Here is an 887,289-nt window from a genome sequence, read left to right as displayed (position 1 = left end):
CACAGAGGGGGAACTGGGGCACATAGAGATGGGGCTTGCCCAAGGCCACACGGAAAGTCTGTGGCAGAGCAGAGTATTAAATCTAGGTTTCCTGAACCCCAGGCTAGCAGCCTAGCCAATAGAGAATCCTTCTGCTTAAAGAGCTAGAACCAATATCATGTGCATTGTGTAACTACTCAAAACCAACCAAGCCAGACTGAGATTCAAAAGAGTAATGTTTAAAACAACAGTTTCAGGGTTCCTCATTACAAAGCAAACAACCTCCCACAATTTTTCACTGAAGAATTTAATTGGACAAGTTCAGGTTTTCATAAAATCCTGCTGTTACATTGTTTCACAAACTCAAAACCAGGCAAGTTTTGTCAAATAACAACAACCAACCCTCCCCCCGCCTCACCCTCCTTCATAGGAATATTTCAGCAGGCTCCTTTTGATGCTGACTCAGAGTGTCACCCAAGTGAATCTGTCATCTACATCCTTTGTTGCATCTGCATCCTGACCTACCCTGATCCTGTTTAATTTGTGATTTTGATCAGGGATCACAACCCAAGACTACACACATCAGCTTCCTACTCTGTTGTCCCAAAAAGCACATAGAAAGCAGATCCTTTCTAATCTTTACAAAACACCAGCGAGGAGCTGTAAGGCATGGAATGTCATAAATTAGTTATGAAGGTGTGATTTACACCTTCGGGTTGTAAAACTTCCAAGCAGCAGTGTTCTCTTCATGTTTAATTTAATTGCCATCACTGGAAAAGCCGTGTAAGTAAATGTTTGACTCTCACCTATAAGGGACCTGCAGCTTTTACATGTGGTTTGTTAATAAAGTTTCAGCAAGAGAATAAAAAAATGGAAAGAATGAACTGAGCCTTCATGCACTAGTAGGAGGCATTCATCTGGCTCATGAGTAATGCAGCTTTCTCCTGTGTTAAGAAGAGGAGAAGCAACATAATTGTACTTTGGCCCTTTCTGTGCAGCTCTGCTCTGCAAAGTCATTATGTGAAATAGCATCTTCTTCCACATCAGATCCCCTTATGTGTATTTGGATTCAGAGCCAATTACTTTTAGGGCAAGATTCTGCAACCCTAGGTCAGGAACATCCCTACACTGATGTAGGGAGAGGGGAAGGAGTTTGTGCCTCATCCAATCAGAGACTGTCGGGGCCAGTGATGCTCCTGGCACAGTTTATTGCTGCCCTAACTTGGTGTATTCTTGCTGCAGTTATCCCTATTGGTCTTTGCAAGGGCTCAGGTTAGCCAAGGGAGAGGAAAGCCTTGGCCAGGCCCTTCCTCACACCCCCAATATGCCTACACCTCATCAGTGACAGATGAATTTTTCCCAAGAACAGGTGTAACTGAGAAGGATCTCCTTCTGCAACGTTTGTCAAGAAGTTAAAGACACTTTCACCAATGTTTTAAAAATGCTCACTAGATCAGGAGTGATGCCAGTGGATTTTCAATTTTTAAAAGCAATTCTCTCACTTCCTGGGATTCTTACTTTGTACAAAAAGCAAACTGCTGAATATTGAAATAAACAAACGTACCACTGTCTGATCATATGATGACATGCTCTCCAATCAGTGCACTGTGGGTCATTCACAATTAATTCCAATAAGAGTCTTCAGTTTTCAAAAGGTACAGGTATTTATATCTTTCATAACTGGCAACCTTGCAAAAGAACTGACCATTTAGAAAGAGTATGACTTCATATCTTATCACATCAGCTTTCCTGTGGTTGTAACATCTGCTCTCCACTTGAGCCCTTCGAAGAAATTGGGCGTAAATGGGAAGCCCAAGACGAGTTCCGAGGACACAACCCTTAGGAAAAACAAGTTATGATTCATGATGTTTACACTGTCATAGCAGACTGCAGTACACTGATAGTTACAAAATCTCCCTAGAAGAGACTGGCTGATATCCAGACTAGCAACTGGGAAACTTGACAGTGCTGAGAATTTGTTTTTAATCTAATTTAACTTTTAAAATTTAAAGCTAAAGTGTACATTGCTCAGGGAAATCAGTGCGTAGGAAGTGCACTAAAATTTTCTTTCTTCAATTTACATGCCTTCTGCACCCAACAAAATTGCTTCCTCTTTGACTCTGTGATAGATATTATTCTTTATTTACAGTTGGATGACTCACTGCTGAACTAATCTTGTCCATAACCCCTGAATTATGACACTTTAAAAATCGTAATGAGATTTAGCTGGCAAAATTAATTCTATCGGAAGACTGACCAAAGGGAAGACGTGGAATGCAGTTAAAAAGTTGCCTTGGGAGTAAGGTAGCAGACAACTACTTCCAGACATGCAGATTTATTTAGGCTAGATAAAAACACTAAGATCTGGAAGGCTTTTTGTTAAAATGAGGTTTAATTCCATGACTTCCTGTGTAAAAGTAGGAATCCTTAATGATTCCAGAATAGAGCTGTACTCTGCCCCTAAATGGAGGCCCATTGCAGTTTTCATAAATTTATGACTTTGTGATAACAATCAAGAGAAAACTGGGAAAAAGACTTGAACCAAGAATTAAGATTTGGGCTAATTTTGTGTTCTGAAGTTTTTGGGTTCCCAATCTGGCACATGTAGCCCCAGATCCTCAAAGGTATTTAGGATCTAACTTCCATGGAGCCTAAACACCTTTGTAGATCTAGATCACTAGTGCCTGACTTTCACATGTGCTCAGACTTCATAGCTCTAGTTGACTTCAACAGGAACTTTGGGTCCTTTAAAAATAAGGCACCAGGGGCTAGATTCACAAGGAGGACACATGCAGTGCAATGCCTAACTTTCAGGCATGGATGCCACTTAGTGGAATTCACAACCTGGAGTTAAGTATCCAGGTTCTCCGTATAATGCATGGGTAATTATGAAGCTAAACAAGTGATTCACAGAAGCCAGCCAGCTGAGTGTGTAGCTACCTAAACCAGCCAGAAGGAAATGTTGTAGAGAAGGGTATGGCCTAAACCCCCACTACTCAAAGGGAATTAGGTGCTTAAGCCAGGTTATTTTGTATAAAATACTTAAATAGCCATTGGGCCAGAGAGAGAGAGAGAGAATGAATGATTCTGTAGCCTATTAGTTAGCACACTCTTCTGAGAAACCTGGGTTCCAGTCCCTTCTCCAAAGACTATTTAAGTATTTTATATAAAGTGGAACAGCTTCAACAGAAGTGATTGAGAGCAGCTCACTCTAACCTATCCTATAGCTCATGGATTAAGGTATTCAGGTGGGAGACCTGTATTCCAGTCATTGCTCTGAATCAGGCAGAGTAGGGGTCTGAGCCCTGGTCTCCTACATGAGTGCTCCAACCACTGGCTATTGAGCAGAGGGACAACACCATTACCTCCTCCTCAGCTGTGTTTTATGCAGGACCCGATCTGGCAGGAGTGCTGCTCAACAGTCTCTGGGCATGCCTACTGCATTGATCTCACAGGTGAGATAGGCACGGACATGACTAGTGAATGATTTATGAATCTCGCTGGGGCTTAAGTGTGAGGTAGGTGCCATGCTGCTTAGTGATGTCAGGATTTAGGTGGCTATGTGCATGCCTGGATGCAGATAATTAGGTACCTGGGGAACTTTACCAGTGGAAACTTAGGTGCCCAAGGGCTCTAGAGGCCTATGGCGACAGCTGGACAGCTAGTTTGTGAATGCCAGTGGCGCTAAATGTTGGACTTGGACACTTTAAGTGGCAGTAGGGTGCTTAAGTCCCCCTTGGAAATCTAGCCCCATGTATGTCAATTTGGGCACTGTAGCGAGGGGGCGTAGCCTCCCTTGGAGATGGATGGAGGGACAGTCGCGAGCCCTGCTCCGGTGGGCAGACCCAGGACACCCAGGCCCGCCCGGCTGGAAGCAGAGGGGCGGAACAGGAACCAGACGTATAAAAGGCCAGCCCTCCAGCTCAGTTAGAGAGGAGCCGCTGGAGAAGGACGTCTCTCACCTGCTGCTGGAGCTCAGACCCAACAGCAACCACTGCAGTGCCCGAGAACTGGAGGGACTGCCAGAGCTGCCAGTCACCGGAGACCCTGAGGAGTTGCTGGGGCTACCACAGCAAGAGGGACGACGACGACCCAGGGACACCCCTCGAACGGGAGTGTAGGAAGTAGCCTGGGGAGCCAAATGTAGTTTGGCTGTGTTGCTGACTGACAGCTGGCCAGCACGTTGCGGCCAGATTTCCCCACTGACCCAGTGGCAGACCACTCTGCCATGGTTAGGGCTCTGGGCTGGGATGTAGTGGAGTCGGGTGGGCCTGCATCCTCCTACCCCTGACACCCCACCCCTAGGGTGGCAGCCTCCCCACCAGAGGCCAAGAAGCCTGCATTTGTCGGCGGTCCAACAGAGCCAGGACCCCCAACTGCTTGCTGCCTCACCCTGTTTGAAGGCCTGGGCTTAGAGACTCATTATTGCTCGGACCTGAGTACAAGCCCGAGTGTCCTGACTTTGCTGCCCTGCCCTGTTTGAGGGCCTGGGCGAATAGACTGGTTGCTGCACTGTCCTGAGTCCAGGCTCGAGCTTCCTAACTTTGCTGCCCGTCCTGTAGGGCCTGGGCTAATAGATTCCTTATTTGATCTGTCCTGAATACCAGTGGCCAAGGCTGCCTAACTGCTTGGTGCCTCTCCCTGCCAGAGGCCTGTGGCTTGTGGACACTCCTGCTCTACCTTGATTGTAGACTGGAGCCCCCTAACTGTTTGGTGCCCTGTCCAGTCAGAGGACCGGGGTCCCTAGACCCAGTACTGGATTACCCTGCTGAGTGGCAGAGAACCTGGTAGTAATTCCCCCCTGAATTGTGCTCTTCCAGAGGACTTGTGAGGGGCATGGCCTCCCTCCCAGATGGATGGAGGGACCGCCGCGAACGCCTTACAGGCACCCAAAATTAAGGTATGCAAAATTTGCGAGCACTCTGAAAATACGGTTTCATGTGACTTGCCCAAAGTCACACAGGCACAGTTGGCAACAGAAATCAGCTGTCTCAATATCCTGGGCAGTTCCTTTACCACAAGACCACCATTGCTCCTGTTAACCATGGAATACAGTTATTATCTATCCACATACTGGTATTTGTGAACTTAACCCTGTCCCAGAAGTGCTTCTCCAGCCCATTTGCATATATGCAGGTTCTTGATTGGAATGTGACATGAAAAAAATGATTGTTTTCTCGACAGCAAATACTTGTTGCCTTACTCAGGAAACCAGCTATTTTAAAATCTGGGGTCCATGTAGAATATGTAGCCAAATATTTTGCCCTTTCTTGTGCAACAGAAAGTAGGACATTTTGAAATTTTCTAGCCAGTACTTATGAGACAATAGCACCCGAAGGCCTACTTGGGACTGACACTTCATTGTGCTGAGTGGTGTACAAACAGAAAAGAGACAGTCTCTACTCTGGAGTACTTACAGAGCTAAAAGATGCAAACAGACAAAAGGTAGGGGATAAGGGTATTCAAATACAAGCAAATGAATGCTGAAGAATGGGTGTAGCTTTGTTACATGTGTTACTACTTTTAGTTAGGGATAGAGGTAGGAGTAATGGAGCAGGAGAAGGAAAGAAGTGGAAGAGGAAAAGTCATGGCTCAGTGTCTGCCGAGCCCTGATCAGCTATCAGCATATCAGCAGGCAGGGCTACATAGACATCATGGTACAGAGCCTATAAAACTGGTAGGTCTGCGTCTCTTTTAGCTCATCCTCTTTAGTGTGCTCTCTACTTTCTCCTGTTTCCTATTGGAGACAAGCACATTTTCAAATGTGGAGCTATCCACTGGAGACATTTCTAATGCTCCCATCACTTAAGTGTGCAGTTGACATTTCCAAACCAAATTCCACTTAGGAAACTGATGGATTTTAATCCTGCTTCTACGGCAAATCTCAATGCAATTTCAACTACGCATTTGCAAATAACGTTTTCTTAATTTGATGGAGACGTGTAGTGTCCCTGACATTTCAGTGCATGACTTCTCAGACTGGTTCTTCTCTCCCTGAGCTAATTAAAATAATGTACAATATTAAAGAGTAGTAAGTGCCTACTTCCCCTGCTATGCTCCCTCTCTCATTAGAAGTGTTTTACAAACGAGGGAGTCTACATGCTTTTCAGTTTCTATCATGACAATTTACCCATCTCTCTTGGAGAATAAAAACCAGGAGCTTAGAAAAAAATTACATTTGTGGCAAAAAAGCTTTTATTCAACTCTTCTCAGAAAGAGAATGTGCATTAGAATGTGCATTTTAAAAGGTTTCACATTCATTAAACTGAGTCCTGTGGTGAACTAAATGGAGGCTCCCCACTCACTTGCATGTGTAGGTACCTACAGAAAAAATTACATGGCTTGTAAAAGTGATTTTGAAAGGGTTCAAAGGAACATTAGAAAAAGGAGGAAAAAATCCTACAAACACAAGAAAAGTGGAGGGTTTGAGAGGAGAATTTGGAGGAGGACAAGCCAATTACTTACAAAATGATTTTCCATCTTCATCAAGCTTACAAACTTATGTCTACACTGGCACCTTTGTGGGTAAACTGGTGCCTGCTGCCATGTGGCCAGGGCCAGGGCTCAGTGCCCGCAGCCAGAACCCAGCTCTGGGAACAGGAACTACATGGCCAGAGCCAGGGATTGGAGCCCGCTGCTGCGCAGCCTGAGCTGTGAGTCAGCGTCTGGGGCCAGTACCTGCTGCTGCACAGCCAGAGCCCGGAGCTGGGTGCTGCAGCCCAGGGCTGCATGTCTGGATCCAGAAGCCAGCACTTGCCATTGTGTGGCTGGAGCCAGTGCTCACTGCTGCGTGGCCCAGGCCAGGGGTTGGCACCTGGGGCCAGCTCCCACCATCATGTGTCCGGAGCCCAGGAACAGAGCTGTGCGTCGGCATCTGCTGCCGTGTAGCTGAGGCAGTGATCACCACCAGGGGCTAGAGCCGTGTAACTGGAGCCCGAGGATAGCGCCTGTCACCGCATGGACAGATCTGGGGGGCCAGAGGCCGACTGAAGCTCCATGGCCAGAGCCGGGTTTCAGCACCTGCTGCCCTGCGGCCAGACACAGGAGTTGGTGCCCAAAGCCCCGTGGTTGGAGCCCGCTGCTGTGTGGCTGGGGCTGGGGGTCAGCGCCTTTGGCCAGCATCTGCCACTGCGCGACCAGGCCCGGGACTGGAGCCAGGAGCCAGCGCCTGCTTCCACACAGCTGGAACCGGGGCTGGAGGCTGAAGCCCTACAACTGGAGGCCAGGGCCATGTGGCTGGAGCCTAGGGTTGCTCACTTTCTACTCGCATGAAACCAAACACCCTTGCCTTGCCCCTGCCCTGCCTCTCAACCAAGGCCCCACCCATGCCCCACCCCTTCTCCGAAGCCCCCCCCCCCCCTCTGTTGCTCGCTCTCTCCACCCTCACTCACTTGCTCATTTTCACCAGGCTGGCTCAGGGGGTTGGGGTGCGGGAGGGCGGAAGGGCTCCAGCTGGGGGTGTGGGCTCCAGGGAGGGGCCAGAAATGAGGGGTTCAGGGTGCAGGATGGGGCTCCAGGATGGGACAGTGGGTTGGGATGTGGAAGGATGGTGACTGCCCCGCTCAGAACCTCCGAGCCATCCAACCCCCCTCTGCTCCTTGTCCCCGACTGCCCACTCCGGGGACACCACACCCCTAACTGCCCCCCCAGGACCCCACACCCTATCCAACTCCTCCTGCTCCCTGTCTCCTGACTGTCCTGACCCCTATCCACACCCCTGCCCCCTCACAGGGCCCCCGGGACTCCCATGCCTATCCAACCCTCCCTGACCCCTGACTGCCCCCCAGAACCTCTGTCCCTAACTGCCCCCCCAGGACCCCCTATCCCGTATCCAACCCCCCCTCCCCACTCCCTGTCTCCTAACCGCCCCCCCCCCAACCTCCGCCCCATCCAACCGCCCCTGTCTCCTGACTGCCCCCCAGGACCTCCTGCCCCTTGTCCAACTCCCCCCTTACCATGCTGCTCAGAGCGTCAGGACAGGCTTATTGGAAAGCCTGGGAGGCGGGCGGGCACAAGCTGTGCTGCCCATGCAGCAGCATGACTGTGGGGGAGGTGGGACAGTGGGGGAGGGGCCAGGGGCTAGCCTCCCCATCCAGGAGCTCAGGGGCCGGGCAGGACAGTCCCACGGGCCGGATTTGGCCCGCAGGCCGTAGTTTGCCCACCACTGCTCTAGTGGATAAGAAGAGCAGGACTACACTTCAAACAGCAGCCACAGGAAAAGCAATTATGAGACTATGCTGCTATCAACATTAGTAACTCCTGTTAGCATTAATACACTTGCATACCAATAGCAGAATACAATTTTAAGATTTTTAAACAGTACAGGCCTGTAAGAGGTATGAAAAATTTGACATTCAGGGCCTGATTTAGCAAACCCTTAACACCAAGCCTATTGCAAAAAAAATGGGACTAATTATGGTAGCAAATGCATTACTATATTTGGCATTAAGTGTTTGCAGTGTTAGGACCTTAATTATTATAATACTGATACTTGTAAATTAGGGGTTCTTTTTAGGGATAAAATTTAAACAAATGTTTCTCTTTTCTAATTTGTGACTCAGACTAGATGCCCGCACAGGAGCATTAGAAAGGCCACTTAGGCCCTTATGAGTCTACAGCAGAGGTTCTCAAACTCAGGGCTGGCCCACAACATTTTGGCACCTGAGGTGGGGAGCTCAAATGACACCCCTATGCCCTCTTGCTTGGGCCAAAACTTTGACGGTCTCAATTCTGCCTTCTTCCTGTTCTACTCCTCTCACGGTACTGCTCTGCTACCTACCCCAATAAAGGAGAACTAACAACTTTAAATGCCTTGTTCAAAAATTTTAAGTAACACTTAACTTTCAAACGCCTGAACAGCAAATATAACTTTTCTTGTCTGCATAGTAAACACTGTGCCTTGCATAATGACGGGTTTCAGAGTTGCAGACAAAGTGAGCAGTAGCTCACGAAAGCTTATGCTCAAATAAATTTGTTAGTCTCTAAGGTGTCACAAGTACTCCTTTTCTTTTTATAGTAAACACTGGCATTTTTATCTGTTTGAATAATCAAAGTGGTGCTTTCCGTGCCTTCTTGGTTGCAAAGATTTGAACTGCTTCCTGCTGAAGGTCCACAGTCTGGGCCAGCTCATGCTCTATTGAGATGGTTGCAAGGCCGACCAGCCTCTCCTGTGTCCTTGTGGAGCATAGATGTGTTTTTATTAACTTCAGCTTGGAAAAGCTGCGTTCTCCACTTGCAACTGTTACAGGAAGTGTTAGAAGTATGCGCAGATCAACAAAAGCATTTGGAAAGAGGATGGTCATCTTACTTGTGCACATATATTCCTGAACAGCCTTTGGAGTTGATCCTGCTGAAATGTATCTTGAAAGGGCTTTCAGTTCATCACCTAAATCACTTGCATCAATATCACGCATGTCATCATGTGTCTATACTGTCTCTAGTGCCCTGCATTGCTGGTGTAGGCCTTCTTCAGGTATAGAGAAGAGTTTGGGAATATCATACAACATCCCAAATATACTGCTGTGTTCCTTGAGCTGCATGAAATGTTCAGCTGACTGTATTGCACAATCTAGCACCTGGTTAAAGAATTCAACTGTGAACTGTTGTTTGGGGTCTCTATGGGATTATCCCGTGCCTCGTAATCAAAATGTCTTCTTCTTTGATGACTCTTGTATGCTTGAATTGGTGGGAAAATAGCTTCAGTGTAAAGTTCCTCTGCCAACTTCTGTGCACTTTTCAGAACGTTTTGAAATCCTTCATCTGACCGGTAAGACTGTAGGTATGACTTTGCTTTGTCCAGTTCTTCCATTGCTCCAGATATATCAAGGTCAACACCTTGGAGTCTCTTGCTTACAACATTTATTTCAAACAGTATGTCATGTCACAACACTAAGCCACACAGAAATTTGAAGTTATGTATGTTTCTGGTGATTCCATTTCCCTCTGCTACTGTTCTCCCACAAACAGCTCCTGTCATAGCATTATCCTCCATAATGGCAACTAAGGCATCATCAATCTTCCCAGTTTGGTGTTTGATAGGCTTTATCGCCTCCACTCGACTTTCCCTTCGTGTGGCACTCAGTGGTTTCAGTGTCAGAGAGGATGTTCCCAGATGTTGCTTCAAAATTTGCCATCAAAGAGTTGATGCAGAGAAAAATACATAGATGCTTTGAATTACATTAAAAAATTCAGCAGCCTCACTAGAAGCTGATGCTGGATCACTGACCACCAAGCTCAATGAATGAGAACTGCGTGGGACAAAAAAAGCTTGAGGGTTTAACTCTCGGATCCGTGTCTGCACTCCTTTGTTCTTTCCTCTCATGTTGGCTCCATTATCGTAGCCCTGACCTCTCATGTCAGCTATCGCAATTCCTGTATCTTCCAGCTTTTTAAGAAGCACATTTGTCATACCAGCTCCTGAAGTATCATCAATGTTAATAAATTCTAGAAAATGCTCTCTGACAGTCACCATTGCAGGGGCATTTTCACTAGGTTCTGTTGTTGTTACAAAACGCACCATTAAAGTCATTTGTTCCATATGGCTGATGTCAGGTGTGCAGTCCAGAATAACTGAATAATATCTTGCTGCCTTCAGATCTGCCACAATCTTCTGTTTGACTTTTGTTGCTAGTAACTGTATGATCTCATTTTGAATTGCTTTTCCAAGGTAGTGGTGTGTGTACATTTCTTGGGTGGTGACTCTTTTTAATAGCTCCTAGAGCACAGCATCAAACTCAGCCATCAGCTCCACAATTTTAAGGAAGTTTCCATAGTTTGGCACATACAGCTGATCTGAAGTGCCACGCAGTGCTAGGTTTTGGGTAGCAAGCATTCTCACAATGAGCCTTTTCAGAACATTTTGCCAGTAAAGAGACTCCGATGCAGTCTTCTCTTGATGCTGAGCATCTATGGTAGCCTTTAACCTTAGTCTCATCTCAGACTCTTTCCACCTATGGAATGCTCTCTGGTGATTTGCTGCCTTCTCATGGCATGCCAGATTTCTAGCCAGATTTTTCCAGTCCTTTATTCCTGTAGAATCCAATGTGGCTGGAACATTAGACTGGAAGAGTGTGCAACAAAAACAATGTGCAGCACTCTGGGTTTTTGAGTACATAAGCCATGGCCTCTCCACTTTGTCACTGTTGGGGATTTCACACCAGTAATTTGTTGGATGGAAACTTCTATTTTCGTTGTCTTTGGGGAACATGAAGTTTTTCACTTGCTGTGGCCCATGCAGTACAAGGAGGTCCCTCAGGCTACTGCTCAAGTGGGTACACAGTCCTGGATCATCTAGACTTAAGGAACTAAACTCAGCAGTAGCTGTTTCTTGCGCCTCTACAACACTCTTCTCTGATCTACACTTTTCTTCAGGATTGTGCACGGTTACATCCATTTGAGATGGAGATATGGATGCTGCAGTAGCTGCCAAGTCACCTGCACTCTGACTAACTGGAAGATCAGGCATCTCCTCACCACTCACATCCTCACTGGGGCCAGAAGGCTCACCGTGAACATTTGTGTCTATGTATCTCAGGAGAGCTCCTTCCTTTGCTTTCTTTCTTTTTCTGAATGCTGCCCCAGAGGGGCGTTTTCTTCTTTCACTCATGACTGTTGTTCTGTGCCAGCTATAGTGGCTCTCAACACTCAGTTGAAGGGGACAAATAAGCAGGCTGGTAGCAGGGCCTGAGTGAGGGAAGATATCAGCATCTTAAGGGCCTAATTGGCTCCTACTACTACGTCAGTTGACTGCCTGTTCTCCTCAAGTGGGTTCTGGGAAGCCGCAGGAAACAGGAAGCTCCCTGAGAAGCTGGTGTTAATCAGTCCAGGCTCCTGGGGATGCTAGAGAGATATGTAAGAGGCTCCTCCTCCTCTCTCTCCCGGCAGCTCCTGCTGCTTTCTGTTATTCCCTCTCACCTTTTCTCCTGCCTGCCTGATATGTCTCTTGTGCCCTCCTTTCTCCAGCACAGCGCTCCACCATCTCTGTGCATCTAGAGCGGAGAGAAAACATATGCCCCAGCAGCAGACACAATTTTCTACATCTGGGTCCTAGTGGCACTCCCTCGCCCCCAGTCTGGCACCTGAGGTGGCTGCCTCAGTTCGCCTCATGGTAAGGCCAGCCCTGTTCAAACTTCATTGCACCACGACCTCCTTCTGACAACAAAATACTACATGACCCCAGGAGAAGGGACTGAAGCCAAAGCCCGCCTGAGCCCCTCACCCTGAGTCGGGGGGGTAAGGGGGACCAAAGCCAAAGCCTGCAACCCACAGTGGTAGGCGGGGAGGCCAAAGCCCAAGGGCTTCAGCCCAGCTGGGAGGCCTGTAACCTGCTCCCTGCCACGCTGAGCCCCAGCAAGTCTAACACCAGCCCTGGGGACCCCATTAAAAAGGCGTTGCGACCCACAGTTTGAGATCTCGACCCACAGTCTGAGAACCAGTACTCTACAGGGACTATGGGTTTGGACATGTTAGGCTACTCTCCTGCTTAGTCGCTCTGTGGAGAGTAGCTAAGATCAGCAGGGTGAGGGAAGGGAGTAATTTGCTTCCAACCTGAAGGAGATTTTTTTGTAATACGTGAACTAAAAATGATCAGCCATTTCTGAGAGGAAGCAGAGTGGGGAAAAATACACTTTCCTTATTAAAAAAATTTAGCTTCAGCTTTGTGTCACTCATGCAAATTTGCCTCATTCATGGGGAAACTGGGTACAATTTTCAAAAGCATCTAAAAGTATGTCTACCCTGGAGCTGACATTCCCAGCTCGAGGAGACATACCTGCACTCACTCTGATCGAGCATGTTAAAAGGGCTCATACTCGGGACGGCTAGCCCCTTCTGTTGCACTCTCATTCCATCAGAGCTAGCAAGGGTATGGCTCCTCAAACTGAAATTTACGCCTCCAGATCAAAGTGTAGACAGTGAGTTAGGAGACTAAGTTCCATTTTCAAAAGTGACTTAGATACTGGAGCCCCACCCTTCACAGGTATTTCGGCATGTAATTCCCATGGAAATGAATGGGAGTGAGGTGCCTACATACCTTCTGAGGGTCTGGGCCTTGGAGATGTAGGTATCATTGCAAGTCAATGGTATTTACGCTTCTGTGGGTCAGATTTTTAAAGATATTTATGCACCTAAAGGTGCAAGTAGGTAACCAGTGGAATTTTCACATAATCTGAATACCTAACTTGCAGTAGTTTCAGTGAGAGTTGGACACAAAGCCATTTTGAAAGTTCTACCAGGTGCCTATCTGCATCTTTAGGCAGCTAAACATCCAGGTATGCTGGAACAATTTGGACAGTGGGGGTGCTGAGAGCCATTGAACCAAACTGTAAACCCTGTATATCATGGAAATCACTTCAAGCCTGGGGGAGTGGCAGCATCCCTAGTTCTAGCACCTATCTAAACACCTTTAAGAATCTGGCCTCAAGAGCCTGAGTTACTTTTGGGAATGGGACTTAGAAACCTAAGTGACTTGGGTACTTTTGAAAATTGCATCAATTGTCTGGTTTAGTGGGTGGGTAAATCGAGATGAATGATCTACTATTGTAAAAATAATGTGTGTGTCACAAAAGAAGAGGGCTGCTGGCAGAGGTCTCTCCATACTGGCACTTCTTTTTTGGAATGCTGTTCCTCATCCCAATCTCTGAAATAGCCTAAATTTGTTGACCTTCCCTGGCATGCTGCAAAGCTCATCTGTTTGAGCTGGCATTGGCTGAGGTGGGGTATTTGTCTCATGGGACAGTATGGTAGGGGTGTGAAGCTGCACTGATCACACCATGGTGATTACTCGAGATATGGTAGAGTGGAAAGAAGCAGCACTGCCGTTTGGGCTAATTTGTGCTTTGCAGCTGCTACATTGTGTTTTTAAGTGTTTGTCAAGGGCTCTGAGAGCTTTGGACAGACTCCCTTTGGAATGGAATTTCCTTCCAACCAACATCTAAATAAATCAATTAAGTTAATAAAATATTCTTCAAAAGGAATTTGCCTAGAATCTTACTGACATTTGAGAAAGTTAAGGACCATCCCTTCTAGAGGGAGCTTGAGAAGGTCCCAGCATAGCCCCTAAACCTTACCTTTATCTTCCCCCTTCTCACCTGAGATGCTATCAGTGTGGGGAGTAGGAGAGATGCCTAACAGCCTATCATCCCCTTCCAAGGGGTGCCTGGGATGTCTCCTTCAGCTAATATCCTTAGCAGATGGGTGGCTAGCTGGCCTATTCTTTTCTGAGGCTGAGGGACACAGAAATACCACCGCTCAGTCCTGCTATCCTGTGCTTTTAAAGTTTAAAAATGCCTCTAGAGCTTCCATTTCAGTGTGCAGTGCACGCCAGGGAAATCCCCAGGCACTCAAACCTGTCTCTGTGCCTCCCTTCTCTCTTGAGAACTGCTTGTGTTTGTGGGAATGGAAACTCAACTGACTGGAGGCTTGGGCCCCATTCCTGCAATGACTTAAACAGGGGAGTAACTTTATGCCCTGTGGGTAGTCCCATTTCTTTCAATGATACTACGAACAGTGTAAAAAGTTAGGCAAGTACATAAATCTTTGCGGGACTGGGGCCTCACTGAGAATAGAGGAGTGACACATTCTCGTGCTATTGTTATTAAGTGGTAATGTGAATGGAAAATAAGTTTTGACTGCAATAATAGCTTGCTGCTGACACAATGCAATGACACTGATGCATGAATGGGAGTGACATTTGTTATTAATATTCATTTGTTTGTGTTGCAACCGTGCCTAGAAGACTGCTGTTAGGATTGGTGCCCCGTTGTAGTAGGCACTGAACACAACTGTAATTAAAAGATGGTCCCTGTCCCAAAGAACTCACAGTCTAAGTGTCTGATAATAGACAACAAATTGGTACAACACACAGATGAGGGAGCACAGGGCAAGCGTGCAGTGGTCACAGGTAGTGTCCTAAGCAGCAGTCACAGAGGGGAGTTTTAAGGAGGGATTTGAAATAGGATAATAGAGTAGTTTTGTGGATTTTTATGGGAAACTCCTCCCATAGGGGATGGCATAGGAGAAAGCATAAAGATGTCTGAGGGGAACATTGTACCCAGGGGTGATAAAGACTACCATCATTGGCAGCTCTATATGATACAGGCAATGACAGGCCACGAAGGGGTTAAAGACTGAAGACAAGCAGTTGTGTTTAATGCAGTAGAGATGGGAGAGGCAGTGGTGGAATACAAAGAGAGGGGTGATGTGGCTGAAGTTACAAACCAAGAGAGCTATTGATGTCAAATTGAAAATAAATTTTTAAAAGTTTGAAAGTAGCCACTGAAGTCCATCAGGCCATTTCACAAAGAGATGTTCCTTCAGAAAGCCTCCCTGAGAACTAATTTGAGATCCAAACACATATTTTAAAGCTGTTGTCTAGGTGTCCTTCTCTACTGATGCAATCCAGGATGGTAGTTGGTCTCTAGGACTTCCGCACTCCTCATCTGGCTTCAGACAGTTAGAAACATACTTGTTCATAAATGTACACATTTGATACTTTTATGGAGTTCATTAGGCTTATTGGCTGAGAGGATAAGACTCATTTAAAAAAAACCACAACTTTTCTACTATGATGTCAGAGGCACAGCAACAAAGATGTTTGGAAAAGTGAAGAAAAGTAAAAAATGAGAGCGAGTCAAAATATGCATTTGTGTACCAGGTGAAATGATGATACTTCAAACAAATATTTCATCAAATATTGAAATATTGATTTTTTTTCTCATGGAAGTTCCAAAAAACTTTGATGTGGAAATATTGAAATGCAATGTTTTAACATTCCCGAATCAAAATGTTTCAGGGTCATTTCAGGTAAATTTGACATTAATCTGTGTTTATCTGAGCTGCTGGCCTGCCATATGGGAGCTGCAGTTCAGGTGTCTCATACATCCATTCTTTCTTATGGACAGCGTCTCCCCCTGGATTATGTCTCTGGCGCGGCACTGTGATTATGTGACTCCTGTAATGCACTGCATTGATTCAACCAGCTAGGACATGGTGATCATAGGAAATGTAGGAAAAGCCAGTGAGCCCAGCCCATAGCAGTGAATGGGAGTATGATGCACCCAAACGACAACTCCTATGAGGCAGCATGATAGCTCAGAAAACAGATTAATGTCAAATTGACCAGAAATGTTTTGATTTAACAAACTGAAAGGGGAGCAGTGGGGACAAAAAACCTAACTGGCTTCAAGACTGAGCTCGATAAATTTATGGAGGGGATGGTATGATAAGACTGCCTACAATGCCATGTAGTCGATCTGCAACTGCTAGCAGCAAATATCCCAAATGGCTGGTGATGGGACACTAGATGGGGAGGGCTCTGAGTTATTACAGAAAATTCTTTCCCAGGTGTCTGGCTAGTGGGTCTTGCCCACATGCTCAGGGTCCAACTGATCGCCAGATTAGTGGTCAGGAAGAAATTTGCCCCCAGGTCAGATTGGCAGAGATCCTGGGGGTTTTCACTTTCCCCTGCAGCATGGGGCATGAGTCACTTGCAGGTTTAAACTGGTGTAAATGATGGATTTTCTGTTACAGGAGTGGGTGGGTGAGGTTCTGTGGCCTGCAATGTGCAGGAGGTCAGACTAAATGATCATGATGGTCCCTTCTGGCCTTAAAGTTTGTGAGAAATATCTTGATTTAGGTCACCCTGACCTACTGTTTAGATTTTGTTTAGGTTTTCCCAATGTAAAATGAAAAAAAAAATCAGGAAAATTGAAATTTTTCCCATGGAAAACTTTGATTTTGCAGAAACTGTATTTTCTATCAAAAACATTTTAAAACAGAAATTTTCTGACTATCTTTTTTGAAAAATACACTTCTCAGTAAAGGCTAATTTCTGCTCTACTTTACTCTGATGTAAATGCAATAAACCTCAACAAATCCATGAGGGTAACTCTGGAGTTATATATGCCATCATGTACCAGCAATGCCCCTCTGCCATGTACATTGGTGAAACTGTATACAGTCTCTACGCAAAAGAATAAATGGACACAAATCTGACATCAGGAATTATTACATTCAAAAACCAGTAGGAGAACACTTCAATCTCCCTGGCCACTCAATAACAGACCTAAAAGTCGCAATTCTTCAACAAAAAAACTTCAAAAACAGACTCCAATGTGAAACTGCAGAACTGGAATTAATTTGCAAACTGGACACCATCAAATTAGGCCTGAATAAAGACTGGGACTGGGTCATTACAAAACCTAAACCTAATTTTCCCAATACTAATTTCCCCCTACTGTTACTCACACCTTCTTATCAACTGTTTGAAATGGGCCACTCTCATTACCACTACAAAAATTATTTTTCCTCCCTTGGTGTCCTGCTGTCAATTGTCTCATTAGACTATCCTCACACCTGGTAAGGCAAATCACATCTTTTCATGTATTTATACCTGCTCCTTTATTTTCCACTCCATGCATCTGATGAAGTGGGTTCTAGCCCATGAAAGCTTATGCCCAAATAAATTTGTTAGTTTCTAAGGTGCCACAAGGACTCCTCGTTGTTTTTTCTGGAGTTACTAATAATCACAGTAAGTGCTAGTGCTCACACTGGAATGATCTGACAGATCAACCCTAGGCAATGTTTCTGAGCAAGCCTTAGTTATGGCAGTAAGTATCATCACCAACCTAACTTCTCAGGTCAGATTTATGTGCAGTTTTTTCCTGGATCCACCTCACAGGCATTTACGCAATTCTTTTCACAGTGCTTGTTAATGATTAATAAAGGAATATGCACATTGATTTTGGAATCTAACCTTATCTTATCACAACTACATTGTCACTGCAAAGCACAGCCATTAAAAGCAGTGAACAGAAACTACACTGAAATAGTTTCTTTAAGATCGTCCAGCAAAATGGGAAAGAGAAATCAACACTTTTGAGAGACATTCAGTGTATGTGTGTGTGTATGAGGAGTTATGTGCATCCAGGTGCCACTGGTAGTAGATTTTTTGTTCATGTGAGAATATCTGAGAATTTATCCAAGACTTTTAAAAGACAATCTTCACAGCGAAGGTAAGAAAACATCACCTGTATTTATTAGTTTAAAATAGATTAATGATTTTACAATGGATTTTCATAAATAAATCAAATAATTTAATCAGAATTAATCTAAATTGGATTTAGATAGTTTTAAAACTATTTCCTGGGGTTAGAAATGGCGTTTGAGAAAGGCTTTCAGTTTTCCAGCTGTGTTACCAGTTAACTGCTAAATACTCTGGCATAAGGAATTGTGTCTGAAATATAGCTTTAAAAAAACTCTAACATTGGGAACAGTGAGTGTGGTAATATGTTGTTCTTGTATTCACTTTTCAGCTTTAACTTAGACCCTGAACCTGCAATGAGCTCTGCTTGGGTGTGTTGTCATGTCCACAGAAGTTAGTAACGCCACTTAATGCATGACCGGAAGGCACTCAAATACTATGGTGATGAGCGTGGCACAACAACCATTATAGAATAAAACAGAACAGAACACACAGAGCCTCTGACTTAAGTAAGGCTCTTGTGGGCACAGGGGTCCTCCCATTTAGGGCTCAGTGCAGGATCAGAGCCTAAGCATTCATCGTGTAACCTTTCTTTACATGTCTTCAGTCTTTATTCATGGAGCAACAAAGAAGCTTCTAGCATGCCAAAAGCTAACCTTGTGTTAAACACAGTTGCTAGTATGGAGCTTGAGCTAAACCTTAAGTTCCATATTTATTTTCAATTCATACTCATTTATGTGTGTCAGCCCTGATTCACCATTGTTTTGCACCACGTGGGGTCATTTACCTCAGTACACAGTGGGTGCAAAGTGGGTGTAAAATGCTGCCAGATTGGAATGGGCACTGTCACGGTTCCTCCCCCACTCTGAACTCTAGGGTACAGATGTGGGGACCTGCATGAAAAACCTCCTAAGCTTATCTTTACCAGCTTAGGTCAAAACTTCCCCAAGGTACAAAATATTACACCCGTTATCCTTGGACTGGCCACTACCACCACCAAACTAATACTGGTTACTGGGGAAGAGCTGTTTGGACGCGTCCTTCCCCCCAAAATACTTCCCCAAAACCTTGCACCCCACTTCCTGGACAAGATTTGGTAAAAAGCCTCACCAATTTGCCTAGGTGACTACAGACCCAGACCCTTGGATCTTAAGAACAATGAACAATCCTCCCAACACTTGCACCCCCCCTTTCCTGGGAAATGTTGGATAAAAAGCCTCACCAATTTGCATAGGTGACCACAGACGCAAACCCTTGGATCTGAGAACAATGAAAAAGCATTCAGTGTTTTACAAGAAGACTTTTAATAAAAAATAGAAGTAAATAGAAATAAAGAAATCCCCCTTGTAAAATCAGGATGGTAGATATCTTACAGGGTAATTAGATTCAAAAACATAGAGAACCCCTCTAGGCAAAACCTTAAGTTACAAAAAAGATACACAGACAGAAGTAGTTATTCTATTCAGCACAATTCTTTTCTCAGCCATTTAAAGAAATCATAATCTAACACATACCTAGCTAGATTACTTACTAAAAGTTCTAAGACTCCATTCCTGTTCTGTCCCCGGCCAAGACGACTACAGACAGACGCAGACCCTTTGTTTCTCTCCCTCCTCCCAGCTTTTGAAAGTATCTTGTCTCCTCATTGGTCATTTTGGTCAGGTGCCAGCGAGGTTACCTTTAGCTTCTTAACCCTTTACAGGTGAGAGGAGCTTTCCCCTGGCCAGGAGGGATTTCAAAGGGGTTTACCCTTCCCTTTATATTTATGACAGGCACATTTTACACCCAGTCAGCTCTGGTGTAAACAACTACACAAATTTCACAGCAATGGAGACTCAGGCCCCACATGAATGTAGGGGACCAGATCCTGCTCCTATTTATTTAAAAGTGTTCATCTTTGTCACTGAGTTTAATAGGTGCAGGAGCAGGCCCAGGATCTACAAGTACAAGAGATTTAAAGCAAAATTTAGTCTTAACGACTATGCAATATTAAGTTTATACAAGTAGCTGGTTGATATTTTTCCAACTAATTGGTATGCTGGCTGAAAATGCTGTTTTATCAAAACTGAGACTTTCCTTGGGAATGCATTAATTTCATCAACATTTCATATAGAAAAAATTGAAATGAAGCATTTGAATAACGGCAAAACATTCTGTTTCAACCTTATTAGAACAGAACATCTTGATTTTTAATTTCAAAATGATTTTTCATTTCAATATTTTATATTCTATTATAAATGGCAATAGAATAGAAAATTTTTAAAAAGTCAAAACCGGAATGAAACACTTTCATTTTATTTAAACAAAATATTTTGATTGACCAAAAATTAATTTTCTTTTTTGAAAATTTAATTAATCAGGAAATTATAATTATGTTTCCATTCCAAATCAGAAGAATAACAAAATCTGAAATCATGGAATTTTCTCTAGTTGCATGGGTACAACAGAAAGTGCAGGTTAATAATTTTGGATTTGCTTCCTGGTCTGGGGATTTACCTCTATTATTTCTATTAATACTGGAGATAATTACATGCAAACATTGCCAGATTTTGTGCGGTGAGAATAAATGCTGCAGATGAAAGAGAAAAGTTTCATTTTATTAGGAATTGGATCCTGTCTTTTTCAGCTGCTTAATAATGGACTTTTCACCACACAAAATGTGAGAACGAGCATGTATCTAAAGTAAACTTAAATGATTTCAGAATCTATCTATCTATCTATCTAAGACCTTGAATCACTAACAAAAACACACACTAGCCTTTAAATTGCAATTAAATGAACTGAAACGGCATTTCTGTTGTTTGTTTATTTCACCTGCCAGGGTGATTTCAGGGTTCTAGCTGTTTTGCAAGAAGTAACCACAGCACAAATAGTTCCAGTGCAGGAGGGAGCCACATACATTCTGCACATTCCTTTAAGGGTCTTGATCCTAGGAAGTGCTACAAATTCATCTGAGGCAGAAATTTGCCTTTTCCACACAGCTATAATCACAAAGTCCCTATTGGTTATTAATACAGACCCTTAAATACAGGCTCTTACTGTAACATAGCAAGGTACTGGATTTGTTCAAGAGAAATAAAATGGTCATGACAGCTTTTTTCCCCATGTAGTATTTAGGGGGACCAGACAGCAAATGTCAAAAATCGAGATGGGGGGTGGGGGGTAATAGGACCCTATATAAGAAAAAGACTCAAAAATCAGGGCTGTCCCTATAAAATCGGGACATCTGGTCACCCTAGTAGTATTGCTTTTAAAAGCAAGAAGAAGTAAAACATTTTTATAGGGAACCCACAGTGTCACTGCTGTGCTATTAATTTGTACAGGTTCCAGAGTAAGGGTCTAGGTGTCACAAAGCAAGGTCTATTTAAAGGCAACAGAAGTTTGTTACAGGGAGTAAAGGTTGTGGCCACAAAACAGTATCCTTTCATCCTCTTCCTCTTCCTGAATGCACGAGTTTAATTCCCTAAAGTGAAAAGTGTGCAAGCCATGACAGGCAATCTAGGTCCCTCCCACATACTTCTTATAAATGTTAGGGTTACAATAAAACAAAGTACAACTATTAGGAAACTGGGATTGTGCAGTGTCTCTACTTGGAGCTGGGGTGTGATTCCCAGCTCAAGTAGACATACCTGTACTAGCTCTCAGTGAGCTAGCGTACTAAAAATAGTAGTGTAGCCGTGGCAGCATGGGCAACAGCAAGTAGTGGCATGGGCTAGCTGCCTTGAGTACGTACTCATGGGGTCTGGACGGGTTTATGCTCAGGTGGCTTGCCTGTGCCACTGCAGCTATGCTACTATTTTTAGTAGGTTAGCTTGATGAGAGCTAGCATAAGTATGTCTCTGTGAGCTGAGCCTCACAGACTCACATGTAGAAGTGACCTGGGAAATGCAGTGCTAAGGTGGTACTCTCACACAGGACAATCCATACAACCTTAACTCTGCCCTCTTTGGGACGCCAGCAGAAGTTTGCTTTTGGGAGTAGGGATATTTGTCTTTTCTGACCTGAGTAAAGGGCAGAAAAATAATATTAGGACACACCCTAATGTACAGATAGCTTCTTTAGTTGTGACCGCACAAATAGAAACCAGGAAAGACAGCTCAATGTGTCCTGTTGTTTTTCTCCGTCAGCAGCTAGTAGTCTCAGGATCAATGGCACCACACAGAGCATGCTGAGAGTCTTGTTGAACTGTGTGAATAAAAGTACTGAATAGGAGCTGTGTTGGGCACAGAGAAAATGGCAGTTTTTATAGGGGGAAGTAAAGTACCGTGATGTTTTCCCAGTTCCTCTTGGTTCTCTGCAGGGGCAGAGATAGGGGTGTGTAGTCGCCTTGGGTGCCAAGTGACACCTTATCTGCACAGATGCAAATATCACCCATATTGCAGCCCTGTCAGAGCTGGGAAAATAAGAAATGTAGATGATATTGTACCTGTAGGGAAACAAAACTACTAATATATAACTGACAGGTGAATAGGATTTGTGTGCAGCTGGATTGTGCAGTAATAAGAGTAATATCAGTACTTTTGAAAATTATGTTTTGACCATGATTCATTGTAGTTTGCTTGGTCAGTAATTCTCTGGAAACATAACCAATATGGGTGTGTTATGAGTAGGCTAGGAAGCCACAGATTTTTATTTGGTAAATGTCAATAAACATTGATTTCACCGGATACACACAAACCAAAGAAAAAAAAATATTTCCATTGGTAATAATCAAAATTTACTAACAGGCAAAGTGAGAAAAATGCTGCTTGAGAACTTATTAGAGGTTGGTTTAAGGATCTTTACTTTGTATATTTTGACAGCTGATACTGGCAGCTGTGTTGTAATGGTTATAAAGCTTTAACTTTTTGAATCTCAACGTCTACTGTTATTAAATTATTGTCTGCCCCTCCCTGTTGTGTTATCCCCCTAATTTCCCACAACTCTGAAAATTTAAATAGATAAAAATAAAAATAAATGTTTAAACCCCATAACTTTGTGCAACTGTGAAAGTTTAAATTGATACAAATAAAAATGATTAAAAATAAACATTGATATTAGCCATCAAAATTACAAAACCAACCCCTAAACTCAAATTCTGCCAAGCTTTGCTGTGAGGAAATAAAATGGGCTTGAAACCAGTGTGGATTCTAGCAGAGGACATTCAGGGGCACAAAGCCCACACAGAAGGGGTTGCAGAGGAGCACTATTCCCACAAAACCCATTATGCTGAGGGTCCCAGGGCTAGCCAGAATAGCTTTAAAAGTGTGTGGCGCTGGCCAGAGTGGAAATGTACTGAGGGAGCCTGGAGCTGTACTGATTAAACACATCCCATGGGTAGCCTCAGTCATGAATTAAACCCTGTCCAATTACTTTAGAGAGGATATGGGTGACCACAGAGTTCTTTAGTCTGCCAGAATAGTACCAGCAGCATGGACGATGTACTCCGAGTACACATTTAATTGCAGACAACTCAGAATTATTTCTCCCAGCTGCCCATGATCCATTTTCATTATGTTAAAGGGTCTCACTGTCACCTTTAATCGTCTCAACACGTGTGTAATACAGGACACAAAGGGACAAATGTTTAAATGCTAGAGCAGGGGTCGGCAACCTTTCAGAAGTGGTGTGCCGAGTCTTCATTTATTCACTCTAATTTAAGGTTTCAAGTGCCAGTAATACATTTTAACGTTTTTAGAAGGTCTCTTTCTATGTCTATAATATATAATTAAACTATTGTTGTATGTAAAGTAAATAAGGTTTCTCAAACGTTTAAGAAGCTTCATTTAAAATGAAATTAAAATGCAGAGCCCCCCAGACCGGTGGCCAGGACCCGGGCAGTGTGAGTGCCACTGAAAAATCAGCTCGGGTGCCGCCTTTGGCACACATGCCATAGGTTGCCTACCTCTGTGCTAGATCGCTATAAAAACCAGCAGCAACATTTCCTAAGCAATTCTGTTGTGTAGCTTCTTGATAACTATCCAATGACAACTACATGCCTTTTTGTCCTAGGTTTCAGGAGAAAATGCTCCAATGGATAGCCTCCAGAAATTTATTCCAGTCACTTTTTTCCTATTTGCCTCACTAACAGGTAGGACATTGCTAATTCATTAAATGACTCATAATGAAGACCATTTATAAACTAATTTTAAAGCACCGTAAATATCTATTACAGGCAGTATCAAATGTATGTTTCACAGTAATGCTTAATAGTGAATGAATTTATTAAATATTCTTAGAAGGGATTGCTTTACCTTTCAAGCCTGAAAATACATCATGAATTTGGCTGGACCACAGTACGAAGGTGTTAGAAAGGGTTACAGTGGGGAGGAGGGGAGAGGGAGAAGGCATAGAGGAGTCAGGGAAGCAGATGCAAGGAAGATCGTGGCAGAGGGAAGGCCTTAGTTCCTCTAAAAGCAAAGTGTTCCCCATCCATGCCCTCTCCAGAGGTTGAGGGAACTCAGCTCCTCATAGAGTCCCCCTCCTTCTGCCTCTGCACTGCCTGGGGAAATGACACATCAGGCAGCAGAATTTCAGTCGGGAGCAACAGGGGGAGCTGTACCTGTCTGGGGAATTTATGAGGCTTCAGGTCTTTCCACCAGCAGACGAAACAGCACCAATAGCTGAGAGGAGAAGAATAGTCCAAGCTGGGAATCTCCTAGCTACCTCTACTGCATTTTTTTCTACAGGACGATATGTCTCCCTGCTGGTTCTCCCTAGGGGACTGGAAGGGAAAGAGGCAGACCTTGCTACTTCAAACTCTCCCTCCCCTCCAGGAAAAATGAGAAACCCTTCCCCTCTCCTTGACTGAATCAAGGAGAAAAAGAATGGCCCTGTCAGGTCTCTCTGCCCTCCGAGCTTTCCATAGTGGGGTGTGTGTTGGTGGGGAGAGGATAAGGCACACACAGGTTGTTCCCACAGCACCACATTTACATGCTCACACTCACTTTGTTTGGCACCTGTTTGGGGACATAGACACCTTTGACGCACATTTATTCCCTTATCACCCCTATGTCCTGTCTCTCACACAAGTCACTACGGTGTCATTTCACCACATGTCACCCTCTATGATGACATAAAGCCACCAGAATTGTGGAGCACCTCCCTCCCACTTTGATCTGCTTTAACCTCTGGTTACCTTACTCAGTTATCTCATAGAGACTTGAGCTTCCACAGCAGCACAGCCAGCTAGGAGTGCTGACCTAGCATGACCAGGCTTACAAAGTGAAAACCAAGGACAGCTACACAGCAGGAAGGAGGAAGGGGAGAAAATAAGGTACTTTCCCTTGCTAGGTGACCAGTTGATAAAATACAAAGACTAGCCCCACCTTACCAAAATGCCTTCCCTCTGCCAGGATCTTCCTCCCATCTGCTTCTTTGGCTCCTCTACTTTTACCCCCATAGCCTCAGTGCTCCTAACTCCTGGGCCCCAGACATTCCCACTCCTTCCTACTGCCCTTGCTCGCACACTCATCCTGACAGGTCCAGGTCCAGAACAGGTGAGACTGAAGCTCCTCCTCACTTGTCATCATCACACACAGCTTCCAGCCTGGGCCAGCAGAGTAACATGCTCCTTTTCCTCTCTCAGCTCCCTCTCTCCCTCTCTCTTCTTTCAACCCCATCTCAAGCAGCCACATCCAATCAGCTGGCTCCAGCTCTTGTTGCCCTTTCCTTTCCTCATCATTCAATAAATACATTCTGCCCCGATAAAGCAATGGATCCCCCACAAGACGATAATCCTGCAAACTAACTAATGCTGCCCTCCTTCCCCAAATCAATTTATGCTGCCCCACTACCTGTCTGCAGGCCTCTGTGCTATGGGTGGCCCATCTCTGCTCCTCTCCTGGATTTGTAGAACCCCTCAGCCCCCAGCCAATCCTCCTTTTGCATCTGGTCCTTTTACTTCTGTTTCTCCCGCCTCTATTCTGAAAGTAGCAGTGGGCAGAGCCTGCTCTTCTCCCTCTCCTCTGAAACAAGCCATGTCTCCATCTACTCAGTTTCTCATTTTGCTTCCTATCCTGAAAAAGCAATAGTAGTGCCTGAGCCACCCCTCTCAGATCCCTGCCTCCCTTCTCTCACCTCCACACAAGAAAGGGCACTAGGAATGCTCCCTGTGTCCACCTCCTGTTCTCGTTGGGATGGAGGAGGTGACCTGATGTCACAATGTTCTAGTGAAGGTGGAACAAATCTGCAGTGCTAACAGGATGATGGAACTATCCCTTCTGTCAAGGTTCCTTCCCCACTCTGAACTCCAGGGTACGGATCTGGGGCCCTGCATGAAAGACCCCCTAAGCTTATTCTTACCAGCTTAGGTTAAAAACTTCCTCAAGGTACAAAGTTTGCCTTGTCCTTGAACCCTATGTTGCCACCACCAAGCATGCTAAACAAAGAACAGGAAAAGAACCCACCTGGAGACGTCTTCCCCACCAAAAACACTCCCCCCAAGCCCTACACCCCCTTTTCTGGGGAAGGCTTGATAAAAATCCTCACCAATTTGCATAGGTGAACACAGACCCAAACCCTTGGATCTTAAGAACAATGAAAAAGCAATCAGGCTCTTAAAAGAAGAATTTTAATTAAAGAAAAAGTAAAAGAATCACCTCTGTAAAATCAGGATGGAAAATACCTTACAGGGTAATCAGATTCAAAACAGAGAGAACCCTCTAGGCAAAACCTTAAGTTACAAAAAGACACAAAAACCGCAAAATACATTCCATTCAGCACAGCTATTTTACCAGCCATTAAACAAAAGAAAATCTAACGCATATCTAGCTAGACTACTTACTAACTTAACAGAAGTTCTGAGGAGTTCTGAAGAGCATTCCTGATCTGTTCCCGGCAAAAGCATCACACACACAGACAGACCCTTTGTTTCCCCGCCCCCTCCAGCTTTGAAAGTATCTTGTCTCCTCATTGGTCATTTTGGTCAGGTGCCAGCGAGGTTATCTTAGCTTCTTAACCCTTTACAGATGAAAGGGTTTTGCCTCTGGCCAGGAGGGATTTTATAGTTCTGTATACAGAAAGGTGGTTACCCTTCACTTTATATTTATGACACCCCCCCCAAATCACAGATAGGGTGAAACACTGGCTGTGATTTCTTCCTGGAGCTCTAGGAGAAAACAGAGTTAATAAGACACATGCACCTTTAAATATACTACCAAGTGTATAAAGACTAACAATATTTTCTACATCTCAAGGACGATTTTAACCAGTTGATTCTGGGAAACTTTCATGGGAGAGTGCATCAGCCACTTTGTTAGAAGCTCCTGAGATGTGTTGGATGTCAAAATCAAAATCTTGGAGAGCTAAACTCCACTGAATAAGTTTTTTGTTATTTCTCGGGGCGGTATGAAGCCACTGTAGGGCAGCATGGTCGGTTTGCAGGTGGAAATGCCATCCCCAAACGTATGGGCGTAGCTTTTCCAGAGCATAGACAATGGCGTAACAATCTTTTTCACTGACTGACCAGTTGCTTTCCCTCTCAGACAGCTTCTTGCTGAGAAACACTACGGGATGGAATTCTTGATCCTGTCCTTCCTACATTAAAACTGTTCCCACACCACGCTTGGATGCATCTGTGGTTGCTAGGAACGGTTTGTCAAAGTCTGGGGCCCTTAACACAGGGTCAGACATGAGTGTCACTTTAAGCTGGTTAAAGGCCTTCTGACACTCTTCTGTCCACTGAATGTCATTTGGCTGTTTCTTTTTGGTTAGGTCTGTCAGTGGGGTGGGGATTTGTCTGTATTGCAGTAGAAATCGCCTGTAATATCCGGCCAAGCCTAAGAAGGATTGGACCTGTTTCTTTGACTTTGGGACAGGCCACTTTTGGATAACATTCACTTTGGCCTGTAGGGGGTTGATAGTTCCTTGACGCACCTGGTGTCCAAGGTAAGTCACTCTGTTTAGGCCTATTTGACACTTCTTAGCCTGAACAGTTAGTCCTGCCTCCTTTATGTGCTTGAAGACTTTTTGTAGATGTTCCAGGTGTTCTTCCCAGGAATCCAAAAATATGGCCACATCGTCAAGGTAGGTGACTGCATAGTCTCCCAGTCCTGCTAGGAGACCATCTACAAGTCTTTAGAAGGTGGCGGGTGCATTCCACAGCCCGAAACAGAGCACATTAAATTCATACAGCCTGACATGTGTGGTGAAGGCTGACCTTTCCTTGGCGGATTCATCTAGTGGTACCTGCCAGTACTCCCTGGTTAAGTCCAAGGTAGAGATGAACTGGGCCCGTCCCAGTTTCTCCAATAGTTCATCTGTGCGTGGCATTGGATAGTTGTCTGGGCGAGTTACAGCATTTAGCTTATGGTAGTCCACGCAAAAACGTATTTCCCCATCTGGTTTGGGAACTAGAACCACTGGAGATGTCCATGCACTGCCAGAGGGGCAGATTACACCCATCTGTAGCATATCTTGGATCTCCCGCTCTATAGCAGTTTTAGTTTGAGGAGACACCTGGTAAGGTTGGACTTTAATTGGGCGAGCATTACCTGTGTCAATGGAGTGGTATGCCCGTTCAGTCAGTCCTGGGGTGGCTGAGAACATCAGCGCTTAGCTAGTGCACAGCTTCTTGATCTGCTGTCGCTGCATACGCCCAAGGGTCATGGAGAGGTTCACCTCTTCTCTGCGACCATCACTTTTCCCTTCATAGTAGACACCTTCAGGCCACTCAGCGTCATCTCCTCCCTGGGCTGTAAACTGTCAAACCTTTAATTCTCTGGAATAAAAGGGCTTTAGAGAATTAATATGGTACACCTTAGGCTTTTGGTTTGAAGTGGGGAATGCTATGAGATAATTAACAGCTCCCAGGCGCTCTTGGACCGTGAATGGCCCTTCCCACCATGCTTCCATTTTATGGGCCTGGAGCACCTTTAAGACTATGACCTGGTCCCCTACTTTGAACGAACGCTCTCTGGCATGTTTATCATTCCAGACTTTCTGCTCTTTTTGAGCATCCTGTAAGTTTTCTTTAGCAAGAGCTAAAGAGGTTCGGAGGATGTTTTGTAGATTAAAACATGTTAGTTAGAATGTTAGTTCCTGGAGAAGGTGTAAATCCCTCCCATTGCTGCTTCACCAACTGTAATGGCCCCTTAACCTCTCGGCCATATACAAGTTCAAATGGTGAAAACCCTAAACTGGGATGTGGTACAGCTCTGTAGGCAAAGAGCAACTGCTGCAACACTAGGTCCCAATCACTGGAGTGCTCATTTATGAATTTACGTATCATGGCGCTCAAAGTTCCATTAAACTTCTCCACCATGCCATTTGTTTGATGGTGGTAAGAGGTGGCAACCAAGTGATTTACCCCATGAGCTTCCCAAAGGCTTTCCATAGTTCCTGCCAGGAAATTAGTCCCTGCATCTGTGAGGATGTCGGAGGGCCAACCTACCCTGGCAAAAATGTCTGTTAGTGCCTGGCACACACTTTTAGCCCTGGTGTTGCTTAGAGCTACTGCTTCCGGCCATCGGGTGGCAAAATCCATGAAAGTCAGTATGTACTGCTTTCCTCTGGGTGTCTTTTTCAGAAAAGGACCCAGAATATCCACAGCTACTCGCTGAAATGGAACCTCAATGATGGGGTGGCTGGAGAGGGGCTTTGACCTGGTCTTGGGGTTTCCCCACTCTTTGGCATACCTCACAAGACCAGACATAGGTAGAAACATCCTTGCCCATTCCCTCCCAGTGGAATGACCCCCCCCAAATGGTCTTTGGTCCTGTTCACCCCAGCATGGCCACTAGGATGATCATGGGCTAAGCTTTACCCAGTACTTAGTTGGAACTACCAACTGTCTCTGAGGATGCCCGTGTTCCTGGTGTCCACCAGAAAGAGTTTCCTTGTATAAAAGTCCTCTTTCTACAACAAACCTGGATCGATTAGAAGAGCTGAGAGGTGGTGGGTTGCTCCATGCCGCCGTCCAAGCTCTTTGGAGGCTTTCATCTGCTTCCTGTTTGGTCTGGAACTGTTCCCTTGAGGCTGGAGACATCAGTTCCTCATTGGATTGTTGATCTGGGCTTGGTCCCTCTGGAAGTGATGTAGGGGATAGGGCTGTTTCCGTTGACTGTGAACCGCTTTCCACTGGTGCCACTTTCCACTACGCTGGGGTTTAGGCTCTGGCTGAGCCTCTTGTGTAGGGTTATCTGCTGTTGCCAGTGCAGGTTCGGTGGGGCCCTCTGGTGTTGGGGTTGCAAGTACTGGATTCAGTGCTGGCAGTGGTTCTGGTGCTGGTTGTTCCGCCAGTTCCGGTTCTGGGACTGGCTCTGTCTGGGTCTCTGGGACTGGATCCACTACTGCCGTTGCAGACGTTGGCATGGGGTCTGTTTCCATCACCTCTGACCGGGTCCTGGTAGAAGTTTCCGGAACAGAGCTAGGCGTGACAGCTTGCTAAGCCTAACTACGGGTGACCATTCCCACCCTCTTGGCTAGCTTCATATGATTGGCCATGTCTTCCCCCAACGGCATGGGGATGGGATAATCATCATAGACTGCAAAAGACCATGTTCCTGACCAGCCCTTGTACTGGACCGGCAACTTGGCTGTAAGCAAATTGAAAGAGTTGGACTTGAAGGGTTGAATCGTCACTTGGATCTCTGGGTCAATTAAAATTGGGGTCCACTAAGGAAGCATGGATAGCTGACACTTGTACTCCGGTGTCCCTCCACGCGGTGACCTTCTTCCCGCCCACACTCACAGTTTCCCTCCGCTCCGAGGGTATCTGGAAGGCATCTGGGCCTGAGGACCTCTGCTGTGATTCCAGTGCAATGAACTGTAATCTGTTGGGGTTCTTGGGGCAGTTGGCCTTTACATGCCTCAGCTCGTTACATTTAAAACATCGTCCATCATCACTGGGGAGAGGTGGGTTGCTGGAGAATGGTGTGGCAGGACAATAAGGTGTCTGGAGTGTTCCTTGGTGTGTTGTTGGGGCCTTGGGCTGTCCCCGGTAGTAGGGTGAGGTCAGAGATTGTCCCTTCTGGTCTCCGCTCCAACTGCAACTGGGATTGTTCCTCTCTTCTCCCTCCACCCGTTTTGTTCCGGGTTGCCCCTTCTGATATTCGCCCCAACTGCTACTAGTTCTTTTCTTTTCTGCCACCTCCACCCATTTGGCTCCAATCTCCCCCACCTCGATTACAGTTGTGGGCTTTCCATCTAGGATGTATTTTTCTATTTCCTCAGGACCACCCTCTAAGAACTGCTCCATTTGCATTAGGAAGGGCAATTCTTCTGGAGATTTAACATTTGCTCCTGACATCCAGGCATCCCAATGTTTCACAATGTGGTAGGCATGTCGGGTAAATGACACATCTGGTTTCCACCTTAGGGCTCTGAACCTCCAACGGGGATGCTCGGGTGTTAGCCCCATTCTGACTCTCGCCTTGATTTTAAACAGTTCATACTTGTTCATGTGTTCCTTAGGCATTTCAGCCGCCACCTCTGCTAAGGGTCCACTGAGCTGCGGCCTCAGCTTTACCATGTACTGGTCTGTAGAGATGCTGTACCCAAGGCAGGCCCTTTCAATGTTTTCTAAGAAGGCCTTGGTATCATCGCCTGCCTTGTAGGTGGAGAACTTTCTGGGACGTGAAGTGGTACCTGGAGAAGGATTGCTAGTGTTTGTTGGTATATTCTGCTGAGCCTTTGCCTTCTCCATCTCCAGTGCATGCTTCCATTCTTTTTCCTTTACCTCCATAGCTCTCCTGTGGGCAGCCTCCATTTCATTTTCCTTTGCCTCCATTTCTCTCCTGTGGGCAGCCTCTTTGGCTTTTTCTGTCTTGGGTTCTGTCATCTTAGCCGATCTGTTTTTAACTAACTTTACACCAGAGAGTTAAAAAAACAAACAAACCTGGCTTGTAAAATTTAGTTGTGCTGTAACCTGATACCTATGTTCTGTGACAGGTATTCTCAGCCTACAGAAAAATCCTCTAGCTGCTCTTAGCTAAAAAAAACCCCACCTCTTCAGGTCTGTGAAAAACTTGTGAATTTCCCTGCAGGAGGTTAACTATCCTGCCTTTAGGTAGAGAAGACTCCAGCTCACAAAAGGAAGATCCCTTTATTATGCTTGCTGCTGTCTCTTTTTATAAAACCATTTTAAAATCCTGCTGTGCTTCTGGTTCAAAATGATCTAAAAAAAATCTCAAAATGATCCCACTTCTCTGCCACCATGTCAAGGTTCCTTCCCCACTCTGAACTCGAGGGTACAGGTCTGGGGACCTGCATGAAAGACCCCCTAAGCTTATTCTTACCAGCTTAGGTTAAAAACTTCCTCAAGGTACAAAGTTTGCCTTGTCCTTGAACCCTATGCTGCCACCACCAAGCATGCTAAACAAAGAACAGGGAAAGAGCCCACTTGGAGACGTCTCCCCCCCCCTCAAAACACGCCCCCCCAAGCCCTACACTCCCTTTCCTGGGGAAGGCTTGATAAAAATCCTCACCAATTTGCATAGGTGAACACAGACCCAAACCCTTGGATCTTAAGAACAATGAAAAAGCAATCAGGCTCTTAAAAGAAGAATTTTAATTAAAGAAAAAGTAAAAGAATCACCTCTGTAAAATCAGGATGGTAAGTACCTTACAGGGTAATCAGATTCAAAACAGAGAGAATCCCTCTAGGCAAAACTTAAGTTACAAAAAGACACAAAAAACAGCAATATACATTCCATTCAGCACAGCTATTTTACCAGCCATTAAACAAAAGAAAATCTAACACATTTCTAGCTAGATTACTTACTAACTTAACAGAAGTTCTGAAGAGCATTCCTGATCTGCTCCCGGCAAAAGTATCACACAGACAGACAGACCCTTTGTTTCCCCCACCCCTCCAGCTTTGAAAGTATCTTGTCTCCTCATTGGTCATTTTGGTCAGGTGCCAGCGAGGTTATCTTAGCTTCTTAACCCTTTACTGGTGAAAGGGTTTTGCCTCTGGCCAGGAGGGATTTTGTAGTTCTGTATACAGAAAGATGGTTACCCTTCCCTTTGTATTTATGACACCTTCAAACTGGGACAATTTTAGTAAAGCAGGACTTCTGGTGACCCTAGCTGAGTCAGTCATTTACAAAGGCCTGTAACTAGGCATCATCCCATGAAACTAGTGATGCTGACCCAGTGACATCAGAAAAATATGTTCCTTCACATCAGCCCAGCAGGTAACAGGTGCTTAATCAACAGCTGCATAGCAACCTGCCTTGAAATAATTCCGGAAAGCTAGAGATGAGTCAGTAATGTCAAGTGGCATAGCCCTTGACACCAGCATAGCAAGCTAGAGATGTTGAGACAGAGGCCTCAAGCCTGGAAATCCTAACCAGTTACAAGGGATGAATTAGTGAGCTCACAAAGGTCTGTATCTTGGCATCCTCCCAGCAAGCTGTAAGTGCTGAGCCGGTGACATCACAGAGACCTGTCTCATACCAGCCAACCAGCAACTAGCGGGGCTGCGCCAGTGAGGCCACAAAGGTCTATGCTTTCACATCAGTCCCAGAAAGCAAGAGTTGCTGAGCAGGAGATAAATTAAGGAGGAGAGTGTGAGTGTGTGTGTGTGTGTGTGTGAGAGAGAGAGAGAGAGAATGCATGTACAGGAGATGTGTATAGCTCTCCCTCCTCTGCTAAAAAGAGGGAGCATTCCCCTTCCTTTCCATCTCTTACCTCTTATATGGTAGATGAAAGGAAGACTCAGCATGTGGGAGAATCTGCAGTGGGAGATAAAAAGAAAAAGGTGTGGCACTGTGGGAATGCTTTAAAAATACCATAACAGAACTAGAAAAAACAATTAATGAGGAGTACTTGGGAGTAAACACATTTTTCCCATCCCATCACTTGCTGTAATGTGTCCTGATGTGTCATTTATCAAGGAGAAGGAGTGTAGTCGGTGGTGGAGGGAGCAGAAGGAGAAATGGGCACTTTCTTCTCAATCCTTTCCAGATGCCAAAACACCTGTTTGAAAATCTGATCCCCCTCTGTGAGAGGAAGAGCAAGTGAGGACAGGAAAATGGTAGTAGGAAGGGATGGGTTTTGGACAAATGTCTCATTAACTTGTGCACCATTTGCCACTTGCACTGAGTAACTGTAAACAAGTGTAAGCAGAGTCAGAATGAGCTCTACCCTGACATCTGGTGGTGACCTGTGGAAAAGGACTTCAGGGGCTGATCTCATTTGCAGGGGCACTCTTGTTTGCATGGGCACTCCCACCCTGCCTAGCATGATGGACTGCTTGCCCAAATGGTAACTTTAGCTGCTGTGGGATCCCCAGTCTCTCTGTTTGTGGGGCAGGAGTAATAAAGGGTTGTTATCCTGGTTATGTGAATGAATCAAGGACAGTAGAACTATACTTGGCATTTTATGACGAAGGGACTCACCCTCAACTAAGTAGCACTCGCTAGATAAGGGACATGGGTTCTAACTGCCAGGGACTTGAGAGGGTATGGGGATTGGGAGGCCCCCTTCTTAGGGCTCTAAACACTACTTTGACCCCTCCTCTCTCCAGGGTGTAGTAACAGAGCAAATTTTGGCTCTATTAAGAGTCTTGTTACATACTGCAGAGCTGAAGTCACTGACACCTAGGTCTAAGCATTAGACCTACTTTGGTCTAGTGGTGCACCAGCACTGGGGCTTCCCTGTTACCAGCTAAAAATCACTAAAGAGCTGAAGCTGCTGAGAGCTGTGTTAAGGGGGGGCTGAAGACAAGTTGGTGAGTGGACGGCTGGAGTGGCTAGCTGGGTGGCTGGCAGAGAGGAGTGGACAGCAGGGCAGCTAGCGGAGAGGAGTGGAGTGGAGCGGATAGCAGGGTAGCTGACGGAGAGGCATGGCTGGTGGTGAAGGCTGCAGCAGAACCCCATGGAGAGGTGTGCCACTTGGGCGTTGACCTAAGCAGCAGAGCATGTAAGATGCCCCCCCATACCTCCCTCCACTTCCACCCGGGCTGGGAGGTAAACTCTGCAGATGAACACTGTGGGGTTGCACTGACCAAGGACAGAAACTGTGTGTGTGTGGGTGGGTGGGGGTGACTATTGGGTTGCTGGATTTAAGACTCTGAAGGGAAAAGGACACTGCCAAACTTACTTGGGGGTGGGTCTTTTGCCCATGGTTGGTGTTATGAATCCTGTTTGTGGTATTTCCCCAACATAATGCCACATTGTTTCCCTCCTTTATTAAAAGGCTTTAGCTACACTCTGACTCTGTGCTTGCTAGAGGGGAAGTATTGCCTCTTGGGAGGTGGTATGTAATTGTCCCACATCACTGGGTGGGGGCTTGAGCCGGTTTTGCATTGTGTTATTGAAATGGAACCCCTAGATACTGAACCCTGCCCTTGTTGCTGCCAACTCTGATGGGCAGAAGGGTTACACAAGAAAAGCATTTATTTCTGCAGGAACCAGAAGACCTGTTACAGTAAGTTAGTGTGACAGAGTGGGGAATAACCATTCATAGAACAATTGATGCGCACCATGAATGCCTTTGGATTGCCTTTGGAAAAGGTTGGATGGCTGAAACACCAGGTACAGAACTGTACCCTTAGGCTTAGGTGAAATATTCTTGTTATGAACTTTCATCAGATTGATCCTTTAGTAAACATTTACTGATATGCCCAAGGCAATGTGAAGCTTTACTAATCCACACCTTATCATGCAAAAGCAAATGAACAATATGATTTCATGGTGTATTGTGCATGGTTTAGAGTTTTCTCCAGTGGAGAGTAATAAAGTGGGGCTAATTGTCAGCGCAAGAATTTCCATCAGGTGTATGGGAGAAGTTAGGTGCTGAACTTGTGTTAATAAGAACTGAACATATAACTCCCTGAAAAATGCAATGAGAATTTAGTTTGAGGTCTCAGTTTTTCTCAATGAACGTGTAAGGTATTTTTCAGACAGTAAGGTGATGAAATTGGTATTGAAGTGTATTTGTTGAATTAGGGAACACTGTACATTAGAGAGGAATGCTAATCCTGTGGTTTAAGCACTAGTCTGAGACTCAGAAGAGCTGCGCTCGCTTCCTAGTTCTTCCACAGTTCTCCTTTTCTATTTAGGTTGCAGAGTTCATGGCAGGGCTGTCTCTTATGATGTTTCTACATTGCCTGGCACAATGGGAGCTCATATTGATTTAGGCCTATGTCCTCCTGTAAGATAAATAATGAAAGTTAAAAAAACCAAAGAGATGAAGTTTCTCTTTGAAACAACAGGTAAATGCCTGAAAATGTTTTGGCAGAAGATACAGGAGAAGGCATTTCACTGTCTAACCAGTCCTTAGACTCGGAGCCCAGGTGTAGGAAAATGATTCCCCTATGCAACACAATGTGGGTTGGCAGGCAGTGGTACCATCTACACTAGGGGTGGGCAAACTTTTTGGCCCAAGGACCACATCTGGGTATGGAAATTGTACGATGGGCCATGAATGCTCATGAAATTGGGGGTTGGGGTGTGGGAGAGGGTGAGGGCTTTGGCTGGGGTGCGGGTTCTGGGGTGGGGCTGGGGATGAGGGGTGTGGAGGGTGGGAGGGAGATCAGGGCTGGGGCAGGGGGTTGGGGCGCCGGAGGGGTAAGGGATACAAGCTCCAGGCGGCGCTTACCTCAAGCAGCTCCCAGAAGCAGTGGCACGTCCTCTCTCCAGCTCCTATGCGGAGGTGCAACCAGGCAACTCTGTGTGCTGCCCTGCCCGCAGGCGCTGCCCCTGCAGCTCCCATTGGCTGTGGTTGCTGGCCAATGGGAGCTGCAGGGGAAATGTGTGGCGCCCCTTGACTTCCCCTAGGTGTAGGAGGCAAAGGGAGGACATACTGCTGCTGCTTCCGGGAGTTGCACAGAGCCCAGGCATGTGAGGAATGGGGCAAGCCCCTGACTCCGCTCCCTGGCTGGAGCTAGAGGGCTGGATTAAAATGTCTGAAGGACCAGATGCGGCCCCCAGGCTGCAGTTTGCCCACTCCTGATCTACGTTCTGTCTTGGGATTTTCTGTCAAGGAAGGGCAGCTTTAAGTTATTGTGGGGATAGGTTAAATCAACACTTCCCACAGTGGATGTGACCACATCTCCTCTCTGAGTAGCACTGGATACTTTCTGAGCTGTGCTGGTGTCTTATGGGCTCCCAGTGAAGGGGCGGTTGTGACCTACCTTACCACTTTCACTTTTGCGGCATTCCCCGCCTTAGTGGACTTTCCGCCCAGTAGGGACCTGAACCAGGTTGTCTGGGTTAGAATGGGAAGCATTCTATTGACTTCAATAGGCACTGAATCAGGCCTTGTGTGCGTAAGGCAGCATAGATCCTGGGCTTTGTCTGGCTCATGGACTGTTAAAATGTAATTGTGTTAGTTAAAAGGAGGAATAAATCATGCTTCCTTCTTCTTACTACCCTGCTTGGCTGCATAAGACAAGGGCACAATTTTGCCCTAGACTAGAGAATCGAGAATTTTTAGTCTATGATTCAGTGGCACTCATAAACATGATCTCATAGCCATAGATGATGTACAGAAACCCATGGCAATTTATTCACAGGGATGGTAAACCGTTAACTTCTTTGATAACACAAAATGTTTACGGAATGAAGACTGATTTTATGACTCTTCCGAGACAGCAAAAAGACAGTGTAGATAAATGACAAAGCTGGAGCACTGGAGAGATGTAGAGGAAAGGTAGGCTGTGCATGCTGAAGCTAAGCAACTACTGTCGAAGCTAAGAAGTGTGATGGCCTGGGGAACAGTATGAGTGCATTTATTTCCATTCTATTTTTTTAAATTTCCAAAACGTAATACATTTGTAAGTGATGCACAAAATACTGTATAAGAAGATTACAAAACCACACACAAAACCCATAGTTCCCCATGCTTATCCTCCAGTATTTTTAATGGCATGGATCTGTATTGACTGGTTTAACTCAGTCTCCTGGAATGGTTTATAAAATGCACACTTTCAGATGCTTTTATTTTTGAAGGATCAGCCTTTTTGTTATTAAACTGCTCTCCACAGAAATGTTCCAGGTTGGTCATTGAGAAAGGCAGGTACAGTTGAAATGTCTGAGAGTAGGACTTGGCACCAAGTACGCCTGAGTTCTAATGCCAATTCTGGCACCAGCTTTTTCTTTGACCTTGGATAAGTCACTTAGGGCTAGAGACACAAAAGGATTTAGACATCTAACTCCAGGAAAGCAGACCTGGCTGTAAATCTCAGGCAGAGGGAGGCAGCTTCCTCTAGTCCAGATTTTGGCACCTAAATTCCTTTGGGGGTGGGGCTTAGGACTCACCTCTCTCCTTGGCATTTACTATTGGTTGCATAGGTGCCAACTCTGTGTGTGCTCCAGCTCCCCACTCACCTCCCAGTGCCTCCTACCCGCCTGCTGCCCCGCTGATCAGTGCCTTCCGCTCTCTCCCACTGCCTTCCGTCTGCTGTGATCAGCTGTTTTGTGGCATGCTGGTGGCTCTGGGAGAGAGGTGGAGGAGTGGGACTGGTGCACATTGGGGAAGGGGGTGAAACTGGGCAGGAAAGAGGCAGGTTGGGGGTGGGGGCTTGGGGGAAGGGATGGGGTGAGGGCGGGGCCTGGGGCGGAGCAGGGGCTGGAAAAAGCGGGATGGGGGTGGGGGCTGGGGGAAGGAGTCAGGTGCAGGCAGGGCCTGGGGTGGACCTGGGGGGTTGAACCGCACCCCCGAGCCCAGAGGAAGCCACTGACTGTGATTGGTTGCCTTAGGTGGCTCCCTGTTCAGCTTTCTGGCTTTTGTGGATCCCATTCTTAGGCACCTAACTGTTGCCATACATTGAATAGGGAGCCTACGTGCCTAACTTGGGGCTGAGGCTTCCACTGGGTGGCAGGACATTGTAACAGTGGGCATGGCAGTGTGTAAGTCCCTTTGTAGATCTAGCCTGTAACCTAGGGGTGGGCAAATTTTTTGGCCCGAGGGCCACATCAGGTTACAAAACTATACGGAGGGCTGGGGAGGGAAGGCTGTGTCTCCCCAAACAGCCTGGCCCCCACCTCCTATCCGTCCCCTCCCACTTCCTGCCCCCTGACTGTCCCCCTCAGAATCTCCAACCCATCCAACCCCCCCTGCTCCTTGTCCCCGACCGCCCCCTCCCAGGACTCCCCTCCCCTAACCGCCCCCCCGGGACCCCACCCCCTATCCAACCACCCATTCTCCCTGTCCCCTGATTGCCCCAACCTCTATCTACACCGCTGCCCCCTGACAGGCCCCCCCGGACTCCAATGCCCTCCAACATCCAACCCCCCTCCCCGTTCCCCATCCCCTGTCTGCCCCCCTACAGAACCTTCGCCCCATCCAATCGCCCCCTGCTCCCTGTCCCCTGACTGCTCCCCAGGACCCTCCGCTCCCTGCCCCCTTACCATGCCGGAGCCAGGCATGCTGCCCGCGCTGCCCGGGAGGAGTGGCGGGCCAGAGCGCTGGCAGCGCAGCGCGCTGAGGCTGCGTGGGAGGGGGAGTGGGAACAGCGGGGGAGGGGCCGGGGGCTAGCCTCCCCAGCTGGGAGCTCAGCAGCAAGGCAGGACGGTCCCGCGGGCTGGATGTGGCCCGCGGGCCGTAGTTTGCCCACCTCTGCTGTAACCTCTGCATTACTTTCGCAGTCGGTAATCTGAGTATGATTAGGTTTACTTTCTACTTCCCTAGGGTTATGAAGATTGCTTAGCTAAATTTGTAAATTATTTCCAAGATGGAAATAGCACAAAGACAAAAACTGCTATAGCTGCTAAATATTATGGTAGATTTATTATATCGATCCCAGTGTGAGGTAAATTAAGATTGATTATTTTAGGATCCAAAAGAATAAAAAGTCATATCAGTTCTGTGAAATATTTCATGCCCATGTACGTGCACAATGGACATTCAAAAATCATATATATTAGATTAGTATTCAACGCTCCATTGCTCCAGCATAATTGACTTGGATCTCTACTTTTGCCATTCTGAACGGAATCCAGTGAGTTCTAAAATGTACTTTTTGTTGTATAAGCCCCAGCTGTAGGAGAGAGTTGACGAGCTGAAGTTTCTGTTAAATCTGCATGAACCTGTAATTGTCCAGTACTTAAGCCAGAGGCACTGTAACCTAGGAATGTGCTGAATAAAGCTGTGCTGAGTTTGGATCCATGGGGTATTATTCTGTAAACTATTTCTCCAGTTTGTCCAACAAGCCAATTTTCCAGGTGCCCTTTCCAAATTTTAATGCCCCTCCCCCCCACCATCCTGCTACTGCTGCTATAGCAAGGGGGTAAGAGCACTGGCTAAGAAATACATTATGTGTGTACAGGGATCTATTTGCATTAATGGGAATTGTGTTGCTAAATCTCTGCGCACTGTGTTGAAAACCTGTTAGGGTTTTTTGGGCTGTTATATAACCCAGGATTCAGGAAAAATCAGATTTCTGTAGTGAATTCTAAAAATGGTTGTGTACAGTTTGACCCTCATGATGGCTATTAAAGTCAGTTGCAATCAATCATCTAAAGTTCACAGAAAGCCTTGAAAATTTAACCCTCAGAATTCAATATATCAAAATTGTGTAGTCCCAAGGGACAGAGAGGAAAAAACGGGTAAAGACGTTTCATATTTCAAAGGCTAACTAATAAGCAGGCTAGTTCTGTCACATATGTCTGTGAGGTCACAATCCACAGGAAAACCCCTTGGTCAGAATGTTTGGTGGCTCCGGGAATTGTTAAGGGTACAGAGTCTTTTTCACCTAAGTCAGTGGTTCACATCTGGCAATGGTCAGCAATGACCAGAATTCATGATAATCTGATGGCTGTTGCTGTAAATGGAGCATGTAAAACTGGTTAGTGGTCTCAGTCTGTTTCCTAGGCACTGTACTGACGTCACAAAAGCCACTGCTGTTTTAGTGATGTCATCAGCAGTTGTAGGCTAGGATCCCCTCAGTATAGGAATTGGCAGGTAGAAAGTGGAAGAACTGTCTTTCACATATTTTGTTTTAACAACTGTTAATAAAACATGTTAAGTGTTTACATATAATTGTGTTTCAGGACTTGAAACAATTGTACATTTTAAAGCACTCCAGTTCACCTTTAAGATAATGATGCATGCTAAGGATAACTGCAACTCTACAAGGAAAAATGGGCTATTTCTGTTGAAAGGAGAGTGCTTTACGATATATTTTATGATTTTGATAACTAACAGTAGAAGTGAAGTTTGTGGCTATTCTGTCACTCATATACAGAGATATTTAGGAGACTGCAATGCTGTAGAAAGGCACAATGTTTTTAATGGAAACCTGTGAAGGCAGCAAGTCTCTATAACAGGCTTCCATGAATGTAAAAGCAAATCTGTCTGCACAGAATCTTTTATTCCCATGACTACTTCTACTGACCTCCTCCTGGAGGATTGACGGAAAAGTGTATTTTCCCCCCTAAGGAAATAACAGTTTAAGAATCTGAGGTATAATGTAACTTTTCAAACGATAAATAAGTTAAAATTAACTGAAATCTTGTGCATAGGCACATTTGAACATATATTTAATTTCCCACCCATTAGTCTTCATAACTGAAAGTTCTCTTCCAACAAAAGCCTTAACTCTGCTCTATAGTGACACCATGAAAGGAAAAAAAAATCTAATGTGTCTTTACAAATCAGTTTAATCTCATCTGGGATGACAAACACTTAAAATGACTCAGCCATAATCACATTGTTTTTCCATGTTGTCACTGCAGAGCAGAGTTCAGGTTGCTGGGTGCCCTAACTATGCATTCCCATATGGTAACTTGTTTAGGTTTCTTTTAAGTTTAACTCTAATTGTGTATTTCCTGGGTTTATAACACTTGGTTTGGGGATAATACAATAACCTTGCAATGTATTTGACCTTAACACTACTGATATAAAATCAACCTTCCTCATCCTTAACTCCATTTTAACATAGATTTTTTTACTGGGAATTCTTAATGATAATAAAAGGAGTACTTGTGGCACCTTAGAGACTAACCAATTTATTTTGAGCATAAGCTTTTGTGAGCTACAGCTCACTTCATCGGGTGCATTCAGTGGAAAATACAGTGAGGAGATTTATATACCTGTATATAGATTTATATACAGTGAGGAATATAAATCTCCTCACTGTATTTTCCACTGAATGCATCCGATGAAGTGAGCTGTAGCTCACGAAAGCTTACGCTCAAATAAATTGGTTAGTCTCTAAGGTGCCATAAGTACTCCTTTTCTTTTTGTGAATACAGACTAACATGGCTGCTACTCTGAAACCTGTTTTAATGATAGTGGGGATTTTAAGCTTTCGCTGAAAGCATCTGGTAAAACTCATCATTAGAGATGTGTTGCCAGATTAGAGGACTCAGTGGCCTTTTCTGATATGTTCTTCAGACATCAAATACACAAAATATTCACATGACAAAGTGCTGTTACTCAGAGCCAAGTATTTTTGTTTTGTAGTCTTATCTTGTTGAATATGCAAGGTACGCCAAAGGCACCTCATTGACATTGGTGCTGGTATATTTACAATTCTTGTTTTTTTCTTTCCAGGTTTTGGCTTTGGTTATTCTATTGTTAATGGCCCTGCTAATGCAACCGTCCTAGCCGGTTCAGAGGCCCGGTTTAACTGTACTGTGTCACAAGGATGGAAAGTTATCATCTGGCTTTTAAACGGGAATGCTGTTCTCACGACAACTTCCCTTGGAGGGGCTGTTGTAACAATGAATCGCTTCACTCAGCAAAATTATACCAGCGGTGAGACTTTTACCTCAGAGCTGATCATCCACAACGTCCAGCTGGACGATTCTGGTCAAATAGAATGCAGCCTCCAACTTAGTAGCCCCAACAGCTATGCCTTTCTTTCTGTGCAAGGTCTGTATGCCTTTTCATTTTTGTCACAGAGTTTTTATTAATTTGTACTTAACAGAAATCCAATGTCACAATGCCAAAATTACCAGACTGTATGTGTACCAACTTTCAGTGAATGCCCAAAGTCTGCTATGTTTCTCATCTGGAAAGCTGGATCAGTAATTTCATGTACAGATTGGCATTCCAAGGTAGACTGAGGCTGCCACTGCAAAAGACTTTCAGTTGTGCTCACTTTTTTCTGTAGCAGCTCTTACTCTGTTCTGAGTTGTGTGAAAATGCCAGAAGCCTGTATCAGTGCTGCCAGCCATCAGTCAAAAACAATCTCTTTTCGCCAGAGTCTTTATGGATTTTTTTTCTCATTTTTGTACATAACACTTTTGTATTTAATGGAGAGTTCCTTCCTACTGTCCGACCTAGTAATAGACAGCCTCCACCCAGTTTGTGTTGGGGTTTAATGTAGTGCAAAAATTTAGCCTCTGAGTCACAAGGTGATATCATGGGATGTGACTGCTGCTGTACACTACAGCTTCCAGGATCCAGTAAACCTTTCATGTATATCAGACATCCTCTCTGTAGCTTCCTCAAGCATCATTATTAAGGAAGTGCATCCAATAAAGTGGAATCTTCCTTCCATCTACTATTCATTTGTCCAAAAAAGAAGAAGGCTGATGCCTCGGGCATCACCTTTCTATAAACTTTCCTTGATAAACCTGAAGAACATCTCTAAGAGGTAACAGAGAAATAAAATCCTGATGACACATGGTCCTTTAGCTGGTGCAGGAGATATTTCAGTATGGCCAAAGCATGACACTTCCAAAGTTTTCATTGGACAGATGGTGGAAAATAAAGTCTAGTTGTGAAGCCGAAATGGACTATAACATGGCTGAGAAGCTGCAGTGGCTTCCACGTTTATCTCATGTAAACAACATCTCTATGTTTTAGGTTTTCTATTTTATTTTAATTATTTTTTTAACTTGAAAATTTCAAAATAGGATTTTTGGTAGCCAAAGATGATTTAAAACGGGCAATAAGACACCATTGCAGTTAAATATTCTGAAGGAACAAATCATCTTTTCCCCCCACAGTTAATGGATCTTTGCTCATCAAAGATCACAACTCTACAGTAAGAAAGAATGAAACAATTGACATTGTTTGTGAAGCCTTAGGATGGGCTCCAGCTCCAAACATGACCTGGATGATAAACGACTCTTTTGTAGATAAGTCCAGGTATGTTACTAACCACAGTCAAGGATCTAATGATCTTCACAATGAAGGGAGCACCTTAACTTTGACTCCAATGGCCAATGAGACACTGACATGCTTAGCTTATATAGAGGCACTCCCTAAGCCCCAGAATGCAACTGTAACTCTTATTGTGCAGGATTCTCTTGCAGGTAAGTGAACGTTCTCTATACTATGCCTTTTATTTTGAAAATCTTTTATTCCAGTTTAAGCAACATGACACCTGCAAATGTAACAGACTCAAACTCTAGTAAACAATACAGACATCACATAGTGTTAAATTCACTCCTGTGCTGCGCCCCAGCACGAGTCCTGAGCATCACTAAATTCTCTTTATTTGGAACAGCACAAGGGAAACAGAACTCTCCCTAATGCTTATTAAGGGCTTCATTGCATACAAAATTGGATTTTCTGCCTTTTGCAAGATCTCACCACATGAATTTAGGCATTGAAAAAAATTGATTCCGGCCATGAAATAACAATAGATTTCTATCTGTCAGTCGCATAAACATCGTATGCTATGTCTTGTTTGCTCATGACTAAATCCTAATGTGAAATCCAGTCGCATAAACATCGTATGCTATGTCTTGTTTGCTCATGACTAAATCCTAATGTGAAATCCAGTCGCATAAACATCGTATGCTATGTCTTGTTTGCTCATGACTAAATCCTAATGTGAAATACTAAACTCTGAAAGTTTTGCCACTGACTTCAACAGAGGTAGGATTTCACCCCTACACACAACCCAAAGTAAACACTTGTGCACAACACAATGCTCCGCACAAGGTTACACGGCAGGCATTGAGCTGTTCTGCCATTGTAGTTATAGCCTCAGAGCCGTACTGTGCTTGGTCCCCACCGTGTTTCCACCTTGGGGGTCCTGGCTGTTCCATCAGCCAGGGATGACTCTAGCACAGTGGCATTCCAGCCTCATGCACTTTACCAAGCTTCACTCCAACTCAGGAATTGCCATGCTCGATCAGCCCAGCGGCCCATCTCATCCAGCGTCAAGTCCCAGATAGTGGCCAGCATCCAGACATATTGCCTAATTCTTGGCCTCACCAACAACCTGTGGAAATTAATCCCATAGCTTAATATGACCCCCGATGCCAGAGGAATCACCAACCAGCTGGGTAAGCTGAGCTGCCACCTGCATTGTGCTGCCTGAATAGCACTACCTGTTTTTGAGGTAGTGATGGATGGTTTTCTTTTCCAAGCGCTAGCACAATAAGAACAAACAGGACTAGATCCTCAACTGGGGCTAAGCAGCGCTTGGTGAAGCAGAGGGAGGAGGCATGAAAATGCCCTTTTTGGCCCCTCAATCTTGGGAATTATCTGGCCGTTTGTCCCCAGTGCTGCAAAGAAGAGTCGTTTCAGGGCTGCTGAAATTAACACCAGCTGCTCATGGTCTCTAGGGACTGTTACAAAAGGTGAGATTACTGGGGCACAGAGACACTTTTGTCACACCTCCTATGGTGGGAGCGGGAGGGGTGGTGTAGAAGCCCTTATGGTGACTCTGTGCCACCCAGAGTTTCCCGTAGGCAGAGGAGGTCCTTAAATCCATGTTTCTTTTAGTGATTGGGTGAGTGTGGAAAAAAGGAGCTGAGCTTGTGACATCAAACTGACAGCTCTTTGGCTGAGTTGGCACCCCTCGGAGTGTTACGTGACATGTGACCCATTCTGTGTTCTGAAATGGGTGGCACTGGCATGGTGTATAAAAGGCATTCAGATACTACAGTGATGGGTGTGGTATAAAAACCTAGATAGATAGATAGATAGGCAGACTGGCTGGGCCTTTTACTTTAAGTGTGAGCCATTGTTAGCAAATTTCTCAGGACCATCTACTTTGTAATGCAATTGAAAAAGGCCATTTTACTAGGTTTAATAAGGCTTCCTCTAAGTTAAATTGCTTCTAATTACTGACTAAACAAGAGATCTGTCCTGAGGACTTAATAAAATGATTAAACTCCCCAGCCTACTCATTCTAGAGCTATTGAGGCATCTGCCCACAGTTTCCATAGTTACATGCTGTACATTAGAAGAGGAGAAAAACAGATGTCACAGACACAATTAGTACATAATTGGTGATCATATAGGACCATCATGCATTCCTCTTTGGGAAAATGATTATGCAGTAACAGATACTCAAGATTTCTCAGCATAGGCATAGTTTCACGTCTATATTTGGAGGGGCGGCTCTGATCAGGCCAATGGGACCGCACGTGCTGGGGGTGGGCAAACTCTGTGCCTGTCCACAGGGGTGCCATTTCAGATTTGGGGGGCCCTGCAACTTTAAGCGTGATTCCAGGGGCTACTTAGGCAACTGAAAACTCTAATGTTTTTGCAGATAATAATTTAGAAATATCTGACAGGAGCACTGTATCTAATTCCTATACCAAGAAAGAAAATTAAATAAATATTAGATTCACTCAGCTCTAATACTAACATGTTCTGACATCTTGTGGCAAGTCATTTATGGGACACGGATTAGGTTTAAAATTGTAATATATATTCTTACTCAGATACTCATACTAAAGTCAGAAGGGACTATCGTGATCATCTAGTCTGACTTCCTGCACGTTGCAGGCCACAGAACCTCACCCACTCACTTGTGTAATAGACCCCTGATCTCTGGCTGAGTTACTGATGTCCTCACATCATGGTTTAAAGACTTCCAGTTACAGAGAATTCACCATTTACACTAGTTTAAACCTTCAAGTGACCACCATGCCCCATGCTGTAGAAGAAGGTGAAAACCCCCATGGTCTCTGCCAATTTGACCCGGGGGAAAATTCCTTCCTGACCCCAAATATGATAATCAGTTAGACCCTGAGCATGTGGGCTAGACCCACCAGGCAGACACCTGGGAAAGAGTTCATTGTAGTAACTCAGAGCCCTCCCCATCTAGTGTCCCATCTCCAGCCATTGGGGATTTTCGCTATAGGCAGTCACCGATGGGCCACATGCCATTGCAGGGAGTCCTGTCATACCATCCCCTCCATAAATTTATCAAGCTCCATCTTGAAGCCAGTTAAGCTTTTTGCCCCCACTGCTCCCCTTGGGAGGCTGCTCCAGAATTTCACTCCTCTGCTGGTTAGAAACCTTCGCCTAATTTCAAGCCTAAGCTTGTTGATGGCCAGTTTATATGTATTTGTTCTGGGGTCCACCTTGATGCTTAACTTAAATAACTCCTCTCCCTCCCTGTTATTTATCCCTCTGATGTATTTATACAGAGCAATCATATCTCCCTTCAGCCTTCTATTCGTTAGACTAAACAAGCCAAGCTCTTTGAGTCTCATAAGAAAGGCCTTCCATTCCTCAGATCATCCTAGTAGCTCTTCTCTGCACCTGTTCCAGTTTGATTTCCTCTTTCTGAAACATGGAAAATCAGAATTGCACAGAAAATTCCAGATGACGTCATTTGATCCTTTATTTCACTTGTAACCACTGAAAATGGAGAGATGGCCAACGTAAAGCTTGTTAGTTGAACTTCCTAATGTTTTATTTAATGCCTGAGGCCAGGCATCACATAATGTTACATTGGGCCTGGCCAACAGAGACTTAACTAATCTGTCAGTTAAGCTATGTCTGTACTAGAGGCCTTACACTGGCACAGCTGTACCGATGCAGCTGCGGCGCTGTAAGATCTCTTGTGTAGCCACTCTATGCCGACGGCATATCTTCTGTCGACATAATTAAACCACCCCTAACGAGTGGCAGTAGCTATGTCGGCAGGAGAAGCTCTCCCACTGACATAGCGCTGTGCACACCGCCACTTATGCTGGCAAAAATTATGCTGCTCAGGGTGGTGTTTTTTCGCACCCATGAGCGACATAACTTTTGCCAACGTAAGTGGTAGTGTAGACATTACAGAGACTAAGGTGAGGGCTTCCTCATGCGCAATTTAGCAAACTACTATAGTTCTTATGGGGCTGCAGTCCCTGGGGCAAGCAGGAAGATCAAACAGGGAAGAGATTCATTAAACTGCCAAACTGGGATAACGACAGCCGTTGAGATGGGAAGTCTGTGGCTGTTTATTTTTCACACTGATTTATGTGGAAGTGTTAAGCCATACCAGCACCAGCTAGTCCAGTTCCTTACAGGCACATTCATGGTCTCCACAACATCCTGAACTATGAGGGACAATGTGGTACAGTGCCATCTTACAGACACCCCAGGTAACTAGTAGGAAGTAGGCTAGGCTAGACACAGACAGAGGGTATGTCTTCACAGTAGCTGGGAGGTCTAATTTGCAGCGTGGGTAGACAAACATGCACTAGTTTTGCTCAAACTAGCACCTAAAAATAGCAATGTGGGCCAGGCAACATGGGAAGTGCCTTGGGCTTGTCGCTTGAGTATCCAAGGGATCAGGGGGGATTGTACTCGGGTGGCTAGCCCAAGCAGCTGCGTGTGCCACCATGGGCACACTGCTATTTTTATTGCACTAGCACGAGCAGAGCAAGTGCATGGACATCTACCCCCACTGGGATTTACACCACTGCTGGGTAGACATACTCATAAAGAGAGTTCTCCGAGCCAGACACTGGATGCAGTCTCATCCATTACATTGTTGGCGTAACAGCTTTTTAGTGAAACCTAAGACTCCCTGCTTCTTCAAGAATACCACAGTCAGTCTGTTCTCATCCGTTTTATAAAAAGAAAATCTGCTGTGTTTTGCACACAACGATCTCGTTTCCCTCTCCGCTAGATTATATAGAAGATCTCTTGTAATGGATTCTAGTGATACACAGTAGGAAGTACCTTTCCATTGCTAGTTCCCTTTCAATCCTGAAAGATGGCTATGCTCCACTGCAGTGAAAATTCCACACAAATCTCATCTTAAACAGAGGATTCAGGTAAAAAAAAAAATGAAGGAAGATGACTCCTTAAGCAATGCACTTTTGGGGGGGTTTATTGAAATATCTGAAATTATCCTGGGCACTTTGCTTACAAGACTTGTTTCAAGTATGTAAAGTTTCTTAACATCAATGTGCAGGCTTTTTGTAGTCCTCGATCTCAACAGAATGACAGTGAACAAGACTGGTGAAAGTATGCATACTGAAGAAGTTCCCACAGTATGGAAATAACTTAGAATTAATGTGAAAGATGCTATTAGAGAATATACTGACAGGAGACTTATTAGATTTATATTAACCTGAGATTATAGAGTATGGATAAAGTAAGGGGAAAGAAGTAAGGACATTTTTAGAACTCCAAGTATATGATTATTATGCAGTGCAGGTTTCTTGTGCTTAGCTTTTCCTATCAATTAATGTTGAATTTCTAATGATAATTAGAGTCCTCTGCTTTTAAATCAACATAATTCTTGGGAATTACAAGTGTTAAAAACAGTCCTCCTGAACAGAGTGATCATTTTGAGTGACAAGTACATGGGAGAAGAGCTGATGCAGAGCACAGGAGCAGTGCCATTGGCATCTTCCTGCTTCTACATTCCAATGCTGGCAAGTCTTAGCGATCCATCTATGTCAAAGCTCAAGGGCAGGCACTGAACAAAAACCTTCCCTTGCTCTCTCTTTCTGCTCTGTGCTGCCTGGAAAGCAGACTACAGGTATTCCTGAATTTGACCTGAGCAGCTATCTTACTTTGGCAAATGAATAGGCCATGAAGGCTGAAAGGCTGGTTAAATGAAAATCACAAGAACAAATGAAGCTGTTGTAAGAACTATTCCTCAAACCTTAGTTGCTGTATGTACCAAGAAATGTGAAACTAATGAGAGTGTAGCGTTTGCCAAAGCATAACGTTGCAGCTGACAAACAGAAATCTTAGGCTATCACATATGGAGATCTGTTTCTAGGACTCATTAAAAAAATATTGACTAACACAGCTCTATTAATCTATATACTGCTTGTATCTAACCTTGATATGACTTAGCACAACAAATTATTTTCTGCATGTATCTTATCACAAATCTGTATTAAAGTTAACTGAGAAATGTATTACAAGAAGCTAAATAGAAAAACAAGAACTAAAAATAAGAGTACTCAAAATAACTGATATTTGGTAGCAATAACTTATTAAAAACATAATTAAACACACAGGCAAGATTAACATTCATTTCATATTTTAATTACCTTAAAATTCCCATAGCATTTTGTATGGCACAAAATAAAATAACATAAAATAAAATGCAGATTTATGCTGTAGATTTATTTCTTCCATGCAAAAAAATCACAAAATACTTCATAATTGATTTATACATATTAACTACAAGGCTGCAGATCATAATATACTGGTAACTTCAGTAGTTATGGCGAGGCAGAACAAAAGCTGTACAAGGCCAGTCTTAGGAAGAATGATTGAAGACAGAGACATGGAAAATTAAGGGCTTGATTCTGCTTCCCTTAATGTAAAATGGTTTTTGCCACTTATTTAACTGGTAGCAGGATCTGGGTGGTTAGTTTTCTCAGAGAGTGCATTGAGAGCCCTACATAAGAGCGAGGGATGAATCTGGTTGTGATGAGATTTGAAGGCAGACAGGATTCAGGAAGGTGCTCAGAGAAGGCAGGTGTTCCAGAGATTGAGCACAGAAGGAGAGAGAAGGATTGGTTGCTCAAAAAACCTGGGATGAAGGGGGAAGAAAATCTGGTGTTTGAGGTGTGTCGGGAATGACATGAACAGAAAATATTGGGGGGAATTAGGTGGGTCACGTGTGGCTGGAGGAGGAGGATGGCGGATGAAGAACCTATAAAGAGCATTTAAAATGGGGGCTGATATCTGCCTTTGCATTTATACACAGGGTTTCCATTACTCGCAACGGAATTAATGTTCACGCACCCAAGGGCAAAATATCCTCTTAGAGATCATTAATAACGACCATTGACATGGAGACAATACATCCTTGAAGTGCTCTAGATGGGTAAAGATATGTGTTAAAGTTGGAATCCAGGAATATTTTGGGTAGTAGATTATAAGTAGGTGCAGGAGCAGCCCCTCAATTGGGTTAATTTGCATGATTAATTTACATGCTGATAGTTCATTAGGATTAGAGAGGAGACTAAATTAAATAATTTCTGAACCATCCAATCTTTGGAGTGTTCAGAATCCAAATTCAAGTCCAAATTTTGCATCTGGGCTATTATGCTATAATGGGCCAATCCGAAACCCCAGAAGAATATCTGCAAACTTTGGTGAGTCTGAAATCTGTATCCAAATTTTGCCATTCAGGCCCATCTTTAATTAGGAACACTAAAAAGTACCTGACACACACAAATCCAGTGCAACAGAGGCAGTATTGTCAAGTCTGTACAAACCTTGTGCTTTTCGGTTGGATTTGAAGTTTGTTTTTAATATAGCTACCAGGGCTATATTTTGGACTGCTTTTGGAACCTGCCTTAGCTTTTGGGCTGAGGTTACTCTCTGCAGTTAGGAAGATCAAAGATTGGTTCCAATTAGGTTAAAGAGCACCATAGATATTGGATGAGCCTGATGGACAGGGCCGTATTACCATCAGAAGAAGCGTCTATTGTATGTTGACAACTAGTTAAAGGGTAAAAGCTATCAATTTAATGTTGATTATTTGGGGGGATATATGGTGAGCACCTTTTGTTTGTGGCAACCAGAAACAGGGATACACTGAATGATTTTGAAATCACCCAATTTAGCATTATAGGTTAAAAAAAAATCAAATCCTAGTTATGTGAAAACACCATAAATGCATAGTGTATATCACTATGCAAAATTATGTTATAGTCCAGGATGCAGGAACGTGTTACGGTTAGCAATCTCAAACTCAGTAGATGTGTTGTTAACATGCTTGTCCTTTACCATGGACAACTGAGGGCTTTTTGAATTATGCACAGTGAGTTGAAGCCTCCTGAAGCCAATGGAAAGACTCCCATTTGCTTTCAGTGGGGTTTAGATTGGGCTCGAAATGTCTACAAAACAAGTTTAAATGTGAAGAATGAAGAAAATTAGCAGCCTAGGTTTGTCAGAAATACAACTAGCAGATAAAGTAGAATAATTGTAACAAAGAATTATCGTGATCAAGGCATTTTGTGGTACTGGGTATCATCAATATAGGGGAAAGCCATTTTCAACACAAATGAGAAACACAATCCATCTCTTGTTTTAAATAATCAACAAGTAATTTAATAATGTTTCCAGAAAGTTGGTCACGCTCTTCAGAAAAAGAAAGGTCGCAGCTCTGCTAGTGTAATGATACTTCATTTCATTTAATAGAAAATGGTAACCAAGAAGACAGCACACGGACACGGACTATTATACTTGCAGTCACATTGTCAATTGGTTTTCTTCTTCTGATCATTATTATTTTTATAATAATATACTGCCGCCTAAAAAACAAAGGTAAGAGGATTTTTGCTACTGGCTATGCTTTTTTTAAACCTCAAAATAGATTTAATCTATTACTATTTCAGTTTCATAGATTCATAGATATTTAGGTCAGGAGGGACCATTATGATCATCTAGTCTGACCTCCTGCACAACGCAGGCCACAGAATTTCACCCACCACTCCTACAAAAAAAAAAAAACCTCACACCTATATCTGTGCTATTGAAGTCCTCAAATCGTAGTTTAAAGACTTCAAGAAGCAGAGAATCCTACAGCAAGTTAAAGCATAGTGCATGGTTTGGTAAGGATTGTTCAGGGAAGAAAGGTGATTCTGATAACCAGTGGCTTGTAGATACTACAGATAGTTGCCTGCTGACTTCTTCTGATGTAACTTGTTTCCAGTGGAATTGGTGGCTCGTTAGTATTTCTGTCAATAGTAAAGAGGAAGGGTAAGATTTTCAAAAGTGAGTAAATGAAGTAGAACACAAATCTCATTGACAGTCACTGTACATCTACACCTAGATTTGTACAGCTATCCAATGTACACACCAGCTACAAATGCATTCAGTAAATTCTTTCCTAGTATTAATTTTCCATGTAAGCAAGTACACCAGGATGTTATGTGACTGCAGACGGGAGGGGAGGGCAGCTATGAAATAATTTCTGTATTAAAATACAGTCTGAACTGTGAGAAAGTGAGAGAACCTCAGTAGCAAGCCTTATTTTATTTCACTGTATTTTAAAACCATTTCTTCCTTCCTTTCAGAGTCCACCTATCAAAAGGAGTTGAGGTAAGTTGAATACCATGGATTTCCTCCTCTGGTATGCCCCTTGTATGTTTCTGCAGCACCACAAAAGAGCCATTAGCGCCCCAGATCTGGCCAGGACAGAACTGTGGAAGGCAGCTTACACTGCCCTATGAGGCCCCCATCGCAAGCCTAGGCATAAGGGATGTGCCAGGAGAGGTGGGGGAGGGCCACAGCCTCTAGCACTGTGGGAATTCCGGGCAGTGCTGTCACCCACAGGCAGCCCTTCTAAATTATTCTGGGGCCTCACTGGCTCCCCTCAGCAGTCCAGAACCCTAAGGAAGCAAAGGTGGCTCAAAGCCACCAGCATCAAGCTTCCCAGTCCCTCCCTCTGGGATGCGAGTTTTATGCTGAGCCTTTTAGGCTACTCTGCAAGCTATGGGTGTGATTCCTTGCTTGTGTACACATACTCGCTCTAGCAGCATACTGGGGTTGCATGGGCAGCCGCAGCAGCTTAGCTGTGTTGAGTACAAACCTGCCCGATCCCCGTGGGCATGTACTCGGCACGGCTAAGCTAGACCTCAATGCTGCTATGGCTATGCTATTATTTATACTCCTGCCAGTTCTCATCAAGTTAGTGTGAGTTATATGGGAATTATACCCCTTGCTCACAATGCAAACGTAGCTTTTGAAGTACAGCCCAAAATCTCATTCCACTTTTAGTTTTCTCCCCAAAATGATTATACAACCAAGTCTACATAATTGGAAGTTATAAATCACTACCTTTAAAAAAGTAACCCCCAGTCAGAAACGTGCCCGTTACACGCATTGGAGTGAATCAGCAACACCATATTACTGAAAACTGTAACTGATGTCCCCATAAAACTTCTTTTGAAAATGATCAAAATGATCTAGTTACTGAGTTCCAGATTCAGCAAATACCTAAGCACGTGCTTAACTTATAAGCATGTGAGCAGTCCCAATAAAGCCGATGAGAATACTCAGGTACCCAAAAATTAAGCATATGCTCAAGTACTTCACTGAATATGGGTTTAGATTTGATCCTATACTTCTAGATATTCCAATTTTGCACCAGATTTCCTTCAGCCTCAACACTCAGCATTTGCAACAAATTCCACAGGAGGTCACTGTGCACCAAAATAGCTCTCTCTTCCAAGCTTCAGTCAAGATTACAGTAGATTTACAATTTGCCCAGAGTATAACTGAGCTAGAATTTCTGTGGTACAGAAGAAATGTTGAAACTGAGATGGATTGATGCAAATTAAATGAGACTGATTGGCAGACAAATTTGATGATGTCCCCTGCTTTTTTAAGGATCATTAGTTATACTACAGAAAAAGCTGCCAGTGATACCTGTCAACACTTCCTACTTAACCAAATTGAGTATCAGACACATCTGAATACAAAGCAACCTAATTGGTTTTGCATTACTGCATTAGGTTGAAACACCTTAAAAGGTAGGATCCTGTTAATCAATATTAAGATCCTATTTGTCAGTATTAATGTGAACAGAAAAACTTTTTCAATGGGGTTACTTTGTGTTATCCTTTTTAATTTTTTAGATGTACACTGTGAATCCAACCATAGTTATTATATGCTTCTGGGATATTTAATCCTACTTTGCTTTCTGTCTCCTAGCTATTTTTGATCAATGACAATACTTTGCCTTTCACCCCATGATACTTAACTTCTTTAGTAACATCTTGTGTGAAAACTGGTCAACAGCCTCTTGAAAATCTACCAACACGGCTACAACAACACTGCATAAATACATTTTGTCATCTGGTTCTCCTTTATCCACTATTTTATTGACCCATTCAAAGAATTCTGAGAGATTAGTGAAACAAGATTTTCCTGTGAAGAAACCATGCTGAGTAGTCCTTATCATATCATGATCTTCCAGGTGTTTTGTTATTCTGTTTGTAATTATTGTTTCAACCAATTTATCAGGTACAGCTAGATAAACTGGTTGGACTAAATCAATAAAGCACCTGAGGCCAAATGCAGGTCCAAGTCAATTTTTATTTTTGATTCAAATAAAACTGCTGTAAAAGGATCTGTCATTGTGGCTCGTATTCTGAGTCCTGACCAGACTCACTGTATGGATTAATCCTGCTAGGGCTGAACCTATTGGTATGTCTACACTGCAGTTTGACACCGGCCCATGCCAGCTTACTCGAGCACACGGGGTTTGGGTGAAGGGGTTGTTTAATCATCAGGAAGATATTTGGGCTCAGGCTGCAGCTTGAGCTCTGGGATCCTTGCACATCACAGGGTCCTAGAGCCCAGGCACCAACCTGATCTTGAATGTCTACCCTGCAATTAAAAAGCCCCTTAGCCTGAGCCCTACAAGCTCGAGTCAGCTGGCACAGACCAGCCAGGGATTTTTAATTGCAGTATAACCATACCTATGATTCTCTAAAGAGGGAATCTACACAACAGATGAAGTCAGTAGTTCAGGGAGTGTACATGCTAAAACACAATGTCCAAATCTATTGCCCTCATCCAGGTACACGCCTGCCTCTCTCTTTCCACAGAGGGCCCACAGGGTGTTTTTTCCACAGGTTTTGAAGGAGTGCAAGGCAGGGCATAACAGTTATGTCTGGTTGCCTCTTTTCTGTGTACACCTATTATTAAAATAAAAAGGAGCTTGAATGTGACCCATGGTAAATGAAGTTGGAGCTTCATAAAATGCTACATGTTTTTTAGTCCCTAGTCTAACACAAGAAGTCCTGTTGACTTCAGTGGGGCTACTCACATGATTAACTTTAATCACATGCTTAAGTACTTTGCTGGCTCAGGGCCTTAGGGTTTATATTGAATTTAGGAACTCAGCAAAGCAAAGACTTTAAGTACATGTGCAACTTTACTCACGTAAATGGTCCCAATGAAGACAAAGGGGCTACTCATGTGTTTAAAGTTACACATGAGCATAAGTGTTTGCAGGACTGGTACTTTTGTTTTCTAATTATATCTATAAATGAGTGCTCTCTATCCCTAAATACTGCATTGGAACGACACTAGCTTCATATAGGGTTTAAAAAAACTCATTGCAGTCTACTCATCTGATCCTAACATCTATTTATTTAGATCTATAGAAGCATTGAAAATGCCCCTGTCTGAAACTCTAGGCACTTTGTACATTATGTTAAAAGTATAGAAATAAATGCAGCAATTTCCCCAAATAATGGGAACAAAGAAAAAAATCCCTCTCCAGCTACAAATCCCAGCCCTTCTTCCGCACACCCCTACCCTTAGCTGGCTTGTCTCTCCCCAAAAGCCGGGGCAAAGAGATGGACCTTTCAGCATGCCCTGGAGGACCCCAGACTTGAGCTATTTGGAACAAATGACGAGTAAAATCCCTTGTAGCGCAACAGAGTGATAAATAGAATTATATTATCTATATCCCACTGGCTACAAATGTAGGCCCCCACCCTGCAAATGCTTACATATGTGCTTAACGGAGGAGTAGTCCTATTGATTTCAGTGGGACGAGACACCTGCTTGAGGTTAGGCATGTGTGTAAATGTTTGAAGGATCAGGGCCATAGGTCAGATTGTGATGGAGCCTTACATGGTGTGTTTGGGAGGATGCACACAAGAAGCCTCCTGTTGCCTTGCACAGCTTGCAAAAAGACCTGGTGCACCTCACCCCAAAGAGGAGCTGGGGGTGGGGAGGCAGAGGCAGAGCCATAGCCTGGCCTCCTCACCAAACTGGCCCACAGAACCACAGGAAGCAGGTTGCACCCTCCTCAATGGTGGGGAGGCAGAAGGAGCAGACTGCATAGTCCCCCTGCCCCCAGGGATACTCTCCTTATTGCTCCCAATGCAGGGCTGTAGTTAAATCACACAATCAAGGTCAGAATATTGGGTTGTGCTTTAGTTCTTACAAAAATTTTGAAATGGGTCACAGACTTGAAGTCTTAAGATGTTAATCATCTTAATTTCCCAAATGTTATTAAGCATCTGATCCGAACTTTTTAAGCAAAGCCTAGTTAGAATTTATACAAGACTGTGCATGCAGTAGGTAAATTCTTTCAAGGATTATACATTATTTTTCTTTACTCTTTTGGAAGTTGGACACATCTGCAAGTCCTTTGGCCCAGATCCTCAAAGGTATTTAGATATCTAACTTCCATGAAAATCAATGAGAATTAGGTGCCGAAATACCTTTGAGAATTTGTGCCTCACTCTCTGTTGGATACTGCCTAAGAATGCCAATAGCATGTAGGTTTTAATGATTGGAATTTTTATTTCCAGAAAAGTTTCAACTAAGAAAACCAACGATAGCAATATGAAGACCAGGAGAAGCAGTGGTAATGAAAATTCTGGGTACAGTCCAGAGGACCCAGTGTACACAAAACAAATGCCAAGTGAGTCAAACATGTCAGTGATAATGAAGCAAGCATAATAGAGTTGGCTCACCAATTTCCAAGAAATGAGTATTTTTTACTCTGTGCTATTTAAAGTCTTAGAATACCCAATATATTATGGAAAACACAATGTGTGCCTGACCCTATTCAGGGAAGTTCAGATCTCTCAGAATGCTAGGGTGTTTGGAGGCTTCCAAACACAGTTGTAGTTGTAGGGGTGGACCTTTGCCCAAAAATCTAAGTGAATGTGTGAACTGAGCATTTGTGAAGTTGTAAAAACTTTGATTGTTTAAAAAAAATTCTTCCATGTGTCTTTTCACTTCCAAATTCCTGCAAGGGCTGGAGATGGAGGAACAGAATCCCACAAGAAAGGCTGTTCTTGCAGTGATTTACAGTTTGACTGAAAGCAGAAAATGCAAGAAACATCACAACAGAGCCTGTTGGTGTGAGATTTCCAATCCAGTTTTGCAGAAATTATAATAGTTTAGCTAACTCTTGGAACTTTGGATGATTCTCTGAATACAACCGCACTTCTGAATGTTTTAAGGCTCGTCCATCACTACTATTTTGCTACCCATGTTACTTAATAATAATTACAGTTGGTACTACTGTATTTTTTTAGTTAATTCATGCAATAAATGTTCATAGAATTATAGAATATCAGGGTTGGAAGGGACCTCAGGAGGTCAACTAGTCTAACCCCCTGTTTAAAGCAGGACCAATCCCCAACTAAATCATCCCAGCCAGGGCTTTGTCAAGCCTGACCTTAAAAACTTCTAAGGAAGGAGATTCCACCACCTCCCTAGGTAACACATTCCAGTGCTTCACCACCCTCCTAGTGAAAAAGTTTTTCCTAATATCCAACCTAAACCTCCCCCACTGCAACTTGAGACCATTACTCCTTGTTCTGTCATCTGCTACCACTGAGAACAGTCTAGATCCATCCTCTTTGGAACCCCCTTTCAGGTAGTTGAAAGCAGCTATCAAATCCCCCCTCATTCTTCTCTTCTGCAGACTAAACAATCCCAGTTCCCTCAGCCTCTCCTCATAAGTCATGTGTTCGAGTCCCCTAATCATTTTTGTTGCCCTCCGCTGTACGTTTTCCAATTTTTCCACATTCTTCTTGTAGTGTGGGGCTCAAAACTGGACACAGTACTCCAGATGAGGCCTCACCAATGTCAAATAGAGGGGAACGATCACGTCCCTCAATCTGCTGGCAATGCGCCTACTTATATGTCCCAAAATGCCATTGGCCTTCTTGGCAACAAGGGCACACTGTTGACTCATATCCAGCTTGTTGTCCACTGTAATCACTAGGTCCTTTTCTGCAGAACTGCTGCCTAGCCATTCGGTCCCTAGTCTGTAGTGGTGCATGGGATTCTTCCGTCCTAAGTGCAGGACTCTGCACTTGTCCTTGTTGAACCTCATCAGATTTCTTTTGGCCCAATCCTATAATTTGTCTAGGTCCCTCTGTATCCTATCCCTACCCTCCAGCGTATCTACCTCTCCTCCCTGTTTAATGTCATCTGCAAACATGCTGAGAGTGCAATCCACGCCATCCTCCAGATCATTAATGAAGATATTGAACAAAACCGGCCCCAGGACCAACCCTTGGGGCACTCCACTTGATACTGGCTGGCAACTAGACATGGAGCCTGTCAAGGTTCCTTCCCCACTCTGAACTCTAGGGTACAGATCTGGGGACCTGCATGAAAGACCCCCTAAGCTTATTCTTACCAGCTTAGGTTAAAAACTTCCTCAAGGTACAAACTTTGCCTTGTCCTTGAACCCTATGCTGCCACCACCAAGCATGCTAAACAAAGAACAGGGAAAGAGCCCACTTGGAGACGTCTTCCCCCCAAAATATCCCACCAAGCCCTACACCCCCTTTCCTGGGGATGGCTTGATAAAAATCCTCACCAATTTGCATAGGTGAATACAGACCCAAACCCTTGGATCTTAAGAACAATGAAAAAACAATCAGGTTCTTAAAAGAAGAATTTTAATTAAAGAAAAAGTAAAAGAATCACCTCTGTAAAATCAGGATGGAAAATACCTTACAGGGTAATCAGATTCAGAACATAGAGAATCCCTCTAGGCAAAACCTTAAGTTACAAAAAGACACAAAAACAGGAATATACATTCCATTCAGCACAGCTATTTTGCCAGCCATTAAACAAAAGCATTCTAATGCATTTCTAGCTAGATTGCTTACTAACTTTTTACAGGAGTTCTGAAGAGCATTCCTGATCTGTTCTCAGCAAAAGCATCACACAGACAGACAGACCCTTTGTTTCCCCCCCCCCACCCCCAGCTTTGAAAGTATCTTGTCTCCTCATTGGTCATTTTGGTCAGGTGCCAGCGAGGTTATCTTAGCTTCTTAACCCTTTACAGATGAAAGGGTTTTGCCTCTGGCCAGGAGGGATTTTATAGTTCTGTATACAGAAAGGTGGTTACCCTTCCCTTTATATTTATGACAGAGTCATTGATCACTACCCATTGAGCCCGACAATCTAGCCAGCTTTCTATCCACCTTATAGTCCATTCATCCAGCCCATACTTCTTTAACTTGCTGGCAAGAATACTGTGGGAGACTGTGTCAAAAGCTTTGCTAAAGTCAAGGAACAACATGTCCACTGCTTTCCCCTCATCCACAGAGCCAGTTATCTTGTCATAGAAGGCAATTAGATTAGTCAGGCATGACTTGCCCGTGGTGAATCCATGCTTACTGTTCCTGATCACTTTCCTCTCCTCTAAGTGCTTCAGAATTGATTCCTTGAGGACCTGCTCCATGATTTTTCCAGGGACTGAGGTGAGGCTGACTGGCCTGTAGTTCCCAGGATCCTCCTTCTTCCCTTTTTTAAAGATGGGCACTACATTAGCCTTTTTTCAGTCATCCGGGACCTCCCCGCATCGCCATGAGTTTTCAAAGATAATGGCCAATGGCTCTGCAATCACATCTGCCAACTCCTTTAGCACTCTCAGATGCAGCACATCCAGCCCCATGGACTTGTGCTCGTCCAGCTTTTCTAAATAGACCCAAACCACTTCTTTCTCCACAGAGGGCTGGTCAACTCCTCCCCATACTGTACTGCCCAGTGCAGTAGTCTGGGAGCTGACCTTGTTTGTAAAGACAGAGGCAATAAAAGCATTGAAAACATTAGCTTTTTCCACATCCTCTGTCACTAGGTTGCCTCCCTCATTCAGTAAGGGGCCCACCCTTTCCTTGACTTTCTTCTTGTTGCTAACATACCTGAAGAAACCCTTCTTGTTACTCTTAACATCTCTTGCTAGCTGCAACTCCAGGTGTGAATTGGCCTTCTTGATTTCACTCCTGCATGCCTGAGCAATATTTTTATATTCATCCTTGGTCATTTGTCCAATCTTCCACTTCTTGTAAGCTTCTTTTTTGTGTTTTAAGATCAGCAAGGATTTCACTGTTAAGCCAAGCTGGTCGCCTGCCATATTTACTATTCTTTCTACACATTGGGATGGTTTGTCCCTGTAATCTCAATAAGGATTCTTTAAAATACAGCCAGCTCTCCTGGACTCCTTTCCCCCTCATGTTATTCTCCCAGGGGATCCTGCCCATCAGTTCCCTGAGGGAGTTAAAGTCTGCTTTTCTGAAGTCCAGGGTCCATATTCTGCTGCTCTCCTTTCTTCCTTGTGTCAGGATCCTGAACTTGACTATCTCATGGTCACTGCCTCCCAGGTTCCCATCCACTTTTGCTTCCCCTACTAATTCTTCCCTGTTTGTGAGCAGCAGGTCAAGAAGAGCTCTGCCCCTAGTTGGTTCCTCCAGCACTTGCACCAGGAAATTGTCCCCTACATTTTCCAAAAACTTCCTGGATTGTCTGTGCACCGCTGTATTGCTCTCCCAGCAGATATCAGGGTGATTGAAGTTTCCCATGAGAACCAGGGTCTGCGATCTAGTAACTTTCGTTAGTGTGCCAGAAGAAAGCCTCTTCCACCTCATCCCCCTGGTCTGGTGGTCTATAGCAGACTCCCACCACGACATCACCCTTGTTGCTCATACTTCTAAACTTAATCCAGAGACTCTCAGGTTTTTCTGCAGTTTCATACTGGAGCTCTAAGCAGTCGTGCTGCTCTCTTACATACAATGCAACTCCCCCACATTTTCTGCCCTGCCTGTCCTTCCTGAACAGTTTATATCCATCCATGACAGTACTTCAGTCATGTGAGTTATCCCACCAAGTCTCTGTTATTCCAATCACATCATAATTCCTTGACTGTACCAGGACTTCCAGTTCTCCCTGCTTGCTTCCCAGGCTTCTTGCAATTGTGTATAGGCACTTAAGATAACTTGCTGTTTGTACTGCTTTCTTAGTATGAGGCAGGAGCCTCCCCTCTTGCGCTCTCCTGCTCGTCTCCCCTCCTGGTATCGCACGTCCCCACTTAACTCAGGGCTTTGGTCTCCTTCCCCCGGTGAACCTAGTTTAAAGCCCTCCTCACTAGGTTAGCCAGCCTGCTTGCGAAGATGATCTTCACTCTCTTCGTTAGGTGGAGCCCCTTTTCCTAGCAATCCTCCTTCTTGGAACACCATCCCATGGTCAAAGAATCCAAAGCCTTCTCTCCGACACCACCTGCGTAGCCATTCGTTGACTTCCACGATTCAATGGTCTCTACCTGGGCCTTTTCCTTCCACAGGGAGGATGGACAAGAACACCACTTGCACCTCAAACTCCTTTATCCTTCTTCCCAAAGCCATGTAGTCTGCAGTGATCTGCTCGGTATCATTCTTGGCAGTGTCATTGGTGCCCACGTGGAGAAGCAGGAAGGGGTAGCGATCCGAGGGCTTGATGAGTCTCGGCAGTCTCTCTGTCACATCGTGAATCCTAGCTCCTGGCAAGCCGCAGACTTGTTGTATTGTTCATTCATGCAGCTACTACTCTTGGAATGATATCTCAGGGTAACATTTCAATATCCTCATAGTTTTTCAGGCATGGGTGGGTATTTCTTTGGGTTATTATCTTATACAATAGTACAGAGATATTCTTAGAGGATGATATGTTTATGGATTGGTTTCAGAGTAGCAGCCGTGTTAATCTGTATTCGCAAAAAGAAAAGGAGGACTTGTGGCACCTTAGAGACTAACCAATTTATTTGAGCATAAGCATCTGATGAAGTGAGCTGTAGCTCACGAAAGCTCATGCTCAAATAAATTGGTTAGTCTCTTAGGTGCCACAAGTACTCCTTTTCTTTTTATGTTTATGGATGATATACTTATGGAACAGTGAACCCCACTGACATGTCCAGCTTCCCACCACAGTACATTCTGTTTCCATGTAGTAGAACTCTTAATTAGAGCTGGGCAATTTTTGGTGGTGGGGGAGGGAATAGTAAATTACCCCACATATACATTTTTGGGAACACTAAAAATATTCAAGAATTCAGGACAAAAAAGGCTGATTTTTTTTTTGAAATGCTGAAATATTTTGTTTTGACATTTTTAAAACGAACTGTTTTGACGTTTTGTTCCAAAGGCACATTTTCTTCGAAAAAGTGCCATTTCAAACTGACATTTGAACCCTTTAGCTCAACCCAAATTTTTTTGCCGTGAGAAATATCAAAATGCAATTTAAATTCTAAAATAACTGATTTTTCCTCCTGCTTTTTTGGTTTGGCTACCGAACCAAAAAAATTAATTATTCACTCAGCTCTACTCTTAACTGTCTAGACTATATAATCCTGGGTGTGGGGGTGGTTAAAAAGCCCAACAGTTACATTTTAAAGTGGTGGTTTTTATAATGTTTGCATTCACCATGGTGACTACAGAGTGGTGGCTAAGGACTTGGTAGACCACTGACTGCTGTACCATGTCTGGAAGATATAGGTGGAGGTACAAAAGTTGGAGAGAGCCCAATTCTTTGAACAGCTTATGTTTCCCACAGAAATACAAGGAAAAACCATTGCCCTTTGCAGTCCTTTTCTCCATGTTGCTGAATATATGTATGAAAATATACTAGAGATTTAAGATTTTAGCAATAAATGACTAATATAATGCAAATTCCAGCTCCCAGACAGGAGGCCTGTACTTGAACGTATATAGACAAATAGTAAATGTAAATCTCAACCAAATCCTCAAATCCTTGCTTGCCACTTGTATTTATAATCACATTCGTTTGCTGTATCAAACATTTCAAGGATGTAAAATGATTGTACACAGTGTATAATCCAACTATGCACACTTTCTCCTAAAAAACAAGTACATATAAAGAAGTGCATCTACTATGAAGATTGCAGTGGTCCACAGAAGCAATATATTGCTATTTCATAAAGTATAAACTTAGACAAGCTTAGATAAACTTCAGCAAGAAGATTCTCCAGTCTCCTAGATGAGTTCCTTGAAAATTCATTAGGTAGAAGTAACTCCGCAAAACACCTACAGTAACGAATCATGTTTTATTTTTATACCAGAATGATTTATGGTTCATGCCATGTTGGACAGTGAATAACAATGATCTTATATACTCTTCTGTTACAGGAATCGCCCCTCTTCCTCCAATGGCCTCCAGCTTGAATGGTCCAGAACAAGATTTAGAAGTCAGTTCTACGTCAGAGGTAATTGGAAAACAACCCACTGAGATCTTGATATTTTCATATAGCAAATATGTTCTATACTTAGATCATGGATTTCTAAAGGACTTTGAAATTTAAAAGCCAAGTAGGGCTCCATTCGGGCGTTCAACATTATCTCCTTTTAGCTTCTATGAAACACTGGAGGCTAATGCTAGTTTCTTAGCTTTGCATCTAAAATTAAAAATCTAAAAATTTGGTTTAAAAGTTTTTTGTTTTTATTAATTATGTACACCTTCCTACCAGCCTGGGCTATAACTACGCAAGATCTGGGCTCCTTATCGTATGCTCTTTTCTATTCCCAACCACCCAGACCCCCTCAGACTCACCCATCTGCTCCTGAAAAAAAAAATCTAGATCCTAGGTCTAGACCCAGATCCTAGGTTCTGCTACATGCCCCTTTGTGCTTCTCAGGTGGAGCAAAGGGGATAGTCAGCAGCTGAATTTCCACTGCCAGCGTGATAGGGACTTTTGCTGGCATAGAGCTGCCATAACCATAGGCAATTAACGTCTCATCTTTTTCTAGAATCAAGGCAACATTAATACAATAGTTATCATTACTTAAAACAGTCCAGTCTTTTATTCATCAGCAGGAATTCCTCCTTGGTTCAGCTTTTCAAGAAGTCACCTGTTTGTATATTAAAGAGCCCATTAGATTATGGAGTTTTTTGCTCTGCTTTCAATGTGCAACATTTCCTTGCTTCTGTGTGCAGTAGTTGGCTCACCTCCAGCTCATAAGATGCTGCAATTCAGGAGCACATAGGGCCTGATCCAAACCACATTGAACTCATTGGGTGAATTTCCATTCATTTCAGCAGGGTTTGGATCAGGCCAATACTTCCTAAAAAGTTTTGAGATGAAACATTGATATAGGTATAAAGTACACTATGGGGCATGCTCTTGGAACATGCTTTAATGCGATGGCTATTCTACCGGAACTTATCCCAGGAAACTCTCCTGCTTCATTAGAATCGGGGTGGGGAGAAGTGCCATTAGTTAGAAAAGAAATGTGAACATACTTTGCGGCATAAAAGATGGCAGTTTATCATTCATAAGACTATCTTCTCTGCCCTCAGTAATTCATGATCAGGATAATATGGAAGTTCATTTCCTCTATGATTTTTGTTCTTCTCAGCATGTAAGTCTCTTGGTCTATTTGATTTGGAGCTGAGAACAATAGCTGTTACAAGAAAGCACCAGGATGACATTGAGTGACAGGCTCAGATGAATGTAGGAACAACAAAGTGACATGAAGAATGATGTAGCTCAATTCCATAATGATCTCCTCTGTATAGTACAGAGGAAAGATATAGGTTACCACAAAGCAGCAGTTTGGCAAAACTGCAGTCCCGCGGCCACTATAGGGACTTAAAAAGCTAACTTCTACACACAGGTATCTCTCTCGCCTCTCTTGTGTTACTCCAACCTGAGAAGGCTTTGACTACTTGACCAACCACTTTGCTCCATCTAAGGTTCTTTTGTAGACAGATCCTAGCAAGCTGGTCTGTGAAACTCACCATGTCATGTTTTTGTCAGAGTGCCAACTTGATAATTTCACAAATGCCCCTAGCATTTCCTTGTTTACTTTGGAATATTGATATTGCAGGATTTAATAAGTACTTAGCCATAAAACAAAATCTTTCTTGTTTATGTATTTATTTTTCTAAAATAACTCAGAAAAAAACTTTTATGCCTGCATCTTCCTCCTCTCCAAAGGTGAAATCCTGGCCCTACTGAAGTGAAAGGGAGTTTTGTTCATTTTGTCAGCCTTTTGCTATTCTAGATTTTCAAGTTTGTCTGATTTGGCCTTTGAAACTACTGCTCGTGCTAAAAGTTACAAATACACCAGTACATAGAAGCACATACCTGCTCACAAGGATAGGCCATTACACTGTGAGTTCTTTGTGGACTATTTTAGAACATGTTGCTATTGCATGAAGCTATGTACATTTATGGCACAATGAGAATAGGTGTATTTATGTGTTTAAGTGCCCAGAACTAGGTGCTTAGTATGTGTTTAAAATAGGCACAGATGATGTTAAATGCTCAGAATGAAGTGTGAGGCCTTGTATTGCTGACTAGAGTCTAAGGATGAGATTGGGATTTTAGACAGACACAGCACCACTTCCTTTGCTACCTTGGACAGTTACTTGATACTGGTTCCACTGCACATGCTCTAAAATGCTGCACATATGCAAGTGTTTTTTCTGTGATGTTACAAAACAACTGAAAAGAAATATGACCAAATAATGGTTTCTATGTAGATTCGTGTGGATTACTATTTACTGTTACTTTTAATTGAAGTTGAATTAATAGTTGTGGTACAAGACTCTTTTTTAAATAAAACTGGTTTAGGAAAAGTTAGCTTTCAGTACAGCTAGCTAGTCTATTAGTTAAACTCGCCCACTTTTGTATTAATTGAAGCTATTTCATTTGTGGCAGACACAGACCCACACATTGCTTGCTTGCTTGGCCTTTGCCTTGTACTGTAAATTGGGATCGGTGGTGCAGATCTATAGAGCATGTGTGATTTGCACAGTTTTTATAAACCGGTTAGCCAGGCCTGATGTTCTTGGTTTGAAATCAGAATTTTTCTTCTCCTAGCTGGGCTGCCAAGCCCCACCTGCCCAGGCTTACACATTGAAAAACAAAACCTCTGGACATTCTCAGGAACACTATGTTGATAATCAGCATAAATATCCTAAGCAGTACTGAACTGTCTGAGAAGGGGCACTACTAGGTACGGCTCTAAGCCTTGCAATACCATCAAAACTTGGAGGCCTCATAGCGTTGTGCTTCCACCATTCTTAAAGGGCCAAGAGGCCTGGCTGTCTGAGGATGTGTCAACACTCCAAAAAAACCCTGCGATAGTGAGTCTCAGAGCCCAGGTCATCTGACTCGGGCTCGCAGGGCATGTGCTATGGGGCTAAAAAATAGTAGTGTAGACCTTTGGACTCCGGCTGGAGCCTGGGCTCTGAGACCCACTCCCCTCAATGGTTTTCAGAGCCTGTGCTCCAGCCTGAGCACCTACACTGCTACTTTTAGCCCCAGAGCGTGAGCCCTGCAAGACCAAGTCACTTGACCTGGACTCTAAGACTCACAGTTGCGGCTTTTCTTGTTGCAGTGTTGACATAACCTAAGATGAAACATGAGTTCTCTATCCATTGTAGTAGTGGAAGCTGGGGATTGCGACTCCTTCATAATCAGAGTAACAACACAGATTTGCATTTTCCCTGCATGATTTCTTGCTGGGCCACTTGACAACATTTTCTTTATTTCAGATTTCATACCCCTATTACAGATACTGACATTCTTTCTCACGAGTTTTACAAGTCATTTGAATCACAATATTCGTCATCTAAAATGAAAGATACAACTTAAAGCATGGATGTGCCACAGAAGTGAATGTAGAACCTTGTGCCCATTCAATATGGCTGAAGCATATTTCAGTATTTATTCTCTCATTTGTTGCCCTCTCAGCTACCTCCTCGCTTAAGTGTAGATTCAAGCTCTAACAGCTGGTAGCACAGTCAGGAAATGCTGGTCTGCTCCGTATTAATTTATCTTGTAAATTTGTAAAAGAGCTTTAGTATGCCAACTACAATCTCACCAATATTCTCTCAGGAAAGAGCCAGTGGTGTGGCATTCAGTTCCTATATACTCTGGTTTCTCTTCAGATTGTATAAATCTTTCACCTTTACTAAAGATTTCTGTGGAGAGGAACATTTATGAGTTTATACAGCACACTGAAATCTTGTTTATTTTGAATGAGATGTTTCAACGTATAGAAAGCTGAGATCTATCTTCTGATGATATCTTGTATTAATTCATTGAAGAGTGAGCCTAGATCTTTCTTTATATTATGCAATTTAGAAACTTCTCAGGATAACTGCTTAAAATAATCAAAGATCTTTCTGGGTAGCCATTATATTTCATATGGACTGCTAGCTAACAAAAATTTCACTAATGCAAAGGTGTGAGATATGTTCAAAGCAGTTGAAGATGCAACATCAAAATCATCACTAGCTCTTTTAATTGTTGCAACATTATCATGAACAATTTGACAACTGTCTTTCATTATCTCCCTTTTTCTCACCATTGTCTGATAAGCTTTGGAATTTTGGTAAGCCTGGATGGTCTCACAATATAAAGATGAAGCATTTCTATTAAACTAGCTGGTAGTCCAGTGTGCAGGCAGACCATGGAAGGGCTGTGTTGTCTAGCTCCGATTTCTCACATCAGAGAGGAAGACAGGGGAAAGTTAAGGTGGTTTACATCTACATCAATAACTGCATTTGTACACCGACTGATCAATTACTGCAGCTGCCAATATGTCACATGACAAACATGTAAAACAGTGTGCTGCTCATTCAAGATATTAAATGTCTTGTCAACCCGGAAAAAAATCAGATGGCCAGCCATATAACTTCCTGTTATTTGTTCTTGGTTGGTGATTACTGTTCAACCAAACAGCATGTTCAGTGGCCACAGGCATCTATGCATCTTGCTTGGCTCTCTCTGTCCAGGTACAGGAGACACTACCAGTGGCTCTTCTTCTTCTTCTTCCTTACCCTATTGCTCTTCTGGGTACTTTAACAGAAATGAAAAAAAGGGGAGGGAGAGGAATTACGTGAAGAATTGTTTCCACATTCCAGGAGGATATGGGAATGAAGACCCAAGCACCTGTCTCCCGGTCCCTGGGTAATAAGGGAGGATGAGTAAACATCTGGGCTTTTGGCAATCCTTCCATGGAGGACAGGTGAGGGGAGTGAAGAACCTCCCTGGAGGAGAAGGAAGAGGAAATGAACATACTTGCTCCCCCTCACTGAAAGAAAGAGAATGGGAAGTGAAGACCCAATCACTTGTCTCTCCATCTCTGGAGATCTCTGTGCTTGGCTTCCTTGACACCTTGAGGAATCAGCAGAAAGAAGAACAGAAGCAGCAGTGGCAGCAGGAGAATGGCAGGGTTTGATGACAGGGCTTCATTTTCAGATGGTATTCATGCCTGGAGAGATTGACTATAATGCAAACACAGTCACTGAGAATGAATAGAATCTGAATCAAATATTAGCATTTTTCCTAGTCAAAGCTGTATGTGTGGTCTAATATTATTGTGAGTACTATTATGTTCATAATGTTGTACTCACTGCAGTGCAAATAAAGTAGTGTGCAGACATCAAAATATCATACCTATAGTGCTGACATCTTAGGAGGACTAAGAGGAGGTCTTGCACACTCAGGCACTATTGGGCCACAGATAGGATTGCTCTGACCTTTACGTTTGTCTTCAACTCCTTGTGGATTCATAGTTACTGATCTAGCCACAAACCTGTTGGGTATCTATCATCATGTGATTATTCACCGTGCATTCTGATCATAACCTGCTTCCTTTTTCCCATACAGATCTCAACACATGTAGGGTGGCAGTCATCTCAGGTCCCCAGATCATCATGTTCTCTTCCATACCACACTTCCATTTCACCTGTGCATCACCATAATCATCATAGGCAGCAACCCAAGACACAAAACTACAAGAGGCAGCAAATAAAGACCCCTCACTTAAGGATTATTTACCCCAAGACCCTGCAATCCAGAAGCCAGCATCCACATATCAGGACCCTGTACCGCCACAAATACCAACACAGACATCAGCACCCACACACTAGGACCCTGCATCCCAGAACCCAGCAACCAAAGGGTCAGCACCTACAAACAAAGAACCAACAACTCAGAAGTCAGCACCCACAACCCAGGATCCACCAGCCCCAGGGGCAGCAAATCAAGAACCAGCACCCCCGTACCAGGACCCAACAATTCTGGGGTCAGGAACCCCAATCAAAGAAGCAGAAATCCACAGGTCAGAACCCCCAACTAGTGACTCAGAAACCAAAGGACCCTCATTTGTAATCCAGGAACCATCAATCCAGAGGCCAGCACCAGCAACTCATGACAGAACAAACCTGAAGCCCTCACCTGAACCTTAGATCCATCAACCTAGGAGCTGCCCCTGTGATCTTCCAAACCATCAAGTGCAGCAGCATTACTTTTGTTTTTGCAAACCTTCTACCTGTTGTTTTGCTCCTCCTTTCAGATTTGGGAATTGTTGGTTTTGTCTCCCCTTTCCTCCATTCTAATCAGGAAGATCTTGGTTGGTTGGTCTTCTTCTTTTTCATTTCCTCCATTATTGAGTTCCATGTTTGTGTCTTATTTCCCTTGTTTAAAATAAATTCCTTGTGTTTAGCATATTGTAACATTCTGTACTGATTGATTTAAACATTTCTTCTGTACAGTACATTCCCCAGCCTATGTGAAAATTAGATGCAAACTGTTAGGCATTTAGGGCCTAATCCAGCACATGTTGCAGCCAGTAGAAAAACTCCTATTGACTTCAGTGGGCTTTGGATCAGGCTTCTGATTAGGATCTTAAACCATGTTGACATCAAATTTGGCATTTACTTTTCAATGCTTAACAAGGTGCAATTTTAAATTACTAGATGGGACTTGACACCAAAGATTTGATTTACACAGAAATCCTTGCTCACGACCCCTTAGAGTAAAGCACTCAGGAACATACAGTGTCTCTTTATAGAAACTGGCAACACAAAATAACAGACAACAGCTGTCATAAATTAATCTCATCAGAATAGAAACTAATGTAAAACATTCATAGACTATGAATACTGGTTCTTTTGCACAGCAACTGCACTGATCAAGTCATAGCATAAGCAAAAGATTTGGCAAATCATCATAGGGAAAACTAATGCTGTAGCATTTATCAGTTTAAAAATGATATGATATAAATATTGAGCTAAGGAGAAAGTTGCCAGCAAGCAGAAGACGAGGCCAAGGCATCTGTCCAGAGGTGCTGGAAAGTCTCCACTGTGAATATATTAGCTAAGGAAAAGCCACAGGAAGATGAATTCTGTTTAATTGTATATTTTGTTACTGGCAATGATGATAATGAAGTGTGCTTCTTGTTCAGAGTTACAGGGGTAAGCTGTGGACCAAATTTATGTTTTGGGAGTAAGATACTCTCAATGCATTTAGCTTTGGCCTTAGGGTTGTTTCACCTTCTTTGAAGCACTGATTTTAGTCCTACATGGCATGATGCAAAGTCCACTGAACTGAAGTTTTTACATTGACATCAGTGCACGTTGGATCAGGACCACAGGTATTTTTGCCCCAGAAAGGGCTATGAGGGCCAATTGTAAAGTTGCTGAGCACCTTCGGTGAGGTATGAGCTCCTTCAATTCCCCTTGATTTCAACGGGCATTAAAAGCACTCAGAACCGTGCAGGACTGGGCACTCTCTTAAGCAAGCCACATAATTGACTCACTTAATATACCCGAAACGTCTCTAATAGACACTAATTTTCCACTTTTATGCATCGGATGAAGTGAGCTGTAGCTCACGAAAGCTTACGCTCAAATAAATTGGTTAGTCTCTAAGGTGCCACAAGTCCTCCTTTTCTTTTTGCGAATACAGACTAATACGGCTGCTACTCTGAAACCTGTCTAATAGACAAGATGATCATTTTGTAAAATCATCTGTATATGTATAGTGGACCAAATCCATCTTCAGCGTAAGTCAATTGCCTTCAGTAGAGCTATACCAGGTTTGGATTTGGCATAATATCTGCAGTCCTTATTTTTCAATCTAACATGAATCATGATTCCAGTAATGGGGAGAGATCTGGTTTTCATTTTAACTACTACAAATGACTGCACATAAATTAGAAATATTAGTTAGTTGCGGTTATGGTTTTATGATGGAATGAGGCTAGGGTAGTGGCCACATTTATTGCATTACATATAACCACATGGGGACTCTGTGGATTGTTTGAGAAGAAAAACTGCACTATCAAAACTGAATTAAAAGACCAATAAAACAGAAATATAAACCAGTGACAGCAAGTAACTTCCCATTTAAAGGTGAAATGTACCATTGAGTATGTCCTGTTATGATGTTCATTGGTCGGTGAATCTTGATTAATAGGACAAGAAATGGACACGACACATTTGAAGAAAAGGCAGTTCCGGTTAATAGACACAATGATGATAATTTTTTCCAGATGCCCAGGGAGGGGAGCAAGGTTATGATCTTGTTTTGGGCGTGTGCGGGGAGTGACTTTGGGTGAGCAGGAGAGTGTGGCTGATGGTGTTACACAACTGCGGGTATGGAGGCAGTCTGTTCTGTGACATGATTTTTGTCACAGTGGATGTTGTGATATGGTGCATTTGAATTATTGTTAGGGTATCCATGCTTTAGGATGGGTGCTTATTTGCTGATTTATCCATTGAAATAAATAACTAAAATAAAATTTGGAATTAAAAGAAACAAATGGGGGTAAGCAACCCTGAAGCCTAAAACAAACAGGAGATGTCCCCATACCTACCAGCTGGCTGACACTCAGTCTCACCTCTGGAATGCACCTGATTGGAAGAGCTTCTAAAAAGGTCCCCCAGTAAGAGAGTCAGGCTCTTTAAAGATACACCACCCATATAAGCACACAGACTCCTCTCACTGTAAGCTAACCCATAACAAGGGCCTGAACCTGCAGGTTAAACTCCCACTGATTGCAGGCAGAGTTTTGCTTGAGCAGGGACCGGGCCCCTAAGCTGTGTGCTGCCCAGTGGCTCCAGCTGTTAGTACAGTAGAGTGCGTCGAGCAAACAGACATGCTTGGAAACACGCCTACTATATTAATTTCAGCAATTTGTTCTAATGCCGTTGGAGGTGGAGTTTTGGCTGGGTAACAATAGGCAGGGCCTTCAGTTCATCTCACATTTCCATAGCATCCGCATCTGAGGAGCTGCCACCTGTCAAATCAATTTGAAGTTCAAACCTCTGTTTCATAATAGCAGATGTGTACACATCATTCATCTACTTGATGTCATATAGGAATTAAAAGTGACTACACTGTGTTTGTACTTGCTGAAATCTTTCTTTCACTGATTGAAGAAACACAGTGAAAGAATTCAACCCTGAAGTGAGCTGCTGCATGCACCAGTTTTATCCTTAGCTTCATCCATGAACTACTACTTCCTTTTGTGTGGCTGAAGAGCTGTAATAGACAGAAAGATTGATTGGGTATCCAGTTCCTCCCAACCAAGCCAATGTGATAAGAAAGGCTTTATGCTTTCAATAACCTTGAGGGCAGTTGATAAATCAGCATGTGAGGTTTTAAGCTTTTTACTGACAATTGTCAACGGATAAAGAATTTCATGCTATGACTGCAGGGAGATTTAAAGCTATGAAGAAGGAATGCTTCCATTTTGCTTCATATATGGCAGAGGGGATCATTGTGACCATCTAAGAACATTGATAACACAGCATCAGATACTTCAATAAATGAATCATGCATCACTGTTGCTACTTCTTCCCTCCCCTCCCCAGCAAATTAGATGTAATTGACAATGAAGCCATTAATCTTCATGAGGTCCGAGAGGGATCCTGTAAAGACTGGAAACACATATGTGCTGAATTATTCCAAAGAAGAAAAAGCTTGGAATCAAACCAAGCTGAGGGCGTGGCATCCATAACACAATGATTGAAATCAAGAAGTTACTATTGTGCTCCTAAGTATTTGAATTTCACGTATGAAACCGTATAATGCATCTGATCTTTTAGAATCTTCATTAGGGAAAGCTAAATTGCCAGGGGCTAGATGGTATCAATTAGCCACAGTCTGAGTAGAGCTGCATGGCTGCAGAGGGATCTCGCAGACACTGGGCCTAATTCACTGCACCTTGTGTAGGCATTTATACCAGTGCAGTGTGGGTGTAAAACAACCAGAGCAGGGTAATAGCCTTTTATACACACTTTTCATTCACTTGGAACTGGTGTAAATGTATAGACAAGATGCAGGGCAATAGTGAAGCAGGCCTGTTGTACGTTTAGGGGCATAATCCCTTTCTATCGTGCCTGCAGTGGGAGTGCACATACTGCCCCAGCCCTTTCTGGGTGGAGAGGGGGGAACTGCAATTGTCCATACCTTTGGATGGGATTTCCAAGGCCATAGAAGACTCCCCTTCCCCTTCCCTATCTACGAGCCCTAGTACCAGGGCAATCTGGCCATAACGTTATTCAAGACTGCCTCTGTCAGTTCACCCTTATTAAAACAACCACCACCAGTAGCAAAAACTGACCCTACTATGGCATTGTCTAGTAATGGTCCCAAACTCTATATCTTACAATAACACTACAGTAGTATTTGGTGCAATTGACTTTTTTAATAAAGTCGAACACCGTGAAATATTTTGGTGCAACACATCTATGGAAATGTCATGGATCTACACTTTGCTAAACATCAGATTTAAAAAAATCCCATATGTTGGGAAAGTTCAGAGCCAGTTCTGAACTATGCATTTCTGTTCTGTCTCTATTTGAGACTTCATGGTTATTAAGTGCAACAAAACAAACAAACAGACTGAACCTCCCTACCTTTAGTTTAATCTTTTCAATATGATTTATGTTAGATGGGCAGTCCAGAATATCCGAGAAGCAGGTGGCTGCTTTCCACAAACAACATTTGCCTTCTGATTTTTTCAGCTGATATCTGCACCATTTCTTTTATAAATCTGTACATTTTTCTGCAGGTAGCAATCCTGCACTTTTATTTATGTGACTTGTCACAGATGTTCTGACACAATGACCATACCTATAACTGAAGTATCAAGAAATGCCCAATATTGTTTGGCCATAACCTGAACAATTGCTATCAGCTATTCTCCTCATAGGTCCCACAGACCAAAGGAAAGATCCCCTGTGCTCTGGAAATTACAAGTGAGCAATGACTCTGGTGAGGGAGATAGGCAAAGTCCTCAGACTGTTGCTAAATTGCAAGAGGCTAAGATCAGCAGGGACCAGCAGAAAGGTCCCTGAGAGGGTCTCATAAGGAGAGATGGGCCACCTGGTCACTTCTGAAAGTACTGCTCACTCTCCGTTGAAATAAATAGTTAATAACATGGGTAAATTTGGCAACTTACTTATGTTTCAGTGATGCAGAAGAAAAAAGAAACAGACTTATGTTTGAAACAGAAGACAGCTGTCTTATGACATGTTCCTGGAATAATTATATTTATCCTGTGGTTTTCTCTGAGGTGTCGGGAGCCATTAAATCCGAAGCTATATACTGGAGCAATATTGTCCACATTTGTTACCTACCATTTCCTTCTATGACCTATTAAATAATTCATATGTACCAGATGCATTATTTAAGATGTTAAATACAGGCAGAATACCAAGAGAACACAGATTTCATGCACTTACACTTTAGACTCAAGCAAACCACAGGAAGACTATTCAATAGCTGAGATCCAGCTTTCTCATCCTGGGTGTGATCCAAAGCCCCACTGAAGTGAATGGAGAGACTCCCATTGACTTCAGTGGACTTACAGTCAGGCCTATTATGAGTCAATCATTGCTAGTCACACTGGGGACTATACTGACACACAGATTGTCCCAGGTTTGGGGAGCCCAAAGCCAACTTTTTTTTGTCCCACCTGTCCTGATTTGCACTGTATGCTCCTCAGCCATAGTCGAGGACCTGGGTCGTTGGCTAAAATTCCCTGCTGGTTTACAGTTGTGAAACTACATTTGTGAAGTTGCACAATTGTAATTTTGCAGTAATTTCTTGTCCATGGATCTCCTTAGTAAGTAACTATTTTTCTTAAACCTCTGTATTTTTTTGAGGTTTAACAATCTGAAGTACATATTTCTTGGTTGCAGTAGCTGAGGATTTTGAATCTTATTCTACCTTGTCTTTTCTCTTTCATATGATATTTTGCACAGACTCATATGTAATTAAGGATGTAAGTCGTTATACTAACCACAAATCTTCTAGGGGAGGATTTCCAAAAGTGCTCAGCGTAGACCTAACATTGGCCCCACTGCGATCAATTGTAAAATTCCCATTGCCTACGATGGGAGCAGAGGTAGGCCAATGCCTTTTTAAAATCCCACCCTAAATCAACACTTCAAAGTCAGGCGACCTACCGCTAAAATATTGTTTCCCTTTGGTTGACATGTTTAATATTTTTAATTTTAGTATTAAGAGAACAATGCCAGAAGTCCTACTTGTATTTCAGCTTGTTGAATAGCTTCAGTAAAAAAGATCAGAGAAGAGGTATTCTAACAGTCTTTTGCTGAAAGGGGTACAGGTTACAAGGGTGTACTAGCAGCTTTCAGACTTCAAATGATTAATTAACAAATGCCAGAATTGTCAGTCCTACAATTAGTGTGTCACATGTGAAACTTACATAAGTGTTTTCTTTCTTCCCAATCCTGTTTTACTTTATACTTGGGTTTTGAGTGGGACACTTGATGGATTTCATTCTGATATAATCTAATATGTAATTGTTTGTTAATTATCCATAGGTACCTTATAAGGTGCAGCAGAACAGAGTATCACCTCGAAGACCTACTGATTATCCAGTCAACCCAAGGAAAATCAGAAATGTGACACTTGTATAGGAATTACTGCTCTTTGAGGTTCCTGTATCACTGAAATTTATACCTTTGGATGACTTCCTGCAACATAGAAAGGTCATCATAATTTCACTTATATTTGAAAACAGAAACATAGATTTATTTATTTTTCATATAATGAACAATTTTTACCAAGAGACACTAACAATCTTGACTTTAACATACACATTTTCAATAAAATTCTGTATACAAATCATGGCTCTGATCCTGTAGTAGGATCCAGGTAGGTGCACCCTGTAGAGCTCCACTGACTCCCAGGGGATTTCCCAAAGGCAAGGGGCCATTCAGTGGAGTCCCATGGAAATCAGTAAGGCTCCAAGTGGGCACAAAGGTTTGCTCACCTTGATCCAACTGAAAGACCAGTGGCTATATAAGCTGGAGATTTATTAGTCCGGAACAGCAAAATCTACTGCTGGTTAGTGTAATGTCGCTTTTATATTACTTAATTTATACTTTCCAATCCTCTCAAGCTCCATCATCAACAAAACTTTTCCATTTCTTATTTCCTAATATGAGCTAAGATTTTCAATAGGGCTGGTTGAGGATTTTCAATCAAAACTGATTTATACTAAAAATTAGGTTGTCGACTAAAATTTTTTTGCAAAATGGGACTGTTTTCTAAAGAAAAATTCAACTCTTTGTCAAAAAAGCAAACACATAAAAGCATGAAAAAATCTGTTTTTGATTGAAAAACCAGAATATGTCAGCTGAAAAATGAAAAATGTTGATTCAGAATTCATGTGGCAATGCCTCATGAGAGCTGAAGTTTGGATATGTTATTTCTCTGAGTTCTATGCTGAGTTCTCCAGCCAGACATCTCTCTTGGCTTACTCTGGCCAGATTCTCTCATGATGCATCACAGTGGCTCATCAAGATGGGAGACTGTGGTGCATCATGGGTGATGTAGTCTGACATCAGAGCTTGGCCTATAGAGGAGAATGGGGGCATGATGCACCTGAACTACACCTCACATGAGGCACTGAAATGTCATTACCAAGTAGAAAGTTTTGGTTTTCAGCCAAAAATTATGGGCTGAAACTTTTTCAATTTTCAGCGGAAACTTTTCAGTTTATGATTTTTCACCAAAAAGTTAAAATTTTCCATGGAAAAAAACATTTTCTAACCAGCTCTAGCTGCCATATACTCATAACTTTCTAAGTTATCCTGTAATTTATATATTGATATTACATAAGGACCAGTTCTTTTGATTGTTGGAAAGAAATGATGACACCACAGTTATCTCTACAATGATATTCTATGCAACAAAGAGAATAAATCCAGATCCTGAATTGTGGGAAAATTTTGTTTTGCACTGAGTATTTTCGATTTCATTACATTGTGACTACTGAATCCAGATTCTGCATTATTAGTAACATTTTACTATCAGTCAGATCAAATGCTGAGGCCAATTCATATTTTGACACATCCAGTTAGAGCTGGTTGAAAAATTTCAAACAGAACAGAAAATGCTGATTTGATGAAAAATTATCAGACATTTTGTTTTGATAAGGTAGAAGAACCTCATTTCAACTGTAATGTTTAGACTTTTATATTACCTTAATATAATATATAAAACACTCAAAAAAGCATTTTGATATGGTCATTTTTGAAACAATAATGTTCAGAATTTTCAGCTCACAGGAAATTTTGATTTTTTGTTCCAGTGAAAGGAAATTTTGAAACGTCAGAAGTTCCCGTGGAATAGAAATTATGACATTAGACCAGTTCAGGTTCTCCATTAGAAAATGTAGATATGACAAAACTGAAATATTTCATGGGAAAACAGCTGTATGGTAGACAGTTTCAATGGCAATTATCAAAATGTTTCATTTCAATAAGGTCAAAATGTTTCATCTTTATCATTTTGAATATTATATTATTATGTAACATAAAAGCTGAAAAGAAACATTTTGAGGTTGAAATAAAATATTTTTGGAATGTTTTCATTTTCTACCAAATTCCAAGATTTTGACTTTTCAACTCCAATCTGGGACAAAACCAAATTTCCAGATCTCATGCAGGATGGAAATTACACTTTTTGGTCAACTGTAGTTCAAGTCTGTGTTGGTCCCAATACATAAGAAAGAAGGCATCCATGAATGCAGAAACTATCATGGTATAAAGTTACTGTCTCATCTATAAAGATACTGGAATACATAGAATCATAGAATATCAGGGTTGGAAGAGACCTCAGGAGGTCATCTAGTCCAATCCCCTGCTCAAAGCAAGACCAATCCCCAACTAAATCATCCCAGCCAGGGCTTTGTCAAGCCTGACCTTAAAAACTTCTAAGGAAGGAGATTCCACCACCTCCCTAGGTAACGCATTCCAGTGCTTCACCACCCTCCTAGTGAAAAAGTTTTTCTTAATATCCAGCCTAAACCTCCCCCATTGCAACTTGAGACCATTACTCCTTGTTCTGTCATCTGCTACCACTGAGAACAGTTTAGATCCATCCTCTTTGGAACCCCCTTTCAGGTAGTTGAAAGTAGCTATCAAATTCCCCCCTCATTCTTCTCTTCTGTAGACTAAATAATCCCAGTTCCCTCAGCCTCTTCTCATAAATCATGTGCTCCAGCCCCTAATCATTTTTGTTGCCCTCTGCTGGACGTTTTCCAATTTTTCCACATCCTTCTTCTAGTGTGGGCCCCAAAACTGGACACAGTACTACAGATGAGGCCTCACCAATGCCAAATGGAGGGGAATGATCTTGGATTCTAGGATTAGGAGAATGGTGGAACCCCTTCTTGAACAAGAACAGTTCAGCTTTAGGAAAGGACGAGGAACCACAGATGCCACGTTTTTAATTTGGCAAGTGATAGAGAAATGGTTAGAGTACCACAAGGATAAAAGTTTGTGAGCATTTATAGACCTAGAAAAGGCATATGATAAAGCTGACCGAAGGAGGCTCACACCAGTGCTGAGGCAATCTGGAGTGAGGATTTAATAACTATGGTGAATGCCCTGTATTGATCACTTAAAACAGTGATCCAAACATGCTTTGGAATAACAAGCCCCTTTGAAGTAAAAGTCGGACTGCATCAGGGGTAGGCCCCCAATCCACTTCTGTTTATCATATTGATAGACCAAATCAGCAGGAAGATCCCAATGGAAACAAAGTGAGAAGCTGCTATATGCAGATGACATAGCAGTAAGGGCATCCTCAAAAGAAGATGTAGAAGAAATAATAAATCAGTGGTATGACCAGCTAAACAGCCCTGGGATGAAAATGAACATGACTTAGATTGAGGTCATGTGGGTCAGTAGAGGCACCACAGGGAAACTGGATATAGAGATTAATGGAGTATGACTAAACCAGACTGATCAGTTCAAGTACCTTGGTGGCTGGGTTACAGAAGACGGAGACCTTGAGCATGAGATACAGTCCAGACTGGGGAGTGCTGGAAGAGTGCGAAATAATATCTCAGGTGTTGTGTATGGGAAGCACGTGCTACTGAGACTGAAATCCCAACTATGATGTGTCCCGCCATGCTATATGGTACAGAAGCACGGAGAATAAAGAGACAGCAGCTGCAACACCTAGAGGTGAGATGTCTTCACTCAGTAAAGAGAGTTACACAAAGGGAAAGTCGAAGTCCATGATGTGGCTGACAAAATCCAGGAAGTGCGACTTCACTAGTTTACACACACACAAAGGATGAATGAAGAAGACCTGGTGAAGCTAGCATGGCAGGAGAGGGTGGTAGGAAAGAGACTCAGAGAAAAGTTGAAGAAGAGATGGATAGACTGCATCAAAGAAGATGGTAAGCGGGTGGACCTTAGTGCTGCCTCAGGCAGATAAAGATTGTGGATATTTGCAGGATGACTCAACCCCAGATGATGGGACAAAGGGAAGGAGAAGGTCATCTCTAGTACTATTGCTTAAAAATGCTTTTAATTCAGTTACAGTTTTTTAAAAACCCTACTACTGTGACCTACAGTGTGGGCAGCAGGGAATGGCTGAAGTATAAATGCTTTTTATATCATAATGTAAGGACTTTCAAACTGTATTTTTACCTTTTTTCCTACTAATCTGTAGTCTACTGTATTAACCAAAGAGTGCACTGCTATGCACAATAGTGAAAAACGTGGATTCTATTGTTCTACTACAAGATATAAGACTAAGAATATTTTCACAATTATATGGTGCCTTTCCTCCAAGGAAGTTCAAGTTTTTACTTGATGTATGGTGCATGGTATTTTGGGGAAGTTCTGTGGCCTGGGCCATAGAGGCGGTCAGACTAGATCAGTGGTTCTAGTCTAGTCTAATCCCTTGGCCCGCGCCGCTTTCTGCAGCCTCCATTGGCCTGGAGCGGCGAACTGCGGCCAGTGGGAGCTGCAATCGGCCGAACCTGTGGATGCGGCAGGTAAACAAACCAGTTCGGCCCACCAGGGGCTTTCCCTGAACAAGCGGTGGACCAGAGTTGAGAACCACTGGACTAGATGATTGCAAGGGTCCCTTCTGACCTTAGAATCTATTAATCTATATAGGACCAACTGGTCTGTTGTGTTGTTTCTTCTGGACACATCAGAGAGGAGGTGCTGTTAGACAGCCAATTATGGCTCCCTCATTCTCTGCCTGGCTCTTATCATGGGTGCGGATTAACTCAGCCTGAGGCGCTGTTCTAAACTCCAGCATCTGACTATGGGAACCCTATGGACCATTTGCCAGGAGGGGACAGAGCACAGTGTGCTCCAATCACTCCCCTCGCCACCTCAACATGCCTACCCTGCACTGAGGTCTGCAGAGAGAGGGGAACAAGAATCAGCCCATGTCTGCCAAGGGCTTCCCCAGCCCCAGAGTTACAAGAGCCTCTCCATTTGTAGCAAATGAGTGATACAAAGGAACCCTTTCATTGATTTCACTGAGTGCCAGCCCTAAAAACACAGCCATCCCCAGCATCAGATTCTTCAGTTTTCTTTTCATTCTATAATAGAAGACAGGGCACAGCGATATACATTATGCCTACATAACATGATGTTTACATGGTATTGTAAATGTCACAAACTAAAAAAATGGACTTTTTCAGAACTGTGTAGTGCAATCACAAAATGTGCACTGACAGACGGCATCTGTTTTCTTTGTTGTCAGAAACTATAGTTCAATCATTCATCTATGGTAGGTTCTTACATAGCATTAGTATAAGGTTCATTTATGCCAACAATATCCTTTAAAAGTATTAACTGGTAAAATGAAAATTCTCAGGGACATTGGGTGGAGCTGCCAACTTGGTGGTAATTAAAAACTGGACACTCCAGCAGGAGTGCTGGAACCTCCCTTGCCCTGCCCCTTCCCCCCCGAGGCCCTGCCTCTTTCCCCAAGGCTCCCCCCATCCACTCCTCTTCTCTTCTCCCCGCATTGCTTGCTGCTTTTCCCTTCCCACCCCTCCACCTGGGTCAGGAGGGACTCGCCTGCTTTGCTGGGGCTGGGAGCTGCAGCTGCCCGACGCAGGTAGAAGACAGCTCGGCTGAGTAGGGGCTGGTGCGGGTGATGACTCAGCGCCTCCCTATCTCCCCCGCCCACAGTAACCGGACTTTGGGTGTTTGGTCAGTAGAGCTGACTGGACACTGTCAAGTCCCTTTTTTGACCGGACTTTCCGGTAAAAAAATGGGCATCTGGCCACTCTAACACTGGTAGATTTTCTTACCAAATGTATTTTTCTCAGACATCTCACATAAACTGAGTGTGATCCTTAACTTTTACTCTTTTAGGTTCTCTTGCAAGTTGTATACTATCCAGTGAGGATTTTTATCCCTCAAAAAGTGTAAAACATGTAGCATTTGAGGCACTTTATGGAGACACAGATCTCTTACACATGTAGAAGTTGATTTTATGATTAAGACTTCAGTGATGTTTTCTTATTCTGCCCATATCTATTTATTATGTTGTTCACAAACACTACTACTGCCTGATATAGTAAAACCACTCCATATTCCATTATTAAGTGTTCTGATTTGAATTCGTTACGCGTAGGCCTGGAAAGAAGTACTTCATGGACATACAGTATTTCATTCCAGAGTAAGGTTTCTTAAAGTTGTCTCCTTCAGTTTTGTATTTCACAGGGTACTAGGAATAAGCTACCTGAACCCATCTAGTCCTAGCTATTTAAAAATAGCCTTGACTTCATGCAGCCATTTCTCTTTACAACAAGAAAGCATCTCACATTTGAGTGGGCTGGGTAGAAGTAACAGATGCAAACACTCAGCATTACCCACAAAAAGTATTCACCTTATTGACTAAATATTTATTCCCCCGCTAATAAGATGGCATAGAGCTTTCAGTTATACTTAGTTTCAAACATTTATGAAATGGGGTGTATGGTACTTGATGATCAAATGCATAGTTTAAACAGAATTCAGCTAGTGAAGGTCTTTATACACATACACCTTGTCTTTGTAAGAGTAACACCTGATGAAGAGCTTTAGGGTATTGAGGCTCCAGTTGAATTGTTGCAGGAGAGTTGAAAGGGTGAGATAGTGCTTTACCACAGCACTTAGTTGCCAAGGCAACAAATGTTTGAGTGAAAGCCATAGGAAAAATATCACCTGAACATAATGTACTGAGCAACCTCAGTAATTTAAACATAACACAGAGTTCACTGAATACATTTTGCCTTTAGAAGCCTTAAAAGTGTATGACACTCCATGTTGCATTATGTAAACTCAATGTGAGAAGAATTTATAATCTCATACTCATTTCAGGACATAGCAAAGGGCCAGATCCTGCTCCTTTTGTTCACACAAACCTTTATTGACTTCAGTGGAAGTTTAGAGTGAATAAGAGCAGCAGGATGTAGCTCAAAGGCTGGTATAGATCTAGTCACATCAGGTAGATTTTCAAAATCAGGCACATGCATAAGAGCCATTTGTACCTTTGAAAATCTACCACACTGAGTAAAACTGTTCATACTGAAAAATAATTTAAATAGATATAAGCTAGATGAATTTACAGATATTACAAGATTGGGCCAAAATAGACAGCACCCAAGATTGACACTTTTCAATGCTTTCAAACATATAAAGATTATTTACATTTATTACTCACAACCATACCACAGGAAGTGGAGGTTATGGAAGGGAGGGTGGAGAAAGAAATAAGTAACTTAAATACAAAATTTCATTGCATTTAATTCAGACATGGTAGATTCAGCTGGCGGTTGTGGTGATTCCACAGAATGATTTTTGTTTCATGAACACGAACCCAGATTTTGGATTTGATTCAAATCTCATTAACGTCAATGAATTTCTTTCAATTTACTTCAGTGGACTTTGGATCCGGCTCTTTCTGAGTAACTATTAGACGCATATAACTGGCATTTGCTTCATAAAACAGCGACTGGTGAATGGGTGCATAGAATTTTCAAGCCCCAAGGAAGATAATGAAAAGGTCAGTTTTTGTAACAGGTTTAAAGCTTGCTTTTTGGAAATCCCATAAACTAATGATCTGGATCCATCTTTTAAAGTTTTACCCGCGGTTGCATATATCTACAAAGAGCTCCTATCAGCATATGGAAATTGAATTCATTTAGGCTTTTTCATGCTATTTAAGCACAGCCCCAAACTGATGTGGTGTGGAGCTGCAAAACCTTCGTGCAATTCTGCCTCAAGAATTCCTCCTGGAGTTCTCCAGAACACAGTGGTAGCACAGGCCTGATGCTATACCTTTCCGGGTTGCAACAAGCCTCCTCTGCTGCACTGGGCCAGCTCTTTTGGGTCAATGCAGAAGGGGTAGAAGAATCATGGCCCACTAGTTCCCAGCTTAATATAGTGTGTTTCCTAGGGATGCTTGCAGGAAGCAGTCTCTGTGCTCCAGGAAGGACAGGGACTGCAATTATGTCCTTCTGCTGGTCAGGCTCCTTGAGCCTTTCTCGGAACTATGCATCCATAAGCATGTGGGTCCTTATAAAAATGCCCTTTTCTAGAGCAGTGTTCCCTTATCCCTTGTTTGTTGATGCTTCTCCTCTTTCCCTCCAGCCTTGGTCTATTGTCCCTTCTCAGTATGTTATCTGTCAGAGTGTAAGCACTCGGAGCAGGCATCTGGTCTTCCTACAGGGCTGTAAAGTGCTGCACACAGCAATGTGGGGCTACAGAAATAATAAGCATGAGTAATTAAATCTATATCACTTGACCCTCATTGACCAGGCTGCTGACAAGTTTTGCCCTGCTTTGCAGAGGCTGTTCATTTATCACAATGAGCTCAGTCAGAAATAATTAATGAAGAACTTCTAATGGGTATCGATAGGTTGTCCACCAAACTCAGTTTTTTCCCACCCTCTTATACCACTACACTCAGCAACTTCATAATTAATAAACCTTAGACTCCTTAAATTCATCAGTTGATCCCTTTCCACGGGGTGAAGGAAGATAGAATTAACAGCAGATGCATTCTGAGGTCGTTAGGGGTGCCCTAGAACAGAAACTGTAAGAAGATCCCAGGAGCTACAATTACCAATGTTACACTACTGAGATATGCACCTGCTTGTATTTGTTAATTTTACAACTGGATAAGAATTGCTTAACAGACACCAAGCATACTTTTCCACTCTTGTTGTACACAATGAACGGTTTTTATAATGGAGCTAGAATAACTGCATCTGAAAGGTAATACATTTAGACTTCCATCCTCTTTATAGTTCTCTTGCTCTGCAGCACTCTTCTCACATGCTGGTGGGTCACTGCCAGTGATAATCCAAAGCAATGACTAAAGTGGCTATAATTATAGCAATTTATATGAAAGGTCCTAAAGTGCACTTACTATATTTCCCCCTTCTATGCATATATGGTATCATAAGCTGCAGTTTCGCACAGAGAGTCAGCTGGAGCTGCAGAGCTCAGAGCTAATAGTTCACTGAACTCAGCTTGCTCCTCTAGCTCTGTTTTCTGCTTTGCAAACAGAGTTCTCAAATAAATATAATTGCTAGCACTGGGATATAATTTTTTCCCTGTCAAGGAGCAAGCGAACTTTATGATGGTTTAAAGATCTGACTGAAAGGTCAATTGGCATAATCAACAATTTAAGTAATAAATCTATTATCATTCTTTTAGTTTCATTACCTCAGCTAATGACTCCTTCCCCGGGCTTAGAACTGGCATTTCAGTGCTAAGAGAACAACTTTTCCCAACAGTCTGCGCCTGCATTACTGCCAAGGTAATTTATAATAAAAATACTCAAAAGGACACAATGGTTACTTTATACTCTGATCAGTCATGTATTTTTTAAAATTAGGAGCATATATAGTAGAATACATTTATTAGGGGGATGCGGTAGATTCTGGTTGTTTATATACCTGCACATCAGTTTCTGTAATATTAGTCAAAAATAAGAAAAACATTTTAATAAAGCTTTTGGAAATGCACAAAAATAGTGCCACAGTTTTGGGGGGAGATAAAGGCATATGACTTCCCAGAATAAAATGACAGCAGCAGTTTTGGGGCAAATTCTCATCTTTGTTTTGCTGCTCTAAAGCCAGAATAACTCCACTGAGGCCACTTTGTCCAACAGAGTTATTCCAGATGTACTCCAGAGTAGCTGAGATGAGATTCTGGCCCATTATTTGACAAATCAAATATGCTTTAGGGTATAAAAGTTGCTTTTTTCCATGTTCTGCAATTGAGTTCTCTGCTCATAATTTGCTTTCCTTATTTGAGCATGGTCCATTATACAGTGTGTATATATATATATATATATATATATATTAGTAATAGTATTTTGATATTTTATAGGAATTTAAATTTGGTATCATTAAATCAATGTCAAATTGAAAACAAATGCAGAACTAGAAGCATAATTATGGTTAGCATTATTAAATACTTGACCTAACTATGTAATACTAGGTGTCACCCAATTGCTTGAAACTATATGTAATATCATCTAATTCTCAGTACTTATGGTGATGTGTAGAGCAATGGTTCCCAAAGCCGGTCTGCCGCTTGTTCAGGGAAAGCCCCTGGCACGCCGGACCGGTTTGTTTACCTGCCGTGTCTGCAGGTTCGGCCGATAGCAGCTCCCACTGGCTGCGGTTCGCCACTCCAGGCCAATGGGGGCTGCAGGAAGTGGCGGCCAGCACGTTCCTCGCCTGTGCCACTTCCCACAGCCCGCATTGGCCTGGAGCGGCAAATCGTGGCCAGTGGGAGCCGCGATCGGCTGAATCTGCGGACACGGCAGGTAAACAAACCGGCCCGGCCCACCAGGGGTTTTCCCTGAACAAGCGGCAGACCAGCTTTGAGAACAACTGGTGTAGAGTACATACACTCCACCCACCCCAGCACAGGTATAAATAGCAGTGTAGATGGTGAGGCACTGCTTAGGTGAGTAAAGACATGCCAACACCTTAGGGAATATATCCTACATGGCTCTCTGCATGCTGAAGCTGTGCCTCCCCTGTCTACATGGCTATTTTTAGTACTGTAGTGTCCTGCCGCATCCCCCCTGCCAGAGCCTTTCACTCCTGCAATTAGCTACACACTGGAGTATGGACACAGCTTGCTTTTTGCCACAGCGGGGAGCTGCATATACCTTACACGCCACCACCAGTGTAGACAAGGTCTAAGTGTAGCAAGGATCAGGCTGCTTCCTGGCCCTTTGCTCCTCAGAAGTCTTTTGGAATCTGGTGACCATTCTCCCCCTTCCCAAAGACTTCAGAAATGGACCCAAAAGGAGGCAGCTAGAAGAGAGAGGAGACACCAGAAGTGTCCCAGGTCTTGCAGAGAGGTGGTGGTGATAGGGAGAGAAATGAAAAAGTTGAGGGAAGCTGGCTGAGGGGAAGATGTCTGCAAATTTTCCTAATTGTGTGAAATTCCTAGCCATAAGGTTCACAAAATACAGAAGAACCTCAAACCCAGGCTCAGTTCAAGTCAGTTCGGGTTCACTATAAATTTTTTGCACAGCTCTATTCCAAAGTAGTTAGTAGCCACTCCCCGACAATACGGTTCAGATTGGACCTGGACCTGTACAGGGGACGCTACACAGGACTTGTTCCCACAGCCAGGGCCAAGCCAGAGCTTGCCAGATGCAGAGGCAGTGCTGCACCCTCTCCAAGAGTGGTATAGCAGCTGCACTTCTCCTGCACACCTCAAAGCTTAAGAGACATTATGACTTGTTGAGACACAATGTTTCTCAGAGATCCCACTGGCTACCAGGGGCTTGTCTCCACTTACTGAAGGACTGACGCGTGGCGATGGATGCATCGGTAGTCAATTTAGCGGGTCTAGTGAAGACCCGCTAAATCGACCGCCAATCGCTCTCCCATTGACTCCAGTACTCCACTGGAATGAGAAGCATAACATAAGTTGACGGGAGAGTTTCGCCCATCGACCCAGCACTATGTAGACACCGCAAAAGGTCAACCTAAGCTACGTCGACTCCAGCTACGTTATTCATGTAGCTGGCATTGCATAACGTAGGTCGATTGTGCCTCGTAGTGTAAACCTGCCCCTGCAGAGAAAGGCTGGTATAGCCTGCTAGCCGGGCTTATCTCAGTCTGAGTCTATACATGAGTGTGCAACCCCAACATGAGGAAGTTCCAGAATTCCTGAGACTAATGGGAAGCTGGCAGTTCAATAACTTCTGCTAGACCTGCTGAGACACTACAATGGATTTCTGCAAAAATAGCAGGCGTGTTTGGGTTGCAGCTTCAGAGAGGGAGATATTTACCTTAACTTTTACAGACAGAAAGCATGTGAGTTTGGTCTGAGGTTTGGGAAATTTCTTACTCTTAGTATAATTATTAGCAATAGTAGTTATTTATATTATGATAGCAACCAAAGGCCGGAACCTATTTTGCTGGGCTATGTACGAACACCGAAAGGAGAAAATCCCTGACCTGGAGGGCTTGCAATTTAACAACACAAACAGATGAAGGATAGAGGAGGGGGATACACTCACCTCAAGTCTATGGAAAGGTGTGGTCACATCCCTAATTGAATGCGATATGACAATGCTATAATAAATTCATAGATTGGGTAAATACTAATAAAAATATAATATACCCTGTCTCTGGACAAGAATCATTGGTGTGATGCTCTCTGCAATCTAATTTGAAAGGCTGGACTAAGATAACTTTTGTGGTCTAATCCGAAGTCAAGGCTCCACTCTACAGCCATTTCTTGGTATTATGTAACAACCCACCTGTAAAACACAATACAAAAGGGATAAATTAATGCTCATTAGCAATTCCTATTTTATTCATAGTGATGTGCTCTAAAAGAGCAGCCTGCAAATTATTGGCCTTACATGAATCAAATGTATGTTATCCAACACTCATCCTGCATATCAGGTGAAATCATCTGTGTACTATTTCATAACACCATTAAAGTTTTAGCTTCTGAAACTTTAAATACAAAGAGACGGTAAACTAAATATTTAAGAGAGGCTAGGATTAAATTCCTCTGACCTTCAGGAACTCTTCCTAGTAATTTATAATAGATGAGCTTACTTACTACTTGAAAAATAAAAACACATACAAATCAGGGTTAATTAGTTTTATATTTGAGAATAAAACTATTTGTTAACCAACCATGATCCATATTTCATTAACCTGCAAAGTTTGTTCTAAAAGAGAATATCTACTCTGCTCCAAGCTAAATTTATCTGACATTTTACGATTATTTCTATGAATGTTGAATTGTTGGTTCAACCAGATTATAGTGTCATATATCACATAAGGCTTTATGGTACAAATTACATCCAATGACTCTGGATTTAAGGGATAGGATTTTCAGAGGGAATTACTGCTGGCATTTCTCTGCTCCCATTATAGTCAGTGGGAGACTAAGAATATACGAACGGACATACTGGGTCAGACCAAAGATCCATCTATCCCGGTATCCTGTCTTCCGACAGCGGCCAACGCCAGGTGAGGAAATGAACAGGCCAGGCAATCATCAAGTGATCAAAACCCTGCCACCCACTCCCAGCCTCCAGCAAACAGAGGCTAGGGACACCATCCCTGCCCATCTTGAAAAATAGCCATTGATGGACCGACCCTCCATGAATTTATCTAATTATTTTTTGAATCCTGTTATAGTGTTGGCCTTCAACAACATCCTCTAGCAAAGAGTTCCACAGGTTGACTGTGTGTTGTGTGAAGAAATACTTCCTTTTGTTTGTTTTAAACCTGCTGCCTATTAATTTCATTTGGTGACCCCTAGTCCTTGTGGTATGAGAAGAAGTAAATAACACTTCCTTATTTACTTTCTCCACACCAGTCATGATTTTATAGACTTCTATCATATCCACCCTTAGTCGTCTCTTTTCCAAGCTGAAAAGTCCCAGTCTTATTAGTCTCTTCTCATGTGGAAGCTATTCCATACTCCTAATAATTTTTGTTGCCCTTTTCTGAACCTTTTCCAATTCCAATATATCTTTTTTGAGATGGGACGGCCACATCTGCACTCAGTATTCAAGATGTGGGCATACCATGGATTAATATAGAGGCAATATGATATTTTCTGTCTTATTCTTTATCCCTTTCCTAATGATTCCCAACATTCTGTTTGCTTTTTTGACTGCTGCTGCACATTGAGTGGACGTTTTCAGAGAACTATCCGCAATGACTCCAAGATCTCTTTTTTGAGTGGTAACAGCTAATTTAGACCTCATCATTTTATATGTATACACCTCTACCCCGATATAATGAGGTCCGATATAACGTGAATACGGATATAGCACGGTAAAGCAGCGCTCCGGGGAGTGGGGCTGCTTTACCTCGTTATATCCAAATTCGTGTTACTGCAAGCCGTTCTGCACCCCCCCATTTACTTGCTGCGGCCCCCCCGCCCCAGCTCACCTCCTCTCCGCCTCCTCCCACGAGCGCGCTGCAGCTCTGGATTGGTATGGCAAGCCTGGGAGGGAGGAGAAGCAGAGCTGCGGTGCGCTCGTGGGAGGAGGCGGAGCGGAGGTGAGCTGGGGCGGGGGGGCCGCAGCAAGTAACCGGGAGGGGGGGGGCGCAGAGGAACCACTCCCAGCCCCAGCTCACTTCCGCTTCCTCCCCTGAGCACGCCACCGCCACTCCGCTTTCCGCACCCCCTTCCTTCCAGGCTTCCCGCTCAAACAGCTGATTGGCATGGCAAGCCTGGGAGGGAGAATCGGAGCGGCGGCGGAGTGCTCATGGAAGGAGGTGGAGGTGAGCTGGGGCAGGGAGCAGTTCCTCTCCCAACCCCGATGTAACACGCTCTCACCTATAAGATGGTAAGATTTTTTGGTTCCCGAGGACCACGTTATATCGGGGTAGAGGTGTACTTGGGATTATGTTTTCCAATGTGCATTACTTTGCATTTATCAAAATTGAATTTCATCTGCTATTTTGTTGCCTAAACACCCAGTTTTGTGAGATCCCTTTGTAACTCTTCGCAGTCTGCTTTGGACTTAACTATCTTGAGTAGGTTTGTATTATCTGCAAATTTTGCCACCTCACTATTTATCCTTTTTTCTAGATCATTTATCAATATGTTAAATAGGACTGGTCCCAGTACAGACCCTTGGGGGAAACCACTATTTACCTCTCTCCATTCTGAAAACTGACTATTTATTCCTACCCTTTGTTTCCTGTCTTTTAACCAGTTACTGATCCATGAGAGGACCTTCCCTCTTATCCCATGACAGTTTACTTTGTTTAAGAGCCTTTGGTGAGGGACCTTGTCAAAGGCTTTCTGAAAATCTAAGTACACTATATCCCCTGGATCACCCTTGTCCACCTGCTTGTTGAAAAATTCTAGTAGATTGGTGAGGCATGATTTCCCTTTACAAAAACCATGTTGACTCTTCCCCAACAAATTATTTTCATCTATGTGTCTGATAATTTGAACTACTACAGGTTTGGATGGGAACAAATAGGTTAGCACTTCCCAGAATATGCAAAATACTGTACATGGTTTCATTGCAATGATTCAAAATAGGGAACTATGTCTCTGTCATATACACATACATAATTCATGGTTTGTGTTAATGTAACACCGACAGATCCTGGTCGTCGGCAGGCAAGATTGGACTTGGGGCCTTTGGAGCTTAGTGCATGAACCTCTACTGCATGAGCTAAAAGCCATATGACTCTTAGCTAAGGCTGACAGCAGACTCATCTCTCTCTCTTTGCCACTAGATGGGACAGAACATCACACTCAGGAGGCGTGTGGGTAACATTAATCTGTTACAAGTATTATTTTCTTAATATCTTTTAAAAAGTACTAATGGGTCACAGGGAGAGGATAGTCTAGCTCAGGCTGTGGGAAATCAGGGCCCAAGGTAAGGTCATGGACTCTTAAACCACAATGTCATCATTAAATGAACAGAAATACCCAAACTAGACAGCATTATTGCTATTATAAATCATTATAACATAATGCTTGAGGAAAACAAAAGTACTTGTGGGGCAAGTGAGGTGGTCTTTGTGAAGAACCAGGAATTTCCATTAGTCAGATGGGGGCTGCTTTTATTTTCTGGTCTGCTTTCTAATTTTTTAAAAAAATGTAATTAAAATATTTTAATATTAAAAAATCATACTCTCCAAGAGGAGCTATTCTGCTGGTACTATATCATTTCAGGCCTTGTTTCCTTTGTGCTAGTAAATATACCAGCTTCCTGTTGACTACCCTCTCCTGGCTCCCTGGTCTCCCTTTCCCCACGATTCCTCCTTGTGAAGAGAGATATTAGGTTACACATATGGGAGTGGCCATGCTAATGAGATGATGTAATGCTAGCATGGCTATGCTTGTGATGGGCCTCTGAGTACGTCTGCTATGGAATAGCTAATTCTAGAAGCCTGAGCAGACCCAGACTAATTCATCTCAAACAGATTGGTGCAGATTATAAAAGCGCTGTGCTTTTTTTCAAATAGCCTGATGTCTCAGTGGCTACACTCCCCTGATAAGCTGTACAGGTCCCAGAGAGGATGAAGTGAAAGAGCATACCAGTTTCCAGGCTTTCCAATCCCAAGCATTCAGATCATGAGTCAGGCCTCAAAAAGTCAGAAGCTTTAAAATAAACAAATAAATAAATTAAATAAATGTCATGTTCTTCTTTTTCCTTTCTGGTGTCTGAGCCTTTACGGTGCACCCAGGTCACCCACAACCACCCACAACCCCCACGGGGGTTAGAAACTTCCTTGACCATCTTCTGTCTTCCTGCAGTGTGCTGATTCATCCCCAGGCACAGGGGTCCCATGGGAAAATAGTATACCATCATGTAATTAAAGACTATTATAATACATACACACAAGGGGGCGGGGGGAAATTAAGGTTGCCCAGGCATAATTATGGGATTTCCTACTTTTAGAGTATTTGACTTTGCAATCTTAATATTCATTTAATGTAGTTTTTTTGTATGTAATTATTATGTATACAGCACCAAATATCCAAGGTAATTCCCAGGACGAATAGAACGGCAAGGTTCTTGTGCCTTGCCTTTCTATTTTTGTCCCGTGAACAGCATCAGACAAAACAGAGGAGCTCTACAGTATGGGCAGCAGCAGCTCTTCTGAAGCCACTGCCCATCTGAAGACGAAGAGCAAGCAGAACAGTAACCAGACCAAGACTCATTTCTTCCCCTTTATTGAGATGAGGAGGAAGAATGATAATAACTACAGCCACCACATTAAGGACATGAGACTGTCCAGGGGGTATGCAACTACTGTGCCACCAAATAACGCAGCATCCCCTCCCCTTGTTCCTGGCCAAATCAGCTTGTCAGGGGTGGGGAGAAAAAAGGATTCTGATCCTTTCCCTCTATGGAGAGGTGAATAGTGGCCACTCGACAATGTTCTTCAACTCCCTGACTGCGGAGACTCTCCTGGATGGCCGTGCTTTGCACAGGGTGTATGTGGTAGGGAAAGAGACACATTTGCATCCTCTTCCTCTCTTGTGCACCAACAATCAGGGGACAATCATGATGATCTTGTCCTAAATGTCTTCTTCGAAAACACACCTTCATGAGCAGTTACGCAGTGAAAGTTCTGAGGTAAGGCTGAGGAGAAATTCTTCATTTCTACATGTTGACAACCTGATGCTTTTTTTTTAAAATCCGGAGTAGAAAGAAACAAACACTGAGCATGAAGATTTTGTTCTTAACTTTCCCTGTATCAGTAAAATGAAGTAGGGAAAGGGGTATACTTTTAATTTCATCCTCTTCCCAAACCTCAAAGAATAACTGCCAAGCATCTTTTTAAACCCATTAATTCCTTTGCCTGAACAGAGATTGAATATTCTTAACTGATAATTAATATGCCTTTTACCTTTTAATTAAAAAGTTAGCTGCCATGGGTAAGTGCCAGGTAATATTTGAATGCTGGGTATTTTCAAATACTCTCTTCTGCAATAAGCAACCAGTCAGAGTGGAGACAAGGAAGCATTATTATGCTTCTAAAGGTCTAGGGGATTTATAATGACTGAAGCTGGACATTCCTGAGGGACACACAGGTTATCAGAGAGCAGACATCTTCTCGTTACCAGCATCACTATTTTCTAGGCTGACCTAGAAACGGAGTTTTATATTTTGGGTTTTTTTTTTAGGAAGGAGAGATGATTCATATTACACAGTAAGCTCTATCCCACATGTCTCCTGATGTAAGACTGTCAATTTTTCTAAATTACGTCTGATTCTTTTGTGACATTGACAACTGTGGGACTCTGCTGTAACCATTGACTCATTTCCCTTGCATGAGCCCAGAGGTTAAACTGCAACTAAGGACCCAAGTGATTAAAGTTTATTTTATATTTTAAACCATTCACACCTTTGAAATTTGGTTTAGTTTTATATTTTTCATGTTTTAATTGAGTAAGCTACCAGGTAAGTGTGAATGACCAGTCTCAAAACATACAGTGATTAGGGATTTGTGTGTTAAACCTATCACTATTAAGGAATTAATTAAAGCCTATAATTATAGCATGCACAGGCTAATTAAGGCTGAGCTCCATATTCCATTCTATACCCCTTCCCTTTTCTGAGATACATACCTTCGTCAAACAAAAGCCTTCCTATCCGAAGTTCCCATGCTTGGTTTCAGCCCTAAAGTGATTTTTTTCTTAAAGAAAGTTTGAGCAAAATTGGTTCAGCTGCTCTTGAGTTTATTTAGCAAGAAAGCATAAAAACGCAAAGAAGAAAGTTTTCTGCATATGTGCCAATCTGAAATATTGTGCTGGGTTTGGATAACTCTTCTGTCTTGTTTTTCAGTTACCATTAAAATACAGATCTACGCTGAAAAGTGACTATAAAAAACAGTACTTGGAATTTAATAGCTATTGTCTCTCAGTGACTTCCAGTTCAAATGCACTCAGTTACTAGCCCTGCAAATTCCTCCTGGGTTCTGAAAATCAATCAAGATTCCAGCCAACTTACATATCATCACTAGTTATAAAAGTGCTGCAGACCAGTGAGCCCTTTAGATACACATGTGCAACTCCTTGTCTTCCAATTAGCCCCTAGTCACACGTGCATAATATAATTGTCTTCACACTGTTGCACAAGTGAAAGCCATTGGAAGTTAGTGAACTCTACTATTGATGATGGACAAAATGGAACAGAATCCAGCTCATGCTCTCTTAGCTGTGTTGGGCTTACAGGGTTAATGGGAATAAAAAGGAGTAAGGCCCAGAGGCCACAAAAATATGTAGGCAACTAAGTCCCAGTTTTAGGCTCCACTGTGATCCACAAAACTCCCACTGAACCCTGTAGGTGCCCACATTCCCTCACTGTCTATACTTCTGCCTCTGAGCATGCACACTACTGCCACATCTGCGTGCCTGTCTTCAAGCATGAGCCACAAACCGGGGGAAGATAGTTGTTTGGCTTGGCTGCCTAACAGGCATGTGGGGCCTGTCTGGTAGGAAGCCTCTGACCATGCCTACTGTAATCTAGTAGGCATGGTCAGAGGCTTCCTACCAGACAGGCCCCACATGCCTGTTAGGTTCCATTCAATGCCTGTTAGGTCCCCCACATGCCTGTGAGGTCCCATTCAAAATCTGACAGGAGGAAGATGTTTTGGTGATATCTAACTTACAGTATTTAGTCCAGTGGTTCGAGCACACTGGATAAATACTTAGAGAGTCATTGGGCCAGAAAGAGGGTGAGAATGGCTTGTGTAGCCTGGTGGTTAGGACACTTATGTGAGAGACCCAATATCTAGCTCCCTGCTCCAATGACTTTTTAATTACTTATCCACAGTGGAAAAGTTTCAACAGGACAGCTTGTGGGAGCCCCACATCAGAATATCGCATAGCTCAGTGGTTAGAGCACTTTCCTGAGAGCTGTAGGAGACTCCTCTTCAAATCCTTTCTCCTGCTCAGTCAGAGGGGGGAAACTGACCCTAGGTCTCCCACATCCCATATAAGTGTTCTAACCATTGGGCTATAAAAGTTGTAAGATGGGCACCACCACTAACCGCTTTGCGTGCAGTGAGGCAGGTGCCTAATTCATTCTTCCAAGAAACACACACAGACACACACAGAGAAGCTGGATATGTGCAGGAAGTATGAGATGGTAATGAATATATGCATATACAAATATGGGACAGCACAGACACTCTTGTTTTCAGGAATATTGATTTATAAACTGGTTTGCTGTCTCTTCGCTCCTTTTGTTACAGATGATATGTTTTTGAATATTTTCATTTGTCACTAGGTGACATAGTTGCATCTTACAATTCAAAGAAACATTTCACACTCACTATTTTTTCAGTTCTCATCACATATTTCCCCCTTATCAATGATCCTGAACTATGAATATTCCATTAGTTGAAACAACCCAACCTGGAGTTTGAATCTGCTTTTCAGTTTGTACCACTAGGTGGCCCTTTGTGCTCTCGGATGCATGCTGAGGAGTTCAGCAGGTGAATGCATCTTATTGGTTTACTAGCGGCATGATGCCACTGGGCAGCCCTTTTTAAGAGAAAAGCCAGGAACAGTGGAAAGAGCTTTTGTACAGTCTCCCTGTTGTGAGGAAGTGGAAATCTGTGAGCTGTCATTTCAAAACAAATATGAGTGAGGTGAGTGGATAAACCTATTATCTGGGGAGAGAGAGATGTAGGAATCTGAAGCAGGAATAACACCAGTAACAGGGGGAAATGCAGCTTAAGAAAAATGAGATGAGTTTTTTTAAAGTCAATTTAAATCAACGATGGAATGAAAAGTTTGAGAAATGAAGACATTCATAATTGAGTACATCAATGAATACATGTAGTTAACAGGATTATATAATGCTTTGTTTGAATATGTAAAGCACCCAGAGCTAAATATTATACTTTTATAAATAAGATTGTTTGGAAATGATCAGGTAGTTCTTATTTTTTTACTTAATTAAAAACAGAATGAGATTACACAGTACCTTGTAGCATAGCCTGCAGACATATGAAATGTCTGATTTCTGGCTGTGAAATGTGAAATACATCAGTTTCTAACAACGACTATTATTAATTCTTGTTATCTATTACTAAGTATAGCTCCATAGGTGTGCATGATACTTTGGAGATATAAAATAAGACAAGCTTTATCATCTTTTAAGGTTTCATTTTATGTTTTTGTTCAATGTAGAAGAAGTGAGCTGAGAGGTCAGTGGTGTAAAAGTTAGATATTAAAGTATAAACCTCATTTGAAAAATGCCTTGTTTGTAGTTTGCCAGTGCTATGAACTGGGTAGCTATTGTCCTGGGAAGGATTACATCTACACTTGTCCTTATAACCAGCAAAGGAAAAATGCAAATAACATCAAGCATGAAAGGACCTTTGTGTATTTCGAAAAAGAAACCTGAAAATTCAGTCACTACACTTACTCTATTTGCAGTGAAAGAGTTTGGCAGTGACAAGCCAATATTTTTATTTTAAAAAGCATATTCATTCCAAATGCCGGGCAAGTTCAGCTAGTAAAACCCTGATTTCTATAGTTCTGCTCTTTACCTCATCCCAAATCAATTGAGTTAGTTGTAATTATGTCTTACTTAGCACTTATTTTTGGAGGCTTCTTTTTTATCACTGTCTTTTTGACAGATGGGTGTTCCTTTCTTGGCAGCCAGGGCAAAATTAACAACCATACAAAGTATGTTTCTGCCTACGGCTATTGCTATGTTTTCCACCATATCTTAAATGACTGACTTGTGATATAAACACCATGAGGAGACATAAGGAAAGACGTAGTATAGTGGTCTTTGCAAAAGGGTCACACGGCAGGCATATTTCCATTCACATTATGCATACCTGAACAGGCTAACAAATGGGGAATCCTCATGCTGTGTTCCTGCTATGTGTAATGTGCATAGAATCCTGAGATAAGGCATCAGTAACCCCACAGCCTTTCATCTGCTGATTGGATGTCTACATTAGAATAAACGGGATACCGTTCATATTGTAGCTTTTATATACAAAGTAGCCCTTTGTCACATGCATTAACAGAAATACTTTGTCTGCTATGGCATCATTATTCTGGTAAAATGTTAACTTTTCCTAATGTAAAACGATGACAGGTTGATTATTATTGTCTACATCTGTATCATGCCAAGGCAGTTTTGTATTACATTGCCGTTTCAGCAGCTGTTCGTACAGAAGTTCACAGTACAATAGTTTACATTAAGTTCCCCTCTTTGACGTAACCTCTCCTTTCTGTAATCAATAAGCGAAGAGTTCCCATGAGCATCAAAGTCATCACATCTATACAACAACTGGGATCCCATATTTTTATTAATATACTTCCCTGTCCCACACAAAATAGCACTTCTAGCAAGTCCCCATCACAGAGGATACTGCTTTCCTTCCCAGTACATTTCTCAAGCCCCTGCCGAGTGTCTATTTAACAATTTTTAACTCTATCATTGATGCTTCGAGGGACAGAGCTGCTGTCATTGTCATACAGAAAATGGTAAGACTTGGAGAACTTATTTCACAAACTGCACTCAGGAAGAATGCCTTTAACTATTCTTTAGTTGATTATTACCCTCTCAGGACAGAAAAACAAATGGAGCAGCCCAGGTTATCTTAATTAGAAGGGCTCTGGTTAAAAGAACCTAGTCGAAAAGAAAGACTGGCAGAAGACAATCACTTTAGTTGTGTGAGTGTGCAATGTTTAGACTCCTGATGTGGCTTCTGATGGATTTTGTCTGAACTGGAAATGTTTAAGATATATATTTGCACCAGATCCTTTTGTTATCCACCATGAAATCAGAGGATAATATGACTGAAAAGCCAGACTCAAATATGGCTATCAAATATCCAGAAGTGGGAGAGGGAAAGCAGGGAGGATGGTGAGGATGGTCCAGCGATTGTATTTTTTTATGCTAATCATTGTCACACTGTTACTGGAGCTTAGAATGCAGGCTTAGAGACCCCTGAACTGAACAAAAATGAGACCCTTCAAACCCCATTTGCTGCACCTTGTTTTATTTTTCATATTACTGCTGCACAAAATTCATCTGTTTTGTTTCCCCTTTCTGGCCACATGATTACAAATCAATTCCTGAAATAAGCTGAAGAGCATAAAATAGTCATCAATATAATCATGCCATATTTAAATGTCTCTACATTTAACATGGTTTTTGGGGAAGAGATAGAGTTTTTAAAGAAAAAAGCAACAAGACTTTACTGTGGAGTATTGACACCTGCAAATTTGTTTATGACACTAAGGGCTAGATCCACAAAAGTATTTAGGCACCTAAAGGTGCCTAAATGCAAAATTTAGATCCTCAACATGCCTGCACAGCTGCTGCCTAAATTTCCACCACTGAGCATGCACACAGCTGCCTAGGTACTGTAGCCCGGTACCTAGCTCATGCCTAAGAACCAAAAGGATTCACAAACTAGGCCTTCCCCCACCTATCTCGCTTGCTCACAGGTCATCTTAGGCCGGGTATGACTACACTGCAGTTAGACACCCACAGCTGGCCCGTGCCAGCTGACTCAGGCTTGTGGGGTTCAGGCTAAGGAGCTGTTTAATTGTTGTACAGACATTCATGCACAGGCTGGATCCCAGGCTCCAGGACCCTGCAAGGTGTGAGGTTCCCAGAACTTAGGCTGCAGCCTGAGCCCAAACGTCTACACTGCAATTAAACAGCCCCTTAGCCCAAGCCAGTGTAGTGTAGACATACCCTGTGAGTACATCTACTGGACTGGGCCCCACAAAAACACAGGAAACAGTGGTTGTGCCCCCATTAATACTCATTGGTCATGACATTCACCCAGGATGTGTGAGACTGGGGTTCACAATCCCCACCCTGCCTAATGGGGAGCGGGGATTTGAATGGAGGTCTCCCACCTTCTGGAGCAGGGGTGGGCAAACTTTTTGGCCCGAGGACTACATCTGGGTATGGAAATTGTATGGCGGGCCATGAATGCTCATGAAATTCGGGGTTGGGGTGCAGGAGGGGGTGAGGGCTCTGGCTGGGGGTGCGGGTTCTGGGGTGGGGCTGGGGATGAGGGGTTGGGGTGCAGGATCGTGCTCTGGGCTGGGATCGAGGGGTTTGGAGGGCGATCAGGGCTGGGGAAGGGGGATGGGGCGTGGGAGGTGGTCAGGGGTGCAGGCTCAAGGTGGCACTTACCTCAAGCAGCTCCCAGAAGCAGCAGCCATGTCCCTCCTCTGGCTTCCATGTGGAGATGCAGCCAGGCAACTCTGTGTGCTGCCCTGTCCACAGGCGCCACCCCTGCAGCTCCAATTGGCTGCAGTTCCCGGCCAATGGGAGCTGCTGGGGTGGCGCTTGGAGCGGGGGCAGCATGCAGAGCCCCCTGGCTGTCCCTACATGTATGAGCTGGAGGGAGGACATGCCACTGTTTCTAGGAGCCACACGGAGTGGGGCAAGCCCCAGACCCCACACCCCTGCAGGAGCTTAAGGGCCAGATTAAAACATCTAGAGGGCTGGATGCGGCCACCGATCCATAGTTTGCCCACCCCTGTCCTATAGGGAGAGTCCTAACCGCGGGGATCCAGGGCTGGGCTCTCTCAGTCTTGCCTCTTGACGCTGCTCCACTCAGTATGGAAATACCTACCTATAGAGCTGAGCAGAGACTGGAACCGGACTCCCCCATACGCCAGGGGAGTGTCTTAACCACTGGGATATGGAAACACTTGTGCTTGCTCTCTCTGGCCCAATGAATATTTAGGTGTCATCCAGAGTGGAACCACTTCACCAGGAGGGCTTGAGCTGGCCATAGGGCACTGTTTAGGGTACTCCTGTGGAAGACCCTGGGTTCAAGTCCCTGCTCCATAGCGGGCAGGGTTGGGATTTGAACCCATCTCCCACAGCCTGGGTGCCTGCTCAAACCACTGGCACATAAAGGGGGCTCCAGTGCTGCCTCCTCAGGTTTTCTGTGTGTGTGAAAGGTCTGACCTGGCGTAAGCGACTAACTCCAAGAGCAGGTTCATAGCTGTGAATCCTAAGCAGCGATAGGCACCATCGCGTGGTGGGGCTTAGCCCACACACCAGTCAGAAGCATTTTGTATTGGCCAGCTTAGGCAGCTCCCTGCTCAGCTTTTGTGCACTTCACCCAGAGGTGCCTAACTCTCCTCATACACTGTGTTGGGAGCCCGGGCATCTCCTTTGGGGCTTAGGATTCCACCAGGCAGCAGGGTGCCCAAAGTTTGGCATTGCGCTGCTGAGTCAAGTCCTCATTTGGGGTCTATCTCTATGTGTGTATAGGGGAAAAAAAATCGAGTTACTAGTCACACAGAGCCAGGTATTTAGATGCCTAAAGATACAGAGAGGTGTTGAGGTGGGGAGGACCGGATTTACACTTTGGGCGCCCCAGGCACAGGGGCTCGGAGCCCCGCCACCACCACCATCACCTGTGGCGGCAGAGCACCGTGCACTTTTAACGTTAGGTGCCCCACCACCCAGTGCCCCTCTTCCCACAGACACCCGCACTGCCCAGTGCCCCCTGCACAGACCCCGCCCCCCACAACTTCCCAGTGGCCCACACAATCCCCCCACTGCCCAGCGTCCTCCACTCCCTCTGCACAGAACCCGCCCACAATTTCCCCCAGAGATCCATTCTCCCAAGTCTTGCCCCCCGGCGGCACTCACCAGCCCTGCTGGGAGGTGACGCTGTCAGCCAGGCTGAGCAAGGAGCCCTTAAGCAGGGCTGCGTGGGGCTGTCTGCCCCTCAGCTGGCCCCGCTCCCTGCCAGGACCCAGGAACAACAAAATTTGGATTTGTAGGGCTCCTAGAATACCGGTGTCCCTAGGCACATGCCTAGTGTGCCTAATGGGAACTCCGGCCCTGGAGGTGGGATTTTTCAAAAGTACCTGAGCAGGATAGGTGTCTAAGCCCCATTGATTTCCATGGGAGTTCAGCACCTAACCTGCTTAGGCACTTTTGAGAATCCCACTGGGCACCTATTTGCATCTTTAGGCACCTAAATATCTTTGTAAATCTGTCCCAAAATAATTGTTCAATAAGGGCCTGATCCTTGGATCAATGGGAGCTTGTCAGTTGTCTCCAATGGGTTTTTGGTCAGGCCCAAGAATTTCAGACTGATTTCCTTAGAGTTTTCTAGCTTCTTGCCATTAAATAGAGCTGGTCAACTAATGACAAAAAATTGTGAATAAATTATTCACAGAAAAAATGCCAAAATACATCAGATAAATTATTCACACCTAAGAGTTCTGAACAGCTCTACCACTGAGCCTTTAGACTCAAATCTGGCATAAACTTGACACACATCAGTGGAATCACAGCATCTCATCACAGACATTTAATTATGTGACACTTCATGGGTGATGTCTGGTCACGCCGACATTTTATTATGGTATGAGGGTTCACTGGAGACAGTTCATCACACGGTTTTTACAACAGTCCTGGGCACATTTGTCTCCAGTATTAAATGTGAGGCTATCGTTAGGAATCTGAGATCCAGACCTAGGCATGAGCAGAAGTCTCCCATTAAAGGTCATGCAAGATGTTGCAGTCCCCCAAAACATGAGCACTGTCATTCAGCCCTGCAGCTGTTTCTGTGATGAAGCGTTAGCTGAAATAGGTGTGGCAGCTTGGAAACAGCTTTCGCCAGGATTTGTCTTGATGATTTTTTAAAAGACATATAAAGGACCAGACTGAGGCTGGCCTTGTCCAGGTACAGAAGTTGAGATAGCTCAGGTACAAGGAGCCTTCCTTCTCTGATATGCTTGCAACAGCATAGTTAGAGCTGGGTAAAATTTTTCAGCCAAAATGATTTTGTGAAAAATGCAGATTTGGTCACACTAAAGTGTGTTGTGAATTTGTGTCTGTTTTGCCAAATTGTTTTGGTCAACCTCCTCCTTCTCCCCTTCACAACAACACACACACACAATCCAGAAAAAAAACACCATTTCATTTTGACATTTTCTAAACAAAATGTTTTGATTTTTTTTGGTTCAAAACAACTTTTTGTTTCAAAAAGTCCTTTAATTTTATTTTTAAAAAATTAAAAGCTTACGGTGATTAAAATCAAAACATAATGTTTAAATTTTGTTGAAAGAAAACATTTAGTTTAACCCAACATGATTTTTTTTTCAGTTAGATCTAAAATGATCCCCTCCCCCAGTTTTATGGCATTGCCAGCAAACTAAAAAAATCCATTATTTTCCCAGCTCCAAGCATAATCCAGGCATGGAATACAAACACTAGAGTGGAAACTAACCTCCCTGAAGGAACTGAAAGGGCAGGGCCATGATATCTTAACCCCTCCACAACGCCTAGCAAAGCTGGGTGTACATGAGGAGAGGGAGTACAAGCTGTACCCTTCCCTTTTAATGATTGAACTAGCTGCCTTGCACTGTGTGAAGATCCAGGAGGAAATCTGGCTGAGCAGCTAAAATTCTTTGGGGACTGCCTTCTGCAACTTATTCTTCATTTCTCTCCCCCCCCCCCACCTCAGTGCAGCCAATTGTCTGTAGCCAAAATCAGGAGAAAATAAATATTTATGCAAACTGCAGCGATAATATAGGGCGGAATTCTGCAGTTTGCATAGATTGGGGATGCGGGGGAAGGAAAGCACAGGAAGATAACTTTTTAATTTTAATTTACACCCATTTATTAGCTGGATGGCAAACTGCAGCTCAAAAGGGGAGGGAAAAGGGAGAACAGTATGTGTTAGACCTGTCAGTTTGCCTACTTTCTTCTTCAGCATGGCATCAGAACATGCTCAGGCAACTCTTAAAATATCCCTTAAAAGTTAGAAAATTGGAAGTCAAGTTCTGCTGAAGTTTGAGAGACTGGTGACCATGTTGTTTAAAAAGAAAAGCATGAATCTTCCTGCCAGGTGTGTAATTTCTGCACATTTCAACACCATATCAGTGTATTACTATTGACTACATTTCACTACTTAGAGATTTATTGCTGGGTTTTATATCTTTCCATTTGCTTGTGAGAGAATAACTACAAACGGGTGCAACTCTAAAGGGAAAAAAAATAAACAGATTCCCTCCATGCCTGAGTCTGATGAGGATTAGTAGGTTACAATGTTGGAAACTGATTAATTGTCATGAAGACACGTTATCTTGTAGTCAAGTTTCTGGAAAACAAGCATTCCATTTAGTAAAAGAATTATGAGGTTTTGAAATTTTATGTTTGTTCTGCATTGGAGTGAAATGGAGCCCTTTGAGAGCGAGCAACTAAGCACACAATAGCTCAGTAGTTAGGACCCTCACCTGGTATATAGGAAACCCAGCTTCAAGCCCCTATTTTGAATCAGGCAGAGCTTGAGCTCTCACCACCTGGGTCAGTCCCCTCCCCCATACTATCTTAGTATCTCTCACTTTCCTGTCAAATCCAGAAATTCTATCCTGGGCCTGAGAAACCTTCTAGATGACAACTTTGTTGACATTGATCTGTTTTCGCAAACAGTGTCAGTTTTCACTTAACTGGCATTTTCTGATGGAAAAACATCTTATAAAAAAAATCCCAACCAGATCTATTTACAAGAGCAGTCCTTTTTCTCCCAACAGTTTCTAAATCTTGGGCCTGATCCAGATCTCACAGAAACCTATGGCAAAAATCCCACTGACTTCAATGGGATCAGGGTCAGTCTTTTTATCATAGGGAAAAGTCACCAGTCATTTGCTTACTGATTTGAATAAAATGTATTTGGTTTCTGTACCACCATTTGCCTGGCTTTCTTGTTCCGCTATTATGATGGCCAGGAGAACAAGTGGACTCTAACTAAGGTCTATAACTGTAAGCTCTAAAGCAGCGGTTCTCAACTGGGGGTCTGCACCCCCTGGGGGGTTTATGAGCAGCTTTCAGGAGGATCTGTCAAGCAGGGCTGCTGTTAGGCTTTCTGGGGCCCAGGGCAGAAAGCTGAAGCCAGAGCCTCGCCACTGAAGCCCAAGTGCCAAGCTGCAGTGGGGCTGAGGCCCAGGCCCCACCACAGCAAGGCTGAAGCTGTGGGGAGGGTCAGAAAACGTTGTTGTGGCACAGATGGGCCAGGGAATTTTTATAGCATGTTGGGGGAGCCTCAGAAAGAAAAAGGTTAAGAACCCCTGCTCTAAAGAAGAACCTGTAATACCACTTTAACCAGAGTGGGTGACAAAAGATAGAGAACAGACCCAGGTCCGTAACACAGGAAGGGGAAGGGGGGCATTTTCCTTCCAGATGAGAAAACTGGGAGACAGAAGCATCCAACTGTGTATGTATGTGTGAGACTGTCTTTTTCTTTCTACTATCTTTGTTGCTTCAGAGCTGTCACATTACTCTGAGCCCCCATAACCCTATTTCCTTATACTGGCTACAATGTCCAGGATGTTCTAATGAAGATGGAAAACCTGCAGCCCCTTATCTGACAGTATTCTACTGATCTTCCTCTCCACTTCTCTTGACGTTGATTGGCAATAAAATTAAAAAAACATGCTAGTTAAGTTAAAACTCAAACGACATGTGTCCACACATTTGCTTGACATAGATGTTGAACCTTACCTAAAATTAACAGGCGTACTTGTGGCACCTTAGAGACTAACAAATTTATTAGAGCATAAGCTTTCGTGGGCTACAGCCCACTTCATCGGATGCATAGAATGGAATATAGTAAGAAGATATATATATATACATATACATACAGAGAAGGTGGAAGTTGCCATACAAACTGTAAGAGGCTAATTAATTAAGATGAGCTATTACCAGCGGGAGAAAAAAACTTTTGCAGTGATAATCAAGATGGCCCATTTAGACAGTTGACAAGAAGGTGTGAGGATACTTAACATGGGGAAATAGATTCAATGTGTAATGACCCAGCCACTCCCAGTCTCTATTCAAACCCAAGTTAATGGTATCTAGTTTGCATATTAATTCAAGCTCAGCAGTTTCTCGTTGAAGTCTGTTTCTGAAGCTTTTCTGTTGCAGAATTGCCACCCTTAAGTCTTTTACTGAGTGGCCAGAGAGGTTGAAGTGTTCTCCTACCGGTTTTTGAATGTTATGATTCCTGATGTCAGATTTGTGTCCATTTATTCTTTTGCGTAGAGATTGTCCGGTTTGGCCAATGTACATGGCAGAGGGGCATTGCTGGCATATGATGGCATATAGAGCATATTAGAGCTCATGCTCTAATAAATTTGTTAGTCTCTAAGGTGCCACAAGTACTCCTGTTCTTTTTGCGGATACAGACTAACATGGCTGCCACTCTGAAACGTACCTAAAATTGAGATCCAGTGTTGCTGACCCCACTTCCAATGCAAAATGACTTTCTGTTCTGATTTCTCTTTATCATAGAGATGGAAAAGATCTATTAGATCATGTAGGCCACCTCCCTGCTGAGGCAGGAAAATGGATGGCAGCATCTATGGAAAAGGCTCAAAGCTATGCAGCCACAGAACAGTTACAACTGCAAATGTTTTGTCTAATGACAGGATCTTGGATCACAACTCATCTCCACACTTGATGTCTGTATGCTTCATAGATAACACTTGAAAATGGTTATCATATCTCCTCATAGTTCTGGTTCGGTCAAGCTATGTGTATGGGCTAGATCCTCAGCTGGCGAAACATGACACAGCCAATTTACACCAGCTGAGGATCTGGGATATTTATTTCTTTTAATATTTTTCTCAAAAGTTAATTCTGCTAATCACAGGAATTAGAGATAGAAAAACAAAATAAGTTAGCTAGTTCATACCCCTGCTGGTGCAGAATTGCTCCCTACAGTTTAGTTCCAGTGCTTTTTCCAGTCTAGGTTTAAATGTCTCAAGTAATGGGTCTTAGCTACACCTCATGGAAAAAGTGTTCTACAATTTAATAGACCTCTAGACCCCCCAGGGGCTAAATCCTGCTTCGCGTTTAAGGCCTGGAGTGTTCTGGATGCAGAGTTTAACAAAGAAGCCTTACTGGTTGAAACTCTCCCACACTACAAACTTCATGCATGTGTGCACATGTAAGAGTGACTTTATTTTCTCATTGTTTGTTAGTCAAATAAAATCTTTAGTAAACTTAAATGCTGGGACTGGCTTATTGGATTTCAAGGCCATAACAGGGAGGAGGGAGGTGGAGGGAGAGAGAAGGAAAGTTGGAAAAGTTATACACAATAGAAAAACATGAGGGGAAAAGGGAGGACTAAGACACTGAGATATACAGTCAAGGAGAGAAAAGGAAGAGCAAATACATTGGATACATAGCACAATTTGAAATGCATATGCAGGAGTATGCGGGGGGAGGGATAGGTCAGTGGTTTGAGCATTGGCCTGCTAAACCCAGGGTTGTGAGTTCAATCCTTGAGGGGGCCATTTAGGGATCGGGGCAAAAATGGGGGATTGGTCCTGCTTTGAGCAGGGGGGTGGACTAGATGACCTCCTGAGGTCCCTTCCAACCCTGATATTCTATGAGTACACATGCTGCAGTTAAGCTAGGGCAGCCAAATGCCAGCCAATGTCCCTCCAATTCAATACTTGACTGTTTATTACTATTCTTCCTTTTGTTCATCCAATCAGCTTTGCAATCCAGGTGACAGTACTAATAGGCAAACAAGTTTGAATTATCCTCTTCAGTAAGATTGTGTGAGGCACTCTACCATCATTTCACTGAGTTTGAGGGTTGAACATTTCTTTTTGTTTCATGTAAAAGTTCAGACATGTTTGAATCTTGGATGTGGGCTTTTCAGCCAGATCCTCAGCTGGTGTAAACTGGTGTAGATGCACGGAAGACCAGGGTGCAATGTCAGCTCGCATCAACTGAGGATCTGGGCTTAAAGATTCAAAATTGCAAAAATAATGTATATTGAAAATAATATGCATTCTGGCAGTACCCTTTGGGGGTTTTCCATGTAGGCTTCCCCACCGCCAGCTGTCTACAAAATTTTAGAAATAGATGGAACACAGAAGTGGATCTAAGCAACAAGAAATAGTGAACTTTCATCATACTTGGTTATTGTGCTTTCCTTGTGAAATTCTGAAATTGTGAAATTTTGCACATTCAAAGCAACAATGAACTTATTAAATACATATATTTATTTTTAAGGAGAAACATAATAGGACTGTTTTTTGGCTGCCTTTCACAATCAGCAGTCATTTTCACCTGTGCAGCGGTATACAATGATATCATGACAATTTGGTAGCATTTTAAATCCACTTTGCACAGGTGCACATGACTACACTAGATACAAGCAGCAGAGAATGAGACCCAGTGAGTTTTGGGACCCAGAGGCACACAGAGAATGTAAGGTTTAATGCCTGTACTAGTTTCTTGGCTTTTCTTCAGCTTTGTGTCTATGAATGAGAAAGAGCCGAGTGTGTGAAAATGCTTGACTACTTCCTGGTAGTCACTGTAACCTTACATATCACCCTGTCTGTTTTCTTTCCAATGCAGTAGGGTCACTTCCAATAGCTTGGCTTCAGTTTAGGCTCACAGAGCCAAGCCAGACAACAGGGCTTTGCTCTGATTTGTACATAACTTCAAGCTCTCCAAAGTCTTACCAGCTCAATTTCAATACATGTTTGAACAATAAGGGGCAGATTCTTTGTCCACTTATATCTGATTTGTGCCCCTCCAGTGTCTCAAAGCAAATTTAAAGCCATCCAAGTGGACAGTTGAAGATTCTCCTTGCATAGGGGAATCTTCCAGTGGCATAGAGACAGCAATAACAGCTCTACGTCATCTCTCCATGCAGCTGCCAGCATAAGGATCATGGCCAAGGACAAGGGGTCTGCATGCAGTGCACTCACCCTCAATCCCCAGTTTGTGGAATAGCCCCTGTGAAGTCACTGCAGCTGGCATAATCTAGACAAGCCCTGAGGCTACTCTAAATTGCTCCTTGTGACTGGACTGGCGGCCTGAACATCAAGAGTAGCAAAGATGAAATATAGCCACTTTTGCTGCTTCTCCTTGGAGCTGTACTGGATATTGAATAACTTGTCCTGAGGGTTTTGTCCTTCTATGAAAACAGGAAGCTGCATTGTATGACAATCTGAAACTTTCTTCAAATATCATCTGTTCAGACTTTGACTGGTCAGTTGCTAGATGCTAATGCAATATATACCAAAAGTTATTGAAATGTACAGTAATGCCTTTTTGTTTTATTTCTGTCTCTATTGTAATATGTAGGGAGTCCAGGGAGAAGGAGAAGACAAATTTGTTTATAGTGCACAATTGAAAAAAACACTTTCACTCTTCAGGCGTGTGAAGGAGATAAGTCTGTCTTAATAACGTTAGGATCAATATGTACCGATACAGCGCAATTTGTTGGTGCAAACTTCTGCCATTAATAACTCTGCTGTCCCTTGAAGACAGCCTTAAACTAAATTACAGCTGGGTTTGTTTCCTAGCAAATTAAATTCTTCTGGATTTCCTGGGGGTTTGGAAAATGAAATATGAAGCAAACATTTGTTACAAAAACCCACCAGTATTCATTCAGACTAGGCACGAGCAAAAAGTCTGATACTTATACTTGGATTAGGATACTATTCCAATTTCTGGGGCCTAATAGTTGGGTAATATCAGAACCTGTAATCTAACTCAAAATATCAGCTTCTGCATGCTATCATCCGACTGCTTCAGGTCCCTGATCCACTCCACGCCGGACATTACAGTCAATACCATCAAAAGCTGAATAGTCTTGTCTCCAGGCATTTAACAGAGGTGTGGTATTTTCTTATTGAAGAGCCTTCCCTCTAAAATGATCTTTCAATTGAAAATATAGTTTCTGCAAAATCAAAAATTTCCACAGAATTTTTTATATTGCCCCTTGGGAAAACCAAAGCAGTTGGTTTGACGTGAATCAAAATGTTTTGGTTTGTTGACTTGACTTGGGCGATGTAGTCTGGCCAGGGAGTCCAGCCCATATGGAAGAATGGGCCATCAGACATCCAAACGACAACACCCTGAGTCAATGTAGCACCTATAGGGAGATGCAGTTTAATGTTTAACTGACTCAAAATGAAATGTTTTGGTTCCATTCAACAAACTGAAATAACATATTTTGATTTCGGAGTATCACAAGGTTTAGTTTCAATCAAAAGTGCCAAAATGGAATGCTTTGCTATTTCTGAATCAAAATTTTTCAGACCATGTCATTCTCCATAAAGTTTCAATATTTCAACTTTTTGTCCTGCTTCAAACATCAAAATATCAGAATTTCTTACCGGACTGAAATTCCTATTTCCTCCTCAGCTCTGCTTCCTTTTCTTAGAAGCAGGTACACAGTCTTATTCCCATCGCTGTGGAGTAGCAGTGATGAGTGCCCACTATGCTGTACAGAGTTTTGATCTTTAGAAAATTACAAAAAGGAAGAAAAGCTGGTTGGTTTCATATCACACATTTGGCATTTCTTGGTAGTCAGAAGTAGAGGGACTTAGCGTACTCAGCTTTTTCCTCAGCTCCTTGAGCCAAATTACTCAATTCCCCCTAGAAGAAAACTCTCACTGTAGTCAGTGAGTGTATGCCTGAGTGATGATTGAATAAAAACTGAGTGCTAGATTACACCCCTGAGATCCAGCAATGGAAAGGCCTTCCTCATCCCTTCTTTGTGTTTGGTTGGGCTTCAGCAGCCCATATGACACTGTCCCTCTGCGTCCTGGGACACTAAAGAGGGCTTTCCCTGGAAGAAGAAAGTGTGAAGGAATGAGTGGAGATGTGTTCAGATATGACAAGGCAGAGGGCATCTAATCTCCCCACCAACTCCACAGATACTATTCAGAATAATGAATACAGCCAGGACATCCCTCTCCTCCAAACAGAGGTCCCTAGGGGCATTTCGGTGCATAATCCTGACTTCTTAGAGAGTTGTTTAAGGGGAACTCCTTGTGGAGTTTCCTCTCTCCAGGGAAGACAGAAAGCTCTGGACCTGAATCCAGACTTTGGAGTCTGGGCCAGTCTATGTACATTTTGCAGGTCAGGAGATATGTATTGATGGTCTTAAATCTAGGATAAGAAATAGTGGTAAGAGGAAGATACCCTTTTGTTTAAGAGGTTTGCCATTTTTTTTCATTTCTGTCAATCAGATTTATCAATTAAAAAAATTAGAGCATTTCTCTTGGGCCACCTGGACATCTTTTTTCAGCTTTAATTAGGTACAGGCTGTATTATTGTAGATTGGAGTGGAAGTAATTTTTTTTTGGCAAGCAGTGTGGTGAGGCTTGTTCTTTGGCCAACTGAACAATGTTTGCCCTTTGCTAAACAAAATCTAATATGTTGCTTAAAGGAATTTCACATGAGCACACCAAGGGCTTGGTCCTACTTCTCTTACTCTTGCAAGTAATCTTATTAAAGTCAATACAATTGCATGCCTGAGTAAAGGTTGCTACATAAATAAATCTTGCAGGATCAAACTCTCAGCCTCCACCAGAATAATGGAAGATATCTTCTTAAGGACTGCACAGTAATTAACAGGATTTAGGGAAATACAGCACATTGTTGCAGCTGCTTTCAAAATAACTGCAAAAATTCCATTAATTCCTGCCCCCTCAGAAAAATATGTGATTATAATGACTTTGGAGAAATATCTGCTTAATGTTTTAATTCTAAATATGCTAATAAACCAAATATTAGACAGGATACAGTTTGTGATAATTATGTCGATTACATTTGCTGTTGGTGTAAATATTCTTTGTTGAGAAAATTACACTGAATTTGAATACAAAATTAGCAATTTCTAGCTGTGCTGGTTTGTAAATTCCAGGATTGCAATGGTAAAAGAGGATGAGAAAGAAAGCTTTTTCCCTCTGTACTTTTACAAGACTTAAAACATGACTATTATATTTCTCTTACCCTGAATAAAGCTGTTCTATACTTTATACAATTTGTGGAATTCTGTTGCAAATCTTTGCCATTGTAAACTATTAAGAGACATAAGAACAACCATAGTGGGTCAGACCAAAGGTCCATCTAGCCAAGTATCTTGTCTTCTGACAGTGGCCAGTGCCAGGTGCCCCAGAGGGAATGAACAGAACAGGTAATCATCAAGTGATCCATCTCCGTCGCCCATTCCCAGCTTCTGGCAAACAGAGGCTAGGGACACCATCCCTGCCCATCCAGGCATTGATGGACCTATCCCCCATGCATTTATCTAGTTCTTTTTTGAATCCTGTTATACTCTTGGTCTTCACAGCATCCTCTGTCAAAGAGTTCCACAGGTTGACTGCTCATCCCATCTGAGATGTCCAAAATTAGCTATTTCTCATTACACCATTGTAAAAATAAATTAAGAAGGACATATTTTCAGTGGCAATATGACCTAAACTGCCAATTTTTAAAAGCTATATCTGCCAGTTAATCAGTTAAGTATAGGGTCTATATTAACTTCATGGGCGTTTTGCTTGTTTGTAGACTAAAGTATTCAGCCTATGGATGTTGGGTGGGCTATTTTTCCAATGAGGTTTAAGTGGCCTGATTCCCCACTCCCATGCACCCTTTATAGACATGTGCACTAGCGCAAAAAAGGTGTAAGAAGCTACCCTCTGATTTGGTAATGTTTTAGACCCACTTTGCACTCATTTTACACAGGTGTAAGTGGCTGCATAAGGTGCAGAATCAGGAGAAGAAGCAGGTCCACTGTATCTAGAAGGCAGGTCTGCTCTATGTCTCCCTGTCAGTTCTGTTGGTTATTGAAAAATATTGCATCTGTCATTGAAATCTCATCACGTGTGTATATGGTTGGTGGTTATAGAAGTGCATACAAATCATTACCACTGGCAATGCAATTTTTCAGCCATTGCGGTTTGGGTCAGGTCAGTTCATTGTAGCCCACCTGCAGCACTCTCACTCATAAAGCTAATAGGAGATTCCCAATCAAAATGACTGTCCCAGCTTAGTACAATCAAAGGATGGTTAAATAGCATACTACACGACCATGTAGATACTGAGAGGAACTGCCAAAATGTCCAAAGCTCATTTTTATTTTGACAGATAGATGCTGTTACTGAGGGCCAGATTCTGGTGTGCTATTTTACACTGTTCTAATAGCACAAAACGGGCAGCAAATCGGCTCCACTGATTACTTGTGAATTCCCAGTGTGTCAGGAGATGGTGACAAGCTGGCATACATAGCTGACATAGGGGCCATTGCCAGGACAAAGGAGATCGTGGAGCAGTGATCAGCCAGGTTTAAGTTAGAACAGCCTTTACGCCTCTCCATCCTGTGTCAGAGACTGGAGTCATTTCTGGTTAGTCCCAGAATCTAGGAGCTACAAAGGTGGCATACGGTGGCATATGCCCCCTCCCCCTGGGTTGTGCTGAATACAGCTCAGACACATCTGTCTACCCAAGTAGCTGCATATTCAAGTATTTCTCTTGCTGTAAGGTGCTCAGGCACCATTGCCTATGACATTTTTTACATCCATATGTAAGACATCAATAATTGGATAGCTTGACTCACCTTGTATTTATATACAGTGTTGGCTGGGGGGGGGTCTGCATTTGATAAAATTATCCCCAAAAGATGGATGGGGACAGACAATTTTGTCTCATTAATATTCAGCACCACTTCCCTAGCATGGAAACAAGCAGAGAAACATGAAGAGGAGGTGAAAGTAGAGCAACGAGAAGAAGAAAGGTTTCTTAACTATGTTAGAGATTCTCTAAAGGATCCCTGACCTCCAGCTAATCCTAAAATAGTAACATAATACATGTTCTGCAGATGAGCTGATTTGCCAGACATACAGATGAGCTGATTTGGCTTGGAGGGATTTAATTTTGTATATGCCAGCTGGCCACATGGCAGCCAGGTTTTGGGGAGGCAACACCCATGTTTTTTTCAGCAAGGGGTTTTCAGAGGAGAAAGCAGAGAAAGCACATAGGTGTGTGTTATCAGCTAGCAGCCAGTAATGGCTCTCTGTCTCCCAGTTCTGCCTCATCCTCTCTAGTACATGGTCCAGAAGCAGGTGTATTAAAATAAATTCTAGCATCATCTTTTAAAAGTCAGGTGTTCCTTACTATCTTCATTAAGCAGAAGGTCCTTCTGTCTGTAGCTGGGGCACCAGCATCAGTGTTCCCCTTCTTAAAAGATTTTTTTTTGTGGGGGAAGATAGTGTACATCATTATGACCTTCTAATAATCCTTGGAAAAGACAAAGATCTGGTAAGTAGAAGAAAAAATTAACAAACTTTCTACCTACATAAGGAAGTACTGACTGCTACAATTACAGGTAAACTTCTGAACGTAGGCTAGCATGGCCAAACATAGAAAACAAGAACCCTGCATTCAGGAAAAATTTAATCTTCCAATTTTCATACACAAATGTATTTGACACCCTAAATTCTCCAGGATGTATCTGCTGGCTCCAACTCATAATTGCTTGGTTCTATCTCTCCTTAGTTGTATATTAGGTATTTCTGTTTTTCCTGTCTGCTGGCTGTTTGAGTCCAATGGCTACTATTCCAACAATATACTTGTGTTCTCTGGACTTATAAGCCATGGGTGAAATGCTGACTCCACTAAAATCAATGGCTAAACTCCCATTGAGTTCAATAGAGTCATTTTAAAATGGCACTTGAAAGGATTTTGATCTACCAATAAGATGCAATATTTTCTCCAGAAAAATTTCAGAAAAATTTAGAGTATTTGAAAACTTTCCAGAGTCAGGGAGTGCAGGAATGTGTGTGTATAGATTATATATGTAACAGAGAAGGAGGTCATGCTGAAGATCTGGATCCTGATTTTTGGGTCAGGGTAGTCAGATCTGGGTTTTTATTTCAGACTTCTCTCTTATACTTTACCATAAATACATTGTACAAATTAAAGACAATGTGATAGAATATGGGGCATTTTGATTACAAGATTTTAAAAAAGCACTATATTAAATTTATACTGTAGCATATAGTAGCAATAGTCATGTGCTAAATTGCATTTATCATGTACTTTGATCTTACCTGCCCAATTCCTAATCCACCTTCACCAAGGCTTATTCTAACATTCCAAACTTCTGAGCAGCTTCAAAAAGTCACCAATGTTTACAAATCAGCTTGCAAGAGAAATACTTCATTTGCCACTTAAATGTAAAAATTTCCCTCCAAAATTACTTTTGTCTGAGGAGCTGAACAAGAAATACTTAGTCCTGGACAGACAAGGGGAAAGTTTAAGGTCTGGTATCTCATGACCGTTCAGGAGTAGAAATGGGAAATCCCAAGCTTTCCTTGCTTGGAAGCCATGGAAGGTCCACAGATATTAGACTTTAAAGGAGTAACATTTTTATGCATGGAAAAGCTATTTTTATACAATTTTTAGAAGTTTTAAAAATGTATGAGTTATATATTGTCTCTTCCTCTCGGGTCTGTGCAGTTGGACACTAGGTAACCAAGGCAACTGATTTTACAGGCAGAGAGATGAAAAATAGTAAATAGACAGAAGACATTTGTGCAATAGTTTTTCTGTAAAATATGAGGTTGATACGGAATACATAATGGTGTGGTATAAAGGCTTTATGGGTACCAATTTGGCACGACCTATATAACTCTCTCATGGTTTTGACCACTATGAATAATGACATTCCAAACTCATGAGGCTATTGCCATTATGCCACATCACATCAGCATGCATTCTCTCGCTCTCAGTTCTGCTAACAAGGGTTAAGATAGCACTGAAGACATGGCAACTCGGCTTTTAAATGAGTGTGCAGCTCAGTTTCAACCATAGGCTCCTATAGCTGCTAATCTGAGCAGTTAAGAGCTGAGCTGCTATGTATTCACAAATATTTTAACCTATGTTAGCTAACAAGGGTTAGCTAACATGAGTTAGCTTTTTTTTTTTTGCACTGAAGGCATAGCCTATATTATTTGTGTATAACTTCTTTGCTGCTAGTGAAGCTTGTAATCTAGCAGTGAAATAGGGTTTAGACGAGACCTATGTGGTGCATAAACTTTGCTCTGCCTCTGTGCACATGGACAAATTTCGCTGCACCTACTTACAACATTCTTATAACATATTTCCTCTTTACTAAGTGCCAATGAAAAATGACTGTTTTTTGTCCTCAGTGCAATCAAATCTACTCCCATTGTTTCTGATTTTAATTTTGAAAACAAGAACAGTTTATTTTCTCTTCCTACCCTTTAAAAATCACAGCAGTTTACACACATCCAAAAACTGTTTTAAAAAATTGTGAAATTCCAACTATTTTATGTTTAATGTTCACAAATTTTGACCAGTTCTATAGTTGGTCAAAACACACAAGCATTTTCAATCCATTTTTTTTTCAGAGTTTCTCATCAAAAACAGAATTTTGGACAAATAAAATCACCAAAATCTCAAAATTTGGAAGATGTTGACAGGGATGAATGGCCAATTATACACTATAAATGCCTGTATCACGCTTCCACTTGACCTGTTCTTTACCCACTGAACACTTCCTGTCCTTCACTTCTGCCTTTCTTCCCTTCCCTTTTTCCCCCCACTGGCAGCTCTTTCTTTGAAGCTGCATGCCCTCTTCCTTTGTCTAATTGCATAACAGTATGCCTGTCTACGAATCCAATAATCAGTTAAACAAACCAAAAAACCCAACAAGCTCACATATGGGGTCCCATTTTCAAACCTGTGTGCCTCAGATAGGTCCCAGTTCTGCAGTTAAGTACCCAAATACATATTTTAGGTGCCTAGGTACCAACTGGAGTACCCAAATGGAAATACTGTAAACAAGGCTTAAAAACTGGATTTCTCTTGTAATGCACTGTAAAATCATAGAAATGTAGGGCTGGACAGAACCTTAAGAGGTTATCTAGTCCAGCCCTCTGCACTGGTGCAGGACCAGTAAACCTACACCATCACTGACATGTTTTTGTCCATCCTGTTCTTAAAATCCTCCACAGTGGGGGATTCCACAACCTTCCTTGGAAGCCTTTTCCACAGCTTAACTACCCTTATAATTAGAAAGTTTTCCTAATAGCTAACCTACATTTCCTTTGCTGCAGAATAAGCCCATTACTTCTTGTCCTACATCCAGCGGCCTTGGAGAATAATTGATCCCCGTCTTCTTTATAACAGCCCTTAAAAAGTTTGAAAACTGTTAGCAGGTCCCAGTCAGTTTCTTTTAACCTTTCCGCATAGGTGAGGTTTTTTTCTAAACCTATTTTCATTTTTATTGCTCTTCTCTGGACTCTCTCCAATATGTTCACATCTTTCTTAAAGTGTGGTACCCCAAACCGGACAGAAAGTAATACCTTTAATTTGTTAAATATATATTAAACTCAAATAAGGGGAAATACTTTTACAAAATATTAAAAAAATGGTTTTCAGGCTGAGACTTCAATCAGCCAAATTTCAGCTCAAAGGAAATTTCTATGCCCCAGTGATTAAAAAAAGCCTTTCCCCCCACGTGTTTATTAACACCTGACCACAATCCCTAACCATAGCAATGCCAAGTGGTACAGTATAATAGCAAAGGTTAGTAAAATACAAGATAGGAAAAGAATTTAAGATCAGAGGCAAAATTAAAGCCTTGAAGCTTTTTAGAGCTGAAGAATAAATTGAAAAGGTTCATGTTATAGTTCTAATTTAAGTCTCAAAAAAACCCCACTCCTGCCTGAAAATTCACTTCTGACCCTATTTTCTACATATAGGGGATTAAATTAGCACTGTTTTAAATGCCACATTAACTAGATATTTTGTGTACTGCACTGAGAATTCTGTAAAAAATATCAGTGGCAGAAAAGTAAACCTGTTCCTATCTTATAATATTTGGCATATTCTGTAGCCCTTTTCCCTCCTCTTCAGACAAATGAGTAGTGACATTGATTTTGGAGACACATTTAATAATGTGTCTTTCATATTCTGCAGAACCACTGAGTTAAAAATTAATATGGCCCCAAGCATTCATAAACTATGTTTCCTCCTACGCATGCTAGCAACAAAACTGTTTATCCTATTTTACTGTATAATCATTATGGTTTTGCACTTATATTCATTTTATCGTGAATATCTTATGTAATGCCTCTATCCTCTGATGATAACTGGTGTTTGCCTTAGAAAATCCTGGGGAAATTCCAGAAGTCATAAATAGTAAAACTGGCCAAAAGTGACATGTTGAATAGAAGACTTTGCTTTTGTCTCTTAAAATATGGTCTACGGTTCAGGGCTTGTGTAGATATGAAAAGACAGTGTTGTGATCTCCAACATAATTTGTGATTCATTTATTTTGTTGATTTTATTGATTCTGCTGTGTACAGGGAGAATTTGTGCTATTACTCTCCCAGGGCTGTGTTCTACTAATTTGTGACAATATCTACAATAACTACTTCCAGCTCTGTGTTCTTCCATACTTTGATCATGTTATTAAAAAGCTATCCCTTGTGTTGCACACCATGCTGGCATCATTAAAGAGTGTAGAAGAACACAAAGACTCCGAGAGTTAATAATAATACCAGCATGGTGCACATTTTTTTTAAAAGATAGGACCACTTTGACTGGACTAAATTAAGGCCGAATACTTTGCAGGGGGGTTGATGGCAGTGCCTACTGCTTGTTTACAAGAGTTTCAATGCCCCTGTTAAGGTAAGATTGATTTTTCCCTTTCCTCCTGAATCCACTGCCATTAGCTGGAAGACAATATACTTCCTTCAGCTCAAAGTATGCATATGGCATAGAAGGCAAAGCTATCAAATGCATTTTGAAATGACTTTCACACATGGTCACTAGACTCTCATAGTCTCTGCTACTTTTGACTGAATTTAAACCAGAGGGAAATGTTCCGTCTCCATAGGGGATTAAACCAGGAGGGATAGGGGAGTCGTCCCTCCAAACATAGGTCCTTATTCTCCACTCCCTTGGACCTTGTGTGGTGATTTGCCTTTCTGCACAGCTGGTGTAAAACACACCCATCTGATTTTCATAGAATCATAGAATATCAGGGTTGGAAGGGACCTCAGGAGGTCATCTAGTCCAACCCCCTGCTCAAAGCAGGACCAATCCTCAACTAAATCATCCCAGCCAGGGCTTTGTCAAGCCTGACCTTAAAAACTTCTAAGGAAGGAGATTCCACCACCTCCCTAGGTAACGCATTCCAGTGTTTCACCATCCTCCTAGTGAAAAAGTTTTTCCTAATATCCAACCTAAACCTCCCCCACTGCAACTTGAGACTATTACTCCTTGTTCTGTCATCTGCTACCACTGAGAACAGTCTAGATCCATCCCCTTTGGAACCCCCTTTCAGGTAGTTGAAAGCAGCTATCAAATCCCCCCTCATTCTTCTCTTCCGCAGACTAAACAATCCCAGTTCCCTCAGCCTCTCCTCATAAGTCATATGTTCCAGACCCCTAATCATTTTTGTTGCCCTCCGCTGGATGTTTTCCAATTTTTTTTTGTAGCATTTCAAATCCACTTTGTACTGGGGTGAATGACTTCACAAATGTAAGGCACTCAAGAGGAACCAGGCTTTAATAGCAATTCAAATGGAAGACTGCAAACCCAGGGAATTCATATAATATCTTTTTTATTTCTCTCTCAGAGACAAGGTACTGGAGCAACAAATGGAAAAGACAAGACATCTGGTGAGAATGGTAAGCCTAGATTTTATTTCATTTTGGAGAATATCAAGCCAAGTTGTTTTCTTGTATCAAAATGTTTCATTTACAATATTGACATACATCAGCCTTTCCCTTTGCATCACTTTGAAAACTTGTCATTGCTGTCTTCATATTTATGTTTTTAGCATTTCAGTGTGAGCACCAGAGCCCTGATTTTGAACTTACAATAGTGTCAAACAGGAGTAACTCTACTGAAGTCAATGGGTTATATGGGTATAAACTGGTACAAGTGAAAACAGAATCAAGTACCAAAATATTTGGCATCATGGACAAGGAAATTAGTGGTAATTCAATATTATGGACTGGGTCATCAGTGTCTGCTATATGTCTGAGCAAGGTGGGTAAAGACAAGCCAGCTGTGCCAGGGCTGCTCATATCAACAATAGTCTTTATGTGACTTTATTTTGGGGAGCATGTAATTGCGGGTTCTCATGCCCCTCTGGGGAGCTGGACACTGAAGAGGAGGCAAGAAGGGTTGGGTTCTTGCTATTTGAATGCTGCTGTACAAGAGTTGACTCACTGATGGCTTGCCCCCTTGTAGCAGGGCATTGCATAGTAAGCTTTCCTCATCTGTCACTCCCTGCCGACAGCCAGTCCAGCCCTGTGGCGGTCTTCCTTTTCTTGTGACTCAGGTCTCATGGCAAGTCACTTATAGTCCCACCTTTCCCAGGATAACAGAGTCCAAGAAACAAAAATCCAGTGTTTTTACATCAGGTCTTTAGGTCCTCTCTGGTCTCCATGTTTCTTATACCCTGTTGTCTCAGGGCTTTCAAAAGTCCTTATCCCCTTGTATCAAGGGGCTCCATGCCACTTTCCTGTGTGACTGGCAGGTGAGCCTAGGCCCTCTTTCCTCTGGGTTCCAACCCAGAGACTCAGTAGTGAGCAGGCAAGGTCTATTCAGACACACCCCCTGATATCTGTATGGGCTTCTTCCAGAGGCAGATTTAAGGGACAGAGCCTGGTCAGCAAATATGCAGCATGTGGCCCAATGGTTACGTGACATCATGTCACATGACCTGAAGATGAGCTGTGTGTAGTTTTGAAAGCTTGCCTCTCTCACCAACAGAAGTTGGTTCAATAAAAGCTATTATCTCACCCACCTTGCCACATCACTTTAGGCTTTTTTAAACATAAACAGTTTAAAAAAAACCCATAAAACAAATCACAGACCTGAACAAAAGTGGTATCTCACCCAACTTGTGCTGGCTTATGTATTTCCAGTTACTGGAACCTTGCACCCTGGCAATGCTTTTCCTTGGCAAATTGTACTATAATGCTGTCCAGCTCCAACCTTGTGTCTCGTCTTTCTCAATTGCAAGGAGAACAAGGTCAATAAGCCATGTCTGTGATAGTGTTGAACGCATGTAGTTTTTGACATGTCTTATTGTGCTCATTGCATGTTCAATACTGACCACTCCAGCTGGTGTAATGAGAGAGTCAATGCAACATTTCCATTACTGGTAAAACATCATCAAGAGAATTTGACACTATGATATTCAAGTAGCTCTGGACTCCAAGTGACAAACTGAACTCCCATTTCCTTTGTAAAATAATTCATAATCTCATGAACCAAGTCTAAAGAAAAATTAGTTTTCCCATGAGTTTAAGGACTTCCTCCTTTAACTCCTCTAAAGTTATATTTTGAAGTTGTCGGGGACGGAGGAAACCAAATGGAGTAGCTGTCAAATTCACCAACATCAAGATTTTAGTTCCCTGATCATATTATTTAAGACCTCAGACTATTTCCTTTGCTTCTAACAGAATTGTGCACAAATTCATCGTCTATGAGATATACATGTCTCTTCCTGTGGCTTGAATATTTTGCATTTTCAAAACACATTGTTTCCCACCTGTTCTGAGATTCTTTTATAATTTCCTTCAGATTTGCGTTTTCTGAGCTCATTCACTGTGCTTTCAAATGTCCAGAGGACATGGAACTTGTCAATTTTCTTTGACTGAAGGATTCCAGAGGCTGCAGCCTTGATAACTAAGATCCTATGCCACCAAAACTGATTGAGATAGAACAGCCAATCCATGAAGGACAAGTTGCATTTGCTCCATATATGTTCTCATTACTCCTGTGTTCAGTGACAATTTCATCTTCTCGGCATTCAGTTGTACTCTGAAAATTTACTATCATTACCTCAGTGGCTTTCATTTGAGCTGCCCATTCAGTCTTGCAGAGTGCCTTTTAGATGTAAAGGTCTCTGTGACGGGGTTCCCTCAACCCTCGTGGTGCCTCCTCCTGGCTGTCCTGGGGATTAGCTCTGCCAAGTGCTGTGCTCTCCTCAGCAATCTCTATATCCATCTTCTTCTCTCTGTCTGCACTCTCAGAGCAGCAGCTTCCGGTTTGTGGCTTGGTTCTCCGGCTAGGTCACTAATTTCCTCCCCTTCTGGGGAAATTGCAGTCCTTCCAGACCTGCTGTCCAGCTGACATGCTGTCCAGTTCAACGCCCTGTGCCACTACCGAGTGGCTGGTAGGAGAACCCAGACTCACCCTCTCCACTGGGTTCCAGCCCCGGGACCCTATAATATGAAGCCAAGGCCGGTACTGTCTTAGCCCTTGCTGCTGTTTCCCTGGTTTCTTCCTACACAACTGGCTCCTCACCCTTTTTGGGTTTGCCAGTGTGACATTACCTAGGGTACAATCTGGACTGCGGAATAGCTATGTCTTCTCAGTTCTCCAACCTTGGATGCGTTTTACACTGCTTTACTGGTGAACAGCCACTCTTGGCCAGTTAATACACATCCTCTAGCATGCAAAATCACTCCCAGATATGTTACATGAATGTTTTGCCAGCATTACCTACAGGGTGAGACCAGCAAAATCCCAGTGCCAGTCTTGTCCCCAAGAAATGTGTGTCTTGTACTGCCCAGCACACAACTGAACAATGCAAGCTCACATAAAGCCTGTCATTTCATCAATGCACCAGCCTTGTTACCCCAAATGGAGTTTCCCCCACACTGGTTAAGATAAAACAATAAGTTTATTAACTACAGAAAGATTTTAAGTGATTACAAGTAATGATGCATAAAAGTCAGGACTGGTTACAAAAGAAATAAAAGAGTAAAATGCAAGCTAATACCTAACTTGACAAGCTAAGTGAACTTGAAAGCAAAAAGGCCTTGTTTCACCATATGTTTTACAGCAGTCTGTACTGGCTGAAAAGCCTTAGAGCCAGTTTCTTTGTCTTTCAAGCATTGTGGCTGCCATGAGTAGAGATGAGGGGAGAGCAAGGTGAATTGGAGGCTACTGTCTCTCATTCTTATACCACTCTCCCTTCTTTGAGGATTACCTCCAGTTTGCGGTGCAGGCGTCAAACAGTCTCTTGTGGACATGATGTCTGAACCATCCTTGTGATGGTATGTAGATTTCTTATTCACACCTTCCCCCATCAGAGAATGGCCGCATAAGCAAATGACAGTCTTTTAACACCTGGCTTGGTGTCAGTGTGTGATTTGTTTCTATGAAACTGGTTTGGGCCTACTTTTCTTAAACTTGGAGCATGTCACAGCAATGATACATAATGGAATCTTATAACTTCACATACAGTGTTGATACACATTTTAGCAGGACAATAATGTTGAGCATGTTATGACTTTTCAAATGATACCTCACAAGGTATACTTAGTACAAAATGTATCATGGTCTTGTAAAAGTGGTGAACGTAATGATCTAGACTGTCACACAGCCCACTCTCCCTCCACTCAGGGAATGACTGCAGACTCCTTCCCTGCAGCTCCCCCCCTTTGCTACTTGCAGCTCCTGGGCTTTATACAGGCCCTCCTGTTCCTGCCCAGTTGACTCTGCTTCTAATTAGTGGCCTTCTTGTAGCCTACATCTCTCCCCTACTTGCTGTTTAATTAGGCCTACCTAGCCTGATTTACCCTCTTAGGGCCAGTGTGGGGAATACACCCCATCACAGTCTCCTTCATTCTTCAGAAGCCTGTTCAATTTCATCTGCTGCATCAATGCTGTCAAGTTCTTCAAGGGTCTAAAATGAATCATCAAGTTCCTCTTCTCTTTGAAAAACTGCTCTCTTGAGCAAGAATTTGAAGATAAAAATTATTTTTAGATTTAAGCATTAGTTTTTCCCACTGACAGGAAGATTTTGCAAAATATTTATATATTTCCTGCAAAGTTGAAAAGACAACCTTCCAGTCCAAACTAGCCTTATCTTCATCAGTACGCACCAAAACTAGGTTAAAGTGATGTGGTGGGCAATGGATGTATGTTGCAGGGCTGGCTCTAGGCACCAGCAAACCAAGCACAGGCTGGGGGTGGCACATTTCAAGGCGCAGCATTCCGGCCACCCTTTTTTTTTTCTTCTTCCTTGGGCAGTTGCACTCTCGTAGCTTGGGGCAGCAAAAAACCTAGAGCTGGGCCTGGTATGTTGCATACACTTTGTCTCCCTTTCCTGAAAGAAACTCTCTCATTTTTGTTTGGAATCCTCCACAAGCTCCGGTTCATTGTACTGGCCCCATCGTAACCCTGTCCAGCCAGGTATTTGGAGTCTAATCCATACTTCCAGAATAAAACATTACTTAACTAGTCAAACAAGGATGCAGTGTCTGTCTCGCTTACTGCCCCAAAGCTTAGAAAATGCTCTTTTATATCTACTTTTTTCCTTCGATATAAACAATACTAACAAAGTGAAGCTAAATGGCCATTTGATCAACATAGCTAATATCCAGGGTTGCATCTACAATGACAGTGAAAAACAGCTGATTTGCAGCTATTAAGTATGTGCCTCCTGGCTTTTGATGTTAAAAGAGTTAAGTTCATCAGTAATTGTTGTGTTCAAGTATTTGATTCTCTTGGCGTCACTAATATGTTGGGAAAAAAGTTGTATTACATCTGGGGAGTAAATACCACAATTATTACGCTCCAGCACTTCACTGTGGCTGTGGAAGGGGAGACCCAAAATAGCTAAAGCTTTGATTGTGTCAAGCAATATTTTTAGTACATACCATTTCCTGATATTTTCATATGCTTCTTTATCAAAACATGCATTGATACTATGACCCTTCATGAGCTGTAGAGCTATCACAGGTGACTGAGTATGTTGCCTGGTCCTCCATGAACAGACATTAACTTTAGTGTATTCTTCCAATAGTTAAAACCTGTTATCTAAGTTGATTTTTGAGTTTCTGGATCCTCGAACACTCGACACAGGGACAGTATGCAGAATCTGAAATAAGAAATTCTGTTCACTCCAGCATTTACAATCATTTTTAAACAAGTTGAACATGGTTTTCTGGAAAAATAAAGACCACAGTTTTTAAGCCTTGATCCATGTTTAATCATGCTAGCCACTTGATATGCAAATCTTCATGCATTGCATTTTTCATTCTGTAAAATGAAAAGGAAAATGGTGGGTTGTAGGAAAAAAAATTAAACTGTTCATTTGGCATATCACTGTTAGTGGGGCGTCAAGGACCAGTCCATATCAGCATACACAGTTGCTCAGTTGATAAAACTGATTCTTGAACGTGACTTTTATCAGACTTTTATCCTGTTTCATCAGGAAGATTGCTTTGACCTGATCACCTACAGGGTCTTTGGGTTTTTGTTTTAAGATCATCTGTGGGATCTTTTGCTTAGTTGGTTTGTGGCTTATCTTCAGGGTCTTCAGCTGTGCTGGTTTCAAGCAAAGTTTCTCTGGAAATATCATCAGCTACTACTACAGGTAAAATTTCAGTGGTACTGCACTAATAGTTTTCCTGACTTAATCATGACACAAGAACAGATTCATGCTTGCTGAACTGAGATGCAGTTCTTGGCTTTCTACTTCAGACTGCAGGGGTTGATCAGGAAGTTTACAACATAATAGTTTCGGGGATCTCGGGAGGCAGTTTGCAACAACAAAATCTCTTTTTCTTTTCATTTTCTAAAACCAGACTTGTATTTGTGTTTGTTTTTCATTTCCAGATATCTTCCAGTATGAGAATAACTAAGTTGGAAGTATAGGCCTAAATAAAGTGTCTTTTTGTGCTGCTTAATTTAGCCTTCAGTTGTGGAGGTAATCTTAAAAAATGTTGATTTTTCTCTACAGACTCTCCCCAGGCCTTTTCTTTCAGCCTACCAGTCTCTCCGTTCTCTAGTGCTACAAGCAGGACTGCAGAATTCTGTCTGTCTCTTCTTGCAGTCCCCTCCTACTCTGGGCTTCTTCTCTTTATAGTAACCACCCAGCTCCTCATCCAGCTAAGACTCCTATTTAATTGGGCCTGGTCCCCACTCCAGCTGCACTAATTGAATATCCAGCTCTCCTTACCCCTTTCAGTGCCAAAAAGGGATTTACACCCCATCACAAGCACAAAGCTGCTATAAGTAGAGGTGGTTGCGAAATGTTTTTCTTTTTTTCCTGTGGAAAACTTGACTTTTCATAAAACAAAACAAACAAATAAACAAACAAAAACCCCACCAACCAAACAACCCCCTGAAAGTTTATGGCTGAAAACTCAATTTTCTGCAGAAAGCAAAAATTTTGCTTATTTAAAACCCCAACCATCCATCAATAAACACTTTTGAAGATTTTTTTTAACCAAGCCTTGCTTTAATGCAGCTGAGAAATGGGGCCACTGTCAGCTTGTGGATAATTCATGAACAGGAAAAGGACCAAACTTACCAAATAAATTGTTCATTTCAATTTCGTTGCCTAACCAAAAGAGCAACTGTTCCTGCAGCTCTGTGTAAGCTCAAAAGCGTGTCTCTTTCACCAACAGAAGTTGGTCCAATAAAAGATATTACCTCATCCACTTTGTGGACTAACTGAAGGAAGAAAGAATTGAAAAAAAGGTATGAACAAGCCTGTTTTCACAAGATTTCAAGCCCATTTTTCCCCAGTGTTGGGAGATTTGGATTGTTCAGATAAGTTTGGATATGCCTGTCAATTTTGTTATTCTGAAGTGAACCTCTGCACCTCTTGAGATTAACTCATCCTGAGATGTTATTTCTGTTTTACTTTGCTATTAAGGATAGATGACTTTCCCATCAGTGTTGTTTATATAAAGTTATAGTGAAATGAAATCAGTACCCTAGGTTCCAAATATTCTAAAACTATGCAGTCAAACAAAAATTAAAGAAGAAAGAGAAATACATATTTTGTTAGGGTTTTTTAACACGTTGACTCATTAGGCACAGATTTTGTTTCATTGCCCAAGTTTGCACACACAGCAAAGTCATTCATGTCCTCAAGTTAACTAAAAGGACGTCAGAGAAAATATTTTAGTTATTGGTAAGGTTATTGGAGAGGTCTTTTTCTTTACTGTTTCAGCACATTGTGAACTGAGATTGTTTTCTTTGTGTTTCATCATGAATAAAACTGTCCAATCTCCTAAACTAATACAGACTCAGAGACTCAAATCCTGCTGTCCTTTGATTCAACAGGAATTTTGTCTGAATAAGGATTGCAGGGTTTGTTCAAAGGAAAATAAGATCTTTAGTTAAACGAGACATTTTTATGTGTGGTATTGACTATATATTATGTACAATGTAAGCAAATTTGGTGTCAGTTAGATTTTTTATGTAATGTAATGATAACAAAGAGTGTCCTGTCTATGAAACAAAGTTCAGGGGCTCCTGGGGAGATGAGTGAAGGTCCTTTGTGCCATCTCAACCCCACACACTTGCATGAGGGTCAGGGACAATCTGATTTCCCGTTTGGAATTTTAAACAAAACATGAGGCAGCAAATGTATGAAAAGGAAAGTTGGACCCCAACTTTAGATCTTGTTCCATGAACTATGTCTTGCAGGTACTCCTAGTTAATTAAGCAAATGGGAATTATTCCTTTGGAAGCTGTGTGTATATTGTACATGTACCTAGACACGCTATACAGCCTCCTTAATGTATTTCGGCTGGAAGTCTGGAAAATGTCAACATCCTAAGCATGTTTCCATTGCTGGTGCTGCCACCCAGTATCTCTGCTGATGCTCTCCTGAGTGTCGACATGATGCTTTCCATTTTAAAGGAAGAAACCCCTTCTCTTTATCGAAGGCTGCCCAGCTGCGGAGTCGTGCTAAGAAAACAGCTCCAAAAGTGGCATGTAAACACCAGTCATTGCCAACGTTCCCGCTATTTTTTCCCATGCATGTGCGGAATGAATTTTGATATGTGCACTAATATGGAGGTGATGTGTGGTGGGGTTGGGGCCGAGGGGTTCAGGAGGTGACTCAGCGCTGGGGCAGAGGGTTGGAGTGTTGGAGGGGGCTCTGGCTGGGGGTGCGGGCTCTGGGGTGGGGCCGGGGATGAGGAGTTTGGGGTGCAGGCAGGCTGCCCTGGGGCTGGGGCCAGAGGACTCCCCCCAGCCCTCTCTCTGCCGGCAGCAGCTCCGGGGAAGAGGTGCTTCTTCCGGGCAGCAGGAGCTCTGGGGCCGGGGGAGAGGCCCATGGCAGCCCTGCATGCCCCAGCTTGCTCCCCTCCTCACCCACCCCTCTACTTCTCTTCTCTCCAGCCCTCTGTGGCTGCGTGCCTGCACTGCCCTTTATAGCTGGCTGCACGGCTGCGCACCTTAGAGGGAACTTAGGTTGTTGCCCTTCTTCCTCCACCAGCCAATGATCTAACTGGTAAGAGGATAGGAAGAGCTACTGGAGACTAGCACTGGGTGAACTGTAGAAATAATTACTTTCAAGCATTCTGATGAATTAGAAGTGGAATTTTGATTCATGTTCAGATCCCTGTTTGCAGACACTGGTGCGGATAAAGTGTTGTTCATGCAGTGTTTGTGGGAAATGAATTTTGGGCCCATAGCATAAATATTCAACACTATGTATGTTGTTGCTGTTCTATTTGCTGATGTGTCATCTGCTTAGAAAGGTTTATATGCAACAGGTGTGCCTCCTTGTGGCTAGGACAGTGAATTAGCTCGTGCCCCATCTGGTGTCCCCTTTTGTTGGTTACTCTCACTGAGTCTGTGACCCTTCTCTCTCTCTGTGACATGGGGCGCGCTCTCTTTGTTACTTGGCCCTCTGGTCAGGGCACTATATAGTTCCACCCCTCTCCTTCTGGGATAACAAAGGTCCCACCAGACAAGCTGTCCATATGCCACCTCAGGCAGTCTTCTGTTCCAAATCCAGATCCTGTACCACTTTGCATTGAGTTGCAGCCCAGGGACCCTATAACTGGCAGCCAAGATCTACATAAGCCCACTCCTTGCTGCTGTTTCCCTGGGCTTCCTCCACTTAACTTCTCTTGGTTGACCCTTCCTTCAGACCTAGAATTCTCCTCACCACCTCCCTGTTCCCAGAGAGTGACTCCAGACTCCTTCCCTGCAGCCCTCTTTTCCTCTCAGCTTCCTGGCTTTATACTAACCAGCCTACTACTGTCTTGCTGGGCTTCATGATCAGTGAAGCCTGCCTCTCCCTCCAGAGGTAGCCAGGTAACATAACTGGCCTCTCAGGCCCACATTAACCCCTTTACTCCCCATCACAGTTTCCAATAAAGAAAGGGAATTTTGTGGGACAAATAAGCCCATTTCTTTGCTCTGCTTTCCTTTCATTTTCTTATTCTTCATACTTTACATACTGATTGCGGTAGCATGGTGATGGGACAAGATTTAGTTTGGTTCTAGCTGCTCTTTTTGAAGGTTAATTTATTTGATTAGCAAACACCTTTTTTGAGTTCTACGCAAGTTTGATTTTCTTAGAGGTATTTTTATTGGACCCACAGGTACTAAGTGTGATGTCCTGTCCCTTTAAATGTTTAAGCACTACCCCCATCCCCAGCGTAAAGCCTCATTTTCCTGTTGTTTGCAGCCAGAAAGCTATGACCAAAGCAGAGAGCTTTGTTTCTATCAGCTTCCTCTATCTATCCATTTCCTTTTTTTTCTACTGATAGAAATACAATACTAAGTCTGGAGGTATTTCAGGCCCGTCTGGTCTCTTACTGCAAGCTCATGCATCCCTACCGACCAACTTTTTATAAGCAAAGCTATTGGGACAGTTGCAGTCCTATTAACTTCATTTTGTACAAATGTATAACACTCGTGCAACACATCACTCCGGCACTGGAACAACAGACTTTGCTTCTATGTTCAATCACAAGGAGCTCATTTTTCAATGAACGGAAACTGTGCAAAACTCTACAACAACCATAAGAACCATTGTGTTTTCATTCTCTCTCCTTGAAGACACGTGTGGCATTCTCTCCGCACAACTCAGACAATGAAATGAAATCTGTGTTAAAGACTCCTTTTTATAGTAGTGGACATCTTGGTAAATACTCATGATAGTATGTTCTTGTTTGATCTCCACTAGATGGCAACCCTATCTTGGTAGCAACATCTAATTTTGACTTCCACAGCTGACACTTCTCATGTTCCAATCTCCCAGGGGGAAGACTCCTTTATCATCTGAGCAATATAGTTACAGCCCCAAATTCACTCATCTGGGCCTGCTTTGTGGTAGCCCTGTTGCTTGGTTCTTGAAGAAGAGCAACAGCAGAAAGTGGGCTTCAGAAAAGGCAGTAGATCCCCTCCCAGCACCTAACACTGGCGTGAGCTGTATAGATTTGGGGAGGGATGGAATGGAGCAGTGCGGACTAGTTCCAAGAACTATTTTGACAGTGCAGAGTAGGATGGCTCGTAGCAGAGGGAGAGCATGTGCACAAATCATATTCCTAACAAACTGGGGACCTGACTAGACCCCTGTGGGATCATGGTGTACTAGCAGGACTCCCCTTCTGCTGCTCTCTTTAGTACTCTATCACGCTGCTCTGTGGGTTCAGCGGTGAAGGGTGTGGAGCAAAAGGCCTCTTCTCCCAGGCTACCTGTGCAAAACAGGACAGGATTTCTCTGCAGAACATTTCAAGATGGCAATTCTCTGTATAACACATAACACCATGTCCTCCTCTTGTGTATGTATAGCAGTTAACACAATGGGCCCCCCACCTGGTTTGGGGCCTCTGAATCCTATTATAATAGAAATATTAAATAATAATACCACCCAGCTGGAGCTCAATGGCAAAAGTCACACTGACCTCAGTGGCAGCAGAATTAGATCCTTAAAGACATTTATCTCACCTGACAATTGTAAATAGCCGTGGCCTGGCTTAGTGTTCTTCTACAGGTATGATCAAGTCATGCTGAAGACTGACATTTTACCATTGTGATACCATCATGGCCTGATCCAAAGCCCATGGAAAGACTCACATTGACTTCAGTGGTCTCTAGACAAGGCCACAGTAGCCTTTTTGGCCAATATTTACAATAGTGCTATTAAGAAGCTACAGTATGTCAGCTTGTTATCCAAGAGTGGGGAAGAATAAAATTATTATTAGGAAAATGACACAATAAATTAATGATCTTAGGAGACAAGGTTGCTTGTGCTATTTACACAGAAAATTGAAAAAAATCATTTCTGTTTTACTGATACAGGAGAGTGGGGTGGGAGGAGGTATTGTTTCATGGTCTCTGTGTATATAATGTCTTCTGCAGTTTCCACAGTATGCATCCGATGAAGTGAGCTGTAGCTCACGAAAGCTTATGCTCTAATAAATTGGTTAGTCTCTAAGGTGCCACAAGTCCTCCTTTTCTTTTTGCGAATACAGACTAACACGGCTGTTACTCTGAAACTTTTCAAATATAGATTCCTAAAGCTAGCCTTTAAACCCTATAGGCACCTAAATAAAAATGGCCAGGTTTGCAAAGGCACGGAAAGCAGGTGCATCTCCCCACAGATTTCAGAGAGAGTTGGTAGCGCTCAGCATCTCCGCAAACCAGGCCACATTAGTTTAGATGCCTAAATATGAATTTAAGGACCTAAAAATGTATTCACTCATGTTTAAAATTTGTGCCCTAAATTTATATCTGTCTTCACTGCAGGACTTGAACTAGCATATTATCTTAAACACAGCTCCCTGTGAATTCAGCATGTTTGATGTCCTCATTATTCAGCACATCTGCCACTGTTTGAACAAGGTCCCCAGTCTGCCCATAGAAAGAGGGAAACAAGAGATGATAAACTGAGGACACCAGCAAGAAAGCAATGTTTAACTGGACTGTGGCAGTGCTCTCTGAGGCATCAGACAGATTAAGCTTTGGTTTACACCAGCTTCAATTGTTGTAAACTCATGCATACACCCCCAGCAGTGGGAAGGTTCAAAGCAGCCCAAACTACTAGCTTCAACTGGAACATGTACAGAGGGCCAGGCACAGCCCAGTCAGTGGGAGGCACTGGCTAAAAAAGGAGCAGGAGATTGGAGCAGTTGGCAGGAGATTTACTGATTCATGGTATCCCTTCAGCAGTCTCTATTAGCAGAGCTGCTACGGCACCCCTGCCATAACTTAAAGCTGCTCCCCCATGGTGGAAGACAGAAACGCTATCACCACTTGCCCTCTCATGGTATGAATCTGACCTGAGCGCATGGAGCCAGTTTAGTGCAGGGAGGTGTAAGTTACATTTTGTTTACCAACGTTGGTGAATCTGGTCTAGTGTGTTTGTAAGTGTCCTTTCTATTCTAGTGGAAAATAGTAGCCAAAGAAGTACTACTTACTTCCTATCCATTCCAGGTGCATGGCCTTCTTGTGCTTACTAGTCTTGTGATGTCACAAAGAGGTTTTCCATATCTCAGCACTTGTCGCTGCTCACCTAATTTCACATCATCCTACATTCTTCTTACATAACTTACAAGCTGCCACCATACAAACAGCTCTTTACAACCTAGCACATTCTGCAGGGGAATAATTGCATCAGAACCAGTGGGCTCTGTCTTTAAATTTGGAAACATCCTTTTTTGCTATTAATAGAGCCCCTCCTTATCTTCTGAAAGCGCATGAGGTACACAACTGTTATTTCTGTGTGATTGAAAATTACTTTCTCTGTATGTCAACTCTACCATCAAACATTATGCATAACTACAATTACAAATTGTATGTAGGTTTCAGAGTAACAGCCCTGTTAGTCTGTCTTTGCAAAAAGAAAAGGAGTCCTTGTGGCACCTTAGAGACTAACCAATTTATTTGAGCATGAGCTTTCGTGAGCTACAGCTCACTTCATCGGATGCGTACCGTGGATCTGATGAAGTGAGCTGTAGCTCACGAAAGCTCATGCTCAAATAAATTGGTTAGTCTCTAAGGTGCCACAAGTCCTCCTGTTCTTTTTGCAAATTGTATGTATTTTCATGTGACGATTATGACAGCTTTCTGAAGCTGCTGAGTCAAGAGAAAAGTTGGACAGTTTTGCATTAACTCTTTTGGCAGGTAGAGTTGACCCATCCTGCGGGGCTAGGGTGATCATTTAACAAATGCCATTCTTCTTTCCAACTTTCTGTTCCTGTCTCAAGTACCTACTCATTTGATGTACGGTCTCTGCTTCAGAGTGTGTCCATAGAGATACTAGTGGAACTGTGGTCTGTATCTCATAGTCCCCAAGGGTTACGATGTGCCATGGCCACAACTGAAGTTTTGCTTAATGAACTCAAGGTATGGGTTATTTTGCATTTCATCACCTCTGTTTCAGTCTTTATCTATATTTCTTCTTTCACATCTGAAATAACACAGTTTGAACTCACTGAAATATGCATGCTTGTATGCCATATTTACAACACATGCAAAGAAGTCATCACGCTGTGCTTCTCATCATTGTGTGAATTATTAATAGGCATGGAGATATCCATCATAACTCTCCAACCAGCTATTCTCATGCACTGTAGTCAGCAGTCCATTCTGTAACAGCTTTGTCCAAACAAGGACTTAGGGAGATCTTGCACAACACAGGAGAGCTTGAGAACCAGAGACAACTACAGAATTGCTGTGTCCAGAAGACTAATCAATCATGTTTGCATTCACTTGTGTGCAATGCAGAGCACAATGGCACCAGAATCCCTGGCTGGGGCCTGTAGGCATTAATGGGGTAAATACTTGTGTTTAGGAACTCAAAATTCACTTCCCACAAACATTTTCCAATACACACTCACCATTTATTATTTCTGGGCGCAGTCTTGCAAGTAAACTTGTTATTTGTGGAAAATGAACTCAAAAGGGAAGGGAACACCTCTGAAGCTAATTTGTTTACATATTCAAATTGAATATTCATGGAATATGTTTTGTAGTATCTGCTTAGCTATAGCTGTCATATCCTTTTGTCACAAGGGAGGTTAGTGACTGAGCTATCACACTGCATTATATACTACAGCATTGTTTATTTTGACCTTCTCTCTAATGCTGCTCATGTAAAAAAAGGTCTGGCAGGCATTTGCTGAATCAATGTAAAAAAATCCTTTCCAGACTGAGGCTATCTCTGGTATTTTAGCCCATGGCACCAGTAATGAGTTAGGTAAGGTGGCAGTGTCTGAAACTAGTTAATATTGAACTTCCTGGGTTATAGGTAGAGTGGCAGGGGGAAGTGACCGTGCAGTACAAATGTCCTCAACTGTTTTCATCATTGTATTTTACCAGTGTCCTCTCCTTAGAAGTGGTGTTTTCCAGAATGTGATGTCCAAATCAGTAACACATACCTTCCTCCTCCTTTCCACTTCCGATCCACAGATTCCAGCAGTCAAACTCTGCACCACCTTATACCCTTTACAGCCCAGCTGATGTCAGTTGGGATGCATGATGTGTCAGTCAGCACAGAACTTGGCCTCATGTCCAAGCCCCACCTCTTAAAATTGCAAAAATACCCCTCTCAAGAACATTCATAGGCACATGGACATCAGTTACAATAATACACCTTAACTAAGTGTGCATAAAAAAGTATCTAAATCCCTGCCATAGTCAACTTAACCATACATTTCATATATCATTCCTAACAGTCGCACACTGAGAGTACAGGTGGGCCCTACACCATGCTCTAATGGTCAACAAACTCAGTCTCTTTCAGACCAATGTGGGAAGCAAGATCCAAAATTGAGGGCCCTATACTGAGCCACCAGCCATTCATATCTAGGGATGGTAGAAACAACACTCCAGGTGACTTATCTGCTGAGACAGCATTTAGGAGGAGAGCCAGTCATGCAGGTAACCAAGTGCCAAACCAAACAGGTCTTTACAGATTTATGTCCTCCCCATGACTGTTACTCCTTTAGTCATCAGATCTGATCCCCCAACTTGAATGTTCAGTGTCTCCCACTGTCTTCCTCCTTCGTATCTCCTCACCTCAGCCAGCATATCTTAGGTATAGCCAATCTTGTCCTTTATACTAGGACTCTTAGGCTGTTCTCACATCTTCCATGTGTGAGGGGGTTACACATGCATTGCATTTCCTCTCCTAGGTGAGTTTCCACTTCTGAGGCTCAAGGCTAGGTACAGTTTCTGATCAGAGGAGCACTGTGTGCTTAGTTACCCAGAGGGAGAAATCAGCAGTCAAGAATCTTCTCCAAAACTTTCAAACCAAAAACAATTGCGTATATATTGTTTATTTAGTATTAACACAACTTTTGCCGTGTGCATGAAATACAATTCACACCTTCTGAAATTACACGCACATACACAAAATGACTATGTGGGTTTTTTTGGAGAGGACTGTCTGAGGGAATATTAAGAAAAAATATGAAAAAAATCTATGATTTAAAAAATTGATATAGCATCTGGGAGAGAAGCTACTGCTCTTGTTTCTTTCTTCTTTGATGTGTCTAGTGTCGTTTTGCTTTTTATTGCTACGTTGCAGCTGAATATTTCATCAAATAATAAAGAGAACTCTCAATTCCACATGTTTTCTTAACCAGTACCTTATTAAAAGTTGCATCAAGAAAATCAGCACAGCACTGGCTGTATAGTCTGGTCAGAGTTCTCTCTCTGCACAGGAAGTTTTCAGTTCTAGTATCATTTATCATGGATTGCAGTGACTCCACCAAATAAATACATCCCCTAACACTAAGAATACAGCATTGTATATAAAGTGTGTGGGGGTTTATCTGATGTGACTTTTAATGACGCTGTTTAAAAAAAACCCCAAGAACCCCAAACCTGACACACTGGAACAGAAAGATTCCTTTTTCATCTGATGAAATGTTCCCAGACAAGCACACCAAACTCAGAAGTCCCCAAGGGAATAAAAAACATACAAGAACTACTTCAATTCCCCAGACTCTACTTGAAATTTTAAACCTTTTGAAATAAATTTCTACCATTCTTCCTTTCAAGGCCCCCTCAAATATCCTTAGCAGAAAGCCAGCTAGCTGGAACATATGGGACAGAAAAAAATCCTCACGCCTGATGTTCCTGCAGCAAATCTATCTGTGTAGGTACTTATATGGCCCTCAACATCATAGTCTCTGAGTGCCTTCCAAGTGTTTAAAAATAGAGATAACAATAACTGTCTCTGTCTCTCTCTTTTTTTCCAGCCTGCAGGAGCAATGACTTGATTAGTTTATACAGATTTTTGTGTTTGTTTCCTTGTGCTTGTGTGTATGGATGTATTTGGAAGAGATCTAAAATGGGGCACAGAGGAGCAGATACGTCCACATTTTCAAAAAAATTAGCCACACTTTGGGGAGCTCAATACCGATGGCACGTGTGCAAGTTGGAGATTTGAATGCATACATACCTATGTGCATGTGACTCTGTGAATGCTTACTGGCCATTGCATGCTTGCAAGTCAGGCACACGCAAAAGTCCAAGTACATTTCTGAAAATGAGGGTCATAAAAAGCACTTTCCATGGGAAATCCTGGCTCATTGTTATGGAATGAGAAAATCAGAACTGCAGTGGCTGTACAGCACACGAGTGGGAGGCAGCCTACAGAAAGATCAAGGATAGCTTCATTAATTATTATTACTTATAACTGTACTATGGTAGTGTCTAGTGCAACGGAGCCCCATTGTGCTCGATGGCATACCTACACAGAGTAAAAGAGTCTCTGCTCCCCCCGCCCCCAGAAAAAAAATAGAGAAGACAGGCAAAGGATAGGTGGAGAAACAGAGGTGAAATCACACAGCAGGTCAGCATAGAGCCAAGAATAGAATCCAGGTCACCCAACTTCCAGTTGAGTGCCCTATCCATTAGACCTCACTGCTTCTCAAATACTGTTTTTTCTCACACACCCTTGTATTTCAGAAATTAGAGCAGAAAGTGCCTCTCTCTCAATCTCTCCTCTGTCACACTCTGGTTTTGCATTACGCTCTTTGCCTCTTAGCTTTCACCACTAATTCGTGGTGGCTGAATCTGTTCTGGGTGAGAGTCTGTCTTAGTTTGTTTGTACTTTTAATTATATCAGTCACTTAGGCCCAGATCTTAAAGGTATTTAGGCATTGCTATTCACAACATTGCAGTGCCTAACTGACTTAGGAGCCTAAGTCCCATTGCCTTTCTGTGAGACTTAGACATGTAAGTGCCTAAATCCCGTTGAAAATGAGACTTAGGCTGCTAAGTCAGTTGGGCACTGCAAGGTTAAAAAGGTTAAAAGGGTGGGCATTTTTCCCCCAGGAGTTATACATTGAAATAAAGGAAACTTTGGACATGTCATCAGTTTTTGCTGCTTAGAGCACTCAGAAATGCATTTACGTTCCTGTCAGATGTTAGCGAGGAAGGGCGTCACTGAAATTATGCCCTTGACAAGTACCACAGTTCTTTTTGAAGTTGGCTTATAATTATCCGTGTGCTGCTTCACCACACACCAGAAGCAATGAGACCGCTTCTTGTGATTGGCACATACCAGACACCTACTGACTTGCTCCTTTCAAATGACAGCCTTAACATTTAAAAACCTTCCTACCACACACACACTGTTGGGATTCTGTCTTGCTGCTGACACGGGAGTATGAGCCAAATTCATCCCAGTGAAGTTAATGGCATTACAGCGGAGATGAATGTGGCCCAGTATCTTCCGGGACTCTATGGGAGTGTCTCTGCAGAGTCAGGGCCAGATTCATAGCTGGTGTAAATCAACCTAGCTCTATTGAAGTCAATGGAGTTAGGTTGATTTACACTAGCAAATGATGTCATTCTCAGTGTTTAAAACCCCTAACAGCACATGTCTAAAAAGACTGATAAAAGTAGAGCAGCTCAGCAGCTCTAATTTAGTGGACGTGAAAAATGAGGAAGGAAAGAAATCAGTGCACCACACTAGTTACCAGTACATTCTAAAGCAGCAAGATGACTCTCATTCTTAGTACATAAACTAATTCATAGTACTGTTCTTTCCCCCCAGAAGGCTTGCTTTTGGAAATGAAAAATGCCTCCCCATTTATATAGTTTTTCTGTTAATAATTTGATAATCTATTAATCAGCTTCCAAAGGTTTTTATGATTCTAATATATAGCGTATCGCAGCCATAATGCATTTAGCCTGATGCTCTACAATCACTGTGTAATTTGGTATAATTGGAAGTCCCTGCTCAAGGGAGTGCCAGCATTCCGAATGGCAGGAGTGCTACAGGTTCGGACTGAAATCAAGGCTATTTCCAGTTGAACTGGTGTCCTGGACAGAGAAGAGATTCAGTGTTCCAATCCACCCCATGTTTGGTCCTGTCATCCATTATTCCCTCTTGACTCAGTGACCTTCCAGCTACTTACCTGTGTTTTTTACACCTTCTCTCTCCCCCTCTCAGTCATTGAGTGATCACGTTTAGTTCCAGATGTACCCCAAAATCCTTTCCAATGTTTACCATGTTCCGTTACAGGAGGTACTAGAGTGACCAGCACAAAAGATACTAAGTTTGCATCTGAGTCCCAAAGCCAATAGTTGCACTCAGCTAAGTGGGAAACTGCATATTTCTAGCTGCTGACATAGGTTCAGAGGGGGAACAGAGGTGCTTGTGTGAGGAGATAGCGGGCATACTAAAGTGTGGAACCGGGAGTTCAGAACTTCCAGCAATTGTGTGCAACGATACTATTATTTAATAGTAATAATTAATAATAAATTACATACTTGAGTTCTGTTTCTGCACTTTGAATTCCATCAGCCTTATATTTGTCTTAATAATCCATATGGTCCCATAGATTACTGATCAGCTCTGTGTATGGAAACTATTAATTCTTGATCAGTTATTAGTGAAACAACTGATACGCCACAGTAGACACTTGAGAAAACCCTTTATTAGTAACACAATAAATATGGGGCAATATAAATAAACAGCCATGTTTGAATTTCAAACATATTAAAAGCTGGGCTCATATCCAGGGATACAATGTGTTTATACATGATTTTGGAATTTATTCCTTGTCTATTCTAGTCAGTCCAAAAGCAACTGAGGTTCTAATCTAAACTAAAGATCTCAAATTTCTAACCAGTTAATGGCAGAGTGTTAGCCTTTATAATCATGAATGGCCAATTTCTTCCAGATAGTTTCTACTTTCACAAATCTCCCCCTAGCCCTCATATTTGAGAATGTATTGGAACAAGTGCCTCTCTCTATCACACAAAATCTAGGTCAGAGACTCTTTCACCTGCACATCTACAGTTATACTGCGCATTAATGGTGCATTAACTTCCTAAGCATCATGACCTTTGTCTTTTGTAGTCTGAAGTTCAGGCTAGCTTTGCTTTGTTGTAATAGTTCTTGATGGGATTTTTCTGAGTAAAAGATCATCATTGCTCCTGTACTTATGAAATATTTTCTACAAAGAAGCTGCAATTCACTGTATATTCAAACCATATTAGTTCATTATAATTTTATCTTGCTAGGCACAAAAGAATTTCATTTTTATAAGAGTAACTGTATGCTGATATTTTACTTGCAAATTTTTTCATACTGAGCTGTAGTTTACGCATATCAGTGTTTCATTTAGTTGTTATAAATATTTACATGGCACTGCAGTATCTGCATGCACTGTGTATGGCTTGGTTAAAAGCAAAAACCATTCTTCTATGTATAGTATGAGAAGCTATCACTCCTTGACCCAGCTCAGCAACAACATTTTCAATGGGATGACACTGCCACTAGACCAACCAACAGAGGAAATGGAACTAGTACTTATCAATAAGCCCAGAGAAAGAGGTGTGTCTTATAATGCTTTGTGAAGGTAGTCAGGTGGAACTTGGGGAATCTCTGACAGTGACAAATACAAGGGAGCTTTAAGCCACCTTTGCTATCTTTTGATCCTGGGCTAATTTCTATGGGATGGACTCCCAATACCAATCTGAACAGTCAGAAAAATAAGTTAACTTACACTGGCTGCTTATGTCCCCAAGGTTCCATTGTAGCAGCCAAGGATGGCGAGGACATTGGGATGTCCTAGTCACACCTGTTTTCCTTGAACACACCCCTGGTGCCTGTGACAAGCAGAGAGTGTGGAGTAGGAGCTGCAGGAGGAATCACATGTGACTGGGCTATTTCAGCTGGAATTACAACTTTGAGACACTAGAGATGGAAAAACACAGAAGGGGCAGGAGGTTGGGGGCTTTGTGATACCAAAACTGGGAGTGGTTATAATCACAGGGCTCATTTCATTGGAATCCCTAAAGCTCAGGAGTGCAGGCATGTAGGAATTAGCCCTATCTACTGCTGCTATTATTCGTTCAGCAAGATGGCCACTCCCAGCATTATGTTCAGAAATGATAAATGTTATTTTTAAGACGTTTTAAAATATGTTTCCAAATTTATTTCTGATCACTTTATCTGGTGGCCTGGATAAAATCAGACCAGTTTTAGTGTAGGGTTTGTCTCCATTGGAGCGGGAGGTGTAATTGCCAGCTCAAGGAGACATAACCATTGTAGAGCCAGCATGCTAAAAATAGAAGCGTAGCTGTGCAGATGTAAGTGGCAGGAGGGTCTAGCCACCCCAAGCATGAGCCCGTCCACACATGCTTGTGCAGAAAGATGCTTGTGCCATCTTAGCTACGCTTCTATTTATTTTTTAGCATGGTAACTTGATCAGAGCTAGCGTAGATACATCCATGTGAGCTGGAAATTATATTGCCAGCTTCAGTGTGAATTTACCCTGAGATATACGTACACACACCCCTCTCCACAGCACCCCTACCTGCTGGTCATACAGGTTGAAATTTTCACAGGGGCTTTTGGGAGTTAAGTGCCAATCTGCTGTTGATTTTCATAATCTTGTACCATCCTTCTATGACTACAATTATTCTATAGATGATAACCTGATTTGGAACCCAACCAATGGCTGGTTAAGAACTAAAAGAAAATCTAAGAAGAATTATTCTTCAAAATATAAAGCATTGCTATAAATGAGAACACAGAACATAAGAATTGCCATACTGGGTCAGACCTGAGATCCATCTGGTCCAGTATCCTACCTCTGACAGTGCTCAGTACCGGATTCTTCAGAGAAAGATAGAAGAGCCCCTGCAGTAGGCAGAAGAGCGATAATCTGCCCCTCATGGAGATCTTATCCTAATTACTAATAGTTATAGTCTGGTTTAAACCATGAAGCATGAAGTTTTGTTTTCTTTCCACACTTTTTGTTAGTGTTACTTATTATAATTCTGATACCCTTGTGTAACCCTTCTGCCAGTCAGAGTCGGCAACAACAAGGGCGGGTTCAATATCTAGGGGTTCCTTTTCAACAATACTACACAGAACTGGCTTGAGCCCCCACCCAGTAACCTGGGACAACCCTCTGGGTTCCTGTAAGAGGCAATACTTCCCCTCTCGCAAGCACAGAGTCCGAGTGTAGAAAAGAAACTTTTAATAGAAAGGGCGAATGTAACTTAGCATTAATTTGGGAAAATGTTGCAAGCAGGGTTCATAAGAATAAACCCATGAGCCAAACTCCCACCCCAGAGTTCGTTGGGCAGTGTCTTTTTGCCTCAGGTTCTTAAGTCCAGCAACCAAAGGTTCCTTTAACATGCCTATCCCTTCATCACACCCCACTCTCAGTTGTTGTCCTTGGTCAGTGAAGACCCAGAGTTCAGAGGTTCCCTTGTGTGAGTTCACCTCCCACCCTGGAGGGTGGGCACCTTACTCGCTCCACTGCCCAGGCACTTGCTCCAGCATCAGGTCCACTCCACCAGCCGCCCTGCTGGCTGCTCACAGCTCTGTTCTACTGGCTGCCCTGATGGCTGTTCGCTGCCTGTCTGCTCTGCCCCTCTGGGATATCTTGAAGTCCCACCACTTAACACAACTCTCAGGGGTCCACACCACCAGGTACAAGTACCCACACTCTCTCAACTCACTGGGCTTTGGCACCCATGTCCACTGCCTGGTGAGTGAAGTTTAGTTGAGGGTGAGTCCCTGAATCAAGGTATGTCAAGCACAGTTCTGCTGCCCTTGATTCACACAGCAAGGATAACAACCTTTTAGAACCCCTGCCCCCAATAACAAAGTGACTTCTGATTCAACACCAGCCAAAAATGATCATTTGGGTAAAGCAGCCACATCATGCTGAACACCTAGGCACCCATGCACACAAGGTTGGCTCCTGAAGTCCTCTTCCCAGCTCATCACTAGAGGTCAGGTGAGAGCTCATTCAGACTCTGCTTACCTTTGCTATCCATGTAAATATCCAGTCCCCCTTTGAATATTGCTAAATTCCTGGCCTCAGTGATGTTCTGTGGCAATGACAGTCTAATGACACATTGTCTGAAACAGTATTTTAATTTATCAGTTTTGAATTTGCCACCTTCCCATTTAGTTGAATGTCCCCTTGATCTTGTGTCATGAGGTGGAGAGAACAGAAACTCCCAATCCACCTTCTCCACGCCATTCTTATTTTATATACTTTTAGCATGTCCCCTTTTATTAACCTCCTCTGTGAAGTAAACAATCCCAGTCTTTTAAGTCTCCCTTCAGGAGAGTTTTTCTATGCCCCTAATCATTCTTGCTGCCCTTCAATGACCTTCTTTAATTCTGCAAGATCCTTTTTGAGATGAAGCCAACATGCCCTAATGTACTAATTCAGGTCAGGATGCATGTTGATTTATATGGTGGCAATGTAATATTTTCCATAGTATTCTTCACTCCAGTCCTCATTCCTCCTACCATCTTGTTGGCCTTTTTAAGCACTGTTTTAATCAGAGGTTTTCATTGAGTTGTCCACAATGACACCTAGGTTCCTTTTTTGAGTCAATACAATTAATTTACAACCCCAAAAGGTATCTGAATAGTTGAAAAATTTTCCCTCCAACCAGATCAGTGGGAGTTTTGACTGAGTAAAGAGTACTTGTTTTAGACTCAAGGTTTTAAAATACTGTTTGGAGGACAAGTGGGCTTTCAGTTCATTCTCTCTATTTCTCCTCCATTTAAGATGACAAAGAATGGGCAGAAGGGTTGGGCTCTTGAGGGAAAGAGAAGAAAAATAAAAATTCTGAGGTTGTTCAATCTGTGTTCAATTCTAAGTTTTGAGCAATTTTTGGAATTAGCTGGTCTTTATATAGCACAATTGTAGCTGGTCCTGGGATGTACTGTACACTGCCTATCCTCAATATGCCAGCGCTCACTGTGTCATTTGGAGGTTTTGATCCTAATTGAAATCCTTTATTACACTAGCCCAACTTGTGTTTTGGTGGGTGGAGGAAAGACATAAAATTTCCAGTCCTTCATCTAGATACCAGCCTCGTAAACTCAGAGGGCTTGTAATCCTAAACTACAAGGAAGCGAAAAATGAGTTTGTATGGATTAGAGGAATATGGTCTGGAGCAATAAACAGCTCGCCAACTGAGTGTGTCAATGGAGATAGTGTGGCTAATAAGCTTTATTGACAATTTGACATGTCTGTAAATCCGAGCAGAACTCAAAAAGTGTCTATCGAAGCTTAAATTCACACATGGAAAAATATTTTCAGAGACGTTTAAAATTAAGAGCAAAGCTAAGCAAGAGAGAAGTTCTAGAAAATAGAATTCTTAAGGGAAATCACTGATTATCTTCTGTCTTTTATTTAATTGTTTTAAAGCAGACTCTGCTGCTAGTGAGCACTGACGTTGAAAGCTTTGAGAAATCACTGGTACAAATAAAACACCAGCACTAGAATGTGCACATTCTTTTTAGACCTTCTTTAGAGATATTCCATCAATTCCTGACTTTTATTTCGATTTCATTTGTTCTGGGTTCTCTCTTTCACTTTAAATTAAGCTGTTAACTTATTTTTTATTATAGGCAGGATTGGTAACACATCTCTTAAGGCTACCTGGCACTTCCCAGTATAAGACCCCTTTTCAATTGCTTATAATTTTGTCAATCTTTAACCATTAGGGGCTGACATTTTCTACTCTGGAAAGTTTCACCCAAAATGGGTCAGCTGTTTCCAAGAATGTGGCTAATGAAACAATGTTAAAAAGAAATCTGACCTCCTCATCTTTGAGAAGTAGCCTTTGTGTCAGGGATTTGTCTTTTGCCATCCCTGTGAAAAATCTACTCACATTTGGCCAAGTTATAAGCTTTTGAAAAATCACATTGTGCACATGCTCAGTAGAGATTTATTAGAGTTTAGTAGTTAAAAGATTCCATCCTCCTGGAGCATGCTGTATCTTCTCACTGCAGTTTGGTCAGCAGCTCTAGCAGCTCAGATGTCATTGCCACAGAGCAACTGAGGCCAGTCCTCCAGTCCAGGGCTACAGTGGCAAAGCTGAACTTTTTCCTGTAATTGTAGTTCCTGCCTGCTCTGGGCTGGGTACCAGAACTGAGAGCAGGGAGCCTGGACTCTCCTTTGCTCGCAATGACCCATGTCCTGCCCCCTTTCCCCTCCCGCCCCCAGCACGAAGGAGGAATCTGCCTGACTCAAATACACAGGGGACAACAGCCAGACTGAAGGAAAGGAAAGGAGTAGATTGGAACAAGGAGCCAGGTGAGACTTGTTTGGGAGTCATGGGGCAGACCGGTACTGGTTGGCCAAGGAGACTGGGACTAGGACTGGGAGGTGGAAATGGGGGGAGAAGGGGCACAGATCAGACAAGGAGCTCGGGGGTAAATGGGAGAATAAGACAGACTGGACAAGGAGACTAGGAAACAGTAGGAAGAACCCACTAGCGAAGTGTGGCTTTATCCTGCTCTTGTGGTGGTCCAAATAGAGGATGACAACCTACTATTGCTTTCCGTGAGCTCAAATGACAGAGGTCAGGGTGGTGGATCCAAATGTTCCAACTTTGCTTATGACCTGGATGAATGTCAAAATGGTTCCACATGATAGAATTTGTTTGATTTTAAAAAAACCTAGGAAATAGCACACGTGTGCGCACACACACACACGCACACACCCACACACACACATTTTGTTAAAAGAACATTAAGGTTGCCACGTAAAAAGTTAGGAAAAGCCAGAATTAAGGTTGCCCATGCAACCCTAATTCAGCACCCCTATGTATAAGCGTCATGATACAGTCTTTAATTAAATGATCACATACTGTTTTTCCCTGTCTCATTCAGCTCAGGGGATGAAGCAGGGTCATGCAAGGAGGGTGGCTGCTGTTTGCAAGACGCCCTGCCTTATTTGTTATATAAGTTGGAAGGTCTTTAGTGAATGAGGTAGGGCACTGCAGGAAGAGAAAGAGGGTCTCATTGGTAAGACATGACTGTTGCCCTGGAGATGTGGAATTTACTCTCTTAATTTGCCACAGAGTTCCTGTGTGATGCCAGGTAGTCACTAAGTGTCTGTTCCTCATTTTCTGAGGGCCTGACTAGAAATCCTGGCTTGCAGAAGTTCTTAGTACTCACAACTGCAACTGAAGTTAATAGGAGCTGTGCTTTGAGCATAGGTAATGCTAAGAACACTAGGGGGAAAAAAAAGGCCCTAGAAGTCTCAGATTGGGCAACCAAAATTAGCAGACACTTTTGACTGTGCTTTAGCTCCCTCTCTGTAAAATGAGGATAATACCATCCACTCACCTTACCCAACTTTTGCAAAGATTAAACAAACACTCTATAGTGATAGGTTTCAGAGTAACAGCCGTGTTAGTCTGTATTCGCAAAAAGAAAAGGAGTACTTGTGGCACCTTAGAGACTAACCAATTTATTTGAGCATGAGCTTTCGTGAGCTACAGCTCACTTCCGATGAAGTGAGCTGTAGCTCACGAAAGCTCATGCTCAAATAAATTGGTTAGTCTCTAAGGTGCCACAAGTACTCCTTTTCTTTTTACTCTATAGTGATGAGTGCCACAGAAAAGCCCAGGAGGAAATTAATACTTCTGTCTTCAGAGCAGGGTTTGAATTGTGTGCAGTCAATAAGGCCTGGAACCACACATTGAACAATGAAGATTAAAACAAAATATTGAACACTTGTTCATTAATTGAGCACCATCCATCCTGTCCACTCTATGAGGCAGAGGTTCTGGGAAGAATAGTTTATGATCACGTGATTAAAGATAACCACAATGCACATGCACAAGAGAGCTGAATTAAAGTTGCCCAGGCATCCTTAATTCTGGTATTTCTTAACTTCTGAGTACTTTGCAACCTTAATATTCTTAACTTTTGTTTTGGTGTATTTGCTCACCATACACGCACACAAACACCACTTAGTTGAGGGGAAAGCCTTTTTTTCTTGTATTCAATTAGGCTCATACTGAGTTTAATATATTTCTAATTGTGATTGCAAGTTCTTTGTTAAATCAATGCCCGCTCTTCCCTAATAAAATAGATTTTAAATTGGAGTTTTGAAAAAAAGGCACCAAGTCAAAACTAAGTGAAAAGAAATAGACAAAAACTCACAACTACCACAATCTTCTTTGTTTTCCTATCACCCTCACACTGGAACCTTTTCCATTTTCCTCATTGCAAAGGTTTTAATTGGAAAATAGACAATTTTTTCACCTTTTGAATATCACAGAAATATTGTGAATCCACAAGAATCTAAAATAGTGGACATTTTTTTTCTAAGAAATACCTTTCTAGGCATTACCATTCTAGTACTTCATAGCATTTCTCTGCCGGAAGGTGATTTTTTTGAGGTTCAAGCAAAATCCATCCTCCTTTTTTGAGGTATGGAACAATACATTTTTCCATTATAAACTAATAAAAGCCATAAGGCCACTTCTGGTCATGCTCAGTGGGCATTTGCTAAACTTTCAGCAAAGCTTAACAAAGTCTTTCCCCCTTTGTGACATCACTGTATATTCTCCTTTCTGGTGCCTGGGCAAGGAGTAAAGGCTGCAGCTAAAAGCTAATTGGGGACATACTCCATAAAGCAGGTGATCATGGTATCACCCTTAATGTTCTGTTACTGCAGTTTATTTGCCTGTACGTAGTCTAAGGGTAGATTATGTCTTGAAGGTAGACCCTACACAGGGGCAGTTTGGTATCTCTCCATCCAAAGGGGAACACAGGAAGGCATTGTGTTTTGAACAGTCACAATCCTTCCCTAAGTCCCTGGGGCACCATACTTTCTTTTCAAAAACCTCAAGTTAAAAGAAGATGCTGGTTCAATGTCCCTTATGTAAAAGAAAAGTTGAAATTCTATTTTTCATTAGATGGAAAAAAGAAATGGTTGAAGAAAGTGCTGTCTAGTGCCTTTGGTGCCTGACCTTGCTCATTAGTCTCCCTTGCTTAAAAAAAAGGCTCGGAAAATTGCATTACCCTATACCATCAACCCTCACTCAGTACAGACACAAAAGGCCAGAGAGAGAAATCCCACAGAGCTCTAGTATTGACTTGTTAGAATTCCAGGCGTCTGCCAGCAACATAGTAACTCTCTATAAGTAATGAACAAGCATCTGAGAAGGACACCGTGTCCTTTTTAATTCATGTTCTAGTCTTTTAGGGAATCTATTAATTGTCATTGTTTTTCCCCTGCACTTAACAATAAATTGTCCTGCATGCCAATAGGAGTTCTCCGCTACTTCTATGGGAGGAAATTTACCTTTTGCCCTGGTGGATTCTTTGTACAGCATGTTCCTCAAGATCCCAGTTGGAAATGCATGTATTAGAGCTCAGACTGGGAAGAAATACATTTGAATCTTCTTAAGAACTCCTAATGTTAGTGTTTTATGTGGAGGAGTGACACTTTTCACATTCTCTCTCATGGCCACTAATAATTCTTTCTTTTGTGTGAATTTCTAATGTAAAGAAAGGGGCATGTGACATTTGTGCAAGTGTACCAATAGTTAACACTGAATCAATGATTTACCTATTCTGGGCTTTTAAAAACTAAGATAAATATTTATATCATTTTCATGTGAAACTTGTATAGCAACTATCAAGCAATGTTCCATGCATAACTCAGTGGGTGCCCATGCACGGCAGGGAGGATGGATGAGTTCCAGTAAGGAGGGGGAGAAGATTCCCTGCTTGGACAGCAGTGCTTGGAGGTACTCACCCTGCCTTTGCACATGGGCAATATGGGGCTTATCTAAAGACGACATGAGGCTCTTGATTCAATAGGCATCGAATCAGGCCCATGGTGAGAAACATCCTTTGCTGTACCTTTAAAAAGGCAGAGGCACCGCCTTTGAGTTCTCGGGGGGTGCTCGACCCCCACTTTGCCCCAGGCCCCTCTCCCCAAGCTCCCACGCCCACTCTTTCTTCCCCCATTCCACCCCTACCCCCACTTCTTCTTGCCCCCGCTCCTCCTCCTTTCCCCCAGTGCCTCATGGGAGTGCAGGAGGTGCTGGGAGGGAAGGGAAGAGCTGATTGGCAGGGCTGCTGGTGAGTGCTGAGCATCCACTATATTTTTTCCACGGGTGCTCCAGCCCCAGACCCAGCATGTCCACTCTAGTGAGCAAATAGGCTGTGCTGGGTGCCACTAGACACACCCACTCAGTCTTCTCTGTCTTGCTGTCCTCACACCTGCAGCCAGTCATGGCTGCCTTTCACATATGTGTGCTAGACAGAAGAAAATTCCCCCAGAGCAATGTTCCCTCTAATTTTTGACAGACCTTGTGCGCAAAAAGTTTCTTCTATGCAAATTGTTGTGCTTCTGTGCAAATTTTTGTGCACGTGGTGTTTCGCTGTGTGTGTGGGGTTTAGGATCTGTGTGCGCATACACACACACACAGAGCTTAGGAGGAACAGTGCCCCAGAGTCCTCTCCACCCTACAGTGCATGAGCATAAGAGAAGCCATAATTTGGCCCAGTGTTAGCAGAATAGTATAGGTTTCAGAGTAACAGCCGTGTTAGTCTGTATTCGCAAAAAGAAAAGGAGTACTTGTGGCACCTTAGAGACTAACCAATTTATTTGAGCATGAGCTTTCGTGAGCTACAGCTCACTTCATCCGATGAAGTGAGCTGTAGCTCACGAAAGTTCATGCTCAAATAAATTGGTTAGTCTCTAAGGTGCCACAAGTACTCCTTTTCTTTTTGCAGAATAGTATAGCGGATTTTGTGTTCACCACATACAGTCAATTCCATGATTGTTTCCACAGCAAGTGTCACTTGAGTCCTTGTTCGCATGAAGTATTTTCTCTTACTTACTATGCTGTTAACTTTAGTCCCCTGTTACAAAAGCATGAGAAACATTGCCAAGTTAACTTCAAAATTTTCAGCATAACTTTTGCTCATGAAAATACTCAACCTATGTCCTATCAGCAGATTTAACATTTCATATCCTTGCTCTAAACTGAAAGGGGAATAAAAGGCGCTGATGTATTTGACTGCTCAACTGCAAAAAAGGCAGCAAAACTTGCTGACCAATCAGTTAAGTGTGAAAGAACTTCATAAAAAGTTACCCCCATAATTGACACCCTTACTGTCAATATGCTGAGCTATGCTGAGGTATTCTTGGAGAAATATGGAAGTCATAACTCGAAGGAGGCTGTATCAGTGTTGAGGATGAATACTTCTTTTGCTTTGTTGTTCATCAAGGCCTTGAGTGCCATTGGTCATTGCAATTAATCATTTGTTTGAAATCATTTTAATTAAATTTGTTAGATGTCCAATCTTCCAAAGGACTCAATATTCTACTTTTGAGTAAGGACTAAGGTCTTGCTTTTAAACTTTACATTCTGAAATATTTGTGCACTTCATAAAAAATTTAAGCTCTTTGGGGCAGAGACTTATTCTGTGTTTGCATCGCACCTAACACATTGGGGACCCAGTTCATGACTAGTGCTTCTAGGCACTACGACTATAGAAATAATATATGATCTGTTTCACAACAGACACACAGTGAAGTTAGATAACGTACAATACTCTTGCTGGAATGTTGCAACAGAACTCTACTTTATTTCTTATAATTCACAACAATAGCACACAAGAACCCAAAACTAAGAGAAACAAAGCAGGCTGCTCTCCAAGACAGAGGAGCAACTCAACCCACCTTACTCTCTGTACTATGATCAATGGAACCAGAGTCAGAGAGCCCATGTTCCCTAGCGGGACTGCTATTGCCAGGACACCTGGAAGGAACACAGGAAGTTAGGCTGGAAGCCACTCAGGCACATGGACAGAGCAGAGCACAAATGTTCATGAAGTTCCACTTGTTCAACTTGCAGATGTTATCTTCACTGTAGGGAAAGGCAGCAATGATACAGATGCTGAACAAGACTGTGACAGAAGACTATAAAGTTTTCTACAGTGATACGGGGACAGAGCATAAAACTCAACCTAGAAAAAACGTGACAAACAGTGAAGGTGAATATATTGGATGTTTGCTCACAGCAGAGGGACTGAAAGCAGATCCCAACAAGATCAAAGCAGTCAGAGACATGCCAGCTCCAGTGCATGTTTATGGTCGCTCCAGTCTGTAGCCCGGAGTGACCATAAACATCTGCATTACAAATGAAGTCATTCCACATTGTGCCCAATATACGACATTGGCATTTTGTGTGAAAATTCTCCAGCTTTGCCCAGTGTAAGCGGCATAGCGTCCACTATGGATGCTAGTGGGGGTCTGGGTGTCGATAATTTATTTTTAGTGTTTATGTAAAATTTTTTGTAAAATTAGGAAACGTATCATGATCAATGGAACTGAAGCCAGAGACCCCACGTTCCCTGGAGGGACTTCTTGATGGGATGCCAGGAAAACTGGAACATGGGGAGTTAGGCTGGCAGACACTCAGCCACATGTATAGAGCAGTGCTCTTGTTCAATCTGCATTCAGCCTCACTCTTTGCTAATGAAACATTACATGCTGGCTTTCCACAGACAGACTATTGCTGTGCCCAGACTGCATACTTCCCTACATGCATAAAGGATCATGAAACCTCTTGCATTTAAAGTGATAGCTTGTAATTTTAATGCAGTTTACAATATACCAGAGTAGGGTGAGAGGGAGGTTCACTTCACACATTACTGAAATGCAGTCAGTTCTGTGGTAGGACAGTGTAGCTGTTCATTTATACACAGCAATACTGTACAACAGCTTCAACAGAAAGTATAATACAGGGAATTTAATATGGCAGCATGAAAATTCCTAGTTCAAACTTGTCCAGTACATTGGGCTAATGCTCATATTCCTACAAAGAGTCTCACAGGACCGTGAGCTGACTAAAAGTGGTCAGGAGGACCTTGGTTTTTCATATAATCATAAGTATAACACCTTCAACAGCATAGTACCTGCTGGCTAGAAATTGGTTCAGTAGTGATTCGGAAGGAAGAGGAAGTGCTGTCCGGTGGCCATCAACACCACTTCCTGTGGCTTCCTGAGTTTTCCCTGTGTACTAGCCACTTGAGGACTGATCAGGCACAACCTTAGCTAATAAGATCTGATGACATTAGAAGCTTGAGGTGGTCATTACAATTGGCATGTTCTATGTGGTCATCATTGCATGAAGCAGAATCCCTGTATTGGTATTTTAATTATGCATATAACTTTACACCCACTATCGCTCCAAGATCCCGGTTAGCACAAGCTCATATTTTTTAGCCTTTTTAAAAGTCTATAATTGGGGCATCAATATAATTATTTCTAAAGAAAGGAATGACTTTAAATATTAATGTTTCAGTACAAACAATATTTGTCACCATGTTAATTGTTGAAGAAAATCATCTTTAGCAGGCTAGATATTAGTTTAAAATAGAATTTTGTAAATTTATCTTTATGACTGTTCCTTTCTGTCTTATTATATTTTATCTGATTATACATAATTTTTAGCCCTTACATTTCTCTTGTGTCAAAAGTAATATTGCTGCTCTCTATAACATTTTTAGAACTGGAAAAATATCAGACACTTCAGAGGCCTCATGCTGAAAAACACATTTTTAAACTCATAAAAGAACGACCGTCTTTGCCCTACATCAAAACTAATTTTTCCACATTTGAGATAAAAACACTGCATTACCAAAGTAAAGGTCAATCTGAGGAAAAAACGGATTCTGGCTGACTAATAAATAAAGTCATCTTTATACCAAACGATAATTTACAGTTTTAACAGAAAGATGTTAATTCCTTTCCCCTCTTGTTTCTAGTGATATTAAAGGAGTTGCTTGCTGCTGGTCAGATAATTAGCTGTAGAGTTAACCTGATCACTAATCACAACCTTTATTTCTCTCTGCTGTCATACTAGAGATGTAGGTTCTAGGGTTTGTTGTCCAGGGTTAGGTGGTGATTACTGCGGGGAAGTTATACCATCCAGGCACCTGTTTCCTTCAAAATAACCAACCACTGCAAAAGAAATAAAACAAAACCCAGTCTCACACTCTCAGACAGAATGGGTTGCCTTAGAGATTTGGAAGTGGTACTTGAAAACGTAAAGTTGTTAATACCATAAGTTAAGGAAATCAGAACCAATATATTTACCTGCAGAGAAAACTCCATCTCACCAAGTAGAATGGTTACAACAAAATTATATCTGTGTAGGTACTACCCTGTAGAATTTTAAATGCATAGATAGGAAAGCTCTTCTATAATCCCTGAGCTTGTTGGTAGGAATGTCCTTTTAAAATAACGAAATTTATGTGTTGATTCACATCTTCAGAATTAGATTCTGATATGCCATTGTACAAGGGTTGGGGGAGGGAGCTTCATTCCTCCCCCCCCCACACCCCAAATCTGTTTACTGACCTATCACTGCAGGGGTGTGAAGACATAGCACCCCTGCTGTGTCCTCAAAGTTGGTAAGGAGTAGAGAGGGCCACGCTCCTCTCACAAAAAGCAAAGGAGTACTAGTGGCACCTTAGAGACTAACCAATTTAGTTGAGCTACAGCTCACTTCATCAGATGCATTCAGTGGAAAATACAATGAGGAGATTTATATACACACAGAACATGAAAAAATGGGTGTTATCATACACATTGTAAGGAGATTGATCACTTAAGATGAGCTATTACCAGCAGGAGAGCGGGGGGGGGTACCTTTTGTAGTGATAATCAAGGTGGGCCATTTCCAGCAGTTAACAGGAACGTCCGAGGAGCAGTGGGGGGTGGGTGTGGGGGAAATAAACATGGGGAAATAGTTTTACTTAGTGTAATGGCTCCTCTCACACAGGCAGTAACTTCACAAAGGCCTATGCCTTGGAATTATACCAGCAAGCTAGGCAAGATCTGAGCCAGAATGGGACTCTGGTCTTTCACATAAATCCAACAAGTTGGAGAAGATCAGCCAGGAATCTCACAGAGGGCTGTCTCTTTACATCAACCCAGCAAGCTGTAGTTGAGCCATGGAGCTTACAGAACTTTGTGTCTTCACATTAGATCAGCCAACCAGTGGTGCTGAGTGTGTAACTTCTCATAGGTCTGTGCCTAGATATCAACCCAGGAGGTTAAAAGCTGGCCAGACATACCAAACCCACTAACAAAATGCAGAAGTTGGTCTTGGTTATGGCTTAATTGGCTTGTTGGCTAGGTTTTGGCTTGTTGCTTCTTTTTTTTTAATCAGCTCCTGGCAAGCAGGGTCAAGCAGAGGAGAGAATCAGGGGTGCACAGCGGGCCCACCAGAGTCCCAGACTGCACGCCGGGGGCGGGCGGGGGGGGGGGGATATAGTCACAAAGTGTTGGGGTTCTAAGTGATTGGCTTGTTTTGGCCTTGTTTTGAAATGAGATTAGCTTGATTTTTGGCTTATTGTGAAAGTCGGGGTGCTTATTTACTGTGTGAAAGTTGGCAACTGTGGAGCTGACCCAGAGAACTGATAGAAGATAAGGCCAGCCCAATAAGGTGGTGGTAGTAAGGCAGTAACCACACAAAAACCTGGTCTCTGACCAGGCAAACAAGCAAGATTGGTGGTAACCCGTAGTATCACAGATATTTTCCTTGACTCACTAAAGCTACTGAGCTGGTGAGTTCATAGAGACCTGAGCCTTGACATCAACTCACCAAACTAGAAGTATGGAAGTTTCTGAGATCCCTCTCAGAAAGTAGTGCCTTGAAATTACCCCAGCAAGCTAGAGATGCTGAGCCGGTGAGATCACAGAAGCATGTGCTTTGATATCAATCAAGTTCAGAGGAGCCTAACATCACCAAGAACAGCAAGGTAGAATTGCTGAGTCAGTGAGCTCTGCGGTATCTTTTAGTGAGTGATGCTGAGCAGGGGTTAAGAAGAAGGGGGAGCATGTTGGAACAGAGCTTGACTCTGTTAACACTAGAAACAGTGTTATTCCTGGGCGTGGAAGAGCTCAGCTCCTTGAAGTTTCCCTCCTGCCTGTTCACTGTCTGGTAAAATGAGGACGTCAGGTAGAAGCATCTACAGTCCTGCATCAGAAGAGCAGGAGGTGCTGTCCCTGGCTGGGGAGTTTTTGGGCTCTAACCTTTCCTGCCAGTGGGTGGATCAGCACCAGCATCTGATGGGAGAAAAACTGTCTGAGCTGAGACCCCTATCTGCCTCCTTTCTTCAGCTGCAAGATCTGTCCTTCTGCTGGCTCCCTCTCCCGTCCAGGGGGACAGAGAAGGAAAGAAGCAGTCTGCCACCTCCAGCTCTCCCTCTGTTCCAGGGACAGTTGGAAGCTCTGGCTTTCCTCCTCTAGCCTGAATGTGGGGAAACAGAATGGTGTTGTCAGTTCTCTCTGCTCTCCTGGCCCTATATAGTGGAGAGGGTCTTTGGGAAGACCATGATTTGCCTATTGTGTTTCTCCACACTCTGCACACATTCACACTCTCTGGCAGGGTATGAGCCTTCATGGGAACTGTTGTGAAATTTGGTGAGGTAGTCTCTTGTCCTGTCACACAAGATGATGCACCATCACTTTACCACATGGCTGAAACATCCATGGGACCAGAAATGAGGAGCTCCCCAATTCAGTGTTCGTCTGGTTTAACCATGGCCTGTACTGGCTGGCTTAACAGGCTGGGGTCAGGGAAGCATAAAGGATGGTGCAGCCTGTGTAGTCCCCCTGAGCACTGGGCCACTTGAGGAGGTATTGACCCTATGGGAGACAAAGTGCCTACATGAGCTAACTTTCTGTGGGGTGCTGACATTCTTCCCCATCCCTTAGTTGCGTCAGTTGCTAAATACTGCAGTTCAGTCCTTGAAAACAATGTATTCTTTGGGGTATATTCTACCCACGTTTCTGTAACTCCTGTTGATCCTTACTGGGACAAGGAGAGCATGTGGTACTTAAGATCTGAAGTGTCATTACTATTTATAGTTTTCAGCCCATGCTTCAGTACAGTTTCATTCCGAATGTTGTTAGAGGAAATGAGAAAAAAAAATCTTTGCTTCATTTATGGCAACATGAAGCTATTCTAGAGCAAAGAGTGAACTGAAACTCTTAAGTTTAACTCTCTAATTTTCTAACATCGTTTGAAACGTGTATTTCCCTATACCTCCTTGCTTTAATGCCTCATAGGACTGTTTTGCATTCATGGCTCTGGAGGAAAATGTAATGTTTTTCCATTTTCCTGTGTTGTCATCATTCATTTTGGTATAGACTTGAGAAGTAAAGCAAGAAGTTAGCCAAAGGCATTTGTGAGTAATTACACTTGCACCACGTTTCTCAGGAGGTAGCTGGGAAGCTTCAGTGTGTACAAGGATTGTTCGCCTCTTGACAGGAAGAGTCTGACAAAGTTTCATTATCCATCTAGTATTTGTTATTGATTATAACTTTCTGAAGCACAAAAGAAGGTTAACATTCTAGTGTTTGTTCAGGAAATGGAATAGATAGTTCTGTAATACTCACTTATAGAATTAGAGATTTATTGGACACTACAAATTCCAGTGCCAACTCCAGCACACACAGGCAGAAAGACTGAACTTGCTAACAACCCCAGATCAGAACAACAAAAACATAACATACAAGACAACTGCTTAATGCTAAGATAAGGACATAGCACCATCTACTGATGGAGGTGCTGTCTAAACTGGCCAATACAGATCATATAGTATTGCAGCTGGCAGATATTTCATTATGTTAAGTCATTTTGAGGGGTGTTATCATTGGGAGACTCAGCTTAACTTGCCCATATAAAATAAAAAGAGTGGGGATGAGGGATAATCTTTGGAGAGAGGAGGGGAATCCTGTTGCTTGTGTATCAGTACCAGCATTTGAGCATGTTAGTAGTGGACAAGTCTTAACCTGGGAGTCTGGTTTGTGAATATTGTGTTTCATTTTAGATTGGACGTAATGTTCTATGGAGAGTCTAATGTTCCTGACTGCCATAAAACACCTGTAGAATGTGTCTTCACTGGGAAAAAAGGTGTGATATTAACTCAAGTTAGCCAACTTGCAGTAAAATCCTACAAGAGACGGTCCTGTTTGTAGTTTTCACAGAAGGTTGCTGGTCACGTTAACGATTTTACCTTGAGTTAGTTCAACTGAGTTAGCCAACTCAAGTTAAGAACACCTTTTTTTCCCTTGTGAAAACAAGACCACGTGTGTCCATCTGACTCATTCTACACAGGGACATACCAGATCGGTCTGGTGTCTGTCAGTGGCCAACTGATGCTTCAGAGGGAGCTTCTAGAAACCCCACAATGGATAATTATGGAATAACCTGCCTACTGGGCAAATTTCTTCTTAACCTTCTTCAGTTAGTGGTTGGTTAATGCCTGGAATCGTGAGGGTTTATAACCCATTAAAAACAAAACATATATGTTATCATAGATGCATCATGCCAGAGCACCACCACATAGTGAAACCTGGCTTTGCAACCCCTCTGCCCCTCACCCTTCTCTGGACTTCAGTGCTCTGTGCAGTGGACTTGGCCCTCCAACCAAGTCACACGAAGAATCCCACACATTCCAGGGTAACAAACCCCAGTTGAAAGGGGCAAAGACTCTTCCATCCTTTTCAGAATCTATTCTCCACAAACTTCCTCACTCTATTACAGACCACTGCCTCCCAGGGCTTTCTCCATGGATGCCTGGCTTCCCCAGTGACTCTCAGTGCTTCTTCCCTGGAGTCACTTCTTCCAGGCCTGCTTTAGGAGTCTTCTCCTCAGCTACCTTTTCCCTTCAGAAATAGTCCCAGGGTACAAGCTCCTTCCTACAGGCGCCTCTATTGTTCCTTTGCCAGCAAGCAGAAAAGATTCCTAGATCTCTCCTGCCCTGTAGTCTTTCCTTTATAAGAAACCCCCAGCCTGCATTTCGTCAGCAGAATCTAATCCATAATTACAGGTCTCCTCTGAAGGTGCCAAAGCATGAGCTCCCTGTAACTCTGTCACTGCCATTGTGGGGTTTATACACCCCATCACAATATCTATATCTATCTTCTGTCTAATATAAGTAATATACCCACATACATGGCTAATCCTTTTCTGAATCCTATCAATTTCTAAATCTAAGAGTCTAAATGAGTCTTGTGTCTATATCATCAGATCGTTCACATGTTTCAATACTACAGCAAGAGGAATTGCACTACTGATTTCAACAGGAACAAAAATGGTTCCAAAAATAGAAAGGGTGGAACCAGCTCTTCAGTTGTATAAATTAGTGTAGTGCAATTGACTTCAATGGAGCTAGGCTGATGTACACCAGTTGGGGATTATTTGGTTCAGAGAGCCCAAAGAAAATGTATCACAGTTGGTGGACTTTATAATCTTAGGTTTCAGAGTAGCAGCTGTGTTAGTCTGTATTCACAAAAAGAACAGGAGGACTTGTGGCACCTCAGAGACTAACCAATTTATTTGAGCATAAGCTTTCGTGAGCTACAGCTCACTTCATCGGAAGCTTATGCTCAAATAAATTGGTTAGTCTCTAAGGTGCCACAAGTCCTCCTTTTCTTTTTATAATCTTATACATTCAAGAAAGAACTCCAGAACTTCATGTCAGCACAGCAAGAAAATCTTTGCCACAACAGGGAATGATTCAGTCCAGCTGAGATTTCATACTACAGTCGTGTGAAAGTAGCTATCTCATCCTAACTTGATAGCTTAACTTCTTCTATTAAAATTACGAAGTGAAGGTGTGGTTGGTGTCTTCCCCTTGTGCAAACTCTAAATGAAGCTTGAGCTGCAACTGTTTATTTTTGTTTTTAAATACTAAGTCTCTCAATTATGATGACAATGAGAAGCCGAGCACTAGCCAAAAGCTTGCCATGGTACGGTAGAAGTGGAAAACGTTCCACAGACTGCCAAAAGTAGTGTATCAACTTCTGAGCAGATTAAATGCTTCCCTTTAGAATTCCCAATAAACATTTTGATAAAATAAGAACATTGCTCACTTCTGTATATTCCACTCCTCCTGGAAGAGTTTTACTGTAATATTTTAATGGAGAGCTTCAGTGACCTGTAATCTCATAAAAATCTCTCCCTCTCCTTAGTACTTCTTCGTAGCCACAATCTGGTTACTAGTAGAACTGGTGAGAACACCAGCATTTTTTTCTCTGGAACATTTCAAATGAATTTCTTTTTCAGTAAATTTGAACCAAAACAAAAGGAGTTGGTTTAAATGTAAAATGTCGTTTCAGGGGTTTTTGTTTGTTTATTTAAAAAAAATGAAACAAAATCACACTAAGACTCAATGAAAATTTTCATTTCATTTTGATATTTTCTATGAGAAAACCATATTTCTCCAGAATTGATATATTCCCCCCCCCCAGAAAAACAAAACAACAAACCCAGAACAAACCCAAAACCAACAGTTTTGTCAAAAAACTATATTTTACAGTGGGAAATTTTTTTGTTCCAGCTCTAGTTACCAGTCTGCCAGTCAGACCCAGGTCCACAAAGGGACTTAAGCATTTAACATCCAGATCTGGGTGCCACTGTGATCCACAAAAACCCTGTTCAGCTGTCACTTAACTCTGTAAGCACTTAAACTCACTAGGAGTTTAACTTTTCTCTGGCTTGGTCTACACTAGAAAATTAGGTTGTTTTAATTACGTCAGTCAGGGGTGTAAATCCACAGCCCGGAGTGGAGTTGTTACGCTGTCCTAAGTCCTGGTGTAGACAGCACTAGGTCCATGGAAAAGGATTACTTGCACCAATGGGAGAACCCCTCCTGTCAGTGTAGGTAGGGTCTACACAGCCAGGTCTACACTACAGACCTGTATTGGTATCACTGTGTCACTCAGGGGTGTGAAATATCCATACCCCTGAGCGATGCAGTTATACTGACCTAGCCCACCCGTAGACACACTGTGCTGACAGGAGAGCTTCTCTGGGAGAGGCAGATTGCCATCGGTGCAGTTAGACGCTCTCCCATCGGTGCAGAAGTGTCTTCACTAAAGTGCTCCAGCAGAGCAGTTGCACCGGTGCAGCTGTGCCGCTGTAGAGCTGGTCGTGAAGACAAGACCTACCCTGAAGTGCTGCAGCTGTAGCATTTGAAGTGTAGATCTAGCCTTTGTTAAAGAACCCTAGGGGCTTAAATTTCTACCTCTGGGCATGCTCACTGCTTCCGCTCTCTGGCCCAGTGCATATTTATACATAGTGGGACAGCTTCAACAGGACAAGACAGAGACCCATGTCAGACCATCCCATGGCTCAGTGATCAGGGCACTCACACGAGAGGTGGGAAACCCCTGTTCAAATCCTCTCTCATCAGGCAGCACGGGGAGTTGGATCAGGGTTTCTCACATCTAAGTGAGTCCCCTAATCACTGGACTAAATTTATAAGGTGGAGCCCTCCCTTCTCCACACTATGTGCCACCACTGTTCTTGTAAGTAACAGATTAGGTACCTGACTGCAGGTGGTTCCCCAGCAGACATAGGTACCTAACTCAGCCCAGATACAGGTGCCTAACTCCCTGAGATGGGCAGGACTTCGGAAACATGCTCCTTGTCAGCCCCTACTCTTGGCTAACTCAGGCAGGCTTTTGTGGATCCCGTTTTCAGGTGCTTATCTCTGCACATGCATTGTATAGGGAGCCTAGGCACATAACCCAGGCTTTGTGGATTCTACTAAGTGGCTAGCAGCCTAAAGGTTAGGGTGAGCATTGCAACACCTAAGTCCCTTTGTGCATAGGCGCCGAGTCCCTGAGCACTCCGGAGCTTGAGCTCTCATGGAAAAAAAAATAGTGGTGTTCAGCACCCACTAGCCACAGCTGTTTGGAGGCTCAGGAAGGACTGGGGAGGGCAGAGGGCGGCAGGGGGGCAGGGGCCTCACGGGAGGTGTTGGGGCTGGGGCGGGAAGAGGCAGAGTGAGGGTGGGGCCTTGGGGTGGAGCATCCCTGGGGAAAAATAAAAGTCAGTGCCTAAGCTTTGTGGATCTGGGCCTTGGCATCGAAACTCATATTTCTGTAATGGGGAGCAAGTATGTCTTAGGGTATGTCTACATCACGAAAAAAAACCTGTGGCCTGACTGTGGGTGGCCCAGTTCAGTTGACTCAAGCTCAGGCTTGGGGTCTAGCAGTGTAGATGTTCGGGCTTGGGCTGGAGCCTGGGCTTAGAGGCCATGTGAGGAGGGAAGATCTCAGAGCTTGGGCTCCAGCCCAAGCCCAAATGTCTACACTGCAACTTTATAGTCTCACAGCCCAAGCCTAAGCCAGCTGACCTGGGCTCTGAGACTCAACACCGTGTGTTTTTTAATCACGGTGCAGGCATATCTTTAGAGGTTATGAGAGCTGGGCTCTGTTCCTGGTTCTCCTACTGACACATTGTGTGAGTCTGTGCAAATTTCTGCCTCAGTTTCCTTATGTATAACATGGAGATTATGTTTCTGTATCCCGTAGGGTCAATGAATGAATGTTTGCAAAGAGCTTTGAGTTTCTCGGATGGAATGGTTATAGAAGTGCAAAGTAATACTAATGGGATTAAGTTTTCCACCAAGAAGCCTTAATTTAATTAACCTTTTGATTGCACTATGCAACCAAAATTACTGTATGATCCTAAACAGGCCATCATGATGATGGAGGGGCCAAACTTGAGCAACGCTGTGAGCCAGTTCTCCAAGTCAAAATGGCACTCACTGAAGTTTGGCTCACCTGCCCCCCTCATAATAGAGAGTTGGGTGGGCCAAACCTGAGTGGTGCTGTGACCCTGCATGCCAGGTTACAATACATAGAGTAGGGCACCAACTCTATTCCCACAAGACAAAAGGAACGGCTGCTGCAGAGTGAGTCATGGACACACACACACAAAAAGTCATGAGTAAATGGACAAACACTATGACTTTTTTTCCACACCATGACAAGCCTACAGCCTTAATAATGATACAAAATTTCAAGCCTGCAGGGGCTTTCTAAATTGCCTGGGCCCCTGTGCACTTGCACCCTCTACTCCTCTGCCAGTGTTCCCAGGCCACATCCTGCCTCCCAGTCCCTGGCGCTGCCTCTCCACAGCCTATGTTTAACACAGCCTCTCCTCTGGTTCCCAGGCTTCTCCTTAGGTCCTCACTGCTCCTTCTTTCCCTGTCAGAACACCAATCTCTCAGGACTGGCTCTCAGTGCCTTGCCCCATTTCCAGGATCTCCACAAGAATTAATTCCATCCCTGTGGGCTTCTCCAGTCTGCCTTTCCCAGATCCTTTCCAGAGGCAGGGAATTTCCTACCTCCTCTCTCCTGGATTTCTCACTCTTGGGCCTCTCTCCTGGACCTTCTCAGTAGCTTCTGCTTCATTCCTTTATGAAGACGACCCAGGTCCTCCCCAGCTGGGTCTAATAACAAATCAAGCCCGTTATAATCTCCAGATGCAACAAAGTGGACTAACTAAGCTCTGACTCCTATTAACCTGTTCACCTGTGTGGGGTAGAGGCCCCATCACAGATGGGGTAACAAGAAAAGATAAAGAGCTCTTGAAATTTAAATAATTTATTTCAGAATTTGTGTTATAAATCTGTTATAATTTTCTTAAAAAATAAAAACAAAATAATGTCAACATATTTGTTTATTAATAATCATCATTATTTATAGAAGACCTTATTTGCATCATCCTTACTCATGAGGAAGAATATCTTGCTCTGAGTAGGTTTCAGAGTAACAGCCGTGTTAGTCTGTATTCGCAAAAAGAAAAGGAGTACTTGTGGCACCTTAGAGACTAACCAATTTATTTGAGCATGAGCTTTTGTGAGCTACAGCTCACTTCATTGGATGCATACCGTGGAAACTGCAGAAGACAGTATATACACACAGAGACCATGAAACAATACCTCCTCCCACCCCACTGTCCTGCTGGTAATAGCTTATCTAAAGTAATCATCAAGTTGGGCCATTTCCAGCACAAATCCAGGTTTTCTCACCCTCTGCCCCCCCCCACACAAACTCACTCTCCTGCTGGTAATAGCCCATCCAAAGTGACCACTCTCTTCACAATGTGTATGATAATCAAGGTGGGCCATTTCCTGTACAAATCCAGGTTCTCTCACTCCCTCACCCCCCTTCAAAAACCACACACACAAACTCACTCTCCTGCTGGTAATAGCTTATCCAAAGTGACCACTCTCCCTACAATGTGCATGATAATCAAGGTGGGCCATTTCCAGCACAAATCCAGGTTCTCACCCCCCCCAACCCCCATACACACACAAACTCACTCTCCTGCTGGTAATAGCTTATCTAAAGTGATCATCAAGTTGGGCCATTTTTGTGTGTGTTTTCTTTTTGCTCTGAGTAGTTCCACTGAAATCAATACGATAGTTTTGGATTAAGGTTCTACTCAGCGAAAGAATGACTGAGTTGGAGTCCATAGTGTCTAAACTGTGGTAGGCATTTCAGTAAGCAGTTGAAAAGACATGCAGTATTTCCACCCCCAAGTATTCAAAAATTATGAATTAGATGCCTCCAGAACAATGAGCTTTTTAATACAATCATGAGATTTCAAGAATAAAACATTTGGCATTCCTTTTTATATGGTCTGTAACTTTTGCACCTTTAGGATTCATATTTTAAAAAATTCTCTCTGCTACTGTGAGGGCTAGCTATTTCCTTAGTCTTTTCAATTAAAGCTGAATTTCTGGTGTAGCCCCATGAGTCCAGGATGTAGGGCTGTAAGAAACACCTTAAATATTGCAAAACTTGTGATAAAATTACAAGATATAGAGACACTAGAAATGGTCTCTGCCCTAAATATACCATAGATTACAATCCGAGGCAAGACAAGGCAAGTTGTTCTGAATGATTGGACCTCTGGATTTGGACAGAGCCCCACTAATGCCATTGAGGCTCCATGCAGGCATAGATGTGTCCTGGCATGCAGTTCATTGTAGGACTGGGTGCTAAATTTGGCCATAACATTTTATAAGTAGAGCAGGATGAAAATTTTTGGATGAAGCTTCCCCCCCACTTACCTCCCAAGAATGCAGGTTGAAACTCTTTGCATGTTCATGTTGAATTCGCCACAGTTTCAGTCAGAACGCCCAAACCTTTGGAAACAAAAATTCCAAAGAAGTCAAATTAACTTTGACATTTTCAAAAGGAAACATTTTGACTTCTCAACTTAACGACTTTTCATTTCAAATCTTATGTCAGTTTTATTACAAATACTTTTAAAGGTTAAAATAACCTTGAAAACAAAAACAAACAAAAAAAAACTTTTTTGGTTCAGACACCAAATAAATAGATCTTATTTATAATGAGAACTCTGCTATAATTAGAGCACCAATTAGAGCATTGCAGTTTCCCCAGAATGTTAGTTCAGCTGCTGGGGCTCAGCACTCTGTCACAGTTGCCTTTTAGTTCTCAAATAGCTTTTGTGGCTTCATAGCCACAAAATGAGAGAAATGCGGGGGGTGGGGGAGCTTCCATCTCATGGTGCAGTTGGTTATCATATTCTCAAATTGATATTAATTTGTTTTTCATTTTCTCGGGACAGATGGACAAAAGAAAGTTCAAGAGGACTTTGACATAGACATGGATGCACCAGAGACAGAACGGGCTGCCGTGGCGATACAGTCGCAGTTCAGAAAATTCCAGAAGAAAAAGGCAGGATCCCAGTCTTAGTAGCTACCTCATAGTTTAAAGTGGTAGTTCTGAGGTGATCTGTCTGGAAATTAATAAATAAAACTAAGATGCATGTACAGAATATTTAAAACCCTATTGGCAGGTATATAACAATGAGCTTGTGTGTGACTTCATCCTTGTGATTATCTCCAGTCCCTGTTCTTCTGTAACTCACCATTTTACTTGATGTTGTAATAAAAAGTTAGGATGAAGTAATTAAAGTGTCTTCTTGCATCTGTCTTTAGATTAATCCAGCAAGCACAGTGTTACAGACAAATCCAGCCCAGCCTGTTTTCCTCTTCACTTACAGCTTTGAGACATAATGTAGCACCATATGTTATGAGATTTTTGCTGAGGGAAGAGAGAACATGTCTGAGCCCTGCTTACCTCATTTGGAGAATTTCAGCTGCCAGTCAATTGTGACAATAAAATGATTTTTCCTGTAATGAGGTGAAAGTAAAAAATCACAGACAGGAGGTGGTATGGAGGAGGCAGGGGAGCCATTTATTTTTGTCTCACAATTCAGACAATAAAATGCTTTAGGTGAGGAAATCACTACCCACAGTGGGTCCCAAGATCAAAAACAGAGAACACAATACATCCCCATTTGGATTCTACTGGTCAGAATTACACAGTTTATGCCAGATGTCAACAGTTCTAGAAATAACCCTCCCCTTTCATCCCCCGCCAACACCATACATATTCAGAGATTTGATGGAGAGGGAGATTTTCCCCTCTAAACTCTTTCTTTCCTGGTTATAACAGTTCATTACCTATCCAAACAATTAATGTATTTTTCCTGGCCCTCTATATTTTCCCATGGTTTGCTAAGTAAACCACAACATATGCTTTGCCTCCCGCTACAGTTTTCTCTTTAGGTACTTTATGTGATGACCCTTCCCCACCCTTCACTGAAGTATCTAGTTTTTCATTACTACATTTAGCCTTACAGCACCCTTGTAAGATAGGGAAGCACTATTTTTCCAGACAAAAAGTAAGTAAGAGCCAGGATTAAATTCAGATTTTCTGAATCCTAGTTCAGTGCCTCAATCACAAGACCATATTTTGTCTCTAGCTTTGATGCCTTTCTGTTGCTTACCTCCTTTAGAAATTTCACAAATAACTTGCCAATATGAGCCTAGTAATCTCAGGATATGGAATGTAGAGAACACAGACTTTCCATTTATCTTTCAAAAGGTACACCACACCATATAATAAGAGCCTCAGGATGATAATTTTAGAATTGTAATAGGTTTTGGGTTGTGGTAATACCATTTTGTTTAGGCCAATAAGTCTTTATAAAATAAAATAAATAATAAAGGTTTGCATTAAACTTGTGCGCTGTTATCTGAAATAGCATAAACTTTGTAATAGTTCCTTAATTGGATAAAAGCTATGGGCAAAGCAATAGGCTTTTATTCTTTATCTGACTCCCCTTGGAGTAATTTAACTCACATGGTTAAATCATATGGTTGGGGCAGAATGAAAACCATTTCATTGTTAAGACACAGCAGCTAGGGCTATTGGTAAATGGATTACTGGCCTTTCAGCACCAGGACTATTTTTCAGCTTCAAGATCAGAGTGCAACTCACAAATAAAGTCTGCACACACAATGGAACAATCAAGAAGGCGTGAGAGAATGACATTTGGATTAATTGCTGCAGACTTTGATGCAGACAATTCTTTTATAGCAGAGTATTTTTATACCACAGCTTCACTGCAGATTCCTATCCATGTGGGCAACATTCTCACACCTAACTCTTAATTTTCATTGGTTTTTTTCTCTTATGTTCAAGGCAGAACAGTTTTGAACAAGGTTTTCCTTGTCACAAACCTGTACCACCAATAGGCAAATATGGCTGTTTTTGGGTTGTGGGAGGGGTTTGCAGACATAGGCATACTTTTCTGAAGCACATGACCTATATTCAGCCAGTAACTTGCCCTGTACTTGGGGCTATGCTTATACTTTTCATTTGTATCTCATTTTTGCTTCCAAACACCAAGTGGGCACTCTAATTCACTTGCCCTGGGAGTTTCCTAGATGAGAAAGGTTAATATCTCAATTATATTTATGTTGCTACTGAAACATCCAGGTCCCAAAAGGTAATCTGAAACAGTGCTCCACAACAGATGATTTGAGAGAATAGTAGGTCATCAGCCCCCAAAAATACCTATCAGAAATGGGTCAAAGATAATGTAATATTAGACAGTGGGTTGAGTGGATCTAGACCCTTGCCATGTGTGGGACTATAACTGTGAATTCAATGGATAAAACCTCCAGACAATCACGAGGTGGAAAATGATGAAGATACATCTTTCCATAATCAGCTCCAGAGACTGCAACACTAATGATTCCTGTGAGATGGCCCCACTAAATGGTTAACCCTCAACCTCATCAGTGAATGAGCAGCAATGCCATGGAGACAGAGATCAAATGCTTAAGTCATTTAAAAAAAACAAACCAGCAGCTTATTTTGTATAATTATAGCTGCATACATGCCTGGTTAAGTGTCGTTAGGACAAAGCAAAAATGTTTTATTGTTAGCCTATAATTCAATGGGGGAAGGCCTGTACAATAGTCAGCTACTCATTCCATGGTTGTTTACTTCAGATCAGAATTTAGGTAGATCCTGTGTGGTAATACTGCCTATCTTCCTGTGTCTGTGAGGCAGTGTCTGCGTAGGCCGAGCAGCCTCAATAAAGGAACTTCCTTCTGTTTACTACACCTACACCTGTCTGTTCCCTGTTATGAGGGATCTGGCAAGTACTCGAGATTTTCAAAGTGCTCTTCACATTATTAATTTTCTTCCTGGATTGCTTGCACATGTCCATTCTCAGGCCCGTGGTACATTTTCTTCTGCCTTATGGGACCCTGGTGAGCTGCCACCCCTGGGTGCCTCACTTGCATTATGACCAATGTTTTTTCTGCTCCAGTTATCTGCCTGTTATCCCACAAAGTAGCCTGCAGCCCATGTGTGGTTGTAGTAGTGTTCCTGAATATCCTGTCCAGGCCCCAGTTCTGGCATACAAATAAGATATTTACAGGTGTCTTGTTTGTGCTTATTTCACTCCATGTGCTAGTAGTTAATAATGCCATGTTGTTCTGGATGCAGCCGTAAGAAATATGCCTGTCTCCCTTTGTATTTGTACATCTTATATAATGCAGATCACCACAAGCCTTGCTAGACTATGCAAATTGCACCTTAGTTTTGACATTCACCTTCTTGAGTATGAAGTGACCCATTTTGAATCAGCCAGGGAATCAAGCCTAGTGAATGTAAAGGTGCAATGTTAAGAGACTGAGTAACTGGAACGATAGCTTCAAGTATATATATAAATATATATATTATACACACACACACAGAGTACATAGGCAGTAACAAATACTCTTTTGGATTGCTTGCAGAGCAGACTTTTCATCAGATCTGTTTAGTGAAGTGTATTTCAGCAGCTACTATATAATCTAGTTCAGCCAGAAATACATCAGTTTGCAGCACATTTGAAATTGATCCAAAATATCTTGGCTGAATATAGCAGTGTAAATATGTCAGGAAAGATATTTACAGAAGTATGAATTTGGGAAGAGGGTGGCAGACAGCAGAGGAGGTTGGCTGAATAAAAAGAAAATAAATGTAGTAAATAAGGGGTGTGGGTGAAAGTTCACAGAATCATTTGAATGGGAACGCTAATTTGTTAAAAGCCTTTCTTACCTTTTTTGTGGGGGGTCTGCTAAGCAAGTTTTTCTTCAGTCTCCAAAAATGCCCAACTGCTGTCTACTATGATCATACCCTTATGCTTCGGGCTGGCTTGAGGATTTGGGGAGATTAGTTAGATGATTCCTTGGGATACAACCAAACCCAGCTGATTCATTTTAAATAAAAATTTGTGTGTGTTTTGTGTGTTGAGAGGGCATCTTCAGATCTCCCAGTTTCCTATTACAGAAGTGTTGTCCATGTGGTAGGATCCATGTGTAGTTGCCAATATTTGATAAAGTTTTTTCCCTTCAGGGTAAATTGTTCAAACAAACAAGAGGACTGGGGGCTCCTACTGCCATAGGAATTGGGTGTATTCTGGTGAATTTTAACACTTATATACCACTTTACAGACATTTGGAGCCTGGTCCAAAACCTGCTGAGGTCAGTGGAAAGACTCTCATTGACTCCATTGGGCTTTGGATCGGGTCCTCTCTCATTAATCAGCACAACACGTCTGTGAGGTAACAATAAGTAAGAATTGCTATCCCCATTTTACAGTGACGCAAACTAAGGCAGAGAGATTACATGACTTGATTAAGACCACAGTGAGAGTCTTTGTCAGAGCTGGGATTGAAATGCTGGAGTCCCCTGATCTCAGTACTGTGTTTAGTCCTTTAAATAAAGTTGTCTCTCATGGCTAGAGGTTACAGGCAGTGGCTGTGGGACAGTTTTTATCAGCTTTAAGATCTGTTATTGCCAGAGTGGGTGACACTGAGGTGGGATCCTCTCAAATATTGCAAAACCTTTAGCCATGGCTGTCACAGAAACCAAAGTTGATTACTGGAAACCTGTAGGAGCTGTCATTACTTGTGATTCTAATGGATATGTGTACACGTTTTAGTCATATTTCAACACACATTATCTAACCTGATTGTAAATTCTAGTGTAGAAACTCTACAGATGTTGGATCCAGGACAGGTGTGTGTGTGTGTGTGTTCTTGTACACTACAAATTATAATCATGTTTGTTAATTAATGTGTGTTAAAAACACAAGCAAAAATTCAAATGGAAACATACCCAAGGTAAAATCAATTTAGTATTTCGGCTTAGTGACTGGGTTGCATTAGTTTATATCTTCACAATGAAAATGTCTAGAAACTCATCTAAAAAAAGAAAACCGAGATTAACTGTGACATTTCTAGTGCTCATAGTCCAGCTCTGAGTTGGTTATTTAGTCCATCTCTTATAATGTGGCACTGCTGTTTTCATTACTGTTCATCTGTCCCTGACAGATGGGCTCCTACCCTTCAATACCTCTAGTCATGGTGAATCTAAAACCTTCTTTGGCTGCTTGTTCCACTCTGAACTTTTCTTAAAGTTATAGCGTTTTCTTCATATTTTCCCTGTGCCACTTATACTCATTTGCTGTAGACCAAATATGCCCAGTTTCCTTAACCTTCCTCACAGGTCTCATATTCCAAAACTTATAATTTTTGTTGCTAGCCTGTGAACTCTGCCAGTTTATCTACGTGCCTGAAACTAAATGCAGCCGTCCAGCTGAAACATAACCAATGCCAGGCACAGCAAAATAATTACCTTGATTATTCTATATGTGATACTCCCCTTGCCACAAATCTATATAGTTTCTGGCATTTTCATGACTGTGTCACTTTGTTGGCTCATATTCACTATCATTTCCATTAAGTCTCAGATCCTCTCTGTGTTCCTACTATCTAGTCAATATTTTCCCATTCTCTACACAGTTGTCTTCATTTTTAAAGAATGTATTGGCTGTTAAGTACCTCTCCTATCTTTCTAACTCATCTACAACTTTGTAATTCTGTAACAGTTCAGGAATCCAGGAAAATAGCCTTTATCCACAGCTCTTTACCCTGTAAACTGGGCAGGAATTTTAATTAGATCACACTTGTGTGTATTTTCCAGTACTTAATTATTTCAGCCAGGTGCAGAAACACTAATGAACGTTTTTGAACTTAAGAAAAGGTTTGGATCACTTATTTTATTCAGAAGAGTTGGCTGGTCTCTCCTTGCAATGATGAATTATTGTGGGAAAAGTCTGAATATGCTTATCTAAAAATAACCCATAAAATAAGCCTGAGGACTGCTACCTGCTTTCAGTGTGATATGACTTAATGCTGTTGTACAAGGGCCAGACCGTGATACTATTCTTTACAGTGAACAGTAGTTTATAGCATAAATAGCCTTACTGAAGTCAATAGGTCTATTTGTAAAGTAAGATACCCTTAATCATGTGAAATAGTATTATGATCTGGCCCCCCCAAAACTACATAAAATAGGTAAATTTAGTTTAGAGTTGAGGCGAAATGATATTGCTATTTTTCTTTAATCACCAACATTTCAGTAGGGATTCAAGTCTAGTTCACTTAAAATGCTTCACTATATAAATATTAATAGTGATAAAATACTGATAATAGAACAAAAACAAAGCCAAAATCTTAAATTGTGGTAGCACTTCCAAAGACAGAAAAAAAATACTGTCCCAATCCCAAAAGTGTACAGACTGGTATTGAAAAAACATATGTCACTTGAAGTGAACAAAATGCATTTTTATTGAAACTGGGATTGTTATTTTTTTCAGTGCAATATATTTTTCAGACAATCAATTGTAGTTTATCTTCACTTTCTTTGGGCCAGTTTCTGGATCCAGCTACATGCAGCTGCCACAGAAGCATAAGGGGGAGTGGGCCACAACCCCCCCACACACACATACCCCATGCCCATGTTAATATCCCTCCATCCCTGCTTCCAGCAGTAGCAGGGGGAAGAGAGCCTAGGTACCCAATATTTTCCCTGTCCTATGCAGATGGACAAGGAATGGTCAGAGCGCATCATGGAAATAGGCAGAATCTTGAATCTTCCACACAACATATCAGGCACCATAGCTGAGCTGATAGTCCAATAGAAAATCATTACCCCACCCCCTGAGTGCAAGAGAGAGAGGACAGAGAAGGAATTCTGTGTTACGTGCTTCTTAAAATGGTCCTTATTAAAGATGGGCCAGAGATGCAAAATTTGGAATTTTTCAATCTTAATTTTCCCAAAGTTGTAGTTGTGTGTTTTTAGAGGCAGGGTTTTGGTTCAGCCACCTATGGTGACTGGAACTAGTAAGAACACTGGGATCCAGATTCAAACTTCCCCACTGTTCAGATAGTGTAGTTTGGGGGTTCAGTTTGAGGACATTTCTAAAGTTTGATTTATATTAAGGTCAAATTCTCCTCTTGGATCTGCACAGTAAATCCTGATGCCAATATTCTGCTCTCTTCATGTGTGGGACTCCCATGGCAAAGTGGGCAGAATATTAGTGTTAAAATCTGTTGTGAGAAGAAGTTTGTTTTGAATGTTTTAGATTCACTAATTGTTTAGATTTCTCTTAACAATGGAGGCCCCACATCTAGTTTCTGATGTAACATTTGAAGTCTGTTTATGTATTTGTATTTATAGATACAAAAAGGCACCTCTCCAGTGCTCTGGGTGCCCTTGACACCAAGTTAAAAATACATAATTAAATAAAACCAGCAGCCAATACACCACCATAGAACTCATACCCACACAACTCCCCTGCCCCCACAAACACAGGGCCTCCAAACCCCAAGGAAATGGATAAACCTTGCAGCATGCACAGAAGGTCAATAATGTCAGGCTGTTTTGGACTGAAGATTAGAGAGGAACCAGTGTGCTCTTCAGTTGATTAATTCCCACAGAATAAACTCTACCACCAGCCTGTTGCTTTAAATCAAGGGGAAAAACACGATTTCAGCATCTCTGTTGGTCATAACTGTGGCAACACGACATAAGGAGAGAGGCAGTGTCTCACGCAGGCTTTAGATCTCATGAAAAACTACTGAAGCTGAACAGCTAATTTAGGGTTAGAGGAGGAAAGTTGGAAAAAGTTTCTAGCTCATACGTTTTGGGATGCATAAAAAGAAAACTTTTTAAAAGTATTAACTTGTAAAGAGTTTGGCCTCAGTTTTTGATTTTGGATACCTCAATTTTTGGTTGCCCATCCTGACACATCTTGAGGGGACCTGATTTTCAGAAGATAGGTGGTGCTCACTGTCTGAAAAAATCAGGTCCTTTTATGGTATCTCAAGTTGGGCACTCAGAAAATTAAGAAACCCAAGACTGCCAGTCACTTTGGAAAGTTTTGGCCAAAATCCAGACAAAAACGTTGCCACCATGTAGAAAGGAATAGTTCTGCAACTGAGGGAGCTCCTTTGTTTTCTCATGATTTCAAAGTAACACATCCTGAACAAACCGCTCCACTGTGTTCATTGGCTGAGTCACTGACTGCTTATTTGTAAGAACCCTTCACAAGCAAAATGACAGAAACCAAGGGTATATCTAAATCCAGTGTACTAAAAATACTGTAGATTATCTACAGTAGGTCATAAAACAGCAAAAGATAGGAAGGAAAAGCTAATAGTACTAAATATGTCATTTAGTTATACAAGATAAGACTGCTCTATAATCACAGACTGGATGACAAGAACAAAGACGTTTGAATCAGCTACGTCTCCAGCACATGAAGATAAGATAAGGAAAACTGAACTGGGTATCAAGAGTACAGATTTGTTCATTGTTAATTTTAACATACATGCATTATATTATGAAGTGCCAGTAAGGAATGGGATGGCTCAGGCAATTGTTAGTAGGATATGAAAACTGTCACCCATTGCTTATTAGTTCAGATTAGTCCATGGATCTGGACATATGTAATTGGGGTTATTTATAGGCTCTGTTTTTTCTTTTCTGGGAGATCTCAGAGGGCAGTTCCAGTGAGATTGCACTGCAGTACTTGTATTAAGTGAACTGAAAAATACTATTTCTTTTATTTTTACAGGTAATTGCTTATCCACCCTCAAGGGCGGTCTTGTAGGGGATCCTGCAAGGTCACAGTCTATGTTGTATGTGAAAGACTGCTAGATGAGAAAGTGTAGCATTTTGGGCTGTAGTGCCATTATGATGTGCCAGAGCCTCAGCTTGTATAAATCAGTGTAATTGCACTGAAGTTAATTGATTTATACCAATTTACACAGCATGCCCCCTAAGTCAGGGACTGCAAGTGGGGAGTGCAGCACTGAGTCATTATGGCAGTCGTATGTTGCTCACTGAACCCCCTTATGCCAGGGTTATTCCACAGGGACTATTTCTGTTGGCCGCTCATGCCACTACAGTGATGTTTAAGAGCTGGATCATGATGGAGAATCTGTCTCAGCACATCTTCACACAGGATAAGTGGTTCAGCCATATTCTCAAGAGTCTTTCATTCCTCAGATGTTCTTAGGGTTAAGATCAGTTGCCTAAAGCTTGGTAAAGAAGCAGCCCAGCAGAGTTTAGGTTTACCCAGCTGCCAGGGTAGTAAGCTACAACCTACACTCATCACAATTTCCAACAGCATGAACATGGAAAAAACACACGTAGTTATCTTGGTTCTACATGGGAACCTTTGTGTTTGAGAAAATCTCTCTTCTTCCCAGCTTAATATGGTTTGGAATTACTTTGGTCACCCTTAAAAGTATACTGGTTTTGCCTGTGGAAAAGTCACATTACTTAGAGCATTACCTAAGTATTTATTGCCTGCCTCGTTATCCAAAACAAAACTGGGCAGTATTGTTTATAGGCAATATGGCAAGTCCTGTAAAATTTTAAAGTTCTGTAAAGCAACTGGCACATTTTTAAGGGTCATAGCTTTATAACATACATTTTGTTTTAGAATAAAAAATGAAAACCTCAATATTTGATCACTCATCTCCTCCTGTTCGGCCCCTAGAATTTTCCTGACATATCATCATGAAATTAAAATTATTTACAAGGAAATGCAATTTTAGTAGAATTTTTCTGTCATCCATATCTCGCTACTCACTGAAGTCCCATATTTACAGTAAATAACTTAATACTATCAATCATTTTTAAGCAGTGAATTTATTCTATAAACACATAGAATATAATTTGGTCACAGGTAAATACAATACTATTTTTCCACTCAGCATTAATGCACATATCCATGGATATTAGTAGGGCTGTGTAGCAGATGGAGCACTCACCGCCACGGCGTCTCCTGCTTGTTGTCCAGAAATTAGCTCTTTCCACTCTCGCAGTGCCTCCTGCTGACACAGCATCTCGCCTGCCTCAGGCCCCTGGACCCCCTTACCTTGGAGTGCTGCCCCACCGCAGTGCCCACACTCTGGGTCTCCCTTCCCAGGGGAACCCCCTCCCCCTATGCCCACCTTGCCTCGGTGGCTACTGCCAGTCGTCATCTAGCCCCCTTTCTCTGGGACAAACTGCAGTCTGTAATGGTCACTCATCGTTGGCAAGGGGGTTAGACCAGCTGCCTCTGCCTGTCCCCGGCCTGCACCTCTGCAGCCCCAGTACCTGCTTAGGCCTTAAGCAAGGCCTCAGCCTGGGGAGTTGCCAGGCTGGAGCTCCCCAGCTCTTTTTGCCTTGCCTTGCCTTGCCTTGCCTTGCCCTGCCCTGCCCCAGATACCCTGTGCACCCAGGCAGCTAGGTCCTGCCCACTCCAAAGCTGGAGTGAGCCTGACCCAGCTCCTCCCTTAGCCCTTATATCAGGGCCAGCTGTGGCTGCTTCCCCAATCAGCCTACCTTTTCCCCCAGGAGCAGGGTAACTGCCCTGCTACAGGCTGTCAAGCAATTACAAAATTAATCATGATTAATCTCACTGTTAAACCATAATAGAATAACATTCATATAAATATTTTTGGATGTTTTCCACATTTTCAAATATATTGATTTCAGTTACAACACAGAATACAAAGTGTACTGCACTCTATATTTATATTTTATTATAAATATTTGCATAAAAATGTGCCAGTTGCTTTACAGAACTTTAAAATTTTACAGGACTTGTCATATTGCCTATAAACAATACTGCCCAGTTTTGTTTTGGATAACGAGGCAGGCAATAAATACTTAGGTAATGCTCTAAGTAATGTGACTTTTCCACAGGCAAAACCAGTATACTTTTAAGGGTGACCAAAGTAATTCCAAACCATATTAAGCTGGGAAGAAGAGAGATTTTCTCAAACACAAAGGTTCCCATGTAGAACCAAGATAACTACGTGTGTTTTTTCCATGTTCATGCTGTTGGAAATTGTGATGAGTGTAGGTTGTAGCTTACTACCCTGGCAGCTGGGTAAACCTAAACTCTGCTGGGCTGCTTCTTTACCAAGCTTTAGGCAACTGATCTTAACCCTAAGAACATCTGAGGAATGAAAGACTCTTGAGAATATGGCTGAACCACTTATCCTGTGTGAAGATGTGCTGAGACAGATTCTCCATCATGATCCAGCTCTTAAACATCACTGTAGTGGCATGAGCGGCCAACAGAAATAGTCCCTGTGGAATAACCCTGGCATAAGGGGGTTCAGTGAGCAACATACGGCTGCCATAATGACTCAGTGCTGCACTCCCCACTTGCAGTCCCTGACTTAGGGGGCATGCTGTGTAAATTGGTATAAATCAATTAACTTCAGTGCAATTACACTGATTTATACAAGCTGAGGCTCTGGCACATCATAATGGCACTACAGCCCAAAATGCTACACTTTCTCATCTAGCAGTCTTTCACATACAACATAGACTGTGACCTTGCAGGATCCCCTACAAGACCGCCCTTGAGGGTGGATAAGCAATTACCTGTAAAAATAAAAGAAATAGTATTTTTCAGTTCACTTAATACAAGTACTGCAGTGCAATCTCTTTATCATGAAAGTTGAACTTACAAATGTAGAGTTATGTACAAAAAATAACTGCATTCAAAAATAAAACAGTATAAAACTTTAGAGCCTCAAGTCCCCTCAGTCCTACCTCTTGTTCAGCCAATTGCTCAGACAAACAAGTTTGTTTACATTTTCAGGAGATAATGCTGCCCGCTTCTTGTTTACAATGTCATGTGAAAGTGAGAACAGGCGTTCTCATGGCACTGTTGTAGCGGGCGTTGCGAGATATTTATGTGCCAAATGCACTAAAGATTCATATGTCCCTTCATGCTTCAACCACCATTCCAGAGGACATGTGTCCATGCTGATGGTGGGTTCTGCTCGATAACGATTCAAAGCGGTGCAAATTGACGCATGTCCATTTTCATCATCTGAGTCAGATGTCACCAGCAGAAGGTTGATTTTCTTTTTTGGTGGTTCAGGTTCTGTAATTTCTGCATTGGAGTGTTGCTCTTTTAAGACTTCTGAAAGCATGCTCCACACCCTGTCCCTCTCAGATTTTGGAAGGCATTTCAGATTCTTAAATCTTGGGTTGAGTGCTGTAGCTATCTTTAGAAATCTCACATTGGTACCTTCTTTGCATTTTGTCAAATCTGCAGTAAAAGTGTTCTTAAAATGAACAACATGTGCTGGGTCAGTATCTGAGACGGCTATAACATGAAATATATGGCAGAATGTGGGTAAAACACAGAGTAGGAGACATTCAATTTGCCCCCAAGGAATTCAGTCACAAATTTAATGAACACATTTTTTTTGACGAGTGTCATCAGCATGGAAGCATGTCCTCTGGAATGGTGGCCAAAGCATGAGGGGGCATACGGATGTTTAGCATATCTCGCACGTAAATACCTTGCAAAACCGGCTACAAAAGTGCCATGTGAACATCTGTTCTCACTTTCAGGTGACATTGTAAATAAGAAGCTGGCAGCATTATCTCCCGTAAATGTAAACAAACTTGTTTCTCTTAGCGATTGGCTGCACAAGAAATAAGACTGAGTGGACTTGTAGGTTCTAAAGTTTTACATTGTTTTGTTTTTGAGTGCAGTTATTTAACAAAAAAAATCTTCATTTGTAAGTTGCACTTTCATGATAAAGAGATTGCACTATGGTACTTGTATGAGGTGAATTGAAAAATACTATTTCTTTTATGATTTTTACAGTGCAAATATTTGTCATAAAAATAATACAAAGTGAGCATTGTACACTTTGTATTCTGTGTTGTAATAGAAATCAATATATTTGAAAATGTAGAAAACCATCCAAAATATTTAATAAAAATTTCAATTAGTATTCTATTGTTTGACAGTGTGATTAGAACAGCGATTAATCATGATTAATTTATTTGCATTAATCGTGTGAGTTAACAGCGATTAATCGACATCCCTAGATATTAGTATGGGCTGTGTTGAAAGAGAAACATTGTCTGGAGATTGGAAGTATCCTAGAATAGAAGACAACTGCTTAAGACTTCCATAACACACAAAAAAGATTGATGCTTAGCCTGTCCATTTCTGCTCATTTTCAATACTGCTGTGCTGAAGAGTGTAAGGGAAAGTTGTGCATTATACATTCATAGTCTGTACACTTACACAGATGAGTAGTAGTAAATGGTCTTTTTATGGTCAGAGAAAGGCACTTCTCTATTACCATATGTTTTCCTTAGCATTAGCAATCTACCTAAAATGGCTCAATTCATACATATATGAATGAGCCAGGCATTGAGGTTATAATTCTGCAAGCCTTGTAGTAAATAAAACTGATTTACAGGATCAATTGACAATAGTGTTCACAGTTCATGTCTGCGAAGGTTTCAATATTAACAACACGAAGAAAACTAAATAAATAAATTAAATAAATATGGAAACTGTCCAGTGACTGGGTAGGAGGGAAATTCTCCAGTGACCCGTCAGTTACAGCTGTACCTCCAATCTACATGCCATAAATGAGCAGTTGGCGCAATTGGACAGAAAGAACAGGACACTCGAGAATACTATTGGGTGCAATGTAGTGATGTTTCCTTTGTGTATGGGTTGGATCTTACCCTTATTTGGGTGGAGTGTAGTATTTCACCCCACAGATAGTCCAACTGACTGGTACAAAAGGCATGAGTATAGGTAATGGTAATTAAAGTAAGGATGGCACAATCACTCACTGATAAGTACAACTCTCAGACTCTTGTTTCCAGTGCGAATACTTGCATTTACATGTTCAAAATTCATATTCTGTGTATATCCTCTAATAGTCTCATAAAATTCACTCTACCCACAGACATTCTTGACAGTAAACTTGGCCATTAAACTGCTCAAAACAATGGTTAGGCAGCTGGTGTGATGTGACTGCCTATCACGGCTGACTTAACTTGCCTCATTGTTTCCATGTCCTCCCCTATCTGTTCGTAGGGATCTGTTGTCTCTCACATGTAGATTGTTGTCCTTGGGGCAGAGATGTCTTTACTTTGTGTTTGTAAAGTGCCTAGTACAGTAAGGTCCTGGCCCATGACTGGGGCTTCTGGGAACTACCACAATGCAAACAACAACCGAGAACAATCAGGTTCACAAAATAGCCCAGGGGGAAGTCCCTGTTTTATTCAAACAAATATTTATGGAAAATGTGTGAGGAATTTCCCCAACTCTGCTTACCACGCGCACCCCTGTACAGCAGCAGCAGAATGAAGAATGCTTCATTTCACTGCAGCGCTCATTTAAAAAACAACAACTTGCGTTATAGACTCATGACCTGTAAAACTTAATTTAAAATAACCTTTACATGGAAGAAGTGCCATAACACTTGTGCTAAGGAAGACATTACAACGGTGGCATGAAAGCCCTCAGATAATAATACGAACATCAGGGAGACACTGAACAATAGTGGCACTAATAGGCACAGTCAGAATCATCTGGACTTGACAGTTTTTCCTAGCAACCAAAACTCCCTCACTTTTGTTCATTTCTCCCTCCTCGTGCTAAGATACTATCAGACAAATGGCTCTACTGCTGATACACTACAGAAAAAGTTTGATTTATATTCTGCTGTTGCTGGTGTCAACATTTCTATTTTTAGGTAATAGGAAGGCTCTGTTGAATATCAGCTTTAAAGGTTACCCTTGTTTGCATGCCTTACACCACATTTCCCTCCTCCCCTCCAACCGCAAATCCATTATCATGTACTGCTGTCAGTGACCATATTCTTTAGATGAGATGAGAAATCAAGGTTAGTTAGTTTTTCTTGCTTGCCTCTTCTCTGAGCTATGCTGACCAGATGATTTCCACCTAGTAACTGTTCTTTGTTGGCAGGTGGGGATACTTGCATGATTGACTCCACCAGTTTAGGCATTATTGTAACAGTTACATTCCATTTTTATAGTTAGCCTCTGAAAGAGAATTCATTATTATGGATTTGTTCTTCCTTCCTGTCTTAGTCTAATTAACACGAAAAAAAGCCTAGTCATACTCATGTCATATTGGACGGCAATTCATTTTGGTTTTGTCCTGAACTAAGTGCAAAAATATATTTACCTTAGTCACAGAGGGACATAGGAGCACAAGTTTCATTGAAAGTCAGTGGGATTTGTGTTCTTAAGCCTCATAGGGTATGTCTACACTGCAATTAAAAACCTGCAGCTGGCCTGTGCCACTGACTTGGGTTCACAGGGCTTAGACTCTGGAGCTGTTTCACGGCTGTGTAGACATCCCGAGCTCTGGGACCCTCCCATCTCGCAGGGTCTTAGATCCTGGGTTCCAGCCCAAGCCGGGAAGTCTATGCTGCAAGTAAAAGCCGCCCAGCCCGAGCCCCATGAACCCAAGTCAGTGGCACAGGCCAGCTGTGCGTTTGTAATTGCAATGTAGGCATACCCATTGGCACTTTTGAAAATATCTCCCAGAATTATGACTGTACTATATCTTATTGTAACGACTCAGTGATGAACAAGGTTTCTGCCAGCTGGTGAGGTTTGTCAGCCCCCTTTCATCATAGCGCAGTGAAGTATTGTTAAAGAATTCTCATCAATAACATGATAAACCACATATATTAAACACTAGCTTCCAATTAGTAACCAACAGTTTACACTGTCACAGTTTTAGTGATATCCAATTGTTTTTACACTGAAAAATTAAAAACCAACACTCCATCGTATTTTTGTTGTTGTGAGAGCTGCATATGTTAACAATAGAGTAAAACCTTTTATCTGTAAATGGGGGCATTTGAAAAAAACAATTAACATTAATGGACAGATTTTTTTCCTGGAGCCATTGTATGAACAACTGCTCACAGTTAAACTAGGTGATGAAATGAATGAGCAAGATGGGCTTCAGGGAGGATTGTCACAAGACAGTACATCACATATATGCTCTACATTGGCTTTTGATCCAATTCCAGGTCCAGTTCAAGAGCCATTGCCCAGATCCTGAAAAGTGTTTAGACACCTCCCATTGGGAGTTGGGTGCCTAAATACCTTTCAGGATCTGGGCCTTGGTCCTTATCTTTAAAGCCTTCAAATGTGTGATAGGGTGCTCAGGGGGTTGGCCAGCCTAGTGGTTAGAGCACCTGACTTCCAGCCTCTTGCCTCTCTGTCAGGGTGGTAGAGATGGCTGTTCCTGACCCTAAGCATGGAACCTTCAGCTCTCCACCTGCATCTGGGTCTTGGCCCTTAGGAGTGAGGTAAGGGGCCCTGGACCTGAACCTGCTGTAGGGTTGTCAACTTTCTGATTGCAGAAAACCAAACATCCCAGTCCTGCCTCCTGCCCCGTGCCTTCCTGAGGCCCCACCCCTGCTCACTCCATCCCCCCTCGTCCGTCGCTCATTCTCCCTGACCCTCACTCATTTTCTCTGGACTGGACAGGGGGTTGGGGTGTGGGATGAGGTGAGGGCTCTGGGGTGGGGCCAGAAATGAGGGGCTCAGAGTGTGGGATGGGGCTCTGTGCTGGGGAAGGGGGATAGGGAGTGGGAGGGGGTATGGGCTCTTGGCTGGGGTGTGTGGGAACTGGGGTGGGGCCAGAAATGAGGGGTTCAGAGTGTGTGGGGGGGGCTCCGGGCTGGGGCAGGGGGTTGGGATGCAGCGGGTTGAGGGGTCCAGCTGGGGGTGCTGGGCTGGCTCTGATGTGGGGCTTGGGCTGAGGGGTTCGGAGCGCAGGAGGGGGTGCAGGCTCTGGGAGGGAGTCTGGGTGCAGGAGGAGGCTCAGGCATGGGGTATGGGATCCGGGAGGGAGTTTGGGTGCGGAAGGAAACTTAGGCTTGGGACAGGGAGTTTGGCTGCAGAAGGGGGCTCAGGCCTGGGACATGGAGTTGGGCTGTGGGAGGGGACTCAGGGCTGGGGCATGAGGTTGGAGTACAGGACGGCGTTCGGGCTCCGGATGGTGCTCACCCTAGGCGGCTCACAGAAGTGGGCAGATGTGTATTGTGAAGAAAAGTTGGATATTCTCAGGTAAATGTTACCGTTACCCAGCTGCCAAGCATACTCATATCTGCACACACTCTGCTCAGGTGCAACGACCCATGTGCACACTTAACAAAATCTAATATTTGCATACACACAAATGTTGTAACTTGAAGTCACAAGATCCATTTGCACCAGTATATATTGCAGGTAAAAATTCTAACACTTCTGCATGAGTAGGTGTTAAAATCATTCATGGATGCATACGTAACCCTTAAAAGGCTTAATTATTTGAAGAGGATCCCTAAAGTAGGCTGTTTAAGCTTAATAGATGATTTCTAAAACCAAGGGTCAGGAGTGGGAAATGGTAGATCTGCACATCAAGCAGCCATTTTGTCTGAGTGGCCTAGAGAGGAATTGGGAGCAGGAAAGGAAAATAACTTTCACGAGAAAGTAGGGCTGTCAAGTGATTAAAAAAATTAATCTCGATTAATTGAACGATTAAAAAAATTAGTATCGATTGATCACGTGATTAATTGCTCTGTTAAACAATAATAGAATACCATTTATTTAAATACTTTTGGATGTTTTCTAAATTTTCAAATATATTGATTTCAGTTAGAACACAAAATACAAAGTGTACAGTGCTCACTTTATATTTATTTTTATTACAAATATTTGCACTGTAAAAAACAAAAGAAATAGTATTTTTCAATTCACCTAATACAAATACTGTAGTGCAACCTCTTTATCATGAAAATTAAACTTACAAATGTAGAATTATGTACAAAAATAACTGCACTCAAAAACCAAAACAATGTAAATATTTAGAGCCTACAAGTTCACTCAGTCGTACTTGTTCAGACAATCAAGTTTGTTTACATTTTCAGGAGTTAATGCAGCCCGCTTCTTGTTTACAATGTCACCTGAAAGTGAGAACAGGTGTTTGCGTGGCACTTTTGTAGCTAGCGTCGCAAGATGAGGGGTTCTGCTTGATAACAATCCAAAGCAGTGCGGACTGACCCATGTTCATTTTCATCATCTGTGTCAGATACCACCTAGAAGGTCGATTTTCTTTTTTGGTGGTTTGGGTTCTGTAGTTTCCACATTGGATTGTTGCTCTTTTTAAACTTCTGAAAACATGCTCTATATCTCATCCCTCTCAGATTTTGGAAGGCACTTCAGATTCTTAAACCTTGGGTCGAGTGCTGTAGCTACTTTTAGAAATCTCACATTGGTACCTTCTTCGCGTTTTGTCAAATCTGCAGTGAAAGTGTTCTTAAAATGAACAACATGTGCCGGGTCATCATCCGAGACTGCCATAACATAAAATATATGGCAGAATGCGGGCAAAACACAGAGTAGGAGACATACTGTTCTCCCCCAAGGAGTTCAGTCACAAATGTAATGAACACATTTTTTTTAACGAGTGTCATCAGCATGGAAGCATGTCCTCTGGAATGGTGGCTAAAGCATTAGGGGGCATACGGATGTTTAACATACCTGGCACGTAAATACCTAGCAATGCTGTGGTGCCATGCGAATGCCTGTTCTCACTTTCAGGTGACATTGTAAATAAGAAGCAGGCAGCCTTATCTCCCAGTAAATGTAAACAAACTTGTTTGTCTTAGTGATTGGCTGAACAAGAAGTAGGACTGAGTGGACTTGTAGGCTCTGAAGTTTTACATTTTGTTTTTGAGTGCAGTTATGTAACAAAAAAAATCTACATTTGTAAGTTGCACTTTCATGATAAAGAGATTGCTCTACTTTTATGAGGTGAATTGAAAAATATTATTTCTTTTGTTTATAATTTTACAGTGCAAATATTTGTAATAAAAATAATATAAAGTGAGCACTATACACTTTGTATTCTGTGTTGTAAATTGAAATCAAATATTTGAAAATGTAGAAAAATTTCCAAAATATTTAATAAATTTAAATTGATATTCTATTGTTTAACCGTCGATTCAAACTGTGATTAATTTTTTTACCTGCGATTAATTTTTTTGAGTTAATCACGTGAGTTAACTGTAATTAATTGACAGCCCTACTAGAAAGTCAAAAGGAAGAATTAGCTCTCCATGGAGCTCAACAGTGCAGCTACTCCATGAAGAAGGAGTGTTTGTCAGGATTGTAGGGTGCAGCCTCAGTCCCATTTTGTTCAGATGGACCCTTTTTGCTCAGCAAGCAGAATTCTGTACAACTCTTTGTATCTGTGTTAAATTGGGGAAAAAAAAACAGGCGAGGCAACAAATATGTGCCTGGCCTATGTATTTATTAGGGTAGCTCATTGGTTGGTGGGGCCAGCCATGGAAAGTATCTCCTTTGAACCCTTATGTAAGAGAGAGACTGTCATAATGGGGTGACAGCAAGGCAGGGTTGAAGGCATGTAACACACACAACTTTGCACGTGAACATGAAGAGGGAAGGGGGCTGAAGGTGTCGCTCGCTCTTTGTTTGCCGCTTTGAGATACATACGTATAGAAAATTAGGGAAAGGAAAATCTCATTAAGTCATCCTGTTCAAACTGGCTGATGGCAAGATCCAGACTTTGTGAGCTCACTGGCTCAGCACCTCAAGTTTGCTGGGCTGATTTAAAGGCACAAGTTTCTGTGATGTCTCTGATTCAAGAACCTGTAGATAGGCGGGTGGCTATCAAGGCTTAGGCCTTTTTATGTCACTGGACAGACCACTCTGATGACTATGGCTCAGCACCTCTACAGTGTCAAGCTGGGCTAATGTCATGGGACAGGTCTTTGTAGTGTTACTGGCCCTTCACCTCTGACCTGCTGGTCTTATGAGAGGGATCAGTCTTCTGTGAGGTCACTTGCTCAGCACTTGCTCTAATTGCTGGTCAATTGTATGGTTCTGTGAGGTCACTTGCTCAACTCCTGTAGCTTGTTTGAGTGATGTCAGGAAGGGCCAGGTATTTTTCAGTGTCTCTTTGGGTGGGGAGGCAGAGGAGAACCAAGATGGTGTCACTCCTCTGCCTTATATAGCTCTTTGTGTAAGGCGGGAACCCTGTGTCTTCCAGTGGAAAAACACTGGCATTCCATAAGGGGAAGAGGGGCGGGGGGGGGGGGGGGGGAGATAGGGTCCAGTACCTACCAGGTGACTTGGACCCATGTCTCTGCAGGGCTATATTACTCGCAGGCTATCTGGAGCATCCACAGGAAGACTAAGCTCTTTCACAGTCCATTGTCTTTGCTAATGGGCCATCAGCCCTGTCTGGCTTTTTCATTGTTGTACCTGAAGGGCTAGTTGGGGGTGACACCCAAAGTAACACATTTGAAATACAGATACATGGTCAATATTCCTAACTTCAGATACAGAAATGATACAGGCATACAAATTGGATAAATCACATTCTGCCAATCATAACCTTTCCAATGATATCTTACCTGAGCCATTTTGCATAAAGTATATCTCAGTTATGCCATATCCATATTATAAGCATATTTCCATAAAGAATATGGAGTGTAAGGTCACGATGCATTTCTTTGTTTTTACTTCTCACACTTAATCTCCTCTTAGGGAGGAAGAGGCTTTGTGACCACGTTTAAGATTTGCAGCATTCCATCAGCTGAGAGCAAGCCATGGCTTCTGACAAACAGCCGCATGCTGGCCCCTAATGTTCTGCCACCAAATTGGCAGCACATAGTAAACTTTTGTTTGAATGAATTTTCACAATTCAAGTTTGTTTATTGCCCAAGCTAGCTAAAGGCCATGGAATGCTAATATTAGTGCTGGAAGCACGTTACTGCTACTGTAAATTATTTCAGCCAACTTCTTTTGATGGCATTTGGGTAAGTTAAACTGCCAGTTGAACTGAATTTCTTGGGAAGTTCAACATAAAAAAAACATGCTGGAAATAGGAGATTTGTATTCGGAGGCATCTAATTAGGGAAACATCATAATAGTCAATGCGAATGCCTCCCAAGGAGCTGCATCTGTTCACCACGCATCAGTTGCATATTAAGATTGCTATATCCATTTCCGAAGCCATTAAAGCTATACAGCGATCCAAATTGCACTTACAGCCTGCCTATGTGAAAAAGCAAGGCTTCCTTTTTCATTCTTGACCCTTTGTGTGTTAATTATTTTCCTCAATGAAATAAGTAATGAAATAGAAAGCAAAATCTGCAATCCAGCTCTGGTATGTCATTGGAAGCTTGGCAGTGGTGGGAAAAATGGATTGTGTTTACAGGATTTTCCCTTCAAAAAGAAAAAAACCCTGGTTCAATATTCTTCAAAAATTAAAGGAAAAACATCAGTTTCAATGATAAACTATAATGGGCCAATTATTATTATGTGCCTTGGAGAGGTGCCTAGAATCCCCAGTCACGATTGGGCCCCCGTTGTGCTGGGCCCTGTACAAACACAGAGTAATGGGAGACTCCATGACCTCCAGAGCTTACAATCCTAGGCCCCCAAACCTGTAAGGAGCATCTCACAGGTGGCCCCCTTCGCCTGTGTAAAACCTCAGTGAAGTCAAAGGAGTGCTGCACGTGTGCTGGGGACTGCCAGAGAAACTTGGAGGATTAAGGCCTTAGAATTTAGTTTTTGGGAGGAAAAGGTAGTGTACATAGTTGACCAAATTGTCCCTCCGCTACACCAGTGCGATGGTGCTGACTTCAAGGCACACCCCATTTTTTTTGTTCATTGACTTGAACAAGGTTACTTGGAGATAAGCAGGCCGGCTGACAGCAATTCCGGGCCCCAGGCCAGAACAGTCAATGGGCACTCTTCCGGCATGGCCAGGGCTTCCACATGCCCGCCCCACTGCCGGTACCACCCCACATGAGCCTAGAAGCCATGAGGCCCGCCTTTTAAATTGCCCAGGCCCCTGGGCAATTGCCCCCTTTGCTCCCTCCTCACCCGTTGAAGGGCCTGGAGATCCCACTTGCAACAACATTCCTCTTGCTGCATGACATCTTTCAGCATTTATGTGCACTGAGGGGAAAATTGATCCTGTGTGCCATCAGCACAATCCACATTCTCTCCCCATTCCCTAATTAAATAGTGCACTGTATGCTTCCTTCCCTCTCTTGCTTTCTGCATATTACTACTGAAGAGACAAAACTTTTTCTAAGTGATAATGAATTTCTTTTCTCCCTATACAAGGGACCACCTTTTACACACAAGGATCCATTTCTATGAAATTTAGGCACCTAAATACATTTGAGGATGTGGGCCAAAGCTACTAGGCTCTTCACTAGCCGTAAGGTGGAACCACATTGAAAATCAGAGGAAAAAAGTCTCAATATACAATTCTTGTTACATTCAAAAATCTATAGCCTTGGATCCATGAGACAGAGTTTTTGTCGGCTGAATTATCAGACCTGTTCTCCACTCTATTGGAGTGCAGCACTTTTACCAATTTCTCAGTAAGATAGCAAGAACATCTTGTAGAAATCTGGCTAATATATTGGTGTTAACATTCTTTATGGGTTTAACATGAAGGCTATGTCTACACTACGTGTGACTTCCCTGCTTGTGTACGCATCCTTGCCCTAGCGCTCATTGACCTAGCATGAGTATAAGTAGACGGTAGCCACAGTAGCATGAGGAGCGGCAGCAGATGCAAGGCTGAGTCAGGCCGAGCTTTCAGGCAGGTTGTGTTCAGCTGTGCTTCTGCGGCTGCTACCCGTGCTACTGCGGCTACACTGCGATTTATACTTGTGCTAGCCTTGCTCTCCGTGAGCTACGGAAGTATGTGCACCTGAGCCCGGGGAACCACACCACTAGCTTGCACTGTAGACTAGGTTTCTTGTAGGGATTTGGTGGCTTTTATTTAAAGTTTTTAAAGCAGTTTGAGATTGTCAGATGAAAAGCAATGTAGAATAGCAGTAGAATTAGTCCTCCACCTTTACAAGTGATATTAAAAACCTTGAGGGTCTATACATACACTCTCTAATCATAACAGTAAACTTGTTGACCAGTGACTTAGCCTGGATGAAAAGTAACAGCTCCATTAAATTCAAAGGAACAAGCAATTTTGTTCAGGTTCATTTGGGGATTTTCTGAGACATTTGAAAAGTCTGGCAATTTTGAAAAATCAAATAGAAAATTAGACTGAGCTAGCAGCTCTGTTCAGTTATGGTTCTTTTAGTAAACAGACGTAGCCTTTTCACATCCTTAGTAAACTATTTTGTAGGAAGTCCTACTTCAAAAATCACCACAGTTCTGTTTGTAGAACAAATGAGGCTTTAATGGCCTACATTCTCATTTGAATATTCATGATAATGTGCAGTTTTTCATTTAGAAAATAATTGTGCAGTAACGAGGCATACTGATTAACTCCAAATGCAGTTGTTATAAGAAACTAGTTTACGCTGATTCTTGACAAGACTGAGAAAATTATCATGTCCATTAGGGAAATAAAAAAACCCCCCAAAACTATATGTTTTCCTATACCTACTCAAGCCTTAAATATACCCAGGATACTTTCTACAATTAAAGCGCATTCTAAAGAGTAAGGAGGCACATTCGGTCAAGTATTAAAAGCTCAGATGTAAAGTCATGATTCTATTGATGTTAATAAAAAAACAGAAAAGTCCATTTCAAAGCTATGTACTCAAATATATGTCATCTAGTGGGAGTGAAGAAGAAAAGAGAATATACACCAATGAAGAATTTAAGAAGGCATTTGATCTCTCTCTCAGGGCAGGTCTACACTACAGCCGAAGTCGACACAACTTATGTTGCTCAGAGGTATGAAAAGGCCTCCCTCCACCCCAAGTGACACAAATTTTGTGCTGTCCACACCAGCATTATGTCATCAGGAGATGCTCTCCCTTTGACTTAGTTTCTGCTTCATAGTTTCTGCTTCTGTCAGCATAGTCTGTGTGGTATGTAGACTGTAATGGATTTTTTTACCTTCAGTTACTTTACGCACAAGTAACTTGACTCTCAGAGAGTCCCATTGAACTAAATGGGGCAAGTTATGTGAATAAAGTTATTCATTTGCATAAATGGTTGCAGAATTGGGCTCTTAATTATCAAGAATCTGACATCTGGTTGGTAATTGGACTGCTATCTTTATAATTAGTCAAGTACAGAGATTTTGTCTGCATGTATCCAGGAAGTTTTCATGTCTACCCCTTTTCAGCTATGGTTTAAAGGGTTAGACAGGTTTCTGAGGCACTAAGATCAGTACTGAAATTCCTAGGAATTGGTGACCAGTACTTACGCTTTGTAAAAATATTGCAGCATTTCAATGTGCTTGGAAACAATGTTTTAAAAACAAGATATATAAAACCATCCCAGAATAACATACAGAATTCCTAATGTATGGAATTCAAAGTTCCTGGAAGTCAGTATAATAAAAACTATAACACAAAATGGAAGCATCATTTTTTACAAATGTCAACCCTTTATTAAGTATGTAGAAATCACTTTAAATATATATCAACCAGCAAACCTTGCAAGCTTTTCTGCATATTAATGTGACCTTTTGTTAATAGTAGTTTTATTATTTTTGTATATTTATATGGATTGCCCCAGTGGCCACTTTCTAGGGCTCTGGAATACTTTGACATGTAATTCAAAACTTCATTGTAAACCTGTACTTAATTCAGTAAAAAAGATTTTTAAAAAATATTGACATTCCTGTAGACAGAATATATTTTGGCTTGGAACCAGGAATATCCTATTGGTTGAATGAATCACCTATAAAAGTTATTTATAAACATAACTATTGGCTGACACCTATTCAGTATTTTTGTAATATTATATTTACTATATAATATCCATAAAACTAGGTTGCAAAGTCAAGCACTCAACAGTTAGGAAATGCCAGAATTAAGGTTGCCTGTGTAACCTTAATTCAGCCTCATTGTGCATATGCATTAGGGTACAGTCTTTAATTACATGCTCAGATAATATTTTTTCCAAAAAATCCCAAAACAAAAAACAATATTCAATATTTAATTTTATCCTCCACTTTCAATATGTAGCCCCAGGCCTTATTTAACACCTACCATCCAAATCTTGCACTGAATACAAAGTGATTAATTTCCTCCTGAGTGTTTTTATGGAGTTCTCACTTCAGTACCTGAGTGCTGCACAAACATTACTTCATTTCTGTGCGATTAGGTGGTGGTATTATTCCCGTTTTACAGCAGGGGAATGGAAGACTAGGGAGATTAGGCCCAAATTGTCAAAAATGTTCCTACAGGGCCTGATTTTTCTGAGTATTTAGTGTTAGCTGATTTCAGTTGCAGCTGTGAATGCTCAGCACTTCTGCAAATCTGTCACCAGATATCTCAAATTGGGCACTCAGAAAATGAAGAACACACAGTTATTGGCCACTTGTGCACATTTTGGTTTAAGGCCCAGACCCACAAAAGCATTTAGGTGCCTAACTCCTATTGAAGTCAATAGGTGGTAAGTGCCTGACTCCGCTTAAGGATGTGGGCTGAAGTGTGATTTGCCTAGTATTGCCCCGGAACTCTGTGACAGAGGTATGGATAGAGTCTCCTTCCCAGGAGCAACTGCCTTAACCAGGAGCCCAGCCTTTCTCTTCCTACAGTCCATTGGCTCATCCATTACACATTTTCCAACTTCTGCAATAAATGAGGTGTGTATTAGAGAAAAGCTGCTGAGGAAACAAAATAACAGCTTTCCTAAGGCCTGTCATCCCCTGGCTCTATAGTGCTAGTGTAAGGGGACTGTTGCCCCCTTACTAACAGTCAGTGGGGGTGTTTTGGTTGGCTAGCTCCCAGTACTAAAAGGGGAAGGGTCTATGGGGAATCAGGACCCTGAGACTGATAGTCCCCAGGAACAATGGGGAGAGGCCAATGCTCCAGATCAGCCTGAATGACAGGGCGGGCAGGCTAATCAGGAGGCCAGGGAGGTCCTGTCCTCCGTGTGAGCTGGAGTCGGGCCCAGCACAGGGAGATGCCTCAGCCAAGGGGCTCTGCAGGCCAGGCTTGGATCGTAACCCTGACAGGGCGGGGGCAACACTGGGAAGAAGGGTCCTGCCACTTAGAGCCTGAGAGCGTGTGGCCACCACCAGAGCAAGCGTCCAATCCACAGCATCCCTGCAGCACAGCCAGGGCTTGAGCAGGAGGCCTGGGACTTACAAGGAACAGACTGTGAACTGCCCTGACATTGCAGAGACACTGTTTGTGATGTTCCCTGCCACAGCGCAGGTTGATGTGTTTCCTTTAGCCTTTCCCATTTTTCCTTATTCTTTTTAAAATTAATTGTTGATTAAATAACTTGCATTTCCTTTAACTTGTATGTAATGGTCAGTGGGTCAGAGAAGTGCCCAGTGCAGAGAGAGTACCCCGGAGTGGGGACACCCTAGCCCCTGTCCTAGGTGACCACAGCAGGGTTGGGGGTCGAGCCCCTCAGGAATCCTGGGCCCAGCCTTGTTGGGGTTACGAGGACTCTGCCAGACAGGAGAGTGGAAGAGGAGTCCTCAAGGGCAGGGAGGCCACTGGGTAAAGGAAGTGGGAGCGAGGACTCAGATCCTTTCGCTAGCCCACTTCACCGGGGTAGTGCAGAAGCCAGGAAAGTTCCCCACAATAGTGGGACTATTCCCCCGCTTACACTAGGAATGGCAGCTTTATCCACTGGGGAGAGGAGATTCCCCTCTTTGCAGTGGGACACGGCACTTAAACCTAGTCCTGTGACATTTGAGCTTACAATTGTGCCATCCTAACAACAATTGAGGTCTTTCCACTTACCGCATCTCACAGATCAAAACTAACGTTTGACAATGCAGCTGTTCTGAAATGTTTAAACTTTGATTAAAGCTATAAAAAGAGCAATAAAAAGGGTGCTACCGAGCTTCAGTTTGGCTCTGTAATACAGACATGTAAATGTGTAGCAACGTCAACATTCGTATCACGCTGGGTTTAAAACTGTGGCAAATTTCAGTACACTGTGCAGTTTTAGCTTTTGAACTGCAACTTTTTCAACATTTGTGCACCCAGGGGATCATTTACACTGCTTCTTGCTGGCCTAATCCAGCCTTACCATGCTCACCATAAAACCCCACTGAAGTCATAAGGTTCTACAGGTTATAAAGCAGGACATAATTTGGGTTTGTCGTATTATCATTATTATTTTACTGTGAGTACAACTGGCTGTCACATAATTTGATCACTGATTAATTCTATTGTGGGTGTTAATTTTTCTGCTTTCCAGGTACCAATTAATTTGGATTGTGTTTTTACTGATATTTTGATCACTTTAATTGTTCAAGTAGGAGTCAGCGAAAACGCATCAAAAGTTGGCTGGGTTCTTTCAGACTTAAGGCATTATCTAAAATAAGCATGCTGAAAACTGAGTGCTGGTAGAGGTCTGAGAGGGAGCTAAGCGCTGTCACAGGTCACTGTCCATCACTGAGCAAGTTGCTTATTTTCTTGTCCCACACTTCCTCTTCCTGTCTCTCTTTCTGCATGGCTGGAAATTAAGAAGGGCTGCCCCTCTCTGAGAATTGCTTACCCATTCAAGGTTAATTTGCGGCTCTTCACCCAGATCGGTTGCATAGGCACATGTGTTACTGCAGCATGCATGGAGAAGTTACCCTGTATTTTGGTAGAAATAGCACAGTAGAGGAGTGAGTAGGTTGGGCCTGTTTTTCCTTGTGTGGCCCACCCTAAGCTCAGACAGTTGGTACCCGTGAGCCTGCACCAAACCCATGTTCTGGAAAGCAGTCTGTTCAATTCAGGGTATCTCACTGTGATGGAATACACGCCTGTATTCAAGTGCTACACACTATTGTAATAATCTTTGTATACATTATGTCTTGTGAGGTATCATTTGAAAACTCGTAACTTGCTGATCAGTAATATTCTGATAAAATATGTGTGGCAACTGTGTGTGTGAAGTTATGAAGAGGTTCTTAACACATGTACCAAACCCCACAGCCCGAGCCAGGCACAAGTTGGCAAACAGGTGTGCCCTAAACAAAGGAATGTGTGCTTGTCTTAATTTGCATTGAAGCAGTAAAGAGAGTCAGCGAGCAGGAAGGGAAAACAAAGGAAGCTCAGACAGGTGAAAAAAAACCCAACAGGGACCATCCTTCCACAGAGACTCTTTGTTTCCCAGTTCTCAGCTACAAATGTTTTGGGGGACTGACAAACACCCCAAGACACACACCCCACTCCCTGCCCATTACATTCGCCTCACCTGAAAAGACAAAAGGAAACAGCCTTTGTTTGGACTTTGGGGGTGGGAGTGGGGGAGGAACCTGACCCAAAGAGTTTGGTCAATAATCTTGCTGGAAGCGCGTGCGGAGAATTTCTTTCTTGAATCAAATATCGTTTGTTAAGTTAAGGTACTAGAAACCATTTTATTTTTCTTGCAATCATTTCTGACTTTTGTGCCTCATTACTTGTACTCACTTAAAATCTCTCTCTTTGTAGTTAATAAACTTGTTTTATTGTTTACATCTAATCCAGTGTGTTTAAGTTAAAGTGTCTGGGTAACTTCATTTATCATGATAAACTGGTGTATATTAAAGGCATAACAAACTTACTATTTCTGGACTAGCTGGGAAAAGACTGGACAGTGCAGGACGTAGCTTTCTGGAGGAAAGGCCGGGCTTGGGCGTGTGTTTGGGTCATCCCACAGTATAATTAAGGCTGATGACAGCCAGGGTCTGACTGGCAGGCTGCAGTTACACATCTGGGAGCAACCTGCATGGTGGTGGCTGGTTGTGAGCAGTCCAGGTTGGAGGCTACAGCAGCAAGACATTGTAAATGGCACCCCAGGTCAGAGGGAAAGGGTGACACAGCACCCTACTGGTCTGAATTGTACCCTGGTATGTCACAGCACCATCTATTTTCCGGGCACTCTGCATATTACTAGTATGTTCAGAGGTTGCACATGGGGATTTAGGCTCAGTTTTCCATGGACTCTGAGATCAATGCCAGGTTCAAATACATAAGTGCGAGTTGATCGCTCCATTGGTTGAGAATGTCAGTCACTAATTTTCAGGACAAAATTTCAAGTCCTCTCATCTAGTGCCCAGCGTACTGCTAGTTGAGTGTTATTTGAAAGTTCTAGCTCAGCGCTTTGTTCACTGTTTCCATATGGGCTATACCAAATAATTTTATCAAGACTGCTTAGAACCAATCCTAGTCTGGCTGTTCCATTTTAAACCACACACCATAAAGCATAGGAGTTAATGCAGTGTTAATTGCTTTGTTATACACTGAACATGTTCCTTGTTAAAGTGTTAGTTTTGTAATAACACTTCCTGCATATGCTTTACGGGGCAAAACCCGGGCCCTTTTCCCACATCTGCTCAGGGCCCCTGCTGGGGGAATTGATGGAGTTCTGCTGTAGGGGGGGTTGTGGGGGAGAAACAGGTGGTGTTGAACTCAGCTTCATAGCTCTGCCTTTGTGCAGAAGGTGGGTCAGAGGCTTTGCTGCTGTGTTAAGCCACACCCCTTTGAAGGGGATATTTTAGGACCACAAGGACTTATGTAGCTTTAGGACAGATGTAGCAGCCACCTAGGGCCTGGGGAGAGGTGTCTATTCCTCTAACCCCTTCACATCTTCTCTGCACTCAGCGATTCCAGCTGTGCACTGGACCGAGCATTCTATTCTATATCAGTTCTTATAACACACTCTTTTAGAAAATTGCCCATAAATGCTCTGATTCATGGCCTTGTGGGCAAAGAGTTCAAAAGATCAACTCTGTGATCAATTCAGAATAAGAACCAAAATGATCCAAATAAGGGGGAGACACTGTCAGCTAGAAAGGAAAACGTTTGATAAAGGAGTTGGCCCTAAATTAGTAATACCTGTATATACACTCACAGAAGAACGGTTCAGAGTAATGTGGTAGCGAGTGGTTCACTGATGTGGTTTCACGAAGATAAGCAGCTTTCCCTCTTCTGTTCCATTAAGTAAAAGGTACAGTGATAGTAACAAGAATGTGATAGATTTCACAAAAAGAAAAGGAGTATTTGTGGCACCTTAGAGACTAACCAATTTATTTGAGCATAAGCTTTCATGAGCTACAGCTCATGCATCCTATGAAGTGAGCTGTAGCTCACGAAAGCTTATGCTCAAATAAATTGGTTAGTCTCTAAGGTGCCACAAATACTCCTTTTCTTTTTGCAAATACAGACTGACACGGCTGTTACTCTGAAACCTGTCATAGATTTCACATTGATCTTCACATCTTCTGTGCAGGAGAATGTCTATTCATGTCTGTTTGTTATAACCACAAATAAACAAACCAATCATAGTACTGATGAGAGACAGTTGGATCTGCAAAGCAAGACTGATTTGAGATTCCTTGAAATCCCATTCTGCTGTTCACTAGATAGCTGAGAGTATGCGCCACCCTCATGGTTGTCTTTCAGAATGAGCACTTTTTTCAGCATGCCTGGCTGTACCAGTGGCAATGCACTGCCAATCAAACTCAAGCCAAATTCGGAACATGTCCTGTGTGTCATATGTTGTGTAAGTAGGTGAGTATACCAGTCGAGTGTTATACGTAATATTGCTGGAGTGGCTACACTTCTGTGTATTAAACTGAAACTCAAGCAGTTTTTGGAGTGCACTTTCAGTGAGGTGTGCAAGGAATTAAAGTCCAACACTTTCAGATTTGGGGGTCTAAAGATAGACACCTAAACAAATGGCTCAATTTTCAGAGGTGCTGAGCACCCAACTCAGTGCCTCAGAAAACCAGGCCACATATTTTGGTGCCCTTATATGGGTTTAGATTGCTAACTTTAGTCACCTACACCTAAAATGTTCGTGTATGTAACATGTAAAATTGCAACACAATGGCATTGAAATATATCCCGTTTCTCCTTTTCCCGTGTACCAAACCAGTTTTAAAATAGCTACTCTAGCTACACTCTTCTCCAGTTGTTACACAACCTCCCCCTCTTTTATTAAAAGCAACACAATTCTTGACAGCATTATAAGATTTGACTCTTGATCTTCTCACTGAAGTCAATGTCAAAACTCTCACTGATTTCAACAGTACAGAACGGAGCCCATGCTATTACTTTTCAGAGCCACTTTACCTTGCATTACTCTGCTTATAAATACTGAAAAGGGTTCACCTTCAAAGACAGTGACTTCATTAGAGCTGGCTGGAGCTGTTTGCCAACAAGTCAAAGCCTAATGAACAAGCCCCTCTAGGCTGGCTTGGAATAGTTTACCAAACCACCTGTCAGTCACCCATTTCCCTATGTTTAGGATAAAAGACAAGTGAGGCTGTTACTTTTTGGTTTTGTTTTTTAAATAATAGCTATTGGATTATTTTAATAGAGTCTGGAATCCCCAAACAACATTAGCAGCTTTCGGTTCTTTGTATATGTTGGTTCAGGTGTGAATCTGTATTCTGCCACCAACTTTAATTAAGCCTTCCTTTAGCTCTGAATGGTGGTGTGTGCTTGGCAATTTTCAAGTTCAGATTGATTCAGGTTGCAGTTAATGTACGTTCCCTCACAAAAGCATATAATTACACTATTACTGAAGCTAGGGTAATTATAGAGAGGTGAAGAAACCGATGCGGTGTGCAACCTTATAGCTCCATAATGCTTTTCTTTTTTTTAATTTGTGAACAAAAGTATCTTCAAACTAGGCCCTTGGAATAGCACTACTTACATCAAACAATCTCGGTGAACTTTTAGAAACCAATTTGTCATGGTTAACCAAATGAAAAGAAGGAGATATTAAAACACAGATTATCAATTTGTCTATGTAGAGACATTGACAGGTCCCACAGAGTCTGACTTCCAATGGGACTAAAGGATTATGAACCAAAATCCTAAACAATATAATCCCCTGTAACCTATCTGATAGCACAGGATCATTTTAACGGAAATGCCAAAACTAATTGAACACATGCCACTTTTTTCTTTATGGTTTCCAGAAAAATAATTCAGCATGTGGACCACAGAAATAATCCTGTCTACAACAGCAGCATCTCTTCTAGGTCACAAAGAATTTAAGGCCAACAGATTTAAACCCAAGTGCTAAAACTGACAAAAATTAATTTCCCCCTACTGTTACTCACACCTTCTTGTCAGCTGTTTGAAATGGGCCACCCTGATTACCACTACAAAAGTGATTTTTCCTCCCTTTGTATGCTACTGTTAATTGAATTGCCTCGTTAGCACTGACCCCCCCACTTGGTAAGGCAACTCCTATCTTTTCATGTTCTGTGTATATATACCTGCTACTGTATTTTCCACTCCATGCCTCTGACGAAGTGGGTTTTAGCCCACAAAAGCTTATGCCCAAATAAATTCGTTAGTCTCTAAGGGCATGGCTACACTTGCAAATATAGAGCACTTTGAGTTAAACCAGCCTTTGGAGCGCGCAGTAGGGAAAGCGCTGCAGTCTGTCCACAATGACAGCATGGCCACATTTGCGGCATTTGCAGCGGCATTGGGAGCGGTGCATTATGGGCAACTAACCCACAGAGCACCTCTTCTCATTCTGGCGCTGTGGCTTGTGGGAAGGGGGTGGAGGGGTGGGGGGCATTCCGGGTCCTGTCCCAATGCCCCAGGATGCATTGGTTCGCATCCCAGCAATCCCTGTGCTTCTGTCCACATTTGGCGCCATCTTTCAACAGTTTTTTGTACTGCGCGCTCTGTCTTCCCTTTCGGTCTGCAGGAATGGAGCCCGAACCGCTGAGGAACATGCTGACAAGTCTCGCCAACACATCATGTTTGGCAGTCGAGTTAACTCCTTATGCTCCAAAGTGACAGGGAGGAGTCCGACGATATCGACTAGAGTAATACATACGACACGAGATTGCTTGTGGCATTCATGGACATGCTCACCATCGTGGAACGCTACTTTTGGGCTCGGGAAACAAGCACTGAGTGGTGGGATCACATCGTCATGCAGGTCTGGGATGACAAGAAGTGGCTGCAGAACTTTCGGATGAGAAAAGCCACTTTCATGGGACTGTGTGATTAGCTCTTCCTCACCTGTGGCGCAAGGACACGAGATTGAGAGCTGCCCTGCCGGCGGAGAAGTGGGTGGCTATTGCAGTCTGGAAGCTGGCAACTCCAGACACCTACCGATCGGTCACTAACCAGTTTGGAGTGGGAAAGTCGACCATTGGAATTGTGTTGATGCAAGTTTGCAGGGCCACTAATCGCATCCTGCTCAGAAGAACCATGACTCCTGGTAACGTGCATGACATTGTGGCTGGCTTTGCTCAAATGGGTTTCCCTAACTGCAGAGGGGTGCTAGATGGTACGCATATTCCAATTCTGGCACCCGCCCACCTAGCCTCCGAGTACGTTAATTTCTCTATGGTTCTCCAGGTGCTTGTGGATCACCGTGGGCGTTTCATTGACATTAATGCAGGCAGGCCCTGAAAGGTGCACGACGCATGCATCTTTTGGAACGCTGGCCTGTTCAGGAAGCTGCAAGCAGGGAGTTTTTCCCAGACCAGAAGATCACCGTAGGGGAAGTCGAAATGCCCATTGTGATCCTTGGCGACCCCGCTTACCCTTTAATGCCATGGCTCATGAAACCCTACACAGGGAGCCTTGACAGCGGGACTATTAGAGGGGCCCAGCGTGGGGCTGCAAGGATTAGGGATGCCTTGAGGGAGCAATTTGAGGCTGAAAGCCACCAGTAATATTTGGTGCCCTGCACGGGAGTGAAGTGCAGTGGTTCCAATGTTAGTAGGAATCTATGTTTGCTACACTGACTTGCAGTGCCTGTTTTTTTCCTGGGCTAAGGTATCTTTTACTTCATGCAATAATAAAGAATGTTTTCAAAGCCAAAAAATCCATTTATTGAAAAGAAACACAACTGCTTGGGAAACAGAAAGGGACAGGGGGTGGGGTGGGGAACGAGACAATCACAGATTTGCGTATGTCGTGTTATCATACTCAGCCTTCCTGTCTGGAGTGCTGTGCAGTGAGTGCTGCACTTCAGGCTGGCTATACTGCATGGTGATGGGGGCTGAGTGCAGTGGGTAAGGGTCGTAGTTTGCAAGGCGGGGTGGTGAAGCTACAGGTGTTGGAGGCAGCTGGTGGCGATAAGAACCCGGATGTTGGGGAAAGTGGGTTGGAGGTGACATGGGGGCACAAAGGAAAGAGTTTTGGGACAAAGGCTGCAGCGGGGGGGCGGGCGCAGATGTGTTCCATCTGCATTGCTATGAGCGCCTGTATTGAGTCCGCTTGGCGCTCCATTATGCTTATCAGCCGATCCATGCTTTGCTGCTGGAGCTCCACTCTTTGGTGCCGGCGATCCGCATTTTGCTGGTGGATCCTCCTTTCGCTCTCCCTCCATTGCTGCGCTTTTTGAGTCTCGTTAAGGGACTGCTGCATTACTTCATGCAACATGTCTTCTTTGCTTTTACGTGGCCTCTTCGTAATTAGTTGGAGTCTTTCGGCCGGTGATAACACAGATGGCTTAGATCTCAAGGTTGCATCTGTAAAGGCAAAATGCAACACTTAACAGAGGCAGCATTGTTCACACCAGACAGAGCAATGATTCCCCCATACTTAAAGACAAGCACAGTGTACACAATAACATAATTTGCCCATCTCAAAGCAAGATGGGCAATAACCCACGGGAGCCCCAAAATGGTGAGTAAGCACGGGGTCAAGGGGGACTGATTGTTTCACAGCCGTACTGTCCTCTGGGTTGCTGTGCCTTGGGGAGAGCCAACAGCTACAGGGGGCCCCTATACTGAACACTCTCCCCACATATCTTGCTGCTGAGGGTGACCTGGGAAGCAAGGGAGGGTCTTCTGCTGCAATGCGGCTTCCGCCCTGGCCCATACGCAGCTTGCCTGTGTCCAGCAATGGTCCCCCCACCCCTCACGGCACAGTGGCGCGGACATGTTAGCCTGACTGGGACAAGGAGCACAGTGGCTCTCCCAAGAAACCTGCGCAAGCACTTTACCCAACTTCTGGATGAGACCTTTCAAGAGATCTCTGAGGCCAATTACTGTGATGTGAGAGAGCACATTAGTGCCCTATTCTCCATCTAGGCATGCATGCAGCCCTAACCCTCCTCGCCCCAAGAGCCTGCACCGAATAACTTCTTTCCCAAAATAAAAGCCGCTTACCGGGCACGTCCTCTGGTGTTTGTCCTTCCCCAAGCACTGGCTGCCACGACTGGCTACCTTCCTCCTGGCTTGAGAACAGCTCCTGGCTACATGCATCTAGGGATGCTGGGGCGTCTTCCTCCTCCTCAGCACCCTCGGTCCCACTTTCCTCCTCCTTCTCCTTCTGCCTTGTTGAACTGGGCTCTAAAGTGTCCATAGTGGTCCTCGGAATGGAGGTGGGGTCGTCCCCAAGTATCACGTCCAGCTCTTTGTAGAAACGGCAGGTCGCAGGGGCAGCACCGGAGCAGCGGTTTGCCTCGCGGGCTTTGTGGTAGGTATCCCACAGCTCCTTCACTTTAACCCTGAACTGCAGTGCGTCTCAGTCATGGCCCCTTTCCATCATGTCCCTTGATATCTGCCCAAAGGTATCATAATTCCTACGGCTGGAGCGCAGCGGGGACTGGACAGCTTCCTCCCCCAAACACTGATAAGGTCCAGCCCCTCGCCACTGCTCCATACTGGGGATCAGCTGGCATGTGGAGGCATGGTAGCCTGGAAAGATTCGCTGAGAGCACTCCATGCCTGGTTGAGCAAACAGGAAGGGGATTTTCAAAATTCCCAGAGAATTTAAAGGGCGGGTCTAACGGTTGGTCACCTGAGGGCAGGGCAGTAGAGTTCAAAGTGATGACCAGAGTGTCTAGAACAGGCATTGTGGGACACTTCTGGGGGACAATCAGAGCACATTGACAGACCACACTGGCGCAGCGGCACTCCAGCAGGGGCGCATCAAACGTTATTCCACTCGCCGAGGTGGAGCGCCAGAAGCTCTAGCCTCAGAGTCCGGGCGCTCTACGTGCCTTGCCAGTGTGGACGCATCGTGAGTTAGAGTGCACGGGGCTGCTTTAATGCGCTCTAACTTGCAAGTGTAGCCATGCCCTAAGGTGCCACAAGGACTCCTCGTTGTTTTTGCTGATACAGACTAACACGGTTACCCCTCTGAAAAAATGGTCCAGTGGTTAGTGTGCTAGTCAGGAGTTGGGAGACCTGAATTCAGTCCTCTGCTATGCTACTACCTCCCTGTGTAACATTCATAGGAATGTAGAGCTGGAAGGGACCTATAGAGGACTTCTAGTCCATCTCCCTGTGCTGTGGCAGGACTAAGTATATCTACAGCATCCCTGACAGATCTCTAGCCTGTTATGAAAAACCTCATATGATGGGGATTCTACAATGTCCTTAACTCTTCTTACCATTAGAAAGCTTTTCCTAATATCTAACCTAAATCTCCATTGCCCATTAAGCCCATTACACCGTGTCCTACTTTCAGAGGACATGCAGAACAATTGATCACCATCCTCTTCATAACAGCCCTTAACATATTTGAAGACTGCTATCAGGTCCCCGCTCAGTCTTCTTGTCTCAAGACTAAATATGCCCATTTTGTAAACCTTTCTTCACGGGTCAGGTTTTATAAACCTTTATCATTTTTTTGCTCTCCTCTGGAAACTACTCTCTGCAAATTATCTGCATCTTTCCTAAGGTGTTGCACCCAAAACTGGACACCCTATGCCAGCAGAGGCTTACCGGTGCTGAGTAGAGTGGAACAATTACCTCCTGTGTTTTACTTATGATACCCTGTTAATACACTCCAGAATTATATTAGCTTTTTTGCAACTGAATCACTTTACTGGCTCCTATTAAATTTGTGATCCACTATAACTCCCGGATCATTTTCAGTAGTACTACTACCTAGCCAGTTCCCCGCTTTATAATTGTGCATTTGATTTTTTTGCCTTCCTAAGTGCAGTACTTTGCACTTGTCTTTACTGAATTTTATGTTCTTGATTTTTGGACCAATTCTCCAATTTTTCATGGTTTTTCAGTTTTCCAATTTCTAATTCTAATCTTGCCATCCAAAGTGCTTGCAACCCTTCCCAGCTTGGTGTCATCTACATATTTTGTAAGCATACTCTCCACTCCATTATCCAAGTCATTAATGAAAATTGTGAATAGTACTGGCCCCAGGATAGACCCCCTGTGGAATCCCACTAGATACATCTGCCAGTTTGACAGCAAACGACTGATAAGACTCTTTGTACGGTCTTTCAACCAGTTATAGTAATTTCATCTAGACCACATTTTCCTAGTTTGCTTTTACATTGGGCAAGTCACTTTGTCTCAGTTCCCAAGCTGTAAAATGGGGATAAGAGCCCTGCCCTGCCTCACAGGGACATATTAAGATTAAATACAAGACTGTGAGGCACTCAGATGCTAAGATCATGGATGCTACAGATAAACAGAAAATGTTAGGCTCTTAAATCAATATCTAGCCACCAAGATAAAAGTGGCCATATTTCCATAGAAGACAACAGGAGCTAGCTATTCCCAACACTTCTGAACACCAGGACTCATTTATTTAGGTGCCTAACTATGAGTTTAGGAGCCTAAACTTTAGATAGCTAGATGTGTAAATTTTGACCTCAGGCTGTGTGGCTAAATGTACATTGTTCACTTCATACAATGTGAACCACTTTTACTGTGACCAATTAACCGAGAATAAATACATATTAAAGGTGTGTTTTTACTTGGGAGTTCAAGGTTATGGTACTTTTTTTTTTGTCAGGCAAATCAGGGGTAACTTTTCTTATCCAGTCGGGACATAGAGATGCCTAAAACAACATTATTGCTCTCCCTCCCAACTCAACACCTTGAGACAATGAAACTCTCTCTAATTATCCAAAGGAGGAAGAAATCCATTTCAGGCTTTAAATGATTTTCTGTAAAAGGACAATACTACCATAGGATGAGAAGCACTTTACAATTAGTCAGTGGAGTTGCAGCCACTTACACAAAGACTGAATTTAGCCTGTTGTGTTCTCAGAGTCATCCCACACAATCACACTCTCACATATCCATATGCACAGACTCAGTCCTGCAAAGTGCTGAGGATTCTCCACTCCCACTGAAGGTGTGAAAGGTGCACAGCACCTTGCAGGATCAAGCCACACACAATATACCTATGGCTTTTCCTGTGGCATAGCCTGTTTGGTGGCTGAAATGGAAACCTGAAAAACATTTGTTTCAGTCAAATTAAACATTTTGTTTGACCCAAAAGTATTATAATTCTTTGCGCTTTTGTTTGATTTTTAATTCATTTTGTTTGTGGGTGTTTTTACTCCTTTTTTTTGGTTTCTTTTCCTATATCAGGCTAAATTTCTATACAACATCATTTTGAATTAAAAAAAAATCTAACCATTTTGTTTGGAAAATGACAAAACAAAATGGTTCAATTTTTTTCATTTTTTTGCCCGAAACTGTTCACCAAATTTGACCCCAAAAAGGGGCATTTTTGGTGACTAAGCTATTCATCCAAAAGTGTTTGCCCAGCTCTAGCCACAAATTGCCACACAAAAGATACCATTTCTGTAGACTCACCTGGACATTTACAGACATTTGCAGAGATCTCTGAACACTCCCAGAATCAGACCATGATGACATTGCCCAGCAATTTCATGAAATCCACTATTAATGCAGGTCATAAATATGGAACCTTAGAAACCTAAGTTAGCTTTTTTAAGCATGCTGCATGGAAATGCGGACATAAAGAAATATAACCTATTGGATATAATTGCCTTAAAACAGAGCAGGTGTAGAATGTCCCCTTCACTGCATTATGCTGTGGCCTAATGTGTTCACTGGACCTGTGTATTTCCTAGTGAGAAACTTGTCTTTTTGGGGAGGAATGGAGATCTCCCCTGGGAAGCTCAGGCAAGCTCAGACAAATTTAATAGTGAATGGTGTTTTTTTCCTTGCCGGAATGTTCCAGAGTCAGCAGCAATAGACCATTAAACCATTGCCATGACCTAAGTGGAAGTAACTTAGGCTTAAAAAGACTTTAAAAATAATAGGCTGCATGTTTGATTTAATTTCCTCCAAAGGGGATCTCCCCTTCATCCTCCTTCCCCTCCCCCCCACCAATATTTGAAAAAGAACTCAATTTTTTAAATAAAAATATAGAAGAATGGGCTAGATTCTCATGCGGTGTAAATTGTGTAGCTCCTTTGACTTCAATGTATCTTTCAGAAAGCTGAAGCTCTCTCTCTCTCTACCTCAGGGGAGCAAGGTGATGACAAAGTTTGCATCGACTGCTGCACAAGGCACCAAATTATAGTTAGAAAGAAGAAGTGAGGAATCAGGAAGATTGTTTGTTCTGTGACTTTTTGCAGCAGGTCAGCATAAAGTGCTTCAGCCCAGATGTTCTCATCCTTATGATATGTTGGAGGAGTCTGTTGGATTCAGCATGTTCAAACTCACCTGTGTGTTGTTTGCATTGCCTACATAAAAATAAAAATTACACATACACACATTCATCCTGGTGAAAGGTGTTGGCTTGACAACCCTGGGAACCAGAATTCTTTGAGGGGGGTCAACAAGCATGTGGACAAGGGTGAGCCAGTGGATATAGTGTACTTAGATTTTCAGAAAGAAAAGGAGTACTTGTGGCACCTTAGAGACTAACACATTTATTTGAGCATAAGCTTTCGTGGGCTACAGCTCACTTCATCGGATGCTGTAGCTCACGAAAGCTTATGCTCAAATAAATTAGTAAGTCTCTAAGGTGCCACAAGTACTCCTTTTCTTTTTGCGGATACAGACTAACACGGCTATTCCTCTGAAACCTTAGATTTTCAGTAAGCACCAAAGGCTCTAAAGCAAAGTAAGCTGTCATGGGATAAGAGGGAACATCCTCTCATGGATCGGTAACTGGTTAAAAGATGGGAAACAAAGGGTAGGAATAAATTAATAACTGATCTGGAAAAAGGGGCAAAGAGTGATGTGACAAAATTTGCAGATGATACAAAACTACTCAAGGTAGCTAAGTCCAAAACAGACTGGGAAGAGTTACAAAGGGATCCCACAAAACTGGGTGACTGTGTAACAGAATGGCTGATGAAATTCAATGTTGATAAATGCACATTGGAAAACATAATCCCAGCTATACATATAAAATGATGGGGTCTCAATTAGCTGTTACCATTCAAGAAAGAGATCTTGGAGTCAATCCACTCAATGTGCAGCAGCAGTCAAAAAAGTGAACAGAATGTTGGGAATCATTAAGAAAGGGATAGATAATAAATACCATATCGCCTCTATATAAATCCATGGTAGGCCCACATCTTGAAAACTGTATGCAGATGTGGTCACCCCATCTCAAAAAAGATATATTGGAATTGGAAAAGGTTCAGAAAAGGGCAATAAAAATGATTAGGGATATAGAATGGCTTCCATATGAGGAGAGATTAATAAGTTTGGGACTTTTCATCTTGGTAAAGAGACGACTAAGGGGGGTTATGATAGCGGTCTATAAAATTATGACTGGTGTGGAGAAATTAAATAAGGAAGTGCTATTTACTCCTTCTCATACTACAAGAACTAGGGGTCACCAAATGAAATTAATAGGCTGCAGGTTTAAAACAAGCAAAAGGAAGTATTTTTTCACACAGCGCACAGTTAACCTGTGGAACTCTTTGCCAGAGGATGTTGTGAAGGCCAAGACTATAACGAGGTTCAAAAAAGAACTAGATAAGTTTGAGGTGGATAGGTCCATTAATGGCTATTAACCAGGATGGGCAGGGTTGGTGTTCCTAGCCTCTCTTTATCAGAAGCTGAGAATGGGTGACAGGGGATGGATCACTGGATGATTACCTGTTCTGTTCATTCCCTCTGGAGCATCTGGCATTGGCCACTGTGGGAAGACAGGATACCGGGCTAGATGGACCTTTGGTCTGACCCAGTATGGCCATTCTTATGTTCTTATATATTCTCTGTTAATCCAAAATCATTTAAAGCATGTCAACTGTTGTACAAGTTTCCACGCAGACCTCCACATCCTTGACTCTCAGTCTCCAAGTCCATGCAATCTTTGGCTTTTCTGCAGAGACTGCCAGTTAGTGTAAATGAAGCTGACCCTTTAAAAGACACAGAATAAGACATGGTCCCTGCAACAAGGAGCCCACAATTTACCACAAACAAAACAATGGACAAAATGTAAGTAAAAAAGGGTGTGATGAGATAATATCTAGATATACAGACCCATCATCTTCTGGCCAAATAAAAATCTCAATTTATGTCTCTGCCATCCCCTTGTTGATGTCTAGCCTTCAGTTAAACTCGACATGGCTAAAACAGAGCTCTTAATCCTCCCCCAAAGTCCTCCCTACTACCTTGTTTCTTGAGCACTATTGACAACCCCACCAACCGGCCTGCCACTCAGGCCTGTAACATGGGTATCTTTAAATTTCGATCTCTCTCTAGCTCCTCACATCCAAGCTATGTCTAAACTGTGCAGATTCTTTCTGTATACCATCTCTGAGTTGTGGTCAGTGGTGAGCTGGAGCCAGTTCGCACCGGTTCGCTAGAACCCGGTTGTTAAATTTAGAAGCCCTTTTAGAACCGGTTGTCCCATGAGGGACAACCGGTTCTAAAAGGGCTTCTAAATTTAACAACTGGCCAAAAGTGGCACCTTAGGTGCCGACTCCATGGGTGTTCTGGCACTGGAGCACCCACGAGGAAAATTTGATGGGTGTAGAGCACCCACTGGCAGCTCTCCGCCCAGCCCCGCCCCATGCCCTGCCCCAGTTCACCTCACCTCACCTCTGCTCCGCCTCTGCCTCCTCCCATGAAGACGCCGCCCCGCTCTGCTTCTCCGCTCCCCCCCACTGGCTTCCCACGAATCAGCTGTTCGCGCGGGAAGCCTGGGAGGGCTGAGAAGCAGGCGGCGGCTTCGCGCTCAGGCTCAGGGAGGCGGAGGGGGAGAGGAGGGGAGCTGGGGTGGGGGGGAGTGCGAGGAGGGCCGCCTGCGCTGCAGCAGATAATCTGGGGAAGGGGGGGCGCGCAGGGGAACCACTCCCCGCCCCTGCTCGCCTCCGCCACCCTCAGCCTGAGCGGGAAGCCGCGGCCTGCTTCTCAGTCCTCCCCGGCTTCCCACCAAACAGCTGATTCATGGGAAGCCGGGGTGGGGGGACGTGGAGAAGCAGAGCAGGGCAGTGAGGTCAGGTGAGGAGGCGGAGGTGGAGCGGAGGTGAGCTGAGGCCGGGTGCGGGACGGGGAGCTGCCGGTGGGTGCTAGTAAGACAGGTAAGTACTACTAGACCCATATTTCAGCTGGGGAACAGAGAGACAAAGTGGCTTGCCCAAGGTCACACAGGTAGGCTATAAGAAAGCAGGGGCTGGAATGCAAGGCTTCAGCTAGTGCCCTAACCACTGGACCATCTTTCTTCCTCTCAGTGGATCAATGGAAAGGACAGAGAATGGGTGGTTGGTGGACAGCAAATACGAGATTATTCCAAGCATGGCTAGGGGTGGAGCATTGGAGGAGGTCTGATGTATACAAATAGCGGTTGCAGGGGAATCACCATCTCCTGCAGAAAAATCTGTGCAAGGAGGCTTGGGGGCAGGTGGCAGTGGAGGAAGAATCCTCACTGAGATTGTCCTTATTTAGTTTCCTACAGTTTGTTTTATCTGGTGGATGGGGTTTCACCTCTATCCCACTCCCAATGCTGTAGAACATGTGGTAGGGTTTATCCCCCCCGGAAGCTGTCAATCTCCACCCTGCGTGTGGGGAATCCAATGGAGGGTCTGTGTCTACCCAGAGGCTCAGGGATTGCCTGCCCTATTACTTAGGGCTTGGGTCTCTAGCACCAAGATCCATTATTTAGGCTAAGCTCTTACACAACTAACTCTAGAACTCTCCCTGCCTCATTATAAATGTTTTGCAATAAGGAGTGGGCTCCATACAAGAGTTAATACAGACTCAGGTTACACTAGCTTTTAGTAGAGTTACCACTGGTTGCAATGTGTGTCCTCCTGGCCATCCCTCTGTAGATCTATGAAAGGCACATGTTGGAGATAGTTGACACGCCCACACCAGTGTAGGAAAGGGGAAACCTGCATGCAGCAAGGATCCTCTTTGCCTGGATCCTGGGTAACAATTCCTCCCATAGCTTTTTATTTTTGTGAAACAGGTAAGAATGTTAGACATTTTTCTACATGATCTACACCTAGTTTAATTGGGGTGGCTGCTCCATTTCTGTTTTGGGGGGTTAAAATAATAAAAGCTAAAACGGAGACTTTACCCCCAACCCTGGGCACTGTCATCTATTCACAATTACTGCATGTACCACAAGAAAGCAATTTCAACCAGGCATTTCTAAGTCCGTTGTAATACATTCAAGCCCAGGTTCCTTCCCTGGGTCATTCACATGTTTTTATGTAAATCAATTAATTCTTTAAGACACATTTTAACAGGTGTGTGTTTTTCTCTTAATAAAAAGGAAAAAATGCATAAGGGTCACAGAGCAGTAAGGACTCAGTCTTGTGGGGCGCTGAGTTCTCTGTTTCTGATCCAGCAAAGTACTGCAGCATGTGCTTGGATTTTTCATTTGATTTTCAGAAGATGAAAATGTTGATTATTAAAAACCCAAACAAAACAGCAATTTCTATTTGAACCAAAATGAAAAAAAAATGACAAGTTTATATTAAACTGCTTCCATTTTTCATAGGTGACTTCAAAGTGAAATTTCATATGAAAAATTGAAATGTTTTTAGTGTAAATTTGTAATTTGGAAATTTTTGCTGGAAAAACCCCTGGGTTTTGACCAGCAGTAGTATCAGGTTGGTCAGGTTAGTGGCCTACATGGGGAAATGGTCAACACTAAGACTAAGATTTTGTCATGGTTATTTTTAGTAAAAGTCATGGATAGGTCACGAGCAATAAACAAAAATTCACGGAAGCTGTGACCTGTCTGTGATTTTTGCTGCTTCAGCTTCATGGTGGCTGGGAGCTGTGGGGTTCCCCCACTGTCTGCGGCAGCTGGAAGCTGCAGGGTCACCATATTTCCCAAAGGAAAAATGGGACACCCCCAGCTGCTCCCCTCGTCCTTGGACCCTGAGGAGGGCCCCCTCAGGAGTCTGTCACCTGTCACTGGAACCATGCAGGGAGCCCCCTGTTGACTGTCCCTGGAACCCTGCCAGGGCCAGAGTCCCACAGCCCTAGGGGCTAAAGCAGAGAATGTCACTGAGGTCTCTGTATGTCAGGGATTCCATGACTTCCAGGCCTCCGTGACATAAACATAGTCTTAGTTATCACCCTCTATTTCTCTATTGGCCTGCCACCTGAAAAGCCCTTAGGCCATCTTCATTTTGTCCCTTCTGCTGTACCAACCACATTATTGGTGCTTAGGCCCTGATGTAATGAAGCATGTAAGCACATGTTTAAGTCCCATTGACTTCAATAGCATGTGCTCAAATACTATGCTCAGGGTCTTTACAACTACATAATAAAATAATAAGACATACAGTATGCTACCCCATTATTATGGATATTTTGTCAAAGACAGAAAGACTAGAACACAGAAATAGGAGCTTAGAGATTACCAAGGTTATTTTTTTGTTGTGTTAAATCCACAAACTGTATTGGTTTAATACTTTCTATTTTCTGCAAATAAACAATATTTTCATGTAAGCAAAAGGTGCAATGAAGCTCCGTGAGTGGGGATGTCCTCGGTAAAAAGAGGTCTTTGTCTTCTTAAAAAGAAAAGACAGGTTGATAGAAAGCACATTTCTTACAATTGCTTAGGAAGTAATGCGTACAAAGATTTTTCTGGATGGTTGGAAACACCCACCTTGTCCTGTCATAGGGAGAAGCTTGACTATTCAGTCCTGAACTAGACAAGATAACAGTGGAGCCAATGGAAATGACGCCTACATAAAGGACTCAAGATTTACCCCTAGAGAGCTAGCAAAGTAACATCAAAACACTTCTTGTTACATTTTCAAAATACTAATAAAGGGCCTGATCGAAAAACCTTTTGAAGTCAACAGAAAGACTCCGACAGACTTCAACAGGTTTTGGATCAGGTCTAAAGAGTACACTGAAGATCCAATGCTGGTTTTGTTCCAAGCACCTCACTCCTTTGCAACAGTCTTGCCCGTTACCCCATTAGCAAGGGATCTCTGTCTCAGCAAATACCAATAAATTTTAAAGGCATGTCCCTGCTCTCCTTTCATAGGCCAAACTCCATTCCAAATCAAAGATTCATAGACTCTAAGGCCAGAAGGGACCATTGTGATCATCTACTCTGACCTCATATATAGCACAGGCCATAGGACTTCCCTGAATTCATTCCTGTTTGAACTAGAGCAGTGGTTCTCAAAGCCGGTCTGCCACTTGTTCAGGGAAAGCCCCTGACGGACCAGACCGGTTTGTTTACCTGCCACGTCCGCAGGTTCGGCCGATCGCGGCTCCCACTGGCCACGGTTCGCCGCTCCAGGCCAATGGGGGCTGTGGGAAGCAGCGCAGGCCAAGGGACGTGCTGGCCATCCTTCCCACAGCCCCCATTGGCCTGGAGCGGTGAACCGCGGCCAGTGGGAGCCGCGATCGGCCGAACCTGCGGACGTGGCAGGTAAACAAACCGGTCCGGCCCGCCAGGGGCTTTCCCTGAACAAGCGGTGGACCGGCTTTGAGAACCACTGAACTAGAGCATCTCTCTTAGAAAAAACATCCAAACAGCAAAGTCAATGAAGGTTTTGCCTGTGTAAAGTATACAGGGTGAAAGTGCTGAAATAGTTACTGGACATAAGGAAAACCAAGCACAGCAGAAAGTGATGTAAGCAAAGATCACAAATAAAGGCAGAAGACCCTTTTATTTCGCATAGACAAAATGCAAAGTGTGTCTCATTAAATTATTAAAAAAAAAAGCAAATTGATTTCCCCCCCCTCCACTGACAGCACTCATCCTAATTAACAACAAAACAAAAAGATCGATCAAGGACCCATTTTCTAATTTAAAAAAAAGTGTGCAAACATGACAAAAGACTTTTTGATTTCCCAGATCAATGTCCCTGTTAAATTCACAAATAGGGTGATTTGTTTTCCTTCTTTTTAATCTTGTGTGATGGAACTTCCAGTTAAAATGTTTTATTTAGTCCCCATGCACTTTGTAGAAAATCAGTAAAAACACAAAAGCTTGTGAAGATCAGAAAACTGGACTTCTTTTACCCAAAAATTCAGATGTCCAGTCAGATGAAGCTCACACTCAGACAGAAAAAAAGCAGGAGAGTCTTTGCACTGTCTGTAGTTTGCATTTTTTTCAAATATTTTGGCAATCTTCTTTAATTATAAATATTGGAATTCAATAAAAAAGGTAGCTTTGATTGGTTTTTTTAATTGTAAGTATTTACAGCCACTGTCCAGCCATGCTCTTTTTGTTATACTAGGGTGTAAGATTTTGCGTAGGGATTGTTTCCTTTCAAGTGGCCCCGGGAGTCCAGCAGGGATTCTTGGGAGCTGCTCATTTTAGCTGCCTGTCCTAGCTCAGCCCCTTCTCGCTGAGGTAATGTTGCCATGGCACCAGGTTGCCATGACTGTACTTCTCTCGTGGAGGATGTTTCCATAGGTATCGGCTCCAGAACAGTGGGACGCTTCAGGGTTCGGCTTTTCTGAGGTTCCAAGCAGGCTTGGCCCAAACCCAGGTCTCTGCTAGTGCCTGAAACTCCTCGATTCAACAAAAAGTCCATTCTAAGATACGGTGGCAAATGCATGAGGTCACCTGTGAAGAAAAATATGAAGAGGCACCTCTTAGTTATCTTCATGCAATTCAGTAAAACTGCCTATTTGGCTGATATAGACTCAAGCATTTAGGCAGCCATTTAATCTGATTTCAAAGCAAGACTTCCCTGACCCCGTCAGAATGTTCATAGCACAAAGGCAACAAAGCTGGTCAAAATTTATTTTATTTTGTATGAAAAAAATTGAAGGACTTTTTTCATAATTTATCGTTAAAGACCAAAAAATAATATTTTTTTTGGTTTTTGGTTGTCAAAAACTGGAAGGCTTTGACTACTGAATGTTGAAAAATATTGGTTTGGTTTTCAGTGACACCCCCCCACCCCCCGAATTTTGACTAAAGGCTCCATCTAGCACAAAAATAATTAATTATACAACATTTGGATGAAATAACACTAGGTTACAAATTTAAACACCCCAAAGTTAAAATATAAAAAAGTGAGGGCCCTGATGGTAATCTCAGTGTGCCCTCTTTGCACAGCCTGTACATCTTATGACATCCATCACTGGTCCCCATCACACCACCATCTGAGTGGTAGAGAAGTTCTATCATCCCTATTGTACAGATGGGGAACTGAGGCACAGAGCTTAAATCTGTGGTAGCGCAGGGCATTGAATCTGGGTCTCCAGATTACCCAGGATAGTGATCAAGACACTACAGCATCCATCTTTCTTTCCTTATGGTAGACGTTTAACTACACACACATTCACTTATTAGCGTACACATTAAAAGAGCAACACAGGGATACAAAATACAACACATGAACAATTAACATTGTTCCGTTAGCATTACTATGAACCCTCACTTTTTTCATCTCCTGACTTTTGAGCATTTATAGTTGTAGCCAATAATGCTACGCTGATGGGGCTAGAGGATTTATGACTGCACACATCCTCCCATCATTTTTTTTTTCAGGCAAGGGGCTTCATACAGAGCTAGGGAACCCACTCCCACTCTTGAGTTGGAATACCCTCTTTGGAGCTGCTCTGTGGTCACTGTGCACCACGTGGGGAAGAAGATTTAGCGTATCCTTGTTCTTATGTAGGCATCTGCCCATCTGCTAGCCCTGCTACACAAATCAGTTTAATTTAATCTAATATTGTCTTATTCTTTCATAGACTGACTTGCAAAAATTCAAGGAGACCAGAAAAAAGAAGCAAATTTAAAGCACGTTTCCTTCCAAAAAGTTTTGATGTTGAAGATGTATCCATGGGTGATGATGGTGAGAAATACCTTCAGATCTGGGTTCTTGGTATAGCACGATAATGACAATTCATCAATTTTGGGCATCCACTCCCATCCACAGCCACATAACTGAAGATCTCTAACACTGCACCTCACAGGGTTCCAGAGTCTGGGCTCCAGCCGAAGCCCTAATGTCTACACCGTAATTAAACAGCTCCCTAGCCCAAGCCCCACAAGCCTGAATCAGCTGGCGTGGGCCAGCCACAGGTGTCTAACTGTGGTGTAGACATATCCTAAAAGGGGATGAGAGTTCTCAGAAGCTTATAGTTTTCTATTACAATGCAACAGCAACCGCTTCCAACACCCCATTTCAACTAGAATGGATCTAGATAAATTGGGGAGCAGCATTTTCACATGTCAAAGTACCCCGGTAAATGGAAATAATTCCCTTCAGGGTTATATGTAAAATGACACCCACATTTATAAAATGAATGCATGCCAAGTGTTTTAAGTAAAAGTCTTTTCTAGAGCAAACAATAGTACATAAACCTGAACTGTTGGAAATGGCAGAAATACAGGCTGGTCTGTGTCAGTATCATAAACAGCAGAGGACTTCTTGATACCCTGTTGCAGAGAGAGTTTGATGCAGACACGGTGGCAAAAGGAGAACCCATGCATGGCATTAAGCAACAGGCTGCAACGTTTATTAAACTTTAACACAAGGGAGGGGCGCTACCCACCAATCATCCTTACTCTCCTATACCAGACATGGAGTTGGTTCCAGGACTCCTTACCATATGACCCATAACATGAGGTGGCTCTCCTCAACCTACTGCCCAGGACTCAGCTCTCTCTGAGTCCTAGCACCTTCCCCCTCTGTGAAGGGGATAGAGGGTGCAGCAGGGTGGGGACTGCAGCCCGCAAAGGCCACAAGGTCTCACCCTATCACATGAGCCCAAGGCCCATCACACAAATCGCAGGTCTTTTACTTCTGGGAGAACTGGAGGTCCTGGTGATGTCAAGGAACTATGACGTGATCGGAATAACAGAGACTTGGTGGGATAACTCACATGACTGGAGTACTGTCATGGATGGTTATAAACTGTTCAGGAAGGACAGGCAGGGCAGAAAAGGTGGGGGAGTAGCACTGTATGTAAGGGAGCAGTATGACTGCTCAGAGCTCTGGTACGAAACTGCAGAAAAACCTGAGTGTCTCTGGATTAAGTTTAGAAGTGTGTGCAACAAGAGTGATGTAGTGGTGGGAGTCTGCTATAGACCACCGGACCAGGGGGATGAGGTAGATGAGGCTTTCTTCCGGCAGCTCACGGAAGCTACTAGATCGCATGCCCTGATTCTCATGGGTGACTTTAATTTTCCTGATATCTGCTGGGAGAGCAATACAGCGGTGCATAGACAATCCAGGAAGTTTTTGGAAAGCGTAGGGGACAATTTCCTGGCGCAAGTGCTAGAGGAGCCAACTAGGGGGGGCGCTTTTCTTGACCTGCTGCTCACAAACCGGGTAGAATTAGTGGGGGAAGCAAAAGTGGATGGGAATCTGGGAGGCAGTGACCATGAGTTGGTTGAGTTCAGGATCCTGACGCAGGGAAGAAAGGTAAGCAGCATGATACGGACCCTGGACTTCAGGAAAGCAGACTTCGACTCCCTCAGGGAACGGATGGCCAGGATCCCCTGGGGGACTAACTTGAAGGGGAAAGGAGTCCAGGAGAGCTGGCTGTATTTCAAGGAATCCCTGTTGAGGTTACAGGGACAAACCATCCCGATGAGTCGAAAGAATAGTAAATATGGCAGGCGACCAGCTTGGCTTAATGGTGAAATCTTAGCGGATCTTAAACATAAAAAAGAAGCTTACAAGAAGTGGAAGGTTGGACATATGACCAGGGAAGAGTATAAAAATATTGCTCGGGCATGTAGGAATGTTATCAGGAGGGCCAAATCGCACCTGGAGCTGCAGCTAGCCAGAGATGTCAAGAGTAACAAGAAGGGTTTCTTCAGGTATGTTGGCAACAAGAAGAAAGCCAAGGAACGAATGTGTGGGCCCCTTACTGAATGAGGGAGGCAACCTAGTGACAGAGGATGTGGAAAAAGCTAATGTACTCAATGCTTTTTTTGCCTCTGTTTTCACTAACAAGGTCAGCTCCCAGACTGCTACGCTGGGCATCACAAAATGGGGAAGAGATGGCCAGCCCTCTGTGGAGATAGAGGTGGTTAGGGACTATTTAGAAAAGCTGGACGTGCACAAGTCCATGGGGCCGGACGAGTTGCATCCGAGAGTGCTGAAGGAATTGGCGGCTGTGATTGCAGAGCCATTGGCCATTATCTTTGAAAACTCGTGGCGAACCGGGGAAGTCTCGGATGACTGGAAAAAGGCTAATGTAGTGCCAATCTTTAAAAAAGGGAAGAAGGAGGATCCTGGGAACTACAGGCCAGTCAGCCTCACTTCAGTCCCTGGAAAAATCATGGAGCAGGTCCTCAAAGAATCAATCCTGAAGCACTTGCATGAGAGGAAAGTGATCAGGAACAGCCAGCATGGATTCACCAAGGGAAGGTCATGCCTGACTAATCTAATCGCCTTTTATGATGAGATTACTGGTTCTGTGGATGAAGGGAAAGCAGTGGATGTATTGTTTCTTGACTTTAGCAAAGCTTTTGACACGGTCTCCCACAGTATTCTTGTCAGCAAGTTAAGGAAGTATGGGCTGGATGAATGCACTACAAGGTGGGTAGAAAGCTGGCTAGATTGTCGGGCTCAACGGGTAGTGATCAATGGCTCCATATCTAGTTGGCAGCCGGTATCAAGTGGAGTACCCCAAGGGTCGGTCCTGGGGCTGGTTTTGTTCAATATCTTCATAAATGATCTGGAGGATGGTGTGGATTGCACTCTCAGCAAATTTGCGGATGATACTAAACTGGGAGGAGTGGTAGATACGCTGGAGGGGAGGGATAGGATACAGAAAGACCTAGACAAATTGGAGGATTGGGCCAAAAGAAATCTGATGAGGTTCAATAAGGATAAGTGCAGGGTCCTGCACTTAGGACGGAAGAACCCAATGCACAGCTACAGACTAGGGACCGAATGGCTAGGCAGCAGTTCTGCGGAAAAGGACCTAGGGGTGACAGTGGACGAGAAGCTGGATATGAGTCAGCAGTGTGCCCTTGTTGCCAAGAAGGCCAATGGCATTTTGGGATGTATAAGTAGGGGCATAGCGAGCAGATCGAGGGACGTGATCGTTCCCCTCTATTCGACATTGGTGAGGCCTCATCTGGAGTACTGTGTCCAGTTTTGGGCCCCACACTTCAAGAAGGATGTGGATAAATTGGAGAGAGTCCAGCAAAGGGCAACAAAAATGATTAGGGGACTGGAACACATGAGTTATGAGGAGAGGCTGAGGGAGCTGGGATTGTTTAGCCTGCAGAAGAGAAGAATGAGGGGGGATCTGATAGCTGCTTTCAACTACCTGAAAGGGGGTTCCAACGAGGATGGCTCTAGACTGTTCTCAATGGTAGCAGATGACAGAACGAGGAGTAATGGTCTCAAGTTGCAGTGGGGGAGGTTTAGATTGGATATTAGGAAAAACTTTTTCACTAAGAGGGTGGTGAAACACTGGAATGCGTTACCTAGGGAGGTGGTAGAATCTCCTTCCTTAGAGGTTTTTAAGGTCAGGCTTGACAAAGCCCTGGCTGGGATGATTTAACTGGGAATTGGTCCTGCTTTGAGCAGGGGGTTGGACTAGATGACCTTCTGGGGTCCCTTCCAACCCTGATATTCTATGATTCTAAGATTCTATGGGAACTGTTCATTTTATTCTCTTACCCACACTGGAAACCGGCCACAAGTTGAGATGGATAAACAACTCTACCCAAGTACCTCATGTAGGTAGTAAGCATGATCCTACTTAACCCACAGTGGCTTGAAAGTGCTGTGAGGAATGCAAAAATCTCACTGGTTCTCTGCCAAACAGCCCATAGGAGAAAAAAATCCTTCCTGACTCCCTAAACAGGTAATTGGCAACACCTGCGGCATCTGTCAGGCTGGGTTCCCATTCCTAGTTCGGGTGGGTAGGGTGGGCTGCTGGAATAGAGCCGAATAAGGCTCCACATGGCCCCTGAACTGGACTAAATTCTGGGAGGTGGGGAATGCTGGTCAATCAGCACCCCTCTCCTTGAGCTGGCCAATGGGTGCCAAAGACCCCACTAGAAGGAGCTACATATTATGCCTTGGCAAGTTCCTCCCACCCTTGCTACTGGGACTGTCCTGGCCCCATCAACTGATGCAGGAGGGTGGTATTTTTGACTAATCAAACTGAAAGTTGCCCAATACCTTAAAATAAAGCAGATTCTTTACCTTGTCCTAAAAGTAAAGGCAATGTTATTGTTATCTAAAAGATAAATAGCTTCTAATCTATTCATGATTTAAAGTCACAGACAGAAAAATTGCTGAGAAGTTATATTTGGACAGAATCACAGTTTATTCCTGTGGATCTCCTGCAGGCACTGTCTGGCACCATATGTTTTATTCTAGTTACATTTCCAATACAGATGTACAGTACACTGTATTTAACCCCCACATAGTAGGATGTAGTGCAAGTCTCAGGATTCAGCTGACATACTGCAGCATCATTTATACAAGAACAGGAAAAACAGTGTGTGCCCATAATCATACGGTTACCACTCAGAAGATGAAAGGCAAATTGTCAAGGGCCTAATAATTACTACTTTACATTTCTCTGATACCTCATCCCAAAGCAGTTTACATGTACATGAGTCATTTTAACTACTGCAGGACTGCACCCACCACCAGGGTGAAGTGCACCATCACACAGCTACACTGCTCAGCTGGTAAGGACAGGAAGTGAACAACAGTGTATGCAACTGAAATGGGAGGAAGGCTTATGGTAGATGGCACGTAAGTACCCATACAGGCCCTTGGCAGTCACACCTTTATGCTTGCAAACATTTTGAGGTTATTAGCCATCAGGACCTGGGGTTTATGTTGCTTCGGAACAATGACACACTCAGCAGCACAGAGCCCTTTAACACCATGTTGGAACATTGGTTCCATATGTTTCAGGGAACGAGCGCTACCTACTGTACTGAATCACCAATACCGTTTTGTGCAGCAAGGGCCTTTTCCCTGGAGATCACCGTCATCATAGTAATGCTTTTAGCATGCTTAACTCCTACAACCCACAGCGCAAGACGATATAGCTCTACCACTTCATTAAGAGTAGAATGGAACTGGTCATGTCTTAAATATGCCATACAAACTGGCCATTTATACCTTTTGCTGCTTGCACTATATGTTCCCCACAATATACTTTATGTAACAGTAACAAGATCAGAGTGAAATCCAGATCTTGGATTATTGGCAGGCCCCAGATCTCATATTAAATATGCATTTCAATCACTTACCACTTTGCTGCTTCCTGAGACTAGTGGATTAAACATGGATTGTAAAAAAGAAACGTCTTTTAACTTCATATAGTTTAGGATTTTACTTTCAAGGAGCCGGATAGAAAACAATATATATACACACATTTGAGAGCTTTCTGGACCATATGAAAGAAAAAGGGTTTCTCTAAATCCACTTCTGCTAGGAGAGTCTTTAATCTTTACAAACAATATGCAGTCATTTTTATAGTAATTTGCATATGAAGGGGTGCACAATTTTAACAGGATTGTATTAATACATCACAAAATAAGAAGTGCAACTAGATACAACCTATATGGAGCTACTATAAGGTGGATGCATAACTGGTTGGACAATCATTCCCAGAGAGTAGTTATCAGTGGTTCACAGTCATGCTGGAAGGGCACAACAAGTAGGGTCCCACAGGGATCGGTTCTGGGTCCGGTTCTGTTCAATATCTTCATTAATGATTTAGATAATGGCATAGAGAGTACATTTATAAAGTTTGTGGATGATACCAAGTGGGGAGGGGTTGCAAGTGCTTTCAAGGATAGGATTAAACTTCAAAATGATCTGGACAAACTGGAGAAATGGTCTGAAGTAAATAGGATGAAATGCAGTAAGGACAAATGCAAAGTACTCCACTGAGGAAGGAACAATCAATTGCACACATACAAAATGGAAAATGACTGCCTAGGAAGGAGTACTGCGGAAAGGAGTACTGGGGGTCATAGTGGATCACAAGCTAAATATGAGTCTACAGTGTAACGCTTTTGCAAAAAAAGCAAACATCATTCTGGGTTGTATTAGCAGGAGTACTGTAAGCAAGACACGAGAAGTAATTCTTCTGCTCTACTCTGCACTGATTAGGCCTGATTGGAGTATTGTGTCCAGTTCTGAGTGCCACATTTCAGGAAAGATGTGGACAAATTGGAGAAAGTCCAGAGAAGAGTAACAAAAATGATTAAAGGTCTAGAAAACCTGACCTATGAAGGAAGATTGAAAAAATTGGGTTTGTTTAGTCTGGAGAAGAGAAGACTGAGAGGGGACATGATAACAGTTTTCAAGTACATAAAAGGTTGCGAGGAGGAGGGAGAAAAATTGTTCTTCTTAACCTCTGAGGACAGGACAAGAAGCAATGGGCTTAAATTGCAGCAAGGGAGGTTTAGGTTGAACATCAGGAAAAACTTGCTACCTGTCAGGGTGGTTAAGCACTGGAATAAATTGCCTGGGGAGGTGGTAGAATCTCCATTATTGGGGATTTTTAAGAGCAGGTTGGACAAACACCTCTCAGGGATGGTCTAGATAATACTTAGGCCTGCCTTGAGTGCAGGGGACTGCACTAGATGGCCTCTCAAGGTCCCTTCCAGTCCTATGATTCTCCAAAATCCCCTAACACAGTATGCAAAGTTATCTTGGATTTACCCTGAACACTAGCTATTTTGTGTGATGTGCAGATTTTCATATTGTAATGAAGCAGCAGTTTTTGTAACAAGAAAGAAGCATCATTCCCTGCAACTTCTAAGATAAACAGATGATTAAAAGTGTTGAAAAAGAAAACTTTCAAGAATCTAACTCCCCCCTTACCCCCCTCGCTAGGACTGGAGCCATATCACGGCATGAAAAAAGTCTTTGATTTGTTAGAACTAATATTTCTGACTGAAAAACAGTCTTTGAAATATGACCACAGGGGTCCACTTTGGCTTCCTAGATCAAGGGTGAGGGTATTTTAAGAAGATTAAGAAGGATGGGAGAGCCATGGCTACAGAAATAACATGGCAAGCTTTCATTTCTCATATTTCCTGATACATTGGTCTATTTGTTTTTCAGTTTGTTCCTACCCTGCCAAAGTTGAATTCAGTTGAATGTTAAATTTTTCAGGCAAAGCATTATGAAGTTTTAAGATGGTTCATTGCCTTTGATGCTCTAATTACCTCTTTTCAGTGCTGTGTGCGCCTTATTAGCAATGAAAGCAAACCTTTCAAATGTGTAAGCAGGGCAAAGGAATACGTTTAATAATTTATGCATTTAGGCTTAATTAGTACAAAAACCATTCAGAATCTATAGCTTTCTGAGGGGTTTAAAAATAAGAGATATACTGTCTGTGGAAAAATGGAGTATGTACATCAATAATAATCATCCATTCAAATATGAACCCTGCAATTTAATTGAGCATTGACTTTGTCCTTCCTTCTGAGTGGCAAAACCTCTACAGCAGTTGAAATAGTCCACGCAGTACATGTTATGAAGTGATATCTTCTAAAAAATTTAAATAACCAAATACTGTGACTTCCCTACACGCATTTATCATTTACAATATCCTTTGCCCAGAAAAAGGATGTTTCCTTAGGCTGTGACTGCACTGCGAAAAAGGTGTGTTTTTACACTGAGAAAGTTAACTTGATGGAAAATCCTAGCTGAGATGGGTAATTGGTACCTTCATGCAGCTAAGGGAGGTCAGATCCAGGCTGGGGGACATAGCGCTGACCTTGACTGGCTACAGTGAGATAAAAACTACTTATGCTTTTCCTCCACTAGGATTTTACAGTGAGATAGCTATTTTGATCCAAACCACCAATTAACTCAAACCCAAACCAAGCCCACATCTTTTTACCTGTGAAGACATAGCCTAAGTATCCTTCAAACTTCAGACAGTTCCTCCATCTTTTTTTTAAACTGTTCCACACAAGCCAAGGATCTGAGCCACACTCATTATGGGAGTCTCGTAGGCTGTAAAAAGATACCCTTACCAGTTCGGTATGCAGTATCTGTGTGGTGTGTCTAATGGATCGTGACTTTGCCAAATCAAAACCAATTTTCACCTGAACACCCCAAAGTATTTCTCCTCAACGACGACCATTTTCGTGACAAATTTCAACATTCTATCCCCATCTCTTGAGGTGTGAAAGGGGGTCAAACAAAGGGGGCAAGATTTTGAATAATCAAAAAGGGTTTTCGTTCTCAAATAAGGCTAAACAGTTTTCACTCAAACGTTAAAAAAAATTCACCTTGGCTGATCGCAGGCCTAGGAAACATCAGTTCAAAAGAGACATTTCAGAAAGTTACAAGTGGCTGAAAATTGGGTGTCAGGAAATTCTGACACCCAAGTACTCCTTTTCTTTTTTAGGATATTCTTAGATAGCCTAGCTGTAATACTTCTTACAATTGTTGCTGTCAGTATTTTGAAATGAGATCTTGCGCCCACATTGTCCATTTTCTGCTGCACTGAACCAATAGAGTTGTCTGTGTTGCATTACAATCATTTCCATAGCAACAGGCTATGGAGTTATAATAATCACAAGGAATAACTGGAGCTATGAGAAAGAAAAAGCCTCTTTCAAACACAAATCTCTTAGGGTTAGATAGTGCTCATGTTTTACTCAACTGAGCAGGGCAGTAAGAAGGATCAGCCTGTGCCTCCTAGCTTGGCCTACACAGATCTTGGGTTTGAGTCTGATGGAGAGCACATCTCTTGGTTTGTGAATGCTAGCCCCAGAGAATAAATGGGCAGGGAGAAACACTGCTCCACTTCCTCCCCTTCTTACTCACTGGCAGAGTAACTGGCCAGCCATGAGGGGGAAATAAGCTCTATCCTTTCAAGAGCTAAAGTTACTTATGCTCTTTCACAGGAGAAGGGGAACAGCTGTTCCTGGCAAGTAGAAATTACATCACCCCTTACTAAGAACTGAGTCTCAGGGTACGTCCACACTGCAGTTGGGAGGTGTGATACCCTGCACAAACATACATGTGCTAGCTCTGCTTGAGCTAGCACCTAAAAAAAGCAGTGTGTCCCCAGTTGCATAGGCTAGCTGCTCAAGTACAATCCCACCTGACCCCTAGGGAACATAATTGGGCAGCTAGCCTGAGACACCATTGTGTCACCGTAGTCACCCTGCTATTTTTAACGTGCGAGCTTGAGCAGAGCTCGTGTGAAACTGTCTACCTGTGCTGGGAATTACACCTCCCAGCTGCTGCGTGGACTTACTCACAGGCTCAATTTAGCCCTTAAAGAAAAGGAAAAGGAAAAAGATTAGAAAAATATTAGCCAAATATGTTTTAAATGTTTGCTTTTTTCACGACTGCTCCAGTGTGCAAGTCCCTCTAAGCCATTTATTTTCATCCGTTTGGAAATGAAACAAAATGCTGTGTTAAAACAGGGAATGAACACAGCCAGGGTGTTTTTAATTAATATACTAATACGGAAAACTGAACAGAGGGCAGAGTGTTCAAACAGGACTCCACTGTGTTGTGAAGACTAGTTGAAAGGGAACTGAAATTTCCCCATGCAAATTAGTGACTGCGCAACTGAACAGAGCCCTCAGCTAGCTCTCAAGCAAATGGAGCCTTCCAGTAGCAATGGGCTATGGAAACCTACGTTCTTTTGGGCACTTCAGAGCACATGGGGTGACCTCTAGACCCTCTAACAAAACAGGCAGGGTGACTGAACACCAGGTGAAACAATCTTTCAACTTTAATAGGAAGCTTTCCAGAACACGTGCTTTGTAGCAGCTTCAGAGCTTGCTCTGGTTGCTGAATCCCTTAGGTTAGCCTAAGCCAGAAGAGGAAGTGTAACCGCATGCTTTGACTTTCTTTCTCCAGGGGAGGGAAAGAGAACCAGTGGGGAGGAGACATCTTAGTTGGATGGTCTGTGCAGAGAGCCAGGCAGGGTACCTCAATTAGAAAGACCCAGGAACTTTGAGAACAGGTTGTGGTAGTTACTAGGCATGCTCAATAACTGTTCTGAGGCTGTATAGGAAATTTTCATTGAGGGATGCTTAGCTGGCAGGTTATACCCTAGTAGCCCTCTGAGAGTGGAGCCAATCATAGATGGGGGTAAAGAAGGTTATAAGTAGAGGCATTAAAAACAGCCTTCTGGACTCAGTGACTGATCAGCACAGGACCAAGAAATGTGATTGCTGTGAGGGCTGAGTCCCAGTCCTTGTACTACTTTGGATACAGACTTCTGTTGCACCAGCAACTGAGAGGGCCAATCAGCTATTAACCCAAGGGCTGCGATGCCACTAGCTGTGGCGATCCCCAGACTGTTTGTTTGCTGACAAGGCTCTGAAGTGCTCGAAAGGACTGAGGTGCTGCCAATCTCCTCCAGCTCTGAAGACTATAGATGACACACGCTATATACTATGGTCACACTATAAAGACTGAGAAATCATCTCAGAAAGGAGATCAGAAGGGAATGTGTCTTGGTGTGTGTGCTGAAGTACACCAAGTGTTATGTCGAAATCTTATATCTGAATCTTTGTAACAGAAACAAAGGGGGATAATACTTAGTCCTGTCAGGGGTGCAGGGGACTGGGCTAGATGACCTCTCGAGCTCCCTTCCAGTTCTATGATTCTATGAGTCTAGGAAAAGTCTGTGTAAGGAACACCAATAGATTTACTGTCTAATAGCTTTTGTTTAAAAGTTATTCATAGTATTCCCAATACCATTTACAATGTTTGATACTATTAATAATGTGTTTTGTGTGCATTAAATATTTATGTATGGTATAGCTCTCTGAAATTGACTGGGACCTATTAACATCTATTTACTAAGGTTTTACCTACAACAGCCCTGAGGTTTAACTTGGTGTATTGCTTTTCAAAAAGTCCTGAAAAGACAAAATGCTGGCCTGTGCTCCAGCAAAGAGTTAAGTTCAGGTGCAAGAAGGAGGAGAGTGCATGGTTATAAAAACTATTGGCTGAGTTATGCCCTGCCTCCCCTGTTACAGAAGGACTGGGCCTAGCCTATTTACTCCTTTTTCTACCCCAAGGTAGCTAATATCTCATAGACACACTAATAGAGAGATAGAACTATTATCTAACCTGAGTTGGAAAGTGTTCGTCAAAGAAGGAGGGGCTCTATTATTGACTACCCATGTAGCAGGGAGCAAAAAGGAAGTGGAAGTGTACTCGTTCTCTGATTGACTAGGAACCTAGTTGTGAAAGCACTCACTAGTTCTCAGCTTGGTTTGAATGCTTTCAACTAGAGCTCAAACGCCAATGAAAACACCTCAAAGGGCTCAACTTTTGGCATATTTAAATGAGTTAAAGGGTTAATTTTGAATGGGATCAATTTTTGATGCATTTTAGTAGTTTGCTAACTTGCAGCTGGGTGAGGGGAGGGATAGCTCAGTGGTTTGAGGATTGGCCTGCTAAACCCAGGGTTGTGAGTTCAATCATTGAGGGGGCCATTTAGGGATCTGGGGCAAAAATTGGGGATTGGTCCCCCTGTGAACAGGGGGTTGGACTAGATGACCTCCTGAGGTCCCTTCCAAACCAGATTTTCTATGATTCTTTTTTCATATGGGTAACCACTATGACATTAGAGCCCATGCCATTCCATATTTAGAGTTTCTCACAGAGATGGAGATAGAGGTTTTAATAGTTCACAGATGGTACTAAAAAAACAAAAACAAAAATAACCCCAAGATGAAAACACGGACATATGCCCATAAGCACATAATGCAAAAGAAGTAAAATCTCCATGCTACACTCTGCTAGTGAGGGACTCATTTGGAGATATCCAGAACTTCCCTGTAATATTTATTATATCTAGACTGGGATATTAAAACTTCTTTAGTTCCCCTCATGGTTGCACTTTATACTTGGGAGAGGAATTGTTTTTATGAAATCTCTGCAGAGCTATATATCTGTGCACTCCTATATACTTAACTGCTTCTTGCAAGCTGCTGATGTTTGCATGTTCACAAAAGCTTTTCCCCCTAGTTTTTTGAATAATTAGCAGTTAAGTTTCACACAATGAAACAAACCCACCTGCTGTTGACTCCATTCATCATCGTTGTTTATAATCCAAATATCCACGGGGGGTTGAGTTTTGTGGCCAGAACCTCGATTTGTGTAAACTGGCATAGCTATATATCAACTGATTTATACTTGCTGAGGACCTGGCCCACAGTGATCAAAAATGAAAATTCCCTCTAATATGGAACACTTTAAAAGAATGTAAGGTTGAACAACATAAAAATACATATATATCAGGCATCGGCAACAGGCGGCACGCAAGCCGATTTTTACTGGCACACTGCTGCCAGCCAGGGTCCCGGCCACTGGCCCCGGTCAGCCTGCTGCCTGCCTGGGTGAATGGAACCACAGGCTGGCAGCGGGCTGAGTGGGGCCGGTGGCCGGGACCCTGGCTGGCAGGAGCCGGCGGATGGAACCCCTGACCGGCAGTGGGCTGAGCCGCTCAGCCCACCGCTGGTCTGGCGTTCTGTCTGCCATCCCGCTCAGCCTGCTGACGGTGTGGGGTTCTGGCTGCCAGTCCCTTGCCAGCCGGGGTCCCGACCATCGGCCCCGCTCAGCCTGCTGCTGGCCTGGGATACCGGCAGCCAGCCCAGGGCTCTGCTCCTGGCCTGGGCTCAGCGCTCTGCAGCCCTTATAAAAAATTACATACAATTAGCTTAAAAACTTGAAAACTTAAAAACTTTGCATATTACAGTAATTGTTAAAAATGTATAATGTTAATAAATACACAGGATTGATGAAACAAAGTAGTTGTACTTATGTGCCTGTGCTTAATTTGTGTTTTCGATGATTTACTTTCTGAAAAAATCTCACATCTTGCACCCCCAGAAAGGACATCTTGCACCCCCAGGGTGTGTGTGTACCCCAGATTAAGAACCACTGCACTAAACTGATAAGATCTGCATTTTAAATGAAGCTTCTTAAACATTTTAAAAACCTTGTTTACTTTACATACAACAATAGCTTAGTTATATAATATAGACTTATAGAGAGAGACATTCTAAAAAATGTTAAAATGTATTACTGGCATGCAAAACCTTAAATTAGAGTGAATAAATGAAGACTCGGCACACCACTTCCGAAAGGTAGCTGACCCCTGGTATATATTAAATGTCACTATCTAAAGAAGCCTTCACACTGAGAGAAAAACGGCAGTTATGACAAGGATATGCTGTTAAATTGATTACCTGCACATACAATGACACTTGTTAGCTTGCACATTATCGTCTGACAAGAGCATGATCATGTTCTTGCAGGTAACAACAAACTATCACTTCCAGTTGCGAACATTTTAGATCTGTTGTAAATCTAAAATTGTAATAAGCTCCCATGGCATAATGGAAAGAAACAGAACCTCGGGTATGGGCTAATTGTAACAGGGACACCTGTAACTGACCACAGCATCTTATGGCACAGCTGGATCATTTACTGTTTCTATGGAAATAATTTTTTCTGGTTACTTTGGGGCGGCCTTGACGTGGCATATAAAAATCACACAGCATCTCACAAAACCATGTTTCACTCATTATACATTAAAACGGTGCTTCTTAGGTCAGTTTAGGTCCAAAATTAAGGTTTCGTAAAACCAAGGTTTAGAAAAATATCAGATTAATAGAATTGTTTTCACAAACTATTATTTTCATTAAAATAAAACCAATATTTCGTATTTGGATTTGAACATTCCCTTGTAGTAGTGTTTGCAATCTAAACATTTCAGCAATGGGCTAGAGCATCGACTGAAAACAAACTATAAATGTAACCCCTGCTTTAAGTGCAAAACTCTGCCTTCATTATGGAGTTGCATCCATTACCTCCATGGTATATAAGACACTGGGCTGTTCAATTTTATTTGCAGCTGAGAGATATACAAAGAAAGTAAACAACCAGAATTAGTAATGAAAAGTAAAGATTTTATAAATATTTCATTTTTAATAATTTAAGTTGTTGCTAATAAAGAAGGGCATTCTTTTAGGCATACACATTAGATATAAAAACATGGGATTTTTTAACCTGACAGAACGTGAAAGAGAAAACAAACTACACTGTAAACCAAAGCAGTCTAGAATAAGTACTTGTGAAAAACCCATTATAAACTTTCAAATGAAAAAAATAAAAATGAAGCATCATTTGAGAACAAGATGAAAACTGTTCACAATTCTGCTGTTTGAATTATATAGTAGCTGCAGAAGCAATCTCCAACTCTTTTACGCCCATTAAATTAAATATAATGTTCAGGTCTATCACACTCTGTTTAAACTGAAATTTTCCACACTAAAGCTGGCTGGAAAAGAGGATTGGATCAAAACAGCTGCAAGATTTAAGCATTAAAATTACTTCAATATAGTTTCCAGTTTGATACAAAACCAGTAGAGTCACTGATCTAATACTGTTCTAGTTCAATATTAATGCAGCAGCCAGGTTATACAAATTGTAAAAATGAACCTCACTCTGTAAACCAATTAAGGAAATGACACAAGCCAGTGATTTAAACTCTGTAATGAGTCCCTATTAAATGTGGAATTAAGTGGTTTGCAGAACATTAGCTTGTCAAGGCTCAAAGATAGCTAAACCCCTGATATCTCAAAAAAGAAAAGCTGAGAGAAGATGTTGAACATTTCTTTTCATCACTGATGTGCTGCCCCTGTGACAAGATGCAGACTGCATGGATCTGAATTTTGCTAAGGTGCTCCCAGTTTACCAACAGCACAATAAAACATAAATACTTATCCCAAGCATAGAGAAAAACATCATAAAATAAGATGTTAGATGCCATTCCTGCAAAGTTGATCCAAGGGAGTAACTTTGGAATCAGGAGATGTGTAAGGGTTCTGCCACATAGTATGTATTAAGAGACTTGTTGGGTGAAGATTTAAAAAACATGGTAAAAATCTATGCACAAACATTCCACCTGCTCCATTATTTTCCTGCCTGTTTTGATTAGCTTACTCAACTAGTTTTCTCAGCACTGGTCCCAGGTCCATTTAACTCTTTTACGGAGTCAAGTTGATGATTTGAATCAGTCTTGGAACTGCTTCTAGCAAACAAAACCTTGATTGAAAATATTCTCTATGATGCAAATATTCAACTGAAAAAGCATCCCCCTCCATCTGGTCACCCCATCTCAAAAAGCATATACTGGAAAACTGGAACTGGAAAAGTTACAGAGAAGGGCAACAAAAGTGATTAGCGGCATGGAACAGCTTCCTTATGAAGAGAGATTAAAAAGACTGGGACTGTTCAGTTTAGAAAAGAGAAAAGGGGGGATAGGATAGAGGTCTATAAAACCATGACTGGTGTGGAGAAAGTGAATAGGGAAGTGTTATTTACCCCTTCACATAACAATGAACCAGTGGTCAGCCAATGAAATTAATAGGCAGCAGGTTTACAATAAACATAAGGAAGTACTTCTTCATGTGACACACAGTCAACCTGTGGAACTCGTTGCCAGGGGATGTTGTGAAAGCTAAAAGTATAACTGAGTTCAAAAAGGAATTAGATAAATTCATGGAGGATGCGTCCATCAATGGTTATTGGCCAAGATGGTCAGGGATGCAATCCCATGCTCCAGGTGTCCCTAAACCTCTGACTGCCTGAAGCTGGAACTGGACAACAGAGGATGGATCACTAGATAATTGTCCTGTTCTGTTCGTTCCCTCTGAAGCATCTGGCACCAGTCACTGTTGGAAGACAGGATACTAGGCTAGACTGACCACTGATCTGACACAGTATGGACATTCTTATGTTCTTATATCATCCATTTCACTTTTTAGTCAGAATCCTGGGACCGCTGCTGAATGTCCTCTTGCAACATTTGTGCAGATTGAAGAGCATAGAATTAGTACTGCAAATCCAAGGATATTAAACAAGCACTGTGAAGAACTGGGTAGTGCTCTCTAGGATATGTCTAGCAGCTACTGAATCTTGATGGTAACTGGAGAGGGAATCCAGGTTCCTTCACAAAATAGAAAGGATGGGCCTGATTCTCCATTGCCTTACACCTCATGCAGGCATTCACATTTCTGCAAATTGGGTGACTAATACTTTTCTCTCACTTAGCCCAAGTGTGGGTGATTATCAGGTATAAGGCAATGGAGAATTTGGCCCAATTTTTGATGAAAAATGGAGTGACCATATAAGTGCAAATTTTTCACAGAGTTAAAAAAAGCAGAAAGAAACCCAATGCTATTCCAACCAGTTTAATCAGCTCTATAGAACTGTCACAATAAAGGGTAATCTCAAATCACACAACCTGCAACTACACAATTTATCAAACAGCATACAGGTTTTCAGTTTAGATGTGAACCTGAACCAAAACTCCAGATTCAAACACCCTGAATCTTTAAGGAAATTCAGCTTTGGTTCTGGAGCCAGACTTTGTGGCTTGGTCTCACCTCTAGTTTCAACCAGTGCAGAAATATAAGAGAGAGAAAAAAAGGGGACATAAAACATTCATTTTCTCAGGTCAATGCTATTCTGGAGTCAAGCCTCACAGTCATTAATAAATCTCCAATGGCTGAGTTCATATCAGGTTCAGGTACTGCTGCCAGCCACTTTTCAGCAGAAATTGAGTTTCAAAATAGATTTCCCCTCCATGTTGCACTCCAATCTTTGCCAGGTAGAAAACTGAGCCCCCAGCTTCAGCATCATTGAATTCATCACATACCCGTTCACATTTCTTTTGCCTGAGTTGCAGGGCTAACGTTTGAAAAGAAAGAATGAACCCTTTGAACTTTATTACTGCATACTTCATTTCCCACCCCCACCCCCATTGCGCTGAGTAGCTTATTTTTATCCATACTGCATGAGTCTGGAAAATAAGATTTGTGCCCAGGCCATTCTCTTAACTTTCACCTCCTGCTTGGGATCATAAAGCAGCACTCCACATGCTGCAATTAATCTTCAACGTCTGCTTGAGGGGCTTTATGAGCAATTATTTCATAGAAGTGATTGCATTCTGCATCTCATGGGCTTGTCCTCACTTAGAAATTTTGCTGCTTTAACTATGCTGCTATACTTAATGTGGCAAAAGTTATATTGGTATAGCTTATTGTGGTTTGGTAAGTGGAAGAAGATATACTGGTATAAGATACCTTTATACTAGTATAACTGCATCTTCACTAGGTCTTTTACTGGCAAAGTTATGTTTCCAAAACAATCATATTGATAACTAATATCGTTATGCCAGAGTAGACTAGACCTCAGTCTTCTGGTAGGCATGGCTAGCATTGAATAAATTAGAAACTAAAGACCTTATAAAAGTTGTTATTGACAAAGAGCATGTAAGAGAATTCTTGGACAATGTAAACTTATTTAAATCAGAGGGTGTGGATAATATTCATACTAAAATCTATGTTGTGAGTAGTTCTTCATATGGCCACACAAAGGATAGAGGACAGCTAGGATTCCATCCCTCAGACAGCCATCACACTGGGTGCTGTGGGGAGTGCTAAGGCTTTTTGCCTGACATAATCCTCCAGGAACAAGTCACCAAGGAGGGGTGGGGAGTAGGCAGAGCCATAATTCCTCCCCCCTGCCGCCAAGTGACACTAAATCTATTTCATTTTATTAGCCTCATCAACAGAAGTCATATTACAAGATTTAAAATGATAATAACAGAAATGTATTTTTAATAAACTCCATGACTGGTATGTTTATTGTAGTTAGAATAATGGTTGTGATAACTCAATTTTGTGTTAATACAGTATTTTCAAAGCAGAAAATAGCAACATTATGAGAAAACTTCAACTATGTCATGGGGTTTTCTACCTACTGCTGTGACGCCTCCCTGTGGCTGCACCTGGGGATTAGCTCTCAGCCAGTCTGATGCCCCCTCCTTCAGTTCTTGCTCCCCTGCCATCTAGAATCAACTGCTTCCTTTTCATGGCTTGGCCTCCAGCCAGGTCACTATTGTTTTCCCCCTCCAGGGTATCAAAGTCTCACTGGACGATCTGTCTCAGGCAGTCTTCTGTTCCACAGGCCAGACTATGCCAATTCCCCAGGGGATGGTAGGGGAACCCAGGGCTGCCCTCTGCTCTGCATTTCAGCTTAGGGACCCTATGTCTAGCAACCATGGTCTAAGCCAGGGGTTCTCAAACTGGGGGTCAGGACCCCTTAGGGGCTCATGAGGGTATTACACCGGGGTCGCAAGCTGTCAGCCTCCACCCCAAACCCCGCTTTGCCTCCAGCATTTATAATGGTGTTAAATATATTAAAACGTGGTTTTAATTTATAAGGGGGGGGTCACACTCAGAGGCTTGCTGTGTGAAAGGGGTCACCAGTACAAAAGTTTAAGAACCACTGGTCTAAGCAATCCCAAACCCTGCCACTGTTTCTCTGGGCTCTTTCCTACTTTCCTTTCTCTGTCTTCTGGCCCATGCCTGAGTTACCACTGGAACCTCTGCCATTCACTGCGGCTACTTCACCCTCTCTTGGGCTCTTGCCAAAGTCTGTTTTCTCAGGCCGGATCCCAGAGTTTATTCCCCCCAGGACTCCTCCTTGTCTCTTGCCAACTCCCCTTCTCTCTAGGGTGTGACAGTAGAGTTCCTTCCTACAGTCCCCTCTTACCACCAACTTCTTCTCTTTGTAAACCCAGCTCAGCTCCTCTCCAAGCTGGGCTTCATCAGCCATTAGGCCCAATCAGCCCTGATTCTCCTCCAGGTGCAGCCTGTCACAGGGTAATTGGCCCTTTTAACCTGCTCAGGCCTCGTGTGATGTAAACATCCCCTCACAAACTTACATTTACCTTCTCTTCTCTTCCATTTAAAAAAAACATTGAGAAGGCAGTGAAAGACAAGAACAGGGCATGTTCATAGATCAAATTCATAGATTCCAATGCCAGAAGGGACCACTGTGATCATATAGTCTGACCTCCTGTATAGAACCTCCAGGCCGTAGCATTTCCCCAAAATAATTCTTAGAGCATATATTTTAGAAAAACATCTGATCTTGATTTAAAAATAGACAGTGAGGCAGAAGTCACCATGGCCCTTGGTAAACTGCTTCAGTGGTTAATCAAAAATGTATGCCTTACTTCCAGTCTGAATGTGTTTAGCTTCAACTTCCCAAACCCATTTTTTCAAAGCAGGTGTTGAGTGACAGCCCTGGAGAATGAAGGACTAACACTTTATCAGTTCCCCAGGTAGACCACAGGCATGAGCAGTGGAAATTGCCTAACACTGATGTGCTAATATGCCTCAGTCCTGACCCAAAGGACTAGGGCTTGTGCTGAAATGATAGTTCAGTCTCCATAACTGGTTCAATCACAGTTGAGACTGCTAGATAGTGGCAATGGGGGTGCAATCTGTGATGTGGACACCTGTCCACTAAGAACCGCACTAAGCCCATCAACTCTTCTCACCTAGATGACTGGATCACCATGAAATGTTAATTGATTGAGGCACCTACTAGCTGAGCTAGTCTGACATTGTTGATCAAGAGGTTAAAAATCTCTATATTTTCAATTTCCAATTGCTTTCGTTTGATTTATCCATTGTTCTCTTGAAATTAGGTGAACTCCCAGACTTCCAGGAGCTTTGAAGTTGAGGATGATATTAAGTTCAATGCTAACAATATCTTGGCATCATATTTCAGGTATTACTTGTTTTTAACACTTTGAAGATGATGGGTATTGGGGGTCTGTGACACAGTGGCTGTTGGTTCACTACTTTGTGTCAGCAACTTCTGTCAGGCCTGACATCTAACCACACCTAATACACTGTTGTCATGATGTGTACCCAAACAGATAGCATGTCATATAACATTGAAAAACTAGTAACTCACTGATCATTAATATTCTTGTATGGTGTATTTATGAGGTGCATACGAAAAATTATGGATTCATGCTAGAATTATGTTCTTAAAATGTGTTTCGTAAGCAGTGCATAAGCCCAGTCTGCTCTAGACAATGGAACATGTATTTGCTTGTTGTCAGGCAGAGACAATGAAGGCACATTTAAATAAAAGATAAAGGCATCAACCTAGCGAGTGTGGGATACTACCTCTTGCAGGAGTCTGAACCTCAGATGATAAGCAATTGACCGACTGACCGTACACAATATTACTGCATTATAAAAGTGCATCATGTAAGGTTTTTTATGAAAGCTAATGACACACTGGTGATTAATATCATGGTAAAATTTATGTACTAGTACTAGATGAGGAATTATAAATACTCACTGATATTATGCTTTAAAGTCTGTGATCACACAAAGGGAGGAACAGGTTTTCTTCCAGACAGGAGATAAGGCAGTTATCTACCTATCTCCAATGAAATTAAGCCAGGCATGATCAAAAACAAAGGTAGCCCCCATTGGAAGGTAGGGAAGAACAGTATAAGGTCATCCTGAGTCTGGGGACAAAACAGTAAGTTTGGGAAGATATAAGGTGAGAGACAAAGCCATCTTGTTCTCCATCCCTGGACAGATACAAAATGCCAGAGCTCATGCAAGCTGAGAAAGATGGGGGCTGAAGTCTCTGGGAACTGAATATCGGTGAGAAACCTGTTTAGGCAAAGACCTTTCACCTAGGAAAACAAGGGGAATGATCAACTTGTACTTCTGTGAAAGGTCTTGACTGACAGAAACTCAGCCAGGGGTGGAAGGAAAAAGATTGGTGAGAAATCTACCAAGGTTGTAACTTGTCAAGTTAGGTCTTACCCACTATTTTTATTTGCTTGAAACCATTTTGTCTTTATCCCTTGTACTTGACCTCACTTAAAACTGGTCTCTTTTTGTTAATAAACTTATTTTGCTTTTAATCTAAACCAACCCAGTGAAACTGCTCAGCTCAGCTGTGTTTGAACTGAAGTGTTTGCTAACTCTAGTTAAAGTAATAAACTGTGATTTTGTCTCTCTGAAGAAGCAACAAACCTTACTAATTCTCTGAGTGTTCCAGCAGAGGGCTGAGACTTCAGTGAAGATGGTTTGGGGGAAATTCTTGACTGGGGGTGTGTTGGGGTCCACTTGGGTAATAGTAACTAAGGTTGGTGGAGACAAGAGTATGGCTGAGGTGTAACGAACAGGCTGCTGGAGTCAGAGTTGTTGAACCAGGGCTGCTTAACACACAGACACTCAGTGCATACTTGTATGTTGGCTGGGAGTGTCCAGACAGGAAACTACAGCAGCAGAACATTTAAAGAAACTCAAGGTTACAGGAAGAGCAGTGACACAACCTCTCACTGGTTTGGGTTGCACCCCAAAACATGACAGGCCTCCTCATTATGAAGGGCCCATTTTGCACACAAAGTTCAAAATACTATCATACTGTCTCTCATAGCCCCTTGTTCTTTTAACCTTCATTCTAGCACATGATGCCATCACAGTGGCATACTGTGCAGTATGACCATCACCACCAGTGCAAGATGACCTAGACTCAGAGACCCAGTTAGATATTGAACAGTCAGCAAGGTTTGCAAAATCTGTAGGCTGCTCTGTGCCTGCAAAACTGTAAAAAGTCAAGGTATCATGATGCAATGATTAACAAGAAGATTCTATGAATATCACTCTTGATCCATCCAGGAGGTGGATCAGAAAACATGCTCTTTCATTTTGAAACTTAGGGAGAAGGAGATACAGTGCAGCAATTTTATTTTGATCAATGGTCTAAAATGTCCAATTGACCATTATTAAGAGGTAAAAGAAAAAAAACAACACTGTGTTAATGTTGACATAAAAGCAAAACCAGCAAATAATCTGAAGTCTCCAAAAAAAACTGTATGTGGGGTTTGGAAAGATTAGCAAAAATGCTTTTAGAATTCCACCTTTAGAACTCTGCAAGTGAGAATTCATAAACCATTTTAGTTCTCTGTTCCATCGCCTGCAGCTGTGATTTCTAAAAAAAAGAATATTTAGAAAAGCACAACTACTGGAATATTTAGTAATGCAACCCCTCCAAAGGTACCTTATAAATATGCTTTGTTGGAATATGTTCTACTGATATAAGTGAAAATGATGGAACGCTTGTGATGTGATGGAGAGAGAGACATATTGTAGCAGAATATGCTTGACAGTCTGTGTTGTTTTAGAATAATTTAGCTGAATATTTAAGTGATGCTGCATGTCTCTAATTTAGTATAAAAAGTATTCTTGTTTTCAGCTTTGTCAGTTTGTTTTATTAGGTCCTATCATTTTCTTTTTCTTTTAAATGATTCTTATTGCAGTTACATTGACTAAATGTTAAATTCATGATTTCATAGCTTCATGTACCTGACTCTCTTCATTGTGTAGACTAAACATCATGAATAACATAGGAGCAGAAATCCAGGTAAACTAGAAGCCAATTCTAAATATGCCACTTTCAAATAAGCATGAGCATCAGAAAACAGGGGATCAGAAACACAGTTGACTGGGAGAGAAAAAACGGTCACGGTCTCTAATTTCATTCCAAAGGACTGAAAGGTTTACAGTGGATTGGAATAAGTAGAGGTCTTCTATCATATATTACTAATTACACAATTAGAGTTGCATTTAAAGTGTAGAGGTTCTGGAAGGGCAGTCCCAATTCCCAGCACTAGTGCTGTAAAAGTTCACATTTTAAGCCTGCCTGGATATATGATGAGCCATCCAAATTGAATTCCAATGTAAAATGCCAACCTGGCATGGTTATTTGCAGCTGTCATTTATAAGGATAAGTAAATATTCAAATATTTGGATTGAGATGACACTTTCTGAATGAAGCTGAGCTGGAGGGGAATAAGGAATGATCCTATTATTCAGATCCCTGAATAAAGACCTCATCAAAACTGAAAATGGGCTACCCTGCCTTTCTCCCTCCCTTCTTTTAAATGGGCACCCAAACTCTCCACTGCTCACCATTAGCCATTTTCAGTGGCTCAACCTAATGGCTCAAATGCTACTTGTTGGATGAGTCAGCCACTCTGACTAAAGGGCTTAATCCTGCAAGGTGCTGAGCACTACTGTGAGATGCTATGTCCCCACAAAATCAATGAAATTAATAAGAATAGAGGGTGCTCAGCATCACACAGGAGCATGCAGCAGTTTGCATGATTGAGTCCTAAGGTTTCAGAGTTTTGTCTACATTAATGGGAGCAACAGACCGAGGAATGGTTAGCTAACTACCTGAGTGGTCTGAATGTCAGCCCAAAATATCCCAAAATCTTTGACTCACTGACTTTGGCTAATATTCGTGCTATACAGCAGTTATCTTATGCACCTATCTCTCTCCATTACCTTCCTCTAATGAAAAGGAGCTCTTACCATCAGGCAGTTTAGCCTCAATATTTCCAGTCTTCGAAAATATCCAGTTGTTATAATCTGGTGTGGAATATCTTGTAAATTCTAAATACATTCTATTTTTAATCGCAAACTCTCTTGGGATTATTTTTGAACAATAGCGATTATTTATGCAGATCCCTACAACCATAAATTGGCAGCAGAGGGGCTATAGAAGTTTGATTGAAAGGTGAGATCAGAAATTAATAAAAAGGAGGCATAGGTTAAAGAAAATGATGTAATACAAGAGACAGAGGAAAAGAAAAATACATTGTCAAGGTATGCACCTTCAAACGTTTTCATCAAGCAAATCTAAACATTTTATCATTTTTATTTCTTCATCATGCTACCAGATTCTCAATGATGTCTTTAAGTAATTATATTTCAATTATTATTAACTTCCTCAGAATTTCTAAAAATTAAATGATTAAAAATAATGCCACTTGAGTCATCCATCAACAGTGTGGACACTGGGAATCTTAATCTATCTTCTAGCATTCAAGAATCAACTTCCTTATAATTCCATATGTTGTCTAAGTCTTTTAAGTTATAAAGTATCATTGAAAGCTCATGTTAAGAAACATTTATTATCAATGAGCCATAATTAAGGCTCAGAGTCTGTGATGGAAGTCACGGCTTCCATGACTTTCCAGGATGTTGTATGACTTCTGCTGCAGCCGGTGTGTCTGGCCCCAGGGTCATCCGAGCAGCTTGGGCAGCCCCTGGGCCAGTCTTGGACACCACCACCCCCACCTCGCACCAGCGGGGATCTTGGGCTGCTGAGCTCCCCTCATGGCTCCCAGCACCAGCGGGGGGCCCAGGCCATGCACTGCCACTCCCTCAGAGCACCAGCAGTGCCCCCGGGCTGCCCCCCCAAGCACCTGCGGCACGCCTGGGCCACCCCCTGCCCCAGAGCACCCAAGATTTAGTCAGGGTTATATAGTACAAGTCATGGACAGGTCACGGGCTGTGAATTTTTGTTTACTGCCCGTGACCTGTCCATGACTTTTATTAAAAATATCCGTGACTAAAATATAGCCTTAGCCATAATCATGTTGGGCCACTGGAACTTGCATCACTATTCCAAGTTATTAAATCTAATTGTTAGGATATAGATATTCAGGCCTGTCTGTAAAGGCCTGTACTCTAAGAATTTAGGTGTATTCTTATCACTTGGCTAGTTAGAGGTATAAAAGAAAGAATCAAAATCACTGTCTGCCAGTGTAAGGTCCTTCTCTTACTGTGACAGTCTGAGGCCCTGTTCTTAGGCTAAGGCCTTTGGCTAAGCAGCAGAGGCAGCCATAAGCTGGGAAGTGACCGGTCACATCCTCACATTCCAAACTAGTCACATTGAAAGAAGGTGCTATTGGGCTGTTAGGAATACAATCCTGTCCTGATAGTGCCTATCACCTCCAGAGAAAGGGAAGTGCCTAAAAGGAAACTTAGTTTGATAGCATCCTGTCTGGCAAGAACTCATTTATCAATAGCTGGGATGTGAAATGCTCACTTCTGTATTGTTTTGTCATTATAGTTCCCACTTTGCTATTCTTTGTCTGTATAATCTCTGTCTAGTTCTGTGATTGTTCCTGTCTGCTGTATAATTAATTTTGCTGGGTGTAAACTAATTAAGGTGGTGGGATATAATTGGTTAAATAATCATGTTACAATATGTTAGGATTGGTTAGTTAAATTTCAGTAAAATGATTGGTTAAGAAGCTAAGATGATAAATGATAAAGCTAAATGATAGCTGAGAAGAACTCAAGTTTTACTATATAGTCTGCAGTCAATCAGGAAGTGGGTGGGTGGGTGAAATGGGAACAGGGAATGGGGGTGGGGGTGGGGAAATTGGAATCATGTTTTGCTAAAGGGGGAAATGGGAACAGGGACACAGGTAAGCCTCTGTGGTGTCAAAGCTGGGAAGGGGGACATTAAGGAAGGAAGGAAACTGGAATCATGCTTGCTGGAAGTTCACCCCAATAAACATCGAATTGTTTGCTCCTTTGGACTTCGGGTATTGTTGCTCTCTGTTCATGCGAGAAGAAGGACCAGGGAAGTAAGTGGGTAAAGGAATAAGCCCCCTAACACTAATTACCATGACACATGATATATTGCCTCTCCTTAATGCAAGAGGAAGCTAAAATTGAGGAAGAAAAAGGGTGTGAATTCAAATCAATTTAGCTGATGGCCTCAGGGCTGACTACAAATCTTTAATTCACTGGAGGGGAATTGCTGAGATCTTAAACCATGAAGCTTTCCAGCTCAAGCGTGGGGACTGAATTTTAGCACTGGCTGTCCTCAGGGAGCATGTACATTATTTAGAATACATTAGAACATTTAAAAATATTAAATAAGCATAAGTAATTTATTTGGAAAAATGAAAGGTGTTTACTTTTCTGTTTGCCTAAGGAATTTATAGAACATGTCTGTTGACTGACTGGAAGGGCCTGATTGTAATTTTCCTTCAACTGTGAAATGTGGATATTTCCCCTAAGCAAAGGGAGAAAAAAAATTACCTTTAATTCTTGTTTTCTGTCAATTCACATATCCCAAGTGATCATCACTCTTGGGATCTGTGTTTCCAGTGTGTAACCAGGTGGGAATCAGTCAATTTCTCCACTAAAGTATTTCCTCTACCCATCCCTCTTTCATCCTTTTGATTGGCTTGGTAATTCCCTGCCTATATTATTACAACTTCATTTAATCTTTTTCTGAGTCCTTTCACATTCTTCTTGTATACTTGTCCCACAAACCCCTCCTGACTTCCCTCCATGCTACTTCCTGCTCCTGGAGCAACCTGTTCAACACTATTTGTTATGCTTGTTTCTCTCTTCCTCCAAATTCCGTTTGTTCAATTAGTAGTATTTATTATTTGTGTTAGGATAGCACCCACAATGTATGAGTTGCTTTCTAAACATATAGGGAGCCCCGACACCAACCCAGCCTAATGAGCAAACTTACTAAAAATGAAATTACAAATAAAATAAATAACCTCATAACGTTTCACTGTGTAAATCGTTCTTCACTTACGTCATCTCTCCCTGTGTCATGTCATGCATTGTCTAACCTAGACTGTAAACTCTTCAGAGAAGGGATTTTGACATATTTGCCTGCAGAACACCATGCATACCTATGAAGTGTATAAGTAAGTACATAGTATTAGGGTGTCACTAAAGATCGAATTTGTTGCCTTCCAGGAGCTGAACTAAAATGAATAGGCACCCATGAGGCATTATTAGTCACTACCAACTTGGGATGGACTTAAGTTAGTGACCTACCAGTGGAAGGCTCCATATCCCATTGTCAGTCAGGTATTCTGGAACAATTTGCGCAGTGCGGGTGCAAGAGCCATTGAACCAAACTGTAAACCCTGTATATGTTGGAAACTGCTTCAAGACCGGAGGTGCATCAGCACTCCTAGTTCCAACACCTATGCTGTCAGTTGCCCGAGGTAGCCTGTTCCCTTGATATTTTTTACATTTTTGTTTTTTCCAGTTTCAGATAGTTATAATTCCATAAGCATAGACATCAAGGGGATAGTACAACATCTCAACAACGTCCCTGAAAAGGTATTATGTCCGTCTGCAACCAATTTCAACGACATTTTGTGGCATTCCTTCGAGATCAGTGAAAGAGTATTACCATGCCATTGTTTTTAACTTGTCTGTATACAGGAGGATAAACTTACACTGAATATAACATCAGTTATGATAAAAAGTGATTCTTTACTCTGCGAATACTTACCTTAAATAGGAACATTTTCTTCCTTCATTACGATATATCTTGTTCCATCTATCATGTTATGCATGCAGTGAAATACTCACCCAAAGTACCAAAAAGTTAGCTAGTTAGCTCTGTGCTCTTACCTGGCCGATGTGCCTTTGGAACTGCCATGTTCATCACGCGCCCTCCGTCCTGAGGTTTGGGGGGTGAAGCAGTAAATCTGCAGATCCCCGATTCTGATGGTGTGCTTGAGGTCAGACTGTCTGTGTACTCATTAGTCCCTGCCGTTAGCTGTTCCGATGATGTGTCTGATATAAAGCATTCTGTAATTGTGAACTTGGCATGTCTCAGCTGCTCTTCCATCTTAGCATGTTCATATGCTCTCGCTAGCTCTTCGTACGTAGAGGAGGCACTTTCTGTGGAGACCATGCTGCTTCTTGCTCGATCTAAACATCCAAAAAGGATAAAAAAAAAAGTGTGGTCATTTCAGTACCTAAATCATTAATATTAAAGGGTTTTTACTAGGGTGTAGTTTTCCTGACTGACTATGACAACTTCATCATGAATGAGGTCTCATTGTCTTACCAGCAGCATATGAATCAGAATTGACTTGTTTGCTTAGAAGCAGAAAAAAACTTTTATTCAGTGAGAAAAATGTGACTACTCTTCCCCCCCCCTCGCACTTTTCCCCTTTGAAAAGTAAGTTTAGTGCTTTACATGTCAAAAGAAAAACAGAAGGCCACTGTTTATTCACAAAACAGACACAGCACTGCCATGGGCAGTTTCAATACAGTATCCTGTTAATGTGCCTCAGACATGTTTCAGAGGGCTCACCTCGAGTGGTGAAAGGATAGCTCTCTTTCTATATTCATTCACACCTTGGTCCTTCTGTTGAGAATGCCAACAAAGGTACAACAGAATGGCAATAATTCTGAGACCAACATCTGTTTTCTGGGAACCGGACTGAAACCACTAACTCATCTCACATAGAGCAAATGGCTTCATCAGAAGGTAACATCTTTTGGTCACTACCAGTCTGCTTGTATTCTGATGCCTGATTCATCACTAGTGAAGTCAATGGTAACTTCACCATTGACTTTAATGGACACAGGATTAAATCCTTTGTAATAAAGAAGTGTCTCTTTTCCCATTACCAATTCCTGGAGATATCAACTTCCCTTGAACAAGCATCTTTGTTCTTGAAGATTTAATTAGTCACTTGTTTATGGTAAAGCATACTGCAAGTACAATGCCAAACCCTGAAAAGTGAAGCAGATGAGAGGTTTCTATTTAATTAAATGGAAAAGTCCCTGGAATGCTATACATTTCAGCTGTGGTGTGTCAGGAGAGAAGAGAAGTTTCACGAGGTCCTTGAGCAGGAACCATGTCATCTTCCAGGTTTTGTACAGTTCCATGCACATTACTGATACTCAATACATTAACAATAATATTAATAGTAGCTGCAACAACAACTAGTTCATAAAATGAGACTACTACAGTAACTAGATGCAACAGTTTGTTAATTGCAAGTCTTTATTTTTTATATCATATACTAGAGTCCTGGTATCAGTTTTTATTCCATAAGAAGAGCATTACACCTGTCAATTATAAAGAGGTAAATGCATTATTTTAATTCATAAGTACTTTTATTATATGACTTAATTTGATTAGGACCTTCAAGCTTACCTTGAATGATTAAAGCACTCTTGGACATGTCTCCACTAAGTTTAAAGCTACTGGCCCATAAATCTGGGACAATTCATGAAATGTCAACTCTGCCCCCATATGTCCCAAGTTGCCATGCTTTGCAAACCTGAGTCCGGAGCTTGAAAGCAGATGAAAATTGGTAGACCCTTCGTTCATTTCATTTGTGGATTCTTAGGCCAGCACTACATTAAAAAGTTAAGTGGATCCACCTATGTCACTCAGGAGTGTGAATAATCCACATCCCTGTGCAATGGAGTTAAGCTGACCTAATCCTCGGAGTAGACAGCAGTAGGTTGATGGAAGAATTCTTCCATTGATGGCCTCTCAAGGAGATGGATTAACTAGAGCGGGGTGGCCAACCCGTGGCTCCGGAGCCACATGCGGCTCTTCAGAAGTTAATATGCGGCTCCTTGTATAGGCACCAACTTGGGGGCTGGAGTTACAGGCGCCAACTTTCCAAGGTGCCGGGGGTGCTCACTGCTCAACCCCTGGCTCTGCCACAGGGCCTGCCCCCACTCCGCCCCTTCCTGCCCGCTCCCTTGAGCCTGAAGTGCCCTCACTTCTCTCCCCCTCCCTCCCCAGAGCCTCCTGCATGCCATAGAACAGCTGATCGGGAGGTGCGGGAAGGGAGCGGGAGTCACCAGTGGGTGGGAGACGCTGGGAGCAGGGCAGGTGGAGCTGATGGGGGGCTGCTGACGTATTACGGTGGCTCTTTGGCAATGTTCACTGGTAAATTCTGGCTCCTTCTCAGGCTCAGGTTGGCCACCCCTGAACTAGAGTGATGGGAGAACCCATCCTGTTGCTGTAGTATGTGTCTACACTGAAGCACTGCAGCTGTGCTGCTGTGGTGTTTCTAGTGAAGACGAAGCTTTAGACATGGAGCACAGCTATGTTTGGTTGTACAACTCAATCTGCAATTGTTTCACCTTTTAAAATAACAATAGATTTATCACTCTGACCCCATTTCTTTCCTAGAAATCAAAAGCATAACATATCTACTGTTTTGTCACCCCTGTGTTGTGTACCCCTTCCATGACCCAAGTTTCCACGTTTACTTTTAATTTTAAAAATCTATTTTAATTCTAATATAAAACCCTGCACATCTTAAAGGGCAGGGATACAGTTGGAAGGTGTCTAGTAATTAACAACTTTTGTTCAAATACTATAGGTTATGAAGCAGGCTTGTAAAATCATTGTTAAAGTTTACAAGCCCATGCAGTGAACCCACTTGCATGTCCTTTTCCATGATAACTGGATGATGATGAGAAAACTAATGATATTTTACTTGTCCATGAAATAAAATTACCCTGGGCGAGAAGAATCTTGCTGTGTTGGAATATGTGACAATATGCTTGTGTGGGAATTTTCTGTAACATTTTAATGAACTATCTGTATGACTCTGTACCTCTCACCTCAGTATTGCTACCCAATGAGTAATGAAGGGTTAAAATGTTGCTCTAGGGGCAGAGCAGGACACATGAGGTGTTTGACTCACATAGCTGCCTGGCTGGAGACCAGAATAATTAGCAAATTGAACATGTGTGAATGGAGGTCCTGGAAGAGACAATGGAAACTTTTATGACCAAAGGTTAACATCTAACTGCAAAGGCAGCTGAACATGTGAACACAGCCAGGCCATGTCCTGAGAACAAAGGCAAGAGGTGTCAGATATGTGTGATAAGAACTGGCAACACAGAAACACAGGTTTCAGAGTAACAGCCATGTTAGTCTGTATTCGCAAAAAGAAAAGGAGTACTAGCGGCACCTTAGAGACTAACCAATTTATTTGAGCATAAGCTTTCATGAGCTACAGAAACACAGCAGCTCTCAAGAGAGACTGAAGGACAAAGAGACAGAGCCAAGGTGGATTCTAGAATAGCCTGGTTGGATGCAGCCCTAGCATTGGCCAGTCTGAACCCTCTCTTTACCTTTGTTTCTCTATGCTAACCTGAGGACTTCCCGATGCTGTCTTCTAGTTGACTAATAAACCCTACTCTGTTTTGAAAAAGGCCACATAATGTCACACCAGATATTTGCTGAAGTGCATCAATCTCCCAAAGGGGTAAAAATCTCTGAACAGGAGTCTGCTCCAGTTGGATTCTTTGAGCAAAGCTTATGCTGAGGAACAGGTGTTCTGGAGCCTGGGAGGCTCAGTGCCAGAGGCATTGAGCCCATGTGTCCTACCTTATCGAAGAATGTGACCCCTTGGGGGGATCTGGCACACTAAAGGGGTACCCCCTGGAGATGGTCTACAAATTGGAGCATAGCAAATCCAGGATTATGCCCACAATGTAGCGTGCCCATAATAAGGTTTTCACCTTCCTTCCAGATAAAGAAGTCTGGATGAAACTGGAGGCATGTCTGATGGACAACATGAAGTACTCTCTCTTTAACCAAAGTGGACATACTGCCTTCCTCAACTCTCCTACTTCCTTACAGCCCAAGAGAGAGTCACCTGGATTTTCATGCAGCTTCACACAGAAATATCCATGAGCCATTAGGGCAGCCCACCACTGTGCTTTTTTAGATATAATTTGTACATTATTAGGACCAAACCTTCCCTTTGAAGAATAAAAAAATATCCTACTGATTTAGATATGCATAAATCTATTACAGCAAAGTAAATGTACCTTGATTCTTAATTGAATAAGTCTTACAAGTCTTTTTATTTTTATGTATCTATCCACATAGTCTTGTAAATTTCACATCATTTGATTTAATGATGTACCTTACAATGACAAAAGCACAGCCCATAGGAAGTTCCTGATATTAATGTTGGATAGCATATGTAAGCAGCGGTAGATTTTAAAAGATATTTAAAAGGAGGGTGTCCATTCTTAAAAGATAACAGCTTAATCCTACGAATATTACTGAGTATAGTGCTTGCTTCTCTGAGTAGCCGAGTGGAAGTCAATGGGCAATATGTAGTGCTCAGCACTTCTGAAAATCAAGCCGCATATTTAGGTCCCTAAATAGGATTTAAGGAACTATCTTTAGGAATATATTTTTGAAAAGCTTGGACCAAACGTTTTTAAGATCAAGGCAAGGCAGATGTCTGCTTTTTCTTACTCAGAAAATAACTGGATATTTTCAAAAAAACCCTCATATTTCTATGTAGTAAAAAGCTCTTTGTGTATACTGCCTTGGATGATTTTCTCTTCTGGGGCTTGACTGTTCTGAGACTTTCCTGTTTAGCCACTCTAAAGCCAGAGGTGAAAGAAAGCTGATCCGGTACGGCGTACTTGTAAGAAAGTGGCCGCCGGTACACAGCTGACCGTACCAGCAGGGGCACTGATGGTGGGAGGCAAAAGGGGCAGATACCCCGTGGCCTGGCAATTTAAAAGGGCATGGGGCTCCTGGCAGCAGCTGGAGCCCCTGGCCCTTTAAATTGCTGCTGAAGCCCTGGGGCTCTCGGGCGCTGCTGCGGCTACCGGGGGTGATTTAAAGGGCCAGGGGCTCCGGCGGTGATTTAAAGGACCTGCGGCTTCCGGCTGCCACTGCTGCTACTGCTATCATGCAAGTAGGTGGAGCCCTGGGCCCTTTAAATTGCCACCAAAGCCCTGGGCAGCATGGGCCAGACTGCGCTGAAGGGCTGGCTTGGGGAGTCTGGCCTTCTGGGGGCTCAGAGCCACCCCCACAACCTTGCTCAGGACCCCAACCACCCTGCAAACTGGTAAGTCTGTTAAGTTACTTTCACCCCGTCTAAACTCCAAGGGAATACAAGCAGTTGCTTCTGGCCAGCCTTGAGCTAGATAGGGAGTCACTGCCTCTGCCAGTGATATACCTCAAAACAAACATTTTCCTTGGTTTTTTTTTTAAACCTAACTTTGGAACTGCTGTGTGAGTGTGTTCCTGATCACAGGATGTAATTCATTTAAGGCTGTACATTTCTTCATCTCTTATTCAGTATAGAGGAAAAGGAAAATCAGCTTCACTTTTCAGTCTCGCAACCTCATTTTAACCGGGACACAACAAGGCTAGTATTAAGATTGAGAGAAGAATTGCATCTTCGAGTTCCCCTTTCTCATTAGTTATAGATATAGTTGTTCCCAAATAAAAGCAGGGCTTTGTCCAATGCCCATCGATGTTACTGAGTACTGGATTGGGCCTGAAAGCTGGGCCAAATCAAAGCTGTGAGCAAATTACACCACTGGAAACAAACTTACCTTATAGTAGCTCAAACTTAAAAACATTCCAGTTTTGACTCCATTTTCCCGGCACTAATACTACTACTTCCTGAAGCAAATTCTCATACCTCTCCCTTAGAGCTCAGGAAGTACATAGTTTCAGTGACCAGAAAAATTACCCACAGAACCATCAAAAAGATTTTGGAGTGCATTTTTGGCATAGGAAGTCACGTACACACTGCCTGTTATCATAAATGGTAGTATAACCCAGTAGCAGTTGCAGTTAGAAGGTATGTTTTTAAAATGCTTTAAAAAGAAAATACAACTCTTAATCCCAGCAGCAAATATGGTAAATCTCATGCACTGAATACTACAGTTATGCTAGTCCTGTCTTTAGAGAGGAATTCTGCAAATGACATTATACCTGTATCCTGTGAGGGGCTGACACTGTAGCTGTCACTTTCCTTGTCTACTGATCCTGCAGCTCTGGGTGTTGGCAGCCTCCAATCTGTGGTGAGGGTGTGGGCTGATATAGTGGGATGGGGTCTGTTGAGAGTCCATTGACTAGCGTACCTGTTGCGAGCTGTGGGCCCAGTTTTTGCATTCCTTCTTGTAGTAGGATCTGTGATTGACCAACAGAGAATCTTTGCCATTAAGTTCTTAATTAGTCAATGGAAAATCACCAGCAGAATAACTGAAATGAAGTGGTGACTGAGATATTGTTAAAAAAAAAACCGATGAAAAGGAGTTAAGGATGAAAATGTGTTTCAGTGAAGTGCAGTGAGTACACCCCCAAATTAGGACATTTTCTTCACAGAAATTCAACGTGTTTATACAGTCACAAATGTTAAATAGTCTGGGAATGAAACAGGTAAAGGGATCCAACCCGTTCCCTACTGCCATTCCCTCATTATCACTTCATATGAATCATAATAACTCCAAATTTATAAAATATAAATGAAAAGATTACAAATGGCTAAGCAATTATATGATCACATTTCCTATGCAAGGGATCTTGCTTAACGTTAACATACAATAGTATTACTCACTACCAAAACCCTATGTGTTTATTATTTATTTATTAGTTTACATTTGGGCTAGTATGTTATTAATCATGCATGCTAAAGGGCTGTTACCAGGTAGCTGAAAACATGGCAAATCGTAAAATCCTCCAAGTTCTGATGGTAAATTTATCCATAAAGATTCTTACAGTGTCTGAAAAAAATAAAATCATCCCAATTCTTCCTTAGAAATTAAAAAAAAAAAATCAACTATTTATGTTGGGCCTCAAATATTTTATTCTTTGCTGCTCCAGAGACAATCCATCCATCCTTCCAAGGGAGTGCAAGTAAGCTAACTGCCAAAATCGATTGCTTAGGCTTTATTGACATCATCAGTAGCACTGGGACAAAAACAAGGCTTGTTTTTCATCATATGTAGGGCCCTACCAAATTCACAGTCCATTTTCTTAAATTTCACGGTCATAGCATTTAAAAAATCTTTAATTTCATGGTTTCAGATACTTAAAACTTAAAATTCATGGTGTTGTAACAAAATATAATCATGTAAAGCCCTTAAGGCTCAGTGTTTCTCTAACTGGGGGTTCTGACCCATAAGGGGGTCGCAAACTATTGTAGGGGGTGGTCAAAGTATTGCCACCCTTCCTTCTGTACTGGTTTCAGAGCTGGATGGCTGGAGAGGAGCAACAGCTGGCCGGGTGCCCAGCTCTGAAGGCAGCACTGCTGCCATCAGCAGCAAAGAAGTAAGGGTGTACTTTTGTACATGTTTACTTTATAGTATAGAGTAAAAGTACACAAAAGACCAGATTTCATGGGGGACACCAGATTTAACGGTCTGTGATGTGATTTTCACAGGCATGAATTTGGTAGGGCCTTAATCATAAGCCAAAGGGAAAAGAAAAATCTTTAATTGGCAAATGGAAAGTGACTAAACCATCAGGGAAAGATTTTTCTTTTGAAGCTTCTATTAGTAACAATGGTGAGTAAAAGAATTAAACAGTGCTCTTTGACATTCAAATGGTAAGTCTGTTCTACCACTTCGGAGTGGGAGACTTGAACAGGAATGGGTTTAAGGATAAACCATCACTAGATACTGACTTTGAGCACTGTTTCTGAATCAACATTCCCTATGAAGCATTTACAGCCTGTTACTTCAAAGGTGCTCGTTATTTATAAATACAAAATGGCCATGCCTGTTTGACCTTCTATTTCAAATCCTCCTCCAAGGCAAAAGAAAAATACAAACTCAATGCCATTGATAAACATGGTAGCATGCCTGCTCTTTAGAACAAGGACAATAGTTAGATGGCTAGCCTGCTATCTTTTCATAACTAGATACTAATGTTGGAAATTATTAAGAGACTAGATTGTAAATTTTCAATCTACCCTGAGCAAGGCATGGTGTATAGCTGTGCCACCTCAGAAGCAGACTGAAGGGGGTGGTAGAGTTGGGTGCTGGGAACTGTGAAATTACTACACCATTAGCAGATATCTTCCTCCTCTGTGACAGCTGAGGTCTGCTGGATGGAGGGGCACAGCCTTGCCTCTGATCATTCCCCATTCTTGTCTGTCCATTGTTGCTGCTCTCGCCTAGTATGAATTGTGATATCAGTATTTGGATGGTCAGGAATGGGGAGCAAGGGGGTACCTTGTGCCTCCTTATTCTCCTGTGTGGCTTTGTAAGGGTAACTCACATTCTCTGCAGACCTGAAATCCAAGAGGCAATGGGTGTGTGTGGAAGATGCCCTCCACAAATTCCCTGTGTCTAACAGCTGCACTCTGCAATTAAACACTCATGGCTGGCCTGTGCCAGCTGACTCAGGCTCGGGGGCTCGGGCTAAGGGGCTGTTTAATTGAAGTGTAGATGCTCAGGCTTCGGCTGCATCACAGTTCTTTGCCATTTAGCAGTGTTCCAAGAGCTGGGAAGTGAGTAGCTATTCCTTGACTAGCATTTGATAGCTATACTCTTTAGAAGATCTCAGCTAGCCCAGAATATCACGAATAAACAAACAATTGTATATGTTTTCAGAACCTTTCATCCTGAAGCATCCCAAAGCCCTTTACAACCTACTGTGAAGTATATGCACAGTGCACCACTGAAACACAATCATCTCTAGCAGGAGAGGGCAACCACCAACAGTACACAACAACACATAGCACAGCACTGGGCAGAGGACAAATTTTGGCCAAGAATATTGGAACTTGGAGCTCTTACAAAGAAAAATGCCAGTGGATCTTTGAAATCCATGCATGTCATGTAAGACCCTCAGTTTTTTGAGGTATCAAAGTCATCCCGAAGACATGACCTAAATCTCCTGAATCTTAGAGTACATTTCCCAGACTTAGTCTTAGAAATATCTTGAAACATGCATGAACTTTAAGGACCAAAGGTGAAATCATGGCCTTATTGAAGTCAGTGTAAGTTTTGCCATTGCCTTCAATTGGTGGCGGGAGAGGGGAAGGGCTAGCTCAGTGGTTTGAGCATTGGCCTGCTAAACCCAGGGTTGTGAATTCAATCCTTGAGGGGGTCTGGGACAAAAATTGGGGATTGGTCCTGCTTCGAGCGGGGGTTGGACTAGATGACCTCCTGAGGTCCCTTCCAACCCTGATATTCTATGATTCTAGGGCCAAGATTTCACTCCAGACTGTGACTGTCCCAGTGCAGGTGAGCAGCATGGAAGAAAAGTGCAAGAAGCTTTCCTTCTGCTGTGCAGGTGCCAGCTATAATCCTAGACCTCATGCTCCCTGAATGCAAGGAACAGAAGAGTCTAATCACTAGACTTCCGAAAGGAGACAGAACAAATGGAATGAAGGCCCTAGCAGAGCCCAGCTGGAATGTGGACACTGCAACAGTTGTACCCAATTTTTGTCTTCTGAATAAACGTTTAGATTTAAACAACAATTGTGTTACAACTTAAAAAAGGATGATTACACAGACTTTTTGCAATCACATATATGGATTCTGATGGATGGATGGTCTCTACATTTGTGGGGGGGTTGACAATCTCAGATTTCCAGCTTGTTTGGAGAATTGTTATTTTAACAAATCTGTTTATTTGCTGGTAGCTATTCATGGGGCTCAGCACAAACAGCTGGGATGTTCTTCACTTGCAGCAGAGAAGGCTGAAAATTGCATATCTTTGAGCCCCTTAAATTCATTTAAATGAGTCTGTTAAGTTTGGGAAAAGCTACTCAAAATTCTAAGACTGATGCTGTGCATAGCAGGGGTGCTGGAACAATTTGCACAGTGGGGGTGCAGAGAGCTACTGAACCAAACTGTACACCCTGAAAATGATGGAAACCACTTCAAGCCTGGGGGTGCGGCAGCATCCCCAGCATCCCTAGTTCCAGCACCTATGTTACTTTCCAGCACCTATGTTACAGTGTTACTTTCAAATATTCAAGGAATATTAAAATGCACAGTAAATATATTTAACACCTTTCCCATGAAATTTGCTGGGATGCATGTGAACCAGACTATCGGGCTTCATTAAAAGTCCATTTTAAGTACCAGTATTTCCATGGACTTCAATGGGCTTTGATTTGGAGAAGATAAGGGATGGAAAGTGTAAGTATTCTGGGGTGTTGCCCAGCCTCTAATCATCACAAAGAAAGACAAGTACTTTTGGAGTGCAGGATCTTGCAGCATTAAAGATAGTTAGATTTTAAAACACTGCAGGGTTCTATTATATTGTTCATTCTCATAATCTTGATTCTTCAACATAATAAACTTCAATGACAGTATTTGATCTTTGTATTTTCTATACCTCCTAGGAATTGTTTATATACTTCAAGTATGCCACATTACACCATATTACTATCTAGTAAGTAGTCCTTATATTTAATGAAATTTTTCCAATTATGCAGATATGGAACAAGTTTATAACGGAGTTTAGGAAGAATGTAGTGTAAGGGTATATTTATTAATTTTGTTCTTTAAATCATTGTAAGATGATCTCCGCATGGATATAGCTGGGAAAATGGATTTAATACAGTAACTAGAAATGTAACTTTTCAAAAAATGCAGTAATTAGAAAATGTATTTCTCATATCCTAGAACATTAGGAACAATCACAGGTAATTGAGAAATGAAATAAAGATTGATTGCTGTGAGAAATAAATATCTATTAGCTATGAAAATCCACTAGAAACATTTGCTCAATAGATTCTAGATGTTAAAATGCTGCATAAATTTCCTCTGAGGAATACTCAGGTCTGAATTACCTTAAATTACATCTACATTTTAACATGCAAAGGAAACTTTTACTGTATTAACCTTAATATGTACCACTTTTACAGTGGGTCCAATTGTAAAAGAGACTATTTTCTGCTGCACAAAATAGTTTCCGCACTACATTCAAAATAAAGGCAATACCATGATAATATAAATACTGTGGTAATGATATCTGCTCTAGGTAATATAGTCTCTTTTATACTCACTTGTTCCTGGCCGGGCATCAGAAACATCAACCAATGGTCCAGTAGCTTGTGAGACAGACTGGTAATGTACTGTATGAGTAACTGTCAATGACTTCTGTTTAGATGTCTCTCCAAAATCAGCATCAGTTAATAACACTGTTGATCTGTCATCTATAAGCAATAGAAAATGAATATTAAAATAAAGAATCACATTTTTGTTGATCCTTAAAAATAGTTTAAGTCCTCAAGTTTACACAAAACTAAAGAAAAGAGTATTGCCTGTGGGCCTTCATTTGTGATATGATGACTTTAAGGGACACAGATGGGCTTTTTGTGTATCCTTTTAGACACTCTCTGTTGCCTGTAACGATCTTTTGCCTTAAGTACTTGGACTTTTTCCATTTTGTAAACAATGGTTTCTCTCGCCCCTTCATGTTTGTCATTAGCATAAGTGATTGTATCTGTGATGTCGAAAGCAGACTGTTAGCTCGTTTGTGCTTTCTCTTCTGGCTAGCTTCGCCTCTGCAGCACCAGAACAAAAATACTGCAGCATTAGGGCCTCAATCCAGTAAAGCACTTATGAACTTGCTTTAGTTAGTATCTGAACATTCTCGCGGAAGTGGGACAAATCTTGTGCTTACAGTTATGCACATGCATAAATGTTTTTGTGGTCTGGAGCCCATGGGCCAAATCTTGCCTCTTCCTTATGTTGCAAAGTTCCTGCAGCAGAACTGACTGGTATGGGTCAGTGGCACAATAGGAAGAGGATTTGGAGAGCCTGGTGCAAGTGGTGTGGCTCTCCTGCATGCCACGGAGTACAGCTGAATGGAGGCTTCTTCCGATCTGCACAGCAGGATTGGTGGAGCGGGGTAGGGGAGGTAGTTAGACCCCAGGCCAAGGAGGGGAGAAAGGAACACTTGTGAATCCACTACTGCATGGATTCTCTGCAAAGAAACAGCAGAAGCCACTGTGGAGGATTCCTTCTGACTTTCCATACAGAATCTCCACCCCTCCCTGCACCAAGCCAGGCTATGTGGGGGAGCAGTTGGTCCTGTGGCAGCTAGTAGCTTTTTTCTTTACAATTGTGATCACAGTGCTGTTTGGTTTTGGTTTTTTTTTTTAAAAAGAAGCTATACAGAATGCAGAGTATTCTCAATCATACAAGATTTAATAATAAGTCCCTTCCTGCCCCCACTATAATCAGTGGTAATTCTTCCATTGACTTCACGCTTGCAGAACATCTACATTTGAATGCTTAGTGCTATCTGGGTTTAGTCTCCAGATTTTATTTTTACATTATTACAGTCTTTTTCATTTATTCTTAATAGCAATAAAAAACACGGGAAATTCCTGCTATCATACAATGTACAGCTTTTTAATGCATTTCTAAAGGGACTGCCTGCAATGGTGATTCTGTGAATTTACCCATCAGCTGTGGCTGATCCACTGCTTCTAACAATTGGTTTGGGGTTTTTTTCAACTGACAAGAGAACATTAATGTGAAAAATTCTGCACAGTAACATAAATGGCATTTTTTGCCCAAAAAAGGCCCTAAATAGAATGAACGTTATGAAACCAAATTATGCGGTCCCTGGCAAAAGAGGAGCTCTTACTCCGGTCATGAATAAAACCTGCCAAAGCCTATGTAAAATCCTGTCAAAGTGCTGGCTTACTATTACTGCTTTGTGCAACACAGTCCATTACTGTGGCACCAATCACATTGCTGTAGTTAAGGAGCTAATGGCATTTCCATTATAAACCCCTATTGCCCAACTACTATAACTCAAGAGTGAAATCTCCCAATAGGATAAAACTTATCATAAAAGATTGCAGCACAGAAATGAACTTTGGAAACATAAAACTGGAAACAAAAATGTCCATGTTGCAGGTGATGTGTGGATCTTGTCTTCAAAGCAACCTCATAAAACATGAAACACAGAAAGGGCTGAATTCTCTGGTCCAGCCAAATCAAGCTAGCCTGACACAGGATGTGATGGGACAACGTTACCTCATTCTTCCCCAATCCTGGGACTGACTGGGAGCCTCAGAGCTAAGCTACATCCCTGCTGGCTCCACTGGTCCCCTCCCCTCTGACCACATCCTAAATGTAACCACAACATATGCGTTATATTCCTCTATACAAGTGGAATCCTCTGCTGACCACTTAAGCCAGCTTCAAGTTTGCTTTAGACTGCTTTTTGTCCAAAATGGTAGAAATCTGGCAAGATCAGCTCCCTCTGTGAGAGCCCTGCCATTTTGGATAGAAAGACACTCATTAGATCAGTTGTTTTGGCAAGGTTTCAGCCACCATGTGGGGCTGAACTCTTAGGAAAATTGCTGTTTTTGTGAGATTTCAGATTCATCCCAGGCATAACTTAAGTTATTTATGGCTTTTGACCTGAAACCTGAATGACAGTGGTGAGTCTGGTTCCAGGAGATTTGGTATCCAACCTTCTGAAATGTAAAAGAGTTTAGCTTCAGGGTCCCAGTTTTAATGTATCTCAGTTTTTTTTCTTATTTATTCAATGTAGCAGAATACAGAATAACTTTTGCTATAGTGAGGCAGATATATAATTAGGTCATTTTATGTAGATTTGGGTGGGAAACCATTTTCTAGACCTGCAAAAGTTTTAGAGATTTTTAAATTTTTTCTAGTCCCAAATTGGGGCAAAAAATTGAAATTTCAAACATAAGAACGGCCATTCTGGGTCAGACCAAAGGACCAGTTAGCCCAGTATCCTGCCTTCCGACAGTGGCCAATGCCAGGTGCCCCAGAGGGAATGAAGAGAACAGGTAATCCTCAAGTGATCCATCCCCTGTCGCTCATTCCTAGCTTCTGGCAAACAGAGGCTAGGGACACCATCCCTGCTCATCCTGGCTAATAGCCATTGATGGACCTATCCGCTGTGAACTTATCTAGTTCTTTTCATTTCAGAAGTAGATAGTCTGAAAAAAAAATTTGGATTGGGTCAATCAAAACATTTTATTTCAGTATTTTTGAAATGTTTTGTTTTAATTTCAACCTTTTACAAATAACCTCTTTCAGAATAAACAAATTCAAATTTAAAAACAAAAAATCATGTTGAAATGGAAAAGTAAAGTTTTCATGTTGAAAATGTCAGAATGGAACACTTCACTTTTTGCTGCCCTACTCTACTTTAAATTTGCTAGGGTTCCTTAAAGCTCAGAATGATGCATATGTAGAACAGTCTTCAATTCACTTTTCAACCAGGACAAATTATCTTGTAAATTAGGACCCTAGCCCTTTTTATGTGTAAAGGATGCAGTGCAAAGTCGACCATAACATTTATTATATAAGCAACATAAGTGCATTGACATTTTACCAATGGTCTCCATTGTGTCCCTCTCTTCAATCAGAAGCTGAGCTCTGGGAATATCTATGTGCATCCTTAGCGTCTGCTGCTGCTTGTTAAGTGTATCTGAGGTCCTGGTGTTCTTACTAAGCACAAAAGAGAGACAAACATGAAAACGCTCCCCATATGAAAAGATATTTAAGGATTTCCTTTTTAAAAATCCGTTCAACTTAAGATAATAAAATTACCGTAGTCACCAAAATTCTCATACATTTCATTTTCTTTCATTGTACTTTGAAGCAAATAGGTGGTATTAATTTAACGTATTTTGGTAGGGAGATGAGAAAAAGTAAGTGGGGCAAGGGACTGAGTCTGCCATTATTCAGTGGTTTATCTATCAAAAGCCCTTATTGAATCTTTTCGATGCAGTTGTTGAATACTGAAACTGATGGAAACAGTTATAAAGCTGCTATTTTTTTGCATTTCTCAGATTTGGCTAATGAACCCTTGAGCTGACCAAACAGGTCAGTGGGAAGATGGTGTTTTATATAAATTTCTCCTATTCATTAATTTTCAGCAATGATTTAAATCCTGAACATCATGAGAATTGGTAAGTTAAGAAATCAATCAAACATTCATTAGAATTTCCATTAATAGTAATGAATTGCATAAGGAAAAGTGAAGACTTTAGTTCTGTTGACATTGCAGTAGTAAGAAATTATAGACCTTGTTAGCACTCATGGATTAACTCCTTTCATTGGATTTGGTATTTTAGAACAGGACTATAAAACAATTATTGTAACATCACACAAGCCATAACAATTTTAAAGTCTGTGTACCAGAAAATTACTCTGGGAATGAGCCATCTACTAATAAGCAAATGGAAATGGGTAATAAAACTGAGCAGCATAATCATATGCAATACAGAACTTGTGGTAAAATCCTCCATATTGTATTCACCCCTTTCCACAGAAATGCTAAAGGGAAGGAAGGAACTCTCCTTATGGGCCCCCTTGTTTTTCCTGAATCATTTTGTAAGAGGAATTCCCTCCCCTCACAAAACTGACAGCAGTTCTGTCTCTAAACCCAACAGATCCAATGGGATCCACCAGAACTGAGCTAGGACATATCTGCCAGATTCTACTTTTCTAGTCTTTTCCCCACTCTGTCTATCTTAGGAATTATGGCCCCTATCAACAGTCTTTATTGTGTTTATTCTCACAACAGCCCTGTGAGGTTCATAGACTCTTCCCAGACTCTAAGACCTGAAGGGATCATTGTGATAATCGTCTCCTGTAGAGCACATGGCTATAGAACTTCCCAAAAATAATTCCTAGAGCAGATCTTTTAGAAAAACACCTAATCTTGATTTTAAAATTGTCAGTGATGGAGAATCCACCATGACCTCACCCCTAAGAAGACTTCTTCACAAAAGTCTCTCTCTCTCTCTATCAAAATTCCATCCTGGAGATGAGAAACCCTCTTATTAAAACTGATTTGTCTCCATGAATGGTTGTTTTTTCAAAGAATTGGCATTTTCCAACCAAAAAAAATTGTTGAAAAATTCCCAACCCACTCAAGTGAGTGGGTCTTTAATGTTAGAAAATCCAGGCTATTAGCATCAAGGAATTATAATCTCATAGATAAGGATTCCAGAGACTACTTCCCGAACAGGAAAAATATCATTTACTTACATTTTAGTTACTCTGAGATGATAAAAAAAAAAAGAGACTCTACTGATCACAAACCTTAAATTTGTCTCAAGGTTGCTAATTAGCTCCATAGACATTGTGATGGTGTGTGTATATAACATACTTCATTTATTGACTATGGATAAATATTTTTGTTAGTTTGTTTTTTAAGCAAGTGAAATGCATGATGTGCTAAAAGTTTGTTCAAAACTGATTAAAGATATGAACATCATTTTGAATAATCTATCTATAACCACCCCTCTCAACTGAATGACTGAAAAAATCTGTACATTCAAAACAGGGTTGAATCTTACACACCCATTTATACAGAAAAGGACTACATATGGCACCTATTTAAAACTAAGGTCATTTTGGATGCTTGGCCAACAGTCATGCCTCTTCATTAATTTTTGGGGCTGAGGTCAGTGAGTAGGTTAATGCAAAAGAGGTAAGGAAAACCATTCCTTTGTAAATGTGAAGGCTGGGTTAGAGATTTCAGGGGCATTTTATGTCTTATTCTATGCTCAAAATTAGAAACATAAGCCAGTTCCTTATGCTAATCAATGATGAACAGTTAAGAGGAATTTATCTGGAACTTGCTGCTAAAGAAAACATCACCAAGCTGAGCTCAAATACTAGTAGTAACTGTTACTAATTTGAGGTGCGAGGGGCAAATCATACAACTTTCATTAAACTGTTAATATGTGGGGCTTGCGTAGCTTCCCCAGGGATCTGCCAAACCAAGGCATTCAACACAAAGACTAAAGTGCTATCCTTAAGACTTTTTATTCTTAAATGCACTCACAGGGGCACAAATATCCCCAAGGGAGATTTCTAGACTTTCTAGATTTGTATATGATACTAGGTTTTGGTATAACATAAAGAAATCTTATTCATAATGTACCAAGCAATTTAACATATTTAACTCTGTGAGTTATTGGGGTGTTGCCTCCTTTGTCTAAAAAAGGCCTAAATTTTCAAAAATTAACTAGTCATTTTGGGAGCCTCAGTTTCTGGTTACCCAATCTGAGGTAACTCTTAAAGAGGCCTGATTTTCAGAATGTGCTGTGCATGTGCCCTCTGAAAAACAGGGTGTCAGAAGTTGGGCACTCAAAATTACTAGTCACTTTTGAAACTGTCCTAAATCACATATTTTTTTCAAAATGCCTATTTTGATTATTGTTTGCTGTTATTTATATCTTTAAAAGATATATATGCAGTAGATTTTTTTAAAATCAAACATACTGGTTTTTAATGGGATGGGGGAAGGAATGATTGTCAATACTCACAAAAATTAAAGGTTTCAGAGTAACAGCCATGTTAGTCTGTATTTGCAAAAAGAAAAGGAGTACTTGTGGCACCTTAGAGACTAACCAATTTATTTGAGGATAAGCTTTCGTGAGCTACAGCTCCCTTCATCGGATGCATACTGTGGAAAGTACAGAAGATCTTTTTATACACACAAACCATGAAAAAAATTGGTGTTTACCACTACAAAAGGTTTTCTCTCCACCCACCCCACTCTCCTGCTAGCAATAGCCCATACAAAGTGATCACTCTGCCCACAATGTGCACGACAATCAAGTTGGGCCATCTCCAGCACAAAACCTGGATTTGTGCTGGAAATGGCCCACCCCGACCACCACACACATTGCAAGGAAAGCGATCACCCCAGACAAGCTATTACCAACAGGAGAGTGGGTTTGTTGGGGGGTGGGTGGGGAGAAAACCCGGATCCGTGCTGGAAATGGCCCAACCCGACTATCACACACATTGCCAGGAGAGTGATCACCCTAGACAAGCTACTACCAGCAGGAGAGCGGGGTGGGGGGAGAGAAAACCCCCCGGTAGTGGTAAACACCCATCCCCTCACGGTTTGTGTGCATAAAAAGATCCTCTGTACCCTCCATAGTACACATCCAACGAAGCGAGCCGTAGCCCACGAAAGCCCACGCTCAAACAAATTGGCCACTCTCCAAGGTGCCACAAGCACTCCCCCTCTCCTTGCGAATACAGACCAACACGGCTGTTACTCTGAAACCTGAGGCAACAACTAATCTCTAAAGCTGCAGGGTACCTTTGAGAAAACCTTTTGTAGTGGTAAACACCCATTTTTTCATGGTTTGTGTGTATAAAAAGATCTTCTGAACTTTCCACAGTATGCATCTGATGAAGTGAGCTGTAGCTCACAAAAGCTTATGCTCAAATAAATTGGTTAGTCTCTAAGGTGCCACAAGTACTCCTTTACAAAAATTAAAGGTTGGCAGAAATGATTGCAGATAAGTAACATGATAGCTATACTAAAACATTTTGCGAATGCAACTTGATCTGATCTGCTATGTTAGTACTGGGTCTCTTTTGAGCAGAGGTTTTCCAAATATGCTGAACTACTTGGGTTTTTTGTGAGATAGAGAAACACCAAAGAATGACTCTATTGAAATCATTTTTACGTGTTACTTACAGTTAGCTAGGACTCCAATCGTATGTAATTGTACTCACACAAGCAATACTACTGAAGTCAGTGGGACTCTACAGATATGTAAGTGTCTGCAGGATGGGGGTCTAGATTTGAATCTAGGTTAACTGATTAACCCTATGTATCACCAACACACCAGAGATAGTCTAATTACTAAGGTGTGCTGTAAATTCAAATTAAATCTAAAACCTCAGAGATGGAGGAGTTTGAATTTTTGAAAATGGTTCAATCTGGCAAATCATCAGATATCCTGGAAGTTATTATTTTCTTAAAAATAAGTATGATTTTCAGTTAATATGAACCAAAATGGTCCTATTTTCAAAACCCCACAATGGTTTCAAAGTTCAACATTTTTTCCAGACAAAGAAACAAACACTGGAAATATGAAATTTCCATATTTGCAGGTTATTTTTGCCAAGAACAGTCATTTTGTTGTCATTTCACAAAAGAATTATATTTCTGGATAGTGAAATGACTCAGAACAAAACAGCAGAATAATAAATAAATTATCTTACTTTCACAAAGCTCTGCTTATAATCAGCTAGCAATGGTATGTCTGTGTGTGTGTGTATGTATGTGTATTGTATTTGCAAATATGTGCTTCCAGGCATTTATTGCCTTCAATAAGATGATCTCTGAAGAGCAATTCCCTTTATGCATATTATGAAAACACTTCAGTGAACAGGCAAAATGTCCAAAGGGACCTAAACATGTTCTGTAATTTAATCCACTAATACAGGATCAAAACTTTTCATACTGTGGTTCACATCTTAATGGAGATATTGTTTCATAGGTCACCTTTTTTGCCATTTATGACTGCACTGATCACCTCTCTTTTCACTGATTGAATAAAATCCCTGCAGCAAGTTCAGCAACTGCTTAAATGCACATCCAATATTAGGAAAGCGTTCAATGCATCTTCAGCCTCTTTTAACATGATGTTATAGCTGGAAACAAGGAGGTGAATCAGCACCTTGTGACTGACCAGATTTCTGTGGAACTCTGCTCGTTCCTGGACCGTTAGAAATCACTGCCCCCATTCCTAAGAAAACTAAAATTGTGCATTTGGCACATAGATACAAAGAATTCAGGAATGGAAAGTTTAATAATTAAGTTGTTCCCAGGAATGATTTTGAATATAATCCCTTGAACCAGAAACATCATTAAATTTGGAATTACTAAACATTATTCTTACCTCATAAGCATTTCAGCCAAACTCTTTGCATCTAGAAGAAAACATGGCAAATATTAGTACCTGATAAGTAGCTAGTTAACACTTTAATTTTTGTGCCACAATGGAAGTTTTTTGGTAGATGGATTATTAAGGAGTGGAAGATTCAGACGAGCCACTTATTAAAGATTATTCTCTTTCCTCAGATCAGCCGTCAAGACATAATAGCCTCTAAAATTCCTTATTTTTGTTAAAACTGCATTTGACTATCATATATCTTTCTGACACACAGAGCACGTATAATTCTCCAGTGGCAGTGAAAATGCTCAGAAACATATTAAAGGCTTTATTGCAAACTGTTCGTCTTGACTTTGAAGAAAACTAAATTTAGAGCAGAATAGAATTTAACTTGAAAAAGCTAAAGAAATTCAGTAGAAGAGAGAGAGACAATATAAAAACTAGAACAGCCCTAATAAAAGCATTAGCACTGTCCTTTCTTCAACACAATTGGCTTAAAAAAATCAAGATGAGTGAAAGTAGTTCACAAAGTTTCAGGTAGGTCATGACATGAATGAGCAATCTCCTACCTGGGCACCACCAAACCAAATCTGATTGCCTGGAGAATTGGCCAAGGAAGATCACGAAAGGGTGATCTTGTTTGGTCACAATCAGGTATCCACACCATTACATTAGCTATTATGCAGAACTACCCCTTTGTGTTCAGAGAGAGCCCTACATACAAATCAGTAGGTAGCAGCTTATTCCCATAAGAGTCAGTCATTCAAAACTATCCCAATGGGTGGACCCTTATTCCCTTACAGAGTCCCACTGACTTCAATAGGGCTCCAACCAGGAATAAAGGTCCATTTAGGTGCATGTTTTTGTGTTTCAAGCCACTAGTTTTTAATTCTTTTTTTAAAACTTTCCACTGTAATCCCCTAAGAACTAAGTCTCACACTGAGACTCTACCACCTTGAAGTTTCTTTTGTCATAATGGTTCTGCTATATCCTCAGCCTGACCTCTTGGAAGGACTACATTCTCCAGACAGCAGTTGGGAACTGGCAGCAAGGACAAAGCAGTTCTCATGGGATACCAGGCCAATGGAGGAGGGCTGTTCAGGCAGATAGTAAAATGGGGTGGGTTGGGTCTTGCTCCTCCCAGGAGTCCCAATCCAATCTGACATCCAGTATTCAGAAACTGTCCCACCTTCCTCTCACAGAAGTCCATGGTGGCTCTTTGAAATTAGCTAGATCCCCAGTTAATATACATCCCAGAAAGAGGAAGATTTTTATTTTATTTATTATGAATATTTACTTACAGGTTTTCCACTTTCCAATTTCTAAGATTATGTTATTTTTCCTCCTAGAGATCCAGACTCAGTTTGCTTCTGTAACCTCCCTCCCTTCCCTTCCTCTTGTCCCTTTTTATCTATCTGTTTATCAATTTGCTACAGATTATCTAAATTTTAGATTGTAAACTGTCTGGGGCAGAGACTGACTTTATGTTATTTGTTTGTAAATGTCTCCTACAACTGAGTGCTTGGAACTGCATAACAATGGAGAAATACCCTTTGCTGTTTATGTACTGATATGCTCCTTGAGGAGGAAAATTATAGGCATGAGTCCCATGAATGGCCCCTGTGCAAAGCCTGCAGTTATTTCAGGAACAATTGTAATGCCAAGCGCCTCTGAGTACATCACAGTCCTGATCGCTTCAGAAACCTGTGCCATGACAACCCCCACAGCTGATTTGCCAACTCCAGACTGGTTAGCCAAGGACCTGTAGCAGTTTGGAGTAGCCAGCTTCCAGATGGCTATAGTGACCTGCATCTGGACTCATATATGACCTCCTTTACACGGGTGTCCTGGCACCTGATGGTTGGGGTAAACTGATCACCAGCCTCCAGAAACATCTGCTTCTTCATGCAAAAGTTCTGGAGCCACTGCAGGTCATCCCAGGTCCGCATGATGAGGTGATCTCACCAGTCTGTGCTTATGGCCCTGCTCCAGAAGCACCAATCTACATATGAGGAGTCTGCAGCTAAGGCATGAACAGCATCAGCTGGGTTGTGACTGGCATGTTAGTGTCCCTCTCTGAGGGATGCCTTCGGCAGGCCAAAAACTACCATTGAAATGTCCACTGGCATCTTGCAGATGCTCTGCCTGATTCCTGAAATAGGATGGACAGCGTGTGGTGGAGAAGTTCTTCCACTGGGTTAGGATCCATGCCGATGGCTCTGGCTCTTGGGAGTGTGCAGATACACAATGGCTCAGCTGGATGTGTTGATGGGCAAAAAACACTCAAAACACTTCCAGTCAACTCCTGCTGGACAGACAGACAAGTTCTCCCACATCCCACTATGAACCAAGCCTGAGAGTGGCTACAGCTGGCAAAAGCACTAGGAACTCTGGGATATGATGGTATATGCCCTCAGAAGCTGAAGTTCTGACTCAGATCTGAAGTATGGATCCACTAGCATGGTTGTGAAGCCCAGGTTTCAAATGCAATGTGAATGCTCAAGTGCAGGCTTGGAAACACTGAGTCTGCAGGCACAGGTCACACAGACACAAGAGTACAATGCTATGTAGACCTTCTCATAGGCACTACCGTAACTATTATTAAAATAAAGCCCTTTCTGGGTATCATTATCAACGCAGAAAACAGATTAAAGGGAACCCTTGGAAGGCTGGTCGACCCAAAGTCTGCCTTTTAATGTTGCCTCTTCTATTTGTTTGTAAAATGAATATCATTATTTTTGTGGCATTTTTAATAAAACAAAGACCGATGTGCATCCCCCCCCCATTCAAAACATGAAGTAATTTAAAAATTCATGAGTCCAGAGATCACAAGCAATCCCAGAACAACAAAGCAGTGTGCAGGTGCAACAGAGGGAAAGAAATGTGATAAGAAAACAAATCTCAAGTTTCAAGCTTTTAAGGAGCTGTTCTATCAAAAATTGGTCATGTAGAATCCTTAATTTACCTTTTCCTCCCTTGTCTCCTTGTTTGCAAATCTATCATCATGTCCAGGATATTGGCAGAATTTGTCTTTCTCTTCTCCCTGCCTCTGCTGAAATCTTTTACATTCCTTAATCACCTCCGGGGTCTACTGCATGTATTGCAAGTTCCTCATATATGGTCCTATTAAATGTCACATCTCTAAACTTCCAAAGATGTAGGCTACAATGGGCAAACCATTCACATGTTTCAGGAGGCAGGAGCATATCACCACCAACTTAATGCCTCACTCTTAATGGATTTTTATTCAACTTTGGCTATAATGCAAACTGAGCTCTCTTTGCTTTTAAAATCCTACAGGGATTTGCAATACCCTACATCTTGACATCAGCCACCTTATCTATCTACGTTGGGTTTTATACCTCACTCTGACTGAAGTACCTGAATGTTTGTTCTCCCCTTCTGCTCATTCCATTCTTTCAGTTTTAACCTTCTTTTTCCCTTTGCAATGCAAGAGCAGATAGCGGGGGGACAGAGAGGAGATGGGGGTTTTTTCACTTGAAATTCTCCACTTGAATCACTGCCACTGAGCATCTCTCTCTTTTACATCAATGGGTTTTGCTGTTAACAGCTGATTGACAATTTATACAAATAGGGCTACATGATAACAAGAACAATATTTTTAAAATTATAAACCAAACTAAGGCCCTGCTTCTGCTTCCAGCTCAAGACAATGATGGTTTTACCATTGACTTTTAAGGACTTGACAAGGTCTTTATGTACAAAAGACAAGGGAAAATGAAGCCTATATTGCCTAGAAAATGCAGCCATTGATGCAAAGTAAGTTCTGATTTCTTACGGTTCTCATTTGTGTTTCTTGTTGCTGACAAGTTACAGCAATATCTGGGATGATGAAGAGACCAGAGCCAAATATTATCCACAACTCAGACTTAACAGTGTTGCTGTGATACATAAAACTCTCCTCTACCCTGCAGGAAGCTTTAAATCAGCAACTCATAGTTCCTACAGTGAGACTACAGATAGCTAGAATGCTGGTTGAAACCAAGGAAAAGTTTTTTCGTTAAATGTTCGCTCCTTTTTTTCATTGCAGCTTGTCCAGTTGGCTCTAGAAAGCAAATACACTGTGAATTACCCAGTGCCACTTGTCTGGAATAAATGCAATGCAGTATCAATATGCTCACTCGTGTGTCCTTTTCCCTTGGTTTCAAGCAACCTCTTTCCAGATATTCTCAGCTGCTGCTCACCTATATTGTGCTCCTTGCTGTATCTGAAAAAAAAATGGAGTGAGTTTATGTTCTCATCACCATATAAATGTGGTAGGGGATTCATATACGTATTTAGCTGGCCTTAGAACATTTGTGTAAGGGAGCATCTCCTCACAATTTCACCCAGACTGCCAGAAGGAAACCTGCAGCACTATGCAATGGTGCATAAAACGTTGAATGAGAAAACACTGCAGTCTAACTGCAGCACCAATATTTAGCACAGCAACTGCCCAAGTTGGTCCATTGCCTCAGACAGTAGCCGCAACATAATACACAAGGGCTATATGTGCCTTTTCCAAACTCTGCACAGAGCTTACATGTGCATGGCAGTGACTTACTGAATGAAAACTAATGTACCGAAACTACATGAAGGGTGACTCATAAAGTCTGTGAATACTTTACACATTTGGTAAAAACACACCTATGCCAATTGCAATAAGACAACAATATGTTCAAAACATTAACAGAAGCAGAAATTCAGACTCATTGATATGCTAACTGTACATGCTAGAAAGGCTTCTGGTGCATGACTACATCAGGATGTGAAAAATGGGAAATCCAGCTTCTGCGCTCACTTTTGCTCACTGGGATCTCATCAGTTATATTTCTGAACCCATTAGGGTTGACTTTGGGGAAATCATCTGTAGTTTTAAATTGGGCGTTGCCACTTATCAGGTATCATTCTGTGCTGGTATCCCCTGCTTGGATTAAAATGAACTGAAATTCAAAGCAAAGGAGATACTGTTTCAGTAACAGTGGGGGCTAGGTTAATAGCAGAAAAAGAGAGAAAGTCAGCAGGTTCCTTGATTCTACTATATATCGAGAGTTACCGAATCACTTTATGACCTCAGGCATCACTTGACCTCCTTGTGCCTCAACTAATATGGCCGAAAAATTGGGTAAATAACTGGTTGAAAACCAAGTAGTGTCTCTGTACGGAGAGTTCTTGAATAAATAAATTATACAACATGCGACATTGGAGGAAGACAATTTTTTAGCTGTCTCTACATTTTAAAACAATCATTAAAATGCTTTAGAAGGTAGAGAATACTGGGTAGGTTGCTTAATTTGCCTGGGCAGAACTGAAGCCATAACCCCATTCTAGATCAAAACCTTAACCCCAAATATAGATCATGGAAAGGACGCTCTTATGAAAAATGCACTGCAAGTGACATCAATCTATGAAAAAGATGTGGGGGTCATGGTGGATAATCAGGTGAGCATGAACTCCCATTGTGGCACTGTGGCCAAAAGAGCTAATGAGATCCTGCGATGCACAAAGAGGGGAATCTCAAGTAGGAGAAGAGGGGTTATTTTACCTTTGCATTTGGCCCTGGTGCTACTGCTGCTGGAATAACATGAACAGTTCTGGTGTCCACAATTCAACGAGGAGGTTGATAAATTGGAGAGAGTTCAGAGAAGATACACGAGAATGGTGAAAAGATTTGAAAACATGCCTTATAGTGCTAGACTCAAACAGCTCAATATATGTAGCCGAACAAAGAGAAGGTTAAGGGGTAGCTTGATTATCGTCTATAAGTATCTACATGGAGAACTCATATTATAAACGGGTTCTTCAATCTATGAAAGAAAGGTACATCATTATCCAGTGGCTGAAACTGGACGCTAGACTAGAAATTTTTGACAGTGAGGGGAATTAAATGTTACAACAATTTACCAAGGTTTGTGGTAGATTCTTCATCCCTGGCAATTTTTAAATCTGGACTGGATGTTTTTCTAAAAGATGTGCTCTAGGAATCATTTGGGGAATTTTCTATGTCCTGTGTTATACAGGAGGTCAGACACTAAATGATCACAGTGATCCCTTCTGGCCTTGGAATCCGCATTCCTACTTCTCCCTCAGTTGTTTATCTTCATGAAGATACACACACCACGTGTCATAAATATAAGGGAAGGGTAAACACCTTAAAATCCCTCCTGGCCAGAGGAAAAACCCTTTTACCTGTAAAGGGTTAAGAAGCTAAGATAACTTTGCTGGCCCCTGACCAAAACGACCAATGAGGAGACAAGATACTTTCAAAGCTGGGGGGGCGGGGCAGGAGAAACAAAGGGTCTTGTCTGTGTGTGTGATGCTTTTGCCGGGACCAGAGCAGGAATGCAGGTCAGAACTCCTGTAAAAAGTCAGTAAGCAATCTAGATAGATACGCGTTAGATTCTGTTTTGTTTAAATGGCTGATAAAATAAGTTGTGCTGAATGGAATGTATATTCCTGTTTTTGTGTCTTTTTGTAACTTAAGGTTTTGCCTAGAGGGATTCTCTGTTTTGAATCTGATTACCCTGTAAGGTATTTACCATCCTGATTTTACAGAGGTGATTCTTTTACTTTTTCTTTAATTAAAATTCTTCTTTTAAGAACCTGATTGCTTTTCATTGTTCTTAAGATCCAAGGGTTTGGATCTGTGTTCACCTATGCAAATTGGTGAGGATTTTTATCAAGCCTTTCCCAGGAAAGGGGGTGTAGTGCTTGGGGGGATATTTTGGGGGGGAGACGTTTCCAAGTGGGCACTTCCCCTGTTCTTTGTGTAACACTTTGGTGGTGGCAGCATTTAACCTAAGCTCGTAAGAATAAGCTAGGGGGTCTTTCATGCAGGTCCCCACATCTGTACCCTAGAGTTCACAGTGGGGAAGGAACCTTGACACCATGCAATAATGTTCATACTTCCTAAAAAAATATTTGTAAAAGCCTTTATGCAGAGAAAACAATTTCAGAATTATATTAAATGTAAATAATGTCAGTGAAAAGTGAGTCAGTGATAGCTTTAGGATCATAATGATTCAATAAATATTTCTGTTCTGTAACTGGATAAAAGCCAGATGATGTCTTCATATCATATGATCAGATACCTTCCATTGTGACAGGTACTCAGGAAGATGTTAAACAGCATCTACTAAAGTTAGATATTTCTAAATCAGCTGTTCCAGACAACTTGGACCCAAGAGTTTTAAGAGAGCTGGCCAATGAGCTCTCTGGACCATTAATGTTTTTTAAAAATCTTGGAACGCTGGGGAAGCTTCAGAGGACAGATAAAAGCTAATGCTCTGCCAAAATTTAAAAAGGGTGACAAACCAAGTAATTATAGGCCTGGGCAAAATAGTGAAATGGCTGATACTGGACTTGATTAATAAAGAATTAAAGAAGGATAATATAATTAATGGCAGTCAACGTGAGTTTATGGAAAACAGGGGCTGTCAAACTAACTTGATATCTTTCACTGATGAGATTACCAGTTGGGCTGATAATTGTAATAGTGTTGATGTAATATACTTAGACTTCTATATGGCATTTGACTTGGTACCACACAACATTTTGAATAAGAAACTAGAATGAGACAAAAAAACAATATAGCACACATTAAATGGTTTTAAAACTGCCTTGCTGATAAAATTCAAAATTTAACTGTAAGAAATATTTTGACATTTGTTTTGATCCTGAAATGGGATGAAAAGTCAAAATATCAACTTCTATTCAGGAATGAAAAGTTTAGATTCAGAAATGTCAAAAACAGGGGTGTTTCTAGTGGGGTCCTGCAGGGGCCAGCTCTTGGCCCTATCTAATAATTTTTATCAGTGACATGGAAGAAAACATAAAATCTTTCCTGATCAAGTCTGCAGAAGACACAAAGATTGAGGGAGTGGTAAATAATGAAAAGGACAGGTCACTGATACAGAATGATCTGGATCAGTTGGTATGCTGGAGGCAAGCAAACAATATGTTTTTCAAAGCAATGAAATGTAAGATCAGACATCTAGGAACAAAGACTGCAGGCTATATTTATGGGATGGGGGACTCTAGTCAGGGAAGCAGTGACTCTGAAAAAGATTTGGGGGTTGCGTTGGATAATTAGCATAACATGAGCTCCCAGTATGATGCTGTGGCCAAACAGGCTGATGCAATCTTTGGATGTATGAACAGAGGAATATTTAGTAAGAGTGGAGAGGTTATATTTCTTCTGTGTTCGGCACTGGTGTGACTACTACTGTGTCCTGTTCTGATGTCCACTATTGAAAAATCATGTTGTAAAACTGGAAAGTGTTCAGAGAAGAGCCACAAATAATTTTTCTCTGAGTTGGATTAATTTAATAAATTAGAAGAACTTTAGGGTGAGTTTCACACTCTGTACAGTTTAACAGAATGGGGTCTTGAATGTCTTGATAATGAAATATTTACACCCACTCGTGGACATGTGAAAAGTCCCCATGTAATGTTCCAAAGCAGGTTTTCATTAGAATAGGTTGGTAGGATGCTGAGGATTGTTTTGCAGCATTCTGTGTGTATGGAAAACATGCCTTATATCAAAAGACTCAAGGAGCTCTATCTAGCTAGTTTATGAAAGAGAAGGTTAAGGGGTGAGTTGATCAGAGTCTACCTTCATGGGGAATAGAAACTTGATAACAGAGGGCTCTTCAATGTAGCAGACAAAGATGCCATGAGATCCAATGGCTGGCAGTTGAAGCTAGACAAATTCAGACGAAGAACAAGGTGCACTTTTTTCATGAGGATAATTTACTATTGGAACAATTTACCAAGGGCTGTGGTAGATTCTCCATCACTGGCAATTTTAAAATCAAGGTAAGATGTCTTTCTAACATATAAGCTCTAGTTATGCTCTAACAGGACCTAAATATCTATGAATCTATGAATGCAGGGAAGGTCTGTGGATTGTGTTATACAGCAGGTCAAAGTAGATGATCACAGTGGTGCCTTCTGGTTTTATAATCTATGAAAACTCAAATTAATGATCAGAGTAAAATTACTCTGGGCACGCATAGTGACAATGCTTTTCACTCAGTGATCTCAAAGCACTGTCCTACAATCATTAAAGGACTGAGTCTCACAATATCTCTGAGAAGTAGGTAAGTATCAGTGTCACCGTTTTTATGATGCGGAAAACTGAGGCACAGAGAGGCGAAGTGTGACATGACTAATGTCACATAGGAAACCTACTGAAGAGCAGGAAACTGAATCCAGGTCACCTGACGCCCTGTGCTATGCTTTATATACAAGATCATTCCTCCTCTCTGACCCACACATCTGCACAGTTCTAAGGGCCCTGCATCAACACACACAGTACAGGAAGGCAGGAAGCAACCTGAAGAAGAGGAGGGTGGATACTAATATTGGGAGGAAGATGAACAGGATTTTCCACATGTTATGCTGCAAAACCTAGGGCTGGCCCTAGTTTTAATCATCAAGATCACATGTTTTGTGAAATATCTATGTCTAATTTTCTTTCATGCAGTACTTGGAAATAAACTCATTTTAAGGATTACAAATATTTTTCTTATTATGTAGTGCAGGCTGTGTAAAGCTTTTAGAAAAATAATTTCAGTAAGCCTTGTCATGTACTATTCTCCACGCTTCACAAATACAGCCAAGTCATGAGGCACACAGGGCAGGGTGCAGAGATGGTATTCTGCCCGCACTGCAATTAGTGGTGATGGAGTGATCAGTGCATTCACCAGAAGAAGCAATGAAATTGCATTAATTCATAGCTTTAATACCTATGTCAAGTGCAGACACTGATGTATGAATAGGGTAGTGATTAGAGAAAGGGACAGCTCAACAACAAAGAAAACGAGACACAATAGGAGAGCAGAGTTAAACAGACAGTATAAAACTTTTTCCATTTGAAGTAAACAATGAAGTATGCTATTATGATACTTCTCCTGCTATACTACAGTACATTCTACAATATAATTAATGTCCATCCCAATAAGCAATATGCAATCACATCTTTTGCAAAACATATATGAGCAAGTCAGAGAATTTATGGGTGTGTTTTTCTAGCTCATTGATATCTGGCTACTGCATCAGAATTATCCTAGATGCGTGGTTCATGTTTTCTTGAAGAGTGGATTTCTCTCTCCCCCAAAGAACAACCAATATGATTTTTCAAAGAAACTGTAACTAGGGGATGCGGAAATCCTTTTAAAAAAATAAACAAATGGAACACATGATTTTCCCCCCAGATAAAATAATCACTTTGCTTATGGAGAGACTGATTTTTCAAAAAGTTATTTCTTTACAATGTTCATTTCTGTTAAAAAAAAAAGAAAAGAAAAGAAAAGATTTTTTTAAAAAACAAGTCACCTGTACTACTACAGATACTAACTTAATATCACAGGAAAATGACACTTTATGTAGAAAAATATCTTTGGTAAACCACACAAAGTCTCACAAGCTTTTCTCTTCACAGTCCCATTTATACATTAATGCTAGGTGACTATGAGCATGTGGGAATAAATGCCAGATGTCCTCTCTTACCTCTGAGTCTCTTCAGTCTCTGCTCCCTCCTCCTCCTTCGTACAATCAGCAGAAGCACAAAAAGCAGCAAGACCCCCACCAAGATACAGGAAATGGTCACCAGCATCTTTAGCCCTTCGTTGGTTGCCAGACCTTCCTCACTTTGGACAACTGATTTAATGAGTGGAGGGATTGTACCTGGAAACAGTTTCATGACATTAGATGCCTATTAATGAAGAGAAAAGGTTGAGTTTTCATAGAAACTGTACTCTATCTTCCAAGGGCATACAAGCCATTTAGAGGCTTTTGTCATGTCCAACATGGTATTACCTTTACACATGACATATTTAACCATTACAGAGAAATTTCAGATCTAAAGTCTAACCTATTTGTTTCATTGTTTACTATGGGAAATTAGTATTTGTGTAACAGATTTACATCATTTATCAGATATTCCTTTAAAAACTAATGTACATTCACTGCTATGTATATCAAATGGGCCCTTTAAACAGAAACATTCTTGCATCAGGTGTCTAAGTGGGCAGCACTGCATTGATCTTGAATTCAGAGAACCTACCTGCTGCTAATTCCGGAGCTGATAAAGACTTTCAGAGGGTTAGCTCATGAGAAAAATAGGACAACAAGGATATGAGGAAACCATGAGATTTTAAAAGTGGAGTAGAGGAAGTAGTTTATAAAGCAAAGCCATTCTAAGAGCCAGGCAACTTGCTCTTTTCATTTTGGGATGCATTTGCATTTTCAGCACCATTCCCTGACGTATGGCATGTAATACTTCACTCTTTGTTTTCCTTTTCAGGGATATGAGCAGCATGCAGCCCTTTCTAAAGAAAGCTGTTTAATTGTGAGAGGGTTCTCATTCACTTCCTGATTACTATTAACCTGCCATGTGCACCCACAAGTGGGGCTATAAAATGTAGATTTGTGTGGAACATCAGTGGAAATATGTAAGTATTGTGAACTCTGATGACTGCAGATGAAAACTATTTAATTTTAACCAGCTACTGAAGCATAAAACTGGCTATCTGCTTGCTGAATGGATAGGAGGTTAGGATTAAAAAACAGGTACATTCTCTTTTACATTTTAACTGCTGTATTGTGGGATCTCTCTCATTATGTAGCATTCAAAATCATACAAGTATTATGATGTGATGCAATGTAAGTGCCAATAATTACAGATCAAATGTAAAGATCTACACCCTTTTTGCAGAATAGCTACTTATTTTGTACATAATAAGCACAGCGATACCCTGTAAGCACAGGCTGTGGCAACATCCAAGGTTATCTCAGATACTTCAGCACATTTATTTTCATACAGTAGCATTTTTCATACACATTGTGTATGGTTTTTTTCCCTTTACTGAGCTACAGTGTTCATATTATACCAAAAATAATGTGGTTTAATAGGAAACCAAGAATAACAACAGCTTTATAGAGTAAAGCATGAAAACACATTTAAACAGAAAAAACAGAAATGGTTAGATAAGGGAACGACAGAGAGAATGAACAGATAAAGATATGGAAAGAACTGCAAACTAATGAAGGGCAAACTAGTCTCTGCAATGTAATCATCCCAAATTCTCCTGAATACTAATGACTAAAATTTGCCTTCAGTTACGGTTATACAAACCCTTTGGCTGAGAAGAGAGTTAGGCTCAGGAGTATCTAAAAACATGTCTTTCGAGATGCTATATTTTGACTTAAGTGATATTAAAATAATGCCCTAACTTTAAATTAAAACCTCATTTTTTAGGTAAATACAATAAATGTTCTATAGCTATTCTAAATAAAGTGCAAACCTGGTACACTATAGATGTGCACTGTTAGTTTAATACAATAGCCACTACAAGTTTAATAGAATTATATATGCTTCACACAATCACTGTATGATGTTTAGCGTGTGTAATTAGAGCTGAGCAAGAAACAAAATTTCCATCCCATGGCAATTTCTGATATTTCAACCTTTTTTTTTTCATCCTGAATTGCCGTTAAAAGTTAAAATGAACAAATGTAATAAAGAACAAAAAGTTATAAATATTTCCATTTGCAAATGTTTTGTTTTGGATCAGTTCAACATTCATCTGCATCTGCCCGAGCTACTGTGGTGCCTCACAGGAGTTGTAGTTCGGGTGCCTCATGACCCCATTTACCCCTGTGGGCCAGCCTCCCCAGCCAGACCACATATCCCATGATACACTCTGGACCTGGTACTCCAGAGTGTCTTTCTGCATTCCAGCTTTTGTGGGCCTACTCATCTAGCTTTTGTGGGCCTAGTCAACTAGTGTAGTTTAGAGCTGCTACTGAACTGTTCTAATTTATTCCAGGATTAGAATTGAACCAGCCTCAGAATTAGGGATCCAAAACTGGCTTCTTTGTATTCCCCATGCCACAGCTATGCCTAGTGGATACTTACAGCTAAGAATCCAAACCTAAGTATTTTGGTTTGAATGTAACTGAAACTCAAGCAAAAATAGAGGGGACACAAAATTCTGCAAACTGAAACCACTGGGGAAGGTTAGCTGAAATGTTTGGGAACTGAAATCAAAGAATTTCACAGAGCTCTAGTATCAAGGCTCTAGCCTTTCAGACTAACTGGCTGTACAGAGCTTTACATTTTAGGGCATTTCATCTAACACCTATTAGTAGTTCCAAACTAAATGCAAACCAAACAACTGAAAGGATCTGCAATTCAGAACTTTCTGCTAAATTTCTGAAGGATTTACCCAAATTCTACAATTGCTAACAAGCACTCATGTGTAGCACTTTACATCTTAAAACCCCAGTACAATAGTTCTTAAAACAACTTACAGTACATAAATTCAGAAGTATTATTATTTCCTTTCTACCGGGTAGGGAAACTGAAACAAAGATTGGTTAAATGACTTGCCCAAGGTCACACAATGAGACAAAAAGGTCAGGATTAGCACTCATGAGTAGAACTGGTTGGAACCTTTACATCTGAATGATTTTCTAATGGAAAATTCATCTTCTGCAAAATCAAAATGTTCCTCAGGAATATTTAAATTTTGCCAGAATATTTTGAGTTTCCACAGAAAAATCGTCTCCAGCTCTATAGCTCCCCCATATCTTGGCAGCCCACCAGAGAGCAGCTAGGGAGCCAGAGAACATGGGGAGTACATTTCATTTTGGCAACACTGAAACATCCCTGCTGTAGGAATGTTTTGGTATTTCTACAACAAATTTCAGAATTTCATGGTTTTTGTCTCAATTTGGTATAAAAAAAATCCTTTCATGTAAATAAAATTCTGTTTCCCACCCAGCTCTACAAATTCTTCTGATTCCCAGTCATGTGCTCATTTTTCTAGATCATACTCTCTTTCTCTAAGTCTGACTGTAGCCGCTTTGGCTGTAGATCTTCACTACCAAAGCATTGTTATCAAACAGGATAATCAGTGTCAGAAATGTCTGCTGCTCTTTGTGAGATTTTCCAGCTGACCAGAAGCACTGCCCCATTGAAATATAAATACTTTTACAGTTTTATTGTCTTCTTATTGCAGATTCTATATCGCCGCACCTAAAGTTAAATGGCACTTAGGTAACGTTATGTGAAATTAAATTATTTACCATCTACCAACCAAAAAGCATGTGAGCTGCCTTTTGAAAAGAGGTTTTCAGATGAATGTAGTGACTAAATGCTCTAGTTCTTTTATTATACATTCTGGTCTGCGCCTTTCACAACATCCCAACTTAATGTGCAGCTTAAAACAGCAGATCCAGCCATGCAGTAATTATTGTGCTTGGCTTTTTTAAATGGCAGGAAAAGGCAGAAAAACTGTGTGTGAAAGGATCGAGAAGGAGGAGACAGAAAGGCCTAAGTAAAACACTAAGAAGCCAGCTGATGGTACTTGAGTTATAGACAGCACTGACTGAATAACACAGTAAGGAAAACTCCTGCACCAAAATAACTTACTGCACTCAAAAAAGGCTAGTTTTAGCTATTAGTCCAGCACTCCGAGTTGCTCGGTGTTAGGTTATTTAGTGGGGTTGGAGTTTTGTCACAAAGAAACTCTGGGGAATGACACTGCAGCCAATCACATTCTTTCTGGTGATGGTTGCAGGAACCAGTCATAAAAAAAAGATCAGAATGACTGCTGGATGGAAGAGAAACATTAGATATTACACAAAAACTGTATCTAAACCAGTGGTTCTCAACTTATTTATCACTGTGGAACATATATGTGGCCCACAGTCTGTTACCTGGCCACAGGGGCTGGGTTACAGGGCAACGGCAGCCCGGACTCTGACTGCGTGGGGCCAGCTGGCTGCCCAATCCCGGACACCCAGAGCTTGTGGGGCCAGGCAGCTGCCCCACCTCGACCCCAGACCCGCAGAGCTTGTGGGGCTGGGCGGCTGCCCCACCCTGACACTGGACTCCTGGAGCTTGTGGGGCCAGGCGGCAGCGGGTTGAGAACCACTGATCTAAACCAAATACATAAAATGGATACACTTACTGCCATCATAGTTGAGTGTGGCAAATTTGGCCTGTTTCTCTGCACAGCCTGCACTGTTGCACACTCTCATTTGCAGTTCATACCAAGTTGCTTCCTGGAGGTCATACAGTATGTAGGACTTAGAAAGTGATGTCCGCTGAGCCGTTGTCCATACTGTGGTCCGAAATGGCCGGTACTCCAGAGTAAAGGAGGTGATTGGACAACCGCCATCATTCCAGCCAATAAGATTCAATCGCACTCGAGTGGTGTTAATACTGGCAAAGAGTTCTTGTTCTTTGGAAAACTGTGGCTCTAAGAGAAAGTATATTTTAAGTGAAATACTTAAAATAAATAAAAATAAATAAGGAATAATTGATAGGAGGGTCCTGCCTTTGTCATAAATCATTCTCAAAGTGTCCACTAGACAGCAAATTTTTCTCCCCATTTCAAAATGTTTTTTTTTCCAGAGACCCAGATTTTTAAACCCAGAAACAGTGTGTATGCATTTCTGTGTGGACCAGACTTGCACAAATCAGTTTGCACTTTTGCACAAGTCAGTTTGAAAATCTACAACCAACATTTCAGAATGTTATTCACTGCTGCCCAAACAAAAAACAAATATATAGAGAACTAAGTTTCACAGAAAGGCAGGTATACTTGGGGAAAAAAGTTAACATTAGTGAATTGCCCTTTAGGGCTATATTCTCCCTTTGAAGTAGAACTGATCAAAATTTTTCAGCCGCACATTTTGGGGTATAGGGGGTTTTGTCAAAATCAAAATATTTTGTGGGAAAATGTTAATTTTGACATAATTTTCTGTTTTTGTGATGGGAAATCTCAAAGCAAAGGCATCAAAATGTTGACATTTTGAAATGAAACACTGTTTTGTTCAAAAATGTCCACATTTTTTTGTTTTGAAGTTTCTGAATCTAAACTTTTCATTCCTGAAAAGCAGCTGATATTTTGACTTTTCATCCCATTTCAAGATCAAAACAAATGTTAAAAATACTGGAATTTCCCATGCTATGGAAATTCTGATTTCTGACTAGCTCTACCTTGAAACATATGGGCAAGTCCCATTAACGGTAGAGGGAACAGACAGTATATTTTCAAATTAACTAAAAAGGACAAAAAAGGACAGCTATGCTAAAAACTTCAGATTCAGAGGTAAAATTTGCCAAATCATTTTGGGATATTATTACCAGTTAAATCAAGAAAAAGAAGCAGTTAAGGTGCACATAACAGCTTGTACTGCTAACCTCTTCTGCACAATAAAGACATAGCTGAAAATGTTTTCAAAGAGACAAAGTAGCTGAGGTAATTTATCCCTTCTGCTTAACAATCTATCCCAACCTATATTTAGTTCAGAAACTCTGCTTCCTTTCCCAGACACCTTCCAGCAACAGAAGTTGGTGCAATAAAAGATATGACTTCACCCATCTTGTCTTTCTCATGCCCAGGGACCAACATGCTTACAACAACAATGCAAACCATGTGTTGAAAAGCAGTAACAAAATACTCAAAGCAATTAAAATTGGAACATCTGTGCTTCTCTTTCTAACCATAACAACAGAATTACTTCTATAGCAGGATGGGAGAGCTCACACTCATTAACTGTCTGAGTAAACAGGACAGCAATTCAGTACCTTTTCCAAGTGTTTTGGCCTCTATGATCTCGCTGATGCGTCCTGGTCCCACTCCATTCTGAGCAGTTAGTGTGAACTTGTACCAGGTACCACATTTCAAGGTCTCTAAACGGTAGGACCGTTCACTAGGGCTAATGGGAAAACTACCCCACTGCTCACTATTATCTTCAGAGTACTGCAGTATGTAACCTGCAAGAAAAGCAAAGACAATGATAAACCAGCAACCTAACTTCTTTAGCAGATATGAATCACAAATTCTGCTGAATATGACAAGATGTTATGAGGACTTTTATATATTTGGAAACCGTTTAGCACAGAAAGATATTGAACTTGCTTCTTACTGGATTAGTTCCAATAGATTCTGTGTAATATAAATATACATATTACTTGCGTACGTGACTTCCTCGACCTCCATGACAGACATGGAGCCCTAATCATTATTATTTGCCAGGCCTATAAAGAGATGATAATTTAGTAAGACGTTGCAGTTAACCTGAATTCTATTACCTCGGATAGAACTACCGCCATTGTCTCCAGGTATCCAGGAAAGAGTGATAGAAGAGGATGTGGTTTTGGACACAGTAAGTCTTGGCTGGTCTGGGGGCACTGGATGGGAAGGAGTTAAAAATAGAAAATAGATTTAAATGATTATGCATAGCTTTAAACCATTTTAACAGTCATTTATCAAATAACTGTTTTGTGTGGCAAAAATGCAAATTATTTCTGTCAAAGTGTCTGTATAATTGACATCCTCAGTTAGGAGCGAGCAGACAAGCTCTCATTTTTTATATTTACATTTCTATACAATTTTATCTTTCATTTTTCCCCACTTTTTCTCTGAACATCTGTATTTCTCAGCACTGCTATCCTGCAGGATCTCCTTCCAAATGACCAGGAACACACTTGGCCTCTCATAATTACTTTCTATTAATTTTCACACCTGTTTTAAGCACAATGGCTGCATGTTTAGCTGATGGAAAGTGCAGCCCGTTTGCAACTAAATGGCACACGCAGGGATGCGTTTGCACCAAATAGTGGTAATACATGAGCAAAAGTGGGTACATACACATTTTTTTGTTCAGCTCCGTGTGCTGAAAATTTAGCTGTGTGCGTTAAATGGCACAGGAATGGAGTATCTCTGCCATAAGGAAATCCAGCTTTCTATGTGCAAAAGCAGCTTTTGCAAAGCCACAGCTCCTCCAGATGTTTTTCTTCCACTCATGATGCCCATCTACATGGAGGAGATGAAGCACTACCAACAAGAGGTGGGTAAACCTGGAGACATTTTGGTTCTGTTGCTGTGCATAGAGTCTATCAGACCCAAAATTTTGCCTGGGCATAAAGGATGGATTCCCAGAGCACACTGCGCTTGGGCTGATTGTGGGAAAGTGACCATCCCTCCCTCTTTTTCACTGTGACAAAATATCATGATTCCATCACGTGAGCTCATCTTGCAATATTCTGGTTCATTTTGGAAGACTCGTACATGGCTTTGGTTTCCAACTGAACTATTTATCTAGTCCTATTATGCCAACTGACGATTCCTGAATGGGGGGACAGAAAATGCAGTGCATGTTGTGGACTCCTCAAAGACGAACATTTGCCAAGCTAATGCTGTTTGTTAAAAAAAATTAACAAGTAGTGATAGGTGAAATTCCAAAGAGTTGATTCAGTTTGGATCAGAGGCCTAAAGTCTGAAAATTTATTTAAACTTTATCGGAACCTCTTGGGTTTGCAATTCTGAACTAGACACTTGATGAGAAAAAGCTCTCGTATGATTTCTGGGACTGCCTGGTTAGACTCAGGCCAGAAATATGGCAAGGAAAATTGTTGTGGTATTTAGTCACTTCACTTCCCCTTCTGCTCCTAATTTGAACCAGGAGAGTCAGAGGTTCAAGATTATTATAGATTAATATTTTTTAAAAAGTTATATAAACTTTACAATCACAACACAGATTCAGTTCAAGTCGAGGTTTTGTCTGAGAGTTTGGATTTGTTTTCTCTCTACTCAACCAGGCTTATCCATCCTTACTTTCAGGTACTGATGAGTAGATAAAAATCTTTCTGCCATTTGCCCTTTCCTGAGGGAATCCCCGCCCTTATCATTTCCACAACTAGCATGTTCCTCCTAAGAATTCTATGATGTAGTCCATATTGTAAGAAACACCGTGGACTTCTCTAGGATTGGAAACTGATCAGAGCTGATCAGGAACATTTTTTATTAATTTTTTTTTATTAAAAAATGCCAATATGTCAAAAACAAAACTGTCTGAGAAAGAGATACGTTTAATGAATCTCCTGGCCTTCAAAATTTTTTGGACAAAAATTTTGAAATTGTCAAAATCTTTTGTTTCCACATTTTCAAAATGAAAAATTCAGTTTGTCATGACTTTTTGCTTAGAAACCTAAGCCAATTTGAGTGAAAAAGCAGTACAAAGAAAAAAAAATGTCAAAATCAAACATTTTGAAATGATCAAAATGAAATGTTTCACTTAACCTGAACTGATTTTTTTTTTTTTTTGGTTTGTGAAAATTTTGTCTTGATTCAGAATAAGGAAATATTTTCACACTCTTGAAAATATTCCCAGGATTGGAAAACTGTTTCCCACTCAGCTCTGTCAGAGACAGCCTGCCCAAAAATACTTGGAGGGAGCAGAATCTTAATATAGGTTCCATCTCTTCTTTCACCATAGATAGTCGAAGTGAGAAAGGTTTCAGAGTAACAGCCGTGTTAGTCTGTATTTGCAAAAAGAAAAGGAGTACTTGTGGCACCTTAGAGACTAACCAATTTATTTGAGCATAAGCTTTCGTGAGCTACAGCTCACTTCATCGGATGCATACTGTGGAAAGTGTAGAAGATCTTTTTATATACACACAAAGCATGAAAAAATACCTCCTCCCACCCCACTCTCCCGCTGCTAATAGCTTATCTAAAGTGACCACTCTCCTTACAATGTGTATGATAATCAAGGTGGGCCATTTCCAGCACAAATTTAGGGTTTAACAAGAACGTCTGAGGACGGGGGGGGAGGTAGGAAAAAACAAGGGGAAATAGGCTACCTTGCATAATGACTTAGCCACTCCCAGTCTCTATTCAAGCCTAAGTTATTTGTATCCAATTTGCAAATGAATTCCAATTCAACAGTTTCTCGCTGGAGTCTGGATTTGAAGTTTTTTTGTTGTAATATCACAACTTTCATGTCTGTAATCGCGTGACCAGAGAGATTGAAGTGTTCTCCGACTGGTTTATGAATGTTACAATTCTTATGACATCTGATTTGTGTCCATTTACTCTTTTACGTACAGACTGTCCAGTTTGACCAATGTACATGGCAGAGGGGCATTGCTGGCACATGATGGCATATATCACATTGGTGGATGTGCAGGTGAACGAGCCTCTGATAGTGTGGCTGATGTTATTAGGCCCTGTGATGGTGTCCCCTGAATAGATATGTGGGCACAGTTGGCAACGGGCTTTGTTGCAAGGATAGGTTCCTGGGTTAGTGGTTCTGTTGTGTGGTATGTGGTTGCTGGTGAGTATTTGCTTCAGGTTGGGGGGCTGTCTGTAGGCAAGGACTGGCCTGTCTCCCAAGATTTGTGAGAGTGTGGGGTCATCCTTTAGGACAGGTTGTAGATCCTTAATAATGCGTTGGAGGGGTTTTAGTTGGGGGCTGAAGGTGACGGCTAGTGGCATTCTGTTATTTTCTTTGTTAGGCCTGTCCTGTAGTAGGAGACTTCTGGGAAGTGAGAAAGAAACTGGAGGCTGAAGGTTGTGAAATTGAACACTATGGGTGAAATCCAGACTCCACTGAAATCAATGGCAAAACTCCCATTGACTTCAATGAAGCCAGAATTTCATCCTCTAGGTCAGATTCACAAGCATGCTTCAGCTACTAAGTGCTGTTCTATTGACACAAAGCAGCTCTAAATACAGCTGGATTTATGGACTCTTTGTGCTCCCCAGAACAAAGCAGCTGGAGTAATCACCTGCTGAAATTCCCATTCAAGTCACAGGACAGCAATCTGATCAATGCTGATGTGAAGCAAGATCACCAATTTCACCTCGTTTATAGGGGGGCTGATCTTAGTTACTTAACTCGCTAAGTACAGGATGAGTACTGGAGAAAAAATAAACTCTATATGCCAGGGAAGATTAGTTACATCAGATGTACTGGTTTCAGAGTAACAGCCGTGTTAGTCTGTATTCGCAAAAAGAAAAGGAGTACTTGTGGCACCTTAGAGACTAACCAATTTATTTGAGCATGAGCTTTCGTGAGCTACAGCTCACTTCATCGGATGCATGCCGTAGAAACTGCAGCAGACTTTATATACACAGAGAATATGAAAAAATACCTCCTCCCACCCCACTGTCCTGCTGGTAAGAGCTTATCTAAAGTGATTATCAGGTGGGCCATTTCCAGCACAAATCCAGGTTTTCTCACCCTCCACCCCCCCACACAAATTCACTCTCCTGCTGGTGATAGCCCATCCAAAGTGACAACTCTTTACACAATGTGCATGATAATAAAGTTGGGCCATTTCCTGCACAAATCCAGGTTCTCTCACCCCCTCACCCCCCTCCCAAAAACCACACACACAAACTCACTCTCCTGCTGGTAATAGCTCATCCAAAGTGACCATTCTCCCTACAATGTGCATAATTAAGGTGGGCCATTTCCAGCACAAATCCAGGTTTTCTCACATCCCCCCCACCCCCATACACACACAAACTCATTCTCCTGCTGGTAATAGCTCATCCAAACTGACCACTCTCCAAGTTTAAATCCAAGTTAAACCAGAACATCGGGGGGGGGGGTTGGAAAAAACAAGAGGAAATAGGCTACCTTGCATAATGACTTAGCCACTCCCAGTCTCTATTTAAGCCTAAATTAATAGTATCCAATTTGCAAATGAATTCCAATTCAGCAGTTTCTCTCTGGAGTCTGGATTTGAAGTTTTTTTTGTTTTAAGATAGCGACCTTCATGTCTGTGATTGCGTGACCAGAGAGATTGAAGTGTTCTCCGACTGGTTTATGAATGTTATAATTCTTGACATCTGATTTGTGTCCATTTATTCTTTTACGTAGAGACTGTCCAGTTTGACTAATGTACATGGCAGAGGGGCATTGCTGGCACATGATGGCATATATCACATTGGTGGATGTGCAGGTATACGAGCCTCTGATAGTGTGGCTGATGTTATTAGGCCCTGTGATGGTGTCCCCTGAATAGATATGTGGGCACAATTGGCAACGGGCTTTGTGGCAAGGATAAGTTCCTCTACACCAACATTCCACACAAAGATGGACTACAAGCCGTCAGGAACCCTATCCCCGATAATGTCACGGCTAACCTGGTGGCTGAACTTTGTGACTTTGTCCTTACCCATAACTATTTCACATTTGGGGACAATGTATACCTTCAGATCAGCGGCACTGCTATGGGTACCCGCATGGCCCCACAGTATGCCAACATTTTTATGGCTGATTTAGAACAACGCTTCCTCAGCTCTCGTCCCCTAAAGCCCCTACTCTACTTGCGCTATATTGATGACATCTTCATCATCTGGACCCATGGAAAAGAAGCCCTTGAGGAATTCCACCATGATTTCAACAATTTCCATCCCACCACCAACCTCAGCCTGGTCCAGTCCACACAAGAGATCCACTTCCTGGACACTACAGTGCTAATAAACAATGGTCACATAAACACCACCCTATACCGGAAACCTACTGACCGCTATTCCTACCTGCATGCCTCCAGCTTTCACCCTGACCACACCACACGATCCATCGTCTACAGCCAAGCTCTGCGATACAACCGCATTTGCTCCAACCCCTCAGACAGAGACAAACACCTACAAGATCTCTGTCAAGCTTTCTTACAACTACAATACCCACCTGCAGAAGTAAAGAAACAGATTGATAGAGCCAGAAGAGTTCCCAGAAGTTACCTACTACAGGACAGGCCTAACAAAGAAAATAACAGAAAGCCACTAGCCGTCACCTTCAGCCCCCAACTAAAACCCCTCCAACGCATTATTAAGGATCTACAACCTATCCTAAAGGATGACACAACACTCTCACAAATCTTGGGAGACAGGCCAGTCCTTGCCTACAGACAGCCCCCCAACCTGAAGCAAATACTCACCAGCAACCACATACCACACAACAGAACCACTAACCCAGGAACCTATCCTTGCAACAAAGCCCGTTGCCAACTGTGCCCACATATCTATTCAGGGGACACCATCACAGGGCCTAATAACATCAGCCACACTATCAGAGGCTCGTTCACCTGCACATCCACCAATGTGATATATGCCATCATGTGCCAGCAATGCCCCTCTGCCATGTACAGTGGTCAAACTGGACAGTCTCTACGTAAAAGAATAAATGGACACAAATCAGATGTCAAGAATTATAACATTCATAAACCAGTCGGAGAACACTTCAATCTCTCTGGTCATGCAATCACAGACATGAAGGTCGCTATCTTAAAACAAAAAAAACTTCAAATCCAGACTCCAGAGAGAAACTGCTGAATTGGAATTCATTTGCAAATTGGATACTATTAATTTAGGCTTAAATAGAGACTGGGAGTGGCTAAGTCATTATGCAAGGTAGCCTATTTCCTCTTGTTTTTTCCAACCCCCCCCCCCGATGTTCTGGTTTAACTTGGATTTAAACTTGGAGAGTGGTCAGTTTGGATGAGCTATTACCAGCAGGAGAATGAGTTTGTGTGTGTATGGGGGTGGGGGGGATGTGAGAAAACCTGGATTTGTGCTGGAAATGGCCCACCTTAATTATGCACATTGTAGGGAGAATGGTCACTTTGGATGAGCTATTACCAGCAGGAGAGTGAGTTTGTGTGTGTGGTTTTTGGGAGGGGGGTGAGGGGGTGAGAGAACCTGGATTTGTGCAGGAAATGGCCCAACTTTATTATCATGCACATTGTGTAAAGAGTTGTCACTTTGGATGGGCTATCACCAGCAGGAGAGTGAATTTGTGTGGGGGGGTGGAGGGTGAGAAAACCTGGATTTGTGCTGGAAATGGCCCACCTGATAATCACTTTAGATAAGCTCTTACCAGCAGGACAGTGGGGTGGGAGGAGGTATTTTTTCATATTCTCTGTGTATATAAAGTCTGCTGCAGTTTCCACGGCATGCATCCGATGAAGTGAGCTGTAGCTCACGAAAGCTCATGCTCAAATAAATTGGTTAGTCTCTAAGGTGCCACAAGTCCTCCTTTTCTTTTATCAGATGTACTGTACCATTGCTCCCTTATTCCCTTTGCTTTGGTACATTCCACTGAGAGTTACTGAACATACTACACACTAAAAGATTGAACATACAATTTTTTATCACAGTTCTCCACCTAAGATCCCACAAATTAAATGCCAATCTCCCTTTATTCCAAGGAATTAATAGTGATTTGCTTTTAGTTACTGCAGTTTAATAACTTCGAGATTAAACAATTATGAAAGCATGTACTAGAGTACAAGAAACAAGGCTCCACCTTAATATTATTTCTGTCCCATTTCCCTATTGTGATCATGTTTCAGACATTACAAAAAAGCATCCCCACTCCTTTGCTGGATTTTAGGTGAGTTAATCCACTCACTGATATTTGTTTCAAGGCTTAATAGATAGGGATACCTACACTGCCACAGAGACCACCTCTCTCTTTGTGTTGTAAATTGCTGGGCTGCTTGAACTGACCATTTTTAGGATCGTCTATCTGGGGACTGGGAATGGAGTGTTTTCCAAAGACTGTTCCATGTGCTCAATTCAGTAATATATTTCCCGTGTCTGATATGTTTTTGACAATTAAGGCACATTGCAAGGATTATTTGCTCAAGCTTTGCACTGAGGGGGAAAGAGGAGGAGAGTCTTGTGAGCTGAGGGATCTTTGTGTGTGTGTGTGTGTGTGTGTGTGCGCACATGAACATTGTGTGCTTTTGTTGACATCAGTGTTATATGTATTTTCACATTGTTTGTGCACCTAGCAATACCATGTTGGGTGACTGTATACATTTAAAAAATATTCTAGCAGGTACCTGGTAATACCTGCTAAGTAAGATTATAATAGGGGAAAATATTAATACCCCCTCCTATAGTCACCATAGCTTTCTGTACATTTCTCCTTTCATACTGAAGTTTTCCATGCTAGGTCTCAGTCCAGCAAAATTTGATTTGGGAAGTTTAAACAAAATGCCTTCAGTTATTGCTAAATTTTGTAACCTTAAAATGACATACTTATATATACACATAACAACAGTAAAAGCATAGGATGCTATTTTCCTTGTGGAGAAACTCAAAACCAATTGAAAGTGAACACTTTGGACCTGATTCTGCAAATGCTTATCCACATGCTTAACTTTAAGTACATAAGTCCCATGGAAGTCAATGACTTTATCATATTAATTTTTAGCTTGAAAAATGTATACCATAAAATACATAGGATGATAAACTGTGAAGCAGCCAAGTCACCGTTACTAGGAGAACCTTTCTTATGATTTCTCATGTTTTTTGAATATTCAACTTCGCAAAAATATTATTTGTACATAGACATGCAAGCAGACACACACTGAAATATATATTACATACACTCTCACACATTAACTAACAGCCATGATAAGACTGTAAAAACAATTATGTAAAAGGTCCAATTGGCTTACCTTGTACTTGCAAATTCAAAACAATTTCATCTGATCCCCAGTTGTTACTAGCCACACAGCTGTAATATCCAGAATCCTCTGCTTTCACAGTACGGATAACAAAGCTGCCATTGCTAAAGATGCTTCTTCGCCCATCAATCATCACTAGACTGGGTGTCCCGTTACTACCTCACAGGAAACAAAATGCATACATTAAAGAAGTTACAATCGGATTAAAACAAACAAAAGAAAAAACAGGACCCTCTTTAGTTAAAGCAGCACTGGAAGCATGCTGCTGGAAAATGCCAGTGGTCAGTATTTGGACAGGTGGGAATCCTACCTATGATTTGAATAATAAAGCAGAGGGCTCCCTCCTTAATTATCTGCCACTTCAAAAAGTACAACCAACTCGGGGCATAATGTAACTCAAAGTTGTACAATGCATCATAATCACTAGTATGGGACATGGATTTCTCTCTCTCACTGCTGATCCAATATTTGGATCAAATTATTGCCCATGCAGTTACAAGCATGGCTCTCCAACGTGTGACCAGTATGTTTAGAAAAGAGCAAAATGGGTCTCGTGTTCTATACTCATGAATGTTTTCTTTTTAGAAAATTACTATTGTTGGCATTTACCATGGATTTTGATTCACATTAGCAACACAATGACCTCTGACACTACAGTTATATTCCCTGAGCCTGATATCTAAACAGCAATTAAAACTATATTTAAAGTATTTAATATTTATCTTCCCCCACATTTTCAGTACTTTCTAACCTTTAAAGTCAACAAGTTTTAGTCCGTCGGACATTCTGAACTTCCCTTCTGCAGCTGTAATCAGTCTCCACACAGTGAAGCAAGGGTAAATTCCTCCTGACACACTCATGCAATCTTGCCCATGATTTTAAGCTAAAGTGTCTTATTCAAGCTACACATATAGTTGCTGGTTACCTATCCTTCATCCATTTGACTGTAGGAGATGGGTCACCAACGGCTTTGCAAGGAAGGATGATATCCTTCATCCATGGGGTTGTTACTGTGCCACTGAACGTCAGAATTCTGGCTGGAGCTGAACAATAAGAAGAGGAAGACTGAAACAGAGGAGCACTTTTTCATGCGTTCTTCGGAGTAAAAACACACATATGCAAAATTGAATATTTAAAGGAAAAACCAACTTGCTCCAAGCTCTGTTTCAATGAAATTAATTATTTTTGACCCACATTATCAGCTATTTATTTGAACACAAATAATGCATTTTTAATATCTGGAGGAAAGAAGACTGGGGATGGAAGAGCCTTGAAGTAGAATAAATCCCAAAAGCTTTTAATCACTGAGCCCTCTTTACTTTCCTAGTACTTTATGAAAACTTAATCTTTTGTATATTTATTGGTAGGAGCTAAGATGAAATGTCATCTCAAAGGGATTCCCCTCTTCGAATGATCTTCTAGTCCACATTTTCTGGTAGTCATATCTACAACATGTCAGATTCTTAAAGACTCTAGTTACTGAAGAATAGTATGTCAGTATCCTATGATATCTCCTAGTTTCATTTTGACTAGCAAACACAAAATCTTATTCACCTCAGTGAAGTGAAAGTTGAAAACATTCTGAATTTATCAATAGTTGTCTTGATAATCTCTTTTATGACTAATCTATGTCTTCAATGGCCCAGATACATTCCTTCAAAAGTCAACATTGTTTTATTTCCTGCTCTTGCTATAAACAAGACTCATTTTTTACAAGTGTCAAACCACCTTAGGCTTTGCCTGTATGGTCCTATGCCCCACTGCATATTCTTTCTAAGGATATGTCTACACTACAAAATTAGGTCGAATTTATAGAAGTTGTTTTTTTAGAAATCTGTTTTATATATTCAAGTGTGTGTGTCCCCACAGAAAATGCTCTAAGTGCATTAAGTGCATTAACTCGGCGGAGTGCTTCCACAGTACCGAGGCTAGAGTCGACTTCTGGAGCGTTGCACTGTGGGTAGCTATCCCACAGTTCCCGCAGTCTCCGCTGCCCATTGGAATTCTGGGTTGAGATCCCAATGCCTGATGGGGCTAAAACATTGTCGTGGGTGGTTCCGGGTACATATCGTCAGGCCCCCGTTCCCTCCCTCCCTCCGTGAAAGCAAGGGCAGACAATCGTTTCGCGCCTTTTTTCCTGAGTTACCTGTGCAGACGCCATACCATGGCAAGCATGGAGCCGCTCAGCTAACTGTCACCGTATGTCTCCTGGGTGCTGGCAGACGCGGTACTGCATTGCTACACAGCAGCAGCAACCCATTGCCTTGTGGTAGCAGACGGTGCAATAGGACTGGTAGCCGTCATCGTCATGTCCAAGGTGCTCCTGGTCGCCTCTGTGAGGTCGATCAGGAGCGCCTGGGCAGACATGGGCACAGGGACTAAATTTGGAGTGACTTGATCAGGTAATTCTCTTTAGTCCTGCAGTCAGTCCTATTGAACCATCTTATGGTGAGCAGGCAGGTGATACAGATTGCTAGCAGTCCTATTGCATCATCTTCTGCCGCACAGGCAAGAGATGAGGATGGCTAGCAGTCCTATTGTACCATCTTCTGCCGAGCAGCCATGAGATGTGGATGGCACGCAGTCCTTCTGCACCGTCTGCTGCCAGCCAAAGATGTAAAAGATAGATGGAGTGTATCAAAACAAGAAATAGACCAGATTTGTTTTGTACTCATTTGCAAACCCCCCCCCAACCCCCGTCTAGGGGACTCATTCCTCTAGGTCACACTGCAGTCACTCACAGAGAAGATGCAGCGAGGTAAATCTAGCCATGTATCAATCAGAGGCCAGGCTAACCTCCTTGTTCCAATAAGAACAATAACTTAGGTGCACCATTTCTTATTGGAACCCTCCGTGAAATCCTGCCTGAAATACTCCTTGATGTAAAGCCAGCCCTTTTGTTGATTTTAACTCCCTGTAAGCCAACCCTGTAAGCCGTGTCGTCAGTCGCCCCTCCCTGTGTCAGAGCAACGGCAAACAATTGTGCATCTGAGTTGAGAGTGCTGTCCAGTGCAGTCACAATGGAGCACTCTGGGATAGTTCCCGGAGGCCAATACCGTCGAATTGTGTGCACAGTACCCCAAATTCGACCCGGCAAGGCCGATTTAAGTGCTAATTCACTTGTCAGAGGTGGAGTAAGGAAATCGATTTTAAGAGCCCTTTACGTCGAAATAAAGGGCTTCATCGTGTGGACGGGTGCAGGTTTACATCGATTGAACGCTGCTAAATTCGAACTAAAGTCCTAGTGTAGACCAGGGCTAAGGTAATCCTGTGATCAGAGGTTGTCCCAATACCTGCTCTACTTCTGTATGAGCGGCTGGGGTAGAAAGGTTCTTCTTTCTCATTTTCTAGCAGTTCATGGAATACAATAGGCTCTTTGAAGCAGTGTTGCCCATTATCAATGTTTCCATCCAAAGCAATGTTAATGTAAAAAAGAAAACTATTACCCCAAATAAAACATTGTCATCTTGAAGTCCAGTGGGTATCATCACTATCCACAGCCTTGTGAGAGTTAGCAGTTTAGGCTAGATACCTACTGTACCACAGTGGGATTGTTGGTGGAACTGCCAGGGTTCATAACCTGATGTGTGATTTTCAGTTAGGTCTATATTTTCTGGCTGAGACTGGCTCAATGGGAAAAAAGAGTGCCAATGATTAAATACTATAGTGATGCATGGTATAAAAATGTCTAAAATAGACAGACAGATTTTGACAATTAGGTCAGGCTATGGATGGTTCATCTCCTCTATATGAGCATTACATTAAAATTATCCATAGTTGTGAACTCTCTGTCAAGAATTCACTTCAGATATAGAGTAGAATGGATATTTGAGGGTAAAGATGCAATTTACTGGAACTGCTCTTTCGTGACATGTAGGGGCAGATCTTCAGCTGCACTAGTGTTGAACCCAACTCATTTGGGGGAAAATGTGGCTTTATGTGACCTCTGAGCCCCTGATCCTGGAGCCAGTCCCTGGTGCAGCTTAGAACAGCCCTTTGTCTGATCTAAGTTCCTTCAGGTTGCAATAGTACCCAAGGGCCATTTTGGCAACTAGAAATCACCAGAAAAGAACAGATCGCTGGTCATGGGAAATGTGATCACACACATGCTAAAGTGAGCACGGTATCCCATCTGAAAACATTCATTTGGCTGTGTAAGATGTGTCCTCAAATGCATGGTCCACAGACAATTTTAGCAATACAAGACACAATTTTTAAAGGCGCTTTCTAAATTTGTTCTTGCACCATTTTGTGCCTATAAAACTGTTATTTGTGTACTCAAAATGAGCTGTCTGCTTTGAAAATGAGGCCTTTACGTTGTATGGGATGAATCTATGTGGGACAACGAATTTTAAAAATAAGAAAAGTGTCGTTGTCAGGATCAAGGAAATATTTTATAAGTTGGCTCATAGAGGAAACTTCATTTTGTTCCACTTTACACATGCTTGCTTAAGTCATGAATTTTAAATGTCTGCATCTGCAGCAGCAGGATGTTCAACACAAGTCAACAGGGTGTTCTCTTCACCATGCTATGAGCAAGCCCAGACTAAAACATTGTATCTGGAGAAGATGAATTTTCTTATGAATTGGAAAAGCTCAGACTGGTTTTTTGAGCTGTGGGAACTTGAGAAATAGATTTGTCATTTTTAATAGATTCCTTTTGTGCTGCATAACACAAAGCTGTTTTGTTTTTCAATATGAAATTTGCTAACTTTAAGAGGGATAGTCTCACCGCAATTAGTAGGGAGTTAGGCAAACAAATCAAAGGGTGCTGAGGGGATAGGAGTCTAACCTGAATCCACAAAAGCTAATAAATTCAGAGTTAAGATGGCAGCTCCATCTTTAACACATACTGTACCCAAGGATTTCAGCAAAATGTTACTGTAGTATTTTTGTTCCATAACACATAGGCCCTGTGGGGGTCATGTTTTAGCTTTAACATAATGAATTTCCCAGGTATGACCCTTAATGTAATTATTATTCATTTTCAGTCCTTAAATCTGCATCTAAAAGCACCATGCTGAATTTGGATTCAACTACATTTCATAGTGCATTTTTAATACTGATATTCTTCAGTCGTGCATGTTGATCAGAACTGACAGTTAATGATCCATTTTGTGCCAATTAGACAAACATGAAAACGAGAGTCAGCATCAAATGTAATTGAGATGTTTCATCTCAGTGGGTTCTTATCCTCTGCAAATAATATTTAAAGTAAAATCATACATAACAGAACAGGTCTTGAAGAGTGAAAGGAAATTACTTCTGTGGGCTACAGTGGGACTGTTGGGATTCATAAAGATAAAATGAAGCCATATATTATGTAATCATTTTGGACTGTGATGCCGAGATTCTTTTAATGTGCGGTAGAAGCCTCAGCTTATTAGGACATTTGCTCTGGAAAAAAAAATTAATTAAAACACACACCAAAAATCAGTTATAATGATTGAGAGGAACAGCTGAAATGAAGCCTAGGTAGTAGGACTACAGTATATTACTGATAGAAAAAGAGCCAGACTGAAAATGCCCATTACTTGCTGATGCTAAACAGCACTCAACAAATACCTACTTATTCTACACGTGCGGGTACTTCATTAGCCTTGATGGGATGGTGGTTTCAGAAGCACTGTCTTGAGTAAATGATACCACCACCACAGCATGAAGAAAGTCAGTTGTCACTTGTGATGTTACAGTGTTGTTTTCTGCAGTGCCATTTTCAGGGGCATATGTTTTGGGAAAGACTAACACAAGCATGACAAGACCACACAATAGGAAAAGGTAACTGGATAGTTAAAAAACAAGCTAACTAAAACAAACAAAACCCAAAAGTCTATCCACAGACTGACCACCTGGAGTGAAATCCTGCTCCCACTGAAGTCAATGCCACACTCTCACTTGACTTCAGTGGACCCAAGATTTCACTATTGGAGGGTTTTTTTTAGTCATCCTGTCTAAGAAAATAGCAGTTAATGCAGTCACTATAATTTATCTACAAAACAGACCCCAAAACACCTTGAAGTATCAGTAAAAGCTGCAATCCACTTGTGAGCAGAGATGGCAGGAAACTAGAAGTCCTGTTCCACTGGAAATTCCAAATTTTCCTCCAAAAATAATCATTCCAAAAAAGACCAAAAAATGAAACTGCAAAATTTCGCATGGAACAGATATTCATTTCAGAAGTGTCAAGAGACTATTTCATTTTGATAGTTTCAAACTGTTTCTTAGGCTCCTTAAGCTCTCTTATACTGACTGAAAATTTCTGTTATTTTTTACTACTATTTTGGACTACTGCAAGATCCCAGACTTGGAGAAAAAAAATGTGTTCACACAGCAGAAGTCCAGTAAAAGGCTTCACCAGGTTCCTACCAACCTTCTTGTGTAGTTCACTTACTCTCTGAAGGTAACTTCAGAAGTTACTTACTCCTAGGTTACAAATCAGATGTAAGGTCCCTGCGGACATTTCAGTTGTGGTTATGACAGGAAACGGTTTTCAACACTTTGTGTGCTCTACAGCATGGGGGTGCGCAGAAGTAACATATAACTTTACAGAAGCGCAAACCACACACAGACGGACAGAATGCAACTCCCAGGGACCATGTTCACCATATAAAAGAAGAAGATGATGCTACTTTTCTTACAGTTTATCATTTTTAAATTGTAAAAGGGCTCCACTTCCTCTGTACCACAAAGTGGAGCCCTGCACGGATACAAAATTTGTATCCGCATCTGATCCGCAATCTGCAAAAATGATCCACAGATCTGAAGCGGATATCTGCTGATTTGCAGGCCTCTACCACAAAGCACACCACAGCAGGTGGTCACACAGAAGTCTTCACACCAAACGAAAGACCAGATTATACCATGTGATTGTACTGGTCACCCTGTTGTAGCAGAGACTTGATCAATGACAGTGGCTAATGAAAACAGGTGGCTGCCCATCACCATCACAGATGGCTGAGGAAGGTACTACACATTTCACAGAAAGACAAAACAACAAATGCGAGAGAAGGGAGCTCACAGAGCAGGACATGGTAACAAATATCATCAAAGAAAGAAGGATCAGATGGTTGGGACATGTACACCATACGGAAGATGGGAGACGTGCTAAGCAAGCACTGAATTGAGCTCCAGAAGGAGGAAAGAAAAAGTGAGGAAGGCCAAAGAAGAACTGGAAGAAGACAGTGACAGGGGATACTGAATGTGTTGGTATCACCTGGGAAGTACCACCATAACTAGCATCATAATCAATGGAGGAACTGGACTGCCCAATGTGTCAGTGGCACAGGAGGAACTAAGGTCTAAGGTAAGGCCCACTACTTTCCATACACTAGATACTCTTTGAACGTTATTTGCTTGTATAGTAGATAGTAAAGCAACTTGGAAATCCTTACACAAACATTTCCACATAACTTAACTTCTAATAATCTTCTGAGATTATTCTAAAAAAAAATACAAAATACCTAACCTAGAAACAAACAAAATTCTCAAATTCCTTAGAAAACAATGACTAGCTTTGAAATTATAGCAGGCATATATGAGTATAAAATACTTTGATCCTCACAAGTGACCTGAGAGAGCTTGTTTTGCCCAAGCTATCAACAGCTTACTTGCAAGTCTCACATTATTTTACTGTGTTGTCAAAACACCCTGCATGCCTGCAAACTGCCTACTATCCTTATATTAGAGGACATGATATTGTATTAGTGTGATTTTTGCTTCTGTATCTTGTAATTTCACCAGTCCTGAGCTGGCATAGAACAGCTCTGCTCTTCTCCTTTCTCCCCCAGAGGCGCGTCTCACACGTTCACCTATGAACACTCTGTCCCATGTCACTGGTCCTGGATGGAACAGAACTGCAGGCACTGAAGATAAGTCAGGCCTGCTGAAGTAATTACAGGTAATCATGGGGGGCTACAGCCCGGCACCTGCTCTGAGACTGGGAGACGTGTGATTCCACCCCAAGAGAGATGTGATAGCTTGAGGCCCGAGACCTGGTGGGGGTGCACTGACAACTCCCCCCCCGCCCAATATGTCCACTGTGAGGGCACTAGCCCCCTCCACCCCCCGCAGTTCTGCCATCCTGATACACTATTGTTTTCAGCTCTTCTAGCTCAATTAAAGCTAAGACAGGTATATCTCTGATTGCCATGCAGACAGACCCTACGGTAAACTTAGAACTGAAACTTAAAAATAAACAGACCACAAGACCAAGCTATCACAAGATCAATTACAATTAAAGTATGTTAGTAACTGGTGTTCTTAAAAGACAGACTATTTTACAAAGGGTAGTCTCCATACCTTTAGCCAGTGGCTCCACGGTGATAATTTCACTGCTGTTGCCTCTTCCTGCGGCAGTGACAGCCACCACCCAGACACTGTATTGTCGATGCCGACTCAAGTTGGGGATTCTGTAGGAAAATGAGTCAGGAGAGGCTTCGAACTCGCTGATTACCTGTGATGGGAGAGACAAATGTTTCCAAACTAAAATAAACAGTATCTAGAGAAAGATTGCTGAGTGGAGTAGCTCAGGTCTTTTGCCTCTGGGTGTCTGGAGTGAATGATGGTAATTGCTCCAAATAGACTGCACATGGTACTTAATAGGATAGAACTACATTTTGAAATCAGTTGATTCAGTGAATTTAGCCCTATTTTCTGTTTGCAAATTGTCTGTGCATAGATCATGATTTTTATGACTTTGTTTCTTTTAATTGGGTTGATGAATAATTTTAATTAACATATTTGACAACAGTGCTCCATGAATAGTTCTTATGAACACATTGCACAGTGGGTTGTAGTCAAATTATCCTGAGTGAATATTCACTCATTTGTCTGATTAGAAAATTGGAAGTCACTAGATATGCTTCGTGACGGGTCATCCACATCTTAAGGCATGGTTCTTATACTTTGATTGAAGGACTTAACCCAGTTTCTTACTCTGATTGGATGATCTAAACTTTATAAACTACCTCCACTCCAGGTAAATTTTGTTTAGTCACAAAATGAATTTTGTTTTCTTTTTTGATTCAAAGATTCTCAGCTATGGGTCTTCTCAGCTACTGTGATGGATCAGAGTGATACTAGGCATAGTGCGGGCAGTGGAAGGTCAGTCTTCCCCAAATTGCCACACCAATATGCTTCAACTGTGTGCTGGAGAGATGCTAACAAGGTGCCAGCTAGTGCCAGTTATGGTGAGACAGTTTACAGTGTATCCAAAATAACCTATGTAATTAAAGAAGCATGGGGATTTAAGGATGGCCAGAGATGTTGTATGTAAGTACACACCGTACAATGAAGCTTTATTCTTCTGAGGGTTTGATCTGGGAAGGAAATTTTGTCTCAGGCTTGAACAGTAAATGCAACTGGAATAACACAATAGACAGTGCTGAGTATCAGGAGCTAGCTGTGATATTACTGCCTGACACCACACTATTACCAACTTACTTTCTACTGCTGGTTCAGCTAGAAGGGAGTTGCAGTAAAAATACTGAAGCCAGCAGTTAGCAATTATTTACAGTCAGAACATCCAGTTTTATTTCTAACACAGGTTCTGTGAATCTTGAATATAAAAACAGCCAGGATAACCAATCAGTTCAAAGGAATAAAATAGAATAATTTTGATGTGCAACATTACACTTGGGTCTCATTAGCTAATGCCAGGAGACTAGAGTATTAATGACACAAATTACAATTGTGTGGAGATTTTTTTTATTACAAATAAATATTCATATAATTCAAGGTTCATTAAAACGGACAGGTTGGGTGCATGAATGCCCTTTGATATACAAATATCTCAGGGTGGTAAAGGCCAATTCCAAGTAATTGGTATTTCAAAGGAGACTTTGACCTGAAAGTGTTCACATAAATTGTCCTTCAAAAGGAAATTCAGAATAAACGGGCTGTTTCTCAGGTGTCAATCAATACCTCTGTAATCTGAACTGACAGGAAGTCTCAGCAAACTGGTGGAGCAATGCATACTCCTCTACCATTGAAATGGTATCTTCTACACTGGAAAAAATGGATTATGTCAGAACATTTGTTAACTAACATCATGTTAAACTCCATTTTGCCTTCAGGGTGGACAAGGAACGCTTTGTTTAAAAATGTGTTGTCTGGTCACTATTAACCTGAAGGCCCCCTCAATGCTGACATTTAAACTTAACCTGGCCCAGTCAAAGCAGGTCCTAAATTATGCTTTTTATGTTGCTTAGCTTAATTTGTTCTAACATAACATATTTTCCCAGTGCAGCCATGGCCAAAGTCCATAAAAGCTTCTTAAAGTGTCACTGAATAACCCTTTACTCCATTCTACTGTAGGAATGATTCCTTGCTGTGATGGGGCCAGTCCTTTGTATGAGCTCCTTTGAACTGGTCTGCTTCATCTGACATAAAGTATCTCTTATGCAACTCCAGCCCAAACCTGTTTGCTCCCATTGGTGGACTCGCTCACCTGATTTCCCTGTCCAACCTACTCCCCCTCTGCGGAGACCGCCTCTGGTTTGGGATTCGCTTGCTCACACTCATTGTTATCAAAGCCCAAAGCCTGATGGGCTTTTCTTAGCCACTCTGACTCCTCCTGTCATGATGCGGTGTCACTTTGCCCAACTGATCATATGTTTGTCATGGCTTCCACTGCTGACATGGAGTGAAGCCATGGATCAACTTTCATTTATTGTCCTGGACATTACACAGGGATTTGAAAATAATTTGTCTCAATATTTACATAAGAATATTGGACAAATGCCTGTGGTTTGACTTGCTGAATCCTGTGTGAGGTCATATACAAACAGTAAGACATTGCTCAATAGTACAGCAGATTGAATTTTAATATTCTTGAGCTAAAATTATCTGGGGTGAATTTGAAAGGGCAGTCAGAAAGGCCAGATGCTCTCTGGCTCTTGGGCTCAGTTCATTAATCTCTCTAGAATGGTCCATTGGTAAGTTGTCTACCAGAGTGGAATATACGCTGGTATTTTGTTTAACATGAACTGTCAATATTCCATTTCAGCTAATATCTGAATTTAAGAAAACATACAGAATACTGGATATGCCATATTTATAAATCAACACAATTATTTTGAAGTAATTGGGCATCTGTAAAGGTTCTCATCATGGAACTGCTTTTGTGTTCAGAACTGTGACTTTGTATCACTAATTCCACCTGGCACCTCTTCACAAGGTATCTTTGTGTAAGAGAAACAAATAAGTTAGATATCTGTACATTGATCTTGCTGAAAATAATTTACCTTTATACTGTTGCTCTCCTCTCCAACACTTTCCAGAATGTAGAAGACTGGTGTTACTGAAACCCCAATCAAAGCTTTAAAAATCACTTCACTGAAATTTACATGGAAATTCTCTTATTTCTCATAATTACAGCACTTCTTGGTTTCAAGCAGGTGTAAATAGTTGTCTGCTGAGTACATCTGTAGGTCACCTTCCTGGGCAGCCTGGCTGACTAGTTCTGCAAATGGCAGGGTCCAGGACAGACATGCTAAGATCTTGGGATACAGTTTGCAGGTGGAAGGCAATTTTAGCTGCTTTGGCTGAGTAGGGTTACTGGGATAAGGTGAGCTTCTAGACAGTCAGATGCGGTTAGGAAAGGAATATAGTAGGTAGGGAAATTGCACAGGGGAACTGGAGTCACTGGTGCTATGTTCTCCAGACCTTTAGAACCACAGTAAAATATCCCTGTGGTTGCAAAAAGAGCATTTCAGTGATCCCTAGCAGGTGGGCAAGGCTCCGAGGGAGCGGAGTTCTACCTCTGTGGCCACTGGGACATTTACTGCCATTCCATTGGTGGAAGAATCACAACACTGGAGTCTACAGTTCCTTTTAAGCTCCCTCATGTTTGGCTCCTTTCCGACTGCCACAGAGACTGGACAGCATTAGTAACTGTATCTACTTCAATTAATTATTCACTCTTTCACTGAATCAATTCATGAATTGAATCTGGCATAACTAGCAAATATATCCATACTCAATTGGTACCTTTTTAGCAAGATTATTTAGCAACCCATTTTAGTTTTTAATTGGTTAACAGAATTATCACATTTCAGCATCTAACATTAACTTCCAAACACTTTGGGACATTTTAGTGACAAGGAACTGATTTTACTTCCACCTTTTTTTCTTTCATTTCATTTAGACTAATATGTCAGAGACTTACATTGCATGAGGGGGAAAAGGGAGTTTTATGAGCAAGAAGATTAAATAACTGAAAAAAAGTTGTAATAAAATATTTTAAAGGAAATGTCTCCTTGTCATATATTAGGCTTTGCATGTCCCATTATGAATGCCCTATACTGAAAGGAATGCTAAACTTGCTCAAGGATTTCTTTCTACTGACTACTCCTGGGGAATTCTGCACCAAAAAAATTATAAAACTTCTGTGCACAATATTTTAAAATTCTGCAAATTTTATTTGTCAAAATAACACTAGAATAAATGTTGGTAATTTATTTAATAATACCTGTCAGCAAGTATGTGTGTAACAATACAGACAACAAAAAAGATTCAGGAATTTGTTATTTTTTGACAAATAAATTCTTTACTAAGCACATTAATACAGAATTCTGAGTAATAATTCACTTAAACTACAATACGGAAATGCATTTCCCACACCCCTCACAAGCAGTGCAAAAGCTTGGTGGAGACAGGGTAACAGAGGAGCTGAAGGAGAGGGAAGTAATTGCTGGGAAGAAGCCTGGGAATGAATCTGGAGTGTTGGGTGGGAGAAGTATGGAATAGCGGGGTGGAGAGAGGGATTCTTAGGGAGTTGGGGAGCCTCCCTCATGCAGACCCTGACTGACCCCTAGTCCCTCCCATTCAGTCAAGAACATCTGTCCCTGTCTCCATGTGTCCCTGCACCCCCACTCAGCCACCCCTGCACCTGTCCCCATGTGGCCCTTCACCCATCTCCATGTGTTCCTGCATCCCTGCTCAGCCACCCTGCCCATCCCCATAATGTCCCTGCTTCGCCTGCCCCCATCCCCATGTGGCCTTGCACCCCCACTCCCATTCAGCCTCTGCCCCAGTCTGTCTTCCCCCACTAGCTCTTCTGAACACCAGTCTACGTGATCCCCAGCAGCCCTGTGTACCCCACTCTATCTGTCCCCCACCATACCTCCAGGCCGCCTAACCTGGCCCTGTGGGCAGGGTGCTGTGAGGAAAACAGCCAGCTGCTACTGCCGGTGAGCCACAGCAGCCCCTGGTGGGCAAAAAGTGTAACTGCAGCACCTCTCCAGCAGAATATATTTTGGGGGAGAAAAGCAAGACACATGAATTCTGCACGTGCACAGTGGCACAGAATTCCTCCCAGAGTAACTGACTGAGCTGGTGCAGTGGCTTCTTCAGCTCCCCTCTGTTAGGATTTTTGTTTTCTGTTTCAATTCACTGTCTGTGAAGCACAGCAGGGAGCATAACCATGGAAAACGAGCTGGGACTGTGCAGCATGAAATGGAAGCTATGTGACACATTCTCCCTTCTGTGCATTCTCTCTTCTAATTATCCATGTAGACCATCTACCTGGTGGAATCCAAGCAACAGAAAGAGAATCAGAGGAACAGCCATTCTAGGCAGAATACTTTCCTTCCCACATAGCTTCAAAAATATTACTAAAATAGACTAGTTAATGCTGTTAAAGACAGCCTTAACTATCCCTTCCAAACTCTGTGACTTCATCAGAGGGACTGCAAGGTGCAGGTAACTAGATGTTGTTAGCTAGATGCAGAACAGCAGCTGGGCCACCTGTTTTGCCATGGCTGGGGCAAACCTATGGAAACTGCCGAAGAAGAGTGCCTCTATGCAGCAGTCCAGGCATCCAAAGGGTTAGGATTAAGGCCAGGATTTCCTGTGGATACACAGCCAGTGGGACACAAAAGCAAACTGCTTCCCTTGTCTGCACTGTATCTCGGACAGTTCTGCGCTGAGGATAATTGCTTCATTGGAAATATCTCTCTGTCCTGGCCCTGCTAAGATTCTGAAGTATCACTAGTGTTCCTCTCCTTGCACATTTTTCTATGGGATCAGCGATCCAGGTTAGGACTAGGATGAACTGAAAGAGCCATTTGAAGACTGCTGAGAGAAGAATGCAAACTGGGACTCACTTAGATTTATGCTCTGGCTTGTGAAGAAACAGCAAAGTCAGTGCAGCTAACACCCCCAGCATGAGCATAAAAAGCATCAAATTAAAATGTAAAAGAAATGACAGCATTACTAGAAAGTGTGATTCTATTCTGAAATGTGACTATACAGCTCCTTAAATTAGTGACTAAAATAAATTGTTACTCCTTTGTACTCCCCTTAACACTGCAGAGTCAATACAGCTAATAATAAACTGTATTCTATGCCTTCTTGTACATCACCATCAACAGACTTGTTTACTACATCCCAGCTTAGTCCTTCGGTGCACCCTTTGCAAACCTACTGCAGACAAAGGGATTGCACAGGTGGTGCTGAAGAAATGAATTAGCCAGAAGAACCTCTATTACTAGTGGTGATGAGTAAGAGAAAACCCAGTTTGAATCTCCCATCCTGTAGTGTAATCTATTCTTCAGTAATCCATTTCATGATTACTCCAAATGGGCTGGGATTTAGGCAGACACTGAGTGGGGCAGCACAAGATGTGTCTGTTGGCAAACCAGAGAGCCAGGGAGTTACAGAGCATCTATGTGTCCAACAGCCTCAATAAAGAATCACCTAGCTGTTTGCTACAGCCAAGTCCTGTCTCTCATTGCTACACGTCACTGGTAGAATTTTTAAGGCTGGCAGTTAGAAATAAACATGGTTTTACTTGTAAACTGAAGATGTTTGAGCTTGGAGACTTAGAGAGAAAATAATCACAGAACCCCAGCAATGCCATTTGTAATGAGCCACAATTCAAAGAAGAAGAACTTTTTAATTTACAGACTTAAAAAAACCTGTATGTGAAATCCTAACCCAAATGAAGATAACGTGAGTTTTGCATTGACTTTAAAAGGGTCAGGATTTCGCCCTGTGCTTTTGGAGCTAAAGGTTGTGAATTCTATCACGGATATATGTTGGAGAGTGTGACGAATCCATATGTGTTGAAATTGTCAGATACTCAGTATTTTCTATTAAAATCCATCAGCTGCCAAATCTGAAGCTACGTAATGAGATAAGTCCACCATTTTATGAAAAAGCAGGATGAGTTTTATTTTTAGCAGGGCTTTAAAAGAAGAGCTGTTTAAAATGATATTATATAGCATATCAGTGTCATTTGTGCATATCAGTTAATCTGTTATTTACAATCTATTTTAGAGATATGCACTATGACAAAACATGTTAAACAAAAATTTAAAGCTGACAGATTAAAACAATGAATCTACAATTATTTGTGCTGGTAATAAAGCTGTAAAATGGTTATAAAATAAGACTACGGTGTATGAATAGGTAAGTATTTTTAAAATAGCTAAAAATATAAAATAAGTCTATGTGTGGTTTATAAAAATAAGTATTAAATAAACAAATACTCTCACGCTGTATGAAGTGCCATGTAATGAAATTGACAGATACTTCCTGTAATGCATGAACCCAAGTGTGGATTAGAGACAAAAAGCTCAGCACCCCTCCAGCAAACTTGACTCCAGCCAGGCCTCCCTCTTGAGTGCACCTTTTACCGCCTTAGCCTACCCCGGCTCTGCCTTTTTAATATTCACCAAATTTCTCTCTTTCCTCTTTTAAAAAACTGATCATACTCTTAATCTACAAAGCCTGTAGAATTATGATGACCATTCCCCCACTTTGTTTATATTTTGTATTTTGTATATTGGGTTTTGTATTATATTGTGCAGTTTTTGCTTGTGTCTTCAAAACTGGGGAGGGATAGAGACGGATGCAAAGACATCTTCATCAGGGTTAGGATGCAGGCAGCCCCTGTGTAGCACCAGTTGTGTTACTAAATCTGCAGCTAGAGAGCTAGAACAGCGATGTATTTGTTCGTCACAGGTCATCTGCCATACAGTGCCATGTATCCTTATAATATTTATATAAATAACAGAATAAACTATAATCATTGTAATAACCAATCTTCCTGCATTTTCTGCATGCATACGTTCTGCGCAACAAAATAATCTCTCCAAGTGAGTAATGCCAGAGAAAAAATTCACTTCAATAAGAGGAAGATGAGGAAGGCTAATTGTAATATTTTCCTCCCATTTTATTCTATGGATCTCCAGTGAATGGTGTGTAGGGATCTGTCTCTTCTACTGATTGTACAATCACAGGAGCCAGGAGACAGAGCATGTACAGTGGTGCATGCAAAAGTCATGGCATGCAGGGATTATACGACCAGCAGATATCCATATGTTGTCTGATACTGGACAAACAATGTAATGTCAAACAATGTAATACATCTTTCCTATTGGTGGATTTGTGTACAAATCAAACCTGAATCAGATACTGACTACCTAATGAAGTAAGTTCAAGACGTAGGGTCTACAATAGTGGTGGACAAATTTGGTTCAGGCAAAACAAAAGTCAAACAATCCTTAACTTTGTCAATTCCCCAAATCAAACAATATTTTAAGGCCCAATTGGTTTGGTTCCCTGGCCAAACATAATTTTACTTCCTCTTTTCCCACAACTTCTTTAGGTCCCTCTATCTCCCCCTCTTACTTTTACAGAAGTATTGACAGACCTAGCCGAATCTGTGCTAGGCCCACTGCACTTCTATTTGGAACTTTGGGGGGGTATTTATAAAAGCCATTTTTTCCATATCTGTTGAACTAGGCAATTTTCAGAGTTTCAGGAAACACTATGAAAACTAGTTTCAGTAAGATGAAGAGTGTGAAGCAATTAGTCAAAGGCAACGCACTTAAGGATCACTATTCTTCCATAATCTGCTGAAGTATTATGATTTCGTATGGCATTGCGTTAGGTATATCAAATCACACAGTCTCTAGGGAACCCAGTAATAGCTGTGCACAACAAAGATAGCTTTTCAAAGGAAAGTGATAAGAATTTACATAACCATACTTTCCTAACAAAAAAAATCCCCAGCAGTGTGTTTTTCTATTACACATACACTTTTACAAAAATAGACCAAATGAACTTGAAAAGTAATTTAGAAGTCACTCTAGTCTACTGTTCAACCATTATGATTTGTCATGTAATTAAACCTTCCCTAATTATAAAAAGTGCATATTATTTCTTTGTCTACCATGGAAATATTTATGCAGTATGTAAAGAAAAAAAATCAACAATTTTACAGCTGAGATGTAACCTTCTGAGAAAAATGGACTGTACAATGGCAACAAAGATACTTCCTTAATTAGACAGAAGAAAAGGCACCGCTGAAATCCTTCAAAATTCAAGGTCATCAGCAGAGGTTGCACACCTTGCATTTCAATCCTCACTAGGTACAATAGGCCAAACTAATTCTGTTTTTAGACTTCCCTTATCAGGAAATTGGAGTGTGGCTGTGAAGTCATCTTACTCCACATCTTAATATGGGTGGAATAGAAGACAAGAGCTAACTGTCTTCCATTTAGTATCCTTTCAGAGTGCTCTGTTACTTAAATCGCTCCTTCTTCCCCATCTCTAACCACCCATAGACAGAATAGCCAATTTAGTTTCAGTTAAATAACCCACTTCATGAAAGCAGCAGAATAACCTGCTTTAATGGTTTTCCTTTCTAACAGTAAATATGTGGCTTAATAAATGTACTACCTCATGTTACGAACTGAGAACCTTTGTAACCGGCTATGCAATCTAGGTTTTTATACAGTATATTTCTGATAGACAGTGTTGTACTACATATGTAGTCCACATTTTACATAAGGTCACAAGTCCTTAGTCTTTGGCTCTGCTTTAGCATCACATCTGAAGTCCTGCTACTCTTCCCCTCTGTTTTTCCACCAATGAAATCCTGCTCCTTATGCCTCATCCCACGTGTCTTCGGTCTCCCTTTTCCTATCCTGACATTGCTATTTCCCCCAAGCCGGGAGGCTGCTGTCACTTGCTATTGTGATACTGTTTTCCAGGCTCTTTCTGCTTCCCAGTTTGTATTTAATCTAAATTGGTTCATTGATCTCTTATAGAAATGGAAATCTGTTTCTGCAAGGAATTAAGGTTAGTAGTCAGCTTTAAAATGAATGGATCAGTATCTGAATTTTTGTATTTTTCTCTGTTTTGCACAATGAAAAAATATTCTTCCAGAATGAAAAGAAAAGAGAGTGTAGTTCACAATGTTGTGCGGTGCAGGGGTCCTCTCCTGGAATTTTGGACAGAAATTGGGAATTCAGTGATAGCTGCTTTTCTGTTTTCACTGGTGAATGAAATTCTTCTGTTTGAAATATTCCAGGCAGATGCTGCCCTTTGTAATCAAAGTGTTTCAAGCTGAAAATTTCAGCATCCCTTCGCCTAAAGTCAGCAGAACTTCTCAGTGTCTGCCCTTGCAAATTGAATCTGGCTGTGAGAAGTGCTGGCAAATCTGCACTTCAGAAACCCACAGGGTCATTTGATGGATGCATAGTGTAGAAGTGTGCACAATATGGCCAGCAGTAATTGTTCATTTTTTGTTAATTCAGAGTGGTTTATTGTAGCTTTTAAATACCCAATGGACGCTCAAGCATTGTTTTTTACTGGAAAGAACATTAACTCTATTTAGGCGTGGCAAAATTTGATTTTTAATTTTTTATAATTTTGACAGATATCAATGTTTATTTTGAAGCTTTTTTTTTTCTCCAGTTTTTGTCCATTTCAATTTTCACAGTTGCAGGAAATTATGGGGAGGTCAGACAATAATTATTTAATGATAGTACGTATTGAGATTCAAAAAGTTAAAGCTTTATAACCATTAACACACAAATTGTCAACATCACATGTCAACAAATGCTCCTTGTGCCGTGGTTCTGGTCTCAGCTCCCCCCTTGACACACACAAGAGGAAATTCAGTTCAATCCAGTTTGGATTACCTTTAAAAGTCTTGCTCCTCCTGGGGAGATTTGTAAAAGCCTCTCGCGCTCTTCCCTCCCCTGCTCATAGGAGTTGGTTAAAGGAAATGGGGAACGTCCATCCTGCTTTCGGGCCTCCCTTTTCACCAAGAACAGGCAGGATCCCAGAAGCAAGAGAAGGTGTGTCCCAGATTTGCCTTTCAGTGATCAAAGAAGGAAAGTTCAGCCACCGGGAGAGAGCAGTGGGGGCTGGCAGTCGGACAAAGTTTGCAGAAGTTTCCCAGATGGGATCACATAAGATGGTGACAACACGTTTTAGAGGCCATTTTCAGGAGCTGAGACCAGAGCCAGGGAAAAGGGTGCTCCGGATCTAGAAAAGGGCTCATTGGGGTGTTAGAGAGGAGAGTCCCACATTAGCGGAGGAAAGGTCTTATGTACTGGGGGGAGTCATGCAGTGGGCAGCCTGCATAGCAGGGCTATGGAGAAATGGGAACCATGCATTGGGGTCCATTATGGGGCACAAGGAGCATAGGAGAAGTGTGATGCCTTTTAGGCAGTCACTCAACTCCTCTCAGCACTGCCTCCTAGTCTGTGTGCAGGTCTAACGATTCTGGGGAGTGGTCAGAACTCCTGGGCAGCAACGCAATCGTGAGTAGTCCCCTGACTCCTGGGAATCCTGGGACTGAGCAGCAGCACCCCAAAATGGTCTTGGCTGAAAATGACCTGGGTTTGGGGGGTAGGAGAACAGGGTGATTAGGTACAAGGAACATTTCTGCTTCATCAGGCACTGGTAGAGATTTACTCCTGATTTCAAATCCATTGGCAGCAGCCGGGATGGGTGGCCACAAAGCCTCCTTCTGGAGCAAGAAGGCAGCCCGAGCCCATGAGCAGAGGGGGGAGGGGTGTGTCACGTCTAGGGACAGGCAGCAGGCTGGGGAGGAGCTGCGCCACCTTCTTGGCAAAGGCAGGAAGAGGAAGAGAGGCAACCCCCTGCAGCAAGGGTCTCTGAAAAGTGAAAAACAATGCAAATAATGATCCTCCAAAGGGAGGTGAGCCGCATCTGGCATTTGCCTCCTGCACGGCCAGCCTTTTTCCCCTGATAATTCAGGCAAATTATTTTGGGGAGGCTTTGCCTCCCCAAGCCTTTTATACATGCCACCCATTATAAAAATAGAGTACTTAAAGAGATGTAGTCAAAGTTGGTCACCTTCATCTCTGACCTATTCTCTTTTTTCTGGTATCTTTTTGCAAACTCTGTGTCACTCTGTTAATGTGGTGGATTCTCTGCAACCCTACAGACAGCTGTTCAAGTAAGGGGGATAAGTGCAGAGCACTGATCCTCTCTGTCACAGTGTGGCGCCTCACCCTTGTAGCGCCTCCTGCTGGTCGTCCAGGAAATTAGCTTTCCAGCCTCCAGAGCGCCCTCTGCAGGCTGGTGTCCCGTTGTCACTGGGCCCCCATGTCCCTTCCAGACCCCAGTGCCCCTTTTACCCAGGGTTCTGCCCCCTGGCAGTACTCCTACAGTCTCTGGGTCTCCCCTCTCCAGGGAACCCCCACCCACTATCCCCACCTTGCCTCAGTCTTGGCTCCTGCCAGTCACCACTGAGCCCCCACACACTGGGGCAGACTGCAGTGTCTAAGCCAATCATAACAGGCAAGGGGGGTTTGGACCTGCTGCCTCTGCCTACCTTTGGGCTGCCCCCTGCAACCCCAGTACCCTTTTTGGCCTTCCACTAGGCCTGCAACCTGGGGAGTTTCCAGGCTGGAGCTCCCCAGCTCCCTTGGCCTTCTTGCAGCCCTACTCCACTGCAGGTACCCTCTCAAGCTCCCCAGCAGCCAGGCCTATCTCCCTCCACAGCTAGAGAAGGCTCTCTACTCCTGGCCCACTGCCCTCTTATAAGGGCCAGCTGAGCCCTGATTGGGGCCTGGCCACAGCTGAGCCTGCTTCCCCCAATCAGCCTGGGAACTGCTTGCTCCCAGCCACAGCCCTCTCCTGGGCTGTTTTAAGCCCTTTAAGGCTGGAGCAGGTGACCACCCTGCTACACTCTCCCTTTACTGAAAGCAGAAAGAAGAGTCTCCCTTTCACTCTTTCTCCTGGGTTTGGTGGAGTTGGACTGCCCTAAAGCTCTACCTTCTCCCACCACCTCTTGACTGACTGATAGAAGAAGGACAAATGAAGAAGACTCTGCAGTGGCAGCAGCAGATAATGTACCTGGCTGGGGGGTTTATGGGACTCCAGGTCTTCTTGCCACTAGGTGGAGCTGTACCAGGAATAGAAGAATTGGTGAAGCTGGAGGTCACCTATTTTTCGTCTTTCTTCTCCTGTAAGATCTCTTCCCCTGCTGATTCCCCTCCCTGCCAAGTGGGGAAGAGAGGAAAATAGGCAGAGCATGGTGCCTTCAGATCATCCTCCAGGAGAAAAGGGAGCTTCTCACACAAGTTTCCCCAGCCCAGCCAAAACAGAGGTGGTTAGGAGCACAAGGGTTATGCCTCTACATAGTTGCACCCTCTCTGAGTGCACACATGCACTCACATATGCACACGCACACACCATCTTTGTGTGGCTGGCTATGGGCCTGATTGAGGACAAGGACTCCTGCCAAATACATTTATTCCTTTGTCCTCAGACCAAGTCTCCCCACAGAAGGTGATACAGGGTCTCTTCGTTACATGATATCAAAACCTAGGATGGCATACAACCACCAAAATTGATGAGCGCCGACTTCTATTTTCATCTACTTTATGAATGCCTACAAGTTAACGTATGGGACTGGGAGGGAGGAGAATTTAGGGATGAGTGCAACATCATATTATGGTTGCAGGGGGTAAGTGAGGGAAATATCTGCCTCTTGTTTATGAAACTATTTTCAAGTGTGTAATGTCCAAGAAGTCCCCATAATAAGTCTGTGAGCGTTATTTTTTTTCCCAAATGAAAAAATGTAATAATGGTGTATTTTAAAACTGAGCTCTGCCAGCTCCAGGGTACTATAGCCGCCACATGCAATATGAAAGCACTGTTCTACTTACAATGTCTCCCTCTCAGTTTAGGTTTCAATAGACGATGGTAAATCCTTATCTGAGGATGTTTTTATGACAAACAAAACCAAGCAAAAAACCCAAGACATTTTGTCTTAACAAAAAAATATCAGGCTGAGGTCCTAAAATGAGTCTTGTGGTCTTGTCTTACCCAGGGAGGATGCCTAAATTGTGGTTTAAAGGTGCTGACAATTTAGTGTGATTGGCCATCTCTACTCAAGATAGAGTGCTCTGCACGGAATAGGAGGTGCTGCTGGGAAAGTCATAATTATATGAATCAGCAGAGTTTTATGGAGGATTTTACCCAGCCTGCCCTTAGGATTTTTTTTTATTTATAATGTATGCAAACAGCAAAAGGGTTCATATCCATAGGCTCTAGGAACCTTGACATTACATCACAAAATTGCAGCAGCACAATTCAACAGAGTCTAACACCAGCAGTGGCTCTAGTCAGTCCTAGCAGTCCCTTATTTTGCAGAACACTCACATTTACTCCACAGAATATCTCCGTAGCATAAACCAAGAGAGAAGCATTTTGAGCCTAATAATGAGGTGTTAGCAAAACATGGAGGTCGACACAATTTATGAGCCACAAAAAATGGATTTGCCCAAGAAAGAATACAATCAGAGAGAACCTTCAAAACAAATTCCAGTTACTGGATGTACTGTATGGTGCTTAATATATAACTGTATGCTCCCTGTAATATAAACCCCAGTACAACAATGTTTCCAGCAAAGAAGCTGAAGGAGGAAATGTGTGAGAAGTAAACAAAAAGAAGCAGCAGCACCACCTGGTGTTTTTTCTAAACCATAGACACAGTTACTTAGTAACAGGTTTCAGAGTAGCAGCCCTGTTAGGCTGTATCCGCAAAAAAAAACCAGGAGGACTTGTGGCACCTTGGAGACTAACAAATTTATTAGAGCATAAGCTTTCGTGGGCTACAGCCCACTTCATCGGATGCATAGAATGGAACATATAGTAAGAATATATATATATATATATATATATATATATATATATATATATACACACAGAGAAGGTGGAAGTTGCCATACAAACTGTAAGAGGCTAATTAAGATGAGCTATTAGCAGCAGGAGAAAAAAAAACTTTTGTAGTGCTAATCAAGATGGCCCATTTAGACAGTTGACAAGAAGGTGTGAGGTGTTACCTCTTACAGTTTGTACGACAAATTCCACCTTCTGTGTGTGTATATATCTTCTTACTATATGTTCCATTCTATGCATCCGATGAAGTGGACTGTAGCCCATGAAAGCTTATGCTCTAATAAATGTGTTAGTCTCTAAGGTGCCCCAAGTCCTCCTGTTCTAGTTACTTAGTAATTAACTTTTTGAAGCATCACAGTCATGACTTTAAAAATGCAGGCAAACTCTGGTTCAGTAAAACCCAAACAACCTTCTTTGACAACACCTGCTCCCTTAGTAGTCAGTGCTGTAAAACCAATAGCTAGTTTAACACCACCACCACCATATCATCAAGATATTTTGGGTTTCAACACAATGATTTTTGAAATAATGGAATTAGGGGTAAAAAATGTCAAAAAAATGCTTAGAAGCCTAAGTCCCATTTCTAAAGGGCCAGATTTTCAAAAGTATTTAGGTGCCTGAACATGCAGACAGGCACCTAGTGGGGTTTCAGAAGCATCGAGGCAGGTTAGGAGCCTATTTCCCATTGATTTCAACGGGAGGTAGGTACATAACCTAGTAGGTGATTTTGAAAATCACAAAAGGGTCCTGCCTGCATCTTTAGGTGCCTAAATACCTTTGAAAATTAGTCCTTAGATTCCTAACTCACTTTTGAAAATGGGACTTGGACACTTTTGAATATTTCCCCCTTGACCTCATTTTAATTCAAGAACAACATTTTTATTACATCATAAACTAAGGATATGTTCAGTTTAAAGTACCATGGTTGATTAATACTATCATTTAACACTCCCACACCCTTCCTCCACATAGAGAAATAAATACATAATGCCATAAATAAAAAGTATTGATAAATATGTTACATTTGTAGCAGAGAGACAACCATTGATGTTTATAAAGAATAGATGTCCCCCAGATTTTAAAATAGCTGGATTCCTTCCTGACTGAGAGAGAGAGAAAGGCATGAAATGGCTAGCCAATTTTCAATTCAGTTATCCCTTGTCACATTTTCAGCAAGTAATAATGTGCATATATAGGATGGGCAAATGTTTCTGGCACAAATACACATATTCACAAGCAAATATGCTCGTTCACACATCATTATACTCATTCGCAAAGCCAGAACTGTCGGAACAGAGATCCAATTGCAAGTTGGAGTTAGCAAATATGTTCATAAATAAATGTTTCCACAATTTACCCAGCTGTAATTGTGTCACAGATAGCTGGCAGTTGGTCTTGTGAGAACCCAACTAAAAAGCTTCAGAACCTGTGCCTTTAACATCATTCAGCCTGGGAATCCTATGATTTGAAATAGTTTGTAAATTAGTGTGCTATATTAAGCTTTAAGTACTGTCAAAAAGGACATATGTGAAAACAGCAATCCCCCTTACAGAAAAAAAAACAACATTTCAGAGAGAGAGAGAGAGAAAAAAAAAAGGAGAAAATCCAATAAAAGTGTTAGGAACTAAACATCTGGCAATGTATACATGGATAGATTAATACTGAATTTCTAAGTTGTTTTGTACAACTTACTGTGGGATACGGGTGTGAGCAGAACACTGTGTACTTTCGGATGACACCATTTAACTTAAATGGGGGGAGCCAGGACACAAATACAGTGGATGGTGATGCTGCAGCTGCTTTAACTCCAGCAGGAGGACCTGGAACTGAAAGAGCAACATGTATAGTTATCAAAGTGGACCAATGCAATCGAAACACAGTGACCTGTACAGTACAGGATATCTAACAAGAAAACAGCTCAGAGGTCTTAATGTACTTAAGAAATGGAAAAGAAGGGGAAGAAATCCTACCAAGATTCAATTGCATCCAGTTAATTATTTGTTACAATTAATATATTAAAATTGTATATGTCACTCCCCCGCCCACAAATATTAATGAATCTTTGTAGAGATTACATATGTAAAATTATGTGCTCTACGTGCTTATAATATAAATTTGCATATATTTATGCATATATATAGGCACACATTTAATTATTTATTTACAGTAGTTCCTTATGTATTGCATCACAAACTACATGGAAAAAACTAATTAAGGCTGCACAATTAAACACTCAAGTCAGGAAATGCCAAATTTAATTTTCTGTGTACAATCTTAACCCTGCCTCTCTGTGCATTTGCATTATGAGAAAGAATTGAATGGCATGCACTCATATTTCTCAAGCATACAATACAGCGTATAATTTTTCTACAACTTCAGCTATATAGGCATAGCCTCTTCCTATTGTGTACAATTTGTGCATGTGAGAACATCCATAAAATATGAAATGTATATGAAAAGTAGCCAATAAATTGTATTTATTACAACATGCTACAAAGGTCTATTTAGTGTGAGAACTGGTTGAATTTTTTTTTTGACAGAATAGTTTTCCACTGAAAAATGCAAGTCAGTAAAATGTCTAAATGTTTTGTGGGAATGAGTCCATTTCAACAAAAAATTTATGGGAAAAATTCAGAATATTTCATATTGATAATGTCAAAACTTTTTGTTTAGATAGTGCTGAAAATTTTCATTTCAACATTATCATTTCAACTTAGAATACATTAAATATAATTTTAATTAGAGAGATCCAGATAACAAAAATTAAAACAAGATTTTCAACACTATCAAAAAGAAATGTTTTGATAGTATTAAAACAAACCATTCTGATGATCCCAAATAATTTTTTTTCTGAATTTTTGTTTTGTGGGAAATTTCAGCTTATTGTTTTGATTCTGATTTGTTTTTAATGTTGTAATTTCCTGTGGAATGAAAATTTCGGTTGCTCACCTGGTCTTTTCAGTATCATAAAAAAAATTGCTACTAAATACATACCATCTCAGGGCCTGGTTCTGCAAGCTGATCTGCACAGACAGAACTTTAACCCTGTCCAGATCCTCACTGAAATTAATAGGCACCACATAAGTGGTAGTTCTGCTCACAAGAAGAAGCTAGCGAGATCGGGGCCTATGTTTACAGCTAAATTTAGTTTCATAGTTAAATGCCTCTGCCTCTGACATGCATTTAAGGAAAACTTCAGTTTCTACATCTGCATAGTTAAATCAGCTTTGTCATACACTGCCATTCAATTGCATCTAATATTTTCCTAAACAATGTAAGAAAGCTGATTGGGAAGTACCACTAAGTACAATTTTGCCTAAGATGTAGCCATTCAAAATACTATGGAAGCTTCCTGTAATCCAGCATTTTCTATTTATATTGTCTTGAGAATGTTACTAAGGGTCCAAATGAGGAGCTCATCATTATATTCACATCACAACCCCCCACCCTCCCACCAATCCTTGCTCTGAAAGGCTAATTCATTTAGTCGATTCTATCCAATCCAGAGTAAATATTGATGTTTGACAGCATTCAGCTCAATATTTCTATCCAGCTTGTCAGAAATGCTATTTGTTACTGCTGCTGAAGAATGAAACCTGGCTCTCCTGGGTTATTACTTAGCCCAGTGGGAGAATCCTTTATGGTTAGTAATGTCTCTTGAAAATCACTGCAACTAGATAAGCGAGTTTAAAATAATTTATTGCCAAATTAGTGTTTGATCCATGGGGAGAGGTTCTGACGGGAGCAGTTCTTATCTGTCAACTGCTGAAGGATTAACTCAAAATTGATCTAGAGTTTTCCAGACACATGAAAAGCTTTACTTTTCACTGGATTCCTATATTTTCTCCTATAACGTGTAGATATTGACAAACTTTAATTGCTAATAATTTTTCATTTTAGATATTTATCCTGGGGGATATTTAGATAAAACCCTGAGGGATATTGCTGTGACATGTAAATCCAAGTTTGTTTTTACTAAACAGTGAAATTCAATAATCTTCTCTCTCTAGTATCAGGGGGTAGCCGTGTTAGTCTGTGTCCACAAAAACAACAAGGAGTCCAGTGGCACCTTATTGACTAACAGATTTATTTGGGCATAAGCTTTTGTGGGTAAAAAACCCACTTCACCACCAAACTAATACTGGTTACTGGGGAAGAGCTGTTTGGACGCATCTTTCCCCCAAAAATACTTCCCAAAACCTTGCACCCCACTTCCTGGACAAGGTTTGGTAAAAAGCCTCACCAATTTGCCTAGGTGACTACAGACCCAGGCCCTTGGATCTTAAGAACAATGAACAATCCTCCCAACACTTGCACCCCCCCTTTCCTGGGAAATGTTGGATAAAAAGCCTCACCAATTTGCATAGGTGACCACAGACCCAAACCCTTGGATCTGAGAATAATAAAAAGCATTCAGTTTTCTTACAAGAAGACTTTTAATAAAAATAGAAGTAAATAGAAATAAAGAAATCCCCCCTGTAAAATCAGGATGGTAGATATCTTACAGGGTAATTAGATTCAAAAACATAGAGAACCCCTCTAGGCAAAACCTTACGTTACAAAAAAGATACACAGACAGAAATAGTTATTCTATTCAGCACAATTCTTTTCTCAGCCATTTAAAGAAATCATAATCTAACACATACCTAGCTAGATTACTTACTAAAAGTTCTAAGACTCCATTCCTGGTCTATCACCAGCAGAAACTAGCATATAGACAGACAAACAGACCCTTTGTTTCTCTCCCTCCTCCCAGCTTTTGAAAGTATCTTGTCTCCTCATTGGTCATTTTGGTCAGGTGCCAGCGAGGTTACCTTTAGCTTCTTAACCCTTTACAGGTGAGAGGAGCTTTCCCCTGGCCAGGAGGGATTTCAAAGGGGTTTACCCTTCCCTTTATATTTATGACACGCCCCCCAAATCTCAGCTAGGGTGAAACACTGGCTGGGATTTCTTCCTGGAGCTCTAGGAAAAACAGAGTTAATAAGACACATGCATCTCTAAATATACTACCAAGTACATAAAGACTAACAATATTTTCCACATCTCAAGGACGATTTTAACCAGTTGATTCTGGGAAACTTTCACGGGAGAGTGCTTCAGCCACTTTGTTAGAAGCTCCTGAGATGTGTTGGATGTTGAAATCAAAATCTTGGAGAGCTAAATTCCACCGAAGAAGTTTTTTGTTAGTTTCCTTGACGGTGTGAAGCCACTTCAGTGCAGCATGGTCGGTTTGCAGGTGGAAACGCCATCCCCAAACATATGGGCGTAGCTTTTCCAGAGCGTAGACAATGGCGTAACATTCTTTTTCAGTGACTGACCAGTTGCTTTCCCTCTCAGACAGTTTTTTGCTGAGAAACACTACAGGGTGGAATTCTTGATCAGGTCCTTTCTGCATTAAAACTGCTCCCACACCACGCTCGGACGCATCTGTGGTTACTAGGAACGGTTTGTCAAAGTCTGGGGCCCTTAGTACAGGGTCAGACGTGAGTGTCGCTTTAAGCTTGTTAAAGGCCTTCTGACACTTTTCGGTCCACTGAACAGCATTTGGCTGTTTCTTTTGGTTAGGTCTGTCAGTGGGGCAGCGATTTGGCTGTAGTGCGGTACAAATCGTCTGTAATAACCGGCCAAGCCTAAGAAGGATTGAACCTGTTTCTTTGACTTTGGGACAGGCCACTTTTGGATAGCATCCACTTTGGCCTGTAGGGGGCTGATAGTTCCTTGACCCACCTGGTGTCCAAGGTAAGTCACTCGGTTTAGGCCTATTTGACACTTCTTAGCCTTAACAGTTAGTCCTGCCTCCCTTATGCGCTCAAGGACTTTTTGTAGATGTTCCAGGTGGTCTGCCCAGGAATCCGAAAATATGGCCACATCGTCAAGGTAGGCGACTGCATATTCTCCTAATCCCGCTAGGAGACCATCTACAAGTCTCTGGAAAGTGGCGGGTGCATTTCGCAGCCCGAAAGGGAGTACATTAAATTCATACAGCCCGAGATGTGTGGTGAAGGCTGACCTTTCCTTGGCAGATTCATCTAGAGGTACCTGCCAGTACCCCTTGGTTAAGTCCAAGATAGAGATGAACTGGGCCCGTCCCAGTTTCTCTAATAGTTCATCTGTGCATGGCATTGGATAGTTGTCTGGGCGAGTTACAGGATTTAGCTTACGGTAGTCCACGCAAAAACGTATTTCCCCATCTGGTTTGGGAACTAGAACCACTGGAGATGCCCATGCACTTTCAGAGGGGCGGATTACACCCATCTGTAACATATCCTGGATCTCCCGTTCTATAGCAGTTTTAGCTTGGGGAGACACCCGGTAAGGTTGGACTCTAATTGGGTGAGCATTACCTGTGTCAATGGAGTGGTATGCCCGTTCAGTCAGTCCTGGGGTGGCTGAGAACGTTGGCGCGTAGCTAGTGCACAGCTCCTGGATCTGCTGTAGCTGCATACGCCCAAGGGTCATGGAGAGGTTCACCTCTTCCACACCACCACCACATTTCCCTTCGTAGTAGACACCTTCGGGCCACTCAGCGTCGTCTCCTCCCTGGGCTGTAAACGGTCAAACCTTTAATTCTCTGGAATAAAAGGGCTTTAGAGAATTAATATGGTACACCTTAGGCTTTCGGTTGGAGGTGGGGAATGCTAAGAGATAATTAACAGCTCCCAGGCGCTCCTGGACCGTGAATGGCCCTTCCCACGATGCTTCCATTTTATGGGCCTGGAGCGCCTTTAAGACCATGACCTGGTCTCCTACTTTGAAGGAACGCTCTCTGGCATGTTTATCATACCAGGCTTTTTGCTCGTTTTGAGCATCCTGTAAGTTTTCTCTAGCAAGGGCTAAAGAGGTTCGGAGGGTGTTTTGTAGGTTAGTTACGAAGTCCAGAATGTTAGTTCCTGGAGACGGTGTAAATCCCTCCCATTGCTGCTTCACCAACTGCAATGGCCCCTTAACCTCACGGCCATATACAAGTTCAAATGGGGAAAACCCTAAACTGGGATGTGGTACAGCTCTGTAGGCAAAGAGCAACTGCTGCAACACTAGGTCCCAATCATTGGAGTGCTCATTTATGAATTTACGTATCATGGCCCCCAAAGTTCCATTAAACTTCTCCACCATGCCATTTGTTTGATGGTGGTAAGGAGTGGCAACCAAGTGACTTACCCCATGAGCTTCCCAAAGGTTTTTCATAGTTCCTGCCAGGAAATTAGTCCCTGCATCTGTGAGGATGTCGGAGGGCCAACCTACCCTGGCAAAAATGTCTGCTAGTGCCTGGCACACACTTTTAGCCCTGGTGTTGCTTAGAGCTACTGCTTCCAGCCATCGGGTGGCAAAATCCATGAAAGTCAGTATGTACTGCTTTCCTCTGGCTGTCTTTTCCGGAAAAGGACCCAGAATATCCACAGCTACTCGCTGAAATGGAACTTCAATGATGGGGAGTGGCTGGAGAGGGGCTTTGACCTGGTCTTGGGGTTTTCCCACTCTTTGGCACACCTCACAAGACTGGACATAGGTAGAAACATCCTTGCCCATTCCCTCCCAGTGGAATGACCCCCCCAAACGGTCTTTGGTCCTGTTCACCCCAGCATGGCCATTAGGATGATCGTGGGCTAAGCTCAAAAGCTTGGTCCGGTATTTAGTTGGAACTACCAACTGTCTCTGAGGATGCCAGTCTTCCTGGTGTCCACCAGAAAGAGTTTCCTTGTATAAAAGTCCTCTTTCTACAACAAACCTGGATCGATTAGAAGAGCTGAGAGGCGGTGGGTTGCTCTGTGCCGCCGTCCAAGCTCTCTGGAGGCTTTCATCTGCTTCCTGTTCGGTCTGGAACTGTTCCCTTGATGCTGGAGACATCAGTTCCTCATTGGATTGTGGACCTAGGCTTGGTCCCTCTGGAAGCGATATAGGGGATGGAGCTGTTTCTGTTGACTGTGAACCGCTCTGTTGGGATTCAGGCTCCGGCTGAGCCTCTGGTGTAGGGTTATCGGCTGCTGCCAGTTCAGGTTCGGTGGGGCCCTCTGGTGTTGAGGTTGCAAGTACTGGATTCAGTGCTGACACGGGGTCTGGTGTTGGTTGTTCGGCTGGTTCCGGTTCTGGGACTGGTTCTGTCTGGGTCTCTGGGACTGGATCCACTACTGCTGTTGCAGACATTGGCCTGGGGTCCGGGTCCATCATTTCTGACTGGGTCCTGATAGAAGTTTCCGGAACAGAGCTAGGCCTCACGGCTTGTTTAGCCTGGCTGCGGGTGACCGTTCCCACCCTCTTGGCCTGCTTCACATGATTGGCCAAGTCTTCCCCCAACAGCATGGGGATGGGATAATCATCATAGACTGCAAAAGCCCACATTCCTGACCAGCCCTTGTACTGGACAGGCAACTTGGCTGTAGGCAAATTGAAAGAGTTGGACTTGAAGGGTTGAATCGTCACTTGGATCTCTGGGTTGATTAAATTGGGGTCCACTAAGGAAGCATTGATAGCTGACACTTGTGCTCCGGTCCCTCCACGCGGTGACCTTCTTCCCGCCCACACTCACAGTTTCCCTCCGCTCCAAGGGTATCTGGGAGGTATCTGGGCCTGTGGACCTCTGGTGTGATTCCGGTGCAATGAACTGTAATCTGTTGGGGTTCTTGGGGCAGTTGGCCTTTACATGCCCCAGCTCGTTATATTTAAAACATCGTCCAGCTGACGGGTCACTGGGGCGAGGAGGGTTGCTGGAGAATGGGGTGGTGGGACGATAAGGGGTCTGGAGGGTTCTTTGGGAGGTAGGTGGGGCTTTGGGCGGCCCCCGGTAATAGGGTGTGGTCTGGGGTGGTCCCTTCTGGTCTCCGCTCCAACTGCGACCAGTTTTCTTCTTCTCTGCCACCTCCACCCATCTGGCTCCAATCTCTCCTGCCTCGATTACAGTTTTGGGTTTCCCATCTAGGATGTATCTTTCTATTTCCTCAGGAACACCCTCTAAGAATTGTTCCATTTGCATTAGGAAGGGCAAATTTACTGGAGATTCAACACTTGCTCCTGATATCCAGGCATCCCAATGTTTCACAATGTGGTAGGCATGTCGGGTAAATGACATGTCTGGTTTCCACCTTAGGGCTCGGAACCTCCGACGAGACTGCTCGGGTGTTATCCCCATTCTGACTCTCGCCTTGGATTTAAACAGTTCATACTTGTTCATGTGTTCTTTAGGCATTTCAGCTGCCACCTCAGCTAAGGGTCCACTGAGCTGCGGCCTCAGCTCTACCATGTATTGGTCAGTAGAGATGTTGTGCCCAAGGCAGGCCCTTTCGAAGTTTTCTAGGAAGGCCTCAGGATCATCGTCTGCCTTGTAGGATATTTCTGGGATGGGAAGTGGTACTTGGAGAAGGATTACTAGGGTTTGTTGGGATATTCTGTTGAGCCTTTATCTTCTCCATCTCCTCCACATACTTCCTCTCTTTTTCCTTCTCCTCCAGTTCTTTGTCCCTTGCTTCCATAGCTCTCCTGTGAGCAGCCGCTTGGTGTTGTTCTGCTTCTCTTGCTGCCTCCCTTTCTTGTTCCTTCTCCTCCTTCTTCAGCCACATGAGTTCTATCTGTCTTTCATGTTCCCTTTGTCTTTCCTCAGCCTGAAATTTGGCTAATTCCAGCTGTAGCTGAGCTGCGGATTTTGTCATTCTAACCTCTGTTTTTAACTAACTTTACACCCGAGGTTTAGAAATAAATTAACAAAACTTGGCTGTAAAACTTTGCTGTGCTGGAATAGAATACCTATTCTCTGATAGTGATTGTCAGTCTACAGAAAAAGACAATTCCCTTGTCTCTGCTCTGGGCCCAAATTAAAGCAAAAAACCTCCAACTACTTGGAAACCTGCTTCCCCAGCCCAAAGAAAAAGCAAATGGATAGAACACCCCCCCCCATTTACTTTTAGGAAGAAAAAAAAACCAACTCTGGGTTGGAAGACTGTGAATTTCCCTGAAGGAGTTAAGTACCCTGCCTCCAGGCAAAGAAAACCTGCAATTCACAAAGATAATCCCCTTTTGTCTCTGCTTGGCCACAAAGCAGAGAAAAAACAAGCTGCTTTCAGTTTCAGCTGCTTTCTGGACTTCCTTTCCAAAGGAAAAAAAAATTCCTTTTTAAAATCTGTATTTCTAGTTCAAAAAATCTCAACTGGATCTCAAAATGATTTCAGGTTAATCCCACCACTATGCCACTGAAGAAGTGTTTTTTTACCCATGAAAGCTTATGCCCAAATAAATCTGTTAGTCTTTAAGGTGCCACTGGACTCCTTGTTGCTTCTCTCTCTAGATATATATACAAACATACTTACACACACATCCAGCTTCTGCATTCAGGAAAACTATATGAGACTGTGAAAGTCTCGGGTTTTGGTGTTCTATCCTGGAGCATAGAGTGGGTTTATATAATAAAATAACTGGGATGCTTATTAAATGTGATCCCTGAATATTCTGAAGAACCTACATTTGGTGGTGATATGTGCTGCTGACTTTATTATGAGAAACATGCTCAGAGTCCTATACTGGTAGCCACTGTCACCCATTGCCACTCTTTTCTATGGAACTAATAGTACAGCTGGGCAGGAAATGATCTTCCCGTCCTGCTAGAGTTTTTCAGATTTTGAATGTTTTTCTGTCTCAAAACAGAATGAAAAATTGAAATCACAAAAAATGTTGTGAGTTGATAATCTAGAAAAAATACTGACTGGGTCAATCAAAACATTTCATTTTAAAAATGTCAGAACAGGACTTTGACAATTTTACTTTTTTTTTCATTTTTCAAAAATATATAGACAGAGAGATTGAAACCAACCCCTTCTCACTAAAAGTTTAGATTTCAAGTAACTGATATTTTCCCATGAAAAAGTATTTTGTTGGAAAATTCCTGACTGACTGTACCTAATAGCTTCTGGTTATGATAGGACAGATAATCCCACATGTTCTCTCAAAATTGGTTAATGGCTGTAGTGACTTTAAGAGGGTGAATTCGAAGGTGATCTTTTGGTTGCAGCCTGAGATTTCCATCGCTCTCACAAGCTCTTTGAGTCCTCTAATGCCTAACAATGACAAGCTAGACATGGCATGTACTATGGACTGCTTTTCAGTGACTGCCAAGGTTGAGACAGAATAAAGGTGAGTTGGGAGGAAAGAAAGACAACACCAAAACACTAAACACCACTTAAAGCTGTCCTTGTAATCAGACATTGGACCCCAAGCTCATTCCCTGGACAATAGGAGCTTAAAAACAGCATAGAGATAGTATGTTTCATGCTATGCAGGAAAGGGAGCGCTTTGTGGTATCCCTGTGGCTGCGTGAAAATATGTTGAAAGGTGGGAGAGGAGGGGCAACATGGAGAGGACAATTATACTGAGAGGACTAGGATGGGGAATAGAAGTTACTGATGGTAGAGAGTGGGGATCCAGAGTGGCTCCAGGAGTTCTCTCTCAGCAGGTGTGTAGCTGGCTATTTTTCTTCACAGTACCAGACACCTGGGAGGCTAAAGTGCTGTGAATGGTGCATTTGAAGGCTCTATCACCCCTGTGAGAGCAGAGCTTTACTCTGTACACAGGATTCCAACTCTGCAGTATACAGAGCCAAGCCACTAACGACTATGTCTAGCACCCAACGGTTTTGGGTGGACAAAAAGACGCTGCTGCCTAAACTTGTATACCCTCTAGACAATATGAGCAGAATGTTTTAAAATAAAAAAGTGCATTTGAAAAGAAAGACATGTGTATCCTTCTGGATCATCCGAGTCCCAAAAGCGGCATATGGCAACTATGCAATCATACAAACTCAGGCATAGCAGATTAAGGCTGCCACATAAGGCCAAACTGGGCAGTATGTATCCACATCTGAGTATCCCTTTTGAACTTGAGTGAGTTAATAGCCCAGATTCTCAGCTGGTGCAAATTGGTGTAGTTCCATTGAAATCAACGGAGCTGTGCTGATGTACACTAGCTGGGGATCTGGCTCAATGGGTCTCTCTAATAAAGAATAGAGATTCATTGTTTCAATTAAGGTTTTATAATGTATCATTTCCAATAAAGAAATATGAAGGAAGTAATTCAATCCCCATGCCATCAAATACAATAGCTTGTGAAAATGTAGTTTAAACCCAAGGAGGGAGAGAATTAGAAAATCTATTTTAATTTTTAATGATCAGTAAAATAAATCCACGGGTGAAGATGACACTTGGCTTATGAGTGGCTCCATTGAGAGTGAAAAGGGTAGGGGAAAATGCAATGAATTCTTAAAATAGGAAGTTTCTGCTCCACTTCTCATGGTGCCACAAGGATCTCTGAGAGGAACAATTACTTTTTCTGAAGGCTCATGGGGAGAAAAGCTGTGCAAAAACATAAATGATGCCACCTTAAAAGGAAGCCTCACTTCATATTCTCAACTGGAACCTCTCTCATTTCCTAAGCTCAACAGCAGCTATGTCTGACCTCTGGTGTCTAAAATCAGCATTGATCATTACAAGAAATCCAAATCCAAACTAATTTTCTCTAGCCTGATTTCCTTATCACTTGGGTTACAGTTTAAATTTGCTACTTGGGAAGAAAATATTTTCTCAATTTCAGGGCTGCTAAAGATATTCTGGATTCATGGACATATATATCAGAGCTGGTAACCCATATTTAAGTGATGAATGGCCACAATGTGCCTTTATCAATAATATGGGACATACCAGGCCACTGATTTAAGGAAACCTTCATAGAATACAAGGTTTGGAAGGGACCTCAGGAGGTCATCTAGTCCAACCCCTGCTCAAAGCAGAACCAATACCCAATTTTTGCCCCAGATCCCTAAATGCTCCCCAAGGATTGAACTCACAACCCTAGGTTTAGCAGGTCAATGCTCAAACCACTGAGCTATCCCTCCCCCAATATGAGCAGATTTTACTTCCTACTGACGTAAAAACAAAAACGACATGATATAACCCAATAATAATAAAAAAGTAGGAGGCTTGATGGTAAGGTAAAGACACTCAAGAATAAGTTTATTACTGAAGATCAGTATACTTGGTCCTTAATTTAAGTAGAGATGACCGACCACAAGTAGAAGATATGAGCTCTCCAGATCTGAACACCCCCAAAAATGTCAGATATTTACTACCAGAGTTTGTAGAAAGAGCAGCCAGCAGCATCGTTCAGATGCTAACTTCCTCAAAGTTCAGGGGTGTTTGGCTCCAGGGCTTCAGTTTGGACCATTTCTAATTTTAACTCTCTCACTATCCTAGCAAAGATCTGTATCAGAATTAAAATAACTGCAGTGAAGCTAGTGCAAGATATGAAATAGTGACATTATCTACATACATATCTACGTATCTTAAATGAGATTCCCTGTTGAAGAATTAAACAGTAGGGGCATTGAGCTGATTCTTGCAATATCTGAAAAGGTTGGGCTTACTGATTTAGGGCCAGATACTGCTTAACACCTCTGTGGCTTTGCAGGGAGGAGAAGGGTTAAAGGAGCCCCCTCTTGAACCAGGCACAGTCATAGAATCATAGAATCATAGAATATCAGGGTTGGAAGGGACCTCAGGAGATCATCTAGTCCAACCCCCTGCTCAAAGCAGGACCAATCCCCAATTAAATCATCCCAGCCAGGGCTTTGTCAAGCCTGACCTTAAAAACTTCTAAGGAAGGAGATTCTACCACCTCCCTAGGTAACGCATTCCAGTGTTTCACCACTCTCCTAGTGAAAAAGTTTTTCCTAATATCCAACCTAAACCTCCCCCACTGCAACTTGAGACCATTACTCCTTGTCCTATCCTCTTCTACCACTGAGAATAGTCTAGAACCATCCTCTCTGGAACCACCTCTCAGGTAGTTGAAAGCAGCTTTCAAATCCCCCGTCATTCTTCTCTTCTGCAGACTAAACAATCACAGTTCCCTCAGCCTCTCCTCATAAGTCATGTGTTCCAGACCCCTAATCATTTTTGTTGCCCTTCGCTGGACTCTCTCCAATTTATCCACATCCTTCTTGTAGTGTGGGGCCCAAAACTGGACACAGTACTCCAGATGAGGCCTCACCAATGTTGAATAGAGGGGGACGATCACATCCCTCGATCTGCTCACTATGCCCCTATTTATACATCCCAAAATGCCATTGGCCTTCTTGGCAACAAGGGTACACTGCTGACTCATATCCAGCTTCTCATCCACTGTCACCCCTAGGTCCTTTTCCGCAGAACTGCTGCCTAGCCATTCGGTCCCTAGTCTGTAGCTGTGCATTGGGTTCTTCCGTCCTAAGTGCAGGACCCTGCACTTATCCTTATTGAACCTCATCAGATTTCTTTTGGCCCAATCCTCCAATTTGTCTAGGTCCTCTGTATCCTATCCCTGCCCTCTAGCGTATCTACCACTCCTCCCAGTTTAATATCATCCGCAAATTTGCTGAGAGTGCAATCCACACCATCCTCCAGATCATTTATGAAGATATTGAACAAAACCGGCCCCAGAACTGACCCCTGGGGCACTCCACTTGACACCAGCTGCCAACTAGACATGGAGCCATTGATCACTACCCATTGAGCCCGACAATCTAGCCAACTTTCTACCCACCTTATAGTGCATTCATCCAGCCCATACTTCTTTAACTTGCTGACAAGAATACTGTGGGAGACCGTGTCAAAAGCTTTGCTAAAGTCAAGAAACAATACATCCACTGCTTTCCCTTCATCCACAGAACCAGTAATCTCATCATAGAAGGCGATGAGATTAGTCAGGCATGACCTTCCCTTGGTGAATCCCTGCTGACTGTTCCTGATCACTTTCCTCTCATGTAAGTGCTGCAGGATGGATTCTTTGAGGACCTGCTCCATGATTTTTCCAGGGACTGAGGTGAGGCTGACCGGCCTGTAGTTCCCAGGATCCTCCTTCTTCCCTTTTTTAAAGATTGGCACTACATTAGCCTTTTTCCAGTCACCTGGGACTTCCCCCGTTCGCCACGAGTTTTCAAAGATAATGGCCAATGGCTCTGCAATCACAGCTGCCAATTCCTTTAGCACTCTCGGATGTAACTCGTCCGGTCCCATGGACTTGTGCATGTCCAGCTTTTCTAAATAGTCCCTAACCACCTCTTTCTCCACAGAGGGCCGGCCATCTATTCCCCATGTTGTGATGCCCAGCGCAGCAGTCTGGGAGCTGACCTTGTTCGTGAAGACAGAGGCAAAAAAAGCATTGAGTACATTAGCTTTTTCCACATCCTCTGTCACTAGGTTGCCTCCCTCATTCAGTAAGGGGCCCACACTTTCCTTGGCTTTCTTCTTGTTGCCAACATACCTGAAGAAACCCTTCTTGTTACTCTTGACATCTCTCGCTAGCTGCAGCTCCAGGTGCGATTTGGCCCTTCTGATTTCATTCCTACGTGCCCGAGCAATATTTTTATACTCTTCCCTGGTCATATGTCCAACCTTCCACTTCTTGTAAGCTTCTTTTTTATGTTTAAGATCCGCTAGGATTTCACCGTTAAGCCAAGCTGGTCGCCTGCCATATTTACTATTCTTTCGACACATCGGGATGGTTTGTCCCTGTAACCTCAACAGGGATTCCTTGAAATACAGCCAGCTCTCCTGGACTCCTTTTCCCTTCATGTTAGTCCCTCAGGGGATCCTACCCATCCGTTCCCTGAGGGAGTCGAAGTCTGCTTTCCTGAAGTCCAGGGTCCGTATCCTGCTGCTTACCTTTCTCAGTCACTGCCTCTGTGCTTTTCAGACTGTGGAGACTGCTCACTCCATGCGTCCCAGGGAGCAAGACACCCAAAAGGAGTCAGGGAGAAGGGAGAGACATGACCGAGCCCCTCCATCATAAAACTGGCCAGCACACATTGGGTAGTGTGCTCTACTCTCCCTGAAGGGACATAGCAGCAGGTGCTCTCCCTCTATACTCTGAGGAGCTCTGAGAGAAATTCTGCCTCCCTGAGACAGAATTCTTCCTGAGCTCCCCTGGAGCAGCATGATCCACTCTTGATATGGGGGCTGAGCCCTCAATGCTAGGTCACTGGAATGGAATATTTACTCAAACATTGCCACATTGGCTCTCCTGTCACCTCAAATGCAAAAGTCCTTTGAGAACATATTACTGTATTTTACAATTTTAAAATAATTTTAGACATTTCTTGAAGCCAGAGACACATCTATAGCAACTTCAAGTTCACGGCATTTTGGAGTGCCACAACAAGAAGGTTGGTGGTGACTGGATGTCTAACATAGTGAATGTCAGTGAAAATAAGGTAGGATCAAAGGCTAAAATAGGGAAAGAACAAGTTAAAAATTACTTAGACAAGTTAGAGGTCTTCAAGTCACCAGGGCCTGATGAAATGCATCCTAGAATACTCAAGAAGCTGACTGAGAAGATATCTGAGCCATTACAGATTATCTTTGAAAAGTCATGGAAGATGGGAGAGGTTCCAGAAGACTGGAAAAGGGCAAATATCATGCCAATCTATAAAAAGGGAAATAAGGACAACCGGGGAAATTCCAGACCAGTCATCTTAACTTCTGTACGTGAAAGATAATGGAGCAAATAATTAAGCAATCAGTTTGCAAATATCTAGAAGATAATGAGGTGATAAGTAACAGTCAGCATGGATTTGTCAAAAACAAATCGTGTCAAACCAACCTGATAGCTTTCTTTGACAGGGTAACAAGCCTTGTGGACAGAGGAGAAGTGGTAGATGTGGTATATCTTGACTTGAGTAAAGCTTTTGATATGGTCTCACATGACCTTCTCATAAACAAACTAGGGAAATGCAAACTAGATGGAGCTACTATAAGGTAGGTCCAAAACTGATTGGAAAACTGTTCCCAGAGAGTAGTTATCAGTGGTTCACAGTCATGCTGAAAGGGCATAATGAGTGGGATCCTGCAGGGATCAGTTCTGGGTCCAGTTCTGTTCAATATCTTCATCAATGATTTAGATATTGGCATAGACAGTACACTTATAAAGTTTGTAGACGATACCAAGCTGGGAGGGGTTGCAAGTGCTTTGGAGGATAGGATTAAAATTCAAAATGATCTGGACAAACTGGAGAAATGGTCTGAAGTAAACAGGATGGAATTCAATAAGGACAAATGCAAAGTACCGCACTTAGGGAGGAACAATCAGTTGCACACGTACAAAATGGGAAATGACTGCCTAGGAAGGAGTACTGTGGAAAGGGATCTGGGGGTCATAGTGGACCACAAGCTAAATATGAGTCAACAGTGTAACACTGTTGCAAAAAAAAGCAAACATCATTCTGGGATGTATTAGCAAGAGTGTTGTAAGAAAGACACGAGAAGTAATTCTTCTGCTCTAATCCGCACTGATTAGGCCTCAACTGGAGTACTGTGTCCAGTTTTGGGCACCACATTTCAGGAAAGATGTGGACAAATTGGAGAAAGTCCAGAGAAGAGCAACAAAAATGATTAAAGGTCTAGAAAACATGACCTATGAGGGAAGATTGAAAAAAACTGGATTTGTTTAGTCTGGAAAAGAGAAGACTGAGGGGGGACATGATAACAGTTTTCAGGTACATAAAAGGTTGTTACAAGAGGAGGGAGAAAAATTGTTCTTCTTAACCTCTGAAGATAGGACAAGAAGCAATGGGTGAAAATGGCAGCAAGAAAGGTTTAGGTTGGACATTAGGAGAAACTTCCTAACTGTCAGGGTGGTTAAGCACTGGAATAAATTGCTTAAGGAGGTTGTGGAATCCCCATCATTGGAGATTTTTAAGAGCAGGTTGGACAAACACCTGTCAGGGATGGTCTAGATAATACTTAGTCCTGCCATGAGTGCAGGGGACTGAACTAGAGGACCTCTCGAGGTCCCTTCCAGTCCTATGATTCTACTTCCTCTGACTCAATGTACTGATGGCCCAAACATATAGTCTTACAAAATGATTTAAAAGGATTTCAGTGTTTTTTGGGGTGTGGCTAAGACATAGAGTGGGAAGCAGCATCTCAAGGCAGTTTCAGACAGAGTAATTGCGGCTGATGAACTAAAGGAGTTTCCGGTGTTGTGGTAGCTGTGTTGGTCCTAGAATATCAGAGAGACAAGGGGGCTGAAGCAATGACTTTTATTGGACCAACTTCTTTTCGTGAGAGAGACGAGCTCTTGAAAAATAAATGAACTTGAAAAATAAAAGATAAAGGTAAAAATATTCCCTCAGCCACCTTGTCTCTCTAAAGGAATTAAAACATAGCTGCTTCTACTGAGTTCTGGAAGTAGAACTATATTTATGAATCATAAGACATGCTCCTGCTTTTGCTGTTAATCCATCTTTGATCAAAGTAATAAAAGGAACTATGTAAATATTGAAAAGAAAAACAAGCCTGAGAACAAATAGCCTGAGTAGAGCTGAGTGAATAATGAAAAGAAATATACATTAAGGGCATGCGTTGTAGGGTGGCTCTGCCTGGAGTGCCCTCTTGTAGCAGACTGTGACAGAACAGGCACAACTACCTCAGTTTCCCTTCTCAGGCAGCCCAAAACCTCCATGACAGTCTCTTGCCTAATAAGGTCTCTCCTTGGGACCAGTTTATTACAAAAATATAGTGCAAATAGCCCTTAACAACAGTCCCCAAACAGTCCATTTATCACCCAAGTGCAGACAGTCCCTTAAAACCCCAAGACATCTAGTTCCTCAACATCTCACATACCACACTGCAGTGTCTGCCATCACTCCTGGGCTCTTCTTCAGTTCACTTTCGTCCTTTAACCAGGTCAGCCTCCCTAGACCTTCCAGCTGGGATATAATCCACTCTTCCCAGCAGGAACACTCTTCCCCCAGCCACTCTGATGGGAGTTCATCCTCATTAGGAGGGCACCACCGCTCCTCCTGTTCAGTTAACTTTTCATATCCCACACAGGCCAGCAGATGGGCCCTTCCATTGCTCACCTGGCTCCAGCTCTACACCACAGCGATGTCAGCTGGTAAGCCCTACACTGCTCCCTTGCCTTCAGCCCGTAGCTTTGGCTCTCTGGCTTAGAAGTCAGCAGGCAACACCCTCTCTTGCTCTCTGGCCTCCAGCCCTAGCTCGCTGGTTTAGGAAGACCAGCCTGCAAACCCAACTTGCTGCTCTCCTGCTTTCAGCCTTCCCCCAGAAATCTCCTACAGCTTCCTTCAAGCACCTCCAGTCTTTTGGTCCCTGACAGCTCTCACCTGCCCTTTCCCTCATTAACTCTTCCAGGCAACTCCCATTTTATATGGGCCAGGTGACCTCTTAAGACCCAGTTAGGAGGCAGCTGATGAGTCACATGTGCGTAGCCTCTTCCTTCTTAAAGGCCCAGTGCCACCCTGCAATAGCCTGATCCTCATTTGCTGTGAGGTCCCTTGACACCACTCCATCAGTGTAAAGTGACATTAAAGTGGGGGTAAATTTCAGAACCAACCCCTTAATACTTGGTTTGATTAACTGAATAGAATTCTTCAATGAATGAAAGTCAGTAGGGGTTGGACACCCCCTCCCTTACGCACTTCTGTAAATCCTCGTCCATATCAATTTTACTAATATTTATGCATTATCTATAAATTGGATGAATAATAAAGAAAAAAGTTATTGACTCATTTATTTGAAAAAAAAATCACAAATGTCACTGAAGAAATGATTGAACTAATATTATTCCATCAGCTCTGTGCCTCTGTCTCTGTGCCTCACACTCCTATCTCTGCCAAAACATCCCTGACCTCTTGAGAACAGATTTTCAAAGGCATTAAAGTGCTCAAAGATGCAGCTAGGTGCTTAGTGGAATTTTCAAAAGTGCCTAAGCAGGTTAGGCTCCTACCTTCTACTGATTTAGAAAGTCTATCTCAAGGATAATTCAAAAACAGTAACATGTCAAAGTTGTTAAATAGGCTACTGTTACATTAAAAAAAATATACTAACATAATTAAAATTAATCACGTGCTTAGATGCTTTGCTGAACTGGGGCCTTAATGCTTAACCTGGCCATAAAAGGAATGAATAAATAGAAATGCCCATTTTTTTTTAAATTGGGCACATAGCACCGAACATGTGCTCACAACTCAAGAGCTATGCATGCAAAACCCAGTTTGTGTATGCACACTGGGTTTTGTACACACATTGCTTTGAAAATCTGGGCCAAATCAAGCAGTCTCCTATCACGTCAGGCTGGCAATGGAGAATTTCTTAGTTCTTACCATCCTCTTTAGTGCGGGTGAAAATTTGTTCACTTCTGACTCCATCTCCAGCTCGTGTGAATGCCAAAACCTGGATGCTGTAGTTGGTGTATTTTTCCAGGCCATCAAGCTCTAGTGAGGGCTGTGTAGTAGTGACATTTTTAATCTCTCCCAGCTCTAGGGAACAAAAAGTGAACCAAGTTATTGGCAATGCTATTCTTTTCTTAATCATACGTGTCTATCTTGGCATGAAAATAAAAGGGGAATCTTCTGATTAAAGAATATTCACTCATGAAAGAGAAAGAATATTTTGTGATTATAAAATAGATACCTTAAATGCTCACACTGATCAAAACTATAAAATAGAGCAGATGGGAAAAAATGACAACATTTGAAATTTTTATGTCAGTTCCATTTCACATGATTAACAGCAAACTTGTTTTTAACTTTATAATTTATTTGGCCTTTTTTTTAAAATTGAAATTTTAAGCAAAAATATCAAAACCACTGTCAAAATGGTTATTGAAATTTCGCATTTACTGAGAAACAGATTTTCGGTAAATGAAATATTTCTATAATGGTACTGACAATAGTTACAATTTAAAAATTGGTAATAATGATGCAACATTTTCCCCTCAAAATAAAAACATTAGAAAACATCAACAATTTTTACAACAGTTTTCGTGTCTGAAAAAAGCCAACAAACAACGCTTTTTGTCTGAAAAATTTTGCCCAGCTCTACTGTAAAGAACACAATGGTCAGAAGCATTAGTTAACAATAGATTTAAATGAGGTAAAACCAAATTCACTTGCATGGAGAGATGTGGCTCATCACATACACCTCAATGTATTAAGCTGGGAAGTGTTCATGTGCAAAAATGCTTTAAAAGAACAACTAGAACAGAAAATATAGCTAACAAAATAAGGACATTCAAAGTTAAAATTTCAGGTCCAATAGCTGCGTTTTGCAGGGTATAGTAGGCTATACTGTAATGTAGCTTTTCAGCAGTGTAGGGCCTAATCCAAAGCCTACTGAAATCAATGAAAAAAAATTACCTTGTCTTGAATCAGGACTGCATATTTTCTCATCTTTATTTTTCATTCACCAATGAGTAGTCACCGTACCTCAAAAAATTTCTGACTTGAGCATTATCACTAGTAATAGTGAGCCTATGGGTTACATTCTGTCCTCATTTACAACTGCGCAACCTCATGTTTGAACAGGTGTAACTAGCAGAGGACAGAACTTGGCAAGACAGTTGGAATTTAATTAAGTATTCTATTGATGGGTACACACACTAGAATATAATCCAGCTCATTCTGCCAGAGCTGAGACAGCTCTGCACTGCTAGCAAGAGTTTAAAAAAAGAGTTAAAATGTATTGTTCACTAAAGTCCACAAAAAGGAAACAAATATTGAGGTGATATCATGATAAATTGCAGAATGTGATAAATGCATGCACACTTGACCACCTCACTTGTTCTCTCCCCACTAATCCACTTCCCTTAGGATCTATGTTAACATTCCAAACATCTGAGCACTTCAAATACATGTGGGGGGAAAAAAGCTGCCCCAAACCTGTTTCCTTCCTTCACCCTAATTGTGGAGGCAAAAGCACATTGTCAGCACATTATTAAAAAAATATACAGGGAGCAAATCTATTGAGGAGGATGGTGTTATGTTTACAGTGTCACTACTTAGTGTACACACACACTTCACTATGTAATTTTTGTTTCAAATCACATGGAGATGAAAAGTGCTAGTGTCAGATAAACTGCAACTTGTTTATTCTCCAAAATGGTTGAAATAACTTCAAGCCATTTACTAATTACAAAACAGAAATCCCCTCAAAAGCCAATCACTGAAGACAAGTCCATAATACAAATGATTTGAGAGGTAATTCTGTTGACCTTAAGAAAAAGAAATGCCAGGTAGGTTTCTTTTCCCCCCCTGAAAACAAGAACCCTTTGAGTAGTTCAAAAATATATTTTTAAAAACGGTTGTGACATTTAAACAAGGATTCCTGTGTTTAATGTTGTTCTTCCTGGATGAATAATCAGATAACAAGTATTTTGATAATGCTGCTAAAACTAGCAATGTAATCTTTAAAGGAAAGGCAGTAGCTTCATCTCTGAGGAGGTAAAGAGGAACTGATGATACTCCCACACTTGCCAAAATTCTCTTTTGAACACGTGTGTATTCATAAATAGTTTTGTAACAACCTGTCAACAACTCAAAGCTCTCTACAAAATGATTCAGACACAGATGTATGATGCTCTGTGTAAAATGAAGATGAAAGAAAATTTAGTTTTCTGATATGCTTTTCACACCAGAGGACAAAATGATATTAACTGCCATGATCTGCCTGTTATCCTGTCATTGCTATTGGCAAACACCTGATAGGTTGGTTAAAGCTGCTTACCTCCATCCAAGAGATTAGCCCAGTAAATAACTCTGAATCCCTGTAGAATCCCATTCAGGGCTTCTTTGGCAAGTGTAGACCAGGAAATGGAGATAGTTTCTGGTGATGTAGCAGTGGCTTGGACATTCCCTGGTGGGCAACTGGGCACTGGAATGAGATATTCACCAATTTTAGCTCTAGATAACTTCTGTGGACAAGTAAAACTGTACTCTTAAGAGATTACAGTCACCAATGTGAAACCGAATGCTTAAAATGCACACATATATTTTTTTCAAAATTCATTGGAGACACAAATTAAATAACAATCATTCCCACTTCTTGGAAGAGTCCCTTTCTACTACATTTTCAATTTTCATCACTTAAGCAAAATCCATTATTTGAACCTGAGTTTCTACTTTGCTACTGATGGAACTGCTTGGTTACGGCTACGTTTGTTTTTGAGAGTACAGTTCACTTCCCAGAAATGTCTTTGGACCCACTCCTTCTCCCTCACTGACTTGCCCTTCATTAGGATTTTCCCTTGTTACTAAAAGGAAAATAAATTCTAGAGCTGATTAAAATATACATAAAAATGGATTTTTTGAATATATTTGAGATTTTTCTAAATCAAAATTTACAGTTTTTTGAAAAATTTCAACCCCTTTTCCCAAAAATTTAGAACATTTTCAAATTTTCAATCAGTTTTAACAAATTTATATTTAGTAATTCCTGTTTCAAATGCAATACTTGTTAATCTATCGATTTGCCTTCTTGATTTATCTTATCCCCAATTCCCATAATGACCTCACAGTGATGTTACAAAAATGTTCCCAAGAAAAAACCCATATGTGCCAGATAAAGCAGAAAAACTTTACACCTGTTGCAGTAGTAAAAACATGCATGTTTAAGTGAATTGTCTTCCATCATGCTATACTCTGTCTAGTACAAACAGGATTTGCAGTAAATGTAAAACACCAGAATTCTCTGAAGCGTATGCCTCAAACACTGTAATACTCAAGAACGTACAAATGTGTTACTCTGTTTAACATACATAAGGTCAGATTCTCAGTTGGTGTAAACTGACATTGACTTTAGTGGATTTATGCCAATTTAAATTGCTAAAAATCTGCCTTTTGATATCTTCCTTGGTTGCTTGTGTTAGAATTTACTTTTATACTGTTTTAAAGTATCAACGTCCTCTCTATAGTATATGGAATAACTCTTTCTTCCACTAGAGGACTCTCTATCATTATTTGAGAAATGCTCTTCTGTGTGGTTTAGAAAAATAATTCTGAATTACTTTTCTCAATGGACAGCCTGAAATATACAGAACGTGCCAGTGACTTTTCTTTTATTAGTTTGGACATTCTTGGAAAAACTCATGTCTCATTTTAGGCTGGCAAATTATGTTACTGCATAAACACAGCTCTGGGTTTCACAGCAGACTTCTCTGAAAAAAATAGTTACTTCAGTTTTAGGATTTTTACTTTAAGAGATATCAAACCACACTATGATCCTACGTTGAGAGCATGAAATTGGCAAACGAGTCAATATCAAAACAAGGGTGTTTCTAAGAAAGGGTACATTCTAAATCAAGTTCTCTCACAACTGGAGATGTTATTAAATCAGAATAGTCATATTTCTTAAACTGAACTATATTGTATAGCTAGCAATTTGAAATTTGTACACAACATGCAGGCTGATTTGTTCCCTCCCACCTGTCTATAATATAACTATTGTTTCCCAATGTAACCATTCTATTATCCACTATATAATGAACACTAATCAGGCAGTAGATACAATTAGGTCAACATATCCATCCATGGGAATAAAAGGCCTGATAAAGAAATCATAAAATGTGTGCAATGGTATATATGATATTTGCTTGCCTAGGACCTACCATCCTCTAGGGTAGTGGTGATGATTTCCTGAGAAGAAGGTCCTATTCCAGCCCGGTTACATGCCTGTACTACCATGCCATACTGGGTGAATTTTTTCAGGTTATCCAGGGTATAAACTTCACTATCTCCAGTGGTGTCAATACTGATGATGTTGAACTGGAAATTGCCCCCTGCACTGTACTCTCGGTAGCCTATCTGGTATCCACGAATAATTCCATTTTGCAAGTGCTTCTTTGGAGCCTGAACAGGATAGGAAATATTATATGTTAAGAATATATGTGGAAATGCAAATAAATTCTGTCCCTTAAGCACTTTTAACTGCACAGAAAGTCAACGATTTCTTTAAATGAACACCACTCTATTTTTAAGTAATAAACTGAGGGAGTCACTGTTCATCAGGCAACAACTCTTTACTATGCTAAACAAATTTCAGGCCAAGTTGTCTATTACCCAGGATATAATCATCCAGTTAAAAAGAATTCCAGACTGTTATTTTACTAAAATGCCTAATGGTGAAATATTTTTGAGACCTCATTTAGATTTGTAAGTTTTTCCTGGATAAATCAAGACATTGAGGCAGCCATGTCTGTTGTGGGCACATAGATGAACTTTGAAGGCAGTAGTGAATCAGAATGTAGGAATTTCTACACTGAATGGCTATTGAAACAAGTGTTTGGTATCCAATGTTAAAAAATGTGCCCAGGAAATGTATTGTACACTTTAGTTCTGAGTCACCATACAAGATTCCTGCACTCTGACTGACAGATCTTTCCATTTCAGTAGACTGTAGTATAAAATACAGTATAAAATAAAATAAGCATTGTTAACTTGGTGAGAAAGTCTATTAGTAACAGAAATGTTTGTTATGTTTCCACTTACACAGATGCTGAAATTTGTTGAATTACTGAAATTTGCCTGTAAAAATGTTCTTATCTAATGCACTGGGTGCATATACAATTATTGTAAAAATTACAACTACTACTTAGGGTCCATGTACAAAAACTAATACACACACAGATCCCATCAGACTACCCAAACAAGCTCTCCCTCTACCATCAGCACACCATACTGAAGTCTATAACCAGATTTCCTAGAGTAACAGGATTTCATTTTCAGATGCCTTGTTTATTTTCCACTGCATTTGGTTTCCAAAAAAGGAGACGAAGCTACAGGCAGGAATCTTTTCTTAGGACAAGAGTATACTTCAATTCCCCCAGTAACAACAAATTTTCTAAGACAGTGGTTGCCTCCTCATTTACTGTTTCAATGTGGACCTTTAGGTAATAAGAAGTAGTAAAGACAAATATACATTGCCTAATCACTAAGCCCAAATCCTCACTGATTTCAGCAAAAGTATGCAAAAGAAATGCAGAATCAGGGCCTAAGTTCATACATGAGACCTCAGGTGGGACTAGAACCATGCTTTCTGATATATAATAGACCAGTTATTTTTCTTGGTTTCCTGAATAACTGTTCTGTTGGGTGATTGAAGACATTTCTTTAAAAAGTCACATCTTATAAAAAATGCATTAGCTGCCAGTGTGGCATCATAGTCTCAATACATTTACAGTTTGTTGCTCATTAAATTATTGTAAAACTTCATATTTTACCATTGGGAGCAGGGGGGAACCTGATTGGAATTGTAAAAATCTGGATATCTTCATGGGAATGCGGAACATTTGTTCCAGTTGAGAAGGAAATATCACAGTTATATTTTAGTGGTTAAGTGAGCAAGTAAAAGGCAAATAGTTTTCTCGGTTGAAGCACTGCGCACTCTGTTTCATAATCATTGCATAAAATGTGGACCATCTTTGTGAATGGACAGTGTAGTTTTGTTGTTTTAGTAAAATAACAAAAACAAAAGAAAACAAAACAAAAAAGCCCACCAGGGCATAGACAGCAGAAGTATTAGAATACTCAGTTAACTGGTCATTCATTCACTTTCTTGCTTAAATGTCCTTTTCTTATAATTTGTTGAAATTGAAAATTTGTTGAAAATTTTCTGTCAAAACTGTTTTTAGATGGAAAACTAATTTTTTTGTGAAAACAATCTCAAGGGAAAATTTTGGTTTTCTTCTGTTCAAAGGCTGAATGTCTGAAAACCAAAATGCTAGAATAGGGTGTAGATGTGGCAGTAGAGGCAGGGGCTTAGATACCCTGAGTATGATCCTGTTTGAAATGCTGGGCATGCACATGGAGTGACTAGACTTGCCTGCTGCTCCTGCCACCACAGCTACAGTCTATTTTTAGTGTGCTAGCTTGATTAGAGCTAGCATGGGTCTGTCTCCTCATGCGAGAATTTATACCTGCAGGTTGAAGTGCAGACATACCCGATTAGCTATTCTGGAATGGGTGTCTTTTTCTGACCAGAAACTCCACCCTATACTGCAGAAAGTTTTGTTGAAACTGATATATTGCTGCACCAAGTTTCAGTTGGGACAAATCAGCATTTTCTGACCAAAATAAAAAAAACGGTTGTGGAAAAAATCCTGACCAGCTTGTGCCTAAATATGGATTTTGGAGCCTTACTCTACGTGAGCAGGTTTGAAAATGTTAGCTGCAATGTTTTACTGTTGTACTTTTTATATAGCAAGAACCAGGTCACCCAGTAAAATTACTTGGCAGTAATTTAGTACTTGGCAACAAACATAAAGGAGTGCTTCTTCTCACAACATACAGTTAACCTGTGGAAATCATTGCCCGGGGATGATGCGAAGGGCAAATGTATAAATGGGTTCAAAAAATAACTAGATAAATTCATGGAGGATAGGTCCATCAATGAGTATTAGCCAGGATTATCAGGAACACAACCGTATGCTCTAGGTGTCCATAGCCTCTGACTGCCGGAAGTGGAGACTGGACAACAAGGGATAGATCATTCCACAATTTCCCTGTTCTGTTCACTCCCTCTGAAGCATCTGGCACTAGCCACTGTCAGAAGACAGAATCCTGGGCTAGATGGATCATTGGTCTGATCCAGTGTGGCTGTTCTTATCTTATCTTATGCAAAGCAATAAGGATGCAGCCTGTTTGTATCCAAGAGTTGCCTACATGTCACTTGTATAGCAAAGTGCTCATTCCACCCCTAAATGGGGCCATAGAGATTAAGGCCCCGAGTCTCCCTGTCAGAAAAGAATTCTCCCAGTAAGGATCATGATAGGTGAACAGTAGTCCTAAGGGAAGGGCACAGGAGGGCTACTGGCAGAACAGTAGCCTGAGCTTAACCAGTGAGTGATATCCTAGGTCAAAGAAAGAAAGAAAGAAAGAAAGAAAGAAAGAAAGAAAGAAAGAAAGAAAGAAAGAAAGAAAGAAAGAAAGAAAGAAGTCATCTTGTTTTAAACACCATGGTGAAACCTAGCACTGTTTAGATGAGCCAACAGATCATCTGTGGACACTTTATATTCTAGTGCCACTCTAAATACCACTGAATCAAAGTGACCAGTTTCCTGCCAGACATCTGGGGAACTGAGAGCAAGGGAGACTGGTGCAGCTGTAACCAAAATGTATTACTTCTTACCGCATACTGAACTGAAAATCATTTTAATTAAGTGAACATCATGCCTCTTATGGTGCCTCTCGAGAGCAGAAGAGTGAAGGTTGTGGTTCATGGTCTGTGGTGTATGATAGCTGCAGTAGAGTTCAGGTTTGTGTTTAGGGATAGAAGAATAGAGGGTCTGCACTGGTAGTGTTAGATTGGCTTAAACGTCCATTTCCTTGCTTTTGTGGTTTATGTCAGGTAGGTTGAGTGTGTAGCAACTTTAACTCTGGCACTATTATTAGTAATACTATTATTTATTTGTACATGAGTTATAATCAATTATCTTACTGCTACATTATAGCGTCTGCCATTTGTTCTTTCAGTGTAATGTGCTCTTACATGTTCATTTTATTATAAAGTGTACAATGCCTTCACTTGAAAAGTTTTGTAGTTTCACAGAGCAAATCAGTCTTGGCCATGATTCTGAATGTCCTCTGCACAAGAAAGGGACCAAGAAAAACACAACTCCAGTGGGACTCCTTTAGATGCATTTACTTTCCTGACAGCACACACAGACTAGGTAGCTAAATGTCTAAATGGGTACAACTGCAGGCACAGCTAATTGTGCCCACCTTTAATTAAGCGTGCAAAATTGTACCTATGATGATGGAGGCAATTTTTGAAAATTTAGGCCAGGAAGTTTCATTTCAGCTGTAAATATCTGCGTAGATGTGTGTCCATAATGCTAAAGAGGAGATTTTCAAAAGACACCCATGGCAGTGAGGTGCATAATGCCCACAGAAAGTCAATGGTGCCTAACTCCCATTTGTGCTTTTGGAAATCTCCTCCAAAATCAGCTTTTAAGCATTTCTTCATATAAGGCCAGAGTCAGTATACTGTACAGTGTACATTATTTTAGAAGATGACTATGTGCTCTCCTGCTAATGGTAAAATATATTAAAGTACGGCACTTCATGTACCCTCTTCAGCTTTCTCTACTGGTATGTTATGGAGCTTCATTTTGTCTGCTATATGATGCTATTCTTTGTAGCCACATACCATTGCTACCTGTGGAAACCACAGAAACAAAAAGTATAACTCAACGACATGAAGGTGATGCAAACATTATCACTGTATATCTGACAACTGAAAAAGGAGTAGCAAACAATTTTTGCCTGATTGGACAAGTCAGGGCAAAATCACTTCCTTACACATTGCAAGAATTTTAAATAGGATGCAATTTGCTACATTTTATAATTTTATGATCTCCCCTCCCAATCTGAAAAAAGAAAAGGAGTACGTGTGGCACCTTAGAGACTAACAAACTGGCTCAAATAAATGTGTTAGTCTCTAAGATGCCACACGTACTCCTTTTCTTTTTGAGAATACAGACTAACACGGCTGCTCCTCTGAAACCTCCCAATCTGAATAATTATATTTTGCTATTAGATTTATATAGTAAATGCAATGCTTTGCAGATGACTCATGCACTACAAAGAACAATGCAAACATCAGCAGCAAAGGAGAATCATCCCCAGAAACTTAGACCACTGAGGAAACACTGAGTTTTGTGCAACACACCTTTACTATTATTTGTATTTTCATGCCACCCTCACGTTTGTGGCGTGGGGAAGAATAAATTTAGGACTGATGATAGGGAAACCTGTATTTGTACTTCAGTGGACAGCCTCTGGAGACAGCATTTTCAATGTATCTATTTTAAACTACTACTAACCTACTCAAGAATCCCTAGCATGTGAGGTTTGTCTGCATTAGCTATACAATTCATTAGATATAGTCTGTCTGCAGGATAATCTTGTTCCATCATGAACTGTCTGAAATGAGATTGTGCTGGTATGATAAATTGTCAGCATTCTACAATTATTACCAAGACACTCCAAAAGTTCTGTGTCACATGGCAAAGTTCACATTACCACTAAGTTACAGTAACCATATAGAATTTTTACACAAGTTAAGAACATAAGAATGGCCATACAGGGTCAGACCAAAGGTCCATCCAGCCCAGTATCCGGTCTACCGACAGTGGCCAATGCCAGGTGCCCCAGAGGGAGTGAACCTAACAGGTAACCATCAAGTGACCTCTCTCCTGCCATCCATCTCCACCCTCTGACAAACAGAGGCTAGAGACACCATTTCTTACCCATCCTGGCTAATAGCCATTAATGGACTTAACCTCCATGAATTTATCCAGTTCTCTTTTAAACCCAGTTATAGTCCTAGCCTTCACAAACTCCTCAGGCAAGGAGTTCCACAGGTTGACTGTGCGCTGAGTGAAGAAGGACTTCCTTTATTTGTTTTAAACCTGCTACCCATTAATTTCATTTGGTGGCCTCTAGTTCTTATATTATGGGAACAAGTAAATAACTTTTCTTTATTCACTTTCTCCACACCACTCATGATTTTATATACCTCTATCATATCCTCCCTTAGTCTCTTCTTTTCCAAGCTGAAAAGTCCTAGCCTCTTTAATCTCTCCTCATACGGGACCCGTTCCAAACCCCTAATCATTTTAGTTGCCCTTTTCTGAACCTTTTCTAATGCCAGTATATCTTTTTTGAGATGAGGTGACCACATCTGCACACAGTATTCAAGATGTGGGCGTACCATGGATTTATATAAGGGCAATAAGATATTCTCCATCTTATTCTCTATCCCTTTTTTAATGATTCCTAACATCCCGTTTGCTTTTTTGACTGCTGCTGCACACTGCGTGGATGTCTTCAGAGAATTATCCACGATGACTCCAAGTTAATGGCCATTATGCTGTAACCTTATTGTAACAGTTTAACCTACATATTTCTGAATATGGTATGGAAATTGCCACTCTTATTAAGATTATACATAGTGACTACACATCTTTATTCTATCCATCAGGATGTACAGTTTGGTTTAACGTATTTATAAACCTATTGGTTTCACTGTCAAACAACATATGTAAAACTTTTCAGTTATCAGGACACTGAATAAAAACAAACCAAGTCACAAGCATTAGAGTACAGCAATTATAATGGAGATTTTTAAAAATTTCATTGGAAAAATAGATAATTTTGACTAAACCATGTATGAACTCATGGACTCTACTTTTGATCAAATTGAGACATAGCACCAAAAAGGGTCTCCTTGCCTCTATCTGTGCAGGCATTCCTTTGGAAAGGTGCTGGGCCAAAATCAATGGAAAGACTCCCTTTGACTCCAAAGGCTTTTGCGGATTATGCCCTATAATCATACTAGTCCTCAGTGAGCACTATAGTCCTCAGTGAGTGCTATAATCATACTAGTCCTCAGTGAGTCCTCAGTCAGCACAAGGTCTTGCTTGCAAACTTAGAATAAGGACACTTAGAGCACAAATAGCAAATGTAACTCTACTCAATAGAAACACAGGCCTGCAGAAATGATTTTCCTCTGGAATGTTCTTTCCTGGAATAAAAGGACAGTCTTATTGGCAAAGCATGTAAGATCTGTGGGCAAAATGACCTGTGAATTTTATTCAAAATAAAATACTTCTGATCCACAGTTATTATAATATTCACCCTAACAACAGCTCTCTGAACAGGCATAAATACTGCTAGAGTCTGTGTTTCCTGCTATGGTGACTTACTTTCCAAGTGACCCGAATGCTTTGTGAAGATACAGGCTCAAGCTGAACTTCCTGAGGTGGGCCATCAGGAGCTGGTGAGAGAGAAAGAGAGAGACACATCCATCATAAGGCAGGTTCTTATAAGGTGGCAGAAATAAACAAAATATACAGTGTTGATGCCAACACTGTGGCATAGAATGGAGGCTTCGGGTTGGTATGAAACCATTTAACAGCATATGAAGCACTGAAGGTATCGCTTTACTCAAACAAAACCAAAAGGCTAAGGCGTCTCCACTAGCTGGTTGTGTGGTATTTGTGACAATGAAATGTCGTGTACTTCAAGATTTAGCAAGTTTGCAAATAAAACAGGAATGAGTCGCAGGTGACTTTCCTTCAAAAGCCTTGTTTAGTGACATGCTCACGATGCTTTTCTTTCCCTTTGAAGTCTTCTCTACTGATTTCCTGAATGTGCTTTAAGCTGCTGTGAATGCGCCGGCACTGAAAAGACAGCAGTACCCACTCAGAATTAGGGAACACAGCAACTCTTCAACCAGCTTTGATCATTTCAACATGTAGCTTCTGATTAAACGCATTCTGTTAACTAAAGACTGAGCATGTTCAGTACAAAATTATTATTTTATGAAGTAAAAAATGCACAAAGAGTTTTTCTGCATCTAAATATATCAATGTGGAAGCCATATAAAGAATATCCTGCCTGATGAAATGAGCACGGGACAGTTTCTGCTGGCTCAGTCAGGGGGAGTCTCTCTTATTATTTATATACTGCCAAAGGTATGTGTGGTGTTTCACAAACAAGTGGGAAGACAAAGTTCTGGTCCTGAGAAACTTCTATCTATGTTAGGCAGTTACAACGCAACGATCGCTGATTGGAGGCAGTTAGTGTTGCAGTGGGGATTTGTAAAAGAAAGTTAACAAAAACAAGCCCTTTTAATGGAAGGATGTGAAGGAAGAGATGGAGATATCTCAGAGCTTGAGCAAAAGATTTCTATATATATAAGTTGGCGTGAATAAAAAGTATGAAATCACAAATTTAATAATATGACAAAGGAAGCAAGGGAGCGAAGGGGGTGAGACTAGGTTGTGAGAGGGAGAGCAGGAGGAAATGGACATTGCAATGAAAGCAGACTGAGGGGCAAATGACAGCTGAAGTGAAAGAAGTCCATTTGGCTTACCCAGGTGAAATTCACGCCTATACAGAGACCTAACACATGGCTTATGCTCCATTGAAGTCATGTACAAGTCCTATTTTGTGGGATTTTGTTGGCCCTGCGCAGAGGGGTGAATTTCACGCATGGTGAAGTGGAACCATTGCCTACAGATCATGTGGGTCCTTAGTTTGAGGGCATGTCCACCCTGCAATCAGACACTTGTCGCTGGACCTTGCCAACTAACTCAAGCTCGTGGGGCTCAGGCTAAGGGACTGTTTAACTGTGATGTAGATGTTTGGGTTGGGCTGGAGCCTGAGCTCTAGGACCCTCCCACCATGCAGAATGCTAGAGCCCAGGCTCCAGACTGAGCCTGAATGCTTACACAGCAATTAAACAGTCCCTAAGCCTGAGCCCCATGAGTCTAAGTCAGCTGGCATGGGACAGCCGCAGGTTTCAGCTGCAGTGTAGGTGTACCCTAAGTTTCCTATGCAGAAACACCCAGTGATGAAAACAGAGTGAGTACAACAGGAAGAATGGGGTCTCTGCTAGTTCTTTAAGTCAACTCTAGACTCTGACCACCAGTTTACAGACACAAATGTCATCACTCCAGATATATTATTCTGTAATAGATATGTACAAAACATTTGGCCCATAAAATGAGCTGATAAAATCCTGGCTTTTCACTGGTGTCACAAAATGGCAACCATAAATCCCCTTTATGCCCACAGTTTATTTCATTCCTCCATGTGCAGAAACATATTCTCTGTCTCTGATGTAGAGGTTATTACTGTGACATATTTATATAGGCTAAACCTTTGCTCATTTGGTCTGAAGAATTCAGACTCACCACAGGAAGCTCATGCAGGTAGGAAAGAAATCAGAGAGAAACACTGCAGCAAATATTCGCGATTGTGCTTATTTTTGTAAAGATTCTGGATTGCTTTGCTATGCTTGGGATAACACATCATGGACCCAGTTCTGATCTCCCACTGGTTTCATACTAGTTCTCCTGATTTACATCAGTGTAAGTGAGAGCAGACTCAGGACCTTGCCTGGGAGACTGTGAAGGAGATAGTTGCAGTTGAATGGGTTGTGATAAAAAATGTGATGAGTCCATGACAGAGTGAATGGTTGTATATTGAGTGAGTGGGGAACTTGAGGTTGGGGGGGGGTGAGATAAGTGTGAGGGCAAGTAGAGGGAGAAGGGTCCTGTGTCTTGGCAGGGGGTTAGATTAGATGACCCTTGTGGTCCCTTCTCAGCCTATGGTTCTATGATGCTAATGGTCATGAAAGATGGAGGTATGGACTGTGGGATGCAGCAGATGGTATAGTCGAGTTAGAGGTGAGGGGACTATGACAGAGAGAGTGGAGGAAGGTGAATGGTGGAGGCAGACTGTGGGTGAGTTTGTGATGGAGAAGCCATGACAGAGGATATGGTGGGAAGGAGCAAGGTGTGATAGAGGGTATAGCAGAGTGTGTGTGTCAGAGCATTGGGCTAGGGGAGAGGATGGTGACAGAAGGCATAGAGAGGAGAGACGGGAGTGTACTGTGACAAAGTGTGTGGTATGAAGGCTGGGGGGGGGGGCGGCGGAAGGGATAGCTCAGTGGTTTGAGCATTGGCCTGCTAAACCCAGGGTTGTGAGTTCAATCCTTGAGGGGGCCATTTCGGGATCTGGGGCAAACACTGGGGACTGGTCCTGCTTTGAGCAGGGGGTTGGACTAGATGACCTCCTGAGGTCCCTTCCAACTCTGATATTCTATGATTCTATGACAGAGGTTGCAGTGGAGTGAAATTAGTGTCTGCCAATTTCACTGTACACTTTCACCACAACTTACATAATTATGAAGAGTTTCAGAGTAACAGCCGTGTTAGTCTGTATTCGCAAAAAAGAAAAGGAGTACTTGTGGCACCTTAGAGACTAACCAATTTATTTGAGCATGAGCTTTCGTGAGCTACAGCTCACTTCATCAGTTTCAGAGTAACAGCCGTGTTAGTCTGTATTCGCAAAAAAGAAAAGGAGTACTTGTGGCACCTTAGAGACTAACCAATTTATTTGAGCATGAGCTTTCGTGAGCTACAGCTCACTTCATCGGATGCATGATCTAACTACTACCCTGAAGGCAATGAGGTGAATTTCCAGTATGGTTTCCAGGAATTTATTTGGGACCCATAGGTGATTTTTCGCAAAACTCCATCCAAAATGTGCAAGATTATGTTAACCTCTTAGGGCAGGGGTGGACAACCTATGGCCTGTGGGCTGCACATAGCCCATCAGGGTAATTCGCTGGCGGGCTGCGAGACAGTTTGCTTACACTGACTGTCTGCAGGTACGGCCACCCGCAGCTCCCCGTGGCTGCGGTTCACCGTTCCCGGCCAATGGGAGCTGTGGGAAGCGGTGCGGGCCGCAGGGATGTGCTGGCCACCACTTCCCGCAGCTCCCATTGGCCAGAAACGGTGAACCGCGGCCACTGGGAGCTGTGGGCAGCCACGCCTGAGGACAGTCAATGTAAACAGACTGTCTCGTAGCCCACCAGTGGATTACCCTGACAGGTCGCGTGTGGCCTGTGGGCCGCAGGTTGCCCACCACTGCCTTAAGGTATGTCTACAGTGCAATTAAAAACCCGTGGCTGGCTGTGCCAGCTGACTTGGGCTTGCAGGGCTCAGGCAATGGGGCTGTTTCATTGCAGTGTAGACATCCGGACTTAGGCTGAAGCCTAGGCTCCAGGACCCTGTGAGGTCTACACCACAATTAAGCAGCCCCACAGAGGCCAGCTGTGTATTTTTAATTGCAGTATGTCTGCCCTGCAGCTGGGAGCGAATCTCCCAGCCCAGTAGACAGACTCACACAAGTGGGGCTCAAGCTAGCATGCTAAAAATTGCAGTATGGACATTGCAGCTCGGGTGGCTGTTCAGGCTCTGAAGCCCATCCAACACCTCTGGTTCTGAGCTTGAGTAGCTAGCCCATGTCTTTGCCAGAACCACAATATCCACACTGCTATTTTAGCATGCCAACTTGAGCCATGCTAGCACAAGTCTGTCTACCTGGGTCATTCCCAACTGCAGTGTAGTCATAGCCTTATACACATACGCTAAATCCACTGAGCCTTTGATAACTATTTGCATGTGGGAGCCAACTTTCCTGCAGCCTTGCTTGCTCTAGCATGTCATACATTTCTCTAGGGTCTTCCATCTAAGCATCTCTAAAGGATTTACAGACATGATAGATTTAAGCCTCATAACATCTCTGGGAGGCAGGTAAATGTTTTATCCCCATTGTACACATGAGGAGATTGAGGCACAGAGAAGATAAATGAGCATCTTAAGGTCACTTTCTCAGAGTCTGACAAAGTCAGAAAGAGAACCCCAATAGCTCACCTTGCACTGCTAAACTTTAACAATACACAGAAACAAAGAAAATAAGCCCTTTGCTTTCGTGTCAAACACTGATGGAAATGAGCTCTTCCAGTCTATTTTCCAAAGCAGTAGCTATTAAAGGTTATAGGGGGGAAAAGCTCCAATATCCGTGAAATCAGCTCTAGATTAGTGAAAGGACAGAGGATATTGTTTGACTCTCCTCCTGCTGAAGGCATCCTTTTTGGTTTACTTTCTAATAAATAATGTTGGCAGCCTGGAGTCACAATAGTGCAGGATATGTAATCTGCACCTTTGCAGTGAAGGGGTTAGGATTTTTAAATTTTTAATATTGTTTTTTTCAAGCCTTCATTTTGATCTCTTCCCTTAGGTGTCTCCCTCAAGCTCAGCACCTGTGCTAATTCGACCCTCCCGATGTAAGAGCAGCAAACAGTAAACAATGACAAATCACTGCACTTCTGCATACTGTGTGACTGATCAAACCAAAACCAAGACAACAAATGCTGTTGCCTTGCCTAGACCTGACCTTCCCTTCCTCTGATTGCTCCCTGAATAAATCAATGATTTTTGACTGCGATTCCACATAACTGACCTTTCACTCGGACTGGACAGCTCCTTAATGAGAGCAGTGAAAGGCTCAGTCATCCTGAAACTAGGTCAGGAGGCATTGGATAAAATGTGACATCCAGGTTTCAGCCTGCTAATGGGGAAGTTAGTCTTTAATGGGAGGTCAGTTGCTGATGCTGACATGTTAATTATCAGAGAAAAGAAAGTCACGAAGTAAGAAACACTCCAAGTTTATTAACAGCACATACTAATAACTTTGTGTGAGTATATGAGAGAGACAATTTCTTTGGGAGATTTTGGAAAGCGGGGAGTGGGAGGTGGAGGTACTCCAGGCTCTGGGGATGGGTAACCTGTTTCTCTAAAGATTTCACATTTCACCTTGCAAACAGGAAAAACATTTCTGCATTCAGCATGTAGTTTAAAAGCAAACAAATTACTCATCCTTTCCTTGATATATAGTAAAGAAATCTGCCATCTGCCCCACCACTGAAGAATCATATAAAATTAAAACCCATAATGCAGAGTTCTCTTCCTTTTCTAACACAGACATTATTTGTGGGCAGAATATATATGCTGAAAAAACAGCATCGGGGGAAAAAATGAATGGAGCTCATGTTGTCTCCTGTTTGCTTCGGTTTGCACAGTAAGCCCTTGTGCTCTTATTCTTTGTCACAAACACTTGAGAACTGAGAATCTTATCTCACTGCAGGCAAGGATGATTCCAGCAAGGGGTAAATTTTCACTGCAGTGATTTAGTCTTCTATTAATATTAATAAGATTTGCACAGCCAAATTCTCATGTGTGGGCTGAAAACCATGCCACTGAGTGTCTAGAACCTAGATTATCATGTGGCTTTAGAATGTGGTGGGACTTAATCTGCCACAATCTGCCCCCAACCACTTACATTATTATTTTTCCTCTCAACTGTACATAGATTCATAGATTCCAAGGCCAGAAGGGACCATGGTGATCATAGGCTGACCTCCTGTAAAACACAAGACCATAGGGCTTCCCGAAAACAACTCCAAGCATATATCTTTTAGGGGAAAAAAAAAAAAACAAGCATGGAGGTATTAGCATGTTAACACAGAAAAAAAATATGTATGGTGCAGGTATGCTTTTCAAACAAGAAATGGCAGATACTTATATGGCCTGGAGTTTTCAAAGGAACCTAAGGGATATAGGAATTTCAGTGGTGTTTGTATGTTGAACTTCCTTAGGCTCCTTTAGGAATCCCAGCTGTGATTTCTATTCATTTAATTGCAGTGTGTATCTTTGAGGGGAGATATTTGCAGACATTCAACATTATGAAGTATAATTCCAGGTACAAAACGATATGGCATTGACTTTGGAAAGAGGGAGGTGTCAGAGCAAAGGAAAGCAATAAAGGATAACTTCTTTCACTTCAGCAAGTCAGACACATAGAGATTTGAATGCAAAGAAGCCACTGCACACTGCAATTACAGGCTTAAAAGGGGCTATCCCGGGCATTAAGGGGAAGGTGTTGGCAGAGTCCTCTTGGCAGAACAAAGAGACAGTGGTGCTGGTATGAGTGCTCTGTGAAAAGTCAGTCCCTTGCCCCCCTGGCTGGAGAGGAAGTACTGCAATGGCCAATGCCCTCTGCAGTGGAGGACTGCATGAAAATTAAATTCAAGGAAACAATATAATTAATTACAGCAAACTAACTTTAATTGCAGTCAGCACATTAAATGGGTGGAGAATAGTTCAATAATGACATTATTCGTGTAGATCATTAGGCACCTAAATCCATATTTGGGTGCTTAAATAGGGATTTAAATGCATAGCTTCAAGTCCCCAGGGTTGAAAATTTGGGGCATAATGTCTTCTCTGACCACTAGATGCCACTGAACAGTTTTAATGAGAGGCCTGCACAATGATGTTTCTGAAATTGTGCTTTCTTGGAATATTTTAGCATCCTCTGAGAAATAGTTCTAATAGCATAGCTGGCATTTCAAACAGAAATTCCTAGTAAGGAAGAAAATTTGAGCTCAGATAAGATTTAGGCCAGCAGTTCTCAAACGGGGGGCTGCAACCCCCTAGGGGTCCACAAGACCTTTCAGGAGGGCCGTGGGGTCCCCCGGCTGAAACCCGGTGCACTGAGCCCTGGCACAACCCCCACAAAAGCTGGCAGCTGTGCAGCGCAAAGCTGAAGCTGGCAGCAGCGTGGGGCAGAAGCGGGCAGCCCCGCTTCCCTCGGGTCTGAAGCCAGGAGCGGTGCAGGGCTGAAGCCAGGAGCCCCAGCATCCTCCTGGTCTAAAGCTGGGAGCGGTGTAGGGCTGAAGCTGGGAGCCCTGGTGCCACCCCGAGGGCTGAAGCCAGCAGCGGCATGGGGCAGAATCTGGGAGCCCCAGTGGCCCCAGGGTCTGAAGCTGGGAGCGTTGCAGGGCTGAAGACGGAAGATCTGGCACCACCCCTCCCCCTCACTGAAGCTGGGAGCAGTGGTGGAGCCCCGGCACTCCTGTCCCCATCTGAAGCTAGCAGCAGCGTGGGGCTGAAGCCAGGAGCCCTGGTGCTGCCCCCCTGGGGCTGAAGTTGGGAGCAGTGCAGGGATGAAGCCCTCCGTGCAGGCAGAAGCCCTGAGCCCAAGGGCAGAGTTGGGGAGGCACAGGGGTGTTGCTCCCCCAAACTGCAGTGCTTTACTCAGAGTGAGGCTGTCCTGGGGGCAGCCCTAGCTACCCCTCTCCCTGCACCCTTAGTGGTTTTCAAACTTCTTGAATTGAGTCCCCACTTTGAGTTATATTTTTTGGTTGCATCCCCCCTGGATGGCCTGCTGAGGTGAGCCAGGGAGTGGAGGTGGCACTCTCTCCCTGGACCACGTTGTGTGGAGTTGGCCCAAGCCCCGCCGGCCCTTGCCCACTTCCAAATAAAATTCAAACTACGTTTATGCCCAAGGCCTCCTCTCCCCTGCCCCCCGCACCAGCCCAGAGCCCAGAGTCCCACATCGCCCCCGCTGGGCCCTGGAGTTTTTATAGTATGTCAAGCGGGGCCACAGAGAGAAAAAGGTTGAGAACCCCTGATTTAGACACTACAAAGCCAGAGCATACCTGCTTCATCCGTAGTGACAGTGAGCTCATTGCTTGCTTCGCTCTTGCCAATGCGGTTTTTGGCATACATGCGGATGTTGTAGGTGGAGGAAGGGTGGAGGTCAATGATAGTGGCCTGGTTCAGCTGAGGAGAGACGTCTTTGGTTCGCTGAACAGAATCCCACGAGTCTATTTAATAAATGGGGGAGGGGAGAGAAAAACTAAAGATAATTTCACATTCATTTTATTATTTCAAATAATTGACAGGAATTAATATTTGACAGGAATGAAAAGGGAGACAGAAGGATTCTTAGAGATGCAAAGGATCATTTAGAAAGATAAAAATGTTTTATATTTTAAATTCTTAAGGGCTCATTCCTGCAAGCTTATTCGATGAACTATGTAGATAATTAAGCATGAGTTTAATTGGTATTGGGACTATTTGACACCTTTCAGTATTGAGTACTAAGCCATTGAGATGTTTTCAGGTTAATGATGCAGATCCAAATTCAATGAGATTTAACATTGGTGCAGTCATTAATCCCATGAGTTGTTTGTATGTGCTTGTAAAAGGAGGAATTTCATCCAGATTAAATCAATATCTAAGGAAATCTGGGGTTATCCACATTTCGCATAAATTATTCACTAAACTTGCTTGACACGTGGTATTAGAAAGGACAGAATTTGGTTGCAAGTAGTAACCACTCAGCCTCAACGTAACATTAAATCAGTCCAAATAAAACAACGGGACTGATCTGTTTTAAATCATCTTGACATCTCTTATGTGTTGTCATCTGTCATTTCTTTCTCACTGTATTGCATATTTCTCCTTTAACCTCTGCAGTATCCTATGGGATTTAGCTGGGAGCTATACAGTGGTGGTGTATAGCAAGGGTCACTGCAGGCAGCATCGTGAAAAGCTCACCAGACAGAAAAGTCTCAGTTAAAAATAGGAAAGCATAGCAAGAAACAATATATTATGTCCAGTTTTTGAGGCAGTGTGTAATTCTCTCTGTCTCTGTGACATCCCTTAGAGATGGGCAAATTGTTTACATACTAAACAGTTTTGTCAGTCGCAGAACAATTTCATTCTTCCTCTGTCTGTTTGTATTTAAAAATGCCCAAACATTTAGCTATCAACTGATGTTAATTTAAAAACTCCTAAACATGTAGGTATCAATTGATGCAGTGCTAATCAACAGCATCTGAATTCATTTACTGCTCATCACTGCTGCTTTGCAGTGGTGCTCCCAGAACACCTAAAGGCCTTCTCTGCACATAGCCTCAATAACATTTGCTTGGAATACTCTTTGTACACTTTATGGACATTTTTAAATGGTACTAAAAACTGAAACTGTCCTGATGTGTCTTGGAAAACTATTAACATTTGAATTAATGACAGTAGCCATCACCCTTCAGAACGCTGCAAGTTGGGGATTGCCATACCAGAATAAACCAATTGTTCATTTAGTCCAGTATTCTGTATATGAGACTGGTCGATACCAAATACTTCAGAAGAAAGAATTAAGCCACCATACTATACGAAATGGGGAATCCTTCTGTGAAGAACAAACCTCAAAATGTTTAAAGTTCATAAAAGCCTCCAGAAATGGGAGACTCTCTATTTGGTGTACAGCTGGCAAAACATATTCCTATGCTACCCTCCCTGCAGCCATTATCACTGGAGGGCAAGAAGGAAGCATAGCTGGAATGCACTGTATTCTGGCTCTCTTTCTCTGTCAGATGGTCCTTCAGAGACTATTGCCAGCTGATACATTTAAGAGCAGCCATTGGGCTATACTAATTTGCTCTGGGGCTGGGCAAAGAATCAGAGAGCTGCAACTGGCTCCCTGATGATCCCACAACTCAGATGCACTCCGCAGAATTTCAGGGCAGCAGAGAATCTGGCCTGAAATATTTAGCAATGGTTGTTGTTGTTAGAACAGTGCATAGGGACTTCAACAAAGGTATGTGCCCCATTGTGCTTAGCACTGTAGAAACATAGAGAAAGACAGTCTCTGTCCCAGTTTGTTATGTCAACGGTTCTGGACTAAAAAGATCCAGTTTGTATGGAGGATTAAGTAAACTTCCTTTGTGGTAGAGGATAATTTTTGTTTGAATATTTTACAAAATTGATTATGATTTTTCAAAAGATTTCCTTCAATGTTACTGGGTTTTTTTTTTAACTATTAAGTTACTCAAATCAGAGAATCCAGCCTGAAACCTCCCCTGCGTTCTTTGTAGGTTAAATAATGACATACCAAGATAAGGGAGGAGATGGAAAACCAGAATCTTCAAGACTTCTAGATATATTTTGTTCCAGATTGATAGAGTGTAGGTAATACATGGATTTTAGAGTATATTTTGATATAAATTTCTTAGGGGAAAAATAAGAACAGCTTGAGACACATAGAGAAGAAAGAAATTGTTTAATTTCTCTCCACTGTTGTTGCCAGCTGATGCAACAAAAAATAAATGTTGATTTAAATTCTGCTGCTAAATGATAGAAATAAAATGAGTGTTCCTGTGTAGGCAGTAAAATAATCATCCAGTGGGGTAACTGTGATTGATTTATGGCTCCTTTTACTTTCCTGATACCATACCAAAGCATTTTAAAATCGATGTATTAAGAGGGTTTTAACTTAGAAACAATATACAGAACAGGTAAGACCCATACAGAAATGAAGCAAAAAGAAAGCATAAAATTTCAGTTAATTTTTCCCCCTCAAAAAGAGATTTAAAAAAAAAAATCAGGCAATTCTCAGAGCTATATAAAATGCACCTAGACAGAAAGTGTTTATGAAAATCCATAGCTCTGTGTTGTATTTTTCATGAATTCCTAAGATAATGATTGACCCACAAAGGTCCATTTATAGAATCTAGCGAGGCTAAATATGTTTTATATTGTACTTTACTTCTGATTGTATATATAAGATTTTAGCCAACATTGTGAATTTCTATTTTGTGTGTGAGATGCCATCTAGTGATACTATTTAAAACTGCACACATTTGTGGCACGCTTTGCTAAAAGCTGTATGATTTCTTGAAGCTATTCTTGTCAGGCTGCAGACAAAGACCTTGATTCTGCAAATCCATGCACGGCCTGAAGGAATGAATGCCAAGCTGTTGTTGTGCTTAAATGCAAGTGTGAGCTGAGTCTATGTATGGGCATGAGGAAGGCTAAGCACTAGGCATAATCCTCCCTTTGTGCACCTTGCTCCCTAACTTTCAAGGATGCAGCATCAAAAATAGGCAGGGTATAGAAAAGAATGGACATGTTTGAGAAGACATAAGCTCACGCATGATGAGACATCTGGTTACATCATGTCTCCTACCCCTTGTTCCTTCTCCTGTTAGAAGGCTGGAGTAATTTGGTGACCAGACAGCAGTAATTTCACTACAGTCAGATTCCTGGGCCATAGATGGGTTAAGACACAGATAGGCATATCAGCCCAAGCCTGGAATCTTAGTTCCTGAAGCCATGTGATTCTATCAAAATCTCAACTTTTATTTTAAAAAAAGTTTCTGGCCCACCTCTTTGTAAAGAAAAGCTTGAAAATGTGACATATAAAGGATGCAGAAATGTCTGCCTAAGTCTGAAGGGAAACTGAGACCACAGCTCAGAGAGGGATGAATTACCCATTCACCTCAATGAGGTGTTAATTCCAAGACCAACTCCTCTGGAGAGCCCTGCAACTCCTCGCCACCCTTTGTTCTCGAGAACTATGTGTGTGGAAGGAGGATAAGAGTCCCACCGATCCAACAGTGACACCCCAGTTGTTGGAATAAGTATGGGAAACCCCCCTTTCTGCCATCCCTGAAGAGAGGGTGTGGGCCCTGCTGCCATTTCTGGTGGAGAGATGGGAGCCTCATGATGTCTATAAAATCATGAATGTTGTGGAGAAAGTGAATAGGGAAGTGTTATTTACCCTTTCACACAACACAAGAACCATTGGGGGTCACTCAATGAAATTAATAGGCAATGGGTTTAACACAAATATAAGGAAGTATTTCTTCACACAAAATGCAGTCAACCTGTGGAACTCATTGCCAGGGGATGTTGCAAAGGCCAAAAGTATAGCTGTGTTTAAAAAAGAATTAGACCAGTTCATGGAGGATAGGCCCATCAGTGCTTAATAGCCATGATGGTCAGGGATGCCCTAAACCTTTGACTGCCAGAAGTTGGGACTGGATGACATGGGGTGGATCACCCAATATTTGTCCTGTTCTGTTCATTTCCTCAGAAGCATCTGGCACCTGCCACTGTCAGAAACCAAGATACTGGGCTAGATGGACCATTGGTCTGACCCAGTACAGCCATTCTTATGTTGCTCTGCCTTTCTGTGACAGGAGAGGGGCCCACTGCCATTTCAAATGGGGAAAGGGCCATGGTGCATGGGTGGGGCCATGGGAGGCCCCATATCATGATGCGCCCAAACCAGAGATTGCCTTTATACGGTCCTAGATTGCCCTGTGCTCCCCAGACTTGCTCATCACACTTTACCTTATAACACAACACTGAGCACCTGCATTGTACAGGATCAAGTCTACAGTAAAAACATCACGGTGAGAGTGAGAAGGACTAATGACAATGTAATGCAGTGTGATTGGGCAATAATTTCAAAAATAGATTACTAAACACTGCATGCCATTTTAATCTGCAGAATGCTTCCTTCCCATGATGCTCCTGAATGGGCCCCTCATATCCTCCCCTGCCTTTGCTACAGTTCATTCATTCATGTAAAATGAATTTGAGTCATATTCTCATGGAAGTCATGCAAACGGAATTTTCTTATCTTCTGTGATTTCCCATGTTTAATTACTTATCAGTACTCTTTTAAAATTGCAGGAGCTTCAGAGCTACAAATGCTTCTTACTTGGGCAGTGGGTAGGTTTGGGTGATGGAAGATGAGCTCAGGATGCTTGTCAAAGGTTTGTGGCCATTTCTGTCATTCTGGAAGTGGCAGTAAATCTGGTTGCTTTCTGAGAACATTTACAAGTGGGTTTACTCAAGAGTTGGAATGAAGCCCTCACTGGAGGGTCTTATGTTGGGTTTGGTATCAGAGAAAGAGAAAGGGGGATGACATTGGGTCACTGTTTAGGAACTGTTGTGAGAGACTTGCTGGTTTGATTGGGGGTTTGCTGGAACTACTGTACTTATGACTTTAGCCTTTTTCCCCCAAGTGACTTGTCCATTAATTTTTTAAATATTCACCTAAGACTTACTGTAGGTAGAGCTTTGTTCATTAACTGATATTTCTAGGCTGACACACATTTTAAGACTTGCAAATAAGACACTCAAGTATAATATAATCAGAAAAAACAATTGTACACATATTCATGCTGGGTGTAATGTGTATGGCCATAAAGCCATAGCTTGGAGAGTAGTGTCCTGAGGTCTTTCCACGAATTCTCACTTGAAGCAGAAGTTCCAGAATAGGTGGGAAAAGAATCACCCCTTCTGGTTTCTAGTCACCACTCTGACCGCTACTCAATCACTCGGACCTAGGTACCGAAGTAGTCAGTTGGCATATCCAGCAGTAACCTGCATTGTTATTTCTTAAGTGTCTAATTCTCTTTAAACATAACTATGCTGGTTATTTTCACTTTTATTCTTGCTGGGTATTACAGATGATTATCATCTGCTGTGTGAATGTTTTGCCTAAATTATCTTCTAGCCTGTTATTTCCTTCTTTCGTACGTGTACACCAAGCACTGGGTTTAATATTAGTTCAAGGATCTTATCTTCCTAAGATCACTGTCTCTCTTAACATCTGAAAAAATTCAGCAATAACCATTCTTGACTCTCTTTTTCTTCAGCATTGCTTTCCCCAGCCATTCTGCATAAGTTAACTTTACCACTGCTTTCATATTTTTTGTTGCCTTTCTACCTTCTTGATGATTTTTCTATAGACTTATGGCCAAAAACTGGGCACAGTTAGATGGCTCCAGGCAGGAAAGCAGTTGGATGGCTCCAGGCAGGAAGTATCCTGATGCAAGGGATTCCCTGAGCAGTGTAGAGGTAGGCTCAGAATTGGAGGAGGGTGCATCAGGGAGGGATGGCATTCTAAATTCCACTTCTTCGGGGTTGGTGGAGTGGATTACAGGTGGATAGGGAAAGCCAGAACCAGAAACATGGAAGTGCACACATAACTTAAAGTCATATCACCCGCTAAGCTGCACATCCTGGGCTGTGCTTCCAGGGATGCTAGACTGAGAATCTGGCCCATAATCTTTAGGGAACTATACTCACTGGTATAATTTCAATTTTTAAATAATCTAATTTCTCCTTAAAAAACAAACAAAAAACCGTGATTTATGAGCAGTTTATACAACCAAGTATGACATTTGCTTCTATTTTGTGGAACAGAATCCTCCTAACTCCCACTTCCTAACCTAGCAATAGTAATATTAATATTATGCTATTTTTGCATATCAAAGACCATGCACAGGTAGGATTGCTACCTCTGTGCTACTCAAACTTGGATGTCCAGGATGATCCTGAAGCCATAAAACTGAGCAGCTGGCAGTGTGTACTGAGCACCCTTACAGATTTCCTGGGACAGCCACCTCAAAAAAAGAAACAATCCAGGGAAAACCAGGACAGTGACAACCCCACGCACAGGAAAAATACAATACAGACCAATCAAATGCAAAATATTAAAGACATAGAGTGGAATATAATTTGTATAATTAGTTATCAGTTTCAAAGAGTTAAAAGTATAACGTTATACAAATACTTTCTCATTATTAATTTCATCAGCAATATGTTTGCACCGGTAACCATATATATTCAAAATGTATCAGTTATTAGACCAGGAATCGGCAACGTTTGGCAAGCGGCCCACCAGGGTAAGTCCCCTGGTGGGCCGGGCCGGTTTGTTTACCTGCCGTGTCCGCAGGTTCGGTTGATCGCAGCTCCCACTGGCCACAGTTTGCCGCTCCAGGCCAATGGGGGCTGCGGGAAGCGATGGCCAGCACATCCCTCGGCCTGCACCGCTTCCTGCAGCCCTCATTGACTTGAAGCGGCAAACTGCGGCCAGTGGGAGCTGCGATGGGCCGAACCTACGGACATGGCAGGTAAACAAACCGGCGCGGCCCACCAGGGGGCTTACCCTGGTGGGCCGCTTGCCAAAGGTTGCCCATGCCTGTATTAGACTGTGTCCACAGATAATTTCCGTAGACAGAGTACAACAAACACCAAGATGAGAAGCAGCACAAAACAAACAAACAAATTCAATGTCCCTGTTTAATATCTTTTAAAGCTTACTTATCAATAAGGTGAACCTCATTCATCCATAATTTTCTGCTTTCTTCCTAGTCCTTTCTTGGGCCATGATATATGCGAGTATTTAAACATAGGCTTAAATTTTAAACATAACCTTAACTTGTATGGACTTCAATGGAACTTGAACATGTGCTTAAAGACAAACCTGTGTTTAAATTCTTTCCTGAATAGGGATGATTTCCTGAACCAGGAGTTATGTTTATTTTCTCCCAGTTCTCACCATTCTCCAATGACCCTTACAGCTTTGCTCCATAATCCTTTATCTTTTTTGCATTTTCTATTCCTATACAGGGTATTTTCCTTCTTTTCCCCCGGACAATTTGAAAGACTTTATTTGTGAGTGTGTAATGTCTTACAAAGTTGCTTATAAAATGTTTGTGAAACAGATGGACTCACATCTTTCACCTACATGTTTGTAACGCTAAATTAACCACAGTAGCATAACACACAGCAACAACATATTACATGTGAGAAAGCATAAATGAAAGTGATGTCATGACTTGACTGGTAACTCTTTCTGCCAACTGTCTAAAAACACAGTTGAAACTCAAGCCAACATGCAGCTTTTACGTTACAGAGCAAATGAAGTTCAGCCCAGAGGCAGAGCTATGATATTTAATCCAAAAGTTCATATATTTACCAGTTTAAAATGTCACTGTGTCTCTGTATTTTCCCTTTAAGAATACGAATTAGCACACCTGTAGTGATACTGACGGATGGGTCAGCTTTACTTATGAGCTGCATGTTGATATGGCTGAATGCTGACCTAGCAGAAATACATCTGCTTACGTTGTACTGCAGATATGTGCCACTAGCCTGTCCCTTGCAGCATTTCAGAGGTTACTGCAAACTCAGCTTGGTGGCTTAGCAAGCTACTATACAGCTTGCTTTGTCGATCCTAGTACGTTCCCAAGACTGCAGTTTGGCTCTTAACCCTGCTGTTAAGGTGAAACGTCACACAACCCTACGTACAACAGAAGAGAATTTCTGTAACTCAGCACTCCAGATAAAAGGTCACTGTTCAGGGAAATTACCCCACTGGGAAAAATGGGCAGCAGGGTGAGGGCTGGGGGGGGGTGTGTGAAGAAGGAGGTAAAGGTAATAATAGTGGCCTACTACCATTCAGCATCCATTGTGGAAGTCACAAGCTGGAATGGCTAAGGCAGCATCAGGAAATCTGATGCAGTTGTTTGTGGATATCCCAATTAAAAAAAAGGGAAGAGCAACCATCCAAATATAAACAAAATGGTCATAATATAAGAAATCAAAAACAGTGAAATGGCAAAAGACAAAGCTCACTGTAGAGAAATAAACAGACTGTTAAGGAAGAATTTCCATCAAGATGTTTTGATTTATGATTAACTGTTTACAGTAAAAACAAAATAATGAAGGAATAAAAACAAGTTATAAGAAATGGATCACTTGCAAATGAAGACTATCTCTTACCAGACTTGTTCTTGCATTCAATATCGTAGCCTGTGATTGGGCTATTTCCATCAAATCCCATGGTCCATCTGAGGGCAATGCTACGTGCTCTCACCTCTCGGATTTCTATTTCAGGAGGATCTGGTGGCTCTGAGTTAACAGACAGACTCTGCTTTAGTCAAAAGAACGCCGGTACGAAGCATAAGGTATAATAATGAGCATGGCTCTAATGTGGTCTGTTAACAGGATGATCTCATGCCATTTTCTCTGCTCCCTCATTAATATCTATACCCATTTAACCACGTATTGAAGAACATTCTATGGAGGAAGGAAAAGTCACTTTTCAAAATAAGAGCGACTGAATTTGTCTTGGATTACTAACTAACGGTACACCTGCATAGATGCAACATTTTGTAGTATTGCTTAAATTCCACTCCCATTTGCAGTATTCATGCCAGGGGAGGTTCTGGCTATAACTGTCACACTGCATTGGTACTTCTACATTTTGAATGTATGTGATGGTATATACATAAGGACAGTACTTTTAGGGCTAAACTGACAGGGGTCGGGGGGAATAAGAATCCCAACCCTTTGAATATAAATTAATAAAAGAAGGGTTCAAAACCGAGGGCCTGATTCTCATTTACATTAAGCCCATTTCATGCTGTTACACAATGTGGCATATATATATACAGCTTATGGCATATATATATCTATATATAGCTTATTCCCACTTATATGGCATATCTATATATCTATATCTATATAGATATAGCTTATGCCCACTTTAAGATCCCTTTACACTGCCAGAGCAGTATAAAGGACCCTTAGGCAAATGAGAACCTGGCTCCCAGTTTCCTCCTGAATTTCTTGACAGGGCTGGTTCAGACATGCTGTGGAACCTGTAGTCACAGGGAACCAAAGGTTGGGAGAAAAATTTGTTGCAAGTACTAGAAATGTTATGCTCCAAGGCATAAAAGCACATGAGCTAGTGTCATGTGGCAAACCAGCAGCGGCCAGTGGCTGAGTACTGCCTCTGCTCTGCATCTAAAATACCATCACCTTAAACCACTCCACAACCTGCTGCTGTCTGCCCAACTGAACTCCCCACAGGAGGGAGAACCCAGCCCCAGGCGATACAGGCTACTGGAGCCTGAGTTGCACAAATATATTAAAATTTATTTTGACTGATTAAACTTGAAATATTTTGTTTCTAAATATATAGTAGGTTTAACATTTCTCCTGAAAAAAAAATCACATCAAATTGCTTTTGCTTTATTTCCCTGAGTTTAAACCATTTTCTTGATTTAAAAAATAAATAAACCAACCCTCAAGTATACCGCCCCTACAGCACATGTGCTAGATGGATTTTTATGCCTGACAAGATTGTCAACTAGTGCATATAAGAAATACTCCCTTTACTCATCTGTACATTTCTACAAAGACTCTGGAGTTTAAGCTTCATTGTGATTGATTCTATGGTGCTAGAAAATACGAGTTTAAGATTCTGATGCATCTTCTAATTTCTCTGACAATTAGGAATATGTTTAATTAGGGACTACCACCTCCCCCCAAAACAGATTTCTGAGCATGGCATACACTTACTGTACTACAATAGTTGTGTTTTTTTCCTTATGTTGTCCTCTTCCTACCTTGCACAGTGAGCTGAATTATTCCACGGTCCTCCCCGTAAGAATTGATAGCGTGGCAGGAAAAGAAGCCAGAATCTTCACGCACAGTTGGCAAAATCTAGAGGTGGATTGAAAAGAAGCAATTGATTCAACAATATGTACAGAAAACAAACAAATGTAAGCATCTTTCAGATACATGGTGGGGAAATGATACAAACTTTCTCTTTGCAGTAGTACACTGATATTGTATGTGTGTATATACATGGAATATACAAACACACATGTAACTATGCAGAATAAATATTAATGGCATGAGTGTAAGGTCCAAAAAGCTGGTATCTATCAAGACTAGAAGCAAAAGCTAAATCTACTAGAAAGCTGGGCATTTCCCCTTTCCAGTGGTAAAACCCTTTTTTAGCTCTGTTGGGTTACATGGGGTCAGATCTTCAATTTTTTGCTGATCCAGGGCTCAATATTCCCTATTCTGCACCTAAGATCACTTTAATTTTTTACTTTGGAAGCATGAAAGAAACTTTTCTTTAGCAGGTTGTTTTTTTAAAAAGGAAAATGGCAGATGTTTGAAGCAACTTAATATCTGGAAGTAATCCTAGTGGAGATGGATTTGTGGGCAGAGTGCGGGTGAGGTGGTCAAGAATGCATAATAAATGCAATTTAATGTATGGTGTCACAAATTATTGCATGAAACTCTGGATATAAGCACCATAATAATGATATCTACACATTATATATATACACACTTACATATATTATAGGTGCAGCTGGTAGAGCCAGCTATTATTAAGCTTGCTTAACATTTCCCATTATAAGACCCTGTTGCTTATAACTTTGCCAGACTTCAATCATTTGGGCTGAGATTTTTTTATACCAGGTATCTGCCTCAGGCTACTGGTTTTTTAATTTCGGTCACAATGGTCAAACTCCATGCTTTGGAACAGGGACCTGAAATTTGGCAAGAGGGTGACTATCAGGGATGTGCCTTTTTTTCATGCCCTTGAAAATCCACCCAAATGTAGCCAAGTTATAAGACTTTAAAAATCCCAGTTTGTAAATGCACAATAGAGAGCCCTGACTTCAGCAGCTAACATCTCCACAGATTGCCTCCTAACTGAGCATGTTCAAACCTCTCCCAGCTCGAAGTGCTGACTAGACTGCTCATGCATCGTCCCCTCACAAATCGTACATGTGACAGGACTGCACATGAGCCATCACACAAATTTACTGAGCATGCTGCATCCTCTCTTCTCCTAGAGCTGACCAGATTCTGCATGAGCCATACTCACAGAGTGGCTGAACATGTGCCTTCCAGCCCAGGGCTATATTGTAGAAGCTGGAGTTTCCCTGTAATGGCTGCTCCCAGCTGCTCCAGGCCAGGGTGGGGCCAAGCAAAGGAACTGAGAGAAAGGAACCTGTCTCTCCTGTGCTCTCAATAACTCCCCTGCTGGCGATCCAGGCAGTGTGGAGAAGGAAACTGTGTGATTCTAACATAGAGAGGGAAGGGAATTGTGGGAAGCGAAAGGATGGTCTCATGGTTAAAGCAGCTGAATGCTGCCCTGGAGAACTGGATTCTATCCCTGTCCCAGAGTTCTTATGTGATACTCAGCAAATCACTTAAACCAGACTTTTCACAGATGGTTACTAATTGTGTTTTTCTCATTTTCTGGGTGCCTGATTTGAGACCCTTGGATCTGATTTGCAGAAGTACTGAACACTCATAGTTGCAACTGAAATCAATGGGAGCTGTGCTTTTAACATATAAAGTGCTATATAATGTTACATACTCTGAAAAATCAAGTTGTAGGAGTCTTAAAATGGACACCCAAAATTTGTGGAAACATTTGATCATAATCTCTCTGTGCCTCAGTTCCCTATCTGTAAAATGGGGATAATACCTCCACTTCACCTCACCAGGCTGTCTGTGAAGATAGATTAATTAATGTTTGAGAAGCACTCAGTATAATTAGGAGTGCCATAGAGAATCCTATGAAGAAATGAATAGTTTTATATTCAGAATAGGGTTTGAATAGTGTGCAGTAAATACGGCCTGGGGCCAACACAGAACAATTAAAATAAAATATATATCTATATATTCAATAGCTGTTCATTAAGTGAGCACTGTCCATCCGGTGTACTGAATGAGGTAGGGTTTCCTGTGGAAAAAACATTCTGTGATCATATAATTAAAGACTATGAGGGGGACAAATTAAGGTTGCATGGGCAACCTTAATTCTGACATTTCTTAACTTTTGAGAGCTTGACTTTTCAACCTTAATAATATTCTTGTAACTTTTTTTGTGCATTTATATATATAGCGCTCTCTCTCTATATATATATCACTACCATATTATTTCATGAACAATTTGCTAAACAAGAAAGGGATTAATGCCCCAATCTTGCACACAGAAGTGCTATCATATGCACCCAGATGGAATCATACTAAAATCAGCAAGATGGTTGTGGATGCAAGGACCCATGCTAATGTATCTATTTGCACAATAGATTTATTTGTATGTAATACATATTATTCATTGCATATGTACATGCACACACCCACTTAGGACCTTATCCTCTCTCGCTGAAGTCAATGACAAAACTCACATTGACTTCAACAAGAGTAGAACAGGAGCTTTACTGGATATTCTTCAAAACATCTTCCAGCTAGTGAAGAAAGAGCTATATTTGACTGTGTGAGTATAGCTTAACATCATCACAGAGCTAGAGTTATTTCCTTGAGTTTGATATAAAACATCTCTTATTGTTTTTTTTTTATGTAACTGAAAAGCAGTACTGGAAATGAACAAGAATTTTGCCAAATTATGCAGAATGTTTTGCATTGTATTCTTTGGAAGGTTTTTTGAAAAATCTGTGGGTTTTTTTTTTTTTTAGTATATTACTAAATATACATGCAAAAACATAGATGGGCGGGTTAGTAACTTATGTTTATTGATGAGTTTTAAATAAAACTCACTGTTTAATTCACCTGACCTTGTCTTTTCTTAATCCTTCCCATCTGCTGTTCCAAATAATTTTCTTCCCAAAGACCTTCCACTTCCTTTTATCCCTCCCTTTGCAGATGTTGTCAGTCCCTCCTCCACTACATCTTTCCATCCATCCCAAGACAGAAGACGGTAGCGGCTCAACAGATGAGCTGCAGAAAAGTGAAGTGTTGCTTAGCCCTGCTGCCCAGAGAGAAGTGAGGGGGAAACAGCCTTGTTGGTGACCTTCCCAAGCAGAGGTGGGGGACAAGGGGAGACACCGGTGCTTCCAGGGCTCTAGAGCCTGGAGGGATTCCTGGTGACAAATTGCACTGGAAACAATACTTAAAAGCAAAAGAAGATCAAAGAAAGGTGCCCCAATTGCTACATTAGGCATGACATCCACCTAAATCTTTAAATACAGGGTATTTGGACCAAAAAGTACAGCAGCATCAGATGTAGCCTGTGCTGATGTCCTTAGTCCTGATGTCAATTTCAACACTAAGAAGGGTCGTATTACAAAACCACATTAGGATTCATCACCTGGTCTCAGCGACTTGGATAGTGTGTTATACACGTACTGGTAATACAGACTCCAGGCCAAACTGTGGCTGTGCCAGGCTGGATGCTGTGATGGGGAGAGGGTGCAAGAAGCCCTTTGTCCCTTGCTGCAGGCTGCCGTAATGGAAGAAGGGGCAAGCTAGCACCACCAGAAACAATACTGTATCCAGAGTGCATTTCTAGCAGAGTGAGGGCAGGCTCATGGCACCAGCCTACTAGGATAGCTTCACTTGTTTAGCAAGGGCTACCTCTGCTCTTTCTCCCACTAGTGCCCATGCGACACTATGCCTCCCAAAGCCGTAATGCCATTAAGGTGGTACACCTCCTTCCCATATCCTTTCCAACTGAGCCTCTTCTCGCTTAACTGAGCCCTGTCTATATTTGACAGATAAAGCAAGATTCATAGCTATGATACCACCAGAGAGCTGTATTTCACATAAGTAACAGCAAAGCTGTGAAATATGACTTCTTGCCAGCTGGCTGGAGGATTTTTGCTACAATATCCAGTATCTGCTGAATATTAACAAACACAGTGCAAGTCCTTCTCATGTCCCTGAGGCACTTTTTCCTTTAACCTCACTTGGTTTAGGATATTTTAATGGACATTTTATCTGATTATTACTCTGGCTGCCTTTGTGCCACCCAGAAGCCCAGACGGGAAGAGGGAGAGAGGACACTTGAAAAACACAGGGCCCGATTCTCTTCCTTCTTACACTGGTTTTGTACCAATATGACTCCACTGACTTCAGTTCTCCTGACTAAAAGCAGTATAAGCAAGAAGCGCATCATTATTTTTAGATTGGCGGGGGGGGGGCAGCTGTGCCTGGTGTCCTCAGCCATAAAAAATAGAAGCAAGCAATGCTCTAGAATGTATGAACAGGTCATCGGTCACTGTGCTTTAGTACCTGCAGGGTAGAGATGACTTCATCACCCACTTCCTTGGTGGAAACAAGATAGCGGGACATTTCAGGGTTAATGATTCGATCCTCTTTCTCCCAGCGGACTATGATGGGTTTCTCTCCATGTGCTGTGCAGCTCATCTCCTTCTTTTGACCCTGTGTTGCCAAAGTGGTGTTTGGATAGGAAGTGATCATAGCAGGAACTAAAAATCAAAAACAAGGCAGATCATCAGTGAGACAGCTACTCTAACTGAGGTCTGGCCTTGGAGTCTCAGGCTCAGCAATGCTCTTGATATGTCACTAGCTAGCACAAATCCTTAGACAATGGTTTTATTTTCATTTTTATGTAATATCAGAAATAATATTTTAACTGAAGATGGTCCTGAGCCAACATCTGAGATCCAAACAATTCTTCCTACACATTAAGGAGCTAGGAATCTAGATTTGAAGCTTGAGTCCATCCTTATCTTTAATAAATTAAAATATGCAACGATACAGAAAATTACTGTGAGCCGTAAGCAGTCAGGGACATGGCCTGTAAAGATGTGATGGAAGAACTTTACATTCAGTGCCATGCTACTATGTTGAGATTCAGCAGAAATGACTGAGGAAGACCAATGGAACATGCATTTATATTTCTATTTATTTATAAATATATTCTGCATTATCATCAGCATTAAATGGCGATCAGGGCCCCATTAAGCTAGGAGCTGTACAAAAACACAAGAGACAGATGGCTACACAGAGGAACTTATGATCTATGTAGGCAGAGTATATAATTATCATATGTACTGCACATGTTTAGATATAAAGCTGATGCTAAATCTATCCTGATTTTCTCCTACCATATTGAGTAGTCAGTTTTCAGTCTATTCACACTAATTGTCTGCTGTGTTGGCTCTATGGGGCTAAGAAGAATAAAAAAGCTGTAAAATCTTATTTTTGTCACAATCTGTATAAAGAAAATGCAATTTTCAAGTTTCATTTCAAAATCTACATTATGGCATAGATGTAATTATTTGTAGTGCTTAGAAATCTTTTACTGCATGTCCTCCCCTCACGGTTCCTAAAAAAGACAGGCTCAGAACTGACAAATCCAAAACTGAACCTCTTCTCAAAATATCATTTCAAGAAAATCAGACCCTGAAATCTCTGCCTTCCTTTGACACTGGGTGATGCAGTAAAGCGAACCACAGCTGAGTGACTCACCAACAACAAGCACACAGGGGTGCTCGGTTAGTTTGTGGTTGCTGCCCTGCACTGTCTCTCTGCACTGCTTGTTCTGTTCTCGTGAGCCAGAAGATAACTGACATTTAGGAGACTCCTAAATTTTGACAGTAGCCTGATCACAAGAAAGGAGCAGCAGAGCCACTCAGAGGCACAGTGCGGCATCAGCTTTGTGTCCAATTGTATATGTAAGTTTCTGAACAACATGCTCTAAGCCAGGCCAGGATGGGCCGTGGAGCAATCAGACATGTAGCCCGTGGAGTGGAATCTGGGATGAACTCAGGGCCACTGCCTGTTCCCACCGCACACATTGGGCAAAAAGTGAGCACTGCCACAAATGCTGTGATCTGCTGCTGAATATCACACTACACTTGCTCTTGGCCAACTATGGCTTTTCTACACAGCATTTTGGAGCAAGCCACCCAGCCTGTGTCAACAGCCCTGGGCTAGCAGGGCTTGTGCTAGAGCTCTAAAAATACCTGTACAGACAATACTTTAAGTTACAGCTCAGGCTGGACCTCAGGCTCTGGAGTCAAGGAGGGGTGTGAGCTTAAGACCCCAGCTCCAGCCTGAGCTGCAACTTTAGCGTGCTCTCTACACAGATATTTTTAGAGTGCCAGCAAGAGCCCCTCTAATCCAAGTTGGTTGACTTTGGCTGGGAGGCTATCTCCAGAATGGTGTGTAGACATACACCTAGACTCTGCTCCCTGAGTTGCCACCTGAGGGAGTGAAGGAGAAGTGCTTTATTCACTCACACATCTGGCTCCCCGCTTATGTGGAGATCATGGCAGGAGAGAAGAAAGAACCATTCGGTGATTAGAACCCAGCCTGACCTGCACTGCTGCTGCAGCATCAGAATGAGACCTTCTGAGGTCCTTCTCTCTGTCTGTCCGATAAGCCAGCCACAAGCCTCTCGCTTCTTTCCAGGAAAGGAGCAAAGCCTGCTTCCTTTTCTTCATCTTGGAGTCAGGCAAGCTAAGTGTTCCCTTCTTCTGGGTGCTACCATCATTAAGCTGTTGTCTGAGCAGAGTGAGAAAACAGTCCCCATCCGAGGAAATGGACTGAAGTAAGTCTGCTCAAGACAGCCACTTCCATCTTTACACTGACAGGAAGTAGGTTTGCCCACAGATTAGATTGTGGGTACGATCTTGAAGGTGTGTCCTCTGATCTTGGGTAGGCTATCACAGGCACAAGGTATAAAAAATGGTGCCATGTTGTGCCTCACCCTGCTATCCAGTGTTTGGAATAACAGTGGATAAAAGCGTGTGGACATGAGTGTCAATGGATAAGGACAGGCAGATATGAGGAGTGTCACCACTGTAACGATGCTGTCTCTGGCGGGACACAACTGAGAGTATCAATTCAGGACAAATTGCTTAGAGCACGGCAGTTACACCCCAAACCTGGGTTTCCTTTATTATTAAGGCACACCAAACCAGCCAAACAGAGAGGACTTTGGTCTCACCCCACTGGTTAACCATAAGTCATACAAGCAATTCCCTTAGACACTCCAGTTTCCCAGTATCACCACCAGTGCCACTCATCATGGGGATGAATGGTTATGAAAACCAATACCCCAGTAAAAGAAAAAATGTTCTCCAGATCCCAAAGGACCAAGCCCCAGACCCAGGTCAATCCCCAAATCACGCTGTTGCCAATCCTTTAGAATCTAAAATCTAAAGGTTTATTCATAAAAAGAAAGAAATATAGATGAGAGTTAGAATTGGTTAAATGGAATCAATTACATACAGTAACAACAAAGTTCTTGGTTCAGGCTTGTAGCAGTGATGGAATAAACTGCAGGCTCAAATCAAGTTTCCACAGCTTGGATGGGTCATTTGGTCCTTTGTTCAGAGCTTCAGTTTGTAGCAAAGTTACTCCAGAGGTAAGAAGCAGGATTGAAGACAAAATGGAGATGATGCAGCTGCCTTTTATATTCTCTGCCATGTGGAAGGACACCCCTTTGTTCTTACTGTGGAAAATTACAGCAGCAAGATGGAGTTTGGAGTCACATGGGTAAGTCACATGTCCATGCATGACCCAGTTCTTTACAGGCTGATGCCATTGTTTACATGTTAGTTTGAACATTCCCAGGAAAGCTCAGATGTGGTTTGGTGTCTCCCAAAATCCATTGTCAGTTAAATGTTTCTTGATTGGGCTCTTAATCTGCAAATTACTTTCTCAAGAAGCTGACCAAATTCTTCACTAATGCCACTTAAAATCAAACACAGTGAGATACAAGTACATAGCCAATATTCATAACTTTAAGTACAAAATGATACACACATACAGATAGCATAATCGTAACCAGCAAATTATAACCTTTTCGTAGACACCTCACATGACAACCTTTGTACAATATTTGCTGCAAATATATAACAGTGGTTGCAACAATGATCTATACGGTCACAATTTATGTCAATAACGTCACACCCTACTATCCAGTGTTTGGAATAACAGTGGATAAAAGTATGCGGACATGAGTGTCAATGGATAAGGACAGGAAGATATGAGGAGTCTCAGTGATAAGAGCGATGAAGGATTAACCCTTACAGATGCTCTGGACTGAGACTAGAAATCTTGTTTCACTGCCTCGGTCCTCTCCAAGCCTTGGAAAGTAATGAAAAAATAAATACCTTCCATGCAGGGGGGTGAGAGGGAGCACAGGAGAAACACAGTAAATTATTGTGATAATATGTTCATACGATGAACATAAAGAAAGCGTATGACAGAAATAAAATGTTTAAGAAATGATTTCAGGTCTCCACTATCAGCCATTCAGGCAGTTAAAAACACAACTAGTACTTTTCCGAGTCAACACTTGCTGTAGGATTGTTATGCATTCATGAATGGGAGGAAAGGGGGCCTGGGCAATTGCGAATAGGAATGATGTCCGTCACTCAGTTAAGATCTAGCCCATGCTGAAAAAGTTTGAAAGCTCTGTGTGCTGAAATGGAACCACCTTCCTCTGAATTGAATCAGGCCCTTTACTTGGAGGTGCCTGGGGGCGGGAGTAGAGGGAGGACACTCTTTGCCAACCTCTCACATCCAGAGCTACTTCCACAGTACTGTTCTCTCCACTTCTCTGCCTGGTGAGCCTGCCTCTTTCTGTCAGGCAAACAGTCAATTTGTTTCATTTAAATTTTTGTAGGTCTCAATTTCAGAAAGAAAATAGTGCCACTCAACTTGGTTCAGGGCCTTTCCAGTCTTTTCTTCCAGACTAAGCCATTGCTAGTGGACAGAAGAAGAAACCTTTTTTAAATGAATTACTATAATTGCTGTTTTGAAATGCTAATGTTTGGTGGCATGACCTTTTCACATGTCAGAGCTATTGATGCTTGGATATGACAGTATGTCAGGATGCAGCCCTTTCCATTAGAAGGGTTTCTGAACCATAACAAACCAATCTGATAATTAAAATGGTTGTGGAGCTGTTGGTTAGAATTAAAAATTGGATCTAATTACAGATGGGATTCTTAGAAAGGTTTTCTCTGAGATATGATACATTTACCAGGCATCATTATGCAGTCTGATTACCTATGTCTTGTAAAACTGTTTGTATATTAAATCCTGATAAACTTTCTTACAGAGAAGTGTTCCACATGAAAGATTACTTGGAAGAGGAAACTGAGCTGAGAGGAATTCCTGCTTTAATAAAAAGAAGTGGTGGTCCCCATTTCTCCAGGAGTTTCACAAAATATAATACTGTATTGCTCAGCTGATTTATTTCACAAAAGTATGACTTTCCAACTATCAACAAGGCCATATAGTCAGAGGGTCAGCTTTTGGAGCATGCACCCATCTAAACTTACAAATCACTAAATTAGGCATATACAGTTATCCAATTTATGGACACAAAGGTAGGTTTTATATGTGTACCTGGGAGCACTGGCACATTTTGTCCCTGGTCCTGAAACTTTGGACAGACAGCTGCACCTATGCTCTACATGTTGTAGGAAATGAAAAGGAGGCCCTTTGAAAATGTGGCTTACAAATTCTAGCACCAAGTGTCTGAGCTTGAACCTTTGAATTTAGTCAGAGCGGGCATGGGGCTTAGAAGTTCACAGGCATTTTCTGTTTGTTGTAAACTATGCTCAGACAGTATTTCTACAGTAGTGTATGAACTCAATATTCACAAATTTGGTTAATCATGGAAGCTAGCAATGGAAAAAAAACTATTAAATTATCTAGTTTTTTGATTCCCCTGTCAGTATGGGATAGTCCCCAAATAGAGGTTATAGCATGATGTAGAGCTTAGTAAAAAGGGGAACAAAGAGGACCTGGGGAATTACAGACCAGTCAGCCTAAAGCTGATACCTGAATACGGGAACAATTTATTAAAAACCAGTTTGTAAGCTACTAGGGAATAATATGGTGATAAGTAATAGCTAGCATGGATCTGTCAAGAAAAATCATGCCAAGCCATCCTAATTTCCTTCTTCGGCAGGGTTGCTGGCCCACTGGATAGGAAGGGAAGCAGTAGATGTGATATAGCTTAGGTTTAGTAGGGCTTTTGACACAATCCCACATAATATTCTCATAAGAAAATTAGGGAAATGTGATTAAGCTGAAATTACTTTAAAGTGGGCACATAACTGGTTGAAAAACCGTACCCAAAGAGTAGTTATCAATGGTATGCTGTCAGATTGGAAGGATGTATCCAGTGAAGTCCTACAATGGTCTGTTCTGGGTCCAGTACTATTATGTATTTTCATTAATGACTTGGATAATGGAGTGGAGATTATGCTTATAAAATTTGGAAGTGACACCAAGATGGGAGGGATTGCAAGCATTTTGGAGGACAGAATTAGAATTCAAAATGATGTTGACAAATTAGAGAATTGGTCTGAAATCAACATGATGAAATTCAATAAAGAAAAGTGCAAAGCAGGAGCGGTTGTAGCATGGATTCAATTGCACCCACCATGATACCAAGCAGGTGGTGGTTGGGGCACTGTGAATCTGTGTGCCAGGTCATAATGACTGCAGTGGGGAGCCCAGCCCAGCCCTGTGGGTCAGGAGCCACCACTGCAGGATGAGGTCACTGTCCAGCTTTCCCTCCCTCTGGGCTTCCCCTCCATACCGAGACAGGATTAGGGTCATGGTGCTGGGGCAGAGGGAACTTCCGTGGGTGGTCAGTGACCCCCTTTACTACAGTATAGTGCATCCATTAAATCAGGCAGCTACCTCTGCCCCTGGTACAAAGTATTACCACTTAGAAAGAAAAATCATATGCACAAATGCAAAAAGGAGAATAATGGGGTAGGTGGTAGTACTGCTGAAAAGGATCTGGGGTTATAGTGGATCACAACTGAATATGAGCCAACAATGTGATACATTTGCAAAAAAGGCTATAAGGATAGTTAAAAACTCTGGAACAGGCTTTCAAGGGGGTTTGTGGAATTCTTATCACTGGTGGTTTTTAAGAATAGGTTAGGCAAACACCTGTCAGGGATGGTCTAGGATAATTTGGCCTTGCCTCGGCACCTCTTGAGGTGTCTTCCAGAAATTTGAAAAAACTCCCAGTGTTTCTAAACTTAATTTGTTCTATTTTCTCACCAGAATGAAAGCAAAAAACAAAAGTTTGTTTCAGATTGAAAAACAACCCAAAATGAAATGAAACCATGAAACCTTTTTTTTCCCCTTCCGTTTTTCATTTTGCTTTGTTGTTTTAGGGTGTTTTTTATTTGAAACCAAGAAAAAAAACAAACTGTTTTTCATTTTGTTTTGTTTCTGCTTTTTTAAACTCTTTTTTTGTAATAAACAGAGCTAAATTTCAAGATGAAAAGTTTCAAAATGAAAACTCAAAACATTTAATTTCAAAATGGTCTAAATGAACCCTTTTCACTTGTTTGAAAAAAAATCAATTTTTTTCAGCTAAAATTATTCACCAAATTTAATCTGAATTCATTAATATTTTCTCTAGTAGCATAAAACTGATAACAAGTATCTCTCCCTCTACTCCAGACTTGTAGTTCAAGAATGTCCTGGACACAAGTCTGAGAATAATTTAATTTAAATACTTGCTGCATGAATTTAATTACTCAAACATTAAATCTCATATGGCCTACAAAATGAAAGGGGGGGTATTTTAAATGCTTAACTCAAAAGGGTCAGCTTAATAAAAAAAGCTTTTGATATTTTCAGAATTTGAGTAGAGCGTTCTATAATACTAATATTTCTATGAGTACTCAAAGTCCAAAACTGATCTTTTACATCAGAGGTATACATAAGAATCTTAAAAATACATTGGGTGGTAGCACATCTACCAATTTGCATGTCTGAGTCACAATCTGCTTTCATGGCAACTATACATTGCCCCATACATTGAGCTAGTGGCAAAGGCAGAATTTAGCACCGTCTAGCTGCAAAAAGTGTGAAGTTTGGCTTCGAATCTGAATTCCCTGAGCTTCAGGGAAATTTGGTTTTGGGGTTTTGGGTTTTTCTTTTCTTTAGTTTTAACTGTGCCAGCAAACAACTAATTAACTGATATTTCAATGCCAAACCAAACTCCATTCCTATCCTTTTTCCTTTATAAAAAAATTGCGATGATTTGGGGGAGTCTATCTATATGCAGCTTATGAATTCTGGTTGATATTGGGGACCTTCTGTGTATTTGTGTCAGACTGCAAACTCTATTTTGAATGCAAAGATTGTTTTCTGTTGTCTTTTGCCTCCATATTGAAACTCACAGGAGATAATAGGAGAAATTCTTGCACGTGGCACATGGCTAACAATAGATGGTCATTAACCTTTGATGATTGAACATTCAAATGGAATACCCTTGGACAAAGAGATGGCTGCCCCCAGTGAACACCAGTTTTTCAAGTCTGAACTTCAGGGGTGAGGTAACTAAGCAACGAATCACCCGACTTTGATCACCTGATGAGGCTGCCAAAAGGGATTGGAGGTTCTAAAAGAGAGGGCCTCTCATTGAATATGGGATGGTGTGGGGGAAGAGTATGTGTGAAGGGATACTGACTGGAAGGATCAGAGAGAGAAACTCTATGATTCAGAGGAGAAACCATGAACTGCAGGACAGCGGTCAACAACACTGCAGAAGACTCTGACCTAAGTCCAAGGAATGTTCCAGGATGGTGAGGGAACTGAGGCAGGGAAATGTTTATAGGATCTGTGTATCTTTTATTTTTTCTGGATCTGTGTATCTTTTGTGCTCACTAATGTAAATAGTAATTGTGTTTAGCAATCTGTGCAAAGACTGTGTATGTTATGTGCTACACCTATCATGTGTCCCTGAAAAAAATGAATGGTAAAACCACAGTGCACACAAGGATACAGCTCTGGGAGAGGGTTTGGTGAAGCTACTTGGGGGGTAAGCATGCTGGTCCTGGGGCAACTGGGCCATCTGGTCCTGTTTTATTAAGCAGTAACAGACACAGAGCCTGTGCCCAGGAAATGCGCCAGAGAGGCCAAGGAAAGAGACAGTGTGACAGTCTACTCAGAGCAGGGGAAGCTTAAGGACATGTGGATGTGGGACCCAGACACAGCAGTCTGGTGAGTGTCCAGCAGAGGGAGTGTTACCAGGGCTGTCTGTGTGACACAAGTAAATAAATCATAAGAAACAAAATATTCAAGCAAACTTTCTTAGAAAGGACACTAGAAAAAATATATAGGAAGAAATCATTTTATTCTTTACTGACAGCTATATCCTTCCTTAGCCTCCATTTCCTCTAACACAGTCGTCAGCACTGACTCTTCATTGCCATAGCAAGGATTTGTATAGCTACATATTTCCTTTCCCTCCAGAGCTGATTTTTTACTCTCCACAATCTGTTTGCAATGATCCTAGCCCATAAACTTTCCAAGACTCTCCTCTTATTCTCCCTCCATGTCAAAAGAAGATCTCTGGTATCAAAGCCACATTCCTAAGACTGCATGTTTCTCTTTCCTTCTATCTTTAACCTACTATTGTTAAGTGGTGTAAGTAGCTTAATTCATATCTTGGTTCTTTATCGACAAACCATCTTGAACAATCTATTTAATAAAATCAATAAAATATATTTCTCAGTAGAATTCACCCTGTTGGCTTTATTGGCATAAGAAATGTACTGAAACCAAAACCCAAAGCCAAACAACTGAATGACATTAGGAACATTCAGATTGAGATAAACAGACTGTGGAACAAACTCCCACAGCATGTCATCAAGGTCAAAATGTAGTAAGATTCAAACAAGAAAATGTATATGAATAACAAGAAGTCATAGTAAATACTTACTTTTAAAGTGTTTTGGAAGGGATATAAAGCTTCATGATTCAGGGCTTAACCCTCTCCAGTTATTAGGATTTAGGAGAAGGCTTCCCTGCGGGCCAGATTACCCCACTTCTGCCTACTGGGGGGTTCTTTGCATAGTATCTGTTGCTGTGCTGACCCCTGTTGAAGCTAGGATTGTGGACAATATAGACCATAGGTCTGAGCCAGTATGACAATTCATATCTTCAAGATCTGAATTTTGCCATATGAGCCCAGATCTGCTGGTATATATGTAGTGAGGGTTCTGTGTTTAAAGCTGGTCTTCTGCCTGGAAGGATGATGGTTTAATTTTTTATGTCAACCAGTTATCTTCTCCTTCCTTAAGTGGATATTGTAGGGAACAACTTCCCTGGTAGAGATTGTTAACTTCCCCATCCAAAATCAAGGTGCAGAATTCAGTAGAAGAGATTACTATTAAGAACTGTTGAATTGATTCAGATAAAATAAGAACTTATGCAAACATCTTACACCTAAATCTCAAACTATACTGAACCTGGATCGTCACTGAGTTTCAGTAAAGTTTGTTAACTTGCCTTTATTTCCTCTCTCTAATGTTTGTCCACCACTGTACTTATTATTTCATCAGGAACTGAAAATGGACGTATTGATTTACCTTTAGAAAAGCTATTCTTATTCCACACCAAGGAGGCTTTAATAAGTTAGGATAAGCTTGAGATAACCATCTGAGCCAAACTTCTCAATCTTTTTAGAGTCACCCATCACAAGGCGTTAGTAAACTGAAGTGAACCTGGTGTGAATTCCACTGAAAATCTCTTTATAAGAAATTTGCAACTTTGTGAGTTTTTTCATTTTTTCTGTGTTTAGCTGAGTTCAACCAGGTAGTTAAATACATCCACCAAGGAAAAAAAATTCTAAAAATACCTGCTCTCTGCATGTATAATGAATAATTACCACCATAGTGAGCCTCCAAGCAGCAAATAGGTGCTATATTCCTCAGGACTCCTAGAAGCTGAAGAAAGAACTGTTGATGGGATGATAGCACTTGCAGGCTCTCTATAATACAGTGGAGGAGCAAATGTTGTTTGCCCAATTCCAAACCACCTTTAAAACTAGGGTGACCAGATGTCCCATTTTTAAAGGGACAGTCCCATATTTAAGCCCTCCTGCAGGTGTCTGACTTTTTCTTTAAAACAGGCAAATTGTCCCATATTTTCTGTCTCCCCTACATCAGTACTGGTGGGTCTTGCTGCTGGCTGGATCCCTGCTCGCCAGTCACCCAATGAGGGGTCCAGTAGCCGATGATGGGGGTGAGTGTGCAAGGCTGCTGGCGGGGTGAAGATGCAGCATGTAGGGCTGGCCACTCCCCCTGCTGGTCCATCAGTGCAGCCCCCGCTGCATGCTGGCTCTTGGCCAGCAGGGCCCCCGCCCCTTGTCCTGTTTCTGGCTGGCACTGGGTGCCTGCTGCAATCTGCAGTGGTTGATGAGTGCGGGCAGGCGCCAGGCAGTGGCTGGCTACATGTCGCCTCTGCTGCCCACCCATTGGCTACTTATGTGCTTCCCCCTCGCTGTCCTCTCCCTGCTTTGCCCCTTCACCTCCCCAGCTCTGTGGCTCCTCCATATCCCCCCCCCACCAGTGGAGCGCACCCCATTCCCAGCACTGTGCAGAGAACCAGCCCCTGGTCAGCATGCTCAGCTCACCAACAGCCTGGCCAGCAGGCTCCTTCCTTCCCCCACTGCCTTTGGCTGGGACGGCACCCCAGGAAAGCCCAAGACCCTCTGGCCTAGGGTGCTGGCGAGGAGGAGCTAAGCTCTGCATGTGCCAAATCCCCACACAGCGCTGGCACGGGGAAACCTCTCTGCCCCTTAGCTAAGCTCTGGAGTGGTGGAGGGAAGTGATTTCCAGCCTGTTCATGCCCTGACCCTGGAAGCTCCACAGCAGTGCCCCAAGCAGGGACTTAGCACCCTCTGCACCCACCCACCCTGCCCTGGGTCCTGTCCCCAGGGAGCGTGCTGCTGCTCCGTCCTCTAGGCACCCTCCCCTGCTGAGCTACCTCTCTGGCTGGGTTTGCTGAAGCCCCTGCAGTCAGGTTCCCTGGGCCCTGGTGCACAACGCATCCTGAGGGCTTAACCCCTTCCTGCCCGTGCTGTTGTTGGTGGCCAGCAGCAGCCTGGAGGTGTTAGCTGCCTTTCAACACTGTGCAGGCAGGAGGGGACAAGGTGCTTCCAGCTACATGAGAGCGGTGAGGGGGAGGGGGAGAAGGAAGAGATGAGCTCTACAAAGACATAGACCAGGTCATCCCTTCCCCCTCCCCTGTGTCTGGAAGCAGCTCCTGTCCCTTCCCTCTCGTACAGTGCCAAAAGGCTGCTGCTGGCCACATTCTGGTGTGAACCCTGGCAGAAATCTGGGGAGGGGGGGATGTAACCCTGCATGCCCCCCCCCAAAGTGTTGCCTTAGGAAGATCCAGTGCCAGGTACCAGGAGAGGCGGGTCCACCCAGGAGCCCAGCCAGGCATGGAGGGTGGAGAGTGCTGGGCAGGGAGGGCCGTGTCGGTTGGTCACCCCCCTCCCCCGTGTGAGAGAGGTGTACAGGAGTGTGTGTGTGTCACCCCTCCCCATGTGTGGGGGGCTGTTAGGGGTGTGTGTGTCACTCTTCACTGTGTGAACCCGAAAGCCTTAAAGATAAGAGGTAAATAAAAAGAACCCAACTACGCAGGCAAAACCTTAAGACACAAAATCAGGACTATACATTCCATTCAGCACAACCTATTTTACCAGCCATTTAACAAAAGGAAATCTAACACATTTCTAGCCAGCTTACTTACTAACTTAACAGAAGTTCTGAAGAGCATTCATGACCTGTTCCCGGCAAAACCATCACACAGACAGACAGACCCTTTGTTCCCTTGTCTCCTCATTGGTCATTTTGGTCAGGTGCCAGTGAGGTTATCCTAGCTTCTTAACCCTTTACAGGTGAAAGGGTTTTGCCTCTGGCCAGGAGGGATTTTATAGTTTTGTATACAGAAAGGTGGTTACCCTTCCCTTTATGACAGGTTTCAGAGTAGCAGCCATGTTAGTCTGCATTTGCAAAAAGAAAAGGAGTACTAGTGGCACCTTAGAGACTAACCAATTTATTTGAGCATAAGCTTTCGTGAGCTATAGCTCACTTCATCGGCGCATCCGATGAAGGCATGGGTTGAGGTTCTGCTACTGATTTCTGCACTGCTGCTGGCAGCAGTGCTGTCTTCAGAGATGGGGAGCTGGAGAGTGGCAGCTGCTGGATGGGAGCCCAGCTCTAAAGGCAGAGCCTCCGCCAGCAGTAGCGCAGAAGTAAAGATGGCATGGTATGGTATTTCAAAGGTAGTTATACCTGGGTAACGTCCACTAGACCAGTGCTACTCAAAGTGGTGGTCTACGGACTGGTGCCATCGGCTGACAGTCAGCGGCACCTGGGACCCAAGGCAGTGCGTTCTGCTCACGCCGGCTCTGCTCTGCTCCCCACGCGCTGCCCCGGCTCATGCTGGCTCGACCCTGGGCACCGCAGCAGCAGCTGCCAGCGGCTCTGCCGCAGCTGCTGCCATTGGCCAGGTCGCCCCCCCCCTCCACTCACCCTTACGCGGCGGAGAGGGAGAGGCGTGAGCTGCAGCGTGCGTAATGTATGTGTGTGTTTCCTGCACGTTGTGCCATCCATTCATGCTGCCCCCCGCCCAGCCCCGAGCAGACAAAGCCCATGGACACACTAATAAGGAGAAGACTCATTAATTTCTGGAAATGTCTTGGGCTTGGCTGCCACCCCCTCTCCTTTCCTCACCCTTCCAACCCACTCCAAAAAAAAGTAGCCCCTTGATGCTGGAAGACAGTTTAGCGCAGGTTTGGGGAGAGAAGGATTAATTATTATTGTTGGTGTTGTTGCTCCATGAAATTTGACAGCATCTGCACTGATCAGCGGAGCTGGTGGAGGAAAAATACACTGCAGCAGGTTATCTGGTGGGAGCAGATAAGCCCCCTAAAAATGTCTGCCAACTTTTATTATATTCATTATATTGTTTCCAATATAAATTAATATTACTACGAATGTTCAAATAATATTTTCTTGGATCATAAACAAATAATAGTCATTTTATACTATCCATACAGACGCACAGCCTTTCAGTCAGTCTTCAATGTATTTAAATGGGAACATCTCCATGAGTATACCAGACTCCCATTCCAATTAATACAGTGAAGAAATGTTAGTTTTTCTGATCTGATGTGCTATGTGCCTATGCGAATACGACAATAATATGGCACAAATATGGTACCGGTTCCTGGTAAATATGGTACTGGTCCCTGGAAAATGTGGTACCGGTCCCTGGCACAGTGGAAAAAAAATTTGTCGGTCCGCCACAACAGATAGTTTGAGAAGCACTACACTAGACAAGATGTTTTCAGTCTAGATAGTAGGAGGGGCCGGGGGGGGCAGGGAAAGGGCCTATTCAGGGCAATGGGCCAATAGGAAAAAACAATAGGCCTTCGGAGAAAGCACATGGTGAGCCTTCCTGTGCAAACAGCCTGTGAGTAATGGCTGCTATGACTCTACATGGACATGTGATGATCCCAGATGTCTCTAGACTGCATCTTGGGATGTCATTGTTTTTCCACAGACCGGTCTGGGAACCAGACTTTGAAACAAAGTGTTCCTGCTTTATGTTAAAGCTATATAAGGCAGGGAGTGACGTCGTCTGGGGTTTTTCACTCCGCACCCAAGAAGACTCCTGGAAACACCTCAGGAAAAAAGGCTGAACTGGAGGAAGGGATTTTTAGCATGTGAATGAAACATCTGGAGATTCCAAGCTGTAAAGCCCCTAAAGAATATGCCCCTTAAGAATCTGCAGCCTCCTTGTATCATCTCTTAGGGTAAGAATCTGCTATTCATATCAAATCTATTTAGTATATTAAGTTTAGTTTGCATTTTTTATTTATTTGCTAGGTAACCGGCTTTGATCTGTTTGCTATCACTTATAATCATTTAAAATCTATCTTTTGCAGTTAATCAACTTGTTTTTGCTTTATCTAAACTAGTGTGTGGGAACCATAACTCAGGGGCAGAAGGCTGTTGCATATTCCTCTCCACATTGAGGGAGGGAGCGAATTTTATGAACTGACGCTGTACAGTTCCCTGTGCAGCGCAAGACAGTATAATTTTGGGTTTATACTCCAGAGAGTCAGAGTGCCTGAGGAGCTGGGAGTAGCTTTCCCATGCAGGGGCTGGTCAGAGAGCCTGCTTGTAACTGCAGCTGGGTATGTCCATACCTGTATGTATGCTGGTGAAAATGCAGGCTGGAGGGCTTTGTAGCTTGTCACAGCAGTACAGTGTGAGAGGGAGCCCAGGCTGGTGGGTCAAGGGGCTCAGTGGTACCCCAGTTCCACATGGCACCCTGGGGGGAACCAGTCACAGGGGTTTTTATGTACTTCTGTAAGTATAATAATATGAACAATTTAGCATGAAGGAGAAAAGAAAAAATGTGAATGAAAAAATAAATGTATTTAAAACTTATGCAGGAAAACTTAAGGGTATAGGGAATGATAACACACACAGCAGATTTCACTTTAGCTAGAAAAAATATGTTTTTTTCAAAACTGAAACACCCTTAAAAATAAAAGAATTTAAACATCAGGAAGAAAGTTCACAGTTTCTAAATAGTTCTAAATAACACCAAAACTAGATCAACTGGTTTGCCCATATCTACTAATTAATTCTCATTCATTAATTTCCTTTCAAATACAAATAACCCTATAATATCCTACTAGTAAACCATTAAAATTTGCCATTTAATTACAGATTTCCCTGTTGGTAGAGGCTAAGTTTAATACATTAACTTCCATCTTTTAGAGACCTGAATTCAAATACATACAATGGCCCCTATCTAGCAAAGAACTTAAAGTCAATGGAACTACTCAAGTGCTTAAAGGTAAGCATATGCTTACATGGGTTGCTGGATCAGGGTCTACACAACAAGTGAAAATACTCATCTCGTCTTAGCCCCCACTTGGTTCACATCATTTGACAACCCTGGAGACACCCAGGCCTAGAACAGAAATAACGTTGCCTGTCATGACTGACAGAGCTGTGTGAGCAAGATAGCAATGTGGCTGGTTCATATTAATAGAGCCCTGCAAATCTGTGGATATCAGCTTTATATCCGCAGATGTGGCTACCCATGGATCATGTTTGCGAATCGTGGATCGGATGCAGATACAAATTTTGTATCTGCGTAGGGCTCTACATATTAATAATATATGAATCGCTCACTTTTAAGAACACTAAATTCACTCTCACAAATAAATTAGAAAAATCAGCCCTATGGTATCTCGCCAATTCTTCTGTAAATAGTGCTATTTCTAAAGGAAGCAATGACTTACAATGGAGCTTAGCAAATAATGGAAAATATTTTCTATTAGTATTTATTCAAATTTGAAAATAAATTTCAGTGTGACTGCTTTTTGGGTCCTTTCATATTTACTTGTCATGAATACTGAAAATCAAGCTTTTTTGGCACAAATACTTGCAAAAAGAAAATTTTAAGCTCAAATATTTGAATAGTTGTTGGAAGGGAATTTTACATTGTATATTTTATTATCATGTTTGGAATGCACCCTGAATTCATGATACAAGTAATCTATTTGATGAACAGAAGCAATGCAAGGTGACTTATGTAACTAATCAATGTGGAATGAATTTCAAAGTTCAAATAGCAAATATTTTGGAATGAACTGTTAGTGAGGTATTAATACAAGGGGAAAACATTACAAATAATTTCAAACAAATAAATGAGAATTTTGCAATCTGCTCATGAACATTGTGCAAACAGAAAATGAGGGGGAGTCTGATGAATTAATTCTTCAGTATGAATTATTCACTCAGCTTTAGTTTAGAGTTCTTCACTGAAATGCAGGAGATATTGGAATATGTATAAAATTAGTTCAGGCCAGCTAGTTAGCGGATTTTTTAAATAATCAAACCTGGCACACAATAAGGCCTTTCAGCCTTATATTTACATATGGAACAGCACTTGTTAATTGACAGATCCCTTGCATCTAGTTTAGGTTTCATTAAAAGTTCTCTCTACTAGCAGGATAGTTGTCTGAAAGTAATACTTGTTGAGAAACAATGACACATTGGACGAAAGATAAAAACACAGCAGGGATCTTGTCTTCATATTTGTTTATATAGCACCCAGCATTTTAATAACACCATATAAATAATAAACTATAACTGTAAACACAAACAGAGTTCTTGTCAGTGACCTTGTAATCCCCAAATCAAAACTTTTCTTACCCAAAACTTTATGATCTGTAAAAACTGAAGAGTTAGGGCCTGATTACTCTGTAACCTTAATCCTTATGAATGAAATTATTTCTTCAGCCTGGAATTAATAAACATTCAGCACATTCTTAAATATCATCTCTGGTGGCTTACTACAGTTATATAATGAAGTTACTTGATAAAACTATTACTCATACATGTGTTTCCAAACTAGAACAGGCCTTATTTAATGCTAAGCTTTAAAAAGAATGACAATGTTTTGAACACTAGGCGGCTTCTGCAGAGCCTCATGAGATGATTGAATTTGTCAGGGTACAGGCTGTGAACATTTAGGGTTCATATCTTATTCACTCAGAAGCAGTTTCAGGTCAGATTATAGGAAAAGGAGTTGATTTATTTTGCATGGCAACTATGAATTTTAACCAAAAGACACATTAATAACAAGGGTTTTTCTCTCAATTCACTACAGGCAAGTCTTTCCCTTTTCCTGAGCTTTTTCTTGCACTTATTTTATATGCGTAGACTGCTGTCTGCAAATAACATACCAGAGACTAACCGTGCTTATATTTTTCATTCTTTCTCTCATCTGCCATAGTTTTCTGAAATGAATGTGACTTGATTCTGCATTGTCATGTGTGTTCAATTCCCATTTTGCTAAGAGAACTTTCTAATAACCAACAGAATGAAAATGGAAAATGGTAAGTTGACAGCTTAGTTCCCTGCAGTGAATTATAGTAAAAGCCTGAGGAAATTTGTGAGAAACTGTGATAGATCATATGAGACTCTGTGAGATAAATGTAATTGAAGCTAGACTAATAGCTAATAAGAAGAATAACTAATTGGAGATTTATAAACAGTTTATTTTTATTTTAGTATGATTCATGAAGAATTAGACAAAGACCATCTTCTCCATGGGAAATTAATGAGCATTATTATTACACTACAAAGGATAGATTTCTCAAAAATGTATTGGTATTTGAAATGTTCATCCACTAAGAGTAAATTTTCTTGGACCCTTTTTTATCAGCTTCATTAGCTGGTGTGCAAAAGTTAACTCTAGGATCAATAGAAACGTTACAGTAGTTAAAAGTAGTAGTAGATTATTCTGGATGTTTTCCCCTTTGCTTTGATCCTAAGTTAAATTCAATGTATGCACTGAAACACCATCAGGTTATAATGTTAAATAATAATATATCTGTTACCACAATTTTAGACCCATGGAGTTTTCAAATTTTTGTGGCTTACCCTTACAGATTATAAATCAGTAAAAATCAGCCGAGGTCATTGGGGAGACTTCCTATTTACTCTCTGATTAGTTGCCATTCCTGAAATCTTCTGTTTGTGTCCTTTGATAAAACCAGAACTGTTTACAAATTAAACAAAACAGGGGCAGAAAGTCCTTGGAAAACACAAGCTTTTAATCAGGAGGTATTTTATAACCATGCTGCTCTCAGGGGCTTTTTAGATTTTTGAGCCTTGTGAAGTGACATGTGTAAATGTCCCTCCCAGGGGAAGAGAAGCAGGCACTAATTGAGGTATTGAGGGGTTTAAATGAAGCAGAAACACACTAAGAAGCTCCAGCTCCAGCAAAAATGAGTGCTGCTGAGCAATGCATGCTGGGACACTAATGGTTTTCATTCACTGCTCGTTCATGCAAGTAAGTATACTTTTAAGCACGGTGACTTGGGTCTATAACAGCACAGTTCTGAGCTAAAAAGCCATGAAATACGATCTGCTGAGGTATACAAAGTAGAGCTCTGGTAGAAATAGTCTAGTGTTGTTTTGCCTTTTCAGAATGAATTATAGTTCTAGCGCATAGATTGGTAGATAGCATCTGATACCATGGTGATGGCTGCAGCATAAGAACTAGAATAGAATCGAAGCAGGATATATCTATTCATATATATTTGTGTGTGTGGTACATACACAGAGACAAGGTGGGGGAGGTGATATCTTTTATTGGCCAATTTCTGTTGGTGAGAGAGACAAGTTTTCGAGCCACACAGAGCTCTTCTTCAGGTCTGGGAAAGGTACTCACAGCAAAATAAAGATATTACTTCACCTGCCTTGTCTCTCTAATATTCTGAGACCGACATGGGCTACAACTACACCGTATGACACACATAGTAGATAGAGCTCCTCTGCATATAGATAGAAGGATGTGTTTATACACACACACTCTATATGCATGGTTGTACATACATACAATCAAGCACTGAGTCTAATTTAGACAAAAACAAGGAGATTCATGATATCAATAAATATAACTTTCTGAGAAGGCAAGACAGTAGAATCATCCCTAGTTTGAATGAAAACCTAATCAAAAGTGCTGAAGACATTGTATTTATATTACCATGCATCTATCTTGCTTCTCCAATCAAAACTTTAATATTGTCCTTTGCTCCAGAGACCATTTGGGGAATTAGGCAGGCAGGTAGGAATCCTGACTAGTGTTTGGACCAGCTCCGTGGCTGAGTATTAGCATCATCCACTGCCAAACAAAAACACCAGACTTGAATCCTAACTCCCTAGATGTTTTGCCCTTTCAGCAATATGTTCATCTATGGCTGTTGGAATGTCAGAAGTTTCTGCAGGGGAAAACGGACCCCTGAACTGTGGTATGTAAAAGGAAAAAGTTCATGAAGAATGAGGAACCTGCTCAGGGAGTGAGAAACTAGGCTGCCAGGTCTAAAAGCAGATAGGTAGGTAGCTGTATTTACTGTGTGTACAACATTTTATGTAGGAAGACCTATGCAAAGTAAATGTGGCATTAATCACAGGGATAAAAACCACCTAGTTCTTGCCAGTTGTAAATTAAAACTGCTTAACTGAATATGATTTAACAGAATCTTTTGGAGGATGTATATGTGACCCAGAATGGAGGAAGCAACAGATGACCACAAAAGGGTAACTCTCACTCTTTTTGCCTAAATCTGTGTGAGGGCGTAGAATGGCTTACCTATCCCTTTGCGATAGGTGGGCAAGCCTTTTGTATAGTCAGGGTACGTACAGCGTACTGTCAAATTTAAGGCCTAGGTCTTTGTCTTCAAGGCAGTCAGTGAGTTGGGCCCAGGATACCTAAAAGATCAGCTAAAGCTCTAGGATGAGGACTGTGGCTGACAAGTCTGACCCTCAGACACCATTGCAAAGAGTTCTTCTATGAAGCTGTGAGATCTTTCTTGCAGACCAGTCCAAGAACCAATGGCTACAGCATCTCGAACTTCCTCTCTTTCCAGTCTAACTACAAGGTGCACTTCCTCAATTCACACCACAACATCTACACAATAAAAGTGCTTTAAAATAAAAGAAAGTTATTTTAAAAACCCAACTTTGTATGGAATTTTCCTCCTTGGGAGAGGAAGGAAAAAAGAATGAACCACATTTGACAGATGTTAGTCACCTCCCTTAACGATTTTATTAAAGGTATCAGATGAGGTGATGGGCGTGCCATGGTGTAAGAACTAAACTAGAATAGTAGCAAGACAGCAAGAAGTGCTCAGAAACTGTACTGATGACCACTACATAAATACATGGCAACAGAGATACAAACTCTATGGCCAAATTTTGCTATTGATGATACAGAACTTGGTATTTACAGGTCCTGATCCTTGCACTGCCATCACTTTTTGCCACACTCACAGGACAAAGAAGCCATAAAGCCAGTGTAGCCAGCCATAGGAGGCTTGCTCCCAGTGTAGTGAACTCTTCCAGTGGCACCAAGCCAACACAACAGTCTCTATGACACACACCCTCCCTGAACCCAGGGGAAAGTGGCATGGCCTGGGCATCCCTACATGCAGCTGCAATCTGGCTGTTGTATGAAGCCCTTGGGGCCAATGGAAGTTAATGCAACTTAAAGCAGCTTTATGGCTGCTCTGACTTATTCTAAGGGACCAACCTGTCCAGCCATTTGAGGACCAGGGGAGCACAAAGCCATGTTTGTACTCCTCCTCAGCTGCACAGTATTCTCCTGGGTGGTAGTTGATGCTTTGGACCAAAAGGATCTGATTTTTTAAAAGCTGTTTTTCATGGAGTCAAATAACTTGGACTAAGGATTTAAAATATCTTGAAAAGAACAGAGGAATCCCTCATCACGCCCATACCTAGTATTTCCATTATTATAAGGATTTTTGTTTTCAGCATAGTCTGAAAAGAAATATGTTTCTACTTCTCTGGAGACCATGTTTATCCCTGGGCTAAGGAAAGGCATAATAAATTCCAGTGCTTCGGACTGGAGTAAATTATAGCTATCAATCTCATGGAAAAAACACATGGTAAAAGACTCCAGACCCCTTTTTACCACCACTAACTGGCACATTTCATAAAATCTATGAAGACCTTCATTCATTTGGTTTATAGTTTCCTTTAATGTTTTGCTTTAAATGAATGCAAACACCTCCACTTCCAAAAACACGTCAATGTGTAGTGAACAAGAATGGCAACAGGGATATCATAGCTGCATGCAAAGTAAGAATTGAGTCATGTCATCCAGCATGGTTTAACACACGCTTTGTAATAGGTACTGAATATAATTAATCAAGATAAACCACCTGCTACAATATTATATTAAATGAGGACTATATTTTAGCATGACTTTTGATCCAATTGTCAAAATTTGCCATCTTGATTGCACCCACAAAATGGATCTACCCATTGTGTATACAAAACCCACACCTCAGCACTGGTTTAGGGTCAACACCGCGAGATGAGTGGCTGATCCATTCTAGTCAATGCAAAGCCTTGCTCTGGCAAAACTCCCACCCCCCTCTCTCCCTGCACCTAACCAAACTTCTCCCAGGGTACTGGAAGGCTGTCGTGCCTAATGGAGCAGATTTGACAGTGTAGTACAATGGCTGTTGTGTATGGTGGTTGTGCTGATGGTGAGGTTTGTGTCTCTGGGTGGAAGAGTAGATAGTATGCACTGTTAGGTGCTTTAACTTTTCATTTCCCTGCTTTTCAGGTTGCATGTTAAATATGTAAAGTGGGCAGCAACTTTTACTGACAGTCTTTTTGTATATGCATTTCCTCAGTTTTTTAGACTTACACAGGATGTCTAATACAGCAGCATAAGTCTGCTTTCATGAAGCACAGGATCTCCTTGAAAGCACCCAGCTGGCTTAGGCATAGACCTGCTAGAAAAACAATGAAAGAGTGTCATGAAAATGTAGTTAATTTTTTCTCTTTACAGTTGTCATCTACATTTTAATAGAATTAATCAAAATTAACAAAAAAATGACTAGCTCAACTCCAGAGCCCCAATCCTGAACTGTCTGGACACTTTCCAAAAGATGCTGAACCACTCAAAAATGATGCTGTTCACGTCAGCCGGCGTCTCCAAGTGGGTCAGCTCAAAGTGACTAATCGTAACGATAGCTGATGATGATCTAAAAGAATTGGTATGAACATCAGCTCTTTGTTCATCATGGCAGTAGGACATCACCAACCAAATTGACTAGGCCCATATAGGGCATGGAGATGGCATTAAAGCCAGAATGAAAGAACTCAAGAAAGTCACAGTACTCGAGATAATACTACAGGTGTCTTGCCATAACCTTATCAAATAGCCTGGTTCAAAAATGGGAGGTTAGAGTCAGAGCAATAGTTGATAAGACTGTCAAGTAAGGCATTTCTCGGGGGTAGGAGGGTGTCTATCAATTGGTTGTATGAGGAAAGTTCTGCCATTGCTCATAGTGAAATTGTCTAGTCAAGAAGAAGTTGGTCTCCTGTGTCGTCTATCAAGTGGGTATGGAATGAATACTTTGTTGGTAAAGACTGTCATTATCACCACTTCTTGATTGAGGCACAAATCTTCTACTTATTCATCAGGAGAAAAACATGTTCTGTTTATTCATTCGACAGTTACAACATGGATGGCAGCAATAGAAGTTTTCCCCATACCCCTTTGCTAATGCGTCTCAGCTATTACTTGTACAGTCCATCTGCTGCAAAGTGTTTTTGGGTATCCAAGTCGAATCAGTTCTAAGCCTCCCTGTGCCAAATGGAGAGCTGACTGTAACAGTTAGCTTTGTTATGTAGAAACCTGTCTACTCGAAAACTGGACTGAGAGCACCAAACAATTGTCAGATATTTTCATTCACCACTAACCTAGTCAGATTCAAACTGGTGACCTAGAGGGAAAAGACTACTTATTCCATTATCAATCTCCAGAGCCACCAGTTCTGGTCCATATTAATACTCTGACACATGGCGACTGATGTAACCCATTAGAGTAAATCTACTTAGAATTACAGAAACCCTCTTAGAAAGAATATTTATTATCTGACAAAAGCTGCTTATCTAATAAGGATTGCATGATAAGCAGAGCATAGTGTATTTGTTTTAAATCTCCACCCTGCACCCTGCAGTAACTAATAACGAATATCCTTCTATAACTAACAAGAAGCAGCAACACCAATTGAAGGCATTTAGAAAAATGTGGCAGAACTGGAGAAAGGAATAAAGCTATGCATCATGCTAGGGAAAAGAGCAGTGAGGGATATCATTTAATTCTATATTGTCCAAATCTTCCTTACCTTACTCATGCAATATAAATCCTATTTTATATGTAAGGTTCCTGTAGTCCTAGTTACAGTTGATTGGGAAATTACAAAATTCACTGAAAAACTGTTGACATTTTGAATTTATATGAAAAGAAAGACTATTTTTATGAAACATTTCCCTAAGATTCCATCCGTTTTTGGACAGCTGCACCTCCTAGAACAGCAGTTCAAACTAATTAAAGCAGTGATACTCAGACTTAGGCTCGTGAGCCACAAGTGGCTCTTTAATATGTACAGAAACCCTACAACAAATAAACATTTTTTAGGTTTAAAAAGTCCAGCACTCGAACACAGGGAAATGACAGAATTTAGGCTTCCTGAGAAACCTTAATTCAGCCTCCTTGTGCCTACACAGTATGACACAATCTTTAATTGAATGATCACATACTGTTTGTTTCACAGAAACCCTGCCTCCTTTGGTTTGCAGGATGGACAGTGCTCAGAAAATGATTCAGGGGTAGGTAGTAAATGAGGCTATTTGTAGGACTCCTGTCTCTTTTGCTTGAGAAGTTCATGGATATACGCTGAATAAGACAAAGAAGTGCAGGAAGACAAAGGATGGTTTTGTGGTTAAGGCATGTGAACACCACATAGGATAACTTAGTCCTAGCCTACCTTCTGCCACAGCGTTTCTATATTACATTGGGTCAGTTGTTTAAACCAACATTTTGGCAGGCGATCACTAACTGTGTGTTCCTCATTTTCTAGGTGCCCAGCTTGAAAGCCTGATTTAGTGATGTGCGGAGCACCCACAACAGCAACTGAAGTCATCCTAAGAGGAAGTCCTGATTATCTGGGCAGTAAAGAGTTTTCACTGGACAAAAGTAAAGCAGCAGGTGCTTGTTGCCTTCTAGAAATGGACCCATAACTAGAAGAAACAAAAATTTAACAACATTATGTTTGCCAAAGACTCAGAGTCTGATGAAGCAATGCTTTCTCCAAGGCACACCTGGAAACTTCATGAAGATCTGTGGGCTTAGAGCCCAAAATTTACCAATATTAATACTGTACATTTAATTCACTAGCTTTGTATAAGTGTGGCATCAGCTAAGAGTCAGACAGTTCAGAGCTTGATCTACATGAGCAGCTCACTAGAAGGTGACCTCTAGAGAGCTGTAAAAAAATTATTAAAAAATGCAGGCTTATCCACAGCAGGGACGAAAGGAAAAGCCTGCTCAGTTCTGTCAATTCAATACATTTTTAATACGGCTGCTAACAAACAATAACCCTTTGATTCTCTTTCCAAAAGCCTGTGAAGTTGCTGGCAGCTCCAGTAACTCACCCAACTCCTATTGTCAGTTGTGCCATCATCTGTGTGTTCTAATCTTTCACAAATCTCAATCCTTTCTACCTCTCTATCTGGAGCTCATGTTCCTTGCCTTGGCTTTGGCCAGAACAAAAGCCTGTAATACCACACACAGTATTTTTCCAAGTCTCTCCCCTTTCTGAGCAGGCTCCTGCTGGTCTTTTAATTAGGTTGTGTTTCTTGTAGAGACTTGGCCTTAGAGGGAAGGAGGTGAAAAAAAGGCCACTGGAAATGTATTATATGTATCAGGCAGACCTAGCTGGCAACTGCAATGCTGTAATAAGCAGGAGTTTTACAGAAAACATCAAAAGGTTTGGAACTTGAGCTCAGAAAAAACACCCCAAAATTTGGATCTTTATCTTAATCATATCCAATCATCTGAAAATTAGGCTGGAAATCTTATGAAAATGAGTCACCTGTCAAGAATTCTATTCCATCCTACACAAGTTTTTATACCGTGCTCATCACCATGGACTCTGGGTGCCTAAATTCCTATATTTGCTACTTCTGGTAGGGATAGAAATATTGCAAGAACATGCTTTCATGCTGTTTTGGCACTTCCCCTTCTGGACTCAGCTAGAAACAAGTAGTACAGAGGTGGGAACTAGAATATTAGTGTTTTAAATGTTATCCATTTGATTTTCCAAATCTCAAAAGGATTTATTTTGTGTTCAGACTTGGACTTGCTTTCAACCAGATTGAATCACCCATCTGTATTTGCTACAGAAAAAGGCATTAATTTCATGAGGATATGTTTATCAAAATCCAAGGTTTGATAAAGGTAAATGGGATAGCAAAGGTCAGATTCTCTCCATTATTGCTAGTATCTAAAGACTGAATAAAGCTACTGAAAGGGATAACGAGATGTTCATGCAGATAAAGCACAAGTCTGTAAGAGAGCACCTGGCTCTTATATAGTGCTTTATCTCATCAGATCTCAAAATGCTTTCCAAAGGAGGACAGTATCATTATCCACATCTTATAGATAAGAGTTCTATTCTAAACTCTGTCACGGATTTCCTGTGTTGGCTTTGGAAATCACTTACCTTCTCTTTGATTTAGGCCATGTCGACACTACAAAACTATGTTGACCTAACTTACGTCGGCATACAGCGACCACAGGTATTAAATCTCTTGTGTGAGTGCACGCTTGGCTCCTTGTGTCGGTGGTGCGCATCCTCACCAGAAGTGCTTGTATTGATTGTACTGGCAGTGTGGAGCATGCAGGATGGCTCCTGAAAGCCAATAACATTCGACGTAAGCAATGCAATGTCTACACTGACACCTCATCAAGTTAATTACTTGACATCTACCATGGTGTTATTAAATCGACACAGAGAGGCACTTACGTCAGCAGGAGCCAAACGTAAGTGAAGACTCTTCCACAGCTAAGTTGACGCAAGGCAGTTTATGTCAATGTAATCCTGTAGTGCAGACAGTTTCCCTTCAGTAAAATAGGGATAGCAATATTATCTAACAGAATGCGATGTTGTTGTGAGGCTTTTTTCATTCATACTTGTGAGCACCTTGAATGTACAAAATATTACACGACTTTCTGGAGTCTAGGGATGTTCATATCTTGGGTTTTAGTTTGGCTCTGCATAGAATTAGAAGCTACCAGAGTATTTTGGATTCCATTTCTGGATCCAAAAATTCCACTAAGTTGAAGTCTTCAGATCGAAAAATTTCTCTTGGGACCATCTCTACTTGCAACAAAACTGACATGAGATCCGCCAAATGCATATGGGCATCGGGGGGGGAGGGGGGAAGAGGGAACTGGTATATAATAAAAAGTAAACAATATTTCTATGCCATCTTATTGTATTAATATTTCCTAGTACTGTTACAGAAATCCAATAGAACAAAAATATAGAAGCCAATTAACTGTAGCCTTGTGGTTTAGAAAGAAAACCTAAAAATATAGCAAAAATAAAAATAAAAAAAAACACTCTCAAAATGATTTGGAAACAATTATCTGCCCAGAACCTTCATTCATGCACTCCTGTTTGAAATCTGGACTGCTCTTCAAGTTTGGACTGGTTCAGATAAAGAACGCTCCAACTTTTCCTTCCATCTCCTATTATGGATGTGGCTCCCTGTATCTTTCTCATTAATCCTCACCAATAAGCCAAGATAAACTCATGGTATGGTAAATGGAATGTGCTTACACATGGACAGCTCCTGAATGGTCCAGTTGCACTGAAGTCAAAGGAGTTATACTGCGGATAAACAGGGCACTCTGAGCTTTCCTAACAAATCAACTATTAAAAGAAATGACTCACTAGTGCACAGGCCAGGAAAACTACTCTCCTGAACTACTCTGTCATGATACTCAGCAGCAGCTACAGTATTTCAGTCTTGTTTGAGTTCATGACAGAATGTGTGTCATCTGTCTCACCGGTGTCAAGCCTCTCTCAATGAGATGGTCTTAGAACTTTTCAGAGCCCATCCAAGAACACTTTGAGGTACCAATCTGTCAGTAAGTAATATATTTATGAGCCGTTGTGGTCTGTGACCATGCGTGTACAGGCTTAAGACTAACTATTGATTCCTTTATGGGACAATATTAAAGTGCTATTGGATTTTTGTTGACAATTAACCCTTCCATCAGTGAATTTTCTGGATGCTTACTCAGACTTACTATGTATTTCCAACTGCCAACCAAGAATGTAGTCCCTTCAAGATCAATCTACCTTCATATTCACACTCATTCATTTCTTTCTACAGGCCAGTATATTTGACCTTCAGATCTAGTTTCCCCTAAAAAAATACACTAACAGAAAATCTTCAATGGGAGTTTTGCTTGCATGTGACTGGGAATGGGCCATTCATATGAAGGAAAAAGAAAAGCAATGCATAGTGTAAATTGGGTAGTTTGATTGAATTGTTTATGCTTTATTTGTATGACATTTAACTTTAATAACATAGAGTCTATGTTATTCATTAAGGCCCTCAACTAGCAAAGCCCTTAAGCTTGTGAGTAATTCCACTGACTTCAACAAGAAAACCCCTGTGCTTAAAGTTAAGCATATGGTTACAAGCTTTGCTAGATCAGGGCCTGTCAGGGTTCCCTCCTGACACTCTGGGGTACAGATGTGGGGACCCATATGAAAGACCCCCTAAGCTTATTTCTGCCAGCTTAGGTTAAAACTTCCCCAAGGCACAAATCCTTTCTTTGTCCTTGGACGGTATTGCTGCCACTACCAAGTGATTTAGACAAACATCCAGGGAAAAGAGCCACTTGGAGTCCCTGTTTCCCCAAAATATTCCCCCAAGCCCCTTCACCCCCTTTCCTGGGGAGGCTTGAGAATAATATCCTAACCAATTGCCTTTAATAAAAGTACAGACCAGACCCTTTATTTGAAGGACACTAAAATCAATCAGGTTCTTAAAAGAAGAACTTTATTATAAAGAAAAAGGTAAAAGAAGTACCTCTGTAAAATCAGGATGGAAAGTAATTTTACACGGTAATAAAATGATTTAAAACACAGAGGATTCCCCTCTAGGCTCAACTTCAAAGTTCCAAAAACAGGAATAAACCTCCCTCTTACCACAGAGAAAATTCACAAGCTAAAACAAAAGATAATCTAATGCATTTCCTTGCTTTACTTACAATTTTTGTAATCTTAGATGCTTATTTCAGGTAGGGTTTTAGAAGAGGTTTTTTTTCCTGCCTGGTCCCTCTCTCTGTCCCGAGAGAGCCCAACAAAGATAGCACAAACAAAACCTCCCCCTCCCCCCCCCCAAGATTTGAAAGTATCTTCTTTTCTTACTGGTCCTTTTGGTCAGGTGCCAACCAGGTTATTTGAGTTTCTTAACCCCTTACAGGTAAAGGAGGGATTTTATGCTACCCTTAGCTATATGTTTATGACAGGGCCTAAGGGTGAAATTAACTATAATTGCAGGGGACTCTGCACTCGCAAGACCCTTAAGCCTATTAGAGTGAAATCCTGGCCCCACTGAAGTGAGGGGGAGTTTTGCCATTGATTTCTGAGGGGTCAGGATCTTACCCTTAGCCTTTAATGAAAATGGGTTGAAAGTGGAACTGCTTGACAGCCCTTAACTATAGCAGTAGACACTGACAACAGCTATAATGAGTATGTTAAATCAGATTTAACTGCAGTATGTTACAAAAAAATCAATTAGTATTTAGTAAGCATACAAAAATTCACTTCTGCACATTTTCAATTCTAAAACAGTTATTGAATGCTACTTATTACCAGATATATCCTTGATTCATGATTAATGTACTGTTATTCAATCACAATAAAAGCCTTAAACAGTTCATTGTTGCATCATTCTGTGCATTTAAGATGTCTAAAATCTCAATTGTTTGCTCTCTCCACTATTAGTCACCTAATAAATTCACCAGAAATTCAGCTATGATGGTATTGTTTATCATATATGCAATGGTGACACCTGATAATTTCATTGCAAGACACCATGTGGTTTCTTTTGACATTGTGTGACAGGCTTTATTATCACACACAGTTGTTTTCATAGGAAGCAACTGTAGCACATGGTCCTTGGGACATTGTATTATCTCCGGGCAATGGTGTCATTACACGCGTATACTATAATTAAAGACTACAAGAGTGATTCGTTTTTGAGTAAAGCTTAGGAATCCATTTTATCTAAACAGAGTAGGAAAACCTAATATCTTTTGAGCTCAGATCCTAAAACCTACTCGTTCACAACCTGCTGCAGCAATATTGGTTGACCTATTAATTGCGGCACATTAACCAAGAAGTGTTTATTCCCTGTTATATTATGGGATCTTGGATTAGGATCATTATACTAATGATTGTTCTCATGGAGATCAATAAGAGAAACACGAACCTAACGGTGTTACAAACCCTTTGTCACCTTTGCTCTACCAACAGTAGCCCGAAAACAATTAAATTTCAGAGTTCTTGACTAACCTAATGAAGCTGAAGTAATTTAGATAGCAAACCTACTACAGTTAATGCAACCTCCTCCGCCCACACAAGAAATAAGGCAGAAAATACATTTCTCACATCCTTGTCCATAAGCCACATGCAAAGCAAAATTTCTTTAGGGAGCTTGAGAAGGATCAAAATTTCTATATAATCCATAATGATTTCTATGAATTATGCTGTAGTAATAAATACCTCCTTAGTCATGTAAACATATTATCTACAAACTGTAAGAAGGAGTTACCTGCCAATGCATTTTGATGCTAATGTTGATTACTATTTTGATGCACTTATACCAGTTGTAGGACAGTATTATAGCATCAGGGTCATGGCACTTTGATTGCAAATCCCCATTTATAGCATTATGGGGTGGAAAAAAAACCCTAAAACGTTTGGGACTTCTCAAAATTTGTTTTCAGCACAAAATTTATTTCCTTCTCTCTTAAATTTGGTAAAATTCCAAGTCTTTTTGAGTTATTAGAATTTTTTTTAAAGTATGTTAGTGCTTACAGAATATTTTCATATAGATACTTGCACTTGGACACAGTCACTAAAAAATTGTTTGATTTAAGCAAAACTCCAAGCCTGTCATAGGTTTAGCCCTCAACAGCAATTGCCTATGATGCATTTGAAGAGACTGGAATTAGATTATACAACATTAAAGATATATGAAAATCCTCTCATGGCATGCGCTTCACATAAGCCTCTAAGGGCTAGTTCATATCTGATTCCAGAAGTGGAGGACAATCCACATCAGCTACATATTGCTATGAAGGCTTCATGTCTCCTTCCCTACTCACTTCTTCCTGGGACCCTAGGTAAACTTCTCTGCTGGAATGAGAGGTGGGCAATGGATTATATTGAGGGTGGGGTTTGAGGCAGGACAGGAAAGAACAGAGGACCAGTCAGTAATGATAGCAGCATTGTCCTCAGATTTTGAAGCAGAAATCTGATCTGGAGTGAATGCTGCTTGAAGCACCATTAATCCCAGCTAGGCCATCCTATGGCAACATGGCTCCTGGGGGAGTGTGCTGCCAGGGGCATGGGATGATGGGGCCCAGCAGAACAGCACAGAGGATCCAGCTCTCCACCTCCTGGCCTGAAGGTCCAAGGCTTCCATTTGGGATCCACAAATGAGAGATTGTACGTATCCCTGCCTACTCTATGCCCCACACCAGAACTCTGCAACATGAGAAGATGACTGCTTGGAAACTATACAAAGTCAACCTCATTACCCTTCCTGCTCACTCTCACATATATTTTTATATGGGAAAGGAATATTTAATCTCAAAATTGTTAGCATTGCACTGAGGTGCAGAACACTAGGTATACATATATTAAGCCTACACACATGGGCTCCGTGAACACCGAAAGAAACATTGTTGTGTGTATTTCAATTTTTTTACATTGCATTTATTTTGGTGTGCAATGCTACATTTCTTTTAAACCAAAGAAAATTAAGCTACTACTAAAATAACAATAATAAACTCCGTAGATGCAAAGAAAATTAAGCAACAACTAGAGCAACTTGGTTGGTGCAAAATTATAGTTGAATATTTAAATGCATGAAGGTCAGGAAATTCAACGTTACTGTTTCTAGAACTGTAACTCAATAGTGTAGTCTGTCACATGGATAAATTTACAGTTTAGACTAATGCAATGCTAAAAATGTCCAAGGGGCCAAGTTATTGTTGCTGGGAGAACCATAATCAAGTTTCCTGACTTTTATACATGTGCTTAACCATAATGTTTTATTGCCATCATTTTTTGCTTTATTTGTATTTTAACAAATATTTTTGATCATATTAAGGAACAAAGCAAAGCATTGTTTCCTCCCCACAATCTAAGAGTCTGATTCAGGGCAGCACATGCTTAATCTTGAGCATATGTTTAAGTCTCCTTAACCTCAATATGCTTAATATGCTTAAGTGCTGTCTTAAAGAGAGATGCTTTCATGAATCAGGGCCTAACATTCAAATATCCATACTGAATTAATTTGACTTTTTCTTTATAGTATTTTAAATAATTGCTTATTACCTCATAGTCTAACGTAACACTGTTCATACAGCATACTTCCCAAAACAGTAAAAGAAAAAAATCTTATAAGTCCAAGTAAACTCTAATGGTGCTGAACCAAGCATTACTGAGAAGTATTTATTTTTATTTTTATCTGAAACAATTGTAAGTAGATCACAGACCTTAAAACTGATGGGAAAACAAAACAAAAATTTGCCATGAAGTCAAAATGAGGGATGTAAAAGTTCACTGAAAATTCAAATTCCTCATCTGACTCAACAGTTTGAGACACAAGTGCTGATAAAGCATTGTTTTTAGCAGATAGGAAGATGTATGCCTTGTCAAAGTTAATGAAAATATATTTCTTATAATTTAATACTACACAAAGTTTAGCTGGAAAATGTTTGTTTCATACAGACAACCTAAAAGAAGAACATCTCATAAATGACACTTTAGAACTACTAGTCTTATACTTTCACTATAAATGTATATAGTGAATAATGTTAAAAATTAAATATTCACTGCCAGGGGTATTTTCAGTAACCATGGTATCGTCTTATACAGAGAAGATACCACTATGCTGCAATTACTGTGGAGTTTTAAATGTTGACCTTTTTCATGGCCCCATATAGGAAATGATATGAAGTGTGGTTTTTTAAATGTACTTTAAAAAAATGTACTTGCTTTAAAATAATTCTATGCAATACCACACAAATCAGATTTTTAGTGAATAGTCAATATTTTGCTAGGAAAATATCACACTGCATACATTCGGTATGCCAGACTCAAATTCCACTCAAGCATTACATTACTTGCATGAGAGCTGGGAAAATCAATCATATATTTCATTGCTGAAACACCCAATAAGAAGACTAAATAGATACAAATGCAATATCTTAATCTCGTTGGAAGGAAAAGAACTAAAAAAAGCAAAACAAAAAAAAATACAGTATCTTGACCATGACCAATTCTACTTGTTAGATATGTAATAGGTTCTTAAGAAAAAGATGTAACCCTCCCACCATTGACATTATGGGATGCAGAGATATCTATGAAAAGAAGGACTGAGCCTATGAGTCTTGAATTAAACTTGAGACAATTTACTAGTTTTTCTATAGCATGGTGCTATATAAATGGGGCACATTCTTATGTTGATCACCTTGTCTTGTCTTGTCTTTCTGGGAGCTTCACCTCCCTCCAACTAAAGGCTTCTCTGTGTGGGGAAGTTATTCCAGTATAAGGTACGGTGTGAATGTAAAGCACTATATTTATGCTGGTATTGTAGGAGTAGGATTTTATATTTGTATTAGAGGTTATAATGATTGACAGTTATAATAATGTAGTATGTATTAAATGTATTAATGTATGATTTGATTTCATCCTGCCAGCCACCCTTTTTGAATAGCAGAAAGGAATGACCCTCTGGGACATTGGTAGAAACGCATCTGACAGACTGCCAGTGTCTGTACTGATGTTAAGGTAGGAACAGACCAGAACAGTCCTTATGGCTGATTATGGTCACCCTCTGTTTTAGGTTGTTATAATGTCTACTATGGCTAGATGATCATAATGGTCCCTTCTGACCTTAATATCTATGAATCTATGAATATGCATTACAAATGAGGCCCTCTAGTTAAATATATACTTCTTTGTTTTAAGGTCTAGTAAGTAAGAGACAGGATCTTGTATTGTATCTGTGTTAATTAGATTAGAGGAACTTTGAAGGCACAGGCCCCAATATGAACTGTTTTGGCCACAAGATTTAGTAAGGTTTAATTTACAATGTCTTTCTTGCTCAACATAAAACACTGCTGTTTGTATACCTTTGAAGGTCTCTGTAAAAGACTGTTTGTGTGAATGAGGAGTGTATGCATCAGGAAATGATAAGGTGTGAAGGCCATTGTTGAAGCCAGATGCTCAAGGAAGAAGTGAAGAGACTTAACAACTCCAGAGAACCATCAGAGTGCATCCATGATTGAGAAAGGGCAGATTGACGATGCTGAGGTGGAGGCTGGCTCCGTTAAAGACAAGATAATTGATTAAATTGAAACCAGGACAGGATGACCCTCTCGGAGGTGCTTTGGAGTGTTAACATAAAAAAATAACACCAATTAAGGAGTAACGGGTCATAAATGACACAGCAAAATCCATAGACTTCACCGGAGATAAGAACAGGGTGCTTTGCCCTGGAACTTTCGGTTCGTCTTGCCAACAACTCCAGGAGCATCGGATCGTGACCAACAGAGTCCGGCTTCCCTCTGCAGCCAATCTGGCTGGCCACTAGATTGATCCAGACTCTGGACCGGTAACTATAATATCGACTGGCGGGACTGTGTACATGGTGTGTGTGTGTGACTGAAAAGCATATGCTAACTGCTGTATTCTCAATAAATGCGGTGTATTGCCTACTCCCCTATAAAAGATCTTGTGTACTTTGTATAAGCATAACAGTATAACTCCATGTGAGGACACTCCTATTGCAGTATCAAAGGGCCTTTTCCCAGTTGTGTTTATGTTGCTTTGGAAGTGGTTTATACTAAGCTGAAAAAAGCCACTCTTACTCCGGAATAGAAGTGTTCACATGGGGAGTTATACCAGTGTAACTATAGCACTTTAACTATACTGGTTATAGGAAGAATTGGAAAAATATCCCAGGTAGACAAGCTTGAATGAACTGAATGGAATGGTTGGAGAGCAGGATTTATACTTGACAGCATGTGAGTGTGTAGCCATGTAGGGAGCCTGGCTCACCCTCCACCTTGCTACTGTTGCCCTCCTGGGTCAAATAACCTTAGGAGCAATGGTTAAAATAGATTGAAACAGGAGGGGGAGCTCTCGCCATACCAGCCAGGGCAAATGTAGATGAGGGAGCTGCTCCTCCAGGGCAAGGGAAGAAAAAGTAAGTAGGCTCTTCTGCTCAACACCTTATTTTAATCCCTTCTTAAGAGCTTTGTGAGTTCTGCCAGTTTTGTGCTCAGGAGCTAAAACCAAGAAGTGAGAATCCCGCACAGCTGGTATCTTTATAGAAATTGTTTTGTTGATAGCAATTTTAATAAACTTGAACCATTGTGACATGGAATTTATAAATTAACAAAATTCAAACCCTTTCCCAAAACAATCTGTCTATAGGTGTCCTGCTTTAAATATGTTTGAGTTTAAGAGGGACTAGATGAGTAAAGCTGTTACTGGTATTTCATACACATTTCCTTTTGCAGAATATATATGTTTATAAAAGTAGCAAGGACACACAGCAACGGCATTTTCTTGTTACTCCCATGTCTAATGGATTATTTAGGCTCAATGAAAAATGCCAGTCAAGCAGAGACGTTTTATGACGAAAAGCAAAATCCTGTCTGGAATTTTTCAAATCAGATTGGCTGTATGATCGGGTACATGTATCACATGGAATAAGCAAAAATCATGAGGACCAGGGCTTTGGCAGTTATAGTCACCATTTCAATACATGTCCATTTGCATTAAAATGCATTAACTTCATTAAGCAATTACTTATATCTTAATTAGAGATGGATGTTAGGTTTGCAAACAGTGAGGGGATTTTCACTGATCACACACAATCATTTATTGGATGTCTGCTCTGCCTTATTTCAGCTGGGAAAGTTACTGTTTTAAAAACTGAGTTCCGGCTGAAAATATTGGATATGACTTTAAATATTTGGCAGGGAGCCAACCTTTGTCAGGCAGCGCTGCCACAATGTTATACTGCATTGCTGTATGAAACAGCGTGACATGCCTACATCACAAAATGTCTCTTCCTTGCTGTTTGCAGCGTAGTTGTAGCCATGTTGGTTCCAGGATATGAGAAGGCGGGTGACGTAATATCTTTTATTGGACCAACTTCTGTTGGCGGAAGAAACAAGCTTTTGAACTACACAGAGCTCTTCTTCAGTTCTGGGGAAGGAAATCAGGGTTTCTGGGCTAAATACAAGTTAGGACAGATAGTTAAGCATAAGGGGTAACTGTGATGCTTTGGGGGTTCACCCAGACCACTAAGAGGTTGTGTCACCACCTGCTTTACAACTTGGGTTTCTTCTATGCTGTGCAGCTTTGGCTCAGGTTTCTGACACCAGCAGCCTGCTTTCAACACAATTGCCTCATCCTGGCTTCCACCAGCCTAGTTATTCCTGGCAGGGTGATGCCAATACTGCTTCCAGCCCCAAGTCTCCCCCAAACCGTCTCGCCTGCAGTGATCAGCCCCTCTCTCTGTACTACTAATAAAACCTTACCAAGGTCACTACTCCTTTAAAGAGACGGTACACAGCACCAGCCTGTTAGTTTGGCTGAGGTTTTTACTCTTCAGTTTGAAACACTGCACTGAGGTGGTTGTGTAATAAAACAAGATTACGTTTATTAATAACAAAAAAATCCAGATATTTATGTGATACCAAGTTGAGGGAATTGAGCTCAACATGGTTTAAACAAACAAAAGTATAAATACGCTTCTAAGGTGAAAATCTAACTTAACAAACTAGAGTTTGGTTCAGGGTAATTTTCTCACTACTGTTGTTCTTCCAACATGACTGGCAAGTTCTCAGCCAGGATCCAATACAGAGCTCAAAGCACTTGCTTTCTTTGTCTCTTCAGGTGAAAAGACACAAAAATGACCTTTTCTCTCTGCTTAAACCCTTGAAGTTTTATTTTTGTTTTCAAAGTCCTCAGGAAGCCCTCCTGGGGGCTCCGCTTGTTTCCACTAGGGAGCTGTTGCCATGTTAAATTTTGCAGTTAAGTGGTTGCGGAGCTACATGCTAGTTTGATGGCTTTGTTTACCTTTTTCGTAAAAGTACTTTCATTGTCCCTCTTTGCTCAGTTTATATTGGAGACGCATTCAAGCACGTAAGACCACATTCCTTTGTCTAGTGTGGGGTGGTTTAAGCCCTACCTGCCAAAGACATTTTAAGTACATATTTCCAGTACATATTTATAATTTTTCATATATCACCCATACATACACCACACAATAATATTAATGACCAGCACGTTACCAATTTGCATATGATACCTTACATGACAGCTTTTAGATAAGGATGAGGACAACAGTCAGTTGGGGTACACTGAGTCAGGCCAGCTGAGACTCAACTAAATACCAGAGAGCCCCTTGCCATCTGGCACTGGAGTACTGTTAGGGTCACACTAACACATGTTGTAGGAGGTCACTTGAAAAAGAGTGAACAGTAAGGGTTGGTGAACACTTTTCACTCCATATCTGATCTTTCAATACTGACCCTCAAAGGAAACCTGCACAACACCTTCAAAAGGTGAGCCTGGGAACTTAAATTCATGACACTGCTAGACACTAAAAACCATGGACTTAATAGAGATACTGGTTTCGTGGCTCATTACAACAATCTGTAACATGCAACGCATATTGGGGAGCCATCCGAGTACCCACGACAGTTCCCGTGGTTTAGACAAAGTGTTTGTTGTTGAATGTAAAATTGTTATGGGTGAAGATTAAATGGATGAGTTTGGCAATGTGTTTGGGGTGGCTATCTGAGGATTGTCCATTGTCTTGTAAATATTTGAGGCAGGCAGCTATGCTGTCATTGCAAGGGATGTTGGTGTAGAGAGAAGTGACATGCATGGTGGCAAGGCGGAGGAAATTGGTTGTGTCCTGGAGGAAGCTGGTCCTTTGTGTGGTGAGTAGTTTTGAGGATGGTTTCCATGAGTACTGATATTCCTTTAGTAAGAGTGCCGTGGCCCAATATGTGTAGACACGCGCACACACACCCTTGAACTCCCCCATCCCTCCTGCACAGTGGTCAACTAGTTACATGTAATATTTCCAATTTAGTTGTTTTACAACCCCACTTGTAAATTCAAACACCCCCTCTAATTTCAATTCCTGGGAAGGACTGAGTTCCCTTGTTTGTGTATCTTGGGAAGCATGTAGAAGGTCCCTGAGGTAGGCTTTTTGGGGGGGATGAGTTTGTAAAGTTTCTCTTGGAATGGTCTGGGGAAAGATTTGATGATATCCTTAAATTCCTGGTGTGACAAAGCTCTGTTCTTGCCTCCGTGGATCCCGCGTTTCCTGGCAGATTTTGCTAGCCTCAGAGGCTCACTGTGATCCTCCACGTAACCCTTCTCTCTCTAGAGACAAGGGTCACAGTCTACTGAGCCATTTTCATCTTAAGCCAGCGGGGAGGTGAGGAGAAGTTATCCTTCCTTGCACAGTCTCTGTTGTCTCCCAGTCTCAGTGATTAATCAGGGGGCAAAGGGTGGGGGGAGCCCAGGCCCAGCCTCTACTCCGGACTCCAGCCCAGGAACCCTAATAGTATCAGCTATGGTAGCTGACCTTTTAGAAACATGACATGTACAATTCCCTGGGCTACTTCCCCCACAGCAGCCCTCACTTCCTCAAGCTCCACTTCACCCTTACCTCAGGGCCTCCTTCCTTGTGCCTGTTATGGTGTGTACTACTCAGTCTCTCCAACAGCACAACTTCCTCCCACAGCTCCTGACATGCACACCCACCTGACTAACTGGGAGGCCTTTAAATAGTTTCAGCCAGCCCCCGATTGGCTTCAGGTGTCCCAATCAACCTAGCATTCTCCCTGCCTTCTGGAAAGTTCTTAATTGGCCCCAGGTGTCTTAATTGACCTAGAGCAGCTGCCATTTCACTTATCCTGGTGCCAGGGATTTGTTTAGCCTGGAGCTAATATATCTATCTTCCTCTACTTTCCTATAGCCATCTGGCCTTGCCCTGTCACACTGGGTAAATTGTAGTGTCGGGTCTTCTCTGAGTTCTTTATAGTTGGTGGTGTTGCCTAAAATCCCACACTGCACACTTATCTCCACTGTTACAATGATCAACACCCTCCCCTCTGCACCTTCCAAGATCCAGGGGTCCTATACATGCCTATAACAACATGTGGTGTATCTCATTCAGTGCATTAAATGCCCCAATAACAACTATGTGAATGAAACCAGGCAATTATGACACTCTCAGATGAAAATGATAAAAGACAAAAAACAAAAGGAACAGTGAACCATGGCCACTGGGAGCTTCAGGCAGCTGTGCAAATATAAACAAACTGACGGGATGTGTTTGGCCCGTGGGCCTCAGGTTTCCCACTACTGCAGTATATAGTACTGGTTAGTCTCTAAGGTGCCACAAGTCCTCCTTTTCTTTTTGCGAATACAGACTAACACGGCTGTTACTCTGAAACCTATCATAAATACTAGTCATTGTTTATTTTTCTTAAAAGTTTATGTCAAGACTTTAAAAGATAGTGCCTAAATTTTGGAACCTAAATAAATGTCCAGCTCTTCAAAATGGATAGTATTAATCAGCTCTTACTGAAATCACTGGGAACTGTTGGTTACTCAGCATTTTTTAAAATCAAGCCATACAGCATATAGGTGTATAAATATAGACTTAGGAACCAATTTTTCTAAAATTGTAGCCTTGAAGATTACATTTAATGCTCATAAATATGAAAGCCATGCATGGTGTTGGCAAGCTTCCCCATATGGCCTTAAAAAGTTCTCTCAAAATCCGTGTGTGTAAGTTCTCGTACAGTACTCGTGTGTAGAAACTGCCACCAGTATAAACATGTACAGAACTATCTGATGGATGGCCATGCTATGCAAAAACTAAGTTTAGAACTGGGCAAATAGTGGACAAAATATGCATAGCTATGTTTATGAAATCTGACTCTCAATATCATCTGACCATATTTGTACTCCTTTTTGTTCACTTTTCGGTCCCTTCTCTTAGGTAGGGTACAGAGTGCATCTCTCTCTCTCTCTCTCTCACACACATTCACACACACACATTCACACACACACACACACGTTGGTGACTGTGGCCAGTAATTAAAGGAGAGCAAAAGGGGATGGGTAGCTGACTACTTTTTGTGGTTGTATGTTTTAATGGATGATGACACAGTGTGACATTCTGCAAAACTAAGCATGGAAATATTCAGCACAAAAAGTTGAGAGTATATGGAAACAGGGTGTGATATAGAAACCATTTTACCAGTCTTAACTGTACTGTGCAAGTTCACTGTACAAGTGATACTGCTTTAACCTGTGTGATGGGACATAGCGTGGGAAAGACACAAATACAATAATAGTTACAACAATTACATAATGTTAATCTCATGCACACACTTTGCCCACACAGAAGGATATATTTAGATTTCCAACTATCTCTCCACAATGAGTGCTGTTTATCAGTAATTTAAATCCCTCAATAATAACTGCAGTTGTAAAAGATCAATTAGTACTATTACCTAATATTTTCAAAGCAGAGTGAATAATAATGTTTCAGAGGCTCAAATTAATACTGGAACTTTAACAGAAGTCCATAGGGTAAAGAAAGTATTATCCTGTCATTCAATAATAACAATGGTTCTCTTCAACTAAAGAGTAAAGACTTTGGTGTTTATTCTCATCTTGAAGAATCATGAAGTATTTTATGCACATACATCCCTACACATTAATCTGAAACTACATCCCTGTGGACTACCTTTGCATTTGCCAGATGGAAGCTAAGAGTTAAATAAATGACACTAAGGGAAGCAAAATGAGTTTTACAAAGTAGTTCATTACTTTTATGACAACACTCTTTTACAGGTTAAATGAAAATACTCAAATATTCCACCATATGATGGAAAAGAGAAAAAAGTCAATGCAGAACCTGTAAATTATTCTGTGCCTGATGGAGAAAGATACAATTAACCAAGACTGTACCATTTTTAAGAGATTGGGACTATACTGTGAATTCTTTCATTGGCTAATCATGGTTCTTTGTTTGACAAGACTTAACCCTGTATTATCCTAATGAAATTTATTTAAAAATTAAGACACACTTCTTTAGTTCTTTATGATGGATTGTGTACCATAAAGAGATTCTTACAACAGTTTAAAGGTAACAGCCATTGTTATAAATGGACAGCTCCAAAGGCTGTCCTTGCTTCCAAAGAAACATGCAGTTTGGTTATGGTACTGTATATATTGGCATCACACATTGAAAATATCTGAAGAAAGGAAAAAGAAAAAACTTTAATAGGCATTCAGACACTGATGCCGAGATGAAATCTTTGTTTAAGTATACAATTCAGGCCAAAGAAAAACAGTTTCCCACAGAGCAAATCTATCTAGGCTGCTGAAAACGACTGTACTTTACTAACCATTTGCAAGTGCTTCTCTGTGAATTACTGTACATGATGAACACACAGCAAGAGGCAGTCTGGGAAACAAAATGCCAGAAATTCACTTGTCTGCAGGGATCTTTGACCTAATGTACAGTCCTCCTTTAGTCCTGCATCTTCTGTAACTTCAGTGTGTCTCCAAACTGTATACTTAACCTTTGCTTTTACTGTGACTATTATAGGGTACACACATGGTATTTATACTGAATAATCATAGGATTTTCATAGAAAGATGTGATCACAGCTACCATGTAACTCTTGAATAACAGTTTGAAATACAAAACAAAAGACCACAAAAATGCTTATCTCTCAAGACAAAATTGCTTCCTTTACAAAAAAATGCTTATAAGTATAATGATGGAAGCAGCTAGATGACAACCTCTTTGGCTAGTAGAGATACTTAATAGTGTATTTAAAATCAAATATGCTCTTTGGATCCAAAGCAAAAAATATTTGCATAGGAACTACGCTCTTTACATTTTCTTTTGCCACATGAATATAAGGCAGGAAAACATATGTAACTACTGTGGAGTATATGTGTCACTCAGTTCTCAGGGATAGTCTATACTCTCTGCATGTATTCTCAAACGATACTTTTTTGTTGGAATTCAGTGCCTTTTTCTTGAAAATGACATTTTTTTAGACTTAATAAAAGTCTTGGATAAATAGTCTAGTATAAGATGCTAATGTCTAAAATGCTCTCTAAGTTTTCCACTGTGTTGCCTGGGGAGGGAGGAAGAACGAGGAGTCTAACATTAAATTCTTTGTAAGGACCCAGAATGCAAGATAATTTAATGTTTATAACTAATATAGTGAGCACCTTGTAGAACCTATGATAGTCAAAATTAGTAAAAACAGTTTCCATTATAATCCCCATTTTCAAAAATGCACAACTTTTTGAAACAAACTTTTTGTGCTGAAAATGTCTATGCTTAGTTCATCAGGAAAACATGAGAACTGTAGGCATGAAAAATCATGGATTCATGATTTAAGGATCTGTCCACAACTTTTGCTACATTTGAGAATATTCTTCAAATTCTACAGTTTCATATGAGAGGTGAGGGGAAGACAGCTTAGGTATAGATTTTTGAATAATCAGTAAGGAGATGGTATCTGAACTGGCGTAAGTGGATGAGGTCACCTAGGGATCAGATAGAGAAAAAGGCAGGAGGAAGAGCTGAGCCTTGTAGAATACCAACAAATATGAGGTGGAGGAAGGAGGAACCTCATCCAGACTAGATTCTGGAAGAAGGGCAGAGAGATAGAAGAAGAATTAAGAGAGAACAGATTCACAACGCTGACTGGTAGGATAGATTGTTGAGGAGGCAACAACCAAGGATACCAAAATCTTCAGAGAGATCAAAGAGGATGAGGAAAGAGTAAAGAGTAAAGGTCCTCTGACTTAGGCCTCAATCCTGCAATTCATTGTGCATGGTTAGACTGCTATGCTCACACAATGCCCCACTGAAGTCAACATATCATAGGATTGAGGCCTTAGTCAGGAAGGGGTCACTTAAGCCCTGGTAAGAGCAGTTTCAGTCAAGATCAGGGAGCAGAAGTCAGGTTGAAGGGGTTCAAGTAGGAAAAGAGGAAAGGAAGTCAAGACATCTGTTGTAGATTGCCCATTCAAGGTTCTTAGAGAGACGGGACATTGTCACACTTCAGGGTGCAGTTCAGATCAATATGGGGTTGTGTTATCTCTTGCCCTGCAATACTGGGCGTCTAACAATGCTTTGCTGCTGTAGCTCCCAGCCTGGGATGCTCCCAGCCAGCCCATAAGCATGCAGGGCCCTAAGTGTCTGTGTGCTAGACAGCCCTGGTTCAGCAGCTCTGACCCCAGAAGCCTATCTACAGCCCTGCAGCCCCACTCTGGCTTCCACCAGCTTTGGTGACAACCAATACACTTCCAGTCCCAATTTTGCCCAAAACTGTGTGTCCTGAAGTGTCCATCCCTCTCCTGGACAGCTCAGAGAAATAATAAGGTTCCTTTTGTTTCTATAAAGAGATAAAAGCACATCATAGCTTATTAACGGGCATAAATACACCCTTTCCTGCAAACAAAGCACTGAGTTGGTTGATAGTAAAAATAAAACAAATGTATTAACAACATATACATGAGATTAAGTGAGTTTGAGTATAAGGAATGAAGATAGAAAGAGTTACATGTTAAACAAAACAAAATACGCTTTCTAATGGCTAAGACTTAACAAGCTACAGTCTTTGTTAAAGGAAGATGTGATACTTATCTTTTTCCTTTCCAGCCATGGCTGACTTTCTCTCACAGTCAGGACCTTCCACAGAAGCACAAAGGGCTGCTTTCCCTTGTCTTCCTAGGTGAAAGATCTTTGCCTAAAAAGGTTTCTCACCTATATTCAGTTTTCAGAGATTTCAACCCCACCTTGGTTGAAGGAACCATCTTTCTCAGCTTGCAAGAACTTTGTTCCATTGTGTTTGTCTAGTGATGGATGCCAAAGATGGCTTCTGTCCTTGCATATATCTTCCAAAGTTTAATGAATTTGTTTCAAGAGGATGGATGACCTCATGCTTTTCTTCCTTTCCTGTGGGTTTCCCAATCTTCTGTATGTAAATGGGGCTTCCATTGATTTGATTCCACCATGCTTAATTTATTTATTAAATAGCTGTGATGTTCCCTGCTCTCTGGGAAAACCTGTTTTTCCCTTCATTTGGACACAGAGTGTAAAGCCTAATATCAATGAGTATCCATAATTCTTTATATACAGTAATGTCAATACCTACATTTTACCATGATATTAATCACCGGTGTGTCACAGACCTTCATAAAACACCTCACTTGATAAACTTTTTTAATACAGACATATTGTAATTTGATTGTCTGTACCCCTATATTCGCCCCTTTTACAGGACTATGATAAATTTTCTACAAAGTATGCCTTGTGAAGTATCATTTTAAAACTCATAATTTGCTTATCACTATTGCCCTGGTAAAATATGTGTGGCAACAGTAGCTGTAAAGTTAGAGTTCCTCTGTATGGTATTACTAGACATATTCCAAGTTGTGGAGGAGGGACCACAAACCAGTTCCCCAGGGACAAAAGGCTAGCCAACGCCTCAGCCAAGTGTCAACAAAATCAAATGGACCATCACCTGGTTAAGTGGCCATTCTTTGGCAGAAAAGAGAATATTAGTGAAAATTTACATCCTGACAAAGAAACAGTGGGGGTTCCGCCCACACTGGGAATTTGCTGGTGTTATTCTGAAGTATATTTCAAGGGTGGCTGGCTGTAGAATTCTTGCAGTATAATTTACATGCTGGAGGCTGTGTGTGAGCAGACTAGGACCAGTGGCTCTCACAGCAAAACAGTGTAAAAGGTACCCCAGGTTGGAGAACTGAGGGGACACAGTTGTTTGTCAGTCCAGATTGTACTCTCAGTAATGTCACATGTATACATGACGTGAGCTGTAGCTCACGAAAGCTTATGCTCAAATAAATTTGTTAGTCTCCAAGGTGCCACAAATACTTCTTTTCTTTTTGTGTATACAATCAGTTGATTCAATTGCTTATTACCTGAGGTTCTAACCCCCTGCCTTTATAGCTCAGATAAAGTTTCTTTTGGCTGCTGGAAGCTGTCTCTGTCACATTTGTTAGCTTGATAGCTTCGTTTATATAATATGTAAACGGATCTTCGTTGTCTCTGCTTGATGACTGGGCCAGCCAGAGAAGCAAATATACATTCTTTTGTCTAGGGCAGATGTGTGTGCCAACTCCCCCTGACATGCCTGGTTTAGACATACTTTAGTCATAATTTCAGCATATCTCCATAATGCTCACGAAACACTGTGTACACACATATCACAAGAATATTAATGATCAATGAATTATTAATTTTCCAATGACACATTACAGATACCTTTTAGATATAGATTATAATCACAGTGAGTTGGGGTACAATGAATTGGTCAGGCCAGCTGAAACTCTGGTGCTCTTAGGGTCACAAAACTTGCACTTTTGCTCTTTGTTTATCATTTGAGAATATCAGCTTCTGCCTTGTAGCTGAGTTTTGAAACATACTGTGATCAAAAATATACTGAGAAGTGGCCTGATGACCTGTACAGAAGAAAGTGGTTTGACGGGCTATGGATAGAAAAAAAGAAGGAGGGCAGGTGAAAAGTGACGGAAGTTATGAGCAACATCCATATCTTGGAGCATCTTGGCCTTGGAGTGTATTTAAGTTGGTGTATTTATAACTGTATAAATAGGAAGCACCCTCAAGTTAGCGCTATAATAAGTGGAGAAAAGAAAAACTAAAAAGGAGACATGTTCATTTCTTAAAAATAGGGATGAAGTAATCAACACTTCTGAGGAGGAAAATAGTCACATGTACTGCATATGGCGGGTAAACTGATTGGTATCTCACTATCCGTTTTACCATATCTTCTTTAGAAGTATGCCATTTATCACTGATTTAAGCATATTCATTTTCTGTTAGCAAATTTAGCCCCAACTCCTGATGAACTGCAAATACAAAAATAAGTGAGTGATGATGAATCATGCACATATTTCCTATAATGGGAATTTATATTCTGCTGGGTGCCAACACACACACACACACACACACCTTCCACATTAGGAAAGTAATTTAAATCTGCTTCATCATCAATGAAAACAAATCTTTTCATAATTGCACATATATTTTTAAACATTATTCAAGAAACGGGGTTGATATGATAAAACAGAAAAATGAAAATCCCAGAGAGTTATGTACTGTACAGACTGGTCACCAAATAAGGTGAATGTATAGGGAAAAAGTGGAGTTGTATACCTGTGTCTATTCGGTAGTATTAAAAAAACTCATCTGCCTGAATGTAAACTGATCAGAATCACAGATGAGCTGTATGCATATGTACAAGATACTAGCCAATACTACCTATTACATATTGAATAAAAATGAAACTACCACAAAATTGTTTTAACAGAGTATTTTGGTGGCACTGTAACAACTCCATATTTAAGGCAGCATTAACCTTTTGACTTTGAGAGGACTTTAAAACCTCTCTGTAGCTCCCAGGTTCAGCTTCAGCCAGCCGTTCTTCATCCATGAGCTGATCTAATGGAAGGACTGGGACATCTTGGGGGTAGAGGTATGGTCATATGTGATGAAGGATAGGTAGAGCGGTGTGTCATCTACATATTGCTGGCACTTTAGCCCTTGCATCTGACAAGTTCACTTAGAGACTGAATGTAAATGTTGAAAAGAACCAAAGAGAAAATTGATCCTTGTGGGACTGCACAAGTGAAGGATTTATTGGTGGAGGTCCAGTTTCCCATCACTATTCTTTGGGTGCATCCCTCCAGGAAGAACTCAAACATTTAGTGCACTACACTGGACTCCTGACACCGGTCTCAAGTAGAGCTTGAGGATTTATAAAGACCAAAAAAAAAAAAAGCCAAGAAAAGGGACCCTCTGGAGTAAGAGACAATAGTCTATAACTATATAAGTGATGAGGAGAGAGCACAAGTTGTCATCCTTGCAGAGGAGAGACTCTGCCAGGAAGGGTGTCTCACGAAAGGTGCATCTGAGCTTTCTGAACTAGACAAGAGCTGTAAGGATTTACTATTGGGTAAGAAGTACCTTATTAGACAGGAAATAACTTGTTAATAAGTGTAGGCTATTGATTGCATTTTATGTTTTTCTTTTACCAGGAACCTTCGTTCCAAACCCTTAATACTTTCTTTTATTTCAATCTCTGTCTCAAGCTCCATTAAATAAACTTCAGTTTGATTTTACTATAAACCTAAGTGTATAGGTGCTGATTCTGTGGGTGCTCCAGGGTTGGAGCATCCACGGGCCCTGCCGATCAGTTCCTCCCCATCCCACGCAATGCCTCCTGCCTGCGGAGGATCAGCTGTTCAGTGGCAGGCAGCGGGAAGTGGAAGGGGAGGGAAGAAGGGAGGGGTGAGGGTGGGGCGTGCTTGGGGGAGGAGGCGGAACAGGGCAGGAAGAGGTGGGACAGGGGTGGGAAGAGGCGAGGCAGGGGTGCGGCCTAGGGGGAAAGGGTGGAGTGGGGCCAGGGTCTGGGGTGGAACAGGGGTTGAGCACCCTCCTGGGAACTCAGAAAGTCGGCGCCTCTGCCTAAGTGCCTTATGCTAAGGAGACTGGTGAACTAGGACTCACTGCTTTCATGGAGGCAGCAGACAGGTGTACATTGTGGGTGTCCAGAAGAGAAGGGACAGGGCACTCGAGTGTAACAAAGTGGGACGTGTAAATTGCTAGCCTGAATTGGGAAAGAGCTGGGCTCCTGGAGGCTGGATAGGAGTGCCTGTGTTGCCAACTGCCATTGGGGAGGGTCTCCCCTGGTGGGCAAAGACCAGGCTCTCTTGTGCTGTAAGCAGGTGATAGTGATCCACACCAGATACCTTGGGTAACTCTGAAAAGTGTCACAATGGAATAACAAAATATGATCTGGGTCACTAAGGGGGCAGGACAGAAAAAAATACAGAGCTCTCTCTCAATATATTGTAATAGTGCAGTAAGCAAGTACAAGTAGTAGTGAAATTCTGTTAAGCTAGTTGGCATATATTTGCTTAAAAGCCTATTTAGAAAAACATATATTATTCCAGAAATCTACATGCAGGCTTCCTCTGATGGTACATCTAAACTGAATAATTTGGTTTTAAATTCTCTCTTTCAAATAAGAAAAAGAAAACCCAAATGATAAGTGAGGACATTTTCCAATACACTTCCTGTAAGATGGAAGCCTTCCAAAATTAAAGTTCGCCTCTTAACCAGCTTCCTTTATATTCCATTATATTCTAGTGCCACTGACATTGCATTTCTATGACAAATGAATTAGACTTGAATATCAGGAGAAGAAAGAGAGAAAAAGAAAGAGCGGTGCTCTACATTTCAACCAGCCACCTATAATAAACACTGGATTCATTTCCCTCTCGCCACAGGAATTGCATTGCTGTGACAGGTGAACTATTCTCTGAGCTGGGCATGCTGCCCCTTTAGCTAGCTTTACTGTATCTTACATTTTAAATGTCCATTTTTAATTCCACTCCCATCATCACAAAAGGTTTATAAGATTGATAAAGGTAAATATGAACTGGATATTCTTCTATCTAATAGCCATCATGGAAGTACCAGAATATCAATGGCAAAAATGGAAATATTTTACTATTATTTATTCTGGTCCACTCATAATGTGCTACGTGCTGTCCATATACATAGGAGACACAGATCCCAACCCTGTGATGAGCTCTGTTGGGCAGATCCTTGCATGCACACAGTTCCATTGCCTTCAGTAGGGCTCTGTCTGGGTGCTCATTGCAACATCAGAGCCACTGTCCTGTGTCCAAAAAAAGTTACAGTTTAATAGGACAAGCAACATACTAAGGGCAGGGAAGAGACACAGTGAAAATATCTGTAGTTTTATACACATTTCTCCTATCGTGTTTATTTATACATTTTTAAATATAAAGAAATAAAATATTGGCTACACTACACCATCTCCCTCAGACTGTCCAGTAGTAATTGGGTAGTTTCTTGTAGGCCTCATAGCAAAAGTCAGTATGAAGGAAGGCTTTGAAGCAGGAAACGATAATGACTTTACTACGTTGATCATCTCTGCAATGATGCCTTAATATTTTACATCCCTTATGATACCTCTGACAGCAGAACACTTCTGAAAATAGAATTACAGTCCCAACCGAATGTTCTCTATGTAAGTATTAAAAAAAATCCACATATACTTCATGTTTAATTTTGTTATGCCAGCACCACAGGGCTTGGAGAGATGACTATCTACAAGAAAAGATAATGAGTGTGATGTCGTTTATCCAGATAAAAAGATATTGTAGGTCTATATATACTTATCTATATATGCCTTAGGATGAAAAATCTCTACATTTCATCTTCCTGCTAGCAGCATTGCTGGGGCAGCTAGTCTCCTGGGAAAGAAAAAGGCGATGTTATCCCCCCCCTCCCCCGCATAGCCAATTACAACAGGGTTCTTTTTTTAAAAAAAGAGAACAAATGTCCAGTCCCTTCTTTAAAAATTGATAGTAATGTAATGATTTGCATACAAAAGCTCTTTAATATTTGTACTGTAGTGCATCTGGCAATTATCTGACGAGATATAGCAGTCGTTTCAGCCAATTGCCACAGGCTTGGCATTAATGAGAAGAGTAAGAAGCATTCAAATCTACAGAAAAAAAGGGATATTCCAGCTTTCTACCAGCTACCTTGAACATACTTCACGTTTAATTTCACCATGTTGCCACAGGCACTGTGTTGTTATGACGGCTGATCTGCCATGGAATAGCTGTAAAAGAAAATCAACAAAGGGTCGCTTCAGCGACTTTCAGTGCAATTTACTGGTGCTTGTATCTTGTGGCTGCTGCCGCCTGTCGGGGTAATGACACATGATGGGTGATTAAAGCGCAAGTCCTTAAATCAAAGCTGTGCCGATGGTCTGAAGAGGCAGCAAACAGCACTCAGAGCTTGTTCATTTCTCATAGTGGGAGGACCTCATTAGAATAAAACAGGGGCCTGTTACACTAACAAGACTGAGTACTTGTGTCTAGGGAACCTTTTCATGTTTTCAAGATTTACCATAGCTTTTCTATAGCTTCTCCTAGACTGCATTAAAAAATAAAAGTACTAAAATCCATCAACATTTACTTGAAATTATATCAGAGGCTCCCAATAGTTCACTTATACCTGCATACTGTATTTCAACAAAGATACACCCATCCTTTGGCCAGGAGGGTGGGGTAGAAAAAGGCAAGGCAATTGGATATGGCAAGAAAAAGGCACTTTTAGGTGTATATGCTGCTTTCAGTTCAACTGGATTAATTTTTTATTATTTTTCACCTTTATTTACTCCATTGTTCTGAAGAGATGTTTAAGTCATTGAACTATGGAGTCTCCCTTTTCCATTGGCCAGAATCTCAGCCCTCTCTGCGTAAGGTGGCTGCAATAGATAAGAAATTTTAAACTTTGGCTCAAGATCGCAGAACACAGAAGGAGAAAATAATAAAACACAGAGTGTACAACCGGGGTGTCATTTTTGCCAAGGAAAACACTATTTATGGAACAGGGAACTGTAAAATATGGAATAAGACCAGATGAAGAAATATCAGTCAGAATAGTTGGGCTTGTTCACAGTGAACTTGACACAGTGAGATAATTGTTTTTCCCACAATGTATTGTTGAACATGCTACAGATGGCAATTTTTATCTGCCTTTACAGCTCGCCATGGGTGATTAGTTGCAGTTACTTTGCTGAGGTAAGCACACTGAATGCTCCATTATCATACACTGGCTTTACTGCAGGAACAAGGGGTCGCCGAATGAAATTAATAGGCATTAGGTTAAAAAAAAAAAAGGAAGTACTTCTTTACACAACACACAGTCAACCTGTGGAACTCGTTTCCAGGGCATGTTGTGAAGATCAAAACTATAACTGGGTTCAAAAAAGAGCTAGATAAGTTCATGGAGGATAGGTCCATCAATGGGTATTAGCCAAGATGGTCAGGGATGCAGCCCCATGCTCTGGGTGTCTCTAACCTCCGACTGCCAGAAATTGGGACTGGACAACAGGGGATATATCATTTGATAACTACCCTGTTCTGTTCATTCCTTCTGAAGCACCTGGCATTGGCCACTACTGGAAAACAGAAAACTGGGCTAGATGGACATTAGGTCTGACCCAGTATGGCTGTTCTTATCTTATTATGTAGGTATTTTGGCAAGACAAACTATTTAAGTGTGTCTTTATCCTGCCAGGATAAAGGTACATAAAGGAGAACAGATGTACATTTGTTTTTCACCTATGACTACTGCAATGTCTCAGTGATATGGTAGCGTGTTTCCGTTCAACAGTGGAAAATATAGTTTCACAGGACTCAGAGTTCCCTTATATAAGCCTCCATTTGTTCTTCTTTGTATTTTTGTATTTTATTAGCATAATTTCTTTGTATTACAGTAGCACCTAGAGCCCCCGAGACCAGGGCCTCACCGTGCCAGGTGCTGTACAGAGTGAAAGAACGAAAGACAACCCTTGCTGTGATGAGCTTTCAATTTAAATAGACTTACCAGATATAGGGTGGGAGGGGAAACAGACACAGAGAGGTGAAGTAACTTACCCAAGGTCACATAGCAGGTTAGTGGTAGAGTTGGGACTAGAACCCCAGGCTCCCAACCCAGGGCCCTAGCCATTGGACACTGCTGCCTATCCCAGGCTGTTTTCTTCTCTGCTCTTAGCTCTTGCCACAGATCTCTAGCAGGCTTTAGCTAAAATATTTAAAGTGGGGTAGCTTAGCATGATAAGTATTATCTGCGATTAATACATTCATGCTGGAAGGATGCATGAGTCTGACTGTAGGGTACAGCTTTAGGTTTATGTATTAGTCATGTATAATGCAAATTGAAAAGAAGTGTATTTGAGAGGAAAGTGAATGAAGTGATTTTATTGGTAGACGGGACTTGCTGGATGTGTTTTGGTGTTCAAATTAAATGTCACCAGTCTCCCGGATGACATGCAAATGAGTAATGGATTTAGGAAGGATCAGGGAAATCATGGCTGAATCCAGTTGATGATTTGAATAGGAACATACCGCAGATTACTTCCTATATTTTATACTGAAGCTTGGCTCCCATTAGAAATTCTTACAAAACTGCTTTAACATGTTATACACACTCTAGTTTGGAATTAAAGTGTGATAGTATTCAGATGAACCAATCTGTGCAGTTAGTTTTTGAATGGCGCCCATTTTAAATAGATATCTCTTCTCTTATGACTCCTGGACAACCTTCAATTAACTTTAGTTCTTCCCTTACCTTGAAAGGCTTCTTATGCTCTGTAGAATTTCCTTAATTCCAACCACCACTGGAAAAAGTCCATTTCTGGATACCTTATTTCAGGGCTCTCTCATTGGGTTTTTTCACATTTTATGTATCCTGGCGCATGGGGGACCAAGGGTCGGTCCTGGGGCTGGTTTTGTTCAATATCTTCATAAATGATCTGGAGGATGGTGTGGATTGCACTCTCAGCAAATTTGTGGATGATACTAAACTGGGAGGAGTGGTAGATACGCTGGAGGGGAGGAATAGGATACAGAAGGACCTAGACAAATTGGAGGATTGGGCCGAAAGAAATCTGATGAGGTTCAATAAGGATAAGTGCAGGGTCCTGCACTTAGGACGGAAGAACCCAATGCACAGCTACAGACTAGGGACCGAATGGCTAGGCTGCAGTTCTGCGGAAAAGGACCTAGGGGTGACAGTGGACGAGAAGCTGGATATGAGTCAGCAGTGTGCCCTTGTTGCCAAGAAGGCCAATGGCATTTTGGGATGTATAAGTAGGGGCACAGCGAGCAGATCGAGGGACGTGATCGTTCCCCTCTATTCGACATTGGTGAGGCCTCATCTGGAGTACTGTGTCCAGTTTTGAGCCCCACACTTCAAGAAGGATGTGGATAAATTGGAGAGAGTCCAGCGAAGGGCAACAAAAATGATTAGGGGACTGGAACACATGACTTATGAGGAGAGGCTGAGGGAGCTGGGATTGTTTAGCCTGCAGAAGAGAAGAATGAGGGGGGATTTGATAGCTGCTTTCAACTACCTGAAAGGGGGTTCCAAAGAGGATGGCTCTAGACTGTTCTCAATGGTAGCAGATGACAGAACGAGGAGTAATGGTCTCAAGTTGCAGTGGGGGAGGTTTAGATTGGATATTAGGAAAAACTTTTTCACTAGTAGGGTGGTGAAACACTGGAATGCGTTACCTAGGGAGGTGGTAGAATCTCTTTCCTTAGAGGTTTTTAAGGTCAGGCTTGACAAAGCCCTGGCTGGGATGATTTAACTGGGAATTGGTCCTGCTTCGAGCAGGGGGTTGGACTAGATGACCTTCTGGGGTCCCTTCCAACCCTGATATTCTATGATTCTATGATTCTATGTGAAGTTTGAAAATTGCATATGTTGAGCCCAGCAGAAAGACAAACATACCTGATGGTAATCTTCAGATGGACTTATCAAATGGCAAAGAGATGGACAATAATTGTTAGGTGTAGACTATGTTTTTACGGTTCTCAGTCTAGCCCTTTGGCTGCTTCTCAATATCCACTTTGGAGGCTCTTTCTCCTCTTCACCCTTGGTTGATTTTCCTTGGGGCTCTGTCCTTTGGTACCTTCTCTCTTCCCCGTACGCTCATTCCTTACGCAATCTCCATCAGTCATGCAGCTTTAGCTACATTGTCTGAGGTGACTCATCTTGCAACAAGCACCACCAGGTGCTCGTGAGGTTGTTTTTTAGCCTATATGAACTGCATAGTAAGTCTGTTTATTTGAGAAAAAATGAGGAAGAAGCAATAAGCCAGGAAAGTATATCAGTTCAAATATTCATTCTAGCCAGTTATAAACTACCAGTAAAGACACTTATTTTATGTTAACACCTTCTGTAAATAGGGGATAACTTTGCATACTTGATACTAGAAAAGTTGGAAGAGGAAAGAATCCAGTCTTTCAGACAGATGAGATTTATCTCAGTTAATATAGACGACTTCTCTGAAAGTGTTAAGGCAGACAAAGGAGAAAATGGAGTAGACAGGAACACTAATTAAAAATGGAAAAAGTAACCTGCATGTAAGATTATTATTTTTAATTCATGGTTATACTTTTACTTTCAATGGTTGGCATATGTGTACATACGTTGCTAGTTGTTCAAGAGATAGGCTAAAATGTCTCTTTTTCAGAGTGGTAGTCTGGTTTCAAGAGCTGAGTGAGTTTAAGTCTGTATTAAGAGGTTTCAGAGTAGCAGCCGTGTTAGTCTGTATCTGCAAAAAGAACAGGAGTACTTGTGGCACCTTAGAGACTAACAAATTTATTAGAGCATAAGCTTTTGTGGGCTACATTAAGTGGCTGTATTAAGCCACTTATTTCTTTCTCAAGTGATTTGAGATGCTACTGTATGGTATACAGATTGAAAATCTATATAGAGTGCCAAGGAATACGAGGAGGAGGAAAGGAAGCTGATTTGTCACAAGGAATCTTCAAAGAAAATAAGTAGCAAAATATTTGTGTTAATCTTTTTGAATTTTTGAAAGGATATTCCTTTCTAACCCTGTCACCCCAAAATCCCTGCCTGTAGCATATTTTATCCCCTTCTGCCTTTCAGTAAAAGGAGGCAGTTAGGGTGAACACATGGAGCTGGGCAAACACGTTATGCAGGATCAATTAATGACTAGCATAGTGAATTTCACTGAGGAAATCTGAGGCTTTCATCTAGTAGCAGGGATATCGCCGAGGACTACAGCATAGAAGCCAGTGTGTGACAGACAGAGTGGGAAAAGGAGTAAGAATAATCACAGGGGAAAATAAAACAAACAAACAATAGAATACATCTGGAGAACACCACATAGGTATAGGGTCTCCTTTGGAGTGATAGCAGTTTATTATATTTCAACCATAACAATCCCAACTATAACTGGGGATTCAGCCATACCATAGGCACACAACTGCACTATTCTACTGATGTCACTCCAGAAACCAGATTGCGCTTAATGTATGTTTGATTAAAGCTAAGTCTGAATCTCCTTTAAGCACACACCCACATACAAACAGTGTATGCTATAGCTGCTTTACAAATCCCATGCTGGGAACAGTATGTGTGTGAATGTGTATGTGTGAGGGTGCATGCATGTTTGTGTTTGCTATCTTAGAGCCAGAGGGGTTTTCATTAGATTCAAACAGTAACTAACTCTCCAGGGAGGCTCCTGCTCTTATTTGATAAGGGATGCTCTTTTATCACACATGAAACTGCATGCAGTGATCAGCCAGGCACTGTGCATAGCTGCCAACAAGAGAGACGCTGCTTTTCTATAGCGTATTACGGAAATGTACTGATACTGTAGTTCAAAACTGGTCCCCAAAATGGTCAATTACAGAAGCATGGGAAACTGGTGTTAAAACCGGATTTATGAAAACCATTAGTAATTGCTTTTCGTATTTTTGGTTTTGGACATTTTGGATATCACATTACTCTGGTCATTTCTGCAGTGATCAGGAAAACTAGTCCTCTCCTTCGTACCCATCAGTGTGTCACTTTTGGCAAAAAATAAACTGGACCATGGAAGATGTTTGAGACTATAATACTAGCAGGTGTAATAAGATTCACACTAGTCTTTGCAACCCATTTATAACAATCTGCAATTTTTGGTATTCAAAAACTGTATATCCTAGACTACAGATCAAATGAAGAATTAATAATCTGGATTTTCCCTCCCTTTCAGGGAAAAAATACCTTTTTACTTTCAAAGATAGCCCTTTGCCGAGACAATTGACATCCAGAACTTCCAAAGCATTCAATCAATCTGTGAAATACTACAGGCATGAAAGTGCATGCTGTCCCTGGTGATCTCCATCAATGCTGTTCTAATAAGTCAACAAGGAATATTTGAAGGATGTTGTGTGCTGGTGTGTCACTATTTCCTGGACCTCTTTATGGTGAGGAAATGTATCAACATTCTGACTTCCCCTGAAATATAGCTGACACACTGATAAACCAGCTCTAGCCAAAACCATAGGCAAATTCACTTGTATGTGAATATCAAAGAAGCGTCGAGTGTTAGTATGTGTTCAAACTAATTCACTCGTATGCTAATAGAGATCAAAGGGGAGATGCTGATTTGTATTGTTTTCATCTGTCTATATCCTGTAATTTGCTATTACATTACTTCTACATTATGTATATCCTGTAATTAAATAACCCTAGATCAAAGGTGTGTTAATGAAGAGTGTATTCAGGTGTTAGAACTTCATGAAAACTTATCGAATGCTAGGTGTATTGTTCTCATTATCTATTCAAAGGAAGGCCCATGTGGGTACAAAAGCTGTCAGCTAGCATTCTGTGTGAAGAAGATATAAAAGATGGATTCTAGGAAAGATCCTTCAACTCTGGACTGTTTTGGATTCCAACGGAGTGGAAATACTGAGCGAGTGGACAGAGATCCCCAGAGTTATATTGGGTAACCCTGAAAGACTTTTGGAGACTAGCAGATTACCACATCTCTGCTATCATTTTGGATTTACAAATGTAGACTCACCTGTTAGTGTATTTTACCTATTTTAACCTCTCAATAACTCTCATTTCTTTTTCTTAGCTAATAAACCTTTAGTTATTTTACTAGAGAAATTGGCTGTCAGCGTTGTCTTTGGTGTGAGATTGAGAGTATCCATTGACCTGGGGTAAGTGACTGACCCTTTGGGGTTGGGAGTAACCTAATGAGATGTTTGGTACAGCGACCAGTATCACAAAATCCACCTGTCTGGATGATAATATAGGCTGGAGAGCCTAAAGGGGCTGTCCATGACTCCATGGTAAGACTGTTCTAGAGATCCAGGAATACACATTTGTTACTGGCTTGGTGAAATCTAATTATAGAACATACCATCAGTTTCGGGTGTCTGCCCTGTTTTCTGAGAGTTTGACCTGAGGTTGGCACTCTCGGTTGTGAGCCACTCCAGACAGCATGACAATATCATCATTTCTATATTCTCATCTGTGTTTATGTTAAAAGAAGTTGTGTAGATATTATTATTAAACTGTATTGTTTGTATTATTGTAGCACCTACGACCCCAGTCATGGTCCCAGGCCCCATTGTGCTAGACCTTTACAAACACAGAACACACACAGATGTTAAAAATTGTCCCTACTGCCCGCACAGTAAAGAAGATATGTTTAAGCCCCATAAAGATCTCAGATCAGACAGAAAAGGCTTTGACCAAATCTTTTGCAGAAGTAAATATGTATGTATTTCCTTAAAACATTCAACCATTGACCAATTTAAAATAAATACAATAACTGCAGCATACGGTACCTTGAGAATTAGTCCAGGGATTCTTCATCCTTCTTCTCGGCCAATCTTGGGGTTTGCTAGCAGATACTCACAGTATTTCTCCTTCGTTATTCATTCCTTGTCCTTACCCAAAGAATGTTCTCACCACATTCTTCACTGTTGAACTATAAGTAGTGTCAAGGTTCTGCCTTTTCATCTGTTTTTTAACTCTCCTAAATAAACCTTACCCATCTATATTGACATTCCAGTTACAAGAATATGCAATTGAATTTCAGTATCCAATAAAAAAACCTATTTTATCAGGGAGGTAACAAACCAACCTTTGTAATTCAGCTTTGGATCAAAAAGAATTGCTTTTAGTTCTTACTTTTAACAGTGAGGTACATGGACTTGCTGACGTCCGCTCCCACATCATTGCTGACCTTGCAGAGGTAGTATCCACTGTCTTCCTCCAGTACATGCTTAATCAACAAGGAACCATTTGTGAGAAGCTGGATACGGCCATTCAAGGCAATGGGCTGGAACTGGGGGACCCCAGCACCTACAGCAGAACCCAAAAGATTAATCAGAAAGGAAGAGGTGGGGAAAGAAGAATTTGTTTAAAAGGCAGCAACCACAGCTGCCTATTATTACAGGCTAAAGTCAATTAAAATGAAATGTTGCTTTCTGGCATTATAACCATCTACAGAACAAGCTGAATGCCTGTTGCCAAAACTAAAGTCATTCAATGGAAAGAAAAAAAAAGTCTTATCTTATCAATGATAACTGTAGTTACAATTCACTACAAGGTGGGGGGGGGGGGTGGAGGCAGAGGGAAAAAGGAGTAAGAGGGAGAGAAAGATTTGCAGAGAGCTCCTGGGTAAAAAGCCACATTTGTTGTACATTTGTTGTACATTTAGTGGCTGATAAATTATTCAAAATTACAGCTGAACAGCCACAAAGTCTACATTCCTTATGCATATACCAAATGAATTCCTTATGATCATGAGGGATGTCTATTGTAGTAAACATGGAATGCTCAAGGGACTTTAAGGACCTTGTTCACTAAACTCATGGTAGCATGTGGACAAGCACATCAGTGAATATTTCCTGCTACAACTGACAGTTTGATCACACATAATCTCTGACTTACTGTGTTCTGGGACAGATTGATGCAAGAACACATCTAACTGCAGGTGCAGTTTGCCATAAAAGAACTATAGTTGGTACACAACTCACTCAAAACATGCACTGGTCACTTTTCTATCAACAGTGAAATGAGGCATTGAACCAAATACAACTTTGGTGTAACTGCACTGCAGTCGAGGGAGCTCAGCAGGGACGAATTTATCTCATTGATCTCTTTTAGGAGGGAATGCTGAGATGGAGTTGTTGATATTCATCTCCTTAAGAAAATCCTCACTTCTCAAGGTTAGATTTACAATATTGTATAATACCCTCCTGCATGTGTCGATCAAATTCAGTTCATTTCAGATATATTTATTATTTGCTAATTGGTATCCCTTTCTAATACTGTAGTACATATTCTCATAGGGCCAGCTTGAGGCCTACGCTGCACTTAAATCCCACTCTTTTGCTCTATTTTGATTCCATTCACCAGTATTGTGGTGTTATTCCCCGAATTGTGGCATCTGGGGTGGCCCAGTATTGAGGTGTGCATGTAAGTGGAGGACAGCTTTGCAGCCCCACACTGACTTGCGCAGAGCATTCCTGAGCTGGACATCAGGCAAAATAGGGAGTATGATGCTCTTAGATAATTGTTACTTTTTAAATTGTTTTTATGGCTCCTAGCTACCACGGTGATGGGTGAATTTTATATGCATTAGATTAGATTAGACTGAGTACTGTAATATACTGGGATATCTAATAACTGACACCAAACATTCTACTACCAGAATCAGTTATGCAAACAGAAGCCAGCTTAATAATAATTTTTGGACTGAAACAACCATCTAAAGATAAATCTATGATACCTGCAAATATGTAGACACTCTTTGGCATGAGTAGGAGCAATGAAACCAAATTAAAATGCAATGTACAATTTAAAGGATTTCAATCTGTTAATTTTCTCAGTCAGAGCTGCAAAGAATTTAATAAGGTGTGAACAAAGCTGTTAAACTTTTAAAAACAAAAACAAAACCCAAAGTGTGCACAACCCCCCGTGAGCAGATATGGAAACTGCTGTAAGCTGCATAAACAGCTCTGTGATGTTTCACTCTATATTCTTTATGAAAATATGCTTATGATATGGATATGACATAACTGAGATATACTTTAGGCAAGATGGCTCATGTGAGATATCATTGGAAAAGTTACGATTTACTTAATGTGATTATCCAATTTGTATGCCTGTATCATTTTTGTATCTGAAGTTAGGAATATTGACTATGTATCTGCATTTCAAATGTGTTACTTTGGGTGTCACCCCCAACTATCCCTTCAGGTACAACAGTGGAAAAGCCAGACACGGCTGATGGCCCATTAACAAAGACAATGGACTGTGAAAGAGCTTAGTCTTCCTGTGGATGCTCCAGACAGCCTACGAGTAATGGCTGCCACAGCCCTGCAGAGACATAGGTCTGAGTCATCTGGTACTAGACCCACCCCTCGGAATGCCAGTGTTCTTCCACTGGGAGACAAAGGGTTCCTGCCATACACAAGAGCTATATAAGGCACGGGAGTGACATCACCGTGGTTCTCCTTTGCCTCCTCACCCAAAGAGAGACTGAAAAATACCCAGAAGCAAGTACTGAACTGAGGGAATAAGGGATAAACCCAGGCTGGGAGGGCATCCAGTCTGTGAGTGGAAATACCTGAAGTCTCAAGCTGCAGGCCAGTGTAGCTGCCTTTCAAGACTTTCTATAATCTACCTGTGACAAGATTTAGGGTGAGAAATTATATTTTGTAACCTGTTTCTTTAGTGAATCAAACTTAGTTTGTATGTTTTGTTTTATTTCCTTAGTAATCTACTTTGTTCTGTTTTCTACCCCTTTAACCACTTAAAATCTACCTTTTATAATTAATAAAATTTGTTTTGTTTATTATTAAACGCAGTTTCTGTAATTTCTAACTGAGGTGGGGGGGGGGAGAAATTGTGCATAGCTTCCTTCACATTGAGGGAGGGGGCGAATTTATGCATACATTTCTCTATAGCTCAAGACAATATACCTTTGGATCTGCACTCCAAGGGAGGTGGATACCTGAGTGCTGGGGCAAGTCCCTTAGGCTGAGGCTTTCTAGAGCTGATCTCAGTGTCTGTCATTGTGCAGTTGGGTGTGGCCCTGCCTGTGTGTGTGCTAGAGGAAGCTTAATAGCCTGGCTCAGCAAGACAGGTAAAAAGGGTGCCCTGGCTGGCAGAACAAGTGGGCTCAGTGGTATCCCAGCACATCAGGTGGCATCCTGAAGGGGCACAACCCATCACAGGCTCAATTTAATAATTAGTTTAAAATACAGAATTCAGATCCATCTTAAGACTTGGCAGACATGGAGGCTGGTTGGATAGAAATGAAAAATCTACTTGGTTAGGCCCATATGCTTCATTTTGCATGTTAAAAAGGAGGACAGATCTAGAGGGCATGGGCCATTACACTTCCTGGAGATGGGTCCACAAGCAGTGTGTACTCTGCTACTTCTTCTGACAGACAAATATTTGCTGGAATAACAGAGTCATGCCCCTTAGATCTCAGCCTGTCTGCTCTTCTCCCAGGCTTCCCACACAACAATGGCAGCATGACATTTGTCTTTGCTGCGTTGACATTGGCTGAGCCCCAATGTCATAGTCCCCAGTGGGAAAAACTGCAAAGATGGATTCACTCTTGCTCATGGCACCACTAAATTTTGGTGCTTTCATGTTAATTTGATAAGGGATTAAGCGACACAGTAGTTGTTCCCTCAACTCCTCCCCACATCCCTATGGCCATACCCTACCCAGCTCTGTGGAGTAGGTCTTATATATAACAACTGTCAAGGAGAAAAGAGCAAATAGACAGAGTTGGTTAACCTCTCATGTGGCCACTTTTCCCTTCCACCCCTTAGCTGAACACTTTGACTCCCTTCCACTACACAGCCGAGTGAAGCATAATACCCTTCAGTAGCAAAGTTATTGTGCATGTTTCTGATCTGGAATCCACTGATTCTTGAATCATCATTAAACATCAAGGGTCTTGCTCATGCAAGAGAATAAAGGTCCCATTTCCAATCCCAAGTGATTGAGCTGAAGTCATTTTTGCATGGGTATGGAGAGACTGAATGATTCAGGGGACAACTGATAAGATACAGTACCTCAGGAGCAGTTGCTTGAATTTGGCCCAAGTCTGTACTGAATATCGTTGCTTCCCTATTCCCACTTCAACATTGGTGGTTTCAGTCCCATTCTAATGCTACAAATGCTCTCCTCACAAAATTCACCAAGAATTGGGTATGGCAACTAAACAATCCTTTTGTTTTTATAGGTACTCCTTCTGGAACACAACAGAACTGAAGTGCGTTTAAAGGGAATCTTGCACTACCATTGTCTATGCTTTGGCACTTATGGTATGTCTACATGGCAACTGGAGGTGTGATTGCAGCATCTGTAGCTCAGGGAATAATTAATTTTCATTTTGGTGGCTGACCTGAAAAAAAAATTTCATCTTCGTCCAATTTTTTTTTCCATCTAAAATTATTTGACAAATTCAGCCTGAATTCATGAATAGTTTCGGTTCACCAAAAACTGTTCTTTTTTTCTGCAAATAAACTATTCATCCAAAAAATTTCACTTCGCTTTAGTGTAGCTGTATCTGAGCTGGCTTTAATCTAGCTAGCATGGCTACCAATAATAGTGTGGCCATGGCAGCATGGGCTTCAGTGCAGGATAGCCACATGAGTGAGCACCCAGGGTCCCATGTGGACTTGTACAGTCCACACTGAAGCCTGTGCTGCCACAGCTTCACTACTCCAGTACCTGAGCTAGCTAGATTTAAGTTAGCTTGGGTAACTCTACATGCGCAGCAACGAAACACCTGACCACAGATAGACATACCCTTTGATATTGTGTTGATAGATTCCTTGGAACACCTTAGAGAGATTACATAGATAGTATTTGTATTGTTGATAGAGGATGCGGATTTCCATTGCTATCAATTTAGCTTCCATTTAGATAGTTGATTACAATATAATCTTTATATGATCATAGTGCCTAGAAGCCCAAATCAGGATCAGGTCTCACAGTCTTAGGTGTTCTACAAACACAGACAAGGACAAGGGCCCTGTTCCAAAGGTCTGACAGTCTAATTTGGGAGGCAGCAGGGGGCATTATCAGAGAAATCACATGGATATATTTTTCAATGGGGTTCTCTTATATAACTTTCTGTACATGAATTTGATATCCATCAACATTAATTACTATAAGCATTGGGCTGAGTAAGCCTAAAAGAAAATGGAATGAGAAAATACTATGGGGAAAGAGAAAGCTATAACAACGCATGAATACAACATTTGGAATATTAAAATGTAACATATGTGCAAATTTAAGCTTCTCTAATCCTAAAAGAGCTTACTTTTGGGACTGGCAGTTACATGGAAGATTACTTAGGCAGATGCACTGAACTTGGTAACATTATAGGATAATGTCTGCACAGATCTTCAACTGTATTAGTCACATTAATGATGTTTCTCTTTTCCTACTTCTTGTTCTTGAATGAACTGACTTTCTTGTGGTTAGTGCACGGGAAATAGCTACACTTCATGAATGTGTGTGTGTCTTGGCAGTGCAAAGCCCAGGTGTCTGTGCACAGATGCTCTCTTGTTGTTGTATTCAAAATTCTGTGGGTAATTTTGGTGCTCATAGAAAGTGAGTGAAGGACTAATAGCACTGGTGAAAGACAGGCACAATCTGGGAAAGTGTCTACATGTAGCTATGCAAAGGCATCTCACTCCGGACTTGCAAAACACCAGCTATTCCAGGCCAAAGTCCATCTTGAGCCGTGACCGTCAATCATACATTATTGTGTACTGAGTTTTGTGACGTGACTGAATGTTCTTTAGAGACTATGATAATACCACCTTGCTCATTATTACTTGAGTTTATACATTGATTTAGGTCATAAGTCTACAGCAGTGATAAGGTTGTCAAACATTAATCCATTGTGCACAAACACCATTCTGCCTTTCCTTTTGCACTAACTTTAGAAACCTTTTATTGGTGCTAACTGGTTTTTGGATTTGTTGATAATCTGTAAACTCTACATGGCATCTACACACTTGATGGTACCTGTGCACTTTGTTGCTAAAGATCTCCACTACAGTAATTATTTTGGATCCTAGTACAAACCTATCACAAAAAGAAAAGGAGTACTTGTGGCACCTTAGAGACTAACCAATTTATTTGAGCACGGCTCAAATACAGCTGTTACTCTGAAACCTATCACAGTATATAGTGTGCCATTTTAAGACAAGATGGACTGTATAGCCTAGAGATCTGTACAACATTTTAATTAAATCTTCTGATGAAATCATGATGTAGTAACAAAATACAGTGTCAGCATAAAAATGTTGTCCATGTCAGCTAGAGCTGTTCTGGAGAAAAAAAGTTGGAACTTCAAAAATTCAAACATTTTTGACCACTTCTAATATCATCTAAAACTTCGTTCTGCATGAGAAACCTACTTTATCCAAGATTCAGGAAGAGCTGTGAATGGAAATCATTACAGGATTTTCACTTAGATGTGTAGAACATCATTACAATTAAACTTCTCTTTTCTGCTACTAAAAAAAACCCCTAGTGGTGCTTACATGCTGTTAGCTGGAATCTAGCTTGCCTGACTTGGCCTCCCTCTTCAGAATACAAATGGAACACAGAATAATTGTTATTTCCTTATTACCACAACATGGAAAGTGAAAATAAAAGCACATCGTGAAGTGTTTATATTAATTCCAAATTTTCTTCCATGCACTGGTAAAGCGAAACAGTGCTATTAAACTGAAAAGGACATGTAGTGTTGCCTCAGCTTTTGCCCCAACGGGCACCAAACTTTACCCAGAAGTCAATTGTTTTTTGGTGGGGTTTTTTTTTTTTTGGTCTACATACAACTTGCTGTGATAAGGTATTCTCTTTTATACTGTGGTAAAGTGTGAACATCTAACTAACGTATACAGTACAGTTGCTTTCTGAAATAACACCCGCTTTGACACAAGGTAAGCATTAACAAATAATTGGCTAAAAGACACAATCTAGCAGGCAGCACATTTTAATTAAAAAGCTGTCAATTTCATGTGGTTAGCTGGGGTCAAGTGGGGCCAGTTTTAATGCTCTGTTACATAAGAATAAAATGTTAAAGCATTATGTAAAGCGCATACTGAATTACTGGGTTATGCTAATACTATCTGACCTTTCTTCTTTGCAGAAAAGGTATGATTGGCTGTGTTATCATGGATTTTAAAAGAACAAAACCCAAACCAAGTAGTAACAATGAACCTTGTTCTGAAGGTCACAGCAATCAAAGCAACATTTACCTTCTGCACCCTTCTTCTTGAGACTTTATTCAGAACCTACAATCACTGTAGACAGTCAAATGCCAACAGAAGAGTGTATACCCATACATGCAGATGCAACACATGAATTTTAATAGTACTACTTTAAATATTGGGGGACTAAATTGTGATACTCTTAACTCAAATTCACTATTACTCCATGACTAGTGCTATTGAATTACACTGAGTAAGGTGCTACTAAACGGAAGTATGAGTTCCAGAATATGGACCCAAATGATTATGAAAGAAGTCATACCTTTTGAGTACTTCCAGACAATGGTGGGTACAGGATAACCCTCTGCAGAACAATTGAGGATTACAGCTTTACCATAAATCCCATCTTGATCACTTGGTTGAACCACAAATCTAGGGGGAACTGAGGGATAAACAAGGAATCATTGAGAAATTGTGCAGCTGAGAAGATAATTCAGAAAATTACTGACCAACTCTAGGAATTTTAATGGGAATAAAAATTAGAAATGGGCACAAAATTTCACACAAAGCAAAATAAAAAAAAGATAACTTTTCAGAATTCAAATCTAATCGCTAAACTTTTTACTTTTGATTTTTCTTCATTTTAATTTGCACTAATTTAAAGCAGTTTTTTTCCATTGAAAATTATATATATATATATAGTGCACCACTGCGTGAGAGATTACAGGGGGAAAAAAAGGTTGAATGGTAAATTCCACTTGGTGTCTCATGTGATCAGCCTTAGAATCAGGCTCCTATGATGACATATCCTCACATGCAGCACGAGAGTGCTAGCTGTGGAAGACAGAGGTAGAATGGGTGTCTAGGAACAAGCAATATTTTTTTTTTAAAAACTGCTTCCTTTTTGTATCAAAATAATTATATATGCTGACAGGTTTTAGAAAAAGAGGAAATCAAAGAAAATAAAGGAGAAAAATAGATCTAAATATCATTGAACAAAGTAATATGATAACAAGAATATTAATACCACCTACCTCTTAGAAAGATCACTTTACTTTAAAATGATGCAGTTCAAACCAGTGCCCATCATTCTATAAACAAATGTGGAAATTTTTGGCTGATCTCTACTTCTCTGAGGTCATGCTCAAATGAGAGAGAAATGATCTGCGTTACCTGATAGATATGTGTTACAGAGGTCACTAGATCTGTTGGTTTTGAGCAACTGACCAGAATGTCATAGACTTGCATAGACATAGACTTCCAAAGGTGACAACCATGATTTATGGCTTTCAGAGTTTGAAGTACTCTGAGCCAAAGGTTCTAAAAAAAAGAAGGCCTCAGGCATATAGGGTCTAATCTAAAAGTCCATTAAAGTCAATGGGAGTCTTTCCATTGACTTCAATGGGCTTTGAATCAGGCCCATAATCATAGAATCATAGAAATGTAAGTCTGGAAGGGACCTCAAGAGGTCATCTAGTCCAATCCCCTGCACTCATGGCAGGACTAAGTATTATCTAGACCATCCCTGACAGATTTTTGTCTAAGCTGTTCTTAAAAACCTCCAGTGACAGAGATTCCACAGCCCCCCTAGGTAATTTGTTCCAGTGCTTAACTAATGACCACACACTTGGAGAACGGAAGTGTATAAACCATTTGTATCCTCAATATGTAAAAATCTTCTTCTTCTTGTTTTAGTGCCAGACAGAAAATTATGTTAGGTGACTGAGCCTGTAAAAGGTGTTTTTATTTAATTTGGTATATGGCATGCATCAGAAAAACAGTGCAATGGAAGCAAAGCAGAAACAGCAGAATGACCAGTGTTATACCAATGACCTAACATTTCCAGTACAGGTGGCTTAGTGGCTTATGTAAGTAGTACCATCCATTGCAGGATGAGTTAGCACTTGTTGGAGCAATGTTATTGAGGGCAGACAATCATTTTACAAGTTCCTTTTCTAAATTAAATCCTAAAGTTTTATCAAGGACACTGAAAAATCTAATACAGTGTGAAGCTGTTTATTAACCAAATATGAATAAAGACAATGAGCAGATGACAAGAAATGTCAGTATGTCTTAAATATTACTGCAATAAACCACAGGAGCTAATTGTGACAGAAACAATAACCACCTTTGCACTGAAAAAGGCAGGTTCTCATTTATTACTTTGCAATGGAAAGGGCTACTGTATTTATTGTTCATAATTATTCCAGTTTTCCAGAGGATTGCCATGCTGTCAAGCACAAATCAAGTACTGCATTAATTCACATGAAAGCTAATCACCAAAACTGCAACCCTAGCAATCATAATCTAGGACAATTGTCCACATTATTCCATTCATTAACATAAAATATTTACATCAGCATATGAAACCAAATTGTTATAAATCCATTTCATCACCAAGCAAATAGGAAAGCAGAAAAGGGGATCTGGGGTACTGATTTTCCAAGGCCTTCTAACCGCCCCCCCCCACTATTAGGCAGTAACACAAACATACTTGGGTTTATATGGCTCACAGTCTAGTGACATCAGCATGTTTCACCTGGACAACTGTTAAAGGGAAGCAAATTATCTTCAAGATTTCCCAAAATCAATAAAGAAGTAACCATCCGTAAATTCCTGCATGGAAATAAACTGCTAACATTCTGTAAAACAAATACTTTGCCTGATTCAGGAAACATCCTGGAACACATTTTTGGCAGAAAGATATGGTGCATACAAAGGTGACTCCTTAGACCTGGAGACAAAAGGCTACAGTTCTGATTAGAGTAGCACCTGCCTCATACAAGGATATGTTGGAGAATGGACATATTTATAATAAAGGAGACATCATTTTAAAAATAATGAGACACTTGAATTTCCTCCAGAATTGGATGGAAATGTGTTGCACTCAGCTTGACCGGGTTTGATAGAGATGGGATCTGAGTCAGTGGATAACGGGTCAATTGAAGAGCACAGGTATTCAGGGATTAAAATCCTAGTAACATTGTCAAAGGTTGAGAATAAAGATGTGTCCAATACAGAATCAGTATCTTTACCCTTGGTTTTCCAAGGGGCAAGATAATTTATCACCTAAACATTGTTACTAGAATAATAAATGAACATAGTAGTTTAGTAATTACAAACGACACTCTAAGGGGTGGCCAACCTGTGCCTGAAAAGGAGCCAGAATTTACAAATGTACATCACCAAAGAGCCACAGTAATACATCAGCAGCCCCCATTAGCTGGCAGCCCCACTGATCAGCACCTCCTCCTCCCTCCCCGTGACTCCCACAGTGTGCAGGAGGCTCTGAGGGGGAGTGGGAGGAGCAAGGGTATGGCAGGCTTGGGGGAGGGGGCGGGAAGGGACAGGGACCCGTTGGAGGAAGGGGTGAAGTGGGGTCAGGGCCTGTGGCAGAGCCAGGGGTTGAGCAGTGAGCACTCTCTCTCCTCGCGCCCCCCCCCCCCCGGGAAAGTTGGTGCCTGTAGCTCCAGCCCCGGAGTCGGTGCCTATACCAGGAGCTGCATATTAACCTCTGAAGAGCCACATGTGGCTCCGGAGCCACGGCTTGGCCACCCCTGCTCCAAGATAATATGCAACTAGATAAATACGGGACTTATTTTGTCCTTCAAAACAGTGGAGGCTACAATGTTACAATACTGACCCATTTTTGTGAAGTGTTTTGAGATTTACAGATATATTTGTTATTCATGAATCTCAAAACGTGACAAAAATGGGTCAGTATCATTACTCCAGTTTTACAGACAGGGTAACTACACCACAGAGAGCCCATGTCACACACAGGCTTCATATAAATGGTGCTGACCAGTCACAACTTCCGTTGAGCTCAGCACCTCAGAAGATGTCAACTATGAGTTAGAACCTAGCTCTCCTTACTCCCAGTCCTATGCCCAACCTACCAGACTTTGGCATCTCATCATGATGGGACAGGTGGCTTAGTGACATAGGATTAAAGTCTGACTCCCTGGAATCACTTGTTCATGTCCAGACACGGTCTCGCATTCCTCTTAGAGGGATAAGTTGAGTTTCTTATCCTTTGGGGGTGAATGCCTTTCAGATAGGGCCTTAAAAACCAGGCTCTGGGCTGCTCTTTATGGACACTACAGATTCCACTGTACTTCCACAATATCTGGTTTTGCTCAGATCACCTTAGCCAAAATTTCCCCTCTCAGGAGCAGTATGTTGTACACTAGCTGATTGCCACTTTACCACAACAGTTGTGGTTGCTGTTCAGTGGTGCTATGTACAAACACAATTTTCCATACCAGCTCAGACAAAATGGTCCATCACATCGAGGACCCTTCCTCAGACTGTAGCCTACCAGGAGCATGACACTTGAGAGGATTTTGAAAAAAACCTGTCAAGGTGTACCTGGCCAGTTGTGCATACAGTGTAGTACATGGGGAGAGGGGGAGAGGAAATCCCAGTCCCATACTGATCAGCTGATGCCCTGAAGCATGGTATGCGATTACTTGTTTTACAAAAAGGAACAATAATTTTGTGAAATGGTTTGTATCCTTCCGGATCAAATGTGTGTATATAATTTATCATTATTAACATACTGCTACTATTATCGAATTTAGTGCCAGATTGACAACTGTGGAAATTGGAGTCTAATATTTTGCTACAGAACAAATACAGCATGAACAGCAGCATAAAAGCTTTCCCACATAGTTCCACAAATACAGAGTGCTTCAACCCTTACAATTATGAGTAATGAACGAATTAATTTCTATGCCCATTCAAACTTTTGTCTCTCTGTAAAGATTATCTACAAGAATGCCATTTGGTGCCAGTTGGGCTGGTATCTTTATTGCTATTACTAGATTTCCACTGGACACCAGAAATGTTGCTACAACAAAGCAAAATGACACAGACTTTTACAGTAGTTCAATGATCTTTCATCTACTTATTTTATTTTGTCTTCTAGCCAAGCCAAAGGACTTTCTTCTTCTATGACTGGCATGGGAAGTAACCAGGTGATAAAAAGAAAGGACATCTTCAGTTTCTCTTTTCATAGTGGGTTTTTTTTTGTTTTTGTTTTTCTCAATCCGTACCTCCTGCAATTTTATTTTCAAATGAGTGACTACTTCAGTGTTACCAACATATTTTTGGAACATATACACACAGGCTGTCATCTTTTGATTTTGACTTTTGATCTAGTTTTGCCCTATAAAGATGATCTCACTTTCCAGTTTCTTCAAGGCATTCATTGGACCTTGGAGAAATCAAGAAAATCTGTCTGGTAAGGACTTCTCCAAGTTGACCAGGCTGATGAGCTTTAGTAAAGTCAACTCTGGGGAAAGAGCCAATAGTCTGGTGCACCTCTCGCTATCGTATTAATGCTTTGGCCTTACCTGCCTACACATCACTTCACAAATACATTCAAAAATCTAATGAGAATATGATGGAGTGATTCCTTTCTGAATATTACCTTTGTTCCAGCAGCTTTGGCTCCTGAGCTTATAAAGGTAGACATTTTACACTGATTTAGCATTGAGTTTCTTTAAGGCTCACTCATTTCCCGCGACCGATGGATCTGTGCTAAGGTTTGAGTTGACTAGGTGATCAGCAATAAATTGACAGGCTCAAACTATTTAATGGTTGAAGTCAGAAGCACCTAAAAGGTATTCTCCCTCATGACTAAAAGTTTCAGGCTTTAACAAAGAGAAACAAAGGCTCAGAGAAATCAAAACAGATTGTGGAAGATAAAATTTACTGCCATGGTGACATTTTTTAGACTAGGAAATATTTTACTATCTGCTTGTCTGAAAAAAGTCCCACAAAGTTAGGGAAAGGTCGATCAGTGATCCAACTACACACTGTTCACCAGTGTCATATTGATGGACTTGAACCAAAGTTACTTAAAATAAATGATTACACAACCATTGCTGTTCTTTAATTTAATTTTGCTTTTCATAAACCCGGATATCCTTCCTGAATAAATTTAAAAAAAAAGTATTCATCATAGTCTTAGTAGCATGATCAAAGTTTGTAGGATGTCAGACTAGGCACTCATAATGGGCCTTTCTGGCCTTAAAAGGCATGAAAGTGTTTTTGATCCCCACTATTGTTAATAGGTTTCAGAGTAGCAGCCATGTTAGGCTGTATCCGCAAAAAGAACAGGAGTACTTGTGGCACCTTAGAGACTAACAAATTTATTTGAGCATAAGCTTTCGTGGGCTACAGCTCACGTCATCGGATGCATACAATGGAACATATAGTAAGAAGATATATATATATACAGAGAACATGAAAAAGTGGAGTAAGAGGCTAATTAATTAAGATGAGCTATTATTAGCAGGAGAAAAAAACTTTTGTAGTGATAATCAAGGTGGCCCATTTAGATAGTTGACAAGAAGATTCCTGGACACTACTGTGCTAATAAGCGATGGTCACATAAACACCACCCTATACCGGAAACCTACTGGCTGCTATACTTACCTACATGCCTCCAGCTTCCATCCAGGACACACCACATGATCTTTTGTCTACAGCCAAGCTCTAAGATACAACCACATTTGCTCCGATCCCTCAAACAGAGACAAACACCTACAAGATCTCTATCAAGCACTCTTAAAACTACAATACCCACCTGCTGAAGTGAAAAAACAGATTGTCAGAGCCAGAAGAGTACCCAGGAGTTACTACAGGACAGGTCCAACAAAGAAAATAACAGAATGCCACTAGCTGTCACCTTCAACCCCCAACTAAAACCTCTCCAGTGCATCATCCAAGATCTACAACCTATCCTGAAAAATGATCCCTCACTCTCACAGATCTTGGGAGACAGACCAGTTTTTGCTTACAGACAGCCCCCCCCCAACTGGAAGCAAATACTCTCCAGCAACCACACACTACACAACAAAAACACTAATCTAGGAACCTATCCTTGCAACAAAGCCCAATGCCAACTCTGTCCACATATTTATTCAAGTGACACCATCATAGGACCTAATCACATTAGCCACGCAGGGGCTCGTTCAACCTGCACATCTACCAATGTGATATATGCCATCACATGCCAGCAATGCCCCTCTGCCATGTACTTTGGCCAAACTGGACAGTCTCTACGCAAAAGAATAAATGGACACAAATCTGACATCAGGAATCATAACATTCAAAAACCGACAGGAGAACACTTCAACGACTGGATGCATCAGATGAAGTGAGCTGTAGCTCACGAAAGCTTATGCTCAAATAAATTTGTTAGTCTCCAAGGTGCCACAAGTCCTCCTTTTCTTTTCTTCCTTTATGGAACATTCAAGGCTCTGGAACTCCTCATTGGCTGCTTAACTATCTGTCAATATAAGATAGATCAAGCAAGGACAAAATGAAAGCATATTTCCATTAAATGCATTATGGGGGGATATTAGGTATTTAAAGACCTTATCTGAATTTAAACACATGATGTGTTCACACAAAAGGATGTTAAAATCATGATTTATGCACACATTGCTTTCTTTGAAATCTCTGTTCTAGTAGTATTTTAGAATTTGTGAATTCATAATATATTTATGAGGATTTTTCTCACCAATTAAAACACTTTTGACTACCTTTTTATTTCACAGTTACTTTACTCCTGTATTAGAAAAGCCCCAGAGGAATTATTAATCAAAACCATTCTGTAGAATTTTTAACCAGCCTATTGAAGAGAGAAAATGCTGAATTTAGTTCTGTAAGATGGTTTAAAAATTCTATAGGAAGGACACAGTTCTCTGAAATTCTGTGAAAGCTTTTCTCAGCAGGAGTCATTTTCTTTCTTTTGTGTTTGTATAGTGTGTAGCATATTGAGGGTGCTACCAGGAAATAAAATAATCAAAATAATAATAATAATGATTAATATAGATTTTAGAGTAATTTTTACATAGCCCTATTGATTTAATCCCTAGTACAATCTATAGAACTTTTCTGTAAAAACTGACAGGAGCCAGCATAGCATGAATTTATAAAAGTGAGCCACATTTTCATTCATTTGGCTTGATTACCAGCCATCTTTGAAAGAAGAGGGTGGATGGATTTCCCTTCAAGTAGGTGAGTTTATTTTTAAAACAAAGGTCGATAGGAGAGGCCTCCAGTATAACTCAGACAGCACTGGGATCTCTCTGGCACTTTTATGTAGCACAACAGGGCTGGAGCATGGCAAAGTATCTCACCTAAGGTGCAAGCAATTCAAAGAAAATAATGTTTTCCACCATTTTTATTGCCTGCAAAATGGCAGAGTCTAAAGGCAAATTAAAACACTTAAAACACACAAGACTTATTTGACAGCCCCCCAAAATTAACAAAGATATGCATGTTTAAAAATTACAGATAAATATGGTTTGACAGAATAAAGATTATTTTCTCTCCAATTTATGAGTCACCGTATGAACCCTTCAAAAGTTCATAACCTCACTGGTAATAAACAGTTTCCTATTCTGCTTTACAGTACTGTAGGTATTAATGATGTTGTCAACAGCCACTGCAGGAGAAATACAGACTCCTGAAATCAACTGTTGGCAGATAAAATGCTCTTCAATTCAATTTTGAATTGCAGTGTATTTAGATGCTATTTTAAGTCTACCCATGTGCTGTTAAATTATCTAGATTCCCAGATATTTTTAAATGTAATTATCTTTTTTATAAAAAAACATTTAAATTCAACTTTTAAAATAAATAACATCAGTGTATAGAGCAATAAGGGAGAATAAATATTTATGATGAACAGTCATATTTCTCTTGACTTTTCCACACCAGCACACATGATTTCTCTCTACTCTTGTATAAAAGAAACACACACTTCACATAAATGAGACTTTTCCAAGAACCCATCCCCTGCCAGTTGGTAAGACCAGTGTTTAAGTCCAGAGCATATTGTTCAGAAGCTGTTGCACAATATGGATTAGAAACGGGAACAGCTTAAGTACCATTTATTCTGCCATTATATAGGGGAAAACTGCTTTGCTTATTTAGAAAAATATAACACTTTTGTAGTATGATACTCATAATAGGAAGATAAATGATGACAGATTGATAGTCTCAGAGAACAGATAGTGGGATAGCCAGTCTTTTACCTCAGGGTGTCTAGGTCAGGTTAAGTCCAGATTAGTAGTGACCAACAGTGACCCTCTGATACTAGCTGTCTACTGACCTATGTGAATTTAAATGGGGTGTTGGGGGTGGCACAATGAGGAGGAGGGGGTCAGTCCAGCACCTAGTGGAAAATTTAGGCTCAGTATTAGAAAACTTTTCCCAACAGAAATATATCACCCTAGATATGGAATAGTGTCCAAAGGGAAACTGATTGAGTCATTATCATTTAAGTTGATAGGAGGAGAGGATAAACGAGAGGAGACTAAAGGAGACCCCAGCAGAGTGTCAGTGGTTGTAGCAGCATGGGTAAAGGGGGGAAGACATACCAGCCACTCCACCCCCCTGCCCCCTCAGAACTTTGAAGCATCAGGACACCAGGAGGCTTTCCTCAGCCCCCAGGGATACGTAGGACAGCAGCTACCCCCAGTCATCTCCAGAGGTTGGTCTGTAAGGACTTCCTCTAGGAAAAGGAAAATCAAGGACCCAGGCACAGCAAGAGGTAGCATCTTCAGCAGAGAGGACCAATGAGGCCAGCCAAGCCCCTCATGAAGACGAGCCGATGATGGGTAGTAGTAGTAGCGACATAGCAGTGGCAGGGAGTAAGTTAGCTCGAACCTCTCCCTAGGAGGGCAAGATGACCCAGGGGAGGGTAGAAGTGCACCCAACAGAGGTAACATAAACACAGGAAGCGAGAGAAAGCCAGCCAAGCCCTCCTCCTTAGGAACAGGTGACAAGGGGAAACAAGAGAGAGTCAATAGCAATACTGGCATGGGGAGGGGAGAGGGAACAGGCCAGTGGGGACCCACCTGGACAGGAGACAAGTATGGGCAATAGAAGGACAGCAGCAGAGGTAGTAACACAAGCAGGGGACAGGTAGAACAGAACAGCTTTCACAGGCCCAGTGGCTTGGTGAGATTATTAGAACTCATTATGATTTCTTTGCATAGAGGTGATGCCCATCCCGGAGATTGTGAGGGGGAAAAAAGAATAGGGTGTTGAGGTTCCATTGCTTGGGAAAGGAAAGAAGGGGGTGGGGACATTCTACTTTCACAATTACAAATGATGGTTGGGATGAAAACTAACACACACGCGCGCACACACCCTGTTCTGGTCTTGATTCAGGAAGGCAGCCTTGTTCAGGTTAATACTTTAGCACATGCTTCACATTATGCACATACTTAAACCCCAAATGAAATAGAAACATGACTTCAAGTTAAACAGTTAAGCACTTAAGGGCTGTCTTGAATAAAGAGGAACTTAAGCACCTTCTTAAGGGCTTTCTTGAAATGGGGCCCCTGCTTGTAAATTGTATCCCTGTTCCCCCAGTCTTTGTCTGTTTTTGTCTTCATGGACAGTAAACTCTTCAGGGTAGGTACTGTGTCTTTGTACAGCACCTCACACAATGGGGCCCCAGTTCTGACTGAGGTCTTTGGGTACTACTATAACACAATAACAAAAATAGTTGTAATAATACTATAATAGGATAATAAACTTGAGAATATGACAAAGGGAATAATCTAGTACTGGGCCCCAAGAAAATGGGTTAAATATAATATGTAAAGCTGGTTGAAATTTTTTGTTTCAATTTTTTTCAATGACTTTTCATCAATAGCTTTTTTTATGAAATGGCTTTTTCATCAAAAGGAGAAATTTCAGTTGGAAATATCTACTTTTAACTATATTTTTCACGCTTATAATTAAAAAATCAAAACCTGACAAATTTTGTCTGATCAGACAAAATGTCAACGAAACTAAACATTTTGCCTTACAATAAAAAAAAATTATTAGGGGGCGCAATTTGGTGCTGAAACTGAAAACACATCTCTCTCTCTCTCTCACCCTCTCTCTCTTTTAAATGGAAACCCAAAAAATGTTGCAGAAAATCTTTTACAAAAACAAAATTATTTTCCTGAATTTTTTCACAGGAAAAAGGAATTCCAGAGTATCTCTTCTAACAGGTTTTTTCCATCTCTAACTTTTGGGATCCTATATTCATATTCCAGAGATTATACGTTTAGAGCAGGTGCAAAGACACAGAAGGACAATATCTAGCTAATTACAATAATATTTTAAAAACTGATAAGCAGGAGGAAAAAATCATTCTCCTGCTAAAGGCAGTTCCTAGAAATTTTCATGTTCTCCAGTTTATTAGCATGATTTGTAGGAGATACTGTTCTTCTAAATTAAAAATATGGAGAATCAGACGAGAACACCAATAAAGGGAAACTAATCTAATAGCAGTTTAAATGCTTTGTTCCCAAAGGATGAGTGGGTTGGTGCTTCAAAATATTTTCCATAAATTAAATCCTGTGGCACCCATCTGTGCCCTAATGCATTCCTTGGTTGCCGATTAGGCTCAAGGCTCAATACTTTCAGAAAGAAAAAGTTATGTTTGTTTTTCTGCTTTATTGTTCTGTGTTCTTTAAGATGAGAGAAGGGATTACCACATATTCCACGATTTTCTACCTCCATCAAACAGTGATCATTTGGAAATATTGTTGACTTCTGTTTAATTGGTACCCTTCAGACTAATTACATATCTTACCTCTCACAATTAATTGGCTTTGGCGCTCCACAGCTGCAGCGTCATTTCTAGCTATACAGGTATAATTCCCATTGTGCATCAGTGAAAGATTAAAAATCCTTAAGGAGCTGGTGAAGTCAATGTTGTCAATGGTTACTCCAAGACTGGCTGGGATTGGCCTGCCATCCTTCTGCCAGGTGATTGTGATTGGCAAATCCCCTGAGACCACAACACATGGAACGAAGACTCGCTGTCCAATGGAGAACCTTGGAAACTCAAAAGGTTGGATGAAAGGTGGAACTGAAATGAGAAATTAAAAGAAAAGAGTTGTTGCAAGTATAGTATAATTATGGAAAATACTGATAATTGTTGAAAAGAAAACTATCTTCAACCTGCCAGCCGGTATGTCGCATATGTAATAGAAATAAAAAATAGTAACTACATAGCAGTTTTTATGCAAGGATCTCAATATGATTTACATTAATTAAATAAGCTTTACAGCATCTCTGTGATGTAGGCATTATTTTCCCCATCTAACAGATGGATAAGTGATGAGACCTTCAGAGATATTGATCACCCACAATTCCTACTGAAGTCAATGACACCTGTGAGTGCTCAGCACCTCTTAAAATCAGACGATTACATCCTGATCCAGCAAGTTGTGTTTCCTGAAACATTCTCAGTAAGGCTGCCCAGAAAACAAAAAATCCATTTTGCAAAAAATGTTGAGGTTTCAGCATTTGATGGTGGTCTGCATTGGGACAAAAATTGAGACCTTTTAATTTTTTGTGTGAAAAATCAGAGCAAGAGAGAAACCCACCCCAGAATAGCCAATAGCCAGGAGTTAGAGCACTCCCCTGGGAGGTGGGGGAGACCCAGGTTCAAGTTTCTGCTCTGATTAAGAGCAGAAACTTAAACTTGCGGGGTCTGACATCCCAGATGAATGTTCTAGCCCCTGGACTGTTGGCTATTCTGTGGTGGATGGGTGTGTCTCCCTCTCTCTCAGTTCTGTCCCTGACTTGAGAAACCTTCGCCACTAAAGTTTGATCAAAATCGATATCTTTCTGTGAAAAGTTTTAGTTCCGATGAAAAAATGTTTTGTTGAAAAATTCCTGCCCAGATCTAGTTCTGAGCATCCTAGACTCTCATGGAAATCAAAGGAAATCAAGGGTGCTCAGTATGCTCTGGAAAGATTCAGCACCTTGCAGAATCAGGTCTTAGGCCGAGATCCTCAAGAGGTATTTAGGCACCTACCACCAATTGATTTTAGTGAGAGTTAAATGCCCAAATACCTTTGAGGATTTAGGCCTCAGTAACTTTCTGACATCACAGAATAAGTCTGGAATAGAACTTAGTGTTCTAACCACTAGACAACTCTGCAAACAGTTACTTACCAGTTACGTAATATTCCCTACTGTCTTCAAATGGGACTACTCAGAGGCTTAAAGTTAAGCACATTCATAGGTATTTGCAAGATCAGAACCTTAGGGTGAAATTAATTTCTATGCACAAGGGCAGCAAAAGTTCTGTGCACCACTTCAGTCGTATGCAAGTCCTATTAAGAGGCCTAGTTCAACACATCATGTATTTATTAAGAAGGCTTAACTGGAATTAAACATTGTGCATGGGCCTTGTATCTGATGGAAAAATGAAGCACTTTGGGTTTAATATGTCAAAGACTATGATTTGTGTCTACAAATTAATCAGAGAAATAATAAATATGTGAAGTTCTGATATTAACTTCACCCATTTGCACAAGCTCTTATAACAGAATCATGGGATAGATGTCAAGAGACCGAAGAAAAAATAATTTGAATTTGGAAGCCCCGCTGCTGTTGACAGCAGAAACATTCTTGCAGGTAGCAGTGACAGTCCATACTGATCCAATAAATTAATTTCAGATGTTGGACATTGGAACAGTCCCAATTCCCATTCACACTGATGACAAAAATAGCTATACACTAGAGTGTGGGTTAGGGTTCTTTGACTTGTTCTTTCTTCAATTTGTAGTTTTGAGGTTGACATTTCCATAGTCGTGAAAATGGAGACAAAGAGGAACAAAGTATTGGCTTTCCCCCTTCAAAAATGTCATTTCAGAGGACTCTGAGAGTAGTATAGCTTGAAGTAAAGGTGCTAATTTAGGAGTACAGGCTCCCATGTAGGAAGTCACTTGACATTATTTGTCATGGCTTCCAAATCTAGCAAACATTTGTTAGAGATCGCATTAAAGCCTGAAAGTATTAGATACGCTGTACTAGACATCAGCAAAGCAGTTCAGACTGAATAGGGAATGTTTTTATGTAACATCTGAAAATAATTTTCACACATCTATACTTCCAGGTTCTTGCTGGGATCAGAAGCAGGTGTATAGTCTGAGGTAATTTTTGGCTTATGTACAAATGAAAAGTTCCAGAAACTTGCAAGAAAGACTTGTCTCATGAAATTCCCACCCTAATTCTGGAGATTCTGAAGGATCAAATTAACATTCAATTTTTTGAGTAGCTTTTTGCAAGGTATTGAATTTAGCCTCCCCACTCCTAATCTCTTATATTATAATATGTAGGTTGACTTCACCACTATGTAGCAGTTTCCAGCTGGAATTTAGAAAGTTGTGACATTTGAAGACCAGCACATTGTCTCTCCAAACACGTTATTAGAGCATAAATGAGACAGACCATTGTTTACTCCTGTTGTATAAACTTTAACATGCACGCAACCTGTAGCGGTTTGGTGTCCTGGCAGGGACTATTTTTTAAAACCAATATGTTATTAGTATCATTGCTTTGACCAATGTCAATATTTCAGTGACAACTCCAACTTGTTGCTAACAGCTAATCGAATATTACATTTGTATGCTTGAGTTGCTCAAGACAGCTTCAATGAGCTAACCTGAATAGGTATATTCTTGGAAAACAAATATACTTCACATCTCAAGAACCCAATGACAGACAACAAAAATTTATTAGGCAAAATATGTCACAATATTTCTAAAATAAAGTGGCTATAAGAGAGATATTTCTGATATGTCATGTTTGAATAAATATAATTTGTACAAAGGTTGCATCCATCCCCAACTAAAGAAACTATTTAATTTTTTTTAAATATAAGGCCCACCTTACCACTGCATTACTCCAGTTTTATGCTGGTATAACTGCAGTTACACTGGAGTGTAACACAGAGCCATATAGTACTGTTAAATGTACAGACAAGTATACTATAATAAATACTTCAAAAACTGTGTTGCTAAAATGTACTGCTATAACAAACATTTTTTCCTGTTTGGCAAAAGCTTGTACTTGAGCAAACAGGTCTCCAGAGCCTGTGGGCTTTTCCCCATATGCTCAGTCGATTGTTTTTCCACTCCCATGGTAAGTAAGAAAGCATCGAGTAGGACAAGGAAAGATCCAGTGAAGAGTAAGGCTGGGGAAAAACAGTGCAAATTTCAGCTCTCTGCCAAGCAATGTAATGTCTTAGGAGTGCTGAAGCTAAGAGCACTTCTTTTATTTAAAAAGAGGATCATTGGTCAGGCTCACTAGTGCTAGCACAGAAAGGTTCAAATTAGGTCTCCTTGCCCCAGCAAGCGCACCTGTGAGAGATTCCTTTCATTACCTTCAGTTTGCACCACTGCCTTCCATTAGGAGAGAAGCAGCTTTAATTTCTTGGCCAAAGGTCCATAGGAACCTTGGAGGAAATTGCTGAGGGGATTCACTGAAAGAGCACATCCTCCAACAAATCTGTCTTTGCAATCTTCCCTCGGAACACTGCGACCCTCACCGCCTGTGGTCCCCCTGCAGTGAAACTGAGGTTGTTGTCACTTTATGTCACTGTTCCTTAGTGAAAAGAAAAGGAGGACTTGTGGCACCTTAGAGACTAACCAATTTATTTGAGCATAAGCTTTCGTGAGCTACAGCTCACTTCATCGGATGCATTCAGTGGAAAATACAGTGGGGAGATTTATATACATAGAGAACATGAAACAAGGGGTGTTACCATACACACTGTAACCAGAGTGATCACATAAGGTGAGCTATTACCAGCAGGAGAGCAGGGGGGCGGGGTGTGTGGAACCTTTTGTAGTGATAATCAAGGTGGGCCATTTCCAGCAGTTGACAAGAACGTCTGAGGAACAGTGTATGTGTGTGTGGAGGGGGGGAAGGGGCGGATAAACATGGGGAAATAGTTTTACTTTGTGTAATGACCCATCCACTCCCAGTCTCTATTCAAGCCTATGTTAATTGTATCCAGTTTGCAAATTAATTCCAATTCAGCAGTCTCTCGTTCGAGTCTGTTTTTGAAGTTTTTTTTGTTGAAGTATTGTCACTTTTAGGTCTGTAATCGAGTGACAAGAGAGATTGAAGTGTTCTCCAACTGGTTTTTGAATGTTACAACTACAATACCCACCTGCTGAAGTGAAGAAACAGATTGACAGAGCCAGAAGAGTACCCAGAAGTCACCTACTACAGGACAGGCCCAACAAAGAAAATAACAGAATGCCACTAGCCATCACCTTCAATCCCCAACTAAAACCTCTCCAACGCATCATCAAGGATCTACAACCTATCCTGAAGGACGACCCATCACTCTCACAAATCTTGGGAGACAGGCCAGTCCTTGCTTACAGACAGCCCCCCAACCTGAAGCAAATACTCACCAGCAACCACACACCACACACCAGAACCACTAACCCAGGAACCTATCCTTGCAACAAAGCCCGTTGCCAACTGTGTCCACATATCTATTCAGGGGACACCATCATAGGGCCTAATCACATCAGCCACACTATCAGAGACTCATTCACCTGCACATCTACCAATGTGATATATGCCATCATGTGCCAGCAATGCCCCTCTGCCATGTACATTGGCCAAACTGGACAGTCTCTACGTAAAAGAATAAATGGACACAAATCAGATGTCAAGAATTATAACATTCAAAAACCAGTTGGAGAACACTTCAATCTCTCTCGTCACTCGATTACAGACCTAAAAGTGACAATACTTCAACAAAAAAAACTTCAAAAACAGACTCGAACGAGAGACTGCTGAACTGGAATTAATTTGCAAACTGAATACAATTAACATAGGCTTGAATAGATACTGGGAGTGGATGGGTCATTACACAAAGTAAAACTATTTCCCCATGTTTATCCACCCCCCTCCCACACACACACTGTTCCTCAGACATTCTTGTCAACTGCTGGAAATGGCCCACCTTGATTATCACTACAAAAGGTTCCACACACCCCGCCCCCCGGCTCTCCTGCTGGTAATAGCTCACCTTAAGTGATCACTCTGGTTACAGTGTGTATGGTAACACCCCTTGTTTCATGTTCTCTATGTATATAAATCTCCCCACTGTATTTTCCACTGAATGCATCCGATGAAGTGAGCTGTAGCTCACGAAAGCTTATGCTCAAATAAATTGGTTAGTCTCTAAGGTGCCACAAGTACTCCTTTTCTTTTGCGAATACAGACTAACACGGCTGCTACTCTGAAACCTGTTCCTTAGTGGAGTTTTCTGCAGCATGCAAACAGAAACATCTACATGAATGGCTTCTGACCCACCCTTTCACAGGGTACAGAGTGAGCTCCCTTTCCCAAACTGGTCTAGATACCTTGGCTGATACAAATAATGGCCTGTCCCTTGTCAACTTGTTCTGCCCCTTTGGGGTGCTTACTCACCTCCATTTGGACTGGATTCACTTGGTTTTTATGCATTGAGAGTGCAAGGATCAGGACTGTGTCTGGGCCTTGTGCAGACACCCAGGACTAGACACAGTCTAGCTCTTTGTAAATTTCCTTAACAACAGCTGATTTCTCCTAAACAGTTTCATCAACTGTGTGTTACCAGGTACAGAATCCAACTTAGTCTCTGGAGCATTAGACTTTCAATTGTCTGCCCCTTACTGCAGCATATTGAACCTTATCAGCAGGGATTATCATTCATCAAAATATTTATTCCAAACTGAAAAGGGTGAACAGACAAACAGACTAGACATCTGCTAACATTACATCTGCTAACAACATTTATTGATCTGAGCTACTGTCTCCATATATCCTGGGTTCATTGCTAAGTGTTAATCTAACCTGTCCTGAAAAGGGAGAAACAATGTTCTAAAAGCCTTTGCTAAGCAACTGCATAAAAAAAAGAGAAGGAAAGAAAAGAAGAGGCTGATCTGTGTGATTCTATTGCTGTACAAACACACTCATTTATCAGGATACTGAATCATAGTGCGTTCTTCACTTCTATGCCAATGACATATATATAAAGTACCCCCTCTGCCAAAATACCCACCCCTACATTAAAAGTATTGCAAAATCAAGCACTCATAAATTAGGAAATGCAAGAAGGTTTACATAGATTCTAAGGCCAGAAGGGACCATTGTGAATGCCTAGTTTAACCTCCCACATAACACAAGTTACAGTTTTTCACCCTTGAACTGTTGTTGAGCTGGACTATATACTTTACAGAGACAACAATCTTGATTTGAAGATCTCAGTTGATGCAGAATCCAATATGTTCCTTTGGTAAATTGCTCCAATGGGTGATTACCTTCACTGTTAAACATTTGCACCTTAGTTCTAGCCTGAATGTATGTAACATCAGCTTCCAACCAGTGAAGTCTTACTATGCCTTTGTCTGCACAGGGAGTTAACTATTTCCACAGTTTGGGCCTTAGCCACACTGGAGATTGCCTCTCTCCTCATGTTATATGTGAGAGGCTGAGATCAACTAAAGGACTTGAGCTAAGGGCCACAGATGTAAGTGAGAGGGGACTACTGGCAGGATGATTTTAAAGAAGGACCACTGGCTCTCAAATTGACTCCTGCGACTACTTTGACAGTCATACTGGTTTCACACCAACTCCCCTGCTATCATAATTCTAGAATTACACCCAGGCAGTTGGTTTTACATCCACTTTTCCATTATCATAATCCTGATTTTATAATCTTACATATATGTGTGTACTGTGACAAAGTTCCTGCTCTACCTTGGTGGGTCTTGCGCTTATTGGCGGATTTGCTCGCCTTGGAGCTTCACAGCAGCCCTCAGATGGCCGTTTTTCTGAATTCACAGTCCAGGTTGACTCCTCCTGTGTCTGACCAGGAGTTGGGAGGATGTGGGGGGAACCCGAGCCTGTTTTCTACTCTGGGTTCCAGCCCAGGGCCCTGTGGAATGCAGCTGTCTAAAGTGCCTCCTGGAACAGCTGTGCGACAGCTACAACTCCCTGGGCTGCTTCCCCATGGCCTCCTCCCAACACCTTGTTTATCCTCGCCATAGGACCTTCCTCCTGGTGTCTGATAATGCTTGTACACCTCAGTCCTCCAACAGTCCACGTTCTCACTCTCAGCTCCTAGTGCCTCTTTCTCCCAGCTCCTCACACGCACACCACAAACTGAAGTGAGCTCCTTTTTTAAACCCAGGTGCCCTGATTAGCCTGCCTTAACTGATTCTAGCAGCTTCTTGATTGGCTGCAGGTGTTCTAATCAGCCTGTCTTAATTGTCTCCAGAAGGTTCGTGATTGTTCTGGAACCTTCCCTGTTACCTTACCCAGGGAAAAGGGACCTACTTAACCTGGGGCTAATATTTCTGCCTTCTATTAATCTCCTATAGCCATCTGGTCCGACCCTGTCACAGTACATATATATAATATTCATATGTAGGCACATATATATATATATATATATATATATATCATACACATGCACCATCCATAACCCTCATTTTAATGAGTGAGAGTCAGTTATTAGAGAAAAAACACCCTGATATAATTGTTCTATCAGGTTTGCAGGAGGTAATGTAGTGTAACTTCAGCAGAAGATAGGGGGAAGGTCTCTAAATCACGGAGATAAATAAGCTTTATGAAATCAGTGACAACACTTTTGAAAACTGCATTCTTTTAAAATTGTGCTGCATCGTCCTCTCTCCTGGACTTCTTTTTCAGTAAGGGAAGTGAAAAATTCCCCCTAACAAGGGAAATGCAAATGCAAAGAACTCAAACCAAAACAAACAAAAACCCCACATTAACATGGCGTTAAGGATAGAGATGGATGACGTTTTTCAGACAGTGATGTCCATGCTTCCCTTAATGCTGTCAGCCCAGTGGTTAGCACACTCACCTCGGATATAGAAAACCCAGGTTTAAGACCCTGTATCTCATATCCAAGATGAGTGCCCTAGCCACTGGACTATTGGCTGTGCTGGGGTAGCGCTCTCACTCTCTCTCTTGTCTGTTCTCAGCTTCTCTAATCCCTCAAGGAGTAGAGAGTAGCAGCACCAAGCAACTAATCAGCTTGCCTTGGGGCTTGCTGGACCTATCTTACCTTGCTGGTATAACTAGGTCACTGTCTCCTTGTAAGCACATGGGGCAGGGGATGGTAAATGGCCTTCCCGAGGGAAGTTCCCATGTAGGCTTCCAGGAGTCTCCTCTGGGAGGTGTTGAGTTGCCATATGTCTTTCCCACAGCTGCCCAGCAGCTGCTGGGAACTTCTTGTTTTTAAGCCTTTATTCCATCCTTGACGTGATTGACAGAGCCAGAAGGATGGGGCTAACTTTGCCCACAGCAACTCTTTAAACCCTTCATCACCAGTGCAGGGTTTATACTCCCTTTTGGGTCCAGTCAATATGGAGGAGGAAGCTGCCCAATTCAAATGCAGAGGGAACAAGAGCTGTACCCAGAGGGTGAGGGAGAACTGAAAATGGTTGGACAAGGAGACTGGGATGGGGAGCTCAGAGGGGAAGACTGGGACTGAAAAGCCTGAGGAGCAGAGACTGGGATTGGCAAGGTGAAGAGAATGGAACTGGAAGAAGGACACAGGTGGGGAAACGATAGGACTGGAACAAGGACAGGTTGGACAGGGCACAGCAGAATGGGTCAAGCTTGGGAGGAATGAGCAGAAGAGTCTGTGCAAACAGAAGAACCCTCCTTTAGGTCAAGAGACAGAGGTCTGCGCAGTGGATCTAAAGGTTACAACCCTGTTGATCACCTATGATCAATATGATGCCATAGGATAGATTTCTATTTTTGCAATTTGCTTTATTAAAAAGCCAGGAAATTATTCACAAATAGCTATATTGAAGGAATATTATTAAGGTGGCAAAGGCAAGCACTCAGAAGTTAGGAAATGCCAGAATTAAGGTTGGCTGTGCAAATGAAATATAAGGGCCTGTGATATGCAGAGGGTCAGACTAGATGATCTAATGGTACTTTGAGGCTTTAAACTCTATGAAACTATTTCAAGATATTTGAATTCATCGATCGAAGCTGCCCCATATTTTGTATTTTTCAGTATCAGACATAACAGTGTCAGTCTGAATTATAGAAGAAAAGATAGCACACTAAAATTATAATAGTTTACATTATATTTTCAGGCAATAGGCATATACTGACTGTTGTTAACTCCTAATGTTCCAAGAAACTATATATAATATGCAGGATAAAATCTGTATGTAGTTATTAACTATTGCATCAAAAAAATGTCTAGCTGTCCAGGCTAATTTACGGCAGTGCTGGACTACAGCTAAAATATATAACAACTAAATTAAAATTTGTTCAGATTTGATGAGACAACAGAATAAAGCCCATCTGTGGAATCTTGTATTTATTGTAAAAATAATTTTGTTAGGATACGGATTTAGCTAGTATTTTTTTTTAAAATACCTCACTCTCGTCAAGATAAATTAAAGGCCTCTGAATCGTTTGAGACTTTCACAGAGAGGCAGAGTCAAGTTTGAAATTGGTTATACACTATACAGTATATATATAGAAAAGGAGTACTTGTGGCACCTTAGAGACTAACCAATTTATTAGAGCATAAGCTTTCGTGAGCTACAGCTCACTTCCTCAGATGCATATCGTGGAAACTGCAGCAGGTTTTATATATACACAGAGAATATGAAACAATACCTCCTCCCACCCCACTGTCCTGCTGGTAATAGCTTATTATCTATTAAGAATGGCAGAATGGCAGTTGTGTTTTGGTCTAGATATCTGAATTGTATAGGTACGGCACCAAGGTTTTTTTTACAACTATAGCAAGAGCACTCCCATTTACATCTGATTATATTAGCTGTCATAAGCACTTGAAGAATGATATAATTAAAAGGTGGCATTCTCAACCAGGGGAACATTAGAGATGATATCAGCACAATCACTAACTTAACATTCATTTTCACAGAGATGCACCAACGGCAGTTTTGCAAGACTGTTACAGTGACAGACAAGATAGAGCATATGATAAAAAGCTGCAGTGTTAGCAGCTTTTTATAACAAATTACGTGGAACAGTGCCCCTTCTGGGCTAAAGAACATGATGGGTCACTCCTTGAAGGGTCCACAGTACTACTGGTTACAACCTAATCCCTCCACCCTTTCAAGTACTAAGCAATTAATATAATTCTAGAATGAATATTATTATATTCTTGGTATCTTATCTAAGGCCTGACACATATTAATCAAAGAAAAACGCAAAAGGGTAGAAAAGCGTTTGAACAAATTCATAAGGGGAAAATGCACTTCAGTTCTTCCTGCAGGCTTATGTGAAATGAACTTGTTCATCTTGGATGGGGGACCAGACCACATCGCAGTACAACCTAGTTTTGAACAATCAGGCATAATGAGCATTTTTGTGCTTTTTATCTTTAATGTCTTTGCGAATGGTCTGGATGCAATGCTTGGAAATTATCATCATCTACTTCTGAATGTTTACATATCAGTTTCCACATCCTTGTATGTATGGAAACTTTTGTATTGATTTCAAACATCCTGTTCCAAATTACAAGTCATGTAACGTTAAAATGAACTTAGAGAAATGGCTCTCTCTTTAAAACATCAACATCTCCCTAAAAAGAACAATTCATTTTTTTTTAAACCAAGTTTAATTAATTTAGCTATTGTATCTGTTTACTGCTTACTGGAGAAAAGGAGAAATAGACACAATTCATAACTAACAAAACCTCATTGCATTTGCTAACAGCTGAAAAATAACTAGGTTGCAAAACTGACTTTAGTCATCAAGAAGAGACAAAGACCAATGAAACTTCAATGATCGTAACATTCAGGTGAATGATCGGCCATCCTCAGCCTCTGAGTCATCTCAGAAGAAAACAAAGGGTTACATTTCATGCTCTTTAGTCTTCAGTTTTTAGAAGCACTAGAGTCCTCCTCATCATATAAGGCCAGATTCTCCCAGATTTACATATGGTGAGCAGTACCTTACTATGCAAGTCGTGCCACTGACGTCAACAGAATAAGGCACAACTCAATGACAGCAAGTATGGTACAATATGATATCTGTAGATGACCATTGGCTTTATATCATGCCTACACAATTGTTAAAAAAAAAAAGCAGATTAACTGTCCTATTGCTTATTTTCTAATCACCGGTACAATTTTATATATGTGGATTCTTGGACTGATTAAATACCATCTGGCCATTAGCTTAGCTTTATATTTCAGTATAAACATTACCTTTTACAGTCACATGAACACTCTGGCTTGTAGACAGCTGGGGTTGAACCAGAACATTGCATGTATATTCCCCCTCATCCACTTCCTTCTGCACATCTGAGAGTTTCAACGTTCCATTGTTTTCAAATGCTACTTGGCGATGGTTAAAAGGAAGCAGGTCAGAGTTCTTGTACCATTTAATTGAGTAATATGGATAGCCAATCACACGGCAATGTATATAGGTGTCCCGTCCTGCTATTGCTGTGATATTTTTCATTGGACGGATGCTTGCTGGCCCTGGAAAAGTACAAAGAAACTCTTGAAAATAATTTAAGGGCATACTTGCTAGAGGAAATATTCATTTTTTGCTGATTATATAAATGTTTACAACATCCATTAATGTATCCTGCATGACATTTCTTCTTAACATTGACAGTTTTTGCTTTTAAGAACCACTTAAGCGGTCTTCCTAATCTTTATGTGCTCTAGTTTCTCTCGCCCTACAGCATACATTCTAATTAGGGCTGTGGTATATGTTTGTATTATTGAATACTTGTCTGATAAAATCTTTACTGCATTACAAATTAAAGGCTAGGGAATGATTTAATTAAATGTCAAATACTAAAACGTATGCTAAGCTAGAATCCTGTTACACATGAGAACACTGACAAAGTTAGCATTCATTCTGATGTATATAAAATATATTATCATGAGGATGGGTATTATGACATGTAGAACTACTGGTTCAAGCTAATGTACCATGTGCATGAGTAATTACAATGAATGTAGGACAACTAAAAGAGGAGAGGAAAATAAGAAACACATGCATGCAAAAACTAAAATAGGAAAACATATTAGTGAGGACGCTAACCCTCATGCTTGAGGAACATAAGTTTAGGGAAAGAGATTGTATAACAAGCTGACTTCACAAGCCAAAGAGGGAATGGGCCTTCCAACCTTAAACCATACAACGGAGTTTCTAGAGGGGGTTGAGGGAGGTGTGAAGATGGGAGAACCACAGTAAGTCAGTTTTGGCATTCCAAGATTCAGACCAGTGCATGCAACAATCTTCTTCTCCACTACAATGAGTTATGTGTGTTTTTTTGAGGAGCTGATTTGACAAGCACCTCTTACGTTTATTCGAGCCTGGTACAGGATGACTCCAGCAGAGTTGTTGGCAGTACAGCGATAGACTCCCCCATCTCGAACTTGAGTGTTAGAGATATTCAGGTAGCTGACCACGTTGCCCTCAGAGGTGATAATCTGGCTGATACGATGATTACCATCTTTGATTATGGGATCTTCATCTAGTGTCCAGGTGATCGTAGGCAGAGGAGTCCCCTTCACATTGCACATAAGGGAGACAGGCTCTCCTGGACTCACCACTTTCTCACTGAAGGCAGAAATGATTTTGGGAGTTCCATCTGAAGAGGAAATGGAAAGCATGTGAACAACACTTACGCACAATAAAACTGCTCTCCCTACCTTTGTTTAGCCCAGCTCATAAACCAAGAGTTCTGAAAGAGATGCTAACCCTCATCCTTCAGCAACATAAGCCAACCTCTAATTAATGAAGTTTAGGAAGGATTTTTCCTATGGACAGGTTATCTAATAACGGATTACTGCAGGGTTTCTTTTGCACCTTCCTCTGAAGCTTCAGGTACTGACCACTGTTGGAGAGATGAAACTGGACTAGATGGACCATTGGTTTGTTCTGATATAGCAATTCCCATGTTCCTGTGAAAAAGGCTTAGACTCCATAGGCAACTGAGAAGCCAAAGAAGTATAGTGTAAGCCTAAGATGTTTGGGGATATACTTCGTACACATTTCAGTTCCTTTGAAAGTTAAGGATGAATAACAGTGGCCAAAACCAGGCATAACTTGTGTCTGCTAATTCCACACAGCTCTGTTCAGTCCAGTCCAGTCCAGTCCTACAATATCTTTTTTTTTTACCGGTATTAAAATAAGCCTTTTCCAAATACAAATTGCTACTCATGCTGATGATGACCATTTTGGAGGTATCTTAGTGTTGTACACAAATCTCCCAGGGTGAAAAGGACACCAAATATATTTTCTTCTGACCCATGTCACAATTTAACCAAAGTCTCCAAAGTGCAAGTTAGAAAAGAAAAGGTACGGGGTTTTCGAAGTATGGAGTAGAATTAAATTACTCTCTATCTGGATAGCCCAGAGGGATAATAGTTTTAAGAAAAATGACACTCGATTATTATTTAGAAGGTTCTTTCCCAGATCTTGCAACGCAGTACACTCTTTCTGTTGTTCTTTTTTAAATTATACTTTAAGACTGGTGTTTAGAATGGATTTAAATATAATCGGGGGTAAGAATGCATCTGGTTCAGCTCATAATCTGTAGGAAGCAGTCTAGTCAGAGGTTTAGAAAACAATTCTGCTTGCCATTGTCTGGATCTAATGCATAGCATGGCCAGCCAATTCATTTTAAAGTTGAGAAAATATTAGCATCAGCAAAGACTATAAGGGGGTGGTTTAATCACAGTATAGAGAATAGCTTAAGCCTCTTGAAAACCCCTCTCTTCCCACCCAGTGGGCTTTGCCCTATGGGAATAACTCATTTTAATTCCATACAAGATGTAATGGGGAAGGACATCAGTGACAAGCATCAGTAACTCTAATGTTGTGAGAGAATAAGCAGTGCACTCAGCACATTTCATGGAGGCTCAGACCAGCATAATTCCATTAGAAATAGCCTCTCCTTACCTAGTAATCTCAACACAGGATCACACAGAAAACTGAGGGAGATCTGATGATGTGTGTGGAGCTTGAATTGCTATCCCCACTAAATGTGCTGAATCTGAGCAGGATTTAAAAAAAAAAAAGTACAGCAGCGTTCTCTCTCCCCAGTACAATCACCTAGGAGCATCAAAATTATCATTCCCAGTACACTGAAACACCTAAATATTTCAGCAGGGACATTAGGTTGGGTTTCTTATATATTTTTTCTCTCCCTCTCTCTCTTTGTTCCTGTCCTATTGGATGTGTGACAGAGTATTTAAAATGTCTTTCTTCATCTCTGACTCTCTCTCTCTTCCTTTCCTTTTCCATGCATTTGCACTGTCATCTCTCAAGACAAAAAAGCTATTGGCTTTTTATCCTGAATGGAAACTGACACACGACAAATAAATCAGTGAGTGTGCTCAGTATGCACCTCTGCCCTTTTTTTATTCAAGTGACAGGCTTTTTTGGAGATGAAAGCAGACATTATTTTCCCAGCAAGACCTGAGTGTCTTTGAAATCTTTCCTGCTGTCGCTCTCTGATAACCTGCACTCTCTCGACATCATTATAGATTATCAATATGCTCTTTAGGCTTTCTTAGTCACAGGAGATGGTTGCCGAGGTAACTAGGTCCAGGCAGGTAATCTCTTCTTTTTCTATAAAGACTAAAAATAGTGGCCATGCCATGACTGCACTACAGCCTCATTAGTGAACTGGCTCTGTACAAATTGATTACTTTCCTCACTTGATTATTATGTGGAACATTGTGTCAGTTACTTAGTATGATCTCCAGACCTTCAACTGATTTCACAGCCAGCCTGAAAACTGTGTTTGGAATGAAATGTTTGATCCTCAGTGGGGATCTCTCTTCTCTCTTGTCCTGGAGATACAGAATTTTGGATAGCAGCAGAAAATTAATGCATTTGGTGGGGCTTCGGTAGAAGGGATATTTTTCAAATCAATTTATTTGACACTTGGACCTTCATTTCCTCTCATTTGTTGTTCTGGAGCCTGGAAAGGTACATATATCTCCCAAAGTGTGTGGCTAGCTTCATCCTTCCTACAGGCACAGGGTCTTCTCTCTCCTTATAATTGGAGACCACAAGCATATTATATATACTGTACTATATACATACTATAACACTTCACTGTAGCCAGTAACACTACTAAAGCAGGTAATGACTAACCTTCTAGCACCACCTGAACATAGTCTTGAGCAGACATCTTGTCCTTGCGTACAAAGCACTGGTACGCTCCACCATCACTTTTGGCCATGCCATCCATAATGAGATTCTCACGGTTGATCCCCACGATTCTCACGTTGTTTCCAGGGTTGATGATTTCACCATTTCGGTACCAGGAGAGTTCTTGGTCTTCAGTTCCAGTCACACTGCAGGACAAGGACACTTGACTACCAACACTGCTTTTAACTTTCCGTGGACTGATTGTGGCTTTCAGAGGCTCTGAAGATTTAAGTCAAAAGGAGAGGGGGGGGGAAGGAAGACATTATGTATCTTTTTAAAAAATATGACTAACAGGTGCCCTTTCACTGAGAAAAAATACTGAATCACAAACACACATCACTGAAATGAGAATAGGCGGCCATGTTTGCTTTCAAGGGCCTTTTAAGGCCACAGTCCCACAATTAGTTCTGCACAGGCAGACCTCTATACCCAGTTGGAGTCCCACTGCCATCAGTGGGGCTCTGCCTGGATGCGAGTGTGCCCCTGTGTGGAACTCACTGTGAGATAAGCAAACAAAGCAGTAAAATAGCCCAAGGGACTTTAATCTCAGTGTCACCATTTAAAAATATTATGATATATTTTTATTGAAGTTTGATATTATGTGTGAAAGAAAATTCACAGTATTGAAGTAACAATAGTAAACACAAGGAAGGGAGTCTTTATCCACACACATACCAACAACTAAAACTACTGAATTTGGATCTCCATTCCAACCACCCTACATTTTGATTGGGCCCAGTACATATATAACAGACCACCATGGAATTTATATCCAGATGGGATTCTCCCCCAGGGTTTTTGTTCAATACCACCTCTATCAACAAGAAATAATTTAAAACATAATACATCTCTTTTATCGTCTGTGGATATCTATTATGAATTAAATGTGATGAGATATTGTTTATTTAGCATGTTTAATGACCAGCATTGTAACTAATATTGGAAACACTATCAATATTATTTATTTTACATTTCTCTCTCAGTCTCTCTCTCTTTCTCACACACACAGACACAGCTATGGATATAAGATATTAGACTATATTCTGTAAAATAGATGAGTTAAATAAAGAATTATATATTATATTTTATACAGACATACACAATTCCTTAGTTAACCTAATTCTGCTTTAAAGAATATTGTATAATATGATCATTTAAAAGTTATTATTATTTCCCTATTGAGGATTGCTAGATATTCCTGGTCTGTTATGAGCCTGTACAATATTAAGTGGATCTGATTCAACTATCTGTTATGAATGTTTTACAAATTTAGCTCTCTTTTTTAATTTATGAATCATTGATAAATGATCCTGAGTTTCTTTGGATGTATTTGTTATTTGTAATTATTCGCTGAATAATTTTTAGACAATGGATTGTTCACACACTTTTCCTTCTGACGATTTCTTATTCATGTTGTGTGGTTGGAAATCTAAATCAGATGGTATTGTTTCTGCTCCTTTATAGCAAAAAAATTAAACAACAGAAGAATAACAAAGAGCAAAACAATACAGCATTTCAGACTAATAATCATCTATGATAAAATTCATGAGACAGTCAGGATTTGCATACATTTTCATGAATACTCAGGGATTACCTGAATATTCAAAATAATGAATAGCAGGAATCCCAGTGACCAGAGCTTGACACTTTTATTCAGAAGACTCTTTGCAATTCATCCAGTTCGATTACCAAGCAAAATATATCCTTTATGTGAAAAATCACATAACCGTGTGATAAACTGTGTTCATTTTGCACTTCTGATCTCTCATCTGCATTCTGTCCACTAATCCATCTCCACTGAGACAGCTTATAACATTGCAAACCTTGGAGCAGCTTCAAGCAGCCACCATTGCCAATAACAAAAAAAGTAATAGCAACAAAAACAATAACAAAAGAAGCTTCTAGGTTTCCTTCTTTTCCTGCCATTGCAAAAGCAAGCACGATCATGAGTTTGAAATTATACTTGCCACATTCAATCCTGGACTTACGTTTTACATGCAGATGCCCTATCACCTCAGCAGTACCATAGTTGTTCCACACCTCACAAACGTAGTTGCCTGAGTCTGAAGGACGTGTGTTCTCTATCAGCAGACCTGTGACCGTCTGCCGAAACCTGCTATCTGGCTCCCAGGGAACGTTGTCCTTCAGCCAACGGTACTTTGGTGCTGGGTGCCCCGATGCTTTGCAAGGCAGCTCCACCCGCTGTCCTGCCATGGCTTTATGTTGGTCAAACCCATCCAGAATAGATGGTGCTGAGTTTGCTGGGTCTGGAAAGCAAATAGATGTTTTCAGTGTAGTTAATTAAGATGATTACATTTTTGAAGCAATATGCTGCTCTTTATCCTCCTTTTTTCAGTTGCTATCCCAGAATTTTATGTACTGTAAACTGCTAGTGTGGACCAGTCATCCAGATTGAGGTATCTCAGCAGTACTGGCTTACATCCAGCAGCATGTACTAAATAAACATTGCAGGATTACTTGGGAGCCCTCCCACTGGATTTTTTCCAGGTGGCAGTCATTCTTCACGTTACCCATCAGGAAAGAGAAGAGCCAGAAAGTGTAAACACAGTTCACCTAGAACTAAACCAACATATTCCACCCGCTTCTAAGGGGTCAGAAGATTTTGAACTAGAAGAGTGAATTATTCCCTTGTTAGAAGAGAAATGGGCAGAAGCAAGGGGCGGTGTGTTTGTAGTCTAATTGACAAATATTGTATACTCTTAAAAAGGAGTCTTAGACAGCAAAAGTAAACTGCAGCTTATAACTCCAGCAAACTGCTCTTTGTCCAGGTTCCCAGAAGACTTTCTCACACAAACAGGTCCCAAACTGCCATGTGACCGTTGTTATTTCTATTCTAGAGAAATGTGGCACATTAACTCCATGTTTATGCTTCGATACCTCACCAAACATAACGATCGACATGCTATGTCTTGTTTTTTCGCCTGTAAGCTCTTTAGGACAGGGGCTGTCATTTTCTTATGTTTGTGCTGCACGCTGTACAATGGGGCCCAAGCTAATTGAGGCCTCTAGGCACCACCACACAATACATGTTTATTACTACTACTAAAATAAAATACAATAAATAATAATGAAAATATCAAATATTGACTTAAATGAAGCTATTTTTCTTATATCTTAACCAATTTTGCGACAACAATGGTAGACTCCACATGTTAAACTTCCCCTCTCTCTCACCTAGCATATGTTGATCTATTTGTTGCACTCCATCTGCTGTGTACTATAGAGTTGTTATGCAAGTTATAAAAACAGTTCTAAAAAATAAAACACCATTAGACTGCAAACAAATGGGCTAAGCAGTCACCCACGTTAATTGTATATAAACAGTTAGTAAAATATGAATTGTCAGGTTTAATCAAAGATAACCACACAATTTTTGCCTCTCTCTGGAGGCTAGCAAAACACTTGAACCACTATAAAATGGTTATTAATCTTTCCATAATTGTTGTTCTTTGAGATATGTTGCACATATCCATCCCACTGTAGGTGTGTGTGCCCCAGTGCACAGTCATTGGAGAATTCTTTCCCTTAGCAGAACCCACTGGAGTGGCACAAAGGCCCACTGCTACCTCATGTATTGCACACAACTATAAAGGGAAGAACTATCCCTGACCTCCCTCAGTTCCTTCCCCCCGGAAGATTCTGATAGGGAGGGGAAGGAAAGCAGGGCGTGGAAAGGACTTGTGCAACACATCTTGAAGAACAATAGTTACAGAAAGGTTACTAACTGTTTCTTCTTCTTTGAGTGATTGCACATGGCCATGCCTCTGTGGCTGACTCACAAGCAACCCCAAGTGCAGGTTGTGTGAGTCTGTGTGAACAGGGACTGGAGGACCACTTGTCCAAATTTAGCATTGTCTCTAGATTGTTGAGAGATGGCGTAGTGAGAGGTAAATATATGACAAGATGACCAGATTGCTGCTTTGCAAATGTCTAATATGGGAATGTTAGCCAGAAAAGTCACAGATGCTGCTTGGGACCTAGTTGAATGACCCAACACTCTATCAAGAGCCTTCATGTTAGCCAACTGGTAACAAAAACAAATACAATGGGATATCCAAGACACGATCCTTTGAGTGAATACAGAACTGCCCTTCCTTCTGTCTGCAAATGCCATAAACAACTGAGTCGAAGACCTGAAAGGTTTAATCTGATCCAGATAAAAAGTGAAAGCTCTTCTAACATCAGAGCATGAAGGCTCTCCTCACCCTTATGACCATGATGCTTTGGGAAGAAAGTCAGCAAGAAGATTCCTTGGTTAATATGAAAAGTGGAAACCACCTTGGTAAGAAATTTTGGGTGAGGATGATGGCAAACTTTTTCAGTGTAGAAACATGTACATGGAGGATCTGACACTAGCACCCTGAGCTCTCCCACTCTCCTGACTGGTATAATGGCCACTAAAAAAAGCTACCTTCATCAAAGGAGGCAACTGGGAGCAGGTCAATTGAGGCTCCATGCGGGCGTGGCTGGCGGGACCCATCATCTTTGCTAAGACTAGATTCAGGCTCCATAGGGGAGCAGCATTCTACGCATGCAGAAATAGTCTGTCCAAGCCCTTTAAAAGTCTTACAGACATTGGGATGGAAAAAAGAGATCAGTTAGCAATAGGTGGGAATGCTAGGATAGACATTAGCTACACACTGATTGAGTTAATCTCCAACACTTGGAGTTTTAGGGATAGAAGATAGTCTAGCATGTGCTGAATAGAAGCAAGGACTGGGGAAAACCCTTTCAGCCTGGATCAAATGGAAAATCTCTTTCATTTCGCCAGGTAAGCGCTCTTATTTGATGGTTTTGTACTATTCAGCAGCACCTCCTGAACTTCCCTTGAGCAGGACTCTGCCACCAACGTCAACTGGGGGCTGGTCCCATTCCCACTCTTCTTGAGATTGATCATGAAACGGGTCCTGAATTTTTGGTGCTGGGCTCAGTACCAATGCTAAGTTGTCTGCAGCATTGATGTTCCTTGTGGCCAGTAGATGGAGTTGGCCGAGATGGATGCAGAGGTGCTCTTGATTGAGGGGGAAACCCTCAATACTTCTCAGAGCAGGGCTTAAAGCCCTTATAGATATTACATCTGTTGCTTACGTGAGCCTTCCCCAAGCACTTAAAGCAGCTGAGGTGAGGGTCCCTAATCAGCACTGCCTTACCACAAGAGTGGCAGGGCTTGAAGCCCGGAGACTGCATAACTCCAGTACTGGGGCTGGTACCCAGATTAGGCACTGGAGACACACAAACAACAACAAAAAAATCATTTTTTTCTTTTTCAACTCATCTACACTAATGAACTAAACAGATTCTAAAAATGGTACTGCTTATACACTAAAATAAAAGACTTGCAGAATCAATAAAAAAGGGAGCTCCAGCAACTGTCATGGGCAGTAGGAAGGAAGTAAGGGGGTGAGGGCGGTCAGGGTGGCTCTTCCCTTTATGCTTGTGTGTGGTGCACGAGTCAGCAGAAAGCGCTTGTGCCACCCCAATGGGTATCGCTAGGAAAAAACCTCTCCGACAGCTGTGCTGTGGAGTGCAAAAACACCTACAGTGGAATGGACATGTGCAATTACTTGAGGAAGACCATCAGTGCTGTAGCATGTTTTCACCAACTGTAAGCTCTACCATCCAAACCAATGATTTTACATGCATTAGTAGCCACTGGGCCTATCTTTGGCAACAACACCTATAACATTTGTTAGCATGCCGTGCTGTGCATGTGTGGCTTTCAGAAATTACACTCTCCCAGTAACATTTTAGAAAAGCTGAAAGCAATCATAACAAAGTGGTTAACCTGCTCCTCCTTCATCTCTGGTTTGTAGCGTCAGACCACAGCCACAATGTGAAGATGTTGTGTAACAAGAGTTTCTGTATATATCCTGTTTGGCACTCTGCTGCCTCAACTTGGTTTTGATGGAGTTAACTCAGGAGAAATGCAAATATGGATAGGATGCTAGTAATGGTCCCTATGATATGCCGACACTTCAGTGGACTGTTCAACATCTCATAAGTTTAAAGAGCTTCAGATGCACAGTGGTCTTCTCTGCTACTGAATGAAGTAAGTGTGTGTGGTCTTAATTCCACCAGGGATGTGCCTAGGATGGCTATAGGAGGTGCACATAGTGATACAACATTTTATATGCTTTCTAACCACACTCAAGAGGACACTAACCTGTACATCACCCCTGATGTGTGCTATTTTATGGGCATTAAATCAAACCACAAAGCTGATGAGTTGTGATGTTGCTGCTGTCAACCAGATGATATTGTCCATTATGGTGCTGGAGTGGACAAAAGATCTGAGGGCCATCAGAACAAAAAGGTAGATGAAGTAGTACTATCATGAGGGTGCAGAATACAACAGATGCTACAGAGTAACAGAGGGTATGTCTACACTATGAAATTAGGTCGAATTTATAGAAGTCGTTTTTTTAGAAATCGGTTTATATATTCGAGAGTGTGTGTCCCCACACAAAATGCTCTAAGTGCAGTAAGTGCATTAACTCGGCGGAGTGCTTCCACAGTACTGAGGCTAGCATCGACTTCTGGAGCGTTGCACTGTGGGTAGCTATCCCACAGCTCCCGCAGTCTCCGCCGCCCATTGGAATTCTGGGTTGAGATCCCAATGCCTGATGGGGCAAAAACATTGTTGTGGGTGGTTCTGGGTACATGTCGTCAGGCCCTCCCTCTTTCCCTCCATGAAAGCAGCAGCAGACAATTGTTTCACATCTTTTTTCCTCATTTACCTGTGCAGACGCCATACCACGGCAAGCACGGAGCCCGCTCAGCTCACTGTGACCATACGCCTCCTGGGAGCTGGCAGATACGGTACTGCATTGCTACACAGCAGCAGCTCATTGCCTTGTGGCAACAGACGGTGCAATAGGCCTGATAACCATCGTCATCATGTCTGAGGTGCTCTTGGCTGCCTCGATAAGGTCGGTCAGGAGCGCCTGGGCAGACATGGGCTCATGGACTAAAATAGGAGTGACTCGACTAGGTCATTCTCTTTAGTCCTGCCGGCAGTCGTATTGCACCGTCTTCTGCTGAGCAGCTAGGAGATGAGGATGGCTAGCAGTCCTACTGCACCATCTGCTGCCAGCCAAAGATGTAAAAGATAGATGGAGTGGATCAAAACAAGAAACAGACCAGATTTGTTTTGTATTCATTTGCTTCCCCCCCTCCCTCCCTCCATGAAATCAACGTCCGACAATTGTTTCGGTGAGGTCTGTCAGGGGCACCTTGAAAAATTTAACAGAGATTCAGTCTTGCCTGGAATACCAGTGGGTTAAGCATTGGCCTGCTAAACTCAGGGTTTTGAGTTCAATCCTTGAGGGGGTCATTCTGTGTGACAGTTGTTTTTGTTTCTCCTTGATGTAAAGCCACCCCCTTTGTTGATTTTAATTCCCTGTAAGCCATGTCCTCAGTCGCCCCTTTCTCCTTCAGAGCAACGGCAGACAATTGTTCCACGCCTTTTTTCCGTGCAGACACCATACCATGGCAAGCATGGAGCCCGCTCAGATCACTTTGGCAATTAGGAGCACATTAAACACCACGCGCATTATCCAGCAGTATATGCAGCACCAGAACCTGGCAAAGCGAAACCGGGTGAGTAGGCGACATTAGCGTGGTGACGAGAGTGATGAGGACATGGACACAGACTTCTCTCAAAGCACGGTCCCTGGCAACGTGGGCATCATGGTGCTAATGGGGCAGGTTCATGCCACGGAATGCCGATTCTGGGCCCGGGAAACAAGCACAGACTGGTGGGGACTGCATAGAGTTGCAGGTTTGGGATGATTCCCAGTGGCTGCGAAACTTTTGCATGTGTAAGGGCACTTTCATGGAACTTTGTGACTTGCTTTCCCCTGCCCTGAAGCACCAGAATACCAAGATGAGAGCAGCCCTCACAGCTGAGAAGCAAGTGGCAATAGCCCTGTGGAAGCTTGCAACACCAGACAGCTACTGGTCAGTCAAGAATCAATTTGGAGGGGGCAAATCTACTGTGGGGGCTGCTGTGATGCAAGTAGCCAATGCGAACAAAGATCTGCTGATATCAAGGGTAGTGAGTCTGGGAAATGTGCAGGTCATAGTGATGGCTTTGCTGCAATGGGATTCCCTAACTGTGGTGGGGCCATAGACGGAACCCATATCCCTATCTTGGCACCGGAGCACCGAGCTGGCGAGTACATAAACCGCAAGGGGTACTTTTCAATAGTGCTGCAAGCACTGGTGGATCACAAGGGACGTTTCACCAACATCAACGTAGGATGGCCGGGAAAGGTACATGACGCTCGCATCTTCAGGAACTCTGGTCTGTTTCAAAAGCTGCAGGAAGGGACTTTATTCCCAGACCAGAAAATAACCGTTGGGGATGTTGAAATGCCTATATGTACCCTTGGGGACACAGCCTACCCCTTAATGCCATGGCTCATGAAGCCATACACAGGCAGCCTGGACAGTAGTCAGGAGCTGTTCAACTACAGGCTGAGCAAGTGCAGAATGGTGGTAGAATGTGCATTTGGACGTTTAAAGGCGCGCTGGCGCAGTTTACTGACTCGCTTAGACCTCAGCGAAACCAATATTCCCACTGTTATTACTGCTTGCTGTGTGCTCCACAATATCTGTGAGAGTAAGGGGGAGACGTTTATGGCAGGGTGGGAGGTTGAGGCAAATCGCCTGGCTGCTGGTTATGCGCAGCCAGACACCAGGTCAGAAGAGCACAGGAGGGTGCTGTGCGCATCAGAGAAGCTTTGCTTGCTGTGTGCTCCACAATATCTGTGAGAGTAAGGGGGAGACGTTTATGGCAGGGTGGGAGGTTGAGGCAAATCGCCTGGCTGCTGGTTATGCGCAGCCAGACACCAGGTCAGAAGAGCACAGGAGGGTGCTGTGCGCATCAGAGAAGCTTTGTAAACCAGTTTCATGACTGGCCAGGCTACGATGTGAAAGTTCTGTTTGTTTCTCCTTGATGAACCCCCCCCCACACACACCTTGGTTCACTCTACTTCCCTGTAAGCTAACCACCCTCCCCTCTTCGATCACTGCTTGCAGAGGCAATAAAGTCATTGTTGCTTCACATTCATGCACTCTTTATTAATTCATCACACAAATAGGGGGATAACTGCCAAGGTAGCCCGGGAGGGGTGGTGGAGGAGGGAAGCACCAGGTGGGGTGGTGGAGGAGGGAAGGACAAGGCCACACAGCACTTTAAAACTTTAAAACTTATTGCATGTCAGCCTTCTGTTGCTTGGGCAATCTTCTGGGGTGGAGTGGCTGGGTGGCCGGAGGCGCCCCCACTGCGTTCTTGGGCGTCTGGGTGAGGAGGCTATGGAACTTGGGGAGGAGGGCGGTTGGTTACACAGGGGCTGTAGCGGCAGTCTGTGCTCCTGCTGCCTTTCCTGCAGCTCAACCATACGCTGGAGTGTATTAGTTTGATCCTCCAGCAGCCTCAGCATTGAATCCTGCCTCCTCTCATCATGCTGCCGCCACCTATCAGCTTCAGCCCTCTCTTCAGCCCGTCACTTACTCTCCTCAGCCCGCCACCTCTCCTCCCGGTCATTTTGTGCTTTCCTGCACTTTGACATTGTCTGCCTCCACACATGTGTCTGTGCTCTGTCAGTGTGGGAGGACAGCATGAGGTCAGAGAACATTTCAGCGTGAGTGCGTTTTTTTCGCCTTCTAATCTTCGCTAACCTCTGGGAAGGAGAAGATCCTGTGATCCTTGAAACACATGCAGCTGGTGGAGAAAAAAAAAGGGACAGTGGTATTTAAAAAGACACATTTTATAGAACAACGGGTGCACTCTTTCACGGTAAACCTTGCTGTTAACATTACATACATAGCACATGTGCTTTCGTTACAAGGTTGCATTTTGTTTGCCCCCACTGTATGGCTAACCACTCTCCTTCCCATGGCTAACAGCGGGGAACATTTCTGTTCAGCCACAGGCAAACAGCCCAGCAGGAATGGGCACCTCTGAATGTCCCCTTAAGAAAAGCACCCTATTTCAACCAGGTGACCATGAATGATATCACTCTCCTGAGGATAACACAGAGAGATAAAGAATGGATGTTGTTTGAATGCCAGCAAACATACGGTGCAATGCTTTGTTTTACAATGATTCCCAACTACATGCTACTGGCTTGGCGTGGTAAAGTGTCCTACCATGGAGGACGGAATCAGGCTGCCCTCCCCAGAAAACTTTTGCAAAGGCTTTGGGAGTACATCCAGGAGAGCTTTATTGAGATGTCCCTGAAGGATTTCCGCTCCATCCCCAGACACATTAACAGACTTTTCCAGTAGCTGTACTGGCCGCGAATGTCAAGGCAAATTAATCATTAAACACGCTTGCTTTTAAACCATGTATAATATTTACAAAGGTACACTCACCAGAGGTCCCTTCTCCGCCTGGTGGGTCCGCGACACAGCCTTGGGTGGGTTCGGGGGTTACTGGCTCCAGGTCCAGGGTGAGAAACAGTTCCTGGCTGTCGGGAAAACCGGTTTCTCCGCTTGCTTGCTGTGAGCTATCTACAACCTCATCATCATCTTCCTCATCCCCAAAACCTGCTTCCGTGTTGCCTCCCCCTCTATTGACGGAGTCAAAGCACAGGGTTGGGGTAGTGATGGCTGAACCCCCTAAAATGGCATGCAGCTCATCATAGAAGTGGCATGTTTGGGGCTTTGACCCGGAGCGGCCGTTTGCCTCTCTGGTTTTCTGGTAGGCTTGCCTGAGCTCCTTAAGTTTCACGCGGCACTGCTTCGGGTCCCTGTTATGGCCTCTGTCCTTCATGCCCTGGGAGATTTTGACAAATGTTTTGGCATTTTGAAAACTGGAACGGAGTTCTGATAGCATGGATTCCTCTCCCCATACAGCGATCAGATCCCATACCTCCCATTTGGTCCATGCTGGAGCTCTTTTGCAATTCTGGGACTCCATCATGTTCACCTCTGCTGATGAGTTCTGCACTCACCTGCAGCTCGCCATGCTGGCCAAACAGGAAATGAGATTCAAAAGTTCATGGGCCTGTTCCTGTCTACCTGGCCAGTGCATCTGAGTTGAGAGTGCTGTCCAGAGCGGTCACAATGGAGCACTCTGGGATAGCTCCCGGTGGCCAATACCGTCGAATTGCATCCACAGTACCCCAAATTCGACCCAGCAAGGCCAATTTCAGCACTAAACCCCTCGCTGGGGGTGGAGTAAAGAAATCGATTTTAAGAGCCCTTTAAGTCGATAAAAAGGGCTTCATCGTGTGGACGGATGCAGGGTTAAATCAATTTAACGCTGCTAAATTCGACCACAACTTCTAGTGTAGACCAGGGCTTAGAATCAGTGATGCAGTGAGAAGATCATAACATCCTGGCCACCTTAAGTCAGTTTGTTTAATTTTTTTAAAACTGATTTTATAACTTATTGAAAACTTGGAAGTGACTTTTAAAATACATCCTGGCTGTGATTGGCAAAGCTACCTAAGGGAACTAGATGCCCAAGTTTCACTGAAACTGATGAGGTTTGGATATCCTGTTGTGATAATTGGGCTTGCAAATGTACCCTGATTGTGAGCCCAATTTTAAAAAGTGAGTGTATGTTCATGAGACGTCACAATAACCCATAACAACAAATGTGTATGGAAAAGGGTATGAAAAGGAGACAAAGACTGAATATTTTTAAAAGGCCGACTGATATTACTCAAGCACTGTGCTAAATCATATTTGGTAAACAAGAAAAGTATGGAACAAGAAATCAGTGAACCATAATTGGTGTTTCGGAAACTACGCCTAATTGTTGACAAAATAATGAGAGGACAGGCTATTCCATCCATCCCTCTGTTTGCAGGTCCTTAAAGAAAGAGAATTTTGGAAGTAAAATTGGCTACTAGAGCAAGTTTCATCACCGCGGCTGACAGTCTCTCTATCTCCTGGGCCTTTGTAATCCTAATCCTGAGAGAGGTCCTGACCAGACTGGGCTAGAGAGAGGGACCCAGATGACATCACAACCTCTACTGGCTCCAGCTGAATCCCAAACACCACTTAGGCAGATCTGAATATATTTTTTTTAAAAAGCGTTTGCATCCCTCTTCTACAAGTTGCATATAAAATGGCTACACATTTTATAGGAAATTCCACTTTTTTGTTTGTTTGGTGTGGTTGCCACTTTTGTGCAACACTATTCAAAAGCTTCCAGGGGCAGGAGGCTTTTGAATAGATGTTTTCAGTTTCAAAGTGTTTGACAGGTCTAAGTGGTACAGTTTGCAATCCCCTAAAGTGCAAATCCATGAAGTGGCATTCAGACCTTGGAACACAACAAGGATCACCTATTCAGATACAGGGAACTAAAGAAGTGGATGAAGAAAAAAAAGATATCTAAAATACCAGAGTCCAACATGCATATGCTTGCTTCATGGAACAATTATTCCCTGTGGCACATGCACTGGTTTACAAAGCATGTGTGGTGGAGAAGATAATACAGATATAGATAACATAGATCCATTTTGGGATGCACAAAATAAAACTAAAGTGACCCTTCTTTCTTGCATTCTGTTCTAATGTATTCAGGTATCTCTTCAATAGCCATATTTTCTCATAGACTAGTCCTCAAATAGATTCCTACCATTTTTCAGTTAAAAACAGAAAGGAAAAGAGGAAAGGAAACCCATTTCTCTATTTGTAATCACCTCCAATAAAATAAACAGGAAAGCATAGAATATCAGGGTTGGAAGGAACCTCAGGAGGTCATCTGGTCCAACCCCCTGCTCAGAGCAGGACCAATCCCCAACTAAATCATCCCAGCCAGGGCTTTGTCAAGCCTGACCTTAAAAACTTCTAAGGAAGGAGAGTCCACCACCTCCCTAGGTAACACATTCCAGTGCTTCACCACCCTCCTAGTGAAAAAAGTTTTTCCTAATATCCAATCTAAACCTCCCCCACTGCAACTTGAGACCATTACTCCTTGTTCTGTCATCAGCTACCACTGAGAACAGTCTAGAGCCATCCTCTTTGGAACCCCCTTTCAGGTAGTTGAAAGCAGCTATCAAATCCCCCCTCATTCTTCTCTTCCGCAGACTAAACAATACCAGTTCCCTCAGCCTCTCCTCATAAGTCATGTGTTCCAGTCCCCTAATAATTTTTGTTGCCCTCTGCTGGACACTTTCCAATTTTTCCACATCCTTCTTGTAGTGTGGGGCCCAAAACTGGACACAGTACTCCAAATGAGGCCTCACCAATGTCGAATAGAGGGGAACGATCATGTCCCTCGATCTGTTGGCAATGCCCCTACTTATACATCCCAAAATGCCATTAGCCTTCTTGGCAACAAGGGCACACTGTTGACTTATATCCAGCTTCTCATCCACTGTAACCCCTACGTCCTTTTCTGCAGAACTGCTGCCTAGCCATTCGGTCCCTAGTCTGTAGCGGTGCATGGGATTCTTCCGTCCTAAGTGCAGGACTCTGCACTTGTCCTTGTTGAACCTCATCAGATTTCTTTTGGCCCAATCCTATAATTTGTCTAGGGCCCTCTGTATCCTATCCCTACCCTCCAGCATATCTACCTCTCCTCCCAGTTTAGTGTCATCTGCAAACTTGCTGAGGGTGCAATTCACACCATCCTCCAGATCATTAATGAAGATATTGAACAAAACCGGCCCCAGGACTGACCCTTGGGGCACTACGCTTGATACAGGCTGCCAACTAGACATGGAGCCATTGATCACTACCTGTTGAGCCTGACAATCTAGCCAGCTTTCTATCCACTTTATAGTCCATTCATCAAGCCCATACTTCTTTAACTTGCTGGCAAGAATACTGTGGGAGACTGTGTCAAAAGCTATGCTGAAGTCAGGGAATAACACATTCACTGCTTTCCACTCATCCATAGAGCCAGTTATCTCATCATAGAAGGCAATTAGATTAGTCAGGCATGACTTGCCCTTCGTGAATCCATGCTGACTGTTCCTGATCACTTTTCTCTCCTCTAAGTGCTTCAGAATTGATTCCTTGAGGAGCTGCTCCATGATTTTTCCAGGGACTGAGGTGAGGCTGACTGGCCTGTAACTCCCAGGATCCTCCTTCTTCCCTTTTTTAAAGATGGGCACTACATTAGCCTTTTTCCAGTCGTCTGAGACCTCCCCCGATCACCACGAGTTTTCAAAGATAATGTCCAATGGCTGTGCAATCAGATCTGCCAACTCCTTTAGCACTTCCTTTAGGGGAAAGGGATAGCTCAGTGGTTTGAGCATTGGCCTGCTAAACCCAGGGTTGTGAGTTCAAGGACTAGATGACCTCCTGAGGTCCCTTCCAAACCTGATCTTAAAAAAAAAAAAAAAAAAAGCACTATATCCCGATTCAAATATCTAATGAAAAACAAACTGCAGCAACCTCTTTAAAATATTGTGATTCAGCAGTCGGCTGTGAACAAGGACAATGAAAAATTGAGGCAAAACATTGTGTCTGAAACTGTTCAGCTGTAGATCTTGTGTGTGTGTCCTGTTAAGACAAAGTCATTGGGAGGCGGAATTCTGTGCGTGAAGCCAGATTCGGCTCTTGGTTACACCTGTAGAACCCCAGGGATTTCAGCAGGAGTGCATGAGTGTAAATGAGAGCAGAAGTTAGCTTTTCAGGGGTGTAAAACTCACCACTTCAAAAGCCCCAAATGCTGAAGTTAAGGTAGTGTACATTAGGATGTACCAGACTTCCCAGAATGACTGTGTGTGTGGAATTGGGCAGGAAAGGGAACTCTTTGCAGGGATATATCCTCTGGGCCACTCAAAAAAGGCATAAGTGATGGAACAGGCAGAAAGCCCTCTCTCCTCCTTATTCCAGGAAACAACTGGGGTAGAAACCCTCCTTTGCTGGTCAAGATAATGGCTTGATTATAGATTACCACTGGTTCAGGTTTAGCTTGATTGCATGAGAGAGTGGGGATATATTTCAGGGCTGAATGGGAAGGATGGAAATCATCTTTTACTGTTAAGACCAAATATCTGGGATAACTAGACAGACCATTGTGCTGGACTTATATTTCCTCATCTGGCTGGAAAAAGTACAGGTGAGTGTTTCAACCACATGGGACATAGTACAAATAGCAGGACTCGAATAGTGAAATACTTCTGGATTGTATAATGAAATAATATTTAGCATTTACATACTGATTTATATTTTCAAAGGGGCTGAACAATCATTAGAAAATATTCACAGAAGAAAGGGGAACAGCAGGTCTGATACTTTTGCAAGTCTTTGTGACCTAAGATCTCAGTCACAGTTGGCAAGCTGCAAGAAGTGGGGATTTGTGGATTTAATCACCAGATTTTCCTGATAAAGGATTAATCCCAGGGAAGGAGAATGAGTCCTTCCGTTGTTGGCTTGTGACAATTGCTATACCCAGAATGATCTGCAGGGCTATGGCCATATAACAGCTGTTTGATAGTGAAAACAGGTAATTGCTGCAATGCCATAATTAGGGCTTCTGTTTTTCAAGATTATTAATTTCATTTTTCAGAATTTATTTTTAGCATTTTTTGAGTTTTATGTGGCTGTCCAAAAATCAGGGGGTGGTGGGATTTTTGTAATGAGTAATCTCTTTGTCATATTCTCTAGCATGCTTTAATGTAGCACTGTTTCAGACAGCACTATGTTAAAGCACACCAGAGAATCTTTAGTGAGCACCTGCCAGGTTTATACTGACTAATTAATACACACCACATTAATGCACTTTAGAAATCATACCCCTGTAATCTGCATTACTGCTCTGTGTAGACAAACCCTTAGATCAGTGGTTCCCAAACTTGTTCCACCGCTTGTGCGGGGAAAGCCCCTGCTGGGCCAGGCCAGTTTGTTTACCGGCTGCGTCCACAGGTTCGGCAACCGCAATCGGCTGACCCTGCGGACGCGGCAGGTAAAGAAACAGGTCCAACCCGCCAGGGACTTTCCCTGCACAAGCGGCGGAACAAGTCTGGGAACCACTGCCTTGGATATGAATAACCATGTCTAGTGTTTATTGGATAAACACCAAATTTCTTTCTTTTTTTAAAATGAGATATATAAGGGTGTTTTATCACTGTTTCTCAATTAAATAAAGAAAAACCCCAGAAACCCTAGCTATAACCCATGCCACATGCATCACATAGGAAGGCTAGCCTCTTGGGGGGCTGGGACGGGGAGAGGCTGTGCACGTACAGTCTGGGGCACAAAATCAGCTGATTTTGCAGATGTGTGTGATTTTTGGATACAGAAACAGACATGTACAAAGACATTCACACACACACACACATACACCCATTAACCATCAGAGGAGGGAGGTTTTGGAACAGCCTTCCAGTAGGAGTAATGGGGGCAAGAAACCTAACTGGTTTTAAAATGGAATTTGTTACATTTATGAAAGGGATTACATGGCAGCGTTGCCTGCAATAGCAGGGGACTGGATTCAGTGATGCAGAAGATCCCTTCGAGGCCTCTGTTTGTAAGTGGGGGTTCTAATCCTATGCTGTGGCACTAAATCCCAGTCCCAGCAGCCATTGCCTTCTGTTCTCACTCTCAGCTCCCTCACGGTTCCCTGTATTAAGATTGGGAGAAGCATTTGTTTTTTTAAGCAGCTTGCATGTCCAATTTTGAAAATAGTTTCCTTTTTTGGACATGCACATTTGTTTGCATAATTCAACCAAATCCCTGGACAAATTTTACTGCCCTACCTTTTTTTTCAAATGGTAGAGCCATGTGTATTTAATTACCAAGATACAGGAAGGTGGAGTTTCATTGAGAGCCAGGAACTCCTGCATTTTTATCCCAGTTCTGAGAAGGAATTGCTGTGTAGCCTTGAACCTGTAGCTTCTATATTTTGAGGGGATAGTTTACATTATAGCATTATGGACAGTATTTTCCACATATGATACAACAGAAAATACATAATTGAGTGAAAAAAAAAAGAGAAAAGGCAACTTAAATTTATAATGTTTCACTTCTACAGGGAAAGTACTGTAGAGTCTTACCTACTTATTTGTGCATTTAGTTTGCTAGACAAGTCATTATTAGTACCAGTAGTTCCTGCCTTATCAGTGCAGTCTGATAGAAAGAGAAATATGTAGTATACCGAGTTTAAGAAATTCCAGAGTACCTGATACAAAAAGTCTTGCACTGTTGCTTTGTCTTGTTTCTCCAGTGTATCTGTGCCGCGTGATACATCGGTAGTTATACAATCCATCTTCATTCTGTACATCTACAATATACAAGGCTCCCGTGGATGTGATGAGAAATCTAGATCCTGAAAGATACAAGAGTTTACAGTGTTCAAAACCCCTGAAGATTTTTATTATTGTTTTGTCTTCTGAGGTAAAAAATAGACGTTTTCCTCATAAGAGTCTAGAGATAATGTGTTGCAAATCTTATATTTTACAAAGTGTCCATTCATGAATGCCTATCTTGAAATTAACTCAGGTGGATTTCATATAAAATTATGAGAACATATATGAAAAGTATGACATATGAATATAAAAGAAAGATATCATTAATTCATATCATTACAACACCAAATACCAGAGAGGTGTTTTAAATAAAATATAGGAGGGAATTGGCTAATATAGAATTTGAGCCAAATACTTTAAATGTCAAAGAGTATTATTTTATGCTAGTAATTTACCTGGGGAATAATATACATTAAAATAATTATCTGGGAGGATATGCATAATAAAACCATATTAAACCAAACTGGTCTCATTGTTCAGAAGCACCAGAAAACAAACAGAAATTTTTCAAATAAGATTGTGAGGAAAAGGGAAACTAATGAGGTTAGAGAGAAACTTGCAAAAATAGAAAGATTTTACACCAAGATCTGGAAACATCTCCAGCGCAGGAGACATATCTGGAAAAAGACTGGGACCCTGCACCGAGAAGGCCCTGCCACTCGTCTCTTTAAAGTGTGACTTCAGAACAGAAAACAAAGACAGCAAAGCTAACCTCAGATGACTTGAAGGGTTAATGCAATGGGAGACTCCTGGGCTTTGAGCCTAGATTAAGAGCTCAGATAAACTAGAAGAAAAGGGAAATGCTTTCAAGTTCAAATAACCAAAGTTTTTAAAACAAACAACAACAACAAAAAACAGCAATATTCTTAAAATTTTAGAAGCAAAGTCTAATTTCAAGAAGAAAGTAAGCCCAGCAGAGGTTGCTCTTTAAAAAGGGACAGGACGAATTTGTTCTGCTCCATCATTTGACCCACAGTCCCTTAAAATTGTCGAAATGTGGTGGAAAGTCTTCTCCAATTAATTTTTAAAATATTATATTATAAACAACCACTTGCATTTGGTATTAGTTTATGGAGGGGATGGTAAGGTGCGGTCGCCTACAATGGCATATGGCCTAATCCACAACTGCTACTAGCAAATGTCTCCAACGGACTGAGGTGGGATACTAGATGAGGAGGGTTCTGAGTTACGATGGAAAATTATTTCCCAGATGTCTGGTAGGTCTTGCCCACATGCTCAGGGATGGGAAGGAATTTTCCCCTAGGTCAGATTGGCAGAGAACCTGGATTTTTTATGCCTTCCTCTGTTACATGGGCCATAGGTCCTTGCTGATTTGAAGTAGAGTAAATGGTGGATTCTCTGTAAATTGAAGTCTCTACATCAAGATTTGAGGACTTCAGTAACTCAGCCAGAGGTTATGGGCCTACTACAAGAGTCAGTGGGTGAGATTCTGTGGCCTGCAATGTGCAGGAAGTCAGAATAGATGATCATGATGGTCCCTTCTGGCCTTAAAGTCTATGCATCTACATATAATATGTGAATATATTTATTTACATTTCTTTGTAATCCATTCTTCTTTGTATACAAGTTTTTATAATTTTTGTTTATGTATTTATTTATTTGCTCTGCTAACAGAACCAGGCAGGCACCCAATAAAGGGAACACAGAATAATGAACAAGCTCTGTTCTCCATGTTTTGTTGGTCTAATTGATAATGCGAACAACAATGACGAGAAATAAACAAGGTGAAGCAATGTTGTCCTGTGCACCATAAGAATCATGGACGATGAAGAGCTAGTTGTATTGATGAGGGGAACACTGTCAAATAAAAATGAACAAAATTTGGTCTTGTGGGTAAGGAGACTGGCGATCTCACTTCAATTCTCAGCTCTATCGTAGATTTCCTATATGAGCATGGACAAACCACTTAATCTATCTGTGCCTCAATTCCCCATCCACAAAATGGTGATAATCCTCTCTTTCTTCCACTTTTTGTCTACCTTGCCTCTTTAGATCATAAACTTTTGTGGACAGGGACTATATCCTACTTTGCATATGTATGGTGCTCAGCACAAGGGAAACCTGATCTCGTTTGGTGCCTCCAGACATTGCTGGAATATTAATCAATCAACAAATAAATAAATCTTTCAGGGAAAAAATAGGTTTTACCAAGTTTTTCCATTAGAGTAAATGGGAATTAAGAGAGACAGGATAAAAAGAAAATATATAGAATTGTTTTTCTGGTAACATTATCTATCATTTTGTAACTAGCATTGTAATTTGAATGCAGTGCAAGTTTTTGCACTCATAAGAACACCCACCCAACTTCCTCTGAAGACCCATCTGGCATTTTAGCCCTACATATGACTGCATTTAATAAAAGTAAGAGATAAACACTATATAGCAACACTAAGTGCACTATTGTTCTCCTGGTGTTTGATAACTCTTACAATGAGAACATTTGTACATGCATACTGCAAAATATATCCTACTCCCCGAATTATGGTGGAAAATATACAGGGATGACAAGTTATAAACCAATAGTCAATAACATGGATGTGAGAAACACTTCCTTTTAACCAGACATGGGTTTACGTACAGCTTTGTCTGTGATTAACAATATGAAGGGCATTTAGACACAAATGGGTCAAGGTATAAGCACTTCTAAGAATCAGTGAATCAAAATAAAATGATATTTGTGGAGAGGACAATTACCTGAGGCATCCCATTTAAGCAGTGATCTAAAAGAATTTGTAGAAATTCATTTAAAACCATAGCACAGACTAACCTTTGGAACAAGGCACAGTGTGCTAAAACAACCTTAGACAACCTTTCTTTCTCACGTTAGGTGCTGAATGATAAAATAACCTCAGATATGACACTGGCTTGGCCTGATCCTGCTTCCTTTCAAATCTATGCAATATTTGCCAATTATTTCAGTGGAGGCAGAGTTAGGCTGAACTTTGAATCTATTATTTTTTCTCATTTTTGCAAAAGATGTTAAACTATTATACTGAACTCCAAAAATATACAGTGAGCTCCTGCTCACTTTGGATCGGATGCAGAGCTCAGGGTCCAACCTGAGCAGATGTGGTAGACATGGGACAGATGTCATAGGGAGAGCGAGGGGAAAAGGCTTTTCAGCCATAGCATATCTGTGGAGGCACTCTGGGAGTATATTCAAACCTAAAACAAAGTGTTTACCTTTAGATGCTGCTTTTTTTTTTTTGACTATCCAAGGACCATTGTCTTAAAAATTGTAATTACTGAAATGCACAGGGTTTGCGTTTTAGCCCAGATTACTTTGAAACAAAACAGGCTTCTTAGCATAGTGGAAGTTAGATACCACCTCCTGGGAGATAGTATTTCAGAGCAGTACAATTATGGCTAAAATATACAATGTAAATCTCACAAGGAAAAAAAATCAGTATTTGTATTTTAAAATATTGGAATATCTTTAATTACAATGTTTGGAGAAAATGGTGTAGTCGATCTAACAATGCATAACTAACTCAAGAAGAATGGTCAGCACCACTCCTTTTACGTAAGAGGTTACTAGTGTGACTACGAGCTCTTTCCAGGAGTAGTGCTTAGCCAAACAGGGATTCTTTGGCTGTGTATGTTACTCTTCATACAGCAGTGAAAAATTTTACTGTCAAACCTTGCAACGGGTGAAAACACAGAAATTAGAGATTGAAAGTATCTATTAGATCATCTAGGGCATTCACTAGCTGGTATATGCTTGCTCTCTACATTACATTTTCTAATTATCTGTACAGTCTACTTTTAAATGGCCCCAGTGATGGGGCTTCTATCAATTCTTTGGAAGACAGTTCCATGGTGTTTCACTGGTATTCCGTGAAAAATTTATGTTCCTTAGTTTCACCATATTACTCTTCATTATACACCCTTGCACCATGCTAAGTAACCCTCCCTTTTCCATGGCATTTACAACCTATACACACACTCAGACAACTATGCAATCCACTCTCCTCTGCCCCTTTCTCATCATTTGGCCACCTAACTTCTTTGCAGCATTTTCATACATTTTACTCTGTAAAGATTCCAACATCTGTGCTAAAAAGGACACTTGCCATGTCATGCCAAAAACCCAGCCCACAGTCCCGATCCAGAACTTCTGAGGTATCCGACCAACATGTCTGCAGAATCTAGACTTTTATTTTTTAAAAAAAAGTTTATATTCCTTGTTTGCAAAGAAATCCTCATGATGTGAACCATGTAACCAAGACATAGATATTTTCCTCTGACTGCAGGCAGGCTGACATGATCCCTCCAAGAGATGCGAGCTGCCCTCATTAATCTCAGTTGGGGCTAACTCTTAAGCCTAATGATCACACTTGAAAAGAATGAATTTTAAGTAATTTAAATGTATAGATATGGTCTTAATTATCTCATTTACCCAACCATGTATGAGAATAATGTAATTGTATGTGCAAATGGCCAAACATCCTAAAAGTGCCCTGCATCACTATCTCCTGTATTTCTTCTTCTTAGCATATGCACAAGGTGGCTCAGGTTGCACGTGATCAGGATTCATCACCAAATTTGGTCAGCTGGTTGGATCATTAGCTTCCCTGGCTTGGGCTGGGTACTGACAAGGAGTGCATTGTGAATGCTAATCCATGTCCCCCTCTCCAGTATTGACTGATTCTTATTGCAATAGTATCTTTACTAAGTAAAGCCCCAGTCCTGCAAAATTTAAGCCACTGAGGGATTACTCATGCATAAAGTTACACACATGCCAAAGTCTTTGCATATACTTGGGTTTAAAAGTTGAATTCCCTCAGCATCTCCCACCTAATGCATATTATTCCTGCCAATACAGAAAAAGGAATCTTATGTTAAGACCTATGTATATTGCCTATTGTTGTTCTAAGGGACATATATGAATGGATATGTAAGCCACTCCCAGACCCCACAATGCCCCTTCGCACCTCTGCATGTTGTTGGTTGAGCCTTCTTTCCCGTACTCCAGCCTCCAAAAGTTCTCACATGCGCCTATGTACACATGCCAGGCAAATTTGGTCTTATTTTTTAAAAAGCCTGTCTGAAAGCTAGAGAAACATCACATTATGTCTCTGCATAGCTAAGAATTTGTAAATGATCATTATCCAAGTAATGTGTTAAACACAATTATTTTGAAATATAGAGTTATTGATGTACATGTAATCTTCTTCTAGTCTTAGCCCCATGTATATGGGCTTGCCTCTTTGAACGTACACCTGATATTAACACGCTTTAAATGATCTCACGATCGGATATAAGAAAGGGAGTTGTTAAATAAAACCTTTACTTACTACGTTACTGAGGAATTTTTGCCTCACCCTCTTTAAACATGACTAAAAATAGGAGCAAAGGCCACCTGTCAGATTTATGACACAGTATACATTTCTCACCAACGCAGACTGTGTATAATTACAAGGTTAAAGCATTTCTCTTCCTCTTTTTCTTAATATATTTTACATACTTATGTAACACTTTTATAACCAACTCCTTTAAACCATAAAAAAGCTAGACATAAAAGATGACAAAAAATAAAAAGGAAAATGTATGTAATTTCTGTCACCTTCTAAACGGAGAGCATTTTCATTAAAGCCGACAGGCTGTCAGCTGCAACAAAGCCTAAGTGTTGAGCATTCTGTGTACTATACTTCAAAAGTGTTTAGAAAAGCACCAGGATGGGGAACGACATGCATTTTTTACACTGCTGATCTTGGGGAGTGTTCTCTTCTCCAGCCATATTTAATTTAATCACTTTTGGTTTTGCTCTCGCAAAATCAATTTTTTTTATTTACCTACTTAATATGCTAAACAAGAATTTTTTTAAAGAGGCATCCTTTTGGAGAAATTTAAGCTTTTTGTTCGTTTGCTGTTAGCAGGCTTCAAGGGAGGGAGGGAGGGAGGCAGAGAAATCACCTTCATCCCAATTAATAAAAGAACACTGTCAAAATATATTTCATAATTTACATTTATTTTTCCTTGCTATTGAATGTAATAATCCCTTGGAAACTTGATAATTATAATAATTTCAGAGCCTGATTTTCAGGGATGCTGAGTGCTTGTTGCTCCTATTAACTTCAATTGCAGTTTTCTGTGCTCAGCACCTCTGAAAATCAGGCCCATCATTTGCATATAGTGTCTTTCATTCAAGGACCTCAAAGCGTATTACAAACACTGTTTACTCTTCAGAATACAATTGTGAGGTAGGCAAGTGATATTACTAATATTATAATTATAACTGTTTTACATATGGGTTAACCGAGTCACACAGATTAACCAGTGGACTTGCCAAATATCACAAGGGTCAGTGGAAAAGATGGGACCAGAACCAGGAGTCCTGGTCCCCAGTCTTCAGCTGTCTCCACTGTACAACTTCACCTCAGTATGAAGATGAATAGTTTCTGGATTCATAGATTTTAAGGTGTCATAAATATAAAGGGAAGGGTAAACCCCTTTGAAATCCCTCCTGGCCAGGGGAAAGCTCCTCTCACCTGTAAAGGGTTAAGAAGCTAAAGGTAACCTCGCTGGCACCTGACCAAAATGACCAATGAGGAGACAAGATACTTTCAAAAGCTGGGAGGAGGGAGAGAAACAAAGGGTCTGTGTCTGTCTGTAGTCGTCTTGGCCAGGGACAGAACAGGAATGGAGTCTTAGAACTTTTAGTAAGTAATCTAGCTAGGTATGTGTTAGATTATGATTTCTTTAAATGGCTGAGAAAAGAATTGTGCTGAATAGAATAACTATTTCTGTCTGTGTATCTTTTTTGTAACTTAAGGTTTTGCCTAGAGGGGTTCTCTATGTTTTTGAATCTAATTACCCTGTAAGATATCTACCATCCTGATTTTACAGGGGGGATTTCTTTATTTCTATTTACTTCTATTTTTTATTAAAAGTCTTCTTGTAAAACACTGAATGCTTTTTCATTGTTCTCAGATCCAAGGGTTTGGGTCTGTGGTCACCTATGCAAATTGGTGAGGCTTTTTACCAAACCTTGTCCAGGAAGTGGGGTGCAAGGTTTTGGGAAGTATTTTGGGGGGAAGGACGCGTCCAAACAGCTCTTCCCCAGTAACCAGTATTAGTTTGGTGGTGGTAGCGGCCAGTCCAAGGTGTAATATTTTGTACCTTGGGGAAGTTTTAACCTAAGCTGGTAAAGATAAGCTTAGGAGGTTTTTCATGCAGGTCCCCACATCTGTACCCTAGAGTTCAGAGTGGGGGAGGAACCGTGACATGGTGGCATAGTGGTGGGATTAACCTGAAATCATTTTGAGATCCAGTTGAGATTTTTTGAACTAGAAATACAGATTTTAAAAAGGAATTTTTAGGAAGTCCAGAAAACAGCTTTGAAACTGAAAGCAGCTTGGTTTCTCTCTGCTTTGTGGCCAAGCAGAGACAAAAGGGGATTATCTTGTGAATTGCAGGTTTTCTTTGCCTGGAGGCAGGGTACTTAACTCCTGCAGGGAAATTCACAGTCTTCCAACCCAGAGGTTTTTTTTTTTCTTTTCTTCCTAAAAGTAAATAGGGGGTGTGTGCTCTACCCATTTGCCTGGAGACAAAAGTGGCAGGGTTTTTTTTAGGATTTTGATTTTTTTTTGTTTTACAAGGAGCACAGGTTTGAAAAGAAATTTTTTTTTCTTTGGGCTGGGTAAGCAGGTTTCCAAGTAGTTGGAGGTTTTTTGCTTTAATTTGGGCCCAGAGCAGAGACAAGGGAATTGTCTTTTTCTGTAGGCTGACAATCACTATCAGAGAATAGGTATTCTATTCCAGCACAGCAAAATTTTACAACCAAGTTTTGTTTGTTTATTTCTAAACCTCGGGTGTAAAGTTAGTTAAAAACAGAGAGGTTAGAATGGCCAAATCCTCGGCTCGACTACAGCTGGAATTAGCCAAATTTCAGGCTGAGGAAAAACAAAGGGAACATGAAAGACAGATAGAACTCATGCGGCTGGAGAAGGAGGTACAGGAGGCTGCCCACAAGAGGGAAATGGAGGCAAGGAAGCATGTGGAGGAGATGGAGAGGATGAAGGCCCAGCAGAATATACCAACAAACCCTAGCAATCCTTCTCCAGGTACCACTTCCCATCCCAGAAAGTTCCCCACCTACAAGGCACGTGATGATACTGAGGCCTTCTTAGAAAACTTCGAAAGGGCCTGCCTTGGGTACAACATCTCTACTGACCAATACATGGTAGAGCTGAGGCCGCAGCTCAGTGGACCCTTAGCTGAGGTGGCAGCTGAAATGCCTAAAGAACATATGAACAAGTATGAACTGTTTAAATCCCAGGCGAGAGTCAGAATGGGGATAACACCCGAGCAGTCTCGTCGGAGGTTCAGAGCCCTAAGGTGGAAACCAGACATGTCATTTACCCGACATGCCTACCACATTGTGAAACATTGGGATGCCTGGATATCAGGAGCAAGTGTTGAATCTCCAGTAAATTTGCCCTTCCTAATGCAAATGGAACAATTCTTAGAGGGTGTTCCTGAGGAAATAGAAAGATACATCCTAGATGGGAAACCCAAAACTGTAATCGAGGCAGGAGAGATTGGAGCCAGATGGGTGGAGGTGGCAGAGAAGAAGAAAACTGGTCGCAGTTGGAGCGGAGACCAGAAGGGACCACCCCAGACCACACCCTATTACCGGGGGCCGCCCAAAGCCCCACCTACCTCCCAAAGAACCCTCCAGACCCCTTATCGTCCCACCACCCCGTTCTCCAGCAACCCACCTCGCCCCGGTGACCCGTCAGCTGGACGATGTTTTAAATGTAACGAGCTGGGGCATGTAAAGGCCAACTGCCCCAAGAACCCCAACAGATTACAGTTCATTGCACCGGAATCACACCAGAGGTCCACAGGCCCAGATACCTCCCAGATTCCCTCCGCTCCAAGGGTAACTGTGAGTGTGGGCGGGAAGAAGGTCACCGCGTGGAGGGACACCGGAGCACAAGTGTCAGCTATCCATGCTTCCTTAGTGGACCCCAATTTAATCAACCCAGAGATCCAAGTGACGATTCAACCCTTCAAGTCCAACTCTTTCAATTTGCCTACAGCCAAGTTGCCTGTCCAGTACAAGGGCTGGTCAGGAATGTGGACTTTTGCAGTCTATGATGATTATCCCATCCCCATGCTGTTGGGGGAAGACTTGGCCAATCACGTGAAGCAGGCCAAGAGGGTGGGAACGGTCACCCGCAGCCAGGCTAAACAAGCCGTGGGGCCTAGCTCTGTTCCGGAAACTTCTATCAGGGCCCGGTCAGAGGTGATGGACCCGGACCCCAGGCCAATGTCTGCAACAGCAGTAGTGGATCCAGTCCCAGAGACCCAGATGGAACCAGTCCCAGAACCGGAACCAGCCAAACAACCAACACCAGACCCCGTGCCAGCACTGAATCCAGTACTTGCAACCTCAACACCAGAGGGCCCCACCGAACCTGAACTGGCAGCAGCCGATAACCCTACACAAGAGGCTCAGCCGGAGCCTGAATCCCAACATAGTGCACCAGCGGAGAGCGGTTCACAGTCAACAGAAACAGCTCCATCCCCTATATCGCTTCCAGAGGGACCAAGCCTAGGTCCACAATCCCATGAGGAACTGATGTCTCCAGCATCAAGGGAACAGTTCCAGACCGAACAGGAAGCAGATGAAAGCCTCCAGAGAGCTTGGACGGCGGCACGGAGCAACCCACCGCCTCTCAGCTCTTCTAATCGATCCAGGTTTGTTGTAGAAAGAGGACTTTTATACAAGGAAACTCTTTCTGGTGGACACCAGGAAGACTGGCATCCTCAGAGACAGTTGGTAGTTCCAACTAAATACCGGGCCAAGCTCTTGAGCTTAGCCCATGATCACCCTAGTGGCCATGCTGGGGTGAACAGGACCAAAGACCGTTTGGGGGGATCATTCCACTGGGAGGGAATGGGCAAGGATGTTTCTACCTATGTCCAGTCTTGTGAGGTGTGCCAAAGAGTGGGAAAACCCCAAGACCAGGTCAAAGCTCCTCTCCAGCCACTCCCCATCATTGAAGTTCCATTTCAGCGAGTAGTTGTGGATATTCTGGGTCCTTTTCCGAAAGAGACACCCAGAGGAAAGCAGTACATACTGACTTTCATGGATTTTGCCACCCGATGGCCGGAAGCAGTAGCTCTAAGCAACACCAGGGCTAAAAGTGTGTGCCAGGCACTAGCAGACATTTTTGCCAGGGTAGGTTGGCCCTCCGACATCCTCACAGATGCAGGGACTAATTTCCTGGCAGGAACTATGAAAAATCTTTGGGAAGCTCATGGGGTAAATCACTTGGTTGCCACTCCTTACCATCATCAAACAAATGGCATGGTGGAGAAGTTTAATGGAACTTTGGGGGCCATGATACGTAAATTCATAAATGAGCACTCCAATGATTGGGACCTAGTATTGCAGCAGTTGCTCTTTGCCTACAGAGCTGTACCACATCCCAGTTTAGGGTTTTCCCCATTTGAACTTGTATATGGCCGTGAGGTTAAGGGGCCATTGCAGTTGGTGAAGCAGCAATGGGAGGGATTTACACCTTCTCCAGGAACTAACATTCTGGACTTTGTAACCAACCTACAAAACACCCTCCGAACCTCTTTAGCCCTTGCTAGAGAAAACTTACAGGATGCTCAAAAAGAGCAAAAAACCTGGTATGATAAACATGCCAGAGAGCGTTCCTTCAAAGTAGGAGACCAGGTCATGGTCTTAAAGGCGCTCCAGGCCCATAAAATGGAAGCATCGTGGGAAGGGCCCTTCACGGTCCAGGAGCGCCTGGGAGCTGTTAATTATCTCATAGCATTCCCCACCTCCAACCGAAAGCCTAAGGTGTATCATATTAATTCTCTAAAGCCCTTTTATTCCAGAGAATTAAAGGTTTGTCAGTTTACAGCCCAGGGAGGAGACGACGCTGAGTGGCCTGAAGGTGTCTATTACGAAGGGAAATGTGCTGGTGGTGTGGAAGAGGTGAACCTCTCCATGACCCTTGGGCGTATACAGCGACAGCAGATCCAGGAGCTGTGCACTAGCTGCGCGCCAACGTTCTCAGCGACCCCAGGACTGACTGAACGGGCATACCACTCCATTGACACAGGTAATGCTCACCCAATTAGGGTCCACCCTTACCGGGTGTCTCCTCAAGCTAAAACTGCTATAGAACGGGAGATCCAGGATATGTTACAGATGGGTGTAATCCGCCCCTCTGAAAGTGCATGGGCATCTCCAGTGGTTCTAGTTCCCAAACCAGATGGGGAAATACGTTTTTGCGTGGACTACCGTAAGCTAAATGCTGTAACTCGCCAGACAACTATCCAATGCCACGCACTGATGAACTATTAGAGAAACTGGGACGGGCCCAGTTCATCTCTACCTTGGACTTAACCAAGGGGTACTGGCAGGTACCGCTAGATGAATCTGCCAAGGAAAGGTCAGCCTTCATCACACATCTCGGGCTGTATGAATTTAATGTACTCCCTTTCGGGCTGCGAAATGCACCCGCCACTTTCCAAAGACTTGTAGATGGTCTCCTAGCGGGATTAGGAGAATATGCAGTCGCCTACCTTGACGATGTGGCCATATTTTCGGATTCCTGGGCAGACCACCTGGAACATCTACAAAAAGTCCTTGAGCGCATAAGGGAGGCAGGACTAACTGTTAAGGCTAAGAAGTGTCAAATAGGCCTAAACAGAGTGACTTACCTTGGACACCAGGTGGGTCAAGGAACTATCAGCCCCCTACAGGCCAAAGTGGATGCTATCCAAAAGTGGCCTGTCCCAAAGTCAAAGAAACAGGTTCAATCCTTCTTAGGCTTGGCCGGTTATTACAGACGATTTGTACCGCACTACAGCCAAATCGCTGCCCCACTGACAGACCTAACCAAAAAGAAACAGCCAAATGCTGTTCAGTGGACCGGAAAGTGTCAGAAGGCCTTTAACAAGCTTAAAGCGACACTCATGTCTGACCCTGTACTAAGGGCCCCAGACTTTGACAAACCGTTCCTAGTAACCACAGATGCATCCGAGCGTGGTGTGGGAGCAGTTTTAATGCAGAAAGGACCTGATCAAGAATTCCACCCTGTAGTGTTTCTCAGCAAAAAACTGTCTGAGAGGGAAAGCAACTGGTCAGTCACTGAAAAAGAATGTTACGCCATTGTCTACGCTCTGGAAAAGCTACGCCCATATGTTTGGGGACGGCGTTTCCACCTGCAAACCGACCATGCTGCACTAAAGTGGCTTCACACCGTCAAAGAAACTAACAAAAAACTTCTTCGGTGGAGTTTAGCTCTCCAAGATTTTGATTTCGACATCCAACACATCTCAGGAGCTTCTAACAAAGTGGCTGATGCACTCTCCCGTGAAAGTTTCCCAGAATCAACTGGTTAAAATCGTCCTTGAGATGTGGAAAATATTGTTAGTCTTTATGTACTTGGTAGTATATTTAGAGATGCATGTGTCTTATTAACTCTGTTTTCCTAGAGCTCCAGGAAGAAATCCCAGCCAGTGTTTCACCCTAGCTGAGATTTGGGGGGCGTGTCATAAATATAAAGGGAAGGGTAAAGCCCTTTGAAATCCCTCCTGGCCAGGGGAAAGCTCCTCTCACCTGTAAAGGGTTAAGAAGCTAAAGGTAACCTCGCTGGCACCTGACCAAAATGACCAATGAGGAGACAAGATACTTTCAAAAGCTGGGAGGAGGGAGAGAAACAAAGGGTCTGTGTCTGTCTGTAGTCGTCTTGGCCAGGGACAGAACAGGAATGGAGTCTTAGAACTTTTAGTAAGTAATCTAGCTAGGTATGTGTTAGATTATGATTTCTTTAAATGGCTGAGAAAAGAATTGTGCTGAATAGAATAACTATTTCTGTCTGTGTATCTTTTTTGTAACTTAAGGTTTTGCCTAGAGGGGTTCTCTATGTTTTTGAATCTAATTACCCTGTAAGATATCTACCATCCTGATTTTACAGGGGGGATTTCTTTATTTCTATTTACTTCTATTTTTTATTAAAAGTCTTCTTGTAAAACACTGAATGCTTTTTCATTGTTCTCAGATCCAAGGGTTTGGGTCTGTGGTCACCTAGGCAAATTGGTGAGGCTTTTTATCCAACATTTCCCAGGAAAGGGGGGGTGCAAGTGTTGGGAGGATTGTTCATTGTTCTTAAGATCCAAGGGTCTGGATCTGTGGTCACCTAAGCAAATTGGTGAGGCTTTTTACCAAACCTTGTCCAGGAAGTGGGGTGCAAGGTTTTGGGAAGTATTTTGGGGGGAAGGACGCGTCCAAACAGCTCTTCCCCAGTAACCAGTATTAGTTTGGTGGTGGTAGCGGCCAGTCCAAGGTGTAATATTTTGTACCTTGGGGAAGTTTTGACCTAAGCTGGTAAAGATAAGCTTAGGAGGTTTTTCATGCAGGTCCCCACATCTGTACCCTAGAGTTCAGAGTGGGGGAGGAACCGTGACATAAGGCCTAAAGGAAACCATTATAATCCTCCACTAACACAGTAATTCCTATATGAAGTCCATACCTTGAGGTTGGGCTAGAACATATTTTTTTAGAAAGACATAAATCTTGATTATAGACTTCCATGGAGAAACCACTACAACCACAAGGTAAATTATTCCAGTGACTAATTGCCATCACTGTTAAAAGTTTTATACGTTATATATGGTCTGAATTAGCCTAACTTCAGTGCCCAGCTATTTGATATTGGCAGGCATTGTCTGTAAGATTAAAGAGCTCCTCTATTGTTAGAAATATTCTCCTTACGTACGTACTTACAGACCATGGTCAAGTTACCTCTTAACCTTCTTTTTGATAAGCTAAATAGATTGACCCTCCTAAATCTTTGATTGTAAAGTGGATCTTTCAGACGCTGAATCATTTTTGCAGCTCTTTTCTGAACCCTTTCCAGTTTTTCAACAGCCTTTTTAAGTTCACACCCCGGAACTGGATACAATATTTCAGCAGTGGTCTCAGAAATGCTGTATGCAGAGGTAATACCCCCTCTCCATACTCCTACTTGATATTCCCCTGGTTATGCATCCAAAAACCATGTTAGATTTCTTAGCCACAGGTTTCAGAGTAACAGCCGTGTTAGTCTGTATTCGCAAAAAGAAAAGGAGGACTTGTGGAACCTTAGAGACTAACCAATTTATTTGAGCATGAGCTTTCGTGAGCTACAGCTCACTTCATCGGATGCATACCGTGGAAACTGCAGCAGACTTTATATACACACAGAGAATATGAAACAATACCTCCTCCCACCCCAATGTCCTGCTGGTTATAGCTTATCTAAAGCGATCATCAAGTTGGGCCATTTCCAGCACAAATCCAGGTTTTCTCACCCTCCACCCCCCCCCACACACACAAATTCACTCTCCTGCTGGTAATAGCCCATCCAAAGTGACAACTCTCTACACAATGTGCATGATAATCAAGTTGGGCCATTTCCTGCACAAATCCAGGTTCTCTCACCCCCTCACCCCCCTCCAAAAAACACACACACAAACTCACTATCCTGCTGGTAACAGCTCATCCAAAGTGACCACTCTCCCTACAATGTGCATGATAATCAAGGTGGGCCATTTCCAGCACAAGAGTTGTCACTTTGGATGGGCTATTACCAGCAGGAGAGTGAATTTGTGTGTGAGGGGGTGGAGGGTGAGAAAACCTGGATTTGTGCTGGAAATGGCCCAACTTCATGATCACTTTAGATAAGCTATAACCAGCAGGACATTGGGGTGGGAGGAGGTATTGTTTCATATTCTCTGTGTGTATATAAAGTCTGCTGCAGTTTCCACGGTATGCATCCGATGAAGTGAGCTGTAGCTCACGAAAGCTCATGCTCAAATAAATTGGTTAGTCTCTAAGGTGCCACAAGTACTCCTTTTCTTAGCCACAGTAACTCATGTTGATTATTCACTGTAACCTCTGGTGTCCTTTTCAGAGTGCTTTCCAGAATACAGCTCCCCACATCCTGCATGGGCCTTGGGCATTGGTGGCACCTGACACTCTCCTGTTCTCTTTCTGTGGCACACAATAGTTCAGTCTTCTGGGGACTGAAACGCTTTAGTCCAGCTAAAGTCATAGGGCTCCGTATAGGGATATATGGGGAAAATTAATGGCCTGTAATATATAGGAGATCAGACTAGATGATCTAATGATCCCTTCTGGCCTTAAACTCTATGAAATTATGACATATAATCTTTGTTCCTAGACCTTGCATCTAGCTGTATTAAAACATGTGCTGTTCAAATGAGACCAGTTTATAAAATGATCCAGATCACGCTCTACAATTGACCTAATCCTTATCATTATTCACAACTGCACCAATTTCCATGCCATCTGCAAACTTTACCAGCAACCATTTTAGTTTCCTTAATCAAATTACTTTCCATCGATTGTGAATAACATTCAATTTGTATTTATATAGGAGACATTACTGAAGCATTTAATTTGAGGAAACAAATAAAAAATTAATAATCTTGAAAAGAAATAGATGGAGAGAAAATAGGCCAAGAAGAGCCTGCCCACCTGAACTGTCTCCCTTTAAACCTCCTGGATGGCATTTAGAGAAGTGCGGCTCTCATTTTACTAACTGCTGCCTACTGCTCTAAATAACCCAGTGACTTCATTAAAGTTTAGCTGCATTGGCAAATCTTGTATTAATTTCTCTAAGTGATGAGAGGCCACATTAACAATATGAAATTGCTCTTATATAAGGTTTTTATGCCATCCATTAGATTGGATAACATCAAAGAGTAAAATAAAATTTTACAGGTCTTAGTGATAAAGTTAAGATAACTCTGTTTGGGTTTCTAATATGAAATTTTTCTCATGTATAATTCATAAAAGAGTATTCGACTGCTTTCTTGTGGAATTAGTGTAAAATATTCTTGCATGAAAATGAGCATATTTTAAGACTCGAACATTATTCTTTTAGCTTGCTTTCAAGGGTTTTTTTTTTTAAAAAACAACATTATTTATTTCCCCCTTTCTGGCAGCCACAGTGTTAGTCTTTGAATAAGGGGTAATGTTATTCTCAAGAGGGAGTAATAAAAATATTTGATTTTGACTTTGTAGGAAACATATTATGATTTCATATTATTGCAGCCTAAATTGGGTTAACAGAAATTAAAAGTACAGATGGTTCCTTTAATCAGATGCTAAATGATAATATAGCACAACTAAACTTTTATCAATTGTACCCATCACTTCCAAATGAGAAAACAGTTTTTCTAGCAATATGTTCTATCCATGTGAGTCATCAAAACGAGATGCCACTCACAATAGGTTGTGCTGATGTCCAAAATAAGAGTATGCATTCCTCTGAGCTCCACTGGCTCCCCTTCAGGGGGGGACTGATTATACCCAAGGGCCCTGCAGGGCTCCTTAGGCCGGCATAACTCCTTCTTGCCTGGGGGAAAAATAAGTTGTGATAGCTTTCAAATGTCACAGACTTTTGGCACTGAAATGAGATGTTATTCAATAAATTTTGCAGATCTATGATCCCTCATCTCTTTTCTGACATGAGAAATAAAACAAGTACTGGTAATCATTTAAAACATTTAAATCATGATCACTGGGCATCTGAGTTAAACCTTATTGAGATGGATGGGGCAGTTCACACCTCTCAGAGGTATTGTTCCAGTTCTCTGCAGATTCTCACAGATAGTTCTGCGTGAGTTACACCCTGCCTTGGTCTACATTACCAACTTGTAATCAATAAAACTACATCACTTAAGGGAGTGAAAAACCCATCCCCCTGAGTGATGTGGTTAGACTGAGGGCATGGCTACACTTGCAGATGTAGAGGACTTTGAGTTAAACCCACCTTTGGAGAGCGCAGTAGGGAAAGCGCTGCCGTCTGTCCACACTGATAGCTGCAAGAGCACTGGTGTGGCCACATTTGCGGCACTGGCAGTGGCATTGGGAGCAATGCATTATGGGCAGCTATCCCACAGAGCACCTCTTCCTATTCTGGCGCTGTGGCTTGTGGGAAGGGGACAGGGGGTTTGGGGCATTCTGGGTCCTATCCCAATGCCCCGTGATGCATCGGTTCGTATCCCAGCAATCCCTTTGCTTCTGTCCACATTTGGCACCATCTTTCAACGTTTTTGTACTGCGCGCTCTGTCTTCCCTTTTGGTCTGTGGGAATGGAGCCCGCACTGCTGAGGAGTATGCTGACGAGTCTTGCCAGCACGTCACATTTGGCAGTTGAGTTATTCCTTATGATCCAAAGTGACAGTGAGGACTCCGATGATGATATCGACTTGAGTAACGCATATGACATGAGTCTGCTTTTGGCATTCATGGACACTCTCGCCACCGTGAAATGCCGCTTTTGAGCTCAGGAAACAAGCACTGAGTGGTGAGATCACATCGTCATGCAGGTCTGGGATGACAAAAAGTGGCTGCAGAACTTTTGGATGAGAAAAGCCACTTTCATGGGACTGTGTGATGAGCTCACCCCCACCTGTGGCGCAAGGACACGAGATTGAGAGCTGCCCTGCCGGCGGAGAAGTGGGTGGCTATTCCAGTCTGCAAGCTGGCAACTCCAGACAGCTACTGATCGGTCACTAACCAGTTTGGAGTGGGAAAGTCGACCGTTGGAATCGTGTTGATGCAAGTTTGCAGGGCCACTAATCGCATCCTGCTCAGAAGAACCGTGACTCTGGGTAACGTGCATGACATTGTGGATGGCTTAGATAAGCTATTACCAGCTGGACAATGGGGTGGGAGGAGGTATTTTTTCATATTCTCTGTGTATATATAAAGTCTGCTGCAGTTTCCACGGCATACATCTGATGAAGTGAGCTGTAGCTCACGAAAGCTCATGCTCAAATAAATTGGTTAGTCTCTAAGATGCCACAAGTACTCCTTTTCTTTTTGCACAATGGGTTTCCCTAACTGCGGAGGGGCGATAGATGGCACACATAGTCCAATTCTGGCACCAGCCCACCTAGCCTCCAAGTATGTTAATCAGAAGGGGTATTTCTCTATGGTTCTCCAGGCGCTTGTGGATCACCGTGGGCGTTTCATTGACATTAATGCAGGCTGGCCCGGAAAGGTGCATGACACACGCATCTTTTGGAACACTGGCCTGTTCAGGAAGCTGCAAGCCGGGACTTTCTTCTCAGACCAGAAGATCACCGTAGGGGAAGTTGAAATGCCCATTGTGATCCTTGGAGACCCCGCTTACCCTTTATTGCCGTGGCTCATGAAACCCTACACAGGGAGCCTTGGCAGCAGCAAGGAGTGGTTCAACAACAGGCTGAGCCGGTGCACAATGACTGTGGAGTGTGCTTTTGGCCGTTTAAAGGGCCGCTGGCACTCTCTGTATGGAAGCTGGACCTGGCCGATATCCGCGTGCTGTACCCTCCATAACATTTGTGAAGGGAAGGGTGAACGATTCACTCAGGCATGGAACTCGGATGTTCAACACCTGGAGGCTGAATTTGAACAGCCAGAGAGCAGGGCTATTAGAGGGGCCCAGCGTGGGGCTGCAAGGATTAAGGATGCCTTGAGGGAGCAATTTGAGGCTGAAAGCCACCAGTAATGTCTGGTGCCCTACATGGGAGTGAAGTGCAGTGGTTCCAATCTTAGTAGGAATCTGTGTTTTCTATGCTGACAACTAAGCAGTGGCTAGCCCCTAACGTTGGCAAGATATATGTCAGCACAGGAGTCCTTCCTAGGTTTTGAAGCCATGTTGCAATCAGATCCACAGGAAGTGGTCTGAATCCAATGACACAAATCCAAACACCCCTAAAATTTAGGGGAGTTTGAATTCATACTTTTGGTTGATATGGGCTCAACTCTAGTATCATAATACTGTCTCTCGCTAAGAGCAGAATAAGTAAGAAAAATGAATAGATAATCTTATTATGTATACAGTTCAATCATTTTAAGAAGTTAAATATAATACTTAGATACTGTGATAATGGGCACCATAGAAAACTGAAAGTTACATTAGATAAATCAGAACATTTAAGGAGATGCTCCTCCTTATTTCTTTTTCCTTTCTCACTCATGTTTTAGAGTTTGAAAAAGAAGGGGCATATTTGCTATCAGTTGTCAGTCCTAATTGTACTTGTATTATGTTATGTTTTGGGCTTTAAAAGGATGTGTTTGTTTTCTGTTAAGGGATTGGTAGTTCAAGGGGGAAAAGAAAATGATCAATATTGAATTGTACTTTTATGTTCATTTGTCAAAAAGATTGTGTTAATTTTCAGTTATGTCAATTATTTTTGTGCTGTTTGATCATAAAAAATGATTCAAAACATGTACATAATACACAGTCTCTTTTCTCTAAATCTCCCTTGAGAGCATTTGGTCTGGGTAGTTGCAAATCTCTCCTGTAGTAGTTAGCTGTCAATCCTCCAGCATGTTAAGGAAAATTGTCATAATCTTAATACTGCTGTTTTAGATGATTCAGGCCTTTATAGATGTTACTCTTGTCAGCTGCTTTTCCTCTTTCAGTGGCAAAGAAAGCAGCTAAGTTTTAAATCACTAGCTAGTTTTAAGATGGCTTTTGATTAAACAGATTCACTTGTGATGTATGGAGCTGTTTGAGGATTAAAATCAGTTCTTTCAAGTTTTTGCTGGTGAATCCTTAATAAATATATGGCCTATAGGTGACCAGTGGCACAATACAGCTAAACTTAATGTTTTACTCTACGATACCAGGAAACCTAATTCATCCCCTTTTCCATCAACTGGGAGATATAACAACAAGCAAGACATCACCCATTATATGAAGGAAGGACTTGCATTTCTTCTGAACTGAACAATGGTTAGGTTTATGCATCAGACTTAATGGTTTGTACCTTCAAAGTCACTTTGTATGCATAGTGCTTTAGGTATAAACAATATGATTAGCATAAATCATAGCCTGGGGAATTACTAATGCCAGTAGCAGCAAGCTTATTGTAACTAATTCCATATAATCAATATTATGCTACATTTGATTAGAATTGCTGCAATTTAATAGTTTCACATATTTTAAATACATTGATGAGTTACTGCTTTGGATCACCTCACAAGTCACTGCAAAAGTAATGAAACAACTCAAACTGGAGGGACAGTCTTATCAAAAACATTGCCCCAGTATCTCTTCCTCTCCCCCCAAAAAATCTTGTAAGAGTTTCACAGTATATTCACCTATTGCATACGTTCTATTTGACAAAGTGTCACTCGATGCATTCTAGTTTAGTATTTTGATCTGATGGTTGACTTTATGTTTGTCAAATCTGGGAATCCCAAACAAATAATTTGGGGTTTGGGCTGGGGTTATTTTCTCTCCCTTATTGATTTGGCAAGTAAACATAAGCTATCCATTGGATAAACACTCGTTGAAGTATTCACTTGCCTGGAAACAACTCAACCAGAAACAGAGACGTCAATAGGACTAAATTAAAATAATGGCTTCTGGACACCAAGGCCCAGCTCTTTAGGTCTAGCTGTGCATTGCCTAGTCTAGGACCCAAAGGAGGGGGAGAACTGTAGCTCTAAGCTACCTTTCCACTTCCCTGAACAAGACAGTAGTGCAAACTTGGTGCAGCTGAGGCTGGTCCACTGCCCACTTGCTAAAGTTTCAAACAAGCACCTTTGTGCTTTCTCCATGCTGCCACAGTCGGGCAGTACTCAGTGTAAACATCTGCAAAACCAACTCATTATACTCCTTCAAATCCCTTCATAAAACTCCCCTTTGACAGGGTACCTCCAAAAAACTTGGCAACAGTTAGACTGCTCTGGTGCTGAGGCCACTGCCTATCATGTTGACCAATATTTTCTCATGGTTTCCTTGTACTTGTCTGTCTGTCTGTCTCTAACTGTACCAACAAGGTGGCTGAGCTAATATCTTTTATTGGACTAGCTTCAGAAGTTGGTCCAATAAAAGATAATACCTCACTTACCTTGTCTCTCTACTATCTTGGGACAGACATAGCTACAATTACACTGTATCCACCGGTTGCCTCTTGTTGTAGACTTGTATTGTACTCTATTTGCAGCAGGGTCAATCGTTTTGTTCAGTGTTTGTACAGTACCTTGTAGAACAGGGTTCTGGCCCATGACTTGGATTTCTAGGCATTATACTAATATAAATAACATAAAAAGTGTGACTGTTCTTTGGAAATGTCTCCAATGCACTAACCATATACTGTCCCTCCTGTACAATCAAGTGTATATTTTCTCTTTCTCCCCCCATTAAATGTCTCTCTCTCTCATACACTATTACAGCATATTGGTGGAATACATTTCTCTGGTCACTCATATGCACTGTCACAGAGTACTGTGGAGCATAGGACCATCTCTCACACATTTTCTGTTTTAAGGTTTCTTTCCACCTCTGCAGTGTCCCTGAGTTGGTGGAAATGTCTCAATGCCTTATGCATTGCTAGTCCCATCTTTTAGGATCTGAGCATAATTTTTCTTGGCATTGAAAGATGCTGACTCCTTACCTGGTACCAACACAGAAAAACGTGTAGTTGTATTAACGACAACCTATTTGTTGGAGAAGTGCTTTAAAGGATTAGAAGTACCAGCAGCAGGATCACTACAATAGGAGAATATGCAGAGGTGGCTGTGCTAGTCTGAATTATGAAATGAAATATTTCTTGTCTACTATGATGTAATGAGGCTGCTTCCTAGACTGAATATTTGATGAGGTATTCAGCAACTAAGAAGGATACAAGATGCCATACATGTATAAGTAAGGTTATAGGGGAAAAACAACTATATTACATTGTATTAATTGAAAAAAAAATTGAGTATACGATTAAAGACCGTAATGCATCTGCACAAGGGGTTAGATTTAAGGTGTGCATGCAACTCTAACTTTGTCATTTCCTGATTTTTTGAGTTTAACTTCGACACCTTAACATTCTCAAAACATAGCTATAATCAACACTAAAATGACAAGATATGAATTGTGTTGTGATGTGGTGTTTTATATAACCTTAACATTCTGATTACTTTTTCTTGTCATGGTACGTTATTGGTTTTTAAGGCTGACATTTTAATCACATAACATTTATTCAAAGAATGTTTTAAAAAATAATAATTAAAACACTTACTAAATATAGTCATTTAAAATGGGTGACATTCACCCACATGCAGAAGATCAACTGAAGGCTTATGAGCCACTCAAATCCATCTTAATTTCTAAACCAGGGATTGGCAACCTTTGGCATGCGGCCCGTCAGGGAAATCCACTGGCGGGCTGGGACGGTTTGTTTACCTGCAGCGTCCACAGGTTCGGCGGATTGAGGGCTCCCACTGGCTGCGGTTCACCGTTCCAGTCCAATGGGGGCTGTGGGAAGCAGTGTGGGCTGGGGGATGTGCTGGCTGCTGCTTCCTGCAGCCACCATTGGCCTGGAACCGCGAATTGCGGCCAGTGGGAGTTGCAATCTGCCGAACCTGCAAACGCTGCAGGTAAACTAACTGTCCTGACCCACCAACAGATTTCCCTGATGGGCCGCGTGCCAAAAGTTGCCGATCCCTGTTCTAGACAGAGGGTGGAAATGAGATTTAACCAGCACGTACGTCAGGTCTTGATCTTTTTCCCTAGAGGGGAATTTCATCCAGTAATATTGCGTCCATCAGGACTAGCAGGATATGGAAAGAAATGCATTACAAACAAAATCCTTTAGCATAAAAATCAATAATTTAAGTATTTCTTTTATTTATGTATTTGCGCCTCTCCAGTGCTCATCACTAGACATCATCTGACTACCTCAGAAACACTAATGAAATAAGCCACCAAACATCTCTGTGAGGCAATATTTATTCTCCCCATTTTTGTAAATCAATGGGGAAAATGAGGCACAGAAATGTGAAGAGTTATAGAGGAAGTTTGTGGCTAAATTGGGAATTGAACCTAGATCTCCTGACTCCCGGTCCTGTGCTTTAAGCACAAGATCATCCTCCTTCATCTTTAGTACTTAAATGGTCTGTCTGTGGGCCTGCCAACTTCTATTTGCTCTTTTGTTTAGGTCAGTGCACAGCAAGCCTGCACTTTGAACATGTAAAACACTATGTACATGCTAAATATTATTACTATTTCAATGGCTGAAGTGTAAGTACACTTGGACTCCCATTTGAGTGTACATTTGCCCACTTTGTATGCAGAACTCAAAATCAAATCATTTGGAAAATACAGCCCTTTGAGAGACTCCATATTTTGTTTCAGATAATCCTGTTAAATATCCCTCCATTTACACAGCGTTTAGATTTTTTTTAACAGTATCTAGGAATTAAAATTGAATTCATTTTACATATCAGAAAAAAATTATTTCAACTTGTGTTACTTAGCTCTATTTCTCTTTTCTGAGATGTGAGTTATTTTAAGAAGCATATAATGATCTAATGCTATTTCTCATTTTTTAAACTACATATGGAAGATTCCAGCGGTACTTTAGCCTTTGCCAAAAATTTCCCCCCAAGTTTTGCAATTTTTGAGTGTCACAAAACATTTTCCCCTTTATTTACAGCCTGCTTTTCAAGGAACACACATGTAGAAGTCTGCCTTACTGAACATAAGATGTGTTGCTCAACCCATACAGATCCAGGCTGGAAAGTAATTCTTTCCCTTCCCAGCTCTTGAGGCTATAAAAGAATCTGGTGGGAGAAAACATGATCTTGTCTGCAGCCAGATTCAATGTGGAGGCAAATGTCTTCATCACAGATGGCTTTGGCCTCCTGCAGCTCCCTGAGGATTTGCTAGTTTGGGGAGTGTTCCTCACGGCCATTGTATGGAACAAAGACCTGAAAGGACGATAGGGGAGCACCTTAGTGAAGGGAACCTTACACAGGGGGCCTCATTCTGAGGCCCATTCTGCAGATTGGGAGGGTATGAATGAGGGCAATGCTAGGGACATGGAAAATGTACTAGGTATTTTAGTTTGTGCTATTGGTACAGTTCCACTGTTCTGACACATTATCTACTCTCTCATTGACAATACTTTTATACAAAGATTAGAAGATGAGCATTTCTTATATTTATATGGCATATGGGGAGTATGCTTAAAGGTGCATTGTTAGGAGATTAGCTAACATTTCGCCTTCCTCTGTAGCATGGGGCACGGGTCACTTGCTGGAGGATTCTCTGCTCCTTGAAGTCTTTAAACCACGATTTGAGGACTTCAATAGCACAGACATAGGTGAGGGGTTTTTTGCAGGAGTGGTGGGTGAAATTCTGTGGCCTGCGTTGTGCAGGAGGTCAGACTAGATGATCATAATGGTCCCTTCTGACCTAAATATCTATAGCTGTGAACATGGGTGAAATTTACCTTCATGCAGAGGACCAACATGAACCCTATGAACTAGTTAAGTCTCATGTAAGTCCTCAAACCAGGGCTTAAGATGGTTTTAAATGGTGCATAGCCCGTTTGCTAGCTCTCTGCACAGACATGAAATTCATCCTATAGGAATATTCAATTTCCTTTTGATAGTGTGGAAAAAGTTAAACACACACAAGGCCTACAGACACTCTCTTATAGGCAAATTCACTTAATATGGGGGCCATGTACCCAGTGAATTTTGAAAAGAAACATGCTGCAATTTTTATGATTGATATGCTATGACAACTTTAAAAAATGGCAATTTCTTCCAGATTGCAAAGTAAAGAAGAAAAAAAGAAAAAAACTATTCCTGTTTTTCAAAACCAGACAGCATAAAAATAATAGAGATATAGGCTTTAGACTAAAATGATTTTTGCTTCCCTTTCTTGATATTAAACTTTAATTTGAGAACTCTGTTTTCTGCAGCCAATGGTCAGGGATGTGAACAGCCATAAATAAGTTTCATAAAAAGAAAATGAATGTGGTAAAATCTGAACAGCTGGACGGCACATGGCATTTATTCTATCATATCGGCAGCATTGCGGCGGCCGAAGACCGGAGCAAGCGAAGGAGCTAATGCCAAAGTGCTGCTGAAGACCCGGAGCGCCGCCAGGTGAGTACCAGGGGGTGGCACCATTTTTTATCTCCGCTCCCCCTGTTTTTTTCCACCTGGCTACGCCACTGATTCCATGCTAATTCTCCAAAACTTCAACCTCTTAAGCAACTGCCTCATTAGAATATATCAGGGTCATAGTTATTTCTTTAGCCTCTCACAGGGACTTTACCTCCCAGGAAGAGGTCAATTTCTCTTTCTAAAATTCTTTATGATGCCATCCCAGTTAGCTTGTGTCATAGTACCCAGTATTAACATTCTACACTGTGTACCTCTGGACCCCTATACCCCTCCCCACCCCTAAAGAATTTACTTCAGAAACAAGATATATAGCAACTCCATTACTGGAGTTTGGTTGACTTGTGTTCTTTCTGTAGTGTAAGGAACGCATTGTTCAAAATGTAGCACACTGAAGAGCAAAGGAGGCAGAGGATGGGAGTAAATATAAAATAAATTAAATTTTAAAAAACTTCCTCCAAAAGTCAATATATTGTGCTTCACTTATTTTTCTTCAAGACAGCAGTAGTGGCGCCAGAGTCTACCAGTTCAATAATAATGATTTAAGGCTGATCTTCAATAGTGACCCAACAGCTCTTCTATTCAAACTGACAAGTAAGTGCACAAAGAAGGGCTTTAATAATTAATTACAAGTGGTTGGATGGGATCTGATTGTGTGACCAACCTATTACGTTTGTTGTGTTTGTCCTACTCTTTCAAAACTGAGTCTTTAAGTTGCAACTCTTTTCAATAATCTCTTATTACCTGGCTATCTTTTAACATGTAGAATAGTCTGCCTGGTGTACCTCTGAGATGACTGTAAACAAAGGAGAGACCTGATTTCACTTGGGGAACTAGGATTTCAGGCTGTGAAATGGAATCCTTTTTTGTTTTCGTACTTGGCATTCTTGACATTCAATCCCATTTGGTGGTAGACATCCAAAATGTGGGAGTGCGTGTGTGCGCAGGGGAGAAGGAGGAGGGGGAGGGGAAGAGAGGGAGGGAGCTTGAGTAAGGGAAGCAGCAGGGAGAGGAAGTAATATTGCCTAAGGCAACAGCCTAATGGCTACCTTTCTACCTTGAGAAACCTCTGGTTAGAGAGCTACTCTCACCTTTAAATTCGGAAGCATTTTTTGACTAAATGTCAAAATGCCAAACTATTGTTTTTAAAAAGGCAGAAGGACAAACAATCATTGGCAAAAATATGCAAGCAGCTGCACTTCTAACTTAAACTGTGCCAATTTACTTTAGCAATGTAGTGACAGAATATGGAAGACTTTCACCTAGCATGTCTTCTGGCTGAGAGGTAAAACTGAAGTGCTCCTGACCATTTGTGGTCATTAAATATCCCACAGCCCTTTTTACAAGAGCAAGATGGTTCACTCAAGCATCCTGGCCAAATTCTAATTCGAGGTAAGTATAAGAACTTGCTGAAACTTGGGATTTCTGGTTCATAGAAAACTGACATTTTGAAATGTGCTTTTGGTCCAGTTCATACCGAAAGCAGTTTTTTCCACAATATCATGCAAATTTGAACTTCTGTGAAATTTCTGTTTTGGGAACACTGACACATGGTATTTCTGAAACAAAATATGCTCTCTAGGCTGTGGCTGACTGAAATTGACATGATTCATGTCAGTTTCAGCCCTACCATTTGGAGTGCCCACTAGAGCTGGGGATCCCAGGGCTTCCAGGCTCCCAGCTCCATATCAGGAAGCCCTGAGAACCCCTAAGATTTCGAGATTTTTGAAAAGGTTTCCATTGGAACACTGTTTGATATATGATGCAAGTTCAAATCGGAGATATTTCTGTGAAAGATTCCAGGCTTGACAAATCAGCACTTTGCAACAAACTCTGTTGTTTTTTTGACAACTGACTATGTTCTAGTCCCTGTTTAAACCTACACTGAACAGAATAATTATTCTGAAAGTAAAATAATCTTCAGTGTTTACTCATAAAAATTTGTAATTCTTTTCAGAAAGTTTTGTTTCATCTATAGCATTTTGGAATGTGACATAAGGTCAATGACAATATCTCTTAAAAGAAGACTGTTCACATCTAGACAATCAGAATATCTGAAGAAAAATATTGAGTGGTGCTATTAAGAAGCCAACATTTACCACATTACAGCATTTGAATTAACTGTGGTATTTACTATATTTAAAATGTAATATTATGAAGATTTATTCACTTCATAGCATGGTAAACATTTGCTTTTCAATGGTATTCATACTACATGTTATATATAAAGCTACTTTTTGAAATGATTTGTAAAATTTTTGGGAGCAAGTTTTGCTTGGAATATAACCAAGGTTAAATATTAATATACTAATAAGAGTATTTATGTAAGAAAATATCCTACGCCTGCATGTCTGCACATAAATGTCTTTATGCATGTGATAAATAATATAAGGCCCCTGCGTGTGATAAATTATGTAAGTGATGTATAATACATAAATTGAGAGTTAACTGTGGGCAAAACTGTTCTCACACAAGAAGTTGGAAGGATGGAGTCCAGCTACTTACAACGCTGTATTGAAGACAGAGGGAATACACATAAATATCAAGTCTAGAGCACTGCTTTCTGAATTAAGTGTTCATAAACTAGGGTGACCAGACAGCAAGTGTGAGAAATTGGGACAGGGCGTTGGGGGTAATAGGAGCCTATATATGAAAAAGACCTAAAAATCGGGACTGTCCCTATAAAATCAGGACATCTGGTCACCCTATCATAAACAACAGCTATCAAGTCTTCGTATCCGGGAAGCTGAACTGGACTAGTGGGGAGAGAGTAAGACAAAAATGAAATCTTAAATTACCATTAAAAATGTTGAAAAATTGGAAAGGGCACAGTAAAGAGCTACAAGAATGAGTCAAGGTCTGGAAGTCCTGCCTTACAGTGGGAGTTCAGAAGCACAATCTATTTAGCTTTTCAAAGTAAAGGTTAAGAAATGATTTATCACACTCTATAAGCACCTTCTGATGGGGTTTACAGACCCCACACAAAGGAGCAATACAGGGCCAAGAGGGCCCTGCCCCTCAGCAGCTGGGGACTATACTCCAAATAGAGGATCTGCTTTAAGGAGACTGACAGTCAAGAGGGTGTGTGTGTCTGTGTGTTGTGTGTGTGTGTGTGTGAATGAAGGAAAGTCTGTGCAAAAAGATGAAGCCAGTTTGCAGCTTTTTGAACAGAATGATTCATGGGAGAAGGGTCTGGATTGCAGGTAAGACCCAACTGGTAGGTCAAGGATCTGACCATTGTCTGTCCCCTGCTCCTTGACAAAGGAGAAAAACTGGACATTGATAAGTGGGCTGGGGAGTACTCATTTGGCTATTTGAACTGCTGAGACTGATTGGGAACTTTCTGTGGGACAGGGGCTGGGGAGCAGAGTGCTGTGATCCTATCCCAAACTGAAAAGAGAGCAGGGAGGTAGGAAGCAACCCACTCGAGGCTGGCCTGGTGTATAAGGAACAGGAGACTGAGACGCTTCTTTTCCCTTTTCTTGGGCCTGGGCCAGGATCCTGTGGAGAGGAAGGGCCTGGGTCCCACTACTTTCCCCTTCCCAGAAGAATCATAGAATATCAGGGTTGGAAGGGACCTCAGGAGGTCATCTAGTCCAACCCCCTGCTCAAAGCAGGACCAATCCCCAATTAAATCATCCCAGCCAGGGCTTTGTCAAGCCTGACCTTAAAAACTTCTAAGGAAGGAGATTCTACCACCTCCCTAGGTAACGCATTCCAGTGTTTCACCACCCTCCTAGTGAAAAAGTTTTTCCTAATATCCAATCTAAACCTCCCCCACTGCAACTTGAGACCATTACTCCTTGTCCTGTCCTCTTCTACCACTGAGAATAGTCTAGAACCATCCTCTTTGGAACCACCTCTCAGGTAGTTGAAAGCAGCTATCAAATCCCCCGTCATTCTTCTCTTCTGCAGACTAAACAATCCCAGTTCCCTCAGCCTCTCCTCATAAGTCATGTGTTCCAGACCCCTAATCATTTTTGTTGCCCTTCGCTGGACTCTCTCCAACTTATCCACATCCAAGAACTCAAGGGACACTGAGGAACAGTGGCCTGCAGCAGCTGCCAGGCTCCTGGACTGCCCAGCAAGGGTATCACAGGCCTTTAGCGACTATTGAGCCATGGCTTGCTCACTAGGCCTGTTGGCCTCTGAGTGAAGCCTGCTATACACATACATAAGGAGAAGACAAAGGCATCACAAGATCCAGTGTGGGGAGATCCCTGTGAATGGGGCTGGGTGGAGGGATAGGAGGTGGAGGGCTAGGAAGGGGCATCCTAGTAGTTCCTACTGCTGTTCCTATGGCAGTTCATCAGCAGCTGGTGCCCTGTGCTATCCTACCTCCCCAGTGGCTGGCATCTGTGTACTGATGCCCCCTGTCCCTCCCCAGGTGCCAGTTCTGTCCTTAATCCCGGTGGCTGGTGCATGTGCCTCTGCTCTTCCCCTGGACTTGGTGTCTGTGCCAGGCCCCATGGTGGCTGGAACTAGGATAGACTGGGCTGGGCCAGGGAGACCTATCTGATCTCCACAGGCCTGCCTGATCTTGTGTGAAGCAGTGGCCACTCCAGCCCTCCTTAAGATCTCACTCTTGTCTCTGCCCTGCCCCACCCCCTGCAGGCACAACATAGCCAGGTCCCATTCTTGCTTCCACAAGATATTGCAGAAGATTTCCCCCACCCAGGCCCACCGACAGCAATTCCAGGCCCCAGTGCAGAACAATCAACGGAGTTTCCACATGCCCGCCCAGCTGCCTTCACCGCCACCGATGCCACCCCGCGTGCGCCTAGGAGCCCAGTGGCCCTCCCGGGCGATTTAAAAGGGCCTGGCGCTCCCAGCTGTCCATAGGGCACTGACTCCGTCCGTGGCTGGAGCACCCACAGAAAAAAATGGTGGGTGTTGAGCACCCACTGGCAGCTGCCCTACCAGAACCTCCCCTCAGCGCCTCCCGCCTGGGGGTAGGCTCTCCCAATCAGTGCCTGCCCCTCCCTCCCAGTGCCTACCACCTGCCGTGGATCAGCTGTTTCATGGCATCTGGAGCGGGGAGGAGTGAGGGCACAGCATGCTCAGGGGAGGGGGCGGAACTGGTCAGGGAAGGTGTGGGGCAGGGGCAGGAAGAGGCGGGGCGGGGTGGAGCAGGGTGGGAAAAAGCAAGGTGGGGTGGGGCCTTGGGGGAAGGGGTGGTGTGGGGGAGGGGCTTGGGCAGAGCCAGGAGGGAGCACCCCCCCCCCGCAGATTAGAAACTCAGTGCCTATGCCCCGGGCCCTTTTAAATCACCCCGGCCCCTGGGCAATTGCCCGCTTTGCTTCCCCCCCCCGCCCCCGTCGGCGGGCCTGTCCCCAATCCCCAATATTTCCTCTGGAGGCATCACCCCTGTTCCCAGTTCCGCCACCCCTGAAGTCCAGTGTCTGGAAGCCGAAACTAGATAAATTCAGACTGGAAATAAGGTGTAAATTTTTAACAGCGAGGGATGTGGTGGATTCTCCATCACTTGAAGTCTTTATATCAAGACTGGATGTCATTCTAAAAGATATGCTATAGCTCAGTGGTTCTCAACTAGAGGTATGCATAGCCCTGGGGGGTACACAGAGGTCTTCCAGGGGGTACATCAACTCATCTAGATATTTGCCTAGGTTTACAACAGGCTACATAAAAAGCACTAGCAAAGACAGAACATACTAAAATTTCCTACAATGACTTGTTTATACTGCTCTATGTACTATACACTAAAATGTAAGTACAATATTTATATTCCAATCAACTTATTTTATAAGTATATGGTGAAAATAAGAAAGTACTCAATTTTTCAGTAATAGTGTGCTGTGACACTTTTGTATTTTTATGTCTGATTTTGTAAGCAAGTCATTTTTAAGTGAAGTGAAACTTGGGGGTTACAAAAGACAAATCAGCCTCCTGAAAGGGGTACAGTAGTTTAGAAAGGTTGAGAGCCATTGCTTTAGCTCAGCCACAAGTTAAGGGCTTGATGCAGGAATTACTAGATGAAATTCTGTGGTTGTGTTATGCAGGAGGTCAGATGAGATGATCATAATGGCCCCTTCTGGCCTCAATCTATGAACAAAACAACTAGAAAGCTTGAGTATAGAAAGCTCTATCAGGGGTCAGACAATCATTTTGGGAAGTTATTTTTGTTTTTTTAATACATTTAATAGACTGAATGTATCATATCCAAATAAAATATCTGTAATTTATCTATATTATATCAAAAGAAATGTGATAGAGATACATGTCCTAAAAGTAGTAACATCACTCAAGGGAGCCAGAACATCAGAAAAGACTTGTAAAGTGTTTGTTTGTTTTTTTGTCATTTTATTAATTACAGGTGGGAAAAGCGGTTCAAACAAAATCAGAACTGACAAACTTTTACAGAAAACTTAAACCAAAACACAAACCAAACCTTTTCTGAGATTTGAAAAATGATTAGCTTACTTCCCACCCATCCTCCTTTATATGCTTCTTTCCATATTCACAGTCCCCTGAACTTCCTCGTTTCAATCAAGATTAGAGCTGTGTAAAATTCATAATACTTTGTGAAGTTTTGTACAAACGTTTGTACTGTTTCACATTGTGTTACCTCATTCTGCTTCACCTGTATTTCAACAAAATGGCTGGCTTTGCAGCAGATCCTGAAAGCATGAATTTTTACCCCATTTTGCCAGTTTGGGGCTCAGAAAGCAATCGGGGGGCTGCTCAAAGCCTTATCCAGTCTCACGGAAAAGTGGTTCCAAATTTATCTTAAAGTGTGCATATAACAGTAAAAACACTAAGAAAATATGCTTTGGGCCATATTCTTGCATTTTGTTCTGAATATTTATTAGCACCTCCACTTGGGATGGGAAGTGAAAGTGCCAAAATACTGTGCACCTCATTTTTCCCCACACTTCACTTCACAACACTGAAGACTTACTTACTTGTGCACAATTTTTGAGTACTAATAACGTGGGTAAGTTAAAATAAAATTGTTTTTAAAACCAACAGAAGCACTGGTGCTTAGTGAGAACTCCTGTATTTCCATGCCAAGTCACTGCTTGCAAACCTCAGCTGTTTTTGCTGTAGCGCTGTTATGAGAAGGAGAGAATTTCAAGGGGACAAGTTTTTTCTCCCCTCATTCTTGCCTAACTTGGACATGGCAAAATATTTTTTGCTGAATCTTTAAAAGCAGGGGGAAGCAGAATCATGTGTGAGGGGATATGAGAGGAAGTTACCTACTGGCAGAGACCAGGGGTGAAATCCTGGCTCCATTGATGTCAATAGCAAAAATTCCCATTGACATCAATGGGACCAGGATTTCACACAGAGCACGGAAATGTGATGAGTGTCTGAAATTGAGGGGTTGTAATGAAAACTTGTTGAAAGTTTATCTGTAGCAGTCAGTACCTATCGCCTGCTGTCATTTTTATTTATTTTGATTCGTATACTGTGTCTATCACAAACTCTCTACATGGATACAGAATGTTTAATCAAATTCACAACCAGTCCAAAGATATTAAAAGGCCCTCTTAAACAGACATCCAACCTTGAAACAAAATTTTCCTAACTGAGGGCCCTAATCAACTCCACTCAGCTCTCCCAGGACAAGCCTGAAAAAAACAAACAATTCTTGCAGCATGCCCTGAAGCTTGCTAAATCTGATGTCTGACAGACCAAAGGGGGGTAGCAAGTTTCAGAGGTAAGGACAACTTGCCAGCCCACAAGAGGAAGCAACATGGAAAAAAAAAAAATCATGCAATTGATGGTTTCTACACTCCATTGTTCAGGCTGATGCACAATTTTAAAGCATAAGTAATTTCAAGTTAGTCACTGAAGGAGGCTAAGCCAAATGGGCAATCTAGAAGGTATCCCACAAATAGGTGTAATAGAAATATTCTAATAAAAGCTATATGAAAAAGTAGCAATTCAAAAACTGTATCTCATATACTTTTAACTTTAAAGACTCTGATGACACTTACAACTATGGGACAGCAAAGCTTATTTGGGGGGTGGGAGGGTTGTTTTGTGATATTTTGTGCATAAAATTGGTAGGCCTTCTGGAGAAGTTGCATCATATTGTCAGATATTCAAAAGGAATTTTACTCACAAAATAACAGAGGATGAAAAAGGGGGAGATGGAGCTGAACCAAAATTCATTCCTGAGCCACCACTGATCATTTGCTGGCTTGTCACTTCTTTTAAAAAAAAAAAAGAGTGAGAGAGAAAAAGTGAAGGGAGTTTGCTGCTTCATGTCCCTGTCCAGAGAGGCAGAAAGAATCCCCACCTCTGTTTGGGCAAGGTCTAGCACTTTGTGGGTGCTACTGGAAACAACAAATAAATAATAATATATAATGAGAGCCATATGTAATATGTACATTTCAAGGGATCATTATAGGTATGATTTTTTATATAAGATTTATTCCATAAACCTGACATTCTATTCTGTTCATCTGGAAACTCAGATTCCCTTAACAATGTCTGCATTTTTATGCTTCCTTTGTTTTATGCTCTGTTGCCTCTCTGAGAAAAAGAATATTGGCACCTACAAAGTGAATGACTGTGGAGCCTGATCATTTGCCAAGCATTATTAAAAGCTCCCTGAAATCACTCCATTGCATTGCCCTTTACAAGCCATCAATTCAGACCGTCAAACATGATTACCAGCACTCTTTCTGAAGCCACTTCCAAGCCATTAGTCTGATCGAAAAGCTGTGTCTTTGGTCCCAAGTGTATGTAAATCTACCATACCACTGCCTCCAAGTTACATGTCGACTCATTAACTCCAGAATAGCATTTACAGTGTTAAATCGCCAAGATAAGATGGCATTTGTAATGTTGAAATATTCCCTCATAGAAATATGATTTTAAGAACATCCACACATACACCCTCTTTCTCTCAAACATCTATATAGTTCAAACACAACCAATTCTCAAAGATGTGTGAAATGTTAGTGAGTAACAGTTCAGAAAAGTTTGATTATGCAAATTATGCTATCTACCTTCCTACAGTTATGAAAGATGTTTTCACTACTGTTGCATCTCCCTCCACCCCTATTTTAAAACACCAGCATAAGATCGGATAATTCAAAATAAGAATCCATCCAGGGCTGTGTGGAACATCTGTATAAAAACTGTAAACACTGGAAATTGGCCCCCTTTTGCATTCACATTGCATCTTGGAAAATACATCCTTTTTTGTGGCGTTTTCTGCACAAGGAAAAATTAGAAGCTGAGTGCTGGTTCCCCTCTCCCACTTCCCCCAGTCTATCTGGATTCCCATGGGAATTTCAAGATAAATTCTGAGCTGAGGTAGTTAGGAAGGTCATGTGGTTTAAATCATGTGCTGTTCTTTCTGTCTTAATTGTCTGACTCCTCCCCCCCCCCCCATGTGTTTAGGAGAGTCAGCACAAGCCTTTTTATTCTCTTTCTCTGAGGGAGAGGCTGGCTTTAGTTGTGTAAACTCATCTCTCTGAGCTAGTCAGAAATACAGTGTCTGTGCTCCCCATTCAACCCACTTTTCTCCTAGTCAAAACTATGACTGGTAGTACAAGTGGCACAGACTGACAGATCAGAGAGTACTTCACTCCTCATGGCTACTATTTTGTATAAATACCCAGTTTATACAGGTGAAGGACTAATTACATTTTCATCTATTTGACATCCTATGAGATTTCATAGTCCTTTACCACATTATAGCCCAGCACAATGTGTCCAAAGAATCTGCTGTGCATGTGCCCTAGGCCACAATGATAAACCTTGGGTGCCTAATGTTAGGTACCTAAATCTACAGTTAGGCATCTGAATCCGTGGCCTCATGTTTAGAAGGGCTGAGCACTCATAGTACCACCAAAGTCAACGGGAGCTTTGAATGCTTAGCACTCCTGGAGGGGAGGGATAGGATACAGAAGGACCTAGACAAATTGGAGGATTGGGCCAAAAGAAATCTGATGAGGTTCAATAAGGATAAGTGCAGGGTCCTGCACTTAGGACGGAAGAACCCAATGCACAGCTACAGACTAGGGACCGAATGGCTAGGCTGCAGTTCTGCGGAAAAGGACCTAGGGGTGACAGTGGACGAGAAGCTGGATATGAGTCAGCAGTGTGCCCTTGTTGCCAAGAAGGCCAATGGCATTTTGGGATGTATAAGTAGGGGCATAGCGAGCAGATCGAGGGACGTGATCGTTCCCCTCTATTCGACATTGGTGAGGCCTCATCTGGAGTACTGTGTCCAGTTTTGGGCCCCACACTTCAAGAAGGATGTGGATAAATTGGAGAGAGTCCAGCGAAGGGCAACAAAAATGATTAGGGGACTGGAACACATGAGTTATGAGGAGAGGCTGAGGGAGCTGGGATTGTTTAGCCTGCAGAAGAGAAGAATGAGGGGGGATTTGATAGCTGCTTTCAACTACCTGAAAGGGGGTTCCAAAGAGGATGGCTCTAGACTGTTCTCAATGGTAGCAGATGACAGAACGAGGAGTAATGGTCTCAAGTTGCAGTGGGGGAGGTTTAGATTGGATATTAGGAAAAACTTTTTCACTAGTAGGGTGGTGAAACACTGGAATGCGTTACCTAGGGAGGTGGTAGAATCTCCTTCCTTAGAGGTTTTTAAGGTCAGGCTTGACAAAGCCCTGGCTGGGATGATTTAACTGGGAATTGGTCCTGCTTCGAGCAGGGGGTTGGACTAGATGACCTTCTGGGGTCCCTTCCAACCCTGATATTCTATGATTCTATGATTCTATGATTCCTGAAAATCAGAACACATGGATGTAGGTGCCTCACTTTAGGCACTCAGTTTTGCAAATGTTGACCCTACTATCTCAGCTATGTGACTGAGACTCACTCATGAATAAAAATAAAACACGTATGGCCATGGCTATATTTAATCCCCTCTTGACTACACATACAGGAAAGTAAGTGGACTGCAGATATTTGACAGATCTTCTCTTATCAATTTAGGACAGAGCCCTGTTATAATCTCTCCCTACCATATAGTTGGGCAAGTGAGCAGTTTTTAATCTATTTCACATTGTAACAATCTCATATTTAGTTTAGAGTTTTATAACTGGAACACAGCATCCCAGGATCAGAAATCTTTTTCATTTGACTGAGGAACCAGAATAAAACTGCACACAGTGAAGATGTCCTATAGCAACAAAAGCAGCAGAGAGAGAGAGAGGTAACTAAAAGATGCACCATTCCTAGGAAATAATTCATAGCAAATAATTTATTTATCAAATTTCACCGCTTTTTCTCTTCACAATATGTTAGCAAGATCACACAGTCCTAGAACTGATTCTTCACTTGAAATTATTCATTATATTGTTGTTTTTTCTTTAAAGATTTGAAAAAAAAAGCAGCTTCTCACCCACTGCAGATGTTTTTACTGGATTTGAAATTAATATGTAGAGATGGGTTCAAACCAACTCTGCATCTGCACTTTGGGGACTTTGAAATCTTGATCTAGACCTGAATTTTGCAGCTTGATCTCTTCTCTCTCTCTCTCTCTCTATATATATATATTTTAAAAAAACCATCCCCACTCCACACATATAAGTGACATAAGTTCTCTTCATATTTATAGATGATACATTTTTAATATTTCTTTCATTTTATTTTTAATAACTCAGCCATCTAGATAGCAGAAAGATTCAACTTCAGATAAAACCACTAATCAACAACAGGTAGCTTTTTTGTGCCACCATTCTGTCTTTTTAATTTTTCCCCACTTTGCTCATTAGATCAGAATCTGCCATTGATAGTTTCAGACAAAAATTCCTTGGTACCTGTCTTCTTGAGGAAGCACTCACTCCTACCAGGTCAGAGAACAAGCCCTCACTCCACCTTCCTCTACTCCAATCCAGAAATCCCAACAAGTGAGCACAGAAATCATTGCAACCTATGGTCAGAACTAGAGGTAACTGAACAGAGATGTCTAGATATTTGGTGTAATTGCTGTCCTCAGGTTTTGAGGACACTATAAATATAGATGGCAAAAGCATCTCAAGCACCACCAGCTGTTAAACTCAAAACCAAAGACCCAATCTTTCTGCTCTAGTGACTCTGATTTTAGGATCCAGTTTGAACAATGGCTTCTTTCCATTATCACCTTCTAGTCTCTTGAGAATCAATGATCTAATTTGTCCAATCAGACTCTTCTTCCCTGCACACGTAAATGCCACTGGCAAACCCGACAGCTGAAAAGCAGGTGCTCAAGTGTTGGGGTTCTACTAGTTAAAAGAGAAAAAGTCCTTGCCTAAATGTAAGGTTTATTTTGTTGAATTTAGCATGAATCAGTGTTTTGACTTGTGTGTGTGCAGTGGAGGTTGTCAGCGGGGCAGGGTGAAGTCTAGCTTTTGCTGTCATTCTTATTCAGGTTCAGAGAGCTGGTAATTAAAAACTAAATTATTTTTATTTAAACATTTCATGACAGCAACGAGAGTCTGCATCCTGCATTGCTTGTTCTGCCCTCTGGGCTCCAGAACCCACCTACTAACATGGAGGAAGGCTTTTGGTTCTGCAGGTACACTCCACATTCTAACACATCAGTGATGTGTACTGCACACATAGCCTAAGCCTCCCAGTCTATTAGTGACCCAGATATCAGCCTCACTTGCTCACCCCTGTGGTCCCTTCTTTCCAACTGCAAAACCAGACGTTCCCAGGCACAGCCACCCCCTAAGAACAGTAGGGCATGCTCCAATCACAGCTCCTCCCAGACACATTCCCATATATAAGGAGTTATGTGGAGGGAGGGGTGGCATAGAGTAGGCGATACCGATTCTATGCTACCAGGAGATTCTGCTAACCGGCAGAATCCTCTGATGGCCATTTAGCACCAGCTTATAAAGGCTGTGGACCTTTTAGCAAAAGTTTAATCAATTGTTTAATTTATTTTCTATTTTCAAAAGTGCCACAGTATTATTTTATTTCCCCAACAGTATAAAGTCATGGATCATGCTTGTGGCGTAAAATACCACTTTTAAAACTCAAAATCCCAGTGTTGATGTAAACATAAAAAATACAAAAGCCGTACCCATCAGTCATCTTGTCAATATAGGCTGCAAACAAATGTGCATTTAAAATGTTTGCTTTCTTATGTAATCCTTCATTTTGTTCGGGATTCTTATGTTTCTCCATAATTTTATTCACTACTTAAATGTTGTGATATATACTTTATAAATACCCAAGGCATTGCTACAATGGTTCATGTGCAGAGATTTTGCCTCTTTCATAGTTGGCACCCAATTTCACTTATTTTTGTGCCACCTCATGGGTTATCGGGGGGATGGTCAATTGAGTTCCAGACAATATCTCCTGACAGGCTGATTCAAAACAGTATGGAGTCACTCTGGATTCTTGTCTGTATCCTCAACAAAAAACAAAAAACAAAAACAAAACACAACCACCCAATTTCATATTGTTCTGAGCATTCTGAATCATAGGGTATGTCTACACCAAAGGTGGGAGGTGTAATTTCCAGCTCAAGCAGACACACCTACATTAGCTCTGATCCTGGTAGTGCACTAAAAATAGAAGTGAAGCTGTGATGGTGGGGCAGTGGGAGGGGCTAGTTGTCTGAATATATGTGTAGGTTCTTGGACAGAATAGATCACACTTACTAATAATGTAGACAAGCAGAAAATTAAAAAAAATAACTAGAAATTTAACTTTTGGGGAATTTAAAGTTTTTAAATATTTTATTTACCTAAGGTAACATTTTTTTGCAACAAGTGATAAAACACATTGTGCCCCCATTAGTACTGCTCCACTAGATCTTCAGTCTCCCGGATGAGAACAGAAAATACATGAAATAATTCATTACACTTACTAAAGATTCATGTTGGGGTTTATACTGTACTTTACGATCAAATGGCCATAACAACTTAAGAGGTACATCAGAGAAAAGGTCATGTGGGAGTAAGCATTTGCAGTCTCAGCACATATCAATTGGAATTACCTTCCTGTGGTTTTAAAACTAGATCCAGTAGTTCTAAAGTTTAATATTGAAGTAAGGTAAAGTCTTTGTTGCCATTTCCTAACAAGTCTGCTAATATTTGCTCCTGCAGTGAAACTCGTGGGTGTATCTGTAAAGTACCGATGGCTCTGTGAAATGTTAATAGAATAGACATTGCTTGCATATAGGAAACTGTATTCTACAAGGTATCACAGAGCACTTTTCAAAAGCTACAAAAAACATAAATAGCTACATTTCAGCAACAGGCTAAGGGTTATGTCTACAGTGCAAAGAGAGGTGTGTTCTTAACTTTGGTTAGCAAACCCTCGTTAGCTAAGTCATAGAATCATAGAATATCAGGGTTGGAAGGGACCTCAGGAGGTCATCTAGTCCAACCCCCTGCTCAAAGCAGGACCAATCCCCAACTAAATCATCCCAGCCAGGGCTCTGTCAAGCCTTACCTTAAAAACCTCTAACGAAGGAGATTCCACCACCTCCCTAGGTAACCCATTTCAGTGCTTCACCACCCTACTAGTGAAAAAGTTTTTCCTAACATCCTACCTAAACTTCCGCCACTGCAACTTCAGACCATTACTCCTTGTCCTGTCATCTGCTATCACTGAGAATAGTCTAGATCCATCCTCTTTGGATCCACCTTTCAGGTAGTTAAAAGCAGCTATCAAATCCCCCCTCATTCTTCTCTTCTGCAGTCTAAACAATCCCAGCTCCCTCAGCCTCTCCTCATAAGTCGTGCTCCAGTCCCCTAATCATTTTTGTTGCCCTCCACTGGACTCTTTCCAATTTTTCCACATCCTTCTTGTAGTGTGGTGCCCAAAACTGGACACAGTACTGCAGATGGGGCCTCAGCAATGTCAAATAGAGGGGAATGATCACATCCCTCGATCTGCTGGCAATACCCCTACTTATACAGCACCAAATGCCATTAGACTTCTTGGCAACAAGGGCACACTGTTGACTCATATCCAGCTTCTCATCTACCGTAACCCCTAGGTCCTTTTCTGCAGAACTGCTGCCTAGCCATTTTGTCCCTAGTCTGTAGCAGTGCATGGAATTCTTCCGTCCTAAGTGCAGGACTCTGAACTTGTCCTTGTTGAACCTCATCAGATTTCTTTTGGCCCAATCCTCTAATTTGTCTAGGTCCCTCTGTATCCTATCCCTACCCTCCAGTGTATCTACCACTCCTCCCAGTTTAGTGTCATCTGCAAACTTGCTGTTCAGGTTAAAACAGACAGGTTAAAACAGCAGTGAAGACATGGTAAGTTGACTTTTAACTAAGATTAGCAGCTCAAATTAAAGCCTACAAGGAAATATGTGGGAGTGAGCTCCCAGCTGAGGTAGACAGACTCACAGCATGCTATAAGTATGGACATTGGGGCTTGGGCAGCAGCTCAGGCTCTCAAGCCGAAATGACCCCCGGGGTCTGAACTTGGGTGGTTAATCAGAGATTCACCTGGATCCACAACATCCACATTGCTCTGCTTAGGGCACTAACTTGAGCCCCACTACCATGAGTCTGGTTATCTGGACTGGGAGATTCACTCCCCGTTGCAGTGTAGACACACCCTAGGGGAACCTGAGGTTGAACTAGAGCTGTTAAGCCAAGTTAAAGCCAAGTTGCCATGTTTTCACTGCTGTTTTAACATGAGTTAGCTAATGTGGGTTAGCTAACCTGAGTTAACATCTTTTATTTGCAGGATAGATATACCCTAAGTGGCTCCTTGTGAAAATGAGAGAGAGAAAGTGTGTGTGCTTATGTATGTGTATATATATCAAGAGAGAGAGTAGATGGAAAACACAGTGATGTTTATAATAAGGCTACACAAGCATTCCTATTGTAAATGGACATAGCCACACATTTGTCATACTTATACCTTTCAGGCTGATATTTTGCACATTTGTTTTCAGCTGAGCAGTCAATTTTGTCTGAACATTTGTGACAAAATATAATTTGGCCATATTCAGCAATAAAAGCATGAAAAAAGTACACTTTGCCATTCTAAAAACAATAGTTTTCAACTTTTTTTTTCTTTTAAGGAAAAAAGGCATCTCTAGCACCTCAACAGCCTGTAGAGATTTGAAATGTGGCAGACATGTAGTTCCTTAGTTATGAGTGTACATTTTGGTGGGCCAGTAAACAGTTATTTTGATTTGGCTGAGTTACAATGTTTTAAATTACATACACCTAAGTGCATGCACACTGTATTTTGTATAGTATATAGAAATGAATTGCCGATAGACAACCACGGTTGTCTTGTGAATTATGCTTGAGCCTTAGAGAGACCAAATGAGTGAGGTAATATCTTTTATTGGATCAGCTTCTGTTGGTGAAAGAGAAACTTTTGAGCTACACAAAGCTCTTCTTCAGGTCTGGCTTGGACCTGGCAGTCAAGAGAGCTGGATTCTACATCTTATTTTGATACTGACTTGCTGTGTGACTACAGGCTTATTATTCATATTCTATCTAATCCTGAAGTCCTTATTCATCAGGCAAAACTCCTATTTTCTCCAGTGTGAGTTTTCCCTCAGTAAGGACTTCAGGATTCATACATTTATGATTATGCTGCTCTCTCTCCTGTGAAGTATACTAAAGGGGATTTATTTAACAGGCTATGTTTCGGTATGTCAAGCTGTCTATCTTTCTTCCTCACCCAGGTCTATTTTTATATACCGGTATGTTTCTACAGTATCCTGATCAGTAGAACAAATGCTATAAGGATGTGCCATTCCTAATAGGTAGACGCATTCTTGCATGTAGTACAGAATGTTGTGTTCCCTGTAGTGTCATTCATAATTCTAACTGACACAACTAGTGTTCTTAGGTTGATACATTTCTGATTAATGAGGCATTTGTTCCGTATCAGGTAGCAATTTCAGAATAGTCTATTTCCAATGAGTTATGAATATGACTTGATTATTCCCATTTGACCTAATCGTGAGTTGGGATGATATATTTTCCCCAGAGGAATGACCAAATGTCGTTGCCTTGAATGTCACAGTTATGTCCAAGTAGTTAAATGTAGACGAAAAAAATTGCATAATAGGCACGGAGTCTGTCTGTGGCATGTGCTATTTTAAGATAATTGCATGTATACAAAAGTTTTTGTGCTTTAAACATGCATGCAACGAGTTGTATAAAAATTCTACAGTATTACTCTAATACAAAATACAGCTGCCTTTGTTACAAAGACATTTGAAAATGTGTGAAGTCTCTTTTTTCTTTTCTTCTTTTTTAATTGGGTCCTGATCCAAGGCTTATGCTAGTCAATGGGAGTCTTTTCATTGGCTTAAATGGGATTTGGATCAGGCCTATAGTGAATTCTACGACACTGTAGTTTTGCTTATGGGTCTCTATGTGATTATGACAATGTGAATTGATTTGGTATTGTTTCATTTAATTCTGAAACTAAATGTCATCTTTGTCTATAGATAAGCACTGACACATGGTCTTGGAAAAACAACCATCTAGCATGGTTTTGTCATTTAATCAGATGACAATATAATCATGAAGTCATTTCCATTTTGATGTCAAGATAATAACATTATGAAAAATAACAGGAGTACTGTGCATGCCCAATGGCCAATTTTAAAACAAATATTTCTGCCATTTACATTTTTTTCAAATTCACAAAGGGCATTCTTATTTTAAAAGCTCCCTGTCTGCAAAATGTGATCCTATTTCCCATCTTATTAGATTTGTTTAGATCTGGTTAAAAGGCAGTATTCCCCCCTGTCATAAAAATAAAGGGAAGGGTAAACACCTTTAAATCCCTCCTGGCTAGAGGAAAAACACTTTCACCTGTAAAGGGTTAAGAAGCTAAGACAACCTCGCTGGCACCTGACCAAAATGACCAATGAGGAGACAAGATACTTTAAAAGGTGGAGGGGGGGGAACAAAGGGTTCTCTCTGTCAGTGTGACTTTTGCTGGGACCAGAGCAGGAATGCCGGTCAGAACTCCTGTAAAAAGTTAATAAGCAATCAAGTTAGATATGCGTTAGATGCTGTTTTGTTTAAATGGCTGATAAAATAAGCTGTGCTGAATGGAATGTATATTCCTGTTTTTGTGTCTTTTTGTAACTTAAGGTTTTGCCTAGAGGGATTCTCTATGTTTTGAATCTGATTACCCTGTAAGGTATTTACCATCCTGATTTTACAGAGGTGATTCTTTTACCTTTTCTTTAATTAAAATTCTTCTTTTAAGAACCTGATTGCTTTTTCATTGTTCTTAAGATCCAAGGGTTTGGGTCTGTGTTCACCTATGCAAATTGGTGAGGATTTTTATCAAGCCTTCCCCAGGCAAGGGGGTGTAGGGCTTGGGGGGGATTTTGGGGGGAAAGACGTTTCCAAGTGGGCTTTTCCCCTGTTATATTTGTTAGATGCTTGGTGGTGGCAGCAATAAAGTCCAGGGACAAAAAGTAAAATAGCTTGTACCTTGGGGAAGTTTTAACCTAAGCTGGTAAAAGTAAGCTTAGGGGGTTTTTCATGCAGGTCCCCACATCTGTACCCTAGACTTCAGAGTGGGGAAGGAACCGTGACACCCCCTTTCCACCACAATTTGTTTATTCTAAAACCATAGGGCCTTACCTGAAGTCCTTACTTAATAAAACACATTTTAAATTATGGACTAAAAACTGATCCAAAGAAGCTGGAATAGAACAAGTTATTAGAGAATTCAATGGAAAGGTCATTATGGTACAATATTTCTTATAGCAACACTGCACCTGCTGTGTTGCTATTGAAAAATAAAGTATATTCTGTGTGGTATATTTGGGGTATGGTGGTTATTATGCATTTTTTTTCCACCAAAGTGGATTACATTTTTCAGATTCATTGTTTTAAGTGTGGATCCTGCAAACACTTAAGTATATGAGAGCGCATTAACACATGCCTAAGTGTTTGTAGGGCCTAGCATGTAGTTTGTGTCACCATAAGAAATGGTAGCTGAAAAGAGAGATTTGTAAGAGCCACTTGCTTATTTCCCATTATACTATATTACAGTGGTGTCCAAACAAAATCAGGGCCCTATCATGCTAGGCACTTTACATACACACAATGACAGACAGTCCCTGCCCCAGAGAGCTTACTATCTAAGTAGACAAGTAACAGGATGGGAGTGGAATGGGTATACAGGGCAGGGTCCAAGGTTACACAGCTGACTGGTGGTAGAGAACAGAGGCCAGGTTCTCCTCAGGCACAGTCCAGTGCCCTACTCATTGAGCCACCTTGCCTCTGTATTATGAGGCACTTTGTATTTGTAAAACATTTACTAACGTAACAAATATTGTTGCAATATATGCTTCTCATTAAAATAATGCAAGCTTAACATAAACATACTGTATGTCCCACGAGTGTGCAGATTAAACGTCTAGTTTTTCTTTAAAAGGAACTCTGCAAAGTTGTATGTGTACTCGTTGTTTTAGCTTCACACCTTACTGAGAATTAACTTTTGCTTTTTCATATGTGTTTTAAAACCACCCAGAAAGTTATTTAATATAAATAGTTTAAATTGCTCTCTGCAACTCCCTGAATTAAATAAAAAGTCATTCATTTTGAATGGGGAGCACACTGCATAAGAGGCAGAAACACCATCAAAAGTAGTAAAACTAGAAAAGTGATGAGCCTCAACATGAGATGAGGCAATGAGTAAGGAGTGCTGTCATCTAATAAGGTCTGTTCTCAGTAATTATAGCAACACAATTCGATCAGCAAGGACTAAGTATCTTCATCTGAAAGGGATCGGATGAAATTAGTGCTGATGTAATAAGTACCATTTGTCACTATTAGTAAGAGAGGTGTTGACAGGCCCCTGCTGTTGCCTTGGTAACACTGCAGTTCTACTTCTCTTTGTGTGGGTTTAAACTATAACAAGCCATACATGTCTAGAAGGTACAGAAGATATTGCCAAGGTAACTTAATTGCACTCTTTTCTAACTTGGGTCATTTAGGGTCACCTAATACCATCAGAGTCACAATGTGGAACTCTGAAATTTGGCAATACTAAAGCCTTGGTCTTTAAAGACCTTATAGTGGCCTCTGCAGTAACTTTTGGCTCAGCTGGTCTGATGCCATTCCCTTAAAGGGCAAATCTCCAGGTCCGCATGTTGTTAACAAGCATGTTACAGATGCAACATCTAAAGCAGGTGGGGACTGACAAAGTGGGTGTTAGCCAGAACCCAAACTAAGCAGCATTATAAAATGCCCAGAATAGGAGGAAATTTAGTGAATTTAGGACTTATGAAATACCATAGGTTTCCCCATTTATATACATGTAGGGTGGAATTTTCAACAGGGAGTCATGCCCCCAGCTTCCACTGAAAGTCAAAGAGTTGGTACTCTCTTAGGCCCTTTCAAAATCCCAGTCATAGTCACTAAAAACTATGGTTGCACTTCATCCAATATATCTCCCTCAAGTAATCGCTTATGTCTGGGGATTCCTTCCCATATTGACTTATGTAAAGATGTTTGGCCACCTCACTCTCTTATTCCCATTATATAAAGCATATCAAATCTATGGGCTTGTCTAAACACACAAGTTGTACTGCTTTAACTATACCAATGCAGTTACAGTGGTGCAACCGCCTAGTGTAGAGTCAGTTATATTGGTAGCTGTACTGGAAGTGAAATAAGCAGTTTTATACTGGTATAACTGCATCAACATGAGAGGTTGTACTGGTGTGACCATTTTGGTAAAAATATCACAACCCTCACCAAAATATGTATACTGGTACAAAAGCTGTAGTATACCAGCTCTTAAATTAAATCATGTCAACTCCCAGTACTGCCCAATTCACATAGGTACTAGCCACCCCTTTGAATAGGGGAAATCACTTCACTCATGGAAATGACACCCATTATTGGTGCAGAGTGCAGATTAAACTGCACAAAGTTAGAGAGGTGAAATGCATGGAGCTGCTGCATGAACACCTGCAGTTGCTTCTTCAGTTTGTAGATTGGTGTATTGGCTGCAGCCCCTCCATATCATTTCTGTTGTGTGAGAACCACAATCAGCATAAATATGAATCCTGTGACTCAACCTTTATCAGAGCTGATTAGCACAAAGACCGCTCCTTAGTATCAGGTTGGTTCACTCTGCTGGCAGCATCTCCCATGCAGCCCTAATGAGAGACATAGGAATAGGGAGGGCTTTGCATTGGCCTGCTTAACTATGGTTAAAAACTGCTTTTGTGGAGACCTGCTTCACGTCTAGACAACCAAGTAAAAAACTTCTGTTTTGATATGTAAATGCAGCTCTCACTGACTTTACAATAACCCTCTGATCTGCAACTGGACATATATAGCTAAATTACATGTTGGTATAACACTGTCTGGTAGTATATCATGTAATGTGATGTAAAAGGAGAAGATCAATTGTACTTAATTGAACAAAAATACTAACTGTGAAATACCGCCCCCCCCCCCCCCGCAAATTCTCTTCGTCAGCTATTCACAATCAATTAATTTATCCAAGCACAATCCAAATTACCATCAGTGTGTGGAAGCATCTTGGCTATTAAATTACCTGCAGCAATTCCAAACGAGTGAGTAACCTGTTTACTGCTTCCTGGAATTATAATAATGTAATCCAGCAATCTGCCGTATTTGATTTAATTAAAAACTTAATGTACTATAATATAATAGCAATATTAAAGCTGTCAAGGGGCACTCATCACTATTTACTTTGATCTCATCTATTATCACTAAAGAACAGTAGTTAAACTGCAAGGAAATAGGAGACTAATAGGGCACAGAAAAATGAAGAGTAGAAAAAGATCCTTTCCATTCCCCAATATATCTAGGGTTGCCAACTCTGACTGAAGGTATTCCAGGAGATTTTTTTCCCCCCAACATGACATAATGTCATTTTCTTAAAATATCCTATTAAAATCTCCTGGATTGCTTTCAATAGTCACCAGGAGATCAATGCTGATTCCAGGAGACTCCAGGCCAATCCTGGAGGGTTGGCAACCCTAACTATATCTCTCAAATTCACATCCCATTTGTATAAGGTAAAAAGTATGTATGAAGAGTAATAATTTGAAATAGCTAATAACTTGTTATGGAAGGATATAAACAAATGGTAGAACCTATTATATTAAGGTTGGACAAAAAATATTTTACCAGAATTGAATAATGAGTAATAATCCCATACAGTTACATACTACTGAGCAACCCTACAGGATCCCATAATGCTTTACAAACTTATACAATGCATAAGAACCGTTTATCGTAAAATGCTGCCACCTCTGGAATGAAAAATCTGCAGCACATGAAGAAATCTTATCCAACTGGAATTGATGGGGAATTAAATGAAAAAATATATATATATACACCCCCTCTCCTAAAAGACTTATCAGGATATCAGGTGACACCTCTATTTGATGTCCTTCTGACATGAAGTACTCAGAAGAATGGCCATACTAGGTCAGACCAAAGGTCCATCTAGCCCAGTATCTTGTCTTCCCATAGAGGCCAGTACCACTTCCTTATTTACTTTCTCGACACCAGTCATGATTTTATAGACCTCTATCATATCTCCCCCCCTCCCTTAGAATTCTCTTTTCCAAGCTGAAAAGTCCCAGTGTTATTAATCTTCCCTCACATGGAAGTTGTTCCATTCCTCTAATCACTTTTGTTGCCCTTTTCTGAACCCTTTCCAATTCCATTATAACTATTTTGAGATGGGGTGACCACATCTGCACGCAGTATTCAAGATGTGGGGGTACCATGGATTTATATAGAGGCAATATGATATTTTCTGTCTTATTATCTATCCCTTTCTGAATGATTCCCAACATTCTCTTTGTTTGTTTTTTTGATTGCCACTACCCATTTAGTGGATGTTTTCAGAGAACTATCCACAATGACTCCAAGATCTCTTTCTTAAGTGGTAACAGCTAATTTAGACCATCATTTTGTATGTATAGTTGGGATTGTTTTCCAATGTGCTTTACTTTCATTTATCAACATGAAATTTCATTGGCCATTTTGTTACCCAGTTTTGTGAGATCCCTTTGTAGCTCTTTGCAGTCTGCTTTGGACTTAACTACCTTGAATAGCTTTGTATCATCTGCAAATTTTTCCTCCTCACTGTTTACCCCTGTTTATCCCTTTTTCCAGATCATTTATGAATAATTTGAGTAGTACTAGTTCCATGGGGGACACAACTATTTACCTGTCTCCATTCTGAAAACTGACCATTTATTCTTACCCTTTGTTTCCTATCTTTTCATCAGTTACCGGTCCAAGAGAGGACCTTCCCTCTTATCCCATGACAGCTTACTTTGCTTAAGAGCCTTTGGTGAGGGACCTTGGGGGCAGGGGAAGGAGTGTGCTTACTGTGTGACACCAGTTCTCACACGGTACTGTGTTGCTATTCACATACAGCAGTGTCAGTCGATACTGTTGTGCCAACAGTTTGTGTAGGTTATAGTAGTAAAAACCTGTTGGTGCTTGGGTACTGCAACCACACCACTTCAGGTTGTGATGATTTCAAAACTCACAAGCTAAGCAAGTTTGGACCTTGTCAGTACTTGAATAGAAGATTTTTTGAGGAAAACTGAGGATGCTTCAGGCAGTGATATTGTTGATCCTGTAGATTAAATTGAGGATAAGGCAGAAGAGGCCCCCCTTCTTTGGAATGAGAAAGTATGGGGAGTAGAAGCCCTTGCCGATGAAGGGGGTGGGCATGTGTTTGATTGCACCCTTTGTTAGGAGGGCGTTCACCTCATGTTGGAGGAGGGTGCATTGGGCGAGGCTCCCCAGAGGTGTCTGAGGGAGGGAAGGGCAGTGGGAGGAGAAGGTGAGGAACTCTATAAAATAGGTGTGTTGTATGACCTCCAGAACCCAATGATCCGTGGTGATCTTGCCTCAGTGGTAGGTGAATAGTGGGGATGGGAGCAATGACGCAAGGGGTTCACAACTCTTGACAGGCACATCAAAATTGGGCCTTCAGTTGGTGGTGTGGCATGACAAAGGAGGTGATGGTGGCCGGTGGCTGCAGATGTTGGAATCTCGGGCACCATCAGGCAGACTCCTGGTACTGGGTGTAGGTGGGCTGGTATGGGGGTAGGGCCACAGGCGGAATGGTGGCTTATGTTGCTTGTGGTGTGGGTCTGAGGTTGTAAATCACCAGAGACAGGAGGGTCACCCTAGAGCCCTTCAGGGAGTGGAGGGCCTCCTTAATCTTAGCAGAGAACAGTTTGTCCTCAGCGAAGGGAAGGTCCTGGATGGTGGACTGGATCTCCCTGGGGAAGCCTGAGGATTGCATCCAGGCCTCTTTGCACATAACAATGCTGGTGGCCAGGGAGGAGGAGGAGGATGTGTCCGCTGCACCCACTACTGCCTGGAGGCAGACCTTGGCTGTCAAGTGGCCTTCCTCCACTAGGGTCTGGAACCTGTACTGTTTGTCTCTCAGGATATCCTCCAAGAACTCTGCCAGCTTGACATCATTACTGAAATCATAAATAGCCAGCAGAGCCTGATATTTCAAAATGTGGAACTTCAGGGCCACAGAGGAGTAAAGTTTGCTTCCAACCAGGTACAGGCAGTTTGCTGCATTATCCAGGGGGGTGGAGGTGCGCTGTCATGCCTGTTCTGTTGCTGGATGCACCACCAGTGAGGCTGGAGCAGGGTGGGGAAAAAAGGAAATCAGATCCCTTGGATGGCACAAAGTAGCAACATTCCACCCTCTTAGGTGTCAGGATGCAGGGTGTTGGTGTGTGCCAGACTTCTCATGTGGGATGGAAGATGGCCTCGTTAATGGGCACAGCCATGCATGCCGGTCCTTGAGGCTGAAGGATGTCTAGTAGCTGATGGGGTTGGTCTTCCCAGGGGATACCCAAATCAAGCGCCAACCACTGCAGCAGTTCCTGGTACTGGCGGTAATCATCAGGAGGTGAGAGGGTTGGGGCAACCCGTGCTTCACCCAGAGACGAGGATGCCACCATCAGGACCGGGTGGCACCAGTGGCATTGGCTCACACTCTGGGTCTGCTTCCGGGTCCGAGCTGGATGGTTCTGGCGGAGAGGCCTGGATGGAAGGGTGCGAGGCCTGTGAAGGCGGGTACAGGCAGTGATAAAGATCTCATGTGGGACACTGCAGCTGTGGGGCAGGGTACTATGGGCCCCAAGAACAAGGATACCACCACACCAGGACCAGGTGTAGCCTGTTTGGTGCGGTGGATGTGCTTGGGGGTCTGAGCTGTGCTGGAACACTGGGGAAAATGACAGCTCTTCTGTCAAAAATCCCTCAGAGTATGAAGAGGCCTCCAGCAGCGGCAGGGGCATCTGAGTGGGCAGTCCCATGACCGTCGGGTACGGACCCCAGCCCAGGCGTAGCGGTGTATCTGCTGGTGTAAGTGGCTGCAGAGCCAAGAGGAGCAAGGAGGAAGGGGAAATCATGGAGAGCAGTGGCTCAACCTGCTGGGAGTCCCAAGCACATCCCGCTGACTGCTGAAGGGGGTGGGGATGCACAGAGCAGAGTGTGGGGACTCCTCTTGAGGTAGAGGAGCATGCCTCAGAGAATTGTTGCATTGCACGGCTGGCATGGGAGCCGATAGTACCGGTGCTGTCTTCTTCCTCTTGACCTTCCCTGCCACATGTGGAGTTGTAGGGGGTGGCGAGGTGGGTTCTGCATACAATGTCTTGTCCAATCAGACATGACTCGGGGAGGAAACGCTGTGCTGCGCAGTAGTCCGCGATGAGGACCTGCTGTGATGTCCATGGCAGCGCTTGTAGCTCTCTTCTTGGCCTTATCGTGCTTCGGTAGTGCTGCTGGATCTGGGCGGGAGGTAGGTGGGGCACTCACCACCAGTGAAGTGTGGGGCACTGCTGGTGTCAGAAATATAAAGGGAAGTGTAACCACCTGTCTGTATACAGTGCTAGAAAATCCCTCCTGGCCAGAGGCAAAGTCCTTTTATTTGTAAAGGGTTAAGAAGCTTAGGTAACCTCGCTGGCACCTGACCCAAAATGACCAATGAGGGGACAAGATACTTTCAGATCTGGAGGGGGGGAAAGGCTTTTGTCTGTCTGTGATACCTTTGCTGGGAACAGATCAAGGATGCAAGCCCTCCAACTCCTGTAAAGTTAGTAAGTAATCTAGCTAGAAAATGCGTTAGGTTTTCTTTGTTTTGGTTTGTGAAATTCGCTGTGCTGGAGGAAAGGTGTATTACTGTTTTTGTCTTTTTGTAACTTAAGGTTTTGCCTAGAGGGATTTTCTATGTTTTGAATCTGACTGCCTGTAAGATTATCTTCCATTCTGATCTTATAGAGTTGTTCTCCTTTTTTTGTTCTTCTAATAAAAGTTCTGTTAAGAATCTGATTGGGTTTTTTGGGTCTTAAAAATCCAAGGCTGGTCTGTGCTCATCTTGTTTATTCTCAAGCCTCCCCAAGAAAGGGGGTGTAAGGGCTTGGGGAGATATTTTGGGGAAACAGGAACTCCAAGTGGTCCTTTCCCTGATTGTTTGTTTGTTTAAATCACTTGGTGGTGGCAGCGTTTACCTAATCCAAGGGCAAAGACTTTGTGCCTTGGGGAAGTTTTAACCTAAGCTGGTAGAAATAAGCGTAGGGGGTCTTTCATGCGGGTCCCCACATTTGTACCCTAGAGTTCAGAGGGGGGAAGGAACCCTGACAGCTGGTTTCACCGGTCCAGGATTGAATGCCATGCAGTGCCAGACTGCTTCCTCCATGAGGAATTTTCAGAGGCACAGGAGATAAGCTTTGCAGGTCCACAGTGGAAAGGGAAAGTAGTATTGTCCGAGAATGAGTGACGGCATGAGGCACAGTTCTTAAACCCTTGACCACGGGGCTTAGTCCCCTGACACAGTCAGGATGGGGCCCAAATGGGGCAACTACCTACACTAACTACAAGCTATGTGCACAACTAAGAAAAACAACTGAACTAGCTAACTATATATGTAACTAGATGCAACAGGTGATCGTTCTTGTAGAGGCTACGAGTGTGGGGAGAGAAGATTCCGACTATGTGGCAGTAAGAGGGAACTGGGGATGTTTTGCCTGGCACGGCCTCTTGTAACCTCACCTGGAGCACAAGACCTCATAAGATGCACATGTCGGTTAACGTACACTGGTCTTGAAAACCTCCGGCTCCAGCACATGGCACACATGCACACCCGCACTGGAAAATATAGAGAGACCATCACTGTAAGGGGAAGGGATAGCTCAGTGGTTTGAGCATTGGCCTGCTAAACCTGGAGTTGTGAGTTCAATCCTTGAGGGGGCCATTCAGGGATCTGGGGCAAAAATTGGGAATTGGTCCTGCTTTGAGCAGGTGGTTGGACTAGATGACCTCCTGAGGTCCCTTCCAACCCTGATATTCTAGGATTTTATCAAAGAATATTTTAGGCAAATGAAAAACTAGAAAAAATTGAGTCAGGTCAAAACAATGTCAAAACAAAACCAGGTCAATACCTGACATTTTTTATTTTGATTTTGGGCATTCTGACCGAAGCAAAGGAGGACTAGTTTCACAAAATGACCTAGAATGCATTTCCTCCTCTGCCTGATGAGGAGAAGGGATTTGAACTTAGGTGTCTCATGTTGCTAGATAGTCTGGTGGCTAGAGCACTATTGAATATTCTAATGTGGGGCTTTCTCAGTCTCTCCTGTTGAAGCTGTTCCACTTCTTATAAATAGAGTCATTAGAGCACGGACTTGAACTTGAGGCTCTCCCATCACAGCTGAGTTCCCTGACCAGCAAGTTATCCTGTCATTCTGATGCACTTTTCCTTGCTCAATGACTATTCATTGTCATTCACAGTGGCACTTCATAGTCATTCATAAGGACCATGAATAGTCATTGGACCAGAGAAAGAAAATCCAAATGACTCTGTAGTCTGAAGTTAGGGCCCTAAATCAGGGAATAAGCTATTCTGTGAAAACATTTCACCAGCTCCACTAATAATTGCACATCCAATTCAGCATCCTTAAAAAAACAAAAAAAAAAAAAAACCCACACCTTTTTTCTTACTCTGTTTTGCTGAGTAGTTAAACTAGCTGGGTTGTGGGAGGGGAGTATTTGTTTTATAATTCAAGGCCTCCTTTTTACAATGTGGTGGTTTTTCGCGCATCACTAAGTTATTGAAACTGTGACAGCACAGTGGTTTATTTGAAAAACATTCATTAGCAACGTCACCAGTAGGGCAAATCAAGCAGCACAAGATGCATTAGATTCGTAAGTAGTGAAGGATAAACACACACCATATTCTGCTGCTCATAGGCTGCTAAAGAAGGAGCAACAGATAATTTAGGTTACTCACAGTTTTCATAGATTCCAAGGCCAGAAGGGACCATTTTGATCATCTAGTCTGACCTCCTGTATAAAACAAACCGCGGAACTTTTCCAAATAATTCCTAGAGCATATCTTTTGGTATGTTGTTCCACTGGTTCATTACTCTTACTATTAAAACTTTACACCTTTTTTCCAGTCTGAATTTGTCTAGCTTCAACTTCCCGCCCTTGGATTGGGTTATAAGAGAGGTGGGCAAACTATGGCCCATGGGCCACATCCAGCCCACGGGACCATCCTGCCCGGCCCTTGAGCTCTCTGCCAGGGAGGCTAGCCCCCGGCCCCTCCCTTGCTGTCTCCCCACCCCCGCAGCTATGCTGCCACACTCTGGGCGGCAGGGCTGTGTGCTCCTGCAGGGCAGCGCAGCAGTGTGTTTGGCACCAGCCAGGCAGCGCGGCTGCCAGACATGCTGCTTTGAGCAGCATGGTAAGGGAGCAGGGGGGTTGGATCAGGGACAGGGAGTTCTGGGGGGCAGTCACAGGACAGGGAGCAGTTGGATGGGATGGTGTGGTCAGGGGGTGGGGAGCAGGGGGGGGTTGGATAGGGGGTGGTGTCTGGGCAGTCGGGGACAGGGAGCGGGGGGGTTGGAGGTTCCCGGAGGGGTGACAGGGAGAAAGGGGGTTGGATAGGGGGTGGGGTCCTGGGGGACGGTTAGGGGCAAGGGGTCCCAGGAGGGGGCAGTCAGGGGACAAGGAGCAGGATGGGGTTGGCTAGGTCAGGAGTTCTGAGAGGGGCAGGAAGTGGGAGGGGGCAGATAGGGGGCAGGGGCCAGGTAGTTTGGGGACAGCCTTCCCTACCTGGCCCTCGATACAGTTTTGCAACCCCGATGTGGCCCTCAGGCCAAAAAGTTTGCCCACCCCTGGGTTATACTTTTCTGTTAGATTGAAGACCCCATTATTAAATATTTGTTCCCATGTTGATACTTACAAACTACACGCCTTAACCTTCTCTTTGTTAAGCTAAACAGATTGAACTCCTGGATTTATCATTTTAAGGCATGTTTTTCAATCCTTTAATCATTCTCATGGCTCTTCTCTGAACCCTCTCCAACTTATCAACATCCTTATTGAATTGTGGACACCAGAACTGGACACAATATTCCAGCAGTGGTCATACCAGTGCCAAATACAGAAGTAAAATAAACTCCACAACTATTACTTGAGATTCCCCTGTTTATGCATTGCCTCTTTTGGCCACAGTGTCACACTGGGAGCTCATGTTCAGCTTGACCCTCAAATCTTTTCAGAGTCACTGCTTCCCAGGATAGTCCCCCCCCCAATCCTGTATGTATGGCATACATTCCATGTTTAGCCATAGACACCAACTCTGTGGGTGCTCCAGGGCTAGAGCACTCACAGGGAAAAAATGGTGGGGGCTGAGCTCCCTCCCACACCACCCCAGCTCCTCCAGTCTGTCAGCGGGCCCTGCGCCTCCCCCTCCCTCCCAGCGCCTCCCGCCCCCTGCAAATAGCTGTTTTGTGGCATGCAGAAGGCTGTGGGGGAGGGGAAGGAGTGAGGACGCAGAAACACACCTCTATGATGAGTCCTTGTTTTCAATTACGTTTTGAGACCCAGCAGTTGGCATACATTAAATGGATAAAAACATGACTGTTATTTATTTTTTGCAATGTTATAGCTGTGTTGGTCCAGAATATTAGAATGACAAGGTGGGTAATGTAATATCTTTAATTTTATATCACTCTAGTTTTTTAATCAAAATATCATGCCTTACACAAGTCTAAGTGTATTACATCAACACTATAATATTTACTTGATAAAAGTCTCATAAAAAAGATATCAAGTAAGTTTTTTTTCAGGATCTATTTTCTGTTAACCCAAGTTGATTGGCATTAATTATATGATTTTCCTTTAATTCTTTATTAACCAAGTCCTGTATCAGCTACTCCATTATCTTCAGATTGATCTCAGACTGACAGGCCTATAATTGCTCGGGTCATCCTGTTTACCCTTGTTTAATAGTGGAACAAATTAGCTTTCTTCCAGTTTTCTGGTACTTACCCGGTGTTCCAATACTTATTGAAAATCAACATTAACAGTTCAGCAAGCGCCTCAGCCAGCTGCATTAAAACTCTTGGATGCAAGTCATCTGGACCTGCTGATTTAAAAATGTCTAACTTTAGTAGCTGTTTAACATCTTTCCAAGATACTAGCGCTATGGAACGAGTGTTATCATATTATATGACTAAATCATCTGTTTTCCTCCAAATACAGAACAGAACTATTTATGGAACACTTCTGCCTTTTCTACACTATTACTGATAATTTTATCATTTTCATCTAATAATGGACTCATATTGTTAGGATTATTTTTTGTTCCTAATATTCACTAAAAAAGAAACCCCTCCTTCTTATTGTCCTTAACTCTGCTAGCCATAGATTTCTCCTTGTATCACTTTGCTTCCCTTATCAATATTCTACAGTTCCTAACTTCTGATTTATATTAATTACTATCCACTTCCCCTCTGTTTTGTTTGCTATTTATTATTTTTAATTTTTTTATAGCTGCCTTCACTTCTCTAACCACGTCTTTTTTTTAACCATTATGGTCTTCTTCCTCAACTTTGAGATTCTCTTTTGGGGCCTTTAGTAAAGTGGTTTTTAACAATTACCAATTATCTGACATTTTTCTGATTAAATTCTTCCTCCCAGCTGATTTGTGATCAAGTCATGATGACTTGTGCCTAAGTTACCATTAATTTTTAGTTCTGTGATCTGTTCCTCTTCATCTGTCAAGATGAGCTCTAATATAGTATTCCTCCATGTTGGCTGCAATAGTTCTTGAGTTAGGAAATTGTCATCTACAATATTTAGAAATTCCAAAGATGTTTTAATACTGACAGAAGCATCAGATTTTTGTCTTTTCCCTTCCCATAATGTGGGTTTAGTGGCTAGGGAACGGATGAGGGAAACAGGAGACCTGGGCTCTATTCACATCTCTGCCACTGACCTGCTGTGTGATCCTGGGCAAGTAACTTCATCTCCGTTTATCTGTCATGTCTGTCAGATTGTAAACACTTCAGGGTAGGAACAGTCTCTTAGAAAGTGTGTATATAGTGCCTTGCATAATGGGATCTTGATCTGGTTTGGGACTTTTAGGCACTACTCTAAAACAAATAAATGCTAATATCATGGGTGACGGGTACGGGAGGCTGGGTGAAGCTGTGCCTCCCCAAACAGCCAGGCATGGCCGCTGCCCACACTCTGCCCCCAGGGTCCCACTTCAGCTATACCGCTGGGCTTCAGGGCTGGGGAGGCTGCAGCGGCAGCGCCCACGCTCTCCCTCCTAGTGCTTTGGGGGGGAAGGGGGCTGCAGTGGCACCACTGTGCACTCTCCCTCCCAGTGCTCGGGGCTGGGGCAACTGCAGGCACTAGCCAGCCTGGGGCAGGGGCCGGCGGCCTCAGTGGGGGGGCTCTGGGTTCTGGGGCACATGGAAGGGGCGGGGCCTTAGGTGGAAGGGGTGGGGCTGGGGGCTAACCTCTCCCAGCCAGCGGTTCATGCGCCACCCAAGGTGGTTATAGTAACTCACCTACTATACTCATAGCAGTATTGCAGGATGGTGGGAAGGACACAAAATGCTGGTCCAATGCAAATAGAGCTATGTTTTTTGCATCCATTCCTTTACTTTGGATCTTAACATTTCCCATTCTGACTCTTAATTTCCTAACTAGTTTTAATCTTTGAGCTTTCAAGTGAAGCAAGAGCTGCTGGAAGAATTCCATTTGAATGCAGTATCTTTCTGGGCTTACGTGAATATAGCAAACAAATGTGAAGACAAACAACATGTACATACACTGACTAGCTCTGAGGACAACAGCAGTAAAATAATGCACTCAAAAATGGTATTTGTTTTATTCAAAACTACTCTTGCCCTATTTGTCAGAGCTGGATACAAACCTTAGGCCTCGTCTATACTGAGAATTTGTCCTAGCCACGTATTTGTGGCCAGTGACTGGGTGTAACTGCTTCATTGCACACCTCTAGTGTAGACAGGCAAAGGCACTATAAGCTGTGATTTGCCTTAGTGCAGTTTACTTCAATTTCAAGAAAGGAATTAAACTGCACTGGTGCAAACCACGACTTATAGCAAACATTAACCAAAAAATAAAAATAAAAATAAAATAGTAACACAACATACAAATTCAAACTTTAAATATGTCTTCTAATACAGAATAATTGAAACAATTATTCCAGAATCTTCACACTAACATATATAAATTTTCCCTAATATGGGTTATCACCCCTGTCAAGGTTCCTTCCCCACTCTGAACTCTAGGGTACAGATGTGGGGACCTGCATGAAAACCTCCTAAGCTTACTTTCACCAGCTTAGGTTAAAACTTCCCTAAGGTACAAATTAATTTTATCCTTTGCCCCTGGATTTCCACTGCCACCACCAAACTTTAACTGGGTTTACTGGGAAACGTAGTTTGGACACAGTTTTCCCCCCCAAATCCTCCCAACCTTTGCACCCCACTTCCTGGGGAAGGTTTGGTAAAAAATCCTCACCAATCTGCATAGGTGACCACAGACCCAAACCCTTGGTTCTTAGAACAATGAAAAAGCATTCAGTTTTCTTACAAGAAGACTTTTAATAGAAGTAAAGGAGTCACCTCTGTAAAATCAGGATGGTAGATACCTTACAGGGTAATTAGATTCAAAACATAGAGAATCCCTCTAGGCAAAGTTACAAAAAAGACACACAGACAGGAATAGTCTTTCTATTCATCACAGTTCTTTTCTCAGCCATTTAAAAAAATCATAATCTAACACATACCTAGCTAGATTACTTACTAAAAGTTCTAAGACTCCATTCCTGTTCTATCCCCGGCAAAAGCAGCATACAGACAGACACAGACCCTTTGTTTCTCTCCCTCCTCCCAGCTTTTGAAAGTATCTTGTCTCCTCACTGGTCATTTTGGTCAGGTGCCAGCGAGGTTACCTTTAGCTTCTTAACCCTTTATAGGTGAGACGATTTTTCCTCTGGCCAGGAGGGATTTTAAAGGGGTTTGCCCTTCCCTTTATATTTATGAGAACCCCGGTTAGAGCTTGCAACTGTCAGGAGCACAGATCTTTACTGTTTCAGCTGTTAGAGTAACAGGAGGACAGGGAGACGGGGGAGAAATATGCTGTTGTTCTGTGTGAGAAGCTGCCTAGACACCAAACATGCACTTTATCAGTGGTTACTCAATTTGTGAACCAGAACTATAATTCTGGGTATCAGGAATCCTGGGTTCTAGTCCCAGGATCAGCATAATAGTTAGATAGAGCATACTTATGTTGAATGAAACCCCTGTTTGGATAATCTGCAGGGACTCACCTTTGGATGACTGGATCTAAAAGTGCAAGCTTTTGTCACTTGAATTATGTGATGATGCATGCTAGCATGGAGACAGTGGTGGACTCAAACTGTATATAGGTCTGATCCAGAGCCCACTGGAATTAATTCCAGTGACTTCAGTAGTGTTTGGATCAGGCCTTATGTGGTCTAGCCACTAGAGGGAGAAAAAGACCTGCACTCTCTGTTAATGTGGATTACACAACACATAATTTGACAGCTTTCACCTAAAAGGTAATGTGGCTGTGAGCTGTTTTATTAGGTAATTGGGTTCTAGTCTCAATTCTGCCTAGAATGAACTGCTTCAACTGATCAGTTACCTTATTTGTAAAATGGTTGAATAATAGTTGTATTCCCCTCAGATAAGTAAAATAAGAGGTCTTAGCTAATAAGAGTTGTGTAGTCCACAGGAACATTAAGAACAGTCAGTAGAAGAGTGGAGATCTTGGCTTATAGTTCAATGCACCTTCCGTTAGGGGTTGGTCTGTCAGTAGGAGACATTTTACAGGTGGTGCAAGAATGCATGACAGGCCTGCAAAATGCCTGTGCACCACATGCACTCTACTGTATTTTCCACAGCATGCATCTGATGAAGTGGGTTTTAGCCCACGAAAGCTTACGCTCAAATAAATTTGTTAGTCTCTAAGGTGCCACAGGTACTCCTCGTTCTTTTTGCGAATACAGACTAACACGGCTACCACTCTGAAACCCGTCATGTGAAGTGTGTGACACTTGTCACATCTACCCTTAATTTTTTCTGCCATTTATTTGTTGCAGCAATGAAGCTGTAAAGAGTACAACTTATTCTTTGATGGGTTGCTGCTAGCTGGGCTTTCAGGACAACACTATACAAAGGCATTTTCAAAGTAATGTCTTATTTTTTAGAAGTAGCATGCTTTAGTGACTTCATGATTAACAAGAACTGTCAGTTGTAAATTCACCCCTCTGATTCAGTACAAGAGTGATTACACCAGTCCATCTTTTATGCTAGGAGGGGTGTAATGTCATAACAAACTGGAATTTCTAAAAGTGGTGTGATGTTCTAAAAATCAAAGATTATGAAAAGCCATTTAAACAATAATTTTATCTTTTAAAAATAGACCGTTTTATCAAAACTTAGTGCCTTGAAGTGAAAGGCTCTCTACTATAGAGGCTCACAGCCCAGCAGATGGCCTTGGAAATTAAAAGTAGGACAAGCGAGTAAGAGAGAGAGAGCCAATTCATCAAAACCTAAACAGTGTGTGTGAGGGAAAAGGTTGGTTTTCATGAACTTCTCATTTGAAAAAGTTTGGGGAAAACGTTTCAAAATTGTCAAAATTTCCCATTCAGACATTTTCAAAACAAAAAATTCCATTTTCATTCTGAAAAAAAAAATAAAGGTCAACATCTAAAATAAATGGTGTGATTGACCTGAACCAACTTTTTTTTTTTCAGATAGTCAATTCATAAAAAAATTTTGAGAATACAATTTGTCCCAAATTAGGTCAGTAAATTTTTTTTAAAATCTGGAAAAATTTTCCTAGGACAGAAAAGCATTTACTATCCAGCTTTTCTGTAAAAGCATTTAGCACGTATCCATTCTAATCAAAATCTCTGGTTCTATTGCAGTGACAGTATGCTTTGCACAACGAACAACTTGAAAAATGCCCAGTTGTTCTTAATGTAAAGCACTGCACAAAAGTTTCTGTTACAATGAAACCTAAAATTAAAGGGGAAAGACAAGCAGGCTGAAAAGCAATCTAGATTACTGAAAGACAGCATATCCACAGGGTTCCAGTGGCATACTCTGAACAACTGATGCTTTAAGAAGAGACATATTAGTGAAGTCCCAACAGCAATAAGTGGCAACAAATCATTCTGGAGGCCCCTCCAGATGGCAAAATTATTTAGGAACACTTTGAGGGAGTTGATCCATTTTATCAGATATTTCTAACTGGTTAACATAATTATTTAATTTGCACTCACTGGCATGCCATTTCTCTACTTTATTCAGTGGTAAATAACCTTTTGCCCAATTAATTTTGATTCTTTCTACTATCTAAAATGGGGACATTGTCTGCTTTACCATGACATTCTGTTTGGTCACAACGGTACACACTCATGCAAATCCATATAATCGTTCGCCAGAAGATTGTCCAAACCAGGCAGTACTTTTCTGTTTAACCTTGAAAGCATTTGTGTGCATAAATAAGGTGGATAATGCCAAGAAGAAGGTATCTAAAGTTTTTACCTGAAAGGGGGCTGTAGACAGATAGAACTGCTTTATACTTGATGTGGGAGAGGTGTGAATACAATTAAGTGGTTACAGCAGGGTTCATGGAGTTCAGTAAGAGTAATTTTCTAAAGTGGAGTGCTTCTAGTTGGTAGTGTAGTAGAATGGGTTCATCCCAGCAGCAGCCTAAGGCTATTTTTTTTCTATTGCTCTCACGACTACTGAAATTCACAAAACAAACAAACCAAAAAAAAAAACAAACCACAATCCACACTCTTTATATCTTACAAAGGCCCAAATCCTCAGAGGCGCAGAATACCTACAACACACACTGACTTCAGGCCCACTATGTACAACCTATAGTAGTTTTTGCTGTTGATTAAGGAAGCAAATGTCTGAGTCAAGGACTTTCAGTCATTCCATCAGAAGCAGCTACTGTGTGAGGCGAATTATAACTATGTAGTCCTGTTGCTAAACAACCACCAGGGTGATATTTGCTATTATAGAAAACAGCATGGATGGGACAGGTACCCAAGTTATGCATCCTTTTTTGAATTTGCTCTAATTTTTATTAGTAGTTATTTGACCCCCATCAGTACCATATAATTAGTAAATTTGACTACACATGAGCCATTTTCCTTTAACATCTGTTAATATCTTAACACTCCCTCTCAGCTTTCTTCAATATGTATTCTTTGAGATGTTTCATTTATAGATAGGCCCAAATAAAAACTGTGGATTCTTATGCCCTGAAATCTGGGGGAATGTTTGAATTGGGATCTAGACGCAAGCTTAGATTAACAAAATGGGTTATGCCCCTTTGCACCGCTCAGGTGGCACAAAAGGGGCATGAGCCAGCCTCAAGTGTCCAGCAGACAATTCTACTGCTTTTGTGCTGCAGCCAAGCCTAGTGTCCCTGGTCCCACCCCTCCCTGGAATAAGGCATGTGGCAGTTCCTGCACTAGCATAATGACCATTATGGACCCTAAGCCAGTCAAGCAGCAATGCTTTAAGTTATGTGAAGGCCAAAGTTGGCACTCCAAATCTCTCTCTCCCTCCTCAGCCACCCTCCTGTATGCTGTCCTAAGTTTTGCTCAGACAGAAGGGAATCTGCCCCTCTATTTCTCAGGTCCCTCTCTAGCTTCACTACACTAAAAAGCAAGTCCATTTAGAAAAACTGGCTGTTAGAAAAATCAAAAGCATTTTAAATGGAATCAAGTAAAACAATAAACTGTTTTAAAAGCAAAATACTCACCAAGAAGTTTTGGATTTTTGTGTTTTCCTTTTCCACTGTGTGGTCTACTGGCAAAGAAACTAGACTGGGAACCATGAGACTTAGGTTTTATTCTCATCTTTTCCACTAACCTGCTGTCTCACCTTGGGTAAGTCACTTCACCTTGGTTTATCTGTCATGTCTGTCACGTTGTAAACACTTCAAGTTTGGGACTCTTAGAAGGTATTTATGCAGTACTTTGCATAATGGGGCCCTGATCCGGTTTGGGGACTTCTAGGCACTACTGTAAAACAAATTAATATAGTAGCTCATCTACTATACTGGTAGCAGTAATGCAGAATGGTGGGAGGGACAGAAAACGCTGGTCCAATGCAAATGGAGTTATGTTTTTTTAATCCATTTCTTTACCTTGGATCTTAACATTTCCCATTCTGATTCCTAATCTTCTATCATGTTATGTGTATCTGACTAGTATTCTTACTGCAGAGGGCACATTTTCTGAAACTAGTATCTCTGCCACTGCAGATAAGGAGGGCTATCGGCCTCCTTTGCTCTAAGAATATGATTGTTGCTTCTAAATTTAAGCAAGTCCCAAATCTAACTGTGGCAATGGTCAGTAATCCTAAAGCCACTTTCAAAGGTAGAGGTTTCTGGAGTGACAACACAAGCGATGAATCTTTCCCAAATTCCTGGGTTTTAATACATTTTAGCTCAGCTGCTCAAAAATACCTGGCACAGGAAATGGTAGAAACATGTCATGCTCAGGTTATACAAGCTATTGTGATGTGGTAACTCAGAGAAGTCTGATCCATTAAAAATCCTGAGAACTTAAAACTATCACTTCTTTAGCCTAACTTACTTCATTACTGCAGTAATTTTCAGACAATAGCTTGAGCACTTAACACAATTCATTCAATATGATTGTGGGGAAAAAAGACTGTCTTGCCCAACAGGAATAGAGAAAAAGGAAATTAATCCTAACAACAATGTGCATTTTGTAGTAAAGCAATAGAACAACAGGATACAATTTACCATAATTACTACAATGAGAGAATGTAATTGTTCCTCCCCCTTATTCCCCATTTTTCAGTGTTAAGGCCTGATCCTAGGAGAATATGATCCCTACAACGCCCATTGAGAAGTGTTGTTTGCAAAACAGTTCCACAGCTGTATTTTCATATTTCACGTGTACTTCACTTCTAAGTCAGTTATGCTCAAAGAAGAGGTGCACATTTATATTGGCCCTAAAGTAAAGATCTAACCTTGATTTAATTTCACTTCCAACTGCCCAGTATCTATCTGTTCCTAAGGGAATCTAGTGGTAGAATTATGGCACTTAAAAATCCACATCCTATTTCTAAAAAAATAGAGTGAACAGCTGCCCAGGAATAAAATACAATTTCCTGGTGCCTTGAGGATAAATGGAGTTGGGGGTTAAGCCTGAGTTTATAGGTCTGGCTCTGTCACTAGGCAACAAGTATCTTGTAGCAGCCAGCACTTTTCACTCCTCTTGCTTCTTAATGAAGGCTGGTCCTTGACTGGTCAGAACACACACATACAGGTAGTGCTGCAATTGTGTAGGTGCATCAGGTAGAGAAACATTTGGGATTTAAAACATAGGTTTCTGTATTGTGAGGATTACTGCACATATATACTATGTCTTCAGTGAGATTCAGGAGCTAAGCACAGGAAAAAGCTAAGTTGTAGGCACAAACCAAAGAATGGAAAAGTTTCCTTGATTAAAGCATAATTTGCTTGAAAATTGAAACTAGTTGCCTAAGTATCTTGGAAAACTGTGGATTTGTAATTAAACCATAAAGTTCTCCTAAAAATCATTAAAAAAAATTAAAAATCACTGCACTAAATCCTGTATTCATAGATTCTAAGGCCAGAAAGGACCATTGTGACCATCTAGTCTGACCTCCTTTATAACACAGGCCATGGAACTTCCCCCAAATAATTCCTAGAACAGAGCTTTTAGAAAAACCTCCAATCTTGATTTAAAAATTCAGTGATGGAGAATCCACATGAACCTTGACACAATATTCCAGGGTTAATTATGCTCACTGTTAATGTACACCTTATTTCCAGTCTGAATTTGTCTAGCTTCGACTTCCAGCCATTGGACTGGGTTATACCTTTCTCTGCTAGACTGAAGACCCCATTATTAAATATTTGTTCCCATATAGATACTTACAGACTATAATCTAGTTACCGTTAACCTTCTTTTTGTTAAGCTAAACAGATTGACCTCCTTGAATCTCCTGCTATAAAGCAGGTTTTCTAATCCTTTAATCATTCTCATAGCTCTTCTCTGAACCCTCTCTGAATTATCAACATCCTTCTTGAGTTGTGGGCACCAGAATTGAACACAGTATTCCAGCAGCAGTCACATCCGTGCTAAATACGGAGACAAATTAACCTCTCTACTCCTATTGGAGATTTCCCTGTTTATGCATCCCAGGATTGCATAAACTCTCTTAGCCACAGAGTCATACTAGAAGCCCATTATCCACCAAATATAATTCAGAGTCACTGCTTCCCAGGATAGTCTTCCACCCTCTAAATATAGCCTACATTATTTGTTCCCAGATACATTTACATTTTGCCATATTAAAAACACATATTGTTTGCTTGCACCCAGTTTATCAAACTACTTTGATCAGTCTGAATCAATGACATGTCTTCATTATTTACACCTCCCCCAATTTTTGGGTCATCTGCAAACTTTATTAGTGATTATTTTAGGTTTTTCCAGGTCATTGATAAAGATCTTAAATAATGCAGGACCACAATCCATGTGGGACCCCACTGGAAACAGAAAATTAGCCATTTACAGTTACATTTTGAGACCTATCAGTTAACCAGTTTTTTATCCATTTAATGTGTGCCATGTTAAATTTGTATTGTTCCAATTTTTTAATTAAAATGTCATGTGATTCCAAGTCACATACCTTTCAAAAGTCTAAGTATATTTCATCAACACTATTACCTTAATCAACCAAACTTGTGATCTCATTAAAAAAAAATATCATGTTAGTTTGACAGGATCTATTTTCCATAAACTCATGTTGATTTGCATTAATTACCCTCCTTTAGTACTTTATTAATAAAGTCCTGTGTCAGCCACTCCATTATCTCACCTGAGATTGGTGTCAGGCTGACAGGCTTACAATTATCTCGATCATCCCATTTACTCTTTTCAAAGATTGGCACATTAGCTGTATCTTCCCCAGTGCTCCAAGTTTTATTGAAAAATCAATATTAACAGTCCAGCAAGCTCCTCAGCCAGATCTTTTAAAACTCTTGGATGCAAATCATATGGACCAGCTGATATAAAAATGTCTAACTTTAGTAGTTTCTGTTTAACATCATTCAGAAATACTAGTGGAATGGAAAGAGTGTTATCACCATCTGATGAGGCCACATCATTTCTCCTCCCTTCCCCCCCCCCCTCCTCCACAATACAGAACAGAAAATATTTATTGAACACTTTTGGCCTTTCTACAATATTATTGATGATTCTACCACTTCCACCTAGTAACAGAGCAATATCATTGTCAGGTTTCTTTTTGTTCCTAATATATTTGTGTAAACTGCTACTCTGAAACCTGTTCTTATTGTCCTTAACTCTGCTGGCCACAAAGTTCTCTTTATGTCCCTTGGCTTCCCTTATCAATTTTCTACAATTCCTAACTTCTGATTTATATTCATTTCTATCAACTTCCCATTTCTTCCATTTGTCATTTTATATATTTATAATACACACACACTTGTTTTTTTTATAGCTGCCTTCACTTCCCCTCCAAACGCAGTTGTTTTTTTAACTGGCACAATCTTCTTCCTCAGTTGTGGCTTTTGGGGCATCTAGTAAGGTGTTCTTAAATGATTCCCACTTACAGATTTTTTTATTTGAAACATAGATCATAGAACACACATCATATGCCTTTGTGCCCTGACTGAATAAGAAAAACTTATCAGAATTCTTTTACAGAATTTAGATTGGGGGCCAAATTTAAAATTGACATAATTCCTTACATTTAATCAGTTCATTCCCCAATATGGAACAAGAGTCTAGATACCAAATATGAAATTTTAATTATAAAGGGATATTAAAGAGTGTAAAGAGCACAAACAAATAGTGTTAAGTCTGACTGTAGATTCTGTATGTTAGTCTGTAATTTATTTAATTATAAAGAAATTCCACAAAACTTCCTTGAAGTTCTACAAAAATCGTGCAGACTCAGAATGCATTGCAATGCTAACAAAAACAAGAAAATGATACATGATCATTGAGACATGCATTGTCCTAGCACTTAGTAAAATCATACTTTGTTTATTTTCTCTTTACTTTTATGGTGCAAATGGTTGCAAGTTTACACCATACATTTCCAGTTCTGAACACCATTATCTTAAAAAAAAAATACAAAAAATATAAAGACACCCATATCATCCCACAAATTTTTGCCAACCTTAATGTACTTGTTTTACCTGAGAGCGCTGTAATTAGTATTTGTATGTACTGCAGCTATAACATCTTACAGCAAGAGCAGCGACACTGGCATACCACTTTAAATTGTCCAGAATTACAACGGTGCATGATGGTGTAAAAGTACAGAAAATCCTCTATCCTCTCTGCCTGGAATTTAAACCCTTCTTTCCTAGAAATGCACAGCCTCTGGGTACGATTAAGTTAATTTGACACTTTCTGTCACTGATGCAAAGCAAGTCAGAGAGAACTAAGCTCACTGTGCTCTCCTGATAGGATTTCACTGACAACTCTGAATTGCATTTGGTATTGTTTGTGCCCCTTTTTGCTCATTTTCCCACGAATATTTGGATAACTGGTTTCTGTTCATTTTTTGTGTGCGGAACTGCTGTTATTTCATATTAATACCAATCACACCTGTGAACAAGGTCATTTGTTATTTGCTATTCATCACTGTTTACGCTCCTGTTTTAAATAGTTTCAGTCATTCAATCAATCAAGGAATAGAAACACCACCCATTTGACTTAGATGACCAACCACACAACAAATAATAGTGCTCACTTAACAAGTCAGCCATAGGCTGTAATTTGTTCTGGCTAGTAGTGCCATAAATAATTATGAATGATAAAACAAATTCAGGAAAAGCCACATGGGGTCAGAGGCAGTTCACGAACAGAATATAAAACACTCAATTCATTGAAAAAAGGAATCATTGCAAATAGTGCACCCAGCTCTAGTCACACACAAGCATAGGGTAAAGAGTATCTCAGGTAACTGGGTCCCAAATCATTCAAAGATTTAAAAATCTTAGCGAACACCATGAGTAACACCTGAATAAAAATAGAAAGTCAAAGCATACATTTTATTAGAGACATGTTATGTACAAATAGCAGCCTACCTCACGCAGGAGGCTGGCCACTACATTTTTCACCAGTGGAAGCCTCTAGTTCAGAGATCGGCAACCTTTGGCACGCAGCCCATCAGGGAAATCCGCTGGTGGGCTGGGACAGTTTGTTTACCTGCAGCGTCCGCAGGTTTGGTCGATTGCAGCTCCCACTGGCCGCAGTTCACTGCTCCAGGCCAATGGGGTCTGCGGGAAGCGGTGGCCAGCACATCCCTCAGCCCGCGCTGCTTCCCACAGTCCCCATTGGCTGGAACGGTGAGCTGCAGCCAGTGGGAGCTGCTATTGGCCGAACCTGCAGACGCTGCATGTAAACAAACCATTCCGGCCTGCCAGCGGATTCCCCTGATGGGCCCCGGGCCAAAGGTTTCCGATCCTGCTCTAGATAACAATAATGAAGACTATCTCTACATGGAGCACTTTATAGTACTCTAGCCTGGAGATGATAAAGTTCTGGCTTATAGAGGAATCATAAAGAGTTTACTTTCATTCACATCCCTGTCTCAGACAGGCATTTGGAAACTAGATTTCTAAGTTTAGCGTAATGAAAATAGAGTTATGTATCATCAGCTTATAAATGGTACACCATGGCCCAACTATCTCTCTATTGTCTTTGGTGGGTTTAGCCACATATTGAACAGGAGGAGGTGATAAAATAAAACTCCACACAGCTAAAATAGCTGCAGACTGCAGAACATATCTGCTACATCCTGGGGTGCAATTCAGAGCAGTGAGGGCTTGTGTCATTCACCTGCCTTGTCACCCTGGGTGCCTTTACTGCTCTGCTGCTGAAGCTCACAGCACAGACTCTAACAGCCAGCTGATAAGCATGTAGTATCCTGAATGTCTGTGTGCTGTCCAGCCCTGGTTTAGCACTCTGACTCCAGCAGCCTTCCTACAGCACAACAGCCTCACTCTAGTCTCTATCACCCAGTTACCTGAGATACCCTGACCCCAATACACTCCCAGTCCCAAATGTCCCCAATATCATCTTCCCCGATATGTCCAGCCCTCGCCTGGAACACCCAGAGAAATAATAAGGTTCATTTGCTCCTTAGCGAGACGCAAGCACCTCACAGTTTATTAACTGAACAGGGTAAATACACTTTTCCCTTCAAGCACAGCACCGAGTTGGTTTATTGTAAAAAGTAAAGCAACTTTATTAAACAAGTCCTACATTAAGTGATACCAAGTGGAAGGAATAAAGTTAGAAACGGTTAAAAACAAACAACAATAAAAATATACTCCCCAATGGCTAAGATCTAATTTAACAAGATACAGTCTTTGTTCAAGGTAGTTACCTTACCAATCTTCTATTCCCAGAGATTTCAACAGTCTCAGCTTGAAAGAGCTCTGGCCCCTTGTGTACGTACCATGATGGACACCAAGATGGCGGTGTCTTTTTCTTTATATCTTCCCAAACTTACTGTTTTGCCCCAGACTCAGGACAAGTTCATACTGTTCTTCCTTTCCTGTGGACTTCCTATCTCCCTGCTGATTCATATGTATATGGAGCTTCCTTTGGTTTTGGTCATACCTTGCTTAATTTCGTTAAAGTCGGAAAGATAGCTTCCTTCCTGTCTGGGGGAAAACCTGTTTCTCCCTGTGTTTGGTCACAAACTTTAAAGCATAATATCATTAAGTATCCATATTTCCTCATATAGTGTTAACACATACATTTCACAATGATATTAATCATCAGTGTGCCATTAGCTTTCATAAAAGACCTTACTCAATACACTTTTGTAATACAGTAACATTGTATACAATCAGTTGATTCCATTACTTATCATTTGAGGTTCAGACCCCCTGTCTTTATAGCCCAGATAAAGTTTCTCTCTCATACTGGGGTGCAGACACCATGCTGTCCTCTCCCCTGCTTGATAGCATTGTATGCCTTATATGTAACTTGATTGTCTCTGCCTGATGACCAGGCTGGACATACAAATACACATTCCTTTGTCTACTGCAAACTGTGCTTATGCATTGCTTGCCAAACACATTTTAAGAACATAACCCTAGCACATATCCATACCTCTTTGAGCACACCCTGTATATACATCATGCAAGAATATTAATGGTCAGTGAGTTATTAGTTTTTAAATGATATATTACATGTCAACTTTTGGGTATATATCATGATAACAGTGTGTTAGGTGTGGTGAGTATGTCAGGCCTGATAAGAGTTGCTGACAGCATAGAAGCACCAATGGGCCTCTGTGTCACAATGCCATGTGAAAACCAAATCAGATTGGTTGAGGAGGTGAGCTTTCTAGAGAGAGAGAAAGTTCACAACATGTGTAAATATTTTATCAAACACTAGTGCCCACGAGGCAGATATTGTAAAGGATGGTGGTACTATTTAATTATTTGCATGTGGCATAAAACATCAGGGACTGCTCTTACCTATAATCAGAGTGCTGACAATGTATCAGGATGCAGCATCATACTTCCACGTGAAGCAGGTATAGATCACAGGAAACCTGCTACAGGCCATTTAATCTGCCTCCCCCGTTCAATTAGGAAACAACTGTCTTTTCTTCTCAGCATGTTCCTTTTATCTTGTCTTCACATGTTTCTGAGTGATTTTTTTCCTCCTTCATGCTCTAGCAATGGCATTGAATGCTAATGAGGCAATACTTAGTGTAACACCAGGCAGCTCCTTAGGTAATTACTTTGGATATTAAACACACCTGACCCACAAACATTCAAGCACCAAGCCAGTCTGTTACCTGAAACAGCTACAGGTGTATTGGTGATGCCTGAATCATTAAAACTCTATCTCTTAAAACACAAAAACAATCTAATCTCTGCAGATGGAGAAAAAAATCCCTTTGTTTCTAATAGAACAAAGACTCAAAGATATTTTCCTTCAAAATGTGGCATTTTCCCAGGCTTACTTTCCAGAGGTCTACAGTAATTAAAAATAGATAGCAACTTAAAAGGTATTTTGTTTTACTTTACTTGCAGTGTTGAAAGGATCCATTTTCTTTCACTGATGGGAAACCCTGTGTCTCCTCCCAGCAGGAAAAAAAATGTTCTGTGATTATAATGGCATCATGCTGCCTCTCATGGAATGTTATAAGTCTAAGAGCCTGAGAAGAAAGAGGCAATAACACATACAATATAACACAGTAGTTTAATCTTTTTAGTAGAAAGAGTGAGAGAAGTAAATGAACATATTTTATTTGGCCTCTGAACTTTAAAAACTCTTCCCTCTCCTCTAAAACACTTATAAAATTCAGGAATGTATTACTGATGGAAATATATATGAGTTCTAGCTTTATTTTGAATGTCTTCAATAATTTAATTAGAACAGGCTAGATGGCCCAGAACCAAAATCCCCAGATCCAAATCCCCCTGGAGAAGCTCAAATCCACACCCAAAATTTGCAGGGCAGGCCCATCTCCATAACTGATGGGAAAAGCTGAGAGAGACAGAGAGAAGTATTTGGTAGTATGTTGCACAAGCAGGGCTGGCCTTAGGGGTGGGTGGTCTGGACCACAACCCAGGGTGCCCTTTCCCTCTCTGCAGCCACTGCTGCTCCTGCTCCCTCCTCCCTGCCTTGGAGCTGTCCCTGGCCAAGTTGCTCCAAGGAGTCTTCTGTCTGCTGTGCAGAGCATGGGGTGGGGCTTTTGAGGTCAGAGTGTCCCCATCTCCGCACCCATGTACCCAGTCTCTGCTGAGCTGGGGTGAGGGTCAGGAGTGGGAGCTGCTAGTGTCTGCTGCTGTCTGAACAAGCCTTCATACTAGTGAGTGCTGAGCTTAAAGAGACAGTATGATGTCTCTCACACTCTCTCTCTCACACACTCCGACAACACACACTCTCTGTCTCTTTCACAGTCCCCCAACACACTATGTCTCTTTCTCGCACACATACACAACACACACACACTCCCCCCAAGACACTCTGTCTCTCTCACACTCCCCCAAGACATACTCTCTCACACACACAGCCTCTCTCTCTCACTCACTCACACACACAGTCTCTTTCACATACTGTTTCGCTCTCACACACACATTGGCGCTTGCTCTCTCTCTTTCACACACACACACCCCTCTCTCACATTCCCCCAACACACACACTGTCTCTCTCTCTCACACACATACTCTCACACACTCCCCTAGCACATACTTTCTCTCACACACACAACACTGTCTCTCTCTCTTTCTCACACACACGCACACACACATTCCCCATCTCTCATCACTTCCCCAACATACACACTCTTCCCCTAACACATGCTTGCATTGTTATTGTTGTAATTACTTCTTGGTACTTCCTGTCAAAATGTGCAATGCACATATATATTCTCTATAATTTTATTCTTTCAAAGTTTGTTAAGGATTGCAGTGCTGTTATTTTAGTATTTTGACTGGTCTGTACATTTCCTAATTTTAGTTCTCTTTTATGTTTAAATTTAATTCTTTGAGTAGTGAGTTCTAAAATGCCTCACCTATCCTGGTTAGAGTAATTATCATTATTCCTTTGATTACATATTGTGTTCTGTCATTCATTATTTAAAATGGTACAATCAAATAATAGTATCCTTCTAGAATGTAAATGTAGCTTGTACTCACCTTAGCAGTGCCAGTTAAAAAAAAAATAGCTAAACACAAAACTTTAGACACTGTGCAGATAAAAGTCGCTTATTTTTAAATTGTATTTTTAGTTATATCTGTAAAATAACTTACAATTCATGCAAAAATAAATGCAGTTCCAAGTATGATACTAATAGCAATGATGTAGTCAGATGTTAGGAAGTCACATACATGATTGTGATTGGTAAACATAAATGCCAAAATAGTTAGAAAAATAAATTATACACATTACATGATGATATATGTAAGTGTTTATACACATATTCCATTGAACACTGATGATGATGTGGCGTAAAGGCTTGGGCATGTTTCTAGTGTTTTTACATTTGTGATTAAAACATTTTTTTTTGTCAGACAGTAATCAAGTACCATCTCATCAACAACAATATAGTAACTGGCTAACAAAATATGTTCCTACAGTAAATTGCACTAACCCAGGAAAGAGCCATTATTGGCCAAAGGCTAATTTCACAGACCTGTTAACCCCCAGATGCACTATATTCTTTATTTTTATATATTCATTTTGATTGCCATTCAAGTCTCCAGACACCTTACAAGATTTACAAATACACAGATTGTCCTATTAATAGACTCCCTTTAATAGAATAAAGGCAATCTACCCAGCCATACCGTAAGACACAACCTAAATCCTCCTTCATTCCCCAGCTCCTTCTCCTGAAAACCCACAACCACTGCCTGGGAGAAAAGAAGGGCGTTGCAGCCTTTCTGAATGGTTAATATATCAGGACTCTAGCAGAACAACAAGAAGAGCTGAGGAACCACCCCAGGGAATATCCTACCAAGCAACTTCCTCTTGTTTATATCCACAGGGCTTGCAGATTTCAGCAGATCACAAATGAGGTAATACCACACCAAGTGTGAGGTAGCGCCTCAAATCACCAGAAACCAAACAATTTAGGACTTTATAGATTAAAGACAGCACAATTCAGCTCCTCCCAGAAATGGACTGGCAGCCAGTGAAAAGCATAGTAGTACTGGTAATATATGCTTCCTGTGTGACAATCCACTCAGTAGGCAGGCAACTGCATTCTGCCGTAATTTGAGCTTCTGAATAGCACTGATGAGCACCCCCTTTTGGAGTGTGTTACAATAATCAAGTTTTGAGGTGACAGACATAGATGATGGTGTGCAAGGCCTGAACGGAAGGTCACATCCTTCTCACTAGGTAGAGATGCCAAAACACCCCACCTTTTAGGCTACATTGTAACTCCAAGATTGTGAAGCTGACTCACAAACTGTGGCCATAGTCCTTCATCTGAGTGTGTAGATATCACCTTCAACAAAGCTTCCAGTCTCTTCCCCCAAACCATTGTCACTTCTGTGATCCTGTCTAAATTAAAACTGAGCTAGCTTGCCCTTGTCCACATTCAGATTTCATGGAGACATTGGGTTATTCGTTCCATTACACCAGCCAGATTCACTGTTATGGATACATAGAGCTGGGTGTCATCAGCATGCTAAATACACCGCCATCTGTATTTCCTCACCACTTTACAGATGACCTCATATATGTGTTTAACATGAAGGGAGACAAAGTGTACCCCTGCAGAACATCGTTCGCTACAGAGCCCTCAAGGCACAAGGAGCAATTTCCTGAAATCACCATTTGGGATCTCCTAAGATCGGAAGAAAGAGAAACTCTCAAGAACAACTCCATTCACTTCACTAGGATTGTCCCAACAAAAAACCTTGGGCAATGGTTTGAAACACAGCTGGCTGACTATTAGTAGTATTACTTATTATTTGTATTACAGCAATGCCCAGGAGTCCCAAACAGGATCAGGACCCCATTGGGCTGTACATTATATAAACATACAATAAAAAACAGTCCCTGCCCAACAGAGCTAGTAAAATCAACATGAAGTCAGACTGTGAGCTCCTCAGAGCAGGGACACTTCTTTCCTGAACGTATCAAGAACATCTAACAAATTGTGGGGGCTACCATACACACATTGAAAATGAACACACTAATTTTATTCTAATGGTGTCCTGAATACTGGTTCCGCAGTATGGCCAGCTCTATGAGAAGACCCAGAAGTCACCTGGGTTAGTCCATTTGTCATCCTGGAAGTCATGAATTCCATATGCGTGGACACTGAAATTATCAAGCGCTATTAGCCTGGCTGTTTCCACCACCACCACCACCACAGGGAATAAACAGATCAGCTCAGCAAGGTATTCCTGACAATTGGTACAAGCCCCTTCACACCCAATCTTGGACTCAAGCACCAGCTGGACACACTAAGTTAGATGTATCTTCAAGATAGCAGAACACCTACACTTGACATTAAATGCAAAAAGCACAGCCAGCACCGCACAGTCTGATCCCCCTCTCTCCTCATGCTGAACCATACGCTTGCAGAATAATAGCACTTTGATTCCAGTTTTTACAAACATGGTGGATTTTCTGTGAAGCAGCAATTTGAAAATAAATGGGGGGGGGCGGGGAATCAAACAAACAAGGAACATGTTTTTAAATCTGTATCCAGCACAATCTAAATGAAATAAGGGCCAAAGGCTAAAGTGTTATAAAACTAGCCACATACACTATCATCTCCAAATTATAACACTACCAAACTCTGGCTCCAAAATGCAGCATAGTCCATTAAACCAATGCCCTTTCAACTTTGGAACTCATTCGCGATCCATGCGTATGGCTTAGCTCCTAAACACAGTCTTCTGGCTATGTGCCATAATTTTACACAAAAAAATAAAGATAAACATGTAGAGATGTAGCCCTACAAAAACCAGCTGAGATTCAGTACTTGTGAGGTTCTGAATTAATCTCTTCTGTTCTTGTTGCTGACACTGCAGAATGTGTAAACATCCTAAAAGGTGTGTGGGAGGGCAGACAAGGAGGATAGAAGCAGTGGGATGATGATACTTGTCAAAGAATTAGTAAGGAGAGAATGCCAAAATTTGATACCTAGGAGAGGTCCTTGGCAAGTGAAGTATTTTGATCTTTTCACTTCTATCTCAGGCTAAAACCTAGTAATGCAAAACTGGAGAAGGAATAAAGCAAACCAAAACACTCAAAAATAAAAAAAAGGTTTGGGAGAAAGTTCAGATTTTTACTTATTTTACAAAAACCCATTTGCCTAATGCTACAAGGAATTCTAATATGAATTAACACCGTATATGGAAAATCTGTTAATTTATTGTATTCTATTGATTTCAGCAATTTTGCACCCTTTCATTGCTATAGCACTAGTTAATTTCCGTCAGGGCTAGTACCCATTATGGCACCCATTCATGTAAACAAAAGATGTGAACCAATTTTCTGCACTAGTGACAATGGCAACATGGCCCTGATCCAAAGCCCATTGAAGTCAATGGGAGTCTTTTCACTGACTACAGTGGATTTTGGATTATGCCCTATATGGGCAGTGTGTGTTCCCAATGATTTTTGCATAATGGATGGAAATATTTTTTAAAAGATTCAGAGGAAAGGCAAATTATATTCCCATTTACTGGCTAATTGGCCTTCTGTTAGCCTCAATGTCTGTGCATTATGGACTGACTATCTCGAGTCACACTGACAAGCTAGATGACAACCAATCATCATTCAGGATTTTCCTGCTCTCTAGGGATCCCTCCTCTGCTTCTCCAGTACGATTCCTTTTGGTATCAAGATATTATTAACCTAATTTACCCCCCTAACTGAGATGTTGAGTCTCTTATCAAAGCCCAGGCTAGGAAAGCCCAGTATGGTGAAAGTCTCAGTTGTCACCACCTTCAAGAAACATGACAAAAGGGGGGAAGGATCCAAAGTCCCCACAACTACTGAACCCCTTAAGAATCTTAATGCAGAAGCCTAACAGTGCAAAGGTCAAAATCTTGACGAAATCTTCTGTAGGTAATCTAAGATAGCAGGGAATCTGGCCTGTCTAGCTAAAAAAACAAAAAAACCACCACCACAACAACAAAACAAAAAACAACCCCTACCCCCTCACCCTTTCCTCTTGAGTCTACACCATCTGGAAAAAAGCACCCAAACCCAACAGAGAAAAGGGTAATTCAGTCATGTATTCAACATGTGCTGGCCCACCCTATTAATGATACCATTTAATAGTTTAAATTAAACGTAGAAAATACAACTGTATTAAATACAACACATGTTGTGTATCAACGTACATACTAACACAACACAAAACCAGTTGTGATAAGCATTTATATATGTATTATGGGCCAACACCAGCTGAGGTCTGGTGCTATATGTTATAGCAATCACCATTAAAAAACCTAGTATTTGCCGGCTATACTAAGAAAATGAAAGACAAGTAGAAATAGTTTTTCGTACCTTTTACTATATGAAAAATTAAAGTGCCTTAAACAAGGTCTTCATCTCTTTCATGAAATTGCCTTAGTATCGGTATCTTTAATGTAAGAAAGAAGGATTTCCACAACACTAATGACAGATCTAGGGTCTCTATTCTGTTGCCAAAAATTTCACATATAGTACACAAAATGAAGACTGATTTTGATGTTTTATCATTAAAGTCAGCCTTAATGTAGTGTTTTTGTTTGTTTTGGTTTGGTTTTAAAAGGAAATCTTGAAAAATGGTGCTGTTATCTATATGGCCCTTGTCACTTTGCAGACACATAACCACCACAGATTGCTACTAGAATTGGACCTAGGCATTTGCATTTAGTTCTCCTTATATTAGATGTAAAGAGATAACATTACATAAAGAATTTGAGTGACATTCTAAACTAGCCCTGACTTTTCAAGTTTGTTCTTGTCACCGAGCATAAAGCATCATGATTGCCTTGCTAGTTTATTTGAATTTTATAGTGTATTTCTAAATATAAATACATACATACATACATACAACAGAGGGAAGGGAGAAGAGTAGGGGGGAGGGTAAGAGAAGTATGTTTTGCAGTATGACCTTTCTCTTTTCAGAGTTCACTGAATCACCAAACGCTGGATATACTGTACCTTTCCTCTTTAGGATGCAAACACTTTTGAGAACGTGAAGGGGAAACATTAGAAAAGCACTGCTCGGTCCTGTCATGTTGTCTTAATGTGACATGAAATTCTGTGACATGTGACATTAAAAAAGGTCACATTGACAAGCTGACTACTGCAATGCCAGCATATTTTTCACTACCCCTAGTAAATAAATGGCAAATGACTTCATGTCTGTAACAAACAAGAAAAAATAATTTCTTTCTGTGCATTTTAATAAATACTACAATAAGTTTTGCTCACTCCTTATCCTGTTCTCACCCCTTTCCCTCAAGTGTTTTTCTGCAGCGGTTTTTTGGTTTGTTGGTTGTGTTTTTTTATGTTCAAATACTACAAAAGATTCCTATCTACTGCATGGACAGAAAAGGAAGCAAATTAACTTCTTTAATACAATATCTCAGATAAGGTTTAGAGCAGGAAGGGAGTGGAAGCTATAAAAGCAATGTGTAGTAGCCCCAAACCTTCCTTTTGCAGAGTGATCAGCATTTCTGTAGATCATCTAAGAGCCTCCAGCCTCTTTCTTCTAACAAAGCCTTTGATTGGCATCACAACAATCAACTGCCATTATAATGAAGTTTCAAGTTTTAAAAGGAATGGCATCCTTTGAGGGGGATGGGGCAGTTACCCTGTAAGGTTTGCAACTCCTAATCAAGAAAAACAGCAGCAGCAGCAGCTTTGCTGGAGAGCTAACAACACAGAATTTATCTGGTCTTCCTAGCTTTTATATATTTAGTTAGTTTCCAGTTGCTTAGTGATGTGACTCTTCTAAAAAAAAAAAAAATCTGGTTCATGCTTAGATTCTGATTGGCTTGTGATTATTATAGTGGCACTTCACAGGATCACTACCCTAAGTGTCTGTTAGCTTTTTTAATGTCAACCATTGCTCTCATGGGCTTGTCTGTTCTATTGTACATCCCCCAATGGTTAGTGGCTCTTTTTTTTGGGGGGGGGGGGAAGGAAGGAGGGTGTCTTCAAACTTTGTCTTCAAGTTGCCAAAGTTTCTAATTTAAAGAGAATGGCAAAAATAAGGGTTTGTTTTCCCAGGTATGATTTGTATTGTCACAGCACCTATGAGCCCCATTCATGGACCAGGACCCCATTGTACTAGGAGCTATACAACCATAGGAAAAAAGTCTGTCCCCGTTCCAAAGAGCATACAATCTATGTGAGAGATTTACAAGGTTCATTTACTGGGCTGGTGGTCAACGGAGGAGTATAGATAATAATTTATCATTGGTTTATTTATAAGCTTGGGCTGGAGTTTTCAAAGAAGCCTAAGGGAGTTAAATGACCCAATCCTTGGTTCCTGATTCTCATAGCCTCCTTTAAAAAGAAATAAGGAAGAAATGGCAAAACAGTGCCCACAGGGCACATCTCTAAGTAGGGAATGAAGCAGAGGTGCACACCACTAAGGAAGAATCTGAAATTAGGCAGGGCCATGGAGTTATTTCCGTCTCTCCCCCTTTTGGGTCATGTTTGTCCTGAGTTCAAGTACTGTAATGGCCCCTGCATTTATCTGAAAGTGGTGGGCACTCTGCCTGCCACACCAATACAAAGGCCAGGAACAATCAGCCCCAAAGGAAAGCGCTCAGCTTTTTAGAATGACAGCGTGTGTCTGTATTTAAAAAGTAAAAACCTTGTGGAAAGAGTTAAGCTTGTAAGTGATCAAACAGCATAATGTCAATGTGGTTGCATGGGTGTCACCGAGTTTGGAATTTGCCCCACGGTGCAAGATGTGTGGAGATTTGCCCCTTTTAAACATCATATTGTAAGGAAAGTGATGCTCTTTGGATGTGATACCTTAAATCAAACACTTACAAAGGACCCTGTAAAAGTCATTGAATTCATTCTCGAACTTCATGGCCTGATATGATTATCATGGGACAAGATGACACCAAAAGAACAACATTTGATCCTATACCTCAGTTTCATCATGAAATCTGATCCTATATCTTGATGTTAATGCACTTGCATCAGAGTGTAAAATTCCTTTTTAAAAACTGCCTTAGACACTCATGGAAAGGCAGCTCATGTGCTTTTGAAAATGTTATGCTTTATGAAAGTTGGCTTTGAGGCACTAATGGGGCTTAGTTGATTTCAGTAAAATTGTGGTTTTAATCAGGTCTGTCAGGCTCTGGGTTCTAGGTGATCAGATGCAGTAGTCAAGAACAGGTACCAAGGGTTGAAGCTGGATGTAGAGTCCGGACTGGACCGAGGGCAGAGCTGACACAGGGGTCCAAGGACAGGCCATGGGTCAGAACTAGGGTCAGAGTTCATAGACAAGCCAAATCAGGTTCAGAGTCTGGAAGCAGGCTGAAACCAGACTGGAGTCAGTCCAAGGGTGTGAGGGTCAGGGCTGGAGAAGGTCGGGAACAGAGGCAGAACAGGGCACAGACAAGGCTGACACAGGCTGGGACAAGGCTGAGGCAGGGATAGGGACAGGATCAAGAGCAGTCTGGAAGCCTAGGGAGTCTAACACCATGAGGCTACGGGAGGGTTCCTCGCCGAGCAGTACTGCTGCACAGACTAACTTGTGGCTTTGACAGTGAGAGTGAAATACCTGTGCCTGGGGGTCATCTGACCTAGGCCCTGTCCAGGGATAGGCTGCTGCAGCATGCCTGAGGGTGAGTCACTGCAGGCTCTGCTGGAGGTGGACACTATTGAGTGTCTGGGGGAGTGGGTGGGCACAAGCCCACCCACATCTGAAGGCCCTTTCCCCCACCTAAGGGGAGGAGCTACTTAACCCAGGGCTCAAGTAAATTCAGGGGACAACAAATGAAAAAAACAGATGGGAGTGAGGGTCACAGGGTCAAAAGCAGGGAACCAGAGGGGGACACCAAACAGAGAACCTGGGACAGTGCCCACTGTTCCTCGAAGGCATCTGGTGTTATTCATTGTAAAATTGGGCTCTCTAGAATATTGAGACACATAGAAAGCAGCAATATCGGGCAGTTTTGATGTAAATTTGCTCCAAATATGCTGTTATACAGGCACAGCACGTTACATATTGTACATTTGAGAGCAAGACAGAGACATTTTCTATTAGAAGTTTTAAGTAAACTACTTAAGTAAAATATATGGATTCCTGTTCCTGAAGTGCGTACATTCCTATTTAGTGAGTAGTATTACAACTGTTTTCTACATTACAGCATTTATAAGTAATTCTAGGAGTTCTGTGGAAAAATAAACCTTAAATATTTAGAATTGTTTCACAATAAAGGTTTAAAGGGATTTTAACAATTTTAGAAAAAGTGTGTATTTATAAATATTCCCCATTAGAGATCTAATCCAAAGCCCACTGAAATCAATGGGAGTCCTTCCACTGACTTTAGATCAGGCCCTAGAGGAGGTATACAAAATACCACCTTTATATTCATCCAAAAAAATTAAAACACCATTCCTTCTTCAGATATAGAAGTTTTAAATATTTGTGCAAGTGTGTGTATGTTGATGCATACTTGATTATATTTTTTAAATGAGTTTTTAAATTGTTTTCTCCTTCCCAACAGAACAGACTGTAACCCCAAAGATCTGAAGCAGCAAATACGTTCAACCAAAGAAAATACATTTGCAGAAATCATGATAGGCTTGAAAATGGCTTGCAAAACAGAAAAGTGGTCTAAATTTGTAGGATAATTTATTCACAACAAATCACTTGACAAGTTCTATGGAGGGGTGAATGCTGGATCTAAAGTAGCAGTGAAATGAGAAGCAGCATTTAGCCAAATTCAGCTTAGGCATAAATGGGGTCAATTCCCATTGAACCAGGTCTGATTTGTTCATTACATTTAGATTTCAGTAGAAAAAGCGTAATGCACATAACTGAGCCAAAGAACCACCAGATCCAGTGTCATCCAGTTTTCTTTTTATTGCATTTTCTCTTTCTAAAAATATATGAATGGCTTGAACACACTATTAAGGGTATTACTGAAACCAAAAATATATTTGAGAAATCTGAGATAAGGCTGCCGCACTGTCCTAAAAATATTCTACCACACCTACACATTGCAGAGACCTCCAACTAATTATGTACCATGTGGACTATAATGTCTAGTTATAGAATGAGCTCTTCGAAACACTGCACATTGCATGCTACACACTGTCAAACCTGGACACAGAGGTCCTGATCCAACACCCATTGAAGCCAAGGGTTAGATTCCCATTGATTTCAATGGGAGTGAAATTGGGCCCCAAATAAAGCATGAATCCTAGAGAAATAACAAAATATAATAATAGGCCTGTGTTGCAAGGTCCTGTCCCAGAGTGTGACCCTTTGTGGCACAGCATGGCACTGCAAGCATCCTGCCTCAGTTTCCCTCAGCCTTCAGCACATTGCAGTCACTAAACAATGAGGTTTTTGCCCCTGTAGTCACAAGCTACCCTGATGCTCCTTCCTAGGGCCTCTTCCTTTACTGGCTGCTCTCCTCCTCTGTTTTAAAGCATGACGCCTTCATCCTTTCTTCCTGGAGTTCCTCTGTTCAGCTCTGTGATGGGTTCGGTCACAGAAACTCCCTCAAGACTGTCACTAGATGTGTTGAGATACCACTGAAAGCAAGCCCCTCTGCCACTGAGAGCAAGCCCCCCTCCACTCCCATCTTGATGAGTTAGACACTCCAGTCAGTTACAGCACAGACCAAGAGGTTGGGCCATGCCCCCCTGCAGTGCACAGAAACTAAGATTCACTTAGCCCCGGGGTTTCTCAGTTAACAGGGACTTTCCCAGCATCCAGTATTCATTCTTTCTGGGAACCTAAACCCCAAATGAATCCATTTTACTCTGTACAAAGCTTATACAGGATAAACTCATAAATTGTCCACCCTCTATAACACTGATAGAGAGATATGAACAGCTGTTTGCTCCCCCAGGTATTAATTACTTATTCAGGGTTAATTAATAAGCAGAAGTGGTTTTATTAAGTATAAAAAGTAGGATTTAAGTGGTTCCAAGTAATAACAGACAGAACAAAGTAAATTACCAAGCAAAATAAAACAAAACATGCAAGTCTAAGCCTAATACAGTAGGAAACTGAATACAGGTAAATCTCACCCTCAGAGATTTTTCAATAAGCTTCTTTCACAGACTAGACTCCTTCCTAGTCTGGGCCCAATCCTTTTCAGACCAACATTATGATTAATGGCCTGGGTTCAGCAATCACTCACACTCCCATAGTTACAGTCCTTTGTCCCATTTTCTTTCAGGCATCTCTTTGGGGTGGAGAGGCTCTCTCTTAAGCCAGATGAAGACAAAATGGAGGGGCTTCCAGGGCCTTTTATATTGTCTCTCTTGTGGGCAGAAACCTCTTTGTTCTTCTGTGCAAAATCACAACAACAAGATGGAGTTTGTAGCCACCTGGGTAAGTCGCATGTCCATGACTGATTCAGCTTTTAGCAGGCCAATGCCATTGTTTACATGTTAGTTTGAACGTTCCCAGGAAAGTTCAGATGTGGATTGGTGTCTTCCAAAGTCCATTGTCAGTTAAGTGTTTCTTGATTTGGAACTCAGAATAGTCCTTTCTCAAGAAGCTGACCAAATGCTTCACTGACACTACTTAGAATCAAATACATTGAGATACAAGTACATAGCCAATATTCATAACTTTCAAATAAAAAAATGATACACACATACAGACAGCATAATCATAACCAGCAAATTACAACCTTTCTATAGACACCTTACTTGACCTCCTTTATACAAGATTTGGGGCAACTATAGAACCTTGGTTGCAACAATGATCTATACGGTCACAGTTCATGTTAATAACGTCACAAGCTCCACCTCAGAATTCCTCCCTGCTCCATTGCTCTTCTGGAGTAACTCCCAGTCTGTTCCTTGTCTTCAATCCTGGGCTCAGACATCTTCTCCCTTGGGACGGGGGACCACTGCCATCCTTCCTGGGATTGTGTTTCACTTCTGGCAAGCTTCTCCAGCTGATTGGTTCTGCTCTATCCCCGGACACCCCTCCCTGCAGATCTTTCCTGATTTTTGTCTTCCCCAGCCTCTGAAATCTTCTCAACTTGTCTCTTCCCCTCTTACTGAACCATAGGCTGCCTTTTTATTTCCCTGTACACCTCACTCTTAGTCATCTGACCGTTTGTCATGTGACTTTACTTGTTTCCTTCACCTGGAGGGTGGGGTAAGTGTGACACCACTGTAGCTTTGCCCCAACCCTCTTAAAGGGTAAGTTCATCCTGTAACAACCCATTTACACTATGATCCTTTACACTACCACATTGGTGTTCTATGTATTTGAAGTTTGTAGAGTAATGCATACACAAAAAGGTTCAGAGTTAAGGTTATACAGTCAACCTTAGCTTTGGTGTTTCCTGACTTAAGAGTGTTTCATTTTTGCAACTGTAACCCTCATTTAACATAGTTTTTCAAGTGAATTTAGATAATATTTGAATTGAGTACATTTTCTGATTGTAAAGTATACCACCAAATAAACCCTTCAGCTTTAAAATTTTGTTTTCAGTGTTCAAGCAATTCTGTATTCCTTCTATTATCCCTCATGCACAATTAAAGAGATTTATTTTATTCCTTAACACTCATCAGAGTGTCAGCTGACCTGATCCACTCTCATCTGGTCATTTCTAGATGTGTTCGCTATTCAGTAACACAAAAATCTTTTCCCTTAGATCTTAATATTCAGCCTAACAACCTGTACACAAACACAAAGATAGACTCTTTTTCATACTGGAATGTGGAAATCTTTCCCAACTAGGCCTGTTCAATTAGTTTATCATTTCATCATTATTAATCTCTTTCTGAATTAAATTTGGAGTCCCAAGGCTATTGCTCAGCTGAATTTAGGGACCTTTGCTGTCTTTCATGGTTTGGTCTAAGCTCGTAGCTATATTTTTTATTATTTTATTTATTGATTGTATTAATAAGCGTGTTTAGTAATCAGATGACTGCTCCACTGGATAAGTCAGTTCATTATTCTGTATTATTTTCTTTTTACCTTACATCTTTCATTACACTTTCAGTTCTTGGAGAAAGTCCAAAACTCTTTCCATGCCATACATTGTCCAAAGTTAACATTATATACATTTTTTCTTTAATAAAATAGTGGGCTAGAAAATAAGCAATTTTAGGCCATGATACAGCAAAGCACTTAAGCACATGTATAAATGTAAGCACATTAGTTAATGCCATAAGATGCAAATTCCAAACAGACAACTAAAAAACTAGAGTGTATGCATCTGGAAAAATTATTGAAGTTTTCTTTGTACAAAAAGAATCTAGTTTTGAATATGGTTAATGGCTACTTATTTTTTTAAGATACTCCTATTATTATTGGGGTAACCTGCTACCCTTAATCTCTGAATAGAGTTAGCATTCATGGACAGACAGGCTGGGCTGTAGGTCAGGGTACTATGCTACAATTAAAGGCTACAGCTGAAATATCTCTTCCATGTGCAGATCTAAAATAAAAAAAGCGGGGGGGGGGGGGTGTTTCATGCCCAGATGGTCAAAAAGACAAGCCATTTACCATACAAGTCAGGATGGTTTCAGCAATGTAGGTACCTTGGGTCCTATCACCCTGCTGCTATTGATATCAATGAGAATTGTGTATGGGGAAGGGAGTAGAGTGTGCATTGGAAATTCCCTTTAAAAGTTATGAAGTTGTCAACAAAGTATTTTTAATACTGAGAATTGATTTACAGTGACATTCTAAATGCATTATCTCTGGAGATTTATGAGTTATCAAAGAGCTGATAAAGGGATTGAATAATCTGGGAAACAGCTGCACTGAAACGGATATTTCAGCAATGGTTCACTGCCTTCTCTTTGGGATGGTATTTAAATCTGTCAGAATATGCGACATTTGAAAAGTTAATATACAAAATGAAAAATAATTTATATATATTTAAGACAATATGCGTCTCATTTCCAAATGACTTAGTGGAGCCTATCCCAACAACCTCACTTATTTATTATGTGCAAGGTAACGTGAGTGATGTTAATTAGTACTTAAATTTACATACAGGTATCATTTTTCCATCAGAAAAAATACTGCTACATGAGTATAACCACACATAGCATCAAGAAGAGAGATAACTGTTCCTGCAATTTTGAAAATGGGGTCCACAGATTTTTACAAGGGGAAGTTGTTACCAGTAATCCATGTAATGGTTGCTGAATTGATATTTTATTCCTCCCTTTGAAATTGGTAGAGAACTGAATCATTAGTACACTGTGTGTAATTGACATTTTATTTTTGCCATGAACTTTAACAGCAGGAATAAAACAGCAGTCATGTGGGCTCAGATTAAATAATAACTCTGTCCAGATTTTACTCTACAAATAAGTCCACAAAGCCATGCACACACTGAAAGAATCAATGTTTAGGATGAAGGGAGGGTGGGGTAGCTTTTTACATCACACTCACAATATTAATGAATTACTGAACAAGCAACTGGGAGCTCTATCAAAAAAATTACATTATAATAATACCAAATAATTAAAAGAAGAATTCTTCAACGCTGTGAAATTGAGGAAAACTGGAATTACATTTAGTCTATCAATCAAGCTGATTAATTTAACATCAACGCTGTGTTTCTTATCTTTAGGAAGCAAAATCAAGTGAGGGAATGTGCACTGAAATAGCGCACTATGGGGACATTTCAGAAAGAATTAGACCAAATGGCAACACAAACCCCACAGGAAAAACCTTACTGACTCCCCAGAATCTGTTTCTCCTCATGTTTTTATTCAGTCTAATGCACTTGAGTAGTCCATTTAATTTATTTATTTATTATTCCTGTGACTTTCACCAAGGCAATTCATAATTGTTAATATAATTGCCTAAAGGCTTTTAGGTGTAAGTCAGTGAGCAATGAAGTGAGGTGGAAAAGTAGCTTCCCTTTGACAGCTGTATGCTTGAAAACCAGGTGATAATAGGTAAAATGGTATTAAGGAGACTAATGACATACAATAACAAGCCTGTCTAATTGGGATGATTTAATTAAAGCAGAGCTGCTGTAATGGCGATGTAATTATTAAAAATATATATTTGGCTTTCTGTGTCAGATCAATCTGTTGTTTCAATGTATAGTAGGCAAATTATAAAAAAGACCAGAGCTAAGCAAATTCATATAAATATTTTAATTTGCTCAATTGTAGGTTGAGAATATTTCAATAGAATTGAAAAAATAATCCACATGCGTGAGTTCTAGTCAGAAGCATAGAATGGCAGTGACTTATCTTATATGGCAGCCCATTATTACAGTGTATAGCATTTTTATAATATAACTTCAAATGCTATGAACGGCAAAGATGACTATATAAATGACAAAGTACGCAATAAAGATTTTAGGAAGAAAAGTTTGGTAGCTTGTGACAAAATTAAATTTGCACTCTCTCAGTTCTTTCATACGGCATTATTTTCCAGAGAGCAGAAGATACATTATTTGGAATTATCCAGGATGATATATACATTGCTTCTAAAGCCAGCAATTAGCTATGTTATGTGGCATACCTCAACAGTGCACATTGTAACTTTAAAGTTTCGTTTAGCAGAAAATATCTTCCTTACATTCTTACATAAATGTAATGCTCAGGAAAAAAGCAAATTGTCACAGGTGCAGAAACTGACACACAGAAAAGCTAAGTGATTGTCAAAAAGCATGTCAGGTCAGTGGTAGATCTGACTATGAAGGGATCCTCCATACTCCCCACTCCACTGAAACGGCCCTCAAAAAAGTTATTGATCACCTCTTCATTTCCAAGGTTATGTCTACACTGCAGAGTTTTGTCATCAAAAAAGTTATGCCACTTTAATTAAAGTGCGCTTGCATGTTCACACTATGCTCCTTGTGTTGGCAGAGCGCATCCACGCTAGCAGCTCTTGCATTGACCCAAAGAGCAGTGCATGGTGGGTAGCTATCCCACTGTGCAACTGGCCGCAGGGTGCTTTGGGAAGGATTTGCAATGCCTCATGGGGCAGGTACAGCATTACATGATGCAGGTTTTTCAATCCCATCATTCCATGGGCATCCTACTAGATTGCCATCTTCTTTTTCAACTGAAATGTGTGGGGGGGGGGTGCATGTGACAGGGAGTGTGTGGGGTGTGGGGGAGAGACAGAGACATAGTGTGTGTTGAGGGAGTGTCTGAGAGTGGGGGGGTGCATGTGAGAGAGACTGTGTGTGTGTTGGGGGAGAGTGAGTCTGTCGGCATGCTGTCCAGGCACATTAGACAGCAACCAGTCCTGAAGCAGGGGGAAGGGGACATCCCCGACATCAGTCCCTGCCTCCCTCTCTGGCTCTGCACAGCACAGCAGTCTCTCTCTCACACACACACACACACACACACATACATACCCCTGCCTGCCTCTGTGTTCCTAGTACAGGAAAGAACAGGAACATTCCACTGTAATGCTTTGCTCTTTGTTCCTGGAGCAGAGCAGCACACTGAGCTGTCAGAACTCCACAGAGCTTTAAAAGGGAAGGGGTACATGCCTGCAGGGCAGCCGAGTTCAAAACAGCGAGCAGAGCAGTCACGGCAGGCATTGTGTGATACGGGTGTGGGGGGGTGGGAATTCTGGCGATCTAACGAACAGCAGTGTCTACACTGACACTTTCTCGTTTTAACTTTGCCACTTTGTTTCTCACAGAGGTGGCTTTGTTTTTTTTGCCAAAAGTGGCATTGCAGTGCGTACACCTCCACTGTTTTGCCACCAAAAGCTGCCTTTTCCCAACAAAGCTCTGTAGTGTAGACAAGGCCCAAGTCTTGTCTTCATTCCCGCTTCCTCAATCCCTCTGCCACCATTAGAACATAGATTTTTAGGGCCAGAAAGGACCATTGTGATCATCCAGTCTGACCTCCTGCCTAACACAATTGACCACCAACTTTTCCTCAGGAATTGATGAAGGCATAGATACTATTGGCCTGTGCCTCCAGCTCCAGATCCTGTCATTGTATGATTACATCAGAATCTCAGCTTCCATAAAATAAATTTTAAAAATGATTTCTAGATTTCACGATTGTGAAGAAAAACTTGAAAACATGATCCAAAATGGAGCCAGTGCAATGATGTCTGAGCCTGCAGAGAGCCTGGAAAAACAGATCTGAGGAGTGGGGACTACTCCTGGCATCTCAAAAGGGGGAACATCAGGAACCACTGCTCAGGGTGGAGGGAAGATGTCAACACCAACCAAGCAGGGGATTGTGGGAGTGGCAGGAGTTGATTGTACTGAGCTAGCACTCCCCACTCCCCTAAGAAAATGCACTCTGGCTCCTGGGGTAACTGTGGCAAAGAGGCCCTACTGCTGCTTCTGGGATGGGGATAATGGAGCCCCACGATGCTGGCCTTGGCTCACTGGGATCTCTGGTTGAAAAATACTCACTACTGCAAGAGAAACATTTCTTGTATTGCTCCCTTTGCCTGCTCCCGTTCTTGCCGCAGGGCATTTTCACACTGCTCTCTAAGCCTGGATCACTGACCCCCATTGGGTTCAGCAGGCACTTTCACTCTCCTCTTTTTGATCCCTTTTCATTATCCATTTCCTTTGCCGATTCCCACCACTACGTGCTGGAGACTCCTCACTTTTTCCCAACCTCCATCTCTGGCAAGTACTAGACATTACAAGACTGGCTCGTTAGAATATGACTCAGTATTTGTTATTAGCCCCTCCTTTCCTATCTACTTCACTTGGGCCCAATCTCACACTGAGTAGCACCTTACAGGAAAGGCAATACCATTGACATCCTTCCATAGCAGGGATTGATGGTGCAGTGGTTAGAGCATTAACCTGGGCTATGAGAGACCCAGTTTAAATTCATGCTTCATCACAGACATCCTGTATGAGCTTCTGCAAGTCAGTTAGTCTCTCTGTGCCTCAATTCCTCAACTCTAAAGTGAGGATAATAGCACTGCCCTACCTCACAGGGATGATGTGAGGATAAATACATTAAAGATTGTGAGGCACTCAGATATCAAAGTGATGGGAGACATAAAAAGTACCTTAGACAGATCAATTTAAATTGTTCTAAATGCAACTAGATGTGGTGTACCCTAGATTCTATGTTTGTATAACACAGATTATAAATTCTTTATTGTAGGGAAAATTTCTCCTCACGTCTGTCCTAGTCTCTGTAAAAAGCCAAAAACAACAACAGATGGTGAGTGAGCAGATAAACTCTGAATAAGCATCCAAACATTTATCTGAACTATCCAAAACACCTGAGTCTGAAAAAAACTGGGCTTGAAATCTTTCACATGAGATTTCCAACTCTTTTACTTCCAGTCTCATCTGGAATTACTGGGAGAACAGCATTTCTCCTGGTATTTCAGCCCTTCTCAGCACTGCTGGAAACCAGAAGTGAACAACATTTCTGAACCTTAAAGAAGCTTTGGTTCAAGTTTTATCCTAGAAATGAGTAAAAGTTCTTATTTTGACTACACTTGTGCCCAGGTGGAAAAGGACACAGGGTACCCAACTCATTTCACATAGGGAAATGAGGGCAGCTAAAAGTGACTTTCTGTCAATAGCATCCTCGACTGGAGTTGAACTAGTGACCTAGAGGTGAAGATGTTGATACCTCAAACCCTCCAAGTCATCCTGTGACTCCACCCAATTAAGTTATTTTTCCACAGTTTATTCTTCTTGCCTCTCTCCCCCATGTAAAATAACCTATCCCATTCAGAGGAAAACATTCTCATGATGATTTTACCTTTTTCAGTGCGTCAAACACACAAGCACAGTGTTTCAAATAGAGCACAGACAATTCTTCTCATCCCTGCATACACTACAGCACCTGTACTTTCAAATTTATTCTAGCATGGTGTCACTCCAAGACATCTTGTTTTCTGCACCAGCATCATTAATGGTAGCTCCAGGAATAGTGCCGTTTAAATGCTGCTATTGAGCCTGAAAAGATTGCACAAAATAGTTTTTGTGGGTCTCAAAAGCAGCTCATTTGCAGAGTGAGAATCTGGCTCAAAATAGCGAAACACATTTATATCACCTGAAGGCATCATTACTGGCAGTAGGACAGTCAAGGCAGTGGAGAGCCCAAGCAGTCCTTGAAGCTCATGTGGAGACACAAGGCTTTGCAGATCATTGGAGATCCACTGATTTTGTGGGGGGCAAACCGTCCACTTTTTCCACAGGCGTTGGGCAAGAGGTGGGCAAATTATGTGTGACCCAAACAAAGAAGGAAGATGAAACTTTAAAAGTGGAAATTCATGGATTTACTTGTCTCCTGTGCTGGAGGAGCACATGCAGGGGTTAAGTGTCACAGAACGTGCACTCTGTTTCAGAGTAAATTATAATAGAACTTACATTTCAGAAGGAAAACAGAAAAGGAAAGTCTTCCAAAATCATAACACTGAAGAACACAGTCATGTCACCTGGCTAAAAGAGATAACTCTAGTTCTAAGGTTCTTTGTATTTTTAAAAAACAATAAAAAGGAAGGACTCATTTCAGTGCAGTTTACAAAATATCTAGTAACTCCAGCTAAGAAAGGACAGCAGATATGCAAAACAGGAACAATTTTGTATGATTGGTTCCAATTTATCACTGGATAGTCACAAAATGCAAAACCTGCACCTTCTTGTTACGTACACTGTCAACGTATATATCATCCTGGATAATTCCAAATAATGTATCTTCTGCTCTCCGGAAAATAATGCCGTATGAAAGAACTGAGAGAGCGCAATACCATCAAATAGAAAATGAAAAAAGCACTTCCCATTGGAAATGGGAAGAAAAATTAAAATGAAAGCCATATAATAATGGGGAAATTGACAGCTATGTAGGTTTTGGTAATGCACCCTACATGGAGTTCGTTGCTTTCTGTTGCCAAAGAACAAATTACACATAATAAAAGATACTTCATTTTTTATTTGGGATAGCTAATTTCATTAAATAAATTTTTGGTCAAGGAAACAAGTGTATTTATTAGGGCACATTTCTGCTGCCACTGGCTTCTATGGCTGCAGGACTGGACATCCAGGGTGAGATCCTGACCTCACTGAAGTCAATGTCAAAACTCCACTAACTTTAGTAGTTTGGAATTTCACCCCAAGTCTCTCTAGTGCTAATTATTCAGCTTCATTTTAACCCGGTCCCCAATCTTGTGAACTGCTATGCATATGGCTAACTGTACTCACATACCTAGAAAGATTGGACCTTTAGATTGTAAGTACCCCCATGGTTTACTCTCTCTGTAAGTGCCATCTACACTTTTTGTGCTATATGCAAAAGTAAAGGAACTGAAGAATGCAAAATATTTTTTCTATTATCAAATTGTGGTGGCAAACACTACTGCGATCACAGCTCCACTGCATGACATTCAGTCTGAAAGAAAGCTGCACTCCACTAGGCAACACCACAGAGACCTTGTGTAAACAAAGTAGTTATTGTGTGCATAAAATGCAATAGAGGAGAGAAATCCCTGCATGTACTCACAGCTCTCAATTAGGTCTTCAGGGCTCAGAGTCATTTGGGATCCTTGTCATGTGGCCAAGTAATGGCAAAAATTCAACCTTAATTTCCTGTGAAAATTGATGGATTTTCCAAATCTTGGCAAATGCTATATACTGCTTAATTGGACAATGTTAGATTCAACTCATTAAACTACTGCTGTCTATAGTGTACTGGCCTTTTTTCTTCCATATATCAAATACTTCGGGGTGTTTTTCCCTTCCAGCCTCAGGGGGCAACATCCTGAATATTCATGAGCCATTACTAAGTAAAAATAAATTCCTCACCTAGTTTGTTAGCAGAGAAATGTTAGATTAATCTTGAATATATGGTGATCAAAGCTGTCAAAGTTTTCTTTTTTTCTTAAAGATCTAAATGGGAGATGGAATATACAGTACACAGATTCCCAATGTTTACATTTTCATCTTAAAATGTAAGCTGTACAGTATTAAGAACAAAATAGGCCACACAGGGCGTAATTGCCTCCCCCAACTAATGATTTTAAATAAAAAATGAACTGATTACCAAATTACAGTTTACCACATGAATTCTGATTAGTAGGAAGGAAAATCATTTATTTCAAGAAAAAGATTGACCTTGGCATTCAAGTAGGACAAACTCTACTTTGAAAGTGACAAACATTACAATTATTTCTTTAAGAACTCTTTAAAATAAATTTCCTCAACTAAAAATAGGCTCATGACAAGACTGCAACCAAGGTAATGTGTGTGCATTTTGGTTTATATAATATTTTTAATGTTCACATAAATAGAAGCTTGAATAGAAGTAGAGGACATGGGAAGAGTCAGTTTGTTTGGGTTACGAAAGGTCCAGCCACACTGAAGTCAATGAAAAAACTGCCAGGGATTTCAATAGATACATAGGTGGGGGAGGTAATATCTTTTATTGGACAAGCTTTTGAGCTACACAGAGCTCTTCTTCAGGTCTGAGAAACATACTTAGAGTGTCACTGCTAAATACAAGGTGAAACAGATTGTTTAGCATAAGTAGTTAACACACATCATAAGAGACCATTCAAGGTGAGGTTGCCTGTTAACACCTCTGCAGTCATAGGACAAAAAGGGTGGCTAGTGGATTACAGGTTGTTGTAATAAGCCATAAATCCAGGCTCTTATCAAAAGCATAATTTTAAATATCTTGCAAAGTTACAAATTTAAGCTCTTAGTCTAGTGTTTCTTTAGAGAATGAGAACTGAGAGGTCAGGTATGAAGTGATCATTTTGTGAAAAGTGTTCACCCACAGGTGAAACGGTGTTTTGATCTTTCATTTTACTTTGTGAGTTCATTCCAGAGCGTAGTGATTGTCTGGTTTCATCCACATAGTTGTTATTGGGGCATTTAGTGCACTGGATGAGGTACACCACATGTTGTGATAGGCATGTATTGGACTTATGGATCTTGAACAGAGTGTTTGGGAGGAGTATTGACTATCGTAGCAGTGGAGATATGTCTGCAAGTTTCGCATCTCTGGTTCTGGCAGGGTCTGGTGTCGCTTTGAGTTGGTCCAGTAAAATATATACCTCCCCTACCTTGTCTTTCTAATATCCTGGGACCAACATGGCTACCAAAACACTGCACACAACTGATTTAAACGGTAGTTGGATGAGGTCCACAGTGCTTAACAACAGGAAGTAATCCTGCAGTCCTCACTCAGGCAAAAATCTCACTTCCTTCAGGATGTGTTTTGCCTGAAAAAAAACTGCATACTTTGGACCCATAAACAACCCATGATAAATTACATTATTCTTATTCTCATCTGCTATTGAATAAACTCCTTAAATTAATTTATTTACCAGAATTTATACTGGTATCCAAAGAGCACTACAAAAAACCCAGACACTAAAAAAATATATATTTTCAAACAATATTAAGTTTTGCACTTTAACTTTGAATACAATCTTGTCAGTTGTATGGCCTAAAATAGGACCCAGTCCTGCAAAACCTCCTACCAGGAGCAGCACTTACTACTGTGAAAAGGCTCAGAAATACGTTTTTGCCAGATTTGATCCATAAGCATCATGGGCTATGTGAGAGAAATAAGCAGATGGCTGGAGGAGTTTTGCACTTAATGTTATTGTCTGAATTACATAAAGGTACCAGGAGAAATTTTCAAAACTGAGTAAAGGATAACATAACTCACTAATTTTTTGATAGGCTTGTGTGTCTTTATCCATTTGCTTTGAAAATGTTAACCGGTGTGTACCATAGTCTACCAATCCTACTAGTAAATATATATAGTTATACATAAAACTCTGTTAAAGTTTCAAAGTTAAGCACTTAAAAGTTAAGAATGTAAGAATTAAGGTCCCTCAGATGACCTTAATTTGACCTCTTTGAATGTATGGATTAATATAGCCTTATCCAACATCATATATGAAGTCTGTGACAAAGCCAAAAAAATAGAATTTAGCTCTCCTGGGTTCCAGTCCAGGGCCTTAAATGCAAGAGAACATCCTTCCTTGCAACCCTCTGCCTCCATCATCCTCTGCCTTGGGCACTGAGTGAGAAAGGAGTTCTGTAGAACAAAGATTATGTGATCATGTAATTATAGACTGTACCTTAATGCAAACACACAAGGGGGCTGAATGAACATTGCAGGAGCAACATGAATCCTGGAATTTCCTAACTTTTGAATGCTTGACTCTGCAACCTTAGTGTTTTAATATAGTTTTCTGTAAACAATTTCTTAATGATTCTTTCTTGAAGGAAACTGAATAACAACCCCTCCCCTTCCAAATTCCATCATGTGGAATCATGTTTACCCCTTGCATGGGAGGAAAAGGAAGGAACATAGAATCTAGGGTCCACAGCACAATCTCTACCACTTGAGCTAATGGTGTAATAGGTTGTGGTAAATATTTGTTATTCTATATATGGACCAGTCATTAGAGGGAAACAAGACACATACTTTACTAGTGGCTTGCACAACTATTTGCTGGACAGTAGATGAATGTTAACTTTAATTATTTTTCCACCTGGACAGTTTACTTTGCTTTTGGAAACGTGGAGATTATTAACGTTCTGCATGTTCTCTGATTAGTTCTAACAGATCTATATTAAAATGTCCCTGTCATAGCTAGAAAAAAGAACCAACAGGTATTTAGACTTAAAGATGGAATATTCACATGGTAGTATTGGGCTAGCTTCTCAGCTGGAGTACGATATAGTTCCATTAAAATCAACAGAACTACCCCAACTGACATCAGCTGAAGATCTAATTGATTTTAAGTTCTTTGTGGGCTTTGTCTGTACAGCGCCAAATACAATGGAGTCCTGGTTCATGACTGGGGTGCATAGGCACTAAAGTACTAACAAATAATAAATAGTGTAGTTTATTTAGTCATCTTCGGTAAATATGCTAAGGGAATGATAGAAAGTAGGGAGCAAAGATTTTTCCATTCTTTGTTGTAAAGCTACCCCGATACATAATTATGACAATTTCTGATAAATCTGTTATGACATGGCAGAATGTTGGCTTCCAACAACCACTTTATAGAGAAGTACTCTGCAAATAAAATTTGTCATTGTACTGTTTTACATATGTGCACATACTAAGACACAGATACAATCCTTCTAGAAGAACAAAATATGCATTGCACTTGCCCATTCTTATTGGACTTGATCCTGCAGAAGGGTTGCCATTCACCTCAGTAAGTGCAAGTTTCAACATTGCTACATCTATGGATAATGACTTTCACTCGTGAATTGAACTGTGGTTTAATACCTTTTTTGCAGTTTAAAGCGTTATTTCTCACCACCACTTTTAAATGATTGCTCTGCTATTCCGCACTGTGTTGATCAACTTGGGTTACATTTTGCTAGGATGATCTCAGACTGATGTGATACGACAGCATTTTTTTTTCAAGAGATAGAAGGTATTCTGCTGCTAGGCAATCAAAGTCATTTTGCTTATTTAAATTTGTAAAATGCTATACTGATGGTAAAACTTTATTATATAAATATTGCTGTAGAAGCAAGAATGCTTCAATCATGTCTTAAATGAAAATGATTAGAGTTTATAAACATTCATTTGAAAAGTGGAGTTTGGATGACATTGAAATTTTTCACAGAAAAACTCATTTACTTTTTGTAAATTTTAAATCTTTTCGATTTGAAAAAGTTGGTGTCAAGGTTCCTTCCCCACTCTGAACTCTAGGGTACAGATCTGGGGACCTGCATGAAAGACCCCCTAAGCTTATTCTTACCAGCTTAGGTTAAAAACTTCCTCAAGGTACAAACTTTGCCTTGTCCTTGAACCTTATGCTGCCACCACCAAGCGTGTTAAACAAAGAACAGGGAAAGAGCCCACTTGGAGACGTCTTCCCCCCAAAATATCCCCCCAAAGCCCTACACCCCCTTTCCTGGGGAAGGCTTGATAAAAATCCTCACCAATTTGCATCGGTGAACACAGACACAAACCCTTGGATCTTAAGAACAATGAAAAAGCAATCAGGTTCTTAAAAGAAGAATTTTAATTAAAGAAAAGGTAAAAGAATCACCTCTGTAAAATCAGGATGGTAACTACCTTACAGGGTAATCAGATTCAAAACAAAGAGAATCCCTCTAGGCAAAACCTTAAGTTACAAAAAGACACAAAAACAGGAATATACATTCCCTTCAGCACAGCTGTTTTACCAGCCATTGAACAAAAGAAAATCTAACGCATTTCTAGCTAGATTACTTACTAACTTAACAGAAGTTCTGAAGAACATTCCTGACCTGGTCCCGGCAAAAGCATCACACAGACAGAGAGGACCCTTTGTTCCCCCCCATCCTCCAGCTTTGAAAGTAACTTGTCTCCTCATTGGTCATTTTGGTCAGGTGCCAGTGAGGTTATCTTAGCTTCTTGACCCTTTACAGGTGAAAGGGTTTTGCCTCTGGCCAGGAGGGATTTTATAGTTCTGTACACAGAAAGGTGGTTACCCTTCCATTTATATTTATGACATGCCCCCCAAATCACAGACAGGGTGAAACACTGGCTGTGATTTCTTCCTGGAGCTCTAGGAGAAAACGGAGTTAATTAGACACATAGACCTCTAAATATACTACCAAGTGTATAAAGACTAAGAATATTCTCCACATCTCAAGGATGATTTTAACCAGTTGATTCTGGGAAACTTTCACGGGAGAGTACATCAGCCACTTTGTTAGAAGTTCCTGAGATGTGTTGGATGTCGAAATCAAAATCTTGGAGAGATAAACTCCACCAAATAAGTTTTTTGTTATTTCCCGTGGTGGTATGAAGCCACTGTAGCGCAGCATGGTCAGTTTGCAGGTGGAAATGCTGTCCCCAAATGTATGGGCGTAGCTTTTCCAGAGCGTAGACAATGGCGTAACATTCTTTTTCACTGACTGACCAGTTGCTTTCCCTCTCAGAGAGCTTCTTGCTGAGAAACACTACAGGATGGAATTCTTGATCCGGTCCTTCCTGCATTAAAACTGCTCCCATACCACGCTCGGACACATCTGTGGTTACTAGGAACAGTTTGGCAAAGTCTGGGGCCCTTAGCACAGGGTCAGACATGAGTGTCGCTTTAAGGTTGTTAAAGGCCTTCTGACACTCTTCGGCCCATTGAACGGCATTTGGCTGTTTCTTTTTGGTTAGGTCTGTCAGTGGGGCAGCGATTTGGTTGTATTGCCGTACAAATCACCCGTAATATCTGGCCAAGCCTAAGAAGGATTGGCCTTGTTTCTTTGACTTTGGGACAGGCCACTTTTGGATAGCATCCACTTTGGCCTGTAGGAGGTTGATAGTTCCTTGACCCACCTGGTGTCCAAGGTAAGTCACTCTGTTTAGGCCTATTTGACACTTCTTAGCCTTAACAGTTAGTCCTGCCTCCCTTATGCGCTCAAAGACTTTTTGTAGATGTTCCAGGTGTTCTGCCCAGGAATCCGAAAATATGGCCACATTGCCAAGGTAGGTGACTGCATATTCTCCTAATCCCACTAGGAGACCATCTACAAGTCTTTGGAAGGTGGCGGGTGCATTCCGCAGCCCGAAAGGGAGCACACTAAATTCATACAGCCTGACATGTGTGATGAAGGCTGACCTTTCCTTGGTGGATTCATCTAGCGGTACCTGCCAGTACCCCTTGGTTAAGTCCAAGGTAGAGATGAACTGGGCCCGTCTCAGTTTCTCTAACAGTTCATCTGTGCGTGGCATTGGATAGTTGTCTGGGCGAGTCACAGCATTTAGCTTATGGTAGTCCACGCAAAAACGTATCTCCCCATCTGGTTTGATAATTAGAACCACTGGAGATGCCCGTGCACTGTCAGAGGAGCGGATTACCCCCATCTGTAGCATATCCTGGATCTCCCGTCCTATAGTAGTTTTAGCTTGAGGAGACACCCAGTAAGGTTGGACTTTAATTGGGTGAGCATTACCTGTGTCGTTTAGTCAGTCCTGGGGTGGCTGAGAATGTCGGCCCATAGCTAGTGCACAGCTCCTTGATCTGCTGTCGCTGCATACGCCCAAGAGTCATGGAGAGGTTCACCTCTACCACACCATCATCACTTTTCCCTTTGTAGTAGACACCTTCAGGCCACTCAGCGTCATCTGCTCCCTGGGCTTTAAACTGACAAACCTTTAATTCTCTGGAATAAAAGGGCTTTAGAGAATTAATATGGTACACCTTAGGCTTTCGGTTGGAGGTGGGGAATGCTATGAGATAATTAACAGCTCCCACGCACTCTTGGGCCGTGAATGGCCCTTCCCATGACGCTTCCATTTTATGGGCCTGAAGCGCCCTTAATACCATACCTGGTCCCCTACTTTGAAGTAATGCTCTCTGGCATGTTTATCATACCAGGCTTTTTGATCTTTTTGAGCATCCTGTAGGTTTTCTTTAGCTAGGGCTAAAGAGGTTCGGAGGATGTTTTGTAGGTTGGTTACAAAGTCCAGAATGTTAGTTCCTGGAGAAGGTGTAAACCCCTCCCATTGCTGCTTCACCAACTATAATGGCCCCTTAACCTCGCGGCCATATACACGTTCAAACGGTGAAAACCGGGATGTGGTACAGCTCTATAGGCAAAAAGCAACTGCTGCAACACTAGGTCCCAATTATTGGAGTAACATGGCCCCCAAAGTTCCATTAAATTTCTCCACCATGCCATTTGTTTGATGATGGTAAGGGGTGGCAACCAAGTGATTCACCCCATGAGCTTCGCAAAGGCTTTCCATAGTTCCTGCCAGGAAATTAGTTCCTGCATCTGTGAGGATGTCAGAGGGCCAGTCTACCCTGGCAAAAATGTCTGTTAGTGCCTGACACACACTTTTAGCCCTGGTGTTGCTTGGAGCTACTGCTTCCAGCCATTGGGTGGCAAAATCCATGAACGTCAGTATGTACTGCTTTCCTCTGGGTGTCTTTTTCGGAAAAGGACCCAGAATATCCACAGCTACTCCCTGAAATGGAACCTCAATGATGAGGAGTGGCTGGAGAGGGGCTTTGACCTGGTCCTGGGGTTTTCCCAATCTTTGGCACACCTCATAAGACCTGACATAGATAGAAACATCCTTGCCCATTCCCTCCAAGTAGAACGACTTTCCCAAATGGTCTTTGGTTCTGTTCACCCCGGCATGGCCATTAGGATGATCGTGGGCTAAGCTTAATAGCTTTACCCAGTACTTAGTTGGAACTACCAACTGTCTCTGAGGATGGCAGTTTTCCTGGTGGTCCACCAGAAAGAGTTTCCTTGTATAAAAGTCCTCTTTCTACAACAAACCTGGATCAATTAGAAGAGCTGAGAGGCAGTGGGTTGCTCTGTGCCGCCATCCAAGCTCTTTGGAGGCTTTCATCTGCTTCCTGTTCGATCTGGAACTGTTCCCTTGAGGTTGGAGACATCAGTTCCTCATTGGATTGTGGATCTGGGCTTGGTCCCTCTGGAAGCAATGCAGGTGATGGGGCTGTTTCCGTTGACTGTGAACCGCTCTCCACTGGTGCACTATGTGGGCGTTCAGGCTCCGGCTAAGCCTCTTGCGTAGGGTTATCTGCTGCTGCTGGTGCAGGTTCGGTGGGGCCCTCTGGTGTTGGGGTTGCAAGTACTGGATTCAGTGCTGGCAGTGGTTCTGGTGCTGGTTGTTCCGCTGGTTCCGGTTTTGGGACTGGCTCTGTCTGGGACTCTGGGACTGGATCCGCTAGTGCCGTTGCAGATGTTGGCATGGGGTCCGGTTCCATCACCTCTGACCGGGTCCTGGTAGAAGTTTCCGGAACAGAGCTAGGCGTGACAGTTTGCTTAGCCTGGCTACGGGTGACCATTCCCACCCTCTTGGCTAGCTTCATATGATTGTCCAAGTCTTCCCCCAACAGCATGGGGATGGGATAATCATCATAGACTGCAAAAGTCCATGTTCCTGACCAGCCCTTGTACTGGACCTGCAACTTGGCTGTAGGAAAATTGAAAGAGTTGGACTTGAAGGGTTGAATTGTTACTTGGATCTCTGGGTCAATTAAATTGGGGTCCACTAAGGAAGCATGGATAGCTGACACTTGTGCTCCGGTGTCCCTCCATGCGGTGACCTTCTTCCTGCCCACACTCACAGTTTCCCTCCGCTCTGAGGGTACCTGGGAGGCATCTGGGCCTGAGGACCTCTGGTGTGATTCCGGTGCAATGAACTGTAATTTGTTGGGGTTCTTGAGGCAGTTGGCCTTTACATGCCCCGGCTCATTACATTTAAAACATCGTCCAGCTGACGGGTCACTGGGGTGAGGTGGGTTGCTGGAGAACGGTGTGGCAGGACGATAAGGTGTCTGGAGTGTTCCTTGGTGTGTAGTTGGGGCCTTGGGCTGTCCCCGGTAGTATGGTGAGGTCAGAGGTTGTCCCTTCTGTTCTCCACTCCAACTGCAACCAGGATTGTTCCTCTCTCCTCCCTCCACCCATTTTGTTCCGGTTTGCCCCTTCTGGTATTCACCCCAACTGCTACTAGTTTTTTTCTTTTCTTCCACCTCCACCCATTTGGCTCCAATCTCCCCCGCCTCGATTACAGTTGTGGGCTTCCTATCTAGGATGTATCTTTCTATTTCCTCAGGAACACCCTCTAAGAACTGCTCCATTTGCATTAGAAAGGGCAACTCTTCTGGAGATTTAACATTTGCTCCTGATATCCAGGTATCCCAGTGTTTCACAATGTGGTAGGCATGTCGGGTAAATGACATGTCTGGTTTCCACCTTAGGGCTCCGAACCGCCGACGGGAATGCTCGGGTGTTAGCCCCATTCTGACTCTCGCCTTGGTTTTAAACAGTTCATACTTGTTCATGTGTTCCTTAGGCATTTTAGGTGCCACCTCAGCTAAGGGTCCACTGAGCTGCGGCCTCAGCTCTACCATGTACTGGTCTGTAGAGATGCTGTACCCAAGGCAGGCCCTTTCGAAGTTTTCTAAGAAGGCCTCGGTATCATTGCCTGCCTTGTAGGTGGGGAACTTCCTGGGATGTGAAGCAGTACCTGGAGAAGGATTGCTAGGATTTGTTGGTATATTCTGCTGAGCCTTTGACTTCTCCATCTCCAGTGCATGCTTCCTCTCTTTTTCCTTTTCCTCCTCAGCATGCTTCCTCTCTTTCTCCTTTTCCTCCAGTTTTTTTTCCTTTAAGTCCATAGCTCTCCTGTGGGCAGCCTCTTTGGCTTTTTCCCTCTTGGATTCTGTCATCTTAGCCTCTCTCTTTTAAACTAACTTTACACCCGAGAGTTAAAAAAACAACAAAAACTTGGCTTGTAAAATTTTGCTCTGCTGTAATATGATACCTGTGTTCTCTGATAGCTATTCTCAACCTACAGAAAAATCCTTTTAAAAAAAACTAACACCTTTGTCTCCAGGCAAATAGATAGAAAACCCCTCCAGTTGCTCTTAGCTAAAAAAAAACAACACCTCTTCAGATCTTTGAAAAACTTATGAATTTTCCTGCAGGAGGTTAACTACCCTGCCTTTAGGTAGAGAAAACTCCAGCTCAAAAAGAACAATCCCTTTTTTATGCCTGCTGCTCTGGGCCCCAGGCAGAGACAAAAAAAAACCTCTAGCTGCTTTCAGCTAAAAACCTGCTTTCAAGCAGCCCAAAGGAAAAAAAAAAGTCCTTTTAAAATGATACTGTGCTTCTGGTTCAAAATGATCCCAAAAAAATCTCAGATTGATCCCACCACTCTGCCACCGTGTCAAGGTTCCTTCCCCACTCTGAACTCTAGGGTACAGATCTGGGGATCTGCATGAAAGACCCCCTAAGCTTATTCTTACCAGCTTAGGTTAAAAACTTCCTCAAGGTACAAACTTTGCCTTGTCCTTGAACCCTATGCTGCCACCACCAAGCGTGTTAAACAAAGAACAGGGAAAGAGCCCACTTGGAGACGTCTTCCCCCCAAAATATCCCCCCAAAGCCCTACACCCCCTTTCCTGGGGAAGGCTTGATAAAAATCCTCACCAATTTGCATAGGTGAACACAGACCCAAACCGTTGGCTCTTAAGAACAATGAAAAATCAATCAAGCTCTTAAAAGAAGAATTTTAATTAAAGAAAAAGTAAAAGAATCACCTCTGTAAAATCAGGATGGTAACTACCTTACAGGGTAATCAGATTCAAAACAAAGAGAATCCCTCTAGGCAAAACCTTAAGTTACAAAAAGACACAAAAACAGGAATATACATTCCCTTCAGCACAGCTGTTTTACCAGCCATTGAACAAAAGAAAATCTAACGCATTTCTAGCTAGATTACTTACTAACTTAACAGAAGTTCTGAAGAACATTCCTGACCTGGTCCCGGCAAAAGCATCACACAGACAGAGAGGACCCTTTGTTCCCCCCCCCCATCCTCCAGCTTTGAAAGTAACTTGTCTCCTCATTGGTCATTTTGGTCAGGTGCCAGTGAGGTTATCTTAGCTTCTTAACCCTTTACAGGTGAAAGGGTTTTGCCTCTGGCCAGGAGGGATTTTGTAGTTCTGTGCACAGAAAGATGGTTACCCGTCCCTTTATATTTATGACAGTTGGGGAAACCCCACTTACTCTCACTTTTTTACTTACCAGTTGTGGAAAAATGAAAATTCTAAATTAAAGCTTCATTTCAATTTTTTTCAAAATCTAAGAAGGGAAGATGTTTGAACTCAACAAAATCTTCATTTTATGCAAAAATTCATTAAAAAAACTTAAAAAAAACAGTTTCAGAGTAACAGCCGTGTTAGTCTGTATTCGCAAAAAGAAAAGGAGTACTTGTGGCACCTGAGAGACTAACCAATTTATTTGAGCATGAGCTTTCGTGAGCTACAGCTCACTTCATCGGATGCATACTGTGGAAAGTGTAGAAGATCTTTTATACACACAAAGCATGAAAAAATACCTCCCCCCACCCCACTCTCCTCCTGGCAATCACTTATCTAAAGTGACCACTCTCCTTACAATGTGTATGATAATCAAGGTGGGCCAGTTCCAGCTCAAATCCAGGGTTTAAGAAGAACGTCGGGGGGGAGAGGCGGGAGAGTTAGGAAAAAACAAGGGGAAATAGGTTACCTTGCATAATGACTTAGCCACTCCCAGTCTCTATTCAAGCCTAAGTTAATTGTATCCAATTTGCAAATGAATTCCAATTCAACAGTTTCTCGCTGGAGTCTGGATTTGAAGTTTTTTTGTTGAAGAATTGCAACTTTCATGTCTGTAATCGCGTGACCAGAAAGACTGAAGTGTTCTCCGACTGGTTTATGAACGTTATAATTCTTGACATCTGATTTGTGTCCATTTATTCTTTTACGTAGAGACTGTCCAGTTTGACCAACGTACATGGCAGAGGGGCATTGCTGGCACATGATGGCATATATCACATTGGTGGATGTGCAGGTGAACGAGCCTCTGATAGTGTGGCTGATGTTATTAGGCCCTGTGATGGTGTCCCCTGAATAGATATGTGGGCACAGTTGGCAACGGGCTTTGTTGCAAGGACAGGTTCCTGGGTTAGTGGTTCTGTTGTGTGGTATGTGGTTGCTGGTGAGTATTTGCTTCAGGTTGGGAGGCTATCTGTAGGCAAGAACTGGCCTGTCTCCCAGGATTTGTGAGAGTGTTGGGTCATCCTTCAGGATAGGTTGTAGATCCTTAATAATGCGTTGGAGGGGTTTTAGTTGGGGGCTGAAGGTGACGGCTAGTGGCGTTCTGTTATTTTCTTTGTTAGGCCTGTCCTGTAGTAGGTGACTTCTGGGAACTCAGCAAAAGAATATTGTCATACTTTAGTGTATTATACATGGGTAGATGAGTGTCACATATTTGCTATTTCCAGAAAAAAACTGTCTATCCATGTTTTCCATTTAGAGATTCAGGTACTAGATCATAACAGTGAAATCCTAGTCCCCCTGAAGTCAATGGGAAACGTCATGGACTTCACTAGGGCCAGGATTTCACCCTAGCCAATAAAATTACATGGTTAATTATTGCTGCAAGAAGTAATCTACTTCTTTTGCCTATAACAAGTAAATGTTACATATAAATTTGGATTTGCCTAACACAGTGTCATGGATCAGGAGTTAAAAAATTACAATTATGCTTAAATTTTGAAATATTAAAAATGATGGATTAGGAAACAAACATGATTACTAATTATTATTTGTATTATGATGGTATCTAGAGGTCCCAACCAAAATTAGGGCCCCATTGTAGTACATGCTGTAGAAACACATAGCATGAGCCACTATCTTCTGCAAAGATTTTACAATGTAAATAGACAAGATAGACAAAGAGAGGGAGAAGAAAGAGGCACTAAGAGCTGAAGTGACTTGCCCAAGATCTCACAGTAGGTCAGGGATCGGCAACCTTTGGCACCCGGCCCGCCAGGGTAAGCCTGCTTACCTGCTACGTCCGCAGGTTCGGCTGATCGCAGCTTTGGCCTGGAGCGGTGAACCGAGGCCAGTGGGAGCTGAATCGGCCAAACCTGTGGCTGCAGCAGGTAAACAAACTGGCCCGGCCCACTAGGGGCCTTACCCTGGCAGGCCATGGGCCAAAGGTTGCTGATCCCTGCAGTAGGTCATTAGCAGAGGCAGTAACAGAATCACGGGTACCTAGGTTTCAGTCTAGTACTCTAGCTACTGGACCATGGCACTAAACTTCTTTCAAATGAATTAAAATTAGAAAAATGGTTCTGCAGCATTAATGATTGGAATGCAAGTTATCATGTCTCTTACATCTCTTCAGTCTAAATACTGGGGCCCCAAACTGACAGGGAATTGAATTAATAATAGGATTTTTTTATGTTAACGTGTTAAGCAAGAGTGTTTTCCTTCTCAGTTTATGGATTTACAAATGGCTTTGTTTTACAAAGTGGGCATATGCTGCCAGAGCTGTTGCCAACAGTAGCAACGTCTGATTACTGGGATTCTTGCCTGTTCTTGTAGCTACTACTCATTGATACTTTGAAGAAAGGTGCAAAGGAATGTAAGAGAAGGCATAAAGGAGAAATATTGGTAGTATTTCCATCTCTAACAGTAAATGGTAAAAAGAGTAAAACATGCAAAATATCTCAACATACTGCAAACGAACTGACAGCACTTACATGGGAAGAGTTGTTGGTTACATGATCGAGTTATTTGGTCTATTATTCTATTATAATCATCAAAGGAGAGATTCAGAACTCTGAACAAACCAATGTTAGATGGATTATCATTTCTGACAAAATAATATTGCAAAATCAAGTTGAAATAACCAAGATATTGTGATATAAAACTGAGGCAGATCACAGAGGAGAGGAACCAAATTCATTACTACAGTGCTGAAACCAAATGACTTTCCAACAATTGACTTTAATACAGTCTTCTATTTATCTAAGAGGAAAGGATGAAAGTCTAGATTAAGAGAAACAGATTGTTCCTTAAAATCTATGTACACATGAAGAAGCAAAAATGTCAACTTCTCTGGTTTTACATAATACCATATAATAAAAAACATGTCAAGTATTAATAGTTTTTGGGGAATTTCAGATGATGCCTAATTAAATATTGCAAACATAAAATTTCAAGCATAAAATGATAATTATAGTTTGAATAGTTAGAAACTTTTGACACATCAAAAAGATGGAGAAAAAAATACCTAGTTTAAAAGGATTCTGTTTTATGTAGGGTACTAGAAGGATCCAAGCTCTTAACTAAGGGATTGGCCTAACTCAGGGATTGGCAACCTTTGGCATGCGGCCCATCAGGGAAATCCATTGGCAGGCCTGAACGGTTTGTTGACCCACAGCATCCGTAGGTTCGGCCAATTGCAGCTCCCACTGGCTGTGGTTCACCATTCCAGGCCAATGGGGGCTGTGGAAAGCAACGGCCAGCACACCCGTCATCCCATGCCGCTTCCCGCAGCCGCCATTGGCCTGGGACGGCGAACCGCGACCAGTGGGAGCTGCGATTGACTGAACCTGTGGATGCTGCAGGTAAACAAACCGTCCCGACCCGCCACCAGATTTCCCTGACGGGCCGTGTGCCAAAGGTTGCCGATCTCTGGCCTAACTGAAATGGATTAGTTCTAAAAAATGATGTATAAGCTTTGGGACATCCAAAACACAAGTAAATTTGCTGCTTTCCTAGGAAAGCTTAGAGAGAGGTGAGAACTAATTTGAATTCACATCTTCCATAGAAATCATAGAAATTCTGGTGTGGAAGGGATCTTCATAGGTCATCTACTCCAGCCCCTTGCAGTGAGGGAGGACTAAGAATTATCTAGACCAGTGGTTCCAAAACTTGTTCTGCCTCTTGTGCAGGGAAAGCCCCTGGCAGGCCGGGCCATTTTGTTTACCTGCCGCGTCTGCAGGTTCGGCCGATCACAGCTCCCAGTGGCCGCGGTTCACTGCTGCTGGAAGCGGCGCGGGCCGAGGGACGTACTGGTTGCCGCTTCCAGCAGCTCCTATGGGCTTGGAGCAGTGAACCGCGGCCACTGGGAGCCGCGATCAGCCAAACCTGCGGACGTGGCAGGTAAACAAACCGGCCCAGCCCGCCAGGGGCTTTCCCTGCGCAAGCGGCGGAACAAGTTTGGGAACCACTGATCTAGACCATCAATGACAGATTTTTGTCTAACCTGTTCTTAAAAACCTCCAATGACAGAGATTCCACAACCTCCCTAGGCAATTTGTTCCACTGCTTAACTACCTTTACAGTTAGGAAGTTTTTCCTCATGTCCAACCTAAGCCTCCCTTATTGCAATTTAAATCCATTACTTTTTGTCCTGTCCACAGTGCTAAGGAGAACAGTTTATCACCCTCTTCTTTATAACAACCTTTTATGTACTTGAAGACTGTTATGTCCTGTCACCCCCCACCCCCAGTTTTTTCTTTTCTTCTCCAGACTAAAACAAACTCATTTTCCCACAGTCTTTCCTTGAAGGTGTTGTTTTCTACACATTTAATCATTTTTGTTGCTCTTTTCTGGACTCTCTCCAGTTTGTCCACATCTTTCCTGAAATGTGGCATCCAGAACTGGACACAATACTCCAGTTGAGGACTAATCAGCGCAGAGTAGAGTAGAATTACTTCTTGTGTCTTCCTTAAAACAATCCTGCTAAACATCCCAAAATTATGTTCCCTTTTTTTTGCAACAGTCTTACATTTAATTTGTGATCCACTGAAACCCTCAGATCATTTTCTGCAGTTCTCCTTCCTAGGAAGACATTTCCCATTTTGTATCTGTGCAATTGATTAATCCTTCCTAAGTGTAGTACTTTGCATTTGTCCTTATTGCATTTCAACTTATTTATTTCAGACCATTTCTCCAGTTTGTCAAGATAATTTGAATTCTAATCCTGTCTAATTTGAATTCTAGTCCTGTCCTCCAAAGCACTTGCAACCCCTCCCAGCGTGGCATTGTCCACAAACTTTATCAGTGTATTCTCTAAGACAGTGGTGGGCATCTGCAGGCCTACAGACAGTTTGTTTACATTTGCACGGCTGCCTGCAGCTCCCAGTGGCCACTGTTCGCCGTTACCGGCCAATGGGAGGTGTGGGAAGTGGCACAGGCCGGAGGGACATGTTGGCCAATGCTTCCCGCAGCTCCCATTGGCTGCGAGTGGCAAACTGCAGCCACTGGGAGCTGCGGGCGGACGTGCAAACGTAAGCAAACTGTCTGGTGGCCCACCAGTGGATTATCCTGATGGGCCACGTGTGGCCCATGGGTCGCAGATTGCTCATCACTGCTCTATGCCATTATCTAAATCATTTTTGAAGACATGGAATAAAACCAGACCCAAGACAGATCCCTGCAGGACCCCACTTCTTCCATGTTTCTTTGCTGGGTTCTATGCCAGGAAATGCAACTTCACCTGAAACACTGATGTTAAAGATACATCATAAATGGAGTTTATGTTCATCCTTATTTGAGATTCTTTAGATAAAGGCTGTTGAAATCTAGATTTAGTGAATTACTGTAGATGTTTTTCAGATTGAATTAGAAATCATAATGCCCATCCATGTAGAAAACAATATTTGTAATCATAGCAAATTTCGTTGTCCAGAGGCTGCAGTCAACATGAGTTATTTTCTAGTGAGACATCTTCTGCCGCCGGAGGAAGGCAGCCCTAAAGAGAAAAAAACCCCAAGCATTCTGAGGATGGAATATTGTTTTGGAAGAATGGCAGATAACGATTAAAAGCCATCTCAGTAGAAGGAATATATTCTGTGAGATCTCCAAATTTCACTGTACTGAAGTTTCTCTCAAACACAAAGAGATAATATGACAGCATGTGGGAATGGGAATATCCAAAGGTGGTTTCCAATAATACATTACATGCAGATGCGGGGGGGGGGGGGGGCGCAAAGGGGTCAATTGCCCAGGGGCCCTGCGATTTACAAGGGCCCAGGTGGATGGGATAGATATGTATTTTTTTAATAAAAATTAAGATTAAAAAAAGAAATCTGGTTTCCAGATGCTGCTGCTGCTCTATACAGAGCATCGTCCCTCATGACGGTAACAGTTTGCCAGAGCACTGCTGCACCCTGCTGGTCTGGCAGAGAGTCAGCAACAGCAGCCTGGGAACCATGGAGCATGCTGCCGCCTCGGGCTGCTTGGGAGCCGCTGTGCCTGCTGTGCTGGCTCTCCAGTTGCAGGGCTGAGGACAGGGAGATTTGAAAGAGGAACAAGCTCCCTCTGCGCTACCAGATTTCCTCCCCCAGGACTGCAGCTCCTCACCAAACACAAGCCAGCAAGTTCAGCCACTCAATCGAGCTGCTGAGAGGCAGCTGGGGATAGCCCCCTCTTCACTGCCACGAGCACTGGCTGATGAGCTGCTATCACAAGCACAGAATGACAGGCTACCTCCACCATTCTGCCAAGGAATGAGGTGCGGGTTTTCCCTCTGCTTTTGCCCCTGGCCACCTCCTCGAATATCTCCAGGTAGGTGTGGCGTGCCATGCCTGCCGTCTCCTCATTGCTCTGGGTGTTAATGTCCCTCAGCACCAGCAGTGCAAGTATTCTATTGTACATTTTAACTTTGTTGGTTATATTCAGTTTCATCTTGTCTATCCATTTTTTCCTTGTCGTTAGATTACGCATGAATTACGATTAGGTGTTTAATTAGCCTACTTGATACTTTAGGTGTTTTCTTCCTCTGTGCTTCTTTAAATGTCTTACATTTTAATTAATTTCATTCCATAGTGTATTTATTTATATTAAATAAATAATTCAAAATAACAAATTCTACATCTTATATTTAGGCTCACAATTTGTTTAATACTGGTGCTGTAACTGGAAAAAAATGTTTACTAGGTCAAGCAATGTCACAACTTACAGATAGTGGGTTCTAATGTGTTGTCAATAGGATAAAAACTACTGTCATAAACCTCAGCCATCCCTTTCAAGGGGGGGCATTGATTGTTCTGCCCTGGGGCCCAGAATTGCTGTCGGCGGGCCTATATGTAGCAATTATCTGCTGAAAGGCGGTATGGTTTGGAGGAATGTGTGCAGGACTCGATATCAAGAGGTCCTGAATTTTAATGCTGGTTCTGCCAATGACTTGCTATGTGGCCTTGGACAAGTCACTTCATTACCCTATCTTAATTTCCTCTTCTGTAAAATGGAGATAATAATCCTTACAAAACAACAAACTGTGAGGCAGGTGGGTTTATTAATTAATGTTTGTACAGTACTTTGAATATATAGTGCTGAACTCTGTACTGTGTAAACAGGCACGGCTCCACCAACTTCCCTGTAGATGCATCAATGTACACCAACAGAGAATGTGGCCCATACTGTTATGCAAATTCATAAGTATTATCGTGTTGTGTTACTCTCAATTCACTCTGCTTCTAATTTGCAGATGAAGTTTTTTCACCCCTTGTCAATGTGAAAAACAAAAGTGCCTTAACTGACGGCTATAATTTTGAATATCTCAACAAGGTTATCTCAAAGTCTCATTTCAGCCACAGAGGATAGACTCAACAGTATTTTCTTGTGCCTTAAAATCAGGTGTTATTGATATTGTCATCTTGCATTGTCGGCTTTCTCCAAGGTGATAACACCCTTCCTATGAATAATAATACGTACAGAATACCAAATGGGGACCAACAAATCTCTTGTACAAGTCCATGTCATCTTGTCAGCCACATCTCATAGTGTGACACTTCTTCATGAACAGTGTTGTCTCAAGCATTATATATGTAAGGGCTTTGATTTTGATTCCTATTTCCAAGCCCACATGTAATACTAAGGAACTAATATCCACAAACACACATTGCATGATAGGCTGGAGTCTCTCTCAAAAAGTAATTATGACGGGTTGGATCACAAAAACCCCCTTTGTGAACTGCTAACTGATGTGCTGAGACTACCTCTGAGCCCGTTTTCTCTGGCAGCTTGGGACTTCAGCAGTCTGCCTGGTTCGAGCCAGACACGCTAGCCTGCTACAAACACAGACCCAGGTCTGAACTACATTCCACAAACTGCAGGCTTAATTGAAAACAGCTTAAGAAGTGTTCCTGTCTCCAACACTCAGATGCCTAGCTCCCAGTGGGGTCCAAACTCCAAATAAATCTGTTTTACCCTGTATAAAGTTTATACAGGATAATCTCATAAATTGTTTGCCCTCTATAACACTGATAGAGAGATATGCACAGTTATTTGCCCCTCCCCCACAGGTATTAATACATACTCTGGGTTAATTAATAAGTAAAAAGTGATTTTCTTAAATACAAAAAGTAGGATTTAAGTGATTCCAAGTAATAACAGACAGAACAAAGTAAATTACCAAACAAAATAAAATAAAACACGCAAGTCTAAATCTAATATAGTAAGAAAGTGATTACAGATAAATTCCACCCTCAGAGATGTTCCAATAAGTCTCTTTTACAGACTAGCCTCCTTCTAGTCTAGGTCCAGCAATCGCTCACACCCCTGTGGTTACTGTCCTTTGTTCCAGTTTCTTTCCAGGTATCCTTTGGGGGTAGAGAGGCTACCTCTTGAGTCAGCTGAAGACAAAATGGAGGGGTCTCCCAAGGCCTTATATAGTTTCTCCTTTGGGTATAAAACCCCTCCCTCCCCCTGCGTAGAATCCCCTCTACAAGAAGGAGCTTTGGAGTCACATGGGCAAGTCACATGTCCATGCATGACTTAGTTCTCTACAGGAATGTTCAGATGTGGATTGGTGTCTATCAAGGTTCATTGTTCTCCAAGTACTTTCATTTACTTGAATAACCCCCCTGACACTATGTTGATCAAATTTGCCTTAGGTGCTTTCTACAGTAAACACTTTAAATACAAGCAGAGAGCCAACTCTCATAATTTCAGATATAAAAATGATACATACATTTGAATAGGATGAATACATGCAGAAGAACATAACCTTTGCAAAGATATGTTACATGGCATATCTAGCATAAAACATATCCCAGTTATGTCATAACTATATAAGCATATTTCTATAAAGCATTATGGGGTGCAACGTCACAGTAACCAAATTGCTTATTTTTGGTTTTGTATTCCATCCCTTTGCCAGTACAACTTAGCAATGTATTTAGCATTTTTCACTATTGCTCTGTACATAGTCCTGATGATTTTAGTGACTTTTCCTCAATAACCAATTAATTCTTTCCTGATTTGTGTGCTAGGGTGATTGGTTTCTTCTTCCCACACTATTGTTTTACATATTTCTATATTGAACTGCATTTGCCATCTGCTGACCTAATTACCTAAATAATCCAAATCCTCTTCAGTCTGGTTGCACTGTTTCTCATTCTTTTCTCTGATTCGCATTTTCGTGTCATCTACAAGATAGGAGAGTTTATTTTCCATACCTTATCCATATATTTATATGTATACACACACAAAATATATATAAGTCCTAAAACCATGAAGTTCTGACCAATGGTCACACTAGGCATAAGCAGACTAAACAATTGTTTAGAGCTTCAAGCAACTCAAGGGGGCCCCAATTTAGTATTGCCCCCCCAAATATAATCTACTGTATTTAATGTGGAATTTTTAACAAATATATTAATATGTGCTGTGTTGGTATATGTATTGGTTTATGAAAATGATGCAATTAATATTTTTAGAGAGTGAATGAGAGGTAAAGGGGGGGCAAAATATCGTGTCTGATTCTGACTGTGCAACATCATTCTCTGAATCAGACACATTCAGGTGCAATTACTTCCTGAAATGGTGCAAAAAACATGGTGGTGCCCAGTATGTACCATTACTAAGGATTTCAGAAATGTGGAGTAGCTATTGTCTAAAAGAGTTTGTTGCTATAATTGTAATAATCAATACCTTTTCCTTAGCATCTTTACCAGATTTATAAGACTCTTCTGCTTAACAAACCTAAAGCATACCAATGGATAATGGTTTCTCTTGCCCTGCAGTAGTGTGACACTAGTGCTTTATATATGGTACAAGGTGCCTTATTGACACATTGGTGGTATTAAAAATTGTGCTTATTACAGACTGATTTATCTTGGTTTCCAAAGTGCTTTGTAGAATCCCTCTTAAAAATGCTACAGTAATGATGCAAAACACAATAGCACTTCAATAAGTGGTGGTGTCTGGGAATATTACTACAGAAGATGATAGCATGGTTGTTTCTTCTTTTTTTTTTTTTAAAGGGATGGCAGAAGACCTCTTTCTCAGCATTGGTTTCAAATAAATGGGAGAACAAAAACCAGAAAGGAAAGAAATTTGAACATAGTGAGTTACAAAGCTGGGATTTTTTTCTTTTTCTTTTTTTAAGGCTAGGGATTTGGAGTTTGCTCTAATTGCTTGCTTATTCCTTCATTATGGTTGAAGGGTTCTGGTAATTCACCATTATTAAATATTCAAGGCCTGGTCTGGAGGAAACATTCTTTGGGGATTGCTCTCATCACTCCAGCGCCAGTTGAGAATCCAGCTTTGTGTCTGTTCATGTGTGCAAAGAAAGCTCTGCTTTTCCCTTTTTTATTGACTGCCTCCATTAAAAAGATGTCAAGCATGGCAGTAATGTGAGATTATCTAACAAATTAATGCTCGTGAATCTTTCATGAAACTTTCCCCCCTTTGGAACGTCGGGCTGTTCATACTTCGAAAGAAGAGAACACTACTCCCCTTGAGCAGGGCTACCATATACATCGTTTCCCCACCACCACCCTTATTGCAGGAGAGTCTCTCCAGTCGGCACTATCTGCATACCTATTAGCATCCAAACGGCACCCTCCTCTCGCTTCTCAGACGAGGCTGACATGGATAAAAGACATAACCACCTAGTACATATCAATCAGGTGTAACTTGGGGATATAAACAAATTGTGACCAGTACAGGGGAGCTGTTATTTGTATTACAGGAAAAGCCCCAACCAAGATCAGGACCCCACTGTACTAGCACTATTCATAAACAAAGCAAGAGATCATCCCTGTCCTGTAGAGCTTACAAATTAAATCGAGAAGACAGACGCATTATTTGTAATTATATGCATAACAGGGTTTAACCTCCCTCAGACAAGCAGGTGCACACAAATGCTCCATTAGTGTGTGTCTATATCCTGGCTAGCAGCAACCTTGTATTTATACAGCCTCTTCTTACCGCACAATATATTGTCTCAAGGAACAGGAGTAAATGGTATGGATAGTTGAGGAAAGCATTAGGGCACTGTGTAGTGTTAGGGACTATTGCTGGTGCAGAGGGTAATTTCCTTTCCTGTGATGTACTAATCAATGTCTGAACTATGCACAGTCACAGCATGACACCCACTAGTTGGTGCAGATGAGCCACAAGTCTCATTTCAGCATGGAGAGGAACAATTCCCAGTATACATCTCTTACTGGAGAAAGATAAAAACATACTGTATGAATTACCTTAATTTGGGCCGATGCCATTTTCACACCTGCATTACCAATATTCCCCTTCCTATTAGCTTTGTAAATGATGGTTTGCTTTGTGCATGAAATACCTAGGGAGTATAGAAATTAATATACTTTCAAATGCAATGTGACAAATACATTAAAGTGGGGTTCTATTCTGAAGCTATATAAAAATGGCATCTCCTAGCTCAACCAGTCTACTCCTTGTGCACATTGAGTCCTACCTACTTACTTTTTGCAGGAGGAAAAAAAAACTGTATTGGTTTTTTCCCTGCAAACCTTGCAGAGACGACAAAGCTATGGCCACTTGGCCTGGTTCTATAGAGGTTTGTGCATCAAAAATTATGTTTACTATATCTGAACTGCAGGGCTAAGTGTTGCTTTCATTTATACTTGTACAACTCTATTTAGAACGTGTATCATCAAAGGCAGAGTCTGAAGACAATGAAGTTGCAAAGGCATGAGTTGGTCATCCATAAAAAACAAAATAAAACACAACACCACAACCTAGGCAATCTTGATGGCAGAATTTGGCCTATTTCTAGTGAGGATGCACACTTCTGAGGATTAATTACTAAGCGTCTGAGAAAGGCTTTGAAAATTTAAGATGCTAGAGAAATGTTATGCATTATTACTACTACAGATCATGAGTCAAGTCAGACTTGGAACTCCTGACCTGAGCTACCCTGAATTCTGGCAAAATTTAGATTTGCTTACTAATCTAGACACGAATAATTTCAGGGCAGTCTCTTCCTGGAGCCACACTATCAGAGAATGATATTGCGACTCACTTCATAGGATAAAAGACACTACGTTCCCCACCCACCATGTCAGTTTTTTTCTAACAAGATTATTTATCACTGTATATTATGTTTCTGTATATTTCCATATCTACATTTAATGGCTTAGAAAATGTAAATTAAAAGTTAATTACATTGAAATATATAAGGGAATAGAATTATTAATGTACCACAAATAGCGTCAAGTCAACACATTTCAATAGTTGAATTAAACTGTGAAGTTATCTATCTATATGAAATTCTGTGGCCTGTGTAATACAGATATGAGACTAGGTTATCATAATTGTTCATTCAGGCCTTTAAAATCTATGACTATATATACACACATTTAATGCATCTTAATATCAGCATAATTTTTTTCCAAAAGAGTATTTCAGTGTTGTGAAGTGAGGTATTGCAGCAAAATTATTTTATACCAAATGCATGATCGTCCTCCATTCCCCCCAAGTATTTTACACTGGTGAAAGCTTCAATATAATGCCACACTTCTGTTTTCACAGCACTAGCTTCTGAAATACTAACACCCAAAGTATCTTTGCTTTTTTCCTGGAGCACCTGACCAGACTAGAAATGCACCTCTGAAACACAAACTCAAGTCACTTCTGTTATCAGCCACTCTGCATTACGAAAGGAGGCCTATTAACATAAATTTCTGACAGGAGAAGGGAATGTCTTCTGTCATGGTCATGAAATAACTAGAATAAGGAAGTAAGCAGATGCTCATTTTCTCACAGAGCTGTCATGTGTCTTAAGTCCTATTCACATCAGGTTTTGTTACCTACAGCATGTCACATAGCTACAAGAACTATGAAATGCTTAAGAAAGAATAAAAATATCAAGTATTATGACAAAAAAACCTTTTATATTCTGTCCCTTTAGTACTGAAATTTAAGGGGTTCATATCTTGCCTACAGAGTAATGCCACATGAACTGAGAACTGTTTTTATTAATCTTCTTCTATAAAACTTACAGTTCTTAATGCCTGAAGCAAATCAGCATTTGAAATATACCGATTCGATTCAAAATAATTCGTGTTCGAGGCACCCCAATGACTTTAGCTCTAATACATCAAAGTACTTAAAACCAGGCCTAAGTTTAAGTATGAGAATAGTCCCAGTGAAGTAAATAGATCTAGTAAATATACTTATGTTATGCATTTGCCCTAATCAAGAGAGACATAAGACAAAGTCCACTAAATACCCAGGTTCAAAAGAGAGACGTTGGGTTGTTTTCTCTACAGGCTGGCAATATCTGAAAGTATCACGTCAATAAGACCTGCTTTGAGCAAGGATACATGACATTGTGTTAAACATGATAGCAGGCTCTTCATGAGGGCTCCCCTACATTGCTAATACCTATCAAGCTGAAGAGAAGTTAGCAACAGTAGGATATTTTTTAAAAAGTTTTTCGGCTGTAGACAGTACCTCTGGATCTCTGCAAATCCCATGGTTTTCTTGTCCCCATGCCTCCTAGGATATGCAGAGTAGGTTTCTTTGTATAGTGTTTATTACTGAGGATTTAAGCAGTTAAAATTAACAATGAAGGTTATATACAGTAAATGACTTCATTTTGAAAAGAATCTTCACTGTCTGAAAAAGTTCATAGTTGGTTTGAACTGAAAAATGGCTGCTTTCCTTGCCATTGCATATTTATATTGACATTTTTAAAGCCAGTTAGGAGATTTGGCTGTCTGCGGGGGAGGGTATCATTATTATTACTACAATTTCCACACTTTTCACAAATCCATTGGACTGAGAAACATCATACCTGGCTTCCAAGTGTGTTAATGAATTACCTGCCAAATCTCCAGAAACGACTGGTTTGATCTAAGGTGCTTCTCCACCATTTTGAAATGTGTCACATCCTCCCACTAGAGACATCTACTTTTCTTCTGGAACTCCAGTTCACATCTTTGACCATCCATACAAGAGAGTGCTCACTTGGTAAACACTACTGATTTGCTTCAAATTTCACACCTGTTTACAGCAACCGCAGTACATGTTGGCAAGAGATCAGGCAGTTGCTAAGGTGTGGGTGGTAATCACAGAGAACCCTGCAGCTCTAGTTCTCCAATTAAACTATTCCCCTAGGATTTAAATTCACAACACATGGTCATTTACGACCTGTTTAATGACAGTGACAAACAATGCTCCTAATTAAAAAATCCACTATTATTTCTGTTTGCAGCACCTCTGTGCACAGTGATAACGACATTCTAGACTAACACTTTACCAGTAACTCTATTAATTGACACATCCTTCATATAATGAGCATGCAGCAATTATAAATATTTGGCGTTTTTTCATTCATGTTCATGATGATGTAAAGTCCCATAAATAAGGAACACAGCCCCCCAACAAACAGGAATAATAATACCCAGCTGACTTCTGCTACTATGAAGCATATTTCCACCCTACTGGAGAAACATTTATTAGAATATACTGCACTCTTGTTTCATTAATATGTAGCCAATGTATAAAACCACTCTGTTAATCTTAAAGACTAATGACTGCTGTCAGACCTTTGTTACAGATTTATCTCTACCCCCAAAACTCATGCACTGGGACAATAACAATGTACACTGCATCTGGTCCCAAGACAACTAATGAAGAATGCATATACGAACTAATTAAAATCCTCAATTAATGGGACTGATCTAGTTTTCTAGGACCCTTTACCAGAGGTTTCATTAATGAGCCACAGAAAGGGCCAAATGGTAGAGTTAACCTACAAAATTTAATCTGAGGGAAAACAAATGAATGATACTATAGGTTGCGGGGTTTTTTTGCCAATTTCTTTAGCTTCCTACTTTCACTCAGGTTTCAGAGTACCAGCTGTGTTAGTCTGTATTCGCAAAAAGAAAAGAAGTACTTGTGGCACCTTAGAGACTAACACATTTATTTGAGCATAGAGACTAAGGTGCCAGAAGTACTCCTTTTCTTTTTACTTTCACTCAGAGACAGACTAATCCAAACTTCCAGGAATAATAAAGTCAAAGAGCAAGAAAGATTCAGTGTTTAAAGAATAATGTTTAAACTTGTAGTTCTACTAAGAATGTGGCTAAACAACTTCGTTGATGGGCCTGCAATTTTTAAAATCCTTTGATGGCCAGAGACAAAGCTAAGCAAGGCTAATATGAAGCTATATTTATGACTGTACAACTCTGCAAAAATTCAAAGGAAAGTACTACAGACTAAATCCAGATTCTGGTGCTTTCCTTATTGTACACCTGCACTTATGTATTTTTCAGTCACTATAAAAGGAGCTAACAAGTCAAAGTTGGGAACAAGTTGGGGGTGGAATTAAATGGGTTATATTCAACTTCATTTAGAACCCAGAAGAGCATACTCCATTTCTTTCCGTGAAATAAATGGACCTACCTAGGGACTGAACAGTTCAGGGGATCAGAAGTGTTTCAGCTGTAGGCTGCTATTTTGAATCTGGCCAACAATGCTTTCACTGACCAGAACTTATTAACCTCTGATGGCTCTTTGGTGGACTATATATAACGGTTTAGTGGCCTACATTCAGTGCATGGGGGAACAGATATCTACATTACTAAAGCCATGACCACTACTACGTTTGTAAAAAGAAAAGGAGTACTTGTGGCACCTTAGAGACTAACCAATTTATTTGAGCATAAACTTTCGTGAGCTACAGCTCACTTCATCGGATGCTTATGCTCAAATAAATTGGTTAGTCTCTAAGGTGCCACAAGTCCTCTTTTTCTCTTTACAAATATAGACTAACACGGTTGCTACTCTACGACGTTTGTGTGATTTGCTGAATTGAGGACCTACTTGGCAGATCATTTTGTTTTTTTAAGCCACAATGAATTTTTGGAGATGAAATAAAATACATAAAATAGACATTTTATGTAAGAGCGAGACCTCACCACAGTTCCCCAGTAAAAATGCTGTAGAAGTACATTTCACAAAGGAATGCAGTTTAATTCAAATATAAAAACAAAGATTATTGCTGCAATGACTTCTTCAATATATCCAGAAAAGTCTATTTTCTTATAAGATTGAATGTTGTAGTATTACATTTATCTTCCATATCGTCATTCTTCCCACATTTAAATTAAACTGTGTTCTTAATTGTTTTGGAGCGAATATGTCAAAAACATAATCATGCTATTATTATTAGAATCAAAGTGAGAAATGTGGCATCCTTGGAAATAGCTAGTCTTCTGAATAAGTTATGCAACAGGCCAGTTTGGTCCCAACAATAAGATTTCCATTTCCCTTTGGAAGAAAATTCCAATATCACAGTCAAATTCAAGTGAGTTCTGTGGTCTGCAGGGGATCCTGCAGAAAGTGAAGCTACCTTACTTAAATTTCAGACATGCAGTTGGGTTACATAAGTACATTAGGATTTTTGTTGGGGCAGCAGAAGGAAAGAAATAGGTGGGAATAAATGGACAATTCTATAGAAGGAATTCACTCAAGATGAAAGCCCCTAAAACATCTTCTATCCTCAGGCTCAAAAGCACAGATGACCAAAATATATTAAATCTGGCTTAGGCAATGTAAATCACATCTGGGTTTGACTTTAAACCTTCTGCAGCTATAGTTTTCCAATACCTGACATACAATTGTATTTTTATTTATTGCTAACTGTACCCTCTAGTCCACAATTGAATCTCATTTCTAATCCCTGAATTCTCTTAAACCAAGTACCAGGGGATTTTAAATCACTTTAAACATGGTTTTGGATATTATTCTTTTCAGGCTATATTGGAGGGGAAAAATAACACAAAGGGAGGGAAACTTCCTCTTGTATTTACAGATGTCATAAAAACCATCCAAGTTGCACTGATGCATATTCTAATGTCCTGTGGTAATAGCTAATGGGGTGAACAAGATGGAAAATACCTGATGTTCCTTTAAATGACACAAATGTTTTGCATTACAGGCCCTGGAGGTAATGCATATTGCCATCAACAAGGACCTCTCTGAAATGTTTATGCTGTTTCACATATTTTTCTCACATGCTGTATTTGTAGATCTGATAAAAGCTAATCATCCTTGTCTAATGTGAATGACACTCCAAAATATCTATCTTGATTGCCCACTAGGTGTCATACTAGAAGGCCTATATTTAAAGTACACACCAAATACATTTTCTGTAAAAATAAGATACCAATGACACATTCAGGAAAAGTCAGTGTCCACAGAAATTCTCTTAAAATAAAAAAATTCACACTGATATTCCTATAAGCGTTCACAAGGCTTCAATGTGTGCTTCAGACAGCATATTCCCAAAGAAACACATTAAATGGGAAAGTCCCTGGAGAATCTATGATTACATTTGGATGAGACATAAACTTACCTTTGCTTACCATTTTAAAATATCAAGGTGGAATTTCCTGATGGAATGTTTTAAAGCTAACTCTTAAGGCTGTGTTATAGAAATGGTGTTTTAAAAAATAGACCAATTAAGGAAATAAAAGGTAAAAGTGAAGTCTCGGTATGGCAAAATGGAAATTAAGTTCACTATTGTTACTTATAGAAAAATAAGTCACGCATTTCACAATAAAGGCCTAACATACAATAGTAAGAACTGTAGCATTTTGTATCATTATTGCAACAAGCTGTAGTGTTTTGAATTACTCCTGTTGTATACTGTACAAATATCTATTAAGCAATGATAAAAAAGTGAAGAATGTTTTGGACTAAATCTAAAAACAGTCTTTGATTCTGAAAGTGTAATTAGTTGCTGTTGCAAATATTTGAATTTAGGTATCTACCTACCTGCATGTGCCACAAAGCAAGTAGTTAGTTCCCTAAATGCTAGCATTTGTATTGACAGTAAATTGCACACTGAAAATTCTGCATGCAAACTCAAAGACTGAATAGTGACCCCTTTAAGTTTATTAGCTGCTTGTGAGCTGACAAGCCTTACATCCAAAGTCTGCTATCCACAGAAGAGTGGCAAGTCCTCCACTCCATCCATAATCAACTTGTATATCATAACACCATTTTGGAAGGACCATATCAATGAGCAAGTTCAGGCTCCATGCCCAGATCACTTTCCCAAATCAACTTTTGAACAGAGTGCCCACCTAGTCCCTTGTCCCTTTGGATGGCCTGCTATCACACTTTCAAAATGCTGCAACTCAGGAGTGTCTGTACTAGTTAACTTAATTAGATACATTACAGGTAAAAACACTACATATGCACTTGGTAACAGGAGTGTCAAAAAAGAGTTTCATTGTACCTGCTCATACTGAACACCCTTATGGAGCACTATTGTTACACTTGATTAGCACTGAAATCTACTCAGGGCAGGTAGCACTGATGCAGACTTTAATATCATGTGGTGAGATCTAATTATGAACAGGGCTTCAGTATTAAGATAATTAGGGAAGTAATCATTTTATGTCACACTCAGAAAAAATATCACTAAAACGTCCAAGACTGACTAAGAAAACTGATTTACTTCCATAAGAATGAATTTTAAATAATGGTTTAGTTTTATCGCTGTTACTTCCAAAAAAATGCTAATTAATTCCAATTCAGAATGTATGTAATTATAATAGTTCTACTGGAAAACAAATTATCCAGTGTCGTTGGGATGAACTAGATGGAACATATTTTATATTCCTTCAACAGCATAAATGTTTTACCTTTTAGGCCATAAATGTAATGTGCCAAATCATAAACATTTTTTTCCTTTCAAATGTTTACAGTGACTGTTTTGTTCCTCTTAGCATGAAGACACTAAATGAGCTGACAGTTTGCTTGCCAGTCAGTTTAATCCTCCTCTCTCTGTGGGTTTGTGGGAAACTGTGGCATGCCAAGTTATTTTTGGCCAAGTGCTGCAGTACAAAGAGCCTTCAGGAGTCTTCATTTTGTCAGTGGCCTAACTGGCAGCTGCTGTACCTGCAGAATGTGCATTGATATTGCCATGGAAATAGAATCTCTCTTTTTTGTTTATTTGTTCTGCCATAGAATATATGGATCTTTTCTTGTATAGAGGGTCACTTTAGGAAGAATTTGTGAGGTCTGAAGGGAAAACACACAGTAGGGAGGGGCTTCACATCCATTTTTGCTTTCTGAGAGAATTCCAAAGACTATTTGCACTGACCAATGAAGAACATATTTTCTTACGAATCCCCTGTTCTCAGTTCATTTGGGGCATCTCTTGGTAAGAGGGAAAAAAGACATTCTTCATTTGTCTAGCTGTCCATTGACAGGAATATATTTTCGTTAGCTTTGTCACAATGATCAGACCTCATTAAAGCCACTCCTTTTAAGGGAAGACAAAAACAGACTTCATGACAGCTCTATTCAGGATTTTTTTTTTAAAAAAAAACCTCTTATACCCATCATCTTTAATTACATATAGGGTTTCAGAGTTTGTAATGAAAGCTGATTTCCATTAGCGTATGACCCAGAGTCACAAACCTCCTTAAAGTTGGAATCCCCAGCTGGATGAGAATTGTGGCCTGAAAAATGAAAATTATGTGCCTCAGAATGACAGTCAGTTCCAGGAGAGACCTCTCTACCCTGGTTCTGTCTCCATATTTAAAAAAACAGTGAGACACACATTCCCATGTAGCAATAAACCCATCATCATTTTATCAGACAGTATGTTAACCTTGACTCTCATACAATCAATTAAGTATGAAGTCACTAAAAGTGTCACAAAGCATATCCTCTAAGGGAGGTTTTCAAAAACAGAAAGAACTGTTGACACTGTTAATTATGTTTATTTTCAGTAGAAGACTAAGAGTCCAATCAACAGCAAAGGAGCTGTGAGTATAAGAATTTAGCAGGTCCTCTCAGACAAGATTCCAAAGGCTAAGTCTGTGTTACCGTAGCTGCAGAATTCAGCTACCCTTGTGACTACAGTGTGCTCTCTCTCTTTTTTTTGTTGGCATACAGATTTGTGTGATTTATAATGTTCAGATGAGATATGAAAGTATAGATGGCTATGGTATTATTATTATATAAATGCCATATTCCCTTGCAATATAGTATCTGGTCAGGAATAAAAAGTACAAATATGCATGATGAGGTGAGATTTTCAAAGGCACCTAATGGATTTAGAAGCAAAAGTCTCACTGAAAGCCATTGTGACTTGTGCTCCTAAAACACTTAAATGCTTTTGAAAAATCCCACGCCATGGTCTGCAGAGTGCCCTGCAAGTTTTATTGGAGGGTAGCTGAAGTACCAAGATTTGTTCCATTTCATTAATTGTCTTCCCATTTGAATTCTAGAAGAGAGACAAGAGACAAGACAGTCCTGATTGGCCCCTAACATTAATTGCTTCAATATTTCAATGCAAGGTGAGGCTTCCCCATGTCTTCTGCTTGTTGATGAAACTGAAATTCTTGCAGGATTTTAGAAAAAAAGTCTCTGCGTTTGACACCCATCCATGTCTTCCCATTTGCTTTGCTTTTCCTCTTTTCACTGCATGTCTATTTTAATAAATATTCAATCACATGTACCAGCACTTCCCATTTACTTTTTACTTAAGGTAATGATAACTGAAGTAACATATTAGATTAAAAAGAGGGATAAAATCATTTTGCTCATACACATACTTTTAAACACATCAGTGTTTGCCTGATTTGCTTTATGGGGTAAGAGACATTTTATTATTTCCAGTAATTACATGTTAGTTGAAGATTCAACAAAATATTAAAAGGAACAGAGAGAGAATGGAGAAGGTTTTGGTATATATGCATAATATAGGATATTTACATTAAGAATTACTGAAAATATACCAAAATAGCAAAGATATGAGAAACAATAATGGTCTGAAATAAATATTTGAGACTAGAACTCATAGAAGAACAATTTCATGGGCACCTACCTTGTTGATGGGTTAACAGCTCATTATTTGAAGCTATGTCTGTTAGTACAATATGTTAAAACTACTGATGGGCTTATTTAAGACCTTGAATGAAATCCTTGAAGTTAATGGCAGTTTAGACATTGACTTCAATGGGGCCAGGATTTCATCCCTTGTATTTATAATAAACAGGAAAGTTCATTGAGGTCTAGTCATCTCCCTTTGTGTTCCAGAGCAAATGGACAAAAGAGGGAAACTCATTTGCCCAACACAGGGGTGGTCTTCACTATGGGGAGATTGACACTGCTGCAATAGATGCAGCAGGGATCGATTTAGCAGGTCTAGTGAAGACCCACTAAATTGACGGCAGAGCACTCTCTGGTCGACCCCAATACTCCAGCTCCCCAAGAAGAGCAGAGGAAGTCAACCAGAGAGCATCTCCCATTGACGCAGTGCAGTGAAGCCACTGGGGTAAGTTGACCTAAGCTACGTAGCTGGAGCAGTGTAACATAGGTCAACTTACCCCTGTAGTGAAGGCAAGCCCACAGATAGAAATCTCAAGCTAAATTCTGCACCACATACACCAGAGCTGACCTGCACCACTGAAAATGAGACCACCTATCTTAAATGCAGAATTAGATGTTTAACAAGGAGGCCTCCTATTTAAAAACTTGGCACACGAGCATAAAGCCCTGTTAACATGTATGTGTAAGTTTTAAACATATTCAAGATATTTGCATGGATAAATTGTTGATTAAAAACACTGAACATTTTTTTTAAAAGCTCAAGTTACTGGAGTTGTCGTTTTTCATGTTATACATCTAATAATATTTATAACATTTGCAAATATAGGGTGGTTGTTTTTTAAGGATTAAATGGTCTATTTCCCACCCACTGCTGAATGTGTATTTCAGCACTGGAGCTGTTTCAAGGCACTATGTATGAAAAGAAATGCATTGTGCTGCATAATACTCACATTCTTCAGGCACTGACAGCAGCCATACTAGCTCAGATTTATTTTTTCCAACACGGCTACTTTGTTTTTGCTGTGACTCTAGAAAAGGCAGTAAAAGAGTCTATCTACAAAAGCTGAAGTATATAAACAACCCTCCCCTTGTTGCTTTGTACTGATTCAGGATCAACTTCATTTTAGTTTAACTTTATTCATTTCAGTGGAGTTATATGGGGATGACTCTGACCCTGCAGTGTTTAACATAATTTTAACTGTACCTGTATATGAAAAAATATATATGTAAAAATAGGGTCTTTCAAATTTCCTATTCATATTTCATGACTTCCAGCACCTTCTTTTAAAATACTACTATACTTGGAGAGTGCTATTGCACATATAAATGTAGAGTAGTGCCAATAAATATTTCTTTGTTGACATGCAGTCCAGAATTTTCAGTGCTACCATATATCAACACAATTTCTGTCAACCTATCAGTCTGCCTCAGTAAGAGGTAATAGATCCATTTCTTCTTGTATTTTAATCGTAGAAATGTCTAGTCTAGACTTCACTTGTTTTGCTGGAGGATCTGTGGACCTTCCTGAGAGTTTTCACCAAGACATCCTTTTTCCAATGTATTCATTAATTATTGGAGTTTATGAAATGTAAAAAAATAAAGCAAAAAGAGTCAAAAGTTGTAAACATTCAGACTAAGATCCCTTCTCTGCTCAGTGTCACTGCTTTCTACCACGTGTCTCATTATGTCATAATATCATTAGTTCTCCACTAACCTTTAATTCTTCTCGGTCAAACAAAATTTTAATTTATAATGTCCAAAAGAAACAGAACAAGAGCTTCTTTACATTAAAAAACCCAGCCTTTCAGGCCTCCCTTATTCATCATAAAGGAGCAAGGAAGCACATATGCCCTTTTTGCTTCCCATAGGCAAGTCACCTTTAAAAATAACTTAGGACGTTGGTCTGTAAACACATGAAAAGGGCTGTGAACAAGCATCGACTGACCTTAGCAGTGGGCAGCTGAAAAGAAGGAAAAGAAACCAAGACACCCCCAACACCCATATGCACATGCACACACTGGCGCTAGAACTAGAGGTGCTGGGGGTACTTGAAGTGGTTTCCATTATATCCAGGGTTTACAGTTTGGTTCAATGGCTCTTAGCACCCCCAATATAAAAATTGTTCCAGCCCCCCTCTGCACATGTATACTCTGACATTTTATGCTGCACAAATACCTGTGTCCATAGAGCGTTTCCCTACTCTGGACTACTTTATGGAGAGTTAGGTTTTGTCCTTTCTTCAGGCCAACCAAAAAGAAAGAGCAAAATAGTAAACAAAGGATGGGTTGTTTCAGCAGGATGTAAAACCAAATAGCTGTAACTTACAAAACCCTCTGGTTAGCAGTGTACAGTATTATGTAAGCAAAGTGGTCAGTTTCCCATCTTCTCATTGTTTCCTGGTCTGGTGTGGGGGGGCTCTGAGCTGTTGTCTGTGGTGTTTGGGGGCTGTTTCCAACGGGGACAGGACAGGCAGAAAGCTTCACTTTTGTCTCAAGGATCCTCCCGCAAAGTTCCGCGGCTTCCTCTTTATATTTCTGGTCTAATGAACATCTAACTAAAGCTTTCCCTGCTTATCTTCCAGCAGGGATATTCTAACCCCCATCACAAGCTCTTTTTGAATCTTAGTAATTTCCTCACTAACCCTATCTTCCCAAAATAATAAAAGGTGCCAACCAAACACACAACATTTGCAGCACACCATTTTGAAGACATGAGCCCCTCTTCCAAAAGAGAGGATATTTACAAATTTTAATAAATTTGGGGCATTTTTGTAAATGCCAAAATTTCAAAACTCCTCATTTGATTTCTTCCTCCAATCTTCCAAAAAAACAACTCTCCCTGAGGATGGAATGAAATGTGTAATATTTCAACAATATTCATTTCTTTCTGAGGAGAAGGGGGTTTGGAAACTGAGTTTATAATTGGAAGCTAGCTTCATCCTCCACTAAGGAATACTTAAAGCTGCTCAGTGGCCTTATCCAAAGCCCACAGAAGTCAACCAAAAGATTTCCATTGATCTTCATAATCAGAAACCCCTCTTTTTGGACGTTTGTGCCCTTTGTAGTCCAAGACGGTACACAGTTATAAGTTATAAACAATCATTTTCTCTTGCTGTAAATAATTTAACAAAAGCTGGGATCCCAGCTTTTCTTTTTCCTCGTAGGAGCTCTCAGCTGTGTTCATGTTTTGAAGATGGAATGTTAGAACAGATGATCCAATTGTGATGACAGTTGATGCTGTAAAGATCCTTCATTCAGTGGGAAGTAAATGTGATAAGTTGTTAAATAATTGATTATTTCAAGAGCTTAATGCTGCATGCTTTTTATACACCAGTACAGTGCACCATTTTATAGGTGTCAGTGTGTCAGAGGCTCAGCTCGAAACGCTCACCTAGAGCTATTTACAAAGTGCACTACTGGTGAAAGCTAAAAATAAATAGTATGCCATCCGTTTTTTGAAAACATTTTGCCATTTCACTTCAGCTTTTTTTTAAAAAAAACAAATCCCTTTGGTTCAGATTTGTGCCTTGGGGTGGGCATTATTCCCACACGGGGACTGATCAGCAAAACTCTGTATGTTTGCAGTTTTTTTCTGGAATTCTTCCATAAGCAGGCAGTATTTGCTCCACCCACACCGAACGTATTTAGGTTTCATCCCCTAAACCTCTTACCTAATGGGCTCAAGGCCTCCTCACTGCTATTCAAACCCTCTTGGCCCCTCTGTAAGAGCTTTGATGCCAGGTGCTCCAAACCGTGAAGATGCTTAGCTGGTAATTAACACTGAGAGGGTCATGATTAACATACCCATAATAGTTTCACAGTACTCCAAGGGGATAGGTAATTTGGAGAGGGAAAATATGATTCTGCCTTTGTGGTCATTTCCCAATTGTCAGTTAGCTACTTTCCACCCATAGTTCAGATAATTCACAAAGCATTCATATAATGCTCTCAGGTGGTACAAATAAACCCTAATAATTTTAGCTTTTGTGGTATGGAGTTTAGATGCAAATGATGTCATGAGGCAGCACTTACCTGAAGGTAAGAAGTTTCATGAAGATTTGATAAAGTTTGTGATTTGTCTAAATGAAGACTTTCAGGGTCTTCATGTACCTTCCTACCCACAGAGTGTTTACTGTCATTCTATTCCTTGGTAAAAATCTCTGAGGATATTTAAATTCCACCTAGATAACCACTGGAGATATTCAACCAGGGCCTTTGTATAATGTTTCAGCAGAAGGATAGTATCTCTAACAGTGCAAACACAGGGGCCATAGTCTTGTCTGCCTTTTGTAGAAGGAGGGAAATAAGATCCAGAAGATCTGGGGCAAGTGCTGCTTTCACACACATGGCATCATTCACACACATGTAGTCATAAATTTTAGTGAACAGTGACTTGAGATGCCTCAACTTTTTGGGAGCTCACCTGGAGACACCCTAAAAAGGGCCTGATTTTCAGAGGGTGAGTGCTTAGCTCTTTCTCATCATCAGGACTCTTTTATGGTGTCTCTAGTTCAGCTTCAAAAAATTGAGACACCCAAAATCATTATTCACATTTGAAAATGTAAGCCATGTTTTCACCAGTGAGGCCTGCAAAGGAGATAGACAACCTCAACGTTTTTATTTGCAGTCAGGTCCAAATTTAATACAAATATTGCCTCCCTTCATACTACTCCAATGGATGTAATTTAAAGAACTTTCAGATCAAATTTCAAAAAGATGTTTTGTGTATTACCATTTCCAACAGGGAGCACAAAACTGTTCCATGGTTAAAAAAATCAAATCAAATCTGTGCAACTGGCAAACAATGAATAAGCGAGTTTCTGTATTTGAAAACTACTTTTACTAGTAAGAAACTGTAGGGGGAGAGTGCCAGTCAGGAATAATACTCATTTGTCCTAACAATAATACATGTAACATTCTGAAACTGATATATAAATATATACAGAGAGAGAGAGAGAGAGAGAGAAATAGATAGATATATTGGAGCTTAAAAATAAGCAGTGACTACATAAAGGAATATAGATAGAGTAGATGCTTTCATAGTAAGCATTTATGAGCTATCTAGAATAAGTTCTAGGCAGAATAGTGAGGTGTTTTGTTTACATGATTTTTTCTTAGTTTTCCCCAGAACAGTCTGTGTTTAACACAAGTGCTGTGCATTGCCACAGACTAAATTAAAAGTCATGTTTTCTGTATCCACAGTGAAAGAGGTTGGTTTAGGATCTTATTAAAATCAGAACATTGAAAGTGGAAATCAGAGCCAAACTAAACTCAGGAGGAAATCCTTTTACTGACCTCCTTCAAAATGATTATTACATCCAGGTGGAAAATCCAATATTATGCAAATTAATTCTCAAAGTTTATGCTACACATTTTGATACGAAGCATTTCATTTTTTCATGCTTTTCTACTCTCCCTATCTTTTGTCTTCTTCTATGTCTTTCTTTGGCTCTCCTTCACTTGACATCCTTATTTAATATCAGTGGATGGGCCAAAATGATAGTTACTTTGACAACCAAAGAAAATAAGAGCCGTATGACATCAGTGACAAGAACAGAATGCATGAACAAGAGGAATAAATGATACATCATAACACTCAGTCTGTCTCTCTCATATACGCTCTTTTCTACCTTATTTCTGCACCATAATACATCAAAATCAGTTTCTCTCTTACATGTCCTCCATTTAAGCTCTGAAGTAGTAAGTAACCCTGAGAAGGCTGTATGCATGTTTCTTTCTTTGCATTAAGGAAGGCAAGAGGATTTTCAACAGCCTTCTGTTGTATGTGCTCTATACATGTCCTAAACAATAGATAAACGAATACATTGTAGCAACACCAAAGGAAAACAACAAATGGTGATAACATGTATAAAAATATTTATGGAATCATTTTGAATGTTTCTCCATGGATTTGGAAATTCATTTAGAAAGCACACACTTTTTCCCATGAAGGTTTTTTTATTGACTTTTGGTTACTATTTACTTTTACATAATCATTACATATCATAAAAAAGAAATGTTTGTTTTGCTGCACATGAAGCAAGATATATACATATATCTATGTTATATATGTTTATATAATATTATAGGTGTAGCTGGTAGCTATGGCTATTTCTACACTACCGAGACTATGCTGGCATAGCTATGTCAGCACAGCCAGGCTTGCACAGCCCCCTAGTGTAGATGCAGCATATGCTGGCAGAAGGAGTTTTTCTGCTGATGTAGGAACACGGTCTCGCTGAAGAACATTAGCTATGCTCACAGAAGCACTCTTCTGTCAGCATAGCTCCATCTTCACAGGTGTTTGGTCCACATTGCTATGTTGGTCAGGGCTGTGAGTTTTTCAGAACTATGCTGGTATACATTTTAAATATAGACGAGACCTACTCTATGTTTAAGGTTGCCCAATAGTTTCCATTATAAAACCCCATTTTCTGTAATGTCTCACTTCATCAAATTTTAGCCATTTGAACTGATGCTTTCCATGTTGGCGATGTGTCTTTGGCTGTTTCCCCCTCTCCACCTCCCCAAGGAGAGCTGAAGGGAGCAGAGGCAGTCTGGAAAGTGGAGGGAGAGAGAAAGGGAAATAAGGACAGGCTGAGAGGTTGGGGTGCAGGAACAGGAGGCCCTGCAGCCACTAGAAAACTGTCCATTTGAAAAAGAACCCAGGCTTCCAGAGTTCCAAAACAAGCTGGGCAATAATTTGTGACCCTTTTCCCCTCCCCCTCCCAGTGAAAAACGGAGATTTGGTAACAACAAAATATTTGGTGAAGCCGTGCTGATTTTGCCAAACTGTTCTGGGGGAAAACACCCTCAACGTTCAGGAAAAACTGAAACGTTTCATTTCAACATTTTTTTCCAAACGAAGCATTTCTTTCTCTTTTTTGGGGGGGGAGGGGAGTTTCAAAATAACCCGTTGTCTGAAAATTTCCTTTAACTTTTAAAATTTCCTTTTTTAAATGTTTAAAATTTCAAGAAACATTTAAAATCCTCAAAATCAAAACTGAATGCTTTATTTTGGGTCAGTGCTTTATTTTGTTTGACCCAAAACATTTCTTTTAAACTTTTAAAATTGTCAGTGAACTAGATAACCCATTATTCACCCAGCTCTAGTCCCAGTATTCCTCTGCTGTCAGCAAATAGCTGTGAAATCCACTGGCAAGTGCGTGTTTCATCCAACTTTGGTGCCTGAATTTCATCCATTAAGGTTGTAAAGTCAAAGACTCAGAAGTTAGAAAATGCCAGAATTAAAGTTGCCTGTGTAACTTCTTGGCTTTCATTCATTCTCTCTCTCACCTCCCCACCCCACCCACAAGCTTTCTCCCGTGTTCGGAGGGGAAGTCAGTTGCAGCACAGGAAGAGGGAGTGCTGCAGTATCTGTGTCCCTTCCTCTCCCTACACACTCTGCTTCCATAGCATACAGACATACACCTACCACAGCAAGGGTGGGGAGGAGACAGAATGCATTGAATGGAGGGAAGCAGCAACAGGAGGATACGCTGTACCTTGCAGTCCCTTCTAACCCTATGATTCTATGGGAAGTTTATTTTTTTAAATCCCCAGACCTGAGGCAGGCAGTGTTGGTTGGCCATGGGCATCACTGACTAGGAAAATAGTTTTGGAGCAGGGAACATGTCTTAGCCCCCCACACCCTAAACTGGCCATCAGGAAGTTTAGACTTGAAATTAGACAAAGGCTTCTAACCATCAGAGGAGTGAAGTTCTGGAACAGCCTTCCAAGGGAAGCAGTGGGGGCAAAAGACATATCTGGCTTTACGACAAAGCTTGATAAGTTTATGGAGGAGATGATATGATGGGATAGCCTAATTCTGGAAATTAATTGATCTTCGACTACCAGCGGTAGATGTGCCCAATGGCCTGTGATGGGATGTTAGAAGGGGTGGGATCTGAGTTACTACAGAGAATTCTTTCCTGGGTGTCTGGCTGGTGAGACTTGCCCACATGCTCAGGGTTTAGCTGATCACCATATTTGGGGTCAGGAAGGAATTTTTCCCCAGGACAGATTGGCAGAGGCCCAAGGGGGTTTTTCGCCTTCCTCTGCAGCGTGGGGCACGGGGCACTTGCTGGAGGATTCTCTGCACCTTGAAGTCTTTAAACCACGATCTGAGGACTTCAATAGCTCAGACATAAGTTAGTGGTTTGTTACAGGAGTTGGTGGGTGAGACTCCGTGGCCTGCATTGTGCAGGAGGTCAGACTAGATGATCATAATGGTCCCTTCTGACCTTAAAGTCTATGATTCCATGATTCTTCCATCTCCACCCCACCCACACCTGCACAGTGGTTGCATCTACGATTCCATCTGGCTGCTTTCGATATATGCAGGGAGATGCCTAACAGCATGCTGTCGGTGAGCATGCTTATTGGGGATTTTGGGGCTGGGGCACATGCAATGTTCATATTTTTTTCTTTGCAGCAAGCCTCTAGTAAGCACTATGGAGCAGAACACAGGCGGCAAGTGGTGATTTTTCAACAAATTATAACTGCCAATTCTGAATGGATTTTCAGCAGAACGCACCTCTCTGACCTCAGGATTACCCACTTGCCAAATTTCAAGTCCTTGCTGCAAATTATGTAGGCATTACAGATATTTCAAACATGTTTTGAATTATTTATTTATTTTTAAATAATGGAAAGGTTTAAGCAACCATTCAACACATTAAACTGCTCCCAGAAACTAGTCTGAAGACAGTTCAAACAATGAAACAGATATTCCATGCTCCCCATGAGCAACACTAAATAAACGGGCAACTACATGCTACCCTAGCTTACATTTCTGAAAGATCAGTGCGTGTAGTACCAGAAGAAAAAGAAGAGAAGATATTTTCGATCTGTGCTCCATTACGTATTACTACTCAAGTTTTTCTCCTTGTTTTTTGTTCTAGCCTCCACAGGGCCTTTGGATCCTACAGAAGAGTGTATTATTAAAAGGAATCTATTTAAATTTAAGAAAATAAAACATTTCTCCTTTGGAAAATGTACTAATGACATATGTTGATTTGGCAGAGGATCCAGTTCTTGGTATATTATTTCACACCTGCTCTAGATAGTGGAATTTCATTAAAAAGAAGTAAATTACACTGATGTAAAACTGATATAACTGAGTGGAAAATTAGACTATGGATGAAATGCTGGCTCCATCAAAGTTGATGGAAATTTTGCCATTGACTTTAACGTGACTAGCATTTCACCCTCTATCCTTTAGTGTTACTTCTGAGAGTAATTTTTATTCCACTAGAAACCATATTTTGTCATTGTGTAACATCAAGTCAGTTTTCAGAGTAGCATCCATGTTAGTCTGTGTCCACAAAAAGAAAAGGAGGACTTGTGGCACCTTAGAGACTAACAAATTTATTTGAGCATAACCTTTCGTGAGCTACAGCTCACTCCAAGTCAGTTGAGGCCCTCATCTGTATGTTGCCCAATAGAAGTCTTGCATACTAGATAATGCTAAGAGTTCACTATCTCTTTGGGTTATGTATTATCAGAATCTTTCTACTTGATCAGGAAGATTTTTTTGTCCAGCAGCATTTTCATTTTATCTTATATTTTACATTAGTATATATAGAACAGAATGAAAATCCATAATTCTCCACAGAAAATACAATTTATTCCTGGCAAAGTTATTCATGTTTGCGGCTCACTTTATTCTTAACTGAGATATATTATAGTTTACCATTCTAGCAGAACTTTAATTCTTTTCTTTAAAATCATTGATAAGGGTCCCCTCCCCCCATATAGTATCTAATTTGCGGGTCAAACAGGCTATACTTCCTGGTATGTAATTGTTCCTTTTACCTATTTCAGTTAAAAATGTTCTGTAATTCTCATTACTATTCCTTCGCTAATGTGCAATATTTATGATGTGCCTATATTCTTTTTAAAGCTTGATACGTGTCCACATTTTTCAGCTGTTTTATAACTATAAGTGTAGAGACTCTTTGTGATATTTAATATAATTAATACACTTGGGGCCACAGAGAAAGCTGATTCTGTCAAGGAAGCCATGAAAACTTAACTAGGAGAGTGGTCAGAAAAATTCTTTGTTCCTCAAAAGAAATATCTAAAAACTCAACAGAATAATGGGGCATTTCAAAGGTATTTTGCAATTAAGTAGACCTCTTCATCAGCCAGTGTTCACTCTTTATTACAAATGCAAATTTTCAAATTCAAGAGCAAACATCTAACCGTCAGAATTGTCAAAACAGAAATGGTTTAAAAGAATCACATATTGGCAGACATTGGGCTGACTCTTGCACTATGAGAGTTTTGTTATAGACTTCAATGGGAAGAGGATTAGGGCAATAATGATCATTAAAATTGTGGAACATAATAGGGGCTAACAATGTGAATGAGGGAGCATTCAGAAAAACTGAATGACATTTTAAACTTTTCACTGAAACATTTTTCTTCATAAAAGGGAGATTCTTTCAAACCTGACTTAAAATTAATGTGAAATGAAAACATCTCCCAGTGGATGAGAAAGCCTTAAGAGATATAGAAATGGCAGGAACATAAAGAGATAAAACTCCATCAACCAACAAAGAAAGCTGTGAAAAACATATGGTTTTACTGCCACAATATCTTTCTGGATCAAATGGTCTTGTGGGTTTAATAAAGAAGAATTTCCAATAATAGGGGAGAAAAGACTTCAGCGGTGACAGAAGGAAATGACACTTTACTGTAACTACAAAAAACAAGTAAAAATGCTGTCTTCTGGTGTTAAAAAAAAGATATCTTGGTTCTCCAATGAAGTAAGATTCTCTTCCTTCATTATCTTTCTGCTGAATAAAATATTTTATTTTAAGAATGGTTCTAGGCAGTGAAAATATACCCATTTATGATTTTTAGTTTTTCTGCTTTTTTTCTTTTGAAGTGGTAAGCCTTGTTAGAGGGAGTTACCCTTGAAAAGAAATGTTTAATACATATGAGGTAGTATGAATCTAAGGCTCAAAATGAACCACGTGTTCAAACATAGGGGCCTATGTTGTGCTTATAAAACGTTGTTAAACAGATTCCACAGGAAGAAATTAGGCATCTGTTTGAAAATTTGGCCCTTACTGCCTAAGGATTAGATAGAACATTTGTTCTATGTTCTGGGAGCATGGGGTGATGTGCAGCTACATCACCCAGTAGGAGCTCCAGTGCAGAATGGTGACTCAAGGTTAATGATCCAAACCCTATTGAAATCAATTGGAGACTTTCTACTGATTTTATTAGACTTTGGATCAAGGCTAAGGGCTTAACTTAAAGGTTTGTAAGGGTCCTTTGGGGTGAAATTCATCCTTAGTTGCATCATTAACCCAAAATCCTTGTTTTAAATCTTTAAACTTCAGAATATTCTATGGAAACAGATAATTATGTTGTTCCCAAAAGTAGCAACCAATTATCCATTTGAAACATCTTAGTTAACGTTAACTGCTGTAGATTTTAGACACTCTGGAATGGAACTTCACTCCAGCCCCAAAATCTCTCTCTAGCAAAAAAAGAATGTCTCACTTGGCAAATACTGATTATTATGTTTCTTACACTCCTCAAGAAAACCTTAATAGCCTGCAAGGCAAAACAGTTCTTTTCACACTGGTTGTGGAGACACAGTAATTACCTTTCATAGGGAAAGTCGTTCATATCAACTCCATGAGTTGCATTTAGGCCTATACTTTTAGCTCAGCAGAGGGTATCTGAACAATTATGCACATAATGTCTGTTATTACTTAACAAGTTTTACATGCATCAGACACAGAACTCCTGATGTACCATACTGTTTACACAAAAAATCCCCAAATAAATAACACACCATTAGAGTCAAGCAAAATTTGAAATTTCCACCCTGTGGGAAATTCCAGCATTTCAAAAGGTTTTCATTTTGGAGTTGTTGGGTTTTTTTGTCCCAAATAGGTACAAAATTTGAAATTTTGACTTTTTTCTCCACAGAACAGGAATTTCAAAAAATGTCATTTTGGAAATGTCAAAACATTTACTTTCAATATTTTTGATCAAAATGAAACATTTCAGCATTCCCAAAATTGAAATGTTTCATTTTGGTTAATTGAATTGACCCAAAACACTTCATTCTGAGTCAGTTCTATCTTAAATGGCTTTTTCCCATAGTGGTGCATTGCCTCATGAAGTTGTAGTTCGGCAGCCTGATGCCACTCTTTATCCCCTATGGATCAGGCTTCTTGTCCGGACTACATCTCCAGAATGCATTGTGCACCTCTGTCAGAGGAAAATCCGCATTTCATTATGGAAGAGGTAGTCCTCCAAGGAGCCCAGACCACAGGAGAGAATGGGAGTCCAAATTGCAACTCCCATAAGGAAATGCTCTGATGTGGAAATGCAATTTAATGTTTTGTTGAACTGGTTTGAAATGAAACATTTTGGAAATATTCTTATTCGGGTCAAAGTGATTTAGATTTTTCGGATGGAAAATTGAAAATTTTCATTTTCCATTGGAGAACTCCTGACCAGCTCTACCCATCACCTTGTCAAATACTTACAGCTAGAACCAAGGGTATGGCTACGAGGTACACTGTACAGGTGGGGAATACAAAGATGAGATAGAGCCTAGTTTCTCATTCTCCGGAAACTGGGCCAGCTATGTGTTGGCTCAGTCTACAAGGTTAAGTTAGAGTAGTCTTAGAGTTGCTCTAAGTTACGACAGATGTCAATGGCCAAAGACCTTATCCAAAGTCTGTTGAAGTCAATGGGAATCTTTCCATTGACTTTAGCTGGTTTGGGTTCAAGCCCCAATAGAGTAGATAGAGCTCAGCAGGGTGAAAACGTCTCCGGCATGCCCCCTTTCCTCTGAACACATTCTCCATGCCTACAGCAGAGAAGTATTCTGATATAGGACCCCCTACATCAGCTCTATGCTGCTGTGGGATCTTCCTTCACTGGGACGATTCTCCTATGGCAGTTATGTTTCCTGATTCTGCCAGCAGTGAGGAGCAAAGCATCCTCACTGCTCCCAAGAATCTGGCCATTATTAGCAATTTAGTAGTGCTTTGCAGGCAGCTATAAAAGAGGAAATAGTCCAAAGAATGTGCATTTCTCTCCTTAGATTACTGAAACTATACTGTAGCATAAAGTACAGTCCCAAAAGCCTTAAAAATATATATGCCATTGCAATATGTAAAAAGAAATATATTAAGAGGAATCCCCTCCATCTTTCAAATTTTATATACCTGTTTCACCTTGTTTCCAGCAGTTTGCAATGCAAATGACTGAAAAGAGGGGAAAAACACATTTTTGGTAGCACAGAAGTAGATAAACTGAGTTTGGACCACAAATCTCTTGAAACAGGAGTAGTCATTAGTCAGATGTCTGTGAGCAGGTTTATGTTAAGTAAGGGAGCTTGGCTTGTTTAGCCTAACTAAAAGAAGGTTGAGGGGAGATATGATTGCTCTCTATAAATATATCAGAGGGATAAATACCAGAGAGGGAGAGGAATTATTTAAACTCAGTACCAATGTGGACACAAGAACAAATGGATATAAACTGGCCACTAGGAAATTTAGATTAGAAATTAGACGAAGGTTTCTAACCATCAGAGGAGTGAAGTTTTGGAATAGCCTTCCAAGGGAAGCAGTGGGGGCAAAAGATCTATCTTGCTTTAAGATTAAACTCGACAAGTTTATGGAGGAGATGGTATGATGGGATAACATGGTTTTGGTAATTAAATATTCATGGTAAATAGGCCCAATGGACTGTGATGGGTTTTTAGATGGGGTAAGATCCAAGTTACCCGGGAAAGAATTTTCTGTAGTATCTGGCTGATGAATCTTGCCCATATGCTCAGGGTTTAGCTGATCGCCATATTTGGGGTCGGGAAGGAATTTTCCTCCAGGGCAGATTGGAAGGCCCTGGAGGTTTTTCGCCTTCCTCTGTAGCATGGGGCACGGGTCACTTGCTGGAGGATTCTCTGCTCCTTGAGGTCTTCAAACTACAATTTGAGGACTTCAATAGCACAGATATAGGTGTGAGGTCTTTTTTAGGAGTGGTGGGTGAAATTCTGTGGCCTGCATTGTGCAGGAGGTCAGACTAGATGATCATAATGGTCCCTTCTGACCTAAATATCTAAGTAGTTAGCCAGTCATTAGTTCTGATGGGTACCATAAACTTACAATCATTCTTAGAAGTCCTATACCAAAAGGTAGTACTTATAGGTCAATATCATAATAGCTGGCCATAATACTTGGCCAGCATTAGCACATTCCCTAAAGTTACCATAAGACCTTCTGAAAACAATTAAAGCAATTCCATAAATGTCTGGTCACTAATATTAAGTCAGACTGGGTGTTGCTAAATGCATAAGAAATATCTGCAGGAACCCAGTTGGATTGTTTATTCCTCCTTGGCCCATTACCACAGTACATAAACTGTAATATACAGGTCAATAACTAAAGGGGGTTTGGAGGAAATATCTTAAAACCACCAAAGGGAAAGACTAATTTAAAAAGGTGCACGTAACCAAGGCAACAGCTCAACAGAATATGTGATGGAGACTTTCATAAAAGGAACTCTTGATGTTTCAATGTAACACTGACAATGTTCATGTTTTCCTTTTAAATTCATAAGCTAGATAGACAGATTAGATACACTTGGTCAAGCCCACAATATATTTGTTTATTAAGAACAAAAGTGCTCTGGTTTCCTGATTAATTTCAGGACTAAGAAGGACTTCTTAAAAAAAAACAGAAAAACAAAAAACTTGCAGTCACTCTAGATTTCAAATACCATTAAATGCAACTCTGCCTGTTGCTAGAGAAGATAAAAGCTGTATTTAAAAGCCTTGCCAAAAATGTCCTTTTCAGTACTAATTAGAATCAATGGTCAAAGCTGCCAGAGCAAAAGAAGAACGGGGAGGGGATGAACAAGAGAAATAAGTATCATCTCTGACACTGACAGTATTTTTTTTAACATCAGCTCACGATAGAATTTTTTTTAATGTAACATCTTATGTTTATATAGCACTGTGAGCAGGTGCCCTTCACAACCTGCTCTATAATGGTGTCGAACTCCACACATAGAAAATCCACGCAGAGAAACTCCCTTTTCCTAGAGTATGCCCAACCAAGAAATTAGCAATAATACAGCATGAAGTGTAGCACGGGTCCTCTGGCCAGACTTGACTGCTCCAAGGATCCCTACTTTAGGATTCTTCAGCTCACACCCCAGATTTTCTCTCTCTCTGGATGCTCCCACCTCCTCTTTCCCACCTGAGGTAATGAGTCACCTGATTCAATGAGTCAGCAGAATGCACGCGGCCTTCTCCCATCATAGAACCTCCCCTGCCAACAGGTGAGGTGTTGCAAGCAAACACTTGCCAGACTGTTACCAGCATCTTTCATCCCAGAGGACCTGAAGCGTTTTAAAGGCTCTGTTCAAACATCAATGAAATACATTCAGTGTTATAAACAGATCATGATTTTGTGACCTTGTTCTGAAAATGGACCTGAACTGCTGCAGATTTTTGGCTCCATGATGCATTTAGAGCCACCTGAATTTTACAGATAGCCTCCATGGCAAGGTACACCATTTTGGGATTTAATTTAGGCTCATTCAGTGTAAACAGCAAAGGCTCTTTGCTACTTGAAAGACTGAATAAACACAGTAGACAAATGTTAATGAAGCACTAAACTTTGCGAGATGGGAGAGACTTGGTCCCAAGTGTTTCAAACTGGCCAACAGGTCACTAGATTTTTATTAATTTGTTGCCAAATACAAATTTGCCATCTCTTTTGTAAGAAGCTGAAGGCCATTCTGTACATTTCATAGTTAATGCCAGTTCTAAATATGCGTCACATCCTAAAAACTGATTTTTAACTAACTAAACTAACTAACTAACTAAATAAAACTGATTAGCCCTCAAGAACCCATTTTAACTAACTAACTAACTAACTAACTAAATAAATAAAATATAGTGCTTGTGAAAGGTGCCAAATTGGCAGCCTTGGGCACTGAAATCCTCCTTTATGTATTCCCACAAGATGCATAGCATGGGCATAGTGGCAGTGGGTAAGCCTCCCAAACCTACCCTGTCATTATGCTTCAGCTGTGTTTTGGAAGGTGCCCTCTTTCATATCCTCTTTAGACTGCCTTAATGCCCCAAATGCTTCTACTTTTAAACTAGGCACTCTAATCAATCCCTCAAGGGGTGGAAGCTCAGTTCATCCTCCAGTCCTTGACTTTACTGCTGAGACTATCACCAAAAATGCCCATTGTGTTACTGATTTTTGTGATGTACAGTGGACATCTAGTCTTTAGGGATTAGACTGTAGCCACTAATGCATTTTTATATAGGCCACTTAACATCTATTAGATGGAAATGTCCTTCACTTTCTACCAGTCCTGTATCTGAACCAGTGACCTAGCTGTGAAAGTCCCCATATATCATTTGTCTGCTGATTCACCCAGTTCCTTGATGTTTCCACTGTTTTGTTATGTTGAGCAAATAAGGTGTTTTTTCCTCCTGTTCTAGGACATGAGCCACAAAAGAAGACTGAGCTGACATTTCAGGAAAGGAGCCTCATAATTTATGATGCAGAAAAGTTGGCATGCCTATGCATTCTCCATATTATAATGTCCACGGGTCTAAATGGTAGGAATGTCACTGCATAGGATACATTTCACAATACGAGAGTACAGAGGTTAAAGGAAATAGTGCTTCTACCTCTAAACCTTCATATCAAATCTCTAGGGCAATCAACATTGCATCTTCTGTGAAAATCAACTCATATTCTTCAGATTCTTGCATTTTGTGAGGCCAGTAAAATAATAAAACAATCTAGAATTCAAGTTACCGCAAAGCTGAGATATTTACCAAAATCTAAATATGGGTGAACAACCCAGTTCTAGAGAATATTAAAAACTAAATTTCTTCAGGTTGCATTTAAAATGTGCTGACAACATACACAGATGAGGAAATCTTTTATAATTAATGCACTCATAATTAATTACACCAAGCATGTCATTTGGTCTGTCTGTACCTCAGCTCCCTATTTGTAAAATGGGTGTTTTGCTGACATTAATAAATGTGAGATACTTAGCATGGCGACAAGAGCCATATAAGTACACAGACATATAATTATAAACAATATCAACTACTTTTCCAGTTTAACAAAATATATGAATTGTTATTGAATATGAAAAACAACAAAATTAAGGGTCAGAGTTAAGGCTGTTTTGTGGTGATGAAATATGCCTTTCTTTATACTTTATCACAATTGTCATGTGCATTAAGTTTTATAATATTTTCAATTATCTATTCCCTTTGTTTTAAGTAATTGGGTTTCACAAAACGGTGTGATAGATTATTACATTGCTGTCACAGTATTAACTGGGTTTTCAATATTTTTGTTTACTTTGGTTTTAAATATCAATTTAACTTGTTAATTAACTTTATATATAATATATAATTAAGATAATTAACAAGTTAACAAATCACTATTCAATAAATCATAAAAAGGAAGCCAGCTTAGGCTTCTGTATAGTAAAGGGAATAACTAGAACAATCTACCCCACCGAGGGGGAAAAACATTTGAACTCTCCCTGTAACAGTATTTTATTTAAAATATAAAATTCTCACTGGGTAAGGATTGATGCAGCATGAGGAGAAGGGATAAGGAAGGCAACACCAGCTTTTTTTTTCCCATGCGTTTCCTATGCCCTCAAAAATTTCTCTTGACAGCACCTCATGTGCTGAAGAGGAATTCTTCAATGTGCAATCAGCAAGGGGGTCTCTGTAGCTGCAGGTTGGCATATGGTGTCTCAGATTTCTCAGTGACAAGTGGCATGTTAGCAGAGCAACAGAGTAGCAGGGAAAAAGACGTTTTGCTAATCAGTCCCTGTTGCCTGCACCCTCAGGCAGAATCATATTGCTTTATGCAGATGAGCTCATAACAGTTTCTTCAATTTAGCTTTTATATAAAAAAGTGCCAGCTCCTAACGCTATGTCAACAGGCACCCGAGGGCCTACCACTTTACACTGTAAGTGTATTACTATTTAAAGACGAGCTTTTAGCTTAACATCAGTGCTTGCCTTCAGAGTTTAATTACCGCCCTCCCCATGGGGCCCAATGAGCCATCTACTCCTCCGGAGGGATTTCTGCTTGGTGATAATCTTTAACTAAATAAGTAAATGCCAAATAAGCACTTCTTAAAGATGCAGTATCTTGTTTCTTGCCTGACTTTGATGACTGCGGAAGCTCACTGCGATTTGCCTCTGACTCGCAGTGAGCTATGTTGAATTTAGAAAGCTCAGTTATAAATCTCATGTTTAATATAAAGTGGTAGAGAGATTTTAAAAGAAAAATAATTAAATCATTATTAGCGCTGTCAAGAGATTAAAAAAATTAATCGTGATTAAACAACAATAGAATACCATTTCTTTTAAATATTTTTAGATGTTTACTACATTTTCAAATATATTAATTTCAATTACAATACAGAATACAAAGTGTACAGTGCTCACTTTATATTTATTTTTGAATACAAATATTTGCACTGTCAAAAACAAACAAAAAATTATTTTTCAATTGACCTCACACAAGTACCGTAGTGCAATCTCTTTATCATGACAGTTGAACTTACAAATGTAGAATTATGTTTAAAAAATGCATTAAAAATAAAACAATATAAAACTTTGTAGCCTACAAGTCCACTCAGTCCTACTTCTTGGTCAGCCAATCACTCAGACAAACAAGGTTGGTTACAATTTGCAGGAGATAATGCTGCCTGTTTCTTGTTTACAATGTCACCTGAAAGTGAGAACAGGTGTTCGCATGGCACTGTTATAACTGGTGTTGCAAGATATTTACATGTCAGATGCGCTAAAGATTCATATGTCCCTTCATGCTTCAACCACCATTCCAGAGGACATGCTTCCATGCTGATGATGGGTTCTGCTTGATAACGATCCAAAGCAATGCGGACTGACGCATATTCATTTTCATCATCTGAGTCAGATGCCACGAGCAGAAGGCTGATTTTCTTTTTTGGTGGTTTGGGTTCTGTAGTTTCCACATCAGAGAGTTGCTCTTTTAAGACTTCTAAAAGCATGCTCCACACCTTGCCCCTCTCAGATTTTGGAAGGCACTTCAGAGTCTTAAACCTTGGGTTGAGTGCTGTAGCTATTTTTAGAAATCTCACATCGGTACCTTCTTTGTGTTTTGTCAAATCTGCTGTGAAAGTGTCTTAAAACGAATATGTGCTGAGTCATCATCCGAGACTGCTATAACATGAAATATATGCAGAATGTGGGTAAAACAGAGCAGAAGACATACAATTCTCCCCCCAAGGACTACAGTCACAAATTTAATTGACAAATTATTTTTTTAACGAGCATCATCAGCATGGAAGCATGTCCTCTGGAATGGTGGCCAAAACATGAAGGGGCACACGAATATTCAGCATATCTGGCATGTAAATACTTTGCAATGCCGGCTACAAAAGTGCCATGTGAAGGCCTGTTTTCACTTTCAGGTGACATTGTAAGTAAGAAGTAGGCAGCAGAATCTCCCATCAATGTAAACAAACTTGTTTGTCTTAGAGATTGGCTGAACAAGAAGTAGGACTGAGTGGACTTGAAGGCTCTAAAGTTTTACGTTGTTTTGCTTTTGAGTGCAGTTATGTAACACAACAATCTACAATTATAAGTTGCAGTTTCATGATAAAGAGATTGCACTTCAGTACTTGTATGAGGTGAATTGAAAAATACTATTTCTACTGTTTATCATTTTTACAGTGCAAATATTTGTAATAAAAATAATAATATAAAGTGAGCACTGTGCACTTTGAATTCTGTGTTATTGAAATCAATATTGAAAATGTAGAAAAACATCCACAAATATGTAATAAATTTCAATTGGTATTCTATTGTTATAAGTGCAATTAATCACAATTAATTTTTTTTAGTTAATCGCAAGTTAACTGCGATTAATTGGCAGCCCTAATCATTATTCCTTTGCTGTTTGTTATCCTCAACATGTGGGCAGAAGTAAGTCACTGAAAGGAGAATCCCTCATATCCAGTTTTATTGCACTTAGACATGCAGATCCAACAACTATAGTCGGCCCCTGAGAGCAGAAACACTCCTCCATAGTATCTTCTCATTTTTCCCTCCTTTGCCTTGAAATATCTGTGATAGAGTGGTCATAATCATCATGTTCCCATTATACCTCTGGCATTTAGGGCAGCAACAAAGCTTCTCCACTCCTGTCTGTTTCTGGCGAGTCTTTCAGTTGTTCCCCAGCTGTACCCCAGGTTTTTCAGCTCGGCTTCCACAGCTCTTCACTATGTTGTTTTTGGGTAGCCTCGTTTTCACTTGCCTTCAGGTGTCCATCTTATTGCCACTCTGGTGATGGAATCAGTTTCCATCCGAAGCACATGGCCAATCCATCTCCAACACCTCCTGGCAATGACAGTGTCAGAACCTCTTCATTCCATACAACCTGCTTCGGGAAAATCCTTCGTATCTTTTGACCCAGAACTATTTCAAACTATTGACAAAGAGTGTTACTACTGTGAAATTAATTACTCCCTTGAAATAGATATCTGAGTTGGGAACCCAAAGTAAGGGTCCAAACAAATATCCCCAGTTCAGTAACAAGTTGAGTTAATTGGTGAAGATTACAACTCTGTGAGTAACAGATTTTTTCAGTGCACAGATACTTCCGGGGGGAAGAAAACCCTGTTTCTCATCAAGCCAAAGTGAAAATTTTCAGAATTTTCAGGAATTTGAAAATTAAAATAAGCCTCCCTTTGTTTCAGGTTGAGTTAAGTGTTTCATTTGTCCCAAAACAAAATGTTTCATTTAGATTGAGAGTTTTGTTTTCATATTTTTTTAAAAAAGGAAATTGCTGAAAATTCCAGAACAAAAAAAATCATTTTGACACACCCCCTTTCCAAAACTCAAAGTGTTTAATTTTGAAAATGTCTAAATGAAGTGTTTTGATTCTTTTGGGAAGTGTTTGTTTGTTTTTCAAGACAATTTGGCAAAACTGACAAATTTGTGAAAGGCTGCAGTGTTTTTGAATCTGCATTTTTCATCAAAAAATATTTTAGCTGAAAATGTCACCCAGCTCTAGTTAAGACAAAGGTTCTAGCAAGCTGAATGGGCCAGTAAAAACAGAAGCTTACACCCTAGTGTTTAAGAAGGAAATGGTCAAATGTGAGTGGATTATTTGGTTGACACAAAGCAGCCATAGACAGAAAGGATGATCCATTTACCTAACCCCTAGGACCACGTGGCCAAGTACAAGAAACATTTAGCACAAAAAGCAAGAGATGAAGTTGCCAAGTACCAGCTGGTACACTTAGAGAAACGTGGTAGGAGGGGGGACGGGAAATGGGACTAGAGATTAGGTGAGGGCCTTGGCTAGTGTTTTGAAGTGGAATTACATGAACCTTCCTTTCACTGTCTAATACTCCCAACAAAGAGTGTACATAATTATAAATAAAGGTGAGAATAAGATACGATATTGTGTGTCTGTTTCAACTTACTTCTCTGATAACAGAGAAACAACCCATTTTTTTGTGTTCAAACTTTCCTGACTCCATGGAAACCACGACATAATGTCCTGGAAGGTCTACTCACTAACTGTATTTTTTACCATTTTATTCAACAACCACTGGAGATGATATTGTGCATATTTATCATGCATGTCTGAGATTTGTGATTGGCTTCAGAAATGAAATTCAGACTCCACAAGCACTCTGCTCTTAAAGCAGAGAGAGCATCTGAGCTATATCCAAAACTCGGCAGAGTTTATGCTGAATTAATGAAGGTTTTGTAAGAGCTTAGGGAAAAGGGGAATCTTACGTTAGACAAACATGGCCTCTTCCCCCTCAACATTACAAAACAGAACATTTCAGGTCATAGCTTCCTAGTCATTTTCATTTGAGCGGAAAGGGGGAAAATTATTTTGATTGTGTTTCAAGTTGGCAAAAGTGAGGGAGCTCACTTTAAATGCATATTTCAGAAGAAAGCCAAGATCCAAGGTTTTGAAGCTGCGGGCTTGGCATGAATTATGTATGATGGGTTATTATGGTGGCAGTCCTTCAGCAACATTTTGCTACAATTTTAATTTTCTTCTTTTTGATTTTCTATTATTTGTATTTATAAGAGAAGCTGTAGAGAAATCAATAACAGACGTGTTCTCGAAACAGTTATTGTATCACATATGGTGCCAATCGTGTCTGAATGCAAACTAGCCTCTTTTCATCCCCAAGACTCTATTTTTATTCAATATCCTTTACTATAAACATAACCATCTCTTTTCTTTTCTTTTTAAAAAGACAGATATCATCAGCTTCTTTCCTTAGCCCCTCCCACAAATGCAGGTGGGGTTACTGTGGGAAAGCTAAATCAAACAAGTGAGCTTTGCATTTTGTTCTGAAGGCAGTGAGGTTTGTGGCCATTCTGACGTGTCATGAATACGCCGCTATGTCATAGCCTACACACACATGAAGCAAAGCACCATTTGGGCACTGGATGAACACAGAATAAAAGAGCCTAGTGTAGAATCTATCTAGCAACCTGAGACTACTCTTTGCTGGTTTGACAATGGACCTAGAACAAGACAAGTTAATGGACATTCTGCTGCCAGCCCAAAGTATGAGAAATCCCTCCACTTTTACCTACATCTTTTGAGTAGTGAGGTACCAGAAATGAACAAAATATTTCAGGTGCATTTTTACCAGGGTCAACTGTCATCTCCCTGCTCTATGATGTGCAGCTTCTGCACAAACAGTGCCCAAACTGCTTTCTTGCGCCCATATTTTATTGCAAGCTTGCATGCAATTTTATTGCCAACTTGCTCTATCACCCCAAGTTCTGTCTTGACAGGATTCCACTCTTCCAATGAATATCTGCTTCAAATTCACCTCCCTCTCCCCCCGCCCACGTATTAGTGTGTATTCTACCTAGCTGAAACTCATTTTATTTTTTAATGCTTATACCATATTTAAACCTATCTAGGTCTCATTGCATTAATGTTTGTCCTCAGTGTTATTTGCAACAGCTCCTAATTTAATATGATCTGAGAATTTCATTAATGTGCAGATAATTAATCCCCACTTCCAGATAAGTAGTCAAGATGTTAAATTAGATGGGACACATGTCTCTGAAGCTGCCCATCATTATCCCTTTTGGCCAGATTGCAATCCATATGTATCTAGGGTGGTACAAAGTAGGATGGACAACTGGATAAAACTAAAAGAAAAAAAATTAGGACCAAGTATGGAGGGGGGTAACCTTCTGATAGTGAGATTTATTAGATAGTGTAATATTTTTAGGTAACTGGTGAAAGCCCCATAATTTGGAACAGTTAAAGAGTGGACAGCATCATCTGGAGAAATTTCATACACACAGAGTTGGGGGCTCTTGGGTAATAAACTAACAAAATTTGTTTTAAAATCATGTTTTACTAATAGTTAAATCTGAATTCAATGTTGCATTTTCCCATTTCTGCTTTCACTTCCTAATTCAAGCTAGGAGCTGGGAATCACCTGTTGGTGAGAGTGGAGATGAAAGCAGATAGACACTAAACAAGCAATATCCTACCTGAGGTCTTCCTGGGATGCTACAGAGTGATCATAAACCACCCGTGGGGCCTTATTTACACTAGCATTTCCCCACAGTTGGCCTGATCAGGGCTAGACAGCAGCGCACCCTACCTACATTAGCACTCCCTCCGTTGCAAATGAACAGGTGCAAGGACAAAGTTTGGAGCAGTGCGTAATATCTGCTTTTGGGGACAAAAGTGAGGGCAGATAATTACCATAATGATCAGGGAGGGGAAGCCAAATTTCGCCAGCTGCGTGTGGAGGTGGCTGAGGGGGTGGGGATGGATGCTGTTGCTGCTGCTAGCGAGAGCAAGCGAAGCAGAGAAGGGAAGCCAGACAGAAGGGAAGGACAATGCCCAGCTGCTATAATAAAACAAGAGTGAGAACTGGGGAAGAGCTGTTTTCTATGAACAGCTTGGGTTTGGACTGCTTCCAGGATCCAGTCGCAGCTGCAGCACACCCTTTGCTTCTTACTGCATGAAGAAGGAAAGGAACCAGCAGCGAGCAGCACTGCACATGATGCAGCCAGGTCACCCCCGCCCTCCAGTTACCAGTAGTGGTCACCTCCCTTTCTTCCCCTTTCAGCTCAACCTTTAGAGAAAGAGGCAGAGAGAGCAGGAGTGTTCTCCATTACTAGCATTAAGTCCCTAAAGGGCACAAGCAGGTAGACAGCAGATAATTTCCTGCCTTTTCTCAAAGTAGTGAGTAGATATAGGAGCTGGGAAAGTGCATATTCAACTATTAATTCACTCTTTTTAAACAGTTTATGGAACTTACTTCAAGCACCAACACTACTTGCATGCTGTTGGAGATTAAAAAATGTTTTGACAACCATACACTAATGGGCCGGATTATCAGCTGGTGTAAATCAATGTAGTTGCAGAGAGGTCAACAGAGCTACGCTAAATTACACCATTCGAGGGTCTGGCTCCATAATTCTAACCAGAACAAAGCACTAGTCCATCCTCCACTGAAATAATCTAGCACCAGCAGGAGGGGTGATCCAATAACTCCCTTCTGCCTCTAATTTCTATACTTCACGTGACAGCACTGACATCCAAGTCAAAATGATTTTTTTCAAGTAAGATTGTCAGACTATTTACCAAACATTTTACTAAAATCTGTTTGCTGGCTTTGCGTCAGACACCGAAGCCCCGATCCTGCAATTAGCTCCAGATCAGGGACTGATACTGTAGTGATACAGTCAAAAGCAGTCAAGGTTGTCAGGTTTATAAACCCATGCTGATAATGGCTCTGATGTCCCTTATGGTTTATGTTTTATCATCTTTGTATTTTTCCCATCATTTTACAAGGAATTAAAGTTACCCTACTCTGTATTAATTGCTAAAATGGTTCTCCTTTTCTGAAGATCAGTAAGATTTCGCCAACCCAATTCTCCATGACTTTTCAAAAATAAGCAACATTGTTTCCCAAAGGGCTAGATTCTGTCACCCTTACACCGAATAGCATCTTGCTCCGTGAAGAAACCCACTGACTTCAACGGGACTATTCGTGGAACAAGGTGTGACCCAATATGAATATGGTCATTGGAGAGTTGTCACTTAGCTAATCCCCTTAACATCCAAGAATGCTTATCATAGGGACCCATTGCAGATGATGTATTCAAATTTATCAGGCAGTCTCTCCCCTGCTTTCTACCAATTCATGTATTACAAGGCCTTTCAAAATTCTCCATTTCTATTTGTGTCTTTAACAAAAGAAAATCAGATTTTTATAAAAGCAGTTCGGTATCTGAGCCATTTTGGAGTCATCAGTGATTTTATTTTCTTTGTGTATTAAATGAGGGAATTTTGTTTTCATTGCAAACTTTCACAGATATTTCATGATAGTGCTATCTCCTTTTCAATGCCAAATCTGACTTGCACTACACGTCATTTTTAGCGTGGTTGAATTGTCTACTATTATATGTCACATGACATAATAGGATGAAGAGCTGTATATTTCTGCACCGTCTTCTTAGATTTATTCCTTCACTAAATATTATAATGGGTATTATTTTACAGACAGATAGCTGACATATTTCAGTGATTACAGTAAAAGAGCATTAAAATCAGATTTCTTATGTTTTAGACTTGGATTATTGTTAAAATCCAGCCCGGAAATTGAAACAGTCCTAAGCATCTTTGTTTATCTGCATTACAGCTCCAAACCATCTGCACTTAATTGTAAGACAACAAATTGTCTAAAAATCAGTGAGGATTAAAGGACAAAGCCTCTTATGAACAGTTCATATTAGTGAAATTTAAAGAAGAGAGATCACAGTACTCCTTTTTAGATGTTATATGTCAATCAAGTCCTTATGTTTGTGTTCTTAGTATACGCAAAAATATAGACGGTCACCTCATTCATCATTTTATAGGGGCAATAAGAGGTTTATCAGAGTTTTAAACTCTGCTGATCAAGCCATTGCTAGTTTGTGAGTTCCCTGACATTTGGCCCTAAAGTTCATATCTGGCAAAGAGATCAGCTGCTGACACCAAGTGTTCGGTTGACTCCCGTGCTTAAGAAACTGGGGCAAAGGAGCAGAAGTCAATTTGGGACACATGCTGAGAACATATGTTGTTGTTTTAAATGAAGTCTACTAGCCCTAGCCCATTTTTTCTGCCTCAAAATGAAGAATACATATGGTGCTTGAGCTAGGTGGAATAGGGAAACATCCTGATCCTTGGATGGATTAAATAAGTGTAGCTCCTCTGTAGTCAATGTCATTATGCTGATTTGTACCAGCTGAATAGCAGCTGGTCCAAGATATATACTGAATGTTGCAGAAATACAGTTTCAAACAGCTGGTTGGTTCAACTATGTTCATGTCCCCTTTTATTTATTTTGTTATTTGCTATTGACCGTTTGTTCCATTCATTCAACAAAAATAGTGTGACTTAGGTAGCCATTCACACACAACAAATAATGACCATCTACAGTCAAAGTGAACAGTCTGCAAACAACCCATATACCGAGAACCAGTCGTCTAAACTATCTGGTAAATTTTGCAAATAATTATAAGTCTGCCAAGATTAAAACGGTTTGCAAATCATCTGTGAATAGAAAAAATAATAATTAATTGGCTAGTTTACTCACAATAAGTAACTTGACCAGATCCTCAAAACCAAATCACTCTAACAACTCCAGTCTTTTCTCCTCTCTGTGCTCCTCCCCCATTCTCTCATACTTCAGGGCTCCTTCACTTTTAATTTTCTGTATTCTCCCCTCCCATCCCCTTTTTTTAAAACCAAACCCTTCCTATTCTTGTTTCAGGTTTTGCCACCTCAACTCACGTTGGTATTCCTTGCCAATATTGCTGTTTGCCTTATTCTCCTCCTCTGATTTTTAACTTTGGACGTTTACCCCTTTTAACTTTAATATATGCTCTACAGCATACACACACACACACACACACATATATATATATATTAGGGCTTTCAAACAATTAAAAAGATTAAACACGATTAATCGTGAAATTAAAAGAATAATCGTGGTTAATCATGTAAACAATCGCACTGTTAAACAATAATAGAATACCGTTTATTTAAATATTTTGGATGTTTTCCACATTTTCAAATATATTGATTTCAGTTTCAACACAGAATACAAAAAGCACAGTGCCCGCTTTATATTTATTTTTATTATAAATATTTGCACTGTAAAAATAAAAGGAATAGTATTTTTAATTCACTTAATATAAGTACTGGAGTTCAATCTCTTTATCATGAAAGTTGAACTTCTAAATGTAGAATTATGCACAAAAAATAATTGTATTAACAAAACAAAACAATGTAAAACTTTAGAGTCTACAAGTCCACCCAGTCCTACTTCTGATTCAGCCAATCGCTCAGACAAACAAGTTTGTCTACATGTGCAGGAGACAATGGTGCCTACTTCTTGTTTACAATGTCACCTGAAAGTGAGACCAGGTATTCACATGGCATTGTTGTAGCTGGTATTGCAAGATACTTACATGCCAGATGCGCTAAAGATTCATATGTCCTTTCATGATTCAACCACCATTCCAGAGGACATGTGTCCATGCTGGTGACGGGTTCTGCTCGATAACTATCCAAAGCAGTGCAGACTGATGCATGTTCATTTTCATCAGCAGAAAGTTGATTTTCTTTTTCGGTGGTTTGGGTTCTGTAGTTTCTGCATCGGAGTGTTGTTCTTTTAAAACTTTGAAAAGCATGCTCCACACCTTGCCCCTCTCAGATTTTGGAAGACACTTCAGATTCTTAAACCTTGGGTTGAGTGCTGTAGCTATCTTTAGAAATCTCACATTGGTATCTTCTTTGCATTTTGTCAAATCTGCAGTTAAAGTGTTCTTAAAATGAACAACATGTGCTGGGTCATCGTCCGAGACGGCTATAACATGAAATATATGGCAGAATGCAGGTAAAACACAGAACAGGAGACATACAACTCTCCCCCAAGGAGTTAAGTTACAAATTTAATTAAAGCATTCTTTTTTAATAAGTGTCATCAGCATGGAAGCATGTCCTCTGGAATGGTGGCCAGAGCATGAAGGGGCATACGGATGTTTAACATATCTCGCACGTAAATACCTTGCAATACCGGCTACAAAAGTGCCATGGGAATGCCTATTCTCACTTTCAGGTGACATTGTAAACAAGAAGCAGCCAGCATTATCTCCCGTAAATGTACACAAACTTGTTTGTCTTAGCGATTGGCTGAACAAGAAGTAGGACTGAGTGGACTTGAAGGCTCTAAAGTTTTACATTGTTTTGTTTTTGAGTGCAGTTATGCAACACAAAACCCTACATTTATAAGTTGCACTTTCACTATAAAGAGATTGCACTACAGTACTTCCATGAGGCGAATTGCAAAATACTTTTTCTTTTGTTTGTTTCTACAGTGCAAATATTTGTAATAAAAATAATAATATAAAGTGAGCACTGTACACTTTATATTCTGTGTTGTAATTGAAATCAATATATTTGAAAATGTAGAAAAACATCCAAATTTGTTTAATAAATTTCAATTGGTATTCTAACAGTGCGATTAAAACTGTGATAAATCATGATTAAGTTTTAAAATCACGATTAATTTTTTGAGTTAATTGCATGAGTTAACTGCGATTAATTGACAGCCCTAATACATATATATAGACACACACACACACAGAGGTTGGCCAATTTGGGGTGGAGTGGGGGGTTGGGGTAAGAAAGAGGGACATCTTAAAAGTAAACACTCTCATAGCATCAGTACTACAGTCCTTCTGAAGTTAATATATGGCAGTCTGATTTTGTTGATTCTTCATCAGAATAAAGAAAATCCAAGCTTTGTATAATGGATCAGAGACTGAATCAAAGATTTAAAGGAAATGTCTCCTGGCATCCACAGAGTAAATACAATGAATTTACCTTGAAAATAATTGGTTAAAATATTTAAAGATGAATGGGAAAATAAATTTAATAATCCACCAGCTAGAGTAAACATGTATTTAATACACTAGTAAATACTTATTCTGAGCTACTCAACACACTAACATTGGTATGACTAGTTTCATCATTTTATATAATCCATATGCTACTGGCTGGATTCTATATTACAGTGAAGTTTATTCTCAACAGACTTTTTGTACATTATTCTGTGTTTTACCTAAAAAAATGCAACACAAACATCTTTGCATTTTCTCAGTAAAATAATTTTGATTAAGTTAATATTGCTTACTTTGTGATTTGTACAGCTGGTAGAAGTTTCTCAAACAAAAAGGTTTAATTGAAAAATTACAATTTTTACTAAAAAGAATGTTTTTCCCCCCAAAGAATTGTTGATATTGTTGATTTTTTTTATTTGCAAAACTTTTAAATATATTTTAAAATTTATCACAAACATTAGAAGAGTCAGGGTTTGGCAAACAACAAATTCAATAGCTATGTCAAACATGTTTTATATGTTTATTTTTTAAATTGGAAAAAAAAACTTTTTTAAATGGGCCTGTGACTAGGAAGGACCATTGTGATCATCTATGGCCTGTATTGTACAAGACTAGAGCTTCTGAAAAATAATTCCTAGAACGTATCTTTTAGAAAAACATCCAATTTTGATTTAAAAATTGTCAATGTCGGAGAATCCACCACAACCCTTGGTAAATGGTTCCAAATGTTAATTATACTCACTGTTTAAAATTTACATTTTGTTTCCTGTCTGATTTTGTCTAATGTTTCAAACACTTCAAAGTAACTTTCCAAAGTATCCGTATAACATTCACTTGTGAATTAAAGGCCCTGATTCAGCCCCTGATTTAAGCAGGTGCATTGCTAATTTTCTGAATCAGAACCCAAATCCAGATTTTGATATACATTTTCAAAGTTGAAGAGTTACTGCACTAACCCACAATGAAGTTTAATCCCTTGTGCATGATAATTTTCCATGATAAAAATCTGTAGTCCTAACGCCTTTTTACCTCAAAGGAACATAAAGTTTTCTATTTTGAATTTTCTCTGCCGTAATTTATGACACATGTCCCCAAGCGACTCTAAAAGTCACCTAATGTGTGTATGTCTAAAGCAACTTTTTAACAGATGTGCCAAAAAACAATGTGTATCCCCCCACCTCATGGGGCAGGACTGACCCCCTCAATATTGTGTAGTTTAGTAGATACACAATATTTTTAAACTACTACAAACCTGAACTGATTCTTTCATAGTTTGAAGCCAGACACTCTCCCACAACTAACAGCAAATATTCATATTATATTCAGGGATATTTTCACAAAATATATTAAAAATAAAATACTTAAAACTTGTATAACATATACTTCAAATGTCATGCTTTAAGATTTTCTATATCATTTCTAAGTTTTGTATTAAGGATTATAGTGACAAAATATCTTTCATAACAAAATGTCTCTCCTACTTCTTTTCTATTTAATTTTATACATGTAATTTATTAATGCTGGATGTAATATTTTTCTGAGATTAGGGTGATCTTTTATACACAAAGGTATATGTCTGAAGATTTTATTTTAAATAAATTCTCCTTATCAGATTTTGTTTTCATTTGCAAAATAGAGCTACTAATGGATGTGGTTTGTGGGGTAGTGTAAAAATTAGATATCGATGCAAAACATAATAATTACAAATCCTGAAACCCAGATCCCCAGCTGGTGTAAAGTGGCATAGCCTTAATGAGCTCACTACCCTCTATTTTCTAAGCCACACAATACACTGAAGTCAACGGCCCTATGCCAGTTTACCCCAAATGGGGGTTTAACCCCTCTGTGTAACCCATGACATTATCTTAAATAAAAATATTGATACCCACAAAACATGTGTGGGATCTTGTGCTACCCACAATCCCAAGATGAACATGGCTTCCAGAGTCATTCTTAATCTCAGAAATTCTCTGACCCATGTATACCCCTCTCTAAAACAGTAAATGCAATAACTAAAAAAAGCCCAGAACAAAGCAAATCAAAATAAATTCCGCTGAGCATTATGACTGATGTCTGGAAATCCCCTAAAGTAGCTAGGTGTCCTAGTGTGGGATCTCACCTGACCACTGGCTATCTGAGAGGCTGGTAACTGCCACCATCACCATTAAAACTTATCCAAATAATGCTTGATTCTGACGTTGGCTATTAGAGATCTTTGGAGATACAGGTGAGCCTCAGGGCACCAACCAAGACCAGAGGGTAGAACTGGTTGGAAAATGGGGGTTTCCTGTGGAAAATTTCAACAGCAAAGAAATTCATTTTCATCCATGGAAAATTTTGACTTTTAATTGAAAAACCAAACACTTTCGACCAAAAACCAAAAGAAATAAAAAGAAAAATTGAAACGAAGTACTAACTGACTCAAACTATTTTGGTTTGTTAAACTGAATTAAAATATTTTGTTTCAGAGAGGTTTGACCTGTACAGCCATGGTGCCTCATGGGAGTTGTAACTCCTGCCACTTTTACTTCTACGGTCAGACTACAGCTCGCATTATTTACCAAGGTCTCTACTCTTGCCGACCTGTTGCAGGACTTAATGGGAGTCACATGGTTGTACTGCATTATGAGACATGTCATCTGGTCAGGGAGCCCACCCCATGAAGAAGACATCCAAACTACAACTCCCATTCGTCACCATGGCACTCACTCACTGTTAATGAGACTAGGCTCTTAGGAGCCTAACTTGGAAACTTTACCCAATTACAGTTAAGTATTTATATTAACTCAAAGGTGCAAGTCAGGTTCAGGACCCCACTGTGTTGGCACTGTACAAACACATATAAAGATGAGTGACTGATGTGTTTACAGTCTAAGATGATGAAAAACACTATTTAAATATAAAGTTACTATAAAACAGAAGTTTAAATCTTATACACCTATGAAGCTTGACACACAAGTGCAAAATTTATTTTTGCATATAATTTAAAACATTGCATAAAGCAATGAAAGCTCTGCAATATGCTCAGACAGATATAGCTCATGACATATGGTATCAAAAGAATATTTTTAATAATAACAAACACTTTTATACTGTATCTTTTCTAATTCCCTGGCATGCTAGGAAATGATAGAATGGGGCTACTCAGGTGACCTTCATTAACTGTTCAACTCAAAATCAGGATTCTGTAACAACAGTTTATTAACCCTTCTCCCTCTCCCCCCCCTCCCCAATTAGAGGGAGCTTTTTGCTAATGCTAGAGTGGAAGATTATAAAAATGTTGTCACATACAAACTCCAGATAGGAGACATATTGCTAACTGCTATAACTAGTATAAAGTGCAAACGTTCCAGTTGCCTTCTCATCCCACTATTGCAATTTCAAACCATCTAATATACTGCTGCTATTAATGCTTAACCTGTGCCTAGAGCCTTCCAGGATTAGCTGGGATTTTTTTGCTAGCCCCAACTTGTTTTCTAATACCCACTCTCAGAATTTTAGATTTATGTCCATCTTGACGGACTAAAACAATGCAATCTATCTGGGCATGAAACTGTCAGCCTTGAAGAAATGACATCTACAAAATGGACATGTGGACACACTAAACTGGTTCCCACAGATATCACATGAAGTTAAAGAGCACAGTCTTTACCTTCAAGGTACCTAATTATCTGGGGCTGGGATACTAAAAGATTGCCAAAAGCTCGAAGACTACTGTTGACAACTCCAATCCTTTGGCACAATAGAAGTGTCCATATCAAGGGTAAAGCTCATTTCTGTAGATGACAGTTCCTTCTGGTGCTGGTCCATGTCTGTGGAATGAACTCCTCAAAGAACGATCACAAACCTCCCCACTCTCTGCTGGAAGAGCAAGGTGCACTTTTTCATCTTCACTTCGCTAATAAACATCACATAGCATATCATACAGAAATAACAATACTCTACACACAATCTTCCTCCTGGGGAGTGGAAGAAAGACAGACTGAGCCACATATGACAGATGCTAGTCAATTACTTCACTTTTGAAAGAACTCAAGACACTACACTGATGAGCAGGGGATAAAAGATCTGAAGAAAATAGAACAGAAAGAGAGCAGACTAGGAACTTCAGTTCTACTTGCATGCAGCTATATTGATTTCAATGGTAATGCACAGAGGTGCAGGGGGTATCACAGTAGAACCTGTCCCAGCTATATTGCTGAAGTATCCAGACTGAGGATGAAAGACCAAAAGGTTCCTAAGTCAGCTAGCCTATGACTGCTAGACTGAGCCACTTGGATCCTCACATTGGCCCTAGGGGTAAACTAATTATTGGCTGAATGGCCCAAGAGATTTCTCCTCACATCGGAGGAGCTGAACAAATCCAGGCCATTCTGCCCTTTGCTTCCCATCAGTGTCACCATTGTGCCAGAGTGGCATATCAGAAATATTATTGGCATTGTCGTCACTCTGTTTGCACTCTTTCACTGCTATGTTGTCACTGGACATTATTTATTATGTTATTTTAACCATGGGTTTTCTTTTTCCTCTATTGGGAATACTAACATAGCACTTGGACATAAGCAGTTTACTCTGGTTCTTATTATGACTATGAACCATTTGTCACAGCTTGATGATTGAACAAACACAGGGAGTCCTTACAAGACGATCAAATTATTCAGTCAGAGCAGACTAAAGTTGAGGGAAGGTGGTCTGTATCTCTCAGTCTTGAGGTTTGAGATACCCAATGTTAGAGATTGTTGTGAGTGGATCTCCTGATGGCTCTAATGCTCAGTATGGGAGTGGAGCATTATTTCACTCTCTGTCTGGGTTACATAGCCAGGGGGCTGAGGAGGGATTCTCTTGTGGCCATCCAGTTCTGAGTTCTACCGCCAGAGCTTCTCTTTGATGCAAGGACTATTCACAATTGTTTCGTTAACTTGACCTGTTTAGTAAGCTAGAACTTCCCATCATACCACTCCAGAACCATGGCCAGACTGGTAGATACAGTCAGCTCAGATAATATCTTTAGAGCAGTCCACAAAATTGATCACCCTTCCCTTCTATTTCCCACATTAGCATGTGCATGTGCTCTGTGTGTGGAAGTTTTAGTAGACTTCTGTCAGTCATTAAAAAGATAGTGCTCAGTTCTTCTGCACACTCAACATTAATAAAGAGGTTCAGTTATTGTAACATTTTGGAATGAAATGATCTATTAAATTACCGTAGATTACCTTATGATGGTTCCCTTCATTTTATTCTTTTTCATTTACCTTTTTTCACTTCATTTCTTCTTTTCCTCTAGTGTGTATCTTGTTGAATCTTCCCTCCATTTCCCCCCAGTCTAGGTTTCCTTTAATTTATGGAGTAATAATACCTACTCTTCTCTCCCTTCATTTTCTGTATCCCTTGTATTATTACTCCTCCATTTTCTAGATCCTTTCAAATCTCTCAGTTCTGCTCCCATTCCTATTCCTTGTGGCACCTTAGAGACTAACACATTTATTTGAGCATAAGCTTTCGTGAGCTACAGCTCACTTCATTGGAAGTGAGCTGTAGCTCACGAAAGCTTATGCTCAAATAAATTGGTTAGTCTCTAAGGTGCCACAAGTACTCCTTTTCTTTTTGCGAATACAGACTAACACGGCTGCTACTCTGAAACCATTCCTATTCCTGTCACTCTCCTGCCCTCTTCACCTTAATCTCCAGCTCTCCCTGATCCTCTGTCTTTTCCATTTCACTCCTATCTTCACTCTTCTCCTTCTCACTCACTCTCCCTTCTCTTCTCCACTCTGTCCCCAATAACTCTGCACTCCATCTGATAACTCTGACACCTCACACTCACCTTCTGCTCCCGTGCACCATTCCCCCACTACAACCCAGTCACTCATATTAAATCAGACCTGCTGAGCAGGTCCCTTCCAAGGAATGCTGGTCCAGTCAGTGACCATTTCTTCACTCCTGGTTTCAGCTGACGGTATTTTTTGTTTTGTTTTCTTTTTTGCAGGAGTCCAGTGGGGTGGGAGAAGCTCTCTTCCTTCCTGCTTTCTTTCCCACAGAAGTAGCAGAAATTAACCCAGATAACAAGGTTTTTCAGTTTTCCTACCTGAGGCCAGGGAAGGAAATTGCCTGCTTGGGTGTTTCAGCAGTGCCAAAAGTAGTGCTGGTGAATGGAAGCATGGACTTACTGACACAGCTCACTTTACTTGATCTAACATTAGACATGGAGAAAACCACTGGTGCATCTGGCCAACTCTGCAGTCCAAGCAAACCCACTAAACAGATGCCTTAGTCATGGCCAACCTAAAACTGTCCTTCTGTCCTCTTTTAGATGTACTCACGGTAATATCTGTTAGACAGCTGAGAAAAACTACCACTCTTACTAACTGTGGCTCTTGCTTTTCTTTATGTCTGAACAACTGCCCTTGTGTGGACTATCTGTTGCACAGCACTGCAGACTTGGGATATTTAGTGAGTCTCTGCATGCTTTGAAACAACCAACCAATACAGTCTGAGTTTTTAAGCGCTGAAGTTTCCAAGAGCACTATGACAGAGTTAGCTAAGGCTGAAGAGATTCTGTGGAAAGCACGAGAAATACTTATGGATTTTTTTGCAGGTAATGAAGCCTCAAACAATGACAATGAGAACTCTCCTATCTCTGGTTCAAACTGATCAGAAATAAAGCAGTGGGTTTTTAAAGTGAAAGTCCTACTTGAACATATTTTCAACTATATTCTTGAAACCATATTGTTTTCTAAGTTAGAGCAGTGCAGCTTTATAGTATCTGATCGGATACATTACTTAGAATACTGATTTAGTGTCAGTAATAACTGTTCCAGGAAAGTAATTTCTCTGCTGCAATAAACCAGGTTTACTGGGTAGTTGTCTAGTAATCAGTCTGCAGTACGATTATTATTTACTATCACCTGATTTCATTCTCCATGTAGTAATGGTTGATAGACAAACAAAATTGCCAAAACAGTTTTATCTCTGATCCCGCATGAAAATAATAAAAAACACCAGAAGCATTCAATTTTCATTCTTTTACTTAGCAAGTCTTCAGATTACAAGAGCAGGAGATTTGTTTTCTAAGTCAGCTCTTTCACTTTGCTAAGGTTTAAGTGATCCAATCAGCTCTCCTCTACTAATTCTGACACCTATCATTGTTTATTTCACAAATCATAATGTGTCCACCAACCAGAAGGGGTTTTAATCCCTGGTTACTTTTAGCTTCATGTAAAGGAATGTCCTTCGTCAGGGACAACAGGATACGGGATAGAATTTATGAGCCAATGGATAGAGCTCACTAGTGGGCAGAAATCATTTTTATTACATATATAAAATGGCATTTGGATTAAAGGACAACTACATTTTTCAAGATGACAACCATCATGCACCTTAGACAAGAGACTCCAAAGCCCATGGTTTGTGTGCGTATGTTGGGACAGAGGGGTTAATGGCTTTTGCACACTATTTTAGACTCACAAAATTTAGACTATGCAAAATTGTTGGAAGAGAAAAAAAATTAGCCAACAGGATTTAAAAAAAGGAAGTTAGACGCAAAATCCTCCCACAAAGTAAACACTTAAGTGGATTTTTTAAAATCTATAATATATATTCCAGGAATGTCACTCTGAAGTCTAAAATGTCTGTTGAATCAGTAAGAGGCAATGGAAACAGTTACAAGCATGGTTGAGAGCTCTTTTTGTTCAAAATACTACCAAGTTGAATCATCACGGGGATTCACAGTCCGTTACCATCCAAAGTCTAACTTCTCAGCCATTTTGACTTTACAAATTACACCTGTGCAGTGTACAGCTACAGTAAGGCAGGTATCTGTGCAATGCCAAGACTCCTAGACCATTGTGATATCAGACAATCACCACCCTTACACTACAGCTACTTTGCAACAATTTCATTGGCTGTATGAAGGAGGCCACACAGATGGGGATTACTTGACCCATCCGCTACACCCATGAATCCAACTGCCACCTGCATAAATTCAATACAAATCTCTCAGTACAACCCTCCCAGACACAAATCAACACAACTATCCACACAACACCACAACCAGCATACACAATAAGCCACTGCTTAATGTGTAATGAAAGAAGTGCCGAGACTCAAGCAATTAGGTGCTGGTGCTCAAGCAATTTTTTTTTACATTCATAACTGATGCAACAAGCCCAGAGGTGCCAGGGCTACAAATTGCCAAGTCTAAAGGTGCCAGGGCTCAGTCCTGGCAAGCCCTGGCACAAATTAAGCATAGCAATACACCCCAAAACACAGCCCCTCACTGCAGAACACAACCCTCATTTGCCACACACAAAAATCCACACAACTCTGCCAACACAACATAACCTACATGCAATTTTTTCCAGCCACCCACACAGACACCACAGAAAGCACACATTATAAACTCAAACATCATTCTGAAACCTCAAAAGTGTGTTGAGTCACTGTGTAAAGAGATGGAAACAGTTACACATATGGTTGAGAGCACTTTTTATTTAGAATATCACCAGTTCAATCATCATTGGATTTGCTGCCTGTTACCCTCCCCCCAATATTTAAGTTCTTAGCCATTTGGGGCTTTTTTACACACATGCTTTTTGAATTGCGCCTGTTTAACAGCATGGGCTTTCACCTACTAGTAACCACGTAAAACTTGGTAATGATCCTAATACAGCTGAGTCAGGAATGTTCTTCTAATGTTCCTGCAATAGGGTAATCAAGTTTCTGGTCTTAGAGTCAGAGACAATAACCTAAAAGAAAAGTGTGTAAGATACACTTATCACAGGTAAAAAAAAAAAAAAAATTACTGACAAAATATATGTCGGTTATAATGTTAAACTGACCCTACTTTTGCCCAAAACGTGGAGTTTCAGGGAGCAGAACCTGATTGATATAAATTAAAAAAAATCTTTTGTTTAGGGTCATCAATGAGCCTAGATACCATCTTCACTGTTCTACTTTACAACACACTGTTATGAAAGCTAGAGAGGAAGATGATGATGATATACTGTATTACTGGATATATTTAGTGAAGAGGAAGAGATCAGACTTTGAGGAAAATGATAAAAACCTCCAACAGTAATGAGAGAAGACACAGTAGCAAAAGATCAAGGTGTTCTACACAATAAGTAGATGTTGCAATGGGAAGAGATTGGACTGGTTGCTAATTATATGCACCGTTACCAAGAAGCCAAAAAGAAAAAAAAATTCTCAGTGCAGTTTTATACTCAACATTCAAAGGACCTTAGCAAAGAAATGAAAGAGGAAAAGTTTCTGCAAAAGGAACATCACGATGTGCAAATGCCTGCCATAAGAACTCACCTGAAAAATAACCATTTGCCTTATAGGAATCCTGGGGGAAAACAGTCACAGAGGTCCAGATTTTTAACAGTGTTTAGACAGATGGTGTTTAGGCACCTAAAGATGCAGACAGGCACATGATGGGATTTTCAAAAGTACCTTGGCACTTATCTGCATCTTTAGGTGCCTAACCACCTTTAAAAATCTGGCCCACAGTGCCTATATTACCGAGGCTTCACCCAAGATCCTCTCCTATTGCAAGGACACTCAAATTTTCCCACTTATAAGCTATGGAATGTGTATTAGGTTAGGCAGAAAGGTTATGCTATACCTAACAGGTGTCAGAAGATATGGACCCTATGTCTGATTGTCTTCTCACTGACTGTGGTGTAAACTGAGAGTAGCTGCATTGGAATCAATGGAATTACACCAGTGTAAAATCTGGCAAAACAAGAATCAGGCTTTATGACTCTTATTAGCATTGATTAATCCACACCTTATGTGGACATCTACCAGAAATTATTTCATAAGGTAATTTTTCAAGTGGTTTCTTAGAACAGATATTTCACTTTTTTTTTTTAACATAGAATCTTTCTGCATGCAAACAGTGTATTTCTTGACTGTTGACTCTTGATTCTAATGGAAAAAGACACACACTGTGATATTATTTTCCTCTTCAGCTTGCTTATGATGAAGCAAGTCTTAGTACGCCTTAGTGCTCTCTTGGGCTCACCTACCTGAGCTAAACAGAATCCAACTAGCACAGATAACAGTCGCTTTGAAGACAGCACAACACGGGCTTCAGAGCAGGCTGGCGATCCAAGTATATACCCAGGGTCTATGCCAGGCTTGCACTGTGCTGAAGCCCTCATCCTCTGTCTTTACTGTTGTTACCCAGGCCAGCTGGATTCAAACTAGGCTTGCCCATGTACCCCTTTAGCTATATAGACATACCCTGAGAGTGTAAAAACAAATGTAGCACTATACATCCCCTTTGCTTCCCTCATCCCTAGTCAACAATCCTGCATAGCTTAAGCAGTTGAGAACAGAAACTTGCTTCAGGTTGTTATGCTGACATTTTTACCAAATTTACATTACCAAACAGCAAACTGGGATTCTCAAGCATAGTAACATCTATACAGAAGCCTACAGGGTAAAGTGTATATGTACCTATCTACACATCCAAATCACAGCTGGACAATTGTTCCTGGCTACCGTGAGAGAAGATATTTTAACAGGTTTTCTGATTCTATAGTACTTCTTTTTTTCCCCCAGAGATACTTTGCTTTGGAAGTAAAATATAGAAAAAGGTCAAAGCATGCATATGTCTGGATTTACAGTCCATGCTGGCTCTTAGCATGCAGCACAAGGAAACTGATTATATCTGACCAGGAAACAGATGCTGCAGGGAACTCAGAGGTGCAGGACTGCATTAAAACTTTAATGATTTTGCCATGCAGGACCGAAGATAATCCAGTGATATACCGTAAGGAATCTGTTACTTAAAGTTCATGTAAGCAATACTGGAGAGTACATTTTACAGCAAATTCTATTTCGACCACTACAGTATTTTAAAAGCATAAGGCTGAACGATCATTTAAGCATAGGAAACTAGATATAGAAAAGGCCAGTTAGATCATTGTGTCCATTCGCCTGGTAGTGAAGGATTGAATGCCTTTATATGGGATCCTTCAGCCAGTTTGCAATGCATATTTCAGTATTTAATATGAGCCAATCTGAATGAATTTTTCAAATACTTTAACTCAAATTTCCTTAACAAGTGAGTGTCTACTCCATTCAGCCACTAATTTTATAATTCCATCTGAAAATTATCACCCTTGCGTGGAGCAGTTTGTTCCTTATATAGCATCACTGTTTATTGCTCATGGGTCTGATATCCCCTGGGGCTGGGGTTTTCAATTAAGTTGTGCACCTAACTCACTTTTGGAAATCCCAGCCAACGTTCTTATAGACTCATATTATACCCCAGCCCCCACACACATTTGAAGTCAGCTTTACTGGACAGTAATCTCCAGGACTGATTTGTTGCCGTTTTTAAAAAAGACCAATGCCACATTTGCTGTTTCCAATACTCTGGTACTTGCCCACTCACCATTATTGTGAAAAATAATTGCCAGAGGGTCAGTAAATTAATTTGCTAATTTCCTTAACAACCAAGGACACTTCAGCTGGACCTACCAATTGTGTATAAGTATTGATTGTCTACATCATAGACCAGTGGTTCCCAAACTTGTTCCGCCACTTGTGCAGGGAAAGCCCCTGGCGGGCCGGGCCGGTTTGCTTACCGGTCGCGTGCGCAGGTTCGGCCAATCGCGGCTCCCACTGGCCGCGGTTTGCTGCTCCAGGCCAAAGGGAGCTACTGGAAGTGGCGCGGGCTGAAGAACGTACTGGCCGATGCTATTCCAAATTAAAATAAAATAAATAACAAACAAGGAATCCATGAGGAAAACAACCTTTAATCTCTGTTCTCCAGTTGTCCCCAAGGCAGGGGTCCTAGAACAATTTATGTAGTGCTGAGAGCCACTGAAACTATAAACCCTGCATATGATGGGAACCACTTCAAGCAAGGGGGTGCTGCCTTACACCACAGCACCCATAGTTCCAGCACGAATTATCCAATGTCCATGCCACATTTGTATACCTTTGCCCAAATCACCTCTCCTCATCTTGAATAGCCTGTTGTCCTTTTGTTGTGTTTTGGGCTAACAGAAGATTAGAAGACTCTTGAGGAAGAACCACTGTATTTATATTTGCCTATAAATTGCTGTGTACATGTATGGCACTATACACATCCTAATAATGCTATATGAAATGTATTCTCCCTCCCACTTCTTTGACAAATGTAGTATAGTTCTAATTATTTATGACTTTCCAACACAGTATTGAATATTGTACATTATGTAAAAGCAAAGCAATTCTAGTAATGTAAGATCTCATAGCATTGTTCTGCTATCTGGTTGCTGAAAAGTGGGGAAGAAAAATAACGATTTGTGCATGTCAGTTAAATGTACACTTTGAGGTTTTACTGTATTCTTTTAGATATTTTATATTAAACCACTGCATTTACAAGGTCTTCATTACTTCTTAACTGTCCTTACTGCTTTCCCTATTTTACTTCTGCAGTTCAGTCATTTTAAAAAGCACTTCATGAGTTCAGTCATTTTAAAATCATTATTTTACCTTCTTCCTCTCTTTTATTAATTTAACTATTTTCTCTCTAGGATTTGTTTTCTGTCTGATATATTTGTACAAACAAAAATTCATTTTGATCTGTTTTGCTACCAATAATGTCTACCCTTCGCCCTTTTAAACCTTAATTCAATCTATCTGTTCTTGTTTGGTTCAAACCCTCCTTCTCTATTTCCAGCATGCTTTACCCTCTGATCCTTCAGCACTCCTTCATGAAGCCATATTACCACTTCTTGTTCCTTGCATTTTTTGAGTAAACAGGGCGATTGCCTCCCATGTCTTAAATATGACAGTCCTGTTGAAACACGCCAGAATAATATTAGCCTCTTACTGAACTGCACTGGATTGTTGACTCAGATTCAATTTGTAATCCACTATAATCCCCAGATCTTTTTCAGCAGTACTACCACCTAGCCAGTTGTTCCCCATTTTGCAATTGTGTGTTTGATTTTTCCTTCCTAAGTGAAGTACTTTTCACTTTTATTTACTGAATTTCATCTTGCTGATTTCAGACAATTTGTCAAGGTCATTTTGAATTCTAATATTGTCCTCAAAAGTGCTTGGAATTCCTCCCAATTTGGGGTCATCCTCAATTTTTATGAACACATTCTCCACTCTATTATCCAAGTAATTAATGAAAATATTGAATAGTACCAGACCCAGGACCGACCCCTGTGGGACCCCACTAGATATGTTCTCCCAGTTTGGCAGTGAGCCTTTGATAACTACTCTTTGAGTACAGTCTTTCAACCAGCTGTGCACCCATTTTATAATAATTTCACCTAGACCACATTTCTCTAGTTTGCTTATGAGAATGTCATGTGGGACTGTGCCAAAAGCATTACTAAAATCAAGATATATCCTGTCTACAGCTTCCCACAATCCAGTAGGCCAGTAACTTACTGGAAAAGAAAAAAATTAGGGTGGTTTGGCATGATTAGTTTTTGACAAATCCATGCCGGTTATTCCTTATAACCTTATTATCCTCTAGGTGCTTACAAACTGATTGTTTAATAATTTGTTGGTGAGTCAGTGCGTGAAGATGCTCTTCCTCTTCTTGGTCAGGTGGATCCCATCTCTTTCCAGTAGATCTCCTTCCTGGGACAGCATCCCATGGCAGAGGGAGCCAAAGCTTTCCTACCTTTCGACATAATCTGTGCAGCCAACCATTCATCTCCAGATGGGGTTGTCCTTGCCTGGGACCTTACCCTCAACCAGGAGAATGGACAAGAACATGATCTAAGTCTCCAACTCCTTCACCCTAGCTCCCAGAGCTATGTAGTTACTGCTGATCTGCTCACAGTCAGACCTGGCAGTATCATTAATGCCCATGCGGGTGAACTACAGTCATTCAGCAAAGGTCTGAGCACTTCAAGTCCCATATATATATATATATATATATATATAGTCTCATGTGGTTTCAACCCCATCAATAGCTGATCCAGAAATTTTAAATTCTTATTCTGTTCCAGCCCTCAGAATTAAAGCTCAATAACTCTCTCTTTTATTTTTTCCATTTTGACTTTAATTGCTTTTTATAAACTTGCTTCTTTGCTCATTGTTCATGTTGTCTGCACTTTAGCTCTTTGTAGTGTGATCATACTCAAACTCATCCAAGGAAGAATCTCTATAAATGGTGCCTTCACTGAATATCTTCATATGTTTTTTCCCATTCTTTCTATCCTACTATCAACGTACTGATTCTCTCTTGCTTTTTTGATGACATTCCCTTTGTGAGCCATATGATTCAGTTTCCCTGAGTGACTTGTGCTTCTCTTTCTCCTCCATCGTGGAAGCAGCTTGATACTTTGGGACTATGTAGCCCTACCCTGATCTTAAGAAATAGGAGCACTATATAACTTCAGCATCAGACTGTTTTGTTTCTTCCACTGGCTATTTTATGTACTAATGATGTCCTCTTTTCTCATTAGACTTCACTTAAGGTCTAGACACTATCCAAGAAGTTTAATGGTTTGCTGCTCACTCAGTTCGTTATTCCCCTGCTGCTATACAACATTCAGATCTACCCTCTATTGCAATCACTCCCAGCCCCAACAGAGTTTCAAAACAAAGCGTGTTAACAAGATCACCCACCAGATCTGAAATTATGTGCTCAAACCATCACTTCTAATCTACTGTTTTATTCTACTTGCTTCTGTAATATCTCAGAAGCAACTCCCCAGGAATTCACATTTTTGATATCTTCCTGCATTGATAACTAAAGGAAAAAAAGAGATGGGTGGGAGGGAGAGCATGCCATCAGTTTTTTTCCACTCAATGATTACATATCTTATTCTGGGCTCTTTTAGAAGCCAGGTTCTAATGCTAGGATTCCTAGTTCTCATAGGCATGCTTATGGTAAGCTTTGGCTAAATGGCAGTGCTGAGGAGGAAGGTGACAAAACTCCTTCATTTTAGTTGGTTGTAAGTTGCCTGTTTAATATTGTACAGTAGGGTGCTGCTTAACAGCTTCTGAAATGGTGAACCTGCTGCAGATTCAACATCAACAATTAAAAGATTTCAAGTCTCCATGAAATCATATGTAGAAAGAATCAACCAATTTATACATAAATATTTATAACAACATGCAAGAAATTTCTTCTTATTCCATCTCCTCACTTCTGTACATTTGATCTGCTTTCTTTCCCAAAAGGCTGGGTAATGTTTCAGTGCTGAATGGCAATGGTGGAATAAGGGATTCCCATATATAATTTATACTGCATATCAGTTTCTAACGTGCTTTGAGATCCTTCAGGATGAAACATATAAGAGCATATATCTATATATAATTTTCTTTAGCACTTCTGAAATGATCAACTTACTGGAAAGTGGTCACAGCCTGAGTAGGCAATTGTATATAATTATATAAATTACAGAGATCCTCAACCACATTCAAAGCTAAATCATTAAGCCTGGAAAATAGAAGACACATTTTAACTCTAACATGTTAGATCTCTGTAGAGTTGTATGGATAACATGAGAAGGCAAGGTAATAATTCTGAACTTCATCCCCCCCCCCCCCCCCCGGCTTCTACCATCCTTGATTATTTATTGTAGGGTTCACTTGGGTGGGGGTGGGGAGGGGGAAATAATAGTGTTCAGATCTCTGAGTTTGCAGCTTCCACTTTTAAATAAAATATAGGGACAGAAGAGATTCCTAAATGTGGCTTCTTTAGGATTTGCCATTGAGCTATAGTCCCATGCTGAGGCAAATTGAAGCTCACTAATCATGGTGTTTTCCATCCAAGAATAGCACTGTTATCAGCCACATGCAGGCTTTGACCCCTGTAGGCTGCCTATTGTGCAGTAGGCCTGCTGCATCTTGGGCTGTCAGCAAGGACAATAGATTGACCTGATCAGTTTTTGCAAATTGAAGTTGCCTGAGAAAACCAGGTTTAATACCACTGGCTGGTTGAATTAGAATGAGAAAGAAGAAGAAGAAGAAAAAGAAAAAGAAACAACCACATAGCAACTTGATCAGTCATTGGCAGGACTTTATACCTGCAATGAATCTGATCTAGACAGATAGGACTCATCCATTATAACAAATAAAACAACTGAATTTATTTAGCTGATTAAGAAATCTGTGGCTACGCTATGGCCCACAAGTATACTAGCTGCAGATATAGGAAGGGACAAGGAAATAGCAGAATCAGCTGAATGATGTAGATTTATCAGAGTAAATATAAATGAACAAGACTTGAAAAATAAGGTAAAAATTGAAATGTAATAGGTAAAAATGGAGCATAACTATTTTTTTTAAGTTACAAGTCATTAAAAAATGCAGTGGATGATAGAATTGCCATGTCTTCTCTTAAAGGATGATCTGCAAGTATGATTATTATGAACTAGGACATTTTCCTAATAGAAACAACTTGAGTGACTGAAAATTTCTTGTGGACATACTGTTATGCTTAGTTATAAGATTAATAATATGAATAATACTAGATGGGAAAAAATATGTATAAAAACACTAAAGCTACCTGTGTGCTGAACTCTACCTTTGTAGTGTTTGCATGAAAGAGTCTGTTTTTTTTCCATACCATGTATAAACCACTAATGGCAATTATACACAGAGGAAAAGGAGATTATACCTCTTACAGTGGGCTTAAGACAACAGGGATAATTCAATGGGCAAACAGTCTTTTCATTTAAAAAAAATTAATAATATATATTGCAGTATATTGAGGCATTGGAGTTTGAACATCTAGCTGTGCAGAAGCCTTCCTTTCCAATTCAAAAAGAAAATGTATTTGTATGTAATTCTCAATAACTTGAAGTTTATTATTAAAAGTTACTTACAGCTTTTTATATAGCACAGTAAGTTGGAACATTATATTTCTCGAGGTGTTATAATGCCACAGGGAATGAGGAGCGGCAACACCATCAACACAGAGACAGATGATACAGTATATTTACTTAAATGAATCACTTTTGTGGCATTCCTGAATGTCTTCTTCTAAAGACAACTGCATACCGAATTTCTAGGTCAGGGCTGGTCCCCAAAATAATTTCTATTTATGGAGGATGAATTCATATTTAAATCCAGTTCTTGCCAAGTAAGTGGTGTACTTACCTTCTCTCCTGCCCACCCCTATCTGTTATCAATACTTACATTTCATGGTTCAGATTTCTCCAACTAGTTTGCATTAGGCATGTGCTCCAGGAAGGAGAAAGACAACTAAAATCACTCTCTGCCCGAAGACATCGCGCTATGGAAAGCATAGGCTGATATACAATTCCTTACTGGACGTGCACAAGGTATTTGTAATACCTTACAGGGAGCAGATATTACAGACCAACTACTCAGATACACACACAATTTATTCTCTCCTTGGTGAGGTGGAGGGCAGCAGAGGAGGAAGGCTCACAGCATTTTTGCCAGAATCTTCATGCAGGGGAAGTCCCCAGTGTGGAATGATCCGGGCATTCAATTCCTCAGAACTCACATATCTCAGGAGGCTCTTCTGGAGACAGTAGGGTGACTAGGCTGTCAGCATGCTTTCATGCTGGTTGTGGGACGCTTCGCTCCTTCTTGCTCCCTAGCAGTGTTGGGTTCCTGGGAATCTTGCTCTTACGGCTACTGCCGTTGATGGATGTTCCTGGAATATCCTCTCCCCACCAAAGCAAGGAGGTTCTCCAATGTGGAGAGGCTACCAGGCAAAAGATGATCCAGACTCAGGCTGTGTTATTAACTTTTAGGTAGATTTATGACTCGCACCCACAGGGAAGCCCTGCCCCAGTCCCTCCCAAGCCATGAATCTGCCATCTCTTCCGCCTCATGCAAACTCCCAGACCTACAGAGGTCTGGGAAAGATGCAATGGAGAAACATGCAAACTTGGTATTTTTTGAAATCTCACTAAAGTTTTGGATTCACCCAAAAATATATGTAATGACTATATTCTATATATTGCAAAATTAACTGTTGAGTCATGCTGTACTTTCATGTAAGCAAGAATACTAATTGCAGCACTTGAAAAAAATATAGTTTACCACTATACAGTCAGAGAGAAAAAAATCTTATGTAGAAGCTGTACTTTATATTTACCTTTCCAGTATCAACATGTTCCAGAACTAATGGAAAAGTTCATTTCTTAAATGATACTTCCCTGATTCCATATACTAGTAAGAAGGCCTAACACTAAAATCTTTCTGGAGGAGTTACCCAGGTAATTATTTTAGAAAATGGTCATTCTGTGATTCCAGATTAAACAGGAGTTTTAATATTTGACAGGTCACCACCGAACACTGTTTGAGTTGGCTGCATAAAGCTGTTGGGGGTATACTGTAATTTTAGTTGAACACAACCTACATCATCAATGTGTAAATCAATTAATATAAATACCTTTTAATGACTGAATTAATATTTGATTAAACGAAGTTAGGCATTTTACAAGTTAGAGCAAGGAAAGTACTCATTGTTATCAGACAAAACACTAATTTAAATAATGACAAAGATCTGAACAGAAAGGAAGGAAATTTAGAATGAAGGGTGTTACGATTATCTGCAGGTCAAACCAGAGTTTAAATAAACAAACACACATAATAAAATAAAATACAAGAATATATAATAAAATAATAATAATTAGTAATGATGTGGTGACACAAAGAAGACATAATAATGGATACCAAGAAATCATGGATCCAGGTATTATAAGAAATAAAACTAGGAAATAAACCCACACACAAATAAGAGAAAACTACTACCACCACCACCACCACAGGAGAACAATTCCCAAAGTGTGAATAGAAAAAAATGAGGGGCTTTCTTCTCCACTCCATGATGCCAGCGTTATGTCACTGCATTTACACTGATATAAAAGCCCATGCAACAGAGTGGAGAATCAAGTCCAAGATATTAAAAAACCCAATAACAAACAATTCAGCTTTGCACGGGCTATTCAAGAAATAGACATACTGTCCTCAATATTGACAGGTTTCAGAGTAACAGCCGTGTTAGTCTGTATTCGCAAAAAGAAAAGGAGTACTTGTGGCACCTTAGAGACTAACCAATTTATTTGAGCATGAGCTTTCGTGAGCTACAGCTCACTTCATCAGATGCATGCCGTGGAAACTGCAGCAGACTTTATATGTACACAGAAAATCCAAAGTGGATGGGCTATCACCAGCAGGAGAGTGAATTTGTGTGGGGGGGTGGAGGGTGAGAAAACCTGGATTTGTGCTGGAAATGGCCCACCTGATGATCACTTTAGATAAGCTATTACCAGCTGGACAATGGGGTGGGAGGAGGTATTTTTTCATATTCTCTGTGTATATATAAAGTCTGCTGCAGTTTCCACGGCATGCATCTGATGAAGTGAGCTGTAGCTCACGAAAGCTCATGCTCAAATAAATTGGTTAGTCTCTAAGGTGCCACAAGTACTCCTTTTCTTTTTGTCCTCAATATTATTTGTCACAGATATTGAACCAGTGAGGTATCACTGATTAGTAAGATGCCTAGAAAGGTATTTGGCCCAGAAATAAACTTAAGCAACCAGATCTAAACTTCAAAGCATGATGCTTTATGTATCAAATGGTTCAGTCCATTACAGCGATGGAATCCAGCTGTGAATTTCAGATCAGACCTTCCTAAAGTTCAGGTGTATTTGGATTCAGGATGTTGGGCTGGACTATCCTCAAATTTAGAAAAATCATGATCAGGCCTGAGTTCAACAAATATAGAAAGTGAGAGGAGGGTTGGTCTAAATGTCTATGAATGCAGTGAGAATACGAATTATACACATTGTTACAGAGAGTTCAGTGGGCATTGAACCACTGCCTTTCAAATCTCAGTCATAGTAGTTGTACAGACAGGCAATACAGGAGGGTACTAAAGGAGGCTTCAGGAATGACAAGATTCCTGACAATTTGACCCTACTACTGAGACATTAAATGCTCTCCCCCCCAAAAAAAACAGACCACCTTGCAGCCTGAAAAAATCCACCTTAAGGGTGGCCTGCAACCTAGAGATGAAACATCCCAGAGGGTGTTATGACCCTCCCCCCTATTATGCAGGATCATATCCAACAGTGGGGGCCTGCACAAATGATGTAAAATTCCCTGGTGCGTGATTTCCATGACTTGTTGGCTTTCAAAACCTGTTCAAATGGCGTAAAATCACTAGATGGTGCTTAGTGTTGGCCTTCTTTCAGCAAGGTCCTTCCTGTTCTTCTCCCACTTCTCCCTCTCCCTATTTCAGAGTTCAATGCAGAAAGGAGAAGTTGAGAGAGCTGAGAGCTGAATTCCAAAATTACAGGAGAGGACGCAAAGAATACTGAAGGTCGGGGTGGGGGTGCTTGGGAGTCTATAAATCTGCCTTTTTGCTTCCCAGGAGACGGACCTGTTGATGGTCTGTAATCTTTTGTAGGATGGGAGGAAAGGGGGACAGATAGCAAACAATCTGTGTTCACCTTAACTAACATCTCACCACTTTCATAAGATATGTGAAACGACCACATAATCGGATTTGGTTTGGATCACTTAAACTTCTAGTGTTAAAATGGGCTGGAATTTAATCCAAGCTAAATCACTTAACCTTAATATAAGCCTTATGTAACAGGCAGTTTTGAGAAGGAAGAATATATGCAACTTTTATGCACAGTTGGATATCTAATGACAGACCAGTCTCTTGTCTCTGTATCTAGTATTTTTGGAAAGGTTTTTTTTTTTCCTTGTTGTCCCTGTAATACTTACCTGCTGTATCCCAGCAGGAGAGGGTTTGAGATAGGTTAAGTCTGCACAGTCTATTATCTTCCATAGTTCTCTGTGTAAAGTTAAGTTGCAAAAGTATTTTCTGGGGGTGTGTGTGTGTGTGTTTACTCTAGACCAAACACACACAGACAAACAGATTCAGGAATGTGCTTTCATTCAGTTGCCATAATGCTTGATGAGAAGCACCAAACAGGAAGCCTCAGCCTCCAGCAAATAACTTCCAATGCAACCAGCATTCAATATGGACAAATGCAAAGTTCCTTAGGAAGGAACAATCAGTTGCACTATTACAAAATGGGAAATGACTTCCTAGGATGGAGTACTGTGGAAAGGGATCTGGGGGTCATAGTGGACCACAAGCTAAATATGAGTGAACAGTGTAACGCTGTTGCAAAAAAAGGGAACATCATTCTGGGATGTATTAGCAGGAGTGTTGTAAGCAAGAGAGGAGCAGTAATTCTTCCACTCTACTCCACGCTGATTAGGTCTCAACTGGAGTATTGTGTCCAGTTCTGAGTGCCACATTTCAGGAAAAATGTGGACAAATTGGAAAAAGTCCACAAAAAAGCAACAAAAAGGATTAAAGGTCTAGAAAACATGGCCTATGAGGGATGGTTGAAAAAACTGGGTTTGTTTAGTCTGGAGAAAAGAAGACTGAAGGGGACATGATAAAAGTTTTCAAGTACATAAAAGGTTGTTACAAGAAAGAATGAGAAAAATTATTCTCCTTAATCTCTGAGGATAGGACAAGAAGCAATGGGCTTAAATTGCAGCAGATATGGTTTAGGTTGGACATTAGGAAAAATTTCCTGTCAGTGTGATTAAGCACTGGAATAAATTGCCTAGGGAGGTTGTGGAATCTCTATCATTGGAGATTTTTCACTACAGGTCAGTGAAACACCTGTCAGGGATGGTCTAAATAATACTTAGCCCTGCAATGAGTACAGGGGACTGGACTAGTTGACTTCTCAAGGTCCCTTCTAGTCCTATAGTTCTATGATTCCTCTCTCCTTACTCCTGACAACTGCCTACAACATGGACTATAACTCCCAGCTGGGAAGGCAAAGCCACTTTCTAAAATAATTTCTTGCATGAATATTAACTCTCAAACAAACATTCCCCTTTACATCTTAAACTTCACATAACAGTATTTGTAAAAACCTCATTATCCTATCTGGTGTCTCATCCTCACACTCCTCTGCCTTTCCTTGTAACTCCTGCCTACCACAGGTAAATTCTCAGATTTCTTGTGAAGGGGAAAGAAGTCTTTTGGGGAGGAAGATCTGGTCTCCATATGCCTTAGTTTGTAATCCCTCAGGATTTCTTTCCATCAGAGGAAGCAGCAAATCAGACCTTCTCAATATTGGACCTTGACCCAGGCTGTGGCTGAAACACACCACATTTCTATAGTCCATTAACATAAAGGGGGAGCCAGGATACATAAGCAAAAGCAAACATGTGGCACATGAAGAGGGAAGCTAGTAATGTGCCACAACCAATTAAAGAAGGTTATTCAGCCAAATCTGGGAGATAGGCCTTCAGGATACAGTTTCTCAGACTGGAAAAGTGTAGTTCCTGGACCCTGGCTGGTCCCTTTGTAACACATACTGCTCCCAAATACATGGTTTCTGCTTTTAGCAACCCCACTAGAAAAATTGTTCCAGCACCCCTGTTGGTGCAGTGGTTTTTTTTTATCACAGCATAGACATACCTTAAGTGAAAGGGGTTCCAGTCCTCAATGGAAGGGTATCTGGATCGCAAAATATTATCACACATGAATTTAGGAAGCCACGAAAGCTCCGTGGGGCTAATATGGAGGGATACAGTTAAGAGGATTTTAGACATAGTAAGGCATTCTGTTTCTATGCCTAAGACTTCCCGATTATCGCCCTTATTGGCAGTCGCAGCAGAGAGCTCTAGGTGAGAGTGAGCATGGAGAGTGAACTACGCTCTTATCCTTACAGATGTCCTCTTCAGCTCAAAGCTGAAATACTTTAGTGAGCTATATGGGGAGGTTTGTACCACTGCCTCCTCTGTTGTACTTGTCCTGAGAGTAATAAGATGACTTTTTTCACCAGTGCTCTGTCAACTCAGCACTAACTGCATTTAACAAAAAAAAAAAAGAGAGAGAGAGAGAGAGAGAGAGAGAGACACACACACCAATATTAAGAAAATTGGTATACATATCAAGGTACAGTATCTCACTTTTCAGCCACTGTTATGCTATGACTTATGGGAGGTGCTGATCTGCAAAATTCACAATGAAAAAGCAAATGAGATTTCCTGATACTATGAGTTCCAGAGAGAGTTTGGCTGCTACAAAAAGGTATTAAATGTTTAGTATCACTGAAATCAGGGCCCTCTGAGAAATTCAAATATGTATCTATTTATAAACATGGCTGTTTAATTGCTAGAAAAGGGGTGGGAAACAATGAAGTTATGTGTGTGTTTTACTGTGTATAATGCACCTGGGTCACATAGGATTAATGGTTACAACGCACACAGATGAAAGAAAAACATATTTATCCATGGAACACTTTTTGCATAGTTCAAAAATTATACAGTGTATACATGCCAGTGTATTTTATTGTTCTGATATGCTCTATACACCCACCTGCTCTAACTAGAAATTTTTCTGAGCACTGTTTATGTTTAAGCTATTTGCAGAAAGATTGTTATATGAAACACAAGCCAACAAGACAAAAGTATGATTAATTATTTTAGTCAGTTTCCTTTGTATAGATGCGTTAGGGCAATCTTTGAGACCTCGCAAGTTTTCAAATCCTCCCTTCATTCACTGACTCAGTGCTTTAGGGGTCTTTCATTCTGAGCCTAGTGTGTGTTTGGTTTAAATTCTAGTGCAGTCATGTATCTCAAGAATCTTAGCTTTGGGATTCTTTGTTAGTCACTTTCAATATGCGTTACTATGGGTACTGGAAAGCCTATTACAAGACACAGGGAAGAGCAACAAGAAAGAAAAAGGCAGACACACATTTTTTGTAGCAAAAAGAAATGGGGAGGGGAACATTTCACAAACACCAGTAGGAAATTATTCTCTATGGCCTTTTTCTTTTACAAAGGCTGAAAGTCTTAATGTAGTTAGTAGCCAAGAAATGACTGAAGGAGAGCACTTCCCACCTCCCTTTAATTGAACAGACTGTACGTTAAACAATGTGACACTCCAGTTCCTCTCACCTCTCTTGCAATATTATGGGAGTAAATATTATTCACATCAGAACAGCACTCTGTCAACAAGTCTCTTTTACTACTGAAATAATCAATGAAGAAACAGCAATTTGCCCTGCAGCCTTCTGCACTCTCTAACATCTACAATAAGATTTCTACACGCTGGCAGTCAATATGGTTCAATTAATGTTTAATTCATGTTTTCTTCCTGAAGGGAGAGGAAAAGACAGAACATTTATCAATAACAAAGCTACAGCAAAAACAAACACTTTTTGTTCCAAGATTACCATCTTTTTGAGATGCAAGACACCATAGCTGAGAAAAGGCAAAATGTCATCTGCCTTTTATTTTCCAGAGCTAGATTAAGCTCTGCAGATGATCAAATGAAATATTGTTTCTAAAATATATTGTGAGGGGAATTTTAAATTGTTGTAGCAGTCAAGCTTAAATAGTGTGTAGCCACTTTCATTCTTTCCAGTGGCAATGCTCTGAAAAAGACATGAAATTTAACCATTCTTCATTTCACCTTGCTAAAAAAATCTTCCTCTCTCTTTAGTTTATTTCTGGTCATCAGAAAGACTGTTGGTCATCAAAGTGAATGCTTATTGCTGATAGGAATGTGAATGAAGAATTCCCTCCAGAATGGCCATGAAGTCTCTCTGTACAGCAAGCATCAGTCTCTCTGAAGGCACAGGGTATTTTATCTCTATGAGAGAATTGGTGTCCAACACCCAAGGGTCTAGGGATATGAGTTTAAATCTAATCCACACCTACAGCCCACCTCATCACCCAACAGGTTTTAGTAACTGCTTTTTCTTCATTTCCTTTTTAGATAGGTTCTTAACAGGCAGACATGGCTATTCACAGTTCTTTCCTATATTAACCTCTTGGCCCCCTTCCTAGATCCAAGCCAGTCACCAGAAGAGATTCTGAGGAGAGAGTATGAAGTAGGATAAACCCACAGTTGCCCTTTATGTAATAAGTGTCTTAAGATTTGTGGGTACAATACTAGTTTAGTGAGAGGCATATTTCTGTCCATTTCCTTGGTAGTTCCCCATTACTCACACTGGAATGTCAGTTTGGGAGATGGCGATTTGGTGGATAGGGGAGGGAATCGTTTATACTTCATGCAGGACCGGTGGGGAGTGGAGAATAAAAAAGGCAGCAACATTTTTGTGTGTTCCGCAGGGTGCAAGGCCAGGCATTTTACATGTGGCCTATGAATCTGAATTGAGAATATCCACTCTAAAGGACATGGCAAGAAAAAGAAATGCAATTGACCAAAACTCATATAAAGAGTCACAGACATCAATAAGTCTGTAGTTCTCTCTCGCACATTATTATGGGTATCTTCCTCTCCACCAGGTGAATCAAAATATTTCTTAGTTTGGGCACATATTCTGTAGTTCTTCTATATACCCTAAGTTAGTGACTCGGACTGATGACTGTCTGATAAACTGGGCAGGAGAGGAGAGTGAATAAGAGATATTCTATTGTTCCTTTGAAACATATTATTCTGACTTTTAAATAATTTACAATATTTAGCAAAGACAACTTTACAATCTTTGCCCAATAATATTGATTAAGAAACTCAGTTCAACATTCAGAATCATATTTGTAATCACCACAATACTGGGCCTCTTTCACTGCAGGCAATGAGATTAGAAGTATAACACATGAAATACAATGAGGGGTCATGTCCTCACATACAGTACATCCATAGAGAACTAGGTAGTTGTTTTTATTCTGATCAACATCCCAGGATTCATTTAATGTTAATATTCAGCACTATAAAATAATCTTCAAGGTTAGAGCAAGGATTCAGTTTAGTGTTATAACCAAGACCTATGTACCTTGCAGCTAGATGGACAGAAATCCCCTAGTTTTTGCAAGGTGCCCTAATTTTTGCAGAACTCTAGTGCATCAGGCTGGACATTAAGTGTGAAAATGAATAATATAATGAATACAATGTCCCATGTTATTTATTTTTATATTAGATTTGATGTGTTTAACTCTGACCCTACATTTGAAATTTTCAGTGTGACATGGATGTTTATACTGACCAAGCTAACTGCACTGAAGGGGCTGTGAAGGGGGAAGCATGGAAGTTGAAGCAGTTGGGTAAGGGAGCACTCTAGAATGCATGGGAGACTTTGGAATTGTGAGATAAGTACATGGGTTGGATGTTTATGTCAAAATGGTCATTAGTGAAACAATAATGGTTAGAGGGACTAGTTACATGTGTAAAGAACTTGTCTAATATAGAACTATTGACTTCAGTGGGACCACTCATGTGCCTAAAGATTAAATATATGCCTTGGTGTTAGAGGGATCAGAACCAAATGAAGAAATGGTACTGACAGGCACATATACTGTAACTTCAGTTAAAGGAGAATGTTTTTAAGTGCATAGGAAATTTGAATAAGTAGGGCATCCGATATCTTAATTGTGGACCAGCTTTCACATATACATATGGAAGAGAATCGTAATGCCTCTCTTTTCTTTTCTGGGTGGAAGATTGCCATAGACCTCAGACTGAGCTCCAGTGGAACTTTGTAGATCCATGGAAAAAATACAGTAACTGAATCTTGGTCCGGTGAGGGCTCTTAGCCCCTCCCCACTAGTACATAAAGTAAAAAGAACAAAGACAAGAGTTGAATCACATTTTTCATGGTGTCATCAAGAGGCAACCACATGTAACGTTTTAAGTTACATTTATCATTATGAAATTGTTCTTTGCTAGTTATGCCAAACTAAAAGGATTATTTGTACGAACACCAAACTTACTTTTTAAAGCATATATTGTAGTTGCATTACTTTCATTTATTCTGCATTCTAAAGAAAGCAAAGAGATTTAAGAGTTTCATTTAAAATAATTTAATATCAGAATTTTTGCAGATTTCAGGAAAACATTCTTTTTGGCTGGTCAAAAAAACTGGTTGCATATGATTTAGGAATAATTTAACTACTAGTGTCCAAACCCACACTCAGCTAGTTTGGGAACCAGACACCTTAAAAATCTACATAAACTGAAAATATTACTGCCGATTCATATTATTTAGTTTACAGTAGCACCAAGAGATACCAGTCAAGATGAAGGGGGCACTTCTACTAGGTATTTTACAAAAACAGAGTAAGAGAGATCTCTTCAATGGCCACTCTGTGAAAACCTAATTCACTACACTGAGCAGTTACTCAAGCAAGTAGTTCCATTTAAGTCAATGGGACTAACCATGTGATTAACTTCTCATCAGTGGAAGTAAGGTGTTCAGAATTTGATATCAAGTCAATGCCACTGAAGTGAAGTAACCCTACCTGCACCCAATTTGCTGCAATACTTTTATTTTTAAAAGAATGGCAAGGGTTTTTCCCCCCTACAATCAAAATAAAGTGGCATATTTAAATTCCACATTCTGTATCTAGATCATGACATGTTTACAAGGGAGCAAACATAAATGGGATGGCCAGAGGAAACAATATTGCTTATAAAACTGTATTTTTCTCCAGAAGACATAAAAGCTAAGAAGGTGGTGTGTGTGTGTGTTTTGTTTTCTAGGTTTGTTTAAACATTTTGTTCCCTTTTAATCCTGACTAACCAGAAGGCTATTTAGGCACCTGCTAGGTGAAATATCTCATTTCTCTAGAAGGAAAGGATTTCAGCATTTTGCTTGCCAATTCAGCTAATGTTTAATTCATTGCCTTGTCTGCAGCTAGATTAAAAGAAAGAACATTTATCAACAGGAGGGAGCAGTAAAATACAACCTCATGCTCTGATCCTAATTTACAAGATGATCCAGTTCCAACTTCTTGATAAAAGATGTATTTGAAGGGAGGCCCAACTTGTGATAGCAAACCATAAAAAAAAAAAAAACGACTGGGACACAAACATAACTGATGATAAATCCTTTAGGCAAAGTACAATTTATGATCTAGTTAAAATGGAATATCCTGGCACCTAATGTCATCATAGTGCTAATGGGATATATCTGTTGCAACAAACTACATTGTCCATAAAATACATTATTTTGCTAGTTTCCTATTTCTGAGCTTGCCTCTGGCCTTCCTCTAGGCAGGGACTAATAACAGTTATTTTTGCACAGTATTTTGCAGAGTTCATGTATTCAGCACCACTCTAAGAACAGGTACTTTGGAACAAAAATCACTGCATAGATCAAATCTGCAGATTTACATGTCCAATGGGGAGCTACAGAGAAAGAGGAGAAGTATAAGGAAACACTTTTTAGGGATTTGGGTCTATTTTTGAGCCATAACAAAGAGGTGATTAATCATAGTGTGTCATGGAGCAAGTCATGCAATGCAGTACGTGTATGAGAGGTAGGCATCAAGAGAATTACTGGTCATGACTTTCCTAATGAAAAGCTGTTTCCACCAAACTGGAGAATATAACTGATGTGCTAATTTTTAAGATCTATGATTTCTATCATAATAGTTCAGAGTTTTGATGGCAACACCTCTTGTTTATGTTTTATGAGTTCCAAAATTCTGGCATATTCCTTAAACGTTCACCTTCAAAATTTTATTGATTTTTATAGTTCTGATTAGGCAGTTTGATTCAGCTCTATGGGAAGCAAACTTTCATATCTGTATATGAACACTACATGATATTTTGAGCATACAAAAAAAATGACAAATACAAATTGCTGTCAGCTCACATACCTGGAAGGCTGACATCTAGAAAACTACTGAACTGCTATGATTTCTACAATATAATGACATTGCATCATATAGAAGAATCATAGAATCATAGAAGATTAGGATTGGAAGAGACCTCAGGAGGTCATCTAGTCCAACCCCTTGCTCAAAGCAGGACCAACCCCAACTAAATCATCCCAGCCAGGGCTTTGTCAAGCCGTGCCTTAAAAATCTCTAAGGATGGAGATTCCATCACCTCCGTAACCCATTCCAGTGCTTCACCACCTTCCTAGTGAAATAGTGTTTCCTCATATCCAACCTAGACCTCCCCCACTGCAACTTAAGACCATTGCTCCTTGTTCTGTCATCTGCCACCACTGAGAACTAACTCCATCCTCTTTGGAACCCCCCTTCAGGTAGTTGAAGGCTGCTATCAAATCCCCCCTCACTCTTCTCTCCTGCAGACTAAACAAGCCCAGTTCAGCTTCTCCTCATAAATCATGTGCCCTAGCCCCCTGATCATTTTCATTGCCCTCTGCTGGACTCTCCAATTTTGTCCACATCCTTTCTGTAGTGGGGCCCCCAAAGCAGGGCACAATACTCCAGATGTGGCCTCACCAGTGCCGAATAGAGGGGAATAATCACTTCCCTTGATCTGCTTCCAGTGCTGCTACTAATGCAGGCCAATATGCTGTTAGCCTTTTTGGCAACAAGGGCACACTGCAGACTCATATCCAGCTTCTCATCCATTGTAATCCCCAGGTGCTTTTCTGCAGAACTGCTGCTTAGCCAGTCGGTCCCCAGCCTGTAGCGGTGTATGGGATTCTTTCTTCCTAAGTGCAAGACTCTGCACTTGTCCTTGTTGAACCTCATCAGATTCTTTTGGCCCAATCCTCCAATTTGCCTAGGTGACTCTGGACCCTATCACTACCCTCCAGTGTATCTGCCTCTCCCCCCGCCACCCACTTTAGTGTCATCTGCGAATTTGCTGAGGGTGTAATCCATCCCATCATCCAGATTGTTAATAAAGATATTGAACAAAACCGGCCCCAGGACCGACCCATGGGATACTCCACTTGATACTGGCTGCCAACTAGACATGGAGCCATTGATCACTACCCGTTGAGCCCGACAATCTAGCCAGCTTTCTATCCACCACATAGTCCATTCATCCAATCCGCACTTTTTTAATTTGCTGGCAAGAATACTGTGGGACACCATATCAAAAGCTTTGCTGTACCACCTGATAGAAAAAGCTGGCAAATATATAAATAAAGAACGTAGTGTAGGGGGTAAAATACCAAAAACTACTGAATTCTATTTTGTTACCCATTTTTTCCACTGTTTTTATTTTAATATAATGGAGTCTTTGTTGATATTGCAAAATGAAAGCGGGGGAAAAAACTGGCCCTAAGGGGAAGGGAAAACCTTGCAGGTTTCATTTACTCTTCAGTCATTAAGTACATCCTTTCCCAAGTAGATTTTACCAAGAGAGATGTGGGTATGTTTCTGGAATGTTCCAGAAACTCAAAATAAAGTAACAAAACTGAATGAACTCTACACCTGTAAGGGTTCAGATTAAGAGTTTTTCCTATTCCCTCTCTCCACTCGCAGCCTGGCTACAGCTTACTCCATCTTTGCCATTACTTTCCAAAAGAGCCTCTTCTCAGTTCTCAAAAATTGATTGTATGTAACTGAATTGTATGTAATTGTATGTAATTCTGTTTAGGTTCATCTATCATTCGAAGAAAGGAAAATAATTAGTGGACTCCTTTTTGTTTTCTGCATGATATCTGCACCAGGCACCTCCTCAGACTCCCTAGCCCCCACACTTCCCAAGAAACACCAGCAAACACAAAATCATAATGCATCATGCCCTGATTCCACAACCACAGAAATAGCTATTGAATCCATCCCTAATGGCAGCATCAGTCACTAGAAATTAAAATGTTATTATTTAATAATTTTCTAGCCTTTGACGATAACCTTCGAAATAAGGCCTGAATGGAAACTGACGCTGTGTTATTTTTCTGAGTCTGAAGTACCATGAAGCAATTACTCTGAAGTGTCACAGGTAACATACAAAAAATTAAACTATTAACAAAGCCGATAATTTAATGTGAGTTTTTGGGTTTCATATTCATATCAATGGGGTATTAATTCTGAAACACAAAGTTGTTAAAATTTCAACTTTGTTAGCTATTTCCTTGCTGATCTTTTTATCAGAATTATGCAGCCAACATGCGCATCTCAGAAGCACCATTCCCATATCCCCCCCCCTTGTCAAAACCCCCATTCACCCACATCTTCAGATTTCCCTCACAAGTTCTCTAATTTAGCTATGCATTGCCAATGGACAAATCTACACCGTACTGAAAACTGGCAATGTGAGGACAGAGTCAAATAACTAGATTATAATATAAAATAGGTAGAACAGGGCCTATTGTTGTGGCTGTATTGCTCATTTTCAAATTAAATTAATTTAAATCCTCCATTTTTGAATTTAAAAGAAGCTGCTGAGGAAATGCTTGTATGCCGCACCAGAGCACTTCAGAATGCTGGGACCTCAATGCAGAATTTAGGTCCAGTTTGCCACCATGTACACTGAGCTTTGACTGTAAGCAGGATACAAGTACTTCCTTCTCCTAATGTCAAGGGATTAAGAACAAGAGCAGTCAAAAAAAGCAATGCAAACAGCATTCTACGGGGAATCCAAGCCTGTCTCCGTTAGACAGAAGTGAAAGTAAGCCGGTCCGGTCTGGTCCGGCGTACTGACAAGAGCAGGTATGCCGTGCCAGACTGGACCAGCTTTCCCAGGCTGGTGATTTAAAGGGCCCGGGGCTCCCTGCAGTGGCCAGAGCCCCGGGCTCTTTAAAGTGCCGTCCGAGCCCCACTGCTGGAACCCCAGTGTAGTGTCGGCAGGGCTCGGGCGGTGATTTAAAGGGACTGGTGCTCCCCGCAGTGGCCGGAGCCCTGGGCCCTTTAAATCTCCACCCAAGCCCAGGGGTAGTGGCGGCAGCGGGAGCCCCTGGGACTCCGTCGGTGATTTAAAGGGCCCGGAGCTCTGCTGCGATAGTGGCGGCCGGAGCCCCGGGTCCTTTAAATTGCCCCTGAGCCCCGGGGCTCCCAGCCACCTCTGCAGCTGGTAGCTCCGGGGGTGATTTAAAGGGCCCAGGTACTAAGGGCCCCACCAATCCCAGTTGAAGCCACGCCCACTGCTCAGGACTCCAGCGTACCGGTAAATCCTTTAAATTACTTTCACCCCTGCCATTAGAGGGAATGATTCTTCAAAAGCCATGCAGCATGGTGTTACTGCATCAGGGGCACTTGCCATCAGCCTTTTGAAAATTACTTACAGCGTCTTCTGCCAACACTAGCACTGTCTAATAAGATTTACTTCTACATTTTCATATTCCCTAATTTACCAGGAAGTTCTCCACTCAGTGGAATGGATCACAGAAACAGTGACTACTCAGATGATACTAAGGGTTTCTGTGGACTTTATACAGGTTTATTCCTGATTTTTCTTGTAGGATTATTATAAACAGAGGGCACTTGGGCTCATCCCACTGTGAGTTAAAGAAAACTTGAGGAGAGATTTTTTGACTATTTCTTTTACTCGTTCAGAAAAAGAACATGAGATACGCATGTTTTTTTAAAAAAAATAAAAGGAGTGGAGAAGAGGACAATCCTTTACTCATTTATGTCATGATTGCCAAATACAAGATAAGCTCTCAAAATGACAATACATATCTGGTAACTTTTCTACTTAAACTCTGACTGTTGTTCCAGTGCCATGCTGGAAGATACTTTGTTCCATTCTCCTTCTGTCAGGGTATCTAATACCTGCAACCACCATCATTACTCTGGGTGTCACCTCTTAGTCTTTAGTTAAGCCACCAGTCCATGGATAGCCAGAATGAGGAACTTGACAAATGTTTGCTTGCTGAAACAGGACCTTATATATGTCCATACTAAAGGACTGAGGACCAGATGAGCTATGAGAGTAGCAGCACCTAAATGATGATAATCTAGTACAATAAAACATCCCTAGCAGATTTCAGATACATGAAACTGTATCAAATTAAACATCTTCGAAACTTCAGGGATAAAATAAAGTCCTGGTTCTACATTAATTTCTTTCAGGCAGTAGTGTCTACAGCTGGGGACTGGGAATCAGGATTCCTGTGGGGAGTAGAAGCCCATTTACCAACGGGTTTTTCCTCTGCACTCCGTTTCATCCATCTCCCTTTCATTCTCTACATTTAACAAAGGACCTACATTATACGCCTGTTTTTTCCCCTAAAATATTCATTCAGATGTTTCCCCTCAAGGGGATGGGACCACAGCAAACTACTAAAGAAAGCCTTGGAAACCATTAAAATCTGTCAACAATTGATCAAAATTAAATTAAAAATAAAATATATTTAAAACCATTAAGATATTAAAATACATCAATTGTTAATTAAAAACATCAAAACAGTCTACTTTGGTGCAACAGCCACCACAATACAGGAGTTCTACATTTGGTCGCTTATCACATATTTTGATAGGTCACATCACACATTGGCAAGTATGAGGACTGAGCGACCTGAGACCTACTCTCAATTCTGGATCTGCAGAAGGCTCAAGGTACTGCACAGCCAGTTCATTAACTGCTGGAGTGCAGTTGCTATTTCTATTTGTTATTTGCACTGGCTGATCTTCCTTCTTGCTCCCTTTTTCCACAATACAATTATTTCTCTTGATAGGTGACATTGTTCACCTCCTTTAGGTTCTTCCCATCAATTTAGATATACTATTTTCTTCTATCATGTGGCCACCTTCTATGACCTTCAGTATATAAACAATGATACTGAGGGCAATTGAACAATGCTTTTCTTCAGAAAATGTAGAATATAATAAAGCTTCCTTGCCAGAGAATGCGGTGATACTGCATTAATATAAACAAGATAATTATGCACCATAGCAAAACATGGAAGTCTTATTTGTAGCCTTCTCTAGGAGCGTGTGAGTGCACAATCACTGCCCTCTTCCAGTCTGCTCTAAGTGCTGCATAGGCCGAAGGCTAACACATGAAGAAAGGTGATATTCATAGGAATCCCAGGTGTGTGGAGAAAAATATTAACTAGAAGTAGGGAAAAGGGAACAGGAAGGTGAAATTAACATTAGTTAATGGCTGATCTCATCTACTGTTTCTGATAGGCCTTAAACAGCTTGCCACATTCTAGTGACTTAACACAGTAACAGGCGTGCGCATGTGCTGCTTGCTGCAGTTAAAAGCCTGTGATCCAGTCGGACTGAGAGTTGCAGTTGTGGTAGTGGCCGTGAGTAGAAGAGACAGAATGCAGGGAGGGTGAGAGAGAAATGATTTTAGGATAATCCTTAGAGGGAAGCTTCAGAGGCTGGATTTCAGACTTTTACAATTGTGATTTTTGGATTGGTGCCTAGTTGTGAGTCAGTTTATGATTGACAGAGCTCTGAAATGGGAATGTCTACAATGATATGACAACCTGCCACCACCAGCAAAGTAAGAAGGTGCTGCTGAGTTAATAAGCATGGGAGCCTTTAAAGAAACAAACACAACAAACAAAAACGGGTAGGAAAGAACTTAAGGTGATAAACAAAAAAATACACAGAACTCTGCCCTCTGTCTCAAAAACCAAACCAAGATGATAACCTTTTCTTCCACAATGGATTATTGATCCCTCCTTCATAGATTCCAAATCCAGAAGGGACCATTGTGATCATGTAGTCTGACCTGCTGTATGGCACAGGCCACAGACCTTCACCAAAATAATTCCTAGACCAGAGCTTTTAGAAAAAAAAATCCAATCTTGATTTAAAAATTGCCATCAATGGAGAATCCACTAAAACCCTTAGTAAATTGTTCCAATGGTTAATTACTCTGACTGTTAAAAAATTAACACCTTTTTTCCAGTCTAAATTTGTCTAACTTCAACTTCCAGCCACTGGATTGTGTTGTATCTTTCTCTGCTAGATGGAAGAGCCCATTATTAAATATTTGCTCCCCATGTAGATACTTCTAGCCTGAGATCAAGTCACTCCTTAACCTTCTGTTTATTAAGCTAAATAGATCGAGCTCTTTGAATCTATAACTATGAGGCATACTTTCTAATCCTTTAATCATTCTCATGGCTCTTCTCTGAACCCTCTCCAATTTATCAACATCCTTCTTGAATTTTGGACACCAGAACTGGACAGAGCATTCCAGCGGCGGTCACACCAATGCCAAATACAGAAGTAAAATAACCTCTTTACTTCTACTTGAGATTCCTGTTTATACATCCAAGGATTGCATTAGCTCTTTTGAACACAGTGTGACACTGGGAGCTCGTGTTCAGCTGATTATCCCCCTCAACTCCAAACCTTTTTCAGAGTCACTGTTTCCCAGGATAGAGTCCCCCATCCAGTAAGTATAACCTACAATCTTTGTTCCCAGGAGTATATACTTACATTTAGCTGTAGTAAAACACATATTGTTTGCTTGCACCCAGTTTACCAAGTGATCCAGATCGCTCTGTATCAGTGACCTGTCCTCTATTATTTACCCCTACCTCAATCTTTGTGACAACTGCAAACTTTATCAGTGAAGGTTTTGGTTCTTTTTCCAGGTCATTAATAAAAATTTTAAATAGGGTAGGGCCAAGAACTGCAGCACACCCATTCAATGATGATTCCCTGTTTACAATTACATGTTGAGACTTATCAGTTAGCCAGCATTTAATCTATTTAATGTATGATATGTTAATTTTTAATTAAAAAACTAGAATATAAATATCATGTGGCACCAAGTCAAATGCCTTACAGATGTCTAAATATATTACAGCAACACTATTACCTTTATCAACCAAAGTTGTAATCTCATCAAAAAAGGTATCAAGTTAGTTTGAGAGGATCTATTTTCCATAAAACCATGTTTATTATTTTATTAATTATATTGCCCTCCTTTAAATTCTTTATTGATAGAGTTACCCTTTTAAAATATTGGTACAATGAATAGCTGTCTCTGAGCCCTCTGGAACTTCCAATATTCCAAGATGTACTGAAAATCATCATTAATGGTTCCATGAGCTGATCAGCCAGATCTTTTAAAAACTCTTGGATCAAATTATCTGGACCTGTTGATTTAAAAATGTCTGACTTTAGTAGCTGCTGTTTAACATCCTCCTGAGTTACTAGTGGAATAGAAAGAGTGTCATCACCATCATATGATATGACCACATTGTTTGTTTTTTTCCCAAGGGAACAGAAATATTTATTGGACACTACTGCCTTTTCTGCATTATTATTGATAATTCTACCATTTTCATCTAGTAATGGATTGATACCATTGTTAGGATGCTTTTTGTTCTGAATATATTTAAAGAATTTATACAAAGAAAATATTTCTTCATACTGAACTACTCTTTGAACCCTAAACATCACTGTGTCCCTATGACCTAGGATAGCAGCTTTTTTGTAGTGGCATGGAGTGTGTGGACCATAGACAACTATGTTAAATATGTAAAATTATTACTAATATCCATCTTTAATTTTGACATATCCAATATGCTAGGGTACACCCTGCTTATAGTTACTGCTAAGGAGTTAAGTTCTCAGATTGATTTGTTGTTTTTCCTAAGAGAAAACTCAAGATCTGAAATAGTGTAATTTGTAATGTAAGATACAGGTGCCATTATGAGTCATTATTACCTCAGGAAACAGGTGCCTAGTAGTGGGAACTTGTGGTTCAATGGGATAACGACGCTGCATTATCTCAGTAATGGTGCTGCAGAACATGTGTCACCACAGCATCCTGTTTGATGTGAAAGACAGTTTTCAAAATATCGCAGCTGGACAAGTCTTTCCCCTCTTTGGTCTACATATTTACTGAAAGTGTTGCAGAAGTCTGAGCTAAAGAAGCATCTACATCATCTAAAGAAGCAACTATTGTACACTGACCGTTATACACTTTATTTGCCATGCTACTCCATCACTTTATTTTTTCAAAATAATGAGCAACTGTATAAAATGTATGCATGAGCATGCTGCATAGTTCGGGTTCGGCTGATATATTGGAAAAACATGAATATATAGCAATTCTGTAATCATAATCCAGGTTAGAGCCTGATTAGATAAGTGTAAAATATCAAAACAGGTCACAAAATAATTTCATTGAGTTAAACAGAGTTATGCTGTGACTACTCACTGTATTTCACATAGACAGTCACTTGTCATCATTGCAACTTTCCTGGACGTTTTCAGGACATTAGACTGAGGACAAATAATTCTGAGTCAGTCTCACAACAGAAATACTCAAAATCTGGTGGATTACACAATCTCTGTCTCATAGCGTCAGATTATCCAGAAGGCTTCTGAAGTAGTGTTTTTATATATACAACAGTACATATTTTTATATTTTTATTTTTTATTTTTTTATATTTTTAGTTTTACAAAATATTGATATTTCTCAGTTATCTTGTGGTTTGGTCCATCCAAATCATTCTTGGTGGCTCTATCCTGATATTCCTTGCTCCTGCTCTCATGTTCATTTAAGATTTCGCCATACCCCGTGTTGTGGGGGCTAGTTCGGTAAGGTGAGTCAGGGACCAGCCCACCTATGACAGGCTCTGCTAATGAGAATGAGCCAACCCAGATTCACCTGTGAGTAGTTAATTACCTAGGTAGCTGGGTGGCAGCTAATTAATTGAGAACACCTGAGCCTTATAAAGGGTTATGAGGGCTCCGACTGGAAGCCCCAAAACACAATAAAGAAGCTCCTGAGGAATGGGACTGCTCAGGAAGCTGGCTAGAGAGCTCATCAGAAAACAGGACCTAGAAAAGGTGCTCCTGAAGCGGATTCAAAAAGGGCTACATGTGGTAAAGGGCTGGTCCCAATGAAAGGACCTTACCACACAGCAGCATGAGGTCTAGGTCATTGGGAAACTACATACTACTCCAAAGGAGAGCTGCAGAGGTTTGCCCTCTGCTGGGGCCCTGAGTCCAAGGAATGAACCTGTCCTCAGGTGATGGCAGAAGGCCTGACTCCAAAGATGGTCCTGGGTCAAGAGGGCCTTACTGGTGAAAGGAGAAAGATGATCTCAGGTGGGGAAGACAGACCAATATTAACTGTTCCCCTCTTCCTCAGTTAGGACACTGGGGGTGAAGACTTGCTTGCATGTCTGTTTGGCCTTTGATTAAATAAATTAGACTCCTGAAGGGGCATCGTTCACTCTGTACAAGTCTTGTTAAACTTCCTGATAGCCCATAAGGGGGAACTGAGTCAGGGACATACCTGCCATTCCACACTGGGCCACCAGCAAGCATGTGGGGCCCCCTAGGGCTAACACAAGGGGAGGCTCTGAGGGTGAATGCCCACACTATAACACCCACCAATGACCACAGCTAGCATCTCTGCAGCACTTTTTACAATAAGCACCCTCCTGCCACCCATCTTTGACTGATTAATTTGGCTTTTTATCCCAGTTCTGCTTTTCTTATTTATACTGTTTAGGGATAAACATCGTTACATTGCCACTTGAGACAAAGTTATCTTTTGGAGCGGTATATGGACAATGCTATTTTCTGATCTATTCTATAGTTTCATGGAATAAGTTTATTGTTATTTCCTTTTTGATGTAATATACCAATGTATCCAATTTTTAACATAAGAGTCCTCCATACACAATCTTTCTTTCTTCCCCCACCACAATTTCCATTCACATAATACGTTGTACTACAAAGCAACCTATTGAACCTGGATAAGAGCATAACCTTTTAACATACAGTTGAGCTTCACCTATTAGAAGCGGTATGGTTTACTTTCTTAGCAGCATCAATTTGCATACTGATAGCTCTCTTCCTCTTTTAAACACTACATATAAAGCTACCATATTTCTGTAATAATTCCAGTGTACATCATGTATTATTTCTTTTGATGTATTCAATCACTTGCAGCAGCTAATGAATTTTTCCCCCATACTCTTTTTTGCCAACATGAATGTTTGCAGGAAACGTGATTCCTTTATTTTTTCTAAAAATCAAAGAATACATATAGAGAGTCATTAATGGTTTCAAAAGAATTATATTGTTTTATGTTGAAAAAAACGACGTCTCATTCCCCTGGATTCTTGGGTTCTCTGCCACTTAAACGTGAAATAACTACAAAGTCAACAAATCCTCATTATTATTAATTACTCAGCACAGGGAACTGCATGCTGATGGTTTATAGTTTCACACGGAAGAAACAGATTATTCAGACAGAGTCAAGTGAAAGGAGTTTAGGGTCTGTTGGCTGATTGTGTCAGAATTTACCGCAGAAAGAATGTAAGAGATATAAGTTAATGAAAAAGAATAAATAAGGTATTCACAAGGTTAGGGGACCCATACAATCTCCCTCAAAGGTATCAATAAGACTACACTTTCTGCAAGCAAAAAAGAGTGGTAGTAGAAAACATAACTATTTTTATAAATGCTTAATGTTAGCATGCCATGTCTCACTGCACGCCCAAGGCCAAATAAACCATTAACTTTATTTCTTATTGGCAAGAGCACACAGAATTTATATGCAGAAGACTATGTATGTGCCTTTTTTTACAGAATGCACATTTATATCCCTATGTTATTAAACAGGTTAATTTAAAAATATTTTCTCTCCTCTCACAGCTTTTTGTTTTAATATATATTGCTAGTTTGAGGCTATTGTTTATATAAAATTTCTATGGCATTATCAAAACCAGTAGTTTAAAGTATGTTCAGTCCTTCAATTTTCCCCATCACTACTCATCTCTCTATCTGTATTGGACATGCTGACCGACATAAGTGTGTGAAACTATGCATTACTGTCAATCTGCACATTAATGTAATGGATATTTTAAAAATATCAGAGCAAGGTATTTTCCCATTTTGCAGCCCAGTGAAATTGCACTTATGCTGAATTCTGTATTTTTACAAACCAGTGGAAATTCACAACTTTCCTAGTAAATGAAAAAAGCTGAATGCATGTATGAGATGGTGGGAAGAAGAGTAGGTTGTTATGGAAGCTGTCTTTTGTTTTCACTAAATAATCAATGTGATAACAGAAAATACCCCACCCTCTTTCTTTTTCAAATTAACCCCCTCCCCCATTCACTACCAGAGAATGAGAATTTTGTTTACCCAGATCTGTTCTACACATGGACTGAGAGTATCAAAGATGTGATACTCTTTCCAGTTTTGTCTCCCTATTGGTTCTATCATTAAGGCTGAACGTGCAAATATAAAATACTCAATGTCAGCATCTCTTGGTGGTTCGTCAGACTTGTTGCCACTGACTCACTAATTGACTGCGGTTTCTCCCGTTTCTGGGTCAGTAGGTTTCTTATATGTAGCTATTTTACAGATAAGCATTAACTATAGCAGAACCCTTGTCTCTTAGTGCAGTGCTACTGTAGCTTGGTGAATAAGAACAGGAAAGAATTTAACACAGCATTCTCAAACATATTCCTTTTCATCTCCTATAATTTCCATTTTGAATGACAAAATATTCCCACTTCAAACTTGAAGTTCTGCATTCCCTAACAAGTTTTTAAATTTCCTCATTAGAGTAACTGTGATGTTGACCCTGAGCTCTGTCTTCCACTTGCAGTAAATGTCTCTTTTCATGTTGAAAGGCAGAAGAGCACTAGTTGTGCAACATACCCATCCATGAAAAGAAGATGTAAAATCAGTCTCAGAGAGCCTAATCCATAAACTGGTATTCTCATTAATAGAGATATTTTCCCAAACAGAGTATTAACCCATTATGGATAACGCATTTGTCTCAAATTCTCAAGTTGTTTTTCATTAGGTGTTTTGAACAAGACAATTTGGCTTTTTATAAATATCAGAATTGCCAAAACTATGATTATGGAGGGATTGTGTACTCTCTAAAACAATACTTTGATAGGAGTGATTTGTTATGTTACTTTACTGATCAATTATAAACCTCTATTTACTTTTCATCGGTTGCTTGGCTTTACTATTTACATAATGAATTCTGCTTTCTTCTTGTAGAGTGCTGATCTTTACAATAGTGATTCCAAATAGAGGAACACAAATATGAAGTTTATTTCCAAGGTAGTTGTTTATAAAAGAGATATTAACATCACTGTGAAACCAAAAATCATGGTAAATTGACTGTAGGCAATTCTATATGTCAGAAGGCTGTCCTTCTGACCTTCTTTGGCATACAGACATACTTTGTTAAGACTCGTCATCATTTCTCCAGTTATTTTATCTGACAAGGAATCATCCCATATGGAAATAAGGGAAGTAAGAATGATGCTGTACAAATACAGATATGCTATTTAGCTATCTATGCTCTTGAAGTGGCATAGCAGTCTGTATTAGAATGCCAGTATAAAATGCACAAAACCTTGGCTTTCATGTTATCTGACTGATATACTTAGAAAAACTGCAAACGTGCAGCACTTTGGACTAGTAAAAAATCAAGTTCCCTTGAAGCCAGCAAAAACAGATGAATATAATGTTCTAATGCAAGATGAGGATGCCTGCTCTGCACATTATTTTATTCAAATGAAGAAGGAAGGATTTTTGGCTTCCTGAATTTAAGTTGCATTTATGAAAGGGAGATATACATTTCTGTAGCAGTGAACTATTACTACTTCACTAGGAACGCTAGCTACCAGGACAGTGTACCCTGCCCTACAACAGCAGAAGGGATATGTCAAGAATCGCTGGATAAAGGGCAGAATTGGACAGGAATCATGGAATCAATCCAGACAGTATTAACCTGCCATGGTCCCACATGTTGAAGATACAATAAAAGTTACAGTGGTCCCAGAATCAGGGGCACAAAATAAATCAATCAATAAAACACATAGGGTAAGAAATGTATACCTTAAGGCCTTTAAACAGCTGTAACTTTGGAAACCCACCATTGCTGGTAGAATCAGAAGGCAGGGCATGAGCTGTTAGAGATGATGACGCAAACTGCAGATCCTCTTCCAATAAAACTGTGTTCAGCCTGTCCCATCGTGTATGTGGATTTGCTTTCCATCTTCCATAAGCTCAGTTTCATGATTCAGGTAATAAATTACAATAATAAGTGAAACAACTGGGCTGCTGGGGAGACAAATGTTAAATGGGGTTTCATATGGAGGTACATAAGCACTTATTGATTGATTTGCAGTTCAAACACTGAATGATATTATGGAAGCGTATTGTGTGTAAACAGCTGATCTTACAGGAGTATGGGCCACTTGCATGAGTCCTAGGTGGGGACAGCAACAGTAGTATGAGTGTGAGAGGGGGAGGTAGGTTAAGCCTGATCCCAAACCCACTGAAGTTATTGAGAATCTTTCCCTTGACTTCAATAGGTCGAGCAGATTAAAAAGGGTCCAGAAGAAATTATAGAGATTATCTCCCTCATTTTAAGACATATTCTGATATAGATTCAGAGTTTAGAGTCAAAAAGGTCCTTTAAGATCATCTGCTCTGACCTCAGGTATACCACAGGCCACAGAATTTCACCAGTAATTCCTCCACTGAGCTCAATCACCAGAGGTTGAAATAAAGCACCCAATCTTGATTTAAAGATTTCAAGTGACAGAGAGTTTACCATAACCTGGATGGCAATCTGCACCAATGGTTAACTGACATGCTGCTAACATTCAAACCAGAAATAAAACCGATACACTTCTGACAAGCTTCCAGCCACTGGTCACGTTAAGCTTTCGCTAGATTAAAGAGATCTGAAGCATAAAATATCTTCTCCCTGCGTAAGTGCTTCTAGGTAGTGATCAAATTAAGCACTCCCTTCATTAGGCTAAAGTGGTAGAGTTCCTTAAGTCTCTCACTCAGATCATTCTTGCATTTCTTCTCTGAACCCTTTCCAATTTTGCAACAGCCTTTTTACTCTGGACTGTACAACAGGACACAGGATACCAGTAGTGGTCTCACCAGAGGGAATAGACAGAGATCATATCAAATCCCTAGTCCTGCTTAATATGTTCATCCAAGGATAAAATTGGCCCTTTTTGCAGCAACTTTGCAATGGGAACTCATGTTTAGCCTAGAGTTTGTTGGGCCAGAATTTACACAGAAGAGCCTTGACAGAGCTGAAAAGTCTTACACAGGCACTCTGTACTGATTTATACAGAGTGTTAGTTACAGGGAATTCTCCAATTACACAGTTACTGCACTTTTGGTGTCATTCAGTTCCACTGCCCACCTGCAGTATCCCTGTTTTTATTATTTGCCACAGGTACCTTTTAGACACAAACTTTCTAAATACTGGTGATTCCATTTCTCACATCTGCACTTGATTGTCTCTCATTCTGACCCATGGTCTATCAGTATTCAAAGGTCCAAAAAGACAACTTTTGTTCACTCTTCTCTGTCTGCAATTAATGTGTACATCTGAACCCCAAATCCTCCTTGATTTCCATTTCTATGTATGCACACGGCATCTCTGCTTCTTGGTAGTACGATAACATTCCTTAATTATTCTAATCTAATTAGGTGCAAGGCCTTTCACTGTTTTCACTTGGCAAAGCAAAAACTACAATGACTACAGTTTCACCAAAATAACCCTACTCTGCCTCATCCCATCTCTACCAAGGGGAAATACATGGAGATTTCTTTATTGTTCAAATGGTGAAGAACACAAGATGATATAGCAGAAGAAATTTAGCATACTTGAAAATTTTTGTAAAGCATTATGTTTAGTTGTGCTTTATGTGCATAGATTACAGTGGGCCATTGTACAGAATATGTCCATTACAATAATAAACACATTGGTTTCAATATAGACATATATGTGAAAAGTGTTGGTTTCCAAGGCTAAGGAACTCCTTCTCTTTAGAACAAGAGTTCAAAATCTTCTTCATATAGTGTGGCTATCAGCTTAAGAGAAAGATTGTATTATTGACTGTCACCTCCCATTTAAAGTCACATAAAGCACCTCCCTTAACATTCATAACATCCTTGTGTCAAGTAAAGTGATAATTTATGTGGGAAAGTAATATTAGGAAAAACTTTAATGCATTTTTTGCTGGGTTTAAAGTGATGTAGCGGCTGGAAGCAGAACTAGTACCACATGACCTCAGCTCTCCATAGACCACCAGCAAGTGTTCAGTGGACCCAGCAGTCCATGAATCACAGTCTAGGAACTAATACTCTAGAAATGAGGTTGACAGCAGATCTTCTAGGCTGCACATTAAAATGGAAAACACTGCTTTAGTAGAGGGTGGAACAGCCACTCAGAAGACTGACTGGTTGACCTTGACGTACTTCTATCAAGGTACTGGACACATTTTAAAAACAAAAAAAACCCCACATTAATAACTTCTTTGCAAGCACTACTGGCTTACTGTAAAAGTGGTGTGGAAAGTATAGTTCTTCTAACCCAATATTGTTTTTGTACAGTAGTCGTATTGGTGCCCAGCCACCACGATGATGGGCATGTTTGATTATATGAGTGAGATAGACAGATGGATGGGTGTTTATATTCCCTGAATACAAAGTACTTTCCAAATATTGTCAATGCTAAAATAGAATATACTGAATGTATTAATTTAAATGTGGTTACAATATTCAGGAATAAAAGGTATTAATCAAAAGACTCATCTAGCAATAAATCTCTCTGATGAGGAGTAAATTACTATGTGTATTTATAATGAGTCCATTGTCTTAATAGTTTCAAAATACATGCTTTATTTTCAGACGTGTAATTACCTTCATATTTCTCTCATTTACTACCAAATACAGTAACCATCTCAAACAACTACAATCTGTTTGCAAACAAACCCCAGAACCTTTTTGTCTCCTTCACAGGGCTCTTATTAAACCAAACATAGCAGCAGGTCTCTTCAGTAGAATCAAAGCAGAATATACAGACTCTGCATTCTCACAAACATGATTATTATAGTTAACCATTTTGTTCTATGGAAGCTGATGTATTCTGATCCTATTCAGAAAAAGAGAGGAGGGAAGGTCTTTCGGACATAAGTTGTCCCCCCCACACCCATAATATAACAGATGTTGACTCCACCCTCTCGGCACTTAATCCTACAAAAAGGGACAGATCTGGGCTTCGATCACATTGCCCACATCTTGAAGATGCTAATTCCCAGATAAACATATATCGAAGATAGTCAGCTATGATGACATCATAGAATTTAACTGCACTGTGTCCTTTCCCCGTTGTCATGGCAAAGGGGAAAATCTCTCAAGGCATACTGGCAGCAAGCCATTCACCAACCTATCAGAGAGCCTAAAATTCTTTGTAAACCCTTAAAAATATTAGTACATAGATTGAGGCCATATTGCTTTCAGTCAAGTAATGGACCTGATTCTTAGTAATAGGATTCTTCAGTACTGAAAACAAAGCAACCTCCATCAAAAAACAGTTGTCTTCCTTGTGCTTGTAGGTACTCATACCCAGGTGGGTGATCAACAGTCCAGAAAAGCTAGGTCAGAAGTATAGCTACCTCACCACTTTTGGCTATCTTAATCATCTTAAAACATCCCCCCACCTTCAGTAGATGTGCAAGATCATACATATTCTGTCAGGTGGAATTGAGAGCAGCAGGAGCAAGATTTATTGTTATAAGCTTCTGTCTCCTTAGCAACTGTTCACAGCCATCTTAGATACTTATGGCTCTCCCATCCCCACACTATCTGAGCACCACACCAGGTGTTAATGTATTTATCCTCATAACACCTCTGAATTAGGGAAGTGCTACTATCTTCATTGTATAGCTGGGAAACTGAGGCAAAAAGAGGGTAATTAACTTGCCTAAGGTCACACGGCAAGTCCATAGTGTGAAACAATGGAATTGCCTGCAAACTATTACATGGCTTAATCAAATTTTTGTTGAATGGCTCAACTAGGGGTGCAGAAATCACTTTTGTCCATAGTGGAGTCATTACAAACACTTTGAATTTCATAAAGAATCCACAGTGACTAGGTTTTAACGGTTTTTATTTAATACTTTTATTCTATTTTATCTCATCTCTCAATACTCTTTATATGCTAAAAATATATGGAAATCTATGCTAAAAACACCATCAAAAATTCTTTCTCCTTAATTTACTTTCCATTTTTGTTTCATACCTGGCTATTTTGACATTACTTAACACCAAAATGCTCTGGTGTTTAAATTATACTTTGATACCTTGACATGGATTTTAAGTGTCCACAGGAGAACAGCGTCCAACTCTATGCATCTGCACTGCTTGGACAAGGCCCGTACACACAATCACTTGAATGGTATGCTAACTACATAGCCAAGTCACGAATATGCCCATGTGAGGACAATGAAATAATAATAGATTTTGTTTCTAACACCCAACATCATCTTGATGTGAAATCCAAATTGGCAACTCTGCTTTAGTGGGAGGAGAGGAAGAGACAAGCTGTACTGTGAGTATTGTTATCTTGGGAACAAATGCCAATTTACAATGCAGTACTTTATACAGATTTGTGCACATCCTCAGGGTTTCACTTTGCAGGGATTCATCTAAACTTTCCTTTTGGTTCATGAAGTTTATGACCCAATAATTTTCATTCCTTTTTTGTTTGCTGTTAAAAACAAATATCTGAAACTCAGATCAATACTGGATTGAGACCACTAACAACCTCCTGGTTTCGCACAAAAACATAGTGAAATCGTGAATTTTAACACAAAATCATAATCTCGGTCATGTGTTCTCAAAACTGAGGCAAAGTATGTCCTTCAACCAATAGTCTCAGTATTTGTATGGTAACCCAAAGTTTTACAGTTTCAAGTGGTTTGAGTTTAATTGTGGGTATTTTGCATAGCTAATAATGTGTGTATGATATATGTACATTTAAGTTTATTTAAATACCAAATTACTTTAAACATCTAAATAAATTAAATAAATAAATAATGCCTCAATTTATTATTCACATCAAGCAGAACAAAAAAATATACCTGGGGTTAAACCCAGAACAAGGTGAGTAACATTTTCTCATCCGGGCTTCCTGTCTCCCTGTTTACTAAGTGTCGCTGCCATTTGCAGGGTTCAATATCTTGGGAATATGGCCCTGAGAGTCCCATTCTTTTGCTTCAACTGACACAGTTCTCTTCGTGGCAGATGGTTTTAAAATATTTTAAAGGAGGTGCTCAGTGTATCGTTAAGAATCCTTCTATCAAGCACTGAGCAACAGATCTCTGTCGAAAGGGCTCACTGTGTTTTGTGTGCAGTCTCCTGAGTAGTGTGAATTTATTAACCACTTTGAAGTGGTAAAAACGTGATGTGTATATGTACAGAAGATCCAAACAGCATAAAAACCAGCCAGGAAATCAATCAAGCAGCTTTTTAACAAAGGTATTTTGAACTGATCAAAAGAATAGCCTAACAGTTACATGCAGCTGATCTAACACTCATTACATTGTCATTTCAAGGAAATGTCTTTTGCAATTGAAAGGTGAAGGCTATCCATAATGAGCTCCTTCTGAGTCAGCAACATGACACTTTTTTATAATGCTGAGACAAAATAAATATGTGGCAAACACCAAGGAGGAATTATTCTCTGCAAACAAATGGTTTTCTGTATGGAAGGGCTCTTGCTTTGAAATGGAATTATGCTTAAAAGCCATGAAATATAGAAAGAAGGAAGGCTTTAATGTGGGACCTTTTCATTAAAAGAGTGAAAATGTAATGTAGAGGTGCTTGCCGTGAGGGCTGGGTAAAAGGGGTGGGAAATTATACTCTGCCTAACGTTAGCAGATTCAAATATATGCTGAGAGTGCAACTCTGATTGATTTGGTACTAGAGAAGCTGTCTTTGATGTTTGCCATGGATCTCACAGTTGGAGAAATGGTCTAACAAAATTGTATTAAAACAAAATGTATTTTTCAAATGGATGGGACATAAGGAAGAGTCTCAGAGACAGCAAATGGCATGGGCTGCACCTCAGCTGGAACACATCGGCATAGGGCCATTAAGTAATAGACCTATAGATATTTATACCAGCTGATGATTTGTCCCTAATTTTATGAGTGCATTTTATTACCTTCTAGTAGAATAACTGGCATGGAGCAGGAATGGGCAAGTGGTTTTGTAACAGAAACTCACCTGCCTACCCCAGCAATCAGTGCTTCAGATAACATACTAGCCAGTAGGACACTGTGTGTGTGCACATGTGTAGATGGAAAATAATACTGGTCAGAGGTTTGTTGCCAACGTGTTAACAAAGGGGCCTAACAAAATAAACAAGATGAACAGGGATGCATGTGTTTACAGCAAGTAAGGGTGTGGGAATTGGAAATTTCCCCCTATAATAAAAGCACCCTGTCATAAACAGAACTAAGGCTGGAGGCAGTGCCATTTGGCAAGCAAACATTTATTAGGTGGTCTCTGCTGGACCTTTTAGGAGAGGGTAGAGTTATCTTCCAAAGAAAGTGTTAAAATTATATTTGTCATTTGGTGTGACTGCTTCAGATTTGCTCTTCAGAAATATTTTTATGAGCCTCAGGAATAGGTCATCTGACAGCAGGAATTATTTAGCAGTTTTCTAAACAAGGTCTCACTTCTCTCACATGGACTTCTGAAAGACTAAAAAGAAGAGTCGGACGAATGCCTCAGATATTTTCTGCTCCTCATCTGCATTTGCTTTCCATGAATATTCTAGTGAATGAGTTTATTGGTCGGAATGTTTGCAGAAAGGGCAAATTAACATAATATTCAAGAATGTTGCAGAAAGCAAATTCTGAACATGTAAACATGAGTATCCACCCCAGAAACCTCATTATAAAAGAGTTATTCTCATTCAATCACAATAGAAAATATTAAGTGACATGTGTGTCCAATCAAACACTCACAAATGTTTATGATCCATATACAGACCAAGAATAGACAGTACAGGTATTTTGGTAATTAATCAGACAATTTGTGAACAGAGAGGGCCTACATGTAAATAATTTATTTGCTAAAAATTATTTATTCAGTTCCACATGGAATAACTAAATAACAGGGATTTTTCTTATTTTTTCTTGCAAAAGAAACCTAAGGAAAACCATCATTAGCATTCCTGTACATCCAAAATACAGAAAATTCCAAAGACTTTCTTGGAAAGAAGTATTGTACAAGTGAAAGATAATGGCTTTGGGCCCGTGCACTGCCCCATGGATAATTCTGAAACAGCAGGAAATTCTTTTTCCGTCAACTTGGCTGTGGAATTTCAACAAGTGGTTCCTGGGAACCTTCTAGAGACCCTTCCAGCATATCACCAATACTAGCCAATAGAAAGTAACTCGATCTCTATTCCAACTGTTAAAATTACTTCTATTCCTTTTCTAAGTCTGTGCTGTCTGTACCGTACTGAGTGGTCTGTCTCAAAGTAAGGATGAAGCCCAGAAGACACCACCTAAGGTGCAATCCATGAAGCAATTCAGGCACCTATACTCCAGAGTTCGTCATCTAAGTCCCTGTGCATAGCACGACTGTGATCCACAAAACTCTCGCTCAGCTTGTGCTTGGTGCCTGCATCCGATGAAGTGAGCTGTAGCTCACGAAAGCTCATGCTCAAATAAATTGGTTAGTCTCTAAGGTGCCACAAGTCCTCCTCTTCTTTTTACATCTTCACTGTAAAAATTACCTAGGCACCACCTAAGTTTTAGCCCCTGGGCATGTGCACTGCTGCCTCCCTCTATGCACCCGGATGCCGAAGCCCCAGAGCAATTAATAAATCAGGGAAAGATAAGACGTATGCAGGGCCTGATCCAACACAAACCGAGGAAAGGCAGGTGTTTGTCCACGTAAGTCACAGGCAGGATCCGATCTGGTTGTCAGCCTCTGAGTATGCCTAACAGACTGGGTCCCATTCAAAATCTGACTGCAGGAGGAGGTGGGGTGGGGGTGGGGGTGCTGATGGTGGTGGCACTCCCTCAATCTCTCCTGCTAAAGCTCTTCTACTGCAGATAAATACTTCACTAGTCACACACACAACCCACCTTCTCCTCCAGGCATCTGTTGTGGAGTGAGACATGTGCTTCACTCCTTCCTGCAAGAAACAGCTGAGGCACCCAAGCTTCCCCACTCCAGGCAGCTGGCTCTTGTTCATGGATTGCAAACAGCAATAGGTGCCTCCCTGCAGCCTACCTCTGAGAGAGGGTTGGGACTTAGTATCAGTATCGCTCATTAGCTAGTTCAGGCCGCTCCCTGCCTAATGTTCTGGCTTTTGTGGATTGCATTTTTAGGTGTTCCTTTCTCTCCCCCTTCATTGTGTAGGGAGCCTAGGTGCCTCACTCAGCTTTGTGGATCACAGTGTTGTTCCTGTGATTGTCTAGGCACCTACAAGTTAGGTGGTTTGACCGTCAGCACTGTAATAGCGAAGTCCCTTCATGGATCCTACTTAGTCTTTTGCGTTGGCTACCAGCTTTTATTAGGAGACTAATGATAAAGTAAGCTATTGATGTAAGGCAGGGACAGACTGAGGTCTAGGTTTTCCCTGATTTTCCCAAGTAAGTTGTTTTTCTGGATCAGCTTTTGCTTGACAAAATAATATTTTTCAGCACTTTTGACTCAAAGGGTTTCAATAGCAGGAAGGGTGCTCCACTTTGCAGAAATGAGAAAGTCTCTCCCCCACTCTCACTGCAGACAATGTGGTCAATGACCATTACTTTCCGATCATCCATGCATTACAGCATCACTGGGGACACTGAATGCCGCAAAATATATCCTGATTTGCTTGCTGGTGCCTTTTTGATGTCACATTTGTGCATGGACTCCTCACCATGCATAGCTGTGATCTAACAACCAAAAAAACCAAAATATTCCCTTTGCCATTAAGTTACTAAGGAAAAAAAAGTCATTAAAGTATCTTACTTTGTCATTCTTTCTACCCTCTCTCATCTCTTTTCAAAGTGATATTTCAATTCATATTACGCACATGCACAGACTGAAATGTTCAAAGTCGAGCAAAGTATTTGGACACCTAATTTTCAATGGGAAATGGGCATTCAGGCCTTTTAGATGATTTTGGAAATCTCAGTCTTCACGTTTGAGCAGGTAAGGCAGTTTTTGGCTTAAGGATATTATCTTCTTTTCCCCTTCCTGATCCCCCTACCTCGTCCCTCACTCCCAGCTGCCTTTCCATCATCAACCTACTCTTTGGCTGCCTCTAAAGGATCCCAGAAGCAGGTGAGAGGGAGAACGATAGAGGCAGCACGAGATTGAAATGTTAAGAGAGGTGTGTGTGGAGCAGGACAAAGTGACAGTTTTATGCTATCACTGCCCCTAAAGCGCCAAGCTGCCCTTTCACCCTTTCAACAGAAGTCTGGGGAACTCCCGTTTCTTTTAACCAACTATGTATTGTAAAAAAACAAAACCAAACACAAACAGCTTGGGGATCATTCCTGTTTATAATTTAAAAATGGTTGTTTGGAGCACAGATTGCTGCTGAAAGTTCCTGGGGAACAGAAGGAAGGGAAAGATCCTTCTGCAACTTACTGTTCAGAGTGTAAAATGCAAGCATCCATTGCACAGCTCCCTTGTTTTCAAAGGAAATTTAATGTAAAATTAAAGAGCCATAGCCCCAGAGCAATAAGCCATGCCACATTGCGAATTAATACAGCTACTGGTGCCATTCTCCAGCAAAGGAAAGCACTTATATTAACTATGTCCTTGGGGCTTTCTCGACAGACAAGAAGGGCTGGTCCTCGCCCTGAGGAGCTCACAGCACACTCAATCATACACGCAACCACTGGGGAGGTGTGGTAGGTTCACCACCCAACTTTAATACCTTGTTATTGTCTCTTCGAGGTGACCATGGAATTAAGGCATTTTCATTCCTGCATCCCTACCCCCAACCTCTTTTGTATGCAGTTACACATATGCACCTAAGACATGCACTGAATGGCTACTACTGTGTAACTTGTTATGACAGATAGAATGCTATCTGGTTTGCTTGCAGATCTTGTGTGAACTGCTATAGCAGAATTTTGCTCATTTTTACTCTAACTTTGAGTGTTCTCACTAGCTCCAAAGTATATGTAATTTTTCATGTCCACCTGTAGCACACTACCTTTATTGTGTTAGTAAATATCTGGGGTTTTATAGCCTGCCCTTCACCATAACATCTGAGCGCCTATCCATATGAATATTTAAGCTGTCACTTTAAATAACTTCTGTGTATGTGCAGTAGCTAATTTTCAAGTGTTAATCACTCAGCCATTTCTGGTAATTAAAAATAATGCTAGCAGATCTGTGTGGCTATTAAAAAGGAAATTGGAAAGTTTAGAGGACTATGATTGAAGAAATATTTTGTTAGTATAGAGGTGTAAGTGTTGGTGTCATGACTAAAATTTAGTGTAATCAGTGAAAAATGCAATTACAAGTCCAAAAATGTCCACTGTAAACTTGTGCTAGCTAGGTTAGGTTTTCCATATGGGCTTGTATTACTGTATTATTATTACTAGTATTTTATTCCACTAGAATGCATGTGCATGTTAAAATATTCAGTGTGTGGTAAGTACTTTTAGGATAATAAACTCATCATGTACCCACTAATATGTACAGTTTCAAGGGTAAGGCAAGCTAGTGATAGGTCAGTGTTTATCTCCAAAATATAGGATAAGCCTAGGGTGACCAGATAGGAGGTGTGAAAAATCTGGACCGGGGGGAGGGGGCGCGGCGGGAGAATAGGCACCTATATAAGACAAAGCCTCAAATATCTGGACTGTCCCTTTAAAATCGGGACACCTGGTCACCCTATATAAGGCAGAGAGAATTCTTCACAGAGAAGTAGTAGTAATAGATGTGAAAGAAAGAGAACATTACAAAGAATGCTGTTTCCAATTATTCCTGTCTGATTTTCCCCACCATGTCTGTGTCAGATTGACTTTTGCAAGATGGACTTATTGTAAGCACTGTAAATTAACAACTGCATGAGGAGTCCCACCTCTTCCCTTCCAGCCTAAACTTCCTGAGCACATCTGCCATTGACAAACACCACTGAATGAAAGCAAACACAATTGAAAGGTTCCAGTTATTACGGCTAAGAGTATTTGCTTTTCTCTCATTGATCACCTGCCCATTTACTTACAGCAGCTGGAATGCCAACTCCATGTGACTATCTAAAAGGGTTATCTTACACGCAGATGAACAGGTGATATACTTCTTGACACAGTACAAAATATTCCTTCTCCGCTTGTTGTAAAGATCTCGACGAAACACAACCATAATTGTTGTATAAAATTTCTTCTGCAATGACAAAAAAAAGTTTCCTAGACAATATGGTTCCCTGTTTTGTCCCCCAGTGTCTTTTGGTAGCATCTTCCCATATTGTTTCTCTTTATTTCTACTTAAAATGATACTGGGCTATGTACAATAACTTGTGCATTTTGTGAAGCTTTGCAAGTTATTATTTTACATGTGGCTGGCATTGGCAATTGGGTCCAACACCTTACAGTTGACTCGTAGGGCTGCAAAAATCTTTAATATATAATTAATCAAGATTCTTCCACTTAGGGGTTGAATGGAGGGAGTCGGGGCAGCAATGATACACTTTCAAACCCTGGCTATGAATCAAGATCCATCCGCAAACAAATTTCTGTCCATTTGACATGCCAAACTGAGATGTCTCTCAAAACAGATTATGTAGGTGCTCAAAATATGGTCATGTATGCTCTACTGGGTTCCACTGGGCTCCTTTGGTTTGACACATTGACAGAGGGGTTCCCATTGGCTCTGCATAGTTCTTCGGGAGTTGCTCAGATGTCCTGTTGAGCTATGCTAGGCTCCTTGATTTATTCTTGATGGGGGTAGGGAAGTGGTTACACTCTCCAAAGCGCCACAGACTTCAGGCACCAAAATAAGCTGTCATTCTCACTAATTTGTGCAGATTTTTATAACAGGATCATCCATCTCCTTTCTTGCATGATTTTATCAGTAATGAAATAATTAAATAAGGTTGACATTTACATTATCCATGAGCATCTGAGGTAATGCTTCATTGAAATGGAACAGGAGTAGTTCACACCTCTCCAAGCTTTTGTTTCATTTTGCAAATTCAGGGAGATATCTACACTATAGAATTAGGTCAATACAAGGCAGTTTATATTGACCTAACTCTGTAAATGTCTACACTAAAATTTTGCTCCTGTCAACATAACTCGCCAGCTACTCTGATTTAATAACTCCACGTCCACAAGAGGCATAGAGTCAATGTCTATGTAGTTAGGTTGATGAAGTGTCTGTCTACGCTGCATTGCTTACATCAATTATTGCTGACTTTCAGAAGTCATCCACAATGCCCCACACTGACAGTACAATCGATACAAACCATCCTGGTGAGGATATGCACCACTGACACAAGGAGCAAAGTGTAAACACCCACAAGAGAGGTAATAACTGCGGCGGCTGTATGCCGACGTAAGTTAGGTCAACCTAATTTTGTAGAGTTGACATGGCCTCCACTCATGCTTGGAAGGGTTTATTTTGAACAGTAAGTATTAGAGGTTTATATATATATATATATATATATTTTAAGTTAGCTGAGACTTTTGAGTACAAAAAGGCAGTATAGAAAAGTAAAGGAACTCCCTGTCTCCACGTACTAAACCTAATTTGAAATCTTCATCTAATATAACTGAGAGAGATGTTTGGGGCTGGTGTTTTAAAACTACACTTTTTTCTTCTACTATTAAATTTAGCTGTTTATAATAAATCCTTATTGATTTCATAAACCTGTATATGAGCAAACAGGTCTTAAATCCTCCAGAGCATTAGAAGTGGTAATCACCTCCAGTTTCATGGAAGTTAAACAAAATAAATAAATAATTGGGAAGCATATTTCTCAGTAATAACAGAGGCCCAGAGATTTAAAAATCTGGATTATAACCTGAGACTGAAGACAGATAAAAATTCTGTAAAGTGAAACTTAGTTTGTTGGAAGAGAAGTGAGTGGAGAAGAAAATTTTACTAGTAATTACAGTAAGCAGCTTTACACTATATAGAAAATGGAAATCTAAACATTATAATGTATTTAAATTCCATAAGCCTTTTAATTAGTTTGAAAATACTGAAAGGTAGGGAAGTGTCCAAATTCCAGGAAAGCAAAATATCAAACACTGATACAGCCTTGGACTGAAATGGAATAATTTGGGGAAAAAATCCTGGGAAACTTTAGAAAGAACCCTACTAAAAAAAAATCCCAGTGCTCATGTATTAAAGGTTTATACCTTTTGGAGGCATTGTTACCAGAGTGCCAACAAATACAATAAATATAAAAACAACTGTACCAAAAGCATAATCCCACGGGGGGGTTCATATATTATAGTAGCAAGCACTATCCAGCTGAAGATCTCTAAAGTGCTTCTAAAAAATTAAGAGTCAAGTTCTCAAAGCCATTTTACCCCCATCTCCCACTCGTGAACACAAAGCATAGTTCCTGCAAACATCTGGTAGTACATTTCAAGCACTAACCTCCAAGCGTATCAGTTACAGAATGTAACTGTGCAATCCCCACTACTCCTAAATGAGTTTTAGGCAGGTAAATTCTACCTCTTGTGCATTCACGTGTTAGTGCTTGAAAAATACATATGCATCTGTGGACAGGCACAGAGCTGCATGTGTATAAATACAGGCCACTTTTTGAAAATTTGTCCCTTACTCACTAAGTCTTATAATATATCTGTGAGATAGACAATACTGCAGCTGAAGTTCCCACTGTTTTTAAGCAGTATTTATTCTGTAGGGCTCCCTTAAGAGCCCTCTCCTCTCTCAAATATTCAACAGCCTAAACAATTGATTTGCAATCAACCACAGGAAATAAGCAATCTTAAGTGTCAGATTTATTCTAATTGGTTCCAACCATCAGTCTGAGGTCTTGGGTATTACAGATTTGTTGGGATTGAGCTAAGAGAGGGAATTCATTGTCCTAGAAGCAGAATTGTGTCCAGCCACACATTTCATGCCAGGCAAGAAATCAGGGGCCAGTGTTTTTACAACATCCATTGCCAACCTTTAAAAAAAAAAAGTGTATCGTGGCTGTTTTCAATAACTATTCCATCAGTTGAGGCGAATATGAGTATAGGGGTTTATTTCTAAGAAAACAGTCCAAGTGTGAACGAAAAGAAAAGTTGTCAGTGCTCTCACAGCAGACATAATTGATGAGAACTGCGAGGTTGAGGATGACTATGACAACAGTGATGAGGATGATGACAACATCCTATGTTCATCATAGAATAACAGTTGCCATTCAAATGAAAACATTATTGCTATTCTCCTTCTAGTCAGCTGAAGTGGTGAATATGGCTAATTGCCCAAGGTGAACAAACCAGACACTGTTGTAACTCTGAGTGATTCACACCACTGATTGGGCTGGGATGACAGCTGCTAAGAATTATATGTGAACATCTCCAAGAACCGTTAACTTCTGGCATTCAGGCAGATCCATTATCTTCTCAGCTGAGCTGCAGTGACCTATCTGAAATTGTCTAATTCAGATTTTGACGATGGGGTAAAACTAAAAAAGTCATCCAAACCAATGTCATGTTCCAAGCATTTCCTGAAAATAGGAAATAAACTGAGCACACAACTACCTTCCTTATACCAGTTTACTTACTGAGATATGGCTGGTTAATGTTTAATGTTGACACTCAGTGCTGCATCTGGGGGCTAAGTGAAGCAAATAAACTTTCAAAAGGACTAGTTATACTTATAAGATGTATTTTACTCTGCAGTATCAAAATGAGTAGATCTCTGCCACAAAAAAAAAACCAACAAAAATGTGTACGTTGTATATAAATAAAACATATGTATGGTTTTAGATTCTATGTCAAGAAAGTATATCACAATGGCTTTGCATTTTTGTTTGTTAATTACCGGTACTTTGCTAGAGTCTCTGCTCTACTCCTTTTGCTATGTTGTTGGTCATTAGTCTCTTGTGCTCTACATAAGTAGCTGATGCAAACCTATCTAACACATTCTATGCTCAGAGTTATTCTGAATTTTACTATATTGCTTCTTTAGATTAATTTGCTCCCTAATTTTGTATCAGCCATTTAATCACCAAACTGCATATTCCATCCTCAGGTCATTATAAAGTGAACAGCGTTCATTCTAATACTAATCCTTGTGGCATTCCATTAGTCACCTGCCTCCATCCAAAACTGCTTCTATGCAAATTATCCTCTTTGATAACCTATTCTTTACTCTCAAGTATCCCACACATTTATCTCTAACTTTAAAAATTGGTCAGGTAAATTATTTCCATAGCTATTCATATAACATTATATTATTTCTAAACTAATAATTTTTAAAAGAAAATTAGATTTGCTAGGCATGACCTCCCTTTCATGAACCCTCGCTTACTTTTTAAAATTAAATTGCCTCGTTAGGTGTTCTGTTATTCCGTCCCTAATTAATGCCGAGTGATTTCCCCTTCTCTGACATGAAGTTTATAAATACGGTATTTCTGAGATCTTCCTTAGACCTCTTCCCAGGTGTGTTGTAGAGGTTACTAACAGCCTGGAGAGAAGCAGTTGTAACTATCCTCTTCCATATAGCTAACTCTTCTCAGCTCCCTACACAGAATACAGAATTTAGACTTAAACTTTCACGCTGCAGACAAGCTATGGAGTAGACTTTATATTAATGTTTTTTAAAAGCTACAACTAACTTCAGGGTCCAATTAGTACAACACAGTAATCTTTTATATTTACTAAACATGAGCAAAAATTCTTCCTTTAGCTGAAGCTCAAGATGAACAAATGCTGGCAGAGCAAGAGAAACAAAATGACTCTTAGAAATAGCATATGTACACAGCGCTTAGCAGAATAGGTCTCTGCTTGGGCCTTTAGGTACTATGAAACACAAATAATAATGAAAATGGCCCCAATCTTACAAATAGATGCACCTGTGTGGACCTTTATGCTATTATAGACTAGCACTGACTTTACGATGGAGTGAAGCTCCGCTTCAACACATCCGATTGGGGCCAAAAAATGCAAAAACAGTAGTCCCCTCAGAGTTTAAGCTAGTTGATTGGATAAATGCAGAGTGACCTAGCAGCCTTAGAAAGATTTTCTTTGTCAATATTGGACAAATATCTTTAACTGTTTAAATTCTCTTTTTGTTAGTATGTGTCTAAATGACTCTGTCAAAAGAAGTATACTAATTTTTTGAATGCTGCATCTAACATGAGTTTTGGGCAGATCACAACTCCCCAAGAAACATGGGTTCAGGACAGTTCTGCCTGCACCTGGGAGCTGCATTAGTGTCAGATATCTCTGCTGTCCTATCTCTGGTGACAGAGAGGTTGGTGCCAGTGATTCTTCCTCCAACTAGTGGAAAGGTGTTTCTCAGAGCACTATTGGAATGGGAAGCTAGGCTTTCTATTCTCCTTTCTCTAAGGCATCTACTCTGACGAAGGGCATCTCAACACAGTCAGTGCCGGGGTGACTTAGGATTCCTGGGCTATGGGAAGAGGGGAATTGCCTTCAGATCCCTAAGGGAGGTGTCAGCTCTGGACTCCTGCATAGAGATAACATGCCCTGGAGACATCAGTGCTGAGCCTGCCACAGCAGATAGCTTCAGTGCTGTTTTAACGCCTAAACAGCGATAGGTGCTTCAGAAGACTTTGCACCAGAGCTTCTTTTGGACGTTGTTGGGCTGAAGCCAGAGCAGATGCCTTTGCTCACTTGGCAATACTGGGCCTCAGTGTTGCTGATAGCCATTGTGTGCCCTACATTCAGGTGCCCGTGCCTATCCCTTTGAGGCTTCTCCTGTGAGGTAGGTCTGCAGTCTCAGTGAGTTCATCTGGTGATCCCAGAACACTCTGGGGGTGAACACTCAGAAGACTGAGCACTGTTCTGGGGAATGAGTTTCCCCTACGCATATGAGGCACTGAACACACACATCCATTTCCAGGTAAAGTCTCAGGGATAAGGTGCACCTCTGAAGTTAGGGTTGCCAACTTTCTACTCGCAGAAAACCAAACACCCTTGCCCTGCTCCCTGCCCTGCCCCTCCTCCAAGGCCTCTCCCATGCCCTGCCCCTTTTCCGAGGCTCTGCCCCCGCTCACTCTGTGATGGGTTGGACCACAGAAACCCTCTGGGAGCTGCCACCTGATGTGCCCAGACAAGGGCCGGCTCTAGGCACCAGCAAAGCAAGCACGTCCTTGGGGCAGCACAGGTCCCGGAGCAGCATTCCGGCCAGCCTTTGTTTTGTTTGTTTGTTTGGTTTTGCTTAGGCAGTTAAGCTCTTGGAGCTTGGGGTGGCAAAAAAACTAGACCCGGCCCTGACCAAGACTCCTTCTGCTCCTGCTTTCCTGCCCTGGCAGCTTAGGACTGCAGTGCCCTGCCTGGTTTGAGCCAGACCCGCTAGCCTGCTGCAAACTCAGACCCAGGTCTGAACCACGTCCCCTAACAGCTGTAGGCTTAACTGAAAGCAGCTTACAGAAGTGTTCCTGTTCTTGACAGTCAGATGCCCAACTCCCAGTGGGGTCCAAACCTTGAATAAATCCGTTTTACCCTGTATAAAGCTTATACAGGGTAAACTCATAAATTGTTCACCCTCTATAACACTGATAGAGAGATATGCACAGCTGTCCGCCCCCCCCCCCCCCCACAAGTATTAATACATACTCTGGGTTAATTAATAAGTAAAAAGTGAGTTTATTAAATACAGAAAGTAGGATTTAAGTGGTTCTAAGTAGTAACAGACAGAACAAAGTGAATTACTAAGCAAAATAAAATAAAACACGCAAGTCTAAGTCTAGTACAGTAATAAAAACTGAATACAGGTAAAATCTCACCCTTAGAGATGTTTCAGTAAGTTTCTTTCACAGACCGGACACCTTTCTAGTCTGGGCACAATCCTTTCCCCTTGCACAGGCCTTGTTCCAGCTCAGGTGGTAGGCTAGGGGATTTCTCATGATGGCCGCCCCTTTTATTCTGTTCCACCCCCCGATATGTCTTTGGCACAAGGCAGGAATCCTTTGTGTCTCTGCCCCCTCTCCCCCAATGGAAAAGCACCAGGTTTAAGATGGATTTCAATACCAGGTGACATGGTCACATGTCCTGTGAGACTCCAAGCCTTCATTCCTCCCAGCCTGACTCACAAGAAGGCCTGCCAGCAAACAGAGCCATCCACAGTCAATTGTCCTGGCTGATGGGAGCCATTAAGATTCCCAACCACCATTAATGGCCCACACTTTGCATAATTACAATAGGCCCTCAGAGTTATATTTCTAGTTTCAGATACAAGATTGATACATTTATACAAATAGGATGACCACACTCAGTAGATTATAAGTTTTGTAATGATACCTTACAAGGGACCTTTTGCACGAAGCATAGTCCAGTTACATTATTATTCACACTCATTAGCATACTTTTATAAAATCATATAGAGTGCGTCACACAGTCCATCCCCCCTCCCTCTGTCACTTGCTTTCCCCACCCTTACTCACTCGCTCATTTTTACTGGGCTGGCTCAGGGGCTGGGGTACTGGAGGGGGGCTGAAGCCACTGGGCATCAACTTTGCCCCCCACCCCACCCAGGGCACTGGGGCTCAGGCTTTGGCCCCACTACCTGGGACAGTGGGGCTTGGGCATGCTCAGCTTCGGTCCCCCCTACTGGGGTCATGTAGTAATTTTTGTTGTCAGAAGGGGGTCGTGGTGTAATGAAGTTTGAGAACCCCTGCTCTAGGGGATGGTCATGCAGCCCCAGAGGACCCAAATTTGCCAAGAGTTCTGCAAGCTTAAGGTACCAGGAGGTACCACCCAACAGCTGGAAAGGACAGATGCCCTTGTAAAAGAATATATAATTTCCCAGCAATAATTTGCTTTTTTCTCCACTCTAACCCTTTCTTTGTGTTTTATTGCTAACCATAATATTTATTTCTATACTTATAAATATAAAACTAAACATAATCAGGAGCAGGACAGAGACAGTGAAAATGGAAAATCTCTTTGTGAAGTAGAATGTCAAACATATCTAACATGTCCCTTCTTGAATTTCAACAACTAAAAGAGTTGTTCACGTGGACTTTCTGACCATTTTTTAATTCTCTGCCTTTTTCTGAATCATGCATTTTGGGATACGTGCAAACCCATATATAGCACCAGTAAATGTGTCCAAAAAGTTATTTTTAAATGTTCACCATGTAATAAAATGCAATGCTTAGCTCATAGTCTTATCTTTAAATTTCAATCCTTGATTTACGTTTTACTATTATGGGATATATAGATCTACACTCTTGCTCCAAACACCATTAAAGGCCATATAAATTCCTTCTAGTTCTTTAAATTCTAGCTCTGAACCAAACACTTCCCTATCTCTATTTTGATGTTGTTTGGGCTGTTCATCTTTTTTATATGGAAGTTAGAGGTATATACACAGAAATTACTGCACCATTAATGGGAAAGCATGAGCTTTCCTTACAGAAAGGATTGTAAAAAATTAACATTTTGCTCAAGCTTAGGCATAACATTTCCACAGCAAGAATTTGGCTTTATTCATGTCCCATTAATATCAGGAAGGGTTTCAAAAGCAAAATCTGTCTCTTCCTCTGCTTCAAACATTAAGCTCTTGAGGCTTGTCATTACTTGGAAATGAGGTCAAGTTAGATGACATCGTTCTTCCAGGTTCTGTTTCAGTACTGCATAAAACATGGCACTGTAGACAGAGACCATCATGCCACTTGATCATGGGTAAATCCTACTGGAACTATAAGGTTTATGTAAGCTGATTATAATTGACCTATGGTTCCAGTAGGATTTACCCACAACCTGCTGAAACAGTGTTAAAACACAACTCACCCCTGCTGATTACAAAATCATATTTAACGTCATGTTAATTAAAATGACCTAATTTTCTAGGGAAGACAAGAACTTAGAAACTTACAATGTCATTTTGAGGGTTTTGTAATTTGTGGCTATTTTGAGTTTATTTTCTTCTTTTTTTTTTCTCCCTAGTTTCATTACCTGATGTTACTCTGAATTGCCTTTGCCATTTTTTTGCTACTTCTTTCTATTTTTATTCAAGTAATTTTGAATGTTATTGTCCTCCTGCCATCCCCAGTTGTGTAGCAGCAGCAAATTTCATAGCCTTATCACACATTCTTTCTACTAAGTCATTGCTGCCTGGGGATATGTACATTGAAGGAATAACAAAGGTATGTTATATTTTCCAATTTTAAACAAACATGATGCAAATGGTAAATAAAAAAAACACCAGATATATTTAGTGATAGTTTCTAAGGATGGGTAAAATTAGATCATTATGCCAGAACTATTTGAGATTTGGGAAAGTTTCATTAAATTGCGTTTCTTGTTTCTCAGTCCCTCATTTTAGCATAGTAGGATCTTTGCCCACTGCTGTTGCAGCCTGATGCTTCCTCAGTAGCTATGCATCAAAGCATACAACATGTCTGGGAAGTTCTAAACCTGGTATATCTTGGGGCCAGTGACCCTCTGAAGATTCTAGATGGTGACAGGAGTTATGAAGCTTGCTGTATGAAACAACGGCTGATATTGAGAAGGAAGAACTGCCAAACATCTCTTACAAAGGTTCTTGACACAGAAAGGAGGCATTAGAATCCCTGTACGATTGTTGGGAGTGAGAAAACAGGGCCCTAGCCACTCCTCTGATGAGTGCTGCTACTGACAGGATGAGATAGGTGCCTCATAATAGAAGCAGGGTACAGAGGAGGAGTATAATGCATGTGATTTAACTCAGTTTAAAGAGGGGGGAAAATGCAGAAACCTCTTCCAAACACACTGACAGCACATCACTACTTTTGTATCTTACTTCAGAATTATGAGATAGATGCAGAGTTTTGTCCTTGAATTTTTTCAGTTTCAAGAATATCAAAATACACTTCTAAAGCAGAAATCACACAGCAGCGGTTCTATACATGCTCTACTGGGCCAGCAGGAAAAAATAATCATGTCAGTTCTTGGCAGAAGGTGGAACTGCAATGTACTGTTACATTTTTGAGACCCAGCAAACAACCCATGCAACAAGATAACATCTTTGAGACCCTGCACTGAGATGCAGTGATCTGGTGAGTCACCTTGGCAGCCACACCAAGGGGTCCTTATTAGCTCCAAGCCAGGAGTAAACTATAAAAAGTCTGAATAACAATCTGAGTCAGAGGAAATATTAGCAACAGAGAAATCACTTCAGGGAGCAACCCCAGAACAGAAAAGCGCAGAGTGAAGTCTATCTTTGATGTCACGTAAGTTAACAGTAAAGACAATATCAGGAAAGGTGTAAATCTGGACCATATCTAGGTTGGGAATGCTATCTCCTTAAACACACCCAAGGGATTAGTTGCATTAATTTTTAGTCTTGAAGCCATCATGAGGTGTATAAAAAATTCCAAGATGTAGTTCCATGAGAATAGCCCTCTCAGACAGAAGTAGAAGTTACAAGCAGAGATTTGGTTATTTATTAACATAGACCAGATTTTCAAAATGTTCTCAGAACCTAGCAGCTCCCCCACCCCCCACCCCCATTGAGAACAGTGGATAAACATTTTATTTAGGTTCCTAAAATAGGAGTTGCATGCTGAACTCTGAAAATTTTAAGAGCTGGTTAGACAAACACTTGTGAGGGACGGTCTAGATCAGTGGTGGGCAACCTGCGGCCCAGACGCAGCTGGCCAGGGTAATCCGCTGGTGGGCCATGAGACAGTTTGTTTACATTGACCATCCGCAGGCACGTCCACCCCCAGCCGCGGTTCGCCGTTCCCGGTCAATGTAAACAAACTGTCTCATGGCCCACCAGCAGATTACCCTGATGGGCAGCATGCGGCCCATGGGCCACAGGTTGCTCACCACTGGTCTAGATAATACTTAGTCCTGCTATGAGTGCAGGGGACTGGACTAAATGACCTCTCGAGGGCCGTTCCAGTCCTATGATTCTGTGATTCTATGATTCTAAAATCTAATCTAGGAATTGGCAACTTCTGGCACGCAGCCCGCCAGGGTAAGCCCACTGGAGGGCCAGGCCAGTTTGTTTACCTGCCGGGTCCACAGGTTCGGCCAATCGCGGTTCCCACTGGCCACAGTTCGCCGCTGCAGGCCAATGGGGGCTGAGAGAAGCGGCAGCCAGCACATCCCTCGGCCCGCGCCGCTTCCCGCAGCCCCCATTGGCCTGCAGTGGTGAACTGCGGCCAGCGGGAGCTGTGATCGGCCAAACCTGGGGACCTGGTAGGTAAACAAACAGGCCCGGCCCGGCCCGCCTGGGCGCTTACCTTGGCGGGCCACCTGCCAAACGTTGCCGATCCCTTCTCTAATCTATGCTGTGTAATATTCCGGAAAAGGTTGTTCACTGTCTACCAGTATCATTAAAACCTTTGCTGTCTTGAACTGAGATTTTCTGACATACCAGTGCTTGAGAAAGAAGCGTAATTAAAATATACTTTATGGATCCACTGATCTAGAAGTATTTTAGAAATACAAAGTGCACCTTTCCCTGTTGGTCTGTTGTTATAATACCCATCCAACCCCAGCTGGTTCAAGAACAGTGTGTTTTAAAGTTCCTCTCAACCTTCTGAAGAGCGGCTTGTAATACCACCAGGTGGATCAGCCTGCCAGCTGAAGTGGTGATGACCTTTCACCTATAACCACTTCTTCCCCCCATATAACATTTCTTTATAACTGTGATTTTCTATTATATCTTAGCAGACTCTACTGTTGCTGGTGGTGGTGCTACTGTAATGCTCCTTTTATCTATTTTTTAGCTGTTATGTGCCTGATAATTATAATGTAAATGGGCTTTCATAGCTAGTGGGCAATTCTTGTTTTTACTCTCTTTATAATAAATTACTCTTATTAAATTACAAATAAGAGCCTGAGGCTGTAGATTTGATACCCAGAGGCTATAAAAACTTTCAACCTCCTTTCTGACAACTGGGAATTAAACAAAAGTCCTCACATATGTTACAGTTATAATAAACAAGTGAGTAGTTTCTTGTGTTTTAAAGTGTTATCTAGTCTGCAGATTTATTTTTCTTAACATTTTATGAAGACACAAGCTATATTTTAATACGGTTTTCAATGCTGTATGGTTTGTAGCACCAGTTTACAAGCTAGAAAATAACATTTATTTTCTTGCACACCATTTCCTTGGCAAACAGCAATTTCCCCTAAACAGCCCCCAACCTCCCAATTTCCAATGAAGCTGAAATTAACATTACAATTTCTTTTGATGTTTGCTTCTTGGTGGATGATGTTCGCATGTAACTCAGGCCCTGTTTACATGAGAAAATTGAACCAGTTGAACTAAAGATGCAATTTTAAACCAACTGAGTTAAACCAGTGCAAAACACTTATTTTGGTTAAATGTCACGGGTGCATCTTTCTTGTGTAGACAAGGTCTACGGGCAGTTCACATTAGATAGCAGTGGCTGCAAAACCAGAGAAGCACACTTAGGTCACAGAAATATTGTGTGTTTTTTTAAAAAATCCTCTAATGAGTGATGGATTTTTACAAAGTAGATATTTTTGGTGGCAAATATTTTTTTAAATGGTCAAATCTGAGTTTTAATAAATTGGGTAGGTTTTAATGAGCTTTAAAGTGATTCATTTTATACTTGTTAAAAGAAATACTTTAGGAGCTGTTAAATTTGGAGCTTAGGTGATTAAAAAGCACTTAACCTTCCTTTTTTGGTTTGTTTTTTGTTATTTTCTAGGGAATGAACACAGCTAATGCTATGCCATAATTTTTGAAGGTACAATAAATTGTTAAGGTGGACTTAGCATTCAATGGCAAGCCATATTGTATCCATGCAAAACAGGTGTATAGATGTTTGAATTTCTGTGTTTATTAAGAAGCTTCAGTGAGTTAGGTGCCTTTGAAATTCTCTGTTGGGTTTACACTGCTGTCTCAGCCTCTCTTCTTCCCTTAACATAGACTATGCACATCTGCAGTGTACTGTGAAAAAAACCCAAACATTACAAGATTCACTTTGCTGACCTGAAGGAACAGGCCTCCTGAGTGCTAATTTTCATTACTTGAAGCTGAGATGCACAGCTGAACTGAATCTATATATCCCAAAGAACAATATCTACTTTCATGTACCTATCCTCAATAGTCTAAACCAAATATTAAATACTGGACAACACACACATATAGTGAAACAAACAGCTATTTGGGCAGACCCTGAAAAACCTGACTCATGCAAGTGAGCCTTAATTTATGAGAGAAGTCTGATTAATTTCAGTCGGGCTACATTAATGCATAATGGTAAGAAGAGCATTTCATTAGCTCTGTTGGTTAGCAGGCCAAGGGGATTTTTCATTCTGGGTGCAACATAACAAGTAGTTCTACATCAGAGAAAAAATAAATTCCAAAGTAGTAATGTGTATTGATAGCTTTTAAAATCATTAATACATTTTTCTATAATATACTATGTTTGGGACACAATATCAGAAATAAAATAAAAAGAAATGTGAGCTTGTTTCAGGTGACAACCTTGAGCTTTCATTGGCATTCTTCGAGGGTGAACAAAGATTAAAGAACAGTTATTTTTCGAAAAGAAAATATTCTTAAAATGAATAAAACACAATGTAAATCTTTTAGACCAAGAGAGAAAATCAAAATGCATATGGTCATGAGAAAAAGGAGTATTTCCCCCCCTAATATTTTCCTAATAGATTATTCCAAACAGGTTAAGCCACTTTCAGGATACCTAGGTGACTCGAGAAAGATTATGCAAATAATTATTTCATTTCTGCTACTTTTAGGGTGAACTATCCTTGCAATTTTTAAATCTATGAAGTCCCACCATTCCCTATCTCCATCACACAGCTGGCAACTGTATCTAATGGATTATGCATAATATGCATGTGAGCCCACGAAGCAAATACATTTATTCAGAGTTGAAAAGAAGCGGGAATACTGCAGTCCTCTAGGCACAGAGCAGAGATTCTTCAATACATTTTCATGATTTCCCCCTCCCCCACATCCACAAGAAGAGGTTAAGTGTCACCAAAAAAGCGGGAAAAAAATAAAGAAATCAAAGGCCCTTCTACTGCTGCTGTGTGTTTTGTTTTTTAAAGTAGGTTAATCTATAGAATCTAATCTCCCATCCGGGGACATGTGGTTACACAAGCATATCAGAAAAATGTTCAATCATGATACCCTTTCCTACCTATTTCCCATAGAAACAGTCTCTTTTCTCCTCACCTCAGTTCTGGGCATAGAAAGATTCCAGCTCTGGCAATGACTAAGACTATAGGCATAATAAGAACCAGATTTCCCACACGTTTTAGATCATTCCTGGTTCATTTAGTTGTGGTACTAGCTAGATAAACACAAGTGTTATGTTTTATGGACTCCTGAAGTCATTACTGCCAACTCAAACACAACGCTTTAGTTAGCTTTGGCTGATTGTTAATATTGGTGGTATAATATTAGTGCCCAAGAATAAGGAATGACAAAGAATAGGGCCCCCATTGTGCTAGGCACCATATTGTCAGGGCAGTAGATGTTCCCTGCCCCACAGAGCTGACACCCAAAATAGACAAGACAGACACTGGAGAGTTAAAATGTACATTAAAAAGTGGTACTTCCACTGCAAAATTTAGGATCAGGTCTTCAGCTGGTATAAATTGTATGCTGATTTACACCAGCTGAGGATTTAGTCTCAAGGTCTTGTTAAGACAAAACTGAACAGCTGCTATTACCGGGGAGGTTAATGGAGACATCTTTTCTAAATGTAAATTCCGTTTTCTGCTTTTTCTGATTTCAAGCACAGAAAAGCAGGGACTGTAATTAGAGAATGGGTAGTCAGCACTGTTCACCAGTTGTGCATAAGCTTTAAACTAATAACTCAGCAATTAGAAGAAAAATGAGCAGTAATTACACAGATTTTTACTCACTGCTAGACAGATGGAACATTTTCTGCTCATTATTGGCAAACTGTCACTGCATTTATTTCATTTTTAGTGTTTACTGTTTGTTGTAGTTTGATTAGGAATAATTACAGACTAGGAAAAATATGAAAGAAATGAATAGCTTTTTGGGGGGGAATACAGCTGTTTCCACCCCCATCATCTTCAAGATGAACATAGCCTCCTTTCCATATTATTATTAAATTAAGACATCACCTTAGAGAGGTTGGCGACCAAGCATGTTAGCAAACTAGCCTTCCACATCCATGGGCTGACTCAAATTTGTTTCACATCACAAGTGACCATGGTCACTGTGGGCTTTGTTCCATATTACAAAACTATTGCACCAGTTGGTATGCATTTATTGTGATTAGTAGTCTACTGTCAAAACAGCTCTAGGAGTTGGAAAAGATTCCTAGAGGTACTGCTGGCAGAGCCTGAGCTGAGGAGAAAACTCTTTTATTTGTTACATCATTTAAATATGTATGCAGACAAGGCAAAGAGTGATTGACACCTCCCTCTCCATGACATAACTGGTAGTTAAGGTAATTGCTGCAGGCCCTTGTGCTGGAATCCCCTAAACATAAACAAGAGAGAGCTGGCGACATGGCGCTCTCCATGAGGGGACCTTGAAGCTTGCTCTCCCCTTGGTCCTCCAGAGCCTGGGTTTGTTAATCATATAATCATGTATGTGTAGGACTGGAAGGGAGATCAATAGGCCATCTAGTCCAGTCCCCTGCACTCAAGGCAGGACAACATAATAACTAGACCATTCCTGACAGGTGTTTGTCTAATCTGGTCTTAAAAGTCTCCAATGATGGAGATTCCACAACTTCCCTAAGCAGTTGGTTCCAGTGCTTCACTACCGTGACAGTTAGGAAGTTTTTCCTAATGTCCAACCCAGGGGTCAGCAACCTTCAGCACACAGCCCATCAGGGTAATCCGCTGGTGGGCTGCAAGACATTTTTTTACATTGACCATCCATAGTCACGGCCCCCTGCAGCTCCCATTGGCAGCGGTTCACCACTCCCGGCCAATGGGAGCTGCAGGGGGCTGTGCCTGTGGACAGTCAATGTAAACAAAATGTCTTGGGGCCTGCCAGCGGATTACCCTGGTGGGCCATGTGCCAAAGGTTGTTGACCCCTGGTCCAACCTAAACCTTCCTTCCTGCAATCTAAGCCCATTGGTTCTTCTGCTTGTTAGGCTATATCAAATCTGTGGCTTTAGAGGTCAGGGAACTTCATAAAGGTTACGCATTTAGGCAAGCCCTATTACTCAACATTTTTGGAAATAAAATTTCTACAGACCAAGGTCCAACAGTAGTTTTATACTGGTGTAAAACTGCTGAAAAGGAGTGGAGAATTGGGACCTAAATGTCCAATTCTGATTGCTGTGGAACATGCATTCTAACTGAGCTGAGACAAACAAGGATTGTTTCTGACATAACCGATATACAAATTAGAAACGTCAAACTGAAAAATTAAGAGGCAGTCCTTCTCAAAGCACAAAAATCGCTGACATTGGTCCATTTAGAGTATGTTAATACTATTTCTAGGAATTCATTCATAATATTTGCAGGTGATGTTTCAGCTCAGCTATGCTCTGCATATACAGATACACACACACACACACACACACAACTTCACTAACCTAATTTACAATATTCTGTGATAAAAGCATTTGTCTCAAAGTCCCAGCTAGTTCCGAAACAGAGCTTTCTTTTGTCTATCTTCATTGAGAGCAGAGCCTTACAATAATATTTAATGATACAAGTTCCATTAGACCTGGCTCAGATATGTCCATATTTGTTTCAGTATCTTTGGTGTCCACTGTATTACATGCAAACGTTATGTAATATTGCAGGCCTGGATGATCAAAGGACTATATTGAAAATGTGGCAGACTGTCGCAGGGCAGGGGTAAAACCCCTTGAATGCCCTGCCAAAATGCTGGCTAAGCCCTGCTTTCTGGTAGGGAAGCCAGGTGCAGGGGCCCAGGCAGCCAGCAGAGAGCCCAGCTGCAGGCCCTCAGGAGGGCTGGCTCACAGCAATGACTTGAGCTAAGTAGCAGCAGCTGGACTGAGGAAGGGAAGGGCTGTAAAAGCCCTGGAGAAAGCTCAGTTAGGAGGCTAGCCTGGGAGGGGATAGGAGGCTTACAGCTCTGTCTCCTCACCAAAGGCAAAGAGCCTCCTGGGTCAGGAGACCCTGGGAAGGGTCTGAATGGGGATAGCTGTTGGGGGAATAAAAGGGACTACATGGTTGCACTGTAAATAAAGACACAGGGGTAAAGCACCAAAGAAGGCATTGGGACTCTTTATTTAGCCTGCCAACACAGGGCACAGGCTCCCTGGATTTATTTGGTGTCCAGGTCCTGTGGATCCCCCTCTTAGGAAGGGGCGGATCCTTTAGCAGTGGATGGGCTTCGCCCGCCCACTTCCCGGATCCCAGTAGGAACACAGGGCACAGGCATGAGGAGGTGGAAGCCTGTGCAGACCCTGTGACACAGACAAGAATGGTATTTTGGGACAACATGTGAAGTGGAATTCCTGGAAAATATATAAGGGGAGATGAATGCAAATGCCCCCTCCAGTTATGCCAAAAACCCACACTTTTGAAGCTGGCAGTTACGTTCCTTATAGCTTCTAAGGACAAGGCAAAGCGCAGATACTGGCCTATTTAGGCAGTTTGGCTTTCTGGGAATAACAGTGTAGGCAGGGAACTGTGCAGCCTGGAAAACCCCAGTCAGAAGGGAGAGACACATAGATCTCTTTCTGTCCAAGAGAAGTGACAGTTGAGGAACTAGGAGTCTAGAGTTGATGCCCTTGGTGGACCACAAGTGGGAAATAAAGGTGCAGTTGCCCTGAACCATGACAACCACTTTTAGTGGAATCTTCTTTATAATGCCATAGAACATGCAATGCAAGGTTTTAACAGTATGCCTGCATTCCTAAAACACTCAGATTATGTCCACAAGGGTATACTTTAATTCCAGAGCCAAGCAAGGATTATTCTGTGGTTCAGTCCACAAATGTATTTGTTTTAAAGCTGGTACATGAAGGGAGATGGAAGCTTACACATTGCAGATGGAAACAAGGGGACTGTGGCCTACATTTTTAAAAGAGATGGGCAGGAAACTGTTTTTCCATCCCATGAAAATGTCTGAGAGTTTGAATTTTTTTTCCATCTCAAATCAGGATGAAAAGTCAATCTGAAATATTCACAAACCAGAAAACACTTTTTTTTTCCATTTTAGGTCAATAGAAATGTTTCATTTAGATTTCTACTTCGAAACATTTCATTTCGAGATTTTCAAAAGGAAAATTTTGTTTTTTTTCCTGTTTCAAATGACTTTGTTTCAAAATTGTATCTAATTGAAGTGAAAAAAGGTTTAACAATTTCAAAACATTTCTTCCACAATTTTTTGAGTCAGGAAATTCATCAAGCCCACATTTTTTCACAAAGTTTGTTTTCATGAATAAATGTTTTTGGACAAAGATAAGCCTACGTTTCATTGAAAGCTACTGGGACTTCGGCACCTAAGTTACTTCAGAAATTGACCTTTAGGCTTCTAAGTATGTTAGGCATTGCAACACTGAGTGGAACAGTGACACTTTAAAAAGTCTTAGCCTATGGTCTTAGGCAAAGTCATTGCAGGACTGGCTATGTACTGAATAAGATAGCTGGACAAGCTAAAGGGGGTCTTATTTTAGTTGCATCAACTGAATCCCACACAATATAGTCTGCAGGCGTTGGCAATAAACTAGCCCCTTAGGTTTGCTTGAATGTTTAGTGTTTAACATTAGGATCTACCAATGAACACACTTTATAAAGGGTTACTTATCCATGTTCTCAGTCAAAGCAGCAGCTAAAAGAAATCAAAAATGGTGGTCACGAGGTTTGGCAGGATCTACATATCACCACAAATTACTCTTCAGTTTCTCTTTTGGAACATCATACTTTTCTGCAGATAGCCATGTATCTTTATCCTGATTAAAGACATTTCAGATATTAAAAAAGAAAAGCTATGAATTTGAATAGTTCAGTCACACATGTAAACATAATATCTATTAGAAAAGGTTTGCCCCTACAATAGGTTTGCACAAATATCACCACTGAAGGGATTTTCTGCATACTATAGGGTGTAACCTGAGGGCCAAAGCTGTGTAAAGGGGTCTTTGTGTAAATGAGAATCAGGCCCACAAAACTGCTTTTAAATGCCTTGTGAATAAAAAGCCCCTGGGAAATAAGTCTCAATCCAGTTCCTACACATGAATTTAAACAATATCATTTTTTAGAAGCTGTTATGCAATCTGGCACTTCTTTCATGTTCACTAATAAAGTTACACATACAGAGAAATACTTATGGTACAGGTCCAGTAACATGCTAAACAAACCTTTAAATGATCAAAATAATATCCTTCATAAGGTCAGGCTAGAACTTATGATACATGCACAGATGTTTTAGGTCAAAAATCTTTCTTGATTTTTTATTTTAAGTATATGAATGGCTAAAGAAAAGCAGTAGTAAGGATAATTGGCAAACAAACTGTACAATCCATTTGGAACCCCTCTCCTAAGGCTCACATTTCCTCCCTGGTGTTTGCTACTTGGAGTGGCTTCTTCCCTCCCCTCACATGGGCTGAGTCGTGGGTTCTTTTTTGTGACACCTGGTGGTTTCCCAAGATGACTTCTCACTGTGGCCAGAACAGATGGGTGCTGTCCATTGGGAAAATTAGGAATGCTACCACTGCTGGCCAGGAGTATAAAACCCAGTACACAAAAAATAATAAAGTACACCAACACTAACCCCAGCAAAGAAATGACACACCCAAAAATAACAGTAAAACAAAGGGGGACTTTGTTGGGAGCAGGAAAAGAGGATCTGGGAAAGGGTTAGGGTTAACTAATAAGTATTAAAACATCAACAAATGAACTAATTCCCCACCTCCCAACACTCAACTCTTCTCAACCCCAGCTACCTCTCTGACACCTTCCCAGGCAGGTGGTATGTTGAGAGTGAGTCGAGAGATGAGCGCTGCAGTGCTGTGAACATTGGGTGCCTTAAACACATAACAAAATGTGTCCTTTTACAATGTCTTTGCCCCTGTGGGGAAGGTTCCTCTCCTGGCTCCGTGGTCTGGATTGCTGTAGAACTCTCGATGGCCTCTTGGTAGCCAGCACCAGGACACATCTCTGCTACTCTGGGTGCTGGCATCTGTGGGGCTGGAACTGCCCAACCCATGCACTAGATCCCACAGTAGTTCAAAGACGCTTTTTGTGGGAGGGAGGGTTAAACAGAGACTCCCTGGGCTGTTCTGCTTCTCTGTAAGCTCCCAATTCCCAAACACACAGCTCAAAATCTGAAATGAAAACTAGTCTCTTTGTGTCAGGCTGTCCCTGCCCAGAGAAGGGCTGAGCAGCCCTGGCTCATCATTGGCCCAGAAAACTGCCTGTCCCTATTACTCCATGCAGAAACTTGCCTACTGACTTCAGCAGGGGTAAAGTCTATTCTGTCCCCAAACCTGACTTCAGGTATGTCAGAGGGCTCTGAGCCTCAGTCCAGAGTCCCAGAAGCTGGTAAACACCAGTTACACATTGAATAATTTACAGTGCGTTCTTTGATGTAATCCTAGGGATAACATGTTTAGAGATAATTGTGAAGTGTGTTTTGGTTAGGATTGTCTGATTTATCTGGTCCAGTAACATGAAAAGGAAATAAATCCAGATCCAGCCAACTTAATCTAAATAAACACTGTAGGTTTCTCTCAACTCTGAAGGTATCTGATTACATTCTAGCCTTTGTGGTTAACTTAGTATCTCATATAATCATGCCTTAGTGCTCTGGCAATTTGAATGCATCTTACTAGAAAAAAAAATATGAACTGAGCAGCATGTATAAATAAAGTGGGTCTCTAGTACAAAAAACACATTAAAATTGTTATTATTGTGCCTTACTCTTCTAAAGAAGACTCGAGGAAGTTTACGGACAGTGTTTATATACCAAAGCATTAGTGACTAAATCAGAACACCAACTTCTTTCTTGAGCAAACTAAGCAAATTGTCTCTCTAAGATTGGAACACACATACCCTTTTCCTAGTTACCTCTGGCTGAGCTGTGAAGACAGCAAGTTTTCCCCCCACGATTAAAGAAATACCAGACCAATTTAAATTCTTTGCCACCCTCTCTTAATTCAAGGATTGATCAAATGACAATACTAGTAAAAGATTGTTTTATTAAAGTGTTATGTATCTTTTATATATTTACATGAACCTTGCACTGTTAACCATTACCCCACATAGATTGTGGGGTGGAGTGGTACTCAGGTCAAAAGAGAGTAATGTTTTCCTTTTTAAAGTCGTAACATGAAGAGAAAGGGTGAAAAAAATATTTTGTGCCTTTTTCATGTGTGTTCTTTTACAATGTGTAAAGGAGGCCTAGCAGGGTTTGTTTATTTTGTAGCTTACAAATATCACAAATGTCAAAGCTGATCCTCCCTGTTTTGCTGTAGGTCTTTCTTGGAAGACCCAAGATGTGGTTTGGGGGCTGCTTCAGCTCTTACCTGCAGCAGAAAGAGTTTTGAATCTTTAACAAGAGACCTTTTTTTCCTGCTGTTTATTCAGGCATTTAAGTTCACCAAGAGTTCTTAAAAAGAAAACAAAACCCAAAAGGTTTCAAGCAGTGTGACTAAAAATCACTTCCCTCTCAATCAGGGTTCACTTCCACATAGTCAATGATGCCATAAACTTATCATTTTTCCACTCACCTATAAAGACTACCAGGAAAAACAAGGTAAAAAAATAAGATCTTAATTTTAATTTAAAAAACAAACAATCCAAGTAAAACAAAAACATTACAAAGCCAAAACATCTTTCAGGACTTCTTTGGATAAAACAGATAAGTTAAGACAGCACAAACCATTCTCCCACAATCCTCCCTCTAGATGACTTTTAAAGAGACCATTCTAAGCAATGGGCCCACCAGCATGGAGCAGTTTGCAGGATTAGCTCTAAGTGACTGACCTAAGATCAGGCAGTGAACTACTCATAGTATTTATAACACCAGCTATGAGTGAAATCCAAATCCTTGTCCCACCGAAGTCAATAAGAATTTGCCCTTCACTTCAGTGGGGCAAAGGTTTCAACCCAAGACTCCTGACTCCCAGACCTGTGCAGTATCTACTGACAGTGTTACCTGTAATCCCCACCCAGCTCCAAACAAACTCTACATACTTCTTGTAAAGTTAAAACACCACCCCTCCTGGGGCCTGGCTTTGTAAACAGAAAGATTAATTCCAAAACTGTACATTGCATACATCTCAGCCTAAGTATTCCACCAAGGGTTGTCTTTTCCTAAGGTCCCTTCCATCGGGCCTCACACCATCATCCCATCTCCTGGAGGGAGATATCTATCTCCCTTACATTCAAGTTCATGTCTAAGGAACTAGACCTGCCCCACTGAATAATAAGACTGCAACTCCCTGCTGGGCTCCAACTAAGATACTTGCTAATAAGGTTAGCTAAAGGAAAATCCTTGTCAGCTTGTTACACAGCCTCTTTCAAAAATAGATGTCCTTGAATGACCCGAGACCAGAAAAAAACCTACCCACCACTATTTCTAAACCTTCTTTTGCAATGAAAAAAAAAAGGAAATTAAAGCTCCATATTTTGCTCTTTTTTTTATTTTATTTTATTAAAGCCAGAATAGACTTTGAATTGACTAATGCAAAACAATCATTCTCCAAGTATAACTGCTTATTGGCCTCTCTTTCGCAAAGAATTTATGTGCTTGCTCTTCTCTTGTCTTCTCCTTCTTCAATGTTTTTCCTCTCTTTTCCCCCTTCTTTTTATGACACAGTTAAAGCTGTGACAATTATGTAGAATATAGGGGTACTAAACAACGGCCACCACATTTGTGCTTGGGAAAAGATTAGTATAATGGGTAAATATTGAAACCTAGATGAATTGCCTATGTTAGGGCTATTTAAAAAAAGTGTAGAAATTGATATACTATAAAAAAATGGCATAGGAAAGGCAACTGCATAAAGGTAAAAGTTAAACTGAAAGGCTGAGGGCTTGCCAATTGATTCTTAGCTGAATTAATACTGCTACTGCAACAGTATAATAGGTAATATAAAGTTATTGATGTTACTAATTGCACTATGACACCTACTGTACCACTGTTCTGTCAGGTTCCTAAGCAAATTGTAATAAATACAGTAATTACCCTTTTCAGCTAGCTAGTAACATTTTAATATTCCACACACTGAAAAAATTGTCAGAATCAAGATATTTTTGAAAAATCTTACTTCATTAGAAAATAATCTAGAGATATACATGGGGTATTTCATTACCCAGTCTACTGTCGGAAAAGGAAAGGGAGCAATTCCAATGTAGTACAAAATTCTAAAGCAGAGGTTTTTTACTATCGATTGTTTGTAAGACAGAGGTCCCCAAAGAGATCAGCACACCACAGTGGTAGGTGTTGTACAGAAGGGGAACTGAAGCACATAAAGACTAAGGGACAGATTTTCAAATGTATTCAAGCACTTAAAGATTCAGATAGGCATCCAGTGGGATTTTCAAAAGTGTCTAAGCAGGTTAGGCAACTAAACTCCCATGGTTCTCAATGACAGTTAGGTACCAAACCTGCGTAAGCACTTTTTAAAATGCCACTAGGCACCTATCTAAAATCTTTAGATGGCTTAATACCACTGAAAAATGGCACTAAGTGACTTGTTCAAGGTCACAGGAGTTTGTGACAGTGTGGGGGGACTGAACCCAGACCTTCTGAGTGGCAGTTCACTTCTTTAACTACAAGATCATCCTTTCCACAGTTTACCTCTAAACTCTAAGGCTTTGTCTACACTATGCATCTTTTAGCGACGCAGCTGTCCCACTACAGCCATGCCACTAAAAGGCACACAGCGTAGCTGCTGTTTGTCGGCAAGAGAGAGCTCTCCTGCGGACAAAAAACTCCCCCCACTCCCCAAGCAGCAGCGGCTTTGTCAGCAGTAGAGCACTCCTGCGGACAAAGTGGTGTTCACACTGCTGCTTTTCATCGGTAAAACTTTTGTCGTTCGGGGGTGGGGTGGTTTTTTACCCTCTGTGTGAAATAGTTTGAGGGAAAAGTTAGAGCCTTGCTGGCCCAAATTAAGATTTAGTCTTTACCTTAAAAGAGGAGCTTACGGATCAAAATAAGTCAGAGTAGGAACTGAGAGCAACCACTGTGGCATTCTAGGCTCTAATGAATGGATGACAGCAGAAAAGGGATCCTTGCACTCTGCAACATGATACAAGTTGGTATAAGTCAACTAAAATCAGAACAGCTCTGTTAATTAGTATGCAGTAAATATGAATGTCTGGGGGCACATACTGAAGTCAAGCAAAACAAAATCCATTTTCAAAGCTTCATGTTTGTGCCCTACTCTGAACAGGACATCCGATAGAAGAGAGAGCAGAATGCAGAATGCATGTGAGAGAAGAATGGGGGAGGAGGTTCTTGGCTACCAAGGTGATGAGTGTGTCACACACCACAGATAGATTGGATTAGATGGGGATTTAGGTGATCAACCATGTAACCTGAAATGTGTAACTCTTTGATTCATACTTTAATTATTGATTTACAAGGTTGATTTAATAATGAAAAAATTCATGGTAATAGAATTGGAGCCTCTATGATCTTCTGACCCACAGCAGAATAAATCATCTCTCAAATATACTTTATATATACTCTATATGGGAAAATTTTAGTGAGATGGACAAAGTTAATCAAGAAAAAAAAGATGATTTTTAGGTAAATAAAACATATTGATTGAAATTAAGGTAGAGAATAAAATAAAAACATTATGGATTCGTGAGTGAATTTATGTAAATATTTATCAGTTAAAGTGAGTTTGGTTGACTTCCAAGAAATACCAAAGTATAAATCAAAGATCTCTTAAATCAGTCTGTTAAAATTAAAATGCAGCCAGGTACAACACTTTGAGATACCTTCATCCTAGACTATTTGGCAAATTCTGAACCTTTCAGTGGTAAAGATTGTATTTTTAAAAGCATTGCATTTATTTTGTGGGGTGGTTCTTACCTAACCCAGCACCTGTTCTTGCTCAAGACTTATGTAGACTTTCTATAGATATGTTACTAATAATTCTATAAAAATTAGATGCATTTATGGGTCCAATGGTGACATATTATAGGAACAGTTATGGTGACCTCCCATTTAAGCTTATCATCAAATTAAATCCTACTGGCCTCCCACAGGGTGAAAGAACATACCATAACATTTGTATGTTAGCTAGGACATTGTCCTTAATCTGCCTGCAGAACTCTCAAAAATTTAAATAGGCGTGGTGCATAAGGACAGATGAAAAATAAGGATTTTTAGCCAAATTTTCCGCTAGTGGAACTCCACTGACCTCAGTGGAGTTGAGCCAGTAGTACATATGGCCCTTGAGTTTCCTTTGGGGGCGAAGGAGTTTATTACAATTCCTTGTAATTGGATAATATTAATTTTCAATGTATTTTATATAAACTATCATTTCCAGCAAAGGGAGATGATCCATTTTGATTAGAGTTGGTACAGTGTGATTAGATTTTCAGGTAATAATTATGCATTTCTCACACTGAGAAATGTCAGCTATTCTGTAATTTACTTCAGAAATGTATCAGTGTTGTAACCAGAATACAAGCATTATTCAATATCAAACCCCATGGCAATGTGGTGAAAGCCTGGCAGGAATGGAAGTATTATTTGCAATTAATTGAAAGAAAAACTGCATTTTGCAGTATGATCTGGATTATTCCAAGATAATGTATGACAAAATAAAATCCATAGTCACAAGCATATAGATTTTGAACAAATTTGGAATGTTTCAGAATATAAGATAGCCAAAAGCAGATTTTCTTCTATAATGTATTTAAACCTATTCCTATCAAGTCCAGAGCCTTGTTTTCAGAAAAGGCAGGCTGTCTCCAAGCCATATCAACCCTGTTCATCCAACCTTCCATTTTGATGGATGTATTTAGGTCTATGTGAATCAACTTTGCCCCCTTCATCCAAGGAAGAAGGAAAATAACATCATTTAGGTACCTGAGGTGACAACTCTCTGTCACATACACATATCAAGTTTTGTAATAGGATTCAACGCAGGCTTTTCATATTTGCATGCTGAATTCAATAAATCTTGGGAAACCATAAAAGTGCTGGATGCTAAATTATCCCTCCTAGCCCTTTAGGCCTAGCAAGAACAATAAAGCCCTTTCAAACTGTTGTATCGGAGCTCGAACACCCCAAATGGTGGCAATCATCCCCAAGTTCAGTTTTCTGCTTCTTTGGAGGCAAAATTTCTGCTTTCATTTAATAAGCAAAGCTTCTACATATAAAAACATTTTTATTAAGCTGCAGATTCATAAACCCTGAAATGTTACAGCAGCAGCTAAAGTCAGCCTGTCAGATTTATTTATTTTATTTATTTTGTTCCAAATTGAATCCACAACCACTGGCTGTCTAAACCAGTTAGCTCAAACTCAGGCCACTAAATCTTGTCCTGATGCTGTCCATCATCTGCAACACAAAGCCATTTAAATAGAAATTAATTATTTGCTATTTTTTCCATGGTGCTAACAAACTCTCATTTGGAATGTTGCCATATTATAAAATAGACAAACCATATTATCACATCTACACTGTGAAAGCAGAAATCCTAATTTCCCTTTATAGCAATTTTTATTTATTTATTTATTTTGCATTTCCTCACTGGTATGAGTCTACTCTTATCATTTATCTCACAATGACACACAACTGATCCCTCAGCTCCCTCGGGAATATGAATACCACTAGATTTCCATCTATTTTCACAAAATTTCCAGGCACTCCCTGGTGTGCAGTGAACAAAAAGCCTTTGTCACTTACTCCATTAGTGCCTGGGCTGTCAGACAAGCTATGTGTGCATTATTTTTTTTAATATCTCCTCAATGTGACAAGACTGAACTAAATTGTATTATTATGTACTTCAGTGTGAAAAGATGGTCTGTATGTACAATCCTACCATTTTTGCCTCCCTTTTCTGGAGAAAAGGGCAGTTTATTTTTGCACTATCACCACCACAATTAGTCTTCCAGGATAATTGCCTCAGGACAGTTAATTGTGTACAGGCTTTCTACCTGTCTGTTTTGAGGATAAGAAAAGTCAAGAATGAAGTGTTCGATTGCAATTAAACTTGACACATGCACAGAGCATGACCTTCCTTGTGCTCTTAGATATTATAACTTCCCAGGTCAAGGAGGGAGATGACAGTTAAAAGGGAAACCTAGACAATGTGAAATCCCTCTGACTTACTTCAGGTCACAGTTTGACAAAGGAAATTTGCGCTGCAAATTATGCTTAACAGAAGTAACATCGCTACAGTCCTAAGAGGACACTGGAAAATTAGGTTCAGGGGTCAAATTGTACCAATCGCAGAACCTTTGCATTCAGAAACTTTCTGAAATAGATTTTTATCTGAATGTATTGTGACAGAGTTGGGCCAGATGGCTACAGGAGAGTGACAGAAGGCAGATATATTAACCCCAGATTAAGCAGGTCCCTTTTCCCTGGGTAAGGTAACAGGGGTGGTTCCAGAACAATCAGGAACTTGCTGGAACCAATTAAGGCAGGCAAGCTAATTAGGACACCTGGAGCCAATTAAGAAGCTGCTAGAATCAATTAAGACAGGCAGGCTAATCAGGGCACCTAGTTTAAAAAGGACCTCACTTCAGTCAGTGAGGGGCGCACAAGGAGCTGTGAGTGAGAGGGCGTGCTACTGGAGGACTGAGGAGTACAAACACTATCTGGCATCAGGAAGATGGTCCTGTGGTAAGGATAAAGATGGTGCGGGGAGGAGGCCATGGGGAAGTAGCCCAGGGAGTTGTAGCTGTCACACAGCTGTTACAAGAAACACTGTAGACAGCTGTGATCCACAGGACCCTGGGCTGGAATCCGGAGTAGAGGATAGGCCTGGCTTCCTCCCATCCCCTCCTCCCCCCAACTCCCTATTGGATACAGGAGGAGTTGTCCTGGACTGTGGATCCCACCAGAGGGGAAGGTCCCTGGCCCATCCCCTGACCCACTAGGTGGATCAGCAGAGACTGCAGGGATTGATCTCCTTCCATTTCCCCATGCTGGCCAGTGATGAGGTTAGCTGAGTGAGCCGCAGTTTGAGCCACTAGCAAAAGTGGCCAAACTGAGGGCTGCTGTGAATCTCTGAGGTGAGCAAATCTGCCAATAAGCACAGGACCCACCAAGGCAGAGGAGGAACTTTGTCACAGTATACAACACTATCTCCATTTACTTCTGGAATCATGGTATGAATTTAACTTCATATGGATGACATGAGTTTGGTAGTCTCAACTCTATTCCCAGCAAACACTAATTCACATCACAAGAGTAACTATTTTAAATATAGTGAGACAGATTGGATGGTGTCTGCTCTGGTGAGCTTTCTTTGGCCTGGTCTACACTAACAAGGTAAGTCGATCTAAGTTACACTAGTTAAGTTACTTAAAATATGTAACTTAAATTGATGTAGCTTAGATTGACTTACAGTAGTGTCTACACTGCACCATGTCGACAGGAGATGCTCTTCCATCAACATAGCTTCCACCTCTTGGGGACGTGGAGTATTGAAGTTGACGGAAGAGCGTTCTGCCATTGATTTATCATGGCTTCACCAGACCTGCTAAATCGATGCCTGCTGCATCGATCACAGCAGCGCTGATTTAGTCCGTAGTGAAGACAAGTCCTTTGAGCTGACATGGATCATGCATCAAAATGTATTGATGCATTCACATACATCAAAATCAGCCTTTGAGAAGATGTTCACTCCAGGTCAGGAAAAAAACTATTACAGCACTATGTCTTGCACAATGCAAGTCTCGTGTCATACTGGCCAACAGAAAGAGAAATATTTACACAGAAGCAAATATTCCATCATTTTTTTTAAAAAAGGAGTATTCAAAGTATTTTAAATATATGAGAAGGTAGAGTAATGAAATAATAAACTGAGCCTGCCCTATATTTTAATATTATTTACTATTTAGCATAGGAACTATCATATTGCATCACTCCAGTGAACCACAATATCCTGTGTCTGACAGTGGCCAGACCTGCATCACAGTAATGCTCAGAAGCCTCATTGCTGTAGATGTTGTACAGCCATATAGTAAACATAGTTCATACCCCAAAGAGTTTACAACCTTAGTAAGACACAACAGGCAGATGAAAAACTAAGATGGAGAAGGGAAATTGAGGAAGGATGGAGAAATAGCAACAGGAACTTGTTTTAGTTTTAAGGCTAGAGTGGACCATTGTGATCATCTAGTCTGACCTCTTGTATAACACAGGCTATAACATTGTTAGTGATTCCTGCATCAAACCCATAACTTCTACCTGAGCTATAGCATAACTTTTAGAAAGCTATCTAATCTTGATTTAAAGACTGCACGTGACTGCTCCATGTCTCTAGGTAAGTTGTTTTAATGGGTTAAGTACTTTCACTGTTAAAAATTTGCACCTTATTTCCAGTATGAATTTGTCTAGCTTCAGTTTCCAGCCATTGGATCTTATGTGGTTGCCTGCGAGATTAAAGAGCTCTCTATTATCAGAAGTCTTCTCCCCATGCAGGTGCTTATAGTCTATAATCAAGTAACTTTTCAGTCTTCTCTTTGATAAACTCATTAGATTGCTCATCTTTAGTCTCTCACAGTAAGGCAAGTTTTTCAGACCTCCTCAAACCATTCTCGTAGCCATTTTCCAAACCCTTTCCAATTCTTCAACATCCTTTTTGAAGGACAGACACCAGAATGAGAAACAATATTCCAGTAACGGTCTCACTGATGCTATAGAGGTACTATCACCTCCCTAATCCTACTTGATATTCTTCTGTCTATAAATCCAAGGATCTCGTATTAGCAATGCAAGTTACCCAAGTGCTACTGTAAAATTAACTCTTAGTTAATTATGTCAACATTTAACTCTGAATTAAAACTTAAAATCAAAACAATTTGATTGGTAAGTGGAAAGTGTGTCTTAATTTTATCTTGTGACTGTGTTTTGTATTTTTTCATTGACGGTCAAATTCTGAAGTCAATGAGACTACTTGTGTGAGTAAGATAAATACTCAGTTTCTAAAATATTCCGTTACATTTACGTAGAGTGTGTATGTATATATACATGCACACAAATGCTTTTTTTGTTTTTATTTTAAGAAAAATGTAGGTCAGTACCATGGAGTTTGCCCATGATATTGTCTTTGTAACTAAAGGTGTGAGAATTTTTTTGGACAAATAGTTTATTCACCAAAATAATAAAATAATAATAATAATAATAATGCAGATTTGGGTCAACTGAAACTATTCGTGAATTCAACATGAATTTGAAGAATAGTTTCAGACAAAAAATTGGGGCAGGAGGGCTAGATTCACAGAAGAAGAGGTGGTTCCCTTACATCCTACAGCCCAATGGTTAGGGTACTCATCGGGAATATGGGAGACCCAGATTCAAATTCCTGCTCTGAAGCATGTGTATACACACACACACACGCCTATAGCCTGGGGGTTAGGCGGGGAAAATATTTTGTTAGACCCAAACAATTTTTTTTTTTTTTTGGAACCACCAGTGAACCAAAAAAGTCAGTTATTCACCCAGCTCTGTTTGTAACCTCTGCCCTACATTCCCCCTGCCACATCTCTCTGTTTTCTCTTTTCTTGTCATAGTTACACACAGATTGTAAGCTCTTTGGATCAGAGACTGGGTCTTTTTGTCAGAAGGTGAGCAGGAAAACAGAGGCACTGTAAAGTGAAGTAACCTGCCCAAATCACACAGTAGACCTGTAGCAGATCTAGGAATATAACAGTGCTTCTGACTCCCAGTCCAGTGCTCTGTTCACTAAACTACACTGCACTCAGTATCAGTATTATTTAATTCCAGGCTGCTGCTGAATCTTTAAAGACTTGACCTTCAGGATTTCAGAATCTGCATTGCGATGCAATTGAGCAACAGTGAAACACCAACAGGTTACAATGAGATGAGATGTAATTTTACTGCTAAACTGAACCATAGGGTATCTAAGGAATTCTACATGAATCTTTGTTTTTGTGAAGCTTAATTATTGCAAAATTGCCTTTCTGCAAAATACAACTACATTCAAGTACTGATTTCAAGACTAAAGCATGAACAAAGAGAAGATGTTTCCCGTGAGATGTCTCTACAGTATGTGCAGAGAAGCACAAATGTAAACACACTAAAAAAAAAAAAATCAGACACATTTATCCTGAAAAACTAGAACTGCTGCCATAGAAAGGAAATTACTTATGGTTTCAGAAATACGATGTTTTTAATCATAATACAACTTTCATAGCAAAGAGGGTCAATAACACCTGAACAGCATATTATAGGAGAAAGGCAAGAAGTAAGTAAGTGGTATTTATTATAAAATAAAACAACAACATTTCAAAGCATTAGAGATCACACAACACACATCACTGCTAGGAATGATGACAAAAGGTCACAAACCTCTTACAAATTCAGTCTTTTAAAACAACAGTCATGCATGGTGTAACATGTCATTCTTGGGGTTCATTAGCTCTTGCTATAATTTCAGACTCTTAAAGTTAGCTATGAAATAGGCATTCCTGTGGGAAAGGAAAATGCATAGACCCAGATCTTTTCAGGAAAAGCAGAAAGACAGACAGAAGAACCGGTGTAGCATGCTGCCAACATACCAACTTTTGTGTCCCTTTTCTTGCAGTTTATGGAATAAGGGATGTGTTAGCGACATGACCAGGGAAAAGGAATTGTGGCTGGAGCATTATTTTCTCATCTGCTGCTGTTGCCTCTGGAAATATAAGTAGCCAGATGTAGGTTACAGATGAACCCAGGGAGCTGCAAAGGTAGCAAACAGCCATCTGTGATCTCCTGCTCACTCAGTCTTGCTCAGAATAAGTTCAGCTCAGCCACTGCTCAGAATGGGGACCCTAATATTTTGGGTAAATAATGTGGGAAAACAGGGACTTAGCATGTGGGGGGGGGAGGGAATCCTAACTGGCTTCAAGACTTGATAAGTTTATGGAGGGGATGGTATGATGAGATTGCTTATAACGTCATGTAGTCGATCTGCAACTGTTAGTACAGATATCTCCAACGGCCAGTGATGGGACACTCGATGGGGAGGGCTCTGAGTTACTACAGAGAATTCTTTCCCAGGTGTCTGGCTGGTGGGTCTTGCCCACATGCTCAGGGTCTATCTGATCTCCATATTTGGGGTTGGGAAAGAATTTCTCCTGGGTCAGATTGGGAGAGACCCTGGAAGATTTTCACCTTTCTCTGCAGCATGGGACACGGGTCACTTGCAGGTTTAAACTAATGTAAATGGTGTATTCTCTATAACTTGAAGTCTTTAAATCACAATTTGAGGACTTCAGTGACTCAGTCAGAGGTTAGGGGTCTATTACAGGAGTGGGTGCGTGTGGTTCTGTGGCCTCCAATGTGCAGGAGGTTGGACTAGATGATCATGATGGTCCCTTCTGGCCTTGTAATATATGAGCCTATAAGTCTATAGGATGACAAGTAAAAATAAAATAGCAATGTTGTTTAAGCCAATATAGTTGGAGATGACCAAATTTCCACTCCATCCACTTTTAAATCCTGCCTGTGAAATCTGAAACAGGTAAAGACAAAAATGGAATTTTTTGTAGCTGCAGGAAGAACTGTGGGTGAAACAGTAGATGGTACCCTGTCCTTTGAGTCAGTACTGAACTAGTGACTTAGCATGGTTCCAGGAGATGATGTGCTGGAGGAGGTGCTGTCTTTCAGGTAAAATGTAAAACCAAGGTCCTTGTGTTCACTAGTGATTCCATGACACCTTTTATGTGAGTAAGGGTGTTCACACTCATTTCCAAATTCCAGCTTGAGCAACTACATGCCAACTATTTAAATTCCATGTAGATCTAATGTAATAAGATAAATTTTCACTGAAAATCATCATTTTTATTATGATCATTAATAACAGAAGGCAGTCACAGAAGCAATTTACCCAGATGCTGGAGCCCTTCAAATGGCAATAGCACTATACATGTTAAGTGACTTTGTTTAAACATCTGAAAAAAAAATAGCTTCTGGGCATAATCTTCCAAATATCCAGGAGAGGCACAACACTGGCATCATCCTCACACTGTCCAGCCAGTCTGACCTTACTGGGTCACTGCCAATACTTGGTTTCACTTGGGAGCATCACTGATGTTTAGTGCCATTGTGGTGGTTGTTTCAATAGGTAGACACTTGTAAGTCACCTAGTAACTTGATTGAGACCAGCTACCCAGCAGACTAACTATATTTGAACCACTGATCTACAAGTTCACATCATGTTTTGTAGCTGTCTGCATTAAAATAAATAAATCAGATACCTGTACAGACCAGCACATTACAGTGTGAAAGATGTTGCCTTAATGTCATCTAAACAAGGCATCTCTTTGGCCATTTATTCTGTTAATGTCGGTGACCCTTCATAGCGTACTGCGTCCCCAACACTGAACCTGGGAGATATTTGTCAGAGGCAAGAACATCTTAGGTCAAAGATGAAGGAGCTGCTAATTACTCACAATTACTGTAAGGCTGTAAGAGTTTTACAAGTGTAAAACATATTGTGAGCTTTCTGATGATAATGAGGTAATGGCAACAATCTATTTTTTTATTCTGAAAGCATTAAAATACCCACTCTTCGCACATGCACACCAGTTTAGCTATTAATGGGTCCCCTATAAATGTCAATATCCAATGGGGATTCTGGTTTGTCTTGGCAGAGACCTCACTACAATTCCTAAACTAGTGTGTTTCAGAGTAGCAGCTGTGTTAATCTGTATCCACAAAAAAACAGAAGTACTTGTGGCACCTTAGAGACTAACAAATTTATTAGAGCATAACCTTTCAAGGGCTACAGCCCACTTCATCGGATGCATAGAATGGAACCCTCACTCTCACGGATCTTGGGACACAGACCAGTCCTCACTTACAGACGGCCCCCCAACCTGAAGCAAATACTCTCCAGCAACCACACACCACACAACAAAAACACTAACCCAGGAACCTATCCTTGCAACAAAGCCTGATGCCAACTCTGTCCACATATTTATTCAGGTGACACCATCATAGGACCTAATCACATTAGCCACGCCATCAGGGGCTCATTCACCTGCACATCTACCAATGTGATATATTCCATCATGTGCCAACAATGCCCCTCTGCCATGTACTTGGCCAAACCAGATAGTCTCTACGCAAAAAAATAAATGGACACAAATCTGACATCAGGAATCATAACATTCAAAAAATGGTAGGAGAACACTTCAACCTCTCTGGCCACTCAGTAAAAGATTTAAGGGAAGCAATTTTGCAACAGAAAAGCTTCAAAAACAGACTCCAACAAGAAACTGCTGAGTTTGAATTAATATGCAAAGTAGATACCATTAACTTGGGTTTGAATAGAGACTGGGAGTGGCTGGGTCATTATACATATTGAATCTATTTCCCCATGTGAAGTATCCTCACACCTTCTTGTCAACTCTCTAAATGGGCCATCTTGATGATCACTACAAAAGTTTTTTTCTCCTGCTGATAATAGTTTATCTTAATTAATTAGCCTCTTACAGTTTGTATGGCAACTTCTACCTTCTCTGTGTATATATATATATATATATATATATATAAAATCTTCTTACTATATGTTCCATTCTATGCATCCGATGAAGTGGGCTGTAGCCCACGAAAGCTTATGCTCTAATAAATTTGTTAGTCTCTAAGGTGCCACAAGTACTCCTAAACTAGGGAAGCTTCTTGAAGTGTCAATTTGTTATTTACACATTAGACAAAGATGATGTATATCTCAACTTGATTATTATGTAAAGGATTTGCAGATCATCTCACTAAGAAACATTTGGTGAAGACAGACAAAATTATGCATTTTGGAAGGCAATTATAAATAAGTGAATAAGGTAATCCTTTTGTGTCCCAGGCAGTCAAGAGCATGGATTTAAAGGACTATTTTAGTTAATGAAAAAGGGCTAAGGCCAATTTTGCATGAGTACCTATTACTTAATGTGGAGCAAAAATGGATTTGAAAAGCCTTTAAAAACATGTTTTTTGCACCTGCCTATACAGAGGTTAGAAAAGAAGTTTCCCTGTGTAGTTTGAATGATTGGTTATAAAGCACTTTAAGATCCTTTGGGATGAAAGGCCCTATGGAAAAAATACTACTACTAGCAGACCTTTATTTGTCTTTCTTCCATTTTCTTCTCTTCATAATCCATCTAGTCTCTCTTCCGTTCCCCTTTCTAGTCCACTCACTTTTTTCAGAGTCCCCTTCTCTTATGACTGTTCCTCTTTCCTTTCAAAGCTAATGAGAAATAGAATTCTCCTGTAAACCAGAGTGCTTTTAAGCAAGAATCTAATTCTTATTATGCAGCAAATATAATTTTAAACAATCATATGCTAATTACAGAATATATCTATCCATGATCATCAGATAGGCCGAGCTATTTTGTACCACGTAATCAGAGACTGCGTGATTTCTTTATTCGTTAAAAAAATTGAGGTTTTGCCTGATGTTTTTTAAAGCTGATTTTCAATACTAACTCATTGCTTCATCTCCATCATGACTTTAACTATTTTTAACCTCTCCCCACTGTGAGATTCCAACTCTGTGAGTTTCTTCTGTTCTTTAACAAATGAGTCTGCAATCCTGCAATTGACAGCACACAGATGGACTTCTGCATCCACACAGGACCCCAGCACCACTATAATCAATGTCCACTGCAAATTTTAGCATTAGTGTCTCAAAGGAGCTGTCTATAAAAAGCAATTTCTGAATACTAAAAACAGCTCCATCTTCTGCATAAAGGCAGTCTTGATGGTGGGAATAGTCTTGGTGCCCTCGCCTGCTACTATGCAGATTGCCTGTAGCATTGTGCATGCTGAAGTAGTCGTGGTAGTAGTATTCAGCTATTTTTGAGAAAGGGCTCCCCCGCCACACCCAAGCCAATATATTATAATCAAGCAATTAAAGCGGACGTGTATTGTTGCCTTCAGCTGGATGGAATCAGTATTGCTCTAATAGGTCGGGCATATGTCTATCAAGCAGCTAATAGATAACAAGAGATTTTCCTCAGGCTTAAGTGTCTGTGCTTTGGGAACACGAGGTTCTGAGTTTTATTCCCACAACTGGCATGAAGTTCTGAGTGGCTATTGCAGATGCCTGGCTTGTGGATTTGTGGCAGACAGTGGTAGTTAGTGATCATCATAGGGTTTTTTGTTTTTGTTTTTAGTTAAATGAGGATTAACTGAATTTAAATATTTTAAAATATTGTTATGTTTATTTTCACAGCATATTTTACTTTGATAGGTGGGTCGTTGGAAATCGGTGGTTTTGACAGTACTTTTGAGGGTTTAAAAAGTAATTACATACAAAATACTTCAGTGAAATACGATGGCTTTGACATTAGACAGATTTTTACTAAAGTTGAACCTTATGTCATTTTCACCAATCCAATCCATTGCTTTTCCTGCATAGCCCTAGTTCTCAACATTTCTAGGTTTCTAAGCATTCGGAGGAATATTGTTTGTAACAAGTCAATTAATTTAATCCACTTTATTACTTGTGGCTAAATCTTACTTACAATTGCATGACCTTTCTAATGGCATATCTTTATCTTGACCTTTGCCATTTTCTCTGTCTGGTGGGAATTTAACATCTCTCCTATAAGAATATATTAAATTCCAAAAAATCCTACTTTAAAAAAAATCAACATCAGCATTGCACAGTTAAAATGGCAAGTCAGGAAATACAAAAGCTGATAATATTAACAACATTAATATTAACAACAATATGAACTTGAAAGAGCAGCACATCCAGTACATTATATTACATCTATCTAAAATCACAATATATTAAACCACTGTACATACTTAACCAAAAAATTGATAGAAGATACTATGACTTTGTAACAATTGATAGAACATTACTTTTGGAACCTTAATATTTGCATTTCCTGACCTTTGATTTTAGTTCTGTAACTATAGATGTAAAAAGAACTGTTAATGAAATGTTAATCTCGCTTGTTTAAAAGAAAAAAAGTCACATGCTTAATAATGTTAGCATTTAAACTGCACCAATTGCATTCTGAAGAGCCAGAAATAAGGTAAGATATTTATCTTCCTTTGGGATTTTATAAAATCCCCATCACCACAATAAGTAGCTGCTGAACTGAAACAAAAGTGGGTTGGTTCAGCTCTTAGTTTATTGCCATTTTTGAGTCTGAAAACGGGATTATAATGGGAACTGTTTTGTAACCATAACAGATACTGCTAGGTGCTTGCACATGGAAAGGAAAATAGTTCCATCAGTGCTATAAAAACATATAAGAGGACATGCTCTCTGCCTAAGGAGCTTGCCACCTAGTACAGACAAAACAGATCAGACATATACTATATAGTACTGCTTCAGGTGCCAGAATAAGTCCGATTTTTTGCAGGACTGTTGCTGACGTGTTTTTCAAAAGTTTTTCACAGAAGAAGTTTGTTTCTGAGGGCGATATTGCTATATTCCTTCTCATAAACACCAAGATCAATAAAAAGCTGTTCCAAAACTTGGGGTCAGGCCATTTTCTTACAATGGATATACTGAATTCTACAGTATTAGAGACCTTCACTTACTTTATGTGTGGCTCACTTTCAAGGATATGCAAATGAATATTTTTCATGAAATCAAACTAAGATTCATGGAGAGTTCTGAAAAAGAGCAGATGAGGGATTTGCAAACTTCTACATCTTAGGAAAGAGGCTATCAAGAGCTCCTGGACACCTTGCCTATTTATGGATCATCCCCAAACCCCCTCACCTCCCTACATCAGCGACAGCAATTGCTTACATAGTAAAACAAAATTAAGAAAGCAATGTATTATACCTTCTTTTAAAATTTGATTTAAAAGCTTCAAACAAAGAGAGCCAGCACCATGTGACCAGCCTATTCTCTGTAGCCCACAAGGAAGTTCTCATGGAAGGAAGACTATATAGTTTGGGAGCCACTGCCACAGATAACAGGAATTGAGAAATCAAACTTATGTTCTCTCTAGCATGGTTATCCAGACAATGGAATTTCAGAACTACATCTACATACATCTGTATCACCTTTGTCATCAGTGTACTTCAGTCTGGAATTCACTTTTTTAAAAGTTGTTCTAGATTTTATTTGAATAAAATAGTTGGGAGCTTCACTGCATATGTAGTCTAAAACAAGACATGAGGATTCTGAAATGGTAGCAGTTGAATCTTGTGTTTGGGAAGAAGTGACCAAACTTGGCCCAGTATACCAAACTGAGGATCTGAACTTGGGGAGTAGTGACAGAACTGGGTTGGCTGGGAATTTTATTAAGTTCTACTCCCTGATTCTGCAACCTACAATCAGGTAAATAAACTAGGAGCTTTGTTAACATGCGAGCAAGTGCCTCTGATGAATACTCCCATTTGTTTCACTGATAAATTGAGGGTATTGGATTCAGCTACCAAACACCTGTAGTTCAGTTTATCTTGTAAACTTCTGATATGTTGACAGCAGTTAGGTGTGCTGTGTATTCTGATAGCAAACACAATCTCTAATGAGGGATCCATCTGAAATGGTCATCAGGATCATGACAAGTAAAGATACCCTTCATTTTAGTGACTTACCAGTTTTACATGCTGGTAAAGATCATCTATACCAAAACTCACAATGAGTTGCTATTAAAAGCCATTCTAGATGTACAAACTTATTTTTGCCCCTCTTGCCATTATATGGCCTGAATGAACAAGAATGAAAATGCCAGCTGTAGAAATTGAGCTCTCTAAACAATTAGACCTCAGTACCCAAACTCCTCCTCCCCTGCATCAGACAAGCTTGGCACCAAGCCTTTCAGCTTAAGAAGCACATTTGAATCCATGCATTTAAAGTTGCTTTTAAGACTGGTATTTGAACATCATTTTTCATAAAACAAATGCAATCCACTTCTGCTTGTAACTCATTAAGTTACTAATACTTCAGCAACTGGGCACATTCGTTTTGTCGCGAGGTAATCTGCCCTACATCCCCTTCAGGGGTTGACTCTGGCGAATTTACCTCATGTCAAACTAAAGTGTCCAGTGTCACAGCTACAATGGCTCCAGCGGTACAGTCACACCAGGGCCCATGAGATAAAGGGGGCCCAACCAGCTGACGCTGCACTACCTTACACACAGGGCCGGCTCTACAGTTTTTGCTGCCCCAAGCAGTGAAAAAAACTGCCGCCGGGGACGGCAAAAGGGAGAAGCTGCCGCCAATTTGCCGCTGCAGCCGGCGGAACAGAGGGGCTGCCGCCGAATTGCTGCCGCGGAAACACTGCCGCCCCTTTCTAACTGCCACCCCAAGCACCTGCTTGGAACGCTGGTGCCTGGAGCCGGCCCTGCTTACACACCATTGTATTTACGCCACAGGCTACCTGGGTAGATAGTGCTCTGAGGAACAGAAAGCAGCCTGCAGACAGCCAGGCTGCCAGGGAAGTGCTCTCACCCCCTACCCAGCCACCTCCCACCCCCAGCACGCATAAGATCACAGTTGTGGCTCAGTTCCATGTCAGCACCCATATTGCATCTGCCACTCCACCCCTGCCTCCCATGATTCCTACATCCTGGGCCCTGTCTCTTCCCCTGCCACCTTCAACATACACTGTGTCCTCCATTTCAATAGCAAGGAGCTTATCCAGTCACCACAGAAATCTCAACGATGGTCAAGTCCTAAATTTCCAATAAAAAAACCCCTCGGTGGTTGTTCATATACCATAAAGCAACACATACACACATACTTTTTCCTTCTTTTGGAGGTCACCTTTAAATGAGCTGCCAAGAACCACTAACTGCGCAATGGCAGCTGGCTACCATGAAAAATTAGAAGCAATGGGAGAAAATGCAGACCAAAAATGGTAGGCCAGTATTAAAGGCTCCCCAAGGCAGACAGCTGAAGCCCCGCCACCTGGGGCTGACAGCTGAAGCCCCGGGTGCCAGGGCTCTGGCTCTCAGTGCCCCATTGTGCCGCATACTAACAGCCAGTGCAAGCACCACTGATAAGGATGCATACAACCAACAGAAGGTGCAAGTATGGACGTGCCAACCCGATTTAATTACTGTGGTGGCTGTACATCGACATAACTTAGATGGACTTAATTTTATAGCGTAGACTTGCCCTCAGGTAAGAAACAGTGACAACTTTTCTTGGGTCCAGAGAGTCTGCTTTTAAAGGGACACAACTAATGCAACCTGAAAGAGGTGTCAAAATGCAGCATGCTATCTGAATTTCTTTTAAAAACTTCAGAAAAAAAAAGTTTTTTAAACACCCACCTTCCGAAAATTTTAAGTCTAAAATGTATAACTTGACACTTCCACAGTAATTAGCTAGGTAGGACATCTGTATTTTACTAAGGTACATTAAGTGAGAGCCTATAAGGGTTATTTTAATTCCAGTATGTAACGTCTGCATTCTCAATAGGATTAAAAAGGTGTAGACACAATTTATAAATAAATTCATACTAGCAATTCATAGTCCATAAAGTAATAAAGACAACCCCAAATTCAGGCCTCTTGAAGACGATAGGAGTTTTGCCAATATCCCTCAATATAAGTATTCATATAGAGTAAAAACCCCCACACAGTAGATCCTTTCTGCAAATAACCTATGTGCATTGTTGAACTACAAATAATAATATAGTAAAGGTGGGCAAAAAATTGTGAACTTTAAATTTCCAAAAAAACAACAATAATCTGTTGTACAGTTACTATATTTAATCTCCTAAACAGCGTCCACAACCAATGCACAGCAAATTCAAATTCTAAATGACTCAAGGGGCTGGAGTTTGACACTGTAAGGGAACAAAATCAATTTCTGAGCTATTCTGTAAAATAGTCTATACCCCACAGTCACCCCATCCCCAAAAGCCAGTCAAGTCTCTCTCCCTCTATGCTATAGACTGAGGAATGGGGTCATCAAATGTGCTTTGCTTATCATTAGATTCACACTTCTCTTGCCTCTGCACAAAAAACAACTCTAAGTCTTGCTTGTTTACATAAAAGCGTAATTCAGAGTGTGTGTGTTACAAGTAACTACAGTATGTATTTAAATATGATCTGCTTGTATAACCCACACACTTTCTGGGTGTGGTGTTCTGTCCCATCTAGCGGCACTCAGACCACTTACAGAGAGATAAAATGAGTCTGTTCTACAGCCTTAGCTAAGAGGAAGTTGGCTTTTAGCTCATGCGCTAGAGGCTCAAGCACTAAGCTCCAGAGACCCCAGGTTCAATCCCACCCATCGACGACCAGGGTCTGTCAGCGTTACACAATGCACACATATATGTACTATAGTGAGTATTTTTCTTATATATTGATTTTTATATCGTATTTAGTGGCTCATATTAACCTTTTGCATTTTTGAACAATTAGTTGGCAGGCATGACCTTCTGATCAAAAGCAGCACATGCTAGTTGTCCCACACTCATACCAGAAGGCAATAATCCTTATATAAAGGGAAGTATGAAGTCCATGCATGTTACCTGCTATTTCTGCTGTTATTTAAGAATGTATCTTCTAATAGATTTCAGAGTAACAGCCGTGTTAGTCTGTATTTGCAAAAAGAAAAGCAGTACTTGTGGCACCTTAGAGACTAACCAATTTATTTGAGCATAAGCTTTCGTGAGTTACAGCTCACTTCATTGGATGCATACTGTGGAAGATACAAAGATAATGAAGTAGTGTAACTTAAGTCGACTTACAGCTTTAGTGTAGACCACTATTTTACAAAATTAAAACAACAGAATCTTCCCATCACACCCAATCAATACTTTGTATATGTATAGGCAAACCACACAGAATAACACACTATTCAATTATTACATTACAAAATTAAAATCAAAAGATCTACATATAATCAAAATATGCTTGGAGTTAATGGAGGAGTATAACCAGCAGTTATACTATGCTCCTACACCTGTGACACTGTTGCAAGTTGAACCGTTGAGAAAATGCTGGAGCACGTCATCACATTTTGGGGTGTACATGCCATCACTTTATTTTCCTAGTTTAAGCACTGCTTTGTTTCTCACCTTTTTTAAAATGCTTTATTCTACTCCCCTACCACAGACTTCTGAAATTAATCATAATATATATTCCTCCACCACCTACACTAAGGGCTTGTCTATACTTCAGTCGAAATCAACACTGCTGAGATCGATGCAGTGGTGTTGATTTATCAGGTCTGGTGAAGGCAAGCTAAGTCAATAGCAGAGTGCTCTCCCATCGACGTCTGTACTCCACCTCCCCAAGAGGCAGAAGGTAAGTTGGTGGGAGAGCATCTCCTGTCGACATAGCGTGGTGTAGACACCGCTGTAAGTCGACTTAAGTTACGTTGACTTTACTTACGTAAGTTATAAGTAAGTTATATGAAGTAGTGTAACTTAAGTCGACTTACAGCTTTAGTGTAGACCAGCTGTAAGAGAGCACTGGGAGGAATAGTTTTCATTTTCTGGAAGAACATAAGTACTGGAAAGCTTTGCAAAATGAGGGCATTATGGCCATTCCTACACTGATCATATCTCACATTTCTAGCATAAATCTAAATTTACCTAATGATTTTTCAATACATGTCTAATTTTATTTTACAAAATTAAAACAAACAAAAAGTTCCATCTCTTACATTAAGAGAATATTTCACATAGTTCCTCCATCATTGAAAAGGTATATCTTTTGTCCCCTTTTCAGGTGACCTCATGATTAAGAAGGGTCAGAAACATAAATACACCTCTACCCCGATATAACGCGGTCTGATATAACACGAATTCGGATATAATGCAGCAAAGCAGCATGGCAAGCCTGGGAGGGGGGAGAAGCGGAGCTGTGGTGCGTTCATGGGAGGAGGCAGACCAGAGGTGAGCTGGGGCAGCGGGGCCGCAGCAAGTAAGGGTGGGGCACAGAGGAACCGCTCCCCACCTCCACCTCCTCCTCCTCCCCTGAGCGCTTCACAGATGCTCTGCTTCTCCCCGCCCCCTTCCTTCCAGGCTTCCCATGCCAAACAGCTGATTGGGGGGAAAAGTGGAGCGGCGGCAAGCTTGGGTGGGGAGAGGTTCCTTTCCCTACCCCCATATAACACGGTCTCACCTACAAGACGGTAAGATTTTTTGGCTCCCGAGGACCGCGTTATATCAGGGTAGAGGTGTATTAAATACATTTCAAAGTTATCACAGGCACAGTTGCATCATGTGGCAGGAATCACAACATTCATTCATGTCTTTGTGGTAACTTCAGGTGGGGAGGTCACAAGCCATCAGCTTCCACCCCCAAATCTCATTTCGCCTCCAGCATTTATAATAGTGTTAAATATAAAAAATGTGTTTTTAATTTAGAAGAGGGGGTCACACTGAGACGTTTGCTGTGTGAAAGGGGTCACCAATGCAAAAGTTTGAGAACTACTGATCTAGACCATCCTAGACAAGTGTTTGTCTAACCTGGTCTTAACAATATCCAATGATGGAGATTCCACAATCTCCCTAGGCAATTTATTTCAGTGCTTAACTACCCTGACTGCCCTTACTGCAATTTAAGACCATTGCTGCTTTTCCTGTGCTGAGAAGGAGAACAATTTTTCTCCTTTCTCTTTGTAACAACAATTTATGTACTTGAAAACTGTCATCATGTCCCCTCTCAGTCTTCTCTTCGCCAGACTAAACACACCTAATTTTTTCAATCTTCCCTCATAGGTCACGTTTTCTAGACCTTTAATCATTTTTGTTGCTCATCCCTGGACTTTCTCCAATTTGGCCACATCTTTCCTGAAATGTGGTCTCCAGAACTGGACACAATATTCCAGTTGAGGCCTAATCAGCGCAGAGTAGAGTGGAAGAATTACTTCTCATGTCTTACTTACAACACTCCTGCTAATGCATTCCAGAATGATGTTTGCTTTTTTTGCAAGCGTTACACTGTTGACTCATATTTAGCTTGTGGTCCACTATGACTAAGGCTATGTTTTAGTCATGGGTAATTTTAGTAAAAGTCATGGACAGGTCATGGGTAGTAAACAGGCCCCTGACCAGTCCATGACTTCAACTATATACCCCTGCCAAAATGGCGGGGGGGGGGGGGGTACCCAGGGGTACTGCGGGTGCTCAGGGGGGTGGCTTGGGGGTTCTTGCTGGGGGCAGATCCAGGGGGAAAAGGGTGGCAGCATGTATCCCAGGACCCCCGCTGGTGCTGGGAGGGGATGGACGCTGGCACACTCCCACCCCAGCTCTTCACCTCCCTGGAAATGGCAACATCCACCTCGCTCAGCTCCTAGGCAGAGGCGTGGCCAGGCAATTCTGTGCACTGCCTATACCCAAAGTGCCAGCTCAGCAGCTCCCATTGGCTGGGAACCGTGCCCAATGGGACCTGTGGGAGAGGAGCCTGAGGGCAGAAGCAGCGCGCAGAGCTACCTAGCCATGCCTCTGCCTAGGAGCTGAGCAAGGAGGATGTTGGCACTTCTGGGGAGCTAGGAATCACCAAGAGCCCACCTCACCCCATGCCTCACCCCAATCTCTTGCCCCTTCCCACACCCAAACTCCTGCTGCTGTGGGGGGAGCGCAGTGGCCCGAGACTGCCCCAGCAGCAGCAGCCAGTGCAACTGGCCCAGGGCTGCCTGAGCTGCTCAGGTGGACCCCGGGCCAGGCATAGCACCTTCTGCAGAAGTCATGGAGGTCCTGGAAAGTCACGGAATCCGTGACTTCCATGACAAACTCACAGGCTTAACTATGACCCCCTGATCCCTTTCCACAGTACTCTTTCTTAGGCAGCCCATTTCCCATTTGTGCAACTGATTGTTCCTGCCTAAGTGGAGTACTTTGCATTTGTCCTTAATGAATTCCATCCTATTTACTTCAGACCATTTTTCTAGTTTGATCATTTTGAATTTTAACCCTATCCTCCAAAGCACTTGTAACCCCTTCCAGCTTGAGATCATCCTCAAACATTATAAGTGCAGTCTCTATGCCAGTATCTAAATGTGGAAAGGCCTGCTGAGGGAGTAAACCCTGGTGGATAAACCACTGAGGTCGATTTGCAGTGTAATACACACCAGTTCCATAGTTTTACAAATTCAGGGCATAAGGGCTGGGATCTTGCTTCTCCTTGTTGATGGATATAATATATTGCTGCTCTGGTAGCCAACATTATTCTGATCAGATGGCCCCTGATGTGGAGTAGGAAATGCTGGCCAATGTAACAAATCACTATGAGCTCTAATATGGAGGATCTGCCTCCTGAGGGGTGCATTTGCCCTGAGCTGTGAAGTTCTGGAAGTGTGCACCCCGCCACCCCCAGCCTATCAGGGAGGTGGTGGTAGTGATGACCCTCATGGGAGAAGGCTGCAAGAACACAACTCCCATGCACACCTTTTGTGGCTTCTTTTATGAATTAGAGAATTGAGGACCCTCTGGAGGTACTGACACCCTATTGGATAGTGTTAGAGTGTGTTTGTTGAGGGTGTAGATGGTGAAGAGCTAGGCCTAGGTGAGTGGGAGGTGTTACCTAAAGGGTTGGAAAACTCATGAGAATATCCAAACTTTTGCATTTCATCTATAATTAATCAAGTGGCTATTAAATTATTTTAAAACACAGAAAGCCTTGAGGCTCAAAGTAGATAAATCTTTGACTGTGTGAAATATTGAATTTTTAAAAACCCGAAAACATTGTTGTGATAAATTGTAAGCATCTTTCAATGGCTCAAAGGATAATGAAATGCCACAGTGAAGCATTTCAGCATCTCTTTATTCCTTCCTTAAAGATTCCACTTTGCAAACTAGGGGAAAATAAGATAATTACATATAGGAATTAGAAGAGATCTCATATTGCTATACTGCAGCGTACTGTTAATGATATTTATCACTTACATTACTTTACGCATACTTTTAAATTAATCTTCCCAACAGTCACATGTGGTAGTTCAATAAGTAGTGTAATTTCATTTTACACCTTGAAACACTGAGGGGTTACATGATTTGCCCAAGGTCATACAACAAGTCAGTGCCAGAAATTAGACTGTAGCTAAGTCCTGTGCTTAGACCGCATTGTATAACCTTTAGGCCACATTTTCAAAGCCCCCCACAAGGCATTTCTATGCATTTTGTATGTGCCTGCATTGGCTTTTATATTTTACCCTTTGTGTTTTACATAGGAGTGCTTCCAATGTCAGGCTCACTAATGGGTTATCTTCTGTTGCTGAAAGAGACAACCCTTTGAGCTACCCAGAGCTCTTCTGCCGAGATCTGTGTAGCTCAAAAGCTTGTCTCATTCACTAACAAAAGTTGGTCTAGTAAAAGGTATTACCCCACCCACCTGGTCTCTAATATCCTGGGAACAACACAACTACAACAACACTCCAAACAATTTGTTCTATTGTCAGCCCAATCAGGCCCCAGTCCTATCATGTATGATGGAAGCTCAGCTTGCTGTAAGTATAGGCACAGGGCCTGTGGCTCTATTAGATTAATGTGTTCCAGAATTGGTCAAACATTTTGGTTTGAAACTGAGGAAGGGGGGTGGGGGGGTGTATAAAAAACCTTTTTGAATGAAAAAAGAAACTTTCATGTAAAGTTGATCTTTTATTTACACACACACACACTATAATATATCCTGTTTTTTCCATCAAAACTGAAAACTGAAAGTTGCTGTATTTTTCTTCTCTGCCCCCGGAACCTCTTTTGTTACTGAATGGAGCAGAATAAATGAATTATGCTTAAGGTTGCCCCATTCATTTTGTTACATTCAGTGGCAAAAAGGGAAATAAAAAGGGAGGAGGAGAAAAAATGAGCTTTCAAAATTTTAAACACTTTTCCAAAAAATTATAAAAATTTTCAGTGAAGTGAAAAAATGTTCCATTTCAAACCCAGAAAACCAGAAACAACTTCAACATTTGGAAGTTATTTGCAAAGTTGTTTCCCCATTTTTGGACTAACTCTAATGTCTCTCTTCCCTTTGGGCCTTGAAATATGGTGAACATATTTGGATCAAACTTCAGAAGCAGATGGTTATTCTGAGGCCTGAATACCAGTCCAATGACCTTCTTCCCCATTTCCAATAACTTCCATTGTGACGTTAAACAGGGCACTGGAGGGACAGCAGCCCTGTGGTGGCAAGCCGTGGTACCCAAAGATGAAATTCCATTACTTCCTTTGAGGGTGTTGGGGTTGTCTCATTGGCACATTTTTCATTGTTTCATATTCACTGGTATGTCTGCATTTTAACTTTATTGCCACATGTCTCATTCCAAGGCCGCTTCCAAAGCCAAATTAACCCAATCCTCAGTTCTGTCCTGCTCTTCTGGACCCTCACTCGCTCTCTTGAGCCACACAGCGTACAGCCACATTTTCTTTCTAAACTAGTTGTGCAATTCTCACACCTGCTGGTTTTAAAAGCAATAAATCTAAAATGGCCTAATAGATTGTCATTAAAATAATGTTGCACCTACAAGACCAAGTTCAGCCCAAAAATCATTTTTATGATTGTCTTATAAACTCCCAACAACAAGATTTCTGAATAGAAATAGATCTCTATAAAAAGTACCCATATATTAATTGTAATGTGGAGATAACGGGGTTAACGATAAATTTTAAAACATCCCTCAAACCTCAGTTGCATGAATGTTGGATGTGGTACTGTAGGACAACAAAGCAGTCTTAACGAAGCAAGCAGGGCACGCAGATGTGACCATATACTTCAGTGTTCCTCATTAATACACTGGGTTGAAGTCAATACCTACTTGCAACTCAGCAATTCGGGAATCTTATGCTCCTGCAATCAGAACAAAGGTGAAAAATGCCTGTGTATTTAACTAAATAGGTTCCTATTAGGAATGCAAAAATGGCACTGATTTCATTTAAGAGGAGCAGCTTGGATGAATGGCGTAGTTAAACTGCTACATACAAATCATCTCAGCTCCAACAGTTTTAATTCAGGAGAAAATACAATAGTCTGCACAAAAGTTCTGAAGGAATTTGTTAACATACAACATGTTAACTTAATTGAACTGAAATATTTAGTATTCCTTTCTCCGTACAAGAGTCTGGGGAAGAATGTGGGAAATTAACAGTACTGTAGAAAACTCCAGCTAAGCCATTTAACTTCCACACATGAGTCAGAGAAGGTATTAACTGGAGAGATTAGAATGAGATTTGAACTTTAGCAATGCATGTCATTTGTAAAGGACATGAGTCACAAAGAAGAAAGGAAAGAAGTCTCCAGTTTTAAATGCAATTCATTTTCACTGATTAAAACAGACAGAGAATCTTCAGTTTTCTCTGACATATTTAGGGCATTTTTTAATACTTGTTCGTACTGCTTCCTTGTAGTGATTTATTACTAGGCAATATCACACACAGTAAGAAAATACATCTAAATAAAATGAAGCAGCAAAAGGCAAACAGTTTTATTTGATTTTTACTGACTATATTTATCAGCAATGATTTCCCATCGCATTTCTTTTAGCAAGCTTGACATTCTAAGTCTTCCACACAGTGAACTCCAATCTAAGTCAAGGGAGTTCTGGCAATGGCAATCCAAATCACAGAGAGCATGTAGGATTGGGTCTACACACAAGACAAAGCAGAGGCATTCTCACCACAAAACTGTTGCCATTGTTCTCCCAGTTCTGATTTTTTTCATGTCTTTGTTGGAGGTGATGGGGAAATTAACTGAGAAAATGTATAGGGTGTGAAACCTTTCTTCTGCTAATCCAGTACTTATAAAGAAATATATGAAAATGAAGGCTCAAAACTGAGGACTACACATCAGGAGACCCAATTTCTGTTCCCATAGAGTCTCAGAACTTGGGCATTTCAATAAACCGCTTTGGGTCTCAATTTCTCCATACATAAAATGAAGATAATAATACTAATACCTCACAGAGCCTTAATATTTGTCAAAGAGAGATTTTCAACTGATTTTCATCAGGACTTGTGTTCCTAAGTTCCTTAAGCACTTTTGAAAATCTGGCCCAAAGTACCTTAAGATTCTTGGATGGAAGGCCCTATTGAACTGCAAAGTATTACTATTAATAATGCTATTCCAGTAACAAAAGTATAATGGATATGGAAAACACGGTAGGCAAAAGTAGCAGAGAATTTTTTAAAAATTAGCAAAGCACCAGAGAATGTACATATTTTGTTCCACTAGGACACGTAAGGGAGATCTTTCTATTTTCGACCCTAAAAATGCTGAGTATTTGGCGTACCACTGCTTGCACTATCTGACCACTTTCTATTCTTTTTCGCTTCTGTTGCAAAGTTCTAAAGTTGTTTTTTGGCAAGGCATATAATTTCCACTTGGGTAGAAATGGTTGGGTTTTTTCATTGAATGTTGTTAAATATCAGCATGGGGTTATTTTCAGGGACAGAAAATTTTATGAAACACTAATATGTTTATGAAACCAAAAATGTTTGGGGAAAAAAAGGCCATGACACTCACAAAACTTCTTACTTCACCTCTGTTCCCAGCCTTGCATTCCATATTTAAATATAATATGGTGCAAGTGTAGTTAGTCTTTGATACATTCCTTGTGTTTCACTATATTCTTTTTTCCAACCTCTCCCTCACTCCATTAATTGCTTATGCTTTTTTTATTGCAGGAGTACTGAGGAAGTTGAATGAGACTTCAGATAAATGAATTGCAATAAAAAGATTATTGTAAATCATGCTGCATGCACATATACAAATTATAAGGCGGCTGAATATACAGATCTAAGACTTCACACAGATATTTTGTTTTAAATGAGAAATTTGCTTCAAGGCAAGTTATTTCATTTGTAAGGACAATTTCTTCTTTTTTGCCCTGAATAGTATTTTACATAGTTTAATCCTTTTTTTAAAATGCACATACTATTTTTTACATTTAAAGGGCCGCTGTCACATGAAATCTAACCAATTTTTTAAAACAGGAGATAAAAGTCATTTTGCACATGGCACCAATTCATTCCATCAAATTATTGTGATAAAAATAAAAACACACAGCAGATTTTCTATTTTCAAATAAATGGTTCTCTTTCTTCTGTGTTGCCTGACTCACACAGAATGCATAAATGGTCAAAGTAAACAGTATAAAAACGAAGAAAAATATTTTTTCCACTATTATCTCTCAGTGACTGCTTTGAGGGTTACTTGTAACAGTGTAGAAAAACATAACACAGAAATGTGATTTTTATATTGTGTCCCTTTAAATAAACCCCTACATTTTATTTATATAAATACCAAGGTGTTTAAAAAAACCCACACAAAAATGACAAGCTCCAAAGAGATTTTTTTCATTACAAATTCAACTTATTCCTTGACTCTGAATACCTTTCTCAGAGTGTGTCTGTAATGTGGTGTCCTCCTTTTGGAAACAGATGTTTAGAAGGAATTTATTTTTTCCACAATGAATATGATCACAAAGAAAAATGCTATAAGTCAACTTTGTTTTCTCTGCTGAAACTGATAATCCCTGAACTGAGTTGTTCTGACCTTCCACAAGTAGCAGGGTGATCGTTCTCAGGGAATTTATGAGTATCACCATCTATTTGAAAAGAAAGCCCATGGATAAAAGAGGAAAATTAATTTGAATGTACAGTGAGAGGGAACATCAAGTGCTGGGCCATTCCCCAAATGGAATTTAGCCAGATTTGATCTCTAGGCACAGAGCCAGAGACAATGTCCTACTGGTTGTACATGCTATATTTTTCAGATGTAGATATTTGTCTGGAGCGGGGAGGTGGGAGAGTCTCTTCCTCAAAGCAGGATGACAGTAGGATTAAAGACCCGGGAGCATTAATCTTATCAGCTGTCCATGTTACCAGACTCAAAACCAGGGCAGTAGTAAAGCTTAAGTTTTTAGGTGGATCATTCCATATATCTTTCTCTAGCAAAACCACTCCAGTGTAATTAAGGTTAAATCCTTTAAAAAAAAAAATCTGATTGAACTAAAGTTTATAATCTAAACCACAAACATCTATTGAAAAGATGAATGTTAATTCATAATTAGTTTCAATCAGCTCATACATTTCACTAGCATCAACCCACTCTCCACAGTGGCCCTCCACCCCAATTTTATTTTTATTATTTTTATTTTTTTAAGTTCCCCATGGTTGCTTCTAACAGTAATCCAGATTTGGAAGTCAAGGCTCAAACACACACATTTAGAAATCAAGGTGACTGATTGTGATTGCCTGTGATATACTATTCAGAACAGCCTACTCAGATGGGGAAGTTGGGCTGGCATTCATGCTCAGGTGTGGATTTTTTTCTCCTGAGAGGTCAAAGCTCATACCCCACTGCACTGCTGCAGAAGCGCTCAATTAGACATGAGGACAGTGGCCCACCTGAGACATCAGCAGTGCAGATATGAATTTTTAACTCTTCTGTGCAATGAAGCATCAGGTTTTTTTCAGTCCAATTCACTGCACGAGATGGAAAAATCTTCGCTTTATATCAAGCTAAAATTCTTGTATTAATTATATCAATTTGCATAAAATTCAGATGGAGAAAAATGGCAGAACAGAGAAAGTTAATATACATTTTTCTGAGAACTGAATTTGATTAGTTGGTTTTAAATGGATTCTGAATGTTAGAGGAACATATCGGAATAGACACAGGGCCGTTAAAATAGAAAAAAACAGGTAAGCACAGGAAGAAAGACTGAACTGAGATAGAAAAAAAATAGTTGCCATAGATATATACCTACATACTTCATTTCATGCACTCATAATTCTCTCTGGCAGCTGCATGATTAATTCAAAGATTTATTGATTTTTTTTTCCTTGCACAATCCTGCTGACCTGCTTTTGTTGACAGGTCTATGTGGATCACACTGCTCTGTCAGTTGAAAGTATGGCATCATGTTGGTCTCCGTGGCCTGGAGTAAACATTTTTACTACTTCAACATAAATAGGATTTGAGTGCATGATAAAAACAAACACCCTTTGTTTCTAACTGGGCAGATATGAACTAGAGAACCAGTAGCCTAAAAAAGCTGAGAAATATACTGAAAGTATAATGCATTTCTTTGTATTAAAATCGTTGTTTAGGGTTTCCCCTACAAGAAAGCCAACAGATTCAATTCTTCTAACAAATCACTAGAAAAAGCAAAGTACATTTGGGACAGTGAAAAAGTTTTAACTGTTATTGTGTATAAATGGGAAGATCAATTATCATCAAGCAAGAGGATAGTGCTTCCCCCAGAAAATTAGGAATAAGTAGTTCTTGTAATTATTGCACAAACCACTAGTTTTAACACAACCTGTATTCCTAAGTAATAACTGATCATCTAAAACTTAGACTGAACAAATTATATCTATCTCTATCTATCTATCTATATCATTGTGGTCTGCATTTTGGAGACCAAAGTGAAGAAACAGAAGAAGAAAAACTGTTCTAATGATATCTTTAGCCAGAGTGAAATCAGAAGGTACTAGATATCTCAACAGAACTGATTTTCTAGTGATCTTTTCAGTTCAACTTTGACTCTCAAGAGGGATGGATGGATCAGAGTAAGCACCTGAATTTTGGTGTGTCTGTCTGTCTGAACCTCTGAACATTTAAAGGTTTATTCATGGCAACAGTACTACGCCCATTAATGGGATTATTTTACTTCAACCAGTTAGACTGGTCAAAGAACTTCACCAGAAAATACTATATTTCAAGCTTAATCAATGTTAATGTCCGTTGTTATGAATTCACTCCATATCAAAATAAAATATAGGTCAGACATCATTGCTAGTGAACGTGTCTACATTTAACCACTTTGAAATCACAGCTAAACCACAAATATATAAACTTGGAAGGATGAGATATTTATCAGCAAATGCCAGTTTCACCATACACTTATAAATCAACACATATATATTTCCACCAATGATAACAGAAATTTACAGATAGACACAGAAAGAAAAAAAGTGTTTGAGAACTTAAGAGTTTGACTTAAGGATATTTACTTTGTATATTTTGACATATGATGTTCACAATTTATGTTTTAATGGTTATAAAGTTTTAACTTTTTGAAACTCAATGTTTACTGTCATTACATAATAATTATTGACACCTGCTCCCAATAATTTCCCACAATTATGAATATTTAAATAAATAAATAAAATAGGAAAAATACCCGAAAAATAAACACTGGTATTATCCATTAAAATTATTTAAAAATAAACATCAAATTTTTATAGGACAACAGCTTTATGGTGTAATTGGTTCTGAGAAGCAAGGTATGCTTTCATTAAAATGAATGAGCTGATACGTCAATTTCATCCCTTCATATCAAATCCAACAGTGATCACAGAATGTTTTTCTCAGATCAGTTTCAGAATTTTTTTGGAATCATCTTGGAAACCTAGAGGATCCTCAGTATCTATTCACCAGTATATATAAAAATATGTAAATATCTAGGAGGGTAACAAGATCCAGAAGCAGCAAACAGCATGAGATTTAAAAAAAAAAATGCTATGATCACTATTTTTGATAGAATTGCAAAGTTAGGGCTAGATCCACACAGATGAACAACCAGTCCGCATCTGTATTACACATCATGGGATTGGGGCTTGAATGAGTAGAGCCCATGCAGAAATTATAGGCTTGGACAGTATCTCACATTCACAAATTAAAGGCTTGGACAGTGCCTTGAACACATAAGCAAAGTCATATGGATCAAAAACTCTCTGAGGAATTGTAAATAAAGAGCAATAATAAAATTCACTGTGTCTGGTACAGGAAAGGAGTCCAGTGAGCGACTGTGAAGTTTAATAGACCATTCTATCTTAATTAATATCTTTAATAAAGATCCAGTGGAGGGGAGGGGTAAATATCATGTTAATTAAGAGTGCAGAATATTTGGCAGTGTTATGAACTCCAGAAAGCGGATAGATATAATGAGAGACAGAATTGCAAGAATAATCTGGCAGGCAATAATATATGATTTAACCTGGAAAAATACAGATAAACTCAGGTACGTCTGGGGGAAAATAATCCAATGCATAGATATCAAATTAAATATTAGTGTACAAAATAATAAGACAGCCCAAAAAAATCAAAACCAAAAACCAATATAGTTTGGCGCTCACGTCTCGTAACGTGATGTTTTGCGCAACAGGCCACGAGGCCTGTGCTGAGCTCCATGAAGAGTTCTCCCATATATACTATACTGCAGCATTGCCATAGGCCATATATTAGAATCATCATGCAATAGTCTGAGAAGGTGAAAGCACCTTTCTTTGTGGCACAGGCCAGGCCCTAGAACATGGTGCTACTTTCAGGGACCTTCAGTACCAGAAAGATGTGGACAAAACTGGAAGGAGAACCTCAAGAGAAACAAAATTGATTAAGGACTGAAAGGACTCAGTCATTTGGAAAAACTAATTATTATGTATATATTTATATTTGGTGAGGCTATAATGACTAGGGAGTGTGGTGTGTAATTGTCTATTAATATTCCAAGGATGGTGATGCAATAAAGGGAGAGAGGTTGTAACCAGGAGGAATGGGATTAAATTAGAAAGAGATTGAGTGTCAGGAAAACTTCCTAATATTTGAAGACCTGACCCAGGAAGAAGCTCCTCACTATTTCTCCTTTCCCACTTGAGGAAGGAAGGAAGGAAGGAAGGAAGGGCAGTGCCCCTTCTCCTCTCCAAGGTACCCATGCCACCTCTGCTTCCCCTCCTTTTGTGCAAGATCCCTCCCCTGGAGAGGTTTGAATCCTGTCAATACTCCTCACCTATAAAAGTTAAAAAAAAGGCTGTGGAAGAAAGAGGGAAGAGATGGGATGAAGAGATTTAAATGAAGGAGAAAGAAAAATAAAAAATGCCACTTGCTTCCTAGGCACTCTTCAGTACGGACATGCCAACAGTACCTTCACCAGCTATGTACTTTCCACTTACTGTAGTACAAATAAAGTAACCAAAGGCGGGGCAGATTTCTGCTCCCTGGATTTTTGGTACATCCCTTTCTGATATATCCCTTGCCCCCTGCTCCAACCTCCCACAGGCATCCATCCACATTCTTAATACTAAAAGGATGAAGGGGCTGGGGGTGAAAAGTCTGAAAGGTCCAACTGTTATCTAGAAAGAAAATAACTGTGCTACTTATGTCCACTCCATCTGCAGCCACTCTAGGAAACACAAAACAGAACTCTGCTCCCAACTCAACTCTTGCACATATGCTCTGCAATGCTAGCTCGACAGCAAAAAATTGGATACAATTAACTTAGGCTTGAACAGAGACTGGGAGTGGATGGGTCATTACACAAAGTAAAACTCTTTCCCCTTGTTTATTCCCCCCCACGCCACTGTTCCTCAGACATTCTTGTCAACTGCTGGAAATGACCCACCTTGATTATCACTACAAAAGGTTCCATACACACACCCCGCTCTCCTGCTCCTTATAGCTCACCTTAAGTGATCACTCTGGTTACAGTGTGTATGGTAACACCCCTTGTTTCATGTTCTCTATGTATATAAATCTCCCCACTGTATTTTCCACTGAATGCAGCCGATGAAGTGAGCTGTAGCCCATGAAAGCTTATGCTCAAATAAATTTGTTAGTCTCTAAGGTTCCACAAGTCGTCCTCTTCTATTCACTATCCATGACCTTAAATCCAATGAACCCTCTTTCCCTTTGTCTACATTATCAAAACATGAGGGAGGAGGGGGGAGGGATAGCTCAGTGGGGGGGGAGGGATAGCTCAGTGGTTTGAGCATTGGCCTGCTAAACCCAGGGTTGTGAGTTCAATCCTTGAGGGGGCCATTTGGGATCTGGGGCAAAAATTGGGGATTGGTCCTGCTTTGAACAGGGGGTTGGACTAGATGACCTCCTGAGGTCCCTTCCAACCCTGATATTCTATGATTCTATGATTAGATGACTGTGGATCTGGTGCTACCCCCTAGCATCCCTCCAAACATCACCCTGTCAGAGGACCAGAACCAAAATCCATTGACGTAAACAGATTTCAGAGTGGTTAGTCTGTATCAGCAAAACCAACGAGGAGTCCTTGTGGCACTTTAGAGACTAAGAAATTTATTTGGGCATAAGCTTTCAAAACTTATGCCCAAATAAATTTCTTAGTCTCTAAGGTGCCACAAGGACTCCTCGTTGGTTTTGTTGAAGTAAACAGAGAAACTCCCATTGACTTCAGTGAACTTTAGACCAGTCCCAGAATGCACAGAAACAGAACGCTGTCTCACTCCTAAAGAAGAAGAATCTTCCCTGGGAAAAAAAGTCAGAATATTTAAAGTGTATCCCTTATTTGCAAGTCAACAAAATCCAAGTTAAAAGTCATGCCATACAACTGACCTCCAGATCATGAAGGTGTTCACAGAGAAGCTGAGAGGGACTGTGGAAGAGTCCCAAAAACTCATTGCCCTAGGAAACTATGATGTCTGTCTGTATCTCTACAAGTTCCTCACTCTCACCCCCACCTCTCTCTCCTGCTGGTATTAGCTCATCTTAAGTGATCACTCTCATTTCAGTGTGTATGGCAACACCCATTGTTTCACGTTCTCTGTGTATATAAAATCTCCCCACTGTGTTTTCCACTGAATGCATCCGATGTAGTGAGCTGTAGCTCACGAAAGCTTATGCTCAAATAAATGTGTTAGTCTCTAAGGTGCCACAAGTCCTCCTGTTCTTTTTGTTGAAAGAGAAAGCTAAGAAGCAATCTCAGTTTTAGAAATGAGTGAGCTCTACAAGTCTTCAAGAAGTTTGGAAAACACATTGCTGCTGCAGCAAATTTAAAGTCCAATCCTGAAAAATGCTGAGTATCTGTACTTCCTATTAACATCACTAGCAATCAACAGAAGTTGCAGGTGCTCAGCAACTCTCAAAATCATTCCCTGAAAAAAAGAAAAAGGAGTCACCTGGCTGTGGCATTTTTCTGTGTAGTATTACAATTTAAAAGAGTATTTTAATTCCTTAGCTGCATTATTGATATTACATTAGATTATTCAAAAACTCGACATACGTTTAAACCTCTTTTACTGTCACCATCAGGTCTAGCAATTTAGATTTTTATTCTGTTCAACTTGGAGAATGAAAAATCTTAGAGCTAGAGCATTTGAAATGATGTTATAAGGCTGTTGATTGTTAGATAGAATTTTGGATGCATTCAAATCTGGATCTCATCTTTGCATGTGGGACCACTGACAATATTTCTAAAGGACTATAATTTATATAGAAAATTATCTACATTCATGAATAATATTAATTAGAAAATTTAACCCATTTTAGCCATGCAGAGCTATTAAGGAGAAAAATTATCTCTCCAAGGACTTTGAGATGCTGCCATAATCTCCAGATATAAGTACAGATGAAAACTTTAGTTCTGTCTCTTAGATACTACTATGTGGTAACTACTGGCAAACAGGACTGCTGAACATCAATCACTGCAATTCATAGAACTCTTGGTGGAAAGAGATCCAAGAACCCATGGAGCCTTCTAAAGTTAAGACTTAAAGAATACGGTATAAATTATGCAATTCATTACATTAAATGCAGGTCATTGTGCCTCAGTGACACATTCTCAAGCCTTGGTCTGCTGTGTCTAATTTATGGCCCATGGAAAGTACAGAGGCTCAAAGACTCAACAGCTGTCATCCTCATGTCAATCAAAGCCCTTCAGAGACTTGTTTACCTTTCATATTTCTATACCTTTCATTCAAAGCTGCTAATCTTTCACTGCTAATTAAATCCCCATTGTGCACAATTAATACTGTCCCTCTTCTTTTTCTACCTTTTTTAAAGCATCATATTTTTCACACAACTCAGATCCTTTCAAGGTTCGTTATTATACAGGAAAAATGGGGGAATTTACGCAGGAGGGTCCATGCAGCTCTTGTTAACCTCATTGTTAGTTACCAGCAGTCCTGTGCGTTACATCTTTATTACACACTAGAGTTCCTATGGACAGCTTTCTGCTCTCAGATAACTTCAGTGGGACCTCCTTATGCACAACCAAAAGCAGAATCTAGCCAATAGATTATAAAGTGAGAGATGTCTAGCATGTTGCATTATTATGAAACCAACAAGGCTCCTACTGTCTGAGCTAAGACATATTTCTTAAGTTTTCTTCTAAAAAACTAGATTTTGGAACATATAATGAGCAGCAATGCTTTCAAAAGCAAGCAAGCAAGCAGATAGCTGATTTGACACAGAAAAAAGGACTGTGTAATAGTGCAGCATCTGAAACAAGGATTGTGGCTCATTTGCAAGTCCCTTTATTCTAAAATTCAGGATGGGGACTCCATATATTTAAGTATCTGAAACGTTTACTCTAGATTATATCTGAAAGGATTGTATGCAAGTGTAACTAATTCAAAAGTAAAGTGACAGGTTTCAGAGTAGCAGCCGTGTTAGTCTGTATCCACAAAAAGAAAAGGAGGACTTGTGGCACCTTAGAGACTAAGCAAAAATCATTATTCTATAACTAGAACGTGCAGCACCTGTTAGGGTGCTGGCTTGTTTAACATTTTTAGGAAGTCTCACACTTCCTTCCATGGGTCTACGCTTGCTGTCTTACTTGTGTGTTCTTCAACAGATAATCCTTATGGGAGACTTTATTTTCAACTTTTTCTCTTTTACCATACTGTATACTTAGTTTTATCCCCCTGTTTCCATGGCATTTTGTCTAATACAGTTTGTGATAATCTCCAGTAAATATACATCCCTAGCAGATTCCTTGTAGAGGTTTCTGTTCATTTTAACTTTCCTTTCCGATAACATCCGCTACTCACTGATAATCAGCCACATTTCTCTTTTAATCCTATCCTGCCACTAATGTTCTCATATTAAATTGTCAGATGCAAAAACATACTATTGCATATTTCTTATCAACACTTCACAAAAGTTGATCAGAGACATATGGGAAAGTTGTTCTCATATTTGATACCTATGTTAGTATACATTTTCCCTCAAAATATTGACCACTAGTGGAAGACAAATCAATAGTCCTGTTATGTCTTAGCATCCTATTCATCAGCACTGGGAATCCGAGACTTTGAGGTTAATCACTATCCACCATTTGAGTTCATGGCAATATTATTGTTGCATTGATCATGGAGAGAAATAGATGCAATTGTCTCACAAAAGACACCACTTTTTAAAAAGTTAGCACTGCTGCTAAAGTACTGTGATAGTAAACAGCAAACCCTACAATCATTCTAGTTAAACTGGACTGATGTTCCCTGCCTCCCTTTAACACTGGAACTGAGGCATTCATCAGAACAACTGTAATTAAACATAGACTTTATATTTAATCTGTACTGTGACCACCTCAGGAATCAGATTTTCTAAATTATTTTACATGATATGGCAAGATACGCTAAACCACCTTTTAAGGAGCATCAGTTTTAATGGATAGTTTTTACTTGCATTGTCAGTGCACATGAATTTTTTTTTCAGATATACTATTGTAGGATCAAGGCCATGATAAATGTATTAAGGCTTCATTTTTAATGGCTTGCTGTACGGTTTCTAAAACAAATAAGTTTCAGATGTAATGGCTTATTAGGGCAACCCACCCTATCCAGCTCATGGAAATGCAGTTCCGCCCTTTGTTTCTTCCAGGGACATAGCCAGGCTGGACTTAATGGAGGAACAAGCCACAGAGAGGAATGAATGGTGATACTGTACTGCTCTCCATGTATACAAGGATGCTTTGGGATGAGAAGATGATTTTTAATGGATGCAGCTTCATCAATTAAAAAAGTAAAAATTCCTATGAGAAAAAATGTTTAGGTCTGGTGGATCAGTAAAGGACCATTATTATGTTCCTACATAAGAACGGCCATACTGGGTCAGACCAAAGGTCCATCTAGCCCAGTATCCTGTCTTCCGACAGTGGCCAATGCCAGGTGCCCCTGGGGGAATGAACAGAACAGGTCATCCCCCGTCGCCCATTCCCAGCTTCTGGCAAACAGAGGCCAGGGACACCATCCCTTCCCATCCTGGCTAACAGCCATTCATGGACCTATCCTCCATGAATGTATCTAGTTCTTTCCTGAACCCTGTTATAGTCTTGGCCTTCACAACATCCTCTGGCAAGGAGTTCCACAGGTTGACTATGCATTGTGTGAAAAAAAAGACTTCCTTTTGTTTGTTTTAAACCTGCTGCCTATTAATTTCATTGGATGCTCCCTAGCTTTTGTGTTATGAAAAGGAGTAAATAACACTTCCTTATTTACTTTCTCCACACCAGTCATGATTTTATAGACCTCTATCATATCTTCCCTTAGTTATCTCTTTTCTAAACTGAAAAGTCCCAGTCTTATTAATAAAAAGAAAAGGAGTACTTGTGGCAACTTAGAGACTAACAAATTTATTTGAGCATAAGCTTTTGTGAGCTACAGCTCACTTCATCGGATGCATACTGTGGAAAGTTTAGAAGATCTTATTATATACACACAAAGCATGAAAAAATACCTCTTCCCACCCCACTCTCCTGCTGGTAATAGCTTATCTAAAGTGATCACTCTGCTTACAATGACAGGTTTCAGAGTAACAGCCGTGTTAGTCTGTATTCACATCCGATGAAGTGAGCTGTAGCTCACGAAAGCTTATGCTCAAATAAATTGGTTAGTCTCTAAGGTGCCACAAGTACTCCTTTTCTTTCTCCTTACAATGTGTATGATAATCAAGTTGGGCCATTTCCAACCCAAATCCAGGTTTTCTCAACACCCCCCCCCCACACACACACACACACTCACTCTCCTGCTGGTAATAGCTTATCCAAAGTGACCACTCTCCTTACATGCTGGAAATGGCCCAACTTGATTATCATACACATTGTAAGGAGAGTGATCACTTTAGATAAGCTATTACCAGCAGGAGAGTGGGGTGGGAGGAGGTATTTTTTCATGTTCCAATAGGGTGGAATCAGGCTGTGAGGAGACAAGTCATGTTGTGGTAATTTTTCAAGATGTTCTGAATTGATAATGGAGAATGAAGGAACTTTTAATATTAAATTATCTAATTTAAAGACTATTTTAAGATTAAGAGAAATTAATCAGAAACCCATGTAATTATATGTTTGGTCATTTTAATTGTATTACATATTCTTTTAACAGGTTACAATAATAATAAAAAAGATATTTGTAACAGTTAATGGCTCAATCCTGTTCTTTAATGCCTGAGCGCAAATCACATCATCATGTCAACTGCTGTGCTGTATCTGCGATCCCGAAGTCCCAACTACTATAAGTGGATCTGTGGAGACAGGTCCTTGTGTTCAAGGGGGGTCTGCATGGGTGCAGGTTTCTACCCATGAAGATCAGATCGTTGGATCACAGCCCACATAGAACAGACTAAAGTGGATTTAGTGCACTTAAAACTATACTGATATCTGTGGACAAGGTGACTGATCACTTAAAAATACTACATTTCTGTACCAAACAAGTCTATTTTCATATTGTCCCAAAAATATCTAAGAAGCGACAAAACCATTTAAGCAATAGATTTGCCAGAGACAGGAAGTCAAGTTTAGAACACAAGGTATATAGAAACAAAGAATTCCATTTCTATCAGCACCACATTTATCCAAAACAGAGGGGTGGTTAACCTAGTGGAGGAACTTACAATCTTTAACTCATTTCAGCATATACTGTAGCATAGTATAAACACATTCTTAATAATACAATGCACTGACATTTAGCTCTGATTATTGTCCCCTTGCTGCAATACTCAACAGCTGTACTTTCACATCCTGTGCATGTACCTCATTTACTTGAGCATATAATAGCAGATGTTTATGTTTAACCACATAATACACATTTCAGTTGTAGTACAGCAACATGCACTTTCCATACGATACAGTCTGTATACAGAATATATTGTTCTATGGATTTCTTACATACTATTATATTATATATTATATTATATATATTATAGAAAATGTTGGATTGCTACAGTGAACTCCTGGCTCCCCTGAAGTCAATGGTAGGGCTCCCACCATTGACTTCAACGGGGCCAGGATTTCACTCCTAGACCTCAGTTTGGGAGGTTAAATCAGGTTAATGGGATTTTTTTTAAAGGGATCTTTGCTGCCTCTATACATACTTTCAGTACATACTGTAGGTGTTTTGTGGAGCCCTAACTAGATAATTCAATTATTTGCATGACAGTTTGCAGTTTTCCAATGGCAAAGTAATTTTTCTTTATACACAGCAGTGCAGATAGTTCTTTTTATAAACATACAGTTTAACTTCAATATATGCATAAATATATTTGGCATCCATCAAAGATTTTATTATATTATGTCTGTGGATAGTATATAAGCTTTCACACTGTGAAAGCTTCCAAATATTGTCTATAGGCATACCTGGTACAAAAATATTATTGAAATATAGGAGTCAATCGCACATATCATTTAAAACAACCAAAATAAATGTAACACAAGATTTCTTTTACTCCATAACTAACTTCACCACTAGAAAACCCAATCACAACCCAACAAATAGATTATGACACTCAAAACAAAAAAATTCTATGGCAAACAGAATTTCCTTTAAAAAAAAAACATCAAGTCAACACTATGCCACAATGCCAAGAAATTCTGATTTCATGTCTGGAATAAAACAAAATACATGTTAATTCCCCTGGGAGGAAGCTAAAAAAAGCCAGAGCTGTCTCAAAGCTTCAAGTCACACCTAATCACGAGGATGCATCAGAGCTACATGTGCTATACATTAATTACAGTGGAAAGATGAAATATCATTCAGCTATAATCAACACAAAGGAACCATTGAGCATTATGGAAAACACAGAAACCATATCCACTAGGGAAAGAAAGCCATTAAAGCCTACCTGAGACAAGTGAGACTGTGTCTTTCTCCCAAGAGACAACAGTGATGTATGCCTCCACAGAGGAGGGGATAATGCACTTGAAGACCGCTACATTGCCTCTCATGGCTTTCTGGTCCTCCACACGAACTGTGTAGGGTTCCCGTAAAACTAAAATGGAAGAATAGTGAGTTTTTGTTAGTGAGGGAGATGGTAAAGCCAATGTAGAATTAAATAGAAAGAAGTCCTGTCTGGAAAGGCAGATGGGTATCATTTTCCCAAGGACTGAATGTAGACAACACATTTCCTCAACCTTTATAAAGGAAATCAGAAGATGAGCTCATGCCCATCAGCCCTTTCACTTTCACATGCCTTACAGCAGGCTTAGTCAAAGCCACAAACCCAAAATGTTGGGATTGTGCCCTGCTGCAGTTCTTGCATTGGTCTTTCACAATTCACCCAGGATAAAGACAAATTAGGCAGGCAAGTAAAATATTATTAGACTTTCTTCATCCTAACGGCAAGGGTAAGAAAGTAAATTTTGTGTCTTGGCTGGTAAATCTGAAATAATTTTACACTGCTGATCTGAAGGGTCTCCCTGAAAAAACTCCAAGATCCTCTTGCTTACTCCAATACTATACTATACCGCATCACATTTCAATGTTCATCCTCCAGTTAATTCATGGTGTAAGGGGAAAATCATTTTCCAAGAGAAACAGTCTCCACATGTGTGACAGGTTTCAGTCGGTCCTCCGAGCCCCTAGGGGCGATGGAGAGCTATGATCCCACTGGCAGGCCTCAGTCACACCTTTCGGGCACTGGGGAATTAGCGTGGAAGGTGTGCCGGCCGGAGTCTGCAGCGTGCCCCTCAGGCAGGGGAGCGCCGGCATGAGGCTGTAGCGCGCCCCTCAGGCAGGGGAGTGCCGGGGTAGGGGAACTCAGGCCCATCCGACTCCACTGCGTTTCAGCCCCTGGGCCCGGTCAGTGGCGGGAGGCAAAGTTCCTGCCGCTTGGTCAGCAGGGCCATCCGCGCCCGCTGACCAAACACACCCACCACACGGTGCCGTTCTGCCCCTGGGCTACTTCCTACCCAGCCTCTCCGGCGGGTCTCTCCGGTCGCTCCAGCTCGTCCGGGTATTGCGCAGCTGGCAGCTCCAGCTCCCCCTCTGTGTCGGACTCACGCCGGCCCGGGCTGCAGCAGGGCCCCTCCAGGTCCTCCGGGTATTCAGCGGCTGGCAGTCCTGGTTGCCACAGGCCTTCCTCCTGGTCCGGTTCCTCCTTGCCCAGGGCCTCTCCTGGGTCAGCAGCAAGATCGCGAGGGAGCAGCCTGCGTCTGTCTCCCTCCCTGGTGCTGTCCTCACTGGGCAAAGGGCCCCACCCTTTGTACTTCCTGTCCCACCCCTCCCCTTCCGGGGATTGGTGGAAGCTTGGCCTGGCCCCACCCACTCAGGCTGAGAGGGTGGCTCTTTACCCTCTGGTTCGGAGGGGAGCCACCCTGGCACCCTACATACCCCACCCCTCAAATCCAGCTCCCGATCTTCGGAGCTGGCGTCCTCACCCTCTCCGAGGCGGGATAGGAAATCCGCATTGGCATGGTCTCGTCCCGCCCAATGGTGAATCATGAAGGCATAGGGCTGCAGAGCAAGATACCACCGCATCAGCCTGGCATTACTGTCCTTCATCTTATTAAGCCACTTTAGGGGTGCGTGGTCCGTAACCAGTATAAAGGGGACCCCGAGGAGGTAGTAGCGGAGAGCATTGACTGCCCACTTAACGGCTAGGGCTTCTTTCTCCACGACGGAGCAGTTCCATTCTCTGGGAAACAGCTTCCGACTGAGGTAAACAATCGGGTGTTCCTCCCCCTCCACCTCCTGCGAGAGGACCGCCCCAAGCCCGACGCCTGAGGCATCAGTCTGAACAATAAAGTCACGATGAAAGTCAGGGCTGAAGAGTATTGGATCGCTACACAACCGTTCTTTGATGGTTCGAAAGGCCGTCTCGCACTCATCAGACCAATGCATCTGGCGGGGACTGTCCTTGGTCAAGAGCTCCGTTAGCGGGGCCGTAATGCTTACGAAGTGGGGTACAAACTGCCGGTAATAACCAGCTAAGCCCAAAAATTGACGCACTTGCCTCTTCGTGGTCGGCACCGGACATTCCTGGAGTGCTTGGACTTTCCCGATGAGGGGGCGGACCTGTCCCCGGCCCAAGGTGTACCCCAGGTAAGTGGTTTCCTCTCACCCGATTCGGAATTTTTTTGGATTGGCCGTAAGCCCGGCTGCGCGGAGGTCCCGGAGGACTGCCACTACTTGGTTAAGATGTTCCTCCCAGTTATTGCCATAGATGAGCACATCGTCCAGGTAGGCCGCAGCGTACTTCGTGTGGGGTTGCATCACCCAGTCCATCAAACGCTGGAAGGTTGCCGGGGCCCCATGTAGGCCAAAAGGCATCCGGGTGAAATGGTATAACCCTGAAGGGGTGGCAAACGTGGTCTTCTCCTTGGACCTGGGATCCAAGGGGATCTGCCAGTACCCTTTTGTGAGATCTAAAGTGGTGATATAACAGGCCTCCCCAAGCCAGTCGAGGAGCTCATCGACGTGGGGCTTCGGGTAGGCGTCAAATTTTGAGATGGCGTTTACCCTCCTGAAGTCAATGCAAAACTGCCGGCTCCCATCTGGCTTTGGTACGAGGACGACGGGGCTCCGCCACTCACTCTGGGAGAGCTCAATAACACCCAGCTCCAACATCGCCTGGACTTCTTCCTCTACGGCCTCCCGCATTCGCCTAGGCAATGGCCGGGTTGTCTCTCGGACCACCACCCCGGGTTCCGTCTGGATCACATGGTAGGTGAGCGTAGTCTGCCCGGGTTTCGTGGTGAACATCTTAGGGAATGCCCTTACTAAGCAGAGTGCCTGTTCTTGCTGCTCGATGGTGAGTGTCTCTGCAAGCTGGGGCTCACCATTTTCCGACTCCTCGGGCGGTTGGGACCCCAGTTCTGGTTTGGGGGGATATGGGGCAATGAGGAGCCCTTCCCGGTCCTGCCAGGGTTTTAAGAGGTTTACATGATAAATCTGTTTTTCCTTATGGCGGCCAGGTTGCCGAATCTCATAGGTTACTGGCCCTACCTGGCGGAGGACCTCATACGGACCCTGCCAGCGGGCAAAAAGCTTTGATTCCTCTGAGGGGAGCAGGAGGAGTACTCGGTCCCCTGGCCCAAATGATCGAGCCTGGGTGCCCCGATTGTAGTGCTGCTCCTGGACTCTTTGGGCGATGTTTAAGTTCTCCCTCGCAAGCTCGCCCGCCCGCGCCAACCGCCCCTGCAGTTGTAAGACGTATTGCAAGAGACCCTGTGTTGCGGATGGGTTGTGTTCCCAAGTCTCCCTCAAGAGGTCCAACACCCCGCGGGGTCGCCACCCATAGAGGAGCTCAAACGGGGAGAACTTCGTGGACGCCTGTGGGACTTCTCAAATTGCCAGTAGCAAAGGAGGGAGCAGCTGGTCCCACTGGTGGAGGTCCTGGGTGGGGAAACGTCACAACATTCCCTTCAGGGTCCGGTTAAACCGTTCGACTATTCCGTCAGTCTGGGGATGGTAGACCGAGGTCTGCAATTTCTTAATCCCCAATAGGGCACATACCTGGCGGAACAGCTTAGACGTGAAGTTGTTCCCTTGATCAGTTAGTATCTCCCGTGGAAGGCCCACCCTTGTGAAGATCTTCACGAGCTCCGCTGCGATAGTGCGGGCGCTGATACTTCTTAAGGGGACGGCCTCAGGGAAGCGGGTGGCGTAGTCCATCAGGACAAAGATGTATTGATGGCCTGCCTTACTTTTTGGAAAAGGCCCGACCAGGTCCATTGCTACTCGCTCAAATGGTACACCTACGACTGGTAACGGGACCAGGGGGGCCTTCCGTACCCCTGCCAGGGCTGGATGCTGGCAGTCCGGGCACGACGCACAGTAATTCTTCACCTCACGGTGGACGCCAGGCCAGAAGAACCTGGCCAGGACCCTGGCCCCGGTTTTTTCCTGCCCTAAATGGCCGGCATGTCATGTGCAAGCTTCAGGACAGCCCGACGATGAATGCGGGGGACCACGAGTTGGGTCCGGACCTCTTGGGTCTGGGGGTCTCGGTCAAGGCGGTAGAGCCGCTCGTGGTTGAGTTCAAACCGGGGCCATTGGGTGGTGCGCCGCGCCTCCACGACCTCACCATCCACCCGGGCCAGCTGCTCATAGGCAAACCGGAGCGTAGGGTCCTCCCTTTGATCCCGGCTAAAGTCCACCAGGTCAGGAGGGGGACCAGCCATTTCCAGGCCATCCGGTGCGGGGGTGGGACCCGGGTCAGCTCCAGGGTCGGAGCTCGAGTCAGGTCCTGTCTTCCTCTCAGGCGGGGCTCCCTCGAACGCCTCTTTGGTGGGTAGGGAATGGAGCACCCCGATGAAGTCTGGCCTGTCACGGCCCAGGATCACGGGATAGGTAAGGGATGACGCCACCGCCGCATTCATTAACTGAGTTGCTCCGTTCACCGTGATGGGGACCCGAACCGTGGGGTACGATTTTACGTCTCCATGGATGCACTGAATCCGTACTTCCCCAATGGTCCGCTTGGTGTCCGAGAAGAGTGCCTGGCAGACGACAGTCTGCCCACAGCCTGAAACAACTAGACCCACCACAGGGACCCCGGCAACTTCCATGGGAGCTGTCAGTTTGGCCACGGAGGGCAGACGGGCCCGTCGCTCCCCGGCGTACACCACGCCAAAGTTGCAGTCCATTGCAGGACAGCCCCATTGCAGATGACCATGCTCGCCACATCGGAAACAAGGTCCTACCTCTGGGTGCGCCGGCCGCATGGGGGCACCAGTGGGGCTGCAGAGTGGACGGGGGCCCGATGGTCGGGTTAAGTGTCCAGGGCCGGAGAGTGGCATGGACTCGAGGCGTCGGGAAAACTCGGCCCTGCTGCCATCTGGTCGTCGGGTGCGGTGGGGTGCGTTGGTTTGGGAGGTGGGCCCCCTCTGTTCAAGTTTCTGTGCGTTTGGTCTAGGGTTTGGGGGGTGGGCGGCCGGTCCTGTCGCGGCCTCTGCCTCGAGGAAGTCCTCCATAAGCGTGACGGCCGTGCTCAGACTTTGTGGCCGATGCCACAACACCCAAGCCCTCCCCTGAGGTGGGAGAATGTGCACGAATTGTTCGAGGATGACCTGTTCAGTCACCTCAGCTGCGGTTCGACGCTCGGGTTGGAGCCATCGGGTACCTGCGTCCTTCAGTTCCTGGGCCACAGCCCGGGGTCTGGCGCCCGGTGGGTAGACCTTTTCCTGAAACCGTCACCGAAAAGTCTCCGGGGTAATGTCGAAGGCATCCAAGATAGCTGTTTTCACTCGAGCATAAATGCGGGCCTCATCATCTGGGAGCCCACAGTAAGCCTTCTGGGCCAGCCCCGTCAGATATGGGGCGAGGAGTGTCGCCCATTGGTCGGGCGCCCAACCAGCCACTGAGGCAACCCGCTCAAAGGTCACTAGATAGGCCTCCGGGTAATCCTCCGGCCCCATCTTGGCCAGACGGATCGGTGGGGCGGAAGGGGTTGGGGTGGCTGCCCGCTCCGGTTGAGCACCACCATGGCCCAGCCACAGGGTTGCAAGCTGCTGGAAGCATTGGGTTTCTTGTTCCTGGTGCTGGGCCCCCAGGGTTTGAAGCAACTGCTGCTGGTGGGCGCCCAGCTGCTGTACAAGTTGGTGCTGCTGCTGTTGCTGGCTCTCAGCCAGGAACTTGATAAGCCTTTCCATCTCCATCGTTCCAGGAGGGGAGCTTCAGAGGCCCCCTCGCACTAACCCCTTTCTGCAGGGATAGGGATCGCCTGCTCGCATTCTCCACCAATTCTGACAGGTTTCAGTCAGTCCTCTGAGCCCCTAAGGGGCGATGGAGAGCTGTGGTCCCACTGGCAGGCCTCAGTCACACCTTTCGGGCACTGGGGAATTAGCGGGGAAGGTGTGCCGGCCGGAGTCTGCAGCGCGCCCCTCAGGCAGGGGAGTGCCGGCATGAGGCTGTAGTGCGCCCCTCAGGCAGGGGAGTGCCGGGGTAGGGGAACTCAGGCCCATCCGACTCCACTGCGTTCCAGCCCCTGGGCCCGGTCAGTGGCGGGAGGCAAAGTTCCTGCCGCTTGGTCAGCAGGGCCGTCCGCACCCCGCTGACCAAACACACCCACCACACGGTGCCGTTCTGCCCCTGGGCTACTTCCTACCCGGTCTCTCCGGCGGGTCTGTCCGGTCGCTCCAGCTCGTCCGGGTATTGCGCTGCTGGCAGCTCCAGCTCCCCCTCTGTGTCGGACTCACGCCAGCCCGGGTTACAGCCTGGCCCCTCCAGGTCCTCCGGGTATTCAGCGGCTGGCAGTCCTGGTTGCCACAGGCCTTCCTCCCGGTCCGGTTCCTCCTTGCCCAGGGCCTCTCCTGGGTCAGCAGCAAGATCGCGAGGGAGCAGCCAGCAGCCTGCGTCTGTCTCCTTCCCTGGTGCTCTCCTCACTGGGCAAAGGGCCCCACCCTTTGTACTTCCTTTCCCATCCCTCCCCTTCCGGGGATTGACGGAAGCTTGGCCTGGCCCCACCCACTCAGGCTGAGAGGGTGGCTCTTTACCCTCTGGTTCAGAGGGGAGCCACCCTGGCTCCCTACAACATGAAAAAAAAATGATGCTCTGTCTCATGCCAGTTTGTTTAGGTTTTTATAGCACACTTCCTTCAGAAGCTGAGCATTCTACTTTACCAGAGGGAGCACAGGCTCCCCCAATACTGGTGGGAAGTTCCCAAATGGTGGTTCCGTTGAATTAAGCTGCCAACCTTCTCTTGGTGCAAGGATAAGTGGGACAACCAGAAGGATGGGAGAGAGGAATTTAGGATGGAGGGGAGAGAGAAGGGTCGAAGGTGCTAACCATGGAATCAACAGAGATGAGTGAGAAGTAAGGAAGAAGGGTGCTCAAATTTGCAGAGAAATGAAGCGTGTTAATAGACTGAAAGTCTCAAAGGTTGAGCAGAAAAGTGGGGGAGGAGGTGGAGTGGGCAATACTGAAAGAAATAAAGTAGTGATCAGAAAAGAAAAACTCTGATAGTGAAATACGTTAGTGGGAACAGTACTAGTGACCCTCCTGGCAGCTGGGAGAATTGATCCAGAGATGAAAGTCAAAGGAAGATGGTAGGGAGTGGAAGAGGCAACAGCATCTACCAGATCAATACGACAGGTGAGAATTTCTGGAGTAGGGGGTGGAAGATAAATGGGAGAAGAGGAAATCCAGGCACTGTAATCAATGAAAAATAGAGATGAGAAGCCTGTGGACAGTAACTAACAGGAGAGGGAGATAGAGATTAATGCCTGATGGAGTACAGTTCAGAAGTGGAAAAGGTGGGAAGTGGCATGAGTGAGACAGTAGGAGCTCAATATCACCACTGCTCCATATCTGGGCTGTGTGAGAAGAGACCGCTACAAGGACGCAACTACAAAAGGGGTGTTGGAGAAGGGGGAAGCCAGTTTCAGTGAATACAAAGAGAGATGAAGGAGCAAGAGGCAAAGCGGCCACGCAGGTCTAGAAGTCATCATTACCCATGACAATAATTTCAGTGCCCTAAGGTAATCAAGTCAGTAGAGCTATGGGACCGTTGTATAGAAACTTCCTTTATTCCCACTGCAGAACAAAACAAAAACAAAAAACTAAACAAAAAAAATTCACTGAGAGCAAAACTTAAGTATAAACACACTCACTCTAAGTGGGTGTGGCTGTATTTGCTTCCCAGCATTTGGATGTATATTTCTGGAATAAAAGAACAGGAGGACTTGTGGCACCTTAGAGACTAACCAATTTATTTGAGCATGAGCTTTCGTGAGCTACAGCTCACTTCATCGGATGCATGCCGTGGAAACTGCAGCAGGCTTTATTTATACACAGAGAATATGAAAAAATACCTCCTCCCACCCCACTGTCCTGCTGGTAATAGCTTATCTAAAGTGATCATCAGGTGGGCCATTTCCAGCACAAATCCAGGTTTTCTCACCTTCAACCCCCCCACACAAATTCACTCTCCTGCTGGTGATAGCCCATCCAAAGTGACAACTCTTTACACAATGTGCATAATAAAGAAGCCATGGATTCATAAAATGGTGACCTCTTTACAACTGCTCCAAAAAAACCTTGTATATGGCCAGATTCAAATGGTAAGGTAAGCATAGTGAAGGGTTTAAAATTACAGTGCAACCACCTGCTCATGAACAGGAAAGTTTTTTTTTTTTTTTAGTTTTACAATCTGCATAGACAATTATATAGTTTAAAGGTTAACAGGTCTAAAAATAAATCAAAATTAAGTATTAAGAGAAGATGGCACCATTAACCTATATATTACTGATTATAAATAATGAGGCAAAGTTACTAACTCTGATCACAGACTTGCTGGATTGTTACTGTTCTCTTACAGTTGCAACCTTGGAACGCCTCTTCCCTTGTGAAGAAGCCAGCTACCGTCTTTCCATGCTCCAGTGAAGAGCTCGCAAAGCACAAGCATCTCCTTCTTTATGTGGCTAACTGTCTCCTACCACTAATGCTTCAGGGATAGCTCGCAGAGCATGGGCTATTTTGAGAAGGTATCATGACACAATATTATGAACAGGGCTAATGCAAGCTGATTCACATTTTTTCTGAACTACTTGTACAGTTACAAAAACCTGTCATGTCATTAAAAAAGCCACTTCCAGGGCAATTGTTCCAAGAAGCAAACATACACAAACACCTGTAAATCAATGAAACTTGACAGAGGCAGAACTAATCTCATTTCCTCAATCCCTTGCTGGGGAGACTTACAGTATGTGGACCTTGACATTTTGGCATATGGGAAGGGAGAGGGCACACGTTCATCAGATTTCCAAACCAAACCATTACTCTTTGGAATTTGCAATATCCAAGGAGGTTGAGACAGATCACAAAAGTAATTATTCAATCCCAAACTGCATGAGACAGTTCTTGTTTGTGTACATGCACTAACTTTTTTGTTTTATGCATTCACAATGTTGCTAAGCCTCATGATTTTTATCACGAGCCTTGTGATTTTTGCTGTTTTTCTTAAAGCCCAGATCCCAGAGTCATTTGATTGCATGAGACTCATCTTTCATGGGGAAAAAAAAAATTCTCTAGCTTTCACTGTTGCTTGGGGGAAAAAAAAACACTTGAAAGCAAGATGGACCTACCTCCATTTACCCCCGCTGAGGATCTGGCCCAGAAAGTTTATCTACATTATGTGCAAAGCCAAAACAATTTCAGCTCAACCATCCCCTTTGAGCACCTCCACCATCCACAAAAATCCACAGGGTAGCTGCCGGACAGGCTAAGTTTTCCTCCAGGGATTTCCTGCAATGGATGTCAGGGATTCATTGCCTCTCCTGACCAGTCAGGGTCTAGCTTTGTGTCAGGCTATTCCATTAGTCACATGTCTAGCTCTAAGAAGTCCTCTAATTGGCTGGGAAAGAGGGCACTGCACCCACTTTATGCGGAGCTAGGGTAGAGCAAAGAGCCACTCCAGCTTTCATCCTGCTTGCAGCAGGGTTTCTCTCTACCTGCTGTGGGGTACGACTTAGACCCAGTCGTTGGTCCTTTTCTCAGGATACTGCATTTAATTACCAAATAGAAAGCATTTTTATGTTGACTAATCACTGCATTCTCTTTTCTGCCGTGGCCAAGTCAGAATCATTTTCAGGCTTCCATATGATCCAGCATTTTGTGTCAGAACTTTTGGGGGACTGTGTATTCTTTGCCAAAACTTACATTTTGTCATCTCTTTGCTCTCTTCATAACAGGATATGCAGAGGCCACACTGGTAGCTGGGATCCAAGTAACTGTGTTTACTAACTATATACAAATATACAAGGCCTTGCTATCTGTACCCACTGCTACTCTGGCAGCGTTCTGACGGCTCCTGCAATAGAAAATAGGGAGGCCCACTAGAGGGCTCCCCAACTATTTATAGCAGAGGTGGGCAAACTCTGGCGGCCCACGGGACCATTCTGCCTGGCCCCTGAGCTCCTAACCCAGGAGGCTAGCCCCCGGCCCCTCCCCTGCTGTTCCCCCGCAGCCTCAGCTCACTGTGCCGCTGGTGCAATGCTCCGGGCAGCGGGGCAGCAAGCTCCTGGGGCAGTGCAGCTGCAGAGCCCGGCCTGACCCGGTGCTCTGTGCTGCGCGGTGCGTGGCTGGCTCCAGCTGGGCAGCGCGGCTGTAGCACCGGCAGGGAGTGGGGCAGGGAGTGGGGAAGGGGAGTTGAATAGAGAGCAGGGTGGTTCGCGGGGTGGTCAGGGGCCAGGGTGTGGATAGGGGTCGGGGCGGTCAGAGAGCGGGGAACAGGGGGGTTGAATGGGGGCAGGGGTTCTGGGGGCAGTCAGAGAGAAGGGGTGGTTGGGTGGAGCACGGGTTCCGGGGGGGCAGTCAGGAGGGAGAGGGGAGTTGGATGGGGCAGTGGGGGGCAGTTAGGGGTGGGGGGTCCAGGGACAGTCAGGGGACAGAGAGCAGGGGGGGGTGGATGGGGTAGGGGTCCTGGGGAGCCGTCAGGGAACGGGGATGAGGCAGAAGTCCCAGGGGGGCTGTCAGAGGGCGAGAAGCGGGGGTGGGGTTGAATAGGGGGTGGGGGCCAGGCCACGCCTGCCGTTTGGGGTGGCACAGCCTCCCCTAACTGGCCCTCCATACAATTTCTGAAACCCGATGCGGCCCTCAGGACAAAAAGTTTCCCCACCCCCGGTTTATAGGGATATCACCCAGTTCCTATACATTGCAAATACATTATCCAGTTTCTGTAGGGATAGTAAGGAGGGGTATATATCTCCCAGAATTGTGGGACTGGGCATATCCCTGGGACTGAGACTGAATGGTGGAGATAGCCTGGTATCTGGCTCAATGGCCGCTCTAATACTCTTGAAATTTGTTGGTGAGGAAGAGAGGGGATTTGTGATTTGTGTATGCAAGCCCGGTTGGACTGGGCTGTTTATCAGGATGGAAAACTGTTTTGACCGTGGGGAGAATGAGTGAAATATGGCTGGGCAGAAGCTGCAGCCATCCTTTGCAGAGGGTATAGTTATTCCCTTCTTTCCTTTGCTTATGCTCTTGATGTTTGTTTATTTAGCAAAATTGCTGTCTTTGTGCCACAGACTATCCTTAGATTCTAAGGTGGTGTCTTGGTGATCCCACAAGCCACAGAGGGAACAGAAAAATGGTTGCACATTCAAGTACCTATTTGCACAATTACTTCTTAATATACACCTATATACCTGTGGAGGTATGCACACATTTTCAGCTGCTTCATAGGTCCCTGCAGCTGCGTGGACCTCATTGCATCAGAGCCTTAGTTAGCACGGGTTTCAAGATACAGTCTTCTTTAGGCAGTCACATTAGTGTATCCACAAAAGAATTGCAAATTGATTAACTAATATTTGAATATTTAAGCATCATTAGCATGCAAAATTTTATGAGGAAACCACCCAACACTTTAGTGTTTCTGCTTAAAAGAAGCTCCAGAAAAGAACTGCAAAAAAGTAAAGACAGATGCATTGGCAAAACCACACAGGGAAGCTGATATGACATCTGCTCTCCCTAAAAAGATCAAATCTCTTATCTACAGATTCAATAAACTCAAAAAAGGCATATTCTACCCAGAAAATGCATGTATTTTTGTAGACCGTATGTTTTGGATAATGCATTTTACGAATTTCTTGGAGATGTCAGTTTTTCTTTGTACCTTCTAATTATCACTTTGCATGTCTTTGAAGTAATATTTAGCATTAGTAAGACTAAAAGTCAGGAAGTAGAAACGATTAACTGGCATAATGCACTTCACAATCTGGATTTTCCTTGTTTGCAAACAGATAATCATAAGAAGAGCTATAACCCCAAAGCACTATATTTGTGCATGGTTTGCAATTTCTCTAATACAGCTACTGGACTGCAGATACTCTAGGACAGATCCTCAGATGGTATATATTATGCTGATGTAAACTGGTGATTAAGCTAGTATAAACTGAAGTTACAGGTGCTTTTTGACAATTTAGATCAGCTGAGGATCTGTCCCCCCCAAATTTTTTTAATTAAAATTTTGATTTTAGAGTTTTGTGCACTAGTAGAATAGTGGTAATAGACTTGAGTCTAATTACATTTAAAATCAATTCTCCCTTTATACAGTCCACCCCTTTTTATTCAGTCAACTCAGAAAATAGTTGCCAAACTGCTATGCCCACAATACAAAAAATCCTTTGCATACTTTAAGTTAAACATAAAGCTATTCCTATATATTTACAATAGCATTTGATTATTATTTATCAATATACATGTTCATTCCCCGCCCCCCCAAAAAACCCCAACAACAGTGCAGGGAGAGTCCTCATCTCCCCCATCCCTAACTCTTTAAAGAGTAAATAGATTCTGATCAATGGCCTCTCTCTAACTGTTCAGCTGGGAATCTTGGCATCTTTCAGAAACTTGATGGACTTTGGGATGGGACTTTTAACTTCTCTTTTATAAAAATAGGCTAAGCCAATATTGTTTCAGTTGATTTTATTAAGAACTCTAGACTGCCCTTCTAGGCCACAGTCTTTGCTCCAGTTCACAATGGCTACCACTTTTAGCCAGAAACACATGGTCTCCTCCCTTGCCCAACTTCAAGTTATGAAGTAAAGAACCATACTTACCGGCCTTAATGTGAACATCCTGACTTCTGATTTTCCCTGAAGGATTTTCAGCTGTGCAATAGTAAGTGTTATCATGGATTAAGTTATTAAAGCTTGAAGGAGGGAAGGGGAAAATTTGGAGAGTGCCATTGGGGTGGACGTGGCGGATCCCTGGGACATCATAGATCTCCTCGCCCGTTGCTAGGTACCATCTGAGTGTCACAGGAGGGATCCCTGCTGCAGGACAGGGCACCAATGTCCCTGTGGTGCTAGCAAACACTACCTCTTGCAAAGATGCATTGACAAAATACAGGCTGGCATGTAGATCTTCACTGAAAACTGCAAGATAAAACAGACAAATGTGTATTTAACAGCTAAGAAAATATTACTGCACATATCACAATTTTACACCTACAACTTAGTAGTATATAGTGATGCTCAGGATTTTTCTGCTCCTTTAAGAAATTTCTTTTTGTAAACACACACATCACAATCAATTTTGAACTGTTATGACAGTTGATGGAGGTAACTAGAGCAACTGGATCCTAATATAGGATATGACAATTTGTTTCTGTGTTTTGTCAGAATAAAACAACCAAAAAGCTATGGATCTCAAAACACAAAACAAAGGCGTTACTCCCCAGCAAGATTACCATTAGTCTGAAAAGAAGCAAATTAGATCACCTTTCCCATTGCTGATCCAGGATTCTTGCTAAGACCAGTCAAATACTCGCAGTAATTTACTTCAGTGAAACTTTCAGTAACTACAATTTGCTGTCTGGCAAAGACTGTTAGATTTATAAACAGAATTTGCTTTTATGTATTTTTCATCTCTGATGTATATCCAAACAATGCAATAAGAAGAACTGAGCAACTAATGCAAAAAGTAACAAGAAATGTGTAGAAAAAAATTATTTGACCAGCAGTAGTAAAAAGAGTCGGATACGTTTAGTAGAGAGACTGTTTAAGGCTAACATGTCAACTATAGTTCGCTCAGCAATAGCTCCCCCGTGGCCTTGGGCAATAGATCATGTTATACTGAGAGGGTAAGTATTGGTCAGGATAGGAAGTTATCCCCCTATTCTTTTAAGAAGGCTAGCCAGAAGAGCACTACCTTCTACCCAGAAAGCCACAAATAAGCAGAAGGGACCTCACTTTGTTTCATCCAAAGTATTACACCTCTAATACAGCAGCATCTCCCTACTGCTCTGTGATTGAGAACATGTCAGTGGGAAGCTTTACTTCTGCATTTCTAGAAATTGGGATTTTTTTTAACTGTACAACCATACTAGTGCATAATATATTTTTGCATTTAATATACATATAGTGTTCACCCTAAAAATTAGCCAATTCTACCTTAAACAAATAGGTAAGATTGCATTATAAGCTGCATTTCCAGTTCACTACAGCTTGAATCTATAAACATTGAAGTAAAGTTACCCAGTAAAGAGTAACTGGCAAGTTTTAAAAAGGTATCTATTTTGTATCAGGCCAGATTAAACATCTGCCAGAGAGTTCAATACTAGCCTTTATCTGCAAAATGTATTATCTTGTGTTGGGTATAAAGAACTCCTAGCAACCACACAGCTAATCTTTACAGGGTGCTATCTACTTCTGCTACTCAATCTCATGGTGGTTGGCTGTGTGAGAGGGAGGGTTTCCTTACTTCTCCAGCCCAGTAAGGGGGTGGGTGATAAGGAAGGAATAAGTTGTTTCCTGCTACCTCTTTGAAGATCATAATAGGTTGGAATAAGTGACCCTTCATAGTGACCCCCACAAAGAAAGATGAGGGTTGGCCTGGCACCCCCAGAAGACTTCAATGGGAGAGATCCTCTAGACCCATTAGGTAGCAGGAAAAGCAGATTGTCCACCTAAAAGACAGCAAAGCTGAGTGGAGAGGGATTTCTGGGGAAATCTCGGGAGACAGGCTGCAATGATCTTGCAGGTTTAGGAATCTGAATCTTCTTCGAGCAGACTGACAGGGGATGGCTTACAGCCATCCCTGGCAAACAGATATTACAGGTGCTGGTTCAGAGTAACACATATGAAACAGATCCTTCAAGGTTGGTTCAGCCATAGTCAAAACTTGATTTTTTTTAATTTTATTTTAAAGTAAAGCAAACAGATTAACTGAATACATACAGGAAGAAGATGGTGCCATTTCTATATAGTCAGATTTCTAATTATAGCCACACTTTAAAGTAGGGAACAAAACTGATTGTAACAGGATAGAGAATGAAAAAAGATATGGAAGTCACCATTGTTCATTTAACTATAAGAGCTATTCTCTATAATTAGAACTGAAATATTGTTTAACATATTTTAATATTCATCTCCAAAGAAGAGACACGCACAATAATAAATATACTGTACAATCACCAGCTCTTAATATGCTGTGCTGCATCTCAACAGAAGGTCAGGTATAACCAGTAGGTTTTCTGATTTAGGATGAAGAGGTGGATACCAAATGGTCAGTGTCATAAAATAGAGAAAGTATCAGACATTAAGTTTGGTGCCTTACATAGACCCTAACTTTTCCATGCACAATTTAAATCAAAATGCTGTGCAAGTGAACTGGATGCATACTAAATGCTATAATACACCTTTAAGAAAATATCACATATTTCAGTTGCATGGTATCCCATATAGCAACTTTCAATACTCCCGACTAACTTTTCATCCATCTGCCTATAGAATAATGCTTCACTTTAAAGTAGCATCTAGTCCACATTCATCTTAATGGAAGACACATGTATATATCAAAAAGAATCCCTGGAAAGTAATTGTAATGATATAATATACACACAAATGGAAGATCCAGATGTATTTTGTTGCTGAGCACAATGTACAGGCTGTTTGGATGCATACTACAGAAAAAAAATCCAGAATGGGATAATGTGCAGTATTTTTCATTAAAGAGCTATATCTATTATGCTTCATAGAAAAAAAGTAATTTGCTGAACAGAAGAACAGATGAGGTACCAAAAATTAACTGAAACTGAGATAAGGGGAAAATATAATTATATGCTGTTGTACCTTAAAATTTGTTAACTATTAACATAAAAAATATGGGGGCTTAGTCAGGAAAGCAGCAGTCAGACCATACCTGATGCTACTGAACGGAGGAGAAGGGGGTAACTGATGAAGGCAGTCAGGTTAAGGGTGAAAACAAAGAGATGAAAGCTTGACATAGGAAAGAGTATGAATACAAGCAAAGGATAAGAAAATCAGACAGATGTTGGAACAAACCCATAAACTTTTCAGAAAACAAGAAACGTAATTATTTATTTATTTTAAAAACTGGATCTAAAGTTGATTTGTAGAAGCCAATCCACATTTCCCAGCATAGAGCACAACATGCTATAGATACAAGTAAACAAATTTAGGCTCTGTTCTTGCAAATTGTTCTGCATGGGCAGACCCCAGCACCCACCACTGAAGAGATTCAGGAGGTCTGCCTATGTGGAGCAAGTTGCAGGGCCCTGGAGCTGATATGAATCCAGACTGGACTTTAACTTTCTCCCCCAAACCAAAACCTATTTACAGGGTTAGACTCAGTCTAATAGCCACCCATTTTGGTAAGTATAGTCTAGTAATTATCCTCTCTCCCAGCCTGAGAGCCACTAGGTTCCCGCAGCTCTGTAATAAATCATGACTCCCTTGTCCCTACATGTATTCTGTATTTGAAGGTCTTATGACAAGGCCAGCCAGTCTGATAATTCTTCTGCTTGATCCATATTGCTGGTGTTTACAGGTGTCTCTTGCTCCTGAGTTCACACCGCACTAGGCAGCACACAATAGGGGCCGCTATAACTGTCGATTATACAGTGGGATCAAAGGCAAAAGGAAGATGAGGTCACTCCGTGTCTGCAGGGGGAGTCATAGTAACTGTGAGAGAGAGCTAGACATAGGAATTACCATAGTGATACAGGCCAGTGGAGAGGTCCATCTAGTTGTAGTATAACATCCGGTCTCCAACAGTGATCAGTACCAGTTTTGGGGAAGATGAAAAACCCTGCAGGAAGAAGTTATGGGATAATCTGCCCCAGGGAAAGTTTCAAGGAAGTTTTCCCCTAACCCTTGTTAATTATTAATTGTTAATTATGCTCTGAATCATGGGGATATAGATCCCCTCCACAACTGTTCATTACTTTTTTTTATTCTTGCTATGACAACTCAAATATTCATGTTATCCATATAGTGTCCAACCCTTTTTTGAATCCTATTATTCTCCAACTCCATTAAACTCATTGCCACATAATTTAATTGAGGCTAACTGAGTTGTATATTCCTTTTATCAGTTATAAATATGCTGTCTTTCCTGTGCCACTGAATACACTAACATTTATTTGTTTTTATATTCTTGTCTATTTGCTCTTCAAATTCCATTCTAAAGCTCATAGTTTCTTCTACTGATAGATGAATTGTAGACCTAATTTCCTTCTACTGTAAAATAATGAAAAGGTAAGTGAGTGGTCTAGAGCCTATATAATAATACTTCAGGGAGGGAGGAATAGATGCCTAGAGCCACGAGCCCACAGCATGTTTCTAAGGATGGAGAAGGTTCTGAGGGTTATTGTAAAATCATGAAAAAGAAAGGAGAGTAAACAATAAATTGAAGAGGGAGCCTGAAAAGATTTGGACAAGTAATCAACCTTTTACAGATTATTTGAACTGTATCTCATGAGATTTAACCATTGCAGGTTTGTGTAGAAAGTAACACTCCTTTGTCAAAAAGAAAAGGAGATCTTGTGGCACCTTAGAGACTAACAAATTTATTTGAGCATAAGCTTTCGTGAGCTACAGCTCACTTCATCGGATGCATTCAGTGGAAAATACAGTGGGGAGATTTATATACAAACAGAACATGAAAAAATGGGTGTTACCATACACACTGTAAGAGAGTGATCACTTAAGGTGAGCTATTACCAGCAGGAGAGCGGAGGTGAGGGGGGAACCTTTGTAGTGATAATCAAGGTGGGACATTTCCAGCAGTTGACAAGAACGTCTGAAGAACAGTATGTATGTGGGGTCGGGAGGGAATAAACATGGGGAAATAATTTTACTTTGTGTAATGACCCATCCACTCCCAGTCTTTATTCAAGCCTAAGTTAATTGTATCCAGTTTGCAAATTAATTCCAATTCAGCAGTCTCTCGTTGGAGTCCGTTTTTGAAGTTTTTTGTTGAAGAATTGCAACTTTTAGGTCTGTAATCGAGTGACCAAAGTGATTGAAGTGTTCTCCAACTGGTTTTTGAATGTTATAATTCTTGACATCTGATTTGTGTCCATTTATTCTTTTACGTAGAGACTGTCCAGTTTGGCCAATGTACATGGCAGAGGGGCATTGCTGGCACATGATGGCATATATCACATTGGTAGATGTGCAGGTGAACGAGCCTCTGATAGTGTGGCTGATGTGATTAGGCCCTATGATGGTGTCCCTTGAATAGATATGTGGACACGGTTGGCAACGGGCTTAGTTGCAAGGATAGGTTCCTGGGTTAGTGGTTCTGTTGTGTGGTATGTGGTTGCTTTCTGTAAGCAAGGACTGGCCTGTCTCCCAGGATCTGTGAGAGTGATGGATCTTCCTTCAGGATAGGTTGTAGATCCTTGATGATGCGTTGGAGAGGTTTTAGTTGGGGGCTGAAGGTGATGGCTAGTGGCATTCTGTTATTTTCTTTATTGGGCCTGTCCTGTAGTAGGTGACTTCTGGGTAGTCCTCTGGCTCTGTCAATCTGTTTCTTCACTTCAGCAGGAGGGTATTGTAGTTGTAAGAATGCTTGATAGAGATCTTGTAGATGTTTGTCTCTGAGGGGTTGGAGAAAATGCAGTTGTATCGTAGAGCTTGGCTGTAGACAATGGATCATGTGGTGTGGTCTGGATGAAAGCTGGAGGCATGTAGGTAGGAATAGCGGTCAGTAGGTTTCCAGAATCAGGTGGTGTTTATGTGACCATCGCTTATTAGCACCGTAGTATCCAGGAAGTGGATCTCTTGTGTGGATTGGTCCAGGCTGAGGTTGATGGTGGGATGGAAATTGTTGAAATCATGGCACTACTGACTTCCTGAGGAAACTACAATCCATTGGTGATCTTCCTGAAAACACTACCCTGGCCACTATGGATGTAGAAGCCCTATACACCAACATTCCACACAAAGATGGACTACACGCCGTCAGGAACAGTATCCCCGATAATGTCACGGCAAACCTGGTGGCTGAACTTTGTGACTTTGTCCTCACCCATAACTATTTCACATTTGGGGACAATGTATACCTTCAAATCAGCGGCACTGCTATGGGTACCCGCATGGCTCCACAGAATGCCAACATTTTTATGGCTGACTTAGAACAACGCTTCCTCAGCTCTCGTTCCCTAATGCCCCTACTCTATTTGCGCTACATTGATGACATCTTCATCACCTGGACCCATGTAAAAGAAGCCCTTGAGGAATTCCACCATGATTTCAACAATTTCCATCCCACCATCAACCTCAGCCTGGACCTGCTGAAGTGAAGAAACAGATTGACAGAGCCAGAAGAGTACCCAGAAGTCACCTACTACAGGACAGGCCCAACAAAGAAAATAACAGAACACCATTAGCCATCACCTTCAGCCCCCAACTAAAACCTCTCCAACGCATCATCAAGGATCTACAACCTATCCTGAATGACGACCCATCACTCTCACAGATCTTGGGAGACAGGCCAGTCCTTGCTTACAGACAGCAACCACATACCACACAACAGAACCACTAACCCAGGAACCTATCCTTGCAACAAAGCCCGTTGCCAACCATGTCCACATATCTATTCAGGGGACACCATCATAGGGCCTAATCACATCAGCCATACTATCAGAGGCTCGTTCACCTGCACATCTACCAATGTGATATATGCCATCATGTGCCAGCAATGCCCCTCTGCCATGTACATTGGCCAAACTGGACAGTCTCTACGTAAAAGAATAAATGGACACAAATCAGATGTCAAGAATTATAACATTCAAAAACCAGTTGGAGAACACTTCAATCACTTTGGTCACTCGATTACAGACCTAAAAGTTGCAATTCTTCAACAAAAAACTTCAAAAACGGACTCCAACGAGAGACTGCTGAATTGGAATTAATTTGCAAACTGGATACAATTAACTTAGGCTTGAATAGAGACTGGGAGTGGATGGGTCATTACACAAAGTAAAACTATTTCCCCATGTTTATCCGCCCCCCCCCACCACCACCACCACTGTTCCTCAGATGTTCTTGTCAACTGCTGGAAATGTCCCACCTTGATTATCACTACAAAAGTTCCCCCGCACCCTCCAGCTCTCCTGCTGGTAATAGCTCACCTTAAGTGATCACTCTCATTACAGTGTGTATGGTAACACCCATTTTTTCATGTTCTGTGTGTATATAAATCTCCCCACTGTATTTTCCACTGAATGCAGCCGATGAAGTGAGCTGTAGCTCACGAAAGCTTATGCTCAAATAAATTTGTTAGTCTCTAAGGTGCCACAAGTACTCCTTTTCTTTCTGTGAATACAGACTAACTTGGCTGCTACTCTGAAACTCCTTTGTCAGTTTGGGTAGGGAGTCATACAACACATTCCTCAACTAATTTTAAAAGTGATAGCATTGGAATGTAAAAGGAAATTACAATAATCCAAATATCAGCAACAATTCTAGTAATCGTTGAATTTCAATATTTATAGATGACAGAATATGCATACACAAATATTTAAATAGTACAATTTCTGTGTGCAAAGTTGTAAAGCTATTGAAATTTAATACTAATTCTATTGAAAAAATATTACATTACTCAGTTAGTGATTATTTATCAGCATTCTAATTTATGTTGCCTTCATTTTATACATTAAGGGCCAAATCCTTTCCTTACACTTGGTTATGTAAGGAAGAATTCAGACCTAAACTAATAAAACTTTTTAAAACACAAAAATATTTCCCCATTTTCCCTTTGAGGAATCCAATCTGGCATCAAATATTTAGACATAATAAGGTATGTATCAAGGACAAGTTCAGAGGTGAAGAGGACCCCCCGTATCTTATTTTACCATAAAATAAAGTCAGTGTAGAGTAGATAAGTGACATAATTAAACCCTTTGTTGCTGTTCTGCACTGCAGATGTGTGGCAGCAGAATTTGAAGCAGTGGTGCAGTAGAACATCAGGTGCATGGCGTAGCACCGGACATATATGGGAGAGCCGGTCAAAAGGCAGAATTTCCATTCTGTGGAAAAATCCAGAATTCTGAAAACATTTCAATTCTTTCAAAACAAAAAGCTATTTAGAAATAATTGGAAAGTTTGTTTAGAAAATTTCTAAAGAAAATTGATCCCCTGAGAGCCCATGGTCTGAGGCTCCTGGCTCAGACTCGACTCCCAGGACTTCTTGGCTCTCGGCTCCCCGTCTGTTAATTAGGGCTGACAGGGCGGTGGGAGCATAGGAGCCATTGGAGCCACAACTAAGCCAGGACCCTCAGAGCTTGGAAGCCAGGGTTCCCAGACTCAGTCCCACAGGAGGGCTCCCAGAAGCCTTAACGAGCCTGAAAGCCTTAAGACCTCCTGGGGTTTCCAGGTTTCCTGCCTTGGAGCTGGAACCTGCCGCCTGGCAGCCCCAGATCAAGCCCCATTAGAGCAGGGGCTCCAAAGGCTTCCATGGCTTAGTGGGGCTACTCCGCAGCCACAGACCCTGGACGCCCGGGGGCCCCAGCAGTCCACCAGGAGAGCTGGCAGGAAGTCACCTGTCTGGTGTAGGTTCCATCAGAACCCTTCCCATGGTTCATCAGAAGTTTGTCAAACCCAGTAAATTTCTGACAAACACTTCCAATTCAATGAATTGGCATTTTCCAGCTAAACCCTGTTTCTTCAGAAAATTCCAGACCAGAGCTAGAAATTAGTTTATTAGTCAGCTATCAAATATTTGACCTTATTTAAACTGGTTCAATCACAAAGTGTGCCTATCTCTAAAGTTTCAGCACCACTGACAGTTAAGCATAAGTCCCATGAACAAAGGTGAGCCAGCAGCAAACCCACAAAGTGTAAGTAAGGAGTAGCAAACTGTACAGTGCAGAATAAAACAAAAACTCATCTTCAGCAGATATCAGCCCTCAAACAGCACTCCCTTCTCAGGATGTTCCCTTGCACTGCTGAGCCAGGTAGCCTAATCAGCAGATTGAGTCTCTTTTATTTAAAGTGTGGGAGCACATTCCAGAAGAGAGGAATACTCTGCCAGCAATCACCTTTGTGATTTTCAGCAACTACGGAGGCCTGGTTTGAGCATCTCTGCAGAGCAACTGTGGCAGGTATTGACACAGGATGAGAAGCAGCTTCTCAAGTATTTAGGAGTCTAAGGCCACTTAGGATTTTATTGGACAAAACCCAGCACCCTTAACTCCACCCAGAAAGCCATCAGACAGCAAGTGTAGATTCTGGAGCATGATTGTATACGGTGTAGTGTGTCACTAATTAAGTAGGCAGCCCCCATTCAGTACTAAATTTAGTTTCCAAATAGACTGGTGGGGTCTAATCCTATATATAGAGTTCAACCTTGTTAAAGCTGGTGGGCATAACAGGTGCCCTCCATTCAGGCTAAATGGGGGAACAATTAAACCTTTTGTTTAGAGACAAGTGAAGCAATAGGAGCCACCAGCCAAAATGAAGGCCACAATGCATGTAATGTCACTCAGAAATCTAAACTATGTGCGTGGAGCGGTTTCACTACAGGTGAATGCAAATGCAGGGGACTGATTCCTTTGATTGCAGAGGGGTGTGTGTGTGTGAGTGTGAGTGTCAGTGAGAGAGAGAGAGAAGAAGCACCCAGAGAAAGAGAAAAGAAGTCTCGGACACAGCCAGACAAGCACTTGTAATGTGACCCTAAGAAAAAGCTAAGGGAGTGTGCTTTGGGTTAAAGTGCTGACTGAGAGAGGCTTGCAGTTGTGAGCCAAGAGGTCATCTGCTATTTTTGCTGTTTTCTGGAAAACAGGACTAGGTGTATATTCTTTGCAAATAAACAAGATTGCAGCAAAGAAATACCTGACTCCAGCATCAATTTGTCCTCCTGTTGGAAACAGCCTGCAGGACCCCGAATTTTGACTAAGTGTTTGGGTCAAGAGGAGTACAATATATAGGGATTATATTGAAAGAATCTATACCTATTCCCAAATCCCTTCAGCTTTAATATTTAAAATGCACAACACTTAAATTATTAAAATTAAAGCTGGATAAAAGAAATAGATTAATCATAAAGACTCAGAAGAAATACTCACTTTCCTTAAAAACTGGCAAAGAAAAGAGAATGTTACCTGCATTAAAAGAAGTGGCACCCAGAATAACAACTAGAAATTGGGTGGCCATGAGGGTTTACAACAGAGCTAGACCTGGGCAAACAACTGATTTTTTGGTTCATTGGCAGTTAAACGAAGTCAGTTTGGTTTCCTAATGCTAAAAAATTTCATCAAATCAAAAAAATTGACAAAAATTTCATTTTAGTTGAACAAAACATTAAGTCTCTGGGCATTTTTAAAATAAAAGCAATGGAAATGAAGGAAGAGATAGATTCACAAATTGTGTGGGGAGTGGGATATCTCTTATAGCCTTGAGCCCAGTGGCTAGAGTGCTCACCTGGGATGTGGGAGACCTACATTCAATCCTCCCTCCTTTCTGCCTGATGTGGAACAGGAATTTGAACTTGGGTCTCCCATATTGCCAGAGTGTGTCCTAACCACTGAGCTAGGGGGTACATCATTCTCAATGTCTCTGATTGAAGCTGTTGCACTTTGTATCCAATACTTGAATAGCCATCGGGCCAGAGAGAGTAAGTGATACTGACTCTACAGTCTGGTGGTCAGGGCACTCAATTGATGGGGGAAGACTCAAGTTCATATCCCTGGGTCAATGACTAATTTATACACAGTAAATGGCACTATTTTAAGACTACTCTGGAAGGGAAAGAGAAAGTTGCAGAGATCTCCTTTTGTCCATTGTAAGAATTTTTCAAGGCACTTGGATATCACTGTAGTGGGCATAGTATACAAGAAATATAGATTAGGTAGACAAGTCTTTAAATGTAATCAAACATTCCTTCCCCTCCCAACAAATCCCCACCCACACCTTGGTAAAAAAAATTATATATAAAATTGAATGGACAACTAAAAATAATCATGATTGCCAGGACTTTTCAAAGAGACGTAATGGAGTAGCTTCAGCCATAAGAACGTCAGAAAAGCATGGTATATAATACACTTGCCATGGTCGTATCTCCCTCTAGTGACTTGCCCCAGTGACCAGCGAATGTGGAACTGGAATAGATATTAAATATTTGTATTAGAGGAAGAAGAAAATGAATGAATGAATGAATGAATGAATGAATGGCCAAATTCGGACCTTAGAAGCATACACAGCTCCTTTTAAGTCAGTGGTAATTGGATGTTCATACCTGAGGGAAGAATTTCCTGGCCCTCTGTATTTGGGGTGAGAAGGTAAATGGGGATCATACAAGGAACAAAACTAGGGCAGAAATAAGGCAGACACTCAGGAATGTTGCGGAAAGTAGGAGAAAAAGAAAAATGGCATTGAATGACAGCAAGTTAGAAGGGGGACCTCAAAGGACTCTCTGAATGGCACCAAGAGCATGAAGGAAAGAATGGCTGCATTAAGCATAATAATGAGAGATAAGGAGAGTGATAGATCAACACAAAATATTTCAAATACAGAAAAAAAAATGAAGTCAATTGCACAAACAATCATGAGATTAAAAAAATATAATTAACAATGACCCGACAATGTGTATATTAAATTAGTCCATCAATATATAAATGAATATGGAAGCACCAATAAAACCAATACCCTATGGAACAACAATTTTAAGTCTAACTGGAAGCAAAGCAAGAGATGAACAGAAAAAACATTTACTTGCTACAAACCACTTCAATCTCCTTGCCCAATGCTGCTTTCTTTTAGGAATTCAAAGAAGACAAAATAAGATTCTCTTTCCCCAAAACAAAACTTTCAGAATTTGTTCTAATCAGACCAGTAAATAGATAGTTTTACTAGAGGAGAGGATTTACTAAATACTTCCTATCTCTTGGCAAAAAACACTAACTCATCCCCGGCTCTCAGTAACAGAACAAGTTTCTCCAATCTCTCCATAAGTGGCTCTGAATGGTTTTCCTGAAGAACACAATTAAATAGTGCTGGTCAAATATTTTTCAACTAAATGTCTTTTTGTCTGAAAGTGCCAATATGTCAAAATTGAAACTTTTTGCTGGGTTGGTTTTCACAAATTTTTCAACTTGAAACAAAATGAGAAAAAGTTTCAAAGTTTTGAGTGTTTATTTAGAAATTTAAGGTAGCTGAAAATTAAAAAATAATAATAATAAAGTGGTTGAAATTGAAAATAAAAAATTTGGGGGAATTTTTGGTTTGTGGAAATGTTAGATTTCAATTTTTCAATCCCAATTTGGGAAAGAAATTTTTCCAGTATCTTGAAAAATTTTGCAAGTAAAAGCTGGAAAAAGCAATTTTCTGCCCAGCTTTACCAGTAAGTTCAGTTCTCCAGGAACTCATTATATCAATTTAAACAGATTAAATGTCATGAATCAGAAAGCTGAAAAGTTAAATATAAAAAAGGAGACAGGTGAACATCCACTTCATCTTCCTGTTACTGTAGCATTGTGTTATACAGTATTTTTTCCAGTCCATTTTCAATAGTGTGTTTACTTGTCCTGAGCCTTAAGCAAAAAACCACAGCCTGGCTACCTCTAGGTCTCCTATATCATGGAAAGGATATTGATTGCATACTTCCCTTATTTCCCTATCTTGTCATGCCAGAAGCTCGGACTAGTAATATGGCTGCTATTTTGGACTACATATCCCAGCTGGCCCTGCTCTTCAAGTTCTGAGAAGGAAACTGGTAGAACCCGCCAGGACCTCTCATAGTTGTGGTCGAGAGTGGAGTTCCAGCCCATCCTATCCATGGGACCCCAAAAAAGGGCTATAAAGCCAGCATCAGCAGCTTCGGCTTCTCAATGAAATCCAGACCACTTCTCTCTCAGTGACAGTGTCCCCTTAATGCCACAGGCAAACCTGGATTGGAGTAATACTAGTCCAAGAGATTTTCCTTTAAATTTCAAAGGGTCTATACACCCAGTTACAGTCTGTAAATTCCATTAATATGCTACTTGCTTCCTCTTTCAGGTCATAATACAGATCCTGAACAAGTCAGCTACCAACTCCAATCCCTTTTGTACCTAATACTCACCTCTTCACCTTCTTGATACACTGTATCATCAGAGGGTAATGAGGGGAGAGCTGTAAGATTTAATCATGATAATGGATTAAGTTGTCGGGGCAATTTTCTAGAGGGAAACCACATGTATTGGTGTTATGACTGTTTGCCCATTCTCCATTATTACTTATTCCCCGTATAGTGCTTGTATGATAGATATTATATCTGTTTTATGTCAAATTCCATACTGAAATTAGATGTTTATTGCTTTAAAGTTTTGGCACAGTGTCAGTTAGTGAACTGCACCTGTCTTAATTTATATTTATTGTACAAGAAAATTCTAGTTATTCTCTGGCATCACTGTAGCAACCAAATACTTTAAATATTCAGAGTCAGTTTACAGTATGATAAAAGTACAATTCAAAATACAAAGTAATTTTTGGCCATACTATTCTACAAAATTCAAGCAATCCTGTAGTGCATTGCTATTGCAGTAATGTGCAATGGAATGATCAAGGTACAATATGGAACACAATATGTGCAAATAAGTTTTGTTACCTTACATATTGTTTTAATATGTCTTATGTAACTGGTGCCTCTCAAAAAAGCAAATTTCTTTCCATGGAATACATTCCATAGTTGTAGAACTACTTTCCATGTAGTGTATTCTGTTCTGGTAGTCAAGCTATTAGTATTTTAGCGCTGAGAAGTATAAAATTACAGTGTGTCCAAAAGGAACAAAACCAGACTGTGCATTCCAAATTGCTACTCCTATTTCATGTGCCTACTCTCAATTTATTATTCCAAGGGTGTATTCATCCAAAGCAGCCTCAAAACCTCTAATGAGGATAATTAAGTAGGCAATTGTTTTTTCCATAGAAAAAGATTACTACAAGACAACAAAAAGTGCACATTTTTACATTGCCATTCTCAAAGGATAGCATTTTATATTGAAATCAAAGAAGGCTTTCTCAATTAAAATAAAAGGTCCTCAGGTCAAACCATAAAATAAAAAGTGGAGCCCACAAGTGAGTTGCATCTCTGGAAGTGTGAAAAGTGGGGTTGTTTGGTATAGTGCATGGCAGGGACATGAACACAGATACTAAATGACAAATACCATGTGTGAAAGGCATGGAAGCCTCTAATTAGTAAGGAAGATATCATTTGTTTGTGGTATAAATGCATGCCTTCAATTTTGTGTCCAATAATGTCTTGACTGACAGAAATGCATGTGGGACTGATACTTCATTGCTTATTCATTCTGTAATTGAACAGTTAATGTTTTAAGCTGTGTGATGGCACTTTATTTTTTGGGGGGAATGGGATTGGTCATTTCCTTTTTAAAATACAAGAGAAGTTTTAATAGGGCTCTTTTGACTTTTATTTGTTAGCTTGTTTTCAATGAGATATTCTTGCCTCTTGCAATGGAAAGCTCAGGTGAATCCTATTTGTTATTTTACGGTAAGAATAAAGAAATGAGCGGACTTGAAGAAAGTGGTTTAAGGATCATGAATAACTACTCAGAGGCAAGAAAAGAGTCCAAAAGCTACTTTATGTCTCCCCCAGAAGATTTAAAAGTGATAGAGAGGAGGAAAAGGAACATCTACTGAACAGCACTCTGTGGCCTACTCAGACAAATAAAATTATTATTTAGCCCCTTTTTAATTTTGAATTACAAAATTATCTCAATTTCTCAAACATTAATTATTTACAAGTATTTGCTGACTTGAGTTTTCAGCCTATGAATTGCCTGTGAACTACTTCGTGTAAATATTCCTTGCCCGTGATGTGCAATTGGACATCTACATAAGAACGGCCATACTGGTCAGATCAAAGGTCCATCTAGCCCAGTATCCTGTCTTCCGACAGTGTCCAGTGCCAGTTCTTCAGGGGGAATGAACAGAACAGGCAAACATCAAGTGATCCATTCGCTGTTGCCCATTCTCTGGCAAACAGAGATTAGGGATACCATCCCTGCCCTGGCTACTAGCCATTGATGGATCTATCCTCCATTAATAGGACCCTACCAAATTCATGGTCCATTTGGTCAATTTCACAGTCAGAGGATTTTAAAAATGGTAAATTTCATGATTTCAGATATTTAAATCTGAAATTTCATGGTGTTGTAACTGTAGCAGTCCTGATCCAAAAAGGAGTTGTGGCGGGGTCCCAAGGTAATTGTAGGGGGGCATAGTACTGCTACCCTTACTTCTGCAGCTCTGCCATCAGAGCTGGGCAGCTGGAGAGCGGCGGCTGCTGGCCGGGAGCCCAGCTCTGAAGACAGAGCCTCCACCAGCAGTAGCGCAGAAGGAAGGATGGCATGGTACTTCTGCGCTGCTGCTGGCGGGGTGCTGCCTTCAGAGCTGGGCGCCCGGCCAGCAGCTGCCGCTCTCTGGCCACCCAGCTCTGAAGGCAGCGCAGAAGTAAGGGTGGCAATACCATGACCTCCCTAAAATAACCTTGCAATCCCCCTACAACTCCCTTTTGGATCAGGACCCACAAATTGAGAAATGCTGGTCACCCCCATGAAATCTGTATACTACAGGGTAAAAGCACACAAAAAACCAAGCAGATTTCACAATCCATGACACGTTTTTCATGGCCGTGAATTTGGTAGGGCCCTATCCATTCACTTATCTAATTTTTTTTTTCACTCTGTTATAGTCTTGGCCTTCACAACATCCTCGAGCAAAGCATTCCACTGGTTGACCATGCATTGTGTGAAGAAATACTTCCTTTTGTTTGTTTTAAACCTGCTGCCTAGTAATTTCATTGGGTGACCCCTAGTTCTTGTGTTATGAGAAGGAGTAAATAGCACTTCCTTATTTAATTTCTCCACACCAATCATGATTTTATAGACCTCTATCATATCCCCCCTTAGTCATCTCTTTTCTAAGCTGAAAAGTCCCAATCTTATTAATCTCTCCTCATGTGGAAGCTGTTCCATACCCCTAATCATTTTTGTTGCTCTTTTCTGTACCTTTTCCAATTCCAATATATCTTTTCTGAGATTCAGTGACCAGATCTGCACACAGTATTCAAGATGTGGATTTATATAGAGGCAATATATTTTCTCCCTTGTTATCAATCCTTTTCCTAACGATTCCCAACAGTTTGTTGTTTTTTTGACTGCTTCTGCACATTGAGTGGATGTTTTCAGAGAACTATCCACAGTGACTGCTGATTGCCCCTCCCAAAGAAGTCTTATTAATGTCTAAATTATCCCCAGCTATACACTGAAAACAATACCCCAACACCAACAAGATGTCTGAAGCATCACTAAGCTAACCCAAGATTTCATCTGGTACCTTGTTCTTCATGACTCCTTCCTACACTTTGTCTTCCCCTCATCTAACATGTCTCTACTCAGACTGTGAGACCTTCAGGGTCTTATGCAACTTTATTTGTCTGTATGACACAGTAACTTTTGGACACTAGGGCATACACAAAAGGCCCAGTGAAGAGGACAATGTTAGCACAAACTAGGAGTCTTTTAGTTTGTGCTCACAGTGTCCACATGGGGGAAGTTTCAGAGCAGCACTTTGGGGCACACTGCAATTCAGGCCCTGGTAGTTGTAGTTTGTAAGGCCGTGCAGAAAAACCCAGAAATCCCAGGTTCAATCACCACATACAGCACAGTCAAGTGCATAATTACATATAGAAAACAGCAATATAGAATCCTTCTTGGCAACATTATTCTCAGTGCACTCTGAGTCCCTATGCTTAGTGAATGACTGTAGGCTGAAGGGCAGCCACACTATCTCCCTTCCCTTTATTTTAGAGGGATTCTTAAAGGGGAGCATCAGAGTTACCAGGCAAACTGCACCTCTGACCTCACAGATCCCAGGCTATTACTCAGTGTGGAATCATGTGATTCTGGTTACTTGCTTGTAGTCTCCTGTGTATCAACTGTGATCAACTGAGCAGGTCTTGATTTATGTCCAGACCCTTCACTTTTGTTCTCTGAGCAATCACAGTGGTAATTAGCAGTCAGGCAGCTTCCTTAAAGCAGAGTAACATTTACTCAGAACAAAAGCATTTAAGATAAAATATATCTTAAATAATAAAACAGACTGTACGCATATCTAGATTTTCCCTAAGGCTCACCATTCCTGGATCTGGGGAGGCCCAGCTCCTCTAGAATCCTCCGCACAGCCTGTCTCCCTAGACATCTGCTCACAAGACTCTTGTGAAGGGGGTTACAAGACACTTTAATTGTTTGGAGCCCTTTAATCAGGTAGTTCTGGTTCTAGAAAAACAAGGTTTGCAACTCACTCGAGACAGAGGACACAGGATTCTTGAAAATAACATCTTGTCCCCTTGTCTTTCTAGGGTGATATCTAGATGGTATTATCTGGGAAGCTACTGAGTTGCTTTCCTATTTGTGCTTCCCACAGCCCCTATTGAATCCAAGTATTACAGTGTGTAACAACATTCCAGTACCCCGATATAAAAGTTATGCATCCTCTCTCAATAACTAGGGTACATATCAATATTCTTACATAGCAGCTCCTTTTGTATTCATAACTTTATTACATACCAGCTTTACTTGTGTCACAAACAGGACCTTCCTTTCCTTGATGTAAGCCTCATCCAACTGCCTCTGAGGTCAATGGAAAGACTCATTCACTTCAATTGGAGTTGGATCAGGCCCTAAAATGGTGAGGGGAGCACATATGTCACATGAGGACGGTCCTACACACAGAGTGAAAGGCACGTTCCAAACAGGACTATATTTTCCATCCAATTTGACTAGAAACTTAGCCAACTCTGGCTAATTAAAATGTTGACATGGCAATGTAGTAATAGGATTTCCTTTTTTAAAACCTCTATAAATTGGATCCTAAAACCTTCTTAAAAATGTTCCAATACTCTTGAAAGCTTGGAGTTGCTATAAAATATCACAAATAACATTCTGATATCAACTCATGTAGAAAACATAGGAAAGTGGAACCTGAAACAGATTTTATCTTGGGAGGTGCAGAAAGCGTAATGACACACATTACTATATATTGGCCAATGGATGAAGGACACATTTTTCTCATGGCTCACAATAAAGCATTACAAAATGTTCTCCCACATTCAATATATGTATTACTGAGCTCTGGCAACAAGAAACTAAAATACAGAATGAACTAGGCCAAAACTTGGATTGTATCATTCTAATCCCAGTATGTATAATAGAGACCCAGAAACAGAGCAGTAAAGGTTTTGCAAGTCAGGATTTGCAACCATAGCAATATTGCTAAAAGCTTTGGTGTATTCCAATTCTATTCTTTACTGAACATAGCAGCTTGTTCAGAAAGTAGAGCCATACCTAAAGCTACAAGGGGCCTCTGGGTTCTAGTAGCCCTCTCTATCCCCAGCCCACCAAGGACAGGTTGAAATGCTATGTGCAACATATGCTGCACTACTATATTATGTCAGGTACATGCTCATTCATTTTGAGAGAGCTGAGACACAAATAACTTGAACTCTCTGGAGAGAATTGGGACATTTCTTCTCCTTTATCTCAACCCTGACTAGATCACACTAAATTACCCTCTATTCCTTTTCAAAACAGGAAATTGTCATCTGTCTGCTTCCCACCTATGCGAGCCCCCAAATCCACGCTGGGAGAGCAACTTGGGCCAGCTTCAACTGGTGGATGGGAAAGAGAAACTGGGGCTTGGGCCACGCAACTCGAGGCCATACTGAATGACTCTGAAGGGGGCCCCAAGTTTGCTTGACACAGTCCTTTCCTAAACTAGAAACCCAGCTACAGTCATTTCCCTTTGGGATTCTTAGCCTACTGTGCCTTTTCAGACAGTTACAGAGCATGGAGTATATTTAGGGTATTATGTAGCATAATGCTAATTCACAACTGTAACAGACATTTCCCCTTGGGGACTGGATCTCAATTTGATTTCATTAGTTTTGTCAGTTTGCCCATCATATTAGACAAGGCTGGATTGGCTGAGTCACAAACATCCCAACTACAGAACAAGAGTGGCCTTTATCCAGGCACGCCTTTATCCAGGACATAGGCATTGAGAACACAGTAAGAACTACTTTGCATTGCCCATGCAAGGGTTGGGCACCAAAGAGAACACAGATTCTAATCATGCGGAAAAGATGGCCAACAATTAGTGCATGATGCAGGCAGAGTAAAATGTCCTTCCTGTCAATTTGACCAGCAAGTACAAGTTCAAATACAGTCAGGTCTTCATGGGTCTAAGCAGATATTCTCCCTTCTGTAACAGGAACAGAATCTGTATTGAAATTGGAAAAAGACTCCTAAAATGATCTGACTTTAGTCAAGCATCAGAATAAAGCTTATTCATTATGTAGGCATTATATAATTTATATACTGCAACACAGTCAGGCATAGGAAAGAAAAGATGCCTCTTTAGCACTTATTGATCAGCTTTTTTAAGCCACTTTGGAGTTTGCTATGAAGTACTAATTTTTATTTAGTTCTTTCTCTTGATGAAGAGAAAGTATAATGGACTGACTGCTCTTGGCCTTTATTTCTCTAGAGCCTAGACAAGCTATGGTGAATTACATGTACCCAAGAAAGTAGATGATTTTCACCAGCGTTTTGGTCTCTAAGAGCATAACAATTTAAACACTTATTCCTCATTTACTTCTATTTCTTACAAAGACCAAAACCACTTTATTCCATCAATCCTTGGGCAGTGGGAGCTCAGGCTCACTTTGAAATCTGTGTTTTCTATTTATGTACAATGTTTTCTTTTTAAAGAGGACATTCCATTAACAGGAAAACTAACCTCCTCATCAGCCAATTAGAGACACAAAGTGGGTGAGGTAATATCTTTTATTGGACCAACTATACTGCATCATCAGCCGATTAGCATTCCCAAGCATTCTGAAAGATTCCTAAGATAACATTCAGTCCTTGAAAATAGAGAATCATGTGTGCTGATCAGCTGAAGAGCAGAGATTTACAATGAATTTTTAAAAAAAGTAACCGGGGCACAGTATGTAAGCATTTTATATTCCGCTGCCATACAGTTATACCTTAGATAGTCTTAATAAAATACAAGACTTTGGTCTTAAGGACTTCATAGCCTTCCTGAAAAGCAAGCACACAATGCACCGAACTTGGACTCAGGAGATCTGGGTTCAGAACTTGGCTCTGTCAAACTTCTTGTGTGACCTTCAGCAGGTCACTACGTCTCTCTGGGTATTTCCCCCCCATTTGTAAAATGGGACGCATGAAAGTTTGCTTCCTCACAGATGTGTTACAGGAATGAATTCATTAACATTTATGACATGCTCAGATACCACAGTGATGAGTGCTATAGCTAAACCTATCAATACATACTAACTTAATCTTACATTACCTTTGTCTTTGTAGAGCGGACACCAGCTTCCAAGTGCTTGTACCTTATTTGCTCCAAAATGATTTGCCTACTTTAGATTTTTGTTAAACTTCATCCAGTAGAAAGTAGTGTCAATGCCCTGAAATTAATGATTGACCCAAGGGAATGCTCCTTCAAGCCTGTATCAGTTAAATAACTGAAACTAGTCCATTTACTGCATTTTTGATAGGTTCATTTTAAACAAACCCTCTGTTCCAACTCCTGTAGCATAATATTCTAAAGATTGTGCCCTGGGGTGCTCGTGCTCCCTTGAACAGTTTGTTTACATAAAACATTTTCTTCTTATTGGCTGAAAGTGATTGTAAAACAATTGGGGATGTAGGGGTGAGGGTTAAATAGTTGAATTGAGGTTGCTATTTGGTAACAGTTCTCTGAAGAGCAGTTAGAAATAAAATTTTCACAAGATTTTTTTTTAAAGCCTTTCAAAAGCTACAGAAATCTTTACGCAAAGACAGGATAATGCTGGACTGTCTACCCTGAGCACCAAGTTTAGATAACTTATCCAGGAAGGTTGCCAGAAGATCTGAGTGTTGAAAATCACAAGAAACCAGTGATGGAAAGAGATTCAGAAAGGATTCAGTCCTCCAAATCCTTGCTAATGTAAAGGGTGTGACAGCCCAGACCCGAACTGTCCAAAAGAAAAACGTCCCAGTTCTACCTTTAGTGTCACCGGCACAAGTCCCATACAATGGGAGTTTCACTCACATAATTAGGCCCAAAGGAACAGAGAAAGTGACTTTAAAGTTCTAAGCAGTTACATTACCTAATAGGACAGTGAAATATACTCTAAACGACGACAAGAGTAGTATTTAGTGAGGGGTTTCGTAAAAAGACAGTCCCACAAAAGCTTAACCAGGGTAGAAGATACAGAAAAGGGCTCAGACTGCATCCAGTATCTTCAGCTCTATTAAAACATTTTGTAGCAGCTAAAGGGTACATTTTCAAGGCATTTTGTGCTGTTTTAGTTACATAGCTTAAAATCTGCACAGTGCTTTGCAAGTATCTCTCTAATTCCTACCTTAACTTCTCAGAAGGTAGTAACCCCAATATCTCCTTATTTCTCACACACTGGTATGGTGAAATATGCTAGTAAGGGCATGCCACTGCCGCCCTCCTGCACCACAGTCATTATTTATAACAAAGACCTGTGAGACCCATCTTTTACCCCTCAGCCTGAGGGACTCAGTATGAGTTGATGTGAACAAGGCAGTTGGTCTTCATTAAAAGTTGAACCTGCATCAACCACATTAAATAATAACTGAGGCCCAATAAAATGAACCTATTTGACAAAATACTTTTTTTCACTTGTACTTCTAATCAGGGCTAGTTAAGTACCTGCATCATATAACTGGCAGCAATGTATACTTTAAATCAGACTTCAAAATCTAAATAATGATGAGATAAAAGATCTTTGAAGCAAAATCAAAGTATGAAATAGTCATTATGTGTAATCATTATCACAATTTAATGGCATTTTCTGCTGGAACAGGACTATGAGCTGGCATGAGGTTGTCTAACCACCTCTTATTATTTTACCCTTCATGTTTGCCCCAGCTGTCTAGAAAAATGCCAGCTGCCACGTGTACCTTTGGCAGGTTAGTCTGGTGCAAATAAGGCAGAGGTCCCTGAACTCTGGGGCATATCCCTCTAGGGGGGCCTGGAGAAACATTCAGAGGGTGCATCATGGTAGGGCCAAGGGCCACCCCCCACAGGGGGCGGGGAGGAAGGGTCACCCAGCCCCGCTCTGCCCCCAGCTCTGCTCCAGCCCTGCCCTCAGCCACAGCCCCGGCTCCTGGTCCCAGCCCCAACCACTGCCTGGCTGTAGCTTCCATTCCCAGCCCTGACCCCAGTCCCACCCCCAGCCTCGGCCCCCATCTGCAGCTCTGTTCCCAGCCCCAGTCTCGCTCCTGACCCCAGACGGACCCACACCTGTGGCTCCAGCCTCGGCCCCCTTACCCCTGTCCATGCCCCCCTCCCAGCCGTGGCCTCATTCATGGCCTGGCTTTGTGGGGTGGGGGAGGAGAGGGGGAGGGCAGGCAGCACTACCATGAAAAGTTTGGGGACCACTGAAATAAGATATCTGTGGAAATTATAGTGTTATAGTTGAAAGGATATGAAGACCCCATGTTGGGATGAAGAATTCTAATACTAACTAATACTAATTCTATCCTTTAAAAATTGTCATATCGCTGACTAACAAGGCTGAGATAGGAAAAGCCACACCAGAAGACTTCCTTTCCAGTCAGACAAACCAACCCACCCTGTAATACGTATCATAGAAGACCACACACTTGCTAGTGAAAGACAGATCGGGAAATACGCAAGAGTATATATTTTTGTGTGTGCATACATACGTAAACATCATGCTATGTGCCTAAAAATATATGCTGAGGAAAAAACACAGTGGCAGAAGAGGGGTAGAAGTTATACACTTCAAAACGCCCATATCTTGCTTTTGCTTTATGATGTATTTATTTTTGTTTGTTTCTATTTTGTGAGCACTAATTAAGGTCTCAATTTTGTTGCTGGGTTTAGCAGGCAAAGGGCTTCCAACCATGAATAACTGCATAACTTCAATGGAATTACTTGAAGTAGGAAGTGGTATGGTGTGCAGGATCAGGCCCTCAAATTGGTAGTAAAGGTACTTCTTTTGAACTGATCCTTTTTGAACAGATTTCTGGGTTTTTAGTTTAACACGTAGTCTTCTGTTTGTAGAACAGAGAAGCAATAGCAAAGAAACTCAAAACAACAAACACTCCTTAATCTTCTCTGTTAATCCAGTCAGGGCAGAAGAAGTCAATGAACAATAGCAACATAACCATAGCATGTGCTACTTAAGCACAATGGAAAGGAGGGAAGAGGAGTTAAGGACTCTGAATGAAATCCTGACCCGACTGGAAATTTTGCCATTGACTTCAGTGGGGCTAGAATTTCACTCTACATTTTCATGCATTTATTGCTATATGGCATACTGTGTTTATTTGTTTCATTAGTTTCCAATGTACTACTAAGCTATTAGAACTGCATCCTTCTGATTGTGTATTATGGAGACATTTAGGCATCTGTGTGGGAGTGCTGGATCTAATCTGTCAAAGGATGATATGAGAGTAATTTTCTGGGCCAAAAAAAAGCTTTTGATTGATCCAAAAAGTATTGGATTTCAAGTGGTCACTTTGCCCATGAATGGGGGGGCATTAATGCAGCTAGTGGAGTCTGCACACACGCTGAGGAAATGTGGGTTTAAGATCAGCTGGCAGAATCTTAGAGGGGAAAGAGAGACGCACACAACAGCATGAGAGGAGTTTGAATACACCCTTGCCCTATTTGCTACTTGCACAGACAGAGAAGAAGCCATAAGCAGAGGACATGTTCAAACAGAAGACCGTAGCTCTTATTTACTCACCCAGATAAATTTTGAATTCAGGTTGGTTCTCTCTCTCTCTTATCAAAGCCGGGGTATAGATTAATATCCCTCACATCTCTGAAGCTTGTACTAATGTTGTGTAGAAAAGTTTATTATGGTACTGAGAGCATATTGATCAGCCCCTCACTTTTGGCTACTGGTTCAGATAATTATGCTCTGTCTTTTTCCCTTTCCTCCTCCCCTCTCTGTTGTACCATGAATTTTCAGGAATGATTATTGAAAATGTATTTTCTTCTTCATTTGTAGGAATTAAAAGAGAATCTGGACAAATCCATCAGCTGCCCCCACCAAGACCACATTTTCCCTTTCTCTGGCCTTCTGCTTCTTTACAGAGAGGTATCAGCTCCAAATCTCCAACAGACTGACCTACTATGATAGAACACCAACTCCTAACCAGTGAACACAATAGAAACATGCAAAAGTAATGCTTAATTGCGAGCAAACATAAACTGTAACTTCTACAATTAAAAAGGAGACAAAAGTCAATCAAAATACTGCTAGGAGGTATGAATTTTATGAACAGAATATCATGTTTTAATAACCACCACCCCTTCCCCCCAAGGCCCCAGCTGCTTCCCTCGCCACTTGTCCTTACAGCCAGTAAAAAGTGGGAGGGCCACTGCCCAGGCATCATAGCATACATTAGCCAGTTTCAAGTTCTTTTGCGCGAGATACTGAACATTTTGGCTAATTTTGTTTTTAGAGTCAAACCTTAGTGCTTAAAGTAATTCCTCAAACCCATACTTCAACTCCTATAAAAAGTGGTCTATTTTTCAAAACTGTTGAGCCACCCCCAGGTCCCATTTATCGACTGTTATGCTCAAGTTTAGAAAACAAAAAAAAGGTAACAAGCAGTGCTAAATACCATAATCAGATTAAGGATTTTTTGCTTTTGTTTCAGGTTTCATAAATTAAGGTGTTCTCTGTGTATATAAATCTCCCCACTGTATTTTCCACTGAATGCATCTGATGAAATGAGCTGTAGCTCACGAAAGCTTATGCTCAAATAAATTTGTTAGTCTCTAAGGTGCCACAAGTCCTCCTTTTCTTTTTGCGGATACAGACTAACACAGCTGCTACTCTGAAACCTTTGTAACTCAATACCTAGTTTTAATCTGACAGTATGAGTTTAAAATTATTTTATTTTTGGATTAAGTGAGATGCTACCTTGAAAAAAATGAAGTGGCTTCTTTCCACATACCTTTTTCTTAAAGAATATTGTTACCTGAAAAGTCTCAGAACCTAGGTCATTACTGGGTGATAGACCCAGAAGGACAGAAATATAAAAGAAGCATTTGTTTCCCTGTGCAAGTAAAACTGAATTTTAAAAGACATCCACTCAGAAACAAATAAGGTGATAATTTGATAAAGTAACATGATTTTATATTCTAAAGCAATCACTTCAGATGTAAAGTATAATGTTTTGATATCTTGACTATTTCAGTGGGTGTGGCAATTTAAACTGGGATTTGTTTTGAGATCTTAAATCCTCTGCTTTTTATCCTCAAGAACTTTGAAAATGGTTTTCTTCTTCCAGTTCCTAGCCCTAGGGAATCTTTACAATGCACATGCTTCTTATGAATAAACAAACATGCCTTACCTTCTGGGAAGAATGCATACAAACCACGGTATTAATTACTGCTTTTCACTAAGCTGAACATTTAAATTGAACTTCAACAACAATATACTACTAGAGCTTAAGGGGAAAAAAAACCAAAGAGGGCATGATGCAAGTCTGAGCAGGTCCCACTTTGTCGGGGTGTCCCACTTGTCAGGTCCCAGCAAGTCTGAATGTCCCACTCTGTAACTCCTAGCAATCTCTTCTCAGTCCATACCAAGGGGTCTATATTCTCCCAGCTGACATGCTTTAACATTGCACTTTAAAACGGAAGAAGATCAAAGTGTAACCCACACAACTCCTGGGTGTGGCGTTCTGGCCATCTAGTGGCACCAAGACCACTTAGAGAGAGTTAGCTAACAGTCAGTCCGCTTTTAGCTCATGCGGTAGAGTCTCATGCACTGAGATCACCGGTTTGATCCCGCCGAGGACTGAGGTCTGTCGGAGGTACAAAAGCACATTAGGGAAACTGCAGTGAGAGATAGCAGGGTCCATGCAAACAGTTAGTGCACTACACACTAGTGTGCTGTAGAGCTACACCCCATTTTCCCATGCGCTGTTTGTCTAGACAAGCTCTTAGAGAGCAAGCTAAACATGATTAGAAGGACAACAGCCTTGCTTTTCTTGGGAGATCCGTGGAGATAAGAAAACCTCTCTCTGAGAAACTGCTTACATTTGTTTGGTGGGTGAGTGTGTGAGAGAGAAGAAGTTTGTGAAGTGTGGGTGTGGTCTTTGAAAAACAAATCTGGGGATATGATTTTATGGTTAAAGCTCTGTTTTACCATGAGTTCAAACCATAGACCACATTCATAACAAGGAGTAGAGTGTAAACATGAAATTATTGCTGCTAAATATCTAATACTGAAAATTGATACAGCAGAAACTGAAAATTGATACAACAGATACTAAATGTGTTATCTATATTTCTACTAGAGTTCTGTAGATATTCAAATTTACTAGAGATTTTCTGCGAACTATATTTATGTTAATGAATCATGCACAGTGTACACAAACTAACTACTTAAGGGACACAAATGTCATTTATGTTTAAATTAGGGAAGTGGTGGGAAGAACAAAAAAAATGTATTTGAAGAATGTGGGTTTGATTGTAGCTTATATTTCTGAAGAAAAGGTACAGTATCATTAAGAAAACTAACTCTCCTAACAGGGCACAGTTTAGTGCAGCCATGTCTGGCTTCTTGCGGCAGGACCGGCTCCAGGCACCAGCAAAGCAAGCACGTGCCTGAGGTGGCACATTTCAAGGGGCGGCATTCTAGACATTCAGTTGGGCAGTTGTGCTCTCGGAGCTTGGGACGGTAAATTTTTTGCTTGGGGCGGCAAAAAACCTAGAGCCAGCCCTGTCTCGTGGGTTTCATATTGCTTTATTTGACTAGATCTGGGTGGGCAAACTACAGCCAGGGGCTGCATGTGGCCCTTCAGATATTTTAATCCGGCCCTCGAACACCCGCTGGGGAGCAGGGTCCAGGGCTTGGCCTGCTCCTTGCGTAACATGGCTCCGTGCGGCTCCTGGAAGCAGCAGCATGTCCCCTCTCCAGTTCCTAAATGTAGGGGCAGCCAAGGGGCTCCACATACTGCCCCCACCCCAAGTGCCACCCCCACAGCTCCCATTTGCCGGGAACCATGGCCAATGGAAGCTGCAGGGGCAGCGCCTGCGGATGGGACAGCATGCAGAGCTGCCTGGCCGTGACTCAATGTAGGAGCCAGAGGGAGGACATGCCCCTGCTTCTGGGAGCTGCTTGAGTTAAGTGCTGCCAGGAGCCTGCACCCCTGAGCCCCCTCCTGCCCTCTGAACCCCTTGGTCCCAGCCCAGAGCACCCTCCTGCACCCCGAGCCCACACCCCCAGCCAGAGCCCTCACCCTGCCTTCCCACACCCCAACCCTGTGCCCCAGCCCGGAGCCCCTTCCTGCACACTGAACTCCTCATTTCTGGACTGATCACAGAGCCTGCACCCCCAGCTGGAGCACTCACCAGCTCCCGCACCGCAACTCCCAATGTCATGAGCATTCATGGCCCACTATACAATTTTCACACCCAGATGTGGCCCTCAGGCCAAAAAGTTTGCCCACCCCGGTCTAGATTGATGATTTCCTATGGAGGGCTGTCTGTCTCTCTCTCTCACACTCTCACACACACACACACGTTTTTTCCAGCAGACACCATGAAGTTCCTAGACAAAAAGTAATTGGACTACAATCATTCAGTGGAGAAAAAATAGCCTTAGAAGTAGGGTTTATTTGAGGTCTGTTTAAAGATATCAGTATTCATTTACTGGAAGGAAACTCTATTTGAGGTAAGGGAGGAGCCTAAGTTATATAGATGAGCCACTAGAATTCTTCTGCTGATGATATATGTGATATCAGTCTTGTGGAGTCAATAGTGGAACGAGGTCTTATAGTTCAGCACCAATATAATGTAGTTCAGATATTATGAGTAATGTAATTCAAAAAGCAATTTTCAAATTAATTTGACTGCCAACTTTATTTCATTTACAGGCATATTTATCTAAGGCAGCATTTAAATTGTTTATTTAATCTAAAAAGCTAATTCAAGGACATTTTAAAATACCCTATTCGGATCTTTGTACAAAAAGTATAATGAAAATGCTGTCAGATAACAGGACAGAAATTTAGTGCAGGGAGAGGAAGTCTCAAGCAGTGTAGGGGAGACAAAAAGAAGAGAGGCTAGAGCTAAATTTGGACCACAAATAATTGTTTGGAGACCTATTTGAAAATGCTATGGTCACACGACAACATGCATAGCACCAGCCTGGTGGTATTGGAGGTGGTCTGTAAGAAGATTCTTTGGGACCACTCCCAGATTTAATTGACATATACATAGTTGTAGACATACATACATACAAATAAAGAGGGGCAAGAGAGTGGACTCTTTGGGCCACTACCAGTCTCCTCTATTAGCGTTGTTGTGTGTGGTCATATACATACATCAGTCACCAGGAGGTTATGAATCATGATTATTTAGCACAGAGTGTTATTAGGACTGTGGTCACATACACACAGTACAGTCATCAGCAGGGATCGAAATAAGGAACTCTGTACCAAAAAAAACCCACCCACACACCCACAACTTGAGCTAAAAGGAAAAACTTCCTAGCTGTCAGTACCAAGGTGTCATAATTGCTACAGCAAATTGCTAGAGGGACACATGAATTATACAGGTTAAGACAATGTATTACACCTGCATACAGGAGGTGTGAACCTTTGTCTTTTCAAGGGAAAACTCTCTTAATAAGATAAGCGTCTGGGGGCTGCTAGTCTTTCTCCTCACCCAAACCAGAGGATTATTTGAACAATTCTGGTGAAATTTAGGTTATTTTTTTACTGTCATTTTCTTCAGTTCATTTATTGCACAATCAAAAGTAGCCTTCAATATTAATATAAATAAGCGTTCATAATAGCTAACTCATTCCTTTCCCCCCATATTTAGAGACCTGGGATATCTTTCAGGTAAGTACAACAAGAGTATAAAGTATATTTAATGTAATTCAGCAGTTCAAAAGGTGCACATCTTTCTTGCATACCTCCTTCCTCCATTTCTTTATACCTTTCCCTTCTCCACTCCTTCAGTCTCCACACCACACCTAGTCTCTCAATTCTCTTTTAGTTAACAGTGGTCTTCCTAGTTAGCCATTGTCTGAAACGGCATCTAACGTCAAACACTTCTGCAGGAAGGTGCACAACTGCCATAACGGACTGTTATGCAACAATATGCCTTTGGAGAGCGCTTCCTCCTACTTCAGCCACCAGCCTTTGGAGTAATGTTAAATGGATAGCAATGTTAAATGGATAGCAACCCCCATTCTTCAGGATAAGATAAATAAAATATACACCGGTGGAGGAGGAGAATATTCATTATATCTCTTCAGAGAAAAAAAAACAAACCACACACACACACACCCCAACTCCCTCCCGCACACACAAATATCACAATTTTCCCCCTTTCAATTCTTGATTTTGATAGAAATTTACCAGCTCTCCAATTTATAAAAATGAATGATTTATTTTGTATCCAGCTAAACTCTTTATCTCCACAATATTGAGTGGCAGTGAACTGGATAGGTCATCATTACTTAAAGTGGTATTTTCTTTTAATTTCATTCAGTGTCCTGTAGTTATTGAATGATGAGACACTCCCTGTTTCCTTTCTTCATACTATTTACTAGTTTTATACATCTCAGCCGTGTCACCTCATCATCTTCCCGCTCTAAATCAGTTATCCATTATCTTATTTCTCTCTTCCCCTCTCTTATTGAAGTCTCTTCATACCTGCAATAGCTTTTATTGTCTCTGTCTGGATTTCTATTAATTCCTTTGAAGTGGGGGTGAGCAAAACTGAACTAATCGTGGCCTCACTGCAGTCAATGACAGTTTTGCCATTAATTTCAGTGGGACCAGGATTTCAGTGTTTACACAATGTCATTATAATGTTTTCAGTATTATTCTTTATGCCTTTCTTGCAGAAACTTAACCCTTTATTTGCTCTTTTGACAGTCATCATACACTGAGCAGATATTTTTAATGAGTTGTCCACAGTGACACCTAGGTCTTTTTCTTGCAGGTTAAAATGAATGTATGAACTTTTCCATTCTCTCTCTTCTCTCTCTCTCCATGCCCCTCTGTCCTTTTCATATTCACCCCCTCCTCTGGTGCTGACACTCTCCCATATTAGCGTCTTTCCCCTTGCTCCTCTTCTGTACTGTCCCCTTTTCTCCCTGCATTCTCATCTCTCTGTCCCACCTCCTTGCATCTGCTTGCATCTATGTCATTCATCATACTCTCTCCACTTGAATTTTCCACCTATACAGAACTTCAGGCATGTTGAGCTCATATTCACCCTCATTGGCACAAAGGGTTGAAAACTGCCCCCTGCCTGTGCCAACAGGTGTAGCCCTGCCTTTTGACTTCTCTCCACAAACCATGGTGGCTTGCGGGACAATAACAAATTTATTTTGCAGTGTTTTGGGGTTGTGGAATTTGTTTTTGTTCTGCTAGGGAATGAAAATGAGATCTTTCAGAAATGTTCATGAAGAACCATGGAAGAAAGAGACTCACCCTAGATAGCCAATAGCTCAGTGGCTAGGGCACTCACCTGGGTATGTAAGACCCATGTTCTAGTCCCTGCTTTGCTGGATTCAGACAAGGAATCCTGCACCTCCTGCATCCCAGGCATGTGCCCTAACCACCAAGTCTCTTGGCTGAGGTACATCTGTCTCCGACCAGAAATTTCACCTAGACCTAAGAAATCTTCCTGGAAAATTTGTCAAAACCAATGCATAAACTGCAAAAAGATTAGGTTTCAATTAATTGGTATTTTCAGATGAAAAACATGTTTAATTGAAGAGTTCCTGAGCAGCTGTAGACAGCATCCTTTCCCCATAATTCAGTTCAGTATTTAAGAGCGCTCATCTATAACTAGGCTTGGAAGGATTAGATTTTTTTATTGGTAAAAGCTGGTAAATGTGAATTTCGCCATACACACACAAACCAAGGAAAAAATATTTTCATCAGTAATAATAATAATCAGAATTTACAGACTGGCAGAGAATAATGCTGCTGAGAACTTATTAGAATTTGACTTAAAGATAGTTACTTTCTATATTTTGACATGGGACATTGACAATTTCTGTTTTAACAGTTATAAAGCTTTAACTTCTTGAACTTCAATATCTACTGTTATTAAATAGTTGTCTGGCCCCTCACGTTGTCTGACTCTCCACCCATAATTTCCTGCAACTGTAAAAATTTAAATAAAAATTTTAAAAGCTTGAAGCCAAACATATTATCCATTTTACTTATAAAAAATAAAAATTGAATTCTGCAAGACTATCTGACATAGTAAATCACATTTTACACCAGCTTCCAAAGAGTAGCCGCCAAGTTACATCACATTACCACCTGGAGTATGCCGACTTCCACTGGTAATTCAAGCCTTTACATTAAGCACCACTACCACAACGCTCCAGTGTACGGATTAGCTCCGTTTAAAGATGTGAAAGCGAAGGAAGAAAAGTGAAGGTATTTGATCCTGGCTGCAGAGAGATTCTGTAACAGAGCTTAGGTTAGAAAGTTTTGGTAAATTGTTCTATATTCCATGCTTAGTACACTGCGCTACAGTGGTGATACTCTTTCTTATGCTCTCAAAATGCATTTTGTTCTAAAAACTCGAGGTAGGCTGCACAGCAGGCACATATTCTGTGCTCGCTCATGAAATCTTCACTTTTATTCTCTTTTGCAGGTTTTTCTCGCTATAAAACAAAGAACAATATAATTGCAACGACCTGCTCACTGTTTAAGAACCAACTTCTTCTTCGCAAGTTATTACAGTTTAGATTTTTCCAGAAGCCACCTACCCTTTTCTCCTCCTCTCGCAAGGAAAAAAGCTTCACATTTACTACTGTTGAGAAGCGAGTGGATTTTTCATGACCTGGCAGTAGTCATAAGATATTGTAGCATGAGGGGAGAGCACATTGTCAAAAACACAAAGCTTTAGTGCAGCCAGAGATCCCACCCCACCGTGCCTCTCTCTGCTAGAGCAGCTAATTAGAGCCAGCTGGAAATGGTCCAATGAAACGGTTTTATCAGAAATGTTGATTCCTAGAACCCAATGTTGCGTTTTTGTTGAAACATTATGGGTTCCAAGAATTTTAAGTGAATCAAAGACATGGTGAATTAACGCTCACCTGATTGCTGGGGACACTGGTCTTCCAGGGTCCACAACTTTTGGGCAGCCCCACCATGCCAGGGCTTCCAGACTCCCTGCTCTGGAGCCAGAACCCTAAAAGCCTCTCAAAGCCCAGGTTCTAACCAGGGCTCATCTCCCTATCATGCAACTGGAAGCCCTGAGAATCCCAGCTTGAGGCAGAGCTTCTCAGGACTTTTAAGACCTTTGTCATGGAGCTAGAAGCCTGTGTCTGTGGCTCTCGGGCAACCCCACCATGCGACAGGCCCCATACTGAGGGCCTCGGGGCTTCCATACTCCCGAGTCTGATTCAGAATAAAAACAAATATTGAAAACACACAAAACGTTTCCCACAAACTGGAAATCCCTCATTTAGACCAGTTCTACTTCCAACAGGGAACTCCACTCTCCAAGACAGGTAGTTTGTTTTATTTTCCTCCAGTGTTTCTCAAACCACATCCATCTGCAGCCCAGCTGGTTGGGGTTAGAGGGAAGCGGATTACGCTATGAACTTATATACTGAGAGAGACTTGTTACATAATTATCACTCCTTTCTGTGCTAACCCAAACACCTTTGCGGCTTCTAGCACCGATTGCTCTAGTTACAAAAGTGCTCTGTAAATGAGAGATGTCTGTATATACGTAAATAGTTATTAGATAAAATGGCAGTCAACAGGATTCATGAGTATGTACCATAATTATTGAGTTTTATAGGTTCAGTAAGAGTTGTTATGCCCAATATTGCCAACAACAAGCATTCAAAAATCAAAAGTCAAACCTTAAAATAAATACCCACACACACAATTCAGGAGCCCTAAGAAATAGGTAGAATGACTACAAACTAACCTTTTGTATACAAAAGCCAATTGTTGCTCCTTTTGATTAATAGTAAAACCATTAAAATGGTTTCTTTGTAAAGATATTTCATTTCATTTAAAAATGCATATACTTTAATCATACGTATTTGCGAGAAATATGTTGTCCACATATATGTTTATATATTACACACACACGCAAAAGAGAGTTCTCAGAATATTTACATGGCTTAGATTTAAATGCCTTTCCTGTTGGGTTGTCCCCAGCCCCCTTTTCTCCTCCTTCACTTTATCTCTCAGGGATTAGGATTTTTGCAAGCTCATCTCCAATAATTGGGAATGACATAATGAGGAACAAATGCCTTGAAGCCAAATTAGGAGAGAAAAAAAATCAAGTTACATATGATGCTTTTTCTAACCAACGGTAATTAGGCAAAGAAATGATCTGTCTAGGGAGGTAGCTGGCACATTGTCATTAGAGGTGTTAAGAGCATGATCAATAAAACACTTGAGGGACTAGCATAGGAAAACATATCTTGCTCCATGCCAAAAGGTAGACTAATGACCCAGAAGGACATTTCTAGGCATATTTAAGACTGTAAGGTAATACTTTTAATCTGTAAGAAGAAAAATTATAGAAAGCAAAATCTCATCTCTTTCTGGTTTTAAGGGTAAGGGAAAGCTGCTATTTTTGGTTTTCTAAATTCTCCCATATCCATTTGCTAGTAGTTTTTCTTCTAGTAATATGTTTCCATGCAAGTACTTCAAGTGACTCCACTTAGATAAAAAGGTCTTTGAACTGATCTCGTAAAAGTCTTTTCTTAAAAAATGCATAGATAGAAATGGACTTTAAAGGTCAGCCTTGTGATTTTCAAGATGCTATGTTCACATATTCCGTTAAGGGGCACCTGCCTTGCTTGCAAATGAGGAATGGTTTATTCTAAAATGGAAGCAGATTGATTTGTGTTTTGTTTAATGAAATCTAAAATAAAAACCAGCATTAAATCTCCGAATAAACTGCTTATCCTTTTAAATGCCACAAGCTGGCTTTTCTGGATAAATAGTCCATCAGAACCAGCTATAGGGACTGATTCTTCATAGAAGTGAATTGGGGTATGCATGTACATCTAAGCACAGAATTTAAGCCTTAGTGTGTGAGCAACAGCAATCAACACACCCATAAACTTGTCCTGCAATCAAAAGAATTCGGTTTCACAACCTGGTTCTACTTATGTGTTAGAAAGTTTTCACAGGTTAAGTATCAACACACAAAAAGTCAGTCCCGTACAGAATAAAACATAAGGATCTGAAAGTTTTTCCTTTCTAGCATGTACACAAGGTTAACAGCTTACTGGAATCATATGATGACACATTTATCATTTGAAAGCTGGAGTATCACCATGCCCTTCCCTCATCCAATGCCACATCCGTCCTCCTCTGAAATGTGATTGGTCAATTGTGGAGAAAAATAATTAGTTTCACTCTACTTCCTGCTAATTAAGGAGTGTATAATCTGCCAAATGATGTACATGCTCTTGTTGACTGTGGCCTACTGCCTCCCCTTGCTATCACAGACATACGCACAGGCAGGCAGCGAATGGCTTACCAGTGACAGCTGGCAAACCAGCCTCTGGGAATAAAACATTTTAGCACTTCATAAATTTCTAACAAGGTTTCAAATTGCTTCAGTTTCCCTCCTCTCAGCTCTATCAGCCTAGCAAAAGGAGGGAAAATGCTAATTAAATCTACAGCAGAAAGTATAACTGGTAAAATAGTTCATTATTTTTAAAAAGTAGCAATTAGACCAACTCCAAGGAAAGTTGGAGTCCTCCCCCATCCCGATGGGCAATGTGGAAAAGCCAAAATAAATTCTTCTGTCTCATTGGTTTTAACCCACTAAAGAGTAAAATATGTTAAAGAGCAGCTACATAACATTCTGAAACTTAATGGAAAGTGATGCACAGCACACTAGAAACCTGAAAGGAACACGCAGCACAGTTGAATGTTAATATTAAGGTTTCATACCACCATTTATAAGATATGGTTTCAAAATTCCTCTGTTAAGACTGCCATCAGGATAAAATGCTGAATTATTATTGATGTGAAAATGTACTGGATTATTGTGCATCTGACATCTTGTCAATAGGAATACAGCTGATGTAAAGTAATGGAATGCAAATGACAATGGATCATATTTATGGCACACTATCGTATGGTGAACAAAAGCAGCTCTCGCATTTTAAATCTGAAAAGAGGAGTAGGTCTAGGGACAAGGGCAACAGGAAATCAGCTTCAGTTAATTCGGTGATAAGGAAGGGTCTGAAAGACAGGGGGTATACATGCAAGATGGGAGGGTGGGATGGAGGAAGGGAGAAGAGGCCTCTGGGAAAGATTATAAAATATAAATATAAAAATGTTTTATGGAAAACAAACACTCCTGTAGATCGCTGAAGAGAAGAGACTGCTACTGCCACACCAGCATATCTATTTTACCCAATGCACCAAATTCAGCCCTGGATACATGCATTCCTATCTCATCATAATTAGTGGAAACCGCACACGAACATTTGTTGGCAGACTTTGTCCCCTTTGCTAATGGGTTTTATTCAGACAGAGGTCATGTACTGCAACTATAGTGTCTGTACAGCACTATTCACCTGAAATGAGAGGGGAGAGGGAAAGAAACAAACGGATTCCAGGAATTAAAACAAAACAAAAACAAAAAACAGTGAATTTGAGTTTGAATCACATGGCCACAGTGGAGCCGTCAGCTAAACAATGTGAACTGGGAAGTGAACTGGTGGGAAGTGAGGACAATACACATCAGAGAAGATGCCCTTATTTTGAAGAAGATTGTGCCATTAGGACAACTGACTGTAGTGCCCTCCTCTCAGTTGATTCTCAAAATACAGATGCCTCTTCCAGACAGACATTTGCCATGAAGTATGTTTGTTTGCGTAGGAAAGATTAATATAAAAAAATACATGGTCAGATAGAGAGGCAAGTTGGGTGAGGTAATATCTTTTATTGAACCAACTTCTGTTGGTGAGAGAGACGAACTTTCGATCTTACACAGAGCTCTTCAGGTATGTGTCAATTCGAAAGCTTACAGTAAAAGATATTATGTCACCCACCTTGCGTCTCTAATATCCTGGCACCAACATGGCTACACCACCACTGCAAACAATGTTGTCAAATATTCAGTCCCCCCTAATTATCTCACCAATGTGTAACAGGAGGCATCCACACTTGGACATATTTCTGAAAAATGACTTTCAATAAAAATATATCAAAGCTGCGGTTTAGTTTTTGAAACAAGTAGGCTTTAAAACTACAAAATGTCTGAGCGAGCATACTGAAATATCTGCAGACTGCTACCTGTTTTTGCCCAATGGCAGTTCTAAACAAAAGTGACCTACTTATGTCTGGTTACCCCATTTTCTAATTAACCACAATAACTTAGGGCACTGTTGCTATCTCTGTAGCACAGCGATGCCTGTTATGCCGGCCTCAAGTGCAGTTTGGAATCTCAGAGAAGATAAGGTTGCATTGCAGCTGATCCTACAAGCCTGAATCAGTGTCACATCTCTTCCCCATAAAAACATCCTTCACAGGCAGTTACTAGTGTGTTCCTCCAGGAGGTGGTGCATATCTCTACTAGTGTTTTATCAACAGAAGTGGAGTCAGGGAGAAGAAGGGTGTTAAAGGGGAAGAAGGCAGGGAGGGAGGGAAATGAAAGAAACAACAGGAAGAAGGGGACACAGACCAAGAAGAGGAAAAGGAGCGTGTGGGGACCGATTGAAAGTAAGAGAAGGGACAACAGAAAGCACATTATGCTGGCCTCATATCTGAAATTCACACTCAAAGAGATTCAGAATTACAGATTTAGGCTGATTGCTGAACCCCATACCCTACATCTTTTTTCCATGACAGAGTTGATTCTCATACAAGGGGTTATACAGCTCTCACAAGTCACCGTCCACAAATTCAAAAATAAACAGGGTTATGGTCATTGCTCAGTTAGGCCTTCCTCACAAATGCTACATCCCGAGTGCTCTCAACTACAGGATTTCATGAGAAGCAGGTGTAAATCATTTCAGTCACAGTATTACTGAAAGCTGAAATCTGCAAAGTTCAAAATGGAAATTACATACATTTTTTTTTAATTGAGGGTTATTAACCATTGGAACAGCACCCCACAGGGTATGATAAATTATTAATCGCTTAAGGGGTCTTTAAATCAAGATTGGCTGCCTTTGTAAGAAATATGCTTTAGTTCAACCACTGGACTAGATGCAAGAGTCATTGGGTGAAAGTCTATGGCCTCTTACAGACTAACCAATTTATTTGAGCATAAGCTTTCGTGAGCTACAGCTCACTTCATCGGATGCATAAAGTGGAAAGTACAGTGAGGAGATTTTATATATACACACAGACCATGAAAAAAATATACATTGTAAGGAGAGTGATCACTTAAGATGAGCTATTACCAGCAGGAGAGTGGGGTGGGGGGAGAGAAAACCTTTTGAAGTGATAATCAAGGTGGGCCATTTCCAGCACATTTCCAGGAGTTAACAAGAACGTCTGAGGAACAGTGAGGGCGGGGGGGGACGGAATAAACAAGGGGAAATAGTTTCACTTAGTATAATGACTCAACCACTCCCAGTCTCTATTCAAGCCTAAGTTAATTGTATCCAATTTGCAAATTAATTCCAATTCAGCAGTCTCTCCTTGGAGTCTGTTTTCGAAGTTTTTTTGTTGAAGGATACTCACTTTGAGATCAAAATCGAGTGACCAGAGAGATTGAAGTGTTCTCCAACTGGTTTATGAATGTTATAATTCTTGACATCTGATTTGTGTCCATTTATTCTTTTACGTAGAGACTGTCCAGTTTGACCAATGTACATGGCAGAGGGGCATTGCTGGCACATGATGGCATATATCACACTGGTAGATGTGCAGGTGAACGAGCCTCTGATAGTGTGGCTGATGTGATTAGGCCCTATGATGGTGTCCCCTGAATAGATATGTGGACACAGTTGGCAACAGGCTTTGTTGCAAGGATAGGTTCCTGGGTTAGTGGTTCTGTTGTGTGGTGTGTGGTTGCTGGTGAATATTTGCTTCAGGTTGGGGGGCTGTCTGTAGGCAAGGACTGGCCTGTCTCCCAAGATCTGTGAGAGTGATGGGTCGTCCTTCAGGATAGGTTGTAGATCCTTGATAATGCGTTGGAGAGGTATTAGTTGGGGGCTGAAGGTGATGGCTAGTGGTGTTCTGTTATTTTCTTTGTTGGGCCTGTCCTGTAGTAGGTGACCTCTCGGTACTCTTCTGGCTCTGTCAATCTGTTTCTTCAAAGTGAGTATCCTTCAACAAAAAAACTTTGAAAACAGACTCCAAGGAGAGACTGCTGAATTGGAATTAATTTGCAAATTGGATACAATTAACTTAGGCTTGAATAGAGACTGGGAGTGGTTGAGTCACTATACTAAGTGAAACTATTTCCCCTTGTTTATTCCGTCCCCCCCGCCCTCACTGTTCCTCAGACGTTCTTGTTAACTCCTGGAAATGTGCTGGAAATGGCCCACCTTGATTATCACTTCAAAAGGTTTTCTCTCCCCCCACCCCACTCTCCTGCTGGTAATAGCTCATCTTAAGTGATCACTCTCCTTACAGTATATATTTTTTTCATGGTCTGTGTGTATATATAAAATCTCCTCATTGTACTTTCCACTTTATGCATCCGATGAAGTGAGCTGTAGCTCACGAAAGCTTATGCTCAAATAAATTGGTTAGTCTCTAAGGTGCCACAAGTACTCCTTTTCTTTTTGCGAATACAGACTAACACGGCTACTACTCTGAAATCTATGGCCTCCATTATGCAGGAGGTCAGATTAGATTACAGTATCTTTTCTCGCCCAAAAAACCCATGGAAGATGAACATGAGAAGAAAGATGAGCAGGTATGTTTCTTAAGTACAATACAAATCCAAAAAAAATCATAAATTTGTTCTCAGAGTTCACACGAGAATGTTAACTTTAAGTAACCGTTACTTGGAACTTTTACAAAAGCACGGTAGGGGGGAATCTAGAAATTCATCTGCTTATTACAAAGTAGGGTTCTGATTCATATTCGCAGTCAACTTCTAGAACTCCTTGCTGGGGGATGTTGTGAAGGCCAAAGGTATAACCGGGTTCAAAAAAGAATTAAATAAATTCACAGAGGATAGGTCCACCAATGGCTAGAAGCCAAGATAGTCAGGGACACAGTCCAATGCTCTGAGTCTTCCTAAATCTCTGTCTGCTAGAAGCTCAGACTGGATAATAGGGAATGGATCACTCGATAGTTGCCCTGTTCTGTTCATTCCCTCCGAAGCACCTGGCACTGGCCACTGTTGGAAGACAGGATACTGGGCTAGATGGACCATTGGTTTGGCCCAATATGGTCATTCTTATGCTCCTATTAACACACTCCAACAACTGTCACAGGCAGTAAGAAGGAACTGAGGATGGTCAGGGAACCTCTGCATTTTATACCACCACACAACAGCATGAGGCAACAGAGGGCATACGCACTGCCCCGACTGGTACCACTGAGGGGAAAGTCTCAGACAACAGTGCACTAGGGATCATACACCTGAAGTGAAATGGATATATGCAATCGCTCAAGGAAAAAACCAAACCTTTTCAAACCCCACAACAAGATGGTTTTTGGTCTCAAAACAGTAATGAAAATAGAATGCAATCTCCACTTACATGAGCCCCCAAAAGAATTCCTAAATCAATCTGATTCCAGAGTTAGTTTGTCAGGCAAAGATTTGGAAAGATTGATAATGGCCCTACAATCTCTGCTGGACTTGTGAAGGTCAGTCACTGGCTACCCCACTACCAAAATACATCTACCTTTGAACAGATTACAGCTAAATTCGGCCTCTTTTGTATGCTACAAAAATTCTGCACAGACCAGGGTGTTTTGTTTCTAGACTAATCTTAACTTCAAGAGGGTGGGCTTTGCTCCAGAGATATTCCCGTCTGTTGATGACAGAAAACTTCACTGAATCACAAGTATAAGAGGAAAGACATTTTCAGTTAACTCAGGTCTGAAATTCACACAGTTAACTCACCTTTACCTAAACTCTCCGATCATTGGACAAGGTCACACTAAAGCACTTCTGGGTCAATCCAAAGCTTTTGTTTATCCTAGAAAACATGCTGCATTTAATCCTTTGGTTTATTACATCCAGCAGCCACAAGGAGGTTTAAGTAACCTGCATTACATAATCTGAGTGATAACTTAGTACAGAAGACACCAATAAAACATACAAGACGTTTATTTCTTTAATGGGTAAGAATAAGTGATTTCATAATCAGAATTTAAATAGAAAGACCATGTGTATAGGTATTGTTTTATATATCACAACTTTAACAAAGGTAAGGTTGACACTTGGTCCTTAATCATATCATTGTTGCTTAATATAACTGGAACAAAAATTAAAAATCCTCTCCAGTGCTGCCCCATTTCCTAGGCAGTCTTTGACTTGGCAATGCTTGCCCGCCCCATCCACATAAGGGTACATCTATCTGCATCTGGGAGCATGCTTGCCTGTAAGAGTAGACAAACAGGCACTACCTCTGCTTGAGTTAGCCTGCTAAAAATAGTAGTGTTGCAGGGAGTAGCATGGGTGGTGGCTCGGGCTAGCCGCCCCAGTACAAACCCAGGGGGTACCAGTGGGTTTGCACTTGGTGGCTAGCCTGAGCTGCTGCCTCTGCTACCCCCAGCTATGCTGCTATTTTTAGCACTCTAGCTCAAGCAGAGCTAGTGTCTCTGTCTGCTCTCCTGGTGAAGCACTCTTCCCATTGCAGCATAGATGTATCCCAAAAGAAAAGAAAAACCCCCACAAGATTCCACCCCAAGAAAGAAGCCGCATCAGACAAGTAATGAAAGAGTTAACACACTCCATGGTGTCCTGACATTTCTACATAATGTCTGGGGGATTCTAAGAACCTCGCGAGATTTTGTCAAGCCATGCGACAAAGGGAGGGATCCTAACCTTTTCTTAGATCATTCGCTAAAGCAAAGTGCTATAGCTTTTGCTTTATACTAGGCTCACCTGTAAGTTATTAAAATAATCAAGAAAAATGAACAGTTTCACCAGCATGAGCCAGTTTATACACAGCCCTATTCAGTGGGACACCATCCTTGCTATGACACATGCCAAGCCTTGGCTAAAAAGGATAGGATTGAAAATATTTAAACTCAGATGGATTATGTGTGTGACCGTTATACATTTATATTACTAGGACTCTCACTAAGCCATCAAATATTAATAATGCTTTTAGGATATTCCAAATCTAGAGACAAAGACTTCGCAACATAAAAACTACTGGAGAATGTTCTTCATCTAAAAGGCTTTCATTCTGAATCTTTTATTCCACATGAATTCTTACCACTGGGATAAATCCAGAAGTACTAAATACTCCTCTATATGGAAAAAAATGGGAAAACATAATAACAGTATATGCTTTATTGGCGCCTTTAGGCTCCAAAGATAACGCCAGCAAACTAGATTTATACAGGTGAATGTGCTAGTTACAGGGCAAAAGAAATTTAAAATACCAGGGAGAAAAGAAGCATTGTGTAGGTCCCTCTCATACGATACAGAGTCAGAAATATCCACATTCGTGTGTACAAAATAAGACTTATGCAATATACCAAATACACACAGAATTTGTGGGTATTTTATTAGAAAGTCCTAAAACCATTCATTTACTTAAACAGCAACACAGCTCCCTCGCCCCCAGTCATAAGAGCACTGAGGAAAGAGTTATCAAAACACGCCCTCATTTTATTGAAACCTGTGGCCAATGACTCTCGAACTTAAAAGTATACTGTAAGATCCCGAATAGAGAATACATGATTTTGAAGTGTACAATACTCCTTTTATTCAAGTAAGCAGCAAATAGGCATGGAGCTTTTCTGGTGGAAAAAACTAAATGCTAAAGATATTTTAGGATACAATATCTTGCACTGATGAATATTCAGGATGTAGTTTAAGCAGGATAGAAAACATAGCTTTTACTATTATCCATACGTTAAAAATAAAAAATAGGTTGAAAGTGGAGAATAATTAGGATTTGTTTGTATTGTAATAATAGCACCCAACTCTCACATAGTGCTTGTCATCAGTAGATTTCAAAGTGCTTTAAAAAGGAGGTCACAGTACCATTATCCCCTTTTACATATGGAGCAACTGAGGCACAGTGAGGTGAAGTGACTTCCCATGGTCCCCCAGTAGGGCCAGTGGCAGAACTGGGAACAAAACCCTGGTCTCCTGAGTCCAAGTCTAGTGCTCTATCCACTAGTCCACGTGGCTCAGGTTATCAAATAGGTTTTAAAGATATCTATTCAAGAATTTTATAAATCAAAAATATTTCTACAGACTACTGCAGTATCTGTGCTCCTTAAGGAATCCTGGGAGAGTACTGCTGAATGATATCAGAAATCCTCTCAGCATACAGTGAACAGTGAGGTCAGAGACAAAGCAGCTACCAAATACCAAGGGTCAATAAGGAAGTTAAAACTAGGGCTGTCGATTAATCTCAGTTAACGCACGCAATTAACTCAAAAAAATTAACTGCGATGAAAAAAATTATTCGCGATTAATCGCACTGTTTAGAATATCAATTGAAATTTATTATATATTTTGGATGTTTTTCTACTTTTTCAAATATATTGATTTCAATTACAACACAGAATAAGTACACAGTGCTCACTTTATATTATTTTTATTACAAATATTTGCTCTGTAAATATGATAAATGAAAGAAATAATATTTTTCAGTTAATCTCATACAAGTACTGTAGTGCAATCTCTTTGTCGTGAAAGTGTAACTTATAAATGTAGATTGTTTTTGTTACATAACTGCACTCAAAAACAAAATAATGTAAAACTTTAGAGCCTACAAGTCCACTCAGTCCTACTTCTTGTTCAGCCAATCACTAAGACAAACAAGTTTGTTTACATTTACGGGAGATAAGGCTGCCTGCTTCTTATTTACAATGTCATCTGAAAGTGAGAACAGGCATTCGCATGGCACTTTTGTAGCCAGCGTTGCAAGGTATTTACATGCCAGATATGCTAAACATTCATATTCCCATTCATGCTTCTGCCACCATTCCAGAGGACATGCTTTCATGATGATGATGCTCATTAAAAAAATAATGTGTTAATTACATTTGTGACTGAACTCCTTGGGGGAGAATGGTAAGTCTCCTGTTCTGTTTTACCCGCATTCTGCCATATATTTCATGTTATAGAAGTCTCGGATGATGACCCAGCACATGTTCGTTTTAAGAACACTTTCACAGGAGATTTGACAAAATGCAAAGAAGGTATCAATGTGAGATTTATAAGAATAGACACAGGACTCAACCCAAGATTTAAGAATCTGAAGTGCCTTCCAAAATCTGAGAGGGATGAGGTGTGGAGAATGCTTTCAGATATCTTAAAAGAGCAACACTCCGATGCAGAAACTACAGAACCCGAACCACCAAAAAAAAAAAATCAACTTTCTGCTGGTGGCATCTGACTCAGATGATGAAAATGAACATGCATTGGTCCACTCTGATTTGGACCGTTATCGAGCAGAATCCGTCATCAGCATGGACGCACGTATTCTGGAATGGTGGTTGAAGCATGAAGGGGCATATGAATTTTTAGCATATCTGGCACGTAAATATCTTGCGATGCCATCTACAACAGTGCCATGCAAACACCTGTTCTCACTTTCAGGTGACATTGTGAACAAGACGTGTGCAGCATTATCTCCTGCAAATTGTAACCAAACTTGTTTGTCTGAGTGACTGAGTGAATAGGACTTAGTGGACTTGTAGTTCTAAAGTTTTACATTGTTTTATTTTTGAATGCAGTTATATTTTGTACATAATTCTACATTTGTAAGTTCAACTTTCATTATAATGAGATTGCACAACAGTATGAGTATTAGGTGAATTGAAATATACTATTTCTTTTGTTTTTTACAGTACAAATATTTGTAATAAAAAATAAAGTGAGCACTGTATGCTTTGTATTCTGTGTTGTAATTGAAATCAATATTTTTGAAAATGTAGAAAACATCCAAAAATATTTAAATAAATGGTATTCTATTATTGTTTAACAGTGCAATTAATCACGTGATTAATCACGATTCATTTTTTTAATCGCTTGACAGCCCAAGTTACAACAGCTATCAAGGCAGGTGCATTTTGAGGGTAAAATTCATTATGCACTGATGAACTATTTATGGGACTAAAATGTCATACATGATATTGTGATGTACATTGATTTTGTGCTCTATTTCCTGAGGTTACATATTCATTTCTAAACTAAAAAGGTGAGCTTCAACACCAAACAATGTTCAAACAGTTGTAAGAGTACTGATGGGCATCTTTATAAGCAGCAACCGCATATTTACATACATGTAAATAACAGAGAATACAAATATCTGGGCATCGGGACCCTGGCAGTTGGTGGTTGTGATGCCTTCTTCCAGTGGCTTAATGGACAGAGTACAAAAGCAAGCACTGGTTCAGCATATATCCGCTCGAATTATATGGCTGAAGTGATAGCTATTCTCACTGCACTGAAAAAACAAACAGCAGAAAAAAAGAGGCATATGTTGTGAGATTATTTGACTTGCAGACGGCAATCTTCACTTTCTTTCAAAGAAACCAGAATGCTGTCATCAATGTAATTCATAAAAAGGCTCAGAGTATCAGAGAGGGAGGCAACAAATTGACTTTTCAATGTATTCCATCATATGTTTGTTTTACAGGAGTGAGGTAGCTGATTTGGCCAAAGTTGGAAGGTTGAAATTCTGGTAGGAATGACAACAGTTGAGGACATTGACATGTTATCGAGGAAAATTTAGCTGAAATAAGTGGTCGAAAGATAAAAGAGCCTCTGATTGACATCAAAGTATCTCAGAAAATAACATCCACTATTGCGAGCTTGCGGACAGGGCACACTTCAGGAATCAAAGTCAGCAGCAATGTGTCGGTAGCAGGCGTTAACACCTGCCCACCTTTTAAAATGGCATATTGTAAGGAAAGTGATGCTCTTCAGATTTGACACACTGGCTCAAGTCCATATGAAGGACCCAAATCATGCTTGAACGTCAAGGGTCTGATATGACTATCATGGGACAAGACAAAAACAACAACGAAAAAGGTATGTTTCTTTGTAGCTTATAAACTACATTTAAATGGGGGACTAATGTTAGAAAGACAAACAGAAGATTTGCTTATTCTCCAAAGCATAGAATGGTACTGGTAAAACTACAGTACTGAACAGGAATACTCTTTATCAAACTGTTCCCACACATGCATTTGTTAAGCTTAATAAAAGAAGACTAAATATCTAAGCACTGAGTAAAGTCCACTTGGGCCTAAACTCACTCAGAGTTTGCATAGGCTTTTTTTTTTAATTGGGTGTTTTATTTGGGAGACAACAACACACGCTTGTTATAGTTGATTGGATTTAAATATATCATATCAATGTGAGATTAGGCAACTATTATTGTGAAACCAGACCACACATGCAATGAATAAATTCACCACCACGCTCAACTCAAATGAAAGAGGCACTATTAAGATTCATCAAGACAAAGTGTAATGTTCTCTGTCAGAAAGTCCATATAATTATTTGTACCTTATAAAAGGCCCTTTCCTTTGCCAAAAACACTAACATCATGCTGCAGATATAATTCTGCAGCAACAACAGTTAAGAGTCACTTTTTATTTTCAAGTGCCCAAAGGGTTATTATAAAGGGGGTGGGCAAAGGAGAGTATTTAACCAACTGCATGTTACTGTGTGTTCAAAAACTGATATGTAGTAATTGTACAGACTGTAACGAGAACTTGCATGTCCAGTTGTTATAATCAACCACACTGAACAAAAGATGATATTACTATATGCAGAAGACTCACATCAAAGCCATGTTCAAATTAACATGGAATCTCCAGCATTCTTCCTCCCTATCACATTTTAAAATAAGGTGCTCCATTCATTTTCTTACAGCAGAACCAAAGGCTGTGGTACCTCAGAGCAGCAAGCCCAGCAGAAGCAGGAAATGGCAGGACCAGCCTTCCACTACCCCCATGCGGTCAACCAGATACATGGCAAGGGCCAGGACACCAGCCCAATGTGCTCGATACAGCACATGTCCATCTCGTATCTGCTTTTGGGAATGCTAGCAGGGTTTCAGTGTACAGTGGAGTCCTGGCTGGAGTTTATAGCTGCTCCCCCTTTCAGCAGAGGGAAATAGCAGTATTTCCATCTGCCTTTCCCACCAGCCATCAATCCCCCCTCAGGTGCAGCTGCTCCTATAGATGCAAGGAATGCAAACTGTACTCCACTAAACCCATGGAGGTGAGTCCAGTTCAATATGCTTTTACTGTTATGCTCCAAGGCCAGCATACCTCTTCATAAACAAGATATAACAGGGCACTATTCTCACACAAAATGTAATAGAGATGGGAGAAAGCTATAGCAGTGACTGGAAGCAGAATTATAAAACTTGAATAAAGTCTCCACTACCCCGGCATTTGGTTATTCTTTACACAGTACTTGACCTGCACTAACTAACGAGGAGAGAATAAAAAGACGTAAAATGTTCTTACTAGGGGATTTTTCTGAACAGCTTCAGAATGTTCAATTTGTTCTCACACTATTGGCACACTTGCTGTTGGCTTCCAGTTTGGTTTGGTTCAATTCACATTTTAGACGAAGTTGTGGATCGGTTCTTATTTTATCGAAGCCATTTCCTCCATCCTTGTAAGATTTAGGCTGAGACTACCAAGTAATTTCATATAAGCCTCGGAATTCCTCTTGGATTCTTCTTTTGACTACTTTAAAATGGAAAAACTAATTCATTTAGCATTTCTCTAGTTCATACTATCCCAGTGTATAAAAGAGTTGTACCATTGCCTCTCAGTCAGTCTGCTGGAAGTTTCATTTGTGAATTCTGGGAAATAGATTCTTAGTGATGTCACAAAGCTTCTGAGTGGTAGTGGAGTGTAATGTCAAAAAATATCCCTCTACAAGTCACTAGTTTTTCTGCAGTAGTGAAATATTTTTAAAGTGTCCCACGAGCAATTAACATCAGTTCAGCTCCACAAGTGTTAGCAATCGTGATAACACTAGTATGCATGGGTTGCCAGCTGCAACTGTCATTTTAAATACTGGAATGATTAGATCTGAAGCCTGTCTACACGTGGGCTCCCAATGTTGATAACACTTGTGTAGCCAGACAGCCGCCCCCCCCCCCCCCCTCAGACCAGCATTGCTGGAAACACAGGAGGAAGCAGGAACAGGGCACTTAACATATATTCCAGCACAGCCTTTGAAGCTGTGAAAGCACAGGTGTGCTGCTACAATGTGCCTCTGGGAACAGATACAAGGATTAAGCTCACAGCAGGCAGAGGCCCTGTGACAGACATGGCTCTTAGCCCCAACTAAATAGCGTGATGCACACACACCAACATCCTAGGTAGGAAAATATTTACCCTGATAAAAGAAATGTCCAGTAGTCGAAACTTATTGTTTCTCTCCTTTGCAAGTGTAAACTACTCTTGTGAAAGCTGGCGTCACCCCGACAGACCAGCCTCAATTTGGCATAAGAAAGGAGAAAGAGAATAAAGGAGTACAGAGGTATAAGTAGGGGACCTACAGCACCATGATTTTTGAGTGCTTTTCACTATCTATCTGCTGGTCAGATAAGTGACAGCCTCCCAAGGCTTCTGCAGCTAAGAGGGTCCCTACGCCTTGTCCCTTATTCGTCTTTCCGCGGAATTGAGTGACCGATCCTGGCTTGGCACCGCTGGAATCGAGAGATGCAAGGAGGGTAAGAAGCACCCACACCTGATCTCCTATCTTTAGTGTACACATATTTTGAAATAGAGCTCTATACTTCGTTTTCTTTCTTTGGGATTGTGGCTTCAGTTTTGTAACTTGTTTGTGTGTGTAACATCTCTACATTTAAATAAGTAGGCACTAGCAATTTTGTAACCACATGATTAGAATCTAGCTTAATAAATTTTTGGTAACCATTTATGCATAAGCCTGACTTGTTTTCTCTGGTTTACTGTAAAGCAGCCAACACAATTAAAGAACCTCAGCCGTTTTGGCTCTAAAGCCTGGCCATTAGGTGAGAGTACTAAGAGCCTAGCGTTGAGTTGTGCCGCCTCCACGGGGCAAACTCTTGGGGCACCTGTCAGTCAATCCTGGCTGCCCGCTGCGAAGGAGCTCTGAGCTCTAGCAGTTAAAGTCACGGGTGGTTAGGACCTTGGGGCATCCGTCAGCCTAGCCCGGGCTGCCCGCCGCGAAGGGACAGTGCGTCCTAGCGGTTAAAGTCACGGATGGTATAAACGGGCATAGCTGGCACCTCACCAAACATCCTTGGCCGTCGGCTAACAACTTGTGGAACCAAAACGGTGCTAACAATGGTGAGACATTTTTCCAAAATTTTCCTAGTTTGGCTACTCAGGGGCCAAACTGACGATGACATTAAAGCAACTGTCAAATGGATGAATGTTTGCAGGAAGTCTCCATTTTGCATCATAATCCACTAAAATATTCATGCTATTAAAATATCATAATTAGAGCTAGATTAAGTTTTTCAGCTGAAACCTTTTTTAAGCAAAAAAAGAAAGAAAAAACATACATACAAACATATATATCCAGCAATCCTAAAACATTTTCAAAATGTGTATCAGTTTCACCAAATTGTTCATTCAGAAAAAAAAAGGTTTCACATTTTTGCTTCAAAATGACGTTTCATTTTGAAATTTTCTTCAATTTTATCTTTTTTTAAATCAAAAATGGTCCAAACTGAAACAAAATATTTCATTTGGGGTCAAACTAATATTTTGAACGAATGAAAATGGAGGAGGTTTTAAGTTATTTTGGAATCAACAGTGAAACAAAAAAATCTATTATCCTCCTAACTCTAGTTGTGATATAGTCTTTCCAGCAGAAGTCTCAAGATTCCAAATGACAAAATAAGCCTTTGAAGTTAACTATTAATGTTTTATAGAGTAAAAGCAGTGAATAATAAAGTAATAGGTAAATAAAAGACTAACCACTAAAATATTTCTTTTGTAGCCATTTTCTTCCACTACACCTTTACCCACTGTTCAGTTCTGGAAAAGCATAATTTTTCAAGACAGATGAGGGATAAACTTTTAGATTTACATAAAAATGTACTTTGTGTGACAAAAAAATATTCTCAGTACTTTTCCATCAAATGCTTCATCAGAAATGCAACAGATGAGCTCTTCCTGGGGAATTCAGAAGAGGGAAAAATGGGTGTAAATCATTAAACATAAATACAGACACCTGGCCCATAGTGCACCAGGCTTCTCTTGCCACAAAGACTACATGAGATTAAATTCACTAAAAGATTAAGAACTTTTGCAAAAAGTTAAGTCGTCCATTTCTAAGAGTTGTGACTAAGGCCAATAAACCACCGTAGAGAAAAAGGGCAATTACTCTGTATACCTAAACAGTCTACCACATTCTGTCACAGGTTATAGTTTCTGTAAGGTTGTATGGGACTGAACTAGTGATCAATATGTTTCTACTCTTGCTTGATAATTATACACCCCACGTGGTGGATAACCAATATGCTCCTTCTACAGTAGCACTATCAGAAGAGAAGACCCTGAAATTTCTCATAGACTAATATACTAATCGTAGGTTTAGCATTTCCCATGTCCAGAGTATCAGGATTTCAATGATAACTAGTGTGTGGGGGGGGTTGTTTGTTTTTTTAAAGATTGCAATCCTAAAATACTTCCATGTCTACAAGGAGGCTGGAATCATCCAACAGCTTTCCTTTAAAACTGATGCACATAGAGACCTATGTTGGCTGACCTGGTGCCAAAGGGACCTCTTTTGCATCAGAAGTGTACAGGACAGTTTAGTAAATAAAATGTTCCTCTCACAATTGTATCCCAAAACACTCTACAAAGCTAATATAAAAAAAAAGTTACTTTTAAAAATATCAAATCTTTAGTGAATTTTAACAAAAATAGGAAACCCCCCTGAACAATTACAAGCTAGTCAATTTATTCACAAACACAGAGTGAAATCTTGACCCCACTGAAGTCAATGGCAAAACTCCCACTGATTTAATTGAGGCCAGCATTTCACCCTATGCATATTATATATACAGATACCACACACCTACCCCTACAGATTCTCTCTCTCTCTCTCTCTCTCTCTCTCTCTCTCTATATATATATATATATATATATTCTCTTCCTTTCTTCATACCTACCTTATTTATACATATCTACATGGTATCATCTCTAACAATGCTCATGTAAGCGACTGCTTCGACACTACCTCTGCTAGTTCTCATCTCTGACAGTTGGATTACTGCAGTTCTCCTTTATATGCACTTGCCAGATTGCAATTCTCTACTTCAGTATGTGCAGAACATTGCAGTCTTCCTTCTCAGATGCAGGGCATCATGACCACATCTCTCAATGCTCAAACAATTCTACTGGCTACCCTTTCCTTTCAAGCACCGGCTCAAAATGTCCCTCTCATTTTTAAAATACTTCGTGCATTTGCTCCAACCTGCTTCATGCAGCTGGTCACTTTCTATTCATCCCCCTGCTCATCTTGCAGTGGCCTCTATATCCCTTCATAGAATGGTACTTGTGTTAGCATATGAGTTTTTTTTTTCCTTTGCAGCCTTTCCCATCTAAAAATTCTCGAATCGCTCCAACTCTGACAAAATAGATGGCAAGTTGATGAAACAACTCTGTTCTTCTCTGTAGTACCTACTGACCTCTCTGTTATTGCACTTTACCTCTCTTCCTTGTTGTTGTTTTTAGTTGGCATGGGGTAGTTTCAAGAATCCTACATAAACAAGCAATGTCAGACATACACAAATGATATCCATACAATAAACTGAAGAGCCGTATGATAAATCACTATCATGTACAGCTGACCACCTCATCTGCCCTTTGCCTGCTAATCCATCTCCAACATGAGATATTAACTAATCACATGATACGGCATAGTGTAAAGGTTCTATTAGCACTCATTCAGGATAACACCAAAGTTACCCTGATGAAACCTCTGTAGCGAAAGTATGGTGTAACTGCAAATGAGTGCTAATAGGACCATGCCAGATCAGCAGGAATTCTCCATTTGCAAACAAACACACATTTACATACATTTGTTTTACATCTGGTGACAGGCTTCATAATGTAGGATGGGAGAAGTGTATGGAGGGATTTTAGGAGGTAAAAAGGAGATTTTGAATGAGATTTTGAAATTAAGGGAGAACTAGTGAATCAGAATGATGTGCTCGTACTTCATATATGAGAAGAAAAGCAAGAGCATGCAAGCTAGAATAGACAGCAGTGCACTTGTGATTATAAACAGACATGCATAAGAGAGCTAGGAAGAAAAGCAAAGTTCGGGATCAAGGATGATGATGCTAAGGTTTCAGACAATGAAACAAAGTATTTTTATGTTTCAAGGATTTCTTACTGGGAACTTGCAGGCTAAAGCATGTTTTTGATAGAAAAATTGCATCTTAGTTCAAACAAAAAAAAGCAAAAAGGATAGAAATCTTTTTCCCCAATCTTCCAGTTTACTGACTGGAGTCAAAGGAAATAGTTCGACAGGTCATAATGAACGAAAACGCTCTTATCAGTAGAGCAAAGGAGCCAAATTGGGCCAGAAGATGAGAGGAATGAATCATCTCTTGTTGATCTTGAGAAAACGCGAAATTATAATTCATGGAGAAACTGTGTCTACTTCATGCATATAACATGAATTCTAGGGGAACGAAGACATTTTTGACAAATTGGGCCTTAAAATTAACATGCTTATTAATTCATAAATTAAAAATAAGCTCAGTTACTCTATCAGAGGAAATTTTACTTGGTGTGGTTTCCTTCTTCCTTGCTAGTTATTGTAATATCATCCCTCCTGTAAAAACAGACTTTAAAAAAAAAGAAATCATAAAGGACTTTGCATCCATCTTGAACCACAGTGCCTCTTTGCATCTCCAAGTGAGCTGAAAATTTTAATTGAAATGATTTTTCATGAGTTAAACTATAAAGGAGGAATAAGTGATACATTTAAATTATTTATTCAGCTTATTTATAATTAATTAGCTTTTTCTCTGTGCACTGCCAGGCTGTACCGGAGTGTTTGATTTTTAAAACCTTCTCTATCATCAGGCAACAATGGATGACTGCTTTTCTCATGTCACTTTTGTTTTAGTTTGCTATGGAGACTCAGACAACTCGAGTTCAAATCAATGTTGACTTTAATGCATTAACTCTTTTGTAGTCCACATTTTGGTTGGAATTTTCAAAAGGTGTCTAATGGGTGTTAAAAACCTAACTCCCATTGAATTTCAGGAAGATATGGGGACCAAGAGTCAGGTCCCGCAAAATGTATGAGGTTATCTTAAAACAATCACAAGGATTGAAAAAGATAATAAATATTTAGTCTTTTTATTTGACTCCTGAGTCTTTAGGGTTCATGTTTTTAAGCTTATCTCACTAACCACAAGGACTAGAAACGGCCTTCTTTTTAAACTAAAGCAAAGATTCTCACATCATCACATGACTCCAGGAGCTGGGTCTATAAGATTTGAAATAAAAATCTCAACAGAGGGCAAAAGTGTTATTCCAAAAAACAAGTAAACAACTTTTATAGAACACGAAAAAGGTTTTCAGCTGTTTATTTTCAGTTTTTTGGAAGACTTCATCAGAGCACCCAATAGGCCTCCAGTACCAATGTATCTCCTCCAACCTTTCTTTATGGAGCTCTCTGACAATGTGGGTAGGCCCCGCATTGACAGGAAAGGTGCCAGAGAGGCCCTGTCTGTGTGCAGTGTTACTCTTCCTCCTCCAGTCCTGTCAATCATGTATGATGGGATGAGGCCTTTAAAAAGGAGGATACTACAGTAAGTTAGGCAAGAGACAGACAACTGCTGGAGTGACTCCTGAAGCTGCAAGCGGGAAGTGCCATCCAGGAGATCTCCACTCCTGACTCTATGGGTAGCACAGTAAGCTCCCAAGGTAAACCTGACAGAGGGGGGCTGATTCAGCAGCGCAGCCAGAAGGACTTCTTGCAAACTGCTAGACAGACAGCCCAGAAATAAGGTGGCACTGTTGGCCTTTGTCCCTTTGAGCTGGCCCTAGCAAGAAGTTATTCTCAAGTGCGCTGGAACATTAAATTTTCCTTTTGAGCCCCTATCAGAAGAGACTTAAGAAGGCCTGAAAAGGGTGGGGTTCCCCCTTACAAGGTCTAAGAAACAGGGATTTGTGTGTAAGCCCCCACACCTCACCCCCACACACACACACACAAACACTGTAGATAACTAGGCGTGTCCAGGGTCTCCCACCTTCTGGGAATAACCAAAGGGGACTCTTTTTTACAAGCTCCCATGCCTCCACCAACTTTATACACCAGGAGGTAACTTTGGTAATACAATCAAACAGTGAGAATCCATAGTTTATATGGCTGGAGGTGAAATCCATGTGATAAATGGCAGAGCCATGTGATAAAGGTACTTGATAAACTGATATCACCATCTCTGGTTTTCTCAGTCAACTGATTTCGCTCCCTTAGTGTAAAATTCCAAACAGCTGAGAAGCTTCAAACAGATGCTATTTAGAACATACACACAGTATATTTATAGAAATATATGAAAATAACTGACTGCTTGATTCATTTATTTTCTGTATTGCCAACCCCAGTCATTTAAAAAAAGTGTAAGTCAAGCCCTCAGCTTTAAGACAGGCTTAAAAATTGGACTAAAAATGTTGTGGTTTTTTATTTAACTTTTTATAGATATATATCTATCTCCTTTGTGGTGTATTTATGTCATGTCTTCAAGTTTTCTACTGCAACTGTGAGGTCTAGAAATGTTTTTATTTTGAATGAAAGCTGAGAGACTCATGTATTCAAATGACTTCAGAAGCTGGGGCTTCAAGAAACACACTAAATATCATGAGACTCCTGATAAAATCCCAAGAGTTGACAGCACAACTTTCTCCGAATAGGAGATATACTACAGACAAAACAGGCTCTAAGATTCAATAGCATATAACCAATGCTGCAAGTGGGGAACTTGTACTTTACAATTCTATTAAAATAAATTAGGTTTAATCATGGAAGACTACTGGATATTTAGCCCCACAGGAAAAGGCAGAAATGTATCTCATCAGAACCTGCACTGTTTAACTATCTGTGAGCAATCTGGATTTTCTGATATAATATTTTATCCAAGATTTACTAGAAATGAGAGGGGCAAGTCTCCAGAAGTTTGAAATTTTGCAAAAACAACCTGTTTGAAATGTTGGGGTTTCGTTTTTTTTGTAATTTGCAGAACTAGTTACATAAAAGACATATTCAAATTCTTCAGTTCATTTCTCCCCCCTCTCCCACCCTCAGCTACCCAAAGGTCTCCCAATTAGAAGAAAAAGTTATTCTAGGAAAAGAGGAATCATGTGTGCTGCATATGAGGAATGGAACACACCCACCCGCCCTTTAACTATAAAAAGACCTCTGCTGGAAGTGGGAGTACTGCAAATTGTACATGTCATGTTTTTTTCATGAGAAGTGTATTCTCCCTCCACCCATTTCCCCCAGTAATCTCTCTTCAGCAGAACACAAATGCAGTGCTCAATTCATTCTCTAGTCAGAAAGATTGTAAAAAGTGACTGTCTATCCCTATATAAAAGTAATATACAACGGCATACTGAGTTTAAGATTATGCTATTTTGCACACAAAGCTGAAGAGATAACAGTTCAATACAGCATAAAAGTCTATTTTTGTTTACTTTTTACACTCAAAAAACCGGCAGTCAGACAGTCCTAGAAAACTATAGTGGACTATCTGCACATAAATAGTTACACTGGAAGCAACAGCCTGAATTTTCCTATATCATCTTAATGCTCCTTTGAACTATTATTTTTAAAAGGTAACTACCCAGGAGAGGGACAGAACTGAACTGTTACATTGACTCATTTATCAGAGATGACTTCTAAATTCAAATGCTAGAAATTCAAGCAAAATTCTCGTGTGTGTAGTCACTGGTGCAGGTTACAGACCTCAAGGTGAATGATTAAATGATGGCTAGAATAATTACTAAAGCTCTGATCCTGCAAATAGATGTATACACATAACTAAATCACATCAACAGTCCGAGTTCAGCCAAAATATTCACCTGAGTACATTTACTCATGTGCAAAAGTATTTGCAAGATCAAGGCTGTAATTTGATCCTCCTATTGGGATCAAACCTGACTGATGGAAATGCACATAGGTTCATGGTACTGATGTGGTTTAGGCTTTGTCTTCACTGCGGAGTTAATTATAAATTAACTTACATGTAGCCAGAGCTGTCCAGAGCGGAGCTCCAGTAAATATTTTCAACTACCCTGAAGTTTTTAATAGCATATTGGGGGGGGGGAAACGTGGGGGGCTCTGGGAAATGCTCTGAGAATTTAAGCCCTGTCTATACTCGAAAGTGGCCGCACTACAAAATAACGCTTGAGCCACAGAGCGATTGTACTAGCAGCTGAAGAGTTGTGCTAACTCAAGCTGTAGCCTATACCCCCTGAGGGGCCAGCTATCTCGTTTTTATGTGTGAACAGAATTTGAGTTTAGGGTCAATGCTTGAGTTAATTCAGGAGTGAAGAGATGCCCTCAGAAATTAATTAACCACTTTAAAGTATTATTGTCTTTAGTTCAAAGAAAATATAATACTGGATGTATTTTACATAAACCTACACATCTGCCATAAATTAATTCTCATTCAACAAGATTAAAAAATTCCTTGGAAAAAAAAACCCATTACAATTCCATTAATTTACCTAATAAGAGGTCCTAGAAATTTCATTATGTCCATCAGTATCTACCCCAACTTCAGAGTTTGGGGTTTTTGTTTTTTATACTTACCTTGCTTTTTGCACAACCCTGTTATTCTTCTGTTCTACTTACAAAATATGCAGTTTACACATTCTAGAGCATCCTAATAATTTCCATGGAAACACACGCAAACTTCCGTAACAATGGGGCTTCCCTGGTAACACAAGCTTGATTGCTAAAGCTACTGATAACTAGCAAGCCCAAATTATTACTGGAGAAAACATACCAAAATTTTCATGTATGGCACCATGTCAGCAATGCCACATAAATAGAAAGAAATAATCAGGTCTTACCGTCAATAAAAATGAACAGCTCAAACATTTATCTAAACTCCAATACTTCTTTGTAGTGCAGTATCTAAAATGTAGTGTTATTAGTGTACTGGCAAGGTGTCCTTTGAGCCCGAGGCTGAGCTATGGCTCTCAACCTCCTGAAGCTCAACTTTTAACAAAATATAAAATGAAGGACAATAAACTAGGTCACTAAGGTTATGGGACAATCTTCTTTCACACACGTAAAAGAAGACATGACATTTTTCTAAGTCAGTTAGTAGAGGCTCAATTTACAGAGATAGTGAGGAAATCATTTATCTGTAGGACCTAACTAAATCTCAATCGACTACTCTGAGCGATGTACCTCATATTCTAGAAGGGCAGAGAGAAGAACTCAGTTCTTCTTACAGACAGACTTGGTCCCCCATCCCATAAAGTTGCTACATTAAACTGTTTATTTCTAATGTGAAAGTTATATGTAGTTAAAGGGAAAAAATAGCAGAATTACATGTGTTTCTTTTCCTTCAGGGGGTTCTATTTCACCTTTTGATTTAATCTTGTTTGATGTTTCGCTCACCATATTAGAAGCATTTTCAAAGCAGACAGTCTCCCATTGAATCTCCTTCCTAAAATAAAAGCTTATTATGGCCAATGATTTATGTAGGTCAAGAATAGTTTTGCAGATACTTGTGTAAATAAGGCTTAAAAATGAATTACCTATTGGGACTTCCTGTGCCCTCGTGTATGATGATGTTTTAATTCAGATGGTTACACAAAGTCATACCTTTGCAAAATGAGTGTTTTTCTTTTTTAGAATCACAAAATTTCATGTCCCATGGCCTAAGGGTTTTTCTGTTTGCTTGTTTTGTTAAAAAGCTGTGGTTTTGGCAGTCTGCCTTGTAACCACGTTTATTACAGGAAATATTTTCAAATACAGTTTGCAAAGAAGTGTTTTTGTCCTGTTTGCAGGTATTTTGATCACTACACATTTAGGACTAGATTCTGAATCCCTTAGTCCTGCCACTGGACAGTTACTCCCACAAGTTGTCCCACTGAACTAGCCCCATTTTGGGTACTTTTGTTCAGCATACTCTAAATAATTGCACCATTTCCCCCCTATTGTAGCTGTTTAAACGTAACCCAAATGTGATACCCTCTCTCATGGTGAGTAGCCCCATTGAAGTGAACAGCGTCACAATCTGGCCCTTAATATGTGTGAGCAATACTACAGTAGGTACCAGTTAACATGAGTACCTTATTCCATAAGTAATCCCATTAGGTCCACTGAAACAACTCATGGTGAAAAAGTACCACTCAGCATGAATAAGGGCACCACAGTCCGGCCCTGTACAAATAACAGAAGGAGGCAAAGGTAATGTATTTGTTTGAATTTATACTGCACTTAGCAAGCTCTGCTCAGCTTTAACAGCCTATTTTATTAGATACATTTTAAAGGAACAGACTCCAAACAACACTACCACATCACCAATATGTGTAATGAGCCCAACTTAAAAAAAACCCAAAATAATAAGCAGTAGGCCCCAAACCAATCTTGCTCTCCACAAATATTTTGGAGATCACCACTACATAATTTCTCAAAGTTAACATCTGTAGAAGCTGATTTTAAAATAAATAATGCCCAAACAAATTATGTGTTGCAAAGGGATAGGTCAGGACACAGTGATGACCAATCCTAATTGTCATCATGTGGATTCCTGTTGCGTTCAACTTTCTTGTGACTGTTAAGGGAACTTGATTAAACTGATAACAGAGCCAGTTGGTACAGCCAGGTAAAGTGTACCAGAAAGAAGAATTCTAAATCTTGCATAAAGCAGCACATAATTCTTTTTCAGCTATATGACTTGTTCATTAAAAGACAGGGATGAAATTATCAAACATGAAGATGAAGTTTCGGAATCGAACATAACTCCCATTCAAAGCAAAGGGGGAATTTGTCTTGGGTAAAGACTAAGGGTCTGATCCAAAGTCCACCGAAATCAATGGGCTTTACAGCAGGCCCCTTGAGGATGCACCATGACATTGCCTCATTTTTTTTTAATTGTACCAAATTCCATACTACTTAAGCATGTCTTCCCTGGCCAACATCTTCAAATTTTCCTCAAAAGTCTGGTAGAAGTGTCAACTAATCAGCTGGGGAACTACAAAGCTGCTTATTGTGGATCTCACAACCTCACTAGCACACAAGAAATCTGAGTGGCTTGACATTTTTATTTTAGTGGAAAATTTTCAGAAGCAGGGCTTCATGCATAGTAGCCAAATTTACCAGCTGCAAACTTGGTATACTTGTGAAGGTGGCAGACTGGAAAAAGGAGGGGCTCCACAGAAGCCAAGTATTATGACTCCAATGTTTAACCACCTCTATCCATTACCTGTGAATAATGACGGTGGTTATGTGAACATCCCATCTTTCCATGAAAAATGTGTGGGTCATATTTAGCTAATTAAAAGAGGCAAACAAGTGACTTTCAGAAGAGAAGCCTCAATCTTTATCAGGATACAAAGCTCCCTCATGGCTTAAACAACTCAGCCTTCTTTCCACAAGAGCTCAGCAGCAGGAAGTCATTTGTTTTTAAAATCATAAGGATTATCGGCAGTAAAATTGATACAGATGGAACCACTGACAGGTTGTTTTTTGCTTTTGCCAGCTCTCACTTCAATTTTTAAAGATCCTGGGTAGGTGCTCAGATACTACTGAGATGGGAAACATGTGCATGAAAGTATATATTATAGACACAATAGATTAGATAGGGCCCTTCAACTGTAGTTTGCATCGGTGCAATATCCTTAACCTGCCTTCCCCCCACCCCCATTTTTGCATAAATTAAATTTTAAATAGCTTGTAGTGCTCTGGTCAGTTCTTAACACATTTTGCTTCCTAATGGAGATTAATGGTCCCTTTCTTTTTTACATAAATAAATAAATAAATGCAAGTTTGTGAAAGTTACTAGCAGGACAGTCTTGGAGAGAGAACTATGTATCAGCAAATGTGAAGCCCAGACATGCACAGCGTGCACTTCCCTGGACTGCCACTGAGTAAGATGAAACATGTTTAAGGGGGAAAACTTAGGTTGAGCCTGGAGACAGAGCTGCCACTTGTGTCTCTGTTTAGACTGCTAACAAAGGGGCCATGGGGTGATGTGGATGCATGCCCAGCGGACTGGATGGAGACCACAAACTAATCTGACAAGCCAATAAATAGCCATCAGATGGCAATGATTTTGGATTACTGCATACATGCACTTTTATTTAAACTGGAGACTTGGAAATGAGCATCTGTATATCCCATTACAAATTCTAGCAGATGATCAACCTGTCCCCCGTTTATCTCTCATTTTGACTTGATGCTGCCAAGACTGGATTCTAAACTGGATGCTTTTTCCGCCAGATATTTCAACTGTGTTTTATAACAATACAGGTGACGCAGAGACATGTTGGGTCGCTTTATGGAATTCATTTTTCTTTTGTATTTTTCTCTGTATACAAAGGTGAAAAATTATTTTAGAGGTTCTCTTGCAAAAAGTATATTTTACAAAACTATAGCATTTTTACAGTACCTTGGCTTGACCTTATAACATTATTTAAAAGGGAAACATAAAAAAATATAGCTCATACTTTGCTCCAAATAGCTTGATCTAACTCCCACACAAATCAATGACTTCCGTGGGAGTTGGGTCGAGCTCTAACAGGGTATGGATGCTGAACATGTTACAACTTGAACAAACAATTGCATCACTACATCTTAGCTATACTTGTTTATGTAGACCTTTCACTACTTTTTTTAAAAAAAAGTCTATATAGCACAAGAGCATGAAGTGAGAGCAGTCAGTCCTGTAAATTAGTACAGGTTTATCACAACATCAGCATTTCCTCTGGCTGACCTGGTAGCCCACAGCATAAAAATGGACTTAATTGGGTGCAGAAACTGCATTAGATGCTTTCATAAACTTTCCATTTAGATTGAGCCTTCCAGGACAGATCCACTTAGTGTAAACACACTACTGTTAAAAGGGAAATTAAAAAAAAATCATTCATACCTGTATAATAAGTGACATTCAAGTTGAAGCATTATCCAGGAAGTAACCATTTATTACAGAACCATATATTACACAACTCTCATTGAATTTTATTCAAATTTACAGGTGTGCAAGAAAACCTAGCTACCAACATACCACAAAGTAAAGCATTACTGATTTTAAATATGCTATTTTTTATCATCAAACGGCAGGGGAATATGAGCCTTTGTTTATTTTACTTTTTTTTAAATCTCAATCCCGGCCCCCCCACACACACACACTCCCTGCAGATGCGGCAAGAGAAGGAGCTAAAAGCCTGCTCCCTATTGATTCTGAACAGCAAAAAGTATCAGGAGACATGGGGGAAGTATGAGGAAGTCTGTCACACTTTCCTTCAGAGATCCTCTTTCCTCAACAGATTTCAGTTGTAGGGAGCTGAAGATGACTATACTAGGGTTTAGATCCATACCATCTTGTTGCCAAAGTACCATATACCAAAGTGTTTAGACAGATGTGCCTCACCCCCTGTACTCCCTGTGACAGAATCAGCCACCTTCCACACACCCGGACACGGCCAGGGGTGACTCTACAGCAGCCTGCCACAGCTTCCCTTCTTCCAGGGCTCCTCAATAAAGTTCACACACACAGACTTCTCTCTGTGTATTTACCCTGCCTTAGGCCTGGTCTACACTGGGGGGAGGATCGATCTAAGTTATGCAACTTCAGCTACGTGAATAACGTAGCTGAAGTCAACGTACTTAGATCTACTCACCGTGGTGTCTTCACTGCGGTGAGTCGACTGCTGCCGCTCCCCCGTCAACTCCGCCTGTGCCTCTCACAGCGGTGGAGTACAGGAGTCGACAGGAGAATGCTCGGGGGATCAATTTATTGCGTCTAGACTAGACATAATAAATCGACCCCTGCTGGATCAATTGCTGCCCGCTGATCCAGCAGGTAGTATAGACATACCCTTAGGGTCTGGATTTATTAATATCAAAGTTGAAAACAAAACTCGAAGTTTGCAAATATAGGACTCAAAATCCAACTCAAGTCCCTGCTGTTAGCAAGCCACTCTCAGCCCTACCTGGTTGAAATCTTGTTCCTGTGTGTCTTAAACTTACCTAAAGAAGCCTTCTAATTTTCTACAGCTCCCCTCAGCCACAGGTTCCTGCCTGGCTCTTTAAACTAAGGGATCAGCTGCCTTCCATCAGGCCCTGTCACAAGGCTGTTAATAAGGAACAGATAGGTTGGCCCAGTTTCCTTTTAAAGGCCCATGTGCTTACTGTGACACCTCTGTGAACCCCATCTCCATTTATTTCCATCAGTTACCCTCTCACTCTCTCATACTTGTAAGGGGAAAGATGTGTTGCCCTGAGGACTTACTTCCCCTTGAAGAGGGCAGAAAAAAAAATAGAAGAGAAGAAACTGTTACTGTGTCTCCCCTTGTTACCAGATTTGCCCGTCATTTTGGGATATGCTCAATTATTAGTTTCTCTTCAGCGGGGTGGGAGGGGTTCTGTAATTCTATCAACGTACTGCTTGTGTCACTTGTGTTCTCACGGAGCTCTACTTCTCCCTGCTGCAAGTTCCCTCCCAATGAAGCTATCCTACAGCACCTAGGTTCCCCAGGGTTGGGTTTCTCAAGCCCCAGAATCAGACAAACACACACACACACATTAACAGAGTGCAGCTGAGTGGACCAGGTCAATAAGCACTCCCAAGCTGACCCCTTATATGTCCCTGGACTCAGCAGGCTGGGTTGAGTAGGACTTCCAAGCTGCCACCCTCCTATGCCACAGATTCAGCACGTCCCTATCCCCACTTTCACATTACAATTGTTCTGGTAGTAACCCACTTGATGAGCAAAACCCACAGGATTTTTGGGCGCTACAGGGATCTTTAGCTTTCGTAAGAGGAGCGTTGCTGCAGAGCAAATGGGGAAGCCAAAAAAACACAAAAAAAAGGGGAGTGGGGAAGGAAGCAACCAGCTTAACCATAAAAGTTATTTATTGCCAGGTAATAACCAAACAAGGAGAGCCAAACAAACAAAACAGTTACAATATTAAATCGAGCTTAAATTTGATTACAAAAGTCAGGTTTAGAAAACTAACTGATCACACAAGTCAGGGTTAGAAAGCTATACCTAGAGTGGGGGGGGAAGGGGGGGAAAAACACACCACGGAGAGAGAGTTGTGTTCTCACCACTCCGTGAAGCTTGAATCAATTGGGGGTCACAGGTGGTGGTGGTAGCTGAGGGTAACAGAGCCCCCAGCACAATCAGTCAGGAGAAGATGAAGTCGCAATGGAACTGATGCAGATTTTGTATCCAAGCATCAGAACATTTACTTGAGCATGGGTAGGGGTTTTTGTAGGAGAAAAAACAATGGTTCAAGGGAAAACACTAGATTTGTTTATGGCTAAACTGATGGCTCAAGGGAGCATACAAAAGTTGTTTTGTTCAGCCTAGACAATAGGAACTGATCATTCCTGGCTATGGATGGTGTTCCTTCGAAGGAGCTCCCAATGCAATTAGGCAGCTTCAGTATTTTGGATACCAATAAAGGATTTATTACTAGAATTGGTCTGATAACTACTGAGCTGGCTGTGTGCAGTCATGGGTTCTTTAACATCTGGAGCAGAGATCCCCCATTATGCAGTGCTTCCCTGCTTTTCTGGTCCCAGAGTTCAGTGTGGTTCTTGCCTTGGAATCTCAGTTCTCCATTCTGTATGCTAATAGAGATGCCTCCCCTGTCCCATCTTTGATGCAAATGAGGCTAGGAGAGTTGCCTTAATCCTGTCACCCTTGTCTGGAGAGGTTTAGGTGTGTCTCCCATTGCCTTTTCATTGCCTTTTGTAAGTCTTTCTTCTGATCAGCTTTGGTTCAAGCAGAGGCTGGGAGGGCGGGGGGTCCTTCGTGAGTCAGACAGGCTGGATCCTAGTTCTGGTTCCTAGTTCTCCATGAGCACAGAGCTGACAGGTAACACCCAGTTCTCTTGAGGATGACAAGAGCTGCAGTCGTCTTCTCAGAAATGTGAAGGCAGAAAAAGGTGAGCTACTCCAGAGACTCCCACAGGGACAAGGAGGCTCCTCATTGGTGAGCTGTCCTTCCTTAGCTCTAGGGACCCCCCACTATGCTGTATCCCTTCCCCCTTAGGAGGAGATAGTGATGCTGTGAAAGGTGCACTGGTGCCTCCTGGACTGAGAAGTAGCAGTGAAGCTGTCCAAAGTACATGGCCCACTTCTGTCCTCAGGGTATCTGAGTCCAAGGATCAGTTCCTTCCGCTGCAGAGTTCCAAGATAGCAACTTGCTCTTCACCCCCAGGAGTTATTCCTCCAGCCTCACTGGGAGGATTCGATGTTGTAGAGTTCTTCTTTTCACCTACACAGCTTTGGGGTGAGCTCATGTTGTGGTGTTAGGTTGGAGAATGGAGCAAAGCCTCTGGCTTTTGGTGGAAAGTGCTGATTTCTGCCCTCTTCTCTGATTTTCTGACCTCCCAAGCATGTGTCTTTGGCCTTCCTGGCTCACTACAAATGTAATTTTCCTCATTGTGCTCTCCTATGGCTGCTGAGTGGCCGCAGTTGAATGCAGAGATTCCCTCCCTCCCTTTCCAATTCCCTGCTGCTCACCAACCTCTACACCTGGTTACTCTTCTGCCATCTGCCCCCATATACAGAAACACAGCAGCAGATAGGAGAAAAGACTACGGAGTGGCAAGCAGGGATACGAGAAGATCCTCTGCAAGCCATGGGAAACGTCGGAGGAGAAGGGGATATGGGCACTGCAGCAAGACTCCTAATCAAGGCCCTGAGAGCTAGAGGGGGTTGGAGAACTGCATTAGGATTAAAGAGGGAAGAACCTGGATCACCACTAAGGGGAGGGAGAGATGTGAATGTGGTGCTTAGGACATTGGGGGAAGTGGGACAGATAAAAATGGGAGGTAGAAAGGAAGTATTGGGAAGGGTGGCACCGTGTGGGAAGGAAATAACTTATGTGATCAGCTCTCTGCAGAAGGGAGGAAGGTGCTCCTGGATATTCCAGAAGGGTAATGAGGTTTCATGCTCCCAAGTGTGTATAACGTGAAAGATACTCACTGAGGAAATGTAGTATGTAAATTTATGCAAATTTATGTTAGAGCTCTCAGACTTTTATTACCCAGTCAAGTCTGGATGCAGAGTGAGTCCTGTCTTTCTAGACGCTTAGCACAGGGGCTATATTCATGCTCCCTGCCCTTGTCAGGATCCGCTCTCAGTATATTCTCCTCAGATCTTCTGTTTTAGCTCTCTTGTGCAGGGCAAGCAGGGAGTCTCTGGAGGAGGTTATGTTGAGTAACATCATTAACATGAGCTCAAATTTGCCATAACCTGTGCTGTCACCCTCTTTTAATCATTGGCAGGGGGAAAGTATCTTCTTGTAACCATAAAGTTGGAAAAAACAAAAAAAACAACCCACCAAGATAAACTTTACAAAACCTTGACAAGACACCCACAATTTTAGGAGAGAGGAATACAAGTTAAAATTGAAACTATTCTGTATTGCAGCAAGACTAGAAGATATAAACAACCCCATTTGTACCTCAGCCCTTTCTCTGAAATGAACACAAATCTTTATGGTTCAAGTTTGGTTCTTAAGGATGACAGTATCCTCCAATCAAAAGGAAGGATCCTTTAGTACCTGCACAAGTAACACAGAAGCAGTTCCAAACACACCCTTAAACATTCACAGCACAGCTACACATGGATTAATTTTCTTGATATTCAAGGGGTGGAAAAAGCTACCACACTTCCTTTCCTGAGATGCGTGTTAACACTCTCAGTGGGTCACTGAGCGGTATCTTCTTTAAACGCAAACACTGACACTGAAATTGTATTTCCCCCTAGCACACAAAAATGAGATAATGTGTTATATTTACCTTCTGCGGAACTGCAGTAATTTTTTTAATCCACTACCTGCTGCTGACTCATTCAACATCTGCTCAGACTGACCTTTTTCTCTCCCTCAGATTTGATAGCAGATAGATATTCACTGAGATTGCCTAGGCTATTAAAAAACATAAATAATCTCCCCACACCTGACACAATATGGCTTTTCCATCACATCCCTATTAGTCTATGCAAAACCCTAATATAAACTGGTTCTGCCCTGGAAGCCAAGGAAGTCACCCCTGATTTGACAACACTTGATTGAAAAGTTTTACCTCATGGACAGTACCCATAGCCCTTTTAAAGCTTTTAAAAGGCCCTGCCACATCCTTTTAAATATCTATTTTAAGATTGTGTGTAAGTTAGGATAGGGAAGGGAACTACATTATATAAGATTGTGCATAATGGGACTGATCCTGAATCCATTGAGGCCAGCTAATATTTTGCTATTGACGAAAATGAGGGTAGGAGCAAGCACTCATGCATTTAAAACAGCAAGACCCATTTAAATCATTGCCAGTGTTAAACCTATAGTTTGTTATATTGCCTACAATGAGGGCACCTTTGATTAAAGGTGACTTTGCCTTGACAATTACCTAGGAGCTAATAATTAGTGTGCTTCTAAGTGCCTTTTAAAATGTGCATATTCTTTGGCTTCCAAGAAAGGCTACAATGAAAGTCCCTAGAAACAGAATATGACATCATAAGAATGTTTTGCAGAAGCTCTCACTGTATGTCCATTTATATTAGTCTCAGCATCCATAACAAGTGTTTAAAAAGCAGAAAAGCAACCAGGATGCATAATGCATTGTGTCAAGATGCATAATAATTAGGACCCCTCCTCCAGCTCCAGAAGTTCAAAATCTCTCCAAGCAAGCATTTCATTCTAAAGGCTTTGACAAAAACACCATTTAGAGACTTTCAAGTTTACAGCTATGCAATTTGTCATCATTTATATTAGAAAGAGGGTAAAAAAGAAGATGATAATGCAACGCAATTCTCCACTACATGAATCTCCTGTTGACTAAAACTCCCTTTGCCTGGCAGTCAGAAAAATTATTAACCTGCCAATTACAGATTGAACTGGTGTATTTTTTTCCCCATAGAATTCTTTAAGCAGCACAATATTGGGCATTCTATGCTCAAGTATTAGCCAGGGTTATTTGCCATTGGAATATTGATTAGCACAACCCCTTTGGGAATTATTTCACTTTTCCAAAGCAAATTAAAGATCTAAAAAGCAATTCTCAACTTAACTTCAAACGTAGTTATTTAAAAATGGATGATTAACACAATTACTGTCTCGTGCACAGAGCAGTGCCTTCCAGAAGCAGCTGATGGAATTCTCAGTTAACCCTGCAACCAGATTACCTCAAAGGACTGCCCTTCTCCAGAGAGAAAAATAAAATTGATACATGAGAATATATTTCTCACTTGAATAAAACACACAACTTCCTTCTAGGTATACTGTATTTAAAAGAGATGTGGGCATGGTCTGTTAGGGCTTTTAAAAATATTTCATAGCTAAGCAGGAATGCATGGAGTTATTGACCTTCCTTATAATGTTATTTACTAATTTGCCACCATTTCTTGTTTGTCTACTGGACAGAGAGTCACCTGTTATTTTTTTCTCACTCTTAGAATGCGGATTTTTTGTTGGTTTGTTTTTAGGAATGATTTACTGGCGTAGAAACTTTATCAGTCATTAGTACCTATTTAAGGTACTTATATAATCCCCATTGCCATGGCATCTGATTGCCTCATAGTTTTTATTGTGTTTATCCTCTGTGAGGTAGGAAAGTACTTGTGACAGGTTTCAGAGTAACAGCCGTGTTAGTCTGTATTCGCAAAAAGAAAAGGAGTACTTGTGGCACCTTAGAGACTAACCAATTTATTTGAGCATGAGCTTTCGTGAGCTACAGCTCACTTCATCGGATGCATACCGTGGAAACTGCAGCAGACATTATATACACACAGAGATCATGAAACAATACCTCCTCCCAATGGGGTGGGAGGAGGTATTGTTTCATGATCTCTGTGTGTATATAATGTCTGCTGCAGTTTCCACGGTATGCATCCGATGAAGTGAGCTGTAGCTCACGAAAGCTCATGCTCAAATAAATTGGTTAGTCTCTAAGGTGCCACAAGTACTCCTTTTCTACTTGTGACAGAGGCCCATTGGTACCAGCTGGCAGAGGGTTCACTAATCTGTGACAGCGATGCCTAATAGGTCTGACAAACTCACTACACTTAGCACACCCTGTTCATTGTATTTATTCATAAAGAATATCATGTAAAGTATCTATAAATGCTTGTCATACTGATTCTTATAACCATTGTAAGATGTACGTACAGATGATATTTAAGGACTTCTGTATATGTCCTGAAAATATATTTTAGAGTCTATGTCCCAGGCAGGGTTGACAGGTTCTGCCAGAGAAAGGGATACATATTCACCTGCCTGCCTATGTTCATATGTAGATTAAGCATTGTAAGCCAACACAGTGGAATTCCAGTTTGCATATGGAGTCAACACATGTATGTAAAGACATCATGGAGCCAGCATACCAGGAAGGTAACCACGGGGGTCATCCTGACTCTGGGGATAAAACTATGAGCTTGGGGAAACAGAAGGAGAAGCGAAAGGACATTTTGTGATCCATTCACTGAGGAAACCCCTTGAAGAGTGGGAAGTGTTCATGAATGCTTGGATCCTGGTTGAATGAAAACTAGCTAGCTCTGCAAAAGACTGAATCCATGGGGTGGGAAATCTGCTTTATTCATAAGTACAGACCCAGGCTTGCATGTTATGTTTTATAACATTTTGCTTTCCATTATCCTTATTCATTATCTCTTAAATCTTAGTCTTTCATAATAAATTTAGGATTATTTTCACTATAAATATACCTCAGGGCTGTGATGTTATAAAGGACCTGATCCTGAGTTGTACTAGTCAAGGTGTGTACACACTGTTTCCTTGTGGACAACAAACCCAGTAATTTCTGTTAGTGTCCAGCGACAGGGGTGGGATACTTCAGGGGGACTCAGGTGCTAGGATACACCACCTACTGTTAACCTGCAAGGCAAAGTAAGGACTGGTGGAGGCCTACGGAAATTGAATAGCTAAGGGGCTGGTGGTATCAGGGAAGTGACACCCAGTTAAGCATCAACAGGTTTTCCTCTCAGTGGAGGCAGATATTAAGGCAACTGACAGTCCCCAGCCCTCTGAGAGAGCATCAAAGCACTATTATCCCCAGTTTTACAAATGGGGGCACTGAGGCACATATCTTCTACAATTTGTGTGATTTGTCTAAGATCACACAAGAAGATTGTGCCAGCATAGGGACTTGAACCCAGCTCTCCAAGTTTTAGTCTATGCCCTAACCACTGGACCATCACTCCACCGCTTAATCAAAAAAACACACTAGTAAAAAAATGAAGTGTAAATATGTCTAATGAAGAATTCCCTCAATTAGTACTCAATTTAATACATGTTAATTGTAAGAAAAACAATGTGTACATCTGTTGAATATTACATATGCACAGTAATATACATCCCAATTAATTACATCAGTCACATTTTTCTTATTTCAGTTTCCAAGATTTCATCAATTATAAGCTTTCATTAGATCGCATAAGTGATAATGAGCCACAGATCAATAGAACTAAAATGTTAGTAGCAGCACTATGTATAGTTTTTCAATCAATATGCCTAAGAGCCTGTAGATATTAACTGAAGTTTGTTGTTGTTTTACAGTCATGAATAAATACCCCCTCATATCATATGTACCCCCGGATTCTGTAAAATTTGTACTCTATATTTTTGAAAAGGTAATTTGTTAAAGACTCAGATATTTCCCAATTTCATATCTTGCCCAATCTTTGTGCATTGTCTTAACAGATGTGCACTGAGGATATAGTCCCCAAATTTCTTGATTTCTTTCCAAAGGGGAGGTAGGTACCATAAGCCTTTTGTCCTATCTTAAAATGTCTGTGTTATCTATACCAAGGATTTAAAATACTGGGTTTAAGTCATACTTCATATCCAGCTGATTTCTTAATTAATTGGGTGAGTTTGTGTCAGAACACTTGGATCTTTAGGCAAAATCCCAAAACAGCTTGATCTTGGCCAGGTGTTAAATGTACAGTATTTGATAATTCAGAGTTGATCCTACCTAAGGCATGGGAGTGCAATATAGCCTATGCAAAATAAAATCACACCGATTTGTATTTGTTAATTATGAAGTGCTCAAAAGGGAAGTACACATTCCATTGCTCCTCATCCAGCATAAGTCTAATATCTTGTTCTTGAGCTTTGTGGTATTTTTTTTAAGTATGGTAATCAATGTGTCATTTACTCTAGACAAGTAATTTTGGCTTATGATTTAAGCAGAGAAAACTCAAATATACATAAGTCTCAAAGCATTTCCTGCTTTGTTTACTGTTTATAAAATACCTGTTCATTTTGAAATCATAGATATCTCTATGGGAGAAGTTATATTTGGCCTTCAGTTGTTAATACTGCGCCTTTAGGTGTTAATATTTGTGATAGCATCATCCAAAAAGAAGGCATGAATTTGTGCCAGTTCTTTGAATTCAGTACTTGCACTTATAGTTGTCTGATCCTGAATAAATCCCAGCAGATGTATTAGATACATCTATATATGTATTATGGATCCTTTACCTGGGAAACTATGCTAGGAACTACTGCCTTACCATTGCAGTCTGTGGAGGGAAGCAGTATGGAGCGGTGTTTGTATGCGATAAGGGTGGAGGAGGGAAGACTGGGACTGTCAGGAGCCAGCCCTGACAGGACTTTTTAGAACTACCTATTTGTTCCTTCCTGCACATGTCACATATGGAGTGACCAGAGTGGAAGGCAGTCACTTTAGCTCAGTAATGGCAGAGCAGGTTGGCTGGGGCCCCAGGTAAGCAAGCTGGGGAAGGCTTTGAGATACTAAAGTATAACCAGTAAGCCATGTATCTTTGCAATTTTGTCAAAATATCTGTCTGCCTGTCTTGTCCCTTGAGATGGGAAGACTGTTCGCTCTTTAGGAAAGGGAATGTGTCTCTACAGAGTACTTAACACCTGACTGGACACTACCATGATACAAACAAACAGTAAGCTGTTGTGCTGGTATTATTTATATCCTGTCATAGCCAGAGGTTGTCCAGGTATGTGCATGTTGAAATTATACATCAGACTGTGTTTTTGAGGCTTTCCAAAATAATTAATTTTGATATTTTGTCTGATAAATTTATTTGCTATAGTTTCTAGAAAAATTTAACTGGTCCCAGGTGTAAAATTTCCAGTTAATAAAATTAAATCACTCCAATATTCTTTTCTGTGGCAATTTCATTGATCTGCTCTTTGATCTCTTTCTTCACCAGAAAAGGTTTCTAAATATTGTCTAATTTTTTTAAACCAGCTTGAGATCAGTATAGACAAAACTTGAAAGAAATATTGACTCTGTGGAAGCACATTTATTTTGATTAAGTTAGCTCTTCCAAGAAAGGCCAGAGGTAAGTTGTGCCAGCTGTTTAAAACCAAGTTGGTTTTAGCACAACATAAAATTGAATAAGATCAATTTGTGCATCTTGGAGGACAGATTTATTCTGATTATTTACATTTGTGAAATGACCAGTTGATTGGGAAGAAAAATCAAGTAAAGTAAAGGGTGAGTTTTCCTTCTTCCAACCCATGTATTTGTACTGACAGGAAGTCATGAGATGGAACTGTGTTCTTTAAGTGAAGTACAGTGATTTAACTCTGTTTAACTTCACTAAATAGTATAAGTTGTGAGCAAAGTGGGCTATCTTGTGCTTCTGCTCATTGATCATAATTCCAAGTCTGTTTAGCTGTTCTGGACAGCAGTTGCTTGTTTTACTATGGAGATGACAACTATTTATGAACTAAAAAACAAGAATTTGCTGCTCATTCCTATATAGGATATACCGATATCTATCCTATGCCACTTTCTGTCTCCCTTGCCATCATTGGCTCAGCATCAGTTGAGATCAGGGGGAGATCAGTTCCTTGCAGTTCACAATAACCATTATATATGTAGGAGGAAGTATGAAGACTCCAGATAGATTCCTAGGCAGTCACCATTGGCCAGAAGGATTGCAGCTACAACACTTCACTTTGGAGAGCAGGAAAGATTAGGGGAGTGGTAAATAAAGAAGAGGACAGATCACTGATACAAAGTCATCTGGATCATTGGCAAACAATATGTGATTCAATATGGGTAGGTGTAAACATATACATCTATGAACAAAGAATGTAAGCCATACTTAAAGGAAGGGGAATTCTATTCTGGGAAGCAATCACTCTGAAGATGATTTGGGGGTTGCAGTGAATAATTAGCTGAAAAAGAACAATTTAATAAGGATGTTGATATATTGGAGAGGGTTCAAGGAGTTAAACCTATTTAGCTTAAGAGAACGTTAAACGGTGACTTGACTACAGACTAAGTATCTACATGGGGAACAAATATTTGATAATGGGCTCTTCAATCTAGCTGAGAAAGGATAACATGATCCAGATGGAGAACTGAGGCACAAAGACTAAATAGCTTGTCCAAAGTAACACAAAGTAATTGTTGATTTTTTTTTGGTGAGAGACACGATTTCAGCTGGGGTTGGACTCAGTCTGGTGATGGCATGAGAAGCTCCAGCTCAGTGCATTTCAACCCTTTTCTGATTGGTTGCTCAGCCCAAGGAGGTGGAGAAGTGGGTCAGGCAGCCAGTCAGAAGTGCTGCAGGCAGATTTCTCCCTCCTCATGGCAACCAGAAGCCACTCTCACAGGAGGGGCGGGAGTTAAAGAGCCCAGCAGCTCAGGGAAGCTCTACCCCCTCCTCCTGTCCTGTGAATAACAGGGATGGACAGTTCATCTGCTAATTCCCCCAGCTCCCAACCGGGGAAGGGGCAGAGGAGTGTGCAGAACCACTAGAGTCACATATACCCCAGGCTGGAATGGGAAGAGGGGACCCAGCTGAAGGTCCCCTAGGCGTGGGGGGGGGCGGGGTGAAGAACCCTTCAGGAGGAGAGAAGGGGAGGCTGAGGAAGCTGGGGGCTGGATTAATTGCTGGATAGAGGATGCACAGAAGGGGAGCGCCTGCACCAAAATCACCTTACCCAATACTTTTGGGAGAATTAGCAACGCTAACTGTCTTTCTTGTCTCTCTCACTCACACAGTGAGGGTTGGGCGGGCGGGGGGGGAGAGGAGGGAATCAAGAAAGAAAAAGAAAACCACTAGATAGACAGATATATAGACAGACTTTTTGTGGTCCAACTCATGATTTTTGATCTCTTGACGTTGGTAATACTGCAGTATGCAATACAAAAACTCACCTGTATATTTTTCAGAATTTGGGGAGGGAAAAAAAGTTGGCTTGAGATAGTATTGAATATTGTTTGTACATCATACTTTTTGCAAGTCTGGGTGCACGTAATGAATGAGTTCTAGAGAAGGGTGGTGATATTAAACACACTTCATTGTAGTTCAGAGGCAGATTGTCACTACCCTACTGAGTTTACTACAAATATCTGTAGCAAAAAGACTGTCAACTTTACCTGATAAAGTCAAGCAAACTGAGCAGAATTTACATATTCCCTTGATTTCTGAGATGCCTATCTTTTGTGTTTTACTGCAGTATTGAGATTGCTGAACTAAAATACAAAGTGGGGGTCCGATCCCAAAGGGACTCAAATCTTTCTCCAATATGTAAACATTCTCTCTCATTGAAATAAAAATATGCCTCTGTTTAGAATGGTGAAAGGCTCTTCACTGCTAACACGAATATGGAAAATATTTGCAAAGCAGCTTCCCAGATTTTGGAAGGTGGGAAGGGGATTATAGGATGGTGTCACCCTTTCAACCTCTCATTCCTCTTCTCATTCTGCCCTGCACCATTGGAAAAGACAGGCTAAAATATCTTCCATTTGCCCTCCCTGCATGGTTGCCTGAAAATATCTAGATTGTAAGCTCTTTGGAGCAGTAACTCTCTATAAGGGATTCTTTACACTCAAGCTTATTCTGTTTTTACTATATACTATGGAAATATAGAACTGAAGGGGAGCTTGAAAGATCATCTAGTCCAATCCCCTGCATCATGTCAGGACTAAGTATTATCTAGACCATCCCTAATAAGAGTTTGTCTCTAACCTGTTCTTAAAAATCTTCAGGGATGGAGACTCCACACAACCTCCCTAGGCAATCTGTTCCAGTGCTTAACTACCTTTTCAGTTAGGAAGTTTTTCCTAATGTCCAACTTAAATCTCTCTTGCTGCAATTTAAGCCCATTGCTTCTTGTCATGTCCTCGGTGGTTCAAGAGAACAAGTTATCCTACTCCTCTTCACAACAACTTTTTACGTACTTAAACACTTATTTGTCCCCCCTCAGTCTTCTCTTCTCCAGACTAAACAAACCCAATTTTTTTTCCAGTGTTTTCTAGACCTTTCATCATTTTTGTTGCTCTCCTCTGGACTTTCTCCAATTTGTCCACATCTTTCCTGAAGTGTGGTGCCCAGAGCTGGACACAATACTCCACTTGAGGCCTAACCAGTGTGGAGTAAAGTGGAAGAATTACTTCTTATGTCTTGCTTACAATGCTCCTGCTAATACATCCCAGAATGATGTTTGCTTTTTTTGCAATGGTGTTACACTGTTGACTCATATTTAGCTTGTGATCCACTATGACCCCCAGATCCCCTTCCGCAGTACTCCTTCCTAGGCAGTCAGTTCCCATTTTGTATTTGTGCAATTGATTATACCTTCCTAAGTGGAGTACTTTGCATTTGTCCTTACTGAATTTCGTCCTATTTCAGAGCATTTCTCCAGTTTGTCAAGATCGTTTTGAATTCTAATCCTGTCCCTCAAAGCACATGCAACCCCTCCCAGCTTGGTATCATCTGCAAACTTTATAACTGTACTCTCTATTCCATTATCTAAATCACTGATGAAAATACTGAACAGAACAGAACCCAGAACTGATCCCTGCGGGATCCTACTCAATATGCCCTTCCCGCTTGACCTTTAAACTCTGATGATTACTGTCTGAGTAGTTTTCCAACTTGTTGTGCACCCACCTTATAGTCGGTTCAACTAGGCAATATTTCCTTAGTTTGTTTATGAGACAGTCATGTGCAACAATACGAAAAGCCTTACTATATACCATACTATACATACATAAGTATAGTTAAAGCAGCGCATCCACCCAGTGTGAATGCAGTTATATTTATATAAAGGTGCTTATGCTGGTTTAAGTTATTCCCGTAAGGGAAGCAGAATAAATTGCACTGGTATAAGCAACTTTATACCAGCATAACTGCATCCACACTAGGAGTTGTTCTGGTATAACTATTTCAGTAGAAAAGTTACAAATCTAACCAAAACAGTTAGATCAGTATAAAAACTGTGGGTAGGCCAGGCCTTACTATGTGGTTGTATTATTGTGACTAGCATAATGTAGCCTCCATCTCAGCCGGGACCTCTAAGTGCTACTGAAATACAAATAATTATAAATGAAAATAAGGGTCTCCCAAGCTGAAGGTTTTGCAGGTATCCAAACTGTATAGCTACTTTAGCTTCTGTTGTGATTAACAGGTACACTGGAAAGTATAGAGGTGTTGGGGGGTTTTGTTGTTGTTGTTGTTCCGGCAAAACCTCCTCTGCTCATGTTAGTGCCAGTGCGTGGATTTTCTCATATTAGTTGTGTGGTGAGATATTAAAATCAACTATTGCTATATGACTCTGCACTGTAAAGACCAGATGTGGAAAGGGGCTGTCGAGCAACAGCACTTTAATTAAAACTCCCAAGTCTCTAATCTTCCTCCCTCTTTTGATTTGTACTTGGTTAAAAAAACAAATAAAGAACAAAATACCCTATTAAATCATGGAACAGCTACCTTCCGGGCTAAGTTGTTTTATGGACAGCCTGGCAGGGGTTGAACACCACTTAAGATGGGTTTCACAAATGGTTACTAGCTCTCCAGGTAACAAAGGGGTAGGGATGTGTAGGACCCAATATCCCCATTGCTTTGCTCTACCTTGCTGCAGCTGGGGTTCAGAAAAGGGAGATCCCCATATACAAAGCTTGGCAGCTCTTTGTTAAATCTGTCTCTCACACTTCCCCTGGGAGGCAGTTCAGTAGGATTCTCTCAGTTGGAAAAAAGATTTTGCAGTATAATTGGAAATTAAAACAAAAGACTTAAATTACAGGGTAAAGCAACCTCCTGAGCTACCACAACCCTTCCTGAACTCTTACAGACACCGCTGCTCTACAGTGGCTGCTAGAATAAGCCACTGGTGTCTACACATGTTATTGTCCTATCCTGACAAAGATGGAAAAAGGCCGCAATGAAGCCAAAATGTCCCCCTTTTAAATGCAAATATGTGCTACAAATTAACTTTAAAAGCCAACAGTGTCGTCTGTTTTATTTATGAAGATTCTTTGAAGATCACTCAAAAAAAAAAAAAGGGAAAGGAACAAATGCAGCTAAGTGTTAATCTTTTAACTGCACTGAGTTTATGAATTCAGTATATTCTGTGTTCTTCTCTTGCTGGAGATTATCTATTGTACTTGACATGTAAAAACAAAACCTTGATAAAACAGAGGAGGTGGGGTTTGGTGTGGGGGATCCTGACACAATCAACAAACAAACATTGTCCTACAAAGAAAAAAAGTCTTCTGGACTCAAGCATTTCAGCTTTGGAAAGGGAAGGTATTGCTATGAGGAAATGCACACTTAGAACAGGAATAGGCACAGTGATGATCTAGGAGGAACACAGCATTTATTTTTCTTGGGAGCTTATGAAAAGGGTGTGAATAATAAATATCAGACAACTCTTTTCCCCATTCTGTTTTATCCCTCTCCATATAATTCAGTTCAACTAGGGGGAGCCACATTTCAGGGCCTCGTAATGAGGGTAGGAAACAAAAAGGCTTCTCCTCCCTTTCCTAATGTCAAAGAGAATCAATGGTGTTTTCTGTTTTAAAAGCACTATCCACAGGAAAAAGCAAAAGCCTCGTATCAGGCTGCAAACAGGGGCGCTAAAAGCACAAGGCATTCAGGCAATGGAAAATGCATTCAGAGCGTTTAGCACACGGGATTAATCGAATTATAATTTAATCATCTGATCAAACACTAATTAGCATAATCACTTGAGGGGGAAAGCTGCTAGAGGAACAGATGAAGGAACAATTTAGGCACCCAGCACATTAATGACGCAAGATCGTGCACAGATGACTTTTTAAAAAAAAAATAAAATAAAAAGGAAATTGAGGTCTGTAGTGCTGGAGAAGAAATTTAAGTTTGTCGTCTGGATTGCATGTTATTCTTGAACCCTGAAGAGATGTTGTTAGAACCAGATTTGCCATGGCTATGATTTCTTAATTTAGACAGTCCCCAAATCCCAAGGACAGTTCTGCACAAGATTATCACAGGAAGATTTAAGAGTAGGCACACATTTTAGCCCATACAATTTTATCATAATCATCTCCAACCTTATTCTGAGAGTCTCCTCCCCCCCACACACACACGAGTGTTTAAGGATAGTTCACTTGGATGACCTTCATGGATACAGTAAAGTATTAGTGTCCTCTTACAAACCCTGCATTGGTAGTAATTAGTCCAACGCTTCACTGCTTGCTTTTGGTGGCTCAATTAAAAGGGGGGGAGGGAAAGAAGACCCATTAAGTGAGGTTCTCTGTGTAATAAAATAGCAAAATTTGGTTGTAAATCCATTTCAGTTATAAAAGCAGAAACAGCAGAAAATTTCCTGAAGCAGCAAAACATTAAGCATACCCTTGATGTTTACCTGAGTAATCAAGTGACACTCATTTGTATGGAGACAGTGGGGGAAACGTAGTGACATAAGGAAACCTGGAAAATATTTTAAATAATATTTAAAAAAAAAACTATTTTGTTTGTTTTATTCTGACAAAAGATGGGATTTGAGTTATTTTTAAGGCAACTAGTTAGCCTTTTCAAATTGACTGTTCTAGTTGAGTTTAGTACTACTAAATATAGGGATGTGGGAGTTTATTATATGTTAGTGAGCAAGCCCTGAATGAAAGAAATTCCCTACAGTACAATATAACCTAGCAGAATAATTAGGTGCTACCTACATTTTAAAGATTCCAGATCATAAGGGATAAACTGTGAGCTAATTTAAATTGACTATATCCCCCACTAAGGACCTCTATCAATAATCCTTTAGGTGTCTCAAAATAACTTTACATTAATAAAAAAGGCAACCAATTACAATACAGCGGCCATTATTTTCCCTACTATTTCTCCACATTATGCTTAGAGGGGATGCTATTTTAAAATATATGGTTCAGTATGCACAATTTAAGAACCACACCCCAAAGTACAGTATTCATTTTCTGTAGTGGAAAATTATTACGCCAAAAACAAAATCTCAAGGGCTAAAAGTAATATGAACATTATATTAATCTAAAAATAAAATAAAGAGCTGAATTTTCTCAGTTTCTGCAGATGTGTCACTAAAGATCTCTTTGTGCTAAAGGAGCTGGTACAATTCAACTGACTTGTTTTGCTGCTGATCTAGAGAGAAGCACCCATGTTGCAAACATTCCTGGATTTAAATCAGTCATTCATGCAGCAACAGACCAGTAGCCCACTTAGTTGTAGTACAGATCTTTTGATGCATGAGCTACAAGACTTTTAGAATCTTTTTTTTCCTGAGTTTTTAAATACTTAGTTTAACTCTACACTTGTTTTTACTACATGCTAATTAAAAAAAAAATAATCAGATAAACTCAGGAGACTATGTCATCTTAGAACAATCACATTGGGGGAAAAGAGAGACAGACAGTGGGGAAGGAACAGCTGGTAACACAGTTTGAGACTACTGCCAAGGTCAGAGATAACATGGTACATGAACAACAAAAATTCTTTTCCTTTTGGCTTATCGTTACACAGAAATCTTTAGCCAGATAACAGCATCCCCTGCTGGTATCACCAATGTACCTCTATACTCTGCAGTCTGCTGTTTATTCAAAGAGAGCTGCCAGTATTTTGCCAGATCATTTTATACAATAACTCAATGCTTAAGTTATTCATTTTCCGGTTCCTATCAATTCACTGTAGATAAGACCTCCTCACAGCAGATATATATTACTTCAAAAATATATATTTTAAATAACTTTATTTAGGTTGCAAAGTCAAATAGTAGAAGATTAGGAAATGCCAGATTTATGGTTGCCCATGCAACCTCATTCTGCCCCTTTGTGGACCCATGCCATGTATTAAATGCAGCAGGGCTCTTATGGGAAAAATAGTAAGTGATCATGTAAGAATAGACTAGCAACGCAGCAGACTTTTACCACTTCTGATACCAGACTAACTGCATCAGCTGGCAGCAGAAGGCTGCTATTTCGCTCCCCCACTCCCAAAAAAAAAGCTGGCTAAAAGTACTTTTCATAATATAAACAAATAAGTGAAAATAAACCCAAAAGAAAATACACAACCTCAACAAATCTGCAAATACTATGATGTGAGCCTACCATTATCCTGTTCCCTTTGCTTGTAGGCCTTACCTGTTTGCTTCTCTTCCCACTTCCTCTCATTTTGATTATAAGCTTGTTTGTACAGTGCCTAGCACAATGGGGCTGTGATCCAGATTTGGGCTTTTGGGTCTACAGCAGTAGAGACAATAATAAAGGAGGAAAGGGATGTTGCTTGGTGCCTAGAGAAGAGGGAAATTATTTCAAGCATGCAGCAAGAGTGAGAGGAAGGAGAGAAAGGGAATCTTCCTAGATAGTGAAGCTAAAGTGTGGACTGAAATTAAAAAAGGTGTACCAAAAACACCACCAGAAACACCTAAAATAACGCACACCTTGGTTAGGTGTGGACATTGTTAATGGGTGGACATTATGACATAGCATCATTAAGTTTCAGTTTTGCCAAATGTTGTGCCTGTAATCCAACAACTTCCAGCTCACCAGGCCCAGAGGGATGCACAGTTAAACAAAACTTTAAGGCAGCTAGACAGAAACAAACCATTAGAGCAGGGCATGGTTTTTAGTGGTAGTGGGATTTGGTACAGTGCTCCTGGGTCCCCTCTGAGGATAAACCAGGATGGGCTTTTTCTGTATAAAATGTGGCCCTTGTATATATCTAAAACTGGCCCGGATTAATAACTCCCTTTTTTCCTCTTTCACCACCATTAGCCTGACCTAACAGAACAGCACGTTGTACTTCCCCTCTCTAGCACATGTCCTGCTCTCCTGTATGGCTGGCCCTCTCAACCAGCTTATATCCTTGGGTTCACACACCTACACCCCACTTAGACTCTCATTTAATATCACAGAATGATGCTACTAAACAACTGGTGGCCTCAAGTTAGTTAAAATATGCTCACCATGAAGATACTGCTTAAGAGCAACACTGAAGCTAACAAGCCAGTGCCAACCTCCATCAAGTCCCTTCATACTGTGGCAACGAAAAAACGAAACAGCGAGTGCAGCCACTCTGCATTGGGAAAGACAGAAGTCCTTAGTGTGCAGACTTCAGCATAGGTCAATCATTTGCAAACACAACATGGCAGCATTTCTTTTCCCTGGAATTCACACCCTGGGAGATGCTTGTCGCAGAATTGCTCTGTCTATGCTTTATCTTTATAATTGCCATAGCTATGAGTAAAGATGCACAGACACCAAATTATTCAAAGCTTCAATGCAACACGTTTTAATTCAGATCAGAACGTATTAACAATGCTATCTGTCCCATTAGAATATTGCTGGTCACTCCAGAAATCATGTCTCTAATTTCTTAGTATACAATAACAGCCACCTTTTAAAGGCTGTGTGTTTGGTTTTTGTTTAAATTATTATTTCTTTTACTCTTTCCTTAAAAGATATTGGAAAAGAAATCTGTGGGAATATTACTTTTCAATATTTGCTGACAGTACAAAGCGAGAGGTATCATAATTTAAGACAAACATTCAGTACAGGATTAATGTGTAATTAAGTGTAAGGAGGCAGCAGCACCTAAAGTTGGACTTTGGAGCGAGCATCCTGTTTTTCCATACACAGTAGTTTCCAAGCCATCACACCTACTGTATATAATTTTGTCCCTGCTTGTAACAGTGACAGCGTTAGATTAACAACTGTGTGCTTGGTCCTCATTTTAGGTGATGCAGAGCACGTTCAGATGCCTTGAATGGTATTTCATCAACATAGCCTCTGAGCTGCTGCACTCCCATTTGTTTGCATCTGGCTTTGTAGCTGCCATTTAAACATGGACCATGAGTGTCACTCCCAGTGGTGTTCCTGTGCTCCACTGTGTTCCTGAGCTCATGTGTGGTCTGCCCTTCTAGAATGTTCAGCAGATAGCCTGATCAGTGATTCAGCACAGTTTGCTGCACTGCTCTCTCCCTGAGTTACTAGGAAGCTCCAGGGATGCAGGCGTTTAGTATGGAGGTGACTCTCATTCTCAAAGCCACTGCATTTAAAAATGGCTTTCTATAAATAAGACTGCTGGCTCATTCTTAAATCTTACTCTCTGCCTCCTGAGTAAAAATAACTTAAATCGGGACGCAGGCAAGAGTCATTAATCTCTGTCATTCTGACTATCCATCCACTAGCCTTCCTTTCTTCCTATCTCAATGTCTATGTCCTTAATATCTGTTCTCCCATTTCACTATGACATATATTTATGCAGACTGTTTTCTCTTTTTCTGGTAATTAAGCCATTACTTTAAAGGGGGGAAAATATTTAGAAAGTCATGAAAAATGAATGACATATGATAGCTGGAGAGCAGTGTGAAAAATCAATGGCAAAAAACACCAGGTAACAGCAATCTGTGGAATGTGTGGTTTACTATTAAAGATAATTTTCTTCAATAGTTTTTTGTGATACGAAAGGCTCTTTTGTTGAAGATACCAAGCTTTAAATGTGGTTCCTATAAGACAGTGTAGGCCCATGAATTAATGAAATGAGATGTCTCATATAAGTAAATAAGCAAGGTTAAGAAGCTGGGGTTTATTTTATGGAATAATATAATTGTTCTCTGATCAAGGAAATGAAGCTTTCAACAGACCACAAGAAAAATAAAGCACATGTTAAAATAAATAAAGACCATGTCAACACATCGAGATCTTGAAAGATCTCAAACTACATTTTGAAACAAATAATGTAACAGACTTCACCCACTCATTCACCTTGGAGTAGGTATTCAGGATCTTGTAGTCCGCAGTACATTGGAGAACCTTATTGCTCAAGAAGGTTTTGTTGCTACTTTTACAAAATTATGGTATCAGAAACTGTATAAGGAATAATAATTTTTAAAAAATCAAATATTCTGCAACTTAAAGTAATCAGGGCAAGATAATAAATCCCCACACCTTTTAAAGGAATTTTCATTTTGCCATGCTATAGGAATTGTAATACTAAATCAGAAACTGTGTCATTCTTAAAGAAAAGATTCCACTCTAACAATAGCCAGTACAAGATTCTTCAACGCAAGCTGTAAAGCCCGCGTGATGGACAATGCATACAATAATCTGCCTTTAGCGGAAGTTTCTTCCTAACCCCGTGTGAATAGTTTGCCTATGATCTGAATAATTAGCAAAGATACCACTTTTAAACAATAGAGCTAATTAGAAAATGGATTTCCTGTCCCATAAAAGATTTAAAACACACCACACACACACACACACTCTGAATATAGAAAAAAGCCAGAATTTCCAAATTTCTCACAAAACAAAATTGAGAAGAAAAAAATCAAGGCATTTTATCTTGATTCATTTTACATATTTAGTTTCAATTTTGACATTTTATTTTTTTTAAAATTATATATAAAAGAAAGTAATTTTTGAAAAAGAGTCACGGGGGGGGGAGAATCAAAACTTTCCATTCTGAAAATGTTGAAATCGGATGTTTAAAAATTTGCAAAACATTTTTTCTAATTTTTTTTCCAAAACACCATTTTTTTTCAAAATTACTAGAACTGGTACAATTTTACAACAAATGTCAGATTTGTTGAAACACCACCTTCTGACAACCATTTTGACAAAAACAATATCAACTAGTTCTACAAAATAATGCTAATCCTAGCTAGTGCAACTGCCAAAAACGTATTGGCTGTTCTGGTTCAGAGTTTTGTACTGGTGCCCATCCCTGTAGTATCTGATCACTTATAATGCCATGTTTTGCAAACGCTTTTGAAAATCATGCCATGCATTCCTGGCCCTGCTATAGACCCCTTTTATAACACTAATCAAGTCAGTAACTTCTGACTCACCTTCTTGAGCTTCGGGGTGCTGAGAGAGGCTTACTCCAAGATTTTCAAAATTGGGGCCATAAAGTTAAGCTCCCAAATCCATAATTTAGGCACCTAAATAGATGGCTTGATTTTCAAAAATGCTGAGGACCCATTAGCTTAAATTTAAGAAAAGGCCTGATGTTTGATGGTGTGGGGAGTTGAATGGTACCTCTATAAATGACATAATTTAATACAGTGTGGAACTGCTGAGTGTAGGCAGGTTAAAATCAACCAATCAGCTTCAGGCTATCCGTTAGCTTTCCCACTCACCAGTTCCTCTGACCTTTAATACCCCAAAAGCCTGATGCTGCACCACTGAAGAGAAGGGATTTTTACCACGGTCTTCAATAAATGCAGAATCAAGCCCCAAGTTCTCATTACAGCTTATTGCCATTTGTGGAAATCAACCTCATTTTAAACTTTAATATAAATGTAGCCTGTAGACGTCTTGTCATTAATAATTGTTATTCAATGTTCACAGGAGGAAAAGAAAACAGAATAGTGATCTCTGAAAATTAAAGGGATAGTGACCCTGCAAGACAATCTACCTTCATAAATCCTCCCTTCAGTAACTGTTTATTCCCACTGTTGTTTTGAAGCGTTGCCAGTCTTGTGTGGTTTGCTGCCCACTAGTGTCCTGTGACACTGACACACTAACATGCAAGCAGCAAGTCGTAGTATCTCAGTTTGTGTTTGGTGAAGCTAGTCAGGAATTCTTAACGTTCAGTAGTTGCTATATTCTGGAATATTACTATTACTAAAAACGTAAAGAAGGGAAATGAGCTCTCTTTTAAAGTGGAGGAGCAGATTTCTGTTGCACTCCATCTAGCTTTCTGGTTAATGCAAATTGCATTTTAATCACTCAGTGACCAACTAATATTTATTGTAAGAAAAGAATTAAAAGCCTCAGAAGTAGCAAGGTCAAAATCAATCAGTATGATTGTGCTATCCACAAATACATTAATAACTATATATCAGCACATGAAGTATCTTACTACCTGAGAGCAAGGCTTTGGCTACTCAAGCTATATTTTGATGTCACGGCTATTCAAAAAAACCTTCCATTGGGGGGGAAAGCCCCATTTATTTCAGTAAAGGTGTTAGCCTTCCTGTTTGTTTCTAGCAGTACCGATCACTGTTTCTTGTGGCAAGTATTCCTAGTACCCCTGTTGTACATTCTTACAGTTTGTCTACTCCCTCTGCCCCCATCCCAATTTACAGTCTGGCTCTTGTCCCACTTACAGTCTGATATGCTAGTAAAAACTCCTTTGATTTATCAAAGATGGACATGTGCACACTGGAATTCATGCATTACAGATACAAAATGGAAATCATTTTAATGGGAATTTATTTTTAGTATCAGTTGTACTGTATTGGTTACATCCTGGTGTTCCATTGATTTCAACACAGATCAATGGACCACAGGCAAACAAGAGTTGCTGTGGAAGAGAAGCCTGCAAATGGTTTCAGCATATTTACGTCAACATATTAAAATGTTACCAAGAAATACGGACATTTAAATACACAGAGCAATAGCATGTCTAATACCACATTTTAAATAAGCCAATGTATCGCATGGGTGCAGGAATTCTGAGATGTTTAAAAAAAAAGTTTGACCTTTCTGATTTTTTTCCATAAAGTAATCAATAAAATATGCCCATACCCATTGGGATTGACTATAGTGGATTTTTTCCACTTAGATCAATCATTTTAAATGCTTGCTTCAAGAATATTCTAATACAGTAACCCAGAAGGTAAATTTCTCAGTGTGTTGCTCAGGGTTATAACTGCATGACTCACCTTACCATCAGTTGGAGCTATGCAGCTTAATTCACTGTTTAGAAAGGGTACCCCCATCTTCTCAAATGGCTTGACTGTATTTATGGTTAATAATACTTTTTATCCATGTTTTAAGAAACCAAGTGTTAATAAATAAAATCAGTAGTTAGAAATAACAATTGGGGTTAGAATTTAGAAATTTGTCCAGGAATCCTATTATTTGGCCATTGCAGCGTACTAATATTCTATTGCACTCATAAGTAAGATACTTTACAGATAGTAAGTCCATCCAATGAAGGTGCCATTTATTGTGATGAGATTTATTTGTGCTGAGAGATTATAGGGAGATATGGGGGCCAATCCTGCTGTCCTTATTCAGATGGCTCCCAGTAACTCTCCAATAGAAATTTTGCCGGATAGAAAGATTGCAGGATTGGGCCCCATGTTTGTTAAATAAAAAAGAAAAGAAATTAAAACTAGCAGTTTTACATGATATACTAGATTTTTATTTCATTTTATAATATATCTAGAACATAATTAGATGCCACACACACATGGGTGCAAGAGCACATGTGTGTTGTAAGTAGATTTGTGCATTTCCCAGGGGGCTTCTGAAAGGCAGGTGGGTAACAGCAATAACAGAAGTCAAGCTTCAAGAGTTAATTTTTATACAGCATCATAAAAGAGTGCCACATATTATATAAAATAATCTACCTTAAGGCAGACCAATTCAAATAAATGTGTATATAATATTTGCATTTGTGCATACTGTATTTTCCTTCAAACACCGAAGTATTAATCATTTTCAAAATATCACCAAAATCTTACTAGAGTCATGTGAATAGTGTATTTATTCTAAATTCAACAGTGTAACTGAAAGCACAATGTAAAAGTAACAGTGAGCATTTGATGTTTTATATGCAGCCAGACACTACCTCAGGAAACACTTATCATATTATGAGAATACATGTATATTTACCCTTAGCACCCCTAAATGCAGAAGTATCATCTTCCCAGATTTTATGCTGGTATACATACCCTGTGGTGTGTACATATAAGAATCTGCAATACACACACACACCCCTACCTTACTATCTTATAATTTTCAATGATATAGTAAATAATGTCAAAATATCCCATTTTAACCAGTTTTTAAGTTAATAAAGATTCACTGAACCATCCATTAGCTATTTCTAGTGTTGTAAGATTTAAAAAATTGTGGTGTATATGTACCATGTATATATGTACACGCGCACACACACACACACACACACACACACACACACACACAGAGTGTATGTATATCAGCATAAAATCTGGGAAGATACATGTATCTTCTGGGTTTAGAGTGTTAAGGATAAATATGTATTCTGAGAATTTTTTCTGTTTGATTTTGGTCCACACTTGTGAATGTTGAAACTGTGACATTGCTGCAGACTACATAAATAAATGAGAGAAACTGTTTTTCATACAATTTCAACCTTAAAAGGAAAACAAGGTTAATGTATTATTCTTCAGAATTGCGGGTTTTATTTTATTTTTTTTCAGGTAGTCTACCTTAAAAGTATGCAATTTAAATGGGTGTGAATTGGTGTGTGTGCAGGGTACGTATGTATCGGTCTTTTAAAGACATACAATTTTTGGACACAAATGTTGCAGTTCTAATTTTCTATGCAAATCCTTGTTTAACTGAATAGCCCTGATAAGCAAATATACTTTCACAGTGATCCTGTGTTATTAAAAGCAAATCTTTTCTCCAAGATATCTGCTTGCAGAGGATACAAAAAAGGCATAGTGCCATCTGACAAAATAAATAAATACATTCTTAATGCCAGAACTTTTTGCAATGTCTTACTGCTAGGAGGATTTCAAAATAAAAAAAAAGTTTGGGGGTTATTTTGGTCATTTTGCATTGTACAGTATACTGTGCATAAAAACATACCTCTCGATACATTTTCTTTACTCCCTTACTTTCCTTCCTGCTTCATCTCTTAATGCCTTAATTTTATGATATTTCTATCTATTCATACTGGATTTGCTTTGCCTATCAATGTATTTTCCCATCCAGTATCTACCTAAGCAGATGTGAAGGCGCTCTCATCCAGCATTTATTTGTCACCCTTTGCTTGGAGCTTCAATTATATTTGCATCTTCCAGGAAAAATTTTGCACTTTACCCTGAGAGTATCCTTCATTCAAGCAACATTTTTTCTATTCTGTCTGGTTTGTCTATTTTGAAAATTGTGTGCTTAATCTTTCTATTTTAACTGTCTGTGTACAATTTTAGGCAGAGCTATGTTCTCAAATTTGAAAACAGGAAAGAAAAATAATGGGAATAACTAGCATCACAATATATACCATAATTTGTTTTCTATCCTTAAAGATACTATATTTATGTACAATTTACCTAAGTGTTGTATAATTCAATATGCACCTTAGGATGATACATAGTTAGTCTAAGTATTAAATATATAAAACCTCACCTGTATTAATAACATTAAAAACTGTGAAAACATTTATCTATTGCAGAGGAGTACACAAATAAGGGTTTATTCTTCACGGTCTTTCCATTGTTATTTCCCCTTCATAACTTTGAAATTGACTGAAAGAGTCTTCAACCTTTTTTAAGATGATGTAATGCTTATCAGTGCATATTTTTACATAAATGAGTGTGTTGAACACATAGCAGGTATCTTCTCAGAGAAATGATGGCGAGAGAAAATTTAAAAATATTTTCCCTTAAATAAAAAGCCTGCATTATTTTGGTTAAATCCCATGACAATTTAAGCATTGAAATATAAAAACATGAAAACAAAATCAAAATCCAAAAGCTTAATATACAAGCCCTTCAAATTCACTCAGTATGCTCTTACAGATTGATGCTCTGCTTGGCAAAATTCTGTACTTTTTTCAGCCAAAAAAGAAAAATTGCATCTATCCCTATTTCACCAAGCACAGTTTTATTCTGAATGAGGAAGATAATATATAGTAACACACTTAGGTTATGGGCACTTACTTTGCTAGGTAAGCTAGTTTAAATGATTACAGAGCAATTTCTTCCTTCTCCCCACAGCTGCTAACAACCAACGTGATGCTTTAAACACAAAAGATAAAAAATCATCCAATTCCCTTTGACACCTTTCCCAATTAGCTGAAATTAAATGAATCACAAACTAAATGATTATATTGCTCACCATTCAAGATGCTCTGGAACAAGAAGATAGCCAATATCCACATGCCCCTGCTCCTTTCTATCCTCCCAGCTATGTGCTTTTAGCTTTCCACTCTTTTCCTTGCTTTCTGTTTCCCTGTTTGTCAACTGCAAGGTTAAAGCTGCAAGCTAAGAGGAAAGATCAGTCCAGCTTATTTTGCTGGTAGCAGTGTAGCTGCTTGGAGAATGCGTGTATGTGTCTGATTGTCCTTAAAGCAAGTGATCTGTCTCTCCTTTAGCTTCTGTTCTCCACTGACACTTGCTTACTGGCTTTCTGTTTCAGAAAGATGCAGCTAAAGGAAAAAGGGAGGCGGGTGCTTTAAGCCCAGGTGTGTCATTAGCTCAGGGAGACACCAGCAGGTTTGCAGAGGCAGGTCTGCAGGTGAAAAAATCCTCCGATGCAAGCATAAGATCATCCCTGGTAATATCCAGCCCAGATCTGCAGAAACCAGGCTGCATATACACCACCCTTCAACCACCACATCCAGGCAGCAAGCAAGCAGACAGGCACATCTTTCCTCTCCTACAGATTTAATCACATTGATCCCTCTGCTAACCTTCTCTGCCTCTGAGCAGAACAGAGGAAAGTATTAACCCTATCACAAGCCTCTGTCAATTTTAGCCCTCTGCAGTCTTAAAGCAGCAGAAAGTATCCATAGCCGGGGGGAAAAACTAGACGAATAGAAGAACATAGTAGAATATGATACATTTCTATAGTTGGCTGAACTGCGTCCGTTTGGCATGAGCTGAGTTTTATATGACTAATGTGTTGACAAGTAGTAGGGGGTGGCACTTCTGGAAGGTCATAGCCTAGACACAGAAAGAAGCATGTGAAATAATTTACTGAGATTCTTAACAAAATAGTAAACTCCATTTCCAACACTTTTAAAGCACCCACTACAATTAGGCTTTGAAGAGTTTCTTTACTGTGGGACCTGATTTTGTTTCCTCTTTTAGAAAAACTAAATTGCAGCCTCACTAACAACTATCTGTGCTTCTACCTTGTCTTTCATGATGTGACAGTCAATCAAAGAGTAGAAACGTTAAAATAACTAGAATCAACACCGTGAACTACACCGCAGCATTAGCAAGTTCAAGATTTGTGTTAAAATTAGTGAAACAAAAAAAAGTCTTATTTATTACTGGTCTGTAGAATCTTGTCTTGTCCCAAAGGGAGCTCTGCAGGGTACGAGCTTAAAGTGGGGACTTGCACACAACACATCAGTATTAAAAAACACCTGCTTTGTGGTCTTAAAGATGGCAACTTGGCAAGACCCAGCCTTGCTCACTATAGTGCAACCCAAGAAAGGATGCCCCAAAATAAAACAAAAGGATGAATATAGCCAGAAATTTCACTAGTATAGCCAGACAGGAAATATACACAGTCCAGAGACTTCTGTGGTACATTAGTAACCAACCAAAAATCGACTCAACAGTATCAGAAGCATGATATAAGGTCCTCCAGTTGTAATTCTTAAGGAAGCTAAAAACCAAAATGAAAATCAGCGAAGTGCATCAGGGACAAATGGTTCATTTTCTGCATCATGTTATAGCTGGGGTTGTGGTCAGGAAAGGCAGAAGAACCTCAGTTCTTCAGTTTAAAGTAGTATAGCCGGGCGTAATAGGGGGCAGGAGCTAATTGCTCATGGGGTTAAATGGGGAAAAGTGTTTCCTAAGTAGAGTGGAGAATACTGGGTGGAGACAAGCCCAGGTTGGGGAGGAGGGAGGAAGGGCAAATATTTATTTTAAAAAGCCAGTTTGCTTTGATGGGATTCAATACCCTGAATATTAATATTTCCATAAATTGTTTTCGTAGTTTGCAAAAGCATTGCTGATAAGCAAAATCTAATGAATACTCCTGTGAATGAGTTTTGGCAAAGATTTGGGCCAGATTTGTTCATGCAGCCATCTTTGAATTGCTTTGTTTTCCTTCTTTTTGTTTCTGTTTCAGCCAACCAATCAGAGAACAGAAACAATGCCACATGATCACCCATACGAGTATGTGAAATCATAGGTAGCATGCACTCTTTCAAGTCTGGATGCCAACAATGGCCAGCCTCATCATTTGGGATTTAAGGTGCATTAGATTTTTATCCAAGGGGAAGAATTTTTATTTTTTTGTAGTATTAATTTGCGAGGGGTGTCTTTTAGTATATTTTACTGTAAAGAACATTGTGGATTAAGGATATGGAAAAGCAATTTTTTTTTAAATCTTACCAAAAAAAATCCAAGAATTTTCCAGAAAAATGTCAAAATGTATATTTGTGTATATATATATATTTTACACACACACACACACTATAAATTTATAATATAAATTGGTCTTTTCTGGAAAATCAAAATAGCTTCTATAGTTCCTCTGTGGTCCTTCATCACATCCCCTCTATCAGACAGAAAAGCTGTTTTAGGCTCCATCAGAAAGGCCACAATCAAAGCAAGATCATTAGATGAAATTCAACCCTGTGTAGAAGGCCAGCACAAGCCCTATCCACCACATAAATACCTCTTAGTACTTGAAAACAGGGCTTTAGTGGGATGTAAGGGACACACAGATCTCATGCTCACCTTCTGCACAGGACGTGAATATCACCCTTACTCTAACTTTCAACGATCACCTTACAGAATCTAAGGAGCATATCCTCAGCTGGTGAAAACTGCAATATGTCTGTCCACTGACTTCCATAGAGCTATGACAGTTTGCACCAGCTGAGGATCTGCCCCCTAGACTTTTAAACACTTAGCATTCCAGATGATGTTATATTATAGAACATGAAAGCAGCAAACTATCATAATGGGAATTCATTAAGACCCTGAAACACTTAGGCCAATGGATTCCAACGGAGCATCTAGAACAGCAAAACATTTTCTGACCATTCTGCCCACACATATTCCAAATATGGTGTGCCTGGACCAACACAACCTAAGCTAAAAAGACTACTAAATCCAGGACAAAAAGCACAAAATTCAGCATTCTGAATAACAAATACAAGAAGGTTTAAGTGGTAAGGTCAGCAGACTAGCCTGACATCCTTTATATACTCTGTTCCCATTCTTGATAGGAAGTATTGTTGTTAGATACTTGATTTTGATAGCACATCCAACAAATGACTACAGCAATCTCATAGACTCAGTCTTTGAGGCTAAAAGGGACCATCATAATCATCTAGTTTGACCTGCACATTGCAGGCCACAGAACCTCACCCATCCACTCCTGTAATAAACCCATAACCTCTGTCTGAGTTACTGAAGTCCTCAAATCATGATTTAAAGAAAGGTGGACTCAAAATGACTACAAAGAAGATTGAGTAGGTTGCTGTATTCTAACTGGCTGAACATCTCATGTTCTAATAAGAAATATAAGATTGGACCAGTCTTACTAAGATGATTTATCGGGTCCCGAAGTAAAATTCCCTTTCCTTTATGGACAAAGATATGAGGACCTATCTACTATAAGCCAACACTGATTTGGTCCTCAAGGACTGCTGTGAAAACCTTTCACAAAGACTGATTGGATCAGATATAATAGAGATAATCAACCTAGTCAGATGTAGGGTAATGTCATGGTCCTAAGGCTTTAAGAAGCTCACCCAAATCTCTTCCACTGGAGAGTTCAACAATTCGAATGGAGCACCTCACTGCAGTTTATTACATGTACCTGGTTTCCCAATTCAACTTCTAAAAGGCCAGGATAGTATTTAGAGACAGGGCTGAATTTACTATGAGAAAGTGGTAAGAAGAGTAGAGAAGTTAACATGGGAGAAAAAACTAGATGAAGACGACGACAGACCTCCAGTGATCATTACCATGGGTCATTCATCTCCCAGCTTCTGAAACTTTTTTGCATCTTTTGGTCATTATTGATTATCAATTTCTCATCTAGGTAAAAGTAACCAGTACAGGTGCAAAAAGAAAAGGAGTACTTGTGGCACCTTAGAGACTAACCAATTTATTTGAGCATGAGCTTTCGTGAGCTACAGCTCATTTCATCGGATACATGTATGTATCCGATGAAGTGAGCTGTAGCTCACGAAAGCTCATGCTCAAATAAATTGGTTAGTCTCTAAGGTGCCACAAGTACTCCTTTTCTTTTTGCGAATACAGACTAACATGGCTGTTACTCTGAAACCAGAACAGGTGCAACTCTAATAGAAACAGAGCTAACATTAAGGGCAATCTTTACAAATGATATTATTTACCTGTCTTGATGCTTTGAGTACCATTGAAAAGAGTTACAATTCTTTCAACTGAAAAAACCCAAAATGGCAATATATACTGAAATGTTCCATTTTTTTATTAAGCTAAAGGCTTATCAGAAAAATTTGTTGGTAGCTAAAATGAAGGATTGGTGAATGAGTTAGGTTAAAATAAATTCCAGTCCAAACTTTTACCCAAATCTCAAATTTTATCCAAATCAATCCTATCTGAATATTGAAAATAGAAACCTTGATAAACTCCCCTTCCCGCTCATTTTCATATGATCCTGAGATTTGTAGTTTGGGCCATTGTTAGAAGAGAATGCATTCAAGAAGTGTGTGTGGAGTGAAGGGTGCGGTAGAGGGAGACTTTTCTTGCCATATTTCCAGCCTGACTGAAAGTAAGTAGAACCAGGAGGAGTCTTGTGAGAAAACATGTTCTCACAAAATTTCATACCAAAGTGATTCAGATAAATTTTGAATGCTTGTCAGAACCAATCTCTAAACCTTTTGCTGTTCACTCACGACTGTTTTAATACCTATTTTCATGCACTCACAATCAGCCATTTTGATCACAATACATTGAATTTAAGCAGCACAAATAGAGTATTTTCAATGGGATACCTCAGAACTGAAAGCCATTTCTAGGTCTATAAATATTGCTATTAACTTAATGGTGAAAGACAATGAGTTTGGAACATAAAATAACAAAACAAATTGGACTAATAGAATCTATATGTCCTCCACTGTGCAACCATTGGAAAGATTCCTTGACAAAAAGATGTCTTGTTTTTCCCAGTAATGTTAGGGGATATGTGTGATTAATTTCCTCATTTACACCACAAAGCATACATTACTCCAAGAAGATAATATGCAAAAATATTGTCATCTGGTTAAACATTTGTATTTTCTGGAGACTCGTCCATTCAGCTTGCACACACTTAGGGTGGGACTGGCAAAGGTTCTTAGATGTCTAAACCCCAACTTTAAGCACCTATATTTCATGTTTAAACACCCAAAGTCCAGTGGTAGACTTCACTGCAATCCACAAAACTCCCACTGAACCCTGTAGACACTCACCTGATGCCTAAGTTTTCAGGGTAAAAGTTCCCTAGGCACACTGTCTGTCTCTGAGCATGAGCACTGCTGTCTCCCTCAAGACATCCGCATGCTTATTTCCTGCCTAAACCCCAAGGAACCAAGGGAGGTTAGGCCTTGGCTGCCTAAGGCACATGGGTGCTCAGATGGGTGCCATAACCAATGGACATTCTCAGTCTCACTCTCTCTCTCTGGCCCAGTGGCTACATAAGTATTTATCCATATTGAAACAGCTTCAGCAGGAGAGACAGAGAGCCTCACATCAGAATATCCCATAGCTCAGTGGTTAAAGCACTCTCAAGAGGTGGCAGACCCCTGTTCAAATCCTCTCCTTTTCTGGCAGAGGTAGTGTGTGGGGGTAGGGGGAGGAATTGAACCTGGATCTCTCACATCCTAGGTTATTGTTCCAATTGCTGGTTGGAACCACCACAATCACCTCCTTCCCACCCCCAGCCCATTCTGCATGGAGTGAGGCAGGTGCCTAACTCATTCCCTCAGGATACTTTAGGTACCTAAGTCGCCTGACTCCAGAAGACAGGTTCCCATTCATGGACCGCTAAGCAGAGATAGGAGCTTAAGTCCAGGCTGCAGGGAGGCTCCTATATCCAAGAGAGGGGTGGGGCTTACTACATGACCATCTTGTCAGCATCTCCTATTGGCAAGCTTAGGCACGGACCTACCTAGGTGCTGGTTTTTGCGGATTGCATTCTTAGGTTCCCATCGCTTCCCTTTCATTGTATAGGGAGCCTAACTCAGCTTAGCGATTGTTGTGTTGTTCCTGTGATTTTCTAGGAACCTAAAACTAAGGTGCCATAATGCTGAGTGTAGCAATGCCTAAGTCCCTTCATGGATCCCACCCTTGGTTTATTAGTCATGATATGTCCATGAATCAATACATCATAAATGTTACTATAGTATTCATGTTAAAACTACTAAAGTTGAAAGCACATAGAAAAACAAAATGGTCGTTCTATGAGTATTTTCACTGAAGTTTCTCTTTCCTTCAGCAGCTTCTGTTTCTAGAGTTCTAGGAATGTCCTGCAGGAAATTTTTTTAAAAGAACTTATTTCCTATTGAGTATGGGAGAACCAAGTACCTGCAAAAATGGTATTAAGACTATACGTAGTTCATATTCTCTTGGGAGCTTTTCTTCCCAAAATTGCTTTTGTTGCTCAGAGATTATCAAAAATCTATTTTTTTCCTCTATTAGAAGAGAAAAAACCCAATGATAAACAACAAAAAATGCCTCCTAAACATTTAGAATTGATCAAACACTAGGACACCATTTTTGCAAAAATTATTATGAAAAAATTCAATTTCTCTCCCCCCCTCAAAATGTCAACAATTTCCTTAAATCAAAATTGTGAAATTTCCAAAATTTCTGACCAGCTTTACTAATAACTAATTGTAATGATTAAGGAATATCACTAACAGGCTTTGGTAGGAAGCTCACTCAGTTCTCATTGGCTGGAAGGATGGTGACTAGAACTGTGAGAATTTAAGAAAACGTGACCATTTGGGGCAATTTTTGAATCATAACATGCAAAGATACAAACAGCAACATTTATGTGAAATTTGGGGCGGGGGCTTAGAGTTTGGAAGAATGCCTAGCATTATTTTTTTCTTTTATAAAGAGGAGAAAGGTAGGAGAGAGAATGACTAACTTCTTCACGTAGATTAAAAAAAAACACACCATGTTCTTGTGATAGAGCGGAGGAAAAACTTCATGCAAGGTAACGGAGGGTCGAGGATCAGAACACTGTGTCCAAGGTTTCAGACAACTTTATCTTTCACAAAAAGTTGGGCTTGCAGTATTACAGGCAGGGTTGGCATTAGACTTGCTGGGGCCTTGGGCAGAAACCAAGGAGCCAGAGCAGAAGCCTGAGCTCTGCTGCACAGGGCTAAAGCTGAAGCCTGATCATGTAACTTAGCTTTGAGGGGGCACCCAGTGGCATGGGGCCCTGAGCAATTGACCTGATTGCTACCCACTAACGCCAGCCCTGATTGTGAAAAATGAACAGATGGTGGTTAGTCCTAGATCTGGGAACCCTGTGCTTTACTACTGCAGCAGCATCAGAATCATTGACTTATCCAGACCATACAGTATATGCCACAGGAATTTCACTAGTAAATCTGTTATGGGTGTCAGAGTTTTAACAGTGTTTGATTATAAAAGAGGCTGAGTAATCAAGTGGCCAGAACAAATAACTGGGATCTAGGAAGATTCGGGTTCTAGTTTTTTGTGGAATATATAGCCACATCCTTTAAAAATGCCACAGGAGCTTGTGAGGAAATTTGGGGTCTTGCAGATTCCAAGAGGCTTTTTCAAAAATGAATGACAGTCTCAGAGGTCTGCAGACCTTTCTTTTTAACTATTGCTACAGTGCAATCCATTAAGTACTATAATAATGTGGGAAGGAGTTTATCTTGAGTCAAATTCTGCCCTCATTTACCTGTGTGGAACTCCTCTGATTTAAACAGAGTTGTATCTATATAAATGAGAATAGAACTGAACCCTTTATGTGGGCCAATTCTCCTCTGGTCAGAATCAGCATGCAGAAGGAGCCAGGAAGAGCCAAGTTCTGCATGTCTCAGGAGATGCAGAGTGTCCTCTGTATTCTTGTCGTCCACTAATGGCTTCTACCTGTGTAGATGTGCTGTTGAAGAGGCATGTCTGCTGCTTGAAAATTTCTATGACGATGAACCTTCCCAAGTCTTTTATGTATGTGATGGGGGGAAAGCAGCTCAGCTATGAAGTAGGGTTGCTGAGCAAAATTGTAAAGGTGGGGTATAAAGCTGAGAAAAGAAAAGCAGATATAAAATGCATCTGCCCATTTTGGGCAATTGCAGCATTTCCATCTGCTTTTCCCCTCCAAAATCTTCTTTGCACACCCTATCCGTGGCCCCACGAAGTCGTGAGACCTCCTTGTCAACCTCCTCCTGGCTCTGGCCAAAGTCTCCATCTACAATACCAGGAGGAGGATGTTGGACGAGGGGGTGCTCTGCGACTGCGGGGCCTATTTCCGTTCCTCCCTAGTTTCACGCATCCGAGCGGAGTTCCGCTGGGCAGCGTCCGCTGGCTCCCTCGACAGCTTGAAGGAGCAGTGGGCGCTGTCCAGGGTTCTCTGCTCGGTGTCCCCATCTGGTATCCTCATATTGAACCTCTGACCCTCACTCTGGTCCCTGTTTTTTCATTAGTTGTCCCCCCGTAATCAGTTGGTCCCTGGGTCCAGTGGTCCCTCCTGGTAGGCTGGGGGAGGGGCCTTTAGCAGTGGGTGGGCTTGCGCCCGCCCACTTCCCAGGTTTTCCAATAAGACCCCGCTACAACATCATATTGGAGGTTTTAATTTTCCCTATACATCATGAGAACTTTGACTTCAACAATTATCTTCTTTCTGCTGATCATTTCCATATTAAGTTTTCATCCACTTTTTGTGCCATTTGTGATGTCACAAATATTCCATACTAAACATGACATCAGTGACATCATTATAACATCAGTGGATGAATTTCTAATTTAAGTAATAGGCAGAAATGATGAACGAAAGAAGGAATTAATAGGTGGGGAAAAGAAATACAGAACATGCAATAGAGGTCACAAGACTTAGAGGAACACACCCAGGGCTGTGAGCACCCAGAACTTCTGATTCCTACCTTTGCAACTGAATGACCCTTATAACACTGTACACTTACACAGCACTTTACAACCATTGTTAGTCCCCAAAATGCCTTTTCTGTTTAAAGCATCATTACCCTCATTTTACAGCTAGGGGAACTTAAGCTTAGGGAGATTAAGACCTATATTTTCAGAAACATTCACTACATGTTGGTACCACACATGAGATCTGCTAGAGTTTGACAGTTGGAGGGACAAGGAATCTCATTCTATTTAGCAACATGGGAAACATATGGTGATCATGACACTGCCCTTTCCACATTGATCACTGACTTCTGTGGAGCTCTGCATAGGTGCAGGGGTCTGCCTGCACAGAGCAGCTCATAGGATTTGGGCCAGAGTGATCAAGGAAATCGTTGGCACACATCTTGTTCATTTCATAATTTTTTTTCAGCTGCCCTCTAATCATTGTCAGTTCCTTTTTTTTTTTTTTTTTTGGCCACATGTAAGTAATGGTGACTCATTAAAAAGTCAGCATTTGCTAACAGTTATTTCTTTTTGTGAGTATAAGGAAAAACTGTTATCTCAGATACAGCAATGTGCTAACAGTTGATAACTGTTTGCTTTTAATGGCAGCCACTTTAATCAAGTATTTTTAATGTCATTTTATAGGAGGGGAAACAGTCAAAGAGGCTACATAATTCACCTGGGAGACATTGATCTAGACAAGGCTTAAGCATGGGTCAAAAGCATTTTTCCCCCACTAGTTTTAACCAGCTCTAGGAATTTAGATCCAAACATAGGCCTAGATCAAAACAAGGCACAAGACTGTGGGAAGAGCTATGTAGTGACACCAGGTGTAGAATACTCAATATCATGATATCCCTTTTCCTTATATTATGAAGAGTAAATAGAAGTGCCTGGTTTGTCTAGTCTCTATTATTTATTTATCTTATATATGTTATGTATCTGTCATGTCCCTTCATATTTATCAGCTCTTCAAGCACTCCTCATTTTTAACATGCTCTCCCAATATGGAATTCTTTCTTGCCTCTATCATTTTCACCACCCTTCTATTTTTACTACATCTTTTATGGAGATGGTATGACCCAAACTGACCAGAGTATTTGAGTATTTTTAAGGGGGTTAGTTAGAAGATCTAACAAGACTAAGCTCTCTTATGTGATGTCTAGTAGTTCCTGCTTTTGTCATGCATTGAATGCACGAGAATATCTTTTTACTATTTTGGTATCTCTGCTTAGGACTGCAACAAGAACAGTGAGAGGTAAAAGAAAAGTATGCTCAATTGGTAACATCACAACAGTTTCAGAAATAAGGTTTGTTTTCATAAACATAGGATTATGAATTCATTGCAGGATCAAACTGAAAGAGAAGCTGGGTTGTGAGGGAGATCTTACCAAGCACAAAGTACACATTGTCTATTTTATAGTACCTTATATATCAAAGCACTAATGACTGGCCACATCAACTGGTTTTATGCAATTTCCTCCCCCAGAGTTAGCTCTGGAATAAAAGTCCCACTTTAAATACTGCTGTAGAGATGCTAATGAGTTAACACTGACTGCAAGCATGGTGAATTAACATTAGAGCGCATCAAAAAATTTCCAAGGGAAATTTTCCATCAGAAAATGCCGATTCACCTAAATCAAAATGTTTCACGGAAACGATCAATTTCATCCAAATTTTTGATGAAAAATGGTCGAAGTGCTTCATGTCAATATGGTCAAAGTACTGCATTTAGACTCCATTGTTTTTACTATTATATTTCATAATACAGAAATAAAAATTAAGCGCTTCAATCTTATCAAAACAAACACTTGGATAAGGTGGTTTCCATATTTTCAAAATTAATTATTTTGGAATTTTCATTTTGTGGGAAATTTTGATTTTGCATTCCAGTTTTTTCCACAGGACCCTCTGAAATTCAACCAGATCTAGTTAGCATGCTAAGATCCCAATCCTGCAAATTGACACAAGCAAATTCCTGCTCCCCCTGAGAATCTTGTGCCCGGCATACAAGCTTGCAGTACTGGGGCCTAAACTTTCAGTCCTGGAAGCCAAAGTTCAAATCCTGTTCAGGTTACAAGTAAAGAGTTTGGTGGTCTCACCTCAGTCCCTACTGGATACTTATCAAAAAACCCACCAAACAATCTCTGCTCAGTAGAGGTCTAAAACACCATTAACAACTGTGGCAGATCAAGACTGATGGACATTGGCAGAGCTTTGTGGGAAAATGGCAGAATGCCTGCACACGCTGTGTCCTGCTGACGTGTTATCAGTTCATCATTTTAATGAGCATCAAATTCACTACCACATTTAAAAATAACCCAAAACCCCGTAATTACCTGCGCATAGTAGTTAATATTAAAAACTTGTCAGTCCTCTGAAATTAGTAGTGCTCTTGGATAACTTATTAACTGTATGTTTCCTCAACATTCTGGAAATCTGATTAAATAATTTTTGCTTGTGTCCATTATATATTCATAAGTGCAATAAACATGAAAACTGTCTCCAGATTAAATTTGTTAGAAGACGTAATTGAAATATTTTCCTCTTTTTACAATAAATTATGTATAACCTCACTTAAATCATGTGGCAAGGCAAATTAATAATTGTAATTCTAAGCCAATCAAATCAAAATACAGACAGAAATTAATTTTTCTTTAGATTAAATAAACACATTGCTGAAAGGCATATAGTTAGCTGTGTACCTCTTTCAGAAAATAACGTACGTTCACAACAAAACCAAACCACATGGATCACTAATGCCCAAACAGCAGCATCTAATTCCAGTCGTAGTAGATATGTTGTTAAGTTATGGATGATTACTTTGCTAGGTAAGCTAGTTTAAATGATTACAGAAAAATTTCTTCCTTCTCTACATGGCTGTCAACAACCAGCGTGATGCTTTAAATACAAAAGATAAAAAATCATCCTATTGACACCCTACCCAACTAGCTGAAATAAAATGAATCACAAACTAAATGATTATATTGCTCACCATTCAAGATGCTCTGGAACAAGAAGATAGCCAATATCCACATGCCCCTGCTCCTTTCTATCCTCCCAGCTATGTGCTTTTAGCTTTCCACTCTTTTCCTTGCCTTCAGTTTTCTTATTTGTCAACTGCAAGGTTAAAGCTGCAAGCTAAGAGGGAAGATCAGTCCAGCTTATTTTGCTGGTAGCAGTGTAGCTGCTTGGAGAATGTGTGTATGTGTCTGATTGTCCTTAAAGCAAGAGATCTGTCTCTCCTTTAGCTTCTGTTCTCCACTGATGCTTGCTGGCTTTCTGTTTCAGAAAGATGCAGCTAGAGGAAAAAGGGAGGTGGGTACTTTAAGCCCAGGTGTGTCATTAGCTCAGGGAGACACCAGCAGGTTTGCAGAGGCAGGTCCGCAGGTGAAAAAAATCCTCCGATGCAAGCATAAGATCATCCCTGGTAATATTCAGCCCAGATCTGCAGAAACCAGGCTGCATATACACCACCCTTCAACCACCACGTCCAGGCAGCAAGCAAGCAGACAGGCACATCTTTCCTCTCCTTCAGCTTTAATCACATTGATCCCTCTGCTAACCTTCTCTGCCTCTGAGCAGAACAGAGGAAAGTATTAACCCTATCACAAGCCTCTGTCAGTTGTAGCCCTCTGCGTTCCTAAAGCAGAAGAAAATTTTCACAGAGGGGAAAAGCAAGACTGATATAATAAAGTGCATTTTAGTAACTTTATTTTTGGTTATATTAGGGTCTTGATAGTTATATATAATGGTTATTAGAAAGATGTATAGAAAGATACACTGGAGGGACCATCAGGAAAATAAATTGAACTAAATCATATTGAGCATTACAATTTTTAAACTGTCCTATGTCTGTCCAGTTCTATTTTTAAATAGTGTGTTACACAGTAGTTTTTTAGTTGCAATAGGCTCACTGGGTTTGCAATCTCTTTTACTGAAAGAAATAGCTGAATTTTAAAGTAAATGAGAGAATATCAAGTTGTCAAACCAATAACTGTATTGTGCAAGCCAGAAGAAAACGCCAGTGCTCCAAGGGTTAAGATCTAGACTAAAATCCCAGACCCCAATCCTGCAAACCCTTATGTGCCTGCTTAACTTCAGGCACGAGTAAAACCTTCTGTCTCACAGGGCTCATAGGTACACAAGGTTTGGGGAAAGGGAACAGTAAAAAGTAATTTTTATTCACCCTAGGCAACCAAGCAAAAGTGGGTCTTTAAGAGGGATTTTAAAAAGTGAAGAAGATTGGGGCCATGAAGATGGGCTCGGGAAAGTTGTCCCATGAATGAAAGCATGATGGAGGTGATCGTGTGAGACGTTTAAGTTGGGAATGTGGTGGAAAGAAGATGATGTGGGGCAGCATGGAGCTTCTCAAGGGAAGATAAGCTGGGAGAGGCAAGGTTGTGTCATGTTTTGAAAGGGGTGACAAGCTATTAGCAGATGGAGAGCCAGCAGAGGGAGTCAAAAAGGAAACAGATGCCAACAAATTAATAGGCAAGGAAGCTGACCTCAGTGGATGTATTTTGTAGAGATTGAAGGGGGGCAAGATGTGTGTGTATTTGGGAAGCCAAAGTGGAGGATCCTGCAGAAGTTGAGGTGGGTATAATATGAATGTAGACAAGAGATTTGGTTGTTGTGGTGGTATGAAAAGCATGGATCTTGGCAATTCTGAGGAGGAAGAAGCAGCAGGATTTCTGAGGCAAGGGAGATGGAAGAGTCAAAAGTAACCTCCATACTGTGGTCTGAGTGATGGGTAGGAAGGATAGAAAAGAGGGAGAAGAAGTGGAAAAATCTAAGGATGAAAGATAAGGAGGGGCCTAGTTAAATTTAAGTTGCTTCCTGAGAAGTTTTTTGAGGCTCAGCTAAATGATCCATTTACTCCACCTATCCCAACTGTCTCTCCAACATACATAACTCCACAAATTATCTGCTAAAAAAATCCCCTTCCATTTTCAACCCTAAAACACTGAAGACCACTTTTGAAGACATTGTATTAAAATATGAGTGTTGAAGAGCAGCTAAGCTCTTAATATCTCGATCTTCAAGGATCCCAATATCCCAATTACCTACACATTGCTCCTCACATTTAAAAAAAAATATTAGAGGCCAATAGGATTTTCTTTACATTGGAACATATGTATCTAGTACTCATGTATCTAGCCAGACTGTCTTTGGAATTCTAGAGACAAGGTGGGTAAGGTAATATCTTTTATTTGTCCAACTTCTGTTGGTGAGAGAGACAAGCTTTCGGAGCTACACAGAGCTCTTCTTCAGGTCTGGGAAAGGTACTCACTGTTGTCACAGCTAAATACAAGGTTGAACAGAGAGTTTAGCATAGTTAGTTAGCACATATTCTAGGGGATCATTCAAGGTGAAGTGGCCCAGAATTCTAGGTACTTGAAAAATAAATAGATAAATAAATCACTAGTGGAGGCCAGTACTGCCCTTGATTTCGACATAGGCAAACTGTCTGGTGAACAAGCAGAGGAAGCTAAGGTGTCTGATGGCTTTAGTCCTGACTGAAATTTAATTTGTCCTCTCTTCTCTGCCTATGATTCCTATACTCACATACACTTTATCTTCTGAGACCCTGAGCCTGTAACTGGGCATCCCAGCGTGATTGACTTCATGGGACAAGTTGCAGGATTGGGCCCAAATACTTGACTATATAACACATTTTAATTCTAAAGAATGATACTTCTCTGAGTCATGTGGTGCATGAGGGAGGAATTTTCAAAAGCACTTGCTGTTTGGCTGACTCTGCTCCCATTGAAGTTAGTGGGAGTTTTATCAATGACTTCAGTAGGAGAAGAGCTAGGCTAATGCTGAATACTTTTGAAAATCTCACCCTGAATGCATAGCTATTAAATACACAAAGTTAAGTAATATAGGACATGCTCCAAGCTACCCAATTTCAAAATGGTATGTTGATGTCACCTCAGAGATGGTTTAATCCAAGTTATTCCATGTGATTTATCTATCTTAGATACTTATGGGGCTCCCATTACTATGGCATGTGAGCACCTCACGGTCTTTAATGTATTTATCCTTACAACACCCTGTGAGGTAGGGCAGTGCTATTATTGCCATTTAACAGGTGGAGATCTGAGGCACAGAAAGGCTAAGTGACTTGCCAAAGGTCAGATAGAAAGTCTATGGCAGAGGAAGGACTTGACCCTCACCTCTGGTCTCTCAACTCCTAGGCTACTGCCTTAACCACTGGACAGTCCTTCCTCTCATGGCAATGGTATTAATATACTAAGGTATCCTTTGATGTTGGATATTTGATAAAAATTTCTTACAGATACCTGAGATTTCCCAAGTGTAATTTGTAACTTCTAATTTATGAAGTGATTCTTTTCATTTGTTCTCAAGCCCTTTCTTCCTCTAAAATGGTCTAAGTAATTGAATATGTCAGTAATTATATGTCTCCATCTATTTGAATGTTCATTGTTATAGTGATAGTTCCAGGGGGTAACATTACTGAGCATCTTTGAGAATAGCTTACCTTTATGTAAAAACTACTTTCAATACCTTGGGAAGAAAGGTGGCAGCCAGTTTTACCCTCTGTAAATATGTAAAGATCACATCGAAGTTCTTTTTAAAGGTTCTTTGAACAATTTGTACTAACTGTACCGGCAATATCCTTGTTTTGCATCTACAAAGGTTGACAAGAACAAAATGTAAGTGGAAAAAATGCCATGGAATGTACAAGTGAAGGCAGGTTGTAGACCCTTAACTTTTCTCTGCTGCACGTTCCTATTACAATGTGGTTCAACTGCATGTTGATAAACACCGCTCAGTGGCCTTGGTCCCAGAGGCTGATGCCATATTCCCTTGGCCCAATTCCCTCTTAAAGGACCAGGGCCATCTAAAATCTGCTCCGTTTGTGGCCAGCTGAGCTATAAGTGGGTTTAACACAACGGGGATGCAGAGTCCTGGGCCCAGACAAGTGCTCCTCAGCCTGTGGCAGCCAGGCCAGGGCTTATCCTTCACATCACACCCACCAATGTTTCAAATGGTGTTGAGATTTAGCATACATACAGAAAGAATGGTTATACCCTGATTGCCAAGCACAGATGATAAAATGCAGTTTTGACTAGGGTGACCAGACAGCAAGTGTGAAAAATCGGGACGGGGTGGGGGGTAATTGGAACCTATGTAAGACATAGCCCCAAATATCAGGACTGTCCCTATAAAATCGGGACATCTGGTCTTGGACCTGGCTGCTAGCTGAACACAGAGGGGCAGGGGCAGCTCTTGAAAGACCCTTGGGTTAATGAGCTGAGTAACAAATGGCAGGCAGTCAAGGATGCTGATATAATTTCTGCCAGTTCTTTTCCTCAGTCTTAGAATCATAGAATATCAAGGTTGGAAGGCACCTCAGGAGGTCATCTAGGCCAAACCCCTGCTCAAAGCAGGACCAATCCTCAATTTTTACCCTAGATCCCCAAATCGCCCCCTCAAGGATTGAACTCACAACCCTAGGTTTAGCAGGCCAATATGCAAACCACTGAACTATCCCTCCCCCTTTACTGTCATCAGAATGAGCTTCAGCCTGCCCATCCAAGCCCCAGTCTCATGCAGGCTCTGGCCAAATTGCTCACCCAAACTATCTGAATTGGAGATGTAGAATAAATCTGGGTGTCATCAGTATACTGAAGGCATCAAAGCCCACACCTCTTCATTAGCCCTCTGCAATCTGTCATATAAGGAAGAGAGAAGCCATTTCAAGGCAGCTCTACCATCCCTTATTAGAAGTTTCAAAAACCTCCAGGCCCAGCTGTATTAAAGACAGCCGATAGATCCAAAAAATAAACCAAAACAAACAATCCCCAAAATACAGCCTACACACCTGATCTTCATCTGTTGGCATGAAATCAACTATTTCATCTGGCACAGTTTCTGTGCTTTACCCACACCTTAAACCAGATTGATTGGGGTTATGGAAAAACTCCAGATACTGCTAGATCTGTGTCTTACCACAAGTTTCTCAGTTACTTCTGTGAAAACAAAGAATCCAAATAGGTCTATAATGGGCAAGTCTGTCTATATGAGAAGATGACTTCTTGAGCAGAGGCTTAACAAAGACTTCCTTAAAGGAAAACAGAACTCACAATCCTCCAGAAATGAAATGCTGACTCTCTTAGCCTGGACTAGTTCCAGCACTTCCCCACTGCTACTCAGCAACCAAGAAGAGTAGGTAATACCTAATAACTCACCAGACCCAGAAGGTATTCTTCTAAGAGTTCTGAAGGAACTCAAATACCAAATTGCAGAACTACTAATTGGGATATGTAAACTATCACTGAAACTATCTGTACCATGTGACTGGAGGGTAGCTAATGTAAAGACAATTTTTTTTAAAAGGCTGCAGAGGTGATCCTGGAAATTACAGGCTGATAAACCTAATTTAATACCAAGCGAATTGGTTGGCATTATAGTTAAAGATAGAATTATCAGATACATAGATAAATAAAACATGTTGGGGAAGAATCAATGTGGCTTTTGTAAAAGGAAATCATGCCTCATCAATCTATTAGAATTCTCTGAGGATGTCAACAAATATGTGGACAAGGGTGATCCAGTGGATATAGTGTACTTGGACTTTCAGACAGCCTTTGAAAGATCCATCATCCTCAAAGGCTTGTAAGCAAACTAAGCTGTCATGGGATAAGAGGGAAAGTCATCTCATGGATCAGTAACTACTTAAAAGATAGGAAACAAAGGGTAGGACTAAATTGTCAGTTTTCACAATGGAGAGACATAAATAGCCAGGTCCCTCAAGGAGCTGTACTGGGGTCAGTGCTGTTCAACATATTCATAAATGATCTGGAAGAGAGGATGTATAGTGAGCTGGCAAAATTTACAGATCATACAAAATGACTTAAGATAGTTAAGTCCAAAGCTGACTGAAATGGACTTTGAAATGGATCTCACAAAACTCAGTGACCGGGCAACAAAATGCCAGATGAAATTTCTTCATCTGTGAAATGGGGATAGTGACACTGCCCTTCTTTGTAAAGCATTTTGAGATCTACTGATGAAAAGTGTTATATAAGAGCAAGGTACTATTATTAATGATGTTTATTAAGGTTGTTCCTTAAATGGCATATGGTGCACAAAATAAAGAGAATCCCTATTTTCAAGAACTTGCAGTTTAAGTTGAGGTGGAACTGGATGCATGTTGATTACAAACACTATGTGTGGGAGTGAATGAGGGTCACTGAATTGAGGTTACCTGATTGATCAGGTTGGCAATGCGTGCATCATGGAAGTTCCAAGCATATATTGATTTTTCAGCTGTGCCTGCATGCAAGATATCATTTCTTTGAAGGGAAAACTGGGCTTTATAGGCTTCAAGAAAAAAAGAATGTTTTGAGGAGGGAGCTTAAAGCTCTGTGAGGAAGACCATGGTCAGCAACTTTGCTCCTCTGGTACAACAAAACTTTCTACAATAAGGGTAAAGCTCATCCGTGCAGGAGACAGAACTTTCCCAGGGGCCAGTCCCAAAGGAACAAACTCCCAAAAGAACTAAGGACCTTCACAAACCTCACCACTTTCCACTCTAAGTGCAAGGTGCCTTTCTTTGATCTTGCCCTCTCTAATATAAACACATAGAGACTGTGTGTGTGTGTGTGTGTGTGTGTGTGTGTGTGTGTGTAACACACTACTAACAGAAAACATTGCACTGTGCAGACTTCTCCCTTTGAGCAGAGGATGAGAGAACACCACATGACGGATGTTAGTCAAGTTGCTAGATAAATTTCAGGGAGGCACTCAAACATTATGTTGATGAGAGCAGGATAAGAACTGATATAGAATAGAACGGATTTGGAGAAGAAGAGGGTTAAGAGAATATGGGTGGTACAGTGCCCCCATTGGCTCTCATCTTTCTGACCATCCTCATTTCCACCAATTATGAATTTCAAAGAAAGTCTGGATACTAATTCAGGCAGCTTCACTTTCTCCAAAGACAGAAGTGACCATGAAAATGGTGTTCTCAACAGAGCAGCAACCCTGGAACCCCACAGACCTGAGATGTGTCTTTTTGGAGTTCTGGAGCATACTGGAGAATGCTGACACACTCTAGATCAGTTTGCAATACAGAATTGGAACCATTCAACTGTGCCCCCGCCCCCCACAAATGCCTATCAGGTATAGAAAATAAATGTTCTTTAGTGACCTCAGCTGCTGAGGTCTTTTGCCCGCAATTGGAGGATACCCTTTCTTTATATTCCTTTTAGCATCCTAGACGTCCCTGCAAGGAACAAATGGAAGGTCTTTTTCACTGGCCAAATTAGACAGAAGTGGGTTTCACATCTGCAGGTCTCAAATCTTCAGGTTGTCATAGAAAGACCACAGTGTTAATATTGTTGTTTTATTTCACCATCCTATAGTGAGACTTGCCTCAACAATAAAATCAGGGTGGGGGTATAAGTATTAGCATTTTAATTTATGTATGTCTGCTGATTGGAGTAAAATTGGTTATTAACCCACATGGAATTACTGATTTCCCAGCACGGCCACTTTAGTGCATGCTCTTTGCTCCAGGTAGAAAATAATACCTGAAAATGTGTTGGTTAATAAATCATTGTCAGTTTTTAATATTAATAGTCCCTTTGAAATGGATTCCTACCAAATATCACAGTTAGTGGCTGCTTTGCTAATGTGTTAATGGGTCATTAACTAAAACCAGTCATTAGCTGCCAGTGTAACAACTTCCATAAGGATTTATTAAGGTAACCTCATATATTATTAAAGAGAAATTTCATGGATTTAATTTTTTTTAAAATTGTCTCCCTCAGGCTTCCACTGATATTGCTTCTAAGGTGGAAATGTTTGCATATCAGATGATGATAAAGTCCACTTCTATCCTTTTTAAACATTCATAATTTTATTTCTAAAATTGCCCTTTTCTTCTCAAACACTGGGAGGCACTGTACATCACTTAAAAGGCTCATGCAGCAAAAGGGTCGGTTTTTTTTAAATACTCTGTTAATATTCTCAATTAAATAGACCAACTTGAGGGGGATCTAGCACAGGAAAAAAGGAGAAAGATGAAATTATTTCATCTGTGTTTATTCTCAAAATGTATAAAAGGAAAGCCTATTTTCATACATTGCGCCACCAAACTGTGGAACTCATTGCCACAGAAAGTCACTGAGGCCAAGCGCTTAATGACATTCAATATGAGACTGGACATTTATAGGACTATTAGGATTATCCAGAAATCTTATAATTTATGTGGCCATTTTTGGAAGGGACATTAAACCTTGTGCTTCAGGGCTTAAGCCAATCTCTATTAGAGACCAGGATGAGATCTATCTAGGGGCAGATTATCCCGTATCCACCTACTGTGGGGTTTTTCCACCTTCCTTTAAAGCATCTGGTACCACTCTCTGTTAGAGAGACAAGATACTGAACTAGTTAGACCATGAGTCTGTTCGAATATGTTCCTGGGTTTTCCTTTTTTTTTTTTTTTTTTAAATGGATGGATTTCAGGATGCAGGAGCTTCCACAGCTATTGTTCACCACAGAAAAAGAACGAATGATTGCCTGGTGACCTACAGACCTTAAAAAAAAAATCCACATTGCAAACAGTTGCCACACATTGGTATGAGAAATATCAATTTTTTTTCCCCATCACTAAGAATGTGAGGTAATTTTAGCCTTGATTCTGCAATGGGCTCTATCCTGGCAGACTCCTGCACCTATGCAGAGCCCCCGTTAACTTCACTGGAGTGCCACAGAGAGGTGGAGGTGTGCCCATGATGAGATTATTACAGGATCAGGGCCTTTGTGGTAACAATAACAATTCACTTTTTATTAGGTTTCACACTGAGGAGAGAATGATGGGATCCCTAGAAGTTCAACGGTGTGTGAGCACAGACTGTCAGCATCTAGAAGGACTGGACATTGGGCACCAGATGTCCTGATTTTAGAGAGACAATCCCGATATTCAGGAGTTTTTCTTATATAGACACCTATTACCCTCCACCCTGTCCTGATTTTTCACACTTGCTGTCTGGTCACCGTAGGACATTCTCTCTTGTTCAAAGAAAATATATTTTAAAAACCATATTGTCATGAAAATTGGCAGATCTTATTCACAGTCATCTTATGTGAACCAAAACAAATCAAGCCGTCAAGCCACTGTAATTTACATCACTGCAAAAATAAAACTGTGATATACAGGCTGTTAAAGGTTAGTAAGTTGGTACTAAATGGTTCAAATTACATCCTGTTTTGTAATCTGTGGATGAGCTGAAATTATTTATGAATGCCATCTCTTCTCAGAATGGTCTTGTTTTATTTCATCTCTGCAAGGCAATGCTACAGAAATTCATCCAAAAGTATTGCAGTGATAATGTCCTAATTTATACCTCATGGGGGAGAGGGGACGGGACCATAGAAACAGGAGGGATGGGAATGATATCTGATGATAAAACTTCACTACATCTTGTTTTTGAGAAATCACCTGTGAAATGTCCTTGTATATTAGAAAAACTTTCAGCACTATCACTTAAGCACCTTGTCAGACTAAGGAGCCCACAACTGAATACTGAATCATGAAAAAGCCTTACTGTTTTGTGCCTGATTAATTATAACATTTATAGGTAGAGTTGTATTGTTTTTTCACTAGCAACTGCTGATATCACTGTTAACTACAAAATCAGTTGCACTCAGCATTGACTGTACCTTTGTAAAGCAAAAATGCATTTTTCACAGGGTGGAGAAAGAATACTGGGTGTATGATTATTATGCTTACATATAACTGCTTTTCTATAAACCAATGTATTCCTTGTGATAAAATCACAACCTTCCTGAATACTATGAATAAAAAAGGTTAACACTTCCTGGTAGAAGCATTCTGTAGCATGACAGGATAGAAAGCTTTTCCTTACCAATAAAAACTAGAGATGGCCCTGAATCAAGACTCTCAATCCAAAAACCAAATGGGAAAGTTCAGATCTGAATCTGAGGTTTGTCACTCATGAAATCTCTGATAAAGATGACATTTACCAGCCAGTATAAAATGGTAATTAGAAAATAAGCTCTGATTTTCAGCTAATTATTCAGTGTAATCATGTCTAGAGTAGGTGGAAGGCAGAATGCCAGCAGTCACATGATGAAAGTCAGCACTAAAGTGAAAGGTTCAACATCATGCTCCATCTAAGAAAGCTCACAACCCCTCCTCCCCACTTTGTGTCTCTCCGCTGGCTCCACTGCACCAAAAACAAGCTGCTTTTCTTTGCCTTTAAGGCCATTCACTAGGGAGCTCCACCCCAAAAACTCTATTGAGCTATTAAGCAGTCACTCCCCAGCCTTTGCTCTGCCAGTCATGCCAGCCTTGATTGTCTGCCTATCCACTCCCATATCAAGCACCTCCATGCTTTCTCTCGTGCCACCTCCCACACTGGGAAAAAAACTCTGTCAAATTCATGGAGCCACCATCTCATCCTCTTACATCCATCCTCAAAGCCTAGCTCTGTTGGGATGCATACAAATCACTATCATCTGCCATTGATTAGGCAAGTGACGAGCTGTACCTTCTACTTTCCTCCTGAATTCTGTTTTATTGTTACCTCCCAACTCACCCTCACCTTATTTGTCTTCTAGTTGTGCTCTGTCTGGCACCAAGGCTGTAAGCTCTCTGGGGCAGTGATGGTCTTTGTTATTTTTCAGTACAGTGCCTAGCACAATGGGGCCTTGATTCTTGATTGGGGGCTCTCCTAGGCACTCCTGTTACAAATAAATAATTATAAGAACTCTGCAGAGCTTAGGCAGCCAAATCTATATTTTAAAATGTGCTTTACATTATTGTAAAAGAACATGTGAGTGACTAGTCAAACAGGAGAACTCTGAGTATTATTTCTATAGCAACTGACGTGCACTGGGCACTGTCCAAACAAATAAGGGACCAATCCAATGTCCATTTAAAACATAAGAACATAACAATGGCCCTATTGGGTCAGACCAAAGGTCCATCTAGCCCAGTATCCTGTCTTCCAACAGTGGCCATGCCAGGTGCCCCAGAGGGAATGAACAGAACAGGTAATCATCAACTGGTCCATCCCTGTCACCCATTCCCAGCTTCTGGCAAACAGAGGCTAGGGACACCATCCCTGCCCATCCTGGCTAATAGCCATTGATGGACCTATCCTCCATGAATTTATCTACTTCTTTTTTAACCCTGTTATGGTATTGGTACCTACTTTGCTAGGTACTGGAACAGGCCCTAGTGGAATAAGGACCTTGCCTCAAAGAGCTTATGCCGATTCCTGTGGAACTACCTGTACGTTAAGCAAGCAAAATTTGGCGCAGTATTACCTATTAAAGGGCATGAGATTGAATCTTCACTGCCTTGTACCTTTTGTAATCAATTACTCTTAAGCAAAATGGGTGTAAAAACACAGCCATTATGATCTGGAAGCATTTTCCACCTACTTTGTACAGGAGTAAATAATGGCAGAAAGTGGCAACTGGGTGGGGAGGAGGGGAATTAATCCCTATATGTTACTATTCACTAACTAGCTCTCAAAGGAACATACATTAATGGAGTAGAAAGCCAGTAATGGTAGCATTAAAGCAGCTAATAGGCATAAATCACAGCACACCTAAGTGGGAAAATCTATGATCTGGGTATGTCCTACTGGGTGATTAAATGAGAACTCACCCCAACATGAACCAAATTGAGACCAAGCTTTCAAGGTGTAAAAAAGTTCAATTAAAGATGTTTTCTTACCTCTCCACATACAGTGGGGGTATTAGCATGGGTATTATTCTTTTATTTATCTTGTGTTTGCACCTAGTGGCCCCATTCAGCTCTCATTGTGCCAAACATTATATATATGCACACAATAACAAATCATTCTAGCCCCACAGTGTTAACAATTGAAATAGACAAGATGGAGAAAAGGTGAGGGGAAAGTATTATTTTTAGAGCAAGTTAAAAACTTTTTTGTCTGAAATATTTTTAGATGAAAAATGGCACACTCAGCAAAATGAGAATTTTTAATCGGAAACATCTAAATTTGACCATTTGGAGGGGGAATTTTTGCTTTTAGGGTTTTGGGGTTTTTGATGAAACCCCAAAAACTTCTGAAGAAAAATTTTGGGGTTTTTTGGTCAAAAAACATTGTGAGAATAAAATTCATTTCATAACCAGTTCTAATTATCACTCATTTCACAAATAGGGAACTGAAGCAGAGAGAGATTCACTGACTTGCCCATGACCACACACAAATTCTGTGGCAGAGACAGGAACTGAACTCAAATCTCTGTTGGCTCACTCCAGGACCTAAAGCAAAAAACCACTGCCTCTCTCCTCTCTGCAAACTCTGCGTAATACATTATTGTACAGCATGAAGTGTTAATTCAGGGCTTGTCCACCCAGTGGGGTAATGTGCTACAGGGCTGCAATTTCTAAAGCACACTAATATGCTACGCTTTAACTGGGCCATGTAGACTCTGCCGGGGTATGTCTACCCAGCTTTTTGGAGTGAACCTTCCAGCCTGGGTCAACAAACTCAGGTTAGCAGGGCTCACTCTTGCCCTTGCTCTGTATAGACAGCACTTTGAAGTTGCAGCTTGGGCTGGAGCTCAGGCTCTGAAGTCTAGGCTTCAGAGCTGTGTAGACATAGCCCTGGTGAGCACTAAAGTTTCCCTGGTGCACTGTAACATGGTGCTGTCTGAAACTGTAATGCATTAAAGCACACTAGGGAACCTTTAGTGCACACCAGCAGGGTTTAAGGGACCAAATAAAGCTCAACATGTTAGTGCGCTTTAGAAATCACACCCCTGTAGAGCGCATTACCCCGCTGTGTAAACAAGCCACCAGTGACAAGGGAACCCAGCACAGTGGATAACACCAGGGCAAGGTCAGTTGCTTCCTGAAGAGGTTCCCCAGCCAAGTGTGAAAAAGAAATGGGGGGAGGGGAGAAGATCATGAAGATAATCCTGAAAGATTCTTAACAGTAAACTCCCAGCTGCCTGTCAGTGGAAAATATGTGACCACTTTATCCATTGACATGAGGGTAACAGAGGAAGAGTGAAAAATCTGCATTAGCTGTAATGCATCTATATGGCTACCGGTGCCTACATGATTGTATTAGACTTTTTCATTTATTTCTGGCTGTTACAGTAACGTGATAGGTTACTGTAGTTTCTAACATAGGAATGAAAGGAAACCTCACTTTCACTAACCTGCTGGGCTGTTTAGTGCCAAAGGCGACAGCTTTTTAATCCAAAGCGAAAGTTATAAAATGAAATACATTTACCAGGATTAAAAAAAAAAAAAAAGGACCTTTCTCAACTGCCCATGTATAACTGTGTGAGCTAAATTAAAAACATATATTATCAGCTGGAAGCTCATTTGTGTGAAGAATTCTTCGTAAAGGTTTGACAACGTACAGACAGAGCACGGCGATGGAGCTAAGCATCTTTCCCTTCCTCCTGGCTGTGCAGTAGTGAGCAGGTGGGGGGGGGGGTGATACTCCCCCAAGGCAAGTCACAGCTTTCAAAGGATGAAATCCCAGGGAGCATCTATTCTGGATCTCATCTAGAATGCAGAGAAGGACACAATGAGTAATGGAAATGGAAACATGGCCCTCCCTCAGAGGCACAGCACAATGAGGAAGATGCCAATTTACAAATCCAAAGATGAAACAGGAAAACAAGAAATAGTTGCACTCCCCACCAGCAAGTCCCTCCATCCTCTGTAATTTTAATAAAGCAAAGGGACAAAACATCAGTTTGATTTATTTCTTATTGCTACCAGCATTAGCTGAAACAACTATTCATACACCTTCAGTGTAAGTGAATTAAAACAATAATGGGCAATGCTGAATATGGTTTAATCCTGTACCACTGAAGTCAATGGGATTTTTACCATTGACCTCAATGTAACAAGTATCAGGGTTTAAATGACAGACAGTGCATCAAACTGGGTCTCTAAACAACACTAAACCAAGAATGACAGAACAGCCATTAATTCACAGTCAACTTGATATCACTGATTATTAATAATTTAAATCTCTTCTCACCACTGCTGCAGCCCCTGCGCCTGGCTGTTACAGAGCCTCTCGTGCAAGCAGAGACTCACTACTCTCAGGGATGGCAGAGGATTACTTGGTGGTTTTCTCACAGTGCATCTCCATACTTTGCTAATTAGTTAGAGAAACCAGCAGCACATCTCTTGTCTCTAGTGGCAGGCTATTAAAATGAGACTGAATTGTTCAGGAGGAGTAACTATGACTGCTGCCACCCCTGCTGGCCTTGGTGAATGGGGAGTTGTGCAGGAGAAGCTGCAATTTCTGTTAGTACATCTAATGGCGCATCTACTTCCTGTGCACTGCCATGCTTGTAGCATCCACTCCAGCCTCTGGGGCTTCCTCTCACAGAAAGCTTGGGGGATGGGAGCACTTTATCTAGGCTGCTAGTTTTTTCTCTCCACCCTTTTGACACTCATTTCTTTTTCGATTTTTGTTCTGGTTTTATAATAATTCTTCTTGCAGAACCACAAGTATTGGCTGCTTGTTTTCCTTCCGGTATTTTTAGACTAAACTACCTCTAGAAGCTTACTTCTACTTTTGTCACTACATGCAGCCAATGAAGTGAGCTGTAGCTCATGAAAGCTTATGCTCAAATAAATTTGTTAGTCTCTAAGTAGTCTCTAAGCCACAAGAACTCCTTTTCTGTCTACTTTTCTATATTTTAATTAATTAATCAATCTCCCTATATCTGTTGCCCAAACTATTGTGTATGGCTCTCTACTTACAAGTCTTTATGGATCCAGTAATGAAATCTAGATAAACTAATATAGTTGTTATGTTTAGGGAACAGGTGAGACGGCTGAGAGAGTTCAGTTAAGGTTAATTAGGAGAAGTTTTTTTTCTCCTTGAGAGAGAGAGAGAGAAAGAGAGAGAGAAAGAAAGAGAGATAGTATGTATGTATGTGGTGTTTTTCTTGGGGCTACTCTATGTGATATTTTGCTGAAACTTTTTGTTGTCTTTACATTTAAGTTATTTGATTTAAATTTAAGTGTACATTTGATTAGGAGCCAAGATGTCTTTGTCTGCCATTATGCAGTCTGAGGATGGAGTGGGGAAAAGAATTGATGTCACATAAGTAATGATTGATGGAAGAAGCTTTAATCCCAGTGAGTGAAATTCCCAAATTCACTCTCTCTTTTGCGTTTTTCTGAAGGTTTTAATTCAGCCAGAAATAAATTTTAGTGTTTTAGGCAGCAAAAATACATAGCATGTTGGAACCTTGTAAAACATTACTTAAAATAAGATTAAAATGGTAAAACTAATTTTAATACTATTTATATTTAGAGGGGTGGGGGGGGGGGGTGCGCGTGTGTTAAGAAAAATAGCCCAGATGCCTGTAAACAGACCTCTTTAAAAGTGAACAGATATGTTGTGGTATTCATCTCCTGCAAAGCAACATTCCTCTTAACATTTCAGAAATAGGAATAAGTATCTCCACTTCCTTTGTAAAGTACTTTAAGAAGTATAGATGAAAAGTACCATATTAAACCTAGCTCTTTTCTTTTATTTAATATACCTATAATTTTATTTATTTAGACTTTTGTTCAAACAAAAAGTAAGAAGAATTAATTAAGAATGCATTCATGGAGATGATTAAAAAAGGAACATTGTATTAGCTGGGAGACAGCACATTGCACATTTTACCAGTAATTCACAAGCTAATTCCTCCCTGCACGTGTCCCGCAAAAACACATGCTCCTAAAATATTGGATTACACTAGGATCAAAGCTAGTGGTTAACCTACAGATTCACGTGGCAAAAAGAGAAGAAAACATACCCACTCGCTCCTCACCCACCCCCAGTAATTGGGCCTTTTTTAGGCAAGCTCAGCATGAATTTTTGGGGGACATTATCCTCAGACATGCAAAAACATGCCAGTGCCGTTCAAAAGGTTTAGCATAAATATACTGTAGGTAATGGTGAGAAAGGCTACGCTGTGGCTGGCAGCTGCAATTGTTAGTTTACTGCTTGCACCATTAATTATTTTCCTGAATGTTCAAGTCAGTATTTGTGACTTGAATATTTATCAGTAATTGCTAAGTAAGAAAGCAGTCACCCACCATTGCTATTACAAGGTGCGTGATCGTGTTGACTTATGTTCAATATTCCCTTTAAGATGTACACCCACATGCATGGGTGCTGGAACTAGGGATGCTGGGGGTGTGGCAGTACTCCCTGGCTTGAAGTGGTTTCCATCATATACAGTGGCTTCAATAGCTGCAACATTCTCTTCAGGGGGAGTGGCAGAGAGTTAAGTGGCCAAGAAACTTCAGCATCTGTTAGCTGGTGTCATAAATATAAAGGGAAGGGTAAACCCCTTTGAAATCCCTCCTGGCCAGGGGAAAGCTCCTCTCACCTGTAAAGGGTTAAGAAGCTAAAGGTAACCTCGCTGGCACCTGACCAAAATGACCAATGAGGAGACAAGATACTTTCAAAAGCTGGGAGGAGGGAGAGAAACAAAGGGTCTGGGTCTGTCTGTAGTCGTCTTGGCCAGGGACAGAACAGGAATGGAGTCTTAGAACTTTTAGTAAGTAATCTAGCTAGGTATGTGTTAGATTATGATTTCTTTAAATGACTGAGAAAAGAATTGTGCTGAATAGAATAACTATTTCTGTCTGTGTATCTTTTTTGTAACTTAAGGTTTTGCCTAGAGGGGTTCTCTATGTTTTTGAATCTAATTACCCTGTAAGATATCTACCATCCTGATTTTACAGGGGGGATTTCTTTATTTCTATTTACTTCTATTTTTTATTAAAAGTCTTCTTGTAAAACACTGAATGCTTTTTCATTGTTCTCAGATCCAAGGGTTTGGGTCTGTGGTCACCTATGCAAATTGGTGAGGCTTTTTATCCAACATTTCCCAGAAAAGGGGGGGTGCAAGTGTTGGGAGGATTGTTCATTGTTCTTAAGATCCAAGGGTCTGGGTCTGTAGTCACCTAGGCAAATTGGTGAGGCTTTTTACCAAACCTTGTCCAGGAAGTGGGGTGCAAGGTTTTGGGAAGTATTTTGGGGGGAAGGACACGTCCAAACAGCTCTTCCCCAGTAACCAGTATTAGTTTGGTGGTGGTAGCGGCCAGTCCAAGGATAACGGATGTAATATTTGTACCTTGGGGAAGTTTTGACCTAAGCTGGTAAAGATAAGCTTAGGAGGTTTTTCATGCAGGTCCCCACATCTGTACCCTAGAGTTCAGAGTGGGGGAGGAACCATGACAGCTGGCCACACACTTTTTCTTCCCTTCACCCACCTCTTCCCATTGCTCCTGCCCACCTCTCTAGGTGCTTTCCCCGTACTTCTCATGCTACTAGGTGCTCCGCCTCTTCTCTCCCTACCTGATCTTCTTCGGGATGTTGCTGCTGCTGTTGTATAAAACAGCAGCAGCTGCATGTTGCCTGTCCAAGAAAAAGTGACTCCCTGACTAATTTTCACAACAAGCTAAATTAGAGTTTGTATTAATTAAAAAAAAAACCACTGACCAAGGTTGGTCACGTAACTCACCATGACTCTTATTTTGTCTGAAAAGCGAGGCTGTTGAGTCCAGCAGGCCTGTACACAGGTGATGATTCATTGCAAGCTGTTACAACAAGCAGGGTTTTCGAGTCTCTAACGTTCTATCCAACAGTATACAGAAAGCAAGTCAGCTAGGGCTAGTCAAAACATTTTGGTGACTCTGAACAGCACTCACTCTGCTCCCCCAGTACAACAGGTTAGAGTGCAAAACTCACTCCCTCTCCAAGAATTTATCTTGTAAACATAAGCAGCCACAGAACATAAAATTAGGCTCCCGCTTAAGCATGATTTTGTTCTAAAGATTTCTTTCTACAAATTCTCTCTCCACAAAGTAGATAAGGAAGCTGCAAGCCTACATCTAGCCTAGTGGGTGTTAACGAGATACACCTGCCACTATGAGTCATCATTCGCACCTTTATAGGAGTGTTTTAATTCCCAATAATAGGTTGAGTCCAAAAAGAAATTTACACATTAATAAGGATCCTAGACCATGCCACCTTTATGTAGTAACCAATGAAACAGGTTACATGAAAAACCCCACATTAAATCAGTGTAGGTTTTGTCCCCTATTAGTGGCTGGATCACTAAGTCTTATAAGCAGAGCTGGGCAAGAACCAGATTTTTCATTTCATGGGGTATTTCATGACTTGAAATTTCTAGTCTCTTACAAAATGGAATGAAATCAAAAAGGAATTAAATTTCCTACAAAATAAAATTAGGAAAAACGTTAATTTAGGGTTGATTGAAGCATTTTGACTTTTCACATTTTATTTATTTATTTATTTTAAATTAATGTTAAAAGTCTTTTCAAAATAGAAATGCTAAACATTCTGTTCCAAAATTATCAAAATGGAAGGTTTCAACATTCTCTAGAACGAAAATTGGTGGGGGGAGACGGGAATTGTCAACATTGTCAAGTTTCCATGCAATATTTCACTTTTGACAAAGTGGCATTTTCCAAAAAAAAAACCAAAAAACACTTCATCAGAAAATTTCCAATAAACTCTATTTTTTCTTTGAGTCTGCTTCTTCCCCAAAGCTAATGGACCAGTTTGTTTGGGTTTTTTAGAGACTCATGCTTTTAGATTCAGATATCCCAGGTTCAATCCCTGAAGGTGACCCAGCCAGGGGTGCTGTTACATGTGATTTGTTCATTCCATCAGAGGAGTATGAGTCTGGAACAGCCTCCCAATAGGACCTGTGGGGGGCTAACAACTTAATTAGTTTTGAGAGAGCCGGAGACATGTATGAGTGTATTGTATGATACAGTTGCTCGTGATGGTAGGGATCAGAACACAGCCGCCCTTGCACTCCCTTCTGCTTTAGGTCTTCTGTTCCTAAAATCTCATGTGTCAGGACTTCAGCCAGCAACCTTTAGGGTCAGAAAGGCATTTATCTCCCACCCTGCCCCCAATGTATTCTGGGTTTGTTGTTTTTTGTTGGGGGGAAGGAGTGTGGCTATTGTTGTTTTTGCTCTCCTTCCCCTGGAGATGGCCATGGCTGGACATGTGACACAGCACAGGGTGGGCCAGTTCACGGAGGTGGTGCTCAGCATTTTGTCAGGATGGTTCTTGCTCACACAGGATTTGGCTGGTTCTTGCTCACATGCTCAGAGTGTTACTGATCGCCACATATGGGGCAAGGTAGGAATCTTTCCCCCAGATCAAACTGGCTGTGACCTTGGGGTGGTTTTTTCACCTTCTTCTGTAGCATATGGGTGCTGATCACTTGCCAGGATTATTTGGGTATGTGTTACTAAATCATTTCTCTGCTATCCATGCAGTCAGCATGGATTCACCAAGGGAAGGTCATGCCTGACTAATCTAATCGCCTTCTATGATGAGATTACTGGTTCTGTGGATGAAGGGAAAGCAGTGGATGTATTGTTTCTTGACTTTAGCAAAGATTTTGACACGGTCTCCCACAGTATTCTTGTCAGCAAGTTAAAGAAGTATGGGCTGGATGAATGCACTATAAGGTGGGTAGAAAGTTGGCTAGATTGTCGGGCTCAACAGGTAGTGATTAATGGCTCCAGGTCTAGATGGCAGCCGGTATCAAGTGGAGTGCCTCAAGGGTCGCTCCTGGGGCCGGTTTTGTTCAATATCTTCATAAATGATCTGGAGGATGGTGTGGATTGCACTCTCAGCAAATTTGCGGATGATACTAAACTAGGAGGAATGGTAGATACGGTGGCAGGTAGGGATAGGATACAGAGGGACCTAGACAAATGGAAGGATTGGGCCAAAAGAAATCTAATGAGGTTCAACAAGGATAAGTGCAGGGTCCTGCACTTAGGACGGAAGAATCCAATGCACCGCTACAGACTAGGGACCAAATGGCTAGGCAGCAGTTCTGCGGACCTAGGGGTGACAGTGGATAAGAAGCTGGATATGAGTCAACAGTGTGCCCTTGTTACCAAGAAGGCCAATGGCATTTTGGGATGTATAAGTAGGGGCATAGCCAGCAGATCGAGGGACGTGATCATTCCCCTCTATTCGACATTGGTGAGGCCTCATCTGGAGTACTGTGTCCAGTTTTGGGCCCCACACTACAAGAAGGATGTGGATAAATTGGAGAGAGTCCAGCGAAGGGCAACAAAAATGATTAGGGGACTGGAACACATGACTTACGAGGAGAGGCTGAGGGAACTGGGATTGTTTAGTCTGCAGAAGAGAAGAATGAGGGGGGATTTGATAGCTGCTTTCAACTACCTGAGAGGTGGTTCCAAAGAGGATGGTTCTAGACTATTCTCAGTGGTAGAAGATGACAGGACAAGGAGTAATGGTCTTAAGTTGCAGTGGGGGTGGTTTAGGTTGGATATTAGGAAAAACTTTTTCACTAGGAGGGTGGTGAAACACTGGAATGCGTTACCTAGGGAGGTGGTAGAATCTCCTTCCTTAGAAGTTTTTAAGGTCAGGCTTGACAAAGCCCTGGCTGGGATGATTTAATTGGGGATTGGTCCTGCTTCGAGCAGGGGGTTGGACTAGATGACCTCCTGAGGTCCCTTCCAACCCTGATATTCTATGATTCTATTGCAGGGCCCCAGGCATCAGTGTACCTTGGTCCCCTCCTCATCTCTCCCTTTGGCACATAATTGTTTAATCTCCTGTGGACTATAAAACCTTGGTATAATTTCAGTTGTCAGGTTTAGTGTGTGGATACTGGGGTGGTAGTAGTGGCTTCTGATACACTTGAGGTCTGACTGGATGATCTGGTGGTCCCCTCTGGCCTTAAAATCTGATTCTCTGAGTTCATTGTATCATCTAATTTTCATTGTGTTATGGTCAATTCATATGCTATTATATATATATATAAAATCAATGTATGCTAAATGGGTTTTAAATTGTAGGATTACAGAAGTATGAGACTGACAGGTATTTAGGAGTGATGAGTATGTATTGGGTATATAAGTAAAGCATGGCTGGAACACAAGGCCCACAGGCTGAGACTTGTAAGACTTTAGCTTACCAGACTAGACTATAAACTTAAGGATGCTTAACATGAGTGGGTAATGCTATGCCAGTAATGTTACAAGATTACTCCTAAAAGATGTGCCAATAGGTGATTTACGAAAAAGTAGATTACAATAGACCCCAGTGTATTGTCCAAGACCACAAGACACCTGACTGTAACATCTTTGAATGTTCAGTCCTGACCGCAGGTTGTCATAGACACATGTTGTGCGTAGATCCTAAAAGAGTCAGCGGAACTAAGAAATAACCTATGAAAAACAGGGCACCCCAATATTTATTGGGTGTGGAAGTACAGAAAAGAGGGTTGAAACATTTATGCATGTGCATAAGGTGTTAGGTGTAGTCAGAATTACAATATTAAAAGGGTTCCCTGGTTGGGTAAAATAGGAAGGATCCAGGGATGACTGCATGGGAAACCCCAGAAGGAATCATCCCTCTATTAATGATAATCTGGTGAAAGATCCATCATACCCCAGAATCTCGGAGGATGTGAGAATGATTACAGTTATAATTCTCGCATGGATTTGTGTAGGATTTATATATATATACACACACACACGGGTAACTGTGACTTTATTTATTGCTTCAATAAAACTTGTAGTACAGATAAGACTTTGTACTTGTGATTGTGTCTGTCATCATTAGCCTTGGACTCGGTATGTTCCTAGAGTCTCCAAATTTGAGAAAAGCATCAGAGGTGACTTTCACTTTGTTGAGCTTGAAACCGCAGCAACTAGAGCTGAACTCCTGGTGCTGTCATACAAAACTGCTAAATTTGATTTAAATAGATCAATATGGGACGATGTTCAAAGTGTTACAGACCATTGCAGCAGTAGCTTTTCACGTAAAACAGCATATGACTTGATTTGAGTTTATTCTAGAAGTGATGCGCACTTCTGGAAGTGATCCACGCATGTCATTTCAGTATTGGAGGCAATGGAAGTTAGTGTTTAGATATACTGACAGTTAACAAAGTGTTCTGATTGCTGTGTGCTATTAATGAAACAGAGAATGCTCTTCTGTCATGTATTTTTTTCAGAATAGTCACAGCACAGCCAAAATAGTTACCATTATTCTTTAGATTACAAGAAGCATTGGGAATCATACTCCAGTGCCCTAAGGTTCAAAAAGCCTGTCTATATCCTGCTGAGTTTCAGAAAGTTTAGTGACATCTAACTCTGAATCTCTGCCAGACAGTGAAAAAGTCTAAAATGAATGTCTTCTCTGACATTAGCTTAACCTGGATTCCACGAGTATGCACGTCAGTCTAATCTCAGACAACTCAATACTGTGCTTGTTCAGTGCTTGGCCATACGATGCAGCCTGGAGCTATATGAAATGCTCAAGATTTTATAACAGTGATATCATTTCCTGGTCTTGCTTTGTGATTATAATAATCATATTACTTATAACTTCATCTTCAAAGAACATTACCAAAACTACCTAATTAATCAATTAATCCTCACAACACAAGACAAGGGTTTCACTATATTCTGGAATTTCTTCTTCAAATTTACTCTTGTCTGCTGATCAAATGGCTCAGAACATCACCATCCATGATGGATTGGTTCACTCTTGGATAATCTGCTTCCACAAGCCTACAGCTGATGGATATACCCGTATATAGTCACAGTGAAATACGGTATAGTGTTGGAATTTATTCTGATCATTCACAAGACCAAAAATACACAGTAAAAGAAACGTGAAATACAAAGAATTAAATAACCAAATTACTAAAATTATCTGGTAAGTACTGCTCAGGTAACTGAAGAGACACAGATACAAGATAAACACAATGGGACATGCCGGATGTTACTCAAGAGAAGTTCATGAAATTACATCAGGCATCCTTGTAGCCAAGACTTACACATACATGTTACGAGGAATCTTAGAGATTTACCTCACTTTCTCAGGACCCAACTATCTCACCAATGAGTGTGTGCATCAGTGACTGAGAGGGACCCACCAAGAATGACACATTTTGTTTGATCCTTATCTAACATGATTTCTATCCTCCATCCTTCCTGCACAAAACAGAGAGACTTGCTGTGCTTATGCCCAGCCTCCAAACTAAATAATTTAAATGTTTAAGCTAGATGAACCAACAGCTATGAGGTTATAAGCCAAATTCTGCTGACAGTTAAACAGGCATTGTTCTCATTGACTTAAACAGGATTTGCATCCACAAAACAAAAGAATATGGCTATGCATGCTCAAGTCAATTTTATGATAATCTAGGTGGACCTCAGGAGAATATAACATAAGGACAACCATTGGGTGGCAGTTCACATCAAGTCATTGGGAGAGGGTTGTCCTTTTGTTTGCATACTTAGAAAGTGCATTGCTCCATTACCATAGGTCATAAAACGCCCATTAGAGGCACTGTCCTTCTACCCAGCAGAAGAGATTGCTCTTTGTGAATCACCTTTTCCCACAGACACTTCATGAACTTCAATATCATTAATTCTCACAGGATCAAAAAAATATATCTTATTAAAGAAAAATGTGCACACAAGTCATATCTTGTCACAGTGCTAAAAAGGTGTAGTTGAAATGATTTGAAGATAATGACCTGTATGTCTCTGTCAATCATCCCAGTCTTAGGTCAGATAAGCATTGAATGATTCATGTAAGTGTTCTGTATGACATTCTTTGGTATTATTTTATGGGGGCTCTATTATTTTATTGTTGTATTTGACACTGTGATTATGTATAATTGATGGTTTCCCTGATATTACCTAGAAAGAGCTGTTAGGTGATACCCATAAATCCAAGCATGTTTACTTCTATATACAAATGGGGTTCATTTTATGAGTCTTCTTGACCAAGCCACCATTATAAAGGAAAATGTGTTCTCACAGAATGAAGTGGTTAAATACAAGCTTTGACTGACAATGGAAATAATTTTCCAACAAATCCCACATATGGCAAAGCAGATAATTTCTTTGAGTAGTATTGTCCACTGTAGCATGATGAAACAATGCATAAGATCTCTCTCTCTCTCTCTCTCTCTCTCTCTCTCTACTCCATAGCACTCAGAAATACTATGACCTCAGGGCTCAGAAGCTGCTGCAACTTCATAGTTTCCAAAACCTTAACTGCACATTGCAGTAGGTTTCCTGATAGAATTTAATTTAGAGTTAGATTCAAACCAGGGACATTCAAGTCAAAGGCTTCATTTCACATTGCCAGACTCCCCAGCCCACCAATAGCCCTATTCTTCTTGGAACATTTGGGTTACCAGCAGATCTCTATCTTAATTTTTCTTGGTTTGTCCACTCTAATCTCTGCTTACCTTTTATATTAAAGGCAGGGAATCAAGTTATTTCACATAGGAAGAACACCCTCCATAACTGCAAATTTACTATCTGCAAGTTCTCTTACCTCTAGTCTCCACCCCAGAGGTGAATGTGTCAGAAATTAAACAGTATGCAAAGTAAACACTCCTTTCGTAAGCAGAAAAGGAAAAAATGGACATGAGTCGCATTAGCCTCTGCTTCATCTAATCTATTTCCATCATGCAGGTCAAACCCTTAATTATACTATCTGTTTGAGAATGATTTTAGAGCTTGACCTACAGACAATTTTGTTCAAAATAAAAATATCTTTTCTTTGTATACAAAAATAGTCACAATCCTGCATACAACATACATGCATAATAGATATTACAAATACAATTTTCTAAAAAAGTCAGCAGTTATCTTTGACGTTATGGTTTTAGGAAAGTTAATGAATAATTTGATTTTTCAAAGATATCGAGTATATGAATGTCATGTTTTTAAATATCATATTTCGTTAAATGTAAACTGCCAAGACAGCACATTCAAGCTGACAAGGAAAGAATGGGCTGAATCTCTTGTATACTGATAAAAGTCAGGAATAATTCCATTGAAGCCACTGGAGTTACACCAATGTAAAAGCAGCATAAATGAGATCAGGAGTCTGCCCAAGGAGGCTGTGTCCAGCCCTCAGCCTGAAGAGAAAGTTCAGCCCAATGTGGGTCATTGTGGAGGGAGAGGAACTAAATGGAGAGAAAATCCTCAAGGCTTCTTCATGTTCTTGAAAGACCCAGGGGAATAAGCTTCATAGACAACTGTATTATAGACAGCAGTGTCTATCAGATGGTTATTCTACTGCACTATCTTTCTAGATACTATTTCTTCTAGAAAATCCTTTAATACTTAATTTCTATGATTCTACTGGTCAATACAGTCATAATTGCTCAGTTCCAGGCTCTTAAATATAAAGGCAATGCATGTTTTATTATAATAAATTATTAGTCACAGAGTCACTGTTGTATAGTAATAAGTAAGTCTGATTTGGTAAGATACATTGTTTATTTGCTTTCTATTCCATCTTGAATTAAAATGTATAACAGCTGCAACATCTGTAAAAGATAAAGAATGCAACTGAACCTTTTAGCTAAGCTCTCACACAGTACCTGGACAATAGCCAGGGGACCTCAGTAAAATCTTCCTCAGTTGGTGGTATAACTATGTCCTTGCCTCAGGGAACTTTAGCATTAATGTTATTAAATAAAGCAGCCAGCCTGGCAGTTGGCTATGAGAAGCAATTTATACCATTGTAAACGGATTAGCAAATTGTAATGTCTTTTAACATTTCAGTTTCAATTATTCCAAATGGATGTGTAGTTACAAATGTTTAGGAATTGGTTAAATATTTCTCATAATGTAAAAAGTAAATATATGTTATAGTTTTTGTTTCCCTGGTTTTTCTCTTCTCTGCTTATACTGCTTTTGTGTGTTGCTGTATAAGTTGCCCATTTGGAGACCAGAAGAAAAATATTTGTGCTCTTGAAGATACAGGGTATTATACTAATCAGGAAAGTATAGATTTGAAATGTCTTGAGGACCAGAAGAAAGCCTCTGGCTGTTCTTATCCTACATTCTCAGCTGGTATATTTTGACATGAACACCCTGGAGCAGTGCATGAGATACCAGGAGAGAGACTACACCAGGGTATCGGGAGGGTGGTGGGGGAAGAAGGGAAAGAAAACATTGTCTCTTAGCATGCCTCTGTGGATTTTCTCTAAGAAGGGTTAATTAATATACATAGCTAACAGCTCAGAAGCTACCACACTATCTTAAAGTGGTTTCAACAATATCTCACTTGATTTTTTTTTAAAGGATGCCGCAATTAAGCAGTAAGGCATAAGAAGGAATATGACTACTGGCATGAGATAATCGCATCCTTGGGGTGTGATAGAGAATGAGGAACAGATGAGTGGTTCTAATCCCCCGAGGGTGTGATTACCTCATGATAGCTGTATCTACTGGAGAGACCACAATGCTATTATGAATTGTTTTGCTATTATACACAAATATCTTATCTAAGTGAATTCCTGTGTGCATTGCCACGAACATTTTGTGTCAGAACGCTTAGAAGCAGGAGGTTATAGCTGTTATAAACAGGCCACTCAAAATGCTTCACTGACACCCATGCGAGGTTGGAGAATTCTACCAGGAACCCTGCATGGTGTAGAAAATTCCCACGTTGTAAAAAAGCTTGTGCATTAGCCACACATGCGATCTTAGTCGAAGTTGCTGGCGAATTTAAAAGGGGAGGGGAGCTAGGGAGCGAGGCACAAAACTAGGGCAGTAAGAAACCATAAACAAGACTAGCTCAGTTGAAAGCTGTCATGGAGAAGCCCAAAGGCTAGGATGGGAGTCATCATTGATTCAAGAGAAGGGATAAGTCAAGGACAGGGAATGTCATGTGAGAACAGCATAGAGGCAACACAAGGGTGTTTAGCATGGCCCATTCTTCTAACATCAGAGCCAATAAAACCAGTGCATTGTTGTATTTGTCTATTTGCTGCTTGATATTACTGAGAAAAATGTCCAAAATATTACACTTACAGTAAATATCTGTCTTCTCCCCCCCGCCGACTACTCAAACCTAATTTAAAATGTGCTATCTACCAGAGTCAACTTAAAATAGTTATTCATAAACTTGGTTAGCAATAAGAGAATGTCTCTGTGCAGTGTCAACCCTGTCAATATGCAGATAAGAAGCTGCAACATATTTGGCCCCAAAAGGATAATCAAATGCTGAAAGAAAAGCTATGCTAGGCAACTAGGGCCAAGTTTTCAGCAGGCTGCATCTACTTGCAGACATTCTACTTTTCATCCATGCCCCCTAGTGCATTAACACCTGTGCCTGTAGGTGATAGAATTTTCTGGCACAAGCCTCATTTACCCAGTGAGTTTTGCACATGCAAGTTCTTGTACTCTTGCACACAGGTGACCGAATGAATTGTCTGTGTGCTGATGTTAGCACACCAAAAATACCAATCCTTTTGTGCATGAACACACGAATACTGAAGGTGAGGTTCAGCACACACCAAAAAGAAAGCCCATAATGTGTTTGTTAAATTAGACAATAAGTTCTTTTACCAACGGCTAGAGGTGAGCAAAGAAAAGCCATTCTGTTTTGTGGATGATTTTGGGATTTCAAAATCTGGTTTCATTTCAATTTGGAACAAAACCCAAAGATTTCAAAATTCACCATGAAAGGGAGCTCCAGTTCTTGGGCAAGCCACCTGACAGGAGTGCCCCAGAGCTGTGGATCTTGGAAGCTGGGACTCCCAAAGCTTCCAGGCTCTTGACTCCCCTTCAGCCAGACCGGCAGGCTATGGAGGAGCTGGGTGGGTGAGTTGGCAGGAAACCAGGCAGGTTTCCAACCCTGCCTGAGTTTCATCACAACCTAGTCGAAATCAGACCATCTCTGTGAAACATATTTTCACTATTGACTTTGACTAGTCAGCACTGTTTTTCCCTTGGAGAACTTTGAACCAGCCCTAATAATGGACTGATCTTTGTGCCCCAAATCTACATACAGACACTGCCATGTGGAATGTTCCTAGAAACACACTAATCAAGCTGTACTTTTGTGGTGCACAAGACTTATTTTGGAGTTACAAGATAGCAAGTGTCACAGGTTTGCTGGCCCTTGAAGGCAAGCCTGACTCAGACTTGCCTGTGACCAGACAGCTATCCCGTAGCTGAGAGTGATGGAGACTTGATTCTAATGACTAACCACAGCTGTGGCGGGGATTAGTGAGAGGACTTCTTTAACAGAGCTGCAAACTCAGGAGGGGAAGAGGAGTCAGGAAAGAAGAACCAGGGGAGTTCCCTCTCTGGGAAGGGCCTGGGGAAATCAGGCTGCAAGAGGCCCACAGATGACAGGCTGAAATAGGGTCTGTGAGGAGCAGGGAAATCCCTGAGGAAAGCTGCAAGATTCCCTGGAGGAAGGAGGCAGTGGGGAGGAACTTGCAGGGAGGAAGCAGCATAGGTGAAGCCCTGCAGGAGCCAACAATCAGATAATTTCAGTGTATCCCAAAAGAGGCAGAAGAATAATTAGTTTAGCTATTTATTTGGACTTAGAATTGGACCTTGTGTTACCTTGGAAGAGGATCAAAGCTATAGGTGACCTGGCTGAGGGTGAAGCACTAGAAAACATGCACAGAGGCAGGCCATTGTGAGGCTATGGAAGTGGCCACCAGGGGGGTGCTAGAGTCAAAGTCCTCTGCAACACCACCACCTAACATCAGTGGGTCCTATGGCAGTACCTACACAGCAAGGTTTTTGCAAGGGAGGGACTGTGATGAAATAACCCATTCTTATAGTAAAACAGTTTACTTTTGTCACTGAATAATAATAATACATATCCTTCAACACAGGGTGAATTTCACCCTAAAGTACAGCTGAAGTGGGGCTTCAGTGGTATATAAGCCTTGTACTGGTCTTCTCCACAGCAAGGAATTTCATTTACCCTTAGAGATGGAGTCAAAAACACTATTCCCCGGCCCTACCCCTGAATCTGTTATCTGACTTTGATATTCTCTGTGCTTCCATACAACTGGTGATATTGTTGTTTGGATTACTTACCTTACTTAACATAGTGCCGAGAATGTAGTATGTGTTTTCCAAACATATAGTGAGATGCTATCCCTGCCCCCAAAAGCTCACTATCCAAGAGGCCAAGTAAGATCATGCGACAGGCAAAGGACAGGGATAGCACATGGGTAAAACTGGGTGAAAAAGTGATTTTTTCAGTTCATCCGCAGTTCCAACGAAATTTGAACAGAAACCAATAATGGAAAAATGTTTCAATGAATCACAAGAATCATTTGGAATCAAGCAGAACATGGTTTGTTCAATCTGAAATGGATTTTTTCCATCATTTCAAAGGGCTAGATTCCCAAAATGGCCAGAGATGGTGCCCTTCTTATAACTTTTAGCCTAGTTTCATCTGGAATGTGAGAATCCCAGGTTCAATTGCCACCTTTATCTGATGCAGAGAAGGCATTGGAACTTGGTCTTGCACATTGCAGGAGAGCACCCTAGCTAGTGGACTATGGGATAATCTGGTGTGTGGCAATTAATCTCTCCTGTTAAAACGTTTCTACTTTGTGTAATGCTTAAAGAATCATTGGAGCAGAGACCTGAACTTGGATGTGCCACATCCTAGGTGAGTGCCCTAATTGCCCGAGTTACTTTTCCATTCTGTTTCCTTGGCCCCGTGTCTCTTCAAGGTCATGATAGAGGACTGTGAATTGTCACTATGAATAACAATGATTACTCCTCCTACTGTTGTTCCTCCTCCTTTTTTTTATTGTTGGTTTATTGATGAGAGCAACCTTAACTGAAAGTTAACTACTAAATCAGGTTTTTTGTTTCTGAATTTCCTTAGTTTATTTAAACAGAATTTTAACAAAAATATATACATGCTATTTATTCCCTTAGCTTATTCCCTACTTACACACTTCTTGTCTTCAATGTATATTTTATTGCCATTGCTATCTTTGTGAAGTTTTGTATTTCTCCATTTGGGTGCAGACCCACAAAGGTATTTAGGTTCCTAACTTCCTATGATTTCACTGAAAGCTAGGAGTCCAAATTCTTTTGTGGAGCTGGGCCTTATTGCCATGTTGACCAATATAGAAACTGTATTTAAACAGTATTTTTTCCATGCAACTTCAGTTTTCCTGAAACTTCCAAATGAGATTTTTAACTGTGTAACAGAAAACTGAGTATGGACTCAAAGCTATCGTTTCCCGCTTTTTTGAGATGTAACTATTCAGCAAGTCAGAGCACCTCTGTTTGTAAGAAACAGATAAACAATACACAGGAAAAGGAGCTGGAATTCTGTATATTATTTTCATGTAACCCTTTCTGAAGAAAGTAACAATTGTCCTTTGAAAAACCAGTGCACCTTACCACAGTTCAAACCCAAAGGAGCACAGCAGGAGCTTATCCAGACTCAGCCTGCTTTCATTACAGCTCCTCCTGTGACCAACGGTAGTCTGGGGGAAATCAAAAAGAAAAGGAGGACTTGTGGCACCTTAGAGACTAACAAATTTATTTGAGCATAAGCTTTCGTGAGCTACAGCTCACTTCATCGGATGCATTCAGTGGCAAATACAGTGGGGAGATTTATATACACAGAGAACATGAAACAATGGGTGTTACCATACACACTGTAACAAGAGTGATCACTTAAGGTGAGCTATTACCAGCAGGAGAGCAGGGGGGAGAACCTTTTGTAGTAATAATCAAGGTGGGCTATTTCCAGCAGTTGACAAGAACGTCTGAGGAACAGCTGGAGGGGGTGGAAGGAGGGGGGAATAAACATGGGGAAATAGTTTTACTTTGTGTAATGACACATCCACTCCCAGTCTTTATTCAAGCCTAAGTTAATTGTATCCAGTTTGAAAATTAATTCCAATTCAGCAGTCTCTCGTTGGAGTCTGTTTTTGAAGGTTTTTTTGTTGAAGAATTGCCGCTTTTAGGTCTGTAATCGAGTGACCAAAGAGATTGAAGTGTTCTCCAACTGGTTTTTGAATGTTATAATTCTTGATGTCTGATTTGTGTCCATTTATTCTTTTACGTAGAGACTGTCCAGTTTGGCCAATGTACATGGGGCATTGCTGGTACATGATGGCATATATCACATTGGTAGATGCGCAGGTGAACGAGCCTCTGATAGTGTGGATGATGTGAAATGATGATGTGAAATCAGTTTCCAAAGGCAGCCATTGCCATGACAACCAGGGCAATAGTGACTCCCCAAAAGCAAATGGACTGGAGTTTTGGGTGGCCAATTATCTCTGATGTCACAACACTTCTGCTTAGACAGCAAATGTGGATTGTGTGTATGTGGGGGAAAAACAAGCTTTTCTTATGCTCTGGTTTTTCTAAGTTTACTAAAAACAACATTCAAAACACCAAATACACAATGGTTCAAATTCCTCTTGCATTGTTTGAAGAAAAAAAAAGGTTCTGAAAACAGGTGAGACACAGAGGTACGGACCTTGTACAACAGAAAATTTTGATTCAACACTGCATGCAAGATGATAATGGAATAGATTATTTCTAGGGATTTGATCTACTAATTGTTAATCTGCTGTCTTTATATGCACTTTCCTAGAAACAATATCAAAGTAGTAGTGTTCTAAAGTACTATAAGTAGGGCCCTACCAAATTCGCAGCCAGAAAAAAACATATCACAGACGATAAAATCTGGTCTCCCACCCATTAAATCTGGTCTTTCGTGTGTTTTTACCCTAAACTATACAGATTTCACTGGGGAGACCAGCATTTCTCAAATTGGGGGTCCTGACCCAAAAGGAAGTTGCGGGGGAGGGGGGGTTACAAAGTTATTTTAGGAGGTTTGCGGTATTGTCAACCTTACTTCTGTGCTGCCTTCAGAGCTGGGTGGCTGGAGAGTGGCAGCTGTTGGCCGGGCACCCAGCTCTGAAGGCGGCACCCCACCAGCAGCAGCGCAAAAGTAAGGATGGCAATCCCATACCAGGCCTCCCTTACTTTTGTGTTGCTGCCTTCAGAACTGGGCAGCCGGAGAGTAGTGGCTGCTGGCTGAGGGCCACACTCTGCAGGCAGCAATGCAGAAGTACGGGTGGTAATACATATAACATACAAAAAGAATAAAAGTCCTTATATGCATGCTAAGAGCTTAGTTGAGGTCACCTAATGGTCTCATGGTGCATCAGTACACCCAAGTCTTTCCAACCCTTCCCAGGAAGAATAGTGCCCCCTTCCCTCCCACCCCAACCTTGCATAAAAGGCCCTGTCCATTTGCTGGATCAGAAAGAAAGTCATTAGTCAGTTTAAACTCAGGCTATTTACCCAAAAAACCTTACTTTGTCTGTTGGTCACTGGAGAATCCAGTTTGAATTAGTATATACAAACCTCTCCAGGTGGTGGTACCTCTCTGGAGGTGTTACAATCTGAGTGAATTTGTCTAATCACCCCCACATACACTGTGCATAGTTCCTGGAGGAGTTGTGGTCACCTTCTCGCATAGAATTACATACAATACCTGGCCCACAATATTATATAAACTGCATACTGTGAAATCCCCCAAAGATATTGCAGGAAATTGCCATGTCTGTCAAAAAAAGGCACTCAACTTCTAGCAGCATCAGCCCCCTGATTCCCCATGGGTTCCACTAACTTCTCATCTTAACTGTAGTTTTTCTTTCATTTATTTTGCTAAAATTTAGCAAGTGGAAGATTCTATGGGGTTGTTTTGTCTGGAGGCTGTTTATCTTGTCTATGTTGCTGCTGACAAGCTTCTACAAAGTATCAGTATTTGCTCTTACCGAAATCTCTCTCTAATAGAACCTTACTTTATATAATACGGCAGATAAACCAAAATGAACTACCTGATCCACAGGAGAACACACCGGCAGATAAACCAAAATGAACTACCTGATCCACAGGAGAACCCCTGTGTGTACTGATGCTGCTGGTAAAGTGGGTGATAATTGCTCTTCCCGGTTCTCACTTGGTTCTCACCTGGTTTTCTGACCTGGTTTCATATTTGACATTCTCTTATTAAAATGTATCCCTATTTTATAGTTTGAGGTGAAAGCACTTGGCTGAGGACTTTTGAAGCTATAAGAAATGTACTGTGCATCCTCTACAAGTTGTGTGGATTTTAAGGCTGATGAGAGGTGACAGATCAGACAGCCTTGGAGAGAGAAATCTTATTAAGCCACAGAACAGGTGAAATGCAAGTCTCAGCAAATATCCACGAAAGTATCTCATGCCTGTCCTAAAAGAACAACTCCTAGGAAGGAGAGTTTAGTTTCCATATTCATTTAGGGTCTGAACTTGCATGTTGCTGAGCTCTTCCTTGCAGCATCAAGCCCTTAACCTTTCTGCTGAGACCGCCAAAAATTCCAATTAATGGTGGTTGGTTTTGTCACAGAGACATTTTTGCACTGGAAACTAGAGACCAAATGACCAACAGATAGTAACAACTTTCAGCCATTTACTAAACCTGGGCTTGATTTTATTTAGTGACCTTGAGGATGCCGGAGAGATGACTGATGGACCTGGGAAGCTGAATAGCACATACAGCCTCCTCAGCTGCCCTAGAAGCTGCATGGGGCAAATAAAAGTTCAGGTTCTTTCAGAAGAGACAAAGTACTTTTCTGGCAGGGCAGCTTGGGGTCTGGGGAGGGGAGGCATGGCATGTCTGAGGCAGCTCCAGCCAGCCCGGGGATCCTCTGGCTGTGCGGGGAGCTCAGGGCTCCAGCTGGCTCGGGGCCCCTTCAGGCGAGGGGGGGCAGGCAGAAGGGGCAGAGCCAGGAGCAAGCCTCCCAGAATGGGGGCTTCACCCACCGCCTATGTCTCCCCTTACTAAACCTCTGGGCAACCCAGTAAGCCTAAGTGTAAATCTTGAACAAATGTAACCTAGACCTCATTAAAAGCAACTGGTTTTTGTTCTGCAGCAACATTTCAACATTATTTGGCTTTTAGCAACTTTGCTTCACATGAGATTAGTTTTCACTATTATAAAATAACTAAAAAGTTTCTAGTATTACTACTTAATACAGTATTTTCATTTCCATAACAGCTACATTTGCTATACTGTAGTCATTATACACCATAGGGACATCTTTAATTCAGCTACCTCTGGTTTCCCAAAGTTCTGGAGATTTTGTTGTTGTTGTTTTTTAAACTAACTCCTCCCAGAGGCCTTGGCCATCATATCACTGGGTATAAAGGTTTTTGTACAACAGCCTCTGTTTTTCTTAAACTTCAAAGGCTAGATAGTTTTTAATTTGTTTGCTTTCATTTTGGCAGCAAGATTGAGATTTGAATGTGTTATACCAATTTGGCATCAGTTTGGTGTCTCACTTGATGCACAGAAAGGTTGAGAAAAGAAAGAAATGAATGTGGATACCAACAAGCTATTTGAGATAACTAAGACAGAAACAAGAGGTCTCAGGCCATGGTTAAGGAGGGTGATCTCAAAAGCAGGGTGAGACAGAATTTCTGTTCACAGAGTGGCTGAAATATAAAATAAGCTGCCAATGATACCAACAGAAGAAAGAAGCATGAATTAGTTCAAGAGGGATTTAGACAAATTTTGGGTAAAGAGGGGAACTGTTAAGTCACAAGCTAAACTTTTAAGGTTAGATGCTGATTTCAGAAGTTGATCTAACAATGAAATAAATATTCACTCATGAGAGGAAGAAAACCAAACTAAACTAAAGTCAATAGGATCTGACACCAGTGGATGACTTTTATTTCTATTTGGTTGTCTCACAGCCTTCAGATGTTCTTTTGTTTCTATGTAAACTAACTGTTTACAATACCCAGTCCTTTCACGTTAGTTCTAAGCATTAGAGTATATGCTCACTTTACCATAATCCCATTTTTGTTGCACACTGATATATTCCTTTTAATAGATTTGGGTAAATACTGCAAACATGTTTGTGACTATTCTTACACAAACTCAAAACAGATTTGTTTCAGCTGTCTTCAGGCCCTTTTTTGTGTCAACATGCGTGATTGAGTTTTACTAGCATGAACGCTCACAGGAAGTAAATTGCAAATTCATTTTCTACAAGCATTCATATCCAAAACCTGATAAGGAGTAACATTTGTCCAAATAAGGGAACAAACACCATATGATTTGTGACCAATCGCAACAGTTCCTGAGCCTGCAAAGACTCACAAAGCCTCATCATTCCTCACACGCAAGATATTCAGCATCTATATGAAGCTGTTGGGAAGGAGAGTGAGACAATAGGGGTAAAAGACCACAGGACATGCAGGTGACTAGAGCTGTGCAAATAACTGCTTTTTTTGGTTTGGTGGCTGAACTGAAAAAGTCAATTTGCTTTTTTGTTTCAGGTTGAATGAAATGCTTTGTTCAACCCAAAATAAAATGTCTGTTTCATCTGATCTTTTTTAACTTTGATATAGAAAATTGAACTAAATATCTAAACAAAAATTCATTTTGAATAAAAAAATCTAAATGTTTTGTTTCAAAAATGTCAAAAAAGTGTTTGGATTTTTTGGGGAAAATTTTGTGTTTGTGTTTCATCTATCTGCAGCCAAGGAGTCTTTTTGACCTTACCAATGGTATTAGGGGTCAGCAGCTCTGGCTTGATGACAAGCCACGGGCTTTTGTGAGCCAACTGGCTCAACACCCCTAGCTTGCCAGGCTAATTTCAAGATACAAGCTACTGTGAGGTCAGTGAATCAGCATAGTAATTCACCGGGATGTTGCTAAGGATCCGGCCTCTGTGAGGTCACTGATGCAGCACCTCCAACTTCCTGGGGTGATGTCAAGACATAGGCTTGTGCAAGGTCATTTGATCATTATCTCTACCTATATGGCTATATATCTTCAAATTTTTAAAATATGACTAAAGGCCCATATCCTGTGCCCTGGGTATCTATCCCACAAATGAAATATTTATCCAAAAATACCCTACCTCAGTACCCTCCCTCCTCAACAGCCTTAGAGAAGAAAGAATAAAGATGAGTTTTGTATCATTTGCAGAAGATTAACAAATATGGGCTCTGGCAGACCAAAATGGGGAGCGAGTTTCAAAACCATGGACTGTGCTCAGAGAATGACCTACCATACCAAGACCTAATTCTCTCTTTGGATATTGAGATAGCTCCAGCTCAGGTACCAATGGTGATCTCAACTGTGGCTATATACCACGCAGAGACAGATGATCTCTCAGGTAAGTAGGTCCAAAGACGTTTTGGGCTTTACAAGTTAAAACTAATGCCTTTAATTCCTCTCGGAAGCTTCTGGAAACCCAGCACAGATAATAGAGAATTGGTCTAAAAGTGTTTTCAACAACATGTATCAAGGTTCCTTCCCCACTCTGAACTCTAGGGTACAGATGTGGGGACCTGCATGAAAGACCCCCTAAGCTTATTCTTACCAGCTTAGGTTAAAGGCTACCACCACCAAAGTGGTACACAAAGAACAGGGGAAGTGCCCACTTGGAAACGTCTCCCCCCGACAATATCCCCCCCAAGCACTACACCCCCTTTCCTGGGGAAGGCTTGATAAAAATCCTCACCAATTTGCATAGGTGAACACAGACCCAAACCCTTGGATCTTAAGAACAATGAAAAAACAATCAGGTTCTTAAAAGAGAATTTTAATTAAAGAAAAAGTAAAAGAATCACCTCTGTAAAATCAGGATGGTAAATACTTTACAGGGTAATCAGATTCAAAACATAAAGAATCCCTCTAGGCAAAACCTTAAGTTACAAAAAGACACAAAAACAGGAATATACATTCCATTCAGCACAACTTATTTTATCAGCCATTTAAACAAAACCGAATCTAACGCATATCTAACTAGATTGCTTACTGACTTTTTACAGGAGTTCTGACCTGCATTCCTGCTCTGGTCCCAGCAAAAGCATCACACAGACAGAGAGAACCCTTTGTTTCCCCCCGCTTCAGCTTTGAAAGTATCTTGTCTCCTCATTGGTCATTTTGGTCAGGTGCTAGCGAGGTCATCTTAGCTTCTTAACCCTTTACAGGTGAAAGGATTTTTCCTCTGGCCAAAAGGGATTTAAAGGTGTTTACCCTTCCCTTTATATTTATGACAACATGATATTCCAATAATAAGCTCATTACAAACATTTTATCAGAAGGTGGCAATTGCATGAATCAATTGTGGCAAGGTCCACATCAGCGTGAAAAGGCTCAGGTGAAAGAAAAGTTGCTCTTGGCCTCAACTGCTATCTAGGCATCTAAGAGTAGCCCACTATCAAACACCCTCATGTTGCATGCCTGTTTTACAAATAGTAGTCAAACTCCCCAATGCAATGTGCTGATATAAGTTCCACCAACTCTTCCAGCAGCTTTTCCCATCCCATCAGCATTAGGAAATGATCTTGGAACCATTAGCAATTATCTTTAAGGACTCATGGAGGACAGGTAAGGTCCCAAAGGACTGGAGTGGGGCAAACATAGTATCTATCTTTAAAAAGGTGAACAAAGACGACCTGGGGAATTATAGACCAGTCAGCCTATTGAGGATTTTTTTCTCAATAGACAAGAAGTACAATTACCAAGATACCACCAGAAATATTTTCTTACAGAACATTTGTCCTGATCTCAAGCCCCAGAAACTTTACGGGAAGGCCTGTCCTCATGAAAGTTGCAGCCCAATATATTGCAGATTCCTAAGGATTTGAACCACTGGGAATTTATTTCAACCACAGAACTAGGTGATATTAACCCCTCATTGTAAAGCACCGATGCAGTGCAAATGATAGTGTGGATTTCTCTTTTCTAAAGTAATTCTTCTTATTTAGAGGGTTTCTGGGAATCCATTCAATTATTGGCTTATGAAACTTGTTCACATTGCTTATGCGGGAAGGCTGCCTCATTACACAAGTGTACATTGATCAGGCTTATAGTTTCCTTGTATAGCCCAGAAAGGTGAGTCTACTCTGATTCCATATTTAAAATCTGCAGTCAAATGCACCACTTTGCCACATCTATTCCAGAAGCCTGTGCATGAGTAGATATTGTGGATGCAGTATCGGCAGGATACTGTCCAGGCAATACACTCATACTGCTATGAAGGGCTCCATTTGCTTGGGGTTTATACAGGTTTTAGCCTATCGTGTATATTCCAGTGCATGGGTAAATCCTATGAGACTTCATCTACTGCAGTCTGATGACCGTGCTGTAAGAAAGAGGCCCCTCTTTCTGTGCCACTTATACTCAGCGAAGCTCCATATGAATAACAGAGAAAAATCCCCTTGATTACAGATCTAATTCTTTTCTGTTTTGGGTATTATCTATATTACTACGAATGTACATAATTCATTTTCTGCTCCCCCTGCCCTTCAGCTGTTTTGCAATTGCTGTTATGACGCTGTAGATATCCCAGTAGGAGCAAAAAAAAGGCACGTTGCTGTACCAGGATTTTTTTAAAGTTATTAGTTGCTATATTTTTCGTCCAGAACTGTGAAGAAACACATGCAGCACATTATGATAA

General features: G+C 41.1%; 3 protein-coding genes, 1 long non-coding RNA gene and 1 other non-coding gene across 7 annotated transcripts; 3 read left to right on the top strand and 2 right to left on the bottom strand.

Annotated features, from left to right (window-relative positions):
* Window positions 1–17,763: 17,763 nt before the first annotated feature.
* IGSF5 (immunoglobulin superfamily member 5) lies at window positions 17,764–77,988 on the top strand. Of its 3 annotated transcripts, none has more exons than XM_078854529.1 (9): window positions 17,764–17,990; window positions 23,951–24,029; window positions 42,383–42,703; window positions 43,786–44,094; window positions 52,142–52,267; window positions 53,020–53,044; window positions 57,280–57,392; window positions 63,898–63,974; window positions 76,367–77,988. In XM_078854529.1, the coding sequence occupies exons 2-9, from the start codon at window positions 23,972–23,974 to the stop codon at window positions 76,460–76,462; spliced, it is 1,125 nt and encodes a 374-aa protein (XP_078710655.1). In that variant the 5' UTR covers window positions 17,764–17,990; window positions 23,951–23,971; the 3' UTR covers window positions 76,463–77,988. The 3 variants fall into 3 exon arrangements, with proteins under 3 accessions (XP_078710655.1, XP_073216490.1, XP_078710653.1); XM_073360389.1 differs by lacking the exon at window positions 76,367–77,988 and adding an exon at window positions 69,393–70,186; XM_078854527.1 differs by lacking the exons at window positions 43,786–44,094; window positions 76,367–77,988 and adding an exon at window positions 69,393–70,186.
* LOC140905679 (U5 spliceosomal RNA) lies at window positions 67,647–67,764 on the top strand. Its single transcript, XR_012156918.1, has one exon. It is a non-coding gene; the product is annotated as a U5 spliceosomal RNA (small nuclear RNA).
* An 18,350-nt stretch (window positions 77,989–96,338) lies between the features above and the next one.
* Window positions 96,339–163,434, top strand: PCP4 (Purkinje cell protein 4). The gene is made up of 3 exons (XM_073328470.1): window positions 96,339–96,447; window positions 119,254–119,305; window positions 163,092–163,434. Exons 1-3 carry the CDS (start codon window positions 96,439–96,441, stop codon window positions 163,217–163,219), a joined length of 189 nt encoding a protein of 62 aa, XP_073184571.1. The 5' UTR covers window positions 96,339–96,438; the 3' UTR covers window positions 163,220–163,434.
* Window positions 151,512–163,660, bottom strand: LOC140905340 (uncharacterized). The gene is made up of 3 exons (XR_012156829.2): window positions 163,607–163,660; window positions 162,568–162,642; window positions 151,512–151,639 (listed from the first exon to the last, which is right to left on the bottom strand). It is a non-coding gene; the product is annotated as an uncharacterized LOC140905340 (long non-coding RNA).
* A 45,098-nt stretch (window positions 163,661–208,758) lies between these two features.
* DSCAM (DS cell adhesion molecule) lies at window positions 208,759–837,254 on the bottom strand. Its single transcript, XM_073360366.2, has 33 exons — window positions 836,972–837,254; window positions 749,330–749,647; window positions 736,672–736,818; window positions 468,855–469,001; window positions 453,727–454,005; window positions 451,682–451,957; window positions 448,869–449,165; window positions 447,763–448,038; window positions 436,314–436,592; window positions 425,016–425,135; window positions 417,618–417,791; window positions 360,664–360,860; window positions 356,226–356,322; window positions 354,595–354,723; window positions 345,882–346,049; window positions 337,729–337,799; window positions 330,631–330,871; window positions 328,752–328,898; window positions 326,351–326,506; window positions 307,909–308,042; window positions 291,559–291,712; window positions 284,186–284,303; window positions 283,252–283,415; window positions 275,080–275,178; window positions 274,573–274,761; window positions 272,948–273,238; window positions 268,479–268,655; window positions 257,973–258,003; window positions 252,641–252,756; window positions 249,318–249,467; window positions 244,283–244,480; window positions 238,168–238,470; window positions 208,759–209,682 (listed from the first exon to the last, which is right to left on the bottom strand). Exons 1-33 carry the CDS (start codon window positions 837,012–837,014, stop codon window positions 209,342–209,344), a joined length of 6,027 nt encoding a protein of 2,008 aa, XP_073216467.1. The 5' UTR covers window positions 837,015–837,254; the 3' UTR covers window positions 208,759–209,341.
* Window positions 837,255–887,289: the final 50,035 nt, after the last annotated feature.

This window comes from Lepidochelys kempii, chromosome 1 (assembly GCF_965140285.1).
Source record: "Lepidochelys kempii isolate rLepKem1 chromosome 1, rLepKem1.hap1, whole genome shotgun sequence".
NCBI classification, from domain to species: Eukaryota; Metazoa; Chordata; order Testudines; family Cheloniidae; genus Lepidochelys; species Lepidochelys kempii.
The sequence above is the reverse complement of the archived record's forward strand: the minus strand, read 5'-3'. Positions and strand labels throughout refer to the sequence as shown.

What these genes read in the sequence shown, in the direction of transcription:
- IGSF5 (XM_073360389.1), top strand. Translation starts at nt 23,972, where the DNA reads ATGGATAGCCTCCAGAAATTTATTCCAGTCACTTTTTTCCTATTTGCC. An exon ending in TGCCTTTCTTTCTGTGCAAG is followed by an intron (nt 42,704 to 43,785) that starts GTCTGTATGCCT and finishes TTCCCCCCACAG; the next exon opens with TTAATGGATCTTTGCTCATC. An exon ending in GTACACAAAACAAATGCCAA is followed by an intron (nt 57,393 to 63,897) that starts GTGAGTCAAACA and finishes CTTCTGTTACAG; the next exon opens with GAATCGCCCCTCTTCCTCCA.
- PCP4 (XM_073328470.1), top strand. An exon ending in CAAGACATCTGGTGAGAATG is followed by an intron (nt 119,306 to 163,091) that starts GTAAGCCTAGAT and finishes TTCTCGGGACAG; the next exon opens with ATGGACAAAAGAAAGTTCAA.
- DSCAM (XM_073360366.2), bottom strand. Translation starts at nt 837,014, where the DNA reads ATGTGGATATTGGCTATCTTCTTGTTCCAGAGCATCTTGAATG. An exon ending in AAGTCATCTCTACCCTGCAG is followed by an intron (nt 356,323 to 360,663) that starts GTACTAAAGCAC and finishes ATCCACCTCTAG; the next exon opens with ATTTTGCCAACTGTGCGTGA. An exon ending in TGATGCCCGGCCAGGAACAA is followed by an intron (nt 244,481 to 249,317) that starts GTGAGTATAAAA and finishes GGTCAATCACAG; the next exon opens with ATCCTACTACAAGAAGGAAT.